Below are 1023258 nucleotides of genomic sequence, written 5' to 3' on the forward strand. Positions count from 1 at the left end.
GCCACAGCACAGCCGGAGCTGGAGACCAGGCAGTGTGAGGTCTCTTTAAATCAGAGAGACTGCGCCGCCGCCAGGACAAGTTGCCGCCTGCTGCTTGCTCTGCCCTGACGGTGTCTGGCTGACTCACAATTAGACAATAAATGTGTACCGTATTCTTCTTCGTGGAAAAATAAGACATCCCTGAAAATAAGACCTAGCGCATCTTTGGGAGCAAAAATTAATATAAGACACTGTCTTATTTTGGGGAAAACAGGGTATGTATGGAATAAAGGTATTGTACTGCTCAGGCTGGGTTAGGCATTAGTCTATGTGCTAGCCAGAGGTAAGTCTCCCAGTACAATCCATGGCCTGAGGGGGTAGGGCCAGCCCAGAGCCTAGAGACATTTCATTATCAAGAGAATGGCCCAAGCTGCAGCTCTGACAGCTCATCACAACGGTGAAACCACACAGAGAAATTGGCAGCTTGTGGCACCAAGGCTTATCACTGAGGTTTCTGGGCACAGCTCTGTCCTCCAGCAGAAGTATACAGCCAGGAGTCTGGTGAGGACCAGCCAGAGAACTGGCCCTGCTGCCCTCTAGCATTTGTGACTTGAGACAGTTACCTCATTCTGCCTAATGGTAGGGCCGGCTTGCAAAGTGCTATGCTCAGGGATTTGCAAGTGCTGCCAATCAGCTGATTGGTGGTTTCTGCACATCTCCTTTGGTTCAGCCGTGCCCCAAACATGACATCACAGGCCATAGGGTATAAGGCAGGTGGGTGTATTGTAGCCAAAATGGCCTCGTGGGCCAATTAGGGAGATCTGGTGGGCCTATCCAGGCCCACAGACCAGAGGGTCTCCACCATTAATCTACAATGAATGGCAATGGCTCTCCAGGGAGTCTTTCCCAAGGCTTACCTGGAAATGCTGGGGCTAGAACTTGAGATCGTCTGCATACAAAGGCTGATGTTCTCCTAGTGATGTTCTCCACTGAGCCTCTTGGACTTGCCGATCAGAAGGTTGGCGGTTTGAATCCCCGCGACGGGGTGAGTTCCTGTTGCTCTGTCCCAGCTCCTGCCAACCTAGCAGTTCGAAAGCACACCAGTGTGAGTAGATAAATAGGTACCGCTGTGGTGGGAAGGTAAACGGCATTTCCGTATGCTCTGGTTTCTGTCACAGCATTCCATTGCTCCAGAAGTGGTTTAGTCATGCTGGCCACATGGCCCAGAAAGCTGTCTGCAGACAAACACCGGCTCCCTCTGTCTGAAAGTGAGATGAGCGCCGTAACCCCATAGTCGCCTTTGACTGGGCTTAACCACCCAGGGATCCTTTACCTTTACCTTTTACACCCCTTCCCTGACTGTATACTGTAGATTTTGTGCAATGGTTGCCCATCATTATATTTTCATTGTAAAAACAATCTGCAAATGTGTGATTGTTCTCCCCTTATCCTAAAAAAGAAGCAAGTAATCACCTTTCCCTGATTAGTAATTTGAATTCAATACTTTTCTTCATTGCTTTGGGAGGTTGTGTGTGTTTTATAGAACTTTTGTAAGCTCTGATTCCCTTGTCTCATCCTCACTGAAATCTTCCTGACATGGGCAGTTAAACCAAGTTTCAAAATGTCCTTTGAAAATGTCAACAAAATCAACGAAAGTTGTAGATGCCTTTCCTAAAAAACAATATGTTCTTCACCAATTGACTCGTTGTGGGAGAGAGGAGCTGGCAAGGACCTCTGCAGCACAAGATTTACTGTCATAGCCAAGTCGTAATTTTGCCACTTGGATGGCTTTCCTTTGTTTTTATGTCTTTCCTTTCTTGCCTTCTGGTCCAACGAGGTCCATCATCCCATAACTTGGCAAGTGAAAACAGAACCTGGAGTGGAAGGAGCCACTAGCTGGCTAGAAGAGCAGAGACCTGGATGATGAGCAGTCTGGACTGAGCACAGAACTCAAAGGGGCAGAATTCTTTCCATTTCCTCCCAGTTACCCTACAAACTGGTGTGTGTTAAGACTAAGGATGGGGGTGGGGGAATTTGATTCAGTTTACATTTAAAGATGACCCTACAAAGCACACAGTTTCGTAAACAATATGAGGACCAAAGAGCCAACACCACTAAAAATTCACAATTGCGTGCAACATTCCGGGATCAAATCAGAAACCGGGATGTCTTCTGTAAATCTGGGACTGTTCCTGGAAAACAGGGACACATGGAGGGTCTGTATTATGTACTATTATGTATTATTTACAGCTATGTATTGTTTATTATTATGAATTGCACTTATATAGCCATTTTAAGTTTCTGCAACATTATGTGTTGATGTGCTGTTTATTTATGTTCTGAGTTGCAAGCCACCCTGTGGTCTTTTGATGGCGGGCAGTATAGAAATGTTAAAAATGAATGAAGCAAGGATCTATTGTCTGGTCCTCACTCAGGTGGAAAAACCAGGGAGCCTCGAAGTTCAGAAGACACATGTGTAGATTGGTTGACGGCGACCTGATCTGAACTGTGATGCCAAATATCTCCACCCCCACAAGAAAGCATCAAAGTAGAGACAAATCTGGCCCTGATGCTTTAGAATGCAGCCCGGAAGGTTTGCATTATGCGGAACCTATAAACAGTGGTCAGAGAGCGCTTGCCCTTTGAGAATGTAGCAGCTCGGGGCATTCAGTGGGAAACCCTTCCCAAACATGGGCTCAAACCATGCAGAAATCAAAGCCAGCCAGCCTTTGTGAGTCACCAGGCCCTTCCATAAGGGGGAGGCAGTTGGATAAGCCAAGACGGCAGGATGGGCATAAATCAACCAGCTTTGACCTCCTGTAAGGAGTCTCCAGTGGCTGAGGCAAAAATTAAAAAATGTCAGTGCCTCGTTAAAAGCTACAGAGACCCTCTAATAGGCCATCATTAGATCTTAGAGGCCTGTGGAGTCACACCATTAAAAATGTGGTAATGTTCTTCCCTCCTGATTTCATTAAAGTAGTGGAAAAGCACACACACAGACACCCCAAGCGAGGCAGAGTCAGGCACTGGCAAGAAAAACCAGCTTGAACCAAATGCTTCTCTGTATATGGATTTGGGTAGCCCAGAGGGCTGAGAGCACCCCTGGCATGCCAGAGATGACATTGTTGACTCCGTCTTCCAAGCATTAAGCAGTGGAGCTTAACAGTGGGAAGGGTTATTCCTTTTTGAGGAGGGGAGCATTAGAGATTTAAGGGGTGTTGCTGAAATCATGTACAGGTAGGAGCAGCGGCCCCTGAAATTGTGAGTGGCTGCTATTAGTGACTGCCATGCAGGAAAGACAAGGGAACCTAGTCTGAACAATGCCTGGTTTTTCCAGAGTTTTCAGGGGTGACTTACAGGCTCTGCTTTTGTTTTGTGACAGCAGCACACTTAGAAAATCTGCAGTAGCACCAGAGGAACAGTTTGCTATAAAGGTTCCACACAAATACACACCTCCTATTGCAACTCCCATCATATCCAACTTACGTGGCCCATGGCCAGACACCATGTTAGTTTGTAGTCCAACAATCTCTGGAGGGCACAACACTGGCAACTCCTGAGTTATACTGTAGCTATAAACACAAGAACATTTAATTATTGTCTAAAATGCTCTGCACAGATTAACCAAATGCTTGAGATTTGCAAAGAACGATGTCAGGGACTGGACTGAGGAGGAATGGTGGGAACCGCCCAACCCCTTCTCCTGAACCTTCCCAAGGGCAGGAGGACAGGATTGATTTAGAATAGTGGTTTGCAGAGGGGTATAGTCCAGAGGGGAAAAGCTGGGAAATACAGGGTGAGGAACAGCTAGAAGAGGAAACACCAGGAGAGAGACAGCTGGCAGATTCAGTGTCCTTGGACAGCATTCCTGACCCCCCCCCCCTTTACCTAGGACTAGATGGGCACTGAGTGATAGAACAGAAAGCGCAGAGGCAACAAGCTCAGATTACCCGACGTAGGAGTGATGTAGATTAATGGGGACGGAGGGTGTGGACCTTAACTGGAAGCAACATCATTTTTAGAGAGATATGCATTCCTTTGTCCTTCGCTGTGATTATTAAAGAAACTATCTGGTAAGAACGCTCCTTTTGTTTGATCTTCTTAATTACTGCCACCGGGGGAGGTATCCGATTCCCTGAAGCCTGACACACAAGTGCAATTGCCACATACTTTTATCAAAGTGTGGAATTTTCAACTGAAAGCAGAAACCTAATAATCAGAATTCTGGAAAGTTGTGTAAATGTTTGCCAGATAATCATGTAATTATTGGGGATGTCAGAACTGGAATTGGAGTAGAGCTGGGATATTCTGCCTGTATGCCTATGAGCAACCTTTCATGGTTAATATAATGGATTCATGCTGATGCGGTCTAGCAGAGTCCTCTCTGGGTGGTCTCCATAGACACAGCGGCATCATTTGAACCAGGTCTACCATCCTTCCTTCTATAAATACCCACCCACTTCATACATTGCCACCTAGGACAGGGTGGGGTGCCTGTGACTTTCCAGATGTTGTTGGACTCCAAGTCCCATTGGCCAATATCCAGCATGGGCCAATTGTCTAGGATGATGAGAGAATGATGGAATGAGAGTTGCAACCAGCGACATCAAGGGAGCCACAGGTTTTCCTCCTCTGACCTAGGTTACAATGGCTGCTTCTAAGTTCTTTGGTTGCTCCTCCATTGTGATAGTCAAGAAAAGCCCTTTTGGAGAGTAGGGCCTTGAACTGCCAGTGTCTAGAAGATGCTGCATTGGTGGACAGCCAACTTCCAAGCCTACCAGCCAACATCCAAGACCGCCAAAAGTGCCCTCTATTCCCTCTCTCTGGAGAGAAGAGCCTGGAACTTGGATTATGCCATCAGCTACCAAGATCAGAAGAGACTCTGCCATAAATAGCTTTATGTTGGACCATTTTGGTGGCGTATAACTTTGAACTGCTTCAGGGAGCCCAATCTTGGCTGGAGGGGAAAGGCATCGTTTGGTCTGTTTTCAACCAGAATTCCTTTACTTGTGAAGTTTGCTAACACCATGAAAACAACTCACAAAAATGTGTATGTTAGTCACAATGCCATACGATATGTTCATCAGGAGAAATTTGCAAATTTCCCTACGGATTTTTTTTTCTCCTATCCACAAATTGTTGTAGAAGTGAAGAACTGGAAAATTAGAAAAAATGAGAAACTAAGAAAATGAAATTGACAGATTTGCCTGTCCTTATTCCCAGCATGCCCATGTTGGTCCAGGTGCCAATACAGTCTCTTTGCCACCTCCCACCCCTCATCACTGGCCACTCCCTGGCCCTGGGTTATCAATTCAGGGACCCTTGGATTGTGGGGCTCTGGGCTTTGGGCCAAACTGCACCACTGCATGAATGAGTCCCAAGCCTTTGCTGATGCTTGTCCATTTCAAAGCTGGCCTCTCTTGAACAAGAGGTTAATCACTTCATCCGGCAGTGACTCAGACCTCAAAGGCCAGGAAGAGGGGTTGAGGGAAGGAAATTGTGTGTCTCCCTCTGAAATGGGCAGACAGGCTGGCACCACCACACAACAGTTGTTCTCTACTGATCGGAAACACAGGCATGATGTAATAGATACTTCATTGTTGCCCAGCCTGTGATTCTGATGCTTGGTGTCCTCTTGCTGGCCTGGGTGTGTCCTTCCTGGTGGTGCTAACCCTGAACAGTCCAAAGAGGAACATGACCAATGTCTCAGTTACCTATTGTGCCTTGTATCAAATGGAGTAGTCACTGCTTGGGAGCAAGCGGGGAGGAAACATTCTGGCCAGTTCCACATCTGGAATCCCAGAGATGAGGCATGTACAGCCATCCTTCTTTATTTAGGACCTCTCTACAGCACCTTTCCTCCAAGGAGCTGAGGGTGGCATGCAAACTACATACACAAATCACATCAGCACAGATTTTACACATTCAGGAGCGACCCACCAAATCTTCCAAGTGTTGTTAGATTATACAGTGGTACCTCGGGTTAAGAACTTAATTCATCCCAGAGGTCCGTTCTTAACCTGAAACTGTTCTTAACCTGAAGCACCACTTTAGCTAATGGGGCCTCCCACTGCCGCCGCACAATTTCTGTTCTCATCCTGAAGCAAAGTTCTTAACCCGAGGTACTATTTCTGGGTTAGCGGAGTCTGTAACCTGAAGCATCTGTAACCTGAAGCGTCTGTAATCCGAGGTACCACTGTACTGAATCAGACTAACTGTGTCCTGAATAACAGCTCAGGAGAATACAGTTTTAGGAGTGGAGTCTACTTGACTGTACCATGTGTTAAAAAAAATCAATCTACCCTGGTAGAAATTACATGTGTTTGTTTGTTTTACTGTCTTGAGCCATCTAGGGTAGGGGTAGTCTATATGGTGTCCTTCAGATGTTGTTGGATTCCAACTCCCATCAGCCCTAGCTAGCATGGCCAATGACCAGGGTGATTGGAGTTTGAGCCTACAATATCTAGAGGGAACCATGTTGTCTACCCCTACTCTCAGGGAACAACATGAAGAGGAAGCATTGCAGGGGGTTGGACTAGTGATGCTTGGATCACTTCCAACTCTACGGTTCTACAATTCTTTGACGTTTCCAGTATTCAGACAGTTCACTTTCCCCTACCCCCAGGCATAGCCAGTTAGCTACCAATCTGGATTATCCTTAAGCATGGCATCTTCCACTTTATTCACTGCAAGGAAGGATGCACGCCAGCATCGTTTGGCTTAGAAGCAGATATTGTCTGGATGCAAATAACAATCTTAGAAGCTATCATAAGATTACAGGCTGTTACAGCAGGAATGCAGACCACCAACAACAACCATAAACAGCTCTCATCAAAAGTGTTGCAGAATATTTTGGAAGTGAGTGTGTGTGTCCTCCGGAGGTTTTAGAACAGGACTAAATGTTGTAGTTTAGTTGTTTACTGTAGTCGTGTCCGCCTCTTCGTGACCCCATGGACCAGAGCACGCCAGGCACTCCTGTCTTCCACTGCCTCCCGCAGTTTGGTCAAACTCATGTTGGTAGCTTCGAGAACACTGTCCAACCATCTCGTCCTCTGTCATCCCCTCCTCCTTGTGCCCTCTATCTTTCCCAACTTCAAGGTCTTTTCCAGGGAGTCTTCTCTTCTCATGAGGTGGCCAAAGTCTTGGAGCCTCAGCTTCAGGATCTGTCCTTCCAGTGAGCACTCAGGGCTGATTTCCTTCAGAATAGGTATAGGTTTGATCTTCTAGCAGTCCATGGGACTCTCAAGAGTCTCATCCAGCACTATAATTCAAATGCATCTGCGATCAGCCTTCTTTATGGTCCAGCTCTCACTTCCATACATCACTACTGGGAAAACCATAGCTTTAACTTTACGGGCCTTTGTCAGCAAGGTGATGTCTCTGCTTTTTTTAAGATGCTGTCTAGGTTTGTCATCACTTTTCTCCCAAGAAGCAGGCATCTTTTAATTTCGTGGCTGCTGTCACCATCTGCAGTGATCATGGAGCCCAAGAAAGTAAAATCTCTCACTGCCTCCATTTCTTCCCCTTCTGTTTGCCAGGAGGTGATGGGGCCAGTGGCCATGATCTTAGCTTTTTTGATGTTGAGCTTCAGACCATATTCTGCGCTCTCCTCTTTCACCCTCATTAAGAGGTTCTTTAATTCCTCCTGACTTTCTGCCATCAGAGATGTGTCATCTGCATATCTGAGGTTGTTGATATAAATGTTAACACACACCCAAAAAAGCAGGGGGGGGGGAGGGACAGTGGCAGGTTTGGTGCTTACCCTCCCCTACTGTGCATGCCCCCTCCACTGCAGCTGTATCCAGGAAATGGCATTCCCATTTTAAAGATTTTGTTTTGTTTTGCTCAACAGCTGGGGGCTATGCTTGCCTCCTCTAAGAGACCTCAAGGAGCTCCCAGAAAGCAACACATGGTACTCTGTGCTGGGAAATCAATCACACTCTGTCCTTTCCTGTATATGCACACTCACTATCGTCTCCTGGCCATCCAAAGCCTGCTATCTGATTCAACGCCCAGAGTTCCCTGAGAAGGAACACTGCTATGTGCAGAAAGCATAACTGAAGCACTAGTGCCCTCTACGTTCCTTCTGCAAAATGACACCCTTCCTCCAATGCTCACAGGCTTCTCACCATCTCCAGGACAGATGCTAATGCAATGCCAAAAAAAAACAAACAGGAAAAAACCCTCTTCCCCAAAAAGAGGACACATATTTGCATAAAATGCACACTGCGAAATCTGTATGTGGAGATGCAGATTTAGAAATAAGCCGTGTGGTTTAAATAGAAACACAATGCATCTCACCATAGTTGGGAGGGCTGCGACCACCTGCTGCCCAGGTACTGCCAGATGTTGATGGACAACTTCAAGGTCCCCTCCCTGCACTTCTTCCCTGGGTTCTTCAATGTTTTAACCAGATTTGGACCAGACAGCTCTTCAAATAGAGGACCGTGCTCTATAAAGCAGGATTTACAGCCACCAAGCCACTCTTACCTTCGAGGAAGGGGGGGTGCTGTGAAGCAGCAGAGAGGGCAAGGCGATGAAGAGGTCAGCACTGTGCAGACCAGCAGGAGCACCACACTGACTCTGCCGGCGCACCTGCACAATGCTGACCTCCCTACAACCTCACCCTCTTGCTCCCAGTAAGCATAGAGATATTGCTGATGGGAGGCCTGGTGCATGATACTGATACTGTCTCTCCCTGCTGGCTACTCCTACTCCCCCCAAATGCACCTTTTCAAAACAACCTTTTGTTTCTTCAGATCTCAGGCACAAAGCCTACCGAGGGGATATAACCTACCTAATTTGCTTCATAGGCTCCTTGTGAGAATAAGGCAGGGGCTGCAGGCAGAGGGTGAATGGTAGAATGGTCAGATGCAAAGGGGAACAGATCTCCAGCACCTCTGATGGCAGAAAAGAACATTTCAGCAGGTGTCCCTGGTATGAAACATATTCCCACAACCTTCCTGGGAATAGGGATCAGTTTGCACAGACAAGGATGGTGTTTGATGCTACAAGAAAGAAGGAGCTGCTATCTCTCCACGGGTCTTTCTTATAATGTCACAATGGGAGACATGATGTCATTGCCCAGCCCCTCTGTGATGTCACCGCACTGCCTCCGCTCATGACAACCTACGCATGAAGATTCTAATCTGATTCATGCTGTGTCAAACCATTGCTCCACCTAGACTTGCATTGCCGATCCTTGTCAACAGAGGTTCTTCAAAGACTTATTCAGAGGTGCATTCCGTTTCTGGGTACCACCCTCTGTTCCTTCTAACCAGTCCTTTGGTTGATCTTATTGACATCCAACACCCTTTTAGAATGTGATTCTTTTGGGGGTTTTTTATTGGGTTATTGTTTTGTGGTTTGATTTTATATATTGTGGTCTTGTTTATGAACCGCCCTGGGACCTCCGGGTATAGGGCAGTGTATAAATTGAAAACCTCCTCCTCCTCCTCCTCCTCCTCCTCCTCCTCCTCCTCCTCCTCCTCCTCCTCCTCCTCCTCTGTTTTTTTTAAAAATGAGAGATGCCTGAACAAAAAAACCAGGCGGTTGCAAAACATGTGCCCTGCCGCTGAACTATGGAGACTCCCATGTCTGAGGACAAATGTTGCAAGGCGAGGGTGGGGTGATGTACAGCAACGTGAGGTCATGTCAGGTGCTGAGGGAAAGTGACACGTGGAGCAGGGGCAGCTGAGCATCTCTTGCACAACTGCTACTTCTGTCCACAGTCTTTTCCTAGAAAGGAAGCTTATATAAGAGCAAGGAGGGCCCAGTGACTAATCAAGTAGGGAAGCAGAGCAGGCAGGCACGGAATCTGCTTGCAAGAGGCTGATGAAGCCCAGAAGGTGTTTGGTTTTCCTAGAAGGAATGGGCAATTCAGGGAGCCAAATCCCAAAGCCGATGGTCTCCTGCAGCCAGCACATCTGACCATAAGAGGGCAATGCCACTGCTTTTAGTATCTCTATCCCCTCCTCAGGGGTCATGCCCTTCCATCACCCACATTTTATATCTAAGAGCAAACTTAGAATTTTCTGCTGGCTGTTTTTGTGGTAGTGGTTTTTGTCCTTAGCCAGATCTGAGATTAACAGAGAAGAGCATAGCTCTGTGAGACTCAATTGCTGGGCAACAGCCATGTGGGAAAGAACCACATCTTAGCCATAAGTCACGAAAAGCTAAAGGACACTTTTCAGTTCAAGGGTCTCATTCCCTTCTGGGCAACCTCTCAGAGGCCACTTGCCAGGGGTGGGCAGGGCCAGAGTCAAAAGTGGGTGGAGCAATGAATGTGAATTGTACCTTTGTACAGTATGCCTGCTTCTACACACCTTCACACATGCATGCTCTCTATACTCCATCCATCCAAGCAAGCAAGCAAGGAAGGAAGGAAACAAAAGACTTTATCAGCATTTAAGGACACACCCCAGCCAGGCAAAAACACACTGGAAGAGGGCCCTGGAGACTGGACAGAGAGGCCTGGAGGAATACATTTGACTGTGGGATAAAGGTAAAGGTAAAGGGACCCCTGACCGTTAGGTCCAGTTGCGGACGACTCTGGGGTTGCCAGCCTCAATAAACCCAAATGCTTAAGTCTAATTAATGCATGAAGGGGTTAATACCATAGAGTAAGCTGTTCTGGCAGGCTTAGCTTAGTTGGCTAGAATGTGGTGCTGATAACGCCAAGGTTGCAGGTTTGATCTCCACATAGGAAAGCTGCATATTCCTGCACTGCAGGGGGTTGGACCAGATGAGTCCCTTCCAACTCTACAGTTCTATGATTCTATTAACCTGTTCTATGATTCTATGAGCTTATTTCCCCTCACACTGGGAGGAATTGGGTAATCAAGTGTTTTACCCCAGTCTACCTGAGAAGCTCAACATGTGAAGAAGTTTGAGCTGGATGCTCCAGCTCAAATGTATGGCTCTCATTAGCCATTCTTGAGTTCCTATACCAATAATTTAGGAACTTTCACCACTTTGTAACCAAACCAAATTTTACTGCCTGTGCTACATTCCGAAATTCATGAATCTGACCTTTGGAGAGTGTAAGTAAACCGTTTCTTAACTTACCAAGCATGTGGTGTTTTTCCTATGCTGGGGGAAGAGGGAAACTTTGGAAAGAAACCTTTTAAGGGGGCATTTTGGAACTCACTCAGAGGGGCACATTTTAAAGGTCTAACAGCTTTACTTTGCTGCATATTTTGTGACTTTAAATCTCTGCTGGGGTTCTCTCACTAAAGCATACTTCTCTCAAACCTGGATCCCAGCACCCAGGAGTTCTCATTTAGATATATGCATTTTTGCACCAGCATTGTCCTCCAGGTCTGAGGTTCCACACCCCTGTTCTTAGCCCTGTGGTTTTCTCATTCAGATGTTGATGGGTGTGGGACTGAACCTAGAGATACAATTTCCCCTAGAGTGGCCACTGACACATTGCCAACAAGAGGACAGAACAAGGTCCAGGCTTGCATAAAGTGTACACATGCTGATTGATGTGTAGAGGTCCAATTCTAGAAATAATTATTCCTAATAGAAATGCATCTCTCCATATTGGAGGAAACTGTGCATACTTCCATAAGAGCATAACTACTGTCCTGTTGTGCAAGATGAAGATCCATCTCATTCAGAAGCCCGTTTCTAAAGTCAGATGCCTTTGGCTGCTCATCATAGAAACAGCCTGCTATTTATCCCTCCAGCTACTCAGAGACAGACTGCCTCTGTAAATGGAGGTTCCATTTAGCTCAGGTGACTAATAACCTTGGATAGGTCCACTTTCCGGGACGCAGGTGGCACTGTGGGTTAAACCACAGAGCCTAGGACTTGCCGATCAGAAGGTCGGCGGTTCGAATCCCCGCAACGGGGTGAGCTCCCGTTGCTCAGTCCCTGCTCCTGCCAACCTAGCAGTTTGAAAGCACATCAAAGTGCAAGTAGATAAATAGGTTTCCAGCGGGAAGGTAAACAGTGTTTCTGTGCACTGCTCTGGTTCGCCAGAAGCGACTTAGTCATGCTGGCCACATGACCCAGAAGCTGTACACCGGCTCCCTCGGCCAATAAAGCGAGACGAGCACGGCAACCCCAGAGTCGGTCACAACTGGACCTAATGGTCAGGGGTCCCTTTACCTTTACCTTTAGGTCCAGTTTCCATGAATTTATCTATCCGGGACATGATCCAAAGGTACAACAGGCCACCACTTTGCTAAAGCAAAGCAGATCTGGGTGTGGGCAATAAACAACAATAAACTACAACAACTTTAGCAAACACTTGAGCGCTGACATTCTTGTCACGTTGCCCATTTTCCTCTTTCAGTTCACACGTCTGTTGCGCAACACCTCGAAGCACTCATGAATCTGCATGCATGCATTTCTCCACATGCAAAGGCGGAGGCACCTTAGCCAATCTACATGATGAAAGATGTCAAAGTTTACAGAAACTCACTTTAGGTCCTCTGCTGGATGGTGTTGTGTAAATTTCCATGCATAGCAAGCTGCTAGAGATTGGCAATCCAAGCCTTTCCTGAAACATCTGCTGCCGTCCAGTGACATGCTATTTCTGCCTGACATGAGCACAACTGGATCTTTATGTGCTTGCTCCTTTTGGTCAAGCAACACACAGTTCCATTGCCGATTCTGGAAATACTGTTGGCTCTTGCACTTTTGTGATGTGTAGGTGGGTGCACAGTGCAGAACATTAAGTAAAGGTAAAGGTAAAGGGACCCCTGACCATTAGGTCCAGTTGTGGCCGACTCTGGGGTTGTGGCGCTCATCTCCCTTTATTGGCCGAGGGAGCCGGCGTACAACTTCTGGGTCATGTGGCCAGCATGACTAAGCCGCTTCTGGCGAACCAGAGCAGCACACGGAAACGCCGTTTACCTTCCCGCCGGAGCAGTACCTATTTATCTACTTGCACTTTGATGTGCTTTCGAACTGCCAGGTTGGCAGGAGCAGGGACTGAGCAATGGGAGCTCAACCCATCGCAGGGATTCGAACCACTGACCTTCAGATCGGCAAGTCCTAGGCTCTGTGGTTTAACCCACAGCACCATCCACGTCCCTCAGAATGTTAAGTAGATTCTATTAATTGTCTGCCTACACCGGTCAGAGAACAAAGGACATTGTGCAGCAGCCGGCAATCGTCTCATAAGAAGTTACGGCCTTGTCCAGAAGAACAACAGCACATGTCTAGGGTCTTTCTATAAACCCAGAGCAGTGTTCTTGCCTTCTGGCTTTGCACATGTATAGCAAAGGTTGATGTCCCAGCTGCACATGGACACACTGTGCGATGTGGCTGCTGCAGTCCAGCTGCATGCTGTGAGGTTCTTTTGTCCTCCGGCTACACATGTGTGCGCATGCAAACCCAGCTCTCCCACAGCTGCACTGCCAGGCATCCCGCATTCTGGCCACGTGTAGCCGCTGACAGCACCTCGATGCTCCAGCTGTGCTCCAGCAGCAACGGAAACCTTGTACTGCAGCTGTGCACGCCCATCACTCGGCCGTTCGGAGCTGCCGGGGGTCACATCCGTCTCTCGGCATCTAATTTGGCTGCCAAGGACTCTGTGCCGTGTGGAGCATATGTCCTTTGCTTGCAGAACAAAAGGCTCTGAAGCCGAGTCTCTGAAGCTGCAGCTGGGATGTGCGTCAGGGTCTGCTGCAGAGCTTGCAAATGCCTTGCTGAGACACGCACCCACCTTGAGCCAAATCGATCACCTGTGTGAAGAATGTGGGATCAATTCTCCAGAGAACAGGTCGGCTGGAAAGACAATCCGTTACTGTAACAGCCAGAGGTTGTGCCTATGGGGCCCAGGGGCTAAATGAGAATCTTTAAAACTCACTTTGCTGCCTTGCACCTTTGATCATGTTCACATTTGCCAAGCTGAGGCCAGATGTGGGATCTATTAAGGACACCATTTATATAAAAAAAGCACATGTGGTTTACCTCTTAAAAGGATTTGGAAATGGTGTCAGCGTTGTACCAGCCAGGGAAATGCAGACTTCCCTAAGTTATTTTGCATGGTGGTGTGTGGAAAGCCCATCAAAATTCTCCTATTTGTGGGCACAGAAATTGGTAGGGGCCACATTCACCCAATTTCTCCAGGTGAAGTATAACAGTGGCAGTAGCACAAATTCTTCCCAGGTGTGAGTGGCAGCGGAGAGATGGGGGAGGGGAATCAGAAGCAGCCTGCCAGCTTGGGTCATTGTCGTTTACCAGCAGGGAGAGGGGCAAGGCAGCAGAAAGGTCATTGTGGTGCAAACGTACTGGCAGGAACACTGGATTTGCTCTGCCATTGCATTTGCACCACTCTGTCCTCTTCGCCACCTCAGCCCTCTCCCTCCCAGTAAACAATGGAGCTCTCTTCCCCTGCTGCTTCTGCTGCTTGTACCTCCCCACAGCTGCTCTGCGCTTGTTGCTGCCACTGCCAAGCTCCTCTTAGAAGGGTGCCTGGCTGGCTTGCCCAGGGGCAGCACTTCGTGTTGCTTGGAAGGAGCCAGACCAATCCATCCTTTGTGTTGAGAGTGAATGTTATGTACTGAGTTGAATAGGATTCAGAATGCAGCAGTCCGACTGGTCCTAGAACAATGCAGCAGTATGATTGGTCTGCAGGAGCCACCCAATCCAGCTCCAGGTGGAAGTGAATCCACAACCTGATTGGCCTACAGGAGAATTCCAGAATTAGCCAATCATGTGCAGCCCATTGTGTAAATAATGTATATAAAGCAGATACTTTGGGGGAACTTTCATTCCTCCTCCCACTATGAGCTGAATAAAGAGCATGAAATCCACTCTCAACTCCGAGTATATTTCACTGGCGACGAGGATGGGATCCCACTGAGCTGACCGCCACACACAGCACCGCAGCACCGCCACCTGCCACACCGCTGCCTTGCACCGTGTATTCAGGCTTCAGCTCCGGGACCCAAGTAACTCAGAATGGCAACCAACAGGAGTATATTTCAGTGAAGATGCTGAAGAGCAAGGAAGTGCCTGGAACAAACAACACAGCTTAGCCATAAACCCCCAGAGAGGCTTTTGTATCACTTATTAGGTGATTACTTCCTCGTCACCCCAAAAAAGAAAGAGAGGAAATTCATCACTGAAAAAGGGAGGGAAGAGAACACTGGATTGCATGTGCACATTAAAATGTATAGGTGCAAATCTAGAAATAATTAAAGGTAAAGGGACCGCTGACCATTAGGTCCAGTCACGGATGAATCTGGGGTTGCAGTGCTCATCTCGCTTTAGTGGCCAAGGGAGCCAGCGTAGAGCTTCCGGGTCATGTGGCCAGCATGACTAAGCTGCTTCTGGCAAACCAGAGCAGCGCGTGGAAAAGCCATTTACCTTCCCGCCGGAGTGGTACCTATTTATCTACTTGCACTTTGACATGCTTTTGAACTGCTAGGTTGGCAGGAGCAGGGACTGAGCAACAGGAGCTCACTCCGTCGTGGGGATTCGAACCGCCGACCTTCAGATCGGCAAGTCCTAGGCTCTGTGGTTTAACCCACAGAGCCACCCGCGTCCCTAGAAATAATTACTATAATGTAAATAGAAATGCAGTACATCTTTCCATAGCCACTGAAAAGTTGTGAGCAGGAGACCTGAGTGTGCCTGCTCAGTCTGCTGCTAATTATTGATGGGCAACTTCCTCTCTCCAAGCACTCCTTTTGTATGTATTGTTATACTGGATGTGGCCTGGATAGTGCTGCAGATTGAGAGCTCTGTATGGCAGGAACCCCTGGCCACTCTGTCTTTTAGATCCAGCATCTTTCTGTTCCCACCCAGGCAATGAGGACTGTTGTGATAATGAATATGAATAGTGCAATTGGATCACTTAGGGAAAGTGCTCCAGTGCATAAATGTTTACTTCAATCCTCCTCTCGTGGCACCCTGAGAAATGTGGGATCACGCAATGGAGACATTAAGCTGGAAGAAAATGTACAAAATGCAAACACGTCTCTCAGTCCTGGGTGTTTTCCCAGTTAGGGCTCTGGTGTAAAATTCCCACAGAGGCAGAAGGAGGGGGGACCCAGTGCTTCCACACTTGACACAGGCAGGAGCTGGAATGCTTGTGGAAGGGTGCTTCTGAGTCCTTGGAGCTAGAAGATTGGTCATAAATCTTTATTTTCCTTGATGGGGAGGTAGGGGGAGCAAGGCCCCTCCTGGCTGGTGATGGCTATAACAGCAGAAGCAAACATGCAGAGATCTCTTTATTTACTAACGTAAATGAGAACTTGTTGAAAGGAAGAGAGCACTAATCTGTCAGCGTGCCCAAACCTGAGACAAAGGAATCAAAAGGGGTCAGGGAAATCCCAAGAGTAGCCATGGGCTCATGTGAATGAGTTGAAAGATGTAGACATGTCCGGGCCGAGAAACAAAGATTCACCTCCCAGCTCTGGCCTAGCAAACCACCAGGTCAAAATTCATTCTTGGGTCCATAATTTATATAGTGCCAAAAAAAAAATTGGACAAAGATACCCTCCAGATGTTGATGGACTACAACTCCCATCGGAGCTGAGCACTGGCTGTGCCAATTGGAGCTGGTGGGATTTCTCAGCCAGCAACACATCTTTGCTTTAGATAGCAATTCGTAACAATTGTCTACTAGTCCCTAAGAGAGGCGGAATAGCTTGAGCTATAAAAGTGGCTGGTGACTCCTAAAAGTTTGCCCACCAAGCCCCTTCCACATGCCACCATCTCTACTAATAATAATAAAGTGCTGGATATTGTGCTAGGACCTTAACAACAACAACAATCTGTTATTTATACCCTACCCATCTGGCTGGGGAAATCCAGCCACTCAGAGAGGCTGAATAATGATAATAATAATAATAATGGTGATAAAAGATCAAACATTAAAAACTTCCCTATACAGGGCTGCCTTCAGGTGTCTTCTAAAAGTCAGATGGTTGCTTATTTTCTTGATATCTGTTGGGAGGACTTTCCACAGGGATGGTCCTCTGCTATACAAATTCAGAAAGAAAAACAAGCCCTTGCCATTGGCCCAGTGGCGTAGCGTGGGGGGTGCAGGGGGGGCCGGCCGCACCAGGCGCAACATCTGGGGGTTAGGGTTAGGGGGCGCAAATCCACGGGTTAGGGGGCGCAAATCCACGAGTTAGGGGGTGCAAATTACTTGCCTTGCCCCGGGTGCTGACAACCCACGCTACGCCACTGCATTGGCCTGTAAACTAAGACCACGAAAAGGAAGAGAATCAGAAGGGGGGTGGGGAGTAATTGACATTTTAAAAATAGAACACACCATCAAGGTGAAGGGCAAGTCTTGCTGATGGACAGAATTTAAAGTTTGCCGTCAGGAAGGGAAAGCAAAAGAGAAACTTCTTGAAAGAGGAGGGCATAACAGAGGCGAGAAAGGGGAGAGTTCCTACTGTAAATGGAGGTTCTTTGTTTCCAAAGCATTGCCTCTGTAATAACTTAGTGCATGGACTATTCATGCCAGTAAAGGAGATTTCGACTAACCATCAGGAAAAACTTTATGACAGTAAGTGTTGTTTGATAGTGGAACGGTCTCCCGCATGAGGTTGTGGACTCTCCTTCCTTGGTGCTTTTTAAGCAGAGGTTGGGTAGCTACCTTTCACGGATGCTTTAGCTGAGATTCCTGCATTGCAAGGGGGTTGGACTAGATGACCCCGGGGTGCCTTCCAGCTCTACAGTTCTATGAGTCTAAGTCCCAGATCAAGCTGGGAAGAAAGAATCCCCAACCTAACATAGAAAACATTAATATAAAGTCAAACCACTAGTTCATTACTCTCAGTAATGTCTACAATGAGTGTCATCGGGTCAGACAAGGTCCTCTCCCAGTCCTACCTAGAGATGCTTGGGGAATAAACAATTTGAAAATCTCACAACATTCAACACTACCCAGATTTGGTGGATGTCAAATTTGAGTGATTTTAATTCTTCAAACGTTGTCACTAGAATACACCCCATTCTTCTGTTTCCATCTTCCTGCTCTTCTGGGCTATTCCCCAAATAATGTCCTGAACTGTGGCAAGAATAGTCCAAGCTTTTCTCTTCCCAGGTAATAAATCTGTATGGGCTGTGTGTTTTACTCACTATTGCAACCAAATGCACCCCCCTTCATTTTCAGAAAGGTTCCTTTAAGATTCAAGACCCATTCCCACCATCCTTTGTGCTAAATAATTCACAGGTGTGTTAAATGCCTAATTTCTCATTAACTGTTAATGTGACCACAGAAAGGAAATCAAAGTGGTAAATCTGGCTGGATGCTTGAGCTTTGAATATATGGATTGCAGGGTGATATAACCTCTGGAGAGACAAAGAAAGAGTCAGGTACCTGGAATGACTTAAAGCATAACCACCAAGCAAGCCAAGATTACCCCCTTTTGGTCCAGAGATGATTTCTGTTTCTTTCAAAGTTCCAAGGCATGTTTACATGACAAACTTAAGCTGGCTTAATAGGCATTCTCCAGACAATCCTCAAGTTTTCTGGAAGGAAGGCTAGGAGAACAGAAAGATCATTACCAGTGCCCAACACAACCTAACTAAAAAAAATGTCTAGTGATTTTTCAAGAAGACGGAACTATGACAGTTAAAGTGTTATAAGCTACATAGCGTTTCATGAATGTATCTGTAGTGCTTTAAAGAAGCAACTATTTTTTCTACTTCCCCCCCAGCAATCCTTAGGGAAGTATTTTCCATTTTATTTCCATTGCATTCATTACATAGGAGAAAACTGGGATATACAGTGGTACCTCAGGTTAAGTACTTAATTCGTTCTGGAGGTCCGTTCTTAACCTGAAACTGTTCTTAACCTGAAACACCACTTTAGCTAATGGGGCCTCCCGCTGCCACCACGCCGCCGGAGCACGATTTCTGTTCTCATCCTGAAGCAAAGTTCTTAACCTGAAGCACTATTTCTGGGTTAGCAGAGTCTGTAATCTGAAGCGTATGTAACCTGAGGTACCACTGTAAATGTAATCAGTGCATGTCAGACAACTATAACAATGTTTGTGAACATTCCATGACACCACAGTAGCTCTGTCAATGGCTATGGAGTTCACAGAGAGAGAAAAGATGCCACAGTCAACACTGACCCCCCAAGTATGTATTGTTACCTCCCTACAACTATCACTATTATTACATGTTACAAACAAAGAGATGAGGCTAAGAGTAAGCAGCTGGCCTGAATCCTACCTCAAAATTCACAAGGGAAGCGAAATCTCAATCCAAATCTGTATCTCACTTAGATCTTCCATTCATGATGCTGATAGCAACTGGGACACACTAGAAAAGGTCTGCTATGTATCCACCAGAGAAATGTGCTGCTCAGAAATCACACAGTTCAAAGATGGAGTTATCTATTTATTGGCAAAAGCATGATCTGCACAGACTTGGTCAAGTGTAGGGCCTAATGAGCAGAGCAGCTCATTCCGTCCATGAAAATCAGTTGCCAAAAGTCACCGCCTCATCTCCAGGGCTTCCCCTCAAACAATCAGAGACTAGACCTGCAAGCAGCCATCCTCTCCTCCTCCCTTTTCACCCCTCTTCTGGTTCTGGAAGACAAGCAAGGAGGGGAGCTTGTCGCAGCAGGAGGGAGAGACACCCATGACTCTTCAGCAGCATGACTCCTCTGTGCCTCTTGGCCTCCCTCATCCCAGCTTCCTCATCCCATTTGCCTCTGATTCTGGACTTCTTTCTGCCACAGACTCTCCCAGCTCACTAAGCCCTGTTACCTCTCCAGCTTCCAACCCTTCCTCCTCCCTCTTCTCCCTCTGACCACTCATTGAGTGGTTAAGAGCGGTGGACTCATAATCTGGTGAACCGGGTTCGCTTCCCCGCTCCTCCACATGCAGCTGCTGGGTGACCTTGGGCTAGTCATACTTCTCTGAAGTCTCTCAGCCTCACTCACCTCACAGAGTGTTTGTTGTGAGGAAGGAAGGGAAAAAGAGATTGTTAGCCGCTTTGAGACTCCTTAGGGTAGTGATAAAGCGGGATATCAAATCCAAACTCTTCTTCTTCTTCCCCAGGCTCTGAGCCTCCTTCCCTTGGGCTTCCCCAGCTGGTTCCTCCCACCATTCCAAGACAGTATCTGTTAGGAAGCAGCTGTCCCTCAAGTGGGTATTTAGGAAATGGATGTATTTGTTGGTCCCTTTGTCAATACCCAAGAATATATATCTGTAGGCTGATCTAGAGTCACCACTGGCTGGAAGTAGAATGTACAAAAGTAAGTCATGCTAAGAAACTTTGTTCATCTCTTTTTTATATATATAAATATTTATTAGATTTTCCAATTTTATATAAACACAAAAAGAAAAAGAAAAAGAAAAATATTAAAAACAAATCAACTTCAATAACAGTTTTTCAATAACATGTTTCTTTGACTTCCTCATACCTCCCCTTCTTGTTCTCTAATTCAACTTGTTAATTCAGCAAATCCTAATCTCTTAACATTCCTTTTAAAATAACACCTTATTTTCCACTCAACTTTTTTAAATTTAATAACTTAAATAATTTTTGGTTCCCATTATCTTATCATAACAGCTAGAAACCACCAAAATTCAAACCAACATCTTTTCAAAGTTCATTAATTTTATAGTATTTCTGTAGATAATCCTTGAATTTCTTCCAATGAAACTTTGTTCATCTCATTGAAATTCTTTCTAATGTCCTTTGACGTTCCTTGGATGTTTCACGTGCATGAGAAACCAGGAACTACCAGATTTACTTCATGTTTCATTTAAGAGAAAATTCAATAGAAATATCCACCCCGCACACACAGAAGACATTTCCCCCCCTTTTCAAAAATTATTTTCACTTCCCTTGAAATTATTCCAGACGTTTTCCTGTAAGGGAATGTAAAGGTTCTTCTCAACATTTCACTTTGGGCACAATTGGGAAGCTGTGGCTCCCCAGATGCTGTTCAACTCCAGCCCCCATCAGCCCCAAATAGCACGGTCAGTTGTCCAGTCCAACAACATCTGGAGTCACTTCTGCAGCCAGAGACTGGAGAAATACAATGTGAGATGTAACTGGGTCAATGTCTGTGTAGAGATACCAGGTCTTTCTGCACCTGATGCTGGTAAATGTCACTCCTAGCCACTGAGGTTACTTGGGCTTCCAGCAACAAAGATGGATCTAGGAGCATGCCCAACCTCTGAACCTTAGTAAATGAATAAATGCTTAAGTCAAGAAAGAACTTAGAATATGAGGTTGAATGTATGTCAATACACCAAAATCTTGAGGGAGAATTTCCTGAAGAAAGAAATTAAATATTATAGCTTAATCTAAGGAGAAATGTAACATATGGACTTGAATGTTTATAAATACAGTGGTACCTCGGGTTACATACGCTTCAAGTTACATACGCTTCAGGTTACAGACTCTGCTAACCGAGAAATAGTGCTTCAGGTTAAGAACTTTGCTTCAGGATGAGATCAGAAATCGTGCTCCGGTAGCCCGGTGGCAGCAGGAGGCCCCATTAGCTAAAGTGGTGCTTCAAGTTAAGTTTCAGGTTAAGAACGGACCTCCAGAACGAATTAAGTACTTAACCCGAGGTACCACTGTATATCAAAACCATGAGAGAGAATTTACTGAAGAAGCCCGAGACTCTTCATGGGCGAAACAGGTGACAAATGCCAGCACCCTGTCCAACTCTTGTGTGTAACATCACCGACATCACCGTTTGATCCAACTTAGGTACCTTTGTTGATATCTACTGGAGCCAGGCTAAAGGAACCTTTAAAGACTAAATCTTCCTTTCGGACACAATTTGAATGAGTTTTCTGTCTGTGGCTTCTGTAGTAGATCTTGTACATAGCTCTCTCAATTTTTGGATTATTAATATAAGATTTAAAACGTAGAATGGTTTGGTAGTGTTTTGTGTGCCACTTATGGGCTGCTTACTTTATACTGGTCAACAACCTCTGAACCTTGGCAACTGGCCAGCCTCCCAGACATGGGGTTCACCAACCCACATCTTACCAGTGTTTATTGACCCTCATCCAGTCCTCCACTGTGCCCAGACAAACGTCCAGATTATGCACAGCCTCTCCCGGCTCAGATGTCATGGAGGAGTAGAGTTGTGGACCATCAGTGTTCTGATGACATTTTGCCGGAGCATTGAGGCTTACTTACATTTCAGATACAAGCCATTTTTCCCCTCCTCCCTTTCCTGCCGCCACATTCTTCTCATCCAAATAAAATGAAAGGCCCAGGCCTGCTTAATGCGCGAAAGAGCTGTTCATTACCCTTCTCTTTATGCAAATGAATGCACTGAAAGTTCTGCCTTGGAGTCCATTAATTGCTAATTAATCTCTCTTCCTCCCCCCCCCCCACCAACTATTCACTCTCCCGCTGTCTGCTGAAGAGCTGCTGTGAGGCCAGAAATCAGCTTGGAACGGCAGTGAAGAATTCTCCCCCTGGGCATCATGCCCAGCAGGTAAAGTCTTTGACCCTTCATTGAAAATCCTGACAGTTCAGGACAAGTGTCTCAATAAATGCGGGTGATATTAATGGTCCCTCCACTCCTGACCTGCCACCTAGCAGACACCAGGAGGGCAAGGCCTTAAAGCCAATGGCTGAAAATTACTGCATAATAAACTGATTCTTTTTTTTAAGCTTCTATTATCCCAACAGGGATGGTAAAAATTAGATACAGTGGAAAGATCTTTTCCAGGGATTTTAAGCGTTCTAACTGTCGTCTCCACCCCACCGACAAGGCATGGTGTATGATGCTCTATAGGGGTGAAGGGGGACCTACCGTGTGGGAGGTGAGCCAGCGCTACCCCCTGCTGGATGGGAACAGAAAGGCCCTATCCTGGAATATTTAGTGGAGAATCACTGTTAGCTTGGGGAAGAAAGATCTAAAGCAGGGGTCCCCAAACTAAGGCCTGCAGGCCGGATAAGGCCCGAGGGACTCGTTTATCCGGCCCGCGGCGCCCCCCGCCCCCCACCGACCGCTGCCGCCACCCTCTCTTACCAGCGCTGCACTGTGTGGCTGCCCACTTCCGGGTCAGAGGAGCACCCGAAATAGCTTGTGCACATGCGCAAGCGTTATTTGCGCATGCACAAGCGTTATTTGCGCATGCACAAGCGTTACTGCCGGTGCACATCCGGGTCAGAGGAGGCCCGTGCACACAAGCTATTTCTGGTGCTCCTCCAACCCAGAAGTGTGGTGGAAATAGTATGTGCGCAAACATATGGGCACACGCTCCCCCGCCCTCCAGCCCGTCGCACAATCGGCACTGGAGACACCAGCCCGAGGTGTGGTAAGTTTGCTGACCCCAGATCTAAAGTTTGGGCACCCATATGCTTCTTGGGCCTTGGAGATAGCATCTGAAGAATCCTGCCACCCCACGAGGTTAGATAGATTACACAATCCTTGTGATTCCTGACATGTTGTGTTCCTTTGTTATTTATTTTCTCCCTTGTGTTGTCCACCTCAAATTTGCCTCCCATGATGATCCACCAGTGGAATCCGTTGCTGTTATTTAAAGCTCCTTTACCATAAGGTCCCAGGACAGGTTACAGCAATATAAACAGTGATGTAGAATTGCATCAAAGCAATTTACAATCCCAAACAATACATCTCAGATGTCATACATCCACAGTCCACTGTCCGACAAGCAGTTGCTTAAGACTGACAAACTGGGGGGGCCACTAGGTGGCGCATCGGAAGATGGCTGACAATAACATCTCTCCGACCCACACGAGGTAATTGGAGGCTATGATGGGGGTAATTAGCCTCCTTAACCCCCCCAGGATTGTGGGGGGGACGGCCCTTGCCTGCTGTGCCCTATACCACCCGCGAATTTGTGGGGGTGGGGGCACTAGGCACAAAGCCCTCCTGTGGGATTCGGCACTCCTGGATGCCGTCCCTGATTCGCGCCGCTAGTTGCAAGCATCTTCAAAAGAAACAATTTGGACGAGATAAATTGCACATGCTTCAAGGAAAAAGGGGAGTAAAGACTGCTGACAGAAGAGATCTCTGATAACAAGACAAGAATAAAATATGAGAAGATACGTCAAGATACGGTATGACTGAGGGGGGAGGGGGAAAAAAAACCTGCCTTCCTTTTTCTTATGTGATTTAACAAGAATCCCCTCCCCTAATGAGTCAGAAACTAAGGACTTAAGCTGTGGATTTAAGGCTGTGTGGAGATAAACTTTCGAACCAAAGCAATGTTTCAAGATGAAGCTGGAAAGCTAAGAGTTTTGGAATGACGCAGTTAAAAATGCCGTCGCCATTTTGGGAGGCATTGTTGGAGCTCTTGGGTCTGGGAGGAGAAAGAGAGAAATAGAGTTGTTCACATATCGTGGATCAACTTCTCGGTGGGGCTTAAGAGTGACAAATGCCAAATTTATGATGGAAAGAGCGATGTTATCTACGAAGGAGATATATGGAAACCATCTGGACTTAGTGGAGGAACAGGAAATCCACACAGGATTATTATTTTGCTTATCGGCTTAAGGAGACTAACAGAAGAGATCGTAAAGGAAAAATAGAAATTATATGAACAAGATATGATGTGGAAACACCAAGATAAGACTGGATAGAATTATGAATTTTGTTTGGACTGATTGGGACTGATTTGGACATTAACGCAGTAATAAGATGATCTGAATCCCCCTTTGGATCTTGAAGTATGGGTTCCCCCAACAAAATTTAAAAATTTGGCTTTATAATTTGGAATTTATGTGATGTGATTTAATTTGATGTGATTGGCCAGTTAATAAAAATTATTTTTTTAAAAAATAAGACTGACAAACTGGAATGCACCGATCCACCTCTCTTTCCTGTTGCTTGGATTGTGTTTTGTACTCAGGACCATTATAGGCATCAAAGCTCAAAATACACATGATCTGCACCAGTTCTGAAGGATGAAGAAGAAGAGGAGGAGGAGGAGGAGTTTGGACTTGATATCCCACCTTTCACTCCCCTTAAGGAGTCTCAAAGCAGCTAACAATCTCCTTTCCCTTCCTCCCCCACAACAAACACTCTGTGAGGTGAGTGAGGCTGAGAGACTTCAGAGAAGTGTGACTGGCCCAAGGTCACCCAGCAGCTGCATGTGGAGGAGCGGAGAAGCGAACCCGGTTCACCAGATTACGAGTCCACCACTCTTAACCACTACACCACACTGGCTCCCAATGCTGACATTCTGGTTCATACATGCATTTGTACTACATGCTGCCTGTATTAAGAAGTGATGGCTTTCATGTGTGAATGAGCTCCAACAGGTACAATGCTGCAGTAGTTAACCTTGATGTTGCCACAGACAATGCTTTCCAAGGATGTCATTCCATGCCTAAGACATGATCCTTCATGCTATAACCCTATTGCCCTAACACAAATTTGCATTCCCATGTACTAAAGCTAAAATTCTTGTTTACAGTTCCTTGGTGGTGCTAGTGGAGACTCCATTGAACAGAGCAGGTCTTACCTCTGAAGAAACAGCCATAAAATTCAGCTGCATGGGTTTTTGCATGTGAGGCTTGAAGCCTGCATTTGAGCCTGTTTCAGATTATATATGTTGGGGTAGCCAACATGGCGCTCTCTAGTGCTGCAGGCTTCCATCATCCCAAAACACATAGCCAATGGTCAGGAGGACTGATGGGAGTGGTAGTCCAACGATATCTTTAGTATTATTTTTTACTAAATTTTTCAAACATTTTTACAATAATCTTCATATCAAATAGTTACGGTACATAGTTTCATAAATTCACTTCCCACCCCAACTTCCGCAATGTTTTTACTCAAAGCTTTTCTACTGCATTATATCTTTTTCTACAGTAATTTTATCATTTTTCTTCCACTGCTTTTATCTTGAATCCTGCCCCTGGTTTCATTTGACTATAGTACTATTCCATGAAAGGCCTCCATTCTTCTTTTACAAGTTCATCATTTCGATCTCTTAATTTCACTCTCAGCTTCACCATTTCTGCATAGTCCATTGCTTTCAAAAGCCACTTTTCCTTCATTGGGAATAGTCTAACAATATCTGGAGTGTACCACAACCCTGATATTTGTGAACATTTGTACCAATATCCCTGTTTTTGTTAATAACTGATCACTTTTTTCCATATGAGAAAGAACTGAAAAGGAAGAACATTTGTTACACAAATTAGCTGCTGCCCAATTCAAGTTTTATATTCCAATTGAAACCGGCTTGAAAAAAAACTGTTTCAATCATCACACATGAAGTTACTTTAGAGAGGGGATGGGGAATCTCCAGGCCTTGTGAAAATCCAACTCCCATTGACCCTCATCATTGGCTATGTTGGCATGGCTGATGGGAGTTGGAGTACAACAACATCTGGAGGTTCATAGGTTCCCTGTCCCTGCTATAGGACTACAGCCACGGGGAAAGCAAAATGTGGGAATAGAACCATGAGTGGAAACTTCCTCCTAAATGGGGCTCTGCTCTCAAAACTGGAGATTACCACTAATCTCCTCTTTAACTTTTATTCATTGATATAAGTCTGGGTGCAGAGCTGAGCGTCTGAGTTGTAGCTGGCGAATAAAGGCCTTTTCTTTGCAATAAACACACATGGCATTCCCATAATGATCGTGCATTGTAGCCCTAGTCTATTAAGAAAAGAGCAATCTCACTTAATCATTTAATTCTTAATAAAGTATTTATAAATGTCACCCCCATTCTCGCTTTCAATCACAGCAGAGTGTGTTGGCATATTATAGGCTATGGGGAAAGGGTACTTTGGAGAGTGGGGATCAAAAGGGAAAGAATTGTGGGTGGGGGGCTCTTGAATTTTAAGAATGAATGTGAGTGGAAAGTGTACAGTAATAGTGGGGGCAAACTACACATTACACATAAATGCAAGTAGTGAAATCCCAACTTTCTTTCTTTCTTTCTTTGAGAAAAGAAAAGGATCTTTGGAAAAATGTTGATGCTGTTTGTTAACAGAGAAGTGGCAAGGGGAGGGAGCCACCACTCCCAGCTCCAATTATCCAGATGAAAGCAGCTTTCTCCCCAGTACAGTCCAATATGTAAAAAAGTGCATATATGAAGGGGGGAATGTGCGTAAGAGCCATATATGTTAGTGAAAATAACATATAAACATGCATTAGATATGGGAAAACTGAGTGCAAAGATGTGCGTATTAGTGAAGATCACACATGAAAATGTGTTTATTAAGTGAAATTTGCACTGAAATGCGGATGAATTTTCTTTTTTAATAATTTTTTTATTAAGTTTTTGGAAAAAATTGTACATATAAAACAAAACCATTTCAAACATTAAAATACAGAGTTCTTTCGAACTCTTAGACCTCCTTCCCTCCCTCCATGGGTTCCATCTTTAAGATTAAATTTACTGCATCCTTTACCCTATTATATAACCATAATTACCATAAAAAATTCACATTACAAGGATTTCATGAGTATTAAAAAAACCAAGCTCACAAGTTTCTTTGGGAACGTGGAGAACTAAATTCCAAACCTTGCCTTAGACTTTGTGAAAGGATTTTGTGGAACTGTAACAACCTTTCATGCGGATGGTTTGGATTTTAGGAACAGACAGATGGAATGGACACCATTACACAGATGGACCTTATTCATGAACTGACTATAGAATGATCTGATCCACTGAGTCTTCTGCTTTCTTCGTTCATTGAACTTTATAAGTCACTTCTGTTGAAGTTTACAATTTGATACTATGAATAGTATATCTTATTTATCTAAGAGCACAGCTGGTTACGTCTCATGTGTTTATTGAGTATGCTTTACGTGACCATAAGTTTGTTTTTTGTTGCTTTGTCAGGTACTTCTCTGCATTAAACCTATGCCCTTAACTTCACTCCTGTATTTGCTAGATGTGGGGGAGGGTAGGATCTCTGGTCGGATCCAGATGTGTCCTTCCATGAACAGAAGGACTCCTCCAGTTCACAGAAGGGCTTCTGATCTGGCAGGGACTCCTATTGAACGAAACCAGGGATGGAGGAGGATTTCATCCCAACCTTCCAGAGCAGTTTTTAAGACAGCTCCAGAGGAAGAAGGAATTGGCTTTTTTAAAATAAAAATTAAACAAACCAATACATTTTCCTTCCTTCCTGTAGCAGCTGGAGCATTCCATGAGCCAAATTCTGCTCCTGGTAAGTCTGGATCCAGGCTATCACATAGGCATGGAAGTTCCTTTTCCTGGAGTTTTATGTCAAGGGAACTCTTCTTGCAAAGGTGACTTGCAACAATGTACACCTAATTTAAAAATTACCAATGCCCATGAGATACAATGACACAGCTCAGAAAGCATATGAAAGCAAGCCAGGATACCTAGGCTGAAAATGAATCCTCAAAGGCCTTGCTTGGGGAGTTTTCTACAGTTCCTCCAGAGAGTCTATAGTAATGAAAAATGAAAACCATCAAAGATGGTGTTGTCTTTTTTTGAGAAATGGAGTGCACATGGACGGAACTGTATGCGCATGACTGGTAAGGCCCTGTTCTGCTTCTTCAGAACCTGTAGGTGAAGTGGCTTATTTTGAACTGTGAAAAAATAAGTCAGCAACCGTACAGAAGTTTCCAGCCTACAAAATGTATCATGAGTCTGTTGGATGGAGAGCTCCATCCTTTCTCCAGCAGCTCATTGCCTTTTCTCTGCTGGATTCAAAGTCCCGTTGTCTAGCACCCTGTTTGGTTTCTGTACTGAGCACCGAGGTGGGATAGAAATTTGAGTTACTTTGGTGCCAGCCAGCTCACTTCTCTGCTCACTTCTCTCCTATGGATACCTGGCAAGTGCTGAAATGCATGACCCTGCAAAAACACCGATTGCATGCTGGGCACTGTTCATTTATTTATTTAGAATAGTTCTAATCTTCACCTTCATCCAAAGCATAGATTCTAGACCGGTGTACATCCTATGCCCTTTTTAAATGTGGTGGGTTTTTTGTGGTTGGGGGGTGATTATTGGGTTGCTTTAATTTTGATTATGTATTTTGTGGTTTTATATTTTGATTTTATTTTGTGAACTGCCCTGAGACCTCCGCGTATAGGGCGGTATATAAATTCAAATAAATAAGATAACACGCTATGGGAACTTAGAGCAGAACATATATGTTAAGGTATAATCCCTATTTTGACTTCAGATCTTGTAACCAAAGGCTAAGAAGGTTTCTCCACTGTCATTAAAAGAACAAAAGTGAATGCCAGTGCACCCTTCCTCCTCTGTCCCATTGTACCTCTCAAGACATTGCTGGATGCCGCTGAGTTGCAGCTATTCTATAGCATAGAGGTAAGAGCCTGTTGAACTCAAACTCACATCAGTCTCAGGTTTGGAATGATCTGAGTGCTGCATTGGCCACTCTCTGAGTAAGCCTTTTCTGTTTCAATAACCATGCTCTGTTTTTGCCCCCTGGAACTGGTACATCTGGAGGGCAACTGGTGACCCATATCTGCAGAACTTAACTACTACATGTGCACCACTTTTGAAAAAGCTCCTCTTTAGTGTGGAGTAGACAGCAAGCAGTTAAGCAATGAGAGCAGTCTGGGCAACTGGATATCACTTGAATATCAATGTGTGGATTCACTTCTCTACTCACAGCTCTCCAACTCCACATATTTGACTAGCCAGGAAAACATATAACTGACATGCTGAACTCTAATGCATGAAGGGGTTAAGACCATAGAGGAAGTTGTCCTGTTAGACTTACCTAGGTCACTCCCCCTCACACTGGGAGGAACAGTTACCAAACTCTTTGTTCTCTCACTTTCCACGATTATTTCTACCATGTGAAGCCGACCAGGAAGGATGTCTGGGCTGAATGTTCCAAGCTTAAACTGTGTGGCTTTAGCAAGCCATCTTTGTCTTTCTATGCAAATAATTTAGAAATATTGACCAATTTTGAAACTAAAGTTACACCGTGTGTCTTTCCTTGCTGCTGTATGAAAAAGCGTATAAACCTGACCTTTGAAGTGCTTTTAAGTAAACCCTTTTAAACTTACCAAACATGTCAGCTATTTCAATGCTAAAGGAAGTGGGAGCTTCAGAAGCGACTTGGAAGGGGATATTTTAAAGGTATAACAGCCTGTACTGTCACACTCTACTTTCCTGCATGTTTTGTGATTTTAAATCTATGCAGGGGGTTTCTCATCAAATAGTACTTGCCCCAAACCTGGACCCTAGGTATCCAGGGAAGTCTCATTTTATTCCCTAACCAAATTACTAAGATACCCAGCAACAACCATGTTCCTAAAGCTTGGCATGTATTGGTCTGGTCAGTGAATGGGTGGGTGACTGCCTGGAGACCACATGCTTTTTTGACTTCCCTGCTGGAAGAGAGGCATGGCATAAAAGTAAGAATATAAACCACCACAAATCCTCATCTGCAAACATTTTATTATGGGTGGGCAAGGATGGAGACATCTGCTGCTTGTCGTCTTTCTGTTCAACCATAGTCTCGCTCGTACCTGTATGTAAGGAAAAAAAGACCAATTTTCATCTCTGCCTAAAAGCAAAAAAATAAAAAAAATTACCACTGTCTTCCACAGGGAGGTGCCGACTGCAAGTTAACCAGCCACGCCGTTGTTGAAATTGGCAAGGGTTTGTCTTCTTTATGGGCTAGACGGATCTGACAAGGGTTGCCACAGCAACCAGATGTGCAATAGCTTGAAAAATGTGGGAGAGAGGTAAGTGGAGCAGAGGTAGAAGATTTTTCAGGACAAGCTAGCCCTACATTTGTCAAAGGATAAGGGTTAAATTGTACATGTATTTGTTTAAAAGCATTTGCAATGCTGTCATTCCTTTATTTCTAGCACGAAGCAAAAATCCACAAGTGCCACACTATTTACTTAAGGTTCAAAGATGCTTTGTGGAGCTTTCCTTGCCACCTGCTTCCTCCTAACTTTGCCAAATGCCTTGAAAACAACTGTCTTGCTCCCTGTCTCTAACAGCAGCTTGATCTACCGATATATAGAAGATGAGCTTTCTCACCGGCTAATGTTTGTAGATCTAGCTGATGTGAAGGACACAGAAGCAGTGACTGGTAAAATCATTGTCAGCCCTGCTTCTGAGTAGAGTTGTGTCCGTCCGTCCCCTTTCTGGGCCTTTAGCATGCAAAAATTCAGCAGGTGTGAAGCTTTTCCTGGATCAAAGTGGTAGAAAGAGCTTTTCTCTGTTTTGTTTTAGAGTCTCAGTCTGCTGTTTAAGATGCGCAGGATCAAGGAGCAGCAACCCTATTTCTTTTGGCCATGATAGGAATGAATTCCCGGCACGCGTTCTATGAAGGTTACATGGAGCCCAATGTCACATCACGTACACAAAACTCTGCACAGATTGGCATTTTGCAAGCTCTTGACCCACAGAGCAGACAAAGCAGGCAGCTATCTCGGACAGCATCATTCAAAAGGTGGGCACTAGCAACAACTGAATTTGTCCATTTCAGTTTCTCCTTTTTCCAATCTTGGCTTGAGTTCCCCACATTTCCACAGCAACTTGGGGATTTATTTTTTAAAAATAGCTTTTTTGTACCTGTTGCTTCCTCGGGTACACTTGTTGCTGTTGTTTAGTCCTTTAGTCATGTCCGACTCTTCGTGACCCCCTGGACCAGAGCATGCCAGGCACTCCTGCCTTCCACTGCCTCCCGCAGTTTGGTCAGGATCATGCTGGTAGCTTCGAGAACACTGTCCAACCATCTTGTCCTCTGTCGTCCCCTTCTCCTTGTGCCCTCCATCTTTCCCAACATCAGGGTCTTTTCCAGGGAGTCTTCTCTTCTCATGAGGTGGCCAAAGGTACACTTAGGCCACAACAAAATCCTAGGGTTGGAGGGGACTTCAAAGGTTATCTGGTCAAACTCCTTGTGCAAAAAACGCCCACTGCTACAACATTCCTCCTAGGTGGGCTATCCAGCCTCTACTTAAAAACGTCAGATGAACTACCTGCCTTTTGAAACAGGATGTCCCATTGTCCAACAGATTCCACAGTCCAAGCGTCCTTCCTAATGCTTCGTCTAAGGACCTTTTCTTGTAATTCTGAGCCCAGTGGCTCTCTGGAGCAGAGAGGAACCTTTTCATCCCCAAGTGGCCCACACATCTGTTCATCTTCCATCCATGCAAACAAAATGCAGGGCCACAATTGAAGGACACAAACAGGCTGGCAAAAGCAGAGAGGGCCAGGGACGGGCTTGGTGAAAGAGTCCTTGCTGGATATAGAGAAGCCCTGGGGTTGACCAGCACCGCCTCTGCTCTGCAGCAAAAGAAAGCAAATTTGCTCCATCACCTATTTAACAGTCCTTCAAATAGTGGAAGTTAGCAATCCTGTCACCTCTTTACCATCTCCTCTTCTCCAGGCCAAAATGTACCCAGTACTTTCCTCTGAGTCATACAACGTCTGCACAGTAGGACTTTTAAAAAACCATCATGGAAAGCATGTCATAAGCAAGAGTCAGCCAGTACGTAATACTTTCTCGTGACTGACCGTGATGCTGGATCTCATGTAGGGATGACGGAGAAATTTGATTCAGTTTATGTTCAAAGATGAACATACCTAGTTTGTACTTCCCGAAACAATAAGAGAGTAAAAACACAGGCAGGCAACCTTCAAAATTCACCCTTCTCCAGATTGGGCAATGTATTTCTTCAGCTGAGTAATGGGTACAAAGATGCATATACTAAGGTGATGTGTGCATATATTAGTGAAAATAACATTGTATTTAGGGGAATTTTGCTAGCATATTAGGCAAAACTGCATAGAAGTACGTATATATTCAGAGAAATGCACACTAAAATGCAGATGAATTCTCATGAGAATATATATATATATATATCTGTAATGAACTGATGTGGAGAACTGAATTTAAGATTAGAAATATGAGAAGTTGAAAATGATAGATTTGCCCATCTCTAGTCTCATCTGTATGAAATAGAGAAAGAACAGAGAGTAAAGAACTCATAGTGCAAATCCTATTTTTTTGAGCAAGGGAAGTGTTGTATTTTTCATAGCAGAGGACTCTGACTCTGACTCCCATTAGAGTCATGTAGAGGGGAATAGGATTGGCTCATGAGCTGTTCGAGGCCCAGGTGCTGAGCCAGAAAACATGGTTGGTGTTCTGGAGTCAAGGGGAGTGCACAGCCACTCACATCACAAACGAAAAGCCTGATGAATAAAATTGAGAAGAAATGATTGATAAAAGGACTCTGGTGTTTCCCTAGGAGTGCGTCGTTTCTGTGTTCTGATCTACAGCTGGGAGGAAGAAAGAAGGAAATCTGGCAAATAATGTGCACAGTATTTTTATGGGGCCTGGCCTGTGCCTTCAGCAGCATGCGGAGTTAAGCAGAGCTTCTCTTAGCATACCTATATTTACCAATAATAGTTCCTGTATAAAGGTAAAGGGACCCCTGACCATTAGGTCCAGTCGCGGACGACTCTGGGGTTGCGGCGCTCATCTCGCTCTATAGGCTGAGGGAGCCGGCGTTTTTCCGCAGATAGCTTCCGGGTCATGTGGCCAGCATGACTAAGCCGCTTCTGGCAAACCAGAGCAGCGCATGGAAATGCCGTTTACCTTCCCACTGGAGAGGTACCTATTTATCTACTTGCCTGGAGAGGTACCTGGAGAGGTACCTATTTATCCACTTTGACGTGCTTTCAAACTGCTAGGTTGGCAGGAGCAGGGACCGAGCAGCGGGAGCTCACCCTGTTGCAGGGATTCGAACCGCCGACCTTCTGATCGGCAAGCCATGGGCTTAACCCACAGCGCCACCCGCTGTATAGCTGCCCCTTTAAGAGCAGTTAGGTGTGCAGAAGGTGATAGAAGCCCACTGCAGATGCCCCCTCTTTCACGTGTTCAGTGAATGCATTTGGCTGGCAGGAATGGGATCACACCCACTAGCCATGCTCCCAGTGCCAAAATGTCAGATACCTGCACATACCTGCAAACATATAGATGTAAGCACATAGAGTATCATTTTTTCCAAACAGGAACCCGGTGCAACCAGAATCGCTGCTCATATGGAGAAAGCCTAAGCGCATAAGGTTTGCACACATGTAAGCCCTCTCTGATATTACTGCTGAATACATGATCACCTTGGACCCGATCCCACATGAGAAAGGTTTCTCGAGATAAGAAGCCTGCCATAATACAGAGACAAACAGGTTTCGTGTACTAGAAGCCTTGTGTGCTAGAAGTGCTGTGGTCTAAACCACTGAGCCTCATGGGCTTGCCGATCAGAAGGTTGGCGGTTCGAATCCATGTGACGGAGTGAGCTCCTGTTGCTCTGTCCCAGCTCCTGCCAACCTAGCAGTTCAAAAGCACGCCAGTGCAAGTAGATAAATAGGTACCACTGTAGCGGGAAGGTAAACGGTGTTTCCATGCACTCTGGTTTCCGTCACGGTGTCCCATTGTGCCAGAAGCTACTGTTAGTTCCATCATGAGATGTCCGCCAGCTTCTAATCACAGATACCAGCAGCCTTCAAGCAAGCAAACTTGCCTTATTATTGCTCCATAGCATCCCACTGCCAAAGGATTGCCTCATTCCATTCACCAGTTTGCCTCCTTCAAGTGAAAGAAACCTGGGCAGTGCTGAATGTCACATCCATTGCCAGGTGGGTCCTGCCGGAAATAGAAAAGGGCTTTTCCTTTGGCCTGCCTTTATATCCACTCAGTTGCCAAGTGCTTTTGTGACATCACAAGAAACCCACAGCCAATGGCAACAGCTGGGGAGGTATCATCTTCATTGCTTTGAGCTTCACAGTGGCGGGTGGACCTATCAGTGATTGTGTGCTTGTTTATTCAGGACACAGGTAGAGCTGTGGTCTAAACCACTGGGCCTCTTGGGCTTGCCGATCAGAAGGTCAGTGGTTCAAATCCCCATGATGGAGTGAGCTCCCATTGCTCTGTCCCAGCTCCTGCCAACCTAGCAATTCGAAAGCACAGCAGTGCAAGTAGATAAATAGGTACTGCTGCGGTGGGAAGGTAAACAGCATTTTTGTGCACTCTGTTGTCATCACGGTGTCTCGTTGTGCCAGAAGCAGTTTAGTCCTGCTGGCCACATGACCCGGAAAGCTGTCTGTGGACAAATGTCTGTGGACAAATGCCGGCTCCCTCGGCCTGAAAGTGAGAAGAGCGCCGCAACCCCATAGTCCCCTTTGACTGCACATAACCATCCAGGGGTCCTTTACCTTTTACCTTACCTTACAGTTGATAGTTGCAGGGGAGTAAAAGGAATTTACTTTTCTCCCATAGGTAACTTTTGTTTGTGGATCTCGGGCACTGATTAAATAGTGTTGTAGGGGCCCGAAGTGCTACTGCAATCTTCTTCTTCTTTCTCTCTCCCCCCCGCCCCCGCCTTCTTCTTCAAATCCATCCCCAAAAGCATTAGGATTTAAGAAGCCTGGTCTTTTTCCCCCTGTCTGATTACGAGCTTGACTGTCAGCTGCAACAGAGCACTCCCTCCTCCATCTCCCCATCCTGACATTTTGCTCCATCTTCCCCACTCACCTCACCTAACCTGGCAAGCTTAGAGGTATTACTTTTGCTTTTAGCAGACACCTCTATTGATCTCTACAGTGGTACCTCGGGTTAAGAACTTAATTTGTTCCGAAGGTCTGTTCTTAACCTGAAACTGTTCTTAACCTGAAGCACCACTTTAGCTAATGGGGCCTCCCGCTGCTGCCGCACCGCCGGAGCACGATTTCTGTTCTCATCCTGAAGCAAAGTTCTTAACCCGAAGCACTATTTCTGGGTTAGCAGAGTCTGTAACCTGAAGCGTATGTAACCTGAGGTACCACTGTATTTGCCTTGGATGAGCCCAGAAAATCTCTGAAGCGCCCCCACCAGCATGAATCCAAACCAACTGTACACCCCTAGCAAGCAAGACATTATTTTCTGCATATCTTTATATAAATTTTGGCTTCAAGAAACATTTCACTTGGCTTCAAGAAACATTCCTACATACCAGATTTCTGATAAATGAACAAAAAGAAGACAGGCTTGGTGTGTGCTATTATTATTATTATTATTATTATTATTATTATTATTATTATTTAGTAATGAGGGTTTTTGCCAATTGGCAACTCTCCACCACAGTCAAATCCATATCAGCAGTAAGTTTCACTGCATTCCTTGGGACTTTCTCCTGAGTAACCAAGTACAGGGTTGTAGCTTCAATTTTGTTATATTGAGCTTAGAGGTATTGGGGCAGTAAAAAAAAAAATGTTGGCTATCTTGCTTGTTGAATAAAAATAAAAATAATACAGACATTTGGAACAGGACAAAGGTGTTTGGTTCATTCATCGCTCTTTCTATCCCAAACAATATCCAAATCATACCTGTGGGCAATCACACGGCCACATTCAACAGAGCAAATTTTGAATGCAATAATCTTGAGGAAAGTCTCATCTTGTTTCAATTATTATGCTTTCAGTACTTAGGAGGAAGGGGGAATGTGGCCTTTCTGCTACCTTGAAAGAAAAAGCCCTTTCAGACTGGTGTGTGTGTGTATTCTTACTGATGCAATAATAGTGCCTTAATGGTGGAATTGGGGATGCGGGTGGCACTGTGGGTTAAACCACAGCGCCTAGGACTTGCCAATCAGAAGGTCAGCGGTTCGAATCCCCGTGACGGGGTGAGCTCCCGTAGCTCGGTCCCTGCTCCTGCCAACCTAGCAGTTCGAAAGCACGTCAAAGTGCAAGTAGATAAATAGGTACCGCTCCGGCGGGAAGGTAAACGGCGTTTCCGTGTGCTGCTCTGGTTCGCCAGAAGTGGCTTAGTCATGCTGGCCACATGACCCGGAAGCTGTACTCTGGCTCCCTCGGCCAATAAAGCGAGATGAGCGCCGCAACCCCAGAGTCGTCCGCGACTGGACCTAATGGTCAGGGGTCCCTTTACCTTTTAATGGTGGAATTATACTGGACCATCTGCACATCATTCCATTTTGCAAGTTGTTCTATGGGGCTTCCGGAATGATACTGCCACCCCGAACCAGAACATTTGTAGAAGAGTTTCGGGGTTTCAGAAGGAAGCTAAAGGACATGCAATAACTGGAAACAATGCAGTAACACCCCCCCCCAAAAAATGGTTGCAAGCTGAAATGGTATTGAAAGAAGAATCACATATAAGCACCCCAATATCATCATGAGCACAAATCATCATGAAAGCACAAAAAAGGACATCTATAGGGGGCCAAAGGTGTAGCTCAAATACGAAACCAATATGCAAATATTACACACACAATCCCACAATGTAAAACTGCGAATGCATAGAAGGCTCCGCGTGGAAATATGAAAGTGGTATAAGTTGAATCTCATCAGGGTGTAAAAACCAAGTTGACAAAAATGTAGCTTGGTCGCAAAATAAGTCTTAGCATAGGGTCACTTCTGTCGTGTCCTTCTGTCCAGAACTTCAGGTTACGGAAGCTGATGGGCCTACATCCATTGACTGCAATCTAGCCTTTGCTTTAAAAGGAAAATAAAAAGGCATTGCAGTAGTGGAGTTCCTAGCCCATAACTTTTCGCTCCCCACCCACACGAGCACACAACAACAAAGGAAATGAAACAGTCTCCACACCCACTGCTACCCCTCAGGAAATTGCAGATTCCATCCACGCAGCCGCCTCCTTCGCCCTGGACTCCAGTCCTGGTGTGTGAGCAAGGCCCGTTGGTTGCCATGGCAACAGAGGGAGAATGGCTTGGGTCTCTGTTTCCAATTTAATATCAAATAAGCCTTAACGTGCAGTTTATGAAACATGTTGAGGGGGAGAGACGAGGGGGGTGGGTTTGGATCCCGGGAGCCAAGCTGCCAGCCAGGAAAAGGCTCTCTATGCCGCAGCGGAGAAACTTTAAAGCCAAGTGTCCAGTAATTGTAAGCATAATTATTTGGGGATCCCAAATCCCCAGCTTTGCCGGAGATGGCTTTTGGGCTGATGTCTCCTGATGATCCACATTGCTCTAGATTGCTCTTGCAAAAAGAGATGCTTTGCATATCCCCCAGCGGGAAGATGTACATACAAGCTGTCCCATCAACTGGGAGTTTGTGCCTTGCCCAGCAAGGGAGCCGCAAACGTTTCAAACCAGACTGTATCATTTGGAAAAATGGGAAGCACACAATGAAACCGTGCTTCCTGGTTCCTTTCATGTGACTGGCTCATCCCAAGCCATTCTTTTGCTGAAGCATATGGGCTTGGAAGGAAATCGCATTGAAATCAATGGCTGGGGGAATGAGTTTAGTAGTAGGATGTTTGGTTTTCAGAAGCCAGCAAAATAAATCCACTCAGAATAGTAATCAGCCACAGTGCACTTTAACCCCTTTCTTCTTGTGTGTGCATTGTTACAAGGGACGTGGGTGGCGCTGTGGGTTAAACCACAGAGCCTAGGACTTGCCGATCAGAAGGTCGGGGGTTCAAATCCCCGTGACGGGGTGAGCTCCTGTTGCTCAGTCCCTGCTCCTGCCAACCTAGCAGTTCGAAAGCACGTCAAAGTGCAAGTAGATAAATAGGTACTGCTCCAGCGAGAAGGTAAACGGCGTTTCTGTGCACTGCTCTGGTTCGCCAGAAGCGGCTTAGTCATGCTGGCCATATGACTTAGAAGCTGTCCGCCGGTTCCCTTGGCCAATAAAGCAAGATGAGCGCCGCAACCCCAGAGTCAGTCACGACTTGACCTAATGGTCAGGGGTCCCTTTACCTTTATGCACTGTTACATTACTCTGCCACCTTTCTTCCAAGGAGCTTGAGGTGATTCGCCCCTTTTCCATTTTATCCTCACAACAACCCTGTGAGGTAGGATAGGCTGAAGGACAGTGACTGGCACATGGTCATTCTGAGCTTCATGTCTGCGTCCAGCACTTTAACCACTAAGGTAAAGCTAAAGGACCCCTGGACAGTTAAGGCCAATCAAAGGCAACTATGGGGTTGTGGGGCTCGTCTTGCTTTCAGGCCAAGGGAGCCAACGTTTGTCCACAGACAGCTTTCTGGGTCATGTAGCCAGCACGACTAAACCGCTTCTGGCACAACAGATCACTGTGACGGAAGCCAGAGCACACAGAAACGCCGTTTACCTTCCCGCCACAGTGGTACCTATTTATCTACTTGCACTGGCGTGCTTTCGAACTGCAAGGTTGGCAGGAGCTGGCACAAAGCAATGGGAGCTCACTCCATCGTTGGGATTCGAACCGCCGACCTCCTGATCGGCAAGCCCAAGAGGCTCAGTGGTTTAGAGCACAACGCCAGCTGCATCCCACACTGGCTCTGAGGTAGGATTTTAATATGAGTGCTGACTAGAGTATTCAGCTGAGGTAATGAAAAAGGGGGAAAGTGCCTGATATGGTGGGCATGCCTTAAGTTTTTAAGTGTAAAGTGTTCTTACCCAATACACACACAGGGGAAGGTACTGAGATTGTGCCAGGTGGCCCTACAGATACACCATGACCTCTGCACATTGATCCCACATGCCCAACATTTATATATTGGACATCATGCTTTCAAAGTGCCCAGTGCCTCTTGACACCACTGAGCACAGGCCCAAAACATGCTACCTATACACTCCAAATTTGCAACATGTAGACTGTGGAATTTGGGTCTATACGTAGAGCACTCTACACAAATGTGTTGCCTCGTCCATGGAAACCAAGCATTCTCAGGAGAAGATGTGGACAGCAACCTCCCACCCATTATGGTAAAAATATTCAGGCCATTGTGAAAGCACAAACACAAATCCTGTCCGTTCACTATGGCAGAATGGGATGTTGGGGTCGTACGGTTAGGAGATGGTCAAAATTATGTAATGTACTTCTGTGTAAAAGCCCACAAAACAACAACATGAGCTGTTGCACAAAGTTGAGAAACTTTCAAAACTGAAAAAAAATTGAAAAAGTTTCCAGTTAATTTTGTTTTTGAAAGTCAACCTGGAGCAGTCTTGGCGCGTCCCCTTGTAAAACTCATCAAGGAGGAGCATAGAGATGAAACTAGAATGAGCTAACATTGACTGCATGTATTATTTGGGTTCCCTGCCTTCCGCCCCACCTGTCCAAGTGGGGACCAGCCACCACTGGCCGGAGGTGGGACTCTTCCCAGCATGAAGCAGACAGGAAGCATAAAGAAAGTGGGGAACATGTTTGGGGTTATCAGTTCTTATAATTCTCTGGGAAAGTTGAAATGGCATATTCTCTGGATCAGAGGTGACTAAGTGGTGGCCCTCCAGATGATGTTGGCCGGTATTGAGGGCTAATGGAAGTTGTAGTCCAACAACACCGGGAGGGCCATAGACAGTGGAGACTGGTCCATTGGGGCAGGTGGGGCACTGCTGAACCTAGATCAGCCTGCCCTCAGCCAGTCCCTACCTATCTGCCTCCTTACTTACAACCATCTCCAACTCCTCGAAAGATTCCATCAATGGTGTCTCCAAAAAATTTTTACACATCACTTGGGAAGACAGGAGAACTAATATCAGTGTACTGGAAGAATCAAAGATCACCAGTGTTGAAGCAATGATTCTTCAACATCAACTTCGTTGGAGTGGTCATGTTGTGCGGATGTCTGATGATCATCTTCCAAAGCAACTATTCTATTCTGAACTTAAAAATGGAAAACGTAATGCTGGTGGTCAGCAAAAGAGGTTCAAAGACTGTCTCAAGGCAAATTTTTAAAAATGTAGTATAAACACTGACAACTGGGAAACACTGGCCTGCATGTGCTCCAGTTGGAGAACAGCCTTTATCAAAGGTGTCATGGGCTTTGAAGACACTCGAACTCAGGAGACAAGGGAGAAACGTGCTAAGAGGAAGGCACACTTGGCAAATCCACATCCTGATCAACTCCTGCCCGGAAACTGATGTCCCCACTGTGGAAGGATGTGTGGATCCAGAATTGGCCTCCACAGTCACTTATGGACCCACTGTTAAAACCGTGTTTATGGAAGACAGTCTTACTCTGCTACTAGTAATCGCTGAAGAAGTATTGTAGAGTTGGAAGGGACCCAAGAGTCATCTAGTCCAACCCCCTGCAATGCAGGAATCTCAGCTAAAGCATCCATGACAGATGGCCATCCAAGCTCTGCTTAAAAACCTTCGAGGAAGAAGAGTCCACAACCTCTCAAGGGAGTCCGTTCCACTGTCAAACAGCTTTTGCTGTCAGAAAATTCTTCCTGATGTTTAGCCTTACAAGAAACTTGAAGCCACTGGTTTGGGTCCTACCCCTCCTGAGCTGCTTCATCTTACAGCTCTTTAGATATTTGAAGATGGCTATCATATCTGCTCTCAGTCTCCTCTTATCCAGGCTAAGCATATGCAACTCCCTCAACCATTCCTCATAAAACATGGTTTCTAGATCCTTGATCGTATTAGTCGCCCTCCCCTGCACACATTCCAGTTTGTCAATGTCCTTCTTCAGTTGTGGTGCCCGGAACTGGATACGGTACTCCTGGTGTGGTCTCACCAAGGCAGAATAGAGCAGTACTATTACTTCTTCCCTGCTCCTTAGTCTCATGGGTGCCCCTTGTAGAACTCAGCAGGGAGGAGGATGAGCTGAGGGTCTCTCTGTGGGACTGTCTCCACAGAGTCCAACTAGTAAAGACCTGTGGAACTCATGGATAAACAGGTGGAAGTGGAGAACAAAGGAACCCTTAACAAACCACAGTTACTAGATTCTTTGGAGGAAGCCATGTGCTTTAAATGTGCATTCAATGTGCTTTAAACTATCTGTCTTTGATCTGGGATTGGGGGTGGGGAGAAATGTTATCTTCAAAGTTTAATTCCCAGCTCACTTAATCAGCAAGACTTTGCTTTATGAACCAGGTTGTAGTGGATCAGCACTCAAGGTGTGGACACACTATTGATTCACATGAGCTTTTCTTTATTTATTTTTCCTACCCCTTTCTTAATCATACTAAATGTTCCCTTTATGCCAATGTTTCCAGGGACCAGTTTACACCAGCTCCACACCTCTTGACCAGCAACAGTTAATATAGGTCCCAAAATCTATGTAAATATAGTTGTGGATTATTCCGCAGACACCCATGCATGCAGAGGCCCACACATATATTACACACCCACACAACTCGTATTGCTTTGCCCTTATCAACAGTGAATTGCATCTGCTATTTCATTGCCTGCTTCCTACCGGCGTCATGAAATCCGCCAGCTTTATGCCTCAAAATACATTTATCCTGGGCTATAGAGTTTAGAGTACACACATAAAATGATTAATTTATATTCTTAGGGCGAATGCATTCAATATTTATGTGTATAGTAGCTGTAATTGTATAGAACCTAGCTTAATTACAATAAATAAATGTTACTTATTATTACTGTTATTCCCTGGACTCCAGAGTGTGATTAAAGCAGGATACAAATGCAGATGTACTGGTAGTTTCTTAAAGCGAGACAGGCAATTTTTGTCACCACTTGCTTTACATTTAATTACAGGCTCAGGGAGAGTGCAAAGCTGGTTCAACACAACAGTTTTGACAGGGAGAAGTTTTCGCTGTTGATCAGTGGCTGCTGAACAGAGCTGGCCTGGGGCATTTTGCTGCCTGAAGTTCAGCCTCCGCACTCCCACCCTATCCCATAGCATCACAGAAGCCGATGAGACCAGCAGCTGAATTTTACTTCAGCACTGGCGATGGGACAGCATCCTCTGCCACAACTGAAGATGGCAGCCAACATTATGGATGGCATGGAGAACTTGGATAGAGAAAAGTATTTCTCCCTCTCATAATAACACTGGACCTCATGGAAGATGAGTTGGAAGATTCAGAACAGATAGAAGAAAGTAACTTTTTCTCTCCCCCCCTTTTTTTCTTTTTTATTGATACCGCAAGAAGAAGGAAAAAAGAGAAAACACAAATACCAAATTACATACAGAATTTCCATTAACAAACAATAAAACATAAATTGGTCTTAACACTAAAGACCCAACCTCCCGTCTAATCCATATTTCGATTTCATATTACTTATTGCCAATACACACTTTTATCGTAATTAAACCTTTTCTTAATATACGGTATCTTAATTCTTATATCTGCCTTACAACTATTACTGAAGTTCCTCGAATGCTGCAACAGAGTTTAAACTACCATATTTATATTTCAAATATTCTTTGAGTACCTCCCATTTTGAAACAAATTCCTGGTTTGATTTATTCTTTATTTTTTCAGATAGATTGTCTAATTCGGCATATTCTGTCAGCTTTTGGATCCAATCTTGTATAGAGGGAGAAGAAAGCAATTTTTTCATGCATCACAAGCTAAAACATGCAGGGTGCTCTTGTGCTTGGGTCCTAGTTGCAGGTTTTCTGCAGGCATCTGAGAACATGTGAGAACAGGATGTTGACCAGATGGGTTCTTCTTCTTCTCCTTGTGTGCGGTTATACCAACTTGCACATTATGTTCTTATTAGGGCAGGCCACAGGGCCCACACACCTCTATCTCTAATACCTTGTCACCACATCCTGCCCTCACCTTCACCACATCTGCTGCCTGAGGCAGCTGCCCCTCTTTGCCTAATAATAATAATAATAATAATAATAATAATAATAATAATAATAAATTATTTATACCCCGCCCATCTGGCTGGGTTTCCCCAGCCACTCTGGGTGGCTCCCAACAGATTAAAAACAGAATAAAACATCAAACATTAACAACTTCCCTAAACAGTGCTGCCTTCAGATGTCTTCTAAAAGTCAGATAGTTGTTTATTTCCTGGACATCTGATGGAAGGGCGTTCCACTGGGCGGGCACCACTACCAAGAAGGCCCTCTGCCTGGTTCCCTGTAACCTCACTTCTCGCAGTGAGGGAACCGCCAGAAGGCCCTCGGCGCTGGACCTCAGTGTCCGAGCGGAATGATGGGGGTGGAGACGTTCCTTCAGGTATAGTGGGCCGAGGCTGTTTGGGGCTTTAAAGGTCAACACCAACACTTTGAACTGTGCTCGGAAACGTTTCCTTGACATCTGATGGGAGGGCGTTCCACAGGGCGGGCGCCACTACCGAGTAGGCCCTCAGCCCTATTGTGGGAGCCGGTGGAACTTGTTTAGCTGATCAAGCCATGGGCTCATCTTTGTGGCTGGGAGTAGAAGGCAGGGCAGCAAATGCCATGGAATCTGTGGGGTGTGCATTCTCCTATCATTTATGCAATTTCACTTCTCAAATACAAAATATGCACAGTGTGCAGGACTCTGCATCTTTCTGAAATCAGTTTTGGGTTGGTTTGTTGTTGTTTTAAATCCTAGTCTTAAATGATTGATGATTTGTTGTGTTTTTAATATTCTGTGGGGAGCCGCCCAGAGAGGCTGGGGCAACCCTGTCAGATAGGTGGTATAGAAACAATGTATTATTATTATTATTATTATTATTATTATTATTATTATTATTATTGCTAAAGGCTGCAAGTCTTTGGCTTGAAAGACACTGTAGCTCAGTGGATACCAACATGCTCTGTAAGAAAAAGATATCAAGCTCAACTTCTAGCGTCTTCAGTAAACATATCACAACTAGAGAAAACCTCTGTCTCTGAAATCTCGATGGGCCAATAGTCAATCTTTACCAACCTGGTGCCTTCCAGATGCTTTGGACTACAACTCCCGTAACAACTCTATGCCCAACTGGCACAGTCAATGGTGAGGGGTTATGGAAGTTGTAGTCCATCAACATCTGGAGGCTGGGCCAATCAGGGCTAACCATTTTTACTTTGCTGCCTGAGCAAACGGCGCCCTATCCCCAGCTCAGGGTATGTAGTACAGTGGTACCTCGGGTTAAGTACTTAATTCGTTCCGGAGGTCCGTTCTTAATCTGAAACTGTTCTTAACCTGAAGCACCACTTTAGCTAATGGGGTCTCCCGCTGCCGCTGCGCCTCCGGAGCACGATTTCTGTTCTCATCCTGAAGCAAAGTTCTTAACCCGAGGTACTATTTCTGGGTTAGCGGAGTCTGGAACCTGAAGTGTATGTAACCTGAAGCGTATGTAACCTGAGGTACCACTGTACTCAAGGCCCACCAAGCTATTGTGTCTCCTGAGGCAGAAAATTCCAAAATCACTTTTCCCCCTCCTCACTGGCAGTGAAAATGCTACAATAACAACTAATAATCTGCTGCCTGTTCGTGACACACAAAAGCTGCTGCTAGAGAGTGAAATGAGGGAAACTGTGTTTGCCACCAGAGTTTCACCTGCCTTGTCCCATTTTTGGAAGGCAGAGGCTCCCAAAAGAACTCTGAGGGGGTTTGGGGTTGAGCCATTAAAGGAGGAGGAGTTGAGTTATGAGGGACTAATATAGGTTTGGGGCTATTTTGGAATGTAAAGTTGTTGGATATTTTCACTTGACCTATAGGTGAACTTTATGCTCACTTAAATTTTTATGTATGTTAAATGAACTGTTGACTGCTGATTATTTTTGTGTTCTCTGCTGTAGTGATATTACGCTTTTTATTACATATGTTATTATTCTACTATGTCCTCCCTCAGCTATCAGAGGCAGTATTCCTCTGAATACCAGGTGTTGGGAATCACAGGTGGGGAAAGTGTCGTTGCACTCAGATTCTGTTTGTGGGCTTCACATAAACACATCTGGTCAAGTGCCTTGATTCATCTGGCTTATCTTAGGTTCTGACTTTCTTCTATTTGGGGGGCAGTAGCAAGCTACTTGTGGGACGCGGGTGGTGCTGCGGTCTAAACCACAGAGCCTAGGGCTTGCCGATCAGAAGGTCGGCGGTTTGAATCCCCGCAACAGGGTGAGCTCCCGTTGCTCGGTCCCTGCTCCTGCCAACCTAGCAGTTCAAAAGCACATCAAAGTGCAAGTAGATAAATAGGTACTGCTCCAGCGGGAAGGTAAACGGCGTTTCCGTGTGCTGCTCTGGTTCACCAGAAGCAGCTTAGTCATGCTGGCCACATGACCCAGAAAAACTGTCTGTGGACAAACGCCAGCTCCCTTGGCCTGTGAAGTGAGATGAGCGCCGCAACCCCAGAGTCGTCTGCGACTGGACTTAACTTTCAGGGGTCCTTTACCTTTACCTTTTTTAAGCACATGGATTAGTGACCATTTGCATGAAGCAGGGCTGAGAAACCTGTGGCCCTCCAGATGTTGAATATCTCCACCCCCTTCATCCTTGACGCTTCACCATTCTGACTGGGGCTGATGGGACTTGGAGTCAAAAACATCTAGAGGGCCACAGGTCTCCCGTCCCTGGCATAAATGTATAGCAGTTGTTAAATACATCTTTTCTTGGCAGAAAATACAATTACAGCTGACACAGAATTTGAAGGACTAGGTCTCCTGAATTCCTGGCTATAACAAAATCTTGATTTAATGAACGGGCATAAGAAGAATAGGACAATGCCTACTTGGCAAGCTACTCTGGTGCATAATCAGCTGTTCAGAAAATATTTGTGTTTTGCTTCTCATCTGAATTAGTCCAGATTTAACAGCCTGTTCCTGCGTCTTGCTCTGTCCTCCGTCTGCTTGATTAAAAGTCTTTTATTGCCTAATGCTCTCTCCCATAGTGATACTTCTGAAAGATAAACATGGCACCTGGCAACATCCGTTTCCAGAAGCTAAACAGGCTGAGGTTCTCACAACACGTTTGCCCTGAGCTTTGGGGGGAGGATCAGATGTATCTCTTGCTATCTCCACAACACCCACACTGAAGTCTGGATCAGGGAATTGAGGAAATTGGCATGAAGATGCACTCCCTAAAGGTCTTTCTCCAGCACTGCTCCTTTTATTGGCATTTACATGAAAGCTCCATCAAATAACCTCCAGTTTTGATTCTGTGGTCAACAATAGTGATATTTTAGCACGGTAGAAAAGCTTCCTGAGAAACACTTCAGTCATGTGAATATTCACTTTTTTTTCATCCCCTCCAGTGCCACAGCAGTTTATAATGCTGAACATTACTTCTGCATTTATATCAACTGTTTTGCATCGGTTAAGGAGAAAACAAATTGAAAATTATCAAAGGGGAGAAAAAATTCAATGAAATTGACTGCATGTACACCATACATAGACATCACCTTGCTGACAAAGGTCCGTATAGTTAAAGCTATGGTTTTCCCAGTAGTGATTTATGGAAGTGAGAGCTGGACCATAAAGAAGGCTGATCGCCGAAGAATTGATGCTTTTGAATTATGGTGCTGGAGGAGACTCTTGAGAGTCCCATGGACTGCAAGAAGATCAAACCTCTCCATTCTGAAGGAAATCAGCCCTGAGTGCTCACTGGAAGGACAGATCGTGAAGCTGAGGCTCCAATACTTTGGCCACCTCATGAGAAGAGAAGACTCCCTGGAAAAGACCCTGATGTTGGGAAAGATGGAGGGCACAAAGAGAAGGGGACGGCAGAGGACGAGATGGTGGGACAGTGTTCTCGAAGCTACCAGCATGAGTTTGACCAAACTGCGGGAGGCAGTGGAAGACAGGAGTGCCTGGCGTGCTCTGACCCATGGGGTCACGAAGAGTCGGACACAACTAAACGACTAAACAACAACACACCATACATTTAAAGCACATCATTTCCCTCCAAAAAATTCCAGGAACTGTAGTTATTTGATGGAAATTATAGCGCTGTGAAGGGGTTTACAGGATTCTTTCAGGGTCATCGTGTGTTTTAAATGCATGGTGTTCCCAAAGACACACTCCATGATGGAGCGCGGCATTTTTGTTGCACTTAGTGTACTTTTGCGGTGGTAAAGGGGTCTGGTGAATACCCTTTCTTTCATTCTGCAAAACATCTCTCCAGCACTCTGATGCTGTAGCCTTCCTGCATGCCTACGCTTCCTGAAAAACACGACATCCTTGGCTGGGCTTTCTAGGAAATGCAGAAGCCAGGGGTGCTGCCTTCCAGAAATCATCACAGAAGGGCCTTCTTTTAAAAGGTAAAAGGAAGAACTTCATTTAATAACAAAATCAGTGAGCATGCCAGTGTCAGAATCTCCATAGGCACCCCACCCAACCTGACTTTCCATACTTTGGTCAAAACCGAAAAGTCAAAAGGCAGCTGAGGTAGCTGCAGAGTGCTGAAGAAAAATAAATAAATATTTAGTGGGAAGAAAAACATGCACAATAACTATGGCCACTTCACAACAATAATGTAAGCTCAGTGCCACAGCCCCCAGAAGTATAAAGCAGGATTTTGCAACACAGTTCTCCAGCTAAGTTGTATGTACAAAAAATGCATATGCTTGGGTAAAGTGTGCATATAAATTCATATATTAGTGAAAATAACATACAAACGTACTTTATACTGAGAGAGAATGCTTTGCAAAATCGTGTATATTAGGCAGCACTGCATGAAAAAAATATGCATATTAAGAGAAATGTACACTAAAATGCTGGTGAATTTTCATGAGGACTTTAAAAAAAAAAATGTGGAGAACTGTGTTTAAGACAGGAACTATTGGAAACTGAGAGAACCCAAAGTTGACAGATTCCCCCATTGCTAGCAGAGACAGAAAGGCATGCAAGGCATGGATTCCACTGCTTCCATCTCTCATTTCATCGGGAATTAATTGAAATGAGGTGGAGTGGCTCCAGATGAGGTGGAGCGGCTGACAGAGTGGTGCAGAGCTAACAACTTGCTCATAAATACAAGGAAGACAAAGGAGCTTGTGGTGGACTTCAGGAGACAGAAGAGCAATATCCAGCCACTTTTGATTGATGGGGTCTGTGTGGAGAGGGTAACAACGTTCAGATTTTTGGGCATTGAATTACAAGAGGATCTGTCCTGGAGTGTCAACACAAGGGGGCTTGTGAAGAAGGCGCAGCAGAGACTGTACTTTTTGAGAATTCTAAGGAAAAACCATCTTCCGCAGAAACTGCTGCTTGCCTTCTATCACTGTGCCATTGAGAGCGTGCTCACTTATGGCTTATGTGTGTGGTACGGAAGCTGTACTACCCAGGACAGGATGGGGTTGTGCAGAGTTGTTAAGGCAGCAGAGAGCATTGTTGGCTGCCCACTCTCCTCCTTAGAGCAGATTTATGCCACAAGGTGCCATAGGAAGGCACTGGACATAGTAAAAGATCCATCGCATCCTGGTCACTGTCTCTTCGAGCTCCTGCTGTCGGGACGGAGATACAGGACGATGAAGACAAGAACGAGCCGTCTTAAGAACAGCTTCTTCTCTAGAGCGATCTCGGCCCTGAATGGGAAGCCTGGACTTTGAAAGTCATCTAATCTTCCTTGCTGTACTATACTGTATTGTTTTAATTAGTGTTTTTATGGAGCAGTCAAGTAATTTCGTTGTCCCTGAGAGGGGGCAATGACAATAAAGATATTATTATTATTATTATTATTATTATTATTATTATTATTATTGAAATGTTGCGGTTTCAGGACTTCCCTTTGGAGGCCAAGTCCTCTGACGTAGTCACACAGGAAGCCGCCTTCCATGAGGCCAGGTTGTTTGCCCATCTAGCCCAGTGTTGTATGCTGTGACCAGTTGCAGTTCTCAACCACAGGCCTACTATCTAACCCTGAGACCTTCTGCATGAGAAGCAAACAACTAACCCTTCTCCTAATCCCAGCTGGCCAAGGGTGGCAGTGGCAGCTCTTTCACTATGTGCTGAAAATCAGTATTTGTTTACTATCTCACACATTCTGGGACTGAGCCTTGGCTCCTGAGGGCAGCTCCCAGGGCTAAGCCCTGAGGAGAGCTTTGCTTCCAATGAGGTGGGCAATGTCTGCAGTTTGGAAACTTCAGCTGGTGCAGAATTCAGTGGCCAGGTTGCTCACCAGGGTGAGGTGGTTTGAGCATACAACACCAATCGTGACCTGACTGCACTCCATTTCCATTTCCAGGACCAATTCAAAGTGCTGGTTTTGACCCATAAAGCCTTAAATAGCTCAGGACCACAATACTTTAAGGACTGACTCCCACCATATGAACCAACCATTTAAAAAAAATAAATACTATATTTGATTAACTACAACAAGTCCCCCCCTTTTTTTTTAATGTACACAGTATCTTTTTTCTGCTTTGTTTTCTACATGGGTGCTTGTGGCGATTGCCCGTTCGTTTGAAAATGTCTGTACAGGGGGAGAGAAAGGGTTAATAGGTAGACCAATAGAAAAGCCAGAGGCGGAGCCTACCTGTTTATAAAAGGGCTTAGCCTAAGGTTTGGTTGGTTAGTTGGTTGGTTGGTTAGGAAAGCAGTTGGCAGACAGATGGAAACAGAGAGACAGTTAGTGCAATTGGTTCTTGTGTGAGGGGAGGTAGAAGAATTAGAGACAGAATAAAATAAGACTAAGAGGGGAAAGGGTAACAGCGTTTCGAATGCATTTAAAGTTTTTTTGTGTTTGAAATAAACTACAATCTTCATTGTTAACTTAAGAACCTGACTGAGACTAAGTGATTTACCGGAGAGGACCTGGTTGGTGGCAGCGGATTAGTGGTATATGGGTCAATAGTCCGTGAGATGACCGGGGGCTCCGTACGAACGCCACAGTGCTATTTCTTGTTCTTTCTTGTCATTTTGTACTTTTTATTTTTCATCAAAGAGTATGAATCACCCCAGACTCTGTGATCATCCGCCAAGGCCCTTCTTCGTGTGTCTCCTCCACGTGAGGTCTGGAGGGCAGCAACACGAGAACGGGCCTTTTCCGTGGTGGCTCCCCACTTGTAGAATGCTCTTCCCAGAGAGGCTCGCCAGGCGCCTTCATTACATATCTTTAGGTGCCAGGCAAAAACATTCCTCTTCTCTCAGGCCTTTGGCTAATTAAACAGTCTATGGCCTTTGGAATGGTGCGGGAGGGTTATGGCTTTTGTTTGTTGCCATGATATATGTATTTTTGTGCTTCTCTACTGTAAACCACCCCGAGATGGGCGGTATCGAAATTTAACAATTAAATAAAAATAAATAAACAAGGAGCCTCCCGTTCCCCGAAGGTGACGCACACAGCCACCTTGCGCTGAGAAGCCCTGCCAGGCCCTGCAGCCCTGCTGCCTCTGTAAGTAGGCTGAGAAATATGGGGAGAGGAAATGTCTAGCAAGGGATTCTTTATTTTTCTCCCTCCCTTGCCTTTTAATAATGAGGCTTCTCCGCGGAGACAGCATGAAATTGGCTGAAGACGTAATGATTCTTCACAACCTCAAGGCGGGTGGCCGTCCACCAGGGAGCCATGCTCTCCTCATTTAGCTTGTTTATTGTTCAGGCCTAATTAAAATGTTACACTATCCTGCCTTTTACATCTTATTCCCAGCTAATGAATTCACCGCCGACTCGGAGCAATTTTAATAAAACGGCTCGGCAGAAGCGGACGGGTCGGGAGTGGGTGGGGGGGAGCAGTTTGGGGAGGGGGGTTGGCGGCGTAGGAAAAGGAAGAATGAAACAGCAATTATACAAGATAAGCATTAGATACTTGGATCAGAATTACCTCCCGGAGCAATCGAGAGGCTGCCCGCGGTGCCGCCGCCATAAATACATTGCAATCCATTTTATGATAATTGAAGTCATAACTGCAGCTTTTGGAGGTGGGTGGGAATTTTTTTTCCCCCAATGCAGATTAAAAAAAACACACACATCAAGAGAGGTTTGGCCATTAAAGAGAGGGAGAGGGAGAGGGAGAGAGAGCTTTCAGCCATCAAAGCACATGCCTGGCCCCCCTCCCCACCGCTCCCCATACCAGGTCCATATGGAGGCAGCATATGGTGCTAGGAAGAAGTGGGGGGGGGACCTGAGGGAAGGCTGCTTGTTTGGGTGGACATGCAGTCAAAAGCACCAAAGCGAGGGGAACAGCTTTAGGAGGGGACGGGTGGTCCCAACAGCCGCACGCTGCGCTGGCCCAGAAGGCGTGGGTCTCGCTTTGACTTCGTCCAAGCATAGAGTTGACGGTGCCCATGAATAATTTTCTCCATGAGCCTGGATTTGATCAGGCCGTGCGGTCATCACCAAATGCTGAAAGCAGCCTGTGGGTGCTGTTAGGCACACCAACTCCATCCAAAAACCTAAAAGAGTGTCGTGTTCCACCACGTGTCACTGACCCTCAAAGGCCCAAGTTAGAGATATGCCGTCCCTGTTTTCCAGAGACAATCCCAGATTTGCGGAAGCCGTCCTGGTTTCTGATTTGATCCGGAACGTCCCGCTTTTCCTTAGGACGTCCCTATTTTCATTGGAGGCTGTGTAATTAACAAACAGCCACGAATTTAAAAGACGCCTGCTTCTTGGGAGAAAAGCGATGACAAACCTAGACAGCATCTTAAAAAGTAGAGACATCACCTTGCCAACAAAGGTCTGTATAGTAAAAGCTATGGTTTTCCCAGTAGTGATGTATGGAAGTGAGAGCTGGACCATAAAGAAGGCTGATCGCCGAAGAATTGATGCTTTTGAATTATGGTGCTGGAGGAGACTCTTGAGAGTCCCATGGACTGCAAGAAGATCATACCTCTCCATTCTTAAGGAAATCAGCCCTGAGTGCTCATTGGAAGGACAGATCGTGAAGCTGAGGCTCTAATCCTTTGGCCACCTCATGAGAAGAGAAGACTCCCTGGAAAAGACCCTGATGTTGGGAAAGATGGAGGGCACAAGGAGAAAGGGACGACAGAGGACGAGATGGTTGGATAGTGTTCTTGAAGCTACCAGCATGAGTTTGACCAAACTGCGGGAAGCAGTGGAAGACAGGAGTGCCTGGGGTGCTCTGGTCCATGGGGTCACGAAGAGTCGGACACGACTAAACAACTAAACAACAACAATTAACTTGTGGGCTTCACTGTTACGAGAGGAAGTGGTGGCCGATGGCTTGGATGACTATAAAAGGCGACTGGAGGATGGATCCAGCAAATAACTGTGAAATGAGAACAACTGTCACTTCATCTGGGATGCCTAAGCATCTTTGTGGGGCTTCGCCTGCGACTAGGTTGGAAGCTGCAGCTGGATCAGAATTGCTACACGTTGCTAAATGGACATATGTGCTGCAGGAAGCTGTTCCAACCGCTGATCGGCTTCAGGGCCACATTCAAGGTCTTGTTACTAATTGTGATGGCCTGGGACTCGGGCTCGGACTCGGAGCCAGAGGAGTCTCAGTCCGCACCGGATCCTTTGCCTCAGGCGGCAGCTGAACCTAGTCTGGGGCCTGATTCTGAAGAGCCCCAGTCTGCACAGGTTCCCCTGCAACAAGCACCAGCTGGGCCAAGTCAGGGGCCTGAGCCTGCCCTGGCTCCAGATGCAGGGATTACCTCGTTGCCTCCAGCTGGGCAATCACAGCTGCTCCACTACCAGTTGGGTCAGGAGAGGCTGAGGTGGCCTCTGGGTCTAGTAACCCACCGACATCTCCTGAGCTGCAGAGACTGAGGTCTGAGAGAAGGAGAGACCTGAGTACTCGCAGGAGGAGTGCTCGCCTTCGGGTGAGACAGGGAGGTGAATCACCGGGGGATCAGGAATGGCCGTTACCCCGACAGAGATAAAAGGCTGCTGGACCCAGCCCCAGGTTGCGGAAGCAATGTTGCTGTTTGCCAGAACGTGCCTGTGATCTTGTGCCTGACCTTGCCTGGTTTCCTGCCTCGTGTCCTGCCTTGGCCCTGTCGGACTGACTCCTCATGGAACCCTTGGATTTGGGACCGGACCTGGACTGTGTTACTCGGGTTACCCCCAGGCCCAGCACACTAATATAGGAAGACCTGAATAGCTTGGGCCAGATTGCCATAAAAACTTGCCCTTGTACAAACCTCTATGGACACTTAGATCATCTGGGAAATCTTTACTCATGGCACCACACCCTATGGAATATATCACAGGGTGGTAACCTGAAAATGAGCATTTTTCACTATTGCGCTGTGTGCCTTAAGTTAAGCATTATCCATCTGTTGCTTCAGATGTCTTGTAAATACATGTTCATTTGCTCAAGCTTTCCCTGACCCATAAAATTGGACCCTGTTATTACTGAATTCCTGCTTTTATATGTGTTTATAGTACTGCTGGTTTTATGCTGTATCTGTTTTTATTATACGGCATACTGTACTTTTGTAACCCGCTTGGAGATTTATTTAAATATTAAGTGCTTTAGAAATGCTTTTAAATAAATAAAATAAATGGAGGGACCCACAGATCTTTGCTGGGATAGGTAGCCAATCCTGGGGAATAGCTGTAGCTCAGTGGTAAAAACATCCAGTCTGTGTGAAGAAGGACTGAAAATCGATCACCACATTTCCATGTTAGGTTGATAGAGGCCCCTGTCCCGAAACCTTGGGGATCTGCTGCTACTCAGTGCAGACTATTATGGGCTAGATGGGACCGTTGGTCTGACTCAGAGTGGATCTACACACAGGGGGGAAACACTATAAATAAGTCATAAATAAAATCGTTATAACAAAACAGAAAAAAACTAGGTATAATCTCATAGAAAGGTCTTTTTCTTATAGCACCATCTAGTGTTGCATGGTTATAACGCGTTTAAAACACTGTTTTTGACTAATGTAGCTGAGCCCTCAGGAACAGGCAGCTAACTTTGTTGCTGTGGTTTTTAGTAGCTGCTGAAGCTCATACCCTCCAACGTTTCTCCGATGAAAATAGGGACCTCTCAACATTTCTCCAGTGAAAATAGGGACATCCTACCACATCCTCCAGGGGGGCCAACTTGAATAAAATATCGGGGGGCAGGTAAGCCCCACCCCGCATAATCAATCATATGACATGGTGCATGCACACCATTTGAACGACAATGCCCATCTACGTTGGGGGGGTGCCCCCTCAAATATTTATTGGGGTTGAAGACCCCTTGGTTCCTAGGAGTTGGCTCCTATGATACCCTCCAACATGTCTCCAATGAAAATAGGGATATTCTAAGGAAAAGTGAGACATTCCAGGGTCAAATCAGAAATCAGGGTGGCTTCTGTGAATCTGTGTCTGTCCCTGGAAAATAGGGACATTGTGGAGGGTCTAAGCTCAGCTTTATCATTCCTGTCCCATGGAGAGAAACTACATGTATTTCTTTGGGGGACATGTTGCAATCAAAATGCCTTAAAACTCATAAAGATTTGTAGCAATAGAGGCAGACTTCCAGTTCCTTTGGCATCTTACATTCCAACACTTCCAAGGGAAATGGCGCCTGTTCACCTCTGTTATACATTGAGGGAACAATGACTATTTTCTGATATGTGGGTGCTTTATCTTTTATCATCATCTTTTTTTAAGTGATATGAATACAGCCTCCACCACAAAGGGCTCTTGGGTAATTTTGCCACAGCAAAGGCTGCTATTTGGCTCGGCCTCTGCGCTGCAGTGTAGCTGGCATAAGAGTTAAAACCCAGTTGGTCCTTTCAGCCTACGAAGGGGAGATAACTCTCAACCAGACATGCTCCCCCAAGTACTTTATAACAGAATGCCCTGATTGCATTTGAAAACTACATCTGCACAGTAGAAATATGATGTGCTCAAAAGAGGGAAAGATTTAAAGAGAGAGAGAGATTGAGATTGAGAGTGCACCCAACAAGCCAGATCACTCAGAATACATACACCTCCGGCCTAGATTCTGACTGAAATTGTAAAAACCTGTATCTGGACTCTGAAACAGGCGGCTGCGGGGGTCACGTAAATGAATACACCCCATATATATAGGCATATAATATATGAAGCTAAATTAGAATCCTGCTCCCAGCTTTCTGCAGGTACCCACCTTATTTCTGTGATTGTAAGCTGCTTTAATGTTGTGTTTTAATTATTGTAAGTTCCCTTGGGATTTTAGAGTGAAGGGTGGGTTAATAATAATAATAATAGTACAGTCAACAAACATTTCACACGGGTGTTCTGTTCTAAGTCCCCACACGCATTGGTGAGATGCGTATAAGTGAGTCCCACCCATAGCTGTCAACTTTCAGATTTGAAAATAAGGGATCAGCAGCCTCGAAAATAAGGGATCAGGAGCCTCGAAAATAGGGGATTAGCAGCCTCGAAAATAAGGGATCAGCAGCCTCGAAAATAAGGGATCAGGAGCCTCGAAAATAGGGGATTAGCAGCCTCGAAAATAAGGGATCAGCAGCCTCAAAAATAAGGGATCAGGAGCCTCGAAAATAAGGGATCAGCAGCCTCAAAAATAAGGGATCAGCAGCCTCAAAAATAAGGGATCAGCAGCCTCAAAAATAAGGGATCAGCAGCCTCACCTGTCCCGGGAACAGTCTACGGGATATCTAACAATCCAGGATAGCAGCGGGAAGCAGCAGGAAATGGCACTGGAATAAGGGAATTTCCCGCAAAAAAAAAGGGAAGGTTGACAGCTATGGCCCCACCCAGTTATGCCCCACCCGTTAAGTGACATTTTTGGATCACTCTTGGGTTTGGCGCTGTGCGCATGTGTGTGATTGCGCATCATTTTTACGCACGGTAATCGGTTATGGCCTGTAACAATAATAACAAAGAATTTAGAGGAACTGTTATGGACAAAGGTCCGATGCTGGGGTGACCCCAGCCAAAAGAAATCACACCTGGGACTCAGCTACACTGGTCAATTATAATGTTAAAATGCATTATAAAAATGTGACACCAGAGGCTGCTGTAGAGCAGCAGTCCATTGCCAATGGAAAATTGCACTGAGAGCTTTTTAAAGAGCATTTTTCACATCAGTGTAGATCCAGCCCAAGGTGAAGAGGAATATATTTATTCAGATTGCAGTAAGAAGGTACAGAGGATTGGCGTTCAAAGCCTGTACGTCTCATGGGTGCCCAGGAAATATTCTTATACATATTTCTTACATCAATCCACAAGGCGGGCATATTGCATGGGTAGGCAAACTAAGGCCTGGGGGCCAGATCTGGCCCAATCGCCTTCTAAATCCGGCTCATGGATGGTCCAGGAATCAGCATGTTTTTCAGTAAGTAGAAATGTGTCCTTTTATTTAAAATGCATCTCTGGGTTATTTGTGGGGCATAGGAATTGGTTCATATTTATTTTTTTTTTAATATATAATAAAGGTCTGAGGGACAGTGGACCGGCCCCCTGCTGAAAAAGTTTGCTGACCCCTGGAATATTGTGCGACATGCTGATGAGTTACAAAGCATTGACGTATACATTGCCATAGACTCAAGGTATTTGCACACTATTTCATAGAATCATAGAGTTGGAAGAGACCACAAGGGCCATCGAGTCCAACCCCCTGCCAAGCAGGAAACACCATCAGAGTACTCCTGACATATGGTCGTCAAGCCTCTGCTTAAAGACCTCCAAAGAAGGAGACTCCACCACACTCCTTGGCAGCAAATTCCACTGTCGAACAGCTCTTACTGTCAGGAAGTTCTTCCTAATGTTTAGGTGGAATTTTCTTTCTTGTAGTTTGGAACCATTGCTCCGTGTCCGCTTCTCTGGAGCAGCAGAAAACAACCTTTCTCCCTCCTCTATGTGACATCCTTTTATATATTTGAACATGGCTATCATATCACCTCTTAACCTCCTCTTCTCCAGGCTAAACATGCCCAGCTCCCTTAGCCGTTCCTCATAAGGCATCGTTTCCAGGCCTTTGACCATTTTGGTTGCCCTCTTCTGGACACGTTCCAGTTTGTCAGTGTCCTTCTTGAACTGTGGTGCCCAGAACTGGACACAGTACTCCAGGTGAGGTCTGACCAGAGCAGAATACAGTGGCACTATTACTTCCCTTGATCTAGACGCTATACTCCTATTGATGCAGCCCAGAATTGCATTGGCTTTTTTAGCTGCCGCGTCACACTGTTGGCTCATGTCAAGTTTGTGGTCTACCAAGACTCCTAGATCCTTTTCACATGTACTGCATGTATTTGGGTTTTTCTACTTCTTTTTTGGTTTCTTATCTTCACTATTGTTACAAGGGGGTGTTCTCCTCCCTGTTCCTCAGAAGTACATTCTGAAGGGAGGTGTAGTGATTACAAAAAGCAGAGCAAGCAATGTGTGGTCCTTGTCTCAAAGCAGTGGCTCTTAAGGGACTAAAATGACATTTCTCTGGTTCTGATGCTCTTCAGAACCACCTCACCTGCAGCTCCAGAAGTGATGGAACTCAGACGCAGATTCACCATCTCCGAGTGAGAACTGAACTGAACTCATCACTACTTTGAAAGGTTTTAAACTGTCTTTTACTTCTGGTGTTTACTCACCTGCTGTATTTTAAATCATTGCGGCCTGCCCAGAGATCATTTGCAAGGTGTGCTGGTCCCAGGGGGGTTACCGTGCGGCGTGGTCTGAGTCCAGTCCTAGGTCGAGGGTATGGAGGCTGTCCGTCAAGGGCAAAGCGGGGTCCAAGGCAGGGAGTCAGGTGAGGTCAGGAACTCCCAAAGAGCAGGTCAGGGTCCTGGCAGGAACAGGTTACCAACAATGTTGCTCCCACAACCTGGGACTGGGCTGACTGGCCTTTATCTCCTCTGAGGCATAGGGCGGTCCTGGCCCACAGGTGACTCGCCTCTCCTGGCCTTAAGGCGAGCACTCCTCCTGTGAGAACTTAGTTCCCTCCGCCTCTCTGCCCTGAGCCTCTGCAGCTCCGGAGAGGCTGGAGGGTTACTGGACCCAGAGGCAACCTCACCTTCCCCTGACGGGGCTGGGAGAGGAGCACCTGCAGGCAATGGGTCCTCGATCACCTCCGGAGCCAGAGCGGATTCAGCTGGTGTCTGCTTCTGAGGATCCGGCACAGGTGAGGGCCCTTAAGGTTCAAGCCCCTGCCCCAGCTCAGCTGGCCCTGGAGGCGGGGACTCCTGTGCAGGCTGGGATTCCTCAGGTTCAGCCTCTGAATCGGATTCCCAGGCCATCACACAAGGAGGCCTTGTGAATTTGCCTCCTGTGTGCCCATGATGCATCTGTTGTACACATGGCCACACAGATTGAGATTAGACAATTAGCTGAGATTTCAAATTGTATTTTAGTTTTCGGTTTTGGCATGCTTGTTGTATTTTAAATCATTTGCAGCATGGGCACACAGACGACAACTTCAAAAGGTCTGGCCGAAGAGGAAATACGGAACTTTTAACTGGATTACATATTAAAGTCATCACCACTATATTTAGCTTCAAGGACTGACTCCCTCAGCAGCTCTACAGAAGATGCAAGGGCCGAAACCCAACACTTTTTCTTCTTTATTTCCTCTTCCCTCCCCTTCCCTATTGTGTCACTGTTTTCTTTAGATGGCAAGCCTGTGGGCAGGGACTGGCTTTAATTTATTGTTAACATAAACCACTCTGGAATAGAATTTGAAAGTGATCAAAAAACACCACTGTGCCAAGCAGTTGTCAAGGTGCTGCCTGTGCAGATTAAAAGAGTATTATTGCATTAAGAAGAGTTTGGATTTGGATTTGATATCCCGCTTTATCACTACCCGAAGGAGTCTCAAAGCGGCTAACATTCTCCTTTCCCTTCCTCCCCCACAACAAACACTCTGTGAGGTGAGTGGGGCTGAGAGACTTCAGAGAAGTGTGACCAGCCCAAGGTCACCCAGCAGCTGCATGTGGAGGAGCGGAGATGCGAACCCGGTTCCCCAGATTACAAGACTACCGCTCTTAACCACTACACCACACTGGCTCTCGGATTGGGGAGAAAGTTTATTTTATTTTCATTAAAGGAGAAACTACCTTATTCATACTTCTCAAACCCAACATGAGAACCGACACAGAATTGTCCTTCAAAATTCACACTCCTCTGAATTTTGCGATGCAGTTCTCCACCTGAACAACACGTACAAGAATGCACCTTTTAGCAGAAAGTCTGTATGTATATAAATGCATACATTTGTGAAAGTGCCACACCGTATTCAGGAAAACTGCTTCCAGAAATGTGTATATGAATCCAAACTGCATACAAAAATGTGTCTATTCGGAGAAAGTTTCACTAAGATGCTGATGAATTCTCACGAGGATTTATTTATTTAATACAAATTACTGCGGAAATGTAGTGGACTGAAATAAAGGTTGGCAAAATGAGAAGCTGGGAGAAATAGAAAACTGACTGATTCATCCAGCCTTAATTGTGTGAGCCCCATTTGTGAATAATTGTAGCCAAACCCTGTTACTAGAGCAACAGGTTAGATCTGATCTACACGTGCAGCTGAATCGGTTTCCCTGGAATGTACCATTCAGAATGCAGGCAGGAGGCACAGCTCAGGCAGAAAAGTGTTTGAATGGTCCCCCACCAAAAGAAAAAAGAGAAGAGAAGAGTGCTAGGCTAGTGTTTTCTCTAGCCTTCTAGTTTTCTGTTTGCATATGGGGGGGGTTGCTTCATAGGGTTTTTTAAATGGGGAGAAACAAATATGAGAGACTCCCCCTTCAGCCAGAAGTGGTACAGCCGATAAAAAGCTATTACACACAAGAATATGTCGCAGGCTATATAGCTTGGCTGTTAGCCTTCTGCCTGGCCTTGATGGAGGCATCAGGTTATATTTACTATGATGTAGAACAAAAACATTTCAGCAGGAGCATTCAGAGAAAATAGATTTCTTTCTGTAGTACCAGTGGGTCAACAGAACCCTTGAAGGGTGTGGATAAATATTAAGCATTGTAGTAGCAGAAGTGGAGATAGTTATTTGAGATCGAACGGTCTGACGCTCAGCCAAACTCTCTTACAGATAAATTCAGTATTCTTGATACAGCATGAGATGATTTGCTAATACAGCATGAGCCAAGTTGCTGTGTCAGACTAGGGTAGAATCGAGACACATATAAAAAAAAATGCTTTGAAATAATGTTTTGAAATAATATATTGAATTTGCCATAAGCTCACCATATCCATCTAGTGTCACAGTTGAATAATGCACTTAAAACACCCTTAAAGCATTATATTTGCAGCTGTATAGCTGAGTCCTAGGTCCTGGGAGACATGGGTTCAAGTCCCCATTTTAGCTATGAAGTTCAGTGGCTGACCTTGAGCAAGTCTAACCTACCTCACAGGGTTGTTGTAAGGATAAAATATGGAGGGACAGGAAAAATCTCTCAGCTCTCTGGAGGAGAGGTGGGCAGTCAGACAGACAGACAGACAGACAGACAGATAGATAACACCTTCACAGTCTCTGGAAGACCCAAGTATATGTCCTCACTGAGCTGTGAAGCTCACTGGGCAACCTTCCATTTCATTTCCTTATTCACTTTTTAAAAATTTGTATACTGCCATTCGATACTACTACAGTGGTACCTCAGGTTAAGTACTTAATTCGTTCCGGAGGTCCGTTCTTAACCTGAAACTGTTCTTAACCTGAAGCACCACTTTAGCTAATGGGGCCTCCTGCTGCTGCCGCGCTGCTGGCGCACAATTTCTGTTCTCATCCTGAAGCAAAGTTCTTAACCCGAGGTACTATTTCTGGGTTAGCGGAGTCTGTAACCTGAAGCATATGGAACCTGAAGCGTATGTAACCCAAGGTCTCACTGTAGATAAATAGGTACCATTCTGGCGGGAAGGTAAATGGCGTTTCCGTGCGCTGCTCTGGTTCGCCAGAAGCGGCTTAGTCATGCTGGCCACATGACCCGGAAGCTGTACGCCGGCTCCCTCGGCCAATAAAGCGAAATGAGCGCCGCAACCCCAGAGTTGTCTGTGACTGGACCTAATGGCTAGGGGTCCCCTTACCTTTACCTTTTACAACCATCATATCTCCTGTATTGACCCACTATGATCTAGTAAGCTTCATGGCTGAGCAAAGAATTGAACTGGGATTTCCCCCAGTCCTAGCCTGAAACTCTAACCCCTGCACAGCACGGTCTCTCCCTCTCTGGTACTCAGTTATTAAAGATACAGGAGCCCCCTGGCCGCTGTTGCGCCTCCTGGCTACCTGCCAAGGCAGATGGAACATGTAGGTTATTTCCAATAGGTGCACATTTCTTTCTCTCCACACGCACCCCCCCTTTCTTTCCCCTCTCTTCCTTCCCCTCCCTCCATGCCTCTTTCTTTCTCTGCCTCCCCCCAATCGCTTTCCAGTTTCCTCCTTGAAATCTTCCTGCAGCTCTGTGTGTGTGTGTGTGTGTGTGTGTGTGTGGAGCACGCCTTTGTGCCGGGATGATTGATGCTGACACTATAACGGCAGACACACTGCAGTCCATCACTGCAGTCCCCCTGATTAAAATTCTGCGCCGGCCCCGACTGCAGCACTCCACAAATGGAATATTCTACATAATTTCCGAAAATGCTTCTTTTTATCACCCATTTCTCCTCTATCAGATGACACCCAGATTGATGGGAGATGACTCGTCTGACATCTCCCCGGTTTTACAGGCCCAGATTTACCACCCCCCTTAACCGCTTTATTGCCGGCGATCCAAACCGACTGCTAATGTTCCTCCCGGTTGCCAGCGCAGGTGTTGACTTGTAGGGAAAGAGGGGGGTGGGAGGTGGGGAGGGGGCAAGGTAGAGGAAGAGGGGGAGGGGGTGTGTGGGGAAAGGGCTGCTCGGGAGACCAACTGGGAAGCCGCACTGGTTTGATGGGGAAACGAGAATTGCTCGCTAACCCAAGGCTGCCCTTTCGAACAACAAAGGAAGGCGTAAAATGGAAACAATGCACGAAGGGCCCCTTCCGTTACCTCAGAGCATCTTCTCCCATTTTTAGCACCCGGCAAACCCTCACCGCCTTTCCTGTTGTTCAGCAGCGAGATGGGATTTTCTCTCCGCCATCCATTCCCAGCACATGGGGAATTACAGTGGTACCTCGGGTTACATACACTTCAGGATACAGACGCTTCAGGTTACAGACTCCGCTAACCCAGAAATAGTACCTTGGGTTAAGAACTTTGCTTCAGAATGAGAACAGAAATCGTGCTCCGGCGGCCCGGCGGCAGCAAGAGGCCCCATTAGCTAAAGTGGTGCTTCAGGTTAAGAACACTTTCAGGTTAAGAACAGACCTCCAGAACGAATTAAGTACTTAACCCGAGGTACCACTGTACATGTTTACTACCTGCAGCTCCACTAACATGCACAGTGGCGTAGCGTGGGGGGTGCAGGGGGGCCCGGCTGCACCGGGCGCAACATCTGGGGGTTAGGGTTAGGGGGCGCAAATCCACGGGTTAGGGGGCGCAAATTACTTGCCTTGCCCCGGGTGCTGACAACCCACCATACGCCACTGAACATGCAGGTTCTTTCAAAGGAGGAAAAAGAAGGGGGTGTGCCCCCCCATCCACATGGAGGCCAAAGCACCCCACTAACAGGGGTGGCATGCAGATTTTGCTTCACTGACAATGATCCCAGAGGCAGCCATTCGCTTCTATGCAAAGGACCCCTTCAAATGTCCTTTTTTATCACACATTCACGGTGATTTGAGCCCATAATGCTATTGGGGTGGTCATACATGATTCTGCTTTCCATTTCCTTCCTCTTTCTTTCTTTCTTTCTTTCTTTCTTTCTTTCCCCCCCTCCTCAGTTAATCCCCACAACAACCCTTTAAGGTAGGCCAGGCTGAGAGGCAGTGGCTGGGCCAAGGCCACCCACCAAACTTCATGGCTGAGTGGGGATTTGAACCCCGATCTCCCAGGTCCTAGTCGGACACTCTAACCCAGGGGTAGGCAACCTAAGGTACGCGGGCCAAATGTGGCCCAATCACCTTCTCAGTCTGGCTCATGGACGGTCCAGGAATCAGCGTGTTTTTACATGAGTAGAATGTGTCCTTTTATTTAAAATGCATCTCTGGGTTATTTGTGGGGCATAGGAATTCGTTCATTCCCCCCCCCCCCCGCTATATATATATATATATATATATATATATATATAGTCCGGCCCACCACATGGTCTGAGGGACAGTGGACCAGCCCACGGCTGAAAAAGGTTGCTGACTCCTGCTCTAACCACTATGCAGCACTGGCTGTTTGCTCCAACAAATGTTCCTGGCTAGTTGCACTGTTTCATATGATGATGATGATGATGATGACATTTTAAAGAAAAAATAAGCACCTTCCAAGATTTTAGTTCAGCTGTAAAGTGTTTATATGGGTTCAGGAACCTGAAACCTGACTCTTGAAGCAAGACATTCTGAGCGTCCTATGTGGAAGGGAAGTGAAAAGTAGGAAAGACAACATTTAAGTTCTTATTCCTCCTTCATCTTCTCCTCACAGACAGTGCTTTTTCTCTTATAATGGCAATAGCGCCCTCCTGAGAGGTGCCGGCAAGTTCTGGCTGAAAAAATCCCTGCCCACAGATGTGGCATAACCAGAAGTTTTCAAGCCAGTGCTTTAGAAACCAATGCAGGGGAAGCCAATGTGGCCCACACCAGATGCCAATGGACTATAACTCTATCATCCCTGACCATTGGCCATAATGGCTAGGACTGATGGGAGTTGGAGTCCAACAAGAGGGCACAATGTTGGCTAACCTATGTAGCAGGATTGGGGAACCTGTGACTCTGCAGATGTCATCAGGCTCCAACTCTCATCAGTCTCAACCAAGGTGGCCAATGGTCAGGCATGACAGAGTTGTGTTCTATTGACATCTGGAGGGCGACATGTTCCTCAGCACTGACCTGTCTCTGCCTTGCTCTTTTTGTAAGCTTGCCACAACTGGTTGGCCATTCTCAAAGGCAAGTGTGCTGGCCTTGATGGTTTGTTCCAGCATAGATCACTCTTATGCACTGCGCTCCTCCACCTGTGGCATCTAAGCCCTGTATTTAGTACCCCCTGGTGGCTACACACACACTGATGTCACTGTTGTAGTTCCCCATAATCTTCTGCCAATAAGTGAAGCCTTGCCAAAGCTCATACCACCACCACAAACTGGAAATGATTGTCAGAAGGCCGCCCACCACCCTCTTCATCTTGGCTGCTTCAGAACCGTTGTTGATACCTCCACTCCCAGTTGTTGTAGGGATGGCTCTGTGCAGAATAGTTCCAGCCATGGTTGAAAGAGGTGCATCTTTTGTGCAAGAGGTGATTTCTGAAAAGGAGAAACTCTCAGCTATATGCACCACAAGCAAGGGTCAATTCATCCAGCTGTGCTGCATGCCAGTTGTGTAATCCCATTATGATAGCTTGCGACAATATCTTGGGCATGCTATTAAAGAGGACTCCAAGGAAACTGAAAGGCCTTAAGGGGGCTGTGTGAGTAATGGTTGGGAAGGGGGTCTGTACTTTTCCAGCAGAAGATCCCAGGTTCAATCTGTGACATCTCCAGTCAAAGCAGTGGCGTAGCGTGGGGGGTGCAGGGGGGGCGGACCGCACCGGGCGCAACATCTGGGGTTAGGGCAAATCAATGGGTTAGGGGGCGCAAATCCACGGGTTAGGGGGCGTAAATTACTTGCCTTGCCCCGGGTGCTGACAACCCACGCTACGCCACTGAGTCAAAGCATCAGTCAACTGGTGATGGAAAAGATTGTGTCCAAGCCACTGTCCGTTAGAGTATACAATACTGGTCTAGACAGACAAATTGCTTGGCTTGGTATAAGGAATGTTCTGATCCTGATCTGTTTCCTTCCTGTATTCTCTGTGCTTCTTGCCTGTGCCAGTCCCTGGACTCATCTAACAATGACTCTTCTGATAATAACCTGAAGCCAGTATAATCTGCCACATAGACCTTGAATATGCTGGAGGTAGATCTCAGGGATGACTCTCTGAATCAGGGAAGGGCAACTCTGAGCGGGAATCAGCCCACATGCACACCCCATTTAAGGCTGTCTGCTGCCCTGGGGGCAGGGTGTCACATTGGATAGGACATGACCGGAGGCCATTGAATTGCATCACCCAATGCATGGAACCATAGAATTGTAGAGTTCCCCCCCCCCCCACGGGTGACCTAGTCCAACCCCCTGTAATCCAGAAATCACAACTAGAGCATCCCTGACAGATGGCCATCCAACTTCTGCTTATAAACCTCCCATGAAGAAGAGTCCACTATGCCAGGGGTGCCAACTTGAATAAAATATTGAGGGGCAGGCAAGCCCTGTGCTGCATAATCTATCACAAGACATGGCACACTTGAACCATTTCAATGGCAACGCCCATTGAAGGGACCATGGCCCCTAGGAGTTGGCTCCTTTGCCAACACCACCATGTGGCTATTTCTGGCGCAAGAGCACTGGCATACATTGTTACTCCCTCTGTTTGCATTTGCTAGAGTTGCATACACCCCACATTATGAGAGTGCAGTGGTGCAATCTCCCTTGGTGTACAGCCGGAACCTACCACATTCCTCCTCCTGCCCAGCACCACAGTTAGCCATGAGTTATATTTTTCATTCTATACAAATCACCCATCTGACAGATGGCACAAAGCTAAAATGCACACCAATGGATGGGGGGCAGAAGAGCTGCATTCTCCTGCGCTGGCTGTGCCCCTGCAGCTGGGTATCGAAGACAGCCTCTCCCATGGGCCCCATGAATCCTGCCTTTGCCCTTTTGCCACTGCGGCAAGGAATGTCGCAGGATCCTGGGGGCAGAAGCAATGAGGTGGAATCAAGCAAGGGGAAATTTAGGCTGAATCTTCCAGAATGGCTCCCCAATGGGACTGCGAGCTGCCTTCCAGCATCTCTGAAAACCATATTGCGTGAGACATTAAAACAGTGGAGCTGCACTGGGCCTGGGGGCTGCGGAGGGAGGGAGAGAGAAAAAGAGGCAGAGAGAGAAAGAGACAAGGTGTCCGGGGCACTCAGAGGATTGGCGGGACAAGGTTGTGCAACCAGCAGCGGAGAATTCAGAGTACTAAAAAAGAAAATAGCAAAGCAAGGCAATGAATTGGCTGCAAGGACTCCCCCGCAGGCAATGAGAAGGAGATGGTGTGAAGGGCACTGAGGAGGAAGAGCCCAAGGGAAAAGAAGGACAGGCATACCCAGGAGAACTGAATTGGCTGGTGGGAGCAGGTACGACAATAACAGAGAGAGTTGCACCACAGTCCTTCTGGTTTTTGTTTCGTTGGGGAGATCAAATCCACTTTGTTCATGTCCTGCTTACAGAAGTCCCATAGGTGTCTGGCTGGCCACTCTTGAGAACAGGAAACTGGACTAGATGGGTCACTGGCCTGATACTAGCAGGCTGTTCTCATGTTCTCCTTTTCTAGGGTTACCAATGATACCCATCCAAGAGTCCAGATATCATTTCCATCTCTGATCTGAGGAAGAGTCATTGGCTAAATCAGGTATCTTTTTCAAACCCAGGACCCACTCACTTTTAACCCAAACATGCATTTGAGTCCCTTTTCTTAACCTTTTACCGTAGGTTAGCAAGGCAGTAGTGCTTCTGTTGCAACCCACATCGGATCAGGCCGCAACCACTCACCAGTTGAAGAGCAGTGGACCACATCTGCTGACAAATGGTCCCAGGTCCATCACGTGGTTCCAAGTCTCCCAGTCGGGAAGGAAGAAGCAGAGGTCAGGTGGGAAGAAGGAGACGTAGCAAAAGGACCTAGGACAGTAGGAGGAACCTACCAGACCAGCTACATCTTCCCAGGAGGAGGCGGGGATATAGGGGTGCCAACTTGAATAAAGTATTGTGGGGGGCATGTTAAGCCCCACCCAGCATAATCAATCACATGATGCAGTCTACACACACCATTTGTTTTTGTTTTTTTAGATTTATAAATTTTTATTAAGCTTTTCCTTTACAAATAAATCCGTACAACCATGTTTACAAATTTCCTGTTTTTGAACTTCCACCAGCACATCCCTCAATCATCCATTTTTCTTATCTTCACGCATTTTCTATATGATATTGCCAATTTAATATTATCTTTCCATCTCTATTTCTTTTTTACAATATACCTTATACTATCACAAAGCCTCCTTAAAACCCACTAGCGTTGTCTGTTCATCACAGATAGTTTTCAGATAATCCGTGAACTTTCCCCAGTCCTCAATGAATTTGTGATCTTTCTGATATCTGATTTTTCCAGTCATTTTATCCAATTCTGCATAGTCCATAAGTTTCATTCTCCACTCATTCAAGGTCGGTAGTTCCTCTTGTTTCCATTTTTGGGCCATTAATATTCTTGCCGCTGTTACTGCATACTGAAAAAGTTTGTGATCACTTCTATTTATCTCTCTTCCTGTTATTCCTAACAAAAAGGCTTCTGGTTTTTTTACAAACGTGTATTTAAACATCTTTTTCAACTCATTATATATCATTTCCCAGAAACCCTTTACCCTCTTACATTCCCACCACATATGAAAAAATGATCCTTCTTTTTCTTTACATTTCCAACACTTGTTACATGTTTTGAACATTTTTGCTAACTTTACGGGTGTAATATACCATCTGTATACCATTTTCATAATATTCTCCTTTAACGCCATACATGCAGTAAATTTCATATTTTCATTCCATACTTTTTCCCAATCAGCCAACTGTATATTATAACCAAAATCTCTGGCCCAATGTATCATAACCGACTTTATCTCCTCATCTTTCGTTTGCCATTCCAAAAGTATTTTGTACATTTTTGACATTGTCTTAACATCATTGTCAATTATCTCTGTTTGAAATTTCGATTCTTTCTCTATATATCCCCTCTCTTTAAGGTCCTTTTTAAACATTTCATTTACCTGAAGATAATGCAACCAATCATAGACATGATCTTTAACTTGTTCATATGGCTTCATTTTCCATTCCCCCCCCCCTCTTTAATTACTAACTCTCCATAGGTAATCCAATTCCCTCTCATAGTGATTTTCTTTACACTCATTACCTCTAGTGGTGACAACCAGTGTGGATACACACACCATTTGAATGGGAATGCCCATCAGCTTGCTGAAAGCCTTACTGAGATCATATGTGCAAAGCATTTTGAAGCATCTTGAAGCATCTCAGCAAGTTTCAGGATGGAAGCTGGCTGTGTTTGTCCCTTGAAGCACACATAGCAGAGTCTGGTGGCACCTTGAATCCCACCAGATTTATTGTGTCATAAGCTTCCCACTCAGACAACAAGTCCCTCCTCTTGGTCTCACTGGCATAGTCCAAAGGAAAGCAAAACAGTACATTGGGAACCAGCTTGGTTGCAGGAGTTGCTGGAAGGAGGCATACAAGATGCCATCAAACTGCCTTGAAGGCTCCACAATGGATTTCTGTAGGGTCTACTCCTTGGCCTTTTCTTCTCTCAAAGATGTCCTGCAAGGCAGCGGATAGAGATTATTCCTCTCTGCTGAAGCCTTTCTCACAAATAGCAGCAAGGCAGAAGAGGTTTAAGGCCAATGTTTTCCTTCTCCTAGATGAGCTACCTTTCCAGGGTAATGAGCCTCATTGCAGAAACTGTCTTCTTGACCATTGGATCCACCAACTGAATCCACTGGAGCCTGTATTCGCATGCAGAAAGACTTGATGTCTAAAGACTTCAAAACATTGGTACAGTGGTACCTCGGGTTACATACGCTTCAGGTTACATACGCTTCAGGTTACACACTCAACTAACCCAGAAATAGTGCTTCAGGTTAAGAACTTTGCTTCAGGATAAGAGCAGAAATTGGGCTCTGGCGGCACGGCAGCAGCAGGAGGCCCCATTAGCTAAAGTGGTGCTTCAGGTTAAGAACAGTTTCAGGTTAAGAACGGACCTCCGGAATGAATTAAGTACTTAACCTGAGGTACCACTGTACAACCATTTGACGGTGTTGGTGGGTGTTGAGAATGTTGGTTTCTTGAAAAAAAAGCACTCTGTGTCATCTCAAACTGCCAGTCCCATTCACTTCAACCAGCCGCCTCACCATCAGCTCCTTTCTTTGCCTGCAGGACACAGACACCTAAACAAATTGCATTCACTGTTCTTTAACTTAGCCTTTTCTTCTTTGATAGGATTACCTAAAGTAGCAAGCCAAACCACTGTCCCCAGTCACTGCCCTTTGCCATCCACCCTGCTGAGAAATGGACACATATGTAAATGTGTGTGTGTGTGTGTGTGTGTATGCTGTAGGGCACAGGATAAGAAGAAATCATTGCCTAAATATAACAGACAGAGCACACAAACAGTTCCTATACGCATTTAATCACATCAGATCAGACGGGAACCACAAAACCAACGACAATGAGCCGAGCAGAGTTATGAGCTTAAGCCTGGAGATAGAGAATAGTGATGAGGATTTCGGGGTGAAAAGTTGACCAAAAGATCAGTATCAAAGACTGCTTGTAAGGCAGAAGAATGGTTTGTGTGCAAGCGGGCAAGCTCCATTGAAGCTTGTTCTTCTGCTCACTTTTAATAAACTTCATCACCATCCCTACTGACCAGTGATATCCATGGTCAGCACCAGATGTCAGTGGCATCAGACTGTGGCAGAGGCCAAGGCCCTTTAAGGGGCCTGCCAGTAGAGAGGCCAGGTGTCCTGCTTTATGGAGAATAGTCCTCTTTCTGAAGGGCTGGCTGGTCCAAATCTGGCTTAAAGGCAAAGAACCCCAAGTACGAAATTTTGTAACGGCCTTTAAGTTGCCATCAGCACCTGGGCAGCAGACTGAGCAGGGACACAGGTCACCATCTTCCCCACTGTGGTGAAATGCATTGAATTTCTATTCTATTTAAATGTGAGTAATTATTTCTAAGTTTGCATCTACACATTCATGTAAACCAACTATAGGCTGATCTCTGCCCTTTTTTGACCTCTTTCTTTTGGGGGGAATGCATAAGTGGCCACAATATCTGACCTGCCAGTGCCACCATCTTGCTCCAAGTACCTAGAATGGTTTTACAAGAGCAAGAACAGCCAGAGTTCCACCCTTCCTCTTGGGGCATGTTCCCTGTGGCGGTGGCGGTGGTTATCATCACCACCAATGCCTGGGTCCTGTTCAAGGGTTGAAGGATACAAACAGCCTGAACAAACCTTCATGAAAGCTTCTGCTTCTGGACTACTGATGAAGTTGCACCATTGTGAATTCCTGGGATGGTGTCAAACAGCCAAGGTGGCCTCAAACAGAGGCAAGAGCCCTCAGGTTGAAGGGGGTCCTCCATTTGAAAAGTGGCCCATGTCAAGTTTAAAGATCCAGAACCCTATGAAGGGAGGAGAGCAGGAGGGACTTGAAGGTGCCCGTCAACAGTTAGCAGCCAAACAAGCAAACACACAGGACCACCTGGTCACAGCCTTCCCCATTATGGGGCAAAATAGGCTGGATTTCTATGACAATTACAGTCCAGGCCGTCTTTTCCTGCAGGTGCAAGGGGTGCGGGGCACCCGGGCGCCTAATTCTGGGGGGCACCAAATGTATATCTACTATATACTGGTCCCTCTCGAATGGTGGTAGTGGGAGCGAAAGTCCCCGTCCCCCCCGTTGCTCTGTTACTACATAGCGTCCAATATTCCCAAAGTCGGGAAACAAAAGCAGTGATTTCCACTGCATTGTTGTTACAGGTGAGCGATTTTCCTCCCCAAAAGAAGCTCAACAATTTTGAGTTCGCCCTCCCCCCTAAAAAAAGGCCAACCACAATGGCTTCACCCCTCCCAAAAACACCTCAACAACTTATTTGAGTTCGCCCCCCCCTAAAAATTTTGGGGCAGCAAAACTAAATTTGGGGGCACTGGGCAGATCTTTGCACCCTGGCGGCACATGTGCTAAAGAGGGACCTGATTACAGTTATTGTTTCTAAATGGGGATGTGTGTGAGCAATGTCCCCTTTTGTCTTGCCTTTTGGCAATGGAGAAGTGGCCACACCCCAAACTGCTTGTGGTGGAAGATATGTGGGTGATCTGCAACCTCGGCTAATATTTTACAGACGATGGAGATTTAGCTCTCACCAAGGTCACAGTCTTTAATCTTCCCTGGCTGCAATTGCTTCCACATCGGCTGCTCTCTGGAGGACACCGCTGGCGTTTAAACATGCTCATGCACATCAGGCCTCCAACGCCTGGAACTGCCATGTTTTTAATTTAGAGCATGTGCAGCAGGGAAAATAGTGCTGAGAGAAAAGATGGTGGCCTGGGATGGTGAGCAAGAGCAACAGTATCATGGAGAACGGCAAGAGAGAGAAAGAAAAGGTGGGTGAAGGAAGGTCGATCACTATTAATACAGGCGTTTTCCTGCTGAGGGACGCGGGTGGCACTGTGGGTTAAACCACAGAGCCTAGGACTTGCCGATCAGAAGGTCGGCGGTTCGAATCCCCGTGACGGGTTGAGCTCCCGTCGCTCGGTCCCTGCTCCTGCCAACCTAGCAGTTCGAAAGCACGTCAAAGTGCAAGTAGATAAATAGGTACCGCTCCGGCGGGAAGGTAAACGGCGTTTCCGTGCGCTGCTCTGGTTCGCCAGAAGCGGCTTAGTCATGCTGGCCACATGACCCGGAAGCTGTATGCCGGCTCCCTCAGCCAATAAAGCGAGATGAGCACCGCAACCCCAGAGTCAGTCACAACTGGACCTAATGGTCAGGGGTCCCTTTACCTTTACTTTCCTGCTGAAAACATAGGAAGCTGCCTTATGCTGAATCAGAGCACCATTCCTAGCTTAGTATTGTCTACACCAGCCTTTCTCAACCTTAGGGCCCTAGATATTGTTGGACTACAACAGCGGTCAGCAAACTTTTTCAGCAGGGGGCTGGTCCACTGTCCCTCAGACCTTGGGGGGCCAGACTATATTTTGAAGTGGGGAAAAGAACGAATACCTATGCCCCACAAATAGGTCGAACCGCCAACCTTCTGGTCGGCAAGCCCAAGAGGCTCAGAGGTTTACACCACAGCGCCACCCGTGTCCCACTATCTATTTTTTACCACTGTCTTTTTTTAAATTTTATTTTAATATACAGTGGTGCCCCGCAAGACGAATGCCTCGCAAGACGGAAAACCTGCTAGACGAAAGGGTTTTCCGTTTTGGAGGTACTTCGCAAAACAAATTTCCTATGGGCTTGCTTCGCAAGACGAAAATGTCTTGCGAGTTCCTGCGGGGTTTTTTTCCTTTTCCCCCCCTTTTTCCCAAGCCGCTAAGCCGCTTAACAGCTGATCCGCTAAGCCGCTAAGCCGCTTATCAGCTGATCCCCTAAGCCCGCTAAGCCGCTAATAGCGCTAATCCGCTAAGCCACTAATGGGCTTGCTTCGCAAGACGAAAAAACTGCAAGACGAAGAGACTCGTGGAACGGATTCTTTTCATCTTGCAAGGCACCACTGTATACTGTAAGCCACTTCAAGAACTTTGGTTAGTAGGTAGGGTGTGTGTGTGTGTTTGTGTGTGTGTGTGTATACATCTATATATCTATCTATCTATTTTTAATTTGCATACCACCCTTCATCCACAGATCTCAGGGTGGTTCACAAAGAAATAAACAGCCTTTGGGCAACGCCCCTGATCATGTCTTCCATTTTAGGCCTTCGTAAGCATCCACTGATGGCCTCCCGCCCCATCGTAAATAGACAAAAAATTAACTCCGGCCTTCCCTTGATGAGGTCGCCGGAGGAATTGGCAGGCTCTCCCGTGTAGCAAAGCCAAGCAAGGGCCAGTGGGGAAAGCAATTTCCGTCACTTGCGTGCAGTGAGTTACAGCCAAACCCTGGGCCACCAGAAATTACGTTCACAGCGATGGGGGGAACTGGAATGATCGCAGTAGCTTTCAAGGCAGGTTGGCCTCCTATAGGAATATTCTAGCAACGCAGGATGGTAGGAGGGATGCCATTGCTAGATGGATTGGGGGAATGGCAGGAGGATGGAGGGATCAAAAGTGGCCTTGTGCGTTAATTAGAACAACGCTGGAGCTGTGGGTACGTTCTCCTTAGACTCGTTCTGGCTGTAGCCTGAGCGCTGCGGGGCCATCAAATCCAGACTGGATCTGTTCAAATCCAAGGCGGTTGTTTTACCACAACCATCCCTCCCCCTGCCCGTTTTTTCCTTTCCGCGGAAGCAAAAGCCCACTCTGTCCAGGGAGGCATTTGGGATGAGCCCCTGATTTACTCGGTGATGGCAGGTTGCAGATAATGTGGCAGCTGCAGATTTACGGCCGCAATGATTTTGTGACTCAAAGGATGGCGTTTGTTGGGCAATAGGGGTGAACTGGCTAGAAACACATTCTGACAAGAGACCTATTGTTCAGTACACACACACACACACTTCTCATCACAGGGAAGTGAGACAGTTCAGCTCTGTTTAGCATTATCTCCCATGAAACGAACGAAAGAGTCAGAATTTTAAGAAGCTGAAGGAGAAAACAAGGGGGAGAGAGAAAGAGAGAGGTGGAACAAAAAGGGAATATGATTAGAAGAGAATATAGTAGCTGTGTTCAAGTATCCAAGCGAGTTGTACAGGCCAGTATTGAGGGGGGAAGATGAACAGCCCCATAAAATTCAAAGACACACACACACACACAAACAGAGAGAGAGAGAGAGAGAGAGAGAGAGTGTGTCCTTAGCATATAATCACGGGAATGGGTCTAAAAATCATAATGTGGTGAGATAGACTTATAATCTTCTGACTGATTCACTCTATTTTCTGCTTTTTGGAAGAGAAAGGAAGCAGGTCTATAGTTTTGTTCCTTTAACAAAATGGCTGCCATTGAAAAACAACATTTGTCTGATAAAAATAGGAGTGATAACTCTCGGACCAAGTCCTTTGGGGATGTAGACGCAGTGAAAAATCAGCTTCACCAGGCAGAGTTCTAGCTAATGGAAACCTTTTCTTGTAAATGACAGCACCATCACACAATGTTTAACAGCATAAATGCTTTTTGATATTTATGCTGGTGACTAGCTAGTTTAGTCTATTATTTTATTTTATTTTATTTTATTCTATTCTATTCTATTCTATTCTATTCTATTCTATTGCTGGATTCAACAAGTTTTGACGTACCATGCAGCTTTAAAAAAAAAAAAATGACAAAGGGGTAGATGAGGAGAATAAGGTTTTGGGTATTGCATATGCCATAAAAAAACAATAACAATCACAATATATTTTTAAACTGCCGCCATATCTGAAATTGTCTCTGTTATACCCAATTGCAATTCAATGTATTCCTGTTGTGTTTTATGATTTTCCTGATATTGTAAGTGACCCGGAACTGGTCTGTGACCGTAATAATAATAAAATAAATAAATAAATAAATAAATGATAACAATCGTCATCATTATCATCATGCTGGTTATAACAGGTGACTGCAGTAGGTGCATCCATAATTGTAAGGAGAGAGGGAGGCAAGGCCCAGCAAGGTACATCATAAGTCAATGCAAAACAGTCAAATAAAATAAAAAATCTGGATACACAGTCTAATAACTTTTCATAAATCCTGGCCAAATGCCTGCCATATTCCCCCCCCCTTAAGTCAGAAAAATACCTGCAAGCTACCTGCCCCTGCCAAAATGTGCTAAGTGCCCCCTATTAAACCTGTTTTCAAATCAGAGAAATAACCACATTTTTTCAGCAAAAGGCTAAAGTAGTCTAACCTACTCTGGGAAAACAGAACCTCTTCTACTAACTGTTGCATTGTAGGGCTGTAGCTCAATGGCTGAACATCTACAGAAGGTCCCGAGTTCCGTTCCTGACATTTCCAAACAGAGTTGGGAGAGACCCCTGTCTGAAACCCTGAGGAATCACTGCCAGTCAGTGTAGGCAATACTGAACTAGATGGGCCAGTGCTCTGAGTCAGTATAAGGCAGCTTCTGATGTTCCTCTGATGACAGCACAGACCCAGCCATACAGCACGGATCCTGAGAGGCAGAAATATCTTCCCCTCTTTTCTTCTTCCAGCGAAGGAATTGTGTGGACATCTTTAGTGATCACACAAGTTTTTTTTTTTTTACCCTGTGTTAAGTTGTGGGTGAATATATCAGACGACACAGCGATTCTTCAAACAGCTCTTGTTTATTCACAGGCCAGGCCAGAACTGAACTGAAGGGTTCAGCCAACCTGCTTATATAGAGCTCAACTACAAAGCAACAGTAACAACTTTCTGTAACTAGCCAATCACTGAACGTCACTTTCAATCCCTTATTTGCATATGTGGACCTGAGTGAAAACTATCTACAGTATCCCCCTGCTGGCCCAGGGTCAGAACATAACACCCTGCCTCATGCTACAGTCCTAGGCACACTCACTTAAGGGAGCAATAAAGAGTCAGGTGTTAGTGGTGCGAATTTGGGGGAACTCTTGAAGAACAGAACCTCCTGGGCAAGTATTCCTGCTTTAGAATCTTGAGTGAGTTTCAAAAAAAACAACAACCCACAATAAGTGGTGCTTTAAAATAATATTGTTACCGCCATTTGCATTCATCACTGCAAACCTCCTAGAGCCAAGATCCAAAGGTAGTCATTTGAGACTCACACAGTACTGAGAGTTTGGGTCCTCCCTTAAAGAGGGCACGTATTGCAGTGAGACCTGGAAAACCGACACCCTGTGTTGTGGGTGGGTACTATTGGTCAGCCACAACACCCTTTTGATAGGTCCCTCGAAGATGGGTGCAATCTGGCCAATGGGACGCAGTCCAAACGGTTCGAGGGTCCTATTTATGCCCATGCACGTGACCCAGAGCTTCCTCTTTTGGCGCGTGCATTCAGAACACCCACCCACCTCTCCCTACTTTTAGGGTTTTGCGCTTGACCTTGCTATGCCGTCGTGTGTCGTCTGTCGTTGGGACAGGAGCACAGCAGGAATTTTCCCCACTTGGCAGATTGGCTGTTGCCATTTGGGTTTTGCCTGCCGCGTAGCAAATTGTCACAACTTGTAAGGTTGCGGATATGCTCTGGTTCAGGTGGAAGGGATGGGAGAACGCTCTCACCATCCCTATGTAAAGAGTATTCCGTTAAAGGAAACCAGGGACTTGATGGTTTGGTCAACCCCTGAGAGGGGGTTGTGCCCGTGCCTGAGTCCAGGGGGACATTTGGGTGGCGGAGAAAGCCCATTCCCGGCTTTCCGCTTATCCAGGTGTTCGCCCTTGGCTGACCTATGCTGGAACCCTGGGTCAGCGCCGCCTGCATGGTAGGGAGCTAGTCAAACCAGAGCCTATGCAACCACTCACTTTCTGTAATCAATAAAGTTGTGGCCTAAATTCTGCCAAAAACCAAAACCAAAATTTGAGTCATGTGCGAATTTGTTTAGGGGGGAGGTTTCTGCGTCTGAACATGCAATTAAACTTGCCACTCCAAGGCCCTGAAAATAGACGTGGCAGCCATTTTGTAATATGTATGCCACACCCCACCGCAGCCATTTTGTGACTGGCGCCCACAGCACGTTCTAAAAATTCCAAATGTACATACTGGCCCAAATAAGCTTGGTGACTGTCAGGGAACTGCCATCGGAGCTAGAGGCGGAGGCAAGGCTCCAAAGCGATGCTGGAGAAGGGCCCAGCAGGGAGAGAGGCAGCTCATCGGCTGGGGAAGGAAATCAGCGTGACACCAGGGATAAAGGGGGGCAGATGGGGGAATCGGCGAGAGGGCTCCAGGACTCCTCGCCGGAGACCAGCGGGGAGAGCACGGGTCCTCCGCTGCCCACACCCACCCTGCGCAGAAGACTTCCGCGCAGGGAGAGTAGGCGGAGACTTGGCGTCAAAGAACTTCTTTGCTGGAAGAGGTTCAAGAAACGCCCACTGACGGATTCTGCCAGCGACTGAAACAGCCACGAAGTGAAGGCCTGTCCAGACAGAAAAGGTTTAACCAGGCAACCTAGCCAGGAGTGGTGGCAACTAACGCACGAGCAACCCCTATAACCATTACAGTGACCTATCGATATACAGCAAACATTTTAATCACACCTTTGCATTAATAAACACCCAAGTGGCAGGAGCTCTTCATATCTGCGGGTGCAACTTTTCTCCTACGGACCTCCCCAGGTATTGAGGAGAGTGAATGAGAGCCTTTGTTAGCTTCCTCCCATTTCTGTTTTTATTATGGGGTGGTGGTCATTTCAGATTCTTTCTTTTTAAAGTATTCATTTATTTATGGAGCTGACTTATGGGCTGCCCTTTGCACAAGCCACAGGGTAGTTTACAATTAAAACCAGTAAATAAGAAGACATTAAATCCATTTTAAAAAACAACAATACCCACAGTCCGTTAAAAGACTCAACAAATCACTGGGTGACCATTGCTAATAGCAGCATGAGCAATCAGGTCTCTCCCCTCCTTTTTTCGGTAGTGGTGGGGCCACAACATGAAACTAGCCTTCCTGGGGGGCAACCCCAGTACTGCGCTGTTCAGCTGTCCGACTTTTGATGCCCAAGGTGGAAGATCTAAATATTGCCACCGCCACCACAGTAAAATGCATATTCTGATAGCTTTCCATCTTCTGCCTGTTAATTCTGCTTCCTCACTATCAAAAATTGTCGGGCCCACCCGGGGTGGCAGAAAATGACCTTTGCGTTTACTCAGATTTTTAGCATATGAATGTTTTAGTGCTGGTGTTTTAATGATTAATTTACTGCTGGTTTTACAATGGCATTGCTTTTTACTGATACCTCTAATTTATTGCATGCGAGAGAAAGCGACGGGAGAGTTTCAGCATGTATGCCTCACCACTTTGGATACAAAATAAAAAAATTCCTTCCAGTAGCACCTTAGAGACCAACTAAGTTTGTTATTGGTATGAGCTTTCGTGTGCAGGCACACTTCTTCAGATACTTTGGATACGTCTCTATAAAAAGGTGATTGGTCAACCTAAGAAATAACAAGGACAGATGAGCGGGCCTTTGAGCATGTGCAAAGTAGCTTTCCATCCACATGGAGTGGCCACACAGTCAACTGGAGCTCATCTGTGACTGTGGGAAAGGCCTGCAGCAGGTCACGGGAGCCTGTGACTTCATGAGCCCCAGCACTTCTTTGTTTAGGAACGAGCCCTCGAACCGGGAGTCCGTTTCCCCCTCACAACAGGAAGATGCAGGGCAGATGAGTACCTGATGGAGCCGAGGGGAAGGTAATAGGACTACTGACAGGGGAGGGAGTGGGGATCTGTTTAATAGTCTTGGAGAGGAGGCTTAGCCATAAAGTCCAAGGCAATTCTCCATGGCTCAGTTACCTGCTTCATTTATTCGCTTCTCCCTCTGATCGATGCCGACGGGTTTTATTTTTAAACAGAAGAGGAGACATGGGAAGACTGCAAAGTGCCCGGGAGCAGGAGCCAGGGGTGTTTGCGGGGAGCTGTGGATCTGGTTCATGCAGCCTTCCAGCCAACAACTCAAAACGTGGCAGCAAAGAGTTCTGTTGCAAAAAGCCCACGGAAAAAAAAACCCAGCTAGAAAAGACAAGAAGATACAGTTAGAACTGGATATGGAACAACTGATTGGTTCAAAATTGGGAAAGGAGTACGGCAAGGCTGTATATTGTCTCCCTGCTTATTTAACTTATATGCAGAATTCATCATGCGAAAGGCTGGAATCCATAGCCGGAATTAAGATTGCCGGAAGAAATATCAACAACCTCAGATATGCAGATGACACAACCTTGATGGCAGAAAATGAGGAGGAATTAAAGAACCTTTTAATGAGGGAGAAAGAGGAGAGCGCAAAATATGGTTTGAAGCTCAACATCAAATAAACTAAGATCATGGCCACTGGTCCCATCACCTCCTGGCAAATAGAAGGGGAAGAAATGGAGGCAGTGAGAGATTTTACTTTCTTGGGCTCCATGATCACTGCAGATGGTGACAGCAGCCACGAAATTAAAAGACGCCTGCTTCTTTGGAGAAAAGCAATGACAAACCTAGACAGCATCTTAAAAAGTAGAGACATCACCTTGCCAACAAAGGTCCGTATAGTTAAAGCTATGGTCTTCCCAGTAGTGATGTATGGAAGTGAAAGCTGGACCATAAAGAAGGCTGATCACCGAAGAATTGATGCTTTTGAATTATGGTGCTGGAGGAGACTCTTGAGAGTCCCATGAACTGCAAGAAGATCAAACCTCTCCATTCTGAAGGAAATCAGCCCTGAGTGCTCACTGGAAGGACAGATCCTGAAGCTGAGGCTCCAATACTTTGGCCACCTCATGAGAGAAGACTCCCTGGAAAAGACCCTGATGTTGGGAAAGATGGAGGGCACAAGGAGAAGGGGATGACAGAGGACGAGATGGTTGGACAGTGTTCTTGAAGCTACCAGCATGAGTTTGACCAAACTGCGGGAGGCAGTGGAAGACAGGAATGCCTGGCGTGCTCTGGTCCAGGGGGTCACGAAGAGTCGGACACGACTCAAGAAGAAGAAGAAGAAGAAGAAGAAGAAGAAGAAGAAGAAGAAGAAGAAGAAGAAGAAAAGCAGGCCACGTTTGCTGCTGCCTCAGTATAAACAGACTTTTGATGCATTTTTATAAAGTCTTTAGGGAAGAGTTGAACCGAGAAGAGAAGGCGATGCATTCAATGGCACTGTTCCTCCTCCTCAGGTGCTACTTCTGCCAGCCTCTTAGAATTGTTCTGCCCAAGTGCTGGATGGACTTGCTTCAAGAAGACCAAGGTTTGAATCCCTGCTCAGCCATGACACCATCACAGATATTGTGCTGGTCACCATTTTTTCAGCGTTACCTATCTCAGGGCACATGAGGATTAAACGGGGTAGCCTCTGTTATGTACTGAAGTTCTCACCCTGGGCCAGCAGGGGGATACTGTAGATAGTTTTCACTCAGGTCCACATATGCAAATAAGGAATTGAAAGTGACGTTCAGTGATTGGATAGTTACAGAAAGTTGTTACTGTTACTTTGTAGCTGAGCTCTATATAAGCAGGTTGGCTGAACCCTTCAGCCCAGTTCTGTTCTGGCCTGTGAATAAACAAGAGCTGTTTGAAGAATCACTGTGTCGTCTGATATGTTCACCCACAACTTAAGAGCCTCCTTGAAGAAAGGCTTGGATAACTACTACTAGTTCTTGTAGGGCAACCCAGTCAGATGGGCGTGATACAAATAATAAATAATTTTTACTACTACAGTGGTACCTTGGTTCTCAAATGCCTTGGTACTCAAACAACTTGGAACTCAAACACTGCAAACCCGGAAGTGTTCTGGTCTGCGAACTTTTTTTGGAAGCCGAACGTTCTCCGTTTTGAGTGTAACACTTCTGATCTGAGTGCTACACTTCCGTTTTGAGTGTTACGCTGAAGTCTGTCTGTTTTTGCTATTTATTTTGCATTTTTGTTTTTGCAGCTCTTTTTTTTTGTTTTTGTGACTGTGTGGAACCCAGTTCAGCTACTGATTGATTGATTGTGTGACTGCAGTACATTGTTTATTGCTTTCATTTTATGGATCACGGGTCTCGTTAGATAGTAAAATTCATATTAAATTGCTGTTTTAGGGGTTGTTTTTAAAAGTCTGGAATGGATTAATCCATTTTGCATTACTTTCTATGGGAAAGCACGTCTTGGTTTTGGAATGCTTTGGTTTTGGAACGGACTTCCGGAATGGATTAAGTTTGAGAACCAAGGTACCACTGTACTACTACTGTTACTACAGTCTGTTAGGGATAGCTCAACCACTACTCCTTTGTCACACATGCCACACACCCCCAACTCTGCCAGGCTGACTCGGCCCCTCATCCCCCACTCACCCACCACAAACTGCCTTACCTTTTTGAAAGGGACACTCAGGGCAAAGGTTCTTCACCCTACACGTCCGTAGCAGAGATCGCCAGTGGACCTTCCAGGAAGGCGTTCTGACAATCGTCAAAGGGACGCATAGGGCTAAGACACTCCACTCTGCAGCGTCCCTGATGATCCTCAAAGGGATCAAGCATCTTTGTCCTCGGACATCCTTTTAAGGATCACTGAAGATTTGGGGGGCAAGCGCCCTTCTTGAAAATATTAGGGTGCCCGGCTCCCATGCCCCCTGTAGATGGCACCCCAGGAGGGAGTAGAGGGCTAATCATTCCATCAGAGCAATCCAATGGTGTCCAAACTTTTTTCAAAGAGGGCCAGATTTGAGGGCCGTAAGGGCCAACCAAAGTTGTTGACCTTTTTTTGGATTGAAGTTTTTGAGCTTTTTTAGGGTTGACATTGTGGAGGGTGTTTTTTAAAGGATTTTACCCCAGGAAATAAACTGCCAAGGGGCCAGATTAAACTGAATTAGACCCCCGAAATGGACTTTGGACATGCCTGGATTGAATTCCTCCCTGTGAGCGCTTCCAAATTATTGCTGTTTTCGGGTGGGATTCCATCACATGCCTTCAAACTCAGGTTGTGCAACTATAGCTGATTGTGGAACAAATTCACTTCCTCAAAGATCCATCTTTTTTTTGCAAGAAGGAAAGTGATGGAGGGGAAACTCAGGATTTCACTTTGACATAACATCATCCGGCCTCTCTGCAAACAAATTCAGATGAATGCTCATTAAATAGTCAATGGCATCTAGGGCCCCTCCAGACATCCTTTTTATTGCACATTCATGACGGATTGTGCTCTTAATGCTACTGGAGCTGTCACACGTCATCATACTTTCAATACTGTTTGATCCCGCAAAAGCTCCCTCCTCCCAAGTGGGGGGGGGGAGGTTTGAATCGCTTCATTTTCAATCAGTGCAGATACGGTTGAAGTCCCCTAACATTTCATACCACAAATTATCTGGTTTATTTTTATCCCACTTTTGTTGTGCTACAGCCGCTCTGGACGGCAAATATGCGGTAGCATCGAGGAAGCATCTGCAGAACAAATGAAAGCAGAATAAATCCACTGCTAAGGTGCTATTGTTGCATCAAGAACATGTTGCAGAAGACACCCACAAGGCCCATGATCTCCCTGCAAACGAATCAGGATGAATGTGCAATAAACAGGTTTCCCAGAAGGGTCCTGACCCCACATCTCTTGACAGCATTCCCACCACTATTCTAAAGAACCCTGGTAATTTTAAAGTCATACAAGACCATACCTGCTGGCTTTTACCACAGAGGTAAATGACACGCCAATGCCTTAGAAATGAAGGAATGGGTGTCCAGCTGAGACACAGAGCAGGAAAATAATGATTAATGGTAGGATGAATCGTAATATAGCTTCCCTGGAGAGGAAATATATATATATATATTGCGTTTTGTACATAGGAACCGATTCAGCATACACGTGTGGGGTATCAATAATGACATGAGGATCAACTCATGTTACATGGTCCTGTGTGCTTTTTCCTTGCAATTTCCTTTGGGTTGTGTGTGTCAAAATCAGCTTCATGAGAAGAGAAGACTCCCTGGGAAAGACCCTGATGTTGGGAAAGATGGAGGGCACAAGGAGAAGGGGACGACAGAGGATGGGATGGGTGGATAGTGTTCTCGAAGCTACCAGCATGAGCTTGACCAAACTGCGGGAGGCAGTGGAAGACAGGAGTGCCTGGCGTGCTCTGGTCCAGGGGGTCACGAAGAGTCAGACACGACTAAATGGCTAAACAACAGGATCAAATCAAAAGCCGGGATGGCTTTCCTAATTCCTGGACTGTCCCTGGAAAATAAGGACACCTGGAGGATATGGAACTGGGCTTGCCTCCTCCCGGAGCTACTATTCCCAGCCCCCTTAACATTCCTTTGGGGGAGCTGTATGCTTTAAGGGGGCATTTGATGTGATTTAAGTGTATTGCATGGATCTGGCCTTAGCCATTGTTAGTTTGTGGCTCAGAGCCACCATTTATTGGCGTGTGCATGGCCCTGTTCAATGCCATAGCTGCCTTGAATTGTGTGTCTGTTCTCTCTGCCACCCTGCAAAACACTTTTTTCTCTCACCCCCCCCCCCAACACCCTTTCTATCTCTCCGTCTCTTCCCCTCTTTTACACCCACAAATTAAGTTGACACCTGAGTCCCGGTCCCCAGTCAAGCAGCATGACAGAGAGAGAATTCTCCTCCCTCTCTCTTCCGTTCCCAGGAAGAAGATTTAGACAAATGGCAAAGCGAGTGCCTCTACGCTGCATCTTCTTTGCAAATTCCAATGTAAATCCACAAGGTCAAAGTCATTACGGGTGTTATTAAAAACATAAATGTTGCAGAGTGAAGAAGAGAGAGGGGAAGGGGGGAAATAGTAAGGCAAGAGAAGAGATCCGCTCGGAAAGAGATGTAGGGGGGGGAAATGGAGGGGGCTGGTAATTGTACCTGCTTCTCTCTCTCCCCACCCCCACCACCCCGCCTGCCGCTCCTGTGTCAAGCTTCATAGGGTCCTGAATGCCGTGATTTCAAGACATACACAGAACATTGCTTTTTAATTTAAGCCGTTAAGGTCAGTGGCAGCAAATGGAGCAGAGTTTTAAATTACAAAAAAAGGGAGGGGATTAAAAAAAAAAGAGGCTTGGAGGGAGAGGAGGCAAGCGAGGATTGAATAAAATAACAAAAAAGCAAGAGTTGAAGGGAAAGAGGCAACACTGCCGAGAGTTTCTGCAAAGTTCTCTTGATGCCACCATCAGAGGTCTCCTGCTGGTTCAGAACCGTGATCAGTAGAGGGCACAGGGTCTTCACCTGTGGCCTTCCAGGTGCTGTCGGACTCCAACTCCCATGAGTCCCCGGTCAGCATGACCCATGATTGGGGATGATAGGAACTGTAGTCCCAGCAGGTTTGATCCCCATATGGGACAGCTGCATATTCCTGCATTGCAGGGGGTTGGCCTGGATGTTGCTCAGGGCTCCTTCTAACTCTACAATTCTATTATTCTATTGGGGGGTGGGACCTGGCACTACAGTTCTTCGGTCGGATGAGGGCCTGCTCCATAACCCCATGTCCAGCATCCCATCAGACAGGCAGTTGACACTTACTTCAACACTGGTGACAGGACACGGTCCTCCACCACATCTGACAGCAGCAAGCTAGTGGTTTAGACCACAGCTCCACCCACGTCCTGAATAAACAAGCACACAATCACTGATAGGTCCACCCGCCACTGTGAAGCTCAAAGATGATGCCTCCCCAGCTGTTGCCATTGCTGGGGGTTTCCTGTGATGTCACAAAAGCACGTGGCAACTGAGTGGATATAAAGGCAGGCCAAAGGAAAAGCCCTTTTCTATTTCCAGCAGGAAACACCTGGCAATGGATGTGACATTCAGCACTGCCCAGGTTTCTTTCACTTGGAGGAGGCAAACTGGTGAATGGAATGAGGCAATCCTCTGGCTGTGGGATGCTGTGGAGCAATAATAAGGCAAGTTTGCTTGCTTGAAGGCTGCTGGTATCTGTGATAAGAAGCTGGCGGACATCTCATGATGGAACTAACAGTAGCTTCTGGCACAATGGGACACCGTGACGGAAACCAGAGCACACGGAAACGCCGTTTACCTTCCCGCTGCAGTGGTACCTATTTATCTACTTGCACTGGCGTGCTTTTGAACTGCTAGGTTGGCAGGAGCTGGGACAGAGCAAGGGGAGCTCACTCCATCACACGGATTCGAACCGCCGACCTTCCGATGCAAGATTTGTCTGCCCCTCCATCTAACATCAGCAACCTGAGGCTCCTGACTCACTCTGCCTAACGGTAGGGCCAGCTGTGTCTAAGTACGGCCCTGTGCTTGATGACTGCGTGAAACCTTTCCTCTCTCCGTTACGTAGGAGACAACTCCTAGAAGCCAAGGTCCTTTTGACCCACCCAATAAAATATTTGAGGGAGCCAGCCCTCCCCCCCAAAAGTTGATGAGCATTGTCATTCAAATGGTGTGTGTGTGCTACGTTTTGTGATCGGTTATGCGACATGGGGCTTACTGCTACCCCAATATTTTATTCAAGTTGGCATCCCAGCTCCATTACAGGGCCACCCTCTTAGTGCAGTTGGTTTCAAAGTGACCCAGTTGGCACATGTGTAATTGTGTCCATTTTAATGGCCTGTGGGTTCCTCCGTCGCACTCACAGTGCTGCAGCCACCTGCCTTCTTGGGGGTTTATGAGCTGGCAAATGTTCAAAGTTAGCTGAAGATCATAGGGAGGAACTGACAGGCATCACCTTGAATGTGGGCTTTCGTGAAAGGCAAGGATCCCTTTGATTAAGTTCCTAATTAGAAAAGCGCTACTCATTCCCATACGCTTGGAAATGGGCATTACATAGGATTTGTTGTTTAGTCGTTTAGTCGTGTCCGACTCTTCGTGACCCCATGGACCAGAGCACGCCAGGCACTCCTGTCTTCCACTGCCTCCCGCAGTATGGTCAAACTCATGCTGGTAGCTTCGAGAACACTGTCCAACCATCTCGTCCTCTGTCGTCCCCTTCTCCTTGTGCCCTCTGTCTTTCCCAGCATCAGGGTCTTTTCCAGGGAGTCTTCTCTTCTCATGAGGTGGCCAAAGTATTGGAGCCTCAGCTTCAGGATCTGTCCTTCCAGTGAGCACTCAGGGCTGATTTCCTTCAGAATGGATAGGCTTGATCTTCTTGAAGTCCATGGGACTCTCAAGAGTCTCCTCCAGCACCAATTACATAGGATACCAGGATACAATCACTTGCAATAGCATAAGGAAAAGAGTAGTGCTGTTCTCACTGCTCCCCTTCACAGTAACACACCCTCTTAAGTTTGTTAGGAAGTGTATAGTTTATTAGTGTGTGTATATTCCTGTCGTTGATTGTTTTGATTGGTCTAAACCACAGAGCCTAGGGCTTGCTGATCAGAAGGTCAGTAGTTCGAATACCCATGACAGAGTGAGCTCCCGTTGCTCAGTCCCAGCTTCTGCCAACCTAGCAGTTCAAAACCACGTCAAAGTGCAAGTAGATAAATAGGTACCGCTCCGGAGGGGAGGTAAACGGCATTTCCGTGTGCTGCTCTGGTTTCGCCAGAAGCGGCTTAGTCATGCTGGCCACATGACCCGGAAGCTGTACGCTGGCTCCCTCGGCCAAGAAAGCAAGATGAGCGCCGCAACCCCAGAGTCGGCCACGACTGGACCTAACAGTCAGGGGTCCCTTTACCTTTACCTTTGATTATTTTTATTATGTATTTTCTGCTTTGTATATTGCAATTTTGCGTTGTGAACTACCCTGAGACCTTCAGGTATAGGGCAGTACACAAAAGATTAATAATAATAATAATAATAATAATAATAATAATAATAATATGGGGGCCTTTCTGTATGTGCACAAGTTCTTTGCACAGTTTAGAACTTTGCAAGATCAGGATTCTCAGTTGCACCTGTGAGCTTTGAATGCCTGAATAAGGCTCATGAGCTCGCTAGAAGACAGCAAGGAATGGTTAGATGAAAAATCAAAAGCACAGATACAGTGCTGGTGTGATGGGGCAAAGCAACAGAGCCACACTGCCGACTGTGGTATTGCAAGGTCATGGATTCCATGGGGGAGATGTTCAAGCCAGTTCACATTTAAAGGTGAACCTACCCTACCTGCACTTTGCCCAACAGCACGTGAAGTGAAATTCGCACTTTCTGAATTAATGCGCAAACAAAAAACCCAACCAACCTTCAAAATGTGGTAGGTCTACAAATGCGGCAATGCAGTTTTCCATCCAAGGAAAGTCTCCAACGATGGGGTAAAGTGAGCATACAAATGCTTATATTAGGAAAAATAATGCATGCTAATAGGCTTTGCAAAAGTGTGTCTATTGGGAAAATTTGCAGGTGGAAATGTGCCTGCTGTGGGAAATTCAACTAAAATCCAGGTGAATTTTCATGAAGTTAAAAAAAGTAAAATGCAAAAGGACGTGGAAATGTGGAGGACCGAACTTAAGATTGGAAACATGAGGAACTGAGGGAAACCAAAATGGCCACATTCTCCCATCCCTAATTGGCAAGAGTGCTTGTTTGGCTTTGCCAATCTCATTACCTCCCTGACCCAGCCTTCGCAGGTAAAGGTAAAGGACCCCTGGATGGTTAGGTCCAGTCAAATTCGACTATAGGTTGCGGCACTCATGTCTGCTTTCAGGCCAAGGGAGCTGGTGTTTGTCCACAGACAGCTTTCCAGGTCATGTGGCCAGCACGACTAAACCACTTCTGGCACACGGAACACGGTAACAAGTGTCAGAGCTCACGGAAACGCTATTTACCTTCCCACTGCAGTGGTACCTATTTGTCTACTCATGCTGGTGTGCTTTTGAACTGCTAGGTTGGCAGGAGCTGGGACAGAGCAACAGCTCACCCCACTGTGCGGATTCGAACTGTCGACCTTTTGGCAAGCCCAGAAGGCTCGGTGGTTTGGACCACAGCGCCACCCGCATCCACCTGTGCAGGTAAGCTGTAGTGAGGCTGGTGTCAGGAGGGTGACTCTGATCCACTACACCAGCTGCTACACAGCCCAGCAGTGCTCCTTTCCTCGAATAACAAGTGCTGGGTGGCTCTCAAATCTCTCAATAAAACGTAGCCTTAGAAGTAGAACGGAAATGAATTGGTTGCTCCCTCCCACCGCAATTCTCTTCAGAGGTCTCACTTTATGGCTTTTGATGGCAAATATAATATTCTCTAAATATTCTCCAGATATTAATATATTCAACGACTGTTTGAAGTACAGAACATCGGCATCTGATGCTTTGCACTAGCGTACAGAGCCAGCTTTTCTCTGCTCAAATTGAAACACTCTGAAAAGCAGTCAAACAGCTTTGCATTCTCTCGCCTGGGGTAAGCTTTGGGGTGGGGTGGCGGTGGGGGGAGGAGGGGGAGGAGAATGTGTCTGGGTTTAATACAGAGTTCACCAGGTTTTTTAGTATTTTTTTTTATACATTTCATTAATTTTACAATCATTTTAACATTTTCAAAGCTTGACTTCCTTCCCCCTCTTTTTGCAACTCCTTAAATTTATTTTTTAATATCTTCTGCATATCCAAATTCATTTCATTTGCTCATTTAATTATCTACTTTAAATATATACTCTTATGAAGATGTAGGTTGTTACAATATTCCTGCCAATCTGTTTGCAATTTACCTGTAAATATTCAATAAACCATTTCCATTCTTTTATAAAAAGAATGTTAACTCGATTTCTTATTCTTCTGGTAAGTTTCGCCATTTCTGCATATTCCATAAGTTTTTGTATCCATTCTTCCTTTTCTTGGGCTTCTGCTTCTTTCCATTTTGGGGCAAGTAACATTCTTGCCGCTGTAGTCGCATACATAAATAAATTTCTATACAATTTAGGTAGTTCTGTCCCTATAATTCCCAAAAGAAAAGCTTCTGGTTTTTTTACAAAGGTTATTTTGAACATCCTTTTCAATTCATTATACATGATTTCCCAGCAAGCTTTAACCTTACTACAAGACCACCCCATATGATAAAAAGAGCCTTCTTTCTCTTTACATTTCCAACACTTGTTTGATTTAGATTTATACATTTTTGCCAGTTTACTCGGTGTTAGATACCAACGATATATCACTTTCATGTAATTTTCTCTCAAACCATAACATGCTGTGAATTTTATATCCCTATTCCACAATTATTCCCATGCTTCCATGTCTATATTATAAGCAGTATCTATTGCCCAGTGTATCATTGAGGATTTCACTTGCTCATCCTTTGTCTCCCATTCCAACACTATTTTATGCATTTTAGACAACACTTTTGCATTCCATTCCAACAGGTCTCTCTCCAGTTGTGATATTTGTTCCCCAAACCCTCATATCCTGTCTTTCTTAAATACTTCATTAAAGTGATGATATTGTAACCATGTTGTTGATTTCCCTGACAATTCCTTAAATTCTTTCAATTAATACTCTCCTCTCTCTGACAGCACCACTGTTGAGAGGGGAAGACATTGGTGGTTGGTGGGAAGAGGGAAGGAGGGCTGACAGTAGGTGGAGCCAGAGAGCCAATGGCAAGCAGAGCCCACTTATTCTAATGTAGTCCCCGTCCTCCTCCCTGCTTCTTCTACAAGGGGCAACACTGAAACGGAGGATGAGAAAGCTGAGAGGCAGTCCTACCCCCTGGAATGATGGCAAGTATGAATGCAGGCAGGAGCGGGGTGGCTGAGGCAGGGTCGGCTTTAGGTTTGATGAGACCCTAAGCTACTGAATGTAATGGGGCCCTTTACAGCTACTGAATGTAATGGGGCCCTTTACCTCGGATTAAGAACTTAATTCGTTCCGGAGGTCCGTTCTTAACCTGAAACTGTTCTTAACCTGAAGCACCACTTTAGCTAATGGGGCCTCCCGCTTGCCGCCACGCAATTTCTGTTCTCATCCTGAAGCAAAGTTCTTAACCCGAGGTACTATTTCTGGGTCAGCGGAGTCTGTAACCTGAAGCAACTGTAACCCGAGGTACCACTGTAAATGTCCAGCTGTCCTTTGTCAACAACAAATTGTCGCTGTTTTTTGTGTTGAATATATGCCATATGGTAATTTGTGGACCTAACAGGTATCTAAAGCCATTTTCACATAACAAAACATGTATGTTACCAAAGTAATTGATACAGAAATGAGCAAACTAGTGATATTTTAGGGAGCAGGCTAGCAGGCGGGGCCCATTACGTACATCATAGACAAAACACTGTTGCTGTATGTAGGTTTTATTTTATTTGTTTTTATCTTATATTTTGGAAATGTACATCCAGGTGGGGGTGTGGAGGGCAATTTCAGCATCAAAGGGCCAACACTGAGACCACTTCTGGCTTGAGCCACCTGAGGATCCGCCCCAGCACTCCGCTCTGATTCCAGTCCAAATCCTGCGACGACTTAGCTCAAACCTTTCATTCCTCTGCAGGCTAATTTTCTGCAGCGTGGAGGGTCCTGCAGCAGAGGCGAGCATGGTGCACAGCGCCACAGGAACAAACTGCACAATGCCCAGGTTGCTCCACACTTTGTGCACAAAGAAGGGGCACTTTGGCATGTGCCATGCTTCAGCAGAACTGTTAAGCACAGGGACACAACAAAACGCGGTTTGGCAGCGGTGCAAAGATATGAATGTGCCAAACACCAATTTTGCAAGGTTTCGGCATCCTTTGAATTCCCAAGGTGTTTTATTCATTTACTTCGTTAAAATGATTTATTGCTTGCCCTTCATAAGCACCGATCAGGCCAGCGTGGGGTACAAGACAAAATAAACAACACCATAAACTATGCACAAACATCAATAAAACAATATCCAAACTCATCAGAAAAGGGAAAAAAATACTTCAAGTCAAGGACTTGTGGGAACTTCAGAAGTGGGTGAACTGGGAAGTTGCAAAAGACATTCAGACAGGGTTGAGGGGGGAGGCAGACAGGTGATGGGATATTCTCTGTATTGTGCATTCATGATTACTAGTGTTTGTGGTGCTATTGGGGCTGTCATTCACAATTCCACTTTTAAAACATTTGGAGACTAAAAACCCATAACTTCCTGCTAAAATTCTCATAAGTTTTCGTGCAATTAATGTTCTGGGGTTTGTACAGGTCGTCCCACCATTGTTGCACTATAGCCCTGCAAGAAAGCCATAATGTGGTAGCACTGGGGAAACCTTGCAGAACAACTAATAAAGCAGAATAAACCCACCACGAATGCATTGTGTCAAGAACACATTGCAGGACCCATCTGCAATAAAACACCAGTCTGGAGGGGCGCTCAGTCAACATGCATTTCTGGAACACAGGTGGCTTCAATCACAAATACAGACCTGGCTGTTAGCTTGCTATATTAACCTCCTAGTTTATATCAACCTGTGTCCTCATTAGGAATGGGCAAATCTGTCCATTTTGATTCCTCTCATTTTTCCAGCTGTGTTCTCTACATTCCCACATCAGTTGATGATTATGATTATTTTTAAAGGCCCTCGTGAACGTTCAGCAGCAGCTTAGTGTGAACCTCTCCTAATGTACACATTTTGTATGCACTTTTGCCTGATATACACATTTTTGCAAGCAATTTCCCCTACTATAATGCCCTTTTTAATGTTATTTCCACTAATAAAGGCACACTAATATTTGCGTGCACTTTCCCCTAGTGTATGCATTTTTGTACACATTGCTTAACTGAAGAAGTGCATTGCAAAGTTAAAGGAAGTGTGGGTTTGTTTGTTTTTTTAAAAAATAATCTTTATTACTTTTAAGACTTACAAGAAAAGAAAAAAGAAGAAAAAAGGCGAGAGAAAAAGACAAAATAGAACAAAGAAGAAAAAAGAAAAAGGGAAGAAACAATACAATACAATAAATATATAAACAATACAAAACACAACCTTAACACACTAAACTAAACAAAACAAAACAACAACAATTTAAAAACATATACCATACCATTTCATTACTCTATCTTTCATTCCCTTATTTCATCGACCTCCTCACACCTCCCTTTTTGTATTCCACTTTTGTTACTTGTTTCAGCAATTCCTTTCCATCTTTCTCTGTTTTTATCATTATGAATATCTTAACATATTTTTAACCTTAATTTCCATTAATACTAAAGTACTTATTTATACTTAACTCCTTATAACATTTCTGCTAAAGCCATAAAGTTTCATTCCTACAATTTTCTAACACTCATTAATTTTACAATATTTCTATATATAAACTTTAAACTTTCCCAATCTTCTTCCACCATCTCTTCTCCCTGGTCTCGGATTCTGCCAGTCATTTCCGTCCATTCCATATAGTTCATCAACCTGGAGATCTTCTGTCCAAGGCTCTTAAATCTTTTCCAAGTCCCTTCTGCAGTTTTTCTTCATATTCTTTGATGCTGAAGATGCTGAAGAGCAGGTCTCGGGGGGGCCCCTGACCCAACCATGCCCCCATTCCCTTTCGACAGACCAGCCAACTCTCCACAGGAAGTGTGGGTTTTGAACAATGGCTATGTTAGCAAACAATAATCATAATAGTAATAATAGTAGTAATAATAATAATAATTTCAATTTATGTACTGTCCTTTATCAAAAGATCCCAGGTTGGTGTGGAGCATTAAGAACATATTTTATGGAGCATCAATGATAAAAACATAATAAAAAGCACAATGGCAGACAGCATGGTCATAATATAAACATGATAACAGTCCCTCCCCTCTGTCCCACAGCTTTAACATGCCACAGATTATTTAATGGCCATAGGCCTGGGTAAAGAGGAATGCTTTTGCCTGGTGCCCACTGCTTTCCCCCCCTAAAAAATGTTTATCTTCCTACTCATATACTGCCCCTCAATGAAGCCAAACTTAGATTAGACTAAACCGCTTCTGGCGCAACAGGACACCGTGATGGAAACCAGAGCGCACAAAAACGCCATTTACCTTCCCACCGCAGCAGTACCTATTTATCTACTTGCACTGGCGTGCTTTTGAACTGCTAGGTTGGCAGGAGCCGGGACACAGCAATGGGAGCTCACTCCGTCGCAGAGATTCGAACCGCCAACCTTCTGATCGGCAAGCCCAAGAGGCTCAGTGGTTTAGACCACAGCTCCACCCACGTCCTGAATAAACAAGCACACAATCACTGATCGATCCACCCGCTACTGTGAAGCTCAAAGCAATGAAGATGATGCTTCCCCAGCTGTTGCCATTGGCTGTGGGTTTCTTGTGATGTCACAAAAGCACGTGGCAACTGAGTGGATATAAAGGCAGGCCAAAGGAAAAGTCCTTCTCTATTTCCAGCAGGAAACACCTGGCAATGGATGTGACATTCAGCACTGCCCAGGTTTCTTTCACTTGGAGGAGGCAAACTGGTGAATGGAATGAGGCAATCCTCTGGCAGTGGGATGCTGTGGAGCAATAATAAGGCAAGTTTGCTTGCTTGAAGGCTGCTGGTATCTGTGATTAAAAGCTGGTGGACATCTCATGATGGAACTAACAGTAGCTTCTGGCACAATGGGACATCGTGGTGAAACCAGAGCGCACGGAAACACCGTTTACCTTCCCGCTACAGTGGTACCTATTTATCTACTTGCACTGGTGTGCTTTCGAACTGCTAGGTTGGCAGGAGCTGGGACAGAGCAACAGGAGCTCACTCCGTCACACGGATTCGAACCGCCGACCTTCCGGTCAGCAAGCCCAAGAGGCTCAGTGGTTTAGACCACAGTGCCACCTTCTCTTTTGGAAGGTATGGCTTAATCAGCCTCCTTGCACTCATGCCCACTTACTCTGTCCCAGCTCTTTACTTTGGGGAAACCTAACCGACACTGAAAACTTCTAAATCTCTATCTAGTGCTTTGTAGAGAAACATTGACTGCAGAACCATAGGCATTTGAAGTCCCGGCCAGATTGCGTGCTCTTCCATTATCATTGTCAGTCTGGAGTGCCTTCCCCAAAATCAATGAAGTGTGTCTGAATCAGCATCGGCATAACTCAGGAAGCCCAGACCTGGCTCTCTGCCTCCACCAGGAGCTATTATAGCCATGTTGACAGTTTAACAATCATATTGAAAACAAAATAAATGCCCTGTCCTGGCTGGAACCTAATCAGCGTTAAGATGCTACAGTAATAAGCACTTTATAAATGCCTGCGAATGGACACAGCGAAAGATCTATGCACCCGAGGATGATTAAAACAGAAGGGAGTTTAAAAACTTTCCCCTTCAGACATGGTGTTTTGCTTTGACAATCGACTTGTCAGTTTCAGTTTTGTTCCTAGTCAATTTCGCAGAAGAGATTTCAAGCCCTGCTGAATTGGATATAAATGAGAGAGGCTGTTAGCTTCTCCTGGCAATTTCCAGAGCGCAGTCTCTTTGCCGTTCGCAAGTGGTAGGTTAGATGGAAAAGGTCTGAGCCAAAAGGGAAAGGAGCACGGGGGGCAGCACTTTTGTGAAAACTTTTTTGGCAGTGGAAAAAAAGCACTTTTTTGGCTATGGAAGGGGATTGACGGGGGTGTCAAAGTGTTCACGTATTCAGAACGGAGCCAGCATTGATTTTACGAAGCATTGTGCAATCATCACGCTCACTGTGCGCTCTCTGATAGGCTAAGGCCATTCATGTGACTCTTCCCAGGAAGGAGACCAAAAGATTGTGATGACAGTAGGGAGCAAAAAGGTGGGTTCTCCAGTACATATTCACAGATCATACTATTGGCAAAACCTATTTGGTGTTTCGCAACTTTCTGACCAGTTGCAGGAGCTTAGCCAGACCTAGTAGAGTACACGCAGAATCCACGGAAGCAATTGGCAACTTGGCTGCAGACAGGATAGACGAAGCAGGAACCAGGAACTTGTAGTTAGGTGTTTATTATAAACAGTGGACTATTTACAGGAACAGAACACAGATCTTTTGCTAGCTCTCTCTGACATGACTCACAACTCCTACATTGACACACTGAACCACTGAACTCCCAGTGCTGAACTAACAGTTAGTAGGCCATTAATTATCACTCCCTTGAGAGAGCTTGACCAATCAGGGAGCGGTCTCCATGTCTCTGTTATCACCAGGCAGACTTATTCCTTCAGATTGCCTTCTGGCTGTCTGCCAAACCTTAATTGACTCTGTGTGAGTAGCTGCACGGACACAGTTTCCCAACACATACCTCTAAGTGCCCTGGGGAAAAGGGACACCCCATTTTTTTGCATGAGATCGCGGCAGCAATTTTGGGTGCCACGATCTCTCTCGCTGCACTCTCCTCCCCTCTCAAAAAAAGTGGGGGGGTTTTTGGGGGGTGAGAGTGAGGTATGGGTCACGTGACTTGCCTAGGAGCATGTCCCAGAAGACTCTTGCCCCAGTTTTGGGTCTCCAAAAATTGGACCTTATGACGTATTGGGAGGAATTCAGTATCACCCTCTTCTGATCATTCTGCCAGGGCAAACATTTCCACTTTCCAGATGGAATGATCTCCCTCTCCTTCCCTGTCAGGTTTCCTTGACCCTCCAGAGCAGATTTGGGTGAGGCAGAGAGAATACATGGGGGTACACTTGGTGAAAAGACCCATTGCGCCATCAGGAGTCCTTGCGCTGGCTTCCAGTTAGCTGGATATGGGCCATTACTTTCATCCTAAAAAAAAAATAAACAAGTGTATATTTGCTTTAATCTGCCAGTCGTAGTGGGGTGGGCCTTGTGAGTGAGTAGACAGAATACCAACAGTGGGGCTTGGATATAATGTGATATAAGAGAATTTGAAGACTTTGAGAGGAGGGAATGCAGCTGAGGCATTGATTCTGAATAGGGATATGCAAGAACCGTCCCAGGAAATTTCACTAGTCTCTGCAGAATTCTTTTTTGTCCCCTTCAACATTCCTCCAGAGTAAGAAGCAGAAAGCTCCTAATTCTATTCCGGGCACCACAATTTAAGATATGGACAAGCTGGAGTGTGTGCAGATGAGGGCAACCAGGATGATTAAGGGTCTGGAAACTAAGCCTTGCAAGGAGCACTTGAAGGAGCCAGGTATGTTTAGCCTGGAAAAGAGGAGACTGAGAGGAGATAAGATAGCCATCTTCCAGTATCTTAAGGGCTGTCCCATGGAAGAAAAGAAGAAGAGAAGAGTTTGGATCTGATATCCCGCTTTATCACTACTCCAAGGAGTCTCAAAGCGGCTAACATTCTCCTTTCCCTTCCTCCCTCACAACAAACACTCTGTGAGGTGAGCGGGGCTGAGAGACTTCAGAGAAGTGTGACTGGCCCAAGGTCACCCAGCAGCTGCATGTGGAGGAGCGGAGACACGAACCCGGTTCCCCAGATTACGAGTCTACCGCTCTTAACCACTACACCACACTGGCTCTCCACACTGGAAGAGGGAACATGCTTGTTTTCTCCTGCCCTGGAGGGTAGGACCCGAACCAATGGCTTCAAGTTACAAGAAAGGAGATTCTGACTAAAAATTCGGAAAAACTTTCTGACAGTAAGAGCTGTTCGATAGTGGAACAGACTCCAACGAGAGGCAGTGGGCTCTCCTTCCTTGGAGGGTTTTAAGCAGAGGTTGGCTGGCCATCTGTCATGGGTGCTTGAGCTGAGATTCCTGCATTGCAAGGGGGTTAGACTTGGCTTCCTTCCAACTCTAAGATTCTATGATTCTATGAAATCCAACTTTCAAAATATCCTGCTGAGTGTATTTGAATCTGTGAACCTGCAATGGTTGTAAGAGAGGTGGAGATGGCTTGAGATGTGCTTTTCTCCCCATGGCGTACACATGCATTTCTTTTGCTCCTGATCAAATTGGGCTTGCAGGTTTTTGAAATTATACAACAACTTGAAATGCTGTATAAAGGTAAAGGGACCCCTGACCATTAGGTCCAGTTGTGGCCGACTCTGGGGTTGCGGCGCTCATCTCGATTTATTGGCCGACGGAGCCGGCGTACAGCTTCCGGGTCATGTGGCCAGCATGACTAAGCCGCTTCTGGCGAACCAGAGCAGTGCACAGAAATGCCGTTTACCTTCCCACCGGAGCAGTACCTATTTATCTACTTGCACTTTGACATGCTTTCGAACTGCTAGGTTGGCAGGAGCAGGGACCGAGCAACGGGAGCTCACCCCGTCACGGGGATTCGAACCGCCGACCTTCTGATCGGCAAGTCCTAGGCTCTGTGGTTTAACCCACAGCGCCACCTGCATTCCCTGAAATGCTGTATACCAGAGGCAAAAGCCAGATGAGTCTGCACATCGCCTGCACTGCCTTCAAGTTTCTCTCCAGGAGAAATAAAGAAACGATTAAGGTAAAGGTTTGAATTTTGTTTCTTCTTTGATGAGCTGCTTCACCTGCGCCTGACTCCAATTCACTCCTAGCCTCTTTTTAAAAACACTAGTCTTCTTCTCCTGCCAAAACGACTGCTCCATAACAAGTGCCCTTCTTAAGCAGCAACCAACCCGCTTGATACTTAAGAGGGGATTTCAGAATGCAACGTCTTGGTGACTTTAGATTAGTTCATGAAAGAGCCCACTAGGTGGCAGTATGGGGTCCCATTTTTGTCACCTCCGAAATGTTGATTTAAAACCTATCCTTGGAATTATTTCGATCCTTCCGCTGAGAACAGCCCAGAAGCTCCTACCTTACCCCCCTTTTGCTGTTTGTAGGAGCATTTTTCAATGCCAGTTTCCCACTAACCTCCCGACTTTATTGGGCTGCAAACATCATTTGATGCTGCAGTGAACCTTTTTAAAAATAAGAATATGAGAAAGCCACATTCACACTGCTGATCTCTCTTACGCTCCTACTCAGCTGCCTTTTTTAGGGTTCTTCCACATGAATGAGTTGGCAGGTGATTGGCACTATGAGCTGGAGGAGCCCCGCCCCCCCAAAAAAAACCCAGACAGTATTCCATGGCTAATGAGCATGCTTCGTTCTCATTAGACTAGGGAGAAGCTTGTGTGTGAGAGAGGAGGGTGTGGGATGTGAAACACAAGAGCAGTCAAGTACAACATTCCTAGAGTGAACATGTTTACACATGGGGAGGAATGTTTGTCCAGCCAGCAGGTAAACTTCCTGTTTCCTTCTGGGCTGGGACAGACTTCCTCTGCATGACTAGAGGTGGGTGTGGCCTCACCTGTGCAGGTAATGACAAAAGCACAGAGCAGGGCAGCCATCTCTCTCTTTTTGACTACATGCATCGAAGAAGCAACATCTGCTTAGCCAAAGATGCTCTCTTGGTAAGAGAGGACAAAGGGTCTGTCTCCTTATGAGATAGTTTTCAGGTGTATGTTACTTTTCTAAGCTAAGCCTGCCTTCTGGGATCCTATTGTGAACAGAATGATGTGTGAGTAAACCTTTTTAAACTTTTATAGAAGACTGTGTCGTGTCTTATCTTTTATGAGGGAATAAGGGGAAAATACCAGAACAGTTATTATAGAGGCTTTAGCGAGCCTGAGCAAACACATCCGCTGTGACTTTAAAAAGGGGAATGTTACTCTGATAAATTGTGAACTTGTTTACACAAGTTGGGAAAGCTGTAATCAAACAATTTATCCTCTCCTGCATCCCTGAACATTCCCACAGAGGGGATGTACTTCTGCAAGTTTTGGGGTTCCCCCACCCAGGGCTTTTTTCCAGCCAGAACTCACCAGACCTCAGCTCCGGCATCTCCCAGGTCGGCATCGTTGCCATTATAAGAGAACAAGGGAGGCATTAATGGTGAGTTCTGGCACCTCTTTTTCTCGAAAAATAGTACTGATCAGGATACTTCCCCTCTTGCACATGGATGGTGCTGTTTTTTCACTGCGTAAGGACCCACACTCAGTTTGCTTTTCATAGATATGGGGTGGCACAGCTGACATCTTCTGAGGCCCGCCTTCATGTGCCACCGCCTCGAGAGGTCCGGAGGGTGGCAACACGAGAACGGGGCCTTCTCTGCAGTGGCTCCCCGTATGTGAAATGCTCTCCCAGGGAAATTCGCCTGGCGCCTTCAGTTATACACCTTTAGGCGCCAGGCAAAAACGTTCCTTTTTAACCAGGCCTTTGGTTGACCTGATCAACATCCCATACCTTTTTAAAATGCGGCGCTTTGGGGGGGGCATTATTGCTTTTAGTTTTATTATATATACTTTTTATGTGAACCGCCCTGAGACCTCCAGATATAGGGCAGTATATTAATAATAATACAGTGGTACCTCAGGTTAAGAACTTAATTCACTCCGGAGGTCCATTCTTAACCTGAAATTGTTCTTAACCTGAGGTACCAGTTTAGCTAATGGGGCTTCCTGCTGCTGCCGTGCGATTTCTGTTCACATCCTGAAGCAAAGTTCTTAACCTGAGGTACTATTTCTGGCTTAGCGGAGTCTGTAACCTGAAGCGGCTGTAACCTGAGGTAAAGGTAAAGGTAAAGGGACCCCTGACCATTAGGTCCAGTCGTGGACGACTCTGGTGTTGCGGCGCTCATCTCGCTTTATTGGCCGAGGGAGCCGGCGTACAGCTTCCGGGTCATGTGGCCAGCATGACTAAGCCACTTCTAGCGAACCAGAGCAGCGCACGGAAACGCCGTTTACCTTCCCACCAGAGCGCTACCTATTTATCTACTTGCACTTTGACGTGCTTTCGAACTGCTAGGTGGGCAGGAGCAGGGACCGAGCAACAGGAGCTCACCCCGTTGCAGGGATTCAAACCGCCGACCTTTTGATCGGCAAGTGCTAGGCTCCGTGGTTTAACCCACAGCGCCACCCGCGTCGCCTGTAACCTGAGGTACCACTGTCATAATAATAATAATAAAAATGGGTGTACACTGGCAATGGAGCAAGGGAGACCTTGCTCTGGACCACGTCCTGTCCAGCTGCCTGGACATGGCCAGCAGCCGACTACTGCAGCATAGAATCACAGAATTGTAGTGCTGGAAGGGACCGCAAAGGTCCTCTAGTCCAACCCCCTGCAATGCAGGAACCTCGGCTAAACTACCCATGGCAGATGGCATGGGCAGCAGGAGTCCCATGTGGGACCCTGGTGCGCCTAAAGCCCTCTTGGGAGGCTTCGCACTATGCGGCAAGCCGGCCAGGCCCCCAGCGCCACAATTATTCACAAAGCACACTCTTCCAGAAGGCAGGGTTACCCAGAGGCCACGGCATGCCGATAAGGCTGTGATATACGGCACAGCTGATAAGAAACGCTGTCCTTAATTGGCCTAGATTGCCTGTATCATTGCCCGCCGAGATGAGTGTTGCCGTGTTTTTACACGCCGCTGTAACACGCTGTCTGCTTCCGCCCGCACGCCCCTAAATCAACTCAGAAATATGCACACGGCCGCTCCCCCCCGGGCTGTCAGGCATATTGCTTGGCCGTGACGCTCATCAGAGAGCGAGGCGTGGGTTTCGAGCTCCAGCCACCACCACCCCCATTTCTTCGGCAGTGCAGAGAAGGGGGACAGGGCCCAGCAGGGTCCCATCCGTATCCAAGCCTTCTGGGGCTGTATGCAAGAAGAGTGTGGGTGGAAGTTGGGGGGCAGGAGCAGGGGGGAGAGCAAGAAAAGGTTGCTGCCTTTGGTTAGGGGCTGGGGAGAAACCCATATTTCCTTTAAATGGCAAACATACCTAATTTGCAGTTTCTGAAACAATACGTGAACTGAGAAACACAGCCATCCTTTGAAATTCAGTCCTCTTTTTGTGTTGCCAAGAATTGCACATCAGTTAAAAAGTGCGTATACCAGAAGGGGGTTGGCATACTGGGAGGGGGCGCATGCACCAATAGGAAACTTTTTCAGTCGCCCTGATAGAGGGGGAAAAGAAACTTAAGATGCAATGGCCTAATTCACCAGTTCTAAAAAACATCCTAATATATTTAAATATGGCTTTTATGCACAATACCTCCTCTTAGGAATCCACACTTGGTTTGTAAGATCTTCTTGGGTTTATTTAAGCCTAACCATGAACTGGACCATAAAGAAGGCTGATCGCCGAAGAATTGATGCTTTTGAATTATGCTGCTGGAGGAAACTCTTGAGAGTCCCATGGACTGCAAGAAGATCAAACCTATCCATTCTGAAGGAAATCAGCCCTGAGTCCTCACTGGAAGGATAAATCGTGAAGCTGAGGCTCCAATACTTTGGCCACCTCATGAGAAGAGAAGGCACCCTGGAAAAGACCCTGGTGTTGGGAAAGATTGAGGACACAAGGAGAAGGACACAACAGAGGATGAGATGGTTGGACAGTGTTCTCGAAGCTACCAGCATAAGTTTGACCAAACTGCGGGAGGCAGTGGAAAACAGGAGTGCCTGGCGTGCTCTGGTCCATGGGGTCACGAAGAGTCAGACACGACTAAACGACTAAACAACAACATAAACTGAAGGGATTTTGAAGCCATAGGCTCATGTTTGCTAGCAGCGAGCCCTGTCAGTGTTTGCTCCTCACAGCAACTACAGACAAGAGAAGGACCGCTCCCCACATTAAATGGGGGGCGCCCTTTGCATGGTCACGCGCAGCCCCCTGGACCCTATGCGGCACCATTAGCACAGGTTTGGCTTCACCTTCTCCAGGTGGGATACCTGGAGGTCTCCGCCTACCTCAGCCAGTTGCGCAATCCCGCCTGGGGAGGCGTTGCCAAGGTGATCAGGCCTGGTAGGGGGATGGACCACCCTGCCCACACAATAGAGGGGTGATCTTACCTGGGAATCATCAGTTGGCTCCTACCCTACCCACCCTCAGTTAAGACTTCTTTTGCAGGTTAACCGTTTCTCCACAGGTACGCGGGCGCTGCTACGTCAAGGTTGCTGTTGAAGGGCCAGAAAGGAATTCTCCTGCATTGGCAGGTTTGCCTTCCCCAAAGCAAAATATTACAACTTTGGTGGTATCAGGCCTTGGCCGGAATCCTTTAGTCTATCTTCCCTAAATGGGGGGGAGGCCTGCAGCGGTGACCCACGCCCCCCTCCTCTTTGCGGCAGCGATACCAGGGTTGCCCGTTAAAGGGGTTGTTTGAGGGGAGGCTTTGGCCGTATGCCTAGAGGTTGTCATTGCTCTCCCCTGTGACGGCGGTGCAATGGGGGTGGGCTCTCTCTGCTTGAACATATGTTCTCCAGAGCCCGCCTATCCCCACATACACTCTAGATAACCCTGATGTTCCCCAGACCCCCGGCGGGGCCTGGGAGGGATAAATGCCCAATGCCTGAGCCAAGGTCTACCCACATCTGAAACATAATAAAGTTGTGACCAATTTTAATCCCATAGCACCTTGTCTTGAGGCGTTATTCCACACGGGGGCCACCCAGGGTTTGGGGGACTCCGCCTGTCCACGTAAAAAGCAAACCAACTCAGGTCTCTTGGCTATGGGAGCTGGCATCAGGAACTGGCTGACAAAAGGCTGGCTCATGGGCATCTTTTTGCCAGTTCCTATAACATCAAGTGATGACCTGCATGTGCGAATAGTCCATCACGGATACAGTGCTACACAGACACAATTTTCTCTTCACATCAACTTCAAAGCCAGCACAAGGTTTTTCAACAATGTCATGCAATTCCATTTGCCAGCCAAGGAGTGCTGCACTGCAACCGAGCCGAAAGGAGAAGCTGATTTCGCACTTTCGTCAGCAACAGTGGACTCAGCTCCACAGCTGCAAATAAAACGTTTTAAATGTGCTGTAAAATGCAATATACAAATGTGACACTAGATGGCGAGAGGGAGCTGTGCAAAATTCAATGCATTTTTCAAAACCTTTTTTTAAAAAACAGCATTTTCACAGCATTTTTAATATGCATGTAGATTCCACCAGTTTCTTCCCCCTCAAGGAACTTTTCAGAGATTCACCATGCAAGGGACATAGTGCTTCATATCACTGCAAATTTTAATCATTTTCAGAATTTGAAAAATGTTTTGTTTTGGTTTTTTGAACCAAGCAAATACTTTCCTCTTTAGCTGGGCTTTTGGTCCTTAATTTGAAGGGTGGCATCTTTTAGTGGGGTGGGATCTGTTCATCCTGCCTTATACTTGCACCATGCGTTTTTTGTTGTGGGGGTTAATTTGGCTGTTTTTCTACTTGCTTTTAACGTAAGTTGCTGTGGGCCGCTCAGTGAGGAAACCAACAGACAAACATTAGTGTGCTGGTCCCGAGGGTTAACCGTGCGGTGAGGTCCGAGTCCAGTCCGAGGTCGAGGGTGCGGTATGGAGGCTGTCCGTCAAAGCTGAAGCGGGGTCCAAGGCAGGGAGTCGGGTGAGGTCAGGAACTCTGGCAGGAGAGCAGGACAGGGTGCAGGCAGGAACAGGCTACCAACAATGTTGCTCCTGCAACCTGGGACTGGGCTGGCTGGCTTTTATCTGCCCCGAGGCATAGGGCGGTCCCGGTCCACAGGTGACTCGCCTCTCCTGGCCTGGAGGCGAGCACTCCTCCTGCGGGAACTTAGTTCCCTTCGCCTCTCTGCCCTGAGCCTCTGCAGCTCAGGAGAGGCTGGAGGGTTACCGAACCCAGAGGCAACCTCAGCTTTCTCTGACGGGGCTGAGAGTGGAGCACCTGTAGGCATCACCTCAGGAGCCAGAGCAGACTCAGCTGGTGCCTGCACCTGAGGATCCAGCACAGATGAGGACCCTTCAGGCTCATGCCCCAGCCCCAGCTCAGCTGGTTCTGGGGGCGGGGACTCCTGTGCAGGCTGGGATTCCTCAGGTTCAGCCTCCGAGTCCGAATCCCAGGCCATCACAATTAGTAGTAGTAGTACAAAAACAACACAGTCAATTCATATGCAGTAAATCAAGTGCAGAGAAATCAATAGAAGTGCTGCATGGCTGAATTGGGCCCAAAGAGTGTGAACTGTGGGCCCCAAATTCTCCACTCAACCTCCTCCTGACCATGGGACACATTAGGTGACTTTAGTCTGGCCCTCCAGACTCCAGATCCCATGATCCCTGCGTGTTATCTATGCTGGCTGAGACTGATGTGAGCTGGAATCCAGAAACATCTGGAGGACCACAAATTCCCCCATCCCTGCTTTAGGCAAACCACTTTCACTCAGTCTCCTCCCCTCCATCTGTAAAAGGAGAGATAATACGAATGATCCAAGTTGTTGCATAAATATTACATCACCACCACCACCATTGCAGCAGTACTGCACATTAGCTGAGAGTGCATTAGTTCTAGGGACAACAGATTGCACAAACAAACCCTGGCAAGAATTAGTGAAATCTCATGCTGGTTAACACAGGATACTAACAGAGAGAATGTGGGACTGGTAGCAAATCCCGAGGCAAGTTTTATGTCTTAATTTATGTTCAGGGGAGACACGGGACTTGAGCAAAAATAAATAAATAAATGTGCAAATGACAAAAACAAAAGCAGCACAGTCCAGAATTCTTAGCCTACCACTGCATGTTGCATATTATGTAGGCGACTCTAAATGTGAGTTTTAGAGACACAGGCTGTATCTAATGATCTTCAAGGTCTTTTATCACCATACTGCATTACTCATTCCAGGTCCTGGGAGAACAGAGGGCACTTTGTACTTCTGAGTGCAGGACGGGGGAGACAAGGGAGAACTCATCCAGCTCAAACTGACCATAATGGCCGGAGGACTAAAATGATGTTTTGTAGCATCTTCTTTGTAGCCCTGTTGGACTCTGCCACCTAGTGGCAGGCCAAGAGAGCAGCATGGCTTTTGGAAGGCTCCTGCAGTCTGCCCTCCTCCCTCTCTGCCACCCACTTCCTGTCTAGGAGTGGGCGAGCAATTTGGTTCAGGGTGACCCTACCTACGAAAATGTATTCTGCAGCTCCCGAAAGAGTAAGTGAACCAAAGCACTCTTGAAATCTGCGCTCCTCCGAATTCTGTGTCGCAGTGCTCCAGTCAAGTAATGCTTGCAAAAATGTGTGTGTGTCAGGGTGTGCATTAAAAATGCACATATTCATGAAAGTAACACACAAAAATTGCTTGCAGAAATGTATATCATAAGCAGAACGGCATGTATAAATGTGTGTGTGTTAGGAGAAATGCACAGTAACAGCCTGATGTATTTTCAAGAGGATTTTTTTTTTTTTAAATCACATACTGATGTGGCAATACAGAAACAAGATGAACTGGGAGGAATCGTGACCGTCCCTTGATCGATTTCTCCCTCCCTAAGTGGGTGGTGCTGTGGGTTAAACCCGAGCCTAGGGCTTGCCGATCAGAAGGTCGGCGGTTCGATGCCCCACGACGGAGTGAGCTCCCGTTGCTCGGTCCCAGCTCCTGCCAACCTAGCAGTTCGAAAGTACGCCAGTGCAAGTAGATAAATAGGTACCGCTCCAGCGAGAAGGTAAACGGCGTTTCCGTGCACTGCTCTGGTTCGCCAGAAGCAGCTTAGTCATGCTGGCCACATGACCCGGAAGCTGTACGCCGGCTCCCTCGGCCAATAAAGCGAGATGAACCCCAGAGTCGGTCACAACTGGACCTAATGGTCAGGGGTCCCTTTACCTTTACTTTTAAGTGGGTGAAGGTATTAAATGGGTGGAGGAGAAATTGAGATGCCCCCCCCCAATTCTTATTACTGTTGATGCCCCAAGCAGCTGGGTTGCTCTCAAACCTTTTGCTACCTAAGACGTAAGCCAAGATGGTACATGCATAAACCCATTTCACAGAAAGAAACCAACTGTACTGATGGGACAGCATCCCCCACCATGCATGAGGGCAGCAGGCTAGCTTAAGGGGCAGAGGGAAAGCCTCGCGGAACACCTAACGTTGCCTTCCAATATAAAACCATAGTGCTATAAGAAGTCTAAGGTCTCAAATATAAAACAAATGTTCATAAATGTACAAGGCAAATACATACATAAGTATATAAACCACCTGTCTGATGTTGGATTGAAAATAAGTGGCATTAGCAACAAAGTTAATAAGAATATGCAAAAATGAATTGATAAATGGATGAAAATATAGAGTTATAATATGTTAAGATATAGAGTAAAGATAAACGAAAGAGGGTAAGGATTTGCTGATCTGACTATTTAAATGGGAATACCAAAAGGGGAGGTGTGAGGAGGTCAAGGAAACAAGCTAATGAGTTTAAAGTTACTAAAAACGGATTTGTTTTTAATTCTTTGTTATCTATTTGTTTTTTGTATTTTGTATTTTTATTCTTCTTTTTTCTTTTTTATGTATTTTTCTATGTCTTCTTTTTTGTATCTTTTTCTTTCTATGTGACTTTTTTCTATTTTGTAAACTTATGTTTTTGTAAAATCTCAATAAATATCTTTTTTAAAAAAATAAAAATAAACCACCTGTCTGAATTAGTACAGGAGAGCAATCCTGAAGCCATTTTGACTCTCTTGGTGACCTCAAATATTCTTCTGCAGTAAGGGAGGAAAATGGGGAAGGCCTTCCCATTGTCTTTTTGCTTACAAATCCTGTCTTAAAGGGCATATTTGTGTATGAATAGGGGACGTGGGAGGCGCTGTGGTCTAAACCACAGAGCCTAGGGCTTGTCGATCGGAAGGTTGGTGGTTCAAATCCCCTTGACTGGGTGAGCTCCCGTTGCTCTGCCCCAGCTCCTGCCCACCTAGCAGTTTGAAAGAACGTAGATGAATAGGTACCACTCCGGTGGAAAGGTAAACGGCGTTTCCATGCGCTGCTCTGGTTCGCCAGAAGCGGCTCAGTCATGCTGGCCACATGACCCAGAAGCTGTACGCTGGCTCCCTCGGCCAGTAAAGCGAGATGAGTGCCGCAACCCCAGAGTCGTCCGCGACTGGACTTAACGGTCAGGGGTCCCTTTACCTTAGGGTGAGCCTATTCAGGAACTAAAGTATTCACCATCATAAAAGAAAGGCCAGGCTGCCCAGGTATACACAGCTGTCAAGTGTCCCTTATTTGAAGGGACAGTCCCTTATTCCAGCACCATGTTCCGCTGCTGTCCCTTATTGATGGATGTCCCTTATCCCTCCCTCCCTGCCGGCCAGGGAGGAGGGAGGCTCCAACTGTGTTGCTTGGCTGTGTTGCTCACCCAATAAGAAGTCTAAGAACGACCGGGGGGTGGAGCTTGCATGCCTTGTGTGTGGCTAGTTAATGCAAGCTGAGGGGGGTTTTGAATGCTGGACGCCATTTTGTTGCATGTGCTGCTGCAAACTTTGCAGTGCAAAGCCAGGCCGGGGAGCCATCTTAAGTTGAGGCTGCATAGGCCTTGTGGTGCATGTGATTCAGATTCTATTCAGTTGAACCTCTGGTTACAAAGTTGGTTGGACAGTGTTCTCGAAGCTACCAGCATGAGTTTGACCAGACTGCAGGAGGACAGGAAGACTGGAATGCCTGGAACAGGTGAGGCTGCAGGTCCCTTATTTTGGCTGCTGGTCCCTTATTTTTAAGGCTGCTGGTCCCTTATTTTCAAATCTGTAAGTTGACAGCTATGCAGGTATAGCAATCAGTGACCATTGTCAGGTATCCTGACGGACAGGATTTCTGCTGTAGACCGCCTCCTGTGATGTATTTCTGCTGTAGACCCGCCTCCTTCTGTGATGTATGTATGATGTTTTTTGTGGGGGGGGGTGTCTTGGGCTACAGGGTGGGCAATTTCAGAAGTCTATATAAGGGCTTGTGCACGATTGTTTGGGGCTCTCTCCTCCCTCCTGCCTGTGGGCAGTGGGGACCCTGTTGCAACAGTACTTTTCTATTGCAATAAAGATCAGGCTTACTAGCTGCTTTGCTTCTCAATATACTCTGGTTGGCCTCTGTTATTTTCTCCTACCGATAGGGAACCCACTTAAGGACTCTATACGGGCTCTTCGATACCCCATAAGGGAAAAGGTCCCATACTCTGGAGCAACAGAAGCAAGCTTGCTCCATATTCCAACACCTCTCACTGTCCCCCACCTGAATCCAGCATCTGCTGACTGAGTTGACCCCCCCTTATTCTGCCTATTGGTAAGTCCTGTCCTGCTATGCAAAAGAAGGTTTCTCTGGTTGCTTATCACTTATCACAACAGCTGTACCTATAGGGAAAGGGTAGGTGGAAAACGTAAAATAAAATAAAAAATCTTCCAGATGGAGCAGATTACACAAAAGCACAGGAAAGTGGAAATGCAATTATAAACTCACCTTCTTCCACAGTCATCAATCAATCAATCAAGAGCCCAATGCAGGTGAATTTAAAACAATTAACGAATTAAAAACAAATTTTGTTCCCAGCGTACGTCAAGGAGTTTTTCGTTCACCCAGGCTTTTCTGGATTATTAAAATTGGCCAATTAGTATTACTGCTCACTGTGAGATTGCGGAAAACGTACTGAATCTGTACATTCAGCGTTGCTTTTAATACTTATTGTTTCGCTTGATCTTTTGTACACCTGCTTTGTTTTTTTATATATAAATATATTAAGCCACCTTAAGTGTTTGAAAATAAATAAATAAATAAATAAATAAATAAATAAAGTAAGTAAAACTAAGTTTCTGCCTTTGACACGTTTGACTGATCGAACCACAGGAAGCATACAATGTAAAATGAACCCAAAGCCTCCCCTCCCATTTGCCTGTCAAATAATCTCAGGTATGTGTCTCCCCATTGAAATTCTTATGCCTTTGTCTTTTAAAACCTCCCAGCTGGCCTGATGTCCCACAAGGGAGCAAGACATGCTCTCCTCCACTGCTTCTTAAAGTCATCTTTCAGTAAGCTTCACCTTGGGAATACCTGGTAAGTGAAAACACAAGAGCACCAGGTCTACATTTTAGTTCCTGAAGGGCCTGTGGTCACAGGAGGCCTCAGGTTCCATCCCTGACATCTCTAGGTAAGGTTGGGAGAGATTTCCGTGCCTGAAACTCTGGAGAGCTGATATCTGGTCAGTGTGGATGATGTTGAACTGGATCATGAGTTGGCAAACTAAGGCCTGGGGGCCAGATCCGGCCCAATTGCCTTCTGGATCTGGTCTGCAGACGGTCTGGGAATTGCCTCGTAGATCAGCATGGGGATTCTGATCGTTTGGGCTGCACCATTCCCTATACACACACACACACCGCTGCCACCGCCGCAGCGCCTCCCCCCTCCCTCCTCCTGGCTTCTTCCTGCCCTGCCTAGAGGAGGAAGGGGGCTGGGCTTTGTTGAGCTGCAGTTGGCGGAGCGCCATTTTAAGCAGCGCCTCTCCGGAGCCAGCCCTTTCACGCCACTCATCGTCCCTCTGCCGCCGTCACTGCCAGCCCCTGCCACTCACAAGGCACAGGTAAGCAGCCACCGGGGCTCGTCCGGTGCTGTGGAGAAGGGAGGGGAAATTCGGTGGGAGGGATTTCCCCCCAAAAATATAGGCTGGCCCCCCACAAGGTCTGAGGGACAATGGACCAGCCCCCTGCGAAAAAAGTTTGCTGACCCCTGAACTGGATGGACCAATGGACTGGCTCAGAATGAGGTTGCTTCCTATGTTATGAAAAGTTTGCTTTAACTTCTAAAATTGGAATTCTTGGAATTTGTTGTCCTAGGCTGTTGTTTGGGCACCAGGACAACGCTGTGTTCAGCGGGGGATTGCTCATTGCATAAGTGTGTGTAGCACTGCAGCCCAAATTCCTAAGAAGGAAAAGAAGCAGATGTCGCTCATTTGCATGAGTTAATTTACTTAAGTACATGCAACTGTATGGTTGCCTATTGTCTAACAGTGAGGCTAAACCTTTTAAAAAAAACACACACACCAGGCAGGTTGTTGTTTAAAAAATTAATTTCTCAAGGGCTGGTAACATTGTGACTTTTTATGGGGAGTACAATTTCTCTTTGAAGTTTCCTTCAGGGGTGCTTCTCAGGGCTTCAAGATAAACCAAGTGCCTTAGCTCTTTGCCCTAAAGAATGACTGCAGAAGTAAACTATGATAAAATATGGATTTCAATTTGGGCCAGGAGCCTTCGCTCTAATTTTTCCACCTTCTGGTCTTGCTGAGACTACAGCTCCCTGGCCATTGCCCATGCTGGCAGGGCAGTGGCATAGCATGGGGGGGGTGGGACACAGGGGCGGTTGCCCTGTGTGCAAAATTGATAGGGGGTACAAAATTTCAAATTAAAAGAAATTAAAAGACACCTGCTTCTTGGGAGAAAAGCAATGACAAACCTAGACAGCATCTTAAAAAGTAGAGACATCACCTTGCCAACAAAGGTCCGTATAGTAAAAGCTATGGTTTTCCCAGTAATGATGTACGGAAGTGAGAGCAGGACCATAAAGAAGGCTGATCGCCGAAGAATTGATGCTTTTGAATTATGGTGCTGGAGGAGACTCTTGAGAGTCCCATGGACTGCAAGAAGATCCAACCTATCCATTCTGAAGGAAATCAGCCCTGAGTGCTCACTGGAAGGACAGATCCTGAAGCTGAGGCTCCAATACTTTGGCCGCCTCATGAGAAGACTCCCTGGAAAAGACCCTGATGTTGGGAAAGATGGAGGGCACAAGGAGAAGGGGACGACAGAGGATGAGATGGTTGGACAGTGTTCTCGAAGCTACCAGCATGAGTTTGACCAAACTGCGGGAGGCAGTGGAAAACAGGAGTGCCTGGCGTGCTCTGGTCCATAGGGTCACGAAGAGTCGGACACGACTAAACGACTAAACAACAACAACAAATTTTCAATACCTGGTGCTGCCTCAATACTGCTACGTGCTTCCGTCATTGGACTCAGTTGAAAATGGCCTCTCCATGAGAACCAGTGACCTCTCCAGACAACTTTTCTTTTCTTATCTCTGCGTCTGCAATCTCCTGGATAACGTGGATGCCATTAGGCAGTTGAATGCACATGTATACTCTGGCCATTTCCTTTCCTCCCACCCACCCCATCCTCACGGCCCCGGGTGCTGGCATCCCAAGCTATGCCACTGTGTCTGGGTGCCAAGAGCAGCTGAAGCCCAACAATGTTTGGAGTCTCCCAGGTTGGGGAGCTCTCTTCTAGAAAGAGGAATTTATGGGGAAGAATAGGCACTCACCCAAATGTAACATTTTGCTCCACACTTTCTAGGCAAAAGTCCATGCTTTCAAGCTTCATGTCCCCCCCTCTCTCTGTCACTTTTCCCAGGAAAACCCGCTCTTTAATGTTGAATCAAAACAAACAGCAATTCAGGATTGCTGTTTGCTCCAATTCAATGTTAAAGAGCAGTTTCTCGTGGGGAAAGCACAAGAAGGGAAAAATAAGTGCTTTAAGCTGTGGACCAGTTCCTAAAAACACAGCACAAAAGGAAGTCTGCATGAGCCCAAACTGCATCCATATAATCCTTTTGATCAACTGATGAAAACATGTTGCGGATAAAGCAGGTCTAGGAATTGATCATCCATTTCTCGGTGAGAGAGCACATGCCTTGTGCACAGAAAGTCCCAGGTTCCATCCCTACAGTTTAAAAGGGTTGAGTAGCAGGTGAGGGGAAAGATTCCTTTGCATGAGACCCCGCAGAGCTGCTGGCAGTCAGAGCAGCCATACTGGGGTTGACGGATCGGTTCAGTTGGATATCCTAGTGCCTTGAGAAAAGTGTGAAGCCCTCGCCTCAAGAGATGGCAAGCCGCTGCTCTCTCAGCCTCCGCCCGACATTTGCGACGCGAGGCTCATCATACTGCTTTGCTTTTACAGGGTTGTTATAAGGACCGCCAAGATAATGCATGCGAAGTGATTTGAAAGACTGAAACATGCTATATAAATGCAAACTATTATTATTAATGGGACGTGGAGGGAGCAGGAGCAGTTGCAGGGCGGTTTGAAAGAGACGTCGGAGAAGTGAGAGCCATTGGCCGCAATAATAATAACATGGCACACTCTCTCTCACCTTATTAAAGGATGCATCTGAGCGACAACAACCGAGGCCTTCTGTTACCGGCCGGCAGAGTATGCACGAAACATGGCAGCAACAATTAAAGAAAACCATCTGGTAAACCTATTATCTGCCGAGATCCAAATTCACTTAATAGGACACTCAAAAAGAGTCATTGCCCATTACCAGTGACTGAGGACACACTACCAGATTTAGCCAGGTGTGACAGAAATAGGAATAGGCTTATATGATGGGCTCGTTTTGTGACTTTCGCGGCTCGCTGGGACATGGGTGGTTTGCAGGATGCTAATGGGAAGTGGGACGTGGGTGGCGCTGTGGGTTAAACCACAGAGCCTAGGACTTGCAGATCAGAAGGTCGGTGGTTCGAATCCCCGCGATGGGGTGAGCTCCCGTTGCTCAGTCCCTGCTCCTGCCAACCTAGCAGTTCAAAAGCACATCAAAGTGCAAGTAGATAAATAGGTACTGCTCCGGCGGGAAGGTAAATGGCATTTCCGTGCGCTGCTCTGGTTCGCCAGAAGTGGCTTAGTCATGCTGGCCACATGACCCGGAAGCTGTACGCCAGCTCCCTCGGCCAGTAAAGCGAGATGAGCGCCGCAACCCCAGAGTTGGTCACGACTGGACCTAATGGTCAGGGGTCCCTTTACCTTTACCTAATGGGAAGCAAGAGCAACCAAAAACACTGATAGCTGTGGAAGGAGGTCCAGGAGCAGGGAGGAAGGTCCCACTTTACAGAAAGGGTAAAGGTTCGGGATTGCCCCAAGGAGTAGCAAGGAGCGGCAGGTGGTCCCCCTCCCGAACGTTTCCTGCTATCCTCATTCACTCCCCCGGCATTAAAGTCACAGTATTTTCCAGTCCTGGGCTAGTCTTCAGCTGGTGGGTTAGAACCCTCCAGCAGGTCATGGCCTGGTCCAAGGTGGGTTGCAAAAGCCACATGGCCACCATACCAGAATGCAGTCATACCTCAGGCTGAAGTTGCTTCAGGTTGAGAGCTTTCGGGTTGCGCTCCGCGGCAACCCAGAAGTAACGGAATGCATTACTTCCGGGTTTCACCACTCGGCATGCGCAGACAGTCAAAATGACGTCGCGCGCATGCGCGGAAGCGGCAAATCGCGACCTGCGGACGCGGGTTGCGTTCACCTCAGGATGTGAACAGGGCTCTAGAACGGATCCTGTTTGTATCCTGAGGTACCACTGTATGGTAAAAAAAAACACACAATAATGCTTAAGAAATGGGTTTCCAAAGGCATGCTCTAATTAAAGGTAGGTCCCGATGGTGAAGAAAATGAATACCACTGCTACATACATAGGTGTGTAGCTTGCTGCCCTAATAATAAGAGCCAGAGTGATGTAACATATAGGGTTGCCATATGTCCTCTGTTTCCAGGACACACCCTCTTTTTCAGGATGAGAGTCGTCATAGAGATCATCATCATCATATATTATTTATGCCCCGCCCATCTGGCTGGGTTTCCCCAGTCACTCTGGGCGGCTCCCAACAGAATATTAAAAATAGGATAAAACATCAAACATTAAAAACTTCCCTAAACAGGGCTGCCTTCAGATGTCTTCTAAAAGTCTGATAGTTGTTGTTCTCTTTGACATCTGGTGGGAGGGCGTTCCACAGGGAGGGCGCCACTACCGAGAAGGCCCTCTGCCTGGTTCCCTGTAACCTCACTTCTCGCAGTGAGGGAACCGCCAGAAGGCCCTCGGAGCTGGACTTCAGTGTCCTTTCCTTCAGCTATACTGGGCCGAGGTCATTTGGGCTTTAAAGGTCAGGTCAGCACCAACACTTTGAATTGTGCTCGGAAACGTACTGGGAGCCAATGTAGGTCTTTCAGGACTGGTGTTATATGGTCTTGGTGGCCGCTCCCCGTCACCGGTCTACCTGCTGCATTCTGGATTAGTTGTAGTTTCCGGGTCACCTTCAAAGGTAGATCCATAGTTAAAAGTAGAAGTTGGCAAATGTGTCCTCTTTTTCGATCTTCAGAATATGGCAACCCTAGTTGGACTGCAACCAGGAAGACCACTTGGCCATGAAGTTCACTGGGTGCGACTTTGGGCCAGACATTGTCTCTCGGCCTAACCTCATTCACAGGGTGGTTTTGAGGTTAAAACACAGAGTTGAAGAACCACATGCACCCCTTGAACTCCTTGGAGGAAAAAGGCGATATAGAAATGTAATAAATAAATAAAAGAATTGCCTTTGCTGCTACTATGAGCAGCAGACGCAGCAGAAGTATTATTAGTTTGAGCAGCTCCTAGTAAAGATAGACTTAATATTTAAAGAACAATCCTAGTGAGTATTTCACCCACAGTGTGAGGCCTGGCATTGCAGTTTCAATGCCTGAGACATGTTTCACCCAACAATCTGACCTCTGCCCACACACATGCCCACATACCTGCATGCTTCATGCATGCCATCTAAGGCTTTTAAAACATATTTTGTGTATGTGTACACATTCATCCGTTTAGAAACAGGACCTCAAACATTTAAAATAGTTGCAATAATAATAATAAATTTATTTATACCCCACCCTCCCCAGCCAAGACGGGGCTCAGGGTGGCTAACATCAGGTATAAAAACAATTGATTAAAATACAACTTAAAATGCAGCCTCATTTCAGTGGACGCCCAGATCAAAAACTGTTTGGGGGGAGAAAACGTCAAATCTTCACCAAGGCCAACTATCCAGACTGGTCCTACGTGGGCCAGAAAAAACCCAGGGAAGTCCCCAAATAGGGGTTCCATCACAGAAGGAAAAGGAAAGAGGGGTGATTCCAAGCCAAAGGCCAGGCAGAACTCTGTCTTACAAGCCCTGCGGAAAGAAATCAGATCTTGCAAAATGTACTGAGGAATGCATTGGAGGTAGGTTGGTGATGTCATAGGCGCTAGCCCTTCAGTGCCTTTTACAAAGTTGGCTTTTCTCTGATGCAAAATGGCCAAGCCAGGGCTTTCAGGGCTCACCTTTGGAAGAGAAATTGGTTTGTCTGTCCTACACATCTGTGGTGGTACTTCGAAACCAGCCTTGCTAGTCTGAAACATTACTGCCTTCTCGGGCTGGCTCAGGGTATTTTGGCACCTGAGGGGAACCACAAAATGGCACCCTCCAGTGAAGAAAGGGTGAGTGAAGATCTGCATAAGGAACAAGTGGGAAATGAAGATCTACATTGGGATTTGCTGTCCCTGTGGATCCTGCACCTGCCCTGAGGTGGTCACCTCACCTTGCCTCATGGGTGGGCCGGCCTTCCTGCTGCCTTCCTTCACCTGAAAGTGTTCTCCCGTTGCCTGTCAGAGCAGTTGCTGCTGCAGGATGTGCCCTTAGGAAGACTTTGCAGTGGTGATGCTTGAGAGTCCCTGGTCTCACTGACCTTCCCATATCCTTTTCAAAACTTCAGTTCCGAGGCAAAGCACTTCCCAGAGGAAGTCTGCAATCAAATTGCTGAGTAGAACTGAAACGCATGAGGCTTTTTATATTCATGAATCAAATTCAAGAATTCATTTCCTTTGATGAATGCCCACATTTTGAATCTGGGAACCTTTGAGAACCTCCACAGACTTCAACAGATGTCAAATAATTCATTGATTTACAGTTTGTGAACTCACTCTTTGTAATTTGTTATTTCTATATTTATATGCTATGTGGTTGACAACCTGCTTGCTTTTGCTATTGAAGTAACATTCGGCAAAGAACAAAATGCAGAAAGCAAAAAAAAAAAAAAAAGCACCATGATTTTGCAGTTGGTTGAACCTGCAGATGAGTCTTAACAAATGAAACACTGTGGGCTATGGGGGTGGGGGCAACAGGCAAAATTTACTGCATCAACTCTTTACTTCCATTCTTTTAGCATTTCAACCATGAAGTTAAGTACAGGAGAAAGTTCCCACGGCCATTCGTGGTGGCCAAGTGTCTTCGCACAAGACAGCTTTCTCAAGACCTTCTGTCAATGAGCAGCCGATATCCTACCTTGGAGAAACAAAACACGCCCCGGACTCCAGAATAGCGCTGGATTTAGGGCAGTGCAGACAGTTCCAAGCCAAAGTGGCTCACAATTTGTTGTTGTTTGTTGTTGTTTAGTCGTTTAGTCATGTCCGACTCTTTGTGACCCCATGGACCAGAGCACACCAGGCACTCCTGTCTTCCCCTGCCTCCCGCAATTTGGTCAAACTCATGCTGGTAGCTCCAAGAACACTGTCCAACCATCTCGTCCTCTGTCATCCCCTTCTCCTTGTGCCCTCCATCTTTCCCAACCTCAGGGTCTTTTCCAGGGAGTCTTCTCTTCTCATGAAGAGCCAACTAATTCTACTTTTGTTCCCTTCCTCTGCCTGCTGAATTTTTCACTGCAACCAGCAGTGCCACTGGCTGTAAGAAAGAAGGCAGACTGGTGGGGGCTGGCCGAGGGCAGGGTAAGGTTGGTGGGGCAGTGCCCCCTTCCCCTCTAATGTATAGCCTCCACTGGTATCAGCCTGACTGCCATAATAATAATAATGTTGAGAAGATCCATCTATAATGCAACTGTACTAAAGGGAATTATTTGGAAAACAAGAAATATATAGTAGGCGGTGCCAAATTTTGTCCTCGCTAAGGGCGCCATATTTCCAAAGTCCATCCCTAGCCAGATTGCTGCAGATTGGGGATGGAGGGACCCATAGTCTTCTCTACGTTGTCATACTCCAACTTCCATCAGCCCCAACCAAGCTGGCCCATGGTCAGCAGTGATGGGAGCTGGAATTCAACAGCATCTGCAGGGACTGCTCAGTGGTGGCACCAAGGCTGTGGAATGCCTTTGGTTGGCTCCCTCTTTTTAGGCTAGTATGGATAACCTGCGATCCTTCAGATGTTTCTGGACTCCAACTCTCATCAACCCCACACTGGCTGGGGCTGATGAAAGATAGAGTCTAACAACATCTCCATACTAACAGGAACCTCATTGATGCCTTAGGCAAATGGTCAAGATGTTCTTATTTTTCCAGGGCTTTTGAGTTTTCTAACTTTGCATGCTGCTGCAAATGCTTAATAGCATTGCTCTAGTTGTTTTTTTTTAAAACCTCTCTGATCTTTTCTATTTTATTGTGATATCACTGTAATTTTAATTTACAGTGGTACCTCAGGTTAAGAACTTAACTCGTTCTTGAGGTTCGTTCTTAACCTGAAACAGTTCTTAACCTGAGGTACCACTTTAGCTAATGGGGCCTGCCACTGCCGCCGTGCCGCTGGAGTGCGATTTCTGTTCACATCCTGAAGTAAAGTTCTTAACCTGAGGTACTATTTCTCAGTTAGCAGAGTCTGTAACCTGAACTGTATGTAACCTGAAGCGTCTATAACCCGAGGTACCAGTGTACTTGGTTTACTCTATGTTGTAAGCCACCTCAGGGTCCCTGTAGTCGAAATTCGGATCTAAATCTTCTAAATAAATAGACAATCTCTTCAGGGCTGGATTAAGACACGTAGAGGCCTTAAACTATGCCAGGTTTAAGAGACCCCATTGCATTACCTAAAACATGTGTGTTATTCTAACATAAAGGAACTGTGTGATAAGGGTTCTGAAGACGTTCTTTGAGATCCCCAGCCTTCCCCATCACCTGCAATCCCAGACTTCCCTGGCAGAGTGGATGAATAATAATAATAATAATAATAATAATAATCTTTTATTTATATCCCACCCTCCCCGGCTGAAGCCAGGCTCAGGGTGATTAACACCAGATATATAACATTAGTATAAAATCAAACAATAATTAAATTACCTCCTAAAAACAGGTCAGAATCAAATTAAAGTCTAATTAGATGGCTTTCCGCAGGGTTAGGGTTGGGAACAGTAAATGCTATGCTACTTTGCATCTGTAGTGCTTCTGTTAGCAACCATTCCATCTAGCTCAGGAACCTGCAGAGAAATATCCCTTGAGTGTCCCATCAGACTCACATAACCATTTTCTGCACAGTAATGAGAATACTATCTCAAGTATTGCATTTTGCTGGGCCCAAAATGGCAGTTGGAGTTCCAGGAGTTCCATAAAATTGTCACTTAGCTGGCACCACGTCCCAACCTCATGGCAGTCAGGATGATACCAGTGGAGGCTGTCCATTAGAGGGGAATGGGGCACTGCCCCACCAACCTTACCCTGCCCTCGGTCAGCCCCCACTAGCCTGCCTTCTTCCTCACAGCCAGTGGCACTGCTGATCGGCTTCCTCCGAAGTCTCAGAGCTGCCCTTGTAAAATTCAGCAGGCAGAGGAAGGGAACAAAAGTGGAATTAGTTGGCTCATGCGAAAGGCTGGGCTGGATGAATCCCTAGCCAGAATTAAGATTGCCGGAAGAAATATCAACAACCTCAGATATGCAGATAACACAACCTTGATGGCAGAAAGTGAGGAGGAATTAAAGAACCTTTTAATGAGGGTGAAAGAGGAGACCGCAAAATATGGTCTGAAGCTCAACATCAAAAAACCAAAGATCATGGCCACTGGTACCATCACCTCCTGGCAAATAGAAGGAGAAGAAATGGAGGCAGTGAGAGATTTTACTTTCTTGGGCTCCATGATCACTGCAGATGGTGACAGCAGTCACGAAATTAAAAGATGCCTGCTTCTTGGGAGAAAAGCAATGACAAACCTAGACAGCATCTTAAAAAGCAGAGACATCACCTTGCCAACAAAGGTCCGTATAGTTAAAGCTATGGTTTTCCCAGTAGTGATGTATGGAAGTGAGAGCTGGACCATAAAGAAGGCTGATCGCCGAAGAATTGATGCTTTTGAATTATGGAATGGATAGGTTTGATCTTCTTGCAGTCCATGGGACTCTCAAGAGTCTCCTCCAGCACCAGAATTCAAAAGCATCAATTCTTTGGTGATCAGCCTTCTTTATGGTCCAGCTCTCACTTCCATACATCACTACTGGGAAAACCATAGCTTTAACATTGCAGCCTTAAAAAGCGTCTACAAAAAGGCAGGACTTCGGCTGGTGCCTAAAGCTGTACAACGTGGGAAGCTATCTTAGCCTCCAGAGGGCAGGGGAGGTATTTTCTCAAGTTAAAGAGACAGAATGGTTCTCCAAGCTGCAAGCTAAAAAAAAAAAAAACCAATACACATGCTGAATTTGGGTTATAATCTACTACCCCCTCCTCGCATTAATGGCACCAGAACCCTGTCTTGTCTTGAATCTTTTTGAACGTTACCAATCTTCTTTGGTTTCCTTGAATGCTATTATCCGAATGAGTGCCATTCTTCTTCCAAAGATGGGCCTCAAGACAAGGCAAGAGGCAATTTTAAAGTTTCCCAGAGTTTAACATATCTAAATGATCCTGAAAAGACAGGTGGCGTGGAAATCCCATTGAGCATAGACATAGATCCTGGAGCCCTCCAGATGTGGACAGACTACAACTCCCATCATCCCTGGTCATTGTTCATGTCATCTGGGGATGATGGGAACTGGAATTCAACAATGTCTGGAAGGCTACACGTTCCCCACTACTCTGCTCAATTCCCTGGTTTAGAACGTTTGGAGCCATTGTTCCCCAGACCAGAAGCTTATAAAGGAACAACAGGTTTCACCCCTTCCTGGCTCACAGCAAGGCCCTGATCCAGACAGTTGCTTCCATGCACATCCCCACTCCATCCCAAATAGCCTCTCATACAGCTGTGTGGGCATTTTGGTGGCAGCCCTGAAGCTCCCGCCTGGCTCGCAGTCTCCTTGACTTCTAGGGCCCAGAGGGAGCTATAGGGTCAGCCAGAAACCCAGTGTCAGAGACCAGGCTGAGGAGTATTGCTCTGATGAGGAATGGTGAGAGACTCCCCCTCCCCCTGCTCCTGACCAGGATCCTGAAGCTGCCCAGGAGCAGTGGAGCAGTATAGATTTGGAACAGTGGTTTGCAGAGGGGCATAGTTCTGAAGACAAAAGTTGGGAAGAACTGGGGGGTGAACAGCAAAGCGAAGAAGAAGGGGAAGAGAGAGAGAGAGAGCTAACAGACTCTCTCTCGCTGGAAAGTGTCCAGCCTATCAGTCCAAGGTCACGTAGAGCAGATAAGGTGGCTACACAAGAAGCACAGTGGTTGTGAGATCAGGTTGCAAGGCACAGAAGTGACCAGGAGGAGAAGTGGGTGGAAACCTTAACTGGGAGCACCTTCATTCCAAGAATGGCTGCTTTGTTCTTTTGCTGTGATCATTAAAGACTCCTTAAATGGTAAGGGACTCTTTTCGCTTTGTCCTTTGCTTATCTACGGCCAAAGGGGGGGAGGAAACCGAGGCCCCACAGCCTGACACCCAGGCAGCCGGTGCACTGATGCGGTGACCCCCTAGCCCTGCTCCAAAGACCCTTTAGGGTCCCTGGCAGGGTGGCGATCTGCTGCGGAAGGAGTAGCCTTCATCCTCTTCCAAAGCGAGGTCAGGTTCCAAATCTGGCCAAGGTCAGGGCTGAACCCTTTGGCATGATGGCAGTCCTTGCGAAAGGTATGAACTTGCAAAACAGAAGGTCATTTTATCCACCTCTTCATGCACACCACCAAAATGCTGAAATATCTGCCACAACTGAAAAACAGCAGAGAGTGAGGAGAGACCCCAATTTTGCATCTCTGTGTCTTCTTCCTTTTCCTGCGCCATCATTTCCATCTTTGACCGGTGTTGCGGGGGCCAGGGAGGCTGCGTCTGCCAGAACTTTTATTTCCCAGTTTGTTTCCATCTTCCCCCTTTGCCTCTTGTCTTTCTCTCTCTCTCCCTCTCCCCTCCACACACCCTGCTCCCCCTCACTTTCCTCCTCCTCCTCCTCGCCCCCCTTTCTCCTTTCGTTGGGCACCGTAATGCGGATCCAGTTTTCAGGTCATGTTTTCAGTAATAACCTTTAATGCAGCTGGCTGGGGTCCAAATTGTTGCTATGGTGCCGTGCGTGTAACTGATCAGATGGACTATGAAGTGTTAAGCTGCCTCGGGGGTGCACTCCCACATAAAGCTATCATTAATTTCTCTGAATTACACCAATTCCGGGACATTCTTTATGGACAGATAGTGAGGGAGACAGTTATATGACAGGACTTGCTGTGCTAAGCAGATGTGCCTGCTTTTCGGCTATTCTATGAATACTAAATGACTGCTCTGGAGAGCCTACATTACAGCACAGCTTTACTGCCAGACAGGAAAATGGCCGACCACGTGCCTCTCTGCCAAAAGGGGAGGGGAGGGCAGGGTTTTTTTCAGGGGGGAGGGTCTTCAGAAGTCGACTTGCGTTCAGATGCCAACTTTGAGGGGATGAGCTGATGGGGAGAGGAGCAAAGAAATGGGGGAAAATGCTCCCCCCTTCTCCCCTCCCAGAGAAACTTCAAGCAGCCATGGGGTCATTAGCATATGTGAAGTCACCGAAATGCAGACAAATATAAAAAAATGTGCAGTGAAGCTTTTTAAAGGGAAAAGGAAAGGATGAAGGCAGGTGGCAGAAGACAAAAACAAACCTGTCGAGGTGGTTTAAAAACTGGCCAGGTGACAGCTCCAGTTTTGGGTTGTTGTTCTGATAGGGCTGCATGTTCTTTCCCCCTCACAATCGCCTCCTCGTTCTTTCCCTCCTTCCCCCAAATTTCACTCATCTTCCCTAAAAGCTGTCCCTAATGGAGGACAGAAGGCCTAAAGGTGGTATTTGGGCACGGTTAGGATTTATCAATGGTGGAAGAGTGCCAGAGCAGTACAGTGGTACCTCGGGTTACATACGCTTCAGGTTACATACGCTTCAGGTTACAGACTCTGCTAACCCAGAAATATTACCTCGGGTTAAGAACTTTGCTTCAAGATGAGAACAGAAATCGTGCTCCGGCGGCGCGTCAGCAGCAGGAGGCCCCATTAGCCAAAGTGGTGCTTCAGGTTAAGAACAGTTTCAGGTTAAGAACGGACCTCCAGAACGAATTAAGTACTTAACCCGAGGTACCACTGTAAAGGGATGAGGTAGCTGTGGAGGAACACAGTTGTTTATCATCAATGGGAATTGGAGAAGTTAAGGGCAGCCATCATGACACCAAACTGTTTCGACTCCCATGTCTGTCTTGAGATGCTGGGTGCTTCCAGACTGTCGCTACGGTATTGGGGGGGGGGGATTTGGGGGTTTTCCAAACTTCCCTTTGTCCTACAATTTCTTCCAGTTGCCCTGTGATTCCTAGGCATGGGTCCGAGAGGCTTTTACTTTTGTCCCGCCATTTTCACCGGGAAAACCCATGGTTTACTGCTGGATCGGAACAAGCAACAATCTGCAGAAAACTCGATAGACAGTTGTTCTGATTCATTACTAAACTGTGAGTTTTCCTGGGGAAAGCGGTGGGCCAAAGGAAACCTAGAAATCATGGGGCAAACGGATTTTGTGCTGAATCACATGTTGGCAAATTCAGGTTGATTTGGAGCTCCTGCACAAAAACCCCACTTTCCCCTCCAAACAGAGGCTTTTTGCAGGAAGGCCAAGAGATGGGTTAGTGTGCTGGAAAATGTGGGCTGGCGATTTCTGGTTGCCATGGCACAGAACCTCCCTGCAAAGCAATCAGAAGGACCACTCATCCTTTAGCCTCCCTGCCAACTTTGTGCAAACAAATCAGGAGAAATGTTTAATAAGCAGGTTGTGTGGGAGCGACCTCTGGGCAGCTGCAGTGACAAAAGGAGTGACATCATTTTATTTTTTCTATTTAACAAGTGCTTTTCTAGCATTGCAGGGGGTTTGGACTAGGGAACCTTTGAGGTACCATCCCATCTGTGCAATTGTAAGATTCTATGATTAGCCTTTTGTGTACAAACGCATTAATTTGCAGCTCCATGCTGAAAGGGTATGTCACATTTCCATAAAAAGAAGTTACAAAACTGGAAAGGTAAAGGCAAAGGGACCCCTGACCATTAGGTCCAGTTGTGGCCGACTCTGGCGTTGCGGCGCTCATCTTGCTTTATTGGCCAAGGGAGCGGCATACAACTTCCGGGTCATGTGGCCAGCATGACTAAGCTGCTTCTGGCGAACCAGAGCAGCGCACAGAAACACCATTTACATTCTCGCCAGAGCGGTACCTATTTATCTACTTGCACTTTGATGTGCTTTCGAACTGCTAGGTTGGCAGGAGCAGGGACCGAGCAACGGGAACTCACCCCGTCGCAGGGATTCAAACCACCCACCTTCTGATCAGCAAGCTCTAGGCTTTGTAGTTTAGACCACACCACTACCCTTCAGTTAAAGGTTATGCTTAAATAAACCCAATAAGATCTTACAAACCAAGTGTGGATTCCTAAGTGGCAGTATTGTGCATAAAAGCCATATTTAAATATTTTAGGCTCATTGGTTTAACCCACAGCACCACCCGTGTCCCCTACAAAACTGACCAAACACCCAAAAAACCCCCCACAATGTCTGAACTTGAGATCTCCTTTGAGCTTCAGGCCTCAAATGGCCCTCCTTTCCTTCCTGATTAGCCCTGCTGGCATATGCTGAAGATGTACCTATGCTATACATTATATGGTGGTACTTCGGGTTAAGTACTTAATTCGTTCCGGAGGTCCGTACTTAACCTGAAACTGTTCTTAACCTGAAACATCACTTTAGCTAATGGGGCCTCCCACTGCTGCCGCACCGCCGGAGCACGATTTCTGTTCTCATCCTGAAGCAAATTTCTTAACCCGAGGTACTATTTCTGGGTTAGCAGAGTCGGTAACCTGAAGCGTATGTAACCTGAAGTGTATGTAACCCGAGGTACCACTGTACTGCCTTCCCTCCCTACAGGAATCCTGGGAAATATTATCTGATGAAGGTGCCCAGAATTTGTTGTTGAATGTTACTGGCATACCATCCAACTTTGGGAGACCTTCTGGGTCTTCTGGGATGTACTATCGGGCAAGTCACATGACCCATGCCTCGCTCTCACCCCAAAATCGCGGCCCCGAAAAAGTACTTTTGGGTGGCAAGGGCACAGCGTGAGAGTGCACGAGATTGTGGCACCCAAAATGGCCGCCGCAGTCTTGTACAAAAGACACAATGCCGTGTTTTTCCTGGGACACTTGTCAGGTATGTACTAGCCTCCTGCTCCTTGCCCTCTACCTATTTGTCAAAGAACCAAAGTTCCCAGCATTCCCCAGGGCAAGAGATTGATTGTTAAACTAGTTGAACTCTGTGTAATGCAGATATACCCCCATCTTCAACAGGGTGGTGTAGTGATGGCCTGGGAGACTGGGGCTCAAATCCCCATGCGGCCATGAGGTTTGCAAAATGACCTTCATGTGACTGTCTCTCAGCCACGCTTCGGCTTGCCCCACCGCTTTCTCCCCAAAAAACCCACTGCTTGCCACTAAATCAGAACGAACGTCAATCAGCTTTTCTGCAGATTAATATTTGATTCGATTCAGCAGTAAGTAGAGGGCTGTCCTGGGAAAAGAAGCAGGACAAATGTAAAACCACTCTGACCCATGCCTAGAAACCTCTCAGACCCACGTTTTCTAGACACGGGACATACAGAAGTATGGCAGATCACCAGTGTCGAAGCAGTGATTCTTCAACATCAACTTTGTTGGACTGGTCATGTTGTTCAGATGCCTGATTATTGACTTCCAAAGCAACTACTCTATTCCGAACTTAAAAATGGAAAGCGCAATGCTGGTGGTCAACAAACGAGGTTTAAAGACTCTCTCAAGGCAAATTTTTAAAAATGTAGTATAAACACCAACAACTGGGAAACACTTGCCTGTGAGCGCTCCAATTGGAGAACAGCCTTTACCAAAGGTGTCATGGGCTTTGAAGACACTCGCACTCAGGATGCAAGGGAGAAATGTGCTAAGATGAAGGCACACTTGGCAAATCCACACCATGATTAACTCCCACCCAGAAACCAATGTCACCGCTGTGGAAGGATGTGTGGATCCAGAACTGGCCTCCACAGTCACTTATAGACTCATTGTTAAAACCGAGTTTATGGAAGACAATCTTACTCGGCTACGAGTGATCGAAGAAGAAGAAGAAGAAGAAGAAGAAGAAGAAGAAGCCGCCTCATAGAGTTGTTTTGAGGCCATTTGCCCTGAGGTTTCCTTTTACACTGCATTCCCTGTTGCATTATGGAACTGTGGCTTTTTGAGCGATTTTCTACCATGTTGCGCTGAATTTCACTCACATCAGCGAGTGTGGTGTGACATAACAGCAGGCATCATGAGACATGTCAATACCCCTTTTGTGCATGTGTGCTTCTGTTCTCCCATAATTCACCCATGAAAGAACTGTATGCTAGAATACCACCACCCCCTCCTCAGCTTCTGTCACATGGTGTGATCTGTGAAAACCGCAGGGAAATTATAGTGCAAAAATCCCATGATATTCCAGGTTTGTGGGTTGTAAATGGGTTTTTTCAAGAAGTGATTAAGGCAGAAATCAACTCCCCCTAGATTTCCAGAAGTGCCTCTTACACCCTGTGAAAGATCACGTAAGACGTGGACATTATCAGGTAAGGAAATGTTGCAGAAATGGAGTGTTTTCCGAAGGCAACCTTGGTAAGAAAGCTCAAAGTGGCTTATGTGGAGGGGAAAGACCCCATTTGCTTTGTATGTTTAGGGAACTGGGTGACCTGCCACAGGCAGAGTGATGGGTGAGCTGGCCACGAATAGGTAAATTGGGTTGAAATCAATACTCAGATGGTGATGGAAAAGGTAAATGGGAGCCCCTCCTGAAACACACAAATCCCACTCTTTGACCTTCCCCTGTTTTTTAAACATATCTTTGCACCCCACAAAGCATTCTAAAAAATGTAGCTAAGGGGCTGTCGCAGAAGAGTAGGGGGCTGCCCCTCTTATAGCTTGCAGAGTACTAGAAATGATTTCCTGGCTTTGCCAAACTTTTGTTTTTAACGTGTACAGTGGTACCTCAGGTTAAGAACTTAATTCGTTCTGGAGGTCTGTTCTTAACCTGAAACTGTTCTTAACCTGAAGCACCACTTTAGCTAATGGGGCCTCCCGCTGCCGCTGCGCAATTTCTGTTCTCATCCCGAAGCACCCGGGGTACTATTTCTGGGTTAGCGGAGTCTGTAACCTGAAGCGTCTGTAACCCGAGGTACCACTGTAGTCTGATGTTCCTTTTCACCTGGAGCCAAGAAGACCCTTTTCTCTTAAGAGAATTAATGATATTTCCCCACCACCACCACTGTTGAAAAAGAAAGTCACTTTTCAGAATTGTCTCTGAATATTCCTCACTATCCCCACCACCACCGAAGGGCGCCATTTGTTACCCACAATGCCCCGGAACGATGCTAGGCCCAGGGCATTGTGGGTGGTGCAGTGGTGACCAGGCTGCCAGCACAGTTGGTGAGGTCATAGAGGACAGGGCTTCTGACAGTCGAGTACAATTTCCCGCAGAGTCTCTGCCCCTTAGTGTAGACAATACTGAACTAGAAGGGCAGGTGGCCTGGCTCAATAGAAGGATGCTTTTTGTGTTTTCTGTTCCTCTGTAACAGCAGTGAAAAAACTAAATACCTAACCTTGGGGGAGAGAAGCTGTTGATGTGAGTCTGCTGAAGAATTTCTTCTTTCCCTGAAGAAATTTGGTGAAATGGTCCCCCAATTTCAGGAGACTCGTTGCACACAGTTCTTGTTTTACCAGACTACACATTATGGTCATGTAATAATAATAATAATAATAATAATAATAATAATAATAATAATAATAATAATACCTTTATTGTCAATGTACAGCCTGTGTACAATGAAATTAACCAAGCCTCCCTCTTCCCCACACAAACATTGTCTCATTGCACTCTGTGTGCTTGTTGCACAACATACCAACCCCGAAAGTCAGTTGCACTATATTATTTTCTGTTCAGCAGCCTAACAGCCAACGGATAGAAACTGTTTTTCAGCCTGTTGGCACGACTGATTATACTTCTATATCTCCTGCCTGAGGGTAGAAGATTAAAGAGGTGCTGGCCGGGGTGTGATTCGTCCCTGATAATTTTTCTCACTCTCCTAAGGCAACGATCCCTTGTGATGTCATCTAGCAGGCTCAGGGGACAACCCATGATATCATGTGCTGTGTTCACCACCCTCTGTAAAGACTTCCTGTCCGTGGCTGTCAAGCCAACGTACCACACTGTGATACAATATGAGAGGACACTTTTTATTTTGAACCGGTAGAAGGAGGTCATCAGTTGTTGTTTAACATGTATGTGTGCAGCTCCCTGTTAACATTTGGTTAAGGAATTCAGAGTTCTCCTGTCCCCTCCCCTGAAAATGAGAGCCAATGAAATGGAATGGAGATAATGACTTCATGTTCTATGTCACCCTTAATGAAAGATTACCAGGCAGATTCAGGTGGAGACATGGATTCGTAGCAGACACACATTCATCACTCAAGTCCATGTGTCAGTTGAGCCTGACGAAGACAATTGCTGCCCTCTTGCCGGACCTGGCAAGGAATACACACACACACACACACACACACACACACCAGTTCCACTGATGGGAAAAGATAGTTGTGTGTGGACGTGGTCTGAGGCAGGTGGGTGAGATGGCAGGATTTACAAAAATAAATTTTATTTCTCCCTCCCCAGCAAAACAAAACAAACAACTTCCTTCAATACAAACAAATTGAAAAGATATTTGGCTTGCTATTTTTCCCCTGCAAAGGAAAGAGCTGGGAGGGGGGGGGAACCTTCACCTGAATCTCTACCTTCCCTGAATAAGAAAACAATTAAAATTTCGTAAAAGAGCCTTGATGGGTCCCTGAGCTCCATTCAAAGTCATCGGGTCTCTGCCGCCGAAAGGCTGCGATGCACAGAGACTTATATATAGCTGGTAATTTACGTAAAGCAAGTCAGCAGATGGTTCAGCAATTTAGCAATTACCGGGTGTTAGAACATGTAGATCTCGGCTTTATGTAGAATTTTATTATTCCTAATTGTCTCACTTTTTTTTTTTTACCTTTGGCTTTTTTTTTTTTTAAGGGGAAAAAATCTTAAACAATTTCTGTGGCTTTTGGTCTCCCTTGCTGCTGCTGCTGCTGCTTCTGTTCCTTCTTCAGTTGAGGGGTTGGCTGAAGGAGGCCTTCCCAGGAGAATCTGGGGAAAATCCTTGTTTGTCTGGGGGGTGGGGTGGGTAAAAAAGGGGCATTTAGTTACAAGGTTGTTGTTTTTTCAATTTGTCCTTAAGGATAAGTCACGTTAAAGGTGTAATCGTAAAAAATAATTGCCAGGCATAAAGCTTTCGCGAAAATGTTGTGCCCATTACAAATTGCCGTTGCTTTCTTATTGGGCTCTGGTGGCACTACACGCTAATGCACTCAGCTATTTGCCTCGGGAGAGGCTGGGTTCAAATCCTGGGTAAGGTCACTCGCGAAATGAGCCCACGGGGCCTCGGTGCTGCTGCCGTAGAGGGCATTTGGCTGCTGCCTTTAACAGCCTGGTTCCGTAGTAATTGGAAGGAGGACGGTCTATTTAGTTACAGCAAAGAAGACCAGAGAGGGAGGGGGACCCAAGAGGGCCTTAACACAGCTCCTCTGAACTTGTTGTGTCTCTGCCAACGCAGCGAGAAATTCAAGAGGAGAGGGAGAGAGAGAATGAACCCTCTGAGCAGGAAGTTCTTTGGCTCAGTTTGCATAGCAATTTGGCACATGGTCGCTTGATGCCCATGTGCTAAGGAACAACCCTAACCTTCCACAAGGACTTGAGGTACAGTCGTACCTCGAAAGTCGAACGCCTTGCGAGACGAACATTTTGGCTCCTGAATTCCACAAACCTGGAAGTGATTGTTCCAGTTTGCGAACGTTCTTTGGAACCCGAACATCCGTCGCGGCTTCTGTGGATTCTGACAGAAGTCATGCCTTGGTTCCTGAATGTTTTGGAAGTCGAATGGACTTCCGAGGTACGACTGTGCTTTGCTCCAGGGCCAAATCAGTGGGGTTAGGGAGGAGGCAGGTGGGTTGGGCCCTCAATAGTTAAGTGACAGCCTGGAAGTCTGGACTCACCAAGCACCTAGGGGAGGAATTTGATTCAGCCAAATTTCCTCAAATCCGCACTTTCTGAAAAAATGTACGAACCGAAACAAAGCCAGCCTTCAAAATTCGCACTTATCTGAATTTTGTGGCACAGTTATCCAGCCAAGCAACAATGACAAAAGTGTATATATTTGGGAGAAATGTGCAGAAAAAGTGAATATATTTGTGAAAATAACATGAAAATGCATTAGATCATAATAGTCAAAACTACAAACAGAAATGTTTTTGTAAGTCACAAGGATTAAAAAACAAAAATTGCTGCAAAAAAGTGGGCAACTGAATTTAATATTGGGAAAATGAGAACCAAATTAACAGATCCTTCCATCGCTAGTGTGGTGAGAGAGACAAAGGCAGCCAGAAAAAGAGGATGCATTGGTGGGGGCCACAATCTGCCTCCCCTGCATCTCACCCCCCTCCCCAAAATAGTCTCCCCATTTTGTGGCCTGAAAATTGGCTGGAAAACCAGAGGAGTGGGATTAAAGCCCAACTCAACAAAAGCAAACTTGTGGAAAGTGGGGACTGAAGTGCCTACCAAATTTTGCAAAAAATATCAGGTTGAACTTGGAGACTTCTCAGATGCTTTTACCATTCACTTCTGACAGAAGAAAAACTAGATTTCAGTAAGACCAAAGAAATGGTTGGGTTGTATTTTCAGCTGTACCACAGTGTCATTTACATTTTGAAGATTTTGAAGTGTTGAGCAACAGTCATGGGACATGTTGGGCAATTCACAAGATGGTTTGCTGCATCAATAGACAATAGACATGACAACTGGCACTGCATCAGAGATGGTGTCAGAGAATGCTTATAGAAAAGAACCCTAGATCAAACTTACTTGCAAAAAATTAAATCTGTTTTCGTAACTCAAATCTCCTCCAATTCCATAATACATCTTTCCTCAAAAAAGTCAAAGTAAAATGGGAAAATGTTCACATTTTAGAAAGTTACCTCTGAATTCTGAAGTTGTAACGAATTTCAAATTTGTGTGAATTTTTTTCTTTTCTTTAATGGTCCTCATGATTTTTTAAAGAAAGATTCATCCCATAGATAAAACCATCCCCTTCATTGTATCAGCTGACTTGTTACTAACATGGGGAGCTAGCGGCAGACAGGGGGTGAGGACCATGTATGCTCTTCAAAGGAAGAACAGGACACAAAATGGGATGATGAAGACACAGGGAATCTTGGTTCAAGGAAACGAAGATCTGGGTCAGTTCTGAGCATCCTTTTTTGTTGTCAGGTCTGAAGGACTAAAATTCAGGTGGTTCGACAAAGGATGATGAGATCTGTGGTCCAGGAGCATCTGGGAAGATTCCCCACCCCTTTTTCCTGTTGTTGTTTAGTCGTTTAGTCGTGTCCAACTCTTCGTGAGCCCATGGACCAGAGCACGCCAGGCACTCCTGTCTTCCACTGCCTCCCGCAGTTTGGTCAAACTCATGCTGGTAGCTTCGAGAACACTGTCCAACCATCTTGTCCTCTGTCGTCCCCTTCTCCTTGTGCCCTCAATCTTTCCCAACATCAAGGTCTTTTCCAGGGAGTCTTCTCTTCTCATGAGGTGGCCAAAGTACTGGAGCCTCAGCTTCAGGATCTGTCCTTCCAGTGAGCACTCAGGGCTGATTTCCTTCAGAATGGATAGGTTTGATCTTCTTGCAGTCCATGGGACTCTCAAGAGTCTCCTCCAGCACCATAATTTTTCCTAGCACATAGCAATAGCATCAGCCAGGATGCTCCGTGAATAAGGACCTGCAACATCAGGACTTTTTTGCTTCTGCCTCTTTAATCTCCCCTTCGGCTCCTTTCTCCAAGCTTGCTTCTCTCCCATGACATTGCTCGCCTCACCCTTGGCCACGCTTGGCCTTTACACTTGAGACCCAGTCAATTTTTTTGTAAGCTTCACAACAAGGGATGCAGCAAGGAGACACGGCAAGGTCATCCAGCAATGTCATTTTTAACAACATCAACATACATGAGAGCTCTTAAGCAATGCAGGCAGCGGCTTTAATGGGATGATCAACAGAAGCATATGTACAATTTAAAAGAATAATGGTGAAGCTACAGCTTTTGACTACTGAAAAGGCGTCACTAGTATTCCAGCAGGAATGGATTGTAGTTCATCAAGCTGTAATCCTAACCTTTGGGGAAATGGAACATTTGTCCCCAAGCCAACGCCATGAGGTGTGCCCTCCTGACTGCCCTTCATGTGTTGAGCTGTGACTGAATGGGGAAGGCCAAATTTAGACAAAGGGGGTAAATAAGGCAGCTAACACCAATAGTATTCTTCTTCTCTGGCAATCACTCGTAGCCGAGTAAGATTGTCTTCCATAAAGACGGTTTTAACAATGAGCCCGTAAGTGACTGCGGAGGCCAATTCTGGATCCACACGTCCTTCCACAGTGGGGACGTTGGTTCCCGGGCGTGAGTTGATCACGATGTGGATTTGCCAAGCGTGCCTTCCTCTTAGCATGTTTCTCCCTTGCGTCCTGAGTTCTAGTGTCTTCAAAGCCCATGACGCCTTTGATAAAGGCTGTTCTCCAACTGGAGCGCTCACAGGCCAGTGTTTCCCAGTTGTCTGTGTTTATACTACATTTTTTTAGATTTGCCTTGAGGAAGTCTTTAAACCTCTTTTGTTGACCACCAGCATTACGCTTTCCGTTTTTATGTGCTCTAATAGTATTACCACTGAGGCATCATTTGAGCCAGGACTCATCAAGTCTTTGCTGACATGGGTGGTTGTTTTTTTCATCTTTCATCTTGTTATTTATTATGGGTGGTTGTTGTTGTTGAAACCCAGCCCTGATACGTGTCAAGTAATCATTTCAAATTGAGAATGCTTCTGAGCAGAAGAAGTCAAGGCAGTGATGATACACTGGGCTAGAGATTTTGGATATAATGTTCAACTTTCATCTTGGGAAAAGTTATGGAAAGAGGAAATAAAATTTACTGCATGCTGTTTGCTGAAAGAAAATTATATGAAAATGATGTATCGTTGGTATCTAACACTGAGTAAAATTGCGAAAATGTATAAAACTAGTTCAGATCTGTGTTGGAAATGCAAAGGGATGGCGGGTACTTTTTACCATATGCGGTGGACTTGTCCACTGGTAAAAGCTATCTGGGAAACGATACATAATGAATTAAAGAAAATGTTTAAAAACACATTTGTTAAAAAACCAGAAGCATTTTTGTTAGGTATAATAGGTGAAGAGATACCAAAAGAGGATAAAATACTTTTTATGTAATGTCAGGGAACTGCCATCGGAACTAGCGGAGGAGGCGAGGCTCCACAGCGATGCTGGAGAGGAGCCAAGCAGGGAGAGAGGCAGGTCTCCGGCTGGGGAAGAAAATCAGCGCAACACCAGGGATAGAGGGGGGCCAATGGGGGAAGCAGAGAGGGGGCTCCAGGACTCTTCGCAGGAGACCAGCGAGGAGAGCACAGGTCCTCCGCTGCCCACACCCACCCTGCGCAGAAGACTTCCGCGCAGGGAAAGTAGGCGGCGACTTGGCGTCAAAGAGCTTCTTTGCTGGAAGAGGTTTAAGAAACGCCCACTGACGGATTCTGCCAGCGACTGAACAGCCACGGAGTGGATGGCTGTCCAGCGAGAAACGGTTTAACCAGCCAACCTAGCCCAGAGCGGCGGTAACTTACGCACAAGCAACCCCTAAAGCCATTACTTGTAAGCAGCGACGGCAGTGAGGATGCTTCTAGCTCAGAGATGGAAGGAAGGATAAGTACCAGCAAAAGAAGAATGGCAGAATAAACTGATGGAGTATGGAGAGATGGCGAAACTGGCAGGGAAGATCAAAAACCAGGAAGATCAAGTATTCTTAAAAGACTGGAGTAAATTCTTAATTTATTTAAAGGACCATTGTAAACAGTTAAAATCACTGGCAGGGATGTAATGACACTTGTAATGTGGAATAAAGTATGGAACTATAGATATTTAACAGAAGGATAAAGGGGAAAGATACAGAAAACTTTATATTGAATATGGAACCCACTGAGGGAGGGAAGGAGGTCTGAAGGTTCAATAGAAACTTTTATTTTAATGTTTTGAAACGGTTAAAGTTAAAATGTATAAAATTTTGTAAAAACCATAAAAAATGTTATTTAAAAAAGAGAGAGAGAAAGCTTCTGAGCATATGCAGGATTCATATCCCTCCCTGGTCATTACAAACTCAAGACTTTGGGGGGGTGATCAGTGACGTGGGTTTTCCAGGAAATTTTCTGATGCAAATTACTGTAAAAGTTTCCGAAGCCACAGCAAAGGATCCAATCTGTCATGTGTTGTTTACTTGTATTTAGTAAACATCCCTTAAAAACGTTGGAACTGATAAGCTTGCCCAGTATTTATTTGCAATTGACATCCGCAATGAACTTAAGGAATGGATTCTTTTTCCCCCCCCCCCGCGGAAAAAAATAAAGCACTGGAAATGTTTCCATTTTGGAATATTTTCCACCCCACATTCCTGGGGGGTTGAAGGCAAGAAAGCTTTCTGTTCTGTCTGATTTCCGGGCAAATGTTGTTCTGGAGAGGTCACATCCAAGCAAGATAATTTGTGTGGCCTCAGTTTTAGAAGCAGGAACCTCTGAGCAACTCTTTCTCCTAAACAGTATTGCTGACATCCAGTGTGTGGAAAACCTGTTCTTCTTCTCTGTCCAACCGGCCTCTCTCTTTTGCCTTATCCTTTTACTCTCACACCATGCCTAGTTCCTGGCTCCAACTTTACCCTTCCTACCCTTCTCCAGGGGCATATGACTTGACTCACTTGCTCGAGTCCTTTGGAGCTATTTATTCATTAGATTTCTTTCCCACCCTTCCTCCCAAAGGAGTCCAGGGCAGCAAACACCAACGTCATAAAACAATGCGTTTTAAATTAAAACACAACATATTATGAAAGATCTAAGAACATCAAGAACAAGTAAAAACATGTAAAAGCGCCAGCCTCTGTCTCATCTGGGAAGTAGACTCAAGGTTTCTTTCCTCCAGCCCTTTTCTGTTTAATTAGGGTTTTAAAACCCTAATTAAATAGTAGCCCCATCCCTAAACTTAATTACAAATGGATCTGAGGCAGGGGCAAGGTGTGGGCGGTCACCAGGTTATTACACTGTGAGCAAACTGAGACCCCTTGAGTCAGAGCCGTGGGGCAGATTGGGCAAATGTCTACACATGCTTATTTAACAATTTGATTCCCCATTGTGTACTTTATTTGTAGCCTGTTTCACGACTTGGACGCACAACTTATACACACAATTTTATCCTTGTCCTATACTACAATAAATATGGATGCATGGATCTGATCATAATCCCAGGCATGCACACTGGTTGTTCAGTGGGCAGTGAGGCTGCAATTTAACAAACCGAAAGAATGTCAGTTTGCCGGCCATGCAAGTCAATGTTGCCAGCTTTACAAGTGAACTTGAACCATTTGCACTGTTGGTTTCAGCTGTTGAGTGGCAGGTAGCTGGGGAAGGGCTGTAGCTCAGTGGTAGGGCATCTGCCTTGCATGCAGAAGGTCCCAGGTTCGATCCCAACCATCTCCAAACAGGTTGTGAAAGACTCCTGCCTGAAACCATGGAGAACTGCTGTCGATCAGTGTAAGCAATGCATACAGATGGAGCAATGGGTTTGACCCAGTATAAGACTGCTTGTTCCTAAAGCTGAGTAGACAGCCAGGGCACCTTCTCAAGTCTTGTAGCCACAACGGTTCCCTGCAGCACCTGCCCTTAAATTCAGGCCTGGCCTGTTGCATGCAGTTGCATGGAACAGGAAGGCTCACTGCAACGCTGTGAGTTTCTGCTAAAGAGTTTCTCTTGCAAAGAAACTTCTGGTAGCCAGAGATTGATGGAAGAACTTTCACACGGTTCGCAGATTGATGGAGCCAGTTCCAGGAAAACAATTGCAGGTTGATGGCTCAGGCCTTCGCTCGGAGCCTTACCCTCTGGTCTCCGCAGCAAAGATTTAATTCCTCCAGCTGGCAAAGAGGGGCCAGATGGGCAGGGCCAACAACCTTTCCCTCCCTGGCTTCAGCTGGTGCAGGACCTGCCCAATCCGAGCTGCCAAGATCCGACACTTTGCCCCTTGACTTCCTCTGACAGATGGGACAGACTTTTCCAAGACTGGCATGCTACTTGCCAGAGGAGGGGGGAAGCCATTAACCCCGAGGAAGCACCAAGATTTCATTTCTCCAGATGGCAAAATGCTGCCAGCTGGGCAAAGCCAGCAACCTTTCCTCAGATTTATTGCTCTTGGGGCCAGATCTTCCTCCCCCAGCTGCCCTCTGATCCGAGCTGCCAAGATCCAGTGCTTTGCCCCCTTGCCTTCCCGTGACAGATGGGATGGCCCTTTTGGAGAACAGCATAATGTCCCTTCAGCGCATGCCAGAATCTACACATGCACGCACAGACAGAAGAGATCCTATTCATGAAATGCCGCTGAGATCCCTCAATCAAAGATAGAAACTCAGGATGAGCAAAGTTTGCTCAGAAGGTGAGCTTCGCCCATCCATCCCCAAGTAGACAGGGTAAAGGTAGGTTTGGATCCTGCCACCAGGGCAGGTCCTGAACTAAGATATGCAAAGGACTATGGATGTTCTCAAAGCTACCAACATGAGCTTGACCAAACTGCGGGAGGCAGTGGAAGACAGGAGGGCCTGGCGTGCTCTGGTCCATGGGGTCATGAAGAGTCGGACATGACTAAACGACTAAACAACAACAACATGGATACAGATACACCACAGGTGGGGAGACTAAGGCTCCAGGACCAAATAAGCCCTCCAGACCTCTCTGATCTTGCCTTCAACACTCTCCATTGTCAGGAGTGAGCCAACAGTAACTCACACCGTGCGCGTTGAAGTTAGCTCTTTATTAGCAAAAACCCAATTTGCACAGGACTGTCAGGCCTAATGAGCACAGCAACCCATCTCTGGTAGGTCTTGCCCCTATGAAGCAGGTGCTGAGGCTGAAGGTCCCCCCCCCCTCACCAGGATTTTCCCCCAAGCAATCGGAGACTGCATCTACAGGTCGGCAACCTCTGCTCCGCACTTTTCATGCCTCATCTGGTTCTGGGAGGCAAGTGAGGAGGGAAGCTTGTCACAGGAGGAGGAGACACTCATGACTCTTTACCAGCCTGACTCATCTCTGCCTCTTGGCCTCTCTCCTCCCACCCTCCTGTTTCAGCTTCTGCCTCTGATTCTAGACTTCTCTCTGCCACTTACTCTCTCAGCTCACTAAGCCCTTTTACCCCTTCAGCTTTTGACACCTCCTCTTCCCAGTCTTCTCCCTCTTCTCCCTCTGACCACTCATTGTTGTTCTGCCACCACTCCCTGGGTTCTGAGCCTTCTTCCCCTGGGGGTTCCCTAGCTGGTTCCTCCCACCATTCCTCTGCATCCAGCCAGTCCATGACACCGCTGTTCCTTCTCCCTAAGCCCTGTCCATCACTGGTCCTGCTCCAACCACTCAAGTGCTTTTGTCTGGCTGGAATCTGTTCGTAAACTGCAAGGGTGCGTGGGTGGGTGGGTGGATTTGACAAGAGGGAGAGGAGAAAGTGGGGGGAGAGAGAGGTGCACCTTGTATTTGCATGGTTGAAATGCAACCTCTTTTACACATCCTTCGCTCTTCCCACTTTTCCCTCTGGCCCTGCCCATCTCTGCCATGTGGCCCGCAGAAGGTTCCCCATGAAGGAATGTGGCCCTTGTTTCCCCATCACCCACATCACCACCCACTCGCCCTCCAGGGTAGTGGAGACAACCCTGTTCACAAGTGACAAGTGTGCTACTGTTCAAATCTAAGCATCCCACAAATTCTATGACGATGGTTTTATGGGAGAATAAGTTAAGGTTTGCAATGGTACAGGTCAGGCAACAGGTCAGATTGCCAAAGGAACAACAGGGGTTTGAGAACGGCATCAGGGGTCCGACAAAAGCTGAGATCTCTCAACAAATGGTGTAGTGCGGTGTGTCCCAGAGTTGGGTCTCCAGCTGTTTGTTGGACTACAACTCCCATGATCCCTAGCTAGCAGGACCAGTGGTGCAGGGATGATGGGAATTGTAGTCCAAAAACGGCTGGAGGCCCAAGTTTGGGAAACACTGGTGTAGTGGTTAGAGTATGAAACTAGAACCTGGAAAACCAGGGTTCAAATCCCTATTTGACCCTGGAGCAGTCCCCCAGTGCTCAGCCTAACCTACTTCACAGGGCTGTTGTGAGCATAATATGGAGAAGGGGAGAGCCACCTTGTGCGCCATCTTGGAGGAAAGGTGGGATGTGGATGTAATGACAAAATAATAAATAACCTTTTCTACTCAGAAATAAGTCCCACTGAATCCAATGGGGCTCACTTCCAGGTATGAGAGTTAGGCTTGCAGCCTTATTCATAGGCAATTGTGTTTAAGGTTGCCACCCGAGAGCCTGAAAACCTTTTGAGGATATGCAATACAGGCTGGCAGGAACTCAGTACGCAGGAAATAAAAACTGTGTCTCTTGTGATACCAGCCCAGGAGATCCTGGAGGCAAAAGCTCGACTTCCGCCCTTCCAGAGGATGCTGAGGAGCAGTGTGATTAAGCAAGCCACTGACTGGATAATTGCAGACTGTGCATGGTGGAGCTCTCCATGTTGCTCGTTCAGCTGCAGCAGAGAGCCATTACCCGCCAGAGCGGCTCTGCAATAACACACCGAATCCCGGGGACAACAGCCACCATGTGCAGCCTGCAATTATCCAGTCAGTGGCTTGCTTAATCACCGGCTGCCCAAACAACATGGGGAGCACCAGGAGGCACAGAAGGACTCTGGAGTTCTAGAAAGGTGGCTCCTAACAAGAAATGAAAATTCACCAAGCAGAGCCTAGAGAAGGCATTGGATTCCACATTGATGGCAGCGGGCGAGGGCTCAGCTTGCATGTCGTAGTCTCAGGTTCTGTGCTCTTGGTTGGCAGCACAAAAAAAAATCAAGGCATCTCTCAGACTGATGAGATATATCGTCATAATGTGAATAGCAACTGTCAAGTTTGGTCTTGGATGGCTTTGAAAAAGGGTTGTCACAGAAGACAAGGGTGGCTACGACCCACAATGAATATAATGTCTCTGAATAGCACTTGCTGGAAACCATAGGAGGGGAGCGTACTGTTGTGCTCATATCCTTCTTGTGGGCTTCCCACAGGCATGTCTAATGAGAGGTCAGATCTGTCATAAATGCATTAGTTGAGATTTCTGCCTTGCAGGGGGTTGGACTAGATGACCATCAGACCCGCTTCCAGCTCTACAGTTCTATGTTTCAGTGATCTGGTTGGTCACTGTGAAAACAGAATGCAGGGCCAGATGGCCCACTGGCCTGATCTTATGTTTCTTATGGTCCTGTGAACATTTCGACTGGGTACACCTGACATTTTATTCTAGCATCAGTAGAGACTGAGTATTTAGGTTTGTTGTTGTTTTATGTAGTCTGCACCCAATTTAGATCTACTGCATATTTTTTGCCCCTGAAAAGCACTTACAGTGGTACCTCGGGTTACATACGCTTCAGGTTACAGACTCCGCTAACCCAGAAATATTACCTCGGGTTAAGAACTTTGCTTCAGGATGAGAACAGAAATCGTGCTCTGGCGACGCAGCGGCAGCAGGGGGCCCCATTAGCTAAAGTGGTGCTTCAGGTTAAGAACAGTTCCAGGTTAAGAACGGACCTCCGGGACAAATTAAGTACCGTGTTTTTCACTCTATAGGACGCACCTGACCATAAGACGCCCCTAGTTTTAGAGGGGGAGAACAAGGGGGAAAAAATCTCTCCCTCTCTGCACAGCGCCCCTTCAGCAAAGCAGCAGGAGAAACTGAGCCCCTTCCATTTCTTCTCCCGCTTTGCTGAAGGGGCGCTGCGCAGAGAGGGAAAGCTGCGCAGCACCTCTCCAGTGAAGCAAAGCCAGGAGAGCAAGAGGGGTCGGTGCGCACCGACCCCTCTTGCTTTCCTGGCTTCAGGGATAGCCGCCTGCTGTGCTCCGGAGGCTTCGCGTTGCTTTCGCTGAAGCCATGGAGCCTGCATTCGCTCCATAAGATGCACACACATTTCCCCTTAATTTTTGGAGGGGAAAAGGTGCGTCTTATAGAGCGAAAAATACGGTACTTAACCTGAGGTACCACTGTATTGAGAAACTGGCTCTATTCCAAAAGTAAAAACTCAATTTGAAAACAGATGTAGGTGGCCCTGGCAATGGGTGAGGGGCTATATCTACACCTGTCCAATAACATTGTGGGTGGGCATATAGCAAGATCACAATCCCCACTTCCTGCTTCATTCGTCTGAGATACGCGTAGGGAAGAAAAAGGTGTGGGTAACCTAATTGAGGCGTGGGGAGATTTTCAAATGCTATCAAATGGCCCTACCCACCCAGAGGCGTACCTAGACGGTGACCCCCACAAAGGGCACAAAAATCACACCTCTCCACTCTGGTTAGACATCTGCCCACCCGTCCAAGTGTTCCCTGGGCCACTCCTCTGATGCCCTGGGTGGCTGGGCAAAACACACAGGTGCCTCAATATGCCTCTGGTCACTGGTAGAGTTTCTCATCCATGGTCTCTCCTGGCTTCAGAGCCACCGATACATCTTGCCAAGGGTGCAAGAGAGGCTAGATATGCCTCTGTCCTCACTCTTGCAGAAAGCAGGATCTAGAATCAATCTAGATTGAAATCAGCATGTTGAGGATGCAGGTGAACCATTTCAGATTGAGGAAAAACTATGTTTTTGCACTGCAAATGGGTTAGTGTGTGTGCAGGCTGACTTTGAAGGAAGTACTGCTGAGTTCAACATGTACAAGGATGGGGAGGGACATCCATTGACCATGCTGGTTGAGGCTGATGGGAGCTGAAGTCCATCAACAACATCTGAGGAGGACAAACGGTAGCCATCTTCAAATATCTCAAGGGCTGTCACATGGAGGGTAGGACTCAAACGCCAATGACTTCAAGTTACAGTGAAGGAGATTCCAATTAAACATACAGAAAAACTTTCTGACAGTAAGAGCTGTTTGATAGTGGAATGGTCTCCCTCTGGAGGTTGTGGACTCTCCTTCCTTGGAGGTTTTTAAGCAGAGTTGATGGACAGCTGTTATGGATGCTTCAGTTGAGATTCCTGCATTGAAGGGGGGGTTGAACTTGATGGCCCTTGCAGTCCCTTCCAATTCTACAATTCTATGATTTCACAAAGAGCCACTTGTTCCCTACCTCTGGCACAAGGTTATGACCATCAGTAGATTTGACTGTGAGCCTAAGCCAATTTTCTGGGAGTCAGCCATACCAAATTCAGTAGGACTTACTTCTGAGCAATACATGTATGAGAGTATGTTTCTCAGTTATTTTATATCTCAGGCCCAAAGTGGTTCAGTTTCTACTGTGGGACTGCATGATGTCCTTTTCAGAATCATTAGCTGGACTCCTTCCCCAATCCCTGCTGAAAGCAGAGAGTCAATACATCTGTGTCAAATAATTTGGTTTATCCGTATCATCCTATTGAAGAGCTATTAAAAGCTAAAACACTCTCCTGTTGTCATATTTTATTTAGCGGTTTGTTTGTTTTGATTTATATCCCACTCAGGGCAGCAGATCTGAATTGTACAGCAGTGTCCACATCCTTAAAGGACTCTCAATAAATAAAATGTCCCCATAAATATATGCAGGAGTAGAGAACGCAAGGGGGTGGTAACAGGAGCAGGGGAGGGAAAGAGAATTTTGTAATGCTGATTTCAGAAAAGGAAAAAGCTTTCCAACACACAAAGCAGTAAGCAGCAGCAACAACAAAAAATAGATATTTACTCCACTGTTCTTATTAATCTATGACAAGTTGTGCACATTTTTCTCTAAAGCTTATGTTAATTCAACTGCAGAAATGTTGGGCAGGTGCACAGGCACCGGGGGTGGAGAGTGAACATGCCCACAATGCTAGCCCAGCCCTTGCCGCTGACACCGCAAAGACGCTCAGGGCTGGCAGAGCAGCATGAGCTGTGCCCCCCACAAAAATATGTCCAAGGCCATTGTCCCAGCATTCCCCATCACCACGCTATGCCCCTGCATTGAAGGAATAAGTACCTGTTGAGAATAAGGTTACTTTGAAGAAGTTTGGATGTACAGTGGTACCTTGGTTTAAGAGCAGCTTAGTTTATGAACAACTTGGATTAAGAACGCTGCAAACCCAGAAGGAGGTGTTTTGGTTTGTGAACTTTGCCTTGGAAACAGAACATGTTCCGCTTCCTGTTGAGTGTGTTCCATTTGTAAATCGAGTCCCCCGCTACTATGGGAAAGCACGCCTTGGTTTAAGAATACTTTGGTTTAAGAATGGACTTCCGGAACGGATTAAGTTCATAAACCAAGGTACCCCTGTAATGGGCTACAAAATATGAGATGAAGGTGGCCTTTGCTAGAGAGAACACCAGTCTGCTGCCCAGTAAATATCAGGTCACACCTATCCTCTCAGTACAATAATCGTGGCTGATCCCACCTGTTGCTGTGGTTTGGGGTGAGAGCTCGGAAGAAGAAATGGGTCTCAAAACTCTCTGCACTCCACATGACGACAATATTATCTCATTTGAGTGTTAAGGTGGAAGGGCCCATCTGATGCACAGCTGCACTCTCCCTGACACCTCGGTGCAGGTGAACTGGCCTCTAGTTTGATGGAATCTGTAACTTTGTACAAGAAGGAGCCTGTGAAGATGCGCAGCCATCGCCAGCAAGCCCTTGCACTGCAGTAAAGCCTGGCTCACTGTGGCATGGGTCCCATCTGGCTTTCGCCACACTCACACACAGCCCGGCCAAACAGGGCCGTCTGCTCAGACCAGCTGGCCCCAAACAAGGAGGTGCCAGCAATGTGGCAGTGTGATGGAGCCTTTTGAATACCCCCCCCCCCCGCAGATGCCTTCAGTGATACCAGCCAAGCATCCATGTAGGCAATGCGCATGATGAGGTTCAGATGGAAAATAGCTACCATGTGGCCCAGCCATACTTTCTCTGGGCAAGTCACTCGGGGAGTAGATCACATGGTAAATTTGTGTTGTACTGCTTCAGAATGTAAGTTGCATGTCTGAATGCTCCTGTGTCGGGGCGGGGGAACCCTGCATTGAGAAAACTAGTGTTTTGTTTTTTTTTTATAATGTTTTTATTCAAGAATTTTTTCCATATAAACATAACATACATAAACATACAAAGACATAAACAAAACAAAAAACATGTACCATTTCATATCCTAATTTCTTATACCTTTCTTCCCCGACTTCCTCATGCCTCCCTTTTCTGTATTCCAAATTCTTATCGATTACTCAGCAAATCTTCCCTTATTTTAATTTAGATTTAAACTAATCTTCCTTATTCTCCTTGTCTTAACCATTGCTAATAGTAACCATTTACTTTCCAGTCCAACATCATCCTAACTTTCGTTAACTTTGTGATATTTCTTTAAGTAGTCCTTAAATTTTTTCCATTCTTCTTGCGCTGCTTCTCTTCCCTGGTTTCGGATTCTGCTCGTCATTTCTGCCAAGCCGAGAAAACTAGTGTTTTAGGGAGAAGGCTCAGCCAGAACTTTGATTCCTAACATCCAGTGCAGGGAGATTAGATGCAGACCTTCCACATGTCCCTATTTTCCAGGGACAGTCCTGGATTTACAGATGCCATCCCATTTTCTGATTTGATCCTGGAATGTCCCACTTTTCCTATTTTCATTGGAGAAATGTTGGAGAGTATGGTTATGCAATCCCTGAGCCAAGGAGATAAGTAACTAAACAACCTTTTGAAAACGGCTGAAGACAGCCCTGTAAAGGGAAGCTTTTTTATGGTTTGATGTTTTAGTATGTTGGCGCTGTGGTGTAAACCACTGAACCTTGGGCTTGCTGATTGGAAGGTCGGCGGTTCAAATCCCCAGGACGGGGTGAGCTCCCGTTGTTCGGTCCCAGCTCCTGCCAACCTAGCAGTTCAAAAGCACATCAAAGTGCAAGTAGATAAATAGGTACCACTCCGGCAGGAAGGTAAACGGCGTTTCCGTGCGCTGCTCTGGTTTCGCCAGAAGCGGCTTAGTCATGCTGGCCACATGGCCCAGAAAAAACAGTCTGCGGACAAATGTCAGCTCCCTCGGTCAGTAAAGCGAGATGCGGCCAGTAAAGCTGCAACCCCAGAATCGTTCGTGACTGGACTTAACTGTCAGGGGTCCTTTACCTTTTTATGTTTTTATATATGCTGGAAGCCACCCAGAGTGGCTGGGGCAACCCAGTCAAATGGATGGGGTATTATTATTAAACCCTTAACGGCCTCGGTCCTGTATATCTGAAGGAGCGTCTCCACCCCCATCATTCAGCCCGGACACTGAGATCCAGCACCGAGGGCCTTCTTGCGAGAAGTGAGGTTACAGGGAACCAGACAGAGGGCCTTCTTGGTAGTGGCGCCCGCCCTGTGGAACGCCCTCCCTTCAGATGTGAAGGAAATAAGTAGCTATCCTATCTTTAAAAGACATCTGAAGGCAGCCCTGTTCAGGGAAATTTTTAATATTTAACGCTGTATTGTTTTTAATACTTGATTGGGAGCCGCCCAGAGTGACTGGGGAAATTCGGCCAGATGGGCGGGGTATAAATAATAAATTATTATTATTATTATTATTATTATTATTATTATTATTATTATTATTAGACATGCTTATTTTCATTGGAGAAATGTTGGAGGGTATGTAGATGGGCATTATGTCGTGTGAGCCCCTTAACTCTGAAGTAGTACCAGCCCTCATTCTCAGCTTTAAATCCCCTACTGTTAAATGGGAGCACTGGTAATCTTTCTCACAGGGCCGCTCTGAAAGTCTGCTTTCAACTTGAGCCTCTGTGTGGGCTATCAGTCAGAGCAAACAAACATAGGCGCCCATTTTAAACAAAAAAGGAAGCCCACCACTGCTTCAGTGGCCCAGTTCATACAGTCAACAGTGTCAGTGATCCAGTAACATGAGCCATGGTTTATTGAACTATGGCTTAGTGTCTATGGTTTCACAAAAACATAAATTTACAAAATGAAAAAAGGTCATATAATAAGAAAAGGATACAAAAAAGAGAGCATAGAGAAATACATGAAAAAGAAAAAAGATGAATAAAGATGAATAAAAATACAAAAGACAAAAGACAAATAGCTAAAAAAAGAGTTAAAAACAAATCCGTTTTTTTGTAACTTTGAACTCATTAGCTTATTTCCTTGGCCTCCTCACACCTCCCCTTTTTATATTCCCATTTAAATAATCAAATCAGCAAATCCTTACCCTCTTTCATTTATCTTAACTCTGTATCTTAACATATTATAACTCTATATTTTCATCCATTATCAATTCATTTTTGCATATTCTTATTAACTTTGTTGCTAATGCCACTTATTTTCAATCCAACATCATTTTAACATTCATTAATTTTACAGTATTTCTGAAGATAGTCTTTAAATTTCTTCCAGTCTTCTTCCACCAACTCTTCTCCCAGGTCTCAGATTCTGCCAGTCATTTCCGCCAATTCCATATAATCCGTCACCTTCATCTGCCACTCTTCCAGAGTGGGTAGCTCTTGTGTCTTCCAATACTTTGCAATAAGTATTCTTGCTGCTGTTGTTGCATACGAACATTTGGAATTCTGAGGAAGTGCCATGGGTGCCAGTCACAAAGTGGCCATGACACAAAATGGCTGTCAAAGATAAAAGAGCAGAAAAACAGAAAGGACCACAAAATAGTATGGGCATGACCCCCCAGCCCTGAACAGCTACCCCTCAATGGGGGAGGGGGGAAAGCACCTACATCAACCACCACCACGCTTCCTCTTTGCACCTGTCCCCTGTTCAGGACAGGTGAGCATCCTGATCTTGCCATTCAATGAAATCTGTTCAATGTAGGAGAGACTGAGCCAGCCTCTCAGGGGCGCCCCAGCGAGTGGGGGAGCTGCGCGGCTTTGCCAGCGGCCTCCCCTTTCCCTGAACGCCCGCCAGCTGTGCCTCACCAACCATATGACTGGTGAGCGCACAGCTTGCCTTCCAAGCCTCCGCGGGAAGAGAGCGATCCCTGCAGAGGCTTAGGATGGAAGCTGTGCCCCTCCAACTACATGGCCGGTGGGTGTGCGGCTTCCTTCCCAAGCCTCCCTCCCTCACCCCACACCCCCAGTCTTCCCTCCGTGAAAGTAGCATTTATTGCTACTCAGGAGGAGGAGGAGGCAGCAGCAGCAAGATGAACATTTGGGGGCGCTGGGCGGATCCTTGCACCCCTGCGCCGCATATGCTAAAGACGGCCTTGCCTGCAGGTGTGGTGTTGGTGAGCCTCGGTTTCCCATTATCTGTGAATCCAGCGGCTTAACTATGGTTCATTTACTGCCAACAAACCACAATCTGAAACCATGGTTTGTTGTTGACTTCTGAACCTTGGTTTTAAGTATATGGCTTCCAGGAATTCCCAGAGTTCCCCGTGAACAGGGATTGATTGTTAAGCCACTCGGAGAGTTGCAGCTCTGTGACAGGAATAGGGGTCTACTATCAGTTCTCTGTGCCCTTAGCAAACTATAGCTCCCAGAACAGATCTAGTCCCAAGGAATTTATAGTAGCAAAGGAAGAGAAGAAGAAGAAGAAGAAGAAGAAGAAGAAGAAGAAGAAGAAGAAGAGGAGTTTGGATTTGATATCCCGCTTTATCACTACCCGAAGGATTCTCAAAGCGGCTAACAATCTCCTTTTCCCTTCCTGCCCCACAACAAACACTCTGTGAGGTGAGTGAGGCTGAGAGACTTCAGAGAAGTGTGACTAGCCCAAGGTCACCCAGCAGCTGCATGTGGAGGAGCGGGGAATCAAACCCGGTTCACCAGATTACGAGTCCACTGCTCTTAACCACTACACCACACTGGGAGGCAAAAGTGATGGGATGAATGTGAGCAAGACGCAACCTTAAATGCATACAGTAATCCCACAACTTAAGTGGAGGTTATGTTCCAGAGACCACGCCTAAAGCCAAAATTGTGTATAGTCAAAACCCATTGAGTTCAATGGTGAGTGAGATCGCCAAAGTCATTTTTCCCCAGGACCCTGTACACTTTAAATATATATATATATTTGCCATGCATGTAAAGCTAAACGTGCACAAATTAAATGCACATAAGTTGTGGACTAATAGTATATATTTTGAGATGGGGGTGCAGGACTCGGGTAGCATCATCATTATTATTAGTTCAGTTTAAATATCAGGGTTGCATTTCCAGGTTTGCTCGTTCTGTATGACGTGAAGAACGAGAAAAACAGTAAATCAAATCCTTTAACTCGCCTCAGGAACAAATTGAAGGCAGGCAGAGATGATAGATATAGATGATAGATATATGATAGTTAGGTAGGTAGATAGATGATAGATAGATAGATAGATGATAGATAGATAGATAGATAGATAGATAGATGATAGATAGATAGATAGATAGATAGATAGATAGATAGATAGATGATAGATAGATAGATAGATAGATAGATAGATGATTGATAGATAGATAGATAGATAGATAGATAGATAGATAGATGATAGATAGATAGATAGATAGATGATAGATAGATAGATAGATAGATAGATAGATAGATAGATAGATAGATAGATAGATATAGATGATAGATAGATAGATAAATAGATAGACAGATAGATGATAGATAGATGCTGGATGAATACTGCATTGCCAAATGTTCTTCTGATGAGCATTTTCACTTTAAGCCCAGTGATTGGCAGGCTAGAGGAGGACAGGAGCAGCCTGGCGAGACGAGGCGAGCTGGCACTCAGTACGGGGCTGGCCACAGAATGCTGAGCCAACAACCCCTTCTGTTCACTTTAGTGCCAGGCCTGGCATCAGAGGCACTAATGAGAGGCAGATGAGCCAGCCGGATCGAAGACTTAATTAGGTCCCTATCAAGCCGTGGTCTCTGTTTTTTAGCACTGCGCCGCGTCATCATCCTCCAAACGGCAGCCCCATCTACAGCATGCTGGGGCGCAGGAAAACATTTTTTATGTCCAAGTTACGACGCCCTCAGCCTACCCACCAGCGCATAGACGCACACACTCATGCACTCTCAGCACACATCCATGCGCTCCATGCTAGCCTGAAAGCTGCTGACATGGGGCTCTGCGGGATCTTAAAGCACTCTCTCAAGATACTCCAACTCCTGCTTAAAACCCAACAAGACTCTTGTTGCTTTTTACGGCATGAGGCCCCAAGCAGCTATAACAAGCAAAGGCTTATAGCGGCAGATATTTCTTGCTGTTTCTTCTCTTCCGCTGAGCAAAACCTGTGCAGCGCGCCGTCAGAATTAACTCTGGCCAAAGCACATAAGCAGGGTTGTGTCCTCCGGGGATCAGGCTTATGGGTCCAAAATGTTAGGCCTCTCTGCCAGCGCCCACAAGGGTAGCAGCAGTGTTTGAAACTCCCATTGTTCTAGGCGCATTTTGCAACAGGGAATTTCATTAGCGCCAGTAGTTTCTGAGCTCTGGGCGCAGTACCGTGCCTGAGATTTCAGATTAAAACTGCAGAGTGGAAGGAAAGGGGGACCTTTTCCTGCCTCTCTACTTCTAGCTACTCTCTGAAGAATGGAGAAGAGACCCTCTTAAAAATATTAGGGGGCTGGGCAGGAGAAGCATGGCTTTGGTTGTTCTTGTTGTTGTTTTTTGCAGTCTTCAGATGAAGACTAAACCATGTGAAAAAGGAACATAAAACTTTTAGCTGCAGTTCATTCATTTTCAGCTTTGTATTCTTGTACAGTGGACGCTCGGGTTGCGAATGCGATCCATGCGGGATGCACGTTCGCAACCCGCAGCATTTGCAACCCGTGTCTGCATGTCTGCGGGTTGCGATTTGGTGCTTCTGCACATGTGCAAAGCGCGATTTAGCACTTCTGCGCGTGCGCGACTGCCGAAACCCGGAAGTAACCCATTTCGGTACTTCCGGGTTTCGGCAGTCCGCAACGCGAAAAAATCCAACCTGAAGCGGACGCAACATGAGGTATGACTGTACTAAAAAAGTGTGCCTAGACATTCCATTGTTGTACCCATAACCTAGGTTTAAGGTGCCATTTAGCTCCTAGCTTTCATATCTCAGTTTCTAACACTGGGTAGCAGCTCCTGCGCGATCATCTAGTCTGGATGCTTCTTCCAAGCAGTTCTGAAACAACAGGAGTGCTGTTTTTGTGCTGCCATTTCTGTTTAAAGCTGCAGGATGCTTCATCAGCCCATCTGCCTGACAGGAACCAGCAGGGTACTCATATGCCCCAGCATGGGCATAGCTGAGATTTATGTTAGAGGGACAGGATGACACCCACCCGTCATCATCCTCTGTCTGGCTCTGTACAGCAGATTCAGAATGAAATGTCTCAACAACAGTTGTTTTAGATTACTTTCTTTTGACCGCAAGTGCTCAGAAAAATCTGTCAAAATCTTTCTACAATCCCTACTTTTAGTTAAGTGTTTTTATTTGTTTACTTGATGGGGGGCAGCTTCCCCCCCCTCCACCTGGCTACGTCCATGTGCCCCAGTGAGATTCAGGACAGAGTGCAGGGCACACCGGTTGTGTACTAAATTCTAACAACAAACGAAGACCCAAATTCTGCATCAAGGTTTGCCTAAGCAGCAACATCCAAACACATTCTGCAATCTGCATAAATTCAGCCAATTAAACAGATTTGTGTTCGTTCCCTTTATTTTGTATGATTCTGCCATTGTTTTGCACATTATTCTGTTTTGGAGAGAAGTGGTCTAAACCACAGAGCCTAGGGCTTACCGATCAGAAGGTCGGTGGTTTGAATCCCCACGACGGGGTGAGCTCCCGTTGCTCGGTCCCTGCTCCTGCCAACCTAGCAGTTTGAAAGCACGTCAAAGTGCAAGTAGATAAATAGGTACCACTCCGGCAGGAAGGTAAACAGCGTTTCCGTGCGCTGCTCTGGTTTGCCATGCTGGCCACATGACTCGGAAGCTGTACGCCGGCTCCCTCGGCCAATAAAGCGAGATGAGCGCCGCAACCCCAGAGTCGGCCACGACTGGACCTAATGGTCAGGGGTCCCTTTACCTTTACCTTTAAGGGAGCCCCTGATGGATGGAAATCATATATACCGGTAAGCAGCTACTTCTTGAGCTTTTAAGATTTCACCAGACATTACACACATGGACACACACATACTTTTAAGTATATATTTGCAGGACTAGAAACTTGTTTTGTTTTTGTTTTTAAGCAATGAAACCTGAGATCCCTGCAGTCAGTTAGTCTCATGGTTTATGGTATTTCTGAATTCCCACAAAATCACAGCATGAATAACCTGATGCAGGAGTGTTAGCAGGGAGGAAAACAAGCCCCTACCCAGCTAGGAGGACAGAGAAGCCCGTCAAGCCTATCCTCACCTTCAGTGCAGGCAGAGTCATCTCTCTATCCCTTTGCACCCTCTAAATTTATGTGTGTGATGCCGGCCACAGCATGACACAAACAGGCTAGGGATGCCTCACGAAAAAGTCCTTGCAGAGCCACTTCTTTCAAGGAAGTAGCTGACAAGGCCTCCCTCTCGCCCCCACCTAGCAGTTCCGCCAATATTTGGATTGGGTCTGCTTTCCTGCTTTAGTCAGCAGCCTATCTCACTGACATTTTCCAGATGACATTTTTCCTGGCATGGAGACGGAGGAAGCTTAATTTTCTCCCTATCTTTTGTCAGGCTTCTATTAGGCATAGGAGCATGGATGACCTCGCTTCCTCCTTCTCCTCCTCTCACTGTTGCTGGATTGGTAGCAATGGTAGCTCCCCTTCACAATAGCCAGAGAAAAGCGGGAGAAGGAAATGAACCCATCCAGTAGGGTTTGGCTAATAGAATGAGTATCAAACACTGATGCTGGGAGTCAGGTCGCTGTCACTCATGATAAGGCTGGGAGGGACATCCTATATGGCTCACATTTAAAGGTTAATCTACCTATTTGGCGCTTTCTGAAACACGACGTGAACTGAAGTGGTGTCTTTCAAAATTCACTCTTTTTCGAATTTTGCAATGCACTGCAAGTAACGCGCACCAAAATATACCAAGGTGACATGTGCCTAGAATATGTATTAGTGGAAATAACTTTAAAATCATGTGTTATATTAGGGGAAATACAAATTTGGGGGAAATCCGCTTTGCAAAAAAACATGTACATTGGGGGAAATGTATACAAAAAAGTACGCATTAGGAGAAACGCACATTAAATCGCTGAAGAATTTTCATGAGGACTTTTCGAAGCAGAATTTGCAAACTGATGTGGAAATGAGGACAACTGAATTGAAGATTAGAAACCTGAGAAAATGTGAGAAACTGTAAAGGACAGATTCATCTGTCCCTAATCATAGATACTCTCCCTTAATTCTTATCATGTTAATAATAATAGCAAAAACACTAATAATATAAATCCTGCAAACCTGAAGTCTTTCCAACCCTCTTTTTGTGTGCATGTGTGCATGTTGTTGTGTTCTAGTCAATACCCATCTTGTAGGAGTACAAAACCCTGCTTTCACCTTGAAATCCTTATCCCCTAGCTTCTAGCTAATTCTGGTGACTTTCCCCGTCATTGAAGTTGTGTAAAGACCTGGTCTTGCTAAATCAAAGCGGTACCATGCAAGAGCTCAGCTCCTCCGCAAGTAAACTGAGCTTTGCAAAAACCCAAGTTGCCACATCCTGAGCCCTTTACATAGCTGTCAACTTTCAGATTTGAAAAGAAGGGATCAGAAGCCTCGAAAAGAAGGGATCAGTACCCTCACCTGTACCAGGGACAGTCTACGGGATATCTAACAATCCGGGATAGCAGCGGGAAATGGCGCTGGAATAAGGGAATTTCCCGCAAAAAAAGTGGGGAAGGTTGACAGCTATGCCTTTAACAAGTTAATTTAGATAAATGTGGGCAAATTGTAGGACTTCCTAGGGCAGGGGGCACAAAGTTGCAATGCTTGCGGCATAGATCAGAAGGGCCTAGGGCAGCAAGCCCTGCCATTCCTCAAGCTACACCAGGCCAGGAGGTGAAAGAACTTGAAAGCCAGGAATTCCAAGGAACAGGAAAACCGGAGACCTGAAAATGGAGAAGGGAACAGAAAGCAGAAAGGGCAGGTGAAACTTGTCTGAGGCTTTGGAGGCAAGCAACAGCTTTTGCATGAAACACCGAGAGCTTTGCATTGCATACCGCCCATCTTTTCCTATCAATTACACTAGAACAGGTGCAGTTTGGCTCTGGCGATGACTCATCACACATGGCACCGACTTCCTGTGCACGATTTCGCTCTCTGCGGGTTTTGCGTGGTATTTGACAATGCCTCTCTAGAGTTTCGCACACCTGCGGGTGCACGCGCATTTGTTTTTGTGAATGCGGCTGCAAACCAGCTACTCCCTTTCATCTCTGACTGCTTGTATAAACTCTCCATGTGAATGTCGGGTGTGTGTGTGTGTGTGTGCATGGAGCTGCACATTTTTGCACGCGTTCCTCCGCTTATTCCTTCCTATTTGTCTGTGCTCCATCGTTGTGCTTCCACGTCTCTTTTCCATCCGTGCAATTTGCCCCCCACGAACCCGCGTGTAAACTGCTTGCAATGTTCTTAAAGCACCCAGGCCAGAAGCGGGGCCCTTTACTCCACAAAACCTTCTCAGGATCCCTCTCTTGGGCAACTTGAGCTCCCTTCTGCATTATCTCCTTCCAGCAAACTGCGCCCGTGTCCCCCCCAGCCAATGCTGCTCCCTGGAACTTGGAGTCCCCGGGGCCCCATCCTCCCCTTGTTTCTCCGAGCCTTGGGACTACGAAGCCCACAATCCTTAGCGGCCTCCCCTGCCTCGCGCGGCTCTTTGGGAGATGTAGTCTCTGCGCTGCGCTCCTGCCCATTTACGAGCAGGCGGAGAGGACTACAATTCCCAGCAGCGCTGCGAGCCTCGCCTGCCTCCGCCTCCCCAGCTGGCTTGAAGGCTGTTATTGTTGTTGCTAAAAGGTTAGTGGAACAGCTGGTTGCTCTCTGGGTAAGAGACGTCTTCGGGATTGGGGAGGGGGACGTGGCTACTTTCTCTCCTCCTCGCCTTTCCTTTGCTGCTCGGAAAGCGGATGGCTCAAACGGACTGGGGGTGCAGTGGGGCGCCTTCCTCTATTCCAGGAGCTTTTAATTCCCCCCCACACTTCCTGCGAATGCTGTGAGCAAAACAATATGTAAGCAAAGAGGGGGAGTGACTTGCCTCCCCCGCAGTCAAAGGAGTCGTTTGCATTGATTTCCACTCCTTCGTCGCTGAAATGAATCTGGGGAGGGCTGGAGAAGGCAAGAAAGGCTCCAACGGGCCTTTAATCCTGAGCTTGCGGCACAAAGGGTTGAGGTGGTGATGGGGGGAAAAGACCAAGGGAATCTCTGAACCCCTGTACTAAATGCTAAGGTCTTTCCTGGCTACTTTTACCTTTCTTTCTTTCTTTCTTTCTTTCTTTCTTTCTTTCTTTCTTTCTGCCACCCCCCTCTTTGCACACACAAGCCTCCAGAATCTGTCAGTTTGGAGACAGCCCAAGCCCTCCTGCCTCCATACTTAATAGGCCTGGGATATTCTATGCCTGCCATTCCTCCCTCCCCTCTGTTCTTATTATTACTCTCTCTCTGTCTTGGATATTATTCCTGTCCTGGGGCCTCCCAGAAAATGTATTAACTGCGAGTGAGATGCGAGGTCCGCTGCGCGAGAGGCTTGTGTTTATTTGAAGACAGCCTGGGACTTCTGGTTTCTTGAAAACAAAGTTTCCCTTTGTTTGGCTTCCAGCCGCAGGACTCCCAACCCTGACGCCTGCTAGGAGGACGCTTTTACAGGAGAGTCATAATAGCCTTTCCCAAAACAAGGTGGGGATTGAGCACTCCAAATGGCAAGCCATTTCACCATCCCCTTGTAAAGGAGGAGGATGGGCTCCTCTTGCGTAAGCCTTGCAGCAGGCCAGCCAGGTCCTCAAGGCTTCTCCTTGAGCCTTCCCACGCTTCTGCCTGTTAGATGGAGAGATCTGATTGCTGGTTTGTTTTGCTGTACCCTGCACAGACATGTCTGGGCTCTCTGCTGGGCTCTGATTGGTGTTCCTCTTGCAAAAGCACCGCCCAGATGCTCCAGGAGAAGGGAATTTGGCCAAAAGTGCTGGGAGCTGCCAGGCGTTCATTACCCATGTGGTTTGGCCGGGACTCTGCCTGGGTCATGGGGCATATTGGGATAAGCTTGTTGCCTTGACTTGTTGTGTAGATCCGAAAGCATCTCGTGTGACAAGGTTTCATCACAGGCTTTCCCTACTGAGAAAGGTTGGAAGACCTATTTAGAATCGAGCTGAGAAAAAGTGGATTGATGAGGTTGATCAAATTATGTATGGTGTGTGGAAAGTATACAGGGGAAATGTGTCCCCCCCCCCCCCATTCTCTCTCTCTAATGTGCAAAGGGACGCGGGTGGCGCTGTGGGTTAAACCACAGAGCCTAGGGCTTGCCGATCAGAAGGTCGGCAGTTCGAATCCCCGTGACGGGGTGAGCTCCCGTTGCTCGGTCCCTGCTCCTGCCAACCTAGCAGTTCGAAAGCACGTCAAAGTGCAAGTAGATAAATAGGTACCGCTCCGGCGGGAAGGTAAACGGCATTTCCGTGCACTGCTCTGGTTTGCCAGAAGCTGCTTAGTCATGCTGGCCACATGACCCAGAAGCTGTACGCTAGCTCCCTCGGCCAATAAAGCGAGATGAGCGCCACAACCCCAGAGTCGGCCACGACTGGACCTAATGGTCAGGGGTCCCTTTACCTTTACTCTAATGTACACACTACCTGGGGTCATCCAAGGAAGCTGAGAGGTGGGACATCCAAACAGACAAAAGGATGTACTTCTTCACATATTCATGGAGGATAACTCTGGCAGTCTGGTCACAGTCGTCATAGGGCTATTTCTCTCCTCCTCTGCTGTATGGACTTCCCATATGCCCCTGTGAGAAATGAGATGAGGAACTAGATAAGCCTTTGGTCTTTTCCAGCAGGGCTGCTCTTAGGTTTCTGTACACTAAACGATATGTTTGTATGTGTTAAAGTAATTGTGAAGGGTCCGATTCATGCACTTGCAAGCTCCCAGCCAAGAGATCTGTGCTGTGCACTCCCAATCCCTGTGCAACATGCCTGCTACTCCAGCAGCAACATAGAACTCGGTTATTTGATCCTTAAGTTACGCTAATAAGAATCTAAGAATTGCTTTGCCCTCGCTGGGTGACAGCAACGTTCATATCACTCCGCATTCCCTCTTCCATCCCATTGTGCTAGCACAACCATTCAGTTGAATATCACCCATATTTGTGCAAAGTTTGGGGTGACAAAACCCTCCTCTTTCTAAAAAAGCTATTGTGCTACCATGAGGACTACAAACTTTTCATTTAAAAAAAAACTCAGTGCTGCAGCATGGCAAAGTGTCACATGAGACCTCTTCATTCCTAGTCTGGGCAGGCTCCAAGATTTGCAGGTGAGGGAGCTGAGAAGTATCAGATATGGTTATATCATTAGGAAACAAATCAGTTCCTTGCATTGTCTCAAGGCCAAAGTTAATAATAATTGCTGTAGATGGTAAAAGCCAAGAGTGCTGGTATCTGGACTACATTCCACCGTAGATGACTGATGCCTTACCTTGATGACAAATAATCCTTTTCACCCTGCCTTCAAATTTATGATGCAATGAGCCTGGGTTTCAGTTTAGCCGCTTTGCGGCTGGTCTTTATTGTTATGTTTTGTTTTTATAAATGTATAAGCTTGAGGTCCCCAGTAAAACGTATTTTTCTGGTGCAGCAAATTCAAATCAAAATAAATAAACAAGACCAGTAAAGTCACAAAACCAGCAGGCCATAGCCAGGTGACAAAACTCTAGAAAAGCCATCCCATTAAAGAAAAAAGAAAAAGTTGGAATGTCTGGGCAAATAAGCAAATGTCTCTTGCCTAGTACCAACATCAGTTTGGGTACCAGACAAGCTTTTCTGGGGAAAACGTCCCAAATATGCAACACCACAACCAATAAAGACCTTTATCTTGTTATCTCCCACCTGACTTTGGATGTTCATATGTTGACCCCTGAGGATGCATAGAAGGGGACTCTTATAATGGCCTCTACCATGCGCTCAGTGAGTTCCAGCAGCTCAGTTTGTCAGTGGGCTTTGCTCCCTTGTAGGCAGAAAGCAATAGTTAACACCTGGGAAGACCACGAAGGAGGGCAGGAAATGCCAGCGGAATAATCTGGGCACCCTAGGGACGCCGTGTTATTTCTGTTGCTGAAACCGGACATGAATGTTGTTCTTATTCTGAGAATCTTCTGTGAGCCTCTTTGAGAGCCTCTCAGGTCTATGATGCAGGAAATATTAGTGTTCTAAAATAAATACATATAGAACAGGCTCATATTGTAGGAGCAGTCCTTTATATATGCTGTGCTCTGGGCAAAACTAAAGAGAGTGCTGTCTGCCAGCGGCCCACACAAGAAAGAAACCTCCAGTTCCTCGATTCTTTAGGTTAAGTCGGTGGTTTTCAAACACTCTGCAGGGATTTTTTCCTCTGTTGACTTCTGTGCTAAGGAAATCCTATACTGTACATTTGCCACAGAACCGATTAGTATTGCAATGCATTCTGGGATGCGTGCCAGTTGCCCAGTAAATTTATATGCAGTGCTAACTGGGCCTGTTGGGTCTAGCTGTTGCCCCACACCAAGAGTGGCTGTGTGTGACAGAGGGACACAAATAGTAGTGGGTAAACTGTCTTTCAAGGAAATTTGGTCACCTCTGTTGGTGTTTTGAGTGAGCTTTTAAGGAACCCCTGAATTTCTCCTCACAACACAATTTGAATACCACTAGGTCCAATGAAATCAATGAGTGTTCGAATTCTTACTCATCTCTTAGCCAAGTCTATACAAGTTTCTAGTCTCTTGGTTTTCCCAGCTATATGCCATGGCACTGCTACCTGGGGATGGAAATAAAACTTCATGGAGAACACCAGCAAATCGTTCTCAGCCACCTTGGTCGCTGGTCTTTCAGTTCCAGTTATGGGCAGCACTGGCAAAACCTGAACTCTTAATTTCTTTACTGCCAAAAGCCTTTTCAGCTGTGCCCCACCCGCTCCTGACTTAACAATGGAAGTGCAGCAAATCTATGTGAAGCAGCGGAGACCTATCTTACTGTTACATAATATTATATAGCATTTTTGTAAGATGAAATGGAGCGTTTGAGCAAAACAAGCAGGCCAGCAGCTCCAGTGAGCAGAGGAAACAAATGAGTGGGCGGCCCAGGCTGGCTTTCTCGTGTTCCCTTGGTTGTTGCCGCCACCGCCCGCATTAATAATAATAATAATAATAATAATAATAATAATAATAATATTGCCCCGTCCATCTGACTGGGTTGCCCCAGCCACTCTAGGCAGCTTCCAACATACAGTACAGTGGTACCTCAGGTTAAGAACTTAATTCATTCTGGAGGTCCGTTCTGAACCTGAAACTTCTTAACCTGAGGTACCACTTTAGCTAATGGGGCCTCCCGCTGCCGCTGCATCACCAGAGCACGATTTCTGTTCTCATCCTGAAGCAAAGTTCTTAACCCGAGGTACTATTTCTGGGTTAGCAGAGTCTGTAACCTGAAGCGTCTATAACCTGAAGCATCTCAACTCAAGGTACCACTGTACAGTCATACCTCGGGTTACAGATGATTCAGGGTGCGTTTTTTCAGGTTACAAGCACGCCGAAACTTGGAAGTACCGGAACAGGTTACTTCCGGGTTTCAGCGGTTGTGCATGCACAGAAGCGCCAAATTGCAACCCGTGTGTGCGCAGATGCGATGCTGCGGGTTGCGAACGTGCCTCCCGCACGGATCACGTTCGCAACCCGAGCGTCCACTGTATATGAAAACACAGCAAAACATTACACGTTAAAAAGCTTCCCTATACAGGGCTGCCTTCAGATGTCTTATAAAGGTTATACAGTGGTACCTCGGGTTACATACGTTTCAGGTTACAGATTCCGCTAACCCAGAAATATTACCTTGGGTTAAGAACTTTGCATCAGAATGAGAACAGAAATTGTGCAGTGGCAGCAGGAGGCCCCATTAGCTAAAGTGGTGCTTCAGGTTAAGAACAGTTTCAGGTTAAGAACGGACCTCCAGAACGAATTAAGTTCTTAACCCAAGGTACCACTGTACAGGGCTGCCTTCAGATGTCTTATAAAGCGTATAGTTACTCATCTCCTTGACATCTGATGGGAGGGCGTTCTGTACTTGTTTGCATGTATGCACAGCAGGGTGAGGGAAGTCTGGGGTCCGAGAAAGCAGGCAGCCCAGCTGAACGAGCGAGCTAACAGGTGAAGGGGGTGATCTAGAGTGAGCAGGCAGGCATCGTTGTCACCAAGGAGGGGGAAGTGTTTTCCCCGTTTGTCTGCCACCACCACCATCAGAAGGAAGCATGCATTTCAAAATGCACCCTTCCATCTGTCGGGATCAGCACAGGGCGAAGGAGAGAAAGACTTTCTCTTCGTTCCCTTCTCCATGAGTGGTGTCAGCAGTGGGATCCTGGGATTGGGCAAGCTGTGAGGGGATGGGGGATTTGGAAGAGGGTAGGGGATAGGCGGGGTTGGTGAGCAACGCATTCAGGGGCATAGCTGTCAAGTGTCCCTTATTTGGAGGGACAGTCCCTTATCCCAGCGCCGTGTCCCGCTGCTGTCCCTTATTGATGGATGTCCCTTAAATTTCTCGGGTTTCAAAGGAAGCAGCTCCTCTCCCTCCCTCCCTGCCGGCCAGGGAGGAGGGAGGCTCCAACTGTGTTGCTTGGCTGCCCGGCCCGCCCCCCTCCGGCCTCCTCTCACCAGCCTCAGCCCCTGGGAGCCCCTCCCCGCCGGGACTGGCAGGAGCCTCAGGCCCTTCTGCCGCCATCCTCCTCACGGCCGCCGAACTGAGTGTCTCTGCCTGGGGCCTCACCTCTGCCCGTCGCCGCTGCTCCCGCTCCTGCTAGGCTGTACTGCGGCTGTGCCGCCGAAGGACCCGGATGAGATGGGCAGCCTGGCATGGCCTATGAATTGCTAAGGAGCCTTGAGAGGAGAGTGAGGGCAACCATAGAGAAAGCAGTTCAGAGAGAGGAGGCGGCAGAGGAGTAGGCGTGGGCAGGTGTTCCAAGGGCTACAAGGGAAGGACCGCAAGCGCTTCTCCCATAGATTTGTAGTGGTAGACTAGCATGGATGGTCTGATCTGCGGCTTTACTTCGGGCGCTATTCCCCGCCCCCTTCCTCCCGCCCCGCCTGATGGAATTGAGAGCTGCAGATGGAGCACGAGAAAAAAGATACAGAACTGCAGCAGCATCTTTGTAGCTTGGACTTCGTTTTGTGCAAAAAGTGGTTGCTGCTTGTAGTTATTTAATTGCAGTGTTTCATCGGCTGGTGTCTTGAGCAGCAACCTCTGGAAACGAAGGGCTAAAAACCGGCGCTGCTCCCCCAAATTATCTGGTCCCTTTTAACTTCGTATTTCAGCTGGTTGACTAAAATCCCTTTTTTTTTGGCTGCTGGTCCCTTATTTTCAATGCTGCTGGTCCCTTATTTTCAAATCTTTAAGTTGACAGCTATGTTCTGGGGTGCCAGCCCCACTTAAGAACACAATACAAACCCTGCTAGATCAGGCCAACGGCCTATCTATTCCAGCAGCCCGTCCTCACAATAGCCAGTCTGTGGGCAGCCTACACGCTGGACCTCAGCACAACAGCACTTCCGCATTTCTCGGCAATTGGTATTCAGAAGTCTATTGCCTCTGACAGTGAAGGGAACTGTCGTGGAAGATCCTGCTTCAAATCTCTGCCCATTCAGTAATGTAACTTGCTGTGTGGCTCGGGGGCAATGTCTCCCTCAGCCTATCCTCCTCCTATCATATTGGTTGTGTGAATCAAAGATTTGGATGCAGCCATGTGCCCTTTCCACTGAAGGTGCCAGAGAAATTGTTACGCTCAATTATAATAATGCCAAACGAACACTGATAAAAGTGGCCAACCTGTCTGGGTGTGGCTGTTCACTCCCTCCCACAACTCTGCATTGCACAGTTGTTGTCATTAGTTTTCAGGAAAGGAGCATGACCTGGTTGTGTCATTTCCTGTAACCAACATTGGCCTACCTCTGTGAATTTACAGAGGACGAAATCCAATCTCACGCTAAGTCACTTGTTCTACTGGTGTGAGGATTTCTCCTTGCCTGACAGGGCATTAACCTGTCTCTCTCTCCCCCCCCCCCCCCCGGTCTACATCTGCTGTAGGGGTTACCTCAACCCTCTAGAGCAAATTTGGGGAGGGTGTGGAGTGCATGATTGGGGGGGGGGGTGTTGGCATTTGTGCTGCACAAGCAAAACTCCTTGCATTGGCAAGGAGCAGTTGATGAATAATCCGGAATCTCATGCAAAAAGTGGTTTTCAGACATGTTCGTTTTCTAAATCCCTCACTCACAGAATAACAACACGTTATCGCCTCTCTCTTTCTCCCGCCAAATTCCCCACTGCCACCACCCCTTGAAGCCTCATAGCTGCATATTCCTGCACTGATCCTGAGTCCCTTCCAACTCTATGATTCTTCTGCCATGTCCTTAACTTAACCCATTAGCCCTACTGAAAACAACACCTTATGGCACTGAATCAAATTCATTCACTCTTTATCTTTGCCTCTCCTCTCCCTCTGGTGACTTTCCTCATTGTCTCAGTGCAGACTGTAAGCTCCTTGGAGCAGAGACTTGCCATACACACACACTTCAATGCAGCGGTATAAATCAGTCATGACACTTCATAATGAATAGGTCCTCGTAGTTGTGGAAATACAATCTGCAAAAGATCGAGGGGGTGATATTTCTGTGTCCTGCGTAGCTATGACCTTTCCTCGTGATCTCTATCAATGCTGCTCTGCAAATGCATCCCCCACTGCCCATTGCATCCTTACATTTCCCCTTCCTGCCTGAAGGCAATATTTTGCTGAAAGTTTCCTAGTTGCGCAGAACAAAAACACAAAACCCAGTTATTGGATTGGGAATGAAATGCATCAGGGGTGTGGGAACTCAGGCCTGGGCCCAGAATGTGGCCCTCCAGGGTTCGCTGTCTGGCCCTTAAACCTCTCACCAGGCCATGCTTCACAAACTTCCTTGAGTGCTTTGACTGCCGGAATGAGTTCTTGCTTGCCTGGGTGGGAGGTTAGAGAGATATGTGCAGAATCTAGCCTACTTTACAAAGGTGAAATTCGTGTTCGTTCCTCACCTGCTTTTGCATACTCTCCAATATTTATCTGATGAAAGTAGGGATATCCTATTTCATCGTTATCATCATTTTACTATTTATACCCCACCCATCTGACTGGGTTGCCCCGGCCACTCTGGGCAGCTTCCAAAATATATACAGACATAATAAAACATTAAGCATTTTTTTTTAAAAAAACTTCCCTATACAGGGCTGCCTTCAGATGTCTTCTAAAAGTGGTATAATTTCTTATCTTCTTGGATCAGGGGTCACATAACTCCAGACCCTCCAACATTTCTCTGATGGAAATAGGGACATCCTTAGGAAAAGCGGGACATTCCGGGATCGAATTGGAAACCAGGACGGCTTCTGTAAATCTGGGACTGTCCCTGGAAAATAGGGACACAGGTCTTTTTTGCCTCCCATCAGTGGCATTTGGCCCTTGAAAGATTGCCCAGAATGTGGCCCTCAGACAGGAAATGGTTCCCCACCGCTGAAGTACATGGGATTAAGTAGACAAGCATAATAAGCAGATAATTGCACTGCAGTCTTATTTTGATCCACGGAATTTGTAATTTGTTGGGGTAAGGGAGGATAACAAGGTCAGGCCAGAGCTGCATGCCTGATGCAATCACATCATCCAGATGTGGAAACCGAAACTGTGCTGAGAAGTTTGCATCCGAAGAATCAGCATAGTGCAATCCTGTTTATTACTACAATCGTACCTCGGATGTGGAATGGAAATCCGTTCCGGAAGTTGGGTTGACTTCCAAAACGTTCGGACACCAAGACGCGGCTTCTGATTGGCTGCAGGAAGCAGATATTTCTGTCGTGGAAGACAACATTCCACCCCACCCCCCTAAAAGAGAGAGAGATACTGGTCCCTGCCCCACTGAGCTTACAACCTCGATTTCAACAGTGGGGAAGAGAAGCCAGATGAAATGTTCAGATGTTTGGTGGGTGGGGTGTCCATGCCTATGGAGCTAGTTCAGATTCCTGCCTTGCAGGTGGTTGGACTAGATGATGCTCTCCGACTCGACAATTCTGTGGCCTTCCTTCCCCCACTAACCACCCTCATTTGCCTCACAGCCGCCAAGATGGAAGAGGTGCAGTCCCAACCCGGCGTGGCTTTCCTGAATGTGACCTCGAGCTACGTGCCCCACACCAAGGTGGAGTGTCACTACAGCCTGCCGCCTGGCATGAAGCCGTCCGCCAGAGACTGGATTGGGATATTTAAGGTATTTCAGCTGGGGAGTGGGGGGAGGGAAAGTGGGACACACTACAGTGTTAGAAACTCAGATATACAAGCTAGGCGCCAAATGGCTCCTTAAACCAAGGTTACAGTCACCAAAACAGAAAGTCTAGTTTCCCTTTGGGGGCAAGATGGCTCTAAAGTCTTGTTTTTTCAAATGATGGGCTGACTGTCATTGAGTCTCAGTTAAACATCTGGCTAATTCAGATGACAAACTTGAGCTAAGTTAAGAGCTTTGAGAACTTAAAGAAAAGGCGCTTGATCCAGGAATAATCCAAATATCTATTGGCCTATTCCGACCTCTTTTTCTTAATGGTGACACGGACCATTCATAACATAAGAATATTCTTCACAACTGTGAGCAGGGCTGTGAGGTGGGGTAAGCTAAGACAAACGGCAACAATTTTTATTTTATTTTTGGAAATAATTTTGATTTGATTTTACAAGTGTAAAATTACAACAATACAAAATGCATATCTATATTTAGAGATTTCTCCAAATCTCTAGACTTCCCATCTTCCCCTCCATGGGTCCAATTGTCAACCTTTTCAACTGCATACTATTTCATAATCCATATTTTATATTTCTCCATTTTATCAATATTTACTACATTACAAGAGTTATTGCAATCCTGCTAATGTTTTCATCTGCTTACATTGGTCTGTCAGGCCAATTGTAATTTCCCCCCATTCTTTATTAAAGTTTTGGTCGTCTTGGTTCCTGAGCTTTCCAGTCAGTTTTGTCATTTCAGCATAATCCAACAGCTTAGCTTGCCATTCTTCTCTGGTGGGGACTTTGTCCTCTTTCCATCTCTGGGCTAGTTACATCTGTGCAGCTATTGTCACATACATAAAAAGTCTTTTCTGCTCCCTAAGAATATCAGTACCTACAATTCCTAATAGAAAAGCTTCTGGGGTTTTTTCAACTCATTATATATCATTTCCCAGAATGCTTTTATTACCTTACAGGTCCACCACATACAGTGGTACCTCGGGTTAAGTACTTAATTCGTTCCCGAGGTCCGTACTTAACCTGAAACTGTTCTTAACCTGAAGCACCACTTTAGCTAATGGGGCCTCCCGCTGCCGCCGGAGCACAATTTCTGTTCACATCCTGAAGCAAAGTTCTTAACCTGAAGCACTATTTCTGGGTTAGCGGAGTCTGTAACCTGAAGTGTATGTAACCTGAATCATATGTAACCTGAAGCATATGTAACCCGAGGTACCAATGTATGGTAAAAAGTGCCTTCCTTTTCTTCACATTTTCAGCTGATATTTGTACTTAGACATTTTTGGTGACATACAAACTGCAACAGTTGTTCACTGCTCATGCTCAGGCTGCACAGGAAAGAAGCATTTTTGTTCCAGAAATTCATTCCGATTGTGCAGACAAAATATAACAGATAGAATTCTACAGGATGGGGTATTAGCGTGTGAAAACAGTCCAGATTCAATGATCCCCAGGCACGCATCTCCAGAGAGTGGAGGTGTCAGGCATCTATACTTGGTCACAAGTTGTCAGGGAACTGCCATCGGAGCCAGAGGCGGAGGGAAGGCTCCAGGGGGATGCCGGAGAGGGTCCCAGTAGGGAGAGAGGCAGCCCATCTGCTGGGGAAGGAAATCAGCGTAACACCAGTGTGGAAGGGGGGCAGATGGGGGAATCGGAGAGGAGGCTCCAGGACTCCTCGCCGGAGACCAGCGGGGAGAGCACGGGTCCTCCGCTGCCCACACCCTCCCTGCGCAGAAGACTTCCGCGCAGGGAGAGTAGGAGGAGACTTGGCGTCAAAGAACTTCTTTGCTGGAAGAAGTTCAAGAAACGCCCACTGACGGATTCTGCCAGCGACTGAGACAGCCACGAAGTGAGGGGCTGTCCAGACAGAAAGGGTTCAACCAGGTAACCTAGCCAGGAGTTGCGGCAACTTACGCACGAGCAACCCCTAGAACCATTACACAAGTGGTTGGAAGCCAGGTGTGAAATGTGCCTGGCACCTGGCTAATTTCGAACACAGGACACATACCGTATTTTTCGATCTATAAGATGCACTTTCCCCCTCCTAAAAAGTAAGGGGAAATGTGTGTGCGTCTTATGGAGCGAATGCAGGCGGGAGGCTCTGCTCAGCGCTCCCTTTAAAGAGCCGCGTGGAACGTGTGTGCGGCTCTTGGAAAAGCCCCCAAGAGCCGCACACACGCTCGACGCGGCTCTTTAAAGGGAGCGCGGCTCTTGGGGGAGCCTTCCTCCCGCTGCCCGGGAGAGGCTGTGTGTGGCTATCCCATAAACCAGGACAGCAAGCGGGATTGCTGCGCAGCGATCCCACTTGCTGTCCTGGCTTCTGGCTTAGCCCCAAGCAGCCTCTTCCGGGCAGGGGGAGCCTTCATCCCCCTGCCTGGGAGAAGCTGCGCGCGGCTATCCCATAAGTCGGGACAGCAAGAGGCTATCCCAGAAACCAGATCCCTCTAGCTGTTCTGGCTTCTGGGATTCAGAATATTTTTTTTCTTGTTTTCCTCCTCCAAAAACTAAGTCTGGTGCGTCTTACAGAGGGAAAAATACGGTATGTTCTCATTTCCCTCAGCTGTTGCTTTATTGCCTTTATATACGCCACCCTTTTCTCCAAAGAGCTTGAGGTGGCATATCTTGCTCTCCCACACCCCATGCCACCCCATCCCCACAACAACCCTGTGAGGTGAACAAGCCTGATGGGCTGTCATTGACCCAAAGTCACCCAGTGAGCTTTATGGCCAGGTAAGGATTCGAACCCTGGCTTCCCGGATCCTCACTCAAAGAGGGCCTTGACTGCACTGTTGATGCACACAATTGCCAATTCTGGTCTGCACAGAGAGCAGAATGAGATGGGAGAGTCCTGAAGGTGGAGAATGGGCATGCCACTTCAGACTGCCAGTGACGAGGGTGTCTCATTTTCGCGGTGCTCTTCGTTGTTTTATTTTTTTAGGGAGCTTTCTAAATAGAACGCCAACACAGTAGGAGGTTGATGTTCTCGTTCTCCCGCTTTGAGCCTGCTGTTACAGGATGTTCTATATACAGGGGAGCATTAAAAATGCCATTTCTTCCCTTCCACCCTGCTCCATGTCTAAGACCCAGCGTCCATCCAGTGTGGTCCTTGGGGGAAGGGGAAGGGAGGAGAGAGAAAAGGAGGAACACAGTCCCTTTGTGCAGCACAGTGGAGGGCTGTTTATGCAAGAGCCGGCTGCGGGTTTCCTTTTCTGTCCCGCTCTCATTAGAAATTGAAATTCAGGGACCCAAGTCAGTATGCTTCCTTCCTTCCTGCGCCCAACAGTACTGGAGAAAAGACTTCCCAACTCAAAGTGAATTTGCGGGGGGGGGCAAGGAAAGCCTGTGATAGATAGATAGATGATAGATAGATAGATAGATAGATAGATAGATAGATAGATAATTTATTACGGTCAAAGACCAGCTTGCATAACACAATAAAAACAGCATTCATAAAGATACAATTAGAGCAGATTGCAGCAATAGCTCATGAGTTAAAATTGAGATACAGTGGTACCTCCGGTTAAGTACTCAATTCGTTCTGGAGGTCCGTACTTAACCTGAAACTGTTCTTAACGTGAAGAACCACTTTAGTTAATGGGGCCCTTCTACCCCTGCCCCGCTGGAGCACGATTTCTGTTCTCATCCTGAAGCAAAGTTCTTAACCTGAAGCACTATTTCTGGGGTAGCGGAGTCTGTAACCTGAAGCGCATGTAACCTGAGGTACCACTGTATATACATACACCCGTACAACTGAGATTTGGGCTACCATAAAAGTTGACCCTGAGGCTCCCCAAAGGGCGACTTCAGCTTTTCCCTAGTAAGCTATTTTATTCTAGAGGATGATCTGTGCCTACAAATCTGGGTGCAGAATCTGGCTACCAGCCAGGTCGTTTTGTGATCTTTGCCTAAGAGGAGAGAATTAAGTTTAGACTTGTCTGAAAGATCGGCAAGCCTCTTCAGCAAAGGATCAGTGGTGTCTCTACGGATCTCAGCTTTAAAAGGACATCTAAAAAACATATGTTCGGGGCTTCCTGTTTCCCCTAATGGGCAGGAACAAAGTCTCTGTGCGTACGGGACTCTTCAATAGGAGCCTTCCAGAATCGGTGAGAGCAAGGCTGAGCTTCTAGCAAGAGTGAAAGCCCTTCTTGGGTTTCAGGATGCGAGGAAATAAAGATATGTTGCTGGAGCGGCTACATATCTCCCGTTTTCTATGATTTTGTACAGTCCTGTTGTCTCTCTTTGTCCATGATTCTTTGCCTAACCACGGAAGCCTGGGTTTGCTTTGAGACTCAGGACTTGAGAAATTCCTCCTCCATCCTGGAGGTGCCGAACAATTGTTGTTTAGTCCCGTTGCTGCTGGTGTTAAGGGTGAAATGTACCTGCAGTTGTCCTTGAGAAAGTTCAGAACGAGGCAGAAGATTCACAGAAGGTTAGAGCCGGGATGGACCTCTGAGCTCATCTGCTCTGCTGTATCCAAAGAATCCCGGCTCCTACCGCGTTTTGAGGATGGGGAGAGGCAAAGGGTAGCCCAAGCCAGATTCAAAAGTGAAGGAGTCTGTAATATTCCCTGAACCTCTTGTGCGTCCCTCATCCTGTATAATAATGTGCTGATCTAAGCAACATGCCCTAGGGACGCGGGTGGCGCTGTGGGTTAAACCACAGAGCCTAGGACTTGCCGATCAGAAGGTCGGCGGTTTGAATCTCTGAGACGGGGTGAGCTCCCGTTACTTGGTCCCTGCTCCTGCCAAGCTAGCAGTTCAAAAGCACCTCAAAGTGCAAGTAGATAAATAGGTACCGCTCCAGCAGGAAGGTAAACGGCGTTTCCGTGCACTGCTCTGGTTCGCCAGAAGCGGCTTAGTCATGCTGGTCACATGACCCAGAAGCTGTATGTCAGCTCCCTTGGCTAATAAAGCGAGATGAGCGCCGCAACCCCAGAGTCGGTCACGACTGGACCTAATGGTCAGGGGTCCCTTTACCTTTAAGCAACATGCCCTAGGGAAAGATCTGGGGACATGGGCTACTCTCATGCTCTCTTCCCATTCCCTTTCCCAGGTGGAGTCCTCTTCATATTTTTTCTCCAAAATTTTTTTATTCATTTTATAACACAACTAAACAACACAAACAGAAAAACAAGCAATACAAACAAATTCTTGTCTTATCCTTATCCTTTCTAAACATTGTTAGGTGGGCTTCCCCAAGTCCCCCCTATCTGATTTTCATTTTACCTCATCTTTAATATTTACAGTGGTACCTCGGGTTAAGTACTTAATGTTCCGGAGGTCCGCTCTTAACCTGAAACTGTTCTTAAGCTGAAGCACCACTTTAGCTAATGGGCTCCTGCTGCCACCGCGCCGCCAGAGCACAATTTCTGTTCTCATCCTGAAGCAAAGTTCTTAACCTGAAGCACTATTTCTGGGTTAGCGGGGTCTGTAACCTGAAGCATATGTAACCCGAGGTACCACTGTACATATATCGTAATTTTTAACCATTTTTTTATCACACTTACTTTTACCATAAAAATCTTCACATTTTATCACTAGGTGGAGTCCTCTTCAGTGCGTGATTATTATACCTTTGTGTGGTGCACAGTTCCAGATGGAGGAACTTCTGCAGGAGCCCTTCTTCACTGTAACGTTCAATTCCAAGGTGGGTGTTAGGAGGTCCGATGGTCTGCAGCAGATTACTCATGGCTAGAGACGCCAAAGCAATACTTAAATTGTGCTTTTCTAAAACAAGGCGGGTGACGCTGTGGTCTAAACCACAGAGCCTAGGGATTGCCGATCGGAAGGTCGGCGGTTCGAATCCCCACGACGGGGTGAGCTCCCGTTGCTCGGTCCCTGCTCCTGCCCACCTAGCAGTTCGAAAGCACACCAGTGCAAGTCGATAAATAGGTACCGCTGCAGTGGGAAGGTAAATGGCATTTCCATGCACTGCTCTGGTTCACCATGCTGGCCACATGACCCGGAAGCTGTCTGCGGACAAATGCCAGCTCCCTCGGCCTCTATAGTGAGATGAGCGCGCCACCCCAGAGTCAGTCACGATTGGACCTAACGGTCAGGGGTACCTTTACCTTAACCAAGGCAGAAAGGTGACTCAGGAATCGTAGAAGGGGACAGGTGGCGACCACGGGACCCTGCTACATTTGGTTTGGGCAACGTTTTTGACTTGCCCTTTGTTTTCAAAACCCATGCCTAAGTTCAAAAGCACGCACATATGTGGATGGGACTCAACTAATGAATTTCATCAGCAGAAACCCTCCGCAAGAACGATAGCTTGCCCAAGGGGGCTTTCCCCCACTCTCCTCCCCCCCCATGTGTCCCCTGTCCCCTGAAATTGATTCTTGGAGGAATTGGGAGAACCCCTGGAATAGCATATGGGGATGGAGGGGGGGGGAATTCTTCCATCTGGCAAGCCAAAATATTTGCCCTGACAAAATGAGTTGCTTAGCGTGATGTTGAATTCCTCCTATACTAGGCTTTGCCTTTTTGAAAAAATGGTTCTATCCATAGCCTTTCGCTCAACTGCTGTGATATCACAGAATGCTCATAAGCATTCTGACCAATGAAGGAGTGCTACCATATAATTTTTACCACTACTGTTACACAACTGTTAAATTTATATAAAGCCTCTTTATAAAATAAATACAGAGCAGCTTTGATTGAATGCAGTGTTCATGAAATACAAACAAGAGAGGGGGCCAACCAACCTCAAGAGCAGGCATAGGCAAACTCGGCCCTCCAGATGTTTTGGGACTACAACTCTCATCATCCCTGACCACTGGTCTTGTTAGCTAGGGATGATCGGAGTTGTAGTCCCAAAACATCTGGAGGGCCGAGTTTGCCTATGCCTGCTCAAGAGCATGGGTCAGCAAACTAAGGCCTGCGGGCTGGATCAGGCCCAATTGCCTTATGGATCCTGCCTGCAGACGGTCTGAGAATCACCGTGTGGATCGTCAGTGCTCGCGTTCTTTCCCTCTCCCTCACATGGCGGCGGCACCTCCTCCCTCCCTCCTCCTGGCTTCTCCCCGCCCTGCCTAGAGGAGGAAGGGGGCTGGGCTTTGTTGATGCCAGCAGCAGCAGCGCTTGAGCGGCCGCCATTTTAAGCAGCCCCTCTCCGGAGCCCTTTCGCTTGCCGCTCATCGTCCCTCTGCCGCCGTCCCCGTCAACCCCTGCCGCTCACAAGACACAGGTAAGCAGCCATATTTTTCAAAATATAGTCCAGCCCCCAACAAGGTCTGAGGGGCAGTGGACCAACCCCCTGCTGAAAAAGTTTGCTGACCCCTGCTCAAGAACCTCATTTCTTTCCTTTGCTGCAGTGTCAACCATTTTGCTTTCTTCAGACTGTACGTAACACAGATCAGTAAAGAAACCCCTTTGTTGTGTTTACAGCCAGCTACCTGCCCAAGCCAGGCCCCCAGCAGTACCAGTTCCGCTATGTGGATCGCCGTGGGGAGGTGCGTGGTCAAAGCTCCCCTTTCCAGTTCAGCGAGCCGCGGCCCATGGATGAGCTTGTCACTCTGGAGGAGGCGAGCGATGACGGTGGGGGCACCGACATGTTGCTGGTGGTTCCCAAGGCCGCCCTGCTAGAGGTAATGTACTCCCAAGCAACACCCTGAATTTCAGAAGCCCCCGGACTGTTCAGCCTGGCGGATCATTTGCCCAACAATGCCCATCATCCCTAGCCCTTGGCTGTGCCGTTCAATGCTGATGGGAGCTGGGAGCCCAGTAAAATCCACACAGGTTTCCCAAGACTGAAATAATGACTTGGCCTTCAAAGCAACATGGTACGCTCTTTCCCAAACTGTACCACATCGGTCTGCAGGAGGGGAATCGCATCTTTGAATTCTCCCTGTGGAAGTAGTCTTCCTGTAGATGGATTTGTCTAGTAAAAGACTACGCTAATCTTCTTCTCTCTGATTTCCATCCAGCAATGGTGTGTGTGTCTTTTAATAAATTTAGAGGACTCGGATATCTGCTCCTTCAAGTCTATTTTCCCCATTTCATTTCACTTTTAATTTGTATACCGCCTTTCTAAATTACTATATTTAAGGTGGTTTACAAGCTCTGGAAACAACAAAAGAGACAGCAAAGATCACACACCTAACAACAACCTGATCTGAGACAAAAAAAAGCCATGATAAAAGCATAACTTTAAAATAAACAGCTGGTATCAAATAAAAGCAATATGCAACAATCCATTAGAATGGAATGGTAAACAGTAAAATTAAATATCGGCAAATAATAATTAAACAGTTTACACTGGACCATTACAAGAATCACTAAAAACAAGTCACAACGCATAAAATACCACAAAACCATACAAAAGAATCAAATTGAGGGGGGAAAGGACGCACAACTTATAAATATATACAGAGGACGCTCGGGTTGCGAAGGTGATCCGTGCGGGAGACACATTCGCAACCCGCAGCGCCGCTTCTGCGCATGTGCAAAGCGCAATTTAGCACTTCTGTGCATGCGCAACCACCAAAACCTGGAAGTAACCCGTTCCGGTACTTTCGGGTTTTCGGCGCATCCGAAACCCAAAAAAACACAACCTGAAGCGTCTGTAACCCAAGGTATGACTCTGTGTGTGTGTGTGTGTGTGTGTGTGTGTGTGTGCGTGTGTGTGTGTGTGTATCTCCCTGAGCTTCTCTCTTCCCAGCTGCTGCTGCTGTCATCAAAGTCATGGTCTAGGAAAGGCTCCAGGAGTGGAGGGTGGGGCAAGGAAGGTGGAAAAAGGCCTTGCCTGACAACCAGCACAAAGTTTCTTTCCGCTCATCAGTTAACAGCCCAGAGGGGCTCTGTCATGCTGTTTCTTCTGAGCCATCTCTCAATTCCAGCCCTGTGTGATAGCAACATAGGGACGGTGACTTTAAGGTAGCGGCTTAAGCAAGTCTGCTAAACATGTTCCCTGGCCTCCAATGAAGCCTCGCGGGTGTCTCTCCTTATATCCTTCACAGACGCAGTTGGAAGAGAGCCGGCAGGAGCAAGGAGCCCTGCTGCAGGAGTCATGCCGCCTGAAGGATGAGGTTCAAGAGCTGAGAAGCCGTGTGGTGGAGCTGGAAGCAGTCCTGGGCACGCTTCGGGATGAACACACCAAGCTGGCTGCACAATACAAGGCAAGAGAGGAATCCCAACGATCTGGGAATTCTCAATCTCTCCAGGTTCCCAAAGCTACTCAGGGCCAGAGGGGAATTGTGCCCTGTTCTCTTGCCCTGGGGTTCATTTCAAGGCAGGTCAAGGAACCTGCAGCTGAAATTTGCAAGATTTTCAGCGGGGTCTGCCTGTCATAGCCCCTTTGTTAGACACGGGCAACTAACTCCTCACGCTGCCATCATCTGTCTCCCAGTGGAATGGCTCGTGTGATTCATTCCTTCATTCATTTAAGATTTATGCACTGCCCTTCAAGCACTTTGAACGTTAAAATGTTTTAAATGCCATGAAGTACCTAATGCACAAAATAAAAGCATCTGATCTGTAAAATAACACCAAACTAGTCCGAGTAAAATGAATCAGCAGAAGTTATAAAGCCTGGAAAAAGGGGAAAAGTTGTTTGATTTAAAGACATCAGAGTAGTTTTTGCTCTTCAGATAGGTGGGGCTGTGGTGTAGTGGTGGGGGGGGGGGCGCGAGGGACTGCTGTCCAGGTGCAAAATTGGGGGGGGGGGAGCATGCCACAAATTTCAAAAGAAAAACAAACCACTTTGAGGGGTATGTTTAGCAACCAAGTGGTGTAAAACTGTCATGAAATTAGTAGTAGTAATAGTAGTAGTAGTAGTAGTAGTAGTAGTAGTAGTAGTAGTAATGGCTACATCAGCTGTCCCCTCCCCAGCTTCCCTCTCCCTGCTGGGAACACCCTTTCTCACCCCTCACCACCATGACCACCGCTGCCCCAGCCCTGACAAGAACCGCGGGTTAGTAGGTGTAATACTTGCCTTGCCCCGGGAGCCAGCAACCCACGCTACACCACTGATATGATAGATTATGATAGTCTTTTTTAAAAAAATAGAAGCTGCCCATCTAGTTCCACTCCGATCCATTCATCTGACCCATTCATCTTGGCATCACTGTCACGCTAGCTCCTGACTCTTTTTCTTCTTGGGGCTGATCCCATCCAGTCAGGGATTCGGAGTGGACAGAATGGTGTCACAGTGCCACCTAGCCAGGCACCACCTAACCAATCAGCTTTAGTTGCATGGTGATGTCACTGTAGGCAAGAAATAGCAAAGAAGAGTAGCAGCAACCTAAAGAAATGGGAAAAAATAAGTAAATGGAAGCGTGCTGAGAAGCCACCGAAAAGGGAGGTGTAGATTTCAGGGTGTAGAAAAGAAGTAGGAAGAATTTACGTGATGGTCGCCTTGTGCTCAGATACTACCCATGACTGTAGGCTGTGTTTCCTTCCTTGGAACTACCAGGTTTTCTGCCGCACACACATTATCAGAAATATTGTGTTATGTCTCAAGCATCCACCCAATGCCATGAATGTTGCTCACTCCTCCATCTCCCCACGCCACCAGGAATTATCGAATTCTTTTGCGGAAGTATCCGAGCAGAGAGATACACTAAGCCTCCAAGAAGCCGAGCACGTGGCCCGAATCCGAGAGCTGGAGGGTGACATCCAGGCCATGGGTGAGAAGATGCTGCAAAGAGAGACGGAGTTAGACAGGTGAGGGTCATGGCTCAATGTCTGGTGCCATATGGCCTAGTTGCCATGGTACTATAATAATAATAATAATTTATTATTTATACTCCGCCCATCTGGCTGAGTTTCCCCAGCCACTCTGGGCGGCTCCCAATCAAGTGTTAAAAACAGTACAGCATTAAATATTAAAAACTTCCCTGAATGTCTTCTGAATGTCAGGTAGATGTTTATCTCTTTGACATCTGATGGGAGGGCGTTCCACGGGGCGGGCGCCACTACCGAGAAGGCCCTCTGTCTGGTTCCCTGTAGCCTCACTTCTTGCAATGAGGGAACCGCCAGAAGGCCCTCAGCGCTGTATCTCAGTGTCCGGGCTGAACGATGGGGATGGAGACGCTCCTTCAGGTATACAGAACTGAGGCCATTTAGGGCTTTAAAGGTCAGCACCAACACTTTGAATTGTGCTCAGAAATGTACTGGGAGCCAATGCAGATCTCTAAGGACCGGTGTTATGTGGTCCTGGCGGCCACTCCCAGTCACCAGTCTGGCTGCCGCATTCTGGATTAATTGCAGTTTCCGGGTCACCACCTTACCATGTAATTCCCTAAGCTTACCTGCCCACCATCACAGTTGGCGGCCTCCACTATGGCTTACAAACTGAGCTGAGTCCTTCAGAGGGTGCTAATTCTTTTTTCAGCCTGGTTCATACTCTGGCCCACAAGCTGAGTAGGTCCACTGCTTCTCACCCCACCCTCTCCTTTCTCCTTTTGGGCCCCAGAATGAAAGATACTGTCAAGTCTCTGCTGCGTGAACAGGAGCAGATTCACAACCAGCTCAAAGAGGAGAATGCGGAGAAGGAGCAGTACCAGGTGAGTGCTAAATCTCAGGCGTGTGGGCCGAATGTGGCCCCGGGGCCTCTCTGCTTGGCCCTCGGAACTCCCTCCAGGCCACACCCCCTCCCTGGCTTTGAACGTTTCTGCCTGGCTAGAATGCAACCTTCCTTCCCTGGATGGAGGACAGAGTGGGGTGTGAGAGTGTGTGTAGAAGCCAGCCTACTACACAAAGGTAAAATTTATGTCAGTTGTTTCTGCCTCTGGACCTGCCCACTAGGGCTGGGCGATATATTGAGATATCATCCAAAACAGATTTGAACTCCATATTGATATATTGGTTTCATAGTTTTTGACCTGGCAATATATCACAAATCAGGATCTGTGTTAGGGCTAATCAATATATCATCCAAAACTGGTTACAAGTCCATATAATGAAATTGGTTTCATAATTTTTGACCTGGCAATACATGATGTTTGTGTGTGCTATGCAAAAATCACAATGTGGGAAAACTGTGAAGCCAGCCCATGCCTCTACATAGTTCCATCCTTCTTTCAGACATTGTAAATATATCAGTAAATCGTGATGTTTAATTGGTGATATATCAGAAAGTTGAAAACCAGCTCCATCCTTTTTCCAGACATTGTTAAAAAGGATCTATTGCGATGTTTAACGAAGTTGGAAACCAGATATCACCCAGCCCTACTGTTGGCGTCTACATAGCTCCATTCTTATTTTAGACAACATGATATATTGGTATGTTTAGCTGGTGATAAACCACAGTGTTGAAAACTAGATCTCACCAAGCCCTACTGCCGTTGGATGTGGACCCCCAAAAGGCTTCCCAGAAGGGAATGAGGTCCTTGAGTAGACCAAATCGGAGAGTAAGAAATCCGAGTCAGTGGAAGGGCAAGTATCGCAGCCTAAACATTGTGACTACGACCTCCTTTCTCCTCCTCAGGTAAAGCTGCAGGCCTCAGAAGAGGAGAGCCGCAGCCTGGCCTCTGATCTGCAGGAAGCGAAGACCCTCCATGGGGAGAAGGTCTCACAGACTCTGGGGCTGCAGGAGGACATCAGCAAGTTGCAGCAGAAGCTGACGGCTGCTAATCGCCGCACCGTAAGTGCCGGATAGCAGAATATGCTGAACCTCAGCAAGGCACTCTGTCTCCAACCAGTGGTGGTTACAGTGTTGGGCTTGGGAGACCAGGGCTCAATCCCCACTCAGACATGAAGCTAGGCTGGGTGACCTTGGGCCAGGGACTGTCTCTCAGCCCAACATATCTCGCTGGGTTGTTGTGAGGATAAATGGAGCGGGAGAGGACCGCATATGTAGCTTTGAGCTCCTTGCAGGAAAAGGCAGGATATGAATGTAACCATGAAATAAAGCAGTGGGCACTCAAATTTTCCCCTCCCACCCCCATTCTAAAGGTAAAGGTAAAGGGACCCCTGACCATTAGGTCCAGTCGTGGCCGACTCTGGGGTTGCGGCGCTCATCTCGCTTTATTGGCCAAGGGAGCTGGCATACAACTTCTGGGTCATGTGGCCAGCATGACTAAGCCACTTCTGGCGAACCAGAGCAGCACATGGAAACACCGTTTACCTTCCCGCCGGAGCGGTACCTATTTATCTACTTGCACTTTGACAGGCTTTCGAACTGCTAGGTTGGCAGGAGCAGGGACTGAGCAACGGGAGCTCACCCCGTCGCAGGGATTCGAACCGCTGACCTTCTGATCGGCAAGTCCTAGGCTCTGTGGTTTAACCCACAGCGCCACCCGCATCCCTTTACCCCCATTCTAGAGGAGCTCAAAACAGGGTGAGGTAGAGATAGCCGGGGAAGTGGGGAAATAGCTGGAAATTGAGTTTGGATACCGGTAAGGAAGCTCACGGACCCAAAACCCAAATAGACTCCTGGTCCACCATAAACTATTGCTCTCCCAGACCTTGTAGAGGAGAGGAGGGTTTGATTCTTGTCTCTGGGAAAGAAGTCAGGTTGGTAGTCTTGGGTTTGGGAGAGTTGGGTGTCAGTGGAGAAACAAGGAATGAAAGAGGGATTAGGGTGGGAGTAGACAGCATGGTGGGACACAGGTGGCCCTCTGGTCTGAACCACGTTGGGCTTGCCAATCAGAAGGTCAGCGGTTCGAATCCACACGACGGGGTGAGCTCCCGTTACTCAGTCCCTGCTCCTGCCAACCTAGCAGTTTGAAAGCACGTCAAAGTGCAAGTAGATAAATAGGTGCCACTCCAGAGGGAAGGTAAAAGGCGTTTCTGTGCGCAGCTGTGGTTCGCCAGAAACAGCTTAGTCATGCTGGCCACATGACCCGGAAGCTGTACGCCGGCTCCCTCGGCCAATAAAGCGAAATGAGCGCCGCAACCCCAGAGTCGGTCACGACTGGACCTAATGGTCAGGGGGCCCTTAAGTTGCAGCGACACTGGTGATCAGGGGCGCTGCGTCCCATTTTGCCACCTGAGGTTGCGCGGTGGCACCTGCAAAGCAGCAGTGACCACGGCACGTTCCAGTGAGATCTCGCAGAGGGTCAGGGGTTCCTTTACCTTTACCTTAGACAGCATGGTACCCTCCAGATATTCTTGGAGTCCACCTACCATCATCCCTGACCATTGGTCATGCTGTCTGGGGGCTGATGGGAGTTGGAGGCCAACAACACCTGGAGGGATATCATATTGGCTCTCCCTGGATTAGATTGTGTATTGATTAGCGTCACTGGTGGTTGCAAGCGGTTTGGGCCACTTGCTATTGTACGACAGTTCCCACGAGGCCTTGCTGCAGGCAAGACATCCCTTAATAGGGTGTGGCTGAAATTTTGCCAAAAAGAGAGAAAATTTCTGACAGATTTTTTAAATTTTTTCATGCTGCTCCCGAACCATTGGCAGAACGTCAATCCTTCCCTAGAGAATGTTTCACAAAATGGCCTCCGTAATTTCACCATATGTTTGGCAGCAACTGTGTTTTAATGATCATTCAGCATTATTTTAATAGTGTTGAAGGAAGCGATAAGCTTGGCCCCCTCCTCCTTCCAGTCCTCCTCTCTTTGCCCACCTCACCCACCAATGGAAACCAACTGTAAATAGTTCCATTCAACATGAAGTGAGTCCACCTTTGTCAGAAGAGAAGATTCATGGAAAGCCTATTGGAGAACTTCACCTCCCCACTCCATCAAACCCAAAATCCACAAACCCACACATCAGTTACACTGGCAGCAGCTCTTGAGGGTTTGAGATGGGATATGATCCAAGCCCTACCTGGAGATTGAATCTGGCACCTTCTGCTTGCAGAGTAGATACTGTTCCACTGAGCTGCCACGCTTCCCAAAAGTAGCATGGAAAATTCTGGGAGGTCATATGGGCTCATCCCTACCCACGCATCCCCTCGTTGCCTCCCTTGCCCCACCCATGCCCCATCCTGTCTCTTCTCAGGTGCAGATGGAGTCTCTGTGCGAACAGCTGCGCTCCACGCAGGACATTCTGGCTGCCAGCCAGCAGAAAGTGGCTCTCTTGGGGGAAGAGTTGGCCAGCGTGGCCTCCATCCGGGACCGCACCATCTCCGATCTGCACAAGAGCCGCCTGGAGGCAGCCGAGATCAACATCAAGCTGGCTGACATGACTCTCAAGTGGAAAGAGGGCAAAGGGCAGTGGTGGAAGGAGAAGGCCACACTGCTGCAGAGCATGGAGGTTTGTTTGAGCCACCCCAGGTTCCCCAGTCGTGCTTAGTAGCTGATGGTAGACCCTCAGGGGGCAGGGATACCTGCAGCATCATCACTTTGGCTTCCCGGGAGGGAGACGAGGGAGGATGAAGGTCAGCGCAGTGCAAACTCGCCCTTGGGAATTCTGAGTTGGTTCCCTGGTGCATTTGCACCATGTTGACATCTCCCTTTTCCATCTCAGTAAGTTGCAGTGATGCTGGTGATCAGGGGTGCTGCGTCCCATTTTGCCACCTGAGGTTGCGTGGTGGCACCTGCAAAGCAGCAGTGACCACGGCAGGTTCCAGTGAGATCTCGCAGAGTGCATGAGATCTCGTGATATTTTGGCGAGAGCCTCAGCCTGCCCCTTGTCAGGGATGGGAGGTCAGGGAAGCACTCTCGGCCCAATAGCTGCTACCTGCTTCAAGCACGCATTCAGCATTGTCTTCTGTTTTTACTGGGAAAAGGGGTAAAGTGCCATGGATGAAGTGGAACGTAGCATACACAGATTCAATCATAGAATCGTAGAGGGGCCCCAGGGGTCATCTAGTCCAACCCCCTGCAATGCAGGAATCTAAACTAAAGCATCCATGACAGATGACCATCCAACCTCTGCTTTAAAACATCCAAGGAAGGAGAGTCCACAACCTCCCAAGGGAGTCTGTGTCAGGAGCTTGGCCTACACATGAGTAGGACCCTGGTAGAGGCACATGCCCAACTGGCATGTTCCCTCCCTCCTGGTCGATCATTCGGGAGCCTCAAAAGCTTTCTTCTGCCTAAACATCACAGCGACCGATGCCAACCGACACTGGCACACTTAGGGATCCACAGAGTTTTGTGCAGTTGCGTAACAGACCTCAGCAACTCAGCATTTTGGCTAATCTACTTTATTTACATATACACACGGAGCACTGCAACATGGCTCCCTCTCTCTCTAGCATCAGACAGCAAAGAGAAAAAGAACAAAGGACAATAGTCCCACTTCATGGAACACCGTAACACAAACATCCTGTCTCCGTCACTTCCCACTCTGTGGAGTCAAAACATATACCATTATGTGAAAGACAACAATCCCATGACTACAGTCATGGAGCAGGAATGCTAACAGACTGTTCCCCTGTCGAACAGCTCTTACTGTCAGAAGGCTTTTCCTGATGTTTAGTCGGAATCTCCTTTCTTGGAACTTGAAGCCATTGGTTTGAGTCCTACCCTCCAGAGCAGGAGAAAACAAGCTTATTCCCTCTTCCATGTGACAGTCCTTGAGATATTTGAAGATGGGAATCAGTCATTCTTTGTACAGGGATTTTGATGGCAAGCCAATGTTCAGGGTGGAGGTAGGGAATCGGGAAACTTGGCATTCTGTGTTTTCAAACATGAAATATTCCCCCAAGTAACGTCTTCTCTATAAGGTATACAGAGATGTAAATAAACATTTCCAGGTATGCTGCACTAGACAATCTGAGTTGCAAACCAAAGCTACGTTTTAAATGCAGGGAATGAATGGGAGGGACATTCAGTCATCTCCCGTGTTGCTTGTAGAAATCACGTTTTTGAATTTGACTTCGGAACTGTGTGTTTTAAATGTCGGCACGATTTCCCCTCCAATTTGTGGATTCCATCCACCCCCCAAAATGATTCCAAAACTAATGCATGATTAGTTTGCTGCATTGAGGGATGGGCATGGGGTGGGGAGGAGTCGCATCCAGCCCCTCCCCACCCATTCAATGCAACCCTGTGGTCTCGGCAGGCAGAGAAGGACAAGATCCTGAAGCTGAGCGCCGAAGTGCTGCGCCTGGAGAAGAGCCTGCAAGAAGAGCGGGCACAGCGCCAGGTCTTGCGTTTGGAGCTGGCACAGGAACGTGACTCCAGTCTGGTAAATTGGGGCCCTGCGGGAGTTGGGGAGGAGTCCCCATTGCCCTGGGCGGGAGAAAAATAACAAACCCTTTGAGTTCTGATGGTTTCATTACACAGCACCTAACACCCGCCAGTAGAAACTACTTGCCCTTGTTTATTATTAGTGTCACCAACTCAGGTCCATTAATTTCCATGTGTCTGTTCTGAGTCAAGGTTGGTTCAATACAGCACAGTGTCCTTACCAGATGCAAAGCCCGCATCAGATACATTATACAGTGGTACCTCAGGTTACAGACGCTTCAGGTGTCACACTCCGCTAACCCAGAAATAGTACCTCGGGTTAAGAACTTTACCTCAGGATGAGAACAGAAAGAGAGAACGGCAGCGGCAGTGGGAGGCCCCATTAGCTAAAGTGGTACCTCAGGTTAAGAATGGTTTCAGGTTAAGAATGGACCTCCGAAATGAATTACAGTGGTACCTCGGGTTAAGAACTTAATTTGTTCTGGAGGTCCGTTCTTAACCTGAAACTGTTCTTAACCTGGAGCACCACTTTAGCTAATGAGGCCTCCTGCTGCCGCCACACAATTTCTGTTCTGATCCTAAAGCAAAATTCTTAACCTGAGGTACTATTTCTGGGTTAGTGGAGTCTGTAACCTGAAGCGTCTGTAACCCGAGGTACCACTGTACACTTTTGGGAAGTTTTTCTTGCCTTCCCCTTTAGGGGTTTTTGAATTTAAAAACAAAACGAAAAACCATTGTACTTCTACAAGCCTTGGGGTCCCCATCACCCAAATTTGCTGGCGCCTCCCTCTTCTGTGTGGATGCTGTCGTTTTGGCTCCAAAGGGATTGACACTCGCTCTCAAACATTTGAAATAGAAGGAAAAATGGTCAGATCCCAACGGGAGGAATGTAACAGCAGGTATTTAGGGGGCATTTGTTGGAGAGGGGTGAGGTCTGGCTCATAGTTGAAAACAGCCGAATCCTTAGGGATGCGGAAGACTCTGCAGATTGGATATTTGGCTCCACAGCCAGTTCCAAAGCTGATGCAATTCCAAAGCTGAGAGCCACTGTGGTGTAGTGGTTAAGAGTGGTGGACTCGTAATCTGGTGAACCAGGTTCGCTTCCCTGCTCCTCCACATACAGCTGCTGGGTGACCTTCGGCCAGTCACGCTTCTTTGAAGTCTCTCAGCCCCATTCACCTCACAGAGTGTTTGTGGTGGGGGAGGAAGGGAAAGGAGATTGTTAGCCGCTTTGAGACTCCTTCGTGTAGTGATAAAGTGGGATATCAAATCCAAACTCTTCTTCTTCTTCTTTTTCTTCCTTGGCTCACCACCCGCCCTGCCCTACATCCCACCCATTGCCTTAATATTCTGAAATGTGCAAACTCTCACTTTTGCCCCATCAGGTGCAGGTCTCTGAGAGCCGCCGGGAGCTGCGAGAGCTGCGAGCTGCACTTCAGGTTGCCCAGAAGGAGAAAGAGCAGCTCCAAGCCGAAAAGCAGGTTGGTGAGAAGCCGTCTCGGAAAGCTTGCAGAAGAGGTGCAAAGGGCAAGAGCAACCAGAAAGCACGACTTTGAGAAAGAGGGGAAAGGCAACCGTGGGTTGCGTCCAACCAATCACAACATTGTGGCCCCCATCAGGACCCTCCCTACCCTCGCACACCCCCTAAATCTGTTCAAGGAGTTGCCCTTGCAGTCCCTTTTGGGGAGGGTATGGGATGAGTGTGGGGGAAGGAGAGGGGAAAGTCCCATTGTGCAAGTGGAAATGCTTGCGCTGACAGGTCACATTTGCTGGATGCTGCCCACAGCCCATAGCTAGAACTTGAACACAGAACTTGATTTGGGGGCATGTCCAACACATGTGGAATAAGGTTCCTTCATTTTGTTTCCATCTCCAACACATGTTGCTGTTCTTTTCATCCAAATTAGCAAAAATAAATAAAAATAACAGCAGTATGTGTTGGAGATGGGAACAAAACGAAGGAACCTTATTCCACATGTGGTGGACATGTCCCATTTTTGAGACATGATCTATGAGGAATTAAAAAGAATGCTAAAACACACATTTTTAAAGAAACCTGAAGCTTTCCTATTAGGCATTCTAACAATTAGCATCCCAAATGAAAATAAAAGAGTGTTTCTTTACGCAACAACAGTGGCCAGAATGCTAATAGCAAAATACTGGAGCAGTGACTTAATACCAACAAAAGACGAGTGGCAATTAAAGTTATGCGAGTACCTCAAACTAGCCAAAATGACAGAATTAATAAGAGATCACTCAGGTGACAAGGTAAAAAAGGAATGGGGTTGCTTTAAAAACTACATGACAAAATATGGTTCCAAAAACAATAATTGGTTGTGCTTAGATTAATTTCACAGATATAATAGGAAAAACTGATTTTAATACACAAATACAGAATATTTGTCACTTAAGAGAAGTGTTGAAGCCGCAAAGAGATAGAGAGAAGTCAACTAATATAGCAGGGATTCAAACTAGTTTTCTGGAACAGAAAGAAAGTGTAAAGATAGAATGAAAAGGATTAAAAATGTATTTTTTTTATGAGAACCTGGTGTATAGAATATTCAAATTAGTGTTTGTATCCTTTGAACAATTTTGTGTTCTTGACTAATTCTTTTTCGTATTTTATTATTTATCCATTTTCTTTCCCTCTCCTTTTTTCTTTTTTTCCCCTTTTTTTCTTTTTCTTTTTATATTTTTTCTTTTCTTTTCTTTTGTATTTTTTCTTTTTCTTTTTGGATATCTGGATGTAATGCTTAATTTATGCTTTCTCTGTAATTTTTTTTAAAATGCAATAAAGATAATAATAATAATAACAACAACAAAAGAACTTGAACCCGGAATGTGGGAGGTGTATGGGGAGGGTCTTTAACAGAAGGTGGGTGGAGTGACGCCTCCTACCTGGTTTTTTTCTGGAAGTTGGTGCTGACCTTTTCCCGATTCCCTGCCCCTCAGGAGCTGCTGGTATACATACGACGCCTTGAGGAGCGTCTGGAGAAAGTGGCCGACGAGAAATGGAGTGAATCTATTCTCTGCGATGAAGAGGAGGCAGCGCCAGAGACTCCTGGTCAGTCTCCCCGCCCCCCTGCCTCGCTTTGCATGCCCAATTATATATATATATTTTAAGAAATATTTATTAAGATTTTACAAAAAACAGATATACAAAAACACATAGTAAAAAACCAAGAAAAAAAATAAGAGTAAACACACACGGAAAAAAAAAGATACAAAAGATTAAAAACAATTCTTTTTCATAATTTAAAACTCATTTGCTTGTTTCTTTGACTTCCTCATACCTCCCCTTCTTGTATTCCCATTTAAATAATCAAATCAGCAAATTCTTACCCTCTTTCATTCATCTTATCTCTATAACTTGACATTTTATAACTCAGTATTTTCATCCATTATCAATTCATTTTTGCATATTCTTATTAACTTTTTTTACCTATTTATACCCTTTTTCCATATTCTTAAAGCATTACAGCTGGAAACCACTTAATGTCTATCCAACATCATTCTAACATTCATTAATTTTGCAATATTTCTGTAGATAGTCTTTAAATTTCTTCCAATCTTCTTCCACCGCCTCTTCTCCCTGGTCCCGGATTCTGCCAGTCATTTCTGCCAATCCCATATAGTCCATCATCTTCATCTGCCATTCTTCCAAAGTGGGTAAATCTTGTGTCTTCCAATACTTTGCAATAAGTATTCTTGCTGCTGTTGTAGCGTACATAAAAAAAGTTCTGTCCTTCTTTGTTGCATGCCCAATTATACGTACCAATCCCCATCTCCACTAGTGTCGTGGCAAAAAAAAAAAAGTATTTCGTTTTCTTTTTACAACTTGAAAGCTCTTTAGATCCTAGAAACCCAAACATCTATTAGCTCAGAATTCCCAAGTGCTCCCCACCCAAAAATCCTAAGGGCCCATGTAGGGGCCCCAGACTCTAAGCTTTTCTCCTTATTTTTTTAAGGAAATTTCTAGCCCCCCTAGAAATGAAGTAGAACATGTGGATACCCTTCTAAGCAGTTTCTATAAAATGAATAAGATTGGCTGCTCCCGCCTATTGGTATATTTAGCCAATAGTGAAGTCACAGCTATGACTGATGAGTAAGTTGTTTGGCTACCAGCCAGTAGGGTTGGTAGGATTCCCTTTTCTTGCGAGGAATCCTATTCGGAATAAGAGAATTTCCCTTAAAGAAAGGGAAACGTTGACAGCTATGCTCTAGGGTCCTAAAGAGCTGGTGTTTTCCCCTCCCATTTAATGCACTTTTGATGCTTCTCTCTTAATTTTAAGAAAGAAATTCAACAAGTTAAGCCTTTTCTCATATGGAAGTACAATTACGGAAAAGGCTTCTCTAATTTTGTGTTATGCATTGCCCGTGGCAACCATGTTGCATTATGCAACAGCTTCTCATAGCAGCCATTTTGTGACTGGTGCCTCCAGCTGCTCAGAATTCAAAAGGTGCCCCCTGGTCCAAAAAGGTTGGGTGACCCCTCCCCTAAAGCAGGCACCCCCAAACTCGACCCTCCAGATGTTTTGGGACTACAACTCCCATCATCCCTAGCTAACAGGACCAGTGGTCAGGGATGATGGGATTTTAGTCGCAAAACATCTGGAGGGCCGAGTTTGGGAATGCCTGACCTAAAGGTTTTCCTGAGGGCCAGCATCTAATCTTTTGGCGTCTAAGCAACCCAGCACCTGAGATTTTTCCACCTGTGCCTGAAGCGGCCTGGTCTAATTTTGCATCCTAAAATAAATTATTCGAGAGAGAGACGGATTTGCTTCTGGAGCCACAACCTGGCATCAATTGCACCATTGTTCTCTAGGAAAATTACCGTATTTTTCACTCTATAGGATGCACTTTTTCCCCTCCAAAAATTAAGGGGAAATGTGTGTGCATCCTATGGAGTGAAAGCAGGCTCCTTGGCTTCAGCGATAGCAACGCGAAGCTTCCGAAGGGCAGAGGGAACGCTCCCTCCGCGCTCCGGAGGCTACGCGTTGCTTTTTTTGAGAGCCAGTGTGGTGTAGTGGTTAAGAGCAGTAGTCTCGTAATCTGGGGAACCGGGTTCGCATCTCCGCTCCTCCACATGCAGCTGCTGGGTGACCTTGGGCTAGTCACACTTCTTTGAAGTCTCTCAGCCCCACTCACCTCACAGAGTGTTTGTTGTGGGGGAGGAAGGGAAAGGAGAATGTTAGCCGCTTTGAGACTCCTTAAAGGGAGTGAAAGGCGGGATATCAAATCCAAACTACTACTCCTTCTTCTTCTTCTTCTTCTTCTTCTTCTTCTTCTTCTTCTTCTTCTTCTTCTTTCGCTGTCCAGGCTTCAGGGATAGCCGCCTGAAGCCTTTGGAGCACAGCGGGAACTCGTGCTGCACTCCGAAGGCTTTGGGTTCCTTTCGCTGAAGCCGGGAGAGCAAGACCCTCTTGGCTTCAGCAGAGAGGGAGAGCTGCGCAGCGCCCCTTCAGCAAAGCGGGAGGAGAAATGGAAGGGGCTCCGTTTCTCCTGCCGCTTCGCTGAAGGGGCGCTGAGCAGAGAGGGGGAGATTTTTTTTTTCTTGTTCTCCCCCTCTAAAACAAGCTGCATCCTACGGTCGGGTGCGTCCTATAGAGCGAAAAATACGGTAACTCTGACACACACACACACTTTCTCCCTTGACCGTGTGTTTTTGTTCTCCTGTCCCTTCTCCTACACATCTCCCAGGCTCCCTGGACTCGCCGCTGTCCGACTCGGAGGATGAGTGTCCCGAGGACATGCGCCTGCCTGCGCAGCTCGGGTCCTACAGTTTGTGTGACAACCGGGCAGCTACTACCACTCCGCCTTGTGCCCGGGGACCCGCTCACACCGTGGTGATCAGCCAGCCGGCACCCATTGCCAATCAGATCAAGCAGCCACCCGAGGATTCCAGTTCCGACTCGGTGAGGCCCTGGGAGGCAGAGAAGGGTGCAAATCAGCTGAGGGGAGGTCATGGATCTGGCCAAACCTAAGAACTGAAGAATTTCCTTGCTGGTTGTGGCCAAAACTCCATCTAGCTAGTGTGTTGTGTTAATCATCGGCCAGTCAGATGCTCCTGGGAGGCTCTCAAGCAGGGCATGTTAGAGAATGCAGAAGTTCCCATTTTAGCTAGCACAAGTGGAACCTGAAATAAACTGTTTCAGTGCAGACTGCTCTTGTTCACTGCCAGCCAGCAAGCAATGCCCTTCGCCACAACACTCCATTCCATCCCTCCTCCCACTTGCTTTTCCTCCCCACTAGGGCTAGGCGGTATATTGATACAGTGGTACCTTGGTTTGCAACCGTTTTGGATGACAGTGGTACCTTGGATTAAGTACTTAATTCGTTCCGGAGGTCCGTTCTTAACCTGAAACTGTTCTTAACCTGAAGCACCACTTTAGCTAATGGGGCCTCCTGCTGCTGTTGGAGTACGATTTCTGTTCTCATCCTGAAGCAAAGTTCTTAACCCGAGGTACTATTTCTGGGTTAGCGGAGTCTGTAACTTGAAGCGTCTGTAACCTGAAGTGTATGAAACCTGAGGTACCACTGTACAACCGTTTTTGATTACAACCACGTCAAACCCTGAAGTGTGTGTCCCTTTCTTTGGATTACAACCCTTTATTTATTATTATTATTATTATTATTATTATTATTATTATTATTATTACAACCCTTTTTTGGGGGGGGGAGGCCCAATTGGTGAAAGCATGCCTTGGGTTACAACCTGTTTTGGTTTACAACCGGACCTCCGGAACGGATTATGGTTGTAAACCAAGGTATCGCTGTATATCATCCGAAACCGGTTTGAGGTCCATATGGTGATAATCCATTTCATAATTTTTGACGTGACAATATATCTTGAATCATGATGTGTGTTAAGGGCTGGGCAGTATATCATCCCAAAAGCATTTGAAGTCCATATCGTGATATCAGTTTCATAATTATTGACCTGGCAATATATTGTGAATCATGATGCATGTGTGTGCTACGCAAAAATTGTGATGCAGGAGAAACTGTGAAGCCACCCAATGCCTCTACCTAGCACCATCCTTATTTCGGACATTCTGATATATCGGTATATCGCGATGCTTAGCTAGTGATATGTCGCGATGTTGCAAACCAGATATCACCCAAACCTACTCCCCACCCCCCACCCCCAATAGTCATTCATCACTCTTTAGCCACTGAGCATGCTCAGTCCTCAGTGGTCTGTTTTATGGGAGGTGGGCAAAGGGGTATTTAACCTCCCTAGTTTTTCTGTTTTCCAAGTATATATTTGTAATGCTGCAAACCTTAGGGTTCCCCACCTTGCCCATGGCCCAGCCTGCTTATATACCTCCGTTTTATGTGCGGCTAGCAGGTGTCGCTGTGGTCTAAACCACTGAGCCTTGGGCTTGCCGATCGGAAGGTTGGCGGTTCGAATCCCTGCGACGGGGTGAGCTCCTGTTGCTCGGTCCCACCTCCTGTTCGAAAGCATGCCAGTGCAAGTAGATAAATAGGTACCGCTCCGGTGGGAAGGTAAACGTTTTTTCCGTGCGCTGCTCTGGTTTGCCAGAAGCGTCTTAGTCATGCTGGCCACATGACCCGGAAGCTGTACACCGGCTCCCTTGGCCAATAAAGCGAGATGAGTGCCGCAACCCCAGAGTCGGTCATGACTGGACCTAACGGTCAGGGGTCCCTTTACCTTTAGTGGCTTCTCATTTGCTCACATACGCAAGAGAGAACCCAGGACAGCTTCCCCTGCCAACCTAGGCATGCCATCATCTGTTTCCCCTCAGTGATGGGCAAAGGATGTTGGGGGCTGAGCTGCCTGGGGTTGGCAGAAGCCAGTCCTGCTTGTACCTCTTCTTACTTTTGCATTCTGTATTTAGGAGGCTGAGGACGAAAAGGCAGTGCTGATGGCAGCTGCCCAGAGCGGTGGCGAAGAAACCAACCTGCTCCTTCCAGAGCTGGGCAGCGGCTTCTATGAAGTGGCCAGGTAACAGAAGCTAGGATGCTCCAGAGTCTATTTTGATTACAGTTCCCCCTTTTCAGAGAGAGGGCTGTACATCAGTGGGGGGGGGGGCCTGTGGCTCTGCAGATGCTATGGAGCTCCAGTTCAGGGATGTTGGGAGATGTAATCTTAACAACATCTGGAGGTCCCAGATTTCCCAGACCCACTTGTACAGGCTCTATTGCAGCAAGCTACAAGACTCTTTACTCTACCATGGGTTTGCATGGCGTAGTCCAGGGTTTCCCAAACTTGTGCCTCCAGCTGTTTTTGGACTACAACACCCATCATCCCTAGCTAGCAGGACTAGCGGTTAGGGATGGTGGGAACTGTAGTCCAAAAACCGCTGGAGGCCTAAGATTGCGAAACCCTGTTGTAGCCCCACGCCAAAGCAACCACCTCCACTCCGAACCCAGCCAGGACATCATTTTGCCAGATTTCCAGTTCCATGACGTAGCGCTTCACGAGCTCATTTTGCACTGTTTCCTCTTTCTCCCTCCCTCTGTTTGCAGTGGCCTGACAGGGCGGCAGATGTCGGAGCCGGGGGCTTGCGGCATGGGGGTCTCTCCCTTAGACCTGCCCTCGCCGGCCCATTGGAAGGAGTGCCCCATCTGCCACGAGCGCTTCCCGCCCGAGAGCGACAAGGAAACGTTGGATACACATGTTGACGGGCACTTCTTTTTCAGCACCCATGACCCCTTCACCTTTGAGTAACCATTTCTCTCCCCCCCCCCAAACCCCCTTCCTCCCAACCACCACCATGCCCCTTCTGTTTTCCCCACTCTTTTCCTTGGGATCCAGGCTGGGGATATATTCCCTTCCTTCTCCCTTGATAGTGAGATTGCTATGAGGAATGCTTCGCCCCAGGAAGGGTAGCTTCAGCTGCTAGGTGGTAGTAAGGGACTCCCAACTTCCTGGGACGCCTTCTCTATGGTCAGAGTCAACTTGCATTAGGAGCAGCAAAGTTAGTTGTGTACACACACACACACATATACTTCTATATGTGCACACATTCAGCCAAGCTAAGCGTCAGTGACTGAGAGCTCAGAAGTTAAGAGCGTGTCTTCATGGCACCCAGGGTAGGCACATGTGTGCAGGGGGGGCAGAACGCGCCAGCCTCGCCGCCAATGCAACGCCAGCCTCAATGATCCCAGCCTTGCAGAGCAGCTCAGGGAGGGTGGCATGAGAAAGACACAACAGCCTTGCACCTCTTGATCCCTGGCTCACCCTCGCTTTGCAAGGCTGGGACCGAAGGGCGCATGGTTGTTGTGTCCTTCTCATGCTGCCCTGCCGATGCGGGCTGGAGGGGCAGCGTGAGGAGGGCACAGCAGGGCAGGCAGGCGCCCTTTGGTGCATGCCCGTTGTGCCCTCCTGACGCCCTGCCAACCCTCTGCTGTTTTGTGAGGCTGGGATATGGGATCAGACCCGCAAAGCAGCATGGGGCTGGCAGGGGCGGTGAGAGGGGCAAAGTGTGCCCTCGGAAAAACTGCACCCCTTTCCCCCCCCACGCTACACCTCATGAGACCCTGTTTACTCACAGCCAGTTACCCTGCGATGGCAAGCGAGTTTGAAAAAGTCAATCCCTGGCAAACTCAGAGGCCTCTTGACTCTCCTCTTACTCATCCTTGTGAAACAATTACAAAGGGGTAGTTGACGTGGCATCATCCATTGGACTCCAACTCCCATCAGCCCTGGCCAGCCTGGCCAATGTTGAGGGGTGATGGGAATTACAGTAACAGCGATAGCTGGAAGGCACTGCATTGGCTGCCCCCACCCAAAACAGGCCTTGCGAACGGTTGTCACCTTTTGGTGGGCCGAGCTCTCCGTTCAGCGGAGGGTCACTGCAACCTCAGCGAAAGGGTGTCCTGTGATTCTTTGTTCGTGCAACGTGGGTTGCTTGTTCTTTTAACCACAGAACACTCTTTAAATGGTAAGCACAGCCTCATAGTGTTGGGCAGTTCACACATGAATCGCCCGTTCCCGGAGGTGGTGCTATAATCCTCACATCCTTTTGCAGTTGTGGCCTGGGGACAGAAGAGTCACTGGGACACGTGGCATTTCAATATTCCACTCTGAACACCAGAATGCCAAAAGTTCACACAATCATGCATGGTGACACACGCACACAGGTGGGTTTCTCACTCAAAGTCCGCTCCAGCTGTTGGCCCTGGTAGCGTAGGAAACAACACGGGTCAAGTTGTTCAGGAAAGCCCAAAACACATTTTAAGAATTATTGAACTGCTAAGCCCCCCGGGCGCCATGACTGCAAACCCTGCACTGATAAGCTTAGAACCGGCTTTGGCCATGAGTTTGACGCATACTGTAGACATGGTGGTAAAGGGATTCATAGCACACATAACATGCACCCGTCTTAAGACCCTTGATGGGGTCTGGACCTGTACCATCCTTCCCACACACTTGAGATCTCAGCCAGAGGCCCTCTTGGGGAGTCCACACCCTAGGTCTGTGAGCTGTGTCCCCCCCCCCCAGGGAAGGGAGTCTCCTCTGTAGCGGTTTCATGCCTTTGGAACTCCCTCCCACTAGAACTGTGGCATGCCGCAGGGTTTTCAGAAGGCCTTTGAGCCTGTTTTGCATTGGCCAGCCTTCCCCGAGTAACGTTGCCCCTTTTGTTGGATCGAAGCTGGAATGTTACGGAGGTTTTGAGTGTGCTTTATCTTTTTTTGTTTTGTTTTTGTAACACTGGTTATATATAAATATATATAGTTGCAGTTATTTTCTTTATTGTTCTAAGTCGCAGTAGACGTGGTTAACATAAGATAATTTTTAAATAAATAAAGAGGGAGAGGGAAGGATATATCTTCGCAAGGAGAGGGGCTTTGGGGTGAAGCAAATGAGCAGGAACCCCTCTCCCCACACACACACTGAATAGCAGCATCCCAGGCTACAGGTTGAATGATTTGAGCGCTCTCCTCCCATAGAATGCCCCATACATGCACAACATTTACATGTCAGGAATATAGGAAGCCGTCTTAAACAGAGTCTGCCCATTGGTCCACCTAGTTCAGTACTGGCTGCACTGATTGGCCGCAGCTCCTCTGGGTTTCAGGCAGGGTTTTCCCCGAGGCATTGAACCTGGGATTTTATGAATGCAAAGCAAGATGTCCTGCCACTCGGCTGTAGCCCTTCCCAAAAGCAGCTGGACCCAACTCCACAACACGCCCCTCCCCGCCGAGGCCATAGGATGCTGCCTTATATCGAGTTGTCAGACAATTGGTCCATCTCACTCAGAAATGTCTACTCTGACTGGCAGGTTTCAGACGGCATCTCTCTCTCCCCCCTCACCCCCTTCCTAGAGATGTCTAGGACCATGGGTAGGCAAACCAAGGCCCGGGGGCCGCATCCGGCCCAATCACCTTCTAAATCCGGCCCACGGACGGTTCGGGAATCAGCATGTATTTATATGAGTAGAATGTGTCCTATTATTTAAAATGCATCTCTGGGTTATTTGTGGGGCATAGGAATTCGTTCATTTCCCCCAAAAAAAATATAGTCCGGCCCCCCACAAGGTCTGAGGGACAGTGGACCGGCCCCCTGCTGAAAAAGTTTGCTGACCCCTGCCTAGGACTGAACCTTCCACATAAAGAGTGGGTGGTCCACGGCTGATTTAAAACTAGTGTTTCCCTAGCGAGGATGGCATTTCACTGGTCAGAGTATATATTCCCCACTTTTCCCTGCAGTCTGAAAAGGGCCAGAACCTGCCACAGATGCCTAGTGAGGCTTCTGTTCACCTAACTTTTAATTCTTGAGTGTGCGTGAGCAGAAAGCAAACAGATGGATGCAAATGAACAAATGTGTGTATTTATCGTTCTAGCTATAGCCCATATTCCAGCAATACCCAAAAGATTTTATTGCTTGCATTTATATGGTATATGGCATTGTGTGTGTGTGTGTGTGTGTGTGTGTGTGTGTGTGTGTGTTGTTTTGTTTTAAATAACAACTAAAGCAACCAGGGTAGTAGACACATAAATTAGAATAAAGCAGAGAAAGACTTATAATAAAAAACCTTTTGTATGCCTCAACACCGCCAGGGAAAGAAATTATATAAATTCCAGTCAGTTCCCCTCCCACTTTAAACATGATCAATATATTTCCTAAATGTAGCTGCTGCCTTTGCATAAGTAGCTAAACACTAAGGTTATTTATTCCATGATAATTCAAGCTCAGAAAATAGTCCAGCAATATTATTTAAACTTTTGGGGGGAAACAGGAGCGCTAGAGTGATGCGAGGTAAATTCCTTTTTTAGCAAGGAATAAAAAGTAGAGAAGTTCACCCATAAGGAGTATTTTTAAATTAAAGATGAATCCACATGCTGTTGATCAGGGTGGTGGTCTGCATCCCCCTGCCCCATAATAAATTGGGCAAATTATGCACATTTGCACAAGCAGTGAGGTAATTCTGCATCCACAATAAAGAACAGCAAATCTTTGGATTTCAGAAGCAAAGGCCGGATTGGGCTACTACAGGAAAGACATTGCAGCAACTAATTTATTGTAGGGTGCAATAATAAGAGCTAAAAACATGGGCAGTATTGGGGGTGTGCTTTAAAAAAGAAATTAAGGAAGCTGCATTTTGTAGGGTGCAGAATTAGAGACTAGGCAACTTAGTCCTGATTATCAGGCTTGTGTGTCCTACTCAGCCCATATCTCCACATTCCTTCCCCAAAAAATAAATTAGGCAAAGTGTGAATATTTTTGCACCATTTTGGCACAAATTCTTCCAGAATAAAGGATAGCAAATGGGATTGAATTTCAGAAGAGAAGCAAGAAAAGGTGACTGGGAGAGAGAGAGGCCAGTAGCACCTCAAATGATAGGCTGATTTATTGAAGCATGCATTTTAACAGGGAAGAGCCTGCATCATCAGAAACAGTACCAAACCACTGTAGGATCTTTTCAAGAGAATGAGAAGGGCAGAGAAGAGCATGGAGACTGATGCCGCAGCAGAGGGATGTTAGGCAAGAGTAGCCACAGAGGAAAGTTGTGGAGGGAGGATGCCAATGACATACCTAGGAAGCCAGAATCACATTCATCAGCCTATCTTTGCCATCCTAAATGTATGAAACGATGAGAGCTTTTGGGTTTTTCTGAGCTGGGAACCACTGATGTGCAGAATACACACAGAATGGCTGTGATGATCCCCATTTTAACATGGAGGAAACCCAGTTTCTTTTTTTAAAAAACCACATTTGGCATGTTTGGGCTATTGTGCAGCAGGAAGATAGTGATCATGAGTGTGTGTGTGTGTGTGTGTGTGTGTGTGTGTGTGTGTGTGTGTGTTTGCTTGCCAGTACACACAGGTTTGGGACGCTGGTGGCACTGTGGGTTAAACCACAGAGCCTAGGACTTGCCGATCAGAAGGTCGGCGGTTCAAATCCCGCCACGGGGTGAGTTCCCGTTGCTCGGTCCCTGCTCCTGCCAACCTAGCAGTTCGAAAGCACGTCAAAGTGCAAGTAGATAAATAGATACCGCTCCAGCGAGAAGGTAAACGGCGTTTCCGTGCCCTGCTCTGGTTCGCCAGAAGCGGCTTAGTCATGCTGGCCACATGACCCGGAAGCTGTACGCCGGCTCCCTCAGCCAATAAAGCGAGATGAGCGCTGCAACCCCAGAGTCGGTCACAACCGGACCTAATGGTCAGGGGTCCCTTTACACTTTACCTTTACCTTACACACAGGTTTGACATGGGCAGGACATGTGGGATTTCTTTTGTGCCCAATTTCCACAAAACAGGCATCTCCACTATGGTCACAGTTTTGGTGCCATGTTTTGGTGCCATGGGGAGCAGCCCAGAGCAAAGGTTGATCCTGACATACCATATCCGGTTGAGCAGTTATTCCCTAAGATCTTCCTGCCTCCGTTGAAACAGGAGCAAAACCCACATATAGCTGCAGTGATAGTCAAAGCTAGGAATACTAGTCTGCCCCCCAACCAGACGACCTTGTTGTCTCCCAGCCTGGTTCCCATTGTTGGGCAGTTGTCTGACAGCCAATCTACATGTGTGGCCGGCCTGTACCATTTAAACTGCAGGAGGGGAATTACACCTTTGAACTCCCTGCTCACTGAAAGCTAGCATGGCAGGGAGAATGGTTCAGTTGGAGCCTTTCTCGCTTTCTGCTAGTTTCTATAGTTTTTTTGGGGGGAGAGCATTTTGAACACTTCAGACTGCTGAAGTGATATCTTAAAGCAGTGTTTCCCAGACTTGGCTCTCTGGCTGTTTTTGGACTACAGTTCCCATTGTCCCTTACCGCTGGTCCTGCTAGCTAGAGGTGATGGGAGTTGTAGTCCAAAAACAGCTGGAGGCACAAGTTTGGGAAACAGTGCCTTATGGGGAAAGCCGCACGTTCCGATTCTGCTGGATGTTTCAACGGGCTCTGAGACCAGTTTGGAGGCCAGGGTCCCTGATGGCTCATCACATGGTGATTGATGATAGCAGATTTACACCTTGGAATTGTACTCTGAGAACTGCCAGAAGCAGAGAAGGGATGAATGAAGAGGTGACCCTCATCCCCTAGTCATAGTTCCTTAAGTAGACTTGGTTCCCTTCCCTTTTTCCTTGCTGTTTTGTTGTTTTTAAGAAGCCCTTTCTCAATGGTGCCCTGCCACTGCCTCTCCAAACTACCTACTGGCTGCTGCTACTGCATGCATCTCCCTTCCAGTACATTTGCACCCCTTGCTGGGGTCCCATTGTGTTTGGTTTATTAGTTTCCCTCCCTTTTGATCCCTCCCCATCTCATCCCTGTACATATACCCTCTGGCTCCCCCCTGTTAGTTGAGCTTTGCACTGGCTTTCTGCTAATTTTTGGTTGCAAATCCTTCATTTTATTCTGCCTGTTCTTCCTGGCGTCTGTGCCAGGCCCTGAGACGAAGGATGCAAGGCTTGTATGCAGCTGGAGAGAAAGGTCGCATCCGTGCCACTCATTTAAAGCACTCATATGCCGCCTCCTCCCCCCTCCAAAAAAATAGAATGCTGGGAGCTGTAGTTAAGAGTACTGACCTCACGAAACTACAATTCCCAGAACCCTTAAACTACAGATCCCAGGATTCCCCATTAAAGTGGTGTAGGAGGGCTTTAAATGCATGGTGTGGAAGGGACCAGAGATGGCGACTCTCTAGCGACTGTGCCTTTTGGGGAGGCTGTGACGCCTCTGTTCGCTTGCGCGGGAACCTTTTGATTGTGTGACGCATTTGTGGCTGTGAGTTCTTCTCACCTGCTTTTTCCCCACCCAGTGGTTTGTTTGTTTTTTACTGAATATAATAGTCAATGGCGAAAAGTTCAAAGCAATAACCCTCTTTCCCCTCCCCTCCCTCAACATCTTGACATACCCCCAAGTCTATGTATAGGGTGTACATATATATATTTATATTTATATTTATATTTATATGACATGTTGCAGCTATTCTAATAAAATGCGGCCTCTCTGCAACAACCTGCCTATCTTGTCTGTTGAATATTGTGGTTGCTGGGGGAAAACACACACACACACACACACACACACAGAATGTTCCTTGGCTCCTCTCTCTGTCATCAGTCCTGCCCAGCTTGCCTCCGGAAATGACATCATCCATGGATACCAGCAGGCCACAAGTTTTGCTGAGTGGGAAAAGCAAATATTGATAGTGATGGGGATGCGGTCAGTTTTTGTTAAGTTGTGGGTGAACGTATCAGACGACACAGCGATTCTTCAAACAGCTCTTGTTTATTCAGAGGCCAGAACAGAACTGAACTGAAGGGTTCAGTCAGCCTGCTTATATAGAGCTCCAGTACAACGTTACTGTAGCAACTTTTAAAACTATCCAATCACTGAACGTCACTTTCGATCCTTCATTTGCATAACTATCTACAGTATCCCCCTGCTGGCCCAGGGTGAGAACTTCAGTACATAACAGTTTTCATATGGTCAAGATCAATACAGTGGACGCTTGGGTTGCGAACGTGATCTGTGCAGGATGCATGTTCACAACCCACAGCATTCGCAATCCACAGTTGTGCATCTGTTGAGTCGGCGCTTCTGCGCATGTGCAATCGCCAATACCCGGAAGTAACCCGTTCCAGTACTTCCGGGTTTCGGCGGTCCACAACCTGAAAAACGCAACCTGAAGCGTCTGTAACCCAAGGTATGACTGTGCCTGGGTTTTGCCACCATGAAATTTTCCATTACCAGTTCCCATACCTATAGCTGTGGAAATGTATCGACTAATTGAGCTTGGATCTAGCCTCCCCTGCCCTCTGAAAATGTTGTTATTATTATGAAAACTGTGAAAATGATCAGGAACATACTAGACAGTGAACGCTGTTGAATTCCGTGAAACTCAGAACAGAGTAAAAATGTTCAGGTTTGCAGTGCAAGGCAGCACAATCTTTACCCAGTTACCTGGGAGTAAGTTCCACTGAAGGCTCAATTTACAGTAAAGGCATAAACACTCCACATATTTCCTTAAAAATGGCTGGCTGCAGAAGCATTGCAATTAAATAATTTAAAGTGGATGGGATACATTTTCCTTTGAAATTATAGGAAGTGCTTTGTATGCCAGCTTCACCATTTCCTTCATTCGGTACAGGAATTTTGTTTTCAGTATAAACAGGACTCTGTTTTTGCACCTACACATGTTGTTGTTTAGTCGTTTAGTTGTGTCTGACTCTTCGTGACCCCATGGACCAGAGCACGCCAGGCACTTCTGTCTTCCACTGCCTCCCGCAGTTTGATCAAATTCATGCTGGTAGCTTCGAGAACACTGTCCAACCATCTCGTCCTCTGTCGTCCCCTTCTCCTTGTGCCCTCCATCTTTCCCAACATCAGGGTCTTTTCCAGGGAGTCTTCTCTTCTCATGAGGTGGCCAAAGTATTGGAGCCTTAGCTTCAGGATCTGTCCTTCCAGTGAGCACTCAGGGCTGATTTCCTCCAGAATGGAGAGGTTTGATCTTCTTGCAGTCCATGGGACTCTCAAGAGTCTCCTCCAGCACCATAATTCAAAAGCATCAATTCTTCAGCAATCAGCCTTCTTTATGGTCCAGCTCTCACTTCCATACATCACTACTGGGAAAACCATAGCTTTAACTATACGGACCTTTGTCGGCAAGGTGGCAACTACACATACACACCACTTTTACTTGTTCTCCAACATGTGGAGGGGTGGAAAAAGGAAAACTGGAACAGTCCAGGGTCAAATCAGAAACTGGGATGCCTTCTGTAATTCTGGTACTGTCCCTGGAAAATTGGGACACTTTGAGGGTATGGAATCATCCTCCAGAAGTGCACCAAAACAAACCAGGCTAGAGAGAGTGATGGAGACAGGCAAAAAGGGGAGATGGGTCAACAAGACAGACATGGGTGGTGGAGAGGGGCCCTAGCTCAGTGACAGAGCACATGCTTTGAATGCAAGAGGTCCAAAGTCCTGTCCCTGGCATCTTGTCATAAGGAGCCTCAATGAACAGGCACCTCTCTGGTTGAGACCTAGTTGGTGGAGAGCCTTGTGGTCTTCTGAATGCTGTTGAACTATGACTCCCATCATCACTGCTATCAGGGAACCTCCCACCCTTCTAAACCAGGGTTACCAGACATCCCCAGTTCCCGGGGACAGTCCCCGGATTTGCAAACCTGTCCCCGGACAAATTCCGTCCCCAGATTTGCAAATCTGGCCCCGGGAAACATGGCAGCAGCAGCCTCAGCAGCCAAGAGCCAGCCTAGTAGAGCAGTTGGCTCTGGCTGGCTTCAGGAGCTGCTCGCTGCCGTGGTGTCCGCCATTTTTCCTCGCCAGAAAAGTCTCCATACGATGTGTCTTGTGTGCAACACATCATATGGGGGAAGGGGGCAGGAGATTGGAGAAGCCTGGGGAGTCACGGACGGGCGGTACGCCATTGCCAGGAGGGGCGCAAGGTGCACGGTTTCTCTGCTGGGCAAGGTGCAAAGCCCTTCTTTTGCACCCTGTGAACCTGCCCATGACTCCCAAGCCTCCCTCGATCCCCTGCCCCCTTTGTTTTGACTGATCAGGGGAGGCTCGAAAGTTGCGGGCAAGTTTTTTTAAAACTCTGCACATTTATGTTTCACAATTTGCGAAAGAAGGGCTTTTCACCTTGCCTGGCAGCGAAACCGTGTGCCTTGGGCCCCCCTGGGCAACACTCCCCTGATCAGTCAAAACAAAGGGGGAAGGAGATTGGGGAAGGCTTAGGAGTCACAGGCGTGCAGCACACCATTGCCCAGTTTTTTAAAAACTCTGTGCATTTAAGTTTCACAGGGTGTGAAAGAAGAGCTTTGCACCTTTATACAATATGCATGTGTGCTTGGGCCCCGGGTCTTTTGCCTCACCGTCCCCACTACTGACTCCCTGTTGCTACTCAGCTTCAAAAAAAAAAAAGTGTCCCCGGATTCATAGAAAAGAATCTGGTAAACGTATTATAAACGTAATTGTGACACTGAGGGGAAGGGCAGGGCCAAGGAGGCGAGGTTAACATGGATCAGTTCCAACCCCTGGGCTGGTGGTTCCCTATCCCATCCCTGCCCTACACCACATTGTCTCTTGCAGTAGAGAGCCAGGTTGTGATGGAGTATGGCTTGTATCTCTTGTCCCATCAGTAAGCAGGCATCTGCTGCCAGCAACCCATGCCAGCGTGGCCCTTTGGATGAGATTTATGTTGGCCCAGCGCCTAGTTTCCCTTTCTGAATTCATTCCTGTTTCCAGTCTCCAGTTGCAAGGGGGTTTATAAACCCTTTGGATCATTCAGAGCTAACCATCAGTTCGTTCACGAGAAGACAAGTAATGGTGGGCAAGTCTGCTTAAACATCTCCCACTGAAAATTTGTGAAAAAATCACTGTCGTCGTTGTTTGTTGTTGATGCTAAGGACAGGTTTAAGATGCTCACTAGCAGAGGTGGTAAACGGATTCCCTTTGCCATCTCTGGCCAAGTGTGTCATTTCATCACAGAATCAATCAATCAATCAATCAATCAACATTTACAGTGGTACCTCTGGTTACGTACTTAATTCGTTCCGGAGGTCCGTTCTTAACCTGAAACTGTTCTTAACCTGAAGCACCACTTTAGCTAAGGCGTCTCCCACTGCTGCTGCTGCTGCCACGCCGCCACCGTGCGATTTCTGTTCTCATCCTGAAGCAAAGTTCTTAACCTGAGGTACTATTTCTGGGTTAGTGGAGTCTGTAACCTGAAGCATCTGTAACCTGAAGCGTATGTAACCTGAGGTACTACTGTATTGGCATACAGAGAAAACAGGAATATGTGGGTCGAAACATAAAATTGGCGTCTCGTCGCAGAATCAGAATTGTTGACTTGGAAGGAACCTCAAAGGCCATCTAGTCCAACTCCTTACAGCACAGGAATTGCAGCTAAAGAATGCCTGACACATGGCCATCCAGCCTCTGCTTAAAAACCTTTGATGAAGAAGTGTCCACTACCTTCCATGGGAGTCCGTCCCACGATCTGGCAGCTCGTAACATCAGCACCTTTCTTGTAATTTGTTTTTTTTAAAAAAAAAATAATATTTATTAAAGATTTCTTAAAATTATAAAAAAGAAAAAACAGAAAAAAGACAAAACAGAAAAATAAAAAGAAAAAATACATCCATCATTCTCAAGTTTTAAACTTTCGTTACCTTCTTTCTTTGACCTCCTCCTCCTCCCCTTTCTTGTATCCTGGTTAATAATTATCACAGCAAATCCTATCCATAATTCATAATATTTTGTCCTTACATTATCTTAATCTATTTTCATCTTGTCTTATAGCAAACCTTGAAACTTAAAACTTAAATCTTATTTTTACCGACTTCTCATAACTATACCATTAACCTAATTCTTTAAACATTTTTACTAGAACCAAGTAGTTCCATTTCAACTTTTTTCTAGCATTCATCAATTATTTTAAAGCAGTCCTAATGATAAAAGAAAAACAAGTAAAACAATCCAATCTTCATCCAGCGTCCCTTCCTCCTGGTTCCGGATTTTGTCAGTCCTTTTTGTCCCATTTATCTAGCGCATTAACCTGGTGTCCTTATATCCGAGGCCCTCAAGTCTCTTCCATGTCCCTTCCGCGGCTCTTCTTCATATTTTCCTTCCACTCGTAGGAACTCCAGCTTAGTAATATTTTTGACCCTTTTCAACAGATCAGCCCCATTTCCATAGTCCAGACTAAACTCCATGTGATATTTAAACACCTGTTTCAGATTCCCTCCAAAATTAAAAGCCCCCACAGCTCCAAACATCTGATGGCCCATTACCAGACTCAGAAAGTCCAAACATCCCGGCATGGGAGGGTCATTCCAACCCCCCATTTCCAAACCAAACCTAACTTTATCTTTCCAAGCCTGGTTTTTTCCAAATTCATTTATCAAATCCAAAGGCTCATGATCCTGCAGGGCCGCAGCTCCCTCCATTTCTGACACCCAGGATTCAGCAGTATCCTCTTCTCTCATCTGTGCTGTCATAGCACACTCCTGTTTTAGTTCCTGGGTAGGCTCCATGTAGTTTCCTACTGCCTGTTCAAAATTTCTGGTCGCATTAGTCATCAAGTCCGTCTTCTGGCTTAGCTGATCCAATAGGGCATTTATTTTACAGAAAGCACCCAACAGAGCTTCTGAAAACATTGTCCTGCAAGGTCACAAGTCCTTTCCCACGATTGTAATCTGTAACAGCTGCAAGCTCCTGAAGTTGGTTACAATTTCACAGTCTCCCTCTAGGGGGACAACTTGTTTATTCTTTCTTTTAAGAACAATAGCAACAAAGTTTCTTTTTTAAAATATTCAGTCAATATTTGTTCCTTTGAAATGCGAAAGGAAACAATGGAGTCACTATGTTACTTTTCTTTTAACTATCTGTCAGAAACATTTGTATCTGGTCAATGAGCTTCAAACGTCAGTCCTGACACTCCGCTCCAGGATCAGGACGGTGGAAAGTTACTTTACTTTAAACTCACTTCTGCAGGTTTAGACAATCCAAAAAAAGGCCCCCCTTCTTCTCCTGCTACTGAAGGGGGGTTCCACGATTTTAAATGACGAAAGCCAGTCCTTTAAAGGTGAATTTCTATGCTCTAGTTACGTTATTTTTGCTTTATTCTGACTACAAAGAAATGGAAGGCTGACTTCCTGTTTAGACCTTCCCGTTTCAGTACCAAATTGAAATAAATTTTAAGTCCAATTCCTCTCTACTGGCCATTCCTTATTTGAAGTCCAATTGTTCGAGTTTTAAGTACTCACGGGTGATTCTTTAGATGCCAAATTGTCCCAGGAAAAAGGCAGCGCTCTCCGGCAACGGCTATGCGGCTTCGCTCCACGGAAAAAGCAGTAGACTCACAGCACCGCGCCACTTCCCCCTCTTCACTTCGGAGCCCGTTTATGGGTTCCTTTGCGGGTTGGGGGGGGCGCTAAAGGTGCCCGCCAAGTCCCATGGTCACAGGCTTCATCCGCCTGTGATTTTTTAAAGGGTCCCCGCTTCGCCGTAGCGGAAAAGACCCGTTTCGCGCGGAGCTGGTCCCTCCGGTTCAGAGGGAGTCCGCCATTGCCGATGGCGCCACCCCGGAAGAGCACCTTTCTTGTAATTTGAATCCCTCAGCTCCAGAACAATGCAGTGGCAGTGAGTTCCGCAGTCTTAAATAGGAGGTTGGGCAGGAAAGCCATCTCGATTAGTTTGCTGACAGTGTCCTTTTCAGAGGCAACCTCTACCATGTCTGTTTGTTCGGACTACCAGGTCCCTCATTCACTGCAGACTTCCCCACCCAGCCCAAAACCAAGCCAGGGAAACCAGCATCCCCTGGAAGGAGGGGAGCAGCGCTCTTCTTGTTCCAGCACTAGAGCAGATAACGACAAAATCAATTTTTATCACCCTTGGCTTTTATGGACCCTTTAAAATATAACAGCAAATCATTGAGGAATTCATTATTCTCTCCCCACTGCCACCACCACCTTCTTTCTCTCCCAGTCTGTGTACATCTCGGGTTGTCTGTGTGTGTAATTTTATTTAATTAGAAATGTAAAATACAAAAGACCTGCGGGCAGGTGAAGATGGACAGGCGGAGTGGTGCTGAGTGATGGCTCAACGAGGCCGGATTTACGGCTCTACGGATGGAGGCTTTGCCCTTGTATAGCCAATAGTAATGGAGTGTTGCAATCCAAGTCTTAAGCGCAATGGGTGACCTGGGATCTATAGATCATTAATACAACCTGACTCACGGCTGCTGCAATTATCCGGGGTGAATAAGATGGAAGCGCGGCAGAGCGGGAGGGGCAGCCAGCTTAAAAGAGGCCAGGGGCTGAGCTGCCGAGGCTTCTCAGAGGGTGATGGAAATGGCTCAGTGATGCGAAGGGGGTGGGAAGGCAAGGAACAAGTGCATGCAAAAAGAAAAAAGAAGTGGTTGTCAGATTGTTCTTTTATTATTTTAAAAAAATCCCCATAAATGTCTCAGCTGTATCCGCAAACAAGCCCATGGGGGAAGCCTCGTTGCATCTCGTTTTCCATCTGTCCATTTTATTATGTTCTCTTTTTTAAAAAAAAATTAATTAATTTTCCAAATTTATAACAAACGTATCAACAAATACAAAAAGAAAACATCAAAATAACAACAACAAGCAAACACAAATCCTAACTATAATTATTCCACTTTTGTTAACATTGTTGGGTGACTTCCTCGAATCCCCCTGTCTGAATTTCCAAATATATACCATTGTAGCAGTTTTCCAAAACTAATTTCACCTAAAATTTACTTAGTCAATTAACCTTTCTTTCTTTCTTTCTTTCTTTCTTTCTTTCTTTTCCTTTTAACTTTAAACATATTATTCTATAACATCACATATTTAAATACTAGGCCAATCTGATACTTGCAAGTAATTCTATTTCAGTTATCTTAACATATTTGGCTAAATAGTCTTTAAATTTCTTCCATTCCTCCTGGTATTCCTCCTCCTTCTGGTTGCGGACTCTTCCGGTCAGGTCGGCTAGCTCCCAAAAGTCCATCATCTTCATCTGCCATTCCTCCACTGTTGGGACTTCTTGTAATTTCCAGTTTGGGGCTAACAAAATTCCAGCTGCAGTTGTGGCATACAAAAACAATCTGACATCTTTCTTGGCCAATTCCAAACCTGTTATTCCAAGTAGAAAGGCTTCTGGTTTCTTAATAAATGTATACAGTGGTACCTCAGGTTAAGTACTTAATTCGTTCCGGAGGTCCGTTCTTAACTTGAAACTGTTCTTAACCTGAAGCACCACTTTAGCTAATGGGGCCTCCTGTTGCAGCCACGCCGCCGGAGCACAATTTCTGTTCTTATCCTGAAGCAAAGTTCTTAACCTGAAGCACTATTTCTGGGTTAGCAGAGTCTGTAACCTGAAGCGTATGTAACCTGAAGCGTATGTAACCCGAGGTACCACTGTATTTCAACATTTTTTTTCAATTCATTATAAATCTTTTCCCAGAAGTCTTTCACCTTGGGACAGGTCCACCACGTATGATAAAATGTACCTTCTTTTATTATGTTCTACCTTAGAAACATAGGGGCTAGTATGTCGAAAACAAAAGCCAGCATTCCTGCTCAGGTGTTGATGGTAAGTGATGCTTCTACGCTGCAAGGCTACAGCAGCTTCCCTTCTGGAGAGAGATGGGTTTGTGCAAAGGCCTCTCTCCCTCTTTCTAAGAATGCTCTTGCAATTCCTTTCTTGGACCACACATTTGTACTTTGGACAAACTAGGCTTAACCCCCGGCAGAAGCAAGGCACACCTTTTTAAAGGCGCTGCCCAAGTAAGCATAAGAAGAATAAAAACCAACTTGGAGCAATCACAGTTAAACTGAGCCATGTTTGAATGAAAACATGAAATGCTGGTCTGCCTGCAGGCTTTTATTTTCACATTTGAACGACTGCAAACCCGGCAAGCAGGTCAGCAACTGGGGCTGGGTGGGAATAAAGGTAAAGGGTAAAGGGATCCCTGACCATTAGGTCCAGTCGTGACCAACTCTGGGGTTGCGGCGCTCATCTTGCTTTATTGGCCGAGGGAGCCGGCGTACAGCTTCCGGGTCATGTGGCCAGCATGACTGAGCCGCTTCTGGCAAACCAGAGCAGCGCACGGAAACACCGTTTACCTTCCCGCCGGAGCGGTACCTATTTATCTACTTGCACTTTGACGTGCTTTCAAACTACTAGGTTGGCAGGAGCAGGGACCGAGCAACGGGAACTCACCCCGTCTCGGGGATTCGAACTGCCGACCTTCTGATCAGCAAGTCCTAGGCTCTGCGGTTTAACCCACAGTGCCACCGCATCCCAGGAGTGGGAATGGCCCCCCTGGAAAAAAAAAGAAATTAAAAAAGATGAATCCCATTGTGGAGGAAGCAGCTGCAAGAGGGTGAATCCAGCCCATCACACACATGAACAGTTGATTAGTGCAATTATAAGCTTTTAGGAAGTCTATCCAGCCCAGGCTCCTGGAATCTCATGCAACACATATTTGTGTGAAACAGCAGACCTTCCAAGTGTCCCTATTTTCCAGGGACAGTCCCGGATTTACAGAAACCGTCCCAGTTTCTGATTTGATCCCTGAATGTCCCGCTTTTCTTTGGGACATCCCTATTTTCATCAGAGAAATCTCGGAGGGTATGGAGTTACCCAACCCCAAAGTCAAAGAGATAAATAACTATACCACCTTTAGAAGACATCTGAAAGCAGCCCTGTATAGGGAAGTGTTTGAACGTTTAATGTTTTATTATTATTTTATATAAAGTGGTACCTCAGGTTACATATGCTTCAGGTTACATACGCTTCAGGTTACAGACTCCGCTAACCCAGAAATAGTACCTTGGGTTAAGAACTTTGCTTCAGGATGAGAACAGAAATCGTGCTCTGGCGGCACGCGGCAGCAGGAGGTCCCATTAGCTAAAGTGGTGCTTCAGGTTAAGAACAGTTTCAGGTTAAGAACAGACCTCCGGAACTAATTAAGTACTTAACCCAAGGTACCACTCTGTGTTGGAAGCAGCCCAGGGTGGCTGGGGCAACCCAGTTGGATGGGCGGAGTATAAACAGTAAGATGATGATGGTGATGATGATGGTGATAATTGAATAGGACATCCCTCTTTTCATTGGAAAAATGTTGGAGAGTGTGAAACAGCCTTTGCCAACCAAGCCCTCCAGATATTTTGGACTAAAATTCCCATCAGCCCCAGGCAGCACATCCTCTCTGGTGAAAGATAGTATAAAAGATACACATGCATACCTGGTTCTAAGTCCTTACAGTCTAGCAGGACCAGGGTGCATTTTAGAAATGCATGAGCTACTTTTTAAATAGAATTCACCCCCTCCCCCCCCAAAAAAAACCCCAATAAAGCAAATATAACAGACATAACTGGTGACCAGTCAAGTACCTGCTCAACCCATTAGCCCCATTGAAATAAATGGGCTTTAGAGATTATATAAGATCATATTGTACCAATGATACCATATTAGCAGAACTTGAGTGATACCTGTAAATAAAAACTTATAACAAATACCATTTTTGGAGTAGACAGGAAAAACATTAAAGAATATAAAACTGTGCGAAGAAATAACGACAGTATAAATATTACAATGAGAACGATCGGAAGACTTGTTTTGTCAGAAGTCTTTTTTATTTAGGTGTTTATTTAAATGTTGACAAGGAAGATTATGCTTTTCTATGTATGTAAATCCGTTTTTTCCTTTTTCCTTCTTTTGTATTTTCTTCTTTTTTCTTTCTTAATTGCTTTTTTCTTTAATTTTCTTTAATTTTCTTTTTGTAATATGAGATTGTATTTTTTTTGTAAATTCTTTGTATATGTGTGTAATTTAAATTATGTAATAAAGATTGTATGGGGGGGGGGGGAGAAATAAATGGCATTAAAGTCTACAGATTTCAATGGGCTGAAATGCCCATTAGCCCAGTTGAAATAATTGAGCTTAAGAGGACTTAACTATCGTGTGCACTTAAGCCTATTGATTTCAGTGGGCTAATGGGCTTGAGCGTGCTTCGCTTCGGTGTCAGATCGTGGCCACACATTCAGATACACATTCAGTAAAAGGAGAGTGCCACGTCCATGAGTTAAAACACCCGGCTTATGGCTGATGACCTTTTTGCACAGCCTCAAACTAGATGAATTGAAAGACCTTGTGAACTGGAGTAATAGAAATGGAATGGAATTCAATAGTGCAAAGTGTAAGGTCCTCTGTTTGTTTATCGTCTGCTCTCAGGCAGAGAGCCGGGTAGCAGCTCAGAGGATGTGAGCTGTGAGTTAAGAAGCATCTTGCCTCAGCTCTCTGGACAGCCTTATAGTGCAATCCTATACACATCTACTCTGGGATAAGTCCCATTGAGATTGATGGGGCCCAATGGGCACAGGATCACAGCATTAAAGTGCAATCTTGCATCTCTACTCACAAGCAAGTCCTGTTGCATTCAGTGGTGCTTACTCCCAGTAAGTGGGAGTAGGATTGCAGTCTTAGGTGAACTGTTATCTATCTATCGATCGATCGATCATCTATCTGTCTGTCTACCTATCTATCTATCATCTATCTATCTATCTATCTATCTATCTATCATCTATCTATCTATCTATCTATCTATCTATCTATCTAGTAACAGAAGCAATAACCCTTCTACACATTTTAACAGACCATAGATTGTTTAATTAGCCAAATGACTGGGAGAAGAGGGATGTTTTTGTCTGGCACCTAAAGATATGTAATGAAGGCACAAGGTCAGTCTCCCTGGGAAGACCGTTCAACAATCAGGGAGCCACCACAGAAAAGGCTCTCTTGTGTTGCCGCTCTCCGGACCTCTCATGGAAGAGGCACATGAAGAAAGGCCTCAGATGATGATCGCAGGGTCCAGGTCAGTTTATCTCAGCTGCCCACACAGAGACAATCTACTATGTAAGGGAAATAATATTGATTAGGCATTTTTAAGGTTTGCTGGGATAATGTGCATGGCATATTCTGAATGGTCAGGGAAAGAAAAATATAGATATGCTACTTGTAATAGTGTCAGGGACTCAACTGAAAAGCATGGAAGAAAAAGATCTTGGGAGACTAGTGTAGGATGAAATGGCCATGAATTAATCATATGATTTCACCCACAGTGAAGATGGATTCTGTCATTAAATTATCAGGCTTTTTCACATACTCGCCAACATTTCTCCAGTGAAAATAGGGACATCCTATTCCATACCCTCCAATAGAGGCATCTCCTCCAAAATTTCTCCAATGAAAATAGGAATGTCCCATTCCATGCCCTACAACAGTTCTCCAATGAAAATAGGGACGTCCTAAGGAAAACCAGGATATTCAGGATCAAATCAGAATCTGGAACAGCTTCTGTAAATCTGGGACTATCTCTGGAAAATAGGACACTTGGAGGGTTTCTTTTCAGTGGAACATAGCATTGCTGAGGACAGATCTGGAGCACCTTGTTCAATTTCTATCAGCTATATTCAAGAAGGGTGGATTCAGATTGGTACAGGAGAAGAAGAAGAAGAAGAAGAAGAAGAAGAAGAAGAGTTTGGATTTGATATCCCACTTTATCACTACCCAAAGGAGTCTCAAAGCAGCTAACATTCTCCTTTTCCCTTCCTGCCCCACAACAAACACTCTGTGAGGTGAGTGGGGCTGAGAGACTTCAGAGAAGTGTGACTAGCCCAAGGTCACCCAGCAGCTGCATGTGGAGGAGCGGGAAAGCAAACCCAGTTCCCCAGATTACGAGTCTACTGCTCTTAACCACTACACCACACTGAGTAAAGGGCAGCAGCAGAGCGGTTGCATGGGTGGAGGAGTGGCTCTGGCTGGGTTTCCCCAGCCACTCTGGGCAGCTTCCAACAAAGAATAAAAATACATTAAAATGTCACACATTAAAAACTTCCCTAAACAGGGCTGCCTACAGATGTCTTCTAAATGTCAGGTAGTTGTTTATCTCTTTGACATCTGGTGGGAGGGCGTTCCACAGGGTGGGCGCCACCTCAGAGAAGGCCCTCTGCCTGGTTCCCTGTAGCTTTACTTCTCACAGTGAGGGAACCACCAGAAGGCCCTCGGCTCTGGACCTCAGTGTCTGGGCAGAACGATGGGGGTGGAGACGCTCCTTCAGGTATACTGGGCCGAGGCTGTTTAGGGCTTTCAAGGTCAACATGTTTCTGGACCCCGGAGAGAGAGAGCCACCTCCAGGGTCACAAGCAGCAAAACCAGTGGGGTGAGCCTTGCTGCTCAGCTCCTGCTTGCTATGGGGCTTCTCCTTTGGGGCAGCTGGGTGGCTGCTATGACACAGGAGGTTGCCCCTCATTCCAAGGACACCAAACCCAGGGAAAGCCCCTGGAACCCCTGGAATCTCGCACCACCTGGAGATTCGGGTGGCATGCAACTAGAGTTTGCCCCCTAACCTACACCATCTGGCTGGTTCTTCTGCACTTTTGGATTTGCTCAGGGAGTGGGCAACAGGGACAAGAGGGCAGGCCTCCTGCCCCTCCACTTATGTGGGGGTAAACTGCATATAACTCAATGGGACTTATTTTTGAGTAGGCACGCATAGCCTTGCAATGTTTGGTCTGTGTGGAAAGAGGGTTTGAGAGGGGAGATCCAGTTGCCATACACAGCTGTATGAGGGCATGAGGGAAGGGAGACAGCAGGGAAAATTAGCCACTAGCCAGGTAGCCAAGATAGGCTAGAAATTCAAAATGCAGTCTCTTAGACAGCAAGCAAAGAACCTCACTCCTTTCAAGACAAAAATTCAGGAACGAAACCAAACAAGCTAGTAGTAGTTGCTGTTGTTGCCTCTGCTGTTTTAAACCGTGGCGCCGCAGGTCAATTCACAAAGTTATACTGATGTTGTGAAGTCATCATATAATAACAGGATGCAGGGATCATTAAGACTAGCACTTGCTATGTGATGTGGTAATTTTGAAGATGTGGGGGCAATCCCATATTCCCCCATGTGAAAAACAAGGTCAGGAAGCCAAGAGCTTGTAGACTTAATCTCAGACAGACAGATACGTTTTGATTTGATATAACAAAGGGATACACTCTCTACTGAATCAGCTACATCACAAGGAACGCCAAATGCAAGTTTTTCCCTCCCCTGAGCCCCACACCTCTCTGCCCATTGGCTCCTACTGACCTCTGCTCCCTAAATATTTCCAGGTCCTGTTCAAAGTTCTCGGGATAACTGAGCATGCAGCTCTTGCTTCCTACTCCTGTTATCACTTCTTCTTTGCTTGCACTTATTCACATGTGAAATATACTCGGAGTCGAGAGTGGATTTCATCCTCTTTATTAAGCTCATAGTAGTAAGGAATGCAAGTTCCCCCAAAATATCTGCTTTATATACATTATTTACACAATGGGCCGCACGTGATTGGCTAATTCTGGGATTCTCCTGTAGGCCAATCAGGTTGCACATTCACTTCCACCTGGAGCTGGATTGGGTGGCTCCTGCAGACCAATCATACTGCTGCATTGTTCTAGGACCAATCAGATTGCTGCATTCTGAGTCCTATTGTTCTAAGACCAATCAGACTGCTGTATTCTGGACTCTATTGTTCTAGGACCAATCAGACTGCTGCATTCTGAATCCTATTGTTCTAGGACCAATCAGACTGCTGCCTTTTGGATCCTATTCAACTCAGTACATAACAATATGGTTCCGTCTCACACACTCAGGATGCGAAAATCCCAAAAGCAGAATGTGAGCACAGTAGTCTTTCCCCGCTTCTGATTCCTAGCGCATATTTTCTTCCCCTTAAGAAAAGAAAAAGAGTTTGGGGAAGGTTGAATTCCATTATGTCTGTTTCACATCTCGAGTCTATTGTGTGTCGAGACCCCGCAACCACCCCTTCGTTGGAAAATAACTCACACAAGGACACAGATATTAGGTTTATGTTATTGGGCAAATTTGGCCACAACTTTATTGAATTACAGAATGTGAGTGGTATTGGCTTGGGCATTGATTGGATCCAACTATATCTGACTCTTGCCCGCTGCGCAGGAAGTCCGGTAAGGGTAAACCACCGGTAGGGGGAGCCCTGTCAATGCAGACCAACTCAAGCTCCCCCTGGTGTTCCCATCAGGGTTGTAGCATGGCCCTAGCCCCCGACCGGGCTTCGGACAAGATCAACACCCCCGCATTCCTTTAACGGAAAACCCTTAAGCATGGAGGGGCAGGTGATGGCCACACCTCCCCTCCCCCATACAAGGTCAAACAATGCCTAACCGCAACCCTAACAAAGTTGTGACGATTGCTACGAGGTAGGCAAAAACCAAGTGGCCAGAGCCAATTTGCCAACTGGAAAAATTCCTACCAGGCCCCTCGGACAACCAAGGCGACCAACCGAAGTCCATAGCAAGGTCATTGCCTAACCTGCAAAATAGGGAAGGAAGGCGGGTGATTGAGGAAGCGAGCCAAGAGGAAGTCCTCCAGCTCGCTCCTTGGTTTAAACTGTCCCGGCCACACACACACACACACCAGCCAGCGGATTGGCTGGCCGGGCTCTGATGTGGCCAGGATCCCCAGGCAACGGGGGACAAAGTCCCCCGCCCCCAGTGGGGAGTGGGTGGCTGCACGGTCCACCGCAACTCCTCCCCGCTGGAAAGTGGAGCGGATTTGCCCACGGCCTCGGTCCTGTATACCTGAAGGAGCGTCTCCACCCCCATCGTTCAGCCCGGACACTGAGATCCAGCGCCGAGGGCCTTCTGGCGGTTCCCTCATTGCGAGAAGTGAGGTTACAGGGAACCAGACAGAGGGCCTTCTCGGTAGTGGTGCCTGCCCTGTGGAACGCCCTCCCTTCAGATGTGAAGGAAATAAGCAGCTATCTTCTCTTTAAAAGACATCTGAAGGCAGCCCTGTTTAGGGAAGTTTTTAATATTTAATGCTGTGTTGATTTTAACACTTGATTGGAAGCCGCCCAGAGTGGCTGGGGAAATTCAGCCACATGGGTGGGGTATAAATAATAAATTATTATTATTATTATTATTATTATTATTATTATTATTAAGCAGGTGCCGCTCTGATCAGCTGCCTTCTCCAATGCCCAATAAGTTCTGCACACTCTCTCAAGTGAATCCAGTGGAAATCTCGTCCTCGCCTTCTTTGGCACCAAACAGCAACCCCAAGCGGATTTGTGCTGCGTGACCCCTCCCTCATTGCCATAGTCCCCCGCTCCCTGCCACTCTAAGCCTTCATCTTCCCTTGCTGACCCAGCTGAACCTGACCCCGTGTGCGCATGTTTTTTCCCCTTCCCTGTGTGTTATTTTCTTTGCCAAGCATGGTGTCTAAGGTGGCAAGCAATGGCTGTGAGAAGGAAAGGATATATGATGTCGTCAGTGCCCTGTGACACCCCTATTTGTCAGGGGAGCAGAGAAACACTTTGCCTGGGTGATGAAAAAGCTTTTCTAATGAGGGTTGATCAATATCGCTCCCACTGCACCATCCATCAGGGGTTGTTAGGAGCCGGCGCGTCCGTTCCTGACTCGCTCCTGGTGTTGGGGGCTGCATTGCGGGGGGAGGGAGAATGGGGGAAGGGGAAAGCTCTGGTGGCCGGGAAAGAATGGGCACCGCAAGCCACCCCTGAACAGCGGCGAGAACCCCATTCGGATTCTTGGGTGGAGAGAGGTGTGCTGAGAGATTGATGGGGCCGCAGCGAGGGGTTGCCTCCAATAGGCAGAGCGCCTGTGCCTGGCCTTAAACAAACAGCACTGTAAATCAGGACCAAGGAAGGCATCTCTGCAGCCTTGAGAAGCTCCGCAAAGCCAGGACAACTCCAAACGTGGCTTCCCTGGAATCTGGCTTTCCTACCAAAACTGAGCTCCAAAGCAGAAGTGGGCTGTGAGACTATGGCAGCGTGTTTTATGGCACCATATAAATTCAAGATTTAGCACTGGAATCAGAATTCAACAGTCTGATAATCCCAGCTTTGTTTTAGGTTGTTGTTTTTAAGCATCTTTCTAGTCCTTTTGGCTCCAGAGTATTATTATTATTATTATTATTATTATTATTATTATTATTATTACTACTACTACTACTACTACTACTATTACTACTACTACTACTACTACTATTACTACTACTACTACTACTACTATTACTACTACTACTACTACTATTACTACTACTATTACTACTACTACTATTACTACTACTACTATTATTACTACTACTATTATTATTACTACTACTATTACTACCACTACTATTATTATTATTACTACTACTACTACTACTACTATTACTACTACTATTATTATTACTACCACTACTACTACTATTATTACTACTACTACTATTACTACTACTATTACTACTACTATTACTACTGCTGCTACTATTATTACTACTACTATTACTACTACTACTATTACTACTGCTACTACTACTACTATTATTATTACTACTACTACTACTATTATTATTATTAGCTGCCTTGCATTGCCTTGCTTTATTTTTTGAGGTATTTATATATTGTTTTCCAGACCTCAGGAGTAGAACCTGGGAAATGTCTAACCCTAGAACTGGGCATTCCAGCACACAACTTGCAATGATTTTCAGGAATGGATCTGCAATGCCCACAACATCTTTCTCTTCTGCAATGGCTAGCGCCACATTTTCCAAAACGCTATGCAGTTTGAGAGAGAAAGGACAAGAAGGCGGTTTCTGCACATGCTGTAGAGGGAGGTGAGGAAAGTCAACCTGCGAAGGTACCCCATCTAGGAGAAGGAAAACTCTGATACTAAACCTCCACTGCCTTGTGGGATATCCTTGGGAGAAGAAAAGGATTTCACCAGGATCAAATGGGGTGATTGGTTAAGGAAACCAGCGCTGGTGATACTGACTAGAGCTGAGAGCCCTGTCGTGTTTCTTCTTCTTCTCCAGTTGGAGCGCTTGCTGGCCAGTGTTTCCCAATTATCAGTGCTTATACTGAATTTTCTTAGATTTGCCTTGAGAGCATCTTTAAACCTCTTTTGTTGTCCACTGGTATTTCGATTTCCATTCTTAAGTTGGGAATAGAGTAGTTACTTTGGAAGATGCTAATCACATGACCAGTCCAACGTAGTTGATGTTGAAGAATCATTACTTTGATACTGGTGATCTTTGCTTCTTCCGAAACACTGACATTAGTTTGCTTGTCTTCCCCAGTGATATATACAATTTTTCAGAGGCACCGTTGATGCAATCTTTCAAGGAGCTGGAGATGATGTTCATAAGTCGTCCATGTTTCACAAGCGTACAATAAAGTTGGTAGTACAATAGCTTTGTAAACAAGTAGTTTGGTTTCCCTGCAAATGTCCCAGTCCTCAAACACTCTGTGCTTTAATCAGGAGAAAGCTACACTTGCAGAGCTTAGATCTGAGGTCAAGGGTGGGCAGCTGTGAGACTGATAAGCTTTTGATCTGATCTTGTGACCAGAGGCCAGAGATGGGGAATGATGAAGGAAATGATGGTGAGTTGGGCAGCCACGTGATGTAGAAATTGGTGGTGTGTATTGAATTATGGTGCTGAAGGAGACTCTTGAGAGCCCCATGGACTGCAAGAAGATCAAACCTATCCATTCTTAAGGAAATCAGCCCTGAGTGCTCACTGGAAGGACAGATCCTGAAGCTGAGGCTCCAGTACTTTAGCCACCTCATGAGAAGAGAAGACTCCTTGGAAAAGACCCTGATGCTGAGAAAGATGGAGGGCACAAGGAGAAGGGGACGACAGGACGAGATAGTTGGACAGTGTTCTTGAAGCTACCAACATGAGTTTGACCAAAATGTGGGAGGCAGTGGAAGACAGGAGTGCCTGGCATGCTCTTGTCCATGGGGTCACGAAGAGTCGGAAATGACTAAACAACAACAACAAAAATGTATGCAACACACATTGAGCCGGATGTGATTATAACTCAATTTCATTGCAGGGCAGTACAAAAGAGGTCTTGCTTCATCAGGCCAAAACCCATCTTCTGTTGCATCCCGTGGTCCAGCAGATGTTTCTGGTTGCTTGGAAGCCAGACAGGACATAGTGGTGGGTTCCTACTGTTTCTCCCCAGCATCTAGTATTCAGAGGTACAGTGCCACTGCATATGGAAGTTCCATTTACCTCCCATGACTAATGGTTTGCAGGTGCTCCTAGAACCATCTTTGTCACTAGAGGCCCAAGTGACTTGGAGCATCTTCTGCTAGCTTCAGCCAGTATAGCATCTGCGACCACTCCTGGTTGTGGTGGTCCAGCAGCCTCGCGGGTTGGATTACTGTAACCTGCTCTTTGTGGGGCTGATCTTGAGGTTGGTTCAGAAGTTGCAACTGGCGCAGAATGCTGTTAGGAGTGATCTTCTGCCAGCGTGTGACACGGCTGTGATGACTGCTAAACGGCTACTAGTTTTTGCTGTTAGTGTATAAAGTCCTAAACAGTCTAGGACCTTCTTACCCGAGAGGTCACGTTCTCCTGCTCAAATGCTTAGATCCTCGAGTGGGATCCTTTCGTGGGTGCCACATACCCACAAAATATTGTTTAATGGGCAGAGCTTTTCGTGTAGCAGAACTTGCACTTTGGAATACACCCCTTCTTGATTTTGTTCCCCCTTTAAACTCCTCCTTAACACCCTTGTATCCAACCAGACTTTTTTAGAGGGTCTTCCTCACACAGAGCAGTTGTTCCACCACTGAAACATTTCCCAATGAGGCAGAGTGGGTGTTTGAAGAGTTTAGGGTAAAATACAACTTTCTTCCATGGATTTCCACTTTAGGCACCCAGGGTGTTACTCTTAAGCTCTTGGGACCAGGAACAATATTCTCTGCTACTACTTCCACTTACTATCTTCTGTTCTGGACAGCACCTAGCACTTTCGCAGAGAAAACAAATGTTGTAGAAGAGCGTGTGTGCAGGTATACACATATCTCACATACAGATACCACAAATCAAAACCATTCACTTTTTTATTTATTTGTAACAGGTTAACGGTGTAAAGGGGAAAAGATATACAGTGTTTTATGAGAATAGATTCTCCGGGGAGTCCAGTGGCCAGTAGCTTGATGCATCGATCGAAAATTTAATGTAACAACCAATCATTCATGTGTGTAGGTGTGTGCCGAGAGAAAAAGGGAGACAGAGCGACAGATAGATGGGCAGGGGCGCCATTGAAAAGGACAGAGGTGCTTTCACCAGGAGCACCTATTATCTCTGGTATTGTGAAGTCTAAAAAGGGGAAAAGGCTATTTGGGCAGAAAACTACCTTTTTTGCTACATCTATTCAGAGCCTATGTGCATTTTACTCAGAAGTAAGCCTCCTGGTGTTCTGCTTGGACTTACTTCACTCAGGTGCGTATGCGAAGAAAGAGAGCCTTAACCGTGGAATAATGCACAAATTATTGCAAGGGAAGGCGGCTGGCTCAGAGGAATGTCCGCCAACATTTCTCCAGTGAAAATAGGGACGTCCTATTCAATACTACAACTACTAACAACAACAACAACATTTTTACTGTTTATACCCTGCCTATTTGACTGGGTTACCCCAGCCACTCTGGGCAGCTTCCAACATATATAAAACATAATAAAACCCCCATCGTTCTGCCCGGACACTGAGGTCCAGCTCCGGGGGCCTTCTGGCAGTTCCCTCACTGCGAGAAGCCAAGTTACAGGGAACCAGGCAGAGGGCCTTCTCGGTAGTGGCACCCACCCTGTGGAACGCCCTCCCACCAGATGTCAAAGAGAAAAACAACTAATAGACTTTTAGAAGACATCTTAATAATAATAATAATAATAATAATAATAATAATAATAATAATAATTTTATTTATATCCCGCCCTCCCCAGCCGAAGCTGGGCTCAGGGCGGCTAACAATAAAACAGTACAAAGGTACAACACAAACAACACTCTAAAATCATTCATTATAAAATTAATTCAAATCAAGCCGGATTTGAATTAAGGCAGCCGGATTTAGGTTTGATGAGGCCCTTAGCTACTGAAGGTAATGGGGCCCTTTATATGTCCAGCTGTCCTTTGTCAACAACAAATTGTCGCTGTTTTTTGTGTTGAATATATGCTATATGGTAATTTATGGACCTAATAGGTATCTAAAGTCATTTTATTTGTTTTTTATCTTATATTTTGGAAATGTACATCTAGGTTTTTTTTCCTTTAATTTTTTTTGGGGCCCCCATTCCTAAGCTATAGCTTGTTTAGCTTATACGTAAATCTGGCACTGCTGGCATCAAATCAGAAACTGCGACGGCTTCTGTAACTCCAGGAATGTCCCTGGAAAATAGGGACATTTGGAGGGTCTGAGAGGAAACCCATCCTTCTTCCCTTTTGCTATTGTTTTTAGAAGGCCACAAAAGAGAGGGATATAATTTGGTTCAAGATTGGAAGGTATCAGGGAGGTGGTGGCTTACATGAGGCTCCTCTGATTTCTTCTCTCTTTGCTCAAACACTGTCTTGAAGGGCAGGGCTCTGAACCTTGCAGTGAGTTTTTTCTGGCTTATACACAATGAAGCATCTCTCCTCCCACAACAGCTAAAAAGGCATCTCAGTGCAGAGGGGCTTGTATTGCATATACAGATATATGCCTGTATAGATATTGTTGCAGGAACCCACCCCCAATCATTCAGTTTGTACAAACACGACACACTCACACAAATCAGCCATACATCGGATCTGTACCATTCCACTTTTATTTTACACCATGAAGGGAGGACTATCAAAAGGGGGACACAAGGCAGCCAACACGTCCACAGCGAGCCCTACCCAGTTGGCATGCCAACCTTGATGGTCCTAGACAGAAGATCATTACACTCACAAAGTACCTGCATACGGAAGGGGATTCAGTACGGATTGAAACAAAGGACAGTGACCAGCCCTTCCCTCTGGGGGGGCAGGAAACAGTGAACTCCTCTTTGTCCTCAGGAACCGGACAGGTGACAAGACACTCAGGTTACCACCACATCTCCTCTCTGAACCCCTCCTCTTTGTGATGTGTCAATGATGTAGTCATGATGTAGTTATGATGTAGTCTTAGGGGTGTAGCATGGGGGATTAGTAGCTAATAAAACTTGTGGTCTTCTTTTGTTCAGGGCTTCCATCTTGTTCCACCTTGTGGCGGGTGGGAGTCCTGTCGCGACAGTCTTCAATAAAGACCAAGACAACTGGCTGCTGTTTTGCTCTGGTATTCCTGGCTGGTGTCCTTGTTTTTTTTGTCCAAGGGAGCCCTCAGATTTCTCCGTTAACAATATCTACTGTCTTATCTACATGCATGTCATTTTCTACTGTCTCTCCCTATATCCATATCTACACCTCTGTCTAAAGGTAAAGGTAAAGGGACCCCTGACCATTAGGTCCAGTCATGGCTGACTCTGGGGTTGCGGCGCTCATCGCGCTCTATAGGCCAAGGGAGCCGGCGTACAGCTTCCGGGTCATGTGGCCAGCATGACTAAGCCGCTTCTGGCGAACCAGAGCAGCACACGGAAACGCCATTTACCTTCCCGCCTGAGCAGTACCTATTTATCTACTTGCACTTTGACGTGCTTTCGAACTGCTAGGTTGGCAGGAGCAGGGACCGAGCAACGGGAGCTCACCCCATCGCGGCGATTCGAACCACCGACCTTCTGATCGGCAAGTCCTAGGCTCTGTGGTTTAACCCACAGTGCCACCTCTGTCTATCTCCAGATAAATATCTAGATATGCACACGTATGCTTGATGTGTGTGTACACACACACACAATAAATTATTATTACAGAGAGGGGGCGGAGTGGGAGATACAGATACGGTTAGACACACATATGGGAAGAGGGGAATTCCAGGCCAGGCCACCCCCCTCAGCGCATTCATCACACCAGGAATATATAGAGACCAGGGGAGGTGCGGCACAAACGAGCCCCTTTTAATGAGGGAGACTTTATTTGTTCCCGAGACGGAGCATCCGGTAGTTACGGCTGTGACTTTTATGAGAAACTCAGCAGCAGTAATAAGGCAATGGCACTCCCACCCTCCCTCCCTCCTTTTTTTTTTAATAAAAGAAATTATTATTTTTTGAGCCAGCAGTAACCCGAGGCTTCCTCCTCCCCCCCCCAACGATCTTCCTAAGCAAAGGTTTTATTTCCCAGCCAGCAGAACTGCCCACTACCCACTCATCAAGCAGGCGACTGGTTTAAAACACACATCCACCACCTCCGCCCTCCCCAGCTTTGCAAAATTGCGTCTTCTGCAGCATCCAACCCTGTATTTTTTTTGCAAAGCGTGAACCTTGGGTGCCCCTCCACACACACACACACACACACACACACACACCAGCCAGCCAGCCATTCTCATTTTAAGAGCCCAAGCAGATGCCCTCCATTCCCTCCCTCCCTTCTCCTTCTCTTTGGTCTCTCCAGATCCCATTTGTCTTCTGCCTTATAGGCTGGTGGTGAGTCCTTTTTATTACAGGCCTGGCGGAAGTCCTCCTTGTTAGATTGAATTACATGATTCACTGTTTGATGGTGCTTTTCTATTACCTTATAAATTTTGTTTATTCCTTCCCTGACCCTTTATTCACAGCCTGGGATTTCTCACAAGATACAAAATAAATTTATAAACAAATCAATTAAATATTTCTTCACAATTTGTCAGCCCCCCTCCACAAAAGACACACAATATTGCCAAGAGTTATGGGCCGCGTGGCAATGCACTGCAGCTCCTGCCTGCCAAGGAAAAGCGGCGGCCGGGGGGGGGGGGGCGGGCATGCAAGGAGAAAAGGCAAGGAAGAAGAAGCAGCAGCAAGGAGCTGCTGCAGTCTTGCTGCTGCAATTGCCAGCCAAGCCCAGGCCCTCCCAGTTGCACCACTGCCCCATTTTGCTGAGTCAGGACAGCACTGGCAGAAGCCGCAGGATGAAAGCTGCCCAGGGTTGCATCTGACACAAATCACTGTCTTGACACGCATCATCAATATGAATGCACCTGCCTAGAGCTTTGGAGGGGGCTGCCAACTGATCAGGGGGAGTAACGTGGCCAGGATTGCTCTTGTGCTTTAACTCGCATCTCACTTTATAGAAATCAGCAAGAGCAGCTTTCCACGGCTCGGAAATAAACATGACTACTTGCTAAATCATACTAGTTCCCTCCGTGGTCTAAATAATACATACAACAAACCTGTAAGGTAGTGCAGTGTTTATATCCTCGTATTGCAGAGAGATGGTTGGCAAACAGGGAGGGGTTTGCGTAAAGCCACTTGCTGCGCTCATGACAGAGGTAAGATTTGAATCTGGGACTTCCCAGCTCATACGACACAACAGGATTATCCGTGCACAAGGCACTTTACGGAGTAACACAAGCACACCAAAAAAGACAAGTCTCTGCCCCAAGGAGCATACAACCTCAACTTCCAACAGTGAGACAGGCAACAAAAGGGAAAGGAGGGGTCAAGACACCCAACACGTGGTACAAGAAACAGAAGCAAAGGATGGATGTGAGCAAAAGACCTTCCTGTTCCAACAGGAAGTGAACACCGTACCTGGGTTGGCTTATATTTATTCAGTGGCACTGCTTTTAGCTTATAACTGGGTGCTGTTTTCTATCCACTCCTTTGTACCATAGCTGTCAACCGTCCCTTATTTGGCGGGAAACTCCCTTATCCCAGGGCTGTGTCCCGCTGCTGTCCCTTATTGATGATGTCCCTTAAATTTCCCGGGTTTCATGCTCGCCCGGCTCGGGAGGGAAGCAGCGGCTCGGGGTTCTCCGCTGCGAGAGAGAGTGCGCGCTGGCACCGTCGTCCTGACACAAGGAGTTCCATTGGCCCTTCCCCGCCCGAGAGGGGGGGGAGGGAGAGAAACTCTTGCCCACGCCACCCGCGAACCTGAGGCGGCAGCAGTGGTGGCAGCTGAGGAGGCGGCCTGAGGGAGGAGGAAGAGGAGGGGATGGGGAGGGACGCAGAAGGGCGGCGCTTCAGCGGCTGCCACGTCGCCACAACCGCCTCATGCCGGATTGACAGCATCTGTCAATCCTACCAATGTATGTAACTCTTTACAATAGCAAAATCCCTTATTTTGGCTGCTGATCCCTTATTTTCGAGGCTGCTGGTCCCTTATTTTCAAATCTGTAAGTTGACAGCTATGCTTTGTAGTTGCTGTGACCCTGCTTTACTGTTGCTCAGGCCCTGCTTTAGGGTTTCTCATAGAGGAATCTGGTTGACCTAATCCATCAGGACTCTTCCTACAATCTTCGTGTGTCTCTGTTTATTGTATTATTGGTTCTTGGCCACCTTGTTCATGCACTCTGGAAAGGCGGGGTATAAATGTTTATAACAGATACATGCAGTTACACACATTTTGGGGGGCAAACCCATACGGAAGACCTACTGGCTGGTGACCTCTCTAGATGAGGCTGGACTACAACTCCCACAGCCAACATACCCAACGGTCAGGACAGTCCGAAAACACCTGGAGAGGTTGGGGAAGACTGGGTTATCGGATTCAACAGAAGCCCCACTATACCAGTAGAAGCTGCCATGGCAGTTGCAGCAATGGGACACCCCCAGAGATGCCTCAGGTTCATGGTGGGCGGCAGCTATGGAAGCTCAGGCCCAATGACCTGAGTCTGGACTAAGAGACAGCCACGGTGGTCTCTGGCTTGCTCAGCAGTTCCAGCTTTTTGCAGCTGGAGTCAGTCAGGGCCTGCAAGGCAGGGAGCAAGTTTCTAGGAGTCATGGGTGCAAGCGGTTTCCCCCTTGCCCTGTTTCTTTCCCAGGGAAAACCTGTTCTTTAGCTCTAAATCGGAACAAATGGCAATCTGTGAAAAACCCTTTTGCTGTTTGCTCTGAATGAGTGCTAAAGAACAGTATTCCCTGGGAGGAAGTGGCAAGCCAAGAGGAAGTGTGGATAAGCCCAGAGTAAAGGTCTTTGTGGCAACTGTGCGTTGCATTGCTAAAGTATATGTTTTGCAGAAACCACTGAAACTCAGCAGCTGAGCTAAAATGCCACAAGTGAAATGCCACCACCTAGCATTTATTGAATGCTGATTCTGTGCTAGGTGCTGTATAAGGCAGAGTATATCCATCATTTCTGCCTAGAGAGCTTCCAGTCTCTAACAGATAACAGTGACACAGCAGAGACGGCCATGGGAGGAAACATCCACTGCTGCAGAGGTTGACCATCATGTGGTCATCAGTGGCTCAAACTCAAAGAATCAGAGTAGGTGCAGAGGCATTGCAGCATGGTGGCGGCTGTGCTTGTTGGATTTGCTGAAGTCTGCCAGGATTTGGTTTGTACGGTGATGGTAAATTATAGACTCAAAGGCAAGGAAGGTCCGATTAATAGATTGCCCCAGAGAGGCTGCATGCTGCAAACTTAGGCAAAATGAAGTACGTGCCTCAGCAGCAGTTTTCAAGTGACATTAGAGGGCAGCGAGTTATCCGCTATTTAATTGATCGCTGCCTTTTTTACTGTGAACAGGGGGCACCATTTGAATTTTCCGCCTCGGATGCCAAAATGTATTGGGCTGACCCTGGCTATCTAGATGGAATAACTATGTGGGCTAGGACGATGAGGTGGTTGTCTTCCTGTGCCAGCAAAACCCAGGCAGACTTTGCTTGGAGCAATGCAGGATCAAGCCACAGGGACGCAGCTCCCATGTCGTTGCAGTAATGCAGGGGTCAGCAAACGTTTTCAGTAGGGGGCCGGTCCACTGTCCCTCAGACCTTGGGGGGGCGGACTATATTTTTTTGGGGGGGAGAGAATGAATTCCTATGCCCCACAAATAACCCAGAGATGCATTTTAAATAAAAGGACCCATTCTACTCATGTAAAAACACGCTGATTCCCGGACCATCTGCAGGCTGGATTTAGAAGGCGATTGGGCCGGATCCGGCCCCTGGGCCTTAGTTTGCCTACCCATGGGTCACAGCAGGGGTTAGCAACCTTTTTCAGCCATGGGCCGGTCCACCGTCCCTCAGACCATGGGGTGGGCTGAACTATATTTGGGGGGGGGGAATGAATGAATTCCTATGTCCCACAAATAACCTAGAGATGCATTTTAAATAAAAGCACACATTCTACTCATGTAAAAACACGCTGATTTCCGGACTGTCCAGGGAGCTGGATTGAAAAGGTGATTGGGCCGGATCCAGCCCCTGGACCTTATTTTGCCTACCCATGCAGTAATGTGTGAAGCAGGCTGAAATGAAAGCTCATTAGGTGGTGACCAGTACTACCAAGATGAAGGTCTACCAGGTTTGTGTGTTCAGCATGCTACTTTATGGAAGTGAGTCATGGGCAACTGACTTGGTCTTGTCCACAGAATGGAAAATGACAGGATCTGTGGGGAGCTTGCTTTGGGCACCAGGCCCATTGGCAGACCAACTCTGCGGTAAAAAATGTCTGCGAATGTGAAATGAGGAGTGGCAACATCAGCCCTGCTGTGTGGGAATCTCTTGTATTTGACCACACTGCCTGAAGACAGACAGACAGGTTGAGTATCCACAGCAGTGACCAGAGGAGAAATGGTCACTGGGAGGAGCGCAAAGAGAAGAAACACCATGTTGCATCCGCAGCGGTGAAAATGGAGGCCTTCACTTTGTTGCAGCTGCAACAAAACATATCTCATACCCTCCGAAATTTCTCTGATGGAAATAGGGACATCCAAAGGAAAAGCACAATGACAAACCTAGACAGCATCTTAAAAAGCAGAGACATCACCTTGCCAACAAAGGTCCGTATAGTTAAAGCCATGGTTTTCCCAGTAGTGATGTATGGAAGTGAGAGCTGGACCATAAAGAAGGCTGATCACCGAAGAATTGATGCTTTTGATTTATGGCGCTGGAGGAGACTCTTGAGAGATCAAACCTATCCATTCTGAAGGGAATCAGCCCTGAGTGCTCACTGGAAGGACAGATCCTGAAGCTGAGGCTCCAATACTTTGGCCACCTCATGAGAAGAGAAGACTCCCTGGAAAAGACCCTGATGTTGGGAAAGATGGAGGGCACAAGGAGAAGACGAGATGGTTGGACAGTGTTCTCGAAGCTACCAGCATGAGTTTGACCAAACTGCGGGAGGCAGTGGAAGACAGAAGTGTCTGGTGTGCTCTGGCCCATGCGGTCACGAAGAGTCAGACACGAGTAAACAACTAAACAACAACAACAAAGGAAAAGCAGGACATTCCGGAATCAAATCAGAAACTTGGATGGCTTCTGTAAATCTTGGACTCTCCCTGAGTGTGTTGTTTATCTCCTGTCTGGCAAGTTACCTGATTGCATTATCTGGGTTTTGGCCACTCTTTTGTTATTATAACTACTTAATTCCTGAATCTAGGTCACAGGTCACAGGCTCACACCCTGTTCATATCTTGAATGTGCCCTTAAGACAGGATTTGTGAGGAAAGAGACAATGGGGAGATTTCCCACTTTTGACCTTGCAGAAAAATATTTGAGGTCAATTTGTTCAGGACCTAATCTGTGGGGTTTCAGACATGTGGTTTATATATACAGTTATAAACATTTAATTTTTTTTATATATGACCTTAAAATTCTTATAACAACCCCTTTTGCATTAGAAAACCAGGAAGCAAAACTCAGACTGGATTATTTCTGGGATGGTGAGCAAACATTGCACCCACCTTGAGGCGATCGCCAGGAGCAGTTCGTGAGGAAAGCTGTTTGGAGAGGTTTAATTTCTCATGTGATGGACGCAGGTGGCACTGTGGGTTAAACCACAGAGCCTAGGACTTGCTGATCAGAAGGTCGGCGGTTCAAATCCCCGTGACAGGGTGAGCTCCTGTTGCTCGGTCCCTGCTCCTGCCAACCTAGCAGTTCGAAAGCACATCAAAGTGCAAGTAGATAAATAGGTACCGCTCCAGCGGGAAGGTAAACGGCGTTTCCGTGCGCTGCTCTGGTTCGCCAGAAGCAGCTTAGTCATGCTGGCCACATGACCTGGAAGCTGTACGCCGGCTCCCTCGGCCAATAAAGCGAGATGAGCGCCACAACCCCAGAGTCGGCCACGACTGGACCTAATGGTCAGGGGTCCCTTTACCTTTACTAATTTCTCATGTGGCCTCTCCAGCACCAGTTCCCAGAAGGCAATGCATTTTTGTATGCATATATTCACAAATATATGCATTTTCTATGTAGACTTTACCCCTGTAAGTGCATTTTCTGTACACATTACCTGGCTGGAAAACTTCACTGCAAAAGATGACTGTGCTTCCATTCACATATTGTTTCGGGAGGTGTGGCATAGGTAGGTTCGCCTTTAAATGCAAACTGAATCAGATTCCTTCCCCAGTCCTAGCAGTTAATGCCCCCATTAATGTTCCAGTCTGGAGATCTCCTTCCAGTTCTCTTTCCCTGCCTTCCTTCCTTGATTGCATTCAGGGTTTGTCCCTCTGCCTGGAGGCACCCAGGGTGATGTATAGCATTACAAGCACAATCCAAATCCATTTTAAAACAAAATACTGTAGTCCCCATAAAAACCTAATAACATAATCAATAAGCAGCAGGCCACCTCTTTTGCATTGCAATGAGCCTGTTAGACATCCCCCTTCCCTTTGGATTGTATAAACCTCAGCTGGCACAGTAGTGGCTGCACATCTGGTACAAATCTAGGGCAATTCGCTGCCACAGCAGTGACCACCAGCGCCTCAAAAATTGACCCTGTGGTGGCCACATGCACAGAACGACACAGTCATTACAACAGAAGGATTGACGTGAATTTCAAACATCCTAAAGTTTGTGAGAGTTTAACTCTTGGGCAATTCACTTTCCCCATGAAGTGAAGGCTAAGTTACATGGTTGTGAGCCTGTCTGTTGGGTAGACTCACTCTAGGGCCTCATCTGCATCCCCATTTAAAGCAGGATCATGCCACTTTAAACAGTCACCGCATTCCCCAAAGAATCTGAGAACTGTCGTTTGTATCAGCGCCAGTAACAAATGACATATTCCCTGATTCTTTGAGGAATGCTGTGACTGTTTAAAGTGGTCCGATAATACAGATGGGGACTAGCTTTGGCAAATTGCTTTGCAAAAATATTATATTGTGAGACATTTATATGCTAAAATGCTGGTGAATTTCCATGAGGACATTTTTTAAAAAAAATGCAAACTGATGTGAAAATGCGGAGAACTGAATTTAAGATTGGAAAAGTGAGAAACTAAGAGCAGACAAAATTGTCAGATTTGCACAGTCTTGTTCACTGCCCAGTGAATGCTCTGGGAGCACTTAATACTGTAGCACTGCGAAAACTAGATCTGTCCTTGGATGTGGGGCTACTGGGAGCTTTAAGGAAAAAACAGTCTGCTGGGAAAATAAACTGGATTAGGAACAACAACAAGAACACAGTATTAAATAAGAGTGCATGCTAGATTAAAGATATTGCAAGACTTTTATCCAGAGATCAGTTGCTAGGGCATCATGGTAAGGTTAATAGCTGTTTTAGGTGGCACTGTGGTCAAACCACAGAGCCTAGGGCTTGCCGATAAGAAGGTCGGCGGTTTGAATCCCCGTGATGGCTTGAGCTCCCGTTGCTCGGTCCCTGCTCCTGCCAACCTAGCAGTTCGAAAGCATGTCAAAGTGCAAGTAGATAAATAGGTACCACTCTGGCGGGAAGGTAAACGGCATTTCTGTGTGCTGCTGTGGTTCGCCAGAAGCGGCTTAGTCCTGCTGGCCACATGACCCGGAAGCTGTCTGTGGACAAACGCCAGCTCCCTCGGCCTATAGAGCGAGATGAGCGCGCAACCCCTAAGTCGTTTGCGACTGGACTTACCTATCAGGGGTACCTTTACCTTTTTAATTTTATGCTTTAAAGAAACCAGAAGTGGAGCACAAATTAAGTAAAGATATATTAGGTGTGAGATGCGGAAGCAGCTGCTGCTGTTTACTAGGGCAAACCATATGAAAACTGGTGTGGGGGGTTGTATCACACACCTGGGATTCACTATGGCATGTATATTTCCATTAGTACTTCGGAAGAGGTGCAGCAACAGTGAAAAGGCATTCCAAACGTTCTTGTTTGGGGGGAAGGTTTGTAACTAAAGCTGCCCAGGCTTCACCTCTTTCTGTCCTCTTTCTGGGGAAACTGCACTTTAACAGCAAGTCCTACTTCTAACCAGACTTCCTGCTAACCTTGAATATATCTGAACCACGCATGTAGACTGTGGTACAGTCTATGGTACAGTCGTCACTGCATACATCTCTCATGTATGGAACTGTCACCATTCCAGCAGTGACCCAAATGCACACTGGGAGGGGGAGGGAGCAGTCGCATCAGAGGGGCCAGACACATGAACCACAGAGGCACTGATGCCACTGAGGCTGAGTCCTGTAGCCAGGGACCTTCCAAACCCAAGACGCCCAAATCAGGGACTCTCCCCAATGCCGACAGTCCCTGAGCCAGACACCAAAAGACTAGCGCCCTTGCCTCCAACGACCTTGTGTACTACAGAGTCAATACACGACCGCAAGCAACCTGCCTGATGTACGTTAGCAGAGAGGCAATGGAGGCTTCAGGCCAGCTCCTTTAGGAATCTTCACTCTCCAGGAAGGGGGTGGTGCCTAAGGCTAAAGGGCTATACTGTATAAAAGCTCAGTCAACAACCTGTTCTTGCCATCCGTTTGCCTCAGAAGACAATGGAGCAGTGCGCCTTTGGGGTGAAGTCAAACCGTTGGAAGGTTACACAAAGGCCCGTATAGTTAAAGCTAAGGTTTTCCCAGTAGTGATGTATAGAAGTGAGAGCTGGACCATAAAGAAGGCTGATCGCCAAAGAATTGATGCTTTTGAATTACGGTGCTGGAGGAGACTCTTGAGAGTCCCATGGAATGCAAGAAGATCAAACCTCTCCATTCTGGAGGAAATCAGCCCTGAGTGCTCACTGGAAGGACAGATCCTGAAGCTGAGGCTCCAATACTTTGGCCACCTCATGAGAAGAGAAGACTCCCTGGAAAAGACCCTGATGTTGGGAAAGATGGAGGGCACAAGGAGAAGGGGAAGACAGAGGGCGAGATGGTTGGACACTGTTCTCGAAGCTACCAACATGAGTTTGACCAAACTGCGGGAGGCAGTGGAAGACAGGAGTGCCTGGCGTGCTCTGGTCCATGGGGTCACGAAGAGTCGGACTTGACTAAATGACTAAACAACAAAGGTTTGAAGGATGCTCTGGCACCTTCAAATCTACTTTGCAGTCATAAGGACTAGACACCTGCTAAGCTGAAGTACTCAACTTGCTGAGTTCCATACTCCTTACCAAATCCCCTGCTGTCTCTTGTATACAGCGGTGAAATGCACACAGTCCTGTTCTAAGACAGCCCTTGTTTGCATCCTGCTCTGCGCATGGCTTCAATATTATTCTCTCACCACCAGCCCCTTTCTTTTGGATCTCTGGTGATTTCCGCTTGATTCCACCTGATTTTAATGAATTGGCTTCCTCTTACAATGCCTTGGCAGGGTATAACCTAGGTTGAATGATGACTGACAAATGTCCGGGGTTTTCTTGTTGCATAAAATACGATTGTGGCCAGGGCCGTTTTCCCACAGGGCCACAGTCTGCTTGCCGGGATTCTGCTCTTCAGGGTGGGACCCTGTGATTTATAGGCACAATTCAAGTTAATGAAGTGGCCGTTTCATAGAGTCAAGGACACCTCCAAGCCTCACGCTGGCAAGCCACACATGGAATGTAAAGAGATTGCTGCGGGGTTTAAATCAGGGGTGGGGAATCTTTTCTCTGTCAAGGGCTGCCTTCCCTTAGGAGTCATCAATCTGGGACTGCATGCTGAAGAAGGGAAGAACTGAAGCCTGTGGAGGCACCTCTCTCTCTCTCTCTCTCTCTCTCTCTCTCTCTCTCTCTCTCTCTCTCTCTTTCTGCTACCCCTTCTCTCTTCCAATGGTGGTTAGTGCCTCTTGTAAGTGGTAGAGCAGAAGAGGCTGAGAAGTGGGCAGAGCCAGAGTTGATGAAGGAGGAACAGGTAGTGACAGGGGCAGCCAATTTACAGTGGTACCTCGGGTTACAGACGCTTCAGGTTACAGACGCTTCAGGTTACAGACTCCGCTAACCCAGAAATAGTACCTCGGGTTAAGAACTTTGCTTCAGGATGAGAACACAAATCGTGCTCCAGCGGCATGGCAGCAGCGGGAGGCCCCGTTAGCTAAAGTGGTGCTTCAGGTTAAGAACAGTTTCAGGTTAAAAACGGACCTCCAGAACAAATTAAGTACTTAACCCGAGGTACCACTGTATTCTAGTGTTGTCATGCTCTTCCCTCCTGAGGTCTACAGGGAGTAAGGAGAAGCAAGCTGATAAGCAGTGGGGCGCTGCCCCGGACTGGACATAAGGAAGAAGGTGGAGGCTGGCTGGCTGAGGGCAAACTAAGCTTGGTGGGGCAGTGCCCTATTTGCCCCTAATGGACCTGCCTAATTTATTCGTTTATCACATTTGTGTCCCAGTTTTTTCTCCAAGGAGAGCAAGGTGGCATACATTGTTCTACCCCCTCCTCATTTAATCCCCACCACAACCCTGTGAGGTAGGTCAGACTGAGAGAAAGCTCCTGGCCTAAGGTGACCCAGTGAGCTTCATGGCTGAGTGGGGATTTGAACCTTCATCTCCCAGGTCTTAGTCGGACACCCTACTATATCATGCTGGCTAGAGCCCAGCCCTGGACCTCTTTTCAAGCCAGAATCCAGCCCTGGGATGTATTGTGCAAACCAAGGTTTCCCAAACTTGGGTCTCCAACTGTTTTTAGACTACAGTTCCTATCACCCTTCACCACTGGTCCTGCTAACAAGGGATGATGGGAGTTGTAGTCTAACAACAGCTGGTTTGGGATACCCTGGTGTAAACAATAAAAAAAGTTGAGCATGTTTGAGATGCCCTTCATTTGCTAAGTGATCAGAACCAGCCTCCAGACAGCTGAGACCTCCGCTGGGGTCACCACTTCTATTCCTGAACATCCATTTGGCTCTGCTGAAAACTGCCTGTAAGGAAGTAACAGACAACTATTTTTAAGAGTATTAACGGTATGATAGTGCCATCACTGCTCATAATTTCTTTCTTTTATCCTATCAGCTCTAGTCAAACAGGTTTTGCAGGTTTACGAGGCTCTACAAAAACCTCCCCAACCTGTTTGACTAAGAACAGTGGTGGGATTGGAGCAAGGGGGTGGGACAAATGTAAATACCATAAGCAATGATGCCTCACACATGCCACTTTCAGTTTTCCATGTGGTGGTCCATCTTCAGTCTTACCGGCAGATTTCAGCTCAGACTCCTGCCATTTTCCTTATGAGACATTGCTGGAGGCAAAATGGATGCTAAATAATGGTCCCGGCCCCAGTAATGACAAGCATGGCTTATGCAGGTGAAGGAAGCCAATATTATTTCAGCCCTCCCTGTTGCATCCAGGACTTTCTGGATCAATAGAGAGGCACAATAGCAAACGGGCTAGCTGAATACTTTGACCAGGGCAGAGCACCTTAGAAGCCAGGATTGAAAGGAAGAAATGGGGGGGGGGCGGGGGAGAGAGAAGAAGGAGCCTGTCAGAGTTTGACAGGGCTCAGGTGATCTACTGTATTCCTCCAAATTTATCTGCATGCAGCAGGGGGCCATTGGGATGAATTACAGCAGCTTTACAATCACCTTCCTCCAGTCCTGGTACCACGAGCAATTCCCCCGGCCACCATTTTGCCAAGGGGTACAAGACACATTTGGCACCTGAGACCATTTCTAACGGCTGTGCCAATCCCTTCCCAACTGCCCCGCCGGGCCTATTCAATCTCAGCCACGTGCCAAGGTTTCTGAGCATGCTGGGTATTGGAGAGAAACCACCAAGCAACATTAATAATGGATCATTGTAGCAACAAGAAAAAAAGAAACGAAAAATTCCATCCAGAAGCAGCGCAGCGCATTTTGCAAAGAAGGCATTGCCCTGTCCGGGTCTGAACTGGAACTGGGGTGACTCCACACTGCCAAGACCAGGCTATGATTTTAGGACATTGAACAACCTTCTCTTCAGGACAAAGACTTCTCAAATCCACACACGTGTGTGATTATGTGTGTGTTCACTGCCACCTCCGTTTTTTAAAAAAGACAAGGGTAGGGGAATCTGTGTCCCTCCAGAATTAGTTGCACTGCATTGCTCTCCTGTTGCTCATGACACCAGGACCTTAATCTCTTGTCAGACCACCCTACTTCTCTGGGAGCCTGTGGCCCTACTTAAAAAAAACACAACTCCTGTTCCTTTCAGTCCCAACCAGCATGGCCAGTGGTCGGGGTGATGGGAGCTGTAATCCACAACATCTGGAGGTACACAGGTTCCCCATTTCTTCTTAACAACCCTTTGCAGTACAGCACCTTGCAGAACAATCAGCAGTACACACAGGGGCTTTATATACAGAATCTGGCCCATATCACTGGTCAAGGGGCTGAGATGTTGCACCCTTCCTGCCTGGCAAGAGTACCACCAATAGAAGATCAGGGGTGGCCTATCATGGCTTTTAACACCGGTTACAAACACATCATTTCATTCTGGCACTCTTGAACAGATCTCCCTTCTCAGCCTTTTCTCTCCATTAATTTTCCCTTGCCTGTCCAGTTTCTTAGATTGTCAGCCCAGTGGTGGGGACCAGGCCTATGCACAACATCCAAGCAATACAAGTACTCCAAAAATTGTTGTCATAATCTCACCTTACAATGTATGTGGAATCACAGAGCTTGGTGGGGTGTAGGGAATCCAGAGTGTCAGCAACAGAGGCTCAGGTGTCCACCCTCTGCTGCAAGACGTCCAGTGAAGAACTCATCACCTCGCAGGTCAAGGGTAGCCAAGAGAGTACGCTCCAGATGTTTGCTGGACTACAGTTCCCATCATCCCTGTTGACTGGCCCTGCTGGCTGGGACTGATTGGAGTCAAACAATATATAGAAGGCACTAATTTAACCACCCCTGCCCTAAGCAATGGGTTCCATTGTCCAACAGTCAAAGCATTTGTGCTGATATTCAGCCAAAATCTGCCGACTGAGGCCCATTATATTTGGGGCAGGAGAGAACAAGTCTTTGCCCTGTTTTCTGTGGCAGCCTTCCAGGTGTTACCATTCATGTCCCACCTCAGTCGTCTCTTCTCTTTGCAATAAACAACATTAAAACACACACAGAGAGAAAACAGCAATGGAATATCAATGTTGAGAACAGTAGCAGTCCTGGCTTATACTGCTGGGGCATGTATAATTTAACATATTCTGGACATGCAATAGTATGCATTTATCAAAATCTGAAGGTCGCGGGTGGCGCTGTGGTCTAAACCACTGAGCCTAGGGCTTGCCGATCAGAAGATCAGTAGTTTGAATCACCGCGACAGGGTGAGCTCCTGTTGCTCAGTCCCAGCTCCTGCCAACCTAGCAGTTTGAAAGCATGCCCAAAAAAGTGCAAGTAGATAAATAGGCAGGAAGGTAAATGGCGTTTCCATGCGCTGCTCTGGTTTCAGTGTTCCATTGCGCCAGAAGCGGCTTAGTCATGCTGGCCACATGACCCGGAAAAACTGTCTGCGGACAAACGTCGGCTCCCTTGGCCTGTAAAGCAAAATGAGCGCCACAAACCCAGAGTCATCTGCGACTGGACTTAACTGTCAGGGGTCCTTTATGTTTACCTCTTATCAAAATCTAACCTAAACCTGCCCTGGTTAACTAATTTGAGTCTCAGTCCAATCTGGTGGTGGCTGCAACACTTTGAATACCTGTCCCAGCCCCTAGACCTTTTTGACAGTGGCTTCATATATGATAACCCAGGATTTCCTGCCCAGGAAGCTTCAAAGCCCCAGAAGCTTCTGGGTTTAGAGTAAGAGTAGGCAGCTTTGTATCCTCTAGATATTGTTGGACTACGGTGTCCATCATTGGCCAGTGGCCATGCTGGCTAGGGCTGATGGAAGTTGGAGTCCAACAAAACATCTGAAGGGCAGCATGGGGATGAAATCCCCAAAGAGCTTTTGGTGGACAGGGTCAAATAATGGAATTGCTGCAGTACCCCAAGACTTTTGCTCCCCCTGTGGGGCTCATTGGAGAGAGTGGAGAGCATGCTCCAAGGCCATCTAGTGTCATCACTAGATGCAAGCCAAAGTGCTGCCCTTTTACATCCCCAGCAACTTGCCTGAGGAGTATGATTCTATTAGTTTCATGAGAATGTAAGAACCCTGCTGTACTTTGGACTTTTTTTCAGGTCAACACCTGCCTTCCCTAGGAGCTCTCCCAGGTCCTGAAACCCTGATCTGAGCCTTGCTATCTAGAACCTGCTACCTTTGACTGTTAAATGATTCCCACTGACCCTGCATCCCTTCTAGGCTTTCCATCTCTGTGGAGAACCTGTGGTTCTCCAGATGTTGTTAGACTCCAACTCTCATCAGCCCCAGCCAGCACAGCCATAAGACCAGGTAGGATGGGAATTGTAGTCCAGAAGCATCTGAAGGGCCACATGTTCCTCATCTCTAGATCAGCACCTTGTGGGCTTGGCTAAAACAGGGCAGCATGCATTTATACGTCACAGGTTGACATCTCTGGGACAGGACTCCACAAATGTGTACTCTATCAGGCAATGCACATAAAACATGTGCTTCCTAATCGCCTCCTCATATCAGTGGTGCAGGTAGGCGTCTTCTTCTTCTCCTCCTCCTCCTCCTCCTTCTCTTCTTCTTCTTCTTCTTCACATAACCAGTTCCAATAAACGCGTCCACTCCAGTAATCTGCTTCAGTGCACACTGGCATACCCATCCCTCCCCAAAATACCCACACTTATATTTACACACTAGTCTCTATTACAGGAGGACATAGCTCTTCCGTATACCTGCCATGAACACGCACAGAGGGGGGCGGGGAGAGAGAGGGAGAAATGGAGCAGGGCTCTTTAAATCAGTCGGCTGTGACACAGCCCTCCCTTCGCAGGCCTGCTACCTCTCCCCACCACCACCCCGCCCCCGCCAGAGCTATAATATATAGCAGGCCCTGAATGCATTCCAGTAAAATCGGCCATAATGGATGGGCACTATTTCAATCGCGGCTCCTCTTTATTGATTTTCCTTTAATGAAAGTTAATTATAACAATGATTTAATTAATAGAATTTCTCTCTTCCTTTATTGCTTCCCGCATTAGGACTATTAATAAATATGACCCAGACTGACAGGAGAATGAATCACAGCCGCGGAGCCCCGTCCGATGGCCGTGCCTCCATCCCCCCCTGTAGCTCCCAGCCCATAAAATTTACAAGGGTGGGAGGGTTAATAATACGGGAATTATTATCAAACTTTTACATTCTTAAGTAGGTTTATGAAATCGTCTGTTGAGTTATGTCTAATGGCATCTGGGATAGCCAGGCAGGGAGGCCAGAGTTTGTGTGTGTGTGTGTGTGTGTGTGTGTGTGTGTGTGTAAGAAATCTCACCTGATTGAAAAGATCATAGACATGAATTAAAAGGTTGCTCTGTTAACACAAAAAGGATCTGTCATTTGCTAAGACCTCCTCTGGGTAGTTCCCATCAAAACCTGGTTTTCTATCTGAAGTGTGTGTGTGTTAACGCTTCTACAAACCACTCTTTTATAATATATAATTGCTAAGCACCTTAGAAATGAGCGTTGTAAATAACTGGCTTGAAGATGCCACTGTCTCTGCCATGGTCACATAGAGAGACCGCAGTGGATTTGCACTCTGTCTCATTGATTTGCTCATTACATCTCTTATACTACACCTTTTCCAGGGAGTACTCTCCATTGAACTTACTGGGACTTACTTCTGAAGAAACGTGCATAGAATTTTACTCCGTCTGTCATCATGAATTAAACTCACAGGAGGTCCTGAGCCTCTAAATTTCACAGGGGATTTAAGCTGTTCTCCACCAGCAAGCTATTACCAAAGGAAATGGGGGAGATTCTTGCTCTTCTGCAGAGCAGCATTCAAAAACAGAAGGAGAAAAGTGCCATAATATAAGACAAAACAATCATGTTAAAAACCCACATTGCATCAGGATGTGGTGGTGGATCCAGTGCTTACTCATGCTGGGAGGAGCAGAACATACAAACCGGGGGTGGGAACAGGATGAAAATGACAGACACCCTCTCAGTGTCACAATGAAAACTCTTTCAGGACCCACCAATCAGAGACCATGCCAGAGATGACACCCACATGCCATCCAGGGTGCAAATGAACTCACAATGACAGCGACGCACACACCACTGGATCATTAAGCACAAACCAGGCACAACAGTGCCATATCACCCCCAGTTCATTAGCTCAGTGGTGGCTGAGTCAGACTGAGGGACACATTCCCATCTGGGCAACCTTCTGGAGGCCACCTGGCAACGGTGGATGGGGCTGGACACACACACATGCCTGTTTCCATCTATCCAGCCCACCAAGACGCATTCTCAGAGTTCAAGAATACATCCTGGCGAAGCAGAAGCGCTCAAGGTGGGTATGAAGTTGAGCTGGGCTGGGGTGTGGACTGGGGACAATCCCAAGGGAGATCCAGAGGCTTGGAGGGACACATCCAGTCTCTGATGCAGTGGTGTAGCGTGGGTTTCCAGCACCCAGGGCAAAGCTAGTATCCTCAGCACTGCCTGTCAATAGGCTGGAACGAAGCAGCAATAGCTCAGTGACCTATACAAGTGGCAGCAGTGGCACCCCATGAGCATTGTGCATGGTGGAATGTGGGATGGTGGATTGATCAGGAGTGGGTATCTTTCTAAAGCCCTCGCAACCAACCATTGCCCAAATCAGCTCCTTAGTGTGCCCATGTTAACGTTGGAAGATTTTCTATGTGATGGGGAAGGCGCACTATTTTTTAAATTTATTATTACTACTTTCTTCTTCTTTTCTTTTGAATTTTTGAACCCCTAAGAATTTTGAGCCTGGGACACCCGCCCCTGTGATCCTGCCCACGTTACGCCACTGCCCTGGCACCTGAGGTCTCCCATGCCTGCAATGGTCCTGGTGGCAAAACCACCCACAGTATGCCCAGAATTAGAGGCCCCTGCAGCTGAGGTTTTAATATACATCGTTAGCACAGAAGATATTTTTGAAACATGGCTACAAACAATGAATTGCCACAGTTGAATTCTAGTATTTTAGTTTGTTGCACTGTTTCCACCCTTCATTTCTCCTATACCCCAGTTAAAGTCAGTGGAGGCACTGTCAATCCAGCGCCTGTGAAGGCCTTCATTGATGCCCCTGAACAGAGGCACCGGATTTCATGTTTTTAAAATAAAGAGTAAGTCTCTAGCCCTTCTAGAAAACAAGTTATGAAGCACAGTGTGAAGATACCCTTCTAAATACCGTATTTTCCGCTCTATAAGACGCACCAGACCACAAGACGCAGCTAGTTTTTGGAGGAGGAAAACAAGAGAAAAAAAATTCTGAATCCCAGAAGCCAGAACAGCAAGAGGGATCGCTGCGCAGCGAAAGCAGCAATCCCTCTTGCTGTTCTGGCTTCTGGTATAGCTGCGCAGCCTGCATTCGCTCCATAAGACGCACACACATTTCCCCTTACTTTTTAGGAGGGAAAAAGTGAGTCTTGTAGAGCAAAAAATACGGTAATTTGTGTCACATAATTTCTGCCTGGCTGCTCCCGCCTGTCTGTGGTTTTAGCCAATGAGTGAAGTCAGAACTTTGATTGATAAGTGAGTTGTTCGGACACCAGGCAATAGGAATCCCTGCGGTCCTAGCAGGGCCAGATTCATGATGTCGTGATTACACCAGGACCCACGCCAGGAGGGACCCCAAACTCTGAGCTTTCCTTTCAAAAAAGGACATCTCTAGGTTCCAAAAGGTTCCCAAACTTATTTGGCCTACTGCCTCCTTTTCAGGAAAAAAATATCCAGTGCTCCCCTGGAAATCTATCTTCTTTAAGCCGGCCGGCTCAGTCCGATCCGCCCCACGGGTAGTGCCAATGCTGCAGCCTTCCTGCCACTGGCCAAACAGGCAAGCTAGTTGCAATCCACTTCCCAGGCCTGGTTGAAGCTGAAAAGGGTTCACACCAAGCCTGGGGAAACCCCTCACCTACAGCACGACCGCTGGATCCCGGGGAGGCATTGTCGCCATCCTGCAACTGCTCCCGGCCTGAAAGTAAGAGTCATTACACAAAAGATGAAACATGTACCGATTATTCCAGTCAGCCCCCCCCCCTCCCCACAGCAGGCAGTATCACCCAGTTTGGGAAACACTGCTCTACATCTTCTATTAAGATTGCATAATATGCAGGCAATCTTCTAAGCCAGGGGTCGCCAACCCAAAGCAAGCAGAGGGCATAGCTGTCAACTTTCAGATTTGAAAATAAGGGACCAGCAGCCTCAAAAATAAGGGATCAGCAGCCGCACCTGTCCCGGGGATAGTCTACGGGATATCTAACAATCTGGGATAGCAGCGGGAAACGGCGCTGGAATAAGGGAATTTCCCCCAAAAAAGGGAAGCTTGACAGCTATGGCAGAGGGATGGGTATAATGTGGTTTTTTTGGTGCTGCAGCACAGAGCCATTGTTGGAGGTGGAAGGGCTCACCCACTTGCAACTCCATTTAGCTATGATGTTATTCCTCTGCTCCTTTCTGGAGGGAAGGATTTGCATGGGAGGCTGGTGTAGGACAAAGATAGAGGAGAGGAGAGGAGAGGAGAGGAGAGGAGAGGAGAGGAGAGGAGAGGAGAGGAGAGGAGAGGAGAGGTAAGATAGTTGCCCCACATTTTGGTTTTTGAAGGATATTGGTGGGGTGGGAAGTGCCAACGCCATTCCACCTTCTCTGCCTTGGCTGCCCATAGAAGGGCTTTTTAAAAACAGGAGGAAGCTGAGAAGTGCTGTGCCCATTTGAGAACTCCACTCTTGCTGGCTGTTATGTACTGAGTTGAATAGGATCCAAACTGCAGCAGTCTCATTGGTCCTAGAACAATAGGATCCAAAAGGCAGCAGTCTGATTGGTCCTAGAACAATAGGATTCAGAATGCAGCAGTCTGATTGGTCCTAGAACAATGCAGCAGTATGATTGGTTGGCAGGAACCACCCAATCATGCTCCAGATAGAAGTGAATCCACAACCTGATTGGCTTACAGTAGAATTCCGGAATTAGCCAATCATGTGCAGCCCATTGTGTAAATAATGTATATAAAGCAGATACCTTGAGGGGACTTTCATTCATTCCTCCTCACCACTACGAGCTGAATAAAGAGCATGAAATCACTTTGCGACTCTGAGTATATTTCACTGGCCAAATGGAAGTGGTGAGCAAGGCACTGAGCCTGTAGCTATCCACATCCTGCAAGTTTAAAGTTGCAAATCATGTGCCCTTTGAAAGATGAGGTTGGATCTGCTGGGAGCGCGGCTGTTGCAACTTGGTATAGCTTGTGAACTTGGCGAGCCCCCGCCTCTGGGATCGAAAATGGGATGGAAGCTGCTGGCACCCTTGAAGATGATGAAGTATCTCGAATAGCCTCGTTTGCTTCTCTGAGAGCACCTTTTATTCTTCCGTGTGTCACTTGTGAATGTTGTTGTCACAATACAGAAAAGTGGAAGAGAGTCATTTTTAAATCGAAAAGCACATTCTAGTCAACATAGTTTTTTTCAATAAATTATATATATACAGAGAGAGAGAGAGAAAGCATGGACTCGCTCTGGAGTGTTAGAGGCCATCTACAGCACAGAGTGTTTTTCTATGTCTGCTGTTTATCTATTTTGTATTTTTCATTGTTTGATTAGCTCATTCCTTTGACAGTGTAAACTGCCCTTGGGATATTTTGGAGGGCAATAGTTAAATGCCTAAAATAAAATCAATAAAGTATTTCTAAAATAAATTAACAGGTTCCAAAGATATATATGCTACTAATGATGTGCTTCAGCACTCACCAGGGATACGCAAACATGTTGGTTTCAGTGCCTTATTTTTCTAGTCCTAAGTTCAGTTCTCCACATTCCTGCATCAATTTGTGGATTTTGTTTTGAGAGTCCTCATGAAAATTCATCAGTACACAGTGTGAATTTCTGCTGATACGCACATTTTTGTATGCCGTTTTGCCTAATATAAACATTTTTGCAAAGCAATTTCCCCACATGTAACACACTGGGTGCATTATAATACGATCCTGATACAGTGCTGCCACTAGAAGGATATCTCTTCCAAACAGCCAGCTTCTGCTGGGTCAGGAAACATACCCTGTCAAGCCAGCCACTAACTGCTACTCCATCTTCTTCCAGAGTTTGCCTTGAATCTGGGGCTCCTTCTAAAATCTCCACTTCAATTCCTTCCTGAGCCCAGAGGTTGCGGCTCTGGGTCCTTCTAGTTTCCTGCCATCTTGCTTTGCACAAATTAATTTTCCCATGCTGCCACTGGGTAGGCCTCCCCTCCAGGGTAGATTCCTTCTCACCAAGTGGGCTCCTACTGGAGAACAGCAACACCATGTGCCATGAACTCAGCCCACAGTAGACCCAGCATAACATGATTACAAGAGCCAGCATTTGCCTCCCTGATGAAGGCCCAGATTATGTGTGACACAATCTGATATCACATGCTGCCAGGACCTCCAGTAGGACTGGGAGCACAGTATACAATATAGTAGAGTTAACTCTTTCCTCCAGCACTGAAGAGTCCACGAAAAATGAACCCTCGCTCTTATCTAGGGATGCAAGTAGACAGCAATTTCCACTCCAACTCGTGTAATCAGCGCTGTTTCCATTCTGATGCAGTTCCGTTTCCACCAAATACCACTTTTTATGCCTCGCTGTTTCCACTAAATACCACCTTTTATGTCTTGCTGTTTCCACTAAATACCACCTTTTATGTCTCGCTGTCTACTGTAGCAGCATTTTTTGTCATTTCTGCCATATTTCTGTTGTGTTTCTTGGCACTGATGCAGCTCAACGATGCAGAAATCAGGACTGGACTCCCCACCCATCAGCTGATCCCACATAGTGGGTTGCGTGTGAATGCAATGTAAAGGAAACATCAAAACTATTCTAAAAACAATGTTATTAAAGACATACCGTATTTTTCCCTCTATAACACGCAGATTTTTTCTCCTAAAAAGGAAGGGGAAATGTCTGTGCGTGTTATTGAGCGAATGTGTGGTCCCTGGAGCCAAATGGCAAAAAAATCAGGCAAAAATCAAATCGCGCGTCTCGGAGAAGGGAAACCTGAAAAGAGGAAGTGGCTGCTTTCCTGCATTCTGCCTCAGGGTCTTACTGCCCACCCTCCTCTGTTTCCTTGCTGTGTTTGCTCAAACGGAACAAAGAGCAGGGAAAGCCCCTCCCCTCCAGGCAAGCAGAGTGTCGTCTCTGTGCTCCGGTGCTGCTGAAAACATGCAGGAGGGAGAGAGAGAGAGAGAGAGAGAGAGAGAGAGCTGGCTGGCTTGGGTGGGTAGGTGAGGGAAAACTTTTGCCTTCCTTTCCTCCCTCCCGTTATACCCCTCTCCTGCATTCTTAGCCAGCTGCTTCTCTGCACACCCCTCTCGTGCTCCTTGTCCATTCTGTATTTTTCCTTCCTTCCCCACTTAAAATGTGGTTAAAAAGCATGGATCCACATGGATCCTCAGGATCTTTGCATTGGGTCACCCCAAATTCACCATCAGATCACATAGCATGTCCATGGCTACAGCCTGCCCCCCAAAAATCACACACGCACTGTTGCCTGGGGCTGCAATGGTGCAAAAATGTGGTTAAAAAGCATGGATCCACATGGATCCTCAGGATCTTTGCATTGGGTCACCCCAAATTCACCATCAGATCACATAGCATGTCCATGGCTACAGCCTGCCCCCCCCAAATCACACACCCACTGTTGCCTGGGGCTGCAATGGTGCAAAAACGTGGTTACAAAGCATGGATCCACAGGGATTCTCAGGATTTTTGCATTGGGTCACCCCAAATTCACCATCAGATCACATGTCTGTGGCCACAGCATGAAGCACAAAAATGATACATCCACTGTTTCATTCAGAATGTTTTTTCCCTTGTTTTCCTCCTCTAAAAACGATGTGCGTGTTATGGTCAGGTGCGTGTTATCGAGCGAAAAATACGGTAGTTTGTGAGAGTTCATTTTTTAAAAAAACAAACAAACACAACCTTGGAATTTCATTTCTAATGATAATGCATACTGCAGCAATTTCTACTTCCATGTCCATTACAAGCTGAGTTTTCCAGCAACCTTGGTCCAAACATACTGTAGCATGCCACCCTAATCTGCAGGTGGTTCAAGTTTCCTGGGGTTCCAGGCACATACACAGGGTTCGTGTTTCCTTTTGAGAATGAGGCACAGCAGAGACTGTGGTGTCTTTATGATGCATGGTTTCTATATACAACCTGAGCCCACAGTGGTGAGGTTCACATCAACCCCCAAAGGGGTTTCTCCCATAGCTGCAGCCTCCAACAGAAATCAAACTTTGCTCTCAAATGTTGCTCTCCCCCTCTTTTTCCAGCTTGCTGCTTTCCTTCCTAGGTCACATCACTGCAAACTCACAACTCTGGCTTTATCTGTTGAGGGAGGGGGACCCCACGCATCTGTTGTCTTGTACCAAGGCTCTTAATGTCCCTTAATGGCTCATCACCCAGGCTATCACCTCACCAGGAGGCTAGCCTGGCTATTGCAAGAATTAGATGCCCCGATTAAATTCTAAAACTCACTGGATCCAGGGATGAGAGGTGTCTGGTACCCAGGTTAACACCCCAAACTCATAACAGTACTATTGGGTGTGGGAAGATTCCATTCATGGCCACTGGAGCTTCCCTCTCGGGACAGAGCAAAGTACCTCAGGTTAAGAACTTAATTCGTTCAGGAGGTATGTTCTTAACCTGAAACTGTTCTTAACCTGAAGCACCACTTTAGCTAATGGGGCCTCCCACTGCCACCGCGCGATTTCTGTTCTCATCCTGAAGCAAAGTTCTTAACCCAAGGTACTATTTCTGGGTTAGCGCAGTCTGTAACCTGAAGTACCACTGTATGTGACTTTTGTCAGGTCTGTGGCATAGCTAGTCCTTATTGTCCCCTGCCCCCAGCAGATGTCAGTGTTTAGGGTTTTTGATTTTTTTTATAAAAAAGCTATATGAAATGTCAAATAATACATTTAATGAATGAATTTTTGAGTGCTGTCTGCTGTCCATGAAGAAAGAATGGGCCATGATAGAGAGACTTAGTGGTTCTTAATGGTAGGTGATGTTGCTGTGTTGTATTATATTATCTATGTACATCGATTTATTTTTTGGAGTTAAGAATAGGACTGGGATAAATTGTGTTCGCTGAGCCCGTATTTTATACAGTCTGTATATGATGTTTGTTTGATAATGTGTGGTGTGCTATGCCTAATAAAGGATTTTGAATTGAATTGAATTGAATGTCATATATAATTTAACCCTGATTTTAGCAGGTAAAGGAAGACAAGGCTAGATCTTACCCACTGGTCTTTCACAACCTAGAGGTGAGCTCAGGGCAAACTAATAGCCTGGCACTGACTTAAGTGCGTAAGGTCATGCTTGTTTATCATAGAGAGGCAAGCTCCATCTACAAGCTCCTTCTCAGATTACTTTTTTATTTACATGGGAAGGAAGACCCATGCTGAAGAAGGAAGGAAGATAGCACCTGCTGTAACTGGAGAATTTGGATAAGATTCTCAACAAGAACAGGGTGAGCTAATGAAAATGCCTGTGTGGTAGTTCTGAGGAAGGGAAAACAGGCATATTGGATCACAATCTGCTTCCTGGAAAATGCCTTCATCTGGACAGGTCTTAGGGTGGCGGTTGTCAAAACTGTGCTCTTATGAACCCTGAGACTTCTCAGAAACTTATCAGGCATTCCACAATAAGTAGTTCAGTAATAACAAACAAATTTCCCTGCCCTTATAGATCTTCCGATGCAATTGTTGAATTTCCACCATCTTCATGGAGAAAAGGCAGTATATGTTGTTGTTGTTTAGTCGTTTTGTCATGTCCGACTCTTCATGACCCCATGGACCAGAGCACGCCAGGCACTCCTGTCTTCCACTGCCTCCCGCAGTTTGGTCAGACTCATGCTGGTAGCTTCAAGAACACTGTCCATCCATCTCGACCTCTGTCTTCCCCTTCTCCTTGTGCCCTCCATCTTTCCCAACATCAGGGTCTTTTCCAGGGAGTCATCTCTTCTCATGAGGTGGCCAAAGTATTGGAGCCTCAGCTTCAGGATCTGTCCTTCCAGTGAGTACTCAGGGCTGATTCCTTCAGAATGGATAGGTTTGATCTTCTTGCAGTCCATGGGACTCTCAAGAGTCTCCTCCAGCACCAGAATTCAAAAGCATCAATTCTTCGGCGATCAGCCTTCTTTATGGACCAGCTCTCACTTCCATACATCACTACTGGGAAGCAGGTAACTGTTCAAAGTCAAAGTGGGGAACCTGTAAGCCTCCATATATTGTTGTTCTCCAATCCCCATCAGCCCCAACCAACATGGCCAATAGCCAACGGTGAGGGATGATGGGGGCTGTAGTCCAGCAATATCTGGGGGGCCACAGGTTCCCCATCCCTGGCCTAAATACCAACCCACTGAGACTTTCATCCAGTGATGAGTAATCAGGGATGGGAAAGAAAGGAATAGGGCTGAATCTAAGTGTTCCATCTCCTGCTATCCTTTTGTTTTCTTCTCATGATTAAACCTTTTCATCTTAAATACGACCTGGACCTGACAGCATCCAATCTGCTGACTAGAGTGAAGGCTCCACTAGAACTGTTGACCCAAAAGCAACATATGCTTGAGGCCCTCCTCTAAACTGTGGAGCCACCCACACCCCATAATGCTGATGTAATCAAAATTCTCAGAGTTCAGATAAAATATTAAGCTCCCCCACACTTCTGTTTGGCCTGTCACTTTCCTCTGGGGAAGCCCACGGAATCAAAAGAAATCAGAAGGAACAGCAATTGGTTTTTTTGAGGATTACCGTTTGTTCCGATTTAGCACTAAAGTGTGGGTTTTCCAGGGAATCCCAGAGGGACAAAGGCAAAACGACTTGGACCCATGTCTAGAAAGCACAGGACAAGTGGAAAACCATTTGACCCCATGCTTTCTAGGAATGGGACAAGTACAAATGTGAACAAGCCTACAGTTATGCCATTGTGCAGATGCCTGATGATCGTCTTCCATAGCAACTAAAAGGTAAAGGTAAAGGGACTCCTGACCATTAGGTCCAGTCGTGACCGACTCTGGGGTTGCGGTGCTCATCTCGCTTTATTGACTGAGGGAGCCGGCGTACAGCTTCCAGGTCATGTGGCCAGCATGACTAAGCTGCTTCTGGCGAACCAGAGCAGCGCATGGAAACGCCGTTTACCTTCCCGCCAGAGCGGTACCTACCGGTATTTATCTACTTGCACTTTGACGTGCTTTTGAACTGCTAGGTTGGCAGGAGCAGGGACTGAGCAACAGGAGCTCACCCCGTCGCGGGGATTTGAACCGCCGACCTTCTGATCAGCAAATCCTAGGCTCTGTGGTTTAACCCACAGCACCACCCGCGTCCCTTCTCCGAAGCAACTACTCTACTCCAAACTTAAAAACCGAAAGCGTAATGCTGATGGTCAACAAAAGAGGTTTAAAGACTGCCTCAGGGCAAATCTTTAAAAATGTGGTATAAACACTGACAACTGGGAAACGCTGGCCTGCAAGTGCTCCAGTTAGAGAACAGCCATTACCAAAGGTGTCATGGGCTTTGAAGACACTCAAATTCAGGACACAAGGGAGAAATGTGCTACAAGGAAGGCATGCTTGGCAAATCCACACTATGTTCAACTCCTGCCCGGAAACCAATGTCCCCGCTGTGGAAGGACGTGTGGATCCAGAATTGTCCTCCACAGTCACTTACGGACTCATTGTTGAAACCGTGTTTATGGAAGTCAATCTTACTCAGCTACGCGTGATCGCCAAAGAAGAAGATTACTCCCCATTGTTTTTTCTTAAATTCCTGATTAGTTCTGTAACTCCAAAACCCACCACAGTTCTTTCTGATGGATCCACCACAAGGATCATGCATTTTTATAAAATCTGCACTGTTAAACTATTTTAATAATTTCACACCTATCACCATTTAAATTGTCCTAGTTTTTAAATGCCTAGTATAAGGATACATGCCTACTCAGAGAAGTGTCTACTGACTTATGTCAAAGTAAATGGGCAGAGAGCCACAGCCACTCAGAAAACACTCAGTTAAGGATAAAGCAAGAATGAAGGCAGTGGGAGTAACATCTGAATAAACAGGCATATGACTTCACCGCAAGGCAGCAACTAGGCACCACACAGCCTGATCCAACCTGGGCCATAACAAATCTCGGCAAAGCTGGGAGTTGAAGGGGAGATTCAATGCACAGTATGGGTGGGTAGGAGGGGGCAGATGGACCCTTCCTCATGCCTATGCTTTCTGCCCTTCCCTAGCACCATTTTAAAGTCACTGATTGATTGATTGATCACAGAAAGGTAGCAGGAGCCTGGATAGCTCAGCTGGTTAGAGCGTGGTGCCGATAACACCAACTTGGCAGGTTCGATCCCTGTATAGGACAGCTGCATATTCCTGCATTGCAGGGGGCTGGACTAGATCAGGGGTAGGCAACCTAAGGCCCGGGGTCTGGATGTGGCCCAATTGCCTTCTCAATCTGGCCCACAGACGGTCCAGGAAATCAGTGTGTTTTTACATGAGTAGAATGTGTGCTTTTATTTAAAATGCATCTCTGGGTTATTTGTGGAACATAGGAATTCATTCATTCCCCCCCCCAAAAAAAAAAATATAGTCCAACCCCCCACAAGGTCTGAGGGACAGTGGACCGGCCCCCTGCTGAAAAAAATCCTTCAACTGTTCCTCATAAGGCTTGGCTTCCAGACCCTGGATCAACTTGGTTGCCCTCCTCTGAAACATTATCCAGCTTCTTAATATCCTTCCAAGAACTGGACACAGTATTCCAGATAAGGCCTGACCAAGGCAGAATAGAGTGGTACTATTACTTCCCTTGATCTGGACACTACTGATGCAGCCTAGAATAGCATTAGCTTCTCTTTTTTTGCTGGTGAATCACACCATTGACTCATGTTAAGCTTCTGGCCCACCACACGGTCTGAGGGACGGTGGACCAGCCCACAGCTGAAAAAGGTTGCTGACCCCTGGACTAGATGATCCTCAGGGCCCCTTCCAACTCTACAATTCTATGAACCCTACGAGGGGAGAAACCCAAAACAAAACAAAAGCCAGCCCATCTGAGAAGGGCTGTAGTTCATTGGTAGAGTACCTGCTTTGCATGCAGAAGGTCTCAGGTTCAGTCAACTCCAGGCAGGGCTGGGATAGAACTTGCTCTGAAATCCTGGAGAGCCCTGGCCCAAAGATGGAAAGACGACAAGACACCAACAAAAGAAGAATGGCAAGAAAAGCTGGCGGAATATGCCGAAATGGTGAAACTAACTGGAAAACTAAGAGATTAGGACAACGGAGACTTTTAAAAGTACTGGGAATTGTACATGTCTTGTTTTCTTGATTGTAAATGTTTACTCAAATCCTGCTAGCGAGTCCACTTCTGTAAATTTACAGAAATATTGTAAAGAAGTGGACTCACTAGCAGGATTTGAGTAAACATTTACAATCAAGAAAACAAGACAAAAGCTAAGATGCAACATTTGGGGAAACAATAAAATGTAAGATGTGATTTGGGAAGTACGGTACAAAAATGATAAGAATGTAATAATATTCAGGTAAAAGATTATAAAATCGAAGTAGAATAAAACAGGCAGGAGAAATAAATATTTAACGAACCAGAAGGGGAAGTTGAGGGAAGTCAGTCAGGGGACTGGGGCTTATACATGTTTTTTTGTGATAATGGTGATTGTGTGGAATATAAAATTGTAAAATTCAATACAAATTATTATTATTTTTTTAAAAATGAAACCCTGGAGAGCCACTTCCAGTCAGTGTAGACGACGCTGAGGTAGATAGAACAATGAGCTGAATCTGTCCAAGGCAGTTTTCTATGTTTCATGTGGTGCTTGAAGTTTCCCATCTCACTCCATCCCCGTCTTCCACTTTGCTGGGATTAATTGGCAGTGAACTTCACACACACACACAGGAGCAGGGTCGGCTGCTGTCATATCCAATTTACCCCAGAGGGCCATTTCGCATATCGTACAAAAGACAGATCCTCCTAGTCCTCTTCCACAGCACTGTGGCTGTACTGTATCTGTTATGTAAGTACGAAGATTCATGGTTTTTCCCTGTAATATGTACTGCATCAAAGTTACAGATCTGAGATTGTTTCCATAGCTCTATAGACCAGGGGCAGTCAATGTGGCATGATCCTGTTCTTTCTCTCTTTATCATACATCTAGCATGGGGTGTACTTACCGTATTTTTTGCTCTATAAGACTCACCTTTTCCCTCCTAAAAAGTAAGGGGAAATGTGTGTGCGTCTTATGGAGCGAATGCAGGCTGTGCAGCTATCCCAGAAGCCAGAACAGCAAGAGGGATTGCTGCTTCCACTGCGCAGCGATCCCTCTTGCTGTTCTGGCTTCTGAGATTCAGAATATCTTTTTTCTTGTTTTCCTCCTCCAAAAACTAGGTGCGTCTTGTGGTCTGGTGCGTCTTATGGAGCGAAAAATACAGTATTTAAAATATCTGCGGCACAACTTCCTATCCATCAAGGACCCTGCAGCAGTTAACATCAACAGCAAGACACCGTTTCAAAAATGCACAGTGCAGTGACAAACGACATCACACACTAGGTGTTGGCTGCATTTGGACATAATGACAAACAGTGTTGGCTGGTGCCTGTTGAAACTCGGAGGGCGGAATGTAGGAGGCCACCAGTAGGTGGAGCCAGAGCCAGGAACAGGAGGACCAATTAATTCTAGTTGTGTTCCCAGCTTCCTCCTTCCTGAGTTGCACAAAGGCAACAGTGAGACTAAGGAGGAGGAGGAAGGTGACAGCCAGAGCCACCCCTCTGATTTGGTTTAAGAAGGCAGGTTGGTAGTGACTGGCCGAGGGTAGACAGAGGTTGCTGGGGCAGTGCCCCATTTTGCCCTAATGGATCAACCCCCCGTAACTACAGGTGGGGGAGAGGTTCCATTCGGTCTGCATTTAAAGTCAAATTTATCAAATTTGCACCTTCTGAAGCAATGTGAAAACTGAAACTCAACCATCCTTAAAAATTCGCACGTATCTGAAATTTAACCAACCTATGCTTACAAAAATGCATATATCTGGGGGAAATAAAAATGAACACACTAGTGAAAAGGACAAGGGGGGGAAACATTATAGTAGGATACGCTTACAAAAATGTGTACATTAGATGAAACTGCATACAAAAATGTGTTCTTCAGGAGAAATCTGCACTTAAATGAGGAAGGATTTCCATGAGGGTGTTCTTTTAAAAATGAAAATCCCAAATTGCTGCAGAAATATGGAGAACTGAATTTAAGAGTCAGAAAAAATGACAAAACTGAGAAAACCAAAATTGATCGATGCTCCCATCCCTAACTGTGACCAACCATGGTTTACTGTTGTGTGAAATGCGGAGGGCCAGCTTTAGTTTTGAGGTGGTCCCAGCAAAGGGATCTCTAGTGGATCGTCTCCTACATTTGTGTGGCCTGAGCAGAGTAGGAATGCTCTGAATCAGGACCGGGCAGAGGAGAACCACCATGTTAATTTCCCACAATTACCCCTATGATATCCCATAATTCTGGAGCATTGCCAAACATTTAGGAGCATAGGAAACTGCTTTATAACAAATTATATCAGTAGTCAGTATTTGTTAGAATTCCTGCTCCGTGATTGCAGTCATGGGATTGTTGTCTATCACATGACGGTGTATGTTTTGACTCGACAAAGTGGGAAGTGACAGAGACAGGATGTTTGTGTTACTGTGTTCCGTGAAGTGGGACTATTGTCCTTTGTTCTTTTTCTCTTTGCTGTCTGATGCTAGAGAGAGAGGGAGCCATGTTGCAGTGCTCCGTGTGTGTTTATATGTAAATAAAGTAGATTAGCCAAAATGCTGAGTTGCTGAGGTCTGTTATGCAAGCTGCGAAGACTCTGCAGATCCCTAAGTGTGCTGATGTTTGTTGTCATCGGTCGCTGTGATGTTCGGGCAGAAGAAAGCTTTTGAAGCTCCCGAACGATCGACCAGGAGGGAGAGAACATGCCAGTCGGGCATGTGTCTCTACCAGGGTCCTACTCGAGTGTAGGCCGAGCTCCTGACAGTATTGTCAACACAGACTGTTCTCCAGAATTGCAGATGAAGTTCTCTCCCAGCCTGACCTGGAGATACCAGGGATTGAAACCTGGGCATTCTGACTGAAAAGCATGTGTGTTACCCCTGAGCTACAGCCTCCCCATCTGCAGTTCCCAGAATCAGCTGTTCACTTGTTTTTTAAAGGAAGGCCAAAGCAGGTATAGGTAACAGCCCCATCAGCTGCCCAAGGATGCTGTATGCTGATGTTAGGCATGAGAATGGGCCACAGAGATCACGGGCCTCACAGGACCCCTCCTCTCCACCCCCACCCCATGCATGTGCGGGGAAGAGATTAGAAGCTTCCACTTCACATTTCCATTTGGCTAACTTGACCGAAGGCAGCGAACATTGCACTGTGAAAGCAACACATCGCAAACCGTGATCCTGCACAAAACACAGCATTTGGATGAAGCAGCAGGCAATGGTTTGCCACAGATTTGAAGTGGGAGCTTCTGACTCGATTGTGAAGGAAAGGACATGCAAACGTGTAGCCTGCCATGGCTCCAAACCATCATTTACAGGATTGTCTGGACTGAGCCACTATAAGGAAGCAGTGTGGAAGGGGCACAGAACAGCTGCAGGAGCTCTCTGTGGCTTCTGCAACATCAGTTTCCACCCTTGATCATCTTCCACTATCCCTCTTTTCTCTCTGCGTTCTATTTGCTTTTCACATTTGCCTTTCTACGTGGGTAGGTCTGTTGACAACTCTTTTGGCTCTAAAAATCATCATCATGTTTGTTTGTTTTTGCAGAATGCCTCGTGTCAGCTAGGTGCCTAGGTGCCTGGACAGTTAAGTCCAGTTTTAGACGACTCTGGGGTTGTGGTACTCATCTCGCTTTACAAGCCGAGGGTACCAGCGTTTGTCCACAGACAGTTTTTCTGGGTCATGTGGCCAGCATGACTAAGCCGCTTCTGGCGAAACCAGAGCAACGCACAGACACGCCATTTACCTTCCCGCTGGAGAGGTACCTATTTATCTACTTGCACTTGGACAAGCTTTCGAACTGCTAGGTTGGCAGGAGCCGGGACCGAGCAACGGGAGCTCACCCCGTCGCGGGGATTCGAACCGCCGACCTTCTGATTGGCAAGCCCAAGAGGCTCAGTGGTTTCGACTAACGCACCATTAAAAAGGCATTTGGGATGGTGGCTTCGGATCATGGGTCTGTGCAGCACAATCGTCAGCTAATTTGGGCAGCTTCCAGACCAGGGGGTTAGTAGTTGAACACAGGTTGTTAAGGTGTTGCAAATGGGCCATTGGCAATAGGTTTGGATGTTTGTTTCACTAACCAATCAGATTTTCCCTGGAAGGAGAGGGAAAATCTAGATTAAATTAGGAAGGGGTGGGGATACAGGCTAGCATTTTGATGGCAAGGGCATCATGTGGATACTGGGGGCAGGGGAAACTTGCCTGCATGAGAAGCCAGGATCCCACAATAAACCCCCGTCGGGAAGCAACCTCAGCCAAGGTCAGGTTGCTCAGACACCAGCAGGTTTTTGGGGGTGGTCGTGGGGGTCCTTTTAGCCGTCCATAGATTGTGAACAAGTCATGGCAAACCTCAAGGCTCCCCTCTCCTTCACACATGAAGGGAGGAGATTTGAAGCTTCCACCTCCAATTTGCTGCCGACCGTTGTATGTGGCAGAAGCAGAGAAAAATAAGTGGATTTTTCCAACCTTGTCTCCCTCGGCTCTTTTTTGCCACAATTCTTGATGTGCTAGAGACCCCTGCTGGCCACGAGGAGCAAAAACTCCCCACCCCACCCGGCTCCCCGGTTCGCATTCCCTATAAATGACAAACAAAATCCTCCTTCTCTCTGAGAGGAATCTGGAGGCACTGGAGGGTTTTGTGTGGAGGGTTCATAGCAAGCAGTGCTACAGCAGCTCCTTATTTATGTTGTCCAACAAAAAGAGAGGTGCTGTCAGTTAAATGGAGCATAGACAATGCATTCAGGAGAAGCTGAAAAAAGAAAAAAGCCTGCTCTTTTCACTGCTGCAGAATCCACCATTTTCCATGGATATGTCCTGAGATTGTCCGGGGGGGGTGGGGAGAGACTTCCTGCTGCTGGTGGGGTTCGTTAGTCACACTCCCATTTTCCAAAGACAGGATCAAAACGGAAAGGGTGATCTAGTTCAGTTTGTGGCTCTGCTACCATGTGGGTGATAATCCAAAGCAAGACCGGCTGGGAAATTCAGCCACGGGGTGCTGGCTGACAACCAGCCAACAGGCTACACAAGTCAACAAATTATTTACTTGAATGACATACAGGAGGAGCTTGGCAACAAGGGGTTGGATCCGACGTTAGTTAGACTCAGAGCAGAGCCACTGAAATTAATGGACATAACTAACACATAGGCTGCAATCCTGCATTCACTTACCTAGGAGCAAGGATGGAAGAATCTGCCAATTTCTGCTTCTCTCGGGTTCTCACTGCTCCCATTCCGTTCTCCCCATTTTCACGGCAATTTGCGATTTGTTTCTTTGTTTTAAATCCTCGTGAAAATTGGTCAGCACTTTGGTGTGAATTCTTCCTCCTGACACGGGCATTTTGTATGCTGTTATGGCTAATAGACACATTTCCGCAAACAAAGAGATTTCCCCTGAGAGAATGCATTTCTGCATCTTCTTTGCCCGAATGTGTGCATTTTATAAACAGTTTCACCTAAACTATGCATTTTTGTATACATGGTTTGTTTAGGAGCATACCCTGATCACTAAGGGAAGTTCTCAAAGTGGCTTACAGTATATTTAAAACACAATAGAACAGACAGTGAGACAACAGTCATCACGGAGGGGTAAAAGTGTATATATGTTTCTCCACTTTGTTCTCTGGTGTTCTAACAAATGCCTTTCTGCAGCTGAGTCTCCTGGCCTAGGAGTGTCTGCTGAAGCAGCTAGATGTTAGTCCCACACAAGCCAGGACTTCCTCACTAGGTGGCCACTGCTGAGGTCTCTCACAGCACCTGGCTCTGGTGAAAGATGGGGGAGATGCTACACCCCTCCCCATTCTCAGATGTTTAGTTGGAGAACTGCATCGCAAAATTCAGAAAAGTGTACCTCTCTAAGGCTAATTGAATTTTGGTTCACGTATTGGTCCAAGAAATGTACATTAGGCACTTTCTCAATTAAGAAATCAATTTCCTCCCCCATCCCCTATCTAAGAGTAGGCAAGCACAGTGTGACTTCATGTTGTTAGCTCTCATACTTGAGAATGCCCTTTTGCTTTCAAAACAAACAAAAAAAATTTCCTTCCAGTAGCACCTTAAAGACCAACTAAGTTAGTTCTTGGTAGTTCTTGGAATACCAAGAACTAACTTAGTTGGTCTTTAAGGTGCTACTGGAAGGGGAAAAAAATTTTTGTTTTGACTATGGCAGACCAACACGGCTACCCAACTTTTGCTTTCAGTGGTACTTACTTCTGAGTAAGCACTCAGAAAATTGCTGTTAGTGGTCAGTTTCCAGACAGAGAGGTGCTGGGGGGGGGTCAAGCTTGATGCATAACAATTTGTATCTTTTTTTTAACCTTTGAACTCTTCCTTGAAACCATGGGAGCTGGCTGTATTTATCCAGTTGTGAGGCAGAGACACTTTGTGCATGCTTAAAGGCTATCTCTTTATTTAACATATTCCTGGGGAGTCTCCTTTTCATTTTTGTCTTTAGCCAGGTTTGCCCAAATGCCAAAGCCAGACTTACATCTTCATTTCCCCAGCAGATTCAAACCGTCACCTGTTCTGTGAAACTTTTGCCTTAGCCTTTCAGCTGCTAATCCTCAGTTGAAAGAAACCCAAGGCACACAGAACAGTAGTTGCTCATATTCCCCTTTCTTTTCTTCTCTGTGCTGTCTTCCCTCTGCCTGGTCCAAATGTAGAAGGTAAACTGTGCTACCAAACCTAGACTGTAAATTGTCTTGTTGAGGTTGTGTCCTGCATGCTTAGAGGTTCTCACTGTCATCTGTTTGGCCAATGGTGAGAAGAGGGTGCTGGAGTAGATCACCCCTTGCACTTCTTTTGTTCTTACTGCAAGTTGCAGAATTGTGTGAGTAGATCCCATTCGTCATCAGTGACTAGTTCCCTGTTTGCAGGATTTCTATGAGCATTCCTTATCCCTCTCGTTCTTCCATGGAAAGAAGGGCTGTATGCATTCTTCGGGCTGCAGAACTCATGACAAAGTAGGTTTGCAAGAAAGTGACACATGCAGAAAGACTGTAATAGAAGTGAAAAATTGCACACATAAGAAAGGACCAGTCAAAATGGCAGGATTTTGATGTGAGCAATGCCATATCACGAAAGTAATCCTATTGCAATGCAGCGCTTATGTGATACAACATTTGTATGTGCTGGGCAATATTGTGCAGTCCTGGCTTTGTATTTGTTAGTTCATTTATTCATTGTCAAAAAGTTCTGGGTTCTGATTTTGGTTTTTAATGATAGGCTGGTATAGCGTTATAGCATTATTGTAGTATGATGTTAAAGCATTATAGCACCATAATAAAAATCTGCATTATATCAGAAGAGTGTTACAGCACTATACCGCTCCTTCGTTGAATATGTCTTGGTGATAATTAAAAGATAATTTTTTAAAAAATAAACTGGGAATATAAAACCACGAAGGTTACTGAATGTGTGTTTCAAATTCTCTACCCACAGCAGCTATGCCATGCCTACCATTTTGGACAGAACATAGCAGGATATACACACAGGAAAATCACAATATTCCCGATGGTGTTGCAAGTCAATCGCAATTCTGCCTACAATGGAAGATCAATGATTGGATAGTGCAGGGAGCCACCTGTCTGAAAGCAGCCTTGGAGCATCATCAGTCTACCCCCTGAAGCAGGACTAATGCACAAAACTAGCCTATGTTTTGGAACAGCCATGCCTTGTACATTAAAAGAAAAGAGATGCTTACAGCATCTTTTGAGCGTTAGCATTATATGATTTCCCTAAGCTGCAAGACAGCCACAGAGAACTCCTTGGTGCTCCAACAGGGACTGACGACAGAAGCAATTGGACAAAGCTGCAGGAGATACTGGAGTCCTCGTCTTCCCATCTTGGCTTCTGTTGTCACCCCCCTCTGACGCCTTCCACTGCAGGCAAACAAAAGCACAGCAATTATGGCATACTTGCATGAATGCTCATATATCAATATCCACACACAGCCTCGCGTGTTTCAGCAAAAACATTGAGGGCAGCTTCAATAGAACATCTTGTAAAGCATCGTAAAGGAGCAGTAAACCACCAGGATAAAGGCAATTCTTAACGCGGGGAGTTAATGAAACAGAGAGACTAACTAGTACAGTGGCATGACTACAGGGTGCAGAAGTGGGGAGGAGGAGGAGGATGCTGAGTGGAAGAGCAAAAGGACCTACTCCTTTTGGTGTGTGCAACGGGAGAGTATAGTCAAACCCCCCTCTCACCATTTTAATGCTGCTGCAATTGCCAGGGCATTTGCCATTGGGCTGCACTGCAACCCAGCTCTCATCTCAGGGCAGTGGTAAAGAAGAGAGCAAGAAACAGCTTGGAAAGTGGAGAAGCCCTGTCAGCGTCACCAGCCTGCCGATTTATTTTTATTTCCCTTTGAACGTTCACTTATATGCCCCCAGTGCTTCTGGACATGGGAATATTTTAAAGGTGCATCCAGACTGCCAAGGTTTTGCAGATGGGATTAAAGCGCATACTGTAACTTTAGCTTTGGACAGTTAAAGTGGATTAAAGGGCTCCGTCACCCTGGCATGATCAATTCACTTTAAGAAAGAAAGGGCAGCAACCGTAGAATTCCACAAGTTCAAGAAGTGATCCCCCAAACCCAGTGAAATAATTCCTCTGAGGGTAACTAAGTAAATCACTGTGACTAAATTTAACAGCCCCAGCAGGGAAGTCTTAACCCACTTAGGGCTTATTCCTCTAGCCCAGGTCTCCATTCCAAGAATATGGGCTGCAGATGTTATAACTAATATTCCTGAGCCACAGAAATCTTCCCAGCTGGTTTCTGCCCAGTAGGGGCCTGGCCCATCTGTTGTGCGTCATTTCTCTAGTTACTTTTCACCTTCTGTCCTTTAAGGCTTCTCAGTGCCGGGCTTTGCCCAACTATGGGGCACCTGAGCTGCCTCCAGCTGGTGTATTGAGCCTCACATTTCTTGAGGCTACGAACTCCCACAGTGGGCCTCTCTGCATCAGAGCTCCAAGGGGACCTCACCTGCAGAGAAGCAGCTTAATCCACATCTGCAGAGTTTAGTTCCCAGAGTCAGGGATGAGGGAGCAGTGGCTTGAGATGGCAGTGAAATGAGAGTATATAAAAAAAAGCAAGACTGATTTATGGGTATGAGAGAGCGCAGCCCCAAACTGGCAGGCTCATTGTGACCTCCAAGAAGCCAACTCAAGGATGAGTGTGCAGAGAGTGTTAATGCCAACAGAGGATGCATTCCTTTCTGGACTGTCCTCAGGGAGGCCACTTGCCAGGGTTGGCTGCGATCAGAGGCAAAAGTGGAAAAACAGGATAGGGTTGCCACCTTTGTTCTGGCAAAATACAGGGTGGGGCAGGGTGGTTTGGGGACAATTTTTTTCTTCATTTGGTGCTGAAGTGACTTCTCTCCCCCCCCCCCCATTTTTTGGGTTGGTTTTCATACAATTTAACAAATTCAATTCAATTTCAGTGACTTCAAGGCAATCCATTGCAATCTACGCCAGCCTAGCAGGATGGCCACTTTGGAATTTGTCACACACACATGTGCATGCACACAAACAAACACGTGAATTTGTAAATCTGTCTGTGCTTGGCTAAAAAGGTAAAGGGACCCCTGACCATTAGGTCCAGTCATGGCCGACTCTGGGGTTGCGGCGCTCATCTCGCTTTATTGGCCGAGGGAGCCAGAGTACAGCTTCCGGGTCATGTGGCCAGCATGACTAAGCCGCTTCTGGTGAACCAGAGCAGCGCACGGAAATGCCATTTACCTTCCCGCCAGAGCGGTACCTATTGATCTACTTGCACTTTGACGTGCTTTTGAACTGCTAGGTTGGCAGGAGCCGGGACCGAGCAACGGGAGCTCACCCCATTGCGGGGATTCGAACCACCAACCTATTGATTGGCAAGTCCTAGGCTCTGTGGTTTAACCCACAGCGCCACCCACGTCCCTCTGTGCTTGGCTACCCAGAGCTTAAATACAGAACCATTCACACACCCTTTCAAACATGCATTTGAAGAGGATCCCTAACTTGGCACACACACACACACACACAGAGAGAGAGAGAGAGAGAGAGAGAGAGAGAGAGAGAGAGAGAGAGAGAGAGGACCTGAAATACAGGACAAACTGTATCAATACAGGAAGTGGCATTTTTAATTGAAATACAGGATAATCCTATATTGTACCGGAATGGCACCCCTAAACAAAGGTTGCTGATAGCTTTCTACAGCAGCCTAGTTTGCATCCATACTTCCACAGCCGTGTCTGTTCTACATCCAGGGCAGCAAAAGGCATGGTCAGAGTTCAAAGGCACATTCCAGGCAGGTAAAAACACTACCAAGGAAAGTGAGGTGCAGGTCTTGTGGGGGGGGTGTTTCCTAGGGAGAGTCATGATGAGGGCCAGATTGAGAAGCCTGGTGAACCCCATTTGCCACCCGGGTCTAAGTTTCTCTCCCCCCCCCCCCCCCGTAAAGGAGAATAGCATTTGCAAAGCAGCAGGACCAATTTGGAAAGTACCTTTGTTGCGTTCCTTATAAAAGTCTTCATCCAAGACTGAGCTCTGAATAAAACAGTTCTGGGAAATTGTAGCAAAAGCCAGCTATGGTCTTGCTGGCACCATTTGGTGACATTTTGTTCCCATTGAGTAAACATTTCTACACAGATCTCTCCCCTTCTCTCCAATCCTAGGAAATATTTCCAATCATATTTTTCACAATCCTAGGAAATACAGTGGTACCTCAGGTCTGTTCTTAACCTGAAACTATTCTTAACCTGAGGTACCACTTTAGCTAATGGGGCCTCTCTCTGCTGCCGCTGCGCAATTTCTGTTCTCATCCTGAGGTAAAGTTCTTAACCCGAGGTACTACCGGGTTAGCGGTAACCTGAAGCATTTGTAACCCAAGGTACCACTGTATTTCCAATTATTTTTTTAAGTGTTTCTCCTTTTCCCCAAAAACAAAGGAAAGTAAGTACAGTGGTACCTTGGGTTAGATACGCTTCAGTTACATTTGCTTCAGGTTACATACGCTGCTAACCCAGAAATATTACCTCAGGTTAAGAACTTTGCTTCAGGATAAGAACAGAAATCGTGCAGCAGCAGCAGGAGGCCCCATTAGCTAAAGTGGTGCTTCAGGTTAAGAACAGTTTCAGGTTAAGAACAGACCTCCAGAACGAATTAAGTTCTTAACCCGAGGTACCACTGTATGTATAAATGAAATGTGGCACTAAAAAGGGGGAGAAAGCAACTGTCGGGGGGGCATGGGAAGCTGCCTTATTCTTGAGTTTGACTACTGGACCATCTAGCGCAGTACTGTCTACAGCAGCGCTTCCCAATCTTGGGTCTCCAGCTGTTGTTAGACTACAACTCCCATCATCCCAAACTAGCAGGACCAGTGGTCAGGGATGATGGGAATTGTAGTCCAAAACAGCTAGAGACCCAAGTTGGTCTAAAGTCACCAGCAGTGGCTCTCTGGGGTTTCAGACATGGAACCTTCCCATCACTGGGCAGAGATGCTGGGGACTGAAGCAGGGACCATTTGCATGAAAGGCAGGTGCTACTGCTACTGAGCCACACAGCCCCTCTCTGAAGGCCAACTGCTTACCCAGGATTTCAGCACGTGGAATATGCAAACTGTTCTATTATGACTTTAATGAGATCATTACTATTGCACAGGTCAAAGCTGCTGGATAAACAAAAACTGACCCTTGTATTGAAATAAAAATTATCCAGTCCAAAAATGTGGTTCAAAGACTCACAGAAAATAACTTCAAAACAACTTGAAACAATAAAAAACACATTCAATTAGTTGTGTATCTCTTACACCGGTGCCGGCATAAGTCATAATAATGTAGATTATAAATATCTTGCATTCTGAGTGAAAATCAAAACTCCATCTCTTCTCCATTGCAGCTTTTTTTAGCCTCAGGCTGTTTTGCTGGGGACAGAGAATGACATACATTCTCTTCAACAGCTTGGAACAGGCATCCCCAACCTTTGGCCCTCCAGATGTTTTGGCCTACAACTCCCATGATCCCTAGCTAACAGGACCAGTGGCCAGGGATGGTGGGAATTGTAGTCCAAAACATCTGAAGGGCCAAAGGTTGGGGATGCCTGGCTTAGAACAAAGAGACACAGCACCCAACATGGATGACTACCAGCTTACCATACATAGACCTGAAATACTATCTGTTTCATGTGACTGTGAGCTAATCACCTTGTGACTGATCCACACAGATACAGTCCTGTGAGACAGCCCCATTAATGATGAACCTGGTAGGCTCTTCTCTAACTTCATGGAAATTACCAACCATGGTTAACAGCATTACAATACAGACACATTATAGATTTCCCACTGCAATGCACATTAAACAATTATACTTAACAGGCTTCACTTTAAAATATGACCTCTTGCTTCTGCCCTACACTAAAAAGAACCAAAGAGGGAACTTTCAAGAAGAGGCATCCTTTACTCTTGACGTTCTCGTGCTTACCATGCTCCGCCCCCCGACCCCATTTTCACCAGCTCCAGACTGCCCAGGGCAGATGTGCACTCAGCAAAGAACTGAAATCTGCACTCCTAGTTCCCTGCCTGCAACCCTAAAAACAAGAAGCCGAAACCATACGCCAGAATACTTCTGGGCAATGTTGCTAAGGGACACTCCCCCAAGTCAACCGTCCAGATGGACTGGTGCACGGGCTGACATTTCTGCCTGCCTTCCAGCTCCCTTTTGGATCAAGTGGTTTATAGTGTTCCCTAAATAAATAAATAGAACAGCCACTTGTGCATTTTGTCAACCTGGCCACCCTTTGGTTTGGGCGCCTGACGAGCTTGATGCACTGTAATTCGAGAAATGTGCTTGGCCTCTCCCGATAAATTAGCTGGGGAAAGTTTATGGAGATGAATTCTCCGCCATTACTTCTGCTCCAACCAATTACCTACCCAGAGAGGTTCACTCCCCTCCAAGCATAAACCCTTGGCAGCTGTATAATTCCTATCCACTTTTTTAATGCATATGTACAGTATATGTATATTTACTTAGTTTGAGTTGATGGCCTTTTTTATGACCAAGGTTGTAAAAGTACTAGAGGGTCCTTCTATACAGCTTGTGCAGTGCAGCCTGGCAAATCCAGGTCGGAGGGAGGGGAAGGAAAACGACCAGAAGACTGAACAAAGGCGCTGGCCTCCTTTAACCAGGGTTACGTATGCACACACGCACACATGTACACAATTGCCTCGGTTTCCCCTGCTACCTTTTGGCAATAACAGACCACAGGCAGCCACTCATGTGCTGCTTTATACTTGAGTAAAACAGATAAGCTCCATTGATTTCAGTACAACGTACCTACTACACAAAACTGTTTGCTGGATTGTGGCTTGGGTTAATAGCTGCACAAGGACATTAATGGCTGGTTACATTTGATCTGATACATTAAGGGTGAGCTAAGAGTCTGGGGAGATGCCTGATTCAAGGCTGCTTTCTCTAAGAAAAATCCACCCCTATAACCCACTGTCTGTAAAATGGGGATGATAATAATATGGGCTGCAAAGGCTCTGGTGAAAGCCTGCCCTCTCCCTCATGTACCACTTAAAAGTTAATATCCAGCTATGCCAATATAAAGGCTGCTGTGCTTATCTTTATTTCTGCTCTCTGCCTCCTAAGGGACCTGCGAGTTCTAAATTAAGGCTGGAGATGGAACTAACTCTTGTTTTTAAAAAATGGATGCGATGGTTTTTTTAAAGCAGATTTTCCAGCTGTATAAAATCTCCATCAGACATCCCACACTTAAAGAAGAAAATCCAAATAGCACAAAGCATGCATTGCTCCATGCTTGCATTCCATTTCAGTGGCCATACTCACCATAGAAGTCAATAGCTCTTATCTATAATATAGGATCGAACAGCACAATCCAATGGCCTGAAAGATCTGTTGTCCTGAAAGTTGTCTGTCTATTCCTGCTGCCTCATTAAACTTGTGCTACTTATACTGGAATCTCTCATCTGGTTTTCACCAAAATTACCTGTTAAGCTGTTGGCTTAAACTGGCCTGTTTTACATAGCAGTCAATGGGTGGAATTCAAAGTAGCACAAGAGAGATTGCTCTGTCGTAACAAGTATTTCTGCTTACGTGGTAGAACGATCTCCCCACTCCTCCCTCCATGCGTTATTCTGGGGGGGTTCTCTAACCCCTCATAGCCAATTGTTGTGGGGAGTGTGTAGTGGATGTAGGGGACAGAAAGGGGAAAGCATTAGTAGTAGTAGTAGTAGTAGTAGTAGTAATTTATTATTTATACCCCGCCCATCTGGCTGGGCTTCCCCAGCCACTCTGGGTGGCTTCCAACAAAATATTAAAATACAGTAACACATCAAACATTAAAAGATTCCCTAAACAGGGCTGCCTTCAGATGTCTTCTAGAAGTCTCTTTGACATCTGGTGGGAGGGCGTTCCACAGGACGGGTGCCACCACCGAAAAGACCCTCTGCCTGGTTCCCTGTAACTTGGCTTCTCGCAGTGAGGGAACCACCAGAAGGCCCTCGGTGTTGGACCTCAGTGTCCGGGTGGGGGTGGAGACGCTCCTTCAGATATACTGGACTGAGGCCCTTTAGGGCTTTAAAGGTCAGCACCAACACTTTGAATTGTGCTCGGAAAAGTACGTTAGTAGGGCTCACACTGGCTCCCCCAGGCAAATATTTCTCAGAATCCAGCCCAAAAGGGCCAGCAGGGAAGACTTTCTGTACCAACCACTCTTAGCTCACAGAGCAAATGGGGCAACTCCTGACACCATTTGCTATTATTGTTTGAGTGTTTGTGGGCTATGAGGTAAAAAGAATGGGTAAAAAACAATGAATGCAATATAACCACTCCCCTCCCCTGTTCCTGACTAAAAACATCCCTGTACAGTGTCAGACACAGACCACGGCTTGTGCATATCCTAGCCAGAAAATGAACCTCAAAAACCATCTCCAGCATCTACAGTTCTCCTCTGCCCTTGAGTGTCTCCGCATTTCTGCAGAACTTAGCCCTGGTTCTGCTAAGTTCTTACAGTGATGTGTTATAAGAATTCTAAGGTCCCAAATATAAAATAAACGTTCATAAATGTACGAGGCAAACACATACGTAAGTATATAAACCACATGTCTTAAATAGTACAGGAGAGCAGTCCTGAAGCCATTCTGACTCTCCCAAATTGACCTCAAATATTTCTCTGCAAGGAGGAAGGAAATGGGAAAGCCTCTTCACTGTCTTTTGCTTACCTGTCTTAAGAGCATGTTTGTGTATGAATAGGGTGAGCCCGTGACCTGGATTCAGGAATTAAAGTATTTACCGTCACAAAAGAAAGGCCAAGTTGCCCAAGCAATCAGTGACCATTGTGAGGTATCCTGGCAGACAGAATTTCTGCTGTAGACAGCCTCCTATGATGTATTTCTGCTGTAGACCCGCCTCCTTTTGTGATGTATGTATGATGTTTTTGGGGGTGGTTTTGAGCTACAGGGTGGGCAGTTTCAGAAGTCTATATAAGGACTTGCACACCATTGGTCTGGGTTCTCTCCTCCCTCCTGCTTGTGGTGAGTGGGGACCCTGTTGCAACAGTTAATAAAGATCAGGCTTATAGCCGCTTTGCTTCTCAATATACTCTGGTTGGCCTCTTGTTATTTTCTCCGACCGATAGGGAACCCACTTAAGGACTCTTAGATACCCCATGAGGGGGAAGGAGCATTTTTTTTCTTCACAGATTCTTCACTGTTAGTTCAGGAGAAATAGTGCAGGACAGGAATCGACTCTTTCTGTGGGTTCCTAGGCTCCAACTCTTTCTTGAGGACCTGTGGGTTCCTCATTCCTCCTTCTCCAACCCTTCTTCTCTCAGTTTGTAGCAGCAGCAGCACAAGCTCAGAGAGGCTCCCAGACTGAAAGCTACTTACTAGGTAGGCCCAACCAGTGGCATAGCGTGGGGGGAGGCCACATGGGTGATTGCCCCAGGCGCAAAGCTTTTAGGGACGCAAAATTTCAACACCTGGTGCTACCTCTATACAGCTGCACACATCACTGGGCTCCAGGTCCAGATGGTTTGTCGGCCAAGTATTATAAAGTCCTAGAAGAACTTATAACACCAGTGCTATGTGAAGTAATGAATGAGATTTTAAGAGGAGGAAGAACACCAGCGTCCTGGAGAGAGGCATACATTACGCTGATACCGAAACCTGACTCGGATAGGCTGAATATTAAGAATTACAGACCGATTTCATTATTGAATAATGATTATAAGATCTATGCCCAAAGTCGCTCCTTCAGCTGGTTGACTCAGTGGAGTCAAAGCAGAGCCAGAATCAGGTTGGCAGTTGTGTTCAACATGCGCTGCAGTCAACAGGGGAATCCGCTCTGTTCCCTCTGCCAAAGGATTTTATATTGTCTGCAGGAGTCATTCCTAAACATTTAGCAACAGTGGAAACCTGTATCTTTGCAAATAAATTCCAAATGGCACCTTAGATGTCCTCCTGGGTACTTTTCTTTACAAGGCAACTGACCTTACACTTTGTACTTTCCTTGCAAGAAAGCTGCTTTTGGAGTTCTCCGCCACTCCAGAAGATAGTTGGTTAGTGCTTGCTTGAGAACAAGTACGTTCAATGTGTGAGAGACAATGTCTCTAAGCACTGGGAAAAAATGAACTATGTGCTACCTTGCAGGAGTGCTCCTTACACAGGATTTTCTGATGCTTCAGAAAAGTTGTTATAGTTTTTACAACACAAGCAATTTACTGATTTATTGATAAAAATAATTTTTTTTTAAAATGCCTCTAAACAAGGATATTCATGTGTTTATACCTAGGTGTAGGGATGCGGATGGCGCTGTGGCCTAAACCACTGAGCCTCTTGGGCTTGCTGATCAGAAGGTCAGTGGTTCAAATCCCCACGACAGGGTGAGCTCCTGTTGCTCGGTCCCTGCTCATGCCAACCTAGCAGTTCGAAAGCACAGCAAAAAAAGTACAAGCAGATAAATAGGTACCACTCTGGTGGGAAGGTAAATGGTGTTTCTGTGTGCTGCTCTGGTTTTGCTGTTCCATTGCACCAGAAGCAACTTAGTCATGCTGGCCACATGACCCGGAAAAACTGTCTGCAGACAAATGCCGGCTCCCTCAACCTGTAAAGCGAGATGAGCACCGCAACCCCAGAGTCGTCTGCGACTGGACTTAACTGTCAGGGGTCCTTTACCTTTTTTTATACCTAGGTGTAAATTAGCACTTCTATGGGCCCCCGTGACTGGTCTAGGACAGGCTTGGGAGACCTGTGGACCTCCAGATGTTTCTTGTCAACAGTTTCCATCAGATTTCACCATGCTGGTTGGTTTAGGAACACAGGAACAGCTGAAGGTAACTTTGTATGGACCTGATCAGTGTCTTAGATGGGAGACCACTGGGAACTTCAAGAGGGGTGGAGTGGTAATACAGTCACTATAGTGTGTGTGTGTGTGTGTGTGTGTGAAGAGCTGTCTGAGATAGACAGATTTTGTGAAATCTACACACAGGTACCAGCTCCCCAGCCTGTACAGGTGCGAGAATCTTTCTGACTCCCTATCACACATGTCAGAGTGTGGCTGTGGGGTCGTTCCAGTGCTGCCCATTTTCCACACCAGCAGTGATCTAATTACACAGAAATTAGTGGTGAGAAGAATCATTTCGTTTTATAGCACCCAGGACCAAGCCTGCAATAAATCAGAGAGAGAGAGAGAGAGAGAGAGAGAGAGAGAGAGAGAGAGATGGGAACCAGCAGTCATTGTATCTTCCTAGTAGGAGTGCCATTTAGGAAGGACGGCTTGGCATTTCCTTCAAAACCGCATTATTCTGTCTTCCTGGCTAACTCATAACTTCTATATCCTAATTGACTGTCGCTTGTGACAAATAAATATGTCTATGTATTAGGTCTGTATGCCAAAGACACAAATCCCTTTAGGAACACAGGAAGCTGACATATCAAGTCAGACCATAACTCCATCTAGATCAGTACAGTCTGTCTATAGCATGACTTGTAGTAACCTTCCAGAGTTTTAGATTGGAGGCATTCCTAGTTCTACCTGGAGATGCTGGGGACGGAACCTGGGACCTTCTGCATGCAAAGCAGATAATAATAATAATAATTTATTATTTATACCCTGCCCATCTGGCTGAGTTTCCCCAGCCACTCTGGGCAGCTTCCAATCAAGTGTTAAAAACAATACAGCATTAAATATTAAAAACTTCCCTAAACAGGGCTGCCTTCAGATGTCTTTTAAAGAGAAGATAGCTGCTTATTTCCTTCACATTTGAAGGGAGGGCGTTCCACAGGGTGGGCGCCACTACCGAGAAGGCCCTCTGCCTGGTTCCCTGTAACCTCACTTCTCGCAATGAGGGAACCGCCAGAAGGCCCTCGGCGCTGGATCTCAGTGTCCAGGCTGAACGATGGGGGTGAAGATGCTCCTTCAGGTATACAGGACCAAGGCCGTTTTGGGCTTTAAAGGTCAGCACCAACACTTTGAATTGTGCTTGGAAACGTACTGGGAGCCAATGCAGATCTCTCAGGACCAGTGTTATGTGGTCCTGGAGGCCACTCCCAGTCACCAGATGCTCTCCCACTGAGCCTTTGCTTCAGAAGAGGACGGGGGCGGGATAATAATGAACGCAAGAACAGGGGACATTTACAGCCTGGTAAAAGCAATTGTCAATAATTATTCTAATTGTCTACTTTCCATGGTATCACAAAACCCACTCAAAGGTGAGGAAGACAATTCTTCCTATCCTCGTGTTTATGGAATTGGAGATGAGGGAGTAAGGTGCAAATGGAAGGTGGTGGGTGGACCCCTGAACCAAGGCTTCAACTTACTTTATTTGCATTTAGCTACTTATCCTGTTAACAGGGCTGGACTGGGGCTACTAGTCTGGGCAGGAAGTGAGACACAATGCTAGAGCAATGTTACATCGGTCACTACGTTAATTCACAAACAAAATGATCTGTTGAGGGATCCGTCATTACTATTTGCTGGGGCTCTGGAAAGATCAGCCATGCCTGAACCAAGACTGATTGGCCCCTTTTTTAAAATCGGGAGCAGAGAGAGGGAGATTGGACTTTGATAAAACTTCTTTGCTCCTAAGAGGAGCCTATCAGAAGGGTCTGCTCTTCCCATAAATCATTAAGGTGCCCAACTTCATGGCTGAAAGGGAGGAGGGAATACAGCTCCCCTCTACTTCTTTCTCCAATGCTTTGATCCACTTTGACCCCAACAGCTTTCTGGGTGACATTGTGCAGACGCCTTTGTAAATGTACACAGCCTTCAGTTTGACAATGTCCAGATTCATCTCCATGCAGAGATAACAAACCAGATACAGTTCATTAGCCTGACCTGGAAGCACTTGGAACACTAGCCTTTTCCTTCCAAAGACTCCTGACTAGGGAGAGACGAATTTGTCAATGTCTTTTTCTCATTTGTTCCCATCATAAATTCAGCTCTCCACATTTCCACATCAGTTTGTGAAAAAATTCTAATCCTCATGAAAATTCATCAGCATTTTAGTGCAAATTTCTCCTGATATAGGAGAATATAATTTTGCCGAATATAATGCATTTTTGTACATCAGTTCCACCATGTATGTATTTTTATGCAGGCTTTGTCCTAGTATATGCAGCCTTGTACATATCACTTGGCTGGAAAATTGCATTGCAAAATTCAGAGAAGTGGAAGTTTTAAAAGATGAGTATGTTCTGGTTCATGTCTTGTTTCAAGTGTGAATGAGTGTGTATATGTTTCGATATACAACTTTAAGGAGCAGGAAGTAGACAAAGCATCTAGACAAAGCGGTACAGTGGTACCTCGGGTTACATACGCTTCAGGTTACATACGCTGCAGGTTACAGACTCCGCTAACCCAGAAATAGTGCTTCAGGTTAAGAACTTTGCTTCAGGATAAGAACAGAAATCGGGCTGCAGCGACGCAGCAGCAGCAGGAGGCCCCATTAGCTAAAGTGGTGCTTCAGGTTAAGAACAGACCTCCGGAATGAATTAAGTATTTAACCTGAGGTACCACTGTACTAATCTTGAGATAGCATCCATCCGCCAGAAGTCTTCCCAAGGCTGCTTCTTGCTGGCAAAAACTCGTCTTCTTCCTTCCTTCCTTCCTTCCTTCCTTCCTTCCTTCCTTCCTTCCTTCCTTCTGGACTGCAGGGAAATCTATTTTGCAATGCACGTCACGAAACTGGACCCTATGAAAAAAGGATTTGGCATGCTCATTCCCAAATTGTGTTTGCTCCCACAACACACAAATCTATATTTCTTTCTCAAATGTAGCTTTCTCAAATGTCTCTCGCCCAGCACATAGGAGCAGAACTGAAGCGGTATAATCTAGCACATCCTGTCTGTGCCGTGTAAATACCTTTTCTTGCATCTGCCCACCATCACATTGCAAAGAAGGAGACTTGGTCTGTTTTTTGTGGCTTGTCATAAGCGGTCTGAGCTCTTGGCTTCAAGGAACAGCCGGGAATGTCATTAGACAGATTCCTGTGGCAGCAGTTGGGGAATGTATCTTGCACAGGCCCAGTCAAGCAACGTTCTCTCCAGCACCGTGATTTCACTGGGGAACCAGCCAGGATTGGATGGGGAAGGGAGAGAATGTTGAACTGTCTCCCAGCTTTGCTTTCTCTGAGTCATAAACATAAACTGACGCCAACCATCCATCCAACCTTCACTGGGAAAGCAGCAAAGCAGAAGCCTTGTCTACTGGCAGTTACTGCAGCATCCTCCCCTGCCCCCTTCCTCCAGCACTCAGACTCTCCCCACACCCTTGCCCCAGTGTTACATCCCAGCATCGGCCTCTTGCGCATGCCGTGAGACACTAATACATTTCATTATTTATTTACTTTGTTATTTGTTTATTGCATTTATAGCCCGCCTCGTGAAAGTGAAAGCTGGATCATAAAGAAGGCTGATCGCCGAAGAATGGATGCTTTTGAATTATGGTGCTGGAGGAGACTCTTGAGAGTCCCATGGACTGCAAGAAGATCAAACCTCTCCATTCTGAAGGAAATCAGCCCTGAGTGCTCACTGGAAGGACAGATCCTGAAGCTGAGGCTCCAATACTTTGGCCACCTCATGAGAAGAGAAGACTCCCTGGAAAAGACCCTTGAGAACAGTGCTGTTACAGTCAGGTACTGTTTGCAGGATTTGACCTAGTCAGCCATCCTAAGAATAGGATGCTGGACCAGGGAGGCCTTTCAGGGCTTTTCTTATGTTCTTCACTACCTACTTGACAGTTCTCACACTGTTTTTCTCTCTAGGCACACACAAACACAAGGACACATTAGTCTCTCAGCCACCATTTGGTACTTTGGCTAGAAGGTATAGCCAGCAGTGAACAGCCATCAAAAACATGGGCATGAATGACAAGATATTTCTCCAATTGTTTTTGATAGCTGTTCATATATACAGTGGTACCTCGGGTTACAGACACTTCAGGTTACAGACGCTTCAGGTTACAGACTCTGCTAACCCAGAAATAGTACCTCGGGTTAAGAACTTTGCTTCAGGATGAGAACAGAAATCGTGCGACAGCGGCGGGAGGCCCCATTAGCTAAAGTGGTACCTCAGGTTAAGAACAGTTTCAGGTTAAGAACAGACCTCCAGAACGAATTAAGTTCTTAACCCGAGGTACCACTGTATATTTAAGAAAAGACCATCACACTTGACAACCATTAATATTAAATATTATTTATCTCTATACTATAGCCATACTACTCTGCCATCTTGCTGTTTTCATTGGTTTTCCCCTTAGGTTCGAAAGGCAGTGATGGGGGAAGGAGAGAGCAGGAAGGAAAATAAAGGGGATGTGTGTATAGTAAATGGCTAGTGGGGGCATAGGGAAAGCAGGGGAAGAAGTGGTTTTTTTATGTTTGACAGTTTTAGTCCCCTATTGGCAGGGGGAAAGAGAGAGGAGGAATTAGTGAAGGGGCAAGTGGAATTGGGTGAGGATGGAAATGGCATTTGTATGAAGGAAGGGGAAGAAAGCTAGATAGGGGTGAGAGAGAGGGAAGGTTAAGGGCTCTGGTGACATTATGGAAGCAAGCTTGAGAGAAGGATGATTCAGGAGGGGCAGATGGGAGTGGATGGGGGTTGAAAGGGGCATTTGCAGTGCTGTGGAAGAGAAGAAGGGGGACTGGGAGAAAGAAGGAGAATACGTCAGTGTCCCTTCCTTCCTGCTGTATTCAAACATCTCTGTTTCCCATTTCTCAGCTGCCTCATATGAGAGAGATAAAGGATGCAGAGCCCTCAAATATTCCATAACGCCTTCCCACAGTATATTTCATTCCTGGCACCGTGTGTTGCCTTCAAGTTCCAAATTCAATGTAGTGATTTAAAACAGATATTTCATTAACAACAAAATATGTACACCGTCCATCAACTGAACTTACTTACTGAGCTCTCTTACTGAACGAACTTACGAACAGGGTGGTCTGTGTGCAGGGAGGAGTTGAAAATAGGAGGAAGTTGAAAAAAGGAGAAAGGAGGAGGCATGGAAATGGGGGTGAAGAATTGGGGGTGTTCTTTAGCCAACAGCAATTTACAGAGCCATAAAAAAAGAAGACAATCCCTGCCCTCAGGTTTACAATCTAGAAGTTATGATACAAAAAGAAAAAGGAATAGGGAGGGAGGCGCAGCAACAAGTAATCCCAAACACATGATTAAAGTTACAAAGTTCTTATAATGATCAAAGAAAGTAATAGCTATTAATCTTTTACAGCTGTGAATGAAATTAAATGTATGCAGATTTTAAAGTGTCTATTGAGTATTTATTTGTTTTAAGAATGTATCTACTGCTCGGTTGTAATGGAGGAGGCTAATATTTGTAGACGAGCTATTACCGTTGAATTGGAGCAAATGTCAGTCCATGGAAAACCAAATTGCAGTTTGCTCCAATTCAGCGGCAAAGAGAGGGTTTTCCCAGGGATGAGCCCTAACACTGGCAACCATCATTGCTGTGGAGAAACAGTGATAGTTCTTGTCCCATCTACACAGTTATGGTAGGTAACTGATGCCTTCCTGAGATTGTTGGGCTCTGAGTCCCAACAGCCCCCAGCCAAGATGGCCAGTGGTCAGGGATGGTAGGAGTTGTAGTTTTCCCCAACAGTGGTCTATACTGACTGTCAATAAAATAAAATAAAATAAAATAATAATAATAATAATAATAATAATAATAATAATATTTATACCCCGCCCATCTGGCTGGGTTTCTCCAGCCACTCTGGGCAGCTTCCAACAAAAGATTAAAAATACATTAAAACAGGGGTGGCCAAGTCCCAAGAGACTGTGATCTACTCACAGAGTTAAAGACTGGCAGTGATCTACCCCCTTTTGGGGTGTTCAGGTCAAAGTTGTTGAGCTTCTTTGGGTGGAGCCAGTGATCTACCAGTGATCTACCACAGACGTCTAGTGATCTACCGGTAGGTCACGATCTACCTGTTGGACGTGCCTGCATTAAAACATCAAACATTAAAAACTTCCCTAAACCTTCACAGATGTCTTCTAAATGGCAGATAGTTGTTTATTTCTTTGACATCTGAAGGGAGGGCGTTCCACAGGGTGGGCGCCACTACCAAGAAGGCCCTCTGCCTGGTTCCCTGTAACTTCGCTTCTCACAGTGAGGGAACCGCCAGAAGGCCTTCGGCGCTGGACCTCAGTGTCCAGGTTGAATGATGGGGGTGGAGACGCTCCTTCAGGTATACTGGACCGAGGCCATTTAGGGCTTTAAAGGTCAGCACCAACACTTTGATTTGTGCTCGGAAACATACTATAGTTTCAGACAGGGTTGTTTCCCAGCTGTACCTGGAGATGCTGGAGATGCTGGCGATTGAACCTGGGTTATTCTGCATGTGACGTATCCTGCCAGTGCCACTGTGGGGGTCTGGGTGTAGAAACCTTTGATTTTGGCATGGGTGGAATGTACCCTATTGTACAGAATCATATATGTTGCTCTGTGCATGAATGAATGTCTCATGAATGAAAACAGCGTCAGAGTAAAAAAAGAGTTTGCCTGCTCCTGTTCTCAAGGAAGATGTCAGAGACTGAGCCTGGACCCACGGCTGCCTGGAAAACTTGGACTGCGTCACTAAACTATGGTCCTCTTAGAAGATCTGGAGCAGCCATCACAGGTAAAGCCCCACAAACAAAACCGTTTTATCACCTCCGTGGTGACACTTCACACACTTGGATATCAGTTATGAAGTAACAGATTATATGGAGATGATATTTCCAGTAATGGGTGTCTGAGCAGAGTCCCAGCTCCCTATCAGGAAGATGAGAACGAGGGTGTTTCTAGGATTATTAAACACTGAAGACATTTTTCTTAGTGTGAAAGATGTGTTGGTTGCTAGGGATACAGATTGGTCTGAGAGGAGGATGGTGATTGGTTCAAAAGCTGCTGATGTCACAAAAGCACTGGGAGGTCATTTGAGAGGCTCTCACCCAGGTGAAAGATTGTGGATTTCATGTGCATGCACACACAACCATTTTATGTGCCTCAGCATGTCTCCCACCCACAACAGGAAAGCAGTTCAAAAGGAGAAAAAAGCTATGGCCTTTCCAGATGGTTAGGATTTTTTTTTTCTGCAGGTGTATTATGTAATACAGTCGTACCTGGGTTTTCGAGCAGCCTAGTTCTCGAACGTTTTGGCTCCCAAACGCCGCAAACCCGTAAGTGTCTGTTCCAATTCGCAAACTATTTTTGGAAGCCAAATGTCTGACAGGGCTTCTGCGGCTTCCGATTGGTTGCAGGAGCTTCCTGAAGCCAGTCAGAAGCTGCACTTTGGTTTCCAAATGTTTTGGAAGTCGAACGGACTTCCGGAACGGATTCCGTTCAACTTCCAATGTATGGCTGTGTTATGTACTGAGTTGAATAGGATCCAAAATGCAGCAGTCTGATTGGTCCTAGAACAATAGGATTCAGAATGCAGCAGTCTGATTGGTCCTAGAACAATGCAGCAGTATGATTGGTCCACAGGAGCCACCCAATCCAGCTCCAGATGGAAGTGAATCCACAACCTGATTGGCCTACAGGAGAATCCTGGAATTAGCCAATCACGTGCAGCCCATTGTGTAAATAATGTATATAAAGCAGATACTGTGGGGAAACTTCCATTCCTCCTCACCACTATGAGCTGAATAAAGAGCATGAAATCCACTCTCGACTCCAAGTATATTTCAGGCTGTATGTCATTGAAGGAATAACAGTGCCTTAGTAGTGGATTTATGGGACGCGGGTTGCACTGTGGTCTAAACCACAGAGCCTAGGGCTTGCCGATCAGAAGGTCGGCAGATCAAATCTCCACGACGGGGTGAGCTCCCGTTGCTCAGTCCCTGCTCCTGCCAACCTAGCAGTTTGAAAGCACGTCAAAGTGCAAGTAGATAAATAGGTACCACTCCGGCAGAAAGGTAAACAGCATTTCCGTGCGCTGCTCTGGTTCGCCAGAAGCGGCTTAGTCATGCTGTCCACATGACCTGGAAGCTGTATACCAGCTCCCTCTGCCAGTAAAGCAAGATGAGAGCCGCAACCCCAGATTCGTTCGCGACTGGACCTAACGGTCAGGGGTCCCTTTAGCTTTACCTTTAGTAGTGGATTTATACTGGACCATCCACCCATCATTTCACTTTATTAGTTGTTTTGCAATGCTTCCCCAACACTAATGCATTCTTGCCATCTGGAGGGTGAAAGCAATCTTGTCATCTGTAGCGCAACAAAAGTGGACAAATATTAAACCTGAATATGTGTGGCATTTAAAAGTTACAGGGTTTCAGCAGGAAGCAATAGGACATGCGCTCACCAGAGTTAAAGCAGGATGTCAGCCCCAAAACTTCTGCAGGCACAAAGTGTATAAACTGTCCGTTTACCATCATGAGCCCAAATCATCATCAGCACATAATAAAAAGTATGGGAGGGGAGCGTAGTACTGACTCATCCGGCAGTGTCCTAGAGCTCTCCCTCCACAATAAATGTTGCTCCCTGGGCTTCAGAGAGGCTGAGAGCAAGCAGAGCCCACAGTGTACAAGATTCATCCATTCCGGGGGTTTTGCCACTCCCTACCTGTCCTGAGTCTCAACCATCTCTCTTTTTTTATTCTCACCCCACTCCCCTTGGAAACTTGCATCTTCTCTTCAAGTTGCTGATTGTTCAGCCCAGCCATGCCTGTCCCCACACTCCTCTCTCTGACCTTCTTCTCCCCACAGCTGCAGCCAGTTTATCTAACAGGATGTCTAATTTATGTCCAATACAAATGCGTGCAAACAACAACTTATCTATTTTAGCACCTTGCATTAAACTTTCCCTGGGGAGAGATAATAAAACCTTCAGGCCTTCCGTTGCCTGCGCTCTCTCTCTCTCTCTCTCTCTCACACACACACACCCCAAAAACCCCACCCTCTTTTCTCGTCAGTTTGTGGCTTCCATGAACATTAGGACTTTCGCCACAGATAGAAAGCAGGTCCCACCTGCCCCAGTACAAGATAGCAGCAGATTGCTCTTTTATCTGTGTGTGTCTGTCTAAACAACCTGTGTCTTGTCACCTCGGAGGGAAAGCAGTACCAAGCAAGGTGGCAAATGCACAGTGCAGGGCCCATAAATCGAGCAGGTTGTTGCTCCCAGCCTGGGAAGGAGAAATGAGCATCACATTTATGAGAAAGCAGCACTCATACACACACACACATGCATACATGCACACGGTCAAGAAGAAATCCCAGTTAGGGCTGACTGCTGAAAGGCCTTGTCATGCTCTACACACACACACACACACACACACACACACACACACACACCCTTAAGAGAAGCAACCAATGCGGACACTAAGTGAGGCCTGTCTCCCAAGGGCTGTTTAGCATTCTGGTTGCGCACACCACCGGCAAGGAGCGGGCCAAGCCCACTCAGATTTCACAGCACGTCCGCAAGTCATTGGCAGGTTTAAAGCCCTACAAAGGCAAAGCCTGAACGAGGCAGTGATGGAGTGATCGAGCGCACAGCCATACATGCCCAGGCACATATGAGAGCAGAATGGATGCATGCAGCAGCACGCTGATGTAGCCCTCATGCTCTCTCTCTTTGGGTCTGACACAAATGCACAATGGCATACCCTCCAACATTTCTCCAATGAAAATAGGGGCGTCCCATTCCATAATGATAATTTTACTACAGTGGTACCTCGGGTTAAGTACTTAATTCGTTCCGGAGGTCTGTTCTTAACCTGAAACTGTTCTTAACCTGAAGCACCACTTTAGCTAATGGGGCCTTCTGCTGCCGCTGCGCCGCCGGAGCACGATTTCTGTTCTCATCCTGAAGCAAAGTTCTTAACCTGAAGCACTATTTCTGGGTTAGCGGAGTCTGTAACCTGAAGCGTATGTGACCTGAGGCGTATGTAACCTGAGGTACCACTGTATTTATACCCCACACATCTTTTTTTTTTATAAGATATTTATTAGGGTTTTCCATTTTATACAAACAAAAACAAAAAACATTAAAAAGAAAAAATAATAAAAACACATAAATTTCATAACTTATTTTTCAATAACATATTTCCCTGACCTCCTCATGCCTCCCCTTCTTGTATTCCAGTTCAAATTATTCATCCAGCAAATCCTTATCTCATAGCATTACAGCTACACATCTTATTGGGTTGCCCCAGCCACTCTGGGCAGCTTCCAACATATATAAAAGCACAACAAAACATTAAACATTTTAAAAACTTCCCTATAAAGCATTGCCTTCAGACAGCTCCGGGAGGGGGGGGTGTGGACAACTCCATACTCTCCAACATTTCTCCCATGAAAATAGGGACAGCCTAAGGAAAAGCGGGACATTCCAAGATCAAATCAGAAACCAGGACGCCATCTCTAAATCAGGGATGTCTCTGGAAAATAGGGACACAGATGAGACGCATAAATGGCACACGTGTATTTTAATGGCAGGCTCATTTTGAATATATTTTAGAATTTTTGTTTGTTATTTTTGCTGTTTGATACAGTTTCATTTCTTGGCTATATTGCTGCTGCTATTGCTCTGCCTTCAGATTTTATTTCCATTCCTGAACCTCTCAGGATACAGGGCACTTCCAGATAGTCACTATTTTCAGGTGGGATTCAGCCACGAACCACAAATTCAGAGCACACAGTTAAAGTGAATTTGGCACTCTAGAGCAGCAAACCAACTTCCTTGTAAAAAAAAACAGGAAAGTGACAAGAAAATGCACTGGAAAGTGTTGGATAACATTTGCCTGACACAAGGTCGCCTCCCTGCAAACAAATCAGGAGGAAAGCTCAACAAACAACCAAGGTCATATAACCTAAAAACTTTTGTGCAAACAAGTGAGGATGAAAGCTCAGCAAACAGGTCATCTGAAAGCAGCCACAGTTGGTTCAAACGTGAAAGAAACATCATGAGCACAAGTAAGGAAAATGGTTGGCCACCCACTTTCTAGTTACCCCCAAGCAATTAAAAGAAAAGAAATTAAAAGTTGGATCACCTCTTGCTTATGAGTCAAGGAGGTGCAAATCAGGTAATTCCTTCCCCATCTAGGGCTGGGGGGGGGGAATTGACAAGGACAATTTCTTAGCCATTTCACCCACATTTGAATTGGCTGTTTTGTTTTGTTGGGGAAATTAAAAAGGAGGTTCCTAGACTGGAGGTTACCCACACAGAAACCCAAAGGAAAAGGATGCAGGCAGCAAGTGAAAAGATAGACCTTTATTAAAATACAAATGCACATAGGGACAGCCTTAAAATTAAGGAGGCGGCTACAAGAAATTTTTTTTACACACTTGTGGATCACACAGGTCATTTCATTTCACCAAAGGATCACAGCAACCTTAATAGTTGTAACCCAATTCCATCATTCTGAACCAATCAAAATCATTTGGCTCTTCAGATCAGCCCTCATCATAATATCATGTAATTAATTACATATAACCATTTTTCAGCATCTTTCTTTATTAAGACGTTGGCTAATTGTCCTATTCATTAAATGTCACCCAATATCCCCTTTCATCTATCTACAAAACAATTCAAGATTCATCACAATAGCCATGCCTAGCTGATTTTCTTTTCAGGTATACAGTGGCCACCATAGATTCTAACAGTTTATTTTATTTTTTGTTTTGTGGAATGGACATTCCCCACGTACAGTACCTAAAAGCGGCTAGTTCTGTGCCATGAAAGGTAGTCCATAGGCTTAAAAGAAAATGGAATAATCCAAATACAGTTTCATGAAATTATTATTTTCTCCAACAGTTTCACCTATATACTGACGTGATGTGAAATTTGAGGGGTGGAGGTGGAAAGAGAATAAGAGTGGCCACCATTTTGTTTTGGAATTTTGGGGAAAAGAAAATGGCTGCCATCGTTTTGAAAAATGGCTTCCTCTTTTGCTGCTCCCTGAGGGCCACAACCATACTGCTAGACGGTTGGCTATCTACAGAAAAAGCGCACACTTTTACTAAATCGGTGGATTGTTCCTCCAGCCACTTGCTTTCTTTGAGCGGTGCAATATTAAGTATTCCTCCAGAGAAAAAGCTGTGGTTGAAGCAGTCTCGTTTTTAAGGAAAAGAGTGTTCCATACCATCTTATTTTTAATCCTGAAGTACTAGGGAAACATTTTTTTTAATTTTTACATTTAGATGTTTAAAAATAAAATGGAACGAGAATGTCTTTCAGAAAAAGAAACAAAGAAGCAAAATCCACCTCAGAGATGTGTCGTTTGAAAAGCAAAAGTTTAAAGTTGCCCCCAGACCGGAGTTGGGTTGGCGGGGGCGAGGCTCAGAGATTAGGCATTTGTTATCAGAAATAATATTAATATTACAGAGGCCTAGTTGGGCTCAACCAGAAGCCTGGCATTTGTGGAACAATCTCTCCTCAGGCATCCTCGCATTTGAATTTCAGCTGTCTTCTTGAAGACTTTTTTTTGCCTATGGAGTTGTTTACAATTTTCTTGAGTCATTTGAGTAATTGTTTTGTACTACTTTTAAGAGGGAGGGGGTATACTTTTATATTGCCGCACCACGATCCTGATTTTGTATGAGAAGGCAGTGTGTGTGCTCAGAGTTCAGCGAAATAATCTGAAATAAGCAAGGATCAGAGAGGTTAAGTAGGTGGCGCATCGGAAGATGGCTGACAATAACATCTCTCCGACCCACACGAGGTAATTTGGAGGCTATGATGGGGGTAATTAGCCTCCTTAACCCCCCCAGGATTGTGGGGGGGACGGCCCTTGCCTGCTGTGCCCTATACCACCCCCGAATTTGTGGGGGTGGGGGCACTAGGCACAAAGCCCTCCTGTGGGATTCCGGCACTCCTGGACGCCGTCCCTGATTCGCGCTGCTAGTTGCAAGCATCTTCAAAAGAAACAATTTGGACGAGATAAATTGCACATGCTTCAAGGAAAAAGGGGAGTAAAGACTGCTGACAGAAGAGATCTCTGATAACAAGACAAGAATAAAATATGAGAAGATACGTCAAGATACGGTACTACAAATGACTGAGTGGGGAGCGGGGAAAAACCTGCCTTCCTTTTTCTTATGTGATTTAACAAGAATCCCCTCCCCTAATGAGTCAGAAACTAAGGACTTAAGCTGTGGATTTAAGGTTGTGTGGAGATAAACTTTTGAACCAAAGCAATGTTTCAAGATGAAGCTGGAAAGCTAAGAGTTTTGGAATGACGCAGTTAAAAATGCCGTCGCCATTTTGGGAGGCATTGTTGGAGCTCTTGGGTCTGGGAGGAGAAAGAGAGAAATAGAGTTGTTTACATATCGTGGATCAACTTCTCGGTGGGACTTAAGAGCGACAAATGCCAAATTTATGATGGAAAGAGCGGTGCTATCTACGAAGGAGATATATGGAAACCATCTGGACTTAGTGGAGGAACGGGAAATCCACACAGGATTATTATTTTGCTTATCGGCTTAAGGAGACTAACAGAAGAGATCGTAAAGGAAAAATAGAAATTATATGAACAAGATATGATGTGGAAACACCAAGATAAGATTGGATAGAATTATGAATTTTGTTTGGACTGATTGGGACTGATTTGGACATTAACGCAGTAATAAGAAGATGATCTGAATCCCCCTTTGGATCTTGAAGTATGGGTTCCCCCAACAAAATTAAAAAATTTGGCTTTGTAATTTAGAATTTATGTGATGTGATTTAATTTGATGTGATTGGCCAGTTAATAAAAATTATTTTAAAAAAAAGTTGAAATTTATTTTGAGAAACAATGTTGGGGGTGAGGCCATTTCACATTCCTCCTCAATTTACTGAGTCTGTTTCACACATTTTTTTTGTCAAAACACTGTTTCGCCCCATCCCTAGGCATGCCATGAGAAAGAAAATGCATGGATGCAGCTATAAATATTTGGAAACAGCAAGTGTGACCAAGAGGGAAGCAGCTGGGAGAAACTGGGAATATTCTTGGGAGACAGTCCTTGCATGGGCATAGAATGTGAAGTAAGTACTATAAATTAGTTTTTTATAAGTAAAAAAACCGAGGTGCATCAGTGAATGTTCAGGGTGAATGATCATTTTTCGCCATTGTATGTTGGACAAGTGGGGACATTTGAAACATTTATCTAGGATTGTCAACATCCACCAGATTTGGGACATTCACTGCAACTTTCCACTGTTAACATTCACAGGTAACTTTCCAGAGGTCAGTGGGAAATGTCACAAAACTTTGTGTCATGATATATTTTACACTGGCTTGATATGGAGTACCGTATGTCCTTTCTTAGTAAATGATGAAAATGACTGCGATAAGTTTGATATTTCCTGAAGGCATTCAGTTGGCAATGACATTTGTGGTAACTGTCATAATTTTCTGACTCTCTTAGGATTTATTCCTAGACATCAGTACTCACCTGCGCTGCAACATTAAGTACTTACATACACCCTCACTGATATGTACAAAAATGTGTGTGTGTCGCCTGACACATATTTCCTATAGATGCTCAGACTATTACTATGTGTTTTTGCAATGGGAACAGACAATCAGCTCAGCCAAATATTTGAAATCTGGGCTCTTCGTTCAGTGTGCTTCCATTATTATTATTATTATTATTATTATTATTATTATTATTATTAGCCTGGGCAAGTTGATGGAGATGGGGTTGCGCTCACAAATTTTCCTCAATGCCCCTGCTGCATCTGCTCTCCATCTGCATTGATTCCCACAAGGCTTTGCATGGTACAATGCACAACAGGGCTGTACCCATGAAACTTCCTGGGTTTTTTGCTGCACTTCAACAACACCATGGCTTTTGCAACATTGCATGAGCCCAACATAACTTGCTGCCAAGCCTGTATTCTTTTGCAAAGAAGAGTGCATGGCCAGGCAAAGAGGTACACTCATTCCAGATCCCCCAAGTGTCCCATGTTGGAGGGGATAGTTGGACATCCCTATTTTCATCGGAGAAATGTTGGAGGGCATGGAGTTATGTGACCAAGGGGTTTTCATTATGTTTTTATGTACAGTGGTACCTCGGGTTACATACGCTTCAGGTTACAGACTTCGCTAACCCAGAAATAGTGCTTCAGGTTAAGAACTTTGCTTCAGGATGAGAACAGAAGTCGTGCTCTAGCGACGCAGCGGCAGCAGGAGGCCCCATTAGCTAAAGTGGTGCTTCAGGTTAAGAACAGTTTCAGTTTAAGAACGGACCTCCGGAACGAATTAAGTACTTAACCCGAGGTACCACTGTATGTTGGAAGTTGCCCAGAGTAGATGCAGCAACCCAATAAGATGACCACGTAATAATAATAATAATAATAATAATAATAATAATAATAATAATAATGGAATAGGATATCCCTGTTTTCACCGGAGAAATGTCGGAGGGTATGTCATTCAATAAGTGTACATTATATGTGAGAGAGTGCCTTTAACAATGTTCTAGAAATTTCACCTGGTCCAAAACAGAGCAGCCAAAATGCTAACTGAGGACTGGTCATTATAAGCATATGGTGTAGTCAATGCTTAGACATCCACACATGCGTCCATTCCATTTCCAGGTCCAGTTTAAAGTTCTGGTAGTGACCTTTCAGGCCCTAAGAGGCTTCAGGCCAGTTCTTTGAAGAATCATCTCCTGTCTATACTTCTCCAAACCATTTGACCGTCTTTAGAGGCCCAAATGAGGTACAATGTGTGACTGCTGGATAGAGGGCCTTTTCAGTGGTGGTGCCTTGCTTGTGGAACACCCTCCCCAGAAAGGCTCACCTGGCACCTTCTTTGTGGTCTTTTCCGTACCAAGGGAAGAATATTTTTTCATAGTTTTATAGACTTGTTGTTTTATAGGCTTATAGTTTTAGTGCAGGGGTCGGCAAACTAAGGCCCGGGGGCCAATCCGAACTGCGGATGCCTCTGGGCAACGCGGAGGCGGCCAGTTTTGCTGCGATTTGCGCATGCACAGAAGCGGCTTCTGCCACCGTCTGCACATGCACACAACGGCACCTCTACCAGCGACCCGTTTCACCTAAAGGGCAGGCCGCTGGAACCGATTATGGTGGTAAGTAGAGATTCCACTGTAGTATGTTTTTAGTCTTCATGGCTTTACACTACCCAGATATGCTATAGACATGTTATGTCTTCAACTGCCCTGAAATTGCCAGGACCATAATGGCTTTTCACTACGTTATGCAGAGTCCTGAATTCCACAGGTGGGGAAAAGGAGTGGGGATGGGCTGGGGCAGGGGGGATGGGGGGGGGAGAGGCAGCCCAGCCAGACCCTTGGGGAGGGGAGGGGGAGGGATGCCAGCTGCTGCCATTCCACTCCTCCTCAGCTCTGCCAGCTGGTACTGCTCAATGCATCCAACTACGGTAGTGGGGCAACAGGAGCAGCCTAGTGGGCTGCAGGCGCACAGGAGCCCTTCGGCTGTCACAGCTGCCAACCGTAGAGACTATGTTGCTGCTGCAGAAGTGCTGCCTTGTAAACATCTGGTGTAGGTCCCTCCTCTGATGCCCAAGGCAGGTTGATGGCAACCTCAGGGTTTTTACCATATATAATCTAAGGCTCCCTCATATAACCAAGACATTTGCCAGTACAGTATTGCTACATACTCCTCTTGGTAACAGCCGTTGGGGCAGCTCAGCCAACCCCACCCTTTTCCATCAGCAGTGTGCATATATAGGGAGTATGGGGGTGGGATGGACACGGATGTAGAAAAGATTATCCCTGTTTTCATCCGAGGAATATTGGAGAGTATGCATATTTGTGCATATCCCTCATACACACACACAGCGCCCTGATATTGAATGAATTCCCCCCCCACACACACACACATCATTGTTACATACCTTCTCCCACTTATTTCAGTTAATTTTTTAAAATGAAATTTTGGAGCCATCTTATTATCAAATGTATCTCTGGGCCATGAGGACCAGAAACTTAGCTTTGGAAATTAAAAGTGGATTCTTTAAAGCATGTTTATAAGAGTTTCTAGGTCACTAAAAAGAACAAAAAACTATGCATGTTGCATAGCTCTGGGGGTTTTTTGGTGGGGGGGGGAGAGACAAAAACAATCATTCCGTACATTATTCATTTGTTTAACAATATTTACATGCAACCTGCCACATAAAACACATCCAGGCACTGCTCAACAATTAAATATTATCATCTGCAATATACTAAAAACCAAATATAACAAGAGCAGCAGACAAAAGCTTGTGACTGCAAGTATCACGAGCCATCAGCCATTCCTAAACACTGTGCCCAGAGTCACGAAAGGAACCTGGATCATGGTAGAGCATAAATTGGTAGAGCATCTTAATTTCAGGATTGATGTTGGGCAAAAGATTTCCACATTGGAGGGGTTGGACTAGATGACCCTTGTGGTCATTTTCACCTCTACAGTTCAATGGTTCAATTAGATATGCTAACTATACATTGGAAATAAAGCCTATTCTTTTGTAGGTGGGGAGTCAAAGGACAGAAATAGTTGCATCATAACGTGTATACTAGGGTTGGGGGACCTTGGGCCCTCCACAAGATGGACTACAACTCCCATCATCCCTTCCTCATTGCCCTTGCTGGCCAGAGCTGATGGGCAGCCAACATAGGGCAGACCAGGCAGTGGCATAGCGTGGGGGGTGCAGGGGGGGGGCCGGCCGCACCGGGCGCAACATCTGGGAGTTAGAGTTAGGGGGCACAAATCCACGGGTTAGGGGGCGCAAATTACTTGCCTTGCCCCGGGTGCTGACAACCCACGCTACGCCACTGAGACCAGGCCACAGTCTTCTGCTAAAAATGGGAGGGAGGAAGAGAAAAGAAGGTCATTGCTTAAGAATAATATAAAAAATCCCCCTGTCTCTTTGACTTGGTGATAGCAAACCAGGAAGTCTGGGAGGAGGAGGAGGAGGTGGCGAAATGCAAGATAAGTTTCATTTAGCCGGATGGGTGAGCAGAAGAAAGGAGGGCAGAGAGAGAGAGGAGAGAGACAGAGAGAGGGACCGATGAAGAATAGCAGCGGGGGAAGAGTGACTCTCTGCATATGTGCTCTTTCAGCGCGCTGAAAAATGTCTCTAGCAGAGGAGGCGATCGCGGCGTGAAGGGCAGGCGGCTCGCCGGATTCTCCTTCCCTGCTGTAGTTTTGCTTAACTCTATACTCATTGTAGCAAAGAGCTAGCGGTGGGACAAGCCGTAAAGATGAGTTATCGGCCCGCGACAGGCAGAAATATAACATCATGGAAATGCTAATGACTCCGCGCTGCCTTTCTTTATGGCGAGTGTAATACAGACTTCAATCATAAAAACAATCTTCCAACATTTTAATGGGCTCCATCATGCGCACGCTTGTCCGTATATTTGAAAGATAAATCAAGGCCCCCAGTTGGAATGAATTTCCCGTCAAACTCTGCTACTCGTTGGAAATTGATTGGCTTTAAGTCTGGATAGTTTTCACAGGCAGGTCTGGCTGCAGGAGGTGGGGGGCTGGCGGGGTGAGGGGCAAAGAGAGCATTCGTGCCCAGCCGGGCTTCCAGGGGCTTCCGTTTGCTGCCCAATGGAGAGTTTCAGGCAGGGCTGAGGAACCTCAGGTCCAGGGCAGAGGATAGGAAGGGGTTTGGGAAAAACCTGTGTAGAAAGTAGCCTTCTGAACAAAGGTAAAATGTCCCCTTGTTGCTCCGCCCACTTTTGTCTCCAGCTCCGCCCACCACTGGCCCCTGGAAGGTGGCCCAGAAGGGAATACGGCCCTCAAGCTCAATCGACCACCCCTGCTTCCTGCTCCCCAGCCCATTATGAACTTTTGCTTGGGCAATGCACCCAGCCAGAAACTCAGAGGGAAGTCAATCAGGTCTCTGCCATCTCTCTTAATGCAGAATAAAGGAAGCCCAGGGCCCCATCCTGCCACAATCCACGGTGTCCATGTATCTTTGTGAGATCCTGACCCTGATGAACAACCCTTTCTTGGTTCTTCACCCATGAGCCTGTTGGATATTAACAGCCATAAACTATTCCACAGTCGTCAAGTCAATGCTCACACAAGTCAATATTCCAAGCTCACCAACTCAATAATCATGTCGCTGGGCTTCGGTTATCTGTCATCACACAGAATGAGCTAAAACACATTCACACTGGAAGCATGTTCTGAAATCGGACCTTCGATCAGGTTTGCAGTGCGAATGTTACAACAATATTTCCCATAATGATCATTGGTGTTACAAGTGGTTTCCCCACCCCCATCCTTTCCCACATGAACAACAATGTGTGTGTTTTCACCTGTGAGGTTTAGATCATCTTTGAGTCTTTCACATGCTGTGTGTGTACAGCCCTGATTGTTGCTAGTGCAGAACCTAACGCAGAGTACAGAGTTGTGTAGTATCAATGGGCATCCTGGCCAATGTGGTTTTATTATTTGCATTTTAATCCCACCCTTCCTCCAGAGAGCTCATGATGCCAACACCCTCCTGCTGCTGCACTGCCGTCAACCAAGCCATGGTTTCTCATGGCATGTTGTCCAAACAGAACACTTTCAAATATAGGATGGTCCTTTGGTAGCCCATCAGATAGGGGACTGTAAAGCATAGCATGTGTCCTCAGCTGGCTCCAGGAGGCCATTCCATTTCGGAAAATGATTGATGTCCCTAGATATTATCCTCATTATCATCAGGGCCGACTTATCCATGAGGCAAGGTGAGTCTACCACCTCAGGTTGCATATCTATGGGGCAGTAGATCCAATGTAGGTCTTTATTACCCCCTTGTTCTGATATACAATAGATCTTTACTAAGCTTTTCTTCCCTAGTGGTGAGAGAGGGATGTCATTGTGTGGCTCGCCTCAGATGCCAAAATGTATTGGGCTGGTCTTGATTATCATTATTAGCATTTGTACCTCACTCCTCAGCCAAAAAGGCTTACAGAGAAGTTTACATATAGTCAATTAAAAAGAATACAATCCCTGCCCTCAGGCTTACAATTTAAAAAGACATGGCACAAAAGGGGAAAGGGACAGGGAGGGAGGAGGAAACAGTAATAGAAAAGTCTAGATAATGGACGATTTGTATGAAATGTTCTCATGTCTTGCAGCAAGGCAGAATTATTCATATAGAGTGTGTTTTGTGTGGGCACGCACACACCTGCAACCAGACTATGCAACCCACAATGGCCTTTGGCAACAGAAGAGCCCTCAGGGCAGGATTGGGGAGGGGGGCAAAAATACAGGACCCTGTTCAATGGAATGAACAGAAGGGCCTCCAAAGAGAGAGAGTACACATATTAGCATCTAAAGAGGGGAGGGGCATAAGACCATTAAGTCCAACTCATAAAATTACCAAACTGCAGCACTGCGTTGTTGTTGTTGTTTAGTTGTCTTCGTTGTGTTCGACTCTCCGTGACCCCTTGAACCAGAGCATGCCTTGGAAACTCTCACTTTCTTCTCAAAGCTTCTCCTTTTTTATGTCCATGGAGGTTTCTTGGCAAAATACTGGAGTGGTTTGTCAGTTCCTTCTCCAGGTGGATCACATTTAGTCAGCACTGCATAGCAAACGTTAAATGCACCTTCCTTAACCCATCTAAAGTCTGCGTCATGGAGCACCCTTTGAAACCAACCCATTTCAATTTAATTGTAAAACAAACCTGGATTACCAATTTGGGTTTTACGAAACTCACCAAGCTCCGAGTTCATTAGGATGTGACGCGCCGGTGGGAACCAGCGTTCAGCCTACACAAGCGCTCTTCATTTGTATTCAATTGGATCTGAAGATTTATTCTTGGAAAGAAATCTCTTGAATTTCATTTGTGCATCGGGGAAGCATGATTCATTCCGGCATTGGTCTCATCCCATTTTATCTGCTATAATATTAATAATAATACAGTTATAATTACCGGGATTACGGCATCAGTTCATGACAGTCAATTGGCCCTGCATATAAATATTGTCACTAGGGATGAAGTTAAAAACTGGAGCCAGTTGGCGTGGCTGGGAAAGAAAACCTGCGTCAAGGCTGACAGCCACAGACAGCTGACTCAAGCCATATATTTTCAGCTAGTAGCTACCTGAACCATTGCTTGTTTCTTGGAAACCATGGGCCTCCAAGAATCTGTTCTTTGCTCACTTCCTGATCCAGGCACACTCTGGTGCCACAAAGCCCCCAGCCCAACCTGCTTCTTTCTCTCTATATCTACCTAAGCTCCCTTCCAGAACTGATCTCATCTTACCTCCCCAGTCTGTGGTTTTGTCTTGGCCCAATCATCCCGCTGGGAAAAGCCCAACCTTGAGAAGATCCAGGTCTTCCATATCTCTCCCTTGAAAGTCCTGAACCTTCATGAAGAGGCTGGGACAGCAAGACCTCTCACAAGCATGCATAGCCATTTGCCCCTTTCTGAATGGGGGCATGAACCTACCGTCACGTACTGGGCCGGCCCACCCATGAGACAAGGTGAAGTGACTGTCTCTGGCAGCAGGATCCATAGGGGCAGCAGATCCAGCCTCGAATGAATGCATCGCCTGCTACAGCTGTGGCGCACTCCTTGGATGTCGAATTTGCTGCATTCTCAGCAGCCCTCCCCCCAGTACAGCCTCTACAGAGACCTCTTCTCAAATAGAGGGCACTGGTAGTCTCCTCCCACCCCTGTACCTAATGTAGATCTCCACTCACTACTTCATCCTTGGAGGTGGTGGTGGTACATTTTGTGGTTTGCCTCAGGTGTCAAAATATCTTGGGCCACCCTGATCATGGCCAACAAAGCTGGTCTGCCTCTTCCACAGGACTGAAATAGCAAGTCTGAGTCTTGTACCTGCAGCAACTCTACTGCTAGGTACTCCTGGCTTGAATACGTAGCCACGCCCACATGCTGATATCATAAAGGTAACTAGGAGAGCATGGCCACACCCACAAGCTGATGCCATAAACGCAGTTGGGGAGGTATCACCCCCTTCAAATGCTGATGTCATAAACGCAGCTGAGGCAGTATGGCCACACCTATATGCTGATGGCATAAAGGCAGCTTTACAAATAATAAGTATTAGTTGTTTGTGTGTTTTTGTTTTTCATGTGCAAGAAAGCAGTGGCGAAGGACTGTTGTCCATCTCAGCTTCAGTAGGGAAGGACTCTGGCAGTCCAGGGTTTGGCTCCCAGCCATTTCTCCTGACGATGTTTCTGGGTGAGTGGAGCTGGCCAGATTCCAGTGGATTTTTATTGGTCTATAAATGCCAACTCTGCTCTTCGATGAAGGGCTGAATGGGGAGGCAGTGAACTGAGCCATACTGAGCTGCTCTCCCTCAACGGACACTCTAATCCGCCAGCTGTGTGGGAGCCTTGCTGAACTCTTGCATCCCGTTTCCCCATGAGTAGAACGGCAGCGCTTTGCTCTTACTAGCTCAAGTCCCTCCTGCTGATGGGTCCCTTCTTCCCTTCCTCCCCAAAATAATAAAAACGTGGGAAGGAGCATTTCAGGATTAGTTTTCATGGGAAGAAGGAGCACATCAGACTTAACGATGAGGACTGGGCACACTCTGCGCTTTCAATAATTTAACAAACTTACAGAGTTACCGTATTTTTCGCCCTATAGGACGCACTTTTTCCCCTCCAAAAATGAAGGGGAAATGTGTGTGCGTCCTATGGGGCGAATGCAGGCTTTCACTGAAGCCTGGAGAGCGAGAGGGGTCAGTGTGCACCGACCCCTCTCGCTCTCCAGGCTTCAGGAAGCTATCCGCAAGCCTTGGGAGAGTGGGAGTTCCTGCCGGTCTCCCAAGGCTTGCGGAGAGCTGCCTGCATCCCGAAGCCTGGGGTGCACTGAGAAGCGCCCCCTGGGCTTCGGGCAGCTCTCCGCAAGCCGTGGGAGCCCGGCGCGAAGTCGCGCCAGTCTCCCAAGGCTTCCGGAGAGCTGCCTGCATCCTGAAGCCCGGGGCGCGCTGAGAAGCGTGCCCCGGGCTTCGGGCAGATATCCGCAAACCTGGGGAGACTGGCGCGACTTCCCGCCGGGCTCCCGAGGCTTGCGGATAGCAGCCTGTTCTGGGGGCTGGGGTCGGGGGAAGCTCGGGCTTCCCCAGCCCTGCGCCTGGGGGGGAAATAATTTTTTTTCTTTATTTCCCCCCCCCCCAACTAGGTGCACCCTATGGGCCAGTGCGCCCTATGGGGCGAAAAATACGGTATGTGCCAAGGTGGCCAAATGACCTTTATATAGTACACAAATTAATGTAGTTTACATAGCTTTGCATAATTTCTTCCACTTCTGCAAAACATGGGGGGTTGATCTGACAGCACCACCTTTCCCAACCTGGAAAGAGCCGTGTCAGTAGGAAGCGGTAGGAGTTTCTCCAATTTTTACGCTGGTATTGATGGGAGCAGTAGCTGCAGCTGCCCCTGTTGGCAAGCCAGAGGAACAGCCCTGAAGATGGCAATGGCGGTGCTCTAAAGGAGCATAAGACGTTTACAGCCATCTGGGATGGATATGTTGTATATATTGTTATGAGCAAGGGGAAGCACCGGAGCATTGTATTGGGGGAAATTGCTTGCAAAAATGTGTAGACAAAACGGCATGCAAAAAGGTGTTTATGTTGAGAAATTTGCGCTAAAATGCTGATGGAGTTTCATGAGGATTTTAAAAGCAAATAAGTAAATTGCAAGTTGCTGGAGAAATGCAGTGAACTGAATGTAAGACTGGATAAAATAAGAAACTGAGAGAACTGAAATGGACAGATCCATCCATCCGTACTGCAGAGTCCCTAGGGTGGGCGCTCAACATGTTGCCAAGAAAAAGGAAATGCGTCCTCCGGACACATGCATGGGTGCAAGTTTAGACATAAATGTAAAGAGAAATACAACACATCTCACCAGAGCAGGGGCGTTTGGGAGCTGTGATTCAAAGCACCTTGAGGACACGAAATTGGGAAAGGATGCCCCCAAGCAATAGGAACTGCTGAATGATCTGTTCCGGGAGTGGGGAACTTTTTACAGCCCAATGGCTGCAAGGTAACCTTCTAGCGGTGGGCAGGGGGTGGGGGACTCGTGTCAGTGGTGGGTGGGGCCAGAGGTGAGAAGTAGGTGGAGCAATAAAATGTGGCTTTGACCTTTGCACAATAGGCTACATTCCAGCCATGCGATAGCCAGAGGTTTCTATGCACATCCTTCATCCAGGCAAAGAAGAGGCACAATCCCACTTCTAGGAGACCTTGAAGCCAGTGTCGGAGCAAGCCAATCGGGTGCCTGGGTTGGCGCGCGTGCCATGCACCCAAGGATGGGGCCAGCCGCCCGCAGGGTGGGGCGAGCTGGGACAGGATGCTCCGCAGGGCCTCTGAGGAGTCTGTCTGCCTCCTCCCACTCAGCCACCCTATATCTGAGGGGGAGGCGGCTGGCGGACCATTTGGGGCAGCGCAGAGCCTGTGGGCGTCCAAGCCACTGCGTCACTCCCAGGAGAGATGTGTGGCTCGGGCGCGCTGCGTGCTGCTTGGCATTTTGTCACCCCCCTCTGTGGTGACACCCAGGGCGGACCGCACCCACCTCATCCCCCTTCCTCTGTCGCTGCTTGGAGCCAGGCAACAGGAAGACACCGAATGGGACCAGTGAAGGGGACTCATTAGCTGAGATAGCTCAGTCTGTAGAGCATGAGGCTTAATCTCAGGGTTGTGGGTTCATCCCCCACACTGGGCAAAATGTGGGTTTCTGCAATGCAGGGGGTGGACTAGATGACCCTTGTGGCCCCTTCCAACTGCAATTCTATGAAAAGCCTAGAAAGTCAGACTAGGCCCCCAGGCCTGAGTTGCCCTACACTTGATCTATTCTATGCAAAAGGCAGAGAATAAAAAGGCTTTGGGTGTGCATGGGTGTGTGGAACAGAAGTAAGGAGCAGCAGACAAATACACCAGCCCATACACCAGAGTCAGCAAGAAACTCATGTCTATTTATTCATTTCCTTATTTTATTGTACATCTATTTATTTACAGCATTTATCTCCTGCCTTTCCCACTGAAATTGCTCAAGGCCGCATACAAAGGAGGTAAAATAACCATAAAAAGCATAAAACCATTAAACCCACAAAAGACAAAGGAATAAAACGTACTGAGAAAGCAGCAGCAGGCAGAATGAATTTGGGGTCTGGGTGTTTCCCCCACCACCCCCAAGGTTTTGATAAACAGAAATGTTTTCACTAGTCACCAGAAGACAAATGGTGTCATAAATCTGGCAGGGTTTCATCCAAGGGGGGCTGAAAAAGGTTCTGCCTTATGTACTACCAACCCTCCAAATGCAGGACCTCACCAAATAATCAGAAGGGCCAAGAAGCAGGCTTTTCTGCTCTGGTGTCATATTGCAACCTGGACAGTCAAGAGCAAAGCAGTTATATGCTAAGGGAGATTTACAGTGCATGTTTATACATGCCTACTCAGAAGTAATTCCCACTGAATTCCATGTGGGCTTGAAACCCAGGAATGAAATCTGGGCCCAAAATAACATACTGAAATATTTGCAGAATAGGGTCTCCTAGTGGGTCCTGAATTAAATGAGGTGCATAGAGTAGAGGTCTGAGGAAGAGCCTTTTGTGTGGTGGCACCACATCCGTGGAGCTGATACACAGAAGTGTTTCTCCCCCCAGCTTTATATTCTTGTGAATAAAAAGTCATGTCTTCTTCTTCTTTAGGCTTTTAGAGGCTGATGCTTTGAGTCATTTTTATGATGCTATTAATTACTTAATTTATGAGAATATTTAATGTTCTTGCTTATTATGTTCTATATTAGCCTCTTTTTGTAATCTGTGCAAGGCAGAATAGAAATCTCTCAGTAAATGAATAAATACACTTTCAGCAGACTCCCCAGGGTTAGAATCTTCACACTTCAAGCAGCTAGGGAAGGGTCACATTAATGGCATGTCACCAAAAGGTGAGCCAGCATGTAGAAAATTAGCATGCTAGCAAAACAACGACTCTGTTGGATTACATCCAGGAGGGCTTTCTGTGTATGTGTTGCCATGTGCCTTGCTAAACTTATAAATCAGCCCTAAGTAAGAGAAGTTTAGTTCTAAGCTCCATGGGCAATGGTTCTTAAATTAACCATGGGTCTTTCGAATGACATTTTCGGGGTGTTAATTTCATATGTCAGCAGGAAGTGCTGTAGTTCATATTAGTGCCTTGGGGCTCTCTCAAACTCCTCTAGTTCCTCTTCTACCAGGGGCTTATAGGTGGACTTCATTCCAAATGTGTGATGAAGCAATAAAGTACTGTTGTGTTTGCAAAGACTGCCTCTGCCAGTCCCAATGAGGTCCAACCATCCCAGTTCTTAACCAGAGTAGACCAGTCACTAGAACAGTGGCCAATAACTTGTGGACGTCCAGATGCTGTATTACATCCCTCATCAGACCCAGCCAGCATAATCCAATTGTGAGGGATGATGGGAGTTGTAGTCTAGCAATATCAAGAAGCCCCATGCACTAGAATTATATACAATGTCAACCAAGATATTCCCGACTTCTGCTTATGTGTTTTTCTAGCAAAACGGTTTGTAAAGCTTGCCAAGTATGGGGCACAACATCAAGTCCTCCTGAAATTTCTAGCCCTTTATCCCTACTTGCTCCTGATTGGAAGCAAAGCATGTGTCTCCTCCACAGTGCTTTTGGTATGGCCAGGGCTGCTCTGGAAAGGCCAGTGATAGAGGATTTGCTCTGCAAGCAGAAAGCCCCAGCTTTGATCCCTGGGGTCTCCAAAGTTGGGGAAGACTGGAGAGGGGCTTCCAGTCATTGTAGACCAGTCTTCCCCAAACCGATGCCCTCCAGATGTTCCTGGGCTCCTGACTCCCATCGTCCCTTATCATTGACCATGCTAGCTGAGGTTGATGGGAGCTGTAACTCTGAGCAATTTTGCTTGAGGACTGAACTCACCTGAACAAAAGTGGCACACGGGAGACCTTGTTGATCTTTTTACCCCCTCCCACTGCGAGAATCTCCTGATCTGATGTTTTGAGAAAGGAGGAGGCAGAAACTGCTCTTCTACTCTTCCGCTCCTGACTGACTGCCTGACTCTGTGTGTGGAGAGAGTCTTATCTATGCAGTGACTAGATGGCTGAGAGGGAGCTGTAACATTCATGCAAGCTAGTAGTTCTTTAGTTTGTAGTAGCTATTAGAAATAAAAGAAGTTATGCTTCACGGCTAGCTCCCACGTTATTTATACTCTGCTGAGTCTGGTGCTCACAATGCACAATTGTGGGTCCAGTGCACTGGGACCTGCTTTCCAGGACTGGAAGATCTCTGAAAGTGCTCCAGTTGCCTAGCCCAGTCGGGGAAGAACCAGTTATTGAGCCCAGTCGCTGCACATCGGTTGAAAGGCGTACTGACAGACCTACCCATCACTTCAAATCTGGCAGGCAAAAAGAAAGGACCCAGAGATTATGTTTTCTTCTAATTTCATTCTGGAAAGTGGGCCTGACCTTTCAGGTTGAGATGTCAAGTGCTCCCTAACACACACCTCAGAAGCTGCAGTGATATCAAAGCTGGTGAATGTTATTGCAGAGAGTCCAGGTTCCCAGGTTGAAGAGGGCGGTCATCACCGTCAGTATAGTAGGTCAGTGTAGGAGAGCAAAGGTCAGATCTTCCTTCAGAGAAGCAAGATGATCTTTAGGCACCTTCCAGAAGGGATCCATCTATTGAGGCTTGCTGCCCCTGGAGGCAGCCGTAGGAATAAGCCCCAAACCAGGGCTTTGATGCATTACAATCTCCAAACAACTCTCAGCTGCTGCAGTTCAGATGCAAATACCACTTATTGTTATGGTAATTTGGCTGTGATTTAAAGGAAACACTCCCCAGCTGGGCAGCGACCACGCAACCACACCTGCAGCTTTAATATTTTTGTAATTGAGGGTGATGAGGGGCCGGTTGCTGGTTCCGCTGATTAAAAAAAAAAAGTGGAGGTAAATTATGAGCCTGGTAGAAAAACCTTATTAATCACAGATTTGAACTGTCGCTGAATTAGGGGGATGGTAAATCTCCCCTGGCACGAGCCATGTCCGCTGCGGCCTATTAGAAAATAAATCTGGGCAGCTCCAGCCCTCAGCCACATCTTTTCCCTGAGTCAATTAATCTGGTAATTGGTTTTGAAAGGACATCAAGTGATTATCGGAGACAGATAGCAAGAGGTAGCTGGTGGGTGGGAGGCAGGAGTTCCTCCCAGGCTCTTGCAGTCGCATGCTAGATGTTAAAATACACCAGGGAAACCTGTGGCCCCCTAGATCAGGGGGCAGGAGGCCTGTGGTCCTCCATGTGTCGTTGGGACTCCAATTCCCATCAGCCCCAGCCAGCATGGTCAGTAGTCAGGGGTGATGGGAGCACATCTACAGGGCCACAGGTTCCCCCTCCCTCCTCTAGATGACTCCAGGAATCAGCATCCCTGATACTTCAAGGAAGGGTGTGCTTAAATGGATATCTCAGTTGGTTAGAGCATGGTGCTGATATTACCAAGGTTGCAGATTTGATCCCCATATGGGACAGCTGCATATTGCTGCACTGCATTGCAGTAGATTGGAGTAGATCAAGGTCCCTTCCAGCTCTTTGATGGGGTAGCTCATGTCACCCTAAAGAACCTACACCCACTTTTTCTTTTAAGAGACAGAACACCTTGATGAAGAATTGGCTATAACAGCAGTGCATGTGTTTCTCACATGACATATGGGAGTGCTTTTGGAAAACGTTGCATCAGGACTGTCCGCTGGTATGTATATTTCAAGAAGAATGCATCTGATAGAGTACAAGGTGCTACGAGCTCTGCTTTACTTCAACAGACTGACATGGCAGATATTTCAGGGGGAAATCACAAACAGGACTTGGGAAAAACAAGACATACATGAACGACTAACTCCAGTGTAACATTTTCATCTATGCACACCTCTGTGGGAATAATTATAAAAGTTCTTCCTTGTGGGCAAAGAAAGGCAGTGTTTTGTTACTTGTACGCAATGCTTAATGTGCACTAAGGATGTAATTCTGAGCGCACTTATATTGTGTTGTGTGAAACTGCAGCTATGATTCAGCTTCCAGCCGACTTTGGAACTGCAACGCCTAAAGGGTTCTCGTGTGAAATTCAAACAACTTCAGAAGTAAGATTCATTAAAATCAATGCAACTTACTTCCTGGAAGCAAGCACCTGTGTGAGCTGAAGAAGATGTATTCATGCTTTTGAGAAACTTGAGAAACACTGACAGGGAAAAGTGCACAGTGGTGGGAAAGTTATTACGGTAGGGCTGGCATACATCCGGATTTCAAAGGCAGAATTGATGTTCAGGGGGGAATTCCCAACAATTTTGGGGTCTTCCAAAAAAGCTTTCAGGGTGTCCTAGATTTTACTTGTTGAAATATAGCAACCTTTTCTGACATAGCGCCTTAAGTGTGTTAGTTACCACTGCAGTACCTTTTGCCCCAGAGCTGATGAGGCTGGCGTCTCACGCTAAATGACTTGCTGTATTTATGCTCAGTGGGAGGCGAAATGTGATGGCACCCTTCACCGGGCAGAAGCGAGTGCTCCCGCTGCCTCTTCAGCAACTTAGCCGGAACCCCCTGCCATCTTTGATTCAATTACAGTCTTTACACATGCTTTGTTCTGAACCATAAAGGCAACCCCCTGAGCCTCTGAAGGCAGGAAGAATGAACCGCAGGCTGCTGCGATTAAAACTGCAGGAGAAGCCATTGCATCTCCTAGCCAAAAGAGACAGCTCAGCTTGGTTGCTTAGAAATAGATCCCGGTCAGAGGTCAGTGGCCCCCAGGGATGTGTGCATATGAGACCTTTGGAAAGAAACACAAATGCCAACCAACGCATACAAACAGGTGCCCCCCACTAGGGGGAGCGAGAGCATAACAGATTGAGTGTGCCCAAGAGGCTGGTCATGAAATCTAAAAGGAGAAGTTGCCCTCTCTCCTCTCTGAGCCTTATCCCTAAGGCTGGAGGGGAGCGAGAACATTACATTGTCTGGCTCATCGTTGCAGTAACTGCTGTCAAACAGACGTCTGCTTTCCTAATTTTACAGATGTGGTTGGGTTGGGAGTGGTTGGGTTCCGAAGCCTTCAAGGAGTCTGTGGCTTAGCTGGCATTTGAACCCAAGAGCAAGGTTCTGCCCACTGAACAATCCTTCATTTGTACTGCTTATACATGTCTTCCCCCTTCATGGATCACTGCCTTGCCATGGCGAAGGGGCTTGAATAACTCAGAGAAGCTATGAGCTATGCCGTGCAGGGCCACCCAAGATGAACAGGTCATAGTGGAGAGTTTTGACCAAACGTGATCCACCTGGAAGAGGAACCGGCAAGCCACTCCAGTATCCCTGCCAAGAAAACTCCATGGACAAAGACAACAGGCATATAAAAGTTATGATGCTGGAAGATGAGCCCCTCAGGTCGGAAGGCGTCCAACATGCTACTGAGGAAGAGCAGAGGACAAGTACAAGTAGATTCAGAGCTGATGAAGCGGCTGGGCCAAAGCCGAAAGGTCGCTCAGTTGCGGATATGCCTGGAAGCGAAAGGAAAGTCCAATGCTGTAAAGAAAAATATTGCATAGGAATCTGGAATGTAAGAACCATGAACCTGGGTAAGTTGGATGTGGTCAAAAATGAGACAGCCATACACATAAATAAAGGTAAAGGTAAAGGGACTCCTGACCATTAGGTCCAGTCGTGACTGACTCTGGGGTTGCGGCGCTCATCTCGCTTTATTTGCCGAGGGAGCCAGTGTACAGCTTCCAGGTCATGTGGCCAGCATTATTAAGCCGCTTCTGGTGAACCAGAACAGCGCATGGAAACGCCATTTACCTTCCCGCCAGAGTGGTACCTATTTACTGTATCTACTTGCACTTTGACGTGCTTTCGAACTGCTAGGTTGACAGGAGCAGGGACCGAGCAATGGGAGCTCACCCCATCACGGGGATTCGAACCACTGACCTTCTGATTGGCAAGTCCTAGGCTCTGTGGTTTAACCCACAGCGCCACCCACGTCCCTCATACACCTAAATAGGGAGCCACAATGGGATTCAGCTGTTAGAATGGGTTCAGATCCCCGCTCAGCCACAAAGCAGAATGACTTTGGACTGCTCACTCAGTCTGACCTACCTCATAGGGTTATTGCGAGGGGGGCAAATGGGAGCAGGGGGGAAACCTTGTTGCTGCCCCGAACTCCTTGGAAGAAGAGAGGGACATAAATGGAACGGATAACATGCCATGCAAGTGGTGGGGCAGTGGGCTGCTTTTGCCACCCATCCCCCACAAAAAAGTAATATGCAATTCTAGGTGTGCGCGCATACAATGGCATGTTTGTATGCTTATTTTTCATGATCCAGTCATCTTGGCCAAATCACAGGCTGCTGAATCTAACTGATAGGCAACTGTGGCTCCCACCATCCCTAATCATTGGTCATGCTGACTGGGGCTGCTGGAAGTTAAAGTCCAACGCCATCCAGAGAGCCTCAAGTCAGTCCCCCTCCCCTGTTTTCTACTTATTCATGGCTCTCTGCACCCTATGTTGTGTTAATTTTTAATTAATTTTCTTGCACCCTGATCTAGCAATTTCCTGTACAATGCAGGGCACGAGTCTTGTGCACAACAGTCCCATATACAGGTAGTAAGTGTGATGTGTGAGCTGAACAGTATGTATGCATGAGTGTGTGTGCATATGTATTTTTCTAGAAAAAGAGGTGCCACAACTCACAATGAATGCCTCCACTGTTCTCTTATACAGTGGTACTTCGGGTTAAGTACTTAATTCGTTCCGGAGGTCCGTTCTTAACCTGAAACTGTTTTTAACCTGAAGCACCACTTTAGCTAATGGGGTCTCCTGTTGCCACCGCGCCGTCGGAGCACGATTTCTGTTCTCATCCTGAAGCAAAGTTCTTAACCCGAGGTACTATTTCTGGGTTAGCGGAGTCCGTAACCTGAAGCGTTTGTAACCCGAGATACCACTGTAATGGCAATTGTGCACACCTGAGGGGTGCCGGTTCTGATCTCCACCCACTCAGTTCTGATCTCCACCCACAGAGAATGATTTCATAGTTAGGAGATGGCACTACCAAAATAAAAATTAAATAGTGATCTATTTAAATCTGTATTCTGCCTTGCAATGGAAATGTCTGTTGAGACCTGTTGAGATCCTTTGGCCAACGGTGCTAGCTGTCCCCGTAGAAGTGGTTTGCTCATTAGACTTGTTTGCTACCGTACTGGAACCTTCTCTGTGCTTGAATATGAATGGAGTAACTCTCTTCCTCCATTAGATGCTGGAGGGGAAGTACCAGCATGAGCTCAAGCCTTCCTTTCTGGGATGCCAGCCTGGGAGTGGTTGACCTGCTGACACACACCCCTGTGCCAGGACTCTCCCAAGTCCTGCCTGGCCCACACTGTCCCCTTCTCCATCTTTGCCTGTCCCACCCCCTTGGCTGCTGCAACATCTGAGTCACCACCAGCCGGCTGTTGTCATGCCAACCTGAACTCCGACCCTCTTAATGGCTATTTCAGATGGTTATTTATGACAGCGATTAGGCGCTGTCTGGATTTACAGCTGCCTCCCCACACCCTGCTCTCTCAAGGCAGATGGTGGCTGTGTAGACCTGGAAGCAGCAGGGAGACACTGGACCCTCTGAGAGCACTGGCCAGCCCCCCAGGTTTCTTCTGCGTTTTCCCCACACATAAGGAATTGACAGCTGCAGTGACAGCCAGAACAGCTGGCGAAAGACGGAACCGCCATATCTCAATTCCCCACCCCATTGCCATTTATTAAGTCAGGAATTTCAGGGCGTCCCAAGATTTCCCCTGCCCCCCCCCCCCGCCATGCCCTCCAATATGCCACAGAGGACAGTTGAGACACATGTCTTTCGGGGCTGCGCTCTTGTGGGAGCCAAAACAGAACATCCCAGGATCCAATCAGAAGCAGGGATTGCTTCTGTAATTCCAGGACCCTAATCTTTTGTCAGACTGCCCTATCCTTTTGTCAGACCTGTAGACCTCCAATTATATATATGTTTAACTCCAGTTGCTATCAGTTACTATCACGCGGGTGGCGCTGTGGGTTAAACCACAGAGCCTAGGACTTGCCGATCAGAAGGTCGGCGGTTCGAATCCCCGCGACGGGGTGAGCTCCCATTGCTCGGTCCCTGCTCCTGCCAACCTAGCAGTTCGAAAGCACGTCAAAGTGCAAGTAGATAAATAGGTACCGCTCTGGCGGGAAGGTAAATGGCGTTTCAGTGCACTGCTCTGGTTCACCAGAAGCGGCTCAGTCATGCTGGCCACATGACCCAGAAGCTGTACGCTGGCTCCCTCGGCCAATAAAGCGAGATGAGCGCCACAACCCCAGAGTCGGCGACGACTGGACCTAATGGTCAGGGGTCCCTTTACCTTTACTATCAGCCTCAACCAGCATGACCAGCGGTCAAGGGATGGTGTGAGTTGCTGAAGTTCAGGAACAGCTGGAAGGCCGCAGGTTCCCCAGACCTGCCCTGTTGTAATCGGATACTGACAGAAACATTAGTGGTGAGAGTTCTGGGATGGACTGGAAGAGGGAGCAGGGGTGTGGGAGTTTGATTCAGTTTGCATTTGAAGACGGATCTAGAAAACCTGCCCTTTCCAAAATGGTATGGGAACTGAAGCATGATCATCCTTTGAAATTTGCAGTTCTTAATATTTTTGCAAGACTGTTCTCCAGCCAAGTAATAAAAAAAGCATATGCTAGGGTAAAATGTATTGAAATCATAAAGTTGGGAGGGAACCTGAGGAACATCTAGCCCACCCCCCTTCAATGCAGAAATATGCTATCCTGCATAAGGACTGAACCTGCAACCTTGGTGTTATCAGCGCCGTGCTCTAACCAACTGAGCTATCCAGGCTGACATACTTAAAATACCATACAAAAAATGCAGATGTTGCATATGCATAGATGTTGCTTTGCAAGCAAGTGTAGATGGCAAAATGGCGTACAAAAATATGTGCCTGTTGGGAAAGATTAACACTACAATGTTGGTGAATTTTCATTGTGTTGTGCTTTCTTTAAAAAAAAAAAGGAAACTGAAGTGGGAATGTGGAGAACTGAACTTAAGGCTGGGAAAATGAGAAACTGAGAGAAACCAAAATTGTCAGATTTGCCCACCCCAAAGAGAGAGCCTGGATCAGAACAGAGGATGGAACGGGATGTAGAGGAGGACTTGGCTCAGAAAGGCCAGCTTTTCATGGATGGCACCTTTCGCATAGAATTCTTTCCCAAGGGAAGCTTGCCAGGTTCATGGAATGGGTCATTCTAGAAAAGCAGCAGAGACCATTTTTATTATGCTGGGACTTTTCAATTTGATGCTGCTGTTTTTATGTTTTAACTCCTGTTGTTTTACTGTTTGTTGTCTCTCTCTCTCTCTCTCTCTCTCTCTCTCTCTCTCTCTCTCTCTCTGTGTGTGTGTGTGTGCATGTGTGTCTTTTACCTGTTGCTTTTATGGCTGCTGATTTCAAAGCAGTGTGCTTGAGGATTGCTTTTGTTTTAACCATTGTCAGCTGCTTGAGGGACATCCAGTTGAAAAGCAGAATATAAGTAGCAAAAAATAAAAATAAAAAAGGAAGAAGGGTGCTTGGTAGCTAGGCCTTAAGTCATAGGGCAGAGGTGGTGAAGCTGCAGCTCTGCCAGATGTTTTTTGGACTCCAGGTCCCATCAGCCATAGTCAGCATGGCCAATGGCCAAGGATGATGGGAAATGGAGTCCAACAAGTTATGAAGGGCCACAGCTTCCCCCATCCCTGCTGTAGCGGCTGAAGTAACTCTGGACCAAGCATTAGCAGCTGTAATCTGATTCACTCTGGCCTGAGACTCAGCTTTGTTCTCAAAACAGCTGCATAACCATGATTCCTTAATATGTACACACACCTAGACTGGGAAAAGAAGGATGTGCAGTTTAAAAGCAAAGCGCCTGCCCATTTTAATGGATGGATCTGGGGGTCACAGAATAGAATCATAGAATTGTAGAGTTAAAAGGGACCATGAGGATCATCTAGTCCAACCCCCGGCAATGTAGGAATCTCATCTAAAGCACCCATGGCAGGTGGCCATCTAACCTCTGCTTAAAAGCTTCCAAGGAAGGAGAGTCCACAGCCTCCCGACGGAGACCGTTCCACAGTCAAACAGCTCTTATGGTCAGAAAGTTCTTCCTGATGTATAGTTGGAATCTCCTTCCTTGTAACTGGAATCCATTGATTTGAGTCCTACATTCCAGACCAGGAGAAAACAAGCTTGCTCCATCTTCCATGTGAAAGCCCTTGAGATATTTGAAGATGGCTATCATAACTTCTCTCAGTCTCCCCTTTTCCAAGCTAAACATAGCTCCCTCAACTGTTACTCATAAGGCTTTGTTTCCAGGCCCTTCATCATCTTGGTTGCCTTCAAAAATCAAGTAGCTCATGTCTGGGAAGGAGCTTTCCCTTGCTCCTCCCTTTCTCCTGATCTTCTATGGTTCCCTCTTCTCCACTCTCAGCTCCCTCCCTCCGTCTCTCTCTCTCCTTCATTCCAGTGCACTTTGGGCTGGCCACACAGACAGATTGAAATCTGTGTCCTACTGCCATGCAATCCCAGCAGCAGGTGGGCTGTCACCCCACAGCTGACCCTATCTGCCGCAGCTTGGATGAGGAGTGGGAAAGAGAAAGAGAAAGAGAGAGCATCTTAATCACTGGCTCTCCACTTTCCCATCCTACAGCCCTTTGTCCAAGCCCCTGCCTCCCTATGCAACAGGTGTTGTTGTTGTTGTTTAGTCGTTTAGTGGTGTCCAACTCTTCGTGACCCCATGGACCAGAGCACGCCAGGCACTTCTGTCTTCCACTTCCTCCTGTAGTTTAGTCAAACTCATGCTGGTAGCTTCGAGAACACTATCCAACCATCTCATCATCTGTCGCCCCTTCTCCTTGTGCCCTCCATCTTTCCAAATATCAGGGTCTTTTCCAGGGAGTCTTCTCTTCTCATGAGGTGGCCAAAGCACTGGAGCCTCAGCTTCAGGATCTGCCCTTCCAGTGAGCACTCAGGGCTGATTTCCTTAAGAATGGATAGGTTTGATCTTCTTGCAGTCACTTCCATACATCACTATTGGGAAAACCATAGCTTTAACTATACGGACCTTTGTTGGCAAGGTGATGTCTCTGCTTTTTAAGATGCCGTCTAGGCAACAGAGGGGCACCTAAATGTGGCATCTGAGCTTAAAGCTGCAGTTTTAGTCCTACATCTTGTAGGACTAAAACTCCCACCATCTCTGACCACTGGCCATGCTGGCTGGGGAAGACGGGAGTTGTAGTCCAGTTACAGATTCCCCAACCCTGCCTTAAACAAAGGAACTTGCCTTCCTTTAAGCTCAGCAGCTAATTTACCCAACATTACTTGAATGGAATGAGCAATTAAAAATCAGACTCCCAAGGTCATATGAAGGAATAAGGGGAGAAGTAAATTCTGAGAAGGGGCAGCAGCTCTAACCACTGAGCCCCATTCTCCTCTCCAAACAAGGTCTTTCTGCCTCTGAGAGAAGAGATGCTGTTTATCAGCTGAGGCTAATTCAAACTGATTTTTACTATGATCCTCATAACTCAAAGAAGAGCAGGCCCCGGGAGCTGAACACATCATAACGATCAGACGCCATTCCCCTGCCGACGAGGCGAGATGGATCGCTGAGGGCATTTCTGTGTGGCTGGGTGCTCCGCTCCCCTCCCTCCTTCCCTGTAATCACAGCTCCACTTCAGTTTTGCTCTGGGAAGCAGACATGGGCAAAATCTGTAATCATCCAAGAAGAAGGGACACTGTGCCCTCTAATCGGTACATGATGAAGCCTCTCAGAGTGAGAGGTTTGTGGCAGGTGATAAAATCTGCCTGGGGGAGGATGGATGGATGGATGGATAAGTAAATATGGGGGCGCACTAGCAGTGGTAGGTAGGCAGACGGCTCAAGAAGAAGCACGGGGCAAGGGTGGTTTCACAAGTGACACTAAGAGCATCTTTTTGTCTTCAACTCTCTCTTTTTAAGTCACGTAAATATTATTGGTGTGGCATAAAACTCACACATGCACACAAATCACCATTCTCTAATGGTCTCCAGGAATGCGGCTGTTTCATTTGAATGGTCTGATGGGTGCTCATTATCTTGTTTAGGTGGACAGACTGCTTGCCTGGGAGATTTTTCCAGATGATTAAAAATGATTTTGTTCTTAGCACAGTACTTGTTGCTGGGGCTGATCCATCATCAGTGGTGTGACTCCCCAAGCTGGATGGAAAATGCTTTCTTCTTCTCCCTTTGTGTGGTTGGTTGGTTTGCTTATGTGTGTTGTTGTTTAATTGGGAGATATGTCAAGAAATGCTGGAAAGTGGGAGCTGGCAACAAGAACAAAAGGTGAGTAGACTGGTGGGAGCAAGACAGACTTGACATTTTAGGGCGACCAAGCTGCGTTGGGAACAGGCTCTCGCTGCATGTTTCCTCTCTAGCGGTCATATTGTGATGGTGGTGGTAGAACAATTCAGTTCTGCAAGTCTCATGCAGAAACTGGCTGGAAGCATAGCAATGATTGGCTAGCACCTGGGATGTCAGCAGGAAAATTTCCTTGCAATCTCCACAGCAGTTTTGGTTTCCTTTTTTCAAACGTGAAAAAGGTGACAAACGGGTGGCCAAACATACATGCAGCACTTAAAAACAACATCAAAACAGCTCACTTGAAAGACGTATTTCAAGGCACACAGTACAATGAGGTGAGGCAGCAGAGGGGAGCTCCCCTCACTCTCATGTCACGTTTGGTGCACAAAATAGATACACCCACCTAGCCTCATCGGTGAAAAGGGCATAATAATGTGTGTTTAAAGCATGTCACCCCCCTAGACTGTCCCAGCAAGTTCAAAGTCTTCCCTCTCCTGCTAAGTCCCCTCTCTTTAAAATGGATGGTTTTCAAAGAGGATTAGAGGAATGCATGGAGGATAAAGCTATCAGTGGCTATTAGCCACAATGGCTATGCCTGTGTTGTCAGAGGCAGTATGCCTCTTAATACCAGTTGCCAGAAACCACAAGGAGGGAGAAGGCCATTGCTCTCAGATGCTGGTTGTGGGCTTCCCATAGGCATCTGGTTGGACACTGGGAGAACAGGATGCTGGAGTAGATGGGCAACTGGCTTAATCCAGCAGAGGTCTTCTTATGAAGAAGAAGAAGAGAAGAGTTTGGATTTGATATCCTGCTTTATCACTACCCAAAGGAGTCTCAAAGTGGCTAACATTCTCCTTTCCCTTCCTCCCCCACAACAAACACTCTGTGAGGTGAGTGGGGCTGAGAGACTTCAGAGAAGTGTGACTGGCCCAAGGTCACCCAGCAGCTGCAGGTGGAGGAGCGGAGACGCGAACCCGGTTCCCCAGATTACGAGACTACCGCTCTTAACCACTACACCACACTGGCTGTCTTATGAGCTCTCCTGTTTGCTTCCTATTTACTTATTCAGCATGTGAGCCTGCAGCCTTGCAGGATATATTTGGGAGAAGAAAAGGCTAAGGAGTATACCCTACACAAATCAGGAATGGAGTCTCTAGGACAATTGGGTGGTGCTTGTACACCTCCTTCCAGCAACTCCTGCAGCCATGTTAGTGCCAGATCCATTGCTCTGCTCTCCCTTGGACCACATCAGTCATCTGGGCAGTCTTGTCATCTGGGCAGCCCAGGATCTCCATACACACTGTCCAGGCTTGCACCCCGGGGAGGTCACTTCTGTGCTACTAATGCAATAGTTTGTCTTCACCCCCAGAGGTGGGTGCCATTGCCATTCTAAGACAAAGAAGGAGCCGTTGATGGTGAGTCCCGGCATCTCCATAAAAATAGCACTGAGAGAGGCTATTGGGGTGGTCTTCATGCTGATTAAACCACACAGTGCTTGTGGGGGAGTCATTTGTCTCGTCTCAATGTCACAGAAGGAGCGCAGCAGCCAACTGCACACTACCAGGGCCACCACCTGCCATGCCCACCCCTTGCGCTGAGACACACACACACACACACACACATTGCACCTGATCGCAAACCAATTATCCCAGGAAACTTGACCCCGCAAGGGATGAAATACTTTAAGCTGCATCCTAGGTTTTTCCCCTCAGCAATAAAGATGAGTTAACGGCTTTTCTTGGCCCAAAGAGCAGGTGTATAAATTACAACCGCCGAAACCTTGGGTTAAGCAAAGACAACTTGATATGGAGCCTGGCTCCCAGTTTCTCCCTGGGGAGTTGAGACTAGCAGGCCACTACAAGGAGGAAGGGGAAGGCGGGGGGGGGGAGTGTTGAAAAGTTAATGGGAGGTGTGCTTGGAGAAAGAATGAATGTTTATTAGAAATATATGTGCTTGCGGGGGGTGGGCATGTGTGCACAGCGTGCCTGCCTGCCTGCATTTAGGGAGGATTTACTGTCCGTACGTGCCAAGAGAGTATATTTGAATAAGAATTCCTCTGCAGATTTGGATAGCGCTCCCGGAGGTGAACAGCGATGGGTACTTTCACAGAGGTCTCACAGGGGTTTAAAAGCCCAGCTTCTGCTGATTCTGGGAGGCCTGAGTTCAAATCCCCCCTGATGCTATCAGCTCATTGCATCAGTTTGAACCATTTCTTGGTGTCAAATTCCGCATCTGTAGAACGGTGGTTGACCTACCCGCTTAGGATGCTGGTGATGGGGTGAAACCTTCCACCATTTAAGAGTGCCATCGTATGCCCTTCAGTATAAATTTATGCATGTTTATGCTGGTGTGTGCCCCACTGATATCTCATTTATTTCGGTGGGAACCTGTATTAAATGTTGCCTTTGGTTCTAGGCTTAGGAACATAGGAATGTACCTTATACTGAGTCAGAGCATTGGCCCATCTTGCTCAGGTAACTACCAACCCATCAGCTTGACATCCATACCAGGGAAGGTCCTAGAACTGATCATTAAAGTTGGTCTGAAAAGGATCCTGTGATTGCTAATACCCAGCATGGGTTTCTCAAAAACAATCATGCCAGATGAAGCTCATTTCTTTTTTCTATCAGAGTTACAAGCTTGGTGGATCAGGGGAATGCTATAGACGAGCCTCTTGGGCTTGCTGATTGGAAGGACGGTGGTTCGAATCCCCGCAACAGGGTGAGCTCCTGTTGCTCTGTCCCAGCTCCTGCCAACCTAACAGTTTGAAAGCGTGCCAGTGCAAGTAGATAAATAAGTACCACTGTGGCGGGAAGGTAAACAGCATTTCCGTGCTTCACGGTCCTCGCTGCGCCAGTAGTGCTTTAGTCATGCTGGCCACATGACCCAGAAAGCCGTCTGTGAACAAACGCTGGCTCCCTCGGCCTGAAAGTGAGATGAGCGCCACAACCCCATAGTCGCCTTTGACTGGACTTAACCGTCCAGGGGTCCTTTACCTTTTACCTATAGACATAGTGTACATTGATTTTGACAAAGTCCCCCATAATATTCTTGTGGAGAAGCTGGTAAAATCTGGGCTGGATGAGGTTACTATTAGGTGGATATGTAGTTTGACTGCCCAAACCCAAAGAGTGGTTAGTAATGGTTCCTTGTCATCCTAGGTGATGAGTGGAGTGCCACGGGGTTCTGTCTTGGGCCCATCATTGCTCAATATTTTTATAAATAACTTGGATGAAGGAATTGAGGCAGGGCCGTCTTAAGCATATCCGAAGCCATGGTGCAAAGCTCTCTCCGGTGCCCCCCTTCCCCTATTTCCCAGAGTTTCTTAGGGATGCCGGCGGGGCTGGAGGAGGCGGGCAACGGCCGGAGGGCAGCTCCTCTGGTGGGGAAGAGGCGGAGGCTGGACGCGGCACCTCCCGGCTCAGCTGGCCGCTTTGTGCCATGGTGGCCATGGCAGATGGAGGCTCCAGGCGCGGTGCTGCATGGCGGAGGCGGGCGAGGGTGGCGAGCTGATGCGGGGAGGCACCGCGTCCAGCCTCTGGCTCCTCCCTGGTGCCCTCCAGAACTTGGCACCCTGGTGCCCCGCGCCACTAGCCTCTGTGGGTAAGATGCCCCTGAATTGAGGGAATGCTCATCAAATTTTCAGATGACACCAAACTGCAAGGGGTAGCCAATGCCACAGAAGACAGAATCGGGATTCAGGATGACCTTAGCAGATTGGAGAACCACGCCAAAACTAACAAAATGAATTTCAACAGGAACAAAGGTTCTACCCTTAGGCAGGAATAACCAGCTGCATAAATATAAGATGGCTTGCAAGTAGTACAAGTGAAAAGGATCTAGGGGTCTTAGTGGACCACAAGCTTAACATGAGTCAATGTGATGCACCAGCAAAACAAAACAAAGCAAAAACTAATGCTATTCTAAGCTGCATCAGTAGTGTCCAGATCAAGGGAAGTAATAGTACCACTCTATTCTGCCTTGGTCAGGCCTTACCTGGAGTACTCTGTCCAGTTCTTGGAAGGATATTAACAAGCTGGATCATGTGCAGAGGAGGGCGACTAAGATGATCCAGGGTCTGGAAACCAAGCCTTATGAGGATTTGAAGGAACTTTTTCAGCAGGGGGCCAGTCCACTGTCCCTCAGACCTTGTGGGGGGCCGGACTATTTTTTTTGGGAGGGGATGAATGAATTCCTATGCCCCACACATTTTAAATAAAAGGACCCATTCTACTCATGTAAAAACACACTGATTCCCAGACTGATTCCCAATGGCTGGATTTAGAAGGCAATTAGGCAGGATCCGGCCCCTGGGCCTTAGTTTGCCTACCCATGGTTTAGACTCTCCTTCATTTGAGGTTTTTAAGCAGAGGTTGGATGGCCATGGATGCTTTAGTTCAGATTCCGGCATTACCGGGGGTTGGAATTAAATGATTCTATGATGCGTCTTCAGCTTGCTGACCTCATTTCCTGCTCCTTCTCTCGTGTTGGGACACAGAAGAGGAGACACATTGTGTGTCTGCTGAGGTCAAGGACCAAACATGGTGCCTCACAACTCCAACCTAAGCAAAACTAGGAACTCTTTACGAACAGGCATGTATTTCCTATAATAAACTTAACTTCCTCATTTTCCGTACTAAGAGTCTCAGTGTGATTGCTTCCAAAGGTAATCATGTTCCTCTGAGGTATTTTGGTGCACAGTTCAGGCTTCTGCTGATGCATAAAAACTCCATGTGCTGTCACTTATTGCTCCCTCAAGCGACTCTGTCCTTATCTGCTTGCTCCCTCTTTGGCTCAGAGCTGCCTCCCAGAACACCCATATGAACCCATCTCTCTTACTAACTTCAGTTGTTGTTGTTTAGTCGTTTAGTCGTTTAGTCTTCATGACTCTATGGACCAGAGCACACCAGGCACTCCTGTCTTCCACTGCCTCCCGCAGTTTGGTCAAACTCATGCTGGTAGCTTCGAGAACACTATCCAACCATCTTGTCCTCTGTCGTCCCCTTCTCCTTGTGCCCTCCATCTTTCCCAACATCAGGGTCTTTTCCAGGGAGTCTTCTCTTCTCATGAGGTGGCCAAAGTATTGGAGCCTCAGCTTCAGGATCTGTCCTTCCAGTGAGCACTCAGGGCTGATTTCCTTAAGAATGGAGAGGTTGGATCTTCTTGCAGTCCATGGGACTGTCAAGAGTCTCCTCCAGCACCATAATTCAAAAGCATCAATTCTTCGGCGATCAGCCTTCTTTATGGTCCAGCTCTCACTTCCATACATCACTACTGGGAAAACCATGGCTTTAACTATACGGACCTTTGTTGGCAAGGTGATGTCTCTGCTTTTTAAGATGCCGTCTAGGCAACAGAGGGGCACCTAAATGTGGCATCCGAGCTTGCGGGGATTCGAACTGCTGACCTTCTGATCGGCAGGTCCTAGGCTCTGTGGTTTAACCCACAGTGCCACCTGCGTCCCACGTATATACTACTGCAAATCAACAACAATAAGACCGTTTTGCTCTGTTAATAAACAGCCAGGTCAGCCCTTGTGGTAGAAACACTGGAGCAAAGGCTACAGCGATTTTTACTTGTCCAGGTTTACGGATCATAGAGGGAAATTGGCTTTTAGCAGGTGGCGCTACAGAAGGTGTCGCCGCTGATCTCTGTTAAAATTTTATTGGTACCTTGTGGGTTTTAACAGTGATTATATCATTGTATTGTTTTCTTTCCTTCAATTTCTGTTGTCAGACACCCTGCGCTCCATTTGGAGGAAGGGCAATATAAAAAAACCACGACTGAATGAATGTAGATGAATGGCATCTGAAAGCACTTCAAAGGTTTTTGCTGGGACCAGTCGCCCTGTGCTGGACAGACCAGCAAGATGGCTTATGAGAGGAGAGCAGTTTGCTTGTTCTGCAGGATGAATGATGAGCTGAAACCTTCAAAACATTCCATGATCAGGCAAGTGGGCAGATTCTCGGGCCAAGCAACACTGCAGCAGTGTCTCCAAAGTCTTGGGCAAGAGACAGGTTTACTTTGTGCTAAGCTCAACTCCTCTCTGTTTTCTTTGTCCCACACTTAAAACTTCATATCCAGAGATGGATGGATCAATCCATTTTTGGTCCATGTCTATTTCACACATGCACATGTTCTGCATTAATTGGCAACTTTATTTTTAAAAAATCACAAGAAAATTTGTATTTAAATTCATATTTTTATCATGTATTAATTTTGTGATCATAAGTCATGTTAAACAGCTTTTAATATTGTGCTTTAATGCTGTCAGCTGCCATGGACTTTAGGGTGAAGGGCAGGTAATTAATAAATAAAATAAAAATCTATACCAATCTATACATTCCTAAATATGATTTTATCCTAAAATGCACATTTTAACAATTTTTGATACATGTTTGAATTGTTTTATAAAATTTAGAGGTGTGAAGTTTGAAGGATAGCTATGTTCTAATCCACCTATCAGTCTAGGACAGGGGTGGGAAACTTCAGGACCTGGGGTCAAATGCAGCCCTCCATGCCTTTGTCAGGGCCTTGGAGAGCTTCACAAACCACACCCTCTTGTGCCCCAAGGTAAAAGACTTCTGGGAAAGGATTTATAACGAACTGAAAAAAATGTTGAAAAACACATTTATTAAAAAGCCGTTTTACTTGGTATAGTGGAGGGTGAAATCCCCAAAAAGGATGTTACTTTTTTTTTCTGTATGCCACAACAGCTGCGAGAATATTGCTAGCGAAGAACTGGAAGAAACAAGATTTACTAACTATCGAAGAATGGCAGATGAAGATGATGGACTATATGGAACTTGACCGGGAGACTCCAAGACCAGAGAGAAGAGACGGCGGAAGAAGATTGGAAGAAGTTTAAGGAATATTTGGAAAAAATATGTTAATATTTAAATTTTATAATAGCTTTGGAAGTGGATTTAGGCTGTAGGGTTAGAAGTAGAAGATAGTGTATTTTAAAATAGTAATATTTGCAAGTGATAAAATGTGAATATTTTTATGGTTAAAGTAAGTGTGATAAAAAAAAATAGTTAGAAATTATGATACTGCTAAAGATGAAGTAAAATGAAAATCAGATGGGGGGGATTTGGGGAAGCCCACCTAACAATGTTTAGAAAAAATAAGGATAAGACAAGAATCTGTTTCTATTGTTTGTTTTCCTGTTTGTGCTGTTTATTTGTGTTATAAAATGAATTAAAAAATTTGAAAAACAAACAAACCCCACCCCCTCACCACAGACCACGCCCTCCAATTGCCCTGCTTTGCACCTAGGCATTTTTGCATGTCTGGACTGTGGCCTTGGACTCTGACAACGCCACCTGCTTGTTTGGAAGGAGAAAGAGAGGGGTGCATTTGTTATCTATGGTAGAAAGGCAAAACGTGTGTTTGTGGCTCTGCCCATTTTGCCTCTATTGGAATATTGCACCCGGAAGGTTAGTCAGAAGGGAATGCAGCCCTTGGGTTGCAAAAGCTTCCCCATTCCCGGTCTGAGAAGTGAAGGTTAGGTCAGTCCCCATCAGAATTCTCAGAAATCGAATTCCGCAGCATCCCATTTCCACATCTCCATCCTGGATTCCATTTCTTGCTCATGCTCTAGTGCAGGGGTCAGCAAACTTTTTCAGCAGGGGGCCGGTCCACTGTCCCTCAGACCTTGTGGGGGGGCCGGACTATATTTTTTTGGGGGGGGAAATGAATAAATTCTTATGCCCCACAAATAACCCAGAGATGCATTTTAAATAAAAGGACACAGTCTACTCATGTAAAAACACACTGATTCCTGGACCGTCCACGGGCCGGATTTAGAAGGCGATTGGGCCGGATCCAGCCCCCGGGCCTTAGTTTGCCTTCCCATGCTCTAGTGCAAGGGAACCTCAGCAACCAGTTTTTATAGAGCCATGGATTCCATGGATTTCCCCTGTCCCATGGCACAGATTGCCATGGCTCTCTGTGTGTGAAGCATTTCCTCTCATCACTCCATACCTTCCAAATGTCCCTATTTTCCAGGGATAGTCCCGGATTTACGGAAGCTGTCCCAGTTTCTGATTTGATCCTGGAATGTCCCACTTTTCCTTTGGACATTCCTGTTTTCATCAGAGAAATGTTGGAGGGTATAGAGTTAAGTGTCCCCCGAGCCAAGGAGATAAGGAACTATACAACCTTTAGAAGACACCTGAAGGCAGTCTTGTATGGGGAAGTTTTTCCATGTTTAATGCTTTGTTATGTTTTTATATATGTTGGAAGCCCCTCAGAGTGGCTGGGGCAACCCAGTCAGATGAGTGGGGCATACATAAGGCAAAGGTAAAGGGACCACTGACCATTAGGTGCAGTCGTGACCGACTCTGGGGTTGCGGCGCTCATCTCGCTTTATGTGGCTAGCATGACTAAGCCGCTTCTGGTGAACCAGAGCAGCACATGGAAACACCGTTTACCTTCCCACCGGAGCGGTACCTATTTCTCTACAGTGGTACCTCGGGTTACATACGCTTCAGGTTACATATGCTTCAGGTTACAGACTCCGCTAACCCAGAAATAGTGCTTCAGGTTAAGAACTTTGCTTCAAGATGAGAACAGAAATCGTGCTCCGGCGGCACGGCAGCAGCAGCAGGCCCCATTAGCTAAAGTGGTGCTTCAGGTTAAGAACAGTTTCATATTAAGTACAGACCTTCAGAACAAATTAAGTACTTAACCTGAGGTACCACTGTACTTGCACTTTGACGTGCTTTCAAACTGCTAGGTTGGCAGGAGCGGGGACCAAGCAATGGGAGCTCATCCCGTTGCGGGGATTTGAACCGCGACCTTCTGATCGGCAAGTCCTAGGCTCTGTGGTTTAACCCACAGCGCCACCGCCTGCTGTGTGGGAATACATAATAAAATTATTATTATTGTTCTGGAAGAGGACGTCCCTATTTTCACCGGGGAAATGCTAGAGGGTATGTCACTCTTATACATGAAAACGCACTCCTCCTGCCGCCATGGCACCAGCCCTAATGTGGAATGGAAGGCGAGGCATTTCTTCTTTGGTACAGAGTACAGACGCATCTCTCCTGAACTTTACTGCACGGCCAAAAAAACCCAGACACTGCTTTATACACGCACACAAACACGCTCCCCTCCGCCGCCAAGGCTGGCGAGGGAAGAAGCTCCAAGCCGGCCCATAAAAATGCAGATTGGGGCTCCGCAGATGAAATAGCACGCGGGTGTATAAATCGCTCTCCAGCAAGCCGCAAGATGGATCGGCCCCCATTGAAATTCCGCTGCAGTGATAATTAAAGCGTGCAGGTCCAGACGCTGAATTATGGCCTTGCAGGGGCTTGCTGGTGCGGCGGATGGTGCACCTCGGCTCGGGGCCCAGCAAATTGCTCCCCGGGCCGACCGCGCCGTTTTATCGCCCACCTGGGCCTGCCTGCCTTGCGGAGGAGTTGGCTCCTTCCAGAGAGACACTAAAGATGCCTGCTTGATTTACAAGCGCCCCTTCTTCCCCAAGCCGATTACAGGCAGGGTTTTGTCAAGACTGGCAGTAGGCGGAGGGCAGAGGGGTGCAAAACACAGGCAACCGGAGAGACCCACCGATGCACCTGATTTGCAAACAGCATCAGGAGACCGGGGTGGGGAGGGCAGGGAGTCTTGGCATCACACTTTCACTAGATCAGAAAGCCTTCATTGGGCGTCTTTGCTCCCTCTGAACAGTGGAGAGGGCATACTCTCTAACATTCCTCCGATGAAAATAGGGGTGCCCAGGGCTCTCTCTCCCCAGTTCTGGCACCTCTCAGGTGGGCACCCGTGCCATTATACAGTGGTACCTCGGGTTAAGTACTTAATTCATTCCAGAGGCCTGTACTTAACCTGAAACTGTTCTTAACCTGAAACACCACTTTAGCTAATGGGGCCTCCCGCTGCTGCCATGCCGCCGGAGCACAATTTCTGTTCTCATCCTGAAGCAAAGTTCTTAACCTGAAGCACTATTTCTGGGTTAGCGGAGTCTGTAACCTGAAGCATATGTAACCTGAAGCGTATGTAACCCGAGGGACCACTGTAATTGAAGAAGGGAGGCATTCATGGCGAGCTCCGGCACCACTAGAATCTGTCAGGTTGGGACTGGGGAGACCCCTGTTCAAATCTCCGGTCGGCCACGAGGTTCGTGGGGTGGCTGGCACTGGGCTGGTCTCGCTCAGTCTGGCCTCCCTTACAAGGCTGTTGGGAGGATAAAGGGGGTGAGGTGGAGAACCGTGCGTGGTGCCTTAAAGGAAACGCAGAACAGTACCTCGGGTTGCGAACGGGATCCGTTCCTGAGCCCCGTTCGCATCCTGAATGGAACGTAAGACGCGATGGTGCGTCTGCGCATGCGCGGGTCGCGTTTTGCCACTTCCGCGCATGCACGTGACGTCATTTTGAGCGTCTGCACATGCACGAGCGGTGAAACCCAGAAGTAACGTGCTCCGTTACTTCCGGGTTGCCACGGAGCGCAACGCCAAAGTGCTCAACCTGAAGCACCATTCAACCCGAGGTATGACTGTACTGTAGATAGAAAGGTAGATGTCTCAGGTACGAATTCTGACGCAGAAAACAGGATTTAACTCTTGAGCCACGTCACAAATTAAAGTACGACTCGGGGACGTCCGCGATGATGCCACCGCGCCTGTATTAAAAGCTTAGCTGTCAACTTTTCCCTTTTCTTGCGAGGAATCCTATTCGGAATAAGGGAATTTCCCTTAAAAAAAGGGAAACTCTGACAGCTATGTTTAAAAGCCGCCCAAGTTTGCAGGTAGCATTGCACCGCAGTAACAAACTAGGGTACATCTGTCCCATAGCTGTCAACTTTTCCCTTTTCTTGCGAGGAATCCTATTCGGAATAAGGGAATTTCCCTTTTAAAAAAGGGAAACATTGACAGCTATGATCTGTCCCCCAGTGTCTCCATGCAAGCACCGCCCAAGGTGGCCGTCGGTCGGACTTAAGTAACCGTGCTTAAAATCCAGCAGCGTCCGGAACTCCGGCCAAGAGCGCCATATACACACAAACCCACTCCCGACAGCATTCGCCCCCCAGTAAAGGGAGAAAGCAGCGAGGAAGCCGATGCAGTACCACCCCGGACCAGCAGATGGCGCGACGGGAGAAACACACCCCCTTTTAAAAGAACCCCGTTATTAGGCGCTCTAGCCGCCGCGCTCGTTCAACTACAAATCTTTTCCGGGCGCCGGGCGGATGTGGCGTCATTCCGCCTTCCGCTGGCGCATGCGCGAAAGGGGGCCCTTCTCTCGCGGTCTTCCCCTGAGCAGCAGGTAGGGTCGCGGAGTCCCGGCCGGGGCGGCCTAGGAAGGTTCTCCCTTCGCCGGGTTCGCTGGGCCTCGGCCTCCCCCTCCCCGGGCCTTTCCCTTTCCCTCCCCCCTTCGTGCTTCGAGGCCTTCGGAGGAGTTATAAGGGGGTTTGACCGGGACGTGCGCCCTATTGGCGGGGTTCGAGGGGGAGGAGCCTGCGGTGGGCGGAGCCACCCTTGGGAACGTTCTTGGGCGGGGCGTGGAGCTTCCTTCCCACGGCAGCCTGGGGAGGGTCCGCAGCTGGGGCCGCATATGGCCTGAGCGGATCTGCCCTAGCCGTGGAGGCACTGCAAAGGTCGTGCATGCGAGGAAGCAGGCCCTCGACCGCCTAAAACCTTAGCTCCAGGAAAGGTGCTAGTCCTCAAGGTGCTGGTCTTAAGGCTCCCGCCCCTATTGAGAGAATGGAAATAAATCCGATGCACTGTGCAGTGGTACCTCTGGTTACAGACTCCGCTAACCCAGAAATAGTGCTTCAGGATGAGAACAGAAATCGTGCTCTGGCGGTGCGGCAGCAGCAGGAGGCCCCATTAGCTAAAGTGGTGCCTCAGGTTAAGAACAGTTTCATGTTAAGTACAAACCTCCGGAACGAATTAAGTACTTAACCCGAGGTACCACTGTACAGTTAAACCACAGAGCCTAGGACTTGCTGATCAGAAGGTCGGCGGTTTGAATCCCCGCAACGGGGTGAGCTCCCGTTGCTCGGTCCCTGCTCCTGCCAACCTAGCAGTTCGAAAGCACATCAGAGTGCAAGTAGATAAATAGGTACCGCTCCGGCGGGAAGGTAAACGGCGTTTCCGTGCACTGCTCTGGTTTGCCAGAAGTGACTTAGTCATGCTGGCCACAGGACCCGGAAGCTGTACGCCGGCTCCTTCGGCCAATAAAGCGAGATGAACCCCAGAGTCGGTCACGACTGGACCTAATGGTCAGGGGTCTCTTTACCTTTACCTTTTACCACTGTACAGACAAAGGAGGGTCAAAATTGTTGGCTAGCCAAAGTGGTGGTCGCTGATCCAAGTGTTGTGGGGCGGGCATTTAATGTAAATATACCGTTTCCTGTGTCCATGGAGTTTTCTTGGTAGGGATACTGGAGTGGCTTGCCGGTTCCCCCTCCAGGTGGATCATGTTTGGTCTAAACTCTCCACTGTGACCTGTCCATCTTGGGTGCCCTGCACGGCATAGTTCATAGCTTCTCTGAGTTATTCAAGCCCCTTCGCCACGGCAAGGCAGCGATCCATGAAGGGGACACAGGAAATGACCCTGATGTTGGGAAAGATGGAGGGCACAAGGAGAAGGGGACGACAGAGGACAAGATGGTTGGACAGTGTTCTCGAAGCTACCAGCATGAGTTTGACCAAACTGCGGGAGGCAGTGGAAGACAGGAGTGCCTGGCGTGCTCTGGTTCATGGGGTCACGAAGAGTCGGACACGACTAAACAACAACAACATACCATTTCCTCCCTTTCCCCCCCCCCAGCAAGTTTTTACAACGTTTTATTAATTTGTTGCATTTATATCCTGCCTTTATTCCTTAAAAAGCTCAAGGTGGTGGACGTAGCGCTCTCCCTCCTGATTTAATCCCCACAACAGCCCTGTGGAGTAGGATAGGCCGAGAGGCAGCGATTGGCTCAAAGTCACCCAGGAAGCGTCATGGCTGAGTGGGAATTTGAACCCTAGTCCCCCAGGCCCTGGTCCAACACTCCTAACCACTACATATCAAGTTGTAGAATTTGCTAACTAGGCAGCCACAAATATTGGTTTGGCTTTGTTCTTGCTGCCAGATCTCTCTGCCTCTTCACAACACACATCTATGTTCAAGTCCCCATTTGTACGGTGGCTTTGAGAAGATACAGAGAAACGCTTTTTGGTCCTAATCTTTTGTTTCTCTGTGCAAATGGGAAAAAATCCTCCCCTGAGCTGTCTCTATGTACTAGATTGGAGGTGGTCAGAAGGTAAATCAGGATCTATGGGTAGATCACCAAGTTATTTGCAGTGAATTGGCAAAGGTTTCTGATTCCTTTTTTCAGTGGTGAATCAGATCCAGCCCAGCATTGCTTCTGATGGTGACCAGTCAGACATGTATTGGAAGTTCATAAACTGGTTATGAAGATAACCATACTATTGGTTTGACCCCAGTTTTGTGTTGCTGGGAAGTATATTGTCCCTCCACATAGGGATGGGTGTCCTGTGGCCCTCTAAATGTTGGACTGCAGCTCCCATAATTTCTGAGCATTGGCCATCCTGACTTGGTCTGATGGAAGTTGGAGGGGTCCAACAACATTGGAGGGCCACAGGTTCCCCACACAAGACTCATTTTAGCTATGCTAGCTAATATCTATTGATGCCTAATCCCTTTTCTTGAATAAAGAAAAAAACAAGCTTCCTTGTTCAGTAGCTGTTTTAATGAATGCCACAGGCTATTAATTGTACCGGTTCATAATAGTAGCTTGTGTATAGATGAGCGATTGAAACCACCTTAAGCTCAACAACCCATTACAGGTAATACTGTGGGAAGCAAATGTGCTTCCAGTTGTGTGGACTTGCCCTTAGGTTGCATCCACCCTTGGAGCAGTCTGGGGGATTCCATATACTTTAAGGAAGATGTCAGGCCTTGCATGGAATTGCACAGTGCAAGTGTTGATCCTGAGGGTAGAGATACTGAAAATCATGCCAGGATAGTCATCTGCAAGGCAAATTGCATGGATCAGTTGCTTACGTGCAGCTGATCTGATAGATGCAGCCCAGGTTTATCAGAGAACACCTGAACTATACTATTTGTGTGCTAGCTTTGATTAACAGGAACACAGAGAGCCTTTTATGGCAATTCTTTTGTAATTCTCTCTTCAAGGGCCTCTAAATATTTTGGCATCTTCCAGAGGTGATATACAGCACACCTTGCTTAAGCAAATAATATTTATGCAAAGTTTATTCTAGTAGTATATTTTCTTTCTTTTTTTAAGAATTGCACTGGTCCTATTTTATAAATATCACAGTACTGTCTATTCTGAGCCTTTTGGGGACAGGGTATGATATAAATGCAAAATAAAACACAGGCCTCTTAAGTGTGTTACGTGGGGAGTTTAGGGCACCAGGATCAAATCTAGAAGAGCCAATACCAAACCTTTAGCATCTCTTTCCTTCCCAATTGGGGTGCCCCAAATGTTTGGTCAGCCAAACACGTCTTTGTCCAGCCATGCTTGTGCTGAAGAACTAAATTATTGTGCTGTGTAGGGGCCATATTACTCACGATATGTTTTTGCATGGCCTCTCTTCCACTTAATATGGTTGTGCATCGGTTTTTGTAGTATTCCACTAATTAACTGCCACACATCTTAAAAGCCTTGTGGGCTTCTATTGGTAGCAAGTAATAGAAGTTGTAGGCACACTTTCTCCTAATGCCATGTTGTTTGGTTCTTTTCCAGCTGTTGAGTGTGGCCACCCCCAGCGTCCCTGAATATGTATACCTGTGCAAAGTTCGTCTCTGCTCCCGCCCTTGTGAGTAACTTAAGATGTGTCTTGTATTTTTCAGTAATGCATTGTTTCAAGTCACAAGTCAAGCCCATGTTGGCAAGTAGGTTAAAAAGGATGAATAACCTGCATAACTGTAACTTTGCCATCATGTATGGAAAATAGACAAATCTGTAATGCAATAGCTTCCACAGGTTCTTTTAGTTTCTGTTGCCATTTTATCTTTCATTTGAAAAAGGAGGACCATATCACTAGTTCTCATGATTGCAAAGAAAAACATCTGAAAACATCATGGCAACTTTTGCCGTAGAACTATAAATCAAAGTGTGTAGGAGAGGCATTTAATGATGGATGGAGCTTGGCAGAGTTCTTAGTTCCTGTCCCTCTGTTCTTAAGACAGCTGGTTTTCCCTCCTTCCTTGTTTTTTTGTGAATTAAAAGCAAAACACGGCATGAACACACATTAGCACTCATTTTTTACATTGCATGCTGGACCTTGCAATTCTAAAATGAAATCACACCACTCCTGTCTGTTCTGCTCTGCCCCTGTCTCTCCCCCCCCCCCCCCACTTCCCCCTGGCAGCCCAGGTCAGAGTATGGCTTTCACTGCCATTGTCATGTCATATTCCCAGCACCACAATGTAGTAGAACTGGGGGGTCCTTTCCCCCCCTCCCTCCCTAGCAGACCACCGGAAGTTGCTACACATAACGAGAGGTGGGCAAAACTGAAAATAGCAATACCATGCAAACATCATTTTAGTTGTATGCCGCCTTTCCATAGTTAAAACCATTCTCAGGGTGGCTTACAACATGAAAAAAATACATGATTCAAGCACAACAAATGTCAAACAATAAATAAAACATCCAAAACATACGCAACCAAATTGAACAACTTACACATGAATCCTAATAAAGATACAAAAATGTAATATCAATAACACACACCAAAATCCCTTAAGCAATACTCAAACCATTCCTTCTGTGATATTGGGATGCACTGCTGTGTTCCATCCACTTTTCCCCAGCCCTGTCTGTGAGTTGCTATCAGTAGTGGAGTGGGATCAGGAGATTCTCCCCACCCGCTTCTTACTTGCAGGAGTTCTTAAGCATCCTTTTATTTGGGGCTTGACCCAGAAAGTAACTGGTGGCTGGAGGTCATGCTGCCTGAAAGGCCTTAATCTGCTCCCTTGGTTGGTGTCTGAATCATGGGGCTGTTCCCGCATCACTTTACTGAAGATCTTACTTTGAGTCCCACGCAAATGGCAAATACAGAATGACCAGGTAGCATCACATCCCAGGTGTGAAATGGGTGGAGAAAGGGCAAGGTGCCTTCCTCTCATGTTACTAACTGCAGCATTGGCAGGCAGAAGACAAAGTGCAAGCTATTGGGCCACATGACATAGTTTATTGTTCTATTTCATAAGATTTATATAATGCTTGATGATAATAATAATAATAATAATAATAACAACAACAACAACAACAACAACAACAACAATAATTTATTATTTATATCCTGCCCATCTGGCTGAGTCTCCCCACTGAAAAAAACTCAGTGCTTTATAATTATATATCGCTTCCCATTATAAAAAGTCCCAAAGCAATTTTCTTTTTTTTCATATATGAATATTTATTAGATTTTCCAATTTTATGTAAACACAAAAAGAAAAAGAAAAAGAAAAATATTAAAAACAAGTCAATTTCAATAACAATTTTTCAATAACATGTTTCTTTGACTTCCTCATACCTCCCCTTCTTGTTTTCTAGTTCAACTTGTTAATCCAGCAAATCCTAATCTCTTAACATTCCTTTTAACTAACACCTTATTTTCCAATCAACTTTTTAAATTTTATGACTTAAACAATTTTAATCCCAGTTATCTTTATCATAACAGCTAGAGACCACATAAGTTCAATCCAGCATCTTTTCAGAGTTCATTAATTTTGTAGTATTTCTGTAAATAGTCCTTGAATTTCTTCCAATCTTCTTCTGCCGACTCTTCTCCCTGGTCGCGGATTCTGCCGGTCATTTCTGCCAGTCCCATACAGTCAATCAACTTCATCTGCCAAAAGTCCCAAAGCAATTTTCAAGCAGAGTAAAAATACAAACATGTTAAAAATATCATTGGAGTACAAACATCCAGTCATTGGTGCTGTCCAGATGCCTGGCAGCACAAGACCAAATGTCCTGTAGAAACCTCCCTTGAATCTGAGGTGTTTGAGGTGAAGAATACAACTTTCTGAGAATCTTACTCCAGGCAAACGTCGAGTGGTTTTCATGAAATCATTCAAGATGATGACATTTCCTCCTCCGCACTGAAACCTCCTTCAAAAATGGGTGCCCAGGAAGGGAAATCTGGTGTCTATTCCACCCCCACATTGGCTTCCTCCAAATGGCCATCAGGAAATTCCACCTGGTTAACACTTAGTAGGGACGTGGGTGGCGCTGTGGGTTAAACCACAGAGCCTAGGACTTGCCAATCAGAAGGTCGGCGGTTCGAATCCCCGTGACGGGGTGAGCTCCCGTTGCTCAGTCCCTGCTCCTGCCAACCTAGCAGTTTGAAAACACGTCAAAGTGCAAGTAGAGAAATAGGTACCGCTCCGGTGGGAAGGTAAACGGCGTTTCCGTGCGCTGCTCTGGTTCGCCAGAAGCGGCTTAGTCATGCTGGCCACATGACCCGGAAGCTCCCTCGGCCAATAAAGCAAGATGAGCACTGCAACCCCGGAGTCGGCCACGACTGGACCTAATGGTCAGGGGTCCCTTTACCTTTACCTTAACACTTGGTGGGGGGGGTGAATATGTCCCATCCCCAGGTGCTGTCTCTTCCACTCTACAGTGGCTCCCAAGTAGTTGAAAGAGCTGAGTTTCAGCCCAGCCTCTGCATTCTGCTGGTTCCCGAAGCTGTAAGAGGTTTGATGTACAGCCATTTATAGAAATGGCTGCCAGAAGCTTGGCTTTCATTTACAGATAGAACAGAATTCCAGCATTAATTGCTGATGTGCATTTCAGCAAAGTGTTCAGTGCCGGGGAATGTTTGCCAAAACCGGTAGGGGCTCAGGATTTCTGGTGGCCAAGGTTTTAGTGCAGAGATAAGGAACGCTTTTCAGCCTAAGGGCCACTGGGCAACCTTTTGAGGGCCGCATGCTCATGGTGGGCACGGTCAGAGGTAAAAGGGAGCAGGGGAACAATTTGTACAATAGGCTAGTTTCTACACACACTCACACACCCCTCTGTTCTCCACCTGTGCAAGGATGTTCAGTGGTCAAGGAACACATTTCAACTAGGCAAAAACACTCAGGGGTGTGAAGCAGGGCTGGTAAAGAGGAGTGGCCTTAGGGAGAGTCCCAAGGGCCAGACAGAGAGACTTGGAGGGCCACATTTGGATCTTGGGCCTGATCCTCCCCACTGTCTTGCATATGTTGCTGCCCCTTCTCATGTCTAGCCAAAGCAGAACAAATTAAGGCAATCTGAGAAAACTTACTTAGTATATGTAAAAGTTATCCTTGCCAGGCTCAAGACTTTTAACTTTTTTAAAGCATGCAGAATATGCACTGCATGGATGATGCATGGGAACGGAACAGGGTACCTGCCATGTAGAAAGCAACAACATGCTTTACATAGTGGAGGGCAAGGTAGAACTGGGGTGGGAGTCACATGTGGCTAATAGACTACCAGTTGACTACGGTTTAGACTAGTGCCTTTTCTGCAGTGGCTCCTCGTTTGTGGGATGCTGTGCCCACCTTCGTTATACACCTTTAGGCTGATTAACATCCAATATCCTTTTAAATGTGTAAGTGTAGAGAGTGTTTTTGTTCTTATTTTTATTATGAATTTTGTGTTTTTTATCTTGTATTTTTATGTTATGAACCGCCCCGAGATCTACAGGTGAAGGATGGTATACAAAATAAATAAATAATCAGTCAATCACACGATCAGTTCTCTGCTGCCACTGGCCACCTGATTTTGTTCTGAAATTTTAATCCATGAGATACAAGCCCCATTTCAGAATATGTTCTTTACCGGGGAGAATTGTTGCTGTGCTGACCAACGAAGGCAAGTCATAGTTTCACTATCGCTTCTTCTAGTTACAGACTGTCTCAGACTAGAATGCGTTTGCAAGAAAGTCCTTGTTGTCAGTGAGAATTTTTCTTCGTTGCATGTATTCACAGCTTGTATATTTCCCCTCTTGCAGATAAAGAACAGTTCCCGGCTGCTCTGTAGGCCCATCTCTGCCTCTGTGCTGAACAGGCCTGAGGTCAGGACGAAGGAGGTAAATTTGGTGTGGTACGGCTTCCAGCTACATCCAAGGGGAAAGAGACCCTTGGATCTCAAAAACATAATGCTGATGTAACCAGCAAAGGTTGTCTAGGGCAATACTCAGTGGCCAAGTAGAAAAAGGAAATAAGAAGGAGATCCTTTCTAGAACTGCTGGCTCTGCTGGGCATTTTGGATTATGTGTGCAGCAGCAGTGCTCAACTATATACCTGACCTACAATTTATTATTTTAGATCTCAGTCACTAGGAGGCATGATACTACAGGGCTGTTTTTTTTCTTGGATAATTTTATTGTTTAACATAATTGTTATAAAATATAAGCAAAATGTTACGAATACAGACATATATATATATATTTCAAAAAAGCACATACAGTGGTACCTCGGGTTACGTACTTAATTCGTTCCAGAGGTCTGTTCTTAACCTGAAACTGTTCTCAACCTGAAGCACCACTTTAGCTAATGGGGCCTCCTGCTGCCGCCGCGCCGCCAGAGTACGATTTCTGTTCTCATCCTTTAGCAAAGTTCTTAACCTGAAGCACTATTTTTGGGTTAGCAGAGTCTGTAACCTGAAGCGTATGTAACCCGAGGTACCACTGTATATATATGAAAAAAGGAACAAAAGAGAGAAAAAGCTGTTTTTTTCTTAAGCTGTACAATTAAGGTGTCTGCCTGATAACTAAGGAACACTTTTTGATACTCTAGTATTTATCATTCTTCTAGACCACCTTTCCTATGGGGAGTGCAGGGTGGTTTATGTTGGGCTATCCCATGGTATCCTCACAACCATAAGTGTAACTTAAACCAAGCTCTTGGGGTTGTAGTGAGAAAGTGAACGGATGACCAGTTTACAAAATTTCTAAGTTGGTGGGGATCTGCCTCACCCCTTTCTAGCTTCAAGGAACACTTTCCAGATCAACTCCTCATTTATTTATTCCATTTTTATCCTGCTTTGTCCGCTCTCACCCATTACTCCTCCTAAGGTAGAGTCGGCTAAGAGATGATGGCTGGCCCAAGCTGACCCACTAAGCTTCATAGCTGAGCAGGGATTTAAACCCACATCTCTCTGATCCTAGTCTGACAAGCTAACCACTACATGACACTGGCTTTTTATTTACTTACTTTATTATTATTTAACAGAATTTGTATACCACTAAATTGCAAATTTACAAAGACTATAAAATATATATTAAAATTGTCAGTAAAAGTTAAAAACATTTAAAGCACACACACCAAAGAATAGATAAACCCAACATCATAAACTAAAATTGCAGATTTGAGGAGCCTCTCATGCAGGGTGCTGAACTTCAGTATTTCTCTGCATGAACGGTGGGGACTCCATAGCACACACAAGTCACCTGTAGCTGTAGTGAAGATTGATTGACAATGAGGCACCACTTTCCTAGAAGCAGCAGTGCAGATGTGGCTGCACTGCTGACCTGGATTCCCAAAACTATAGGCTGCTCCTTCCTTGGAGTAAGCTACTTTTAACTCAGTAGGACTTGTGTCTACTGAGACAAGTATTGCACCATAAGCAGCCCCCGTCCCTGACTTGTTGGCCATTATTTATCCAATTCAAAATCCCCACTCCCAGTTTTCTGGGGCAGTGTTTGAAAAAATCCATGTTGAAGTTTGATTTACATGGAAGTAGAATCCTGCCGTTTAGGTTACAAGCAGCTTCGAAACAGTATCTTATTCTCCATTTCTTCTTGCTCCTCGCAGCCTTGTTGTCTCTCAGGTGCTCACAATGAGCTCTTGCCAGTGTTGCGCCGGGAGTTCCAAACCAGCACTGTTTCCAGGGACATTGATACTGCCGCCAAGTTTATTGGTGCTGGCGCTGCCACCGTAGGCGTAGCTGGCTCTGGTGCTGGCATCGGGACCGTATTTGGCAGTCTTATCATTGGCTATGCCAGGTATGTTTGGATTTTTGAGCACCACGCTTTTAAGTCTGGAGTTATGTTCTTCATTCACTTGCTGCTTACAGAGAAGCCAGGCAGTGCTGCTGCCAACTGCTTGCACTCATTATTGTCTTCCTGTTTCTTCAGACCTGATTTGGGCCTCTTATGTAAAACATGTTCGCAGCGCATTATAAACTGGCAAAGTTCTGTTGAGATTTTTCAGGGTTGCTGTGCCTTTAGTTAGAAGCTTCCTCCTTGTAGGTTCTGCTTCTGATTGCTTTCCTGTTGCTGTGGCATTATTGATAAATTGGCTTGTGATTATTCAGTCCCTTTTGTAGGGACTAGTAGTAGAGGACTAGTAATAGGGGTAGTACTTCCTCTTCATTGCTTTCATTTTCCCTAAAAATGCAAAATAATAGTGCTGTTTCACAAAGAAAAAAGAGAGGAATCCAGTAATTAAGCCCACTGCAGGGAACTGATTTATAGGACTATTTATCAGTAATGCCATGTATGTTTTGAAAAGGAAACACTAATATGCAAAAGCCACAAGGGGAAGCTATGAATTGAGAATGGCGGGGCCCTGTGCTGAATGGAAATTTAATTCAGTTGTGTTAAGTAAATACAATTGATGGATCTTGGCCTTTGAGGTGGGTATTGCCAGATTAATGCAGCACTATATTACAAGCTGTACTGAATCACTGTTAATTCCATTTCCAGCTGAATCCAGAAGAATAATGCCTTCACAGTGCTAAAGGGCACTAGTGTGGCAGCAACCCTAGTAAACATTTTGTGGGCTAGTAAATTTTGTAGACTTAATCAGTGCTTTTTTCCTAGAAAAATAGGTGTCAGTACTCACCATGAAGTTATTATAGTAAATGCCACACTTTTAAATAATACTGAAAGAAGTGTCGGTACAGTGTACCCTTGAATACCCCCTGGAAAAAAGCACCAGACTTAAAATTATAAAGCTGGCTGGGCTGATACTATACTGCAGGCATAGGCAAACTCGGCCCTCCAGACGTTTTGGGACTACAACTCCCATCATCCCTGACCAGTGGTCCCGTTAGCTAGGGATGATGGGAGTTGTAGTCCCGAAACATCTGGAGGGCCGAGTTTGCCTATGCCTGCTATACTGCTAGACCTTTCAACAACCACACACCTGAACAGTACTTGGCTGGAAGGGATGGCTACTCCCTTGACATCCTGTATCTGGGGAGATGGTAGGACTACAGGAGAACCTTAAATTGTAGCATTGGAAGGGATCCTAAGGGTAATCTAGTCCAACCCCTGCAATGCAGAAATCGCAACTAGATCATATATAAGAATCCATTGGTTCAGGTCCTAGCCTCTGGAATAGGAGGAAACAAGCTTGTTCCATCCTCCATGTGATAGCCCTTTAGATATTTGAGGATGGCTATCATATCTCCTCTCAGTCTCCTCTTTACCAGGCTAAATTTACCCAACTCCCTCAACTGTTCCTCATAAGGCTTGGTTTCCAGACCCTTGATCATCTTGGTCTCCCTCCTCTGCACACATTCCAGCTGGTCGATATCCTTCTTAAAACTTCAGTGCACAGAAATGGACACAGTACTCTAGGTGTGTCCTGACCAAGACAGAATAGAGCAGAACTGTTAATTTCCTTGATCAGGACACTATACTTTTGTTGATGCAAGCTAGAATGACATTAGCTTTTTTTGTGTGGCTTCATTTACATGCAGCCGCTGGGAGAGATCATCAGGAGGTTTGGGCTGGGTGTTCATCAGTATGCGGATGATACCCAGCTCTACCTCTCTTTTAAATCAGAACCAGTAAAGGCGGTGAAGGTCCTGTGTGAGTGTCTGGAGGCGGTTGGAGGATGGATGGCGGCTAACAGATTGAGGTTGAATCCTGACAAGACAGAAGTACTGTTTTGGGGGGACAGGAGGCGGGCAGGTGTGGAGGATTCCCTGGTCCTGAATGGGGTAACTGTGCCCCTGAAGGACCAGGTGCGCAGTCTGGGAGTCATTTTGGACTCAGCTGTCCATGGAGGCACTGGTCAAATCTGTGTCCAGGGCAGCTGTTTACCAGCTCCATCTGGTACATAGGCTGAGACCCTATCTGCCTGCGGACTGTCTCGCCAGAGTGGTGCATGCTCTGGTTATCTCCCGCTTGGACTACTGCAATGCACTCTACGTGGGGCTACCTTTGAAGGTGACTCGGAAACTACAACTAATCCAGAATGTGGCAGCTAGACTGGTGACTGGGGGCGGCCGCCGAGACCATATAACACTGGTCTTGAAAGACCTACATTGGCTCCCAGTACGTTTCCGAGCACAATTCAAAGTGTTGGTGCTGACCTTTAAAGCCCTAAACGGCCTCGGTCCAGTATACCTGAAGGAGCGTCTCCACCCCCATCATTCTGCCCGGACACTGAGGTCCAGCGCCGAGGGCCTTCTGGCGGTTCCCTCATTGCGAGAAGCAAAGCTACAGGGAACCAGGCAGAGGGCCTTCTCGGTAGTGGCGCCCGCCCTGTGGAACGCCCTTCCAGCAGATGTCAAAGTGATAAACAACTACCTGACATTCAGAAGACATCTTAAGGCAGCCCTGTTCAGGGAAGTTTTTAACGTGTGATATTTTACTGTATTTTTGGTTTCTATGGAAGCCGCCCAGAGTGGCTGGGGAGGCCCAGCCAGATGGGCGGGGTATAAATAATAAATTATTATTATTACTATTATCATCATCACACTTTTCCATTGATGGTTATCCTGTCTGTCTGTCTCCTTCCCTTGCAGAAACCCTTCCCTGAAGCAGCAGCTCTTCTCCTATGCCATCCTGGGTTTTGCACTCTCTGAGGCCATGGGGCTGTTCTGCTTGATGGTGGCATTCCTCATTCTCTTTGCAATGTGAAGGAGCCAGATGTGCTGCCTGTCATGTGCTCTCCTCTCTTTCCCCCCTGTGTTTAGTCCAGTGTGTACGACAACCTGATTGTTCTGTGGCAGATAGGGGAAGCCCGTCTGTTAACCAAATCTGTCCAGCTCAGAGGGGGCAAGTCAATAAATACTGTATTGGTATACATTTTCTTGATTTTTTGTTTGTTTGTTTTGTTTTATGGGTAACTGGCCCCCAATCCTTTCTGCATCATTAGTCAGTGAATCGCACAGTATCATGGAATGCATTTAACTTGTATTCAGCACATTCAGTTGATTCCTGAAAAACCCAAGTCCTACCATAAATCTGGCGTTGGTGAGGTTTTCTTTTTGCTATTTTCTAATTAGAATGGTTTACCTAACGGTATCTCAGTGAATGTAATCAGGCTTCCTCTTGGTAAGTGTGGATAGAAATGCAGCCCTGGAATACCTATTACTGCTGCTGCTGCTGCTGAATGGAGGAGGTCATTATCTCAGCAAATAACAGAGAGTTTTGCATAAATACAGCTTATGTTGTTCAGCTTTTGGTGAGCTTTTTGGCTCCTTGTGTTTTAGTAAATTAAAACATGACCTAGAATCAGCCTTTGAATCTTTTCTCTCCCTTTTAAAAGCACTGTTCTGCTAAGGTCATGGAGCACATCCTTTATATTGACTTGCTCCCTAGTAATTTAAGGCAACACTGTGCTTATGTTGCTTTTGTGCTTGTAACTTATCCTAGCCAATGCTGTTTTTAAAATACAAGGAAACTGAAGCCCAGAAAGGCGAAAGCAGGGATGGGGACCTCTGGCCCTCTAGATGTTGTTGGACTCAAACGCCTTTCAGATCTAGCCAGCATGGCCTGGAAGCAAGGATGGTGGGGCCTGCAATCCAGCAAAAATGGGAGGGCACAGGTTCATTTACTAAAGAAGAATAATTTAATATTTATATGCCGCCCATCTGACTGAGTTGCCCCAGCCACTCTGGGCGGCTCCCAACAAAATGTTAAACATCAACCATTAAAAGGGCTGCCTTCAGATGTCTTCTAAAAGTCATATCATTATTTATCTGTTTGACATCTGATGGGAGGGCATTCCACAGGGCGGGCGCCACTTCCCAGAAGGCCCTCTGCCTGGTTCCCTGTAACTTCACTTCTCATAGTGGGGGAACTGCCAGAAGGAGCTGGGCCTCAGTGTCTGGGCTGGATGATGGGGGTGGAGATGCTCCTTCAGGTATACAGGGCCAATGCAGTTTAGCGCTTTAAAGGTCAACACCAACATTTGAATGGTGCTTGGAAACATACTGGGAGCCAATGTAGAACCTAAGGAAGGCACAGACAGGCTTCCACTCCACCGTATTACAATGTGTTGAACCTTTGTGCATTCTCATCTTCATAAATGGTGCTTATCTCCCATTGTGTCTCTGGGAGTCTGCAGTGTGGCCCTTCTATACAGTATCAGCTCAGCAGAACTGTTTTCGAGAAAGTGAACATTTGAATTGTGTTGGTGGCTCAGGCCAAGGTTCAGCGGCTACTACAGAGGCCAGCCCAGATGCTTCTTGGAAGCTCACAGGCAGTTTCTTTTTCAACATGAAGTTTCTATTCAGCTCTTGATCTGTTGGTCACTCCTCCTAAAAGAAGTTGAATAAAATCCGCAACCTCAAAAAAACAAAACAAAAAAAAACCAGCATTAAACCCAACTACAAAAAACCAACACAATATTCTATTTTACAAATTCAGATCTAATAAAGTTACAAAGCTAATTCCTTTTTTAAAGGCCATATAAGCTGGTGTCCACTGCCACCTTTTTGGTAGTGAATTTAATACACATGTAAAAAGCGCTTTCTTCCATTGGCTGTGAATCTGCTGCAAATAGACTTTCATAGGCCCAAGTTTTAAAGATTTATAAGAAAGCAAGAACTTCCCCTGTTCAAACCGTTCATAATATAGAAAACTCCTCTCTCTTCCTCCCTCCCTGCAAAAAGCTGCTCTTTCCTGTACTAAAAAGCCCTAAATGCCTTCTTTCCCCAACCCATTGATCATTTTCAGTTGCCCTTTTCTGCACATTTTCCAGTTCTATGATTAGCAAGGGCTGCATTCTAAAATCATCCATCTGACACGCATGACCCAAATATGCCTGCGCTGGGTGAGCAAATGGCTGGAAACTATTTTAGAAGTTCTAAGGAGCCTGACCTGTATCAGTCAGAGCTGCTGCTTGTTGAAAGACCCACAGCTGGTCCTGGCAATCTGCTGTTGGGGTTGCTAGGCAACCAGCTGAGCTTGGGTGTTCATTACAGTTGTGCCTGTGTTTTGGAAACCTGCTGATGATGCCAGGCTAGCCCAGTGATAAAAAGTAGCTAAGTGAGCGGTGTTAAATGATCAAGGGAATGCTAACAAGTCTGTATATTTGAATCATGCAAACATCACGTCTTAAGAGAGACTGTCTTGGGCTGCAGAGGAGGCATAGTTTCTGCCAACAAATCACTTAAAGGGTAATACTTCTACCATAAATCAATATCCTGAATTCAAAGGAGGAGAAACAGAACTGGAGGCTGTTGTGGATGCTAAGAAATTCATTCCAGCAGTTTGCCAGATGAAACAATCCCCCCCACCCCATTCTGGCAATTTTCCTGACAGACACACTTGGGCCAATTTTGGGGGGCATGAGGAAGGGGGTGGAAACCCCGTTACAGTAGCAGGAGCCAGTAGCAGGACTCTCGAGTTGATTTCTGCCCCCTGCTCCTAACCTATCATTGCAGAGCAATTACTTCTGAGACGTAGCACAGCGGTGGGGAATCTGGCCCTCCAGATGTTAGACACCCCGCTTCTGCCACCCCTGACCATCGGCCATGCTGGCTACAGCTGATGGGAGGTGGGATCTAACAACATGTGGGAGGCCACAGGTCCCCAGCACTGCTAGACGCTGTAAACAATAGTCATGGGTGTGCCATACTCCGTTTCATAAGCCCAGCATTGAAGTAGCTATGTTACGTTTAACTCACTTGGATTCCCCCGCCCACTTCAGTAAAGAAAGTGCCCTGGTGTTGGAAGACTGTGTAAATAAACTGAGAGTAATGTAAGCAGTTCTGCTGCCCAGACTCGTGGAGCTGTGCTAAGGCTCTAGAGAAATGTTTTGGTGGTGGGAGGGTATGTTTGCGATGCAGTCTCCCTAGATCTTCGTTTTCGGGGCCAGTACAAGTAAGGAGGTAGCCAATAATTTTGAAGACAGGAATGTACCTTACAAGCTCCTAGAGCTGAGTTTTCCATAGACTTGTGTCTTTTTTAGGAGGGAGAGCTGGGAACAAAGAAAGGTTCCCTCTTTCCTTGGCCAAAGCTGCAAGCTGGCCCACTTTCAAGCACAAGCCAGTAAAGAGAATTTGGGCACAGATCCATGGTGGTCTCTCTCCAACCAGCACAGAAAAAGCAAATGCCTCAAGTTAAGCCCTTGCTTAGATCTTCAGCTAGATCGTAATATTCCTGCTCTGCCAGATTAAGAACTTCATAAGGGGTGGCACTGAAGATTGGAATAGGTTTCTGCTATGAGATTTCTTGTTCTGATGCCATGGTATATATCTAAATGTTGCCATCAGCACTATACAGTTTAAAGGGAGTTTTAAGAAGTTACTGCCTACAACATGGGTTGCCAATTTTAAAGTTGCTATTAGTTAAGAACTGGAGGTGGGACTTGTCACTCACTTTTAACACCTTTTTGGGTTAGGCCCTGCCCACTTTTGGCACGTGTCCCAAGGGCAGAAAGGTGTTCCTCACCTCTGTCTTAAAATAGCTTTTCAAAAGGAATATGGACATTCTGGCCTGATTCAGATATACTAAATGTATATGTAAAGTTGGCTTCTTTAAACAAACCATACATTATATAAGAATCACAGTTTGCGGTTGGGATGGCACACTAAACCATAGCTAATCAAAATCAGAAGTGAAAGCTTCTGAACGGCTTTAAGGCAGATACCACAATAGATAAGATAACTATGCAGTCTCCTTTGCCTTTAACAGCGGCCCATCACACAAAAACAAAATTCCATGCTGCATTGTTCAGCCATGTCCTATTAGCCCTATGATCTGCCTACACTGATGACAAACTATAGTTCTTGCCTGTGTGTTTTTTCCCCTGGCAGAGCTCCTGTGCCATTAATAGCTGTGTGACGGGCAATTTCAACAGGTGCATCTCTGACCTGCAAAAGGTTGCCACACAGCCTGTTAAAGGAACAAGCATTTCCAGAAAAGAGGGATTTACTCTAATGAAAACAGTACTTTAGTTTCTGCTGGGGTTTTTTCAATCAATGCCCTTCTTCCCTTGCATCAGTGGCTACTGCAGCTGTAGAATGGAGTGTTTAGTTCTGCAAGATGGGTACAAGTAACAAGACTCATTTTTGGATTCTGAGCCAGGTTGGGAAAGCTGTAACCCTCCACATGTTGTTAGACTCCAGTTCCCATCAGCCCTAGCCAGCATGACCAATAGCCAGGGATGATGGGAGCTACAGCCCACCAATATTTGGAGGGCTGCAGGCTCCCCAGTGCCATTGCTAGAGATAGAGGTTGGAGATGTGAAAGGAAGTGAAGGAAGAAGCTTTTGCCACCTCTAGCTGCCATCTGTGCTTTTGCGGTAAATTGTGTTTTGTTCTTTGAGGACTCTTTTTCTACAAGGATGACATCTAATCCTGGCAAGCAAAAGTGGATCTGTTCCATTTTTAAGCAAGAGGACCAGGCCCATTTTCAGGTCCATTCTGCCCCCCCCCTCATTTTTTAATCAATTTCTCTCAAGCTGGCTAGACTCGGAGGTATTTGACAGCTCATTCGCCAGCATGCAGGGAGTGTTACCATGGTTTAAATTGCAGTAAGGGTCATAAATTTAATTAATGGAAATTGCATCAAATAGTATCTTGCTCACTTACATATCATTTGCTTAATCTCAAGTATATTACTTCCAATGACACGTTATTGTTAACAAGGCTGTTAATGCGCTCTCTTTTAGATCGAGTGCCTGGTTAACTGGAACCTCTCACGCCTTTCTCCCTTTGTTGCCACTAAGTCTTTTCAGCACTTGAAGAGAGCTTTAGGCTCATAAGGTTTGAGGGTGGCACTATCTGGCAAGGATAGAGGGATGGATGCTAATTTGAGTAGGAAAGTTTCTTGCCAGCCTCTTGAGATGGGCCATAGCTTGGTTGCAGAAAAGCGAATAGAGAGCTTGGATGACTAAGGTGACAGTTAAAACATGAGTGAAACAGAATTAATAAATCAGCTACAATCACAACGATTTCAACTTGTATTTTCATTTTCATTTCCCCCTCTTAACACCCACAACTCCCTGACCAAGTGTGCCTCTGCTTGTCAGCTATCTACAGCACCCACCCACTCCTGCCCTACGTGAAAATTTTCCCCATGCCCTCCCTTCTCAGTGTTCCATCGTTTCCTGGACACCTCTACCACAATTTCCCTTTAATCTCTCCTTTTTGGAAAGTTCATTTTACTGAATTTCAATATGAATTTAACAGAAGAGTAAGAATAGCACCCCCTTCCCCAAAGAGGGCAAGTGAACGTCATCAATTACATACATTACGCCATAACTGAGCCCTTCTCTCTTCACCATCTATAGTTCTAGTCCATGCCATTTTTTCTCTGGCCTCCCTTTCAAATTGCCTAAGATCCATGTATCCAGCGACATGCCTTCCTGTGTCTTTTACACCCAGCTCCTACTCTCCCCAAGCTCAGTAATAGCTGCTTTCTATCAAAACTAACCTTTCCTCAGAGAAGCTGCACTGCCCATCAGCTCTGCTAGTTTGCGGGGTACAACATTATTTGAATCCTTTTTGTCATATATTTGCTGTATTTAAATCCCACCTTTTAAAGGTAAAAGTCCTCAGTGGGCTGGGACAGACACAAGGTTCTCTAATCCCAGCAACATTACAATCTTGAGGTTTCTCCAAGATTAAAGGATTTCTGCCTAAATCATTTTTGTACTTCTGCAAACTTCAAAGTTACCCCTAGTCTGCTGATACTTTCTTCCTGTATGCAGTTGTTTGCCATTTTTTGATGTTTGCAAACATCACCAAGAGTGTTTAATTGGAATCAGAATACAGAATGTCTTACTCTGAAGACTGTGATCCTAAGCACTCATATTAGAAACTAACCTCAACTGAAATGGATGAGAATTACTAGGAAGGTTTTTGGTGAGCAAACAGTAAGAAGAGACTTACATTTCTACTTTTTATAGAAATTCTTGTCTTGCCAAGATCCCCTTTTTTCTGCATTCTTATCTCTTTACCTCAGTTAACTCTTCCTTTGCCACTTCTCCATTCTGAAGTTCCTCTTCCTTGGCTCACATTTTAGAGATTTCCATCTCCTCTATCACAACCACCAGAAGGAGAAATCGTTTGGTTGAGCAAGAATTTTGAATATGGTAGAGTGAATGTCAGCAGTGATGCAGGCAGGCTGAATTGTACTAGCAGCCAGCCACAGCAGCGCTGACAGTTCCTAGCCCCACCCCCCCGCGCCCAAACTTATTCCACTGTTGAGCATTCTAGAACAAATCATTGGCCACAAGTTGGATCTTAAAATTGGAGAAGCATCAACTCATTTGGAAGCTGGGGCAGAAGGGGTAACAGAGTAGAAGAGAGAAAGCACTAAATTTTATTTTTCACCTCCCATTTTTATTATATTACTTGCATTTATTAAGTCCCAGTGATTATCTGTGCTATGTACAAACCTCAAAAGAAAGTGTGTCCCAAAGGGATGAAAATTTTCTGTTTCATACATGCACATACCTCCTTTTACTTCTCTATACTGAATGACAGGTACTTGAAAGCATACACTGAAACGGTGGAGAAGCTTTTTGTTTGGACCATCCAATAATTGCTTCAACTTGCAATCATCGAGTGAGACATTCATGGGTAAACCAGTCTAGCTTAAACAAAGGGATGACAGAGGAAACTGGATAGTAAAATAATACAAAAAATGTAGATGCTTGAGAAAATAACACTCTTAGATGTGTTATTTCTCTTTCACCCCGAACAGTGAATCTGTTAGGAGGTGTAACAATAAATTTATATCACCATTACTCTGAGTAGGTACTTGGGTTCTGTATCTCCATGACCAATGAAGCAGTAGCATGACAAGTTTATTGCTTAAGCCAGAGGGCATAGGCAAATTGCACAATAATTAACAAGAAGTAAGCCAGTATGAATCATGCCAGTCATTTCAATCTAGCACAAAACAAGCCATGACTCTCCAATAACTCACTTAACATGAAAAATTAAACATCAGTATAAAGCATTTAAAGCACTGCCAGCCAGCCAATCTCACAAATAAGAGCCCAGTTCCTACTATGTAAACGTGAAGCAAAATTCCACCTGACTGTTAAAACGAATAAGGCATTGTTCTGGTAATCTATGGTTAAATTACCATTACTTGTCATTTAAGCCAATCTTCTAATATCTCATGTATCTGAAATAAGGCACAATCTACCTGTCTGTACCTTCTCTTCCTGAACCACTTTGCTCTGTTGATTTAAAGGCTCACTCTTAGCCTGGTTCATATGTGGGAGAGGGACAATGTCTGCAAACTGCATTAAAAAATTTGCAAAACAGTGGAAAGCAGGCATTCTTTTGTGCCTCTAAATGGCAACTCTCCCAATGAAAATCAAATCTCATTTAAACTTGGTGTAGTGCTATAATACACTCTGAGGAATCTGGAACCTTTTACTTATTGTAAATTTTGATGTATAGGCACTTTTCAAGACAACCCCTATGGTCATTATTCTCTGAAAACTAAAGAACAAAAATGAATTTTTGATCAATGCAGGCATGTCTTAAAAACAAGCCATTCCCCCCCCCCCAACCTCCTTTGCTTAGCATCCAACTTAAGAGTTCTGGTGAACTCCTAGGGGGAGCAGGATAATATTCTCAGAGGTTTGGGACAAATGAAAACACTGTGCTTGTTGTGGAAGAATCCACACAGGTTAGGCCATGGGTCCATGCTTTCCTCTATCAGCCGGCTGGCATCTTGCTAACATGGGTTACAGTGAGCTGGGTGGGGACTGAGGTTAGGGCACAGATGAGGCAGCAGAAACGTCTCCAAACTACTGAGATGGGAAGGAAGTTGGAGCTGACGCAGAGTCTTCTAGAATATTGCTGCCAAACAGGCAGAGGCAGATGGCAAATGCTACACTAATTTGGCTATGTCAGGAGTCGAGGAGAGCCCTGCTTGACCCCTGATGAAAATAAACAAAGGTCCGACTATGATAGAGAGAGGCTTCACCTTTATGAGAGATTTTTACCCGATCTAGCTTTCTTCCTGTTGAATCAGCACCGTCAAAACCCCAAAGGGTTCTCAAGACAGCGGTACAATTTGGCTCATTCCAACCTCTGGAAGCAACAGTGTTATCGGGTATCCCCTTACCCACTCCTTTAGATGGCAATAAGTGCCAACCTAGCAGTTTGAAAGCACGTCAAAGTGCAAGTAGATAAATAGGTACCACTCCAGCAGGATGGTAAACGGCATTTCCATGCGCTGCTCTGGTTCACCAGAAGCGGCTAAGTCATGCTGGCCACATGACCTGGAAGCTGTACGCCGGCTCCCTCGGCCAATAAAGCGAGATGAGCACTGCAACCCCAGAGTCGTTCATGATTGGACCTAACGGTCAGGGGTCCCTTTACCTAAATGCCTTCCCACTTCCTTCAATATGTGGTAGGCCAGAAGCCCTACTGCATTTGTTTCGGTGCCCTTCCACTCATGATTCTGCTGGGTGGGGACCCTGGACTTCTGCGCCAAAGCAATTTCCCTGAGGGCACCAAAGTGAGGTTTCCGGGGTGTGACCCGCACAGTGAGCTGTGCTGTGTTGGAGACTCCAGATGCACATGGGTTGAGCGGGGGGGGGGGGCACATTCGTATACAGTGGCACCTCCTCCGGTTACATGCGCTTCAGATTACAGACTCTGCTAACCCAGAAATAGTACCTCGGGTTAAGAACTTTGCTTCAGGATGAGAACAGAAATCGTGCTCCGGCGGCGGTGGGAGGCCCCATTAGTTAAAATGGTGCTTCAGGTTAAGAACAGTTTCAGGTTAAGAACGGACCTCCGGAACGAATTAAGTACTTAACCCGAGGTACCACTGTACTGGGAGCCCAGGACCGGCCCAGCCATGAGGTAAGGGGAGGTGACAGCCTGAGGCGGCAGGATCCACAGGGGCAGCAGAAGATCCTGAGGCAGATCTTTATCTTCTCCCCGCCCTTTTTCCTGATGTAGACCTTCACACAGCCCTTCTTCCCCGGTGGGGCGGGAGGGGGCGCCATTTTGCGGTTCGCCTCAGGTGCCAAAATGTCATGGGTCGGCCCTGTGGAAACCTGCCCGAATCACACCAAGACCTAACTCGGCCACACACGACGTCGACGACGTTATACTGGGCAAGGAGGTCGCCCACTGCCTGCTACCCGTGGGGGTCTGTGCCGCTTCTTCCCGCCCCTCTCCGTCGGGAACCCGTCGCCCTCGAGCGGCGGCTCCTCTCCCTTCTCCCCCCTCAGGACACCCGGACACCGTCCGCTCCGTCGTCTCTTCGAAGTCTCGGCCCCGCCCCGCTCCTTGAACTAACCCCGCCCCTCCCTCCCCCATTGGCTCCCCGGCTCCTCGCCCCCGCCTCTCCGCCAAGTCTCGCGAGGATCTCGAGCGCGCAGAAAACGAGGAGGCGGGGGGGCCCCACACTTCACCACAGCAAGACTTGGGGGCCGCAGCTCGGGGCTGTGTGGGGAAGAGCCCCGTTAGTGGCGGCGCCAGGCGGAGGGACACGGGACCTTAAAGCGGAGGGAGGGGACAAAAACGCCCGGTCCTCTCAATTCCACCCCCTCCCTCCCTTCCTTCTCCGGTCCCGAGGTGAGTTTGGCCGTTGCCTCCGCTCCTCTCACCCCGCACCTCCCCCTTCTCCTCCCCTCAAGAAAAACCCAACTCTTTCCAAGGCTTGAGAGAGGGTGGGTTCCGCCTTGTCGTGATTGGCAGCTCGGCCGCGCCAATCGGCGCCGCTCTCGGAGGCGAGTGGCGGGCGGCGCGGCCAGTGCGGGCGCGGGGTTGGACCGAGACCCCTCCCCGTCTCCCGGGGGTGGGAGGGACTTAAGGGGCTGCGAGGAAGCTCTGAGAAGGGGGCCCGGGCGGTGGCCGGGAGGGGGGAGGGGGCGCCCAGAAGCCCCGGGACGGGCGGACTGGGGCGCGTGTGGAGAACCCGGGCCTCGAAATGGGCCGAGGGTCCTGAGTAGAGTTTGTGGTCCCTGCACGAGAGGAGTGAGGATTTTTAAAAAATATGCCACAGGAGGAGGAGGCTGCTGGGTGGGGAATTCCAGGGGATAAGGGCAATAGGAAGGGAGAACTAGGCGGTTGTGGCCTTTGCAGAAGTGGGTGAGAACACATAAGCAAAGCGATCCCCCAAGAAGAAACAAATCTGAGTAACTCGTGGAAGCTGTTACATAAGTATATGCTCCCAGCCACTTGGTAAAGGTGGTGTGGCTTCCTCAAGATTGCTTTCCGATTTGGAGAGCGCTTGGCAACCTCTGCTGCTCATCCTTGCAGCCTCTTTTCTGCTCCTCACCATTGCAGTGGCAAGCCTCCCATTTGTACTGCCCAGGGGTACAAGGGTGAGCAAGCAGGGGCTACTTTTGCAGTTGTCTCCCAGGACCACCTCTTGTCAGCAGAAAGCAGTCAGTGCCCCGCTCTGCTCTTTCTTTCTGGGCCGTATGGTAGATAGGATGTAGCCCGTTGCACCACCCAAGAGTGAGCAGGTGAGTGACTAGCAACAACAGCTCCTTGCCACTCTCAGTCACGCCTCCCATGAAGCAGCTGCTTCCACTGGCTTGTCCACTCCCTCCGGTGGGTGGTGATTGATCCAGTTCTCAGTGCCACCCAGAGTTAGAGGGCAGGCGAGTGAGTATGGATAGGGGGAATGCCATGTGCTTACCTGCTTTGCGTAGCACGGAAGAATTTGCCCTCCAAGCAGCAGTGCTGGCTACTGAGATGGTAACAAGTTGGGGGTCTTTGTTAGTTGGCTCTCCAAGCTACCCCCCTGAGAGACAGAAAGGGGGTGGGTCTGCTGCTGTTCTTGGTCTCTACCTCTGCTGCTTCTCGAGTGAGCGGCAGAGCAGTTAAAAGTGGCTGCAGGGAGGCTGTCTCTGAGCTGTATGGTGGTTGCACCCACATCATCAAACAATTGGGGATGGTGTATGTGTGCAGAGACATTATTCTTGCTTGCTTCAGTTGGCAATCAGATATTAAAGGTGCGCCTTGCTGCCATCTCTGTCTCTGGACATTATGGAAGTTGGGTGCCCAGTCCTCCAGGCCGTGCACCCAAAGGATAATAGTGAATGGAGATAAAAAAAATTGTCCAGTAGCACCTTCGAGACCAACTTAGTTTGTTCTTGGTATAAGCTTTCGTGTGCATGCACACTTCTTCAGATACATTGAAATGGAGATGACATTTGTTTCTTGCCACCATTGTTTGCACACACATGGAGCAGCTACCTCCAGTTGCTTGCCTACTACAGCTGCGAGGTGGTGCTAGCCCCAATTCCTGCTGTTGCTCACAGGGAGGATTCAGCTGAGTGAGTGGAGGGTGACTGCTCATTTAAAATGCCACAACCATGCCTGCTTGGAGCACAGATAACAGTGTGATGTTAATGCCCACAGTGACAGCTAATTAAGCTTGGGAGGTCTCTCAAATTGCTGTGGACTCAGCACTGCCCAATCGTACTGGTTTCTGATGTCAGGCCCTTGATTTCTGCATATAGTGAGGGGTGATTTGAGGAATTTCACGTAGAGGCTAGTGGGTTTGTCAGAATGACTTTGATATAGAATGTCTCAGTACAGGAATATAGTGTGTGGAAGGAAAAAGAATAAATTGCCCCACTGTCAAGTTGAGTGACCAGCATGGTGTCAAGGGAAGGAACATGAATATTGATCCTACCCTTGCAGCCCCTGTGAGTTGGATGTAAATGTTAATGCAGCAGTCTTCAACTACATTTCAGGAGTGGAGGGAATAGATTATTTTGCCTGGCTGGTTTTGCTGATAACTGTTCACAGCTAACATTTTATTTGCTTGGTTTCTTTCATATTCACAGTGCTTTGAAATGGGATCTTGATTGGCTTGTTTATCTCAATATTTTGAGGGCCAGGCAGCACTTAATTGCCAACTTAAGACAGCCTATCTGTTCTCTCTATTCTCTCTCAAATAAAGAAATAAAATAAAGTTTCAATATTGAGTGGAAAAAGTTCTCTTCTGTTTTACTGATAAACTGTTTAATGTGCATAATTGACTTGGCAACATTTTGTGATTCCTCTAATATTATGAGAGTTATTTATATAAAAACGATATGGGCTCTTGCAGTACACACACTGGCTCAACCAACTTGATTGGAAGTGTTCTCATTTTAGTGACAGTACTGGTAGTTACATAGTTATACTCTGTGTTCTAATAACTTAGCATTTATACAGTTCATTTTGATTATTCCAAACACTTCATGCATGATCTCTTGTAATAATGGCTCTGTAATGTCTTAACTATCCCAAGTAGCAGATGGGGTCGATGAACAGTGGCTCACAACTGAGATAAGCTTTAAGCTATGGACTTGCAGGTTCCCTCTTAGTCATTGACCTCATTCACATGTAAAGTTAAGCCAAACCACGACTTAGTTTGCATGAGAAGACACGTGGCATCTGGAGAGGAGATTGTCACCGCTTTGCTTCTCCTCTGTTGCATTGCTGCTTTGCCAAACCAAACTATGGCTTAGAATTGTGTGCAAACAAGTGCTACATCACCTTCAAGGGTTAAAGTCAAAATATTTCCTCTATGCTATTGGTTATGTTACACTCTGCATTTACTAATTACTTATCCATATGGAAAAGTAAGTTGATAACCAGTGAAGGGTATGAGCTATGAAATTGTGTGCACTGCTAAATAAGAATGGAGCTCTGAAACCTGTTTCTCCCCCCACCCTCTTTAAAACAAAGTAGTGAAGCTATTTCATGCATGTTCAGTTAGCAAAAAAGCTAGACTAGGCCTTACTAAGTAGCTATATTTTGGGGCATCCAACTGCATTTTGAGCTTCATGTCCATATATAATATAAACCAGAAGTGCCCTTCAGATAATGTTGGACTATAGTTCCCATCATTCTCAGCCAGCACGGACAGTGGTCTGGAGTGATAGGAGCTGTAGTCCATTATCAACAACATCTGGAGGGCACCATGTTGGCTACCAGTGTTATAAATGGATCTACTGCCTAGGTTCTTAGACTTTGCCAAATCAAAAAGACATTGCCTCAGGTTCAAAGAAAGTGGTTCTGTCAGATCTAGGGCAGATCCATCCACGCTAAAGCAACAAGCCAGCTTTTAGAAATATTGTTTCCCACCCCTCTGGCTAATATTTTCATGGTTTCTCTGATCTACTCAAAATATGAGGTTCAGTAGTGACTCTATCCAAACTGAGCAGTCATGGGGCAGCAAAGAGCATATCTGTTTCCCAGGAATTGCTTGTTCTGTTTTACTTGTGATTTGAAAATTGTGATTTGTGAGGGACTGAAAGGACTTGTCTCTACGGTTGTTGTTTATTATATTTTATTGGAGTTAGAAAAATCCCAGCTGCCTTGTCAGTTATGTGCCTAAGTGTTTGAAGAAATTTTGATTCCTTGATTCTGTCAATCTACTCAGGATTGGCAAAACGTTCTTAATTCCTGTTGTTTAGTCTGTGGTTCTACTACTCAGTTGTTCTGAGGCATTCTAGCAACTGGTGGGGGTCTTTATGTTGCTGTGGTCCCCAAGTGGTTGATTTAGAGAGCATGAACAAAGTGTAATTGGCTGCTTATACTCAGAATGGTGAATTCTACTGACAGATGCTGAACCTGTTCGGTTGTCCAACACGTGGTATAACTTCACTAGGCAAAAGAAAGGAAAGAGGGAAATGTTGCATTCACATTAAAACCAGATTTAAGGCTTTGGATCCAGTACTGTTGGGGCACTGATGTTGATGGAACAATGTCAGCTGATTTTTCCACAGCAACCAGGAAGAGGCTTCCTGTGGCCCCTAGCATGCAAAATGTCAAGTTACATGCCTTATGAACATACCCTCTCAACCCACATGCACAAACTGTCTATACCACGAAGAACCTGAAATACACACAATGGAGAAATATATACACATGCTGCTGTCAAATCTTTCTTCTACTACAGGGCTTCCCAGCTAGTGGTCTGGGGACTACAAGTGAGCCATGAGCTTCATTTGGGTGGTCTGTGGTGTGTCTGTAAAAATGCAATTAAAGAGCTGGGTGCCAAAAAGACTGAACTTAAGAGTTCAGAGCTACTCAAGAATAGTGGCCAAAAGTGTGAGCTATGAACTAGGAAGTCCCCAGTTCTCCTTACTCATGGATTTGGGCAGGCGGCTATTCTCTTGCCTTCGGTTCTCCATTTGTAATATGAGAATAGTAATGCTAGTTTATCTTACATAATTACTATAGGAATTACTAAGGAAAGTGTGCATAAAGTACTCTGAAACACTTGCAATGATGCATGTAAATGTGAAGGGTAGTATTCAACTAAATTTGACTTGGAGTAGACCCACTGAAATGAATAACTATTATTATGTTAGTGTCAATTAATTTTGCCAAACTTAATTGAATACCACCCTAAATATTACTATTGGTCCATCTTCTTTATTTAAAATGCCTTTCTGACTCTGCAGGTTCTCCATCTCTACATTATGTTCCCACTCATATTTGCATACAAACCGCAAGGTGCAATTGGACTGCTTATTATAGAGTAAGTTCCACTGAATTCAGTGGGACCTCTGGGGACCATATTTAGGATTGTGCTAGGGTTTTCCAGGTTATTGGGCAAAGGTGAGCTTTTTGTAGCAATGGACTGCTGATGGTTGTTCACCTACTAGAATGATGTCTCCCTTTTGTAGCCTTATTTGAACTTGTTATTTAATCATATGAACACTATAATCGTAGTAACCACTGATGAACCAAAAGTAATAACTGTGTTTGGTCAACAGACATTAGCTGCATTTTTGGTCTGCCATCAATATAGGTTTTGTAATAAACATCTTGGATTTACAAACACATATTAGCAAAGAAATGGAGACAGGGAAAATGTAGGTGATCCCTGTCATCAAAAGTTTTATCTTTACTTGGTATGGATATAGCAGGAAAAAATGGATTGCACTGACTGACAAGTTGCTTGATCATTGTTGTTATGGGCTAGCCGCTAGGCTGAAAAAACTGCATTTTCTCAGATGCACTTTTACTGATTACACATCTAACACGGCTGGTTGTTTCAGTCATGCCTCCAGTATTGTTTATTATGGTTATCATTTAGAACTGTCTTGGTAGCCTGGGTTTTTTATTCCAAAGTGATTAGTAACTCAAGCTAAAATTGTCAATATGCTGTCAAAATAGAATCAGTATAACAACAATGTAAGCAGAGAGAACAGGGGGAGAATAATATAGAAAATTTAATAATATAGAAAAATGCCCACAATAATATGATCAATTCATTTAAGTATAGATGAGCAAACACAAAATACAAATAGCATTTTACTGTAAGTCAAAAATCCATGATCACACACACATATCCATCCTGTAGAAATTTCAATGTCCTGTGTAATTGGGAAGATATGCTGCCTCCAAGGCAGGATCTGTCTTCTCCCTCTAGGCTCTTCCCTGGCCCTCAGGCAAGCAGGCAAAACATCAGAATCCTCAAAGCTGGCCCTCTCTCAAACCAGATAGACAGTAGGCTGAAATGGAGGTGTCCATCACTGCTCTGTGAAACAGTGTCCCCCCTCCTTGATGGCGGTGATTTACCATTGCAGTATGCAACCAGGAAGTGATTGCAAGCAGCAAAAATAACTTTCCTTTCTGGCCAGAAATTCCTCACTCCAGATAACTGTTCCTCTCTAGGCGTGACCTTAGGTGCTTTTCAGCAGAAACAATGGGACCAGGAGGCTATAGATTGCATAGTTCAAGACTTCCGGAGTCGGCGCCATCGGCAATGGCGGATTCCCTCTAACTCGGAGGGAGATAGCTCTACGGAAATCGGGTCTTGCCGCTGCGGCGAAGCGGGGACCCCTCAAAAAACCACAGGCGGGTGAAGCCTGTGACCGTGGGACTCGGCGGGCACCTTCAGCGCCCCCCCAATTTGCAAAGGAACCCAGTTACGGGCTCCGGAGCGAAACGGGGTGAGCGGCGCGGTGCTGAGAGTCAATTGCTTCTTCCGTGGAGTGAAGCCGCACAGCTGTTGTCGGAGAGCGCTGACTTTTTTCCTGTGACAATTCGGCCAGCAAAACAACTACCGTGAGTAGGTTGAATTTAAAGATTTGAAAATAAGGGAAGAAAAGGCACTAATTTGGTACCGAAAACGGGAAGGTGTAAACAGGAAGTCCGCCTTCCGTTTCTTGTAAACAGATCAAAGCAAAGACTATTTAAACTAAGACCTGGAAAATCGCTTTAAAAGGACTTAAATCCTAACATCAAGACAAAAGATCTTCCTCCCTGAATTGCAGGAGAGGGGAGGGAAGAGGGAGAAGTATTTTTGCCTGCAAAAAGAGAGGAAAAAGAAACAAAGACCACCGCTTAATGCCTGGGAACGGGCTGTCAAGTGTTAATAAGATTGCCGTACTGTGAATCGCGCTGTTTATGGACATTGTAACCTTTTGACAGTTAACTCTGCAAGAGAGATACTTTTGATTCTGACTGGCTTCTCCGGACTTTAAGGAACTGTAAAGTAACTGAAATTGAAATTGAAACGGTTGTTTACTTTGTTAAATGGGGGATTTGGAAAAGTTACTTTAATGCAACAAGAATTGACTGTTACTGTGTCCCCCTAGAGGAACTTTGCAATTGTTACAATTGGCCAGGGAATTTTCCACTCCAAATTGGCCAGGGGAATTTTCCACAGCAAAATAAACTCCGTCCGTGGGACTGACCTTGAGCTTCAGATAAAGTGTTATGGCAAACTTGCCTCAGGAAAAAACAACAAGATCTGGGAAAACTCGGCAGCAGCGAAGAGCATCAGCATCTGGCCCTTCTGCACCATCAGGGGCAGCACCTGTTCAAGTTGATCCAAAAGGAATGGCATCTGAAGATGTTTTAGCTGTGGCATTAGGCAAAATTAATGAATCTCTGGAAAAACTGAGTAAACAAGTAGCTGAAGCATCAACTATAATTGATGCCAGTGGTGGCCATGGCCAGTGCATAGTTGTGTGCACATGCTCACACTCACCCCCACTTGCACACGTGCTACACATACAGTACAGACATCTGGCTCCTTCACCAGCCAGTTTTTGTTGAATGCTGAAGACGCACCTCTTTACCCTGGCCTCTGACACCTGAGGTGTGTGTTTTCAGGAATTAACCTGTGACTGCCTGTTTTTATTTCTGAATTTTAAATTATGGTAACCTGCTCTGGGACCTGCTGATGAAGGGCAGGTAACAACAATAATAATGGATTGTCTTTGTGAAGAGGAAAAGGCATTATCCCTCCACCCCCAACTTGGAGAGAGTGGTTTATGTCTGTGTGAGTCAAACTGAAGGTAAAAATGCAGTGGTTCCAGTCTTCACCCCAGCAGAGTGCTGTATCGCCTAATCTGAGTGCTGAATTTGGGTGATAAAGCTGTGGGGACTTGGTAGGCCACTTTGCATGTCTTCCTTCCCAGGCTGGATCTGGCCCACAGGTTAACTACTCTTAGTAGAGACGATCAGTTATTGAAAGTTGCAGTGGGTAAGCATTAAACTCTCTTGGTGCTGTTGCCTAGTGGGCCTAGTTTATGCTTTGGTTGAGTTTTGTCTAGGATCATTTTGATTCCACACCCCCTTGGATTTGGAGATACTTTGACACATTGAACGATAACACTGTTGTAAACAAAGGTACTAGTCTCCCATTTGAAAGCGGCAATTATTCAGGGTGGATTTGTTCAGGAAGCTGCCTTTAGGGAACAATTAGAGCTGAATTTGAAGTCTGTCCTTCCCATTTGAATTAATTACTAGCCTCAGGTTTCAATATTTCTTAGGTGTTGCTAAGACCTTGGGTATATAATCTATATGGAATTATTCTGTTCCTGCCTCTCTCCCCCCCCCCCCCCCCCGTTTAGTTTTCCATTGCATTGCGTGCAGTGGTGCACTTTTTGTGTTTGGCAACTTTAAGAAGAGTGTGTGTATCTGTATTGGAGGGCATTTGGGGGAAAATATGGGGCCTTCATGCTTGCCTTGCTTGCTTATGTTGTGGTTAGGATCTTCTGGGAATTCCTACTTTCATTTCTTTAGGATTTCCTGGCCCTCTTAGTTACAGATATCTTTCAAAATGCAGTGGTGTGAAGTTCAGGGATCAACAAGAAGCAAGTAAGACATCTGCTTTCACTGTTGAAAACTCATGAGTTCCAAATCAATATATCATGATTTTTCCATGTGTGATTATGCTCAGTCTGAAGAGTAAACTATTTCAGTTTAAATCCTAGGTTGTCTGGTGGTGAATTAGGAGTTGGGACTTTCCGGCAAGGCAGGGGACTAGGAGTGAACTGCAGAGGACTCTGAATTCTGGTACTTTGAGGGAATGAACAGGAGCTGCTGGAAGACTTGCAGTGGCTGAGGAATTCTTCAGACAGGCACTCAGCATAAATTGTGCAAGCATTGGCTCGAGAAGGGAGTTGCTCAGCATCTGTCCTTTAGCTGAGGGCTTTCTGAAGGCACCCTTGATATCAGTTTGCCCCATCCATGGCTCTTGCACAGAGCTGTAGGATGTGGTAAAGACATTGCAAGGAAAAATGGCTATACACTTGCATATCAAATCACCAGTGAGTGTGGGGTTATCTGGGTTAGTCCCAGAAGATACATTAACAGGATGTGGGGAATTTAAAAGGTTTGAGAAACATTCATGTAGTGAGAATATGCCAATAGTTTGACATGCAGCTAAGGTATGTAAGTTACCTGCCACCCATACGTCCTGTTATATCTTTATAATGTGGTATTTGACACTGAACAAGATACCTGTTCCCATATTTGGGGAGTGCTGTCTCTAGCTCAACTTCTTAAAGCCTTGTCAGTTTCTTTGCCTGGTGACTTTCCCTACTTATGAAGCTAAAGCAAAGCAATTAGGAACTATTGGGTAATATAAGTGGATTATATTTAATCAAGGCAATTGGGAGATATCAGAGGGTCATTTTTGGAGGAGACCTACTGAACTCAATGAGTAAGTTACTGAGCATGGCCTCACTGGTATCACCCATAGCCTGGAGAGAGAAACACCTTGGTCCTGCCAATTCAGTGTCTGTTGTTTTCTACTTGTATCTTCTTTAGTAGTCTGATGTCTGATCTAGTAGCTTGATCTAGTCAGCCCGAAGTGATATGAAAAGAGCACAGTAACTTCTGTTTTCCTTGTCCCATCCTCCAAGAAATTCTAGTTGGAGAAAGCAGTGTATGAGAAAGCACAAAATTTATATCTGATCAAACATCGGCTTCCTTCTTTTAAACTCTGGTGGGGTTGCAGCAGGATAAATTTAACTCAAAAGTGCCATTGAGAATCAAGGAGGGCACGGTCAGTTCTATTAGCTCTTAGAACCTTGGGGACCCCGACTTTTCTCTTGTTAAAAGTTCATTTCTGGCCCTCCAAGACATATGAGACTTTGGGAAATATAACTGATAAGGAAGTTTTAAAGCAAGTTTTATTGTGTATTTATACTCTTATGACTTCTAAGTCATATTCTGCATCAGCTGTAACTCTGCATTTGCCATATTTATTAAACTGTGTCTGCTAAATATTACTGACAACATTTTGGCACAGCTCCTTTAAATCCTATAGTCAAATATTATTAAAATGTACTAACTATATTTCACCAATAATTGGTTTCATCAATCACTGTACTAGGTGACAACTGCAAACTGAGAGAGTGGGGTTCACCTAGCCAAGCCTGTCAGTGGAAGCCCTGTGCAAGGACTTCTAGTTTACACAATGTGGCTTTCCCCTCTCCCCACCCCTGAGGCCCCTGAAATTGCCTTGGGGGGGTGTCAAAAGAACCCCCTTAAAAGGGGGGCAAGGTAATTCCATCTGGCAAGCTGAAATGCTTCTGCAGATTGAACAGTTGGAAGAATCCTACCATCAGGCTTTAAGTTTCAACTGTATTAGTACAGAAGAGCAATCCTACACAAGAGTTACTGCAGGAGGACAGAAGGAAGTCTGAACCGTGTGTCAAAGGTGGAATGTGTCAAAGCTAGGAAAATAATAGTAGAAACATAGTTGCTGTGTTAACTCATAATGCAAAATCACAATTTGGCATTTTGAATGTGAGACGCAGGGAGTCTCCCTCCAACCATGGTTTAGTGCAGTAACTGATTCCAGAGTTGCAGTAATCCATATTGCATTAAAAAAAACCAAGCTTAGATAAGTTTTTTTTGTCCTTTCTTTTGCATGGCGGTGTACCATATATCTTTATCACTAGCTTTCTTGTTTTTAAGTTCTGCTGTATATTAGCATGTTACCCAAACATCCTGGTCAAGCAACTAATATTTCCCTGCTGTGTTGAGTGTTTTAACAATCACCGCATGTTACGGAATCACGCGTTCCTTGTCATCTGAAAGGACTTAGGACATGATTGACAGATGCTGGCCCAATATATATATATTTCATGTTGCAACCTTCAGAAGCTCAGTTTAACAAATTGTGGCGTGGCCTCGGAGTGTGACTTGTGCCAGCCTGTGGTGACAGAGAATCTCGTCTTTGTTTATAGGAAAAATAATCCAGAGCAGCAGAACTAGTCAATTTGCTATTTATTTATTTATTTATTTATTTATTTATTTATTTGCTGATAACATTCTACATCAACAAAGCATAAACAAAAATGACACAACAACAAAAACCTTTCCTTTCAAAGACTTTAAATCGTTGACAAAAAATCAGAAAAGCAATCAATTTGTGTAACGTACTTCCCAATTAACAACATAATTTCCCCCAGTCATCCAAAACCTCAACTACTGTACAGTGGTACCTCGGGTTACAGACGCTGTAGCTGAAATTATTCTGTGACCATTGTAGCAGCAGGATAATTAAAACAGCACATGAGACTTTGCTACTGTATCTGAAACTTTGCTTTTCAACAAAATGTAACATTCCACCATATTATGTTAAAATCTCTAAGAGGGAAAGAAACAAAGATGATTTACCGCTTTGAACGTAGCTGCAAAAAGTTATTTTTTGGGAACGGTTGTTTGGCTAGCAAAATTGTCCTAAAGAAACAGTACTGTGAGTCAGGCATTAGATATGTAAGCTTGGAATCTGTGGCTCAGTTCAGACATCATGCCAAACTATGGTTAGGAAGGCTTAACTATGTTTTGACAGTATGTCTGAATTGACAAAAGATGGTTGCAGTTGTCTGGCAAAACAAGAATCTGAAATGATGTTTGAAGTGGGTTTGTAAACTGTGGTTTCTGTTAATTATGGTTTGGCATCATGATACCGATGGGCACTGCTCCCTTCCAGAGGTCACTGAACCTGAAGTGTTGAACAAATGAAACAGAAAAGCAGGCAAGGAGCTCTAAACTGTGGTTTGTCTTCGGATACTAAAGCATGGTGGGGCAAGCCATGGTTTGGCTTGATGCCTGAATTAAGTCTGCATTAACCCGGTATATTTACTGGATTCCAGAATGCTGTCACTATAGTGGATTATAGTTCTTGTTTTCCCCATAAGCAGTCACTGAAAAGTGTCAGGCCTATTACACTATAGCTACTCTAATTGAGTTGATAATGAAGATAATCCTCAATTAAAAATTCTTTAAGGAGTCCTGAGGATGTCTTCCCCCAAAGTCTGCAGTCTGGGATAAGCTGTTACAAAGTTTCTTCTGACTAAAGATATTTGAAACTCCAACCACGATTCTGATTCCTATTACTGTATCTGGGCGCTTCTGTTGCTTATTATTAGCTCCTGCCTTAAGATTGTTTTTATTTTCTTTATGAAGTATATTAAAATGCTTCTGGGAAATATAATTGTGTATTGTACAGGGAAATCCATTGACAAATTTGGCATATGGGGATTTTAGGAAAATGCATTGGTTTCCTACCAGTGTTGTGCTTTCATGCAGTAAAAGTTAGCAAGCATTTTCTAACAGAAAAGGGGCTTGCTAAATATAACAGGGGGAAATATTTATATTGAGGAAACAATATTGAGATGGAATGTTTTCAAAACCTGTTTGTGTGAACACAAATGGTACGACAAAGACTTTATAACAAGATGCTGCATGCACAGTAAAAAAAAATATTGAGATGGATGGAATGTTTTCAAAACCTGTTTGTGTGAACACAAATGGTATCACAAAGACTTTAAACAAGATGCTGCTTGCACAGTATAAAAAAAATCAAATATGGGGTACGTATATGGCTGAAAACGAAAATAGAGGACTCCTCACATTACTGTATAAAACTTTTCAGTTGGTGCAAACTGTTTATCACCTATATAAATAGTAGTCTAGGATAAGAGTTTATGGTATTTTGTTATTATTTCACCAGCTTATGGGTTTGTGCACATCCCAATGTGGCAAACTTCCTGCAGGAGTTACCAAGCAGCATTTGGTGGCGCTGTGGGTTAAACCACAGAGCCTAGGACTTGCCAATCAGAAGGTCGGCGGTTTGAATCACCATGACGGGGTGAGCTCCCGTTGCTCGGTCCCAGCTCCTGCCAACCTAGCAGTTCGAAAGCGCATCAAAATGCAAGTAGATAAATAGGTACCACTCCGGCAGGAAGGTAAACAGCGTTTCCATGTGCTGCTCTGGTTCGCCAGAAGTGGTTTATTCATGCTGGCCACATGACCTGGACGAGCTGTACGCTGGCTGCCTCGGCCAGTAAAGCAAGATGAACACCGCATCCCCAGAGTCATCCATGACTGGACCTAACGGTCAGGGGGCCCTTTACCTTTACACATATACATATATTGCTATAGGTCTGAATTTAATAAATAATAATAATATTTTAAAAATAAATATGGACCAAGAGTCTTGTCTCCCTTTGCTGAGGGGTGCAAGATTTTGCTTACAAAGCCCTGTTTTTGAACTGTGAGCAGCAGCCCACTTCCATCCATGCCAGTCATTAAAAGAACATGAAGAAGGTACCCAAGTTTGCTTGTTTCCTCTTCACTTTCCACCCTGTTTTCCTTTTTTCTGTCATGTCTTTTGTAAGCCTGTGGGATGGGACTGTGTTGCATTGCTTTTGTAAGCTACTGTGGGAGCTTTCTCCGATAAAGAGTGGGATATAAAAATTTTGAATAAATAACTGCTTACATGTACAACAAGGATTGCCTTCTATAAAGGAGCCCATCAGTTTAATAACCTTTAGGAGTACAATTTTAATGCAGTTTTAGGCCTTCTCAATTTTGGACAATTCTCCCTTCCCACAGCACCCTATTTCATGTTGTTCAAAGGGATCCCTTGATCCACTCAAGATGCTTTTTGAGGGCAGAGAGGATAAAGCAAACTTCCTTCTACTCATAGTTCTTGGCATCCAAGCTATGTTCTACTGCTGTGGTTTGCATGTTCGTTTCTGTTCAAGTGGTGTAAGCAGCTTTTTGAGATGGAATAATGAAAAGTCTCCTAACTGGAAATAGTTAATAAACTATCAGACCTCTTCCTTAACTGAAAAGTATATATCTGGTTGCGTGACATGGTGCCAAAAGTAGTACTTAGAATCTGGTACCATTGTTTTGAGTTCTAAGAATATTGTGTTCTGGCTGTAAAAGCAAAGTTTATAGCTTTCAAGGTTTAGACAAAAGGTGGACAGTGGGCATGCAGTGTCACAGGCTTCCAAAAATGTCCTCATTTTGCTAAGTAGATTTTCTAATTGCAGGGTGTGGGATTTGAGGGGTAATTTGGAATCTTCTCCTTTATTATAAAACAGAAGATGCATGGCAGAGGATAGGATACATACATACACTTCTCAGAGCTTGTGCCCTGGGGAGGTCACTTTGGTGCTGCTAATGCAGAGGTTTGATTGCACCCCTAGAGGCGTACTCCATTGTCTCTTGAGACAGACAGATGTGCCAAGCAACAGCTTTTGAATGTGTAAGATTGGTATGTTCTTTGGGGCAAAGGAGAAATGCAAATTTGGGGACTCCTGTAGGATAGTAGGTAGATTTCAAAAGTTACAAGTACTTGCACTTGGCTCTTTCCATAGATCAGCTCCTTCTGGCCAATATTTTTTCCTATGTACTTCAGAAGGTTCAGTGAAAATTCTGCTGAATTGTGTTTCCTCTGAAACATTGTTAAGGAGTGATACTCTTTTTGGAGCCTATTTCAAAGTACATACTTCCTTCCTTGCATTTTTACTGGGAGAGATTTTACTGCTTTTGCAAGGCAAGCTACGCCTGCGTGTTCTTGCACTTTTGACAGCAAAGTAGGAAGGAGTCATTTTATGGCTTACAGTAATCAAAGTGTTCTTAGCTTACAGGGAACTGTAACATTTCCCATACTACGAACTCACAATTTTTCTTTCTAGCAAGAACATGTTCTCTTACCACATGTAAAAAGTAAGAAGTTGTCTGCTGACACGTTTGCCGCTTAAGGGAGGAATTCAGCCTCATTGTAAGGCACTGCACAAGGGTTTCAGCTGATGAAACTCATTAGTTGAATCCCATCCATAGTCCAGTACAGGCTTCCTCAACCTCGGCCCTCCAGATGTTTTGAAACTACAGTTTCCATCATCCCTGACCACTGGTCCTGCTAGCTAGGGATCATGGGAGTTGTAGGCCAAAAGCATCTAGAGGGCCAAGGTTGAGGAAGCCTGGTCTAGTAACCTCACCAGATTTTATCTGTGTTTTGTCTGTTAGAGGTTTAACCTGTTGTTGTTGTTTAGTCGTTTAGTTGTGTCTGACTCTTTGTGACCCCATGGACCAGAGCACGCCAGGCACTCCTGTCTTCCACTGCCTCCCGCAGTTTGGTCAGACTCATGTTAGTAGCTTCGAGAACACTGTCCAACCATCTCATCCTCTGTCGTCCCCTTCTCCTTGTGCCCTCCATCTTTCCCAACATCAGCGTCTTTTCCAGGGAGTCTTCTCTTCTCATGAGGTGGCCAAAGTATTGCAGCCTCAGCTTCACGATCTGTCCTTCCAGTGAGCAGCACTCAGGGCTGATTTCCTTCAGAATGGATCGGTTTGATCTTCTTGCAGTCTGTGGGACTCTCAAGAGTCTCCTCCAGCACCATAATTCAAAAGCATCAAAGAGGTTTAACCTAGGTTTGTTTATTATCATAGGTCTGAGTACTAATGGTGTTCAAAGATAATTGTGAGGGAGTAGTGTCAATAAAATTAGCTAGTGTGCATAAACTTGAGGCAAATGAGTCAGTGCATATTCATCTCTTTTAAAAAGTGGGATGACAGCCAGCCATAGCTGAGCTCTTACATAGCATTGCTTTTAACAGGGAAGATTATAAGCTTGGGTATTTAAGCATTGAAATCAATGGGCCCTGCATTTTGACTGGATTATACTGATGGTTTCTGCCTCCCAATCTGGCCAGCAGCACCTGTAACTTCCATACTACTTTACAGCAATGTCCCCTAAGAGGAGCTTCTTTGAAGACCTTAAATAAACAGCAGCACTCATAATTGTGTAACTCTGGTTTTGATTTGCTCACAAAAAGAGACTCCAATTCTTGTTTGTCTGCATGGGTTTCTTCTTGCTCCAATTCAAGGTGCTTGTGATTTATGTCCAAAAAGGCCTTTAATGCTTTCTCCTGAGATCTAGAATCTGTTGGTGTACCTTCCACTTTAGAGATTCAAGTACCAGGGACGTGGAACAAAGCTTTTACTGAGGTGATGCCTTGTTATTGTTGGCATCCATCTGTCTCAAGAGACAATGCAGAGTGCTTCTGGGGGTGAAGTCGAACTGCTGCATTAGCAGCAGCAAAGCAACCTCCCTGGGGTGCAAGCCAGGGCAGCGTGTGTGTGTAGGTCTTGGCTGCTGAGATGACAAGACCCCCACTCTCGGCCTTGCTGATGTTCAAAGAAAACAAGAGCAATATGTTTGGCACCAGCTTGGCTGCAGGAGTTGCTGGAAGGAGGAGTTCAAGGCACCATCCAATCATCTTAGGGACTCCACTCTGGATTTATGTAGGGTTTCTTCTCCTGAAGATATCCCACAATGCAGCAGAGGTTTAGGATCAGAGTTTTCCATCTCCTAGATGGGCTACCTTCCCAGGTTGACCAGCCCCGCCTGCCCTCTACAGCATCTTTATCAACGACTTGGATGATGGACTCAAGGGTATCCTGATCAAATTTGCAGATGACACCAAACTGGGAGGGGTGGCTAACACCCTAGAGGACAGGATCACACTTCAAAACGACCTTGACAGATTAGAGAACTGGGCCAAAACAAACAAGATGAATTTTAACAGGGAGAAATGTAAAGTATTGCACTTGGGCAAAAAAAAATGAGAGGCACAAATACAAGATGGGTGACACCTGGCTTGAGAGCAGTACATGTGAAAAGGATCTAGGAGTCTTGGTTGACCACAAACTTGACATGAGCCAACAGTGTGACGCGGCAGCTAAAAAAGCCAATGCAATTCTGGGCTGCATCAATAGGAGTATAGCATCTAGATCAAGGGAGGTAATAGTGCCACTGTATTCTGCTCTGGTCACACCTCACCTAGAGTACTGTGTCCAGTTCTGGGCACCACAGTTCAAGAAGGACACTGACAAACTGGAACATGTCCAGAGGAGGGCAACCAAAATGGTCAAAGGCCTGGAAACGATGCCTTATGAGGAACGGCTAAGGGAGCTGGGCATGTTTAGCCTGGAGAAGAGGAGGTTAAGGGGTGATATGATAGCCATGTTCAAATATATAAAAGGATGTCACATAGAGGAGGGAGAAAGGTTGTTTTCTGCTGCTCCAGAGAAGCAGACACGGAGCAATGGTTCCAAACTACAAGAAAGAAGATTCCACCTAAACATTAGGAAGAACTTCCTGACAGTAAGAGCTGTTCGACAGTGCAATTTGCTGCCAAGGAGTGTGGTGGAGTCTCCTTCTTTGGAGGTCTTTAAGCAGAGGCTTGACAGCCATATGTCAGGAGTGCTCTGATGGTGTTTCCTGCTTGGCAGGGGGTTGGACTCGATGGCCCTTGTGGTCTCTTCCAACTCTATGATTCTATGTTCAGAAACCGCCTTCCTGACTGTTGGACCTGCTATTGGGCTCATCTTCTCAATCTGCCGGAGCCCACCTTCACATGCAGGGGAAGTCCCTAACTCACCAAGGGTTTGAGACCCATCGGCTACCCTCACCTGGTTTAGCCAGCCAGTCAGAGGCATTCCAGGGTGTGACTGCTGTCACATGCTGACAGCTTCTAGGAGCCACAGGCGAGAGCTGACTGCAGGGTGGGGATCAAAGGTGGCAAACTATCCCAGGAGCACAGCGTGTCCCCCACCAGAGGCCCTATCCTTCCCCTAACACCCCAATATTTGACTAGAGTTAAATGCAGGGTGGGGGCCAAAAGTGGACAAACTACAATTCTGTGACTCTGTGCTTCTCTGCCTTCGCCGCATTCCTTTGATTTGTGTTTTAGTATCTTCCTTCGTGAGATAATATTATGTGTGTTTGGTGAGCAAAGCAAGTGTGATAGCTAGTATGGTTTCTCAAGGTTTTGACTACATACCAGAATCTGAAATTGCTTGAAAGAAAGATACTTGAAAGAAACATTATAAATTTCCCAGTAACTGTTTATAAAGCCTATGCTAAATGAAGGAATCAAATGAAAGAAAACACATTTGCTTTGAAGTTGTAAATGGGATTGCTGTCAACTGGCAATACATTTTTGAGTGCATTCTGATGTCTCATGTATTGGGATTTTCTGCTGTGTCCACCATTTGCTCCTAGCTAGCTGAAAAGCAGGTCTACGAAGGACTGGGTTTGTGAGGGATCCCTAGGTCATGTCTTGGCCCAACCAGAGGCAACAGTTGAAATTTCTGAGGAGAGCATTGTGTGCAAATCTTTGAAGTAGGGAGTTTTGCTTATTTTCACAATTGTTTTCGTTGGAAAGAAAACCTGGCCTTTCTTACTGCAAAATGTAATGTGATGTCAGTTTGAAAACCCTATTTGAAAGTGTACTTAAATGAAAGCACTTTTGGTATTCAGTGTTGCACTTTATCTGTTTCTCCAAAATGGTATTACCTGGGAGGCTTTGCGGGGCAAAAGAATAAATTATTCTGTGGTCGCTCCCTTAGATTTTCCATGCCATTGCTTTTGCAATCACATTTGCTGTTTAGCATTAGCAAGGTGGTCACATACCTTCAGACTATGCCCTTGTGGAAGGTTATATGAATTACACTTGCAGAATATCAGTCATGTTGGAGTTGCTCTTGTCTTTGATCCAATATGATATTTGTGCCCCTTTTGCTATGGGTGGCTGGCTGCTATTGGCACTATCCTCTGGAATAAAGCATAATTGTGATTCCTGCAGGAACATACAGCCCAGAAACCAAATTATTCAGTTCTTCCTCTTTTGTGTAGGGATTTGAGGGCCCCAAAGGCCCATTTGTTTGCCCATCTGTCAAAGTAGTAGTAGTGATGATGATGATGATGATGATAAATTATTATTATTTATCATTTCTACCCTGCTCATCTGGCTGGGTTTCCCCAGCCACTCTGGGCGGCCTTCAACAGAACATTAAAAACAGAATAAAACTTCAAACATTAAAAACTTCCTTAAAGAGGGCTGCCTTCAGATGCCTTCTAAAAGTCAGATAGTTGTTTATTTCCTTGACATGTGATGGGAGGGCATTTCACAGGGCGGGCACCACTACCAAGAAGGCCCTCCCATAACCTAAGCTGGTTTAATTATTTATATGACTTCTATACCACCCTTTGCACAAGCCGCAAGGCAGGTTACAAAACATAAATACTGATAAAGTAGTGAAATTCTTTAAAAACAGGTAACAGCTCACTAAAGAGCAATTACTAATAGCAGCAGCTACAACAATCTGGTCTCCGTTGCTCCAAATGCCTGCTGAAAAAGATGTGTCTTAATTAACCACCTGAAACTATTGAGAGAGGGGACCAGACACACCTCAGCAGGGAGGGAGTTCCAGATACCTCCACTTACCCAGTGGCGTAGCGTGGGTTGTCAGCACCCGGGGCAAGGCAAGTAATTTGCGCCCCCTAACCCGTGGATTTGCGCCCCCCAACCCGTGGATTTGCGCCCCCTAACCCGTGGATTTGCCCTAACCCCAGATGTTGTGCCCGGTGCGGCCGGCCCCCCCTGCACCCCCCACGCTACGCCACTGCACTTACCTCATACCGAGGAGGGGACCACCACCAGGAGAGCCTCATTGGCTGATGTTAAAGCATGGGCAGGTCAATATAGGAAAAGGCATGCTTACAGGCCATGTAAGAAACTGAGATATGAAAGCTAGGAGCTAAATGGCACCTTAAACCTAGGTTATGGGCGCAACAACGGAATCCAACAACGCAACAATGGTGCACTTTTTAAATAACAAGAATACAAAGCTGAAAATGAATGAACTGCAGCTAAAATATTCATTTTTCACATGGTCTAGTCCTTCCTCTGCCCACCCCCCTAATATTCTTAAGAGGGTCTCTTCTCCAATCTTCAGCGAGTAGCTAGAAGTGGGGAGGCAGAAAAGGGTCCTCTTTTCCTTCCACTCTGCAGTTTTAATCTGAAATCTTTGGCGCAGTACTGCGCCCAGAGCTCAGAAACTGCTTGCGCTAATGAAATTCCCTGTTTCAAAATGCACCTAGAGCAATGGGAGTTTCAAACACTGCTTACAGGTACTTGAGTCCCAATTAGTTGAGGGCTGTATATGGCAAAGTAGGCACCTTGCATTGGGCCTGGAAAGCAACTGGCCACCAGTTTAGCTGTTTTAAAATACTTGTCATATGTTTGTGGCTTGCTGGCCCTACCAGCATTCTTCCTACAACATATTACGCTTGTTGCAATTTCTAGACAGTATTAAAGAGGATCTCCGCATAAAGAGCACGTTGTGGTATTCTATCTTGGAGATTGCACCAGCTGAAACCAGGCAGTGGTGCTCCCAGCTTCCAAAGTCACCTGGGCCTTGAGTAACAAAGATGGTTCCAGGAGCACCCTTATTTGACGACTCTCAGCATCATGTTTATTTGTTGCAGAAGCTTCTCTGTTTTTAGGCATTCCTAGGCAGGGGTCATTGTTTCAGCAAGAAAGTTGCCTTTTCTAAGGAAGTGGGTGAAGATTATTTTTGTCCGGTACTGTGTACTCCCTGCTTGCTGCCTGTGCCTTTGGCTATTGCTGTCCTCTGACCCAGGGAACTAAGTGTTATTGGAGGGGCAATGCAAGATGCTAATTGGGATGAGACTGCCCCATGACATTGTCAGTGCTGACTGAGCATGTGGATTCTGGAGCTCTGGTACTGATAACTACACTTTCTTATGAAGTGTACAGGGTCTTTAAAACTGTTGCTTAGCCTGGTATTCCCATAGTTGCTTATACATGGTAAGAACAGATCTTTGTTTCTTTCCCTTCAAATATCTTCTTCCTGTAAAGAATCAGAGACGGCTACAATAAGATTTTTAAATTTGAGGTGTTTTCCCTTGATCTGACCTGTCCTAGCTCACTTGTCTTGAGCCAACTTATTGTGTTTTATCAGCTAGTATGTTCCTTGAAGACACTTCTAGTTTAGCAGACCTAGCACATTCCTACTTTACATTTTGGTTAACCTAAATATGTCTTCTAATTTGAAATAAGATCCTGCCCTGGTTCAGTTGGATGGGTTTCAATTGCCTCCAGGTAGCTTCTAAAAGTCTGCAAGAGACATTTCCCCCACTGGCTAGGTTTCCTGGTATAATTAAGTTGACCTTGGTAAAATGAATTCTTAGCTGTGAATCTAAAGTATTTTCCATTCCTGTTCTTAGCTTCCTTTTCTGACAATATAATATTTAGAAGTTGGCATCTGGCAATAGATTAACCTTGCTGTTAAATAGCATGCTGTAGGTATGATCCCAAACAATGCAAGTACAGTTTCATATGCTGTAGAATTTATAGAAGACAGATTTACTTGAAATTTCACATTCTTGGAAAAACTGGATATTTTAAGAAGCCGTAATGAAAAAGGCTATTTCAATGTGGATTTATGAGGTGACAGTGTTTCTGGTTGCAGCCTTGTGAACCAGTTAATAGACACTTCTGGAGAAACTAAGAGTTTGCATACCTTCTTCCAATGTACTGACTCAACAGAGCAGCAGGATTCACCTTTTTGTCTAGACCACTGTAGTTGATAAATTCTTCATGTCTTTTGTTTTTTTTAGTTTGTCTTGAAATCTCCCTGCCCCCCAGTCACCTCTTCTTATAGGCCCATTTTTTATTGTTTATTGTCTTCAACTGTTAATCTTTTAAAGGCTTTCCCCCCCCTTTATGAACGTTATGAGCTGTTTTAGGCACACACCATTCAAAAAGTGAGATAACAGATATAAAAGCCAAATTAAGCTCATAAGCACCAGGTGTCTTGAAACTTTGCATGCACAACTTCTCATCCCTTTTCGTAGAATTGTAAAGTTGGAAGGGAACCTCAGGGTCATCTAGTCCAAGTCACTGCAATGTAGAAATCTCAACTAGATCATACATGGCAGGTGGCTATCCAGCCTCTGCTTAAAAACCTCCAAGGAAGGAGAGTCCACCACCTTCCAAATAAGTCCTCTGTTGAACAGCTCTTACAATCAGAAAGTTCTTCCGGATACTTAGTCGACATCTCCTTTCTTATACCTTAAATCCATTGGTTTGGGTCCTAGCTTCCAGGGTTAACAAAAAGTTACTGCAGCTGTTTGAAGATGGAGCGACATCCCCATTGAGAGTAAACCCTCACGGACCATCTCCTAGGCTCAGTGGGAAATTCTCTTTTAAATTAACTGCTTAATGCTTCCCAAGGCCCTGAGCTACACAAGTCCAAGACTTTAAAGAATTGGGGAGTAGTTCAGTGTTGCACTAAAATGGCTGTTCCACAGGTCAAACATTTATGCTTGCTAGAAAGAACAATCCCACTTTCCTCTCCCCATGCATTGTTCTGGGGGTTCTCCAGACTCCCTCCAAGCCAGCTTCAAGGGTGGGGAGAGCCCCCTTGTGCAAACAGAAGTCCTTGTGCAAGGCTTCCACTGATGGGGCTCATTCATTGAATCCTGCCCCTAAAAATAGTAATGTGGGTTTTTCTGTGGGGTGATCTGCACATGCAGGGTCGGGACGCGGGTGGCACTGTGGGTTAAACCACAGAGCCCAGGACTTGCCGATCAGAAGGTGATGGGGTGAGCTCCCATTGCTCGGTCCCTGCTCCTGCCAACCTAGCAGTTCGAAAGCACGTCAAAGTGCAAGTAGATAAATAGGTACCACTCCAGCGGGAAGGTAAACAGCATTTCTGTGTGCTGCTCTGGTTCTCCAGAAGCGGCTTAGTCATGCTGGCCACATGACCCGGTGATGTGGTGAGGTACTGTATTCTGAAATGCTCTCTCTGATTTGGAGAGACGGGGAAGATATCCTCCCTTGTTATATAAAAATAGAAAGTGAGAACAAAGCTATTGTACCTGACTTGCTACTTTCTATGTAGAAAGAAATTTTTATTTCAGCATGAAGGAGCTTTCATGCATGTGGTACCACTGCTGAAATTTGAAGTGATACAGTTCTGGAAGGCTGTCCCTGCATGACACATGCACCCTCTCTGACCTCTGTGCAAGTATAGATCAGCCTTGTGTGGGACTCTACCATACTGCACTTAAAGAAAACTCACTGAGTTCCTAGGAAGCCTAAGAGAAGCATTACAGTTCATGTAAGTTATCAGGGAGTTGCACTGATGGGTATGGGAAGAGTATGCTAACTCCTTGCGAAATATTTCGTCTCCCCTCCCTCTATTTGTATATCTCCATTGGGTTAAGCTGTTGTTACTATTGCTCACTTGATGACCAGGCTTTACTCAAGAAGGGCTTTTTGGATGGATGGCCAGGTTGGTCAATATGTATTAAATCTGCTGTCTTGATAGTACAATTAAGAGATTGGTTTTGCTCTAACCGTAGGAGCCAACTCCTAGGAGCTACAGGGGCTTTGGCTCCCACAATAAAATATTTGAGTGCTGAAGTTGATGGGCTTTCCCATTCAAATGGTGTGTGTGCGCACTGCATCATGTGATCGATAATGCAGGGCACAGCTTACCTGGGCCCCCACAATGTTTTATTCAAGTTGGCACCCCTGGTTCTAACATTTTAGCGGTTGACACAAAAAGGGCTGATGTAATAGTAGCAACAAATTACAAAATAGATGGGAAAAGTCGCATGTGCTTGGAAGTAGAAGCTTTACCTTAGTAAAGGTGATGGCTGTATTCCAAAACCTACCAGGAATATCTTAACCTTTGTCTAGTTCTTGCAGTTTCAACATGGATATGCTGAAAGCAATAAAACAAACAAACCTGTTTGGTGCAGGAGCAAAGACATTATATTCCCAAGTATCTAGTCATAGTCTTGTCCTGTCTGTTACTAAAATTAGACTTCATTGAAGCAATTTGATCAGATTAAATTTGATATAATCTGACTGCATGCTCAAATGAGCGCATACAGGTCATGTTTCATAAGTTTAACACGTGAAACTTCTAACATGGTGAGAGAGGAGTGGTGTGTGTGTGTGTGTGTGTGTGTGTGAACTTAAGTTGACCGCTTTGCCAAAAATCCAACAGCCAATAGAAGAGTTCTTTTGAGGAAGCAGAATGAAATGTGGATAGTTTCTTCTGCCTCAAGGATGCAAGCCTTAACATTGTTGGGTCATGTGGTTCCAGTACTTTCATTCATACCAGAGCCATGTGTGATGGTCTTGGGGAAGAAGAAGAGAGTTTGGATTTGATATCCCACTTTATCACTACCCGAAGGAGTCTCAAAGCGGCTAACATTCTCCTTTCCCTTCACCACAACAAACACTCTGTGAGGTGAGTGGGGCTGAGAGACTTCAGAGAAGTGTGACTAGCCCAAGGTCACCCAGCAGCTGCATGTGGAGGAGCGGAGATGCAAACCCGGTTCACCAGATTACGAGTCTGCCGCTCTTAACCACTATACCACACTGGCTCTCCTAAAATAGAGTATGGATGTAATCAAATGCTCGTCCCTCCATAAGAGGAAGCAGCTTTGTGTGTTACAAAGTGAGGTAAAGGTAAAGGGACCCCTGACCATTAGGTCCAGTCGTGACCGACTCTGGGGTTGCGGCGCTCATCTTGCTTTATTGGCTGAGGGAGCCGGCGTACAGCTTCCGGGTCATGTGGCCAACATGACTAAGCTGCTTCTGGCAAACCAGAGCAGCGCACGGAAATGCCGTTTATCTTCCCGTCAGAGCGGTACCTATTTATCTACTTGCACTTTGACATGCTTTCGAACTGCTAGGTTGGCAGGAGCAGGGACCGAGCAACGGGAGCTCACCCCGTCGCGGGGATTCAAACCACCGATCTTCCGATCGGCAAGTCCTAGGCTCTGTGGTTTAACCCACAGCGCCACCAAATACTGCTTGGTAACTCCTGCAGGAAGTTTGCCACATTGGGATGTGCACAAAAATGTAAGGAGAGCCTTGAAGGATTGGGTCAAAGGCCCATGCGGTCCAGCATCCTGCTTTCACAGTGGCCACCCAGATGCCTCTGGAAAGCTGACAAGCAGCACATGAGTGCAACACCACTCTACCCACCTGTGATTCCCAGGAACTGGTACAGTCATACCTCGGGTTGAAGTTGCTTCAGGTTGAGCGTTTTCGGGTTGTGATCTGCGACGACCCGGAAATAACGGAACGCATTAGTTCCGAGTTTCGCCGCTCGTGCATGCATATACGCTCAAAATTATGGCATGCGCAGAAGCAGCAAATCGTGACCCGCACAGACGTGGGTTGCGTTCGCATTCAGAGGTACCACTGTATTTAGAGGCATCCTGTGTCCAGCACTGAAGGGACTACATGACTAGAAGCCACTGATTGTCTCATCTGCCTGGAATGTATCTAAACCCCTTTTTGAAGCAATCTTAAGTTTGCAAGATGCATGCATCACTGCTACTCAGGCTCCTACAAGCCTCCCTTTTCAGCCACTACCAGATATATAAATGCTGTAAGCTAAATGCACTAGTGACTGCATGTTTTCAGGGCAGCACATACTGTGTGATGTTTCGAAACCACTCTTGAGTTTATTCCCTTTTACACAGGGGCATGTGTTGTCATGTAAAACCTTTGAAAATCCAGGTGCCCTCAGGGCTTGCAAAACAAGGGGAATATAATAGACATTTTTTGAAAAACACATTGGGCAACTTGAACAATCCCACAGCCCTTCTTAAACCCTGTGACTTATGAACATTGGCTCTGCACTGGCCTCCGAAGAGTTATACCTAAAGAGTTATACCTTTGATAAACACTTCCTTCATACTGCTGTACGTACTAAGTTCAGGTTGAGGTCAGGTTTAAAATTAAGGGGATAGGGTCATTCTACGCTTTCAGTAGCAGAAGCATGCTGCTAATGAGATTGTGTGTGCTTTGCTTGCCAGAGTAGGAGAACTCTTATTTTATAAAATAAATAATTAAACTAGCATAGTTTATGGGAGGGCCTTCTTGGTAGTGGTGCCTGTCCTGTGGAACACCCTCCCATCAGATGTCAAGGAAATATACAACCATCTGACTTTTAGAAGACATCTGAAGGCAGCCCTGCTTAGGGAAGATTTTTATGTTTGATGTTTTGTCGTGGTTTTAATATTCTGTTGGGAGCCATCCAGAGTGGCTGGCAAAACCCAGACAGATGGGCGGAGTATAAATAATGAATTATTATTATTGTTATTATTGTTATTATTGTTATTATTGTTATTATTGTTATTATTCAGTCATTACATTGCAAATCCCAGTTTGCTGTGATGTTCAACTGTTAACTGTGGTTTTGAATAATCCTCCAAACCAGAATTGTAAATCATGGTTTGATCCTTATTTGGAGGGATTGCTCAAACCACAGTTTACCAGTTCAGAAGTTGCAGGGAACTGTAATTTAGAGGAAACCAGGAAGTCGTCTATAAAGGCACATCTAATCCACCTTGCAACTAACTGGATACACATTGGCAGTCTAGCCTTGGAATTTGCATATGCAAAGCAGACTTAGGAGAACTTGTGTTTCTGAATACATTTTTATTCCACAATGGCTGCAATTATGCCTCAGTGGCTAATATTTGTCAGCTTCTGACAGACTGCTAGCTCCTCAACTTGCGTTTGGAGATGATTGGAAGAAATGTAAACAGCTGCAATATGTCAGAGTAGCAAATTCCCCAAAGGGATAAAGTTTGCTTTATTACGGCTTTTTAAATCCTGCTATTAAAAAACAATGGGGGATGGAACCATAATTTCTAGAATTTACATGATAAGGTTTTTTTTATTTACTCTTTCTTTTTTATTAATAAGAATCGCTCCACTTACAGCATAACAGGACGGATGCTTTGTTATCCTCAGCTGTTGTCGGTGACAAACTACTCTTGCCATCAGTCTTGTAGTTTATCCACCAGGGAGCCAGATTATGGCCTTGTAAAATGGAGTGCCGTTCCTAAAATCCCTTAATTAATTACAATTTCTTGCTCTCTCCCACTGAATATATTGTATGTGCATCAAGAGGCCTTGGATTTATCTCCTTGCTACTTATTTGCACATGTCTGTTTGTAGAGCATCTTTAGAAAAGTGCACCTCTTTTTGTGGTACATCAAGAATAGGGGAATCAAGAATAAGGATGATCAAAAAGTGTATGGCATTAAAAAAACCCTCTTCATCCAGCAAATCAGAATTAGGGGCTGGGACCTGCAAAACAAACATGGAGGGGATGAAATGGAAGAGTGATTAGACTGTTCTTGGCTTCTGCACCTTTTCTGTTGCCTGGACCATTGACTCTTTCTGTGACTGCTAAATGACATCCCCCCTTCCCAAATGGGATGGATGCCTGGATTTCTTTGATCAGTTGGCTAATGGAATATCCATGTGTGTATGAATAGCGCTTATTTGAGGGATCAAGTCCATTCATGAAATGTATCCAAATGGTCTGGTCTAAGTGTGTTGTGGGACTTTTGCCTGGTCCAGTGGCATTCAGGTGGTGGCTGGAGGCAACTCTTGCACTCGTGACTTGTATCACCCTCATGACTTGCCCCGAAGCATCTCACAAGGAAAGGCTACTTTGTGCATTTCCGTGCATGTGCTAGAGTGGCATAAGAAAACATTTAAAAGTAAAGGGACCCCTGATCATTAGGTCCAGTTGCGGAAGACTCTGGGGTTGCGGCGCTCATCTCGCTTTATTGGCCGAGGGAGCCGGCGTACAGCTTCTGGGTCATGTGGCCAGCATGACTAAGCTGCTTCTGGCGAACCAGAGCAGCGCACTGAAACACCGTTTTACCTTCCCGCCAGAGCGGTACCTATCTATCTACTTGCACTTTGACATGCTTTCGAACTGCTAGGTTGGCAGGAGCAGGGACTGAGCAACGGGAGCTCACCCCGTCGCGGGGATTCAAACTGCCGACCTTCTGATTGGCAAGTCCTAGGCTCTGTGATTTAACCCACAGCGCCACCCGCGTCCCTTTAAGAAAATATTTAGGGTGTGGTAATTTTGTGTGAATCCTGTGTTGGCATATATTTGAGCTAGATCTCTCCAGGAAAAACTTGGAGAAAAACTCTGCTCTCCCATTGCCACCTCCCATCCTTTTTGTTTGGCAGAATGGAGTTATGCTTGCAGGACCTGTTTGTAGGACTTTAACTCAGGGTGCAATCTAGGAACTGTTTCTTTGTAGTCACCCCTGTTTGCCGACAATAGAATGGACAGTAGCCCTGGGAATTTTCTTGGTGTTCCCTGCTCCTTAAAGCAATGGTCCATCTTGTATTACCACCACCCCCCTTTATTATTACTGCAGATGAACTGTATTCCTGAAAAGTGTGACATAATTGGTGGTATTCACTTTCTTAAATTATTTTTCTCTCTCCTCTTTCCCACCCCTTGCTTTTTTTGTGTGTGTCTTGTGTAGCTCAGCTGTGAAAAAATATGGGAGACGACAGGCCATTTGTGTGCAATGCCCCGGGCTGCGGACAGGTACGTTTACAGTATACTTTATTACGAGTGTATCGTTGTGAATCAAAGTGGCTGTTTTATCACTAAGGCAAAGAGTTTAAAGCCAGTGTTTTACGTGATCACTGGAGGTAATCAGATCGGAGGATTTGCAGTGCGTAAATCCAAGTTACGACCAAGTGCAAGGGCTCCAAAGTAATGAAATTTGCCTGGCTTTTGTGCCGTATTGGTGTTCTTTTGGTATACCAACCAACATCCCCAATAATATCCATGGAGCCTGGAAAGGGAAAACCCTATTCTGATCTCCAGTTAATGTTCTCTTCTTTTGTCAAACAAGCCTGAAAAAGAAATCACACAATCTAATTTGTTAGCTACTTTAGGATATTTTTGAAAAGCAGCTTATAGTGTATCTGTTTATTAAATGTATGTGTTGGATTGGGCTACTAGCATGGTAGCAAAACAGATTATGCTGGTTTGACACATACTAGACAATGAAGTCTTCATGCAGTATACATGTATGTAATAAAATGTGTAGCAGCTTTGACATTTTATTCATACAGGCAGCATGGTATACTTTACCTGTGACCGATGAAAGCAATTGGCGGAAAATTGAAGCACCCCAATGACTCACTCATTCCAAATCTGCATTAATACACTTTCTCTTCCTTTTAGCAAAACAAAAATGCCCAATTCCCCCTTTTTCTTTTCCTCTCTGTAAAGTCATATTCACTGACCATTTTCGTTCTGCAAAACGTTCCAGCCAGTCATGAGTACAGAAGCATTCTGCAAAAGCATCCGGCTCCCAGGGTTGCCAGGATTCTGTTCTCCACACTGTTGCCACAGAGAAGGCTGCACCAATGTGGCACATTTCAGCATTTTCATGAACTGGTCACCCTGTAATCTATATTCGCTATATTACACTTTGAAGTGCTGGGTCCGTCTTTTCTTTGGTCCAAGGGGCACATCCACTGTTGGCTAAACCTGCAAAGGCCTCGTGCCAGCAGTAAGCATGGCTGAAATGGGCATTGGCAACCCAAACTCGCTCACTCTGTCCTGCACACAGTCTCCCTACCTCATTAGTGGCGAGAGTGCGATAGGTTATTAAGGAGGGATGTCAGGGAATCAGGAGCAGGAGCACTGGGGAGAGAGGAATTGGAGAGCGAAGGGGAAGAATCCGAGGGAAGCGTAGGGGAGTATGACAGTGGCCCGAGAGATTCCATGAGCTTCTCCAGTGAATCAGAAGATTCCCAGAAGGGGGCGCCGATGGTCAGAGCAAGGGGGGTCCCAGGGGGGACGCACCAGAAACAAGGAGCCAGAGGGGAACCCCAAAGCAGCAGTGGAGGATCGGGACCAGTTTCCCCACCAGAGCGTAGTGGGGGGGAAGAGTCACATGTGTCAGGGCCAGCGTCTCCTCCGGAGGGGAGGGAGAGTAAGTCAGGGCTGACCACGCCTCCATCGGAGAGTGGGGGAATGGAGGGGAGGTCAGTTGCAGCTAGCCCACCCGAAGGGGGAAGCAGTGACAGCAGCAGTGAAACGGTTAGGAGGAAAACGGCTGGCTGGGCGCGCGCGCCAAGTTCAAATGTACAGGCGCGCGGGACAGCAGGAGACCCGGATGGGGAACCAGCTCCTAAAGCCCGCCAGAGGGAGGGAGAAGGCTCAGGGGAATCAGCGTCAGAGGAGGCTAGGAAGGGCAAGACCCCGGCGGGCAGGCGGACCCAGAGGAGGAAGGAGCAGCGGAAAAGGTGGAGCAAGGCTAGGGTCTTAAATTGGTGTACAGGGGGAGGAGATTCAGAAGGGTCATCAGCGGTCTGACAGTTGAGACGTGGGGCTGCGCGCTGCGGCTCTGGAAGTGAAACTGAACTTCAATAAAAACTTTTGTATTTAATTAGAAAGCAGCGTTGGTCCTTTGTGAGCTGGGACCTTGGGCAGCCTTGACAAGAGCCTTTTGAAGTTGTTATTTCTCTGATGTATTCAAGGAGAGCAGAACTACTCAGTGGGGGCCACATGCTAGAGAGGCAAAAGTTGGGGGGGGCAGAGCAATGGGCGTGACTTGTCTTTAAAAGGGAGGTTACATTCCAGCCATGCCTAAGCTGAAGGCTTTTATGCATAACTGTCCTCCATCCAGGTAAGCAAGCAGCATTATCACAGCTCAAGGACACACTCCAGCCTAAGAAACTCAGTGTCTGGAAGTTTACTAAGACTTAACTAATACAGCAAACAGTTTAGCACTGTGGCTTGATGGAGTAGCCTCTTTCTCTTGCAAGGTTTTGCAAGTGCATTTCTAGCAAGTTTATTGTATATGTTCAGTAGAGCATAATCTCAGGTTTGTGGGTTTGAGCCCCACAATGGACACAAGATTCATGCATTTCATGACCCTCGTGGTCCCTTCAACTGTGATTCTGTGAGTGGTAGCAGAGATATAGATCTGTAAATACACAGGGGGGAAATACTATATGCATGTTATTTCCATGGAGTATTTCCATGGAGGCGCAAGTTACAGCAACAGCCAAGGCGACATTTTTCCACCTTCGCCGCATCAAGCAGTTGGTCCCTTACCTTTCCCGCCCCGACCTGGTCACAGTGATCCATGCAACGGTCATCTCCAGGCTTGACTACTGTAATTCGCTCTACGCGGGGCTGCCCTTGAAGCTGTCCCAGAAACTCCAGCGGGTGCAGAATGCTGCAGCGAGGCTCCTCACGGGGTCTCTGCCATGGGAGCATATTCACCCAGTGCTTTTCAAGCTGCACTGGCTCCCGGTGGAGTACAGGGTCAGATTTAAGGTGCTGCTTTTGACCTTTAAAGCCCTTCACGGCCTAGGACCCTCGTACCTACGGGACTGCCTCTCCTGGTATGCCCCACGGAGAGCCTCAAGGTCCATAAATAACAACACCCTAGTGGTCCCAGGCCCTAAGGAAGTTAGATTGGCTTCAACCAGAGCCAGGGCCTTTTCAACTCTGGCTCCGTCCTGGTGGAACGCTCTGCCTCATGAGACCAGGGCCCTGCAGGATCTGATTTCTTTCCTCAGGGCCTGTAAGACAGAGTTGTTCCGCCTGGCCTTTGGCTTGGAGCCAATTTGATTCCCTCCCTCCCTCTCTTTCTTTTTTCTTTTCCTTCTCCTCCTGCGATGAGGCTACATTTTAATATTTTAATGTTCCATTATTTTAATGTTGTTTTTTATTTTTGTTTTTAAGTTGTAATCATTCATCTTGTTTTTATTATTGCTTGTAAGCCGCTCTGAGCCCGGCCTTGGCTGGGGAGGGCGGGGTATAAATAAAAAATTATTATTATTATTATTATTATTATTATTATTATTATTATTATTATGTCAAGACCACGCAGTTGTCTGTATGTCTGAGAGATGTGACCAGTCAGTACTCACTACTGTCATCCACCGCAAGTTCCTTGTACATGCCAACATAATTTTTTCCCTTTTAATCTGATGTGGGGATCTTCTTCAGTGAGCTTTCTATCAGCCTTCAGAATGGTGTGCTCAAAGGTGGGTTTATCTGCCTACGTTTAGAGAAACCGTGTCTTCAATTTGCCCCTTTTCTTTTCCTTCTGCCTTCCATTCAAAAGGGGGGGGGGAGAAAATCCTACTCATACAATTAATGCATCCCCTTTTATTTTCTCCAATTGGGAACTAATTTATTTTGCATAATATGATGCATATGGGATGGGGGCCAGGAATGTACATAATACTTTGAAAGATGGAATGGTTTCATCACATCCATTAATATGCTTTTTATGTAGTCTGAGAGGAACAGAATGTCTTATGCTGCCACTTCAGCTTATATAATGTGTCATAATGAAATGAAATCTTGGTTTGTAGTTTGTGGATGCTAAAAAGTACACCCTCCTATATACTTAGTGGTTCTTACGTAAAACCAGGCTGCTGGATCAGGCCAGTGACCCATCCAATCCAGCAGCCTGTTCTTAACGTGGCCAACCAAATGCCTGTGAGAAACCCACAAGAAGGATTTTGAGCCGAGGAGCCCTCTTATGGTTTCCAGTAACTGGCATTCAAAAGCATTACTGCCGTCAACTCCTAGTTGTCTCTGCCTGTCTCCTATTAAGGATGGGTAGATCAGTCTGTTCCCAGCGCCTATCAATTTCATGTGTTAATGTCGTTTATGTCGGCTTCGGCCCAGTATACCTGAAGGAGCACCTCCACCCTCATCATTCATCCCGGACACTGAGGTCCAGCTCCGAGGGCCTTCTGGCGGTTCCCTTCCTGCAAGAAGTGAGGTTACAGGGAGCCAGGCAGAGGGCCTTCTCTGTAGTGGCGCCCGCCCTGTGGAATGCCCTCCCATAAGATGTCAGGGAAATAAACAACTATCTGACTTTTAGAAGACATCTGAAGGCAGCCCTGTTTAGGGTAGTTTTTAAAGTTTGATGTTTTATCATGTTTTTAATATTCTGTTGGGAGCCACCCAGAGTGGCTGGGGAGGCCCGGCCAGATGGGTGGGTGTATAAGTAATTATTATTATTATTATTATTATTATTATTATTATTATTATTATTATTACATATCTTCATAAATCCCTGTTTCCATGTTAATCTGATTTTTTTTAACACGTGTATGAAAAATTTCTATTTATGAACATATCTAAATACGTATATTCTCTCCGAGTACACATTTCTAAATATACTTTACCCTAAAATACAACAATTCTTTGATAAAAATACAGTTTTTATACATTTTTGTATAAGTAGATAATAGTATCACAAAACTTGAAGGGCTGCTAAATCCACAGAATAATTGGATCAAATCCAGCATAGCACCAAGGCAGTCATTCCACCAGTTCAAGGATTTCTGCTTGTTCAATGGAATCTTCTTCACCTCTCTATACCCCAAGCTGTCCTAGGAGTTCCCCCAACCCTCTGGTGCAGATTTGGGGAGGGCACAGGGTGGCGTGGGGGGGGGGAGAGACCCATTACTCAAGAGCAGACCCTTACATTGATGGGACTTGTTAGTAGAATACTGCCCAATATGTTATTGGGGGTACATATTGGATCAATAGGGACGCGGGTGGCGCTGTGGGTAAAACCTCAGCGCCTAGGACTCGCCGATTGCATGGTCAGCGGTTCGAATCCCCGCGGCGGGGTGTGCTCCCGTCGTTCGGTCCCAGCGCCTGCCAACCTAGCAGTTTGAAAGCACCCTCGGGTGCAAGTAGATAAATAGGGACCGCTTACCAGCGGGAAGGTAAACGGCGTTCCGTGTGCTGCGCTGGCTCGCCAGATGCAGCTTGTCACGCTGGCCACATGACCCGGAAGTGTCTGCGGACAGCGCTGGCTCCCGGCCTATAGAGTGAGATGAGCGCACAACCCTAGAGTCTGGCAAGACTGGCCCATATGGGCAGGGGTACCTTTACCTTTACCTTTATTGGATCAATATGCTGAAAAAATGTGAACCAAACAAAATTCTCCGCCATCCCTTCTCTTTACTGGAGTGTTTGGTGAGGTCAGGGAAGAGCAGGAACAAGTAAGAGCAAGTGAAATAAATTTGAAATACAAGCTGAAAAGTATTGCTGCAGAGCCTTTCCACTTCTGTCTTGAAAGCACGTTAACAATATGAAATGTTCATTCATTATTGCAGCATTTGTGGCACCAATTAACTTGATTCCCAATTTCTTCCATTCTATTGTTTTTTTGGAAAGTGCTGTTGTGATGAAGGGACGGTGACCTAAAACTGATTTTGATGAGCTTGCTATCCCCTCCACCCTATAATCCAAGCTACTGGGCTTTTAATGGGCCTGTAAACATGTTTTTGGTTGCTAGGTCTTTAATGGCTGTTATTTTTGGATTCTGTACATGATCACTTCCCAGCAGTAAGCTTGATGTGACACAGCTGAGTTCTAAATGTGCTGCATATACTTCTTTTAAAAAGATTCAGCTGAAGGTCGTTTATCTAGTTTCTTTTCTAAGAGGACAGGTGACAATCTTTCCATTCCAGCTCCTGCCCTAAAGTGGTTGCTTGACAAGAATGTGTCTCTTAGAGAGGGAGTGGAGGCAGGGGGATCGAAAACTTCCTGTCCCTGAGACTGTAAACAGTTCTAAGTCACATTAACTTCAACTTTTTTAGGGTATGCGTCTAGCCCTCATGGTTGCAAAGAAAAACATATCAAACGCTGCCCTCTGAACAGTTTTGAAACCTTTCAGTTTTCACCTGGAATGTACCATCTGAAATCCTTTGTAGATGGATATATTTTAATTTAAAGAAGGTGGTTTTTTTTAACTGACTTCCAATTCCAGTTTGAAGCTCTCATAAGCCCTCCTATTTGGCCATCTAGTCAAATATTGGGGTGTATGGGGGGGTTAGGGGAGGGGTACTACCTCTGGTGGAGGACAGCTCATGCTCCTGGGATAGTTTGTCCACCTTTGGTCCTCACCCTGCAGTCAGCTCTCGCCTGTAGCTCCTAGAAGCTGTCAGCATGCAACAGCAGCCACACCCCAAGAATGGCTTGGGCTGACTGGCTAAACCAGGTGAGGGTGGCCAATGGGTCTCAAACTCTTCATCAATTAGGGGCTTCCCCTGCATGCAAAGACAGGTCCTGGCAGATTAGGCGGACAATACCAAAACTGGGTCCAGTGATCAAGAAAGTGGTTTCTGCGTGGTTTCTGCATCTACTGTAGAGGGGAGTGAGGGGCAGAGGGGGCTCATCAGCCTGGGAAAGTAGCCTATCTAGGAGAAGGAAATCTCTGATCCTAAACCTCTGCTGCATTGCTAAAAGGCTAAGGAGTAAACTCTACATAAATCCAGATTGGATCCAGAGTTTTTCAAGCACCTACTGTTGGGTGTATGAACAGGCCTTATAAAGACTTCAGGAAACCTAGTTTGAAAATGGGGTGTCGATGGCGGTAGTGGTAGTACGCATCCTGTTACTACTTGATTGCCCCTAGTCACTGACAACAAATGTCTAATATCTGCTGGAGTGGAGACAGATTCTTTTTATTTTAATTCTTCCTCCAAAGTGCTTCAGGGGTTGTGGTTGTGATCCATATCTTTTATGCTTTTAATAATCTTCTGAGGTAAATTAGGCTGGGAGATAACGATTAGCCCAAAATCACCCAATAAGCTCTGTGGTTGAACAGTGGCTTAATCTCAGTTCTCCTCTGTTTAATTCCAGCACTTACCACTACATCACATTGGCACACAGACTATGCTCTCAAAACGAGTTGTTTAAATGTAGTTGAAGAGAAACAAGTCTTTGGTTTGCGGTTTGTTTGTTTGTTTGTTTGTTTGTTTGTTTGTTTTTCAGGCGCTACCTAAGCACTTCATGTGTAGGATAGTATAATCACATTTAATCACTGCCCATTGGCAGTTCCTGCCCTGAGACAAGATATCCACAGCCTAAAGTCACATTGATAGCTGTTTGGCCAGCCTTGCCTTGGAAACCTCCAAGGAAATCTATTCCATAGTCTTATCTCTGGAAGGTTCTTGGCTGTTTTGGACTGGTAGTTTGAAAGCTATTGTTTAAATTAAACCTGTTGCCCTATAATTTTAAACCCAGAGTTGCAATTTCTGGAGTAAAAATATTGTAGAACACTGACCTGGGAGAAGAGTTGATGGAAGAGGATTGGAAAAAATTTAAAGATTATCTACAGAAATATAGTAAATTGTTTGAGTGTTAAAATGATGTGGGATCTAAAGGTAACACGGCATTTGGGATATAGTTAAAAGAGCTATGAAAAAAAAGGATTTAAAAAAGAGGGGTAATTAGAGATATAACAAGTGGGAGTACACAATTATAAATGAGATATGAAAGAGGGTTAGAATTTGCTGAATTTGACGGAATAAAGAGGAACACAAAAAAGGGAGATGTGAGGAGGTCAGGAAAGAGGGTTATAGAACCTTGAAATATAAAAGTGGACTTTTTCTTTTTTTCTTTTTTATTAAGTGTGTATTTTTTGGTTTTTTGTGTGGATTTGTTTGTTTTTTATGTGTTGTAAAATTCTAATAAATATCTATTAAAAAAAAGAATATTGTAGAATACTTTATATTTACATAACATGTATTTGAGAGTTAGGGAGGTGTTTTCGTTTTGGGGAAATCGGTGGTCTGTTGGCCTTTCCTGCTCTTAGTTGCCATAATATACAAACTCGGATGAGTTTCTGAACATCAGGTTTTCTGCTTATTGATATACTGATATTGAAGAGAAACAGATACAGTCAAAGTGTACCCAAATAGCTATATTGAGGGCTTAAATGCCTTTCCCCCAGGCTATTTATTTCTGTATATTCACAGTAATATAGTAATCCAACCAAATGGATAAAGTTCCGTTATTTACATAAGTTTTAATTTTTCACACAAGACTAATAAAATTGCCCCTCTGTACAGACTGTAATAGCAAGCTTCATGTACATAATGTTTGAAAGTGTCAGTTTAACATAGACATTTTGACAGTACTGTGATATCTATGCAGAGGAGAAAACTTGTTGTAAGAAGCAGCTCTGTGTTTTAGCCGAAAGTGTCAAGTGAAATAGATCCAAATAGTTGGCAGAGACACTGGGCATCCCCAATGGCTACTTAAAATAATCTTCTAAAGCTATTTAAAATACTCTGAGATAATAAAACACATCCTCAGTGGAGCTGAATGTGAGCAATAAACTTTAGCGATGTCATTAAAGCAGAAAGGTATTGACTTAAAAATGTATAATGATGCAACCTTCTCATTAGACCTACTGAAATACACTCTTGTATTAACTGTCTTAGAGACATAAAATTGCCGTCAGTAGAGAAAGGAGCTGATGGCCATTTCACACAATAAAATTGCCACATCAGGGATGCAGATGGAGTGGGATCAGTTTGTTTTTTGCTCACGGCGAAGCACCCCATGTTCAATTCACAGCTCAGCTCACCACATCTGCTTGTAGATGCTTTTTGGATTAGTGTATTTTAGTGGCCAGCAAAATTAAATATAACTGGTCACATAGTAGGGTGCTTCTGCAACATCTGTGCCATCAATACAACCCTAAGCAGGGTACACACAACCCATATCCCTTGAATAGACAAGATACCCAAGATCTGCCACAGGACATACTGAGCATGTTGCAGTACCATAAGACTAAAAACAAATCAACCCTCCCTTTTGTAGCTTAAAAAAAACCACAACTCAACTGAAAGGTGCAATTCACTCGTTGCCTGGCTGTCACAAAATATAGCAGCTCAATGTTAACGCTATGAGTTCCCTTTCCACTCACTTTTTAAAATCCCAAACATATGAAATTTGTAGATGGTGTTATAAAGTATTTAAAATAGAAGGCTGTCATTAGTGTGCTTTATCCAGTACAACTGCCTTGTAGGATAGAAATTTTTTTTTATGAGTAGTGCAGTAACACTGGCTGTATTCTGGAAGGCAGAGAATTTAGACAGCTACCAAGGAAAAAAATTGGAACATTTCACTTTTTAATACTTACCACAAATCACCACTTAGAGTCTGATCGCATCACTACTTTTATACAAGCCATTTCCTCAAACAATTGTCTGCTTTTTAAACCCACCTCCCGGAGAATTTATTCCCCTTAAGCCTATGCTTCTAAGGGTGTCATCTGCAGAACATCCAAGAAATCAAAAGCTCAGAACCTGCATGAGGCCAGAAAATGACTCCCCCTCTTTGTGCTTTATTGTATCCTCTTATCTTGTCATATAATAGAAATAATGTTTATGGCACTGAAGCCTCAGCACCACTTGGCATTTAACCAACCTCCAAAAGTAGTTTATTGCTTTGTATACTCTGCCACTATAACCATTATCCCTTAAATCTCTATTGCTTTGTAATATACGAGCCAACAAATGGCTTCTGTGATTGGTTAAACATGGCACTGAAGCCAAGGTGTGTTTTATAGCTGGTATAATACAAACCAATATAGATTATTCCTGTTATACAAGCTCTTGTATTAGAAAGAGGGAGGGGGGAAGAGAGAAGGTGCCCTCTCTTTCTTTCAAGAAGATTTCCAGTGACAGGCTGCCCTTGCTTTCTTTGACTTTTTAGTGGCAAATCACGTGATTGTAGAAAAGATCTCGTATAAGTACATTGATGCTTTTGAACACAAAACCTTGCATCCATTTTGAGAGTAGTTTCTTCCTTCCTCCACTTGGATAACTGGGTTGTTAGTTGGTTACTGAGAGTTGATCACATAGCCTAAATCCAAACTAATGCACAATGAATGTCTCTCTGCTAGAAAAGTAAATATGAAAGGGAAGCATCTCCCTTTAACTTTTAAATCCCTGAATTTTACTCTTGTGTTAGTTAGCTCTTTGCCAGAATCCCTCTCCTAAAGGTCCATACTTCCCTACATTTCCCCCATTCCTTTTGATCTGCTTTTAGACAACAGCATTGCCTGGTCTTGTGAAATAACTGCAGGATATGTGGACCAGTTAGGCCAAACTACATACTTTCCCTTCCTGTCCAATAACATTGGGAGGAGGGATTCTCCAGCTGGGTTCCGGAGATCTTAAGGATTTTGCAGAATTCTATCTTGCCCCCAAACTTTTTAGCATCTACATGGAACTTCAGGGAAAGATCATCCAGAGATTTAGTGGGAAGTGTTGGCGGTACTTTTATAACACCCAGCTCTATTTAATTGGCTTAGGTGAAAATGAGAGAAAGTTCTGAGCCAGTGACTGCTGTTGGTAATGGGCCGGATGAGAGACCAAAAAAAGAAAGAAACATAATCCTGGCAATATGGAGGTGCTGTGAACAGACAGTTTATCTCCTTTGGGAAATAGTGTTCCACTTCTTTTAGACGGGATTGCACTCCCCGTCAAGAAAGCATAAGACACCTCCACCCCACGGGCCAAATTCGTGACACATTTAAATGGTGCCAAATGCAAGCAATGCTTTCAAAGGAACAATCAGCAGCACAGGCAGGGAGTTAGATCCAACTAATGTCATATGATGTCAGATAATTGGCAGGTGAGCAGACCTGCCTACCTGTCTAATATGGCCTAGAAAGAATTGGCCACAATTGAATTTGGCCCACCAGCCAAAAGGAACTCTTCATCCCTTCCCTAAAGCATTAGGTTCACAGTCCGCGGGTTCCTCAAGTAGCATTTACAGCATGGAGTGCTTTTTCTCAGTTGGGGGCGTTATCCATGTTCAGGTAATATCCAGGATTGACTACTGCAGTATGTTTTATATATGAAGCTACCTTTTTGAAGACTGGCAGAAAGCTTCAGTTTGATCAGAATACAGCTGCCAGACTACTAGCTGGGACCAAGAACTGGTCACGTAATACCCTACGTTGAGAAGTGCAGTGATTGCCAATCTGTTTCCACACACAATTCAAAGTTCTGGCACTTTAAAATTGCCATAGCTTGAGGCATAGGCACTTGAAAAACTGCCTATTCCCATGTCAACCTTCTTGTATGTTGAGATAATTGACCAGAGGCTGTCCCTGCCATCTGAGATGAGGCAGCTAATGACTGGTAAGAGAATATTTTCAGTATCCCATCTGGGGCATTCCTTTCTCAGAAAGACTCATCTGGTGCAAAACCAGAATCTGCAGCCGAGAACCAGCTGTGCAGAGACACCATGAGGGCCGGTTCTGATAATTGCATTGCTCTCGTTTTAATGGCTCCAATACAGGGTTGATAGAAAAATGGCCAAAGACATGTATCTTTGTCATGTTGGAATAATCAGTGTGGTCTAACTAGATTTGCTTTGGCCCATCACCAAGGCCCCTACATGCCAAATCTAGGCCAAAGCACAAGTGTCAAAGGAACATAAAGGGAGACACTGAATATAAGTGTTTATGTACAAATGCTAGAAGCCTATGATCCAAGATGGGAGACCTAGAGTGCTTTGGCCTTAGAGGATAGCACTGATAGAGTGGTCATAATGGAAACCTGGTGGAATGGAGAGTACCAGTTGGGCATGATTATCTGTATCCTAACCCTATAGAAAGGACAGGGAAGGACATACTGGAGGTGGTGTCACTCTGTATGTCAAAGAGGGAATCAACTCCAGCAAGCTAGAAACCTTAAAAGGGCCAGACTCATCCACTAAATTGTTCATAGTGATACTGGGCCCTGAGAGTGATTGAGTCCTGGAGATGCGCTATTATTCCCCAGATCAAAAAAGGAGACACAATAAAGACACATAAAATTAGACATAGGGTGGAGAAAATGGGTAGAGAAAAGTTTTTCTCCCTCTCTCACAACACTAGAATTTGTGGACATCCAAAGAATCTGAATGTTGGGAAGATTTGGGACAGACAAAAGAAAGTACTTTTTCATGTAGTGCGCAGTTAAGCTATGGAATTCTCCCACAGGAGGCGGTGACGGCCATCGTTTTGGATGTCTTTAAAACAGAATTAGACAAATCCATGGAGGTAAAGGGGACGCGGGTGGCGCTGTGGGTTAAACCACAGAGCCTAGGACTTGCTGATCAGAAGGTCAGCGGTTCGAATCCCCGCAACAGGGTGAGCTCCCGTTGCTTGGTCCCTGTTCCTGCCAACCTAGCAGTTTGAAAGCATGTCAAAGTGCAAGTAGATAAATAGGTACCGCTCCAGCGGGAAGGTAAATGGTGTTTCTGTGCGCTGCTCTGGTTCGCCAGAAGCGGCTTAGTCATGCTGGCCACATGACCCAGAAGCTGTACACCGGCTCCCTCGGCCAGTAAAGCGCCGCAACCCCAGAGTCGGTCACGACTGGACCTAACGGTCAGGGGTCCCTTTACCTTTTACCTATGGAGATAAAGGCTATCAATGGCTACAAGACACGATGGCTCTGCTCTTCTTCCATGGTCAGAAGCAATAGGCTTCTGAACACCAGCTGCTGGAAAGTGCAGGAGGGCAGAGCGCTCTCACACACAGGTCCTTCTTGCTGGAGTGCCATAGGCATCTGGTTGGCCATTGAGAACAGGATGCTGGACCAGGCATGCCATTGGTCTGATCCAGCAGGCCCTATTTAGAATGTGGATTTTGTTGCACAATACACTTATTCTGGAATCATAGAAACAAAACTCGCTGGCTTAATGCCTAAGGCTTCAAGCAATGCTAGTAAGGGTTATTACTCCATATTAGCAACAAAGAGGTGGGGGTTTTCCCCCTTTTTGCATTTTGCTCAAAAAGGGATCACTTTCTAACTGGGAGTGCTGAGCTAATTTTTAAATAATAAGTTTGAAAAGTCATTTGAAGCCAGTGAACATTTATTTTTTAACATGCCTATAACTTAAAAATGGCCAAACCAATTTAAACCAAATTGGATAATAAAGAAAAAGCTCCTGGGCTGAGCTCCTGTATGCCAAGTTCCAGCCTAGAATGAATTTTTATTACCAAATTATAAACCTCTTAAAAATGAGGGTCTAAAATGGAAATGTTGACAGACCTTTAACTACAAGAGCATTATAACGTGTTCTGTGCTCTAAAATATAATGAAAGGCTTAAATATTGTTTAATAGCAGCACTTCCAGTAACCTGAAAGCTTAATCATTCTTACTGTGAGGATTCATTGCAGACCTAAGAACCAGTTGAGCCCCACATGCTGTGCTGTATCAACACAAGCACTTGTCTGTCAAATGAAAATTACTCTGGACAGCTCTCCAGATCCTTTCCTCTTCTAAATAAGAGCCAGTCCATTTGATTACATTCTGCTTTGGAGGTGTCATGAAATGTAAACCTTTAGGCCATGATCTGGGGAGGTGGAGAGGAACTTGCGCACTGCAGTGTTAAAAAAACAGCTTGCTCATTGTTGCCTTTTGGAAAAGTTGGATGGCCACTATCACATCACCAAAAAAAGAGGAAACGTATGACAGAAAAAAAGAGGATACAGATTTGCATATGCTGATATACAGAGAAAAATATGCAGATTTAGAAATAACTTTCACACTTCCAATAGAAATACAGTGCTTCTCAACAGAGTGAGCAAACTGTGACCAGAAGATTGGGTACCTGTTCAGTCTACTGTCCAGGTGTTAACTGTTAATGGGGAGCTACAAAACACTTTCCATTCTCCCTTCTTTATATTTAGATTACATTTTCATCCTTCAAATAGAGGATTGTCCTGTGTAGCGTAGGGTACATGGGCACCCAGTTGAAAACCTTTTCCATGTTGAGAGATGTACTCAAGCAATAGGTTTGATACACAATCTTAAACCGTCAGCTTCAGTCCTCCAGTTTCCTCAAGGAGACTGAAAATTCTACTGTGGTTCTTTGCAAAGTACTTGCATAAGTTCAATCTGTGAATCACTGCTCTACACAGAAGGCACTTCCATGTAGGATTCCCTGGTACAAAGGTTCTGGATGGCACCCCTTTTTTAAATTTTGTATCTTGGGCCTATATCTTGGGCTTGTATCAGCAGGGCCCTTTTATTAATATAATTGTTGTTATTATTAATCTTAATTAATTGCCCTTCACCCCCAAGGTCCTAGGACAGGTTACAATAATTAAAACACAATATTAAAAACAGTTTAAAACAACTTCAATCATCGGAATAAGGTGGGTCCTAAAATAATACATTTTAAGTGCCGTATGCAAGTGGTGCATCTTCAGCACCTGATATTCAGGATCACTAAGTTCAGTTACTAGGGCTTGGTGGTGAGAACTTCATGGGCAACTTGTGCTCACGTCTAAATGTATTAATGGCTGGTGGTTTAATAAAATTGCCTCCCTTAGTAAAAAAGGAGGTGTGCTTGCATGTATTTTCTTTATAGACTCTTGAGTATCCTGGCAATAGTGATTTGAGCTGATGTGTGGTTTGTGGTTAGCTCTGAGGATTACTGCAATGGTACAGTTTTACTCCACAGGCTAGCAAGTAACGGACGATCTTACACAATGCACTTTCTCTTCAGTCCTACAAATGCATTTAATCAAATAAAGGATGCCCTGCTTTTCTTTATCAAATAAATCCTCAAAATTAAATCTATGAATATGCCAAATCAATGCCAGGTTTGCAAAAACAACAACAAACCAATAGCTGCACTAGATCAAGCGATATCCCAAACTGTGAGCCTGATAACCCAAGGGGAATACAATCTTCTGAGAACCAGCTGCATCCCGAAACCCATATCACACCGTTCCTCTGTATTACGTTTGAATCAGTTTTCATGCAGACCTCTTTGAGAATAATGTCACAAAGCTGGGGTGAGGTACTATTGTTTGGATGGAACAGTAACAATTTCGAGCGTCTGCCAATGGAAGTAGCGGTCAGTCAGCTTAGTCAAGATTATTTGGGGATCCAAGGCATTAAAGATCTTGGAGGTGGTGGTGTGTCTGCCTGTGTTTACCTTGACAGCTGGGTGTCTTGACTCATCAGTTTGAGGTGGCTGTACTACTTGGTTTCTACCAAGGAAGCGTAGGGGGACGGGGAGATAACCTCAATGACCATTTTTATGTCTTCGAATTCTGTAGCTGACTGCTGTTCATCAAGCTGGAAGCCACAAAAAGGCCATGAAGTCAAATGTTTTGTATTTATGAGTGATTATCCCTGGCTTGGGGCAAATATTCAGTTGAAGGAGATCAAGCAGTGAGTGTTTGATTTGCATTGCTCCTTAGGCAAGGCACTGCCATCTGTGTGTTTAATCAAAACACCAAATTTAGCACTTCTGTCTCCACCCCCAATTTCAGAGTACTTTGGAATGTCTTAAATTTTCTGCATTCTAAATATATATACAGTAAACCCATAACGTACATACATTTAACTCGGGCTCATTCAACTTGACACACTGGGGGGGGGGGTGGACTTTGGCAATCCTTCCTGCCATTGAACCCAATGTGTTTTGATTATATGTGATTTTGGCTTTAGGTGCGATCCCTGAAACGTAAGTTGCAGGCTTACTGTATTTGTAATTCAGAGTTTGGTATGGAAACTGATGCACTATAAGCAGGGGTCATCAGTCTTCTGGGATGTACCTTTAAACCCATATAGAAATGTGAAACCCAGAAATCACTTTCTTCTTCATGCACATGCTTCTGAACATGTACCTGCTCACACATCAGTCATATGAATTATTTAGTCCAATGTTTGAATTCCTAAAATCAACAAACCCCACCCACTAATCCCCTGCTTCAGTTTTGCTCAAATTATACCCCCCTCCCCGTAGACTAAGAGGACCAAAACAAAATACAGGGAGGCTGGGAACCCTCTGCATGTGTGAACACTTACACATGTAGTTTGAACACTAAATTCGTCTCCCCTGGTAGTGATGCAAAATACTTCAGTCTCCAACCTGAAGCCATCAGAATTAGTCAGGCAATGAAGTGGCACATCACAGTAACAGATGTCGTACTATTTATAGATTAAGATTATCAAGGACAAATGGAAAGTGCCCAGCAAAGCTAGGGAATTCTAAAACAAACAACAAATAACCAGCAGAGTTTTGAAATAAGTGGTTAAAATTTTGAAAGGTCCAGCCCGCCCCTTTTGTTCAAAATAGTATCAGCTTTTATGCAGACATGGACAGAATCATCCTCCTTGATCTCGGGAACCATCGAGCAAAATTTGATGAGGCTATATTAAGACGAGTTCAAGTGTACAGAGAAAAAGACAAAACTGTTTTCCAAAACATGTAGTGGATAGCAATTAACAGGACATGCACATTCTTGTTAATAGCATTTTGGTGCTTTGGTTTTGGTAACACTATCAAAGACAACTTATCTGGGAGACAATAAGCAACCAGATCTGGCAGCCCGCAGCATTCAAACTCAAATAGAATAATATAGCTGAGGTTGGGAGACTGGCCCCAGGAAACTTGCCACAAACCTGTTTTCCAGCTCTAGCATAAGCTTAATGGTTGGACCTGCCTTGATTGTTTTTCAGACTTCGTTCCATAGAAACCACCAAAATGTACCGTATTTTTTGCTCTATAAGACTCACTTTTTCCCTCCTAAAAAGTAAGGGGAACTGTGTGTGCGTCTTATGGAGCGAATGCAGGCTGCGCAGCTATCACAGAAGCCAGAACAGCAAGAGGGATTGCTGCTTTCACTTTCTTCTTGTTCTGGCTTCTGAGATTCAGAATATTTTTTTTCTTGTTTTCCTCCTCCAAAAACTAGGTGCGTCTTGTGGTCTGGTGCGTCTTATAGAGCAAAAAATACGGTAACTTGCAGGGGTTCCATCTTAGATATGCAGAAGTTTCTCAGCAGAGGTACATCTGCTGGGTACTATCAAAGGATAGTGCAGAAAGAGTCTGACAATTCTGCTGCTGTGTGCTGAGGAACACTTATTTAAATGACTTTTGAAACCTTGTAGGCTTGGAGATTGTCAGGAATACTCAGATACTAAAAAGGTGTCATTCTGTTTCAATTCTGTTTGCAAATAACGTTATTCTCGTCATCAAGAGGATAGATTTTTAAAAAAACCCCATATAATCATATATTACAATTTCCTTTAATTTCTTGAATACCCAATGCCTAGTTCTTGCTGGTTCCAAGCATGAGCTGCTGTTGCCTGCTTCAGTCAAGTTCCTGATAAAGATTTCAGTCATTCTAGAACCACAATTTTAAAAAGGGAAGAAAATGCAGTTAATCAAAGCAGCCCCATTTTGAAGTAGAAGTCAATTTTGTAGCCACCTCTTCTACTGGCAATATGAATGATTAATAGCACATGAATTTAATTTTGTTGTTGCTAAGAAAAGCACTTTGGATTCCTCTCTAGGTTATTGGTGCAGAGAATATTCTCAGAAATGTCTAAATGGGATGTAATCTCATTACCAGTTTTTTCACTGCAGAGGCAAGACTGTGAAGGTGACTGACGACTGCGACAATAGTGCAGTTTTTATTTTACGAAATAGCCATCCATTCTTGTGAACTGCCATTTTAAATCAATCCCATTTAACAACAGAACAGTGAGAACCTCTAGTTCTGTTGACGGATGCAAGCTGCTTTGAGAGTAGCGTAATTAGGTCTGTGTATTCAAAGAGTTCCAGGGATCTCCATTCTTGGTACCCTAAATAACATGCTGGTTTTGTACACTTACCATTTTCCAAACTGGAAACTGCAAATACTGGCTTTAAACTGAACCAATGAAAGGATGTAGAATGATATAACTATCTTATAAAAGTCTGATTGTTGCCTGTTAAAACAAGTATAATGGCACAGTGATGACATTTTCTGATGCAGCTAATGTCCTAGTCCTAATGAGATGCACTGCACCTCTTTATGGATGCCAAAATACTAAAATACTAATACACCGTAAAATACTAAATTATCAACCCTTGTTTGCTAATATATTAGTCATTCAAACAACCTTTCTCCCTCCCTTCATTCCCAAAGGAAATGCTCGCCTGTCTATCTCCTATAAAAAGCAGCTTTCGCCCCAACAGACTCTGAATAAATATTATCCAAATTAAGAACCTCTAACTCACAAAAGTTTTCAAATCTTAGTTTTTATTGAACATATTCCTGCAAAATCTTCCTGCAACCATTTATATCTTTTTCCTTTGTTGCATTCTGTGGTAGCAACATTTTTCAATTGTGACCAACATTTTTCAGTTGTATTACACATTTAACTCAAGTTTAAATACAGCAGATTTCTTTCAAATAAGCTATTGAAAAATGAATAGAATCATAGAATTTTTTTGCATATCTTTCACATGAATATGATTTGCATGCTTTATTCTGAATTTGCTTATGAGGAGTGGAATTTGGAATCTTCCCTATTAGCAGGTTTCAAGCATTTTCTCCCTGTGGAGAACTTGAAAATTGGTGGAGGATATCTTGGTGGACCATATAATAAACTTATTTTGTTCTATGAATCAACTGAAAACTCACATAACTCATGTTTTTAATATCCATAACATTGCCTTTTCAATGTGATCGATGTTTTGTGGATTAAATATGAAGAAAAATAACTTTCTTTTCTTCAGCACTGACACCATCATTATCATCAATCCTGTGCCATATTATGAAAATCACAGGCCCTAGGCCACCAAAAAGGGCCATTTTAACTTGTCAGTTTTTAGGGGAAAGTTGGTAGACTGCATAAGTGTCATATTATGATTATTATTGGATTTGAGGCAGAGCCTTGTAAGCTTCTGTAATAATCTGGCCTTGGCAAATGGTATTGGATCATCACAATCAGAAAAATAAACCAAATGCTGAGCCAAATACAGATATTATTGACCACAGCTTTTCTGTAGACCCCCTGAGTGGTACACAGACCATGGTTTAAGAATCTATATTTTGCTTTCAAGTGTCAGTGTAGTGGCAAGAAGAAGGAGGAAATTCGGAAGTGATGGAACATACTAGTAAATGGCTGAATTATTTGTGACTAGAGACCATGCGTAAGGGGAACGAAATTATTCAGTGTACAGAAGCGTCAGCTCCTGAATGCTAGATTTCTTTACACGGACATTCCTGGTTTTCATAAATGCGTCTCTGCATTCATAGGGACTATTTGCTTTTTGAAGACAATTAAGGTCACCCTGTGGCCTGTCAAGTGGTTGACAATCCTTCTGTCTGTGAATGCATGTTCATATGTTTTTTTAGTAGCACTCGTAAGAGCAGGTGACTTATCTAGCCCCCACCCCCCGGGATCAACACATTGGCCTCCATTAATTGATGAACATTTCCCAATCCCTTTCAGGTATGATATTAAAATAATGTTAGAGAGTTTAATTCCCCTGTCTCATTGTCTCCAGTCTCATTCCTCTACTACAGTGGTACCTCGGTTTAAGAACAGCCCTGTTTACGAACTGTTCGGTTTATGAACTCTGCAAAATCGGAAGTAGTATCCCGGTTTGCGAACTTTACCTCGGTCTAAGAACGGAAGCCGAACGGTGGAAGGGCACTGGCGGCGGAAGGCCTCATTAGGGAAAGCGCACCTCGGTTTAAGAACAGTTTCAGTTTAAGAACGGACTTCCGGAACGGATTAAGTTCGTAAACCGAGGTACCACAGTATTCTACCCCATACATCATTGGCCATTGCTCTATGTACGGTATTCTGTACTTAAATTTAGGAGGATGGGTTCTGTGCTGGTTGCCCAACTCTAGCTACCAGCAGCACTAAGAAGAGATTATTTGTGATCTGATACACATTGCAGTTGAGGCAAATGAAATATACACTTTGCATAGCTTTTTCTACTCTTTTACTAGTCCCACTACTAGGGGAGAAGTCTAATTTCTGACTGCTTCAAATCCTTTTATGCTTTCTGTCTTCTTTGCTCTCTTCAAGAGATTCTGAGGCTTCCCTGGGTACTAGCTAAAGATATTTTTAAACTGGTTTAAGCAGCCTGAAGGACTAGTCACTAAAAAACATTTTTCTTAGGGCCTCGTTCTTTTAGGATGCTGCAGTCTGCATTTTGTTATCAAAATCTGTGTGTGAAGAGCAGAATCGCAATGTACCTACTGCACTACTATTTACCAGTGATCAAAGCAGCTGTCTAGAAAGAGCTTGCTCGGAACAGGGGGCTCTTTCAAAGTTTAAATAAAAATACTCCTGCTTAATAGGTTTGTGAATCTGGCTCTTCTTGTGAGAGAGGGTTATATCATCATATATGGGAGCAGCAGAGCATGAGCAGCAGTTCGTATACCTTTTCATTCCCTCTTCATGTATGAAAGGATTCAGAAACCTTTCACCAACTCCATCTGCACTAGACCTCGGAAATGCAGCCAACTGCTGTAAAGCATGTAACAACATGGTAGGGCCTCTGAGATATTTTTGGCCATGCATACCAAGTCAAAGAAACCCATGAGTGAAAAGTTCAGTGAGATCTTTATTTGTACAGGGATGAGGGAGAATTTGGTCCTTAGGTCAATGCAGATTGGGGGTTCTGAAATGCCTTTTGTTTCCTGTAGGCATCTGAATATGAGCTGCTTAAACATTCCTTTCCCATTTTTGGAGTGCAGCCCCCTCCTGTAATTTGTTTTATTTTTAATACAAATAAATGTGTTCCTGTATGTTCAGGCTGTTGGGGTTACGCTTCTGTAATGTATGTGCTGGCTAGAACTGCTTCTCTCTGAGCTCATATGTGAGACATTTCTAACTCCATATTAACATTCACTGGGAAAAGAAGTGTGGATAAATATAGTAATAATTTTAGCTGTAGGAATCGGGTGCTTTGTATCGCTCTTCCCCACCTCTAACTGGTTTTTCTAAAATAAACTGGGATGCATTCTTTGAAGCTATATCGGTTAGGTGTTCTTTAGTTGGGATGTAACATTTTAAAGAATATACTTTACTAACGTTTCCCCAACATAAGGGTTCTCTGTTGGGCTAAAGTGCTTAATAGATTGAAAGGTTGGATTTCTCACAGATTTTTGCCAAGTTTTTTTTTTTATTATCTCAAAATTAAACTACTACGTTTACTGACATATCAAATGAATCAAGAGAGTACCTTGCTCTGAGTGCATCACGCCCACAAACCTGTGACTTTATTTCATTTTAGAGCTGTGTATTTTCCTATGCACACTCTTTATTATACTGTTTCATTAGGAATTTTCAGAAAGGAATTGTTTTGTGCCCTTCTGCCTGCTTTCCTTTTCCACAATTTGTTGTTGTTGTTAATTTCTTTTCTATACCACTTTATACTTTTAAGAAAAAAAGGTCAAAGGGCTTTACAAACATGAAAACATCAAATGAAACAACTCAAAATAAAGCATTACAAAAGAAATTCAAATATAAAGTACACGTCCAAGGCAACAAAATTGACAGGAAACTAAAATATTATCTTAAAGATTTCAAAATAAAACATTTCAAAAGAGGTCAACTACAGAATGCACATTTAACGCAGCAAAGTGCAACAACAACAAAAAAACTCAAGCATTTCAAAACAAAATATAAAATGCACATTTAAAACAGCATAATTAACAAGAGAATAAAATATTATCAAAAGCATAGAAGGCTGCTGCTGCTGCTGCCAATTCCGCCAGTGGCGGTTCATGGCGGTCAGTCGGTGGTTGTGGAAGTTCAGGCTTGATGACCTGGCTGTCTACTAAGATGGCCAAAATGGCCTCTGTCCTCAGCAGCCTCAGCTTTTTGTAGATGGAGTCAGTCAAGGCCCCAGGTGGGAAAAGGCAGGACCCCCAAGACTCACAGCCAAGAAGTATTCCCACTTCCAACCCACATAACTTCTATGCATATTGTACATCTTGAGGATCTTGTTTCTTATGTGATATGGCCGTTAACATGCTGTTGTAGTGTTTAGCTTTATTTTCTGTGGCAACTTCTCATGCATTCCTGCAACCTGGGTGTGGAGTCTGGAGATGGTCTCTGGGTGTGCTTTGAGATTGAATCCTGACAAGACAGAAGTACTGTTTCTGGGGGACAGGAGGCGGGCAGGGGTGGAGGATTCCCTGGTCCTGAATGGGGTAACTGTGCCCCTGAAGGACCAGGTGCGCAGCCTGGGAGTCATTTTGGACTCACAGCTGTCCATGGAGGCACAGGTTAAATCCGTGTCCAGGGCAGCTGTGTACCAGCTCCATCTGGTACGCAGGCTAAGACCCTGTCTGCCTGCGGACTGCCTCGCCAGAGTGGTGCATGCTCTGGTTATCTCCCGCTTGGACTACTGCAATGCGCTCTACGTGGGGCTACCTTTGAAGGTGACCCGGAAACTACAACTAATCCACAACGCAGCAGCCAGACTGGTGACTGGGAGCGGCCGCCGAGACCATATAACACCGGTCTTGAAAGACCTACATTGGCTCCCAGTACGTTTCCGAGCACAATTCAAAGTGTTGGTGCTGACCTTTAAAGCCCTAAACGGCCTCGGTCCAGTATACCTGAAGGAGCGTATCCATCGTTCTACCCGGACACTGAGGTCCAGCACCAAGGGCCTTCTGGCGGTCCCCTCACTGCGAGAAGCCAAGTTACAGGGAACCAGGCAGAGGGCCTTCTCGGTAGTGGCGCCCTCCCTGTGGAACGCCCTCCCACCAGATGTCAAAGAGAACAACAACTACCAGACTTTTAGAAGACATCTGAAGGCAGCCCTGTTTAGGGAAGCTTTTAATGTTTGATGTATCACAGTATTTTAATATTCTTTTGGAAGCCGCCCAGAGTGGCTGGGGAAACCCAGCCAGATGGGTGGGGTATAAATAATAAATTATTATTATTATTATTATTATTATTATTATTATTATTATTATTCTTGATTCCCATTTTATTTACGAATAAAAGTGTGTACATGTTGCTTTTAACCTGTTGTCCATAACTCACTGAGCAAAGGAAATGTGTTAATTGTCTGCTTGTGAATTCAGACTTCATTTCCATTTTCCATCGTCTGTGTAGGGAGGAGTGCTAAACTCAGCTGTTAGGCTTAAGGCAAAAAAATATATACTTGAACTATTCCTATTGGAGATGATAACTTTGCTTTGGAGTTGGCAGTTACCATCTTTCTCAAGCAAGAGTTGTTAAGGGGATCCTAACAGTTGAGTAGGTTTTGGGGTAACCAGACAGTTTTGTGAAGCATATGATATATCCTTCCCTGAAAAATCTCCCAAAAAAAGAAGCAGGATGAGGTGTTCTGTGGAGTGGAGTTGGGACAATGCTGGCCCATTAACTGACCTTGACCACATCAATTTGCCCTCTGGGTCCATAGATTGTGGGTCACCTGCGTTTGTGTCTTCCAGACCATGGGAAGAAGACATTAGGATTTTCTTTTTTAATATGGAAAGGTTAGATTTTCTTTCAATTTTACATGAATTCAAACATGACATACCTTGTGATTTAGCCTACGATTTAGTCTACAGTCACGAGACTTGGCAAAGCTAACATATATTCAAGAGTTTATTCATGTTCTTTTTTGCTTCTTGATCTTGATCAAAGCGTGCAAATGTTCAGAAAGCATGAACAAGAGCTTTTCTGAAAGAGAAAAAAAAATAGTTGGAATCTCTTTAAGCCTTATGATCTGCCTTGTGGGAGCATGATTTATGACTTCTGACTAGTGTGGGGTTTGAGAGCCTATGTTTATGAACAAAAGGGATAATGGCAAAGGTAATACCATTGAGAAGAGGGGAAAGTTGACACTTGGACTGACCAGATTGCAGCCATATTCACAGACTGCAGATATTCATGAAAATGGTGTTACACACACACACACACACACACACACACACACACACCCCTCTCTAATTGCCCACAAGCTTACCAATCTGTGATGTATTTAAGAACATGAGGAGAGCCTCCTGGATCAGGCCTTTGCCCATCAAGCCCAGCTTCCTGTTATCACAGTAGCCAAGCAGAATTTGGGCAAACATTCCCCCCTCCGGTGGTTTCCAGCAGCTGAATTTCATAAGCATTACTGCCGCCAACTGTGGAGGCAGTGCATAGCACTCCCATGTGAAAACAACGTTTGATCAGAAATCTTGTGTCTCTCTGTTATGTTGAAAAAGCTGTGCATGGTTAAAGGCGCAAAAACCCCAATGCAGAGCTCATGTTTGCACATTGTGAGCCCCACATGTGCACCAGAAACACAGGAGGCAACTCCTAGGGGCCGAGGGGTCTTCGGCCCCCACAATAAAATATTTCAGGGGTCCTCCCCCCACCCCCATTGATGGGCATTGCCATTCAAATTGTGTCTGTGCACCATGTCATGTGATCAATTGTGCAGGGCAGGGCTTACTCCCCCCCCCTTCAATATTTTATTCAAGTTGGCACCCCTGACCAGAACCACAGGGGAGTCACTGACTTGAAACAACTCTCTTGCCTGTTCTGGAAGCTGGTGGCTAAGCAAGTGAGGGCACACGTTCTAACAGTAAACAAAATATTGGGAGTCTGGCAGGGACATGTAGAAAATCGGGCAAGTGGGATTTCATAGATCTTGCTGTTCTGAAGGGAACCCCCGAGGACTGCTTGAAGGTTAATCTCTTGAGAAATGTGGCATCTTGTTTGCCTCTAATACAGTCTTAATGATACATGCTGACAAACCAAGCCACTGTGTTTTAGAGCTCCCAGCTGTTTCTCTGGAATAATTTTTATAGTCTGGCAAAAAAAAGCAGCATGTGTTTTATAAAAAATCATGGTTCTAAGATTCCCTTGAGAGTAAACATTTACAAATTAAGAATTGTTTGTGCGAAAGGAATAGGGTATAGGGGACTCTGAAAGCCCAGCAAAACAGAGCTATAATTTAACCCGCTGTAGTAAAACCTTGTTAAATAAAACCACTGTGTGATGTGGAGCTAGGGCAAGGCATGTAAATAAGTTGGTGCTTTTTAAGACTGCCATATTTCCAGAGGCTTGGATGTCTGTGGTTGTTCAGAAATGCTTAGTTCACTTGCTAACACTTGGGTGTTTCTTCTTAAGATCTGTTGGGGAAGCCTTCTCCCCATGATAAGCATACTAAGAGAATGCCGAAGTACACACATTTGTGAATTAAAGGCAGGTAATTTTCACCCAAAATTGATTGACAAGGAGCATTCACCTCTACATAATTCCATCCTTATTTCAGACATTGTAATATATTGTGATGTTTAGCTGGTGATATATTGTGATGTTGGAAACCAGGTATCTCCCAACCCTAACAATGACCTCCCAGAGTTTCCACACTTGAAAAAAGTTTAATGCTGGGCTGAGACTCCTGTGACCTTCCATCTGGGACCATAATATCCATCACCCTTGGCTATTGGCCGTTGGCTATGCTGGCTGACATTTGGAGTCCAGCATCTGGAAGGCCGCAAGTTCCCCATTCCTGCTTTAAAGGAATCAGAACTTGATTGGAGCCCTGAACAAAAGCACTCCTAGCGGGCTGCAGGTCCTACTTGTATTGGAAATAGTTCCGTGGCATAATAATTCGAAATACAGTGGTACCTTGGTTTGCATAGGTCTTGGTTTGCATACATTTTGGATTACAAACATGTCAAACCTGGAAGTGCATGTCCCGGTTAGCAACCTTTTTTTGCATTACAACCCATTTTTTTGGATTACGAACAAAATATTTTTGGAGGCCCCATTGGCAAAAGCGCGCCTTGGGTTACAACCTGTTTTGGTTTACAAATGGACCTCCAGAACGGATTATGGTTGTAAACCAAGGTGCCACTGTACTAATAGCCATTGCATTGCTAGTAAATATATATCTCTGCTTGCTTTTGTTCATAGTAATGTCACCAAAGCATTGCCTTTTTAAAGAAATCTGCTTTTTGTTACAAGGCCTGATCCAGGGTATTGCACAAAGGAAAAGAAGCCCTGCCCATAAACTTACTTGTTCCCTTTATCACAGATTGAGACCACAGTGGGTCACTGGTTACCACAATGGTTCATCTGCTAAACCATCTTGAAGTAGTTTACTTAAGCCTGATGACAGCTAGACAGTTTTCCTTAAAGTATCTGACTTTCTTCATGAGACCACTGTGAAGCTGCCATAAACCCATGCCTATGGGCCCTTCTTCGTCTCGCATCCTAGATATTGGTTAACAGGGCAACTATTTATGCATGCCTGCACAGAATTAAGGTCTACTGAGTTCAGTGGGACTTACATCCAGGTGATTGTGTATAGGATTGCAGCCTTACTAGCCAATCCGTTAGATATTTCATGGTTTCGGAGATACAGAGGTACCTTTTGAATTATGGAAGTTTCTGTTACCTGAAATGAGTGCTTCAGAGCATTGGTCATTTTTAATCCAGAGGAAATCTCCTTGGTCACCAATGAGCTCTCTACAATGAGCTGCTTATTTCACATTTTGTCAATATTTTAGAAAAACAAAGACCAAGCTAAGATTATTGCACCAATTTTGTATTTTTAAAGGATTGGCATCCATTTTAATGTCCATAAAACTTCAAGCAGCATAAAACTTAAAGGAATTTATCTCTTTCTACAAATAGAGGGGGTTTTTTTGTCTTTAGCCTATTTTATTATTCCCATTTGAAACAGATGAATAGCCTGTTTGTGTTCCGAGCCCTTTCTACATCCTGACTTTTTTTTTTTATCCCCATAATTCATTTGCCACATCAGATGGTACGTTTCAGCTTTGGACAGCTGCAGAAGCGTGGAAAGGAAAGAGGTTACTTCAAGATCAAAATATAGGTGCATTGGCAAAATGACATGGAGAAAAGCTTCCACAAAGCTCATTCGCATTGTGACTATCAATACTGGTCTTGTCACTACTCTGCCTTTTTATTAAGAGGCTGCATCTGGAAAGTAAAATCCTTAAAAGCCTTGGCTACTGCTCAGGACTAGTTTCAAAAAGCAATTAGAACTGCAAATTAGAGAAGCACCAGGCGCAGAATTGCATTTGGGAATTATGAAGCAATGAGCATGGGAAGACTTTCTGGAGTGGACTTTATCAACACACTCAGTGTGCAGTTAGGATGGGTGTACTGGGAGTTTGCTAATGGACTTGCCAAACTTAATTCTCTTCCAGCTGAAATCTCTCTCTGCTCCCCCTCCTCCTGTTGTGAATCATGAGCATTACAAAATGTAAGAATTTAGGAGGAGAACGAGGAAGTAGTTAAGCACTCACTTAGTCTTGTCTGGATTTGTAGTGAAGCAATCATCAACCTTTTTGTTGTGAAAAGTTGACAGGGTTGCATAACCCACTTGCAGATGGTTAGTAGTAAGTTGTGGTCATTGTGGTTGAAATGGAAAGTCGTCCTGCAAGTTGTAACTTTTACGTTTTCTGTAGATACCTTTGTTAAGCAGAGAGATGGTGAGCTTGAAGAACGCTTTGGGCGCATTTCCACATACCGATATTTCATCACTGCCTGACTTCCAGGAATTCTACAGCGGTTGTTAAATGTGGGCATCATCATCTTTGCTGCTGCTACTTAAAATATTAAGTGCCAACAGTGCAGTAGGCGCCATACCGACCAAAGAAGTTAATAATTGTTCTTGCTCAAGAACATAACAGTGCAAGTCTTCTACCTAAGGCCTGGCTCATGGGGTGGTGGGACTTCCAAAATTTGTCCTCAATTAGTGTAGAAGCCATTATTTTGAAAAGCTACTTTACTTTATGAATAAGAAGCAAATGCTGAGTTTGCAGAGAAACTAAGCAAATTGAAGTATGTCAACTCGTGTTTCTCATTCAATCCAGGGTACAGAAATCCTTGGGTTTTGAAATGTGTATTTCTTTGGGAGGGTAGGGCGGAGTGTTGAATTAAGTTTTACTTTTTCAGGTTATTAAGGACTGCAAGTTAACCTAACAAAGTTGCTGAATGTTCCTCTCTGCATAAAAGGTTGTCATTTTATCTCCTTTCTTTGCTTCTGTTAATTTTACCCTTGCTACCACAGTACCATCTTTGGGAAGTTTTAAGTGACATTGTTGACTATGAAGGCTGCAATCCAGTGCACACTTACCTGTAGGGTAACCTTTAGCAATAACTAAAAGCTAAAGGTAACAAGGTTTGCAAATGTACAATGGTTACTCAATAAAATTTTCACTAATGAAGCAAGTAAAATACTTAAATTGACTATGTATTCCCTAACTCCCGACAGTATAAAAATAGCTTTAGATTAACTTTTAATGAGGAATGTTAATTGAATGCAAATATTTAAAATGCCTTATATTCTGCAGACAACATTGGATTTACATTTGTGAATCACAGGGTAGAGATATTTGTATCGAAGAATGATGGATTGTTGGTGCACTGGGTTTATTTTTTAATCTATGCCATTTCTCCCTAGTAAAATATATCCAAAGGTAGATGTACAAGCAGCATAGACATAATTGCAGAAACTATCTCCTAGTAGAGGAATGTTCAAGTGCTGTGATGTGTGTAGAAGCCATAAGCTGCTCTTCGGTTAACCAGAGTCCATGAAGTATAAGTAACTTTAACAATGATTTGTCAGTCGTAAGCAGGCAGGCTGAGCACTTGCAGCTTAACCAAGTGATCCAGAACTCTGAAAATAAATCTTGTCGTGGCATGCTATCGTCTCCGTTGCATAGCCTTGATGTGAAAGAGTTGACTACTTACGGGTGAGAAAAGTGTTCAGATTCATCATCTGTGACCTCATTTATTTAATTTTCCCTGCCACATAACATTTTTGAAAAGCAGTTACTTACTTATCAGGGCTTCTGATGGGGAATGTAATCAAATTTTGACTTTGCCAGGTCACACGCACAAGAAATTGTGTGCACTAAGCTTGCATGGTTACAGGAACAATTGAGTTTGTCAGCCCTGGAAGGTGGAGCAGTTGATGATGGTTCATCCACCTGCCCCCACACTGCCATTCAGAAGACATGGTGAGCCATAAACCATCTACTGTGAACTAGCAGCATACCACTGCATGCTCCCAAATCACCCCCGTTGCAATCCTACCCTGGCACAAGCTTTGGCTTATCATAGAATCTCAGTGCTTGTGGTTTGTTAGGAAGCCAAGATTTGTTCTTGGCCTTTTGTTCACAATTTGTTGAGAGAGACGAATCTTGTAAACTTGTTCACAGTATGATTTTTAGCTCACTGTGTTGCCTGAAACACAGCCACAGAATGCCTACCACTAGTTATGGCTAGCCTGCTACGACCTTGCAGCTAAAGGTAATCTTCTGCAGGCATAATATGTGCACTTCTACCACGAGTGTCTGTGTACAGATATCGCACACACTTCCATTGTTGTCCATTATTCAAGGTCTTGCATAAGGAAGGTGTGTGCGACTTACGTACAGCGTTTGCCAGAGAAATCCGAATATCAGAATGGTTTGCACCAGTCCTAACTGCTCGTGTTAGCACCTGCTGGCAAAACTTTTCTTGCTTGCGTTTAATTGACAAGGCCAGGCTGGATGCCAGAGATATTTTAAGAGACCCATATAGCCTCACTCTGCACACGTGCTCAGAGCTGTAGACAAATTAATTGATTTAATAATCCTGGGCATCTTGCAAAAGACTGAGCTGTTTTTGACTTATCATTTTTTTCACTTTAACATCCAGTTGTCTATAAACATGAAGCTTGCTTGAGAAGGATCACTGAGTCGGGAATTCAGGAACTGTGAAGCCTTTGCAATTTGTGGTTCATGTAAGAAACAGTCGGATTTTGCAAGAGGGCCAGAATCCAGTCTTGTTTTCTTTTAGTGAATATAAAATACCTTTCTGCATGTCTTCTTCCCCCACTGCCCCCAACACACACAAACTGTTCCGGGATGGTCAAAGTGGTGCCCTTTATATGTTTCGATCTACAACTCCTATCAGATTCACCCTCTGTGGCCAATTGTGAGGAGTGATGAGAGTCCACCAGCACCTGGAGGGCACCGGGTTGGCTATCCCTTGTAATTTAATGCAGGCAGTCTCATGAATTGCAGTCTGGGTCTGCATGTGGCTGGTCAGCTTGGTACTGTTCCTTCTCTTTATGTGCTGTAAGAGACTCTTCACATTGTGGCTAAACTAGATATGACTTGAGCGGAGGCATGTTTGCATCTTCCCACATCTTCCCTGCGTATAAAGTGCATGTCTAATTTTGCAACAAAAACTGCATGCTGCACTTTGCTGCTTGAACCTGCTTATCTACGGTATTGTTACAAAAATTACGGGGGGACGGGACACATCTTTAAAGTTAAATGTTACAAATATTATGCCTGAATGTATCCTTTCAACTTGACAGCTCAGGGAAGCTACCTAGCTTTAAAAATTATATAAAATCAACTCCTTTGCCAGTTTCCTCCATTCCAAAGCTATTTTCCCTTTGAAAAAGGACTCCAGGAAGTGCCCAGAGGTGACAATTGCTGGGCTCATTTTTAGCCAAGGGAAGCCAAATCTCATCACCTGACTTGCCTCAGGCTGCAGACATGCAAAGGAAGTTTTATGGTACTTTTGGGTGGTGGGTAAAAAGGTAAAGGTAAAGGGACCCCTGACTATTAGGTCCAGTTGTGACTGACTCTGGGGTTGCGGCACTCATCTCGTTTTATTGGCCAAGGGAGCCGGCGTACAGCTTCCGGGTCATGTGGCCAGCATGACTAAGCCACTTCTGGCGAACCAGAGCAGTGCATGGAAATGCCGTTTACCTTCCTGCCGGAGTGGTACCTATTTCTCTATTTGCACTTTGACGTGCTTTCGAACTGCTAGGTTGGCAGGAGCAGGGACAGAGCAATGGGAGCTCACCCCGTCGCGGGGATTCGAACCGCTGACCTTCTGATCAGCAAGTCCTAGGCTCTGTGGTTTAACCCACAGCCCCACCCGTGTCCCTGGGTAGTGGGTACTTAAGACATATTTGTCTGTGCTAATCTTATACCTGAGTCTTGCCCTGCCATGTCTGCTTATGCTAATCTTGTACCAAGGACTTGTCCGGACATGTTTGCCAAGGTTAACCCCTCCCCTTTTGTGACATGTCAGTGATGTAGCAATGATGCTGTACAGTGGTGCCTCGCAAAACGAAAAGAATCCATTCCGCGAGTCTCTTCGTCTTGCGGTTTTTTCGTCTTGCGAAGCAAGCCCATTAGCGGATTAGCGCTATTAGCGGCTTAGCAGCTTAGCGGATCAGCTGATAAGCGGCTTAGCGGCTTGGGAAAAAGGGGGGGGGGAGGGAAAAAACCCCGCAGGAACTCGCAAGACATTTTCGTCTTGCGAAGCAAGCCCATAGGAAATTCGTTTTGCGAAGCACCTCCAAAACGGAAAACCCTTTCGTCTAGCAGGTTTTCCGTCTTGCGAGGCATTCGTCTTGCGGGGCACCACTGTACAAACTGTATTCTGGGATATGGTGGGAAAGTTTTAAAAGTCTTTGTCACCCCATCCTCGGGGTTCAAAAATTTCTCTTTGAACCTGTTGCGCAATAAACTGATCTACAACTATTTGCTCCTGGTGGTGGCTGGACTCCTTCCTTTATTCTGCAGGGACCCACGGGCTCTGCCCGACGAGCTGGATGACTGAGCAGCCTCACACCTAGATTTTTCCATAACAAGTATCATACCAGCTGTACATAGATAATTTGAAGGTACAAAAGAGAGATCAGTGGGCACCTTATAACAGGTATACTTGCATATACATAGGACTTCCTCTCTACTCTCTCCCCTTCCTGCTTACCCCTCCAGAGCAGATGGGGTGGGGCAAGTGAGGGTGGGGAAGTCCCATTTTTGTTGTTTAATCGTTTAGTCGTGTCCGATTCTTCGTGACCCCATGGACCAGAGCACGCCAGGCACTCCTGTCTTCCACTGCCTCCCGCAGTTTGGTCAAACTCATGCTGGTAGCTTCGCGAACACTATCCAACCATCTCGTTCTCTGTCGTCCCCTTCTCCTTGTGCCCTCCATCTTTCCCAACATCAGGGTCTTTTCCAGGGAGTCTTCTCTGCTCATGAGGTGGCCAAAGTATTGGAGCCTCAGCTTCACGATCTGTCCTTCCAGTGAGCACTCCGGGCTGATTTCCTTCCGAATGGAGAGGTTTGATCTTCTTGCAGTCCATGGGACTCTCAAGAGTCTCCTCCAGCACCATAACTCAAAAGCATCAATTCTTCGGCGATCAGCCAGTTGAGGTGGAAATCTTTGCTCTAAAAGTATGGTTTCATTGGATATAACCTGCTTTTTCAGTCTATAAACAACCACTCCACTGGTTGCCAGTGACAACTTAAAATGGCCTGCAGAAACCAAGCAATGCAGCTTTTGTAAATAAATGTTTGGTTTGTTTGTTCTTTCTTCAAACAACGGATGTGTCCCAAATGCTTAACGTAAGTATATTTAGGCAGACAAATCAGTAAAAATGTTCTGTACTAGCAAGGTCTATGGACTCTTTTTATTTCAAAGGTGGTTGACCTACATTTTAGAGTTACAAAGAAGAGAAATGTGGCGATAAATTTCAGTTTAGTAGATTACTGCAGTTATTACAAGATTTTAGTATTAACACTACTGGTATACCATCTTTAATGACCAGGGATGCCAGTAAGGTTTATGTAAGCGGTGTTGCTATAAGCGAGTCTTCCTATGTAAATAAACTGAGAAACAAAAACAAGATGAGTTTAATTTGAAAGGTCAGAGGATTAGAACAACATAATAAAAATAATCGAGATAATGAAGCTGGAGGAAGTAAAAAAAAATGTAGTAGATAATAAGCTGCAAAAGCCTTAAAAGTGTTTTGAGAGAGATAAAAGGAGATAAAAGGAAGAAAATTATCCCTCAATAACCAAACAACAATGTTAAGAGAGATTAGCAGAATTTATTGCATTTTATAAATTTATGTGTAGTTTGAGGCATCCACAGGACAAAGGCTTCAATGAGTTCTTTGCCAATACAGACATTCCTAAATTTAATTGAAGATCATATTGTATTTTTTTAAAGTCTCATAATTTTTCAAGAGATAAAATAAAGCAGATGCAGATAAAATCAAATAATTTTCTATGATTAGATAGGTTCTGAACCAAATATTATGAGGTATTCATTAATTAAAACTTCTAGTTAATACTATACTCCATACAAAATGCTAGGAACACCACATGATATGAATAAATCCTCAAAAAAAGGAAATGCCTGAGATTAATCAATTGATACAGGCCAAATTTTCTGCTGAGTGAGGATTATTATAAGAATCTTAGCACATTTGGCAGAATCAATAAAGTGGTAGGAAATTGTTTGGTGACCATCTGGATTTGATTGTAGAAATGTTTTTTTTAAAAAAAAATCATAAATAATTAGATGGACATTGAACATAATTGCTAATTATGGGTGAGGGTTATTGGGTTGTTTTTGTTTTTATTTTGATTGTGTATTTTGTGCTTTTTTGTTGTGCAAGACTATAATCCTATGCACACTTACTTTTAATCCTGTAAACAGTTTGTTCAGTTAGCATCATGTGTTGTTTTGGCTTTCCTACTGGTAAAAAAATATGGTACTTCAAAATGGTGAATAATATAAATCCTTACAGTTAAGGAGTGGTTATAGGGTAAGAGAGAAATTTGCAGAAACGATAAAATATAAAAAAGGTGGTACAGCTGTGGGAAAACAGAATTTTGAGATATGCTAATTCAACCCATTTCATCCACATGCTTCTTTGGGGGTTATAAAACTCCTCAGTCCACCTTAAACCTGAAAAGTGGGTGACTAACAAACACGACTGCTCCCACATCATTTTGGCCCTGGTACTTCTGATTTACACAAGGTGACAACATGGGGAGTTCAGATCTTTCAAATGAAAGACCAACATTCTAATCACAGTGTCTTGTAAAAATAAATAAATAAAAATCCACTCTCAAGCTCAAGAAGTAATGCTATTTTTGGCCTCCTGACCATGACTCCACTTCCCAGGTTCTGAGTCATAAAAGCATAAAGTAGTTTTTAACTACTTTAAAAAAAGAAAGAAAGGCTTATTTTCTTAACTTGTGCCGAAAACATGTAGAGAGGGAATGTTGCAGCAGAAAGATTGCCTAGTTCTTGATTTCTGTGTTTTATTACCTCTAACCATAGTTTGGTAGTCACTCCATGCTTGTATTGTATTGTATTTGGGTTTAATGTTTTAATGTAATAGGTTTTAAGTTTCTATGTAGGACAATTTTGGATGGCGTCATAGTTTATGAATTTCAGAAACTAAATACTTGTGCATGTCAACCTGTCGTCTAACATGGCAGCTGAGGAGATTGGGTGGGTTACATTGGTCTGTGCAAGGGCGTCATTGATATATAGTTATGAAACATGTGCTACTTCCTGCTTTCATAAGCGCTCCTATGATGTAAGAATAGGCAGGAGATTAAAACCTAATGATTATATCCATTCAAGAATATTGGAGAGGGGCGAATCTTTGGTAGTAGATATGATTGTGAAAATGTGAAGCTGCCTCTGTCATACCTCAGTTTGGCATCTGTTAAATAGGTTTGCAATGTGCTTTCGTAATAGGCCGACAGAATCTTTATTTTTGAGTGCAGAACTCAGATGATAGGATGCAAGCAGGTTTATAAATGCTCTGATACAGTTGGCTTGTTTGGGGTTATGTGAGAATTCTATGGCTCAGCTGTGTTTGCAAAAGTGTTAGTCACCATTAGTCACTTCCACTGGGTAACGTTTTTGTCTCATTCAAAACACCGCATTTTCAGATGTATTTCTGTTGAAAATGAAGTCATGGCTTACATCTTCAGTATTAAGTGGGCAGCTGAAGAGAAGGGTCAGGATTCTTGTTTCAGGCACCCATCCTGAAGCGGCGCTCGTATAGGTTTTGCTGCTCTCTTCTCCAAGCAAGCAAAACTAGTACTTCTGTCAATCTGAACGGCCTGTGTCTTTGTGGCAGGGAGAGGAGAGTGTGGAGGATAGAGGAAGTATCCTCTAACTCACGGGTGTCAAACACAAGGCCCGCGGGCCGAATCCGGCCCGTCAGACCTTGTCATGTGGCCCGTGTAGCCGCTGTCGGCCGCCAGCCTTCACCTTTTATTCTCGCTTTTTTTTTTTTGACACAAGAAAGCCGCCTCTTCAGCGCATGCACGGCAGCCTACAAGCCAGAGAACGTCTGCCCTCTAGCGGCGCCGGCCGTTCTACACAGGAAACCTCCACTTTACATGCATTCAGGAAACCTCCACTTGTTTTTATATTGAGCGCATGCCATCCTGTGATGTAATTGAATGCAGTGACAATAATTTATGATAATAAAGAGTGGACACATAGTCCTACAGATACAACCGGCCCTTTGAGGGTGACCAAACTGCTGATGCGGCCCCCAATGAATTTGAGTTTGACACCCCTGCTCTGACTGCTTGGTTTTAGAGCACAGCTATATGTAACCCATTCATTTGCTGTTGGGTGGGAGCACATAAATGGAAGGAAAGCTCCAGTGCATTATCTTTTTGTGCCTATGAGGTCCACAGATTCTGTTTGGCATGGGACTACTGTGTGCATAATTGCATATCAGGGATTATTGCAGAATATGATGCATCTGTCCAATGTAACCTGTTTGTGCTATATACGTACACTTTGCTCCCGGTCTTTAATAAGACAGTCCTACTCCACAACAATGAAGTGCTGCTTTCTGCTTTATACATAGGTTTTCATAGAGAAGTGCAAAAAAAGAAAATCCAAGTGACTCAGAATAACCGAGCCAAAGTTGGCTTGTTCAGGAACACTGCTAATATTATTAAAGCTTTTCATTATTGTTAAAGCTTTTCATGTGAAGCCATTACTATGCGATAAACACGATGGTCTTTTCTACTGGGTGACTTAAAGAGGATTCCTGTAGCTCAAACAATGAAACTTAAACATTGAGTCAAGCATTTTAAACCTAGCTCATGTGAGAGAGGAGGCGTATGGCAGGCATGCATTGAGTGTATTTTTCCAACTTGCAGCTTAAAGAGGGGGGGAGCAAAAACTCGCTATTTTTAATTTTGTTATTCCTGGCTCAGGGTTAAGCAACGGGCATACATTTTCAGATAGTGAAATTAGGCTTGCTCATAATGTATATGTGCTGCCGAAGCACGCACGACTTGGCTCGCTCGTAATATAAATAAGTGTTGCCCAGGAATGTAGCTTGTATTTCTGATATAGTTTATGAAAACAAAAGAACATGGATTAATCATACTTCAGGATGTAAGCACATTTTTTTCAAGTAAAAGGCATATATCCACATGGGTCCCTGGAACTGTCAGAGCCAAAAATAACATTTTAGAATTTAAGCATGAGGCAACTTTCTGGGGCTGTAGTGCACATAAATGCACTGAGCACTCTGTTTCCCAAAGGAACACGTCTCGTTGTGGGTTTCTTGATTTCAGCAAGCTGCCAGTAAAATTGAAGGAAAAGTAATTCACTTTTTCAGTAATGTTCATCTGAAATTTCTAAAAGGCACTGTGTGTTTTATACCCTCATTTTTATTTTTTATTTTTTGATACAGACATCCTGTTGCAAGATGGATATGGTGGGTTTGCAAAGGAACAAAAGAAAGTTGTTTCAGTGTATTGCCACAGCCCAGTCTTTTTCCAACCAAGATTGTTCATTAAGTATTCTTGGGTGCTCACCATCTAGCAAGCTTGTTAAATGGAAATAGGTGTTTTAATTAAAATGTACCCACTATGGTTTGGTGCCCCTGTTGCTGTGGCAGCTGCTCAATACTTTTTCAAGCACAATGCATTAACCACTTAAACAACACGTTGTAATAGGTTAGTGATAAGGCCAGGGACGCAGGTGGTGCTGTGGGTTAAACCACAGAGCCTAGGACTTGCCGATCAGAAGGTTGGCAGTTTGAATCCCTGCGACGGGGTGAGCTCCCGTTTCTCGGTCCCTGCTCCTGCCAACCTAGCAGTTCAAAAGCATGTCAAAGTGCAAGTAGATAAATAGGTACCGCTCTGGCAGGAAGGTAAACGGCGTTTCCGTGTGCTGCTCTGGTTCGCCAGAAGCAGCTTAGTCATGCTGGCCACATGACCCGGAAGCTGTACGCCGGCTCCCTCGGCCAATAAAGCGAGATGAACGCCGCAACCCCAGAGTCGGTCACGACTGGACCTAATGGTCAGGGGTCCCTTTACCTTGAAAACGGCCTTCCGTCCTTAGCAACACTTCACCCAGAGGTTCACAAACATTGCTTGACTTTCTACCCATTATTTGAGGTTGCTTTCAGCCCTCTCCCTCCATACAGAGTCCTCACAGCGTAGGGTTGCCATATTTCAAACAGTGAAAATCCGGACAGAAAAGTTGTTGAACTTTTTTTTTTGCAAATTCATAAGAAACTGGAACCCTATCCAACTGCAGCCCTGTCATAGCATATCAGATGGCTTGGTAGAGAGGCAGAATATTTTCTCATTTGTGCAGGGATTTGAAGAAGGTCAAAAATTGCCCTGGGATTTCAAGAAAGTAAGCCACAGCAGGAGTCTCTTCTGATCAGCAAGTTGAGACTCCTTTCTTAGCTTTTTGTCAGCTGCTTGATAACTTGGAGGACTGGGTTTGTGGAGCCCTGGCCACACCTATGTTTCAGGTAGATTTGTTTAATTTGTGGCTGAGTTCTAAATCCTTTTAAAAATATTGTAGAAATATTTCATGAGCCCGCTGTTCACATAATGCAAATTGGCTGGGCTTCAGTTGTCTTGTGCTGCTATTATACATTACCCATGGACCAAAGAAGAAGGAGCCACAACAGGGGCTTTGGGATAATTAAGGACAAAGCTTTGTAACTTTGTTAAAATCTATGACACGCAAAACATCAGTTGAATTCCAAGATAGTCAACCCTTTCCCAAAGGTTGAGACAGCACAAATTTGCTTTTGTTTCAACCCACGTTCTCGCCTCCAGGTTTGTAGCAGCCTGCCAGGATTTGTTCTGCAAGCTTCCTGGCAATATACCCTGAAGGTACTTTGCAGGGCAGATAAGCCAGTCATTTTATGACCTGTTGCTTTCTATGAGATTTTATAAAAGCAGGATAACATGATTATGATCGGTGCTGGCATTATGCTGAAGTTCCTTTGCATTACAGCTTTTAGCGTGATCTCACTGACAACAGATACAAGTCAGCAACAGTAAGCCAACAAACGGACAGAGCAGATTGACCCTCTAGAATGGGCAAACTGTGGCCCTCCACAATGTTGTTCAACCACCATCAGGCCTAGGCAGCATGGCCAATGGCTGGGGTGGAGTTTCAGTGCCACCTTAATACTGATTTCTTCATCCATTTTTTCTGGAGGAAATTAAGCTGAGGTGTAAAGTGGATGAAACTGTTTTGTTCATTGCTGCTGATATGAAATTAGCTTAATGTTATGATTATGTTGATTTGAGTGACTTTATGAGTGATTTTACTGTTTTAATGTGAATACTAGCTGAGAAAAACATTACAGCCCAACTTACAAGACAATTACATAAAACAAGCTGAGATAAAATCTTCCTTTTCTGAATATGGCCATACTCTCTTTTCTTCCTGATACCCAAAAAAGCTATTATTAGTCCTCTCTTTTTTTGAAGAGCAGGAACACAAAAACTAGTTGCAAAACATATTAATGTACATTTATAAAACGTGTTGTTGCAGAAATGATATTTGGCAGTTGTATTATTCCAAACACTTGCAGTTGAAAATTCAGGCCACCCTGCTTCTGTTCCTTCTTTCTCTTCTCATTGCCTTCCCCAGCTTTTCACAATGATCCTCAGGTCAACCTATTAGCTCCTGACCCAGGATGTGAGTGCTGTTCCTGGGATCTATACTGTCTTAAGAGTCTCCCAACAGGCACTTACAGGGAAACATGTGCTTGCAAAGGCTTTCCTTGGCAGCTACAGAGTGTACAGGGGTACCTTGGGTTAAGAACTTAATTCTTTCTGGAGGTCCGTTCTTAACCTGAAACTGTCTTAACCTGAAGCACCACTTTAGCTAATGGGGCCTCATGCCGCCACGGCACAATTTCTGTTCTCATCCTGAAGCAATGTTCTTAACCCGAGGTACTATTTCTGGGTTAGCAGAGTCTGTAACCTGAAGCGTCTGTAACATGAATCATCTGTAACCCAAGGTACCACTGTATACATAAACATACAAATTAGGCTTGAAAGAAGCATTCTGTAGATTAAGGATAGCTCAGCTGATAGAGCATGAGGCACTTAATCTCAGGGTTAGGGTTCGAGCCCCATGTTGGGTGCAAGATTCCTGCATTGCAGGGGGTTGGACTAGATGACCCTCATGATCCCTTCCAATTATGTGATTCTGTGTATTCAGTAGAATATGCTGTGATATGTGTTTGTGTGTTCTGTTGTGTATGCAGTGCCCAAAACAGTTATTCCGGTTTGCATATGTAACTTTAAGAATTGTTAACTTTTAATAACGTGAGCTTATTTTTCCCAACTCCATCCCATTCCTTTTCCCTTGTGTATCATATCTTGTGAGCCTGAGGACAGGGACTGTTTTAGTACTTGTTTTTGTATGGTGCTCTGAGAACCTTTTCTGTAAAAGGGTGGGGTATATATACTGTAAATCATCATCATCTGTGCCTCTGATCAAATGTTCTCTTTCGAGGAGTATGTATGGGTTTTGGGGGTTATTAAAACAGGTTTCAAATGGACTCTGTGTTCACAAAGCACAGGACTGAATGAATCCCCCATTATCCTTATAACAGGTGCAGTTAGCATGTTATCGTTTTCTCTCTCTAAATATTTGAAATCGGTCTTTCTGGTGTGGAAGAGAAGACCACATGCCTACAGCTCCCAGAGCCATTCTCCACTTCTTTTTAAGTGTCTGAAGGGAGTCCTTCCAGAGTCTGAACTTGTCAGTCGGGGGAAGAGATTAAAATGCTAGTACTGTGGTTCAGGCTGTTATCCTTTCATCTCACGTTCCATCGCTTTCCCTTCTGTGTGGAGAGGCATGGTTTAGGACTGAAGTGCCATGGTTAGTCTCCAGGTTTTGGCATTCATTAGAAAGCAGCAGAATCTGTTTCAGTATGCACACGATAAACATTGCAGAGCAATTAAAATCCTTTGTAAGCTTGCAAACAAATGTGTTTTAGAACTTGTGTATCTTGTCCTGGCAAGGCTGGTAGCAGTTGGATCTGTTCCATGAGTCTGATAACAGGTATCCGAATTCCAGGTAGCTAAGGCTGGGTCAGACAGGACAGGACCTGAGCCAGCTCCCAATGTAAATCCCAGGAGCAATGGAAACCGTTTCAACAACAGTCTGAGCTCAACTGCATGCCAAAATAGTGAAGCAGTTCTGCATGCCCTTCTCAGTTAGGTATAATTTAAGGGGCAGCATCTTGTCTTGGAGGCTGACATTCCTACTTGGCCAGATGGCCTCCACCTATCCCACTGCCTTTTCTGTTGGGAGCTTAGGGTAGACCAAGGGGCTGTAGGCAGTTCATGACTTTATGGACCCCGTAAATCCTGGTTCATCCTCATTTTGAATAATCTGAATTCTGGGCTTCAAAAGAGCATCTTCTCCCCCTGGGTGGCTTGCAGAGCATTTTACTCTGAGTGGACCTCAGACCAGCTTCTGGGTCTGTGTTGGATCACTCAGCCAGAGTCCTACTGCACACACATCTCCATAGACATCTCCTCTGCATCAGAACTTCTGTACAGTCTGTGGTTTCTGTATTCTGGGACATAAGGGCATGAAGAGAATTTCTAAGATTAAACAAAACGTAGCTGAAGATCAGAGTAGAAGCCACAGTCTCCATAACAGAGCTGTACTGAGCAACATGGATTACTTCTTCAAATGCCATGATTATATGGCAGTGACAGTGCTTTGATTACCAATCCCTACTGAAATATGGCACAGTGTTACAGCACTTGAAGGGAAAAAAAACTTGATGCCACAAATCCTTCAATGGTGGCAAATAAATGAGTTTTGACTCCCTATTACAGTGTTTTATGGTCCTGCTGCCACTGCTTGCCATTCTGCCAAAGTAAAAACTCCATCCGCTAGTTCCGTACCAGATTGTGGTGTCAAAGAAATAGGAGTTGTAGATGTGGGTTTTAATTTTATTTTCTTCCTTGAATGTTTTGTTTTTTAAGCTGCTTTTGAAATAGTGGCAGATTTGCTGGTAAATGGTTTACTTGCTACCTTCATTCCATACCTTCCAGAGAGAATAAATTGCTTTCACGCTGCTTTTGCTCATCCTAACTACTTTCAAAATTCTTAGTGCTTTTTGAAGTATTGAGTTGAAGTCATAAAAGGCAAAGGAGTGATCTGGAAAGTATAGTTTGCAACAACATTCATTAGATGCATAGCGTGGAAAAAATATCACCTCACTCATTCATGATGTAATCATGGAAGAGGAAGCCAATCTGGCATGTATCACCAAGACCTGGGTGGTTGAGGAAGGCGGGCTTGATTTCACCCAGCTCTGCTCACCCAGGTACTCAGTGCAACACTATGGCAGACCAGAGGGGTAGAGAAAGTCGACATGGTCCATCAGTCTTCTGTGACCATCACCAAGGAACCACATCTCTTTGTAGCTAAATTGGAGAACCCGTATCTGCTTTTGGGCCAGAGAGGCAGTCTCCCTGATTTCTGGCCGAGGTGGTCTCAAATGTGATGTTGTAGGAGCCAAGGACTATCTTGTTTGGTGACCTCCACATTCACACTGTGGCTGCTTGTGAGTTGACTCAGAACTTCATGGCCTGCATGATAACTGTGGGGCTGTCTCAAGTTGTCATTGGTCCGGCACATGGAATGGGACATACCTTCAACTTAATTTTTGCTCCTGATGGCACAATAAGTCGTCTAATAGCGGGGGGGGGGGTTATTATTTTGATTAGACTGGCTTTGCAGGAGGAGTGTTGGGGGCACTGTTTTATGGTGGTTCTGATCCATACCTGCAGGGTCAGTTCCAAAGAGTAGTAGAAAATATTAGTCTTATAAAGCTGGAAGGCTGAGGTGGCCCAGCTGCCTATGGGTGATCTCCAACTAAGTCATACAGTGGTACCTCAGGTTACATATGCTTCAGGTTACATACGCTTCAGGTTACAGACTCCACTAACCCAGAAATAGTATCTGAAGAAGTGTGCATGCGCACGAAAGCTCATACCAAGAACTAACTTAGTTGGTCTTTAAGGTGCTACTGGAAGGAAAAAAAATTTTTTTTGTCCAGAAATAGTGCTTCAGGTTAAGAACTTTGCTTCAGGATGAGAATAGAAATTGTGCTCCGGCAGCAGCAGGAGGCCCCATTAGCTAAAGTGATGCCTCAGATTAAGTGCATTTTCAGTTTAAGTACGGACCTCCGGAACGAATTAAGTACTTAACCTGAAGTACCACTGTACTTGGAGAAGACCCACTCAGTCAATTGGGGGGGGGGGTAAAAATGCTCAGGAGTGTGCATCTTTTGCAGCTATACCACATTTTTCTAGAACTGATTTTTGATCATGGTCATGGTCATGTCTTCGCTGTCGTATAAAGCACTGTCTGCTTTAAAAGGATTTGGTTCTGTTTTGGAGAGGCCAGTCAGTATTGGCAGGCAATTCACTGGAGCAAATTGTTGTTCAGTGGGGGAAATGAAGTAGTAATAATTCTGATAAATGAAGCCTTGATATATTCAGTTTGGTGTTCAGTTCGGAGTTTGGTCTAAGTTTAATATGACATTTAGAGTAAAGAGCACACTTCCCATTTGAAGAAAACTATTTTGGTTCATTTGTGTTTACTATAGTATGGAATTAAAAAAAAATGTTTAAAACTATTTCTTTCTGAAAATGTAGTAGCTTTTATTTGTTCACTTCCATCAATATTGCAAAAGGTCTTTATGGGTGTTTTGGTGACATGCAAATATTGCCCAATTTTATTTTATCACCTGCCTTTTATAAGATTGATCATGGTTGGCTGTCTTCACCTTGAGCTCTCGTGTGGGAAATCCAGTATTACCAGTAGAGTCCCAGAGACCAGGACCAGCTGTACTTTGTTCCTTCCTATAATAATATTGCAGGTGGAACATAGCATATTTTGGCACACGAGATGTAACGGCCTTTGTTCATTGGGAGTGATGATTGAGCTCTTGCATTTCTGTATTTGTAGCCATTGGCCACTGATCTTGAGCCAGCCTAGCTCAGTCATGTTTCATAAACTGAGGACCAAATCGCCTTGTAGATGCCAGCTCTGTTTGGCAGAATTCAGGCCATTAACTGATCCTACTCCTACCCCTCCATTGCCAATAGTAAATAATTTCCCTCTCCATTAGTCAATAATAAAGTGGCACATTTTGCAGAGCACTGCAGAGAGGATATTTCATGTTTCCTAGTCTAGTGCAGTAACTACACACTGTTGCCTTTTTTCTTCCCTTTTTAAATTTTGATTATTAAACCCATTTCTCTCTATTAGCCAGGAGCTCAACGTGTAATGGCTTTCCCCCTTCCATTTAGAGAAAATGTGTTCATGCAGCACTTCTCCCACAGTCTGGCCTGTTCTGTTTTTGCTTTACACTTTGTAGTGATTATATTATAGCCGCTGTCCTGGGGCAGTCCCACCCCACCCCAAATCCTGGTGCAGAATGTACAGTTATAATATTAAGTGTGTTTGTGCACTTATTGTTCTCTCTTTCCTCTCCCCTCCTCCCTGCCATTTTTCATTTTAGAGGTTTACAAATGAGGACCACCTGGCTGTTCATAAACTCAAGCATGAAATGACACTGAAATTCGGTCCTGCCAGAACGGATTCAGTCATCATAGCAGGTACGTGTTACAATCTAGGTCAGTTTGGAAAGTGGCACGTTTAATAAAGTCCAATTGTAAGATCAATACCAGAGACCAGATGCACTGAAAAATATCTTCTCTACTCAAATTGTGACCTTCATTTATTCAGAAAGAGGTGGGAGGAAGGAATAAAGAAAGAAAGCGAGAGGCTTCTAGAACTCTGCTTCTTTATGTATTGTGGCAATACCAGGTTTTGTGTTTATGAGTGAAAAATGTACAGACAAAAGGCTTTTCACATTTCTTCATACTTTTTTTCAGGGTGATAAACAAAAGCTAACGAGCTCTGCTTCCTTCCCTCCTCCCAGGTGTCAATTTTCTGAAGCTTTTAGGCTGTCACTTAATAAATTTGAAACTCCATCTCATGCATTGGCTGTTGCTGGGAGTGCATTTGCAGAGTCCAGATGAGTCTCTCTCAACAGGCACAGTCAATGCAACCCTTTATAGAAGATTTCAGGAAAATATACCTGGCTGTCTCAACAGTAGGCTATTGCCACAAACTGTAGGCTGTTGCAGTTGAGGAATGTCCCCGCACCCAGTCAATTATCCTTCATTTGTGAATCCTTAAAAGGAAGTGGCAGGATTGCAATCATTGAATGGAATGGCTTTTTCTCTATTGATTAGTGAAAGAAGAAAAATATTCTGTTACATGCAGGAGTTTCTGCTTGAGAATTAGTCTGCGCCGTGTTTGATTACTGTTAATGTTCTCTATGTGGGGCTGCCCTGAAAGACAGCCCTGAAGCATCAGTAGGTGCAGAATTCAGCAGCAAGAACACTTTTAAGAGTTTTGTCCTCCAGACATAATACACCGTTCCATGCCTGGAATGATTTATTACACTGTGCCTGGAAACAGATAGGTAACCAATTTAAGAGCCTGGTTTTAACTTTTAAAGCCACAAATGGTTTGGGACCACACTATCTAAAGGACCACCAAGTACACACTGTGTGTGTGTGTGTGTGAGAGAGAGAGAGAGAGAGAGAGAGAGGGAGAGAGAGCCTTAAGATCAGCATCAGAGACCCTGCTCTCTAGTCCAGCAGTGAGAGCTATGAAGTTAGCGAGTACCAGGGACATGGCTTGGTACTAGGGCTGATCGATATATCGTCCCAAACTGGTTTGTAGTCAACATCATGATAACCGTTTCATAATACTGACTTGGCAATATACTTTTTCCCCAAAAAAATTTTTTTATTCATTTTATAACACAAATAAACAACACAGACAGAAAAACAAACAATACAAACAGATTCTTGTCTTATCCTTATTTTTTCTAAACATTGTTAGATGGGCTTCCCCAAGTCCCCCCTATCTGATTTTCATTTTACCTCATCTTTAGCAGTTTACATATATCATAATTTCTAACCATTTTTTTCTTTTTTTAAATCACACTTAAAAATCTTCACATTTCACTTACAAATAAAACACTATCTTCTACTTCTAATCCTACAGCCTATATCCACTTCCATTGACTTGGCAACATACTGTGAATCACGATGTTTGTGTGTGCTGTGTAAAAAAGCACGATGTGGGGAAAACTGTGAAGGTGGTCATCACTTCTCTCATGATTCCTGCCGCCCCTTGTTGCTCTGTTCTATAAAATAACAGTGGTACACAGTGGTACCTTGGTTCTCAAACTTAATCCGTTCCAGAAGTTCCGGTCCAAAGCCAAAGCACTCCAAAACCAAGGCTTACTTTCCCGTAGAAAGTAATGCAAAACGGATTAATCCATTCCAGACTTTTACAAACAACCCCTGAAACAGCAATTTGACATGAATTTTACTATCTAACGAGACCGTTGATCCATAAAATGAAAGCAATAAAATGAAAGCAACTGTACTATAAAATAAATAAAAGAGTGTTGTCCATTCTCCATAGGGTCACAAAGAGTCGGACACGACTAAACGACTAAACAACAACATTGTGGATGATAAAAATTAAAATTTTCTTACCTGCACTGATGATAATCATTGTTTGGATGGGGGATTTTTATCCATTTCCGCAGTCACACAATTAATCAATCAGTAGCTGAACTGGGTTCCATACAGTCACAAAAACAAATTAATTGAAAAAGCCTCAAAAACAAAAACGCAAAACAAATAGCAAAAACTAAAGCACCAAATTTAATCCATTCCGGAAGTCTGCTTGACTTCCAAAATGTTTGAAAACCAAGGCACAGCTTCTGATTGGTGCAGGTGCCCCGGAAACAATAGCCAACAACTGCATCAGATGTTTGACTTCCAAAAAATGTACGAAAACCGGAACACTTACTTCTGGATTTTCGGCATTTGGGAACCAAGGCGTTTGAGAACCAAGGTACCACTGTAACAATATTTAAAATATTAAAAGGTAATTAAAAATGTATAAATTTCAGGCTTCTGAGAAGTAGCAGTTGCCTAGACAATACCCTGTTAGCCGTTACATATTTTCATCCTTATTTCAAACATTGTGATACTGTATATCGTAATGTTGAAAACCAGATATTGCCCAGCCCTACTTGTCACAGGACCTTTTCTGCTGATCCAGTCTTAGGAATATCTCACTAGGAAGCTACATATCCACCTCCTAAAAACTTTTTATTCCAGCCTGTTTTCGGTGTTTTTTTATGGCACAATGGCTGTTTGTTTGTTTATAAGGCTTTTATTTAGATATGCAACATGGAAAACAAAGGTGAAAAAAGTCAAGTAAAAAAAATCCTACCCAACATAATCCACCCACACTGTTAACAGTTCATCAGTGAATGCTGGTATGTTTGATACCATTATGTTTGGTTAGAGGCCAATCAAACATAAGGGAGTACGAAAAAAGGAGGACTGTGGCAGATAAGCAGGGGGACATATATTCTTCCAATAATCTTGTCTTAACAACCAGATATGTAAAGATGCTCCTGGCAACACCTTATTCACATGGCACTGTGTTTTAATAATGTATTTATCTATTACTGTTATTTGAGTGTTGTTGATTGCTTTATTGTTTTAATATCTTATAATTTTATTATGTTGCTGTTGTTTTTACTGATGGTGCTGTAAATTCTTTGTGAAATTTTTTTATTGATTTTCCACATTTATCACAGAATGACATAACAAAGAAACACAAAACACACATCAAAGAAAAAAACAATACAATAAAATTAAACACAAAAAGATTATTCCTTCTAATACCTAATTCTCATAACACTGATAGCTGACTTCCTCAAATCCCCTCTAACTGAATTTCATTATATCACATTTATAACAGTTCTCCAAGTTCATATTTCTAATAATATTCACTCCTTTCATTTAGTAATCTCTTCTCCTTTATTAATCTTCTAATCCTTAATGTTTACTACCACATATCCTTATTCTACCCTTAGGCCTATTTGTTACTTCCAAGGATTTTCTATTTATCTTATATTACAGTATTTAGCTAAATATTCTTTGAATTTCTTCCAATCCTCTTGTGTCTCCTCTTCTTGCTGGTCACGGATTCTTCCAGTCAGGTCGGCCAGCTCCAAAAAGTCCAACATCTTCATCTGCCCAAAAATTATTTGTGAATTAACATGCATGTTTCTGTTTGCTTGCCGTATACAGGCGACGACCGTTTTGTGCAGGGGTTGCGTTCCTGACCACCCTTCCCCGCTCATTGGTGGAACATATGTAAACCTGCCCATGCCCCGTTATGCCCCCTTTCCCGAACACTTCCAGGGGCACCCCAATGCCCATATGCATGGTCACTCATCAACTGGAAGCACTTAAAAAGATTGTTGCCTGTATTCCACAGGATGGATGTAGGAAAGAGCTTTTGAGCCTTGTGACAGTTGTAAAACTTGTAGAATTTTGGCAGGTGTGGTTTATTTCATTCCCTCAGCACTGACAGGAAATACCTCTTAGGTGCACTTATTGATACAGTCCTTTTTCATTTTTTTTACTCTTGCTATATAAAAAGTTCAGAAGTCACCATTTGGTTCTGTGAAGCCACCCTCTTCTCACCAGGTGCTAATGTATTACAAGCAGAATCCTTCTTCCTCTTGGAACTTTTTCTTCCTGACACATAAAGGAACTGCTGGAAGAATTGTGCATAGTATTGTGGGTATGAACAGCTGGAGCTAGGACAGAGCAAATCGGTTTTTCACATTTTTTTTAGTCCTTTTGTCGAGCACAAAATTATCCACGGTGCTCCAGTGTTGACAACTGCCATCATCTCCAGTTGTGCATTGTGGTGCTGATAGCGACCATTTCAAGGGTAGGAGATGCAAGTCATTTATTCCTCTTGCGGCAGTTATGCAGTAAAATAGATGAGTCACTCAGAACTCCTCTCCAGTCCTTGCAAACATCCTGGAAATATCAGCCCACACAGCTTGTCTCTCCCAGCCAAGAACAAATCAGACTTTTCTCTCTGTGAGACCATATAATGTAATTTGCAAACAGAAGGTTCCCTTGAGATTCTGAGCTTGCCAACCTAGTAAAAAGTCCAGCAAAATCCGAGTTATGTGGACCTAGATTTTCACCAAGGCAGTCTGTATCCCATCTTTCTGCAGCTATACTGCACCAAGTTCCTTTGTGGGATGGGGTGGGGTATGGCTTTAGCCTTCATGGATTTGAAAATAAGCTGTGAGCAATTTATTGCGACTATGTATAACTAACTATGTAATTGCTTCCCTTTTCCATAGCTAACAGCAGCAAAACGAGTTATGCATAATAAGCATATCTATCCAAATATACATAATTCAGAGCGCTGTTTTACTTGATGCAGACATGGTAAAAAAAAATATCAATTTTATCTTAGTGCAGAATGTACACTGCACTTTAGGTACAAAGCAGAAACAAGTTCATGTAGTAGTTGGAAATAGGCATTCGGGAGTAGAAGTGAAGCAACTGGTGCTTTCTAAACAGTCACTCTTCCAGTTTTTGGCAAGTAAGATTCATCTTAGGCAATTAAGAATAGGTGGGTTTTTCGGGGGGCTGGGGGTGTTGGTAAAGCAATTAATTACAATTCATTAAGATTTTTGTAAATTGGAAGAGAATTGGTGGTAGGCTTATTTAGGCCACTGATGTGCCAGAAATGTTCTTAAACAGATATGTATGAGCTAATAGTAAAAATAAAAAGGTATAAAAAGAATTGTAAAGGTAAAGGTACCCCTGACCGTTAGGTCCAGTTGCAGACGACTCTGGGTTTGCATGCTCATCTCGCTCTATAGGCCGAGGGAGCCGGTGTTTGTCCACAGACAGCTTCCGGGTCATGTGGCCAGAATGACTAAGCCACTTCTAGCAAACCATAGGAGTGCACAGAAACTCCGATTACCTTCCCACCGGAGCGGTACCTATTTATCTACTTGCACTTGACATGCTTTCAAACTGCTAGGTTGGCAGAAGCAGGACCGAGCAACGGGAGCTCACCCCGTGGCGGGGATTTGAACCGCCGACCTTCCAATCGGCAAGCCTTAGGCTCTGTGGTTTAGACCACAGCACTACCCGTGTCCCTCTTAAATTGTAGATTGCCTTAAATTTGCACTTAAAAGATATTAGTGAGACCATTGACAAAAGGGTGAAGCCCTTCACAAGTGACAGATATGTTTTCTCAGTGATATTTAGGCTGGCCCAGATGGAATGGGCCAGAATACTGTTATATTAGTTAACTAAGGCTGTGAGTATCAGAAGCCCTTTGAGAGACACTGAGGTGACCTGATCAGCATTTATTTCCTACAGTGCAGGGATCAGTTGGCCAATGGTGTTCCCCATGGGGAATTTAGTTGCTCAACTGATCCAGCCATGTCTGCCTGCCCCATATCTGACATCGCATATGATGTTAGCTGCATAGTGGGTTGGTTTGGGGAAAACAGCTTTGCAGGTCAAATTGGGACCTGTGCCAAGACTTCCCCACTGCTGTTTTAGAGGAACTGTCTTTTTAGGGTTGTCAGTGCAGTACTTGTTATCCAAGAGGTATGTCCCATGCTTAAAGGATCCTGGAGCATATCTTTTAGGTCACGTGGCAGTGCTATCTAGAGCAGATAAAGTGTCAGACTTTCCTTTCGCTCTGTTCTTCTCACAGTTGTATCTTCTAAAAATGCCCCTGTGTCCAGATTTTTGCCCAGCCCAAACTGTCATTCCACCCGTGCAACCACCCAAGTGGACATTTATTCTCCCCAACCCCGTGACAATACAATGTCCACCTGCCTCTTCCATAGTGAATTCCATATTCTGCCCATGGCACCAGCAGAAGGATTTCTTATGATCAGATTTGTGTGTGTAATTTAACAGAGATATTAAAGTTTTAAAACAAACCATCACAGCTTGCTTCTTCTTCAGCTGCTCTAATACGAATCAATACTGTAGTCGAGGTGACAGTTACAGAATACCGAAGCACGAATATTCAGAAATGTGGCATTTGTGTAGATGAGTGGTGTCAGGTGTTATCATTTGGGTTGAGCCCATGTAGCGTTAAGGTATCAGAACCATACACCCAGAAGCTTTCTCTTATTTCCCGTGTTCTTGGATTAGATGGCAATAAATGACAAATCAGAGATGTGCCGACTATCTGAATTGAAGTGATCTGCAGCTGGCTGTTCCTATTCTTTTATTATAAAAAAATTCAAATATATGATCCCTGAAATGTGTGTGTAAAATGTATAATTTTAGCCACCTAAATACAGGCTGAAAACAACATTCAGGAAATTCTATGATGAATAAATAATCCCAGGCTTCTCATTCTGTGAAGTGAATATTTTGATTTGAACTTGTTTTTCATTGTCTTTTTCTCTTGCTCTCTAAACAGATCAGACGCCGACACCAACTCGGTTTTTGAAGAACTGTGAGGAAGTTGGCCTCTTCAATGAGTTGGCAAGTTCATTTGAACATGACTTCAAGAAAGCCACAGAAGATGATGAGAAAAAGGCAAGAGGCTAAGGGTTTTCATTGAGCTAAAATTTTGAGAGCTATAAGGGAATTTGTTGTTCCATAGTGTCCTTAAATTATGTTCATCTTGGGATTTTAAGATGCATGCATCAGCAAACATTACGTGCCAAGAGGGTTCATCTACTGTCGCATTTTGCTGTAACAGTGGCCTGCACTGAGTGCATCATATAATGCCACATGGTAGTCGTGAAATCATGGCATTATATTGAGTCAGATCAATAGGCAATCTAGTTTGGTACTATCTGCGCTCACTTCCAGCAACTTTCCCAGATCTGCCATAGTTTTGTCTTCATCTTGCTTCCCAAGCTGGGGATAATAGCTGTGTGCAAAGTTCTTATTTGTAGCCCCATGCCTTTGGTCCTTTTTGCTTGTGTTTTGCATACAGTGGTTCATTCATTGCTTATAGCAGTCAGATGGTTAAGGGCACTTTGAGTAAAAAAACAACAACAACAGCCACATCACCTTTCTGTTTTGTGAATGCATGCTAGCATTTAAATGCTTGATTGGCATCAATAATGACAGGCACGGTAAGTACCACAGATACTATGTTTTCTGCCCAGAGAAATTGTATTGTAACTAAACTGAAGTTAGTGGGTTGCTGTGAGAGGATGAAACACAGGGAAGCTTCCTTACCCCCAGTGTTGAGATCTGACCTTTATCCAAGCACTGGTTCCAGCTACGACCATTGAGGCAAGAAGGGAGAGGGATCACTTCTGTAGGCTATTTTTCACCCTGGAGTAAGGAACAGCAGCCCACCTGTCTGCCGGTGAACAAGCATGGCATTCGGAGTACATTGAAATGTCTTTGTCCTACTTGAAATGAAAAGGGTACCACTTTTGGAATGTAGAAGCTAGCCATGCTTATTATCAGCATAATTAAATATATGTGTATATATAATTGCATAATTGTTATATTAAATGTAATTATATCTAATTATTATATAAATAACAACAACAACAACAGCTGTTTGAATGGCTATAGTGATGTGGAAGCTTGAATTAAGTCTTCAGGCAAAACTCTTTTTCCAATTTATCTGTGAACTAAATTGCCTACCACTAGATTTCCAGTAGAGAGCAGAATATTTACCATGTTGACTAAGTAGAGAGATTTTCTTGCATTCTTTACAGGGCTTTAAAAGAAACCTATAGGAGGGATGATGATGATGATGATGATGATGATGATGATGATGATGATGATGATTATTATTATTATTATTATTATATTTGCAAACTTTGGAGCCCGTCCCAGCCATTGCTGAAGTTAAGTTTCAGAGCAGCCATGTAAGGAATGAATGAAATTGCAAAGCCAAAACAAAACATATGCACTATCCAAGTTTATTCCCAGAATTCTTTGAATATCAGTTTTCATGAAACTACATTTAAAAATTGTTCAGGGTTTGTTTTGTGTTTCAGGGCATTCTGAAAAGAAAACTTGGGTAACACATCTTTAGTGCAATTCCTTTTGTTTTGTTTTTCTCCAGACTGAATTCTGCTTGCTAAACAAGTAGACCTCTGTATTCAATCATCTTGTTTCTCAGCTGTGTAAATCAAATTACATCAATGTCTTTCCAAAGACTGTGTCTTTGGGAATTCAGATATATAGATATAAAATACCTCTTGCTTTTCTTTCTTTTGAAGAGGCCCCCAAAGCAGCTTACATAGTTACAATTACGTGGCAAAAAATTAAAACGAAACAGTAAAACAAAACAAATCCATTTAGCAGCCAAAAATTAAAGAAATGATGACCAGCTGGGCTTTTATCCCTCTCACTTAAATATTTTCTATTTAAATCAAAGAAGTACCATGGATCTCTCAGCCATGTATTGCTGCAACAGTCTCACCTTTCGGAGCAGTGTCATTTCACAGCGAGGTGGTCCTTCCGTGTTACATTTTTTATTATTTCAGCGCAGAATCTTAATCTTAGCATTTATTTTGAGGGTTGTTTTTTTAATGAAGTGGTAGACAACCCACAGTCTAGCCAGATATTTTATATGTTAAGACCACCCATAATCCTGGTGTTGTACTGTTTTTAATAGCTACCATTATGAATTCTTAGATTGCTGGAAGTTTGTTTCTTGTTTAATAGGGCTCAGGCTTAATATTTCTGACCTCCAACAAGACTGCCGCAGTTCAAAGCTTGGCTCGGTGTCAGCAGGCCGAAGGAATTACCCCTTCTAGTACTGACTTGGATTGTTAGATCCAGCTGGTTTGCTATTCAGAAAACTTGGCAGGGGCTGCTGGGCACATTCATGAGATGCTTTGAACATTTGGCTGAGTTGAGTCCAGTTGCTGGAGCTCGTTTTAGTTCGTGTGGGATTTTATTTTTATTTATTTTTTGTCCTGGATAGCTCCAGCCACAAGAGGTTTTTTTGGTGGTAATTAAATGCAGAGAGGGTATTTCCAGACACGCTGCTTTGTGGGTGATTGGTCTTCCCAGTCACTGCGCTACTCATGTGTAATCCATGCATTTGGGATGCCAACCGTTGTGCCATTCGCTCCTAGATTCTGAGGCGCTTCCTTTGCACGCAGCAGGAAGCAAAATGGGCATGACATCTGGAAGCACATGTAGCAAGGGAGGCAGCTGTTTGTGTTTATTCCATCCTCCCAGTTACTCAGGTTGGTGACATTACTGTCTCCTCCCCTTCACCCAAATTTTGTCCTCATAACAAGCCCGTGAGGTAGTTTAACCTGAAAAATAACTGGCTGGTGAGCTTCGTGATGAAATAGGCATTGAATCAGAAATAACCTCCTCCATCCCTAGGCCAGCATTCTTAACTGGTATATGTTGAGTTACAGATAGGTAGCCGTGTTGGTCTGCCATAGTCAAAACAAAAAAATTTTTTTCTTCCAGTAGCACCTTAAAGACCAACTAAGTTAGTTCTTGGTATGAGCTTTCGTGTGCATGCACACTTCTTCAGATACAGATAGGTAGCCGTGTTGGTCTGCCATAGTCAAAACAAAAAATTTTTTTTCTTCCAGTAGCACCTTAAAGACCAACTAAGTTAGTTCTTAGTATGAGCTTTCGTGTGCATGCACACTTCTTCAGATATCTTCAGGGCCCCACTCACTTGGGGGCCCCCAAAACATTAAAGGAAAAAAACCTGGATGTACATTTCCAAAAATATAAGATAAAAAATAAATAAAATGAAACCTACATACAGCAACAGTGTTTTGTGTTGTGTAGGCTCCTATTCGTTATGTGCAAATGGCTTTAGATACCTATTAGGTCCGTAAATTACCATATAGCATATATTCAACACAAAAAACAGTGACAAAGGACAGCTGGACATATAAAGGGCCCCATTACCTTTAGTAGCTTATGGCCTCATCAAACCTAAATTGGGCCCTGGCTGCAGCAGTTGTGTCAGATGTTCGGGTTCCAAAGAACGTTTGCAGGCCGGAACACTTCTAGGTTATATATATATATATATAAATATTTTCCAATATAACATTCTACAAAACATATCATTCCAATTTATCACCAACATCATCTTTTTGGACTTCCATCAACTCGTCTGCTAATTCTCCGTCTTAATCACTTCTTACACATTCCCTAATTAATATTGCACTACTATCACATCGTAGTCTTACCTTATTTTTTAAACAATATTTCTCCTCTTAATTTTCACAGAACTTCCTGAAAACTCATGTCCATATTATCTAAGGCACACCAGTTCTCTAAGAGGAGGGTTGCGGCCCACACTTTAAGTGGCTTCTCATAAAATGGTCTGCTTTCAAGTTCATTTTCCACACAGGCCCCTTTTCCCATACTGCTCTAGGTTGGCAACGGGGGGCGGTGGGGGGGGGGAGGAGAGGCAACATTTCTCAGTGGGCTACGTTTGGCCAAGGGGGCTTCAGTTGCAAAGGCCTCCTTCAGGCTCCCTAAACTTACAGTGCGCTGCTCTCATGACTTTCCTCTCAAGTGTCCGGGTGTTAAACTGTCAAGAAATTAACAAGCCTATAACCCTATGCAAATAAATGTGCTCCAGAATCTGGAGTGGCTTTCAGGACCTTTTCCTCGGCAAACTCACTTGGAAATTGCTCTCTCTGAAATCAGTGGCATTTTGTTTCTACAAAAAAGCATATTCTGAATGGTAGCATTCTTAAGATAAACTATGGTTTATCTCCATGCTTTGCAAGGAGGAAGCCCCAAGAGACTCATTCCCTGGCATCCATAGTTTAAACAAAAAAATAAAAGCATTGAGGTTACTCCCTGCCTGTGATTTGGAGAACCTTTGCCAGTCAGGATAGATAACTCTGAGCCTGTGCTAAAGAACAATGGTTTCAGGAAGTGCCCCACTACTCATAGTTGGTATTATGTTGGCTCGGAAGAAGCTGGTAATAGAAGTGGGGGCTTGAGGGGAAATTATAGTAAGCAATGGAGGTAGGAGATTAAAGGAGGATAACCCACCCTCAAAGTATAGCACAGTAGAAAGCAGAGGAATTTAGCTTGGGGGGGGGGAATTAGCAGCCAAACAAAAGAATGAGAAGCAACAAGAAAAGATATACGATCCATGTTTTTTCTGTTGTTGTTGTTTAGTCGTTTAGTCGTGTCCGACTCTTCGTGACCCCATGGACCAGAGCACGCCAGGCACTTCTGTCTTCCACTGCCTCCCGCAGTTTACTCAGACTCATGTTTGTAGCTTCGAAGACACTATCCAACCATCTCGTCCTCTGTCGTCCCCTTCTCCTTGTGCCCTCCATCTTTCCCAACATCAGGGTCTTTTCCAGGGAGTCTTCTCTTCTCATGAGGCGGCCAAAGTATTGGAGCCTCAGCTTCACGATCTGTCCTTCCAATGAACGCTCAGGGCTGATTTCCTTAAGAATGGATAGGTTTGATCTTCTTGCAGTCCATGGGACTCTCAAGAGTCTCCTCCAGCACCATAATTCAAAAGCATCAATTCTTCGACGATCAGCCTTGTTTTTTCTAGGTTTTTTTCTTGTTTTTTCTAGCCATGTTTTTTCTAGGTAGCCACTAAAAGCAGTTCCCTGACTTGAATACACCAAATGATGGCTTGCTCCTCATGCTCTCTTGCCTGTTTCTTCCCAGCGCTCATTATACCTTGTTTTTATCTTCTTGGCGTGTTCCAGAGGAGCTCCATCCAAGAACCGGAGGAAGCATTGTGCTGTTTTTGATTGCTTGAGGACTACTTGATGTGCTTTGACTCTTTCCTGCTTTGCTGCACACACTCCCAAGTCCCTAGCTTTGCCATTTCCTTTTGCTATTGCTTTGACCCATTGATCTACGAAGGCAACAAGCTGCTGTTAATAAAATTGGAAAGGGCCATGTAGCGCTGTTGAAAATAGGTGTGGTGGCATGGTTCCAGGTTCAGGCATATGGTGAGGTTTTATTACAATGAGCTGGTCATAGATTTGCAATAACTCGTATGGCTCTCTTGTTGGCTTTTGATAAATCAAGCAATAATTCAAAAATGACTTATATAGTGGGTTGCAGCGCTTCTGCGAATGAAAGTGCCTTTTGTGACCGACAGGCATTTTAGCTTTCTTTTCATATTGCCAAGGCTTGGCGGAAGAAAAAAGTCAGGGGAAGTTGCTTGGGTGAGAATTAACTTGCAGAATCTCAAAAACAATGTGTTGCTTTTAAAAAAATATCCATCGTTGATATGAGTTGCTAGAAAAGCCATGCAGTCTGGCCTTCACCTGGGAGGAAAAGGAATACGCCTTAGTGAAGGGCAGAGCTGCTCCTGCACCATACATGGTATCTTTGCTTCTCCATATTGACATGCAGACTCAGTATTCTGAGTGCTGCCTCTCTTAGCGTGCAAAAGCCTGGAGCTGGGGAAGGTGAACAGATCAGCAAGGCAGCCTGATGGCAAAGCCCTAAAGTATGTATTCTGCTTTTCCATAGTGTTCTGGACCCCTCGATATGTCTCTACCTTCTACCCCAGACATCAAAATAAAAGAGGAAGAACCAGTTGAAGTAGACTCTTCCCCTCCTGATAGTCCGGTAGCGAGTCCACAGTCACCGCAGGCCAAGGAGAAGGTGAGCTTTCGTGAGTCGTCTTTTCATCTGTTTTTAATGGCATTCACCCACTTGTAAAATTTATATTAAAGCAAACAAACCCGCTTCTATCAGAAATGGCAGATATGTGTTCATTATCTTTTATGGTTATACTGGTGTAGTTGTAGGAGATTCAATAGAATGTGCCCTTTGGCCCCTGCACACAGAGGGCCACTGCTAGACTTCTGTAATGACATGAGAGTGCCAGTTGTAAGAACCAGCTTCTCCATTTCATGGGTGGACACATGAAAGGTGTGTTGATCATGCAAATGATGGCCAGCTATGTGTCTCCCCCACATGCTCCCACAAGCAACATGGGCTGGGGGTGGCTGCAAGTTGCACCTGAAGCAGGCCCATAGAGTAAGAAAAAGCTTTGACAGAATGAAGTTTGTAGAAGCTTGGTTGGTTTTAACTTTTTTTAAAGCTTTTGCCTCCCTTGATAGAGGCATTTGGCTTGGATTCAGAGGAGCATTTTCACTATTCTGGCTCCCTGCAAACTTAGTAGCTGAGAGGTGGCAATCTGCATCTTCTGGCTTTACTGTGAGCAGAGTAGACAGAAACAAACATACAGAAAATGTGAGTTTGGCGAGGCCTGGTAAGAAGATGCCATAGTGCAGACTGTTATCTGAAGCCACCCCAGATTACTCCCTACGTCAGGAGCATGCTGAAGATTTGCAGTCCTGGTGCATTCATCAGGATTTAGTGTCCCAGCCTAGACACTTGAAAAAGATAAAGGGAGTTTCTGCTCAAAGTTCTGAGAGCTGTTGAGGAACTTTGGTGAAATGGAAGAGCTTTGTAACTTTTAATTGCCTTCATTTCTCCCCTGGAATGTATCCTGCCGATGTCCTGCAAATCTCATCCATCCGCACTTCTCTATTATTTTGCAATTAGAACAAATTATCTGGTATGATGGCACATGATTTTAAAACAACTGGGTGTGCCTTTTGATGCCAAGTGATGTTATTAAGTAATACTTGCATAATTTATATCTAGTCGCAATGGATGTGAATGGTTTGGGTTCCTTCCTTTGTGTGTCTCCCCCCCTTTTTTTACTGTTGAATTTAATGTATATTTACAAAGCTTATTTGCTTTTTGCAAATTTCAGCCTATTGAGTGTGTGATTATTATCTCATGCTCGACACAGGATTTAGCACTTTTGGTTTCTGTGGGTACAGCTGAAGTTAAGTTTCTGTGCTTCAGATTTCCCAGGAGTGGTAGTCCTAGGAATAATGAGGGTTGGTAGGAGGGATGCATTATTAGTCCCACAAAATGATAATGCCTGGCATTCATTGAGTATGTGCATGTTTCATAGGAGAGTCCTTCAAAGCCTGTTATCATTTCTACGCCTACTCCAACCATTGTACGCCCTGGGTCACTTCCACTGCACTTAGGATATGATCCTCTGCATCCCACTCTCCCTTCTCCAACTTCTGTCATCACCCAAGCTCCACCTTCCAACAGACAGCTTGGGTAAGTAAGGAGATCGGGAGTGGGGGGAGGTGTAGGGACCTTAAGAGGGACCTTATTGGGCAATCAGTGAATGGCCAGGAGTTTCTCCTGCAAATCTCATGATTTTAGATTTTGTAGGATTTGCCAGTTGTGTATGAGCCTGCACAAGAGCAGACATGATGGGGGAAATAGGATCCTAGGGACTGTTAAATCATTTAGTACATGAAGAATTGACACAGAGAGACAGCAAATTAAAGATTGAGAAGGGACAGGGAGAACCATCAAACTATGTCTCATGCATAACACTTTTGCCGCAAGTTAAGGCTTCAGCCTCGTATCTGTCTACTTAAAAAGTCTCCGGTGTCACTCCTGCAGTCTCCTTCCCTTGAACAGAGGAAGGCTGAGCAGTCTTCTTCTGTAAAAGGCTCCAGCTTCTTGGACCCTTACTTGAACTGTTCTTGCTCCCTCTCTTTAACTTTAGAAAACCTTCTTACTTGAATTTGTGGCTTGTTCAGGTTTCCAGATCTAGCTAGAACCATCTCCTGACTAAGACTGGGATCCAGGGAACAGCTCTTGTCATGAGGGAGTTAAAACCTCTCCTTCCCAGAGGCCATGAGCCAAACTGCAGCAAATGCATGTAGATGTAATAGATGTAATACATACACGATAGATGTATTTTTAAAAATGGAAAAGAGCCACAGGATTTAAGACTTTTGAGTGAAGAAATGGTAGTTACTCAATTATTCCCCTCTCAGCTACAGTCATACCTCATGTTACGTCCTTTCAGGTTACGTTCTGCAGCAACCCGGAAGTACCAGAAAGGGTTATTTTTGGGTTTCACCTCTTGCGCATGCACAGAAGCGGCGAATCGCAACCCGCGCATGCGCAGACGCACCGTTGCGGGTTGCGCTCTTTTCATGTTGTGAACGGGCCTCCGTAATGGATCCCGTTCGCAACCAGAGGTACCACTGTATTTTTTTATGCTGGAAGCGTTAAGCAGCCCCCATCTTGGCTATTCCACAACATCTGTGTGACCTTCCATGGCTTTTCTTCCATATATGAGATCCGTTAGGAGGTTGCTTCACGTCTCTGCCATATGAAGACTAGTTTGGCCCTGAAATGGATCCTTTCTCTAGGTAATGACTTCTTTTCCTGCAGGGAGGAGGGGATCTTTGGATGGGTTGGCCCTCCAAGGATCCCCCTCCATTCCCTGCACGAAATGGACCTTCACAGTAGGCCCAATGTTACAATCTCAAAATGCCTCCTTCAGCTAGCAGTTCAGGTATATCTGGAGAGCTATCTCTCTGCAACTTGAGACCTCAGTAAGTATGGCTCCTATTTAAAATGCTACTGCCAACCCTACATGGCCCTTGGACCATCTACTCTTGTAATTGCACATGCACTGGGGTTGAAAGCCCAGTGAACTTTACACCTGATGAGATGGTGCTCTGCCGGAAAGCGTCTCTCTCTCTCTGTGTGTTGCACATCTCTCTAATCCATAATAAGCTCAGGTGATGGATGCTGGTTCGAAATTTGTAATCATCAAGCCAAATATCAGGAAATTTGAATATCTTTGCACATTCTGTTTAAACCTCAGCAGATCGATGTAAGCTGGGAGCACCTGTGCTTTTATAACCCATGTATATTCTGGCATGGAAGCCAATTATTATCAATTCAAAAAAATTAATGTTTGAAAAATATTACGTTCGCTAACTCTGCTATTGCCAGAGCAGAGATGCTCAGCTTTTCAGTGGAGAGTTTAGGAAGCGGAAGGAGGCTCTGTGTGTCACATGGGATCACCTGTGTCTCAGATGTGTTGGGCAGGGGATTTCTGATAGTACTCACAAACTGGACTGCAATATGTTTTGTGTTTGTCTTTTGTTTTCTCGCAGATCTCCCACCAGCTCTGTACCACTTGTCATGCACCTTGTGAATGGACAGACCATGCCCGTCCTTCCTGGCCCTCCCGTTCAGATGCCTTCTGTCATATCGGTAATAGAAGCTTCCAGCCTGGCTACTTTTGATAAAGGAAGGGACAGTTTTTCCCCTTTGTAGAGCATATGCGAGCACTTTAATTTGCAAAATTGACATCTCTCTCTGCCCCTCCATGTGAGATAAGCCTGGGCTAGCGGGGAGGATGTGGGTGTTGAGGGAGCCACCAGCCTGCAAGTTAGCAGCACCTGCCAATCACATTGCTGGGTGGGGGGAGGCTCAAAACTGAATCTTCATCTGAGCAGATGGCAGACACTGTTGGTTCCAAGGCTGGGAACTGCAGGCTCTCTGATTAGCCAGCTCTATGCTGAAATCATTCAAGCTTACAGAGAACATGTTGGCCTTTCCAGGCCAGAAAAACTCCCTCTCTGGCCTCTTCGGGGCATGAAATGGTTATTTAGCTTTTATTTCTGCAAATGAATTTTCTTGGGGTATGTGATTGACAAATGCAAGTACCTTCTGGTGCAGTTTGCACTGGTTCTGCTGCTGACTGTGCTATACAAATCCACTTTTCTGTTTCTTTGTGGGTGTACTTTTCATCTATTTAAGTGTTCAGGAAGTTTCTGCCATGTGTTGGAAATTAGAATTGTCTGAGGGGAAGCTCTATAAATCTGAAAATCTAGTTTGGGCACTTAACTGCCTTTTCTCCAGGTTATCTCAGAAATACTGAATTCTAGCTGGCCACCTGTCACTTTCTCTCTTCTACTCCTAGGGAAGTTAAGTGTGCCCATTGTAAAAATGCAAAAAGAGTGGTGCACCCCACAAAGAATTGCAGAAAGGAAAATAAATCCCAAGGGTTGTCCCCAGAAGCTTTTCTCCACATTGTAATGATTAGTAGCAGTTTTAGCTTGCCCTTAGTACGAGGAGTTCAGGCAGGTTTATATATTGTTGTTATGTATTTCCATAATAGCAACCCTGTTAAATAGATTAGACTGAGAGAGGATTATGAGCCCAACAACATCCAGCAAGTTTTGTTGCTGAATGAGGCTTTAAGCCTGGGCATCTTCAGTCCAAAGCCCCCCAAAGCCATTATACCACATTTGCTCTCCAAGCACAATACTACTGAATTGATATGGTGGGGTTAGTAGTCAAGCTGGCCTGGATCCAGAACTCTACTCTTTTGTTGCTAGAAGTACCTAATTTCATGGTAAAAGCTTTCTGTTGGCTGGATTGCACATTACCGTTTTGCAGTGCACATTTAAGATATTGTACACCTAAAAATCTCAAACATAAATGGGAATATTAGATCTAGGATTGGCCGTAGCTCAGTGCTGAGATTTGCTGCAGCATAATGCGTGAAATGGTTCAGAGGAAACGAAAGAAAGCATTGGTGTTTTCTCTTTCCTGCAATGTCTAACTTTTCTGAAACTGCCGTTGGTACTCCTCTGCTCTATTAAGCTGATCCACTGTTTGTTTCTTTTTATCTCTCAAACACTGGTGATTAGATTTCTAACATGTACAGCTTATCAAGCAAGTTTTCTCGCCCCTTCACTGTAGGAGTTAATCAACAAAACTGCTTAACTTATACAAGGTGTTTTCCATTCCCCTTCCAACTTATAGCTGGCAAGGCCTATATCTGTGGTGCCAAACATTCCTGGTATTCCCGGCCCTCCAATTATCAGCAGCGGCTCCATTTCACCATCAGGCCTTCCAGTGCACTCAGAAGCTAAAATGGTGAGTTGCATTAGATAACAACAGAATCGGCAAGCTTGCCTATAGTACGATTTTAGGAAATGAGATGCAGCCATGGTTGGCCCCCCGACATCGCCCCCTAACACAGTTATTTCATGGGGGATAACCTCAAAGCATGTGGTCACTCGATGCATGTGGTCACATTCGGGTTGCTGTTTTTCTGTTAACACTTTCTGTTAACACTGAAACCACTAGCAGTTAAAAGAGATTGCCGTATACTTTACCTTCTCCCCTAAAAGACAGCAATTTGTAGTCTGTCGGTGCAAGTTGCATAGCCTATAACTGGATGGGATAGCGTATATCCTTGTAGGGAAAGTAGGGAAAGGTAAAGGGACCCCTGACCATTAGGTCCAGTCGTGACTGACTCTGGGGTTGTGGCGCTCATCTCGCTTTATTGCCCGAGGGAGCCGGCGTACAGCTTCCGGGTCATGTGGCCAGCATGACTAAGCCACTTCTGGTGAACCAGGGCAGTGCACGGAAACGCCGTTTACCTTCCTGCCGGAGCAGTACCTATTTATCTACTCGCACTTTGACGTGCTTTCAAACTGCTAGGTTGGCAGGAGCAGGGACCGAGCAACAGGAGCTCACCCCGTGGCGGGGATTCAAACCGCCAACCATCTGATCAGCAAGTCCTAGGCTCTGTGGTTTAACCCACAGCGCCACCCGTGTCCCTAGGGAAAGTAGAGTGGGGTAGAAAAGGGTAGGATAAGGAAAGGGCAGAACAGAAAGCAACATTCAGATGGAGGCAACCCAGGCATTCTTGTGACACCTAGGTACATTTATCAAGCCCCTCATTTTTTTCCCTAGCGGATATTAGACACTGTCAGGAAGGTTCAGTGCCCAAAATACGTTATGAAGACTATGGAAGAAGGTAGCTGTGGATATTGGTGATGTGAATGCTTGTCCACAGAAGTAACCTGCGGTTTCTTATGATTTCCAGATTCACAGATTAGTCTTTCAGGCTGCTCTTGACTGCTGCTACCGGTGTCCCTATGCTACAGTCCTTGGGGAGGAGAGTAGGAAAAGAGGGAACAAACATGAAAATGAATGAATTGCTGCCCTTCATTTTCAATATAAAACAAAAAGCTGCTATAAGTAAATAGAATTCTAACCTTGGGGGCCTCTTTGTACTTTAGTAAGGGAGCCAACTGATCTATAAGATTCAGGTGATGCTGTCATCGTAAAGAAAAAAGGCACATCCCTTCTCCAAGTAGCTTTGCAGTCTAAATTTAGAAACTGAGTGGGAGACAACAGAAGGGTGGGGAGAGGTGTGAAGAGAGGTGTGCGGGTCGCACACAAAAACAAAGGATGATTTTGGAGAGCCAGAGAATGAACATGAGCAAATGCATTGATATACGTTTAGTCTTCAATTAGCTCAGTTGTCAGTTTTAGCTGGGACTAGATTTTGCAAGTTGCCTGTGATCTTCATTGAAAATGGTAGCTATGTATATAGTCCCTCCCTCTGCCTTGCATCTAGCTTGTGTCCTGACATCATCATGATGTGCAGTTCCCTGTCTTACCTAGAAATAGAAACCTGGCTATCAGCAGCATGTCCTAAAGAGTCTAGCCAGGCTTCATTCTCAACACCCTGCATCTTTGTAGTAAAGAGAGATGGTGTGTGTGTGTATCGGTAAAAGAGAAATAAATGGTTGGGCCTCTCCTGATTTTGTTTTGTTTTTGTCCCCCTACAGAGGCTAAAAGCCAGCCTGACGCAAGGAGTTACTTCCTCACTAAATGGCAGTGGCATGGTGGTGGGTTCAGCAAGCACAATGGTGACGTCTCATCCTGAACAGGGTCAGATACTCATCCAGCATCCCGATGCACCTTCTCCAGCCCAACCACAGGTCTGCTTGAAGCTGGAACACATCAAAGCAGGACTTGGGACGGGGGAGCTATGATATTCTGGGAAGGGGGGCTATACCATGGGCATTTGAATTTGATTTGGCTGCAGCCACACCCCCAGCTTGTGGTATGACATCTGATGGGAAATCCAGTGGCTGCTATCAAATTTGTGTAAAAAGAACAAGTTTTGAGTATTCATGACTGTGGAGGAATGAGGGGAAATTGTTTGAGTGGCTTCTAGATGCTCGGAACAAAACATGAGAACTTAAAGGAGTTGAAAATTGATAAGACAAAAGCACAATTACCCTCTCACCTTTGGTTCCCATTGTCATACACAGTCAGGTGTGCTTTTGCAGGCTTTTGAAACACTGTAAAAACCTGACTGAGGGACGCGGGTGGTGCTCTGGGTTAAACCACAGAGCCTAGGGCTTGCTGATCAGAAGGTCGGCTGTTCAAATCCCCACGGCGGGGTGAGCTCCCGTTGCTCAGTCCCTGCTCCTGCCCACCTAGCAGTTCAAAAGCACGTCAAAGTGCAAGTAGATAAATAGGTACTGCTCCGGCGGGAAGGTAAACGGCGTTTCAGTGCGCTGCTCTGGTTTGCCAGAAGCGGCTTAGTCATGCTGGCCACATGACCTGGAAGCTGTACACCGGCTCCCTTGGCCAATAAAGCGAGATGAGCGCCGCAACCCCAGAGTCAGTCACAACTGGACCTAATGGTCAGGGGTCCCTTTACCCTTTAAAAACCTGACTGATCTGTCTGCTACTGACAGCAGTGTGATGTGTATGTAACCATAGGCAATGTTGCCTCTTCTCGCATTCCACCATCAGGTCTTCAGAAAAAAAGTCTGTCAGTCTTTTAGTAGCCAGAAAGTGATGGTACATTACTCCACACAGCTCCCAGTTCATTTCCGTTGTCATCGTAGATGCCTTGTATTTCTACATTCTGCCACCACCAGTGAGACCCAACCCTCCTTTTTCCCATTTGCCAAATATACTCAACCAAGGTTGTTGATTCTGCAAGCAAAAAGAAGCATAGAAATGTTATATGCATATAATTCATTTGTATGGGGTTTCTTTCCCCCCAGTTGCCAGATTTGGCTTTTCTAGCTATAGAATCTGAGATGTTTTGGCACTGAGTTCCAGTTCCCCTGAACAGGTATAGGAAGCCTGTTGCCTTTCAGAGAAGCTGCGTCTTTGACCCCGTTGCTTCTGTCACCGCTGCTGCCAGACAGTTACCAGTTAGGCATCACAGGCAATTGGGACACAGTCTGGAATATAGAAGCAATGTTTTCAGATCTTCTCTCTCTCTCTTCCTGTTTTAATGACTTGGGTTTAAATGCACCCCATTTGTTCCTGCCAGCTCACCAAATGCCAGCCTTCCATCAAAATCACCACCTGCTCTGTCAGCTAGACAGGCTTCCAGAAGTTTACTATCCATATGCTGCCTGACTGACAGTGAGTAGTAGCAAAGTGTAAACTGGTCTGCATAATTATAAAGCCCATTTGGTGGGGCTGAGCTAAGCTGGGAACCTGCAGATCTGTTTTGCTCTTGGCAGCTAGTTTTCTTTGTTCTCTTGAAATAATGGAAAAGGTTTTCAGTGTCCCTGTTGGTCCCACAGAACAAGAACTGCAAAGCAAATAGGTTAAAGGGTTAGAGGATTATTACTCCATATGGCACAGTCCCTACTGGGTTAAAAGAAAGAAAGCATGAACACAATCAGTATTTGAGTCACTTGCACAAATCTTACATTGCTATTTTGCCTAAATGTCCTGGTGAGAATTAGTGAGGATATGAGATCAAGAATCGGGGAAATGGTTCTGCGTTGTTACTAATTGGCCGCTGAGTGTTTAATGGGCTGCCCTGAGAGTGCACAAACTGCCCAATTAATCTTGTTCCTTAATTTTGGCAATTCTTTTGTTCTTCAACCCCAGGTTTCCCCAGCTCAGCCCACGCCTAGCACAGGAGGCAGACGGAGACGCACAATGGACGAAGATCCAGATGAACGTAGGCAGCGTTTCCTGGAACGGAACCGGGCTGCCGCCTCCCGCTGCCGCCAGAAGCGCAAGCTCTGGGTGTCATCCTTGGAGAAGAAGGCGGAGGAGCTCACAACGCAGAACATCCAACTAAGTGTAAGTGCTTAGGACATATTAAATACTTTTCTTTCAATATTACACATACAGTGGTACCTCTAGTTACGAACTTAATTCGTTCCAGAGGTCCGTTTTTAACTTGAAACTGTTCTTAACTAGAGGCGTGCTTTCACTAATGGGGCCTCTTGCTGTCGCTGCACTGCCAGCACGATTTCCATTCTTATCCTGGGGCAAAGTTCTCAACTCAAGGTAACTCTTCCAGATTAGCAGAGTTTGCAACCTGAAGCATTTGTAACCTGAGGTACCACTGTACAGTGGTACCTCGGGTTACATGCGCTTCAGGTTACAGACTCCACTAACCCAGAAATAATACCTCGGGTTAAGAACTTTGCTTCAGGATGAAAAGAGAAATCGCACTGCGGCGGCGCGGCAGCAGCGAGAGGCCCCATTAGCTAAAGTGGTGCTTCAGGTTAAGAACAGTTTCAGGTTAAGAACGGACCTCCGGAACAAATTAAGTACGTAACCAGAAGTACCACTGTATCCACATTTCAATCACACACAAAAATACAATCTGCTTAGCTTTCATCTCCTGATTGTGCAGGTGAAATGTACTTTTCCATATCAACAACACCAGTGCAAAAGCGTATCTGAACAGACAGGGCAATGCCCACTCCCTGTAGCATCTCAAGGAAGCAGTCAGCCTTCAGTGGGGGGCAGAAGCAGCTTTCCCCCATAATGTCATGCTTATCTTGGGGGGATTTGAATGCTCATACAGACTGGGCAAATTGAAGATTTGTAGATCAGTCTGGATACATATACTGGAGGGTGTTTCAGCAGATAGCATCCAGATTGATAATTCCCAAAACTGAACTTCATACCACTAACAGAAACAGTCAGGTCTGCTTCAGAAGCAGACTTAGTAGGGAAGGAGAGAAGCTGGGCTGACAGCTGCAACTTTGCAAACTACTTGGCCTTCTCTTGATCTCTGAGACAGTTGGGAGGCTCACAGAATACAAGGCAAACATCATCACCATCTTTAAGCAGGCACAGGATTTCTGATCCAGTTGTCCTCTCCAGTATTGATCCATGGCAGTTACAGGTAATATCAGGACTGCCCTTCTTTATCCTCAACCACAGCTTTTCAACCTGACTGCTTGAAAGTTGAAAGATGGCAACCCAGGATCATCTCTACTCGTCTGCTGTCCTGTAACTCTTCCACCATATGCACCTACAGTAATGCGTGGTGCAACACATTTAGGAAATGACATTTTATTTTTCCTTCAAGACGGTTTGGATTCTTGTATGTGACCAAATACATAGACAAGGAAAGTTTTAGCAGTTTTCAGTATCATTGGAAGCCTAGGGGGACAGACGGTTGCCTCTTACCCCAGATCAAGAAGTTATTTACTGCTGTTAATGGATTTAATCTCTCGTTGGTCATGCCATGAGCCTGAATGTGGTGTTGGTGCACTTCCCCATAGTAAGTTTGAGCCTATAGCTGCAGCATCTTTGAAGGTCCTGAGTTCTGACATGCAAGACCTTATCCTTAGTATTCTTTACATTCGCCTTATGCAACCAGTAGGAGCCTTCTTGTTCTCCTTTAGGCTTTATTTACCAACTACTCTATCCTTGCATTATCTTTGAATAAAGGTAAAAGTAAAGGGACCCCTGACCATTAGGTCCAGTCGTGGCCGACTCTGGGGTTGCGGCGCTCATCTCGCTTTATTGGCCAAGGGAGCCTGCGTACAGCTTTTGGGTCATGTGGCTGGCATGACTAAGCCACTTCTGGCGAACCAGAGCAGCACACGGAAACGCCGTTTACCTTCCCGCTGGAGCGGTGCCTATTTATCTACTTGCACTTTGACGTGCTTTCGAACTGCTAGGTTGGCAGGAGCAGGGACCGAGCAACAGGAGCTCACCCCGTCATGGGATTCGAACCGCCGACCTTCTGATCGGCAAGTCCTAGGCTCTGTGGTTTAACCCACAGTGCCACCCTAGCTCTCTTGGTTAAGGAATAGCTCCCTTTTCAGCCTTCTGGGAGAGAGGATACCTTTCTGTGACATCTGCACATCAGCAGAGGCAGCCTTTGTGTGCAGAGTTCTTAAGCCTTAGGGCTCAATTACAGCAAAGGTGTGAGAGTTTTGTTCCCTCCCTGGGATGCTCTCCTTTTTAATATCTTATCACGGAATGTCCTCCTACCTGGTGGACTTCTGTTCTTGTAAGCAGTGACTCAAATCCTTGCCTAGGTGCATGCAGCGTGTTTTTGCTTTCACTTTTCCCACCACACCGAACCTTGGAAGGCCAGTTTCTCACGTTTTATCCCAGATTTTATGGAATTTTGACCTAATTTGATTTGCTGCTGGAGGTCGTTAGGGGCCACTTGGTTTGCAGTTCTTCTGTGGGATTTTCTTCCCACAATATATATTGCTTCGCTGTCTTTTGGAAAGTTCCCAGCTTCCAGGAAGAAGATTTTAGCCTTGCCAGACTGGTCCCTGGGAAGGAGACCTAATCCAGCGGTGGACATCCTGTCTCCCTGTGAAAGCAGAACGGAAGCAAGGACTTCCTTTCCACCCTAAAGGACTCCTCTGAGTTCTCTCTGTCTTCATTGAATGAATCTCCCCACCCATTCATAAGTACCTTCAATGTTATCTTTGGAGTGCCACAAAAAGACTGCTGTGGCAGGGTTACAAATGCAAGCAGCTTCTGCTCAGATGTTTTAAATGCAAGCTATGACCTGTGACCCCTGCAGAGGCCACTTCTGCATACTAGGACCTAAGAATAGCTGCCACATTCCATGCAACTGTATTAATAAAGGTTGGAAGTATTGTGGGGTTCCTGCCCAGTTGGTGCTGTGGCTCGTCAGTAGCTGCAATCCGCCCTCTTGACCGAACAGAGTTTTGGCCGAGTTCCTTGCATGGAGGCTTGGCTTTCATTGTATTTCAGCGATGGAAACGTGTGCCTTTAAACATTCTAGCAAGCTGCATGTGTGTGAATTTTAGCCCACCCTATCCCATGAACTTGAAGTGGATAACTATTTCTGTAATAATTAGAGCGTTTTATATTGCAATTTTACTATGTTTAAATATGCACTGTTGTTCGAGGGATTCCCCCCCCCCAATTGATTGTCGCTCCCAGATTCAGAGGCAAAAAGCACTGCTTAAGCACAGAGTTAAAACCCTAAGATCAGATCAGTTATTTAAATGCCAAAAATGGAGCATTTCCTGCCTCCGGTAACCAGCAAGAGACTCATTCATGATGACTCACAACACCCCCCATTTTATACAATACCTATCCCGAACAATTAAGGACAAAAGTTTGAAAGGCTGGACATGAGAGCACATGCAATGAAGATAAATGTTTCCTTTCCTGCAGAATGAAGTTACATTATTACGGAATGAAGTTGCTCAACTCAAACAGCTTCTGTTGGCTCACAAAGACTGCCCTGTCACTGCATTACAGAAGAAAACACAAGGTTATCTCGGTAAGTGGGGAACATGCCTGCAGGGCCAAAGAGGGTGGGCTGTGTAGATGTTTCAATCTCCGTACAGTCTTACCTTGGAATTTGAACGGAATCCATTCCAGAAGTCCATTCGACTTCCAAAACGTTTAGAAACCAAAGCGCGACTTCAGATTGGCTGCAATAAGCTCCTGCAGCCAATCGGAAGCTGCAGAACGTGCGTCGGACGTTCGGGTTCCAGGTGATGTCAAGAGGAGCCACATGTGCAAATTATTTACACCTGCTTATAGAAACGTCCAAGGAGGTAGCAGCAGCCAAGGCAAATCTCAGGGCAAAGGAAACAAAACAAATACAGTCGTACCTTGGTTTTTGAACGGAATCCGTTCTGAAAGTCCGTTCGACTTCTGAAAACATTCGAAAACCAATGTGCGGCTTCTGATTGGCTGCAGGAGCTTCCTGCACTCAATCAGAAGCCGTGGAAGCCGCATCAGATGTTCGGGTTCCAAAAAACATTCGCAAACCAGAACACTCACTTCCAGGTTTGCGGTGTTCAGGAGCCAAAACGTTTGAGTTGCAAGGTGTTCCAGAACCAAGGTACAACTGTAAAGGTTCATCACTAGGAAGCCAGAGTAGATTAAAGGTCTATTTCATAAGAACTAACTAGATCAACCCGCCAGGCAGGAAGATGAGAGCCATTGGGTTAGAAAAGGGGTCTCGAGGTGGAGATGTTAGCTGCTCAAACATTAGCTCCCCAAATCTCTGACTGAATCTCAGAGTTTGGCTGGGCTGTAATAGCAGGGACTAAACCAGGAACAGGGAACCTTTTTCTTAGTTGAAGGCCTTATTCCCTTGGGTATTATTATTATTAATAATAATTTATTTATACATACATACATACATACATACATACCCCACCCATCTGGCTGGGTTTCCCCAGCCACTCTGGGCAGCTTCCAATTGAGTGTTAAAAACAATACAGCATTAAATATTAAAAACTTCCCTAAACAGGGCTGCCTTCAGATGTCTTTTAAAGAGAAGATAGCTGCTTATTTCCTTCACATCTGAAGGGTGTTCCACAGGGCGGGTGCCACTACCGAGAAGGCCCTCTGTCTGTATCTATATCTGTGTGCTGGAGCTGGAGCTGGAGTCAGAGGCAATAACAGATGGAGACAGAGACAAAGGTGTCCTGGATTAGCTAAACTGGAATGAAGACTTCCTTGCTCCAGTTTTCACAAGGCTATCTCAGATTCCCAATCCTGAGTGCAGGTGCACTCGGAAGTAAACCCCACTGGGTTTGATGGGGATACATAATACAGTTTTTATCTATTTTAATTTATTTAGAACAACAGACAATTACAGCTGCTATTCTGGAAAGAAAGTGAAGGCAATTCCTTTGTGACCGTAGTATGTGTGTTCACTCATACATAGAGGAGGGAGCTTGGGGAGGGGGGCCTTCTTTTCCCATGCCATACAACAGGAAAAAGATCCTTTAAAAAAAATCAATAAATCGTTATTAATTTTTTTTAAAAATGGCCCCTTAATTGTTCTGAGACTACAAAAAAAGCACAGCAGTTTACTTTAAAGAACCAGGAAAAATAAAAGGGAAGCTACCAGGAAGGAAAGAACTCTGATGGGATAGAAGAATAGGGCAGCTGCTGGAGATTTCAGGGGCGTGCAAAACCCAGGCTGCAGGTTATCCATCTGTGGGCTAAAGGAAAATGCAGGGGAGGTGTTCCTCCTCCTGCTCCTGCCCACTGTCCATTCCTTTCATTTAAACTGCTTCTTTACCCCTGACCTATTTATCTACCCCCCCGACTCGATCACCCCATTTCCACAGCCTGGGTTCTTGAAGTCTCCTGCGTCAGATCAGTTAGTAAGATCTGGGATCTGTGTAACCCTTTGATGCTGGAGACAGGAGAGACTTTGGGCCGGATCCTTCCTTGCCCTAATATTTGTAGTGCCGTTTTGGCAAAACAGCTTAGCTTGGCTGCTGGAGATGTGGAAGAGGGTAGGAGGGAAGGAACAATAATACATGAGACAAGAGACTGTTTGCGCTACAGAAGGCATCGCTGCTGTGAGTATTGAGAAATGCCACTTGCCTGCAGTGAACACACATTCGCGCCTTGCAGAGCTCTTGGCAATATGCTGTTTATTTTGATTCACTGCAATGACTCACCGTTTGAGAAATGTGGCAGTGAAACCAAACTGACTCCCTCTTCTGCCTCCCAAGGCTGTTCCTTTGTGTACAATGCAAGAAGGCAGCATGATTCTTCCACCACCACGCCTGTTATCATTTAGAATTTATCATTCGTATCATTAGTCTTTGTTGTCCGCTTGCTGCAGGAATAGAAATTCAGTTTGCATCTGCATATTAAAAATGAAATTATCTCTCTTTTGCACATGCACACAGACACACAGTCTTTTTTTATTATTGAGATTTGTGACTAAGCAATTCCTTAAACAAAAATGCCAGAGGGCATGGATAGAATTACAGCTTCCTAGTGCACAGTTGGGTTATATTATTTGTGATACCTTGCAAGTAATTTTTATGTTAGGGCGGGAATGCCAAAATACCATAAACTGCAAGGAGACAACAAGGCAAAACAACACAGGATTTGTAGCACACTATGCTAAAGGTTTGTTATTGTTGTTCAATAGGAAATGAAAGTAAAAGCCGGATACTTCATTTAAAATTTGAGTAAATAATACTGAATGGCATGTGAATATTGGTTTGAAACAGCACTGTCATGTACCTATTGTAAGTCTGGATTTTCCTCCTGTGTTTCTGGATACACAGGTGCACTCCTGGGACAAAAGTAGCAGCTCGTGGCAGTTTCCCCCTGCTTTTGAGCTTGACCACAAGTCAATAAGTGTGTTTGTACTAGCTTGTTTTCTGGGATGTATACCAAGAACAGATGGTGCTATTCACAGTGGATTCCGAGTGAAGGCACTGATCACGGCTCCATTTTCAGGTTTCGTTCCAGGAAACGTTTCTCTCTAAAGAAGGAACAAGCTTGAATCCCCATGATGTTCCACATCATGGTCTAAGACTTCACATAGAATATTGGATCTTTGAGCTGGAAGGGTTCCCGCATCCCACTTGAAATAGAGCCCTCTTGAGTTGGCAGGTGTGCTGCTGTCAACGGAGAAGAGCTCTGTTCAAAGCTACTGGGGTGTCTGCTGCTTGAAACAGGGGGTCTTGCCCTGGCAGAGTGAGCTCTGATTTGAGTAAGCTGGAACTTCTCTCAGCCGTAGGTCTTCTAGAAAGCAACACAGACTTGGTTGTTTCTTCTTCTTCTTCTTCTCATAATGAATGCTGAAATCATGCTGCTGAACCTCTAGCCGCATATATATGCCCTGATAATTTTGTTGCTCATTCTTGAAAAACTGGGAGAGAGTCCTGTGGCGGATATAGAGAAATAGTTTCCGGAACTGTGAAGTGGCCATGTTTAGCTGCTGCTGCTGAAAGAAAGTGGCAGGCAATGTTAAGAAGGCACAGTGCTGGTAATTCATCATACCTTGTACTAGTGATTGAAGGACTGATTAAAGTCTGGTCCATCCGGGTTCTCATAGGGACTTAGCCCGTTCTGTTTACAGGTAAAAAAAAACAACCTACAAGATGGCCCAAAGTTGGCATGCCACCTCCGTTCTCCCAGCCTTCTTCTAAGCTTATAAAGTATTCAGTCCCTGCAGTGTTTATATGAGGGGCAGCCATGGGGTTTTTTATACAGTTCCCCCTGAGAGTGACAGAATATCACCATGTTCCATCACAAGAAGCCCCGAGTGCATGCTGTTCAGGCTGTGGGCAAATGGATATCCTATTTTATAAAAATTTTTTGAAGCAAATTGATTGTGGGGCAGAGACTGTGCATAACCCCCTGGCTGCCTCGTATCAGAATACACACAATTGTGGATTCTGAAGAGGGCCACCAGTCCAATCTGGGTCATGATCCGCCTTGATGATCTGTTTTGGAATCCTAGTAGGGCAGATTCCTCCTCCATCTCTACCTTGTACGTCCTGAGGGAGGCAAACCATGTCAGTGTTCCTCTGGAAAAATCTCCAGAAGATGGATTTGTCACAGTGACAGGTGACACGTGGTATGGATTGTGCTGTCCCCTCACCTGAATTTTCTAGAAAATTCTGTGGAAACCTGGATAAATTACTTAAGCTACACTAAAATGTGGTGGTGGCATTTGCTGAGTCAGTAGCTGGTCTTACTGCTTTCCACCCACAGGGTATATTTGGGAAAAGGAAAGCTACCTAAAACAACATGATTAAATTCATATGGTGGGAAGGGACAAAATGGCTGCCGTGTTGTAATCTATAGACCTATGGGCTTCTTTAAACACATGATAAGAGACAACCTTTTTCATAACTCTTCTCTCTCTCTCTCTCTCTCTCTCTCTCTCTCTCTCTCTCTCTCCTTCTCTTTTTGAAAAAAAATGCAGAAAGCCCCAAGGAGAGTTCTGAGCCCACAGGTTCGCCGGCTCCTGTCATCCAGCACAGTTCTGTGACGGCCTCTCCCAATGGGCTGGCTGTCCGCTCTGCAGCCGAAGCTGTCGCCACATCAGTCCTCACTCAGATGGCAAGCCAAAGGACAGAACTGAACGTGCCCATACAGTCACACGTCATTATGGCTCCCCACTCCCAGTCTGCTGGCAGATGATGTCGCAAAATGTGCGACATAGAACTAACCAATAAGAACTTGCAGCTGGAGAGACTGATCATAACTAAGCCCCTCGATCGATATGGGGTGGATACATTTCTGGTTTTGTTTTTTTTGTTTTTGTTTTTTTTCTTAAAGTGAGTTAAGGGCAGCTACGGAGCTTCTAACTAAGTATATCCCCATTCACATCCTGGCCCAAAGTAGTACGATGAGCATCCTGTTTCTAAACAATGGCTTCAAAATGAGCAGCTTCGCCACCCCTTAGGGATGATCGGCCGTCGTATGGAGTCAACAGCACACTTAGCCTTGCTCGGTGTGGTCTTAAATGGTTAATGTTCAGGTATAAGTTCCACTAACACTAAGCCTCCCTTAGCTTGGTTACTTATGGTGCTTTTCTCGAGTTGACCGCTTTTTAGCAAAGGGAAGCAGCTCTTGGGAGAGGCTGTGGCGTTTTGCTGGTGCTGCCCATTTTTATGAAAAAATTAGCACCCCCCGCTGCTTTCTGACATTTCCAGTGTACCCATCGCCACCGCTGTAGCTGGCTTTCAATTCTGCACTTTCACACCAGGACCGCAGCTCAAGGCTCTGAAGGTGGTAAGCTCCATAACCTTGTAGGTTTGATTTCCCCCATTCCCAACTGTTTTGTGAAGCGAGCAAGCAACCTCACTCGTAGCTGCTGCGGTTGAGGGCTGTTGGTAGTCGCCGCAGTGGAAATGGAAAACCTGTTGCAGGCATCTCAGACTGCAGAGTCTGTAGCTGTGCATCAGATCAGAGACGAGTGCATTAATCGGACACCTTTTCATTTGGTACAGTTCCTGGCTCGGTTTGGCTGTGGAGGTAACCGTCAAAAGTACGATGGGAAGTACCGTATTTTCCGCTCTATAAGACGCACCAGACCACAAGACGCAGCTAGTTTTTGGAGGAGGAAAACAAGAAAAAAAATATTCTGAATCCCAGAAGCCAGAACAGCAAGAGGGATTGCTGCGCAGCGAAAGCAGCGATCCCTCTTGCTGTTCTGGCTTCTGGGATAGCTGCGCATTCGCTCCATAAGACGCACACACATTTCCCCTTACTTTTTAGGGGGGGAAAGTGAGTCTTATAGAGCAAAAAATACAGTACTTGGTGTTCCAGTTGCTAGGAAGAATAAGCAGTGCTTCCACTGGGCAGAAGGCACAGCTCTGACACTCCATGCACTCCACCACCTCTGCGGCATCTAGCAGAATCTGAATAAAATCAAAACAATTAGGATCTGTACGTGTGCAGAATATGCACCCTGATAGGGTCGCCCTAAGTTTGTCAAACTTGACTAGGCACCTGCTGCCTAGCGGATGCCTCATGCAAAGCTAAGCTGAGCTGATGTCAGAGTTGCCCTGTTTTTGAAGGAGAGGCGGGAAGCCTCTCCATCGGTCACACATTTGAAAGGTTTCAAAACCCCTTTAACCCCTGCACGTTTCAAAGGATCGCCTGTTGCATTTAACCCTGTGAACTTGCTAAGACTGTGGCCTTAAATCATGGAGTGTCTCTTTCAAGGGCAAGAGGCTGGGAGGAGCATTCTTTTCTTTTTTTCTCTCTTCTGGCCCCTGCTTTGAGTAATGGTGCTCCCGCCGCGCCTTCTCCCAACCACCCCTTTCTAATGCAGGACTCTTAGAGCACTGGTGTCACAAGGGTATATTATGGGAAACGAAAAGTCTTGGCATTTTGAAAGGGCGCTTGGAGTTGTTTTCTTCCTGTTGCCTCTTGCTTGTTGCCAAAGCGCATTTGTGTGTGTTGCGTGTGTCTTTTCCTCAAGTTGGCCTTGAGCTTTTGCTAACTGGGTAGCTGTAGATATCGAGCCTGCATCCCTAGCAAGTGGGAGGCAAGCCTGGGACAATTATGCTGCAGCTGTTAGAACAGAAGCCCATCAATGCCAACATTTCCTTCATTTCGTCTTCCTTAAATATGTTTTTTTTTAAAAAAAAATTCCTCATTTGAAAACACATCATGCTGCCAAACCGTGTAAGGTTCATCATTAATGACTTTTTTAAACCCCAGTTTTGGCAAATTTGTCCATTAGAATATACATTCGCCTATTCAAGAATCTCGGTATCAATTGCGCAATGTGCACATGACAGGACTTGCGCAGATTTTCCACAGTAGGTGATCTCCCTTGTCTTTCTAGCTTCTCAGGGCCTTGTCGTCATTGCTTTTTGACCCATTTCCTTGCCTTAGCCTGATCTCGGTTCTAGTCTATTATTCCGTGACCTTTTATTTTTCGTTTCTCCTCTTGGGTTCCCTTTCCTTCCCCCTTTGTTTAAAATCAGCAAGAAATTTACTCTCAATGTCTGCAGACTTCCTTTTAGCAAGCATTTCAGACATCCGGTCACTTGTCTTCTCTCCTCCATCCTCCCCCCCCCCCCCCGCCTTCCCCCTTATTTGATATGTTGAACATGCACAGAGGCAAGTACTTTGAATATAACTTGTCCCAACAGGGTATCTGTTTCCTTAGTGACAGCTCCGATAACAAGACCCAGCAGGTGCAGCAGCCAGGATCCTCTAAGGATAATAGAACAGGAAAGGAGCTTGCTGGCTAGAGAACAGATTGCAACTTTTTTTTTTTCTTTTGGCCCCTTTCAAAGCCCAACAATGCTGTGTTTTCATTAAAAAAAAAATCTCAGAATCCTTTTCCTGGTTGAATGAGTGCCTGAAAAGATAAGAAGGTAAGGTCTTCAGATTGGTCCTGCTTTCTAGGGGAAAGGGGATTGAGGTAAAGTTGAATCCAAAATACGAATTAGTACCACATCTCTCATTAACAGACGGCGTGCTCTTGTGAGAGATGATATCTGAAGCTGATTCTAGTGTTAGTCATACCACCAGTCCTTCTAACGGAGTACTGTTGACTCAGGTGCTCGGTGGCTCCTCAAAAGAGGCCTTCTTCAGCGCTGCTTCCTGAGATCCCTTTAGCTGGAAATGCTAAGGACTGAATCCCTGCATACAAAGCACACGCCCTGTGCCCCTTTTACTATGGCCTCCGTCCTCGTCAGAATCTGCTAAACAGATTTTGATTGGGCGTTCAGTAGAAAGTCACCTTAAGCCTGGCTCCAGAGCAGCCTTTCCCCAACTTTGGGTCTCCAGTTGCTGTTGGACTACAAATCCCATCATCCCCAAGCGGCACGGCCAGTGGCCAGGGATGGTGGCAGCTGTATAGGCACCCCCCCCCATTTATGCAGGGGTTATGTTCCAGGTCATCATGTGCATAAGCTCATTCCACCCTCGTCCGGTGACAAACACATGCATCGAACACTCACAAATTGAGAGTTGCCTGTATTCCAAAAACGTCTGGGGACTCAAGGCTGGAGAGGCAGCTGTGGAGCCATGGGAAAGAAATTGTCCCCTTGCTGCCTGCCTCTCGGGGATTCCTTGCCTCTGCCCCATCCTGCTGCTGCCAGTGGCTGCCACAACCCTACTTCCTAGAGAGCCAGTGTGGTGTAGTGGTTAAGAGCGGTAGACTCGTAATCTGGGGAACCGGGTTCGCGTCTCCGCTCCTCCACCTGCAGCTGCTGGGTGACCTTGGGCCAGTCACATTTCTCTGAAGTCTCTCAGCCTCACTCACCTCACAGAGTGTTTGTTGTGGGGGAGGAAGGGAAAGGAGAATGTTAACCGCTTTGAGACTCCTTCGGGTAGTGATAAAGCGGGATATCAAATCCAAACTCTTCTTCTTCTTCTTCCTCCTCCTCCTCCTACGGGCCATGTTTCCTTACAGCAGTCTAGCAGTGTGCGCATACGTGCGCAGAATCATAAGGTAAAGAGAGCCACGATAAGGAGCAGGAAAAGGCACAGAGACAACAGCCATCAGGCAGAAAGGGAGGCTTTGTAGATGGCATTGCAGTGCCTTAAATGGACTTGGAATGGTCCACAAGCTGCATGTCGAGGCAAGGAGAAGTTATGGGCCCAAACCGTTTCCCTGTGATAGCGCTTATGTATCAAGTATATTAACCTATCAGTCCCATCCTGAACAGAATGAACGCAGCCTAGCTTCATTGTTGTTTAGTCGTGTCTGACTCTTTGTGACCCCATGGACCAGAGCACGCCAGGCACTCCTGTCTTCCACTGCCTCCCGCAGTTTGGTCAAACTCATGCTGGTAGCTTTGAGAACACTGTCCCACCATCTCATCCTCTGTCGTCCCCTTCTCCTTTCCCAACATCAGGGTCTTTTCCAGGGAGTCTTCTCTTCTCATGAGGTGGCCAAAGTATTGAAGCCTCAGCTTAATTAGCTTAATTAATTAATTAGCTCCGTTAATGCAGTTCTTTAATAGCTTAACGCATAGATAAGACAGAATTCGAATTTCCTGAGCTGAGAAAGGGAATCTGGCAGTTTTATTATTTGCTTTTATAAAAGGGCTTCTCCCTTTCCCATGCACCTGTCGCAAGGTGGCTGCCTCTTTCCTGTTTGTGTGCTTTTGGGGAATGTGGGGGTGAATTGATTGTGAGGGCAGGGCCTATTGCATGGGCCTCTGCCAACCAGTTGTCACCCTGCCGGGAGGGAAGAATACTGAAAGCGTACACAACTTGCTCTGCAAACACTGTAACAGTGTTCTCACACATAGAGAGCACCACATGGCACTGTGAGATCTAACACCAAGGGGAAGGAGTACGCATGCAGGTACAGGTGTGTGTGGCCATGTTGAATTCTGAAGAAGGATTGTAAAGGTACATCCCAGTCCAAGAGTTTTGCCAGAGCAGGGAGACCTTGTATCAGCGACATTCTCCACAGCTAGGGGAGAACTCCTGTGCCATGCTTCCCTTCTAACCTCGGCTGCTAATTAGCATAGCTTGTGCCAAGTTCATTCCTACAACTCAGACAATCTGGCAAGGATCGGGTGGCAAAGGGTTTCTCTTGCAGCACCCTTGGTTTCCAGACCAAGAGGTTAGCAGATAACGTTTACTCCAGGGTGGTATAAGCCAAAAAGCAATTCCTTTGAGCTAAGCAGATATTCCATGAAATAACTGCGCCACCATCTCTAGCATAGGGGAAACGTGGTAGTAATGAGAGCTGTATTGGCTGTGCATTATATGTTGGAAACCGACAGCTGATTTACATAGTCTGGTTCAAGCAACCAAATTTTCTACCGAATTATTTTCTGGCATTCTCATAGAGGTATCTGGACTCCAAGTCTTTTCTTTTTTCTTTTTTTTAATAATTTTTATTAACAGGCCAATAACATCACATTATCCACATCGCATTAATTCCAAATTATACAGCCAAATTTTTTTTTTTTGGGGGGGGGGGGGGAATACCCATACATCAAGCTCAGCTCGAGTCCAAAACTATCACTTGTCTACTGCATTAATTAGACAGTTCTGTCCAGTTTGATCCGGATAGTCCTTTGTTACTTCCTTTCTCTTCTTGTTGTTATCATAAATTCCTTTCTTTGCGATCTCTGATGGTTTTCACAAGCAGGTTAGAAGCTGGCATTCTATGTGGGTTTTGTACTCTTCCAAAAATCATATCAATCCGGGACAGCCTCTGTACAACGCTTGCATAAACAAAATTAATCTCCGATCTGTCCTTTATTTTTCTCAGGCTTACCGAATAAATCAAATGATTCTGGGGGTTCTGTCAGGTCAAACTTACATTCCAACATTCCTTCTCATTCAAACAATCCTGAATCTCCTCCCCCAGTCCTTCTTCCTCCGGCAGACCTGTCATGGCGAGACGCCATTTTTTAACTGCGTCATAAGTAATTTTCCTCTTTTCTCACCGTTCTCCAGTCTTCTTTCCTGTTATGCTCCGTCCCACATAGTTCTTAAAATCCTGCCTGTGATTCATAGAAACGCGACGATCTTGTTTCTATCTGGGGTGAAGGGTTATTAATGTCACATCATGCAGGGGGGAAAAAGTTTTTTCCTCCACCCCCCTTCGTTCCAAACATACAGTCTCCTTGTGGTAATTCATCAGATGATTTACTTATCCATCCGTCACTCCTGGTCGCAGAGATCCATTAGTCAGCAGCCTTATCAGTCGAGCTTTACTTGATGTATGTGCTTTCAGCTTCATTTCCAAACATATGTGTCCAATTATAATTCCAAGCTGCAGCAACCAGCACGCGCTAATTGGAATCGGCGTCAGGAAGATCTGACTTCACCAAGGGCCTGTGCCAAGTGTTCTGCACCCCCATCACTCGTTTCAGGGGGTGCATTGTGAACACCGCTGGCAGGGCAGTTTCACCTCACATCCTGAGGTGGTTAGGAAGACTGCATACTTCCCATAGCAGCCCCTTAGTACCTCGTATGGGTCAGAGAGATGTTATTGTCGGCCATCTTCCAACGCGCCACCTGGTGGCCCCCCTGGACTCCAAGTCTTTTCATCCCGTAGCATTGAACATGATAACTGGGACTGTATGTTGAGACAGAGAGACCCTGCCCCTGCCTTTCAGCATGCCCAAGACTTGCTCATCATTTCCTTTTAAAATACTACAGTGTTAGTAAAAAAACAACCATCGCCCTATAGATGCCTCCAGTAGATCTTGGATATCTCCAGCTGCTTCTTAAAGAATCATGCTTAGAGCACCTTCCTGTCTTAAAAGATGGAAAGATAAGGTGTGCACATCCCTCTACTAATATCCCATTCTGTGTCTAGTGCTTTAAATCAGCCACACACACACACACTAGGCATGTTTTTCTCAGCATAGAAGATCAAGTGCTTAAAGTGAGCCTTGTTCTTCTCTCCACACACACACACACCCGACAGATGTTCAGTGTGAAGAAGTTTACAGAAATAATGCTTTGCCAGAGTTGGCCTTTATAGGAAATTTGTCTGACCCAAAGACGTGACTTTGTAACCCCCCCTCGCCAGCCCTGCATGGTAAAGGATAGAGATAACGGGCATTTTTCTCCTCTGTAGGAAGAGCTGTCCATTGTTTCTAAATCAGGAACACTCCTAATTCTTCTGGTAGTTGGGACCTGCCTTCCCATAGGAGAAATGCCTAGGTACAACCCTGCCTGTGACATTGATCGGTGGGTCCCCTGCCCACCCCCAAACCTGCCTGCTTTGGCTTCTTGCTCACCTGATGCTGAAACCTCCTCTTACCTGTTCTCTCATGCCAATAGAAAGGTGAAAGAAGTGCCTTTTATGTCACTAGGCTCTGGGCCTAACTTGCTATATAGTTTTTTTGGGGGGGTTTTTTTTGCAATTCATGCATACTGGGGAAATGACCATTTCTTCAGTTGCATAATATAAAACAGAAGAGAGATTTCAGAACCCAGACTTAGTCGTTCCTTCATTCAGTTGCCTGCTCCCAACACCCCTGTGGTGCTAGTAAGTAGTAAAAACCGTTAGGCTTGTGACAGACTGGCATGGTAGGTGTTGTTGTCGTTTAGTCGTGTCCGACTCTTCGTGACCTCATGGACCAGAGCACGCCAGGCGCTCCTGTCTTCCACTGCCTCCCCCAGTTTCCTCAAACTCATGCTGGTAGCTTCGAGAACACTGTCCAACCCTCTCGTCCTCTGTCGTTCCCTTCTCCTTGTGCCCTCCATCTTTCCCAACATCAGGGTCTTTTCCAGGGAGTCTTCTCTTCTCATGAGGTGGCCAAAGTATTGGAGCCTCAGCTTCAGGATCTGTCCTTCTAGTGAGCACTCAGGGCTGATTTCCTTCAGAATGGATAGGTTTGATCTTCTTGCAGTCCATGGGACTCTCAAGAGTCTCCTCCAGCACCAGAATTCAAAAGCATCAATTCTTTGGCGATCAGCCTTCTTTATGGTCCAGCTCTCACTTCCATACATCACTACTGGGAAAAACGACAGCTTTAACATGGTAGGGGTTAGTCCCCATCATTAACCTTATTTGCTAGTGTGCATAGCAAGCTTTGAGGTCAGCCCCTTTTCTTGACCACCTTTCCTATAGACATATCGCAATTAAATACAGGTTTTAAAAATGGCTGGCAACTGCAAATAGAATGTTTTCTTTTCTCGGTTCTCGTCTGCTATGCACACAGCTGGAGATATTTCTCCTTGCTTGCCTTCCCGGAACAGCCTTTGGATGAAGTTTGACACCTTTCTGGATATTCTGTTCCAAATCTCTAGCTGGAGACAATCGTTTACCTCAATTTTGGGTTTCGTCTTCCTTTTCTTTAGAGTTCCTTCATCCCCTGTCCATCTCTCTCTCAGTGAAAAGTACTTTTCCCAACTTAGTGTCTTCGCTCCCTTCCCTTTCTCCAAAGAACTCTCTTTTAAAAAAGAAAAGAGAGAAAAGAAAAGAGCTTAATTCACACAGATGGTTTTGGTTCCATTCGAACAATAAATCATTCTGTCTCACCATCACACCTCCATCCCGTTTAACCAACTACCCACATCTGAGCAGCTTGGCGGAATCCCTTCCCTCAAAAGGGAAAAGTTGCCCTCTCACATTGCAGACCGTGCAGTGTGTTGGAGGAAACTCCAGGCCCTTCTTAGTGCCATATCCAGTTTGCTAATTTACAGGCGTGCCTGCCCTTCCCACAAAATTGTTTCCTTTTTGATAGGATACGGAATGTTTTGGCTGGTGTGTGTGATTTTTGGCCCTTGCGCTTGATCCGCATTTCACTGAGGTAGTGGTGGGGGAACGGCTCTGCTTTTCTGGCTTCTATCTTGCAAATAATGTATTACGGCTTGGAATGATTTTCCTTCTGAGCCTAGGGTGTGTTTATGTATGTTCAGAAGAGCAGAAATTGAATCCAGGTATTCGCAGGCAGCCCTTTCCATAGTTTAGATGGAAAAGAACATTAAGGCGGCTAGAAAGTTGCCCGGCTGCTTCAGCCTTCTGGGGTGGCCAGTACAAAACAAGAACATCCTCCTTCCCTTCACCTTTTAAGGGTGCCCAACCAGAGGATCTTGCCCAGTCCTGGCTCTGCCTTTTGGTAATGTTGGGACGCGGGTGGCGCTGTGGGTAAAAGCCTCAGCGCCTAGGGCTTGCCGATCGAAAGGTTGGCGGTTCGAATCCCCGCGGCGGGGTGCGCTCCCGTTGCTCGGTCCCAGCGCCTGCCAACCTAGCAATTCGAAAGCACCCCCGGGTGCAAGTAGATAAATAGGGACCGCTTACTGGCGGGAAGGTAAACGGCGTTTCCGTGTGCTGCGCTGGCTCGCCAGATGCAGCTTGTCACGCTGGCCACGTGACCCGGAAGTGTCTCCGGACAGCGCTGGCCCCCAGCCTCTTGAGTGAGATGGGCGCACAACCCCAGAGTCTGTCAAGACTGGCCCGTACGGGCAGGGGTACCTTTACCTTTAACCAGAGGATCTTGCCCAGTCCTGGCTCTGCCTTTTGGTAATGTAGGTGATGCTATTTCCCATGTGCTTCTTCCTTCTTGTGGTTCCACCCCACCCTTACAATCCACATGCCAGGAATAGTCTGGAAACTCCATAGCTGCCCCAGAGGCTGAGCTGCGATAAGGCTAGCACATTTCTCAGGCTTCATTGAATGGGTTTACTGTGCCTCTACTTCCTCACCTGCTCCTTTGTAACTCCTACCATGTTCCATCCACTATCGGGTGCATTATGCCTTTCTGAATTCCAGTTGCTGGGAGTTCTGTGGGCATCTGGTTGGCTACCGTGAGAACAGGGCCCTTGGCCTGATCCAGCAGGGCTCTTTGCATGTTAACAGTAAGTTCGTTAGCACGGGGAGGCATGGAGTCCTAATAAAAGTGAAAGCTGGATGTGGAGCAGCAGTGATAGAAAGCACAAAGTTTTATCTTTTGATTGACATGTACCGTATTTTTCGCTCTACAAGACGCACTTTTCCCCCTTCAAAAATTAAGGAGAAATGTGTGTGCATCTTACGGAGTGAATGCAGGCTCCTTGGAACTCCTGCTGCACTCCGGGGGCTTCAGGCAGCTATCCGCAAGCCTTCGGAGCGCAGCGGGAGTTCCCGCTGCGCTCCGAAGGCTTGCAGATAGCCACCTGAAGCCTGGAGAGCAAGAGGGGTCGGTGCACACCGATCCCTCTTGCTCTCCAGGCTTCGCTTTGCTGGAGAGGTGCTGCACAGTTTTCCCTCTCTGCGGAGCGCCCTTTCAGCGAAGCGGGAGGAGAAATGGAAGGGGCTCCGTTTCTCCTGCCGCTTTGCTGAAGGGGTGCTGAGCAGAGAGGGGGAGAATTTTTTTTCCCTGTTCTCCCCCTCCTATGGTCTGGTGCGTCCTATGGTCCGGTGCATCCTATAGAGCAAAAAATACAGTACGTTGACATGAAGCTTTAGACAAAAAAACTGCAGATCCAGCTACATATACTAGGTTGCATTCACTAGTACTTTACCACTAAAACTATGAATGAAACTATTCCTGCCACTGTTTTGTTTTTGTTTGTTTTTTTAAAGTTTGCACTGGAATCGTTTTTGCATTTTCCAGTTTTTCTTGTTTTTCTATACCCAACCCACCCTTCCCCTCAGTACGAAATGCATAGACCAAAGAGAAGCGGAGGTTTTCAATATGGCTAGACCAACAAAGAGTCCTCAAAGATACAAATTTGGTCCCTAGTCCACGAAAGCTTACGCTGTTATGAATTTGCTAGTCGTTAAGGGGCTGCAGGATGCTTCATTTTTGTCGCAACAGATTTGACGTGACCGTCCTTCTGGGAATCTAATTAGGACTGCGTGAATGGGTGCTGCAGATACTGTCTGCAGATGATGTCTGGCCATTGTGGGAAGCAAGAAAGAACTCTGGTCAGATAGAACTGGAACTCAGCAAGTGGTAGAATTCCTGTTTCCAGCTCTGTTAAAAAAGCAGGCAAAGTAACTTTGTGTGTTCTAGAAGTAAAAAACAGAGGATGCAACAGCAGTAGGCAGAACAAACTGGGGAAGAGATGACGCTGACATTTGCAAACAGGTTATGGGAATAAGCTATTGAAGCCCAGGTACATTTCACGTCTTTCATGCTGTGCTGATATAAAACGGTGCTTTTTGTTTTTCTAGGATTGGCTTGCCTTAAGTTGAGGGAACCAGCCCCTACTTTATGTAAGGGTTGAACAAAGACATTTGCACCCTGAATAAGGGTTTTACAGCCAAAATGCATTGGATTTCTGCACCTGATTTCAACAGGCTGCGTCTTCAAAACATGCAGGTCTATCTTCCGTGTATGTAGACAACCTGCGCAGATTGCAAACAGTAGGACTACATTCTCTTGCTTCCTTGTTACATGCATTTGTTTCCAAAGAAAATTCCCCTGCTCTACAGCAAAATGCCTTGCCCCACTTGGCCTCCATTCAGCAGCAGTGCAGAAGCCAGACAACATCAACCTTTGAATGTGCAGCTCGATGGGTTTTTCTTTTCGTTTTTAGAGATTTGTTTCTTGCCGCTGCTCTAGCGCAGCTGTCGCATCTTGCTGGTTCATCAGATTGCGCGTTGAGCCTCTGGCCTAATTCACAGGTGCAAAACTGCATGGGAAGCTGCTGTACGCTGAGTCAGGCCGTTGGTCCATCTAGCATAGTATTGTCCACACTGATTGGCAGAGGCTGTCCAGGATTTCCAGACAGGACACTCGCAGCCCTGCCCAGAGGTGTTGGGGGTTGAACCCGAGACCGCCTGCATGCAAAGCAGTGTGGTTGCATCTTGAAGCATGACAGCATGGAAGTGGGGCCACATGTTGAGCTGTTTGTGTGGAAGACCTTGTCTTCTTTATGTTGCAGGGTGTTTTCATCATGTCATTGCAACTCTCATAGGGAAATATGCATTGGCATAGTGGAAAATGCCAGAAGTATGTGCAGAGCCCTTTGGGGAAGCGGTGGTGGCATATGGGCCTACCTCCACCCCTTTGCATTTCAAGTGGCTACGGGGAGCAGTGTGAACGTATTCATTGGGCCTATTATTTTGTTTTATTCTGAATCTTAAGAGCCAGACGCTGAAAGCAAAGGCTAAGTTGAGCCGAGCAAACACTCCTTCCTTCATTTTTTCCCCTTAAATGTTCATAATTTGCTAACGGCCTGCTAAGCGACGTCCGGGGGACAGATTTTCACAGCATGCTCACATTCTATGTCCTTGCTGCATGCTTGGGAGAGCATAGGCATCGTTTGTGCTCTGAAGGAGACAAGTTGCAGCAGGTGAAGGCGCAATAAGCATAACCCCTAGCGCATTATGTCAGAATGGCATGCCTTTTATGTTGCAGTCTGTTGATATTGGGTTAATTTTCCAGCTCGGTACGTGCATATTATACATATTTGCAAATACATGCACAGCCAAAGAGTGTTTTATGATGTCACATTTATTTCACCCACCAGGACAGCATTTTCAAGTAGCTCCCAAGGCTGCATAAGAAAGGGGTTTGTCTGAATGTGTTGCCTCAACTTCCTCTCGAAATGAGTCCATGATTTGAGGTTGATTTTACGATTAATCACAGATTCTGTTTGTGCAAGGTTTTAAGAGCCCCCGTTCTGACAAATCATTCTAATGGGACGGGAAATCATTCTAACGGATGCGTCCGATGCGGGTGGGTGTCAGTGTCAGAACGGGCTCTTAAGATGGAGGGAAGAAGCTCGTTGCAGCAGGTTTTCCTGACTCTTAGGCCCTGTTCTCAGCAGCGCTGTGTTTGATAGTGGTGTTGCAGAAATTGCACAACTGTCCCGGGAAGTCCGGACCGTATCAGAGTTTTGAGGAGGAGGACCCTAGGCGAGGAGGCCAGTTGCATCGTGCTGGTTGTCCTCACTTCGCAATAAAAGATTCTATAGCCCTTCCAATGTATTTGGAACAGCAGCTTCAGCTGAACAAGCACGTTGGTAAGGAAAATTGCAGTGCAATAGGATGGCTCAGGAAAACTTGGCAATACTTGAAGTAGACAAGGAGTCTGTATGTTCAGGTGACACAGCTGAGCTACATTCCCTTGGAGAGAGACTTGCTTCTACAAAAATACTGGAATGAAACCGATTGCAGGGTGGCATAGCAAGGAGGTAAGGAACAAAACAGTCGTGCACAGGCTCATTGAGGGAAGTCTGTTTGCTTCTCATATTTTGACCTGAGCTAAGCTAGTGCTCATATTTTGTCTCCAGCCAGCAGTACTCCCACTTGCAGCGTCTGAAGGGGGGCGGAAATCATGTCTCTTTCCTCCCTTCCCTTATTTTAAGCCTACCTTAGAGCAGAACCCACCTTATCACATTGATCTGTTCTCGTCTCCCTCTTCTGTGTCCTCCTCCTCAGAAAAATTCACATTTTCTTCACATTTCTGGAACAGAGAGAAATAAACTTTGCTATCGGAGATCTCCATGTACAAGCATCTTAGCCAACTTGCCTTTGTGGATGAGAGTCACCCCAGATACTTGCAAGCCTTATCTTGGTCCTAAAATCTTCCAAACTGGTAACGCACAGTGTATGAATGCTCCTGGCTTCCAAAAAGAGGCTCTACTTCCCAAATATCCCCATCCCAGCTCTTCCATCCCTCTCCATGTTCACAAAGCCTTCCATCATTGTTGCAAAACTTCAAGCTATGCAGGAGTTCGTGCGATGCCTTCCTTTTCCACAAGTATCTGCCCGGTTATTTCCTTTATTAAAAAAAAATTGTTATGTTTTCAAATATAGATATATTATATGGAGAGCTTTTACGATCAATAAGTTGAGGGTAGGAGGGTGGGGGAGAGAGATCCCTGAATGCTTAACCACAAAAGGGGGTTTAGTATCTCATAAAGTGAAATACGTATCTATGAATATATATATATAGAAATATATAGGCATATATCAGCTCTTTTCTCCTCGATGGCTGCCGTTCCTTATGCAATGACATTGTTGACATGTCACTTCTTGAAATGTATGCAGGTCTGAGGTTCCCAACCCCTCCCTCTCTCAACAGAGGCTTTCGCTTAGACTCTTCTGCCTTTTGATAGCTACGTGACTGGGCAGGAGGCTGCTGGAGGGGGGGGCAGAAAGGCGGAAAGATGCATCTACTTAACTGGTAAGCCAACCAATAATTCACCGAAGTGCTCCTGTGAGCAGGTCCTCACAAGCTAGCATTTTTTGCCTGTCTCGTGGTTCCCGTGGCCCTGTGTTTTTTGCTACCACAGGCCTGGGTGAGCTGTGGCGTTTCATCTTTGTATCCTGCTATTTTTAAAACAAATAAACTACGTACATTAAAAAAAACACACACACACACGAAAGAAACCACCAACCCCGGCACTTACCAACTTGTTCTTTCAGCCACTGTTCTTACCAAACATATAATGTGCCTTTTTATTTATGCTGCAAATGTAACATTAAAATATTAACGTGGACAAGCTTGTTTGCATTCCCTCTCGCTCTCTGCATCATCAAGTGCTTCTGCCTCCGAAGGCTAGGATGGGACAGGATTCTGCTTTCTCGACAGATCCTTTCTCTCAAGTGTGTCTTTCTATTCCTCTTCGAGTCACGCCGGAAGCAGCCACCCACAGGTCGTCCTGTCGGCTGCACTTTTGTCCGGCCGTGGCTCTCTGGGGCTGGGGGGGCGGGGATTTCTTCAACCACCTGCTCCTTGTCCCCTCTCACGGGATATGTCAGGGGTTGAACATGGTGCCTTCTGCATGCAGCGCAGTTGCACTGCCACTCAGCGACACAGACTCTCCCCTAAGAGTGAGCGTAGCTGTTGGCTGAAATATTTACAAGTATACAGTGGTACCTCGGGTTACGTACGCTTCAGGTTACAGACTCTCATAACCCAGAAATAGTACCTCAGGTTAAGTACTTTGCTTCAGGATGAGAACAGAAATCGTGCTCCGGCGGCGCAGCAGGAGGCCATTTTAGCTAAAGTGGTGCTTCAGGTTAAGAACAGTTTCAGGTTAAGAACGGACCTCCGGAACAAATTAAGTACTTGACCCGAGGTACCACTGTAGATGGTAATGGAAGGTGAAGGAGAATGTCTTTATCTGCCTCCCTGCCACCCCAGGATGACAGCTCAAGGCCTGTCCAAACAAAACAAAACTCTCGCTGTCTTCTGGCTAAAAACCAGTAACTATCGCTGTCAAATGCAGCCTACATCTTGAGTATCTGCCGCTGAGGAACACAGGATGGGAGTGCTATTACAGAGTCGCAGAACTGTAGAGTTCGAAGGGACTGCGAGGGTCATCTAGTCTGCAGTGCAGGAATTTATTTTGGGAATAGCAAGCCATGCAAGTCCTTGCAAATGCAGAATGTGTGTTGCTTGTAGAAGAAGTGCAAATTCTTCCACTTGGTTCCACAGGCGTCTTAATGGGGGGAGGCGATCCCTTAGGAACATAGGAAGCTGCCTTGCGCCAAGTCAAAGCATTGGTCCATTTAGCTCTGCATTTGGTTTCAGGTGAGATCCTTCTCAGACCTACCTGAAAATGCTGGGGATTGAACCTAAGCCCTTGTACAAGCATCTCTGCCACCACTGCCTCCTGGAAATGCCCCTCATTCCTGGAAAACCTTGCTGTTAGAGCAGATAGGGAGTCTTCTTCAAGTCTAATTCTTTTTTTGTGGGGGAGAGACTGTAGGTCTGACATGGGGCTATAGAGGTCTGCCTTTTTTCAGATGTTAAGAGCAGTGTTTCATTCCAAACAAGGAGATCTTCAGGGATCCCCAGCTGAAGGCTGTCGAGGTGGTCATCTGCTTTACAGGTTGTCATCATCTGAATTTATTTCTTTTCCAGTACACTCATCGGCTTCTGGGTGTGCCAATAGCAGGCATAGGCAAACTCGGCCCTCCAGATGTTTTTGTCCTACAACTGCCATGATAGCTAGCAGGACCAGTGGTCAGGGATGATGTGATGGCCTGGGATTCGGACTCGGATGCTGAACCTGAGGGATCCCAGCCTGCACAGGATTCCCCGCCTCTAGAACCAGCTGAGCCAGGGCTGGGGCATGAGCCTGAAGGGTCCTCATCAGTGCTGGACCCTCAGGTGCAGGCATCAGCTGAGTCTGCTCTGGCTCCTGAGGTGAGGGAGGACCCATTGCCTGCAGGTGCTCCACTCTCAGCCCCATCAGAGGAAACTGAGGTTGCCTCTGGGTCCGGTAACCCTCCAGCCTCTCCTGAGCTGCAGAGGCTCAGGGCAGAGAGGCGGAGGGAACTAAGTTCCCGCAGGAGGAGTGCTCGCCTCCAGGCCAGGAGAGGCGAGTTACCAGAGGATCGGGGCCACCCGATGCCTCGGGGCAGATAAAAGCCAGCCAGCCCCAGTCCCAAGTTGCGGGAGCAACATTGTTGGTTGCTAGTTCCTGCCTGAACCCTGTCCTGCCTTCCTGCCAGAGCTCCTGACCCACACTGGCTCCCTGCTTGCAAGCCTGTTCCTGACTTCACCCGGCTCCCTGCCCTGCACCCAGCTTCAGCTACTAGGGACTGCCTCCACGGTGCACCTTTGACCACGGACCGGACATGGACCTTGCCTCTTGGGTAACCCATGGGACCAGCACAGATGATGGGAATTGTAGTTCCAAAACATCTGGAGGGCCGAGTTTGCCTATGCCTGGCCTATAGGCCTCTGGTTTGTCCACCAGGTGTGGCCCTATGGTGAGGCAGCCACCTCAGGTGGCAGGTGCTGGGGAGTATTTGTGAGGTGGCAGTACTCCACCCCCACCATTCCTCCTGAGCTGAGCTCCCTGGCCGGTCCCCTCAGATGGAAGGCAGAACTGTACAGTCTGCCCTGTACCCCCTAAACCAGCCCACTGCCCCCAGGTGAGATGGAGGGGGCTGCCTTGTGTTGAAGTTAGAGCCAAGGACCTTCAATACAATGAAAGGGAGGGTGGGTACCATCTTACCCTTCACCTCAGCTCCCTGTCGGTTGCTGTGCAAACAGAATGCAGGACTAGATCGGCAAGGAGTGGGAAACCTTTTTCAAGGATCTCATTAGCCTGGAAAAGAGAGTGAGAGGAGATACGATAGCCATCTTCAAATATCTCAAGGGCTGTCACATGGAAGAGGGAGCAAACATGTTTTCTCCTGCTCTGGAGGTTAGCACCAATGGCTTCAAGTTACAAGAAAGGAGATTCCATTAGGAAGAACTTTCTGGATGTAAGAGCTGTTCACCAACAGACTCCCTTGGAAGGCTGTTAAGCAGAGCTTGGATGGCCATCTGTCATGGATGCTTTAGCTGAGATTCCAGCATCGCGGGGGGTTGGCCTAGAGTTGGGGCCCCTTCCAACTCTATGATTCCCTCGTGGCCAGCCTTCCAGGAACCACATGCCACTGGCAAAAGCGGACAGAACAACAGGCGTAAATGTTACCTTTGTTCAGTAGGCTAGTTTCTACACACACACACACACAAAGGGGCATTTTCAGAGGATGCATTCCAGCCAAGTACAGTGGTACCTCGGGTTACATATGCTTCAGGTTACATACGCTTCAGGTTACAGACTCCGCTAACCCAGAAATAGTCCTTCAGCTTAAGAACTTTGCTTCAGGATGAGAACAGAAATCATGCTCCGGTGGTGCGGCGGCAGCAGGAGGCCCCATTAGCTGAAGCGGTGCTTCAGGTTAAGAACAGTTTCAGGTTAAGTGCGGACCTCCGGAACGAATTAAGTACTTAACCCGAGGTACCACTGTACGTTAAAAACATTCAATGCAAGGGCAAAGCAGAGCTGGTGATCGGTTTGGCTGCCCGAGGGGGGGTGACCTAGGAAGACTTCCAGACTTCCATCTGGTCCTGGAAGGCTGGACCCCAAGGGCCTGATGTTCCCCTCACCCTGAGATAGGCCTGTGGTCTGAGCCACCACGGCTCTCCTTCGGTTTGCCAGTGGAGGCTAGAGGTACCAGTGCCAGCCATGGAGGATGTCCTCTCCTGCCAACGATCCAGATAGCTGGTGCGTCAACTGCTAGGCTGTGCTGCTTCCTCAGACCTGTGCTTTGTTTCCAACCAAGAAAGTGTGAGCCAACAATGGACCTGTTACCAGAACGACCAAACGCCACTGGGGGTTGCATCATAGCGGAGTCATACTGCCTGGCTCTGCTTGGTGCTGTTTGTGTCCCATTTGTGATGCCTTCAGGAGTCTCCCTGGCTCTTTAAGAAACATTAAATGGACCGTGGATTAATTTCCCAGCCCCCGGGGCTCTTGCATTAAGGCAATCTTCAGGAGCAAAGGAAGCTACTTTGTACTGAGTCAGTCCCTTGGTCCATCTAGGTCAGTCTTGTCTGCTGTAACTGGCAGGGGCTGCCACATGGGGTGGGGGGGCAACTTTCCTAGCCCTACTGGTGGGAGATGCTGGGCTCTATCACTCAGAGCTACTGTCCTTTCTCCAAGAAGTTTCTTCTTACTGGATTCAGTCTGTGAGCAGAACTTTCTCCAGTGGCACAGTCAACAAGTTGTTGTTTAGTCCTTTAGTCGTGTCTGACTCTTCGTGACCCCATGGACCAGAGCACGCCAGGCACTATATGCCTGTTGTCTTTGTCCATGGAGTTTTCTTGGCAGGGATACTGGAGTGGCTTGCCAAACGTGGATCACATTTGGTCAAAACTCTCCACTATGACATGTCCATCTTGGGTGGCCCTGCACGGCATAGCTCATAGCTTCTCTGAATTATTCAAGCCCCTTCGTCACGGCAAGGCAGTGATCCATGAAGGAGAGAATCAACAAGACACCCCCAAAAAAAAATATTTTTATTTATTCATTACATTTTTATACCACCTTTATCTTCCAATTCGTTCAATGCAGGTCTTGGGGAAACGGTGGCCCTTCAGACGTCTTTAAGCTTCCACTAGCAGGTTGAGAGTTCTAGTCCAGGGGTCAGCAAACTTGTTCAGCAGTGGGCGAGTCCACTGTCCCTCAGACCTTGTGGGGGGCCGGACTATATTTTTGGGGGTGAACGAATTCCTATCCCCCACAAATAACACAGAGATACATTTTAGAAGAAGAAGAGTAGAGTTTAAATAAAAGGACACATTCTACTCATGTAAAAACACACTGATTCCCGGACCGTCCGTGGGCCGGATTTAGAAGGCAATTGGGCCGGATCCAGCCCCCGGGCCTTAGTTTGCCTACCCATGTTCTGGTCCAACAACATGCTGAGGGTTGCAGGATCCCATCTATTTTAACCAGCAGATTGATCCCCTGTGAGTTAAAAGGAAGAGGACGAATCAGCTTAAATACTATTTAATTGGTTCTTAGCTCCACTATCAGGGATCTGCGTGGGCTTGCTGGGTATGTGTGTGCCCTAGATATTTTTTTTTGGGGGGGGGAGGGCTGCCCTAGATTAACGGCAGCATCTCGAGTTCTGGTTGCCAGTGTGCGATCCCCCCGCGGTGGTGTCGTAGAATTGCAGCGTGTTCGCCTTTCTTTTATGGAAAGCGGTTTCAGCCTCGCTAATATAATAAGCCTCCTGTTTAGTCGCATATCTTAGCCCGCATTTCCTGCTGCCAACCACACGATGGCAGCATTGCTCCACCAGAAGTCGCAGCAACTACCGAGCCCAAATTGAGATCTTCTAAAGACAGCCCGTCTCCATTCATTTCACTGAGTGCAGGAACCAATAACCTGCAAACTGCACCCCTTGGCCCAGTATTGTTACTTGCCCTCCAGAGTGCAGTGGCAGATGTATATTACACGGGTCCCTGTGCACAGCCCCTTTGCAGGGGTGGGGGCACTATTTGTTCACCTAAATAAATATGATTATGTCCAAAAATATGAGGGAACTTAATGCATAAAGGTAAAGGGACCCCTGACCATTAGGTCAAGTTGTGACCGACTCTGGGGTTGCGGCGCTCATCTCGCTTTATTGGCCGAGGGAAGCTGGCGTACAGCTTCCGGGTCATGTGGCCAGCATGACTAAGCTGCTTCTGGCGAACCACAGCAGTGCACAGAAACACCGTTTACCTTCCCGCCGGAGTGGTACCTATTTATCTACTTGCACTTGGACGTGCTTTCGAACTGCTAGGTTGGCAGAAGCAGGGACAGAACAACGGGAGCTCACCCCGTCATGGGGATTCGAACCGCGACCTTCTGATCAGCAAGTCCTAGGCTCAGTGGTTTAACCCACAGCGCCACCCGTGTCCTGACATACAGCTGACCAAATTGGTGGCCTTTTTTGATTCCTTTGCCCATGGAACATGCCTCCTCTGATGGGCTCCTTCCCCAGGGCGGCAACAAACCTGGCATCGCCTATGATATTATAGGGCAGGTCTGTGCAATGTGGCCAAAGCTGCCTCATGGGCCCCATGGCGAGGCCAGAAGTTCCCCACAGCTGCTGTAATAGGTCAACACCAAAATATAAACAAGACCTCCATCCTAAAAATTATGCCAATCTTTGGTGATATTTTCCTTGTTCTTGCAGCTTGCCTGTTTCCTGGTCTTCATCTACAGGTGATCTTTAGTGCAAGGCATGGGCATGGTGCGGGGGGCAGCTGCCCACCCAAACCAAGTAAATAAATAAAAACACTTAACTAAAAGTAGAGATAATCAGAATACAGTGGTGCCTCAGTTTTCAAGCGTCTCAGAAGTCGAAGGTTTCGTTTTTCAAACGCCAAAAACCCGGAAGTAAATGCTTCCGTTTTCGAACGCACCTCAGAAGTCGAACAGTTTCCACTGACTCGCCCCCCCACCCCCCATTTTCTCTGTTGAATTTGCAGACCGACCTTTGCGCCTCGGTTTTCAAACATTTTAGAAGTCAAACGGTCTTCCGGAACGGATTACGTTCGAAAACCCAGGTACCACTGTGTATGAAACTGAAATGCTTGCGTGATGTTGTGGCACATTCTAGTGCCGCAACTGGCAACCGGATTGAGTGATAGGTGTGGAATCCACAAACTGACCAATCATGTTGCAGGTAGCTCTGTTCTGGAAGCTTCTCGTAGTTTTCAAGTGGCTGAAGATTTTGGCTGGTTTTTCTGAGCACTTGGGGTCAGAAGAAAGTAATTTAAAACAACTGTTTTGAGACATTTCATTCCGAATCTGCCAGACAGAGCCAGACAGAGGACGATGACAGATTGGTGTCCTGCTGCCCCCCTTCCAACATAAATCCTGGCTACACCCATGTTGCAAGGGAACACCATACAGGAACATTGCCTCTTATTTATATTGGGAACAGGGCTTGCTTGGGGAAAGAGAAGTCCAGTCTTCCTCGGATGCAAGCTGCTTGTCTTCTTCCCGCCACCCCCTCGAAGAAAATGTACTGCTGTGCGTGATGAATGGGTCACACACAACTCCGCTGATGAATACGAACCTGTCCCTGCTCCGAGGAGTTGACTGTTATTGGGACCATTAGTTAGGTGCTGGTCAGATGTAGGCTTCCAGCAAAACATGACATGGAGATTAATATGCAGTTATGCTGATGTCTCGCTTTCTCGTGTTGCCGGAGGGCGGTGCAGGAAGGAGGGGGGAACACCTCGCAAAAACATTTGTCAGGACTCCATCATCTCCCCAGCTTTTCCTCTTCTCATAAATGGAAAATCTAGGCAAGGGGAAGAGACGTCACTCACTGGATTAGTTCAAGGTGCATTGGAACGAAATGAGCAGTGCCAAAGTGTGTTGTGTTGCTATTCCACAACTGCCGGCTCTGGCTTTGTTTGAGGGACGTCGTGAAACTCTGGGGTGATTTAGTTCAGACAATCTGCTTCTCAGACCCAGCAGAGGGAGGATGATGATGATGATGATGATGATGATGATGATGATGATGATGATAATAATAATAATAATAATTTATTATTTATACCCCGCCCATCTAGCTGAGTTTCCCCAGCCACTCAAGTGTTAATACAGCATTAAATATTAAAAACTTCCCTAAACAGGGCTGCCTTCAGATGTCTTCTAAAAAGAAGATAGCTGCTTATTTCCTTCACATCTGAAGGGAGGGCGTTCCACAGGGCAGGTGCCACTACCGAGAAGGCCCTCTGCCTGGTTCCCTGTAACCTCAATTCTCACAATGAGGGAACCGCCAGAAGGCCCTCGGTGCTGGACCTCAGTGCTGAACGATGAGGGTGGAGACGCTCAGGTATACAGGACCGATTCCGTTTAGGGCTTTAAAGGTCAGCACCAACACTTTGAATTGTGCTCGGAAAGTACTGGGAGCCAATGCAGATCTCTCAGGACCAGTGTTATGTGGTCCCGGCGGCCACTCCCAGTCACCAGTCTAGCTGCCGCAAACATATTCACCCCTTTTCATGTGACCTACTGCTGCGGCTACTAGACTTGATTGCACTGTGTTTTGAGTCTCCCTCTTCCCAGCTATCTCCCTTCACCCAGGTTCGGTTTCATAGCGGCTGTTCCTTCTGACAGAGGCGTAGCATGGGTTGCTAGTGCCCGGGGCAGGCAAGTCACTGATGCTGCTGGAGCCGCCCCCCACTGGAGCCAAGCGGGGCCATGCTGCGCTACCTGCCAGCCTGTGCTGGGGGAAGCCTGGCCATCCGATGCGGCAGTAAATGGAGCAAGGAGCGAGTGATCAGGAGAGGCTGTCTCTCTCATCTGTTTTCTTTTATCCAAAGCCTTGCCTGTTCCAGCCGCCTTTATTAAAAGCAAGCAGTGTCTTCTAACCAGCTGTCTGATAGGCAGAAATCCAACAGGTGGAGTTACTTCCAGTGCCAGGTCTCTGGATTTCTGCCTGTTGCCAGTTGTGCAGCCTGTCCCCCCCCCCCAAAAAAAAGAATAGTGTAGTAGCCCTCTGTGTGGCAAATCTGGAAAGAAAATATCCGCACCAACTTAAAATGGATGAGACCCCCACACGCCCCACACCTGAAGGTCTAGGGCTGCATCGTTTGGGGCCTAGGCCTGCACGCCAACCTCCCCCCACCTCAGCAGCTCCCCCCCCATCCTTGTCCCCTCCCCTGCCTGTTTTCCCGTTTCTTGGTAAATGGGTTTCATTAAGCTGTAAAAAGCTTGGCTTCGTCGACGTGAACGCCCCAGGGACGGGGGCTTTGCAGAGCCGCCTGTGCAAGCGGCGACGTGACAAATGTCTGGTCCCGAGTCGCCTCTGGGGTTCGCGGGCCCATCAAGCCGATGGTGGGAGACCTAGGGGAGTGTGAGGGAAGCGGTCAGTGTCCGGCGAAGAAGCTGGGCCTCCGTCCCCCCAGGTGGCGTACAAACGGCGACGTACAAGCAATTAGCTACCAAATCCCCAACAGGACTTAAGAGAGCCGTTTTGGGCTGGATTTATCCTCGCAATTACGCACAAATCAGCCCCAGCCAGCGGTGGCGGAGGCTCTGTCGGGGGGGGCCGTGGCGGTCCCTCTCCGCTCGTCACGGGGAGGTGCCGGCGGGGCCCCCTCGCAAACATCGCCTTACAAATGGGTCGCCGTCGCTGCCATCAATCCCACCCTGTGCTGCTTCTGCCCCACCACCATCACCCGCGCTGGAGACAGATATATAAAGGCAGCGCCAAAGCAAAAAGGGAAGCGCTTTGAGACAGAGCAGGCCTGGCAACATGGAAGCTGCCCGCCTTCTGCTCGCCCTGGCATTGCTCTCCGGCAGCCTCAAGCCAAGCCGAAGCCTTGAGGAGGGGATCGGCTCCCAAGAGGCAGAGGAGCCCGACGGCTACCCTGAGAGACTCTTCAGCTGGATGGTGAGTGGCCTTCGATGAGGCGGCGGCCTAGAGGGCAGGGGAGGGTGCCAAGCAAACTTTGATGCTGCTTAGTCAGTTATTGCAGGGTGGTGGGCATGGCTCTGTTCACAGACACCACACAAACACACACACACACTTTTTTATCCTCCTCCCACAGCCCTGTGAGGTCAGCTGGGCTGAGAGAGCATAACAGACCCAGAGTCCCACAGTGAACAAGCCTGGGTTTAAATCCCCAATCTGCTCATTGTGGGGCTTGAGTGAGGATTTGAACCTGACTCTACCCTATGAGGACGCGGGTGGCACTGTGGGTTAAACCACAGAGCCTCGGACTTGCTGATCAGAAGGTCGGTGGTTCGAATCCCCACGACGGGGTGAGCTCCCATTGCTCAGTCCCTGCTCCTGCCAACCTAGCAGTTCGAAAGCACGTCAAAGTGCAAGTAGATCAATAGGTACCGCTCCGGTGGGAAGGTAAAACGGCGTTTCCGTGCGCTGCTCTGGTTCGCCAGAAGCGGCTTAGTCATGCTGGCCACATGACCCGGAAGCTGTACGCCGGCTCCCTTGGCCAATAAAGCAAGATGAGCGCCGCAACTCCAGAGTCGGTCACGACTGGACCTGATGGTCAGGGGTCCCTTTACCTTTACCTACCCGGTCCTAGTCCAGCACACTAACCATTATGCCACAGGGACTTGTGGAGGTGTTTTGGGTCCCCTACCCAATTGAGAGAGGGAGAAAAGTTTGGTCAAGCTGGAAGCCATTGCTGCCTCCAGAAAGTCAGTATAACATAAGCCCAGAGTGGGACTGGCAAATGAGGGCTTTTTCTTTCCTTCCTTCCTTCCTTCCTTCCTTCCTTCCTTCCTTCCTTCCTTCCTCTTTCTTTCTTTCTTTCTTTCTTTCTTTCTTTCTTTCTTTCCCAGACGCTTGCTGAGATCCAGGCAGTCACACCCCCCCAGGAGAGGGTGGCATCATTGCAATCTGTGGGGCTCTAAGACGGATGGAGTTTGGGATCAAATCCTCCTCAGCCACAAACTCACTAGGTGGCCTTGAGCAAGCCATACTACCTAGTCAATCAATCGATCAATCAATCAGTTTATTACAGTCATAGACCAGCAGTCAGAGAATAGAATATTAAGTGGATAAAAAACAACTGATAATTAAAACAGGTAAAAACTAAAAACAAATAAAAACATTCAGTTAAAACAACTGTAAGAGCGTAAAAACTAAAAGACTCGCAGTTAAAACAACTGTAAGAGGCTGCAGAGTAGGAGCCTCTGAAATAGAGGACACTCACAGTATTAGAAACTGATGTGCAAATATGGTTAAAACAGACAATTAAAACAATGTACAAAAATAAATTTAGCTTGCCTAAATTTATTACTACCTAGTCTTTTCTAGCTGCAAAATGGGCATAATAGTGCATGCCTACCATGCAGTGCTGTTGTAAAAGATTCCTGGGAAGGTATGCAAAGTGCTTTGCGTTATTAAGATGTTAACCCGAGCTTCTCTGGGTTTTATTTAGGGCTGGGTATATACCCTGTGACAACAGCAGAGCTCTAGTATGCGCAAGGCACAAGAATCCGCAGAATCTCAATTTCCTTTCCTTTCCTTTTTAAAAGCAAGTTTCTAAACATGGAAGTGTGAGGGTGAATCCCAGAAAGCCAAAAGCATAAAGTGATCAGTCAGAGTTCCCGGTGGTCCACAGGTACCCTGCATAGCTGCTTGCCCTCCCCATGCAGAGAAAATGAAATTATGTGCAAGAAGCAAATATGCACAGATATTCACACAATTTTCAGAGCATGCTAAGCCTGTGTTGAAGCTAAACCAACAATGCGTCTTCCTGGCACCTTTAAAGATAAAGAGTTGTATCCAGTGCTATTCAGAGTCGATGTACTGAAATTAATAAACGTGACTAACTTGGGTCCATTTATTTCAGTGCGTCTACTCTAAGTGAAACTTGTTGGAGACAACCCAGGCGAATGGCATAAGCCTTAGTGGACTAGAGACCATTCCACCAGATGGAGCTTATGTCATAATAAAGGTGTCACAAGACTCTGTTGGATTTTGCCAATATTCACAATTTGTGTAAGGCAATCCCCAGAAATTCAGCTGGTTTTGGTGTACAGTGTGTGTGTGTGTGTGTGTGTGTGTGTGTGTGTGTGTGTGTGAAATTGCATGAAATATAATTGGCTTGACATTATGTTGGGTGGATAGAGCTGACTGCTGTTCAATATTTACAATCATTACGCAACTGTGAGGAGCCAGCCAGCTCACGTCTGTACAGCATGAGACTCGTAATCTCAAGGTTGTGGGTTCAAATCCCACATTGAACAAAAGGGTTTCCACATTGCAGGGAGTTGCACTAAATCAGTGCTGGATTTACGTATAAGCTAAACAAGCTATAGCTTAGGGCCCCACTCTCTTGGGGCCCCCCAGAAAATTTAATTGTATTTCAGTTCAACAATTACTTTGATAAAATACATATTTTGCTATGTGCAAATGGCTTTAGATACCTATTAGGTCCATAAGTTACCATATAGTATATATTCAACACAAAAACAAAAAAACAGCGACAATTCGTTGTTGACAAACGACAGCTGGACATATAAAGGGCCCCATTACCTCCAGTAGCTTAAGGGTCTCATCAAACCTAAATCCGACCCTGGACTAAATGACCCCCATGGACCCTTCCACCTCTACAATTCTGTGATTCTTTGATTCTGTGAATAATGCGATGCCTATGCTGTTTTCCCTGGTCCTCAAGCTACTTCCTGGTCTTGCAGGGAACTCGTCTCTTGTTGAATTTCTCAAATGACCCCCACTTTTTATTTGTCCACCCAGCTGCAAGAAAATGAGGACCATCCTGTCCAGATTCCCCCTGAGGAGCATCCCCTGGGCGTCCTTCTCCGCTCCCTCCTTCATGCTGTGCAGAGACCTGGTCGCAGCCCCTCCTTCCTGTTCCAGCCCCAAAGGTAAGGAGTGTGGGGGTCGATGCAGCCAGGCAGAAGCACGTATTCTGGCTACACTAGGGGGAGCACAAGTGAATGGAGGGGGCGGTTCATTTAATTTCCCCCTTCCTTTTTAAAGCTCCATTTGTGCTAATTTTCCAGTTCTTGGAATTACATCTGTTGTTTCATTTTGGCCATGGACTGGGATGGGAGACCCAGAGCCAGTGTGGTGTAGTGGTTAAGAGTGGTAAACTCGTAATCTGGTGAACCGGGTTTGCATCTCCGCTCCTCCACATGCAGCTGCTGGGTGACCTTGGGCCAGTCACACTTCTCTGAAGTCTCTCAGCCCCACTCACCTCACAGGGTGTTTCTTGTGGGGGAGGAAGGGAAAGGAGAATGTTAGCTGCTTTGAGACTTCTTCGGGTAGTGATAAAGCGGGATATCAAATCCAAACTCCTCAAGTCGTCTCCTGACAATGGTTTGAGTATTTTCCATCCGAATAGTATTTGAAGGCGTTCTAGCTTCTCCAAAGCCTCACAATTCCCACAGATCAGGCATAAAAAGGTGAAGGTAAAGGGACCCCTGACCATTAGGTCCAGTCGTGACCGACTCGGGAGTTGTGGTGCTCGTCTCGCTTTATTGGCCAAGGGAGCCGTCATACAGCTTCCAGCTCATGTGGCCAGCATGACTAAGCTGCTTCTGGCAAACCAGAGCAGTGCACGGAAACACCGTTTACCTTTCCACCAGAGCAGTACCAATTTATCTACTTGCACCTTGACGTGCTTTCGAACTGCTAGGTTGGCAGGAGCAGGGACCAAGCAACGGGAGCTCACCCCGTCACGGGGATTCGAACTGCCGACCTTCTGATCGGTAAGTCCTAGGCTCTGTGGTTTAACCCACAGAGCCACCTGCGTCCCCAGATCAGGCATAGGCTCCCCCATTTAAGAGTCAATTTTTAAAAGACAAACACAGCATTCTTGCTATCTAAAGGACCATTCCCACCTGTCAGTTTCACGGGTCTTTCTTAGACCCTTCATCCCTACGACCTTTTTTCTGCAACTGCTCGGAACACCCATTGCAAAAGCTGTGCTTGCAATGCCCCTAAAAACTGAACCATTTTTCAATCGTTCCCTTGTCTTGTGTTCAAATCCCCACCCATCAATTCCTGCAGCAACAATAAGGGGACTCTGGTTCGTTTCAGTAGTTCTGGGTGATGAAATTCTGTTCTCCTGGGGACAGGGACGGCGGGGGAAAGCAAAGCACTATTCCAAGACACCTAGCTGCACAGCTGTGCTTCCTTCTCACCATCTGTCTGACAGAAGTGATGACCTGCAGGACAAAGAGGCCAGGGAGCTACAAGTGCTGTGTTTTTGAGTGCCAAAAATGTTCCCCAGGCAACTTGCTTTGTGCTGCTTTCCATCTCTGTCTCCACCCCCATGGTTCTGCCCGGACACTGAGGTCCAGCGCCGAGGGCCTTCTGGTGGTTCCCTCGCTGCGAGAAGCCAAGTTACAGGGAACCAGGCAGAGGGCCTTCTTGGTAGTGGCACCCGCCCTGTGGAAAGCCCTCCCACCAGATGTCAAAGAGAACTACCAGACTTTTAGAAGACATCTGAAGGCAGTCCTGTTTAGGGAAGCTTTTAATGTTTAACAGACCACTGTATTTTAATATTTTGTTGGTAGCCGCCCAGAGTGGCTGGAGAAACCCAGCCAGATGGAAAGGGTATAAATAATAAATTATTATTATTATTATTATTATTATTATTATTATTATTATTATTATTATTTCTGCAGATTTGGCCGTGAGGCCCGGGCCAGCTCCAGCAGCGGTGGCCTAATCAAGCCACGGGCTTGGGACGCCGTGGCTCCTCAGTTTCTGAGCATGGCTGTTCCGCAGCGCTTTGGCAAGAAGAAATGAAGTCGAGGACAGCAACGCACAGAACTGCCACCACCCGGTCCTTGCACCGAGAACTAGTGCCGCACTGGGTCGAAAAGCCTCCCCTTCCACTTGTCCTTCTGTGTCGTCCCTGGGTTACCTGGGTGACTGACCCTCCTGTTTAGGGGTTTGTGCTTTGCCACTTGCCAACAATAAAAATGGTTACATCTTGGAACCTACTACAATCTTTTCTGTCACGTAGGCCGGCTAGAGCAGGGATGTGGAACCCATGGTCCTCCTGACATTGTCAAGACTCCCATCGTTCAGGCGCCGTTGCCATACACCAGCTCTGTAAATCTTAACTTTCCCCCCACATAATACACAATTAACTTCTGGAACTCCCTGCCACTGGGGGGTCGCAACATGGGAAGCTGGTCACCAGAGCAAGGTGTGCCAAGAGTCCCACAAAATTTCTTCACGAGGGAGGAGGATGGAGAGGAAAATCAGAGAAAATTACCCCCGTCTATAGCGACCCAACAGCTCCAGGGCCGCTTGGCTACCATTGGAGAGGAAGGAGCAATTTGAAGTGTGTCTCAGCAAATTAAACAAATGATGCTTTTGGGAAGGGAAAATTATTAGGGCTGCCATCTCTCCTTTGCCTTGGTCCCAAGCAAATTACTTGCCTCCATCTCACCCAGTATCTTGTTTCTAAGAGCAGCCACCCAAATGCCTCTGGAAAGCATATGATAATGCTAGCAGCGGGAGCATCCCCTGTATTCAGAAGTAACTGCCTTTTGGCCTGGATAGCTCCATTGGTTAGAGCGTAGTGTTGATAACACCAAGTTTGCAGGTTCAATTCCCTGCACTGCAGGTGGTTGGATGAGATGAGCATCAGGGTCCCTTGCGACTCCACAATTCGATCATCTTTGACTGCTTCGACTCAGGAAGGAGGGGGAACGGAATGGATAATGTGACCATTCAATTCTGCCTCAGGGCCTCGGCCTGATGCAGCAGTGGTCAGCAGGTGTACAATTCTAGATGTGCCTGTGGACAGCAACTGTGGGGAACCTGTGGCACCCCCCTTCCCCTGTTGTTGGTGGTCTCCAACTCCCATCAGCCCCAGCTAGCATGGCCATTGACCAAGGATCATGGGAGTTGCAAGATCTGGAGGGGCGCAGACCTCCTCATCTCAGTGGGTAAAAGAAGACACTTTCTTATTAAAAAAAATCTGGTTTATTGCAACTCCCAGTTATGGCAGAAATGGTCAGTGTTTGTCCCTCCACAGCGAGGAAAAAACCAAGGTGACTGGCATCAGGTGACCCACAGAGGTGGGACTAACCTGACCTCCCAGCAGCCCCCCCCCCCAGCACTTAGCGCTCAGAGCTACAAGTCTCTGCGAGCCTAGTCTCTGCTGCAGGTACAGCAAACCCCTCTCCGAGTCTTGAATTCTGTTTTGAAACACAGCCCCCTCTCCACCCTCCACAGAACATCAGGGAGGTCGGTGCCCCTGCCCAAAAACGCTGGGCAAAAATAAGGGTACATCCTTTAGCAGGCTGGAAGATGGAGACAAGCTGTTTTGGGGATTCCCGGGTGCCCAGAGTCTCCCGTGTGGCCTCACTTGCCCCCTGCCATGATCTTCAGGTACTGAAGGGCATTTCGGGCAGCATCTGCCCGCGCGGCATGGCGGGACATGGCTGAGCCGTGGCACACCGTGGTTGGCTGTGTCGAGAGCTCCACCAGGCACTGGTACAGGCCGCTTAAACTCATCTCATCTGCAGGGAGAGAAAAGGTACCGCATCATCCAGGCCAGCAAAACAACATCTCTGCGTACAGCCTTCTCTGTCTGGAAAGTTCAAGGTGGGTACTAACTTTATGGGACGCAGGTGGCGCTGTGGGTTAAACCACAAAGCCTAGGACTTGCCGATCAGAAGGTCGGCGGTTCAAATCCCCGCAACAGGGTGAGCTCCCGTTGCTTGGTCCCTGCTCCTGCCAACCTAACAGTTCAAAAGCATGTCCAAATGCAAGTAGATAAATAGGTACCGCTCTGGCGGGAAGGTAAATGGCGTTTCCGTGCGCTGCTCTGGTTTTGCCAGAAGCGGCTTAGTCATGCTGGCCACATGACCCGGAAGCTGTACGCCGGCTCCCTTGGCCAATAAAGCCAGTTGAGCGCCGCAACCCCAGAGTCGGTCACGACTGGACCTAATGGTCAGGGGTCTTTTTACCTTTACTAACTTTCTACATGTGAAAAGGATCTAGGGGTCTTGGTGGACCACAAGCTTAACATGAGTCAACAGTGTGATGCAGCAGCAAAAAAAGCTAATGCTATTCCTGGCTACATCTACAGAAATATAGCGTCCAGATCAAGGGACGTCAGTCCTACTGTATTCTGCCTTGGTCAGAACACAGCTGGAATACTGTGTCCAATTCTGGGTTCCACGATTTAAGAAGAATACTGACAAGCTGGAACGTGAGCAGAGGAGGGCAGCCAAGATGGCCAAGGGCCTGGAAACCAAGCCATATGAGGAACAGTTGAAGGAGCTGGATATGTTTAGCCTGAAAGACTGAGAGGAAATCTGACTGCCATCTTCAAACATCTTAAGGGCTGTCACATGGAAGATGGAGCAAGCTTGTTTTCTCCTGCTCTTGAGGTAGGACTCAAACCAATGGATTCAAGGTACAAGAAAGGCGATTCCAACTAAACATCAGGAAAAAAATTCTGACAGTAAGAGCTATTTGAAGGTGGAACGGTCTCCCTCGAGAGGCTGTGGACTCTCCTTCCTTGGAGGTTTTTAAGCAGAGCTTGGATGCCCAACTGTCAGGGATGCTTTAGCTGTGTTTCCTGCACTGCAGGGGGCTGGACTAGATGACCCTTAGGGTCCCTTCCAACTCTGCAATTCTATGAAGATTAAAACAGGTTGGTTCTTCAAATGGAAGAATTCAATTTAATTCAAATTCGGCATCTTCGGATTAAAGCACAGCAGAGCAAGAGGAAAGCAAAATGTGCACATTTCCTAATGCTCAAGTCTGGGGACAGTGGATGTACGGAGGCATAAGGAACTGTTGATTCACAGGCTGGCATAAATTGGGATGTCGCAGCTCACTTCCCTTTTCATTCCCACAGGGCAACTGGCCTTATATGGCTGGAGTCAGGCCCCCATGACCCAGTGCTGGGCAAGTAACGATGCTACAGCAGATATTAATGTAAGTCATCTGTCAGTTCCCTTTCATGTGGGGAGAGGGACTTGGCAGGGTTCTCAGCACATAACCATGAGGAAGACAAAAGGGCAGAGGCACAATAACGTCTTATTTTTAGTTATTTTAGAAAATAAGAAATGGGGGTGGGGAGTCCCTGGAAGAAGCCACAAAATACCTTGCAATGTGGGCTTATGTGGTCCATAGGCTGTGGGCTTCGCCACACCTGGTAAAGTGATGAATGCCAAAGTTCTGTCCCCAAGTCTAGCTTGTGCCCTGACCAAAGCCTCTGCTTGCCCTGCAGTGGATTACTGAGACAGAATCCAAGCTCCTCCCAGGTTATTTTCTTGAGTGGTCATGTGGATAGCTTTCCACTTGCCGGGGTACTTCTGGGTGGTTTTTTGGGTCACTTGACTGCTCAACTTGCAAGCAGAAAATATAAATTTTCGCACATTCAAATCAATAAGGATGCACACATTCGCAGGGGGCCTTTCGGAAAACTTAGGGTCTGGCCGTTCTCTCAGGGAAAGCATTTCCTCCCCCTCCCCTGTGCCTCATTATTTACCGATGTCAAGGTAGCTAATATCAAAGCTCTGTTCTTCAGACAGCTCCTGCAAAAGGCTGCAGAACCCAGCATTCAGCACTCCCAGGGGATGGCTTTTGAGGTGCAGAATCTTCTCCCCGACTGAGTTGCGCAGAGAGTCCCAGGTGCAGCCAGACCCCCGACCCTTTACTCCATCCACCTTGGTTCCTGCAATCTGAAGAGCGGAAGAGAGAAAGATCGAACACGGGTTGGATGTCTCTTCCGGCTGCGCGCCTTCCACCGTTCTCAGCAAGGCACAGCTCCCTCCCTGCCTTCCCAGGTGGTCCTGACCAAGAAGCGAGAGGCCACAACCTCTGCAAGTTTCCTCAAGCAACTCTCGTGGCCACGGCTTCATCCTAACCCAGGAATGGGGGAACTGTGGCCCTCAAGATGTTTCGGGGGTTCCCAAGTCGGGACTCCCAAGGGATTCGGTGGAGACCATCAGATCAAGCAGCTACTGATGGAGCCTTATCCTCCATGAATTTATCTAATTTTCTTACAAAGCCATCCAAGTTAGTGGCCATCACTACTTCTTGCTTAATTTGCTGAAGAGGCTGCTCCCCTCTTCAGAGCAAGTTCCCAGTTTCTGCAAAGCCTGTCAGGCCCCATCAGCAAGTTGCATAATAAGCTCATCTATGGCTGCCCGACTCTGGCTTCTCCCCCCACTGCTCAGACTCACAATAGAGAACTGGTCTTCCTCCATTTCGGCCTCACTGCCCTCTCGCGGGTCCAGAGGCACGTTATGAATCCGCACCAGCATCTTGGCTGCGGCGTTGCGCTTGGCCAGTTTTTTGGAGGTGCCGCTGCCTAGAGAGAGAAGAAATGGCAAAACGGTGATCTGGAAGGGGGCTGTGATATGTTGAAAGAGGACAGGGCAGAGAAGGGTAGGGGACAGCCTGGGGTGCAAGGGGACTGCAAGAGCCTACACCTCTTCCCGATTCCCTCAGGCTTCCCCCATCAAGCCTGACTGCTGTTTTTTTAGCTCCTGTGCATTGATCCTGCCTTGCAGCCCATCCACCCTGCCTGACGCAGAAAGCACAACAGCAGCTGTTAAAGAGCTTGTTTTTACATAACTGGCACAGCTTGTCCTCTTGCAAACGGTGTGGGGTTCTGTTTTTCTTTGGCGCAGAAGCTTTGCAGCCAAACGGGGAGCCTAACTTGAGCGCCTGCAGAGCTGCCACACTTGGCCTATGGGACTGCAGTTGTGCACTCCTGGTCCTTACAGCCCAGATCATAGTCTCCCAAGTCCTCTCTGGCTGCAGCTCAATGCTTTCCCTCTGATTTCCTGCATTCCTCTTGTCAGATGCATTGGCCCTTGCCTCCGAAGTTCTAAGGAGCCTTTATGGGAAAACTCCCAATCACGCACAGGGCACTGCAAATCACAAACAGTTTAAAAGCATGAGCAGATGGGGACTCAAGTCCGCTGATGCCGTACCTATTTCAATGAACCTTTCAACCCGGCAGGTCATGGTGAATTCCTTGCGGTGTGCTGGCCCTGACTCCTGAGTGACGGTGTATTCGGGGAGCCGCCAGCCCTTCTGCACCACCAGCTCCTGGAGAGAGAGAGACAGCTTTAGAAAAGCACTCGCCTCTTCCTTTCTGTGCCTGGGTTCCTGGAGGGAATGGCAGCTCAGGACACTACCATTGCAGTGGAGGCAGCTAAAGCAGCAGTTTGGGCATAAGCCAAATTAAATTAGGCAGTAGTTATTTCTGGAGAAAGCACATATGTAGGGCTGTAAAGTGTAACTGGGAGGAAAATCAAGACAGGGTACTGAAGCCTTGCTATACAGTCATATTGGGATCTGAGAGTGGTTTGCCAAAAGGTGGGTGGATACAGACCTACAGACTATTAGTAGTTCTGAATGATGCAGCAAATGGGAGCAGCATTCTGCTTACAGCGTCAAGGCTTCTGCTCAAAATCCTGTTTGTCACCTCTGTTTGGAATCCACTTGGAGGTGGGTGTGCCCAATTTCGTTCCAGAGCTACAGCAAATGCATGTTCTTCCTGTCCTAAATTCCATGAGCAAAAAAGTTTTGTGTGCACATCCAAGCATGCCTAACTTATATGGCTTCAAAAGCTGCTCCCATACCAAAGAGACTTTTGAAAAAGTGCTGGATGGTGACACCAAATTTTCCCTTTGGGATGCCAGCTTGCATTCCAAAACCAGGACTTTAGGGTACCCTTAAAAAGGTAAAGGGACCCCTGACCATTAGGTCCAGTCGTGGCCGACTCTGGGGTTGCGGCGCTCATCTCGCTTTATTGGCCGAGGGAGCCAGCGTACAGCTTCTGAGTCATGTGGCCAGCATGGCAAACCAGAGCAGCGCACGGAAACGCTGTTTACCTTCCTGCCAGAGTGGTACCTATTTATCTACTTGCACTTTGAGGTGCTTTCGAACTGCTAGGTTGGCAGGAGCAGAGACCGAGCAATGGGAGCTCACCCCATCGCGGGGATTCGAACCGCCAACCTTCTGATTGGCAAGCCCTAGGCTCTGGGGTTTAACCCACAGCGCCACCAAACAAGCAACGAGAAGAACGGGGTGGGGAATGAAACAGGCGATCGGTAGGACAAGGTGCTGCTGGGAAGTACCCTTTCTCCTGTAGGGCAAAGTGTGGATCTACCAACTTCTGACTAAGCTCACTCACTGATACCCCTCCTCCTGTAAGCGCTTGGGGCTGAAGGAAGCCACAGCCGAGAGCGACCTACCTGCAGGGCGCCAACTGGGTTGCACTCCGACTGCTGTGGTGATACTGGGGACTTCATGTCCATTGCGGAACTTCTAGGTAAAAAGAGGACACAAGGTGAAGGATTCTCCCTGGTGGTTCTGCTGACCCAAATCTGAACACCCGCCCACGCTACAAAGTAGGCAGAAGTAGGGGAACATAGGAGCCCTTCTGGGGAGGGGAAGCTGAGAAGGGGCCTCGTCAAAGAGAGCCTCGCCTACAACTGGCGCTAGAGCTAGGCGATGTCAGCTTTTCTACATTGTGACGTATCACCACTTAAACCTCATGCTATAGCGATACATTGCGGTGTTGAAAAGGAAGGAAGATCGGCCCCACGAGATGCCGGGGTGAAACCACCACAGCTCCCTCCGCCACCAACACCCGGCACAGGGAGGAAGGAGGCAGCGGCCTGAGAAGGCAAGGCACAGGTAAGCCCCACCCACGATATACTGTAGGGTGATGGTGCAATTGTACTCTGGCCCTCAAACCATGAGGACAATGTAGCGATACATCACCCAGGCCTAGTTGGTGCTCCACTGTAGGGCAAGGCATGGACCCTCCTCCAATCAGTGTTAAGAGGGGAATTGATGGTAGACTGAAAGGGGGCCTTCCTACTAACCAACACACAGCCACCCATAGCCTGTGTCTCCAGGGGCAAGCAAGATCTTTTACTTCCCCTCCTGTAGCATCTCCACCTCCATCGTTCTGCCCAAACACTGAGGTCCAGCACCAAGGGCCTTCTGGCGGTTCCCTCGCTACGAGAAGCCAAGTTACAGGGAACCAGGCAGAGGGCCTTCGCGGTAGTGGCGCCCGCCCTGTGGAACGCCCTCCCACCAGATGTCAAAGAGAAAAATAACTACCAAACTTCAGCTTTCAGGTTAAGAACGGACCTCCAGAACGAATTAAGTTCTTAACCCAAGGTACCACTGTATCTGACTTTTAGAAGGCATCTGAAGGCAGCCCTGTTTAGGGAAGCTTTTAATGTTTAATAGGTTATTGTATTTTAGTGTTCTGTTGGAAGCCGCCCAGAGTGGCTGGGGAAACCCAGCCAGATGGGTGGGGTATAAACAATAAATTATTATTATTATTATTATTATTATTATTATTATTATTATTATTATTTTGAGTGTAGAATACCTGCTGGAATGTGTACCCACCCCACACCCAAGCTGATGCTCTGCAGCCCATGGGAAAACCACTGGGGGGGGGGGAAGCAAGGTCAGACACAAGGGAAGGACCTGCCACAGACACCAGCTTGTTCCAGTATGCACTGATGGCCTATGGGGAAATTTGGGTGCATGAGGAGCAGCCAGAGGACTCTGGGCAGCCCACTCCTTGTGCTTTTGTCTTTCGCTTCCATCCCATTACCTGGGAGACGAAACCGGCAAGGTGGGTACGGGCGCGTTGACTGGAGCGGTGGTCTGAGCCAAGGGCTCTAGAGAGAAAGGAGAGCTTCGGAATACAAGGTGACAAAATTAAAGCACGCTCAGTAGCAGGAGCGCATGCAGTGGAAGAAACTTCCCGAAATGAGAGACTGCTCCCGTGTCATCCCCCAGAACTTGGGTGCAGGCCCTTCCTGTTCTCTAGCAAGGCTCCCTCCACCCAAACTCCCCTCAAGCGCAGAGGCCTGTGCAACAAGGCTCCATGCTGAACTCTCCTGTTCCCATGACTGTGCACAACCTGTGCACCTGTGCTGCTCGATTTGCATCACGGAATGCAAACCACAGATTTCAACTTCTTCTTCTTTTAAAGTTTCTGTCCCTTATTGGCCTGGTTTGCACGTGACACAAAGTCAGCACTTGCTGGCTTTACTGGCTTACTTATCAACAACCTTTTTGTCCTAACTGCCCACAAATGACCTTTCATAGACAGTAAGCAACTAGAGAGGATGTTGTAGACCGAAGATTCCCTGGGGATTTCATTTTCTAATAAGTGCATGGGAGAAGGGGGGGATTCCGGCCTTCTGTACAGACTGTGCATAGCCCTCACCTGCCTTCTTCCACTGCTGCTGGCTCCAACATGTTTCCTCCCTTGAGAAGCCGGAGTGCCACCTCTGCTGCCTTGTGCTTGGCTGCTTTTTTGCTAGGGCCTTGGCCTAAGGACAGGAGAAGGGAGAGAAAGCGAGTCGGGACACAAGGATCCAAGGGCAACTCGGAAGGGCAAACACAGAAACTTATTTATATCCCGGCCTTCCTTCCATAACAGGAGGTAGCATATATGGGATTTCCAGGCCGACCAGACCCAGGTGCAATCCGCACTGAAGCTCCTTTTGTTTGCAAAGTGTCACTGTGCTGGTATTTTTCACAAATGCAGCACATGGACAGAGCACAGCACTGCATCTCATTTGCAACAGCATTCCATACGATATGCCACTGTGAACTGCAATAAAGAGCAGAGTGGGAAGTGGGTGGTGCCTGAAAGCTCACTCTTTCTCCTACATCCCCATGCACTTCCATGCCTCCACAGACAGTTAAGATCTGAGGGAACACGCTTCCAAGTTAAGCAAACATGCACATTTAGAAGTAACGTATAAAAAAATAAAATGAACTATGACCGTCCAGTCACTGAGAGTAAAATTTAATTCCTACAAATTCACTCCCACCCCTGCTGAAGTTAAATGCTAGTGACGGGCTAGAGGGAAGAAGGGGCTGAGTGCCTTTTGCAGGATCCAAGCCACTCCAGCTGATAATAGTAATATAACAGAATGAGGCTAATTACCATTAAAATCCCTGCGAAAGAAATAAGACAGGTAAAATAGTTGTGAACGTAGTTGTGAAAAATCATGGAATAAAGGAGTAGAAATTGCGGTATTATTGCTTGTTGGGGCAGGTGCCATGTATATAGGCAAAGAGTAGCAGTATCATCAGGGGGAAATGCTGGGTTTTAGCAAGGCTGTGCACAGCCCTGTTCTTAAAAGACCTACATTGGCTCCCAGTACGTTTCCGAGCACAATTCAAAGTGTTGGTGCTGACCTTTAAAGCCCTAAATGGCCTCGGCCCAGTATACCTAAAGGAGCGTCTCCACTCCCATCGTTCTGCCCAGACACTGAGATCCAGCGCCGAGGGCCTTCTGGCGGTTCTCTCACTGTGAGAAGCCAAGTTACAGGGAACTAGGCAGAGGGCCTTCTCGGTAGTGGCACCTGCCCTGTGGAACGCTCTCCCACCAGATGTCAAAGAGAACAACAACTATCAGACTTTTAGGAGACATCTGAAGGCAGCCCTATTTAGGGAAGCTTTTAATGTTTGATGTATTAGAGGATTTTAATATTTTTTTGGAAGCCGCCCAGAGTGGCTGGGGAAGCCCAGCCAGATGGGCGGGGTACAAATAATAAATTATTATTATTATTATTATTATTATTATTATTATTATTATTCAAACCACATACAGAATCTGTCATTGCAGCTATGTATGACATCACAATCAGGCCTTGGCAACCCAACTGTCGCCTGAGAAGAAGTCAGCCAGGTCTCGGTAGAGGCTCCCTTCAAAGCCTGCAGCTCCACCAATCTGCCCTAATCTGCCTCTTGATTTTATCTTGTTACAGCTCTGCATGACTTTCTAAGAAGAGTCTGCTGGGTCAAGTTAATGGAGCAACTAGTCCAGCATCCTGTTCTCTTGATGGTCAGCTGACAGTAGGCCAATGAGCTCTCCAAGAAAAGCTGCCAGGAGCCCAGCAGTGAGAAACCCAACCCTGTGAGGACATCTGGTGAGTGTGACAGAACAAACAAGCAGCTCAAGGTCTGAAGTTCTGAGAGGAAGAGGGTACCAAACAGGTTACAAAAAGAAGTCCAGAAACTAGCATCTCCTGCATTCTACTCCCGAAATCTAGAAGTGAGTTAGGTGTAGTGAGTCAGGTTCTCCAACCTGGTACCCTCCAGTTGTTGCCAGAATACAACCCAGAAAAACTACCTTGGAATGTGCTGCTGCTGCCACGCTGGTGGGTTAAGAAGCCCCTTTGCAGAGAGAGTAAGTCAACTGGCACAGGGCAGATATTTTGAATCACTGTGTTTACACTGAATTGTGATTGATTGATTGATTGACAAATTGATTTTGTTTTTGCTTTGTTTATATGCTACTGTGCTCTTGATACGATTATGATTCTGGTTAGTGCTTGCTAATTTTTACAGCTATTGTTATTATGGTGGGCTGCTTTGAGCTCAACTGTAGTTGGAAAAGCAAAACATAGTGGGGAAGGAGAGCTGAAGATAATGCCAATATATTCCACATCTGGAAACCAATGTGCCCCTTTGGTTTCAGATAGTACATGGGTAGACGAGTCTATAAGGCCTGATGTATATTTTGCTCTAGGAGGCTTAGTTTGGTCAGAATTGAGTATACACTTCCAGTACAATACTTCTGGTAAATGAGCCACCATAGCCACTAGAGGGCTGTGAAAATTTGTGTCCCGGGCTTTTTAGACTTGTCTACCCATGTATTATCTGAAACCAAAGGGGCACATTGGTTGCCAGATGTGATTTTTTTTCAGCTCCCCTACCCCTCTAATACACATGTCAAATCAAACCAAATCATGCCAGATGGGGCTGTTAAGAGAAGTTTGTGTCCAACAACATCTGAAAGGCCACAGATTCCCTATCTGTGGCCTAAAAGGTTCCAATTTATTTATTTTTTGTATTAGGGGGGGAGGGACGTTATGTTCAGCTCAACAGCCAGCTCAGAACCCCATGCAATGGATTCTGGCAGGTGAGCATGACAACCCATCTATCAGTTATGTGACATCATAATGATGTTGCGTTCTTGACAAGTGGGTGTAGGATCTGGCCCATGGAACCAAAGATTCCCCACTCCTGGATAAAAGGTAAGGGGACCAGTGTGCTAAAGAGGAGCTTGTATTATAGGGAGCCCCTCAAAGTAGGTGCAAACCCAAAGTTAACTGGAAGCAGGCAGAAGGCCCAGTTCAAAAGCACAACTGGAGAAACTCCATCTCCTTTCTGCTGCTGAGACAAATATGAAAGACCGTAGAAGACATGCAATCTTCTCTATCCTACCCCCAAATATGAGAGGAGTTCTCCTCTCCTCTTCCTCCCCTGCTCAAATTCTACTTGTTTATCCATACTCCCGTTCTTTACCACAACTAACCGGTGCAGCTGATGTCTCCAACAGTGACGCGAAAGGTGAAGTTGGGCTGATGTGCTTGTCCCTCGGCTTTCAGTAGATCGTACACAGGGGTTTTGCCTATGCGTGTCCCATACTCCTGCAGCAGGCTGATAGGGGTCTTGCCAGGGTTGGACGCCAGCATTTGCTCTATACTGAGGGTCAAAAGGAGACAAGGTTGGATCTTAGAAGCCACCTTACTCTTCCACCGGGGCTCCTTGTACCTAGTAGTATTTCTCTGTCTTTCATGAGTCCATCGTCTGCAACAAAGGATGTGCTTGTCTCTTCCCCCGACACCTTCTATCATTGGTGGGAGCCTCCAAAACTCCCACAGAGATTTCACTACTGCCAAAGTCCCTTCAACAGCATGTACAGTCAGGTCAGCCCATCCCTCCCAGCTTCATGGACCAGAGGTCCTAGTGAGGGCGGGAGGGATAAGAAAGCAGGAAAGAAATGAAGGTTACACCCCAAAGATTTCTTAATGCAGATTACTTAGCTCTTGTTGTCTTTTAACCGGGATAAGTACGGTCTTTCAATGCATTATTATGAGTGACGTGGGGTTTCTAATTTAGGAAGTATGGAAAAGTTACCTTGCTGGATCAGACAAAAAGCAAGAACGGCCAGCCTGATGCTCACAAAAATAGAATTGGGTAGGGACAGGGTACCTGTTGCTGGGGCTACAACTCGCATCATCCCTACCAACTGGTCTTGCAGGTGGGTCTGATAAGAGATGGCATCCAACAACATCTGCAGGACCACAGCTTCTCCTCTCCAGCATAAAGGCAGCAGCCATTGTTTCGTGTTAGTAAGTTTCCTGGTACAAGCAAGCTCAGTTTTGCTATGATGGCTAAACAGCCACTGAGAAAACCAAAATCCTTATAAGCCTTGATTCCAGAACACTTGAAGAACAAATGTTCAATCATACAATCTCCCTTATCTCCCTTTCCTGAGCAAGATGAAGCAGATCCAGGGGCTCTTGGAGGAAACTGATATTTCCTCAGTTTCCTAGGCTCAGTTTTGGCACAGAAACAGCTTTGGTTGCCCTGTCAGGAGATACAGGGAATATGTGTCCCTGTTAATTCTCCTTGACCTCTCAGTGGCTTTTGATACCATTGACCATGCTATCCTTCTGAAGCAGCTGTCCCAAGCCCCGTGGAGCCTTCAATATGGGCTTCCACAGGGTTCAGTCCTATCCCCTATGCTGTTTAACATCAAGTTATCAGCAATATGCTGATGATACTCAGCTCTACTCATTTACATCTGCAGATGAGGCAGCAGAAGTGCTGGACTAGTATCTAGCCTTAGATCATGGGCTGGATAAAAGCCAATGAACTGAAACTCAATCCAGATAAGACTGAGGCATTGTTAGTGGATGGTTCCCCAGGCCAGATGACTGGGAGGTTGCCTGCTCTTGATGTGATTACACTTCCTCTGGAGGAGTGGGTATGTAGCTTGGGGGTACTCCTGGACCCTTTGCTGTCACTTGAGACTCCGGTGTCCTCAGTGATGTTGAGTGCCTTCCATCAGCTTTGGCTGGTGGCCCAGCTGCACCCCTATCAGGACAGGGATAGCCTAACTACTGTTCTCTATGCTCTAGTAACCTTGAGGTTAGATTACTGCAATGTGTTATACGTAGGGCTGTCTCTGAAGAAGTTTTGGAAACTTTAGCTAGTGCAGACTTCAGCGGCCAGGTTGCTCACTGGGAAAGACAGTTTGAGCACATTACACTGATCCTGGTCTGACTGCACTGGCTACCAATTAGTTTCTGGGCCCAATTCAAAGTGTTGGTTTTGACCTAAAAGGTAAAGGTAAAGGTACCCCTGCCCGTACAGGCCAGTCTGGACAGACTCTAGGGTTGTGCGCTCATCTCACTCTAGAGGCCGGGAGCCAGCGCTGTCCGCAGACACTTCCGGGTCACGTGGCCAGCGTGACGAAGCTGCTCTGGCGAACCGGCACCAGAGCAGCACACGGAAACGCCGTTTACCTTCCCGCTATAAAGCGGTACCTATTTATCTACTTGCACTTAGGGGTGCTTTCGAACTGCTAGGTGGGCAGGAGCTGGGACCGAACGACGGGAGCTCACCCCGCCGCGGGGATTCGAACCGCCGACCATGCGATCGGCAAGTCCTAGGCGCTGAGGTTTTACCCACAGCGCCACCCGCGTCCCATTGACCTATGGAGCCTTAAATGGCTCAGGACTGCAATACCTCAAAGACCACCTCTTTCCATATGAACCTACCTGAACCCTGAGATCATTCTCCGAGGCCCTTCTTCATGCGCCTCCTCCACAAGAGGTCTGGAGGGTGGCAACACAAGAACAGGCCTTTTCTTCAGTAGCTCCCCATTTGTGAAATGCTCTCCCCAGGGAGGCTCACCGGCCACTTTATACACCTTTAGGCACCAGGAAAAAATATTCCTCTGTAACCAGGCCTTTGGCTGATTGACATCCAATTTAAATGGTAAATGGGAGGATTATTCGATCGTTCCTGTTTTTATTTTTGTTATGTATCTTGTGTTTCTATCTAGTCATTTTATGCTGTGAACCACCCTGAGACCTGCGGCTATAGGGCTGTATACAAATTTAATAAATAATACAAGCTTCCATCAAAATAAACTGCTGCTGACTTGCAGCTCTGTGCCCCCTTTTGTTGTTGTTTAGTCGTTTAGTCGTGTCCGACTCCTCGTGACCCCATGGACCAGAGCACGCCAGGCACTCCTGCCTGTTGTCTTTGTCCATGGAGTTTTCTTGGCAAGGATACTGGAGTGGCTTGCCGGTTCCTGCTCCACTGTGCCCCCTTACAATACAGTAAGTCTTAACGAAGTCATTAATGCTTATCTTTGCTGAGGCACTTCTATGTACACCTACTTGGGAGTAAGCCCCTCAGTGGCACCGAGGTCCCTATAAACATGCAGAAAGCTGGTGCGGTCCCAGGAAATAGTTTCCACAGAATTGTGGAGTGGGGAGGGACCGTGAGGGTCCCCTATACAGTGGTACCTCAGGTTAAGTACTTAATTCGTTCTGGAGGTCCGTACTTAACCTGAAACTCTTCTTAACCTGAAGCATCACTTTAGCTAATGGGGCCTCCTGCTGCCGTTGCGCTGCTGCTGCACGATTTCCGTTCTCATCCTGAAGCAAAGTTCTTAACCCGAGGTACTATTTCTGGGTTAGTGGAGTCTGTAACCTGAAGCGTATGTAACCTGAGGTACCACTGTACTCCAACATCCTCGCACTGTGGGAATCTTTTGCCCAGCGTGGGACTCCAACCCACAACCCTGGGGTTACAAGTCCTGCGCTCTTCCAATGGAGCCACTCTATCTGGATAGGAAAGGCAGACAACAAGGCTGCGCTCCTATACCTGTCCTCTTGGGACTCAGCCACGACAGGCATCTGGATAGACAGGTGCAGGATTGTTCTGAAGACGGAGTTGTCCTCTAGACTGCGCACCCCTAGGGAGAGGCAGGATGGGTCGCTGTCGCCCCCAACCCCACCCCTCTTAGTCGGGACCCATCCTCTGTCCGAGTCCCTCCTCCCATAATTGCCCAGGCCATAGGTGATGCCCCGCTTGGGCCTTCCCGTTATCATGGCAGCGTAGGCCCGAGCGCTGCTTCTTCCAGGAGGGGTATCCTAGCAACGGCGCTCTAGGGGGCGGGGCTTCCCCTCCTCCTGCCTCCCCCCCTCGCCCCGCCCCTCCCCGCCCGTCTCTTAGCAACGGGGCGCGGGCGGATTCCTTCACCTGGGGAAGCCGCCGCAGCTCCTCGCGCTCCCGCAAGGCTCCTCCGCCTCCTCCTCGCTCATTCCCTCCTCCTGCCCCGCCGCCGCCGCCGCCACCGCAACGCCCGCCGCCCGCCAGCCCGGTTCACAATGGCCGGGAGAGAGGAAGCGGCGGCCCTGGCGCCACCCCGCCGCCACGGCCGCCTCCGGAGCGCTGCGAGGCGCATCCTGGAAGTTGGAGTCCGGCGCTGGGCCCAGGCCGCGAGGCGGCTTCGGGATGGAGACTACGACTCCCAGAAGGCCGTTCGGCCGCACAGCGAGCAGAGGCCGGGCCTTGTCCCGCGTTGCACGCTGGGAGAAGTAGTCTCCGAGGGTCATAGATACAGCGACAGACAAATAGGTATTATTTCTTTCGCTTGCCGTCAGTACAGGTAAACGTTGCTATCAGTGCTGGATTTAAGTATAAGCTAAACAAGCTATATCTTAGGGCCCCACTCTCTTGCCCCCCCCAAAAAAAGTAAAGAAAAAAACTGGATGTACATTTCCAAAATATAAGATAAAAAACAAATAAGATAAAACCTACATACAGTAACAGTGTTTTGTGTTGTGTAGGCTCCTGTGATGTAAGTAATGGGCCCTGTCTGCTATCCTGCTCCCTAAAATATCACTGGTTTGCACATTTCTGTATGTACATTCTGCTGTTTATAATTATTAGTAGTTTGCATCATATATTTACACCTATTATAATTTCATGTTACAGCAAGTTGCATGTTACAGCAAGTTACAGCAAGTTTCTAGAGACTAGATTGTGAGTCTTTGTAAATTGTGTTTCTAAAGAAACTTTTGTTATTGCCAAATGCCAGTGTGTTTGCATTATTAAGTTTGTTATGAATAAAAAATCATTTTAAGTTAGAGCTTAATAATTATTTCACTATTAATATACTTCTTCTTAATTTTATTTCACTATTAATATACTTCTTAATTGTATTTCAGTTCAACAATTACTTTGATAAAATACATATTTTGTTATGTGCAAGTGGCTTTAGATACCTATTAGGTCCATAAATTACCATATAGCATATATTCAACACAAAAAACAGCAACAATTTCTTGTTGACAAAGGACAGCTGGACATATAAAGGGTGCCATTACCTTCAGTAGCTTAGGGCCTTATCAAACCTAAATCCGGCCCTGGTTGCCGTGGGCGTAGACAGGGTTTTTGTTAAGGGGGTGGGGGCAAAAGGTTGTTGAGCTATTTTTGGGGAGATCACCTAAAAAGTTGTTGTGCTTCATTGGGAGATCACGGGTAAAAATCCCCTGCAAAATATGACATTACAGGAGGCAGGCTTCTTCTGGGGGGGGGGGTAAAACTACAGTTAATTGAGGGGTTTTTTAATGCATTTCAATCATTTCTGAGGTCTACGCCCATGAACGTTGCATACTGTTAAGGCACCTGGTACAAGTACCCTGCCAAAGCGACGCTCGGCTTAAACACAATAATGATGGATGAAGCCACCAGTGAAACAAGGAATAATAGAATTGGAAGAGACCACACGGGTCATCTAGTCCAAACCCCTACAACGCAGGAATCTTTTTCCCACATTTGGGGCACAAACCCACAACTCTGGGATTAAGAGCTTCACGCTCTGCCAACTGAGTTATCCAAGGTAACTTGGGTTCATGACCGATTGGTAAGTTAACTGACAAAGTTTCTGGTGTAATAAACGTAAATCTGCCCTTATTCCTTTGTGGGGGACACAAAAGCCCTTATAGAATCCTTTGTAGGTTCTCCATCCATCAGAGAAAAGAACAGAGGCAAACCAGAGAATATTGAGAAGCAAAGCAGCTCATAAGCCTGATCTTTATTGAACTGTTGCAACAGGGTGCTCCCCTCACACGCAGGAGAAGGCAGAGGACTCAGAACCAAGGTGTGTCCGCCCTTATATAGACATTTTAAATTGCCCGCCTTGGAGTCCAAGACCACCCCCAGAAACATCATACCTACATCACAGAAGGGGTGTAGCTCAAGACTACCATCCCAGATATATCATACCTACATCACAGAAAGGGCGGTCTAGAGTGCCTTGTTTACCTCCTGTCTGGCAGGTTACCTGTTAATGCTTACTTGATTGGATACCCTGGGGAGCCTGGCCAGTCTTTTGTAATAACAAATACTTAGTTCCTGAGCCAGGTCACAAGCTCACCCTATTCATACACAGATATACCCTTAAGACAGGTTTTGTGAATGAAAAGACAATGTACGTGTTTGCTTGGTACATTTATGAACATTTATATTATATTATATATATAAATATATATGTATATATGTATATATATATATATATATAGACCTTAATGTTTTTATTTCACTGGTACTGGTTTTCCTCCACTCCAAGGAGCTGTCTCAAATGCAGTTCAGCTGGGAAGGGCAGATGACATAAAGCTGGCATACAGGCTAGACAACATACAACTGGCTCCCACATCTGCCCTCCAGAGGAGGCCAACAGCAGCACAAACACAAATATTGTGGAGGGCAATTATAGTCTCTTCCCCAGCCTCCTGGAAGTACCAACTGCTGGTGCAGGTCTTTGCTGCACTTATGGGGGTGGGGGAAATCTTAACCTCTTTAAAGTAAAGTCAACGGATTTAATGGAATTATTCCCAAGTAAGTGTATACTGTATAGAATTTGCAGTCTGCAGCTTGACACGAAGCTTAAGGATGTGTAACTACAGCTGTGTGCACACTGGAGCATTTATGTGTACATGAGTCACTGTTTTCCTGTGAAAGATTATGCACACATGAGGCACTTTCAGTTTTAGGACTCCAAACTTGATGTTTCCCTGTCCACACTAGTGGGCAGTGTTTGATGGATTATAGAACAATCCCAAAAGCCATGTTGGCTCCTAATGATTCTAAATATTTCCTCTGCAGAAGGAAAGACCTCAGAGAAACCTTTCCCAGTAGTTCTTTTCACTTGCAAATCCTGTCTTAAGGACATATTTTGTGTATGAACCCTCTGACCTGGATTCAAGAACTGAGGTATTTACCATTTTGAAAGAATAACCCAGACTGGACAGGGAATGCATTCAGTGACCATTACCAGGTATCTTGTCAGGCAGAAGTCAAGCCACACCTTCAAATTTCTGTTGTAGACCACCTCTTTCCGTGACCTATGGATGATGCTTTTGGGGTGGTCTTGGGCTAGGGGGCTGGGCAATTTCTAAAGTCTTATTTAAAACTACAGTGGTACCTCGGGTTAAGTACTTAATTCGTTCCGGAGGTCCGTTCTTAACCTGAAACTGTTCTTAACCTGAAGCACCACTTTAGCTAATGGGGCCTCCTGCTGCTGCTGCGCTGCCGGAGCACGATTTCTGTTCTCATCTTGAAGCAAAGTTCTTAACCTGAAGCACTATTTCTGGGTTAGCGGAGTGTGTAACCTGAAGCGTATGTAACCTGAAGCGTATGTAACCCGAGGTACCACTGTACTTGCACACCCTTGTTCTGGGTCCTAACCTCTTTGCAAAGGAGAGACGGGGGAAACTCTGTTTCAACAATAAATATCTTCCTTGCTTTCCTCCTTCTTTCCTCCTTTTCCATCATTCTGCCCGGACACTGAGGTCCAGCGCTGAGGGCCTTCTGGCGGCTCCCTCGCTACGAGAAGCCAAGTTACAGGGAACCAGGCAGAGGGCCTTCTCGGTAGTGGCACCCGTCCTGTGGAACGCCCTCCCAGCAGATGTCCAAGAGAAAAATAACTACCAAACTTTTAGAAGACATCTGAAGGCAGCCCTGTTTAGGGAAGCTTTTAATGTTTAATAGGTTATTGTATTTTAGTGTTTTGTTGGAAGCCGCCCAGAGTGGCTGGGGAAACCCAGCCAGATGGGCGGAGTATAAATAATAAATTATTTTATTTTTATTATTTTTATTATTATTACTCCTGTCTCCATCCATTCTTCTTTGACGGTTCATGAACCTAGGGGACTCAGAGTTTCTACAACAGTGTCCAGGGCTGCCCATTTAGTAAAAGTGCTCGCGGAGTCCAACGGCTCTGCGACCAGCGGGACTACATTGCCCATAAGCCACTGCGCGGAGCAAGGCGGGCGGCTCCGAGCGTTCCTTTTTCCCCCCGTCCGTCCACCTTTTGTCCCCCCCGACCCGTTTCCCAGCCTGATTGGTTCCTACCTAGCTTCCCTCCCGCGTCCCCGCAAGTCCCCTTTCCCCCCGTTCTTGGTCCCCGCCCTCAACTTGCCCCGCGATTGGTCGGGCCCCACCGGCCCGGAGCCGCAATTGGCTCTGCTCGGCGCACCGGCGGCAGTAAGCGAGCCGGGCTGGTGATGGAGGGAGCGCTGCTGAAATGGACCAACTATCTTTCGGGTGAGAGAGAGAGAGTCCTCAAATGGGTCGGGCTTTGCATTTGGGGAGGCGGCCTCTGCCTTCGTCGCCTCCTGCTCCCCCCATCATATGTACCCCTTTCTTCGCGTTCCTTAGCAACCCAGCTATCCCATAGGGCAGGGGATAGAACCCAGGAGTCCGGGCTTCCTCCCCCCCCGTAACCCCAGCCCCCCAAAATGCTCCCTTTCTCATTGTGCGACTTAATCCTTACATCCCTTTCCAGGAAACCCAATCTCACTTGCACCCGCTCCTTCCCCAGCCAAAGGGTTTTAATTAAGGGCTGCCATCTTTCTCTGCGCCTTGTAGCAGTTGCGTAACTGGGAAAAATTCAACGGGTACAGGTCTTTTTCCAGCAGTGGAGATGAGGGGAAGGAATAAGTGTCACCCATTCACTTCTGTTTGGTGGTTTTATTTTTCTGTGTGTGGGTTTTTTTTAAGGGTTAGGGCCGTGCTGGACCACCTCTCCATTGTAGTGAGTCACTTTCCAGGTGCTCCTGAGCAGGATGAGTCGTCCATGTCAACTAGGAGTCTTGTTTTCCGTGGTTTTTCTGCGTTTCTCATTGTAGTTGTCTGAGCACTTCCCATAGGAGGCGTGACCACAAATACAGAAGCAAAGCAAGACGTGGGGGGGGGCAGCTCTTTCCAGTATGCTGCAGGGGGGACTTTGCTTGTGGAGCATCTTCCTGTCATGCATTTGATAAATGCACAGGAGATCTTCTCTAGCAAATGCTACAGGATTTTGTCAGAGCAGCCTCCCAAGTCCCGCCCTGGCCCGGCCCAATGACAAGAGTGGGCTGCAATCTCCAAGAAAATAAACAAATACTGGTTTAAATAAAGACTATTTATAGTCAGTGTTACACCCCCATGGTGATGTTTTGTGTATTTAAGGTTAAAGCACATATACCTGTGTCAGGAGTGGGGGACATGTAGCCCTCCAGATGTGGCTGGACTACATCTCCCATCATCCTTGACCATTGACTCTGAAGGCTGGGACTGATGGGAGCGGGAGTAAAGAAAAAAAGCATCAAGAGGACCACATGCTCCCTCCCATGGTCTTTGCATCCCCCAACCCTTAGCTTTATTGTATTTTTTTTTTTCAAAAAACCCTTACAGTGATACCTCAGATTACGCACTGCCCTACTTACGAACGCTTCGGGTTACGAACTCCGCAAATCCAGAAGTAGGTGCTCCAGGTTGCGAACTTTGCCCCGGGATATAAACGCAATCCGCTTCCGGGGCCGCGGGAGGCCGCGGGTTAAGAATCCTTTGGGTTAAGAACGGACTTCTGGAACAAATTAAGTTTGTAACCCGAGGTACCACTGTATTTTAAAAATTGTATTGAAGTATGTCTGGATGGGGACGCGGGTGGCGCTGTGGGTTAAACCACAGAGCCTAGGGCTTGCCGATCAGAAGGTCGGTGGTTCGAATCCCCACGACAGGGTGAGCTCCTGTTGCTCAGTCCCTGCTCCCACCAACCCAGCAGTTCGAAAGCACGTCAAAGTGCAAGTAGATAAATAGGTACTGCTCTGGCGGGAAGGTAAGCGGCGTTTCCGTGCACTGCTCTGGTTCACCAGAAGCGGCTTAGTCATGCTGGCCACATGACCCGGAAGCTGTATGCCGGCTCCCTCGGCCAATAATGTGAGATGAGCGCCGCAACCCCAGAGTCGGTCACGACTGGACCTAATGGTCAGGGGTCCCTTTACCTTTTTATGTCTGCATGAGCTTTTGATGACACTGAGCTATTGTTCAAAGATGAAAATGTAGGATGTAGAAAATGTAGGATACACCTTGCTTCCTAATCTTTGGATCTGCTATCTGGAGGGCGTTGGGAACGGCTGGAGTTGTATATCTGTTAGCGGAGGAAAGCTTCACCATGCCAAGGGGCATCCCAGCTTCACAGGTCCCTGCTACACCTGTGGGAAGCTCTGCTGGCTTAGCTCTAATGCCAGTGGTGTACTGTTTTAAGCCCAAAACAGGGTGTTCCACTTTGATCTTCAGAGAACTCTAGGATCTCTGTCCCCAGCCAACCTGGAGATGGTGTTTTAAGGGTGTGGGAAAGGCAGGTTTGTTTTTTGTTTTAAAGAACTGCATAGGGAAGGAAACACCACTTGCTTTTCTTTCCAGTAGTACTTTGGAAGATCTCCCACTTAGATTGTCTCCACCTCACTTAGGGATGAGTGCTCCAATATACATGTATGCAAAAGGAATCGTTCAATCATGTTCCTGTTTACATGTGGGTAATTTAATTAAATTTTGATTCTCCTTGGAAACTGCTGGTGAGAGCTTGACTTGCCATGGAAAAAGGATCCTCATTTCCACATCTCTCTTTTCCCCCTCTCCTCCCACCACAGGTTGGCAGCCACGATACTTTGTACTAGAGAATGGCATCCTATCCTATTATGATTCACAGGATGACGTGGGAAAGGGTAGCAAAGGAAGCATCAAGATGGCTGTGTGTGAGATCAAAGGTTGGGGCATTTTGTGCTATTTTGTGGGCAAGTGGGGAGGGGAAGCTGTTTAGATGTCACCTTATAAATAAGCCCATAAATGTTATTAACCTGCCTCCAAAATATTAGAATCATAGAATTGCAGAGTTAGAAGGGGCCAGTTCCCAGCAGTGCAGGACTCTCAGCTAAAGCATCCATGACCGATGGCCACAGACTGTTCAATTATCTGTTCTAGGACTTTTCCAGGTATTGACCTGAAGCTGACCTGCCAGTACTTACCTGGGTCTCCCCCCCCCTTTTGAAGATAGGGATACCATTTGCCTGCCTCCAGTCTGCAAGGACCTCACCTGTTCTCCAAGAATTCTCAAAGATTATAGATAGAGGCTCTGAATAGATTGCATCTGCAAGCTCCTTTAGTGCCCTTGAATGCACGTCATCAGACCCTGGGGATTTGAATTCATTTAAAGTTGTGAGGTGTTCCTTTACCACCTCTTTTCCTACCTTGGGCTGCAGCTGTCTCTTTGCATCATTTATTCTGTTATCACCAGGTTGGGCATCGCCTTCCTTTTGGATGAAAACAGAGGCAGAGTAGGTATTGGGCAGTTGCACCTTCTCTCTATCTCCCAATAGAGTTTCTCTGGCTTCTCCATGCAGAGAACCAACTACTTGCTTGTTCTTCCTCTTGCTTCAAACATAGCCAAAGAAACCTATTATTATTAGCCTCTCTTGCAAGCCTGAGCTCATTCTGAGCTTTGGCCTGCATGACCTTATCCCTGCAACTGTTGGGTACTCAGGTATACTCTTCCTTTGTGATTTCCCCTTTCCTCCATTTCTTGTACATGCCCTTCTTAAATCTCAGCTCCTTATGCAGCCACACTGGTTTCTTTTTCTTTTTTTAAAATAAATTTTTATTGGAAATTTTATTTACAACATAACACAAACCCCCACCCCCCCAACACAGAAATCCACCCCCATCAGACACAAACATAACAAACAACAAGCATAATATACAACAATACAAACAACCAAATAAAAGACTTCCTTTATACTGTTTCTGGCATCCTTATTTACTTCTTATAAGCTGTTTCCTTTATGAATAATTATTAAGATTTTTCTAATTATAACTTAAATATCCACAAAGTCTCCTGCAGACATTAATTGAAACAAGTCCAGATGTGAATTTTAGGGCACTATTCTGTGAAGTATTCTCTGCATTTTCACCATGCTTTTTGAAATTCTTGTCTAGTATGATCTCTAATTGCATCTGTTAATCTAGCCAGTTCAATATACTCTGTTTGTCTTGCCATTCCATTTTTGTTGGCACAATTTCTTTTTTCCAGTTTTTAGCAATTAGGATCCTTGCTGCTCCTGTAGCGTAGAGGAATATTTTCTGATCTTCTCTTGCTATACCTGCGTCTGTTATCCCTAGTAGAAAAGCTTCTGTATTTTTTATAAAGTTATACTTAAACATTCTTTTAAGTTCGTCATATACTATGTTCCAGAAGCTTTTGATTTTTTCACAGGTCCACCAAACATGTATAAGTGTCCCCTCTGTTTTACCACACCTCCAGCACAGATTTGTTTTTGTCTTGTACATTTTAGCTATTTTGGTAGGTGTTAAGTACCATCTATAAAACATCTTGATTAGATTTTCCCTCAATACTTCACAGGCTGTAATTTTCCAGTTCTTTCTCCATAATTCTTCCCAAGCCACACTGGTTTCTTTAGACGCCTCCCACTTTTCTTTCTTCTTGAAATTGTCTACAAATGTGCCGTCAACATTTCACCTTTAAAAAAAAGCCCTCCCGTCCATCAATTAGTAGCCTTCATTTTCCTGCTGGCTTCAGAGAAAAAGCCCCCTCCTTCATAGACTGTATGGAAACACAGACAGATAATAACAAAACTTGCCATCTTATAATCAGACTGCTGGAGGAGGGAAGGCTCACCCCACCCCCTTCTGCTAACCTGCTGCATTTTCATGCTGGTCGTGGAGGAGTAGAATTTCCTCCCTCCACATCCAGCACAGAAATCAGTGGTTCAAGAGCTCTTGTCTCAAGGCCTCTTCACTCTAACAGACCCGAGTCTTTTGGGTGATCTGAAATATTGGCGCCAGACCCCTGGCTATATTGCTGGCCTCCAAGGCACAAGCTCAAGGCAATTTCATGTGGCCCCATTTAGCTCCCAAATCATCTCAGAGTGGCTAGAAGAGGAACTTCTCCCCTTTAACTGCATCATCTTGGACGAGCAAGGGAATAATGTTATTTAATGTAGAATGCAAAAGTGTGATTGTGTGTGTCCAGAGGGAGGTATCCCATGAAATAATTCCACCAGGACAAGGAATTATGGGTGTGTACAGAACTTCACCTTCCAGTGGCATAGCTAGCCACTCGGTTGTCCGGGGCGGCACGTATGCCCTGCGCCTGGGGGCGAGGTGTGCCACACAGCCTCCGAGGAGCCCACCCTCCACCTGCAGTGGTCCTGCAGGGCGGCTGAAGGGGAGGTGGTGGGCTAATGCAAGCCCCACACTGCCGTGGTTCGGGCACACTGCAGACCCCATGGTAAGTGCCCCCCACAGTGTGGTGCCATTGCCCCCCGCCGCCCCTAGCTACGCTTCTGTCACCTTCCTCTCCCCCCACATATCTCCTTAAATCTGTTTTCTGACGTTTCCCAACCATCTGGATCAGGTTTCCTCAACCTTGGCCCTCCAAATGTTTTTGAGACTACAATTCCCATCATCCCTGACCACTGGTCCTGTTAGCTAGGGATCATGGGAGTTGTAGGCCAAAAACATCTGGAGGGCTGAGGAAGCCTGCTCTAGAGAATATTGGGGGGCATATGGGAAAGGGAGAGGGAGGGGACATTCCATTGCACTACTGGAAGGACTATTTTGGATGCTGCCCTGCGTCTTGTGTATGAAGCCACTGGCATCTCAACATCCTCTCTGCTCTCTTTTCCCTAACTGCTTCCATAGTCCACACTACTGACCCCACTCGCATGGAGCTGGTCATCCCTGGAGAGCAGTACTTCTACCTGAAGGCAGGAGGCGCCGCTGAGAGACAGAAATGGCTCGTGGCTTTGGGCAGCTCCAAGGCCTGCCTGGGGGACAGCAGGAGCCAGAAGGAGAGAGGTTGGTTCTTTGCAAATAGCTTTGTCCTGACGAGAGTTTGAAAAGCCCAGAGTGGGATTGTGGGGCTGAGATCCGAGGATGGTGTTGGCAGAGCTGGGGGAATGTAAGGTGGGAACTTCAGGTTAAACCCTGATAAGAGTGAGGTGTTTAAGTCTCACACCTCCTTAGCAAACATCCTTGATCCTGCTTGGTCCACTTGAGGGCTCTCAACTCAGTCTAAGCCTGTGGGTCTTGCGCATGCCTTGTTGGGGAAGAGAAAGTAACCAGTTAACTAGATTCTGCCAGGTTGATTTCAACGGTTTCTCCTTGAACACCTGGTCTATCCCTGGAAAGAATGGGAAAATCCAGCTGTGGCTGGATGGTTACGTGGGAGCCGGTTTGAAGTTAAATCCTTCGAAGACAGAGGTCCTTTGGCTGGGTCAGGACGATATGGGATTGGGAGGGAACTCCCATCTCTTGCGGGGGCGCAGTTAGTGCCAGCACCGTCCGTTAAGAGTTTGGGTGTAATCTTCGACACCTCCCTCTCCATGGAGGCACAGATTGCAGCTATAACAAAGGCGGCATTTTTTCATCTCCGCCAAGCTAAGCAGTTGGCTCCTTATCTCTCTCGCCCTGACCTAGCCACTGTGATCCACGTGACGGTCACCTCCAGACTGGATTATTGTAACTCGCTCTACGTGGGGCTGCCCTTGAGACTGACCCAGAAACTCCGGCGGGTGCAGAATGCTACGGCGAGACTCCTTACGTAGTCCTCGCTGCGAGATCACATTCATCTGGTGCTATACCAGCTACACTGGCTCCCGGTGGAGTATAGGATCAGGTTTAAGGTGCTGGTTTTAACCTTTAAAGCCCTATACAGCCTAGGACCCTCGTACCTACGGGACCGCCTCTCCTGGTATGTCCCACAGAGGAACTTACGATCGGCAAACAAAAACATCTTGGAGGTCCTAGGCCACAGAGATGTTAGGCTGGCCTCAACCAGAGCCAGGGCTTTTTCGGCTGTGGCTCCGATCTGGTGGAACGCTCTGCCACAAGAGATTAGGGCTCTGCGGGACTTGACATCTTTCCGCAGGGCCTGCAAGACAGAGCTGTTCCGCCAAGCCTTTGGCCAGGGTACAGCCTGACTCCCTCCTTTGGCAGTCTTCACAGAACTCTACCCAATGATGCCATCAATTTGATTTGAAGTAATTTTTTTAATGAAATGATTTTAAAATGTTGTCTTATTTTATTGTTGTTAGCCGCCCTGAGCCCGGCTTCGGCTGGGGAGGGCGGGATATAAATAAAAATTTATTCTTCTTCTTCTTATTATTATTATTAAAATCGGACTGGATGTCAAGCTAACATGGAACTGCCAAAGAGGTGCTGCAACTCTCCAACAGTTTGATTATACTGCTGATGATGCCCTCTCCCGTTGTCTGTCGAGACAGACGGATACAGCAATGCAATTTTGCCCACGTTTTACTTACCAAGCAAGACTGAGCTATATTACTTTAACCCAGATAGCTTTGGAATTCCCAAGTTGCGTAGCACCCCCTCATGTTTGGAATTTGAAAGGTGAAAAATTCGGCACACCCTAGAGGGGGATGTTTTAAAAACATTGAGATCAGAGGTTCCCAGCCATTGGTGCATGGACCACCAATAGTCTGCAAGCCTCATTCAGGTTGTCCGTGGCGTGCCTGCATTCATATTGATTTCTAATTGTATTTTAGTGCTTATTTTATTTCTTATATTGTGTTACAATTTGAATTCTATGGAATGCAGCTTGTGATGCCACCAGGTGCAATATAAGAAGTAAAAGAAGCAGTATAAATACAAACAAAGCCCATTAGAGCCGCTACAGCAGGCAGAAAAGCCATTATGTGGTCTGTCAAGATGATCAGCAACTTTGAAATGGTCCTTAGGTGGTGGGGGAGGGGGGCAGAAAGTTTGGGAACAACTCAGATGAAGTCTTTCTTTTATTTTACTGATTTTAAATATATTTTTCCTTTTGTTACTCTCCCTGAACCTTTGGGAAGCAGTGAGTTTTCAGGCTATAGAAACAAACCACCCAGCGCGGTACAAAACTGGTTGTGTTCTCTACTTGCAGAAGAGATGACATTTGCAGTACAGTGGTACCTCGGGTTGCAGACGCTTCAGGTTACAGACTCCGCTAACCCAGAAATAGTACTTTGGTTTAAGAACTTTGCTTCAGGATGAGAACAGAAAACGTGTGGCGGTGGCACAACAGCAGCAGGAGGCCCCATTAGCTAAAGTGGTGCTTCAAGTTAAGAACAGTTTGAGGTTAAGAACAGACCTCCAGAACGAATTAAGTACTTAACCCGAGGTACCGCTGTATATCACTAGGGACACTTTCCCCTTGGAATCTTCGGTGGCCACCAGAGGGCAGTGTGGTACAGGGAGCAAATGTTATTTGACTGCCAAACTCAGCCAGTTAGTTATACAAAACAAATGAAATACTGTGAAATTCCCTGAAACGGGTAATCGACTAAAAATATTATCTTATAGAATTAAACTAAATAACAAAAATCACAAAGTTTAAGGAAAAAATTAGAAAAACCTAGAATTGAACAAAGCCTTAGCAGGATTCTGGCTACAAACCTCGTTTCACTGAACTATTCAGTTTCCTCAGAAGGAAACAGAGAAATCATAAACCTTAAATGATTTTAAACAAACTCGAGAACAGGGCTGAAACGCTCCCCTGAGTTTACAAAAAAGGTTTGAAAACCTCAATAGCAAGTTTAAGACACAGCCCTGTTTAAAGGAAGCCAAGCAGTAGTGATAAAGAGTTTTTCACAAACTCTAGTATTGCCTTTACAAAAAGGTTTTTAAAAAACCTACATAGCACAAATTCAAAAAAAGGAATACTAAGATAAGCTGTTTTAGATTTTGAACAAACTCAAGAACAGGGCTGAAATGCTCCCACGGTCTAGATGTTACTGCTGATGTTGAAGACTGTTAGTTATGGCTCTGCATTAATCTCACACCCTCCAAGCTGGCAGTAAAGCTGTGCCATGTTTTTCTGTGTCCCCACCCCCCACGCCACTTTTTTGTTTTGTTTTCGGTACGTGTCACCACTGCTTTCTGCTCCAAATAGAAATTTCACTGCACTTGGCTGTTATAAACAACAGCTCTCTTCTGCTCTCAGCAAAAGGGAAAAGACTCTTTGTGCACGCTGCTAATTTTTTCTACGATCCCTTTTTCAGTTCTTGCTCTGCTTGCTTGTCTTCCTCAGATCTGGACCTAAGCAACGAGTCCCTCGGGAGGAAGCTGTCCGAACTGCGACTATATTGCGATGTGCTGACACAGCAGGTCCTCGCCGTACAGGATGCAACACATCCTCAAGACAATGGCTCCCCTCTTGACCTCCAGGTGAGGGCAGTTTTTGAAGGATCATGCAGTTTGGGGGCCGTGGCATCAGGGAATGTTGCATTCTGCAAGCACCTGTTCCTGCAGGTGTGAGGAACCTTTGGCCCACCAGATGAGAACAGAAGCAGCTGGGAGGGGAGTTCAGAGATTTGTTGTTGTTGTTGTTGTTGTTGTTGTTGTTGTTTAGTTGTTTAGTCATGTCCGCCTCTTCGTGACCCCATGGACCAGAGCCCGCCAGGCACTCCTGTCTTCCACTGCCTCCTGCACTTTGGTCAAACTCATGCTGGTAGCTTCGAGAACACTGTCCAACCATCTCGTCCTCTGCCGTCCCCTTCTCCTTGTGCCCTCCATCTTTCCCAACATCAGGGTCTTTTCCAGGGGGTCTTCTCTTCTCATGAGGTGGCCAAAGTACAGTAGTACCTCAGGTTAAGAACTTAATTCATTCCGGAGGTCCGTTCTTAACCTGAAACTGTTCTTAACCTGAAGCACCACTTTAGCTAATGGGGCCTCCTGCTGCCGCCGCGCCGCCAGAGCATGATTTCTGTTCTCATTCTGAAGCAAAGTTCTTAACTCGAGGTACTATTTCTGGGTTAGCGGACTCTGTAATCTGAAGCGTGTGTAACCCGAGGTACCACTGTGTGGAGCCTCAGCTTCAGGATCTGTCCTTCCAGTGAGCACTCAGGGCTGATTTCCTGCAGAATGGATCGGTTTGATCTTCTTGCAGTCCATGGGACTCTCAAGAATCTCCTCCAGCACCATAATTCAAAAGCATCAATTCTTCGGCGATCAGCCTTCTTTATGGTCCCAGCTCTCACTTCCATGCATCACTACTGGGAAAACCATAGCTTTAATTATACGGACCTTTGTTGGCAAGGTGATGTCTCTGCTTTTTAAGATGCTGTCTAGGTTTGTCACTGCTTTTCTCCCAAGAAGCAGGCATCTTTTAATTTCGTGCCTGCTGTCACCATCTGCAGTGATCATGGAGCCCAAGAAAGTAAAATCTCTCACTGCCTCCATTTCTTCCCCTTCTATTTGCCAGGAGGTGATGGGACCAGTGGCCATTTAATAATAATTATTATAATTATAATTATAAGTTGTGTGGCCTTGTTTCTTAATTTAATCCTTTTACATTGTTTTGTATGTTTTGTGGTATTTTAGGTATTGTGGTTTGCTGCTATTTTTGTCGATTATAGATGAGTAATTTTTCATTGGAATTGATAAGTGTAAACTGTTTAATTATTACCTGCTGATGTTTAATTTTAGTGTTTACTATTGGATTCTAATGCATTATTGCATACTGCTTTATTTGGTATAAGTTGTTTATTTTAAAGTTATTGTGACTTTTCATGTAGGATCTGATTGTTACTATTAATGTTTGATGTTTTCTTATTATTTTTGTGTGTGTTGGAGGCCGCCTAGAGTGGCTGGGGCAACCCAGCCAGATGGGCGGGGTATTATTAATAATAATGATGATGATGATGATGATGATGATGATGTTGCTGAACTCCAACGCCCAGCATCCCTGCCCATTGGCCATGACTGCAAGGGCTGATGGGCTGTTGTATTCCAGGAACATATTGGTGGGCCAAAGGTTCCCCACTCCTCTGTTCCAGGGTGCTTAGTGGAGAACATACCCCCCGGGTCATTTGTGAGCAAAATGTTGTCTCCCTCTGACCTCTGTCGGGCAGGAATGCGGAACGTTGGCCAGCTGAACCTCAGCCCAGCTGCCACAGCCAGTGGATGGAGATAATAGAAGTTCTGGAGTGCTGATGGTTCTCCATTCCTGCTATAGGAGATCCGAGAGAAAACAGCCAAGGATTGCTGTAGCCCTTGGAATTAAGGAATAGAAGCCCAGCCCACGATCCACAAGGCACCACAATTATATTCAGAGATGCTTTGGGGTTATGAGAGGCAGCTGTTTCTGCTGTGGATGCAGCAAGGGCAAGGCTGGTCCAAGACGTTTTTGTTTTCTTGGGGTGGAAAACTGACAAGGCACTACTCCTAGTTGATGCCACCCACAGCGATGTTCAAAGCTGTAACCTTGGAGAGCCAGTGCCAAAGGGGTGGATGAACTACCTCGAGAGAAGAAGTTTTGTCTGCACTGAGCTCAGTGCGCCTAGGGAGTCTCCCATTTGTTCATTGCGGTGCTTGTGGTGTAGCCCTCCCACTTGGCTGCGCAGTCTTAGTTTTCACATACAGAACCATTTATTTGAAAGCTCCCCTTGCCCCCTGTATGGGCACTAATGTGGCGCAGAGCTAGGTTACCTTAGCAGCAGAATCTTTGAACTGGCCCTGGGCTGAAGTGTCTTGGGACTTGCACTGAGTCGCTGAGGCCCTGAAGGTCAGGCTGCTCAAGCTTCCTCCTCACTCCTCTTCCTGCTCTTGGCTTCCTCCAGAAGATGAACGAAGCGTAGGACGTTCTTTATGTATGCTACAACAGCAGCAAGAGTTCTTCTAGCAAAGTACTGGAAGACACAAGAACTACCCACACTGGAAGAGTGGCAGACGAAAGTGATTGATTATATGGGACTGGCCGAGATGACTGGCAGAATCTGTGACCAAGGGAAAGAGACGGTGGAAGAAGATTGGAAGAAATTTAAAGTTTATCTTAAGAACTGTTGTAAAATTGATGAGTGCTAAAATGTCATGGGTAATGTAAAACAGAATTGCAGTGATAAATAATTGGGTAAGAGGAAAAAGATTAGAAACTGAATTACAAGTATTGAAATTAGGGGTTGCTGGAAAAGTTTAAAACAGGGATGCAGAAAAGGGAGGTATGGGGAAGTCGTGGAAACAAGGTTCAAGAAAGAGAGGTTAAGAAATTATACGTGTTTACATGTTTGCCTGTTTATGTGTCGTCAATTGTTAGTTGTATTGTGTTTTAATATATGTTGTAAAATCAATAAAAATTTATTACAGAAGATGAACGAAGCGTCATCCTTGTTGCGAGCGACCTGCAGCCAGTTCATCTCCACGCTAGAAGAGTGCATGAAATTTGCAAACACCCGATTAGCTCCTGAGCTGTACCACCCTTTGACGGTCCCCCAGCCTTTTGACTTTGTGGGCACCAAACTCCCACATTCTCACCGGGTGAGTCCAATCGTTCGTTCGTTCGTTCCTTGTATTTATATTCTGCCTTTCCACCCAGATAGGAAGTGCTAACAGATTAAAGTCTGAAATGCAACATACATATATAATATTCCTTGGAAAGGGAATTTCGCAAGTGCGGTGGGAGTGGGTGACGCTGTGGTCTAAACCACTGAGCCTCTTGGGCTTGCTGATCAGAAGGTCGGCGGTTCGAATCCCCCGACAGGGTGAGCTCCCGTTGCTCTGTCCCAGCTCCTGCCAACCTAGCAGTTTGAAAGCATGCCAGTGCAAGTAGATAAATAGGTACCACTCTGGCAGGAAGGTAAACGGCATTTCTGTGCGCTCTGGCTTCTGTCACGGTGTTCTGCTGTGCCAGAAGCAGTTTAGTCATGCTGGCCACCTGACCTGGAAAGCTGTCTGTGGACAAACGCCGGCTCCCTTGGCCTGAAAGCGAGATGAGTGCCACACCCCATAATTGCATTTGACTGGACTTAACTGTCCAGGGGTCCTTTACCCTTTGCCTTTTACCTGCTGCGGTGCCCTGTTCTTCACCTTTGTTAATTTAGTCTCTTGGTTCCCTTGGACTTACAGGGAGGGTATTAATTGAAGAGCTAGTTTGAGAACCCCCATTTTTCACGATGTTAAGGTTTTGAAGAAACCCTGGTATGAGAAGTGATGGTGTGTTTTCGTATGGCATCAGAGGATAGTCTGGAAGGAGCTTATTTGTGGTGAGAAATGAAGACACCTGTCCTATACAATGGGGCACTTTCATATCTTGGTTCGCTGCTACTGCAGATCAGGCATGAGTCAACTCCCATTTCCCAATCCTGCTGCAGTTAGTCCAAAGATCAATCTCAAAAAACCTAATGTGGGTTCTGGCGGTTCCCTTATTGTGAGAAGTGAGGTTACAGGGAACCAGGCAGAGGGCCTTCTCGGTGGTGGCGCCCATCCTGTGGAACACCCTCCCACCAGATGTCAAGGAAATAAACAACTACCTGACTTTTAGAAAACATCTGAAGGCAGCCCTGTTTAGGGAAGTTTTTAATGTTTGATGTATTTTTCATGTATTTAATATTCTATTGGGAGCTGCCCAGAGTAGCCTGGGAAACCCAGCCAGATGGGCGGGGTATAAAATCTTTAAAAATAAATAAATAAATAAATAAATTGTTGTTGTTGGCGGGGTATAAATTGTTGTTGTTGTTTTAAGTTGACTTGCTTTCAACTAGAGCTGTAGGACTTGAGTGCAGCACAGTCCTTAACAGTTCTATGCAGAAGTCTGTCATATTGATTTCAAGTAAGTGGGTTTAGGATTGCAGCCTTAATTTGGGTCAGTCAATTTAAAAAATATTTTGCTTAAGCAAAATAGGTGTTCCATTTGTAAACGGGAGCAGGTTGGTTAAGGAGAGGCTGAAGGATGATGAGTAATTTTATTATTTTTCAATTTGCTGTGTCTGAAGTGGTGACCCTAACCCACATTTGCAAGGTTGAACGCAGCAGAGAGGCTCTAATTATTCCTGCATTATCTTAAGATTTCTAATGTACGGCTTGCTATTTGTGGTTTACTTGGTTTTATATTGCCTTATAGCCTGTCTGATTTTTGCATGTGGCCTGTTTTTCAATGCTTATGTTTTTAAATCACTTGCTTTCCAGAGGGCATTGGTTACTGGGCAGTATACAGATTCGGTTCACAAACAAATGTGCAACTCTGGAATATCAGGATGTTGTTATATTGTGCTTGCGTTCTCATTGCCATGGAATCCCACCCCCCACTTTTATTTTTCCAGGTAAGGCGCTCCATGAGCCACACAGGCATAGCCTCATCAGAAAGGTAAGCACTCATAGGAAGGTAAGAAGTGATGGACAGACACACTCTAGCCTGACTCAAAAAACTGTTTGCTTTGCCCAAGCATTCCCGGGCAGTGCTCAGTAGGGGGGAAATGTGGAGCCTCTTGAGCCTTGGCTGAGAAAGTTAGCAAGGCACCCTCCCTTTTCTCTGCCAGTTCCCCTCCCTCCTTCCCAAGCAAAGAATCTTACTGCGAAAGGTGAGCAGGGAGGGCTTAGCAGAGACAAGAAAACAGAAGATCACATCTTCAGTCCCCAGCATCTCCCGGTTGGGCTGGAATTGTTCCCTGCTCAAACCCCGGGAGAGCCGCTGCTTCTCAGTGTCACCAGAACTGAGCTAAAAGGACTGTTGGTTTGACTTGGGTTCACTCAAGGCCTGCAAAATGCCTCATGCCCTCTTTGCTGCTAGGTATCTATTTTTTCAAGGGTAAGGTTTTTTGCTTGGGAAAGGGGTTAGGGGACTGAGTGGGAAGGGCTGGCAAGTAGGGTGGATGAAAATCAATGATTTAAAAAAAAATAAAAAATAGGATTTTTTAAAATTTAAATTGGATTTTTATTATTATTACTTGTTGGAGGAAAAATCATCCTAGAGGTAGTTTTCTTTTTAAGTTGCATTATAGTTTAGGATTTAAGGATTTGTTTTAAGTTTTTCATGTGTGCTAAAACTCAGTCTAAGTTTAAAAAAACAAATTGTTTAACCACATCAGTTAACAAGCATGGATACATATGCTATAATGTTGTTGTTTTAGTTAAATAAATTGTTTAAATTCTTATTAAGGAAATGATAATTTTTCTCCTTCCAATAAAGTCCAGCAGAAAAAGTTGTCCAAATATAAACAACTTATTACAACCTTACAATAATTACATAATTATCTGTCTATGTATTTCTAATAGTATAACCAAATCAGTAATTTTTGATATAGCTGTAAAAACTACTCTGAAAAATTATTATTCCAAAAAGGAAACCTTTCTTTTATGTTTCTTTTATTGTATTTCTTTTTATATGATCTTTTAAATTTATGTTTTTGTAAAACTCCAATAAATATCTTTTAAAAACAAAAAAACAAAAAGGAAACCTTCATCTGGTTGTAAATATTAAGGTTATACCAGCAAGAATGAATCTTTCTGCAAAAAAAATACGATTTAAATGAAGACTTACTGACTAGTGATTTAAACCGTGATTTAAATCAATTTGATTTAAACCAAATCCACCCTGCTGGCAGGTGACAACCCCATTACAAACCAGGCCTGCTTAGAAAAATTTCCAAGCTGACAGAGCCCACATTCCAAACCTCCTTGGTTCTAAATTGTTTTATTTCGTTGTCCCGTTGCCTGATTGTTCTCTACAGTGGATCTGGGCAACAGGAAATGCCTGGTGTTGTGCTATGGAAATGAGAGTGCCTATTTCCTCTCCCCCCCACCCCCGCCCAAGCCAGGGATGAATTCTGTAGTCCGTATTTATCTTACGCAAGGTGCTTATTGGGACACGGGTGGCGCTGTGGGTTAAACCACAGAGCCTAGGACTTGCCGATCAAGAAGGTTGGCGGTTCGAATCCCCGCAACAGGGTGAGCTCCCGTTACTTGGTCCCTGCTCCTGCCAACCTAGCAGTTTGAAAGCACGTCAAAGTGCAAGTAGATAAATAGGTACCGCTCCGGCGGGAAGGTAAACAGTGTTTCCGTGCGCTGCTCTGGTTCGCCAGAAGCGGCTTAGTCATGCTGGCCACATGACCCGGAAGCTGTACGCCGGCTCCCTCGGCCAATAAAGCGAGATGAGCGCTGCAACTCAAGAGTCGGTCACGACTGGACCTAATGGTCAGGGGTCCCTTTACCTTTACCTTTAAGGTGCTTATTTTGCATAGCACACCCTGCTTTTTTGTGCGCAGCGCATCCCCACCTATGCTTACTCGGGAATAAGTTCCCTGGAAATCTTCCCTTGCAGAGCTCTGGAGCAGGCTCGGGTCTTGCCTGCACCCGCCAAGGGCACCGTGACGGTTCTGCGCAACTTGGAGGAGATGGTGATGTTTCGCTCACAGCAGTGGGGGCAGCCGGGTTCCCAGTCCGAAAGCGCCCCCAGCACCATCGTCGAAGAAGCAGTTGGTAGGGGCTGCCACGAGAAAACTGCATGAGGTTAACGTGGGAGGGGAGAGGCGGTGAGTTTTGGTAGCCAGGCAGCCTTACCCTCGGCCCTGTAAAAACAATAATAATTGGAGCATGCTGCCTTTCTTCCATTAGCAATTATAACTGCCGTATTTTTCGCTCTATAAGACACACTTTTTCCCTCCTAAAAAGTAAGGGGAAATGTGTGTGTGTGTTATGGAGCGAATGCAGGCTGTGCGGCTAAGCCAGAAGCCAGAGCAGTGAGAGGGAGCGCTGCACAACGCTCCCTCTCGCTGTTCTAGCTTCTGGCTTAGCCATGCGAAGCCTCCGCAGGGCAGCGGGGAGTCTTCATCCCGCTGCCCTGCGGAGGCTTCGCACGGCTATTCCCCGTCAGTCCCTTTTCCCTCCTCGGGGAAAAGCCCCCAAAAGCCGCAAACACGCACCGCACGCTCTTTAAAGGGAGCGCGGCTCTTGTGGGCTTTTCCCCAAGGAAAAAGCTGTCCTCCCACCTCGTAGAAAAGCCCGCAAGAGCTGCACTCCCTTTAAAGAGCGCACAGCTCTTGGCTGGCTTTTGCGGGAGGTGGGGGAAGGGACAGAGGGCAGCTTAGCCGCGCGCAGCCTCTTCCGGGCAGGGGGAGCCTTCATCCCGCTGCCCGGGAGAGGCTTTGTGCGGCTATCCCAGAAGCCAGAACAGCAAGAAGCTATCTCAGAAGCCAGATCCCTCTTGCTGTTCTGGGTTCTGGGATTCAGAATATTTTTTTTCTTGTTTTCCTCCTCCAAAAGCTAGGTGCATCTTAGGGTCAGGTGCGTCTTATAGAGCGAAAAATACGGTAAAGGGTTGGGGGGATGGAGAGGATTCCCAGGGCCTACCTTTCCACTGAAGGTGAGAGGGTGCCGGTGGGTATTGGGGAGTTTGGGGCTTGGATTGTAACCTAATCCAGCAAGCAGCAGCCACCAGGGTGACCTTGGGCTAGTCACACTTCTCTGAAATCTCTCAGCCACACTCACCTCACAGAGTGTTTGTTGTAGGGGAGGAAGGGAAAGGAGAATGTTAGCCACTTTGAGACTCCTTCGGGTGATAAAACAGGATATCAAATCCAAACTCTTCTTCTTCAGTGTGGCTGTGCTATCCTAAAACCACCTCCAGTATTATACTAGAAGGTGGTTGGTGAGGATTTTTTGCCTGCATTGCTATTGAATATACGATCTCATCTTTACTACAAGGACCTTGTCGATGGGAAACAAACAAAGGAATTAGGCTGGAGACAGGTTAATAATTTTAAAGAGTTGAAAGCGGGTTGAAGAAGGCATCCCATCCTGTCGTTGCGCACCAGGCATGGCTAAGCTGTGGCCTTCGAGGTGTTGCTCAAATTCAGCTCCCATCCGCTCCGACTAATGCCTGGGCTGGTTGCAGCGGATGGCTGTAGGAGTCCAAAACTGTCTAGAGGACAACATCTGAGCCACCCCTGGGTGTGTGTGCACAACACTCACTTGTCCCACAGTCACCTACGATCAAACAAGTTTGGGGTGGTTTTTAAAAACATTGTGGAGCTGGTTTGCCCCTGGCAAAAGTAGAAAGAGCAAATGTTCCAGCCCTTTACCTTTCCGATATTTAATCTGGGAAACATATATGGTTAGAGTTCCTCTTCTGCAGGATTTTGCTTGCCCCTTGCCTCTGGGTGGGCTGTGTGGCCTCGGAGGGTGTTGGTAGGATGTCTGTGCTCAGGAGTGGAAGCCGCCACGCTCTCTCACTCCCGGTTTCTTCCTCTTTTTCATCTCAGACGTCCTCTCGTCGGACCAGGACTCTCCAGTGGACTCAGCTGGCGGGGACCAACGACTGTAATCTGGATATTGGCATTGCCGCAGCTCTTGTCGACACTTTGGAGCCATCCTTGCTGCTAGCTAGTTAGCTAGCTAGCTAGCTAGAAGAACTGGCCCAGGGCTCCCTCCTCTAGTTTAGGAATAGCCTTGGCCTGCAGGGTGTGATGGCGGAAGCATCCTTTGCTCCTAGGAAGGCGGTGTGCATGAAGGGCAAGGAGTAGATGCCAGACTTGGTTCTGTGCTTCAGTCTTGTAGTTGCCAAGGTGCGTCTGAGAATGCTGCCCAGCTCCGCTGGCTTTTACAAAGCAGTCCTCCGTGAGAAGGGATGCGGTCTGGGCAGCGGGATAGTGATTAGCTCTCCATGCTGGATTGGGTGTGACGGAAGTGGCGGTCCTGATGAGAGCCTGGGGTGCTTCGGAGGCAGCTTCTGATTGGACAGGTTGCCCCCAGCGCTCTCCGGGGGCTGTCCCCAGTGGTCCTATGCTCTTATTAGGTCAGTGGTTTGGTCACCAGTGTAGCTAGAGCCCGGGGACCTGTGGTCTGTGGCAGATGTAAAGCACCTTCATCCCTCTCACCGGCATAAGATCTGTCGCTTGGTCAAACCTTGTTTGCTTTGCTCCCGGATGTCTTGGGAAGTGCCCTGCTGGTTTGACTCTCGGCCAGGATCTTTTTTTGCCTAGGAATCTGCTCCAGGAAGGACTTCCTTGCTGAGCATTCTTCCTCCTTCCTCAGCAGAGAGCTCTTCCTGCAAGCCGCTCTTCCCCCAAAGAGACACTTACACACCCCGGCATCGAACTTGCAGGACAGGTTGTAGTATTCTTCTCGATGCTTTCTCCCTGCTTCTCTTCAGCAGAGGCGCTGGCCCTGAGCGAATGTCCAAGGTAGGAATAGCAGCCTCTTTGGACCTCTGATCTCACAGCAACATTGGGCTGCTTCCCTCTGCACAGCGTGGGACCGGGGTCAGCTGACCACAACCAGTCACATACCAAACATCAAATTGACTCTACTGTCGTTTGCTGTACGGGAACTTACTGTTTTGTCTTGTTGGGTTCTCTGCCACTTCCGTTTTTGTAGGGATCTTGTGCGGTTCTCCCTTCTCTCGTTCCTTTCTCCCTGTTCCACACACGCAGACACCCCGCAAACCCGCCCGGTCTCTGGAGCCCGTTCCCATGACAAGCCCTGCCCAAAGATCAGACTCTAATTTTGAATGAAGACTCTAATTTTGAAACAAACACTTGCGTCATGACAATATGTTGCTTTTTCCCTGCGGGGCTGGAAGGAGGCACCGAAGGTGTTTTCCTGTAGGAGAAGCAGAGCCCAAAAAAACACAACCCTTCTCCTGGCTGCTTGAAACGGCTGTAGCAAGCGAGGCGATCGGACGGGTCGTCTCGTCTGCTACACCAGCGGCAAAATCGGGGGTCTGTGCGCACCTGCAAATGTTCCCTGTCTGCACCGAGGAACAGGTGGTTGTTTCTTTTATATAAACAATTGTTGCATCACCAAAGCCCATCGCAGAACCAGGGTGCAGGTGACTCATAACAGCAGAAACATACCAGGAACATCAGGGGCTATTTCTGGCTCTCATATTGCACTCTGCTTTTCTGCCTCCCCTACACAGCGGCTTCCTTGGCGTGCATTTAATTTCTTTATTGGGTACTTTAAATAATTGAGTGGGCAAGGGCTGGGTTTTTATGGCAGCTCAGGCTGCTTCCTTAGTAGTTTCTTGAGCAAGGGAAGGGCATATGCACCCCACCCACCCCCAAACAGATTCAGAGGCACTCCATTCATCTCCTTGGTGCCTTCAGCAAGAACCGGCACCCAAACCCAAGCCTCTTGTGCACCAGTTTGCAGATCCTCCACCAGCTGAGGCTTCCCATTCCCTTCAGTGTTGTTGGACAGCTCTGCACATTCAGATCTTCAGAGTTCCTTCCACCTCTACAGTTCTGTGATTCTATGAAGCTTCAGTTGTTAGATTAATCAACTAATCTGTGAAACTGAGAGTTAGGGGGACACTTGCTCGCTTACTGTAACAAGCAATTGAAAGAAACCTGCCTAGGTCTGGAGAATAGCTTCTGGCAACAAAATTATAAGTTATTTCTTCAGTATCACAGAAAGGGACCTACGCTGAGATGCTGGTCCTGTGCAAAAAATGGTCAACTGATTTATCAAAAAGCAGGAGATGGACTTGCAGTCCTTGCAGTGTGACCTAAAAAGGTAAAGGGACCCCCGGCCATTAGGTCCAGTCGTGACCGACTCTGGGGTTGCGGCGCTCATCTCGCTTTATTGGCCGATGTGGCCAGCATGACTAAGCCGCTTCTGGCGAACTAGAGCAGCGCACGGAAACACCGTTTACCTTCCCGCTGGAGCGGTACCTATTTATCTACTTGCACTTTGTGCTTTCAAACTGCTAGGTGGGCAGGAGCAGGGACCGAGCAACGGGAGCTCACCCCGTCGCCGGGATTCAAACCACCGACCTTCTGATCGGCAAGTCCTAGACTCTGTGGTTTAACCCACAGCGCCACCCGCGTCACTGCAGTGTGACCTACTTACACACAGTTGAAAGCAGGCCCTACTGTGTTCATGGGATATATACATGTGTGCATTGGACTGTAGTCTATGATCCTAATCCAGCTCAATGCTGTACAGTGGTACTTTCTGGGACTGATGCGAGTTGTAGCTCAGCAACATCTCGAAGGTCACAAGTTCCCCACCCTAGGTGTATAATCATTTCCTGTTAGCATACCTCAACATAGATGGGAATTCAGGACTCAGCGTGAGAAAGTGAGAAGCCATGATTGTAGAATCGTAGTGTTGGAAGGGAACCCAGGGGTCATCTAGTCCAACCCCCTGCAATGCAGGAATCTCAGCTAAAGCATCCATGACAGATGGCCCTCCAAGCTCTGCTTAAAAACCACCAAGGAAGGAGAGTCCACAACCTACCGAGGGAGACCGTTCCATGGTGGCTTCAGGGTTTTTGTGACAGTCCCGGCATTGTCAGGTCAGTTGGAGACAATGATACAGTGGTACCTCGGGTTAAGAACTTAATTCGTTCTGGAGGTCTGTTCTTAACCTGAAACTGTTCTTAACCTGAGGTACCACTTTAGCTAATGGGGCCTCCCGCCGCTGCCGCACGATTTCTGTTCTCATCCTGAAGAAAAGTTCTTAACTTGAGGTACTATTTCTGTGTTAGTGGAGTCTGTAACCTGAAGCATCTGTAACCCGAGGTACCACTGTAGTCTATGATCCCAATCCCTTAGGACACACACACACACACACACACACACACACACACAGAAGCTGACAATGGCCAAGTAAGTCCAACACAACTTCCACTAAGGAGGACATTTCCGAAAACAATAATAACGAGATTGGTAAAAAGGAATATGAAAGGGGAATTCAAGGGGGGTGGGATATTCAAAGCCATAATAGTAGATCAGCTAGACTACGTACTCCAAATCAGGTAAGGTACTACCAAAGGCCAAGAGGACACCAGCATGGGTAGCAAGAGGAGACCAGAAGGTTTACTTCAGAACATGGGAATCTTGACCAAATAGGTGTGTCCAGAGCAGTGATCTTTGAGAATTCAAATGTGAACTTGCTGACCTTACAACAAAAATATATAACTTGTCTCTGTGATCGACCTCTGTACAGGAGAGGAGAAAGTTGCCAAGGCAATGCCAGTTTTTTAGAAAATGGATAATGGTGGGTGGGTCTGGGAAATCAGGCAACTTTGTTCGGTGCCTGTTCTGGGTAAATTGGTTGAAAGCATATTTGAAGATAAAATGATCACATGTAATGTGAAGAATATAAATATAAAATGAAAAAGAATCAGCATGGCTTCTGTAAAGGTAAGTCTTGCCTCAATAACCTTTTAGAGTTCTTTGAAAGCACCAGCAAGCAGGTACAGCGAAGGGGGGAAAGTATTTGATCCCCTGCTAAATTGGCCCGTTTGCCCCCTGACGAAGAAATGACCAGTCCATAATTTTAATGGTAGGTTTATTGTAGCTGTGAGAGACAGAATAACGACAGGAAAAACCCCAGAAACCTAGAAGACAAAAGTCAGAGATTGATGTGCATTATAAGGAGGGAAATAAACACTTGATCCCTTTGCAAAATATGACTTAGTACTTGGTGGCAAAACCCTTGTTGGCAATTACAGAGGTCAGACGTTTCTTGTAGGTGGCCACCAGGTTTGCACACATCTCAGGAGGTATTTTGTCCCACTCCTCTTTGCAGATCCTCTCCAAGTCAGTGAGATTTTGATGCTGATGTGTAGCTACTCGAACCTTTAGCTCCCTCCACAGATTTTTGATGGGATTAAGGTCTGGAGACTGGCTAGGCCACTCCAGGACCTTAATGTGCTTCTTCTTGAGCCACTCCTTTGTTGTCTTGGCCGTGTGTTTTGGGTAACTGTCATGCTGGAATACCCATCCTCAACCCATTTTCAATGCCCTGGCTGAGGGAAGGAGGTGCTCACCCAAGATCTGGTGATACATGGTCCTGTCCATTGTCCCTTCGATGTGGTGAAGGTGTCCTGTCCCCTTAGCAGAAAAACACCCTCAAAGCATAATATGTCCCCCTCCATGTTTGACGGTAGGGATGGTGTTCTTGGGGTTGTAGACAGCATTCCTCCTCCTCTAAACACGGTGAGTTGAGTTGATGCCAAAGAGCTCAATTTTGGTCCCATCTGACCACAACACTTTCACCCAGTTCTCCTCTGGGTCATTCAGATATTCCAGGTGTGGTCTGACCAAGGCAGAATAGAGTGGGGCTATTACTCCCCTTGATCTGGACACAGAATTGCAGCTTAAGTTTCAACTAGCTTGGCATTGGGTTGAGACTCTCAATAGCTTAAATCAGTAATAGCCACTGTGGTGACATCCCCATGTGGGACTCACTCCCATCATCCCCAGCCAGCAAGGCCAGTGGTCTGGGATGATGGGAATGGTAGTCTCAACGTCCGGAGGATCTTCCAACTGCTCCTCTGCCCTGAATGAATTGTAGTCTTGCTTTCTGAGCACTGACCACTTGCTGCTTCAGACATGGACAACGGTTTTGTGTTTGTTTTTTAAAGATATTTATTGGAGTTTTACAAACACATGAATTTAAAAGATCATATAAAAAGAAAGAAATACAATAAAAGAAACATAGAAAAATACATAAAATAAGAAAAGGAAAATAAAAACAAATCCATTTTTGTAACCCTGACTCGTTATCTTATTTCCTTGGCCTCCTCACACCTCCCCTTTTTGTATTCCCATTTAAATAATCAAGTCAGCAAATCCTTACCCTCTTTCATTTATCTTAACTCTATATCTTAACATGTTATAACTCTATATTTTCATCCATTTATCAATTCATGTTTGCATATTCTTATTAACTTTGTTGCTAATGCCACTTATTTTCAGTCCAACATCATTTTACCATTCATTAATTTTACAGTATTACTGAAGATAGTCTTTAAATTTCTTCCAGTCTTCTTCCACCACCTCTTCTCCCAGGTCCCGGATTCTGCCAGTCATTTCTGCCAATTCCATATAATCCATCACCTTCATCTGCCACTCTTCCAGGGTGGGTAGCTCTTGTCAGACATGGACAACGGTTTTGACTCCAAACCCCCAAAATCTACAAAGAAGGCCAGATTTTGCAGACTCTTGATAACTAATTCAGATAGCGGAGGCAGCGCTCCACTAGGCGAAATCATGGGAGACCTCAGCTCCCTCCCCATCCCTTTCACAGTAAATCAACCCCCTGGATTCTCTTGTTTTTATTTTTAATTTATTTATTTGGTTTTTCAAATTAAAGTTTTACAGATATATATCAAACATTAAGAATAAAAACAAGGTTCCAAGGAATCTCCTGGACTTCCATCATCCCCTTTGTGGGTCCTAGGGTAATTTAATCACTTCCTTCCGCATCTTTTTTGATGATCCAAATCTTTTACTTCTCCACTGTGTTCCAATCCTACTAACAATTTTAACTGTTTACAATGGTCTTTAGGATAAGTTACAAATTTTCCCTATTCCTTATTGAAATTTTGGTCTTCTTGATTTCTGATTCCTCTGGTCATTCTAGCCATTTCAGCAAAGTCCACCAACCCCCTGGATTTCCTATCTCAAGGCAAGGGGTGTGAGAATTGAACTATGAATACAGATAGCTGAGTGACCAGGAACCCTCCTACCTGCCCAAACCTCAATCTCCTCCCTGTGTGGCCCCTGAAATATTGCCCATAATAGAACGTGGCACTGGGCTGAAAAAGATTCCCCAATCCTGCTAACAGTACTGATATTATACCTGCTGCTTGAAGTCCTGGAATGCCAGCTTCTGCTCCAGCACTGATATTCTCACATCCCTTTTTGGGGGTTGGGGGAGCACACTCCGATTCCATAGAATTGTAGTGTTGGAAGGGACCCCAAGGGTCATCTAGTCCAACCCCCTGCAATGCAGGAATTTTTTTTGCCCAAGGTGGAACTCGAACCCACAACCCTAAAATCAAGTCTCATGCTCTACCTACAACAAGAGCCCATGTGGTGCAGCAGTGTCAGACTAGGAGCTGGGAGACAAGGTTCAACTCATTCACGGGGTGACCTTGGGCCAGTCACAGCCTTTCTCAGCGCCAGACCTATCTCACAGGGTTGTTGCGATGATAAAATGGAGGGAAAGGGAGAACCAGGTACCTCTTTGGAAAAAAGGTGGAATATAAATATAATAAGATACCCGGTGCCCCTTCCTTTTGTTTTCTTCCACATGGGAATGAGAACACTGACCTTCTTGCAGGGTTCTCGTAAGGACTACTCTGATAATATACAGTGGTACCTTGAGTTACATACGCTTCAGGTTACATACGCTTCAGATTACAGACTCCGCTAACCCAGAACTTTGCTTCAGGGTGGGAACAGAAATCGTGCTCCAGCGGCGCAGCAGCAGCAGGAGGCCCCATTAGCTAAAGTGGTGCTTCAGGTTAAGAACAGTTTCAGGTTAAATACGGACCTCCAGAACGAATTAAGTACTTAACCCGAGGTACCACTGTATGTGGGGCTGCTTTGGAATGCAGTATATGGGCTACTATTAAAATGAGGCTGCATTTGAAATTGTATTTTAACCCCAATTATAAATTGGGTTTTGTTTTTTCTTTCTTTTTTCCCCCTATTATGTTTTTATTGTAATTTTACTGGTGTTAGCTGCCCTGAGCCAGGCTCTGGCCAGGGAGGGTGCGGTATAAATAAAAGTATTATTATTATTATTATTATTATTATTATTATTATTATTATTATTATTATATTTAAAAGCTGGTATGACATATCAGGGGTGCCAACTTGAATAAAATATGGGGGGGAGGCAGGTAAGCCCTTCTTGATTACATGACGCAGTGCACACACACCATTTAAATGGCAATGTCCATCAACCGGTGGGGGGCAGCCCCCTCAAATATTTTATGGGGGACAAAGACCCTTCAGCCACTAGGAGTTGGCTCCTATAGGCATCATGGTTGGAATTTGAACTGGGAGTTGTTGCTGTTTAGTCTAGTCGTGTCCGACTCTTCGTGACCCCATGGACCAGAGAACGCCAGGCACTCCTGTCTTCCACTGCCTCCCGCAGTTTGGTCAAACTCATGCTGGTAGCTTCGAGAACACTATCCAACCATCTCGTCCTCTGTTGTCCCCTTCTCCTTGTGCCCTCCATCTTTCCCAACATCAGGGTCTTTCCCAGGGAGTCTTCTCTTCTCATGAGGTGGCCAAAGTATTGGAGTCTCAGCTTCACAATCTGTCCTTCCAGTGAGCACTCAGGGCTGATTTCCTTCAGAATGGATAGGTTTGATCTTCTTGCAGTCCATGGGACTCTCAAGAGTCTCCTCCAGCACCATAATTCAAAAGCATCAATTCTTCGGCAACCAGCCTTCTTTATGGTCCAGCTCTCACTTCCATACATCACTACTGGGAAAACCATAGCTTTTACTATACGGACCTTTTTTGGCAAGGTCGAACTGGGAGACCGGAGTTCAAATCCCCACTCAGCCAAGAAGGGTGACCTTGGGCCAGTCACCGTCTCTTAGCCTACCTCACGGGGTTCTTGAGAGGACGAACCGGGGAGGGAGTGGTATAAAAATGTAGCAAATCAAATGAGCGTCGGCGGTGCTTCTGGTCCTTTCCTTTACGCCGTCGGGGGCGAGCGGCTTTTACGCGAGGCCGCTTCTCCTTTAAGAGGCTGGCGCTCGGCCGGCTCTGCCCGAGGCCGTCGCAAGTCCCCCCGGCCCAGGGCGTGTCTGTCCCCGGGGTGGCACCGGCCACGGGGAGGGAGCGGAGCTGGCGGTGCTGGTCGTGCGCGGAGGCCGGCCAGGAGCGCGCGGATCCGGGGAAGCGGAGAGGAAGCGAGGGCCCCCAAGGCCTACCCGGCGCCGGCTCAGGGAGGACCCCCTGGACGTCTCCATCTTTGCGCCGCGCCTTGGCCACGGAAGATGCGCATCGTCCTCCTTGGAGCTGCTGCTGGCGGCGGCGGCGCTCGTGTCCGGGGAGCGCGGTGATTAGCCAGATGGGGACCGGCCTGCCCGGCTGACGGAGCGGGGGGAAAGGAGGAGGAGGAGGAAGAAGAGGAGGAGGAGGAGCGGGCGCTTTTGTTGCCGCTGCAGCCGCTGGATCGTCGGCTGCGAGGAGAGGCTGCGCTGCCGGGCGGAGGTAAGGGGCGGCGGGGCGCAGGATCCGCATCTGGGGTATTGGGGTGGGGAGATCGGGGTTAGGAGACGAGGTGGATTATGATGCGGGGTGGGCAGAGGCCCGGGCCGCCCGGGGATGGAGCTGGTGGGGGAGGGGAGGTCTGGATGGAGGGATGGATGGATGGAGAGGCAATGATGGCGCGGAGCAAAGGATGTCCAGTCCTGGCGAAAGGATGCTTTTTCTCTGCTGTTGCTGCTGATGGTCCTCGCTAGCGCTTAACCTGATGCTGGCTCAGATCTCTGCTGAGCACCGTTTGGAGGGGTTCATCTTGCGTCCTCCTCTCTTTCAACACCCCCACCCCACAGATATTTGGTGTTTCGGTTTGCCTCCGCGGTGTGACTTTGCAGGAGGGAAAAGGCACGGCTGTGGTCTTTACTTAGCCCTACAAGTAATCTTGACGGGGGGGGGGAGGCGGAAGGATGCCCTCTCCTTCCCCCCCCCCTTTCCGAAGAGGAGCCCCCATCTCTCTCCCCCCCCCACCTGCTTAGATGGTTGCAGGGACGGCAGAGAGGGCGCAGCAGCCTCAATCGAACTGTGGATGAAGGATGGATTTGCGCCATCGGTGCTTGGATTGGGTTTCACCCTCTGCGCTTCCTCTCCGCCCCCCCCCACCCGTCCACTTTGCTTAGAGCCAGAGATGGAAGGATGCGGCTGCTTCGAGGCCAAGTGGCTGGCCGGGGCTGCCCTCCCCGTGGCCGGCCTTTGCCCGCAGAGTGGTCCTCCTTGGGCTCTGTGTGGAGGATGCTGGAGGGATAAGAGAGGAGACGAGTGAAGGATGAGGAGGCAGATGGACTGAGATTCCCCAGGGCTGGCAGCTGGGGAAGGGGGAGGGGGAGCCAGGACCCAGGCGAGGGGAGGGGAGAAGAGGGGATTCTGTTTTCATGGTCTCCAGCGCCAGAGCCATACAAGAGTTTTGTGTGCTTGCACCTCTCCCCTTTATCTACGTAATTTAGAATAACCACTACTAAATTATTATTCCCATTTAATTCAGAGGGGCTGCCCCTTTAAACCTTCCTGACAACAGCAACCTCTGCTGTGGAAATCCTGCCCCAACGATTAGATGTTTGGGATCTGCTATACTGTAGTTAATAATGAGGAAATGCACTCTGCATGTGCTCAGAGGCACGCTCTCTCTTGTTATTCATTGGCTTTGTCTTTCAGATCTGGTGCTCCAAAACAGACAAAACCCCACATTCAGCACATATTTTATGCTCTGAGAAAAATGACCGTCACACTGGCCCTATATTTAGAATTGTGAAAACAAATTAGAATCCCCCCCCCCTTGGCCTACAAAACAGGGAAGGCCACCCTCCCACCTCACTTATTGTTTTTATATTACCCTGAATATGGGATTCACTAGATTGTAAAAATGGTGTTACAGGGGCAGCTAATTTCCATTAAGTGAATTCAGGAGTGTATTGCTAAGGTTGTGGAAGAGAACAGCTGTAGTCTCCTCTTCCCCCATGGAATAACTATGACTGTTGGAGTCGGGGGAGATGTTTTTTAGGTAGGGAGAGTCATTTGCTGGAGCAGAGGAAAGCAAATCCACCCCCCTCCATTCTGCTTTTCCATCCATCTGTCTCATTTCAATAGTCTCATTATGCAATCTTTGGTAGCTTCCCCCCTATTTTTTTATTATTTTAGGATGTGGGGGTGGGGGGGGGGAGATGGAGGGAAGCCTTCCACACTCTCAGGTGCTATGAAGCAAAGAGGCTCAGCTGGGGCTTATAAACTAGAATACAATAAAGAGTCTCCTTTTTTGCCACACACTTCCTATATGACCTTGGGAAAGTCACTTATCTCCTGTAGGCCTCCAGCCCTCCACAACAGGCATGCCACATGGCTATAGGGTGGGTGGGGGTTATGTTGCTGTATTGACTAAGTGGTTCCCAACTAGCTTAGGACTATAGAACCCCATTTTTCAAAAGCCAACCCATGGACCCCCTACTTTTGAAAATGTTGATATCTCTATGGTAGCTTTTGTTATGTGAATGGTGTTATATGATCTGTTCAGCCGCTGCAGTGAGGGGGTTAGGATCAGCATGTATTTCTGATATGGAGCTGGGGCGTGTGGAAGCACAGAGGGGTTTAGGAGAGGATGCCTTTAAGTTTGTGTTGTTGAAAAAGGAGGGGGCACGGAAGTGCTTCAGGGCCTCATCCAGCAGGGGGCACTATGCACCCCCCTTACTATCTTGGTCTGGTCAGATGCAAAAGGACTTAGACCATGCAAATCCTTTGAATCAATGCTTCAGAACACCGCAGATCAGTTGTTTCGTTTTTGTTTCGTTTGACACCAGGGTTCCTTATTGGTGTTTATGGCATGTGGAGTCCTGAAATGATTTTGGTAGAAACCTGAGGACAGATGAAACCTCCACTTAGGGGTTGCACCTCTCAGACAGAAGGATTTTGGGTTAGAATAAACTGTATATATTGGGTTAGAATATACTGTATATAGAATAAACGCGGGTGGCGCTGTGGGTTAAACCACAGAGCCTAGAACTTGCCGATCAGAAGGTTGGCGGTTCGAATCCCCGCGACGGGGTGACCTCCCGTTGCTCGGTCCCAGCTCCTGCCAACCTAGCAGTTCAAAAGCAAGTCAAAGTGCAAGTAGATAAATAGGTACCGCTCCAGCGGGAAGGTAAACGGTGTTTCCGTGCGCTGCTCTGGTTCGCCAGAAGCGGCTTAGTCATGCTGGCCACGTGACCCGGAAGCTGTCTGCGGACAAACGCCGGCTCCCTCGGCCACTAAAGCGAGATGAGCGCCGCAACCCCAGAATCGGCCACAACTGGACCGAATGGTCAGGGGTCCCTTTACCTTTACCTAAACTGTATATTGACTGGCTCATATGTGTTTGGGAAAGGTCTGGGGTTAATTTATCTACCAGGGCCATAGCTCAAGGATTTGCTTTGCAATACAGATGGTCTCAGGTTCAGTCTCTGGCATTTCCAAGCTGGGCTGTGAAAGACTCGTCTCTGAAAGACAGAGAGGCTCTGCCAGTTTGTAGAGATGATGCAGAACTAGCTGGCCCAATGCTCCAACCTGGCATAAGGCAGTTTCCCATGTTCCTGTGTTTGTTCCCAAGCTGGAGATGTTCTGTCTCCAGTGTCCCCAGCAGGATGCCTCTGAAGATCAGCTGCTGGGAATCACAGGTGGGCAGGTGGGCTGTTGTCCTCAGGTCCTGCTTACAGGGTTCCTTTAGGCATCTTGTTGACCACTGCAAGGCCAGGACTCTAGACTAGATGGGCCTTTGGCCTGATACAGCAGGACTCCTGCCTCTTACAAGCTTTCAGCAGTTTTAAAACTGGCTGTACCTACGGTGGTATCTCCAACCGTTGCTCAGTCCCTGCTCCTGCCCACCTAGCAGTTCGAAAGCATGTGCAAGTAGATAAATAGGTACCACGCCGGTGGGAAGGTATATGGCGTTTCCGTGCGCTGCTCAGGTTCGCCAGAAGCGGCTTAGTCATGCTGGCCACATGACCCGGAAGCTGTATGCCGGTTCCCTCAGCCAATGAAGCGAGATGAGCGCCGTAACCCCAGACCTAATGGCCAGGGGTCCCTTTACCTTTACCTTTATACCTACAGTGGGATCTCCAACTACCACAAACAAAATAATTCTGTTTGAAAGATAGGGGCATGTTTCTGTGTGCCCACTGTACTGCGCAGCAGGGAAGGCAACAGGGTACAGTGGTACCTCGGGTACTTAATTCGTTCCGGAGGTCCGCTCTTAACCTGAAACTGTTCTTAACCTGAAGCACCACTTTAGCTAATGGGGCCTCCCGCTGCCTCCGCAACACCGGAGCACAATTTCTGTTCTCATCCTGAAGCAAAGTTCTTAACCCATGGTACTATTTCTGGATTAGGGGAGTCTGTAAGCTGAAGCGTATGTAACCCGAGGTACCACTGTATTCGGTTTCTCTTTGGGTTAACTCTCAGTGTTAGAATAGAAACTCAGATACATAAGCTAGGCCCAATGGCTCGTTAAACCAGGATTACAGTTGCCAACACAGAATGTCTAGTTGCCATTTTGGGGCCAGTTGTATTTTGCAATGAGAGTTTTTTGGTTCCTGCAATTCATTTTGATTGTGCAGATAAAATATCATGGATAGAATTCGACAGGATGTATTGTTAGTGTGTGAAAACAGACAAGATCCAAAGATCCCCAGCTATGCACCTGCAGATGGCATCTTCACTTGGTCACAAAGGCACAAAACGTGCCTGGCACCTGGCGAATTTCAAAAATTGCTCTGGAACACTTACATACATTATGAAAATGAAACCAATTGGCATATTGTTTCGTTTTGTATAATTTATACTCTTTCTAGCAGAGATTTGGTGAAAGAGCTATTCCCAAGCCCCACACCCTGACCAGTGGAAATATTACTAAGACTATTCCAACAGGTGGAAAATAGCATGTTCTGATCCCACTAATTAACGTGGAGCCAGGATTGTCAGGTAGATTTCCTGCCCAAACCTTTTGGAAATGAAATAAATGTTGCATATGAGATGTCTCCAATAGTTTGTAAAATCTGTCTATTTTTTAGGCCATTTTGTTCTGCCCTTCCTCCAAGCGACTAATGGATCACCTCGCTTCCCATTTTATTCTCACAACAACCCTGTGAAGTAGGTTAGGCTGAGACAAGTGACTGGGTCGGGGTCACCCAGGGAGCTTTGTAGATGGGTGTGGATTCAAATCTGTGTAAATTCTACTTGCACACTGGCCCTCATTCTGTCAACCTTGGTGTTTATCAGCCTGGTGGGATTCAGTAAGAATCAAGTAAGCGACTATATGTGTAACTCCACCCCTTCATTTGCATACCCCACCCTGGGTTCTGTGTCTTGGTCGCTCTAGAACATGGATTGTCGACTGAGCGCTGTCCAGACATTGTTGGACTACAACTCCCATCATCCCTTACCATTGGCCATGCTGGATGGGGTTGATGGGAGTCGTAGTCCAAGAATTCAAAGTTGGCCATCTCTGCTCTAGAGTGTGACACAACGCAGAAGCTGCCTTTTATGCTGGAAACCAAAACAGAGAGGAGATATTGTTCTTCATAGGTGGTGGGTGGTAGCAGTGGAAAGAAAATCCAAAAGTCCTGGCCAGCAAGGCATTGCCTCTAATTGCACATCACTATACAGTGGTACCTCGGGTTAAGTACTTAATTCATTCCGGAAGTCCGTACTTAACCTGAAACTGTTCTTAACCTGAAGCACCACTTTAGCTAATGGGGCCTCCTGCTGCTGCCGCGCCGCCGGAGCACGATTTCTGTTCTCATCCTGAAGCAAAGTTCTTAACCTGAAGCACTATTTCTGGGTTAGCGGAGTCTGTAACCTGAAGCATATGTAACCCGAGGTACCACTGTAAAATGCAGTGTTTACTGAACTTTTACTCAGAGTAAACCCATTGAAATGCATAAACAGGGTTAAGTTAGGGTCATTCATTTCAATGTGTCTACTCAGAGTAAACCTTTGTTGACTACTATCCCACATTTCTTATTTCACATTAACGGGCTTCATTCTGCGACAGGACTACAGTGCCCAGAGTTCTTTTGTGGAAGAGTTTTGGAACCCAGTTTACATCCATAGTGCAGATTTGCTCTAGAACTAGATTTCCTCTTTGAGCCAAGGACTGAATGTAAACATCCTTGCTCCGTGCTCTGATTGCCAGGCAACAATACCCCCTGGGTTAATTAAAAGCGCCAGCAATGCGCGTCTATGTACAAATGCTCGTTGTCCCTGCCGTGAGAATCCCTCCTTCGTCTCGGTGGAAGCATGTGGTTAGCGTGGGTTAGACCCGGTGGTGTGCAAGATTGCTGTCACTGGGTCGCATGGGAGCTACCACATATATTCTCTTTGCTATGATATTTGATTTCAGCCTGTGTTTGAGGCATCACACACACAAACAAACACACTTGTGATTCTAGCTGTGGTGGTGGAATCAGATCCTTTAAGGAAAGGGTCTCCTGCTGAGGTTTGGAGGCAGCTATGATTATGGATGTGTATTTTTGTCAGCTTGGCTTTGTTGGAAGCGATGCTTTTTTTGAAAGCCACATCCAGTCAATTCTCAAATTTTAAGCAGTGTTCCGGGTAGCATAGGACAGAATCCGATAGGATTTATGATGAAAACTTGGCAAGACCGAATTGGCTCTGCCCAGAAGAACTTCATCTGCCAGCCAAGCTCCGCTCCAAAAGCTCTGATTTTGTGCAGCCAATAGAATTACGGTGTGTAAATGAGGCAGAGAGGAAAGGATAGTGGTTGGCCACGTTGCTTCTCACGTCAGAATGGTCCCAGACAGTTCAGATTCACCTGACTTTGCTGATATCATCCTGGCAAGACTTTGGGGTGGCAGAGATTTCTGATTCTGGGGGGGGGGGGGGAGTAAATCAGCCACCACTGCTAGCAGCTGGCTGGTCGGAGGGCAAAGTTTGTTCAGTGCCAGGACATAAACACAGCATGCCCAGGGTGGCATATGCCTTTTGATTTCTTTTGAATTGAGTTTTGGCTGGCCTACACCAGGGTGGAGTACCTGTAGACCTCTAGATGTTGTTGGGCTCTGATGATGCGAGTTGTATTCCAGCATCATCTGAGGGCTCCACGTAAGTCGAACACTCAGGATCCATGCTGAAAGCCTTTGTGGTAAATATTCTGAATTAAATTCAGGTATTGTTTCCCGATGCTGAAGGAAGGAGCAAGAATGAAATAGTCCTACTGCAATATTTGGAAGATAGGAGGCAGAATGAAACCTTTGATGATGCCGTGCTTGGTTTATATTGCTTAATAAAAGTGCAAAGCTTTGGTTTATGTAGCTTTGTAAAAGTGGATAACTTCTCTCGCTCTAGCATTTACGTTTTAAGATAAACCAGGAGTGTTAAATACATCTGTGGAGAAGATAAGGCAAGGAGTTCTGATTCACTTGAAAAGCCACTACCCTGAGTTGTGTCTACTCTAATTCTCCTCTCAGTGAATAGCAGCTGGTGTTCTCTCACTTTTTACAGAAAACCTAAATGACATCATTGTCCAATTGTTGCAGCACACTGATTTCTCCCTTGTTTTTCCAGACCTGATTTGTGATTTTTCTACAACTGCAGAACCAGCCTCTCCAGTGTAGACTCCTGTGCCTTTAATTAAAAGTTTCCTGTTTACAGGTCCTGTTACTTTATTTCTTCTTATTGATCACCAGGCAATCATTGATGAGCAAATGGGACCTGCAGCAAAATGTTGCAGTGTATAGTGCTCCTGGTCTGGGTGCCAGCCAGCCATGTCCTTTTTTTAAAGGATACTGTACTCCATTGCATTCCCTCTTCTTCTGATGTTGTTTTCCTCCACCACTACCACCTTCCTAACTGTCAGTCAGCATTTCATGGCCACTGAGCTTCCTCATTAGTCCTCGTTAGGCTGTGTTTAAGGTCCCTCTCTCTTACATACAGTTTTATTTTTAAAAAATATGCTTCTGCAAACCAGAGTTTCCCTTAGCCTGCTGATACCTCCTTGTTCTCTGTGGGTAGTCCTTTTTTGGTTACATTTTTTTTTATAAGATATTTATTAGAGTTTTACAAAAACAAAAGTTCACAGAATAAAAGAAAAACCAAGAAAAATAAAAAATTCAAAAATACATAAAGAAGAAAAAAAGAGAAAAATACAAAAAACAAATCCATTTTTTGATATTTAAGCTCATTTGCTTATTTCCTTGACCTCCTCACACCTCCCCTTTTTGCATTCCCATTTACATAAGCAATTCAGCAAATCCTTACCCTCTTTCATTTATCTTGACTCTATATCTTAACATATTATGACTCTATCTTTTCATCCATTTAACAATTCATTTTTGCATATTCTTATTAACTTTTGTTGCTGAATACCACTTGTTGCCAATCCGAACATAATTTTAACATTCATTAATTTTACTATATTTCTGAAGGTAGTCTTTAAATTTCTTCCAGTCTTCCTCCACCACCTCTTCTCCCAAGTCTCGGATTCTGCCAGTCATTTCCGCCAATTCCATATAGTCCATCATTCTCATCTGCCACTCTTCCAGGGTGGGTAGATCTTGTGTCTTCCAATACTTCGCAATAAGTATTCTTGCTGCTGTTGTTGCAGTTTTTTTGGTTACATAAGGATTAATATATTTCTGCAGATGTGGCAGTAGATGTGCTAGATAGATGTTTTTTCTCATTAATGGACTGAATGAGAGCCAAAGAACTGAAGATTAATCCTGACAAGAATGAGGCATTGTTGGTGGGGTGGGATGAATGGATAGGAGGTGACCTGGTTTTGATGGGACGACACTCCCTTTGAAGGAGCAGGTACATAGCTTGGAGGTACATCTGATCAACTGCTGTCACTTGGGGCCCAGATGGTTTTGCTGGCATGAAGTCTTCCATCAGCTTTGGCTGGTGGCCCAGTTGCGCCCCTACCTGGACAGGGATAGCCTAACTTCTAGATTAGTTTACTGCAACACATGATATGCCTTTGAAGACGGTTTGGAAACTGCTATTGGTGCAGAAGTCAGTGGCCAGGCTGCACACCAGAGCAAAACAGTCTGAGCACATAACGGCTCAGGCCTGCAATACCTGCAATACCGCCTCTTTCCATATGAACCTACCTAGACCCTGAGATCATCTTCTGAGGCCCTCCTTCGTGTGCCTTCTTCTTGAGAGGTCCGGATGGTGGCACCACGAGAACAGGGCCTTCTCTGCAGTGGCTCCCCATCTGTGGAATGCTCTCCCCAGGGAAGTTCACCTGGCGCCTTCAATTATACACCTTTAGGCGCCAGGCAAAAACATTCCTTTTTAACCAGGCCTTTGGTTGATCTGATTTACATCTTATGCTCTTTTAAAATGTGCGGTTTTTTGGGGGGGGGTATTAGGTTGTTTTTATTTTTGTTATGTCTTTTGTGTTTTTATATCTTGATTTTATTCTGTGAACTGCCCTGAGACCCCTGGGTATAGGGCAGTATATAAATTCAATAAACAAACAAACAAACAAACAAACACATACATACATACATACATTCCTGGTCTGATTGCACTGCACCAATTTGTGCTGGTTTTGATTGGCCTTATGCAGCTCCAGAACCAATACCTCAAGGACCACCTCTCCCCACATAGAATCACAGAATTGTAGAGTTGGAAGGGACCCCAGGGGTCATCTAGTCCAACCCCCTGCAATGCAGGAATCTCAGCTGAAGCATCCATGGCAGATGGCTACCCAACCTTTGCTTTAAAACCTCCAAGGAAGGAACTGACCCTGTGATCGTCATCTGAGGCCCTTCTCCGTGTGCCCCCTCCATGGGAGGTTCCAGGGGGAGGACAACACCAGAACGGGGCCTTTTCAGTGGTGGCTCCCCACTTGTGGAATACTCTCTTCAGGAAGGCTCACCTGGCACCATCATTTAGTTGCCAGGCAAAACCAGTTCTATTCCACAAAGCCTTTGGCTTTTAATTATAGGTGGGCTCCTTCAGTGGGTGAGATGTTTTAGTTTTCTCTTTGCAAAAACAGTAAATAATAATAATTTACGGCGGCACAGCAGCAGCTGGAGGCCCTATTAGCTGAAGTAGTGCTTCAGGTTAAGAACAGTTTCAGGTTAAGAACGGACCTCCGGAACGAATTAAGTACATAACCAAAGGTACCACTGTAGTCAGTTAAACATTAAAAGCTTCCCTAAACATGGCTGCCTTCAGATGTCTTCTAAAAGTCTGGTAGTTGTTCTTCTCTTTGACGTCTGGTGGGAGGGCGTTCCATAGGGCAGGTGCCACTACAGAGAAGGCCCTCTGCCTGGTTCCCTGTAACTTCGCTTCTCGCAGTGAGGGAACCACCAGAAGGCCCTCGGCGTTGGACCTCAGTGTCCGGGTGGGGGTGGAAACACTCCTTCAGGTATACTGGACTGAGGCCGTTTAGGGCTTTAAAGGTTAGCACCAACACTTTGAATTGTGCTCGGAAACGTACTGTGAAGAGCTGTACATGAAGAGCTGAGGGACAAAATTGTTCCCTGCACAAACCGAATCCTCTCCGGCTTTGCTGAGGAAGGTCTCTCGGGGAGGCTCTGCCTGTCGTGTCCCAAAATTTGGTGCAAGGTAGCTCAGTTCCCTGCTGCTGGGCCCTCAACCAAGGACAGAGGCTTTGGGGAAGGGGAGCAGCTGAAGAGGTGGCTGATTTTCTGCTCCATCTGAGGCAAAATAGGCAGCTGGTCACTGCAGGGTCCTTGCTGTACCTCCTGTTCTTGGCTTAATTCATCCTCAGGCAGAGGAGGGGCAAGGAAGAGTGGCTCTCTCTCTCTCTCTCTCTCTCTCTCTCTCTCTCTCTCTCTCTCTTTCTGGTTGAGGGTGTGGGAGGAACAGAAGGCAATTGGCCAAAAGCCCTCACAGTGCAGGGAAAGCAATTGTGTTCAAGATGCTGATGTGGGAAAAACTTGCTATTTTTTCCCTTATGGGTTATCCAAGAACCCGTATAGAGTCCTTAAGTGGGTTCCCTATCGGTCGGAGAAAATAACAGAGGCCAACCAGAGAATATTGAGAAGCAAAGCAGCTAGTAAGCCTGATCTTTACTCAAGGAACTGCAGCAGGGGTCTCCACTCACCACACGCAGGAGGGAGGAGGAACCCAGACCAATGGTGTGCAGTCCCTTATATAGACTTTTGAAATTGCCCACCCTGTAGCTCAAGACCACCCCCCAAAACATCATACATACGTCATAAAAGGAGGCTGTCTACAGCAGAAATACATCACAGGAAGCTGTCTACAGCAGAAATCCTGTCTGCCAGGATACCTGACAATGGCCAGTGATTGCTTTACCTGGGCAGCCCAGACATTCTTTTGTGATGGTAAATACTTTAATTCCTGAATTCAGGTCACAGGCTCACCCTGTGCCTGCTAAATCTGGGTTCCAGCGAGATTTTGCGGGCCTCTCACAAGACCCAGTTCCCTCCTGTCATTGAAGAGGAGCTCACCTTGAAGAAGTTGTGCCAGAAGTTGTGCCGTTATCATTTGTATTCCATCGGGTCAGTTTTGTGTGTGTGTGTGTGTGTGTGTGTGTGTGTTTTGGGCTGGTGAGTCACTTTCCCTCCCTCTGATCTCTGCTCTAGATGGGGAAATGTTTTATCAATTACCCCCTAATCTCCTCTGTTAACAGTCTCTCTCTTGACTTCCAGGAAGCGCCTCTCGTGTTTTCCCACCGCTGCCTGAATCATGATGTTTTACTGTTGAAATTTAATGGCCGTTGTCATTGTTGTGACGGCAGCCTTGGGAGAAAGTGAGCAAGGCAGTTTGGTCTGTGAGGCTCGTGGTGCCCTGTGCAGTATTGCTTCAGTCCATACTCTTACAGACTGGTAAATGGTTGGTGTAACACAGTGGCAGAGAGGCTAAGCCAGTGGCGTAGCGTGGGGGGTGCAGGGGGGGCCGGCCGCACCGGGCGCAACATATGGGGGGGTGCGCTCCCACTCGCAGCTCTCTGCCCCTACCTGGCTCACTCACTCTCTCTCACTGCAGTGCTGGCTGTGCGAATCCGATCCGAGACGCCGGGTCGCCGCCCACTGTGGAGGGGGTGGGTGCCAGGCGTGCGGTGCAGAGAGAGAGCGAGGGACTATCTGGGGGAGGGACAGTGCAGCGGCCGCCCAGCGCAGTGCTGAGCGCGGGACAGAACCACACCAGACCAGACCAGGCAGCAGCAAGAAGAAGCTGGCAGCGGCGGCAGGTTAGGGGTTAGGGGGCGCAAATTACTTGCCTTGCCCCGGGTGCTGACAACCCACGCTACGCCGCTGGGCTAAGCTATGAATCATAGAAGCATATGATTTTAGACTTGGAAGGGGTCCCGAGGATCATCTAGTCCAACCCTTGCTGTGCAGGAACCTTTTGCCCCAACCTATGACCCTGAAGTTAAGAGTCTAAGGCTGGATCCTGCCTCTGCCACACAGGAAAACACTCCCCACCAGCACTCAGCCTCCATTTCCTTCCATCTATAATAATAACAACAACAACAAACAACAACAACAACAACAACAATAATAATTTTTTATTTATACCCCGCCCTCCCCAGCCAAGGCCGGGCTCAGGGCGGCTAACAAGCAATAATAAAAACAAGTTGAATGAATACAACTTAAAAACAAGATTAAAAAATATTGAAACATTAAAATATTAAAAAGCAGCCTCATCACAGGAGGAGAAAGGAAAAAGAAAAAAGAAAGAGGGGGAAGGAATCAAACTGGCTCCAAGCCAAAGGCCAGGCAGAACAACTCTGTCTTACAGGCCCTGCGGAAATAAATCAGATCCTGCAGGGCCCTGGTCTCATGAGACAGAGCGTTCCACCAGGCCGGAGCCAGAGTTGAAAAGGCCCTGGCTCTGGTTGAGGCTAATCTAACTTCCTTAGGGCCCGGGACCTCTAGGGTGTTGCTATTTATGAACCTTAAGGTCCTCCGTGGGGCATACCAGGAGAGGTGGTCCCATAGGTACGAGGGTCCTAGGCCGTGAAGGGCTTTAATGTTTGTTTATTTCTTAAATCTCTGTACAGCCCTCTGAGGATCACAGGGTGGCTTACAATATGCAAACACAAAAACACATGCCATAATAACAAGCCAAAAAAATACCTGTTTAAAAGGCCATAGATTGTTTCATTAGCCAAAGGCCTATGAGGAGAGGAATGTTTTCACCCGGCACCTAAAGATATGTAACGCAGGCGCCAGATGAGCCACCCTGGGGAGAGCAAATGGGGAGCCACCACAGACAAGACCCCGTTCTTGTGTGTTAACACCCTTTAGACCTCTTATGGAGGAGGCACACAAAGAAGGGCCTCAGATGATGATATGAGGGGGGGTGTGTGTTAAAAATACTTGTAGAAGGGCTGGTGGAACTTTTTCAGCCATATTCCCTTCAATTGTCCACTCTGCAAATTCAAGGATAGGGTTGGGTTATCAATGAATATACATATACTGTTGTTGTTGGCATCTGTCTGTCTTGAGAGACAATGGAGTGCACCTTGAAAGGAGGGGCGTGAAGCAAAACTGCTCCGTTAGCAGCACTAAAGTGACTTCCCCGGGGTGGAATCCTGGGCTGTGTCTATGGAGGTCCTGGGCTCCCCAGATGGCAACTCTCTGCCTTCTCAGCCTCCCTGAGGTGGTCCAAAGGAAAGCAGAGCAATATATTTCGCACCAGCTGGGCTGCAGGACTTGCCGGAAGGAGAGTTTGGATTTGATATCCCACTTTATCACTACCCAAAGGAGTCTCAAAGCGGCTAACATTCTCCTTTCCCTTCCTTCCCCACCACAAACACTCTGTGAGGTGAGTGGGGCTGAGAGACTTCAAAGAAGTGTGACTAGCCCAAGGTCACCCAGCAGCTGCATGTGGAGGAGCGGAGACGCGAACCCGGTTCACCAGATTACGAGTCCACCACTCTTAACCACTACACCACACTGGGTGGCGTACAATGCGCCATCCAACCATCTTAAGGACCCCAAGTTGGATTTGTGTAGGGTTTACTCCTTAGTCTAGATATGCCGCAAGGGAGCAGAGGTTTAGGATCAGAGTTTTTCTTCTCCTAGATGGGCTACTTGCCCAGTTTGACGAGCCCCATCTATTCCCAAATTCCCTCTATGGCATGTGCAGAAACTGCCTTCTTCACCGTTGGACCCACTCTTGGTCTTGTCTGCTCAATGCACCAGGGCCTGTCGTCCCTAAGTTACTGTGGGTTTGCGACACATCAGCTACCCTCACCTGGTTTAGCCAGCCAGTTGAAACCATTTCCTGGGGTGCAGTCACATGATGACAGTTTCTAGGAGCCACAGATGGGAGCTGAGTGCAAGGTGGGATCCAAAGGTGTATATCCCTACCCTGAGACCCCACACGCCCCATGTATTTACAGTATTCAACAGATTTTTTATTATTATTATTATTATTATTATTATTATTATTATTATTATTATTTATACCCCACCCTTCCTGGATCAAAAACCGGGCTCAGGGTGGCTAACAACAAATTTTAAACACTTTAAAACAAATATAAAAGCAGCATAAAATACAGTATAAAAACACGAATAACAATAAAATTCAAACAAAAAAAAAATCAATTACCGTATTTTTCACTCTATAAGACGCACCAGACCACAAGAGGCACCTAGTTTTTGGAGGAGGAAAACAAGAAAAAAAATATTCTGAATCTCAGAAGCCAGAACAGCAAGAGGGATCGCTGCGCAGCGAAAGCAGCAATCCCTCTTGCTGTTCTGGCTTCTGGGATAGCTGCGCAGCTTGCATTCGTTCCATAAGACGCACACACATTTCCCCTTACTTTTTAGGAGGGAAAAAGTGAGTCTTATAGAGCAAAAAATACGGTAGATAATCCCCAGGGCTAGCTGGCTGAATTGGTCCTACTTGGGCCAGCGAGGAGACCAGGGGAGAATTAGCTGTAGGTCTCAGAGAGGGTGATCTTCATAAAAGGGGAGGGGGAGGGAAGAGAAGGGAAATAAAAGATCAGGCTGAATTCAAATTAAAGGCCAGGCGGAATAGCTCTGTCTTACAGGCCTGACGGAAGGAGGTTAAATCCTGAAGGGCCCTGGTCTCATGGGACAGAGATAATTTGAATACTGTAAATACTGATGGTAATGTTACTTTCTTTACAGCACAACCATGTGCACTTCTACTCAGAAGCGAGTCCCATTGAGTAAAATGGGATTACTCCCAGATAAATGGCCACAACTGCCTTCACCCTTTTGGGTGTAGTTTTGGACTACATTTCCCATCAGCTCCAGCCACTGAACTGCACCTTCTCTCACTCCTGGCGATTGGTTTGGCTTTCTGGGACTGATGTGAGTTGTAGCTCAGCAACATCTCGAAGGTCACAAGTTCCCCACCCTAGGTGTATAATCATTTCCTGTTAGCGTACCTCAACACAGATGGGAATTCAGGACTCAGGGTGAGAAAGTGAGAAGCCATGTTTGTAGAATCGTAGTGTTGGAAGGGAACCCAAGAGTCATCTAGTCCAGCCCCCTGCAATGCAGGAATCTCAGCTAAAGCATCCATGACAGAGAACCATCCAACCGCTGCTTAAAAACCACCAAGGAAGGAGAGTCCACAACCGTTCCATGATGGCTTCAGGGTTTTCGTGACAGGCATTGTCGGGTCAGTTGGAGACAATGGTACAGTGGTACCTCAGGTTAAGAACTTAATTCGTTCTGGAGGTCTGTTCTTAACCTGAAACTGTTCTTAACCTGAGGTACCACTTTAGCTAATGGGGCCTCCCGCTGCCGCTGCACGATTTCTATTCTCATCCTGAAGCAAAGTTCTTAACCTGAGGTACTATTTCTGGGTTAGCGGAGTCTGTAACCTGAAGCGTCTGTAACCTGAAGTGTCTATAACCCAAGGTACCACTGTATAGGATTGCAGGCCTAAGAATTATTTTTTTTTTAAAGGGAAGATGTCAGCTGCTGTTAAGAAACAAAAACAAACAGGAAAAAGCCCACACACCCCTAAAGAGACAGCCAAGCTACTTGAAGCGCGTGGGCAGCATAAAAAGCCAATTCGATCCAATAAGTGGCACAAATTTGGGGGGGGGGGAGGGAAGAAACTCTTGCAGGTATTAGCTCCAGCCCTCTTCCTTTACCCAGGGATGAGGAATGTGTGGCCCTCCAGATGTTGTTGGATTCCATCTCCCATCAGCCCCTGCCAGCATGGTCAAGGATGATGGGAGTTAATAATAATAATAATAATAATAATAATAATAATAATAATAATAATAATAATAATTTATTATTTGTACCCTGCCCTTCTGGCTGGGTTTCCCCAGCCACTCTGGGTGGCTTACAACAGAATATTAAAAATACGATAAAACATCAAATATTAAAAACTTCCCTAAACAGGGCTGCCTTCAAATATCTTCTATCAGTCAGATACAGTGGTACCTTGGGTTAAGAACTTAATTCGTTCTGGAGGTCCATTCTTAACCTGAAACTGTTCTTAACCTGAAGCACCACTTTAGGTAATGGGGCCTCCCGCTGCCGGAGCACGATTTCTGTTCTCATCCTGAAGCAAAGTTCTTAACCCGAGGTACTTTTTCTGCGTTAGCGGAGTCTGTAACCTGAAGTGTCTGTAACCTGAAGTGTCTGTAACCTGAGGTACCACTGTAGTTGTTTATTTCCTTGACATCTGATAGGAGGGCATTCCACAGGGCAGGTGCCACTACTGAGAAGGCCTTCTGCCTGGTTCCTTGAAATCTCACTTCTCGCAGTGAGGGAACCACCAGAAGGCCCTCGGAGCTGGACCTCAGTGTCCGGGCTGAACGATGGGGGTGGAGACGCTCCTTCAGGTATATGAACATACACCATTTCTGGAGTCCCAACAACAGGTCAGCCGCTGTTGCTTTAGCCATGACTCTCGATTCCCTGCACATAGAAAACTGGTACCATTCCCAAGTTATTCTTCTCCTTGACGTTTAATTTTCTGCACGCGATCTGAAGTGGTGCAGTCAAGAAATCTCACCTGCCGTTTTGTGGGACCCTGAGCTTCGGAGATAAGGCTTGTGATAAGTGGCAGCCAGAGCTATGGCTTGAAGGAGGCAGGATCTGCAATGCTGACAAGCTCTGCAGTCACTAGATGGAGCCCGAGATGTAGTCTTCCCCCGGAGGAGGGCGTTCCAGTAACACACATCTCCCTTCCGAGAAGTGTCTCTAGAGCTCTTTGCCGCTCATTTGCATGTGTATAAAGGGGACCTGTCAGCCTAATAAGAATGCAATTAATTTCCACTGAGCGCATCCTATTCAAAGGTATCTCCGAACACTTCTGCAGATTTAATAATATAGCTGGGGGAATTATATAGCATTACAGATAATAAATAATAGATTCTAACAATAGGGGATTAGAAGTGGCAGGTCGGCGGTGCTCTCAGTTATGCCGGGGTAAGACTCGAGATCCAGATCTAGACTTCTAGAGAGCAGTCGCAGAAATCTTCCCCTCTCCCTTTTGCTGCAAGGTCTATGAGAGCATCTGTTGATGCATTCAAGGGATGAAGGCTAGGCTCTAGAACAGAGTTTCCCAAACTTGGGTCTCCAGCTGTTTTTGGACTACAACTTCCATCATTCCTAGCTAGCAGGACCAGTGGTCAGGGATGATGGGAATTGTTGCCCCAAAGCAGCTGGAGACCCACGTTTGAGAAGCCCTGCGCTAGAGCAATGGTCTTCAGCCTTGGTTCTCTAGATGTTGTTGAAATACAACCCCCTCCATCCTTGGCTGTTGGCTAAACTTCTTGGGGGTTATAGAACAACAGGATGTGGGGAACCAAAGTTGGAGAACACTGCTCTAGAGTTTGACGCATTTGGGGAAAATATGGAAATTAGCTTGCTGAACTTCAGCATAGCCATGATGTGGGGATAGGTGTGTAGCCGTTTAACTTGGCACCGTTTGGACAACATAGCTCAGCGGTTTTCAGAACTGTGGTCCAGGGAGCTCTGCATTCCCAGAGGCTTGTCAGGGATTCTTCACTGAAATGATTGTCAATGTCAGATGGGCTTCCCATATAGACAGCTGGCTTACCTGCCACAACCAACCTTCCCCTGAAATATGGAGCCACAGAAGATAGTAGAAGATGTTCTGGAGAGGAGGTCTAATTTGGTGAGGCTCAACAGGACTGATGCTCAACACACATTGCATGAACTGAGAATGCACCTTAGAATATGATCCATAATTCTCTGCAGTGCTTCCATGACAGACAAGTCAATCTGAAACACGTTCTGCATGTTCAGTAGACATTTTGAAAACCACTGGCTAGCTCGTCTACAGTAAGGGGGGGAAGTATTTGATCCCCTGCTAAATTTGCCCGTTTGCCCTCTGACGAAGAAATGACTGGTCCATCATTTTAATGGTAGGTTTATTGTAGCTGTGAGAGACAGAATAACAACAGGAAAAAACCCAGAAACCCAGAAGACAAAAGTCAGAGATTGATGTGCATTATAATGAGGGAAATAAGTATTTGATCCCCTATCAACCAGCCAGATGTCAGGCTACCTGGTATCTTCACTGTATGTAAGGAGCTGAGATTAGAAGCACCTGCTGTAAGGGAGAGGCCTTACCTGTAATCCCAGCTTGTTACCTGTCGACAGAAGCAAACCAGCAGATTCCAAACTAGCCACCATGACCAAGACCAAAGAGCTGTCCAAGGATGTCAGGGACAAGATTGTAGACCTGCACAAGGCTGGACTGGGCTACAAGACTATTGCCAAGCAGTCTGGTGCCAAAAAGTTATTAAAGCCCCATATTATCCTTTGGAACTGCAGTTTTCAGGCAGGATATGACAAAAAGCCCAACGTTACTAAATATTATAACTCTTCAAATCAGATGTCCCTTGCTGTCTAGCGTTAAAACAATGAAATAAAGCTCGCTTAGTGTGTGGAGCTGTCCTAAGAAGTTACGTTTTTCCTTTTCAAGCAAATATTTCTGAAACTAAATGTGAGATTGATTGAAGCTTGGGCACATAATTCTGCCCTCACAAAGTAAGATGGGCAAAGTGTAATAAATTCTCTATTGTGCATGGGCCAAGTCCCAGAAATATGAAGAACCCATAAATATCATAAATAGGGTTGCCAGCTTTTGATTTCAAAGATGCTAGCCCTCTGGGAGATGCCAGGAAGCAGAGATGGAGCAGGCAGGACAGAACCAGGAAAGGGCTAGGAGTGGAGCGCGACAGAACCAATTTGGCTTTGCAAATCGGACCCAGCACTGCTTACCTCACAGAACATAAAGTATTGGCTGGCACGAGGAAACCCTAATTCTGAATCCAAAGACAAATGGACGTGAGCAAGACAGCTTTCCAAATGTTTCCTCACCTGCAGCAGAAGCTATCTATCCATTAGGTTTACCAGACCAGTACAGCACAGAAAAACTGATTTATTTTCATTTTAATTTCTTGAGAATTCTGGCCCTCCCTAGCCACAGTGCATGTGTATATATGAATGATGTTGTAACGCACTAAGGGGAGCCATAGACCACATATGGCACCTCAAGAGATTCTTGGGAACCCCGCCTCCCAACCCAACCCCCAAATTATGTCATTGATTTTTTTTATAAAAAAGAATTTGCTCCTGTGGTTCTCCCGCTGTGAGGACACAATGATACTTATTGGGCACCCCCCAACCCCCCCATATTAATTATTCTTTTAAATAGATTTCACAGGCTGCTCACATAGATCCCACACTGTGATACCAAAACGTTTGCCAAAAACTTTTTTACGAACCCCCCAAGAACCCCACAATGTGTCAATTTTAGATAGGTAGGTGGTGTTGTTTAGTCGTGTCCAACTCTTTGTGACCCCATGGACCAGAGCACGCCAGGCACTCCTGTCTTCTACTGCCTCCCGCAGTTTGGTCAAACTCATGCTGGTAGCTTCAAGAACACTATCCAACCATCTCGTCCTCTGTCGTCCCCTTCTCCTTGTGCCCTCCATCTTTCCCAGCATCAGGGTCTTTTCCAGGGAGTCTTCTCTTCTCATGAGGTGGCCAAAGTATTGGAGTCTCAGCTTCAGGATCTGTCCTTCCAGTGAGCACTCAGGGCTGATTTCCTTCAGAATGGATAGGTTTGATCTTCTTGCAGTCCATGGGACTCTCAAGAGTTTCCTCCAACATCATAATTCAAAAGCATCAATTCTTCAGCGATCAGCTTTCTTTATGGTCCAGCTCTCACTTCCATACATCACTACTGGGAAAACAATAGCTTTAACAGACCTTTGTTGGTAAGGTGATGGATAGGTAGGTAGGTAGTTTTTACTGACTGTTCTACCTTCACCGTTGGAGGAAGTAAGTCTCTGAATACCAGCTGCTGGGGAAATCACATCAGGGGAGAGCGCTGTCTCACCCACGTTCTTCTTTCAGGCTTCCCACCAGGGCATCTGACTGGCCACTGTGAGAACAGAATGCTGGACAAGTATTGCAGGGGGTTGGACTAGATGACGCTTGGTGTCCCTGCCAGCTCTACAGCTCTGTGATTTTTTGACCTTATGGGCTTTTGTTTTGATCCAGCAGGACGCTTCTTAATGGGCCCTGAAGGCCTGAGTCAGGCATAGGCAAACTCGGCCCTCCAGATGTTTCAGGACTACAACTCCCATCACCCCTAGCTAACAGGACCAGTGGTCAGGGATGATGGGAGTTGTAGTCCCAAAACATCTGAAGCGCCAAGTTTGCCTATGCAAACCATGTTTTCGTCAAGTTCCAGAAACAAAGCACTGTCAGTGCTTGTCTAATTTCCGAGAGCAGGGGTTTTGCATAGGGTGGGAGCCCAACGTAGTAAGAGAAGGCCCTCTCTCTGATCACTACATGATGGGCATCCAGGCATGTTTGCATGGGCGCTACGCAAAAGTCCCACTCAGATTGTTTCTCAATGAAGTGGCCTTTTGCCAGGACATTGTGCCTTGCTGGCATCTCAGTAGATCCAGCTCAACTTCCTCAAAGATTTAGTTTTTTGCCATTTGTGCGAAGGGAAGGGCCTCTCTTTGTTCCTCTTCTTGACACTCCTATGCTGGTTCCTGCCCCATTTTGACGTGCCCTGGGTCCAAAATCTGCTTGCAGGTATTGCTGTGGCCTGGAGGAGGTCTTCCTATGAGGCAAGAGGAGGCGTCCGTCTTGTGCATCGGAATTTGCATGCCAGTATAAGTCAGAAGAGCCTAGGACTTGCCGATCAGAAGGTCGGTGGTTTGAATCCCCGCGACGGGGTGAGCTCCCGTTGCTCAGTCCCTGCTCCTGCCAACCTAGCAGTTCAAAGCACGTCAAAGTGCAAGTAGATAAATAGGTACCGCTCCGGCGGGAAGGTAAACGGCGTTTCCATGTGCTGCTCTGGTTCGCCAGAAGCGGCTTAGATATGCTGGCCACATGACCTGGAAGCTGTACGCCGCCTCCCTCGGCCAATAAAGCGAGATGAGCGCCGCAACCACAGAGTCGGCCACGACTGGACCTAATGGTCAGGGGTCCCTTTACCTTTACCTATAAGTCATAAGAAGGAGTCAGGCAGATCTGGTGCATGGTTGGAAAGTTCTCTTACACAAGTCCTGTTGAGATGAACAGGAGCAGTTGCAAAGGGTATGACTGTTCTTAGGGTACAGTCTTCTTCTATCTTTAAACTGTGTTGAAAAACGAGGCATCAGCCACCTATCCTCCAAGATGGTTTTGTTTTAAGTTTTTCGTGTGTGCTAAAACTCAGTCTAAGTTGTGTTTTTTAAAATCGTTTAACCACATCAGTTAACAAACATGGATATGTATGCTATAATGTTATTGTTTAGTTAAATAAATTGTTTCCATTATTATTAAGGAAATGATTATTTTTCTCCTTCCAATAAAGTGCAGCAGAAAAGTCGCCCAAATATAACCAATAATTTCATAATTACCTGTCTTTGTATTTCTAACAGTATAACCAAATCAGTAATTTTTGATATAACTGTAAAAACTTATTATTCCAAAAAGGAAACCTTCATCTGGTTGTAAATATTAAGATTATACCAGCAAGAATGAGTCTTTCTGTTAAAAAATGATTTAAATCAAGTCTTCCTGACGAGTGATTTCAATCAAGTCTTACTGACTAGTGATTTAAATCGATTTGATTTAAATGAAATCCGCCCTGATCCCACACAATGTTGTTCCTAAAACTTCCGTAATCCACATGAGAGCAAGGGATGGGAATATACGGTAAATATACAAAAGGATCAGCTTGAACTGTTTTTATTTATTTGTGTCTCCTCGTAGTCTTCCCCCGCCTCCTCCAGATGAGCTTGACAAATTGTGACAGCAACAGTAGCACAGACGTGGCTTAAGGCTACGTCTGCTTTAGCAGCTCACGCAAGTCCAGAGGGAAGGGGCCTTGGCGCCAGATACACACTGTGTGCAGACGTTGGGTTTTCGGCGATATAGAGGTGGGATTGGATGGTATTTCCTATGGTTTGGGGTGCACGGTGTGTGCGGGTGATTGCCTGGATGAAACTGATTTTGCAGGATTTGATAGCGCTTCAGTTTGCGCCCCTCAAAAACGCTGAAACCATTTCTCAGCAGCGTCTCTGAAACCCGTGCAACAGGTGGGATGTGTGTGTGTGAGAGAGAGTGAGTTTATTTCAGTGTATCAGCAAATGTCTGCCAGATATTATTTGTGACAGGTTATGCATTTCTCCACCAATCTCTCACAAGCGGATGCCTGGAGCAATTTTTTTGAACTTGCTTTGAATTTGGTTTAATTAATTAATCTGTTTAGTACACGAAGGGGAGAGTGCTTATCTGCATTTTATATAGACGCTGTATGTAAGTGCCCAGTCTTTGTGTGTGTGTGTGTGTGTGTGTGTGCGCGCGCGCACTGTGGGAGGTAGAAATCTTGTAAGCCTCACAGGGTGACTCTAGCTTCCCCTCCTTTTCAGCAATTCCATAACAAGTCCTCTCTCTCTCTTCCACCCACCCCCCGTGCCTTTTCACTTGTGATGTAGTCTGCTTAATTTCCTGAGTCCATTGACTTGCACATGATTGTGAGCAGTGGCGTAGCGTGGGGGGTGCAGGGGGGGCCGGCCGCACCGGGCGCAACATCTGGGGGTTAGGGCAAATCCACAGGTTAGGGGGCGCAAATCCACGGGTTAGGGGGCGCAAATCCACGGGTTAGGGGGCGCAAATCCACAGGTTAGGGGGCGCAAATTACTTGCCTTGCCCCGGGTGCTGACAACCCACGCTACGCCACTGATTGTGAGTGCACTAGTCAAATGACAATCGGTGCTAGAAACTGGAAGAAAAACACTATTCACCACATGGCTCCTGGAACCTAGGTTACGGGTGCAAAAACAGAATGGCTAGTCGCCTTTTTCCAGTTAAGCAGCACTTTCTTTCTTTTTCAAAACACATGAACTAATACACAATTCACATCAGTGGCACATTTATCACATTTTTAATAGCAATTCTTCACTGGATGTGGGTGGCACTGTGGTCTAAACTACTGAGTCTCTTGGGCCTGCTGATCAAAAGGTCGGCTGTTCGAATCCCTGCGACGGGGTGAGCTCCCGTTGCTCAGTCCCTGCTCCTGCCAACCTAGCAGTTCGAAAGCACGTCAAAGTGCAAGTAGATAAATAGGTACCACTCCAGCAGGAAGGTAAATGGTGTTTCCGTGCGCTGCTCTGGTTCACCAGAAGCGGCTTAGTCATGCTGGCCACATGACCCAGAAGCTGTACGCCGGCTCCCTCGGCCAGTAAAGCGAAATGAGCAGCACAACCCCAGAGTTGTTCACAACTGGACTTAACTGTCAGGGGTCCCTTTACTTTTACTTCACTGGACACCACAAACATAAATGGGGCTCAGCCCCAGCCAGCCAGATGGTGGAGATGTCAAGTGCCATCTTCAACTGGTGGCAAGTGGCTGATTTTGAACGCTGATGACAATGGTCAAAAGGTATCACTTTAACATAGGTTATTGCTCTGAAAAAGTCCTGGAGTGGGATGGATCAGGCTGCTGCTGCTGTTTTCTTACATAGATCAGGGATGGGGAACCTGTGGCCCACTAAATGTTGCTGGACTACAAGCCCCATCATCCGTGATCATTGGCCTTGCTTGCTGGCACTGGTGGGAACTGAAGTCCGTCAACACCTGGTCTCCCCATCCCTGACGTCAATCATCAGCTGTGCCATTCTGATCTCTCGGCAATATCTATACGCCATCCAGAGTGGCTGGGAAAACCCAACCAGATGGGTGGGGTATCATCATCATCTCAATTTTCAAGGCAGAAATTGCACTATAATGCTTTTTACAACTCTACTTCCCCCTCTTGCCCCTGTGTGTGTGCGCGTGTGCATTGAGTTGATATGTGAACCTGGAAGTGTAGAATTGTGTCCTGAACATGCATGACAAACCTCCTCCAGTGGCTCAAGTGTCCAAAGGAAATATCCTTCTGCAAACAAACAGAAAATGTAATAATAATAATAATAATAATAATAATAATAATAATAATAATAATAAAAAATTTTATTTGTATCCCGCCCTCCCCGGTCAAAGCCCGGCTTAGAGCGGCTAACATCATATAAATGAGACAATATGCATAAAAACAAGCGATCAATCAATTAAGATACATCCCACACTTAATTCAAACAAATTAAAATTAGAACTGGACAAGTGGCAATCTTCAGGTTAAAAATGAAAGCGGTTAATACTCGCCACAACCAACTGTTTCCACTGATATTATAAGGACCTTTGAGCGGGCTGGGAACCTCCTCCATGCTTATTCTTATACAAAGAGAAAATGAGTCAGACTGAACCCTGACCAAAGGCCTGGCAGAACAGCTCCATCTTGCAGGCCCTGTGAAAAGATGTCAAATCTCGCAGGGCCCTAGTCTCTTGTGAGAGACCATTCCACCAGGCCGGGGCCACGGCCGAACCTTGTTGAACGGTTTGATAAATACTGGAGGATGTTAATTGAGAACAAAATGCAGCAGTAGGGGTTCATCTTGGACCTATCTATGTTCAGAGAGTGGGGAGCCGGTTTTAGAAAATTGTATGGAATTGAATTGATTTGGAAATGGCTTGTAATAATTTTGGAAATCGATAATATTAACTGGCAATAATAATAATAATAATAATAATAATAATAATAATATTAATACCTTGCTGAACCAAAGGTTCTTCTCTCTCTCCACCCCGCCTTCCCTCGCATGCCACATTTAGACAGTGACCCTTAGTAGAGCGCAAAAATTACAGTAATTGCCAGCACATGGCCATACCAGAGGACAGCAAAAGGTCTACTTGCAGTGGTTATGCACATATAAGGTAAAACCAAGCCACCAACCTATGTCAGGTTTGGTGTGAATGCTATTCCTTCCAAGATAATAGCAGATGTATCATTCATTTATATAATTTCTGCCATGGGTTTACTACGCTCAAAGGGGCTCACATATTGATTAAAAACAATGACAGTGAAACCCTATTAAAAATAAAACTAGCAATTCATCACTTTAAAACCACAATAAAAACAAATCCAATTACAGAAGAACCATAAACAACATCTTCCACCAGCAAAGAAACCCCTCCCCCAGAAAACATTGCAGCAGTATCCCCCCCCCCTTTAAGTGTGTTTTATGTAGCTTTTGGGTCGCCACCGTGAGTTCATGCCATAACCTTGGGGGCAACGGTCGAAAAGGCCCTGCTACTCGGTATTGTCAATGCAATATCTTGGCTGGCAGGCACTGCGAATGGATCCCTTTCCCCCAGATCACAACAAACAGGAGGGCTAACTCTATTTTTCATTTCTTTACCTTTTATTTAAAAACATATATACCGCTGTATCATTTAAAATGTATCACAGCTGTTTAAAAGGTAAAGGGACCCCTGACCATTAGGTCCAGTCGTGACCGACTCTGGGGTTGCGGCGCTCATCTCGCTTTATTGGCCGAGGGAGCTTCCGGGTCATGTGGCCAGCATGACTAAGCCGCTTCTGACGAACCAGAGCAGCGCACGGAAACGCCGTTTACCTTCCCGCCGGAGCGGTACCTATTTATCTACTTGCACTTTGAGGTGCTTTCAAACTGCTAAGTGGGCAGGAGCAGGGACCGAACAACGGGAGCTCACCCCGCTGCGGGGATTCGAACCACTGACCTTCTGATCGGCAAGTCCTAGGCTCTGTGGTTTAACCCACAGTGCCCATAAGGCAATATAAATTGATATAATTCCTCTGTTCATTCAGACAGAGCCTTTGGCCTCAAGGCTGCTTTGCAGAGCCTGGGCTTCAGAGCACGGCCAAACCATTGCTGAGGGCAGCGTGCCCTTTGAAGTTGGGGCAGATTTCTGCACCTTGCTTATGCCTGGTGTGCTGAGCTTTGGCATCCAGCCTGCAGCGAGAGAACCGCCCCACGGGGTAGCCGTGACTTCATTACGGGAAGTGTGCCTATTATTTATTCATCAGCTGTTTAAAGTGGGAAAAGATGTTCTTCACGCCGTTGGGCTAATTCCACCCATTGCCATGTGCTCTGTTTTCTTTTTACAAAGCGGATGGCAGCAGGCCTTTATTCTCCATTTTGGGGAGTAGCTACATTTCATTACGAGGGACGCGGGTGGCGCTGTGGGTTAAACCACAGAGCCTAGGACTTGCCGATCAGAAGGTCGGCGGTTCAAATCCCCGCGGCGGGGTGAGCTCCCGTTGCTCGGTCCCAGCTCCTGCCAACCTAGCAGTTCGAAAGCACATCAAAGTGCAAGCAGATAAATAGGTACCGCTCCGGCGGGAAGGTAAACAGCGTTTCCGTGTGCTGCTCTGGTTCGCCAGAAGCGGCTTAGTCATGCTGTCCACATGACCCGGAAGGTGTACGCCGGCTCCCTCAGCCAGTGAAGCGAGATGAGCGCCGCAACCCCAGAGTCGGCCATGACTGGACCTAATGGTCAGGGGCCCCTTTACCTTTACCTTTACATTTACATTTAATTACAATGCAATTTCTATTTAATTTTTATTCTGACCTTTGCCCGCGGCGCTGTGCAGAGCCCTATCTACTCCCCTATTTTATCCTCTCAACAACCCTGCGAGGTAGTTTCGGTTGAGAGAGAGAGAGAGAGAGAGAGAGAGAGAGAGAGAGAGACTGAGTGGCTCAAGGTCACCCGGCAACAGCTTCTTGACAAAGTGGTGATTCGATGCTGGGTGTCTCGGATGCTATTCCGACCCTCTGACTACGACACCACAGCTTCAACAAACAGTACAGTGGTACCTCGGGTTACATACGCTTCAGGTTACAGACGCTTCAGGTTACAGACTCCACTAACCCAGAAATAGTGCTTCAGGTTAAGAACTTTGCTTCAGGATGAGAACAGAAATCATGCTCTGGTGGTGTGGTGGCAGCAGGAGGCCCCATTAGCTAAAGTGGTGCTTCAGGTTAAGAACAGTTTCAGGTTAAGAATGGACCTCCGGAACGAATTAAATACTTAACCTGAGGTACCACTGTATTTGGAAAGTGAGCAAACAAATTTTCAGCTAAATATAAAGGCCTTTAATGTAGGTCTAGATTTGCTTGCATATGTGCAAGGCAGAAGGATATACAGTGGTACCTCAGGTTACAGACACTTCAGGTTACAGACTCCGCTAACCCAGAAATAGTACCTCGGGTTAAGAACTTTACCTCAGGATGAGAACAGAAATTGCGTGGCGGCGGGAGGCCCCATTAGCTAAAGTGGTGCTTCAGGTTAAGAATGGACCTCCAGAACGAATTAAGTTCTTAACCTGAGGTACCACTGTACCATGTTTTTCTGTGTATAAGACTAGGTTTTTCCCCTAAACAATAATGTCAAAAATTAGGGGGCATCTTATACAGGGTGAGTCTTTTCAAAGATGCCCTGTGGAACATGTGTACTTTGTATCCACAGGGGCTCTTTCAAATGACTTACCCTGTACATGGGGCTATCTCCCCCCCATTTTCCTAAATCTGCGTCCACAAAAATAGGGGGCATCTTATACACAGGGGCGTCTGATAGACGGAAAAATACGGTAGGTAGGGCTGCCATATGGCAAAGGATATATGGCAACCCTAATGTAGGTCTTTAATACAGATAATAGCTTTTAGCCAAAGTAGCGTTAATTCTGTTGTTCCATTAGCGCAAGGATTTACCCGTTTGCAGTGTGACTGCCCCCCTTCTCTTTCCCCCATAGAATCATAGACTCTAGACTAACCCCCTGCAATGCAGGAATCTTGCCCACATCTGTCCCAGGGTGGGCTCAAACCACCAACTTTCTGATTAACAGCTAGATGCACTGACCCATTGCGCCACCGGGGGCTCCTTGTCGTGCACCCCTTAAATCTGTTGTGGGAATCCCCCTGCCCCTCTGGAGCAGATTTGGGGAGGGAACGGGGGAAGCGAGAGGGGGGGAAGTTCCATTGCGCAAGCAGAAATTCTTGTGCTAGTGGAAGAATGAGGGCACTCTGTTCTGCTGTTTCAGGCTGCAGGGTGAAGTTCAAAACATTAAATATCTCTCCTTATGAAATTATTAGTAGTATTAGTGTATTATCAACAGCAACAACCTGCAGCTTAAGAAAGGTAGCTCATCCAAGAGGAGGCTAAAGGTAAAGGTAAAGGGACCCCTGACAATTAGGTCCAGTCATGGATGACTCTGGAGTTGTGGCGCTCATCTCGCTTTATTGGCCGAGGGAGCCGGCGTACAGCTTCCGAGTCATGTGGCCAGCATGACTAGGCCGCTTCTGGTGAACCAGAGCAGCGCATGGAAATGCCGTTTACCTTCCCACCAGAGCGGTACCTATTTATCTACTTGCACTTTGACGTGCTTTCGAAGTGCTAGGTTAGCAGGGACTGAGCAACAGGAGCTCACCCTGTCGCGGGGATTCGAACCGCCGACCTTCTGATCGGCAAGTCTTAGGCTCTGTGGTTTAACCCACAGTGCCACCCGCGTCCCTTCAAGAGGAGGCTAGGCTAGGACAAAACATCTCTTCTTGACATAGTTTTCTATATGCAAGGAGTTTTTAAATACATGTATCAAGGCACATTCAATTAAGTGAGGCCCACCTCCTTCCTGAAATCCAGAAAACAGTCTATCTGCTGTGTTTGAAGAAGGCCACAGCAATGGCAGACCCTTCAGAAGGAGATGGGACACACCTCTCCATTCCTCTACCTTAGGAGTTGGGGGGCAGCTTTGCCCTCAGTTCATGGGAGAATGCGGCAAGTAGAGGGGTGCAATCCTGCAGCCCAGGCAATTGGGAGAGAACTTGGCAGCTCCTGGCAGAACGACAACCCACCCTTCTCTCTCAAAATGTCTTCCCAGAAGTCCGGATCACTTTCTGTGGTGCTTTTTCTTGTACTAGCCACAGTTTGGCTGCCATCTTTTATTAGCAACTTTCATCTTGCACCTTTAACTCCTGCTGAACACAAAGAATTTAAGCGTGGGAAGTTTTCCTCTTCGTTTCAGTTTTGTACTGGGGAAAGTTTGTAAGGGTGCCACTTTTTATCAAATGTAGGGGCATCCCAGCAAGTCATGTCAGTAGTGGGCAGGATGGGGCACAGCTGGTGCTGTGGTCTCAACCACTGAGCCTCTTGGGCTTGCTGATCAGAAGGTCGGCGGTTCGAATCCCCACGATGGGGTGAGCTCCCATTGTTCTGTCCCAGCTCCTGTCAACCCAGCAGTCCAAAAGCACACCAGTGCAAGTAGATAAATAGGTACCACTGTGGCAGGTAGGTAAACGGCATTTCTGTGCGCTTTGGCTTCCATCACAGTGTCCCGCTGCACCAGAAGCGGTTTAGTTATGCTGGCTACATGACCCGGAAAAGCTGTCTGCAGACAAATGCTGGTTCCCTCGGCCTGAAAAGCGAGATGAGCACCGCAACCCTATAGTCACCTTTGACTGGACTTAACCATCCAGGGGTCCTTTACCTTTTTTTACCTTTTAGTGGGCAGGGGAGGAGTGGTGGTTTGCTGAACCTCCCCAATGCATGGGGTGTGTGGGAGAGATAAAATCTACAGCTGAGGCCTCCAGGTTGCAAAATAGAACCCCGCAGGGAAACAGCCTAGAGCTGGAGATGATGGGATCTGTAGTTCAACAGCTAGGGCACAGGTTTCCCATCCCTTCTATAGGGGGTCAAGATGTACACAATAGAGTTGATATATATTTCAATAGCCGAAATACCAGCAGGTGCCTTTTCTTCCTTGTACACCAGTTTAGGAATCCATAATTTGCAGCTGCTTCCCAGCAGATGTATGCTGATGGCAGATGCAGTACAAATAGCACTCTGTGACTCATGCATGAAAACTGCGCTTCATTTTCCACGTCAGAAGAATATATAGCTCTCAAAGTTGCCTTACATATCCGCCGTGAAGAAAGCAAATTTGGAAGGAGCAGGACGTTTGAAGGGCAACGAGGACAGTCTCCTCCAGAAAGACCAGCTAATTGGGGGAGAAGGTTTTGGACCCTCCGGCCCCTTCTCCCAATCAATTCCACCTTTCTCCCAGGACGGATGATGTATTTTTCATCTGGCAGCAAGAACAGGCGAGGGATGGTTCAGGCTCTCTAGCTGCCAACTCCAGTGACCTCAAAAAAGACCCCTCCCAGCCCCCGATCTCCGTTTCTGATTGGTGGTTCGAGTTGAGGAGTTGGGGGATTGGGGCTTGTTGCAAGGGAAATTAAGAGATGAGGGAAGGGAGGTGTTTTTTTGGAGGGGGTGATTTGGGGGCAAGCAAGCTGAGAATTGTAAGGAGGGCAAAGAAGTCAGACGGAGTACAGCTGTAGAGAACTTTGCTGAAAACTTGGCAGCAGTTCCTGCGAGTCCTTTGCCCAGTCTGAATCTTCTGCTGCTTGAGTTCTTACCTATGATTCTACTCCCCAGGTAGCATCCATGGCAGCCACTAGGCTTCTCTTTTGTCCTTAAGCTGCAACTATTTTGCAGTGCAACAGCTTCCTTGCTCCTGACTTCATGCTGGGAGGAAGAGTTGGGTTTCGTTGCAGTGAGAAAGTGTGCAATGGTGTCTGCAGTATTTCGTTCCAGAATAAGCCTGCCCAATTTAGGAAGCTACTGGTGCAGAAGAACCTGTCTGGATGTTGATGGGACTTCGACTCTCACCAGCTCCAGCCAGTATGGACAATAGTCAGGGGTGATGGGAGTTGTAGTCCAACATCTGGTGGGCTCCAGGTTCCCCATCAATGGCCTAATCTGGATGGTTAAGAGTGTGGTGCTGGTAATGCTAAGGTTGCCGGTTTGATCCTGTATGGGACAACTGCATTGCAGCGAGTTGGACTAGATGATCCTTAGGGTCCCTTCCAGCTCTACAATTCTATGATTCTAATCTGATTGGCAGTGATTCTTTCCAGAGTTTCAGGCCAAAAGTCTCTCTATCACCTGTTGAGCCCCTAGTTGTAGTAGTAGTAGTAGTAGTAGTAGTAGTAGTAGTAGTAATTTATTACTTATACCCCGCCCATCTGGGCGGCTTCCAACAGGATATTAAAAACATGATAAAACATCTAACATTAAAACTTCCCTAAACAGGGCTGCCTTCAGATGTCCTCTAAAAGTCAGGTAGTTGTTTATTTCCTTGACATCTGAGGGGAGGGCGTTCCACAGGGCAGGCGCCACTACTGAGAAGGCCCTCTTCCTGGTTCCCTGTAACTTCACTTCTCATAGTGAGGGAACTGCCAGAAGGCCCTCGGTGCTGGACCTCAGTGTCCGGGCTGGACAATGGGGGTGAAGATGCTCCTTCAGATATACGGGGCCGAGGCCGTTTAGGACTTTAAAGGTCAGCACCAACACTTTGAATTGTGCTCCGAAACGCCCTGGTAAACTGCCATATTAAGTCTTTATTTGGCTTGATTCATCACTTTGTTGCAAGCCTGGCTTGGTGCAGGCCTGTTCTGGGGCAGGGAGAGGATAAGTTGTTGTTTTGGATCCTAGGAACGTACAAAACTGCCTTATCCCAAGTGGGCCCATCTGGCTCAGTACCTTTTTTTTTTTTAGTAAGTTGAGACCTGTGTTGCCACCATCACATTTATAATCTCTATAATATGAGCTCAAAATATATGCATCCGAGAACCTCTCCGCAGCAATGTCACTGATGTACTGCATTAAACCCTGAGCGCTGTATGCCAATGAGGTGAATGGATAGCTTGTGTGCTGGGCCCGGGGGTAATCTGTGAAACGCGGTCCAGGTCCAGTCCAGGATCCAAAGGTTCCGCTGGGAGTTAGTCCGACAGAGCCAAGCCAGGACACGAGGCAGGAAACCAGGCAAGGACAGGTACAGGATCTCAGGCATGATCCAACAGCCTTTTATCTTTGTTGGGGTAGCGGCCGGTCCTGATCACCCAGCGACTCACCTCCCTGTTTCGCCCAAAGGCAAGCACTCCTCCTGTAAGTACTCAGGTCTCTCCTTCTCTCAGACCTTAGTCTCTGCAGCTCGGGAGACGTTGGTGGGTTACTAGACCCAGGGGCCGCCTCAGCCTTCTCTGACCAAACTGGTAGTGGAGCAGCTGTAAGTGATGGCACAGCTGGAGGCAACGAAGTAATCCCTGCATCTGGAGCCAGGGCAGGCTCAGGCCCCTGACTCGGCCCAGCTGGTGTTTGTTGCAGGGGAACCAGTGCAGACTGGCCTCTTCAGGATCAGGCCCCAGATTTGGTTCAGGTGATGCCTGAGGCAACCGAGTCTCCTCTGGTTCTGAGTCCGAGCCCAAGTCCCAGGCCATTACAGGTCAATTTTTCAGCTCAAAATCAACTTTTTAGTAAGTTGAGACCTGTGTTGCCACCATTATATTTATCATCTCTATAATATGAGCTCAAAATACATGCATCTGAGAACCTCTCCGCAGCAGTGCCCCTGATGTACTGCATTAAACCCTGAGCACTGTATGACGACGAGGTGAATGGATAGCTGGGTTGCAGTGGCTCTTTGGGGTCTCCGCCAGCCCGATCAGAGGTCTCAGGGATTGAACCTGACATCTTATGCCTTCAAAACAGACACACTGATGCTGAGCTACAGCACTTCGATGAGTTGTGCATCTCCAGTTTTGCCAGTTCCCTCCCAGCAAGCTTGACAGCCGTTCTGGATTCTTCCACCATGGCGTCCATCGTGGGCTGAGTGAGTTTTGGCTGCGTGACTCCCCTGTCTTGCCTATGAGGTCCTCAGTGGGAGCTGCTGCCAGAACTTGCCTCCACCCTGCGCTATGTGTGATCTAGCTGCTCAGCCCCACTGCCTTGCAGTGGGGTTGGCGCCTGGTAACATGAGGGAAGGCCAAGGATAGGGGGCGGGAAATGCTTCCCAAATAATCCTGGAGTCATGTTGAAATAATAATAATAATAATAATAATAATAATAATAATAATAATAATTTATACTCCGCCCATCTGGCTGGGCTTCCCCAGCCACTCTGGGCAGCTTCCCAAAAAATATTAAAATACTGTAATACATCAAACATTAAAAGCTTCCCTAAACAGGGCTGCCTTCAGATGTCTTCTAAAAGTCTGGTAGTTCTCTTTGACATCTGGTGGGAGGGCGTTCCACAGGGCAGGCGCCACTACCGAGAAGGCCCTCTGCCTGGTTCCCTATAACTTGGCTTCTCGTAGCGAGGGAACCTCCAGAAGGCCCTCGGAGCTGGACCTCAGTGTCTGGGTGGAATGATGGAGGTGGAGATGCTCCTTCAGGTATACTGGGTCGAGGCCGTTTAGGGCTTTAAAGGTCAGCACCAAGACTTTGAATAGTGCTCAGAAACATACTGGGAGCCAATGTAGGTCTTTCAAGACCGGTGTTATATGGTCTCGGCGGCCGCTCCCAGTCACCAGTCTGGCTGCCGCATTCTGGATTAGTTGTAGTTTCCGGGTCAGCTTCAAAGGTGACACATCTTGGTACTTCTGCTCCTGAAACAACACTTGACCAGGATTGTATTGTATGAAATCTTTTGCAAGCTGCTTTGAGAGCCTTTCAGTGCTGGAAAGTGGGATATAAGTATTCTGAATGAATAAATGGGCCTACTGCTGAACTACCCCAAAGAAGAAGTAGTGCTACAAACTGGTACACACCGATCTTCCTATCATAGCTGTCAACGTTTCCCTTTTTTAAAGGGAAATTCCCTTATTCCGAGTAGGATTCCTCGCAAGAAAAGGGGAAAGTTGACAGCTATGCTTCCTATGCCTGCAAAATTCTCACTGGTTCTGATGCCACTGGATTTGAAGGCTACAAAACCGAAATTTGTACTTGCAAGGAAACTCCAGGTTTTTTTGTTTTTGTTTTAAATAACATTTTATTAGAAGAATTTCATTTATAAAAAGATAGAGTGAGAAGAAAAGGAAGGAAGAAAAAAGTGAGTGAGGATGATAAAAATATAAAAATTCTGTTACATTACTATACATTAATATACAGATTTGTGTATTCTTTTTATCCCAATGCACATACAATTGTCAATAACTTAATATATTCTGGGTAAACTCATTCCAAATATCATTGTGTTTACACAAAGAAAGTCTTCGTCTGTAAGCTGTCTGTTGTCAAGACATTGATTAAGGGAAATCGTATCTCTATTCTTCCCATTCATCAGTATCAACCTCTTGGCTTCCATTAGGGCTTGTGGAATCCATTTTTTGCTGTTCTGCTGTCAATTTCCATACAATGGGTATATAGTTCTAGAGCATATTCCTCTGAAAATGTTAAATTTTTCTGTAGTGTCTTGTTTATACAGTCCAGCATTTTCTCCCCACACTATGTAAGTGTGGGACACAGTAAAAGCATGTGTTCCAAAGAAGCATTGTCCAGATTACATCTCCAACAAAGAGCAGCGTTAGATAGCAAACTCCAGTTGCACAGGGCTCCAGCCTGGTTCTGCAGAAATCTTTGCATGCACAGTGATTTGTGCAAAGGCTCTGTGGCCAGAAACAGCCGTGCTGTTCACATGAACCCTTGGGATCAGGGCTACTTGGCAAGTCCCCACTCCTGTGTTGAGGAACATGGAAGCAGTGGTGCTAAAAGTGCACTTATGTAATGCTCAAATGTCCAGCGCAGGCCCAGGCTGCTGTAAGAGGATGGGGAGCTAGGAACAAACACTCTCGTGCCTGCTCCCTGGAAACTCTTAGGCTCCTCGTACAGAGCTTGTTCATCGCAGAGGTTGCTTTGCTTCAAGAAGCAATTGCCACGCAGCCATTTCCAAGGGCCAAATGTCCAATTTGTCATGATCCTGGGCACAACTGCGTCGAACAGGCTAATGATGATGCTTTCAGAGCTTCAATTGCTGCGGTCGCCGCTTGATGCAAGCGGCTTGGAGCAGGAGATAATTGCAAGAGAGGAATTATGATGATAGTCAGCTCTGCCGCCGTGTCCTTCAAGCTCTAGAAAAGTCACAGCAGTTTGCTCAAAATCCCATCAAACAGGGTTTGTTTTGCACCTGCTGTGCCTATTAAAAGGTGTTTGTGATTTTCGGATGAGATCAGCACACAGAGAGGGACTGATACGCGTCCCACAAAAGCAGACGTGACGGATGGCTGCTCCAAGCGAGAAGAGATGTATCAAGTACCACATGATTATACAGGTCTCTTAGGAGCACTTCACAGATATTTTTTATATGTACACCTGAAAACGAATATTCTGGTAGATTGCATTTAGATGTTTGCACCCTTGAGTGATTTTTACCTGGCTGGAATGTTTCATTGAACTGTGATAATACAGTGGTACCTCAGGTTACGAACTTAATTCATTCTGGAGGTCCGTCTTAACCTGAAACCGTTCTTAACCTGAGATGCGCTTTCGCTAATGGGGCCTACCGCTGCCGCTGCACTGCCGGCCCCCGATTTCCATTCTCATCCTGGGGCAAAGTTCTCAACCTGAGGTACTACTTCCGGGTTAGCTGAGTTTGTAACCCGAAGTGTTTGTAACACGAGGTACCACTGTACCTCTTATGTGTCTGGATGAAGGACAGAGGGTTGTGTCTGGCCACACCAACTTTCATCACATCCAGCACTGATATGCGGCCCCTAGAAGGCTTTCCACAGTGGAATGTGGCCCTCCCCCCTCAACGGTCCTCCAAATTTTGTTTTTCATGATTTTCAGTTTTATACATCTTAATAATTTGACAATTTTAACATTTGAAAGCTCGACTTCCTCCCCCCTCTTTCTGCAGTTCCTTAAATTTATTTATTTTTATTTTCTGCATATTCCAAATCAACTTAATTTACTCATTTTTTCTTCTACTTTAAATATATACTCTTATAAAACTGCAGGTTATTACAATAATCCTCCCAATGTTCTTACCTGTTTACGGGTTTTTTTGTAAATATTCAATAAACCATTTCCATTCTTTTATAAAATGTTTGTTGTCTTGATTTCTTATTTTTCCAGCAAGTTTCACCATTTCTGCATTTTCCATAAGTTTTTGTCTCCATTCTTCTTTCGCTGGGACTACTTCTTTCCATTTTTGGGCAAGTAACATTCTTGCTGCTGTAGTCACATGCATGAATAAATTTCTATACAGTTTAGGTAGTTCTGTCCCTATAATTCCTAAAAGACTTCTGGGTTGTTGTTTTTTACAAACGTTATTTTAAATATCTTTTTCAATTCATTATATATCATTTCCTCTAGATCTTATCCCTACTTGATATAATCACTTTGAGACATGTTGGTGTAAATAGCAACAAATAAGTGTAACAAGTAACACATTTGCTTCCTTCCCTTCATGCAAGAAACTAAGACTGCAATCTTACCACCTCTCACGCCATAAGCCAGTGTTCAGAAACCCCATTGGTGGAGCAGAACGCTTGGCAGAACTCAGGCATAATGTACAGCTCCTGAAAAAAATTAAGCACCACATGTAGTTTTCAGGTCATAGGTAAAGGTAAAGGGACCCCTGACCATTAGATCCAGTCGTGGCCGACTCTGGGGTTGCGGCGCTCATCTCGCTTTACTGGCCAAGGGAGCCAGCATACAGCTTCCAGATCATGTGGCCAGCATGACTAAGCCGCTTCTGGCAAACCAGAGCAGCACATGGAAACGCCATTTACCTTCCCGCCAGAGTAGTACCTATTTATCTACTTGCACTTTGACGTGCTTTTGAACTGCTAGGTTGGCAGGAGCAGGGACCGAGCAACGGGAGCTCACCCCATCGCAGGGATTCGAACCGCCGACCTTCTCATCGGCAAGTCCTAGGCTCTGTGGTTTAACCCACAGCGCCACCCGCTTTCAGGTCATACCTGATACCTTTTAGCAGGCATATTCTGGCCCTTGTTTCTTTAAAAAAAATGAAGAGGCCTTGGTTAACTTCTTCTTGTGCCACCTCTGGGGTTGCCAACAATCGGAGGAACCTTTGGCCGACCCCTACGCCTCTGTCACCTGCTGCCCCCCAGCTCCTTCCCTTTCTCCATAATATCCCAGGCCCTTCCCTCTCCCCTTCCCCCCCGTTAATATTTTATAAAGTGGAACTTATGAAAAATTCAAATTGACTCTGGGAATCGTCTTGCTCCATTTAACAAGGGTGACGGCATGTCTGGCTCCCCTCCCAGGCCCAGGCAGATGAGGGGCTTTTTGACATCCCGGCTGAGGCTTCGCTCACGTGAGGCCCTGTGGCCAAGCCGATTGGCGAGGACGCTGCGTCGTCGGGGAGATTTGCGAGACTGTTGCGAGGCAAACCGTGGCAGGGGACCCAGATGGCTGCAGGGAGGGTGGGGGGAATTGGGGAGGTGGTCTCCGGAGCTGGACACTTCTTGCTGGACAAGACGCAAAGAAAGCGTCACTATTTCTTTTTCATCTCCTAAGTGCTCGGCTGTTCTCAGCTTATATATCTTTGTGGGCAGCAAGGAGGGGGCGGCAGCTAAGTGGTCGTTTTCAACTGCGAAAGGCTTTCTCAATGCTAAACAGCAGAGTAGGTAGGTAAGGATTAGTGGAGCTATTCTGAAGGACCCTCCAAGTGTCCCTGTTTTCCAGGGACAGTCATGGATTTACAGAAGCCGTCCCAGTTTCTGACTTGATCCCAGAATGTCCCACTTTTCCTTAGGACGTATCTATTTTCATCAGAGAAATGTTGGAGGGTATGGAGTTATGTGACACACACACACGCACCCAAGCCAAGGAGATAAGTAACTATATACAACCTTTAGAAGACATCTGGAGGTAGCCCAGCAGAGGGAAGTTTTTTTTTAATGTTAAATGTTTTATTACTTTTTATATATATAGGAAGCTGCATAGAATGATCTGCCCAGTCAGATGGGTGGGGTAAAGGTAAAAGTAAAGGGACCCCTGACCATTAGGTCCAGTCGTGGCCGACTCTGGGGTTGCGGCGCTCATCTCGCTTTATTGGCCGAGGGAGCCGGCATACAGCTTCCAGGTCACGTGGCCAGCATGACGAAGCCGCTTCTGGCAAACCAGAGCAGCACACGGAAATGCCGTTTACCTTCCCGCTGGAGTGGTACCTATTTATCTACTTGCACTTCATGCTTTCGAACTGCTAGGTTGGCAGGAGCAGGGACCGAGCAACGGGAGCTCACCCCGTCGTGGTGATTCGAACCGCCGAACTTTTGATCGGCAAGTCCTAGGCTCTGTGGTTTAACCCACAGCGCCACCCACGTCCCCAGTCAGATGGGCGGGGTATAAATAATAAAATTATTATTATTGAATAAGATGTCCCTATTTTCATCGCAGAAATGTTGGAGGCTATGCAATGGGCACCAGCTACTGTGCTATGGTGTCTTTGTAACAACAGGAAGCTTCTATATATCAAATCTGACCATTGGTCTATCTAGGTCAATATTATCTAGGTTGATTGGCAGTGGCTTCCCAGGCTTTCAAACAGGAGTCTGGAAATGCCAGGGATTTGACCTGGGACGTTCTGCTTGCTCTGACACTGTGCTGCAGCTCTCCCCTAAAAAAAAACAAAAACCCAGTGTGCTTATCAATTTACAAGTTGGACACAGGGGTTCCTGGACCCATTTGAGGACAGAAGAAGAGTCTAGGCTCTTCCAATAGCATTGGGGCAGGGCAATGGCTTTAAGTCTCTGCTGTAGGGGTCTGAGGGCCAAAACTATATAGCCAGGTACGAATCTTTAGCATATGTTCGACCAGCTTGCAAAGACAATGAGGGTGCTTTATCTTATTTCATGGACAAAGAGAAGGGGAGCCAAACCCAACACACACACACACACACACACACACACACACACACACCAGTCTTATCTCATTGGGCTTTGCTGTTCTTAAGCAGTTCCCTGCCCCCCAGCCTGGTTCCAGTTCTAGACATCTGCTGGGCATGGAGAAAACTGCTTAAAGCATCTGATCTCTCATTTCCCCCTTGTTGATTATGCAACGCTGAACAACCCTCATACCAAAGTGTGACCTGCTTCCCTCCACCTCCCCAACCGCAAATAGCTCAGTGGTAGAGCATCTGCTCTGAATGACAAAGGTCCCAGGTTCAAGCCCAGGCATCTCCAAATAGGACTGGGAATGTCTTCTGTTTGAAAATCTGAGCAGCCTCTGCCTGTCCGTGTAGAGAATACTGAGCTGGATAGGCCCGTGGTCTGACTCTGCATAGGCCTGAGTGTTTGAGTTTTGTTTGTAGCGATGCAGAAGCACTTTGAAAAATCAAAATCCGATCTCCCATGTGTTCATGTGTTGCCATGATTTATATCAGGGGTTGTCAACCTGGTCCCTAACGCCAACTAGTGGGCATTTCAGGATTCTAGGTGGGTGGTAGGGGGCTCCACAAGCTGACTCCTCCTTTCATCGAACACTGGTGGGAGGTAAGGAAATTTTACCATCAAGAAAGATGCATTAGTGGGCAGTAGGTATAAAAAGGTTGACTACCCCTGATTTATGTCATTGCAGCAAATTTAAAAAGGGGGATTCCAATCACGGTTAATTATGTATTTTTCGCTCTATAAGACGCACCAGACCACAAGGCGCACCTAGTTTTTGGAGGAGGAAAACAAGAAAAAAATATTCTGAATCTCAGAAGCCAGAACAGCAAGAGGGATCGCTGCACAGTGAAAGCAGCAATCCCTCTTGCTGTTCTGGCTTCTGGGATAGCTGTGCAGCCTGCATTCGCTCCATAAGACGCACACACATTTCCCCTTACTTTTTAGGAGTGAAAAAGTGAGTCTTATAGAGCAAAAAATACGGTACTTTGCATTTGCCAAGTGCTTCTGAATGTTCAAAACACTTCACACACATGAATGTGCCACAGCCGTTACAACAGCCTTGCAAAGTCAGCCAGCATTATTATTTCCCTATTGCAGTCGAAAGGCCTTGGGTTCGGAGTGGCTGGCCCAAGGCTGCCTAGCGAGTTTATAACTGAGGAAAGATGGAAGAATCTGAATTCATAGCTCCGTTTCTTAGCCACTGAGTTTTGCCAGCTCTCAAGTTCCGGCAGCCATACAGTCATTCTTCCACATGGAGGCACCAGTTCTCATCAACGGTGCCCCCGTTTCAGCTGGACCAAGTCTGCCATCAATGTTCTTTGGGCAGTAGGGATTTAGGATTGTCACAGGGTTATATCAAGCTTTGCACTAGAGTTGAGTTCTGCAGTTCCGTCAAACTTGCAGTGTTGTCCTCTCACAGCTTACATGCTTACTCCAGTGACTTTGTCAGATCTGCTTTGTTTGCTTCTGGCATTTTTGTACTACTCAAATAACTATACGATCCGTATTTTCAGGGCTCCTGCAAATGACCCATATATGGAGCATTCTTCTAGGTTTCCTTGCCCAAAGCTTACCTGGAGGTTATATTACATATGGCATTTATTGAGCATTCATTCCGATTTGTTTTCAGGGAGGTTACACAACAATTAGCATTCATCCTGTGTTCCTGATTTGCTTGTGGGTTATTTACTCACCTTCTTGTTATTCATTCATCTCACACTTTTCAATGCATTTCTCATTGCTTTCAAAACTCCCAAAGTCCAGTTGTTGTTGTTTTGGGGGGAAAGGGGGGATTTGTTGTGTGAGGGCAACAGAATGCTTTAATTCCCTTTTAAATGCACAAACCTGAATTTTTGGTGTGGCTGAATCACTCTTGGAAAATGCTAACAGTTTGGTAGCGCGCTCAGTCCCACATTCTCAGTTGTCATGGTATTTTGACCCTTTTGAGACATATCGCTTCCTGTAATCTTGTCCCACCAACCTTGTGATATAGGAGTCCCATATCAGGTCAGATTGTTTGTCCATCTGGCTCAGTATTGCTTAGGCCAATTGGGTAGCAGCTCTCCAGTTTCTCAGGAAGAGGCCAGTTTCCATCTTATGCTGGTACCTGACCCTTTTAACTGGCCTTTTTTTAACTGCCATGGGCACAGCCTAGGAATGTCTATGTGCAAAACATGCAATCTATCACTGAGCTATGGCCCAATCACCCCAAATAACTTGTTTTCCATTTGAGAGGCCACTATGCAACGTGATTGCAAACAAAATCAGGGGAGAGGGAAAGAGAGGGACTGCTGGAATAAACAACCACAAAAGAGGTTCCCACAGAACTAGACAAATGTTGAATTGCGATTGGTTTTTAAAAATATGTACAACTCCATTGCTTAGGTCTGAAGGAAATGGATCTAGCAAAGGCATTGGTCTTCTGGATTCCACCCATCCCTACTGTTGGCGTTTGACTTGCCAAAAGAGTGGGGAAAGAAGCTTTATTGAAGGATGAAGCGCATTCTTATAGGCCTCTTCCATCTAGCCATGATCTGTTCAGCTGCAAATTCCCCATGAGGGATCAGCGCGGAGCTGCTAATCGCCTTAGAGATTGGGAAGCCGACTGTGATACAAACTGGAGGAAGGGGAACAGAACCAGGGAACTGCAGGACCCCCAGTGACCTCAGCTGGAGTCTGCTCACAAGCATTCACAACGCACAACCATGTACAGGGCCTTCCTACATCACCACCACCTTGCAATCCCCATAAATGATGACGAAAGGAGGATCTCAGTAGGGAAAGAACCCAGAAGACAAGGTCTGAGGGGCAGTGAACCAGCCCCCTCCTTAAAAAGTTTGCTGACCCCTGATCTAGGGAATGGAGCCATTTAATGACACGCAAGCTCATCTAAACTTCTTGCTTATCCAATCTAACTGAATTTCAAGCCCAATCCTGAGGGTAGTAAAAAGTAAATTTGGCTCAACTGTGCTCTGTGTTTTTGTTAAATCCAGCCTCCACCCAAAGGCTTTTTTGGATTTAGAATTTGCTTTGTTTACTACTACGTCCTCATGATTCCTTCTCAGCCTTTGTATTAATACATACAGATTTATTTATTTTTAAAAAAGGTATTTGTTTTCAGATAGTGCCCACTCCGGATGTGACAATGCACAAGCCAAAATATTTGTAACCCATCATTCCTCATAATTGCCATTTCCCTTGGCAAAAATTGACATCAACTGTTTGGGATAGTTATATGCCAAAGCAGATTTGGCATTTTCATTGCAATACGATTTTCCAAACTGTTGTGCATTGCACAAAACCTTGGATCCTACAACTGTTTCACATTGCTTCTCATTAAAAGCATAGGCTCAGTTGTGTTTGGCTCTAGGCACAAAGAGAAACTAGCTGTCCATTCGATTCAACTTACTATTTCATTATGTTCTCCATTCAAAACAAGCACAGGCTAGATAATTTACATCTATCTAGCCTTCCTAAGGGATGCGGGTGGCGCTGTGGGTTAAACCACAGAGCCTAGGACTTGCCAATCAGAAGGTTGGTGGTTTGAATCCCTGCAGCGGGTGAGCTCCCATAGCTCAGTCCCTGCTCCTGCCAACCTAGCAGTTCGAAAGCACGTCAAAGTGCAAGTAGATAAATAGGTACCGCTCCGGCAGAAAGGTAAACGGCGTTTCCGTGTGCTGCTCTGGTTCGCCAGAAGCGGCTCAGTCATGCTGGCCACATGACCCGGAAGCTGTACGCCGGGTCCCTTCCAATGCTACTGGGGTAGAAAAACAGGGGGTTGGCTTTTGCTGCCCAACTCCCCAGAGTCCATGGTTGGCCAGAGAAGAATGGAAGAATCAGTAAAACATTATCAGGCATCCTGGCAGACCGCCTCCTTCTGTGATGGATGTATGATGCCTTTTGGGTGGTCTTTGTCTAAGGAGTTGGGCAATGTCTAAAGTCTTTAAGGGTGCTTGCACATCTTTGTTCTGGGTCTCTCCTACCTCCTTGCAAGGAGGGTGGGGGCAACTCTGTTGCAACAGAAAAATAAAGATCTGCCTTACTTTCACCGGATCCTGCTTCCATCCATTCTTCTCTGACCAATCATGGACTCAGGGGACCCAGAGTCCCTTGGGGAGTTGGCCAGCAAAAGCTACCACCACCCTATTTTTTTTCTTCCACACTACAATTCTGTGATTGTAAGAGCTGTGTCAGAGGGATGCGGGTGCCACTGTGGGTTAAACCACAGAGCATAGGACTTGCCGATCAGAAGGTCGGTGGTTCGAATCCCCGCAACGGGGTCAGCTCCCGTTGCTCGGTCCCTGCTCCTGCCAACCAAGCAGTTCGAAAGCACGTCAAAGTGCAAGTAGATTAATAGATACTGCTCCGGCAGGAAGGTAAACGGCATTTCCGTGCGCTGCTCTGGTTCGCCAGAAGTGGCTTAGTCATGCTGGCCACATGACCCGGAAGCTGTATGCCGGCTCCCTCGGCCAATAAAGCGAGATGAGCGCCCCAACCCCAGAGTTGGCCACGACTGGACCTAATGGTCAGTGGTCCCCTTTACCCCTTTACCCTTAAGAGCTGTGTCAAATAAGGCATGTCTGTCTTTGGAAGCTTGTCATAAGCAAAAGTGCTCCTGCCCTGTTTCCCTCTTATTCAGCCCTTCAAGGTACAGGAATCCTTGCCCTCCTTCCAACCACCCTTCTCACCTTAATTCCTCTCATGCACTGGACTCTTCATCTTAAAGCAGCAAAGTGACTCCTGCATTCCCCTTAAGACCAGCTGCCCTCCTTCCTCCCCCCCCTTCTCTCTCCCTGCGTACCACCCACTGTGGAGTCAGCGATTAATATTAGTGCTGACTTCATGCTCAGCGCTGCTCTCCTCTCTTGCATCTGTTGCTATGGCAGCACCGCAGCCTTCCATCCCTTGGCCCCCCTCCCCTTTCCTTGCGCCTCCCTCTTGTATTTGTCACTCACGTGGTTTCCAGGAAGAGCCGAGAGCTAGAAAGCGGCCTCCCACTTGGGATTTATGAGGCAGAGCTCACCCCCTCCTTCCCCACAGCTTTGTCAGCACATCCCTCAATAGGCCACCTTCTTGCTTTCGCTGCAGCTTGACTTGCTGCCAAAGCTGCTCTGGACCCTTTCGCACAAGCCAGACCCAACACACAGACACACACACACACACCACCACCACCACCACAACACCAGTTCTAGTCTTGGTCAACCTGCTTTGCACTTGGCAAATTTGGGCTGAGTTCCCTCAGCAGATTTGCAAAGAGAGGACACTGACGTTTGTCCCCTCAGGATGCTGTGGGTCGGAGGTGGGCAGTTTAAATTCAAAAGCTAAAAAGCAGTTCTTTTAAAAAAAAATTATTAAAGATTTCCTTGTGTAACAAAAGTGCATGCGGTGTCTCAGCTTTCAGTTCACAGAGACTTTTCTATACAGTGGTACCTCAGGTTACAGACACAACCAGGCTTCAGGTTACAGACGCTTCAGGTTACAGACTCCGCTAACCCAGAAATAATACCTCGGGTTAAGAATTTTGCTTCAGGATGAGAACAGAAATCGTGCAGCGGCAGCAGGAGGCCCCATTAGCTAAAGTGGTGCTTCAGGTTAAGAACAGTTTCAGGTTAAGAATGGACCTCTGGAATGAATTAAGTTCTTAACCCGAGGTACCACTGTAGATCATTTTCATTCAATGTGAGACAATAATGTTATGACCAGTTTGAGGTTGGGGGAGAAGAGACAAAGTGGGAGGGGGGGAGGAGGTAGTGAACTTTCATTCTTTTACACAGTGTTTGTACAAGGTTTTAGTATCAGCCTCATGTGGGTAGGTTCTTTTTCCATTCATTTATTATTTTTCATTGGCAGTGAGAGAGACTGGGGGGGCCCAGGGCATGGTTAGTCGCCTTCAGTCAACTGCTGTGCATTTTCTTTGCATGTGTGAGGAGGAGGAGGGGGTTGTTGGGTCCGCTTAGCCATATTGATCCATTTGCCTTTGTGGGGGGTTGTTGTCATCTTGTTGGGCTGTGTATGTAATGAAAGGGCGTCACACTGAGGAAAGGTGGCAGTTCAATGTGTATATGTTACTCCCCCATGTTGGGGGCCAGCATGGAAGCCGCCATCTTGTCTAACAGCGAAGGAAGATCTTCCATTTATGAGGTAATTTCATCATCATGAGGGCCTGGTTGTGTAATGAAGTGGCGCCCTGCCCTTTGCCCTCCTTCTCTGCACCCCCAGGCATGGGGGCAGTGCAGTGGAAGTAACCAGGAAATGACTTCATTTGAAAAAGCCTAGCAGCTGAGCAGCTCAATGCTTGGGTAGCTCAGATTGCACATCCCAAGGGTCTATAAGGAGAGCCGCCAGAGCGGTGGTGGTAGCGAGGAGGAGACAACACAGACTTGGACATATGGGCCAAGGCTCCCCAACCCTTCCCCCACAGCGGTGAATCATACCCGGAAGCTTAAGCTGCACAATCATCCCTGCTCCCAGCCTTCCCTGGGGAAGATGGAGGCTTTTTGGGTAGAGGATGAAGTCACCTCCGAGCTGTGATCACACAACTGACCTTCACTCCTCTTAAAAGGGAAGCGTCATAGCTTGGGGACTCTCAGGAAGGTGGTAATTTGGGGGGCCTCTCATCCCTTTGATGTATCCTGTTGTGGGCGAGGAGCAGCCTAGAGCAAGATGCTCTCCTCGTCCCTTCAATTCATATTGTAATCTCTCCCCCCCCCCTTTAAAAAAATGATATTTTGTGTAGTACTAGAAACATCTGCTATGGCAAAGAGGAGCAGAGACAGTGTGTTGGTTATAAACTGCAGCCTGATACTGACCCCTGTGGTATATATAACGCCACACTGAGTTATTCACCGCAACTTGATAGCCCTCTATTAAAAATCAGCACCTTGGACAGCAACCAACCCGGTTCTACAGCGACTTAGGCTGGAGAAACGCAAAACATTGGAAGGGTTTTGTCTCCTACTGATTTGTTATTGTGTTCTCAAACCAGCTTTGCAAACTGGACTCCTTTTGGAGGATCAGGTTTGCAGTCTGGGGATGCCTTCAGATCAGGTGCTGTCTTTGGAGACCCAAACAGACACTGCGGCACAAAAACTGCAGCACCTGCTGCCTGCTGAAACTTGTGTCCCTGTTGCAACTCCTTCTGGACACAGGCAGCCTGGCCACAGTTATCCTTTGGTAGCATCCATTTTGAATGGACTACTACAGGGGTGCAAATACTGGTTTCTGGGCTATAGTGGCGCAGATATTGATTTACACGTTTCCCTTGTATGAGTTTGTTGTTGTTCTGTGATAGCAAAAAAAATTAGAAAAGACCCTTTGACTGAACAAAAACGTTCATAAAAGACTTGTCATCTGCCTTACAAGTAACATTTTAGCTCCAATTACTACAAGAGACAGGTCTGAATAACTTCTTTGTCTCTGTACACCTTGGTGCAGAACCTGGTGATGACACCTATGGGGTCATCCAGCTATATTGATGTACCGATTTACTGGTTTGGGTGGAAATCAGTGTTCTGGGATATATTCTGGAGAACAAAAGGCTAAGACATAAATGGGCACAAGGAGAAGGGGACGACAAAGGACGAGATGGGTCAAATGGCAGGATTTAAATTGAATAAGTCTAAGACAAAGGTTTTGGAGAAAAATTTGACACAGATAGAAAAGGAAAGGTTCCAGAATGAGACAGGGTTGACTGTGGTTAAAAAAGTGAAATATTTGGGTATAAATATGACAGCTAAAAATGTGAATTTGTTTAAAGATAATTATGAAAAAACTTGGAGAGAAGTGAAAAAAGATTTGGAGATTTGGTCCAACTTGAAGCTTTCCTTGTTAGGCCGTATTGCAGCTATAAAGATGAATGTATTGCCAAGAATGTTGTTTTTGTTCCAAGCATTGCAAATAATTGATAAAATGGATTGCTTCAAGAGGTGGCAAAAAGACATATCTAAATTTGTCTGGCAGGGCAAAAAGCCCAGAATTAAATTTAAGATACTAACGGATTCAAAGGAAAGAGGGGGGTTTGCCCTGCCAGACTTTAAACTTTACTATGAAGCGGCAGCTTTCTGCTGGCTGAAAGAATGGCTACTTCTTGAAAACACAGACATTTTGGATTTGGAAGGTTTTAATAACATTTTTGGGTGGCATGCATATTTGTGGTATGACAAGGTTAAAGCACATAAAAGTTTTAAAAATCATATTGTCAGAAAAGCACTACTAAATGTCTGGGACAGATATAAAGACTTGCTGGAAAATAAAACTCCAAGGTGGCTGTCGCCAATGGAAGCTAAGGCAGTTAAAAAGTTAAATATGGAGTCCAAGTGGCCAAGATACTGGGAAATTTTGGAAAAGGAAGGGGACAAATTGAGATTGCAGAGTTTTGAGAAATTAAAAGGGAAGGTGAGAGATTGGTTCCACTACCATCAAATTAATGAAGCGTTTAAACTGGACAGTAAAATTGGCTTCCAGGTGGAAAAATCAAAATTGGAGACAGAACTGTTAGAACCCAGTACTAAGAATTTGTCCAAAATGTACAATTTGCTGCTGAAATGGAATACACAAGATGAAACGGTTAAATCGGTCATGATTAAATGGGCTCAGGACATTGGTCATAATATTTTGTTTGCTGATTGGGAAAAGTTGTGGACCACCGGGATAAAATTTACGGCATGTAATGCCTTAAGAGAAAACATTATGAAAATGATATATAGGTGGTACATAACCCCAGTCAAGCTTGCAAAGATTTACCATGTGCCTGACAACAAATGTTGGAAATGTAAAGAAACTGAAGGTACATTTTTTCATCTTTGGTGGACCTGCCCGAAGATTAAGGCATTCTGGGAAATGATCTATAATGAACTTAAAAAGGTATTTAAATATACTTTCCCCAAGAAACCAGAGGCCTTTCTCTTGGGTATTGTCGGCCAAGGGGTGTTAAAGACGGATATAACTTTCTTTATGTATGCTACAACAGCAGCTAGAATACTCATTGCGAAGTACTGGAAGACGCAAGAACTACCCACACTGGAAGAATGGCAGATGAAGGTGATAGACTATATGGGCTTGGCAGAAATGACGAGCAGAATCCGAAACCAGGGAAGAGAAGCAGCGCAAGAAGAATGGAAAAAATTCAAGGACTATTTAAAGAAATATCATAAAGTTAATGAAAGTTAGAATGATGTTGGACTGGAAAGTAAATGGTTACTATTAGCAATGGTTAAGACAAGGAAAATAAGGAAGAATAGTCTAAATTTAAATTAAAATAAGGGAAGATTTGCTGAACAATCGATAAGAATTTGGAATACAGAAAGGGGAAGCATGAGGAAGTCGGGGAAGATAGGATATGAAATTAGGATATGAAATGATACATGTTTTTTGTTTTGTTTTTGTTTTTGTATGTTTATGTTTGTTGTATTGTGTTTATATGGAAAAATAAAAATATTTAAAAAAAAAAAAAAAAAAGACAAAGGACGAGATGGTTGGACAGTGTTCTCGAAGCTACCAGCATGAGTTTGACCAAACTGCGGGAGGCAGTGGAAGACAGGAGGGCCTGGTGTGCTCTGGTCCATGGGGTCACGAAGAGTCGGACACGACTAAATGACTAAACAACAACAACAAGACATAAATCCTACGCCAGGGGTCGGCAAGGTTTACCTCACCTGGCCGGTTCACTCCAGCAGAGATCACTCTGTGGGCTGGATTGCGTGCGTGTGTGAGCGCATACGCCCGTGATTTCTGGCATCTGCGCAGATGCAATTTCCAGTGTTTGCGTGTGCGCAGACACAATTTATGGCACCATGGAAGTGAGTTGCCGTGCCACACTGTGCCGGTTTAGCACAGCATGCAGGGACTCACCGAGAGGGTGACGTGGGTCGGGGACATCTCGGGGGCCAGTTAAACAACCCCCGTGGGCTGCTTGTGGCCCATGGGCCTTAGGTTGCTGACCCCTGCCCTACACAAATCCGAAGTGGAGACCATTAAGCCTGTTGGATGGTGTCTTGTATGCCCCTTTCTGGCAACTCCTGCCCCCAAGCTGGTGCCAAACATATTGTTCTGCTTTCCTTTGGACCACACTGCCAGGCTGAGAGAGGGTTATTGTCGTCTGGGCAGCCCAAGACCTCCATACACACTGCCCAGGAATGCGCCATAGGTGCCAACTCCCTGTGGCCCTGGGTGCCCGGGCACCCACAAAATTTCCCATGAAGGGGCCAGGCATGCACAAATTTTGGCGCTAGGCCCATGCACACTGCATGGTACCCATGGCCCCAGCACCCACAGCTGTGGGGCCAAGCTGACACTCCGGAGGTCACCGACTTGACCCCCAGAAGCTCTCTCCATTATCTCTCGAGACAGACAGATGCCAGCAACAACGTATGTCCTGCCTGTGCAAGCATATCAGTCTGTCAGATGGAAGAATTCTCTCCACCATTTGCTGTTCTGGAGGTTCTCCTGACACCCCCCAGACAAGTTTGGGGTGCATGAGGACAGTGGGGGTGGGAGCTCCATTGCACAAGCAGAACCCTTGCACAGGCCTTCTGCTGTTATGGTTTAGTTGGTGAATCCTGTCCTTTTTTACTAGCTCTATGAAAGTAATTTCATTGTTGATGTTATGCTATTACTGCTGTGATTTATTTTTTTAAAAAAATGGTTGGTATAGAATTTTTTGCAAATAAATAAACATTGCAGACTTCCATTATGTCCTCCGCCAGCATCAGCTCCCTCTCCCTCCCTTTCTCTCTCTCTCTCTTTCTCGCTCTCTCTGTGGTTTGTTAAGCATTCTTGTTGTTTTGGCTACATTTTCTAAGTGCTATGAAAAAAATTAAAGAAACGACACAGGCCTTGACCTTTGGTTGACAATCTAAATAAAAGGCAGGATAAAATAAAAGCAGAGCTATGTTAAGGGGGTGGATTGGGGGGAGGAAACCCAATGGCAGCTGTCCCCTATCAAGTCAGTGAGTCCCTCACCTCTCCCTCTTGGGCAGCCATGTGGTTACAAATATCTAAAGCGGCGGTTCTCAACCTGTGGGTCCCCAGATGTTGTTGGACTACAACTCCCATCATCTCTGAGCTCTGGCCTTGCTAGCTAGGGGTGATGGGAGTTGTAGTTCAACAACATCTGGGGACCCACAGGTTGAGAAAGGCTGATCTAAAGCATGGGTAGGCAAACTAAGGCCCAGGGGCCAGATCCGGCCCAATCGCCTTCTCAATCCGGCCCACAGACTGTCCGGGAATCAGCGTGGTTTTTTTTTATTTAAAATTCATCTCTGGGTTATTTGTGGGGCCTGCCTGGTGTTTTCGCATGAGTAGAATGTATGCTTTTATTTAAAATGCATCTCTGGGTTATTTGTGGGGCATAGGAATCAGTTCATTGCCACCCCCCAACATAGTCCGGCCCCCCACAAGGTCTGAGGGACAGTGGACCAGCCCCCTGCTGAAAATGTTTGCTGACCCCTGATCCAAAGGGCTGTCACAGGGGAACAAGCTTGTTTTCTCCTGCGCTGGAGAGTAGGACTCAAACCAATGGCTTCAAGTTACAGGAAATGAGATTCCAACTAAACATCAGAAAGAACCTTCTATTTTATTTTTAAATATGTATATATTAAAAAGTTACAGTACAATACATTTTCAATCAATATATCCCCTCCACAGACATCTCAGTGATGGTGGTGGCATTAAAATACAGTGGTACCTCAGGTTAAGTACTTAATTCGTTCTGGAGGTCCGTTCTTAACCTGAAACTGTTCTTAACCTGAAGCACCACTTTAGCTAATGGGGCCTCCCTCTGCCACCGTGCCGCCGGAGCACGATTTCTGTTCTCATCCTGAAGCAAAGTTCTTAACCTGAGGTACTATTTCTGGTTTAGCGGAGTCTGTAACCTGAAGGGTCTGTAACCTGAAGCGTCTGTAACCCGAGATACCACTATATCCTGTTCTATCCTGGGTTAATAACAGCTGGAGCATTGCTCTATCAGAACGCCTCACATACCATCGGTGACTAATCAAAAAGGTAAAGGTAAAGGGACCCCTGACCATTAGGTCCAGTCGTGGCCGACTGGAGTTGCGGCGCTCATCTCACTTTACTGGCCGAGGGAGCTGGCGTACAGCTTCCGGGTCATGTGGCCAGCATGACTAAGCCGCTTCTGGCGAACCAGAGCAGCGCATGGAAACGCCGTTTACCTTCCCGCCAGAGCGGTACCTATTTATCTACTTGCACTTTGACGTGCTTTCAAACTGCTAGGTTGGCAGGAGCTGGGACCGAGCAACAGGAGCTCACCCCGTGGCGGGGATTCAAACTGCCGACCTTCTGATCGGCAAGCCCTAGGCTCTGTGGTTTAACCACAGCGCCACCCGTGTCCCTGGTGACTAATCAAAGGCATCTCCAAAAAGATACCTTTCACACAATCTGGTCTCTCTTTTTCTCTTCTATTGAAGAAGAACAGGAAGCACTGTTCAACAGTAGAACAGACTCCCTCGGTAGGTTGTGGACTCTCCTTCCTTGGAGGTTTTTATCAGAGGTTGGATGGCTCTTGGTCATGGCTGCTTGAGCTGAGATTCCTGCAATGGAATCTCAGCTAAGGTAGGACCAGGTAATCCTTGGGGTCCCTTCCAACTCTACAATTCTATGATTATATTAGCATGTTTGTCTTTGGTTTTTGTTCTGTATGTTTCACATAAGGTGACATATTTAAAAAGTGAATTGGCGCTGGGTGGCCAGGATCTATTGTTTTAACTTGCCAAAAATGTCTCCATGGGCACAGTGGGAAATTAACATGGTGGCTCCTAAACCCAGCCAGTCTGTGAAAGCAGGGAGGGGGACTAGGACAAGTGCCAGGCTGTTGGGGCTCCAGCAGTTGCCTAAATACTGGCACTGGGCCCCAAATTATATTTAACCACAACTAACCTTTGAGTGGCGCTGTGGGTTAAACCACAGAGCCTAGGACTTGCCGATCAGAAGGTCGGCGGTTCGAATCCCTGCGACGGGGTGAGCTCCCGTTGCGCGGTCCCTGCTCCTGCCAACCGAGCAGTTCGAAAGCACGTCAAAGTGCAAGTAGATAAATAGGTACCGCTCCGGCGGGAAGGTAAACGGCATTTCCGTGCACTGCTCTGGTTCGCCAGAAGCGGCTTAGTCATGCTGGCCACATGACCCGGAAGCTGTACGCCGGCTCCCTCGGCCAATAAAGCGAGATGAGCGCCACAACCCCAGAGTCAGCCACGACTAGACCTAATGGCTAGGGGTCCCTTTACCTTTACCTTTACCTTTACTTTAGCCTTTGCATAAGAAAGTTTGGAGGCAACAATGGCAAGAGAGGAAAGAAAACTCAGCCTCTGCCTCCCACACTTTAGCCAATGCGAGGCATCTGCTATGGTGATGTCCCATTTTGTGTTGCGGTGAACTAGATTTTCACATTGTTCGCTTTGTGGCAGTGGCACAGAAGGCCTTAGGGACATAGGAATACCGGTCAGACAAATGACCACTATTGTCTACACTGACTGGCAGCTGCTCTCTGGCATTTCAGACAGGAGTCTCTCTCACAGCCCTAACTGGAGATGCCATAGAATAAGCCTGGGACCGTACCACTCAGCTAAGGCTGTTCCCTTTGTGCCTCAACCTTCCTCAAGATGGCATCCTCTGGACCTGGTTAAACTACAACTCCCATCATCCCTGAGCATTGGGTCTGCTTAGCTAGAGTTCGTGGGAGTTGGACAACATCTGGAGGGCTCCAGGTTGGGGGAGGCTGTGCCTCATGTAGCGGCCCTTGAAAATCATATGTACGCGAGCCCCCGCCTGCCCAGCGAGAACATTTCCTGGAGACTTGTCCTTTTACATCATTCACTCCAGCTGTTGTGTTTCACTTTAAATCTCAAGGCACTCTGATGATGAATAGCCAGACAGAGAGGCTGCCAAAAAGGTAGAAGAACCCTGATTAATTACCCCTGGGCAGCTTTAGCCAATTTAATTTCATTTCCGTTTGGTGGGACTTAATTGGCCAGAGGAGGGAGAATGGCTGTTGCTAAAGCTCAAGAGGAAACTGGGGACCAAGCAATGTCTCTGCCGGGGGGGGGGTGTGCATGCAGATAGATGTAAGCAGCTCACGTGCACATGCGAGCAAGCGACCTGGAGCAGGGCAACTCCTGTCAGGTGTAATGCACACTGTGCAAAAGGAAGCCCAGGTTTCCCACCAAGGGCAGATGCAATGGGGAACTGCCATCGATCTCGGCTCCCTGGTGAGCATACCTGTGCAGCACACAGGTGCAATTTCTTTTTGACATTGTAAATCCAACCCAGCAGAGGGTTTTTGCAAAAATGGGGGCAAGGGGATCGAAGCTTTGAAGAGCAAAGTTTTGAATTTCTGGCTTTCAGTTGGGAGTTTGAGGACTTGAAGTCAAGTTTTTAAATGCCCATGTTCCGGTTTCATCCATGAAATTCAAGTTTTGCTTGATTGAAGGTCATTGACCTATATTTGTCTTAATGGTAAAGGTAAAGGGACCCCAACCATTAGGTCCAGTTGCGGACAACTCTGAGGTTGTCTCACTTTACTGGCCGAGGGAGCCGGTGTACAGCTTCTGGATCATGTGGCCAGCATGACTAAGCCACTTCTGGCAAACCAGAGCCACGCACGGAAATGCCGTTTACCTTCCCGCCGGAGCGGTACCTATTTATCTACTTGCACTTTGACATGCTTTCAAACTGCTAGGTTGGCAGGAGCAGGGACCGAGCAACGGGAGCTCACCCCGTCGCGGGGATTAGAACCGCCGACCTTCTGATCGGCAAGCCCTAGGTTCTGTGGTTTAAATGCAGAAGTTCTTCAGACCTGTGCCATTTGTTTCTTTTCATTACAATTTTTAGGAAATTGGGTCAGTGCTGTTTAGTTTTCCTGCCTCCTTGTAGAGTCAAGCGCAGATTTTATCATTTTATTATTATATGTTTATATACAAGTTATACATAACTAGAACTTGAATCTGCATGAGAAAATTTGGAGGCAAGAATGGCAACAAAGCTCATTTCAAGCCCTTCCCATATACAGTGGTACCTCTGGTTACATACTTAATTCGTCCCAGAGGTCCGTTCTTAACAATGAAACCTGCTTTTTCTGTGCAGCCTGAGCAGGAGCGGCGAACGTTATAGTTGTTTGTTGCAGCTTGTCTTCACTTACCTCAGCCTCACTTGTCCCGCTTTCAGTTGTGAAGAATATTATTATGTTATTAATGGTCTGTGTCACCATTAAGAAAAAGAGGTTGTAATAGGCCAATATATATGTGGACTGTTTCTGGATAGAGTGACTTTCTTCTTTAAGTTCTCAAAGCTCTTAACGTTAAGCTTAAGGTTGTTATCTGAACTAACCAGATGTTTAACTGAGAATCAATCACAGCCAGTCCATCATTTGGAAAATAAGATTTTAGAAACACCTTGCCCAAAAATGTCCACTAGACATTCTGTTTCGATGACTGTAACCTTGGTTTAAGGAGCCAGTTGGCATCTAGCTTATATACAGTACAGTGGTACCTCGGGTTAAGAACTTAATTCGTTCTGGAGGTCCGTTCTTAACCTGAAACCATTCTTAACCTGAGGTACCACTTTAGCTAATGGGGCCTCCCACTGCCGCCGCACGATTTCTGTTCTCATCCTGAAGGAAAGTTCTTAACCCGAGGTACTATTTCTGGGTTAGTGGAGTCTGTAACTTGAAGCGTCTGTAACCCGAGGTACCACTGTATCTGAGTTCAGCCCGGACACTGAGGTCCAGCTCTGAGGGCCTTCTGGCGGTTCCCTCACTGCGATAAGTGAAGCTACAGGGAACCAGGCAGAGGGCCTTCTTGGTGGTGGCGCCTGCCCTGTGGAACACCCTCCCATCAGATGTCAAGGAAATAAACAACTACCTGGCTTTTAGAAAACATCTGAAGGCAGCCCTGTTTAGGGAAGCTTTTAATGTTTGGTGTTTTTAATATTCTGTTTGGGAGCCGCCCAGAGTGGCTGGGGAAACCCAGCCAGATGGGCGAGAGATAAATAATAAATTATTAGTATTATGATCATTATTATTATTTCTAACGCTGAGCCCTCTGGCTGGCCACTGTGGAAAGCAGGACTGGGAAGCTGCCACTTTCGGGATCCTTCACTGAGAAGTTGCTGCCTGCCCTTCAGGGGCTCGCCACAAGGGGCAGCTGTCCCCGGATCCGAATAGCTCTTGGCTCTGCTCACAGCTCAGATTCACCAGCCCCAAATACACCAGACTAGGAACTGGGCTGAGCCCTTAACTGGACTAAAGAACAGCCGTGTGCAACTGAGGTAGAACTAAAGTAGAGAATGAGTCATAGCTCACAGAGCTGCCCAAGAAAGGCTGTTCTATTTTGAGTGTGTCCTTTGGCCCATGGGATCCTTCCCTAGGCAACCTTTGCAGAAAGAAAGAAGAAGGAGAGCGAATCATTAACTACGTACAGCTGACTTAAGCTTTGGGGGGGGGATCTACTTCGTGTTGTACTAGAACCCCGCCCCTCCACCCCAAGGTCCACCAATGGGAGCCAAGTGCTCAGGAGGGGTGGGGCAGACAAGGAGCCAATTGCAGAATGGGGGCTTAAAGAAGGGGGAGTCAATTGGCTCCTTAAATCCTGAGTCTGAGTTACTGTGGATCAGGGATTCTAATTTTGGGGGATGGGTGTTGTTGATGATGCTGTGATTTTGTTTTGTTTTTGCATATATATCCCACCTTTTCCTCCAAAGAGCTCCAAGTAGTGTGCAGAGTTCTTCCCCTCCCTATTTTACCCTCACAACAGCCCTGCAATGTAGGCTGGGAGTGAGTGACTAGCCTGAGGTCACCGAGTGAGCTCCATAGCTGAGTGAGGATTTGAACCCTGCTCTCTCAGGTCCTAGTCCAACACATTAACCACATTAACCAGGGGTCAGCAAACTTTTTCAGCAGGGAGCTGGTCCACTGTCCCTCAGACTTTGTGGGGGGCCGGACTACATTTTGAAAAAATAATAATGAGTGAATTCCTACGCCCCACAAATAACCCAGAGATGCGTTTTAAATAAAAGGACACATTCTACTCATGTAAAAACACGCTGATTTGGGCCGGATTTAGAAGGTGATGGGGCCGAATCCGGCCCCCAGGCCTTAGTTTGCCTACCCATGGTCTTGTCTAAACAATTGGGAGCCCAGAAACCCTTGCTGACCTGCTGCAAATCATCTGGCAATCTGCCAAAAGAGCCCAACCCACCTTCTGCTCACCCCTGGAGCATTGCAAGTAATGCTCATGTGCTCACTTGCTCTCATCTGTGGTGTGGCAACTCATGACACCAGGGCCAAATTTGCTCCCAACTGAAGCAAACATCCGCTGGCCATTAAACTACCCGTAAGGTAGCAGCAGTGGTGGCAGCAAGCCCATAGATGAGGGGTGGAGAGCCTGGAATAATAAACTACAGGGTTCCCCAGGCAGACAGGTATAGACTATCCAAGTTTGTTGTCAAGAGATCCTAAGCAGAGCCATGGACCGCTTAGACAAGTGGGTGGGGCTGCCCACCTGTCAGTCACCTGACATCATCATGGTGTCAGGCGACTCCACTTCAAAGGAATGAATCAGGCTCATGTTCCTCTTTTGCAGGCTTCAAGTTCAAGTCATATGTGCAAAAGAGGGAGGCATGCAAACTTTGAGTGTGGTCCTGATTCTTCCTTTGCATCAGAAAGCCAACGATTTTTGAATTGGTTGTGTCTTTCTGTCTATGTGCAGAGCACTCCCAGTTCTTAGAACGATTTTTCTTTTCTTTTTTTGAATAACAGTAGCTTGAACTTCAGATGGTGACAGTAGTCACGAAATTAAAAGACGCCTGCTTCTTGGGTGGGAGAAAAGCAATGACAAACCTAGACACCATCCTAAAAAGTAGAGACATCACCTTGCCGACAAAGGTCCGTATAGTTAAAACTATGGTTTTCCCAGTAGTGATGTATGGAAGTGAGAGCTGGACTATAAAGAAGGCTGATCGCCGAAGAATGGATGCTTTTGAATTATGGTGCTGGAGGAGACTCTTGAGAGTCCCATGGACTGCAAGAAGATCAAACCTCTCCATTCTGAAGGAAATCAGCCCCGAGTGCTCACTGGAAGGACAAATCCTGAAGCTGAGGCTCCAATACTTTGGCCACCTCATGAGATGAGAAGACTCCCTGGAAAAGACCCTGATGTTGGGAAAGACAGAGGGCACAAGGAGAAGGGGACGACAGAGGACAAGATGGTTGGACAGTGTTCTCGAAGCTACCAGCACGAGTTTGACCAAACTGCGGGAGGCAGTGGAAGACAGGAGGGCCTGGCGTGCTCTGGTCCATGGGGTCACGAAGAGTCGGACACAACTAAACGACAACAACAACAAAGGCTTGAACTTTCCCATGCCGGGGCTGGGAAAAGTGGGTGTGATTTTCCCAAAACAGCCTGGTGGACTTATGTCCAAAGCCTGGCAGATCTGAGTGAGCCTGTGGGCCTGAGATTCCCAAAATATATCGCTAAAGCAAAGGCTGGAAACTTATTGCACCCCATATGCTCTCTGACTACAACCCCCATCAGCCCCAGCTAGCATAACCAATGCTCAGGGATGATGGGAGTTGTTGTTGCTGGCACCTGTCTGTCTCAAGAGACAATGGAGTATGCCTCTGGGGTCACTTGCACCAAAGTGACCTCTCTGGGGTGCAAGCCTGGGTAGTGCGCAGGGAGGACCTGGGCTGCCCAGAAGACAAAACTAGACTCCTCCCCACTTGATCTTGCTGAAAGGAAAACAGAGCACTCTATTTAGGTTATTTGATAAGGGAGTAAAGGTAAAGGTAAAGGGACCCCTGACCATTAGGTCCAGTCGTGACCGACTCTGGGGTTGCGGCGCTCATCTCGCTTTATTGGCCGAGGGAGCCGGCGTACAGCTTCTGGGTCATGTGGCCAGCATGACCAAGCCATTTCTTGGTGAACCAGAGCAGCATACGGAAACGCTGTTTACCTTCCCGCCGGAGCGGTACCTATTTATCTACTTGCACTTGGACGTGCTTTCAAACTGCTAGGTGGGCAGGAGCAGGGACCGAGCAACGGGAGCTCACCCCGTCACGGGGATTAGAACCGCCGCCTTCTGATCGGCAAGTCCTAGGTTCTGTGGTTTAACCCACAGCGCCACCCGTGTCCCTTTGATAAGGGAGACCTTGCCCTGATGTTCAGGGTTGGACTAGAGGACCTTCAGAAACAACCTAGTGGGGGAGAGGGGAACCTTCCTTTCCACAGGCTTCTCACAGGTTCCTGCAAGCTGTGAATATGCTTGTCTTCACAGTTTCTATTTCCTGCGTCTTCTTTCTCAGCTGCCACCCTCTCCCCTTCTCAGCAGCAGTTTTGGAGCCCTCTGAGATGCAAAAACGCTCTAGCTGGAAGCCTGATTGCAGAGGAATCAGGAGGTTTCATTCTGACCCCTGCTCCAGCACTTTTACAGAAAAGGAAAGCGCGCAGGTGGGTGTCGGAGGAGAGAGAGGCATGCTGTTGTCCTCCCAAGCCCTCTCCCGCCTCAGGCCTGATCCTGGGCACTAAAAAACCCCTCCGCCAAACACATGGCACCGCTTCACCTTGGCTCCCGCATTCCACTGCGATGACATCAGTAGCCGAGCCACTGAGCTACCTGCAGCAGAGAGGGCCGCCAACGCAGCCCATTGGCTAGAGCATCCTTGTACGAGGAGGGGAAGGAGGAGAGAGATTAACTCCAGAGGAGACGGGAGGGAGGAAGGAATTGGAAAAGGCAGGCAGGCAGCAAGAGGAGCTCAGACTGCAGCAACGACAGCACATGGGTAGGAGAGAGGGAGCCAGGAGGGAGGGGGGCGTGGGTATCTGTGCTTTGGAAGGTAAATAGCTGTCTCCTTTGATTCTGTTAGGGATGGATGGCAGGAGGCATGTTTATCCCTGAACTCAGAGGGCTAAGTTATATAGGTAGGCATGCAACCTGACCCTGTGCATGCTTGCTCAGGAGAGCTCATTCCCAGGCATGCATGGAATTGTAGCTTTAGGAGACAAGGTAGATATCCATGGGTGGGTAGGTAAATTGTGCTCGAAATGGGGATTCTTACAGAGTGCTGAGGACACAGCTTAAGTGGATGTGTCCTGGGGCTTTTGAAAGGGTTTGAGGAAGATGGGTGGGTGCATAGATAGATGGCAGATAAGACAGAAAGGCAGACGATGCACTGAAGTTCTCTCCTGTTGGAAAGGAGATAAACAAAAACCACATGGCGCTGTCATGTTCGCTGATGTGAGGGCAGCTGGGATCCACTTGCCCTGGAGTGTCTGAAGTTGGAAGAGGTCAAAAGGCAAACGGTTAAATGGGAGAGAGAATTTGCAAGGATAAAAGGACAAGTGACGTTGGCCACAGAGTTGGGAATAACTCAAGTTGCTGGATCGAGGGGACAAAGCACAGGTGAGCAAGATGCTCCTGTTTTTGCAGAAAGATACACAGAGGGTCAGGACTTGGGGCAGGCTTGTATGGCTTTCCTTTTCCTGCTAGACATTACAGGACAGTTTCCTGGTTGCTTTGTTTTGCAATGCTCTGGGATGATGGGAGTTTTGCAACGGGACTTACTTCTGAATAGCCATGCCTAGGACTGCACTGTTAGGTGCTGAGTCTGCAATTGGGGTGGTGGTGGTCTGAGTTTAATTCAGAATAGACCCACTGAAATTAATGGACCTAACTTAGTCATGTTCATTAATATCAGTGGGTCGACTCTGAGTAAAGTGTTGTGGAATACCTCCAGTTTTCATTTATTTTTGAAGGGAGAGGGAATGGGGAGAAGACTGGTCTCAAGTTTGAGAAAGCTGAATCCATGGGACCTGAGACAGAGCAGAGCTTTTGGCTAAGTCTGGGTGGGTGTTACCAGCCACGGGAAACAGTGCAGAGTTTGTTTGAAAAGGGCTTCTGAACACGTTGTCTAGTTCAGAGATGGCAATCTGTCTATATTGTGATATTCCACTTGCTCCATAGTGCTTTTTTAAGAGAATTGAGAGTACCATCAAATATCAGCAACTGGCGGCCCCTAAGCCAAATCTGGCCCCTTGAGTGATGCCATCTACCCTCCATGCTCAATTGTCATGATATTGGGATGGCAGAACAACCTTTGGGTGCATTCAGCACTAGATCCTGGCCCACTATCACCCACTACCTTGTTATCAGTGGCAGAATTTACTCAGTCCTTTGGCAAAAGTAGCTAGGTCACAGCACTGATCTGGCTCGTCCAATATTCTCCACCTGGCTGGCAGCATCTCTCTGAGGCCTTGGGCTACTAAGGTCCTTTCTGCCCCCCTTCTCTCAAATCCTTTTTAACAGGAAATGGCAGGGATTGAATCTGGGGCCTTGGAGATGCAAAGCAGAAAATTTACCACTGAGCCGCAGCCTGACCCCGCTAACAGCTGTGCATTTTGCCTGAACACAAAACCAACTGCTAGAGAGCTGTTTTCTGTGGTTGATCCCACAGCTGTGGAACTCCCTGCCTCTGGAAATTCACCAGGCGCTAAGCCTAAGTAACATTTGGATATGCTTGAGCATAGTTTTAAAGGGCCAGTGGATAATCCAGTGTGGGAGCAGGCATTTCATATTGCTATGTTCAAAACACATTATTTTTATTTTCTGCCATATGTCCCTGTTGTTTTAAAAAGTTTTTGCTACCACACTGGGAGTGAATAAATACCTTAATGAATTAATGGTGTGTTGTGATGGTGGTTTGGACATATCTGGGCCCAGAATAGCAGTCAGAGAGTTTGCTTTTATGTTGATCTATTATATCTTGCTTTTTATGCTGTAGACTCTCCGCACCCATTGTCTGCAATGGAGGAAGAGCTTGTGAATGCAAATAAATAAACAACTCTGCACAAGGGTATTGAGCAAAGGAAATTATGCATCTGTATTCTTTCTATCCTAGCCCAAGACCCTCCATTCTACTAAGTTGGGATGCACAGCTCAGCTTCTTCCTAATTGTCTTCAGTTGGAATAGGTACCCTGGGCTACCTCCAAACTACTTTCCCTCCTCCTCCTCCTTCTTCCAGCTTCTTATCCCCCCTGCACCCTAAAGGCCCATAGCAAGTTACAACAATTAAAACACAACTAGTAACTATGAAAAGGGACGCGGGTGGCACTGTGGGTTAAACCACAGAGCCTAGGACTTGCCGATCAGAAGGTTGGCGGTTCGAATCCTCGCGATGGGGTGAGCTCCCGTTGCTCGGTCCCTGCTCCTGCCAACCTAGCACTTCGAAAGCACGTCAAAGTGCAAGTAGATAAATAGGTACCGCTCCGGCGGGAAGGTAAACGGCGTTTCCGTGCGCTGCTCTGGTTTGCCTTGAAGCGGCTTAGTCATGCTGACTACATGACCCGGAAGCTGTACACCAGGTCCCTCGGCCAATAAAGTAAGATGAGCGCCGCAATCCCAGAGTCGGTCACGACTGGATCTAATGGTCAGGAGTCCCTTTACCTTTAGTAACTATGGAAACTGTAAGTGATTGAGTTAGTTAGCAGAGGAGGACCCCAGGTCTGCTATTACTCTTGGGAAGTGAATTTTGGCAGCCTTGGCTTTCCAAGCAGTGAAAGCAACTCAGAACAAAACAGGACTTTGGTCCCTGGGGTGCAGAGAAGAGATAAGGACTTTTGGCAACAAGAAGGGTTCCTGTTGCCCAAGAGCAGGGCTGGGGAACCTGTGGCCTTCCAGCTTTTGTTATTGCGCCCTAGTCAGTATTCAAGGATGATGTGAACTGGAGTCCAAAAACATCAGGAGGGCCACAGATTGTCCCATTCCTGCTCAAGGGAAGCTAATGAGTTTTAGGAAGTAAAGAGGCAGGCAGACTCAAGGAAAACTCAGTTATCACAGTGACACTCGGGACTCTCTGATTACATTTCCGTCTTTGCTCTTTGCACCCATCAATCCCATACCCTCACTTCTCTCTCTGCTCTAGTCAGCTTTATATTTATTTCTGCCTGCAAGTCCTCTGTCCACATACACCTCTCATTGTGCTTCACCTGAGCTGCAGATAGGAAGGTACACTTGATTATAACTTATCTGAAAGACAACTGTAAACAGCTAACATCGTTAGTCGGATTGGAATAGCACTTGTAGTTTAATGTTGATTCTGGACATAATGGAAGAAGTAAAGGGTTTGGGTTATCATAAAAGATGCAGGAGGAACTGACCCACATAGGGGAGGATGGAAGTCCAGGAGATTCCTTGGAATCTTGTTTTTATTATTTATGTTTGGCATATCTCTGTAAAATTTTACGTTGAAAAATCAAATAAATAAATTTATATATAAAAAAGAAGGTATGCTTGAATCCATTGTGGGAAACCCAAAACTCAAGAGAAGGTGCAACAAGTCCTCAAGTGCCCCCCCCCCCATATCCCTGTCCGTAGCAGCTCTGCATCTTACCATCCATTCCTTAGGCCTGCCGGAGTTCTCTGCTTTGTCTGCCTCATACACCAAGAGCATAGCTGTCAACCGTCCCTTATTTGATGGGAAACTCCCTTATCCCAACGCCATGTCCCGCTGCTGTCCCTTATTGATGATGTCCCTTAAATTTCCCGGGTTTCAAAGGAAGCAGCTCCTCTCCCTCCCTCCCTGCCGGCCAGGGAGGAGGGAGGCTCCAACTGTGCTGCTTGGCTGCGTTGCTCACCCAATAAGGAGTCTAAGAACGACTGGGGGGTGGAGCTTGCATGCCTTGTGCCAATCAAATCAGCCGCGTTGCCTGGGGACTTGCTTTTGCTCAGCGCTTCCCAGCGGAGACGTGACAGTGGTTTTCCTTGCTGCATCCCCTTTGCCGGGTTGCTGCGCTGTGGGAACCACCGCTTTGAGGCTTTGTTTGGCCTCTGGCTGGGCTTTTCTGCCTTTGGCTTGGAGGGGCTCAGAAGTTGAACATACCTGTGCCCAGAAAATCCCTTATTTTGGCTGCTGATCCCTTATTTTTGAGGCTGCTGGTCCCTTATTTTCAAATCTGTAAGTTGACAGCTATGACCAAGAGGGAGGTAGAAATCCATCTGTTTCCACCAGGAGTAACCTATGTAGTGTCTCCCAGATGCTGGATGGCAGCTCCCATGATCCTTAACCCTTGACCATGGTGGCAGGAGCTGATGGGAGCTGGAGCTCGCAGCACCTTGAAGGCACCATGTTTGCATACATTCATTCTCCCAAATCTTGCAGTCCTGTCTTCTCTTCATCTACACTCCCATTTGTATCTTATCCATCTTTTCCCCCCATCCAGTCTATCCATCTTTGTTATTAATTCTCTCTGTCGTCTTTATTTGTTGTTGTTGTTGTTTAGTCATTCAGTCGTGTCTGGCTCTTCGTGACCCCATGGACCACAGCACGCCAGGCACTCCTGTCTTCCACTGCCCCCAGCAGTTTAATCAAACTCATGTTGGTAGCTTCGAGAACACTATCCAGCCGTCTCGTCCTCTGTCATCCCCTTCTCCTTGTGCCCTCTGTCTTTCCCAACATCAGGGTCTTTTCCAGGGAGTCTTCTCTTCTCAGGAGGTGGCCAAAGTATTGGAGCCTCAGCTTCAGAATCTGTCCTTCCAGTGAGGACTCAGGGCTGATTTCCTTCAGAATGGAGAGGTTTGATCTTCTTGCAGTCCATGGAACCCTCAAGAGTCTCCTCCAGCACCATAATTCAAAAGCATCCATTCTTCAGCGATCAGCCTTCTTTATGGTCCACTTTTCACTTCCATACATCACTACTGGGAAAACCATAGCTTTTACTATACGGACCTTGCTTTCCGTCTTTATTTGCCAGTGCCTTTTAATCTCTGAGGTCCAGTTGCTTGCAACCACAGCCCCTCCTCCAGTTAAAGCCATTCCCCTTTCTTTCCCGAAGACTGAATTCTGTGGTTAAAACCAATATTTGCTTGGTTACCATTCCTGAAAAGGGGGCCATGCTGAAACTAGCTTGCCAAAAGCAATCAAGGTTCCCTAAACTAGAAAAAGTGTGCCACCCTTCCACCCCCAACCCATCCCACTGATTGCACTGCTGAGAATCAGAATCAAAGCTGGTGTTCTGTAATGCTCTTGCCCACCTCATTTAATAATAATAAATTAATTAATTTATATGCTTCCCATCTGACTGGGTTGGCTCAGTCACTCTGGGTGGCTCCCAACAAAAAAACAGTAAAAACACAGTTTTGCTTCCTTGGCGAGATTCGGGGGAAGCCAAAATCAATTGAGAGAGTAGCCCCGTTGTCTGGTGCCGCCCCTGATGCCACATGCTTCTACAAATGCCAGCTGCAAGGAGGCTCCCATGGGGCACTGGGCTTCATTTGCATACGCACAGTTTATGAGCCAATCACTAGCCTCACCATAACTCTACAGGACAGTCACATGGGGGAGGGAGCAGAGAGGGGGAGAGAGAATATGTGCAGCCGCTCCACCCGTCCTACAAAGCTTGAAGGAAAGAGTGGCTTTTTTTCATGGATAGGCTCTTGGGACAGAACCCAGCCTTCTGTTATTAGTGACGGAAAGCCTGTTTTTCTGTGACTACCCAGGGCAAATATGAGCTAGTTCTCCCTGGTGTTTTGTGCATTGTCAATAGAATTACGGGAGCTCTGTCTCCCACGCACATCATTGCCTGGGGTTGCATCTGAGTTCTGTGGACGGTCAGCTGTCTCTATCCCGCTGTGCCACAGTCTTCTTGCATGACCTTGGGCAAGGCATGTAAGACTGGCTGGTCTTCAGTTCCCCCATTATGGGATAATACCCCGGCCCTGCTTCTCATTACAGAGGAGCGATGAGGATAAATCCTTTAAAGGCTATGAGTCAGTCCAGCTCTAAGGAGATGAAGGGCTGCATAAGCATATTAAAAAGTGAGAGAGCCACGTACAGGGAAGGAGAATGAAGAGAAGAAAGGAGCCCTAAATATTGCAGTGGGGTGGGAAATCTGTGAATACCCACTATGTCATAATCAGTGTATGTGTTGCTTCTGTGTTTGAGCAGTTAAAAAGCTGGGCTATAGTCCAACCAAAGTTACACATTTTTCAATTATTCTAGTGGTGGAGTTAAGGGCATACAATATGGAGAAAATAATACATACCAACCTTTGAAGGTTGTTGTAAGACTCTGAAGGCAATGCAAGAGGAGCAGTCACTAAAGCTCTAAATTAATGTGGTTTTTGTTGTCAGTATTATTAGGTGTTATTTACTGAAATTATAAGATCTTAAAAATTCTTGGCTTTGGGTGGAGTTGCCTGTTATGATTAGATAAGAATGCCTTAAAAACGAGAAAAAATGTCAGCATTCTTAGATAACTCCATTCTCTATAGAGCTGAGAATGACTTAAAAGTTTAGCATAGTTATACACCAACAGATGTTGACCTAATAGGCCGGGAGATAAGTTTATTAGGCCAATGTCTGTAGGTGTATAAATATGCCAGTTTTTGAGGTAGATGGAAGTGTCGTCTTCCAGAAATAGTTGCCTGAGAAACCAGTTGTGCTATTTCTGTTAGTGTAGCTGTATTGAAAATATATTCTTTGTATTCCTTTCTGGCTGCTGAAAAGTTCTATGTGGCCTAGAAATGTCCACAGTGCACCTACAGAAATTGATCTTGTTCTTTTCAATCACCTTGCTTTCTTTCAGCTCTCTGTATAGCTGAAAATGAGTCCCTTTCTTGCTAAGTAAGAATTCTATGTGACCCAAAAATTCTCAGTGATTAATTCCATGTTGGCCAATTTCTTTTTTTTAACTTTTTTATTTTGTTCATTTTGAACTTCTTGGTACTGCTATCTCGGTTAGGTGGGGAAGAGTTCAGTGTAGCTCAAAAAATTGCACAATACGGCAGCTGCAAAAGTGGGGGAAATGATGTCACCTTGCATGCATGCACCCCTTCATCTATAAACATAATGGATAATCTGCAGCTAAGATACCACTTGAAAAGAAGAACTGGGCAAGGCTGGGATTAGAAGGATAAAAATGACGATTTGTCTCCTGCTCTTGTGACCTAGTCTCCATCCCACGATCTGTATTTGTTGTCTGAGCTGCTTATTTTTAGGCTTAAGCCTTGGGTCTTTGTCCAACCCAGCATTCCCCAACCCAGTGCCCTCTAGACGTTTTGGACTACAATTCCCATCATCCCATGCTGGCTAGGACTAATGGGAGTCATAGTCTAACAACACCTGAAAGATGCCAGGCTGAGGGAGGTTGGTATAGCCTATCTTTAATGCCTGTCCCATGTTTCAGCTTTATATTGTCTCAAACACAGAGTCTGGGCTTCAGAAAGTTAAGCACATATGCATGCACACATATGCAGTTTTTCAAGGCCACTGGCTAACCCTTCCATGGGCCTGACGTGTGGCACTTTGTTCTGAGGTGTAGACTTTGTGTGTGTATCAGTGATTAGAAAAGAGCTTTCCCTTTCGGAAATGTATAAAAATGTGTCAAGTAATTGTTGGAGATGCGGAGACTCAGGAACTTTCTACCATATGTGGTGGATATGTAGGAAAATACAGGTATTCTGGGAGAGTATCCATGCAGAACTGCAAAAAATGCTAAAGATCTCTTTCAATAAAAAACCAGAGGCCTACCTCCTGGGAATAACAGATTTGGATATTCCGCAAAAGAGGAAGGGTATCTTTTTATATGCGACAGCAGCAGCAAGAGTTTTGATCACAGCAAAATGGAAGAGTAATGAAATCCCCTCTATACAAGATTGGATCCAAAAGCTAACAGAATATGCCGAATTAGATGGTCTATCAGAAAAAATAAAGAATAAATCAAAACAGGAATTTGTTCCAAAATGGGAGGTTTTCAACGAATATCTGAAAAATAAATATAGTAGTTTAAATTCTGTTGCAGCATTTGAGGAACTTCAGTAATAGTTGCAAGGTAAATATACGAAATTAGATATATTAAGAATAAGTTTAATTATGATAAAAGTGTGTATTGGCAATAAGTATTATGAAATCGAAATATGGAATAGATGGGAGGTTGGGTCTTTAGTGTTAAGACCAATATATGTTATATTGTTTGCTAAGAAAATTATGTGTCTATAGTTATTCCTGTGTGTAATTCGGTATTTGTGTTTTTTTCTTTTTTCTTGTTGTATCAATGAAAAATCTTTTAAAAAGAAAAAGAAAAAAGAAAAGAGCTTTCCAAGCATATGCAGGTGAAAATGAAGGACAAGCGGAATCACTAGACTGGCTGGGATATGCCAATGCCGTTGTATCACCTAGTGACGTGGAATTGGCCCGTGAAAAGGTTTCCCTTTAGTAATGGCTTTGAGTCCTCTGCCAGATGGCAGTTCTGCTCAAAGTGCAGCCCAGATAAAAGAGGAGGACAGGTTCCAGGAACTGGAGTCTTCCCACAGCAGTCCTGGTGCCCCGCCGCTAGGGTAAGATAATCTATTTTGGTGCTCCCACGTTGGATGGGGCAAAATGATTCAAGCATGCAGGTTCCACAGAACTCTTCAGCACAGAGAATGGAAAGGCCATCTGCGCATTCACTTAGCTGAGTGCTGTTCTGCTGTACATGCCCTCTTCTCCTGTCATGGCTGCCACCATGGAGTGAATTCAAACAGTGCTCAAAAACCTAAAAATACCAGGAGCACTTCTGATATTAATCATTTCTATTTGTACGTTCAAGGCAGGAGTAAGGATCAGAGCAGGAAATAAAACCAATTGCAGTGACGTGTCTTCACCATTTCTGAAGCACCTCTTCAGAACTGGATAAATACAGGTTTCTGACTTTCCACATGTGGTTAGCAGGGTGCAAATTTAAAAACCTGTGCATGCGCTAAGGACACCCTCCGCTTGCTCCTTTAAGTTGTGGGTAGGAAGGGCATGTGTTTCAGAAGCAACCCCAATAGCCAACCCATGAGGGAATACACAAACAACAAAGGAGGCAGATGGTGGATGAATTCAGCACCATGGAGAGAGCTTGGGCTACAGAGAAAGCTTTGAATCAAGGGCATAGCGCTACTTGCATGACAAATTTAATAAACCAGTTCCAAGTGGCTCCCAACAGAAACATTTGGGAGACTGTAAATATCTGGGGCACCAGTCAGAAAGGGAACAGGTTTTAGCTCCACCCCCACCTCACCCTATCTTTCAGTTCACTTGTAATTATGGGAGCCTTTTTAAGTTTAATATTGGGGTAAAAATGCCTGTGATGATTATTCCTCAGATGCCAACTCTACAAACTGAATGGCTATTATTACACTTTTTAAAAATGGGCCTGTATAGTGAGAGTATGCATGCCAAGAGGGGCCACTAGGGGCGCATCGGAAGATGGCTGACAATAACATCTCTCCGACCCACACGAGGTAATTAGGAGGCTGTGATGGGAGTAAATAGCCTCCCTGCCCCCCCAAGGGTGTGGGGGGGGACTGCCCTTGCCTGCTGTGCCCTATACCACCCCCCGAATTTGTGGGGATGGGGGCACTAGGCAGAAAGCCCTCCTGTGGATCTCGGCGCTCCTGGATGCTGTCTCTGATCCGTGCCCCTAGCTGCAGCAACTTCAAAAGAAACAATTAGGAGGAAGCGAATGCACATATTTCAAGGAAGAAGGGGGAGTAAAGACTGCTAACTGAAGAGATCTCTGATAAACAGGACGGGTCGGAGGAACAAGAATAAATCATGAGAAGACACATCAAGGCTCGGTATTGCAAAGGGACTGGATGGGGGAGGGGGGAAACTTTCCTTTCTTTTCTCTATGTGATGAACCAAGAATCCCCCCCACACACACAAGTCACAAGTTAGTAATGCCGTGTAAATGACTTAAGCTGTGGATTTATGACTGTGTGGAGATAACTTTCTAACCAAAGCATGTTTTAAGAAGATCGTGGAAAGTATAAGAGCTTTGGAATGACGCAGTAAAAAATACCGTCGCCATGTTGGCAAGTTCTGTCGGAAGACTTAAGTCTGGGAGGAGGAACAGAGCTGTTTTTATATTGTGGGTGAGACTCCTCAGAGGGACTTAAGAGCGACAGTTTTGCGAGATTAATGATGGAAAGAGTGATGTTATTTATGAAAGCGATGATATATGGAAACCATCGTGATATGAGGACTGGACAAACGGAAAAATTCACACAGGATTATAATTGGTGTTTATCTGCTTAAGGAGATTATCAGAAGAGATCATAAAGGAAAAAAAGAAAATATATACGAATAAGATGGGATGTGGAAACAGCAAGATAAGACTGGATAGAATTATGAACATTATTTGGACTGATTTGTGGATATTAAGGCAGTAGCAAGAAGATGATCGGAATCCCCTTTCGGAACTTGAAATATGGGTCCCCTCAACAAAAAATTTTAAATTCGGCTTTGCAATTCGGAATTTATGTGATGTGATTTGATTTGATTGGTCGGTTAATAAAAATTATTATTTTTTTTTAAAAAAGAGAGAGTATGCGTGCCAAAGGCCCAAACTCTTCTGTTTTAAATATGAAGAAAAGGTGACTGGCCTATAACCATATGTATGTAATTGCAACATATTTTTAAAAATCTGCCTCCCCCCACCTCCCCCCCCCACCTTGAAAGGTTTATAAACTATCCAATGCCAGTCTTAATCAGAGAAGACCCACTGAAATTAATAGACATGATGAACTTTTTTTTCCCCAAAAAAAAATTTATTGGTTTTTATTGGTTTTGTCGATAATATTGTAAAAACCAAAAACTAATAGACATGATGAACTTAGGTTGATTAATTTTCCTATGAGTAAAGCGTTTTTGGAGACCACTCTGAATTTTGAGTACAGTCAACGCTGGGCTCTTGAAACCTTTCTAACAATACTGCTATGCTCATCCCTGAAAAGAGAATCCTTAGGATTTTTGTTCTTCAAAGAGATGGAGAGTGATCCCACAGGAGAAGGCTTTGTGCTGGCTGCTTTAAACTAGACCACATGGCACCTTGCTTGGTGCAAGAAGCCATTGATCAGGAACAATGTGCTGTGTGCAGAGTGATGCACGCAAACCTTTCTCGGGCAGGTGTCCAAGAATTAGGACAGCTCCTGTCATCCCAAAACCCTGCATAGGTAGGCAAGCAGGCAGGCATTTTTGTATTTATTTATTCCATAGAATTATAGCCTGCTTCACAGCTCACATTCATACAAATGGATGCATTAAAAACAACACAATAACAAGCAAACAAAAGAGTTGGTTATCCATTCATTCATTTATTAACGAGCAAACAAAAGAGTTTAGTTAGAGCATGATCAAGTGTCAACTGTTTCCCCCCCCCCCCCATTATTGAAAATATTAATAGATGCTCTGCTGACGGACGTCATCTGGATCATTACTGTGGTGGTGCTGTTGTTGTTGTCACCGCCTCTTGCCTCTGTCTTGCCCTTTCTTGCAGGGCAGTTAAGGACACTGTGCTGGTCCGAGGGGCAGTTACCGTGAGGCGTGGTCAGAGTCTGGTCCTGGGTCGAGGGTCTGGGGACTATTTTTTTAAAAAAATAATTTTTATTAATGGGCCAATCACATCAAATTAAATCACATCACATAAATTCCAAATTACAAAGCCAAATTTTAAAATTTTGTTGGGGGAACCCATACTTCAAGATCCAAAGGGGGATTCAGATCATCTTCTTATTACTGCGTTAATGTCCAAATCAGTCCCAATCAGTCCAAACAAAATTCATAATTCTATCCAGTCTTATCTTGGTGTTTCCACATCATATCTTGTTCATATAATTTCTATTTTTCCTTTACAATCTCTTCTGTTAGTCTCCTTAAGCCGATAAGCAAAATAATAAACCTGTGTGGATTTCCCGTTCCTCCACTAAGTCCAGATGGTTTCCATATATCTCCTTCGTAGATAACATCGCTCTTTCCATCATAAATTTGGCATTTGTCGCTCTTAAGTCCCACCGAGAAGTTGATCCACGATATGTAAACAACTCTATTTCTCTCTTTCTCCTCCCAGACCCAAGAGCTCCAACAATGCCTCCCAAAATGGCGACGGCATTTTTAACTGCATCATTCCAAAACTCTTAGCTTTCCAGCTTCATCTTGAAACATTGCTTTGGTTCGAAAATTTATCTCCACACAGCCTTAAATCCACAGCTTAAGTCCTTAGTTTCTGACTCATTAGGGGAGGGGATTCTTGTTAAATCACATAAGAAAAAGGAAGGCAGGTTTTTTCCCCCCTCCCCCCTCAGTCATTTGTCATACCGTATCTTGACGTATCTTCTCATATTTTATTCTTGTCTTGTTATCAGAGATCTCTTCTGTCAGCAGTCTTTACTCCCCTTTTTCCTTGAAGCATGTGCAATTTATCTCGTCCAAATTGTTTCTTTTGAAGATGCTTGCAACTAGCGACGCGAATCAGGGACGGCATCCAGGAGTGCCGGAATCCCACAGGAGGGCTTTGTGCCTAGTGCCCCCACCCCCACAAATTCGGGGGTGGTATAGGGCACAGCAGGCAAGGGCCGTCCCCCCCACAATCCTGGGGGGGGTTAAGGAGGCTAATTACCCCCATCATAGCCTCCAAATTACCTTGTGTGGGTCGGAGAGATGTTATTGTCAGCCATCTTCCGATGCGCCACCTAGTGGCCCCGAGGGTCTGGAGACTATCCTCCAAGGGCGAAGCGGGGTCCAAAGCAAGAAGCCGGGCATGGTCGGGAACTGCGGAAAAACAGGTCTGGGTGCTGGCAGAAACAGGTTTCCAATGACGTTGCTCCCGCAACCTGGGACTGGGCTGACTGGCCTTTATCTCCTCTGAGGCATAGGGCGGTCCTGGCCCACAGGTGACTCGCCTCTCCTGGCCTTAAGGCGAGCACTCCTCCTGCGGGAACTTAGTTCCCTCCGCCTCTCTGCCCTGAGCCTCTGCAGCTCAGGAGAGGCTGGAGGGTTACTGGACCCAGAGGCCGCCTCACCTTCCCCTGACAGGGCTGGGAGAGGAGCACCTGCAGGCAACGGGTCCTCAATCACCCCCGAAGCCAGAGTGGATTCATCTGGTGTCTGCTCCTGAGGATCTGGCACAGGTGCGGGCCCTTCAGATTCAAGGCACTGTCCTGGCCCTGGAGGCGGGGACTCCTGTGCAGGCTGGGATTCCTCCGGTTCAGCCTCTGAATCAGATTCCCAGGCCATCACAGACACAACTAGAGCCTTGGTGGATCAGGACAAAGGCCCATCTAAACCAGCATCCTATAGAAAGGCCATAAGCAGGACATGAGTGCAACATGTCCTGTGGTTTCTGGCAACTGGTATTCAGGGGTATTCTGCCTCTTGGTGACAGATGGCACCATGACAAGAAAGAGGGCAGTCTTGTTGGACCTGAAGCTGCCACCTGTGTTCCTCTTCCCTTTGCTCCTTAAATCACCAAACAGCCCTTCCGCAATCCTCCTTGCCACTTGGCAAGCACATGATGGCAGCAAGTGGAGCCAAACCAGCCTGGAGTTAAGAAGGGACAGAGAGATCCTCCTTGGTTGTATGGTGGGTTTTTTTTGGGGGGGGGGGGGCTGTTTCCAAAGCTCAGTACAACTGTGTGCATGTGCCACCGAGACCATATAACACTGGTCTTGAAAGACCTACATTGGCTCCCTGGACGTTTCTGAGCACAATTCAAAGTGTTGGTGCTGACATTTAAAGCCCTAAACAACCTCAGCCCAGTGTACCCTGAAGGAGCGTCTCCACCCCCATCATTCATCCCAGACACTGAGGTTCAGCTCTGAGGGCCTTCTGGTGGTTCCCTCACTGCGAGAAGCATAGCTACAGGGAACCAGGCAGAGGGCCTTCTCGGTGGTGGCGCCCGCCCTGTGGAACACACTCCCTTCAGATATCAAGGAAATAAGCAACTATCTGAATTTTAGAAGACACCTGAAGGCAGCCCTGTTTAGGGAGGTTTTTCATGTTTCATGTTTTATTGTTTTTAATACAGTGGTACCTCGGGTTACATGCACTTCAGGTTACATACACTTCACGTTACAGACTCCGCTAACCCAGAAATAGTACCTCGGGTTAAGAACTTTGCTTCAGGATGAGAACAGAAATCGACCGGCGGCAGCAGGAGGCCCCATTAGCTAAAGTGGTACCTCAGGTTAAGAACAGTTTCAGGTTCAGAATGGACCTCCAGAACGAATTAAGTTCTTAACCCGAGGTACCACTGTATTCTGTTTGAAGCCACCCATAGTTGCTCGGGAAACCCAGCCAGATGGACGGAGAATAAATAATAAATGATGATGATGCAAAAATCACAATGTGGGGAAAACTGTGAAGCCAATGCCTCTACGTGGCTCCATCCTTATTTCAGACATTGTGATATATTGGCATCAGTATGTCACGATGTTTAGCTGGTGATGTATCGCAATGTTGTAAACCAGATACATTAAGTACTTAATTCGTTCCGGAGGTCTGTACTTAACCTGAAACTGTTCTTAACCTGAAGCACCACTTTAGCTAATGGGGCCTCCTGCTGCCGCTGCGCCGCCAAAGCATGATTTCTGTTCTTATCCTGAAGCACTATTTCTGGGTTAGCGGAGTCTGTAACCTGAAGCGTATGTAACCTGAAGCGTATGTAACCTGAGGTACCACTGTATCGCCCAGCCACAGTTGCAACCTCCAGCACCCCATTGCAGTGGAGCATCTACAGCACCCGGATGTTGTTGGGCCATGACTTGAATATCAGCAATCCAGTCTGGGGACCTGATGTCTGACATCATTGGGAGGGCCATATGTTCCCCATCCTTGGTTGAGAGCATGAGTTATGAGCTCAATTCACAGCTCAGCCATGAACTCACCAGATGGGCTCGCACATTCCCTGCCACATGGGAAGAATAAATGCCGACCTTCCTATCTGAACACGGTGCTCTTTCCTGCTGTATTGTAATACAAACCAAGGTTTGTATTGTTGCAAGCATTGATGAGATGATCTGCACAAAACGGTCCATACAAATGCTAAAGTTTATTCAAATCTTATGTTTGAGCTTGGGGTTTAGGGAATGATATTCATGGCTGGTCATCTAGCTTTGCACATATACATGTACAGCTGCGCAAGGAGGAGGCAGGATATGATGCATTTAGAAGATTTTTATTGTGATTAATGTAGCACCATCAGCAAATGCTTTTCTCTCGTGCAAGCACACACACGATCCTTTGTGTTCCTTAGCTTTTCAGCAGCCTAGTTCTTCTTTTTCTTCTGAAAAGAACCAAGATATATTGCATCTAGGTGGGGTTTTTTCTCCCCAAGTGAGAGATTTTTTTCCCTTGAAAAATAATGGCAATTGACAGCCTTGGGATATGAGAAGAATTGATTGCTTTGGGGCCCCATCTAAGGCTAGAATCAGATGTAGAATTTCCTTTGCACACCATAAAACCCTGGCCTTGATCTCCCAGAAGAAGGAAGCCAGCAAAACCAAGTCTCCACAGGCGCTCAACATGCTGTCTCGGCACACAGATGTTTCCATCAAAAGACTGCTTCCCGCTGTCTTTTTTTTATTTTATTTAAACAAAACCCTCCCCCACCTCCATCACTTCTGATGGCCTTTGAATTCTTTTCATCTGACATATGCCTGTCATTTTCTGTTTCCCATTTAAGATAAAATATCCAAAACATGTTTGTTCTACCTTTGGTTTCTTGATCCTATCAAGGCCATATCTGCAACGGAGGCTTCTCTGCCAGGGCTAATAGCAAGAAGAATTCTTTTTTAAAAAGAACAACACAAAAAACCCTCAGTTCTGATCCGATAAGGTCTCACAAGGGCTGTTATTTAAAGTATTAGAAAGAGTCACCAAATATTGCATGGTACATTCAGCATCCTATCTAGTTTGGCCTTCTTGCTTGCAATTAATTTTAAATATTAACATTTCTCCTATTAGGAATATTAGGAACAAGGTGATAAATAAATGGGTAGCCATTTTTGAAAAGGGAATCTGCCTAAAGCATGCCAATTTTTTATTTAATATGTTTATATGCTACCTTTCCACATGATACAGTAGTCTGAAAGGTGGGTAACATAAATATATAAAATACCATTCAGATTTAAAAAAAAAAAAAACCATCATACTAAGGGTTGTAGCAAACGCTCATCCTACACAGAGTAGACCTACTGAAGTTATTGGACATAGCTAACATAGTTGGCTACAACCCTAAAAATGCAAGCCTATTCAGAAATAGGTCCCATGCAGTTCCACTGGGCTTATCCCTAGGTAAACAGATAGAGGATTGCAGCCTTAAACACATAAAAATAATGAGAGTCAAGCATGGGCAAGAAAGGACGAGACTCAGAGCTGATCAACTGAATTGCAAAGGTGGTGTGTGTGTGTGTGTGTGTGTGTCCATCCCTGCAGCTGAGAGATGCCCTGCGAGTTCTTCTTTTATTCTTTTATCCGTCTTCACTTTCTGATGCTAAACTTCTTTTTCTTGCTCACTGCTCTGATCGCGTAATCCCCTTGGCACTTTTAAGACTGTCTTTGTTGGTTTCGCCATGCACTATATTAACATGAAAGCTTCTTAGCATCCTTTTTAAAGGCCTTGTGTCCTTTTCCTTCTGGCTTTCCATTAAGCGTCCCATTTCTTCCAGGCCAGCAATTCCATCTCCTTAATCAGTCCATTTGTTTGGGGCTCCCATACATGCCTTGTAGCTTTTACCCAGGCCACCCTGCTCACCCTCAGGCCTGCTCTCTCTCTCTCTCTCTCTCTCTCTCTCTCTCTCTCTCTCTCTCCAATCTCCTTTGGTAAGGTTTCTTTTACATTGTCCATATGCAAGTCCCTTTTTGAGATCTGCCTGAACTGTTTCTCCTAGCAGCCATTTTTAACTTGTGTTATGCTGCAGCCGCTTTGCATTTAACTGCTGCTGAAATCATCTAGGGCCTGTACCAAAGGACTTTCAGGCTCCTTTAGATGGACTGGAGAAGGTTAGGGAACATCACGACATATTGCAAGGGGCTCCTTAAGCAGAGTGGGAAGACGAATGCCTTTCAGCTACAGAAAGAGCAGCTAGAAGTACCAAGTTCCTCCTTGTCCCAACAAAGGGGACCTGCAGCTACAGTTCTGCAATTTTTAATTAAGCCATTTTGTCCATGCCATCACAAACAACCACCGGACCCGCCCTCCCCCCTGCCTGGAGACCCAGGAAAGTCACCACTGCCCGTCAAAGTAGTAGTGTTGTCTAGTTCAATGGCTAGTTCATTGTTGTTGTTTAGTCATTCAGTCGTGTCCGACTCTTCGAGACCCCATGGACCAGAGCACGCCAGGCACTTCTGTCTTCCACTGCCTCCCGCAGTTTAGTCAAACGCATGCTGGTAGCTTCGAGAACACTATCCAACCATCTCGTCCTCTGTCGTCCCCTTCTCCTTGTGCCCTCCATCTTTCCCAACATCAGGGTCTTTTCCAGGGAGTCTTCTCTTCTCATGAGGTGGCCAAAGTATTGGAGCCTCAGCTTCAGGATCTGTCCTTCCAGTGAGCACTCAGGGCTTCAGAATGGATAGGTTTGATCTTCTTAAAGTCCATGGGACTCTCAAGCGTCTCCTCCAGCACCATAATTCAAAAGCATCAGTTCTTCGGCGATCGGCCTTCTTTATGGTCCAGCTAGTTCATTAGTGTTGCTTTAAATTGGGGAAAGGGACCGGGCTAAATGAATGAATACATAAGCAACGACTAATGAATGACTCAAATAGTGGCTTAGGAATGAGACTTAACAGGAAAGAGTGTTGACTGGCTTATAGCCTAGGATCTAGTATCAAACAATATGCAAACTCATACAATACCAGTGGCTGGTTCTTTGAGCAAAAAGAGACGCATATTAGAAGCATTTCTGCTGGGGTTGATGGGGGAAGAAATTGCGAGAGCAGACCAAAGACTATTTCTGTATTCCACAGTTGCGGCAAGAACTTTATTAGCCCAAAAGTGGAAATTGCAGAAAATACCAACGATTGCGGAGTGGCAGGCAAAAATGATGGACTATGCAGAATTGGAAAAACTGACTTGCAGTGTCAGGAATCAGGAGGACATAAAATTCCAGAGAGACTGGAGTAAATTTATTGATTACATTAATAATCATTGTAAAAGTCTGAAGACACTAGCAGGACGGAAATAATTCCCAAGACATGGACTTTACAGTTTAAGTTACAAATATGAGGTATAGATTGGGAATAGAAAGCTTGTTGAAGGGGGGGAGGAAGTCTTAAGCTCGGAAGAGCATGGAAAGATTGGATTGGTGGTGTAAATTGAAATTATTGTTCGATGAGAAAATGAATAAAAATTATATTTTAAAAAACCGTACATCTGGAAATAAAGGGGGGGAGGGAATCACAACAGAAATGTATGGGACGGGAGAAGGATGCAGCAATCCACACACGAGGCAATTCTTCACTCACAATCACCTCCCATTGGGGTTGAAATACAGTGGTACCTCGGGTTACAGACGCTTCAGGTTACAGACTCCACTAACCCAGAAATAGTACCTCAGGTTAAGAACTTTGCTTCAGGATGAAAACAGAAATTGGGCTCCAACGGCATGGCAGCAGCGGGAGGCCCCATTAGCTAAAGTGGTGCTTCAGGTTAAGAACAGTTTCAGGTTAAGAACGGACCTCCGGAACGAATTAAGTTCTTAACCTGAGGTAGCACCATACATGCACTTGTAAGTCACGTGCAGTTTTTCTCCTTGAACTGTTCCCTGTGGGCGGTTCTGCAGCAGTCGAATGAAAAGGGACTTCTGCGATGGGCAGCAACAGGGCAGGATTATGGGATATAAGATGTAACTAACTCTATGATCCAATTCCCTTTTGATAGCCAGGCTCAGAATATAGTTATTAATACAGTGGTACCTCAGGTTACATATGCTTCAGGTTATAGATGCTTCAGGTTACAGACTCCGCTAACCCAGAAATAGTACCTCAGGTTAAGAACTTTGCTTCAGGATGAGAACAGAAATCATGCTCTGGCAGCAGCAGCTGGAGGCCCCATTAGCTAAAGTGGTGCTGCAGGTTAAGAACAGTTTCAGGTTAAGAACGGACCTCCGGAACGAATTAAGTACTTAACCCGAGGTACCACTGTATGTCAAAACGTTGCTCTTCAAATCAAAGAGTTAGGGAGGACAGGGAAAATAAAACCAAGACAGGACCAGAAAGAGGAAGGAAAGGAAAAGGAGAAAGAAGAAGAGCATCAGGAAGAAGAGGAACAAGAAGAAGAGAGAGAGGAATCAGAAGAAGAAGACAACAACAACAAAGAACAGTAAACTTAGCACAACTGAGTGGGAACTCTTAGATAAAAGAAATAATGAACCTGAAAGTATTTTCCTGGAATGTCAATGGGATGAACAATTTAAATAAGAGACAAAAAGTTAACCATGTTTTGATTAAATGAAACCTAGATATCATATGCCTGCAAGAAACACATGTAGCAAAAAAGCACAAAAGAATTTTAAGTAATAAAAAACTGGGCCAAGAGTTTATCGCGTCAGATTCGAACAAAAAGAGAGGTGTGGTAATATATGTAAAAGAGAAGCATGATCCAAAATTAATTTTTAAGGAGGATGAGGGAAGAATATTGATTGTACAAATTGGGTTTCAAGGGGAAAAATGGCTGGTTGTGGGGATCTATGCACCAAACGATAAGAAAGCTGAATTTTATACAAAGTTGAATGAAATAATGTTAGAGTATTTAGATCAGAAATTGATACTACGGGGAGATTTCAATGGAGTGGTGGTACCGGATTTAGACAGATTAACAAAGAGGCGAAATACATATGAAGGTAAACTGCCGAAGGCCTTCTTTGATATGGCCAATACATTGGGAGTAATTGATATCTGGAGATTAAGGAATCCAACAGTAAGACAATTTTCATTTCACTCTGAACCAAACTAAAGCTTCAGCAGAATAGATCAGATCTGGGTTTCTAAGATTCTAACACCGAGAGTAACTAGAATTGAAATCCTCCCCAAAACCCTGTCAGATCATAATCCGCTATGGAATTAAAAGGAAAGGACCCCTCTACACATAGATGGAGAATGAATGAGAACTTATTTAATGACCAGAGAGTAGTGGAAACTGCAAAAGAGACAATAACAGATTATTTTAAATGGAATCTAAACAAAGAAACACCAATTGAAATAGTCCGGGACGCGAGCAAAGCAGTGATAAGGGGTTTCCTGATTCAAAAAAACAGCTTCCAGAAAAGAGGGAGAGAGAAGAAGAAAGAAGAGATCCTATCCCAGCTCATGGAGAACGAAAAACAGCTTATAACAAAACCTAAAGATGAAATAATAAAACGAAATATAAAAATGTTGCAGTCTCAGTTCTCCATGGTGGTGGGACAGGAGATCGAATGGAAAATAAAAGCCATGAGACGAAAAAATTCAAGTCGGCCAACAAAGTTGGGAGATTCCTGGCATGGCAAATAAAAGCAAGACAAAAACAGAACACAATTTGTAAAATAAAAGATGGGGATAAAATGATTGAGGACCCGAAAGAAATTAGAAAAGTATTTCAGAGATTCTACAGAGATCTTTATAGGAAAGATAAAGAAGACAATAAGAGAATAGAAAAGTATATCCATGACCATAAATTGCATCAAATCTCAGAAGAAGAAAAAAGAATGCTTAACCAGGAGATAACAGAACAAGAGGTCATAAAGGCAATAAAAAGAATGAAAATAGGGAAGGCCCCAGGACCGGACGGTATCTCAGCAAAGTATTATAAAACACTATCGCAATACCTGACACCTGTTCTAAGTGAAGTAATGAATAAAGTCTTAAGAGAAGGAAGGATGCCAAACACTTGGAAAGAAGCCTATATTACACTGATCCCGAAGAAAGAGGTGGATATATTAGATGTAAAAAATTTCAGACCAATTTCGTTATTGAATAACGACTATAAGCTATTTGCGGATATACTAGCGAATAGACTAAAAATGGTGTTAAACAAGGTGATACACAAGGACCAAACAGGCTTTCTGCCGGGGAGGCATCTAAGGGACAATGTAAGAAACCTGATAAATATAATTGAATACCTTGAAGTCAGAAATGAGAAACAGGCAGTATTAATGTTCATAGACGCGGAAAAAGCGTTCGATAATGTTTCTTGGCATTTCATGAAAGAAAACTTAAAAGTATTAGGAATTGGTGAAAATTTTTTGAGAGGTATTGACACGATTTATTCGGACCAAAAAGCAAAGTTAATAATTAATAACAACATATCAGATAATTTTGAGATAACTAAAGGTACTAGGCAGGGATGTCCTTTGTCTCCCTTGCTATTTATTACAGTCCTAGAGGTCTTGAACAAGAGGCTAAGAGAATCATCAGAAGTCAGAGGCATTAAGGTGGGACGAAAAGAATTTAAGTTAAGAGCCTTCGCAGATTATCTAGTCTTAACGTTGGAAGAACCAAGACAAAGTGTGAAAGAGGCAATAAAAAGAATGGAAGAGTTTGGGAAGGTATCAGGGTTTAAACTTAACAAAAACAAGACGAAAATGCTAGCAAAAAATCTGAAGAAAGAAGAGATGGAAGAATTACAAGTAGACTCAGGAATCGCGATAGCTAAAAAAATAAAATATTTAGGAATTCTGATGACAACAAATAATATAAACCCGTACAAGGACAACTATGAGGTGGTATGGAAAGAAATTAAGAAAGATATGGACATATGGAGCAGACTAAAATTGTCATTATTAGGAAGAATCTCTGTGATAAAAATGAATATACTACCTAGACTGTTATTTTTATTTCAAGCAATACCAGTGGTAAAAGGGATAAGACAACTTAAGGATTGGCAAAAAAAATTAGCGAAATTTGTCTGGCAGGGGAAAAGGCCAAGGATAAAAATGAAGATGCTAGTAGATAAGAAAGAAAGAGGAGGATTTGATTTACCAGACCTGACTTTATATTATGAAGCTTCGTGCTTGGTATGGTTAAAAGATTGGCTGACTTTAGAAAATACTGACCTATTAGATCTAGAGGGCCACGACAATAGATACGGTTGGCATTCGTACCTATGGTACAACAAAGTAAAGGTACATAAAGGTTTTCTAAACCATGTGATCAGGAAATCTTTATATGAAGTATGGGATCGGAATAAAAACCTCCTGGAAAGAAAGACACCGTGGTGGATATCACCAATTGAGGTGCTGACAACAAAAAAAGTAAACATGGAAGGGGAAAGAGTAACATATGAGGATATTACTAGGAAAACAGACCAAGGGATAAAGCTCAAACCATATGACCAAATTGAAAAGATTTGAAAAGGGTGGCTGCAATACCACCAGATCAGTGACTTATTAAAGGAAGATAAAAAGAGAAATGCGTTCAAAGACAAAAAATCGAAATTCCAAATCGAGTTAATAGACTGTAAAGATAAAATTTTATCAAGAATGTATAGCTTATTGCTAGAATGGTATACAAAAGATGAAGAAGTAAAGGAATCAATGATAAAATGGGCAATTGATATTGGGCATAACATTGAATTGGATGCGTGGAAAAGATTATGGAAGGAGGGTTTGAGATTTACAGGATGCATGGCTTTAAAGGAAAACTTGCTAAAAATGATGTATAGATGGCATTTGACGCCAGTAAAATTAGCTAAAATGTATAGGAAAAAAGATAGAAAAAGTTGGAAATGTAAAAAGGCAGATGGCGACTATTTCCATATGTGGTGGACCTGCAATAAGGTAAAAAAATTTTGGGAATCAATTTATAATGAACTCAAAAAAATATTTAGATATACTTTCCCCAAAAGACCGGAAGCTTGTCTATTAGGCTTAATAGGAACAGAAATTAAAATAGAAGATCAAAATTTGTTCATGTATGCTACAGCTGCCGCGAGGACCCTTCTGGCCCAAAGATGGAAAGTACAAGATATACCAACTATTCAGGAGTGGCAGGCGAAGTTGACAGAATATGCAGAACTTGCCAAACTGTCAGGGAGGATCCGGGACCAGGGAGATCAAAGATACCAAAATAACTGGAGTAAATTTATTGAATATTTAAAGAAGAATTGTAAAGAGGTCAAGACAGTAGCAGGATTGACATAATACCTCCAATGTATAATAGTACTAATATGAGAATGATATGTGTGATGGAAAGAGGATAAATATACCAGTTGTGGGGAGGGAGGGGGGTCGCGACTCGGCAGAGTCAAAGGGAATGTATGGTGCTATTACAATTTGTTGGAAAAGAATATGTAAGGAAAACAATAAAAATTCACTTGGGAAAAAAAAAACGTTGCTCTTCAAATCTGACAAACTCAGTAATGCTAAGGTAAAGGTAAAGGGACCCCTGACCATAAGGTCCAGTCGTGGCCGACTCTGGGGTTGCGGCACTCATCTCGCTTTATTGGCTGACGGAGCCGGCATACAGCTTCTGGGTCATGTGGCCAGCATGACTAAGCCACTTCTGGCGAACCAGAGCAGCGCACGGAAACGCCGTTTACCTTCCCCCCGGAGCGGTACCTATTTATCTACTTGCACTTTGACGTGCTTTCAAACTGCTAGGTTGGCAGGAGCAGGGACCGAGCAACGGGAGCTCACCCCATCGCGGGGATTAGAACCGCTGACCTTCTAATCGGCAAGTCCTAAGCTCTGTGGTTTAACCCACAGCGCCACCCACGTCCCACCTCAGTAATGCTATTGGTAGTCTTATTCACCATGCTTTCTTTTTGTCTCTATCTCTTTCCCCCTTAGGAACTAGCTGGACGTTACCTCAAGCTAGACGCCATCATGGCCTGCCTCCACGAGACCCGCACACCTTCTCCATCCTTTGGCAGTTTCAACACCATCTTGACGGAGAGCTCCCTCCGCAAGCTGGACCCTGACGCCTCGGACTGCACCCCTGAGAAGGACCTGACGCCCACCCAGTGTGTGCTGAGGGATGTGCTGCCCATCGATGGGGGTGGAGGCGGGGGCAGCGGGCACAGCCCCAGTCCCAGCGAGGAGGCACACGACCAGTTTGCCAACAGCGTGCTGCAGCTGCACGAGAACGAAGCTGGCGGGGGAGGCGGGGCTGGGGCAGGGGCCGGCCCCGGGAACCCCGAGGTGCGGCCTACCCGTTACCACGCCGACCAAGTACGGATCCACTGCCACACAGGGAGCGGCTTCCTGGAAGGCCTGTTTGGTTGCCTCAAGCCTGTCTGGACCATGATTGGCAAGGCGTATTCCACTGAACACAAACAGCAACAGGAAGGTGAGGGGACAGTGGTGGGCATTAAAGGAATCTTATTGTGATAGGAACAACAATGGGAGGGGGCAGAGTACGTCCTTTGTGTGCAACAAAGTCCTGGATTTGATCACCTATTTTTTTAATTATTATTTAAACATATTACCGTATTTTTCGCTCTATAGGATGCACCCTGTGTGAGCCCCTTCCATTTCTCCTGCTGCTTCGCTGAAGGGGCGCTGCGCAAAGAGGGGGAGAAATTTTTTTTCTTGTTCTCCCCCTCTAAAACAAGGTGCGTTCAGTGCGTTCAGTGAAGGCAACCTGAAGCCTCCAGAGTGCGGCGGGAGTTCCCGCCGCGCTCCAGAGGCTTTGGGTTCCTTTCGACCTGCTCTTTTTCCCAAAGAGGAGGTCGGGGAGCAGCAGAAAGGCTGCGAGCTTGGCGGGCTGGCGGGGGAAGCCCGGGTCCCCCCCCCAGCCCCAGGGACCACACATTCGCTCCATAAGACACACAGACATTTCCCCTTAGATTTTAAGAGGGAAAAAGTGTGTCTTGTGGAGCGAAAAATACAGTACTTTTTATTTTCTTACACCAGGGGTCTCCAAGCTTTCCTTGCCTCAGGCCAGTGTCTCCAGCGAAAATTGCGCGGAGGGCCGGAGGACAGGGGAGCGCGCCCACATACGCTATTTCCAGTGCACATCCGGAGGCCTGTGCCCATGCGCACAAGATATTTCCGGTGCTCCTCCAACCCGGAAGTGGGTCCTCACGCTGCACTGCGCCGTACCACTAAGAGCGGGCCACGGGGGTTACTGCGGGCCACATAAACGAGTCCCTCGGGCCTTATCCAGCCCCCGGACCATAGGTTGGTGACCCCTGGCTTACACCATTCAAAGTAAGCAATAAATAAGCAGTAAGTAAGCCACTTTCCGGCATCCCAGGTTTGTTCAACCATGCAGTTGTGAAGCTAATAGCTCCTCCAGATGACCTGTTTATCGAGCATTCATCATGATTTGCTTGCACAAAGTTTACATGGTGGTTAGATTATATCTGGTCTTTATTGCACATTCGTTCCGATTTGTTTGTGGGGCAGTTAATGCAACAATGAGCATTCATCCTGATTTTCTTGTGGGGTGTTTGCAAATTTTCCTGTTAGTTCATCCCACACTTTTCTGTACATTCCTTCTCAACTGCAAAAAGTATGGGATTTTTTTGGTTTGATTTTGAAAAAGCAGATTTGTAGCTCCAGAGTGACATGACCGTTTAAGAATGCACTTTAAAGGTGGGAACCTAAAGTTTGGCGGGTGCTTGAATTTGTCCCACAAATCACCGGCAATCTGAAAGTGCCCTAAATCAGACGGGGTTGCAGCAGGGATGTTATGTACCACTTTGGCCAGAGGCCATTCGTCTGCCCTGTGATCTTTCTGGCACATTCCTGCCCAGACAAACACGGCAACGCCAACCTCTCAGGTGGCATCTGTGCCCAGGCGTGGCTTCAGCCAGCTTCACTGGTTATATAACTTGAGATGCAAAGTGCATCCTTGGGAGAATCAGTCTCCATCCTGGGGACATTCAGTGGTCAGGGATTGCTGCAATGCGCTCTACCTGGGATTGCCTTAGGGACGGCGGCTGATCCAGAACGCAGCCATTAGACTCTTAATGTTTTCTAGCCAAAGGGGTCACATTGCATACTCATCTCCTGAAAAGATCTGCACTATTTGCCAGTTTGCTTCTGGGCCCAAGTCAAAGTGCTGTTTTCGACCACCGAAGCCTTCAGTTAAATAACTGTTTATTTAATGTGAGCTGCTCCAGTTAACCTGCAAATACAAAGAACTGCAGGGAGAAGGAACATCCTCTAGCAGCGTGTACCTAACCATTGTAATATAGATTGGGTGCGTGCACCTGCCAAGATGGGTTTTGTTACAAATCCCGCGGGGAGATTTTTCCGTCCCAGACAGTAATTGTGGTAGGTGTTGCTTACTTGAATTCATTCTCAATACTCCAGGCTTGTTAAGCAGGGCAGCTTAACCCTTTCCTTACGGTGAGGTGCGTTGATTGCTTACCATGCAAATAGATGTAAGGTGAGGAACAGGATTGGATGAATGGCTGCTGATGTCACTCATTGGGATTAAGCTGCCTCATACTGAGCCAGGCCATTGGTCAGTCTAGCTCAGGCCTACAATGAGTGGCAGATGCTCGCTAGTTTTTCAGACTGGGTTCTCTCTCAACCCTACCTGAAGATGCTGGGGTTTAAATCTGGGACCTTTTGCATGCAGATCAGATGATCTACTGCTGAACTACACCACTACATCCGGGAAAAGTACTGCCCTGCAGCTTATAGACAGAAGAGGCGTATGGGGGTCCCCTTACAGAATCCCCCAAGCAAAGGCTTACCTTTCCTTGCCTCTCAGTTTTCTGATGATGCCTCTTCCCATTGGCTCCCCCTGCTCTAGAGTCTGCCAGTTGTGGCCTCCCCTGGCCTTGCAGCTTTGTGAGCTGGCAGCCCTAAGGACTAAAAAGTAGGGTGGTGTTGGACATTTCACCTGTTGAAGACCTCACACCATCCAAGTGAATGTGGACCATCCTTTTATTACGATGCTGGCGTGTGTGTTCATACACAAGGGGTCATCAGCCCATTTTCTCTCACCTGTGGTCTTCTGAAACAAATAGGACAGGTATTTCTAGCTGTTACAACTGAATGCCTCTTACATACAGTGGTAACTTGGTACTTAAATGGCTTGGCTCCCAAACAAATCAGCTCCCGAACGCCGCAAACCCAGAAGTAAGTGTTCTGGTTTGCGAACGTTTTTTGGAAGCCGAATGTCCGACGCGGCTTCCGCTTGAGTGCAGGAAGCTCCTGCTGCCAATCGGAAGCCGCGACTTTGTTTTTGAATGGTTTCAGGAGTTGAACGGATTCCCAGAATGGATTAAGTTTGAGAACCAAGGTACCACTGTACTTCCTCCTCCTTTGAAAACACGTGGATGGGCCTGGACAATTTTCAGGCTCAAAATGCAGAATCAAGTCCCACGTTTCCTTCCCTCTGGTCCTTTTTCTTCTGCTCCCCCAGCTACACTGGAGCTACCTTTCCGTGACCAGTTCATGCATGGCTGGGATTTAAATGGCCCCATGATGTGGGCAGGGGCAACTGCCTGGGGAGAAGCAAAGAGCTGTGAGGAGCACTGGCCCATGAGGCAAGGGGTGGTGACCACCTCAGGGGGCAGGATCCACAGGGGCAGCAGATTCCCATGTAGATATTTATTCCTCCTTTGTTCCTGATGTAGGGAACTGTTCCTTGGCAGGGTGGACGGGCACCATGTTGCGGTTCGACACAGGTGCCAAAATGTATTGGACCAGGCAGCGCTCCATCACAGGGACATAGGAACCTGCTCTACAGACTGTTGGTCCTTCTAGCTCAGAATTGTCAACCCTGACCAGCAATTGCTCTCCATGGTTTCAGGAAGGAGACATTCCCAGCCCTACCTGGGGATATCAAGGATTGAACCTGGGACCTTCTGCCCTTCCCTTCAGCCCTGGAAATCCCTCCCTCCCTCCCTCGCGCGCACACACACACACACACACAGAGAGAGAGAGAGAGAGAGAGCTTCTTCAATTTCCCTACACATTGGCCTCACACTTTCAAGCTATCTTCACTGCCATGAGGGATAGAAACTCGGTTTGAGTATTTTTTTTTAACGAAGAGCTGAGATTCTCAGAATACTGAATGTTACGTCTCTGCCGTGTTTCCGTTTGCCCTTCTAATACACGCTTGCTTTCGTGATTCCTACGTGAAGGTTACGTCTCCCTCAAGCCCTGTGATCTTGGCGGAAGGAGTGATTCCCTTCCATGCTGGTAGAGAGTCTGCCTTCCTCCTCCTCCTCCTCCTTTTCTCCTTCCCTTGAACGGTTGTCGACAGCCACCTTCTCTCCCTCCCAAATGCAGACCCCTGGGAGGTGCCCTTCGAAGAGATCATGGACCTACAGTGGGTGGGCAGTGGGGCCCAAGGAGCTGTATTCCTGGGACGCTTCCATGGGGAGGAGGTGGCCGTCAAGAAGGTGCGAGACCTCAAGGAGACAGACATCAAGCACCTGCGGAAACTGAAGCACCCCAACATCATCACCTTCAAGTGAGTGTGGGGTCTGGGTGATAGGGCGCCTTGTGGGGGGGTGACCTGCCGGCTTCCAGGAGGACAGTGCCCAAGTGTGGTGTGGACATTGCCTTTTCCAAGCAATAGACCCTCCTCCTGCTGAGTTGTTCACCTGCTCACCTGTGCTGGGCACAAGCCATCTTTCCCATGAGAGCATATAGCTAACTGTGTGTGTGCTTGGTTCAGCCTTCTGCAACTTGGTGCCCACCAGAGAATTTATATGAAGAGTGTTTATGAAAGTGTTTGCTACTGCCCTGTCATACAATATCAGAGCATTACACAACAATATACATTCAGGTAGGTAGCCGTGTTGGTCTGACGCAGTCGAAATATATTAAAAAATAAAATGGCCAGTAGCACCTTAGAGACCAACTAAGTTTGTTCTTGGTATAAGCTTTTGTGTGCATGCACTTCTGAAGAAGTGTGTATCTGAAGAAGTGTGCATGTACACAAAAGCTTATATCAAGAACAAACTTAGTTGGTCTCTAAGGTGCTACTGGACAATTTTTTAATTTTTTTATATACAACAATATACAGTAATATATATATATATATGTACACACACACAGAGAGAGAGAGAGAATATACATAAAACAATATACATTAAAAGCAGGACAGAATATGTTAGGTCCCTTGATTTCATTAGGTCTGCTCTGAGTAAGGCTTAGGTTTATTGTTGATGTTGTTGTTGTTGTTGTTTTACTTATACCCCACTCATCTGGCCAAGCCTCCCCAGCCACTCTGGGCAGCTTACAACAGAATATTAAAAACACAATAAAACATCAAACATTAAAACTTCCCTAAACAGGGCTGCCTTCAGATGTCTTCTAAAATTCAGATAGTTGCTTATTTCCTTGACATCTGATGGGAGGGCATTCCACAGGGCGGGTGCCACTACCGAGAAGGCCTTCTGCCTTGTTCCCTGTAACTTCACTTCTCATAGTGAGGGAACTGCCAGAAGGCCCTCGGGACTGGACCTCAGTGTCCAGGCTGAATGATGGGAGTGGAGACGCTCCGTCAGGTATACTGGGCTGAGGTTGTTTAGGGCTTTAGGGCCACCCTTTGACTTCTGCATGACAGGAATATCATAGAATTGTAGCTGGAAGGAACAGTAAGGGTGATCTAGTCCAACCCAGGCAATGCAGAAATCACAGCTAAATAATCCCTGATAGATGGCCATCCAAACTCTGCTTTAAAAATCTCCAATGAAGGAGACTCTGTCTGCCATATGAAGGTAAAAGTTGCATCTGTTGGCCCACCCACTTTTGCCTTTGACCACTCCTTCTTTTGCTTCTGGCCCCACCCACCACTGGCCTGCGGCCCCCAAGAGGTTGTGCACAAGGAAATACAGCCCTTGGACCGGAAGCAATGCCCCAGTCCTATGATAAAGCTTACAGAATTCTGTATCCCTTCTCCGTGTTATGATGAGCACTGCTTAACTGTGTGTTCCTGCTGGCCTCTAACATGCCCTGTGCTTCTTCCTTCCTCTTAGGGGTGTTTGCACCCAGGCCCCCTGCTACTGCATCATCATGGAGTTCTGTGCCCAGGGACAGCTGTATGAAGTGCTGCGTGCCGGGCGCAAGGTCACCCCCTCGCTGCTGGTCGACTGGTCCATGGGCATTGCCGGCGGCATGAATTATCTGCACCTGCATAAGATCATCCACCGCGACCTCAAGTCACCCAAGTAAGAAGGGAAGGGGGCAGACTTACAGTGGGGAGATGTGGCTGGGATTTACCAGGGGACAGTGAGCATTAGGGCTGGGTGATATCTGGTTTTACGGACACACCGCTAAGACTGCGTTCATGGAAGACCATCTGACTCGGCCACGAGTGATCGCCAAGAAAGAGGGGGGGGGAGAGGTTTTCGGCATTGCAATACATCACCAACTAAACATTGCGATATACCGATACTCAGGTTACATACACTTCAGGTTACAGACTCCACTAACCCAGAAATAGTACCTCAGGTTAAGAACTTTGTTTCAGGATGAGAACAGAAATCTTGCTCTGGCGGTGCGGCGGCAGTGGGAGGCCCTATTAGCTAAAGTGGTGCTTCAGGTTAAGAACAGTTTCAGGTTAAGAACGGACCTCCGGAACAAATTAAGTACTTAACCCGAGGCACCACTGTATATCACAATGTATGAAATAAGGATGAAACTATGTAAAAGTGAACAGGAGGGCTGGGCAATATCTGGTTTTTAACATCGTGCTAAACATCATGATATATTGATACATCACAATGTCTGAAATAAGGGGAAGGACAGTCTGACTGAGCTATGTACGTAGGTAGAGCCATTGGCTGGCTTCATAGTTTTCCCCACATCGTGATTTTTGCATAGCATGCACAAGCACATCGTAATATGTGATATATCGCCAGGTCAAAACCTCTGCAAGCAATATCACGACACGGACTTCAAATCAGTTTTGGTTGATATAGCAATATATCGCCCAGCCCTAGTGATCACAAGATGGGATTAGGGTACCAGGTCAGAATCAGCACTGCTTTTAAAGTGGCAATAGGACTAGGACTTTCAACATGTCACGGTTACAAGGGGCAGTATGTATTCTGCCTCCCTGCCAAATTACCAGCAAGGTAATCCAGATTCTTTGTCTAGACTCTAGAGCATAGAACCATTGAATTGTAGAGTTGGAAGGGACCCGGGGGTCATCTAGTCCAGCCCCATGTGGAGGAGCAGTCTAGAACCAGAATGCTTCTCCCTTCATTAGAAAGGAAGTTATCCTCTTGCTGTGCTCCCCCTGCTGACTGCTGAGAGCATGACTTCTCTTTCTTATTTTCCTGCAATGCCTCATGCTTCTTCTCTGCTCTCCCTTCCCCACCCACCCAATAGCATGTTGATCACTTACGATGATGTGGTGAAGATCTCTGACTTTGGCACCTCCAAAGAGCTCAGCGACAAGAGCACCAAGATGTCCTTTGCCGGAACGGTGGCCTGGATGGCCCCAGAAGTCATTCGGAATGAGCCTGTCTCTGAGAAGGTTGACATCTGGTGAGGAGATGGGCCTGCTCAGAAGAGGGGAGGTGTGGGAAGAGGGAGGGATCAGGGCTCAGTAGGCCACAAGAACACAAACACACACACACATACAGAAATGTGAAGGCAGCCATCATGGAAATGGAGACTTTCTCAGCAGTCCCCAACCCTCTGCAACAGGACCGGGAGAAATCCTCCCTCATCCATCAAGCTTGTTGGTGACCTTGGGCCACTCACTACCTCTCAGCCTAACCTACCTCACAGGCTTGTTGTGAAGGTATAAACATGGACAGGGGTTGGGGGAGCCATGTGCTCTGGCTTGAGCTCGTTGGGTGTGAATGCAGTTTAACTGAATCATTGTGGGGCGATTAAAATCCAATGCAAAGAATAAAATACAAGGAAGAGAGATGGGGACCATTCAATGGAACTGCTTCCAAGAGTGGAACAAGAGGATTTAAAATTTCAGGTCGCACCCCAAGTGCCAATCTGAAGAGGAAAATCTCCCGTCACAGAGGGTAGCCACCGTGACAGGGGAGGACCCAGAACAGGGGTAGAGACCCAGAGGCCCTCCAGACTCCTGTCCATCTTTGAATGTTGGCCATTCTGGCTGGGGCTGCTGGTAGCTGAAGTCCAACAATATCTGGAGGATTCCAGCTTCCACATCCATGTTCTGGAACATGTCCCCATCAACCAAAAGTCCAGATAATATGTGATACAGAGCTGAGCCTTCAGATCTGTGTGCATCATGCATATGTGTTCATGTTCCATATGGGCAAAGACACCCTTGAATTTACATATTCTAGCATCCTCCTTCACAAATATACAGTACACATCTATATTGCACATAGTCCAGAAATTGGCAATATGTGCTGAACACTTCCTGCTCCCCACGGCTGCCATATTTAGATGGCATCTGTGCAGGCAGGAATTGTCTTTATGTTATTTTGCTATAGCAAACAATAAATATAGGCATTTAAAAAGAAGAAGAAGAACCCAAACGTTTATTGATTGACATTTATATAACCAATTTTTCTGCTAGGCAGAAAAACCAGGCAGTTAAAAACAACAACAACAACAGCCTGCAATTTAACAGGCGAGATACAGAATGGGAATGCAAGTGGGGAAATCAGTAGAGTTGACTACTGCCTGAGGCATTTTCGTGAGGGGAGCTGAATGGCAGACAGACCTGACCAGCATGGCTGATGGAAGGGGTCTTTCTGTCTGGCCTCTCCCTCTCAAACAGCCAGGGGGCATAACAAATGCTGGGGGTGGGGATAATCTACCTGGTTTGGTCAAAATACCACACCTCACCCTTTTCAGGGGCCATTGGAAGAAAGAATCACCACATGATATCGTGGGGAAATATCATTTCTCAGTTAATTTACGTATTAACTTGTCTATTTATTTGGGGTAACTTATTGCGGAAGAGCAGAATTAAAATGCTAGATGATTCTACCACACAAAATTAGACTGGAAGAAGAGGGAGGAAGGCATAGGAAGGTGTGAGGGTTTTCTACGTTCTCTATCCTGGGATGGCCAACAGGTAGACACCTCCCACCCACCCCAAAAAAGCTCAACAACTTTGTTGTTGTTTAGTCATTTAGCCGTGTCCGACTCTTCGTGACCCCATGGACCAGAGCACACCAGGCACTCCTGTCTTCCACTGCCTCCCGCAGTTTGGTCAAACTCATGTTAGTAGCTTCGAGAACACTGTCCAACCATCTTGTCCTCTGTCGTCCCCGTCTCCTTGTGCTCTCCATCTTTCCCAACATCAGGGTCTTTTCCAGGGAGTCTTCTCTTCTCATGAGGTGGCCAAAGTACTGGAGCCTCAGCTTCAGGATCTGTCCTTCCAGTGAGCACTCAGGGCTGATTTCCTTCAGAATGGATAGGCTTGATCTTCTTGCAGTCCATGGGACTCTCAAGAGTCTCCTCCAGCACCATAATTCAAAAGCATAAATTCTTCGGCGATCAGACTTCTTTATAGTCCAGCTCTCACATCCATACATCACTACTGGGAAAACCATAGCTTTAACTATACGGACCTTTGCTGGCAAGGTGATGTCTCTGCTTTTTAGGATGTTGTCTAGGTTTGTCATTGCTTTTCTCCTAAGAAGCAGGCATCTTTTAATTTTGTGACTGCAACTTAGACTTTCTAAACAGCTTTCTAAAAGAAGCTCAACAACTTTGGTCAGTGGGTAGATCACTGCCAGTTTTTTTATAGTGGGAGTAGATCACCGTCTCTTGGAAGTTGGACAAGCCTGCTGTAAGAAATGAAAGAGATGGGAAACTGCTGCAGAGTTTTGTGAAAATGGGAGCAGAATGCAGTCAGTTGCTACATGCCAGATGGGTCCTGAGATTTAATTTCCCCACCACAGGTCCTTTGGAGTCGTCCTCTGGGAGTTGCTGACGGGAGAGATCCCTTACAAGGATGTGGACTCCTCTGCCATCATCTGGGGGGTGGGCAGCAACAGCCTCCACCTCCCTGTACCCACCAGCTGTCCTGACGGTTTCAAGATCCTGCTGAGACAGTGCTGGTAAGTCCATGAGATGTAAAAAAAGAGAGGAAAAGAGCCCAGACGCCTCTCTCTGCATCAGGAGTGAGAACCTGGAACCTAGATGTGTGACTCTCCACACCCAAATCACTGAATATTATACACAGCTAAGTCATTTTTGGAGACACACTGGCAGGCCAACGAAAGGCACTTGTGTGCCGTTATAATAATAATAATAATAATTTATTATTTGTACCCCGCCCATCTGGCTGGGCTTCCCCAGCCACTCTGGGCGGCTTCCAAAAAAATATTAAAATCCTCTAATACATCAAACATTAAAAGCTTCCCTAAATAGGGCTGCCTTCAGATGTCTTCTAAAAGTCTGATAGTTGTTGTTCTCTTTGACATCTGGTGGGAGGGCATTCCACAGGGAGGGTGCCACTACCGAGAAGGCCCTCTGCCTGGTTCCCTGTAACTTGGCTTCTCGCAATGAGGGAACCGCCAGAAGGCCCTCGGCGCTGGATCTCAGTGTCCGGGCAGAACGTTGGGGGTGGAGACGCTCCTTTAGGTATACTGGGCCGAGGCCATTTAGGGCTTTAAAGGTCAGCACCAACACTTTGAATTGTGCTCGGAAACATAATGGGAGCCAATGTAGGTCTTTTAAGACCGGTGTTATGTGGTCTCGGCGGCCGCTCCCAGTCACCAGTCTAGCTGCCGCGTTTTGGATTAGTTGTAGTTTCCGGGTCACCTTCAAAGGTAGTCCCACGTAGAGCGCATTGCAGTAGTCCAAGCGGGAGATAACCAGAGCATGCACCACTCTGGCAAGACAGTCCGCAGGCAGATAGGGTCTCAGCCTGCGTACCAGATGGAGCTGGTAAACAGCTGCCCTGGACACAGATTTAACCTGTGCCTCCATGGACAGCTGCGAGTCCAAAATGACTCCCAGGCTGTGCACCTGGTCCTTCAGGGGCACAGTTACCCCATTCAGGACCAGGGAATCCTCCACACCTGCCCGCCTCCTGTCCCCCAAGAACAGTACTTCTGTCTTGTCAGGATTCAACCTCAATCTGCAAAAAAAAAAATATTGCTGCAAAAACAGAAGAATTCACTGTGTTATCTTCCTTCATTGTGGCCCAGTATGTAATTGAACTGCAGAAGGTGACTTTGCACCCAGCCATAAAGAAACATCTAACTGAGGGGATTTATCACATCCTAGAATCACACCCCATTCAGGACCAGGGAATCCTCCACACCTGCCCGCCTCCTGTCCCCCAAGAACAGTACTTCTGTCTTGTCAGGATTCAACCTCAATCTGTTAGCCGCCATCCAACCTCCAGCCGCCTCCAGGCAGTCACACAGGACCTTCACCACCTTCACTGGTTCTGATTTGAAAGAGAGGTAGAGCTGGATATCATCCGCATACTGATGAACACCCAGCCCAAACCCCCTGATGATCTCTCCCAGCGGCTGCATATAGATGTTGAAAAGCATGGGGGCGAGGACAGAACCCTGAGGCACCCCACAAGTGAGAGCCCAGGGGTCTGAACACTCATCCCCCAACACCACTTTCTGAACACGGCCCAGGAGAAAGGAGCGGAACCACTGTATGACAGTGCCCCCAGCTCCCAGCCCCTCAAGATGGTCCAGAAGGATGTTATGGTCGATGGTATCAAACGCCGCTGAGAGATCCAGCAGGACTAGGAAACAGCTCTCACCTTTGTCCCTAGCCCGCCGGAGATCATCAACCAGTGCGACCAAGGCAGTTTCAGTCCCATGATGAGGCCTGAATCCCGACTGGAAGGGATCCAAATGGTCCGCTTCTTCCAGGCGTGCCTGGAGTTGTTCAGCAACCACTCGCTCAATCACCTTGCCCAAGAATGGAAGATTTGAGACTGAGCGATAGTTGGCCATCGTGGCCGCATCTAAAGATGGTTTTTTAAGAAGCGGTTTAATAACCGCCTCTTTCAGCGGGTCTGGGAAGGCTCCCTCACGGAGGGAAGCATTCACCACTCCACGAAGGCCATCGCCCAGCCCTTCCCGGCTAGCTTTTATGAGCCAGGATGGGCAAGGATCAAGGAGACAGGTGGTTGGTTTCACTCGTCCAAGCAGCCTGTCCACATCCTCGGAGGTAACAGATTGGAACTGATCCCACGCAATTTGACTAGACAGGACTCTGGCACTCTCTCGCCTCGGCCCTGCTCCCACGGTGGCATCTACCTCTTCCCGAATCTGAGCGACTTTATCTGCAAAAAACTTTGCAAAATCATTGCAGGAGATCATGTGGCCTGTACTGGGCCCAGATGTAGCAGATGGTTCCGCTAGATTGCGAACCACCTGAAAAAGTCTCCTGCTGCTGTTTTCTGCAGATGCAATAGAGGCGGTGAAGAAAGTCTTCTTCGCCGTCGCTACCGCCACTTGGTAGGCTCGACATTGAGCTCTAGCCCGTGTCCGGTCAGCTTCAGAATGGGTCATCCGCCACCGGCGCTCTAGCTGTCTCAATGATTGTTTCATTGCCCTCAGATCCGTGGAAAACCACGGGCCTGTTCGGACTCCATGCAATCGGAGAGGGCGCTTCGGAGCCAAACAGTCAATAGCCCTGGTTAACTCCACATTCCAGCGGGCCACCAGGGAATCAGCTGAAAGGCCATCAACATGGGATAAAACATCCCCTACCACTCTCTGGAAACCATTTGGATCCATTAAGTGGCGGGGGCGGACCATCTGAATTGGTCCCACCTCCCTGCAGAGGGGAAGGGTCACGGAGAAGTCCAGTTGCACCAGGAAGTGATCTGACCATGGCACTTCTTTCGTTTCGCTTTTACTTAGTGTCAGATCACCAACATCCATAGAGGTAAACACCAGGTCCAAGGCATGTCCGCGGCTATGGGTTGGGCCAGACTTATTCAGGGACAGCCCCATGGAGGCCGTTGTGCTCTGTGAGATTCTGTTTGGGCAGGATTGTGCTTGAAGACTGAGATCCAGCTCCGAGGGCCTTCTGGCAGTTCCCTCCCTGCGAGAAGTGAGGTTACAGGGAACCAGGCAGAGGGCCTTCTTGGTGGTGGCGCCTGCCCTGTGGAACACCCTCCCATCAGATGTCAAGGAAATAAACAACTACCTGACTTTTAGAAGACATCTGAAGGCAGCCCTGTTTACGGCAGTTTTTAACGTTTGATGTTTTATCGTGTTTTTAATATTCTGTTTGGGAGCCGCCCAGAGTGGCTGGGAAAACCTGGCCAGATGGGTAGGGTATAAATAATAATTTTTTATTATCACGTGTTGTGTTGTCAAATGTTTGCCAGTGTGTCATGTGGAAACATTTCCGTCCCACTGCCAGAACTGTGTGGCACACACTTCACAGAAGAAGAACAACATCTGGCCATGGGGAGGATTGGAGGAGAATCTTCCTCCATATATATTTACTTCAGATATGCAGCGATCAGAATATCGCTGGAGGCATTTATTTATTTATTTATTTATTTTATTTTATTTATTTATTTATTTATTTATTTCATTTTTCAAAAAATAGAAGTTAAACAAAGAAAAACAAAGAACAATACATAACACTGTAAACACACTTATATACATATTTTCCAAAATGAAAACTAATAAAAATAATAAAAGGAAAGGAAAAATAAAAGACATAAAGAAAAAAACTAAAGAAAAAATTTTCATAACCCGGAAATTACCAAATTCTTGCTTCAAATACTGCAAGATATAAATCTTAGTTGAAATATTTTAAAATACTTCCACCGCATTCCACCACATGACTCTTAGTTATCTTGCTCGCATTTACATCTGTTCTTCAATCATTTCCCTTCCTTAGATTCTTTCATAATCAATCAAATCTTTATGTTCTCTGTATTCTTCACAAGGTTAGTCTAGATACAACCAAACTTTCGTATTTGAGCCCTGCTTGTATAAATAATCATTTAAACATTTCCATTGTTTCTGAATTAAATTTTTTTACTTATGCCTTATTAAATCCGTCAATTTTAGCAAAAAATAGGAAGCATTTATTTTTATTTTAAAGATGTACCTATTAACCTGTGCTGCACAAAATTCCCTGATGGGGACCCAGAAATGAGCAGCAAATTTTGGGGGAAATGACCTTCTCCAGTGTTACGGTAAAAATCTGGGTGCGAGGCTGCTCTGCCACCCAGCTCGTCGGACTAAGTCCGCGGGTCCCTGCGGAGGAAGAATGAGCTCAGCCGGAGACAGGAGCAAGCTGCAGAAGATCCAAGTTTATTGCGCAACAGGTTCAAGGCGAGATTGAACAGCGAGAAAGGGGTGACATAAACTTTTGAAACTTCCCTCCATGTCCCAGAATACAGTGCAAAATACATCCCAGTTACATCATGAATACATTAAAGAGAGGTTGGGTTACACAGATTACATCATGAATACATTAAGAAGAGGTTGGGTTACACAGGATTAACATATGGAGGAGGGAGGGGGGAATATGCAGAGCTGGAGATATGCGCAGATAAGCACATCCTCATGAGAAGACAATGGTCCATGTACTGGCATTTCCTGGAGGAAAGGCTTGGCAGAGTGATTTGACAGGATTAGGGTCTTGACACCTTGCTTGAGGGATTATGGAGGACAGGGGAGGTGTGATGGGGTCCTAGAGAAATTGAGCAAATTGGTACATTGATTTTCTATGAATTTTATAGATTTTAGTCCCTTTTGACATTGACAATTGGAAATAAATTGATATATTGTAGCGAAGAAGAAGGTGAAGAAGACATGCCCCCCCTTCCGTATCACCAGGAAAGCAGATGCCCTACTGAGCAGTGGTTCTGCTGACCGATGCCTTCCATCTACGGAGGGACACCAATTGCGTGCTACCTCCAGTTCCCCATTCCATTCCTGGATGCCATCAAATACAACCAAGTACTCAGGGAGAGCCGCCTGGGCAGAGGCTTACCATTAGCTCATGTCCACACCAGCTCCATACATCTGTTTCTCTCTATCCAGGAACAGCAAACCTCGGAACCGGCCCTCCTTCCGCCAGATCCTGCTCCATCTCGATATTGCGTCCGCCGATGTGCTGTCTACACCGCAAGAGACCTACTTCAAATCCCAGGTGGGTGTTGTTGGGCCAGTGCCTTTCTTCCAGCTCCCCATGGGGGCTGTTGTAAACAAAAATTGCCCTTTTCCCTTATGGGGTATCCAAGAGCCCATATAGAGTCCTTACATAGGTTCCCTATTGGTAGGAGAAGATAACAGAGGCCAACCAGAGAATATTGAGAAGCAAAGCAGCTAGTAAGCTTGATCTTTCTTGATCTGTTGCAACAGGGTGCTCCCCTCACCCGCAGGAGAGGAGGAGGAACCCAGAAAAATGGCGCAAGGCCTTATAAAGACTTTTGAAATTCCCATCCTGTAGATCAAGACCACCCCAGAAACATCATACATACATCACAGAAGGGGTGTAACCTAAGATCACCCCTCAGATACATCATACCTACATCACAAAAAAGGCAGTCTAAAACAGAAATTTGAATGTTGTTTTTCTCCTGTCGTTGTTTATCTCCTGTCTGGCAGGTTACTTGATTGGATTGCCTGGGTAGCCTGGCCAGTCTTTTGTAACAATAAACACTTAGTTCCTGGGCCAGGTCACAGGCTCACACCCTATTCATATCTTAAATGTGCCCTTAAGACAGGATTTGTGAGGAAAGAGACAATGGGGAGGCTTTTCCATTTTCCTTTGACCTTGCAGAGAAAACATTTGCTCAGTTTGGGACAGTTTGAAAATCAAAATGGTTCCAGGTCGGTCTTCCAGTGCTGATCTATGTATGTGCTTGGTTGGTACACTTACGAACATTTAACATATATCTAAGACCTCAAAATTCCTATCACAGGGGTCACAGTCACTTCCTCTCCATTTTCCTCATAGAGGTTATTACGGAGCTTTCCTCTCTCTTTCTCACCAGCCTATGTGTTGTTTTATTTATTTGCTATAGTTATTCCTCCGTAGATTCATGATGGTGTACAGGTGTCAGGGACTCAGGAGCAGGAGCACTGGGGAGAGAGGAAATGGAGAGTGAAGGGGAAGAATCCGAGGGCAGCGTAGGGGAGTATGACAGTGGCCCAAGAGATTCCATGAGCTTCTCCAGCGAATCAGAAGATTCCCAGAAGGGGGCGCCGATGGTCAGGGCAAGGGGGGTCCCAGGGGGGACGCACCAGAAACAAGGAGCCAGAGGGGAACCCCAAAACAGCAGTGGAGGATCGGGACCAGTTTCCCCACCAGAGCGTAGTGGGGGGGAAGAGTCACATGTGTCAGGGCCATCGTCTCCTCCAGCGGGGAGAGAGAGTGAGTCAGGGCTGACCACGCCTCCAACGGAGGGGAGGTCAGTTGCAGCTAGCCGCCCCAGAGGGGGAAGCAGTGACAGCAGCAGCAGTGAAACGGTCAGGAGAAAAGTTACCGGCTGGGCGGGCGCGCCCAGTTCAAATGTACAGGCGCGGGGAACAGCAGGAGACCCGGATGGGGAACCAGCTCCTAAAGCCCGCCGGAGGGAGGGGGAAGGCTCAGGGGACTCAGCGTCAGAAGAGGCTAGAAAGGGCGAGACCCTAACGGCCAGGCGGAACCAGAGACGGAAGGAACAGAGGAAGAGGTGGAGTAAGGCTAGAATCTTAAATTGGTGTCTGGGGGGAGGAGACTCAGACGGAGCATCAGCGGTCTGACAGTTGAGACGTAGAGCTGCGCGCTGCGGCTCTGGAAGTGAAACTGAACTTCAATAAAGACTTTTGTACTTAACAACGAAGCAGCGTTGGTCCTTTGTGAGCTGGGACCTTGGGCAGCTCTGACAACAGGGTTCTCCCCTCCATCTTATCCTTGCCTTGTGAGATAAGTTAGGTGTAGGCTTGGGTCACTGGCCCAGGGTCACTCGCTGAATTTCGTAGCTGGATTTGGGTTTGAAGCCAGGTCCGTCTCTGACACTCTTAACCAGTGGGCCAATGGAGGCCTCTCTGACTGGCGTTGGGACTCTCTCCAGGCCACAGCCCTTATTGGCCCTGCATTGCCCTCTCCTTGAGCCCTTGCTTGGCTGGAAGAAGTCCTTGAACTTTGATAATATGCCTCTTGCTTGCCTGAAAAAGGGATTGAGAGAGGTGTATGTAGAAACTAGCCTACTGGACCAAGGTAAAATTGATCTTAGCATGCAGGCCCTGGAAGGTTATTGAGAAGCTAGGGCACGCTACCCAGCAGAGTAAACGTAGCGCAAGAGAAGGGGCAGGAGAAGTTGTGTGAGCATGTTGAGAAGCAGTTTATTCAGCATACAGCAGGACAAAAGGAAAACATGTCCGATTCCCTTTGTGTCCAAAGCAAAAGCTATACACAAACGGAAGTTCCCAGCAAGCTGTGCTGGAGTGTAAACAGACACGTGACATACGACAATTCCACACGTCTGCCCTTAAGGTGGAACGGAATATCCCAACAGTTTATTCATTTATTTATTAAATGTCTATATCACCTTTCATCCTGCATTACACCATTCTTGTGGGCATATCTGTCTGTCTCGAGAGGCAATGGAGTGTGCCAAATTGCTGCATTAGTAGCACCAGAGTTACCTCTTGGGGCACAAGCCTGGGCAATATGTGTGGAGGTCTTGGGATGCCCAGATGAAAAGACCCCACAGCCTCACTGATGTGGTTCAAGCAGAGCAAGACCTTTAGCCATCCAGCCTCTGCTTAAAGTCCCCAAGGAGAGTCCACAACCTCTAGAGCAGTGGTCTCCAGATGTTCTTGGACTACAACTCCCATCATCCCTGAGCTCTGGCCTTGCTAGCTAGGGGTGATGGGAGTTGTAGTTCAACAACATCTGGGGACCCACAGGTTGAGAAAGGCTGCTCTAGAGGGAGACCGTTCCACTGTCGAACCAGCTCTTACTGTCAGAAAGTTCTTCCCGATATTTAGTCGGAATCTCCTTTCTTGTAACTTGAAGCCATTAGTTCGAGTCCTACCCTCCAGAGCAGGAGAAAACCAGCTTGCTGCATCTTCCATGGGACACCCCTTGAGATATTTGAAGATCATATATTAAGGTTGCATAGAGTAGACCTGGTGAGGCACTATTATCGTCTTTCGGTTTCAGTACACCAGGCAGCAAGACCATCAAACAATACATTCTAGGACTGTCCATCGACATAGCACCAACACAAATGCATTGCAGCCCTCCTCGCCAATGCGTCTGAAACCAGTGGCATGCAGGGGGGGTGCATTGGGGTGGGGGTTGCATGCATGTTCCTATTTTCTGCCCATGGACACAGTGCAGTGTTTCCTTGTTCAGGCATTTGAACTCTGCCAGAAGACCAAAGCCGTGTTGCTTCTTGTTTTCCATTAGTTTCAGCTGTCTATGTCCGGAATCCGGGAGAGAAGCTTATCTATGTATCTTCTTTCCCCCCCCCCAGGCTGAATGGAGGGAGGAAGTGAAGCTGCATTTTGAGAAGATCAAGTCAGAGGGGACATGTCTGCACCGCTTGGAGGAGGAGCTGATCCACCGGCGACGAGAAGAACTCAGGTAAGGTGATGGATATAGGAGAAGGAATGATACGGTTGAAAAGGTTCCCTCCTTGTTGTCAAGAGCTTGGTGGCAGTGGCAGCGGCGGCATCTGTCTCAAGAGACAATGGAGTGTGCCTCTGGGGGTGGGCCTGGGCCTCACTGATGTGGTCCAAAGGGAAACAGCAAAACATTGGCCACCAGCTGGGCTGCAGGAGTTGCTGGAAGAAGACGTACAAGGCGCCATTCAACTGTCTTAGGGCTCCACTCCAGATTTTTGTAGGGTTTATGTCTTAGCCTTTTCTTCTCCTGCAAAGCAGTGGAGGTTTAGGATAAGAGTTTTCTTTCTCCTAGATGAGCTGTGTCCAGTTCTGGGCACCACAGTTCAAGAAGGACACTGACAAACTGGAACGTGTCCAGAGGAGGGCAACCAGAATGGTCAAAGGCCTGGAAACGATGCCTTATGAGGAACGGCTAAGGGAGCTGGGCATGTTTAGCTTGGAGAAGAGGAGGTTAAGGGGTGATATGATAGCCATGTTCAAATATATAAAAGGATGTCACATAGAGGAGGGAGAAAGGTTGTTTTCTGCTGCTCCAGAGAAGCGGACACGGAGCAATGGATCCAAACTACAAGAAAGAAGATTCCACCTAAACATTAGGAAGAACTTCCTGACAGTAAGAGCTGTTCGACAGTGGAATTTGCGGCCAAGGAGTGTGGTGGAGTCTCCTTCTTTGGAGGTCTTTAAGCAGAGGCTTGACAACCATATGTCAGGAGTACTCTGATGGTGTTTCCTGCTTGGCAGGGGGTTGGACTCGACAGCCCTTGTGGTCTCTTCCAACTCTATGATTCTATGATTCTATGATTCTATGAGCTACCTTCCCAGGCTGATGAGCCCCAACTGCCCCTGTTAGGAGCAGGTGCTTATAAATAGTGTGGCGCATATTCTATATTGCTGCAGATATTAAATATTGAGCAGCTTGAAGCGACTGGAAGTATACGAACGGACTCCTTTGGAAAGGAAACTTCGCCCAGGCAATTCACACTTTTACTGGCAGGACTTTCTTCAAAACAGAATTAAAGCATCAAAAATATCCATACAGTATCTTACAAAATATGAAATAATCCAAACTGACCTATAAACAAAGGTCTCTCTCTTTCTCTCTCTCTCTCTCTATCTCTCTCTCTCCAGCCTGCTTTCCAGCCTCCAGTCTGTTTGCTCTCCCTTCTGGAGACCCATTTACTTGCATTGTTTTCCCTGTAGCGTTCAGAGAGACAACCCACTTTGCATCTTCATTCCACTGAGTTTGGGAGGCAAAGACTGGAAGCTGCTCCCTCCTCACATGATCCCAGGTTACAACCCTCACATATTAGCTACCAGAGAACAGTTCATCATTACCTCTGCAAGAGCTCAGAGTCCTTTAGAAAAACTCTTGTGGAAAACCCCCCGTTTTAGCAACACACATTTATCCGTTTTCCATTTTAAACCTTCCTTAATACATACACAGGGACGCGGGTGGGCACTGTGGGTTAAACCACAGAGCCTAGGACTTGCCGATCAGAAGGTCGGCGGTTCAAATCCCCGAGACGGGTCCCCGAGACGGGGTGAGCTCCCGTTGCTCGGTCCCAGCTCCTGCCAACCTAGCAGTTCGAAAGCATGTCAGAGTGCAAGTAGATAAATAGGTACCGCTCTGGCGGGAAGGTAAATGGTGTTTTCCATGCGCTGCTCTGGTTCACCAGAAGCAGCTTAGTCATGTTGGCCACATGACCTAGAAGCTGTACGCCAGCTCCCTTGGCCAGTAAAGCAAGATGAGTGCCGCAACCCCAGAATCGGCCACGACTGGACCTAATGGTCAGGGGTCCCTTTACTTTTAATACATACACATTTTCCATTTTTGTGTGATTTAAACTATTATTCTTAACATGTATATCCACTCCCGTAGCAGACAGCATTAGTGAGACAGTGCCCCTTGCCATTTGGGTCACTGATGCCAATTCTTTTTTTTCAAATAATATTTATTATTTTCAGTAGATAAACATAATAAAAAAGAAGAGATTAACAATAATAAAGACAAATAAAAAATAGGAGAAAAAGAGAAGAAAGAAGAAAGATACATACTACATATTACCATTTAATTAATTAAAATTAAGTACCATCCATCATCATAAACATAGTATTTGACTTCCTCGAATCTCTTCCATCTGAATTTCTTAGTAATTATATGTAGCAGTTTCCAATATCAGTGTTTCAAAAGACCATATCACAGTTCTAATCATATTACATAGCTTTCCTTATCGTACATTTTCTTATTTATAAATGTAATTCCATTTTAATCCTAGGCCTAATTGTTTCTTTCAAGTGGTTACATATCTTTAATATTACAATATTTATTCAAATTGTCTTTAAATTTCTTCCAATCTTCTTGGTGTTCCTCTTCTTTCTGGTCGCGGATTCTCCACTGCTGCCAATTCTGAAGTGTAGCCCGTCTGCAGCAGAGCTCAGACACGGCTCCCGAGGCCTGTTCATATAGGATGCCTGACATCTGCTTTCCTCTCCCTCCCCAGGCATGCTTTGGACATCCGGGAGCATTATGAGCGCAAGCTGGAGCGAGCCAACAACCTGTACATGGAGCTCAACTCCCTTATGCTACAGCTGGAGCTGAAGGAGAAGGAGCTGCTCCGGTGAGAAGGCAGAAACTCAAAAACCGGGCAGGGAAACCTGGGGGCTGCTGGGTGCTGTTGGACTCCAACTCCCATCAGCCCCAGCCGGCAGGGCCCAATGGATGATGGGAGCTGCAGTCCCAGAAACATCTGGTGGATCCCACTGCAAGGGGTGCTAGACATTGCAACTGCTTTTTACCGGGCCAATTTTTTGTCCAGGTTTCCCGACAGAGATCTCTCTCCTGGTCCTATTGGACACAAAGTCCACTGAGCTGCAGCCGTTCCCTAAAGGAAGTGGGGAAGGATCCTGATGCCTCTGGCTGCTCCTGACCTCTAGGAGGCAAGCTTTTTCTGGCTTGCTATGCCAGAGAGCTTGGACCAGGAAGGACGGCAGCATTATCCAATCTGTGGATCTGAGAAGCATGGCGGGTTTTCCCCCCATAAGCCCAATGATTCCCACAGCATCATTTGAGGCTGTACAGGAAGAGGATGAGGTGTGAGCCAGGGCAAAGCCAGTTGAGAAGGGCCATAGCTCAATGGCTAGGGGCATCTACCCTGCATCCAGATGTCCCAGGTTTGATTCCTGGCATTTCCAGGTAGAACCAGGAGAGACCCCTGTCTGGAACCCTGGAGGGCCCCTGCGAGTCATTGCAGACAATAGTGAGATACATGGACCATTGGTCAGACTGGGTACAAGGTACAAGGCAGTTCATTATTTCCTAGTGTCCCAGGGAACAATCCCTGTAACAATCCCTGTGTCCCTGTAACAATTATAATTATTTATTCTTTATACCCCACCCATCTGGCTGGGTTTCCCCAGCCACTCTGGGCAAATGCCAACTGAATAATAATAATGTCAAGGCTGCCCAAGGTCCCAGCTCACAAAGGACCAACGCTGCTTTCTAATTAAATACAAAGGTCTTTATTGAAGTTCAGTTTCACTTCCAGAGCCGCAGCGCGCAGCCCCACGTCTCAAGCTTTAGACCGCTGATGACCCTTCTGAATCTCCTCCCCCTGTACACCAATTTAAGACCCTCGCCTTGCTCCACCTTTTCCGCTGCTCCTTCCTCCTCTGGGTCCACCTGCCCGACGGGGTCTCGCCCTTCCTAGCCTCTTCTGCCGCTGATTCCCCTGAGCCTTCTCCCTCCCTCCGGCGGGCTTTAGGAGCTGGTTCCCCATCCGGGTCTCCTGCTGTCCCCCGCGCCTGTACATTTGAACTTGGCGCGCGCGCCCAGCCAGCAGTTTTCCTCCTAACCGTTTCACTGCTGCTGTCACTGCTTCCCCCTTCGGGTGGGCTAGCTGCAACTGACCTCCCCTCCATTCCCCCACTCTCCGATGGAGGCGTGGTCAGACCTGACTCACTCTCCCTCCCCGCTGGAGGAGACACTGGCCCTGACACATGTGACTCTTCCCCCCCACTACACTCTGGTGGGGAAACTGGTCCTGATCCTCCACTGCTGCTTTGGGGTTCCCCTCTGGCTCCTTGTTTCTGGTGCGTCCCCCCTGGGACCCCCCTTGCCCTGACCATCGGAGCCCCCTTCTGGGAATCTTCTGATTCGCTGGAGAAGCTCATGGAATCTCTCGGGCCACTGTCATAGTCCCCTATGCTTCCCCGGATTCTTCCCCTTCGCTCTCCAATTCCTCTCTCCCCAGTGCTCCTGCTCCTGATTCCCTGACAAATAATAATAATAATAATAATAATAATAATAATAATAATAATAATGTGATAAAATGCCAAGCGTTAAAAACTTCCCTATACAGGGCTGCCTTCCGATGTCTTCTAAAAGTCAGATAGTTGTTTATTTCCTTGACATCTGATGGGAGGGTGTTCAACAAGGCAGGCGCCACTACTGAGAAGGCCCTCTGCCTGGTTCCCTGTAACTTCGCTTCCCACAGTGAGGGAACTGCCAGAAGGCCCTCGGAGCTGGACCTCAGTGTCCGGGTTGCACGATGGGAGTGGAGATGTTCCTTCAGGTATACTGGGCCGAGGCCATTTAGGGCTTTAAAGGTCAGCACCAACACTTTGAATTGTGCTCGGAAACGTACTGGGAGCCAATGTAGGTCTTTTAAGACCAGTGTTATGTGGTCTCGACGGCCACTCCCAGTCACCAGTCTAGCTGCCGCATTCTGGATTAGTTGTAGTTTCCAGGTCAGCTTCAAAGGTAGAGCGCATTGCAGTCGTCCAAGCGGGAGATAACCAGAGCATGCACCACTCTGGTGAGACAGTCCGCAAGCAGATAGGGTCTCAGCCTGTGTACCAGATGGAGCTGGTAGACAGCTGCCCTGGATACAGAATTGACCTGCGCCTCCATGGACAGCTGTGAGTCCAAAATGACTCCCGGGCTGCACACCTGGTCCTTCAGGGGCACAGTTACCCCATTCAGGACCAGAGTGTCCTCCACACCCACCTGCCCCATCCCCCAGAAACAGTACTTCTGTCTTGTCAGGATTCAATCTCAGTAGACAATTCTGAGATACATGGACAATTGGCCAGGCAGCTTCCTATTTTCCTGTGTCCCAGGGAACCCTGTAACAACCTCCCTGTAAACTTGGATAACATGTGTATGCATGTGTGTTTAGTTGGGGCGTCGTTGGTTGCTGTAGTTGATGTATTTTAATTGCACAACCCTTTACAGTATTTGTAGCTTGCCTTCCTGCCCCCCAAAGGATCCATGCCACCCAGCGGTCAGGTGTCTGCGCAGTCCGTCCTCATCCGTTCTCAATTTTTTCCATCTCCATCCATAGGCGGGAGCAAGCCCTGGAGAAAAAGTACCCTGGGCTCTTTAAACACCACCCTTCACGCAGCCTCCTGCATGGCAACACCGTGGAAAAGCTTATCAAGAAGAGGAACGTGCCTCAGAAACTCTCTCCGCACAGCAAGAGGTGAGGAGTGGCCGGGGAAAAGGCCTGTGAAGGAGAGAGGGATTGATGAAGAGTCTCTGTCGCTTTCAGTGTTGCGTGGCATGATTTTGTGGGAGTGCAGATGTAGTTCACAACTCAGCTCCCTAAGAATCTCAACTTCCTTCCTTTTATTTCTTTAAAACAAGCAAGCTTCTAGCCCTCATCGTTACATAGGTGCATTTGAAACCATGTAGGCAATGCCTTGTCCAATCTCAAAAGTCAGAGGAATGGCTTAATAAGCTTTGCTGTGGTTGTGGCTTCTGTTGCATAGCTCCTGGCTTCCGCCACATGCCCGTACATTATGTATAGTATTTTTAAAATGAAGAATAAATTAGGCATATTCGCTTAGTTTGCATAATTTATTCAGCTTGCAGAATTCAGCTTTCCTGGGCGCAGAATCTGTCTCTTCATCTACATATCTGTACACATACATATGTTTGAATAGGGTACACTTAATGGTGTTTAAGGTTTTCCAACGCAACCTCCTAAAATGCAGGGCCTCAAAATAAGCCCTGATGCAAAGGGCTTTTTACAATGTCAGTTGCATGCAATACACAGATCTTGAAATGTGACTGGCATCTGGTGAAGAATCTAGGAACCTGAAAGTCTTTGCTTTTTGTTGTTTGCCAGAAATAAAACCAAGCTTACAGCCCTTATGATTTCCAAACAAGCAATTTATGGTCAGTATTTGGTGGAATCTCAAAACGCAAATGAAGGCAGGAAATAATTTCCAGTGACCAGGAAGCACGGCTTCAGTGCATTAAGCTCAACAAATGGAACTGGTTATTTTGCTACAACCTGATAACTATCGGCTTGGCAGGCTTTTTCTCTAGTGGCACCATTGTTGTGGAAATGTGAAATGTGAGAGGCCTCATCTGTATTGGCATTCCGCCGGTTCTTGAAGACACACCTGTTTAGCAAGCATTCCCCTGATCTCCTGACTTGAACCTCCCACTTTAATTGTTCTTTTAACTGTTTTAACTATTATGCTGGTTCATGGGCTTGTTTATTATAGATCTTAATTATTATTACTAGTATTAATAATAATAATAATAATAATATTTTATTTATACCCCGCCCTCGCGGCCAGGGCCAGGCTCAGGGCTGCTAACACCAAATATAAATTACAATAAAATGTAATAGAAAACAACAACAACAAACAAACAAACAAACAAACAGTTAATTAAAATACGGCTTAAAATTACAGGTGTTTTGATGAAACTGTTTCACTATGTATTCTAATTAGGAGTAGCTATATATTTTTATAATCAGTTTTCTATTTGTTCCTTTGTTTGCTGGCTTTTATTTGCTTGCAAATGGTCTTGGTATCTTCCCGAAAGGAAAGGTAGCATATAAAATCAGTAAAAATAATTGGAGGAATATGACATCAGTGACAGTAAAAGAGCATGAAAATCAATAAAGCAAACCAGGAACAACAAAACAAGACCCAACAGGGGATGCTGACAGCATGGGGGACAATTTTTCACCCCAAAGGCCTGATTCCCTTCCAGGCAACTTTCTGGGGGCCACATGCATTGTTGGGTATTAGATTTATAGATCACCCTTCAGTTCGCAGAGTACAAAACAGGATAAAAACATAAAAATAAGTAAAAGAAAACCGCAAAACAATAACACCCCCTTCCTACAGACACATTTTAAAAGGTTGTAGAATATTAATCAGCCAAAGGCCTGGTTGAAGAGGAATGTTTTTGCCTGGCATCTAAATACAGTGGAACCTCGGTTTTTGAACATAATCGGTTCCGGGAGACCATTGGACTTCCACAACGTTCGAAAACTGAAAGCGGAAGCCTCAATATAATAGGGAAACTCAAAACGGAAGCCATGTGGCCCATTCAGCTTCCGAAAATTGTTCAAAAACTGAAGCAGTTACTTCCAGGTTTTTGGCGTCGAAAGCCGAAACATGCGTCAACAGAGATGTTTGACGGCCAACGTTCCACTGTATATGCAATGAAGGTGCCAGGCGAGTCACCCTGGGGAGAGCATTCCACAAACTGGGAGCCACCACGGAAAAGGCCTCGCCACCCTCTGAACCTCACATGGAGGAGGCACACAATAAAGGGCCTCAGATGTTGATCTCAGGGTCCAGGTCAGTTTGTATGGGGAGAGGTGGTCCTTGAGGTAAGTTTTTATGCACACAGACACACACACCATCCTCCATTCAGGCAAGGCAGCATTATCAGAGTCCAAGGGAGATGCAAAGAGGGGCCAGCATGGGGTATGGCCTGCAGAGAACCCTGAGGGGCAGACAGAGAGGGCTGGAGAATTGAACTCCCAAAGCCGGGGCTCCCCATTGCTGCTGTAAAAGGTCAAACTGAAACAACTGAGGTCCAACAGCTCCATCTGGTGTGCAAGCTGAGACCCTACCTGCCTGTGGACTGTCTTGCCAGAGTGGTGCATGCTCTAGTTATCTCCCGCTTGGACTACTGCAATGCGCTCTACGTGGGGCTACCTTTGAAGGTGACCCGGAAACTGCAGTTAATCCAGAAAGCGGCAGCTAGACTGGTGACTGGGAGTGGCCGCGGAGACCACATAACACGGGTCTTGAAAGACCTACATTGGCTCCCAGTACGTTTCCGAGCATAATTCAAAGTGTTGGTGTTGCCCTTTAAAGTCCTAAACGGCCTTGGTCCTGTATACCTGAAGGAGCGTCTCCACCCCCATCATTCAGCCCGGACACTGAGGTCCAGCGCCGAGGGCCTTCTGGCGGTTCCCTCACTGCGAGAAGTGAGGTTACAGGGAACCAGACAGAGGGCCTTCTCAGTAGTGGCACCCGCCCCGTGGAACGCCCTCCCTTCAGATGTGAAGGAAATAAGCAGCTATCCTATCTTTAAAAGACATCTGAAGGCAGCCCTGTTTAGGGAAGTTTTTAATATTTAATGCTGTACTGTTTTTAACACTTGATTGGAAGCCGCCCAGAGTGGCTGGGGAAACTCAGCCAGATGGGTGGGGTATAAATAAATTATTATTATTATTATTATTATTATGCCACAATTGTTCTCTTCCACAGGCCTGACATTCTGAAGACGGAGGTGATCATGGACCCCACCCTGCCCCAGCTTGCCATCCCCGTGTGCCAGAAAGGGCCCCCGTCCCCCGGGCGCAGCCGCCGGGCAAAGTCGCGCTACCGCAAGGTCAGCACCCGAGGCAGCTGTGGGGAGCTGGCCGATCCGGGGGGAGCCAAGCGCCTAGAGCCCTGCGCAGCCCTCAGGGGGCTCCAGCACGACCTCCTGCTGCGCAAGATGTCGTCTTCCAGCCCCGACCTCATCTCCACCACCCTGGGAGCCGAAGGCCGCAAGGGGGCGGCCGGCCCCGAATCCCCGCCAGCCGAGCAGCCCTGCAGCGAGACGCCCAGCGAAGACACGGCCTCCGTCCCCTGCTCCAGCAGCCCCGAGTCACCCTCTTCACGACAAGGCGCCGTGGGCCCCCCAGGGAAGGCCAGGCTGCAGCCGGGAGAGGAAGCCGAGCGGGAGCAGGGCAGGGGCAGCCGGGCAGCGGCCGCACCACAATCCCAGCACCTCACGCCAGCCGCCATGTTGTATCGGGCAGCCGTCACCCGGAGTCAGGTAGGGCGGGCAGGGGGCGCTCTTCCTTCCCTCCATAGGAGCCAGTTCCTAGGGGCTGAGGTCTCTTTGCCCCCTTCCAAAATTGGTGGGCATTTCCATTCAAATGGTGTGCATACACCACATTTTGTGATCAATTCTGCAGGGTGGGGCTTACGCCCTGCCCAATATTTTATTCGAGTCCCAGCAGTGTGGACTGTAAATAAGGACCACATGATCCAAGCAACAGGAGAATGAAATCCTAACAGAAGGAGATGCTTTTCCCCTAAAAAAGGCTTGTTGATTCATTTCGGGCAACAGGGTTGTTTGCTCAATCCAGCCCTTTTCCATCCATATGGTCAACATAGTTGACTTTTGCACATCTTTTATCTACTTGTCTGGGAAGTCGCACATTTAAGTAGGTGCTGTGTGCATGCGATTGCCCTGCCTCAGCTGGAGCTGTGGCTGTGAAGCACAGGTGCATAGCTGTCAACTTTTCCCTTTTCTTGCGAGGAATCCTATTTGGAATAAGGGAAATTCCCTTTAAAAAAGGGAACCATTGACAGCTTGCACAGGTGAGAGGTTCGAAACACTGCCAGCCAGCTATTCAAAATCTGTTTCTGAGTGCCACGTGCATGTCTGTTTGGATCACGGCCCCAAAATCCAATAATAATAGTAAGAGTAAGAGTAAGAGTATGAGTAATAATAATAATAATAATAATAATAATAATAATAATAATAATAATTTATTTATACCCCGCCCATCTGGCTGAGTCTCCCCAGCCACTCTGGGCGGCTCCCAATCAAATGTTAAAAACAGTACAGCACTAAGCATTAAAAACTTCCCTAAACAGGGTTGCCTTCAGATCTCTTTTAAAGATAGGATAGCTGCTTATTTCCTTCACATCTGGTGGAAGGGTGTTCCACAGGGTGGGCGCCACTACCGAGAAGACCCTCTATCTGGTTCCCTGTAACCTCACTTCTCGCAATGAGGGAACCACCAGAAGGCCCTCGGCGCTGGATCTCAGTGTCTGGGCTGAACGATGGGGGTGGAGACGCTCCTCCAGGTATACAGGACCGAGGCCGTTTAGGGCTTTCAAGGTCAGCACCAGCACTTTGAATTGTGCTCGGAAACGTACTGGGAGCCAATGCAGATCTCTCAGGTGTTATGTGGTCCCGGCGGGCACTCCCAGTCACCAGTCTAGCTGCCGCAATAGCACTGAAAATGGTGGAATATGGTTTTTTAAGAATCTTGGGAGGTTGGTGGGTTTTGTTTACTCCAGTCTCATTTTAGCCATGACATAGTTCCTTTTTTTCTCCCTTCTTCTCGGCTCAGAAGCGCGGGGTCTCCTCGGAGGAGGAGGAAGGCGAGGTAGACAGCGAAGTCGAGCTCCCTCTCCGGCAAAGGTGAGTGTTTGCCTGGGTTAGCCCAGTACGACTGGTGGAAGATGGGGGTGGTTAGCCCCGAGTCCCCACACACACTCACAATAGAATCAATCTCTGTGCAACAGTAGATCAGACATTACTATGAAGCTGGAGGAGTCAGAACAGGTGAAAGAAATGTCTTCACACAACTGGCTTTGGACCCATCTGGCAGGCTCCTGTTGTTTATTTATTTTGTGTCATTAGTGCACCTCAGGGGTAGGGGAACCTCTGGCCCAGGAGCCAGTCTTAGAATCATAAGGTTGTGGAGTTGGAAGGGACCCTAAGGGTCATCTAGTCCAACCCCCTACAATGCAATAACAAGTCAGTCAAGGGATTGAGTGTGGCCCACAAGGCCATTCTTCCCCAACCCTCAGCTGAAATCATCTGTCAGTTGTGCACTGGTTGTGAGGGCCTGTTCCCTGCTGGAGAGAATTGTTCTTGATAGGTGAAGTGGCCGCTCAGCATCTACTGAAAAACGCTTTGATGGATGGCCTGCACCTTCCTTCCTCTTTTTTAAAAAACAAATTAATACAAATTTAAAAGCTGACTTTCCACCTCCGTATGTTCTTTCTTTTTTCCTCCCTCTGGCACTCTGGTCAGTGACTGAAATACAGTGGTACCTCGGTTTTCAAACGTCTCAGACGTCGAAATTTCAACTTTCGAATGCCGAAAACCCAGAACTGTGTCGGTTTTCGAAAGCTTTTCAAAAGCCAAACGTGCCACGCAGCTTCCATATTGAGTTTTCCGGATGTAAATGCTTTCGGAAATTAATACTTCAGTTTTCAAACGTTTCAGAAGTCGAATGGTCTTCCAGAACAGGTTACATTCGAAAACTGAGGTACCACTATAAATCGATTCATTTCCTCCCCTCGTTGCTGTCCCAAGTACAATATCTTTTCCAATTTTCATTTCAAAATCCACTCATCCCATCTCCCATCACATTGCATGAACAAGTACAGTGGTACCTCGTGTTACGTACCGTCCCCCTTATGAACGCTGCGGGTTACGCGCTCCGCTAACCCAGAAGTAGATGCCCCTTGTTGCGAACTTTGCCCCAGGTTGCGAGCAGAAGTTGCGCTCTGGCAGTGTGGCAGCAGTGGGAGGCGCCATTAGCGAAAGCGCACCTCATGTTACGAGCGGTTTCCTGTTACGAACAGACCTCCGGAATGGATTAAGTACGTAACATGAGGTGCCACTGTACCAATTTCTATTCTGACTTTTATACACGATTATAACCTTTCCTCAAAAAAGTTGAATACTGTAGAGGAAATCCTCTTTTACCTATGTATAATACTCATTAGTCCGTTTTAAAATCGGATGACCTGCATCTTCCAAGGCAGTCTGTTCAACGGGCAAACCGCTTAGACAACCAGGAAACCGTTCCTTAATGCAGACACACATTCCCTGGGTGTAGCCATCCCATAGCTCAGGGATGTAGCCAACATGGTACCCTCCACATTTTGTGGGACTCCAGCTCCCATCTCTGACCATGGGCCACGGTCAGTGCCAGATTTGCGTATAAGCTAAACAAGCTATAGCTTCGGGCCCAACTCTCTTGGGGGCCCCCAAAAAATTTAAAGGGAAAGAAAACTGGATGTACATTTCCAAAATATAAGATAAAAAACAAAATAAAACCTACATACAGCAACAGTATTTTGTGTTGTGTAGGCTCCTATTTGTTATGTGCAAATGGCTTGAGATACCTATTAGGTCCATAAATTATCATACAGTGGGCGCTCGGGTTGCGAACGTGATCTGTGTGGGAAGCACATTCACAACCCGCAGCGTCCGCAACCTGCAGTGCCGCGTCTGCGCACGCGCGGGTCGCGATTCGGCACTTCTGCACATGCACAAAGCGCAATTTAGCGCTTGTGCACATGTGCAAGCACCGAAACCCAGAAGTAACCCGTTCTGGTACTTCCAGGTTCAGCACAGTGTGCAACCCGAAATTGCGCAACTTGAAGTGTCTGTAACCCGAGGTATGACTGTATAGCATGTAAAGCTAAAGGTAAAGGGACCCCTGACAATTAGGTCCAGCCGTGGCCGACTCTGGGGTTGCGGCACTCATCTCGCTTTATTGGCTGACGGAGCCGGCATACAGCTTCTGGGTCATGTGATGATCATAACTAAGCCGCTTCTGACGAACCAGAGCAGCGCACGGAAACGCCGTTTACCTTCCCGTGCTTTCGAACTGCTAGGTGGGCAGGAGCAGGGACCGAGCAACGGGAGCTCACCCCGTGGCGGGGATTAGAACCGCCGACCTTCTGATCAGCAAGTCCTAGGCTCTGTGACACCCGCGTCCCCTATATTCAACACACACACAAAAAGACAATTTGTAGTTGACAAAGGACGGCTGGACATATAAAGGGCCCCATTACCTTCAGTAGATGAGGGCCTCATCAAACCTAAATCTGGCCATGGCCACGGTGGCTGAGTTGGAGGCCAGTGAGGTTGACTAGCCTGGCACCCCCACTGCCACACATCATGGGTCCATGTTGCCAGAGGGCTTCATATTTTCTCTCTCTCACACACCTGACCCAGGTGGCCTCAGGCAATGAGCAAGCGGCAGTCGCTCTCCACTTTCAGCTCCGAGAACTTCTCCGATGGGGACGGCGAGGAGGGCACTGCCAGCGAGGGCACCACAGCATCCCACAGCGGCGGCACGCCAGATGTGGCCAGCACCAACACAGACGAACGCCTGGATGCCGAGCGCTCGGATGACGACATCCTGGGGCACTCGGACGGGCTGTCCGAAAAGGAGGCGGCCATCCAGCTTGTCAAACGCCAGCTCAGTGCAGAGCAGAACCCTGGAGAGGTGGGTGCAGTGCGAGAATGGCAGGGTGCTGGCATCCATTTCAGCTGCCAGGACTTTGTTTTTCCTGTGGGTTTCCCCCTGGTGGTGAACCTGGGCGATGCAGGAGCTTTGAGAAGGCTGCGAGGTCACTTTTACTGGGGCAGGAAAGCCCAAAATGTAGGTTACCTGCAGCCCTGAAGGCCGTTGCCTGTTCCTGCACCTACTGGTTTTGGTGGCTTCTGGTCTGTTGTTAATGTGCATAAGACTGCACCATCAGCAAACGTGGAAGCGGACAGAATTCAGCCTTGTGAGTGGATTGGCTCGCTATTTTATTTTTACATCATTAAATTTCAAGCTGCATAGGAGGGCCGCCTCTTTGTAAAAAGTTCCCAAGCCAGAAAGAGAACCGAGTGAGATTGCCAGCGTTCAACCCCTCTCCCTGACAAACCCTTTGCCCTTCCCTGCGCCTAGCAGAAGGAACCTAAATGTGGATCACATGCAAGATTAGCTTTTTCATTTTTCTGGGTGTGGAATATTTGCTTTAAAGGATCCTGCTGCCCTCTCAAAGTTAAAAGTAAAGGTAAAAGGACCCCTGACCATTAGGTCCAGTTGCGGCCGACTCTGGGGTTGCGGCGCTCATCTCGCTTTATTGGCCGAGGGAGCCGGCGTACAGCTTCCGGGTCATGTGGTCAGCATGACTGAGCCGCTTCTGGCGGACCAGAGCAGCGCACAGAAACGCCATTTACCTTCCCACCAGAGTGATACCTATTTATCTACTTGCACTTTGACGTGCTTTTGAACTGCTAGGTTGGCAGGAGCAGGGACCGAGCAACGGAAGCTCACTCCGTCGTGGGGAATCGAACCGCTGACCTTCTGATCGGCAAGCCCTAGGCTCTGTGGTTTAACCCACAGCGCCACCCGCATCGAGGTTGCTGGGCTGCAAATGACGTCAGCCCTGGGCTCACTCACTAGGGACAGTGGGAGCCATGGTCCAGTCGCATCTGGAAGGTCCCAGGTCCCCCATCCCAGCTTTAATGATGAGTATGCACTGGTATGATGGAAGTGGGCAGAAAAAGGTTTCCTCCCTCTCTCACAGCAATGTTTGAACATCCGGTGAAGCTGAATGTCGGGAGATTCAGGACAGACAAAAACTTCTTCATGCAGGGCATAGTTAAGCTGTGGAACTCATGTCCACAAGGGGCAACGATGGCCATTTTGAAAGAGGATTAAATGCATTCAAGGAGGATAAGTCTATCAGTGGCTACTAGTCGTGACCGCTATGCTCTGCCTCTACCGTCAAGAGGCGGTATGCTTCTAAGTATCAGATCGAGGGGAGTGTTGTTGCAATGATGTCCTGCTTGCGCTCTTTCCTCAGACATCTGGTTGGCCACTGTAAGAACAGGATGCTGGACTAGGTGAGGGACTGGCCTGATCCAGCAGAGCATTGGTTAAAGCTTCTTCCTTGCAGCCCAATTCAGGGCCACAGGTAGCCTCATGCTGGGTGTTCATCAGTAGGCAGATGATACCCAGCTCTACCTCTCTTTTAAATCAGAACCAGAGAAGGCATTGAAGGTCCTGTGTGAGTGTCTGGAGGCGGTTGGAGGATGCATGGCGGCAAACAGTTTGAGGTTGAATCCTGACAAGGCAGAAGTACTGTTTTGGGGGAACAGGGGGCGGGCGGGTATGGAAGACTCTCTGGTCCTGCATGGGGTAACTGTGCCCCTGAAGGACCAGGTGCGCAGACTGGGAGTCATTTTGGACTCACAGCTGTCCATGGAGGCGCAGGTCAATTCCGTGTCCAGGGCAGCTGTCTACCAGCTCCACCTGGTATGCAAGCTGAGACCCTACCTGCCTGCGGACTGTCTTGCCAGAGTGGTGCATGCTCTAGTTATCTCCCACTTGGACTGCACTGCGCTCTACATGGGGCTACCTTTGAAGGTGACTTGGAAACTACAATTAATCCAGAATGCGGCAGCTGGACTGGTGAGTGGGAGTGGTCGCCATATAACACTGGTCTTGAAAGACCTACATTGGCTCCCAGTACGTTTCTGAGCACAATTCAAAGTGTTGGTGCTGACCTTTAAAGCCCTAAACGGCCTTGGTCCAGTATATCTGAAGGAGCATCTCCACCCCCATCGTTCAGCCCGGACACTGAGGTCCAGCACCGAGGGCCTTCTGGCGGTTCCCTCACTGCAAGAAGCGAAGTTACAGGGAACCACAGGGCCTTCTTGGTAGTGGCACCCGCCCTGTGGAACGCCCTCCCTTCAGATGCCAAGGAAATAAACAACTACAATGGTACCTCTGGTTATGAATTTAAAAAAGGAATGTTAAGAGATTAGGATTTGCTGGATTAACAAGTTGAACTAGAAAACAAGAAGGGGAGGTATGAGGAAGTCAAAAAAACATGTTATTGAAAAATTGTTACTGAAATTGACTTGTTTTTAATATTTTTCTTTTTCTTTTTCTTTTTGTGTCTGTATAAAATTGGAAAATCTAATAAATATTTATATATAAAAAAAGAAATAAACAACTACAATGGTACCTCTGGTTATGAACTTAATTCGTTCCTGAGGCGCGCTTTTGCTAATGGGGCCTCCTGCTGCGAACGATTTCCGTTCGCATCCTGGGCAAAGTTCGCAACCAAGAGAAGGTACCTCCAGGCTAGCAGAGCTCGTAACTTGAAGCGTTTGTAACCAGAAGCATTTGTATCCAGAGGTACCACTCTATCTGCCTTTTAGAAGACCTCTGAGGGCAGCCCTGTATAGGGAGGTTTTTAATGTTTGATGTTTTATTGTTGTCAGAGCTGCCCAAGGTCCCAGCTCACAAAGGACGCGCGCGCCCAGCCGGTAACTTTTCTCTTGACCGTTTCACTGCTGCTGCTGTCACTGCTTCCCCCTTCGGGTGGGCTAGCTGCAACTGACCTCCCCTCCGTTGGAGGCATGGTCAGCCCTGACTCACTTTCTCTCCCCGCTGGAGGAGACGCTGGCCCTGACACATGTGACTCTTCCCCCCCACTACGCTCTGGTGGGGAAACTGGTCCCGATCCTCCACTGCTGCTTTGGGGTTCCCCTCTGTCTCCTTGTTTCTGGTGCGTCCCCCCTGGGACCCCCCTTGCCCTGACCATAGGCGCCCCCTTCTGGGAATCTTCTGATTCGCTGGAGAAGCTCATGGAATCTCTCGGGCCACTGTCATACTCCCCTACGCTGCCCTCGGATTCTTCCCCTTTGCTCTCTATTTCCTCTCTCCCCTGTGCTCCTGCTCCTGAGTCCCTGACAATTGTGTTTTTAGTATTTTGTTGGGAGCCACTCAGAGGGGCTGGGGAAACCCAGCCGGGTGGGCTGGGTATAAATAATAAATTATTATTATTATATTATTGGGTATTATTTCTCCAAATGCCCCGATTTCCTCACCCTCTCCCTCTCATTCCAGGACGCGGCTGCCTACGAGGATTCGGACTGCGACAGTGCCGAACTGGACCATTCAGGCAGCGGGGAGATGCAGAGACTTCAGGACATGCCCAGTTTGTGATTGCACCCGTTTGGCTTTTCCTTCCCCAGGTTGTACAGACCCCTGGCCCTTCCCTGCACCACGACCACCTCCCCAGATATTTATATAAATAATCTATAAAAGCTCTATATAAATCTATATATCTCATAATCTCTGGAAGGAGAGCCAGTGCGCCTCATCCCTGCGTCCCGTCCCTGCCTTCTTCTGGACTGGTTGTGGGGTCGAGGGCCTCTTCCCTGCCACCGGGGCTTGCAGTTTTCACTTGGGGCAGCTGGAGACGTGGAACAAACGGACACGCAAACCCTGCAGCCGTCGGCCCCGCAACTAAGCAGGAGAGGCCTTCGATACACACAGAAAGCAGAGTCAATCCCTTCTGTTCTGCTGCCTCAAGAGTCCTGGACATTGTGGGCCCCAGCAGAGGACCAACGAGCTCTAACCAGGCCCAGGGAGTCCGCGATGGGCGGAAAGGGAAGACCCAGGCTGGGGAATGGTGCGTTCGTCTACCAAAGGAAGCGGCAAGGAGCTCTCGGCGCACTGGCAAGGCTCAAACATCTTAGCTGGACCAGGCACATGCCAGGTGCCAGACTGTTTCTGATCTGGACTCAATGCATGTTTGGGCCGCAGTCAGCACGGAAACCTCCCCCTACCCAGAGCTTGGGAATAAGTTGTTTTCCTTCCCCTTGCCCCCAATATAGCCCTCCCCAAAAGTAACAACCAAAGCCTGAGCGCAAGAAGCCCTCTTCTCTTCCAACAGTCCTTCCTTCCTTCCTCCCTCCCTCCCATACTGTATATATGTGTACACACACACACACGGACACACACACAAACACACACACACACACTTGATGTGGCCCATTCCAATGGTGGAATGGGGGGAAAAACCTGCTCCATTTCTCCCCTGCTGGCACCAACATGCACTGCACTTTTCAAGTAATTTATTTATTTTTTAATTTATAACGAGAAATGTTTACATTTGCACTTAACACGTGTCTCTGTCAGATGGGTCTGTGTAACGGGGGGGGGAGCGGGGAGGGAAGCAGATAGAGAGATCGTGCGCACGGACGGACAAGGCAGGAATTGGGATTTCCGATCCCAACGCTCGATTCTGGCGAAAGCCTTTTAACGCTTAAAAAGGGGAGAAGGGGAGTCTGTTGAGCGTACCCCCGCGAGGAAGAATCCCCTTTCCTCTTGGTTTCTCAGGTGAAGGTCCTGGTTTGGAGAAATATGTCCCTCTCCTTTCACGTTTGTCGTTTATTTGTGTTTGGTTAAAAACACCAAGGGTGTGAGAGCTTAGCGCAGGGGTGGACGCGAAAGGGCTTTTTAAAAAAGAGAGAGGGGAAAACCCGGTCCTGGTGCAAAAAGATGAACTAAGGCAGGGTTTCTCAGCCACAGATTTTGGGACCAGCACATTTTCCCCCCGCCCACCCTCTGCCATTTTGACAAAGCAGCCTGGGTGGCAGAGGTGGGGGACAACTAAGCCGAGACTACTGGGAAAGAGACGAGTTCCTGAAACAAAGCTGAACTGGCTAAAAAATGTCTTCCTCTGCTCACTAGCACTATGAGCTGTGGCTTTTGTGACACCCCCTGCCCAGCTTATTTGCATATGGGGGGGTCCCCCCTCCAGTGCACATTCTGCCTCCTGCCAGATCCTTGCTCACAGTCCTTACCAGAACAGCAGCGAAACAGATAACAGTGCACCTGAATGCTTGCAAAATACACCTGGCTTGATTTGTGACCATGTTAACAGGAGGTGTCCCTGCTTGGCCATCTGATTTCCTTCTATTGGGAGGGGCTGGCTGTGGGTTGCTCTCTCCCATCGTCAAAAGCCCTCTCCCCTTACACACCTGTTCGCCTTCCCCAGACGCGAGCTGCAGAATGGAAACCAAGTCCGGCATTTTAACCGCAATGCATGCTCCGGTTCGAAAGACCTGCCCGTTTTGACAGCAGCATTGCCCTGGTGCTAATTCCCTTTCTGCCCACAAGGGGGCAGGGGTTGCCTGCCCTTCCTTGCCTGGTTTTATTGCTGCAGCTGCTTTTTTTTCCTATTTAAGGGGGAATGCAGCAGCTTTTGGTGGGGAGAATTCAGTGCAACCAGGAGTAGGCTTTGCATGATGCTGCACAAGCCTAACACAGCAGCCTGTGGCAAAACAGAAGCCTGAGCATGCTAGAGCCAGATTTGAGAGGTGCTGCCACTGACGGTGCTAAATCAGATTGACTAGGGACATGAGATGTTGTAAGGCAGCCTATAGCCTCCAGAAGCCCCTGCCGTATACCTGCTGTTCCACCTTCTGTGGTGCTAACAGTGGCATGCTGGGAAATTTTTTTCCACTGCCCACTAATCCAAGGCCCCCATGCGCCATTGCTACACCAGCTTTGCTTTAGGGATCTGATCTGCTACAGTGCAAACGAAGGCAGCCCATTCTTCAGCTAGGCTCATGTGGACAGTCTCCTTCAGCTCTAATTCAGCAGGTTAATTCTGTGTCCCGGGCAGCTGTCTACCAGCTCCATCTGGTACGCAGGCTACGACCCTATCTGCCTGCGGACTGTCTTGCCAGAGTGGTGCATGCTCTAGTTATCTCCCGCTTGGACTACTGCAATGCGCTCTATGTGGGGCTACCTTTGAAGGTGACCCGGAAACTGCAATTAATTCAGAATGCGGCAGGTAGACTGGTGACTGGGAGTGGCCGCCGGGACCACATAACACCGGTCCTGAGAGATCTGCATTGGCTCCCAGTACGTTTCCGAGCACAATTCAAAGTGTTGGTGCTGACCTTTAAAGCCCTAAACAGCCTCAGTCCTGTATACCTGAAGGAGCGTCTCCACCCCCATCGTTCAGCCCGGACACTGAGATCCAGCGCCGAGGGCCTTCTGGCGGTTCCCTCATTGCGAGAAGTGAGGTTACAGGGAACCAGACAGAGGGCCTTCTCGGTAGTGGCACCCGCCCTGTGGAACACCCTCCCTTCAGATGTGAAGGAAATAAGCAGCTATCTTCTTTTTAAAAGACATCTGAAGGCAGCCCTGTTTAGGGAAGTTTTTAATATTTAATGCTGTATTGTTTTTAACACTCGATTGGGAGCCGGCCCAGAGTGGTTGGGGAAACTCAGCCAGATGGGCAGGGTATAAATAAATTATTATTATTATTATTATTATTATTATTATTATTATTATTATTATTATTATTATTATTATTTAGACTGGCAGAAGAGATGTGTGTATTACTATATTGTTCTTTGCACAGCTGTACCTCCTCTGTTGGCTAAACAGAATCTGGCACTTAAACCCAATTTCCATCGAAGAGAATTTTTTAGCCCACAGGGATGCATAGAACTGCAAAGAGCAATAAAAGTTTGAAGTCAGTGGGCACTGGCAGCTAGGAGTAGCAAGCACTCCACGCCCCCACCTACATGTTTGAATCTTCTGTGCATTTGCTGCACAGCAGCCTCACACATGAGGACTAGCGACATGCTTTTCAATAAAAAAGGAAACTTTAAGGTTCTCCCAATTTTGCACCACCTTTCTGCTTCCAGGCGGCTCCAGTTATCGTTACAGCTATTGCTTTTCCCACAGGGCAAAGAAAGGATTTCAAGATGCTTGAATATTTGTTGCTTTGTTTAAATAGGTTTTTAAAAGGGAGGAGGGAACCTCCCCACGAAAAATTGGTCAATCCCTTTAAAACTTGCAGCCCCTGTGATAATGCAACCAGTACTGTATCCACTGGGGTCTCGTGGACCCCACGTGCCCCCCTGGTAGATGGTGTGAGCAGGGAAAGTAAGCAGCACTGGCTAGCAGGTAAAGACAAACCATTGCACAACCTCCCTGAGATGTCAGGGCCCCTTTCTTCCATCACCTCGAGGCCCCAGGTCTTCCAGGCAAGAGCTCAGTTATAGGACATCTGAACAGATGGGCTAAAGGGATCGTGCCAAAAAGTCCATTAACTCCAACAGCAGGTAGGAAGAGTATGAAATGTGCCAGCTCTGCAGTTAGGTACACAGGACATTGCAAGCCAATCTCCAGCTGGCAGCAGTTTTCACAGGCTTAGTGTTCAATACTGTAGAGTTACTCCAACCAAAGGCCAGAGCGGGAGACAGGCTGCTCCCTACATACTTCCCCAGCAGTAAGGGCAGCCAGAAGCCCTCCCTGTCACAGACTTTCAAGCAAGGCGTGAGATTTTGCGGGGGGGGGGGCGGATCTGAACTAGCTTCTGCTAACGGTGCAATGGGAAATCTCACAAAGATTTAAAAGAACACAGCCAGTTCACAATAATCTTGTTTAAATATACTGCTTGGCCCATCCTGAAGACGTACGATGGCAAAGTAATCTTAAATGTAAAATGTCTCATTAAAACTCCATGAAAAACCAGCAATTCTGAAAATTCACGTGTATCGTAGCTTCTTGCCCCTCTTAGTCCAAATAGACTAAATTATGGCAGGTCAGGGCGTGTTTAAATTTTCCCTGAATTGGAAGGGTTTGATCCTTTCTAAGGCAGAGCCCAGCTAGTCATTTCAGTTCCCGTCGCAAGATCTTAACAGTGGTTTCCCATGTATGCTCAAGTTTGGCATATCTGCTTGAAGACTTCACTTTCTAGCTTGCCCCTCCAGATATGGAGCACTGATTGTTAAGAGCATGTCCTTGGTAGCTCTACAAGATAAGAAATGTTATTTTGAAATGTTAGGGGTTGGAAGGAAGGCAATAAAAATTCTCTAGATTTAAAGACACCCCCTTTTTAATATATTCAAGATTAAATTGCAACAAAGGCAGGTTATTTTAAAGGTATTTGTTTTGGTTACATAAAAAAAAAACTTTACAAATTTGTAATGCATGTGTTTATATGATTTCCTACATGCATTCACTGAACACATCAGAGGGTAATGGGAACATGCCCTCCGATGGGAACACATCCACTGGCCAGGCACCCCCCTGGAAACACATTTGGCATTAGGGACAAAGGACCGTACAGCTGTGCATATTAGGGCTGCTCTAACCAATCAGGAATCCTGACCAGCTGGGGTTCCCGATTGGTAGAGGAGCCATACATGCATTAGGCTCTATCTCACACAGCAAATGAGCATCTGTTTCAAGATCATGGTTTCAACATATCATGTGTTCTCAGGGTAGGTGGGACAAATATCCCAGGAACGTCTGGCTGGCCCCTTTTGAAGACAAGAGTCCTAGACCCGATAGGCCTTTGATCTGATGAAGCTGCACATGGTTCTGAACTCCCAACTTTTGGCACAAAAATAAAGAGTGTTTTCCAAAGGCAGTTCTAGAACATGCAGTGCCAGGTTTTGCAGGATTCGAAGGCCTTTTAGCTGTTTCATTCTGACCATCTGTACTGTTGCTAAGTCTTTCAAAGTGGCATATTTAAAATTTATTTTTTTGAGCAGATACAGACTGGACGCCTAACCACCAGAGGCTACACTTAACACAACACCTTACTGTGCTCTGTGGGTCTTGCGAGCCATGTTGGAAAACAGATTAAAAATGTACTGAGAACCAGCCTCCTCAAATGGAGACGTAACAGCTTGCAGTTGCCCCAGAACAGATTAGTAGACAGCCATGCTTCAGCAACAGGGCACATGCTTACCATGTATGAGGTCACAAGTTCAAACCACTGGCACCTCCAGTTCAAAGATCATCAGGTAGCACAGCAGGGAGAGATTGCTGTCTCACATCTTGGAGAGGGGCTGGCTATCTGAGGAGACAATTCTGTACCAAAAGCCTGGCAGTAGAAATGTACCGTAGTTTTATCATAAATGCACAGGGCACCCCACTGGCAACCGGAATTATCAGGCAACACAAACTGCATTCAGCCACAGACAGAATGAAGAAAGTACTCTTTTGCAACACTGTCACTTATTGAGAACCAGTCTCCACGAAAATAATACAAGCCATTTTACATTAGCTCAAGGTGGAGAAGCTCCCCTGTCAATACTGAACTTTCAACTGCTAGGGTTGACTTTGTGCCTCGTCCTTTCCCAAGGGTCTCTGCTCAGGCTCTTCCTGGCTGCATTAATTCCTTCGCACCCCTAGCCAGGCTCTCACAAGATCTTGGTCCCTAGAAAAGGCTGCGCTGCACAGCGAGCATGACATCCGACCCATTCCGACCACTCCCAGCCCAGTTTGTCATTCTTCCTGTGGAAGGAAAGTTCTCAGTCCCTTAGGTGAAGCCATACTTCCTACCACGTTGGATCTGTGCATCCTCCTCACTTGTTTTAACATCCACCCTTGTAAGATAGATCATGTCTGTATGGTAATAACATTGCTAGATGAGTAATGCCACTGCAGATTTCAATTAAAGACCATTTTGTATTCAGCGTTTGCATGTTCTCAATGTAGCCCTGTGCTTTCCTCAAGGGTTCCAAACACAAAATTGCATGTGCTAAGTGGGGAGGGGAGGAGAAAGAGGAGGGGTAGGTACCAGTGAGGAAGGCATTCCATTCGGCTGATGTCCTCTCTGCTGAATATCGCCAAGGCTCCCAATTCTTAGCACTTCACCTTTAAGTACTTGTTCTGAAGCAAGCTTCAAGCCCCATGGCTATAAAAATATACTTGAAGCTGCAAGGATAACTGGCTGCTAAAATCTCAGAAGTCAGAGGAGCGGCAGAATTAAGATTGCCAATGGTTACAATCAGGGCTTCTGCGCCCAACTTTGCTGTCCCTCCCATTAAGAAAATCAAAGTGATGCCAGCAAAGGTTTTTTTGTTTGTTTTGAGTTGCCTACAGCCACTAGGAAGAGAACCTCAGTTCCAATTTCGTATGCCAGCCAAATGAATACAGTGGTACCTCAGGTTAAGAACTTAATTCATTCTGGAGGTCTGTTCTTAACCTGAGGTACCACTTTAGCTAATGGGGCCTCCTGCTGCTGCCGCACCATCATGCGATTTCTGTTCTCATCCTGAAGCAAAGTTCTTAACCCAAGGTACTGTTTCTGGGTTAGTGGAATCTGTAACCTGAAGCGTCTGTAACCCGAGGTACCACTGTAGTCAACACTGGAAGTAGTACTTAACGACACACATAAAGAATCTATATCACACTTAATTTGTTTCCCATAGGCAAGTTCAGAACTTTTGGCAAGTAAGAGACATGGAAAAGAGAATAAATCAAGTGAAAAAGCATGGGGATTGGAGTTAGCTGGCTAGCACAGGAAACAAGCTGGGAGAGAAGACAGGGGCTTTGTGGGAGGTATGAAGAGCCCTGGCCAAATGTTAGCTCTGGCCCCGATGAGTTATAGAAACCCCTGAACATTGCAGATCCCCATCCTGCCTCAAGTGAGAGGCATAAAGCCAGTCACAGGGGTCAGACACAAGATTGAAGAGAGTTCCTGGAGCCCAAAATTATGAACAGACAAGCAGGGACTAAGACTGTAGGAGTTGAAGTCTTAGACTGCACCACACATGGAGAAATTAACGAAATGTGTACTCTCTTCAGGAATCAAGGAAACTGTTCCCAGGCCTAGTTTCAGCTGCCTTGTGACAACTGGATACCTACATTCTGTATATTCACAGATGCAGGGGAAGAGCAGAAGAGCTGTGTGGTATTACGGCACACACATCTTAAGCCCCCACAATGAAAAAGCAGCTTTAGGTGGACAGGGAATGCTTGAATGGTGTGGGCTGAATGAAATTGAAACTGTCAGTGTGCAGTGCCCTGCATAACCTCCTTGCCCTCCTGATGACAGAAATAGACTGTTGCACTTGAGAGCAATCCCAGAAAGTTTGCAGCTCTAGGAATTTAATGCACAAAACTTTTGCTTGTCCCTCAGTGGAATCTTTCACTTGATTCTTTTTTGCATGGAGACCTGGCAAACCTGGGATTCTAAGTTTAGAGCACAGGTGCGTCTTTAGAAATAAAAGTGTTAAGAGATTTGTCAAGTTTTAAGCTAGCTCAGGTTTCACTGTCCTTTCCTCAAGGACATTTAAGAAATACGGACAGTCGTGGCTGTATTGCAAAGGTACACACTTCTTGTGGTAGCTGTAGATGTCTTTCAAGGCAAATGATGTTGGTGAAAAGCTGCTAGTAGCAGTGTCAGGACATTGTTTACATTCTTTTCCCTGTCAAAACCATTTTGAGGTGGTGCCTGCAATGAGATCTTAAAATCCTTATGTACTCAACCAACTTGTTGTGCAAGCGGAAAGCAGCACAAAGACTCTCACTCTGCTCTGGAGGGGAGAGGGAACACCCAGAAGAGCACGCCGGGTTAGGATATGGGAAATGGTTCCACTGGGTGAGCAGAAATGCTACACTGGCAAAATAATCTCCTTAGCACTACACTGAATGCAACACACTTGCTTTTAGGCTAGCTGTGGGATCCCACTTTTGAGGACTTTGTGGGTTGCACAGCACACTGCTTTAACACCTAGATTCTGAAACGGAGGAGCAAGACCGAAGGAAGCACAAGTCGAGAGAGTATGCGCCTCCTCCACAGGGAATCTTTTTCTCGCTAACCAATCTATGGCACAGCAAAGTTTGAGGAACGAACTGCTTTGACAAAAGTCCCTCAGGCAAAAGCCTGGAAGAATTAGGTAGGCCCTCTATTCTCCTTTTCGGACATTAGTGCCAATCTCAGCTAGATTCACTCCTTTTCCTACTACAGTGGTACCTCGGGTTAATAACTTAATTTGTTCTCGTGATCTGTTCTTAACCTGAAACTGTTCTTAACCTGAAGCACCACTTTAGCTAATGGGGCCTCCTGCTGCTGCCACGCCGCCAGAGCACGATTTCTGTTCTCATCCTGAAGCAAAGTTCTTAACCCGAGGTAATATTTCTGGATAGCAGAGTCTGTAACCTGAAGCGTATGTAACCTGAAGCATATGTAACCCAAGGTACCACTGTATATCTATGCAGCCAATTTTTCCCAATACAAAGTCAGTTATTAGCCTTGTGGCTGTCAAAGCCACACAGGTTTATTATTGGTTCCCACTTGCATGGAGAGAAACAAGCCATGAGAGCACTGGTTCAGACAGAACACTAAGCCAATGTTGTGGTTTTCTTGCTCCCAGCTTAACCAACGAAGGAGAGACACAGGCACAGCAAGCTGCCAATTCAAAACTGGCTTTTCAGGATGACACTTACAGCAGAGATGGGGAACATCTGGCCCTCCAAATTTTGCTGAACAACTCCAATCGCCCCTGGTGATTGGCTATGCTTGCTGGGGCTGGTGGGAGTTTAGTTCAGGAACATCTGGAGGCCAAAACATTCCCACTACAGTGGTACCTTGGTTCCCAAACTTAATTCGTTCCGGAAGTCCATTCTAAAACCAAGTCGTGCTTTCCCATAGAAAGTAATGCAAAATGGATGAATCCGTTCCAGACTTTTATAAACAACCCCTAAAGCAGCAATTTAACATGAATTTTACTATTTAACAAGACCATTTCTGGGTTAGGTTTAATTTTAGGATTGGGTTAGTGTTGTGGTAAGGATGAGAATTAGGGTTAGAGTCAGTGCTGTTTTATGTTTTCTTGTGATTTTGATTCATTTGAGGTTGGTCTGCTTTTTTCAATTTGTTGTGTTGCTGCTTTTTCAAGCTTGTTGGCTGCTCAGCTGGAGAGGTGCAGGCTCCATCACACTTTTCCACTGAGAGGTGCGTGGCTGTGTTCATCTCAATAGAGAAGTTTAAAGGAGCATCGCGTGGCAATGCGGAGACAGTCTGACAGCTGCCTCAGCAGCAGTTTAGGGGCTCTCAGATGCAGCTGCCAGGCTGCCTCCACCTTCCCCACCCCAGCAACTATTCTGCCTGGCTGCCTTCAGGTGGTGCAGGGGTTCTGATGCTGAGGTGGGGGGTCCTTAAATTTCTCCCCTCAAGGGAGAAGTTTAAAGGAGCCCCCAGCCGCAAACCCCTCAATGGAAAGCGTGACGGAGCATGCCCCTCCCCAGCTGAGCTGCCCCGATCCAGCTCCTACTCCCGTGCAAGCAGGAGCGCAGGCACTCAAAACAGAATCGTGGCACTGAAAAAGGAAGTGTAACACTCAAAACAGAACAGTTCGGATTCCGAAAAAAGCTCGCAAACTGGAACACCTACTTCCGGCTTTGCGGCGTTCAATTTCCGAGTTGTTCGTGAACTAAGCTGTTCAAATACGGAGGTACCACTGTACGGTGGTACCTCAAGTTACAAACTCCACTAACCTGGACGTTACCTCGAGTTGAGAACTTTGACCCAGGATTTGAACAGAAATCGTGTGCCGGCGGCGCAGCGGCAGCAAGAGGCCCCATTAGCAAAAGCACGCCTCTAGTTAAGAACAGTTTCTGGTTAAGAACGGACCTCCGGAACGAATTAAGTTCGTAACTAGAGGTACCACTTTAATGGCTTACAGTCAGTGCTTTTTTTCTAAAAAAAAATTAAAAATGCTTAGGGGTACTCTCATTTTCCTACTCATACAGCAATACTGCCCCCTCAATGAGGCCAAACGTAGATTCACAAAATGTTTAGGGGTATGCATACCTCTGCGTCCCCCCAGGGGGAAAAGCACTGTTTACAGTGATGTGCAAACCAGCCCACAAGAAGCTCTCATTTCAGAATCACCTTCTCTTAACAATGTTTAACCCTTTCCCCATGAAAGGTGGCAACTTCTTTAAACTAAAGTGGCATTTTTGTTCACGCACCGAGATTACCTCAAAGCCCTCATAAGGTGGATGGCTTCGTTCAATGTGCAGAAATATTAACGTGTGCATTTCACATTTACATACCAGAAGGATATCAAACAGGGATCTTGCATATATTCTACAGGAAGGGCAGCTAGTACTCTCCAGATGTTGTGGATTACAACTTTCATCATCTGTGAACGCTGGCTGTGCTGGCTGGGGCTTTGGGTGCATGGTTCAACTTCTGGGAAACGCAATGTCGGCTACCCACAATGTATAGTTAGTATTCATCTGCTGAAATTGTGAAAGGCCTGACCCAGTTACAGGAAAGCATTGCAGCATAGAGTCCGGGGGAATTAGAATTTCTTTATTTTACCATAATGAGATTTGACCGTCTCAATTTGCATCCCATATTGAAAATAAAAACCGACTTCAGTAATAGAGGCGTAGCTCAGAGCTTGCCCCAAGCTTCCAAATGAAAGCCTAGGTATTTGGGTGGCTTGAAGAGTTTCAGGCCCCCACAAACACAGCTCACTCGGAAGAGAGATTTTGTGAGGAAACTTCCAACATACAGCAGTTACACAAGTTTTCATAGAAGTTTAGTGTCCCGTGCATTAGAGGAGTGGGCTAACATGTTTTGCATATTTTATTTACTCCTCCCTTCCCTCTCCAGTGTGTTAACCCACTTCTCTAGGTGTTTTTAGAGAATACTAGAAAGCTAGGAGCAGTCACCTCTCAAACCCAAACAGGTCACCAAGGCAGGACCCTTTTTAAGCATTTCCAAGCAAAGCAGCTTACTGAAGCCTTACGGAGTCACAGACGGTTAATAAAGGCCAGCTATAAAAACTCAAGAGCACCACAATATTTTCTATTCACAAGGAAAAAAGCTCCAGTCCATCTTTTTATTTTTTTGAAAAATTTCTGACATTACAGAACTAAACTGAAATGTATTAATTCCACTCTTACATCTCATGACATAACAGAAAAACTTCATGAGCCAAGAAAGGGGGAGAAGCTTATAAACTAAAATATGAATCAGCATTTTAACAGCTGAACAGAGAAAAGGAATTAAAATGCTGCAATTAAAAAAAAAAATCATGAGTGGATGGGTAAAGCATGTAGAACTGAAAATTTACAAACTAGTTAAAACCTGGAATCGCTGACTGCTCAGAAACTACACAGATGGATCATGGGGATGAACAGCAGAAACGGGTAATGAGTGAGGCGGTTGCATTGTCCTAGCTGCTTCCCATTCCACCAGTCTCCGAAGAAAGCCTACAACGAGAACAAAGGTTAAAGGCCTTTTAAAAAAATTCTGTTAAGAGAAAATCCTACCCAGTCGTACTACAAATATTTTAAACCCCAAACGTATGATATAATCAAAAGCCAGAACAAAACCCTTTGGTTCCCACATCACTCGCAGACCAATGCCCCGCACAGCCCATGCCATGCCAGGCAATATAGAAGCAGCTGTAGATCAGCAGTGGGCTGGAAGGCCCCTTTGTCATTTAAGATGCCCAGAAGGAATATATTATCCTCAAAGTATGTGCGGCTGCAGTAAATTTTAGATGGTCCTAAATGTTCAGTGGCTCCTGAATGTTGCTTTCCTGCTGGGCCAGGCAGTCGCCAGAACTCCTCTCACTCAGAGCTTTGTTAGCAGTAGGCACACCATAGTGGCCTCTGTTGCTGCTAGCATGCAAGCTGTGGCTCAGTTTGCCTTGTGTGTCTGAGTGTCTTGTTCTTGAAGGAAGCCACCAAAACGTATGCAATGGTTAGGCAATTAAGATCCATGGTTAGCAGGCAAGAATTAACCAGAGTCAGATCATAAAAAAGGCAAGCCAGAGTTGGTTCAATTTATAAATCAGACAACTTTTACAGTTGCCTGATGATTAAAGCCCAAAGCCACTGTTATTTTATTCAGCCTATGAAGTTTTACCATATTCTAAGCCACGTCACTCTGATCAAATGAGTTCACTGCTCACGAAGCTTTAAATAAGCAGTGCTTAAGAGGACCTAACATTTGCTTCAGCAATCAATTTGCTACTCCAGCATTAACACAAAGGCACATTTTTGTACATTGCTGATGGGATGGGCAGGGGGAGGGGATTGCATAAATACCCTGGTTCTTTAAAGGAGGACTTCCACTAGCACCCCTTCCCACATTTGGACTGTTGCAAGCTGACCCCCACAAGGGCCTACAGAAACCAATGTTCAATAACATTCAAGGCCCAACTACAATTCAACCAATTCAAGTTATCTAAGAACTTGAGATCTTATCCAAGAGGTGGAGCCAAGCTATGAGAAACTTACCTTTTATGTTCCAAGGCAAACTAGCTGCCCTTTCTATAGGTTCTCCTAGCTCTGCAAGGTGTGCGCGCATCCACAAGCAGCTACTCCATTGCTGCGAGAATATTTTAGATGATCCAACCCCACGGGTGCAGCCAAATTGTGCAGGTCTTTCCCAAAGAATTGTGCCACTATCGGTGTGAAAGACCCTCATGATCAGACCCTGCCCACGTGGCCGGATCATTTAAATATTCTTCTGCTTCTTTTAGAATGTGAAAGACTACCAAGAAGCCCCAAAGAGCTGAAACTGACAGTCCAATGGGCAGGGTAGAACCATTCAAGGGTGCAATAAGAATAGCTTATGATGGGAAAAGTTTGTGCAGTTTGTTGTATTGCAGTTTGGCTTGTAGGCTGTTCTTCTAGAACTGAGAAGGGAGTCTGCAGGACTCACCACCCCACACATATCCTCAAAGTGTAGTTTTGCAAAAACTGCAGATATGAATGAGCAAAGACATTTTCCTCAAATTAAGAGAAAAGGTGTGGTACTCTATTCCCCATGAACCAGTATTTGTGCATTTGTATTGTCTGGCTTTTAGCAGCATGACCAGAGTTAAATATATAGATTCTCTGACCCCTTGCCTGTAAAGAACAGGGGGAAGGGGGTTTGTTAAGTGGAGCTGGAAGAAAACCACCTTTCCTCAATGCCAATTATGCCCATTTCAGGGCAGAGAAGCATGTGCGCTGTGTGCTGTGATGGCCTACAGTCAACATCTCTCAACTAGATAAGGTAACCAAACCTTTGCAGTTGGCCCTCACTGTGTAGGAGTATCTTGGGGTAAGGGCATAGATTCTGCCAATCCGGGAGAAATTTACGTAAGGTTCTTTTAGAATGACAATTTTACTGGGAGCACTAGAAAGCGAACACATAGAGCCCAACATTGTGTCTGCAAATAGTGTTTACTCGATGTGTCTTGAAGCAAGATACTAGCAAATCAAGTTATAACATAAGATTTCTGCTGCAAGAAATGGACATGTCATGAACCCATGGATGAGGCTACAAAAGTAATCAGGTTGACACAGAGAGCAGCTTGTTTCAGAGGCTCACTGAATGAGTCTCTGCTGGAGATCAACTTATTTGCATTTCTCTGAAAGGGCCCCAAACCTTGGAAGCAGATCTGCTCTGCAATATCCCCCAGCAACCATTTGCACATGGGAGTGAAAATTTACGGGAGGCAAGGGCAAGATTCTAAAAGATGTCAAGAGTGGACACACCATTCATAGGATTCTTGGGAAACCAGTTCAGTAATATATGCTTAGTGTACCTCTGCTATAATAAAAATTGACAGTGGAACATCTTTTGCCTACCTCAACTTAGAGCTAATAGAAATTAAAGGTTATTACAGGCCCACATGGATGCCAGCTGGATAGAAAAAGGGAACATGAACGAAGCTCTGATCTCAATTTCCCACCACTTGGTGCTCCATATCGTCAACCCCATTGGCTAGTGGTAGTGCTGCATGAACAAATAGCTTTTGGACAACACATAACCAGACTTGCTAGTCGAGAACAAATTAAAGCCCATTAATTCAGCCTCTACAGAACACTATAAAACAAGACGGCCAGCCCAAAAACTTGGTTAAGAGTGGACAATTTTTACTTTATGTGGTTACACTACAGAGCAGAACAGTTTTTTTAAAAAAAGTTACAATTGTGAAAGTCAAACTGCAGAAACAAAGTACTAAAAAAGACTTCTGCTACTCAAGGAAAAAGGGTTTGACAGAACTGCATTAAGTCAGCCAGTTGATGGCCTCCCCGTCCCCTATGATAGGATAAGGCCAGGCCCTCCCAGCTCCCTGGATGCAAAGAGTTAACTAGTGCAGCCCCAGAATCAAGCCATCAGTCATCATTTCAAACTTGTTCTAGTAACTTTCTTTTAATACAAAGGATAACACAAGATTCTTAGCAGTTCCAGCTGTCACCGTTTCTTATTCAATGTTGCCTGAATTATTATGTTTTTGGAAAGACTAAGAGAGCTCAAAAAAAGGAAGTGTCTGTAGTGTTCATGTGACAACCCCAGGCTAAAGTTCAAGTGAATTTAGGTGCAGACAGAAAGAATGAACACGTACTATGCTCAACACAAGAGCATGTCATCCCGCTGCATTATCTGTTTTGTCTACCCAGTTTTCCCACACGGCTTTTAAATAGCCTTTAGTGGAGGAAACAGGCAGCTGTTGGCCTCAAAAGCCCAAGTTGAAATACCAGAACAAGTGAAGCCAACTACCCAGCCTCTATAGATTATCACCTCTCAATACAGAATACATGCGCCAGGGAGGGAACATCCATTCAGATGGCCTGTATTGCCATCAGGAGACAGGGGCTTCTAAAACCACATCTCTAGGTATCTGAAATATCCACCTCTAAGGACTAAGTATCAGAAAGCTGAACAGGTTTCAAGTGCTATTTTAGAAGATGCCATAAAGGAAAGCAACACCCGCAGCATTGTCACAGCTGTTCATTACAGCGTATATGTCGCTCCAGGTTCTCTCACTCTCTTAAGCGGCTAATAAAAGTCTTGGGTGTGGAGAAAGATGGGCATCAGAATCACGCAAGCTTTTTAAAGGCCTGCTGCAGTTTTTTTACATGGGAAGGGTGTGCACACAAAGAATATTACTTGTTCTACTGAGCAGGTGAGTTGTGTACACTGGCAAGTGGCAGTTTGTACAAGAGCAGGAATAGTATTCAGGGTCTGAACCCGCCCCCAGCACCATTACAGCTCATACCCTCACAATTGTGTATTAGGTATCAGAGCCTCCATAGGGAAGTTTATATACTTAATAATGGTGTTAGTGCAGTGCAGTAGTGTAGATAATTTTCAAAAAAAAAAAAAAAAAAAAAAAGAGTTTAGCCTGGGGGTGCAATGTCGGATTCAACCAGCTTGTGGTCAGAGTTCGGTCCCAATTCAGGCACATCTGTGCATGTTCTCACCATGACAGCTTTATTACAAAGGACAGACATTGAGACAGGTTTGGCCAAAGTAGCCTCTTTGCACAGCTTAAACCAAGGAATTGCAAGTGAGTTATCTTGTTAACGGACCCTAGCATTCCCTGCCCACCCAGCTCCCTCCCCACCCACCTTATTCCATGTAACAATGCAAACAAAACTACTAAAGCAACAGCTACAAGCTACATAATCAAGATCACTACTGGACTCAAACTGATTAATACACTTGCTCAATTGTCTTTGACCTAGTGGAGGTTGCCAGCAAAAAGAAACTCCATCCTAAAGGAATCACAAAGCTCACTTTTCTTTTGAAGTTTTTAAAAAAGCTCTTCCAAGTCTCCTCTATGGGATCCCCATTGCTGAAAAGCAATCTGCTGTTCCTCTAAGGCCACAAGCAGACACTCAGTAAGGAGAGAATCTCTGTTTTTCCGTTTTCAGTTTGTTAGTAACACATGGCACAGCTGAGGTGGTGGAGGCACCCTTAGCAGCAGACACAACATTTAGAGCCAGGAGAGGGACGGGTTTCATGCCAAGCAGACTGGAGACACAGGGGGCGGTCGGAAGAGGGTTGGGGAGGCTGGAGGGTGCGTCGGAGACCCCCGCTGTCGCAAGCGAGGGGGTGGTGGTGGAGGAGGAAGAAGAAGAAGGGGTGGAGGGTTGAGAGAGGTTGATGCTGAGGTGGTCGGGGATCGTGACGGAGGCTGCCTGGGAGGAGGGTTTAGCGCTTTCTAAACTGTAACAGAGGAAAAAAGGAACAAAAATACGGGTGGGTGGATGGGAACACCACACAAAAAGCACAGGACACAAACAGCTTAAATAGCATGAAACTAATCTGGGAAGCTTTGGAAACAGCATAGCCAGAAGAAAGGTGGGATGGGAGAGAATGCTGACTGCAAGGGAATCTCAACATTCTCTTAGGTGTACCATGGTGCACTAATAACTTCCCCACCCCACCCTCAAAACAAAACAAAAATCCCAGCCTACACAACAGTTCCAATCCCATTATGAATAATAGCCCCAGGTTTTGATTTCCTCAATTCCATAAGCAGAAACTTGGTTGCTTCAATACTGAACTACAACACACATTTTGTTGAAGCTGCAGAGAACTGCCACTAAACCTAATGTAGCTGAAATTCTATCTGTTCCTGACAATATCTTGCAACACACCACTCTCCCTCCCTCCCTCCCTTGCCCATGCAGCTGTCCCTTCAGATTTAATGCAGGCAGGCTGTAGCTCCTGCCAGTATTCAAAACATGCATTTAGGTAGCAAACGAATTCTAACAGTGCATTGTGTTCCACTCCAAGGTTGCCGTAATTATCAGGGAAGTCTTAATGAACAAACCCTTTGTGCAACTGTCAGAGGTTTTAACACAATCCAGTTTTCTACATCCTTACAGTCAATAAACAGCAGGGGAGGCTATTCCTCATCTAGCCAGAGGATAATTTTTGTTTTAAAAAATGGTTCAAAAAATGAATTAAAACAAGCCAAACACCCAAGGGAAGGCTTTATTTGTGTTAGAATAAGGAAGAGCTTGCAGGTGGTAGGCACATCTCTTTTTTCAGATACAACATTGTGGTTCTCTGTTAGGTTTTCCTGCATACTGAACTACAGCAAGTGGAAATGTAGGCTGCTTCTAAAGAAAAGAGCCATGTATTTTATTTGAATAGCAATTTCAGGAGCAATCTTCCACAATTTCATTTGTTCATGGGATTAAGCTTCAACAGAGCACTTGAGTTGCTCCACTGAAAATTGGCAAAAGAATTCTTGGAATGCCCGGAACACTGAGATACAGTAGTTGGAAACAGTTATGACCACTGTTCTTAAATGAGTTTCTGAACTGAATGAATTTTAACCAATGTTACACCAGTAACATGCAGCCCAGTAAGAGCTGAACACAAGCAGCAGTATCATCAAAATGACCCACACTCTATCCCCATCTTGAGACCTATACGCTCCAGAATCTGGTGTTTGAAATGACTGGTCCTCCTAGCTTAAACCAGCCTTGACAACCTGGGATTCTTGCAAAATACATTTAGCAGTTCACATCAAGTAGACAGGATTTGAAGGACAGTTGGTCAGCATGACAGAATGTGAAACTCTAAGGATGGCTGTTTATATAGCAGTTCCCTTCCCCTCAATATTTTATACTGTAACTTTGCAAGCAAACTCTTTTTACCTGTTTTATGTACAGCATTTAGGCTTTTAGACACTATAAAAATACCCTAAGCCCTTAAGGATTTCAGAATGGAGGAGTACCTATTAGCAATCTCTCTTACACACAATTTTTTCCAAGTGTCTTCTAGCCGCTTACATAGCAGTCTTCTTTCTTGCAGGCCATAATATATCAACCAATGTATAGCTAACGGGTTGCAGCTTGCCACCACAATGCAAAAATACTGTGTCTGTGCACCTCCAAGAAGGAATTCTCAACTGCAGAAACTGACTATCTGTAAGCAGCAAGTCACTGAATGCTGCACAGAACTTCAAATTTGGTGGCAGAAACTTCCTAGTTTCTGACTGGTACAGCTGGGGAACTAACCTGAAATCAACTATTTCCTGAGCATCCCAAATGGCCACTTCTTTGAAAATTGAGGTGCTCTCAACTTCCTCAGGGCAAAGGATCAAGGAAAATGTAGCAGTGTTGCTTTAAAAATCATAGCAGGTACGTATTTGGGAGAGCACCTACTTGTACAAATGTTGTGTTTTGCTATTAGCCAATCATTGAATTGCAGAGTTAGAAGGTACCCAAGGGGTCATCTAATCCAGCCCCCTGCAATGCATTAACTCATTAGTGGGCAGTTTAGAGAGCTGAAAGCTCACAGGCAAGCCTAACTTTGCTACATTACAGAAGGAAGGCACTTACATTGGAGCCAGAAGCTAACCCATAGATTCTAATCATTAACCTGTCATTCTGCAATGAACACTTTAGCTACGTTGGAAAGAGAGGGAAGAAATCTAGGACATGAAATGCCAGCTGCTCATGCCTGGGTTTTTAATTATTGAAGTCAATGCTCTCCATTAAGCTGATGCTTTCACTTTTGCCTTATGAGATCATCTGATCTGCTCAAAAGCTGCAGAGGGCCTCTTGCCAAGTAGGCTTTTTAAGGACAGGGCCCAAGGAGCAGCCACTGTTTGCTGCAGAGAACTGCTGCAGCCCGTAGCTGAGGGTTTTGCTGCTAGCAAGAGTACTCAGGGAGAAAGGGAGCTGCTGCAGCCTTTGCAGTGCAGAAAGCTCCACCCCTGGGGCAGTCCCAATTCTTCCCTTTCCTCTATTAACTACAGTAAACTGGGCTGCATAGCTTCCAGATCTCAAAAAAGGCACCAGCTGTTTTCTGTTTTTTTTTAAGGAACAGTTAAGCATCTTATTTTTGTACAGGCTCAGCTTAGCAGCAAGACTCCAGTTTAGTCTACCTTGATGTAGACACAGGACTTTCAAGAAGCAATATTGGTTGGCTCTGTCACCAACCAGAAATATTCTAGTAAAAAGCCTAAGCGCTGCCAAGGAATGAGTGTTGCATATCCCATTTATTTCTATTCTCCTTCCTCCATACCACCTACTAGAAGGTCAATGGAGAGGTCTGGTGCACAGGCTGCTTTTGCACCAGGGAAGTGGGAAGAAAAAAGGTGGTTTTGTTCTATTTCAGCTCAGAGAAACAGCCTTTTTCAAAATGTTGCCCTGATTTTAGTCATCTTTCACGTTCCCCAGTTCTGCCAACTCATACATGCATTACCAAGCAGCATGCCATTTGAATAGACTTACCTGACATTAATTAGATATTGAGCCAGGCTAATGCTGGCTGCAGATCCAGTTATGGTAACCTGCCTGTCAGTAGATCCTTCCACTGGATTGGCAATTTTGATCTGCGCCCCAGACATCTGGCGAATCTCATTGATCTTGGCGCCTTGACGCCCAATGATGCATCCAATCAGCTGAGAAACGAAAGTTGATAATGGTCAAAATGGAGCTTAGGATTCCAAAATAATCATTTTGTCCTGCTACTCTCTTTTCAGGTCAAGTACAGGCCTAACTTCTGGGAAGCTATTTAAATTCCAACTCATTATCTGATTAGCATATGCCTACTTCTGTGCTTTCACTATCAGGTAAACATTTGTTAACTCAAGAATGATACTTCAGGTTATTTCCAAAGAAACATAGTATCTGTGTGCCAATCTATGCAAGAGTCATTTATACTGATGAACTATTCAGACAACTCTTTATATATTATCTCATATTGCAGACACTATGCTCACATGCTTGTTCTCTGTGAACCTCAAGATTTCCACACATTAGACTCTGAATGAAAGGCAAATTGAAAGGCTTCTACTGCAATTGTTCTTTCTCTATCCTTGATGCAGCTGTACTGAAAACATGTGAGCATACTGAAAACAAGCTTTGCACCACTAAGACACTCTGGATACTATTATTTGTGGCCAATCTGAATTTGTCAGTCCGCTTGCTCTGGAAAAGGTGAAAACACTCATTTTAGATGAAATCTGAGAGACCATCCAAAATCATGACTGCAGACCAAGAAAAGAATCATCAGTCTGGTCAAGTTCCCTTTATGCTTAGGAAACATTTTATCTCCACAGTACCTAAAAATGTGGAGGGGAATCAAACTTAAAACTCTTAAAAAAATTCAGTTGCCTGTCTAAGATCAAGTTTGTCTTGACTTCTCCAACTTTTGTTTGTTATAGGAACAACTTGTGAAAGTCCCTTTTCTGGAGCTGAAGTTCACCTATTAAGACTGTTCCCTATAGCATTCTTTTTTCTTTACTAGAATCCCCAGTCATCCACAAATACCTAAATTTTAGAAGTCAAATCTATACTCAGGATCTCTTTAAAGTCTTAATTCCAAGTACATATCTCCTTCCATATGAACCTACTCGGACCCAGACATCCTCCCGAGGCCCTTCTTCATGTGTCTCCTCCAAGAGAGATCCAGAGGGTGGCAACAAAAGAACAGGCCTTTTCTGCAGTGGCTCCGTTTGGGGAATACTTCCCCAGAGAGGTTTGGCTGGTGCCTTCATTATACACATCAAACACATTATACACATTTGGGCACCAGGTGAAAACACTCCTCCTTCCCTTGTAGGAGGAAGGATTATTGATTTGCTTTGTTCTTATTTTTTATTATGTATTTTGTGTTTTTTATATTGTAATTTTATGTGGTGAACCACCCTGAAATCTACAGGTATAGGGTGGCTTACAAATTTAACAAATATATAAAATGCACTTTTGTTAAAATGGAAGTCTCTTTTTAGAGAAAGCGAAACCTTACATGCTTCACAACACTCCCAGCAGTCGCTAGACTCCCAGACTACCTTCTGCTCTACAGACTGCCATAACAATATTACCCACAGAGAACAGAACCTAAAACCTTGCTTGTAAACAAAGCTTGGTGGTATAACCACCCACAAAGTAAATCTGTGCAAGCAGAGCACAAATTCACTAAGGTCCAAATAGGCACTCGAGCCTTTTGTTGGGCTACTTCTGGGTTAGCCAAACAGACTGGCCAGCTTCAGCAGGTGATAGCTCTGTGGTGGCCTGAAGTCACCCCATGAAACTGCCTGCAAAAATCTAACAGACCATTGTATTGTCTCAATTGTTCTCATCTGCGATGCTCTCCCAAGAGCACAGAGAGGCCCATGCACTGCTGCCAGCTGCATCAGATTTGGTTGCACCCAGTTTTCTATGTATTTGCATGCTTCAAGATTTCACCACACAAGAATCCACATGGCGCCCTGTGATGGGCTGCACATCCTGCATCCCTCCACCTGTTTCAATTAACCTGTGCAACTGCAATGAGAAAGTACAAAAGTTCTCTCTCATTTCAGGTTACAGTCAGGAATCTTAACCCAAGACCTTCCTTCAAAACAGAAGAGGCAGTAGCCTGGGAGTCCCCATTATGGTATTACAGTCCAATTGCCTTTTCCTTGCCACCTGTGGCAGTGCTGTGAACTCTGCTTTGTCCCTCCACGTGGAGGGCAGCTGTCCAGAGCGTAGGACAGGAACAGTGCTGTAACTCCCTGCCGCAGGACTCTTGGAGGCAGCGCCGGAGCCTAGGCCCATCTGAAAGTTGCAGCTCTGTCCCATCTGCAAGCCACCATTTCCTAGAATTCTGCATCTCTGAAAAATACTTACATCATTTGGAATGGTGAGTTCATGAGAAGTAGTTTGAGCTGATGCATCCAAACCTGCTGAGACACAAAAGAGATCGAGACCAGTTTAATGAAAGGCCCTGCAAGGGGGGCGGGCACTGAACAGAGGCCAGACCGGTCAGGCTAGCATTTGCGGCAGGAAAAACTGCTAACCTGAAGAGTTTCTCAAACAGGAGAAGAGCGAGATGCAAGATGTTAAATCCAAGCCCCTCTTCCTAAGCACCAGGGTTAAAATCAATTGGCAGGTTTCACCTAATGAGCCCCGTCAGCACAAGCCATGCACGAGGGATTCCCCTTGAGCAATGGGGCTTCTCCCCCCTCATCTGCATATACCCCTGAAATTGGCCAGGGGGGTGGGAATAACCCCCAGAGCAATGCATGGGGAGAGGGGAGATCATTCTGTCTTAAAAGTTGCAATGATTGCTCTGCTGCGATATACGCCACAGCACAATAGTAAACTCTACCCTCTGGCTATAAGGCAAGCACCAACAGAATGTTTTTTATTCGGCCAGGGTGGGGGGTAAAGTAGTGACTCTGTTCAAATAAAGAAAGAACAAATGAGCCAGGATGACCTTTTTACAGAGTCCTACAAAGCTGCAACAAAGACAGACCCCCAAACAAATATGCATTCTCATCTTCCCATTTGTGCCTTATAGTTGTATGTCAATGTTCTTCTTGCTTCAAAAGCATCGCAAGAAGTGGAAGAACACATTTGCACTGACCAAAATGGAGAAAGGGTAATGCCACAAAAAGCATGGTCCAACCTTTAGTTTTATTGGTCCAGTGTAGCTGTTTATAGAAACACTTGTGGTTGACCTACCACCTTCACAAGCAAACGAAATGGTTACTAAATGAGAAATAAGACACTTCATTCATTCTATTATGCCCTGCTCTCCAACAGTTTCCAGCTAGATTTCTTCACAAGAGAAGGAAGGTTTAATAAGCCTGGCCTTTGCACCTAACACTACTTTGCAGTTCCTTTGTACTATATGGGTTAGCAGAATTTGCTGCCTGGGAAAGAATCTCCCACCAGTATTAACACACAATAGAGTTAACTACAGGTTTGTTTGTTTTTTTCAGTCATTACCCCAATAGCCTTTCACATCTGGAGAGCTGGATTCAACGCCTGTCAAGATACAAGGGACAGTAAGTGTGATGGTCCTAGCTGAAGCCCTATCAGGCTTTCAGCCACAAGACAAACTATTACACAATTTGGCACTAGTGTCAGGATCGCAGCAGCTGGAAGGCAAGAGGTAACTGGCAAAGCTGTTGAAAGGGTGAGGGAAGGAAAGCAACATGAAGACTCTACCTAATAGCAATCTGATCTCATTTCAGGGCAGCGAAATCCACCCTCACCCCAACATGGTTACCTGTGGATTTTTTAATATATAAGTAAAATAATGGCGCTTAAGCCAAGCATCTGGACTAAAGGCAAGTGAAGAAAGACTCTTGGACTGGTAGCTTGTACAAGAAAGGATGAGTTTTCATACCACTGAATCCAGTGTTGCCATGAGACATTGGAAAGTGTGACTGTTGCATTGCCAACTGGTGCAGCTTGGTCAGCTAGAAAGGAAGAGAGAAAGACGGATGTTAGGAAATTCGGAGGCTTACTTGCTTAGCATACAATTTAAAGGAAAACAGACACTGCAAGCTGAGCATGAGGTGCTGCCCCTTGGGGCAGGAGTTTGGGAGAGGGAAAACTGGGTTAAGGTGCAAGCGCTTCCCTGAGCAGAGATGGGTGCAGACAGAAGGAAAGCACCATGGGGCGTGAGGCCAACACCCATCTCAAGAGTCCCCTGGCTCAACAGAAGGCATCTGCAGTGAATTGTGACGAACACTAGGAGACAAGCACGAACAGGCAAAGTAACACAGAGGCTGGTTTGCAGTGGTGCTTGGGACTACACCATGCAGGACTCTGTCAAGCATTTGGAGGGGAGAGGTATATCATGAGGAGTGACCAGAATGGAGTCAGATGCTCTCCCCAGTATTAAACAGTGCAGTTTTCTAGCTCTGTCCCCTACACCTACTTACCCCAGCCCCACCCTTGCCTGTTCTAAACATGCTATGAGCAGAGATCAAATCCCTATGTATCTTTCACTGAGAAGCTGCAAGTGCTGCATCTAGCTCAAATACCAGAAGGTTTGGGTAAAGAAGGAAAAACATCCTTTTACATCAAGCAAAGATAGCTAATGGCTTTATTAGAAGAAAGCGTGCCAAGGAAAGGCACCCCAAGCAAAAGCCCCACCACCTCCTAGCCACACCTGCACAGTGACTATACATGATGCAGAGTATCATGTTTGGAGACAAAAGCAAAGCAGAAGTCTGAGGCCAGCCTCTCCTCCACCACCACGGTGAAGTGCACTACACCAAGATGCCCTATGCCCTGTACCAAGAACCACAATGACAGTATACCATGGAGTTTTGTTTTGTTTGTTTGGGGGGCTTTACATCAAATTGGGAGGGAAGAGGGGAACTGAAACTTGGAAAAGTGTACCAAGCTTTGCTGTGCAAGTGTGTCACAGGCCGGCAGAAAAAGGACAGATTAAGATTGGCTACACAAAGAAGTGCTGAACAAAATTTGAGGATCGTTTTTGGTCAGATTTCAGCTTCAAATCAAAACAGACTTCTAAAGCTGCTTGTTGAGAAAGCATGGAGAAATTTTGAAGGGAGAAGTGGGGTGATTTCAAGACAAGAAGTGTAAACAAAACTTACATCTGGCTGTGGAATGGCATACTGTCCTTGAATGGTATAGGCCTACAAAAAGGAGGAAAACAGTCCTATTAAAAACCATTGGACAGCCACCCAGTGACAGACAGATTTCAACTAGCCAGGAAGCCAGAGAGCTGAGGGGGGAGAATTGTTGGTGGGGAGCCTGAAGGCAGGCAGTTCTCTTAAGGGGGCTGCTTGAATTTGCTAGTGTGCGTAGTGTGAGAAGGGAAACTGGTCCCCACCACAAAAAGGATTATAGTATTAGCAGCTGGTTGTTGGTGAAGATTTGTTGTGTAGTGGAGGATTGGACAGTGCTGCAAGCCCTCCTGCCCTAGGCATACTCCAAACCAGACCTCCTATGCCTCCAACTGCTTTTAAAGCTAAGAGGAACCAGCTGGGTGTTCATCCCCATCCCACTAAGTCACCCCATCATTCCACACGCCTAGGAACCTGCAGTGGACAATCTACAGTCAGGTGCTGGATGGCAGAAATGCATCTGGAAGAATAGGGAGAGAGAAGCAGCCAAACATGATGGTTCTGGGGATTACCCTACTGAAGGGACCCAGCAAGGCACTCACTGCATGGGGACTTGCTTAACACTAAGTGAGGCTTTGAGGGCACAAGTCTCTCACCTGCAGGCCAGGGGCGGGGGGGAGTGCAGCCCAGGTTGGAATTGACGAAGCAGTTACCACCTGCAGGGCTGACTACTGGCCTGCCAGGTAGTGTTTGGTGGCCTTAATCCAGTTCCCAATGAACAGGAGTTCACAGCACAAGCCGCCACCACCAGTCTTGCCACCCTTGTTGGCAGTCTCAAAGAGGCCAAGGATTGAATGGGCCATGGAGACTGAACTCCCCTCTCACCTCTTGAGGTGGTCCCTCCAGGTCAGAGTTGAGGCACATTGATGGGGCGGTGTGGGGGTAGCTTGCACTGCCGCTGCTGTACCTGTCCTGTGGATAAATAGAGGACTTCAGTCTCCAGGGCTGTCAATCCAAAACCTTTCGCCAACACCAAAGTCATATAAAACTTACTCTGATCAAGGGCTAACCTGTACTAAAGACAGACGCTGGCTTACTCCAACTCATGTCACATCAGTAGCACCAGACAATGCGAGATTTCCCAACTGCCGGCACCTTCAGGGGCAGGGGGGCCTGCACAGGCAAAAGGAGTCTTGCTCTCTAAAGGCATAACAGGACTAACCTGCCACAAGACCAACCTCAGGATGCAAGTGAGGTTCTGCCACTATATCTTCAGTAACCTCCCATGTGCCTTTCCACTGCCAATTAACTGCCTAGCAAGCTGTCAAGAGCCTCTGGGAGGGTAGGTAATATGAATGGGGCAGGAAAGAAAAGGGAAGGGATTGAGGCAAGAACAAGAGCACGACAGCACCTTTCCCCCAGCAAGAGGTATCAGCCAGATAGCCCAATATAAGTGGCATGTGAATGTATAAGCACTGGGTGAACTACAGCCAGCCCTGTCCAGGTGCTGCCTCTAAATTTCTATTACTGACTGAAACTATCCATTAACACTCTGCTCTGCCATTTTTCACTTTCACAGCCAGCATTTACAGCAATTATACCCCACCCGTTAGCCAAAAAGGCTCTTAGACAGGCTTGCAAATATTTGCTTAAGTTCACCCCACCAAACTCACTTTGAAGCTTCTGCACTGTTGGTATAGCCTTCTTTAAATAAAAATAAAAAATTCAGGTGGGCATTGAGGCACTGTGCTCAAAAGCAGTCCAATGACAAAGTCCCCAGAGTGTTCCGACTCCACTCCACATACTTATGCAGAAGTCTTTTCTGGGCATGAAGTTCTGAGAGGCTTTAGCTTCTCAAACCCTCATGCCTCAACCTCACGTGAGATCTATCTGCCTAAAACAGTTGCAAGTATCTGCAAGTCCAGCTACAACTTTAAAATGCCTTGTAGGATCTATCTGAACTCGCACAGCCCACTCAAGCACACGTTTCAATGAAATCCATGGTAACGGTAACAGGATTCCAGCAAGCTGAGAGACTGAAGTCCCATCCTGCAATGGCCGCAACAATGCGCTGTTTTACCAAAAATTTAACACATCTGTATCCAACCTTTCTGTGTACTGGAAGCAATTACATAATAGCACTGGGAAGCGAGTCAGATCCAGTATTATTTGGCATCTCTTTAATGTGTCCTCCCCAAATTTTAGTTAACAATCAGCATTTAAATCATCCTTAAGTCATTACCATCTAGTAAAAGGAAGTAATTCCAGAATGTTCTGAATTTTGGATTCAGTATCATAGGATTATCAGCCATATCTCCACCTCACATTCCCAATCCTCTGGATTCCAGTTCTCCCAACACCTGTCCTTCTTGTTATTCAGCCCCTGCTGCTTTAGAACAACTGTTCAGAATAATTCAAAGCCTACTGCAATCAGCCACTAATTTGAACACTGTCTTAAATTGAAGGCCAGAAAAAATTGTGGGCTGACTTGTGGTCTTACGTCTGAAGTAAATTTCAAATTCCAGCTAACTCCCCCAACCCACACTGCTGACTACGATTCCCAAAGGACCTCAGAGCCTGTTGAACATTTGAAAGCAGCCTCCAAAGAACAAAACCAAAGCAGCAGAGGTAGCACTATGCTGGCCAGATGGGCAGCACAGGTGATAAAGCATGCAGAGTGGTTTGATGTGTGCTGGCAGTGTTGAAGCTTGGTAGGCTACTATATTATTGCCCCCAACCCATGCCCAACAAGAGGAATGCCCTTACCTGACCGCCTGCAAAGATGACAGGAGAACTGGATGGCTTGGGTCGGTAGGGGATGGTGACACCCTTTGGGGGAGACTAGATTATAAAAGAGTAAGAGGAAAAACATGGTTAATTATAGAGACTCTGGTTAAGAATCTGTCACAGAGCTATATGGGTCAGTATATTAGCTGTCTGAACTGATGAGCTACCCACTTCACAGTCTTCCTCATTTGATTGGCACTGCTGTGGAGGCAGTAGTGTCATCAAAATCCGAGACACAAAGCATTGATTTCGATTTCTTCACAATTTTCTCACATCTGTGGTTCTAGACGTGCAAGGCAGGCTTCGCCGAGGTGTCATGGGCAAGTGGGCAGAAGGCCAAGCCACTACAACAAAAGGAGGGGCATGCACAAGACCACTTTGCAGGGTCTCGGGTTGAATCAGACGGCAGTTATTTGTTACATCAAGTAATCACCAATCTGAGCTTTTTGTGAGCTGCTCACATTAGATCAAGGATTGATACCTCCAAGTGCACCTTCAGTTGTACTGCAGGTGTTGCTTTCAGACAGCCTAAACTGCTTTTATACTGACTTGGCTCTGATGGTTCTCTTCCAGGAAATACTGTGGACATGAACCCACTAAGAACCAATGGTTTCTTTGAAAATATCCAGTGATCTTTGCATCACTTAAAACCAAAACTACACCACCACTAGGGAGAGGCAGCTGTCAGTATAAGAATTCTGTAGCAACTGTTCCAAATCTAGAAAGCAGCTGGCCACAATCCAGTGACAATGCTCCTTTTGCCCTTCTGCTTGTCTCAAAAACTTTTAGCAACAATCCCTCTGTAGCCTCTCTCATTTATTTGTGCACTGTGTGTGCATTTGCTCATTTTAATCTAGTATCTTACAATAAATCAGGTCACTCCACCATTACTCACCTCCAGCATGACCACACAGATCTGTTTGACGCACTCAATGATGGACTGTGGAATCCCGGCAATGGTGATCGCTCTCTCAGTTGAGTTGGGCAACATGTCTCCAGCCACCTGGACCTGTGCCCCCGTGCTCTTAAGATTAAAAATACCAAGTCAGGTTTCCAGCCTCATGTTTAGTGGCCTCACAGAAGGACAGCTGATTTATTACACAAACAAATAGCAATAACTTAGCTTCTTCTCCAAAGTGATTTAGAACTAGTCATGAGAAGTTAGTACATGGCTACATTACAGAAATCACAAGATCTGTCCCAGCATACTTTCCAGTGTTCTTAACAAGCCCCTAAAGTCCAGCTTTCATGAGGACAAATTTATTGCTCTCAAAGCTGCATAAATAAACTAGGAGGTGAAGACAAGGTTTTGCAGCCACCATTGTTACTGAAGACTGGACTTATCAAACAGGACCATTCAATCCTGTATGACAGTCACAGGGACAGAATCCCACAAGTCCTATCACTACTTACTTTCTATTCCACAAAGGTGGGGAAAAGACAGTAGTAGTTAAAGGCAAATTTTGCATTTAGGAACAAGGAGCTTTAGATAAAGGGAAGATATAGGAATGGAATAAATCTGAAAAGAAAGCCTATGGGGGGAATTATCCAGGAGAAGAGAGAGGCATGCACCCTTGGTTGAGGCAGGAAATGAACTAATGGAAGGGCTTCAAGACGGAAAGCCAACCAAAAATAACTTTCTTCTTTCCTCTTAAGCGGAGGAGGATGGGAACAAAGAAAGCAAACTCCATAATGGATACAATCCTAATCAAATGGAAAGGTTAGTGTAGGTTTGTGAGACCATGGCCAAACATTAGGAGACAATAGTTCACCTATGTGTAACACTTTGCCACAGCAGCAATGCTGAACTGGCAATTGGTATCTGTAGGCCTGCAGCTGACGTTAAGTAGGAGTGCTTGCCAACATGGCATTCTGCCCAGAGTACGTAGTCAAAACAATTGAAACCAACTGCAAATGGATAGCTAAAAGGAAATCTCTATTTCTAGGCTAGCTCAATTTTAAAGTGGTGCAAGAGGCAGAAATGGGCAATAAAAATCAGAATTCATTATATTCCACCCTAAACACTCATGGATGGGCTGAAGCACATAATGAAAATGTAGCCTTCTCCTATGCTTTGGAGAGTAACTTATATTTTTGAGGATTCAGTTATGTAAATGTTAATATGCCATGTAGACATATTTATTGTTCTGAAATGTTTCAACCCATGCACCCATTTGTTTTTAAAATGAGGGTTTTCAATCAAATAGAACTAAGGTCTCTCCCAAGACTCAAATTGAGAGAAATATTACACAACCAAGATACACGGAGGAAAAGCTCTAAATGGGCCCCCAAAGGTGAATATTAATAGTTATTCTATGCTGATACAGTAGCTGAAGTATTAACACTCCAATGTCTTCGCATTCATAGCACCAATGGATTTAATTTGGAAAGGGGGATGGAAAGAGACTGATTAGTTAGGTAATGTGGTCAATACAAATCCCAGATGCCAGCCTTGCATATAACTCAACTTCTTTAAAGGTCTTAGTCTGCCGCTTATCTGGCAATAAATTGACCCTGGAGATAAAGGACGGGAGACCAAAAGGGGAACACAAACTTACAAAAAGCACCTGACTCCACTGCGCTTGGCTCCAGCCGCTCTTCGTCTCAGTTTCATGAGCACTAAATATAAGCGGCTGTATTAAGCAGGATGACGCAGAGTCTATGTGTGGCATTCAACCTCAATACATTTGGCACAGGGCAGGGTCATGGTGAAGGGAACGAGTAGCATTTTGTAACACACGCAAACTTCACAAGTCTAAGTACACACCTCTCTTATCTCCTTGATCTTGCAGCCTCCTTTTCCAATGAGAGAGCCACATTGGCTGGCAGGTACCACAAGTCTCAGAGTGACGGGGGGCCTGCTAGAAGCCGTGCTGTTGGTCATTGAGCTGCTGATGTCCTGAAAGCACAAGTTAACAAACTTCAACTATCAAAATTTCAAATGGAGGTTGAAATTTCAAAATAAAGATGCCCAAGATACCAAAAATGTGAGGTTCCGGCAATGCATACACTTTATAGAGGACCAAAGAGTCCAAGTATTTGTTCCATCATTATAGTCCATCAATTTGTTATCTATGCAGCACTTATGTTTATAGCAGGGTTCACAACATACTGCCTGCAAATGCACATGTGCCGACAGTAGCCTTCCCTGCTGCTCACTAGGTCCCCTCCCCCCATTGAAATTAGGCTTGAAAGAAGTATTTTATTGCAGTCTATAGAATGTGCTTGGTTGTGTGCTTGGTTGTGATGGGTATACAGTGCCCACAACAGTTTATCCGGTTTGCAAGTGTGCCCACAGGCCCCAAAACACTGGCAACCTCTGGTTCACAACCGCTTCTGCTTAGGAAACTGTTCTCATATAGTCACAGCCAGAAGCTGTATTGATAAAAATTTTAAAATATGGCTAAACTGCTTAATTCACCTTGTTCTTCCACAATATCCTGATGACTCAATTTTCCTGCACCATAAACTCCTTGTTGGAGTATGAGTAGAATGCCAAAAGCATGGTCATTAATTGTTAATAAGCCACCTTGGGAGCATGAACTGAACATGTACAATTTTCTTAAGCTTAGTTATATTCTTAATAAGGAGATATACTTTATGGTGCCCTTGGGCTAGCTAATTAACTCCCCCATGTACTTTTCCAGAGATTTCTCTTATAGCATGAACCATGAATATAGTGGGTGTCTAGAAGCAAGCTCCTATCCAGCAAAAATCCACAGAGTAGATACTCTCTGCATCCCAGAGGCTGTCCATCATTCTACACTGTAAGAAAGTGAAAAAATCGCTGCAGCCAGATGTCAACTCTAAACTGGTTCAGTAGAGCCAAGCCTGCACAACATTCATGAAGGCCTGGCACTCAAGAAACAAAAACCCTCTGTTAGTGCCAGAGCTTATATTCAGTATCTTTCATACATTGGCTATGATGTAAGCCTTACAAACAGCACAGCCTAAGCATCTAAACTCAATAGCTGCAACAGCTATTCTGTTAAGCAAGCTGCAAATCTCCATGCCAGGAGCAATAAGACACCATCTTTCACAAGTCAAGGACAGAAGCTCGAACCTTGTGGGGGAGGTAGGAAAGCAAAAAGTGTTCTCGGGTTACTGACATTCTGCTAATGCTCAAGCACTGAATTTCAAAAGTTTAAAGAGGCACAGCTTACCACAAATCATACAGCTGTGGTTAAGTGAACAGGCATTTTGCTTTAAGAGATATCACTAGAAAAGTACCTTCCCATCTTGCTAGACTTATTTTAGCTTGCCAGAAAGTCAATCTTATGCTTCAAACTTTGTTTATTCCTATAGTGTTCTAATGAAACAGCAGGGCGAATGAACTTTGCAAAAAATATAAGATCCTAAGTAAATGATGCCTTCAACAAGCTACTAATTTGAAAGGCAACTGAAAACCAATTGCAATTTGGAACATTGTACCAGTCCAAATTTGGCAGTAAACTTGTAACTGAGCAACATAAAAAGTGAACTAGTTTGCCGAACTTGGAGAAATGCTTTAATATATGAAGTTCTCTATATTCTTGAGCAACGATCAAATTGTTTTAATCAAGACAGCCATTCCATTGCTATACTACCAAATATCAAGATTAATCCCCATGCTCCAAAATTTTCTACTCAAGGGAGTCCTAGAGTCCACTGTGTAGAATTGAAATTCCATGTTCCCACAAAATGTGGTGTATGAGTAAATAAAGCCCATTTGTATTTCTCATTGTTTGCAGTAAAGATGGTAACCACATTCAATACTGCCAGAAACGATGGGTCCGTATCATCACCTCCAACACAACAGCAGATGGAACACACATTATTCAACCCATAAAAAGGGGGGGGTGTCACATACCTCTTCCAGTTTGTCAATGATCATAGCAAATGCTTTGAAAATTGCATTAGTGGGTCCAGCAAGAGTGATAATCCGTTCTGGGCAGTTCCCTTCTGAGATGTTAATGCGAGCACCACTCTAAAAGGGGGGGGGAGGGGAATGGAGTTATAGAATCAGAGTTGGAGGGGACCCCAAGGGGCATTCAGCCCATCCCTCTGCAAGGCAGGTCAAAGGAGACTCCCCTTTCTAACTCTGTCTCTTCCTCCCACCACCGTTTGATTTTCTAGTAAGACAGCCATTCTATGCACACTTATTTTGGAATTAAGGCTCAATCAATTTATTGTGATTTACTCCAAATAAATATGCAAAGGATAAGGCTGCAGGTTTTAGTGCATTAGGCAGATCAGAAGTACCTAGTAGAGATACTGCCAAACTGATAAACACAGCTTTCAGAAGTTGAGATACAAATAGCTGCCACTCCTTCCCATTAAGACTGGTTGGTTGTTGGTTGTTTTTTTTTGGAAAGTCATAAATTGCTATGTTCAAGTTGATACTGGGCATGAATAACGTCGTATCTTTCAAACTGACTGCTATCGTCTCAGTAAATTGTTTCTACCAGGTGAGGAGCCCCTTATTGCCATATTTAGCTTTCCCTTGATTTGTTTTCACTGCTCTTATCCCCAAGAACCTACCTCTTCACGCATCTTCTTTACAGATTCTCCTTTCTATACACAAACACACAGGGGGGAAAAGAAACTGGTTATTAGTGTCACTAATCTGAATTAAGGAAAGAATATAATAATTACACTGGACCACTCACCTTCCCAATGATGCTTCCAACCTCCTGAAACAGAAAACATAAGAAATATGTAGTTCTCAATCATTCTGACAGTCCAATATAAGCCCACCCTTCAGTGTATAGACAATATTTGGCTTATACCCACCCTCTACGTACAAACAAGCCTTCATCTGCATAACAGTGCAAATTTGGACATTTAAAAGTTGAATGAAGCATCCCTACTAGATGGTGCTCAGGGCAGCTTTATATTTGATTGCACAAAATATTGTAAATCTCTAATTAAATATATTTTAAGGAGGCAGCTTGGTTGTTTTTCCAAGACACACCCAACCAACATATTACAATATTATATTCTCCACTGGGGTTAACTGAGCGCTCTACTACAAAGAACATGGTACGCCAAGAGCAAACTGATGTTTTAATTTGATCAGACAACTGGGTTTTCCAAGGCATTTACTGTGACCTAGTTTCAGTCTGACGCAACCAAGATGAGGAAAAGCAAGTACCTTCCCATGCATAAGTAGGCGAATAGTAAGTGTGACATTTAAACCTCCTTCGATAACACCAGTGTCCATCTTGAGCTGTATTCCGTTAAGTCAGGCTTGAAAGTGGTCAAATCTTTGGTCGCTGGAAGGAAAATCAACCTATAAAATAAAAAGATTATCTTGTACTGTCGCCACACAAGAATTAACTCATTAATACTGTTTTCTGGCAGTATCTGAACACTTTGATGTCCTGTATTTGTTCTTTTTTCCAGGCCTCAACATTACATGTATCTTGCATTAGATTTAATATGAGGAATAGGCCCAGTTGACTGTCACCGACAAGTTGTCAAAGCCACAGATTTGCATGTGCTTAGTGTCACTAATCAGTTGATGCGCAGAAGTTTACACCTCCTATGTGTTTATTCACAAACTGGTCAGGTAGTGCTTAGTGGCCAAATGTGTTAATGCCCATTGGAGACTACTGGTTAAAGACGATCCCCTGAATGCTCATGGCACAGAATAGACATATCCCCTTGAACAACTTGACCTCCTCCTTCCTTTGCTAGAAGGAGAGATAGAGATCAATTGTCACTTTCAGTTTCCAGTTCCATTGCTCAGCAAACTACAAATAGCTTCAGCAGAAGCACTTCCCAGTCACTTTCACAGCTTCATCTGCACTATTTATTTTTTAAAAAAAAATCCGTCTATATTTGACAAGATGTATGCCTGCTGCTGAACTTGATGGTTCTTTTTGTCAACTATAAGTAACAAGAACCCCATTACCCATGCCATGAAACTTAACTTTAACCATGTAAAGTAACAGCTTTTAAGCATGAGTAGTGTGTTTTTTCCATACTACTGAACAGTGACAGGAAGTCACCTTTTAAGTAGGCTTAGGGATAATTGACTCATTAGAGAGCATGAAGTCATTTTCAAATCAAGTGAAAGTCATATATATAAAAGTCACTTTCTTTCATATATATGAAGAGAAAAAATAACAGCAAGCAACTTCCAAGCTGAAAACTTTTTTATTCTAAAAGAACTATGAATCAGGTTAAGAAAATAATTTTTAACACTAGTCTAAGATAAAAAAGCAAAAATCCAAATAAAAGACTTAACTCTTAAAAGTCACCAATAGTTTGCTGTTTTTGCAACATTGCACAAGCTGGTACCTGAATTCTTATTTATCTCAACTAATCCATTTAACTTCCAATATTCAAGAATTTTATTTACAGGGATTACTACCTACAATAACACCTTGAACCATGTCATCGATTTTAAGTTAAAATATATGGAAAGGAAGGTTGTCAACCCTAAACCGATTTTGGTTTTATAAAGAAGCCACACAGGCCAATCCTCAAACCACCGGAAGTCTAAAGTTGCAATTTTTCTTCACCAGCCAGTGAAGTTCCTATTTACAGTATTTTACCTTCCCCAAAGTCTCAAACCATCTCCCACCCTAAAGCCGCCCACTCTAACGAGCAATTATAAACTTGCAGATCTGCACCTTGCACCGCCTAAGTTTAGAGTCAAACCTATTTCAAACTCGTGGAGGGGTCGACGGGGAGGGGAACGGGCATATTAAACAAATCCCACATCCTCATACTAAAACTACTTTTTAAATATACATATATATATATATATATATATATATATATATCTCCTTCCACCGGGCAGTTTAATAGAAACAGGGCTCTATTTTAATTTTTATACTATTATTAAAGCTGTGTTATAAAGTTCTCACAATGACTTTCCGCCAGTGGAGAAGAGCTGCCTAAAAAAGAATCGGAGGGGGAAAAAAATAAGAAGGGGGCGCTGTATAGCTGGCGGGACGCGTTTTGAAATAACACGACGCAACTGTCCTGTTTTCCCTTCCCCACCCCTCCCGCTCCCCGCCCGCTCCAGCCATGAGATCCGCCCGCCCGCTGCTGCTGCTGTCGCCGCCGCCGCCGCCGCCGGCCTTGCGCTTGGGCCCGCGAGCCAGGCCTCCCTCCATTCTCTTACTCACAGCCGGCCGCCTTAGCGTCAACCTCCTCCTCCTCCCCCCCCCCGCTCAAAGAGAAATCCCCGCCCCTCTCCTCCTCCTCCCCCCGCCATCACTCTCCCTTGCGCGCAAGAGGCCTGGGCCCACATCCCGCTCGATGTGACGCAGCAAGAGCGCCCCCCCAACTACATACATACACACGCACGCAGCCATCCAGTCCACTGCGCGCCCCCCCCCCAGCCGCGTTCCACGCGGGGCCCGCTCCTCCCCGAGACGCAAATGGCAGCAACAGCGCCACCCCTCCCCCCACCCACCGACTCCAGGCGCTTCACACGCACTCGGGTGGGACCCGGCCGCAGTAGGCCGCAAGCGCATCCTCGGGCTCGCGTAGCGACCCGGCCCGGCTCGAGGCGCAGGGTTGGCGGAAGAGCGCAGCTACTCGAGGCCGGGGATTCGGAAAGGGGGGGAGGAGGAGGGGGGGGAAAAAGACGAGTACTTTCCGAGGGGCGGTGGGAAGCCCTTACCTGGCGGGGTGGCTAGGCCCGGCCGCTCACGCGTTCGTTCGCTCCCTCGCTGGGGCGGGGAAGGGGACGGGACGGGGGGGAGCGGGAGGAGGGAGGGCGGGTGGTGCGCGGGTCTCCGGGGCGGGCGGAGGGAGCGGGACGGGGGGAGGGGAGGAGGAGAGAGCCGGGGCGGGCGGGCGGGATGGCGGCGGCGGGAGGAGGGCAAGGGCAGCGGGAAGGGGCTGCGGCAGCTGCTCTTGCGGCGGCGGCCTCGGCGGGTCTGGGAGGGGGAGCTGGAGAGCGGGGCGATTTCAACCCCGCCTTGACCCGGAAACGATAAGAGCCCTCCCCTCTCCTCCCCCGTGCAGACCTCTTCCGCGCTGGAACGACAGAGGCGCTCCGGCCAGCGCGTCTTTTCCCCAGCGGACGTTGCAATGCCGACCATAGAGAGGGGGCCGTTGGAAACGAGCCGGGGGCGCTGGCTAGAGCGTCGCCCAGCGAAAGAGCGGCGAGGTACCCCCTGCAGGCCGCGTGGTGCGTAGTCTTCCAAAAGCAGCGTGGCTCCAGCAGGGAACTATGGAGAAGAGGAGGAGGAAAGGGACGGAGGGAGGAAGAAAGGAGGCAGCCATCTCTCGCGCGCTGCGCTTGTGCATATGCAGATACAAAGGCTGTTCCCAACATCCCTTCAGGACTTCAGCATAATTGAGAGAGAGGAACCAGGAGGAGGTGGAAGGGGCAGAAGTGGCTCAGAGGAGCTCCTGCTAAGTTTTATAGGACAAAGTAAACTGACAAAAAGAGCTGGGACGGAATCGGATTGGGGGTTGAGAAGAGTCCCTCGCCCCCGACCCTGTTCTCCAGGGCGCCCTTGTCAGTGCCTTTGCTTCCATTAGGACATGTGCTTTGGGACGCCTTTGTGAGGGGGAAACCTGGGACCCCACCGACTCACGTCCCCTTGTGACATATATTCCACACCCATCACCATGACGGTGTCTCTAGTCAAAGCACACAAATTTTACCATTGACTTTTACACATGTGATGTACAGTGGTACCTCGGGTTACATACGCTTCAGGTTACAGATTCTGCTAACCCAGAAATAGTACCTCGGGTTAAGAACTTTGCTTCAGGATGAGAACAGAAATCGTGCAGCGGCGGTGCAGCAGCAGCAGGAGGCCCCATTAGCTAAAGTGGTGCTTCAGGTTAAGAACAGTTTCAGGTTAAGAATGGACCTCCAAACGAATTAAGTGGTACCACTGTATCTGAACTGTATGTGTGTGTAGATGTAGTCTGGCTTACTCAAAAGGTTTGAGATTGGTAATGCAATTTAAACAACATAAAGCATCTGAATAAAACGATACAGTAAAAATCTACCACCGCCAGCCATTAAAAGAAGCTCTTCAATAAATGGGTCTTGCAGTGCTTCTGAAACATGCTTTGTTGTTTAGTGGTTTAGTCGTGTCCGACTCTTCGTGACCCCATGAACCAGAGCACGCCAGGCACTCCTGTCTTCCACTGCCTCCCGCAGTTTGGTCAAACTCATGCTGGTAGCTTCGAGAACACTGTCCAACCATCTTGTCTTCTGTCCTCCCCTTCTCCTTGTGCCCTCCATCTTTCCCAACATCAGGGTCTTTTCCAGGGAGTCTTCTCTTCTCATGAGGTGGCCAAAGTATTGGAGCCTCAGCTTCACGATCTGTCCTTCCAGTGAGCATTCAGGGCTGATTTCCTTCAGAATGGATAGGTTTGATCTTCTTGCAGTCCATGGGACTCTCAAGAGTCTCCTCCAGCACCATAATTCAAAAGCATCAATTCTCCAGCGATCAGCCTTCTTTATGGTCCAGCTCTCACTTCCATACATCACTACTGGGAAAACCATAGCTTTGACTATACGGACCTTTGTCAGCAAGGCGATGTCTCTGCTTTATAAGATGCTGTCTAGGTTTGTCATTGCTTTTCTCCCAAGAAGCAGGCATCTTTTAATTTCGTGACTGCTGCTTAGGCTCTGGCTAATCTCCAGGAGCTCTGCCTTTTAGGGAACAGGGTGCACAAGTTGGCTACCAGTCATCACATTTTAGAAGGAGAGGTGTTTCTAAGGATCAGGCCTGCCAAGAAGCCACATTCTCTGAAACTGACCTTGGAATTCCACCCACATTCCCACAGTGTGCTTTGAATGGGATTGCTCAGTGACAAATGAGTTTGGGCAGAATCTGACATTTGGAAACATAATCCAAGCCATGGTCTTCATGAGACTTGACAGCCGCCCCCCAAAATACCTGGTCTTGTAGCCTTGTTCTGCTGGCTTAGTACACAGATGGTAGTGTTTTCAACTTTACACAAAAATATGGTTCCAGTTACAGATAGGTAGCCGTGTTGGTCTGCCATAGTCAAAACAAACAAAACAAAAATTTCCTTCCAGTAGCACCTTAAAGACCAACTAAGTTAGTTCTTGGTATGAGCTTTCGTGTGCATGCACACTTCTTCAGATACCTGGTATCTTCTTCAGATACCTGGACTTGAGCCATCTTTAGCCATTAGCCCCTTTGACAAGTAAATGAGATATTACAACTAGAGAGCTCTAAACTTTGAAGGGTTTTTTCAGTCATGGTGCCCCAGGCAGGCCAGCTAGCATAGTTGACTATTCCATGCAATTTTTGAAGATAATTGAAGCTGCTGTGTCTTAGATGGCTTCCCTCCGCCTTCTTATAGTATTTTAATGTTTTAGGAAGAGCGACATAATTATTTTGTTGTGTTTACACTCAGTATGTACATCACCTTAAAGGTAAAGGTAAAGAACCCCTGACAGTTAAGTCCAGTTGTGAACGACTCTGGGGTTGCGGCGCTCATCTCGCTTTACTGGCCGAGGGAGCCGACATTTGTCCGCAGTTTTTCCAGGTCATGTAGCCAGCATGACTAAGCTGCTTCTAGTGAAACCAGAGCAGCGCACGGAAATGCCGTTTACCTTCCTGCCAGAGCAGTACCTATTTATCTACTTGCACTTTGACGTGCTTTCGAACTGCTAGGTTGGCAGGAGCTGGGACTGAGCAACGGGAGCGCACTCCATCGCGGGGATTCGAACTGCCGACCTTCCGATCGGCAAGCCCTAGGCTCAGTGGTTTAGACCACAGCGCCACCCGTGTCCTTGTACATCACCTTAGGCAAGTGTAAAAAAATAAAACTAAATAATTAAAGAATATTGGGTTGTAGCCAGCATTAATCACACTCACAATAAGCCCATTTAAATTAATGGACATGACAAATTTAGGCTCACTAATTTCAACAGGTCTATTCTAAGTAAATAGAATGAATTTATATGAATCAGTCTGATGCAGAAACACTGTCCCCAAATCCCAGATTTATGAAGGGCAGCAATGATTATGCAGTGATGAAGGAAATACTTCTTTAAAAAACAACAACCCTAAGGGACATTGCAGAGAGGCAAAACAGAATCTGTGAATTAGCCCTAAGAAAAAATATAATTTGTCCACACCATGGAACAAACACTTCCTTTGACTCATAATAAAGGGTTCAGTAACAAAGTACTGATGGAAGTGTGCTCTGATCCACGAAAGCTTCTGTCTCTTAGTCTTCAAGGTGCTTTTTTGTGGCAATCACTTCAGTAGTTCTTTTTGGGGGGGAGAGGACTGAAAAAAGCCTCTGTGTTTCATTGTGCTGAACACCTTCGTGTGCAATTGCAGCAAAATAGACATCCATGTGATCTGTACTCTTGCTGGTATACATTCGTTTCCCTATGTGAACGCTGCATCCTTGTAGGAAAAAGTCCTCAGCTTGCTTAGTTGTGCAAACCCGGGGGTGAATGTGTAGAAATACATGAAGGAAACTGACAGTGGCATAAAACAGATCAGAGTGTGAACAGCCTTCTTTATTTTAACAGGTGTTAACTCTCACACAAGGTCGGTGCTATTTCAATTTGCTAATTTATTCTCAATCTCACAGGAACATTCAGCTATTCAAGGATACAGAGGTAAATCCTGCTCTGCTCTGTGTCCTGGTTGCTAAAGAAAGGCTGTACCTGTCTTTATGACAAGGATATGAAAATGATCCATAAAAAAAAACAGCTAGGAGGAGAAGTCCATGCTTCATAATGTGTATGCAAACAAGCCCTTACTATGTCTGCATATGGAGAAAATTATTTTAAGTTGACACTTGAGAGACAAAGGGATCTAAATAATAAAATTGGAACAAGTGCAGTTAAAAAAAGAAAACTGACTATGGTTGTTCACTTGCTTATACCTTTAAAGCAGTTTCAAAGCTCAAAGAATTCTGGGCCCTGTAGTTCACCTCTCACAGAGTTACAATTTCCAGGTGCCCCAAATTCTTTGAGGGGGGAAATGTACTTTTAATCTGCTTTAAACGTATAATGTGTAAGGAACCTAAGAGATAAACTAAAACTAACCCCCTCCTTAGTAGCATGTAAGCTATTCATTCTGATTTGTTTGCAGGGAGATTAGCCAACTTTGGCTATTTAATGAGCATGCACTCAGGGAGGTGAGGTTATTTTGCATCAAAGCAAGTCCGTTCCAGTACATTTTCCACAGAACTTTACCTATCACAAAAAGTCCAATCTTTTGAGGAAGTGGGTTTGTTTCACAGGACTGCCTTATCAACTATAATTGCGTAATCTGAAATTTCCAGTATGTGGCTGAACCCCAACTGAAAATAGTGAGAGTCTGGAAGCAACCCTGTTTGGCAAAAGCTTGTCTAAATCACTGCATCTCCATCTTTCTGAAAAGCAATAGAGGATGAAGCTGATGGGCCTTTGTGGAGTGTGAATACAACAAGGGCACAACTACCAATAAAGATTGAATTGGTTAAAAACAATATGTGCAAAGATGTGTTTTTATTTTAAATAGGGCTCATAGAGCCCAGTCTTATGCATAGCTGTAGCCAAATCAATTCCAGTCTTCCCTGTTGTGTGAAAAGATAGTTAAAATTGACTCAGCTTCCCTTTTTTAACATTCTGGGTGGAGGGTAGAAGAAAAAGAAGGGGCAGTTCTTTTCAGAGCACTTGAAAACAGTCTCCCTCCAGCTTCCTCAACCCCCAGGATTGTCGCCAGCAAGAACTCCCAGTTCCCAGACAGAGGCGCACAATCAAGCCGGCTAGAGAACACCCCACACCTTGCCTTCATTTGCAACACCTGGCAGATCACAATGCCTTGCAGATGGGCTGTGCTTCTAACTTGGATGGTTTTCCAAAGGTGAGTGGGGAGCCTTTTTTTCACTCCAAAGGTTGCATTCCCTTCTGGGCCATCTTCAAAGGACCACTTCCCATTCATTGGTCAGCAGGGACAATTATAGCAGATTTTACATTTCTTTTACAGTGAGCCTTTGTCTATACACACTGTGCTCCCCTCTGCATCCTCCATCGAGACAATGAGAGGTATTATCAGAGAGTTCAAGGACACATTCCAGCCAGGCAAAAACAGCTGGAATGGAGCAGCGCCAGTGAGGGAGGGATCAAGGGTCAGTCAGAAGTTGTGGGGGCTGCTTTTCACGCCTGAGACCCGAGGTTCATCACCCTTGCTTTAAAAGAAAATTCCTGATACAGTTTTGCCAATAGCAGCTAATAACAATGGCTATGGAATACAGTAGTACCTCCAGTTACAGATGCTTCAGGTTACAGACTCTGCTAACCCAGAAATAGTACCTCGGGTTAAGAACTTTGCTTCAGGATGAGAACAGAAATCCCGCGGCGGCAGCAGGAGGCCTCATTAGCTAAAGTGGTACCTCAGGTTAAGAACAGTTTCAAGTTAAGAACGGACCTCCAGTACGAATTAAGTTCTTAACCTGAGGTACTGCTGTATAGAAGACAGTGGTACCTTGGTTGTCAAACGTAATCCGTCCGGAAGGCTGTTCGACTTCTGAAACATTCAACAACTGAGGTGCAAATGGCAGTCAGAAAAATCAGTGGAGAAAATTGAAACAAACGCAGCGGAAGCCATTCAGCTTCCGAGGTGCGTTCAAAAACGGAAGCATTTCCTTCCGGGTTTTTGAAACCTGGGCGTTCGAAACCCAAAGCGTTCGGCTTCTGAGACGCTCAAAAACCGAGGTACCACTGTATACATTCAAAACACCATAACAGGAAACTTAAAATATTGTCTTAAAAGATGTCAAAATAAAACATAACTGAAGGAGGTCAAATATAGAATGCACCTTTAAAACAGCACAGTGGCTCATGCCTTGGTAACCTCAAGGCTTGATTGCTGTAACATGCTTTTTTGTGGGGCTGCCCCAGTTTCTGGTTCAGAAGCCGCCATTAGCCAAGGTGCTCATAGGAACAGGGGGCTGGCAACATGTTACTTTGCTGATGAGCCAGCAGAGCAGGGGGTGTGGGGTTCCCCACACCCCCTGAGGGTCACTTGGCTATCACTAGGGATCGTGCCTTGAGTGACGCAGGCCCTGCAGTGTGGAACTCCCTAAAGTTGAGGACACGGGTGCAGTGGCGTAGCGTGGGTTGTCAGCACCCGGGGCAAGGCAAGTAATTTGCGCCCCCTAACCCGTGGATTTGCGCCCCCTAACCCTAACCCCCAGATGTTGCGCCCGGTCCCCCCGCACCCCCCACGCTACGCCACTGCACGGGTGGCACTGTGGCCTAAACCACTGAGCCTCTTGGGCTTGCTGATCAGAAGGTCGGTGGTTCGAATCTGCACGACGAGCTCCTGTTGCTCTGTCTCAGTTCCTGCCAACCTAGCAGTTCAAAAGCATACCAGTACAAGTAGATAAATAGGTACCACTGCAACGGGAAGGTAAATGGCGTTTCCATGCACTCCGGCACTTGTCACGGTCCTCCGTGCACCAGTAGCAGTTTAGTCCTGCTGGCCACATGACCCAGAAAACTGTCTGTGGACAAACGCCGGCTACCTCGGCCTGAAAGCGAGATGAGCGCTGCAACCCCATAGTCGCCTTTGACTGGATTAACCGTCCAGGGGTCCTTTACCTTTTACCCTTAGCAGAAACTACCCCGTCTTGCATGCCTTTACAGCACACTCTCCCCAGAGAGGCTCACCTAGTGCCATCATTACATGTCTTCAGGCGCCAGGCAAAAACATTCCTCCTTCCCCAGGCCTATGGCCGTTAAATCATCTGTGGCCTGTGAAAGTGTGGGGCAGGGGAGTGTCATTAATTATTTTACTATCTGTCCTTCTGTCAGTATGCTTTTTACTATGTTTTTATTACTGATGTTCTGTAATGCGTTTTTAATGTTGTGCACTGCCCTGGGATCTTTTGAGAAAGGGTGGCATAAATTGAATACATGATAATAATAATTATGATGATTTTCTAATTAATTTGAAACCAGTCAGTATTGATTGATGTTCTTAGGGGTTGTTGTTTTTAAATAGCCTTATATGTTGTACTGCACAGCTTAGATGAGCACCTTGCTATTTTTTCGTTAGGAAACAAATAAAATGAAAGGGAGGTCTTTGGGTCTGATCAAGCAGGACTTTTCTGTTGCTGGGGGGTCTCAAACTGAGGCGGCCTGCTTTATATTTTTTTTAAAAGATATTTATTGAAGTTTTACAAAAACATAAATTTAAAAAATCATATAAAAAGAAAGAAATACAAAAAAAAAACCATAGAAAAATACATAAGAAAAAGAAGAGTAAAAACAAATCCATTTTTGTAACCCTAACTCATTATCTTATTTCCTTGGCCTCCTCACACCTCCCCTTTTTGTATCCCCATTTAAATAATCAAATCAGCAAATCCTTACCCTCTTTCGTTTATCTTAACTCTGTATCTTAACATATTATAACTCTATATTTTCATCCATTATCAATTCAATTTTGCATACTCTTGTTAACTTTGTTGCTAATGCCACTTATTTTCAATCCAACATCATTTTAACATTCATTAATTTTACAGTGTTTCTGCAGATAGTCTTTAAATTTCTTCCAGTCTTCTTCCACCAACTCTTCTCCCAGGTCTCAGATTCTGCCAGTCATTTCCGCCAATTCCATATAGTCTATCACCTTCATCTGCCACTCTTCCAGGGTGGGTAACTCTTGTGTCTTCCAATACTTTGCAATAAGTATTCTTGCTGCTGTTGTTGCGTACATAAGAGGCGGCCTGCTTTAGGCACTCGGCTGTGGTAGCAGAGGAACCTCTCAGCATGCTTTTCTATTTTCGTCCTGCTATTTAAAGTGTGTGTGTGTGTGTGTGTGTGTGTGTGTGTGTGTGTGTGTGTATATATATATATATATATATATATATATATATATATATATATGTTCATGTCATCAGTCCCTTAATGCTCTAGGGAGAACGGTTCAAAAAATTGGGAATACCATTTACCCATCCAATAGAGTCCACCTTTTGAAAGGCTAAAGTCAACGACCCATTTTTCTAAACAACACAAGTCACGGGGGAGCAGGTTTTTGAGCTGGTGGTCCGCTGGGCTGGGCTGGGCTGGGGAAAGAAGGCAGCTGTCCGCAGCGAAGAGGCGAAGGTTGGCAGCCAGCCATATGTATATGGAGATTGTACATCCATGCCACATATTTTGATATTATATCAGTTTAACAATCATGGCTTACCCCCAAACCTCGAAGTTTGGTGAAGATGTTGAGACTATTCTGCTAGAGATTCATTAGCTCCTTCTTGAAGGAAGAGGGAAAGGGAACCTCAGAATTAGGACCCAAATGTAGCACTTCCTATGTCCACCTTATCTGGCCCCTGGGAGTCTCCCTAGGTCACCCTCTCCCCCTCGCCACACCCCTCACCCATCCCAATTTGCACCATCCTTGGCCTGGTTTGGCATGCGCCCTTTGCCATTCATCTGTTTGTTGTGCTGCTGCACTGATGGTTCGGCTTTGCGTTTTGCCTGAACCCAGACCCATGGTTTAGCTGTCTCCAGAAAAAAACACAAGCTACAACCAAGGTTTGTTCCATAGTTTACCGCTCATGGGGTTAAGAGAGAGCTAAACCACGAGTCTAGGACCAGACCAAATGCTAAACCAAACCATGGCTTAGCCACGACGAGGAGGAGCAAGCCAACAGCCACCTCCTGTTTAAAGGTAAAGGGTAAAGGGACCCCTGACCATTAGGTCCAGTCGTGGCTGACTCTGGGGTTGCAGTGCTCATCTCGCTTTATTGGCCGAGGGAGCCGGCGTACAGCTTCCGGGTCATGTGGCAGCATGACTAAGCCGCTTCTGGCAAACCAGAGCGGCGCACGAAAACGCCGTTTACCTTCCCACCAGAGTGGTACCTATGTATCTACTTGCACTTTGACATGCTTTCGAACTGCTAGGTGGGCAGGAGCAGGGACCGAGCAACGGGAGCTCACCCCGTCACGGGGATTCAAACCGCTGACCTTCTGATCGGCAAGCCCTAGGCTCTGTGGTTTAACCCACAGCTACACCCGCGTCCCTACTTCCTGTTTGGGAGCCCGCAAATTTGCAGCTTGTTCATATTAAACCATATCTGCAAACAAGGTGGTGCAGCCAGAGCGTTTGTTTTCATAAACACAGTGCTTTGCATCGGTTACGATAGAACAGCAGCAGAGGGCTTTGGGCATCCCTGCCATTCCCCTTCTCCCATGTCTGACGTGGTACAAATATCTTCTGGAATGGGCCTGCACAAACTGTGCCCCATCAAGCCTTGCACAGCCCCCCAGCTCTGTGCAGTGACCCACTAGTGGCCAAACAAACCTGCCTGTCCTGTTACCCTGGAATGGCAAATGGAGGTTGTCAAAAAGTCAGCCAGTCATGCTACTCAGCAGTTGGGCCAAATGGTCAACAGTGGTGCTTGTTTGTTTTGGAAGAATCACAAGACCTTTTCATTTAGATAAATGTTTTGGGCAGCTTTGCCAACACATCCACAAAAGGATACTATCCCCAAATAAAAATGTTTATTAGCCTGCTTAGCCACACACATCTGTGTAAAACGTATACATATTGAACCTAAAAACAGGGGTCAGGTAGAGAGAACAAATGTCTTCCTTAACAAAAGCTGGATAAGCTTGCCTGGTTACCTGGAGACAAGTCTAACTCCCCACAGGTGATTAGGCAAATTGACTCTTTACAAGCCTAATTTTAGGAGGGGAAAGGGGATTTCAACTTTCATGTTGAAATATTCTAGCCTTTCAATCCATTACTTTTAATGCTTCCTACTGCTGGACCTTTGGATATAAGGCAAGATAGAAATCTAAACGAATAATTATGCACTTCCCATTCTGGCTCCACAAATGAGTCCAGAGGGTGACATTTGCATTTATTGGAACAGTTTTAAGAGACTGACGTGGGGAAGGCACAAGGCAAATGTACTTTTTATCCACAAATGTTGTTGTTTGTCAGCAAGGTCCGTGTGTGGAGATTGTGTCAATCTGCTTTACACCAGCGCAGGATCAGGCCCAGGATTAGCCTAGTCATTTTTGTAACTGCCGTTATCCAACTGCTGAATTATAATAGCAAAATGTCAAAAGGAAATAAACAAGCAGAAGATGATTCATCCCGATACACAGTAATTAGCATGTTGACAATTATGATCTGCTAATGTGCACTGGATATTGCAAAGCGATGCTCCCCCTTTCTTTGTCGAACAATCTGGAGAATCCCTGACACGCTTAAACTTGCTGTTTATACTCCACAAAGCTTTCCCTCGCGCTCTCAAAACATGCACCAAGATATTAAAGAACATTTTAAAAAATTATTTATTTTGAACTTTTGTAACGCACTCTTCCTGCAAAGATCCCAGGGTGGCCTTTAATATGCATTTAATACATATTAAACCAAAATACTAAAACACTAACAATTGTCAGAACAGGGAAGAGTTTTAAAGGATAGCTGTGTGAAGCCATTTTGCTTGGAATCTCTTTGCACTTTTTAACTGGTTGGTCAACTGCAACTTGTTCCTTTTATTCTCCAAGCACATCTGATTGTTCCCTAAGTAGCCCCTTTCTGCAGGGAAAAAGAGCAATTGTGAGTTAAAAAGAGAACATGCTGCCTCCAAGTGCAATGGCTTAGAGTATTCTATCATTACAGGGGAGGGTGTGCGATCCTAGTTTTTTAGCAATTCATTAAGATACTCCAGCCATCTTGGATCAGATACCCACTTTAATCCACCAAAAATTGTGCCCATGGTTATAGCATTACAATCAAACATGACGCAAACGACCAATGTGTTATTTCCCCATGTTTAAGTTAAGTATTTAAGCTTTCTGAAACACGCCCCTAACAAGATTTTCATCCTCAGTTATATTAAAAAAATGAATCATGCCTCTGAAATAATATAATAAAGCTACTGAAATGTTTGCACAATGGAGCATAATCATCCCTGATCAAGCACATTTTATCTGCAATATTAAGAAACCTATCATTCAACCTTATATTAAATAAGCAACACACACTTTCCGAATCTCTTCGCTTCTATCTGCCATTTCCCCATGTAGCACAGGAAAGATGATCATATTGAGGAGCGGGAGCCATTTTTCGAAATTCTTGGGCCAATTTGGATCCATCACCTCCCGTTCAAACCTCAGCCTAAAGTAAGAGTGGCTATGCTTTGGCACTCTAGATCAGGATTTTGCAAACTTGGTTCGCCAGCTGTTTTTGGACTACAACTCCCATCATCCCTAGCTAGCAGGACCAGTGGTCAGGGATGATGGGAATTGTAGTCCAAAAACAGCCAGAGACCCAAGTTTGCAAAATCCTGATCTAGATGTTGTTGCAACTACAATTCCCATCAGTCCCAGCCAGGATGGGCAATGATAAGGGATGATGGGAGGTCTAGTACAACGCCATCTGAAGGCCCACTTCTTTGTCACCTAAAGCAAATCTTATCCATTCACTTGGACCCCAAGTGCCTGAGGAAGCCAATCAGAAAGCTTCGGGGTGCTTGAGAAGCAACCTGACTGGCTGCCATTTTGAACAGCCTACATTTCAGAAGAGCAAAGGCATTTGCAGATGAACTTTACTTAAGCCAATTGGTGGCCTCACATTCTGACTTTCTTAAGACTCATTTGCTGACCCCACCAACCCTGCTTAAATCATCGGCACCAGAGCTCCCATCAGACTTTGCAGGATGTTGCGCATGCCGTTGGGATAAACTTTGGCCAAACCCTGTAAATAATGGGTGACCCACAAGCAGCCCTCATTGTTATCTGCTGACAGTTAAGTAGATCAGCGCTGGTTGGAAGCAGGAAAACTGGCGCAAGGGTCAGCGTTTGCGGGAAGAAGATAGGTCTGGGAGGTAGGAATAGGCCTCAGTCGGAGTCGCTGCTGCTGGAAGAGGAGGAGGAGTGCTGTAAACAGAAGAAGAGGGAGGCTCATGAGACTTCAATTCTGACTCAGTGTTACTGCTACCGAAATCTAATCAGGGCTTTAATCTATCCCAGAGCTCAGCTCAAGAAAATGTCAATTGGGGATATTAATGCCTCATTATCAGCTGAAATTACTGTTTCCTATACACACAGATTGGATGAAGGAAAAGACAGACTCTGAACAAGTACTGCAGGGGAGGGGAAACTCCCCCCCCCCCACTGCGAAGGGCCGTTTGCCATGCACAAAGACAACTGGAGTTTGCAGCCGATGGTGGGAGAAGCCAGAGTTAACGGGAACTTGCAGCGTTGAATAGTGCTCCCCCCCAGTGTCACTATTCGGCTGCTGCCTCCCACCGCCCTCCATCTTGGTCCATTTTACTGACCCATCCCCAATTAACAAGTGGTCCAAACTGACTACTTGCAAAGGACTTTCCCCACCCTCTTCATCACTCTGTTTGGGATCCATTTCCATTTTGCAGAAGGCTTTCCCCCACCCTTTCGGTTCCATTTTTTTCTTCTCCCATTCTCTCTCTCGGGACTTTTTTTCCCACCAACTGGCACAATTGCTGCTTTCTGAAGACAGCCAATACGCATGTCCACAATTTGACTGAGGACCAGGCTGTCAGAGGTCAAAGCTCTTCCCTGCAGAAAGGAGTACCTCTCCCCAACCATGCGATGTACCCTCCTCCAGCATCACTCCCCATAATTTACAGCTACACCCCAAAATAATTCTAATCATAAACCCCACAGACCCTGTCTAGCTCACGGTTGAAGGCCCAGCGACCATTTACCTCAGACCACCAGGCCTTCTCTTCTCTACCTCCATGGCAACCTCCTCAACATAATGCCCCCCAGTAGGGCAGGGCGATACCTGGTTTTCAACATTGTGATATATCGCCAGCTAAACATCGCAATGGGATGCGGGTGGCGCTGTGGGTTAAACCACAGAGCCTAGGACTTGCCGATCAGAAGGTCGGCGGTTCGAATCCCCGTGATGGGGTGAGCTCCCATTGCTCGGTCCCTGCTCCTGCCAACCTAGCAGTTCGAAAGCATGAAGTGCAAGTAGATAAATAGGTACTGCTCCAGCGGGAAGGTAAACGGTGTTTCTGTGTGCTGCTCTGGTTCGCCAGAAGCGGCTTAGTCATGCTGGCCCCATGACCCAGAAGCTGTACGCCGGCTCCCTCGGCCAATAAAGCGAGATGAGCACCGCAACCCCAGAGTCGGTCACGACTGGACCTAATGGTCAGGGGTCCCTTTACCTTTTAAACATCACAATATACTAATATAATCGCAATGCCTGTAATAAGGATGGAGCTACATAGAGGCATTGGCTGGCTTCACAGTTTTTCCTGCATCGTGATTTTTGCAAAGCATACAACACACACACACAATCACGATTTACAATATATCACAAGGTCAAATATTATGAAGCTGATATCACAATATGGAATTCAAACTGGTTTTGGACAATACATTGCCCAGCCCTAACATACATAACGGCTCATGTTATATCGCAAGGTCAAAAACTATGAAGCTGATATCACAATATGGACTTCAAAACAGTTTTGGATGAAATATTGCCCAGTCCTAGCCCTTAGATGTTGCTGAATTCCAACTCCCATCAGCCCCATCTGGCATGGACAACGGTCAGGGATGATGTGAGTCATCTGAAGAGCACCAGATTGGCTAGCTTCTTGAGACACAGCAACAACAAGTCAACAAGTCCAAGTTTCCTGTTCTTCCCCAACCCTCCCTTCCTCTTCCACACACCTTCCCATGCATCTTGTGGTGCTTGTGTGGCTTGTTCATCTTGTGCGCCTTCTTCATCTTCTTCTTCATCTTCTTCGCTGCCTTCTTATCCATCCCATGGGTCCCCATGGCAACAGCCCCGGGCAGCAAAGGATTCACCCCCATCCCTCCAGGCATACCTGGGGCAGGTGGGGGGTAAGGACCGCCAGGGGGGACAGGGTAACCAGGTTGGTGTCCAGCATACGGGGGCAGGATAGAATGACCTGGTGGGTATGCAGGTTGCCCGGGGATCCCTGCTGGGGGCCCAGGATATGGGCCAACAGGTACTGGACCTGGGGGAAAGGCAGGATTCACAGGAGGGGGGTGGGCAGGGTTGAAGCCCGCTGGATATGATGGGTTGGGAGGATAGGCAGCTCCTGGGTAGGCGCCTGGCTGGCCTAAAACAAAAAAGGGAGGGGGGGGAAAAGAAAATCTTATCAGTTGCAAGGCTAAATGAAACACGCAGTGGTCAACCTGAAGCATCTTACCATTCCGTCTACGTCATGGGTAGGCAACCTAAGGCCCGGGGCCGGATCCAGCCCAATCGCCTTCTAAAACCGGCCACAGACGGTCTGGGAATCAGCGTGTTTTTACATGAGTAGAATGTGTCCTTTTATTTAAAATGCATATCTGCGTTATTTGTGGGGCATAGGAATTTGTTCTTTCCCCCCCAAAAAATATAGTCCAGCCCCCCACAAGGTCTGAGGGGCAGTGGACCGGCCCCTGGTTTGCTGACCCCGGTCTATGTATACTAGGCAACATGAGCAAGACACCATCTCTAAAACATAGGAAACTGTCTTATACCAAGTCAGAGCAGTGATCTATCCAGCTCAGAATTTTCCAAACAAAGGGGTCTTTTCAAGGCCTACTTAGAGGTGCCGTCATGGTATTGCCTACAGAGTTTGGCTCCCTAAGAATCTCAGCTTTCATTTGGGTGGGGGAGCAAGTCCTTATGAATTGTGAAGACACAGCTGAAACTGTGTGGGGCACATTGGGCTAGTGATTTTGGGTATAATATCCAACTTTCATCTTGGGAAAAGTTGCGGAGAGAAGAAATAAAATTTACAGCATGCTGTGTGTTGAAAGAAAATCACATGAAAATGATGTACCGTTGGTATCTAACACCAACTAAGATTGCAAAAATGTATAAAACTAAATCAAATATGTGTTGAAAATGTAAAGAGAAAGAAGGTACTTTTTCCATATGTGGTGGTCATGTTGCAAGATTAACAGCTTCTGGGAAAGGATTTATAATGAATTAAAGAAAATGTTTACAAATACATTTGTTTAAAAAGCAGAAGCCTTTCTTTTAGATTTAATAGGGGAAGAAGTAGCAAGAGAAGATAAAAGACTTTTTATGTATGCAATGACGGCAGCGAGAATGCTACTGGGAAGAAGCATTACCAACAAAGGAAGAATGGCAAACAAAATTGATGGATTATGCAGAAATGGCGAAACTGATGGGGAAGATCAGAAACCCAGGATCTTCTGTTTGCAAAGCCTGGGCTCTGCCAGTGAGCTATAGATCTCCTACAGTTTCAGCTGCTCCCTTAACTGGGCACATCTACACATGTTCCACTCCCAACCTCAGCCCATCAAGCTTGCAAGGAGAAGCACTTCTTCTTCCTTCCACATTCCTGCATGTTCTCTAGAGGAGCAGCCCCTGCCCTTTTGGCCACACAAGTTTCAACCTCAATCAACCAAGAACCTCCAACGTTCAGAAAGCAAGTCTCCACTAATACTAACGGGAGAAGGAAATTCGGATTCAGGAGGTCCAAGGGGGCCATGTGGTTGGCCGCGGAAAAAGCACAGGGTCTTTCAAAAGCAACAACACATCACTAGCGACAACTAGCAATGTCAGACTGAGCCTTCTGCTGAATCGCTGAGGACAACTCACAGGCAGTGAGGTCAGGCAAAACAAATGGCTGTCCTTGACTTGAGACAACCTAGTTCTGTTGCAGAAAGCAAGACTGGCCCAAGCCAATTGTGACTGGACTTAAAATGCCTTCTGTTTTTCCACTTGGCAGGACTTCCCTCACAGAGAACTTGCAAGATCTTTGCCATCCAGGTGAGTTTTAATGCTGATTAGGTACACCAGCACAATGGCATGAGAGGTGCCTTGGGAGTTACCAAGTCAGCTAACTCTCTTTTCTTTTCTTTTTTTTAAAAAATAGTGTGGCAGCTATTTAATGCATGGATACAAGCACATGACTCAGTGCGTAGAAAGCACTCAGGGCCCTTTCTGGAGGCAGCCAAAGCCTATTTAAAAAATGCCCTCCTGCCCAGGGGTAGCTCACATGCAACGTTATAGTTGCCACCTCTGTGCCCATCCCTATGCATATTCCCTAGAGAGGTACCCCAGATAAACCCATCAATCCTTCTTCCCACTTGCCTGTATTGGGATCCCACATGGTTCTCAAGGAGAAGAGAATGTGTCACCTGGGTAGGGAAAGATATTGTTAGCATAAACTACGTAAAGTTAAAGGCTATCAATTACTGCATAAACAAGCTCATAAATCAAGTAGGCGGGAAAGATTTCTGCTCATAACAAAGTCCATACCATAAGGTCAAATTGCAAAAAGACAAGCGCTACAGGCTACACAGACAGAGCTACACAGATTCTACAACAGAGAATTTAATTTAAGACAAGGATTATCCATGGACAATAGTATGCGGTACACAGACTGAAATTCAAGTTTCTGACAACTTGTTTTTTAAAATAATAAGTCCCTAGCCGTCATGACTATGGATCTAGTTATGTATGTTTGAAAACATGCGAGGGCCCATACTAAATTATTGGAAGGCAAGAGAAAAGTATAACCATGTGTATTTAATTTTTCCCTTCCAACTCACGTTTTTTCTAATTTGATTTTTCCATCTTTAAAATCAGTATGAAATTAGGTTTATCTTAAGTATCTAAATAAGGTTATTTTGGAAATCTAAACCATACATCATCACTGTGTTACTCATACAAGATTCAAAACTAGATAGGTCAATTATATCATTTCACGTTTATAATTTCCAGGCTGTCTTTCCGTTATGCAATCCTCAAGGTTTATCTACATTTTAAATATGAAGTTTTTAAGATAATATTTTAGCTTCCTGTTAATTAAGTTGCTTTGAATGTATGCTTTATATTTGACTTTCTTTGGTAATGTTTTATTCCATATTGTTTTATTTGGTGTTTTAAACCTCTCTTGAGTTTTTTTTTCTTAAAAACATAAAGTGGTATAGAAATGGAATTAATAAATAATAATAAATATGGTTATTTTACAAAACTAAACAGTCGGTGTGTTGCTCATGAGATTAAAGCATTCAAACAATGTTACAAAGTTACGGTTATTAGTTCTAAGCGCAGCAATATTTCAAGAGATAATGGGGCAGAAGTGTATAACAAAACAAACTTCCTGAGCTAAAGGAAGTTTCCATAAATGCTAACTGACTTATGATCAACAGGAACCTAACATTTTGATACAGCTTATAAAACAGAACAAATTATTATCCCACGTCTGGTCCAAGAAGGCCCAAATCCCCAGTCTTGATGGGTAGTAAGTGGCCAGCCTCTCTTTCATTCATATATAGAAGTATGGTTTAAAGAGCTCCCTTTCATAGGGTTTCTGAACATGCCCCTAAGTGGTGGGCCCTGCACCAAAGGAGAGGGCAAAACCCAAGACTTGGGTTTGTTTTATTTCAGAAAATGAGTGGGATCATAGAGTTGGAAGAGACCACAAGGGCCATCGAGTCCAACCCCCTGCCAAGCAGGAAACACCATCAGAGCACTCCTGACATATGGTTGTCAAGCCTCTGCTTAAAGACCTCCAAAGAAGGAGACTCCACCACACTCCTTGGCAGCAAATTCCACTGTCGAACAGCTCTTACTGTCAGGAAGTTCTTCCTAATGTTTAGGTGGAATCTTCTTTCTTGTAGTTTGGAACCATTGCTCCGTGTCCGCTTCTCTGGAGCAGCAGAAAACAACCTTTCTCCCTCCTCTATGTGACATCCTTTTATATATTTGAACATGGCTATCATATCACCCCTTAACCTCCTCTTCTCCAGGCTAAACATGCCCAGCTCCCTTAGCCGTTCCTCATAAGACATCATTTCCAGGCCTTTGACCATTTTGGTTGCCCTCCTCTGGACACGTTCCAGTTTGTCAGTGTCCTTCTTGAACTGTGGTGCCCAGAACTGGACACAGTACTCCAGGTGAGGTCTGACCAGAGCAGAATACAGTGGCACTATTACTTCCCTTGATCTAGATGCTATACTCCTATTGATGCAGCCCAGAATTGCATTGGCTTTTTTAGCTGCTGCGTCACACTGTTGGCTCATGTCAAGTTTGTGGTCAACCAAGACTCCTAGATCCTTTTCACATGTACTGCTCTCAAGCCAGGTGTCACCCATCTTGTATTTGTGCCTCTCATTTTTTTTGCCCAAGTGCAATACTTTACATTTCTCCCTGTTAAAATTCATCTTGTTTGTTTTGGCCCAGTTCTCTAATCTGACAAGGTCGTTTTGAAGTGTGATCCTGTCCTCTGGGGTGTTAGCCACCCCTCCCAGTTTGGTGTCATCTGCAAATTTGATCAGGATGCCCTTGAGTCCATCATCCAAGTCGTTGATAAAGATGTTGAATAAGACCAGGCCCAAGACAGAACCCTGTGGCACCCCACTAGTCACTCTTCTCCAGGATGAAGAGGAACCATTGCTGTCATTTCCACTGCCCATCAAGATTCACTGTCCTTCAACACACCCTCTCCTGAACACCCAAGTCTCACCTTAATGGTTCTTCTTTCCTCCCACTTACCAATGTCTCTCTTCCTATCTTCTCTGCCTAACATTAGAGTCCAGTCACACTAAGCAAGAAGGCACCCAACATAATTTGCATAGCCTGTACAGACAAATGGGAACAGCAACCAAATTCTGCAGTGTTGAGTGGTCCTGTTCAGGGTTTCAACCAACCAGCTAGCTATTCCTTTTCCAGGATACAGTGGTACCTCTGGTTACATACTTAATTTGTTCCGGAGGTCCGTTCTTAACCTGAAACTGTTCTTAACCTGAAGCACCACTTTAGCTAATGGGGCCTCCCGTTGCTGCGCGATTTCTGTTCTTATCCTGAAGCAAAGTTCTTAACCCAAGGTAATATTTCTGGGTTAGCAGAGTCTGCAACCTGAAGCGTATGTAACCTGAAGCATATGTAACCCAAGGTACCACTGTACTCTATTCCATTCCCCCACCTGTTTTCCAGTCATTGTCCCCCCAACAATCAAGTCAGCAATGCGTTCTATGCCTACTGAGCATGCTCATTCACTGAATTGTTTGTGGGTGTCCACACCCCCATTTATGAGTTCTCTCCCCCTTTAAAATGCTTGTACTCCTGCAGATCTTGGGATTTGCCCACAGATGGTGCCATTTTGGCTACAGCCCAGACTCATCGAGGATGAGTCTGCTATTAGTATATAGAATTTCAGCACTGACTAAAAGCCAAGAGTCTCCGAAGTGGTCCAAGAAGATCCTGATTCGAGTCTCACCTGCATCACAAACCCACCAGATATCTCAAGCCTTAACACCGCTGAGGCAAGTGGATGGAAAACATTCCCACACTACATGCATACAAGTGATGTGCCCTTTTATGTATATGCTATCGATGAGCATTTTAGGAGGCTTTTAACTCTTATTTCTAAAAGGCCTTCTCGGTGGCGGCCCCCACCCTGTGGAACGCCCTCCCATCAGATGTTAAGGGGATAAGTAACTACGCAACCTTTAGAAGACACCTGAAGAAAGCCCTATATAGTGAAGGTTTTAACGTTTCATTATGTTTTTATATATGCCGGAAGCCGCCCAGAGTGGCTGGGGCAACCCAGTCAGATGGGCAGGGTACAAATAATAAAATCGCTATTAATAATAATGTTAGTTTTTGCAAGCCGCTTTGAGTTCACCTCAGATAAACTCACAAATAACAAATAAAACAACAATAAAAGTAAAAGTAGAAATGGGAGACGAAAGATGGGCTATTGCTCCAATCGTAAATTCACTGCTGTACAGCGAATACTCCAGCAAGAATATCCCTTAAAAGTTGCCTTTGCCTTTAAACTTTTTAGAGCCCATTTATACACCCAGACATAGAAAACCCTTCCACAAATTGCAAAAACTGCAAGAAATCCTACCAGATTGCAAGGATCCCGTCCCAGCTACCTACCTTCCTTCACCTTTGCAACCTCTCTCCGCCTTCTGCCCTCACTCCCTTCCAAGTTCTGCAGCAGCAGCAGCTACTTCCTGGAAGCCTTCCTGGCGGCTGGGCTCCATTTCACATGTCCCTCCAGCCCATTGGCTCTCGGCCGCCACCGCCAACTTCCCATAGGGGAAGCTGCGTGTCCATCAGGAGCTGCGGCTCAAGCAGGCGGGATAAGCGGCGCCTTCCACCAATGACTGTTCGGGCGCGGGCTGCAGATAGGGAAGGAAGGAAGGATGGGACCAGCCTTGATCTGGGATTATTCCAGACCCTCCAAGTGTCCCTATTTTCCAGGGACTTCCCTGATTTAGAGCTATTTTTGATTTGATCCCGGAATGTCCCACTTTTCTTTAGGATATCCCTATTTTTATTGGAGAAATGTTGGAGGGTATGGTAGGATGTCCCTGTTTTCATTGGAGAAATGTTGGAGGGTTTGTTATTCCACTCATTATTTCGGCCTGCAAACTTAAAAGAATCTTTCATTCAAACTGAGACTCTGTTTCTTTTCATATTTGTAATAATTTTGGCATGGAGAATACACTTGGTCAATATATTCACATGCATTCATCAGAACGTTTTTTAATTTTTATGTAATGGTTGCAGTCAAAGATAGCTCTCAATGCAACTAGGCTAAACAGTTTAAAGATGAAAACATTCTGTTATACGGAGTAGAAGTAAACTTATTAACTGGGTTGTGAAGTTCTTTAAAAATGCTGCAGCTTTGAAACTTTAAAAAGGCAGCGATGGTTGTCTCGGGGCACCTCTCTTGACTGTCTCCCACCACCCCCAGGGATTCAGGCACTTTTGGTTTGCTCAATTAAATTGGATTAATTTATTATTTATTGAATTAAATACTGCCTTATACCCAGAGGTCTCATGGCAGTTCACAGAACAAAATCAGCAATGACTTGCTTAGCACAACTAATCCATTAAGAAAGGAATCGGAGTTGTTCACTGTTTGAAAAGTGATGGGAGGAATGCACTGAAAAGTGTGGGGTGAACAATGGTGGGGAAATATATGAATACCCTAGAAGTAAATTAGTCTTATTACCTTAAAACTGCCCATCAATAAAGGCTGGATATAGCGTATCCTACTCTATACATTATACATACACAATAAAAACAATGCAAAAAAATTAAATCACAAATCACCAGCTAACTCTTACAGATGTTTTCTTAATTGCAAGCGTAAGCCTGGCAGCATAGACAAATCTTTGAAGGTTAAAATGCAAGATGCCTGCTGAAACATTACTGGGAGCGCATTCCCAAATGACTGGGCAAATGACGCTAAAGACTTGGTTTTCTGCTGATGTGAAATGAGCTTCACCAACTTGTGGGATGGCCAATGATGCTCCAGATGGTTTCAGCAATTGAGCTAGCATATAAGGACTCTGGCAGTCCCTAAGGTACCCCGGACCTAAGTTGTTCAGGGGTTTGTAAATTAATACAAGACACCCAATTGCAGGGCTTATGGGATGCAGTTGAGCCACTTTGCATCTGGCTCAAAGCCCAGCCACTATTTTGCATGTGGGTGATGGGTGGATCTCTATTAAAAGAACAGGGACAAAACTGGTTTTGCAGTCCTGAAGTCTATCCAACTCTCTCATGTTGCTTTCATGATGGGCAGCTGTACACACCAATATTTGTTTGTTTCTTTCTTTGTTTAAAATATTAATAAACTACCTTTTAGAGTAGCTACCATAGAAGGTAGCTTCTAAAATATAACCTCACAGAACCAAACAAATAACAGGAAGCAGATAACAAAAAGCATTCTACTAATTATCCAGAAAAATAAATAAAACCAGTCATAATAATACTATTAAAAAAATTTTATTCCAAGTTAAAGCGTTACAGAACCACAGTAGCTTTTGCTATAAAGCCACCTGAAATAGATTATTTAATGTAGTGGTTCTCAAAGGGTGTGGCAGGAAAAGATTGCAAGTGTGGTGGGAATACTCAAGGACAAAGAAACATTTAAATATTTCAGTTTAGTCTAGTCTAGTATAGTATTGTGGGACGTGGGTGGCGCTGTGGGCTAAACCACAGAGCCTAGGGCTTGCCGATCAGAAGGTTGGGGGTTCGAATCCCTGCGACGGGGTGAGCTCCCATTGCTGGGTCCCTGCTCCTGCCAACCTAGCACTTCGAAAGCACGTCAAAGTGCAAGTAGATAAATAGGTACTGCTCCGGCGGGAAGGTAAACGGCGTTTCCGTGCGCTGCTCTGGTTCGCCAGAAGCGGCTTAGTCATGCTGGCCACATGACCCAGAAGCTGTACGCCGGCTCCCTTGGCCAATAAAGCGAAATGAGCGCTGCAACCCCAGAGTCGGTCATGACTGGACCTAATGGTCAGGGGTCTCTTTACCTTTAGTATAGTATTTAAAAAATTCTTTTCAGAATATAGATAGATATCATTTCAAAATGAGGACAAGAGCAGCACACTTAGCTCAGTCAACACAGTATGAGACTCTTCATCTCAGGACTGTGGGTTCAAGTCCCACGTTGGGCAAAAGATTCCTGCACTGCAGAGGGTGGACTAGATGAGCCTCATGGTCCCTTGCGATTCTACAATTCTATGATTCTAAGTGGTACCGAGGACACTGACATTAAATGAGGAGGAGGAGGAAATGGCCTGCATAAGGGGGAAGCACCCTCCAAATGCCCACTCTTCTGCTCTCTCTTCACTACATACGAAAAAATACTGTAGCCAAAAATATCCACAACTAGAATTGAAGCTCTGAGGCCAGCAGGAGGTTGGAATATGCATCGCTGCTGCACTACCCCACACGCCAGCTGTTAGGTGGGGAAGCACAGCAGCCTAAACCAGGCTTCCTCAACCTCAGCCCTCCAGATGTTTTGAGACTACAATTCCATCATCCCTGACCACTGGTCCTACTAGCTAGGGATCATGGGAGTTGTAGGCCAAAAACATCTGGAGGGCAGAGATTTAGGAAGCCTGGTCTAAACAAAACTCCACTGCACCTCTGGTCTTTTGGGGGTTTCCTCTGCCCTCACTGATGTCCTCTTCAGGCTCCTAGAAGGGCCTTCTCATGCACCATGAGAACTCCCCAACTCTTTCTTGCCATTTCCAGGTTTGAATTTAATTAATTCCCAGCACCAAGCATATACGCAGTCGCACACCAGTTGATCACATGTAAGTTGGACGGGGTGGGGGGGGGGAGACGCCTGTAATAATATTGCAAAGGTGGCTCCCATGTTAGGGGAGGACTCAAAAGTGGTTCCCAAGTCTGAAAAGTGTAACAGGGTGCTGCAGGAAAGGTAACTCCAGGACAATCTTCCCCTTCCTCTATTTGTAATGACATGACATCATCACACTGTCCCAATTCCTTGTGGCCCACTAGGGCTGGGTGATATATCGATATATCGTCTAAAACCAGTTTGAAGTCCATATTGTGGTATCAGTTTCATAGTTTTTGACCTGGCAATAAACCACAAATCATGGTGTGTGTGTGTGTGTGTGTGTGTGTGTGTGTGTGTGTGTGTGTTATGCAAAAATCACAATGTGGGGAAAACTCTGAAGCCAGCCAATGCTTCCTTTGATTCCTGCAGCCCCCTTTAGCTCTGCTGACTCAGCTCTCCCCTGCCTCCTGCAGGGGCCAGTGAATCACAAGAGCAGGTGCCGGGAAAAAATCACAATGCAAGGTAAAACATGAAGCCACCCATGCCACTACATGTTGTTTGTTGTTTAGTCGTTTAGTCATCTCCGACTCTTTGTGACCCCCTGGACCAGAGCACACCAGGCACTCCTGTCTTCCACTGCCTCCCGCAGTTTGGCCAAACTCATGTTTATAGCTTCAAGAACACTGTCCAACCATCTCATCCTCTGTCATCCCCTTCTCCTTGTGCCCTCCATCTTTCCCAGCATCAGCGTCTTTTCTAGGGAGTCTTCTCATGAGGTAGCCAAAGTATTGGAGCCTCAGCTTCAGGATCTGTCCTTCCAGTGAGCACTCAGGGCTTCAGAATGGATAGGTTTGATCTTCTTAAAGTCCATGGGACTCTCAAGAGTCTCCTCCAGCACCATAATTCAAAAGCATCCATTCTTTGACGATCAGCCTTCTATATGGTCCAGCTCTCACTTCCATACATCACTACTGGGAAAACCATAGCTTTAACTATACGGACCTTTGTAGGCAAGGTGATGTCTCTGCTTTTTTTTTTAATTTAAAATAGATTTTTTATTGGAATAATTCAACACTGATACATTTATACATACATATTATGGATATACAAGCAGACATACATTTCATACAATCCTTAAAAATATTCACACATACTCATATACAATCCCGCACATACTTCCTTTTCCCACCACCGTCCCTGACCCCTCACTCCACCCTGTGCTTGACTTCCAATCTACTCAGTTGCAATTTCTTTCCATTTCTATTACTTTCTTCCACACACTATTAAACCAACTTTCTACTTCTTTTTCTGTTACACATTGTTATCCATATTATTTGATATTTCAGTATTTATAGTGGAACTTGTTTATTCTAATAGTTCTGGTTTTTCAATATGATTTTGCAAATATTCTTTGAACACAAGATGTCTCTGCTTTTAAGATGCTGTCTAGGTTTGCCATCACTTTTCTCCCAAGAAGCAATGCCTCTACATAGCTCCATCTTTATTTCAGACATTGTAATATATTGGTATATCACAGCCTTTACCTGGTGATATATCACAATCTTGAGAACCAGATATCGCCCAGCCCTCCTCCACATCATCAGCTGCAGAACCAGGTTGGGGGAAAAGAAATGGGTGACATAATGATGCCAAGTCGCATGTTTCCCTAAGTTCACAGTGCGGGGTGAGGAGGGAGAACATGACACAGGGCTGCCATTTTTAGTAGCAACCTTATGTTCGTTCGTCATTGCGTCTAGTTATGCCCTTAGAATATGCCCTCTACATCACTCTTGATCAACTTCCTGAACATTTAAAAAAATGTCCATATACAACCTTTAAATAGTGTTTGCCAAACATCGTCCCAAATAGCAACCATTGGGGGGGGGGGGATCACTGTGTGGAAAAGGCTCTAAGTCAAGTTTCGTTTAAAAAGTGACTAATCGACCTTCCCAGCTATAAATAAGACGCCAGGCTCCAGTGTGCAGAGCCCAGCCTGTGTGTGCAAGTGAGCACCTGTGCCAAGGACACAGGCCATGCACTTCTGACAGATTATGGCACGCAGCCAAGCAGCTCGGTGCATAATGTAGGAAAAAGCCACCCTTTCTCTTCTGATGAGGCTGCAGGAATGCAATTCCGCTTGACAGCTGAATGTCAAAAGGAGAACATCGCTGAGCAGCAGAAGCTTCTGCTCTCTTTATTTCAAGCGCTTGAAGGAGATCACAAACAGATCCTTTATTTGATTCCATTTGTAGCCCCATCCTCCCACCAAGGACACATTTTTATTTGCACAACAACCCTGAGAGTCAGATTTATTGCAGATATTAATATTGCACACTTTGATGCATGAAAACAGACTCGTTTTGGAGAAATAAAACATTGTCAAGGCCCATAAGTTTAATTAAAGCTTTTTTTGCAGAACAATCTTCATAACATAACAGAAACATCCAAATACCTCCCTAAGACATATGCCAGTCCAAGGCATAAACTCAGCATCTTCTTACAAAATATGAAATAATTCCAACAGACCTAGAAGCAGAGGTCTGTCTCTCCCCACAGCCTGCACCTTGACTTAGGCTGTTTACCTGGAGAGCTTCATTTTCACCCATACTCTCACAGTCTGGGAACCAAGAACTCCTTCCAAGATGGCGAATTTGCAATTTAATACCTTTCATGTGATCTAAAGTTAAAACACCACGTCATAGCTACCTGAGAATAATAATAGTTAAGTATCAACCCATCAATGAGTTCAGAGACTCCTTTTTGTTCTTAATTTAGATGCAATGGAATCTTCCAGTTAAACTCTTTCACCGATATACATAGCCATTCCCATTTCAGTGTGAATTAAACCAATTATACTTACCAAGATTACGTTGACCTTCCCAAAGCTACTCCAGTGTGGTTCTTGAATGAGTGAGGATTCGAACCCAATTATTTCCTTTGCAAGTTTAAAACTCAATCCAGCACACCAGTTTTTACCCTGCCTTGTGTATGGAAACAGGCAAAATAGATCCACTTCCATTAGAGTCCATCTTGAAAGCAACTGAATTTCCATGTAACAGGGCTGTCTTTGGGAAAATGTTTATTATCTTTGGCCCACTTACTATGTTTATTGCAATTACTGTATGGAATAGTCTTGTACAAGTGCCGCAGCCACTTATTGGCTAGTGCCTGTAACATCAACATGACAAGTTAGCACATGCTCACACCATTTTACGTAGTTTCTTAAAAGTGTATTGTCATTGTGAATGTAGTATAGTGGCCATGAGACTGAACTATGAACCAGTTCCAGGCTCACCTCTCTCATGAACCAATGAGCAGGCATTAGTCTCTCTGTCACAATCTGTATTATGGGGATAATAGCACCGACCAACCTACAGTACAACACAAGGAATGCGTTGTAATTTCATTACTTAATTTCATTCAGGGAACATAAGCTACTATCTGGCCATAATATATATATATATATATATATATATATATATATATATATACTTAAATAATTAAGATGATGCATGTGAAGGACTTTGTATATTTAATATTTTATTGATTTTGTTTTAAAAAGTGCAAACATTACAAAAAGAGAGAGAAAACAAAGAATAAAAAATGTAAACCATAAAACGTCACAGCCAGGAGGGACAAAAGCACAAAGATACAGCTCAGCTTCAGAGGGATAATAACAAAGTACTGACTCATAGAACGATTCCCTTTACAAGATATATAAAAATAAAAGTATTCTCCACCTGGGAGTTCCATCATTATTAAGAATAAAGATTCCACAAAGTCTCAGATGAGCCAGGCATTTTGCATATACCAATGATACTGGGGGACAATGTGCCTCAATATTTGTGTAAGAAATAAAATCATGCTATATAGCAAAAAATGGTCATTCAAACTCTGCCCTTTGGACACGTTTAGTTCAAAGAGGGCAATTTGCCAAATCTTTGAGTACCAGCAATATGTGAAGGACTTTGAAGTCCTGGCAGCAGTTATCTAGGGTATCAGGCCAAATGCCTTGTATAAACTTATTTTGTTTGTGGCAAATGTGCATATATTTGTTTTATTGCTGCTGGACAAAGAGAGGCAAGAAGCTCCACTGAGCACTGAAGCCCACCCATCAGCCCTCCCTTAACTAGCCATTGCACATATCCTTTTAAGCCTATTTTTACTGCATGAAAGGATAGGGACTTGTATTTTGCTTGACAGAAAACAGACATTCTTAGGATCCTGAATTCTGTGCCCAGTACCAGTTTCTTCATTTTGGGCATCTTCCACGGCAGTCCTATGTAAATCTACTAAGAAATTAAGTCCCAGTGATCCGTACTCCTAGGAAAATATGCCTAGGTTCCCAGCCCAAGTCATAGTATATAAATGGCTTTTGCAGCGCTGCAGGAAGTGATGTAGGAATGGGAAGATTCAAGTGATTGAGAGCCCAAGAATGGCTGGATGAGACAAGATGCAGGCTGGGACCCACTGGTAAACAAGTGCAATTCAAGTTGACTAAGTGGACAGAGCTCATTGAGTTGATTAAGTGGACAAGGTTTATAAAAACAAAGGAAAAGAAACACATCCATTCCACTCTGATGAGGTCCAAAATCATGGTGAGAAGCCATGCTTGGTGGGACTTTCCTTCATGGCCGCTTATTCTTGACAAAAGGCAAAAGAACTACCGTATTTTTCGCTCTATAACACGCACTCGACCATAACACGCATGTAGTTTTTAGAGGAGGAAAATCCGTAGGCATGCCACCCGTAGGCATTCCCTCCATAACACGCACAGACATTTCCCCTTACTTTTTAGGAGGAAAAAAGTGAGTGTTATGGTGCAAAAAATACGGTATTTTAAGCAAGGGCTGATGTCTAGGTAAACAGACTGTGAAGCATAATGTGTTTCAGCCTTGTCACAACTCTTTCACAAGGCCCTCAGCATACAGCTTCTGCAGCCTCTGATGGGCACATTCAGCTTGCAAGCGAGCCTCTGGTTCAGGATCCCAGCAGTCCTCGAGGAGCTCCTGTAGACAGGCAGCAGCCTAGGGAGAAACACAGAGAAGCGGCAATGGGTGTCAGGAGACACAGAGAACTGGAAGAATCATTAGAGTGGGAAGGCATTGCAGGGGCAGATGTTTGGAACTGTATGTGCTCCAGAAGATTAAATGTTGCCTTTAAACATGCCTGCAAAAAAACAACAACCTATTTGTCTGCAAGTGAGATGGGCCTCTTCACATCCCTCCACTGGCTTTCTTCCTCCTCTCGCCTCCAGCTCAACAGTCCTTGCTTTTGCCTTCAAGGTTTTCCTCAGGCTTGCCACACCCTCTTCCCATTCTTATCTCCGTACATATCCCTGCCTTAGACCTTCGCTCCCAGATCTCTGCCATCTTCAGCTTCCGAAAGGTCTCTGGTTGTCTTAAAATGAATGCTCTTATTCTCTTTTTGCTGACCTCAAGCTGACTCCAAGGTTTTGTGCTGGCCCCCCCGCCAGGGAAAAGGTTGGAACAGGAGATCGCTGAAATGTCCGGGAAAATCTGGACATATGGCAACTGATGTCAGAAGTCTAGATGTCTAGGCTTTGGCGGATTTCAAGTTTTGCTCAACAACTTTGTGTCCGGATTTTCACTTTTTGAAATATGACAACCCTACTTTAATGGCTAGCAAGCAGGACATCTAAGTAACACAGTGGCTGCCATTTTATATATTTAAAAAGACTGGCAGCCATTTTGTCACCCTCTTTGCAGTACGACTGACATACTTCCGTGTGGGCAGACAATGTTTTCGTTTCAATCATCTGCTAATATCGGTAGGCTGATTCGCAAAGTTGCTATAAACTGCGAGAGATTCCGAGCCTTTCTGCCTCCGTATTAAAATCACTTCCCTCCCTCCTCTCCCACCCGCAGTTCGAGTTTTCATTATCATTCCTTAACCAAGAACGACTCTGCAACACTGGGGCAAGATTTGTTGCCCTAGAACGGCAGAGCTCTTTGAATCCACTTTAATTGTGCAAACCCAAAGTTCTGGTTCGCGACTGAATCGCTCCCACAAAATACTGACGTTTTGCAGGCGCCCCAAGATTTCAAAACCCTTAGCAGATTCTCAAGCAGGACCCTTTGGGAGAGTGTTGTAAACAAAAATTGCCCTTTTCCCTTATGGGGTATCCAAGAGCCCATATAGAGTCCTTACACAGGTTCCCTATTGGTAGGAGAAGATAACAGAGGCCAACCAGAGAATATTGAGAAGCAAAGCAGCTCGTAAGCTTGATCTTTATTGATCTGTTGCAACAGGGTGCTCCCCTCACTCGCAGGAGAGGAGGAGGGACCCAGAAAAAAGGCATGCAAGGCCTTATAAAGACTTTTGAAATTTCCACCCTGAAGATCAAGACCACCCCCAGAAACATCATACATACATCACAGAAGGGGTGTAACCTAAGACCACCCCTCAGATACATCATACCTACATCACAGAAAAGGCGGTCTTAAAACAGAAATTTGAATGTTGTTTTTCTCCTGTCGTTGTTTATCTCCTGTCTGGCAGGTTACTTGATTGGATTGCCTGGGGAGCCTGGCCAGTCTTTTGTAATGATAAATACTTAGTTCCTGGGCCAGGTCACAGCCTCACACCCTATTCATATCTTAAATGTGCCCTTAAGACAGGATTTGTGAGGAAAGAGACAATGGGAGGTTTCCCACTTTGACCTTGCAGAGAAAACATTTGCTCAGTTTAGGAATCAAAATGGTTCCAGGTCGATCTTCCTATGCTGATCTATGTATGTGCTTGGTTGGTATGCTTATGAACATTTAAACATATATCTAAGACCTCAAAATTCCTCTCACAAGAGCAAAGACCTTTCTTCACCTTACCTGACCAATTCTCCTCCAAGCAGCTGGAATGGCCGGCCGACCCCTTTCCACCACAGCCAGACTCCGCAGTTGACTATATGTAGGGTTGCTGCCCAGTTCTGCTTCATAGGCCAGCTGGAACTCGGGGACTCTGTTTTCTGGAGAGAGGCAGAAGCCGGCGAGGTTGAAGACGGGCGATTTCCATCTTGTCAGCACAGCAGGCTCACTGCACTACCAGCACCCCACAATCTAGAACCTGTTCATACTTCAGAACCCCCGTTCAGAGACTGCTAAATATTATTTCCGCATGGCAGCTGTAACGTCTGAAACGGCTTTCAGTGAGCTCAGCCTAGTTGTGTGAGGGCGAGTGCGTGTCCATGCCAGCATCTCTCAGCCCTGCTGTGAGTTAGGTCAAATCACAGAAGTTATCTTTTAATTGGAAGAAATTTAAGGACTAATTGGAAGAAATTTAAGCACTATTTACAGAAATATTGCAAAATTAATGAACTTTGAAAGATGCTGGATTGAACTTATGTGGTCTCTAGCTGTTATGATAAAAAGAACTGGGATTAATATTGTTTAAGTTATAAAATTTAAAAAGTTGATTGGAAAATTAGGTGTTAGTTAAAAGGAATGTTAAGAGATTAGGATTTGCTGGATTAACAATTTGAACTAGAAAACAAGAAGGGGAGGTATGAGGAAGTCAAAGAAACATGTTATCGAAAAATTGATATCGAAATTGATTTGTTTTTAATATTTTTCTTTTTCTTTTTGTGTTTGTATAAAATTGGAAAATTGAATAAATATTCATTTTAAAAAAACAAATCACAGAAGTTATCCAGTGTTATAGTTACTGTGTTGAGTGCCACCAAGTGGAAAGGATTTTTTTTTTAAGCTTTCATGCAGGAACTGCATAAAGTGCCTGTAGTCTGGTTTTTGAGGCGTAATCACTCTACTAACCCAAATAGCAGTGGTAGGTACAGGGCCAGATTTAGGCTTGATAAGGCCCTAAAGCTACTGAAGGTAATGGGGCCATTTATATGTCCAGCTGTCCTTTGTCAACAACAAATTGTGTTGAATATATGCTATATGGTAATTTATGGACCTAATAGGTATCTAAAGCCATTTGCACACAAAAAATAATAGGTATTTTATTAAAGTAATTGTTGAACTGAAATACAATTGGAAATGTGCATCCAGGTTTTTTTCCTTTCATTTTTTGGGGGGCCACAAGAGAGTGGAGCCCTAAGCTATAGCTTGTTTAGCTTATACAATGGTACCTCTGGATACGAACAGGATCCATTCCAGAGCCCCGTTCGCATCCTGAAGTGAACGCAACCCACGTCTGCGGGTCACGATTCGCCGCTTCTGTGCATGCGCGTGACGTCATTTTGACTATCTGCTCATGCGCGAGTGGCGAAACCCGGAAGTAACATGTTCCGTTACTTCTTGGTCGCCGCGGAGCACAACCCAAAAATGCTCAACCTGAAGCAACTTCAACCCAAGGTATGCCTGTACGTAAATCTGGCACTGGGTAGGTAGAGCCAAAAAACAGACATCTTCCCTCACGGAAGCACTTCAGCTTGGAGGATATGGCATGTTCCCAGCATTCAAGCTCCCACATATTTACTGGGGTGGGGGTGGGGAGTCCTTCTTTGCCCAACTAGTGGAGCTGCTGTGTATTGCGGTTCCTGTCTTGAATATCCTTGGTGAGTGTCATGCACAAACATTGGATGGTACCTTTGATAGTTGTGGCCTGAAGCAGGGTAGTGTTGCTTACTGCTGGTAACCAGGAGGGCAAGGAATCCAGTGCGGTGCGGACACAGCAGTAGACCCAACTAGGTACTCCTGCTATTGTGCTCACACCACACAGACACCCCAACCGCCACTGCTTTGGGCCCTGATCCCTCTTAGCTACTGGCAGCAACTACCATACGACTGGCCTTTGACATCACTGATGGCATCCCTGCCCCTCCTGGGTACACACTCTGGGCCAGCTCCAGTTTTGAGAGGACAAAGTGCTCTCTTGGGATCCCTCTGCTTTGCCAGTGAACAGGCCCAATGGCAGGCTTACCTGGTGATGATGGGCAGCAGCTCATCAATGAGAACCAGGTAGTGTGGAGCTGCCGTTTAAATCTGCTACAATGCCCTTCCCATAGCAATCATTCTGGGTCATTGTAGGAAATTTAAGAGGCCTGCAGATATAGGGCAGTATAGAAATTTAATAAATAATAAATACATTTGAATGGTGGCTCCACGCTTCCTGGTGCTCCCTGTGTGGGATGGGTTTTCATGGGCAGAAGAGGATCTATTAATTGCAACTTATCCCTTCAGGCACCTATGTGTGTGGGTTGAATAGTTTCAAAATCCCATCCTTGGCAGCAAAATTAAAAGCACAGGAATTGTTTTGAGCACGTGAAGCTAAGAAAGTAATCTGGTTTCCTTCCCCCTTCTCACCCTGCTTAACAAAGAATTAGGCAAAAACTTGTAAAGTAAGTTTAAAATTGAGATTTACTTACTATATGCATCAGTTCACAGCAATGGCAGCAGTAAAACCTATGCAAGCAAAATACTTATGTTTACAGTATAACCAGTGTCAGGCATGTGCCAGGAGATGGAGCAAGCACAAGACATGGCTGCCCTCATGGCTGATCAAAAGGAAGTGAGAGAGGAACAGGAAGCACTATATGCTCCTTCCTTTCCAGGAGAGAAGGGGAAATGACATCACACAGAGCCCTCTCTACCAATTGTATTTCTATAGTCTGAGTCTATATATTATAGTCTGCCTATCAGCAATACAGCTCTGTAGAACTAACTCCTCCTCATGCTAACTAGCAAGAATATGCACTTCTTAGGTTTGGCTGCTTCCACACCTTAAGCACTGTAAAACTGAGGCTCAGGGCAGGCTTTAGCGGTGGGGCCCCAGGGCCCCGGGCCCTAGCAACAGGCCAGGGACTCCAGGTGCCAACCATGTTGTGACTCAGCAAAGCCATGACTCACAAGGCTGATGAACAGGACAACTCTCAAGGTAAAGTGAGAAGGCTCTTGTCAGGAATATAAACGTCTGAAGAATAGAGAGAGGGAGAGGATCAAGGAAACTGTGCAAGAATGGGAGATAGCGTGAATACCAAGATACAGTCATACCTCGGGTTGAAGTTGCTTCAGGTTGAGTGCTTTTGGGTTGTGCTCCGCGGCGACCCGGAAGTAACGGAACGTGTTACTTCCGGGTTTCACCGCTCACGCATGCGCAGACGGTCAAAACGACGTCACACGCATGCGCAGAAGCGGCGAACTGCAACCCGCGCACGCACAGGTGTGGGTTGCGTTTACTTCAGGATGTGAACGGGGCTCTGGAACGGATCCTGTTTGCATCCAGAGGTACCACTGTATAGGGTTGCCATATTTCAAAAAGTGAAAATCTGGACACAGCTATTTTTAAGGAAATTCACCAACATCTACACTTCTGACATGGTGATTTCCGATTCCCGCCAGGACACTGTTTCTGGCTATGTCCAGGAAATTCTAGGCATATGGCAACCCTCCCAAGATACCCTCACGCCAGGAGCTCAATCCCGTCCCAAAAGCTGAGTGCGTGAGCAGAAAACGCTTGTTTTTCATCAACAGCATGCCATGCCCTGGAACTGTCACCAGGTGGTAGCACAATCCACACCATCACCCTCACTTCAGAAGCCATCCTGTTTCCCTGCATCTGGCAGTGGGACCTTGAGGTGGAAGTTGAGGCCACTGTAACAAGGCGGGAGCATCTGCAAACCAGGTGGCAGTATGCCTCAGGGAGCAGAACCACCTCCTAACAGTGCCAGCGGATCAAATAGCTATAGAGCAGGAATGAGGAATCTGTGGCCCTGCAGGTGTTGCTGGAGTCCATCATTCCTGCCCATTGGCTCTGCTGGCTGGGGCTGATGGGAGATGGAGCCCAACAGCATCCGGAAGCAGGGCCGGCTCTACCTGGAGGCAGAGTGCGGCAGCTGCCTCAGGCGGCTAATTTTGAGGGGTGGAAAGTCTCTAGAAAGGTGCATCATTGTGGTCTGCCCTGCAGCCCCTAAGCTAGCTTGCTGCCCTGGCATGGCCAGTGCACCATTGAAGCAACCCTCCTCAGGAAGGATACTCCTCTCACCCCACCAGGGCGTGGGCCCAGATCTTGGGGACAGGGAAGCATTGGTGGCACGTCTTGCCTCAGGCACCAAAAGGTCTCAGGCCGGCCCTGTCTGGAGAGCACACAGACTTGTCACTGACGCTGCTGACTGCCAGTGTGCAAGAGAGCCAGACCACTCTGCAGCCATGGGCAAGGGCTTTAGGAGTTAAAAGAACACTTGCTCCATGAGAGCTTTTTGAACTCTCCAAGGTGGAGCAGGAGGGGAGCGAGCCAGAAGCTGCCAAAGCTGCAATGCTCTGTGTTCAGCCTCACCATTTGTTGGCTTGTTGCATTTGTGAAAAGCTACAAACATTTTTTGCAGAACGACAGAGGCTGCTTCCAGATGACCTGTTCATTGGGCCTTCCCCCAGACTTGTTTGCAGGGAGATTAGACAATAGTCAGCTATTGGATTTATTTGCAGTGAGGTTAGACGATGTGTTATCCTCCTTATCGCAAAATGTCTAGTGTTTTGGTGGCTCTGTTGTGACATACCCTCCTCTCTAACTGCACAACCCGAATTTGCCGGTATGTGACCGAATCCCACCCCAAAATAGAGACAGCCTGGAAGCGCCCAGAAATAGGAATAATGTTGATAAAAAGATGCATGGGGTGATGAAAAAAGGTGAAGGACCCCTGGACGGTTAAGTCCAGTCAAAAGTGACTATGGGGTTGCAAGGCTTTCAGGCTGAGGGAGCCAGTGTTTGTCCCCAGACAGCTTTCCAGGTCATGTGGCCAGCATAACTAAACCGCTTCTGGTGCAACGGGACACTGTGACGGAAACCAGAGCACACAGAAATGCCGTTTACCTTCCCACCGCAGTGGTACCTATTTACCTACTTGCACTGGTGTGCTTTCAAACTGCTAGGTTAGCAGGCGCTGGGACAGGGCAACGGGAGCTCACCCTGACATGCAGATTCGAACCGCCGACCTTCTGATTGGCAAGCCCAAGAGGCTCAGTGGTTTAGACCACAGCGCCACCCGTGTCCTGTAATGGCGTGATGACATTTGGGGCTGTGGATGAGCAGTGCTAGGCTGTCTCTCTCATCCTCTCTCTCGTTTGCTTACCTGGGAAGAGTGCAGAGCATCTCATCAGGCTTTCCCACAGCACCAGTGCCATGGAGTAGACGTCAGCCTGCCTCAGTGCCGAGCCCAAGTCTTGCAGGTTCAAGCTCTCGTCCAGAATTTCAGGAGCCATGTAGCGTGGAGCCCCTGCCTAGGGAGAATGTGGGTGAATTATGACACCAGCTGCTTAATGCAAGCTTTGGATAGGAAATGGCTATGCTCAGAGTGGGCACATCCTGCCTTTGTACACCCTGGGCCTAAGCTAAATGGAAAGAATTGAGGGGATGCTCATCAAATTTGCAGGTGACACCTAACTGGGAGGGGTACTCAATGCTGCAGAAGACAGAATTAGAATTCAAAATGACCTTAACAGATGGGAGAACTGGGCGCAAGCTAACAAAATGAATTTCAATAGGGACAAATGTAAGGTTCTGCACATGGGCAGGAAGAACCAGACGCACAAATATAGGGTGGGGGATACCTGGCTTGCTAGCAGTACATGTGGAAAGCATCTAGGGGTTTTGGTGGACCACAAGCTGAACATGAGTCAACAGTGTGATGCAGCAGCAAAAAAGGCTAATGCTATTCTAGGCTGCATCAGCAGAAGGATTGTGCCCAGATCAAGGGAAGTAATAGTACCGCTCTATTCTGCCTTAGTCAGACCACACTAGAAATACGGTGTCCAATTCTGGGCACCACAGTTTAAGAAGGATGCTGACAAGCTGGAACGTGTGCAGAGGAGGGCAACCAAGATGATAAAGGCATCATGTTTTAGAGTTCTGTCTTCCAGCCAGAGAGAGACTTGACTTCAAACCCCTGCTGAAAAGAATCACATGGTGATGATGGGCCTGTTCTGCTCTCTCAGCCTAAACTACCTCACAGGGTTGTTGTTGCTGCTGTTATCACTACAATTTATTACCTGCCCTTCACCCTAAAGTCCCAGGGCAGGTTGCAGCAATTAAAATACAGCAGGAGAGAAAACTGAGTGGCTTGGAGGAAAGTTGAGGTGTAAATGTGAAAAGGAAGTATATTCTGTGAACTGAATAAAGGAAGCAGACTTTGCGTATTTTGAGCAATTTCCTTAGCCAGAGCAGCAGGCAGTAAGTTTTGCAAAGCACTGAGGACTCCCTTGCCCTACGCAGCCCAGTTCCAAGGCAGCTTATAGAATCAATATTTATGTCACGTGGCACATAGCTGTGTCCTCTATCGCTTTTCTGCTGCTTTGTCCCCGCAACATCTCCCGCATGAAGCAGCTCCCTCTGTCTAATGGTTGAGCAGCCCTGCAATTGCCACCCCCACTATCTTCTCGTGCCCCGATATTGCCAAGCCTTGATGCTACCCCTCTCCAAACTGCTTCTCGTTCCGTTCAACCCCTTAGCGATGCAGGTACCTTGCGGACAATGCCTTCTGTGGGACCCTCTCTCCACGCCTCGTGGCGCGTAGGCAAGGTCATGGCGAGGCCGAAATCTGTGATGACGCAGGTCCTGTCCTCCCGCACCAGCACATTCTGGCTGCTCAGGTCTCGGTGTGCCACCCCAGGTTTATACAGGCCTGGTACCAAGACAAAGGGTGTTAGCGGTGGCATGGCTGACCCAAAGCTCAGGCTTCACCCACCATGAACTTATCAAGACAATGAGCAGTGGGGAGAAAGCAGAGAGAGGAAGAAACAGGGTTTCATGGGAAAAGGTTTGACCCCCAAGCATTCCCATTTAAAAGATCTCAGGTAGACAGGCGACTTTCCCAGGTTGATGAGTCCCATCCGACTGTTATAAGAATTTTAAGGTCTCAAATATAGAATATTCATAAATGCACACATATCTAAATATATGAACCATGTTTCTGAAATAGCATGGCAGAGCAATCCTGAAGCCATTCTGACTCTCCCAATGACCTCAAATATTCCTCTGCAGTAAGGGAGGGAAATGGGGAAAGCCTTCCCATTGTCTTTTTGCTTGCAAAGCCTGTTTTAAGGGCGTATTTGCGTGTGAATAGGGTGAGCCTGTGACCTGGATTCAGGAACTAAAATATTAACCATCACAAAAGAATGGCCAGTCTGCCCAGGCAATGCAATCAGTGACCATTATCAGGTATATTGGCAAGCAGGATTTCTGCTGTAGACCGCCTCCTGTGGTGTATTTCTGCTGTAGACCGCCTCCTTCCAGTGGCGTAGCGTGGGGGGTGCAGGGGGGGCCGGCCACACCGGGCGCAACATCTGGGGGTTAGGGTTAGGGGGCGCAAATCCACGGGTTAGGGGGCGCAAATTACTTGCCTTGCCCCGGGTGCTGACAACCCACCCTACGCCACTGCCTCCTTCTGTGATGTATGTATGATATTTAGGGGTGGTGGTCTTGGGCTACAGGGTGGGCAATTTCAAAAGTCTATATAAGGGCTTGCGCACCATAGTTCAGGGTTCTCCTCCCTCCTGCATGTGGTGAGTGGGGACCCTGTTGCAACAGTTCCTTTAATAGAGACCAGGCTTACTAGCTGCTTTGCTTCTCAGTATATTCTGGTTGGCCTCTGTTATTTTCTCCTACCGATAGGGAACCTACTTAAGAACTCTATATGGGCTCCAGAATACCCCATAAGGGAAAAGGAGCAGTTTTTCTTATAACATGACCCTCAACAGCTTGTGCAGAAAGCACCTTCTTGTCCATTGGGCCCACTATTGGCTTTGCTCGCTCCTTCCACTGGATCCTGTCCTTGCATGCAGGGGAATCCCTAACTCACCGTTTAAGACCCATCAGCTGCCCTCACCTGGTTTAGCCAGCTAGTCACAGCTGTTCCCACGGGGTGGCTGCTGTCGCTCACAGCTTCTTGGAGCCACAGATTGGAGCAATGAGAACGTTGGTGGACAAACTACCCAGAAGGAGCACAACATGTTCCCCACCAGAGGTACCGCCCCTTCCCATACATCTAAGGAACAATGAAACACATGATGATGATGATGATGATGATGATGATGATGATGATGAGCACCCCTGGGCCCACTGCCTCTTACCTTCCTTCCACAGCTCCTTGTGTAAGAAAGCAAGGCCCTTGGCGAGGGAGGACCCTAGCTTGAGAGTGACGTCCCAGGAACAAACATGTTGCATGAGGAAATGCCGTAGGGACCCCTGTGAAGAAAGCACCAGGCAACTCAATGCACATAAACTAGAGCAGTCCGACAACTGCAAGTGTGTGAGAATTGCAGAACTGAGAAGACTGCTGACTGTGAGAATAAGGCCTTAGCTGGGGACTACTATACTCCTTTAGAGGAATGCCGGTGGTGCTGTGGTCTAAACCACAGAGCCTAGGGCTTGGTGATCAGAAGGTCGGTGGTTCGAATCCCTGCTCCTGCCAACCTAGCAGTTTGAAAGCACATCAAAGTGTAAGTAGATAAATAGGTACCGCTCCGGCAGGAAGGTAAACGGCGTTTCCGTGCGCTGCTCTGGTTTGCCAGAAGTGGCTTAGTCATGCTGGCCAAATGACCTGGAAGCTGTACGCCAGCCAATAAAACGAGAGGAGCGCCGCAACCCCAGAGTCGTTTGCAATTGGACCTAAGTCAGGGGTCCCTTTACCTTTACTGTACTCCTTTAACTGCTTTCCCTGGCGTGACCCAATACAACTTTGCCTCTTGATCATCTGTTGACATCCCTCCCCCTGCCCGGAGCTACTTTCAGGTATGGCTATCCCATGCCCTGTCAGTCACAAGTTACCGTATTTTTTTGTGCATAACATGCCACCGTGTATAAGTCTTTTTCGAGACTCCAAACTGAGAAAATGGAGGGAGATTGCCCTGAGTTGTTCAGCTTTTTTGGGGGGGGGGGGAGGTTGCCCAGGGTTGCTGAAGGGTGCTTACCCACAGAACTGCCACAGCAAATTGCACATACATTAATGAAGCCACCAACTGTATGCACGCTCACCAAAAGCAGGAGCCAATCGCCCGCCCAATTGCTGCAGCAGCCGGACCTTGCTGCACACACCAATCACCCACAAAAACGCTGCCGACAACCTCCAGCTCGCGGCAGCTACCAACCGCCTGTCCCACCTCTCCACTATCCGTGTATAAGACGACCCCCAATTTCTAGCATAATTTTTAAAAGAAAAGAAAAAAGCAAGACCTGAGGGCTACAGCAGAGCTGTAGGATTTGACGTTTACAGCACAGAATTAATTACGCATACTAAGCATACGAAGGATTTGTCTGCACAACCATACATTCTGCTTCCGACATTCAGGCTTTCAGATAATTTGGGGTTCTTGTTTTGGTTTTGTTCTTTCGCAAAACCTTGGAAAGAGAAGAGGGGGTATGAGTGGGGGATTTCTGCTCATGGTTGAAGAGGAGATCCTGGAGCAGATCCTGCTATCCCTACTCATTCTTCTCTGGTATTTGGAATTTCATCAGACACTGCCAACCCATTTCCAAACATTTCCTCATAGTCTTACGGCCTAGAAATGTGATTTTTAGAAAGAGCAAGGTGAGATCCCAATGGGGCTGAATTTTGTCCAGGAGGGATTCCAAACTTCCAACAAGAAGGTAAGCACATAAAATACAACGTGCTGTGCTTGTAATCAGGCAAATAATGTTTGTGCATTATGCTATTGTCAGGGAACTGCAGCTATGCAGGCAAATATTTGCTCCAGACACACATGTATAAATTGCCACTTGTGTGCACCATTGCTTGGGCACAACCTGAATCATATCCCTAGTATGGAACTCACCAGCGGGTACAGTGTCAGCACCAGGAGGCCCCCCTGTTCCTTGTGTGGTCCTCCACACCCGGCAGCCAGAAACTGCACAACGTTGTCATGGCTCATCAGCGGGAGGCTGTGCACAGCCCACTCAGATGCAAATTGCCGGTAGCACAACGCGGGGAAGGCTTTGATGGCCACAGGCTGCTGGCGGAATGTTCCTTGCCACAGCTTGGAAAACTGCCCCTCATGAAGAACCTGTGGGGCAAAAAGAATTTGGGTGAAAGAGCCTTCCCCAACCCGGCGCCCTTCAGATGCTTCCCATCACCCCCATCTGGCATGAGCAATAGTAAGAACCGACCCGGACCTTGCAATCATCATCGGAGGCCCTTCTTTGTGTGCCTCCTCCATGAGAGGTCCATGGGGCAGCAACAAGAGAACGGGCCTTTTCTGTGGTGGCGTCCCTGGTTGTGGAATGCTCTCCCCTAGGAGGTTCACTCGGTGCCTTTGTTAGATATTTTTAGGTGTCAGGCAAAAATATTCCTTTTCTCCCAGGCCTTTGTGTGGTGTAGAGCCAGTGTGGTGTAGTGGTCAAGAGCGGTAGACTTGTAATCTGGGGAACCGGGTTCGCGTCTCCGCTCCTCCACCTGCTGCTGCTGGGTGACCTTGGGCTAGTCACACTTCTCTGAAGTCTCTCAGCCCCACTCACCTCACAGAGTGTTTGTTGTGGGGGAGGAAGGGAAAGGAGAATGTTAGCCGCTTTGAGACTCCTTTGGGTAGTGATAAAGTGGGATATCAAATCCAAACTCTTCTTCTTTGCCTAATTAATTAATTATAAACTCGTGTGTGTGTGTTATTGTTTTAGTTTGTTACTGTGCTATGTATTTTTGTGTTTTTATATTATAAACCAACCTGGGATCTTGGACGAAGGGCAGTATAAAAATGTAATTTAATAATAATAATAATAATAATAATAATAATAATAATAATAATAATAATAATGCTGCTGCAATACATCTGGAGAGGACCAGTTGGGGGAAGGCTGTGGCAAATTTTAGCATCCACTTCCTAACTCTAAGCACAGCCCTGTATGTTGTTGTTGTTGTTGTTTAGTCGTTTAGTTGTGTCCAACTCTTTGTGACCCCATGGACCAGAGCACACCAGGCACTCCTGTCTTCCACTGCCTCCCGCAGTTTGGTCAAACTCATGCTGGTAGCTTCGAGAACACTGTCCAACCATCTCGTCCTCTGTTGTCCCCTTCTCCTTGTGCCCTCCATCTTTCCCAGCATCAGGGTCTTTTCCAAGGAGTCTTCTCTTCTCATGAGGTGGCCAAAGTATTGGAGCCTCAGCTTCAGGATCTGTCCTTTCAGTGAGCACTCAGGGCTGATTTCCTTCAGAATGGATAGGTTTGATCTTCTTGCAGTCCATGGGACTCTCAAGAGTCTCCTCCAGCACCATAATTCAAAAGCATCAATTCTTCGGCGATCAGCCTTCTTTATGGTCCAGCTCTCACTTCCACACATCACTACTGGGAAAACCGTAGCTTTTACTATACGGACCTTTGTTGGCAAGGTGATGTCTCTGCTTTGCCCTGTATAGCAGATCCCATTATTCTTGTAATGCACAATTTAAGTTCAAAAGTAGTTAATCTGGAAGACATTTCAAAACTGAGCATACCTTGGTTTCTACCCCATGTGATCGTCATCTCACAAACTGTGCAAGCTTCTAGTCTTTGTGGTTAGAGTGGGGAAAGACCGAAGGGCAGCGACCCTCAGGGCATAAATACAAGCTTAACAGCAAAGGCAACCCCTCTCCCCCACTTCCTAGAGAATAATTCTGGGAACTGTAGTTTTTTGCCGGTATTCAGAATTCTGAGTTTAGCCATTCACAGAATGCCTCCACACAGATGAACCTTAAACTGGATTTTGCTCCAATTAGTTTGCAGCAGAACTGTTCACAGTGGTTGGAATATATAATCAGTTTAAAAATGGCTTTCTTCTGCTTTCTGTACCAGATGAACAACTCTCATACACGGCACAAATAGCACACTAGTCATCAAAGGGTGCTTTCTTTCCTTCCGGGTGTCTGTTGGGACAACACTGCCATCACAAGGCAAGCCTTCTCTTTTGCAGTCATGACAAAGAAATACAACAGCAGGGGTGGGGGTGTATGGAGCTACTCTTATGCCATTGATGCGTCAACATTAGATAGATGGATGTCAAACAGGAAGTCGAGGAGAGCCATTATGAGTAAGGCAAATGGACATTCCTCTGGCCCATGTCAGGTTTACATTTGTATTACATTACAAAGCAATTAAGAAAGAGCCCCTTTAACTAAGGCTGCCATATGTCTGGAATCTCCCGGACATAGCCAGGATTCGTCCATCAATAATGGTGTCCAGGTGGAATTTCCGAAAAGCCGCCAATGTGTCTGGGGACACCCGGGCATATGGCAGCCCATATTGGAAGTGTTGATTTTTTTTGGTGGATTTCTGAAAAAATAGTTATAAAGCTTCAAAAAAAATTAAATGGAGATCTTTCTCTTTCTTTCTTTCTTTCTTTCTTTCTTTCTTTCTTTCTTTCTTTCTTTCTATATCTTTATTGAAAGTATAAAAAGTACATAATTATATGTGCGCTAAACATGGTGAGACGTAAATAAAAGAGAGAGAAAGCAAAAGGGAAACTGAAGGAAAAATAAAGGGGGGGCTGTATATTTTACAAGCTTGTTATTGTACTTCATCAGATCTTAACCTATGACAGTATTTGTAAGAATGGATTCCAAATGTCACTGAATTTGTCCATGGCAAGCCTGTGTTTATATGCAAGTGGTTCATATGTTGCAAGTTCGTATAAGCCTTCAATCCAATCGTAGAAGGGAACCACGTTTTTATTTTTCCAATTCATCAGTATGAGATCCAGCGCCGAGGGCCTTCTGGCGGTTCCCTCATTGCGAGAAGTGAGGTTACAGGGAACCAGACAGAGGGCCTTCTTGGTAGTGGCGCCCACCCTATGGAATGCCCTCCCTTCAGATGTCAAGGAAATAAGCAGCTATCTTCTCTTTAAAAGACATCTGAAGGCAGCCCTGTTTAGGGAAGTTTTAAATATTTAATGCTGTATTGTTTTTAACACTCGACTGGGAGCCACCCAGAGTGGTGGGGTATAAATAAATAAATAAATAAATAAATTATTATTATTATTATTATTATTATTATTATTATTATATCAGTCTTTTTGCTGTGGTAAGGGCATGGTGATTGTCTGAATTTTCAGTTTTTGAAAAACGTCAACCCTACTTTAATGTCACTTGAAGCAGTTAGGATTGTAAGGAGAAGGCAAAAACGACACAGGTGCGTGTGAGAGATGTAGCAAGGTCAGATGCAAAAGAGAACCAGGACCTGCCCACCTATGAAGCAAAGTGCGGCAACTGCCTCAGGCGGCAGGATCCACATGAGCAGCAGATCCGGTCTCCAAGAAATGCATTGTCTGCGCTGCCATGGTGCCAGCAACAGCTGCAATGCACTGCTTGGAGGCTGGATCTGCCGTCTCCTCAGTAGTGCTCCTTCCTCTTGGGAAAGAGGAGATGCTACTGGTCTGCTCCCAACCTGTTCCTTATGTTTATATTTATTGTTACTGACGTAGATCTTCCCTCATCCCTTCTTCCCCTGTGGGGAGGAGCGCCATTTTGTGTTTCGCCTCCGGTGCCCAAATGCATTGGGCTGCCTCCGAAACCAGGTTGGCGTTTCCCACGGATAAAGCAAGCAAACTAGGGTGACTCTCAGTGGGCCCAGGGTCCCCCACAACTGATACCTGAAGGAACTGGAGATCTGGAAGCTCCTGTGTGGGCAGTTTCCTCTCGGTTTTTGGCTCTGAGCTCGTAGTCACCTTGGTGAGCTCACCGCTTTCTTCTGGGCTCAGGAGCACAGCAAGGACTTTCCACTGCCTTAGAACTACAAGGAAAGAAAAATATATTTGCTCCTGCAGCAAGACACGCGTCCCAAAATTATCAAAGTCCTGCACAAATTACGCAGGTATTCATATGTTTGCCTAATTTGTACTGCTGGTCATGGGGAGAGACGAAGGCAATGAAGAGCCATGATCCCTGGCCACTAGAAATCCTGCTCAGCCTTTCCTCACCCAAACTTGAAATTTCAGTGAGGTATGTAGTGGTTTCGGGACGCAGGTGGCGCTGTGGGTTAAACCACAGAGCCTAGGACTTGCCAATCAGGTCGGCGGTTTGAATCCCTGCGACGGGTGAGCTCCCGTTGCTTGGTCCAGCTCCTGCCAACCTAGCACGTCAAAGTGCAAGTAGATAAATAGGTACTGCTCCGGCGGGAAGGTAAACGGCATTTCCGTGCTCTGCTCTGGTTCGCCAGAAGCGGCTTAATAATGACCCAGAAGCTGTATGCCGGCTGCCTCGGCCAATAAAGCGAGATGAGCACCGCAACCCCAGAGTCGGCCACGACTGGACCTAATGGTCAGGGGTCCCTTTACCTTTATGTAGTGGTTAAAGTGTCAGACTAGGACCTGGGAGCAGCCAAGGTTCAAATCTTCACTTGACCATGAAGCTCACTGGGTGACTTTGGGCCGGTCACTGCCTCTCAGCATAACCTACCTCACATGGTTTGTTATGTACTAAGCTTGGATCCTAGAACGATAGGCAAGTAGGATCCTAGAATGCAACAACTGATTGGCTTGCAGGAAAAGACCAATCAGGCCCCAGGAGGAAGTTAATCAGCCTATTAGGCTGGTAGGATCGTAGAATGCAACAACTGATTGGCCTGCAGGAAAAGACCAATCAGGCCCCAGGAAGGAAGCAGAATCAGCCAATCAGACGGGACTCATTGTGTAAATAATGTATATAAAAGCCTGAGGTTTGGGGGGCAATTAAATCACTGTTTTACAAGCTGCAATAAAGAGCATGAAATCACTACAGGATTCCGAGTATATTTCAGGGTTGTTGTGGGAATTAAAAGGGGATGGGGAGAATCACACACACCACCTTGAGCTCCTTAGAGAAAAAGGTGGGGTATTATAAAGAATAAATACAATCAGGGCTTTTTTTCAGCCGGAACTCACAGGAACTCAGTTCCAGCACCTCTCAGGTGGGCGCCACTGCCTTTACAAGACAACAAGTTCACGGTGAGTTCTGGCACCTCTTTTTCTAGAAAAATAGCCACGAATACAATGCATTGTTCGCATACCTTGGCTACTTTTAAAGGATCACATTTGGTGAAGTCTTGGCTTGTGGCTGCTACATGAGAGTGTGTTTGCTTCTCAGAAATAAACTACACACACATACAGCGGTACCTCGGGTTACATACGCTTCAGGTTACAGACTCCGCTAACCCAGAAATATTACCTCGGGTTAAGAACTTTGCTTCAGGATGAGAACAGAAATCGTGCTCCGGCGGCGCAGCGGCAGCAGCAGCAGGAGGCCCCATTAGCTAAAGTGGTGCTTCAGGTTAAGAACAGTTTCAGGTTAAGAACGGACCTCCGGAACGAATTAAGTTCTTAACCTGAGGTACCACTGTACTCATCCTAATGTAATGCCTGTAATAGTGACAAGCACAGCGTGTGACAGATCCTTTGAGAGGATCTAAGTGCGACAGTGTTCGGGATCGTGCGAGGTTCCAGATTCTGTGGAAGCCTTCATATGTATGTTTGTACACACGGAACTCCTCTCAGTGCAAACTGTTTGGGCCATTCTCACGGATATCGGAGTTGGGGCTGGCCAGCACTCCCTACTGCCTCTCTAAATAAGAACACCAGAACAGCTGCTGGATCAGGCCAATAGTCCACATAATCCATGGTGTTCTCATGGTGGCCAACCAAAAGCCTGTGGAAAACCCACAAGCAGGATCCAAGCGTTCTGCTGGCTTCCAGTGGTACAGTCGTACCTTGGTTCTAAAACACCTTGGTTCTCAAACGCCGAAAACCCGGAAGTGTTCTGGTTTTCGAACATTTCTCAGAAGCCGAACGTCCGATGCAGCTGTCGGCTATTGTTTCCGGGGCGTCTGCACCAATCAGAAGCTGTGCCTTGGTTTTCAAACATTTTGGAAGTCAAATGGACTTCCGCAACGGATTAAGTTTGGCGCTTTTGTTTTTGCTATTTATTTTGCGTTTTTGAGGCTTTTTCGGTTAATTTGTTTTTGTGACTGTATGAAAGCCAGTTCAGCTACTGATTGATTGATTGATTGTGTGACTGCAGAAATGGATAAAAGCACTCCCCCCCCCCCATCCAAACAACGACTATCATCAGTGCAGGTAATAAAAAAGTTTGATTTTAATTTTTATCATCTACAATACTGTCTTATTTATTTTATAGTACAGTACTTTGATTATTGCTTTCATTTTATGGCTCAGTGGTCTCGCTAGATAGTAAAATTCATGTTAGATTGCTGTTTTAGGGGTTGTTTTTAAAAGCATGGAACAGATTAATCCATTTTGTATTATTTTCTATGGGAAAGTGCGCCTTGGTTTTGGAACGCTTTGGTTTTGGAACGGACTTCCGGAACGGATTACGTTTGAGAACCAAGGTACCAGTGTATGCAGAAGCATTGTGCTGCCTCCCATAGACTTCTCTTCCATGCGTTTGCCTCATTCTCTTTTAAAGCCATCCAAGTTGGGAGTCATCACTGCCTCTCCTGTGGGTGGGAGTTCCATAGTCAAGCCATGTGTTGTGTGATAGGAATTTTATGGTCTTAGATATATGGTAATGTTCATAAGCATACCAACCAAGCACGTACATAGATCAGCACAGGAAGACCAACCTGGAACCATTTTGATTCCTAAACTGAGCAAATGTTTTCTCTGCAAGGTCAAAGTGGGAAACCTCCCCATTGTCTCTTTCCTCACAAATCCTGTCTTAAGGACACATTTAAGATATGAATAGGGTGTGAGCCTGTGACCTGGCCCAGGAACTAAGCATTTATCATTACAAAAGACTGGCCAGGCTCCCCAGGCAATCCAATCAAGTAACCTGCCAGACAGGAGATAAACAACGACAGGAGAAAAACAACATTCAAATTTCTGTTTTAAGACCGCCTTTTCTGTGATGTAGGTATGATGTATCTGAGGGGTGGTCTTAGGTTACACCCCTTCTGTGATGTATGTATGATGTTTCTGAGGGTGGTCTTGATCTACAGGGTGGAAATTTCAAAAGTCTTTATAAGGCCTTGCATGCCTTTTTTCTGGGTCCCTCCTCTCTCCTGCGAGTGAGGGGAGCACCCTGTTGCAACAGATCAATAAAGATCAAGCTTACTAGCTGCTTTGCTTCTCAATATTCTCTGGTTGGCCTCTGTTATTCTCTCCTACCAATAGGGAACCTATGTAAGGACTCTATACGGGCTCTTATCCAGTCCATATCACTAGCCCAATCTGCATCACTACCCAGAAGACAGCAAAACAGAAGTCACTGTTTACATGCTTGGAGAGAGCTGGCTGGAGGTAGTGCAAGGCCAGTGGGTTTGGGGGGTCATCATCGGAGCCCCTGCTGAGATTTGGGCATCGGCTGGTGCCCAGCAATGCTGACTCCTGGCGCCCGTTCTGTGCGTTTGGGTTTTCTATGCAAGGCAAGCAGAGAGTCCGCTGTCGCCGTTCTCTGAGCAGCCTGCAGATGTGCTCCCTTCTTCCCTCGCCTCTAGCTGAATGTTGCTGTGTAGCAACCCTTATTGCAAATGATATACAATGAATTGAAGAAAATGTTCCATTTAACATTTGTTAAAAAAACCCGAGGCATTTTTGTTGGGGATCGTAGGGAAAAACCTGCCAAAAAAGCTGAAAAACATTTTCATGTATGCGACAAAGGAGTTCTGGTAGCACAAGGATGGAAGACTGAAGAAACCCCAACTAAAGAATCATGGCAAGAAAAATTGACGGACTATGCAGAACTGGCAAAACTGACATATAAGCTACGGGACAAGGATAACTGTGATTTTAAGAATTAATGGGAACCTTTCGCAAAGTATCTGAAGACGCAACAAAGCGAACTGGACTCCTTGGCAGGTTTTGAATAAACATTCACAATTTTTTTACTGATAATAATGAGCTAAACAGTTTGAGGATCTAGACAACTTTGTAACATGCAGAAAATAGCATTATTGGAGAAACCAAAGACTGGAACTGAGGGAAGTCGGGGTGGGGTGGGGTAGGGGGTGGGTTCTGTGGGGGGGGCAGGGAGGAAAAATGGGGGAGGGAATAAGGATATGTTTTTGGATAATATGTTTTGTTATAACTTTGAATTTTAAAAATTTGTTTTTTAAAAAAGCAAATGCCTTGCTCCCACCCCCACCCCCAAAGTCTCAATACCTAGAAATGCCAGACAGCCCAGGAAGAGCAGAAGAATGCAGGAGGTAATGATCCAGATGTTCCCGCTGGGCAGTGACGCAGCTGCAGAGATAAGAGGGGAAGGTGATCACAGACATCTCCACTGCGGTGGGAGAATCGGTTCAGCGCGTTCCACATTTCGGAGGAGGAGGTAGGAGAACAATCTCTTGCAAACCCCTTTCCCAGGGTGTACACTCCCAAGCCTCTTGGCTCTGAGCCTTGGGCTTGGATCCCACCAGCCACTCCTCCCTCCCTCCAGGTGCTCGCGGGCCTCTGGCGTGTCCTTCTCCAAGACCTCTCTGCCCAACCCTGGCATCAGCTTCCCTCCATCTCCACGGCACTTTCCTCTGATGTTTTAATTAAAATTAAAATTGGGCAGGGGGGGGGGAAGGACATCTCCCACTCCACAGGCAGCCCCCTTCTCATCTCGACAGCCAACATTCCTGCATCCTCCCTGTTGCCTTCCCACTTTTGAAGGCCTTGATGTGGTGACTGCATTGCTCTGGCAGGGAGAACCGGGAAAGGCAGTCGCTGCAACACTTTGTGCAAACTTGCGCAAAAGAAGCAACAGTGCAAGGCCCTTACACGTTCTGTCTGGGGCTGGTGGGAGTTGCACATGGCCCCAGATCGCTGGAAGGGACCTGCTAGCAAAGGCTGCAATCGATTGCAAAGCTTCTCGAGGGCAGGGGCCAGCTTTTTCCTTGCACTATTCTGCAAAGAGTAGAACATACACCAGGGCTCAGCAAACTTTTTCAGCAGGGGGCCTGTCCACTGTCCCTCAGACCTTGTCGGGGGCCGGACCATACAGTGGTACCTCAGGTTACATATGTTTCAGGTTACATACGCTTCAGGTTACAGACTCCGCTAACCCAGAAATAGTGCTTCAGGTTAAGAACTTTGCTTCAGGATGAGAACAGAAATCGTGCTCCGGCGGTGCGGCGGCAGCAGGAGGCCCCATTAGCTGAAGTGGTGCTTCAGGTTAAGAACGGTTTCAGGTTAAGTACGGACCTCCGAAACGAATTAAGTACTTAACCTGAGGTACCACTGTATTTTGGAGAGGAAAAAATGAACGAATTCCTATGCCCCACAAATAACCCAGAGATGCATTTTAAATAAAAGCACACATTCTGCTCATGTAAAAACACACTGATTCCCAGACCGCCTGCGGGCTGGATTTAGAAGGCAATTGGGCCGGATCCGGCCCCTGGGCCTTAGTTTGCCTACCCATGGTGTACACTGTATAAAATAAAATGCAGCCTGGGTTGCACTCGCTGCAAAGCTATCTTCAGTTTCGCAAAGCAATGCTTAGCTTGTTTCCTTTCTTTATCTCGCCAAGGCCTAGTGTAGCACTCCTGAGGGGGAAAGAGTGTCCTGTGTAGTCTAGTTTCTCTGAGGGAACATGGCTGTTTTCTTTTCTCATTCTTTTGTCTCTGGGGATGTTTGCAAAACAGATTGCTTTCAGCAAAGCTATACTGCCAAGACGAGAGAGCCAGGTTCAGTTCCTCCCTCAGCCCTGACACTCAGAGGATGGTTTGGGTCAAATGCTGTATCTCATCCTAAGCCAGGGGTGAACAAAATGTCAGTCTGCTGCTGACATATTTCAGGGTGATTCGTAGTCAGTGCTTTTTTCTATTAAAAAATGTTTAGGGGTACTCTCATTTTGACTCAAGAAAATCACCACTTTATAGTTCAAATTGGGGGACATAAATACAGTGGTACCTCAGGTTACATACGCTTCAGGTTACATACGCTTCAGGTTACAAACTCCGCTAACCCAGAAACAGTGCTTCAGGTTAAGAACTTTGCTTCAGGATGAGAACAGAAACCGTGCTCTGGCGGCGTGGCGGCAGCAGGAGGCCCCATTAGCTAAAGTGGTGCTTCAGGTTAAGAACAGTTTCAGGTTAAGAACGGACCTCCGGAACGAATTAAGTACTTAACCCAAGGTACCACTGTACAGTAAATGGACAAAAGTACAAAGATTCACAAAATGTTTAGGGGTATGCGTACCCCCAGAAAAAAAGCACTATTCGTAGTACAGTGGTACCTCGGGTTAAGTACTTAATTCTTTCCGGATGTCCATACTTAACCTGAAATTGTTCTTAACCTGAAGCACCACTTTAGCTAATGGGGCCTCCCGCTGCTGCCACGCCGCTGGAGCCCGATTTCTGTTCTCATCCTGAAGCAAAGTTCTTAACCTGAAGCACTGTTTCTGGGTTAGTGGAGTCTGTAACCTGAAGCATATGTAACCTGAAGCGTATGTAACCCAAGGTACCACTGTAGTAACTGTTTCTGCACTCCCAATTGTTTAACAATAGCAACAACAAAAATATTGTTTTTCCCCCAGAATTAGGTGGCTGAAAGGCAGAAAAAATGGGAAGTGGAGAGCGGGAAGCAGGAGTGGTTTGTGTGTGAAAGGGCTGGGAGGTCATGTCTGGTTGCAAAAACAAATTCCTGGGCTGAGCATGTGTTGTGAGACACCCTTAATTCTAAGCATGCAGAGCTCCCCTGTTCCATCGTTTTGCTTCTGTGACTGGATTTAAGAGTTTTAGTAAAACAAAAACAAAAACAAATGTAGTTATGTCAAGCTTGAAATCTGCCTACTCCTGGCTGAACCCACCTCACAGGGTTGCTGTGAGGATAATATATTAGGCCATAACAATGCACACATCTCCAAGTTCCTTGGAAGGGCAGGATAGAATTATAACAAATGAATAAATACTCAGATTCCCTGTTTAAAGCTTTCTGCTCATTTGCATACATTATACTAGATTTGGCTCAGTTAAGTCCATAAATTTCTTCAGTTCCTCCCTCAGCTAAAGAATTGATGCTTTTGAATTATGGTGCTGGAGGAGACTCTTGAGAGTCCCACGGACTGCAAGAAGATCAAACCTATCCATTCTGAAGGAAATCAGCCCTGAGTGATCACTGGAAGGACAGATCCTGAAGCTGAGGCTCCAATACTTTGGCCACCTCATGAGAAGAGAAGACTCCCTGGAAAAGACCCTGATGTTGGGAAAGATGGAGGGCACAAGGAGAAGGGGCCGACAGAGGATGAGATGTTTGGATAGTGTTCTCAAAGCTACCAGCATGAGTTTGACCAAACTGCGGGAGGCAGTGGAAGGCAGGAGTGCCTGGCATGCTCTGGTCCAGGGGGTCACAAAGAGTCAGACACGACTAAACGACTAAACAATAAGTCCATAAAAGTATTGGCTTTGTTTGACCTGAAGGAGGCAGTGTTCTCCATTTTCACAAACTGCAAGTCTACATGTTGTTAAAATGGCACAAGAACAAGTCAGGACATTTTTTCTCCTGCTCTGGGGGATAGTATACAAACCAATGGCTTCAAGTTACGAGAAAAGAGATTCTGACTGAACATCAGGAAGAACTTTCTGGCAGTAACTGTTGTTCGATAGTGGAATGGTCTCCCTCTGAAGGTGGTAGACTCTCCTTCCTTGGAGGTTTTTAAGCAGAGCTTGGATGGCCATCTGTCATTGATGCTTGAGCTGAGATTCCTGCATTGCAGAGGGTTGGACTAGATGACTCTTGGGGTCCCAACTCTACGATTCTATGATACTAGTCATCATCATCATCAAACCTTTATTGCATTAGCATACAGCCATAGCAGGATAAGACAAAAATGCTAGAGAGAAGCAACCTAACAAGATTCAAATGATATTACTGGCATTGTGACATTTAAATTACCCTAAAACAATAATGTAAAAATTTAGTTGCCAGCGCCGGGAATCTAAAATGCAGATGTATATAAAACATATAATGGCCCCAAAATAGGCTCGGCACATTAGGTTAAAAGGTAACACAAAGAATTAAAACAGGTCCAGGTCTGGGACACACTACCCAGTCAGTGTAGCCCTGAGTTTCAAAGCCTGCACTATAAAGATTGCCACCCCACGTGAAATTTGGGGATTTGCATCCACAAGAAGCGATTTCAAACAGTCTTCCTTAGATGTGATGGTGGGCGGGATCAAGAGGAGGAGCTTAGTTCTTATTAGCTTATAAATAGGGCAGTAGAAAAAGAAATGTATGAAGTCCTCTACTTCATTCATTGTGCATGGACATAGACGCTGAGTAATGGGGGTCTTAAAGTAAATCCCCTGCAAGAAGGCCGTGGGTATAGAATGGAAACGGGCCATGGTAAATGCTCTTCTCAAATTGGGCTCAAGTAGTTGGGATACTAGTCAACTGGCAACTCTAAGGCCTCTAAATACACCTTATTTCTCCCTTCACTCTCTCCATCCGCGTGCTTTGAACAGCTGCCCACCAAGAGAACATCGTGTGAGGCAAACAGTGTGTTGTTCTATGATTGTTACATTGAGGTTGAATAGATGTTTTATGAACTAAGGAACCAACTTTGAAAATCCATGTTACAAGAGTTCAAGGTCAAATTCAGGTTGAGATTAACTCTTGAGGCAGGTACCCTTTCAGGATTAAAAAGCAAGGGCCACGACATCTCAAGGAGTGGCTGTAATATGTTGATGTTTGTTTATATCAACATATTTAAGGAATATTGTTATAGATTTGAGGCGACCCCCCTAAACCCTAGAAAACCCTGGTAGGATTTTTATTACCGTATTTTTTGCTCTATAAGACTCACTTTTTCCCTCCTAAAAAGTAAGGGGAAATGTGTGTGTGTCTTATGGAGCGAATGCAGGCTGCACAGCTATCCCAGAAGCCAGAACAGCAAGAGGGATTGCTGCTTTCACTGCGCAGCGATCCCTCTTGCTGTTCTGGCTTCTGAGATTCAGAATATTTTTTTTCTTGTTTTCCTTCTCCAAAAACTAGGTGCGTCTTGTGGTCTGGTGCGTCTTATAGAGCGAAAAATACGGTAATTGGGTATGGATGAAAGTACAAGCTGCGGAGCTGTGCCAGAGAAGGAATCTCTGGGTTGGCTTATGCAAACCAGCCCAGCTGGCCTGGTGAAGAGGAAATCTGTTAACATGACAAAAGAGATCGATGGTCCATCCATTAGGAATCCTTTGGCCTGGGGAGACAGATGTTGCCAAGGCAATGGGATGTGTGTTTGAAGTGACAGGAAAATACAGTTTTTAGCAGGATGTTCTGGAAAGGAGGAGGAGGAAGCACAAAGACTGGGATCCATCTTGGGCAGGATGGCTGAAGGCAGGCAGCTGGGAGAGATGCCTTTGACTCCAGGGCTGCACAACTGTCTCAAATACCAGAGTAGGACCAACAGTGAAAAGATGTGCTTTCACACTGTACATATGCTTGCCTGGGAGCCATGGCCAAGCCTAGCATTCTGTGCCTTGATCCCATGCAGGTGTTAAGCACTGTTGCTGTTGTGTACACATCAAATCTGAAGGAGTACATAGAATGTAAGACCCCATGTGCACTATACATTTAAAACTGAATCATACCACTTTGTGAATGTAGTTGAAGGGTGCTGAAAGTTGTCAGGAGACCTCTATTTCCTGCACAGAACTACAGTTCCGAGGTTCCCCAGGAAGAGGGGTTGATAGTTAAACTACTCCTGAGAACTGTAGCTTTGTATACGTCTCAAAAATTTAATGGGTGAAATGCAGGGCCGGCCCAAGTCATTTTGGCGCCTGAGGCAAACTGCAAAATGCCACCTCCCTCCCCCACAGGGAAGAAGGGGTGAGTGAAGATCTATATTGGGAACAAAGGGAGAATAAAGTTCTACATCGGAATATGTAGCCCCTTTGTATCCTGCTGCCTGAGGCAGGATACACTTCACCTTGCCTCATGCTTGGGCCGGCACAACCATGGTTCTAGGACTCAGGCTTAGAATGTGTGCTCTTGTTGTGCTTACCCAGACACCCCTGTGCTTCCAGCGCTAGAAAACCAGAGACTTAGAAGAAGAAGAAGAAGAAGAAGAAGAAGAAGAGGAGGAGGAGTTTGGATTTGATATCCCGCCTTTCACTCCCTTTAAGGAGTCTCAAAGCAGCTAACATTCTCCTTTCCCTTCCTCCCTCACAACAAACACTCTGTGAGGTGAGTGGGGCTGAGAGACTTCAAAGAAGTGTGACTGGCCCAAAGTCACCCAGCAGCTGCATGTGGAGGAGCGGAGACGCGAACCCGGTTCCCCAGATTACGAGACTACCGCTCTTAACCACTACACCACACTGGCTCTGCCCTCCCTTCCATGTGAACCCCATTATGGGTTCAGGACATTTCTTGGAGGAGATGTTTTGGAAGGGAGCCCTAGTCCTGCAATCTGATGGTTCCCATCGGAGCAAGCAGCTCCTGCTTCTCCAAATTGTAGTTATCAGTCTGACTCAGAAATGTGGTGTGCTCCCTCCCTGCGAGACTCTCAAGGTCTTTGCTGAGAGAGTGGGTCACCCCCACCCCTGATATGCAGGAGTGCACCTGTGGGTGGGATGTGGGAGGGGAGACACAACTTTTCTCACAGGGGTTTGGAGAAAGCCTGGGCAGGAAACAGCAGCGAAAAGAAAAGAGAACTGTGAGGGAGGAAGAAAAGACATGGGAAGGCAATACAGTGGTACCTCGGGTTACAGACGCTTCAGGTTACAGACGCTTCAGGTTACACACTCCGCTAACCCAGAAATAGTACCTCGGGTTAAGAACTTTGCTTCAGGATGAGAACAGAAACCGTGCTCTGGTGGCGCGGCAGCAGCAGCAGCAGCAGGAGGCCCCATTAGTTAAAGTGGTGCTTCAGGTTAAGAACAGTTTCAGGTTAAGAACGGACCTCCAGAACGAATTAAGTTCTTAACCCAAGGTACCACTGTATTAGGGACGCGGGTGGCGCTGTGGGTTAAACCACAGAGCCTAGGACTTGCCAATCAGAAGGTCGGCGGTTTGAATCCCTGCGATGGGGTGAGCTCCCGTTGCTCAGTCCCTGCTCCTGCCAACCTAGCAGTTCGAAAGCACGTCAAACTGCAATTAGATAAATAGGTACCCCTCCGGCAGGACGGTAAACGGCGTTTCCATGCGCTGCTCTGGTTCGTCAGAAGCGGCTTAGTCATGCTGACCACATGACCCGGAAGCTGTACACCGGCTCCCTCGGCCAGTAAAGCGAGATGAGCACCGCAACCCCAGAGTCGGTCACGACTGGACCTAATGGTCAGGGGTCCCTTACTTTACCACTGTATTAGAGTTGCACCCCATGGTTGCAATCCTAACTTCTCCAAAACAATCCCGTGAACTGTAGCTACAATGCCAAGCATCCTTAACAAAGTACGTTGCCCAGATTTTTTTGTAGGGTACACAATGTGCTTTAATGCATGTGGTTAGGATTGTGCTGTTAGTTTCTATTCTAGGGTTGTCATACGTCCGGAATTTAAATGATGGAAGTAGTATTTGGGGGCAGGGGAGAGAACTGGGAAAACTGGCAAAATATCTGAATTCCCCCCCCCCCCAAAAAGCTCAGCAACTTTCCCCAAAGAAGCTTCTTTTGTGCCCGGATTTCTCTCACTTTAATGGTCCTAACATTTGCCGCTCAGTTGCAATCCATGCCCTGCCTCCTTCTCCTCCTCCTCTCGACTCCCAGGCATCCCCAAACTCTGCCCTCCAGATGTTTTGGGACTACAATTCCCATCATCCCTGACCACCGGTCCTGTTAGCTAGGGATGATGGGAGTTGTAGTCCCAAAACAACTGGAGGTCTGAGTTTGGGGGTGCCTGTTCTATCCTGTAACTCCCCACCGGTCCCTGACCCCATAGACCTCCTTACCCTTCCTCTTTCCAGGCCCAACATGGCTGATGTTAGCATTACACAAATCAGATCTGCACCTACAGGACAAAGTAACCGTTTTGGCATCCTCAGAAGATCGAGACTCACAGGCTGCAGAATCGCAGGCATCTTTTTCACTGATCCAGCAACCTGGATGGGCAGAAGACAGGGAGAAGAGGGAGTTCAGATAAACTGCTTAATCAGGGGAACATCGCATCTCCGTAACCTTGAGAGCTAGATTCCAGGCAGACCCTCCTTGTATGCCAGTTTTATCAGCTTTGTTTGCATAGTTTAAATGTTATTTTGTTTTTCTGCTTTTCACGAATTTGCAAGGGCCCCAGACAGCTATAAATTTAACATAAACATGGAAAGGGGGAAAAACATTAGAAGCAGCAGCATTCAAATACAGAGAACAATGAGAAGGAAAAGGGGCTTCAAATTCAGCCTGCAGGTCCTTCAGTGTCTTAAAAATATATATGCCACTATGAAATTAACACCGTAGAAAATAGGAAAGGGACCAAGAGAGAGCAGCTTCTTCAAGGCTATCCCAGGAAGTCTATAATTGTGCTGGGATTTGAATTCAGAATCTGATTTCCACCGTTCCTCCCATTTCCCCCAGCCAACCCTCACTTAGTCCCTGTGGGACCTGGGGTCCTCCCCACACATATTTTGTAGGGACTAGAATTCAAATAAATTGAATTTTTGCGTCTCGGTCCTGTATACCTGAAGGAGCGTCTCCACCCTCATCGTTCAGCCTGGACACTGAGATCCAGCGCTGAGGGCCTTCTGACGGTTCCCTCATTGCGAGAAGCCAAGTTACAGGGAACCAGGCAGAGGGCCTTCTCGGTAGTGGCGCCCACCCTGTGGAACACCCTTCAGATGTGAAGGAAATATGCAGCTATCCTATCTTTAAAAGACATCTGAAGGCAGTCCTGTTTAGGGAAGTTTTTAATATTTAACGCTGTACTGTTTTTAACACTTGATTGGGAGCTGCCCAGAGTGGCTGGGGAAACTCAGCCAGATGGGCGGGGTATAAATAATAAATTATTATTATTATTATTATTAACCATTGGCCCATATCCTGATTCTCACCCTGCATCTGGACATTGCATTGTGGGCATGCGTCTCTCATCTCCAAGCATCCACACTGGTTTGCCCTGAATTAGTGCCCAGCCCACACTAATAACCACGAGAGAAGCCTCCAACTTGAAAGAACCCATAGCAGCATTCTATGGAAACCAACAGCCCAGGGCCAAAGAGCTGGGTGCAAAGTTGTGCTCAATATTGGTCTCCCCTGAGCTACTGCTCCACCTCCTTTGGTTGCTGCCAGGGCCAGGCCAGGTAGATAATGTGCCCCCCCTTTTTTTATCCTGGGGATAACTGAAGACTTATAAATAAGTAAGTACAATGGTACCTCAGGTTGCATACGCTTCAGGTTACACACTCCACTAAGCCAGAAATAGTGCTTCAAGTTAAGAACTTGAACTTCAGGATAAGAACAGAAATCATGCTCCAACAGCACGGCAGCAGCGAGAGGCCTCATTAGCTAAAGTGGTGCTTCAGGTTAAGAACAGTTTCAGGTTAAGAACGGACCTCCGGAACGAATTAAGTACTTAACCCGAGGTACCACTGTATATAAATAATTTTCACAAAAGTTATGCTGGCAAATACCGTATTTTTTGCTCTATAAGACTCACTTTTTCCCTCCTAAAAAGTAATGGGAAATGTGTGTGCGTCTTATGGAGCGAATGCAGGCTGCGCAGCTATCCCAGAAGCCAGAACAGCAAGAGGGATTGCTGCTTTCGCTGCGCAGCGATCCGTCTTGCTGTTCTGGCTTCTGGGATTCAGAATTTTTTTTCTCTTGTTTTCCCCCTTCAAAAACTACGGTCTTATGGTCTGGTGCGTCTTATAGAGCGAAAAATACGGTGATTTTATTTCAAGGCTTGAACCGTATCTGCATATAAAGACATAATGGAAAGTATAGTTATACAATAGTGCTTTTTAAAAATACACAGGGAAAAGGATTATTTTAAGTATTTACATTTAAAAATGCTTCCCTAGCTTTATTTTCTGCGAATTCTTGAATGACGCAGGAAAAATCAAGCACCTTCACCTTGAATATGCTGACCGAGGCCCCCTTTGGAATCGGGGCCTATATGGCCCCCCCTCTTTCTGGGCCTGGTGGCTGCTGGCCCAGTCTGCAAAATCTGCCTGTACTTTTAAAATGTGTTGGGGAGGAGGGGGGGGGATAATTGGGTGGTTCTTGTTCCTATTATGCATTTTGTGTTTTAACCCTGTGATTTTATCTTGTGAACTGCCCTGAGATCTGTGGGTATAGGATGGTATACAAATTAAATCAATCAATCAATCAATCAATCAGTCAATCAATTATAGCAATAGTAATAATAATACTTTCACTACTGCCTGCCCCCAATGGATACTAACAAATAACTAAACTAAAAAAAGCTCAACAACTTTGGTGCCCCCCCAACAAGAACAAAAATCCTGGCTACACCCATGTTCCTCACTGGCCCTATTTTGCATTCTGTATATTTTTGCTTGGCTGGAATGTGCCCTTGAACTCTGATAGTGCCTTTTGCTTCTCTGGATGGAGGAAGAGAAGAGAGACAGAATGGTACCTCAGGTTAAGAACTTAATTCGTTCTGGAGGTCCGTTCTTAACCTGAAACTGTTCTTAACCTGAAGTACCACTTTAGCTAATGGGGCCTCCAACTGCCACCGCACGGTTTCTGTTCTCATCCTGAAGCAAATTTCTTAACCCGAGGTACTATTTCTGGGTTACTGGAGTGTGTAACCTGAAGCATCTGTAACCTGAAGCGTCTGTAACCCGAGGTACCACTGTAGTAGTCTACTGAAAAAAGACATAGAGTGGTACCTCAGTTTAAGAACAAGCCAGTTTAAGAACGATTTGGTTTACAAACTCCACAAAACGGGAAATAGTGTCCCGGTTTGAGAACTTTACCTCAGTCTAAGAACAGAATCCGAACGGTGTAAGGGCACCGGTGGCAGTAGGCCTCATTAGGGAAAAGTGCACCTCGGTTTAAGAACGGACTTCCGGAATGGATTAAGTTGGTAAACTGAGGTACCACTGTAATTCGCACCTAGTGCTTTGCCCACCGATTGCCTCTGGCCCCACTCACTACTGGCATGTGGCCCTTGGAAGGCTGCCTAGCAAGAAATGTGGCCCTCAGTTACCCACCCTGACACAAGGTTTTCCTTCAGGCCTGCTCTCCCTCACCTGCCATCAGCTTTAGGGAGATGCCCCTCTTTCCTTGCAGCGGCTCTCAACCTGTGGGTCCCCAGATGTTGTTGGACTACAACTCCCATCATCCCTAGCTAGCAAGGCCAGAGCTCAGGGTTGATGGAAGTTGTAGTCCAACAACATCTGGGGAGCCACAGGTTGGGAACCGCTGCAAGTCACATGCTCTCCTTAACATCCTTGGGAAGCCTGGGGTTGTGGGGTGTTTTTTTTTGCAGAGTTGAGTAGGAGAACATCACAGCCTACCGTATTTTTCGCTCTATAGGGCGCACCTGACCATAGGGCGCACCTAGTTTTCAGAGGGGGAAATCAAGGGGGGAATTATTTCCCCCCCCCCCCAGCTCTGGGAGCAGCGGACAGGCTGCGCGCAGCCTGTGCGCTTCTTTTTTTTTTTAATAAATTTTTATTGATTTTCCAACATGAATTAAAACACTTTACAACTAACAATACATAGACAAACAAACATATAAACACGTATAATTTCATAACCTCTTTTTCTTAAGCCTTATTTCAACGACTTCCCCATACCTCCCTTTTCTGCATCCCTGTTTTAAACTTTTTCAGCAACCCCTAATTTCAATTACTTATGATTCACTTTCTTTAATCCTTTTACTCTTACCCAATCATTTATCGCTGCAATTCTGTTTTACGTTACCCATGACATTTTAGCACTCATCAATTTTACAACAGTTCTTAAGATAAACTTTAAATTTCTTCCAATCTTCTTCCACCGTCTCTTTTCCTTGGTCGCGCATTCTGCCAGTCATCTCAGCCAGTCCCATATAGTCTATCACCTTCGTCTGCCACTCTTCCAGCGTGGGTAGTTCTTGTGTCTTCCAATACTTTGCTAAAAGAACTCTTGCTGCTGTTGTAGCATACATAAAAAACGTCCTATCTTTCCTTGACACCAATTGGCCTACCATGCCCAGGAGAAAGGCCTCTGGTTTCTTATGAAAGGTACACTTAAGAACCTTCTTAATTTCATTATAGATCTTCTCCCAGACTTTTTCCCTGCTTTTGCGGGAGGTGGGGGAATTCCCTCATCTCCCGCAAATGTCCACAGGAGCCGCGCACCCTTTAAGGAGCACACGGCTCCTGCGGGCTTTTCGACCAGGAGGGAGAAGGGACTGACACGGCCAGTCAGTCCCTTCTCCCTCCTCGGGGAAAAGCCTCAAAGAGGTCCGGGAGCTGCGCAAAGGCGGCACGCCGCCTTCCCGCTGCCCCCCGAGCTTGTGGGGCTCTCGGTGGCTTTGCGTTGCTATTGCTGAAGCCAAGGAGCCTGCATTCGCTCCATAGGACGCACACACATTTCCCCTTAATTTTTGGAGGGGAAAAAGTGCGTCCTATAGAGCGAAAAATACGGTAACTAGCCGAGGAGTGAAAGCAGGTGGGATTCTGTGGTGAGGAAGGGAATGCCAGGCTTCCAGTGGGGAAGTCCGCGACTGGTGAGCTCTCACTCTGAGCCACAGGTAGTTGCACGTGTGGCAACGAAAAGGTTCCTCTCCTGGCTGAACTGCAGCAGGAACGGTGGGAGTTGCTGCTTTTTTGGTACACGCTCGCGCAAGGTGCACTCTGACCTCATCTTCCTCGTCTCTCCCCATAGCAACCGCCAGCTCCTCAGCCCTCTTTGGAAGGGAGGGAAGAAGGGTCAGCGTGTGTGAGAACGCTGGCTGGGAGCTTTCTCTTCGTCTTTTAAAACTTTGTTTTTATCTTTTCAAACAGCTACAATGAGGGACTAAAGGCTTGCAGCAATACATTTCATAAGCTGGGGTCTGATATATGTTGGCTGGGAGCGATTTCTAATGCAAACGCCCCCAGCTATCTGTTCTCCACCAGTTTTTTTCTTCTCTCTCATATTCTGAAGAAGGAAGGAGTGTGGCATAGTGGTTAAAGTGCTGGACTACAGCAGAGGAGAACCCAACTTCAAATTCTCACTCAGCCCTGAAGCTCAGTGGGTAACCTTCAGCCAGTCACTGTCTCTTAGCCCATAACAGGGGTGTTGTGAGGATAAAACGGGGTAGCTGAAGAAAAACGATGTTCTTGGAAAATAATGGGATGGAAAATGCAATAAATAAATAAATGAGGGCTCCAAGTGATCATTGGGCAGATCCACACCACACTTTTAAGGCTCCATTCAAAGCCTGTGACTTCCCACAAATATTCGTGGGAACTGTAGTTTCCCCTCACCCTCCCCAGCACCCTTAACAAACTACAGTTCACAAGATGTTTGGGGGGAAGCCACATGCTTTAAATGTGCGCTGAATGTGCATTAAATGTGTGGTGAAGTGCAACTCTTTCTGAGCATGACGTGGTTCAAGCACAGTTTGTTTTGGGAAGCCTAGGTACCAAAATCACCACACAATGTAAAACTGAATACGCAAGAAATGTTTGGCATGCTTGTAAGGTAAAGGTAAAGGGACCCCTGACCATTAGGTCCAGTTGTGACCGACTCTGGGGTTGCGGCGCTCATCTTGCTTTATTTGCCGAGGGAGCCAGCGTACAGCTTCCAGGTCATGTGGCCAGCATAACTAAGCCGCTTCTGGCGAACCAGAGCAGCGCACGGAAACGCCGTTTACCTTCCCGCCAGAGCGGTACCTATTTATCTACTTGCACTTGGATGTGCTTTTGAACTGCTAGGTTGGCAGGAGCAGGGACCGAGCAACAGGAGCTCACCCCATCGCGGGGATTCGAACTGCCGACCTTCTGATCAGCAAGCCCTAGGCTCTGTGGTTTAACCCACAGCGCCACCCATGTCCCTGTTCGTGGAAGCCTAGGTACCAAAATCACCACACAATATAAAACTGAATACACAGGAAACATTTGGCACGCTTGTAACCTGCCATATGTCAGGGTGGGTGAGTCCAGGCAAGCATGTATACAAATTGAAAAAGCCTTTTCACATTTTTAGTTAATCTGAAGGCTCTGCCTTAGCCCCTCAGCTGCGTTCAGTTGCACCAACAAGCCGTTATGTGACAGTACTCATTCCTACATTGGATACTTTGGCTGAGATTCCTGCTTTGCAGGGGGTTGGACTAGATGACCCATGGGATCCCTTCCAACTCTACAGTTCTATGATTTCCTATCTTCTCACTTATTATCAAGCAGAGCACTTCGACCGGGTGGTGGTGGAAGCAATTCACTCATTCGGCTGCAAATCATCCAGCAAATGAGACATCGGATGATGAATGTGCTTGCAAATCAGCCAGTAGAATCTACCGTGTACACACAGAAACAGGCTCCATACACACCATACATCTGAAGTGCATTCCCCAACCCAAGACACCTGGAAATTGTAGATTTACACACAGACCCGAGCTACAGTTCCCAGCACCCAGCCACAGAGCTATGGTGCAGAGCTGTTCCTCCACTAGCCCCTCAACCCCTTCTCCAACAAATCAACCTGGGAAATCCATCAAATCCCGGAAGCAGAAGGCAGCACACCCCTCTGAAGTCACTATAAAAACTCTCAGATCATTTGTGCTACAGTCCATGCTGCAAGGAATCACTTTTGATGAATCTCCGTGCCTTTTAATTTGGAAGAAATCAACAGCAGCGAGTAGAGGCTGCTGCTCAGTTTCTCCCTTTCTCATGGTGCTAATTTCCCAGGCTTCATTTCCACACCAATATATTTCTGCTTGAACATTCAGTCTAGCACAGTAGTTTTTAAGGGGTGGCAGGGAAGAGATCCTGCATTAGGGACACTCAGGTATACTTGATGACCCTTTGATCTCTCTTTTGCAGGCTTATGGATCTAGAGATGAAATGCGTGCATCCCTGGGGAAGGCTGTAGCTCAATGATAAGAGCATCTGCTTTTCTTGCAGAAGGTCCTGGGTTCAATTTCCAGGTAAGACTGGGAGAGAACCGTGTCTGAAATCATGGAGAGCTTCTGCCAGGCAGTATAGACAATACTGAACCAAATGGACCCATAATCGGACATGGCATAAAGGAAACCCCTTTGTTCTAAGCTTGTAGAGTCCCCATCATCTCATTCCCATGCAGCAGAGTCCTTGTCTCTAAAATCTACGTGCTCTAAAATCCCACCTCCCTTTGGATCCGAAATCATGTGAGCTTTGGGCGTTCCGTCTTCCTGCCAAACCATCACATCCCATCCTGCCTCCTTTCCCACCTAACCCCCTAAGGAAGAATTGTAGCAGCTCCTCCATCCACCTTTGGTCCTCACCTTGCAACTTGGCTTGGAGATGTCCTTGGGTCAGGTTCCAGATACCAAAGCAGCACTGGTTGTGAGGGCATTGGATGGTTCTGTTGTGGCCGTCCTCCGAAATTAAGCCCTTGAGATGCTCCATGCCTTCCATCAGGGCATTAGATCCATAGGAGACACAGCTGCGGTTTTTACTCAGGGCACTGGTGCTCATCGCTTGGCATCTCAGTAGTATTAGCCAGGCAGACAGTCTCCAAAGCAGCCTGCAGGGCCCCATCTACTCTCCAAGAGCACCTGAACTGGATATGCAAACCTAGCTTGCCCGCCTAGGAGTTCCTCCTCCGGGCCCAGGTGGGAAGGACTTGGCTGGCTTCAGCGTGTGGGATGGGGCTGGTTGCTGTCAGCGAGTGACCGCAAGCGCTGAAGCAGGCGAGGGAGGCAGCACATCTAGGCAAGGAGGGACAAGACAGATTTCCAGTGGGTCTGCCTTCATGCCTAAGCAGATTGGGTATAACAGCTTCCAATGCCACCATACAAAAACACCTCCCACGAGACGGCAAAACAACTCCCTGCAAACTCAAGCAGGGAGATCTTAGATGCTCTAGCCTGGGGTGCCCCCCTAGGCAGCTCAAGGACAGAGTTTCAGATTTGAAGAATATTGTTATGGGAGGTGGGAGAGGGGGAGAGACAAGGAGGTTTGCAGTGGGTGGAACAAGATTCTCAGCAATATTCATTCAAGGTCCATTCGAATGGGTATGTTCAACATCAAACTGAATATGTGCAAAAGCACTGAGCACTGCATGTCGAGATACTGTTGGGGTCATTTTTGTGCTTTGTTAAAAAAACACAGAAATGAGATCACATCAACACCCTCCTCCCCCACTCCAAGGGAAGGGATCTGTGCTATAGGGTAGGTGGGTAGGTGGACAGAGGTGGTTAATTGGCAGAATTGTGTACTTACATCCCATTGAATTTCCAAGAGGACAAAAACTTTAAATAAGAACGGGGGGAAATTATATTTTATTTAAAGAGACCACTGCAAGCAGATGAAAACATTAGCAGGATTTTAATCTCACTTGTAATGTAACAAAATTATGGACAATATGGATTAATATAAAATATAGACTATGGAATAAAATGCAATTGTAAATGTTGACAATAGGACCCATGAAGGGGATGGGGGGGGGAGGGGAGTCCCAAAATTCAGAGTAATCTCTGTATATGGATATGCATTTGGATAGTTATAAAATTATATTTGTAAAATCAAATAAAAGTGATTAAAAAAAAATTCCTTTTGTGGGGGTGGACATATCAGCATCCTTGAGGCCTTCCTTCCAGATGTTCAGGAGAGGGTTTACTTTTCATTTGCGATGGTATGACAGCGCTAGGACAGAGCGCATGCTTTGCATCCAAAGTTCAATCCTCAGCATCTCGCGTTCAAGGATCTCAGGCAGTAAACCAGGAAAAGATCTTGAGAATTTATGAGAACTGCTACCCGTCCGAGCAGATCATATTGAGCTGGTAAGGGGTTGAATCAACAGTCCGACTCAGCAAAACACAGCTTCATATGGTCACAACACAACCCACTTGTAAATGCAACCCAATGAATGAGTGAGCTAAACTTTTGTGAGCTAAAGGACCCAGGGGGCAGTGGGGTGGGGGACTCACATGGGGCCCAGTAGATGGAAGCTTACATCTCATGCAAAGTGTCTTGCCCTCTATGTCACCACCCCTGGGCTGGCTGCAGGCTGCTGTTTTGTTCAGAAGACCACCTTAAAACATACCGGTGTCTCCACCAGACTAAATATCGAGCAGATGAAATGATAAAAGCTTCCGCTTTGACGGCATAGATTAACAAATCATTTTGCCAACTTTCTCACCCGGGGCAGAGCAATTAGATTATGCAAAAGCTCCTCAGCCTTCCGCTTGAATATAGCTCAGTTGGTAGAACATATGACTCTTAATCTCAGGGCTGTGGGTTTGAGCCCCCTGTTGGGCAAAATATTTCTGAATTTCAGGGGTTGGACAAGATGAACCCTCCTGGTCGCTTCCAACTCTACCGTTCTTATGATTCCATATTTAACTACCACCGGTACACATGAGCAGCACTGGCAGTATTTGGTTGCATAAACAGTTCTGCTGGTGGTACTGAGACTGCCAGCACCGCACCGCCGCCAGGACTGCGGTTGACAACTTCAGCCTTGTTTTCAACAACCAGGCTGATAAAGGGCTCTCTCTGCAGACATAGCAAAGTCCACTTCCTGGATGCCTCTTATCTGCTCAGAAACAAGACATGTCAAGTAGGTGCATTAGCAGTACAGCAGATATAGGCTTCCAATCTTCATAGTCCATGACTGTGCTGTAAATTTAAAGCAGGAGTGTGGACTCAAGATCTTTGGTCACAGATTATCTTGCTTTAACTCTTAAGTGACCCTGCCTGTGCATTCTTGCTTAAAAGCATTAGCACCATGTTCATGCATTCAACAACACCCCACATTATTATTATTATTATTATTATTATTATTATTATTATTATTATTACCCAGCCCATCTGGCTGGGTTTCCCCAGCCACTCCGGGCAGCTCCCAACAGAACACTAAAAACAGAATAAAACTTCAAACATTAAAAACTTCCCTAAACAGGGCTGCCTTCAGGTGTCATCTAAAACTCAGATACAGTAGTACCTCAGGTTAAGAACGTAATTTGTTCCGGAGGTCCGTTCATAACTTGAAACTGTTCTTAACCTGAAGCACCACTTTAGCTAATGGGGCCTCCCGCTGCCGCTGCGCAATTTCTGTTCTCATCCTGAAGCAAAGTTCTTAACCCGAGGTACTACTTCTGGGTTAGCGGAGTCTGTAACCAGAAGTGTCTGTAACCTGAGGTACCACTGTAGTTGTTTATTTCCTTGACATCTGATGGGAGGGCATTCCACAGGGCAGGTGCCACTACAGAGAAGGCCCTCTGCCTGGTTCTCTGTAACCTCATTTCTCGCAGTGAGGGAAATGCCAGAAAGCCCTTGGAGCTGGACCTCAGTGTCCGGGCAGAACGATGGGGATGGAGACGCTCCTTCAGGTATCCTGGGCCAAAGCCGTTTAGGGCTTTCAAGGTCAGCACCAACACTCTGAATTGTGCTTGGAAACTTACTAGGAGATAATGTAGGTCTTTAAGGACTGATGTAATATGTTCTCGGTGGCCACTTCCAGTCACCAGTCTGGCTGTCACATTGACGCTCAAATATTCAAACACGCTTTTGGGAACTAACGGCTTTTAATGGAACAGCTAAATGCCTTGTTTTTATTGTAATTATTTATATTGTTTTATTAGTTTTGTGTGTGTCGTTTTAATTCTATCAATGTTTAATTGTTCTTTAATGATCCCCCCATGTTTTTAGCTGTTCTTATTTTTATTTGTAAGCTGCCTTGTGCCCTGTCAGGGAAAAAGGTGAGGTATAATTAGGGTTGTCATATTTTAAGAATTGAAAATCCAGACACAAAAGTTAAGCTTTTTTTTTAAAAAAATAATAATAAAATGCTGCCCTTTTCAGTGAATAAGAATGCAGAGAAGCAAGCCACCAGAGGTTTGTGCTGAGTGTCCACAGAGATGGATACACTGTTGAATGCGGAAGGCCAGGCTGCAGCAATGGTCGGAAGTGATTTACGTCAACTTTGTTTTGCAAGGTCACAATCCGCCCACTCTCCCCCTGGATTTTCACTAGTCCTTTTAACACTACATGGGTCTTGCAGGAGGAACATCAAAGGGCAAGGATGGAGCTAAAAGGATAGAGAGTCCTGCTGTCAACATGAATCCTGACCTAACATGTGAGGACTGGAAAAACAGGACTAAAGAAGCCTGAGAAAAAGGTTAGAAACCAGAGCTATTCAAGGCGGAAAGTTGGGGGGGCTAAGCACGCATACCATAAAATATTAAAGGAAGGCACATGTCTATGTTTGTGTGTGCAATATATACTGCTCGTGTGGCTAGGCAGATTAAAAACAAACTCTGTAAATACTTGTTTTATTCCTTTCATTTTAAAAAAATTGTAATCAGTATACAAAGGAGCCAAACTACTTTAATCTTTGTACAAAAATAGCACTTTTAAAAAGTGTTTCAGACATCATTACATCGGGAATTGGATTTTTTTTTAAAAAAAGAAGCACATACATTATTACAAGATAAAACAGTCTTTTACACAGCTAGACAAGAATTATTTTATTGCCAGTGTTACAGGTTGGCTTTAAGTGTCTGCAGAACTGTGCTGTTAAGCACCAGAGACGACTTAGATCGCTACCCACCTTCCCCCTTCCTGGGAGAGGTGACAGAGGCAGCCAGGTTACTGCGGAAGAGGATTACAAGCCACTGAACATAATGAAAAACGTTTATGAAACGTTAGCGGAACCTGGGAATGGCAACTGGGCAGATACTCTCATTCCCCTCCACAACCGCCCCTTTCCATTGCAGAGCATGCAAAAAGTCAGCCCTCTCATCCTTTTACCTTGGACCGGGGTGGGTCAGTGGGTGGGGGAATAAGTTAACTGCTGAACTCCAGCTGCCCATTTAGACTGGACTGTGACAAGATTAAAGCTAGACAAAGCTGTTTGAAGGCACAGAATGCGACAGAAGAGCCACTGAAGGCTGATGGCACTGGCTTGGCTATATAGAACCCTTGTATATAAAGGAAAAGGCACGTCTGATTTCAGAAAGAACATTGTAAGTTATTTTAAGAAAATATAAAATAATAATAATATACAGTCGTCCCCCCTCTCCTTTCGCTTTGCACGTTTCGGATTTTGGGCCACTTTACACAAATCAGAGGAATCAAATAGTAAAGCTTTTCCTAGATCCACTTTGCAGTTGCATCTCTGAACGATTCTCCACAAATAAAGCCACCCGAACCTAAAATTTATTTAAAGTAACGAACAAAAAGCCACAAATGCCCCCAAACCCCAGCATGTCAGGTGTGGATTCCTCTCCTGGACATGCTAATTTCCTAAAGACATGGATCTTCCTCCGCCCTCAATTGGGGGAGCAATCAATAAGGCAATTTTCCCGACTTCCGGGTTGGCGCCATCGCCGAATGGCGGACTCCCTCCGAGCTCCGGAGGGAGTCTGCTCGGCAGGGGCTGGGTTCTACCGCACCGGCGATGCGGGGACCCTTAGAAACCACGGCCACGGAGGCCGTGGACATGGAGACTCGGCTTGCACCGTTAGCGCCCTCCCGACTCGTGAAGGAGCCTTTTTAAAGGCTACGGATCGGGTGCCGGGGAGAAGCGTGGTGCCTTGAGTTCTCTGCTTCCCCTGCTGAGCGAAGCCGCATGCCATTCGGCGGAGAGCGCTGACTTCTTCCATTGAAAATTCGGACTTTTCAACAACAACCCGTGAGTAAATTTGGAAATCGGGTTCAAAAGGAGGAAAAAAAAAAAAATTTTTTTTTCGAATTGGATACGAGCGGGGGGGATCCAAAAAGGAAGTCAGTCCCCTCCCTATTGTAAACTTTCCAAAACAAGGACGGGGAAACCAAGACCCAAAAAGGCTTGCATTGCTGATAAAAATCCAAAATTTCACGATGGGGAACTACAAGAACTGTGCTGGAGGAGGAACTGGAGAAGGGAAACGCAACCCCCCCCCCCTGGGAACCGGGGTGACTGAAGAGAGAGCCTGGTGAAAGGAGTCGGAGATCTTGACAGCTGTCAAAATAGCTGTCAAAGTCGAAAAGCGGAGTGGATTTTATTATGAGAACTTGGCTGGTTAAATTTGATACAATTTGCTACAACTTGTTAAAATTTGGATACAAAATGGCGAATATGGATAACAAATTGACTTTTGGATTAGAGGAAACAAAGATACAACAATCCCCCTTGAGGAGCTTCGGGACATTACAAGGATTGGGAAAGTGGAAAAACACCAATGGAACTTTACAGGACTGGTTATCTTCTGGGAAAGCTGCAAAACGGAAATAACATCTCGTCTTCAGGGTGTTTTCTTTTTTGTTTTTTTAAAGGAGACAATAGATTTTTCTATTGAAGAAAGGAAGGGACTGAACGTAAGGTTTTGCCCCTGAATAACAACCATCCCTGCAGACTTACCAAACTTTCGAACTACAACGTTTTAGCAGCGGAACAAAGGGAAATCAGACTACAACCTGGAAAGAACAATGGAGGGAGTTCTATTACAGTTTTATTAAAGACTGAAGTTAAAGTTTTGAAAAATAATGATAATAATAATAATTTTGATTTTCAAAAAAATTTATTTTTAATTTTAAAAAAGAAAAAGCCAGCAAGGAGTTGGGGAAAAGTTGTGATTTATGGTCTTAAGAATTCCAGGCAGACACCAGGGGTTGATGGTCAGGGGGAAATTAAACCGGGGACAGGGGGGGGAGAACTAAAACTCCAAAGGCTTGCCAACTTGGTTATTTTTTGCTGAATTGGTCTATTATTCATTATATTTTTTTTATTCTCTACCTTTTCTGTTTCTATTATCTGGGGTGCTTCTTTTATTAAAAAATGGAAATTGTGGAATGACATGGGGTGGGTCTTGGGGAAAGAACAATGGGTTTTTTTTTTTTCTTTTTTTTACTGTAAAACAAATTAAGTTTCAATCTGAATGGGGAACTTGTTTGGCCAACAATATGAAAGGGGAATATGGTAGGGGTGGGGGAAGGGGGGAGTCCCGTAAAGTGATATTTTTTGTATTTTTGAAAAATTTTAATAAATATTATTTAAAAAAAAAAAAAAAAATAAGGCAATTTTCCAACACACACAACCCAACCCCATTGGCAGCCTGAAGAGGTAGCCCAGGAAAAAAAACCAACCACTTGTGACTTGTTTCGAGTCTTTTGTTTTCAGTGTGCGTACAGCAAAGGATGCTTCTATCTCAAGTATGACACCAGGCAGTGTGTGTATGGGCTCAAGCAGTGACAAGTCATGAGAGACCCTCACAACCGGGAGACAGGCAAGAGTCACGGTGCCATTCTGGCATAGGTCATAATCCTGCACTAGCCATGAAGCAGACACATGTGCCCATTTGGACTGGTGTTCTCCAGCCTTGAGGTCCCTAGATGATGCGGGGACTGCAACTTCCATCATCCCTGAGCGTTGGGCTACGCTTGTCTGGGGATGGTGGGGAGTTACAGTCCACTATCGTACTGGGGACCCCAAGGTTGAAGAACACTGGTGCAGACGAATCCCTTTTTGAAACCTCACGGGAAGTTTAAGATGCTTCCGGTCTCTCCCCACCCCACCCTGTTGTGCCTCAGAAGCAGGCGGTATGAGCAGGCATGGCTAGGAATGAAGACTTCCAGAAACAGAGCCCTGACCTGTGTGGGGGACAGGGAGTAAACCAGGGGTTGGCAAAGTTTTTGTGGCTTGGGCTGGTTCACGGTCCCGCAGATGCCATGGTGGGCCTGAGTGCGGGTGTGCGCAAATGCTATTTCCAGCGCTCCTTCTGGTGCGGAGGAGGCGTGTGCAGCTTTCCATTGGCTGCAGGAGCTTCCTGTAGCCAACGGGAAGCCGGCCAGCGTCATGGAAGGCAGTCTCCGCTCTGCTCTGCGCCGGTTTAGTGTGGCACACAGGAGCCGAGCGGGTGGGTGGCGGGGGTCCATGGGCCGGTTAAACGACCCCCATGGGCCGCTTGGGGCACATGGACCTTAGATTGCCGACCCCTGGAGTAGACACCAGGTAAGTAACATCAACTCCAGCTTGGCAACAGGAGAAGCAGGAGAGATGCGGAGGACACAGGTGGAAGTCCATGTCTCCTGGGCAGCACTGGCACGATGCAACCACAGCACGCTGCTACTAAAATAGTGCCACTCTGTCCTTTACCAGGCTGTCTCAACTTAACGGCCACTTCCATGAGAAAACTAAAAACTTTTAAAAAGCAAGCGTCATTTTAGAACTCCCCACAAAAGGCACTCATAGTATGTCTTTTTCCTTACACTTTTGCTGCTGCTTTGCTTAAAGATGGGGCACGGTAACACATTTCAGATAACTTGCTATATTGAGAGGACAGGTAGGTGGGATACTACCTGAGTGGTGGGCGTTTTCTAGCGAATGGGGATGGATAAAGGGTATTACTTGGGAAAAGCAACATAAGTCTGGTAAGAGAGCAACCCTGGAGGTTCTGCTAAATATTTGGAATACTGCCGCAGATAAAGCCACTTTGGAAGATGCCTAGAACACCTTGGCTTGTTTTGGACTTCAGTTCTTGCAAACAGATGAACAGAGAGAACCAGTGGCATTCTGCAAGCAGGTGCAACAACTGCTGCCCCTGGGGCATCTCAAGGCACCGTTTGTAAAACATTGGGAGAAAATTAATACTGCATTCTACCAAGGGATCTAGAATTTCTGCTATTTCCAAAACATGACCCTTCCAATACATCTAGTTTTGAAAGATCATTAAGAATGTTGGGTGTTTTTTTAAAAAAAATACAAATACTTTCAAAAAAGTAGAGGGATTTATAGCAAGAGCTACTTCCCTTCCTTAGGGTTATAGCCAATGCCAATCATACTCAGAGCAGAGCCACTGAAATTCATAAACATGACTAACTTAGGTCTATGCATTTAAATGAGTGTACTTTGAGCAGGACTAGCATTGAACAAAACAACCCTTAGTGTTCAAGTTTCACAGTTTTCCTATACTTCTATCACGGGCTGAAAACACCTGGTTTCTACTTTGTGACCCCTGTGGTATAAGCTGGACAATATTGCTCTTTAAAAAGAAAAAAACACTGCGAAGATTCAGCAAGTAAGACCAATATATCCTTTGGGACGGGCAATTTGCTACTCAACACTCCTGATATAATTGACAACATGACAAAATTCTAGCTACTGGCTACCAATGGATTCTTCTCCTATGCCACACTGAGCCTGAGATTGAACAAACCACACTAAGAATAAAGAAGAAAATGTCCTATGGATTTTAAAAGAAAACAAGTTTCCTTAGCTGCAGAAAATCTGTACAAGAAGATGAATAGGCAAATACTTTTTGTGCAGATTGACAAGGCAGCAGACCTATAATGCAGTCCACAAGGATGACTGGGACAGACCACAGCGATGCTCACTGTTTTCTAAACAGTGAACATCTGAAGTTCTATTAATTCCTTAAGGAAAAGCAGCTTGAAAATGGGTGCTGAAGACAACTGACTGGAAATCAACACCTTCTGGCCATTCTAGAAGACACAACATGGCTATCTGGCAAAAGGGGAAGCATTCAATGTACAGCGTATTAAAAAGAGATCCTTACCATCTCTGTCAATATAAATTTGAAGCACTGGGACTACAATGGCAGACCCAGAGAAAAACTAAAATTAAGGACCAGAGGTTTCTGTATTATTGCTTATCATGTGGTATTTTACTTACCTAGGACATATCCTGTCTCCACCTTCCCAAAGCCTGTGTTCAGTCATTTCAGTAACAACATGGTTAACCTGACTTTCATGGAACGCTTAAGATCCATCACTGTAAAAGCAGACTTGCTCAGAATAAACAGCCACTCATACTTTTAAAATCCTTACTTCCTTGGGACAATCTATCTCTGACCTGACTGTACCCATAAAGTCCTTTTTGGCACAGAAAAACGTCTTGCTTTTGAAGCAACACTGGTTTGGAAAAGGTGCCATATAAGCTGATCTTGCAGCAAGATCAATCTGTTTGCCAGATCAAATCCAGCAGAGATACTAGAACGTTTTCAAGAGACAGTTTTCATTCACTCATGCTGAAATAAAACCCCTTTAAGCCATAACATTTACTACTTACAATTTCACTGGTCTTTCTACAAGTGAATGCATAGCGTGTACAAAGTGATAATCATACTTGCTTTCACACTGGGGCGCAAGTTTTACAGGTGCAATTCCAAATCTTATAAAACTTGACAGAAGGATGTTTCTAGCAGAGGCTCATCAATTTATTTTGATGTGCATCTCTGAGGATTTGGTGCATACACACTGAAGTGAAAATCTAATCAAAGGTTTTTCACTGGTATGGAGGAAGAAGCCAAGGTACTGGCATGCCAATGACTCGTTTTCTATGCTGGCACAGGAAGTTCCTATTTAACAATGATCAAAACACGCACACAAATTCTGGCATGAACTGTTTCGTATGGTACAGCCCTGCTCTTTGCAACCCAATATCTGCATGACAAGATATAGTGACTGAACTAAGAGCAAAATGATAAAAGGGGGTGCGCACCAAGCTTCACAGAACCATAAGCAAGAGAGGGGAGTCCTTAATACTTTTGTCTCAATGAAAAGAAAGCTAAACCGAAGAGCTAAGCTCACAGGCCAAAAAAGCTGGATAATTCATCTGTGCTGCAGAACTCATAACATAATCTCATACCAGTTCCTTTCCCCCCTAATACGGACAGTTTCCTGTCTTATACCTTTGATCTAAAGACGGGTTCCCATTCTCCCTCAGCTCAACAAATACTGCAGGCCATGCAGGAGATGTCCTTATGTTCTGAAACCGCATATCATTAAAGCATGACTCTGTGCACCAGGGGCCTTGCAGACACAGCCACCCGGTCAGCAGCAGCAACTACAAGCTTGATTCTGGCAAACTCCTGAGGAAGTGAGATGGCAGAGTCATTTCCTCCACCTCTGCCCAACAGAAGCACAGCTCTATGCCAGTCTTGCTAAAACACGGCATGCTAGCATCAAGATCTGATGGCTGGAATAGGGACAGAAGAGAAACTGGCTGGTAATTTAGAGCATAGTGTGTATTTTCTGGTGCTATTGGTGTGCAGGGGGAGGTGGCAAAGTGAAATAAAGCTGGAAGACAGAGGTAGAACAAGGCAGAGAAAGGAAGGCAGTTGGGGGTGCCGGAGAGTAGAAAAGCAGGTAGAAATGATGTGACATGGCCACTGCTCTTGAAAAGAACAGTTTAGGCAGGACTTGGGGCCGTGGAAGTGGCAGCCAAACATAATGGCTGGCTACCAAGTCATGGACCCCTGTGAGCACTCTAAGGCAAAGAAGCGTCGCCTAGGCACTGCAGGAAGCATCATTCTCCTGCTGAAGGATGTTAAAAAGAGACAGGATGCCTGTAAAAGCTGTCACCTTCCTGAAATTCAGTATTTGCTATTTTCCCTTCACTACTTGAAGCGAAAGCAGTTTGCTTCAATAGCCCAAGGGGAGAAGACTTAATTAACAGCTGAGTAAGACGAAGAGGAAAAAGAAAGGGTAAGGCACTGGCAGAGTATGGCCAACTGTGGTGCTGCATAGAATGTCAGGCTGGTTCACACTGAAGCCCAGGGCTCTGGGGAAATGTCCAAATACTGCTAAGATCAAAAGGCCCTGTTGCTCCTCAAAAGGCACCCTCTTCCTTCTTCATTTATTTTGGCCCTCACACATCTTCTGCAGCTTGCTGATAGCCAACAACACCCAGTCCCAGCTGCTGCATTTCCTATTCATACTGCACCCACATGGGGATGCACAATATTGCAAGGGAGCTGAATGCTACCAAAGGCAGTTTAAATAGAACTGGAGAAGTGCAATGCATTTGCTTGAGGTTTTAAAAAATAAACACAAATCCAAGATACCATACCCATCTTCCTTTCCTATTTGGTATAGCATTCACCTACCAAACAGACAAAAACACCACGGGATACAAAGCTCTAGATCTATCTTGTCCCACAGTACACACTTCCTTGGCTGAGTAAAGAGCTCACCCTTTCAAAACACACACCACCATATATGCTTGGCACATCATCTGCATGCGTACCAGGTTACCTGGGCCTCAGTTCCATTGCAGGTTTTATTATACGGGATTTTGACTGATTCAAATCAGAAAGTGAATAGGGCTTGTGCCAAATGTACAAGCCTAGAGCTGACTGCAGCAGCAGCAGGATACATCTTAATTGCTTAACTCCCGCAACAAAATCAGAATAGAACATGTTTCAGGTCATGGACCCTGCCACATGGCGGCATGCGGGGTGGGGGGAATAGCTGGTGTGCACAGATGCACTTCTCTCCAAAAGGAGAAAAATAAGAATTAAAACCAAACAAAAAAACCCCAAGGAAATAAAGTTAAACAAACAAACAAAAAAAGTACCCAAATTATTGTTTTTTTTAAATGGGGGTTGGAGAGAAGAAAGACAAACCTAAAAGCCAAGCATACAAAAAGCTAAATTTATGTTTTTATACTTACAATGTAAAATGCAATATAGCATCTGAACATAGGCTTGAGCACCACCTAACAGCTCAAGGAGTTCCAAGTTAAGGCATCTGAACAACGACCAAAGACTTTGGTCACAGCAATTTTAACCTCTCATCAAAATGAACATATTTTATAGCTTTATATAATTACAATAATAATAATAATAATATAGATTTTTTTCTGCTAAAAAGTATTTCAATGATCATATACATTTAGAACCAAGGCATGATGGCATCTGGGGTACCTAACAAGGGGGTGGACTTTTATGGGGGTGGGGGGAGAGCAAAACAAAACGAGTCAAACAGCTCAGGGCCATCTCCATCATTTCCCCAGGTAATCACATCAGGCATCTGAGGGTTGACCTGGACAGCAAGCAGGCCTTATTTTGCAAGCAGTATTCCTGGGAGACCACAATGGGGGTTGGAGGCTGGGTGGTGCAGCTGAGTCCCTAATCTTTCACCTTTTGTGTAATGAAAGATCTCATCCCTTGGACCCATTGCTACCTTGAGTATCCCACGTTTGCACAACACCTCCACCACGCAGTCCGCGGTGCCTCAAAATCCATTGCCGCTGATGTTGATTGACTGGAGATCTGCCACTTGCATGACGTTGATGCCGCTGCTGGCAAGGCGCGCGATGCTTTCGGAGCAGATTGCCTCCATGGCCACCATGTTGGTCGCAATTAGGGTCGAGGGTGTTGCCGCACTGGTGCCCTCTGCTGAAGCACCGGTGTCCATGGAGACGGCAGAGACGTCCATGGCCACGTTGTTGGGCCCCTTCTTGTTTTGGTGGGTCTTGATGTGCTTGGAGAGGTGGTCGCTCCTCATGAAGCGCTTGGGGCACTCTGGACAGGCAAACTTCTTCTCCCCTGCAGAAAGGAAATGAGGATGAGACTGCATAGACCCCCCTCCACACTCAAAGGGCTAGAGATCGAAGCCCTTCCACCAGCAAGCACCTGGTGAGTGAGCAAGTGGTACTCCAAACCAGCTGGAATCTAGCCCCTACCACCATCCATGCTCTTGTGTCCTTTTCTGGGTTACTGTAAGACACTCACAAAGTGGCCTTTGAAGATGGCTCTAAAGCTTCAACTAGTGTGGAATGCAAGTGCTTGTGTGTTGACAATGTCTAGCTATACACTGCACACAGCACCTATTTTAGCAGATGAAATTGTTGCCCATTTCCTTCTGTGTCCAAGTCAAGTGCTGGTTATTACTTTTATAATCCTAAATGACTAAGACCCAGTGTTGTCTCAAGAGAAGCCTTATCCCAGCAAACTTCCTTAAGATCTGCAGAGAGGGCTTCACTTTGGGGAACACCCATGTGCAAAGTGAGATGAGCTAGCACACAAGGCATGGCCTTCTCTGAAACAGCATCCATTCTAACTGTCTTTCTCAGTGATATCTGCCTTACGCCATCTGCATATGCCTGTTGCTGGGTGTGGTCTTTTTTTAAAAAAAAACAACAACATATTTTCGTAAGTTATTTCTAACTACATTTCCATTATTGCTCAAGTTTATTTGCTGATTTATAGTAACTTTCATCTACCATTATAGGAAACACGCTTTTAGTAGCATTTATTTTAGCTTCAGCAAATTTTGGAAAGCAACTGCGTTTTTATAAACGATATGCAAAGCAGCATCTGAAAAAGAAGCTTCTAAACAAATGTGTGTAGTACAACATTTAAAATGCAATGTTCTGGCATACAGTTACTCCACTAGCTGTAGTTCTTAATGTGTTATATTTCTGCTCTAATTGGGACACAGCTGAAATGTGGAGTGAGCAAGTGTACGGATTCTATAAAAATAACATCTCCCCATTTCTTAAACCTGGGCAATATCCAACGAATGTGTTCTGTCAGCACAATGATTTCTGTTTGTGCAACAGAACTCCCCCCAAATCTGTTCTAGGGGATCTCCCAAATCTTCCACAGCAGATTTAGGGAGGAGGCAGTGTATGGGGGGGGAGTAGGAAAGTGGGGGGATTCCCCACTGCACAAGCAGTAATCCTTGTGCTGGCAGGACACATTTGCTGGATACTGTTCCTGTGTTTGTGAGACCATAGCCTGAAGACTCACTATATTTTAGTAAGATCTAATTTATATATTTTAACTGCTGCTATATCTGTACTGTCCCTGTTATACCAAACTGCAAATTTAAATATATCCCTATTGTGTTTCATGACTTCCCTGATTTTGTATGCGAGCTGGAACTGGTCTGTGACCAAAATAATTCATTCATTCATAGCCTGAAGAAGGGTCTTCAATCCACAGCAGAGAGGATGACTATCTGCCCTTTAGCAAGGACTCTGTAGCAGCTGGAGTCCGGAGTTTATAAGAAACACATCACTAGGGAATTCTGGGGTTCCGCTGGATGAGATCAGCCTTGCATTCACGAAGGGTTCCAACATTCCTACAGTACTTGTTCCAATCATTCCTTTGCCCTGAGCTGATGGTGCTGCTTGTTCAAACCACACCAGATCCTTGCACTTACCTGTATGTGTCCGCTTGTGTCGCTGCAGTTCATCGCTGCGTGTGAAGCGCTTGCCACAAAACATCCAGGAACACACAAACGGCCGCTCTCCGGTATGCCACCGAAGGTGGGCACGCAGATGAGATGTCTTCCCATACACTTTCCCACAGCCTGGGATGTGGCAGATGTGCTGCTTCTTTTTCCCTGGATCCCCAGTGCCCCTAAAAATAGTTCCATACATAAAATCCTTTTAGTATTTTTGCAAATACTCAGTGTATTTTCACTAGACATGTTTAAGTGAATAAATCCCAGTTATATTAATGTGCTTTCTCAGTCTCTTACGTCTTCTGAATCCCTTCCCAATTCTCAGTCTTTACCTTGAGACCAGCATCATGTTACATCCTGCACGTCTCTAAAACGTGTGTATGTGTGTGTGTTTTGTGTACTTCTAACCCACTTTAAACCAATAAAATAATATAACAGGGATCTCCCTTTAAAATTAGATGCTTTACAGCTACACAAATAATAAGGCCAACGAGACCACTTACTATCAGCCTTGCAATCAGATTCCCACATTAGTGGACAGTTATTTTTCAAGTCTCTCGAGCAGATTTATAGACCAGCCTGTTCTAAGAGATCAGGAAGAGAGTCAATAGCTCCTGTAACTACAAGGAGACAATTCCCTATCTCAAATACGTGTGCTTTAACTTTTTCTTTGCTGGTTTAAGTGATGGTTATTTCAATTGAAAGCCACCTTGAGAGGCCTCTAGTGGGCTGAAAGGCAAAATGCTGAACAAACATATCTAAGCAGGTGCTCTCTGCTCATCTATGGCTAATATTTTAAACAATGGCCATAAATTACCTCATTCCCACCCCTACCTTTACTTTGCACTAATTGCTTGTGCAAGTTTCATGTCCTGAATACAGGCAGTTTATGTTTAATTGCTACAACAAGGAAGTTGAGTTTCTGTAGCACAGTTAATTACGCTCATTCATTGGATTGGTATAGGCAGATGCTACATTATTCGGCTCTGGAAATGTGATTTATTTATTTTAAGCCCAGATCCATAATTGGGCGGGGAAATGTAGGAAATAAATGGGACAGCAAAATAAATGCAGATGGTAATGGAGGAATCGTGCTGGAGAAGAGGTGGAGGAAAGAATCCATGGGTACTGTTGGAAGGCTCCCCATTGGTTCCTAGCCCCCAGAAAATGAACACCTCATTTCCCATGAGCACCAGGAGACGCTTGATTTGGTTAGTATTGCAAAGGCAACAGAAGCAAAGGCAACATAAGCCTGATTGTAGCTCCCCGTCATGTAACCCTGGCAAAACTTTGGTCTACATGGAGCTACAAGATGCACAACTTCGCCTGAAACCACCAACATCCTACCCAGGCAGCTCTAAGCACTGAAATCTTGCAGCAGGGTGAATGTGGCTAAGACTCTTGTCACAGAAAATAAACTAGTTGAGCAAATCATTCTCTCCCACCCCACCCACATGGAACCCAGGAATTTTGGGAGGGAACAAAGAGAGCTGGCTACCCTCCTGCAGATTTCTCCTCCTCCTCAAAACAATTCCCAGTATTCTTTGAGGATGTATACTTGCTGCTATGAAAGTCCTGAATGCAAAAGGTGACAAAAGAACTCCAAACCAACTCCATCCCTCACTTGCACCACAGCGCACAACACCTTAATGACACATGCTATGCCTGCACAACCTTACCTTCCTTCGTTGTCTTTGCAGTAGGGGCAAGTGCATGCTTCTCTGCGCATTCTTCGACCTTGCTGCGGCTGAGCGTCAGGGCTGGCCTCTCCTTCTTCAACGGTTGCCCCATCATCAGCCAGCCCGTCGCCACCGGTGCCATGAAGGCTGAGGTGGGTGTTATGATCACCTGCGGGAAAACAATTTTGCTTTGTATTTCACTATCAAAATGGCAATGGTACACACAACTTACAGAAAAAGGACAATCCGGTTAAAACCAACACCACATTTGGCTTTTCAGTTTAGCTGTCTGGGTAGTTTCTCTCCCCATCCCGCCCCAAAGGAAATGAGAAAATTACTCTTTGGAGTAGTGAGCAAGTGCAGAGCTTTCACATTTTCCAATGAGGAACAGTTCTTGCATCTCCCACAGGCAACTTCCAAAAAAATTCCCATCCGCATGTCGCCCAATGGTTCTTTCCCCTCCTCTCCCCTGCAGCCCCCTACGCACTCTAAAAATCTGCTATAGGGGCTTGGAGGTCCCTCCAGAGCAGATTCCGAGTGCATGTCCAGGGAGGAAGGCAAAGTCCTGTGTGTGCACAGTGCTTCTCTGTTTTGACTAACTGCAGTTCATCATTAAGCCCGAAACTGTGGTTCATCTTAGCTATGGTTTGTCGAAAGCTAGCTACCTTCATTTAAACCACAGCTGAGATTAACCGCAGCTTGTTGGGTTCAGAAGACACAAACTGCTGCTGATCCAAAACGAAGTGAACACTTCCTAACTCCTTGTAGCCACCCTGGAGGACAAAGCAGTCCTTACTCAGTACTGTTGTCTAAGAATATGAAAAATATCTGAAGCTACTAAATCCCCACCACTACAGTAGGTTGCACTGGGGCCTAGATTCTTTTGAAGTTGAAAGTTTTTACCTTATGTATTACACATTACAGCTTTGTTCAAGTTTCTTTGTTTGGGAACTTACAAAGTGCTGGGCTTAACAGAAAGATTTTTTAAAGTATCCGTTTAACGGGAAATGATTGTAGTAGCACCCGGGGAGCTAATCTGCAAAACAGATGCGAACCATCCCAATAATAGAGAGAGAAAAGGCAATAAATACAGCAGGCTGGGAGAGAGAATAGTTTAAGTAGTGCTTCTCCTAAGGAAGATATCAGGGGTTTTTTTTTCCTGGGAGCCTGCTAGCTGGCTAATTACTATGATCGCAGAAAGCATACATAAAGTTGAAAAATCATCTGTTAACAGCCCATGCACCATATTCTCTCCTCCTCTCTCTCAAAAGCCAATATCCAATTACAAAAACCATAGGAATTATAGCACAACACTGATGAGTTTTCAAATGCAGGCAAGGATATAAAACATTTTGTAAAGGGAGGGGAACCCTGAATGAGTGGGACACTTTCAAGCCTATCAATTTTAGTTCCCATTTTATTGGGCCATTCTTATGCTGTCATCTAATTGCTTCTTCCATAACTCCCCGCTACACTTCCCAAATAGTTTATTTTCCTACAAGCTTCGCTGCTTGATTATTTTCACGCATTGGGGGGAGTGAGGCGGGGAGAGGAATATCACGCAAATCGTAACAGATGCAAAACGCAGCAGGCTGAGCAATCTGTTTTCAGAGGCAATTAGCATATGCCAGTAGTATGGTCCAGCTCACTCATTTCCATCGGACCAAGGCATACATAAAGCCGTTAGGAGTCTGCAATACAAATTGCGCAGTTAGCTCTGCAACGCGGCTTCCATTTAAAAGAAGATACACAATCGCTCCTTAAAGCCACTGCTGTCAATCAACCAGCAATGCATATGCCATCGCAGTACTCAAGAGTATGGGACATAAATGCACTGTTGTCTAAGGAGGGTGTGATTCTCAGGTAATGCTGGGGGGGGGGGCGACTATGCCATAGGGGTTATTTAGTAAAACGCGCGCACACTCTGGTCCCAGGTTAGACACTCAGCATTTTATATAGTGCTTTGAAGTTTTCAAAGTATTTCAAATGGATTATCTTGATAATCTTGTAACAGCACAGGCCAAGGCTGGTATATTATTCTACACTGAAAAGGGGGTGGAGGGATGAACACCCTCACAAACAACTGGTGCATTATACGATTGTGAACTAGGCGTTAGGACACTCATCTCCACTGCCAGCTATCAACAGCTACCTCTGACAACCCTTTGTGGTGGAACAACAGAAAGAGAAGGCTGCTGCCCTCATGCCCGGGCATCTGAGCTTACTAGAGGCATCTGGTTGGCCACTGTGGGGAACAGGATGCTGGCCTGCATAGATCTTTGATTTGACCCAGCAAGGAATATTTGTTTATGCCTGGGTTGCTGTTTTTTGAGGGGGGGATTTACTGAATACAAGGGTGTGTTGGAAACACAGAACTGTAGCGCTGAAAAGGATCCCCTGAGGGTGATCTAGTCCAACCACCTGCACAAAGCACAGCCATCCCTGGGTGGACTCGAACCACCAACTTTCTGGTTAGTAGCCAGAGACACTGACCTATTGCACCAATGGAATTATTTTATCTCTTCACTGCATTTTGGTCTAAGTAATATGTTCTCACCTCCCTATTAACAAGCTTATGTGTTGCCCTGAGTAGTCACATGCCGTACAAGGAAGTTCTGACATTGGTAACACCGGATAGTTGCGCAAACATGAGACCTGCTAAACCAGTATGTCTGAATTGTAAACTGGACCAAATTACAACTCTCAAGTTTTTGTTTATTAGCTCACCACACTAAAGAAAAATCTGGTTCCAGGTGGAAATTTAAAAATGGTACAATACCAGGACTGTAAGCAAAGAGACATGGAAGAAATGTGAGGAAATGACGCACTAAAATAAATGAAGTACTGATGATGAGGAACAAGATTTACATTAATACACAATTTTAAGAAGAGGCAAGCATATGAAAGAAATACTTATTGCTGTGTAAAACTTTATTCTGTTTACTTTGTGAATAGTAATAATGAGCTTCAAATCTAGTTTGATTCATGTGCCAAGCAAATTGCAATATTAGGTACTGGGATCCAACACGAGTTAAAATGTGCCCATTCTTTTTTATTTGCTGTTTCTTGTAGCCATAAAAACATCTGACAAAACTAGTGGAGCTGGTTCTGAGTAAGATTACTTCACTTTAGTTACTGAACCTTTTTTGAGGACTACACTGAGATTTGAGACCTACTGAAGACAGTGATGTTGTCATACACCAGTCTTCAAAATCTGTGCTGGGGTTCGAGCCATTCTAAGCAGGGTTTTCTCGCTCTCAATAAAACTTATTTGTGTCCAGATGCCTGACTTAATTTGCTTGCAGTTAGGACTATGAAGTTACACAAGATTGCGTATCTTATTTCTAACATCAGGGGAGAGTTTGGGGGGGTGGGAATCTATGGAATATGAGAACCTGACGCTGGCTTCTAGGAATCTAAATTCTGCCCTCCAGCTTCTGCTGCTGTACACTTATAAACAAGTTGCATTTTAAGGCTTATTTGCCTTGCCTTTTGTCCCCACATTTCCTTACATTAGAGACAGGAACCTTTTTCAACTTGAGGGCTGTATTTCCTTGTGGGTAACTTGGGGGGAGTGCATGCCAGTGGTGGGCGGTCTGGGCCAGAATAAAGGCTGCATTCCAGCCACAGATGTTTCTACACACCTCTCCATCCAGGCAAGCAAAGTACTTAAGGAGGGCTGGTAGCAGATATGGATTGTAGAGAATCCTAAATGCCACATACAGAATTGTGGAGGGCCATGCCTGTCACCTGCTCTTGCACCTAATGTTCTCAGTCCATGCCTTTGGTGCAGATGGTAGTTGTTTCTTGACAAATCCTCACATATCTCTGGGCAAATTGCCCCGGGTTGTCTCTTCTGTTAATTCGTATTTTGTTGAGAGTTTATCTTGAAGTCAAAACCGGCAATGCCCTCTAGCAGCCAAGGGATAAAGTGCAGCCTCTTCACAAGCCATGGCATGCCCCAACTCCTGTTTCAATTTCCAAGCCTCAAAATAAGATACGCAAAGAGGGGTATAGAAAATTTTAGGTCCCAATTACGCGACTACCTTACAGCACTAAAGTAGAAGTTACAGGTGTTCTCTTATCAGGCATTTGCTCTTCTGCTTTTCACTTGGAATGCCTGTGTACATCTGCACATTAATAAACCTCACTTCCTTAAGGTTCCCTATATCGGCTCACAATCCAGGTCCAATTCATTGCAAGTAGCAGAGATGATGGCTGAAGAAAAAATATTATGAAAGCAAGCTTTAAACCGCAGATTAATCAAAGCTTTGGCTGATCATCTGCAGGGGCAATACTAGACAAAGTGAGGCTGAGAGTTAAGGGCACACACATTTTTATTCCTTAAGGCTATTTCCATTACACTGCATCATCATTAAATAGAATGGAGACAATATTATGTCCTACACCCCAACACTCTTTGCTTATAAAGTTCCCAGTTCCCTTCCTTTTTAATATCTCAAAAGGAACCTATATTGAAGTCTGACTTGTAAGAGGTAGATGACAGATCAGTTAATTTTTTTTCCAGGTGACAGCTCTACGGAAAAACTCCATAGTTTATAATCAATGAGAACGAGAGAAGCTACCAAGTCAATTCACGGACTTTTCAAAACCCTCTGTAGAATTCTGTGACAGCCAGAATACTCTGATAGCAGCAGATTTTCTACACCCATCAACCTTGAATTACCTGCACCATCGAGACAAAATGAGTGGAGACCAGAGTTTGCCACCCAGAAACATTTAAAGAATAAAGAAGCTAGGAAGTGCCCACATGGCTATCAATTACAGGCCAACCCTTCCAGCAACGTCATGGGTAGTTTTTGGCTAGCTAGACCAAAGTAGTAGCAAATGGCTAATTGGACAGAAATCAGATTCAATGCAACTGGAGCTGGAAGAGAAGCAGGATGCCCTAGGGAAGTCTGAACTCTAACCCCTTAGGGTGAGGTGGGGCTACGGTTAAATCCAACAAGGGCATCTCTAGAGTTGGCCACGGTGCAGGGAGGGCTGCAACTCAAGGCCTTCAAAGGCTACAGCTGCTAGCTTGGGGAGGTCAGGAACAAGCAACTTCCCCAGTCACTGAGGCCATTTCTCTTGTTAGGCAAGCTGAAACCAGCTAATCCTCAAAACCAATAAGCCTAATTCAGCTATCCTCCCTCTCTCATGGTGTCTTTCCTGCTTATCATCCACTGAGCAGAGAACTGAAAGGCGAAAATGTGGGCATGCTGCAGAGGGCAGTTCTTGCCCAAGAATCCTCTGGTCAAAGTTCACAAAGTTGCTAAACACAGATCTCTCTACTTTATTGCATGCACACACAAAATTAACACTTTCTTCATTCTGAATGAAGTGCTAGACTCGAAGCTTAAAAGTTTGCAGAGTCATCAATAAGAAAAATTTGGTAACTTGGGACTAAAAGCCAAAAACCTGTCAAGGCTGTGTCAAATGACTAGATGTTCTGAGAACCTCTCCTCCAAATAAAGTGAGTTTTGCTCAACTGCTTTATTTTAGGGTTGGTGCCAGCACACATGTTCACAAAGCAGACTGGAGTGTTACAACAACAAAAGAAGCCAATATTGCCCCATACTTCAAGTATGAGTTAAGGAAGAATACAAGAGGAAGGATTAAAATGTTTCAGGTTGTTATTGTTTTTACCATGTGTTACCAGGATTCCTTTAACTTTTTGTTTAATGCGGTGATCACGGCCAGCCGTTTTGGAAAGTTTGCCATGAGCAAGACAGCACGAATTCAGTGCTTGCTGTGTTATATATGAACTCCCCCCCCCGCCAACTGCCATCCAAGACATCAGGAGAGTAAGGTAAAGCGACCCCTGACCATTAGGTCTAGTCGCGGACGACTCTGGGGTTGTGGCGCTCATCTCACTTTATTGGCCGAGGGAGCTGGCATACAGCTTCCGGGTCATGTGGTCAGCATGGCTAAGCTGCTTCTGGCGAACCAGAGCAGCACACGGAACGCCGTTTACCTTCCCGCCGGAGCGGTACCTATTTATCTACTTGCACTTTGACGTGCCTTCAAACTGCTAGGTTGGCAGCAGCAGGGACCAAGCCATGGGAGCTCACCCCGTTGCGGGGATTCGAACCGCCAACCTTCTGATCGGCAAGCCCTGGGCACCACCCGCATCCCTATCAGGAGAGTAGGTGGGGGCAATTCTGTGTCAATGCAAAGCTCATGAGTCTCTCTCCTGCACTCCAATCCAAGGGAACCATGTGGCTTCCCATTGATGAACTTACCCAAAACATATCCCTTACAGAAAGCATAGAATCATAGCGTTGGAATTGACCCTGAGGATCATCCAGTCCAACCCGATATGCAGCTGTTTCATATGGGGATCAAATCTGCGACCTTGGTGTTATCAGCACTATGCTCTGACCCAGAGGTATTCAACCTTTTTGAGTCCACAGCTCCCTTTACCAACTGCATTCTTTCTGTGGCACCCCTATGGGGCTCAGGAGCCCAGTTATGTCACCCCTTGCCTGCACAGCTGGCAGCCTCTCACCCTTTTTCGGACACCCTCCCTTGTGGAGTATTTCCTCAGTTTCCTCTCCCCTCTCCTTGGGAGTCCTCTGGGCTGCCGCCCCTGGTCTCTGAACTGCACCTCTACCCCCCACCCCCACCCCAAAGAGAGGTGCCTCCCAGAGACACCATTCGCCTGTGGAGCTTATAGCCAGGGCTGCTGCAATAAACAGCTGTGCAAGTCTTTGGGAGGCAGAGATGTGAGAAGGCATCAGAAGAGGCATCAGAAGAGGGAGGGAAGGAAAGAGGGACAAAGACCAGTGTTGCCCGTGGCACCCCTGACCATCATTCAAGGCACCCCAGGGTGCCACGGCACACTGGTTAAAAACCACTGGTCTAACCAACTTAGCTATCCAGCTGTGAAGAAATATCTATGCCAAGATAACTTTTTAAAGTCCCACCCCTTGCACAACAGTTTTACAAATAAATGTCTTCCACTGGACTATCAACACGATCAAATGCCAACATTAGCTTATGGGAGTTATAGTCCAATAACATCTGCCAACTATAGCTTACGGGAGTTGCAGTCCAATAACATCTGGCGGGTCACAGATTCCTAGTCACCTTTGGGTTGAAAGGAAGCAAGCACCCAAACTGGAACACAGTCGTGCAGTTTGCCTTAGTGTCTTGTTCATGGCCTAACGGCACAATGAACGTTTGTGCAGAGCCACTGAAAGAACAGAGTTGTCTTCGGGCCTAGACATTCTGTGTACTCAAACACTCTTCCCTTATTTAAAAAACACTTCACTTATTAAATATCTTGTGCACTAAAAGAGGCAAGAGCCCCACATCTCGCCACAGAGCAAGTTGAAAGCTGCACTGTTAGCTCCTGAACAAACAACTTGATTTCAGAAGCTTAACTTTCTAGTTTGCTTTATTTGAAGAACCATGCCAGAAAGAATTAGGACACAACGCATATGTGTTGTGATCTGCAAAACTTACTTATTTTTTCACAAGCACGATGAACTGCAGCTCATATATATGCTCCCTTTGATATTTTTTTAGTGTTTAAATAAAACATAATAATTGTTCTAAACCTCACACATGGCTACCATGAATTATCCCTTAGAATACATTTGCTCTCTAGTTGAGCAGAATGAATTAAAGATAATTTTCGTCTTTTGGCTCACTGTTCTTTCTTTAACCAACATCCTTGTCTCTCTTCAAACTTGCCATTCAGTGTGTTTTAATTTTGCAAACTAGCTCGGTGTTGGCTAATCACCATGCCGAATATCAGTAAGCCATACTCAATGTGGCGTTCTATCACCGGAAGTGGCCTGGATTACACTAAAACAGTAGTTTGACTAGTCTCACCTACATGATGAATCACACCTTAAGATGGCCAAAAGTGACAGGTGGATGGGACCCCAAATTTGGGTCTCCAGCTGTTTTCGGACTACAATTCCAATCATCCCTGCTAGCTATGGGTGATGGGAGTTGTGGTCCAAAACCAGCTGGAAACCCAAGTTGAGAAACGCTGCATTAGGGCAATAGGATGCTGGCAACTCCAATGGAAGTCATTGAAGAGGAAAGGAAATGAACGGCTAAAAGCAGCTATAACATGAAAGACTGGGTCAAAACAAGCATTCAAAGAAACCAAAATAAGGCATGTACTGGAGGCACGACAACCATGCCCTGTTCTCAACTACCCCATACTCTACCATCACATTCAGTAGGCTCAAAACGGGCTGTGCACATGCAGGAATGCAGAAAAGTGGCAATGGGCACTGAATTCAGCTTTGTAGGGAGCTGAGCTCCCCCCCTTTTTTTAAAAAAAGGTGTTTTAATCTACCCCTTGCGGCTGTGAAGATATGTTTGAAGTGTGTGGGCAATGCCTGCTGAAATCTCAGCAGCCAGAGGAATTGCTCAATAAGGCTTCTGTGGTCCGAAGTCAGAACTTTACTGCCCTGGAAACATCCTTGCCCACAATTTGCAGAATGAGAAACTGTTAATCAAAAATAAATTAAGTAAATATGCCATTTTTGTGGGCTACAGAATTTCACTTTCCTTGGTGCAGAGTTCAGACTGCCTCAACGTCTTTTTGAGGACACAATATTCTTATAATAATCTGAATGTGATCTAGCCCTCTCAGCATGAAAATCTGATACACCACAATGTGAGAGAAGCAGGATGTACACTAAACCATGACTACTAATGAGGGACACATTTGCAAACAAGCAGCTATGTGGAAAGATGCCAAGAACAAAAACCTCACCTGCAGTTCTGCACGTTACAAAAACAGTTCCCCCAAAACAGCTTAATTACCCTTTGTGAAAGAAAGAGAAGCTAAAACTAGGCAACACTTAAAAATCATTCTCTGGTTCTCCAACTCACTGGAGAGACTTCTTTTCAAATGCACTACTTAATGTTTAAACATGCACCATTCCCAGAAACCAATGCAAAATAGGAGCAAGAACAAACAAGACAGGCTCTCCAAACAGAATTACTTTTTCCAAGCAGTATTAGATCTCTTTCAAAACAAGGCTGCACATTTTGAGTGCCAACAGCTAGTTTTAGAGTACCTTCATACAAATCTATGGCCTTGTTTTTAATCTACTGTCTTAAGAGTAGACTGTTTGCAACAGAATCATGCTTTTTGCTCACCAGTGGCCCTTTGTAACAAATGGCAGCCTTTGTGCCATTCTGAATGCTACACATTTCAACAGTGATATCATAGCCATACTACATCCTTCCTTTGTCTTTCTAAATATACATTCAAACTACCTCCACACTGTATAACAGTGTAAAAATCTCCTTTATCTTATTTACTTACAGCATTTGTACCCCACACCCTACCCACAAGGTGACACTAGAGGGACAGGGAGGGAAGAGGAAAATCTAAACCTGAACTAAGGCACCAATTATCAAACAGCTATTATGATGACCAGCTGTCAGTTCAGGGGCAGGAGGTGCCTGATGGAGCTGGTCTCTCACCCCAGAACTGATGGAGTGAGCAAGAAGGCCTGATGGAGTTGGCCTGTCCAATATGGTTCTGGGGCTGAGAGGAACTGTAGTTTGAAATATCCGGAGGGCACCCAGTCGGCAAAAGCTGCTGTATGCAATGCCCTGTCTGTGCTGGACTGATTATGAATCCAATTGGTGGGGTTCAGCTATGAGTCAGCCGTTCCTAGTTCAAATCTCAACTTAGCTCACACAACTATCCTTTGTCCAATTGCCTAAGAGACTTGTAGGAGAAAGAGATGGAAACTGCACAGCTCAGGACCAGTGGTGTCCAAACTTTTTAAAAAGAGGGCCAGATTTGATGAAGTGATGGGCTCTGAGGGCCAACCAAAGTTTTTGACCTTTTTTTTAGGGCTGAAGTTGTCGAGGGTTTTTTTAGGATTTTACCCCAGGAAATAAACTGCCACAGGAGCCAGATTAAACCGACCGGCGGCCAGATTAGGCCCCCCCCCCCGAAACAGACTTTGGACATGCCTGTACTACTGGAAAACTTAAGGTCAGACACTTCAGTGGTGGCCAAACTTGGCCCTCCAGCTGTTTTTGGACTAGAACTCCCATCATCCCTAGCTCACAGGACCAGTGGCCAGGGATTATGGGAACTGTAGTCCCAAAACAATTGAACGGCCACGTTTGGTCACCACTGCTTTAGGGTTTATTTTGTCTACAACCAAAAGGGCTAAAACACTTTATTCTCATTTTTAAGAAATGGAAATGCAAAACAAGGGTTGTATTTGCAGATAATGTGACACAAAAACCCAGTTATTACCCACAACCTGACACCTATCATATGTAACAGGCAGGCTGAGGCTGCATTGGAACCAAGTATTATTTATACCCACATCTGCATTCATGAGCGCAATGCACCTACCAGCTACATCTTAGCAATAGCAACCTTCCTTGATTTCTGTGCATGTTTCAGAGCAAGGGTATGGAACCTTTGGCCCTCCAGATGTTACTGGGCTCCAGCTCCAATCAGCACTAGCCAGAATGGCTAACAAGTCAGTGGCAATGTAAATCCAGAAACATCTGCAGATGAAATGATTCCCCATCCCTGTTTAAGCATTACAGATCCTGGGAGTAGCCATGGCCAAGGACAATGAGCTGTTGGTTCACACATTATTTTGCTTCTATGATTGAAGACATAGGCCAGACATCTACAACAACAAAGAGCGTCACAGTGACATGTGGTCTATCCTTGGACTATCTGACTATCAAGGTCTGGTGAAGGACATAATCTTTTTTTGGTAAAAGCAGCACTCCCCTTCAGCCGTCCCCCTGGAGCTACTCCTCCTCAAAAAGAGGAAATCTTTTTGGATTAAACCACTTTAAGTCCACACGTTTTTCCACTTATAATCAATAGCAGCTGAGGTGTTTGAGTAATAGCTGAGTAGCACTAAGGCAGGCATTCCCAAACTCAAGCTGTTTTCCCCAAGCTGTTTTGGGACTACAACTCCCATCATCCCTAGCTAACAGGACCAGTGGTCAGGGATGATGGGAACTGTACTGTAGTCCCAAAACATCTGGAGGGCCGCGTTTGGGGGTGCCTGCACTAAGGGATATGGGAGATTATATCTCCCTCTCAGCAGCCCATACCTCATACCTCAGACTTTAGAAAAGGGGAATTATGTTAGGAACTCTAAATACTAAGCTTCACTGTAACATGCAGTTTAGCCCTGTGTCAACGGCATACAATTTATTCATTTTAAAAGCTACAATTCTGCTGCTTCCAAGTCCCAGAGGTCTCATCCTAAAGTAAAAGTAATAAATATCTATTATCTTATGGTTTCAGATCTTTTGAATTCCACATCACGTCACAAGAATGAATGTAACACAGCTAGGCTACAACCCTGGACACACTTATTTGAGAGTTACTCTGAGCTCATTGGCATTTGTGACTCAACACAGCATGTTTATTCTTTTCCCCCACCCCTCCACTTCAGCTTCTGGAATTTCTCTTATTCCCAGGCCACAAGGGTTTTACTTGCACATTCTTTGCCATCCACTGATATCACTGAGCAAGGGAGGAGTTCACAATGCATAAAGCATCCTCAGTGAACTTTGGAAACAGTGATCTCAGAAAGCGGGAACACAGTGACTGGATCCCTAACCAGTGGCTGTATTTATAAATCTTGTGTTATACTGTTACGTTACATGAACAAAGGGAGGGAATTCCACATTTAAATGACTGATTGTACACAGGGAGCCTCAAAAAGAATAAATAAACCACAGCTTGGTTAACGCAACCAGGCGGAGAGCCAATCACTTATGGCATCAATTTCTCCCCATGCCCTCAGACCCTCCAAACATGGCAAAGCCTAAGACATTCAGCCATCTCTGTAGATCTTGGGGGCAAGGGTTTGCTTTAGGACATTTTCTGCAGCTGGGTGGAAGGTGTTTCCCTGTAGCACTACTTAATCATGCTGTGGTGTGTGTGTGTATGCTGCAGCTTTGTGGATCCAGCCAAACTTGAGGGTCTTTTCCATCTGGTCATCACTCCACCAGGAAGGAGGGAAGTGACTGGATGGAAAAGATCTAGGTGTTGGGTTCAGATTTGGTATTTACACATTTTGCAGCTACATGAGATCATACTACACAAAAGCAGCTTCTGTGGAGAAATAAATAAGAGAAGCATTTTTTTACACTCCTCCACAACTCCATTATTTCAAAAATGGTTGCTGGAAGTGTGCCAGATCTGCTTTGCCACTTGGCTGGCCACTCCAGAAATGGCCAGCTCTCTACATAGTCGCAAGCATTATAAAGTATATTTATAGGCAGGCAGCCATCATAGCATTAACAGCAATCTAAATCTACCTAGAATATTAATGGGGAAACCCAGCCAGATGGTCAGGGTATAAAGAATAAATTATTATTATTATTATTATTATTATTATTATTATTATTAGTGAAATAAAACGAGAAGTAATAAATAGTCTTCTGTATGGAAGGTCCCAACATAAATTTATGATGTTATTATAACTAGCATTAGTGCCATGGTATACTGCAAGATGAGGGACGCGGGTGGCACTGTGGGTAAAAGCCTCAGCGCCTAGGGCTTGCTGATCGAAAGGTCGGCGGTTCGAATCCCCGCGGCGGGGTGCGCTCCCGTTGCTCGGTCCCAGCGCCTGCCAACCTAGCAGTTCGAAAGCACCCCCGGGTGCAAGTAGATAAATAGGGAACGCTTACTGGCGGGAAGGTAAACGGCCTTTCCGTGTGCTGCGCTGGCTCGCCAGATGCAGCTTGTCACGTTCAGCACGTGATCCGGAAGTGTCTCCGGACAGTGCTGGCCCCCGGCCTCTTGAGTGAGATGGGCGCACAACCCTAGAGTCTGTTAAGACTGGCCCGTACGGGCAGGGGTACCTTTACCTTTTATACTGCAAGATATGGACATTCTACATGTTTACATTTTTAAAACTTTCTGAAACAGTGGTCCTAAAATATGAAACAACACGCAACTGGGCATACCGTAATAATACGGCAAAGCCTTGAAAATTCTGATACACTGAATTGGACATTTTCAGAACTGGAAAGGCAACTGTACGTTTTGTAGTTTGCGTCCTCATTTGCAATCTTCAGCATGTTTGCACTGACACTTCCAATGCATTTCCACTAGCAATGAAGGGCAGAAACTTGCCCTTCTAAAACAGAAACTGATCTCAACCCCAACCATATGCCTTGCTAAAATCTCCCACTTACCTGTGGCATTTGTTATAGTGAGTGGAAGCCCTTGCAGCTGATGAAGCTGGATCCCAGATCCCAGGGCCCCCAGGTTAATGGTCTGAAGGCCTGGCACAGAGGAAAGCTGAGCGGCATTTACAGTGACAGTGCCACTGGGCAGAGAGGCAGAAGCGATGGGGGTCAGTGTCGTGTTGGTGCTCCCTGTCTGCCCCAGGGAGACTCCTTGCACGGGAGCCAAGGCGATTGTCTGAGCTTGAGGGTTCTGAACCTGGAGATTCTGCAGCTGAATCGTCTGCCAGCTCACCTGCCCGTTTGGCCCCATAGTGGGTGTTCGAATAAAGATTGGACCAGTATTGGGGAGAGCCTGGATCTGCAGGTTCTGCAAGGCATCTTGGGTAGTAAAAGTCTGGCCAGCTTGCCCTCCTTGAACAAGCTGAGGCTGCACCAGAATCTGCTGTTGCTGCTGCTGCTGGTTTTGATCAGCATCTTTCTGCTGCCCTTGCTGGACTGTCACTCCAGCCAACTGCAGAGCATCCGTATTTTGAGCACTTCCTGTCCTCTGAGGCGCCTGCACCTGAACGTTTGTTCCCAGAGTGCCGCTGGTGGAAAAATTCATGATGCTCAAATTACCTGTTGTGGTAGTGGTATTGTAGCTGTTGGCATTGGTAAAGAAAGCGGCAGAATTGGCCTGGGACACAGCCGTGCTGGAGGAACTGACAGAGGCGCCAGATGTTGCTGGTTGAGAGCCACTCTCGCTAGAGCCAGCGGTGCTTAGAGTAACCGACTGAGAAGTGGGTGCCAAACTGGCTGCAATGCTATTGACAGGCAACAAAGTGATATTGCCATTCAAAGCCAGTGGCACATTAGTGACATACTGAGTCTGCCCTGACAGGGCATTCACTCCCTGAATGGGGACAGCCTGCTGCAGAAGATTTGGCATGGCAGCCAGGATATTGCCTGTCCCCGACTGATTTGCAATGAGCTGCTGGTTCGTCCCAGGGATAATCTGCAATTGGCCATTGGCATCCTGTTGGACGCTGACTTGGGTAGGGGTGGTGGCAAACTGCAACTGTTGGCCATCCACAGTTTGAAACTGGGGAATCACCCGGTACTGAATACTGGGTATCATTCCTGGCAAGCCCGTGAGGACTTGCTGGCCCTGCATGTTAGGGGTGGTAGTAACCACATACTGCCCTGTGGTAGCAGGTCGGTTTTTGGATGACGAATCATTCTCATCATTGCTTGTGTTCCCTTGGTCTTTGGGGGAGTCAGAAGTCCCAGAGGGAGTAGAAATTAGTTGCCAGCCATTTGCATTCTGGGAGATGTGAGTTGCAGCAGTGAGGTCCAGTTCATTTGAGCCTCCTTGTTGTCCCTGTGATCCATCAGCATTCTCATTGGGAGATTCAATCCTGCTGCATGTTGCAGCCAGCAGAGCCAGAGGGGAAGGCTGGGACTCCTATCAGGAAACACAAGACAGAGAGAGGAGGAGTCAGGCACTTGCCTCACTTTCCGGGGGTTTACACAAAACAAGGAAAAGATGAGGAGGAGCATACAAGCAAGACAGCCTACTGGAAGCTGTTGAACCACCCACTACAAGCAGCAGAGACTGCAAACATCGGACTCACAAGCACAGTACAGATCAGCTGCAGGGAGAATAGCTTTCACCTCCAAGAAGATTTCTAACAAATACATCCTTCACCACGGTGTGACTTTCCATCACAAACAGCCTTCAAAACCCACAGAAGGCAGTGATGGCCATCAACCTACCGGTAGATGGCTTTAAAAGAGGATTAGGCAGATTCATGGAGGATAGGACTATCAAAGGCTACTAGCCAAGATGGCTATGCTTTGCCTCCACAGTTGGAGGCAGCAATACTTCTAAATACCAGATGCTGGAAGCCATCTTCTTGTGCTCAAATCCTGCTTGCTGGTCTCCCACAGGCATCTGATCAGACACTGAACTCACAAACCAAAGGCACCCTGGGCAAGACAGCTGCACAGTCCAACAATTCTTAAATGAGGAAGTTCAAATTTTAAAGCTCACAGGGGCACTGCTAGAATTTGGAGGAGCAGCCTTTAATTAACCCACCATCTTCTATGACAGCAAACACTGCTCTCTCTATTCCCCCCTACACAGTCTCCAAGCACAAAAGGCTGCAAGAATTCTAACATTTTAGAGCATGTTCATGAGGAATGCAAATGAAACTGTTACATCCAATGAAACTGAAAACGAGAACGTTTCATCATAATATTCATCAAAGCTCCCCGCAAACACACAGAAACCATTGCCTATTTTAGAACCCACACTTACCTGGCCCTCACAGTTCCGTCCATCATTACTGCAGCTTTCTTCTACCTTCTCAGTTTTGACAATAACCATTTCTTCTGAAATATCATGGTCTGCATGGGAATTGAGGGTGCAGGAAGGAAAAAAGAAGAGAGTGAAGACAGAATGGTCAAACACGCACTACAAAGCAAGCAGCTCTACCAGGAGGAAGGACAGTTTGAAAATACAGATTTAAAAAATAGGGACTTTGAGCATTCTAAGTACGTAGTTACTGTTAAGTAATTCACTTCATTGCAGAGAACTCAAAAGTATTATGGTTACGCACCCGGTGTTGTATTGGATAATGGAAAATATAAGTACCTTGGCTTTGGAAAATTTGCTGAAAAGCATCTAGCACCCTGAAGAGCTAACCTTGAGTTAAGGTCTGGGGGCGGGGGAGCAGAAGGAAGAGTGTGTGTTGTGGGGCAGATGTTAGAGAAAACAGAGAGCACCAGTGTAGTTAACAGTGCTGGGATTGGACCAGGAAGACCCATACTCCAATTCCTGCTTAGCTACGAAGTTTATGAGCGTCCCTGAGCAAGTCTCAGCTTGACATACCTCACAGAACTGTTCAGAGGATGAGAAGGAATGATATCATGAACTCCTTCAAGAAAGGGCAGGGTACAAATGCAACAATAACATCTCAGTTAGCCTTTAAAGGGCACCAACCAACATACCAGAAGGGGGTGATATGCATCATGTATCATCAATGAAAAATTAAGTCAGATGGCGGTGGCAGAGTAGTGGGAGGAGAAGCTGCTGTCACATATGTGAAAATAAGATGGCCTCTCCTCACTGAACCAAGCTGTTGTTAATCATAATTGTTGCTGTACAAACTCACAACCACCACATAAAGCAGGCTAGGCAAAGAAATGGTGACTCAAGGATTGTCATATCTCTTGCACCACTTCCTCCTCAGTACTGGTATAGAAGCAATTTTTCAAGCTCTAGAGACGCACATTAAATAGCAAATCTGGCAAACAACTCAGGCTGAAAGCCATGTGGAAAACAATCTTCTTAACAGATCCAATAGACTCTGTGCTCCCATACACAACATGAACAGCTTTTTCCGTGTTTCAGTATTTAAAACTCAGTTGAGAACACCACCCAGTATTCTCAGAGTCCCCTTTACATTTGCATATGGGGGGGTTGCCCCCCAAGGGGAATTATCAAGCCTATTTTTAACAGCCTTCCTCACAACATGTCACTAAAACTTTAATTTTCAGTGGCATGCCGCTATAAGAAAAAAGGTATCCCCCTTGCTGAAACACACTTCTTTATTTGGTAGTGATGTATCAAGATACCCTGGAATCCCCTTCATACCTTTCAGGTATGAAGCCATTAAAAAAAATAAATCATCATCTGTCTGGACCTGGGGAAGCAGCTGCATGAGTCAGTCCCAAGTGGTGTAGGAGTTATGCAAACTTCTGACTTGCAGCTGACCCAACAAGGAGCTCTGCACTGCTCTAAGCCTTGCATACTCTTAGTGTATAGCAAAGCTTGCCAAGCAAAGTTTCAAGTCCTAATCATTGAAGAGTTCCAAGTGAATACAACCTTATTTTAAGGCCCCAAACAGTTTATGGAAAAGACAGCACTGGAGAAATTATCTGGGAAATCCAAGTGTGCGTGGGTTTGTTTTAAAAAAGAACCAGCAGTAAGTTCCTGAAGACTGCCTTCCTATATTTAGGAGATGTGTGTCTGGCATATGGGCCTAGGCCTCTCTTGAGTTTCTGTCAACCAAATCGTAGAGTTGGAAGGGACCACGAGGCTCTCCAGCCCAAACCCCATTGCAGTGCGGTAATCTTTCGCCCAACGTGGGAATCGAACCCACCGCCCACGGGAGCAAAGTGCTTAGCCCAGCTATACTTACTCCTGCCGCCCTCCCCCCGCCCCATGCGGGCAACCTCGCGAGGGAAACCCACGCGCGAGGGAAAGCAACTCTGCACATGCTCAGGAACGCTCCGCCGCTCCTTCACTAACCTCGGTTACTCTGAGAATTACCGCAGCTTGAGCCCCAGCTCAAGTCGCGCCGTGAAGGAAACCTATTTTCCCTTTCCTTTAAACACAAGACAAGCGCCTGTTTCTGCCTCACGGCTTTGGGCCGCACGGCGACGGAGGATCCTCCGGTGGTGGAGGAGGAGCGGCGGCTGCTACGGCGGAGGCTGCTCCTTCCTTCCCGCCGGGAAATTCCCACCCCCAGCCGTATTCCTGCCCCCACCTGGTCCCGCCCTGGACACCCCCCCCCGGCACACCCGCGCGCTGGGCCCTGCCCTGGTCCCTGAGGCGACCTGCCGCCCTCCTCCTCCCCCTGCGCTTCCTCCACCCCCCAATGCACTAGCCCCGCTCCCCTTCCCGCGGGCCCCTCCCCGAAGGGCTTCCCCTGCCCTCGGCGGCTCCCGCCCGGCTTGCCCTCCCCTCAGCCGGGCTCGTTACCCCTCCCCCGCCCGGGTCCCTCCGCCCGGGGGGCTGGGCGGGGCGGGGCGCGGGGAGGGAGGCGGCGCCCCCCGCCCGCCCGCGATGGTCCCGTCCTTACCGCTCATGTTGGCCGACGGGGGGAGGCGAACCCAAGTGGCGCCAGAGGGGTGGGCGGGGCGGGGGGCAGCGAAGTCGGTGACGAGGCAGCCTAACCCCACCGGTGACCGCCAAAGGGTTGGCGAGGGGAGGGAGCTGGCGCCGACACGGCCCCGAACTCGAGGGCACGCCTCCCGCCGCGGCGCCCAATCACGGAGCCGGGAGGGGACGGCTGGAGGCGGGGGTTAGCCGTGAGTGGCGTGACGCCCGGCCATTAGGGCGGAAACGAGGCGGGGTTTTGTCGCGGGGCGGGAGGGGGAAGTGAGAGGGAGCAGGAGTAATTTACGAAAAGCTCCGCGGCGGTAGGCCTTTCGGGAAACGCCTCTAGGTGAGGCCCCACCCAATGGCGGGAGGGCGTGGGAGGCGGGGCTTGGCCGAAAGCTCTTTTGAACTAGCTGTTCCGAGTGGGGCGGGCAGGAGGCAAAACTAATAACAAGCGGCGCCTACGGCCAATCGCGAGAGGGGGGTTCTGAGGCCTGAACGGGCGTGATGAAATTGTGCGGCTTAACTCGTGATTGAATTGCCTGTAATCCAATCACGGCTGAGGCTCACCCCTCCGCCCCAAGACCGTTTCGCAAAGTGGGTTTGGCGAGGCCTGGGATAATGCGGCGAATGACACGGAATGTAGCCAATCAGCTCCCGCAGAGAGAATGGTGAGGGGAAGACGCTTTTCAGAGTGATGGAACGCTTAGCCAAACAGCGCCAAGAAGAGACAGGAGAAAAACAGTCTGCCCCAATGAGGAAGAGGGACCTCCTTAAATTGGCCAATGGGCGAGGCGGTCCCTGCGGTGTGTGGTTGTTTTTTGAGGAAAAGGTGACGGATGTTGGCGCCATTTTAGCTCAGGCGGAGAGGGCGACGTCTCGCCTTTTTCCTCCATTTAATGAAGCGGTTATGTAACAAGTGACGCGAGTGGGTTTTTTTTTTTCTTCCTGGGAATTGGCGAAAGGTCTCACATCCGGTCATAACTTGAGTGGCTGGGCGAGACGGTTAATTTTTTTTTTTGCGCTAATTGCCAGCGTAGAGAAGATGGAGACACGGGGAGGAGGAAGGGTCAGGTGTTGTTCTTTTCTCACGTGTTGCGCATAACACGCTCTTTAGAGCAGCAGCCACAGAAACTAGAAACGGTGCCCTTCAGGAAAGGAGCTGGTCACTCTGCACGTGCTCAGAGGCACGTGAGTTTAAGGGCCAGGGTTTCTAGGCGGATCTGTTTCTTCTGTATTATTTTTGTTACCAAGACCAATCGTTAAAGGTGTTCGTTTTCCCCACAGCCTCTTTTTCTCCTGGTTTCATCCCTGTGCTGGTCTACACTGAAACCCAACTGTTGTCAGTGGAAGCTTCATTTCAGTTCCACGCATGTTTACCCAAATAACCAGTGGGTCAGTTACAGGTGACACTTAATATCTGTCATGCAATTGAAAGAAATCAATCTTGTAGTGTGGTAGCACCTAAACTTTGGAACTCGCTGTCAGTTGACATCAGGCAGGCACCTTCACTGTATCCTTTTCAGCACCTGCTAAAAGTATTTTTGGTTAGACAAACCCACATTGCAGGGGGTTGGACTAGATGACCGTCACGATCCCTTCGAGCTCTACAACTGTGCTTCTACACAGATGTCTGTTTTGATCTGATTTTAGTTTATCACTGGTTTTAATTTTGAATGTTGTTTTGAATAGCTGTTTTTAATTGTTTTACCAAGAATTCATTTGAGGTTTACAAAAGAGTCATATCCAATCAGAGCCACCTTGTGCAATAATTTCCTTTTGGTCATAACTTTGGCTAATGCAAACTGGTCAGTGTAGGGTGCAAAGGTCAGCCCGGCCTTGGCTGGGGAGGGCGGGGCGGGGTACAAATAAAAATTATTAGTATTAGTATTATTAAAATGAAATCCATCTAAGCAAGTGTTTAGATAACCAGACTCAAGGATTGCACAGAGTTTTCCATATACCGTAACAGGAACAATATCTTACCATAAAGCTTTAGTTGTTGGTCAGATAACTCATGTCTGAATCCTGTATCTGTTATCTCACCTTAAGAATGTAAAAAAGCTGCTGCTGGACCAAAACAAAGACCCATCCTGTTCTCAGTGGCCAGCCAGAAGTCTATAAGAAGCCCAAGAGCAGGACCTGAGTGGAATAGCACCATCTCTACTTGTAATTCCCAGCCATTTTTATCCAGAGATTGCCTCTGGCACTAGACATAGAGCAATCATGACGAGTAGTCATTGATAGCTTTATCCTCCATGAATTTGTTTGATCCTCTTTTAAAGCCATCCAAGCTGGTGGCCACCACATCTCATGGAAGCAAACTCTAACTATGCACTGTGAAAAAGTACCTTCTTTTGGCTGTCCTAGATTCATACCATGCATTGTCTTACAGACATCTGTCATGTCCCACCCCCTGTTGTTTTCCAAACTAAAAAGTTGCAACCTTTCCTCCTAGGGAAGTTGCTCCAGCATCCCCCCCCTTTCTGAATCTGGTAATCCCTTCTTCCTCCAAATTGAAAGGAGGATCTGACCAAGTGTCCTGCGTTAATCTGTAGCTGGGATTTCCCTGCTTGGACCCACTTTGCCTTCCTCTTCCATTCCAGGGATGGATAAATCATTTCACATGGACTTAGAGAAACTTTGTATACCACAAGGTCAAATATTTTCATCCCTGGATAAGTTAAGGGAGGAAATGTTGAGCTAAGAAATAAGTATCCATGCAGGCCTTCATTTGCACCCGTGTGAACCAAATGTAAAAATGCGGTGTTAATGTAAAAACAAAATAAAAGTGAGGCTCTGGTGCCCTGCAGCAAAAAGAAATATAAGCAGGATAGTTACTGCTTCATAAACTTTATAACGCAGATGAAGTGAAGTTATTTTTCCCCTTGTAAGTGTTGGAAGCTTCAGGAAAGACGCAAAGGATAGGACAAAATTCTGCTATTCTTTCAGTGTTGCACTGGATATCCTCTTGGAGAAAGCCCAAAATGAGCGTGAGAGCAGCTGCTGTCTATGTTAAACCAGCAGCTGGAAAATTCTGCCTCTACCAAGTATGACCTCACGCCCCCATTCCCATCCGAGGGAATTGTTTTCATTTCACTTCTGGAGATCAGAGGGCAACCAAAATAACAGTGTTTCTTAGTCAACCATTCAAGTTTTGAAGAGAAGGAAAAGCCTCTAGACAGAAATGCAGAGGATGCAGAACCCATAAAAGCAAAGAAACATCAGCTACAAAAAAACAACATGGAAACTTCTGCTGCTGCCTGGTTTCATATCTAAGTGCTTTGAAGACTTGCAAGGGGCAGGGCTATAGTTGCTGATCCAGAGACATCATCGAAAAGCTCTGCAGCAGGAACGGGAGCCACTGGTTAAGTGAATATAAGCAGATCTGCTTGAGCCGCAGGCCAGCGTGATATTCAGGATCCACTTTACCCTGTTGGTTTCCTGGGTAGAGGGCCCTGTGGCACAGTTGTACTGTCCCCAGTTTTAAGATTACCCAGCCCTCCATCATGTATAAGCAAAGCAGAGGAGTCAAGTCAGTCAAGTTCCCAATACACAACCAGAAGAAAGGCTTCTGTCTCACACAGTGACAGCCCCTACCTCCTGGCATTGTCACCCTTCTTGCTTCATCCCTGAGCGCCCCCTGGACATCTTCCTGACTAGGTGACTGCCTGGAAAATGACACCTGTCAATCAGCACCCACCTGGGCCATGGATCTTGAAAGTCACTGATTACCAAAATACCCATATTCTGGTACTGTGTTTTATTTCAGTTTTTATCTACATACTTGCTATTTCTCCCCATCTTTCTTATTACCTATACTTTTGAATAAACTGATGGATTGGATTCTCGGAGTGTACTGGTTTCTGGACACACTCAAGAGCTGGTTGTCCTCCCACATTCCTTAGGCATCTTGGGCTATGTAACTGGTAGTCACACAGTACTGGGAGAGCAGGAGGGGAAGCAGACTGAAGTTGCTAAGCAGGAGATTTGAAATTCAGCTGTCTGTTAACCTACCATAACCCCTTGCTGTGTGTGACACATAAGCAGGTAGTGGCAGTAGCAAGAATATGACGGGCTACCCAGTGCTGCTAGGCTACATTGCAGGGTTGGTGCTGGAGCGGTACCAGCCTACCATTACAGCACAAACACAATGAGCACTCAAGTTGGTTGGCCAGCTGGCATCCCGTTACCATGCAACTCTGGTTCAGTAACTGATCTTGCTAAACTTGTGTCTGACAGACTTCAAAATGCATGATTTCTTGCAAAGGGACTTAATTGCTTTTCTTTATTAGCTTACTTTGGACCCTCGGCATCTGGTAGGATTGCAGTTTTAAAAAGATTTGGTAGAATGCTTGTGCCAGCAACAGCATTGCAGGCAAAAAAGAACAACAGCTTTTCCTGGCATTGCATGAGGAAGGGGGAGTTCATGTTGGTCTGTCATGCAGCTTTTAAAGGCACAGGACCCTTGTTTTTGGAAGGAGATTGCCAAGATGGTTTGTAACACTTCTGGACTGCTGCCGCAAGAACCATTGAACCAGTTGCTGCATAATCCCAGGCTGAGGCCTAACCCAGGCAGCTACCTAGAAGCAGGTGTGGTTTGGTCCCAGAGCTTTCTTTGGGTACAGAAAGGAATATAACATCATCCGAGAACTGGAAAGGAAAACTAGGATCTGGAAATTGGAAATGCCTTATATAAATAATATTTCTTCTGCCCTTGCCTTGTCAAAATGGCAAAGAGTTCTGCACTTCAAGGACCTAGAATGATGAATCTACACCCTAGGTCCAGTACCTGGTATGGCTGCCTATGGCCCGTACTTGGACTGGCCTGGATCTCGACCAAAGTAACTTCTATCCAAGTTTCACTGGCTGCAACTAGATTTTTGCTTGTTTCATAAGAGCCCCACTGGATCAGACCAAATGCCAATCAAGTCCAGCATACCTTCAGATGAAAATAGGGACATTCTATTCTCCACCAGTAATACTGATGGCATCCTGTTCTTATGGTGGCCAACCAGATATGTACGTCAGTTGTTCCCAAACTCCCCCTTCCCCACAGGCCACCCAAAAATGGCGGAGGGTCTTGGCGAACCACTTAAGGGTTTTCCTGCTCGTCGTAGCAATTGCAATGTGCTCTGCTAGACGTTGCATGATTTTTAATTGTCTTTAGCGGACATGCTGCAAACCACGCAAATGAAGCTCATGAAAGACCAGCAGACCACAGTTTGAGAACCCTTCACCGATGGGGAGCCTGCAAAGCAGAACATGAGCACAACAGCACTCTCCCTGCTTGGGATCTCCCAGCAACTGGTATTCAGCAATATAGCAAGCAGCAGAAGGCATGAGAACAGATCATTTGAGCATCATCTGAGCACTAGGACTGACACTTCACTGTTACTATCTCTTTTCTCTGGGTCAGATCTTGTAATTCTGCTGTAGAACTGCCCCATTGACAATTCCAGCTTGGGAATGAGACGCTTAAAGAACATTTTGTCATCTAGCTTGCGGTTAAGTAGCTTTTTGATTAGTCTGGAGCCGATGAGTCATAATTACAACTAATTGCCTGTTTACTGAAAATGCAGATTTTACTCAGCCTCTTCTTCAGCAACTAGTTCTCACCGGGGAGGCGGTACAGAAACTTAACTGATTTTAGCTATCTTCCTCTGTTATTATTACATTAAATAAATATAATGGAGGAAAGGAAGGATGCCGTCTGTGTAAAAGAAATGGGAATCGGCGGACCACATCCTGTTCATTTTCATAGTGGTGAGAGGGAGATTAACACATGTATCCATTTTTATTTAAGTTGTACTGTATACCAACTTTGCATTTCAAGAAATCACAAAGCAATTTACATCTCAACAAAAACCAAAGTAGATTACATATATAAAAATACAAATTCTACACAGCAGATGGCAATAATAACAAAAACAGCATTATACATTTTAAGTAACAAAATTGAGCAATAAATCTCTAAACATTGGGCTGTATCCAACATTTTCTGTGCACTAGCATGGATAGGTGAGTTTTAATGTTCTGCTAGTGGAAACTTGTGCAACAGATTGCACAATTTATTGTGCAACAGAGTTACCAGCAAACTGCTTATGCAGTCTCTTGCACAACAAATTTCTGCTGGCGCAAAAATCCACAGAACACGTTTACCATTAAGTGACTTTAATGTAGCACTACATTGGATACAACCCAATATTCATGAGTATGTAAGTAAAATGAACGCAAAAGTGAATCATACCAAATAAAGAAGCAAGAGCGTACAACATAATTACAATATATAGCTTTTAAAAGTCCCTGAATATTGCAAAAAAGCATCCTCACATTTAATAATACAAATCAGGAATTCAAGAACCATAGCAAGAACCCACTCATTAAACAATCACCTTTCACCCACTCACATTTTATTGACTTATTTATCACTCCTCTCAATTCTCACTTCAGCAAACCTCTCAAAGATTCAACAGCCAATGAGTATGCCCAAATCCAACAAGTGAAAACAACTCACACCTAGGGAGATCAGGATCCCTTCCTCCTTCAACCCACTGTCACCCCAGAAGGATTTAGGCATGGCCAGCAACACACTTGTGGGTCACAAGCTCACGAGGAGCATCTCAGTTGATCAAACAGCAATAAAGCATGTCTCTCTTCAAAGAACAATAGTGCCCCAAGGAAAAAAGACATTGGCAAAGGACAAATCCTAGCAGGACTAATCTTCACGCCATTTATAATCCTTTTATCTTGTCTATGACTAGAGACTGGCTGTGGTTGTACTAACTCAGAAGCTACTTGTGAAAATTAATGGAAAATACAGAACTACATTTATTTAATTGTAAATAAACGTACAGTGGTACCTCGGGTTAAGAACTTAATTCGTTCCAGAGGTCCGTTCTTAACCTGAAACTGTTTTTAACCTGAAGCACCGCTTTAGCTAATGGGGCCTCCTGCTGCCGCCGTGCCGCCGCCACACAATTTCTGTTCTCATCCTGAAGCAAAGTTCTTAACCCGAGCTAATATTTCTGGGTTAGCGGAGTCTGTAACTTGAAGCGTCTGTAACCCGAGGTACCACTGTAATTGCAACTTGAATTATCCTATTATTTTTGCTTAAATGATAACATGTGGGTGTCTATACCGGTTCTGGATCTCACCGCATACAACTCCAGCATCTTCCCAGCTCCTGAATCTAACCCAGATTTTCTTCTTTCACAGTGTGGTTATGCAGGGTCACTAAATAAGAATAAACAATGTGACGTGTGTCTGGGTGAGAAAGACCTGTACTGTGAAGTGGTAAGTGAATACCCCACTAAAAATTATGAGAACAGCTTCAGAATTTAATACGCATTTTATTTATTCATCTTGGGACCGGTACACAACTTTTCATTTTTTAAAAAATGAAGACTGAAAATATACTTTAAATTCTTAGTTATGGTTTTACTTCATAGCAATCACCCCCCTGTGAGATAGGTCACTGATATTCCCATTTCACAGATATGTGAGGTTGAGAACCAATTGTGATGTAGAGGTTAAGAGTGTTGGACTAGGATTAGGGAGACCAGGATTCAAATCCCTGCCCAACCGTGGAACTCACTGGGTGTTCTTAGGGCCAGTGGCAATCTCTCTGCCTAGCCCACCTCACAGGGTTATCGAGGAGATTAAAATGGGAAGACAACCATGTCACACACCACCTTGAGCCTGGAGGAAAGGTGAGCTAGGAATTCAATAAAGAAACAAACAAACAAAAGATGGTCTAACCTAACCTGGGGAGAAAACAGCAAAGACCTGATGAAGAGAGCACAGCAGAGGTTATATTTTCTGAGAATCCTCCGGAAAAACAATCTCTCAAAGGACCTGTTGATGGCATTTTACCATTGCACTGTGGAGAGTGTATTAACTTATGGTCTCTGTGTGTGGTTTGGGAGCTGCACGGCCAGCGAAAAAACAATGCTGTCCAGGGTTGTAAAGACTGCAGAGAGAATAATTGGGTGCACTCTTCCCACCTTATTTTTTTTTTTAATAAAATATTTATTAAGGTTTTAAAAGTTTATATAAAATAGAAAAAACAAAACAAAAAACAAAAACAGTAAAAATACATACAAAACATACAAAACACATACAACAACAAGTATAAATTCAATCCCTTGTATTCATAAAACTTACTTTTCCGACCTCCTCATACCTCCCCTTTCTGTATTCCAATCTCTAATTAATTCAATTCAGCAAACCCTTCCCCTAATTTCTGTATAATTTTTAACCTTTCTTTTCTTGATCCCACCTTAGATCAAATCTATGCTGTCAGGTGCCATAAGAAAGCAGCAGAGATAGCGCAGGATTGTACGCACCCCGGAAATGATCTCTTTCAGCTTCTGCCTTCTGGAAGAAGGTATAGGGTTATAAAGGCCAGGACTAGCCACCTGAGAAACAGTTTCTACGCAAATGCAATTCTGGTTCTAATTGCAGCATAAGGGGTCTCTGTAGTATAGTGTATTTTATAGTATAGTGTATTTTAAAATGGGGTTTCAGAGCTTTTAGGGGTTTTTGAATGTTTTATGTAGATTTTCAATTTCATTGTTCTTCATGGGACAATGACAATAAAGATATCATATATCGTTTATGAGTATGCGCATTAAATACCAAAGACAGAATTCGTCCCATGACAAGCCTAGCTTGAGGATCTTTATCAGAAAAATGTCACCAGGGCAGGTTGGGGGTGGGTGAGGGAGTAATGCCGCACTCGAGCCCCTCTGCCTATGGTGTTCCATACCTTAACTATTAACAGCAGTGATGTGGGATGAATCCGGGGCTTTTTTTCAGCCGGAACTCAATCGAACGCCTTTCCGGTACCTCATTGCCATTATAGGATAGCAAGGGAGGCGTTCATGTTCTAGAAAAATAGCACTGGATCAATCAGTGGAAAAAGCAGCTCTCACAGCACCTCCATGAAGTTTTAAAGAGTTTGTTGCCTAGGGCAGCACAATAGTCCCCCTTCCCATGATCCAGGCAATCAGTGACCATTGTCAGGTATCCTGGCAGACAGGATTTCTGCTGTAGACCACCTTCTCTGCTGTAGATCACCTCCTTCTGTGATGTATGTATGACGTTTTAGGGGGTTGGTCTTAGGCTACAAGGTGGGCAATTTCAAAAGTCTATATAAGGGCTTGCACACCATTGTTCAGGGTTCTCCCTCTAGTGTGCGGTGAGTGAGGACCCTGTTGCAGCAGTTTAATAAAGATCAGGCTTACTAGCCGTTTTGCTTCTCAATATACAGTCATACCTTGGAAGCCACCTTCCACCGTGTAGTGATGGGACAATACAGTGGACAAAGTCTATTCCAGTATACCTGAAGGAGCGTCTCCACCTCCATTGTTCTGCCCGGACACTGAGGTCCAGCGCCGAGGGCCTTCTGGCGGTTCCCTCGCTGCGAGAAGCCAAGTTACAGGGAACCAGGGAGAGTGCCTTCTCGGTAGTGGCACCCGCCCTGTGGAACGCCCTCCCACCAGATGTCAAAGAGAAAAATAACTAGCAAACTTTTAGAAGACATCTGAAGGCAGCCCTGTTTAGGGAAGTTTTTAATGTTTAATAGGTTATTATATTTTAGTGTTTTGTTGGAAGCCGCCCAGAGTGGCTGGGGTATAAATAATAAATTATTATTATTATTATTATTATTATTATTATTATTATTATTATTCCACCTCCCTGCAAGATGACAGAATTGGAGAAGACTAAGTGGTCTGCTTTTGAGGTGGCACTTGTACCCAGATCTTTCAGATACGAGCCCAGCTTCCTGCCTCTTCTCAGATCCTAGAGAAATAAATTCTAAATTCTCCCCAGTCCAAGGGAACACAAACCAAGCTGCTGGCTTCTCCCTGTGAAGAGCCTGTAATTTAAACCAGCAATTCAGATCTATGGCAATTCTCTGCTAAGGAAGAAAACAAACCCATGTCAAAGCAGTGCCAGCCCACAGAGAGGAGGGCGGCCTCGTTTAGGGGTTGAGCTTTCTCAGTCAGCTACCCTGGTGTGCCCTGAGTTGCGCTTAGGAACGTCCCTCTGGGGTGTGGCTTGTTTGCCCGATCTGCTCCAACTTGCCCAGAGAGAGGCTTGCAGATGCGGGCCGGCAGCTACTGGGTGGCCTAGGAGCTATTTTAGGGAGGCTGTTTTGTTAATGTTACCTTTCAGAATGAGGGAAGGGCGTAGACAGCACGCCAACCCCAGCAAAATGCAGGCATAGAATGTGCTTGGCAGCCAAGCTCGGATTCCTATCTGACAGGCATAGGCTTGTGTTTGTCCCCATCCACGAGACTAAATTTACCAGATCAACAATTTGAAATAAGGGAAGTTAGCGAGCTGCGGCGGCGCCGTGACCCACCATAGCATTGCAGGAGAGGTTCTGTAGGCAGCAGTCCTGACCCCACTTCCCTGGGAGTTAGTCTCCTTGAATTCAGTGGAATTTCCTTCTGAGTAGGGCACGTACCCTTAAATCCAACTGGGAATCACTGGAGTTCGGCCTGCAACAATTCCTTGAGGGCTGCAAGCTAACAGAGGCACGTGAAAAGTCACAGGCTTTTTCATTTTGTGTGGAATAACCTTTTTGCTCGCCTTAATCACACATACAGCAGACGCACCCGCTTTTATTGGCTCCTGGGCCAAGTAAAACAAAGGTTGCCTCCTTGACTCTGGCCCCTGACTCCAAGGGCTGCATTTCTGAAACGAAGACCCAGCTGCCCTACTAGCAGCGGTGGGTTAGCAGTCAGGGGATGGAGATACATTTGGGCTGGTGGAAGAGAGTGCAGCCAAACCCCCATGGCTTGGGGAAGGAGCTTGTGCTGAGCTGCCAGGGGAGCTTGATACACTCAATTTTAGCTCACTGGTAGAGCATAGGGCTGAGATGGACTTACATTGTGCTTTCCAGAATTGTTAACATTTTGAACAAATGCTGTTTTTAACACAGTAGCCTACTTACCATATTTTTCCGCCTATAAGACTCCCCTATGTATAAGACGCTCCCTATTTTGGGGGACTCCGATTTAAGAAAATGGTGGGGAGATACTATCCATGTATAAGATGAACCCAGATTCTGAACGTTATTTTAGCGTAAAAGAACATAGTCTTATACACGGAAAGGTACGGTAATTGTTTTTTAAAAATATTTACAACTGGTGTGTTTTTAGTTCTTAAAGGTAAAGGGTCCAGTCGTGGCCGACTCTGGGGTTGCGGCGCTCATCTCGCTTTACTGGCCGAGGGAGCCGGTGTACAGCTTCCGGGTCATGTGGCCAGCATGACTAAGCCGCTGCTGGCGAACCAGAGCAGCACACGGAAACGCCATTTACCTTCCCACCGGAGCGATACCTATTTATTTACCCTTTGACGTGCTTTCAAACTGCTAGGTTGGCAGGAGCAGGCACCAAGCAATGGGAGCTCACCCTGTCGCGGGGATTCGAACCACCAACCTTCTGATCGGCAAGTCTTAGGCTCTATGGTTTAACCCACAGCGCCACCCACGTTTTAGCTCTTACCTGTTTTTAATTCAGGTTGTCAGGCACCTTGGGTCCTGCACCGGGAGAAAGGCAGGATGTAAATAAAAAAAACCAAAAGCACATACTGAAAATGCAGGTTTTCAGTTTCCCCCCTTTAAAAAAGAAACACTGGTTTGAAAATTGTGGGGAAATGCACTGATGCAGGCTGGAAAGGATGTGGAAATGTATGTGGGGCAAGCAACTAAGAGGAAGTCTATATATAAACACCCTGCAAGCAAATCAGAATGAATGCTCAGTAAACAGGTCATCAATGGTGCTTTAGCCAAAGGCATACAGAAATGACCCATGTTGTTTTGGAGGGAGTAACTTATCAAAAGAGAAGTGCTGGGGTTCAGCCTGCATGGACTCAGGTGCAACCTGACTGCTTTGAGGTGGGCTTCACTCCCAGTCTCCTCCTGCTCCCAGTTCAGGCAGGGCATTTGCCTGGAGTTCAATCTCAGCCTAAGGGATGTTGCTGATGGGTCCCGGGGCATCCCCTCTTCTGGAGCTGTGATATTTTGCGGGTTGGCTGCTTCACTGCGGTTTGTTGCTCAGGAGCCCCTGACATGAACCACTCCGGCAACTTTCTCGATCACTGGTGCCTCGCTTTATAGCTCTCTCAGCCACTCCTCTCTCCAGTGTGAGCCAGTGTGGTGTAGTGGTTAAGAGCAGTAGATCCGTAATCTGGGGAACCGGGTTCACTTCCCCGCTCCTCCACATGCAGCTGCTGGGTGACCTTGGGCCAGTCACACTTCTCTGAAGTCTCTCAGCCTCACTCACCTCACAGAGTGTTTGTTGTGGGGGAGGAAGGGAAAGGAGAATGTTAGCCGTTTTGAGACTCCTTCAGGTAGTGATAAAGCGGGATATCAAATCCAAACTCCTCTTCTTCCTGTTAATCAGCAGCAGGAAGGGCAGGCAAGAGAACGGATCCAGCGGTCTTATCTTCCCCCAGCACAGGACCCAGGGTGTGGCATGGACTTCCCCCGTCTGCCCAGGCTGAACATGCCCTCCCCCTGGCCTGAAGAGAAGGAACCAGGGAGGCTGGCTCAGAGAGGGGCGTTCTGCTCACCAGCCATGTGCTGTTCCTTCTTCTGCACTCTGAAAAATGGCGAGGCCTGCTCACGCTCCCTGCTGGATTTCAGAATCTTTAGCGCTGTTGCTCTGCCAGAATATCAGGCTCTCTGTCCTTGAAGCTTGGGTGCTTGAGCTGGAAAGGGGAATGCAGGTGCCCAGCACAAAAGCACTCCAGGCATGCTCAGAGGAGCTGGTTTTCTTAGTGTAACTTTTAAAATTATTATTACATTTTTCAAGGCTGCTCCTAAGATTGGAAAAGAGGTGTGGTGGTTTTCCAGAATAACTCCTTCTTTGCATACCTCAGCTTCAGTTGCAGAGCGGAAGCCAGGCAGGCTTTGGGAAAGTGGCAGGAGGGCTCTTGGACCCTGTCAGAGCATCGCACATCCCTCTGGACGCTGGACAGAAGCTTCCTGGGCTTTGGGAAGGAGATGCCAGGGGAATGTTTAGGGGACTAGCCTAGTCACCCTAGTCCACTGCCTGTACACCACTGTTTTAAAGGATGGTATATAAAGTGGAGTAGATTGTATGGTGGCAAGAGACATTCCATGAGGTTTAGTTACCAAAAGGTTATAGAGTACACCCTAAGGCGTGTGTACTTTATAAGGTGTACTAAGACGCGGGTGGCGCTGTGGTCTAAACCACAGAGCCTAGGGCTTGCCAATCAGAAGGTCGGTGGTTCGAATCCCCGCGACGGGGTGAGCTCCCGTTGCTCGGTCCCAGCTCCTGCCAACCTAGCAGTTTGAAAGCACGTCAAAGTACATGTAGATAAATAGGTACCACTCCGGCGGGAAGGTAAACAGTGTTTCCATGCACTGCTCTGGTTCACCAGAAGCGGCTTACTCATTCTGGCCACATGACCCAGAAAAACTGTGGACAAATGCCGGCTCCCTCGGCTAATAAAGCGAGATGAGTGCCGCAACCTCAGAGGCATCCATGACTGGACTTAACGGTCAGGGGTCCCTTTACCTTTACCTTTAAGGCAGGGTAGCCAATATGGAGATGTTTTGAATTACCACTTCTATTCGCCTCATTCAGCATGACCAATGATCAGGGGTGTCTGGAGGGCAACATGCCCTGAAACAAGGTAACGGGCAGGCTTCAGGTTTGCAGGACCTACCTTGCTTTTTTGCTAGAAACCACCAAATCCGACAACTGGAGCCAGGCTCCTTGGCCACACCCGTCACACAACAAAGGAACTGTAGAACTGCTCCATCCAACATCTTTAAGAAAAGAGGTCTTTCCACTTTAAATGGCAGACTATTATTATTATTATTAATCAATTCCCCTTATTTCCATTTTGCAGCTTCCGAGCAAAAAAACCCTTTAATCTAACTCGCTCCCAAATCTCTGTTCTCTGGATGCCGGCCATTCATCTTCCTCCCCCAATTCCATGTCCTCTCCAAAACAGTAATCCTTGTTTGCAACCATGGAATGCCAGGGGGCCTGATTTGTTCTGCCCCACGAATGTTCACACAAAGTTAGACTCTAGTTGAAGCTACCACAGAGTTCCTGGTCTGGAGTATCAGTGCGTTGATGGGGGTCTCTCTGGATGGGGGGTGATGGCAGGGGAAGCAACTTCAATGCGAAAAGGATGAGTTTCCCGCTTTGATCTCTCGCCAGAGTTGTAAAGCATCTGGGGCTGCCTTGGCAGCTCCCTCCTCTCCCCCTGCCATTTTTTGTGTGGCTCTGTTCAGTCTCAACTTAGTTTTATAGCCACAAACATGCTGGCAATATCAGGGGAAGCTGCCCTGGGACTGAACTACGTGTGACGGCCTTGGCAGACCTGTTGTGTGTCTGCATCAGTTAAGGCTCAGTGATGAGGGGGTTTCATTTAAAGAACAGAAGGGGGACATTGAGTTCTTGAGTTGGGGGGGGGACCAGACGTGACCTGGCTCCCTTATTTTTTTTGCAGTGGTACCACCAGGGCAGGAGTTTGGAGCAGACGTCTAAGGCAGAATAACAGGAGGGCCCCCAAACACATTAGAGCTGGCTTAACATACTGTGAGGAAGTACACATTACCATCTAAAGAGGGTGGCCCTACAGGATAATTAAAAACAGGGGTTATCACTGTTCCCATAGGTGCCAGGGTATTCATGAGCACCTCCTACGACACCCGCAAAATGTTTTAGTAAATGTTCCTGTATACCTGAAGGAGTGTCTCCACCCCCATCGTTCAGCCCGGACACTGAGATCCAGCACCGAGGGCCTTCTGGTGGTTCCCTCATTGCAAGAAGTGAGGTTACAGGGAACCAGGCAGAGGGCCTTCTTGGTTGTGGCACCCGCCCTGTGGAACGCCCTCCCTTCAGATGTGAAAGAAATAAGCAGCTATCTTCTCTTTAAAAGACATCTGAAGGCAGCCCTGTTTAGGGAAGTTTTTAATATTTAATGCTGTATTGTTTTTAACATTCGATTGGAAGCCGCCCAGAGTGTCTGGGGAAACTCAGCCAGATGGGTGGGGTATAATTTAATAATAATAATAATAATAATAATGATAATAATAATAATAATATATAAATATCCTCTCAAAAATCCACAATGCCATACCCCACAACATTTCTCCAATGAAAATTGGGACATCCTATTCAATCACCACCACCACCATCATCATCATTACCCTGCCCATCTGACTGGGCTGCCCAAGCCACTCCGGGCAGCTTCCAACATATATAAAAACATAATAAAACATTAAGCATTAAGAAACTTCCCTACACAGGGCTGCCTTCAGATGTCCTCTAAAGGTTGTATAATGTATCTCCTTGGCTCAGGGGTCACATAAATCCATACCTTCCAACTTTTCTCCAATGAAAACGGGAAAGTGAGGCATTCTGGGATCCAATCAGAAACTGGGATGGCTTCTGTAAATCCGGGACTGTCCCTGGAAAACAGGGACACTTGCAGGGTCTGCAATGCATAAGAGACTGTTTGATCTTCCTGTTCAGTTTCTGTTAGCTTAGCAGCGACTCGGTCTCTCCTGCATTGAACATGCTCCCTTAAACATGGCTACATTCCACTGGGTGCCATGACTGGACGCCCACCTGAACAGACGAGTGGCACAAAGAGCTTCTCTCTGTGAGCAATTGTGGTGATAGCTGATGTTGGTGCCCTTCTCTGCATTGGTTGATGGGGGAACGTGACCATACAATGTTGTGGCCTTGTCACTTCTTTGGCTCTTTTTAGATGTGGCGTTCATTTTGTGTTATGCCACAACCTCTGCAGCAGCCATTTCGTGACTTGCTCCCACCCCCCAAATTATATATGTCGCCATTGGCCCAAAAGAAGGTTGCTGACCAGTGGTCTGAAAGATCACCACTGGTATGGCTTTCAAAAGCTACAAGGGAGCCACGATTTGGACAAAATTGCAGGAACGATGCTTGTAGATTTAATTACAAATCCCCTCCCATCCTAATTTGAACACAGGACACGTGGGTGAGAGCTTCTGAAGAAATGCAGTCCATTAGGGCAAACAGGGCACTGCCCTATAACCTCAGACAGCCTCCACATGCCTGCCTTCTTATTTACCAATCTAGAAGAAGAATCTGTCTTGCTTCACCCTTAGGCTGTGTCCATACCACACCTTTACAGCACATTCAAAACACTTTCTTTCCTTCAGAGAATTCTGGGCACTGTAGTTTGCTGCTGGGAATTGTAGCTCTGTGAGGACTAAACTACAGTATCTACTTAACTACGGTTAAGTCAGCTATGATTAAATGGGCACAAGATGTTGGACACAACATTATGTTTGCTGACTGGGAACAGTTATGGACCACAGGTATGAAATTTACGGCATGTAATGCCTTAAGAGAGAATATTATGAAAATGATATACAGGTGGTACATGACCCCAGTCAAGCTTGCAAAAATATATCATTTGCCCGATAATAAATGTTGGAAATGTAAGGAGGTTGAAGGTACATTCTTTCACCTTTGGTGGACGTGCCCAAAGATTAAGGCTTTCTGGGAAATGATTTATAATGAAATGAAAAAGGTATTTAAGTATACCTTCTTGAAAAAACCAGAGGCTTTTCTCTTGGGCATAGTCGGCCATTTGGTGCCAAAGAAGGACAGAACTTTTTTTATGTATGCTACAACAGCAGCAAGAATACTTATAGCAAAGCACTGGAAGACTCAAGATCTACCCACTCTGGAGGAATGGCAGATGAAGTTGATCGACTGTATGGGACTGGCAGAAATGACTGGCAGAATTCGCGACCAGGGAGAAGAGTCGGCAGAAGAAGATTGGAAGAAATTTAAGGATTATTTACAGAAATATTACAAAATTAATGAACTCTGAAAAGATGCTGGATTGCATTTTTGTGGTTTCTAGCTGCTATGATAAAGATAATAGGGATTAAAATTGTTTAAGTCATAAAACTTAAAAAGTTGATTGGGAAATATGGTGTTAATTAAAAGAAATGTTAAGAGATTAGGATTTGCTGGATTAACAATTTGAACTAGAAAACAAGAAGGGGAGGTATGAGGAAGTCAAAGAAACATGTTATTGAAAAATTGTTACTGAAATTGACTTGTTTTTAATATTTTTCTTTTTCTTTTTGTGTTTGTATAAAATTGGAAAATCTAATAAATATTTATATAAAAAAAAACAGAATTATTTGAGGGGAAGAATGAGCTTTGAATGTGCTTTAAATGTATGGTGAGTACTCAGTCTCAGCCTCATCATACCCATTGTCCTCTAAACATCAAAGCTAAGAACACAAAGTTCATACCACTCGAGTAATGTAAGTTGCAATCCTAATTGTGCTTACTGGCGAGGAAGCCCCAGTGGATTCAATAACACTTAGCTGTGTGTAGTCGTGATTAACATTTCACTGTTACTTATACATGCACTTCAAAAATAATAATAGCAGTACACCAATTCTCATACACTATTAACATCTCCTAAAAATAGCAGCTGCAAGATTATTAAATGACACCCTCATTCGCCAGCTGAACACATCCCTCAGTTAAACCCTCCCTCCTAAAAGGGGGAGCCAACACATTTCCAAATAGCTGTTAAACAGATAGGTCATTCTTCAGGTAGCCACATGCCTGCATTCTAATTTCAACGTATAGCCAATAGATTGCTGTTAATTCAGCATCTAAAAAGTGTGTGTGTGGTTATATTCCATATGCTCAGTTGTGGGGTGTCAAAACATGCATACAGGGCTTTTTTCAGCTGGAACTCGCCGGAACTCAGTCCTGGCACCTCTCAGGTGGGTGCCATTGCCATTCTAAGAGAAGGGAGGTGTTCAGGGTGAGTTCCAGCGCCTCTTTTTTTCTAGAAAAATAGCACCGCATACATATTAGTTGCCCCACAAGATACATACTATAGAATCTACTCACATTTTTTCCTTGTTAACTGCATTATGAAATAATCTAATCCATGGGTAGGCAAACTAAGGTCCAGGGGACGGATGCAGCCCAATTGCCTTCTAAATCCGGCCTGCGGACGGTCCGGGAATCAGCATGTTTTTACATGAGTAGAATGTGTTCCTTTTATTTAAAGTGCATCTCTGGGTTATTTGTGGGGCCTACCTGGTGTTTTTACAGGAGTAGAATGTGCCCCTTTATTTAAAATGCATCTCTGGTTTATTTGTGGGGCCTCCCTCGTGTTTTTACAGGAGTAGAACGTGTGCTTTTATTTAAAATGCATCTCTGGGTTATTTGTGGGACATAGGAATTCGTTCTCCCACCCCCCACCCCCCCAAAAAAATATAGTCCGGCCCCCCACATGGTCTGAGGGACAGTGGACCAGCCCCCTGCTGAAAAAGTTTGCTGACCCCTTATCTAATCTGTGTTCCACAGGAATAATGCTCCAGGGCTGAAGCAGACATTGTGAAAACTAATTTCCCCCTCCCACATTGGTAAAGAGTAAATTCAATTAACTGTGGGTGTAGCCATGAAAACATGCAATTTAAATGTTTGGTCACACCTTGAAACCGAGCAAATGGGTCAGCTGAGCCTGCAATTATTTTTGTCCAATGGGAGGAAGCCTCAAGGCTTAGTGGCTGGCACCCTAGGAAGGGACACAGAAGATTTGTCTCCTGCACTGAAGTGCTGGATGGCCTGGGATTTCCTCCTCCTCAGCTTATGCTTCTCACTGCTTTTATATTTGTCACTTCAGCTCTGCTTTCATGAAGCTATAAAGTGAACAGGCTGCAGATTCGTGAAGCTTATTCCAAACAGCTCTGTTGAAGACAGAACTGAGTTAATGGTTATCCACAGTTACCTTTCCTCTGCTCTTTCCATTATTTAAAGCCCCGTATCCGAGCGCTTCACCCTTCTGTCTCCTTCCCTCTCCCTCTCCCTCTCCCTCTCCCCCCCCCCCACCTCTCTCTGGAGCTTTCCACACAAAAACTCACTCTCTAAAGCTCAATCGGAGTTCACATCAATCCACGGAAAACCCGAATAGATGTTTGCTCCGATTCAGCTTTAAAGAGCAAATTTTCGCACAGAACACTTTGGGGCAGAAAACCACATGCTCGGACATTAGAGCTTAAAGATATGTTAAATAGGTCCACCTTTGACCTTTTATGTTGGCTGATAAGGGATGATTGTTGGCTTGATTGTATTAACACTTGTAAGGGGTCAGGTAACCATCTGCATGAAGCAGTCATAGATAGCAAAATGCTGACTGGGTCAATCTCATTTTTCCACCAGGACCAAGTTTGAAAGGGCTCTGGACAAAGTGTCCTCCATGAGCTCCTTGCTAGTTGGTTCTCCCCACCAGAGATGGGCTTCCCTAGCTGCAGCAATGGGGCAGCTACAAGCATCTATTTAAATGAGAGAGGGAGAGGGAGAGGAGGAGGAGGAGGAGAAGAAGAAGAGGAAGAGGAAGAGGAGGAGGAGGAGGAGTTAGAATCATAGAATCATAGAGTTGGAAGAGACCACAAGGGCCATCGAGTCCAACCCCCTGCCAAGCAGGAAACACCATCAGAGCACTCCTGACATATGGTTGTCAAGCCTCTGCTTAAAGACCTCCAAAGAAGGAGACTCCACCACACTCCTTGGCAGCAAATTCCACTGTCGAACAGCTCTTACTGTCAGGAAGTTCTTCCTAATGTTTAGGTGGAATCTTCTTTCTTGTAGTTTGGATCCATTGCTCCATGTCCGCTTATCTGGAGCAGTAGAAAACAACCTTTCTCCCTCCTCTATGTGACATCCTTTTATATATTTGAACATGGCTATCATATCACTCCTTAACCTCCTCTTCTCCTGGCTAAACATGCCCAGCTCCCTTAGCCGTTCCTCATATCCCGCTTTATCGCTACCCTAAGGAGTCTCAAAGCAGCTAGCAATCTCCTTTCCCTTCCTCCCCCACAACAAACACTCTGTGAGGTGAGTGGGGCTGAGAGACTTCAGAGAAGTATGGCTACCCCAAGGTCACCCAGCAGCTGCATGTGGAGGAGCAGAGACGTGAACCTGGTTCCGCAGATTACGAGTCTACCGCTCTTAACCACTACACCACTCCTTCATGACCTGCACCTTAGTACACAGACCCAGAGGAAAGACTGAGGCGACAGCATCCCTTGGCATGTCTCCTTTTTGTGGACCCAGGAATGAAGGTGCTCTGTGCTGATCTGGAGATCAGTGGAACAGGGCAGCTGTAGCACACAAGAGGTCTTGGTTTTGACCCCTGGCTATGGTCTCCCAGAATGTGCACACCTGAGGCAAGGCAGCGTGATGACAGCCCATCTCCTTAGAGGCCTGGTATGAAAGCAGTAGAGTAGACTTTCAAAGACATCAACTGGAGTGTTTATGCCAGGAAGTTCCAACCCTTTGGGGTCCAGGGTCACATTTGGGAATCAAAGAAACTGTCATGCATGGGCATAAACAGGATTTATGATAGGGAGGGGACGGGACAGGACACCCGACCGTCATCATCCTCTGTCTGGCTCTGCCTAGCAGATTCGGAATGAAATGTCTCAGTGACGGTTGTTTTAAATTGCTTTCTTTTGACCCCAAGTGCTCAGAAAAATCTGTCAAAATCTTTCTACAATTTCTACTTTAGTTAAGTATTTTTATTTACTCACTTGATTTTGTGGGGGCAGCTGCCCCCTATTCCCTCCCCCCCCCAGCTATGGCCATGCTGTCATGGACAGCGCAGAACACATGTTTCACAGAAGAAACCCAACTTCCCCCCCCAAAAAAACCCAGGCAAAACAAATAAAACAGACAAAAAAAGTGGGCAGTACCTGACAAGAATATGGGGACGCAGGTGGTGCTGTGGGTAAAACCTCAGTGCCTAGGACTTGCTGATTGTAAGGTCGGCAGTTCGAATCCCCGTGGCGGGGTGCACTCCCTTCGTTCGGTCCCAGCGCCTGCCAACCTAGCAGTTCGAAAGCACCCCTAAGTGCAAGTAGATAAATAGGGACCGCTTTATAGCAGGAAGGTAAACGGCGTTTCCGTGTGCGGCGCTGGCTCGCCAGATGCAGCTCCGTCACGCTGGCCACGTGACCCGGAAGTGTCTTTGGACAGTGCCGGCTCCTGGCCTCTTGAGCAAGATGAGCACGCAACCCTAGAGTCGGTCACGACTGGCCTTTGGGCAGGGGTACCTTTACCTTACCTGACAAGAAACAGAGTTCCCCAAACAAGCAACCAAAAAAGGAAAATCACTCATTAAAAAAAAAAAGTTGAGCAGGAAAGCAAACATATGGTAGCCAACCCCTAGGGGCTGAAGTCTCACTCCCCCCATAAAATGTTTGAGGTGACTGCCCCCCAAAGTTGATGGGCACTGCCATTCCAGTGGTGTGTGTGCTGTGTCTTGCAATCAGTTACGCAAGGCAGGCCTTACCTGCCCCCCATACTTTATTGAAAGTTGGCACCTCTGAAAGCAGATATCGCTAGGCACCAATTAGGGGGCATCTGCCATTGTGCCCACAGACACCACGCTGGGGACCCTCAATTCAAGTTGTGCCTCTGCCTCACCTGTATTTTTGTAAATAAACTCAAACGTTACAAAATGCCTGTAAACCTCCTGTCAGCGAACTCCTTCCAAAGGGAACCGAACCTGGATGAATGTGACAACTTCTCGGGGCTTGGAGATGTGAGGTGCACATAACTATATGCCAAAGGTTTCTTCTGAAATCTGTGGGACTTAAAAGCGCTTAATACGGGCTGGATTGTGCGCTATGAGGAATTGTGTTTCTGCTATGAACAGATTTGGCTAGAGGTTGGTGTTTTCCTTCAAAGCTGAAAGGGAGGGGTGCCACTCTTCTCCCCCTGTTAATTTGAGGAGGGCATGTGCGCATATATATTTGCATTGTTTGATCTCTAGTGTCATCCATTTTTTAGTGTTATCCACTTCATCTCAGAAAATCCTCCCCCCTCCGACCAAAGAGTTTTGGAAGAATTCTTTGAAAGCTGCTTGCTTGAGCTCCCACACACTCCTCCCCAAAGCTGGCAGGGGGATCAATGAGCTACTCAGCCCTGCCAGATCGATGGTTGCATTCATGTGTCGGTGCTGGGACGGAGACCCGCTTGCACTTGTCTCACAGAGTGGCGCCACAGATGGATCCTCCTTCAGAGCTGTCTGCGCACAGCCAGTGTTTATGAAAGAAGGGGGGAAAGTCTCCTGGAAATTGTGCAGAAAATGAATTTGGCACAAGAGGATGTGCCACCATGCTTCTTCCAGGCCAATCCATGGCTCACATACAAAGTGGGCAGTGCAGTGCTATCCTCCAAATTGCCAGGGCAACCCATAAATTCATTGGCGGGAAGAGAATTGAGCACCTGCCTCGGTTTCCCCCACTTTCCAAAATGCTGATCAAGTTCAGGAGAGAAACGAACCAAACATAGGAGAGGCAGGTCAACAGAGCAGCAATATTCCTCATGCGACAAAATGGCAGCTGCCGTACAATAGCTTGGTTGTGCAAAATGGCTGTCACAGATAAGCCCTCCTGGGCAGAATTTTCTTATCAGGGCAAACATACGGGTATTCGCTTTATTTGTCCTAAAGATCTAAGGAGAGTCCACCTGGCCGGAATAAAACTTAGTCTAGTCCTGTTTTCTATCAGTGGGCCACCAGGCAAGGGTTTCTGGACAGCTTACAAGCAGGACATAAAGGCAGCTGGTCCCCCCTGTGACTTGTCTCTAGTGCCTGGTATTCTTCTCTTGAGCATGGAGGTTCTACACCATGAGGCCAGTCGCTGTAGCATAGCGATTGGAAATAGTAAAGGTAAAGGGACCCCTGACCATTAGGTCCAGTCATGACCGACTCTGGGGTTGCGGTGCTCATCTCTCTCTATAGGCCATGGGAGCTGGCAGTTGTCCGCAGACAGCTTCCGGGTCATGAGGCCAGCATGACTAAGCCACTTCTGATGAACCAGAGCAGCGCACGGAAACGCCGTTTACCTTCCCGCCAGAGCGGTACCTATTTATCTACTTGCACTTTGATGTGCTTTCGAACTGCTAAGTTGGCAGGAGCAGGGACCAAACAACGGGAGCTCACCCCGTCATGGGGATTTGAACTGCCGACCTTCTGATCGGCAAGTCCTAGGCTCTGTGGTTTAACCCACAGGACCACCCGTGTCCCTAGCGATTGGAAATAGCTGGGTCCAAATCTGGACTCAGTATCCATGAAGCACTCTCAGGAAATCATTATCTGCCTGAGCCACACTTCATCCTGTTCCTGTTAAACAGAGAGGTGGAATCTGTGACCTTCCAGCTGTTGTTAAACTCCAACTCCTATCCGCCCCAGCCAGCGTGGCCAATGGTCAGGCATGGGAGGCTGGACGGCCATCTGTCATGTATGATCTAGCTGAGATTCCTGCATTGCAGTGGGTAGGACCCTGAAGACCCCCTTCCAACTCTACAAGTCTACCTTGAATTTGTAGTCTAGCAATGTCTAGAGGGCTACAGGTTCCCACTCCCTGCTGTTAATGTCTGGGGCCGTCTCTAAAAGGGTTTGCTCTGCCAGATTCCACAATGTCACAGAAGACTATTAACACTTGTAGCATAAGCTCTTGAAATGTAACTTCGTATGTAGTGGTTAAGAGCGGTGGACTCGTAATCTGGTGAACAGGGTTCGCTTCCCCGCTCCTCCACATGCAGCTGCTGGGTGACCTTGGGCCAGTCACACTTCTCTGAAGTCTCTCAGCCTCACTCACCTCACAGAGTGTTTGTTGTGGGGGCGGAAGGGAAAGGAGATTGTTAGCCACTTTGAGACTCCTTCAGGTAGTGATAAAGCGGGATATCAAATCCAAACTCTTCTTCTCGTGTAAGTCCAGTAGACTGTTGTGGCTGTTTGCTTTTAACCATTTGACACTTGATCAAAAAACCCCTGCCACCAAAGGGCAGCTATTTTGAAGAAAGAGAGTAATGAACGTAGTCTAACAGGTTTCTGAAAACTGTACAGTATTTTGTTATGCGTCACATTGACGACAGCCTTGCCTTCAGATCAGTAAAATTTGGCAACCAGGCGCCAACATGAGTCCTAAACGTGGTGCTGGCAGTGCTGTGCAATGGTGGAGGCAAATAACATTTGACTCATACTGTGTTGGGCAGAGGAAACAGCAGTGCATTTTGAAACAAAAACAAAAGCAAGGTCTGGTGGGGAAATATGATTTTCTAGCCATATCCCATGGTTTCGGTGACATCTACTGGTCAGGTCTAAAACTGGCTCTGAACAATTGAATGTATCTGAAATTCCTTTTTGTTTATCCATTCTGGAACTCGAATCAAGAAAAATAAAGGGATGGGGGAAAGAAACAGAGAGCGCCTGAAACAGAAGGTCAGCATTTGTTTTTGTTTTTGTTTTTAGTAAGACATTTTTGGGAACAGTTTATTAAAGCAACCAAGAGGAAATAAGCGGAACACTTCTGGAAGTAAAGTGATGCAAGACAAGCCAGCAGTTTGCTTCCCTGCCCTTCAGGAGAGCCTACTATAGACATTTTTTTTTCTTCCTTTCCTTAGCCCCCGCCTCAAGGACTAAACCAAGAGGTGGAAGAAAGAGGGAACCAAAAGTAGTTTCAGACACAGATAAAAAGGCACAAACATTTTAAGGATAAACTGGAAAAGGTTATCGGGAGAAGCTAGAGGTGATCTTCAGCTGCTCAGAACCATCCGCACCAACTCTTCATAGTGAATGCAGCCATTTCTGTCTTCATGGCCGGCCGCAAACGTCTCTACTTCTTCCTCGGTCATCTTCTCCCCATGGGTGACAGGCACATGGAGTATCTCCACTCCCATGACCGTCCTGTTGCCCTCCTGGTCAAAGACCCTCAGCCCCTCCACATAATCCTCAAAGCAGCCTTGATCCTTGTTCTTGGCAATGGTTTGCATCATGGGCAGGTGAAATATACTCGGAGTTGAGAATGGATTTCATGCTCTTTATACAGCTCATAGTAGTGAGGAATGGAAGTTTCCCCGAACTGTCTGCTTTATATACATTATTCACACAATGGGCCCCACGTGATTGGCTAACTCCGGGATTCTCCTGTAGGCCAATCAGGTTGTGGATTCACTTCCACCTGGAGTTGGATTGGGTGGTTCCTGCTGCATTCTGGATCCTATTGCTCTAGGACCAATCAGACTGCTGCATTCTGAATCCTATTGTTCTAGGACCTATCAGACTGCTGCAATTTGGATCCTATTCAACTCAGTACATAACAGCAGGAATTGCTCGAAGCTCAGGACCTTTACATTCATTTCATCATTCTTAAGGTAAAGGTAAAGGTAAAGGGACCCCTGACCATTAGGTCCAGTCATGACCGACTCTGGGGTTGCGGCGCTCATCTCACGTTATTGGCCGAGGGAGACGGCGTACGGCTTCCGGATCATGTGGCCAGCATGACTAAACTGCTTCTGGTGAACCAGAGCAGTGCACGGAAATGTCGTTTACCTTCCTGCTGGAGCGGTACATATTTATCTGCTTGTACTTTGACGTGCTTTCGAACTGCTAGGTTGGCAGGAGTTGGGACCGAGCAACAGGAGCTCACCCCATCGCGGGGATTCGAACCGCCAGCCTTCTGATTGGCAAGTCCTAGGCTCTGTGGTTTAACCCACAGCACCACCCGCGTCCCTCTTAGGATTCTTAGGGTTCCCCAGAACTTTCATGACTTCAGCATTGGTAGGATTCTGGCCCAGGGCTCTCATGACATCACCAAACTGGCTGTACAGGATCTTGCCATCTTCAGTTCTGTCAAAGAAAGCCTCCTTGAGCTCAGCGGACTGATCTTCCGAGAAGTCACACATAATTCCAGCTGCTCGCAGTTCTCTCAGCCTGGTGCTCTGACGCTTCCCTCCTTCTGCTCTGAATGCGTGCAAAGTCTTTCTGCTGGTTGGGCTCTGAGGTCAGCACGCAGACACTCGCCCTGGACTGGCTGACGCGTAGCAATAATGGATCGACTGAAGGTCAGCCTTTGTGTAGTCGTAGAGAATGAAGAACACAGCAGCACAGCGCAGAGATAACACCTTCCGTTTGACATCCTGATGTCGCTGAATGCTCGGCTCCACGTTCAGCCTGAATAGTGGGGGGCCTTCAAGAAAAGATTAAGGGGGCCTAAAGAGCCTCAACCCCCTGGAGCCGGTGAGCCCCCTTCACTTCCCTCTCTGAAATCATCCCCACTGCTTTACAGCAGTTCAACACAGCCTACATTTAAAGAGACATTTCCTGTGACGCTCATGTATATTGGTTACCCCACCAAACAGCTTTTCCGACCCGGACCAACAAGACACAATTCCCCTGTGACCTGAACTAAGCATCCCTCCATTATTTTGGGGGCTACATATGAAGTGGCGTTGGGAACAGGCGCATGGCAGCTGCAAGCCTAGATGCACCTGAGAATAGGGCCCGTGGGGCAAAGTGGGACTTACTGCTGAGTTACCAAGGATGGGATCAGGCTGCACAGCTTCACTACTGTATTTTTTGCTCTATAGGACGCACCGGACCATAGGACGTACCTTGTTTTAGAGGGGGAGAACAGGGGAAAAAAAATCTCTCCCTCTCTGCTCAGCGCCCCTTTAGCGAAGCGGCAGGAGAAACGGAGCCCCTTCCATTTCTCCTCCCGCTTCGCTGAAGGGGTGCTGCGCAGAGAGGGAAAACTGGGCAGCGAAGCGAAGCCTGGAGAGCAAGAGGGATTGGTGTGCACCGACCCCTCTCGCTCTCCAGGCTTCAGTGAAGGCAACCCGAAGCCTCCAGAGCGCAGCAGGAGTTTCTGCTGTGCTCGGGAGGCTTCAGGCTTCAGGCGGTTATCCCCAAGCCTTCGGAGCGCAGCGGGAACTCCTGCTGCGCTCCGAAGGCTTGGGGATAGCTGCCTGAAGCCTCCAGAGCGCAGCGGGAGTTCCTGCTGCACCCCGGAGGCTTCAGGTTCCTTTTGCTGAAGCCAAGAGAGTCTTGTTCTCCCGGCTTCAGCAAAAGGAACCTGAAGCCTCTGGAGCGCAGCGGGAACTCGCGCTGCACTCCGAAGGCTTCAGGTGGCTATCCGTGGAGAGCGAGAGGGGTCGGTGCGCACCAACCCCTCTTGCTCTCCAGGCTTCAGCGAAAGCGATGCGAAGCCTCCAGAGCGCAGAGGGAGTAATCCCTCTGCGCTCCGGAGGCTTCACGTTGCTATCGCTGAAGCCAAGGAGCCTGCATTCGCTCCATAGGACGCACACACTTTTCCCCTTAATTTTTGGAGGGGGAAAAGTGCGTCCTATAGAGCGAAAAATACGGTATTTGGTCTGGTAAATAGAGATCTGGGTTCAAACCCCACCTCTGCCCTGGGCCTGTTAAGCGCTCTTGGGTAAATCATAGCTCCTCGGTTCCCCATCTGCGAAATGGGAATAATGGTGATCCACCTCAGAGAGAAGGTAAAAGTGATAAAGAGCGCCAAGTATCTGCGGGATTAAAGGTTCTATATATAAATGGCTAGAAAGGATAGAATTATCCCAAACTTTATCCTGCCAATATTTGCAATTGGAGAATGGGTTGAAAAGTAAGCCTTTGCTGCCACCTAGTGTACAAATCCTCTTGTTTTCACTTTAGAGCATACAAGATAAGAACAGCAATACTTTGCAGACGTTGTTGTTGTCGTCGTTTAGTCATGTCCGACTCTTTGTGACCCCATGGACCAGAGCACTCCAGGCACTCCTGTCTTCGACTGCCTCCTGCAGTTTGGTCAAACTCATGCTGGTAGCTTCAAGAACACTGTCCAACCACCTCGTCCTCTGTCGTCCGCTTCTCCTTCTGCCCTCCATCTTTCCCAACACCAGGGTCTTTTCCAGGGAGTCTTCTCTTCTCATGAGGTGGCCAAAGTATTGGAGCCTCAGCTTCAGGATCTGTCCTTCCAGTGAGTACTTAGGGCTGATTTCCTTCAGAATGGATACATTTGATCTTCTTGCAGTCCATGGGACTCTCAAGAGTCTCCTCCAGCACCATAATTCAAAAGCATCAATTCTTCGGCGATCAGCCTTCTTTATGGTCCAGCTTTCACTTCCATACATCACTACTGGGAAAACCATAGCTTTAACTATACGGACCTTTGTTGGCAAGGTGATGTCTCTGCTTTTAAAGATGCTGTCTAGGTTTGTCATTGCTTTTCTCCCAAGAAGCAGGCGTTAGAATGTTATAATTAAACTGCTCGTCATTTTGATAAGTGGAGCTTGCAGGGGAGAAAGTCCCGGGTATTACAGTGATTCCTGGAGGGTTGTTGCAGTGCCTAGGAAGACACCCCAAACCCATTTGCAGATAGCTCAACAATGTCAGGGGTGGAAGCACATTTTGCCCTTACTGCAGTGCAGTGATCTATTTACCCCCCCCCCCCACAACAAACCGATACCAGTCAATATGAGTGGTTGTACACACACCCCATATTTAGGCTGTATGCACACTGTATCTTTAAAGCCCTCTCAAAACCCATTCTTTCCTGCAAAGAATTCTGGGTGCTGTAGTTTGTTAAGGGCTGCTGGGAATTGGAACTCTGTCAGGGGGGAACTACAGTGCCCAGAATTCTTTGCAGGAAAGAATGGGCTTTAAAGGTATATCATGTGTAGACAGCTTAAGGCTTCTCTCAAAGGGGTAAACTACAGTTCCCATGATTTGAGGCGTGTGCTTTAAATGTATGGTATGCCATCAGAGTTGAGTCTGCTTCTTTTTACATAGCAGCACCTCAGATTCTGGTTTGCCAGAAGGTGGTGGCACGTTGCAGAAACTAGCTTTAGATAACAACCACCCTACTAGTAGCAATTGAAATATTTTATTGTCACTTGTACAACTTGTATACAGTGAGATCACATGAGCACCTCCCACTCAGCTCTCTTAGTCTTAATTCCCCTTGTTTACTGACGCACACCCACCAAACCCGAAAGTCAGTTGCCCTGTTGTTATCTCTTCATTCAGCAGCCTAACAGCCCACGGATAGAAGCTGTTCTTTACCCTGTTGGTGCGACTAATCATGCTTCTATATCTTCTGCCCCAGGGCAGGAGATCAAGAAAGTGCCGGCCAGGGTGTGAATCATCCCTGAGAATTTTCCTCACTCTCCTGAGGCAACGTTCTTCCGCTATTCATCCAGCGGATTCACAGGACAGCCCATAATATCTTGTGCTGTATTCACCACCCTCTGTAGGCACTTCCTATCAGATGATGTCAAACCAGCGTACCACACTGTGATGCAGTATGAAAGGACACTTTCTATTGTGGACCGGTAGAAGGAGATCATCAGATGCTGATTGACATTGTTCTTCCGCAAGACTCTGAGGAGATGGAGTCTCTGTTGGGCTTTCTTAACCACCAGGGTTGTATTTTATTTCCAAGTAAGGTCTTCACTGAGATAAACTCCTAGGAATTTAAAGGAAGAGACTCTCTTCTCTATAGTACTAAGTTCTATACCACCATCAACATACCTTTGCTTTACAGAGCAACATAAACTAAAAAAGATGCACGTTCCCTTGCTCCTAGGAGCTTCCAGTCTAAATTTTGCCATGAGGTTAAGGCTTACTGGGAAATGATCTATAATGAACTGAAGAAGGTATTTAAATTTACCTTTCCTAAGAAACCAGAGGCCTTCCTTTTGGGCATAGTCGGCCAATTGGTGCCAAAGAAAGACAGAACATTTTTTATGTACGCAACAACAGCAGCAAGAATACTTCTCGCTAAATATTGGAAGACACAAGATTTGCCCACCGTGGAAGAATGGCAGATGCAAGTGATAGACTATATGGAGATGGCAGAAATGACCGGCAGAATCCGAGACCTGGGAGAAGAGTTGATGGAAGAGGACTGGAAAAAGTTCAAGGATTATCTACAGAAATATAGTAAATTGTTTGAATGTTAAAATGATGTGGGATGTAAAGGTAACACGGCATTTGGGATATGGTTAAAAGAGGTCTGAAAAAAAAAGGATCTAAAAAAGAGGGGAAATTAGAGATATAACAAGTGGGAGTACACAATTATAAACGAGATGTGAAAGAGGGTTAGAATTTGCTGAATTTGATGGAATAAAGAGGAACACAAAAAAGGGAGATGTGAGGAGGTCAGGAAAGAGGGATATAGAACCTTGAAATTTAAAAGTGGATTCTTTTTCTTTTTCTTTTTTTTATTAAGTGTGTATTTTTTGTTTTTTGTGTTGATATGTATTTGTTTGATTTTTATGTGTTGTAAAATCCTAATAAACATTTATTAAAAAATAAAAAATAAAAATAAATTTTGCCATGAGGGAGGCAGCAATGGCAGAGTGGGGAGATGGACAGTCAACAGTGGATATTCTGTGCACCTCTCAGTTCAATAACTGATTGACAAGGCCTCGTGAAGGCCAACTTCAGGGCAATGCATGTGCCATACAGCAAACACTGGATTGCTTTTAGGGTTGCCAACTGACTGTACAAAAACAGGCCCGGCCTGTGCTTCTGCTTTTAACAGCAGCTTGATCTGGGGGCGGGGGGGGGGGGGGAATAAAAATCCACAGGACAAAGCTTTTCACAGCCTGGAAAGAAACTTTATTGCCTGCTGACATCTATAGCCATTCAGCAACTTTGAGGCAAGGAAGACGCCATTGGTAAAAGCCACACATTGTTTCAAGCAATCAGAAAGTTGACCTGGAATCCTCTTATGTGGGTCAGAGAATATCGGAGCAAGGAAGTTTGCCGGGCTAATATTTATGCCTCGCCTTGCAGTTTAGCATGGGCTAAATCCTGTCTGTTCCTCAAGAAGCTCAATTCCCGACAGCAAGAAGTTAACATCTCAAGCTTCTCTTGGCCTCAGATGGTGACCAGAGAAAACAGACTGAGGTTTCTCTAGGATGTAAAGATGATCTAATAGGATTAATCCCACAGGCTTGGGGGTTATGTCACTGCCCAGCAATTGGAAGGAATTCCAAGCCGAGGCCAGAAAGATTAGGCCGCGGGGCAGATTTAGGGGAGAAATGAAGTGGCCCTTAGCCATCTCTGAGTTGTCCTCAGCAGTGGAATATGTGAAGCTTGTCGTGGTGGAAATCAGGACGCTGAGCAGGGAATTTCTCATGTCAGGACCTTGCTGAAGCTTTGCACTTTTTAAAGAAACTAGAGACCATCCCGAGAAACTGCGAGATGCAGAACAAATGGGGTAGCTAGCTTTATTTGCTGATTTTTATGAACAGGGTGGCCAGGTGCCCCACTTTGTGTAGGACAGTCCTCTGTGTTGACGGCGCACTCCTCTGTTTGAACACACCCTCTGTTTGAGGGCTATCCAGTCCAAGTCTGTTTTAAAGATGAGGAATGATAGAAAGTGAGAGCAGGAGCCACGAAGTTGCCCACCGACAATAAGGCTGCGTAGACACCAGATATTTTATTCTAGAATCAATGGAAACTTCTTGTTTTGTGTGTGTAGTCCACACACAATCTAGATCCATTGCGTACCCTCCAACATTTCTCCAATGGAAATAGGGACGTCCTATTCAATAGTTATCATAATAATTTTATTCTTTATACCCCAGCCACTCTGTGTGGCTTCCAACATATATAAAAAGATAATACAACATTAAACACTAAAAAAGCTTCCCTAGACAGGGCTGCCTTCAGATGTCTTCTAAAGGTTGTATACTTACTTATCTCCTTGGCTCGGGGGGAGGGGGTGTCACATAACTGATATATTCTACAATTTAAAATCCAGGAATCATAGAGGATGAAATATACTCGGAGTCGAGAGTGGATTTCATGCTCTTTATTCAGCTCATAGTAGTGAGGAATGGAAGTTCCCCCAGAATGTCTGCTTTATATACATTATTTACACAATGGGCCCCACGTGATTGGCTGGTTCCGGAATTCTCCTGTAGGCCAATCAGGTTGCGGATTCACTTCCACGTGGAGCTGGATTGGGTGGCTTCTGTGGACCAATCACTGCTGCATTCTGGATCCTATTGTTCTAGGACCAATCATACTGCTGCATTCTGAATCCTATTGTTCTAGAGCCAATCAGACTGCTGCCTTTTGGATCCTATTAAACTCAGTACATAACAGGGGATATGAGTTTTAGAGGAGGCAGCAGCTATAATGGCTTTATAGAGCAAGACTGTGATGGGCCCTGCTGCCATCTGCCCTGCGGGGAGGACAGCCCTGCCCCATAACACTGGGCTCCTCCAGGTGAACTATTTAGGGGAGAGCTATAGCTCAGGGATAGAGCACCAGGCTCCCGTTTCAATTCCTGGCATCTCCAGGTAGGGCTAAGAAAGATTTCTGCCTGAAATCCTAAAGAACTGCTATAGTCATTGAAAACAGTACGGACCTAGATGGACCCAGTGGCCCGACTCTGTGTAAGGAAATTCCCTATGTTATTATGTTTATAGAGCTTTCATTCTGATTTGCTTACTTGAAGGATACAGTGGTACCTCGGGTTAAGAACTTAATTCGTTCCGGAGGTCCGTTCTTAACCTGAAACTGTTCTTAACCTGAAGCACCACTTTAGCTAATGGGGCCTCCTGCTGCTGCCGTGCCGCCAGAGCACGATTTCTGTTCTCATCCTGAAGCAAAGTTCTTAACCCCAGGTACTATTTCTGGGTTAGCGGAGCCTGTAACCTGAAGCGTCTGTAACCTGAAGCGTATGTAACCCGAGGTACCACTGTATATCCTTCCAATTACTTCCAATCTTCCCACTGTTCATCCATTCATCCCGCACTTTTCAGTGTGTTTCCCCGTCACTTTCCTAACCTCAAAAATGGTCCATTTTTATTTTTTAAGTGGATTTGTTGTACTGAGGTGGCAGATCCCTTTAACCCACTTCAACTGCACAAACCTACATTTCCGGTATGTGCATGTATCCCTCCTGCAAAAATATCGGTCTTCACGCGACCTCTTAAGGGTATGGGGATTGCCTATAGTAGCTCAGTGGTCAAGGGAAAGCCACTCTGCACATGCTTGGAAGTACTTTTCCTCTATGTAAAAGGAGGGTCTCATGCTTCTTTCATTCTTTATGCTGGGACCACATAACACCGGTCTTGAAAGACCTACACTGGCTCCCAGTACATTTCCGAGCACAATTCAAAGTGTTGGTGCTGACCTTTAAAGCCCTAAATGGCCTCGGCCCAGTATACCTGAAGGAGCGTCTCCAGCCCCATCGTTCAGCCTGAGGTCCAGCCCCAAGGGCCTTCTGGCGGTTCCCTCATTGCGAGAAGTGAGGTTACAGGGAACCAGACAGAGGGCCTTCTCAGTAGTGGCGCCCGCCCTGTGGAACGCCCTCCCTTCAGATGTGAAGGAAATAAGCAGCTATCTTCTCTTTAAAAGACATCTGAAGGCAGCCCTGTTTAGGGAAGTTTTAAATATTTAATGCTGTATTGTTTTTAACACTCGACTGGGAGCTGCCCAGAGTGGCTGGGGAAACTCAGCCAGATGGGCGGGCTACAGTGGTGTAGCGTGGGTTGTCAGCACCCGGGGCAAGGCAAGTAATTTGCGCCCCCTAACCCGTGGATTTGCGCCCCCTAACCCGTGGATTTGCGCCCCCTAACCCATGGATTTGCCCTAACCCCAGATGTTGCGCCCGGTGCGGCCCGCCCCCCCTGCACCCCCCACGCTACGCCACTGGCGGGCTATAAATAAATAATAATAATAATTATTATTATTATTATTATTATTATTAAAGTGGGACTGAGTTGTAATCAATGGATGTGGCTAGAGGAGGAGGGGCGGGGCTACAAGACAGACTGACAGCCCTTGCCAGAGATGCCTCTTACCCAACCCACTGGTTGCAGCATGCATGCATTCTGTATATATCGCAAGGCATGCACCTCTGATTAGAGCGCTCTCTGCAGAGATTTCTCCCGCTGGCTGCCTTTGCATTAGCGATTTCCTATGCGTGTCGAATATTAGTGCCTTCCTTTGTGTGTGTGTGTTGTCGTACAACCATGTCCCCCTCCCTGTCGTCTCCCTGCCCAGCCCACCATCTGGCTTTGATCACCCTCCCCTCCCCGCTGGCGACGGGGGCCCTCTCCTGTGGTTTCGGATGTAGAAAATGTTCCAGGAAGTGGCTTCTCTCTTTGGATTGATTCAGGCAGCCCAATCGGAAATTGTTACAAAGGCAAAGGGGTGCAGAGTGTGGCCTGCTTGGCGGCTCTCCCCGGCTCATGCACTCCCCATGGCTTGTGGCCTGGGCTGCTGGTCTTCCCCATTTGCCCAGGGATTGTGGCTCTGGAAAAAAAGCTATTCCCCTTGGCGTCAGTGCAAGGGAAGTCAGGGGAAGGGAGCAGAGTATGGTTGCAGGACCCAGACCAAGCGTGGGGTGGGCAGCCTTGGGTGGCAGTCCTCCCTGCCCTCCCTCTTTGGGTGGTAAAGCAACACTACAAAGCCAATCTGTTCCTTTACCACGTTTGGATCTTATCGGCTACCTCCCAGAAGATCTCCGGTCAGCAATTTATTCTGCTGGCTGGCCATTTTGCATATTGTTATAGATTGAAGTGGAGACGACCCCTAAACCAGGGGTAGGCAACCTAAGGCCCGGGGACTGGATGCGGCCCAATCGCCTTCTCAACCCGGCCCACGGACGGTCCGGGAATCTGAGTGTTTTTACATGAGCAGAATGTGTCCTTTTATTTAAAATGCATCTCTGGGTTATTTGTGGGGCCTGCCTGGTGTTTTTACAGGAGTAGAATGTGTGCTTTTATTTAAAATGCATCTCTAGGTTATTTGTGGGGCATAGGAATTTATTCATATTTTCCCCCAAAAAATATAGTCCGGCCCACCACATGGTCTGAGGGACGGTGGACCGGCCCCCTGCTGAAAAAGGTTGCTGACCCCTGCCCTAAACCACAGAAATTAATACAGTGGGATGCGGGTGGCGCTGTGGGTTAAACCACAGAGCCTAGGACTTGCCGATCAGAAGGTCGGAGGTTCGAATCCCCATGACGGGGTGAGCTCCCGTTGCTCGGTCCCTGCTCCTGCCAACCTAGCAGTTCAAAAGCACATCAAAGTGCAAGTAGATAAATAGGTACCGCTCCGGCGGGAAGGTAAACGGCGTTTCCGTGCGCTGCTCTGGTTCACCAGAAGCGGCTTAGTCATGCTGGCCACATGACCCGGAAGTTGTATGCCGGCTCCCACGGCCAATAAAGCGAGATGAGCGCCACAACCCCAGAGTCGGCCACGACTGGACCTAATGGTCAGGGGTCCCTTTACCTTTACCTTTACCTCTGGATATGAAAGGGATCCGTTCCGGAAGGCTGTTCGCATCCAGAAATGAATGCAACCTGCGTGTGCGCGTGCCGCGATTCGCCTCTTCTGTCTATGCGTGTGACGTCATTTTGACTGTCTGCGCATGTGCGAGTGGCAAAACCCAGAAGTAACGCGCTCCGTTACTTCCAGGTCGCCGCAGAGCGCAACCCGAAAATACTCATCCCGAAGCTACTTCAACCCGAGGTATGACTGTAAATGCTAGGATTTTGAGTCTTGGGGATATGTAGGAAGGAAAGAATCTGCAGAGGAATTCTTGGGCTAGCCTATGCAAAATGACCTGGGCAAGCTAGGGCCATTAAGGGCCACTGAGGGCCACTGACATTGCAAGAGAACTGTCCTTCCCCCCTTGTCCTGAAGTGTGAACAGAGACTCAGTTTGGAAGGTTGCCAAGGTAACTAAGTGTGATGTGACAGGAAAAGAGAGTTTTGAGGAAGGGTTGCTGGGAAGAAGAACGAAGAAGGTATGGGATCCATGTTGGGCAGGCTGGCTGAAGGGCTGGCTGCATGGCTGTGAGGGACAAACCCTTCTTGAAATGACCACGCTGTAAGATGGTCTGTTTGTGGTCTAGGTAGCTCTCTATAATCGGTGGTCTTATGAAGCAGATGGAGGACAGATGAAGATGCACCCATTATCCTAGATGGCAGGATATGATAGTTCACCATGGGTACGAGAGTTCCAATGTTACAAGCCGGGCGAGTACTCTCAGAAAGTGGAATTGCTTTTTCTGAATTATAACCAAGATAGATGGTAAATGGTGAGCCAATTGCAGGTAAGCCAAGAGGAATTTGCCCACCATCAGGTTTTAGTTATAAAATGCGGTGCAATGCAGTGAAGAGTCTGCAGTGAACATGTTTTGCTACTGCTACTTCCAGCATGAATTTAGGAGTAGCTATGCTCGTCGAAGAATTGATGCTTTTGAATTATGGTGCTGGAGGAGACTCTTGAGAGTCCCATGGACTGCAAGAAGATCAAACCTATCCATTCTTAAGGAAATCAGCCCTGAGTGCTCACTGGAAGGACAGATCCTGAAGCTGAGGCTCCAATACTTTGGCCACCTCATGAGAAGAGAAGACTCCCTGGAAAAGACCCTGATGTTGGGAAAGATGGAGGGCACAAGGAGAAGGGGACGACAGAGGACGAGATGGTTGGATAGTGTCTTCGAAGCTACAAACATGAGTCTGACTAAACTGCGGGAGGCAGTGGAAGACAGAAGTGCCTGGCGTGCTCTGGTCCATGGGGTCACGAAGAGTCGGACACGACTAAACGACTAAACAACAACAATGCTGCAGACTGCACAGGAAAGAAGGTTTCAGGCTGCGTTACGTCATCAGCAAACTCCCTGGATGTAATTGATGCTAGACTCCTTATTGCTATTGCTATTGCTATTTATTATTATTATTTCTTGCCCATCCTTCTCAGTCCAGCCCAACAAATAAAGAAATAAATATACAGTGGTACCTTGGGTTACAGACGCTTCAGGTTACATACGCTTCAGGTTACACACTCCGCTAACCCAGAAATAGTACCTCAGGTAAAGAACTTTGCTTCAGGATGAGAACAGAAATCACATGACGGCAGCAGCGGGAGGCCCCATTAGCTAAAGTAGTACCTCAGGTTAAGAACAGTTTCAGGTTAAGAATGGGCCTCCGGAACGAATTAAGTTCTTAACTCGAGGTACCACTGTAGTTTATATACAAATATAATAAAGAAGTAAAGCAATTCCAAACAAAAGCAGCAAAGTGTAGTTGAACCAAAACAGAGGTCTGCTTTTCACTGCAGGTGTCAGAGTCCAGGCAGTCAATAAATACATCGTGAGATTTTGCTGATCATGTAGCTCAGGTCATGTAGCCCTCCATAAGGATTTGTTAAAATGTTTACAACAGTCCATCAAGCCCAGATTCAGCTTAGAGAAGTGTTTTCATGTGCGAGGGCTTAACATCTCGCTTACCGTTCTTTGCTTTTCACACAGAAAGTCCTTTCATACTGATTGTCACGTGGATATCTAATATACACCCAGCTCCCCCATGCAGGAACACTTCAACTGAGAGTGCTTCCAGACTGTTCCTACTTTCGGGTGGGATTAAGTAACGTACTGGCAAATGCAGGCTGCGCAAGTAGAGTTGACCGGGCCTGGGGCTCCCAGTACGTTTCCGAGCACGATTCGAAGTGTTGGTGCTGACCTTTAAAGCCCTAAACGGCCTCGGTCCTGTATACCTGAAGGAGCGTCTCCACCCCCATCATTCAGCCCAGACACTGAGATCCAGCGCCGAGGGCCTTATGGCGGTTCCCTCATCGCGAGAAGTGAGGTTACAGGGCACCAGGCAGAGGGCCTTCTCGGTAGTGGCGCCCGCCCTGTGGAACGCCCTCCCACCAGATGTCAAAGAGATAAACAATTACCTGACATTCAGAAGACATCTTAAGGCAGCCCTGTTCAGGGAAGTTTTTAATATGTAACGCTGTACTGTTTTTAACACGTTGATTGGGAGCCGCCCAGAGTGGCTGGGGAAACTCAGCCAGATGGGCGGGGTATAAATAATAAATTATGATGATGATGATGATGATGATGATTATGGGGGTGATCTTGCGCAACAAACCCACTTCCCCCAAAGACTGGGCTTTTTGCGATAAAGGAAAGCGGCAGAAGAATGCGCCTGAAATGGTGGTGTTGCGCTTGCTTCGATGGGACATCAGCTGACTTCCTTGCAAACAAATCAGAATGGGATGGTAGCTCAGAGGCAGAGCAGAAGGCCCCAGGTTCCATCCCTGGTGGCTGGGTACTGGTACTTGCCCTACCTGAAATCCCAGAGGGCTTCTGTCAGTCAGAGTAGACATACTGAGCTCACAGGTGGACCAACGGTCAGATGGATGAATGCTCAATAAAGAGGATGTTTGGAAACGCCCTGACTGTGGCTTGCAGGCCTGCGACCGGTGCATGCACTTGAAGAGAAGAAAAGGTCCCTCATGTTTGTTCCTGCATTGCAGGCGTTTGGACTAGATGACCCTTGGGGTCCTTTCCAGCTTTACCATTCTATGATTCTGTCTCTAGGTAGGACTGGGACTGCTGACAGTCAGTGTCAGAAGACAATACTGGACAACAGAGACTAGGGGAGTGACTTAGTCTATGCAAGACAGTTCTTTTTTAAAAAACACACACACAAAACAACCTTTTTCTAATTGCGTTTCACATTGCACATTTAAATTCAAACATTAAACATCATCATCATCATCATCATCATCATCATCATTTAGAATTCCCTCCACCCTTCCACAGTTACCATTTCCAGTCTTTTTCAACTGCTTCACATATTTTCTCTATTTTTCATAAATCATCAATTTTTCCTTAGTTTTCAGTTCATTACAAGCGTTACTCAAATCCTACCAAAGTTTTTAGTTGTTTACAGTGTTCTCTTAAGTATATTGTAAATTTCCCCCATTCCTTCTTAAAGTTCCTCTCTTCCTGGTTTCTGATTTTCACGGTCATTTTCGCCATTTCAGCGTAGTCCATCACCTTCATCAGCCATTCGTCTCTGGTCGGGACGATCTTCTTTCCATCTCTGGGCCAGTAGTATCCACGCTGCTGTCGGCGCATACATAAATACAGTCATGCCTCATGTTACGTTTGCTTCATGATACGTTTTTTTCAGGTTGCGTCCCATGGCATCCCAGAAGTACCGGAAAGGGTTACTTCCAGGTTTCGCCGCTTGCGCATGCGCAGAAGCGCTAAATCGTGCTTCGCGCATGCGCACAAGCGCCAAATCACGCCGCGCACCTGCGCAGATGCGGCACTTCAGCTTGTGGGCTTTTCATGTTGCAAACACACCTCCGGAATGGATCCTGTTCGCAACCAGAGGTACCACTGTAATTGCTTTTGCTCCTTTGGTATCTCTGCACCTAAAAGGGCATCTGTTTTTTTCACAAACGTTATTTTAAACATTGTTTTCAACTCATTGTATATCATTTCCCAGAATGCTTTTGTTATCTTGCACGTCCACCACACGCGGTAGAACATGTATGCAAGGCAGTTCTTAAGCTCTTGATAGCTTTGCATCTGCAGTGCCCAAAGGAAGGAACTCTTAGCTTTCTTGGTCTAGCTAAGCGCATAAACAAAGAAGGAGCATGTGCATACCAGCCAATCCCCCACGGAAGCGCATCACTCACAACCACTTGATTTTAGGCTGTTAACCTATGACCCTCCAACTCTCATCAGGCCCAGCCAGCATGGCCAATAGCTGGGGGGAGTTGTCATTTGATGGGAGTTGTCATTCGACAGCTTAGTAGCCACCCTTAACTCACAGAATATACCTGCACAGCTGGAGAGGCTGTTTGCACTCATGTGCCCCTGAGCTCCTTCTCTGCAACAAGAGGCAAGGCAGCAGGCACACAGAGGAGGATTCGCTGTTGCAAACTGGGGGACCCTTTCCCGTTATTTGAAAAGGAGCCTGGGGGGTGGGAGGGAGGGAGGGAGGGAGGGAGAATGCCTGGTACCGGGGCTGTAACCACCAAAGGCTGGGCCGTGGGCAAGGCAGCGCCATTGGGCTCCGCCACTTGGTTCCAGCAATTTTGGTTAGAACCACAGAAATGCAGTTCCTGGATATATCAAGAGTCAGAACCCCTCCTCTGTGCTGCTGTTGGCAAGAGTTCCGCAGGGGGGTGCGGAGAGAGGCAGCCCTGAACCCAGTCACTTTAACTTTCTCTCTCGTGAGCACAGAGAGAGGACAAGGCCTCTCGCACATCTGGAGACCAAAGAACCGTCTAGAGAGGGAACACCTCTCCCAGGTTGGAGGTCCGTGGGAGGAATAGTCACAGTTGCTGCACACACAATGGAATTGAGATATATGCATCTTTAAAAGGACGGAGGGGAGATAGCTCTGCTGGTTAGTGTGTGGTGCTGATAACGTCAAGGTTGCAGGTTCGATTCCTATATGGGACAGCTGCATATTCTTGCATTGCAGGGGTTGGACTAGATGACTCTCCAGGTCCCTTCTAATGCTACAAAAACATCACTAATTATTATTATGGCATAGGACGTTCCTATTTTCATTGGAGGAATATTGGAGGGTGCAGTCAAACCTCGGTTCCCGAACGCCTCCATTATTGTACGCTTCGGCTCCCGAACACCGAAAGCCCGGAAGTAAATGCTCCAGTTTTCGAATGTTTTTCGGAACCCGAATGTCCGACGCGACTTCCGCTTGAGGGCAAGAAGCTCTTGCAACCAATCGGAAGCTACGCCTCGGCTGTCGAATGTTTTGGAAGTCGAACGGTCTTCCAGAACATACAGTGGACGCTCGGGTTGCGAATGTGATCCGTGCATTCGCAACCCTCAGCGTTCGCAACCCTCAGCGGCGTGTCTGTGCATGCGTGGGTTGTGATTCGGCACTTCTGCACATGCGCAAAGCGCAATTTAGTGCTTCTGCACATGCATGACTGCCAAAACCCGGAAGTAACCCATTCCTGTACTTTTGAGTTTCGGGGGGTCCGTACCCCAAAAAAACCGCAGCCTGAAGCATCTGTAACCTGAGGTATGACTGTATTACGTTGGACAACCAAGGTTTGACTGTATACTGAAATAGCCTTCTTGCTGCAAAGTTAGCTGAGCACTCACTGCTGAGATCTTGCCATGCACACTCCCTCCTCTTCCTCCTCACCCCACACCATCACTGTCAGGCCCATCTTGGGGGCTTGAAGAGCTGGGAAATGTACTTCCTTGAACGTGAAAGCTGAGATTCTTGGGATGCAGGGTTTTGCACGCCTCCGCACCCCCCCGAAGCCCAGTTCCTCCTGGGAAGGGGCCTGGCTTTCGCTGACAGGCTCACAGAAGCAGCCCATTGTCAGAAGAAAGGATGGAAAGCAGCCAAGGGAATGCTATCTTGCGAAAGGAAAGTTGCAAAGCGTTGGGATTAACACGCCGGAGAGGGACACGCACGTGCGGGAGTCTCTGCCTGTCAGCATGTGGCTTATAATTGCAGGCTTCGCTCTCTTCCTGACATCGGCACTCCTCTTAGCCGAACCCTTCAGGCTGGCTCTCGATCCGATGCGTTACAGAGCGAGCGTGCCTCAGCTGGCGAAGGCAGCTTCGGATGAGAAGGGTGTCAAGCCTTTGATCGCACGGCAGTCGTAAATAAATGCTGCGGCACTGCAGAGGGGCTAGAGAGGCTCAGGGGATTGCCTCAGTCTGGGCCGGCCCTACCATTAGGTAGAGTGAGGCTGTCGCCTCAGGCAGCAGATGCTGCAGGGGGAGCAGAAACGGGGAGACACCTGAGCACATCACACAGACAACCCTAATCTAGCCAGCATCTCTCGGGTGTAGCGGAGCACGCTGCCCCTTCGACGGTGTTGATGTACAACGCAGCTGCTTGCCTTTTGCACATGGACTAGGGTTATCTTGCCCTGCACCTCAGGCGGCAAAATGTCTTGGGCTGTGCAGAATTGGTTGGTATGAGAAGGCATATATAATGTCTGATAAAGAGTCCCTATGGCTGGCTGAAGGTATTTTGTCGCCTGAGGTGGAAAAACACATGCCTTCCCTGAGTTTAGGTGCATGTTATAATATGCACCTAAATTCAGGGAAGGCATGTGTTTATAGATGGCTATAATTTCAGACCCCAGAAGTGGGGGCAGTAAAATTAGGGCATGATGACTGTGGCATACTTTTCAAGCCATATATATATATATATATATATATATATATATATATATATATTTGCTTATTTAGTGAGCAAATAATAAAGCTGTAAGCTATCGTGTTCTTATCGCAATCATGTGCATGTATGCATAAATAAATAAATAAATCTAAGAACTGGGAGGACAGATCCTGAAGCTGAGGCTCCAGTACTTTGGCCACCTCATGAGAAGAGAAGACTCCCTGGAAAATACCCTGATGCTGGGAAAGATGGAGGGCACAAGGAGAAGGGGAGAACAGAGGACGAGATGGTTGGACAGTGTTCTCGAAGCTACGAACATGAGTTTGACCAAACTGCGGGAGGCAGTGGAAGACAGGAGTGCCTGGCATGCTCTGGTCCATGGGGTCACGAAGAGTCGGACACGACTAAACGACTAAACAACAAGAACTAGTAGCTGATCAAAGCAGAAATTGCAGAACATCAGTCAGCCTTCCTGTAGCAATAGGAGTCTTTTGTTGTCTGATTGTCCCCGGCCCAATCTTAAGGGAATGGGGGGCCATCTGGAGTTCACGGCTCTCCAATAACATATGCAAAATAATTGGTGTCCATGTATTGGTATTCCACATACGCCTCTCATTTGAGAAAGTTTTTTGGTACTTAATCTAGATAGGGAGATAGAAGGTGAGACACAGGATGAATCACAACAGCAAGAGTGGAAGGGAACCAACCATTTAATGTACCTACACCGTCTAGATGAGGAGCAAATAAGCTTTGACCCTCTGGATGTTGCTGAACTACAACTCCCATTGGGAGTTGTAGTTCAGTAACATCCATGAAATATATTCGGAGTCAAGAGTGGATTTCATGCTCTTTATTCAGCTCATAGTGGTGAGGAGGAATGGAAGTTCCCCCAGAATGTCTGCTTTATATACATTATTTACACAATGGGCCCCATGTGATTGGCTGATTCCGGGATTCTCCTGTAGGCCAATCAGGTTGCAGATTCAAAAGCCATGTGGTGCAGATTCAAAACCAGCTGGTCCTGTACATGTATACGCAAAAAAATTCCCAATCTACACTTTATGTGCACTTCTGCCCTCTACAGGAAGTTATTACACTAGCTCAGCTGGGTGCAAAGGAAGCAGGGAGGCACGCACCAATGTGCCAAACAGTGCTTTTGTGCGTGGGAGTGGACGTCTAAAAAAAATTGGAACAAATAGGGGTCCGTCCGCAATGTCCCTTTATGCAGGGGGTCCTGACTCCCCATGCAAATAGTTTGCCAAAATGAGCCTAGGTGTGCCTGGTAGGGGTAGGACAAAAGGCTGCAGACTCAGGAAACGCTGTGTGTCAGGTGTGCACCTGGGCAGGTGTGCAGAAGCTAGTGAGAGGCCTGCTCGCCCCACCCCGCCCCGCTGCAGCAACAGGCCCAGGACCCAAATACAGTAGAAGCAGAGCCAGGGCAAGACAAGAGGCAGGAAGAGGGAAAGTGGCGTTGAACGCGAAACACCCGTGCCAAGAGGAAATGATTTGATTTGCACAGCTTAGGGAAAGCTTCACATTTTGCCAGGGTAACTGACTAGCATGCACACAGTGTGATAGGAATTTTGAGGTCCTAGATATATGGTAATGTTCATAAGCGCACCAACCAAGCACATACATAGATCAGCACAGGAAGGCCAGTCTGGAACCATTTTGGTTCCTAAACTGACCAAATCTTTTCTCTGCAAGGTCAAAATGGAAAAGCCTCCCCATTGTCTTTTCCTTCACAAATCCTGTCTTAAGGACACATTTAAGATATGAATAGGGTGTGAGCCTGTGACCTGGCCCAGGAACTAAGTATTTATCACTACAAAAGAATGGCCAGGCTCCCCAGGCAATCCAATCAAGTAACCTGCCAGACAGGAGATAAACAACAACAGGAGAAAAACAATTTCTGTTTTAGACAGCCTTTTCTGTGATGTAGGTGTGATGTATCTGAGGGGTGGTCTTAGGTTACACCACTTTTGTGATCTATGTATGATGTTTCTGGGGGTGGTCTTGATCTACAGGGTGGCAATTTCAAAAGTCTTTATAAGGCCTTGCATGCCTTTTTTCTGGGTCCCTCCTCTCTCCTGCGAGTGAGGGGAGCACCCCGTTGCAACAGATCAATAAAGATCAAGCTTACTAGCTGCTTTGCTTCTCAATATTCTCTGGTTGGCCTCTGTTATTTTCTCCTACCAATAGGGAACCTGTGTAAGGACTCTATATGGGCTCTTGGATACCCCATAAGGGGAAAAGGGCAATTTTTGTTTACAACAACAGAAGCACTCGTTTCTTTATAGCTACTCCACCCGCTCCAAGAAACAAATTGACATACAGTGATGCCTTGGAAGTCGAACGGAATCCGTTCCGGAAGTCCATTTGACTTCCAAAACCAAGACGCGGCTTCTGATTGGCTGCAGGTAGCTTCCGCAGCCAATCGGAAGCTACGGAAGTCACATCAGATGTTTGGGTTCCAAAGAACGTTCGCAAACCAGAACACTCACTTCCAGGTTTGTGGCGTTCAGGAGCCAAAACGTTCAACTCGCAAGGCATTCGGGATCCAAGGTACGACTGTATTATGTTAAAAAGGTAAAGGTGCTTAGCTTGCTTTATTGACTAAGGGAGCCGGCATACAGCCGGTCATGTGGCTAGCATGACTAAGCCGCTTCTGGAGAACCAAAGCAGCGCACGGAAACGCCGTTTACCTTCCCACCGGAGCAGTACCTATTTATCTACTTGCACTTTGACATGCTTTCGAACTGCTAGGTTGGCAGGAGCAGGGACCAAGCAACGGGAGCTCACCCCGTCGTGGGGATTCGAACTGCCGACCTTCTGATCAGCAAGTCCTAGGCTCTGTGGTTTAACCCACAGTGCCACCCATGTCCCTTTGTATTATGTTATTGAACATAATTGTATTGTAATTTTCTTTCAAGATCAAATCAATATTATTTTGATCTGTTGCCACGGGGCCCCTAAAAGGCCCATAAGTCTGTGCCTACTTTGCCTGTTTGATCATCCAGCACCAATGTCCATGCTTTGGAACAGAAATGCTTTAACAAATAAAGAAAGATATGCCTCCACATTCAGTTGCATGGGTGGAGGCCAAGTTCAAAGGATGGCATTCATGCTCATCAGAGAGGCTGTGTGCTTCCAGAGGCCTTCAGTGCAAATTCTGCTGGGCGTCTTGTTCAGCAGAAGGATGGCAATTTGCCCTCCTGAGGACAGTTTAGGACTTGGGTCAGCAAACTTTCTCAGCAGGGGGCCGGTCCACTGTCCCTCAGACCTTGTGGGGGGCCGGACTATATTGGGTTTTTTGGGGGGGAGGGGAGAACAAATTCCTATGCCTCGCAAATAACCCAGAGATGCATTTTAAATAAAAGCACACATTCTACTCCTGTAAAAACACCAGGCAGGCCCAACAAATAACCCAGAGATGCATTTTAAATAAAAGGACACATTCTACTCATGTAAAAACATACTGATTCCCAGACCGTCCATGGGCCGGATTTAGAAGGCGATTGGGCCTGATCTGGCCCCCGGGCCTTAGTTTGCCTACCCATGGTTTAGGTTAAGTCCAGCTAAGCCACTGTGAAAGCAAAATGAGTTCCCCAAGTGCAACAGAACTCCTCCTTCTTTCCGTCGTCTCCTCTCCTCTCCCTGCACCTCCCCAAATCTTCTTTGGATTTACCACCATCCCTCCAGAGCAGATTTTTTTTGGGGGGGGGCACAGGGGCACATAGAAGGAGGAGAGAGAAGGGAAGTTCCATAGTGCAGACAAAAGTTATTCTGCTTTCACCCTGACTTAGCTGGATTCAGTCCTCTTTGCGTATGTGTGTGATCACAACATAAAAACACATTTTAAAAGCCATAGAATGTTAATCGGCCAAAGGCCTGGTTATAAGAAAACATGTTCGCTTGGCACCTGAAGATATGTAATAAAGGTGACAGGCAGGCCTCCTTGGGGAGAACATTCTAGAAACAGGGAGCCACCACAGAAAAGGCCCATCCTTGTGTTGCCACCCTCTGGACCTCTCGTGGAGGAGATCAATGAGGAAGGGCCTCAGAATATGATCACAGGGTCTGGGTTGGTTCATAAGGGGAGAGGCAGTCTTTGAAGCTGTGTGGTCCTGAGCCATTTAAGGCTTTATAGGGTAGAATCTACACACTACAAGTTACAGGGAACCAGGCAGAGGGCCTTCTCGGTAGTGGCACCCGCCCTGTGGAATGCCCTCCCACCAGATGTCAAAGACAACAACTACTACCAGACTTTTAGAAGACATCTGAAGGCAGCCCTGTTTAGGGAAGCTTTTATTGTTTGGTGGACTACTGTATTTTAATATTTTGTTGGAAGCTTCCCAGAGTTGCTGGGGAAACCCAGCCAGAAGGGCGGGGTATAAATAAATTATTATTATTATTATTATTATTATTATTATTATTATTATTATTATTATTACTACATATAAAAAAGTTGTGAAAATGCTTTTTAAAAAAAGCGTTTTGAAAAATGCATTAAATTTGGCACAGCTCACTTTCGCCATCTAGTGTCACATTTGTATACTGCACTCTACAACACATTTTATTTGCAGCTGTGTAGCAGAGTCCTAGGCATAGCTGTCAACTTTTCCCTTTTTTAAGGGAAATTCCCTTATTCCGTATAGGATTCCTCGCAAGAAAAGGGAAAAGTTGACAGCTATGGTCCAAGGTCAAAAACAGCACTTTGAATTGGGCCCAGAAACTAATTGGCAGACAGTGCAGTTGGGCCAGGATCAGCGTAATACGCTCAGACTGTCTTGCCCCTGTGAGCAACCAGACTGCTGAATTCTGCACCAGCTGGAGTTTCTGAACTGTCTTCAGAGGCAGCCCTACATATAACGTGTTGCAGTAATCTAACCTTGAGGTTACCAGAGCGTAGACAACAGTAGTTAGGCTATCCCTGTCCGGATAGGGGTGCAGCTGGGCCACCAGCCAAAGCTGATGGAAGGCACTCCAGGCCACTGAGGCACCTGAGCCTCAAGTGACAGCAAAGCATCCAGAAGTATCCCCAAACTATGTACCCGCTCCTTCCCTCCCCGCCTGCAGCAAGGCTACAAGCAGAGAGAAAGTGCACGTGCAGAGATTCTTGTTACGTGTGAAGCTCCTTTCTACATGCTTTTACAAAGAAGCTGTTACAAGAATTCTAAGGTCAAATATAAATGAAATGTTCATAAATGTACAAGGCAAACACATACATAAGTATATAAACCATGTGTCTGAAATAGTATAGGAGAGCAATCCTGAAGCCATTTTGACTCTCCCAATGACCTCAGATATTCCTCTGCAGTAAGGGAGGGAAATGGGGAAAGCCTTTCCATTGTCTTTTCACTTACAAATCCTGTCTTAAGGGCACATTTGTTTATGAATAGGGCGAGCCTGTGACCTGGATTCAGGAGCTAAAGTATTCACCATCACAAAAGAATGGCCAGGCTGCCCAGGTAAAGCAATCAGTGACCATTGTCAGGTATCCTGCAAGACGGGATTTCTGCTGTAGACAGCCTCTTTCTGTGGTGTATGTATGATGTTTTAGGTGGTGGTCTTGAGCTACAGGGTGGGCAATTTCAAAAGTCTATATAAGGGCTTGCACACCATTGTTCTGGGTTCTCTCCTTCCTCCTGCCTGTGGGGAGTGGGGACCCTGTTGCAGCAGTAATAATAATAATAATAATAATAATAATAATAATAATAATAATAATTTATTTATATCCCACCCATGTGGCTGAGTTTCCCCAGCCACTCTGGGCGGCTCCCAATCGAGTGTTAAAAACAATACAGCATTAAATATTAAAAACTTCCCTAAACAGGGCTGCCTTCAAATGTCTTTTAAAGATAAGATAGCTGCTTATTTCCTTCACATCTGAAGGGAGGGTGCTCCACAGGGCGGGCACCACTACTGAGAAGGCCCTCTGTCTGGTTCCCTGTAACTTGACTTCTCGCAGGGAGGGAACCACCAGAAGGCCCTCGGTGCTGGACCTCAGTGTCCAGGCAGAACAATGGGGGTGGAGACGCTCCTTCAGATATACAGGACCGAGGCCGTTTAGGGCTTTAAAGGTCAGCACCCACACTTTGAATTGTGCTCGGAAACGTACTGGGAGCCAATGCAGCTCTCTCAGGACCGGTGTTTTGTGGTCCCGGCGGTCACTCCCAGTCACCAGTCTAGCTGCCGCATTCTGGATTAATTGCAGTTTTCGGGTCACCTTCAAAGATACCCCATGTAGAGCGCATTGCTGTAGTCCAAGCAGGAGATAACTAGAGAATGCACCACTCTGGTGAAACAGTCTGCGGGCAGGTAGGGTCTCAGCCTGCGTACCAGGTGGAGCAGGTAGACTGCTGCCCTGGACACAGAATTAACCTGAGCCTCCATGGACAGCTGTGAGTCCAAAGTGACTCCCAGGAAACGTACTGGGAGCCAATGCAGATCTCTCAGGACCAGTGTTATGTGGTCCCAGCGGCCACTCCCAGTCACCAGTCTAGCTGCCGCAGTTTGGATTAATTGCAATACTGGACTCGGGTGGCGCTGTGGGTTAAACCATAGAACCTAGGACTTGCCAATCAGAAGGTCGGCGGTTTGAATCCCCGCGATGGGGTGAGCTCCCGTTGCTCGGTCCCTGCTCCTGCCAACCTAGCAGTTCGAAAGCACGTCAAAGTGCAAGTAGATAAATAGGTACCACTCCGGCAGGAAGGTAAGCGGCGTTTCCGTGTGCTGCTCTGGTTCGCCAGAAGCGGCTTAGTCATGCTGGCCACATGACCCGGAAGCTGTACGCCGGCTCCCTCGGCCAATAAAGCAAGATGAGCGCCGCAACCCCAGAGTTGGTCACGACTGGACCTAATGGTCAGGGGTCCCTTTACCTTTTTACTTTCTATTACAATAAAGATCAGGCTTACTAGCCATTTTGCTTCTCAGTATACTCTGTTATTTTCTCCTACCGATAGGGAACCCACTTAAAGGATTCTATATGGGCTCTTGGGTCCCCCATAAGGGAAAAGGAGCGTGTTTTTTCCTTATAACAAAGTGATAGTGGCAGATAATCCCAGTTCCTAAGAATGCGGATGGCAGTAGGTCCTTTAACCCTTTCAACTGAGCTGCTTGGATGTTGTAGTCATCTCTCTCTACCCCCGCCCACCCCAGTCCCCCCCCTCTGCTGCGTATGCAGCTTGTTGTGCACAGGGACCGTGGCTTTGATGAGGTCTTGCAACCACAGCTCAATCACTGCCACATGACGTCTGCGATGGGGGTGGGGTGGGGGCCGCGAGCCAGACCCGGAGAGCCTCCGCTTACCCCGGTGTCGCTTCTCATGTGGCTAGCAGAAGCCTGGCCCGGCCGCCTCTCTTTGGAGCCTGCAATTAGGGAACCATTCTCAGCATGCGGTGAACCCTGAGATGGGGCTGAATGAGTGTGGCTTGGAAGCCTTTTTTGGGTGGGGGGGGGAGAGAGAGAGATTGCCTCAGCTCTAACTGACATGATCTCACTTCTGCTCCCCCTGTGTGTTCGCACCTTTTGAAAGCTGATGGTCCTAAGTGTGTCGAATGCACAAAAGAATTGCAGCGCATTTAAAATCTGTAGCTAGTTTGTGAGCGATTGGAACGCAGTGCATACCCTCCCACATTTATCTGATGAAAACAGGGACATCCTATTCCTTAATAGTAATAATAATAATAATAATATCCCAACCGTCTGACTGGATTACCCCAGCCACTCTAGGCAGCTTCCAACATATATAAAAAACATAACACATTAAACATTTTATAAACTTCCTTATACAAGGCTGCCTTCAGATGACTCGGGTCCATACCCTCCAACATTTATCCGATGAAAATAGGAACATCCTAAGGAAAACTGAGGGATGCAGATGGCGCTGTGGGTTAAACCACAGAGCCTAGGACTTGCCGATCAGAAGGTCAGCGGTTCGAATCCCCGCGACGGGGTGAGCTCCCGTTGCTCGGTCCCTGCTCCTGCCAACCTAGCAGTTCAAAAGCACATCAAAGTGCAAGTAGATAAATAGGTACCACTCCGGCAGGAAGGTAAACGGCGTTTCCGTGCGCTGCTCTGGTTCGCCAGAAGCGGCTTAATAATGCTAGCCACATGTATGCTGTATGCCGGCTCCCTCGGCCAATAAAGCGAGATGAGCACTGCAACCCCAGAGTCGGTCACGACTGGACCTAATGGTCAGGGGTCCCTTTACCTTTAAGGAAAAGTGGGACATTCTGGAATCAACTCAGAAACCGGGACGGCTTCTGTAAATCTGGGACTGTCCCTGGAAAACAGGGACACTTGGAGGGTCTGTCAGTGGAGTCAAACCCCCACCCTTCTAATGTAGGGCTTCTCAGGAGAAAGTGCAGCTCTAAGATGTCTTTTCAGGGGCACCTTTTGTGAAAGAAATTTTGGGAGGGAAATTAGGCTTCTGTGTGGAAGGTGGCAAATGCCAGCCTTTTCTGGAGCTCAGTGTTTTGGGGATGTTTTTACACATATATCATTTGACTTTTCTGTACTCAGTGACTGGCAGCTGAATGTGTGAAATGACGCCACTGAAATGCATTGTATCTCAGGTGCTATGAAAGTCTTTTCTGCCGTACTGGATCAGCAACAGCCAATTCATGCAAATCATCTCCTGACGTTGGCAGATATTATTCTGTGACTCAGCTCAGTGTCTTTCCCTCATTCATCCTAATTCTCCTGAGCAACCCTTTTGAATGACTCCATCATCTTGTCAGCTGGCAGCAGATGGCATATCAGGTTGTTAGCAGATCTTGATGGCTCTTCTCCTTGAAATGTTTCCATCCTGGCTTATTATTAGGACAACGTGTAACTAAGACCTTGAACCTGAGTTTGCTCGTCTCCTCCTCCCTCCCCAATCATTTTCCTTTTGTGCTGTTTTTAGATTGTGAACTTGAGGGCAGCAGCTACCTTCCCCCCTGGCAAAACTCTCTGTAGAAGGTTCTGTTGCTGAGACAGATGATTTCAGGGCAGGTAAAAAGGCCGAAGGAAAATAAGTATTTCTTCACACAGCAGGTGGGTGTTTGGGTTAGCAAGCAGAGTGGGGAGCAGCAGCCTCTAGTTTTGCCATTAATTGTAATGATTTTATCTGTTTAATAATAGTAATAATTTATAGACTGGCTTATATGCCAAAATGCCAAAAAAAAATGCATTTTGCGTTGCAGTGTTTCCCTAGGACCTTTTGGTGAAAGGCAGGTAAGAAATCTAGCTGAATAAAGAAGTGGGTTATGGCATCTTCTCCAGGAGGAAAAAGAGTTTGGTTTACTTTTTTCGTTTGGAGAAAAATATGTTTAAATAGGATAGATGTACAAAAAATTATAAAGGGTGTGGAGGAAGGGTGTATATATATAGAAATGCACCCTCCCTCTCTCATAATACTAGACTGTCAGTTGCCCAATGAAACTAGCATGGGGGGAATCATAGAATTGTAGAGTTGGAAAGGACCACGAGGATCATCTAGTCCAACCCCTTGCAACGCAGGAATCAAGAGTCTCATGCTCTGCTGACTGAGCTATCCAGTGAGCAGCAGCCGTGCGGCTGCTAACTATGAAATGCACTGCCGTAAGTTGCAGTGCTGGCCGTTGGGTGAGATGCTTTTCATAGGGCTGTCAGTTAGGCATTATGATTTCATTGAGCCTCCATATTCGGAGGCAGTGTACACAGGGCAGTCTTAAGCATATCCAGCGCTCCCTCCCTTTCCCAGAATTTAGAACTCGGGGCCCAACTTGCGGACCACCTTGCAGCCCCAGGAGTCACCGCCCATGAAAGACGCCGCCGATGTGGTGGATGCGGCGCAGCTGGCCAGACCGCTGGAACCCCGTGCTCGCTTGCGAGGCTCCAGGGCGCCTCCTCCGCTGCCTGACGACAGCTCACTGCTGGCGCTCCCGAAGGCCTGAGGAGCAGGGGGCGGTTGCCATGCTTCCGCCTGTGCCCCGGGGATTGGTGATGGTGGTGGGGCAGCGGGCACCGGTGACACGGAGAAGAAGAAGAAGAAGAAGAAGAAGAAGAAGAAGAAGAAGAAGAAGAAGAAGAGGAGGAGGAGGAGGAGGAGTTTGGATTTGATATCCCGCTTTATCACTACCCGAAGGTGTCTCAAAGTAGCTAACATTCTCCTTTCCCTTCCTTCCCCACCACAAACACTCTGTGAGGTGAGTGAGGCTGAGAGACTTCAGAGAAGTGTGACTGGCCCAAGGTCACCCAGCAGCTGCATGTGGAGGAGCGGAGACGCGAACCCGGTTCTCCAGATTACAAGACTACCGCTCTTAACCACTATACCACACTCCCGTCACCGCTGCTCCCGCCGCTTCCTCAGGCGGCGGCGACAGCAGCTCACGGGTGGTGGCTGAGGGGATTCCCGTGGCCAAGGGATAGGAGGCAGTGGAGGAGGAGAAAGCGGCCCATCCTTGACTGCCGCCTCAGAGTCGAGGAGCGGCTCCTCGTCCGCCGCTGCCCGCGCTGCCACCACAGAGCACCTCTGGGAGCAGCGCCAATGCACCTGCCCGCAGAGGGAGGTGGGCCAAGGAGGGTAGGAAGGAAAGATAGTTGGCAGGGTGCAGCTGGCGGTGTGCAGGGAAAGGGGAGGCCGCCGGCAAAGCTCCCCCACTCACTGGGGCGCCCCTAGAGGCCGGCGCCCTGGTGCAACAAGCCACTAAGCCCTATGGGAAAGACCAGCGGCGTAGTGTGGGTTGTCAGCACCCGGGGCAAGGCAAGTAATTTGCGCCCCCTAACCCGGGACAAGGCAAGTAATTTGCGCCCCCTAACCCCTAACCTGCCGCCGCTGCCAGCTTCTTCTTGCTGCTGCCTGGGCTGGGGTATTACGGTAAGGTAGCCACGGCGGCGGCGGCGGGTCCGTGTCAGGTGATCTGAGGCGAGTTGCCGCTGGCGCTGCCGCCCAAACGACGCCGCTTGCCTGGAGGAGGAGGAGGGCAGAGAGGCGAGGAAAATGCAACATGGCCCAGCAGCTGCGGCGGCGGCGGCGGCGGGACTGTGAGGAGCGGCTGCCTGGCGCGCCCTCCGCGGCCCTGACGCACGGGGACCGCGGCGAGCGCTGAGAGCCGCTGCCTGCCGGACGCCTTCAGCCTAGACGCGCGCACAGCTCGTCGGTTCCGTGAGACATGGGGCTCTACTATAGCCTGCGCCCGAGGCTCTTCGGCGACTCCGGAGGCGGCGAGCGCGCCCCCACAGATGCTGCGCCCGGTGCGGCCGGCCCCCCCTGCACCCCCCACGCTACGCCACTGGGAAAGACGGCTCTGAGTGTACATCTGAATAACAGTTGCAGTTTGAGGAGGGGCGTTGTTTGCCTTCTGGCTTCCCAGAGACATTTGGCTGACCCCTATTGGAAACAGGATGCTAGGCAAGATGGATCCTTGAGTTTGTATGTTTTCAGGAAGAACAGGCAGAGGATGAGAGAGGTGGTGCCATTCAAGGTGAGTTGAATTTTCACCAGTGGAATGACAGTCTGAGGTCACAGCCACACCTTACATTTATAGTGCTCTTACCACCTCAACAGTCATGACTTCCCCCAAAGAATCCTGGTAGCTATAGTTTAACCTGCACAGAACTATAATTCTCAGCACTCTTAACAACCCCCCCCCCCTTCTCTACTGTATCTGAAAAGGGAAATTTACAAGCACCCAAAGCAAATATATCAGTCTGGTACTTGAAGGAATCTGTATCATTGTTATCCAAAAATGAAATAAAGTTTTAAGAGTGCTTTAAATGTACGATTTGGGTGTGACCCGAGTCACTTTAGCTCACTTTGGCCCCCAAAGCAGCCTGCAGTGTGTTTGCTGAGGTAAATCCTCAGCTATTCTCCTGCCCCATCTATTCCTTCCTCCGTCCAAGACTGAGGAGCCAGGATGAGCTCTGCTTCTGACTTCTCCTCAGAGGGAGAGATTCTGTCTCCACAGCGGCTACGCTGAACAGCCAAGCATCTCCTCCTGCGCTGCCATCTCTCTCCCAGCTTCTAAGTCTCATAAATCTCCCTGAGCTTTATTTAAATAACTGGAAAGTGAAGCGAAGCCCTTTGTTCAGAAAATAGCTGTGTGGAGCAGCCCGGGTGCAGATAATGAGCCGGGGAGCTATATTGGTCAGTAACATTCGCCGAACTTTCCGTATTTATATTCCAAAGCTAATTATGGTTTGTGTGTTCACTCAAAATGATGATTCATCTAAACCAAGCCTAGGCCACAGAGCGATGGCAGGACCAACACAGAAAAGGGACTGCCCTGGCTTCTCCACTAAAAAAAGAAACATACCCCCTGCCTCCCCTCCCCACCCACTCCCATGTCTGCACAATAAACACACCCACTTCAAGACATCCTGCTTGCCAGTTTCCTTGCACTGAAAATTAAAAGGGTCCCAGGATTTAAAGGAGGATAAGATGGATAAATAACAGCGATTCAATAACATTTTTTGTTGGGTGCCCAAAACAACTTGCATATATTATCTCAATCTGTACAACAACCCTGTAAGGTAGGTTTGGTGTCCGTATTATAAAGGTGAGGAGCTGAGACTAAGAAGAGCAGCAGTTTTTCAAAGATAATGTGGAAGCCTGAGATAATATTTGGACAAGCTCTTCCCCCCCCCCCATTTAAGCATTTCCCCAAAATCTATCTATCAGCTCAGACGAAGAGGGATAGGAATCTTTAAAAAGCCTAAATGCTAAACTATGAGGTGCTTCCCTGCAAGTCCTGTTTCTTTATCAGAAGCCTTTTCCCTGGATGTTGAAACCAGATTCCAGGGTGAAGCTGTGATGGGCCCTGGCTCAAAATGATAGACAAATAAATAGATAGGCAGTGTTATGTACTGAGTTGAATAGGATCCAAACTGCAGCAGTCTGATTGGTCCTAGAACAATAGGATCCAAAAGGCAGCAGTCTGATGGGTCCTAGAACAATAGGATTCAGAATGCAGCAGTCTGATTGGTCCTAGAACAATGCAGCAGTATGATTGGTTGGCAGGAACCACCCAATCATGCTCCAGATAGAAGTGAATCCACAACCTGATTGGCTTACAGTAGAATTCCAGAATTAGCCAATCATGTGCAGCCCATTGTGTAAATAATGTATATAAAGCAGATAGAGACACTGTTCCACAACTGATGTAATTTACTGCTACAAAATGTGGTACAGGATCAGGGGTTCCCAACCTATCTGGGCATGGGGGCTCATCTGACAATCAAAGAAACTGTGGACACTACAAAATACCCATTTCACAGAAGAAAGACTAATAACACTCACTCCCCTCCCCAAACAATAGGTAAAACACCTACATATTTCCAAAAAATAAATAAAACACAGGCAAAACAACCACAACAACCAGACAAGCTCCCCAAAACCAAATACAGTGGTACCTCGGTTTAAGAACAGTCCGGTTTAAGAACGATTTGGTTTACAAACTCCGCAAAACCGGAAATAGTGTCCTGGTTTGAGAACTTTACCTCGGTCTAAGAACGGAATCCGAATGGTGGAAGGGCACTGGCAGCAGGAGGCCTCATTAGGGAAAGCACGCCTCAGTTTAAGAACGGTTTCTGTTTAAGAACGGACTTCCGGAATGGATGAAGTTCGTAAACCGAGGTACCACTGTAGAAAAAACCACCATTCAAAAATGAGGGTTGAGGTGCCTTGGCAAGCACCATGGGCGTGTGGAGCTGGGTGTCTGAGGCTGTCTTGGTGCCAAATTGGGGCTAGAGCATGTTGCGTGTTTTTGAAAGCCTGGGGCAAATTTGTTAATAGCCAAAATCAGATACGGCAAAATGGAACCTCCATTGACAGAGGAAGTATGCTTCTGAATGCCAGATGCTGAGAGGATGAAATAAGGGAAGAGGAATATCTTCATGCCCTGCTAATGGAGCACCCAGAGACATTGGCCTTGCTGCTGATGGGCAGATATGCTGGACTAAACGCAGGTCCGTCTTAAGTATATCCGGCGCCACGGTGCAAAGATCCCTCCAGCGCCGCCGCCGCCCATTTCCGAGAGTTGCCCACCTTTTTATGGCGCTGCCGGCAGCTTTGCAGGGCTGGATGAGGCGGGCAGCGGCTGGAGGGCGGCTCCTCCGGCGGGGAAGAGTTGGAGGCTCCAGGCGTGGCGCTGCTTCAGCGAGGTGGGTGAGGGCGGTGACCTGAGGCCAGGAGGCACTGCACCCAGCCTCTGCCTCTTCCCCGGTGCCCTGGCACCCCTCACCACTTGCCTCTATGGGCAAGATGCCCCTGACCAAACGGCCTCTTAGCTTGATCTATAAAGGCAGGTATTTTTGTTGTTGTTGTTGTTTAGTCGTTTAGTCGTGTCCGACTCTTCGTGACCCCATGGACCAGAGCACGCCAAGCACTTCTGTCCTCCACTGCCTCCCGCAGTTTGATCAAACTCATGCTGGTAGCTTTGAGAACACTGTCCAACCATCTCGTCCTCTGTCGTCCCCTTCTCCTTGTGCCCTCCATCTTTCCCAACACCAGGGTCTTTTCCAGGGAGTCTTCTCTTCTCATGAGGTGGCCAAAGTATTGGAGCCTCAGCTTCACGATCTGTCCTTCCAGTGAGCACTCAGGGCTGATTTCCTTCAGAATGGATAGGTTTGATCTTCTTGCAGTCCATGGGACTCTCAAGAGTCTCTTCCAGCACCATAATTCAAAAGCATCAATTCTTCGGCGATCAGCCTTCTTTATGGTCCAGCTCTCACTTCCATACATCACTACTGGGAAAACCATAGCTTTTAACTATACGGACCTTTGTTGGCAAGATGATGTCTCTGCTTTTTAACATGCTGTCTAGGTTTGTCATTGGTTTTCTCCCAAGAAGCAGGCGTCTTTTAATTTCGTGACTGCTGTCACCATCTGCAGTGATCATGGAGCCCAAGAAAGTAAAATCTCTCACTGCCTCCATTTCTTCCCCTTCTATTTGCCAGGAGGTGATGGGACCAGTGGCCATGATCTTAGTTTATTTGATGTTGAGCTTCAGACCATATTTTGCGCTCTCCTCTTTCTCCCTCATTAAAAGGTTCTTTAATTCCTCCTCATTTTCTGCCATCAAGGTTGTGTCATCTGCATATCTGAGGTTGTTGATATTTCTTCCGGCAATCTTAATTCCGGCTTCGGATTCATCCAGCCCAGCCTTTCGCATGATGAATTCTGCATATAAGTTAAATAAGCAGGGAGACATTATACAGCCTTGTCGTACTCCTTTCCCAATTTTGAACCAATCAGTATTTTGATTGGTTCAAAATAAAGGCAGGTATTAACTCATCCTAAACATCTGTTTGGAAGTCTCACTTGAAGCTTCCAATGAGAATGTCTCAGCCTTTGACTATGGGCCTGAGTGCAATGTCTCAGCGACGTCTATACTGGCTTGGTCATAACAACAACAACAAGAACAACAATTTATTATTTATACCCCGCCCATCTGGCTGAGTTTCCCCAGCCACTCTGGGCAGCTTCCAATCCAGTGTTGAAAACAATACAGCATTAAATATTAAAATCTTCCCTAATCAGGGCTGCCTTCGGATGTCTTTTAAAGAGAAGATAGCTGCTTATTTCCTTCACATCTGAAGGAATGTTCCACAGGGCAGACACCACTACCGAAAAGGCCCTCTGTCTGGTTCCCTGTAACCTCACTTCTCGCAATGAGGGAACCGCCAGAAGGCCCTCGGCGCTGGATCTCAGTGTCCGGGCTGAACGGTGGGGGTGGAGATGCTCCTTCAGGTATACAGGACCGAGGCCATTTAGGGCTTTAAAGGTCAGCACCAACACTTTGAATTGTGCTCAGAAATGCAGATCTCTCAGGACTGGTGTTATGTGGTCCCGGCGGCCGCTCCCAGTCACCAGTCTAGCTGCCACATTCTGGATTAATTGCAGTTTCTGGGTCACCTTCAAAGGTAGTCCCACATAGAGCGCATTGCAGTAGTCCAAGCGGGAGCTAACTAGCGCATGCACCACTCTGGCGAGACAGTCCACGGGCAGGTAGGGTCTCAGCCTGTGTACCAGGTGGAGCTGGTAGACAGCCACCCTGGACACAGAATTGACCTGCGCCTCCATGGACAGCTGTGAGTCCAGAACGACTCCCAGGCTGCGCACCTGGTCCTTCAGGGGCACAGTTACCCCATTCAGGACCAGGGAACCCCCCCCCCACCCTCCCTCTGTCCCCCCAAAATAGTACTTCTGTCTTGTCAGGATTCAACCTCAATCTGTTAGCCGCCATCCATCCTCCAACCGCCTCTAGGCACTCACACAAGACCTTCACCGCCTTCACTGATTCTGATTTAAAAGAGAGATAGAGCTGGGTGTCATGTACGCAGAATGGAAGATGGCAGGATCCCCAAGGACGTTCTCTACAGGGAGCTGGCTTCAGACACCAGGCCCATTGGCAGGCCAGCTATGCGCTACAACGATGTCTGCAAACGTGACATGAAGGCTGGCAACATGAACCCCACTGTATGGGAATCCCTTGCAGATGACCACAGTGACTGGAGACAGGCAGGCCGTGCACCTAGAGCTGTGACCAGAGGCAGAAAGACCAGAGAGAAGAAACACCATGGTGCACCTGCGGCAGCACAACTCGACGCCTTCCTCTGCCCCAGCTGCAACAAAACATGTCTTTCCCATATCAGTCTCTTCGGCCTCTGTAACCTTCCAACCTTACGGCAGGCGCTGTAACCTTCCAGCAGTTTGACTCCTCCATTGCCTCCTGAGACAGACAGATGCCAGCCAGCGAAAATTAGTGGCAGGACAGCCAGACTCTTCATTGTTCTGAACTGATAGGATGGTTATCTCTTGTTTCCAGGGCATCGGCAGATATGCTACTGTTCTCTGCTTTAAGGCAATTATCCATTCATCCATCCATCAATCAATCAATCAATCAATCAATTAATCCCAGGGAAGGGATTCTCTATGGTTGCCAGCTTTTGGTTGAAAGATGGGTAGTCTGAAGTGCAACCTCTTAATTCTTTTCTATCTGGTGCGGGTGGATTCTGAATTCCTTTCTATATGGAACATCTGAGGCCACTAGTACCAGAATGGGACAGTATTTATTCCACTGTCAGCAGCAGGAATAATTTCCCATTTCCCCCCTTCATGGTGCATGCAGTGATGGGGTGATGGATTCCCTTGATTTCTCAAGACCATGTTTGGAGTGTGCAGGGACAAAATGAGACACGGTCTCTTCCTGATGTTTTCTAATAAAGAGCACTCATCCTTTTCTGAAAGGAAGAAGACAGATCTTCTGATATTCTTCGTGTGTGTGTGTGTGTGTGTTTCTCATGATGTTGTCAAGCTGCTTTTGAGAGTCCTGTAAAACAGTGGGAACCAAATGTTATCCATCGATAGATATTGCTCCTGTAAACTTGTTCACGTGTTATACTGAATACATGTGCAAGCTGTCACCACACACAGAGACATTCTTTCTTTGCACAGCTCAGCTACTGTGTACACAGCCACACAGACTGCATATTCCTTAAACTTGACCTGCGAACAACTGCCCAAGTGTGCAGCTCAAGTATCTGTGTGCACAGTTTGTACGCTTACTGAACGCAACGTGGGAACGCCCTTCCGGTCAGAGCTGCTTCGTAAGGCGCACCCAGAGCTCTGCAGCCTCCGTCCATGTGCCTTCTGAACCCAGGGCTGGAACCCTGCAAACACCTCAGGCTGGAGGACAGCGAGAGCCAATGCAAAGGGACAGAAATAACTTCAGTGGTGCATGGCTTTGTGGCCAACGTTTGCAATCTGCCAGGTTGGCATGGGGAGGGCTGGGTGGGTCTCGCCCACTCCCCGTGGTGACCACACAGCCTGCAAAACAAGAAAGGAACAGAGAGGAGCTTGCCCAGCCCTGCGCTCAAAGGTATTTTTAGCCCCAGGCCTTGGTGCTAATTAGACAGTAGGTCAGAGGGAATCAGGGAAGGGGAGCAAACCACAAAGTTCCAAAGCCCAGCTTCCAGAACTTCAGAGGCTGCATCCAACCAACTGACGGACAAGTGTGGCAGCCTATGAAAACACACCTCTCTGCAAAGCACAGGGAGTTGGTGAATCTGCCCTGGGCATTGGCGGACGCTGAGGCTGTTTTTCGGAGTGTGCAATGGTTTGTGCCTGACTCGGCATTCTTCCTGAGCACATGAGATGCTGCAGCCCAATGAAGCGGTGGTTCAGAACAGGGAGGGGGAGAACATAAGACTCCCAGTGTCTGCTAGGCTAGCCTGGGTTCTGGAGCCTGCCTCCAAAACACCCATGGCGCTAGGGCGGTCAGCTCCCGAGAGAGGGAGAGCTGTTCAAGGCCTATCAGTTGCCCACGTTTCTACTTTTATTTCCAGAGGTTACATGGGAGAATAGGAGGCATGTAAAAAAAGGAACGCTTTTTAAAAAAGCAACAGGGCTCTGCTTGTTAATTAAGGAGGGAGTTGAGCCAGAGGTTTTGGAGAAAGATCCGAGCCAGCTCTGGCCAAACCATCTGCGGATTTGCCATGGGAGAGGCAAAAAGGGATGCATTAGTAAAAAGCAAACAAAAAGACTCAGTGTGGTCTGGTGGTCAGTCCCCCCCTGGCCCTAGGCCCCCGAAGTCCGACTTTATGGCTTTGCCCCTACCCTCCGGGTTGACTTTGGGGCTGCCTATTCTGCCTCCTGTGCCAGAGGACACACAGCCACAATTTAGGCTGTGTGTCCACCCGTATGACTTGACAAGCGCACACTGGTTTTGTGCATCAGTCAGAGTCAAACCATGAAAAAGGCAAAGGCCTTTGGGGACATGGTAAAGAATGAAATAAAGGGGGAAAATTAAGTGACTTTCCCCAAGACGCCAGCATCTTTCCTGATGGGGATACTAGACATCAAAACCCCAAAGGAAGCCTTAATGCCGGTATTTATGTATGTGACTATAGTGGCCAGAATTATTTATGCACAGAAATGGAAGGAGGAGAGAAGGCCCTCAAAGGCAGAATGGTTGGTGAAAATCTTGGAATATGCAGAGATGGCAAAATTGACAGCACTGATAAAATGTAGAAACTTTTAAAGGAGACTGGAAACCCTTTCTAGTCTATCTAAAATGTTATTTTCCATATGCGAAGACCACAGTGGGGTTTGAAGCGCAAGAAAACAGCAGAATATATTACAGAGGATGAAACTAGATACGACGCAATTGTACACAATTTGAGTTATAAACCTCAATGTTGGGTAAGTGGGAAGTCACAAGTTTTGTTGAACTGGAATATAATTGTCGAGTAACAAATGTAACATTCTCTATGGGGAAAAAAAGAATAAAATATTATTACTAAAAAAAAAACCTGCAAGGGACCACACATTGCAATGTGCAGCGACTTTGCAACATCATGATCTCAGTATCACAGAATCGTAGAATTGGAACACTTGCAACTTTCTCAGGTGGAATCGCTGCAGTGCAGCACCGGATGGTGTTGTCATCTCCCATCAAACTGCCTTTGAAAGGTTCAAATGATTCCAAAAGGAATTGGGGGTCTAGTGAGGTACAGGGCATAGAGCACTGAGTGGTGGGAATGCAGCCTCTCAGGCCTATCTCTCCGACCCCCAATATTCCTACCCAGGCCAGGACATGGGTATGTTCGTAGCAAAAGGAAGAACAAAGAAACAGTGGGGTCACTCAGAGGAGAAGATGGTGAAATGCAAACAGGGGACACAGAAAGGGCTGAACTCCTCAATGCCTTCTTTGCCTCAGTCTTCTCCGATAAAGAAAACAATGCCTGACCTGAAGAATTTGGAGCAAATGATTCAGCAGAGGAAACACAACCCAGAATAACTAAGGAGATAGTACAAGAATGCTTGGCTAGTTTAGATGTATTCAAGTCTCCAGGGCAAGATGAACTGCATCCAAGAGTATTAAAAGAACTGGCAGATGTGGTCCCAGAACCACTGGCAGTCATCTTTGAGAATTCCTGGAGAACAGGCGAAGTCCCGGCAGACTGGAGGGGGGCAAATGTTGTCCCTATTTTCAAAAAGGGGAAAAGAGAGGACCCAAATAATTACCGCCCAGTCTGTCTGACATCAATACCAGGGAAGATTCTGGAGCAGATCATTAAGCAAACAGTCTGTGAGCACCTAGAAAGGAATGCTGTGATCACCAATAGTCAGCATGGATTTCTGAAAAATAAGTCATGTCAGACGAACCTGATCTCATTTTTTGACAGAATTACAAGCCTGGTAGATGAAGGGAACGCAGTGGATGTAGCCTACCTTGATTTCAGCAAGGCATTTGACAAGGTGCCCCATGATATTCTTGTAAAGAAGCTGGTAAAATGCGGTCTTGACTATGCTACCACTCAGTGGATTTGTAACTGGCTGACTGACCGAACCCAAAGGGTGCTCATCAATGGTTCCTCTTCATCCTGGAGAAGAGTGACTAGTGGGGTGCCACAGGGTTCTGTCTTGGGCCCGGTCTTATTCAACATCTTTATCAATGACTTGGATGATGGACTCAAGGGCATCCTGATCAAATTTGCAGATGACACCAAACTGGGAGGGGTAGCTAACACCCCAGAGGACAGGATCACACTTCAAAACAACCTTGACAGATTAGAGAACTGGGCCAAAACAAACAAGATGAATTTTAACAGGGAGAAATGTAAAGTATTGCACTTGGGCAAAAAAAATGAGAGGCACAAATACAAGATGGGTGACACCTGGCTTGAGAGCAGTACATGTGAAAAGGATCTAGGAGTCTTGGTTGACCACAAACTTGACATGAGCCAACAGTGTGACGCGACAGCTAAAAAAGCCAATGCAATTCTGGGCTGCATCAATAGGAGTATAGCATCTAGATCAAGGGAAGTAATAGTGCCACTGTATTCTGCTCTGGTCAGACCTCACCTGGAGTACTGTGTCCAGTTCTGGGCACCACAGTTCAAGAAGGACACTGACAAACTGGAACGTGTCCAGAGGAGGGCAACCAAAATGGTCAAAGGCCTGGAAACGATGCCTTATGAGGAACGGCTAAGGGAGCTGGGCATGTTTAGCCTGGAGAAGAGGAGGTTAAGGGGTGATATGATAGCCATGTTCAAATATATAAAAGGATGTCACGTAGAGGGAGAAAGGTTGTTTTCTGCTGCTCCAGAGAAGCGGACACGGAGCAATGGTTCCAAACTACAAGAAAGAAGATTCCACCTAAACATTAGGAAGAACTTCCTGACAGCAAGAGCTGTTCGACAGTGGAATTTGCTGCCAAGGAGTGTGGTGGAGTCTCCTTCTTTGGAGGTCTTTAAGCAGAGGCTTGACAACCATATGTCAGGAGTGCTCTGATGGTGTTTCCTGCTTGGCAGGGGGTTGGACTCGATAGCCCTTGTGGTCTCTTCCAACTCTATGATTCTATGATTCTATGATTCTATGTACCCTCCCAAGCCCCACCACCGCCCACCAACCCTTGGGTGTTTTCACCTGGCTGGAATGGATCCATGAACTCTAATAGTGCTTCTCGCTTTCCTGGATGGCGAACAGAGACGGCTGTGGTGGCGAGTGCAAAGAAAACAGCCTACTGTTGTTGTTGTTGTTTAGTCGTTTAGTCGTGTCCGACTCCTCGTGACCCCCTGGACCAGAACACGCCAGGCACTCCTGTCTTCCACTGCCTCCCGCAGCTTGGTCAAACTCATACTGGTAGCTTCGAGAACACTGTCCAACCATCTTGTCCTCTGTCGTCCCCTTCTCCTTGTGCCCTCCATCTTTCCCAACATCAGGGTCTTTTCCAGGGAGTCTTCTCTTCTCATGAGGCAGCCAAAGTATTGGAGCCTCAGCTTCAGGATCTGTCCTTCCAGTGAGCACTCAGGGCTGATTTCCTTCAGAATGGATAGGTTTGGTCTTCTTGCAGTCTATGGGACTCTCAAGAGTCTCCTCCAGTACCATAATTCAAAAGCATCAATTCTTCGGTGATCAGCCGCCTTTATGGTCCAGCTCTCATTTCCATACATCACTACTGGAAAAACCATAGCTTTAACTATACGGACCTTTGTTGGCAAGGTGATGTCTCTGCTTTTTAAGATGCTGTCTAAGTTTGTCATTGCTTTTCTCCCAAGAAGCAGGCGTCTTTTAATTCCGTGGCTGCTGTCACCATCTGCTGTGATCATGGAGCCCAAGAAAGTAAAATCTCTCACTGCCTCCATTTCTTCCGCAAATGGGAAAAGCCGCATTGGTTGCAGACACTCCAAGTGCCCCTATTTTCCAGGGGCAGTCCCAGGATTACAGACGTCCCAGTTTCTGATTTGATCCTGGAATGTCCCGCTTTTCCTTAGGACGTCCCTATTTTCATCAGAGAAATGTTGGACGGTATGGAATTATGCGACCCCCGAGCCAAGGAGAGAAGTAACTATGCAACCTTTAGAAGACATCGGAAGGTAGCCCTGAATAGGGAAGTTGTTTAAAAAAAATGTTTAATGTTTTATTCTGTTTTAATGTATGTTGGAAGCTGCCCAGAGTGGCTGGGAGAACCCAGGTATAAATAATAAAATTCTTCTTCTTATTTTTTTGAAATGGGACATCCCTATTTTCATCGGAGAAATGCTGGAGGGTATATGGTTGCCACACCCATTCCACCCCCAGGCCTGGCATGTGGCCCCTGGAAGCCAATATGGCCCTCGGGTAAAGAATCGTCCCGGTTTAGGTTGTGAGAGGACAAAAAAAGAATGGCTTTGCGCAGCCAGTGCCTTTGAGCGTCTCTTGTGTGTGCTGTTCATGTGCACAAGTTGACGGGCTGTACCAATCTAGTCCTCTGGGTCAGAGGGCAAATGTACACTTCTTTGTTTACAACTTAAGCCCTGGCCCAGGGCTGTAGGTGAACCTCCGTAAACTCCTTCAGGGATCCTGTCAGCTCCCACACGGTGCATTTGTGTGCATCGTTGCAGGAAGCCCTTTGCGGGCCGAAGTTATCCTTCCTCTCCTTCGCCTCTGGCACCCTCCCTCGCCCGGTATTTCTGTCCTTGCTCCAGCAGGGAAGAAAGCGATGGGAGGTAGCTTCCACATGCTTGTGGCCTTCCCCATCCCCTCCGCTGCTGAGCTGTCTGGAGCCCAGTGGCAGCTGGCAAAGGCAAGTGGGGCTTCGGGTGGAGCGAGCGGCTGCCACAGCCCACACACCCATTAGAGGAGCTTATTTCAGAGCCTCTGACCACAAGGGAAACATCCGGGGCTGAGGGAGGCTCCTTGGACGGCCAGGGATTGGCCTTTTTCGGAGAAAGAGGGAGAGAGAACGCAAGAGAGCCGAAGGGGTGTGCATGAGGACAGGCAGACAAAAAAAGATGCAGGGATTAAACAAGATGGAGGCAGCCTGCATCTCAAATCCAGCAGATTTGTATGGCCATAGGATGCTTTTCAGTCTGGACAATTAACTACGAAACCCAAAACTTTTAGTCTAAGGGCTGAACTAGGCTAGGAGTGATTTGTATGGCCAGATAAGACTTTTTAGTCTGGATAATTAACTCCCAAACTCAAAATCTTTAGTCTTAAGGGCTGGACTAGGCGTCGTGTCACACACTTCTTTGTATTTAATGTGCAAGTTGTTTCCCCCTAAAAATGCACGTGGGTGGGAGGGGGGAATTAATAATTGGTGGGGCTGGAGCAGGTGTGGAAGGGGAAGGAATTACCCCTCCTGCTGTGGTCCGGGGGGGGGGGGGAAATCCCACCTCTGAATCTTGTCTTGGGAGGAAATTCCCTGTTGACTCAGAGGCAGGCAGTCCAGAATAGCTCCATGCCTTTTAGAGTCAATCAAGCAGCAGCCCCGGAGGTATTTTTTATCTGGCCTCTGATGGCCCACCCACCAAATTTTAATCACCTTTCCCCCACCCCCTCAGAAAGTAAAAAGTTTGCACATAAAGAAAAGGAGGAAATGGTTTCCAGTTGTAGGAAACAGAGGCGCCATCCTAATGTTCGATGTTACATCCTTCACTTGCCCCCCCCCTACAGAATTGTTCCTGCTCAGCCTCAACATGCTGCTTTCAATCTAGATTGGTTCTAGATCCTGCTGTCTGCAAGGGGTGGGTGGGGTTACTGGATACACCATGGGTCGGCAAACTAAGGCCTGGGGGCTGGATGAGGCCCAGTCGCCTTCTAAATCTGGCCCGCGGACTGTCCGGGAATCAGTGTGTTTTTACATGAGTAGAATGTGCCCTTTTATTTAAAATGCATCTCTGGGTTATTTGTGGGGCATAGGAATTTGTTCATTTCCCCCCAAAAAATATAGTCTGGTCCCCCACAAGGTCTGAGGGACAGTGGACCGGCCCCCTGCTGAAAAAGTTTGAAAACCCTCTGATTTGTTAAGGTATCCACACTTTCCCTCCCTTTATTTGCCCTGGGTGAATGAAGAAGAAAGGGGGGGGCACTGTGACCTTGGACAACATCACTGGGCAGGAATGGACACCCACGCTGAAATATACTCGGAGTCGAGAGCGGATTTCATGCTCTTTATTCAGCTCATAGTGGTGAGGAGGGAATGAAGGTCCCCTCAAACTATCTGCTTTATATACATTATTTACACAATGGGCCCCACGTGATTGGCTAATTCCAGGATTCTCCTGTAGGCCTATCAGGTTGCAGATTCACTTCCACCTGGAGCTGGATTGGGTGGCTCCTGTAGACCAATCAGACTGCTGCATTCTGGATCCTATTGTTCTAGGACCAATCAGACTGCTGCATTCTGGATCCTATTGTTCTAGGGCCAATCAGACTGCTGCATTTTGGATCCTGTTCAACTCAGTACATAAAACACACACACCCACCCCTTGCTGGCATCATCTGCATCTGTTTTCAAATGGACACACTGCAGGGGAATGCAGAATCAATCTGCAACGAACTTTTATTATCAGAATGAAACCAGTGTATCGGCTCCCACATCTCCATAGCAGATTTTCTTTGTGTGTGCTCTCATGCAAAGACACACACTTCAGGGGGCAACGCTCTGTTCCCCACCTCCCCCTAATTATTTGCTTCTCTTTGCCATATTCTCTTTCCCTGATTCTTGGGTGGGACCCATCCTGCCCGGTGCCTTGTGGCTTCCACGCTCCCCTCTACTCATCCCAGGAGCCTTTCTTACTCCCCACCCCCCAACTCCTTCCCCTAAACACACACATACACACACAGCAACCTCTGCACATGGAACTCATTCTATAGTTTATTTTGCTTCCTCTTTGAAGGAGAAGCGCCTGTTCGGGCGAGGAGTTCCCTCAGATCTTTAGCCCCTAGGGGTAAGATGGTTGGAGGGAGCCTCTCCTACACACACACACACACACACAGAGAGAGAGAGAGAGAGAGAGAGAGAGGAATAACTCCATCATAGGCTTCCTATCATTTCTAGGATTGCTTTAACGGTGTAAGGCTGCAGACATAGAACAGCTCTTAAAAGAGGCATGGTATGTGATTGTTCCTCATTTATAATTTTAATATTTCTTGCAAACCACTCAGAGGTGTTGCTACAATCAAGTGGCATACAATTTTTTAAAAAAATAAAAGTAAATATCGGGCATAAGGGACGCGGGTGGCGCTGTGGGTTAAACCACAGAGCCTAGGACTTGCCGATCAGAAGGTCGGCGGTTCGAATCCCCACGACGGGGTGAGCTCCCGTTGCTCGGTCCCTGCTCCTGCCAACCTAGCAGTTCGAAAGCATGTCAAAGTGCAAGTAGATAAATAGGTACTGCCCCGGCGGGAAGGTAAACGGCGTTTCCATGCGCTGCTCTGCTTCGCCAGAAGCAGCTTTGTCATGTTGGCCACATGACCCGGAAGCTGTACTCGGCCAATAAAGCGAGACGAGCGCCGCAACCCCAGAGTCGGCCACGACTGGACCTAATGGTCAGGGGTCCCTTTACCTTTACCTAAATATCAGGTGCAAGGAATTCGTGGTGTTCCAGATGTTTGCTGGACTACAGTTCTCATCATCCCTTGCTGGCTGGGGCTGATGGGAATTGGAGTGCAACCAGAGCTCGAGGGCTTCAGGTTCCCCATTCTTGTAGATGCCCGTGTCTTTTGCCCTACTGTCACTTCTGGTCAAACAGGTTTTCCAAGCTTTTAAAGCACCACAAAAGCCTGAAAAACCTGTTGGCTAGATAAAACATCAAGACCAGTGTACATAAGCAGCAATGCCCACTATGGGCCCCCATCCAACTGTCTGGAGAAGGTGTTGTCTGCCTGCAACTTAAGACCTGCATCAGCTGTGGGGAGAAGAGCTAATATATCTGAGTGATGCACCTGCTTGGCAGGGCTACACAGTGGCGTAGCGTGGGTTGTCGGCACCCGGGGCAAGGCAAGTAATTTGCGCCCCCTAACCCGTGGATTTTAGTAGGGGCAGAGAGCTGCCAGTGCGAGCGTGCCCCCCCCCAGATGTTGCGCCCGGTGCGGCCGGCTCCCCCTGCATCCCCCACGCTACGCCACTGGGGCTACATACACCAATGTCATCCTTGTTTGGAAATCTGCTCTCCCGTGTTCATTAATCACAACTCTTGAAGGTTAAGAAGGGTCCCTAAGCCATCAGACTTTGACCAGGGACTGGGCTGACAGTTGTGTATTTCTCAAAGTTGCTGGGCGAAAGATTCAGCTGCAGATTCTGCACCAACAATTGATGCCTCCTCAGGTTTCCTAGGTAAAGGTAAAGGGACCCCTAACCATTAGGTCCAGTCGTGACCGGCTCTGGGGTTGCGGCACTCATCTCGCTTTATTGGCCGAGGGAGCTGGCGTACAGCTTCCGGGTCATGTGGCTAGCATGACTAAGCCACTTCTGGCGAACCAGAGCAGCGCATGGAAACGCTCTTTACCTTCCCGCCGGAGCGGTACCTATTTATCTACTTGCACTTTGACGTGCTTTCGAACTGCTAGGTTGGCAGGAGCTGGGACAGAGCAACGGGAGCTCACCCTGTTGTGAGGATCCGAACTGCCAACCTTCTGACTGGCAAGTCCTAGGCTCTGTGGTTTAACCCACAGCACCACCTGCTAATTCATTAGTAGGATTAACTTAGTAGGATTAACTAATTCATTAGTAGGATTAATTTAAAACAAGCGGTTAAAAATATAATGGAGAGAAACAGAAGATTAACTTGAAAATGGAATAAAGTAGAAGATGCAGTGTAAAAAACTAAAATTAAGAAAGAAACCACAAAAGAGGGGAGGGAAGTCAAATATGTATTTGTATTGGATGTATGCAGTGCTTTTTTCTGGGGGACGCAGAGGGACGCATACCCCTTAACATTTTTTGAATCTAAGTTTGGCCTCATTGAGGGACAGTATTTCAATGTTTAGAGAGTGCCCCTAAACATTTTTTTTTAAAGAAAAAAAGCACTGGATGTATGTGTTTATAGTATGTCTGTTTGTAAACTTATGAAAACTTTAATATATATATATACAGTCATACCTTGGGTTACAGACGCTTCAGGTTGCGTTTTTTCGGGTTACGGACCGCCAAAACCCGGAAGTACCAGAATGGGTTACTTCCGGGTTTTGGCTGTTGCGCATGCGCAGAAGTGCTAAATCGCGCTTTGCTCATGCGCAGAAATGCCGAATTGCAACCCGTGCGTGCGCAGATGCGCCGCTGCAGGTTGCGGACGCTGCAGGTTGTGAATGTGCATCCCGCACGGATCACGTTTGCAACCCGAGCGTCCACTGTATCTATCTGTCTGTCTGTCTATCTGTCTTTCTATAATGTGTTAGTTTCTATGACTTTTTTTTTAAAATAATTTTTATTAACTGGCCAATCACATCAAATTAAATCACATCACATAAATTCCAAATTACAAAGCCAAATTTTTAAATTTTGTTGGGGGAACCCATACTTCAAGATCCAAAGGGGGATTCAGATCATCTTCTTATTACTGCGTTAATGTTCAAATCAGTCCCAATCAGTCCAAACAAAATTCATAATTCTATCCAGTCTTATCTTGGTGTTTCCACATCATATCTTGTTCATATAATTTCTATTTTTCCTTTACGATCTCTTCTGTTAGTCTCCTTAAGCCGATAAGCAAAATAATAATCCTGTGTGGATTTCCCATTCCCCCACTAAGTCCAGATGGTTTCCATATATCTCCTTCGTAGATAACATCGCTCTTTCCATCATAAATTTGGCATTTGTCGCTCTTAAGTCCCACCGAGAAGTTGATCCACGATATGTAAACAACTCTATTTCTCTCTTTCTCCTCCCAGACCCAAGAGCTCCAACAATGCCTCCCAAAATGGCGACGGCATTTTTAACTGCGTCATTCCAAAACTCTTAGCTTTCCAGCTTCATCTTGAAACATTGCTTTGGTTCGAAAGTTTATCTCCACACAGCCTTAAATCCACAGCTTAAGTCCTTAGTTTCTGACTCATTAGGGGAGGGGATTCTTGTTAAATCACATAAGAAAAAGGGAGGCAGGTTTTTCCCCCCCTCCCCCCTCAGTCATACCGTATCTTGACGTATCTTCTCATATTTTATTCTTGTCTTGTTATCAGAGATCTCTTCTGTCAGCAGTCTTTACTCCCCTTTTTCCTTGAAGCATGTGCAATTTATCTCGTCCAAATTGTTTCTTTTGAAGATGCTTGCAACTAGTGGCGCGAATCAGGGACAGCATCCAGGAGTGCCGGAATCCCACAGGAGGGCTTTGTGCCTAGTGCCCCCACCCCCACAAATTCGGGGGTGGTATAGGGCACAGCAGGCAAGGGCCGTCCCTCCCACAATCTTGGGGGGGCTAAGGAGGCTAATTACCCCCATCATAGCCTCCAAATTACCTCGTGTGGGTCGGAGAGATGTTATTGTCAGCGATCTTCCGATGCGCCACCTAGTGGCCCCCCAGTTTCTATGACTTCTGGCCTTGCACACCACTGGCATGTGACTGGCTCCTGGAAAGTTGCCTGCAAGGGAATGTGGTCCTCAGACTGGAGAGGTTGCCCACCCTTGATGTAGATGGATGTGTGTTGCATCTCTCAATAATGTTGTGTGGGTACCACACAGTAAGTGCCTTTCATACTCCTGCAGCCACCATAGACAAAGCAAGAGTCCAAGAATAAGTAAAAGTCCTGCCTCCTGGGAAAGATGCACCCATTTACTAGCAACTTGGGTTAGCTTTTTTGGGGGGGGGTTGAAGGGGCTGGTAAACAGGATATCCTCCATACATTACCACAGCCACGTGGAGCCCTGAGCACGTGGAAACGATTTTTGGTGGAAGTGATTATCGGCAGCAGCTACGCGGTTGAGATAACATTTGGATTTCCCCTCAGCTGCTTTTAATTTCCCAGTTTAAGAAGCAGAAGGAAAAGCATTCGTCGCAATCTGCTACTGTGGGTGTCTTCGCAGGGGCTGTGCCAGTTTTCTCCTGCCTTCCTTTTATTTCGCTCGGCTGCTGGTGTGTAGCGACATGCGAAGCCGTGACTCAGACATCATTCCTGCTGACGGGGGGCCAATGCCCAGATGTGCGTGGACTTCATTTGCCGCCTCCTCTGGGAGAGGGGCTGGAGGTACAAAAAGAAGGTGCCAGTGTAAAGTGTAAAATGTCCCCTGTCAGCACTGTTTTTTTAAACCAGCCCTGTTCCCATGCAGCTTGAGACACTGAAATGGCACATTCTTCCTCTGTTGCTTAGCTTATGCCCATTGCTCAGACAAGCTTTCCTCAGTGGTGCCATCAGGGGGCAGGACTTCAGGGCAGAAATCCAGGACTCTACACACACACAAAGCAGAAGCCACGCCCCAAATTTCAGAAGCTGAAGAGGTAACAGGGCTTAGTGAGCTGAGAGAGTCTGTGACAGAGAACAGTCCAGAATCAGAGGCAGAAGCTGAAACAGGAGGGTGGGAGGAGAGAGGCCAAGAGGCAGAGATGGACCAGGCTGGTAAAGAGTCACGAGTGTCTCCCCCTCCTGTGACAAGCTTCCCTCCCCACTTGCCACTTCCCAGAACCAGATGAGGCATGAAAAGGGCGGAAGAGCTGCTTGGCTGCATGAAGGCTCAGTCTCTGATTGCTTGGAAAAAGCCCTGAGAAGGTGGGGAATTTTAGTCCCGGCATCTGATTTTCATGCAGGAAGACTGCCAGTAAGGAGCTACTCTGCTCATTAGGCCTGACATTCAATCTTGTCTATGGAGATCATGTTTTTGCTAATAAAAGTTAACTCCATCTTTGAACTGGGTGATTGCTGACCGACAAGCTCCTATGACATCTAGGCAGCCAGAGTCTCAGGCCTGGGGCACAAATGCAGCCCAGGGAGTGGATGGGCTCCTAGCCTTACCAAGCCAGAGTAGAGAGGCACAGTTTTTATGCCCCGTTAGTGGAGGCCAAACTGGCCAACCCTTGGTATACCCCTGCTCTCAGGCTGGAATTTGAAGCTGATCTCACTCAGCTGCTGCTTTAAACTGAAGCCCTCATAATCCGGCTCTAGCTGTCTGCATTGTGTCCCGTTAACACAAATATGGAGAAATGGAAATGGAAAGGTGCATCAAAATAATATATATTTGCACACAGCTAACTAATTCATGCAGGGATGCGGGTGGCGCTGTGGGTTAAACCACAGAGCCTAGGACTTGCCGATCAGAAGGTTGGCAGTTCGAATCCCCGCGACGGGGTGATATCCTGATGCTCGGTCCCTGCTCCTGCCAACCTAAAGCACATCAAAGGGACACCTGACCATTAGGTCCAGTCGTGACCAACTCTGGGGTTGCGGCACTCATCTCACTTTATTGGCCGAGGGAGCCGGCGTACAGCTTCTGGGTCATGTGGCCAGCATGACTAAGCCACTTCTGGCGAACCAGAGCAGCGCATGGAAATGCCATTTACCTTCGTGCCGGAGCGGTACCTATTTATCTACTTGCACTTTGACGTGCTTTCAAATTGCTAGGTTGGCAGGAGCAGGGAAGGAGCAACGGGAGCTCACCCCGTCGTGGGGATTCGAACCGCTGACCTTCTGATCGGCAAGTCCTAGGCTCTGTGGTTTAACCCACAGCGCCACCCGCGTCCCTTTTACAGGAACATACACTTTGCAAAATAGAAAAATGGGGTACTGAAAATTCAAGATTCGGGGGCCACTAGGGGGCGCATCGGAAGATGGCTGACAATAACATCTCTCCGACCCACACGAGGCAATTTGGAGGCTATGATGGGAGTAATTAGCCTCCCTACCCCCCCGGATGGTGGGGGGGACTGCCTTGCCTGCTGTGCCCTATACCACCCCCAAATTTGTGGGGATGGGGGCACTAGGCACAAAGCCCTCCTGTGGGATTCCGGTGCTCCTGGACGCCATCCCTGATCCGCGCCACTAGCTGCAAGAACTTCAAAAGAAACAATTTGGATGAAGGAATGCACATATCTCAAGGAAGAAGGGGGAGTAAAGACTGCTAACAGAAGAGATCTCTGATAAAATAAGACGAGTCGGAGGAACAAGAGAAATCATGAGAAGATACGCCAAGACTCGGTATGGCAAATGACTGATGGGTGAGGGGGAAAAAAACTTTCCTTTCTTTCCTTATGTGATTAAACAAGAATCCCCTCCCCTCACGAGTCAGAAATGTCGTTTTAAGGACTTAAGCTGTGCATTTAAGGCTGTGTGGAGGTAAACTTTCGAACCAAAGCATGTTTTAAGAAGAGCGTGGAATGTATAAGAGCTTTGGAATGACGCAGTTAAAAATGCCGTCGCCATATTGGGAAGTTCTGTCGGAGGACTTAAGTCTGAGAGGAGAAATAGAGAAATAGAGCTGTTTTTATATTGTGGGTGAAACTCCTCAGTGGGACTTAAGAGAGACAGTTTTGCGAGATTAATGATGGAAAGAGCGACGTTATCTATGAATGCGATGATATATGGAAACCATCTTGATTTGAGGAAGAACGGAAAAATTCACACAGGATTATTATTGGTGTTTATCGGCTTATGGAGACTATCAGAAGAGATCATAAAGAAAAAAGAGAAAATATATGAACAAGATGTGATGTGGAAACAGCAAGATAAGACTGGATAGAATTATGAACTCTGTTTGGATTGATTTGGACTGATTTGGACATTAACGCAGTAGCAAGAAGATGATCAGAATCCCCCTTCGGATCTTGAAATATGGGTCCCCCCAGCAAAATTTAAAATTCGGCTTTGTAATTCGGAATTTATGTGATGTGATTTAATTTGATTTGATTGGCCGGTTAATAAAAATTATTAAAAAAAAATGAAAATTCAAGATTCAGGTTTTTCCAAGATTGGTAGGCTGTGTTCAGCTCAGTGGGTCACAAACTTGTGCAGGAATGTTTTAAGCATGCATTGCTAGTGGCAGCTCAGGTTGCCTGTGAGCCCTGCAGGATTATTCTGGAGCCTCCAAGAATTAAAGATTCATTTCCAGGGCCCTATTGCTACTTAGAAGAATTAAAACCAGTAGAGGGAATTCTCAGGATGAATACAAACGGAGAATCAGATCGACTTTTGTTATCAGCAAAAAAAATCTGATTGCTACTCCGCAGCAAATTCGTCTCTGGGTCTCTTAGTCTCTGAAAGACATTTCTTCATGACACGAAACCTCTAGGAAAGCATCAAAAAAACAGGGTTGCCAAGCCCAGTGGCAAAGCTGGGGATACAAGCCCAGGAATCTTCCCAACTCTCATTCTAAATATCTAAATCCCGCTTCCCTTCCAGGGCTTTACGCCATCCTGTTCTAAACCATTATACTTAGTTCCTTTCTCAGAGCTTAGAAATACAACCCCAAAATCTCTAACCACCAACTTCCACTGCACAGATATCCCGGTCCTGAACATATTCAACGGTCTCACTGGTTTCAACAGAACTTTCTTCCAAGTAAATGCAGTTTACATCAGAACAGTAAGCCAGTTTTCATTCATGGTCCTTGTTCTAATTCTGTCTCTTTGGAATCTTTCATGGAATGGGAACGATCGAAGAGTCTCTTCAGTCATTGAGCTGTAGAGCTGGAAGGGACCCCAAAGTCCATCTAGTCCAACCCCCTACAATAAAGGAATCACAGCCCGAGGTTCCCCATTCCTGCCCTAAGCGATTCTCTGAGAGATGGTGCCTTCACTGTCCCAAGAGCTACGCATAGAATAATAGAATTCTCGACTTGGAAGAGACCCTAAGGATCATCTATTCCAACCCCCTGCAATGCAGGAATGTGCAGCTGTCACATACAGGATTGAACCTGCGACCTTGATGTTGTGTGGCGAGTTCCCAACCCCCCCCCAAGGTGGAAATAATGACACATGGCACAATTATTAAGGTTAAAGGGCAAAATAAGGCCACAACTTTATTGGTTACAGGTGATGAGCGGTATTGGCTTAGGCATTGGTCCTAACCGACTATATCCGACTCCAGCCCATCTGCTGGAAGTCCGGGAAGGGTTAACCACCAGTAGGGGGAGTCCTGCTGATGCACATCAACCAGGAACTCCCCCGGGGTCACCGATAGGGGGCATGCCTTAGGCCCTAACCCCCCCTAGGCTTTGGACAGGGCCACAAAGCCCGGAATCATTTAATGGACTACCCTTCAATATGCGGGGCAGGTGATGGCGCTAGCTCCCCTCATCCATCTACAGAACTAAACCAATTCCTAACTGCCAATACCCAGAAAGTTGTGACGATTTGCTACAAGGCAGGCGAAAACCAAGTGGCTGATGCCAATTTGCCAAGTGGAAAAATTCCTACCAGGCCCCTCAACGGCGACCAACCAAGGTCCATAGCAAGGTCAAAAAGAAAACCTTGTAGGGCTGGCGGCAAAAAGGGAGACCCCCGGCCGCGTCCTGCCTTTATAGGGCAGGCCCCGCCCCCGAGCCAGCCGATTGGCCGGCTAGGGGGTGACACGGCCGGGAATCCCCCCCAATCGTGTGGGGCCGTCGCGTGTGTGGAGGGGCCATGAAGCCCGCAACCCCACCTCCTTCTTAGTGTGGAAGTGGCTTTATCAGCACCACACTCTAACTAACTGAGCTGTCCAGGCTTTCCGGCCTGGGCTCGTGGCGTGTGAGGAGCGATTTCTGGTTGCACGTCACTTGTGGCCAAACCCTAGAAAAACACAATGCAGAACGACGCTGGGGAATTGGGGAATTTGTGGATCTCTACGTTCCTCGTAAATGCTCTGCTAGCAACCGGATAATTGGTGCTAAAGACCGTGCCTCCATTCAGATGAATATTTCTGAGGCTGATAAAGTCACAGGCAGAGTCAATGGCCAATTCAAAATGTAGGCAATTTGTGGAGCAATTCGCAGAATGGGGGAATCTGAGGACTCAATCCTGCGCCTTGCAAAGAACGATGGTATAATATCCAAGAATTTCTAAAGCATGATGAAGAAGCATGATGTGAAATTCGTTATAAAAGGTCCGTATAGTAAAAGCTATGGTTTTCCCAGTAGTGATGTATGGAAGTGAAAGCTGGACCATAAAGAAGGCTGATCGCCAAAGAATTGATGCTTTTGAATTATGGTGCTGGAGGAGACTCTTGAGAGTCCCATGGACTGCAAGAAGATCAAACCTATCCATTCTGAAGGAAATCAGCCCTGAGTGCTCACTGGAAGGACAGATCCTGAAGCTGAGGCTCCAAGACTTTGGCCACCTCATGAGAAGAGAAGACGCCCTGGAAAAGACCCTGATGTTGGGAAAGATGGAGGGCACAAGGAGAAGGGGACGACAGAGGAGGAGATGGTTGGACAGTGTTCTCGAAGCTACCAGCATGAGTTTGACCAAACTGCGGGAGGCAGTGGAAGACAGGAGTGCCTGGCGTGCTCTGGTCCATGGGGTCACGAAGAGTCGGACACGACTAAACGACTAAACAACAACAAAACTGTTGGAAAGCAAAACAAAAAAACAAAAACTGAGCTGTCCAGGCTCCTGAGCTTGAAGACCAGTGGGGCGGACATGCTTAGAACCCCAGATCAGGCAGACTTGGGCCCAGCCCTGACGGAAGAGGCATGACATGGCAGCTATGCATTCTGAGAAGTGGTGTGGCTTCCCAAGCGGTGCTGCCCATGCGCCTTTTGATTGCCTTGAGCATCTCAGTCGAGGCTGAGGGAAACGCAATGGCTTCACTTCACAGCAAGGCTTGTTCCCCTCCCCAAAACTGCAAATGCCCCACTGAAGCCATTGCTAAATCAAACCCATCCGCCTTGCAAGCTGAGCCGGCTGGCAATTCCCACAGAATGAACATTAGAAGGTGCAGGTAATCGAGTTAGTAGCTGTCAACCCGGCGCTGTCTGCTCCAAATTGGATTCCACTAGAAATCTAATTTACAAAGTATACCCCGCACAGAACACTCCCTTCAATTATATTCCCTTCCCGCGCCACCCGCCCCCCACCCCCGGGCCCCCTACCACCCAAAGATGTACCCTCCACAGTCCTTGCCTCCCCTGGAGAGACCGGAAATTGACAAAGAGGGAGGAAGAAAAGTCTATTCATGGTTGAAACCAGAGAGTCACATCTGAAAAAGCGGACAGAATTAGGGCATATCGGATATGCACATCCCATGCATGGGTTGAAATGCCACATTTTGAAAAATAAGGGACATATCAGAGGTGATTCGGGCATCTCTGATAAAGGAGATTCATTGAGTTGTATGAAACTGCAGAAAACCAATGGCAGAAATGTACTGTAGTCTGCTAAGGGTGCTGGGAATTGTAGCTCTGTGATATGTAAGCGACAGTTCCCAACATTCCTTGGGGCAAGCCATGTGATTTAAATGGAGTAGTTGTGATCCAATTCTTGCTCTAGTGTCCTCTAACAAGCCTTGGCAGAGCAGAAGCTTGGGCAATTATTTTGGAGACTGTAGTGGTAAGAGAAGCAGTGTCACTTGTCACTTTGAAACAAGTCCCGGTCGACAAGATGTGCAATACAAACACACACACACCACACATCCTGCCTGGACAGAGCTTTACACAGATGTAAAGTTTTCATGAAAGCTGCTGCAATACATACAAGTACCGTATATTTCGCTCTATAAGACGCACCAGACCACAAGACGCACCTAGTTTTTGGAGGAGGAAAACAAGAAAAAAAAATATTCTGAATCTCAGAGGCCAGAACAGCAAGAGGGATCGCTGCGCAGTGAAAGCAGCAATCCCTCTTGCTGTTCTGGCTTCTGGGATAGCTGCGCAGCCTGCATTCGCTCCATAAGATGCACACACATTTCCCCTCTTGGAGTCCTGTAGTGATTTCATGCTCTTTATTGCAGCTTGTAAAACAGTGATTTAATTGCCCCCCAAACCTCAGGCTTTTATATACATTATTTACACAATGAGTCCCGTCTGATTGGCTGATTCTGCTTCCCTCCTGGAGCTTGATTGGCCTTTTCCTGCAGGCCAGTGAGTTGTTGCATTCTAGGATCCTCCTTGCCTATCGTTCTAGGATCCAAGCTTAGTACATAACAATTTTTAAAACTCATATTGTACAGACATGTTATGGTTTGGAAGCAGCAGCATGCCTTTCAAAATGAAATCACAAGTGGGGAGACAACTGCCTTGCTTGTGAGCTGCCTATCATAGGGACATCTGGTTGGCCACTGTGAGAAATAGGATACTGGACTGGGTGAGCTTTCAGCCTGACCCCACAGCGCTCTCCTTATGAGGGGCATCTGGTAACCTCATCCTGTGAGTGACACCTCCATTTTGGAGACTGTCAACCTGTTACTCTCTTTGCCTCTATTGGTTCCAGACATATTCATCACTGTTGTCACATCTGCCCACATTTCCATTCATTCTATGACCAGACACTTTCTCTTTTGTCTTGTGACAGAAGCAGTGCTTTGGAAGAGAGAGAGAGAGGGTGGAAAGAACCCCAGGAACCGGCTTTAGAGGAAATCCCTGGCCCCCTCCAGACTGTTCTTTTTTGTGGATGTATTAGCAACATGCCATTGAAGCAATAATAGTGAACTAGGGATGGATTTAGACAGAACTCGCCACACATCATTCAGCCTTATTAGTTGTTCTGCGATGCTACCCCACGTTGTCTGCAGGGGCTACAGTGCAACAAAAGCAGGGCAGAAAATAAAGAATTCGGGGCATAAAAATTAGAGGATTTCAGCAGGAAGTTACAAGAGACACATTGACCAGAAACAAAGCTGCCTCTCCGCCCTGAAATGTGTTCAGAGTGGGAAGAAACCAGAAGCTTTTCTTCTAGGAATATTAGGTGCGGAGATACCGAAGGGCCAGAAAAAAACTGTTTATGTATGTGACCACAGTTGCCCGGATGTTGTTAGCCCACAGATGGAAGTCAGGAAGAATGTCAGATGAAAAAATTGGACTATGCCAAAATGGCAAAACTTACGGGAAGAATTAGAAACCAGGAAGAATCAATTTTTAATAAAGGAGGAAGTATATGATCTATTTGAAAAATTACTGTAAACAATTAAATTCCTTAGCAGGATTGATTTAAAATATGTAGTTAAAATTTTGAACTGAAGAATAGTTAAAAATTGGAATTATAAAGGCGATGCAGGGGGAAAAATTATAACGTAAGGATCCACAAAAGGGGGGAGGGAAGTCAAAGGGGATATGTGTATTGCTTTCTGCTTTTATTTGATGTTTGTAAAATTGAAAAATACAACAATAAAAAAGAGAGTCGGATCACATATACCGGTAACCGCTTCAGCACCCTCATGAGCACAATTAATCATGAACGCAGAATAAAAAGGACTTCCAACAGTTCCAAATATCTCTTTACTGACATGGAACAACAGTATCGAGATAACTGAGATTGGCTCCGCTCGTGGCCCTGGGAGTCGGGTCACCCAAAACACAAGATGCTAAAATAAGAGAGCAAGTTTCCTGCACAGCCAGACTGCGGCTCTGCCCTGTAATCAGCCAAAGGACCTAAATGCTGTGTTTATTTATAACCCTTTCATTTCTCCTCAGCTCACTCCCTTTGGTGGGGTGACCGCAAAACTCTGAATGGACCAAAGGATCCCATAGGAATCGCTGTTGGTGACGGCCATCTTGGTTGAAGTTCTAGGTGGAGGGAATGGCAAGAGGTGCTAGGGGACTTATGGAGGATAAGGGCCTCGAGGTCTGATTGGCAGAGTTGTACCTAGGGGCCCTTGTGCCCTTGGCCCCCACTCCCAGGAAAAACCATATTTTACTGTGATAGCCACATAGCTAGCCCTTCAACACACTCTTATTTTATTGCAATATAACTAGACTGAGGGGGAAACCACATGGTAGCTGCAACTGGAAGAAAACTGCGGGAGCCTGAGGCCAAACAGCATCAACTTAACCTTTTAGCATACACAACAGCTACTGGCCTCGGGGTGCCAGCTTGAATGAAATATTTTTATTAAGTTTTCATTTCATAATATTTAAATACATTCTTATTATTCACATTAATTTCGCTCATACGAGCTGATCAACTTCCCTCCCTGCCGCCTCACGGTTTTCATAATTCCTTTCTAAGTCATAGCATTTGTACCTCTTCCTGTTTATCTTTCAATCATTCCAATTATCACCTTTTAAAATAAATATAAAAAGGTATAAATCATATACAAGTCTTCTTAAATCAACCCTGCTAGTGTTGTTAATTGTTTGCAATTGTCCTTCAAATGTTGTACAAATTTACCCCAGGCTTTTTGGAAAGCTTTATTATGCTGGTTTCAGATTTTCCCGGTCAGTTCCGCCAATTCTGCATATTCCATCACCTTCGTCTGCCATTCTTCTAAGCTTGAATAAAATATTGGGGGGGGCAGATAAGCCCCTCCTTGCATAATTGATCACAAGGTGAGGTGCGTACACGTCATTTGAATGGCAATGTCCATCAACTTTGGGGGTGACTGGCCCCCTCAATATTTTATTGTGGGGGGCAAATGGATCTTGGGCCTTAGGAGTTGGCTTCTATGACTGGCCTACTCTTGAGTGGTAGCAACTCTGAGGTAACAACTGTTTTCCTCCTTGTGGCAGAGGACTGGGAGCACCCTTCCCCATCACCTCAGGTGAGATGTGGGAGCATCAAACCTACAGGCCCTTGTGCAATGAGCCCATTTGTGTGATAATTCACACAGCAGAGAGAGAAGCTGTGCAACCCTTTCTCTAGTTTAGGAAGGGAACATGGTGCCTGTTGTTTTTATTAGTTAGTGTTTGGTGTGTGGGTGTGTGTGTGAGTGAGAGAGAGAGAGAGAGAGAGAGAGAGAGAGAGGTTGCAATAGTAAAAAGGGCATTAAGATGTAACTAAAAGTAAAGGTAAAGGGGCCCCTGACCGTTAGGTCCAGTCACAGACGACTCTGGGGTTGCGGCGCTCATCTCGCTTTACTGGCCAAGGGAGCCGTCATTTGTCTGCAAACCGTTTTTCCAGGTCATGTGGCCAGCAAAACTAAGCCGCTTCTGGCGAACCAGCGTAGCACACGGAAACACCGTTTACCTTCCCACTGGAGCGGTACCTATTTATCTACTTGCACTTTGACATGCTAGGTTGGCAGGAGCTGGGACCGAGCAACAGGAGCTCACCCCATCGCGGGGATTCGGACCGCCAACCTTCTGATCGGCAAGCCCTAGGCTCTGTGGTTTAGACCACAGTGCCACCCGCGTCCCTAAGATGTAACTAGCCCAAGCTAAATTGTTCTGAGTGCGCCCCTTTAAAGTAAAGTGGCCATTCTACTTTACAGAGAGCTCTTCCCCTGTTTGAAAGGATGTCAGTCCTCTGTTTGAGAAAGACTTCTAATTGAAAAGCTACCCAGTCCAGGACCACAAGGCAGGAGAGGCCTTGAAGTTGCACATAACTTAGCAGCTGGACAGCAAACTGAGCAGGGCACACAGTTCGCCTGCACAGTCTTCCTCGCTGTAAGTGAGATGCATTTCTTAAAACTGCATCTATGCATATAAATCAACATATTCAAACCTGTGTCCTCTTTTTCTTTTCTTTTTTCCCATGATGCACGGCCTGTCTTCTTGCTGAAATGTTTTTTACCTGAAGGAGCAATCCTGACTTTAAAAATGAATAAGAACTTTCTTCACACCACCAGGATCCTCTGCAAGTTCCTCAAAACGCCCTTGGCTATTTGGGAGATATTCCTTTATTAGCCGCTCTGCTCCCCAACCTCCCATCCATCCTTTTGTTAAGCAGGAATGTGTCTTTGTCATACATTTTTGCCCAAGGCCTATCTCACCTGTGGAGCTTTTCTTCTTCTACCTCCAAAACCAGGAACCTGTGAGCAGGATGGATTTTCCTCATCCAGGACCTTGTTGCCATGGCGCTAGCACAATGAAGGAGGGCATGGAAAGGGGAGGGTTTCAGTAGAAGGCCCCCACAGCAAACAATGACATCAAAATGAGGTTCCTCACAAATGTTGCCGTAGGACATAAGGGACTCGGTGGGTTTCAACTCCTGAAGACACAAACTGAAGACTTACACTCTCAAGCCATGTGCAGAGTAAGCATGTCTGTATTATCTTAATTCACTTGCCTGGATGGATCTACCATTATCAAAGTTTGGTTTGCGCTCCAAGGGCGCAACTAGAAATATAAAGGAGGAGTGTTGGGTAAGGCTTCAAGAAGACCAGCCCCTGCAAGCTCCTTAAATCACACCCATTTAACTTGCCATCTTTGCTGTGCCCATTCTTTCAAAGTAACAATTTAGCTCCAATAATGATTCAGAACCAGAGACAAAACGGTCCCACACATTGCTTGATCCACCAAGAAAATGAGCCTATAGCAAAAAACAGAGACATCCCCTTGCCAACAAAGGCCCATATAGTTAAAGCTATGGTTTTCCCAGTAGTGATGTATGGAAGTGAAAGCTGGACCATAAAGAAGGCTGATTGCCGAAGAATTGATGCTTTTGAATTCTGGTGCTGGAGGAGACTCTTGAGAGTCCCATGGACTGCAAGAAGATCAAACCTATCCATAAGTACTCACTGGAAGGACAGGTCCTGAAGCTGCGGCTCCAATACTTTGGCCACCTCATGAGAAGAGAAGACTCCCTGGAAAAGACCCTGATGTTGGGAAAGATGGAGGGCACAAGGAGAAGGGGATGACAGAGGACGAGATGGTTGGATAGTGTTGTTGAAGCTACGAACATGAGTTTGACCAAACTGAGGGAGGCAGTGGAAGACAGGAGTGCCTGGCGTGCTCTGGTCCATGGGGTCACGAAGAGTCAGACATGACTAAATGACTAAACAGCAACAATTCAACAGCCATGCCTGAAGAGTCATATCAAAGGTGGACGGTTGCCAAGGAGTACACAAAGAGGGTCTGTGGAAAATCTGTTCTGCTACCTAGAGGATATTTAGAAACAGGGTTTCTGTAGCACTGCTCAGAGTCAAGTGGAGGCACACAAAGACACAAACACATTTCCCAAAGCTGGTAACAGTAGTTACATACCACCTCTAAACTTTGCACTGGTATTCTGGCACAACCATTAAAAGATGTAATGAATGGGACATTAAACACAGGGAGGGTGCCAGATTCTTGGAATTGTTAAGTTGTGGGTGAACATATCAGACACAGCGATTCTCCAAACAGCTCTTGTTTATTCACAGTCAGAACAGAACTGAACTGAAGGGTTCAGCCAACCTGCTTATATAGAGCTCCAGTACAACGTAACTGTAACAACTTTCTGTAACTATCCAATCACTGAATGTCACTTTCGATCCCTTATTTGCATATGTGGACCTGAACTATCTACAGTCTCCCCCTGCTGGCCCAGGGTGAGAACTTCAGTACATAACAGAAATGCTCCTATATCACACCTATCCCGTATTTAACCCCTGGCAAAATTAGCTAAAATGTATAAAGCAAGATCAACTACACGCTGGAGATGTAAGGAAAAAGGGGGCACCTTCCATAAGTGGTGGACTTGCAAAGTGGTAAAATAATTTTGTGAGATTATATACGGTGAACGGGGTGGGTGTGTTTAAGATAACCTTTTCTAAAAAAAACCTGGGAGCCTTTCTTCTAGGAATTGTAGGTGCTGAAATTCCAAGTGACCAGAAGAGACTTTTCATGTATGCGACCGCTGCTGCCCGGACACTATTAGCCCAGAGATGGAAAGAAGGCAAAGTCCCTACCAGAGAAGATGGCAGATTAAACTGATGGACTTGCAGAAATGGCAAAACTGACCAGAAGAATTTGGAATCAGGTAGACCAAAATTTCAATAAGGAATGGGGGAAATATATAATTTACCTAAAAGATTCATTGTAGACAATTGAAATTATTAGTAGGACTGGAATGACGCTTGCAGTTAAATGTTGGATGATGGTTTTATTGGATATTTAATAGAATTGGATTAACAGAGAAGATGCAGGAGAAAAAAGTTAACATAAGGACCCACAAAGGTGAGCGGGGAAGTGCAAGGGAAATTATTTTATTTGTTTGCTTGGTGGTTGTTTGTAAATTTAAATAAATTTAAATAAATTTGAATAAATTTGAATAAATAAACTTTGCACTGGTTTTCTGAACCCGGTCATATGCATTGATTCATTGTGCCACTGGGAGCTCCTGTTGGCACTGCTGCTCAGCTTCCTCCTCCTTTGTTTTGGTATTGCCCTTCAAGGACTCCGCAGGGAGGAGGATGGGAACACATTTTGTTGGTTCTGCCTGCCATTGCTTCAGGCTGCACCTACCTCTGGCTCTGGCGCCACCTACTGTTGGGCTCCTTGCCTTCTGCCCTAGCAGCACTGTTTGGCTTATTACACCAGCAGTAACTGGGCGGAGAGGAGGCAGAGAGGCATCAAAAGCCTTGCCCCAGCTACTGCACCAGTGCCAAATCTTTGGACACAACACAGATCCTCAGCCTGTTTTTCTTAAATATAAGAAAAAACTGAATACCAAATAACATATCAAAGTTATGATTGCGCAGGGAAGAATAATAAAGAGTTAATGTGATTCGGCTTACATGACTTGGAACAGCTGCATAGATATTAAATACTGGGGCAAGATTGTATTGATTATCTTCATTTTGTTCTGATGTTTACAGAATCTAATAATGATTTTTATAAAGTATCGGGTACATTTTCTGCCTTATATGGATGCCTTTTGGGAGTTTTGCCATTTCAGCAGTTTTCCAAACCTTGCATAACTGTTCTTTAATACTTAAGTTGGGAGTTTTAGATGTATCCTGTTTTGAGGCCACTGGTATATTAGATTATGTTTAAGTCCCAATCAGATTGTGGTGGTATCTTTTTTTCTCTTTTTTCCCTGCTACTCCATCCAGAAGGCCTGGTACAGCATTTGTGTGTGTGTGTGTACTCCAGTCTTAGCAGTGCCACAGTGAATCCTTGGGTTACACCAGTTGGACAAGGATATGATCGTATGCAAGCCTGCCACTTCACCTTGCGTCATACTAGCTGGGAAATAAACTATGCCAGGGTAGCCAATGGTGTTGCCTCCATTGTTGGACGCCAACTCCCATCAGCCCCAGCCAGCAAGGTCAAAGGCCAAGAAATCTTGATCTCCGTCAACAATTCATTGTGGGCTGTCTTTCAGCTCCTTACTGAGGCTTGCTGGCTTTCAAAATTGTATCTATATACTTAAACAATAGTCGACAATTTTTATACATTTTAAAATCTGTCCGCATATACAGTCATATCTCATGTTACGTCCGCTTCATGTTACGTTCTTTCAGGTTACATCCCGCGGCAACCCGGAAGTACCGGAAAGGGTTACTTCTGGGTTTCGCCGCTTGTGCATGTGCAGACACGCAAAATGATGTCACACGGATGTGCAGAAGCGGTGAATCACAACCTGCGCATGCGCAGACGCACCGCTGAGGGTTGCGCTCTTTTCATGTTGTGAATGGGCCTCCGGAACGGATTCTGTTCGCAACCAGAGGTACCACTGTACCTCGGGTTACGTACGCTTCAGGTTACAGACTCCACTAACCCAGAAATAGTACCTCAGGTTAAGAACTTTGCTTCAGGATGAGAACAGAAATCGTGCTCTGACAGTGCAGCAGCAGCGGGAGGCTCCATTAGCTAAAGTGGTGCTTTAGGTTAAGAACAGTTTCAGGTTAAGAACAGACCTCCGTTATGAATTAAGTATGTAACCAGAGGTACCACTGTACAAAGTCAAAGAAAGGCCAGACTATAATATTCCATTTGGTCAAAAGATACCCCTTCTGTTACTGACTTTCTTTGCTACTGCTGCAATAATGTAAATCAACACAAATTCCTGCAATCTCAGTTTGATTTTTAAAAACCCCAAAATCCTGGAATATTGCTTTACCGATAAAGGAGACTTCTTTTTCAAGCAGCTACTGAAGAAAACAATTTGATTTCTTGAAAAACATTCTCCGATTACCAATCTTTGCAACGATAATTTTAAAGATAAAGTACAGCCATATGCTTTCCCCCCTACCCCATGTTGCGAATGCAGTCTGGTTTTGTCCAGTTTATTTTCTTTCTTTCTTTGTAAATATTTGTTGCTCTCAACATTCCAACACCACCAGCAGCCCTCCTCCTGTTAGTTTTCAGTAACAACATAACTTTGGCTAATAACTTATTTCCTTCTTTTTTATTCCTCCGTGGACTCACATGTGATATTTGCCACGAGTGTGCCTAAATCATGCCTGATTGATGCTGCCACCCCAGGTGCTGGAGGAAGGGGGTGTGTATTAAACCAGCAAGGCTCTGTGCTCACACACCCTTCCCCCTCCGTACTGCCCTCAGGATGGAGAAGGCAGATCAAACTGATTAGCTGGGAGATAAGCCCATGGAGGAACCAGTTTACTGTTTATCCTTACATCAGTGGATGGGGAAAGAGGTGAGAGAGCAATGGCGAGGTCTCCTTTACCCAAAGGTGCTACTGCTGCTCAGCAACTCTTCTGCGCTCTGTGCTCTTCTATACTCAATCTTTCCAGCTCGCAACCGCTTTGGGGCTGCCTTCACATGCCACCAGGGTAAGCCATAGTCAATGGTTTATTGTACATGTGCACGTGGTTCCTGGGACGCGGGTGGCGCTGCGGGTTAAACCGCAGAGCCTAGGACTTGCCGATCAGAAGGTCAGCGGTTCGAATCCCTGTGACAGGGTGAGCTCCCGTTGCTCGGTCCCTGCTCCTGCCCACCTAGCAGTTCGAAAGCACCTCAAAGTGCAAGTAGATAAACAGGTACCGCTCCGGCGGGAAGGTAAACGGTGTTTCCGTGCGCTGCTCTGGTTCGCCAGAAGCGGCTTAGTCATGCCGGCCACATGACCCAGAAGCTGTACGCCAGCTCCCTCGGCCAATAAAGCGAGGTGAGCGCCGCAACCCCAGAGTCGGTCACGGCTGCACCTAATGGTCAGGGGTCCCTTTACCTTACCTTACGTGGTTCCTGCTCCAATCCTTCCATAGCAGCAGTGGTGGGTGTGGCGTCCAGCGTGGGCGGGGGGACAGCCACGATGGCACCCCACCGGGATTGCGCTGCCGTGGGCGATGCGCTCCCCCCGCATTCCTCTTCCTCTGCCAGTGCCTAACAGGAGCAACAAACCATGATCCCTGGCTTAGTGCTACTTCCGAACCAGAAAACTCCAGACAAACCAAAGCCAAGTGGCTGCCGTATTGTGGTTGGTTGCTTCTGCTCATGCTAGGAGAGCAGCGAAACGGAACCGATCTCCTTGATCACGGTCAAACCATTAGCCATCGTTTACTGCAGGCATCCCCAAACTCGGCCCTCCAGCTGTTTTGGGACTACAACTCCCATCATCCCTGACCACTGGTCCTGTTAGCTAGGGATGATGGGAGTTGTAGTCCCCAAACAGCTGGACGGCCGAGTTTGGGGATGCCTGGTTTACTGTAACCTGCAAATGGGGCCTTTGTCTCTTAGGTCGCTTACAGACAATCTGTTTATTGAGCAATCCTCCTGTTTTGTTTTTTGCGGAGAGGTTTTTACAATGCTGGCTGTAAAGGTTTTAACCCACATGCAACAAATGAACAGTGCAACCTGAATTTGCCGGTATGCAACTGAATCCCGCCACATAAGAGCAACAGTCTGGAAGGGGCCTTATTCCGGGACTTCTCCCTTGTGCCAGTCAGACCTGCAACTCCAAATGGAGGCTCCGTCGTCCTGGATTTCAAATTCCATTCCTCCCTACTGTCTCTGCCCTTTTTGACTCATGCAGAAAGCAAAACCAACAAAGCTAACATGTACTCAGTTGCATCCTAACATTTTTTAAATTACATGGTCCAAAGGTATCTACTTAACAGGTACAGTAATGATTTTTTTAAACTATGGAAAGGGTTGTTGTTTATAAACATGGAAGGAAATGGCTTTCCTGTGTCGTTCCATTGCAGGTCCAGACCAGTGGATTTCATCATCAGCTGTGGGGCACACTTGCATGCTAACTCCTGCTCCCTTCCTGGAGAAAGGGGTTGCAGACAGAGGACCTTACCCATATTTTTTTAAATAATAATAAAAAAAGATGAGGAGTCAACACACGAAAACTAAATAAGGCAAAAATAAAAATAAAAGCCAACCCTCCAGCCAAGAGCAGGAAAACTAAGCACACAGATTGAATGGGATAAATTTGCACACGGGAAACTCGTCAATAGTCTCAAATATTTAGGCTGTAATCCTAACCCTGTGTACCTGGGAATAAGCCCCGTTGTATCCAATAGAATTTACTTGGTTAGGATTTACCGTATTTTTCGCTCTATAGGATGCACTTTTTCCCCTCCAAAAATTAAGGGGGAAATGTGTGTGCGTCCTATGGAGCGAATGCAGGTTTCTTGGCTTCAGCGATAGCAACGCGAAGCCTCTGAAGTGCAGAGGGAGCGCTACCTCCGCGCTCCAGAGGCTACGCGTTGCTTTCGCTGAAGCCTGGAGAGCGAGAGGGGTCGGTGCACACCAACCCCTCTCGCTCTCCAGGCTTCAGGGATAGCTGTCTGAAGCAAGACTCTCCTGGCTTCAGCGAAAGGAACCCAAAGCCTTTGGAGTGCAGCGCAAGGTCCCGCTGCGCTCCGAAGGCTTCAGGTAGCTATCCCTGAAGCCTTTGGAGTGCAGCGGGAACTCGTGCTGCGCTCCAAAGGCTTTGGGTTCCTTTCGCTGAAGCCGGGAGAGCAAGACTCTCTTGGCTTCAGCAGAGAGGGAGAGCTGCGCAGCGCCCCTTCAGCGAAGCGGGAGGAGAAATGGAAGGGGCTCCGTTTCTCCTGCCGCTTCGCTGAAGGGGTGCTGAGCAGAGAGGGGGAGATTTTTTTTCCCCTTGTTCTCCCCCTCTAAAACAAGGTGCGTCCTATGGTCGGGTGCGTCCTATAGAGCGAAAAATACGGTACATGTTCAGGATTACACTGTAAACTGCTGTGGAAATGGCATCTTTTAAATATGTTTTTTGTGGGGCAGGGCTCCTCCAGATAAATCAGTGAAGAAAAGGGTGGCCAGCAGCACCATGCCTGGCCCCTCCCAGTTCTCTCTTCGCACAATGCACAGCTGCGCAGACGCAGCCTTCCCTCGGAAGAGCCATTTCCAAAGGAAGAATTGGTCTAGTTCCTTGCAGTGGCCAATGAGTTGTGCTATGGTCACTTCCACGCTATCCTTCTAAAGCACATGGTTTCTCTCAGAGTATCCTGGGAACTATAGTTTGTTAAGGGTCCTGGGATATTGCAGCTCTGTGAGGGGTAAACCGAGGTTCCCAGGATCCTCTGGGGGAAGCCGTGTGCTCTAAAGGTATCGTGTGGATGTGTCCGTAGTCTACATGAATTCCAATTGTTGCTCAGTCCTGCGTAGCCTTCAGCCAGCCACCCTCGTTCAGCCTAAGCTACCTTGCAGGACTGTTTTGAAGGCAAAGTGTAGGTCTTGTCTGCTGGGATCTGGGACCATTGTAGGCAGGGCAGGATTAAAATACAGTGGTACCTAAACCAGAGGCTTTTCTATTAGGAATAATTGGTAATGAAATAAATAGAAAGGATTATAAAATTTTCCAATATGCAGTGACAGCAGCAAGAATATTATTGGCCCAGAATTGGAAACAAGAACAAATACCAACGTTGGAGGAATGGAGAATGAAGCTGATGGACTATGCAGAACTTGACAAACTGACTGGGAAGATCAGATACCAACAAGATCAAAGTTTCATCGAGGACTGGAAAAAATTAGCAGATTATTGGGAATGTATAAGTGATAACGAAATAACGTTAGTGGCACTTAAAGAAGCTCTGTAACAGAACAAGAAATATTGCAAAAAAGCTAAATATAAGAGGGGGGTAAGCATAAAGGTAATACAAAAAATTGGAAATGTGTTTCAAAAAATTAGAATTCGAATGATTGGCAGAGAAGCTGAAGGAAGTCAAAAAACTGAAAATTTATTGTAAATTGTTAATGTGGTATGAATGTATGAAAATTAATAAAATATATTTTAAAAAAAATACAGTGGTACCTCGGGTTAAGTACTTAATGAGGTCCGTTCTTAACCTGAAACTGTTCTTAACCTGAAGCACCACTTTAGCTAATGGGGCCTCCCACTGCCGCTGTGCCGCCGGAGCACGATTTCTGTTCTTATTCTGAAGCAAAGTTTTTAACTCGAGGTACTATTTCTGGGTTAGTGGAGTCTGTAACCTGAAGCATATGTAACCTGAAGCGTATGTAACCTGAAGCGTATGTAACCCAAGGTATCACTGTACAGCTCAAATATATGTTGCCTTCGGTGGCCGAAGCACAAAACTTTTGTTATGTATTGAAGTTCTCAAACAACTTTTATTCGGCTTTTGAGTAAATAGAACACATAATAGTTCAACTCCTTCTTTCCCAACACGCCACAAAGCTCTCCAGGAAAGTGTTGAGTGGGCAACAAGAGCCTGGAGTGGACAGCGTTTGGTAGCACCAGTGGTAGGGGATACAACTGAAATGAGTATTTCTCACTTTGTCAACGTGTTCCCTGGGCTGGGTAGTCCCAATCTTTGCCTTCCTGGCTGCTCTCTCTCATTCTCTCTCTGTGTGTCTGTGTGTGTGTGCATTTTTTTTTTTAAGGCTTTAATGTCATGCTGGAAAATCAATTTGAGGTCAGGAGCGCATGCCACTGTGATCTTTGATTTCTTTTTCCTTCCACCAATCACTGCTCTCCCCGCTGCCGCCGTTCCCCCCTCCAACTTCAGATGCACAAAAAACTAAACACTTCCAAATGTTAGCAAAGCGCAGACTCCAAATGACCACAAGAGCTGCTGTATCTTTAATTAGTGGCTTTTTCTTTTCCTAACTTCGGAGAAAATACAAGCAAAGGGAAGGCTCATTGGCTCCACAGCAAGGTCTCCTGTGTCAGGCAGAGGGGATGAGGGTGATCATAAAGAGAGGGGGAGAGAGGAGGGGAAAAAATGTTATATTGGTTAGTGCTGCTCATACATGGCGACTCTGGATAGCAACAACCAAGGGACTTTCAGTTCATGTTAAAATAAAAGGGAACAGTCCCCCAGGAAATTAAGCTGAAACGTGCCAAATATACAACGGAAATTATTATTGCTGCTATGCTACTAATATCCCATGAATAATCATTATTATTACCTGCGCTGTGCAAAAAGTCAAGTTGGCTTCACCCAAAGAATCATGGGAACTGTAGTTTACCCCTCATAGCGCTATGATTCCCAGCACCCTTAACAAACTACCTTTACCTTTTTACATGCTTTAAATGTGATTTAAAATGCAGAGTGCAGGTGTGACTTACACTGGGGAGAATCCCTGCTTGGCCAGGACTTTGCTTAGACCTATTTATTTATTTAAAATATGTATAAGCTGCTTTTCAGCGTAAATACCCTCTCAAGCCTCAAAGTAAGCCCCCAAATGCAAGAAAACCATAATACTAAAAATGAAAAACAGGTAAGAACCACCCATAACACTAAAAACACAGCCGGCCCAATTAAAGCACAGAGATCCTATAAAGTATCTCTACTAAAACAATGTTGTAAATTCAGCAACCTTGTAAAGAGAATGCAATAGAAAATAAACAAGCCTTCAGGACCTTTTCAAAAGACCTGCAGTGACATAGTCCTCTTGGCAGAGATTTCCACAAATGTCCAAAGACATACCCTCCAACATTTCTCCGATGGAAATAGGGATGTCCCATTCCATAAAGATAATTTGACTGTTTCTGTCCCACACATCTGACTGGGTTGCCCCAGCCACTCTGGGAAGCTTCCAATATATATAAAAACATAACAAAACATTAAACATTAAAAAAAAAAAACTTTTCTATACAGGATTGACTTCAGACAGCTCGAGGGTCGGATAACTTCTCTGTACAGGATTGCCTTCAGACAACTTGGGGATCGGATAACTCCATACCCTCCAACATTTCTGCAATGAAAATAGGGACGTCCTAAGGAGAAAGGGGACATTCCGGGATCAAATCACAAACCAGGATGGCTTCTCTAAATCAGGGATGTCCCTGGAAAATAGGGACACTTGGAGGGTCTGCAAAGAGCTCTGCTTCTTGCTGCCTGCCCAACACACTTGGGCAGGTACAGCCATAGGGTCCTGGATGCTGACCAATAGGTGAAAGGAAGGTGTTGACCCCATGCCATTTAAGGCAGCAACGGAGAGCTTGTGATCCATCCCACACCCAGATATTGTTAGTGGATATGCAGCCAGACCAGAACCTGGCACCCTGACAACCAGTTGAACTGATTCAACATGGAGGTCACATGTTCTGACCACTTAGTCGTGTCCCCCCCCCACTTGGGTGGACGCATGCTGCACCTCTTGCAGTCACTAAACCATATTTGGGACGCGGGTGGCGCTGTGGTGTAAACCACTGAGCCTCGGGCTTGCCAATCAGAAGGTCGGTGGTTTGAATCCCCACAACGGGATGAGCGCCTGTTGCTCGGTCCCTGCTCCTGCCAACCTAGCAGCTCAAAAGCACGCCAAAAAGTGCAAGTAGATTAATTCGTACCGCTCCAGTGGGAAGGTAAACGGTGTTTCTGTGTGCTGCTCTGGTTCGCCAGAAGCAGCTTAGTCATGCTGGCCACATGACCCAGAAAAACTGTCTGCGGACAAATGCCGGCTCCCTCGGCCTGTAAAGCGAGACGAGTGCTGCAACCCCAGAGTTGTTCGTGACTGGACTTAACTGTCAGGGGTCCCTTTACCTTTAAACCATATTTAAAGGCAACCCCATGTAGAGCACATGGCAGTAGCCCAGCCTGGGTGTCACCGGTCCATGGAAAACTGAAGATCACTGGGTAACCTTGGTCCAGTCACTATTTTTTCACAGGGGTGTTGTTGAGGATAAACGGGGAGAACTATGTACAGCACGCTGAGATCATTGGAAGAATTATGGGACATAAATGTAAAAATATCATTTGCCATTTTAGCCTCTCAACAGCCCTGCAATGTAGATCAGGAGATAGCAATTACCAGTAGCCCCAAACCACCAAATGAGCAAAGAAGCGGCTGATTTGAATTCTAATCTCCCTGTACACTGTGGGCAGAGTTCAGCTGTAAAGGATCAATCAATCTATTCCTATTTACTAGAATCCCAGAATCCACAGACTGAGCTAGGCTACATGTTGTTGTTGTTTAGTCGTTTAGTCGTGTCCAACTCTTCGTGACCCCGTGGACCAGAGCATGCCAGGCACTCCTGTCTTCCACTGCCTCCCGCAGTTTGGTCAAACTCATGCTGTAGCTTCGAGAACACTATCCAACCATCTTGTCCTCCATCATCCCCTTCTCCTTGTGCCCTCTATCTTTCCCAACATCAGGGTCTTTTCCAGGGAGTCTTCTCTTCTCATGAGGTGGCCACAGTACTGGAGCCTCAGCTTCAGGATCTATCCTTCCAGTGAGCACTCAGGGCTGATTTCCTTCAGAATGGAGAGGTTTGATCTTCTTGCAGTCCATGGGACTCTCAAGAGTCTCCTCCAGCACCAGAATTCAAAAGCATCAATTCTTCGGCGATCAGCCTTCTATATGGTCCAGCTCTCACTTCCATACATCACTACTGGGAAAACCATAGCTTTAACTATACGGACCTTTGTTGGCAAGGTGATGTCTCTGCTTTTTAAGATGCTGTCTAGGTTTGTCATTGCTTTTCTCCCAAGAAGCAGGCGTCTTTTAATTTCGCGGCTGCTGTCACCATCTGCAGTGATCATGGAGCCCAAGAAAGTAAAATCTCTCACTATCACACTGCCTTTAAGGCCCATTCAGAGCACATTCCCCCCCTCAAAGAATTCTGGGCACTGTCTTTTGTTAAGGGCTGCTAGAAATTGCAAGTCTTCTGTGAATTGTAAACGGCAGTGTCCAGAATCCTTGGGTGGAAAACATGTGCTTCAGATGGACTTTAAGGGCATGGCATGTTTGCAGTCCCAGGTACAAAACAATGTGCATGTGTGTTGTGTGTGTGCATGTGTGATGGAGCCAGATGTGACCTGCATATACAGGTACAAAATCTACAACTGAGTTACCGCAGATCAAAACCTCTAGCCCAGTTTAGAAGGGAGGGGGAGCCTCTTTGTTGCTGTGATTGTTTCTGAGAGGTTTTTTTAACGAAAGAAGCCCTTGTTGATTCTCTGCAAATCATGCACCGCCAATCCACCACCACCGGTCAGTTCCCTGAGCATCTTCCTTCTGTGCTTCCCCCCAGCACATACCTCAGCCTTCCTATGAAGAAATATGATGTTTAACTTAATACTCTCTTCTAATCTGAACCCACTGCCTCTTCCTCTTAACAGCTTTTCTCTAGGATGAACATACCCAGAGCGTCTTGTTTGTCTTCAGGTCCTCTGGAAGCTCCCTTCTGAATCTTTGGACACATCTTCCTGGAACTGTGATGCCAAAACAGCATTAGTAGCAAAAGCTCCAGGCAGCTGCAGATGACAATTTTTGAACTGGCCCTGCTGCCACATTTATTTTCTTTTCTTTTCCAAACAGCCCCCCGATGTACACGGATTTAGATCGCACGAACCCACTTCCTACTCTTGTTTTTGCTTTATTTTGTATTCTCATTTTGCATTTCTGTGATCTTCAGATGAGGGGCGGTACACAAGTTTAACAGATAATAAAATAATAGTAATAATCCTTCTACTTTGCTTGGCCGAGACCACGGAAAAGTTCAGCTAGAGAAGGTTTCCACACTCCTGAGATTTTCTTTTTAAAAGTTTTTTTATTACTAAAGATTTTCTTGTGTAACAAGCAAAGAAAGAAAAGTACATAAAGTATCTCCACTTTTGATTCATAGAGTCTTTTTCACAATCCATTTACATTCAGTATGAGGCTGCTGGAACCTGGGACTCTCTGTACTCAATCTCCCACTGAACAATGGCCCAGGAAATTGCAAAGGTTTCCCTAGAAGGTAGATCAAGCAAAGTTTCGCCTGCTAAGTGTCTCCATATCAAGCTGCTGGCCGGCAAAAAAGAAATGAAAAAGAAAAAAAGCCAGCTGAGGAATATCCTTGCCAATCAACACAAACAATTGTATTTGTGCTATGGCATTACTGATTATGCCAAGTGCCTCGCTCAGTCCCAAGGAGGAGGAGATGAGAACATAAAAAGCTGCCTTATACTATGTCAGACCATTTGTCCTTCCAGTTCAGTAGCGTCTACTCTGACTGGCAGAATCTCTCCACACAGAAATCTTCCTGGTCCTTCCTGAAGAATCCTGGGATTAAAGTTAAGGCTTTCTGATGGCTCTCTGTCTTGAGTGGACAGAGCAGAACAGGTTGATGGGCTCAAGGAACAGAAGAGGGGGGAAAGGGAGAAAACCTGCATTTTGAAATGTTGGAATGGAATTTATCGCCTTACAAGAGCATGTAGGCAATGAATGAAGTTCTAGGTTCAAGCCTCAGCGTGAACTCACTGGGTGGCATTAAAGGTAAAGGGACCCCTGACCATTAGGTCCAGTCATGGCCAACTCTGGGGTTGCGGCGCTCATCTCGCTTTATTGGTCAAGGGAGCCAGTGTGGCCAGCATGACTAAGCCGCTTCTGGTGAACCAGAGCAGCGCACGGAAATGCCCTTTACCTTCCCGCTGGAGCGGTACCTATTTATCTACTTGCACTTGTGTGCTTTCGAACTGCTAGGTGGGCAGGAGCAGGGACCAAGCCACAGGAGCTCACCCCATCGTGGGGATTCGAACCCCCTACCTTCTGATCGGCAAGTCCTAGGCTCTGTGGTTTAACCAACAGCATTAGGCCATCTGTAATAAGAGGGTAACAATACTGGTCTACCTCACATGGCTGTTGTAAGGAATAGAGAAAGGTTGTAGATAATCAGTTATCAGGTGCAATCACAGTGCAACTTTGGCTGAGAGCCCAACATTGCTCACCGATGGAGCCACCTTGCGGAAGCCATGCCTGCTTGGGTCTTGTCAGAGCCTGAATGGAAGACTGCCTGGGAATCACAGCTTCACTGCCTTAAAATTCCACAATGGAAGAAATGTAGGATAATCGATGTACTTAAAAAAAAATTAAACCATCTTCGGTGCCAACCGACAAAAAGATCTACCGAAAGAAATTTACAGTGGTACCTCGGGTTACATACACTTCAGGTTACAGACTCCGCTAACCCAGAAATAGTACCTTGGGTTAAGAACTTTGCTTCAGGATGAGAACAGAAATTGTGCTCCGGTGGCAGCAGGAGGCCCCATTAGCTAAAGTGGTGCTTCAGGTTAAGAACAGTTTCAGGTTAAGAATGGACCTCCAGAACGAATTAAGTACTTAACCCGAGGTACCACTGTACTATGAATAAATCTGTTTATTAGTCATTGGAGCTGCAAACTTAGAATCATAGAATTGGAGAGTTGGAAGGGACCCCAGGGGTCATCCAGACCAACCCCTTGCAATGCACGAATCCTGCCCACAGCCATCCCTGGGTAGATCTGCCTCTGGTAGCTTTCTTAGCTACCTGTCCTGCTTGGCCACTTCCCCGCTCCCCTCTTGGACCCTCTCTTCCCTTCTTTACCTTTCCAACTTTTCGCCCTTTAATCCTTTTCCTCCCTCCCTGTGCTTTTGTTTCCCCATTCTTCTCTTTTTAATCCCTCTCTGTGCCTGCTCCCCTCCTCTTTTTCTCCCTCCAAAGTCTGGGGGAAGGAGGGGTGGTGGTGGTGGTGGAGGAGGAAAACCCAATCTGAAGATGTTGACTACATCCCCTTCTGCACCACAGTTCCTCCTCTTTTATTGGATACTAGCGGGTCCTCAAAGGCTCCCAGGCTGTAATTAGAGGGTGGATCTTGTAAAGCAGAGGAGCGCTCTCTCTCTCTCTCTCTCTCTCTCTCTCCCAACTACAGACCAGCTCTCTCTCTCTTTTGCTTGTCTCTCTCCTTCCTCCTCAAAACTCCGCAGCAAACCCCTCAGGCTGGGACAGCGATGGCATCGCCAGTGCTGGAGGTGATCTCCCTGCTGTGCGGGATCAGGGGCCCCAGAGAGCCCTGACTTGAAGAAGCCAGAGGGATCTTTTGTCAGACCAGGTGGGAACCAAAACCCAGAGACCTTCAAGGAGCTGAGGAAAAAGTAAGGAGCAAATTTTACTTCTGTTCCTTCCACCCACCCACCCGTTCCCTCCTCCGTTTCCTTTTATAAATGGGCATTTGCAGCTTTCTAAATAACGCAACAGGCAGAACCTGGAGTTTAAGGGGTTGGGGGGAAGGTGTGCAATTGGGCACAATAAAAGCGAGAGTCGATCAGAGGTTAGCAAAATATAATAAGGATGTTTGTTTTTTTGCCTGAACTTTTATATAGAGTCCATTTGATGGTCTAGGGGTACAGCTCTCCTGAGCTGCCTAGTATTTGTCATCTGTATTTAGTTTGTCATGAAGGGATACTTGAAAAAAAAACAAAAAACCAACTATTCCATTTCCTGATGTGTGTTTATATGTGTGTTGTTATTTCCTCACCACCAGCAGCACCAAAAAAAAAAGATTAAATAGACTGCAAATGTTTCACCAATCTGATTTTGAAAGAGAGGAGTTTTGTTCCAGAGAAATTGATTCTGTTTTGAGATATCTTTCCCCCCCCTCCATAGCTTCTGGAGTGAGGATTGAGAAACACGCAGAAGAAAACCAACTGTTCAGCCACTGTTCACAAATATTTAGGTTTCGGCTGAGGACAGAATCTTAGTTCAGGGCTATTTTCAGATTTTATTGGCTACAGATATTTTCTTTCCCCCCCATCCTGCTCTTCTGTTTACAACTTTGTTATTAAGATTTGTGGGTGGCTTTTATATATATATATATATATATTTAAAGATCCAGCCATGATGCAAAGTAAAGGTTTGGAGTTTGAGGACCTGAAAGGGTTAAGATGATAACAAGCCATTTTAATTAAAAATGGAACTAATGATTGACTGGAAAATAAAACCAGCACTGAGCAGTTCTTTTTTTTTTTCTTTTTCTAAAGGAATGGCAAGTTGTTTGAAGTTTGATTATTTTTTTTAAAAAAAGAAAAGTTGTGAGCAATACAGTCTGCAAATAGGTGCATTAATAAGGTCATGTTCCACATTAAAGAAAAGCCTAGAGGCAGACGCCCCGTCCTTCAAGGCTAAAATGTGCAACTTTGGGAAATGGAGAAGAAGGGGCGATGGACTTCATCAAGGTAGTGGCATTTGAACGGCCACGATTCCATTCTTAGATTTGGTCTTAGGTGCTCCAAGTTAAAAAGAACGGCTTGTTTCAGGGAACTAAATAAAATTATCTCGTAAGTATTAGGACTCTTAAGCAATCACTAAAAACATTTAAAGTCGACATTTTAAGTCCACCAAAAAAACTGCACATTTAACTAGCTCTGGCATAGAAGATGGTTCTGTGAAGGATCCTTGTACATACACACACATTTTGAAACAATGGTATGAATCGTTGAAACCACTCAAGCCATTCAGAAATCTGATTTTACTTGTCAGGATTATGTCGGCATGGTTGGTCCATTTGGCTAAACCATCTCCCTCCTTTCCAGAGGTTATTCTGTGCATTTCAAACACCAATAATCCTTAGCATCCGTACAACAACCCTGTAAGCTAGGATTGTATTATTTAACCTCTGAGTCGAAGATGCGGAACTGAGGCTGAGTGATAGCAGCTTGGCCAAAATGGACGTAAGATTTAAGCAGGACTTTTTCCTGTCCCACGCAGATCAGCTCCTCTGCGTCTCTAAACTCTGCAAGGAAGGAGTTCTTAGTGCTCAGTTGAGGGAGCAGGCCAAACGTTTAAGTATAAACCAGCAACATGCAACAGGAGACGCACAGACTGCGTCTAGTCCACGGGCTGATGGTGATCCATTCTTGGTTCACTGGAGCGCCAGATTACTTGTTGTTGAAGATCATAGTATCTCTGCAGAAACTCAACCTAATTAAGAGCTGGCTCCAAGATTTTGTGAGTTCAGCACCTCCAACCCGAAAAGAGTGAGATGCAAAGTGAGGCTGCACTGGATCTCCTGTGAAGTGGAGATGGTGCTGTTGTTAGGATATATGGTCCCTCTGCTGGTCTTGGGGACCTGACAAATGCCCACCATTACCACCTTCTGTGGCTGCTCCTGCCTTGAACAACCACTGAGGGGTTTTTGAACATCTGGTGTCTTGCACTGCGTCAAGTCATTGGTCTTTATAACCCCAGAGCTGTCTGCTCCGGCTGGTGGTTTCTCTCAAGCAAGGCTTTCCCCCAGAACTTGCTACCCGACCGGATCACGAGCTGGAGACATGGAGGACATGGAGTACACCTTCCGAGTATACCTGTTTTCCAGGGAAAGTTCCGGATTTGCAGAAGCCATCCCAGTTTCTGATTTGATCCTGGAATGTCCCGCTTTTCCTTCGGACATCCCTGTTTTCATTGGAGAAATGTTGAAGGGTATGGAGTTATGCGACCCCTGAGCCAAGGAGATAAGTAACTACAGTCGTACCTTGGTTTTCAAACAGCTTAGTTCACGAACAACTTGGAACTCGAATGCCACAAACTTGGAAGTAGGTGTTCTGGTTTGCGAACTTTGCCACAGAAACTGAACATCCGGCACGGCTTCCACTGCTTCCGATTGGCTGCAGGAAACTCCTGCTGCCAATCAGAAGCTGCGCCTTGGTTTTCGAACATTTCAGAAGTCGAACGGACTTCCGGAACACATTTTGTTTGAAAAACAAGGTACAACTGTATAAAACTTTTAGAAGATATCTGAAGTTTTTCAGGGAAGTTTACAGGGAAGTTTTTTTTAATGTTTAATGTTTTATTATGTTTTTATATCTGTTGGAAGCCGCCCAGAGTGGCTGGGGCAACCCACTCAGATGGGTGGAATATTATTATTATTGTTGTTGAATAGGGCATCCCTATTTTCATTGGAGAAATGTTGTAGGGTATGTCAATGTGGGTCGTGTCCACAGCACACATTTAAAGCGCATTAACTTCTCCTAAGGAATCCCGAGAACTGTTGTTTGTTACGTGTGCTGGGAATTATCACTCTTTGACGGGGAAACTAGGGTTCCCAGGATTATTTGTGGAAAGTCATATGCTTTAAATATATGTTGTGGGTGTGACCTAGGGACCATCTATGTGCAAACACATACTCTTCCAGTGAGCTAGGGACCCTCCCATCGATATTCCCCCATTTCAACGTGAGGTGAACAATTTACTTTGGAGCAGAGTCCTTCAATAGCAGAAATTGTTCTTTTTGCAAGGGAGTTAACTGGTGGTTGAAAGTGGCTTTGTTTTCTTGGTGTCCGTGGGGCTAAATCAGCCGCTGTGGTAAATTGCCCTTATGTTAAGGCCGGTTTTGCTTTACTGGAACCAATGGTAGCAATGTGAAGTAGCTTCTCTTCTCTCTGTAATGAACTAGATGATAAAAAAATGAAATCACTGCAGTGGAACCAAGAAAACCCTCTGCTTCAATACCGATTTCAGGCAAAACTAGACATTTTACTTATTATCACATTAATATGCCACTTTTTCTCCAAGAAGCTCAAGGTGGTGTTCATATCTCTCCCTCTCTTCATATCATCTTCACAACAACCCTGTGAGGGAGATTAGGCTGGGAGCGAGTGACCCAGTTAGCTGTATGGCCTAGGGAGGATTTGAAACACTGGTTTCCCAGGTTCTTATTAAACCTGGCACGGTTTTGTGGGTTTGTGTGGGTTTTGCTGCCTGTCCGGCAGCGTGTGAACTGGTTTGGACTGTGCTCTTGGAAGAAGAAGGCCTTTAACCCTTTACGCTGCCACGGTCCTAATCTATCTGGAGGGGTATGTGGTTCCACACCTGATGTTTGCTTCCATCGGCAGCACTCCTGTCAAATTCCTTGGAAACAGGACACAGTGCCCTCCAGGATAGCACAGTCTGGGTCTGCAGTGTGTCTTGAGGGAGGGGGTGGTGGAAGTGGCAGCCCCAAGTGGGGTTTTCTTCCCCAATACAGCTTTGGGATTGTGCCAAAGAGCATCCACGAAGCAGTCTTCTCAAAAGCAGCACATCGTTCTAAATTTTATTTTGCATTCTGCGCCTGGATCCTTTTGGGCAGACTTCCTCAACCTCGGTCCTCCAGATGTTTTGGGACTACAATTCCCAGCATCCCTGACCACTGGTCCTGTTAGCTAGGGATCATGGGAGTTGTAGGCCAAAATCCCGAGGTTGAGGAAGGCTGCTTTTGGGATTCCGATGCTAACCATGTGAGTTGCGCAAACCCTTTCAGGTTTCTAAAGATATATGCAGGTTCAATCCTTCCAACCCTACAATTCTATGATTACCGTTGCTGCATCTGCTAGGCTCGTCTGCCTGGGAGTTGCTGTCATGGTATTTCTTCTAACTTCCCATGGGTTACTGAGGTCCAGGTGTTCTAGAGCAGTCTTCTGCTGCCCTGCCTTAGATATATGTGGAGGACTCATGTGGAGGGGGATCAGAAAGAGACTGACTCTTGGGGATATATCACCTAATTAGGACTAATACCTACCAGCTCTTTTGAATTTACCACTTTCTGAAATGTTCCCTCACGAAAATAAACACTGGTATTATTTTTGGGTTGTTTGTAATCTGCCTCAGCAACACGTTGAAGGGCAAGGTTAAATAAGAAACACTGATTTATTTCATAAAATGTACACACCGTTTGACTGTAAAAAATAAAACCTCAAAGCAGTTTACAAAAAAGAGAAAACAATAAAATCAACATATGAAGGGAACCAGTTTTGCCACCCCTATATGTGTAGCCTGCCCTCCGCCCAAGGGTCTCAGGGCAGCACACAGTAAAAATTACTGTAAAGTACCGTATTTTTTGCTCTATAAGACTCACTTTTCCCCTCCTAAAAAGTAAGGGGAAATGTGTGTGCGTCTTATGGAGTGAATGCAGGCTGTGCAGCTATCCCAGAAGCCAGAACAACAAGAGGGATTACTGCCTTGACTGCGCAGCGATCCCTTTTGCTGTTCTGGCTTCTGAGATTCATAATATATATATATATTTTGTTTTCCTCCTCCAAAAACTAGGTGCGTCTTTTGGTCTGGTGCGTCTTACAGAGCGAAAAATACGGTAATAATTAACCATAAAAATAAGCCAAGCAGTATTGCAAAATTTATATCACAGATAACAATCACAGATAAATCAGACAGCAGAAGCAAATTATCACCATGTATTTCACCCCTCTTCAAAAGGTCTAGGCAAACAGGTGCATCTTTAAGCAAGCATGCAAAAACATTTTTTTTAAAAATCAGGTTGCCCATTTGGTCATTGTCCATTTAGTCAACACACTCCTGAGAGTGATGGCCACCAACCTGGATTAGTCAAATTCGTGCACAGTAAGGCTATCAACGGCTATTAAACCTGATGGCTACGTTCTGCTCCCTCCGTCGCAGGCAGTATGCCTCTAAATGCCAGGTGCTGTGCTAAGTGTTTCCTTAAGGCTCAGGTTGTGACCATTGGACCACCACCTGTCAAATTGCAAGCGGAAGGTGGCTACTTACCTGGTGGAAAGCAATGTGGGATCCAGATGCTAAACCACCACACAGCTAGCATCTGGATGGCTCCAGACTCCCCACTCCTGTGATAGATAGAGGTGCATATGGTGATGAACAGTGCGGAGGAAGAGAAGTGGGAGAAGGCCCCTCCCTGTCCCTCGATACTTGAACTTGGGGCTTAGCTTGGCTGTTGCTCACCGCTGCTCCCCACCTGACTCAGGGGAAACTGCTCTTTAGCGCTCAATTGGAGCAAACAGCAATTTTGATTTTCTCTGGATTGACGTTTGCTCCAATTTAGCACTAAAGATTGGGTTTTCCCTGGGAAAGGAGTGGAACAAGGAGGAAACTGCTTGGACCCTTGCCTTGTGGGCACAGGACAAGTGGAAATGCTCACCAAATCAATTTGCCTGGCAATGGCAGCAGTAAAGGTAAAGGTAAAGGGACCCCTGACCTTTAGGTCCAGTTGTGACCAACTCTGGGGTTGCGGCGCTCATCTCGCTTTATTGGCCGAGGGAGGCGGCCTACAGCTTCCAGGTCATGTGGCCAGCATGACTAAGCCGCTTCTGGCGAACCAGAGCAGCACACAGAAGCGCCATTTACCTTCCCACCGGAGTGGTACCTATTTATCTATTTGCATTTTGACGTGCTTTTGAACTGCTAGGTTGGCAGGAACAGGGACCGAGCAACGGGAGCTCATCCTGTGGCGGGGATTCGAACCGCCAGCCTTCTGATCGGCAAGTCCTAGGCTCTGTGGTTTAACCGTTAGGTAATTTTTAGGTGCCTGTCACTGTTTTGTGGAAGGGATTCAGGTGCATCCCGTAAAATTTAGGCTTGTGCAATTGAAGCGGATTAAAGTGTTCTGCCTTCTCCTGTAGTGTGCATGGATTGACTGGCTGGAGGCACCTAGAACAACTTCCCTGACCTGACTGTCCCATGAAACCTTGCTTCTCACGCACTCTGTGGTCTGAGGTGTATAGGCAGATAATGGTCGTTGGCCCTGTATTTGGGGCCTAGGTTTGACTAGGGAGCCACCGCCATTTTTATCCCTTTCACGCGGCAGCTAAAAAAGCCAATGCAGTTCTGGGCTGCATCAATAGGAGTACAGCATCTAGATCAAGGGAATTAATAGTGCCACTGCATTCTGCTCTGGTCAGACGTCACCTGGAGTATTGTGTCCAGTTCTGGGCACCACAGTTCAAGAAGGACACTGACAAACTGGAACGTGCCCAGAGGAGGGCAACCAAAATGGTCAAAGGCCTGGAAACGATGCCTTATGAGGAACGGTTAAGGGAGCTGGGCATGTTTAGCCTGGAGAAGAGGAGGTTAAGGGGTGATATGATAGCCATGTTCAAATATATAAAAGGATGTCACATAGAGGAGGGAGAAAGGTTGTTTTCTGCTGCTCCAGAGAAGCGGACACGGAGCAATGGTTCCAAACTACAAGAAAGAAGATTCCACCTAAACATTAGGAAGAACTTTCTGACAGTAAGAGCTGTTCGACAGTGGAATTTGCTGCCAAGGAGTGTGGTGGAGTCTCCTTCTTTGGAGGTCTTTAAGCAGAGGCTTGACAACCATATGTCAGGAGTGCTCTGATGGTGTTTCCTGCTTGGCAGGGGGTTGGACTCGATGGCCCTTGTGGTCTCTTCCAACTCTATGATTCTATGATTCTATGATTCTATCTCCTATGATTATGTGATTCTGATGAAGGAAGGAAGCCTCTTTGAACTCACTGGGATTTACTTCAAAGGAGACATGCTTGGAGGATGGGCCAGGAAATCTGATTGAAACTCACTAGATGGTTGAGGTAAACATAGTCCTGGGAATCTGGGCTGCTACGAAGTGATGGTAGAGGAAGGGGGGTAATTTGGAGAAGAATACACGCAGAGACCCCGCCTTGTGCGAATCCCTTGCAGATGACCACAGTGTTTGGAGACAGACAGTCAGGTTGTGCATCCATAGCAGTGGCCAGAAGAGGAATGACCGCTGGGAGGAGCACAGAGAGAAGAAATGCCATTGCGCATCTGCAGCAGTACCATCAGTAGTAAAGGTAAAGGGACCCCTGACCATTAGGTCCGGTCGTGACCGACTCTGGGGTTGCAGTGCTCATCTCGCTTTATTGGCCGAGGGAGTCGGCGTACAGCTTCTGGGTCATGTGGCCAGCAGGACTAAGCCGCTTCTGGCGAACCAGAGCAGCGCACGGAAACGCTGTTTACCTTCACGCCGGAGCAGTACCTATTTATCTACTTGCACTTTGAGGTGCTTTCAAACTGTTAGGTTGGCAGGAGCAGGGACCGAGCAACAGGAGCTCACCCCGTCGCAGGGATTTGAACAGCTGATGTTCTGATTGGCAAGTCCTAGGCTCTGTGGTTTAACCCACAGTGCCAACCGCATCTCTTACCATCAGTAGAGCTGGGCGATAAATCAAGAAATTCAGATCACTATACCGGTTTCAGACTTTTCCAGCTGTTGGTAAATCGCAGCTCCCCAGCCACCACCAGCACAGTGCGCCTCACTCCCGTCTCCCTGCCTGCCTGCGCTTCGCTGGCGCTAGCCGGGGACCTGTGGTGTATCGGCAGCTCAAAAAGTCCACCTGTGCAAAGGCTGCGCACCTGCTGCCTCTCAGCTGATCTTAGCGCGAAGTGGGGTCTTCCTTAAACTGCTCCACTGAGAGTCTGCACGCCCCCCAGCTGAGTAGTTTAAGGAAGCCTTCCACCTCTAGCTCCTGAGAACCAGAGTGTGGGGCTTGATCAGCTGAGAGGTGGTGGACATGCAGCCTTCGCAGGATGGGCAAGCGGACTCTTCCTCTTGGTTGGTCATTCCAGGAGTGACTGACTGGCAGGAACAGGTTGCCTGGCTACACAACTGCCTCCGCCTTCCCCCCATCTCTCTGGCTTCTGGTTTAAGAAAGCACACACCCCTTCTGACTTGTGTGTGCCAGATTCTTTTGTGGGGGCTTGATCAACTGTGGGGCATGTGAAGATGCCCGCCCCTCAGTTCACCCAGCCCCCATCCCGCTCTTGCTCACGTGAGTCAGAGCACTATGGGGTTGGGACGGATCTCAGCTGCTGCTTCTTTCCTTAAAGTGGCAAAGAAGAGGCCTCCAAGATACATTTCCGACATTGTGATATATCAGCAAATTGCAGTGTTTAGCTGCTGGCACAGGTGGCGCTGTGGGGTAAACCACTGTGCCGCTTGGGCTTGCTGATCGAAAGGTCGGCGGTTCGAATCCCCGCGACGGGGCGAGCTCCCATTGCACGGTCCTTGCTCCTGCCAACCTAGCAGTTTGAAAGCATGCAATGCAAGTAGATAAATAGGTACCGCTCCGGCGGGAAGGTAAACGGCGTTTCAATGCGCTGCTTTGGTTTGCCAGAAGCGGCTTAGTCATGCTGGCCACATGACCCGGAAAAAATTGTCTGCGGAAGCGGACAAACACCGGCTCCCTCAGCCTGTAAAGCGAAATGAGCGCTGCAACCTCAGAGTCGTTCGTGACTGGACTAGATTGTCAGGGGTCCCTTTACCTTTACTTTTATGCCACGATGTTAACAACCAGGTATCACCCAGCCCTAACAGCCAGACACCTTCATTTGCCCCGGCCGCAACAAAACATGTCTGTCCGGGATCAGTCTGAGCAGGCGCTTTAACCTTCTAACAGTTTGACTCACACTCCTCCATGGTCTCCCAAGATGGATGCCAACCTGAGCATATGGCCATCCTGTCTGGGGCTGATGAAAGTTGAACACCATCTGGAAGGCCATGGATTCCCCATCTCTGATCTTGTCCACTGGATCTTTCCACATTTCAGTATATATATATTACACAGGAGCACAGCTCTTATATATCTGCCTAGTTTTTTCTCTATTGTCCAGAGTGTTCAGCAGTTGATGGCGGCTACAACATCACCCAGATTTAACTGTTCCAAAGAGATTTCCAGCAGAGTAGTCTGTTAAGCTGGCTTTTCTCCTATGGAGGTTAAGCCTGTGTACACACTATGCCTTTAAAGCACATGACTTTCCCGAAAGAATCCTAGGAACTGTAGTTTGGTGCTGGGACTTGTAGTTCTGTGAGGGGTTAAACTGCAGTTTCCATGATTCTTTGGAAAAAGTCATGTGCGTTAAATGTTTGGGGTGCACAAAGCAAAACACTCCTTTATGGGGATTAATAAAATCAATGCCTACAAACATAAAAAAAATAGAAAAAGTAAAGATAGACCCGCCATTTATGCTGTCTCTTGAGGAAAGAAGCAGAATGACTTTTTAAAAAGCAAAGAAGCAATTGACCTGTGGAACTCCTTGTTACAAGGTTTTGTGAGTTCAGAGATATAAAATAGTGTGCCAAAGAGACCACTAAAGGCATGGAATATAGGATGATAAGGAACTCTTGACCGAAAATGTGAAGAGACAGAAAGCTGTTCTCAAAGATCTGATTTCTGCAAATGGCAGCAAGCAAAGGGAGGAGCAGATCTCTCCCTAAATGTTAACAGTCCACCGAGTGTGATGGATTGTTCAGTCCATCCCTACGAGAAACCCGTCCTGTTGTGAATTGGAACAGTGAGCACTGCATAATCATCTCAGTGTGGATCCAAAGAATGCTTTATTTTTCTCAAATAGCAGCCTCTCTCGGCTGCATGGCAAACTGTTTTTGAAATGAAGGGGGAGTTTCGAAAACAATTCGTGATATGGCACGGTGGCCAGCTGTTCAAAGGAAAAGGAGAAAAATAAATTCTGCTGGGGTAGCACAAGGCCCTCGTGTCAACTTAAGCTGCTCTCTGGCTCCTGACCTGTGTCATGAATACATTCATATGAATCGTCCGATTTCTCTGCATTTGAGATGTTGCTCTATCTGTGTTGATGGGCAGCTGAAATTGGGAATTCTGTGTCGGATGTCGTGATGTAAAAATCCTGTCTGTTGTGTTGTGTTCTGTATGCCAGTCTATTCCCATAGGCAGCAGATCACTTGATTTTGCAAGGCATTGAATGATCAACAGATCCACACATAGGACCCAGTCTTATGTCTTGCTGTGGTGCAGTTCTGCAGTGATAAGTTTTTTTGTCTTTTTAAGTCCAAACAAGTAGTGACTGGCCATTTCCCCCCTTTTCTCGGGCATCTTCTTGTTGTTCACCTTCCTTTTGATTTCTGGAGATGGAGAGCTCCAGGCTGTTTAGGAGGTCAGAGGTCAGAGCGCAGGTGTGAGTCTATTCTCCTCACCCCACACCCCATCCTATAGACACCTCCCTTTGATCTCTCTTGCAAATTTCCCAGCACAAAGAGTCGAAGGAATTCCCCAAGGAGCGATGGCACCATCCCTTCTTGCCAAGATTTTAGAAGTGGGTTTCTCAACTCACGGGTCACAGACCAAAAATGAGTCAACAGGATGTGAAAAAGGACGACGCTTGTTGTGTTTTGTTTTCCCCAATTCCTTGGCTGTGAGAATTCGGGTGGGTTTTCTACGCGGTACCTGACTCCAGAAAAACAAAGATCAGCATTAAGTGGTCTAGATTCCAGCACAATTTGATGATACTTGAATTAAGTTTCATTCAGGGCAATATACTTAAGTAACATCGTCTCAAGGAAAGCTACGGTAGGAATTTTTGCGATGGTTGGCCCCAGTCTTTAGGCTGGGTGACACAGCCTGCCACAGATGGTGGATTTTGGGGGAAGCATTAAAGACCAGCACTTTTTATGGGGGGGGGCGGACGCGGGTGGCGCTGTGGGTAAAACCACAGTGCCAAGGGCTTGCCGATCGTATGGTCGGCGGTTCGAATCCCCGCGGCGGGGTGAGCTTCCGTCTTTCGGTCCCAGCTCCTGCCCACCTAGCAGTTCGAAAGCACCCCTAAGTGCAAGTAGATAAATAGGTACCGCTTTATAGCGGGAAGGTAAACGGCGTTTCCGTGTGGTGCGCTGGTGCTGGCTCGCCAGAGCAGCTTCGACACGCTGGCCACGTGACCTGGAAGTGTCTCCGGACAGCGCTGGCCCCCAGCCTCTTAAGTGAGATGGGCGCACAACCCTAGAGTCGGACACGACTGGCCCGTACGGGCAGGGGTACCTTTACCTTTACTTTACTATTATTTACAGTAATCATATTCATGTTTACTCCCGAGTACGTTCCACTGAACTCCCAATTACTGTATAGGGAGCCGTGGTGTGTTTTATTACATTTTACTGCCACTGGAGGGGGCACCATATGACTTCTGGCTCAGTCACCAAACTTTCTTGGGCTTGCCTCTCTCTGAGGACCAAGCAACACTCTCTCAATCTGGACTCCAAGCAGTGAGGAAAAGCACACACGCCCTTTTTAAAATGAGAAAAGCTCCTCGTTTCAAGTGTGGATTGTGACTTCATGAGACGGTTGGGTTTTGAACCGTTCCCAAGGAATTTTGGTTACAATCTCAGAACAGGACACAGAGACTTATTTAATACCTAGACAGAGTTCCTACCGCGAGCCAGGAGGAAAGAAGGATATAGGTAGCATGTTAAGTAACCTCTGTCAGTGTAGAGAATACAGTCATATCTTGGTTGTCAAACACCTTGGTACTCGTCTGTTTTGGCTCCCGAACGTCGCAAACCCGGAAGTGACTGTTCTGGTCTGCGAATGTTCTTTGGAAGCCGAACGTCCGACGGGGCTGCCGCGCCTTGGTTTCCGAACATTTTGGAAGTTGAACGGACTTCCAGAACGGATTCGGCTCGACTTCTGAGGTACCACTGTACTGAGTTAGGTGGACCTAATGATCTGATTCAGCATAAGGCAGCTTCTTATGAAGAACCTAAGTGGTTTGGCTTTGGTACTCAAAATGGCTGGAACCTGGTCAAGAAGAATATGTCCTTCTGTACATTATATCAAGTTTCACCACATTCTGTTTCAAAGTACAGTACAGAGAACATCCTGTGAGGAGACTAGACAATGCAGTCTCCTCAGATGAAAACTGCAGCTCCGAGGGAGGATCTGTGTTAGACAACTTGCCAGAAAAAAGGCGTAGCGTAAATATTGCAGTAAAGTAGCAAATCTATGGCAGGGATAGCCAACGTGGTGCCCTCCAGATGTGTTGGAATAAAGGTGAAGGGCCCCCTGACCATTAGGTCCAGTCGTGACCGACTCTGGGGTTGCAGCGCTCATCTCGTTTTATTGGCCGAGGGAGCCGGCATACAGCTTCCGTGTCATGTGACCAGCATGACTAAGCCGCTTCTGGCGAACCAGAGAAGCGCACGGAAACGCCGTTTACCTTCCCACTAGAGCGGTACCTATTTATCTTTAAATAAATATTAAATTTATCTTTATTTATCTATTTATCTTTTTTATCTATTTATTTTTCCTTCTCCTCCTGCGATGAGGCTACATTTTAATATTTTAATGTTCCATTATTTTAATGTTGTATTTTATTTTTGTTTTCAAGTTGTAATCATTCATCTTGTTTTTATTATTGCTTGTAAGCCGCTCTGAGCCCGGCCTTGGCTGGGGAGGGTGGGGTATAAATAAAAAATTATTATTATTATTATTATTATTATTATTATTATTATTATTATTATCTACCTGTACTTTGACGTGCTTTCGAACTGCTAGGTTGGCAGGAGCAGGGACCGAGCAACGGGAGATCACCCCGTCGCGGGGATTCGAACCGCCAACCTTCTGATCGACAGGTCCTACCGGAACCTTCTGATCGACAGGTCCACCCGCATCCCCTATGTGTTGGACTATAACCCCCATTATTCTTGACCAATGGCTGGGGTTGATGCGCTTTAAAGGCCACAATTTCTGGCCTTTGGCCTAAGGCTTTTCTATATAAGAGCTTGCAAGCTTGAAAGTTCATTGGCTCAAGGGAGAAAAGTGGCAAAGGATAAGGACCGTAGCTCTAAGAACAGACTACATTTTTTTACATGTAAAAGCTCCAGGTTCAATCCTGAACTTCTCCCAGTTAAAAAGAATGGGAAAGACCTCTGCAGAAGAGACGCAGCAAATCAGGATAAAAGAAGGGCATTTTTTCAGCCGAAACTCCATGGAACTCATTGGGCGCCATTTGCATTCTAAGAGAATGAGAGAGGTGTTCATGGTGAGTTACCACGCTTCTTTTTCTAGAAAAATAACATGGGGTAAATGGTACAAGGGGAGATGGAACAATGGTCTGCCTCTTAAGACAGCGCCTTTTATCTAGGACCTGTAAAAAGGAGGTCTGTGTAGCAGGCTGTGCTGCCTTTCCCGTTCCTCTGATCAATGATGATGATGATAATTTATACCCCACCCATCTGGCTGGGTTTCCCCAGCCACTCTGGGCAGCTCCCAACAGAATTAATGATGATGATAATGAAGGGATAAAACATCAGACTTTAAAAAAACTTCCCTAAACAGGGCTGCCTTCAGATGTCTTCTAAAAGTCAGATAGTTGTTTATTTCCTTGACATCTGATGGGAGGGCGTTCCACAGGGTGGGGGTCACTACTGAGAAGGCCCTCTGCCTGGTTCTCTGTAACTTCACTTCTTGCAGCGAGGGAACCACCAGAAGGCCCTCGGAGCTGGACCTCAGTGTCCAGGCTGGATGATGCGGGTGGAGACGCTCCTTCAGGTGTACTTTAGAGCTTTAAAGGTCTACTGCCTGGACCAAGGATGGAGTGTGAGAGAGAGAGAGATCTGCTCTGTTGCTGTGTGGCTCAAATATGCCAAATTATACCTGTGCCTCATCAAAGGCTCTCTGAGAAAAGGTTTGCTTGCACTGGAAGTTACCTAATTCTACTCTACCTGCTTTGGATGAGTTGTGCTTTAGAAGGCGGCCTATTCCATTTTAAAAATAAAACAATAGTATGATTTGGGTTCCTTTGGCTGAACAGAATATCTGCCTTTGGTTGTCTGCATCTGCTCTGTGTTGTTCTTCCTTATGTTCATATGGGGTATAGATCCCCCCCCTTTGTTTCTTTATAATCTTTCAGAGGACATGTGCCTCTTGTGCTGCTGGCAATACAACTAGCATCTCAGTGCCAAATTCTTGCTGCGGAAGCAACTGGGCTTCTCTCCCCACCCCATCAGGTGGAAAATAGATTCACCTGGGCATATATATGAAGTCCTGATTAGTTCAGTAAGGTTTACTCCCTTGTAGGTGTGTAGAAAGGGACGCGGGTGGCACTGTGGGTTAAACCACAGAGCCTAGGGCTTGCCGATCAGAAGGTCGGCGGTTCGAATCCCCACGACGGGGTGAGCTCCCGTTGTTTGGGCCTTGTCCTGCCAACCTAGCAGTTCGAAAGCATGTCAAAATGCAAGTAGATGAATAGGTACCACTCCGGCGGGAAGGTAAACGGTGTTTCCGTGCGCTGCTCTGGTTCGCCAGAAGCGGCTTAGTCATGCTGGCCACATGACCCGGAAGCTGTACGCTGGCTCCCTCGGCCTATAGAACGAGATGAGCGCGCAACCCCAGAGTCGGTGACGACTGGATCTAATGGTCAGGGGTCCCTTTACCCTTTACCTTTTTAGGTGTGTAGAAGTTGCCTTTTAACTTACACTGTTGGAAGAAAGACTAGTGAAGTAGTAAAGTTTGTGCTTTTCTTTGGAAATCGGGCATTGGCATATGGGTCCAATTTGTTTTAGCTTAAATGGAAGGGGTCAAGAGGGAAGGGTTTGGCTCACTGATACCCAGGAGTCCCTGGAAACCTGAGGCTGGCTCTGCATGCTTCTCTATGTGAAGCGTTTGGAGATTTTGTTGGACACCTGTCAAAACGTCATAAAATCATACAATTGTACAGCTGGAAGGGAACCCAAGGATCATCTAGTCCAGTCCCCTGCATTGCAGGAATCCTGCCCACAGCCCTCCCAGGGTGGACTCAAACCACCAACCTTCTGGTTAACAACCAGACACACTGGCCCATTGCGCCACAGAAGGGCACATTGTTATAACATGGATCCAGTGTTCGAAATTCCCATTGTTCTAGGCACATTTTGCAATGGGGAATTTCATTAGCATGAGCAGTTTCTGAGCTCTGGGCTCAGTACTGTGGCTAAGATTTTAGATTAAAACTGCAGAGTGGAAGGAAAGGAGGACCTTTTTCTGCCTCCCCACTTCCAGCTGCTCTCTGAAGACTTGAGAAGAGACCCTCTTAAGACTATTAGGGGAGTGGGCAAAGGAAAGACTAGACCATGTGAAAAATAAACATAATATTTTAGCTGCAGTTCATTTGTTTTCAGCTTTGTATTCTTGTTATTAAAAAAGCGTGCCTAGACATTCTGTTGTTACGCCCATAACCCAGGCTTAAGGTGCCATTTCCCTCCTTGCTTTCATATCTAACACTGCACGGATCCTATCTGAGTCAGGTGAGCCACAAAGTGTAAGTGGCCATATTTATTTTGGGTAAGTTCCCTGTCTGAAAGGCCCATGCTGATTCAATCAGTAGGAAGAGGTTGTGTCTTCCAATATCCTTCTGTTTGTTGATTTGAAATACAGTGGTACCTTGGGTTACAGATGCTTCAAGTTACAAACGCTTCAGGTTACAGACTCTGCTAACCCAGAAATAGTACCTTGGGTTAAGAACTTTACCTCAGGATGAGAACAGAAACCGTGCGGTGACAGTTGGAGGCCCCATTAGCTAAAGTGGTGCTTCAGGTTAAGAACAGTTTCAGGTTAAGAACGGACCTCCAGAACGAATTAAGTTCTTAACCTGAGGTTCCACTGTACTGTCAGAGATCTTTAGGCTCACCCCTGCTACAGAATGATTGTTCCTAAAGGAGACAAAGGGGAACCACTATAGTGCAGACAAAGTGACAAATGGTTCCTTGTGTTCTAGGCAAGAAATGAACTAGACCAGAGGTCTCCATTGTGGTGCCTGTGGGTGTAATAGTGCCCTTGAGGTCTTCCCTTGGCACCCACAAAGCCTCTGAGACCCCCTCTCACTGCCCTTGCCCTTTTCTCCCTTAAAAGGGGCATAGAACTGGAGGAGGAAGTTGGAAGAGTGACCCGCTTTCCCACTTCCTCCTTCACGTCTATGTGCTTTTTGAGGCTCAGGTTAATTCTCTTGGATCCAACTTTTACCTAGCTCCCTTGGAAAAGCAAAGCAGATTCCCACATTGTTAAGTTGTGGGTGAACATATCAGACGACACAGCGATTCTTCAAACAGCTCTTCTTTATTCAGATGCCAGAACAGAACTGAATTGAGGAGCTCAGTCAGCCTGCTTATATAGCGCTCCAGAACAATGTAACTGTTGCCATTTTCTAAAAGTATCCAATCACTGAACGTCACTTTCGATCCTTCATTTGCATACAAACTATCCAATCACTGAACATCACTTTCGATCCTTCATTTGCATAACTATCTACAGTATCCCCCTGCTGGCCCAGGGTGAGAACTTCAGTACATAACACACATAGATAAGATAAGATAAACTTTATTCGCATTAGCCAACGGCCATAGCAACATAAAACAAGCAATATATACAAATAAAATATATAAAATATATACAGATAAAAAAAGACATCAATGGGTAAAAAGGGCAATCAAATGGCCAAGATTATCGTTCAGATAGTGGCCCTTAATCTCATTGCACCCTCGATAAACCTAGCAACCTTTGCTGTTGTCTGATCATTTTGGTCTGATAAAAGAAAGAACAATGTGGCCTCACGTGGGCGGCCTGGGATGGTAAGTATGAGTGGGTTAGTGATCTCATTCCTCAGATCTTTATAAAGGGGACAGGACAGGAGAACATGAGCCACTCTTTCCAGATAGCCATCTCCATAGGGGCAGAGTCGTTCCTCAGTTGGAATCTTTTGGCATCTGCCCTCAAGTACGGCAGAGGGCATCACATCCAATCTGGCCAGTGTGAAGGCACCTCTGTATTTTGGGATAGTTAATTTATACAAGGACGCGGGTGGCACTGTGGGTTACACCTCAGAGCCTAGGGCTTGCCGATCAGAAGGTCGGTGCTTCGAATCCCCGCAACAGGGTGAGCTCCCGTTGCTCAGTCCTTGCTCCTGCCAACCTAGGAGTTCAAAAGCACGTCAAAGTGCAAGTAGATAAATAGGTACCACTTCAGCGGGAAGATAAACGGCATTTCCGTGCGCTGCTCTGGTTCGCCAGAAGCGGCTTAGTCGTGTTGGCCACATGACCCGGAAGCTGTACGCCGGCTTCCTCGGCCAATAAAGCGAGATGAGCGCCGCAACCCCAGAGTCGGCCATGACTGGACCTAATGGTCAGGGGTCCCTTCACCTTTACCTAATTTATACAAATATGGTGCCAGGGAATCAATATTTTCACTCTTTCTCTTATGGGGAGAGAAGTAACAAGAGGGGATGTGAACTGTGGCACTTTCCCCCCAAATCTAGTTGTGCTGATGAGCCTTAAATCTTGGGCGACCCCTGGACCAAACTCTTCTTGCCATCCTAGCGTGCCCAAGTGCCTTCATATTTTGTGCGAGTAACTGAGGTCCTGGCGTTTCTCGCTTCTCCTGGGGCTGAAAGGGGAGGCAGTGGTGCTCGTTTGCTTGGCACCTTGCCCAGCCCAGTAGCCAGTAAGATGTGGTAGCCAACCACCTTCCCCAAAGCCATTTTGGCCTACCTCTGGCCCCACTGGCTTGCCTGTGATCCGAAGGGGCTTCTGTTTGTGCTGCAGAAGCCAGCAAGAATCTCCAGTCTGTTTGAACAGGCCACATTTGGCTGGGGAGAAGCAGATTTCGGGAGTGTAAGGCTAGGAATGTTTGCAGAGAATCCCAAGACGACAACAACAACGCCGGCAAATTAAAACGGCGCTGCCAAAATTGTGGGACACCAGACCTGTGTGAATAAGCCTGGCACTGAATGTCCCAGGAGAGTCTGTAGCCAGCAGGACTCTATTGATCTTGTCTGTGGTGAAAGCAAATGGATGTTAATGCCTCCCCACTCCAAGAAAGGTCCTGTCTCCATTTGCTGGTGATCTCGAGTCTGGGATGGGCTTGCTGTCTCCTCTCTTGGTTTTCTCAGAGTCCAGGAATGTCTCCAGGACACTGCAGAAAACCCACAAGCTGAAACCAACTAGCAAAAGTGAACATGACCTTGTTAGAAATGTAGCTGGTTCTACAGCTATGGGATTTGAAAGAAGGGCATAGCGATGTGGAGGCTGTTGCCAGGTAGCACATCGCTCGTCCCGACTCCTCCCTATCATGCCTTCATTGGATCAGGAGGGCAATAGATTCATAGATTTATTCGTCATTTAAATGCTACTTTCTCTGCCACGATGGTGGTGCAAAAATCAGGACCTCCTGTGCCTTCAGACAGACCCCAGGGTATGGTTTCAAGGCACTTGAGGCTATTGCCGACTGGATAAGAAAGCAACTGGATAGCAGAGTTGTTTAGGGGATAGTGCTGATAAAGCTAAGGTTGCAGGTTTGATCCCCATATGGGACAGCTGCATATTCCTACATTGCAGGGGGTTGGACTAGATGATCCTCAGGGTCCCTTCCAACTCTACAATTCTATGATTTATGATTCTATGAAACAAGCCTTGCTGAAGCTTGGCAGGTCTGGGCCCAGTCAATGCTTGGATGGGCGACCACCTGGGTGCCGTATTTATGCTGCTTTGGGCTCTGTGATGGAAGGAATGTCAAACATAAATGCAAGAAAAATATTTAATAAATAAATAAAACATCAAAATCAATCACCAGGGACACTTTTTACAGTTTAAAATTGGTATCAAAATAAACACAGCCCAAAAGACTCCAGCAGAAATCCTGGCCGACCTCACTTCTCAAACAGTTCCAATAGTCCTTAGCCAACATGCAGCTCCTTCTGAAAAGTCATGTGACCAGCTTGTGTCAAAAAGCCAGAATCACTTCCGTTGGCACTGGATTCTGCAAAGTAGGTGCTGCTACAGAGAAAGCATCGCTCCCTAGCGGAGATGGGGGATTTGTATCCCTCCAGATGTTCTTGGTCTCCAACTTGCATCAGACAACATGGCAAATAGCCAGGGGTGATAGGAATTGGAGTCCACCAACATCTGAAGAGCCACAGTCTCCTGATCCCTATGGAAGTATCAAGTACCACTGAGAAGTCCTAGAGAATGAGCAGATTTATACTGCTGTCCAACTCTGGTCAAAGACAAGAGGAACCTGTGACTTTCCAGATTTTGTCAGACTATAACTCCCATCATCCTTGACCACTGGTGATGCTGGCTTGGGCTCATGAAGACCAGCAACGCCTGCAGGGCCACAGGTTCCCTGCTTCTGCAATTTCAGCCAAAGCGATTTTAGTCCCCAAACCCTCCTCTGAACTCGAGTGTTGAATGTGCATTGTTTGTTGACTTGGTAATGTCAGTGTATATTTTATTGCTGTGGTTTATCGAAACATTTTGTGAACCGCTCTGGGACTTCTATGAAAAGTGTCACGGAAACTTCATAAATGAAAACGCACTACAATAAATGCTCAGAGAGAGGCAACACCAGAAGATGTGGACTATAAACAACAAAAGAAGGCTGTTGCCTTTGTGTCTTGCTTGTTAACTTCCTGGAAGCATCTGTCAGGAAGAGAAGGTAGATGAACCTTTGGTTTGTTCTAAAAGGCTTTTTCTAGCGTTCTTAACATTGAGTCAATTGGGTCAATATATTGGCTTTAAAAACTGGGAGGTGAATAAGTCATTCCTTCACTCTTCCTTTCACACAAACACCAAGTGATCTACTAAGCCTCTAACCAGTTTCCCACTTCCACCTGAATCAGGAAAATGTGGTTAGCAGCTTCGGAATAAGCCAGGATATTAATCCAACTTCAAACCATGGGTCGATATCCTATCTGGTTACAAAGCTTCCTGATAAACTGGGTTAATGGAAGACTTCTAAGTTTGCTGGCACATGCTGTGAAAGGAGGATCAAGTGGGCTGTATGTTTGCCTCCCTATTGATTTGCTTACAGCTTTCCAGAGGACAGGCTGCTCAGTCCAGGTTCGGTTTAAAGAACCCTAAGAAAGGAGCAGTGGTCATCTAGCCCAACCCCCTGCAATGCAGGAACCTTTTTGCCCAATGTGGGGCTCAAACAGACAACCTTGAGACTCAGAGTCCCATGCTCTACTGACTGAGCCATCTCGCTCACCAACATTTGGACACCTGGACAGTAGGCTGAGCAGGAACACAGTTCACCAGGTCACACCTGGTGAGCTGTATTGCATCTCTACTTAAATTCTATTAATTATTTCTAAATGTGCCTCTTTCTATTTAATTTCTATTAAGTATTTCTAAATGTGCACCTATACATATAAATACATACATATAAATTAGATTTTGCACATTTTATGCAGATTGTCCTCTTTAGGGGTGATGCGTTTCCTAAATAAGTGGCCATGCTAGGACTGTACTACTGTATCTCCTCTCAGGCTATACCCAGCTTACAATGTAAGCCACATTTATGGGTCCCTACTAAGGCCAAGGGACGCGGGTGGCACTGTGGGTTAAACCACAGAGCCTAGGACTTGCCGATCAGAAGGTTGGCGGTTCGAATCCCGTTGCTCGGTCCCAGCTCCTGCCAACCTAGCAGTTCGAAAGCACATCAAAGTGCAAGTAGATAAATAGGTACCGCTCCGGGGAGAAGGTAAACGGCGTTTCTGTGTGCTGCTCTGGTTCACCAAAAGTGGCTTAATAATGACCCGGAAGCTGTACGCCTGCTCCCTCAACCAATAAAGCGAGATGAGCGCCGCAACCCCAGAGTCGGTCACGACTGGACCTAATGGTCAGGGGTCCCTTTCCCTTTCCCTTTATTAAGGCCAAGTCTCACTGAGGTGATAAACTTCCCCTTCCCCTCACATTTATTTTTCACAGGGACAGGCTCATATAGCCCAGTTTTCCCACCTCACTAGGCCTAAGTTACTGAAAGCTGGTCGGCCAGATGATAGGGCTGTAAAAAGGAATTTGTTGCATTGCCACTTCTATGCTTGCCAAAATCTGCACCCACATGCTGAACAAGCCAGTCTGGTTGAACAAATTGGCCACTGGGTGATTGAGCAATGGGGTGTTTTTATGAGTACATTATCTGCTTTTCACTAAGTTATTGCTGGAGTGACCGAGGTCACCTGGCAGACTACGCTCCACCCTCCCTGCATAGAGTTACATTGTCGTTTGAGAACCTTATCTCTGATCCTGGGGTAAACAACTTTCTTTTGGTTGATGGTCAAGTTAGGATTTCTAAGTCAGTGCCATGGGCCCACACTTGACCACACTTCTCTCTCTTCCTCCAGCTCAGCCACCATGGAAAGAGAGAAAGTGTGCACACAAATGTCACTTTTCCAAGGGATCTGGCAAAAATCAGATCTAGTGAAATGAACTGGAGCTTTGAAAAGCATAGAAATCTGAAAAAGGAAGCAGGAAAGAGTGTTTACAGTGTTTACATTTCTTCCATTGAAATCAGTGTGACTTTAAAGAGCATAACAGTCTTGCTCCTAGCTTTCACAGTTGATTTCTCCTTGTGCTAACCTTGCTCAAAAGATTCACTGACAACCCCTGGTTTTTAATTGGTGTGTGTCTCTGATGCAGGAGGCGGGCTTGAATGATGAAGCCCATCCGCGTTTTGCCTCACCATAAAACTGCTACCTTTTAACCAAAAGTTTTACAAAGTCCGTTTTGCAAAACACCCCATGTGTGCGCACACCAAAAAAGCGCATTTTCCAACTTATTGTGGGCCCTGTTGACTTGTTATCCTTGGAAAAGACAGCCTACCCTGTCTGCATGACCGGAATCCTCATAAAAACAGCCCCAACTCAGGGAGAAAGAGAGGGAGAAAGGGATGGTATAAACCACAAACAACGAAATATGAAACATATAAAAACACAGCTTCTAAGATGACAATTTCTCTTCAGGAGCAAACAAATTCCGAGCCAACTACACAACGAGCAGGAATAGAAATTACACTCCCCTGCTCCAGCAGGGTAGGAATCTGCTTCTTGACCTCCAGGCAAGTCGCTTGCTGGCTTTTGCAATAGAAGGCCTATGACTCATTGCTCATATTTGCTAGGCTGTAGCCCTAGTTCGAAAAGTCCCGAGGCAGTGGAAGAAGTTGCCACTGCAGAGCCTTCTGTCCTGTTCCCTTCCCAGGCTCTGTTGCTCACTGTCCTCCCACAGCTGCCACAGGCATTCAAAGTCCTGCTTGGTTCAGAGGATGGAGGAAAAGTAAACAGTGGGAACCAGGAAGGAATTGTGCAGAAGGCACAGTGATGGTTTCCCACTCAAGGTAAATGCCGGTTCTCTGGATTCCTAGCCTAACCCAGCAGGGCAGGTTGAGATTCTGGCAGGACAGCCTTGGCCAACCTGTTGTCCTTTAGAAGTTGTTGGACTACAACTCCCATCAGCCTGGCTGATGGGAGCTGTAGTCCAAAACAGCTAGAAGGCACCAAGGTGGTGAAGGCTGTGCTAGGTTAACAGTCTTAAAGAAGAGCTGGTGGTTAAGTACTTAATTTATTTGACTGAAACAAAAATAAAGACTTGGGTTTATGCTTATTTGAAAGTCCAGGTCATCTCAGACCACAATGGCCTTCCCTTCTAAATGCAGATAGGTAGGGGCTTCCACAATCCATGGTGGTGAATGGTTGACATATTAGATGTGTCTTCGTAGATTCCAGTGATGAACTCCTTCCATACTAAACAGTCTTTGATACTGATCCTTGGGGACACAGGTGGCGCTGTGGTCTAAACCATTGAGCCTCTTGAATTTGCCAGTCAGAAGGTTGGCGGTTCGAATCCCCACGACGGGGTGAGCTCCCGTTGCTCTGTCTTGTCTCCTGCCAACCTAGCAGTTCAAAAGCACACCAGTGTGAGTAGATAAATAGGTACCACTGCAGCGGGAAGGTAAACAGCGTTTCTGTGCACTCCAGTTTCCATCACGGTTTCCGTTGCGCCAGAAGTGGATTAGCCATGCTGGCCACATGACCCGGAAAGCTGTCGGTGGACAAACGCTGGCTCCCTCAGCCTGAAAGCGAGATGAGCGCCACAACCCCTATAGCCGCCTTTGACTGGACTTAACCATCCAGGGGTCCTTTACCTTTTTTTTACTGATCCCTGGCTCAAATTCAAGCATTGCTTGTTTAATGTCAGATCACTTGCTTCCCTTGAGCTACACAGACTTCCTTTTCCATGGCTTACAAGGCCTTCCATTCCTTCTGGGGTGCCCATGTGTTCTACCTTGTAGAGAGCAGTCCTCTATTTGAAGGGCTGACAGAGGGGCAGTCCTCTACTTTTCTTTCATTCTTTCTTAACCCCTTACTCTCCAAGCAGTGTACAGTAAGATAAAATAGAGATATAATCAGCTAAAACTGATCATAACATTGAAAAACTGACTTAAGACTCCTGCTGAAGTTTTTTTGAGGCCTTCATTCAGCATTTTTAAGGAGTCCTGTATTTGAATGGCTGTTTTGTTGAAGGCTGTTTCAAACATATGGAACCCTAAAGAAGGGAGGAGAGCAGAAATGGGGTCTTGAAGTTGCCCATCGACAGCCAACGGAGCAGACACAGAGGTCACACCTAGTCAGCCTTTCCCACTAGGATGTTGTACAGGTTTTCTAGTAATTATTTCTACATTTGACTCTGTGAATATAAATCAGCACATGCAAAATTTATGCAAACATCTTGCTTTGGTGACACAAAACTGGACAATTTAGTTCTTCATTTGACAGCGCAAGGAACTGAGACTCAGTCAGCACATGACTTGGGGGGATTTGGCTTCCATTCAGCAGTGCCCGACTGACCAACAATCTATTGGGGTTCTTCAGGACTGCCATCACCCAGTTCCTAGGTGCCGATATCCAACAACTGTAGCCTGGATCCAAAAGGGATATTCACACATAGTTCCGATTTGATACCACATTGTGCCACTCAAAAGTTGGCATGTGAAGTTTGGATTTCAAATTTTGTTTTGGATAGTGGCATTTGTTATCTCAAAATGTGAGTGTGTTGTTGTACACTTGTCAATCATGTTGTAAAGACCATGAGCTCTTGATTTTTACCTCTCTATGATTCTGGGATTGTCAATCTTGGTGTGCAGTATTTAAAGGCATATGAAGATACACAATATGAGGGCAATAAATATTTCTTGTAAGAAGTGCTGGCAGCCAACAATGGCAGCCCTATGTTAAGTTCTCCCTCTCTCCATTTGGATGTTTTGCTGAGCTGTCCTGGCCAGGGCTGATGGGAATTGTAGCCCCAAACATCTGGATGGCAGCAGATTGGCAAAGTGCAATTTACCTAGCATCCTGACAACCCGTTGGTGGCAGCTAATAGTTGGGCTAGAGAATCACACAACTTAACAATGTTAGGACACAAGGGATTCGTTCCTACATGTTATTTTTTTATGTTGAAACACTTTGGAATGCCATGTGCTTGTACTTGTGGAGAACACATCTAAATCTTTAAACAAACTCTTAGTAATGTCCCAGAGTGTTTATGAACTACGAAAGTGATGGTGTTGGCCAGTATCCCTGTGGGTCATGACCATCTCCAAAGTACTTTTTGTAAGTTGGAATTGAAAGGTCATCTAGTATAGTGTTCATCAACACTAGGTTCCCAGATGCTATTGGACTACAACTCCCATCATCCCTTACCATTGGTTAAGCTGGCTGGGGATGATGGGAGCTGGAGTCCAAAGCAACATCTGGGAAATCAAAGTTGAAGAACACTTATCTAGTCCAGTCACGTCCAACTCCCAAGAGACTGTGATCTACTCCCACTATAAAAAAACTGGCAGTGATCTACCCAAGATGGCGGCTAACTGGACAGTGATCTACCCAAGATGGTGACTAACTGGCCAAAGTTGTTGAGTTTTTTGGAGGGAGAGAGGCCACAATTTTTTCAATTTCTTGCAGGGGGGGGGAGTGATCACTTTCTGTCATCCCACAATCTACCCGTGACACCCCGGTGATCTACCTAGGACAGCCTGGTGATCTACCAGTAGATCACGATCTACCTGTTGGACATCCCTGATCTAGTCCAAATCATAATAGACACTCCTGCATAAATTAGCCCACAGCCTTGCTGCTTTGTGCGAATTATTATGCGCCACGTGGTGCAATATGAACTGGGCAATGTATCCCTTCCTGCAAGGAACTGCTTCATAAAAGGAAACTTGAAGGTTCCTTCCTTGGTGTAACTGGACCCAAAACGGTAGTCCTACACAGCAGGCAACTCTGAGACACATCAGAGCCCAACTCACCCAACTGAAGCTGCTCCTCTTTTTCTGACGGCCATTTCAGAAGCTTCTGAGGACTGCTTTGGTCACAGGAGTCTCCTGAGCCACTAGAGAAACATCCTTCTTCCTCCAAAGATTGACAGATGGGTGGTGTTGCTATAACTCACGCGTTTTGCATGCAGAGAAGTAGGCTTCACCTTTCAGGTGAATGATGCAGAGGGAGATGGTCCAGCTGCTGTATCCTCCACATCTTCCTTTCCAGGTTCTACCCCCTCATCCTCTACCTCCATCTGCTCTGGTGGCAATTAAAAAAAACTTTTTGGGGTGGTTTGGAGGGAAGGAGGATGGGTGGAGGACTAGAATAGGTGGGAGGTACAGCGTTTACCACTCTACCACTAACACTGAATGAAAAGTCCAGTTCTCCAGTATGTGACCTGGGAAAGCAACCCAATGCAGTTTAAATAGGACCAAACCAGTTTCAATGTGAAGGAATATATCCCTCTATTTTTGTGCCAGTGCTCAAGTTAACTCCTATCTGGTAAAGGGAGTTCTCGTGAATAATAATAATAAATAATAAATTTTATTTATACCCCACCCTCCCTGGCCAGAGCTGGGCGCAGGGCGGCTAACACCAATAAAAATTACAGTAAAAACATAATGGGGGGGGAGGAGACAAAAAAAAAACAAATCTAATTTAAAATACAGGTTAAAATGCAATTTAAAATGCAGCCTCATTTTAAAAGTAGCCCATAGATCACATAAAGGGAGGGAAACATAAGGGTCAGGCTGAGTCCAAAGCAAAGGCCAGGCGGAACAGCTCTGTCTTGCAGGCCCTGCGGAAAGAAATCAGATCCTGCAGGGCCCTGGTCTCATGAGACAGAGCGTTCCACCAGGCCGGAGCCAGTGTTGAAAAGGCCCTGGCTCTGGTTGAGGCTAATCTGACTTCCTTAGGGCCTGGGACCTCTAGGGTGTTGCTATATATGGACCTTAAGGTCCTCCGTGGGGCATACCGGGAGAGGTGGTCCCGTAGGTAGGGAGATAATGCATTGCACTTATAGTAATGACTGCAGATTTGAACTAGTATTATTATTTTAGGTAAAGGTAAAGGGACCCCTGACCATTAGGTCCAGTCGTGGCCAACTCTGGGGTTGCGGCGCCCATCTCGCTTTATTGGCCAAGGAAGCCGGCATACAGCTTCCAGGTCATGTGGCCAGCATGAGTAAGCCACTTCTGGCGAACCAGAGCAGCGCACGGAAACGCCATTTACCTTCCCGCCGGCAGTGCTTTTGAACTGCTAGGTTGGCAGGAGCAGGGACCGAACAACGGGAGCTCACCCTGTCACGGGGATTCGAACCGCTGACCTTCTGATCGGCAAGTCCTAGGCTCTGTGGTTTAACCTACAGCGCCACCCGCGTCCCAGTATTATTATTTTATTATTTATTAAATCGGGAAGAATCTTTCGTCACGGAAATGTTCTAATTCTAGAAGAGGCTTCTCCTCTCCTGCTCACGGAAAGGTTTTCAACACGAGCCTTGGTGACGAGATAAAGGGACCCCAAGCAGGGAGGCTCTAAGCCAGGGCTGGGTCCCCCGAAAGCTGCTGAATTCCCCATTTGCTCTGGCCAGCAGGACGAATGATCAAGGATGTTGGGAGTTGGAGTCTGGCCATATCTGGAGGGCCACAGGTTCCTCGCTCCTGCTTTTTAAGCCTTTGAGGGATTAATTGAGAACAGAGCGCACTTGATGTGTTTGATAATAGTAATAACAACAACAACAACAACAACAATAATAATAATAATAATAATAATGTGGTACCGCATGTCGGTCTTGGCAAACCGTGCTCATGTGAAACACCAGACTGAAAAACATGAAGGGGGAAAATGAAGAGGAGGTTGTTTGGGGGAGGGAAAGAGCTTGGTTTAAAATGCCACAACATAATTTAATTAAAAGAAGCCATTAAGCGGGGCAGTGGGGGGAGGGAACCTGGGGAGATTGAAAACAGGAGTTGCTCAGAAGTCGCAATAATAATAAGATGTTCAAAAGCAAGATTTAGATGGCGGGGATGGGTTACGATATAACTTGGCATTCCTTACACACTTACTGTTTGCTAGCACAGAAGTGTGTTTTTGAGCAGAGAGAATAGCTTTGAATAGGACAGTTACTGTTATAGGATTTTGTGCCATTTCCAGCCCCACAAGTTCTGTCGATCTCTGCATTGGCATTAGACGCCTACCTGAAGTAACTTAAATATTATTTATCTAGGCTTGCCAGCTTGCAAACCTGAGATTTCCTTCTCTCCTGCTAAACCTGCTGATTAATCCAGAGACGCCGCGGCCTCAGCTTCTCTTCCGTGTTCCTCTTATCCTTCCTTCTTCCTCCACTTCCTGTGGTCAGAACTGACCATACAACAGCTATTGCCTTGCTTGTTTTCTTGAGTTCCTCTTGTTCTCTGGTGTACAGTGATGACTTTACAAATAATGTCATGTAAATTGCATGGTTGTCTTAGTCTGTTCTCCTCATTATCTTAAGCCTTGTTCTGCGTCTGTGAAGTTACACTGAGTTCTTTGCGCTGAGAGGTTTTGAAAGCAGATGCATATGATTAATTCCCAAGGGCTAACATGAACCACTTATTGCAGAGGTAGAAAACATGGTCCCTTCCAGATGTTGGTGGACCAACTCCCATTAGCCCCAGCCAGCCCAGTCAGTGCTCAAGGGTGAAGAGTGCTGATGTTGACTCTCCCCAACTTAGGTCATATCCACATCATATGGGGAAGGCATGTGACTTCCCCAAAGATTCCTGGGAACTCTACTGCCCATCAGCTGATGAACAGTAAAGCTGAAATCACAGCACACAGTGATGCCAGGCATTTGACAGATCCACCTTCCAGATCCACTATCCGCCTTCTATGCTGGAATCCGATAAGGATCTGGCTGGCAGAGCCAAAAAATATTTTCCACTCCTACATTAGAGACTCATGATAGTATAAAATTGTGGGAGTTGATGGGTTGCGCTGGTTGTTTATTTGTTAAATTTGTATCCCACCCTTCATCCCAGGGCAGAAAACAACAAGGGATAAAGCTGTTTTACAAATCTTAAAAACTATTTTAGTACAGATGCAGACTGGAAAAGGCTGGTTAAAAGAGGAAGATCTTCAGTAGGCAAGTGGAGGGCAGCTGCCATAATGCGAAGTGCCCATTGTGGTGCAGTGGTTAAGAGCGGTAGACTCGTAATCTGGTGAACCGGGTTCGTGTCTCCGCTCCTCCACATGCAGCTGCTGGGTGACCTTGGGCTAGTCACACTTCTTTGAAGTCTCTCAGCCTCACTCACCTCACAGACTGTTTGTTGTGGGGGAAGAAGGGAAAATAAGATTGTTAGCCGCTTTGAGACTCCTTAGGGTATTGATAAAGCGGGATATCAAATCCAAATCCAAACTCTTCTTCTTCCTACATTGTGTGGAACAGGTCTCCGGATAAGATGTTATGAGGAGCATGCACATTGTTGCGGTGAGAGGTAGAGGAGTGAGACTGCACTTGCTTGTGGTCAGAACATTCATAGGGTTTTCCCATGCCTTCATCTGAAGAGATACCAGTGGCTGTGATCCCATGTGTGCATGTTCAACATGATGTGCGAAAAAGGCTCTTCTCATTGGCTCCTCCGTCTTTCAGTCTCCTCTGCCCGCCCAGTGGCAACTCTTTTGGTGCAAATTGAGCGACACCACTCATCCCCAATACCTGAACATCTTCCCCGCCCTATATGGGATTGAGAACACATGAATGAGAGTCAGAAAAGGGCGAGTGAGATGCCTGTAACACCCAGTGGCAATTATCCCGCACACCATCACCTGTCAAACCTCTCTGCATCACCCGTACCGACTTCTGTGGCCCTCCTGTCTAAGCATAAGCTGAGGTTCTTTGGGTGCTGGTTTCTCTAAAAGGTAAAGGGACCCCTGACCATTAGGTCCAGTCGTGACTAACTCTGGGGTTGCGGCGCTCATCTCACTTTACTGGCCGAGGGAGCCGGCGTACAGCTTCCGGGTCGTGTGGCCAGCATGACTAAGCCGCTTCTGGCGAACCAGAGCAGCACACAGAAACGCTGTTTATCTTCCCGCTGGAGTGGTACCTATTTATCTACTTGCACTCTGACGTGCTTTCGAACTGCTAGGTTGGCAGGGACTGAGCAACGGGAGCTCACCCTGTCGCGGGGATTCGAACCGCCGACCTTCTGATCGGCAAGTCCTAGGCTCTGTGGTTCAACCCACAGCACCACCCTGCTGGTTTCTCTACCACTCGCCAAATGCCATACTTGTAAGGAGCAGCCATGGAAGCTCGGAGGACATGGCACCCTGGGTAGAACTTCTTCAAGCGGTGCTTTGTGTCAGCACGTCATGTGCAAAATGAAAGTGCAAATGCCTTCAATCTGATGAAGACGCTCTGGCCTAAAGCCAGTGGTCTCCATCTCCTGCTAATGAAGCAGAAGGCACCAATACAAATACTGCGGCTGTGTAACCCACCCAAGAGAAACCATTTCATCAGTGAACACAGTTGCCCACTGTTAAGATGTGCCAAGCACGCTCTCTCCCAACGTTTGTGGTTCTCCTGAAAGTCTGGCCTTTTGAAATGGAGATATTTCGTATCGCCCTCAGCAACTTAACCTTTGTACTATTTTAACACAGTTTTTTTTTTTAGTCAATGCAGTGGCAGCTACAAGCTTCACCGTGCAAGACAAATTAACGGAGCCCCCAAATACATTATCTTTCCTCTGCTGTTGTTGATCTTCCAAAATTTTCAAAATACTTCTGTGGTTACTCCCTGTCTTGCAGAACCTTACCATGAGAATTGAGTTGGAGGAAGGGCCAGGGCCAGATTCAGGATGGGTGCCACACAGGGTGCAGAGTTGAGGGGGTACAAAACAACAACAACAACAACAACAACAACAACAACAACAACAACAACCCTGTATTTATATGGGTACCTGCTGAGAAGATCCATGAAAAAGCAACTGTACCAAAAGGAATTATTGTGAAAATAAAATTATTATTTTTCTGGGCAGGGGCAAGAATGCCATAGTACCAAAGTCCACCTCTATATGGGGCTGTAAAATGCAAGTTTATACAAGGTCAGATTATTTGTCCATCTCACCCAGGGTTGTCTACTCTGAGTAGCACTGGATCCCAGATCACTAGCAGAGAGTCCTTCCCATCACTTGTCACCCAGTCCTTTAATCCATAGGTTAAAGGGATTAAATATGGAATTAAGCGTGAGACTTTCTCTATGCAAAGCATGCATTCTAACACTAGACTACAGTCCCTTCTTCCCTGTCTTGTAGTCTAGCAACATGTCTTAATGAGTGACCAGCCATAGTCTCAGGGAAGTATATAAGCAATGTGTGCCTTATCTCAAGGATAGCAAAATTTGGTCTCTCCAGATGTTGGTGGACTGCAACTCCCATCATCCCTGACCATTGGTCATGTTGCTTGGGGAGATGGGAGCTTCCCTGTCCCTTCTTTATACCTTACAGTCAATTTGGAAGAGATTACAGTTCAACTAATTGAAAATGGTTTTCGTTTAGACAATGTGCTGTGGATGTTCATAGTGTGGTCAATTCTGTCTTAGTCGGGTTGGGTGAATGAAATGAACTTTGTAGTTACATGCTAAATTAAGAGTCAACAGTTCTTAAAGATAAAATTCATGCATTTGCCCAGACTCATTTCTGATGTCAAAGGAAGAGAGAGAGAGAGAGAGAGAGAGAGAGAGAGAGAGAGAGAGAGAGAGAGACTGTAATAGTATTTTTCCTTGCTTTTAGAAGCAGGGTTTGAATTTCACCTCTGGCTGTGATGCCACAAGGTGAGATTTGTGAAACAGCCAGAATGAAATGCAAAACTACTTGAATTTCAAGTCTTTTCAAATTTTGTTTCTGGATACGAAATGGGGACCTTTTCCGTGATACAGGCCATGAATTTTTCCAATAAACCTAAAAAGGCCCTCCCTTTACTACCACAGTTATATAACAACTAGGCACTGTATGGAAGCAGATAGTTGTTCCAGACCATATGGTTTACCATCTAATTGAAACCAACAGAACAAAGGGAAGGTGTGGACAGAATTTAACACAGCCAGCAGCCCAGAATAGGAACAGGAAAATTACCTATTATGAAATGGTTCTGATTCTCTCGGTGAGTGTTGTTGAGATGTGGAAAACATCTCACAGGAAGGTTGAACCCCATGGCGAATGTTGCTCACAGCTTAGTTCCAAGAAGGGGGAAGTTGACAGAAAAGCAGGTTATCAGCAATTGCAAAAACAACGAGACTAGTTTAATCCAAGTGAAGTTGTGCAAAAATGCCACATGTTTTCATGGCTCATATTTGTTTCAATAGGGTTTGCTCAATGACTTATCAGTACCATCACACAGTAGTAGCCTTGACTGCACATCGCTTAAAGCCATAAGCTAAACTAAAGATTTAAACTTAAACTTAGTGCATCTTGTCTTTTTTTTTATAAGATATTTATTAAAGTTTTAAAAGTTTATATAAAATAGAAAAAACAAAAAACAGAAACAGTAAAAATACATACAAAACACATACAACAACAAGTATAATTTCAATCCCTTATATTCATAAAACTTACTTTCCCGACCTCCTCATACCTCCCCTTTCTGTATTCCAATCTCTAATTAATTCAATTCAGCAAATCCTTCCCCTAATTTCTATATAATTTTTAACCTTTCTTTTCTTGATCACTTAATCATTACAGCTTATAACCACTTAATTTCTGAATCAACATCGTTCTAACCTTCAATAATTTTACAATGTTTCCTAAGATAGTCCTTAAATTTCTTCCAATCTTCTTCCGCCGTCTCTTTTCCCTGGTCTCGGATTCTGCCGGTCATTTCTGCCAGTCCCATATAATCTAAAACCTTCATCTGCCATTCTTCCACGGTGGGTAGATCTTCTGTCTTCCAATACTTTGCGATGAGAAACTTAGTGCATCTTGTCAATATCACAGGTCCTTTGCTCCTCCCCTGCTCTTGTTTCTGGAGCAAAGCTGTGCTCTAAGCCATGGTTTTATCTGAACCCAGCTCATGGTTTTTTCTTTCCAAACAAACCATGAGCTGTAGCTAAGGCTTGTTCCTGGCTCACCGCTCCTGCTCTCGGGAAGACAAACCACAACTGAAGTTCAGACATCATGCTGAATAGTAATTTGTTTAATTTATTTCATTAAATATGTGTATACTGCTCTTCCTTCGAAGATCCCAGGATGGTTCACAGCGTAAAACAAAATAAAAACACAGTACAGTAATCCCAAATAGTAATCCCAAACTATATATTCAATTTTCCTTTGCCAAAGATTTTTGTTTCTTTTTCTCTCCCCCCCCCCTCCACATCTAGGAAGAAGCTTCCAATGGCTCCAGCCCCCTGGGAATGTTGACGGACACTTGCCACAAATTGGATTTGACCCTGTTGGGAAAAGCGGAGGAAAAGCTTTGGAGAGAAACCTTATCTTCTGGGTGTGGAGCCTTTCGCTCCAAAAATCTGGAGCGCAGAAGGCATGGGAGATTCCTATACGGCCACTTTCCCTAACGGGAATGGACTCCTGTCTCCTTCAGCAAGCCCTCAAGCTTCCACCACTTACAGCAATGATTACAGTCCGTTCTCCCATTCCTTCCCAGCCTCCCCAACATCTCAAGACCCATCATCCCTGCTGGTATCCAAGGGGCACCCTTCTTCCGACTGCCTCCCCAGTGTCTACACCTCTTTGGACATGGCACATCCTTATGGCTCCTGGTACAAAGCTGGCATCCACCCGGGCATCTCCACCACTTCTAGCAACCCAACGGCTTCCTGGTGGGACATGCACTCCAACAGCAACTGGCTGAGCTCCCAGCCGCAGTCAGATGGACTTCAGAGCTCCTTGCAGACCATGCCCAGCCAGGCTCCCATCAGCCCCCAGCTGCCCAGTTACACTTCTGAATTCACCACCTTAAACCCTGCTCCATACCCGGCTGTGGGCATCACTTCCTCGTCGCACCTTCTCCCTTCAGGTCAACATGTGCTGCCCCAAGAGATGTACAAACCCAAGCCGGTGGCCAACAACTCCCTGATGGAAGGTGGGATCGGACTGAAGTCCGGAAGAGGCGGCTCCTTTGGGAGTACGGCAGGCCGGTCGACCTGCGACTGCCCCAACTGCCAAGAGCTGGAGAGGCTCGGGGCCTCGGCAGCCAGCCTGCGGAAGAAGCCCATCCACAGCTGCCACATCCCGGGCTGCGGGAAGGTCTACGGGAAGGCCTCGCACCTCAAGGCCCACCTGCGGTGGCACACCGGGGAGCGCCCCTTCGTCTGCAACTGGCTCTTCTGCGGCAAGCGCTTCACCCGCTCGGACGAGCTGGAGCGCCACGTCCGCACCCACACCCGGGAGAAGAAGTTCACCTGCTTGCTATGCAACAAGCGCTTCACCCGTAGCGACCACCTCAGCAAGCACCAGAAGACCCACAACGAGATGGGCGTAGGGAAGCCCCCCGAGGGCGAAGCAGAACGGGAAGAGGCGGCCGCAGTAGCCGGTTCTCCCAGCGCTGCCTTGCAGGACGGCCTCCCTGGAGACGAGAAAGACGCCACCAGCCCAGAGCAGAGCAACCTGCTGGAGATCTAGGTCGCTTGTGCTGAGTGCTTGCTCCACCTTTGTTGCGTCACACCACCGACACCCTTTTTTAACGCCTCTGAGCGAAATAATTCATTCCCTGGGGGAAAGCACAGACGCAGACCTCGTGCCAAACTTCGCTTCCCCTCCAACCCCCCAAACGAACTTCGCTGAGAGACCCCTGAAGGTCCACGACTTTGTGGCCAAAGACACAAATATCCGAGCCAAAATCTTGAAGCTAAGTCTCCGGTCATCCTCTGGATGGTTACAACCAAAGAGCGTCCCTACCTTGGTCTCAGCATGGTCACTCAAGGGAATGGACAAGAAATCTGAAGTCGTGCCATGCAGAGTTGGCCAACTAGCAGGCAGGGCAGGAATAACGTGGGTTTTTCTCAGGGTATGTATAGGAATCACCTTTTGTCTAGCATAACCCACTGAGGATTCAGTTCGAATCACCTCCTCTAACTTTGTACAGTGAGCAGCAGTCTTGCAGCAGGTGGAGAGAAGAAGACAGTGAGAGGTCTGGAGCAGCTTTGAGACTAAGGTGGAATACCTGTCTCCACAGAACATACCCCTGGTCCAGAGCTCTTAAAGAGGCAAGCGCGATCTCTAGCTCAGGACATGGCAAATAGGCTTTATAGGTCCAGATCCGGAAGGGGCTCCTGTTCCTTTAAGAATGGCAAGCTAGGGCAAATTCCACTAGAGGCGGCTTTTCAGGTACACTGCAGCACTGATAAGAAAAGCCATAACTGGTGACACTCTTAAAGGTACAGAAGCCATCTCCGAGTCTGGACATGCAGTTGACAGTGGGACTAATGGGAAATAGAACTGACTGGTGGAGCATGAATAAATTTGAAGCCCTTTTATATGCAATTGGGAGCCATTGGTTGGGGGTTTGTACAGGTAATGGGAGCTTTGCCATTAAAATCCCATTCAATTTAAAATGAAGCATGTTGCTCTTGGGCAGTAGCAGGCAAGTTCAGAGGACAGTTTTGAAAGGGGACGGATGGGCATCCATTTAAACAACCATCTCTCCGTTCTTCACACGCAACAAGGGCTCCGTCGCTCCCTCTCCTGTCAATGCAAGTCTGGCAAAGGCCATAGCAGAGTGTTGGTGGTATAACATTGTTCCAGAGACGGTGTCTGCCTTTTGCAGGTGCCAGCCATGCCTTTGCTTCTGGTTTAGAATGCATGTACCAAGCTGAGGACCATGGGAATGGAAGCCGTCCACATGGATAAGAGACTATATTCAGACAGTTGGTGGACATGGCCCCATACAGTTAAAAACGGGACTCTCTTTCCATTGAAATCCAGAGAACGCGGAAATTTCTTCTGATGCACTCTGCTAGATGCACAGAGGTAAAGAGGGTTGGAGAGGAACGAAGGCCAACCACTCTGTAGAAGTCAAGAAGGGGCAAGTTGTCCCGCAAAGGTGCTACAAGACCCTTGGAGCTTCCTCTCCCCATGTATTTAATCTAGAAGTATATTTATGCCTTAAATTATGATGACAAATTAACAGAGGGAAGGAGGCAACTAGGTTCTCCAAGAGGCCTCTGTAATGTGAGGCATCTGTTATCTTATCAGGATAGTCTTTCTGTTAACTGGGGGACTTGCTCTGTGCAAAACAGCATGATCTATAACTTGCTCGGTTTCCTTTGTTTTTTGTTCGCTTCGTAAGGTGAAAAAAAATGGAGTATTTATAACCTTGAAATGCTTTTTTTTTTTTGTTTAAGTTCTGTGTCGTTTTTTTACGATCCATTGGGATTTTGAAAACCCCTTGTTAATATCAGAAATACGGAGCCAGATTTTGTTTGCTAAGTGCACATATTTCGGGGGAAAGGGTTTAGTTTGCTTTAAGACCTCTGGCTTAATCATCAGTGATGGGGAGCCACTGGCACAAGCCCCTATTTTGGGGGTGGGCAGAGCTGGTCTAAGACATTTTGCCGCCTGTGGCAAAGAACAGGACCGTGTCCCACATTCCATGTTCAGAAGCTGATTTGACTGGCAGGTGAATCTTATTTCCATGCTGATGATGAGCCTTCACCATACCTGATGCTCAGCAGGCTAATTTTGGGGGTGTAGGACTGGCCATGAGGCATACACCGCTGACCTCCAGCAGAAGACAGTGGTCAGAAGGGGCTCTCTTTGACATATGCCACCTCTCTCTGCCCAACGGTATGGCCAACTCTGATTTGGGGACATTGCCTTTCTGTGGACGCGTATTGCTGAACTGCTTCCATTTACCTTAGATCAGCCTGCCGTTTCAGGGCTGTTGGAAGTACGACACATTTCAAAGAGGCTGCCATGGAAAATGGCATTCCTGTGTTTGCCACTTTTCTCCTGTAACATTTGGGCACCTTTTTCAGTTTGTGATTTTATGTTGGGTGTTTCTTCCCACATTGTTCATTGGCTGGAAGAGGGTACACATCGTCTGATGGTGTCAGCATGCCTAAACATTCTTGGGAGAGTGAGGGCTGCCCATTATTAAGCAAGTAAACCAGATACGCTTCAGCATCTGTGTAAGAAGAGAAGTACACTTATTTCAGCAACAGAAGTAAAAAAAATCTTTTTAAAAAAAAACACCAACATTTTACCTGCTCGGTGGCACATCTCACATGGATATTTTTTTAAAAGAAAAAACAGTTTGGATTTTGCTTGTTTTTAATTTAATTAAGAATAAAATATAAGCTATGTTGTGGGGGAAGCTTAAAGAAACTCGATTCTTATGTTTGGAGGAAAGCACAGTCCAGTGCTTCTGTACCACAATTCAAATAAAATTGCACTCCTAAGGCTTGCAATGTGGCTATTTATGGGTTGGGCCTTTACAGTTGTTAACAGCCTCACAGTCATGCTGGGTAACCCTGAGGTCTACTTTTATTTATTTTTAAAAGCTGCCTTTTGGTCACAAAACAAGCAGGAGAGTTACGACACACCATTCGAAAATCACATAATAAATCAAACTCGCAACTCACAAGATAAAAAGGGGAAAGAGTCACCGTAGTGGAACTTCCTCTGTAGGGCACAGCTGTAAAGTTTGTTGTGACTTTTAGGAAAGGGATGCACAAGGAGCACACGTATTGGAGCATTACTGGCCAGTTTCCGGTGGAGCACCTGGTGTCTGCCGGTTGCTAGGGCTTCTTCAAAGGATGCTGGACTAGGTGAGGCATGTATGTTCGTAAGAAGACTTTGCACTCGGGATCTATTAAACACAGACTAGGCATGCCTCAACTGTTTAAGAGCTGCTTAATAGTGCGGTATTCATTCTTGCTTTGTAAAGTTAAGACCACATGGGAGGACCACAGGGATTCTAGAAAAGAAGACTACACGATACTGAAGTCCGCTCGCCCCTGATCTATGGTATTCTGTCAGTTCACGATGGGCAAGTCCAGGGGTCAGCAACCTTTTTCAGCCATGGGCCAGTCCACCATCCCTCAGACCATGTGGTGGGCCAGACTATATTTTGAGGAGGGGGAATGAATGAATTCCTATGCCCCACAAATAACCCAGAGATGCATTTTAAATAAAAGAACACATTCTACTCATGTAAAAACATGCTGATTCCCGGACCGTCCGCAGGCCGGATTGGGAAGGGGATTGGGCTTCATCTGGCCCTCAGGCCTTAGGTTGCCTAAGTCCCAGTTCTTCTGCATCTGAACTGAGTATGTACCCTTATACATGCCCCCACAATCCCCTGAAATACAGCAACATTCAGGGCCAGACATGTACAGATTCCTTGGTAGATGTTCAACTTCCAAGGTGTCTAGCAAATTGGGGTGAGCGCACAAAGGAGAAAACTTCAATGCCAATTTTATTTTTTCATGACTTTGAAAATGGGACAAAAAGGCATCCCAAATGGGACAGGGGACGCTGCTGTTTCTTAAGGGATGGGTGGGGCAGACAGCAGCTGTAGTCCCAGCATTTTTTTGGAGCTTTTTTTAAAAAAATAATGGTAGCAACTACATTGCCTCATTAGCCTGAGAATCTGTCAGCTTGCCTGTAGGTAACCTCAGTGACTATGAGGTAGATATTGCCTCTGGAGGTCAGCTGGGGGGCCATATGGGATTTTCCTGCGTTTAGTTCCCATAGCGGAGAAGGAATCACACTCCCACAGGGCAATCATCGCAAAGCCCCCAAACTGTTGTTTGGGAAATGGTGACTACCAGAGATCCCAGCCCCCCTTGGAACAAAGGCCTTCTGTCAGCAAGGCTTTCACAAAGGCACAATGGACCTTTGTGAAAAGACAAGCTCCCGTCAGAAGGAGCAGCAATTACAGCTAACACCAGCCAGCCTTGACTTTAACTCCTTGGGATTCACAATATTGTCCTAGCCCAGCCTAAAGGGAATATAAGATGCTCAGCAGGTCCTCTTCCTCACAAGTGATAACTGGGCGCCATTGTGGCAACACTGTTGTGTTGCTGTCTGAAACCATCTTTAAAAGGATGGAAGAAGGGTCTTCAGCTATTCTGGGCCAGTGGGCACATTTGGAACTCTGGACACTTACAAATGGCTGCTGTGGACGTGTGCCCATTCACAATATGGCAGTGCCCATTTCGCAGAATCGTGGTGAGGCCAAAAGGTAAGTAACTTGCCCAAGAGCCTGGGTATAATGCAGATGTGAGGTTCTGAGCCCCAAAGCACAAAATCACTTCTCTGAACTTGCATCAAATAGGAAGATCATTCTCAAACCAACTTTCCCCAAACAAAGGCCGCCCCCTGTGAAGTCTGTTGTGCTAGCGGAATAGCAGCGTTGGCTATGAGCCAAGCCAGATTTCTTCCTCACTTCCGCTGATGTTTCCTCGCAGTTAAAAGCACTGCTCCTCAATGACTGGTTCTCCACAGTATGTCAGATGTTACAAGTCCAATATACAAAGCCCATCATAAACTATGAAGCGATCCCCCGCCAAAAAAGTACACACTTCTCTTCCCCTCTTTTCCTGAAGCCTGATCTCTACTTCTTTAGATGCTGAGACAGATCTGGGGAAAGCAAAGTGGGAAAGTCTACTGAAAGCCGATCAAGAGGAGAGCACAATACCATTACCAGCAGAAAGGCACTGCAAGATTTTTACTGGGTTCATTTTAATTATACTGTACATCCAGGATACTTCCATGTGGCTCACATATAATATGGTTCCAGCTGAAGATTTTGCGAAAACAGGTTCAATTTCTGGCTACCTCTCTCCTGTTTATTTTGATTTTCATTAAGAGCAGATGAAGACCCTTGCTAGATATGACCAAGATCCCATGTAGTCCAGCATCTGCAGCAGCCATTCCAACAGGATATACAGTTGTACCTTGGAAGTCAAACAGAATCCATTCTGGAAGTCCGTTCAACTTCCAAAACATTTGAAAACCAAAGCGCGGCTTCTGATTGGCTGCAGGAAGATCCTGCAGCCAATCGGAAGCCCCATTGGACGTTCGGCTTCCAAAAGAACGTTCAAAAACCAGAACAGTCACTTCTGGGTTTCGATCGTTCGAGAGCCAAAACGTTCGAGAACTAGGCTGTTCAACTTCCAGGGTATGACTGTATATATAGGAAAGGGAGAGAGATGGGACTGCAGAACCTGTCCATCACCCCTGCTGAAAGGCTAGCAACTCATTTCAAGAACTGAGTAAACAAGAACTAGTGTGTGAGTTTGCTCTTTTCCTCCTCACTCCCAACCCTTTTTCCTTTTGTGTCGTGTCTTTTAGACTGTATACCTGAGAGTAGGAAAGGGCTGTCTCATCACTGATACTTGTAGACTGAAAAGCAGGATAAAAAAGCTTTGGTGAATTAACGAATTCATCAATTAATATAAATTAAGGCCATAGCCCTCTCCTGCTGTCACTCCCAGCTGCTGGCATTCTGTCTCTGAACGTGAAGACTTCGTGTAGCTTCCATTGCTAATAGCCACTAACAGACCTACCCTTCATGATTTTTTTTCCTGGTCCCCCTTTGAATCATTCTCAGGTTGCAACCCGTACAAACTTACATGGGGGAAATTCACACTGAACTCCAGCAGAAAACAAACTGCCTTGGAAAGTAGCGGACTTTCCTTTGTTTTGAAGCAGAGGCTGGATGATGACCACCTATCAAGGATGCTGTAGTAAAGTTCCTGGATCAGAAATAGCGGGTTGGACTAGATGACCTTTGAGTTACCCTCCCACTTCTATAATTTTATGTCCTATTTCTGAGTACGCATAGGACTGCTGCGTGAGCCGGTGGATTCCAAAAAACATGCATTGTGTGAAGTGCTTTATTTTGTCTTTCCTGGATCTACAGCACTACCAATTGATTTCACTGGGTGATCCCATGCCCACTAAATTCTGTTGGCAGGTATATAAATTAACTTGGAGTTTTCATCCTAACATTTTGTAACTGCTATTAGTACAACATATGGGAATAAAGGAGGTGGTGAGGCTTTTCATGGAACTGAAGAGACTTCAATGAAGAAAAGGTAAATTTTGTTGAATGTTTAGGGAGGCTTTTAATGTTTGATGTAGTACAGTATTTTAATATTTTTTTGGGAAGCCGCCCAGAGTGGCTGGAGAAGCCCAGCCAGATAGGCGGGGTATAAATAATAAATTATTATTATAATAATTTAGGCACCATTCAGGGCACATGGAAAACAGCCATATTTCAAAAAGTAAAATCCCCCAAAGTTTTTGAGATTTTTAAAAGACAAGCCCCAAAGTTCTTTTTTTACAAAAACGCAAAAAGACGTGATTTTTCCAGTTTCACTACCTTCCACCTTTCAAATCCCAGTAATGTCTGGGAAAATATGCCACCACTAGGAGGGAGTGGGTTCAAATGTACTATAGCATGGGTAGGCAAACTAAGGCCCAGGGGCCGAATCTGGCCCAATCACCTTCTAAATCTGGCCTGTGAACGGTCAGCATGTTTTTACATGAGTAGAATGTGTCCTTTTATTTAAAATGCATCTCTGGGTTATTTGTGGGGCATAGGAATTCGTTCTCCCCCCCCCAAAAAAAATATAGTCTGGCCCCCCACAAGGTCTGAGGGACAGTGGACCGGCCCCCTGCTGAAAAGGTTTGCTGATCCCTGTACTATAGTATTGGGGGGGGTGTGCAATTTTTCCACTGTTCAGGACTGCGTCAATATGCCCCCATGTGGCAAAAACAAGAAATCTAAGTATGCCAGGTACTGAAACCAGGGGAGCCGAATTGCATGCACATTTCACAGCTCTATTCTATCAGTGCTTACTCAGAAGTAAATCCCCTTGAGTTCAGTGGGACTTAAAGGTAAAGGTAAAGGGACCCCTGACCATTAGGTCCAGTCATGACCGACTCTGGGGTTGTGGCGCTCATCTCGCTTTATTGGCCAAGGGAGCCGGCATACAGCTCCCTGTATGCCGGCATACAGGTCATTATTAAGCCGCTTCTGGCAAACCAGAGAGGCACATGGAAACGCCGTTTACCTTCCCGCTGGAGCAGTACCTATTTATCTACTTGCACTTTGACGTGCTTTCGAACTGCTAGGTTGGCAGGAGCAGGGACTGAGCAACGGGAGCTCACCCCATCGCGGGGATTCGAACCACCGACCTTCTGATTGGCAAGCCCTAGGCTCTGTGGTCTAACTCACAGCGCCACTTTAACTCACAGCGCCGCGTTGGGACTTATTTCCAGGTAAATAGTTATAGGATCACATCTTAAATTCCTCTTAATCTTAATGTTTCCTTTACGCCACTGGACAGTAGCAACCTTACTTAAGATGGGCTGTGCCAGTAGCATTATAACTGCCTTTGGAAGCAAGATTAATAGATAGGGAGAAGGAATGAAAAGGACAGAACTAGGCAGAAAGAGTAAAGGTGACAACAGAATTGAATAAATGAAACAGGGGTCACATGCTGCAGCCTGGGATTAAAAGGAGGTTCTGCATTTGGAAAAAATTAAGTCCGCTGCTTCAGTCTTTACCCTGAGCTCTCCTTTTGCCTCCTTTTCTGGACACGATCCTGCCAATACTTCTCTTTGGTCCAGATCCTGGAAAGTTTTACCAACTTTTTGGGTAGCTCATACCCACGCAGTCACATGTCGATGTAACAACAGGGGCAAAGAGGCAAAAACAAACAAACCAGGACATGTTTATTTGAGGCTTCCAATATACAATGGAAATTAAGTCTCTGACATTCAGATGTGCCCCCAAATACTACCCAGTTCCATGGGACAAAAGTGTGGGGAAAAAACGCTCTCCCTATAGTGGCAGGCTTGCCAATTTTTAATATTTGTTCTGTCCCTTCAGGGTGGTGGTATAGAAATCTACGGCTTTTGCATGGCGAATGTAGCCTTCTGTTTAAAACTGGAATCACATCCATTTGTTCTGCCCATTTTTAGCCTCAGGTCCCTCTGGCATGTTGTCAACCTGGAATATTGCCCATCAATGCAGACCCCAGGTCAAATAATAATAATAATAATAATAATAATAATAATAATAATAATAATTTATTTATACCCCGCCCTCCCCAGCCAAGACCGGGCTCAAGGCGGCTAACAACCAATAATAAAAACAAATTGATTAAAATACAATTTAAAAGAATTAAGATACAACATTAAAACAATTAGGGAGCAATCTCTTCATAGGAGGAGAAAGGAAAAAGAAAGAGGGGGAGGGAATCAAACTGATTCTGAGCCAAAGGCCAGGTGGAACAACTCTGTCTTACAGGCCCTGCGGAAAGAGATCAGGCTGGAGCCAGTGTTGAAAAGGCCCTGGCTCTGGTTGAGGCTAATCTAACTTCCTTAGGGCCTGGGACCTCTAGGGTGTTGCTATATATGGACCTTGAGGCTCTCCGTGGGGCATACCGGAAGAGGCGGTCCCGTAGCTACGAGGGTCCTAGGCCGTGAAGGGCTTTAAAGGTCAAAAGCAGCACCTTAAATCTGACCCTGTACTCTACTGGGAGCCAGTGCAGTTTGAAAAGCACTGGGTGAATATGCTCCCATGGCAGAGACCCCGTGAGGAGCCTCGCTGCAGCATTCTGCACCCGCTGGAGTTTCTGGGTCAGCTTCAAGGGCAGCCCCGCGTAGAGCGAATTACAGTAGTCAAGCCTGGAGGTGACCATCGCATGGATCACTGTGGCCAGGTCGGGGCAGGAAAGGTAAGGGACCAACTGCTTGATGCGGCGAAGGTGGAAAAATGTCACCTTGGCTGTTGTTCCCCACTCCTATTGTAGGAACAGGGACAACAATCTTTGAAAAAACCAGTCCTATAACACATTTCCGCGAAGGATCATAGAATTGCAGAGCTGGAAAGGACCGCAAGGGTCGTCTAATGCAACCCCCTACGATTCAGGGATCTTTTGCCTAGTGTGGGGCTCAAACACACAACCCTGTGATGAATAGTCTTGTGCTTTACCAACTGAGCTATCCCTGGCCTTTAAGGGAAGTTGCTCTGGAATGCAATGGAGCGAATGGCATGGCAGCAAGGCCAGTTTGCAAAATTAAAAAGAGCAAACTGGCAATCGTGCGCAACGATGAAAAGGAAAATTGTCCTGGTTCTGAAATCTGTGCAGGGCTTTTGGCCAGAAACCCCAATAAGCAGGAGGACAACAAGCCACAGCAGAGCTGGTTTACTACAGTTTACACATTGCTATATAATACGGCGGGGGGGGAGGAGAGGGGGAGATAAGATCATGATGCTTAGGAGTCTAACATTACCAAACTGCACCGCCTGATAAAATGCTTCCCTCGCACCTCCAGAAAGAAGCCTCTGGCTTAAGGCATCTGCTGCCTGCAAACGCCGCCCAACCTCCCTCTGGGGCGAAGTCTCCCATGGCAGTTCCAGCAGCCTTCAAAGCGCTCACCAGAACGACCTCTGCGTGGACCACCCACCGTTCATGTACAGTAGCCAGGCGCAGCTGGGAGCGCATCTGTTCTCTCTTTGCCTTGTGCGAAAACACATGGCCACGTGCAGCCCTCGCCTCTAACCCCACGGAAGCCCTGAGCTGGAAGGAAATCAGTACATCGTGAAGGAGTCCAACCCACGGCCTTAAGACAGGATATCCTAGCTCTAAAGCATCCCTGACAGATGCCTGCCCAGTTCCCTGCCCCCAGCCCAAATCCTGGAGGAAAGGAAGGCACAGGAACTCACTAAGCAGCTTCCAAATCCATTCCAAGTGATAAACCCTGCTTATTATTATTATTATTATTATTATTATTATTATTATTAATTATTTATACCCCACCCATCTGGCTGAGTTTCCCCAGCCACTCTGGGCGGCTCCCAATCAAATGTTAAAAACAGTACAGAATTAAATATTAAAAACTTCCCTAAACAGGGCTGCCTTCAGATGTCTTTTAAAGATAGGATAGCTGCTTATTTCCTTCACATCTGAAGGGAGGGTGTTCCACAGTGTGGGCGCCACCACCGAGAAGGCCCTCTGTCTGGTTCCCTGTAACCTCACTTCTCGCAATGAGGGAACTGCCAGAAGGCCCTCGGCGCTGGACCTCAGTGTCCGGGCTGAACGATGGGGGTGGAGACGCTCCTTCAGGTATACAGGACCGAGGCCGTTTAGGGCTTTAAAGGTCAGCACCAACACTTTGAATTGTGCTTAGAAACGTACTGGGAGCCAATGCAGATCTCTCAGGACTGGTGTTATGTGGTCCCAGCGCCCACTCCCAGTCACCAGTCTAGCTGCCGCATTGTGGATTAATTGCAGTTTCCGGGTCACCTTCAAAGGTAGCCCCATGTAGAGCGCATTGCAGTAGTTCAAGTGGGAGATAACTAGAGCATGCACCACTCTGGCGAGACAGTCTGCGGGCAGGAAGGGTCTTAACCTGCGTACAACAACAGGCTTCTTCCACAACACCCTAATATTTACACTATGAACTGTACTTACTAGGGTGGAGCTCCACCGCGTTTTTTTAAATAGGATGTTTTGCAAAAAGGGGAATAATTTCAGGGACATGCAGACAGGGGAGCAAGCGTCTGCTGCCCTTAAAGCAGGAATAGGGAAACTCCATCTCTCCAGGTGATGCTACACTACAACTCCCATCATCCCTGGCCATTGGCCATGCTGGCTGGGGCTGATGGGTGGTGGAGTCCAGCAACATCTGGCGGGCCACAGGTTCCTTGCTTTAGAGCAGTGGTTCCCAAAGTTGAGCCTCCAGCTGTTTCTGGACTACAACTCCCACCATCCCTAGCTAGCAGGGATGATGGAGATTGTAGTCCAAAAACAGCTGGAGAGTGTTTTTGCTTTAAAGTGTCATGGTGACACTGTGAAGGAGAACCAGTCCTCCAGGCAGCATTCGTTTGACAAAAGAAAAGGAAGGATTGCAATTTTGCAGCAAAAAAAGCAGGCAAACTAAGGCCCGGGGGCTGGATCCAGCCCAATCGCCTTCTAAATCCGGCCCGCGGACGGTCCAGGAATCAGTGTGTTTTTACATGAGTAGAATGTGTCCTTTTATTTAAAATACATCTCTGGGTTATTTGGGGGGGCATAGGAATTTGTTCCTTTCTCCCCTAAAAATATAGTCCAGCCCCCCACAAGTTCTGAGGGACAGTGGACTGGCCCCTTGCTGAAAAAGTTTGCTGACCCCTGCTCTAAGGGGCTTCATCGGACTTAAATCAACCTTAATGCACTCCCCTGCCCCTTTCTCCAAAATGGAACTTCTCAGTGTGAAAAATGGAAGCTTCTGAAAACTTGGTTCAACCCTTCCACCTATCTTTCTGCATTTTACCCCTTCTTGTGTGATCCATATGGCAAATGTTTGGACACTGTCAGATCCCTCCTCCCACCATTGCACAGATCCTCCGCAAGCCAAATCGAACGATGCATATTCTTGCGAGTTAGCATGTGAAGGAGCTGATAGGCTGCTTGCTGACAGGCGAATTCCGACCATAGAAACATAATTGGTAGAGAAGGCCCTGTGTGACATCATTTCCCCTTCTCTCTTCAAAGAAGTATTTCCTGTTCCTTCCCTCTCTCTCTTCCTCTTCAACCAGCGATGGGAGCAAACAGCCTGAGGCTGCTTATACTGTAGATATAATAATAATAATAATAATAATAATAATAATAATAATAATAATAATTTATTATTTATACCCCGCCCATCTGGCTGGGCCTCCCCAGCCACTCTGGGCGGCTTCCATAAAAACCAAAAATACAGTAAAATATCACACGTTAAAAACTTCCCTGAACAGGGCTGCCTTAAGATGTCTTCTGAATGTCAGGTAGTTGTTTATCGCTTTGACATCTGCTGGAAGGGCGTTCCACAGGGCGGGCGCCACTACCGAGAAGGCCCTCTGCCTGGTTCCCTATAGCTTTGCTTCTCGCAATGAGGGAACCGCCAGAAGGCCCTCGGCGCTGGACCTCAGCATCCGGGCAGAACGATGGGGGTGGAGACGCTCCTTCAGGTATACTGGACCGAGGCCGTTTAGGGCTTTAAAGGTCAGCACCAACACTTTGAATTGTGCTCGGAAACGTACTGGGAGCCAATGTAGGACTTTCAAGACCAGTGTTATATGGTCTCGGCGGCCGCCCCCAGTCACCAGTCTAGCTGCCGCATTCTGGATTAGTTGTAGTTTCCGAGTCACCTTCAAAGGTAGCCCCACGTAGAGTGCATTGCAGTAGTCCAAGCGGGAGATAACCAGAGCATGCACCACTCTGGCAAGACAGTCTGTATTTCGCCTGCATTTATTTTGCTGCTGCAGCTGCTGCTAACAAATGCATGACTGTGAGTAAGTAAACTGCATTTTTAAACTTACTTCTCAGTCTGTTGTCTGATTCTTCGTTACGTGGGATAAGAAAGGGGGAGCCGGTTGGCTTCACAGCTGGACTTAATTAAAAGAAGGCATCACAGCCGATTCTTGTGCTTTCAACTTTTCTGCTAAGGAGGGGACTTTGAACTCTTCTCAGCCCCACATTTTAAACAAAGTGGTAAGCTGATCTCTTTGTATGATCAACCCGAACACGTGGGGGCCTGGAGGGATAAATTGCAATTCATATATTCTCTCCCACCTATTAAAACTCATCTCACTAGGAGAGGCTGCAGCTCAGTAGCGGAGCACGCACGTTACATGCTAAAGTTCCCAGGTTCAAGCCCTAAAATCTGTAGGTAGGGTAGCTAAAGAATCCTGCCTCAAACCCTGGAGAGCCACTAGAAAACACTGAGATAGCAAAATAGTGTGACTAGGTACAAGGCAGCAGCAGGTTAATTGCTCCGCCCACTTTTGCCTCTGGCCCCGCCCACCTCCGGCATACGGCCCCCAGGAAGCAGACCAGAAGGGAATGTGGCCCTCAATCTTAAAATAAGGTTCCTTGCCCCTGATTCAAAGGATTCATGTTGCCCTTCGGCACAGGTCAGGGACATAAAAATATATTCGCCTGCTGCCAGAAATACATCAAACTAGGCGCCAGGTGCAGCTCCCTCAGAAGAGCATTCCCCACGAATGGGGGCTACCACCGAGAAGGCCTTGCTGCTCCAACACCCCCGCCACATCTGCCCTCCATCCCCAACTGTTTCCTTTCTTTTTCCAATTTTTTTTATTGATTTTCAATATTTATCTCCAAAAATAACATAACAAAACACACAACATAGAAAAACATACGACACTACAACAAACTAAATACACAAACACACAAATTTTCTCTTCAAATACCCAACTCTCATCACATTGATAACTGACTTCGAGTCCCCTCTAACTGAATTTCATTATATCACCTATATAACAGTTCTCCAAATTCATATTTCTAATATTGACTCCTTTCATTTACTAACCTCTTCTCCTTTATTAATTCTAATCCTTAATATTCACTACTACCTAATCTTATTCTATCCCTAGGCCTATTTGTTACTTCCAAGAATTTTCTATTTTATCTTATATCACAATATTTAGCTAAATATTCTTTGAATTAATTCCTATCCTCTTATGTCTCCTCTTTCTAGTCGCGGATTCTTCCAGTCAGGTCGGCCAGCTCCAAAAAGTCCAACATCTTCATCTGCCATTCTTCTATTGTTGGTATTTCTTGTGATTTCCAATTTTTGGCTAATAAAATTCTAGCCGCTGTAGTGGCATACAAAAGCAGTCTAACATCTTTTTTGGGCAATTCCAATCCTATTATTCCAAGGAGAAAGGCTTCTGGTTTCTTAATAAATGTATCACTTCGTTTTAGGGAGGGCAATCCTTTCATTTGTGATACCTGGTGCTTCCCCTGAAATAAGCGAGGGAGTATGAGGTAGGAACCGGGGAAGCTTGTTGTTGTTTAGTCGTTTAGTTGTGTCCAACTCTTCGTGACCCCATGGACCAGAGCATTCCAGGCACTCCTGTCTTCCACTGCCTCCCGCAGTTTGGTCAAACTCATCTTGGTAGCTTCAAGAACACTGTCCAACCATCTCGTCCTCTGTCGTCCCCTTCTTCTTGTGCCCTCCATCTTTCCCAACATCAGGGTCTTTTCCATTGAGTCTTCTCTTCTCATGAGGTGGCCAAAGTATTGGAGCCTCAGCTTCAGGATCTGTCCTTCCAGTGAGCATTCAGGGCTGATTTCCTTCAGAATGGATAGGTTTGATCTTCTTGCAGTCCATGGGACTCTCAAGAGTCACCTCCAGCACCAGAATTCAAAAGCATCAATTCTTTGGCGATCAGCCTTCTTTATGGTCCAGCTGTCACTTCCATACATCACTACTGGGAAAACCATAGCTTTAACTATACTGACCTTTGTTGGCAAGGTGATGTCTCTGCTTTTTAAGATGCTGTCTAGGTTTGCCATTGCTTTTCTCCCAAGAAGCAGGCGTCTTTTAATTTCGTGGCTGCTTTCACCATCTGCAGTGATCATGGAGCCCAAGAAAGTAAAATCTCTCACTGCCTCCATTTCTTCCCCTTCTATTTGCCAGGAGGTGATGGGACCAGTGTTTGATCTTCGTTTTTTTGATGTTGAGCTTCAAACCATATTTTGCGCTCTCCTCTTTCACCCTCATTAAAAGGTTCTTACTTCATACCAAGTCAGGCTATGGAGCTGCCTGGACTCTGGAGGCACTTGGAATTTGAGGCCTGTCAGGCAAAAGATGGTGCAAAGCAGGACTGGCGAGGGGTGAGGCCTAGAGAAGAGCCCAGAGTGCCAGATAATGAGGCTTGAAAGACCATATTCGGCCCCCACGTCAGAGGTTCTCCACTCCTTTTAAATAAATATATACCGTATTTTTCGCTCTATAAGACGCACCAGACCACAAGACGCATCTAGTTTTTGGAGGAGGAAAACAAGAAAAAAAATATTCTGAATCTCAGAAGCCAGAACAGCAAGAGGGATCGCTGCGCAGTGAAAGCAGCAATCCCTCTTGCTGTTCTGGCTTCTGGGATAGCTGCACAGCCTGCATTCGCTCCATAAGAGCGCACACACATTTCCCCTTACTTTTTAGGACGGAAAAAGTGAGTCTTATAGAGCAAAAAATACGGTAAATACCAATAGGCAGGGTGGGTGGGGGGTACTGTTATGCTTTTTCTCCTAATTTTTCTCCTACATCTGCCTCTCTGTATTTTACTCTTTCTCTCTTTCCCCTCTTCCCTCTGGCCTGTTTCAAATCTCTGAATGCTGCGAGCATATTCCCTCTCCCTTCATATCAAATTTCCACATGCCTCGCGCCTCAAAGCTTAAGATGGAAACTACAAAATGCAAGGCGTTTTTTTTATATAGCAACGTATCACTTGCGGAACTACCTCCAGCGAGATAAGATACCTCCTTTCTCATTGTAAGATTCCTGCATTGCAAGGGGTTGGACTAAATAATTATAATATGGTCCATTCCAACTCTACAATTGTATTATTCTTTCTCCCCAAAATCCTTTGCAATAATATAATACGAGTGTTTGGTTGTTGTTGTTGTTGTTTTTAAACGTGCTGTTGTTTATGCTTTCGTTTTGTTTGGAAATATTGCTGATTGTATCGCTTTAATGGATATTTTATTGTTCTGCACTTGTTTTCTGTGAGGTTGTGACCTCATTTTATGGAGAGAGCTGAGCTATAGACAGAGTAAAAAGCAACAACCAAACAAAAAACATTTTCTTTAGGACAAACATACCCAGTTTATTTGGCTTTTCCTCATAAAATCTGATTGCCAGGCCACAAGCCAGAGATCCTGCCGTTACGTTTACAAATTCAGAGACGGCAGAAAGGCACAGAGTTACATTTCTGAAAGAAAGGCATTCAGAATACAGTTCCAAAAAAGGCACAGTAAAGGTTAGCACTGCTATCTGTGGAGAAGTATTTTGTGTATTTGCTTGGGAAGAGAGTTGCTACATCCCATAAAACCCACTTTGCTTACATACGCCAGTAGAATGGACCTTCTTACTTCTCACAAATATGCTGTGAACCACCCTGAGGTGGGTATAGGGTGGTATACAAATATTATAATAATAATTAATTAATTAATTAATTAATTAATTAATTTATACCCCACCCATCTGACTGGGTTTCCTCAGCCACTCCGGGAGGCTTCCAACATATATAAAAACATAATAAAACATTAAACATTTTAAAAAAACCCACTTCCCTATACAGGGCTGCCTTCAGATGTCTTCTAAATGTTGTATAGTTACTTATCTCCTTGGCTCAAGGGTCACATATCTCCATACACACCAATATTTCACAGATGAAAATAGGGACGTTCTAAGGAAGAGTGGGGCATTCCGGGATCAAATCAGAAACTAGATGGAATCTACACACTTAAAAAACACGCTGTGGAATTTAAATAATAATAATAATAATAATAATAATAATAATAATAATAATTTATTTATATCCCGCCCTCCCCAGCCAAGGCCGAGCTCAGGGCGGCTTACAAGCAATAATAAAAACAAGTTGAATGATTACAACTTAAAAACAAAATTAAAATACAACATTAAAATATTGAAACATTAAAATATTAAAATATAAAAGGTTTTGAAAAAGACATTGAATTTGGCATAGCTCACTGTCACTATCTAGTGTCGCATTTGCACATTGCGCTTCACAACACATTTAAAACATTTTATTTGCAGCTGTATAGCTGGGTCCCGGGACAGGACTGCCCCTGGAAAATAGGTAAACTTGGAAGGTCTGCTGTGAACCATGAAGCTCCCATTTTTAATTCATTCCCCCCCCCCGCCCCCACATAAGGTCCTGTTGTTATGGCCTTATAAGGTGGCGTTTAAAGGTAAAGGGACCCCTGACCGTTAAGTCCAGTTGCAGACGACTCTGGGGTTGCGGCGCTCATCTCACTTTACTGGCCGAGGGAGCTGGCGTTTGTCCGCAGACAGATTCTGGGTCAGGTGGCCAGCATGACTAAGCCGCTTCTGGCGAACAAGAGCAGCGCACGGAAACGCCGTTTACCTTCCCGCCGGAGCGGTACCTATTTATTTACTTGCACTTTGACGTGCTTTCGAACTGCTAGGTTGGCAGGAGCAGGGACCGAGCAATGGGAGCTCACCCCGACGCGGGGATTCGAACCTCCGACATTCTGATCGGCAATTCCTAGGCTCTGTGATTTAGGCCACAGCGCCACCCGGTGGCGTATACTGAATTCCAATAGAGTACAGTGGTACCTCAGGTTAAGTACTTAATTCGTTCTGGAGGTCTGTTCTTAACCTGAAACTTTTCTTAACCTGAAGCACCACTTTAGCTAATGGGGCCTCCTGCTGCCGCTGCGCTGCCGCTGCACGATTTCTGTTCTCATCCTGAAGCAAAGTTCTTAACCCGAGGTACTATTTCTGGGTTAGCAGAGTCTGTAACCTGAAGTGTATGTAACCTGAAGCGTATGTAACCCAAGGTACCACTGTATCTCTCTCTCTGACTCCCACCCACCATATTATTTTACAACGGTATTTTAATATTTTTTTGGAAGCCGCCCAGAGTGGCTGGGGAAGCCCAGCCAGATGGGCGGGGTATAAATAATAAATTATTATTATTATTATTATTATTATTATTATTATTATTATTATATTATTATTATTATTATTATTATTATTATTATTATTATTATTATTATTAGCTGGCCTACCTTTCAGGGTTATCGTGCAGACTGAATGAGTACTTTGAACACCCTGCAGTGTTACATATGAATTGCAAACGTTAGATGCAGAGGCTGAATGGTCTCTGCCACGTACCTGGTAGATGGGGCGCAACATCTCTGGAAATGTGACGTGTGCCCCCTTCCCCATCCTTGGCTAAGTTTTTCAAGGCCTCCTCCAAAGTCAAGCTTGTGTGCTGGGTGGCTCCATAGGGGCTGAGCCGTGCCAAGCGAAGTTTGCCGCAGGCCGGCTCTTCACAGCGCCTTGGGCTCCAGCCAGCCCTTTGATCTGTGGGAGTTTCATTTTGGGGCTTTTTTGGTTTCTGAAAGATTAAAAAAGAGAGAGAGAGAGAGAGAGGCCTTCAATTCATCAGCATCTCTTTCTGCCAGTACAAACACAGAAGAGGGAGCGGGCAAGGGCGGGTGGGAGCAGCTGCAACGCTGGCTAGGCTGCAGCGGCGAGACACATGCAAATGGTTACAACTGCTGCTCCTGACAAGATTCCTGGTGATAGGATTCCCTGGGGGATGCCCTGATGCTGATGACAGGCATCAAATTCTCTCCTTCTTCCTCTGCTAGGTTATAGCACCGTTATGGCATTACGCTTTGAGCCTGGGCTCCTCCAGATGTTTATTTGCACACAAAAAAGGTTGTTTGTTATCTCTCTCTCTCTCTCTCCCCACCGCCACCCTTTTCCGTGGTTGCCTGAAATATACTCGGAGTCAAGTGTGGATTTCATGCTCTTTATTCAGCTCTTAGTAGTGAGGAATGAAAGTTCTCCCCAAAGTATCTGCTTTATATACATTAGTTACACAATGGGTCGCACGTGATTGGCTAATTCTGGGATTCTCCCGTAGGCCAATCAGGTTGCGGATTCACTTCCACCTGGAGCTGGATTGGGCGGCTCCTGCAGACCAATCGTACTGCTGCATTGTTCCAGGACCAATCGGACTGCTGCATTCTGGACCCTATTGTTCTAGGACCAATCAGACTGCTGTTTTTTGGATCCTATTCAACTCATTGCCGTTCCACAATTTCTGGTGCAATCAGCCTTTGCTAGCTGCAAAAAACGTTGATAAGGAAAAGCGACAGAAAATTGCACTGGAGATAAGTGACCAAATCTCAAAGATGCTAGCGAGTTATGCACTTTTTATTAATGCCCATTTCAGGACGAATGCTCTGTAAATAGGTGACGTCACATAACCTTTGTGCAATCCCCCCACCCAAAACGTTATCCATCTGAATGCTCAACAAACAACTAGTCTAGAAGTGCCTTCAGCGCTGCCCAGCAGTTGTTTATGATGTCAGACAGGAAAACACCCGGTGTGATGATGTCACAGGCAGAATAATACTGCATGTTACAGTGACAAAGGTAGCGCTCATGTTTTTTGTTAACAAATTGTGGCTGTTTGGGGTTTGTCTTGAGCTATTTGAGATTACAGTCTGAGCTAGGATTGAACACAGGACACTGGTTTCCAGAGCAGACCCCTTTTGAACATGATATCTACTCTCACCCATACCTTCAGTTGACATAATAATAATAATAATAATAATAATAATAATAATAATAATTTATTTGTACCCCACCCATCTGGCTGGGTTTCCCCAGCCACTCTGGGCGGCTTCCAGCAAAGATTAAAAATACATTAGAATGTCACACATCAAAAACTTTCCTGAATAATAATATTCATATATCTTTAAATTCTGGCTAAGAGCCAAACAACACTTGACCTGATGATGTTAAGTGCGTTTCTGCTTAACTCAGCATTTAAGGTTTTTTTTAAAAAATGCATATTGTATCAGGAGGTGTGTGTTTGTGTGTGATAATTAATGAAGTCCAAGTATTAAAAAGTGTAGATTTTAAAGAATGGCAGAGGTTTGAGTCGAATGAGCAGGGTGTGAAAGTGGCAGTTAAAAAAGTTTGAGTGCAGCGAAAAGTGAGTTGAGAAGGGCTCTGTCGTGTTAACTTTTTGGTGTTAAAACTGGTTTGTCTAAAAAAAAACCCAAGCTCCTCAGTGTCCTTCCATCCCTGCTTTATTTTGTCCCTGTTTAAGTGCAGTGAGAGTGGAGCAACACCAACAGGATAATACAGATATAGCAATAATATACCTGTATGTTTACTGTAATGGGGCAAAGAGCAGCTGGGATGGGTGGGGAAAGAATTCAGATCAGGAAAACCTACCCATCATAATTCTTAATGCTCTGTTACTACTTTTAAAATAAATTTTAAAAGAGATAAGAGATCCAAAAGACACCCAGTTTTGTCCTTAACTACTACAGGTGAGAGACCTCACCTTAAGGTCTGTTTTAGTGAAGCTATGAGTGAGGGTTTTCATGGCTGGAGCCCCTATTTTTTATTTCTGAGAGCGCGGCACTAGGATGGACACGTGCAAAATCACCTCTCTCCATCCGCAGCTGTAGTGGGCAGAACATATGGGCTTAATAAATTATATTTTGTAAAATTTATTTATGTAACTTTTTAGAATGTTTCTATGGCACCCTTCAGTTGAAACTCTTAGGGTAGCAAGAGTGGCTGGGGAAACCCAGCCAAATGGGCGGGGTAGAAAAAATAAAAGTATTATTATTAATTTTAAAAGCCACTACAGGGTGAAGAAGTGAGGATCAATTGTCTTGCTTGTGTTTGGAGAGAAAAGTTGAAGAACTATTCCAAGGAGAAATGTATATACTGTAAGTTATTGACCATTTTGACCAACGCCCTCAAAGACTCCCGTTTTTGTTTAAAGAGTGGTCCGTTTTGTGTTATATTTTCCTTTTTGTTGCAGATAGGCAAAGATTAACAAGAATCTGACTGGTTTCAGACCCTGTGTCTGGCACTCACCACCACCAAGGCAGGTTCGGTGTAAAATATCTGAAATTCAGCCTTAGGGGGGTTTAATTTAGACTAGAGTCCTACAGTACAGTGGTACCTCGGGTTACACACGCTTCAGGTTATATACGCTTCAGGTTACAGACTCCGCTAACCCAGAAATAGTGCTTCAGGTTAAGAACTTTGCTTCAGGATGAGAACAGAAATCGTGCTCCGGTGGTGCGGTGGCAGCAGGAGGCCCCATTAGCAAAAGTGGTGCTTCAGGTTAAGAACAGTTTCAGGTTAAGAACAGACCTCTGGAACGAATTAAGTACTTAACCCGAGGTACCACTGTATTGTTGTTCAGTGGACAAATTAAAGCTGTATGTCTTTCTAGTGCTGTACTCTGTTATTGTTACAGGGGCAAGTAAATCACTTTGGCAGAAGTTAGTTCTGAAATGTACAAAACCACACAATGCAGTAAATCAGCACTGTTGTTTGATGCGTCTCTTCAGCATCATGTGATGGTATGTGGGGTTCAGTCATAGGTCAACAACCCGTAAATTGCAAGTCATAGACTGTGCCCCGTCCCCCCAGAATTATTTCTGCAGACTCATGGCAGCTTACTACAGTCTTAGGACTACCAGCAATCATCAGAAGTAAGTCCTATTGGAGTTGGTGAGGCTTACTCCAAGGTTTATGTGGGATGCAGGTAGCGCTGTGGTGTAAACCACAGAGCCTAGGTCTTGCTGATCAGAAGGTCGGCGGTTCGAATCCCCGCGATGGGGTGAGCTCCCGTTGCTCGGTCCCTTCTCCTGCCAACCTAGCAGTTCGAAAGCATGTCAAAGTGCAAGTAGATAAATAGGTACCACTCTGGCGGGAAGGTAAACAGCGTTTCTGTGCGCTGCTCTACTTTCGCCCGAAGCAGTGTAGTCATGCTGGCCACATGACCCGGAAAAACTGCCTGCGGACAAACGGTTGCTCCCTCGGCCAGTAAAGCAAGATGAGCGCTGCAACCCCAGAGTTGTCCACAACTGGACCCAATGGTCAGGGGTACCTTTACCTTTACTCCAAGGTTTAGGATTCTAGCCTCAATCTGGATCAAACTCACAATACTCAATTTGGCCAGTCCTCGCCTGCTTGAGGCGCCTTACATTTTCCAGGGCAGTTCATTTCTTTTAGAAATCTTACCTCAAGGTTAATAAAGAACATCCACATTCTTCTTCTTCTTTTTTTACTCTTGGTAATTTGTGAAGCTGGTGAGCTGAGGGGAATCAAAACTCAGGCAAAGTCTCCAAAGCTTTTCTCTAAATCTCTCGTTCACCCTTCCCTTTGTTTTGTTTTTTTCCTAGAACCTTGTCTCTTCCAAAGAACAGGCCTGTGCAAGAGGGGTTGGGAGTGAAGGAGGGAGAAACTCGTGGCTCCCTGCCCAATTTATGTGGATGATGATTCGTGATTGACTTTCTGGGAGGTCGTCCTTTAATCGGACCATTCGGTGTGTTTTGATGGTGTGTAGACTCTTTCACTAACCACACTCGCCTGAGTGGCTGTTGTGGGTGGCAGCTGGGGGAGAGGGGAGGTCTTCGCCCAAGGTCCAAGGCCTATGAAGTGGTTCCCTTTCTCAAATGCTTTGCAGTTCATTCCTTGGCTTTTTGTGGTAGCTTGGCAGAAAAAAGGGGGTTGGGAGGGAGAAAGCAGCAGTGCTATCTATCTTTGAGAAATGCGTGAGTGTTCAATCTCTGCCATTGCGTGTCGGAATAATTTCATTCTGGTGTGTCACTGGAATGACAGCGAAAAGAATATGGCTTTTCTTTCCCCCCAGATTTCACACATTTTACTCCATGAAACAAAAGGAGGTTCATTATCCAAAATTCCGTTGGCGATAAGGAATGATATGTTCAGTTAATGTGCAATTACATCGGAACCAGGGCCGGATTCAGGTTTGGTGAGGTCCTAAGGTACCAAAGGTAATGGGGCCCTTTATATGTCCAGCTGTCCTTTGTCAACAACAAATTGTCGCTGTTTTTTGTTTTGAATATATGCTGTGTGGCACTTTATGGACCTAATAGGTATCTAAAGCCATTTGCACATGTTGCTATGCAACCAGTCCATGCAGAATGTAGGTACCCTATATATAGAAATGAGCAAACCAGTGATATTTTAGAGAGCAGGGTAGCAGGCAGGGTTCATTATTTACATCATAGGAGCCTACTCAACACAAAACACTGTTGCTGTATGTAGGTTTTTTTACTTGGTTTTTATCTTATATTTTGGAAATGTACATCCAATTTTGTTTCTTTAATTTTTTGGGGGGGCGCCAAGAGAGTGGGGCCCTAAGCTATAGCTTGTTTAGCTTATATGTAAATCCAGCAACTGATTGGAATTTATAAGAATAAGTTCACCTAGCAAAAAGAATTCTCGGGAGGAAAGAGGTGTGAGAGTTGGTAAGAGAAAGAGGGTATCATCTTGCCACCAATGTTCCAATAGCTTTTGAAAGGGGATCACTTTTAACCATGAGTTGCTAGCCAAGGATGCTTGTGAAATTAAATCTTTGTGAATTCCGATATGAACAGATCTGGTCCGCACCTCGCAGACCAAGGTGCAGATGGGAACTTAAGTTATACACTGGTTTTATTTGTACTTCTCCGAATGTGGCAAGAAAGTTATTGGCAGTTAAACATATTAAAATGAGGCATACTTGAGGAAGTTGATCGGTCCGTATTTCAAAGTGCGTTGACCAGCTCTTGCACCTCCCAAACTAATGTGTGGATTGGAATGTAGCAATCCTTTTGATTTTGCACTTTTCTGATTTTTGCGGTGCAGCCTTTGAAAACTTAGTGTTGCAAGGTGGTCTGTCTTAAAAAGCAAGAAAAGATTTCTCCTTCCAGATTATAGCTTCTCCTTCTTCCGGATTGCAGCTTCTCTAAATAGCTATAACTCCAATTTTGATATGCTTGCAGGCAACTTGGGGTGTGTACATCCTTCTGTTTACTCTGCATCCCGTTTGCGCCCACTGCTCTCTTGGGAAGCAGTGCACAAACAACATTAGCCACATTCCATATCAATCATATGTATCCATTCCACAATTTCTCATAGAATGCTGTGTTTTGATGCTTCCCTCTACCCCCAAAAGCAGGTTCAATCAAAGATTGAGAAAAAGCATCATCTATGTTTTAAGCTGGTGGTGTATTCACAGCCTTGGGATGTTTCTGGTATTGAAAGCTGTTGTGGAATACAGTGGTACCTTGGGTTACATACACTTCAGGTTACATACGCTTCAGGTTACAGACTCCGCTAACCCAGAAATATTACCTCGGGTTAAGAACTTTGCTTCAGGATGAGAACAGAAATCGTGCAGCGGCGGCAGCAGGAGTTTAAGAACAGTTTCAGGTTAAGAACGGATCTCCGGAATGAATTAAGTACTTAATCCGAAGTACCACTGTTCTGTTTTTTAAATGATACACATTTTAGAAACAGAACGATTTGGGTGTGCATGCTCAGAAACACTTTGTCAAATTAAGTTGTTTGGTTGTTAATTTTTAAAGCAAACACTGTTGGTTCTCCATCCATGGGGAAAACACTCAACATGAGATACCAGAATCCATTTTGTTATAAGAAAACACTGCTCCTTTCCCTTATGGGGTATCCAAGAGCCTGTATAGAGTCCTTAAGTGGGTTCCCTATTGGTAGGAGAAAATAGCAGAGGCCAACCAGAGAATATTGAGAAGCAAAGCAGCTAGTAAGCCTGATCTTTATTAAACTGTTGCAACAGGGTCCTCACTCACCACACGCAGGAGGGAGGAGAGAACCCAGAACAATGGTGCGCAAGCCCTTATATAGACTTTTGAAATTTCCCCCCTGTAGTCCAAGAGCACCCCCCCCAAAACATCATACATACATCACAGAAGGAGGCTGTCTACAGCAGAAATACATCACAGGAGGCTGTCTACAGCAGAAAACCTGTCTGCCAGGATACCTAATAATGGTCACTGATTGCTTTACCTGGGCAGCCTGACCATTCTTTTGTGATGGTAAATACTTTAATCCCTGAATCCAGGTCACAGAGTCACCCTATTCAGACACAAATTCGGCCTTAAAACAGATAAGCAAAAGATGAGAGGCTTTCCCATTTCCTTCCTCCTTGCAGAGAAATATTTGAAGTCCATTTGGGAGAGTCAAAATGGCTTCAGGACTGCTCTCCTGCACTACTGCATTTCAGACGCGCAGTCCACATACTTATGTATATGTTTGCCTTGTACATTTATGAGTGTTTATTTTATATTTGGGACCTTAGAATTCCTATAACAATTTGGAAAGCAAAAACTGGAAACCCCAGTTGTCAAATATCTCCAGATGGTCTGAAACAGACGGAGACAGATGGATCTAGGTTGAAAAAGGGAGGGAGGCAGGCTTGGAAGCTCTTTCCAGACCACCGTAGGGGATGGCCTTGGGCAAGATGGACTCATAACTTTTAGAGATGTTATTTCGTTACCTTGCACACCTATTTGTATGGCAGTCTGTCTCCTGCTTCCACTCCCATAACAATAACAAGTTTGCCTTTGCCTGTGACGACCTAGCATTCCTCCCCACATATCTGGCTGCTCCTGCTTTCGGGTGGAAAAATATGGAACCCAGGGAGACCAGGAGACAGGTAAGATTTACTAGATGTTGCAGTTTGGGTGGTGGTGGAGCGAGTCAAGCAGCTGCTATTTTAGGCAGCAGCCGTGCATCTCATTTGACCCCAGCCTGGTGTTGCTTCTGACCATCCACTAATCCTCCAAGCTTCTGAAAACTTTGCCTCCCTGGGGAAGGGAGTCTGCACCACTTCCTGCCCCACTCCTCCCCACTGACTACCCCTTGACCTCCTTCCCAGTTCTTCCAACACAGACTATATAACCCTCTGGAATGGGAGCGCATCGTTTCTGTATATTGCATATACAATATACAGTATACCACCTGGCACACACTGGGTGCTAAATAATTAGCAGTTTTCGGTACTAGCTTCCTAATGGTGTTATCTGGCTAGGGGAAAGTGTCACACCTCTGATTCATCATCAGCTCTCAGCCAGGCACATACTGTGTGTTCCCTTTGACTCCCCGTTCTTCCCGCCTGCCTTTTGCCTATGTTTGTGTCCAGACACCAGAGAACTCGAGCCAGGCTTGTGGTGCTTCTGATCTCTTCAAGGCTAAGGCTCCATCTAAATAGACACGGCTCCTATCGAGCCCTTCCTGTGCGCTCTCTCTTTCTCGCTCTCTCTCTTTCTGATGGGGCAGGAATTTTAGGTTTTCTGGGCCCCCGCCGCCCCCCCCAGCCACAGCGTTTATTTAATATCCTGAAAAAATTTAAAATAACTTCTGCGGCCGCTAGGAAAAACAAAGATAAATATAATAAAAGTGAGACGAAAATATAGCCCCAGAGAAGGGACTGGAAGCTTTCCTAACCAACGGCTGGGATCCAGGAGGAGCATAAATGGAATAGGGATCACACACTCACATGCACAAGTAGGTGCACAAATGTGGGCTTGCACGATGAAGCGAAGATCATGTGGACGGTGCCACAATATTCACATATGACTGCACAAGAACGCTATTGCATTCGACTCGCATGACCTAACCTGTACAAACCTGGATGCATGTTCACATGCCTGTACACACTTTAAAATAGGGTTGTGTGGGCACAACAATTATGGACAACCAAAGCTGCTGCATGTAAATCCTTACCCATCAGAGCAAAGTGCTGGAAAGTATAAGAAACAAATCTGCAACAAAATGTTGCAGTGTTTCCCCTGTCTGAGTGCTTTCCCCATCCCACAGTTGTTTTTTTCTTTCCTGTCACTCTACAGCAGCTCTCTCCAACTTGGTCCCCTCGAAATGTTTCGGCTGGGTCTGATGGGAGTTGTCGAAAAGATCTGGAGGGCACCATGTTGGGCAAGACTTTTGTGCAGTCTGTGGCGGCGCAGCTGTGTGTATACAGTCCTGTGTGGGCTATTTGGGGCCAGGAAAGATGGCCCCTTAGGTGTTTTATTTTTAAAGCTTTTTTTTTTGCACTTCTGCAAACTTTTGGGTTCCACAAACATGCTGATAGCTCTCCCTAATAATAATAATAATAATAATAATAATAATAATAATAATTTATTATTTATACCCTGCCCATCTGGCTGGGCTTCCCCAGCCACTCTGGGCGGCTTCCAAAAAAATATTAAAATACTGTAATACATCAAACATTAATAGCTTCCCTAAACAGGGCTGCCTTCAGATGTCTTCTAAAAGTCTGGTAGTTGTTCTCTTTGACATCTGGTGGGAAGGCATTCCAAGGGAGGGCGCCACTGCCGAGAAGCCCCTCTGCCTGGTTCCCTGTAACTTGGCTTCTCGCAGTGAGGGAACCGCCAGAAGGCCCTCGGTGCTGGACCTCAGTGTCCGGATAGAACGATGGGGGTGGAGACGCTCCTTCAGATATAGTGGACCAAGGCTGTTTAGGGCTTTAAAGGTCAGCACCAACACTTTGAATTGTGCTCGGAAACGTACTTGTTTACTCAGTAGCCCACAAGTCCTGTTGGCAATCATCACGAGTTTGCTATTGGAAAGAGTGACTAGATGTCAGGGACTGGGCAGAGAATGAATGGTGGAGACTGCCTCCCCAGCCTGACCCTTCCAGGGAGGAGGAAGAGGAAGGCAATTTAGATTTATAACTGGGGTTTGTGGGAGGGCACAGCTCAGAGGCAGATGGGGAGGGGGGAATTGGGAAATTAAATAGAGGAGGAGGAGGAAGCAGCAGCAGAGGGGCGACAGATGGTGTCTTTAGAAAGCATTCCAGACCCAATCCCACCCCTCCGAGAACCCGGCAAGCCTTGAAAGTAGGGGAGCAAAGAGCTCAAAGACCTGTAGAAGTGATGAATGAGGAAGTGGGAGAGACGGGGGTGGAGATTTGCTCAGGACAATGCCATTGGGTTGGGGGATATTGGGTTGTTGTTTTTATTTTTATTATGTATTTTGTATATGTATTTTATTCTGTATTTTATTTTATTCTGTATTTTGTATTTTATTTTATTGTATTTTGTATTTTATTTTATTCTGTATTTTGATTTTATTCTGTATTCTGTATTTTATTTTATTATGTATTTTGATTTTATTCTGTGAACTGTCCTGAGACCCTCATGTATAGGGCGGTATATAAATTAAATAAATTAAATTAAATTAATAAATTATATTACCCAAGAGGCTGGGTGCTATAGCCTCTGTAAATACTGAGTAAAAAAGAACGGTAAGAAATCTCCCTTGTCTTTATACAGTGGTACCTCGGGATGCGAACGGGATCCGTTCCGGAGCCCCATTTGCATCCTGAATGGAATGTAAGACGTGACGGTGCGTGGGCGCGTGCGCGGGTCGCGTTTTGCTGCTTCCACACATGTGCGTGACGTCATTTTGAGCGTCTGCGTGAGCGGCGAAACCTGGAAGTTTCTGTTATTTCTGGGTTGCCGTGGAGCGCAACCCGAAAGCGCTCAACCTGAAGTGCTCAACCTTCATATGTGCTCTTTTGGGTGAATTACTGGCCCTGTGGTCTCCAAGTTCTAGAACCTTCCAAAATATTGCCATTCAAGGCATGACGCTGGGTAAATCCCCCGGACCGGATGGACTGACTTCCAAATACTACAAAGTTTTGAAGGAAGGGTTGATACAACTTCTGAAGGAAGTCTGCAATGAGATTATGGAGGGGAAAAGGGCACCCGATACGTGGAGAGAGGCCTACATTACACTTATACCAAAGACAGAGACTGAAAAGACCCAACTTAAAAACTACCGACCCATCTCGTTATTGAATGTGGATTACAAAATCTTTGCTAATATTTTAGCAAAGAGACTGAAAAGAGTTTTGATGGAGGAGATTCACGGGGACCAAGCGGGCTTTCTCCCAAAAAGGCATTTGTTGAACAATGTAAGGAATATAATCGACATTTTGGAAAAGCTGGAAGTGAACATAAACACTAAAGCTGTTTTGATATTTGTGGATGCCGAGAAAGCCTTTGACAACATTTCTTGGAGTTTTATGTTGAAGAACCTCCGGGGGATGGGGGTAGGACAAGGGTTTGAGAATGGTATAGGTGCAATATAGAAAAAGGGACACGTCAGGGGTGCCCTATCTCCCCACTACTTTTTATATCGGTCCTGGAGGTTTTGCTTAATATGATTAGGAGGGACCAGTTGGTTAAAGGGATTCAGGTCGGAGCTAAACAATATAAACTGAGAGCATTTGCAGATGACTTAGTACTTACATTACAAGAGCCAGAAGCTAGCACGAAAAGAGTTTTGGAAATAATTCAAGAGTTTGGTCAAATGGCAGGATTTAAATTGAATAAGTCTAAGACAAAGGTTTTGGAGAAAAATTTGACACAGATAGAAAAAGAAAGGTTTCAGAACGAGACAGGGTTGACTGTGGTTAAAAAAGTGAAATATTTGGGTATAAATATGACAGCTAAAAATGTGAATTTGTTTAAAGATAATTATGAAAAAACTTGGAGAGAAGTGAAAAAAGATTTGGAGATTTGGTCCAACTTAAAGCTTTCCTTGTTAGGCCGTATTGCAGCTATAAAGATGAATGTATTGCCAAGAATGTTGTTTTTGTTCCAAGCATTGCAAATAATTGACAAAATGGATTGTTTCAAGAGGTGGCAAAAAGACATATCTAAATTTATCTGGCAGGGCAAAAAGCCCAGAATTAAATTTAAGATATTAACGGATTCAAAGGAAAGAGGAGGGTTTGCCCTGCCAGACTTTAAACTTTACTATGAAGCGGCAGCTTTCTGCTGGCTGAAAGAATGGCTACTTCTTGAAAATACAGACATTTTGGATTTGGAAGGTTTTAATAACATTTTTGGGTGGCATGCATATTTGTGGTATGACAAGGTCAAAGCACATAAAAGTTTCAAAAATCATATTGTCAGAAAAGCACTATTAAATGTCTGGGTCAGATATAAAGATTTGCTGGAAAATAAAACTCCAAGGTGGCTGTCGCCAATGGAAGCTAAGGCAGTTAAAAAGTTAAATATGGAGTCCAAGTGGCCAAGATACTGGGAAATTTTGGAAAAGGAAGGGGACAAATTGAGATTGCAGAGTTTTGAGAAATTAAAAGGGAAGGTGAGAGATTGGTTCCACTATCATCAAATAAATGAAGCGTTTAAACTGGACAGTAAAATTGGCTTCCAGGTGGAAAAATCAAAATTGGAGATAGAACTGTTAGAACCCAGTACTAAGAATTTGTCCAAAATGTACAATTTGCTGTTGAAATGGAATACACAAGATGAAACGGTTAAATCGGTCATGATTAAATGGGCTCAGGACATTGGTCATAATATTTTGTTTGCTGATTGGGAAAAGTTGTGGACCACCGGGATAAAATTTACGGCATGTAATGCCTTAAGAGAAAACATTATGAAAATGATATATAGGTGGTACATAACCCCAGTCAAGCTTGCAAAGATTTACCATGTGCCTGACAACAAATGTTGGAAATGTAAAGAAACTGAAGGTACATTTTTTCATCTTTGGTGGACTTGCCCGAAGATTAAGGCATTCTGGGAAATGATCTATAATGAACTTAAAAAGGTATTTAAATATACTTTCCCCAAGAAACCAGAGGCCTTTCTCTTGGGTATTGTCGGCCAAGGGGTGTTAAAGACGGATATAACTTTCTTTATGTATGCTACAACAGCAGCTAGAATACTCATTGCGAAGTACTGGAAGACGCAAGAACTACCCACACTGGAAGAATGGCAGATGAAGGTGATAGACTACATGGGCTTAGCAGAAATGACGAGCAGAATCCGAAACCAGGGAAGAGAAACAGCGCAAGAAGAATGGAAAAAATTCAAGGACTATTTAAAGAAATATTACAAAGTTAATGAAAGTTAGAATGATGTTGGACTGGAAAGTAAATGGTTGCTATTAGCAATGGTTAAGACAAGGAGAATAAGGAAGAATAGTCTAAATTTAAATTAAAATAAGGGAAGATTTGCTGAACAATCGATAAGAATTTGGAATACAGAAAGGGGAGGCATGAGGAAGTCGGGGAAGATAGGATATGAAATTAGGATATGAAATGATACATGTTTTTTGTTCTGTTTTTGTCTTTGTATGTTTGTTTGTTGTGTTGTGTTTATATGGAAAAAATAAAAATATTATAAAAAAAAAAGAACCTTCCAAAATATAACTGGCGTTGAAGCTCAATGCTTTGAAATGTTCACTGTTGGAAACCCCAGCACACAAGACTGGCTGTCTTAAATTGTGAGGAAACTGTTGCTACGTCACAGAGTCATCCTTAAGAAGGGAGATGAAAAGACGACGACTCTTCACAAGAAACAACGATTTCCTTTTATTGCGTTACTGGAATGCGTTTTGTAGACCAAATGTAATTCCAGGAAATGGTATTGCTTTAAAACAAATCCCAATTTTCCTGGAAGTCAAAATTGAAGAAAAGATTTTGTAAGATAAAAGGGGGGAAATTTATCATCATCATCATCATCATCATTATTATTATTTTGTGTGTTTGTGTGTTTGTGTGTTTTGTATGGGATGTTTGGGAGGAAACAAGACGGTAAATAACAAATAACAAACAAAATATTGATGTATGTAATTTTTATTTCTCAATTGTATTTTGTGGTAGTATGGTTGTAATGTTTTTTTGTAATATAAAATCGTTCAATAAAAATTATTTAATAAATAAAACAAATCCCGGTTTTCCTAATGAAGAATATGGCATGATCCATACTTCCCATCATGTTCAACTGCACCCATGGGATTGAATTGAGCCCTCCCCAATGACCCAGAGCCAGCCCACCCAATGAGGCAAGGTAAGGTGACTGCCTCAGGCGGCAGGATCCACCAGTGCAGCTTATCCTGATGTACATCTTTATTCCCTCTGTGTTCCTGATGTAGATCTTCATTCACCCTTCCTTGGTGGATTCGCCTCAGGTGCCAAAATGTCTTGGGCTGGGCTAGCCCTGGTGCCTCCTGGTGCCAGCCCTCAAACAGGCAGGCTAACAATGTGTCAGACTTATTGTAATGTTCCTATTGGCCCTGCTATAATAATAATAATAATAATAATAATAATAATAATAATAATAAATATTTTTATTATTTATACCCCGCCCTTCCCAGTTCAAAAACTGGGCTCAGGGCGGCTAACAACAAATTTAAAACACTTAATTGTAAAAGCAGCTTAAAATACAGTATAAAAACATGAATAACAATAAAATTGAAAGTTCAGAAATCAATTTAGTGGAAATCCATCTAATAAGCATTAGATAATCTCCAGGGCTAGTTGGCTGAATTTGTCCTACTTGGGCCAGCGAGGAGGCCAGGGGAGAATTAGCTGTGGGATCTCAGAGCGGGTAATCTTCATAAAAGGGGATGGGGAGGGATACCAGTGGAGGGAGGCCTTCAGGCACCTTCCATTTGCTAAAGTGCAAGGCTGCCTGAGCTTTCTGCTTGGGGGTAAAGGCAGGGGTGTGCCAGGGGCTTGGCAGTTGCCAGAAGTCACCCAGCGGTGACATGGGCTTGGCGGAGGGAGTGTTCCTGGAGCCCGGAGCCCATGCCAGGCTCTGACATCACAACCGGCGGCGGAATCCTGCTGCGGAATTCCGTTTCCTAGGAGACCATTTGAGTTTTTTGAAAGGCTCCTTAGTCAGTTGGAACAGTTGAAAGCCCTCCGGTTTAACTGACTTTGTGGACATCTTCTGTCTTCCACCCCCCATTGGCACAATGTGGCGCTGGTTGCACAGAAGGCAAAGTCATGGGCAAGAGGGGAGGCAGGCTGAAGATTCATGCCCCAACCACATGACCAGTTTTTAAAGCTGCTCCTTTAAAAACCTTTCTAAATCTCACGCTGGTTATTACGTGGGCCAGCAATTTCCCCAGGGAGTTTTTCTGGTGAATTATCTGAGTTTCCCTTTTTGGTTTACCGTAAGGTTACCAGATTTTTTTCAATGAATCCGAGGACACTTTTCAACCTCAATGGATTTTGTATGGGGACTGGTTTGTAAATCCGGGGACTGTCACTGGGAACCGGGGATGCCTGCTAACCTTAGTTTACCATCAAAATTGGAGCAGAATGACTCTCTGCCTCAGGTACATTTCCGGCGTCTTGAATCAGTTTCCCAACTCCCACCAGCCCCAGACAGCAGGTCCAGGGGGGCAGGGGGAGAGGGAGGAAGGGGGTTGGAGTCCCGTAGCAACATCTGGAAAGCACCACCATTTTGGGGAGGCTTGATGAAGAAAATATCAGGGTAATTTAGCATCACAGCCCTGGGTGACTGGTCAGGGCTTTATCCTGGCCCTGATTAGGAGTAGCCAGAATTAGCCACTTGCTGTCTAATGTGGAAAGTGGAGCAAAGGACCTTGTTAGTCATCTGTAGGAGAGCAGCCCTGGGGATCCGCTCTGCACTCTTCGCAAAATGAGACGTTAACTTGTGGTGCCTTTTGTCTATTTAAAAAGTTGTACAGTGGTACATCGGGTTACATACGCTTCAGGTTACATACGCTTCAGATTACAGACTCCAACTCAGAAATAGTGCTTCAGGTTAAGAACTTTGCTTCAGGATAAGAACAGAAAATCGTGCTCTGGCGGCGCAGCAGCAGCTGGAGGCCCCATTAGTAAAGTGGTACTTCAGGTTAAGAACAGTTTCAGGTTAAGTACGGACCTCCGGAACGAATTAAGTACTTAACCTGTGGTACCACTGTAGTGGCTTGGCACAGAGTTAGTTCGGTGAGTTTTTCCTTGAGGAGAGGCAAAATGCCCTCAAAATGTGTGGCTGACAGGCACTTACCGTACTTTTCGCTCTATAAGACGGCCATAAGATGCACCTAGTTTTGGAGGAGAACAAGAAAAAAAACATTCTCTCCCTCTCTGCGCAGCGCCTCTCCAGCAAAGCGGGATGAGAAATGGAAGGGGCTCCGTTTTTCCTCCCGCTTTGCTGAAGGGGTGCTGCGCAGCTTTCCCTCTCCGAGCAGCGCCTCTTAAGCACTGAAGAGGTGCTGCGCAGAGAGGGAAAGCTGCGCAGCGCCTCTCCAGCGAAGCAAAGTCAGAACAGCAAGAGGGACCTGGCTTCAGCAAAAGCTGCGCAGCTTGCATTCGCTCCATAATGCACACACACATTTCCCCTTACTTTTTAGGAGGGGAAAAGTGTCTTATAGAGTGAAAAATATGGTAATCTGCAAGGAGGATGGAGAAGGAGGAGGCACAGAGCAGGGCGGAGAGGCTGGTGGTGACTGGGGGGTGTCTTTCTGTGGCTCTTACCTCAGGTCTCAGAAATATTTTACTGTGTGAACAACACAGGGGAAATGCGTTCCCACCCAAGCTGCTTTGCGTGTCGAGGTCCCCCAGGCCACCCCAAATAACTCACACTTCACACATCAATTTTTGTTTAAGGTTTTTGGCATGAATTTGGCCACAACTTTATTTAAATACACACATGTGAGTGGTTGCTTAGGCATTGGTTCCGACTATCTGTCCTTGCCCAGGGACAGAACTGACTTCCAGATTCCAGCGGAAGCCAGTGAGGGAAACAATTTTGGGGAGAAAATGAAGCCGGGCCTCAGTCCCTCACTTCTCACCCTCATGCTCCTGGTGGCTTGCACGGCCCAAGTCCGATGCCAGGGACAAGGACGAAAAGAACGGCAAGCCCCTGGATTCCTTTAACGGAATTCCCTTGGAGGGGTAGGCACTTACCCCTCCACCAACCAATTTAATAATAATAATAATAATAATAATAATAATAATAATAGTAATAATTTTTATTTATACCCCAGCCAAGGCCGGGCTCAGAGCGGCTTACAAGCAATAATAAAAACAAGATGAATGATTACAACTTAAAAACAAAAATAAAATACATTAAAATAATGGAACATTAAAATATTAAAATGTAGCCTCATCGCAGGAGGAGAAGGAAAGGAAAAAAGAAAGAGAGGGAGGGAATCAAATTGGCTCCAAGCCAAAGGCCAGGCGGAACAACTCTGTCTTACAGGCCCTGCGGAAAGAAATCAGATCCTGCAGGGCCCTGGTCTCATGAGGCAGAGCGTTCCACCAGGACGGAGCCAGAGTTGAAAAGGCCCTGGCTCTGGTTGAAGCCAATCTAACTTCCTTAGGGCCTGGGACCTCTAAGGTGTTGCTGTTTATGGACCTTAAGGTCCTCCGTGGGGCATACCGGGAGAGTTTAATGTATTCCTGGGTCACTGTCCTTTCTCTGCATCAGGGATGGGGATCTTATGCCTCTCCAGATGCTGTGGACTCTAACTCACACCATCCCCATCCCCTCTCTTGACATTAGCCATGCTAACTGGGTCTGATAGGAGTTGGGAATCTGACAGCACCTGGAAGGCCACAGGTTCCCCATTCCTGCAGTTTTATGTATCCATTTGTGGCTCATAAAATGTGATGGGGGTCTGTGCAAATTGTCCAAGCCCACTTCTAATCAATGTATGACATAGCATTCACTCTGCCAGTCTATGCTCTGTTGGGACTCTTTGAACTGTGGGACTTGGCTCTCAGTATCAGTGTAATTCAGCGCTTTGTTTCTGTTGAAGTGCATAGGATTGTGTTCAATATTTTCTCTTTTTCCATCCCCTGTATTCTCTCTGCTCACATATCAAAGATGCCAAATGGGTGTCAGGTGGCCAGGGCTTCTGCCTATGAATCTTGAAACAACCAACAGACTAACACCCCTGGAAAGCCGCCACTGTGGAACAAGGTAGATTATATTAGATTGGTGGACTATTGGTCTGATTCTGTGCAAGGTAGTGTTTATATGCTCGTTTTGCTAACTCAATACTGTGGAATTTGAGTCATTGTCATTCTATTGTGTTTTATTGTGGGTTGGGGAAAAACATTTTGATTATCAATATTTTCCTATTTCAGGTGTACTTATTAAAATGTCAATGAGCAGGATATTATCAGCAGATCCTGCAGGGCCCTGGTCTCATGAGGCAGAGCGTTCCACCAGGCCGGGGCCAGTGCTGAAAAGGCCCTGGCTCTGGCTGAAGCCAATCTAACTTCCTTAGGGCCTGGGACCACTAGGGTGTTGCTATTTATGGACCTTGAGGCTGTCCGTGGGGCATACCGGGAGAGGCGGTCCCGTAGGTACGAGGGTCCTAGGCCGTGAAGGGCTTTAAAGGTCAAAAGCAGCACCTTAAATCTGACCCTGTACTCCACCGGGAGCCAGCGCAGCTTGAAAAGCACTGGGTGAATATGCTGCCATGGCAGAGACCCCGTGAGGAGCCTCGCTGCAGCATTCTGCACCCGCTGGAGTTTCTGGGTCAGCTTCAATTTGAACCAATGCCTAAGCTGCTTTCCCAGGTAATGATCCCAGAGCATTAAGCGGGATGTAAATGACATAAATAAATGAGACACATTGTCTCTCCACCACTGAGCACTCAATTGGCACTCAAAACAGAGCAGGCCATTTCTGTCCCCCTTCTGTCCCTGCCTTGCTCAACCTCCCCTCCCATGTATCTTCCCTCCCCTCCCAGGCTCTCTGTTGGGGAAAATGAAGGATCTCCAGGAGAAAGAGCCCCTCATTGAGGAGATCTGGGACCTCCTGCTTTCCCAGGTAAGGATCCCAGAGCAGGGCGGAGAGGCTGGTGGCAACTGGGAGGGGGCTGCCTGTGGGTCTCCAGTTGAGTTGGGCGCCTTGATTTCCTGATGCTCACCAGGCATGTTTCCTCTCCCCTGCCCCCTTCTTTCTTTCCTTCCTAACCCCCAGTTTGACGTGGGTGCAAGCAAAGAGCTCCAGCAGTCCGTCATCAAATTCAGCTTGCAGCAGGCCAGGGCCCTGCAGTTCCTGCGGACCAATCAGCGGAAGGATGCTCACTTGCAACACTTCATCCAGGTAAGCTGCGTGAGAAGAGGAGTTTGAGCTCACGGAAGGGGCCTTCTCAGCTGCTGGCTTGGTACTCTCCCTGGGGGGCTCTTTTCCCATGGGGAGGCAGGAGGCCTGTCCTCTTCTCCCTGCTGTTCACTCCTTGGGAAAATGCCAGAGTGCAGGAGAACCAGCCAGATGATGTCAGTTGGGTCATTCCATGCCAGATCACCTGATTTTAATACTCGATCGTGCTCTCACGACTCAGATTTACTTAAAAAAAAAATTGTGTATAGATGCCTATGAGATAGCCTTAAATTAATTTTTTAAAGATTTTTTTTGGTCCAAAATTGGGTGCAGGAGCAATATTTTTTAAATTCTATTTTCACATGATTTAGACTAATGCAATTTCTGTGTCAGTTTAGAAAAAAACCTCCTGTTTCACTTATTTTTCAATCAACTGGGCTTATTTTGGTATCAAAATAAAGCTAATTTTGGTCTCTTTCAAAATAAGGCATTAAAAATGGTATTAAGTGCCACAGAAAAGGGGTTTGAGACGTATATTATTAAATAATTAATAAAGCTTATTTTAAATATTTTATAACCACAAATACACCCTTCTTATTTTTAAAATATAACCAGTTCATGGTTTGCCCATTCTACAAAAAAGTATGATACATGTGTTAGTTGTGGTTTGCGTACTATGGCTTGTTGAACCTACCAAAGTACAAAATGACTCAAATTCACTTTGAATGGTTGGTGACCCTTTTCTGTGGCTCTTTGGTGCTAAACTCTAGTTGCATGCCACCTCAATCTCCAGGTGGTGGTGCAACATTCCAAAGGGATCCGGGGGCTTTCCCTAGATTTGGTATCCTTGGAATGAGGGGCAGCCTCCTGTTCTGACAGCAGCCGTCCAGCTGCCCCAAAGGAGAAGCCCCATAGCAAGCAGGAGCTGAGCAGCAAGACTCACCCCACTTGCTTTGCTGCTTGTGATCCTGGAGGTGGCCGACTCTCTGCTGTCCAGAAACATGTTGTCTGTCTGCTTCCTTCTCTGCCTCTCCCAGAAAATTGAGAGCTGCCCTGAATGCCACCACTGCCAACTAAAGGATTTCCTTGAGTCTGAGATGAAGCACCTGACCAGCTACTCTCTGCTGCTGAATAACACCATCCAGCACACTGATGGTCTCTCTGATGCTGATGTCCAGCCCTAACAAAAGGATCATATAAACATAAGATGTTTGCCTCTTATTCTCCCCCCTCCCCTTCTCCCAGGGTGAATTACAACCATTCAAGCAGTTTAAAACAAGCTATAAACACAGAAATGAGATGTATTTTGGGAGGGACATACCTTAAGTGTCAAAAAGCAGGGTAGAGGTATGTGTGTCTTATAGATAGATAGATAGATTAGAATAGCGTTAGAACTCCCTAGAGAAAGACGCTGCTGAAATAAATGTGGGGTCACACTTTGGTTGCCTGCCTTTCCAACTGGCAAATCGAAGCCCCTCCTCTGTTCTCTTTGGGGCTTTAAGAGAATCTCTCTGTCTCCCCTCCTCCTTCTTTTCCTGGCAGGTGGCTGCACCATCTGGAGAGGGTGCCAAAACCAGCAGGCAAACCATCATTCTGCCCTGCAGGCAGCCCCACCAGGTGCCATCTCCCTGAGGTTTCCTGGCCTGGGGTAGAATTTAAGCAGGTGTGCAATGGGCATTTGGGCATGGAGAACAGGGCTGGGTGGTGGGCATCAGTTCCTCGCTCATTGGGATTGCTTGGCCACCCAGGGAACTCCTGGGCCCCGTAGGAGGCAAGAGTAGGTAACTTCCTGGGTAGCAGGCTCCCTGTTTGCAAAGAGCCTGGAAGCATCTCAAAGGCTGACATTCTTTGTACTGAGGGTTCCTTGTCTCTCAGCAGAGGTGGAGCGGCTAAGAATAAAGACCCAGAGAACCCCAAGGAAGATCCCAAGGAAGCTCAAGAGGCTGGAGGTGAGGAGTTGGGTGAGAGGGTGTCCTAGCAGGCCAAAGAAACGAAGGTAGGGGCAGACCCTTGCTATTCCAGTCCTATTTCCTCCTCTGAACGCTTTCCAACATCTGCACATGGCCTCTGCTGTGGGAGGCAGGGCAATGAGTTGAATCTTGTGTCCAAACCCAGAGCCTGAGAAGATGCAGTAGTGGAAGCTTTGTGTGTTTGTGTGAGTTGGAGGGGGAGGACCAAAGTCAAAAGGATGAGAGACAGTGGGCATGTAAGGGCAGGGTCTCCAGCCTTGCCAGCCCTTCTTTGTCTACGCAGGCCAAGAAAACAAAATAGGTTTCCACTTTGAGCTCCATTGCCATACCCCTCAACTGCCCTTGCCATGCACCCCACTATTTCTCAGTTCTCGACCACCCCCTGTGCCCACCTGGAGTTGCAGGCAAGGGCGAAGGAGCTGGTCCAAGCCTCAGAGGGCCATGTCTGCCCCTGGAGCAAGAAGCAGCTGGAGGAGGGAGCCAGAGGAGGGGTCTTTGAGAGACCTCTCAAAGCCCCCGTATTGACGCCACACTCCACTTAAGGGTCTTTGCCCGGCTGGACCACTTTCCTGAGCTGGGATAAGAGGCCACGTGGGGAGAGGAGGTGGGGTGGGTGACTTTTGGCCTGGCTGGACTGTAGCCAACAGGGCAGAAGTGGGAGCCACATCCATCACTGCCTAATCTTTGGGCCTTGGCCCCTCCCACTGTCAGCAAGACGTCTCCAGGAGGTTTCCCATGGGGGCAAGTGGCGGCTGCCCACCTTCTCAGAGGTACCTAACCCCTCCCCACTGGACTCCCCCTTTTGCAGGAGATGGAGGAGAAGCAGTGGGAGCGTTACACAGCCTGTGAATTGCTGCAAAAGAGGAACATCTAGCAAAAACCAGCTGGGTTGAAATCCCTTCTACAGCATCTTCTCATATGAGCACCAAAAAACCCAACACCCTGTTCCGATAGCCTCAGATGGCAAGTGCCTATTTTCCTCCTCAAAACTCTATGTTGCAGAAGGGAGTTTGGATCCCCCTGAGGCTAGCCCCAGAGGCCTGTTTAAGCGAGGAAAGCAACTATTTTGCTAAACACAAGTTCAGAAGGGAAAGAAAGTGTTCTGAAGATATTGTGTTATTCAGTGGTTGATCTTCTCCTTGAAGATGACTCAATTTGTCCGGCAGAAGTTCCTTTTTTGGTGCCAATATTTATTGGGGTCCTCCCCCCCAAATTTTTAACAAATCAGTGCCAAATTACCATCAAATTTAAGACAAAAAAGTTAACTTCCGGCTCTAGTTCCTTGATGCATCCCTGTTTCCCCCTGTTGCAGTTGATGTTATGTATTTATCTCTGACAATTTATTCCTCATCTTCAATTCCTTACCCAACAGCTGTTGGTTTATCAATTCCTGCTCATACGGTCAGGCAGAAGTTCCATTCAGGTCTCCTTGTCTAAGCTGGGCCCCTGACCTCCCGGCACCGCTGCTCAGGACTGCTGTGCGGATCCTTGTCTTTGCTTTTATTTACAATATTTTGTTCAAGCTGGCACCCATAGGTCCAGGGGGTCCTGGGGGCCCAGGCACCATCAAAATTTGCCCCCTGCCGCCCACTCCGGTGACTGGGCCTGTGCCTCTACCGTGTGTGTGTTTTGGCATGAGATGTCATTTCTTCCACATACCCACAGTCTTCTTGCTGATGTGCAGCTGCAGAGGCCCCTCCTGGATTATGTGGTGCTCCGTGAGGTCAAGGTTCTGCACAGCAGGGGCAGAAAAAGGCAGCATTTCACGGAGGGGAAAAGCAGGAGAAGGCCAGGGACTGGAGGGGAGGGTGAAGAGGAGGCCCTACCAGGAAGTGCCTGGCCAGTGGGCGGCTGCTCTTGCGTAGAGATTGGGCATCCAGGCACTGTTGGTAGGCTTGCAGCCGTTGGTGGTTCTCTGCCTGCCTCAGCTCCACCTGGTCGCCCTCAAGGATCTCCTTGCACTCATTGCATTATTCAGCAGCATAGGGTAACTGGCCAGGCACCGCAGCTCACAATCCAGGAAATCGGTCAGCTGGCGGTGGTGGCATTCAGGGCTGCTCTCGATGTCCGGGGAGAGGCAGAGAAGGAAGCAGACAGACAACATGTTTCTGGACAGCAAAGAGTCAGCCACCTCCAGGATCACAAGCAGCAAAGCAAGTGGGGTGAGCCTTGCTGCTCAGCTCCTGCCTGCTTCGGGGCAGCTGGGCGGCTGCTGTCAGAACAGGAGGCTGCCCCTTATTCCAAGGAAACAAACCTAGAGAAAGCCCCCGGACCCCCTGGAATCTCACACCACCTGGAGATTTGGGTGCCGTGCAACTAGAGTATGTCACCAAAACTACACCACCTAGCTGGTTTTCCTGCACTCTGGCATTTGCCCAGGGAGTGAGCAGCAGGGAGAAGAGGACAGACTCCCTGCCCCCCCCCCCAGAATGGGAAAAAAGGGACAGTGCCAAGCCAGCAGCTGAGAAGGCCCCTTCCCCAAGCTCAGCTTCCTCTTCTCACACAGCTTACCTGGATGACACACCCTCTGCTGCTTCGTTTGAAGGAACTCTAGGGCCCCGGCCTGCTGCAAGCTGCATTTGGTAATGGCCTGCTGGAGCTTCTCACTCGCAGCCACACCAAACTGGGGGGGGGGGGGAAGGAAGGAAGGGGCAGGGGAGAGGAAACATGCCTGTGGAGCATCAGGAAGTAGCCAAAGGCTACTGAAGACCCACAGGCAGCCCCCTCCCAGTTGCAGCCAGCCTCTCCGCCCTGCTCTGGGATCCTTACCTGGGAAAGCAGGAGGTCCCAGATCTCCTCAATGAGGGGCCCTTTCTCCTGGAGATCCTTCATTTTCCCCGACAGAGAACCTGGGAGGGAAGAGACATGGGAGGGGAGGTTAAGCAAGGCAACTGGGAGTGGGGGAATAAAGAATAACCCCTGCAGGGAGAGGAGGGGGACGGAGATCATCCTGTTGTTTTTAGTGTCACTTTGTCAGTGGTGGAGAGAGAATATGTCTCATGTGTGACATAACTAAGTAAAAACTAAATTTGGATCTACAATGTAATACAAAATGTGAATGTATAAATACAGTACAGTGGTACCACAGGTTAAGTACTTAATTTGTTCTGGAGGTCCTTTCTTAACCTGAAACTGTTCTAAACTGAAGCACCACTTTAGCTAATGGGGCCTCCCGCTGCCACCACTCTGCCAGAACACGATTTCTGTTCTCATCCTGAAGCAAAGTTCTTAACCTGAAGCACTATTTCTGGGTTAGTGGAGTCTGTAACCTGAAGCGTATGTAACCTGAGGTACCACTGTATTAAAAAAATCCAAGAGAATGCAATAGAAAATAAGCAAGCCTTCAGGACCTTTTCAAAAGACCTGCAGTGACATAGTCCTCTTGGCAGAGATTTCCACAAATGCCCAAAGACATACCCTCCAACATTTCTCTGATAGAAATAGGGATGTCCCATTCCATAATGATAATGACCACAGTGGTACCTCGGGTTACATACGCTTCAGGTTACATACGCTTCAGGTTACAGACTCCACTAACCCAGAAATAGTACCTCGGGTTAAGAACTTTGCTTCAGGATGAGAACAGAAATTGTGCTCCGGCGGCGCAGCAGCAGCAGCAGGAAGCCCCATTAGCTAAAGTGGTGCTTCAGGTTAAGAACAGTTTCAGGTTAAGAACAGACCTCTGGAATGAATTAAGTACTTAACCTGAGGTACCATTCTACAGTCATACCTCGGGATGAATATGCTTCAGGATAAGCATTTTCTTAAGCGCGTTACTTCTGGGTTTTGAAACACGAGCATGTGCAGACTGTCAAAATGACATCGCGTTCATGCGCAGAAGCACCGAAACGCAACACGCACAGATGCCCGGACACGGATTACGTTCGTTTTGGGATGCAAACGGGGCTCCGAAACGGATCCCGTTCGCATCCCTAGGTACCACTGTATAGGAAATATGAAATTCTATGTAAATATTATGTATATGCACTGGAACATCAATAAATGGTCCATGAAAAAAAATATGTGTGCCCAGGCCCCCCTGGACTTAGCACCTATGGGCACCAACCTGAACAAAATATTGTAAATAAAAGCCGTCCATGGCTGCGGCCGGCCCCAACAGATGACTCTCGTGAGCAGGAATTGACATATAGATTGGCAAATAGATTGAAAATTTTAATCTTAAAATTTGGATTGAAGATTAAAGAAATGGAACATTTTATTTTAATGTTTACAGAGTTTTTCATTCATAAAAGTGAGTTTATAGGCCTTAATTAATAATGTTATTATTGGGTGGGTGGGGGATGGGTTGTTTGTTTATTTTTTGTTCACGTTGTCATGTATTTAGTGCTTTTATATTGCATTTTTATGTTGTCAGCACCCTGAGTTCTGTGGATTAAGGGCAATGTACACTTTTAATAAATACAGTTAATGATAATAACTTCCACAAGGTGGTGTCTCTGCTTTGCCCCCTGCTGTTTGATGGATGAGGTGCTGACAAGCTATTCTGCAAAGGTTTTGCAGAGCCTAGCCTGCTACTTGCACTGTTTTTCCTAGAGAGGATTCCTAAGGGGATTTAAAATTTAAAGGGCAACTCGCATTTTTCCGCAGCGCTTTCTTTTGGGGTATGGGACTGTATTCGTGCTTCTGTATACTTGTAGGCATGCACTTAGCCACATGCATTATACTCATGACCAAAGGATGACACAGCCCTCCAGAAAGGGTTAATGCATGCCTGTCTTTACTTATTCTATGGCTTGGATTGCTGTGAACAGCTTCCATGAATGTGTGTGTGTGTGTATGAGACAAAGCAGTATAGAAATAATTTTATGAATGAATGAAGTGTCACTCTCTTTTTCTTTCCATTTCAGCCCAGAGGCTGCCAGGAAGACCCTGAGGGCATGTAGCTCCTCCTAACTCCCTCCCCTTCCCAGGTCCCCCCACGAGGGAAGGGGGCAGTTAACACCACAGCCCCCCCCCCAGGTGAGAAGGGGGCAGCTTCTACCAGGAACACCCCACCAAGAGAAGGAGCGGTCCTCATGTCATCCCAATAGAAAGGGCAGACCCAAACCCTCTTTATTCAGCTCATAGTGGTGAGGAGGAATGAATGAATGTCCCCTCAAAGTATCTGCTTTATATACATTATTTACACAATGGGCTGCACATGATTGGCTAATTCCGGAATTCTACTGTAAGCCAATCAGGTTGTGGATTCACTTCCATCTGGAGCTGGATTGGGTGGCTCCTGCAGACCAATCATACTGCTGCATTGTTCTAGGACCAGTCAGACTGCTGCATTCTGAATCCTATTGTTCTAGGACCAATCAGACTGCTGCATTTTGGATCCTATTGTTCTAGGACCAATCAGACTGCTGCATTTTGGATCCTATTGTTCTAGGACCAATCAGACTGCTGCATTTTGGATCCTATTCAACTCAGTACATAACAAACAGGATGCTGCAATTCCTAAGACGCAGCATGGGTTTCTCAAAGGCAAGTCATGCCAGACAAATCTCATTTCTTTTCCTGATGGAGTTACAAGCTTGGTGGATCAGGGGAATGCTGTGGGCATAGTGTATCTTGATTTCATTCTTTCTTAGTTCCTCCCTGGCAGGGCCTTGAGTATTGAGGAGCATTCCTTCACATTAACTTCAGACAGGTGAAGCTTTCCCCACCATTTATATCCCTTGCGGGAAAAGCTTCATCACTTCTAAATTTCCATACTCCAAGAGCAGGGCCTCTAGAAAAGATTATCTCGTTGCCACAAAAGAACTGCAACCTCTCTGGGACATTTATCCCATTTTATGGGTGGCTTCACAACAGTGTTTCCCAAGCATATGGGCCCCTGGCCACCCCCAAGATATTCCAAGGGGGCCACAGGTGAAAATCACATAAATGGAGACCCACGGCATGAGACTATGGGATCACAGAGGGAAGTGAGAAGTGAAGAAAACAGAAGTGACTGAGAAAAGAAAACAGAAAAGAAAATGATATAGAATGAAATGAAAAGGATGTTTAAAATAACCTTTTCTTTGGGGAATTATAGGGACAGAACTACCTAAAACATAAAGAAACTTATTCATGTATGCTACTACCACAGCAAGAATGTTACTTGCCCCAAAATGGAAAGAAGCAGAAGTCCCAGCAAAGGAAGAATGGATACAAAAACTTACGGAGTATGCAGAAATGGCAAAACTTACCAGAAGAATAAGAAATCAAGATAACAATTTTTAAATAAAAGAATGGAAATGGTTTATTGAATTTTTACAGATAAATTATAAACAGATAAAAACATTGGCAGGATTATTGTAATAACCTGCAGTTTTAAAAGTGTATATTTAAAGATGAATAAATGAGCAAATTAAGAATTTGAATACGCAGAAGATATTAAAAATAAATTTAAGGAACTGTAGAAGGAGGGGGAAGGAAGTCAAGTTTTGAAATGTCAAAATGATTGCAAAATTAGAGAAATGCATAAAATTAGTGAAATGTATAAACCTGAAAAGTACAAAATAAAAATACATGAAAAAGAAAACATAAAAACAGCGGGGGGGGGGAGGAATCCTGGCTATGTCCTTGCATGCAAGTCTTACTGCAAAAGGAAGTATGTTGCAGCGCACAGCACCACATCGCCTTGGTTTGAGAGAATTCAATAGTATCAGCCTGCAACCCGCCTGCCTCTTGCTGTGTGTTGCAACCGGGCGTCGGCCCCTTTAAGAAAGCACCGCGTGCCGGACTGTGGGGGAGAAGCGTGCTGCGCTACCCGCCGGAGCCAGTAGGCGGCGAGCTCAGCCATATGGAACCCAACGCTCTCCCCTCCTCGACTGCGCCTGCGCGAGGCGTTCGCTTGCCGGGCTCTTGTGGCGCCTCGCGGCTCCCGTCGCCGCTGCCCGAACGGCGCCCGGGAAAAGCCAAAGCCGGCTGTGAGGCGTTTGCGTCGAAGGCGGCGGGCCTGAGGGTGAGTGAGGGCCGCTTCCGAGGCGGGTGGTGGGTGGGCAGGCCTATTAAACCCCTATTAATCGAGGAATGGGGCTTTTAAGCGATTAGTTGCCAGCCCCGTTGTCGGGGCAGCTTGTCAGGTAAACCCGCACCTGTTGAATTTCCCCCTCCTCACCTGTGGAAGTGCAGGCGTCGCCGCTGCCCGCTGCTTCACCAGCCCGCCCTGCCTCCGCAGCGCAAGGCCTCGGCATCTCAGGGTCGTAGAGTCGGAAGGGACCCTGAGGGTCATCTAGTCCAGCCCCCCTCCCAGGAATATATAGCTGCCCCATATAGGGGTGGCACCTGCCCCCTTGGCGTTATCAGCACCACGCTCTGGCCAACAGGAGCAGCCTGCTATTTCTTCCCGCTGCTTTTATTGCACTTGGTACATGGCATTGTGACGTGCATGGGAGGCAGCCAATACAGTGGTACCTCGGGTCACAGACACTTCGGGTTACAGACTCCGCTAAGCCAGAAATAGTACCTCGGGTTAAGAGCTTTGCTTCAGGATGATAACAGAAATCGTGTGGTGGCGGCGCGGCAGCAGCGGGAGGCCCCATTAGCTAAAGTGGTGCTTCAGGTTAAGAACAGTTTCAGGTTAAGAACAGACCTCCGGAACGGATTAAGTTCTTAACCCGAGATACCACTGTAAATAATAATGCTCCCCTGGATGCCAAGCAGCATTTTTAAAATCCTGGAGTAAATCCTGCATTAAAGTTGACAGTTTTCTGTGCCGCCGTTAAGGGTATTCGCAGTATCACCACAACAAGCGAACTGAACCCCGAAAGTTAAGTTTTAACTTGCTCTTGATTTACATCGACAAAAATAGGAAGCTGTATCTTTGGGTAGTGTAAAAAAATTAAAGAAGCTCTGGAATAAGTATGTCGTCGTCATTTGTTGAATTTGTTAGTTACTTGGGCGACCCAAAGTGACTTAACAACCAAACAAGGGCGACTGAGATGATCAAGGGTCTGGAAACCAAGCCATATGAGGAATGGTTGAGGGAGCTGGGTATGTTTAGCGTGGAAAAGAGACTCAGAGGAGATGTGGTGGTTGTTGGCATCCATCTGTCTGAAGAGACAGTGTAGGAGTGTGTTTTGGGGGTTAAAGTCAAACTGTTGGAGAGTCACAGCGCCTGCTGTAGAGAGCGATACAGGAGAGACATGTTTTTTTGCAGATGGAGGTATCCAGTTTCACTGTTGCAGGTGCACCATGGCGTTTTCTCTCTCCCCACACTCCTCCCAGTGTTCATATGGTAGCTTTCTTCAAATATCTAAAAGGCCACCACATGGAGGATGGAGAAAGCTTGTTTTCTGCTGCCCCAGAGGGTAGGACCAGAACCAATGGATTCAAGTTAACAGGAATGGAGATTCCAACTACTGTAGACATCAGAAAGAGCTTTCTGACAGCAATAACTGTTTGACAATGAAACAAGCTCCCACAAGAGGTGGTGGGCTCTCCTTCCTTGGAGGTTTCAAAGCAGAAGTTGGGTGGCCATCTGTCATGGATGCTTTTGCTGAGATTCCTGCATTGCAGGGATTGGGCTAGATGGCCTTAAGGTGGTCCGTTCCAACTCTACAATTCTATAATTTATGAAATGGACCAACAAGGGTGGCGGGAAACAACCCACCCCACGCAGACACATTAAAACCAAAATGAAAAAGAAATGCAGTAAAAACACGCTACCCACTTCTAAACAGCCACAGATAGTTGAAGGCCACAGTCCTGGTTATAGAGGAACATTTTTGCATGTTTTAGAAGCATGTTCCCCCAGCTTTTAGTATGTTACTAGGGACAAAATCCTCTGGTTGAACTTTTCATTGCAAAATATATTTACACGGAATCAGACCTATGGCATAATGTTCTGGAGGCTACTCGCCTGGTTGACATTGCCCCTGCATTTCAGACGCTTGCTATTTACAATTTCCCTTACTTAACAAAAGTGGACGGTGGCCCCTCAGACTTTTTCTGCAACGTGTCTTTGACAAAACAATAGTGCGTTAATGGTTTTTGTTGAATCTTTAACGCCACCTGAGAACACTTAGAACCCGATCCTGTACATATTTGGTTGGAAGTAAGTAACACTTTATATAGGAAAATGACTCACAGTTGTATATATTAATAAGCATTTTATCTCTTTCTTTCTTATACTGCACATGCCCAGTCCAGGAGCTGTAGCACTGGCTAGATCACTGTTGATAGCACCAATTCAGCAGGAGGAGTCTGGATTCATTCAGCCCTTTCCCACTAAACATACTGTATACACTAGTCAATGTTTTTATGTTCTCCCTATAAAGACATGCAGAACAATCTGACTGGGGTGGTTGGACTTGTTAGGATACCTCCTAATGAGCACATATATCTTCTAAGACATCTCAGTTCCTAGAAGAATCTGAAAACGACTCCCCTTCCCCTCAAAAATGAAAGTCCTGAAGTACTTTTGAAGTGGTGGTTCTTCCAAGCTGCCTGGAAATTCAGTAAACTTATAGTCCAATCATACTGATTACTAGAAAAATATGAAAATGGTATATTTGATGGCACTGAACAAGCAAAATCTTTTCTCTCTCACTGCAACGTGTGGCTTTTTGTCTGGATTCCCAGGAGGATGTGTTCCCTAGCGCTCTTCCCACCCCCTCCGCCTCCGGGAGACATCACGCTTTATGAATTTAATAATGCCCTGGTTTCTGGCCGCAGCTTTGAGAAGCTTCCACTTTCTTTCCAAGGACAGGTAAGCAAAAGTTTTCAGTCACAGGAAGAAACTAATGTTAGGTAGCGATGAGAGAATAGACGTTCTAGCTTGTACTTGAGTCATTTTGGCAGTCAAAAGGCTTCCATAACTACTAATTGAACATGCTATTTGTCACATAAATGTGAAGCCAGAAAAGGAGCAGTCAGCCAGAGGAAATTATTGAAAAGAATACTGGTGGGCATATTTAGTAAACAAATATAGGCAACTCGCTATTTACGCAGGGGTTATGTTCCAGGTCATGGCATGTGTCAGTGGAGTGCATGTAAGCCTCTTCCGCCCTCTTCTGGTGCTGAACATGGTGTGTGGATCTGTGGTTATGCATATATCAAACATGCATAAGATGGGAGTTGCCTGTATCATGTACTGTATCATCACGGTCGACTGGTTGGACATCACTGATGTACTAGAGTAAAAAGTTATGTTCCACACCTGAATTCTGTGGCCTATATATCTTATGCAGATTTCTACACGTTTATTTTCACAATTCATTCTACTTCTGGTAGTCATAAAGAAGGGCAAAGTTCTATGCAGCGCATGAAGCTTTACACCTTTAATAAGAAAAGTCCTACGTAGACCCGGTTTCTGGCTATTTTTATTTCACTATGTGTTGCCTGCACATTTTCCAGTGCTTCAATCAGCTTGAAGGACTAGAAACATGCTCCTCTTCTCCCACAAAGTGCGAGATTTTACCTATTCTGAATTCTGTACCCATGAATTCCAGTTCCTGCATCTGTGGACTGCAGTGTAAAACAAAACTTTTGCTGTGGTTGATTCTCTTTCCTAGTTTTGTTTGTTTGTTCAAGCATCCCCCCGCCAGGCCTTTTCACTTACTATTGATTGTCTTGTTTGGCTGTACAGCTAGAAGACTTGCCTGTCCTGACCATCCCCAAAGAAACTCTGAAAGCTCACAGTCGACAGGAACACAGCACTAAACCTGCCTTCATCCATCACCGTGAGTCACTATGGAAGAGGTGCATCAATGCCTGGTGAGTATGGGCAAAATTTGAACTGAACTGGCTGTTAAAACATAGATCTGCCCCAGTCACATAGTAAAAGGGATGAGCGGTGAAGGCTGGGGAGGGGGGAAGAACCCATTCTTAACAGCAGATGGGGCACAGAGGGGAAGAATGCAAATTCCTCCTTCCTTCTGCTCACTGATTGCCTCCCCACAGCCCACCATGCAAAGCTTTCTCACTTAGGCAAGTACTATGCGACGTGCGTGGCGCTGTGGGTTAAACCACAGAGCCTAGGACTTGCTGATCAGAAGGTCGGCAGTTCGAATCCCCGCGATGGGGTGAGCTCCCGTTGCTCGGTCCCTGCTCCTGCCAACCTAGCAGTTCGAAAGCATGTCAAAATGCAAGTAGATAAATAGGTACCGCTCCGGCGGGGAAGGTAAACGGCGTTTCCGTGCGCTGCTCTGGTTCACCGGAAGCAGCTTAGTCATGCTGGCCACATGACCCGGAAGCTGTACGCCGGCTCCCTTGGCCAATAAAGCGAGATGAGCGCTGCAACCCCAGAGTCGGCCACGACTGGACCTAATGGTCAGGGGTCTCTTTACCTTTACCTATGCTGCTATCAGAGCACCACTGAGGAGAAAGCACCTTTGAAGAGCAAGGTCAGACTATAGGGATCAGATAACTGGTCCCTGGGAGGAAAGTTTTGCACACCTTACATGCACCTCCCTTTTGCTATTAAATAGCATATTTGCCCATTAGTAGCTTGCACAATGAAAATAACATTTGCACAGCGCCGCCTCCCCCCCCCCCCGTTGATGTGCAGGAGATTTCACAAAATGCTCTGCCCCTAGGCGTGACATTGGAATCGCTGGAGTGCTTGAAGAGCTTGCAAATGCAGAGGAGGATGGTGACTTGGACCAGGAGATGGATGAGCTGCCTTGGACAGATTCTGCAAAGGAGCTGGGTAGCTTTCAATATAGTTGTACATATTGGACCCATTCCCCACATTAAACCAGGTACAGGGGACTTGAGGCCTCCAGATTTTATTCGACTCCAACTCCCATCAACCTCGAACCTTGGCCATTCTGACTGGGGCTGATGGATGCTGTGATGCAACAACAGGGCCGCAGGCTCCCCATCCCTGCCTCATCATGGCCTCATTATGGGACTGAAACTGCCTTGGTCGCACTGGTTGATGATCTCCGGAGGGCTAGGGACAAAGGTGAGAGCTGTTTCCTAGTTCTGCTGGATCTCTCAGCGGCGTTTGATACCATCGACCATAACATCCTTCTGGACCGTCTTGAGGGGCTGGGAGCTGGGGGCACTGTCATACAGTGGTTCCACTCCTTCCTCCTGGGCCGTGTTCAGAAAGTGGTGTGGGGGATGAGTGTTCAGACCCCTGGGCTCTCACTTGTGGGGTGCCTCAGGGTTCTGTCCTCTCCCCCATGCTTTTCAACATTTACATGCAGCCACTGGGAGAGATCATCAGGAGGTTTGGTCTGGGTGTTCATCAGTATGCGGATGATACCCAGCTCTACCTCTCTTTTAAATCGGAACCAGTGAAGGCGGTGAAGGTCCTGTGTGAGTGTCTGGAGGCTGTTGGAGGATGGATGGCGGCTAACAGATTGAGGTTGAATCCTGACAAGACAGAAGTACTGTTTTTGGGGGACAGGAGGCGGGCAGGTGTGGAGGATTCCCTGGTCCTGAATGGGGTAACTGTGCCCCTGAAGGACCAGGTGCGCAGCCTGGGAGTCATTTTGGACTCACAGCTGTCCATGGAGGCACAGGTCAAATCTGTATCCAGGGCAGCTGTTTACCAGCTCCATCTGGTACGTAGGCTGAGACCCTATCTGCCTGCAGACTGTCTCACCAGAGTGGTGCATGCTCTGGTTATCTCCCGCTTGGATTACTGCAATGCGCTCTACGTGGGGCTACCTTTGAAGGTGACCCGGAAACTACAACTAATCCAGAATGCGGCAGCTAGACTGGTGACTGGGAGCGGCCGCCGAGACCATATAACACCGGTCTTGAAAGACCTACATTGGCTCCCAGTACGTTTCCGAGCACAATTCAAAGTGTTGGTGCTGACCTTTAAAGCCCTAAACGGCCTCGGTCCAGTATATCTGAAGGAGCGTCTCCACTCCCATCGTTCAGCCCGGACACTGAGGTCCAGCTCCGAGGGCCTTCTGGCAGTTCCCTCACTGCGAGAGGCCAAGTTACAGGGAACCAGGCAGAGGGCCTTCTCGGTAGTGGCGCCCGCCCTGTGGAACGCCCTCCCATCAGATGTCAAAGCGATAAACAACTACCTGACATTCAGAAGACATCTGAAGGCAGCCCTGTTCAGGGAAGTTTTTAATATGTGACATTTTAGTGTATTTTTCATCTTTGTTGGAAGCTGCCCAGAGTGGCTGGGGAAACCCAGCCAGATGGGCGGGGTACAAATAAATTACTATTACTATTATTATTATTATTGTTATTATTATTATTATTATTATTATTTAAACTCACTGCAAAGATGCTTCAATGTCTTTTTCTTTGGGGCTGCTTTTAATCCCCCCACCCCATCTGGGGTACAGGATCAAGACCCATTGCTTGCCAAATCCTGTCTTGAGGCTCCACACTGCTTTGACAAATGGCTCAGATTTCTTCCACCATCTCCTTCCTTGCCTTTGCAGCTCTCCGGTGGATGAAAGCAGGATCCCGCTACACATTAGCACTCTGCTGTTGGGTCTCCTCTCTCCATGGCTCCTTCTTTCCCCATTTGTCGGTGAGGCTTGTGCAAAGTAGGCCTGAGCAGGACCGAAGAACATTGGCAGTTGGTAGATAATCTAATGGTCCACACTGGGAGCAGGGGGGAGGGGGAGGGAGGACAGCCATGGCAACTGAACACTAATTGCATGGTTTCCCCTCCCCCTTATTTCTAGAAGGAATCTTATTCCCCACCCCATTCACATGTTGGCCACCCACCAGTTCCCTTGAAACTGTGTTCAACACGTAGCTTGCTTCAGATCCAGATTTAAAGCTGGGTCACATCATGAGCGGCTGCTCTTAGAAGTACTAAATTTTTCTGTCTATCATTTCCTCCAAAGCTGCAAAGTGAAGACATGATAGCACAGTTCTCCCAGGCTGTGGATTGGTAAGTTATCTCCCTACCCGTGTTTGTGTGTGTGTGTGTGTGTGTGTGCATGTATGTGTACGCTTCTTGGCATGCATGTACGGTTTTGAGCAGTTTCCTATCTACATAGGTTCTAGGGAGGGGACAGCAATTTTTTGCTGGCTTTGAATGTCCAAAAAACCAGTTGCCATCAGGGCAAGGATTGCCCCTGACCTTATGCTATATCTCGAATTCAGTTCTAGGGGAAAATCACCTTTCAGCTCTAAGTTTAAAGCTGTGGGGGTGCAGAAAACAAGCCCCCCTCCAACAGCTCAGAGGCTTGCTCTGCCCCTGTACAGAAGGGACACTGGGAGCATCCCTCGGCTGTAAAGGCAAGCTCCCTTCTCTAGCTTGGAGCTAAAGAGGAGAGCCGGAGATGGCTCAGCTTCCTCTGCCTCTTCCCCCCAAGCTTCAAGTACCCAGTGGGTGTAGAGGAAAGCTCTGCTTCATCTTCAATCTGAAGCAAGGAGGCAGTGGCACATTTGTTTACATCTTCCTGTACCTCTTGGTGAGATTGAACCTTGGATCTAGGCACTAAAACTGTGCAGTATAGGTATGAATGGCTTATTCCCAAGCGGTCCCTGCGGGATGATCTGCACCCATGCAAACATGCATTGGCCTTTTCCCCACTCTTATATTCACTAGATTGATGAACCTGGAATAACTACCACTCATTGGTTCTTCATTTATAATTATTAGCACAAACAAGGATCCTCACTTCACCTGCAGTTATGCAATGAAATATTGGTGATGGAGGAGCTCCTCCTTTAAACCAATACTCAGCCATCCTGCTTATGTATACAAGATGAATATAGTCTGCTCAGGGGTGAGCAGTTTGCATGTAGCCTTCCTTGAGTGTGTACTCTGGGTCCCGTCCACCCAAATACCTTAGTTGCCATCCGACTCTTTGTGTATTGAAACTTGCATAATGCTCCCTTACTCTTTCCTGTCTTCACCCTCCAGGGCAGGCTGCTCAATCCGAGCCTTCGCCTGGCATCCTCACACCAGCAAGTTTGCTGTGGCCCTGCTGGATGACTCCATCCGTGTTTACAACGCAAGCAGGTGAGGGTTGGGGTTGGGGTTTTCCTCTCCGCACCTGAGCAGCCAAGTTTCTGTTAGGATTGGCAGGGCCCCATCTATCTGCTCATAGGCAACTCTGAACAAAGCATGGAGCTTGCATGCCAGAATCTCTCTAGCAGTGTGCAGCAGCAGCAGCAGCAGCAGCGCAACCCAGCATAATGGTTTGCAAATTTGTCATCTCAGGGCAAGGAGAATAACTGAGTTAAATACAAATAAGAGTAATCTTAAAAAAAATAAACAACCAATAAATGAGTTGAGCCTCGAAAAAGAATACAGGTGCCCCTCCCTTATTTACACGGGGGTTATGTTCTGGGCCCCTGCATGCATAAGTGAAAATCGCATAAGTGGGGAGCACCCTTTAAACAACATCTCTGCTGCTCTCTCTTCAATCCATACCAAAAAATACTGCATTCACAACTAGAGTTGAAGCTCAGGGGCCGGCAAAAGGCTGAAGGACACACAGGAAAGCGGCTGCTGCTGTGCTAACTCTCACATCAGCTGTCATGCGCGGAGGTTGAGCAGCATAAACAAAGCACCCCCTGCACCTCTGGTCTCTTCAGGGCTTCCTTCATCCTCATGTATGCCCTCTTTGGCTCCGGGGAGGGTCTCCTCGCGAGCCATGAGCACACTCCAGCTCTATCCTGCCATTTCCAGGTTTGAATTGAATTATGTAATTATTTCCCAGCCTATAATAGGTTAGCAGACCTCAGTGCTGACATGGGACTAAGCTGGCCAAGGGTGTTGCGGACAAATACAAGTTAAAATTCCCAGAGGAATGTAATCTGCCATACGGGTGCTCTGACCTCAGTCTCGCACAATATATATACAGTGGTACCTCTGGTTACGTACTTAATTCATTCTGGAGGTCCGTTCTTAACCTGAAACTGTTCTTAACCTGAAGCACCACTTTAGCTAATGGGGCCTCCTGCTGCTGCCACGCCGCCACCACACGATTTCTGTTCTCATCCTGAAGCAAAGTTCTTAACCCGAGGTACTATTTCTGGGTTAGCAGAGTCTGTAACCTGAAGCGTCTGTAACCCGAGGTACCACTGTATTTTTTAATTAATCCAGTGACCTCATGGCCCGTGGATGCGTTCTGAACTTTACAATGCAAGAGTACATACATCAGATCTCCTGTCAGTTAAGCATAACTTACCAATGTTAAGTGCTCCTGAGTGTGCACTCCTTAGAAAATAAGAAGTGTCTTGCTGACTGGGTCAAAGCCAGATTGAACTAGTCCAGCATTCTTCCTAGGATCCTAGCAACCTGCAGGTGCTAATTAAATCCCCCTCCAGGAACAGACCGCAGGGGACTTCTGCACCATCTTTTGCCCGTGCCCTCTGTAGAACTCAACACCATTGACCATAGCACCATTGGCCATTGTAAACAAGGGGCTAAAAGTAGTTGTCATGGCTGTGCTAAGTGGCATAAAGGATGAACAGAGGTCCAGTCGACCCTGTGAACCAGCAGAACGCTGTGGCCAAAAGTTTTGGGCTTGAATGTGACTTCAGAATCCTTGGCTATGAGGATCACAGGGTGGTCATGGGCCAATCAGAGCTGCCAGTTCTTGTTCTGATATAGCCCATGATATATCCCCTTAGCTGGAAAGTTTCTGGTTCAATTCTGTGGTTCCCTCTTCCCTGCTTCTCTTCTGCAGCGCCACCATCCCAATCCTGAAGCATCGCTTGCAGAGGAACGTGGCATCAGTGGCATGGAAGCCGCTGTGCGCATCTATTCTTGCCGTGGCATGCCACAGCTGTGTGCTGGTTTGGCATCTGGACCCCACTTCGCTTTCCACCAGGTAACCACTTACTGCAGGGTCTGTCTGAAGTTTGACTGGCCCAGTGGCTGCTTGTCTCCATGACCTGAGCTGTAAGGAAACACTCAGCAAAGGGGTAGGAGAACCTCCTGAGACCTTCATATGTTGCTTGACTGCAACTCTCAACATCCCTAATCATCAGCAATGCTGGCTGGGGCTGATGGGAGCTGGGAGTCAGCAATGGGGGAGCCCTCACAGTTTCCCCCATTCCTGACTTAGCAGGTTTCAGGTCCTTGAGATCGTCAGGGATTCCTTTCTCACCCTGGGCTCTGTTTTTAAAGGCTATCCTGTTGTTGTTAATTTGTATAGCGCCCTATACCCACAGGTCTCAGGGTGGTTCACAGCATAAAATCACAGTATTAAAACACAAAATACATAATAAAAACAAAAACAGAAAGAACCCAATAATTCCCCTCCTCCCAAACACATTTTAAAAGGGCATCAGATGTCAGTCAGCCAAAGGCCTGGTTAAAGAGGAACGTTTTTGCCTGGTGCCTAAAGGTGTATAATGAAGGCGCCAGGCGAACTTCACTGGGGAGAGCATTCCACAAATGGAGACCCACTGCAGAAAAGGCGTGTTCTCATGTTGCCACTCTCCGGATCTCTTATGGAGGAGGCACATAAAGAAGGGCCACAGAAGATGCCAAGTAGCTGATCTTCCTCCTTCCGCAACCTTTATCCTCCTGTTTTTCCACATTTTCCAGAAAGCTGTCTGTACCTCTCTTAAGCCCTCCTCCCCAATCCGATCTGATTTGCTGAAGGTTGGATCGGGGTGGGGAACCTCAGGTCTGTGGCCTGAATTTGGCCCCCCATGCCTCTCTATCTGGCCCTCAAGATTATGACCCCCGCCCCAGGCCTCAGTGACCCTGCTGTGTGCCCTCCACTAGTGGCTCTTCCTGGCTGGAATGTGCCCCTCAATGCTCATAATATCTCTTGCTTGCCTGGGTAAGGATGGGGAGCATTTTTGCTCTGACTACACCCACCACTGTTATGTGGGCCCCGAAAGGTTATCCACAAGAGACCATGGCCGTCAGGGTGCGAAAGGTTTCCCAACCCCGAAATTTACGGCATGTAATGCCTTAAGAGAGAATATTATGAAAATGATCTATAGGTGGTACATGACCCCAGTCAAGCTTGCAAAAATTTACCATTTGCCTGATAATAAATGTTGGAAATGTAAAGAAAATGAAGGTACATTCTTTCACCTTTGGTGGACGTGCCCAAAGATTAAGGCTTTTTGGGAGATGATCTATAATGAACTGAAAAAGGTACTTAAGTACACCTTCCCTAAGAAACCAGAGGCCTTTCTCCTGGGCATGTCCGGCCAATTGGTGCCAAAGAAGGATAGAACTTTCTTTATGTACGCTACAACAGCAGCAAGAATACACAAGACCTACCCACTCTGGAAGAATGGCAGATCAAGGTGATAGACTATATGGGACTGGCAGAAATGACTGGCAGAATCCGGGACCAGGGGAGAGAGACAGCGGAAGAAGACTGGAAGAAATTTAAGGACTATCTTAAGAAATATTGTAAAATTATTGAATGTTAGAAGGACGCTGGTTTAGAATTTATGTGGTTTTCAGCTGTAATGGATAAGTAAAAGAAAAAGAAAGGTCAAAATTTGAATGAGAATGAAGGGAAAGGATTTGTTGAATCAAATAAATTAGAAATTGGAATACAGGAAGGGGAGGTATGAGGAAGTCGGGGAAGTAAGTTATAAGAAAACAAGGGATTGAAAGTATACTTGTTCTTATTTTTGTTTGTGTGTATTTTTTTTTCTTGTATTGTTTTGTTTTTATATAATTTTTGAAACTTTAATAAAAATCTTTTTTTTAAAAAAAAAAAAAAGAAAGGTTTCCCAACCCCTGCTTTTGATGTTCATCTCCGCCTTCTCTGGCTCCTGGTATTTCACTAGGCAATGTGCATTTTGCCGATTTCTATAGCTGCATATGCAGTCAAAGCAAGCATTCTCAGGATGGACTGCAGGACAGCTGTGTAATCTCAGGTGTACAGAATACACATAGCCCTGCTTATTGCTGCTTCTTTGTTTGCATTCCTCCTGCCTGTGGAGGAATGATATTGTCTCTCTCTCCTGTCCCCCAACAGGCCTTCATCTGGCTGCGCCCAGGTACTCAGCCACCCTGGTCACAGCCCCGTCACGAGCCTGGCCTGGGCACCCAGTGGAGGGTTGCTTCTCTCAGCCTCACCTGTTGACACTGCCATGCTTGTGAGTAGGGCAGTTCATTTATTTACCAGATATGTTACTTGGCTGCTCCCACAGCCTTTAGATGATGTGCAAATGAAATGTTAATAATGATCCAGTGTAACAGTATACCCGTTGGTCAGTAGAAGCAACACACTGAGCCAAGCAGCTAATACCTCAATACCAGGGAAGGAATCACCATCAGTTCACAGGGGGAAAGCAATATAGGAAATAATAAAGCAGTTTAAATAGTTTAAACGACTTGGGAGAAAAGAGAAGTCCTTTCATGGCATGGAAACAACATTAATGCAGATGCCAGGAGGGCCTTTTTTTGGGAAAGAGTATTCATCAGTTGGGGCCATTACTAAGAAGACTCACTCCTTCATTGCCACCCTTTGCACCTCGGAAAGCCCTTGGAGGCACAGGTGGAAGACCCTTTCTATCAGATACTGGGGTCCTTAACCACATAGGGCTGCATCTCCAGAAATTAATGTGGAGCCAGTGCACCTAGTCCCTATTGACAATCTAGCCACCATATTTGGTGCCATGGGCAATTTCTGCCTTTATGATGCGGGAGGGAGACCACAAAAGCGGTGGCGGTCAGAGCATGTAAAGCTGTGGCCATTCAATGACCTCGTGTGCTTGTCGCTCCCAACCACAGGAAAAGGATGAGAGATTACTGGGCGTCGGCTGTGGAAGCAGAAGGGCTTCCAAGCTGTCGAAGGAAAGATAACTTATTCCTGCAGACATGCGTTGTGTTAAAGCTAGACAGAAAATAAAAGTCCAATACTGCTAAGAGCAGGCATCCTCAAACTCTGCCCTCCAGCTGTTTTGGGACTACAACTCCCATCATCCCTAGCTAACAGGACCAGGGCTCAGGGATGGTGGGAATTGTAGTCCGAAAACAGCTGAAGGGCCGTGTTTAAGGATGCCTGGCTAAGAGCGATGATTGTGGTGCTCTTCTCTGATTCTCAGACCTTGTTCCCTTTAGGTGTGGGATGTATCCACAGAAAACTGCATCCAGTTGCAGTGGTTTGGAGGAGGAGGGGTCACATACCTGGCTTGGTCTCCTGACGGCAGCAAAGTATTAGCAGCCACACCTTCAGCAGTCTTCAGGTGAGTAGAGAGGGCCTGGAAGCCAGCAGCCATGGGGTCAAGCCCAGGAGAGGCTGCTTCGTTAAAGTAAATGAGGCACATTGCACCACCAGCCGCAGTCTGTCCTCAGCCACCCCCCACCTTCCTGCCTTCTTTCTTGCAACCAGTCCAGGGGTTGGTCCTGCCTGCCAGTTTCCCCCTCCTTAGTCTCAGAGTTGCCCTTGAAGAATTGAGCAGAGAGGATGGGAACAGAACTGGAACTCCTGCCATTGGCTCTAGCACCACCTGCTGTTGGCCTCCTTCTTTCCAACGCCACCAATCCCAGTGGTCAGCAGTCACCATTGATCAGCCCTCTGCGCCTTGTCTAGCGCTGGACCATGGCGGCAGGTTAAAGTGGAGAAGCATTCGTTGCCACAGTTCTCCCGTGAGCGTTTCCTTATACTGAATTGCACTCAAATTAACTCTGCTTCTTTCTACCCCCTTGTGCTTCTCTTCGCAGGGTATGGGAAGTTCAGATGTGGACTTGTGAGAAGTGGCCAACCATCAAAGGTCCTTGCCGGGTAAGTCAGGGAGGCAGCCTGGGGGAATATGTGGACAAAAGCAACCGGAAGTCCAGGCCCTCTTATTTTTCTATTGCTTTCTCTTTCAGAGCCTGTGGCCCTGCAGATGTTGCTGGACTACAACTCCCATCAGCATGAGCAATGTTCAGGGGTGTTGCAAGTTGTCGTTGAGCAACACCTGCAGGGTTACAGGTCCCTATCACAGTTAGAATAATCTATATAGGCTATTATTTGCTGTGGAAACATAGAGTAACTTGTGCCCAGTGAGTTTGTGGCTTTGCTGAGATCCCCACCCCCAACTTAGGCCTCCTAGGTGTGGCTCCATTTATTACTTGCTTGACCATGTGGGTTTTCTTCCAAGCCCCACTTTCAGCAACCTGACTCACCCAAGCCTCACTCTGACTCCCCTCGGTTTTTATGAGTCAGCCTCTGAAATATCCATGGCTACAACAGTCCTGACTAGGTCCCATTTGCCGAATGTGGCGTTTCTCACCTTGAAAGTCATATTATGCATTTAGCACAGGATTTTTAGACCCTCCTTGACCCTTGCCTAAGTTAAGAGTGTGTCTGTTTATGTGTCTTCCCTCAAAGACTGGCTGTTGGAGTCCGGATGGCAGCCGCTTGCTCTTCACAGTCCAGGGGGAATCGGTGATATATTCTTTGTCTTTCCTGGAATATAGCGGTGAGTAACTTGTAACTTGAGCGGCTTGTAACTAGTAAAGCTGTGTGGATTCTGCAAATGCGGAAAATGGGTTCCAAACCCACCACTCTGCATCTTCCTGTCTGTCTCAATAAGTTTCTAACTTATAAGCCAGGGTTTCCCTAACTTGAGTCTCCAGTTGGTTTTGGACCACAATTCCCATCATCCTTGACCGCTGGTCCTGCTTGCTAGGGATGATGGGAGTTGTAGTCTAAAAACAGCTGGAGACCCAAGTTTGGGAAACCTTGCTATAAGCCTGGGGTTGGCAACCTAAGGCCCATGGGCCGGTAGCGGCCCAAGAGGCTTGTCTAACCGGCCCATGGCGACCCCTGCCGCTGCCCGCTCTTACTGGTGCGGCGCGGCGTGGTGCAGTGCAGGGACCGACTTCCGGGTTGATGGCGCCTGTCCTCATGTGCACGGGCTCTCCTCCGACCCGGATGTGTGCTGGAAATAGTGTGTGTGCATGTGTGCGGGACGGAGAAGTGCCCATGCGCATGTGCACACGCTATTTCCGGCGCACTTCTGGGTCGGAGGAGTGCCGGAAATAGCGTGTGCGCATGCTCACGGGCGCTCCTCCGACCCGGAATAGCATATGTGCGCACACACTCCAGCCCATCCTCCGATGGACAGAGCGTTGACTGGCCCATCCTCGGATAAGGTTGCCGACCTCTGCTATAAGTGCTACAGAGGGAGGCTTTGAAATCCTGCCTGGGACAGGGATCTTTGCCCCCTGGCAGCCTCCAATTCTGTGCTATCTAGCATCTTGCATGTGGGCTGTCCTTCACCTAAGGACCTTGAGTTAGCTTCATCCTCACAAAACCTTTGAGGTGTAGGAGGCTGAGAGAGAGGTGATTTTTTTTTTTTGTAAGGCTACCCAGTAAGCTCTGTGGCTGGTTGGGGGTTGGATACAGGCATTTATCTCCTCTCAAAGTTGCTTGCAGATGTAATGCTCTCCCTACCTAGTACTTACCACAAATAACGCCACCCTTTAATTTCAGACCTTCTTTATTTTTGGTACTCTGACCTACCGCACACAATTGTTTATCGTCCTGTGTATACCAGCACTTCCCTCTGTTTAAAAGCTTCCTTCTGGCTCCCCTCCACCTCCCGCTCCCGACTACTACTAGAGGAGAGACTGTAGCTGAATGAAGGTGTGCACATACAATACCTGGCCACCTCTGGAAGCAGCGGCGTAGCTAGCTGGTCGGGTGCCTGGGGCAGCATGTGTGCCCTGCACCCTGGAGCAGAGCGAGCCACTCATGGGGACAGGGGGAGCTGTGGCAGGGTGCGCTATATGGAGCCTTGCTGCTGTCCCTCCCCTTATCTGTATGGTGGCAGCCTGAGGGAGACGTGGCAGGCAGACACAAACCCTATGCTGCAGTTACGTGCAGCGTGGAGCCTGTAGGCGCCTGAGCCACCACGTCAATCCTAGGAGAGATCATAATCATAATCATAATTTTTATTTATACCCTGCCCTCCCCAGCCAAGGCCAGGCTCAGGGCGGCTAACAAGCAATAATAAAAACAAGTTGAATGAATACAACTTTAAAACAAGATTAAAATACAACATTAAAATATTGAAACAATAAAATATTAAAATGCAGCCTCATCACAGGAGGAGAAAGGAAAAAGAAAGAGGGGGAGGGAATCAAATTGACTCTAAGCCAAAGGCCAGGCGGAACAACTCTGTCTTACAGGCCCTGCGGAAAGAGATCAGATCCTGCAGGGCCCTATGCATGGCTTGGGCACGCTGCAGGCCCCGCGGTAAGTGCCACCCCCCCATGATGTGGCGCCCAATGCCACCCCCCCTCCCCAGCTATGCCTCTTGTCTGGAACTTTTGTGTGTCTGTGTTTTAACGGATCAGGTAGCAGCTGCTGGGGAAGAGCATCCTCCGCCTGAGACCCTGGAGAGCAGCTGCCAGTCATGTTTTATTATTTATTGAATTCCTGCTCTAATTTTCATTCGAATGAATCCCAAAGCTGCTTACAAGCAGTAAGCAACTATAACATGAAAGAACACAATAGTAGAACACCACAAATGCAGCATAAATCACACAGAATCATTCACGAATCATCAGTTAAACAATTGCAGTCTGTAAAACACTGTTCATAGAATTGTAGAGTTGGAAGGGAACCCAGGGGTCATCTAGTCCAACCCCCTGCAATGCAGGAATCTCAGCTGAAGCATTCAGGACAGATGGCCATCCAACCTTTGCTTAAAAACTTCCAAAAAAGGAGAGTCCGCCACCTCCCGTGGGAGTTTGTTCCATTTCTGAACAGCTAACTGTCAAGAAAATTTTCCTAATGTTTTGTCAGAATCTCCTGTCTTGTAACTTGAAGCCATTGGTTTGAGTCCTACCCTCCAGAGCAGGAGAAAACAAGCATGCTCCCTCCTCCATGTGACAGCCCTTGAGATACTTGAAGATGGCTATCATGTCTCCTCTTTTCCAGGCTAAACATAATCAACTCCTTCAAGCGCTCCTCATAAGGCTTAGTTTCCAGATCCTTGATCACCTTAATCGCTCTCCTCTGCACACGTTCCACCTTGTCAACAAAGCAAAACATGAAGGAAGAGTCCTATTATATGATTAACAAATCAATACAGCATTTATAATCTATAAAACAATATTAACATCATCTACAAAATAGCAACCAAAAGGTAAACTAAGCCCTGTTAGGTTCATACACACACTTTCCACACCCCCATGACTCATAATACAGTAGTACCTCGGATTACATATGCTTCAGGTTACAGACTCTGCTAACCCAGAAATATTACCTCGGGTTAAGAACTTTGCTTCAGGATGAGAACAGAAATTGTGCTTCAGCGGCGCGGCAGCAGCAGGAGGCCCCATTAGCTAAAGTGGTGCTTCAGGTTAAGAACAGTTTCAGGTTAAGAATGGACCTCTGGAACGAATTAAGTACTTAACCCGAGGTATCACTGTATTTCACTGTTTCAGTGGTCATTAAAACACACATAATGCCTGTGGCAGCAACTCCCTTCTGAAGGTTCCTCAGGCTGGAGATGGGGGCAGCAAAGGTGAAACCAACCACCCCCTGATGGCAAACAGAGTCTCCCCTCCCAGTTCTTCCTCTGGAAACAGCTTTCTTATGAAAGCTCCTAGGGCTGGGCAGGTGGGGAAAGCCATTACCTGCTGGCGAATATACACTCTCCTTCCCACAGGTGGACAATACTGGATTAGAGAAACAAATACAGTGGTACCTTGGGTTACATATGCTTCATGTTACAGACTCTGCTAACCCAGAAAGAGTACCTCGGGTTAAGAACTTTGCTGGAGGATGAGAACAGAAATCGTGCTCCGGCGGTGCGGCAGCAGCAGGAGGCCCTATTAGCTAAAGTAGTGCTTCAGGTTAAGAACAGTTTCAGGTTAAGAACCGACCTCCGGAACGAATTAAGGACTTAACCCGAGGTACCACTGTAGTTTGATTTCCTGTAAGGCAGGAGTGGAAAACCTTTCTCAGCCTGAGGGTCACATTACCTGCTGAGGGCTGCATATCAGTGGTGGGTGGAGCCAGAGCAACATATGTGATTATTAACTTTGCACAGTCAGCTATCGTCAGCTTACACACCCCTCCATCCAGGCAAATGAGAGTGACACATCTCAGCCATGCAAGAGCACTCTGGGTGCAAAGAAGAGCCAATGAGGCATTTGGTCTGGGGATACGTCCAAGGGCTAGGTAGAGAGGCCCTGTGGGGGTCCATTTCCCCCAGGCTTCAGGTTCCCCATACCTGCTATAAGGAAATGTCCTATGTTCTTCCTCCTCCTATTGTTTTGTTTCCCTTGGAATGACTTTTTCCATCCTCTTCTCAGGGGAACAGCAAGGGCAGGTTGGTGGGTCGAAAACAGCTTCCATCGTGGCTGATCTGTCGGAAACCACTTTTGAGACCCTGTATGGAGAGGAGAGGTGAGAGGAAGGGAGAAAAACATGTGTCTTGTAAGTGCCGCACAAGCACATAACTGAGTGTTAGTTGGTGCAAGATTCTAGCCCTTAAAGGCTGCTAAGATAGGATTCAGAACGTGGACGATGTTGGGTGAAATCTCAGAAAGGGACTGGGGTTGGGGTCTTCCCGAGCAGAAAGTCTTATATTGCACTCCCTTCATCATTAGGAGCAGAATCAGCGAGACTGGTGCTGTGTTGTTTTGAGAGAGTTCACCCCACCCCAACACGTGGTTATTTATTAGATGGTCTAAAAATCCATGCTTTTATTACCCTGAAAATGCATGAGCATTTGCTTATCTTGCTGGATTCTCATGCAAGAGGAGGGACTAGTCACATGCCAGTCACATGCAAGAGGAAGGACTAAAAGTTATATGCTGTGGTTTTGAAGCCTTACCAAACCCTTACTACAGGTGACTCTGCTATTCCCAACCAGCTTGTGAATTTTGCCAGGCATTGCTTATAGCCTAGAAAGTGAAGCTCGCTTGTTAGTTTTGCAATTGGGTGCTGCGTGTTGTTTAAGTAATCTTGTTATATTTATAGTATAGAAATGTTTGTTGTTGTTTTTTGGTATGTTGCTATATTTTTGTTTTGCAACGTTACTGTGAAATTATTTTTGTAGTGTCTGTTTGAAATGTCCTGTTTCTTTGTTGTAAGCCACTATGAGCATAATTTTTGGCATACAAATAAAATGAATGAATGAAAGTGTATCTGTGTAGTCTTGAGGGCTGGAAACCTGCTTTTTTAAAAATAGCAATAGGAACAAAATTAACAAGATGTTAAGTTTTATACCCACTGCTGAATACACACGAGCCAGGAAATGAATAAAGGCTTTAGTATTTTGATTATTTTCTTGTTTATCTTAAAAGCCCGTCTTAATAATCAGTGTATGAATATGCAAAAGTCCGGCCCTGCAGCTATCATTTTTGTTGGTTTATTACATTTATATCCCTCCTTCCCTCTAGGAAGCTTCAGGCGGCATTCTTCCCCTTCCCATGTTATCCTCACAACAGCTCTGTGAGGTAGGCTAGGCTGAGAGGTAGTAACTGGCTCAAGGTCATCCAGTGGTCTCCCAGGTCTAGTACTAGACAAATACTGTACCACACTGGTGTAAATACTATACCACTCCCCCCCCCCCCGCCACCAAGCATCATCATTCCACATCCTGACTGTGATCCCCAACCCTTCTCTTGGCTTGAGTGTGGATGTCTTACCTTGAGTGTTTCTCCATTGGCCTTTCATTTTGTATTCTTATGTTCCAGGATTGGAGGGGAGGTTCTTTCCATGGTCTGGGACCCAAGTGGTGAGAGGCTTGCAGTTGTCATCAGAGGTAAAGTCCTCTACAGTCAAAACTTTTGACGAGATAGGGAGAGCTGGGGAGGCTGGGTGCGTTTCTCACAATAAGCCAGTACATACAGTAATGGCCTGAATATAAGCCACACTTTTTTTCCAGATTCCGACCATGAAAAGTTAAAAGTGCGGCTTAAATTTGCAACCTTAAAAATTGTCTTTTACGTTTTCTTCCACATTTGCCATTTGCGGGTGTGAGTGCCTGTGGAATTTTAAGGGAGCTGCTTATATTCGGGTATTGTCTTCCTGCCCCCCTTGAATTTTAAAGGTATGGCTTAATTGCGAGTGCTTCTTATATTTGGCCCAATACGGTAATTTTTATTCCAAATCAGAAAACATTTTTTTTGGGGGGGGGACCCATTCCCCCCAACCCCAATAAAGCATTGCTTCTTATTTTACTTTGTGGAGCAACCGATATGCACCCTCGGTCACCTTATGCAGATGCTATAGTCAAGTGAAAAATGTGTCTACCTCTTTTTTGTTCTTTTCAAATGCACGCAAGTAGTGGCTGACACTTTCCCCAGTTGCTCTTTGTGTATTTGTTTTAATGGACAAAGGATACATGCGCACATACTTCTCACTTGTAAGTTTCCTCGTGGTTTGGTTTTTGTTGCACTCACCCTGTGAGGTAAAAGAGACCGAGAATGAATGGCAAGCCTAAGGTAAGGTTGCCATATTTCAAAAAGTAAAATTCCTGACACCTGCAAAGTTGTTGAGCTTTTGCACCCGAAAACCAGGATATCCATCCCTTCCTGGCTCCCAAAAGGAAAATGAGAACCAGCCCTTTTTTTCACCCTGTCCTGTTGGAGAGATGGCAAGTGGCCCACGTGTAAGCTTAAGAGCACGAAATGGCTTGTGTTTGGTAGTGCTTAAAATAACTCTTCTCTAATCTGCATTTTAAAGCATTCTGTGATCCTCTCTAAGGCTGGGGCTTCAGAGAAAGAGAGGGAAAGGTCCAGGCTGCACCTTGGCTCAAAATTCCTAAAATGGGATACCGAATTTCAAACCAGGCAGTTTTTTGTGTGAATCTTTTGAAAGAGTGCGGGAGGGACGAGAGCAGTTAGCACCAGTTTGCAAGCACACCATCTCCTTTCTCGTGGCTTCGTATTTGATTGGAAAGACTTGTTTCAATGGGAAAGAGACAACTGTGGTTTTCCTACTGAAGCAGGCCACTGCCTGGCCCAGGCGACACGCTCTGTTCAGCCACACCTTCCGCCAGACCTGCTTCCTTGAGTGTTTTTGTCGCCTGGCTAGAATGTGTCTGCCTGCCCTCTTAATGCCATTTGCTTCACTGGGTGGCGGGTGGCAAGAGGTTTGTGAGTGTATGTAGAAACCAGCAAGTGGTACCTTGGCTGTCGAGCAGCTTGGCTGCTGAACAAATTGGCTCCTGAACGCCGCAAACCCAGAAGCAAGTGTTCCCATTTGCAAACATTTTTCAGAAGCCATTTTTCAGAAGCCAAACGTCAGACACAGCTTCCATGGCTTCTGATTGAGTGCAGGAAGCTCCTGCAGCCAATCGGAAGCTGCACCTTGGTTTTTTAACAGTTCCGGGAGTCGAATGGACTCCCGGAATGGATTAAGTTTGATACCCAAGGTACCACTGTATTGCCTTTCTGCAGGGAGTAAACAAACACCATTCCAGTCACATTAGTTGGTGTATCCACTTTTGCCTTTGGCTCCTCCCATTGCTGACATGGCGCCCCTTGGAAGATTGTCTACACGGGCACACGACCCTCGGTCTGAAAAAAGGGGTCGCCACCCTTGTTGCGAAAGATTAACATGATGTCTGGTGTACTTCCATCTCTGCAGTCTGAGCCCAGGCCATTATCCAGATGTTCTAGAAGCCTCAACAGACACCAAGGGTACTGAACCCCTACCCACCTAGTATCCTGCCCTCAGCAGTCTTAGTAGATTGCATTGACAGTACTTGTTTAAAAGCCTATCATCATGGCCTTAAAGGCTGCAGACCTAAAACAGTAGGCTCTGTCCGATTTCTGCGCATAAATCCTACGTGTCGCTCTGTTCCCTCACCTTTTTCTGTTTTCTTTTGGCAGGAAATCGTGATGCTCCCGACTGCAGGGTCATCATTGCCGTGTTTCGCACCCGCAACAGCCCTGTGTTTGAGCTTTTGCCATGGTTTGTATTGACATGCTTTGGTTTTCTGGTTGCTCTTAAACTGGAAATGGAATCTGTGAGCCCCATGTCATTCCAGCCTTTGTGCTTCTGTAGGTGTCAAAATGTTAGGAAGGTGCCTTATAACCCGGTCAGAGGATATGACCCTCTAGATCAGCGGTTTTCAACCTGTGAGTCCGCAGATGTTGTTGGACTACAACTCACATCATCCCTGAGCTCTGGCCTTGCTAGCTAGGGGTGATGGGAGTTGTAGTTTAGCTTCCCTTTCAGCAGCTCAGTGGTAGACTGACTGTGCATTTACATTACCTCCTTAGAATGCAGTAAAGTTGTTCCACCCCCCCGATGCATTTTGCAGCTCTCCACCCCCATCACCCAAAGCTTCACATCAACATGACTTCATTAGTGTCAAATTCGTTTCTGTTCGCTAAACACCAGGGGGTGGGGATGTCTTTACCCTGTGCAAAGGTGTTCACACCTTTAACAGAAAAGAATTAGGAGCAGCTTAAGGACTCTGGTGGGAGGCTGGTTTGAGAAACACCGCTTCAAATGATAGTATCTTATAACAAAGCACAGGGTACACATACACGTTTTTTAGAAAGATGTGCAAACATGGATTAAAAACCCATCACTGAAAATGCAAGGAGTGCGCAGTGTGAACATGGCCGGAGTATTGGGTTTGGATAAAGGAACTTCATGGTTTGAATCCACCCAGCAACAAAGTAAATGCTTAATTTCTCCAGGGCTGCTTCACACATGACAGATACATCTCACAGAAGTACAGTGGTACCTCAGGTTGCATACGCTTCAGGTTACATACGCTTCAAGTTACAGACTCCGCTAACCCAGAAATAGTGCTTCAGGTTAAGAACTTTGCTTCAGGCTGAGAACAGAAATCGTGCTCCGGCGGCGCAGCAACAGCAGGAGGCCCCATTAGCTAAAGTGTTGCTTCAGGTTAAGAACAGTTTCAGGTTAAGTACGGACCTCTGGAACGAATTAAGTACTTAACCCGAGGTATACCACTGTAGTATGGAGTTTTGAGTCTAAAAAGTGTACCATAGGAAGCTCTAGTGGGTTGCAGGCAGGCAAAACAGGAGTGTACTACTACTGCTACTAATAATAATAATTAGTTAATAATTAATAATTTATACCCCGCCCATCTGGCTGGGTTTCCCCAGCCACTTTGGGCAGTTTCCAACAAAATATTAAAAATACAAAAAAATTCAAACGTTAAAAACTTATTTAAACAGGGCTGCCTTCAGATGTCTTCTAAAAGTCAGAGAGTTGTTTATTTCCTTGACATGTGCTGGGAAGGCGTTCCACAGGGTGGGCATCACTGCTGAGAAGGCCCTCTGCCTGGTTCCCTGTAACTTCACTTCTCGCAGGGAGGGAACCAACAGAATGCCCTCGAAGCTGGACCTCAGTGTCCGGGTTGAATGATGGGGGTGGAGATGCACCTTCAGGTATACTGGCCTCCTTCAGGTATTCACTCATCATGAATGGGCTGTTCTCATGTGAGGGTGAGCATGTGGGAGCTGAAGCAGGGGGTTCTTTTGCATAAAGTGGTAATCCTCACTGGAGATCTCATGCTCTTGGTGTCCTTTAGCCTATGACTCAAGCTTTTATTGTGATGTTAAATGACATAAGAATCACAAAACCCTACTCTGGAAGCGCTGTATATGGACTACTCTGCATGTAAGAATAAAACTGATCAAAGCTCCGTACCAAAAGTCTGTGGTTAGTGTAAACTTTACAGACTAAGCAAACTCAGTTGGCATCTGCAATTTTACATAATTTGGGGAAAAGGCAGTGTACTGCCCTGAAATGCTGAGCGCTTATAATCTTGTCCAGTACCTCCCATCCCCTTCTTCTTCTGTTGCTGCTTGTGAGATTTCCCCAGGCACTACTGCCCTTATGCTTTTAAGCTTATCCACAGCCACAAAGCTCTGAAGTGTGCTTCTTCTTTTAATATGAAAACTGAGATTTTCAGGCTTTTAAAAACGATTGAAGAACAATTGCATTGCATGGGGGAGCTGGCGGGGATTGTGTCTTGTGTGGCAGTGATGCAATAATAATAATAAATTGCTTGGCTTAGAAGAAGGCCTCCTCTCTCTCATAAGGGGATGCTTCTTCTAGAATAGTTCCTATATATATACATAAATCATCTTAACAAACAGAAGATACTTCTTCTATTCTCTTATTACTGGGTTTAAAACTCACCAGATTTATTCCCCTGAGACTACTTTGTAATCGAGTGACAGCCCTAACTTATTTCAAATATTTATCGTTCGCCTGTTCATAACTCAAGGTGGTTCACAAGCAGTGTCTAAAAATAGTTTAGAAGAACCTTTGAAGCATGTGCCATAAAGCAAAACCTATATTTGTCAGCACAAAAACAACAGTGATGAATTAACCTCTTAACCAAACCCCCAACCCTTCCAGTCAAATGTGTGTTGCAGCCTTTTCTGAACGCCAGGGGAGAAGTTCTAATAGGAATACTGAAGAGGGAATGTTTTAACCTCTAGTAAATGCTACTGATCTCACTTCCTACCCTAAAATAGCACTGGAGTCTTGTGGGATGCGGGAAAGGACAATGTATGTATAGAAAAATCAGAAGTTGAGTTCTTGAGGATTATTGTTTACATATTTATTCTGCCCCAGTCCAAATCGACTAATGATCGCAGCTTGATTAATGCCCGTTTAATGTAAATGGGTTTTAATGCACTGTAATTTTGAGCTTTAGTGTATTTATTTCACATTTATGTACCACTTGATTGTAATTAAACCTCAAAGCAGTTTGCAAAACAGATGAAACAATGCAATTATCAGTAAGAGAAACAGTTAAAAACAAATATTTGAAACATTCAGAAACAATGAAAAGTAACAATAGAATCAACCTCTTTTATACGTCTGGATAGGCTTGCCTAAACAAATGTTTTCAGCAGGTGTTTTTAGCAAAACATCTTGTTTTGGTGTTTTAATCTTAGGATAGCTGAGACATATTTTAAACCCTCACCTGTATGCTAGTCACTAAAACCCAGTGCATGTTAAATTTTTTTTTGGGGGGGGGGGGACAGAAGCTTTGCCTGAGAATTGATAAGTAGTGAAGGTGAAGAATGTTGCATGAGACGTGGAGGTTTGCTTTGGTGCTTTAAAATGTCCCACTTAACTGTGTATTGTTCTGCACCCCAGAAGCGAATGCCCTCCTTAGCACAAAGGCCATAGGAGGTAGGAGACTGGCAAGCACAGTTTCTCCACTGTTGCTGGTGGTGACAAAAAGATTCTCCCCATCACAACTGCTTCCCCCTGTGATGCCTGCCCCTCTCTTTGCACGTGCCCCAGAAATGCAGCACCTGTCAGTTCTCTGATGCCTTTGAGAAAGCAGTAGTATTAGGGTTTTACCACCAGTGCACATGGTATTTTATAGGGTTGACGTAAGCAAAAGGTTCTACGGCTCTCCCTTAAGAGGGTAGATTCATAGAAGCAGCATGGTCTGAATTGACTTTTGCCAACCTGGTGCCCTCCAGGTGTTGCGGACTGTTGTTCTCATCAGACCCGCTGGCATCGGAGTTGCAATCCAACGCAACCTTCTCTCGGTTAATCTGAATGGTTAAAATAAATAAACCTAAGGAGGAAAGAAAAGAAGGCTAAAGGGTTAAACCCAATGGCCTTGTGGGAGTTTAAGGCTGTGCTCTGGGAGGCAGTTTCAGACATAAGACAGCATCAAAGGCCAGTGGGCTGTTTTTTTTTGTCCTAAGACTACTTTTTGTGTGCCTGTATTGGAGCCTAGGCCTGCAGCATCACATCACAACCGCCTATGAGTGTCCCTTGTAATAATGATATCTGTATCTCTCTTTCCCCCACCACTCCTTTCTTCAGTGGTTTCTTACAGGGAGAAGATGGGGCTCAGCCACAACTAGTTGCTTTCCACCCTTGCTTTAAGAAGGGAGCTCTTCTGACAGTGGTAAGCGTTAAGCCTTCGCCGAGATTTTGAGGAGCGTTTGTGGGAATGCTGATAAGGGCTTGTTGTTGCCCCAGATAGGAGCTGCTGGAATGACTTCTAACCTGGCTAAGAAGGACCTGGACAGGGCTGTGGACTAGTAGGAGAAAGGGATAACAGTAATTATAATGCATGTTGGTAAAGGTAAAGAAACCCCTGACCATTAGGTCCAGTCATGGCCAACTCTGGGGTTGTGGCGCTCATCTCGCTTTAGTTGCCAAGGGAGCCGGCGTACATTTTCCGGGTCATGTGGCCAGCATGACTAAGCCGCTTCTGGTGAACCAGAGCAGCACACAGAAACACCGTTTACCTTCCCGCCAGAGCGGTACCTATTTATCTACTTGCACTTTGACGTGCTTTCAAACTGCTAGGTGGGCAGGAGCAGGGACCAAGCAACGGGAGCTCACCCCGCCGCGGGGATTCAAACCGCTGACCTTCTGATCGGCAAGTCCTAGGCTCTGTGGTTTAACCCACAGCGCCACCCGCGTCCATCATTCATGTTGGTATGAGGCATTAATTGGAGGACTCAACATGCTCTGCAGTCAAACACAGGCACCATAGCACACCTGGATTACTGCTAGACTAACATGAGCTCCCGTTGCTCGGTCCCTGCTCCTGCCAACCTAGCAGTTCGAAAGCACATCAAAGCGCAAGTAGATAAATAGGTACCGTTCCGGCGGGAAGGTAAACAGCGTTTCCGTGCGCTGCTCTGATTCGCCAGAAGCGGCTTAGTCATGCTGGCCACATGACCCAGAAGCTATACGCTGGCTCCCTCGGCCAGTAAAGTGAGATGAGCGCCGCAACCCCAGAGTCGGCCACGACTGGACCTAATGGTCAGAGGTCCCTTTACCTTTTTAACATGAGCTATGCAGTAACGGTGGCCTAATTCCTGTTATCAGCTCAAGGGTTTTTCCTTGGTGAAAAAGCTGAATAATCTATTTTACTCACATTCGGGTTATTATCAGCTGCAGGGTGCATTTTGCTAATGTTTGCAATGCTACCAGTAACCTTATTTAGGGCGGGTCAAAATGTTCATGGGCTGTGAAACACATCTTGTCTTGTTTGCTTTAAGGATTCTGGTATCATTGTTGAGCATGTACTGTTGTGATTTTGGCAGACTGTGTGTCTGGAGGGCAGAGGCTGATCTGTTCAGTTGGGTTCTGGGTGTCTTGTGCACCACTCAGGTTTGTGTATACTCTACGATTCTGTCCTGGACTCGGCACAGAATTCAACAATCCACAAATCTCAAGCTTTTAAAATTGAGCTTATAGCCCATGAGACTCTTTGCCGCAACCTCTGAGAGCCCGACACATACGTACGTCCCTCTTAAGAGCTGAAAAGGTTTAGAGTATAAATTGCCCGCTTTTATTGGTGCTCAATTCCTGTGCTTCTCGTGAACTGATTTGGGCATACTGCTGTAATGGAGGAAGTTAAGCTCAGAGGAGCAACTTAACTCAGAGATGCAAGAAACCACCTCTTTTTGAGAATGGTTCACTGTTGCATCACTTCATAGGATGGCAGTGGCAGCTTCCCTCTGTGGTTGGATGTTCTGGGGCTTCCTTATTTTTTTGTTACATGCCCAGGAGTTTTCTTACGGCGTGCTAGCTTGCCCAGGACAAAGTTTGGGAACTGCCGCTTGGGAGCACAGGAGAAGTGTGTGTCCAGTGCCATAAGGTGATTGAGAGAGCGGTTGCTGAACAGCTTGGTGGGTTTCTGGATGAAACATCGGCTCTGGATCCATTCCAGTCTGGCTTCCGCGCTGGTCATGGGACCGAGACAGCTCTGGTTGCCCTAACAGATGATCTTCGTAGACAGCTGGATCGAGGCGGGTCGGGGCTGCTGATTCTTCTAGATCTGTCAGCAGCTTTCGACATGGTCGATCATGAACTTCTGGACCACCGCCTTGCCGACGTGGGGATCCAGGGCACAGTCCTTCAATGGCTGCGCTCGTTTCTCTCTGGTCGGGGACAGAGGGTGGCGCTTGGGGGGGAATTGTCATCGCGCCACTCCTTGGTGTGTGGAGTACCTCAGGGTGCGATACTCTCCCCAATGCTTTTCAACATCTTTATGCGCCCCCTCGCCCAGCTTGTCCGGAGTTTTGGGCTGGGTTGCCATCAGTATGCCGATGACACCCAACTCTATCTGTTGATGGATGGCCATCCTGACTCGGCCCCAGACACACTGACCAGATGTCTGGAAGCTGTGGCTGGATGGTTACGTGGGAGCCGGTTGAAGCTAAATCCTTCGAAGACAGAGGTCCTGTGGCTGGGACGGGACGATATGGGATTGGGGGGGCAACTCCCATCTCTTGCGGGGGCGCAGTTAGTGCCAGCACCGTCCGTTAAGAGTTTGGGTGTAATCTTCGACACCTCCCTTTCCATGGAGGCGCAGATTGCAGCTATAACAAAGGCGGCATTTTTCCATCTCCGCCAAGCTAAGCAGTTGGCTCCTTACCTCTCTCGCCCTGACCTAGCCACTGTGATCCACGCGACGGTCACCTCCAGACTGGATTATTGTAACTCGCTCTACGTGGGGCTGCCCTTAAGACTGACCCAGAAACTCCAGCGGGTGCAGAATGCTACAGCGAGACTCCTTACGGGGTCTTCGCTGCGAGATCACATTCATCCGGTGCTATATCAACTGCACTGGCTCCCGGTGGAGTACAGGATCAGGTTTAAGGTGCTGGTTTTAACCTTTAAAGCCCTATACGGCCTTGGACCCTCGTACCTACGGGACCGCCTCTCCTGGTATGCCCCACAGAGAAACTTACGGTCTTCAAATAAAAATATCTTGAAGGTCCCAGGCCACAGAGAAGTTAGGCTGGCCTCAACTAGAGCCAGGGCTTTTTCGGCTGTGTCTCCGACCTGGTGGAACACTCTGTCACAAGAGACTAGGGCCCTGCAGGACTTGACATCTTTCCGCAGGGCCTGCAAGACAGAGCTGTTCCGCCAGGCCTTTGGCCAGGGCACAGCCTGACTCCCTCCCTCGGCAATCTTCGCGGAGCTCTGGCCCAATAGTGGCCAGTGGCTTGAATTTAATTAATTTTATAATGAATGATTTTAGAGTGTTGTTTGTGTTGTACTTTTGTATTGTTTTATTGTTGTTAGCCGCCCTGAGCCCAGCTTCGGCTGGGGAGGGCGGGATATAAATAAAATTTATTATTATTTATTATTATTATTTCAGAGGCCAGGTCCAGGAGGGAGGGGCTCCTTCCAGCCATGAGAAGCAGATGAAATGATGCAACGTAGCAAGCAAATATGCCAAGTTTTGTAATATCTATAGGTGACAGAACCCACCTTTTCTTGGAACAAGGTTCCTAGTGCAGGGGCGTGTATATGCAGTGGTTCTGCTAAAGGGCCCTCTGTGTTCCATCCCATCATAGGATCCCCTCTTGTTGAGGGCCAAACAGTATGACTGAGAAGCCTGGAAGGTCAGGGCAGGATATGCAAAAGGTGATCTTCTGCTCCTACTTCATTTATTTATTTCTTCTCTCTCTTCTCAGTGCTGGTCAACAGGAAAGGTCAGCCACATCCCCTTCTTCTTTGTGGTTGCCCAGTTTCCATCTTTCAGCCCTGGGCAGAGTCCCCTCATTCCCTTGGGCAGTAGAAGCAGTACACGGGAGCAGCCATTGTTTTCTGAACTCTAAGGGTCAACATGCTGAGCTTCCTCTCTGCCGGCCTGTGTGCCTTCAGAACATTGCAGATACCTTCAGAACATTGGAGATACACACTGCGAAGGCTGCTTCTGCCCAAGTCCAACTTTGGAGAGCGCCGTCTTCTTTCTGTCAGTTGCAGTTGAGGCATTGATCAGCTGACATGCTGATAGTGTTAGTAGGCTATCCACAAGCAGCCTTTGAAACCAGAAGAACGTCTGCCAGAGATGGACCACTTTGTAGTTTTCACATTTGAGACAGAAAATAAAAACAACAAAGGGTGAACGTTTTATTCCTTCAACGTTTCCAAGCAGAAGCATTATTGGGGCTTTTACGTCATCAGCTTCAGAGGGCATCGTATCCATCCGCACAAGCAGCAGTTCCTGGATATTTCAATTATTTCTGCTTCCTCTCCTGCAAGGATCATTTTCACAGATCGTGCTACTTATGGATCTGCCAATTTCGCATCCCTTTCCACTGTTTGCATGCTGGGATGAAAGAGGTGTGTGGGCGGCCAGGAGACTGAAGTTGGGCAGGGCCATGGCTAAGTGACAGAGCATATGCTTTTGCATGCAGAAGGTCCCAAGTTCTGTGCTTAGCAGTTCCAGGTAGGCCTGGGAGTGTCCTCTGTCTGAAACCTTGGAGAGCCACTGGCAGTCAGTGCTGTAGGCAATACTGAGCTGAATTGACCAATGCTATCTGTATCACTTCATAAAAGGGGGAAACATATAATGAGAGATCAAGGAGCCATAGCTCAGTCGTAGAGCATCTGCTTTGTACAGTGGTACCTCGGCTTAAGTACTTAATTCGTTCCAGAGGTCCGTTCTTAACCTGAAACTGTTCTTAACCTAAAGCACCACTTTAGCTAATGGGGCCTCCCGCTGCTGCCGCGCCACCGGAGCATGATTTCTGTTCCCATCCTGAAGCAAAGTTCTTAACCCGAGGTACTATTTCTGGGTTAACGGAGTCTGTAACCTGAAGCATCTGTAACCTAAAGTGTATGTAACCCGAGGTACCACTGTATGCAGAAGATCCTAGGCTCAGTCCCTGGGATCTCCAGATAGGGGGTGACCCCAGAAGACCTTGCCAGTCAGTGTGAACAGTACTGAGCTAGGTGTGGCCCAGATTCTGTATAAAGGCAGCTTTCCCTTCCAGCATATTATCTTAGGGGCAATACAGAAGTTAAACTGTTGCACTTGTATCCTGCGCATAGTGGAGCATATATGTGCCTTGATCCCATTATTGTGTGCAGCTGTCAAAACATCTAAGCAGTTGTGTGCACAGCTGTCAAGTGTCTGGGGGCTTTTGAGAGTTATAAAATTATGAATGGTGTTGAAAGACCTCTTTTTCAGCAGGTAGTTTTTAGTACCAATGTTAAGACGACAGCACCTGCTGAAATCCCCCCTTTTGCCACCTCATCCATCATCCTGTGCATTTGTATTTAAAAGACTCCCATTTTCAGCAACAGCTGACTCCTTAGTGTGTGTAGGGTGGGTTGCAGCCTTTATCAGCTGCCTCTGCCCAATGTTGAATCTGAGCCTCCCTGCTACAGACTTTTTGCTCAAGTGCCGTGTGATTGCCATAATTGCAAAGAAAAAAAAAAGTTCTCTAGAGCAGTTGCAGTCTTTAATAACCAGAAGAGTTATTTTAAGATAAGAAGGCATGGCCAGCAGTTTGCCATGCAAAGGAGAGAAACAAAGGCCTCTTTTTTGAAAATATGAAAATAGATTCGGTTCAGTTACTTAAAAGGCTCGGTCAATTAAAAGTGGCTAGGAACAGAAGCACCAGGGAATAAGTAGAAACGATGAAATCTGAGGACTGAAATTGAACAGCCTCTTCTTAAAGATCGCCAAAGGCATATTTAGAAGGAAGGACCAAGCTCCATGTTATTGGGTTTCATACATTTTATTTTGTGTCTTTCAGAAGTCTCATGAAGAACAGTTACATTTTTAGAACCAATGTTATAAAAGGGGACATTTAAAGCAATCCAGTAATAAAAATAGATTCTTTTCGCTCCCTCACCCCAATGCCTGGTTTGAGTCTTGGGCCTTGCATTGCTCTCAGAAACACTCTGGATCTGGCTAAGTTTCAACCAGTGATCTTCTGAGTGAGCCTACCTGTACACCTTAAGATCATACCTGCCTGCTATCTGTGTTCAAAGTATAAGGATCTGGAATGCTTACAAGAGTACCTGATTGTAAAGAGATTGCCTGCCTTAAATCTGTTTCAGGCCCAAGAAATGTGAATCATAGAATTGTAGAGTTGGAACGGACCACAAGGGACCATCTATTCCTCCTCCTGCAATGCAGGAATCTTTTAGCCATCCCAGCTATGGGGTTCAACTTCCTTTTTGATACTGAAATAAAAAGTGGCCGTTTTATGAGTTCTTAAATCTCCTAACTTCCTGAGTTTGGAGGGTCTTTTCCATGGAAGCTCCCATTGAGTAGCCTCTGCTCCTCTGCAGAAAACACTTTGCATTTTTGGAATGGGACTGAATAACCACGCAGTCTCTGCGTCTTTATAGTGGTGACTGCTTGTGAAAATTGATTTCTTACAACCTGGAAAGTGGAGACCTTATTTACACACACTGCTTTCATTTGAAGCTCTGGTCCAAGTTGATTAAAATGTGTGTCTGTAAAATGTAATGTACGAGTGGGGAAAATGTGTGTTTGGAAACAGGTTTCTTAGCTGCAGCCCAGAAAGGAGAAAGCAGTAGAGCATCTCTGCAGTAGAGCAACTGCTTTGCATGCAGAAGGTCTCAGGCTCAATCCATCTCCAGGTAGCATTGGGAGAGAACCCTGCTTGGAGCACTGGAGAGCCACTCATAACCAGTTGAAACCCTGGAGAGGTGCTGCCAGCCAGTGTAGACGACACTGAACTAGATAGACCCAAAGGTCTGACTTGGTATATACGTTCTGCAGTCACCAAAGAGGCAGGATTAAATGCAGCTGTTCCGTCTGCAGGTTTCCCTGCCACACAATGTGGAGAAAAGGGGACTGGAAGGAGGCAGAAAAAGCCACTGAAAGGGAAGTGGCTGCAGCAGAACAGATGGGGCAGAAACGCCCCAGTCAAAATAAGGGATTAAGAGAACAGGGACTTATGATTGTTTCATGGTTAATCCCCCTAGCATTAAGCTGTAATATCTTTGCCTAAATCCCTGGCACATGGGGAAAGAGAAGCTTGAGGACTCTGTGAGGGGCGGGGTTGGGTTTGCTGCATAGGAGCAATGCAGCCTGTAATTCAGAAAAAAATGTATTGTGCAGAAGGGGGAAATCGGATTTTAAGCAACTCATTTTTGGCTTCCAACCAGCATCCCCTGAAGGCATATGGGGTTGGCCCTCTTTCATTTGCTAGGAGGTCATAGGGTTAGGGAAGCGAGAACTGGGGTCCAAGGGCCATTTTAAGGGGGAATCAACCCACCAAGGTCCTCACTCACACACCTAATTCCCAAGTTTCTTGATAGGAAGAAGCTGACAACAGTTAAGTTTTATAACCATTTTCAAAGCAGTTTCTGTTTGTTTGGGAGGGAGTGCTCCTCAAAACCCTCGGTTCTCAGAGGATGGTGCTGAGGGTGTCCTCTTCCATCTCCTCCGGGCTGGGCTGCTTGCTGGGCAGGGGCAGAGACTTGAGATACTCCAAGTGGCGGCGGGACTCTGCTTGGTTGCGTCGGACGTAATAGATGACGTAGGTGATGACCACGGCAAACCAGCAGAACATGGTGAGCAGCATGGCCAGGTCCGTGTTCCTCTGCTGGCCCAGGCAGAAGTTGACGCCGGTGTTGAGCAAGCGAGCTAAGGTCTTCCCGGTGTATTCCTCCCACTCCGCAGTGGCACACACGACGTCCTCCACGGTCTCTGCGTCCAGAGGAAGAGCCTCCACCAGCTTCTGCAGGGAGCAGTCGCAGTGCCAGGGGTTGTCGTACAGCTCTAGCCGGACCCAGGTGAGCATGGCAAAGGGGGCAAACTCCATCCTCTCCAGCTGGTTGCCGGAAAGGTCCAGCAGCCTCAGCCCCCCGCCCAGGCCGCGGAAGGCCCCTGGCGCTATGCTCTCAATCAGGTTGTCCGCCAGGTGAAGCTCGCGGAGCTGCTTCAGGCCATAGAAGGCCCCGTTGGGGACATGGGTGATCCAGTTGGAGTCCAGGTAGAGGACCCGGGTGTCGTGGGGAATGTCGAAAGGGATGGTCACCAGGTCCTTCCGGTTGCACCACACCACGCCGCTCCCCGGCGGGCAGTCACAGCTCTGCGGGCAGGGGAGGCCGCCGTGCAGGATCAGGACCATGAGGAAGAGGGAGAACGATGCTGGCATCTCTGCATTGCTCTCCTCTCTCTCTGGGTGTGGCGGGGGTCACGAGGTGGCGAAGGGCCCAGAATCTTACCTGGAAAAGAGGGCAGGGGAGAGAAAAATGAACCAGTGAGAAAGAGCCTTCTAACACATTCCGTGGGTTTGTTTTAACAATATTACCACACCCAGTGCTGTTACAGTAAGTTACTGGGATCCGAGTAGTGCTGTGGACTAAACCACTGAGCCTTGGGCTTGCCAATCAGAAGATTGGCAGTTCGAATCCCTGCAATGGGGTGAGCTCCCATTGCTCTGTCCCAGCTCCTGCCAACCTAGCAGTTCAAAAGCACACCAGTGCAAGTAGATAAATAGGTACCACTGTGGTGGGAAGGTAAACGGCATTTCCGTGCACTCTGGCTTCCGTCATCATGTCCCGTTGCACCAGAAGCGGTTTAGTCCTGCTGGCCACATGACCCAGAAAGCTGTCTGTGGACAAACGCCGGCTCCCTTGGCCTGAAAGCGAGATGAGTGCCCCAACCCCATATTAGCCTTTGACTGGACTTAACCGTTCAGGGGTCCTTGACCTTTTTTTTTTTTTTTTTAACCACAGTAAGGGCCACCCTTTTAACCCGTTCTCCTTCCAGAAAAAATGTGAGGCTATCTTGTACCCTTGAGTACCCCAGAAAAAAAGGACTGACCACACTAGCATTTTTTTTCAACAAGGCTTCAACATCTCCAGGTATGCACTGCAGTCTGCATCTCACCTTGATTTGTGATCTGATCGTTACCATAGTCATCATTTGGGACAACTGTTCTCTCTCTTTCCCCACCCCCATGGCTCCCCCTTTTGCCCCCTCCCAGCCCTTTAGCTTCTCTAAAACTTATTTAGCGTTTCTCCAGATTTTAAATACTGCTATATGTCGCAAAGGCTGCTGTGCTCAGTTCTGCGCCCATAAGTTTTGTGTTCCTTGAAAGGAGCCTCTTTCCAAATTTGCTTGATATTTTATTCTTGACACATACCCTCCCACAGCATAATCTGTTTAGGGGGGTCTTTTAAATGCCCATTCCATGCCCCTTCAGAGTTTTCACATCCCCCTCTGATTCAGCAGCAAATAAAATGGGTGTGTAGCTGAGTGTGGGAAAATTGGAATGACACACACAATCACAGCTAAACCTGCTTTGACAGTGGAAATAGTCTATTAGAATAATACTTGGGGTGGTGGCGGTGAATGATGTTCAGTGCTTATAAAATGTGTGGGAGCAGTAATAAGAATAACACTAAAAACTTGTGGACTATCTAACTTTCCACCACGTAGCAAGAATCTTGATGATCAGTTCTAGAAAAGTGGCAACTAATCTGAAAAAGGGACGCGGGTGGCGCTGTGGGTTAAACCACAGAGCCTAGGACTTGCTGATCAGAAGGTCGGCGGTTCGAATCCCCGCGACGGGGTGAGCTCCCGTTGCTCGGTCCCTGCTCCTGCCAACCTAGCAGTTCGAAAGCACGTCAAGTGCAAGTAGATAAATAGGAACCGCTCTGGTGGGAAGGTAAACGGCGTTTCCATGCGCTGCTCTGGTTCGCCAGAAGCGGCTTAGTCATGCTGGCCACATGACACGGAAGCTGTCTGTGGACAAACGCCGGCTCCCTTGGCCCATAGAGCGAGATGAGCGCCGCAACCCCAGAGTCAGTCACGACTGGACCTAATGGTCAGGGGTCCCTTTACCTTTTTTAATCTGAAAAAGCGAAGGATGACTCGGGGGAAACTATTCAGACTATTGAAGTTATAATTGGATGTCAATTACTTTTAAGCCCATTGTTGTTTATTCTGGGATATATGGAAAAAGATACAGTTCTGAGCATGTCATTCTGGTAAGAAATTTTGTTATGCATCACTAGCTGCCAAATGGCGCCCATCTCAAATACCAAGATTAAAAAACACTGGATTATGAAAGGATACCACTTTACAACGATGGTGAAATTAACTGAATTTACCAGAATGAGGGGAGTCAGAAACAAGAACAAACTGAAAGATTATGATCTCCATTTTTTTGTCATGTATGGAGCAGAATTACCAAGATACAACCATTTAATGCTGGACTAAACAACCTGCAAAGTCTCTTCCAGCTATATGATTCCTTGAGTAAGAAAACCAGTGCTCATCCCCTTTGCTTCTGTATGAGTCACTGTTTCGGTTGTGCTTCTTCTGAGGGTGAGTAAATCTGTTGCACCTCTGCATTGGGATGGTATAACCTGAGTTGTGCGTGTAAAAAGGTAAAGGTACCCCTGCCCGTACGGGCCAGTCGTGTCCGACTCTAGGGTTGTGCGCCCATCTCACTTAAGAGGCCGGGGGCCAGTGCTGTCTGGAGACACTTCCAGGTCACGTGGCCAGCGTGACGAGGCTGCTCTGGCGAGCCAGTGCAGCACACGGAACGCCGTTTACCTTCCCGCTATAAAGCAGTACCTATTTATCTACTTGCACCCGGGGGTGCTTTCGAACTGCTAGGTGGGCAGGAGCTGGGACCGAACGACGGGAGCTCACCCCGCCGCGGGGATTCGAACCGCCGACCATTTGATTGGCAAGTCCTAGGCACTGTGGTTTTACCCACAGCGCCACCCGCGTCCCGCTTGTTGTGCGTGTATCTTTTACTAATTACACACCTACCTCCAAAAGAGGGCGATCCAAAGTATCTATTAAAAGCTGTTATCTCACTCTGAATTAAATACAGGTTTCTCCAGACGGTCACAGTTTTCCGGGATTCAAGTGCATAGTGGAATTTTAGGTTTGTGTACTAAAAGTTTATTAAAGTGTCCTGTCGCCCTAGCCCAACAAATCCACTTAAAAAGCGACAGACTTCTTGCAGTTTGGAAAATTACAGGGAAAGGCCCTCAAAAGTGTAGGTTAAATGAACAATAAGACATGTAAACAATACTCAAGCAAATCGGGAGGACTGCTTATTGTCATATAACCACCCCACAAAAGGAAATCAAAACATTAAAGACCTGACCTTGTGCAACCAGCATCTAAGCTTTGTGCGAGCAAATCAGGATGAATGCACAATAAGGTCATCTGGAGGAACCCTGGGTTTAATATTTCCTCCTGCTGGTGCCCTAGTTTCTCTTTTTCAAGGTTTCTCTAGCAAGCCATGCTTTCTGTCCTTTAGGATTAAGCACCCAGGTGACAGAAATACAGATTTAGAGTAGATAAAGGCTCGTAATCGTCTGCATGCTTACCTGAGGAGCGCAATCCCCATTGAACACCGTAGATCTTACTTCCAGGTAAATAAACGTAGATTTGTGCTGTAACAGTGCATTCCCTTGGGGCTCACTCATGCAAGTTAAGCAGGGATGGGATTGCAGCCGCAAGGATGAAAAAAACGCTCCTGGTATTTCAGGACTGTATTAATTTGTTTAGCTACCGTGTCCCAAAAAGGGCTCGTTCAGGAACATTGCCAAAACTTGTATGAAGTGGGTTAGTCTGTACTGAGTGACTTATTCAACAGCTGACTGTGTTTCTCAAGTCACTTGCTCAGTTAGGGTTGCCAAATTTCCTAGCAGCCTCTGCGCAGCGCCTTTAAGAGCTACATGCAGACGTTAACAGGTCATCTCATTCGGTTTGATGCTGTGAAAAAGACCCCCTTGCAAATTCAGCATGCTCTTCAAGGGCGTGAGAGCAGGCCCACACACCTTCCCAGTTTGGGAACTCAAAACAGAGTTGTGTAATGGTTAGAGGACCTGAGTGGCCAGGGTTCAAATCCACATTTGGCCACAAAGCTCGCTGGGTGACCTTGGGCCAGTCATTCCTCTCAGCCTAGGCTATTTCGCAGGGTTGCTGTGGGGACTAAATGAGGAGGGGGAGATCCATGTAACCCCACCTTGAGCCCCACCTTACAAAAAAAACAAAAAACCCCACCCTAGCAGAATTTCCCGTTAGATAATCTTCTAGATTTTCCAAAACCACAACAATCAATTGAATACAGTGCTAGGGAAAGCACAGTCCGTTGAGTTTCTGTCTTGAACTGCTGTCAAAAGACCACAGGAGTCCGTTTTAAGCCTTACTTGCAACTCTCACCCTGCACCCCCAGCCCACCCCGTACTTCTCATTGCTCCAAACACACCTGTGTGAACAGCGCTCTCGTGGTCAGTCTGGTCCAAAAGAGGTCCGGTCTGACTGTGGCTCCAGGGACCGTCTCAGTAGCACCCGAAACATCTTTAGTAGCACCCGAAACACCCTTTGAGAGCGTGTGGGCAGGTGGCAGAAGCCTTGGGGGCAGGATTCTAGGAGTGCATCCTCTTGGCTCAGCTTCTCTGTCTACTGCCCATCAGCAAAGGAGCTTGAGACACACACAAGCGCTGAGAACCGAGAGGGGAGAGCCTGCCCCTGCTGGACTGCACGAGGAGCAGCAGCAGGGACAGCTCGGCTTTTGCAACTCAGTTCTGCTGTACCTTGGTTCTCAAACGCTTTGGTTGAATGAATGAATGAATCTTTGTTTGCGTCAGCCATCGGCCATAGCAACAAAACAACACTGTGATATACAAAGAATAGAAATAAAAAGTCAGTTGTATAAAATACAGGGGATGCGGGTGGTGCTGTGGGTTAAACCACAGAGCCTAGGGCTTGCAGATCAGAAGGTTGGTGGTTTGAATCCCTGCAACGGGGTGAGCTGCTGTTGCTTGCTCCCTGCTCCTGCCAACCTAGCAGTTCGAAAGCACATCAAAGTGCAAGTACATAAATAGGTACCACTCCAGCGGGAAGATAAACAGCGTTTCCGTGCGCTGCTCTGGTTCGCCAGAAGCGGCTTAATAATGCTGGCCACATGATCTGGAAGCTATACACCGGCTTCCTTGGCCAATAATCAGATGAGCGCCGCAATCCCAGAGTCAGCCACGACTGGACCTAATGGTCAGGAGTCCCTTTACCTTTATATAAAATACATTTTAGGGTTTTGAATCAATAGTCAAATAGTGGATCTTATTCTGATTGCCCCAGCTAAAAACCTTGCAGCCTTTGCCGTCACCTGCTCATCTTGATGTGCCAAGAGGAAGGAGACTGTGGCAGTGGCTGGGCGACCCGGAATGGACAATAAAAGAGGGGTGATAATATCATTCCTCAAGTCTTTTATAAAGAGTGCAAGCCTGGAGGGCATGTGCCACTAATTCAGTACTGCCATCTCCACAGGAACATAAGCGTTTTTCGTGTGGAATCTGTTGGAATCAAACGCCTTGGATCTCAAACGCTGAAATCCCAGAAGTAAGTGTTCTGGTTTTTGAACATTTTTCGGAAGCCGAATGTCCGATGTGGTTGTTGGCTATTGTTTCCGGGGCGCCTGCACCAGTCAGAAGCTGCGCCTTGGTTTTTGAACATTTCGGAAGTCAAACACTTCTGGAACGGATTAAGTTTGGAGTTTTTGTTTTTGCGCTTTTTTGGTTCATTTGTTTTTGTGATTGTGTGGAACCCTGTTCAGCTACTGATTGTGTGACTGTAGAAATAGATAAAAGACCCCCATCCAAACAATGACTATCAGTGCAGGTAAGAAGAAAAAAAATCAATTTATTTTTTTATCATCTACAATACCATCTTATTTATTTTACAGTACAGTACAGTGGTACCTCGGGTTAAGAACTTAATTTGTTCTGGAGGTCAGTTCTTAACCTGAAACTGTTCTTAACCTGAAGCACCACTTTAGCTAATGGGGCCTCCCGCCGCCACGCAATTTCTGTTCTCATCCTGAGGTAAAGTTCTTAACCCGAGGTACTATTTCTGGGTTAGCGGAGTCTGTAACCTGAAGTGTCTGTAACCTGAAGTGTCTGTAACCTGAGGTACCACTGTATATCCTTCCGCCTTGCACATATGCAAGCAAATCTAGACCTACATTAAAGGCCTTTATATTTAGCTGAAAATTTGTTTGCTCACTTTCCAAATACAGTGGTACCTCAGGTTAAGTACTTTTCGTGGGGGCGTGATCAACCGTGGGGCATGTGAAACTGCCCACCCCTCAGTTCACCCAGCCCCCATTTATTGCTCACGCGAGTCGGGGCAATACAGTGGTACCTCTGGTTACGTACTTAATTTGTTCTGGAGGTCCGTTCTTAACCTGGAACTGTTCTTAACCTGAAGCACCACTTTAGCTAATGGGGCCTCCCGCTGCCACCGCCGCATGATTTCTCTTCTCATCCTGAAGCAGACTTCTTAACCTGAGGTACTATTTCTGGGTTAGCGGAGTCTGTAACCTGAAGCGTATGTAACCTGAAGCGTCTGTAACCCGAGGTACCACTGTACATTGATTATTGCTTTCATTTTATGGATCAATGGTCTCGTTAGATAGTAAAATTCATGTTAAATTGCTGTTTTAGGGCTTGTTTTTAAAAGTCTGGAACGGATTAATCCGTTTTCCATTACTTTCTATGGGAAAGCGGACCTCGGTTTTGGATCACTTTGGTTCAGGAACAGACTTACGGAATGATTAAGTTTGAGAAACAAGATACCACTAGGATTGACCAAAATGTCTCAATTGCCCAGAATTGAACACAGACTGGGCATGTTGAGTGCATTGGATGATGGGAGGCAAAAGGGCTTAGGAGGAACGGATGTAAGTAAAGGAGGGTGCTAAGCATAATAATGCAGTGAAGTCCCTGAATTTGGATGCAATAAACTTCAGTGCAGGAGCCACTAATCAGGGTATGAAGATGGCTGCTGTTGTGTTAGTCCATCTAGCTTGAATCCTTTCAATCAGGGGTGGGGAAACCTCAGACCCAGGGGCCAGGCATGGTCCTCTAGGCTTCTGTCTGGTCTTTTCCCCAGGCCCACACCCCTCACAGACCCTGCTTTGCAGCCTCTATCAATGTTCTTTTTACCATGTTTGCCTGGATGGAGCATGTGTGGGAACTATTAAAGGTAAAGGGACCCCTGACCATTAGGTCCAGTCATGGCCGACTCTGGCGTTGCAGCGCTCATCTCGCTTTATTGGCCAAGGGAGCTGGCGTACAGCTTCCGGGTCATGTGGCCAGCATGACTAAGCTGCTTCTGGCGAACCAGAGTAGTGCATGGAAACGCCGTTTTACCTTCCCACCGGAGCGGTACCTATTTATCTACTTGCGCTTTGACGTGCTTTCGAACTGCTAGGTTGGCAGGAGCAGGGACCGAGCAACGGGAGCTCACCCCGTTGCGGGGATTCGAACCACCGACCTTCTGATCGGAAAGTCCTAGGCTCTGTGGTTTAACCCACAGCGCCACCCGGGTACCTTCTGTGGGAACTATTATTGCTGCACAAAGGCAAAATTCGCCTTGGTTGCACTGCCCGCTTTGCTCCTGGTCCAACACCACGGGCGTGTGGCCCTCCAAATTGCCCAGAAGGGAACGTGGAAAACGCTCCCAGCTCATTTCTGATCCCAAGGTTTTAACCTAGAAGCTTCAAAGCATGGAGGCAATGCCTGCCTAAATCTGAAGCTAGCAAACTGCCTGAATGAACATTTGCAGCAGGTCAGGGCCCTGGGTAGTCAGCCCTGTCCCTATCTCTATGGTTGGTAAAAGCAAACTACAAAAAATGATTAAAAAAATTAGTATTATTATGCAAAGTGAATTCCACAGGTTTGCATGATTTTTTCAGTTTTAACTTCCTGAGCACAGAGTTGTCATTGTTGTGCCAGCCTTTTCCTCTTGTATTTGCTTCCAAACCCATCGCTTTGATCCTGTACTTCCTGTTTCTGGGCACATTTCAAAGTACTGGGTTTGACATGTGGAACTCTGCATGGCTTAGGCTATCTGAAAGAGCATTTTCCCTCCTATGAACCTGCCTTGGTGCCTGGGCTCCAAGATCATCCGCAGATACTCTTTGCTTAGTCCTGCCACGCTCATAGGCACGTTTGGTTGAGACACAGGAGAGGGCCTTCTTGGTGGTGGCTCCTCCCAGACTTCGAAACGTCCTTCCCAGTGAGCCTCTCTTTGTCTTTCCTCTGGCAGGTGAAAACCATTTTCTTCTGACAGGCTTTTGGGAACTGACTTTTTTTTTTTAAAAAAAGGGCTTTGAATAGTGCTGTGCTGTTTCACAATCTGTATTTTAATGATTTGTTTTTATATTGTTTTAATTATATTATAGTGTAATTACTTTTAAACTGGTCTCTTCTATGTTTTTAGCATTCTGTATTTTATCCATGTTGCTTTCATTTTTGTAATAATAGTAATAATTTATTTATACCCCGCCCTTCTGGCTGGGTTTCCCCAGCCACTATGGGCGGCTTCCAACAAAACACAGTGGTACTTGGGTTAAGTACTTAATTTGTTCCGGAGGTTCGTTCTTAACCTGAAACTGTTCTTAACCTGAAGCACCACTTTAGCTAATGGGGCCTCCCGCTGCTGATGCGCCGCCGGAGCACGATTTCTCCTCTCGTCCTGAAGCAAAGTTCTTAACCTGAGGTACTATTTCTGGGTTAGCGGAGTCTGTAACCTGAAGCGTATGCAACACGAGGTACCACTGTATTAAAAATACAAAAAAATTTAAAAACTTCCCTAAACAGGGCTGCCTTCAGATGTCTTCTAAAAGTCAGATAGTGTCATACTTCGTGTTGTGTTTGCTTCAGGTTCCGCATTTTCAGGTTGCATCCTGAGGCAACCCGGAAGCACTGGAAAGGCTTACTTCCGGGTTTCGCCGCTCGCGCATGTGCAGATGTGCAAAATGACATCACGCGCATGCGCAAAAGCGGCGTATCGCCACCCGCGCACACGCGGGTTGCATTCTGCTCATGTTGCGAACAGGACTCCGGAACGGATCCCATTCACAACCAGAGGTACCACTGTAGTTGTTTATTTCCTTGACATCTGATGGGAGGGCATTCCACAGGGCAGGTGCCACTACCAAGAAGGCCTTCTTCCTGGTTCCCAGTAACACTACTTCTCAGGTATACAGGACCGAAGCCGTTTAGGGCTTTAAAGGTCAGCACCAACGCTTTAAATTGTGCTCAGAAATGTACTGGGAGCCAATGTAGGTCTTGTAAGCCACTTTGAGCTCCAGTCCGGGGGAAAGGCAGGATATAAATAAAAGCCCCCCAAAGCCTGGGTTATCTTCCCATGTGCCCAACACCTGCAATTCTGGGAAGAGCTGACGAAGCTTTAACCCGTTCCCAAAGGGTTGCTTTCACTTGTTGTCCTGCTGCGGCTTTGAGGGTTTACCTCTTACCTACAGGCCCGTGTGTCCCCTTCAATACTTGCGGTGCCCACAAAACGGTCTCTGTAAAATATACCCAGAAAAATCTGCACTGCACAAGAGGCTGTTTGCTCTCTCTGCTCAGTTCCCGTTTGCCCTGCCTCAGCCTCTCCTTCATTGAATGTGCCCACAAATATTTCATTGGATTGCAAGATTGAATGCTCACCCTCCTATCCGTTCTGAAGTGTGGAGAGGTGGAAAAAAAATTCTACGAATGACTGTGGGGGCAGCGGCTTATGTAGATGTCTCCCCCCCCCCCACTTACGAAGCAGTTGGGGAAAGAGGCTGCCCACGCCCTTTTGTAATCCTGTCTCATTTCCTTCTCTTTAAGAAGTGACCGCCATTTTGTCTTGGGTCATACCCCACCACACATACTGCAGTCGTCTTGCGACTGGCACCCAATAATAACGCTTGCTTCCCCAAAATTCCAAATGCGCCACCCCCCAAGTTGGTGACTTAATAATAATAAATAATAATAATAATAATAATAATAATAATAATAATAATAATGTGGTACCTTGGGTTAAGAACTTAATTCTTTCTGGAGCACCACTTTAGCTAATGGGGCCTCCTACCGCCGCAGCTGCACGATTTCTGTTCTCATCCTGAAGCAAAGTTCTTAACCCGAGGTACTATTTCTGGATTAGCAGAGTCTGTAACCTGAAGCATCTGTAACCTGAAGCGTTTGTAACCCGAGGTACCACTGTAGTAATAATAATGTTATTATTTATATCCTGCCCATCTAGCTGGGTTTCCCCCAGCCCCTTTGCTTCTACCAACAATTTGCCTCACAAAAGATACAAAAAAGCTGCTTTTTTAAAAAATCAAAGTTTATGGCAAGCCCACAACCTGTCCCCGTCCCCCCCACCCTGAGTCCAACTGTGTGGGGCTTTGCGCCTCATGAGCTGCACGCGCCGGATTCGTCCTGCCGTGTCAGTGTCTTCCGCGCCATTTCTAGCGCCCCCTCCTTGGTGTGGTTCCCCCCGATGAAGCCGCTGGAGTGCACAAAGATGCAGCCGGGGATCCCGCTGGCCTGAGAGAGCTCCTCATCGCGCAAGCCACACCATTCGGCCAGAAGCGACAACCTGAGGGGAGGGAGAGCAAGAGAGCCAAGAGTGACTGAAAGAATAATAATTAATAATAATAATAATAATAATAATAATAATAATAATAATAATAATTCTATTTATATCCTGCCCTCCCCAGCCGAAGCCGGGCTCAGAGCAGCTAACAACAGTAAAATAATGCTACATTCTAAAATCAATTCATTATAAAATCAGTTCAAATCAAATTAATGGCAACCATTGGGCTAGAGTTCTGTGAGGATTACCAAAGGACTGTGCCTTGGCCAAAGGCCTGGTGGAACAGCTCTGTCTTGCAGGCCCTGTGGAAAGATGTCAAGTCTCACAGGGCCCTAGTCTCTTGTGACAAAGCGTTCTACCAGATTGGAGCCATGGCCAAAAAAGCCCTGGCTCTGGTTGAGGCCAGCCTAACCTCCCTGTAGCCTGGGATCACCAATATGTTTTTGTCTGAAGACCACAAGGTCCTCCGTGGGACATACCAGGAGAGGCGGTCCCGTAGGTACGAGGGTCCTAGGCTGTAAAGGGCTTTAAAGGTTAAAACCAGCACCTTAAACCTGATCCTGTACTCCACTGGGAGCCAGTGTAGCTGGTATAGCACCAGATGAATGTGATCTCGCAGCGAGGACCCCACAAGGAGTCTCACCGCAGCATTCTGCACCCGCTGGAGTTTCTGGGTCAGTCTTAAGGGCAGCCCCACGTAGAGCGAGTTACAATAATCCAGTCTGGAGGTGACCGTCGCGTGGATCACAGTGGCTAGGTCAGGGCGAGAGAGGTAAGGAGCCAACTGCTTAGCTTGGCAGAGATGAAAAAATGCCGCCTTTGTTATAGCTGCAATCTGCACCTCCATGGAGAGGGAGGTGTTGAAGATTACACCGAAACTCTTAACGGACGGTACTGGCACTAACTGCGTCCCTGCAAGAGATGGGAGTTGCCCCCCCCCCAATCCCATATCGTCCTGACCCAGCCAAAGGACCCAAAGAAAACCCAAAAGCTTTGAATCTAATATTATTTATCATGTTTATAACCAACGTTTCCTCAGAGGAGCTCCAGGTGGCGTACAGAGTTCTTCTCCCAATTTTATCCGCCACAACACCCCTGTGAGGTAGGTCAGGCTGAGGTGCTGCGACTGGCTCAAGATCACCCAGCAAGCTTTGTGGCCGAGTAGGATTTTGAATCCTGGTCTCCCAGGTCATAGACCAAGACTCTGACCACTATGCGCCACTAGCTCTAGGAAGGGCATCAGAAGAAAATGGGAGGGATGGTATCGAACAACAGGAGGAAGAGGGCAATGGCAGATGAAGTCGATGGACTATGCTGAAATGGCTAAAACGATCGGAAGATGCGGGAGGAAATAATTAAATTAGGACCCACAAAGGGGAGGACGGAAGTCTAGGAGATTCCTTGGAATCTTGTTTTTATGATTTATGATTTATGTTTGATATAAAAAGGTAAAGGGACCCCTGACCATTAGGTCCAGTCGCCGGAGTGGTACCTATTTTTCTACTTGCAGTTTGACGTGCTTTCGAACTGCTAGGTTGGCAGGAGCAGGGACTGAGCAACGGGAGCTCACCCCGTCGCGGGGATTCGAACCGCCGACCTTCTGATCGGCAAGTCCTAGGCTCTGTAATTTAACCCACAGTGCCACCCGCGTCCCTTATGTTTGATATATATCTGTAAAATTTCAATTTGAAAAACCAATAAATTTGTGGGGGGAAAGAAGAGGAAAAGGGACCTGCTTTGATTTTTTTTTAATTGTCTTCACTGACAATGAAAGGCTTTCTGGAGGGAAATCTTTCCCAGTTTACCTGGGTATGACAGGGATTGAACTTGGCAGCACGTTCATGCAAGACACATGCGCTGCCAGAAAGCCAGAGCCCTCTCCCAAGATACTTCATAAAGACTGAAAACAGACAGAAATTCTATCAGGCGGGTAGCTGCATTACGTTTGCTACAGCAAAGACACCAGTTTTTGAAAAGATGACAACTCATTATAGTGCCCGCTTACAAGGGCTGTAGCTCACTTCCTCAGACGCCCACTTAGGTGATCTCTTCACTACTTGAAGAAGTTGGTTCCAGCCTTATGTCGTATTCATTAGCCCGAGGAAGTGGACTCTTGTCCATAAATTCATGCCACAATGAATTTGATAAGTCTCTAAGGTGCCACAGAACACTCTCCTGATCTGGCTGCAACAGATTGATACCAGCGTGAACTACATTTCCATCATCCTTGAGCATTGGCCACGCTGGCCGAGGATTATGGGAACTGTAGTGCAAAACATCTGGAGGCTGCCTCATTGATCACCCTTTTAAGGGATAGAATTATTAAAGGTAAAGGGACCCCTGACCATTAGGTCCAGTCGTGACCGACTTTGGGGTTGCGGCGCTCATGTCGCTTTACTGGCCGAGGGAGCCGGCGTTCAGCTTCCGGGTCATGTGGCCAGCATGACTAAGCCGCTTCTGGCGAACCAGAGCAGCGCACGGAAACGCCGTTTACATTCCACCCAGAGTGGTATCTATTTATCTACTTGCACTTTGACGTGCTTTTGAACTGCTAGGTGGGCAGGAGCAGGGACCGAGCAACGGGAGCTCACCCCATCGCGGGGATTAGAACCGCTGACCTTCCAATAGGCAAGCCGTAGGCTCTGTGGTTTAACCCACAGCGCCACCCACGTCCCTAGAATTATTAATCAGGTTTAAATAAAAATGTAAGTCTAGGGTGCAAGGGTGAGAGATGGTGTCCTGAATTTGGGGGCCCCCCAGAGCTATGGGATTTCAAAATGCTCTTCCCACCCCACAATACAGCACACAAGTAGGGGGTGCCCATTTTGGAGCCCTTGCTCACCTGTTCTGGAAGGTGTGCAGCCCAGCAGGAACACACTGGACCCGCCACTGGCCTCCCAGATCCGTGTACAGGACAAATTTGAGAGGCTTCTTCACGCCCAGCTCTTGCTCTAGGTTGAAAAGGTGCTCCTTCCATGGGCAACCACCCTGGGCCAACACCAGAATCTCACCGCTAGGGTCAACCTGCCAAGGAAGGAGATGCATGTCATTCATGAACGAGAGACATAGGAGGACTATGTGCAAGGTGGTGAGAGATTGTTGCAGACTCTTGTGCAAAACCTAGGGGCACCATCAGGCCGCTGGAGATATTAACCTCTCCTCTTTCTTTCTTTCTTTCTTTCTTTCTTTCTTCCTTTCTTCCTTTCTTCCTTTCTTCCTTTCTTCCTTCCTTCCTTCCTTCCTTCCTTCCTTCCTTCCTTCCTTCCTTCCTTTCTTTCTCCTCTTTCTATATTACGTGCTCTCTCTGCTTATGGCTCCACAACTGGAGGGGGTGCAAAGTGAGCTTCTGCCAGGGTGGAAAGCAAGAGGCACAGCTGTCCATGGAGGCGCAGGTCAATTCTGTGTCCAGGGCGGCTGTCTACCAGCTCCACCTGGTAGGCAGGATGAGACCCTACCTGCCCGCGGACTGTCTTGCCAGAGTGGTGCATGCTCTGGTTATCTCCCGCTTGGACTACTGCAATACGCTCTATGTGGGGCTACCTTTGAAGGTGACCTGAAAACTACAACTAATCCAGAATGCGGCAGCTAGACTGGTGACTGGGAGCGGCCGCCGAGACCATATAACACCGGTCTTGAAAGACCCACACTGGCTCCCAGTAGGTTTCCGAGCACAATTCATAGTGTTGGTGCTGACCTTTAAAGCCCTAAACGGCCTCAGTCCAGTATATCTGAAGGAGCGTCTCCACCCCCATCGTTCTAACCGGACACTGAGGTCCAGCACCTTCTGGCGGTTCCCTCACTGCAAGAAGCCAAGTTACAGGGAACCAGGCAGAGGGCCTTCTCGGTAGTGGCACCCGCCCTGTGGAACGCCCTCCCATCAGATGTCAAAGAGAAAAATAACTACCAAACTTTTAGAAGACATCTGAAGGCAGCCCTGTTTAGGGAAGCTTTTAATGTTTAATAGGTTACTGTATTTTAGTGTTCTGTTGGAAGCTCCCCAGAGTGGCTGGGGAAACCCAGCCAGATGGGCGGAGTATAAATATTATTATTATTTTTTTTTATTATTATTACTGTGTACCAGTCATTTCCACCCATGTCCTCCCACCTGCTAGGAACACAGGCCATTGATCCATCTAGGCCAGTACTGTCTACACTGACTGGCAGCAGCCCTCCAGGATTTCCAGACGGGGGGACTTTCCTGGATCCCACCAGCAGCTGCCAGGAATTAAACCCTGAGACCTTCTGCACGCAAAACAGATACTCAGTCACTTAACTATGGCCCTTCCCCTTCATGCAAACACACAGCAAGATGTGCACGCATCATGAAATTGAAATTGCAGTGTACACCCTTCTCCTCCTTGGGGAGCCACCTGACGAGAGATTTCATCTCACGGGAAAGGAAGCACATTCAGAGGTGTGTTCAGAGTACAGTGGTACCTCGGGTTAAGTACTTAATTCGTTCTGGAGGTCTGTTCTTAACCTGAAACACTTCTTAACCTGAAGCACCACTTTAGCTAATGGGGCCTCCCGCCACCACGCGATTTCTGTTCTCATCCTGAGGTAAAGTTCTTAACCCGAGGTACTATTTCTGGGTTAGCGGAGTCTGTAACCTGAAGTGTCTGTAACCTGAGGTACCACTGTATATCCTTCCGCCTTGCACATATGCAAGCAAATCTAGACCTACATTAAAGGCCTTTATATTTAGCTGAAAATTTGTTTGCTCACTTTCCAAATACAGTGGTACCTCAGGTTAAGTACTTTTTGTGGGGGCTTGATCAACCGTGGGGCATGTGAAACTGCCCACCCCTCAGTTCACCCAGCCCCCATTTATTGCTCACGCGAGTCGGGGCAAGACAGTGGTACCTCTGGTTACGTACTTAATTCGTTCCGGAGGTCCGTTCTTAACCTGGAACTGTTCTTAACCTGAAGCACCACTTTAGCTAATGGGGCCTCCCGCTGCTGCCGCGCCGCCGGAGCACAATTTCTGTTCTCATCCTGAAGGGAATTTCTTAACCCGAGGTACTATTTCTGGGTTAGCGGAGTCTGTAACCTGAAGCGTCTGTAACCTGAAGCATATGTAACCCAAGGTGCCACTGTACTTTAGCCCTCCTCTTGGCAGCGGTACCTCAAAGCGCTGCTGGATGGCCTTCTCCACAAGGGTGCGCGCAGGAATCCAGGCACGGTAATAGTAATCGAGGCGGTCCAAGAATTCGTTGCCTACCAGCTCCATGGCCTTCTGGAAACCAGGCTGGGAAACAAAGCACAGGGTTGGCAAATTATCTACTCCAAAGCCATGTGGAATCGCTCCCTCGGGTCATGCAGCCCGCCCCACACATGCCCTAGCTACTGGCCTGTTTGGAGAGTGCAAAGCAGCGGCCCTGGACAACCTCTCTCAACACCCTTCGAGATAAGCCAACGACTCGGGTTTTTAATCTTGCTGCTGCCTCTTTGCTCTTTATCAGCTGAGATTTGCTCCAGCGGGCAGGAGAGACTCGTCCTAGCCAGTGATGGTCAGGCAAAGGCAGACACCAGGCCACAGACGCCACAAGGAGCAGGGAAAGAGATTAGGGCACTGAGCTGTGGTGCCAGGCCCCTGAGTACTTGAACCCGAGTTGGCAGCAACGGGTGGAAAAAGCCTTTGGGAAGTTGGAACGGACGTCCCAGTACAAATTGCCAGTCGCTTTGAGACGTTGCAAAGCTTGACCAATCTGGGGCACACACTCGCACAACACCTTGAGGCCCTCCACTCACAACTGCTTCATGCAGATTAGAAGAGGCACCGGCGCCAATCTAAGCTGTTCTTCCATAGATCTCCAGAATTAACCACCGAGGTCGCACTCTGTGGTTATTAAGGATGCAGCGCCGTCATTCAGAACCAGCTCCTCGTTTAATGAAAGGCACAAGTTAACAAATGTGTCTTATTATTTTATGCCTGAATCTACTTGGAGGTCTATTTACTCCTGTCACGGCTAAAATGGCCACCGTTTCTTTAATGCTTAAAAAGCTGGGTCAGCATGAGTCAGCGGCCAGCACCGGGTTGTATATATAGAGTGAGAAATGTTAGTTTGTTGTTGGGCTGGTTGGTTGGTTAGTGAAAGCTGGTAGTGTTGATGTATGTCACAGGTGGTCAGTCGCTTTTGCAGAAAGACTTTTAAGAATAAAATCACAAAGTAATCTGCAAGGATACTTTTCTTGTGCACTCTTTTATGCCGACAAGGGTCCGAGGACCAGGCTGAGGCGACAAAGGGAGGTCAGAACCCTTTTGGTTTTTTTTACAAACACTGACAGGTTATGGGCCCAGTGTTTCTGAGCATGTGCAGAGTGCAAAATGACTGACAGCATTCGTTTTCCTAACGGGAAAGAGAGCTGGAAAATACAAATACAATTCAGATCCCTACCTCGGTGTCTTGATCCTTGTCATTCCAGCGGGGGTTCAGGTAGGCAACCCTGGAGCTCACATTGGTGGTCATAGCATAGTGAGGTTCCCCATCCCACTGGGAGATGCCGTTGTCTATGGCGTCAATCTCTTCCACAAAGTTCTCGTACAACTAGAAGGAGGGAGAGAACAAGAAAGTTCAGTTTAGTGACCTGCCCTGGAAAAGTAGGTTTTGTGGATCACAGAGAGGTTGAAACCCAGGTAAGATTCAGCCCTTATGCCTGCATACTTTAGGGGCACATGCAGCAGAGAGGTCACATGCAGCAGAGAGGGCATCAAGGGAAAGCCACACAGATATATGCATACTGCAGCAGTGCTGATCAGTACCACCACAGCCAAGGTGGCTAACCTGTGGTCCTCCTGATGTTGTTGGGACTCCAGATCTCACCACCCCGGTCATTGTGGCCACAATCAGATAGCAATACCCAAGTCTAGCTCTGCACCCATTTAATAACAACGTCCTGCTGTGATGACCTCATTTGGCATTTTGTATTGGCTCCATTAGACGGCGCTCTCGAGCACACAGCCTCCAGTTAGATCGCATGTTCCAAACAGTGACTCATGCAGGAACAAAGGGGACCCGAGGCAGATGGTTCTTGCTCTTTCATTGTTTAAAAATACCGTATTTTTCGCTCTATAAGATGCACCAGACGCACCTAGTTTTTGGAGGAGGAAAACAAGAAAAAAAAAATTCTGAATCTCAGAAGCTAGAACAGCAAGAGGGATCGCTGTGCAGTGAAAGCAGCAATCCCTCTTGCTGTTCTGGCTTCTGGGAATAGCTGCACAGCCTGCATTCGTTCCATAAGACGCACACACATTTACCCTTACTTTTTAGGAGGGGAAAAGTGAGTCTTATAGAGCAAAAAATACGGTAAATATTTTGGCCTCAAGAGTGAAATGTACCTCCTATCTTAATTCAGAAATGTGGAGTGCATTGTGCTTCTTACACCTTGGCCCAGAATATTTTGGAATACACCAAGGATCTTTTGCAGGACTCTCAAGCAGGGGTGGTGATGCCCAGCAATAATAATAATAATAATAATAATAATAATAATAATAATAATAATAATAATACTTTATTATTTATACCCCACCCATCTGGCTGGGTTTCCCCAGCCACTCTGGGCAGCTCCCAATCAAACATTAAAAACACAATACAGCATTAAACATTAAAAACTTCCCTAATACCCAGTGGTCCACAGGTTCTGCATCCCTGCAATAAAGAGCCAAGTGGTTGAGTTCGTTCATTTCCCCCATTGTTCCAGAGGCTTTTGATGTTGGGAAAGGATCTCACAGATATGCACACACACAAGTACCTTGTCATAGAGAACACGCACGACAGGATCCTCCTCCTTGAGGCCCAGCTGGTTTGCCAAAATCTCAGAGCCAAAATGGGTGTAAACCAGCCCTGCACTGCTCAGTTTGGTCTGCCAAGGTTTATCAGGCTTCAGGCTGTGCATGGACTCTCCAAATGACCTGTGGGAACAAGGAGGGACTGGGGGAGTCAATAAAGAACAACCCGAAGGAGGGAGGAAAGCCTGGAACACTCTCCTTTCCAAGCAAATAATACCAACCACAAGGAGATGGAAATTTCCCAGGGCCCCAGACCCAAAACTATGAGACTCTCCCTTTCATATACAAACTGCTGCAATTAGTGTGTGTTGTCTCCCTGATTTAACTTATATGCAGAATTCATCATGCAAAAGTCTGGACTGGATGAATCCCAAGCCGGAATTAAGATCGCCGGAAGAAATATCAACAACCTCAGATATGCAGATGACACAACCTTGATGGCAGAAAGTGAAGAGGAATTAAAGAACCTTTTAACAAAGGTGAAAGAGGAGAGCGCAAAATATGGTCTGAAGCTCAACATCAAAAAAAAATTAAGATCATGGTCACTGGTCCCATCACCTCCTGGCAAACAGAAGGGGAAGAAATGGAGGCAGTGAGAGAGTTTACTTTCTTGGGCTCCATGATCACTGCAGATGGTGACAGCAGCCACGAAATTAAAAGACGCCTGCTTCTTGGGAGAAAAGCAATGACAAACCTAGACAGCATCTTAAAAAGTAGAGACATCACCTTGCCAACAAAGGTCCGTATAGTTAAAGCTATGGTTTTCCCAGTAGTGATGTATGGAAGAGAGAGCTGGACCATAAAGAAGGCTGATCGCTGAAGAATGGATGCTTTTGAATTCTGGTGCTGGAGGAGACTCTTGAGAGTCCCATGGACTGCAAGAAGATCAAACCTCTGCATTCTGAAGGAAATCAGCCCGGAGTGTTCACTGGAAGGACAGATCATGAAGCTGAGGCTCCAATACTTTGGCCACCTCATGAGAAGAGAAGACTCCCTGGAAAAGACCCTGATGTTGGGAAAGATGGAGGGCAAGGAGAAGGGGACGACAGAGGACGAGATGGTTGGACAGTGTTCTCGAAGCTACCCGCCTGAGTTTGACCAAACTGCGGGAGGCAGTGGAAGACAGGAGTGCCTGGCGTGCTCTGGTCCATGGGGTCACGAAGAGTCGGACACGACTAAACGACAACAACATTAATGGGCAACTCTTGGAAACAGCAGTGCAACTGGAATACTCTAAGGAGGGAAGTGAATTATCTATCTGGAACAAGTTGTTTAAGGAAACGTGGAATGTGAAAGGGAATTAGGGGCACCTAAATATGCATGTCAGTTTGCACAACTTTTTCAAGTTACCAAGGTTTTCTCCACTACAGAACTCTCCTTAGTTAGAGTTGAACCTTAAACAACAAAGATGGGGAGGTTGTGGCCCTCCAGATGTTGTCGGACTACAACTCCCATCATCCCTGACCACTGGTGGTGCTGGCTGGAGCCCAATATCTGCAGGACCACAGGCTCTCTGTCCTGATATGCCACTTCCTGCCTCTTTGCTCCTGGGCTTGCTGTCTTTCACCTTTTCAGTTCTGCATGGACTGCACAGCAGATGAGAGGGTGGTGGGCAGCGCTAGATAGGATAGAACTAGATTTGAAAGGTCCAAAGGCTAAGGGTTTCTAGGAAATGATATACAATGAATTGAAAAAGATGTTGAAATTGACCATTCCCTGAGAAATGGAATGGTGGAAATGGTGAAACTGACTGCTAAAATAAGAGGACAAAATGACATCTTCATAAAAGAATGGAAGCCATTGGTGGATTACCGATCAAACTATCATTCTTCTATGAAATCATGTGCAGGATTTGAGATATGAGCTATGGAAGAAAGTGGAGAATGGATTTGGAGGGCTTAGAAAATAAATACAGTCAAACATCAGTTCCTGAACGCTTCCGTTTTGGCTCCCGAATGCCGAAAACCTGGAAGTAACTGCTTTGGTTTTCAAACGATTTTCAGAAGCCGAACGTGCTACGCGGCTTCCGTTTTGAGTTTCCCTGTTGTATTGTATTGAGGCTTCCACTTTCAGTTTTCGGTTGTCAAAAGTTTCGGAAGTTGAACAGTCTTCCGGAACAGATTACGTTCGACAACCGAGGTTTGACTGTATAGATGTGTTTTAATGCAGCTCTTAAGGGGGAATAATAATAATAATAATAATTAATAACAACACCACCACCAGGGTGGAAGCCAGTGTGGTGTAGTGGTTAAGAGCGGTAGTCTCGTAATCTGGGGAACCGGGTTCGCGTCTCCGCTCCTCCACATGCAGCTGCTGGGTGACCTTGGGCTAGTCACACTTCTCTGAAGTCTCTCAGCCCCACTCACCTCACAGAGTGTTTGTTGTGAGGGAGGAAGGGAAAGGAGAATGTTAGCCGCTTTGAGACTCCTGAAGGGGAGTGAAAGGCGGGATATCAAATCCAGACGCTTCTTCTTCTTCTTCTTCTTCTTCAGGGAAGGAGGGACAGGAAGTCAAGAAGAAAATGTGTGACAAAAAAATGAGATACAGTCATACCTCATTACGTTTGCTTCAGGTTAAATCTTTTCAGGTTGCGTCCTGCGGCGACCCGGAAGTAACAGAACGGGTTACTTCCAGGTTTCGCCGCTCGCACATGCGCAGATGCTCAAAATGATGTCACACGCATGCGCAGAAGCGGCGAATCACGACCCGCACATGCGGGTTGCATTCTGCTCAGGTTGCAAACGAGGTTCCGTAACGGATCCCGTTCACAACCAGAGGTACCACTGTATATGTTTGGAGTTATGTAATGATTTGGAAGATTTAATAAAAACATCATTTAAAAAAAGAGAGATTTAAAAAAAAAAAAGAGAGATTTGGGGTTTGCCCTGCCGGACTTAAAGCTGTATTATGAATCAGCGGCTTTTTGCTGGCTGAAAAGCTGGCTGCTTCTTGAAAACACAGACATTTTGGATTTGGAAGGGTTCAATAACAGATTTGGCTGGCATGCATATATATGGTATGACAAGGTTAAAACCCACCAAGGTTTCAAAAACCATATTGTTAGGAAAGCACTATACAATGTTTGGATTCGGTACAAAGATTTGTTGGAAAACAAAACCCCTAGGTGGTTGTCACCAATGGAAGCCAAGGAAGTGAAAAAACTTAATATGGAATCCAAATGGCCAAAATATTGGGAAATTATAGAACATGAGGAGGGAAAAGTGAAATTGCAGAGTTATGAGAAATTGAAGTCCAAAGTAAGAGACTGGCTTCATTATTACCAGATAAATGAAGTTTTCAAATTGGACAGGAAAATTGGCTTCCAGGTGGAGAGGTCAAAATTAGAAACAGAGCTATTGGAACCCAATACTAAGAATCTGTCAAGAATGTATAACCTGCTGTTGAAATGGAATACACAGGATGAGACGGTTAAATCAGCTATGATTAAATGGGCACAAGACATTGGTCATGACATTATGTTTGCTGACTGGGAACAGTTATGGACTACCGGTATAAAGTTTACGGCATGTAATGCCTTAAGAGAGAACATTATGAAAATGATCTATAGGTGGTACATGACCCCAGTCAAGCTTGCAAAAATTTATCATACGCCCAATAATAAATGTTGGAAATGTAAGGAAACTGAAGGTACTTTCTACCACCTTTGGTGGACGTGCCCAAGGATCAAGGTCTTCTGGGAAATGATTTATAATGAAATGAAAAAAGTGCTTAAATGCACATTCGTGAAGAAACCAGAAGCCTTCCTCCTGGGCATGGTGGGCCAATTGGTGTCAAGGAAAGATAGGACGTTTTTTATGTATGCTACAACAGCAGCAAGAGTACTCTTAGCAAAGTATTGGAAGACACAAGAGCTACCCACACTGGAAGAATGGCAGACCAAGGTGATAGACTACATGGGACTGGCTGAGATGACTGGCAGAATCCGTGACCAAGGGAAAGAGACGGTGGAAGAAGATTGGAAGAAATTTAAAGTTTATCTTAAGAACTGTTGTAAAATTAATGAGTGTTAAAATGTCTTGGGTAATGCAAAATAGAATTGCAGTGACAAACAATTGGATATGAGAAAAAAGATTTAAAGAAAGTGTTATAAGTAATTGAAATTAGGGGTTGCTGGAAAGATTTAAAACAGGGATGCAGAAAGGGGAGGTATGGGGAAGTCGTTGAAAGAAGGTTTAAGGAAAAAAGGTTAAGAAATTATACGTGTTTATATGTTTGTTTGTTTGTTTATGTATTGTGTTGTATTGTCTTTTAATATGTGTTGAAAAACCAATAAAAAATTTATAAAAAATAAATAAATAAATAAAAAAAGAGAGATTTGAAAGGTCCACTGCCAGGGTAAGCTGTGGTAACCTTGCTATTCCACTAGCTGCCAGCACTGGGAGGAAAGGCTGCAGGAATTCAACAGTACCTCTGGTGATGGTCGTAGCGATGCTTTTGAGGGTCATACTCGCCTCCAACGTCCACAACCACATCGCACTCTGACAGCAGCTGAGCATCCCGTGTCCTGATGATCTCTGCATCCTGAGGGCACCGCAGGGCGACAACAAACAAAAGCTGTGAAACAAAACGTGCCCCAGTGCTATTCCTGGCTATCCACTTTGCAGTTTCTAATCTCTATCTCTTCACCATTCCTTGGTGCCTTCAGGTGAAAAAGATACACAAGGTAGGGAGGATGAACAGCTGTGACTGGGACCATTTGCTCCTATATGCAAGCTCTTGAGTTCATCTTCATGAGGTGTGTGTTTCTGCATGTAAAGGTAAAGGGACCCCTGACCATTAGGTCCAGTCGTGACCAACTCTGGGGTTGCGGCGCTCATCTTGCTTTATGGGCTGAGGGAGACGGCATACAGCTTCTGGGTCATGTGGCCAGCATGACTAAGCCGCTTCCCGTGAACTAGAGCAGCATACGGAAACACTGTTTACCTTCCCGCTGGAGCGGTACCTATTTATTTACCCTTTGATGTGCTTTCGAACTGCTAGGTTGGCAGGAGCAGGGACCGAGCAACGGGAGCTCACCCTGTCGCGGGGATTCAAACCACCGACCTTCTGATCAGCAAGTCCTAGGCTCTGTGGTTTAACCCACAGCACCACCCACGTCCCTTTGTTTCTGCATGATGATGGCTTTAAAAAACAAACAGTGAACAGTTTCCAGCTCTCACGACACTGAAGACAGTATTTAAAGTACCGTATTTTTCGCTCTATAACACGCACTTTTTTGCTCCTAGAAAGTAAGGGGAAATGCCTGTGCGTGTTATGGAGCGAATGCACTGGACTGGAGCCCTGGCTGCCGTCAGTCAAGCAAAGCGTCTGTCCCGCTTTGCGCGGCTCTCGCTTTGCTTGCTTTAAAGCAACCTACGGAGGAGCCGGGGAGGAGGGAGTGAAGGAGAGCCATGGCAGCAAAGCGGGAAGCAGCCGCTTACACGGGAGGAGGGACAGACGGGAGCCATAGCGAGCCGGAAGGAGGCAGGCGGTTAAACGCCAGCAGGCGCTTTTAAAAGCGTTGCGTAGTCAGCAACAGCTGCTGCAGCCTCAGCTAGCAAAGGTCTCTCTCTAAACGGAGCAACGTTTGCTCTAAACGGAGCAATGAGGCTGCAGAGGGACGGCAGGGCACAGGAGGGGTTGGATTGGGAAGGGAAAAGATTAAGCAACCAGCAGCAAAAAAAACCCCAACCTCGAGCTCTGAGCCACGAACGCAGTGAAAACCAGGAAGTAAAAAAAAAAGGCTGGGGAAGGCAAGGGATGAGGGAGAGGGGAAAACTATGCAAATCCCCCCCCCTCAGCTGATCCGCTGGGGACGGGAGCTGGAGTGTGCTTTTTTACTTCTGCAGCTTGTTTTCAGGCAGGATAGATTTGAGCATTGTCTGGGTCCTAGTGCCCTTACCGCTTTTTTGTGCTCCATTCTATTGCTGCTGGTGGCTGCTTATCTCTCAAACTGAACCTGATACCAGTAGCCACGTGTACAAACAAAGTAGAAGGCTGCAAGCAGGAGCGCTTTTACACAGCTAATGGCGAATCCCCTGCAATCCAAGTCCTCCTCACTTGCTCAAATCTATTCTGCCTCAAAACAAGGAGCGGAAGGAAGAGGCGGCAAACTGTTAAATGGAAAAAAACCCCAGGCACAGGGCAAATACCTTATGTATACCTTTAAAGCAACAGTGCTCTTTCCCTCCCTCCTCCCCACTTAGCTCGCCGAAAAGCTCCTTCTCCACCCACCCCACGCGTGTTCCTTGTCCCTTGAGTGCTTTTCCTTCCCTCCCCACTTAAAACGTGGTTACAAAGCACGGATCCACATGGATCCTCAGGATTTTTGCACTGGGTCACCCCAAATTCACCATCAGATCACATAGCATGTCCATGGCTACAGCTTGCACCAAAAAAATCACGCACCCACTGTTGCCTGGGGCCGCAGTGGTGCAAAAACGTGGTTACAAAGCATGGATCCACATGGATCCTCAGGATTTTTGCATTGGGCTACCCCAAACTCACCGTCAGATCACGTGTCTGTGGCCACAGCATGAACCACAAAAATCATACATCCACTGTTTCGTTTAGAATATTTTTTTCTTGTTTTCCTCCTCTAAAAATTACGTGCGTGTTATGGTCAGGTGCGTGTTATAGAGCGAAAAATACGGTATCTCGGCAACACCTGGTGACATCTCAGAAAGCAAGGAGAAGGCTCCCCCGCAACTTCTGTCCCCCGCCCCCTCCAAAGCTTGATAGGAGAAGCTGTATAAATTATGGAAACTGCAAAACTACTTGAAAATTTGCATAATCTATATACGTTCGCTGGTGCAGAATTCTAATTAAGTGCAAAATACACCAAGTCCTAATAAGATGGAAATCCTCAAATTGCCTTTCTGTATGGAGTAAACCAGCACCATTCCAGTCACACAATGCTCCTGCTTCCTGCCTTTATGCTATTAGGACTTGGTGTGGTTTGCAACAAATTAATTGCAACAAAAACTACAGTGGTACCTCGGTTTACGAACTTAATCCGTTCCGGAAGTCCGTTCTTAAACTGAAACCGTTCTTAAACCAAGGTGCGCTTTCCCTAATGAGGCCTCCCGCCGCCAGTGCTCTTCCACCGTTCAACTTCTGTTCTTAGACCAAGGTAAAGTTCACAAACCGGGACACTACTTCGGGTTCTGCGGAGTTTGTAAATGGAATCGTTCGTAAGCAGGACTGTTCTTAAACCGAGGTACCACTGTACAGGGTCTTGTGGCACCTTAAAGACAAACAAATTTTATTGTGGTGTAGCTTTGGTGAACTTCATCAGTTGCATAGAGTGTGATCCTCAGTTGTCAGGTATATATAGACACGTGGGTGTAAAGGGAAAAACTGCCTTGCCCTCCTGGCCTGGGCACTGCCATCTATTCTGCTCCTGGATCCAATCTGGGGAAAGTGTTGCGATGGTGATGGTGGAATTCTCTTTACACCCAGAACAGCCACTGACACCGGCTAGGAGTTGTAAGAACTACAATTTAATAACTTGTGCTTGCTTTTGCTGTCTTGACCAAAGGGAAGGATACAGTGGTACCTCGGGTTAAGTACTTAATTCGTTCTGGAGGTCCGTTATTAACCTGAAACTGTTCTTAACCTGAAGCACCACTTTAGCTAATGGGGCCTCCTGCTCCCGCCACGCCGCCGGAGCCCGATTTCTGTTCTCATCCTGAAGCAAAGTTCTTAACCTGAAGCAATATTTCTGGGTTAGCAGAGTCTGTAACCTGAAGCGTATGTAACCTGAAGTATATGTAACCTGAGATACCACTATATAAAATACCGCAAACCAAACAAGCTACATTCTCTGCTATTTACCTCCAGGTTTTACACATGCATTTATACCGGAACAGCTAAAGATCGTATCTCCACGCTGCTGTCCCAACCAGGACGAGACACCCCCCCAGACCCCCAATTTATAAATAAATGCACACTCATTCTAATTGCACGGATGGTGCAATTAGCTTAGCAAGTGCACTGCCTGGGGGAGTTGCGTGGCGCGCAAGCTGCCGCATCCACGCAGTTGCTGGGGGTCCCAAGATCAGGCCTTGCAAGAACCCAACACGGGGGTGGAACGTCACGTGTGAATTGAATCTCGGGCGTGGGAGGAAAAGGAGGCTAGCCGAAAAGGCTTCCGAATCGGAACCGGATTCAGGAGGTCGCAACACACGTGCGCGCGCGGGGGGGGGGGCGCGTTACTTCGGAGTAAGCGGCCCGTGCCTAAGAAACCCCCAGCTGCGTACCTGATAAGAGGGCAGCAGCCGCAGGAGGAAACACGCGAGCGCCTCGTCGCAGTGGAAGGTGCCGCCGTGGGTGCCGATGCGGGCCGGCCGGGGGCGCTTCGGGCCGGGCATGAGGCTGCGAGTCAGGCGGGGAAGCCCAGCCAACACGCGGCGCATGCGCATAGCGACGGAACGCCGGCCCAGGAAGGCGCTTTGCTTCCTGCCTGCCCCGCGCTCGCCCCGCCCACCTCTACCGTATTCCTGAGACTCCAAGCGCACTGCGATGTCCTGGCCTCCTATTTCCCAAACTCGGGACTCCAGCTGTTTTTTTTGGGGGGGGACTACAACTCCCATCATCCCTAGCTAGCAAGACCGGCGGTCAGGGATGATGGGAATTGTAGTCCAGAAATAACGACTACAAGTTTGGGAAATACAGTGGTACCTCGGGTTACATACGCTTCAGGTTACAGACGCTTCAGGTTGCGGACTCCGCTAACCCAGAAATAGTACCTGGGGTTAAGAACTTTGCTTTAGGATGAGAACAGAAACTGTGCGGTGGCGGCGCAGCAGCGGCAGGAGGCCCCATTAGCTAAAGTGGTGCTTCAGGTTAAGAACAGACCTCCAGAACGAATTAAGTACTTAACCCAAGGTACCACTGTACTGCTGGGGATGAACCCCAGGGTGGGGTTTATGGAGGCAGTGGCGTAGCGTGGGTTGTCAGCACCCGGGGCAAGGCAAGTAATTTGTGCCCCCTAACCCGTGGATTTGCGCCCCCTAACCCATGGATTTGCGCCCCCTAACCCTAACCCCCAGATGTTGCACCCGGTGCGGCTGGGCCCCCCTGCACCCCCCACGCTACGCCACTGTATGGAGGGGTGAAAAAATGGGCGGGGAATTGGAGCCAGCAGCCTTGCAACACTTCTTCCTCATGTCTCATAAAAGTAACGTGAGGAGCGCCCAGGCATGGTCTCAGGCGCGTTTCTCAAATGTTTAAAGCCCAAGTGAAGGGGCCATTAGAATATTGTTCTCTATATGATCCCAAAAATGTTTAAGGCGAGGTTTCTCCAAAGGTTTTTCACCAGCCAGAAGAACAAGGCCTTTTCTTGCTTAAATGTTACATTGCAAATTGGGCCTCTCTTTGGAATGTCTAGGCTTAGGCGGTGAAGATAAGAGCAAGGTTGAATATGTGTTATTCTGGCCCCAGACGGGGGAAAGACTGAAGACAAGGAGGGTAATGCAGGAGACAAAGCCCCAGTTTATTGCTATCAGTATAAAGTATAAATCACATGTTTTACATTTGAACACGTGTCGAGGTTCATGGCGTGGAGAGGTGGTGCAGGACGGAGAAGGGGGGCAAGCAAGCCCATATAAGGTCAAGCCCATATAAGGACATAGGAAGTTGGTAAAATTACGATTTCCCAGAAATCAGGTGGCATTATTCTGCAAATGTACAAAAAGGGCTGGCAAGCCCAGAGAAGGCGGGCAGACATTGGGTAACGCGTGTCTGTACCATTACTTTGTCACGACAAAATAAAAAGTAAATATTTTACTGCTGTCTGATTGACTCTTTGAAGCGAATTCTGATACTCCAAAGGAAAGGTCTATCACAAGCTACGCACACATGCGCACCACTGTGGTGGGTTGCATGTCATCTTGCACAGGTAAGGTAAAGGTAAAGGGACCCCTGACTGTTTTGTACTGAAGTTCTCACCCTGGGGCAGCAGGGGGATACTGTAGATAGTTTTCACTCAGGTCCACATATGCAAATAAGGGATCGAAAGTGACATTCAGTGATTGGATAGTTACAGAAAATGGTTACTGTTGCGTTCTAGTGGAGCTCTATATAAGCAGGCTGACTGAACCCTTCAGTTCAGTTATGTTCTGGCATTGAATAAACAAGAGCTGTTTGGAGAATCGCTGTGTCGTCCAATATGTTCACCCACAACTTAAGACTGACCATTAAGTCCAGTGGCGACTCTGAGGTTGCGGCGCTCATCTCGCTTTATTGGCCGAGGGAGCCGGAGTACAGCTTCCGGGTCATGTGGCCAGCATGACTAAGCCGCTTCTGGCAAACCAGAGCAGCGCACGGAAACGTCATTTACCTTCCCGCCGGAGCGGTACCTATTTATCTACTTACACTTTGACATGCTTTCAAACTGCTAGGTGGGCCGGAGCAGGGACCGAGCAATGGGAGCTCACCCCGTTGCGGGGATTCGAACCACCGACCTTCTGATCGGCAAGTCCTAGGCTCTGTGGTTTAACCCACAGCGCCTGGGTTCAAATGCTCCCTCAGCTGCGCATGCTCACTTTGGGCCAATCACTCCTTCCCTCTCAATCATCCCTCACAGGGTTGTTACGACACTCCTTAAGGAAGGGTGAAGGTTGTTGAGTTTTAAAGCAATTGTCCCACCCACCCACCTTCCTGAACACAAATCGAAGCCATGTGTAAGGACAGTGGTACCTCGGGTTACATACGCTTCAGGCTCTGCTAACCCAGAAATAGTACCTCGGGTTAAGAACTTTGCTTCAGGATGAAGCAGCAGGAGCAGGAGGCCCCCTTAGCTAAAGTGGTGCTTCAGGTTAAGAACAGTTTCAGGTTAAGAACGGACCTCCGGAACGAATTAAGTACTTAACCGGAGGTACCACTGCATATTTAGGGGACAAGCATTTTATTCTTTTTCTTCCACATTTTCTTACCCAATTTGAGAAACCTCATTCCAAAAAAGGCAGTTTTCACCCCTCTAGATGAGCGAAAGGGTCTGCAGACCAAACAAAGCGTTTCCTGCTCATGCAGAGTGTAACAGGGACTTCTGGCAACGCTTCTCCCCATTTTCTAATGTTTGATACAAGTGAGGATGGTAGATAGCCTTGTGCTAAAGTGTGTGTGTTTGTAATTGTGCAGTTGAAACGCCTCCCCAGGGTCATCTAGTCTAAGGTTACCAGGCGTCCCCGGATTTACAAATCAGTCCCCTGACAAAATCCATTTATTTGGTAGGAAACTGAAAAGTGTCCCCGGATTGATTGAAAAAAATCTGGTAACCTTAATCTAGTCCAACTCCCTGCAATTCAGGAATCTCAGCCCACAGCCGCCGCCCCCCCCCCCATCCAATTAGAATACACGCTGTTTCAGTGTTTAAAAGAAACTGCGCAAACCATGTTGAAACACCTTCTTTGGAGACAGAAACTCTTCTTTGCTTTCATCTTCAGGCATGTTGCATCTTTGAAAATATCCTTGAAGTGCTCCTTTACTGTGTCTGTTAGTTACTGAATTAATGCAGGTTCCTAAATGAATTGTCACTATATAGTAGATAAGAACTACAGACTCCTATGGAGACACCACCACGACCGGTGCAAGAGTGGAGCAAAGCTCTGTGTACATTTGGATTTTCTTCTTTGAAGTGTGGGGTATATAACGGGGAATTGGTGCAGCCAGGAAATCTGCTTTTAAAAACCTGGCTATGAGCAGCTCAACTTTGTCCCAAAGAGAATGAAGTAGCAATCCTATTCTACTTGTCTGGGAGAGTAAGCCCCACTAAACTCAATGGGATTTAATTCTGAGCAGACATGTATAATATGTAAGTAAATCACTCAAGTGAAATGATTTTTTTCTCACAAAGCAGTACGTTTTTATTAATAAGGTAACAGCATTCTACACTTACAACTACGAAAACAGTATTCAATCATTCTTTGTCCTGTCAATAAAGCTCTGGAATAGGTTTTGGTTTTTTAAATATTAGATCTATTTATCCATTAGAAAAAAGCCCAAAGATGTACAGAGGAATAAAAAGATAGCATTCGCCTCTAGGTCTTCATCATATTTACCACCACTATAATTAAAATATAGATTTGTCTCTTTAAATAATTCTACTGATTTTTTTATAAAGTGCATTGCATGATTTAAATTACACAAGGCAACAAGAGATGATTTGTGTTTCACATTTGCAAAGAAGCTACTCCTCTCTTATTGTACAGGTTTGGCTTTCACATGCAGACTTGGCAAAAATAAACCCCAGCATCTCTGAAAAAAGAGCAGCTATGATTCAAATATCATTGTCCTTAAAATGTCTAAAATCCAATTTACATTTTACAATAGACCATCTTCAACCCATATTAAATAGCTATTTACACATTCCATTATACCACAAAACCGGGTGCAAATTGTTCAGCATAGGCATCATTAATGGATTTAACACAGGAGCCGGGTATCTAAACCACTCTCCCAAGCTACTGGGAAAAGACAGTGGCCTGGTTTGTTTTCCAATGATTGCAAACAGTCTTCTATCCTCATGGCTTAGGGCAGACAACCAAAAGGCAACCCTCCGAAAACCTTCTTTTAAAAAAAAGAATAAGAGGAAAAACAGCAATAGATCTGTGCGAAAGATTCACAATAGAACTAAGAGCTGTCTTGACTTTAAAAAATAACCTAGGGCTAGCTCATCTACAAGCAGTTTAAAATAACACATGGGTTGGAGGAGGATGTTAGGTTCCACTCTTCTCCACACTGACAGAACAAGCATATTGTTACCTCCATCCCTTTAGGCTTGAGGGTTATTTCCTGAGACAGGATGGAAATCTCGCACCTAAGACTGTGATTCCTACAAATGTTATATGCCTTTTTGTTTCAGGCAAGTCCCACTCTCCCTCCATCCCTTAACCAAAGAAAGAATGGCAAGGAACTGCTAATTTCCCCCTTGCAAATAAGCCTAACAAGCAAAGCTACACACAGAAACCTCTCTCAGAAATGGCAGCGTGCCCTCTAACTTAGCACAGCTGCTTCTCACATTTTGGGAGGCGGGCAGGCTTTGCAAAGTGCATCCACTCAATAATGTTCTCCTGGATAAGCAGCTGGGCATCTTTCAGCACAGCAGCGCATGCCAGGGAATTGCCACAACTCCCTGGCGCATGCCCACCGTGTGTGCGCAGATGCACATCTCCCTTTCAAACCTTATGGCACTCATGGCAACAGCATGAGGCCGAAACACTGCTAACCATGTAAGTGGCTGTATGCTTACATGCAAAGTCAGGTTGCGAATGCCACTACGGTATCCAAAAAACCCTAAAATATCTTGTTTTGTTTAAAACGTTTGACAAGCCTTTCTGAAGGAACTGAATAAAGCGGCTGATATTTGCCCCTGCAACTCAAGTGGGCTTCGAAAATGAGTTTGGAAGGCTTGGATTACAAGCCTATCTATCTAAAGATACATGAAGCAAATGGGTACTTTCTTTTCGTCCCCACTGCCAGGCTGCAGAGGTCTGTGAAAAGGAAAATAGTTGTACTGCTGGGAGGTGGGGGGGGGGGACACCACAGACTTACTCCATGTGGGTGGGCTGCCCTTGTGCCAACTCTCCAACGAGCATAGAAGGAAGTTAAAGACTTTGATGAATCCTACCAAATCCTAGTAATTAAGACTAATTTTAGAGTAAAAGAATCTAGCCATAACTTTGGGAGGAACCGATTCATTGCTCTGGAGCAGACTCAAGGCACTTTGCACCATAATTACTTTCTACCCTACCCTATTACCCTACTGACACCTAGTGAGCAAGAGGGAGATTTCAATCCAAAAAAAGGAAGCTCCCTTCCTTTATTCCCATATGCAAAACCCTACCAGCACAACCCCAAAGGATTTGTTAAACTAAGGGGTTCAATGTGACCTTCCTTTATTCACGGAACTGATTTCTCGTCATCTCACCAGACATTTTAAGTGATAATCTGTAGCTGTGTATACAGTGTGCAAATTGCAGCTATTGCAGGAATAAAAAAACCCACACAAATACAGTAACACATTGGTGAATGTACACTATGTGTTTGAAGAGAGTAGTACGCTTGTACGTATTTGATGAATAGGCCACTATCTATCAAGCGTCTAGGAGAGAACATCTATATTCATCTTTGCTCTCTCTCTGTTGTTGACAGTTAATTTTACATTTCTGTTTTGTGCAATTATTAGCTATGTATCCTCCAATCTTACTTTGGATTCTGTGGGACCAATGAAGCTACAACTAAATATCCCAAGCACGTTCTCTGCAAATAAATTATTTTAATATTGGCAATGAATTACTTCCCTTTTCAGCACACAGTTCACATGTGCTTTGTTTTTCCAGAGGTCATATACAGTAGTCCAGAAGTTGTCAAACTCACAAAATGTCACTTTCAGCCTCCCTGAGTGTTACTAAGGGCTGATTATGGCTCCAGCATGGAGACATCTGAAAATCACCTCTGCAGAGTACTTCTCAATATGATGGCTGGAATATTTTAGGTGCTACTTTGCATATGGCTTATCTTGATAAAGGGGGTTTCTCCCTTGCCACTCCAAAGTAACCCAATGTGATCCTGAACAAACTCAAGCCTGCTGGCTAGATGAGAAGCCAGTTCTGTACTCCTCTTGGCAGCTGGCCGTGCTTGAAACAGTGTAAGAACTAACGCTGCAAACAGGACATGAGTTGTTAGCAGGCTTATTTCTTGGGAAACAAGGCTGTGCTCCAGGCAGGGGCTTGGCTATTAGGAAGTCAACTCCCAGAGTGTCTACACCAGGTCACAGGCCAAATATAATTTTCCTCCCATTACAAATTTATTTAGTGACAACAATGTGCCAGGCACATTTATACACACTAAAAAAAAGTCAGAAAGATGACACAGGTTATTTATTCCTGTAAACTTGGCTGTGTACAACCCCCCCCTCATTTTACTCTGCAGCCAATGCACTCCCACCACTGGTTCGGAAGAGGTGTACATACGATATTATCTTAATCCGTATCTCTCTTCCATATCTCCTGCATTTTGATGCATTTCCCCCCAAATCACCTTTGATCCAAATTAAGGAAAAGAGCAACCTAGCTGCATTTTAAGCTGGTAATGTGTACACAGCCTGTGTTTTTCCTGTTTATTCTTAGGTTAATAAATACTTTTTCTAGTACTGAAGAGCTCTGAGGTTTGGCAGAAAATTATGAGAGGTGAGGGGAGTTGACATTTTGCACCAAGAATAACAGTTACTCTTCCTTGCATGTTACAGTCATTCTGAACCAAAAGCTCTCAACGTGTTAAAAGAAAGAATATCCCATGTCCAATCCATCACAAATCTTAAATTCCACCAGTTGTTATTCAACCATTCACCTTCCATTTAAGACACAGCACAGACGTTTCAGTTGCTGGCTTGAAAAACTCAACATTGAAGAAAGCAACAAGCGGTTTCATCATGGCAAAGCAACAAGTGAAAAAGCTCTTTAGTTTTGATAGGCAGGAGAGAAGGGGCTAGCTTGCGAACTGCTGCTCAGCAGCAATGCAAAATATGAGGCTGAAGATATACAAACAACGCAGTCCCTCTGGTAGTGTGGAAAGGAAAAAAAATCAAAACTCTTGCCGACAGAATATACAAAACTTCAACTTGGGCCAAAGCTCTCAGTTTGCCACCAGCGGGAAGCTGGGCTGACTTCTCCCTTTACTTCAACAGGTTTCATTCCCAGCCACGGAGTCAGGAGATCTCATTGCCAAAGACTTCGAGGACAAGCGGAGTCAGCTGCATGCTGTGCTCCGGAAGAAAGGAGAGGCAGCGATATTGCTTGGAATGCTCCTCGTTCAGGCTCCGGAGGTCTGCAAGTTTCTGGATCATCTTGGGATAGAGCAAGCGGTTGCCCGGAGGAGGGTGTCGGCAGAGAATGTATGTCTGCAGGATAGCTGAAAGATGATCTTGGATGGACTCCACCAGAGCAGTGTCCTGAACGCCAGGGCGGTCTAGGAACAGAAAACATAAACACACCTCCAGTGACCAGGGTAGGCAAAAAGACAAAGACAACAAGAGTCTTCCGTTCCCTCTACTTGTGGTTAAGTTTGTCTTTTCCCCTCTTTTGTTTTCTGAATACTAGTTCCCGGCAATCGGCCCATGCTGTCTGATACAAGTTTCCTATTATGGGCATCCCCACAGCTACTCTCAAGAGCTACCAACTCGGCTCTTAAAAATCTACAAAACATTGCTGAATTTGCAGTTACACTCACACATCCTCTAAGACGTTTCATGCCATGTGCCAAAAGCAGAGGTGTGAAATGGAGTATTAAGATCTGAGGATCGTGAAATACCATGTTTCATTTCTGCTAAAATAAAGCAGCGGAAGACATCAGCCCAGGTCTCTTTTGCATGGGGAAAAAATGAGCATCGGGCCTTTAAGAGCAACAGTTCAGATCACTGAATGTAGCTTAGGTTGTGTTTTATGCAATTATCAGAGCTGAGGCTCATGTTACTTTCTTACTGCCTCTGCTGCTTGTTCTTAACTTATGAAGAAAGCAGCCATCTCCTTCCTTTTGCAGCTTTTATAGCAAGTGGGGAACCTTTCCCAGCTGCCCTTTTTCTTCTGGGGAACCCATGACATTGGCAAACAGCAAAAAAGTGGGTGGAGCAATGGATGAGACTCTTACTTTTGTAGAGCAGTTTACATTCCAGCCATGCAAAAGTCAGAAGTGACTCTCTTCATCCAAGCAAGCAAGTGGCACCATGACTGGTTCAAGGAAACATTCCAGCCCAGGCAAAAATACTCAAAGGAGGTGCAGAGCAGGGACAGGGCAGACAGAGAGGCCTCCATAACTGAATTTGGCCTCTGAAGGCTCCCCACCCCTGTTGTGTAGGCAGCAAAAGAGACCCCTTGCACCACTTGCCGGACTTTTTATTGCCTTGTGCTTCTGGCAAGGAAAACTGCAGGGGTTCTGCTGCTCATTTGTTGCAATCCCAACATTCTAGCAACATTTTTAAAAATAAGGGAGAGCGGGAGGCTAGGTGCTGATGATGTTGAAGCACCTCCCTGTGCTGTCAGGCAAATGGCTGATCCCCCCTTGGATGTTCAGGAAAAAGCAGCCGCTCAAAATGAGGCCCTACTTCAGCAGACTCCATTTCCTCAGCTTTATGTGCTAAGGAAACAAACTAGTAGAAAATCAGAAGTAGTTAAATTCAGTTCTCCACATTTCCACATCAGTTTGCATTTTTATTTTTATAAGAAGCCATTGTGGAAATTCATCAGAAATTTGCTACAAACTTCTCCTAATATACTTCTTTTGCAATTTTTACGTAATGTAAACATTTCTGCAAAACAAGTTTCCCTAGTATAATGCATTTTTATATGTTATTTTCACTGACACATGCACACTTTACCCTAGTATATGCATTCTTGCGACCCACAGCTAGAAGAGAAAGCCAAATGAGGTTCCTCCTAGTGGATAGGGACAAGGATGTTACTGCCCCAGTGGCTTCCTTTTTAACCTCCATCTTACCCGAAAAGGTGCTTAATGAATTATCCCTCTAGGGAATAGACAGGGTGAAGCAGAACAATCGAGTACCGTGTGATCCTTGACAGCCTCATCCCTGTCCCTTTTAAATTTATCCTAGTGTTTTGAAATGTTTTAACTCGTAATGCCAATAAAGATATTTGTATTTGCATTTATTTGCATTCTTGCACATGTTACTTGGCTGGATAATTTTATTGCAAAATTTGTGGAGTTACACGGATTTTGAAGGATGGCTATGTTTCGGTTTGTGTGTTATATGGGAAAGTGCAAATTGGGTAGATTTGCCTATGAATGCAAAATGAAGAGATTTCTCTCCCCTCCCTAAGCGTCAACAAATGATTAGGATCCTGAATAACCATAATAAAAGAGTAGCAAAGACTCCTGCATGATCAATGAAGGAGGCTACAGCTTCTCAGTATTTGCCAAAGGGTAAGGATACATTTGTGGAAGGTATATTGTGCTCTGTGGAAGGTGTAGTAAAAAAAACCCAGAACAAAATCCAATCTTATGGCTTATATTTTTCCTTCCATGTACACCCATCACTCAAAATGTAATTGTGGCAAAGCAGATGCTTGCATTCTTTTCACACAGGACAGCATACACCACTGTGCATGTTATTTCCTATATAGAAATTATATCCCAGAAGTGGCTGGCTTGTAGATGCCACCCGTGGTTGGTGCTGGTTTTAATCTACAATTAAAACACAGCCGGAAAAGGCAAAAGTTTCTCTTACCAGGAGAAAGGATGCAGATGGCCATGAGGAGAACATGTTCTTCTTCATGCAGGTTCAGCTTCTTCAGGTTGATCTGAAATTTAACAAGGGGCTCAAGCAAGTCCAGGCTATGCCCAGCTGAAACAGAAACATAAAAACCCTTTTGAGAGGCAGGCTCTAGATTCATGATAGATTTATCAGCTAACGTGAAACAGAGCAAGAAGCAAAATTAAAGATAAATTCACACGTGGATTAATAATAATAATAAAAATTTTTATTTATATCCCGCCCTCCCCAGCCGAAGCTGGGCTCAGGGCGGCTAACAACAATCAAAATAATCCAATATTCTAAAAACATTCATTATAAAATTAATTAAAATCAAATTAAAATCAAATTGATGGCAACCATTAAGCAAAATTCTGTGCAGATTGCCAGAGGAGGGGGTCAGGCTGCGCCCTGACCAAAGGCCTGGTGGAACAGCTCTGTCTTGCAGGCCCTGCGGAAAGATGTCAGGTCCCGCAGGACCCTAGTCTCTTGTGACAGAGCGTTCAGCCAATCCTGCCTGGAGACCTCACAAAAGAGACGAGCTCGCTCGTGCTCAGTTGACATGATAATACTATCCTCCTTTCAGAACAGGAAATGCTCCAGTCCTGGAAACTTCCACATATGTTCGGATACAAAATGAATACCAAGGCTGTACAAAGCATATATATTTTCAGATGCCTTGTTACCGTTTTTACTCACACGTTCAGGAACTATTAAGGGTCAAGAGCTTTCCCTTCTGATGCAAGTGCTGGTGTTTGCACACTCCCTCCATCAAAATGAAGCATAGTCAGCCTGAAAGTCACTTAGGTATGATTTCACTAAATTATCTCCCGGCCATTTCAGGGCTGGCTAGCAATGATACATTCTGACACCTCCAATTCTGTGACTTTGGCTCCATTTTGCAAGTGCCACGGCATCTTCAAATAACTAGGGGTTTGAGAATTATAAATATGATGGATATGATGGGCTGCCGGCACTTTGGTTGTTGATGTGAACAGAATACCCAAACTGACGATTCACCCATTACTTATAAGGACCAATTTATATGAATGCTTTTTGAACTTCCCACTTTCTCCATGTTGGAGAAGTTACTTTTGACTTTCTGCAGGTGGAGAACAGAGATGGCAAAGTGGTTGTCTGAATGCTGAAACAGGCACCCAGCTTTTTATTGAACACATCACACAACACTGTTTTTTGTTGTGTTTGTAGTGGCATGCTAAAAGCTGGAACTGAGTCCATTATGAAGCAATGAAATGCCCCGCCTCCCTACCCAGTTGCCTAACTGTGATGACTCAATTGTGTCTTCACAGTTGGGGGAAAACCTGAAAAGGCAATCGCATGAATTGGTTCCAAAATATCAATAGACTAAGTGAGAAACACAACTCTCCCTCGTTCTTGGATTCATCACCTAACATCCATTATTTCCCAAATTACAGTATATTTTGCAAACCATTTTGCACAACCCAAAAAGCAATATATAAATATTTTAATCAATAAATTAAGCAAATCATTGGATCACTACCTCACAGATTGTACTTATCCTAACTTTTGCATTACTTTGGCCTTCTGTAGGCCTTGAGTTGTGTCTTCTAGGGATAATGATACCTAATATTAATTGTAAGCAAATCAAGATGAGACAAGCTCATTTCGGTGGCTGCTCCAGAGCAGCCTTGTGCTTGACTGGAATCTTATACCATTCACACCTAAAACTACTGTACCTTGAGTGACATCGCTGATTTTGTATTTGAAGTCATTGCTGCCACAGGTCCAGGACATATCGTCCAGTGAAAATGACTGATTTGAACGGAGCATAATTACTTCAATGACGCTGGATTTCAGTAGAGCAATCTGGTCCTCCGCTGTTAGATCTCTACATTTAGGAAAGAGAAAATATATATCTGAAACCTCAAAGCATCCAGCATCATAACACTCCATTATATAGGGGTTAGAACTGATTATTTGCTTCCTTCCAGCACTACAGCTTGCCGTGTGATACTCAAAGGAGCTCCCTCAGTGAACAATTGTGCACTTTATCATTTCACTGATCTCATTTACTCAACCCTCTGAATGTCAGCCTCCAGTCTCCTCTGAAGAACCATGTGCAACACACTATAATAATAATTTTATTTATACCATGGGTTGGTTCACCCATTTGTGCCCATAACACACTGACTGTAGCATATGTGAATTGTATCCCCCAATTCTTGTACAACACTTTTCAATGTAAATAGCCCACATATTGGGTTAAGAGCCATCAATTGCGGAGTAATCCATGCACAACTCATAAACTCCAACTGTGAGCTCAGATAAATTTCCCGGCTTGACATGACCATTGCTCTTCATTGTGGGAGTGCAGTGCTGTCCAGTAGATAGGAACAGCTTAAGTTCAATCATGTCAAGTCATAACTGATGCACATCCTGCAATGTTCGGGCAGATAGAAGCTGAGGAAATCCTCATTCAACTGAGCCATGCGTCAGAATGATCATGTAACAGCTCCATTAATGCTCAATTTACAACGAGATTTCTTAATAAGCAACCTTACTGCAGGCTAAATGGATGAGGAGAGCGAGAAGCAGAGGCAATAATGACATTGATGTTCTGGCTCACGGCCATATTGAAGGATTTACTCAAATTATGTCTGGATAGAAGGCAGCTGGGAAAATGTATTCTAAGTTCCTAAATTTATTGAGTTGAAAAATACCGTTCTCCTGGGGAAATGATTTCCTGTATGTATTTATTAATACTGTTTAGTTGTTTTCAGTTTTTTATTTTTGTTGCAACCAACCCAGAAGTCTCCTTCTGGAAGCTGTGTGGTGTGGTACAATTTTTAAAATGAATGTATTAAACACACACACACAAATACATTCAAGGGAAGGAAAACGCATTGAACCATTCTGAAGAAACCAAAGCAAGCATCCTTACTTGAACCCTGGAATCATTTTTGCAAATCCAATCACTTTTTGGATGCTGTAGCTAACAAGGTCGGCCACGTGAGGCAGCATAGAGAGGTGTGAGAAGTCCATGGACATGGTTGCACTTTCATCGCTGTCATCACTGAGTTCCACACTCGATAACATCCTGGGCTCTGCAAGATAGAGAGGGGAAAGCACACAGATTAAATCAAAAGTTAAGGCTTTAAAAAAGCCAGATCTAACAAATGTATTAAAGGTTTCTGTGAAGGAGGATTCAAGTTCAGCAATTGAGCCACAAGATGAGAGGGGGTGCGCTGGGCATCCTAAGGAGCTCTGATCTACAAGACAAAGGGGAACTGAATCTGGCAGAGGAGAAAACAAATCCATAGCTGGAGATAACATTCCTGGATTTGTTTGCTGTGGGCCTGGAGGTCATTTGGCAATCGTCACATTACCTGGGGAAGAGCTGAAAGTGTCTGAAGAGTCTTCTGAAGAAGAGAAGCCTTGTGACATAAGAGAGGAAGATCTGCTTGTGCTTCTTCTGCCTGAATCAAGTCTCACAGGAGGCTGAAACAAAAAAGGGTACCATTCCAACTATTTGTCAATTGCTCTCTTCAAATAACATCTCTGTCTGTCCCCAACACTTTAGTTCTGTTTGCTGGTAAATTTGTGCACTGACAAGGGCCTCTTGCTAAGGAAAAAAAGAATGGTTTTACACAGTGTTTTTTTCTAAAAAAATAAATAAATGTTTAGGGGTACTCTCATTTTCCTACTCATATTGAAATACTCCCCCTCAATGAGGCCAAACTTAGATTCACAAAATGTTTAGGGGTCCCTGCGTCTCCCCAGAAAAAAGCACTGGTTTTACATCTCTAAAATATCCTTAGAGCTTCCCCACCAATTAACTAAATGGGAATTGGGGCCAGATTGATACATAATACTTTTATGAAGTCCCCCCCACTATGTTTTACTTCTTTTAAATTTCGCCTAATTCGTTTACCCTGTCAACCCATTTCCTTAAGATTAACGGTTCCCCCTAGGTAAAAATGTTTCTGATGTACCATGATTTCCCCCCAACATGGCTAATTTCTACAGTAATGTAGAAAGGCAGACTTAGAAAACACACACAGAGAGAAAAAGCATGTTATGAGGCAGAAAGCCGCAGCAAATATGTATTTAGCATCTTATGTATGTGAACATTGAAAAAGCATCTGCAAATGCCAACTCACATCATGTAAGATACTTAATTATCACATTTGTGTCATTTTCAGGGTGGGGCCAGGAGCTGAAGGGTACTTGGAAGCTATAACCCCATGGCGGAGACATTTGTTTTGCTTAGAATATTATCAGCCGGCAGAGAGAGGAGAGGCGGAAGTCTATTGGGAAGTAGCACAAAACAACAAGTGTTACCAGCTCCAAGTTGTCAAAACCGTGAGTCAGACAGAGCTGGTTCTCTTTCCCCCACTTTTCTCTCTGCCCCAGCCCTTCTCCCTAGCTCTTACGTGCGTCACTCAAACCCCAAAGCTGAGCTCTAGTTCCCAGCTGTTTCACTAGTTCTTACCAAACAGGAAGGAGTTGTGGCTGCCTCAGCCACAAGTGCTTTCTCCTCCCTGCTCTTTCTTCCTCAGAACTGAGGAAAACAGCTGTTTCAGGACGTGAGTGCAGCTGAGGAAGATGTGCCAACAGGTGGCTAAATGGTACACCCGCCCACCAGAAGCCTGGCATTCTGGTATCCACACCGTCCAATGGAATAAGTGGCTTCAGAATTAGGCCTTCAAAGACAAGTAGCAGGCTCAGAGGCTATGAGATTTGAAAGCACCTCACCTGCAACCAGATCATATTGATTCAGCGCACATGTTAATTATGGCATTTAACAAAGCACCAAAAAAAATTACGAATGCCACCGTTTCAAAAGCTTCTCTTAAAGGTAAAGGTAAAGGGACCCTGACTCTGGGGTTGCGGTGCTCATCTCGCTTTATTGGCTGAGGGAGCCAGTGTTTGTCCGCAGACAGCTTCTGGGTCATGTGGCCAGCATGACTAAGCCGCTTCTGGCGAACCAGAGCAGCGTACGGAAACGCCATTTACTTTCCCGCTGGAGCGGTACCTATTTATCTACTTGCACTTTGATATGCTTTCGAACTGCTAGGTGGGCAGGAGCTGGGACCAAGCAAAGGGAGCTCACCCCGTTGCAGGGATTCGAACCGCCAACCTTCTGATCGGCAAGCCCAAGGCTCTGCGGTTTAGACCACAGCGCCACCTGCCAGTTCCAAAGGCAAACGTAAGGAAATATCATATACAGTGGTACCTCTGGATGCGAACGGGATCTGTTCCGGAGCCCCGTTTGCATCCTGAAGCGAATGCAATCTGCGACTGCGCATGCGTGGGTCTTTTGAGTGTCTGCGCATGTGCGAGCGGCGAAACCCGGAAGTAACACGCTCCGTTACGTCCGGGTCGCCGCGGAGCGTAACCTGAAAACACTCAACCTAAAGCACATTTAACCTGAGGTATGACTGTTGTTCACTCACAGCAGGTAGATTGCGAGTCTACCTAACTGGCTTCAGTTTGCAGGCTGCATGTTACTTTCTTCCAAGTGAGAAGGGAGCAAAGGTTTCGCTGATTCAGAACTAATGCTTCAATTTACTTATTCCACCAGCAGATGTCCTACTAGTCACAGCCGTAATGAAGTCAGAAGGAAAGTAGGGCCTGAAGCTTACCCGGAATTGGTTGAAATCAGAGTACGTGGAATCATAGGTCTTGCGGTGGGCTTCCAGGAGGATATCGATGGTCCGCTGTTGCTCCTCCAACAATTTGGGCTTTAGGCTCTCTTTCAGGGCTTCCTCTTCCTTCCTCTTCATTATCATCTCTCTTTTCCTCTGAACCTCTTCATCTGTCAGAATAACTGTCAACAGATGGAGAGATGCCAAACACATTTAACACTTAGAATCCATCTGCTAGAACAAGCCGAAGAGTTAAGTAACTCCAGGGCAGTCTTTTATAAAGACTTGGAGTGATTAGCACGGTGACACTAATGTCCGAGAAGAAAATATAATAATAATAATTTATTATTTATACCCCGCCCATCTGGCTGGGTTCCCCCAGCCACTCTGGGCGGCTTCCAACTGAATGTTAAAAACAGTACAGCATTAGACATTAAAAACTTCCCTAAAGAGGGCTGCCTTCAGTTGTCTTTTAAAAGTAAAATAGTTATTTATTGCTTTGACATCTGATGGGAGGGCGTTCCACAGGGCGGGCGCCACTACCGAGAAGGCCCTCTGTTTGGTTCCCTGTAGCCTCACTTCTCGAAATGAGGGACCCGCCAGAAGGCCCTCGGTGCTGGATCTCAGTGCCCGGGCTGAACGATGGGGGTGGAGACACTCCTTCAAGTATACAGGACTGAGGTCGTTTAGGGCTTTAAAGTTCAGCACCAACACTTTGAATTGTGCTCGGAAACGTACTGGGAGCCAATGCAGCTCTCTCAGGACCGGTGTTATGTGGTCCTGGCGGCCATTCCCAGTCACCAGTCTAGCTGCTGCATTCTGGATTAATTGCAGTTTCTGGGTCACCTTCAAAGATAGCCCCATGTAGAGTGCATTGCAGTAGTCCAAGCGGGAGATAACCAGAGCATGCACCACTCTGGCTAGACAGTCTGCGGGCAGGTAGGGTCTTACCCTGCGTACCAGGTAGAGCTGATAGACAGCCACCAGATGTCAAAGCAATAAACAAATAACTGAATAGACAAGAAAACCAACGACAATCGGTGAACCTTAAAACTTCATGAAATGTTCACAACTCTTTGCCAAGCGGAAGAAACATTTGCGTATTACACATCTGAGCAAGATGCTTGCTGGTCATAGAAATCTATCTCTTGAGTGTGCATGGCCCAGTCAAGACTCATACCCATGACTGCATCTGATAGCCACTGTGAGAACAGGAAACTGAGCTAGATGGGCCGCTGGAATGATCCAGCAAGCTCTTTTTATGTTCATATGCATCTCACAGATGTCAAGGAAACAGAAAGCCAACAGCATTTCTTTCCCTTGTACAATGATGCACACTCCAAAATGGGCAATGCATTTTCCATGTATACAGCTGTAAATAACTAGTGGAACAGTGCAGCGCAACTCCTTGAACATCAAGCAACTGAATGGTTGTGGATATATTTCCATCGCTGAGAATTGTGGCATTAGGGCTACCAATACCAACATCTTGAGCATTTCAGGATAGAAAGAGGTCATTTCAGAAGACAACGTGGCCTCTTGTGTCAGAAAGCTATCAGAAAAACCAAAGTTTTGCAGCCTGTGTAGACACTGCAGTTATTGTGCATGTAGATTAGTGGTGGTGGGAAGGCAACTACTGTTGAGTAAAGAGGGGCTGCTACAGATGTTCACACGAGTTGTGTGACATTAATAGGCTATCGGGCATATTTTCAGCGAAGAGAGACAAGAGGTGGTGACCAAACAATTCAGTAGAATCAAAGTTAACTCCAAGCAGACTGGTGTGACTAATGTGGATGGAGAAGAAGATGCAGGAACGTGAAGTGCTTTATGTGCAAAAATGCACAACTTTCAGCAGAATTTCACAATTCTGCTTTTTAAATACAAGATGGGAAATACCCTGTGCATGTTCTGCGGAGTAAGATTTGAAGGACTGCAAGAAAATGGACTTGCATCCAGTGACCACACCACACATTATTTTGTACATAAAGTGGGCAGGTGTGTCTTGTCTGCTCTTCAAATGGGTTAATTAGCTCTGGTTGTTTCAATGATTGCATACATGTTCTGAGGAATTACATGGTATCTCTGTAGCTACAGCACACCTTAATCCAGGATTATTTTGGATACTCATTTTGTATCACTTGGATTGTTAAAGAATGCCTCTGCGGTTGGGACATGGCAACCTTTTTGGACCAGTGAACACATTTGGAATTATGAGGAAGTGCCATAGGTAGCAGTCAAAAAACAGATGTTGCTTGGAGCGAGGGGGAAGCCACAAAATGGCCGCCACATTTACAAGAGCAAAGAAAGAGAGAGGACTACAAAATGGTCAGCTGTGTCCTCCATCTCAATGTGAAAAGTGCCTACACTAGCCACTCCAGTGGTTGTTCACAGAAAGAAATTCTTAGCACCTTTCCCTTGTTCACAACATTGGCATCCAATGAAATGTGGGCATATTCAATGTAGGAGAGGCCAAGTCAGTGCAAATAGGTACTGAGAAGGAAGAGCAAACAGCTTCTCTCGCACACTGTAGAAAAGATATTTACTGATTTTTCATGGGAAGAATAGGAGATACTGGTGCCATGTTGGCAACCCTTTTTTTTTTTTTTCACATTTAATTTTTTTATTACTTGCATCAAGAAAAAGATTAAACAAAAGAATTATCTACACACACATAAGCTAATAAAAATAGAAATCATACACAATCATACACCACTAAAGAGAAAAAAAGTAAGAACAGAAGAAATATAAAAAAAAAAAAAAAAAAAAAACTTAATTTTCACATTTACTCCTTCTTAAATTAACACTTTCGGGACTTCCTTTAGCTTTCCCGACAATCATTCGAAATAATGCTTTAAGCTACGCATTTCTTAGTAAATATTGTCATTATACTTTTTTATATTTATTTCTTAATATATACTATTCATTATTCGTTATACATTATTTGTACTCCTATTATCTTCAAACAATAACTCATATTCACTTACAGTGCATCTCTAAATCCCCTTAGCGTTATTTTCCCTTGACTAATAAGTTCCAGATAATCCACATACTTTCCCCAATCCTTGGTAAATTTTTGGTCTCTTATGTATCTTACTTTACCTGCAAGTCTATCCATTTCCATGTAATCTAGTAGTTTAGATCTCCACTCCTCTACCGTTGGTGTTTCCTGTCTTTTCCACATCTGAGCAAGCATTACTCTTGCTGCTGTAACTGCATAGTACACTAGTTTACAATCTTTTTTCTTTATCTCATGGCCTAACATGCCTAATAAGAAAAGTTCTGCTTTCTTTGAGAACGTATATTTTAAGATCTTCTTTAATTCTATATAAATTTTTTCCCAGAACTGCTTCACTATTCCACACTCCCACCACATATGGTAGAAGGAACCCTCACTAACCCTGCATTTCCAGCATTTATTATCCACCTTATACATCTTTGATAATTTCATGGGTGTTAGATACCATCTATAAAACATCTTCAATACGTTCTCCTTTATCATTGTACAGGCCGTAAAATTTAATCCTTCATTCCAAAGTCTTTCCCAATCTTCAAATAGTATACTATGTCCTACGTCCTGTGCCCAGCGAATCATCACACATTTAACTTCCTCATCTCCTAAACTCCAGTCTAACAGTATCCTATACATTTTCGAAACAGTTTTCTCTTCTTTATTTATAATCTCCATCTGAAACTTGGATTCCTTCTCTCCATAGCCTCTCTCTTTAAGATCTTTCTTAAACATCTGATTCACCTGGAGATGGTGTAGCCAATCGAAAACATACTCTTTGACCTGATCGTATGGTCGGACCTTCCATTTACCGTCTTCTTTAATTATTAGCTGATTATATCTTGCCCAGTTACTTCTCATATTAATAGCCTTTACGCACATTACTTCCAGAGGTGAAAGCCAATGTGGCGTTTTTGGTTCCAGCAAGTTTTTATATTTTTCCCAAATTTCAATTAGTGGTCCTCTAAAAATATGATTTCCAAACCCCCTGTGTATCCTCCATTTTTCCCGCCATAAATAGGCGTGCCAGCCGAAGTTGTTGTCATGACCCTCCAAATCCAATAACTCCCTATTCTCCAACTTTACCCAGTCCTTAACCCAACATAGGCAAACCGCCTCATAGTATAACTTCACATCCGGCAATGCGAAACCTCCCCTTTCTTTTATATCTGTCAATAATTTAAACTGAATCCGCGGCTTCTTTCCCTGCCAGATGTATCTCGAGAGCGTTCGTTGCCACTCTTTAAAAATTCGGCTTCCTTTAATTATTGGGATAGTTTGAAACAGAAACATCAACCTGGGTAATACATTCATCTTAATTGTGTTAATCCTGCCCCAAAATGACAGTTTTAACCTCCCCCATATTTCCAAGTCTTTTTTTATTTCCCTCCACGTCGGTTCATAATTATTTTTAAATAAATCTATGTTCTTAGGTGTTATCCAAATACCGAGATATTTCACTTTTTTGACTACCTCTATTTGTGTTTGCTGTTGAATTATTTCTGTGGTTTTCTGATCTAAGTTTTTGCTTATTATTTTGGTTTTACTCTTATTTAATTTGAACCCTGCCACCTCTCCAAATTGCTCTAATTCTTTCAATATTTCTTCCATTGCAGTTGTTGGTTCCTCTGACATTATTACAACATCATCCGCATATGCTCTGATCTTGTATACATTCTGTCCGACCCACACTCCTTTTATTTTTTGGTTCTGCCGTATAGAATTTAATAGGACTTCCAATGTCATTATGAACAGAAGCGGGGAGAGCGGGCAGCCCTGTCTCGTTCCTTTTTGTATCTTTATCTCTTCTGTCACTATGTTATTAATGATCAATTTGGCTTTCTGGTCTGTATATATAGCTTTTACTCCATTAAAGAAATCTTCCCCCACCTCCATATATTCTAAATTTTTCAGCATAAAGTCCCAAATGACATTGTCAAATGCCTTTTCGGCGTCTACAAACATCATTATAGCTTGTTTGTTAATCCTAACAGATAAGTACTCCAACATATTGATTATATTCCTTGTGTTGTCTCTCATCTGCCGACCTGGCAGGAATCCTGCTTGATCTCTGTGAATATTTTCTGATAACAACCTCCTCAACCTTCTCGCTAGGATCCCTGCAAAAATTTTATAATCTATATTCAGCAGTGAGATCGGTCTATAATTTTTAACCTGGGTTAAATCCGCGTCCTGTTTAGGAATGAACGTAATAAATGCCTCCCTCCAAGTCTCTGGGAGTTCTCCTTTCCTTAGAATATTATCCATAATTTCTTTCATAGGTCCCATCAATACAGTTTTCATCTCCTTGTAATAACCTGCAGTAAATCCGTCTGGACCTGGGGCTTTTCCTCTCTTTAGCTCTTTTATTACATCTTCTATTTCATCACTTCCTATTGGGGTATTTAGTCGTTGTTTTCCCTCCATTGAGATTTTCTGCACCCCTTTGTCCCTCAGAAATCTTTCTATTCTCCTTAAATTAGTTCTCTCCCTGTTAGAGTATAGTCTTCTATAGTAGTCATGAAACTCTCTCCTAATTTCTTTGGGGTCTGTTTTCTCTTCCTCTCCTACCTTTATTTTATTTATTGTACTCCGTTCCTTCCTCTTTTTTATTTGCCAGGCAAGCCATTTGCCTGATTTATTTGCAAACTCAAAGTTTTTTTGTCTTAATTTTTTGATATTCCACTCCACCTCTCTGTTTATTATTATGGCAAATTGGGCTTGTAATATTTTTATTCTTTCTTTTGCTTTCTGACAGTTGGGTTTTTGGGCTAATTTTTGTTCATTTACCATTATCTGCCTCAAAATTTCCTCCCTCCCTTTCTCTCTATTCTTATTTTTAATTGCATTTTGCTGGATAAAGTAGCCTCTTATTACTGCCTTGCTTGCGTCCCACACCACATTAGCTTTTGTTCCTTTACCACTGTTTTCCTTAAAGTATTGCTTTAGTCTTTCCTGCGCCGTCTCAACAATTTTTTGGTCTTCCAGAAGATAATCCTTCAATCTCCATCTAAAACTTCTTGGCTCCAGGCTTTTTATTTCTAACTCTATCGGGTTATGATCTGAAATTACCCTCGGTCTTATTTCTATTAGTTTAATTCTTGGGCATAATTCACTTGAGGTCCATATCTGGTCGATCCGTGACATAGACTGATTGGGTTCCGAGTGGAAGGTGAATTGTTTATCTAGTGGGTGTTTGAGACGCCAGATATCTATCAAATTACTATTATCCACCATTGAAAAAAAAGATTTTGGTAGTTTCCCGTTCCTACTTCCTCCTTCTCTATACCTATCCACTTCTAGAGAAACCACCCCGTTCAGATCACCCATTAGAACAATTTTCTGATCTACATATTCACATATTTTCTCTTCCAATTTATTAAAGAATTCCGACTTATTGTCATTTGGGGCATACACCCCTATTAACACCAAATTTTCTCCTTGCCAATTAATACGGACCCCTATTATCCTACCCTCTTCATCCTTAAATATTGGCCATGTTGGCAACCCTTAATTAGAAAATGGTGGACTTAAATTATTTCAAAAAGATGCTCTGAGACAAAATGACAGCGTGGCAGATGTCCACACTGGAAAGAAAGTTGGACTTAGAACCTGGGAAATTGGAGCTCATATCTCTCCTCAGCTATTGGTAGCCTTGAGCAATCAAGTTTCTGTGCTTGGAAACTGCAAAAAAATGACCTATAACACAGATGCGAGGATTAATGAGACAGAGATTAGGAAGCCCTCTGCACGCTAGAAGTGTTACAAGGGTCAGCCTGCAATGCATCATGTGCAGGCATGAAAGGACACCAAACTGAGTTTTGCAGCTCAAGCCACTCTGTGTGTGTACACTAGAATTGCAGGGCTCTTAAGAGTCTTCTTATCTTCTTAGCTAGCGTGCAGGTATGAGTTGTTGAAGGAGAATGTCAGGGTGGGATCCATCCTGTGGTTGCAGCTGGAGCAGAACCTGTTATGGTTTGCAAGAGGCCAGCACACATAACTTGCTATAACAACGGTCTCAATGCTGCTAGGATTCCAGCAACCAAAGAAACACAGTTGAGCTGGGTATACACATCATGCCCATTCCAGGAATGCCTACTTCTGATCAATTTCAAAACTGTTGCTGATACATTTTTGATTAAGTTGTGGTTATGTTCTGATAGCAACAACTGAGGCCAAACCTTTAAAATCTGAGAACTGGGGAAGGAAGAGGATTCTGAGCCATTAGGTTACATGAGGGTGGTTCTTTTCCTTCCTCCACCCCTCCCACTACAAAAACAGGGTAAGCCCAGACAATATGTCTCAGATATATACAGTGGTACCTCGGGTTACATACGCTTCAGGTTACAGACTCCGCTAACCCAGAAATAGTGCTTTAGGTTAAGAACTTTGCTTCAGGATGAGAACAGAAATTGTGCTCCGGCGGCGCGGCAGTAGCAGGAGGCCCCATTAGCTAAAGTGGTGCTTCAGGTTAAGAACAGTTTCAGGTTAAGTATGGACCTCCGGAACGAATTAAGTACTTAACCCAAGGTACCACTGTATATATTTAACAGTTATGCTGGAAAATGTCGATGGCTGGCACAAGCTGCAAAGTATATTACTCTATGTTGCATAACACTTATTCTTCAATCTTGTCTGATTTCACATAATGGTTTATTGCTCCATAAAAAATAATAATACAGCCAGATTTGTGATTAACATACCTCATGCATTACTCAAAATAGTATCTATTTAAGAGACAGGGAAGTATGTGAAAGATCAGAGTCTCAGCTCCTTGTTTAGAAAGCACAGGCACACATGCATTTTATTTCAAAGGGAACTAAGAGGGTGACCAAACTCTCAGCAAGCTGTTTACCAGAGACATATTATTCCCTTTTCTCTGAATCACATGCATTACTTCTGGGAAATTTGCACAATACTAGTCACGTGCATGTAGAAATATTTCTACAGGAAAAAGATCACAAACTGCAGTTTCCTAGGAAATCAATGCCACACCCTGATGCATATTTACAACCAGAAAACATGTGGTTACTGAATCTTCCAACCCCATTAAACTAAATGCCATATAGTCAACAAGCTATTTATATATATATAAAAAGAAAGTAGGAGAGACATCTAAAAGAAATAATAAAGTAAATGTGCAAATCTGTGCAATATGTATCGGTATTATGATACAGCAGCTCTTAGATAAGGTGTAAGAATGCACATCCAGGCTGCAAACTGGTTTGTTCATTTTTTTTTATAAGAGCCCAGATTTAGGAATCTGAAGCTGAGGCAATTCACTCAAGGCCATCCAATAATTGCAGCTGAAACAAGGCTGGTATCTAGGAGCTAATCTAAAACCACAGTAATAAAACCTATTATTACTCTATATTGCATTCAACTTTATGATTCTATTACTGAGATTCCCAGATATAAAAAACCTCTTAATTACTTTCAGTAAATCTAACAATGAACAAGGAAACTGTTTTTGGCCTCAATTCTGAAAGCAGGAAGATTGGAGAAGGAGAGGGATAGTAAAATCTGAAAGAGGTGCAGAATACAGAATGGTTGTGGCAACCCAGCCAGATGGGTGGGGTACAAATAAGAAAATTACAAGTTATTATTATGTTTGCTGTATTCAATGATGGAACAGAATGCATAGATTAAATGAAAGGTAAAGTTGAGTTTCAGAGTTCAACAACAAGAAGAGTTTGCCTTGGGATCAGTTCACAGCACCTATTTTTACCCGGCAAGCCTTCTGTGAGTTAAGGAGTCTCATGAACACTCTCACATGTTGAGACTTTGGGCTTGGCATTTCTTAAAAAGAAACATGCTTAAACTAGGCAGTGCAGGCTAGGACAACGTGCCTGTCACATTTACAGGGCAGCTATATTGTCAGGAGTCAGCTAGTCTACAATGTGGTCTTTATGTATACACTGTTTAAACGGTCAATGAACCTGCCCTGTTTAATATTTTGCCCTCTTGGCTATGGCTCACTGAGACAAGACTCTCTCTGTGTAATGTAATAATACAAGCTCAAGAAAAGATTCTCATTTGATGCAGGTTTCTGCCAAACTAGCACCAAATTCGTACGTGTGAGATTTGCATTTTCACATTCAGTGTAGGATTTTTCTTCCACCATTTGTGCACTAAAAGCTACAGTATTGAAAGACCCTTTTAATGCAACTACAACTCAGCAGCAAACTAGAAAAAGAACTTGCAGCCAACAATAACGTTGTTTTTTACTAAGACACTAGCAACCTTAAAAAAAAAGTGAGTAGCAATTCACAAGAAAGCATTCATCATAGGACTGGGATGTTGTTTTTGCAGACACTGGGCAGAAGGAACATTTTACGGTTAAGGTGGGGTTTGGAATGAGAGGTCTGGCAAGGAAAAATAAAAGCACCTAGGTCATGTGCTGTGGCAGCATACATGCGTGATGCAAAGCAAGTTGCTCTGCTATGCAGCCTGCAGCTACTTACGGCTGAGGGTTAATTAGCCGCTAGTGTTTTTCCAATACAAAAGTTGCACAACTCTATGCATGCCTGAAAATGATCGAAAAGATCAAGGTGGTGTCCAGCTGTGTGTTTCAAGGCTATGAGGTGGCTAGAGTACCAACATTCATTTGGAGAGGTAATTAAGTTGTGAGTTATATAACTGTGTAAGCATTTTTTATGCTTATCCTCAAAATAAACCCAAATAAAGCAATAAGTAATACCCCCCCTTCCCACCCCAGCTCCTTTAGCTTAATGGAAAATAAGCACACCCCTTCAGGCCTCTATAAATTAAATAAATAACCAGAGGCAAACTCTCACCGGGTAACAGAGCTTCCAGTGGGAATACTCTCACTTTGGCTGTCTTGAGTGGAAGATATTTAGTCCAGATTTTATTCTTTAGAAAGGATCGGGCAAATATAAAGTCAAACCATGCCAAAACTGCAAGGACAAAGAGTGTTGGTGTTAGTACCTAAGGACCCTAAGTAGCTATTGCAAACACCCCAACTCACTGGCCATGCTGCCTGCAGCTGATGTGAGTTGTAGTCCACAACATCTGGGGAACATCGCATTGGCTATGCTTGGTCTGAGGGAATTATGTTTGCCACAGGCTCTCTCGCCTATGTGGGTGCCATTTTGGAAGAAAGACATTTTCAGTTCTTTACAGACATAACCTTAATGGTATAGCCCCTGCCCCCTGCACAAATTCAGGCACCACCTCTATTCAACATGCAGTTGTTGCAAACGTGTGCACTGCACATTTGGATGGATGAGCACTGATGAATTAGGTGGAAAATAAACACCCCTGGGCATACATAGCAAATGTTGTGGGGGCTGGGAGACTGAAGGGGAAGCAGCAGGAGGACAGGCAAAGAACGTAAGCATTCATGGATTGAGCCGAATGGGAGTGGTGTTCATATGTGTGTGTTTAAAATCTGGCTTTAAAGTCAAAACAGTTTGTTTGTTTTTTAATGCACTAGGCTGGCACGATTGCAAACTTTCTTCTGGAAGGCTATGGGGATTGGATTCTACAGGTTGCCTCATCTACTCCTTATGACGAACTCGGTCAACTTGTTAACAGAGAGGCGATGTTTGTTTTGGAGACTCTTAATGTCTTCTAGGAAGCGATTAGCAGCCTCTTTACCACTACACTTGGCACGGATAAGCTTTGTTTAAATGCTTACAATTGAGGGGGAAAGGTTCTTTACAGCACCTGTCACAAATGGATTAACTTTAATTCTATTCCCCGGAAGAAACAAAAACACCTGCTTTCAATATTCGCACTTGCATGAGACTGAAGAGCAAAGGAGTTTCCGCACTTTGCTTCAGCCAAAGTAGGCATGCTGACAAATTCACGCTCCACATTTTAATCTCCTTCTGGAACCCAGCCAGAGTTTTCCTCTTCCCACAAAACAGTGAAGCAATGACTGCCTCATTAAGACCACCACATGCTGTATCTTTTGTAGAAAGCATTTTGCAAGGCAATCAATGATATCTACTGAAAATCCCAGTCAAATCTCTCACTGAGAAACGCTTAATCTTATTTATTTGTTAATGGCTTGCACTATCCAGCAGACAAATGCTGTAAAACAAGGGTAGGCAAGGTGGTGCCCTCCAGATGATTGGGAGTTGTAGTTTAGCAACATATGGAGGGTACCACATTGGCTACCCATGCACTAAAGCAGGGGGCCCCAAA

At 46.1% G+C, this 1023258-nt stretch overlaps 18 protein-coding genes, 8 long non-coding RNA genes and 1 pseudogene across 82 annotated transcripts; 13 read left to right on the forward strand and 14 right to left on the reverse strand.

Moving 5' to 3' along the window:
• Nucleotides 1–81864: 81864 nt before the first annotated feature.
• LOC310752704 lies at nt 81865–84357 on the reverse strand. Its single transcript, XR_014543010.1, has 2 exons — nt 84234–84357; nt 81865–82153 (listed from the first exon to the last, which is right to left on the reverse strand). It is a non-coding gene; the product is annotated as an uncharacterized lncRNA (long non-coding RNA).
• A 66758-nt stretch (nt 84358–151115) lies between these two features.
• On the forward strand, nt 151116–190939 carry CALCOCO1 (calcium binding and coiled-coil domain 1). 3 transcript variants are annotated; one of them, XM_083599238.1, is made up of 15 exons: nt 151116–151225; nt 160560–160708; nt 166272–166377; nt 168120–168319; nt 169691–169849; nt 171247–171395; nt 172147–172237; nt 173161–173316; nt 175632–175886; nt 177642–177767; nt 179155–179250; nt 180722–180833; nt 183470–183684; nt 185632–185738; nt 186263–190939. In XM_083599238.1, exons 2-15 carry the CDS (start codon nt 160568–160570, stop codon nt 186462–186464), a joined length of 2115 nt encoding a protein of 704 aa, XP_083455364.1. In that variant the 5' UTR covers nt 151116–151225; nt 160560–160567; the 3' UTR covers nt 186465–190939. The 3 variants fall into 3 exon arrangements, with proteins under 3 accessions (XP_083455364.1, XP_083455363.1, XP_083455365.1); XM_083599237.1 differs by having other exon boundaries at nt 151184–151253; XM_083599239.1 differs by lacking the exon at nt 151116–151225 and adding an exon at nt 151232–151437.
• Nucleotides 152112–158479, reverse strand: LOC310756018. 2 transcript variants are annotated; one of them, XR_014544648.1, is made up of 3 exons: nt 157197–158479; nt 153046–153200; nt 152112–152533 (listed from the first exon to the last, which is right to left on the reverse strand). It is a non-coding gene; the product is annotated as an uncharacterized lncRNA (long non-coding RNA). The 2 variants fall into 2 exon arrangements; XR_014544649.1 differs by having other exon boundaries at nt 157085–158479.
• Nucleotides 190940–231850: 40911 nt separating the features above from the next.
• Nucleotides 231851–251593, forward strand: LOC310756001. Its single transcript, XR_014544628.1, has 2 exons — nt 231851–232094; nt 250511–251593. It is a non-coding gene; the product is annotated as an uncharacterized lncRNA (long non-coding RNA).
• A 21031-nt stretch (nt 251594–272624) lies between these two features.
• Nucleotides 272625–273006, reverse strand: LOC310756030. The gene is made up of 2 exons (XR_014544665.1): nt 272912–273006; nt 272625–272772 (listed from the first exon to the last, which is right to left on the reverse strand). It is a non-coding gene; the product is annotated as an uncharacterized lncRNA (long non-coding RNA).
• Nucleotides 272767–289631, forward strand: LOC310755993. Of its 2 annotated transcripts, none has more exons than XR_014544615.1 (3): nt 272767–273170; nt 274399–274533; nt 289099–289631. It is a non-coding gene; the product is annotated as an uncharacterized lncRNA (long non-coding RNA). The 2 variants fall into 2 exon arrangements; XR_014544616.1 differs by lacking the exons at nt 272767–273170; nt 274399–274533 and adding exons at nt 282539–282674; nt 285457–285509.
• Nucleotides 281262–282252, reverse strand: LOC310756009. Its single transcript, XR_014544638.1, has 2 exons — nt 282170–282252; nt 281262–281363 (listed from the first exon to the last, which is right to left on the reverse strand). It is a non-coding gene; the product is annotated as an uncharacterized lncRNA (long non-coding RNA).
• Nucleotides 289632–309060: 19429 nt separating the features above from the next.
• On the forward strand, nt 309061–326978 carry ATP5MC2 (ATP synthase membrane subunit c locus 2). Of its 6 annotated transcripts, none has more exons than XM_083599551.1 (5): nt 309061–309158; nt 312613–312685; nt 316850–316927; nt 318654–318844; nt 326700–326978. In XM_083599551.1, the coding sequence occupies exons 2-5, from the start codon at nt 312647–312649 to the stop codon at nt 326770–326772; spliced, it is 381 nt and encodes a 126-aa protein (XP_083455677.1). In that variant the 5' UTR covers nt 309061–309158; nt 312613–312646; the 3' UTR covers nt 326773–326978. The 6 variants fall into 6 exon arrangements, with proteins under 6 accessions (XP_083455677.1, XP_083455672.1, XP_083455676.1 ...); XM_083599546.1 differs by lacking the exon at nt 326700–326978 and adding an exon at nt 321601–321883; XM_083599550.1 differs by lacking the exon at nt 326700–326978 and adding an exon at nt 321601–321883 and having other exon boundaries at nt 316850–316912.
• LOC310755989 lies at nt 318759–331279 on the reverse strand. Of its 2 annotated transcripts, XR_014544610.1 has the most exons (4): nt 331091–331279; nt 329189–329285; nt 328489–328624; nt 318759–319228 (listed from the first exon to the last, which is right to left on the reverse strand). It is a non-coding gene; the product is annotated as an uncharacterized lncRNA (long non-coding RNA). The 2 variants fall into 2 exon arrangements; XR_014544609.1 differs by lacking the exon at nt 329189–329285.
• Nucleotides 331280–332030: 751 nt separating this feature from the next.
• On the forward strand, nt 332031–447872 carry LOC310755899 (cyclic AMP-dependent transcription factor ATF-7). Its single transcript, XM_083599316.1, has 15 exons — nt 332031–332483; nt 359729–359793; nt 403472–403568; nt 410332–410450; nt 416340–416474; nt 417805–417962; nt 419834–419933; nt 421494–421607; nt 423317–423469; nt 425400–425597; nt 428931–429039; nt 433465–434544; nt 434799–438831; nt 440019–442533; nt 442939–447872. The coding sequence occupies exons 2-12, from the start codon at nt 359746–359748 to the stop codon at nt 433680–433682; spliced, it is 1449 nt and encodes a 482-aa protein (XP_083455442.1). The 5' UTR covers nt 332031–332483; nt 359729–359745; the 3' UTR covers nt 433683–434544; nt 434799–438831; nt 440019–442533; nt 442939–447872.
• On the forward strand, nt 365279–370542 carry LOC310756045. Its single transcript, XR_014544681.1, has 2 exons — nt 365279–367188; nt 367750–370542. It is a non-coding gene; the product is annotated as an uncharacterized lncRNA (long non-coding RNA).
• A 7824-nt stretch (nt 447873–455696) lies between the features above and the next one.
• On the forward strand, nt 455697–462115 carry NPFF (neuropeptide FF-amide peptide precursor). Its single transcript, XM_083599552.1, has 3 exons — nt 455697–457065; nt 459901–460031; nt 461799–462115. The coding sequence occupies exons 1-3, from the start codon at nt 456928–456930 to the stop codon at nt 461920–461922; spliced, it is 393 nt and encodes a 130-aa protein (XP_083455678.1). The 5' UTR covers nt 455697–456927; the 3' UTR covers nt 461923–462115.
• Nucleotides 462116–463090: 975 nt separating this feature from the next.
• On the reverse strand, nt 463091–477365 carry TARBP2 (TARBP2 subunit of RISC loading complex). 3 transcript variants are annotated; one of them, XM_083599319.1, is made up of 9 exons: nt 477223–477365; nt 473474–473643; nt 470366–470471; nt 469745–469828; nt 468360–468432; nt 467091–467208; nt 466335–466462; nt 465638–465830; nt 463091–463652 (listed from the first exon to the last, which is right to left on the reverse strand). In XM_083599319.1, the coding sequence occupies exons 1-9, from the start codon at nt 477282–477284 to the stop codon at nt 463495–463497; spliced, it is 1092 nt and encodes a 363-aa protein (XP_083455445.1). In that variant the 5' UTR covers nt 477285–477365; the 3' UTR covers nt 463091–463494. The 3 variants fall into 3 exon arrangements, with proteins under 3 accessions (XP_083455445.1, XP_083455446.1, XP_083455447.1); XM_083599320.1 differs by having other exon boundaries at nt 468360–468429; nt 477223–477362; XM_083599321.1 differs by lacking the exon at nt 477223–477365 and adding an exon at nt 476845–477135.
• On the forward strand, nt 471838–500609 carry LOC310755939 (pleckstrin homology domain-containing family A member 3-like). 5 transcript variants are annotated; one of them, XM_083599479.1, is made up of 9 exons: nt 481458–481476; nt 481519–481572; nt 483942–484058; nt 487009–487164; nt 490397–490533; nt 493450–493620; nt 495402–495445; nt 497399–497556; nt 499338–500609. In XM_083599479.1, exons 2-9 carry the CDS (start codon nt 481533–481535, stop codon nt 499397–499399), a joined length of 885 nt encoding a protein of 294 aa, XP_083455605.1. In that variant the 5' UTR covers nt 481458–481476; nt 481519–481532; the 3' UTR covers nt 499400–500609. The 5 variants fall into 5 exon arrangements, with proteins under 5 accessions (XP_083455607.1, XP_083455606.1, XP_083455609.1 ...); XM_083599481.1 differs by lacking the exons at nt 481458–481476; nt 481519–481572 and adding an exon at nt 471838–472082; XM_083599480.1 differs by lacking the exons at nt 481458–481476; nt 481519–481572 and adding an exon at nt 472096–472342.
• Nucleotides 500610–507577: 6968 nt separating this feature from the next.
• MAP3K12 (mitogen-activated protein kinase kinase kinase 12) lies at nt 507578–631930 on the forward strand. The gene is made up of 14 exons (XM_083599193.1): nt 507578–508049; nt 590184–590682; nt 594591–594774; nt 596288–596479; nt 597645–597803; nt 600161–600319; nt 605255–605363; nt 608683–608792; nt 611335–611451; nt 614176–614313; nt 617360–617915; nt 619228–619298; nt 621858–622131; nt 625540–631930. The coding sequence occupies exons 2-14, from the start codon at nt 590220–590222 to the stop codon at nt 625636–625638; spliced, it is 2631 nt and encodes an 876-aa protein (XP_083455319.1). The 5' UTR covers nt 507578–508049; nt 590184–590219; the 3' UTR covers nt 625639–631930.
• AMHR2 (anti-Mullerian hormone receptor type 2) lies at nt 606058–725931 on the reverse strand. Of its 3 annotated transcripts, none has more exons than XM_083599300.1 (10): nt 725310–725931; nt 717850–717999; nt 710149–710229; nt 705649–705788; nt 701873–702100; nt 700172–700286; nt 698564–698724; nt 697177–697324; nt 691935–692115; nt 606058–606119 (listed from the first exon to the last, which is right to left on the reverse strand). In XM_083599300.1, the coding sequence occupies exons 1-9, from the start codon at nt 725563–725565 to the stop codon at nt 691970–691972; spliced, it is 1425 nt and encodes a 474-aa protein (XP_083455426.1). In that variant the 5' UTR covers nt 725566–725931; the 3' UTR covers nt 606058–606119; nt 691935–691969. The 3 variants fall into 3 exon arrangements, with proteins under 3 accessions (XP_083455426.1, XP_083455425.1, XP_083455424.1); XM_083599299.1 differs by lacking the exon at nt 606058–606119 and adding an exon at nt 688651–690157 and having other exon boundaries at nt 691979–692115; nt 717913–717999; nt 725310–725927; XM_083599298.1 differs by lacking the exon at nt 606058–606119 and adding an exon at nt 688651–690157 and having other exon boundaries at nt 691979–692115; nt 725310–725927.
• On the reverse strand, nt 637060–662141 carry PCBP2 (poly(rC) binding protein 2). Of its 32 annotated transcripts, none has more exons than XM_083599341.1 (15): nt 661735–662059; nt 659248–659385; nt 658763–658786; nt 658635–658667; nt 657964–658080; nt 655882–656013; nt 654010–654138; nt 653094–653168; nt 651213–651299; nt 650355–650396; nt 649133–649205; nt 648730–648768; nt 647626–647678; nt 645244–645413; nt 637060–637470 (listed from the first exon to the last, which is right to left on the reverse strand). In XM_083599341.1, exons 2-15 carry the CDS (start codon nt 659314–659316, stop codon nt 637434–637436), a joined length of 1080 nt encoding a protein of 359 aa, XP_083455467.1. In that variant the 5' UTR covers nt 659317–659385; nt 661735–662059; the 3' UTR covers nt 637060–637433. The 32 variants fall into 32 exon arrangements, with proteins under 32 accessions (XP_083455467.1, XP_083455466.1, XP_083455470.1 ...); XM_083599340.1 differs by having other exon boundaries at nt 647626–647681; XM_083599343.1 differs by lacking the exon at nt 637060–637470 and adding an exon at nt 640114–642214.
• Nucleotides 671557–682083, reverse strand: PRR13 (proline rich 13). Of its 2 annotated transcripts, none has more exons than XM_083599543.1 (4): nt 681972–682083; nt 678161–678207; nt 675751–676166; nt 671557–673962 (listed from the first exon to the last, which is right to left on the reverse strand). In XM_083599543.1, exons 2-4 carry the CDS (start codon nt 678177–678179, stop codon nt 673924–673926), a joined length of 474 nt encoding a protein of 157 aa, XP_083455669.1. In that variant the 5' UTR covers nt 678180–678207; nt 681972–682083; the 3' UTR covers nt 671557–673923. The 2 variants fall into 2 exon arrangements, with proteins under 2 accessions (XP_083455669.1, XP_083455668.1); XM_083599542.1 differs by having other exon boundaries at nt 681962–682064.
• A 7775-nt stretch (nt 725932–733706) lies between the features above and the next one.
• Nucleotides 733707–759819, reverse strand: SP1 (Sp1 transcription factor). Of its 3 annotated transcripts, none has more exons than XM_083599229.1 (6): nt 759647–759819; nt 757099–757187; nt 754806–756243; nt 741624–741792; nt 739921–740120; nt 733707–738299 (listed from the first exon to the last, which is right to left on the reverse strand). In XM_083599229.1, the coding sequence occupies exons 1-6, from the start codon at nt 759651–759653 to the stop codon at nt 737986–737988; spliced, it is 2217 nt and encodes a 738-aa protein (XP_083455355.1). In that variant the 5' UTR covers nt 759654–759819; the 3' UTR covers nt 733707–737985. The 3 variants fall into 3 exon arrangements, with proteins under 3 accessions (XP_083455355.1, XP_083455356.1, XP_083455354.1); XM_083599230.1 differs by lacking the exon at nt 759647–759819 and adding an exon at nt 759094–759304; XM_083599228.1 differs by lacking the exon at nt 759647–759819 and adding an exon at nt 758437–758549.
• Nucleotides 754112–974687, reverse strand: LOC310755954 (leucine-rich repeat-containing protein 3-like). 3 transcript variants are annotated; one of them, XR_014544594.1, is made up of 3 exons: nt 974232–974687; nt 966789–970215; nt 754112–754483 (listed from the first exon to the last, which is right to left on the reverse strand). XR_014544594.1 is itself a non-coding variant. In XM_083599504.1 (2 exons), the coding sequence occupies exon 2, from the start codon at nt 970143–970145 to the stop codon at nt 969393–969395; it is 753 nt and encodes a 250-aa protein (XP_083455630.1). In that variant the 5' UTR covers nt 970146–970215; nt 974232–974687; the 3' UTR covers nt 966207–969392. The 3 variants fall into 3 exon arrangements, 2 of the variants coding, with proteins under 2 accessions (XP_083455630.1, XP_083455631.1); XM_083599504.1 differs by lacking the exon at nt 754112–754483 and having other exon boundaries at nt 966207–970215; XM_083599505.1 differs by lacking the exons at nt 754112–754483; nt 974232–974687 and adding an exon at nt 973348–973999 and having other exon boundaries at nt 966207–970215.
• SP7 (Sp7 transcription factor) lies at nt 809408–893802 on the forward strand. Its single transcript, XM_083599426.1, is given in 4 exon segments — nt 809408–810272; nt 810418–810506; nt 889596–889685; nt 889687–893802. Coding segments are annotated over 3 exon segments (1272 nt in total). The 5' UTR covers nt 809408–810272; nt 810418–810491; the 3' UTR covers nt 890854–893802.
• LOC310758142 lies at nt 811311–835743 on the forward strand (annotated as a pseudogene). The gene is made up of 3 exons: nt 811311–811502; nt 831359–831444; nt 835370–835743. The product of its transcript is annotated as an uncharacterized misc_RNA (transcript).
• LOC310755981 (rho guanine nucleotide exchange factor 11-like) lies at nt 925431–930947 on the forward strand. Of its 2 annotated transcripts, XM_083599563.1 has the most exons (3): nt 925431–927209; nt 927363–927488; nt 930264–930947. In XM_083599563.1, the coding sequence occupies exons 1-3, from the start codon at nt 927147–927149 to the stop codon at nt 930327–930329; spliced, it is 255 nt and encodes an 84-aa protein (XP_083455689.1). In that variant the 5' UTR covers nt 925431–927146; the 3' UTR covers nt 930330–930947. The 2 variants fall into 2 exon arrangements, 1 of the variants encoding a protein (XP_083455689.1); XR_014544598.1 differs by lacking the exon at nt 930264–930947 and adding an exon at nt 928523–928664 and having other exon boundaries at nt 925431–927488.
• On the reverse strand, nt 931649–937274 carry LOC310755971 (uncharacterized protein). Its single transcript, XM_083599540.1, has 3 exons — nt 936567–937274; nt 932225–932304; nt 931649–932078 (listed from the first exon to the last, which is right to left on the reverse strand). The coding sequence occupies exons 1-3, from the start codon at nt 936718–936720 to the stop codon at nt 931800–931802; spliced, it is 513 nt and encodes a 170-aa protein (XP_083455666.1). The 5' UTR covers nt 936721–937274; the 3' UTR covers nt 931649–931799.
• AAAS (aladin WD repeat nucleoporin) lies at nt 936280–966125 on the forward strand. The gene is made up of 17 exons (XM_083599285.1): nt 936280–936410; nt 939032–939158; nt 940038–940165; nt 940987–941099; nt 942811–942902; nt 943225–943271; nt 944253–944351; nt 946027–946170; nt 948298–948418; nt 949386–949510; nt 949989–950049; nt 950641–950731; nt 954582–954675; nt 955971–956038; nt 958113–958194; nt 962068–962152; nt 965691–966125. Exons 2-17 carry the CDS (start codon nt 939036–939038, stop codon nt 965832–965834), a joined length of 1617 nt encoding a protein of 538 aa, XP_083455411.1. The 5' UTR covers nt 936280–936410; nt 939032–939035; the 3' UTR covers nt 965835–966125.
• Nucleotides 974688–980019: 5332 nt separating the features above from the next.
• Nucleotides 980020–996644, reverse strand: MYG1 (MYG1 exonuclease). Its single transcript, XM_083599443.1, has 7 exons — nt 996446–996644; nt 992614–992726; nt 988148–988307; nt 986794–986943; nt 985521–985643; nt 983238–983419; nt 980020–980398 (listed from the first exon to the last, which is right to left on the reverse strand). The coding sequence occupies exons 1-7, from the start codon at nt 996605–996607 to the stop codon at nt 980212–980214; spliced, it is 1077 nt and encodes a 358-aa protein (XP_083455569.1). The 5' UTR covers nt 996608–996644; the 3' UTR covers nt 980020–980211.
• Nucleotides 996645–1000025: 3381 nt separating this feature from the next.
• Nucleotides 1000026–1012346, reverse strand: VDR (vitamin D receptor). The gene is made up of 6 exons (XM_083599470.1): nt 1012077–1012346; nt 1009818–1009929; nt 1009373–1009535; nt 1008168–1008319; nt 1006426–1006542; nt 1000026–1004153 (listed from the first exon to the last, which is right to left on the reverse strand). The coding sequence occupies exons 1-6, from the start codon at nt 1012290–1012292 to the stop codon at nt 1003894–1003896; spliced, it is 1020 nt and encodes a 339-aa protein (XP_083455596.1). The 5' UTR covers nt 1012293–1012346; the 3' UTR covers nt 1000026–1003893.
• Nucleotides 1012347–1023258: the final 10912 nt, after the last annotated feature.

The sequence above is a fragment of the Podarcis filfolensis genome (assembly GCF_964270895.1).
Source record: "Podarcis filfolensis genome assembly, chromosome: 2".
NCBI lineage: Eukaryota > Metazoa > Chordata > Lepidosauria > Squamata > Lacertidae > Podarcis > Podarcis filfolensis.

Excerpts from the sequence above, each read along its gene's own strand:
- ATP5MC2 (XM_083599546.1), top strand. The coding sequence starts at position 312,647 with ATGTATACCTGTGCAAAGTTCGTCTCTGCTCCCGCCCTT. Across the intron at positions 312,686-316,849 it reads TCGTCTCTGCTCCCGCCCTT|ATAAAGAACAGTTCCCGGCT; the intron begins GTGAGTAACTTA and ends CCCCTCTTGCAG. Across the intron at positions 318,845-321,600 it reads CTTATCATTGGCTATGCCAG|AAACCCTTCCCTGAAGCAGC; the intron begins GTATGTTTGGAT and ends CTTCCCTTGCAG.
- TARBP2 (XM_083599321.1), bottom strand. The coding sequence starts at position 477,071 with ATGATAACGGGAAGGCCCAAGCGGGGCATCACCTATGGCCTGGGCAAT. Across the intron at positions 468,433-469,744 it reads TTGCCGGTTTCGTCTCCCAG|AAGTTCCGCAATGGACATGA; the intron begins GTAATGGGATGG and ends CTTTTTACCTAG. Across the intron at positions 463,653-465,637 it reads TATTAGCTACCTTGACATCG|ATGAGATGAGTTTAAGCGGC; the intron begins GTAAATAATGAG and ends CTCTCCCTGCAG.
- AAAS (XM_083599285.1), top strand. The coding sequence starts at position 939,036 with ATGTGTTCCCTAGCGCTCTTCCCACCCCCTCCGCCTCCGGGAGACATC. Across the intron at positions 949,511-949,988 it reads ACACCTTCAGCAGTCTTCAG|GGTATGGGAAGTTCAGATGT; the intron begins GTGAGTAGAGAG and ends TTCTCTTCGCAG. Across the intron at positions 950,732-954,581 it reads GTCTTTCCTGGAATATAGCG|GGGAACAGCAAGGGCAGGTT; the intron begins GTGAGTAACTTG and ends TCCTCTTCTCAG.
- PRR13 (XM_083599543.1), bottom strand. Across the intron at positions 673,963-675,750 it reads ACCACAAGATGCATGGGAAG|CACTCCTCCTCCTCTTCCAG; the intron begins GTGTGTGGAAGA and ends TTCTGTTTACAG.
- SP1 (XM_083599228.1), bottom strand. The coding sequence starts at position 758,503 with ATGCAGCTGCTTCCCCAGGTCCAGACAGATGATGATTTATTTTTTTTA. Across the intron at positions 756,244-757,098 it reads GACGGAACTGTGAGGGCCAG|GAGTCCCAGCCTTCCCCTCT; the intron begins GTAAGTGTGGGT and ends GTTTCCTGATAG. Across the intron at positions 741,793-754,805 it reads CACTATAACAAATGCCACAG|GTGATCATAACACCCACCTC; the intron begins GTAAGTGGGAGA and ends GTTTTCCCGCAG.
- MAP3K12 (XM_083599193.1), top strand. The coding sequence starts at position 590,220 with ATGGCCTGCCTCCACGAGACCCGCACACCTTCTCCATCCTTTGGCAGT. Across the intron at positions 608,793-611,334 it reads CGGCGACGAGAAGAACTCAG|GCATGCTTTGGACATCCGGG; the intron begins GTAAGGTGATGG and ends CTCCCTCCCCAG. Across the intron at positions 611,452-614,175 it reads AAGGAGAAGGAGCTGCTCCG|GCGGGAGCAAGCCCTGGAGA; the intron begins GTGAGAAGGCAG and ends CTCCATCCATAG.
- LOC310755954 (XM_083599504.1), bottom strand. The coding sequence starts at position 970,145 with ATGCCAGCATCGTTCTCCCTCTTCCTCATGGTCCTGATCCTGCACGGC.
- AMHR2 (XM_083599298.1), bottom strand. The coding sequence starts at position 725,565 with ATGGGGCCCTGCAGGCTGCTTTGGAGACTGTCTGCCTGGCTAATACTA. Across the intron at positions 710,230-717,849 it reads TGGGCCTGGAAAGAGGAAGG|CTGCGTCACTGCCCAGCGGG; the intron begins GTAAGGAGGTCT and ends TTATCTCTGCAG. Across the intron at positions 697,325-698,563 it reads CAGAAGGCATTGTCCGCAAG|GCAGGGGCTCCACGCTACAT; the intron begins GTACCTGCATCG and ends CATTCTCCCTAG.
- PCBP2 (XM_083599332.1), bottom strand. The coding sequence starts at position 659,316 with ATGGACACTGGTGTTATCGAAGGAGGTTTAAATGTCACACTTACTATT. Across the intron at positions 648,769-649,132 it reads TGGCAACACTGGATTCAGTG|GCGTTGAATCCAGCTCTCCA; the intron begins GTATGAAAACTC and ends GTATCTTGACAG. Across the intron at positions 647,682-648,729 it reads AGATGTGAAAGGCTATTGGG|CAGGTTTGGATGCATCAGCT; the intron begins GTAATGACTGAA and ends TTTGTGTCTCAG.
- LOC310755971 (XM_083599540.1), bottom strand. The coding sequence starts at position 936,720 with ATGGGGCAGCTATATATTCCTGGGAGGGGGGCTGGACTAGATGACCCT. Across the intron at positions 932,305-936,566 it reads CGACGCCTGCACTTCCACAG|GTTCTCTGTCGGGGAAAATG; the intron begins GTGAGGAGGGGG and ends CTTCCCTCCCAG. Across the intron at positions 932,079-932,224 it reads GGGACCTCCTGCTTTCCCAG|TTTGGTGTGGCTGCGAGTGA; the intron begins GTAAGGATCCCA and ends CCCCCCCCCCAG.
- VDR (XM_083599470.1), bottom strand. The coding sequence starts at position 1,012,292 with ATGTGTTTGGCATCTCTCCATCTGTTGACAGTTATTCTGACAGATGAA. Across the intron at positions 1,009,536-1,009,817 it reads CACTTTCAGCTCTTCCCCAG|AGCCCAGGATGTTATCGAGT; the intron begins GTAATGTGACGA and ends TCTATCTTGCAG. Across the intron at positions 1,008,320-1,009,372 it reads AAAATGATTCCAGGGTTCAA|AGATCTAACAGCGGAGGACC; the intron begins GTAAGGATGCTT and ends TCCTAAATGTAG.
- LOC310755899 (XM_083599316.1), top strand. The coding sequence starts at position 359,746 with ATGGGAGACGACAGGCCATTTGTGTGCAATGCCCCGGGCTGCGGACAG. Across the intron at positions 403,569-410,331 it reads GGATTCAGTCATCATAGCAG|ATCAGACGCCGACACCAACT; the intron begins GTACGTGTTACA and ends CTCTCTAAACAG. Across the intron at positions 419,934-421,493 it reads AGATGCCTTCTGTCATATCG|CTGGCAAGGCCTATATCTGT; the intron begins GTAATAGAAGCT and ends TCCAACTTATAG.
- MYG1 (XM_083599443.1), bottom strand. The coding sequence starts at position 996,607 with ATGCGCATGCGCCGCGTGTTGGCTGGGCTTCCCCGCCTGACTCGCAGC. Across the intron at positions 988,308-992,613 it reads CGCTACGACCATCACCAGAG|GTCATTTGGAGAGTCCATGC; the intron begins GTACTGTTGAAT and ends TTGTTCCCACAG. Across the intron at positions 980,399-983,237 it reads CTGCACACCTTCCAGAACAG|GTTGTCGCTTCTGGCCGAAT; the intron begins GTGAGCAAGGGC and ends CCCTCCCCTCAG.
- CALCOCO1 (XM_083599238.1), top strand. The coding sequence starts at position 160,568 with ATGGAAGAGGTGCAGTCCCAACCCGGCGTGGCTTTCCTGAATGTGACC. Across the intron at positions 168,320-169,690 it reads CCAAGGCCGCCCTGCTAGAG|ACGCAGTTGGAAGAGAGCCG; the intron begins GTAATGTACTCC and ends TATCCTTCACAG. Across the intron at positions 172,238-173,160 it reads CGGAGAAGGAGCAGTACCAG|GTAAAGCTGCAGGCCTCAGA; the intron begins GTGAGTGCTAAA and ends TCTCCTCCTCAG.
- LOC310755939 (XM_083599482.1), top strand. The coding sequence starts at position 481,533 with ATGGAGGGAGCGCTGCTGAAATGGACCAACTATCTTTCGG. Across the intron at positions 487,165-490,396 it reads CAGGAGCCAGAAGGAGAGAG|ATCTGGACCTAAGCAACGAG; the intron begins GTTGGTTCTTTG and ends TGTCTTCCTCAG. Across the intron at positions 495,446-497,398 it reads GGCATAGCCTCATCAGAAAG|AGCTCTGGAGCAGGCTCGGG; the intron begins GTAAGCACTCAT and ends CTTCCCTTGCAG.
- NPFF (XM_083599552.1), top strand. The coding sequence starts at position 456,928 with ATGGAAGCTGCCCGCCTTCTGCTCGCCCTGGCATTGCTCTCCGGCAGC. Across the intron at positions 457,066-459,900 it reads AGAGACTCTTCAGCTGGATG|CTGCAAGAAAATGAGGACCA; the intron begins GTGAGTGGCCTT and ends TTGTCCACCCAG. Across the intron at positions 460,032-461,798 it reads TTCCTGTTCCAGCCCCAAAG|ATTTGGCCGTGAGGCCCGGG; the intron begins GTAAGGAGTGTG and ends TTATTTCTGCAG.
- LOC310755981 (XM_083599563.1), top strand. The coding sequence starts at position 927,147 with ATGAAGGATCTCCAGGAGAAAGAGCCCCTCATTGAGGAGATCTGGGAC. Across the intron at positions 927,210-927,362 it reads GGGACCTCCTGCTTTCCCAG|TTTGACGTGGGTGCAAGCAA; the intron begins GTAAGGATCCCA and ends CCTAACCCCCAG. Across the intron at positions 927,489-930,263 it reads ACTTGCAACACTTCATCCAG|GAGATGGAGGAGAAGCAGTG; the intron begins GTAAGCTGCGTG and ends CCCCTTTTGCAG.